The 975,175-nt window shown below is 47.8% G+C and overlaps 2 protein-coding genes across 19 annotated transcripts in view; one reads left to right on the top strand and one right to left on the bottom strand.

The window, feature by feature from the left end:
* Nucleotides 1-2,647: 2,647 nt before the first annotated feature.
* GSKIP (GSK3B interacting protein) lies at nt 2,648-483,049 on the bottom strand. Of its 13 annotated transcripts, XM_069637708.1 has the most exons (7): nt 423,265-423,392; nt 369,155-369,273; nt 356,574-356,644; nt 207,948-207,986; nt 122,211-122,471; nt 108,240-108,433; nt 3,768-3,894 (listed from the first exon to the last, which is right to left on the bottom strand). In XM_069637708.1, the coding sequence occupies exons 4-7, from the start codon at nt 207,951-207,953 to the stop codon at nt 3,867-3,869; spliced, it is 489 nt and encodes a 162-aa protein (XP_069493809.1). In that variant the 5' UTR covers nt 207,954-207,986; nt 356,574-356,644; nt 369,155-369,273; nt 423,265-423,392; the 3' UTR covers nt 3,768-3,866. The 13 variants fall into 13 exon arrangements, with proteins under 13 accessions (XP_069493817.1, XP_069493805.1, XP_069493809.1 ...); XM_069637712.1 differs by lacking the exon at nt 207,948-207,986; XM_069637707.1 differs by lacking the exon at nt 369,155-369,273 and having other exon boundaries at nt 423,265-423,373.
* A 195,098-nt stretch (nt 483,050-678,147) lies between these two features.
* ATG2B (autophagy related 2B) overlaps nt 678,148-975,175 on the top strand; it is a 5,509,925-nt gene continuing 5,212,897 nt past the window's right edge. For all 6 annotated transcript variants that reach the window (XM_069637692.1, XM_069637689.1, XM_069637687.1 and 3 more), the window contains exons 1-2: nt 678,148-678,854; nt 846,183-846,345. In XM_069637692.1, coding sequence (XP_069493793.1) covers nt 678,693-678,854; nt 846,183-846,345 — 325 coding nt within the window. In that variant the 5' untranslated portion in view covers nt 678,148-678,692. The remainder of the gene's footprint in view (nt 678,855-846,182; nt 846,346-975,175) is intronic.

Genomic DNA, 975,175 nt, shown 5'->3' with positions numbered 1-975,175 from the left:
CCTATGCGTCACATTGGTGGAGACCGCAGCTGTCCAGTTCAGATCGACGCCTCTGTGGGAGCCAGGTGAGCGTAACAGCTGCAGCGTTGCCTGAGGGCAAAGAGGCAACAGCCTGAGCGGCCTTGGCACCTCGAGTACCTTGTTTTCCACCTCTGGCACACCTACGGTGGCCCCTTTGACTGGCAGCTCCTCTCGCTTTACCAAAGGATGAGTAATAACGAAAGGAACCTCCCCTCCATTGCTGCCCCCTAGGACGAAAAGGTGGCGGTTGCCGAATTGCAGCGGCCAATGACTTCGCTGCAGCTTTTGAGGTCTGCAACCTCTTAAGGCTCTCGTCAGCCTTGCTGCCAAAAAGATGTTCCCCGTCAAAGGGCATGTTGAGGAGCCGGGTCTGCACATCAGGAGCAAACCCCCGACTTTCGCAACCACGTAAACCTGCGCATCACGGTGCTCGCCGCCATGGACCGGCTGACGCAATCTGCCATGTCCAAACCCGACTGAACGGCCTCTCACATAGCAGCCTTGCCATCCTGAACCATGGCAAGGAAACCACCCCGTTCATCCCCTTCGGGAATATGTTCAGCCGCCAAGGAAACAGTTCCACAGAGTGTGCGTGAAACGAGACAAGGCACAAATGGAGTTGGCCGCCTGAAGCGCCATACCCCCTGCAGAAAACACTTTCATTGCCCAGCCGCCAAAACATCTGTCGTCCCTATCAGGAGGGATTGTAGGGTACGACGCCTGCTTTGCCGGGGACCTAGCCGCCTGCACCACCAAACTCTCCGGAGTAGGGTGCTTGGACAAGTAGCAGGGGTCACTACTGGCTGGGCGGTATTTTCGGGGCAAAGACTTGCTCACTGCCGAGAGACTCTCCGGAGCAGTCCAAGCCGCCGCCACCCTCCTCTGTAGAGCCATATGAAACGGCAGTACCGGGTCAGTTGGTGGACCAATGCCGAGGATATTTGTAAGGTCATCCTGAACAAACTCCCCTGGGGGGAGCAGACCATCCGAAGTACTCAGTGACCCATGACATAAGGTGCCGGTACAAAGAATCGGCATGAGTGCCAGGCTCAGGCCTACAAAACTCCACCTCCGGAGGTGTCCAGCTCACTAGCATCATGCAGGGACTGCTTCAGGTCCTCAAACTGGCTATGGCCCGAGAGAATCTCGTCAGGCACCGCATCAGGCACCATGCCATCATCAGAGCCCTCATCCACCTCTTAAATGAACTCCAGATGGCGGTAAGAAGGCACAGAACTGGAAACAAAGCCGTGTTGACCTTGGCCAGAGCCTTTCTAGGTGGTTCCCCCGAGCCACGGGGTACCCCCGTCGACACAGCCCCGAAAGGCGTTGAGTGAATAGGCGCCGAGAGAAACGGCGTCGATGACAAACGCGGCGCCGACAGCATCGACGGCGATGACACAGGCCTCGAAGGTGGAGCCCCGAGCGTGTCCCTCTACATCCTGGGCGCCGAGGACTTCCTCGGAGGCGGAGCCTCGAGAGAGTCTGTCAACGACCTCAGCGCCACAGGCGTCAATGTCTTCCTCGAAGACTTCACAGGTTCACGCGGTCTCGAGCGCGCGTCGAGGACCGGGACCTGGACCGAGCATGCCGAGAATGATTCCCCTGGTCTGAGCGGGATCTTTCCCGCGAATCGTGATGACCACCCGAGCCCGAAGGCGTGCGAGCGGCGTCTCTCGGCTGATCACAACCGACCCCACTCAGAGGCACGGACGGACCAGTGCCCTGCGATTCGAGAATCACCAACATTTTCTTCCCGAAGGAAGCCCATTCCTCCGGTGTCGCATGCTTGGTGGGGTAAGCGACCCGCCGACGGGCAGAGTCCTCGGATGAGGACGGGGAAGGCGACCGATGACGGCGTTTCCGGGAGTGCCTCGAAGAGGCAGAGGAGTGGCGAGACCGACTCCGGGACCGAGACCCACTGGACTTCAGACGACGAGAGTCGCCCCTCGAGTCGTCCGTCGAAAGCCCCGTAGACCTCGACTTCCGGGGCTTGGACACCTTACCTACCAATAACTTCTTCTTGCGCTCCCGCAAGGCTTTCGACGTGAGCGACTGGCAGTCGACACAGTCATCCGTGTCATGGGCCTCCCTGAGGCACCAGAGGCAGGCGTCGTACGAGTCCGTGACCGACATCTTGGACCCACAGTCCCTGCACTTCTTAAAGCCCGGACGCGGTGTGGAAGACGAGGTAGACATCTTCACAAAGAAATATTTCACAAACAGGTACAAAGAACCGAGAAAGCAACAGAAACTCCAAAGAGTCGAGGTGCGCCGAGATTCCCGAAGCGAACACGTTTGTGGAAAAAACGGAACTGAGGCTACGGGCGTCGTGCAACCTACTTATAACATCCAGTGACGTCGGCCGTCGGAGGTCCTCGAGGGGGGCGTATCGACGCAGGGCGCAGATGCCGAAAGATTTTCCGAAGCAGCACAGCTGTGGTGATTACTGTCATATATATGGAATACGTGGGAGGACCCAATCCCCTCGAATGGTGCATATTGTTCAGTGCACCAATCTAAACTAGAAAGTTTAGAAATAATCCCCAAAATGATTGCAATTCCATTTGTTAAACAAGCACCCAAGTCAACACTAATTGTATTACATATTCTTAGACACATCTGGTAGTTTTAATTCAAAATATTTTTCCTTTATTTCCGCTTTAGTAGCATTTTGATTTCCCTTTATGAAACAGCATATTTGGTTGTTTGCACAATTATAACACTATTCAACAGTATCAGAAAATGAAAACTATTCAAGAGAAGCTAAAAACAGATACAACCAAACAGAAAGGTAGTCATAATATACAGAGAACACTTGGCTAAATATTTTAGAAATAAAATAAAATGTTTCGTTCTTGGTCATACCAAAACTGTCCTTTCGCATTTAAAATCCCTGTGTGAGCGGCTCACACTTGCAATTTCTATACACAATATATTCAAATGGTAGTTCTGTATACCCAAATACTTGGGGTGTGCTGTTAATTGGGTACATTTACTAGTGTGCATCATAACTACCACAACCTGGACATTAAGTGCAGAGAAGCAGGTGGGGCATAAGAACCATCATACAGGTGCCACATTTCTCATATATTGCTTAATTATTATCCTTAAAAATGTACAAGAATAAGTTCAGCTACTGAGAATCAGTTATTTTACATTAACATTTATTTAAACACGCACTTTAAAAAGAAATAAAAATACATGTAAATATAACCATTGTATTTTAAAAATGTGCTTGTTGCTGTAAATGCAAAATCAAATCTCACCCCCTGAATACACATATTAAAACTGAATAAATGGTCTGAACAAAAAACCTAAGTGATGAGGGCTTAATGTTGGCAAAAGACCGCAAACTACAAAAGCAAGCTGCCACTACCAGAGTCAAATCCGTGAATCAGCTAGCAAGCAAGCTTTCTAATAGTTCTACCATACATTTGATAGACGCTAATCCTTATCAGAGGAAATTCATAGGACTTCATGACAGTGCTATGAAAGTGGACAATGCCATGCACAGCAGGAGACATCCGTGGCCACACAAGATAAAGGCAGTGGCCCACAAAAGAGGCAGGCAATGTAGCATTGAAACTTAAGCTAGATACTGATTTGTGAAGTAGAATGTGATGAATCTAACAATACATTTTGAGCCTCATGCTCAATACCTGGAAGCAATAACAATCTTGAACAATAATGAAAATGTAGCCTGTGGGATCAAGATTGTCCGTCTCGTTTCAAAGCTTCTAGTCTCTGTAAAAGTGCATTTCCAAATGCCTCCCGATATGCCGGGCTAAGAGAGTCCAATAAAGAATATATGGTCTCGTGGTACTGAGTCTGGGAATCCTCATTTACGTTATCAAAGGCATGGCCCACCACCTATGGGAAGAAAAGACAAAGCAATTACATATTATACTTACAAAGGGGTCTTTAGAAATAACATGGCATTTGTGTTCGGAATCTGCCAGAAAAACAGCTGATCAAACACAACGAAACAGAGGCACGAGACATTAAGAAAACTTCTCTGCAAGTGTGAATTGCATTCATTTATTCATTTCTGAGTGAGGCAAACATTCTTTCCCAAGATGGTGGTCTCACATAGGTAAGAACATCAAATTCAGTGGGCACCATGACGATAACGACACAACTAGAAACTCATATACAACAAAATGTACCACATTTTAAAATCATTAATGGATGAAAATAACAGAAGAGAACTGTGTACTTTGACTGTCTGCAACTTCAGGCGGAGCATCTAGATGATGAAATCCAGTATTAAAAAAAAGAATATTTTTTTAAAATGCATAAGGGTAAAATAAAAGTCAAGTTGCGAGCTACTAGTCAGGTATACAAACAAAAGGCACTCCCTTACCGATCACTCAATCCGCCCCCAGCATCCATACTCGCAAGAGTTATAACTTACCAATGTCTAGTGGCGAATGCACATTTTATGAACTTCATGAGAAAGATCTTGCCTCCCATTGTAAAAGAGCAACATTTAAACAGGTGAGTGGCTAAAGTTCTTATTTGATGTTTTTTTTAAACTTATGTTTATTGATTTTACATAAATAACACAAAAGAGATAAACTTTGCAACTTATAACATCCCTTCCCCCTCCCCCTTCCCTCCCCTTGGATCGGCTGAAGTCATTGTCCCGGGTTCCCATTATGCGTTGAAAATATCTGAAAATTTAATGTTGTGGGGGCACCACTGTTCCATAAAGTCTGATTGGAGATATTGTAGGGTCCCTTCCCACTCTTTTACAAACTTGTCTCCAGTTCCTTGGATTTTGTGGGTGATTTTCTCCATTGTTATATGGGACCATACTTTCTGTAGCCAAGTAAATGTCATTGGGGTATTCTTATTTTTCCAGTTTTGTGCTATGGTGGTCCATGCTGCTATAAGTAGTCCCGTAAAGCTTCTCCATTGTGATGTACGATATTGTCTTGCCGTGTCATCTCTGATTCCGCAGAGCCACACCTCCTCCCCCATCAACCCCACATCTGGGAAAATGTTGCCCATTTCGTTTTTCACTTCTTCCCAGAATGGTTGTATACCCCTACAGTCCCACCATATGTGTCTCCACGTTCCCACTTCATCGCATCCTCTCCAGCATAGGTTATGTGTGTTTGGGTACATCGAGTGAAGCTTCTCTGGGGTATAATGCCACTGTGTCATGATCTTGACCCACATCTCCCTGGTTTGTGCCGATCTGGTCATTCTGGGGATCTGTTTCCATAGGTCTGCCCATTGACTGTCCGATGGTTCATTCCCCAGTGTTCTGCCCCATTTTATTCTGTATGCCCATTTAATGTTTTCCCCCTGTGAGTTTATGTATTTGTACAGAGTTGATACCCACTTTTTTTCCCCTGTGTTGGAAGTGATATGTGTCTCGAACTCTGTAAGATCCCTGGTTGCTGCCTCTGTGATCATCGGGGAGTTCAGCCAATGTTTTAGCTGCTCGTATCTATATCTATCCCTTCTGGGTATATTCTTGCCTGCAAAGCAGGATTCAAGGGATATGATTTCTTTATCTGCGAACATCTCCCCAATTTTAGTGATACCCACCTTCTCCCAGCTATCATATGCCCCTTGTTCCATCCCTGGTGGAAATAGTGGATTTCTGCATATGGGTGTAAAGGGTCCTATCGCTGTGGACATTATGCCTTTTCTTCTTTGGGAATCCCATGCTTCCAGCGTGGTTTTCATAATTTCACTTATACCTAAGTTCACATGTCTGTGCTGCCTCTGTTTCCAGAGGAGTTCTACCAGTGGGGTCCTCGCGACTGCTCTGTCTTGTTTGACCCATATCTGCTGTGGGTTCTCCCCCACCCACTCCCTCAGGACTTTCAGCTGTGCTGCCTGATAGAATTTTTTAAAATGGGGGAGAGCCAACCCTCCTTCTCTGGTTGGGGCTGTAAGGACCATCTTGGCTGTTCTGGGCGTTTTTCCCCTTCCATACAAAGGACAATACCAGTTTTGTTAATGATTTAAAGAATGAGTCTGGGACACCCACCGGGAGAGCCTGAAAATAATACAGTACCCTTGGGAGGACGGTCATCTTGACGGCTTGTATTCTACCCCACCAGGAAATCTGTAGTGGGTTCCATCTGCCTAGCTCCTTTCGGATGTTTATGAGAAGCGGTGGGTAGTTTTCCCCATAGAATTGTTCTATTTTTTGAGGTACAATTATCCCCAGATATTTTATACCTTTCAGTACAATCTTAAGGTCCAGTAGTTTTGCTTCCCTTTCTATATTTGCTCTGTCCCCTGCCAGGATTAGTATCTCTGATTTTTTCCTATTTATTTTTAGGCCAGAAATGGCCCCATAATTTTCTAGTTCTCTCACTGCAGCTGATAACGTGGATTTTGGGTCCTCTAGGGTTATTAACATGTCATCCGCGTATGCGATCACTTTGTGTTGTTGACCTGCTATTTCTATCCCTTTTATGTGTACTGATTCCGGTATTTTAATTAGGAGGGGTTCTAAAAACAGAGCGTACAGCAGAGGTGGAAGGGGGCATCCCTGTTTCGTTCCTCTCGATATCCTCACCGTGTTCGTAACCTCGCCATTAATGACTATTCTACTGGATGGGGAATTGTAGTTCGCTCTAATGCTCGCAATATACAGTTCCCCAAACCCCATGCGTGCCAGTATTTTGAACAGTATTGACCACTCCACCCTATCAAAAGCCTTTTTGGCATCTACCGACAGCAATATCGCTGGGGTCTGATTTATACCTATTTTTTCCACTAAATGGGCTAGCCTCCTTGTGTTGTCATGAGTTTGTCTGCCGGGGATAAAGCCTGATTGATCTTCACTTATCAGTTTAGGGAGAAGCGGAAATAGCCTTGTTGCTAGGATCTTCGTATAGATTTTTGCATCTAGATTAATTAGGGAGATTGGCCTATATGATGCTGGGTTTTTAGGATCTTTACCTTGTTTGTGAAATAGCAGAACCTTCGCTTCATTCATAGTGGGGGTCAGATTACCGCTGTCCTTAAAGGAGTTTAGGAGCCTCGTTAGGATCGGGGTCAATAGGGCTGCATATTTTTTATAGAATGAGGCCGTAAACCCATCTGGGCCTGGGGCTTTGTTACTTGGGAGTCCTTTTATGGATTTACTAACTTCCTCCTCACTGATGGGTGTCTCTAGTGACTGCTTGTCCTCTTCTGATATTTTCGGGAAGTTTATGGTTTCTAAGTATGAATCTTGGGCGTTTGTGTCAGGGAATTCAGTGGAGTAGAGAGTTTGGTAGTAATGCCTCAATGTTTCCCCCATGTCTTGTGTGCATGTTTGGGGGTCTCTGTTGATGTCATATATGGCTTTAATTGTTGTTTCCTTCTGTTTTTCCCTCAATTGTCTCGCCAGGAGTCGGTCTGTTTTGTTTGCTCTAATATAATATCTTCGCTTCAGATAGAGTAGGTTCTTCTCTGCGCCCTTCGTGTGAAGCATCTCTAGTTGGCCCGGTGTATGTTTCAGTGATTTTTTTAAATACTTTGTGGGGTGTGTCAGAAGTTTCTCTTGGATATCTTCTATTGTTTTTTCCAGCTCTTTTTCCCACCGAAACCTTTGTTTATCTCTTGTGATTTTCAACGCAATTATTTTCCCCCTCAACACTGCTTTAAACGCATCCCAGACTGCTTGCAGCGCTACCTCCCCCGTGTCATTTTGTATAAAGTATTCCTCTATCATTTCCCTTATGGCCTCCCCTGTAATTGGGTCCTGGGTCAGCTCCTGCGGTAGTTTCCACCTCCATAGCCCATTCTTCCTCCCTGGGAGAGTCACATCTAGCCATAGCGGGGCATGGTCTGAGAGGGCTATTGTGCCCTTATCCAGCCCCTGGATTTTTCCCAGTAGTCCCACTGAGACCCAGAAATAGTCAATTCTTGACATGGTGTTGTGGACATGTGAGAAGTAGGTGTACCCCCTCTGTTCACCCTTTAGTTCCCTCCAAACATCATTCAGGGCCATTTGTTCCATTTGCTGCCTCAGACGTTTTTGAAGGTGCCCCATGGCCAAGTGTGTTCCCCGTACTCCTATCTATATGTGGATTCCATGCCATATTGAAATCTCCCCCCATGATCACTTCCCCTTTAGCATAGTTTTCCAGTTTCGATAGAACATCCCTAAGAAAGCCGTCCTGTCCTTGATTGGGTGCATATATTGAGGCGAGTGTAATGTGAAGTCCTTCAATTACCACATTGACGAAGGCAAACCTCCCTTCTTTATCCATGCTTGTATCTAGTAGTTTAGTGTCCATTCCTTCTTTTACTGCAATCAGTACCCCAGCTTTTTTCTCCGTTGACGTTGCCTGAGCCCATATTTTGTAGCCTTTTATCCGCAATTTCTGCTTATCCCTTGTTCTGATATGGGTTTCCTGGAGAAGTAGTATGTCCGCCTTCTCCCTTTTAAACTGCTTTTCCAGTTTAGCCCTTTTTGTTGGGTGATTCATGCCCCTTATATTGTATGTCACAATGCGTAATATCCCCATTGTGTTATATTTGTTTGTCGTCGCCTCGGGTCCCCTTCTATTCTTGTTTCATTTCTTTGATTCCTCCGATCCCTTCCCCGCCCTTGAACTTCCCCGCCCCCCCAACATTGAACTTTAAACCAGCCAAACTGTCCCCCGAGTTGGGCAAGGGTTCCTATTGACGCTAGAGCGTTGCGCCCATCGCTCCCTGCCCTCCTTACCCTCGGGGGGTATGTTATGGGGAGTCCTAAACCCCAATGAACCATAGGTCTTCGCCGAGTTCCAAGCCGTCGGTTCTTCCCCCGACCGCCATCTGTGTGTTGTCCGTTCCGTTCCGCTCTCCTCCCTCACCCAGACAGTGATTCCATAATTGCTGTTCGTTGTCCGTTCCCCTTGATTGCATGTTCCTTGGTTCTTCATATGACTTTTCTCTGGGACTCCCTCCCTGTATTAGTCTTCTTTTGCGAGATTGATTCCCAGCCCATTGGTCTTCTCATTCGATCCCTCCTGGTCGAGGACTCCCCCTGTTCCCCCTCATCTTCCTGTAGACCCAATGTGCTCAAACCTTCCTCCACCGTGGTTACTCTTCTCTGTTTCCCTTCCCACGTAAATAGCAGCCCAAATGGAAAGGTCCATTTATAGCGAATTTGCTTTTCTATCAGAACTTTCACCAGTGGGGCCATTGCTCTCCTTTTTTGGAGGGTTATCAGAGCGAGGTCTTGGTACAATTGGATGTTTTGACCGTTCATTTTAATGTGTTCCAGTTCTCTGGCTCTCCTGAGGATCTGTTCTTTCTGTGGGTAGGAGGAGAGAGCCGCTAGGACATCGCGTGGTCTTTCCCCTGGGGCCCCCGATCTTTTTGGTCCTACTCTGTGGATTCTATCGATTCCGATTTCATCAGTGTCTCGGGACCCCAAAATGTCTCTAAACACCTCCTTTACCGCCTCTTTCAGATCTTTGTCTAGCACTGTTTCCGCCATGTTCTTGATGCGGATGTTGGAGCGTCTAGAGCGGTTCTCCAAGTCCTCACATTGAAGTTCTAGGTTGTGCGTAAGTGACACCAAGTGTTCTTGCGTTTCGCTTGCTTGTCTCGTGTCTTCTTCTAGTCCCTGCACCGTTTTTTCCACTATGTCCGTTCTTTCTTCTAGGTTGTTAATATCGGTTCTAATGTCTTGTACCACTTGTTCCATTTCGTTTTAGTTGTGAATTGTTCTTGAACTGTGGACATGAATTTTTCTTGCAAGTCCATGAACCAGGTTTGCATATCTTCCCTGGTCAGTGGTTGTAGCTGTTGGGATGGCGACTCTGGCTCCCCCATGGATTCTCCCTGGGTTCTCCCCCTCGGTTGCGATGATCCCTCCGTTAACCACATTTGCAGAATATCTGCGCCTTGCTTCGCAGATTGGGATGTCTGTTGGATGGGGTTCCCCTTTCCTTTTGCTCTCGACATGGTGGCGTGATCCGTTAGGATGTCTATGGGGCTGCTGTGCCTTCTTGATGCCCTCCGGATGGCCCTTCTCCCGATCCTGTCCTTTAAAATGTCTGTGGGCGGGTTCTCGATTTAAGCAGACAAGTGGTCTGCATTTCCTCTCCTTCCCCCGTCTGATCTCGATGCCTATCTGTTTGTGGCAGGGACTGTTTCCCCTTACTTGGTGCCCCCCCCGCTCCTCGCCCCCTGGTTAGTGGGGGAAGAGGATTCTCCGGCCCGCGTGGGGGTGGGGGTCCTGCGCAGTGGATTCCTTCAGGCCTGGGTGGGATCCCCGATCCAGTTGATGCCGGAGCCCTCTCGCGGGGATTATTCGTTGTATAACTGTCTTGTTATATTAATCTCCCCAGCGTTGTTTTTATTATTTATTTTTATTTTTTTTCTTTTTTCCTGGGTCCCCCCCCTCCGGGGTGTAGATATGCGGGGGGGGTTTTTCTTTCACCCCCCCTTGTTGGCTCACCTTTCTTCGTCCGCGCTATGCTTCAGGGCGGCCCCCGCTTCTCCACACCAGCGGTCTGCCCTGATCGCGCTGCTTTCTCCCTGCGTTGCAGCACTTCTCCGGTGCCGCAGCGGTCGCTGTGCCTCCCTCCTCCTCGGCGTTCTTCGTTTGACGGTTCCTTCCCTCGGGGTTCCGCCTTGCCCTCGATCCGGCCCCCACACCAGCCGTCGCCTCCCGGTCTCCCCGTGCTGAGTTGCGGGGTCCTCTATGGCGCTGGAGCGTCTCCTTCGGCTCCGATGGGGGAGGGGCCGATCTGCTTTCTCCCCGGATTTCGTCCGCGATCAGCCGCGGTGCCGATTCCTCGCCGGGGGGGGGACGAATGCGGGGGGGGGGGGGCCTCCAGCAGTCGGGGGGGGGGGGGGGAGGTGAGTGACGGTCTGTCACGGCTTCGATCGAGCTGTTTTTGGCAGCCCGGGCAGAGTGCGGATTAGCTGCGACTCCTCACCCCGGCGGCCATCTTGGAACTCCCTTATTTGAGGTTTTAACTTTCATACTTTTAGTCCTTAGTCTTTAATCAACAACCACACAAAAAATACGTTACTTACCTGAAGAAATTCCAGTTCTTCAGCATTGGTATCTTCATAGTTTTACATGTTATTGAATATTGCCATCATCAGGCTGGGATGCCTCCGTAACAAAAAGCAGTTTTTAAAGAACCACAGGAAACCACACCCACTTTAGTATTCGCAAAGTATTCTGGGTAGTTTACCCTTTAGCCAATAGGCAGTGCCCCCCTTCACTCCACCCCTGGAGACACTTCAGATTTGTGTGGTGCACGTAAAAGGGCACATTTGAGTCTCTACAGGTTATGTGGGAGAACAGGAGCTACAATTAACTAACTTATTCTTTCTCCAGCATTGGATCTTTCATAGATTCACATGCTGTTCACAAGCGATAAAAATGCATCAACATGCACCCAAACACATATACACAGGGAGGAAGAACATGGCTCACCTCAGGAAAACAGGCACAGAAGGACCGCCTGACCACCCACAAAGTTCTTGTCAATACAGTAAAACCTGGTGAAAGTATGAAGAGAACTTCACGTAGCAGCTCTGCAGATGTCCATCAACGGCACTCCTGACAGTAGAGCGGTAGTAAAGGATACGCTCTTGTAGAACGTGCTTGTGGTCAACCTACAATCTGCATGTTAGCCTGCTCACGGAAGAAAGCAATACACGCTGAGAGCCATCTGGAAATTGAGGCATAAGAGAGACCCTTGGCCAGTAGCAGCAGGACCAAAGATAAGGAAAACCTGCAAATATTCACTAAAGTTCTTGGTACGATCAAACATAGTATTTGAGAGCTCTTAATATATCCAGAGAGTTAAGTGAGTGTTCAGCAGGTACCGGAATGCAAGAAAATGCAGGTCCAATGGCTCGTTCAGGTGAAAAAGAGGACAGCACTTTAATTATAAACCTTGGATTGGTCGATAGGACCACCTTGAATAACGGTAGTAAAAGTGGTTGTGAGGAAAGCAGCTACATCTCACTCACACTTTTAGCGGAGGTAATGGCCTAAAAAAAAAAAAACACCATCTTCCAGGAGACTCATTTAATGGCGGCTTTATGCATCGACTCAAATTTAGGAAATCAATCTGGAGAGGATGACATTCAACTCCCAAAAAGGGGCAGACTTGTGCATGGGAGGAAAAGTATGCATAAACTCCTTAATGAGTCAGTGTGACCACAGAGATGGCGCTACGGATGTGAGTGTGGACCAGGAAATGGCAATCAAATGCACTTCGATTGATGAGAAGGCAAGACCACTGGTAGTCATTAACGAGTACGTATGGTAGGATCTGCTGTGGCAGGAAATTAAGAAAACTCTGTGGCTAGAACACAAGATTGAGCCTCTTCCATTTTTCTGATGTAAGAGGAGATGGCAGACATTTTCCAGAGATGCTGGACATTTCCTAGCTGTGTACAGGGCCATCCATGCAGTCATGGGGTATGTTTATGTGACCAACTTCAGAGCAAGGCTTTGATGTTGAAAGAGGTGCTGTGGTGGAGAACCCCGCCCTTTTCTCTGGAGACTAGGATGTGTACAGGTGGAAACAGGATTGGCGGAGCCGTGGAGAGTTAAAACCTGTAAGAACCACAAATGTCTTTGGAAACACAAGGATCAGTCTGCATGCCTGCCGTTTGACTGTGTGGAGAACACTTGGAATGAGGGGAAATGGTGTACATGGAAACGTCTGTTCCATGGAAACGTGCAAGCATCCCAGAGGCTGGCCTGCCGAGGGAACTTGCTAGAGAACCGGTCTCATCTGGAGTTTCCTGTGTTCAGTAGGGAGGTTAAAAATGTTTGTTGCTTTCGTTATGGTGGCAGGGAAAGCTCAGAGGCCATCCAGAAGTGAATCTCTTTGAGGAAGCTCTTCCGGCTCTGCATCAGCAGGTACCAAGTCATTAAACTGAACAGTGGATGGAGTGAGCGAATGCTTTATCAGGATGCATATCAATCCTGGGAATCAGTCTGAAGAGTCATAGATAGGTTGGTGCAGAAGTTGTTCATCCGCTGGAGTCAGCCTTGGATGGCGCCAAGGTAGAGCCCAAGGCTGAGGGCAGCATTTTAGGCGCCCGGTCCTGTCTTGGAGGAATAGTTGGGACCCTTGTGTGAAGTTCTGCCACCAGGGTTTGAAGGGTGCATACAATATCCATGGAGAGAATGCCCATTGGTTGTGAAGGACTAGGATGTTCCATTGGAAGTGGCGTGATGTTTAGGAGTAATGGAGGAAGAAAGGACTGTGCTGGAGGCAGCCCAGATAATGCCTCCACTTCCTCAGAAAACACCCTCTGGTCCTTGAAAGCTGGTGTCAATGGTGCGTTTCATGATGTCCTCCTGAGGAGCATTAGAAGGCTCAGAGAGTGGGCAGACTAAAAGGCTGGATTGTAAAAACAGGCTGTTTACATCTTTTAGAATATGTGAGCCGTGAAGTAGAAGTGGACTGATGCATCAATAACCGGTGCCCAAACGAGGTCATCAAAGTGATGGAAGATGGTATGACTAGACAAATTCGTCAATGGGGTCATCAGGAAAGATGGTGATTATCAACACGGTCACAGAAGAAGCCACTAAATCTGCAAAGGTTTCAATGTCTTCAGTCAGACTGTTTATGCTTCGTGGAAAAGGTGTCAACACTGCAGCCGTAGACCGATTCATCGAAGCAGAAGTGTGGTGGCTCGAGGACGGAGCAGTCACATAGGATCTATAGGACAGTCATTCTCCTTCACTGGAAGCCTTATGTGACCTTGCTTTCTTTGAAGAGGCAGTTCTCCCCAGGGGTCTGCCAGGATGCAGTGAAGTACAGCGGCTTACTGAAGCGGAGTCCAAGGCCACAGTGCCTTCACTGAGCCAGCCCACCAACCTTCTAGGACCATCATTTTAAGTCTCATTGGAGAACGACTCACAAATGGAGCATGACTCCAGGTCATGATCTGCGTAGACTGTAAAGGCCCTCCTCATATATATGGCATACATTACGTTAATTTCTGATGTGTGCATTTGCTTAGATTCACATGATATGCATATGCCGACATCTTTTTGTAGTCGCAGAGTATTGCATGACTTGTTTTCAAAACTCAAAAAAGGGAATGATTGGGCGGATTTGTAATACTAGCAACTTGTGTAATGTCTACTGTACCCATGGCCCTTCATGCATCAAGGTCCCTCCGATGGTTTAGTTTCTGACATGAGGACACATTGTTTGCATGGTACAAGAAAGGTAGAGTAGAAAAGAGAAACATCTATGCACCTTCACACTCCAGGAGGGGAGGACGCATGTGAATCTAAGCAGATACAAGCATCAGAAATACGATTACGGTGAGTAATGTATGCCTTCTGAGGCTTGTGGATCCGCTTAGATGGAATGCTATGCATAGATTAGCGAGCAGTACATGGAGAAGGAGGTGGGCTGTGAGAAGGTACAGCGGCAAATAGATGTTTAAATACCACTTGACCCACCTGTGAATCTGCTTTAGTGTGTGCATCTATGCAGCAATTCTAAATAAAAGGTATGAATGGAACTCCCTTGCAAATTGCATCTAAAGAAACTGCAATAAAAGCTAAAGTGCCCTGTGTGCTTTTTGTTGAGTGGGCTCTTGGTTGTAAAAGGTGAAGTCGTTTTTGATAGAGAGTAGCAAAGCTGGTTGCATTTGACTATCCATCTGGAGATCGCATTTTTAGAAACATTCTCTCCTGCTCTGCCAACTGCTATGGAAACAAAGAGCTGATCCTTAGCAGCTTTGTTTTGTTTATGTAGTACAAAACAGCCCTCCTTACATCTAGGGTATGGAGGCTTTTTTCTGCTGAATTTGAAGGATGTTGGAAAAAAGTAGAAGTTCAATAGATTAACATGGAACTTCGATATGAATTTGGTGAAAATCTAGGATGTGTTCTAAGAAAGTCCTTGTAGATAATGAAAGGGTATTGTGTTGAAAGTGCTTGTAGCTCACTGACTTATGTTATGGAAGCGATAGCCACTAGTCTTGCAAGTAAGATTCTTTAGACTGGCTTCGTGCATAGGCTCAAAGGGGGGACCTATTAATTTTGTACAACAACTAGGTCCAAGCCAGGTGTTGGATTAGAGATGGGAGGGTATAGTCTTTTTACTCCCTCCATGAATGCTTTGATAACTGGTACTTTCCACCACAATATCATGTTTTGGGAAGTAGTGTAAAGCCGACAGAACTGTTAAGTGTACTTTGATCATTAAAGACTAAACCTGAGTCTTATCGGAAAAGCATATAGAGAAGTTTGTGCGATGGAGAACAGCCAATTGGACTTATGTTGCGTGATCTTCAACAAATGACAAATCTTTTCACTTGTTAAAATAACAGTGTCTCGTGTAACGCTTCTTTAAGGACATCTATACACCTTTGTGGAAGATTGTAATGCCCGAAATTCTATGGCCAAGCTGCCAAGTTCAGAGTCTGAGGGTATGGATGGAATGTCGTCCTCCTTGTGTTGGGACAGCATGTTGAATGGGCACGGAAGTTTAATTGGTTTGCACATTGCTAGTTTGAGTAGGTGTGGAAATCATGGTTGTCGCTCCCACACTGGAGCTATCAGAATTAGCATGATTTGTTCCTGGGGCATCCTATGCACTATTTTCAGGAGTGGTGTTGGTGGAAAAGTGTAAGCAAATTTCCCTGACCAACTCATCCACAGGGAAACCTGGATGTGAAGTCTGGGTATTGTGCGTTTTGCTTTGTTGTAAACAAGTCTAGAGGTGGACACACCCATTGGGTGAAGATTTGCTGAAAACTATTTATCTTTTATTTGCCATTCGTGTTCTGTGGGTAGTTGTAGACTTCTGCTCAAAGTGTTAGCGAGTGAATTGTGTTCCCCGGGAAAGTGTTGCGACACTAGGAACATGTTTCATTTGAGTGACCGCTTACAAATCTTTTGACACAACCTGGGCAGACTTAGAGAGCGTATCCTGCCATGTTTGTTTAGGGAAAACATGGCAGTGGTAATGTCTTTGAGGACTAGCACTGTATGTCTTACTAAGTGTTGTTGAAAAGCTTGCAGGGCTTTGATGACTGCTTGCAATTCCAGTAGGTTGTGGTTTTTTTGCTGGTTGTGTCCACATGCCGTGTGCAGTATGATGAAGGTAATGAGCTCCCCATCCTGAGAGTGAGGCGTCGGTTGCAAGAGTGGCTTGTACTGGTGGGTTGCAAAAAGGTTTCCTTTTTAACATGTTTTCTCTTGTTCACCACTGTAGAGCTTGTACTATGGTTCGCTATACCACCATTAGATCATCCCACTGACCGCTTGCCTGAGACCATTGTTTCACTAACCACTGCTGCATCGGGCACACGCGTAGCCGTGCATGTGGAACAAGATAAGTGCAAGAAGGCATCATCCCAAGCAAGCGCATTGCCTTTCTCACAGTTATCTGTAGACCGGCTATGTAGTTCGGTACTTTAAACAGTACGGTTTGTACCCTCTCGTTTGAGGGGAAAAGGCTAATTCTTCTTGAGTCTTTATAATTGCTCCCACGAATTGGTTGACTTGACTGGGGACTAGACTTGATTTTTTTTCTGGTTGATGAAGAACACCAATTCAAACAGATTGGTGTTGGGTGTTACGTCTGCACATTTGTGGTGTTGCCCCTGTTATTAGCCAGTCGTCTAGATAAGGGTACACTGTGATTGATTCTCTGTGTAAGTGCCCTGCTACTACTGCTAATACTTTTGTGAAGACCCTTGGCCCTCATACAATGCTAAAGAGGAGGACTTTCAATTGGTAATGATTGTGCGAGATCTTGCAGGGCAGGTATTTTCAGTGCGCTGGCAATCTTGAAATATAAAAGTATGCATCTTTCATATCTAATGTTGCCATGAAATCCCTGTTAACGATGGAATTACCTCTGGCAGCATTGCCATTCGAAACTTTTGAGGTTGGACATATGGGTTTACTGGATGCAAGTCTAGTACATGGTGCATAGTTAAGTCTTACTTTGGCACAAGAAAGAAGTTAAATAGATACTCTAAGGCATGATATCGATAGTAGACACCAAAGATACTAACCCTCCTCTTCCTACACCAGGGGAGTAGCTATTCTGATTAGCAGGAACACGAAATTCAGGCTGGTATCCATCACCAAAGGCAGGGCGCTACTACTACATGGGGTACTAAAAGGCACCAAACTGGTCCTGATAAATACATATGGCCCAAACATCGACAATACCAACTCATTTGACTGGGTGATGCAACATTTTGCAGAGGTCAACGCCGCCACAATTATCTGGGGCAGGGACTTCAACACCACACTAGACCTCGCATGGGATAAATCGCACCCAACCACAAAAACAGCCGCCAAAGCAAGCCTCCAAGTCAGAGTAATATGCGAGACCTACAATTTAATAGACATATGGAGACTCACTCACCAAGAATCCCGAGAATATACATTCCACTCCTGGGTACATGGGTCTAGCTCGCGTCTGGACCACCCATTAGTGTCCAGGTCGGGAGATCTGCAGTGGGGCGAATGCCAGATTCTACCCCGGACTCTCTGACCATTCCCCAGTTACCCTAGAATGCATCCTGGCAGACAGTTGCACGAAATGCCCCGCGTGGAGATTCAAAGCTGGGGCACATTTCGGGACCCAGTATTGCCCAGGCACTCCTGGACGAGATGGATGAAGTCCTTCTTTACCATCAACCAAAAGTCAGCCTCTTCACACAGATTCCGTTGGGAGACCCTGAAATGCTACACCAGAGGAATATGCATGGCCAAAGAGACTGGAATACTCAGGACCATAAGGAAAGACTTGAGAAAAATGAACTCTAGAAGAATTACACTACCCTGGAAGATCCCAGCATATTAGCCTTCATTAAAAAAGAACTGAACAAATTCAGAGACAATGCCGATCGGGAGTGCTGTTTCCTGGCGAGAGGCCACCAAGTGCGACAATACGGCGAGGGGCAGAAACCTGGAGCACTTCTGCCAAAGTTGCTGGCTGCGGACAGACAACCACCACAGGTCGAACATGTCCGCGACCCAATAGGGAAACTGGTCCCCACAGAAGCCCCTAAACAAACCAATCACAACAGATGAAATCTTGGCCGCCATAAAGGAGTTAACAGGATCTAAATCACCAGGCCCAGACGGCCTGACAGGAGAATTCTATAAGACACTTGGCCCCACTCTTGCACCAATCCTACTATCAGTATACGAAAAGGCCCTGACAAACGAATGCCTGCCCCCCGCGCTACGCGAAGCCAACCTCACCCTGCTCCACAAGCTCAGGAAACCCCCCGAAGAATAGACCGATTTCATTCATCAATGTGGACAACAAGATCCTTGCTAAGATCCTGACTAATCGATTACTCCCTCTAATGCCTGCACTGGTGCTAGCGGACCAACCCAGCTTCATTCCAGGACGAAGCACACATTCTGCATCCACAGACTCTTTGGTCTCTGAAGCACTGGATCCCTCAGCGCAGGCAATTGCAGTCCTACTCGATGCGGAGAAGGCATTCACTCCGTCGAATGGCCTTACCTGTTTGCAGTACTACAGAAGCTGGGTCTTGGAAGATACTTCAACTTAATCTCCGTCCTCTACAAGCACCCCTTAACCAGCATCACACTAGGGACCACAAAATCCAAACCCATTGAATTAAAAAGGAGGAACCAGACAGGGCTGCCCCCTATCGGCCCTGCTGTTCGCACTCACGATGGAAACCCCAGGCTGCCAACCTCAGATCCAAACTCATGGATAAAGGCCTCAACATCGGACCCCACAAATTGATCCTGTCCCTCTAGGCCAATGACGTCGCCCTCCTGGTTGGTGGCCCAGCGACGAACCTAAACCCAGTAATGAGAGACGTCCTCAAGTTTGGCGCTCTCGCCGGGTTAAAGATCAACCATAATAAATCAGTCATATTCCCGCTAACCCCGAGCACAGTAGAATTTGAGGATGACTTCAAATTCAAATGGGAAACATCAGGAGCTACGACAACCTATTTCGTGATAACTATGGAAAGGGGATGACGATGCTCAACGAAAAAATAACCAGGTGGAAACTCCTCCCCCTCACACTATGGGGGCCAAACTTCAAATGTCAAAATGGTCATATTGCCCAAACTCCTATACCTGTTTGTAAATATACCACTGCTATTGACCGGGCTTTTTCCAGCATTTGCACAGCATGATCCTCGAACTACTCGGGGCGGGCAAGCCAGCGAGAGTTGCTTACACAACCCTTATTCAACTCATTGCGAAGGGCAGCCTTGCACTTGCCGACTTCAAGCGCTATTACTGGGCGGCCCAGGCACAATTCCTAAGCCACTGGTACACTACCCAGTTTGTCCGTCCACATGTCCAGATCGACAGAGCCCTTGTATCCCCCAATCTCCTCTCTGCAACTATTATAGAAGAACGCCAGGTGCCGCCAAAACCCTCAAATGTAGTGCTGACCGCATATGTTAATGTTAAAGGACATTTGTACCGCGCACTATCACCACCGGAGTGGTCCCCTGGCGGCTCTGAAAGACGAGAGGAGGTTGAGTTAGTGGGAGGAAGCAGGAAAAGTGCAAGAGAGCAGTGATGTGCTGTTGGCGGCCTCAGCCCGGTGGGTCCGTTGGCTGGGCCTGGGGCGTTTGCGGCCGGTAGTCGTTGTGTACTGTTGTGCAAGACTATGTGTGTTTTTGTTTTGTTGTTGCAATGTAGTGCAGTTTCTGCGATTTGTTGTGCTGTAGGTTTTGGTTGTGTTTGGTTTGGAGTTTGAGAGGTGTATGCAGAAAGGGAAATTGTTAGTAGGGTTGGTTGATTTGCGTCTCTATCCTGAATTGAGGCGGTCGGCTTGCGTAGTCCCCCCTGATGCGGCTCTGTCCTGATCGGGGTCCGACTGGCATACAAGGTTCCTTACTCCTCTGGCTCCCGCCTCTAACAAGCTCTCTCATAGCTCCCCTTATCCTCCCTTCATACTCCTGTGGCCAGTACACCTGCCAATGTCAACCTCTCAGGTAGTGTGGTGGTTGCCAATATCTTGACAATTCCACACCACTGTGGTATCTGACGGTAACTAAGGGGCGGGCAAAAGTGTTGGTGGGATTGTCTGGGCTAGTGGACTCAGTCTCTGTGCGTGCCGCCTGTGTTCCAGTCTATCCGGTGCCGTGGGAGTTACCCTCCCGGGTCGGGGATGTCCGTGTCCTTTCCGGTTTAGTCATCCTTTTTTCGGTTTTGGTTTCCAGATTTAGTCTGTGGTTTTCAGGAGCCAGGTTTTTAGCGATTTCCTCAATTTTAGGTGATCTTCAGCGTTTCTTATTTCTTTTGGGCTGTTGTTCCAGGTTTTTGTGGCTAAGTGGTAGAAGGGGAACCTCCAAGTTTTTTCTTAAGGTATGGTTTGAGTTCCAGGCGGATTTTGCTGCTTGATCGGAGGGGTCTCGTTGGTTTGTAGACATTTTCTTTTGTAGGAATTCTGCTCCTTGTCCGCTGATTGCCCTGTGCATTATGCACATTGTTTTGAAGGTTATGCAATGTTTTACTGGGAGCCAGTGTAGTGTTTTTAGGGCTGGAGTGATGTGGTCTCTTCTGGATAGTTTGAGGAGTAGTCTTGCTGCTGCATTTTGGGTCTGCTGCAGTTTCTTCAAGAGGTATTCTGGTATTCCGAGGTAGAGGCTGTTTGCATAGTCGATTTTTGACATGATTAGGGCGACGATAGTGTGTGTTTTGTGCGTGAAGGAGAGGAAAGGTAGAATTCTTCTTGCCGTGTGGAGGAGGAAAAAAACATTTCTTCACTGGTGCAGTTATTTGTGGTTCCAGGGTTGGGGTGTTGTCCATTTGGACTCCCAGATTTTTTACTACCTTCTATGGTGTTGGTGCGTTTCCCATTTCCGTAGGCCATGGGATGGTGGTTTTGTTCTCTTGGTCTTTGGATACGATCATGATTTCTGTCTTTCCTTGGTTGATTTTCAGGTTGTTGGCTATTCTATTAAAGACTTCTTTTAGACAGTCGGTTAGGGTTGAATGGTCGGCATCGGTGTCTTTGATTTTGTAGATGATCTGAGTGTCATCTGCGTAGTTGTAACATGTAATGTTGTGTTTTTTGAAGATTCTGATGACCGGAGTCTGATAGATGTTGAAATATAGTTGAGATAGTGAAGATCCTTGTGGCACTCCACAGTCGTTAACTCCTGGAGTGGATTTGAAAGGTTTTATCCATACAGTTTCTGTTCTGTCTGCTAGGAATGATTTGGTCCGGCGTAGTGCTGTGTCTGTTATGCATATGTCTTCTAGTCTTTTGGTCAGGGTGTTGTGGCTAACTGTGTTAAAGGCTGCAGAGAGGTCGAGCAGAATAAGGGCTGAGGTAGTGTTTGAGTCTGCGTTAGTTTTGAGGTCGTCCCAGATGGATAGTATGGCTGTTTCCGTTCCTGTCGCTGGTCTGAAACCGATTTGAGCTTGGTCCAGCAGGTGGTGTTTTTCTTCGTGTTCTTGGGTTAGTTTATATATGTAGGTTTCTAGAAGTTTTGCTGGGTAGGGAATTTTAGAGATCGGCCTGTAGTTGGAAAGGTCATCTACGTCACCACTTGTGTTTTTCAAGAGTGGCTTGATGTATGCTGATTTGAAGATTTTCGGTACAGTCCCTCTTGATAGAGATAGATTTACAAGGTTTCTGTAGTGTTCTGCTGGCAATCCTTGCGCAAGGATTGATTTGTAGATGTCTGGGGGACAGGGGTCCATGGGTGATCCCGCTTTCTTGCTTCGTTTTACCAGCATTGCGAATGCCTCTGCTGATATTTCAGGAAAGCTTTGGAGTTTGTGCTGCGGTTCCGTGTTAGGTTCATTGGGTTGTATGTTGTGGTTGGTTGGTCGCTTTTGTATGGTTTGTCGGATGTCATTGATTTTTTTTTTTTTTAAGTGGTCTGCCAGGTCGTTGCATAGTTTTTCTGAGGTGTTTGGGGTGTTATCGCAGCCTGGTGGGTTTCTTATTTCTTCAATGATGCTAAACATTTCTTTTTGTGTGTTGGTGGCATTGTTGATTCTGTCATTGTAATGTCTTCTCTTTGCCCTTTGAATTTCCTTCTTGTATGCGCGGATTTGTTTCTGGTACAATGTTTTTTTTTCCCCCCTGGGTTGTAATCTTTCCTCCATTTCAATTCCATCTTTTTGTTTTCCTTTTTCATGTCGTTTAATAGTGGGGTGAACCATTTTGCCATTGCTCTTTTTTTTGATGGGGTGAACGGTTTTTCATATGAAATTTGGAGGAAGATCGCACACAAAAACGACATCACTGTCAGATACTCCCCCCCCCCCCCCCCTCCGAGCGAGATTTATACCAGGAATTCCGTTCACAACGGAGCAAGTATACCTCCACCTGACAAACGGAAAATAGTCACTTTAAGCGATTGGTTTGTGGAGGGTAACTTCAAAAGGCCAGAGAACGAGGCGCAAACTCCCCCTTGGACATATTCATCCATTTCAGACTCTGACACTCCCTCAGGTCTCTGTGCCATTCGTTCCCCGCTCAACCACCGACATAGCAGCTGCTACACAGAGTCATCCAGGCGCAGGGTGAAGGCAGACTGGTATTGAGAATCTACAAAGACCTACTGGCTACCACACACCGGCCAACGACCCCCAAACTGAGATGGGAAAAAACACTGGCAGATTCAATAAGTGAAGAAGACTGGTCATATATACAGTGGCAGAAACAGACGTCTCTAAACTCACAATATAAACTTATCCACTTCAACTTCCTCCACCAGACGTAGCATATGCTGGCCAAGCTCCATCAGCACCACACAACCATATCGGCAGCCTGTGAGAGATGTTGCACAACCCCTGCAGGCTTCCTCCACCTGGCCTGGGAGTGTCCGTCAGTCGGGCGATTCTGGGGTGAGGTGCTGAACACAGCCTCTGCAATAACAGGAGAACAACTTAAACGCTGCCCCACAGTGACAATGCTGGGATGCAGCAGAGACCTGCAACCCACGACGAGGAGACTGGCCAGACTACTACTAGTGCTGGCGAGACAACGGGTGGCCATGACCTTGGGGAAGAGGGCCATCCCCTAACACGCGACAACGGCTACAGGATGTGGCATACTGCCACGATGTCGATGTGAGCTTTATTAAAACTTTGCCTCTGCATGCTCGACCGCCTGATGTATGGGGGTCCTATGTCAATTATTTGCTATCAACATCAGACTGAACATCACTTCATTGCCCATTTGCGGTCCCCTGTAGTGACATTCTCCCGTTCCACAATGACCGCTTATGTAATATACAATGCATGCATGCCAACCCAAGAACTCAAAACGCTCCGGGGGTGGTAGGGGTTTGGGAAGAGTTGGGGGGAGTAGGGTGCAGTGAGGGGGAGACAGGACCACACAATGCAGTCTCCGCTTTCGGTTTTTCTTTTCTTCTCTTTTTTGTCATGTAAATGTATGTCTGAAAGACCAAAAATAAAATAAAAAAAATAAAAAGACAGACAGACAATGGATATGAGTTTAAAAAAACGCTCATTTGGCAATTTGGTTGGGTTGGTAGAATTCCTAACTGGCCCCGACTCTATAATGGGACTAATCTTGACCATAAATAAGTAACAAAATGGTCTCAGTCAGTCTAGTCAACATAAAAAGGCCTATACTAAGCAACCCTAACCATGCCCTCCTTCTCAAAATGATAAATGTGTTAAGGGAACTCAAAAAGGAAAATAATGTCTAAAAGGAAATGTCAGAATGGTTATAAATAACTTACGTCCCCACGTTCAGCACCACTGGGTCTAGAGCATTTCCTAAAAAGTATGGTGGATGGCACAGTCCTTTCAGTCTTGCACCCGATGGCTTACTGGTACAATTTAACAGCTTCTGGTAGTTCAATCACGTCCTTAGGCTTTGTCTGCTTTGTCAAATACACAGTTTCACTTTTGACCTATAATGTACAGGCTTCCCTCTGCCGGCTCGAGCCTGTCTTTCACCTTTAACTTTACCTGTCTTTCTCTTTGTGGGGGTTCCTTGCCCCACTTTTTGTCTCAGATCTCTTTTCACTGTCAAAGACTTTCGAAACTGCAAGGATTTTACATAGACCTTGGCATGACCACTTCGACCTCTCTCAATATTTCTACAATCCACAATCTTCCTCCTCTTACAATAACAATGCCTTTTGGTACTTGGCTTCCTATTCTCTTCGGTTTGCCTTCTTGGCCTTTCCCGCAATTCATATTTAACACCAATATCCATTGTTCACATACTTTGGTTTTCATTCATTCAACTTTCTTTCGGGATCGCAATTGCTTTCTTGCCTTTGATTCCCAAATCAACTCGGAACATTTTACAGAGGTCTTTCGAATGTGCGATTTCGCCTTGCAGGACCACTCTTACTTTGTATCCATTCCCTCTACAATTCAGCAGTTATCCTTTCCATTACGCGTTTTATCGGCATACGCGCAACCTTCAACTTTTGAGTTTGTTACTTTTGCTTTTAACACAAACCAGGCTTTGGTTGCCCTTGATAACTCACTGGTTGTGTTACTCAGCCTTCTTTCATCAATGCTGTTCGTGCAGCAGTCAAGGCTGTTTCCAACGCCCCCTCTGCTCCTCCCCAACTTGATCGTTCACCCCGAGAGGGTCGCAGGCTGCTTTCAAGTACCTTGAAGGCTTCTTTCTTCTGCTCACTCGGTTAAAATCGTGGAACCCTTACGGCTTTCAACAAGTGGGGAGTTTCGCCTGGCTCTCTCTCTATCTTCGTAACTGCAGATCAGCCCCTTGGCCTTTTGACTTTCATCGCTTGGTTTGCATCAGCCCACGAAAGAGCTGTTCCTTCTCGTACCCAGCCTCGCTCACAGTGTGCCTGTGCACGCCACCTTGCATTCGCCTGGACAGAAGTGTTAACAAATGGCAGGTGTATATAGTTAGGATTACATGCCTGACTCTGCCTGGCCTCATTACAGGGACAGATCCAGTGCAAGTCAGTAGAGGCAATCTGCCTAACCTTATTCCCCATCTCCCTCGGCTCAATAGTGTTGCCAATGTAACGTGGGGAGGAATTATGCAAGCTGTAGTTTAGCATAAAATAAGCAGGGATAGGGGTTAAATGGGTTGTGAAAATAGGGGATACCATGTCTCACCATCAGGTGTTTCTCCCCCACTCCCTGAGGACCCCCTACCCAGGTGATCCGCCCTCATTTGTCCACCCTCCTGGTTGGGATCCAAAAGAGCTGGCTCTTCCCTGGTCATCCGAGTACAGGATCCCTGGGGACTAGGTTGTGAAACAGCCTCTGGTTTTTCACAATACCCTTCTTTACCTGGACTGCTGGGACTAGTTTGATTGCACCCTTCTGTAGCAGGGACTTTTTTTCCCCCCCTCTACAAAAATTAGTTTTTCTTGCGGCGACATCTGCCGATGTTGGTTCTGTTTTTTTCTTTGGGAAACTCAATGCAGTACCCTGCACCACTGTGGATAACAACCACTGATCTAATGCGATTCCCTCCCATGCGTGGCTGAACTGAAAAATGCAGCCTCCGACTGGAGTTGCATGGGAGGGAGCCTGTATCAGTGCTGCATTGCTTAGAGGCAGGGGAGCCTCTGGTGGCGGAGGCTCTACCTCCACTTCTAGATCCTTTATGCCCTCTTTGAAAGTTGGGCTGGTAACCCGTCCACTGACCCAGTGTGTTGCCCCAAGATGAGGATTGGCCTTGGTTATATCCCATAGATTGTGGGTCACCAATCCCATGAAAGGAGCGTCAGTTGTTGAACACCCTTGTTGAACGAAAGGCTTGTTAGTTATCTGGCTTAGAGATTTTAGAGTCTCATGCTCTTCTTTCACACTCTTTAGTACATCATTGTATGGTTTATTTATATAGCGCCTCTAGATAGGTAAGTGCTTCACAGCGCTCAAGGAGGGTGGAAACATGGCAAAAAAACAACAGTCACTCAGAGCCCTTGAAAATCTGAGATGATAAAAGTCTGCACAGAGTAAGTGCGTAAAAAATACATTTAACAGTACAAGATGGCACAAAGAGGCCTCACAGAGACTACAGATTTGCAATTAGGGGTGACAAGGGCGAACAGACTATCTTCAAGCATGTGCGTCTGGATCGAGCAAGTGCACAGAGGGTCACTGGGAGGGGGAGGATCAAGTGCACAAGGTCGGTTGAGACTGGGCTAAGTGCAGAGAGAGTGCAGAGTGCTCTTGGGTTAATTTCTCTGTGCATTAAGTGTGGGTGGGGTGTAGGGCCCTGAGGCAAGTGCGAGAGGACTGGCAAGGGTGCCGGGACCAGTGCGACTGATGTACACCAGGCGGCCAGTCAACATGCTTTAAGGAATAGGGGGGAGAGAACAGAAAAGTAGGTTAGCAGGGTAGAGAGAGAATGAACAAGAGAAGCCAAAGGTCTTGAGGAGTTTCCAGAATTTTTGGAGATCTGGCTCAAGACATAGGGTGGCAGGTAGGCTATTCCAGAGGGAGGCACCTGCGGACGATAAGGATCTCCCACCAAATCTCTGCTTGGAGAACCGGCTCACTCTCAGAAGGTTGGAAGTAGATAAGCTGAGGGCTTGTGAGGGACAGTATTTAGGTAGGCAGTGTTGAAGGTAGGTGGGTCCCTGGCCCCAGAAAGCCTTGTGAACAATGCAAAGGGGCTTGAATTTGATCCTTGCTGCCACGGGGAGCCCTCAACTGCCTTGCCAAATAACACATTCAGTTCTATTGGCATATTTAAAAGTGTTGCCTAGGTTTCCAGTTTGAAACCTGAATGTTGTAGCCAAGCATGCCCTTTATCCGGGTGCTGTGAGGGGTCAGAAATGTGAGGCAGACAACTTTCACATTTTGCCATTTTATTAAATCATAACTTAAATAACACCTCACTATCCCTACTCTGAAGAGGATTTCCATGCCCAACGTGAACTAATAAAAGTATTCTAACAAAGAATCTCTGACCGCCACACATACATGAAATACACAAGAAAATATATATATATATGGCAATTCACAACAATTGTATTCTGTAATAAATTCAGACTCTTGTAACCTGGCTGATCTCCCCTTACCCAGGTTTTAAGTTGAATTCAGTCTCATTGTTCAACAAAGAGAAACAAGGAAATCCAGATCTGAAGCAAAGTTCCACTTTAGTTCTTTGCACCTTCAACATGACCAAAGAAAAGTTTCAGTAATCCAATGCCCAAATAGAAAGCTGCTGCTTCTCACAACAGATATTTTAGTCAACCAAACAGCATTAATGATATTCTTGGTCAGGATGTTTTTGTCACAACTTCATAAATGTCAAAGGGACACAGCTTAATAGCTTCTCACAGCTCTCCTTTCAACACCATAAATCACAACCTGTGACTGCCAGGATAACTTCACAGCAATTCTACTTCAACCTGGTTTACTCTAAAACCAGGCACACTTCTACAAGCAATCACCATGCAGGTCTACTTGCATGCCCGATAGCTTTACACATTCAACAGTTCTTTTGAAGTTCTGAATCTACTGACAACTAAAAGTTGAACATAGCTTCAACAGTTTATAACTGACTTTCAACAACTTTTTTTTTAGAAAAGACAATGTTCACATTAATGCTCCTCAACACCTTTGTGTAAGCAAGGCGCTCTTCTGAAAATTCACCTTCCAGAAGGGCCGTCCATTTGCTATTCTCCTTTCTACAACATCAACAACCAAAATGACCGTAAGGATAGAATTTCACCTTCCTACCGTTGGCTCTGGCAATGTGAGATTTTATACCAGCTTCAGTTTTCACATTGCATTCGCCCCTTCTCTTCCTATTGGCCCCGTTACCTTAGTGGCATGTCTGGTTATTAGTCTCTTGACTATTGGCTTTGGCAATGCTTGTATCCCTCTTAGCTGTGGGCAATGCGTGCACCACTCTGGGCTGCGGGCAATGCTTGTTCTGTGGAACTCACAATTAAGTTCAATCACTTCAATTCTGTGTTGCAATGTGTTCTACTGCTTTATAAATAACTGTTCACCTTCACTTCTGAATCACTTTTAGGCACACACAATCAGCATTTCATCTGTTTTATGCAGTCTAATGTTCAATTAGTGCCATTCAGATAGTTTCCCTTATACGCCAGTGCCACTTTTGTTGCATTCATTGTCCAACAAGCAACGGTCGGGTTAACAGCGCTTTCACTCATACACAAGTGATTCTCCTTTACTACTGTTGTCCGCCTTTGTTTGCGCAAGGAATTAGACCGCTTGGTAAAACTCACCGGCTTCTCTCTTCGATACCTTTGCGTGCTACAGTATTTCCACTGCTCTGTCATCTTCCAAACAAAAACTTCCACGCGGACGTTGTCTTCGGTCTCAGCACACAGTCACAGAGCTCACCTTGCTCCATAGACACTCTGCTGCGTACAAGTTCTTAACCACGGTCTCCTGCACACTTGCTGCTGCGCAGTCTCAGCAATTCGGTTCACATGGGGGGACAGCAGTCTTCCTTCACGCTGCGCAACCTCTGCACTTCAGATTTAATGTGAAATGGGACCCTCCAAGGACATGCAGCTGGAATCTGCTTGAAAAAAGTCCCAGTGTCCCTTCTTTCCTCCAACTTCTGCGTGGACTGCCAATGTGTTTTCCTTCTGCTGCTACTACTGCAACTACATCTCCTATTAATGACCTGCACCTGAGGGGGACTTTTAAGCCTCTCCTACCTCCCTCAGGTGTGGGAGGTTAGCTCTAATAAGCTAACCACTTATGCAGCATTGCTCTTGAGCCCACTTCCTTGTCTCAGTACTCGGGGATCTACGGGACCTGAAGTCCTCAACAGTTTCAGGCTTCCGATTCGGTTTTCCACTTTTAAACTTCTGTTTAATTCCCCCTAGTACATTTAAGGAATCACCAGTATTTGCTTAAAAAGGAGATGGCAGTTCTTTTAAGCCATCACTGACAGATTTCCTTTCCCTGTACTTCTGTAAATTAGGGGGGCTTCTAACTTTACAAGACTCAGACAGGGTTTCCTTATGTAGGATGCGTCAGTGCGATTTAAAACAGAAGCACACAGTCTTCTACACGCACTTCGCGGCCGGAAACTACATTAGCCAGAAAGCTCTGTAGTTTTCCGGCCTATTTTGTATCTAACCCAGCGCTAACGCGCCAGCGTTAATCCAGTCTGTGGCCGTCCGTGACCAGGGCGTGAGTGGCGTGCGTGGCGTGCATTGCTGGATTCCTACTCTGTCATGGGACTCCCTGAAGTGCTTGCTGCCATTGCTGCTGCCAGAAACATCTTTGACTCCTTAGCAGCAGCTCCAGTGGGAAACAGCATGGTAGGTGTACGATCCCAAGTTACACATACGAATCATTCCTTGATAGAACCACTCACTGCGTTGTCTCCGCTCCATCATTTTAACAGACCTCATTTTAAATTCAAAACCGGTCTTAACCATTCCTCCAGCCGCACAGATCCCTGAGTTCACCAGCTGGTTCAACTCTGGTTTTCAGTGCCACTTCCCATTCTAATTTGGAGAATACTGGCCCCATCTCTTGTCTAGAAGAAAAGGTTATTGTGGCACATGATTCTTACTCACGACCACCTGCTCCTATTTGCACCCTACGTTGCATGCTTGTGAACACACGCTCTGTGGTCAAGCATGCAAACACAATTTACTATAAAGAACAAAACAATTTGGATATATGTGCCCTAATGGAAACTTGAAGTTCTAAGGCAGCTGGCCCTAGTCTTAATCTGGCTATTCCAACAGGATATGCCATGTTACGACAAGACAGACCACGAGGACAGAGGTGGGGGTGTTGCATTTATTTTTTAAAACATTATCTATATGGGAAATACAGGGACAAATCATGGAGGGTATCGAGTTCCTTCACATCAAGGTTGGTATGAAAGCGGAATCCACAGTGAACATTCTGCTATTATACCGACCGCCTTCGATGTCCACACATTTTATCGAGGCTCTTACTATCTTCTACCATTCCTAAAGCCTACATCGCACTTTATTCTTCTCTGTGATTTTAATTATTGGCTAGGTAACAAGGAAGACTCCCTTGCAGGTGATCTAGAACAATCTTTAGCAGATTTAGGGTTCGCACAACAAGTACACGTCCCCACACATAACCCAGGACATACTCTGGACTGGCTTTCAGTCCTTAATGTCCCTTGTTATGTAATTCAGACATATACATGCCCTTGGTCGGATCATTTATTTGTGCACTTTGCCATTTTCGCTCCTTTCCCTTTGAAAAGAAAAAATAAGATGTCAAGTACCATTCTATCGCGGAATTTGAAACACCTCACCCTTGATATTATTGAACCTCTAAAACAACTCGGTAAATTTTTCTCAATCAACCTCTCTCCAAACAATGTCTAGCTGTATATCTACCAACCTGGCTCGTATTACCAACTTACTTGCCCACATGAAAATAAAAAAAGCGGTAGAGGAAAAAAAAGCAAACCATGATTTTCCATTGACCTACATTTTCTATGAAATCGGATTACCTTTGGAAAGGTAACCCTAATTCTACTTCCTTGGACGCATCCAAAACTGCTGCCAAATCATACAAACAAGCTATAGTACAAGCTAAAAAAAACTTTCATAACAGCAGGACTCAAAATGCCACCTCCGATTTGAAGAAACGTTTTAAAATCCTGAAAAAAACAGGAGACTACACCTCTGCCATTAGCCCAATCATCAACTAAAGATGCTAACTTGTGTCAGTGAATCCAAACTGGGTTGCAAAATAAACTCCTGACCATCAAGAAAGACTTCTATAAAAAAAACATTTTTTTTAAAAAACCCGACTCATACCCTTGGGTAGCAATCTTCACAAGGGTATGCCCATTGCCCATTGATACCCCAGTTTAATGTTCATCCTATATCGGAGACTGAGCTAAAGAAAATTGTTGAGCAATTAAAGGCAACACATTGCAAGGGTGATCCTGGGTACTCGCTGATCATTAAGTCATGCCCTCCAGTCCTACAGAAAGCCATCTGTAAGTTCGCCAACACCTCACTGAGTGAGGGCATTGTTCCGGATGATCTCAAGCAAGCCTGGGTGACCCCCATTCTGAACAAAACCCAGGTCTGGGAGACGATAACCCTCTTAACTTCCGACCGATAACTACTGCACCATTTTTATAAAAAAAAACTCGATTGGGTAGCCTACATTCAAATTTCTCAGCACCTGAACCCTCATCAGTCTGGCTTCAGACAAGGTTTTGGCACTAAGACCTCCTTACTCAACCTGAAGTCTAGACTTCTAGGACTTATGGACAAAGGTCACTCCTCCCTTTTGGTATCCTTGGATCTCTCAGCCGTGTTTGATTTGCTCGAACACCCTATTTTGGTATCTAGACAGACTGAGGTGGCCAATTTCTTTCCTGTTGCAGTGCTTTGGATCTCCTCCTTCCTGGAACGCAGGCAGAGTAGAGTCTGCTCTGAGGAGGCGGAAGCTTCACCCATCAATGTGCTTTTGGGGGTGCCGTAGGGAGCAAGCACCTCCCCTTGCCTTTACAATATTTTGATGACCCCATTTTTCTCACTCTTACAGCAGGAAGGATTTATATTCTCTAATTACGCTGACACCCAGTGTATCGTATTACTTACAAGCGTACACTCGCAGGATGAGCAGAAACTCAATCAAATCTTCTACATTAACGAGAGTTGGATGATTAATAATGATCTTTCCCTCAATAGAAGAAAAACAGAGCTGATTATTGTGGGCAGCCCAGTGGCCTTATCTAAATTGGATATAACATATAGATCGTTTAGGCTGGGCGATAATATCACCCCTCTGACCAAGCTAAAAATATTGGGTGCATATCTTGATCAGACGCTTTCCATGAGAGTTCAAGTGAGTAGTATTGTTTCATCTTCCGTCTACTACATCAAACTCTTGTCACATCTTAGGCCATATATATATATCGCAAGCTAATGCAGAAACCATAGCCCGAGCCTTCATTGGGGCAAAGATTTAACTATTGCAGCAACCTTCTGATCGGCCTATGTAAGGCTGACAAATAGACTGCAAGTAGCTCAGAACAGAGCAGTTAGAGTGGTAGGTGGCTTAACTCGCTGCAAGCATGTCTCAGAAGCTAGACGCTCCCTACATTGGCTCCCGGTTGAAGTTTAGACTACTTGTCATCACTTTTTTTTTAAAAACATGTTCATTTTAAACCAAGGCAGGACAGGTTACAAGTAACATTGCACGACAACTTTGCTTGTTTTTAATAGTTACCTTGAGTTCATAGTTTCCCCCCCGCCCACTTCCCCTCTCCGGTCCTCTGTCTCCCACCCCCAGTTCTCCCATTCCATGGCTCAGCCCGCTGCACCTGCCTCTCAAGTGGACTTCCGTCCTTCAGAGCCCATCAGGTGTTGATCGGTTTGAATGTCAAGGCGGGGAATCGCTGGTCATAGTCCAGTACTGCTGCCCAGATGTTCTGGAAGCGGTGCAGGACTCCCACCCCCGCCGCGGTTACCTTTTCCGCGATCAGGATGTTCCATAGTTATCCCCACCAGTGAGCCATACAGGGGCAGTTCGGGGACTTCCAGAAGCGGGCCAGCACAGATTTGCATGCCAGGAGGCATTGCGTTAATTGTTTCGCTCTGTTTCCGGAGCAGGGGGTAGACCCCAGGGGTTGGGACCCCCAATAGGACGGTTTCAGGTTCCAGTGGGAGCGTGCTCCCGGTAATCTGCTCGATAGTGGACAGGCACCAAACCCAGAATTGCTGGATCTTGGGGCAGGTCCAGCACATGTGAAAGAAGGAGCCAGGCTGGGCGCAACCCCTCCAGCAGGAGCAGTCCACTCGTGGGTTCATATGGTGTAGCCTAAGCGGGGGGTAGTACCATCGCAGCATTTTATTTAGCATCTGTGGAGTGCACTACAGCCCACAGGAAACGAGGCGCTATAGGGACATTTTAAGAAGGCTTGCTTGAGGGTTACAATAAGCAGCCCCAGAAGGTATACTTAAATACATTCACTTGGATACATTTGCATGGTTACAGAAGATACAGTGATCGCTACGGTTGGTTACTCATATTCTTGTCTAGGTAGCAGATGGCAGGACAGATAGTATCCTATACATGGTTATACAGTAGTAGTGCATACCTAGAATGAAGGGCTCTTTAGACAAAGAGCTGGGTTCTTAAGGCCTTGCAGAAGGCTGTGTGCGAGTCTATTGATCTAATCTGAGCTGGGAGGTTGTTCCATAAGGTTGCCGCCATAGTGGGGAAGCTGGTTCCTCCTTCACGCACTCTGCGCGTGTGCGGGATAGTGATGCAGTTAGCATAGGCTGCACTTGAAGGTCTGGTGACTGTCTGGTTATCCTCTGTCAGATAGGGAGGGGCCTGATCGTGAAGACATGTGTGAGGGCCAAAGTTTCGAAGACCACCCTTTCCTTGATGGGAAGCCAATGTACCTGCCTCCTGATCCCTGAGATGTGTTCCTTGCGCGAGGTGCCTGTAGCAGCTCTTAAGGCATTATTTTGGACAATCTGGAGTTTGGCGAGGTTTTTTTGAGAGGTTCCAATGAACAGAGCATTGCAATAATCCAGTCTGCAACCGATGATGGCTCTGGCAATTGAGATGCAGTTTTATCGTCAAAGGAAGGGCCTGATGGCATTGATGAGTTTGGAGTGATATGCTGCGGAGGAGGCGATGGCATTGACCTGTCTGTCCATAGTGAGGCTGGGTTCCAGATACACACCCAGTGTTTTGATTGTTTGAGGGACTCGGATGGGATTATCATCCACGGTGAAGGATTGGTAGATAGTATCAAGTTTGCCCAATGTAGATGGGGAGCCAACAAGCAGGAGTTCGGTCTTATAACTATTTAGACAGAGCCAATTCTCAGCCATCCATGATTGAATGGTGGCGTAGATGCTGTTGAGTGTGTCCAGGTCCGTGGTGTAATCACCTGACAGGGGGATGAGAACCTGTGTATCATCTGCATAGTTTGTATATGAGATGCCCAGGGAGTCAAGTATCCTGAAGAAAGGTTGCGTGAAGAGGTTGTAGAGTGTGGGAGCTATGCAGGAGCCCTGTGGGACTCTGCATTTGATGGGGCTGGGTGTCGCGTTAGCGGAGTCTGAGAAGACCTTCATTACCCTCTCCTGAAGGAACGAGGAGATCCAGTCACACGCGTTGGTTGAGAAGTGGGCTGAAGCTGAAAGATGGTGGCATAGCGTTTTATGCTCAACCAAATCGAAGGCCGCAGAGGTGTCTAGCATGAGCTTGTATGCACATTCCTTGTTGGTGACACAGGTGGATGAGGTGTGGGTGTGCGTCCAGGTGTCCACCCAGGTTTGATCGTCAATCGAGTGACCCAGGTCAGCCTCCACTTGGGCCATGCCTCGAGTTATTGCCATTAGGAAGTCCCCCAGGAAGCATCTGTATAGGGTCGAGGTTCTGCCTCTAGATGGTAGGTCCTTAAGCGTTAGCTCAAGGGGAGTAAGGGGGCGTGTGGCCGCCTGGAGGGTCTGGGGGTGCGAACACCAGTGGCAGAGCTGGCAGTAAGTGAATCTATCTCTTTCCTGGAGTTGAAACGCCTCCTTGCACTGTTCAAAGGTGCAGGGTTTGTTCCGGAAGTATAGCTGTTCCAGAGTTTCGAGGCCCCCGTCTATCCAGTTCTGGAAGTTACGGGGGTTTGTCCATGGCGAGAAGTTTGGGTTATGAAAGATTGGTGAGAGAGGGCTTTGACCCCTTGGGATTCCCTTTTATTTCATAGCCCAGTCCCAGGAGCTTAGCGTGTGCTGGTCGTCCGCAAGAGGTTCCTCCAGCGCTTTCTAAGGTGGGGGGGGCTGGATATGTGGGAGGAATCGTAGGGGGAGCGGAAGTTGAGCTTGCTCCAATTCCACCCATCTGGGGTGGTCTGTGCTTATCTGCCAGGCGTGCACGTGTGCCAGCTGCGCTGCTGCCCTATATACCCGGAGATCGGGGACCCCCAGTCTGGCGCTGCCCACCAGAGTCTTGTGGGGGACTCTGGCGTTCTTGCCCCTCCATATGAACTTTAGCATTTTCCTCTGTAGATCCTGAAGGGCTGGTGCTGGGATGGCTACTGCGAGGGAGGAGCAGACAGAGGAATCTCGGGAACAAGTTCATTTTGGCGGCCGTGATTCGTCCCATTAGTGAGATTTCCTGTGTGGTCCAGCGCTTCAGGTCCCCTTCCAGGTCTCTGAATAGTCTGGGGAAATTTGCCTGATGTGTGTCTTTTGGGTTTGCCTAGATGTGAACTCCCAGAAAAGGGAATTAACTTTTCCTGCCACCTGATCAGGCACAGCCTGGTTAGTGCCTCCGGTTCCTACTGTTGGAGGCCGATGCCCAGGGCCACTGATTTGGAGAAGTTGACAGTGAAGCCGGTGACCTCCCCATAGTTCTTTATTTCCTCCAAGGTGTGCCTCGCTGAAGTGCTAACTTCTGAAAGCGTCGGCAAAACGTTGTCGGCGTATAACACAATTTTGTGTTGGGATGGGCCAACCTAAGGGCCCATGATGAGCTTGTTCCGCCTGATCCTCTGGGCGAAGGGTTCCATTGTTAGTGCGAAGAGATGGGGAGACAGCGGGCAGCCCCGTCTTGTCCCACAGGTCATGGAGATCAGGGTTGAGAGGGCGCCATTGATCCTCAGGAGGGTTTTAGGGGTTGTGTAGTTGGCCAGAACCATAGACTAGAACTCTGGACCGAAGCCGAAGGCCTCTAGGGTGCGCTCCATGAATGACCAGTCTACCCTGTCAAATGTTTTGGTGGTGTCTAGGGCCATCAGAGCGAGGCCCTGGGAGTTTTGATGGGTAATGTCTACCAGGTTCAGGGTTCTCCAAATATTGTCTCCTGCGGCTCTGTTCAAAATGAAGCCCGTTTGGTCGGGGTGGATTATATCTGGGAGAATGTGTGACAGCCGGTTGGCCAGGATCTTAAAGTAGGGGTTGGCATCTATGTTTAGCAGGGCGATTGGTCAAAACGATGCTGGGTCCCTCGGGTCCTTCCCTGGCTTAGGAAGGAGGATAGTTGTGGACTCCTGCATTGAAGGGGTCACCGAGCCTGTGTCCTTGGATGAATTGAACAGTGTCACCAGATTGGGGGGGGGGGGGGGGCTTTTGGGGAGAATCAGCTGGGGTTTGAATATTTTATAGAATCTCGAGGAGAACCCGTCAGGGCCCGGGGCCCACGATTTGAGAGCTTTGATGGCTTTGTTGACCTCCTTGTCAGTTATTGGTGCCTCCAGCCTCTCTCTCGTTGGGTCGGGTAGGCGTGGCAAGGCTGCCCCCGCAGATATTCCTCTTGTTTGGACCGGTCTTGTGGGGGTGCCATCATTACGTGGGTAAGGTGGTTCACCACCAGTTGTTGTTTCTTTGTCTCAGTGTAGTGAGTCACCCCTTGTGGGTCTCTGAGCCCTGTGATGGTATTGGTGCGTCTCGTTTTGGCCATCTTAGCTACCAGTAGCTTGTTACCTTTATTGTTCTTGGCATAATAGAATTGCCTGGTCTTGGCCAGTAGTTGCGCGGTATGCTCCGCGTAGTGGGCCTCTAGCTTCTTTCTGGCTGTGCGGATGGCTGGTTGAGTCCTGGGAGACCACCGTTTCTTCTTTTGAGCTTCTTCTGCTGTTTGCAGTTCCTCTTCCAGGGCTTGCCGGGTTTGTCTCCTGTTCCGGTGGAATGCCACCCCTTGGGCTATCAGGGCTCCCCTAATCACTACTTTCATCGCGTCCCAATTGTTAGCAGGGGAGGTGTCTTTGAGCGGGTTCTCCTCGAAGAAATTCTTAATGGTGGTTGCGATCTTGTCTCTAATTATCATTTCATTGAGGATCGGGTCGTAGAGCGACCATCTGCGTGGGGTATTGGCTTTGGGGTCCTGGATTCAAAGCTCCATTATTATTGGAGCATGATCTGATAGGATCCTTGGGCCGATAGATACCTCATTGGTGAAGGCGAGGGTTTGGGGCGAGGTTAGGAGGTCAATTCTTGAGAAAGTTTGATGAACATGGGAGAAAAAGGAGTAATCTTTCTCGGTGGGGTCACCCGCCATGAGTCCACTACTTCCAGGGTTCTGAAGAGGCGCAGGAGGCTAAGGGCTTGCGTGAAATCACCAGGGGCGGGGGGTGGGATTTGTCTCTGGTGGGGTCTGGTACTCCATTAAAGTCTTCCCCTATTATTATTTTGGCCTTCTATGAAGCCCGAGAGGGAGGTACCCAGTGAGTCGTAGAAGCTTGCCTGCCCCGAATTGGGGGCGTATGCTGATACAAAGGTATAGAGGTCTCCCAGTAAAAGGCATTTAACTGCCACGAAGCATCCTTCTGGGCAGGTTATTGTGTCCAATATCTAGGGATTTAGGTCTTTCCTAAACAGGATCGCTGTGCCCTCTTTCTTAGAGACTCCCGAGGCGAGGAACTGACATGTGTATATACGGGATCGTAGGCGTCCAAAGTCTGCCGGAAGGAGATGAGTTTCTTAGAGCATCGCCACCCCAGCTTCTTCATCTTGCAGTTTCTGGAAGATCGACTTGTGCTTGGAGTGGGCGTTCAGCCCTTTAACGTTTAGCGAGAGGCACCGTAATGTCTGATTCTCACGGGCTAACGCCTCAGTCACCCCCTGATCCAGGGGGAAGGGGGAGTTGGAAGGGCGCCCATTAGTTGCCATCATAGGAGTGGGTTGGATGCATGCTGTCCTGCTCTTGGGGTTTTAACACCGGCCCCCAACGTGAGGCCAACTTTTTAACTGGCGGGGTGGTGGAACGCTCACCTGATTCTCGCAGAGGCGCCGGTCTTGACTGGGCGACTACCGTATCTTCAAAGGTGATGTGCAGCACCCGGTTGGCTCTTTGGGCTGGACCTCTGTGCCCTGTATGCCTGACGTGCAGAGTAAGATGTCTGCAGATAGAAAATACGGGGTTAATGAACTGGGGTTATTGGGGTGTCCCTATCTCTTTCCTCTTCTCCTCTCCTGTAGACCCCCACAGGTTAACGCTCTCACCTTAGGTAAGTGAATGCCGAGCTCTCCATCTGCCTCGGGGCAGGGTGCTGTAACCAGTTTCTTCACCGGATAGGTAGCGCAGGCCTCTTGACTTCAGAGGACTGCTGTCCGTCGTTTACTGCACGAACGGTAAGTTTCGAGTAACTCAAATGTCTTTAAAGTCTTTAATAATGATGTCTCTTGTTTTGCAGGGTTCCGGCGATGGCGGATGACGGGCTGAAGTGCCTTGAAGATGGAGCCCGTGTGATGAATAGAAGCGCCTGGAAGCACGTAAGTAAGCGCTTGTTGCCAGCTTCACAATGCGCTCTAACTGTCTTTATTTTGCAGGTACAAGTTCGGAGCGGCTGCAGGGTGCCGGGATACCCACTGGGTTAGATGTGGAAAGTAGTAATGGCACGTGAGTATTAAAGTTCCCCAATGTCTTTAAACGCACCTTGTTTTGTCTTTCAGATGCGGGATGCAGCGCCGATGGCCTCCGGAGCGTGCGAAGAGTAGGTAAGCCTTTGCCTTTCAGATGCCGGAATGCTAACCTGTTCTTTCTTGTCTTTATAGGTGTTGCTGAAGACTGGATTCAGGATGGTAAGCCTTTGCCTTTCAGATGCCGGAATGCTAACCTGTTCTTTCTTGTCTTTATAGGTGTTGCTGAAGACTGGATTCAGGATGGTAAGCCTTTTTCCTTAGGCCCAGGACCGGATGCAGAAGACACGATGAGCGTTCTGCTGCAGAGGTTGCAGAATAACGCAAAGCAAGATTCATCCACCGGGTGTGGTTTAAATAGCCTCCTGTAGTGCGTAGGTGTCTCCTTCCACAGCCACGCCTAAGTAAGAAAAGAGTTCCTGGTAAGAAAAGAGTTCCTGCCTTCCAGAAGAGTTCCAGTGTTCTGAATCTAGGGAGTGGCTCCAGCCCCACCCAACAGGAAAAGTAGTTCCAAACAGAAGAGGATCAGAGGCTCAACTGGCAGGCAAGTAAGCAGCATGGTCTGCTGAAGGTAAGTCCACCCAAGCATTATGAGCCCGGCGCTTCCAGCGCTGGGACTGGGCATATTTATGAGCCTGGTGCCACTGGCGCCAGGACTGGGTCCAAAAGGTCCCGATTGGGACTGGTTGGCACTCGGAACCTGGGTTATGGATCTGCTTCCAAGGGAGTTGGGAAAACCCTGACCTTTTGGAAGCAGAGATCATGACAGGTGGTCGACATTGTGGGTGCGGCCAAACCCCTGGCAAACAGGGCCAATTGAGACAGTAGGATAACTTGGGTTTCCAAGGACATAGAGGTGGAGCGAACCTTGGAGTGGGCATGGGCCATGAGTGAAGCCCGCCGTGTTGGGCAGAAATAAACATCGGCTACGTCGGGGATAGCAAATCGGTGCGGGGGAAAGCTGGGCGCCCAGTCCGAGGATGCGGCCATGGTTCATGTGATGTGGCCTAGCTAAAGATTAACTCCTCATGTTGTTTCGGGAAGCTCTCGACCACGAGGACCGTCTAAGCCGCGGAGAGAGGATGGGCTCCGGGTTCCCGGCCGCCTCTGAGCTCGCTGAGGTGGCCTCTTTGAGGGAAGATGGGTCATGATCTTGCTGGCATCTTCCAGGTGGCTAATTCTCCACAGGGTACCATTATATGAAAATTGCAGGGCTGTTGGAAAGAGCCATCTATATCGGACCCGACGATCTTGAAGGAAGATGGCTAGGGGTCAGAGTGCTTTTCTCCTCTGGAGGGTTAGAAGCGAGAGATCTAAGCGAGCCCTGAAATGAGATCTCGTCTTGGGAGCGACTGATAGCTGAGATGGCCTCTTTCGTGGGGAAGAAATGGACTCTGGTGATGACATCTGGCGGGAGGTCCGAATCAACCCGCCGGCGTGGGCGTAGCCTGTGGGTGAGGTCAAGTAGTAATACGGTTTTGCCCATGTCTGGGAGAAGGGCTTGGAAGAAGTCCACCACATATTCCGCTAGTTTTTTGTCTGGGACTGAAGATGGAATACCCCGGGGATCCAAAGGTTGTTGCGGCGGGCCCTATTTTCCAAATCATCTTGCTTGAACGCCAGGATTTCACACTTGTCTTGAAGGGCCCTCACTGCTTGTTGGATCTCACCCAGCATGGTTGCCTGGTCCTAGGAGCGGTCCTGGAACTCCCCCAGCCTCTGTTCCACATCAATTACTCCAATTTGGTGGAGAGTTCTGTCATGCAGGACCTGAATTCGGCCTTAATATCTGCCATGAATGCTAGTAGGTCCCCTCTGGTTGCTGGGGGATCGCCTTCCTCTTGGCGGACCTGCGCGGTGGACCTGGCAAGGTCTGATTTTTTCCCTTTGTCTGGGGCTGTAAGTATGGTGACTATGTCCCCGTTATTACTCGCCTTTGTTTGTTTGGACATAGTGACAGGTCGCGAGGCCGCAGGTGAGTCAGGGGCACCGCTTTGCGTTCCACCACAAGGGTGCCAGTTGGGGCTCGAGCGAGATGGTTCTTGGGAATGCCGGCGTGGGTCTCCCGGGAGTGGGAGGCAGAATCTGAGTGTGGAGGTGGGCCGGGGCGCCCCAGGAAGTAGGAGGCCAGGGGAAGTGCTGTTTTTTAGGCAAGGTGCGGGCCCGGCGTTACTGCGGGGTGATTGCAGAGTCCTGCTACGGTAGAGGTCCCCCTGGATCTGGTAAGAAGAGCGCGGGTTCCACAGTTCTGCGAAGGGAGGGGGAAGAGGCAGTTCCTCCACTTCTTCGTTTGGGGAAGAGGCACTAGCTGGAGGTGGCTAGCTAGCTGGCTTGCGGTGTGGGCTGGGGCGCCCCAGGAATCAGGAAAGCATGCCACGTGCCAGGGGTGGAGTTAGTGCAGGGCAACTGCAGAGACCTACTATGGTGGAGGTGAGGATCAGGGTAGGGCCCTCCCTGCTCATCCGAGGGAGCTCCCCCTGGCACAGGAAGTAGCGTGTGGGTCCCACAGTTCTGCTGAGGGGGTGGGGGGGGAGGGGAGAGGCAGTTCCTCCGCTTGTTCCTCTGGAGGAGAGGGCTAGAGGTGGCGAGCTGGCTGGTTTGCGGCGTGGGCCGGGGCGCCCCAGGAGTCAGGAGAGCTGGCTGCGTGATCCGCCTGCGCTTCCTGGTGCTGACCGGTAAGGAGACGGTCCGGAGGAAACTAAGGTCGCGGGAGGTGGGAGGGGGGGGCGGGAGGGTGGAGGTTTTCTGGAGTTTTATTTGCCCCCACTTCAAGCCCCCCCCAGCGGGCCCTACCTGAGCGTGCGCCGCCCGCGCCGCCTTCGTTGCAGCTGCTGCTGCTGTTGAGTTTCCTGCTGGGAGGGAGCTGGGCCCGCGCCGGCCTGAGCCGGCATGGAGAAAGCTCACGAGCCCTCCTGGCCCCGCAGAGCCGCCCAGGCTCCTCCACGTGCTGTCGAGGTGGTTGCCTCCGGCAAGCCGTGCCATGCGGGGACGATGCTGGAGCTCCACCCCCCTCAGTCCAGGGACCGTAGGCCCAGCCACTCGTCCCAGGGGAGCACTGGCCTCGACCGCTGAGGGTGGGCGGTGCCCTCAATGAGCCCCACGGGGCTTCAAAGGGTTATGGGGATCCTCTGTATCGCATCCGCAGCCTCTGCTCCCCCGCTGAAGCCGCGCTCACCATCTTGGAATTCGGCGCTGTTCTGTGCCATGGCGCTTCGATGCGATTGCTGGGACCAGAGAGAGCGTTAAGTTCTTAAATTCGGGCTGACTGCCCTGGGTGTTAACAGGGTCCCGGCAGTGGGTAGGGAAGCCGCATATTTTTGTGATTACGGCGGGCCTCTCACAGGTGGCCTCAAGGGAGCAGCCACATCGATGGCGCTCCAAGCCACGCCCCCCCACTTGTCATCACTTTTAAATGCAGGCTAGGTCAAATACCGGCTTACTTGGAAGATCAGATTGTGAATAAAATTAATTGCAAGGCACTCGGATCCAGGGGTCAGAATTTCTTGTTTCTGCCCTGGTGCAGAATGAAGAGAACAGAGTGCTTTCTTCATCGCAGCACCTAGGCTCTGGAATCTGCTACCATCGACACTAAGATGACAGTCCTCAAGAAAAGCCTGAAAACACTGCTTTTCTACTGAATTAGTATCCTTGACTCAACGCCAGTGTCCCAATCAGCCACCGGTTGGTAGCCACCTCATGTTCAGCGTTCTATTTTTGTCTTGTCTGCACCCCAAAGCCTCAGGGTCCATGGTTGCGCATTACTAATATTAAAAGTAAAGTTCAAGGATTTTATCTTAGCTTGAACCACATCAGGTTTAAAGGATAGTTCCGGGACTTTTTTTTTTATTGTCCCTACGGTTCGGCCATGTGTTTTTAAGCATAAATCGGTAGATCGTAGAAAACTTTCCTATGGACCTTACCCGACTTTTCGTCCATTAACGCACTCGAAATCAACCGCCATTTTCTGATAATCCTATCATTTCCCCCCATCGACCTGGCTCACCTGCTTTTGCGGCACTAAATCAAATCCCCCGCCCCTAAAACAGACTTTATCAAAACATTCATATTCCCCGCCTCTATCCGTGACGTGACTGTGCTGCGTAGGCAAACGCGCCCAGGCGTCTTCTACGCGACTCCACACAGAACCCGGAAACCAACACAGATTAGCTCACAACACAGCGCGCCACAATTCGGAATATGAAACTGTACTTTTAAATCAAACCGCAAGATTGTAAATTTGGTAAAGTACATTTATTTGACATCAAATGTTTAGAGAATATTCAGCGATTTGCATTTTTATTTGCTCACGTTCCAAAAAGTTCGTTTTGAGGCACGCGATGTTCCTTTGCTGTACACAGGGTCTTAGATCATCTCACAATACAGCGCCACAATTCGGAATATGAAACTGTGGTTTAAAAGCAAACGGCAAGATTGTCCATTTGGCAAAGTACATTTATTGGACATCAAATGTTTAGAGAATATTCTGCGATTTGCATTTTTCTTTGCTCTCGATCCAAAATAGTTCGTCTTGAGGCAAGCGATGTTCGTGTGCAGTACACAGGGTGTTGGTTTACGATAAAATAAGCTCTTCGGTCGCACTGATAATCGCATGGCTGTTCCAACAACGAGGCACTAGGCCACCACAACGGTCTGTATGTTGCATCTAGCCGTTAGTACCGCGTAAGGGCATACTTGTACTTGGCGATCGTCCCATAAAATGGTCAGGGTGGTAACGTTGTTCACGCGGAGAAGCAACTGGCGGTTGTAAAAGCCATCCGCCGGTGTCTGGTACTCGTGACACATACAATAATGAAGGATGTACCTGTTTTAAAAACATAAAAAATGAAATTAGTCTCACCATCAGATCTTTATTAAAATTATTCATTTTATATATTAGGTCGGGAAATTATTTCATAGCTAGGACAGTGCAACTGGGTATTATACGTCAAGGGGGGGGCTGTAGGATACTGAGACAGTCCCCCAGTGCAGGGGTTGACAGGGAGGCAGTGCAGGTGGAGAGTGGAAGGGCCCAGGACCGAGGTCGCAGACAGTGGACCAGTTGTAGCAGGGGAGAGGGAGAGAGAAAGCAGAAGCAAAGAGGAAGGTTTTGAGGTGCTTCCGTAAAAGGAGATGGTTCTCCTCAAGATAGTGCGCGGTACAAAACAATATGCCACATAGAACGAACAAGTACATCTAAAGAGTTACTTACATTATATTTGCATTTTCCATTGTGTCTGTGCGTAGGGCAGCCCCGAAATACCACTCCTTCTATTCCGACGTTATTTCTTCTAATGAACGAACATTAAATGGCTTTCGTTTCTGAAATTATATTCATTATCGTTTCTTACGTTATTGCCCCACACCCCCAAAAAGAAGTCTTTTGGGATGGTCCCGGCCTGTCAAGGTCAAATAACAATAGAACCTTATACTGAGTCGTGGGCCATTCCGGCACCCGAGAAAAAAATCAAAGCAGCTGACCTTCACTTTGAACGAGCACACATTCCTAGTTAGCTACATTCAGTGTAAGGCCATCTCACAGGACTCACAGAGCAATCACTTTTATTTACACAATACATAGCTACACATATTCAATGGGCCTGCGACATGAGGAGACTCGAGAGAACAGACAATCAAATTACAATCATTTAAACCGTGATGTGTATTTCTCAATGAGCTCTTCTTTAGGTGGACATGGAACAGAGGCAATGTTGGGTGGCAATGCAGTTGTCCCCTGCACAGGTTCGTTCACAAATCCATGTATGTGCCTATCTAGGACATCAACAATAAGTCTCTCAATAAAGTCATATTGCATATCCTCAAACACTGGTTTGATAACCCATTGTTTACTTCTTTTAGTGAAGGCCTTATTGTAGCGAAGCGTCCCTAAAGTTCCGGTCGTCCTACTTTGTTGACGGCCAACATTATGGTTATGTGCCAAGACCGCTAGAAGAGTCCGATTTATCATGCCCTCCATGCCAAAATGCAATCGTTTTGGCCTGTACTTTAGGCACATATTGTGGAACACCTCCAAATCTCCTGTGTGGCAGAATTCCGTGAGTCCCCTCAAATCTCTTGTTATAGTTTTATCAAATACAATCTTTTCAATGGCTTTGTGAGTGGGTGATGAAGGAATCAACCACTTCTTCTTCCGTGCCTCCTCTGTGGACAAATGGCCATGTTCACAATTGTGGAAATGTTGGTTTGTGGTCCAGCGGTGAACGTTGCTACAGTGTAGCATTACTGACCGCCATTTTTCCAGTAGAATTTCCAACGACCCTCCACATGTTTTTGAGCTCCACCAAAGATGGTTGCTGATTGACTTGGACCACTGTGAAATACCTTGCATATCTTTTTTTTTACCTGCAGCCGACATTTTTTATTGATTGTTTTTGCAAGATGCCAAACGTCAAATTGGTGATTTATATTTTTGTACTCTTCTCTCATTGTCTTGCCAATTGAAACGTGTCTGTCCGTGGCTATCAGGTCGATCACCATTCCCCGCGATTGTAGTTCTTGCAATGATGCTACAAAGCCAACTTTCTCCATGGCCACTGAGGATGTACTTTGTGACACCTGCACGACCACCGAACTCACAATTTTCTTACTTTCCATGTCCTGAAAGTGGTAGGTGCAGTACTTGGCTGAAAATCCTGGGCTGTTGCACTGTCCATCACCGGCTAGCCTGAACCGTTTGCCCGCGAATGTACTATCAACAGACATTTTTTCCATTCTCCAAGCTTCGCTAATGGCTGGAAATAGATAATCGGTTTGGTATTTGTAGAACTGAGTTTTCGCAATGAAATGGATTCCCACAAACTGAAAGAAAGACTAACTTTTTAAAACTTGAACCACTAAAAAGTGCAGCCGCTGCACAAAGTAGATTGCCTGCTGGCAGTTGCCCCAGCATGGGTTGTGCAGACCATAAGAAAGGATGATATTTTGTACAGGTGGCATGTATTTTAAGGTTAGTGCCTCGAATTGCACGAGTCACATTAATCAATGGCTCCCCACATACTTCCCCACCAACCGAATGCCCACATTTCATCCGAATAATAATATCAAACAACTATCGAATACAATGAATTTGGCCTCTTTCCTTATACTGTCACTCTGCATCCCAGCTGGTTCGGCCTTTAACGTTGAGGACATGTCACTCACATGAAAGGTAGAATCTCTGATATCGTCTTCCGCTATGTTCAGTGATATTGATGGTGTTTCATTGTCGTCCACTTCATTCTCTTCCATTGCAACATCTGTTCCTTCTCCGGCGATGGGTGAATAAAACAATTTCTTCAACTTTCTCGCGGTCTTAGTTTTTGCGGGTGTGGATTCTGTGAATTGATCTCAGACTGCATCCGAACTACCAGGAGGACATTCACTATCAATGGCTGGATGTGGTATAGCTCCATTGTCAATCACTTCATATTCTTCCCATTGGCACGATGCATCTCCAGTCTCAAGTCCCTGCCAAAAGGTTTGACAAGCAACATCTCTCGTTCGCTTCACTGTCTGTGTAGATCTAGTTCGTACACCCACTCGCAACTAGAGGACAGATTGGAAAAGGGATGTTCAGTTTAAACACAACTTACAGTATTGAACTATTAACAGTGAAAAACAACATAATATAGTGACCAGGACACTAACCTTCTTTTGCTTTCTTTTCTTTGAAACTTTCTTGCCTCGAACTTCAACATCGGGACGCTGTTGCTCCGACTCGTGTGTGCATGTCTCCACTTCCTCTTGCGCTGCAACGACTATATTTTCATGATAAGCACATCCATCACGCACTGACGCTCCATCGACTCCCTGAAACATAGAACTTTCATTAGTATGTATAATAATATTGAAAACACAAAACGTACTTGGGGACCAATACCCACGTACATCTCAATAGCAAAACACGAATGAACGCTTTGTGTAGAACATTCAAACGACAATTATTCACGCATTGTTGATCTAGTTAGATGGAACTGTCAAGATCCATACCTCGGGCTCCTCATAGACTTCCATTGATGATATTATTGAAGATGATGCTTCAGTGACTCCCTGAAACACAGTAATTGCATTAGTATGGTTTTCTATTTTGTTAAAAAGAACATAAACTTTGTGCAGGCATCAACGGCTCATCTAAATAGACCTGCACAAATGATCAGTTGTCTAAAATAAGGAACAAGTTACTTACCTGTAACTGTTGTTCTCCAGCATGGGTCTGGCATGGATTCACATGCTCATGAATATTCCCCGTCGTCAGGCTGGGAATCCTCGGTAAAGAAAAAAAACCAGTATCAGTTTCGTTTCTGATCTGTCTTTCGTAGTAATAACCAATCACTGGTCTCTGCGTTATACTGACCACAGCCAATGACTGCCCTCTACCTAAGCACCGCCTCTGGCAGCCATCTTCAGATTTGGAAGCACGTGAAGTGGCAGTATGACCAAGTGAAGAGCCGCAGAGGGGTAGGCGGGAGGGTTCGCATGTGAATCCATGCCAGACCCATGCTGGAGAACAACAGTTACAGGTAAGTAACTTGTTCCTTCTCCAGCATGGGGTCTGGCATGGATTCACATGCTCATGAATAAAGAATACATAGCAGTACACACATGCACAACCACGGGAGGTGGCAAAGGCTCAACATTAAGCATTACATCAAACTCAACATTAAGCATCTTACCTCCTCACCAGGCTCACCTCAGGCGAACAGGTTGCGCAGCACTGCTTGGCCGACCCTGGACTCCTCCCTGGAATCCCGATCGACGCAGTAGAATCTCGTGAAGGTGTGCGTCGACCTCCACGTAGCAGCCCTACATATGTCCAGCAGGGGCACACCAGAAAGGAACGCCGTGGTAGCTGCGATCGCTCTGGTGGAATGGGCTCTCGGACGGCCAGGTAGTGGTCGGTTTGCCAACCGATGACAGTACATGATACAGCCGGAGAGCCATCTGGAAATGGAAGCCTTCGAGAGAGCCTTCCCCTGATTGACAGGTCCAAAGTTCACAAAGAGTTGTGACGTCTTCCGAAAACACTTTGTGCGGTCCACGTAGAACTTCAGCGCTCTAGCCACATCCAGCGAGTGCAAAGTCCTCTTAGCCGGCGACGGGAAGAACACAGGCAACACCAAGGGTTCGTTGAGATGGAAGTCCGACGGCACCTTGGGCATGAAGGAGGGGTGCGTCCTGAGCACTACCCTCGTGTCGTGGAAAGTCAAGTACGGGGCCTTGCAGGAAAGGGCCTGGATCTCTCCCACCCGTCGTGCGGAGGCGATGGCCACAAGAAACGCTGTTTTCCACGACAGAAACTTCAACGGGGCCGAGTGCAGAGGCTCGAACGGAGGTCCCATGAGCTTGGTCAGCACCACGTTGAGCTCCCACGCCGGGGCCGGAGCCTTCACCGGCGGGAACGATCTGAACAGTCCCTTCATGAACTCTTTCACCAGACGATGAGACCACAAGGACGTCCGCCCCGTGGTTCTGGTGTATCGGGAGATCGCAGCAAGATGAATCTTGATGGACGCATGTGCCAGTCCAGCTTTGGCCAGCGTCAGCAGGTACGGCAGTACCTGGGGAGCCGTAATCCGTAGAGGGTTAATCTTCTGTGCGTGGCACCAGACAGAGAACCTCTTCCATTTGTGTCCGTAGCATTTAAGAGTCGAGGACGCCCTGGCCTTTGCAAGAACCTCTCTGCAGTCGGCCGGTATGTCGTATCCTCCAAACTCTAGCGCTGCAGGAGCCAGGCCTGCAAGTTCAGCGATTTCGGGTCGTGGTGGAGGATGGCGCCTCCTTCCCTGGAGAGTAGATCCGCGTCCACCGGCAGCTTGATTGGCGGGGACGCTGACAAGTCCAGAAGGTCCGGGAACCATATCTGCCTCGGCCCCGCAGGTGCGACGAGGATCATCCTGCACCGTGACCTCTTGAGCTGGTTGACGAGCCGGATTAGCAGTGGCAAAGGAGGGAACGCGTAGAGGAACAGGCCCTCCCAGGGGAACGAGAAAGCATCGCCCATGCTCCTCGCCTGGGGAAACCTGCTGGCGAACCTCTGGCACTTGGAGTTCGTCGCCGTCGCGAACAGGTCGATCTGGGGTGTGCCCCACCGTCGGAAGAGGCGATCCACTAGATCCTGCCGTAGTTCCCACTCGTGGCACGAGCGCTGCTCCCTGCTGAGTGAGTCGGCGATGGTGTTTTTTATCCCTGCCAGATGAAACGGCACCAGAAACATCCTTTGGGCGACGGCCCAATGCCACAGGTCCTGCGCCTCCTTGGACAGTGCTGGGGACCTGGTTCCGCCCTGTTTCCTGATGTAAAACATGGTGGTGGTGTTGTCGGTGAAGATCCTCACCACCTTGCCCTTGAGGGACGGAAGAAAGGACCTGAGGGCCCAGAACCCTGCACGGAGCTCCAGGACGTTGATATGGAGGGACTTCTCCGTCGGGAGCCAAAGGCCTCTCGCGTGCAGATTTTCGGTGTGCGCTCCCCACCCTTCCAGGGAGGCATCCGTGGTCACTGTCTCCTGGGGGTCTGGAAGTCCATGCCCGCCGTCAGATGCGCGCGGGTGCCCCACCACCGGGCCGCTCGGCGGAAACTCTCGTCGAGTGTGATCCTCTCCTCGAAGCCGCCCGTCGTTTGGATCCAGCGCGCGTCCAGGAACTCCTGCAACGGGCGCATCCGGAGCCTGCACATGGGAATGAGGTAGATGCAAGAAGACATCATTCCGAGGAGGGACTTGATGGACCTCACCTTGGCCGCGTCGGAAACCAACATCCGCTGTACCTTGCCCAGGATGGACCTGGTCCTTTCCTCCGACGGGGAGGCCAGAAGGGACACTGTGTCGAGCTTCGCTCCCAGAAACAGTGCGTTTTGCGCGGGTACCAGGTGGGACTTGGCGTAGTTCACGGAGAATCCCAGGTCCGTGAGAAGTTGGACGGTCCTTGCCGTGTGCTCCACGGCAAGCTCCCTCGTCTTGGCTCGGATGAGCCAGTCGTCCAGGTAGGGGTAGACGTGGATCCCCTCGCGGCGCAGCTGCGCCGCCACCGGTGCAAGGCACTTGGTGAATACCCTGGGTGCCGACCGTAGTCCGAAGGGGAGGGCTTTGAACTGGTAGTGACGCCCTTGGACCACAAACCTGAGGAATTTTCGGTGCCCCTTTAGGATGGGAATATGGAAGTAGGCATCCTCCAAATCCAACGACGACAGGAAGTCTCCTTCCTCCAGCTGACCCAGGACGTGCTGGAGGGTGACCATCCGGAACTTCTGCGCCTTGATGAACTTGTTCAGACGTCGCAGGTCTAGGATGGGGCGCCATCCTCCCGTCTTCTTCTTCACGAGGAAGTATCTCGAGTAAACTCCGGAGCCCCGAAGCCTCTTTGGGACGAGTTCGATGGCGCCCTTCCTGAGCATCGCCTTTACCTCCAGGAGAAGCTGAGGGACGTGAAGCTCTTTCCTGGCCACGGGGGGGACGCGCGGGCACCTTCTTTGAAACTCGAGCGCGTGGCCCCGGGCTAAGGCGTCCAGCATCGGTGGAGATGGACTCCCACACGCTGACGAAGCTCGCCAGCTGGCCTCCCACCGGGGTGCTTTGGTGGGGGCCCGACCCCACGGCCGGTTCAATCCTGTTTCGACGAGGCTTTGCCGCCTTGACCTCCTTGGCGACGACGGCGGGGTCGCCAGACTTGCCTCGTCCTCTGTAGGCCTCCTGAGACTACGAGCGGGCCGCTTGACGGTAGGTGGAGAAACCGCCGCCGGAACCTTTGGAGGCGTCCTTGCCTCCGCTGCTCCGAAAGGGCGTCCGTCGTTGCTGCAGAACCCCAAGGGCCCGGGCCGTCTCAGTGTCCGCTTTAATGGCCTGAAGGGAATCGTCCACTGTTTTCCCAAACAGGTTGTTCCCATCGAACGGCATGTCCAGGACTCTGGTCTGTACGTCTTGACGGAAGTCCGTAGCCTTGAGCCATCCACGCCGCCTAAGGCACACGCCGTTGCCCAACTGGCGAAACCCAGTGTCGGCGATGTCCGTCGCAATAGTGATGGCGTGGTCCGACGCCACCTCACCTTCCTGTAGGATCTCCAGGGCATCCGCCCTCTTGTCGTCCGATAGGAAGTCCAGCAGGGGAGCCAGTTTGTACCATAGCTCCCTGTCGTAGCGGGCCACGATAGCCAAGGCGTTGGCCGCTTTAATCATCGTCGCTGCAGACGAGATGACCCTGCGTCCCATAGCGTCCAATTTCTTTCCCTCGCCGTCCGGTGGGGAAGTCGATGTGGAGGCCGCACCCTCCCCGCTTTCTTCCTGGCCACCGCGGAGACGACGGAGTCCGGGGTAGGCTGCGCCCGGAGGCACAGGGGGGCCGCGTCCGGGACCCGGTACTTCTTCTCGTACCGGTCTCTTCTAGCTGGCGTCGTGGAAGGGTTCTTGAGGAGGGCGAGGCCCTCATCCCAAATGTCGTCCAGTAGAGGCACCGCGAGGACCGTCTTCCTCTTGGCCTCGCGCCGTTGATAAAGGAATCCTTCCTTTTTCTTCTCCTCAGGGCAGAGTTGGAAAAGCTCGGATGCCCTGGCGATCATGGAGTGGAACGATCCAATCTCGTCGGGCGGAGAAGCCCTGGTGGGAGGTGACGACGGTAGATCCTCGTTGTATACCTCGTCGTCCGTACCCGTCGCTGCCGTGTCAGTCCCCGTATCATCCCCTCGGGTGGACGGGGAGGAGGGCTGGACGGGGCGCGACGGCTGAAAAGGAGGTGGAGGGTGAATCCTTCTTTTCTTGGGCGGGGGAACACCAGAAGGTCCCGGTTCAGGATCCCCCGACGGGAGAGGTTCCTCCGTCGGCAACGGTAGTCTCGTCCTTATCTCTGAGCTTAAGGACTGTATAGCCAACAAAATGGCCGCCGAGTTGTCTTGCGGCGCTGGCAGAGGGGAATCCGACGGGCGATCAGGGGCCCCGTCGGCACCCTCGACGATGTCATCGTCACCTGCGTCGGGATCCATCCCGACGGGCCGGTCTTCTTCCACGCCAAGGCCGTGGCTTAAGACCTCGATCAGCTCTTCCTCCGAGGTTGAAGCCGAATCTACGACGACGCCCTGCCCCCCTTTTTCTTCCCCGCCGGGGATTTCACGGGGGTCCTATCGATGGGCACAAAAGAGGACTCCCTCCGAGGTGGCAGGGAGACTGAGCCCCGAGGTCGCCACCACTGGTGTAGCCTCCATAGGCTGAGCCAGGGCCGCCGCGACAGTTTCGATAGAGGGCTTGGCCGGATGGATTAAGGCCTTCACCACCTTAGGTGCGCTCACCGCCTTATCCTTGAGGGGGGGGGGGGACACTGCCTCGCTCCCCCTCCGATGGGGCCTTCGAGCTCGACCGGGGCCTCTCCAGGAGCTTCGCCGGGTGCTCGCCCTTCCTCTTACCCGACCCAGAGGGTTGGCTCGTGGCTGAAGGTGCCGGGGAGCGTGCGCCCTGCCTGGCGCCCGTAGAGCCCGACCGTTCGGCGCTCCCGGTGCCAGCGGACTCGCGGTGCTTGGCCTTGTGTTGGACCCCCGTCGCCGAGGCGTCCTCAAAGGTCTTAGAAGACCGCTCGGATTTCTTCCTCTTCTTCTCGCCTGACGGGCTCTTCCCTTCCAGCCAGTTGGCGAGACGTTGATGGCGGTCCTTCATGGTCCGCTCCAACATATTGCCGCAAAACGCACAGTCCTTCTCCACGTGCGTCTTGTCCTCATGTAAGCAGTAGAGACAAAAGGAGTGTTCGTCCTCCTTAAAGACGTTCTGCAGCTGGCATCCAGGGCAGACCCTGAACAGCTTTCCGGGCGTCGAGCTTCCCTTCTCCTGGGCCATGTCCGGGCCTGAGAAGCTTCTGGAGTCCTCCAAAAGCGTAGCTCGACGAAATCTTCACCCTTGAGGGGCGCAGACGAATCTGACACGGGTCCCCGTTGATCGGATGGAGAGTCGGTGGAGCTTGAGGCTCTTTTGACCGAAAAAACGAAGTTTTTGAGAAAAAACGTGAAAAAATAGCACTAACGCTCGAGAGCAATAGCACGAGGATCCCAACACATTAACGTGCGGTAAAAATCTGAAGATGGCTGCCAGAGGCGGTGCTTAGGTAGAGGGCAGTCATTGGCTGTGGTCAGTATGACGCAGAGACCAGTGATTGGTTATTACTACGAAAGACAGATCAGAAACGAAACTGATACTGGTTTTTTTTCTTTACCGAGGATTCCCAGCCTGACGACGGGGAATATTCATGAGCATGTGAATCCATGCCAGACCCCATGCTGGAGAAATAATGGATATCTAAATATGATTCGATTTGCTCGATCGTTGGAAGTGTCACCACCCAGAGATCTGCATCAACTACTAGGGGTGATGTTCTTGTAGAAGAAGCTCCGTCATCTCCCTGAAACATAGTACTTGCGTTAATAAAGAAGGAAGTATAGCGGATGTAATCACGTAATATGATTTCGCTTGATCGAACTGTCAGTATCCATACCTCGAAATGCATAAGAACATCAAGGGACGATGTAACTGCGGTGCACACTTCTGCAAGCTGTTGCGCCGACCCGTAACTGCATGCTCCCCCTTCTTCTTGGACTAATGCTCCATCGACTCCCTGAAACATAGGACTTTCATTAGTAATGAACACAATATTGAAAAAAGAAGACACATAGGAGGGCGACGACAGAAGGACATATCAATGGCTAAAAACGAAAGAAACATTGTGTGTAACAATCACGCTACAAGAATGCAAGATCTGATGATCTCCATCGATGGAACTGTCCGGAAACGTACCTCGAGCATCTGAGTGACATCAACGGTTGTCGTCAATGCGTTGGACTCCTCAGCATCTCCCTGAAAGACAGTACTTGCATTATTTTGGATAACAATAATTAAAACTGAAAACGACGAGTACAAGGGTGTACCATTAGGTAAAATAATAACACGATAAATTAAAACTATTGATTTACATGCCTAAAACAAGTCAGTGGCTGAATAGCTAAGTAAGATTACCCGATAGGCGCTTGAAGTGGCTGATGACTGCAATAACGACACGGATGGAGAATCTTCCGCCTTCATATTGAGTGGATACATAAATGGGGAAATTATTGTTAGCTAATGCTACACACTACCGCAAGGCCGAGAGATAAATACGTAAACTTGACTCACCAGTGGAGGGATGTGGACGAATAGAGTGGGAATAGCGGTTGAGAGCAATTTTCGCTTCGCTCGCGGTGTGTTCTTCTTTATTAGCAATGATGTGGAGTACATGTCAGAGGTAAAGTGCCTGCTGCAGATGCGGTATCGATCACCCCTCTTGTCCGCAAAGACTTCTAGGACTCTACTTTCAAGCTCAGACGGTGGATATCCGCAATATCGGACCCATTCTCTTATCTGATCTATTGTCTTAGGGAAAACATGCATTATAGTACCTTCAGATTTATTATGGGTCTTCGAAGGGCAACCGCCAATGGAACAGGCAGGCATTGTGGAAAGTTCTGAAAAGTAAAGATCAACAATTCTCTATGAATACCAATGTGTTAAAAAATTAAATGACACATAAAAGGTTCAATGCAAGGTTTGTTTTGGTTCTTGGAACTATACACGTTATTCACATGCGGATAAGTATTTGAATAACTTTAAAAAAATAGAAAAATAATTTGACTAAACTCAGAACATGTGACTAGTTCCTTGCATGTACTGTCTTGAACGAAAAGAAATTGGACGCAAAATGATTATGGTACATGGCCTTACCTTGACAAACAAACAGTTAGATGCAGGGATCAGAGTAGTTTCTTGTCGTAGAACAGGGAGCAGTTCACAGGTTGCAAACTGACGAGTTTCCTCGAAGTGGCCACGGAAGTTCACAGAGACGAAGAACAGATAACCAGCACCTTCACGGGTTGACTAGCAAAGCGCATAGAAGTTCTCATTACAAATATGAAGTGGGTTATAAAGAATTCGAAACAGGGGTGTGTTTGTGAATGACGTGTATATGTCGTGGCATTATGTGGATTGCAGGGGGGCGTCCAGCGTGAGGGGGGATGCTTGGCAGGAGACACAGGGTCTGGAGGTAGACATGGGAACAAGAACCCATGCTCTATAGACCACTTTGAAGTGTACATGGTCTTTGGCACCTCTTAGCCTTTATCGCTCCCTGACAGCTCCACTTGCCAGCACAAGTACCCCGGTGCGAACTGCCTTTGATAGGGCGGGGGTGGATTGGGGCGGTGGTCGTGCAGACAAGACACAGGAAGACTCGTGAATGGAGACACACTTATGTGGATTGCAGGGGGGCGTCCAGCGTGAGGGGGGATGCTTGGCAGGAGACACGGGGTCTGGAGGTAGACATGGGAACAACCACCCATGCTCTATAGACCACTTTGAAGTGTACATGGTCTTTGGCACCTCTTGGCCTTTATCGCTCCCAGACAGCTCCACTTGCCAGCACAAGTACCCCGGTGCGAACTGCCTTTGATAGGGCGGGGGGGGGTGTGGATTGGGGCGGTGGTCGTGCAGACAAGACTCGTTTGCCGCAGGGCCTCACCAAGGAGAGGCCATCTAACTGCATGTAAGAGGCAGGCTGCAGGATCTAGTACATGGAAGGCAGGGGGGTGAGTTTATAAATACCTCACCCTCCAAGGAGAATATATGGGTGCAGTTCACCCTGGAGACCCTGGATGCCTAGGCAGTTAGTCAGCAGCAGGCCAGAGGGGGTCATCTCTGTACCCGGTGCCCAAAAGGATGATTTATTATGATCAACCATATTGATTATTTACCTATAACCATGTTTTGTATCAATAAAATCCAACGGCCTTTTATTGCCAACGCTTGAACAAAGTGGTGTGGTAAGTATTTTTGGGGGAGGAGGCAAGGCCGGGAGGCTTGATGCCAACCCGCAAAATAACATATGTATGTCTGCTGCATATGGGTTCAACGGTTATGTGGATTGAAGGTGGGCGGCCAGCGTGAGGGAGGATGCTGGCCGGAGACATGTGGTGTGACAAGACAAGGCACAGGAAGACTATTCAATGGAGACACACTAGATTCATTTAAAAAAATCAAAACAACCATTGTTAAAATATATGTTGGGTTTTATTTTAGATCTTAATTTCAATTGAACATAAATAATAAACATTACACATTGTAAAGTTCCGGTTGCAGCACATCCAGGGAAAATCCGCGGTATTGTCCACTGTCGCTGGGGAAATGTTGTCTAATGGCAAGTACCGCACAGGCAGGTATTACTCTCCGAACGCGGTGTCCGAGCCTCCCGTGAAGCCACCAAGTGAAGCAACGATAGGCCACCAGCCTGTACCACCTGTGAAAATGAAAGATGCAAACTGTATTAAAATGACAAAACTTTCTTATCACTGTCGATTCAGGTAAAAAATGTCATTCTGCTTTGAAAAAAATTCTATCTAGAAAATGCACAATATGGAACCAATTTACATGCATTCGAATGATATGTAGATGTAATTTTATATGTGGGAGACGACCATGAAATAGTAGTGGCATCACTGACATCACAACCAGAGTATACTTACTCGTTACTCCGATTACGCGGACGAACAGTGCCGCGAAGTTCGTGCATAAGCACCATCATCATCCTCAACACGGTCCGTGAGAGGCAGGCTTCCCTGAACTCTGGCAGCTCGGTGATGCATTGCGGACTTGGCTCGCCTTCCGAAATGTAGGCCAAGCACCCGGAATTTTCACGGCAGCAGCAGTTCTCCTCCTCAGTTGGCATTAGCTCGCACCGATTGCACGTGCACCAGGTGGAGACGCCGTCCATGCGACATGGTCCAGGCTCTTCATCCGTTGACTGGTCCTCCCAACTGCCGTCCGAATCCCAATCGTTTTCGCGTGCTTGCCTTTCCAGTAGTTCTTCCTCGGTGTACTCGGGCTCGTACATATACGGCATTATTGTAGCCATTGTGTGGTAAAGAAAGTAAAATAATTTACAGAGATGGTACAGGTGTTCACAAGGCCTAGAAGCGGCGAAGGTAGCTGACCAGAGCACAGAAACGAGTCACAGAATACTCAAAGTAACACAGAGAGAGTAATGGAATCGAAAATCTGCTGCTGTGTGTTGAGAAACGGTGTGTTTATACTTATTGAGGAAAGAGGCGTCCTGCCATTTCCATGGCGACACTTCATTAGCTGAAGCGCAGCGATTGTTGACACGAAACGTGCTTTGGCGTTGGGAAATGGGCGGTACGCGTCTGCTGATGTCAGGCTCAGGGGCGGGGGATTTGATTTAGTGCCGCAAAAGCAGGTGAGCCAGGGCGATGGGGGGAAATGATAGGATTATCAGAAAATGGCGGCTGATTTCGAGTGCGTTAATGGACGAAAAGTCGGGTAAGGTCCATAGGAAAGTTTTCTACGATCTACCGATTTATGCTTAAAAACACATGGCCGAACCGTAGGGACAATAAAAAAAAAAATCCCGGAACTATCCTTTAATCCATCTAGAAATTACTGACTTGGAGACAGTGTCCCTTTCTCTACCAGCGGCAACAGACAAAAATAATTAATCTGCCTTTCGAAGTGGTTTCATCTCATCAAGGCAATACACCAATGCTCTCCTAACATCAAGTGTATGGAGGCTTCTTTCAACTGAGTTAGTGGGATTCTTAAAATAAAGTTGGAAGTTCGACTTAAGAGATGAATTTAGGCGCAAAATGTGGCTGTTTGCGTGCAAAACTACTTTGTCCTTATGAATAGTAACAAATAGGTCTTGAACCGAGAGCGCCTGCAGTTCACCAACCCTCCTAATAGAGGTAACAGCCAGCAGAAAAACAGTCTTATAGGTGAGAGCCTTAAAACTAGCTTTGTGCATTGGCTCAAAAGGAGGGTTCATAATTTTGGTAAGGCCAGCATTCAAGTCCAATCCGGCAGTTGGATAAAAAATAGGAGGGTGAAGTCTTTTTACCTCTTCCATGAAAGCCTTAATTACAGGTACTTTCTACAAGGAAACTTTCCTTTGAGATGTGGTCTAATCAGAAAGAGCAGCAAGGTGGACCTTTAGTGAACTAAAAACAAGTCCTGAGTCTAATAGGTGAGTTTGATAAAGGACTGTGTGTGTGTGGATGAAGAGTAAATTCGGTTGTTAGGAGTATTGCACCAAGCGTTACCATTTACTGGAATAACAGTGCCTAGTGTTAGTTTTCCATGCCTCCAAGTATGTCCATACACTTTTGAGGCAGTTGGAGATGCCTGAACTCTAGGACTACAGGAGCCATGCTTTTAGGTTGAGCATGTGAGGGCCTAGGTGCAGTGTTTTCCCCTTATCTTGGGATAGCATGTTGTACAGGCAAGGCAACATCAGAGGGCAAAGCGACATTCTCATGAGATGTGAGAACCACGACAGGCAAGCCCACATTGGTGCTAGCAGGATTAGTGTAACTTGTTCCTGGTGCATCTTGTGAACTATTCTGTTGAGGAGAGGAACTGGGGGAAGAGGCACATTTCCCTGACCATGTTATCCAGAGACCATTCCCCTTGGACTGTCACTAGTAATACCCGATGGCGTAGTCTGGTCATTGTGTGTTCTCTAATGTTGCAAAAAGGTCGGTATCTGGATGACCCCATTCTGCAAAGACGTTGTGTAAAATGTGTTTGTGCAAACGCCCCTCTAGCATGTTTGCCAGAAGATTGTGTTGCCCTGAAAGATGTGACGGGAAGAACATGCCATGTTTGACTGCCCATTTATTTCCAAATGACAGTTTGGACAGCCATGGAGAGTGAGCGCTGCCATGTTTGCTCAAGTAATACATGGCTGTGGTGCTGTCTGTAAGGACCAGAACAGTCTTCCTTTGCAGTTCTGTCTGAAAGGCTTTTAGGGCTTTGAAAACAGCAAGTAGCTCCAACAGGTTGATACGCATGTCTGCTGCCGATTGTGACCACGTGCCGTGCCTTGTCTGGTGTAGAATTTGTGCTCCCCAGCCTGACAGGTATGTGTCTGTGTTGAGAGGGGCTTCTACTGCAGAGGGGTAGGCTCTGGACGGGGTTGGGTGAAGGAGTTGCCCATCAGAAGGTTCTCCTTCAACCACCACTGCAGAGAGTGAACGAGGGCTGTCGAGAACCACTAGATCGTCCCCACTGACCGCTTCCCTGACACCATTGGTTCGATAGCCACTACTGCATAGGATGCATGCGCAGACGGCATGTGGAACGAGTAAGATGCAGGCTGCTATCCCCAACAGCTGCAAGGCTTTCTGTACGGTTACCTGAATACCGGCTACATAGCGAGGGATCTGGAACATGTTTACAACCACTTGAAAGGGAAGACAACCCAGTCTTCTGTCCGAATTAGGCACCCCAGAAATGGTTTAACTTGGCTGGAGACAAAGACTGGACTTTTTCTCGTTGATGGATAACACCAGGTTGTAAAAAAAGGTCTATAGTCTTTTGGGTGTTTTCCAGACACGCCTCGTGCGAGTCTCCAGTTATGAGCGAGCCATCTAAATAAGGGTACACTGGAATGACTGTGCAGGTGACCTGCCGCTACTGCCAGTACCTTGGTAAACACACCTGGGGCTGAGGCAATATCTGAACTGATAGTGAGTGTTCTCCATCTTGAAACTTCGGTACTTTCATATTTCAATGTTGCCAGTGAACAGAAAGTATGCATCTTTCATATCCAAGGTCGCCATGTAATCCCTTGCTTCAGCAACAGGGTTACATCCTGCAGAGTCGTCATCCTGAACTTTTGAGGCTTGACATACTTGTTTGCAGGTCTAATACAGGGCGCATGGTTTGATGCTTTTTGGGTACATATAAAATACCCTTGTTTACCTGATGATCTGGGATGAGTTTGAATGCTCCCTTTTGCAGCAGTGTCCGTTCTTCCTCCCGGAGGATGAGGAGACGTTCCAGAGACAGTGTTCTGTTAATTGCCGGGTGGTATCGAGGCAGATAAAGAAATGCGATACAATAACAGTTGTCTACAGTCTTGAGCACCCACTGGCTAGAGGTTATTCCCTCCCATGCGTGGGTGAAGAATGTTACCCTCCTACTGGAGAGACATGGGAGGGGACCCGAATCAATCATTTGCTGGCAGGTGCAGGTGCACCACTGGCTGTGAAATTTCGTCCCCTACCTTTGCCACACGAAATCCCCACTGTTGAGGTGGTTTGCTAGGTGTTGGATGTTCCTTGGCCGGAATACCACAATGATCCCCCTGTACCAAAGGCACTCTGAGCTGTGCTGGCAAGGGACTGCCCACGAAAGGACTAGCGGGTATTGAAGATCCTGCGTTTTACATACAGCCTGCTAGAGATCTGATTCAGAGATTTCAATGTCTCGTGCTTTTTTGTGGTCTCAAGGGCATCTTACACCACCTTGCTGAAGAGTGCCGACTCCTTGATAGGTTTGTTAATGAGCGAGGCCTGTGTCTCGGGTTTTACCTGGAATTTTTAAGCCATGCATGGCATTTGAAGAGAGTGCCCCCACCCAAAACCTACTCACTGTTTCTGCAGCGTCAAGTGTGTTCTTTAAGATTTTCTGTGTGACTGGACTCCCTTCCTGCACAACTGCAAGTTGCTGCGACCACGTAGGATCAGGCAGATTTAGTACACCATATTGTACCAGTCCCCATTGGCCATCACTGAAGCTAGCAAGGAAAGTGGTATTTTTGGCAATGCAGGTACTGTAGGCTGCAGAAGAAGTAATTATTTGGCCTAGAGCATAAATGTTTCTTTTTTTTGGTGAGATTCAGATGAAGACAGGAACTCCCGCACATTTTTTAGTCGTGGTAGCGACCAGGACAGAATGACCCTGGATATAAAGTGGACAGGGCACGAGGCGAAACATCTTCGACTCATGGATTTACCGCCAGATTAAGGGAGGGCGTATTCAAGGAGGGGGCAAGGTGCTTTTTAATGCAAGAAGCAGGATATCTTTGTTGACTGGACCCTTTTCCTTGCGAATGTCCTCTACAAAGTCAGAATCAGGGACAACTGCCCGAGTGACCATCTTAAGATGGTCTGCTGCTTTCAGAAGTATAGTATTAAAGAGCATTTGATCATCAATAGGGGAAGCCTCCCTGGGTTGGGATACAGGAGGAGTATCCATAAAGGTATTACCGGTCAGCTTCATGACCACGGGAAGTGGGCCAATTTCCCAGGTCATCTGTAGGAATCCAAGCATCTGGGTTTTGGGAGCCCTCATCATGATCCGAGACATCGCCTTGATCATACTGATCATCTTGAAAAATGTCTTCTGAAGGATCAGGCAATTTTTGTCTAGAAGAGTGAGCCTCGGCGGAGTGAAGTCTATGAGACTGAGGTCCAAGGGCCTTCTTCAAAGGAACAAGACCTCTTAAGGATCTCAAACGTATCCATAAACCAAATACACTCAGGCACTTTGTTCATACAGTGTTCAAACCTTTCTCTAGTCCAGGAAGAGGATGTTGAAGCTTCTCGAAGAGGAAAAGCAGAGTCAGATGGAGCAGGGTCTGTGGGCCTCTGTAGAGCCTGGGACATATCAGAGGAGGCTTGGGAATACCCTGAAGGCAGAGAAGGGTTTTGTGTGGCACGGAACCATGAGGAGGGGCCTTAGACTGCTTTTCACAGAGTTTTGACTAAAGAAGCACATTTTGACACATTATGAAACATGCATCGACATTTTAGGGGAGGCACCCTGGGAAACGAAGTCTTGCTAACATACGGCTACCACGACGGCGGAGGCGCTGCAAGTTCACTACGCCCAGTTTAAACTTTTGACGGCACTGCAGGTGCCGAAGACTTTTCCGATGATCGCTTCAAAGGAGGCATAGGGGTTGCTTGCTTGGCCTTTGAAATAGTGGGTGCTCTTGTTGCCAGGGTCTGTCCCCCCCCCCCCCCAACCCCCCATCGCACTGCCCACGGCATGCTTAGCGGGGCTGGGAACGGACACTATGGGAATCAGCCAATTCCACAATAATGTTTATGGACTCCGAACTGAGCAGTGGCTGCTCAAGTAATCCTTGCTCTAGGCACCAGCAGGAGAATGACCTGCATAGCTTAGGCCACCCACCGCTTTGTGCACCAGTCTTTAAGCGTCCTAGGCCTAAAGAGTTGACAGGCCCTGCAACGCCGCTCGTTGTGGTCACAAGGTAGACAATTGTTACTCCCTAGGAGTGTCCTTCCCCGGAAACTTACTGTTACAGGAAGAGCAACATTTAAATAGAGTTCTTTCCATGGTAGCGTGGAAAAAAAGGCAGCCAGACGGGTAAAAGAAGAGGACAGGGAAATAAAAGGCATTCTCTAAAGAGAAGTGTCAAGAAAAACTGGTTCCCACTCTCCCTACTGTAAGGCCGAAGCCTGAAGGCAAAGGCCAACAACAGCCATTGAGTTATTGGATTCAGCGATGGTTCGCAGGACGGCAAACGGGAAACAGGCGTCAAAGAGGTTTGTCGATGGATGCATCGAAGACGATGGAACAATAACTTGTTAACACAAGCTCTGCATAAAAGCAAGCGACCAACCAGAATGCTGGAAACAATCTGTGGAATCTCAACATCTGGGGGATCTTGGGTACACTACATGTCACGGTTACAGACACACCCATGTCAATGTCCTTTTTCGATCTTCGAAAAAAAGATGCAATACTATGCAAATACCACTAGATGTTGGACTATATGTACAGCACGTGATTCAAGTAGATTCACATGCATTGAAAAGTAGACTTCAAAGATCTGGTCAATAGAGAGGATGACAAAAGATCTTTTGGATATCCAGGCAAAGTGACAGGAGTTAAGAATATGCGGTTGAATGAAACCTTCCAAAAACTGTTATATCTCAAACCTATTTTGCAAGGGGAGATAAGGCATATTCTATTGGTGAACAGAGTGCAACGGGTCGAGAGAGACTAACAAATATGAGAAGGTGGAGAGTTGGTAGATCCAGGGGGCATAGCACATAGATTTGGGGAATACTATAGCACACTTTATTCTGGGGAAAATACAGGTCCTTTTATACATATAAAAGAATATCTAAAGCAGTTTAATCTCCCAGACCATTGCAGGAAGAGGCACATACTCTTTATGTCCCTATTACAGATTGCTTTTAAATACCCAGGAAAAGGCCCTGGAAGCAATGGCTTTAAAACTTATTTCTACAGGAGATTACTTGGTTTGACGACACTTGTTTTTGCAAGGGTAACCAAGAGGGTTTTTGGAGAATTGGAACATTCCCAGGACTTCTCTGGAAGCGAAGATGCCAGTGATTAAAAAGAAAAAGGATAGGGCTGAAACTTAAAATAAGTCGTACAGACCCATAGTTCTACTTAACATGAACGCAAAGATCCTTAACTGTAAATTGGTATCAAGACTGGACATTTTCATGCCTAAATTGGTGCATAGTACCAAGTTGATTTAATTAGAGGAAGGCATTGTGAAGGCATCAGAAAACCCTTAACCTGATTGCTCTCCAGCGGAGGTCTGTTCCTGGGTAGATCTTACAGTCCCAGTCTCTAGATTCATACAAGGCATTGGACCGGGACAGCTGGCAATTTTGAAGGGAAGTACTTGTGCAGACGCAAATTTGGGCAGGCCAAACACAAAGGCTAGAATTATGATTATTAATTTATTGAGTGCAGACCTAGCTTCTGGAAGCAACGCAGCACTTAAGTTATAGTGCAAAGGATACAGAAGGAGAAGCAGAGATACAAGGAAGTGGGACGCTAAAAGGAAAGGAGGGTGCTAAATTTGGCAGCAAGGCATCTACAAGCAACAAGGGACGGAAACAGGGGAGCAGATCATACAGTCTCAAGTTAGGTGAGGAGGGGATGATGAGCAGACCTAGGAGTTAGGGATAAGCCATTCCTTGAACACAAGGATCTTGGACTCCTTCCTGAAATGTCGTAAAAAGAAAACGAGTATGAAATATTGCAGACTCTGGGGGCATAGAAAGAGAAGGCATAGCTCCTGGTTGTTTCCTTGCTGCACTGCGTTAAAATCTGCACATCCTTTCTTCTGGTTGACCGTATGTCTCCAGAGATGCTGAGCTTCTCATTGAGGTAGCTGGGGGACTTCAGGGTGACAGCCTTATTGATGGTGCGGCAAAATGTAAAGATGACATATGCTTCCAGTGGGAGCCAGTGTGTTTGAGACAGGTTTGGGGTGAGGTGATCTATTTGTTGAGTCCTTTGATGAGTCGTGCTGTAGCATGTAGGGCACATCTCAGTGGTGCCAGGTAGTTGACAAAAGTCCTTTCAGATGAACATTGCCATTATCCAGGTGGAAGAAGAGCAAGGCTTGGATAGCAGACCTAATTTTTTTTCTGGATTAAAGACCTTGATATTCCATAGGAGAGAAAGTCTGTACAAAGCTGTTTGTGTCTAACTTGCTATGTGCTCTTGAAGGATGGGCATCTATGTTGGACCTAGGGCACTTGGCCTGCTGGGGTGTGAAGCCCTAGAGGCTCATAGCAGAGAGCTAGGTCTGAATCTGGATATCGGGGTGTTTGGTGGTGTAAGTCAGTTGTACAAAGTCAGTCTGGTGGGAGGGACGTGGAGGGTTCAATTTCCATTAAGCACTGGACATCCAGGAATGGATCAATGTGAGGCAGTACTATACTCGCAATGGGGACCTGAAGTGATTATACTGTCCTCCCAGGGACCAATCTAACATAGAACGCACATATGGTCAGGACCTCATGAAGGTTAGATAGTAATTGGCTTTGTTAGTTCTCTATAGTATAACTTTGTGAGGTGTCATCACGTTAATTTAGAAAATCTATTTTTTTCCCCATTTATAACATTTGTTAAAAAAACAATTTAAAAAATGGAAGAAAGATACATCTATTAATATCAAAACAAGTATATAAAAACAAAGATGGGTTTGTTAGTCAGACATCACCATACACCGAATTTGGTGTGACAATTCAAAAGCCTCATTTTGGTACAATTATCTATAGATATTGAAACAAAAGGAACAATCAACACAATGTGCTTTGGCCTTACAGAGCCCACTATAACAAGCTCCCTTTGTATACTGCAATGTTCATCAGGACAGTGTTAAACATTTCTTAACAGGTAAACTCCTGTCTCTTAATCACTGCAATACAAAAATGAATACTACGTTTTTGACCCCTCAATAATCACCAGATGTATCCAACCTCTTATTTATAGAAAACCCATTATCTTCTTTATTATGGAGATCAATATCTTTTTTCCATTTTTGCCTTCTGGAAGTTATTTTAACAATTGCCCATCTTAATATTGATCCTTTATCCTTTTCTGTCATTTGCACATCTCCCTTAGAACCTGGCAGTGATTGATGCTAGGATAAATTTAGATAAGCTTAACGATGCAATAGCTACACTTTACTTAGATTAACAAAATCCCAAAATTGAGAAAAGACTGGTAACTATAAACATAACCGTATCAAAGACCACAATACTACACAGAACAAAGACAGATGTCCTCAGGGAATAGCAACAAATAGGTTTTTGACCCTCTCCAACACCTCAGTCTCATCAGGCAATAGTGACCAGGAACAACCGTCTAGGCAGGGCGTCTAATTGCAAATCAAAGTTTCTCTCTGCAGCAAGTGTTTAATTGGTTAACCAAAGAGGGAGAAACAGAAGACGTGATCTACCCTCAGACCATTGAAAGATAAAAAGGTTGTAGCACATGAATCAAAAAACACAAATTCACATTGTCATTTTATCAAGCCACACCTTACCTAAGCAGAGGGTTCTCCCTTCAATACAGAAGGCATCAAATAAGGAGATTATGTAAATCCAGTGTTTGACCCTCATTAAAAACATGGTCTCAATTTTATTGTAGCGATTAAGAAGAGACAGGAGTTTACTTGTTGAGATCTTTGTAACACTTTCCTAATGAAGGTCGAAGTATACCAAGGGAGCATGTAATATAATAATAGTGAGCTAAATAATTCCGAAACACATGTCGACATCTCTCATGTTTCAATATGTATAGATAATTTTACCAAAATAAGGATTGTCACACTAAACTGAGTATATAGCGATGTACCTTTGATGTATTTATAGAATTGTGTTGATATTAATAGATTAATTTTGTATTCTCATGCATTTTTACACACGTTATATATGAATAAAATATGAGATTTTCTAAAATAATGCGATGACCCATTATGTTTAGTGATGGTTGTGTTTGTGCTAAGTGAAATCAAAGCCTCCTGCTCATCGGATATGTCTTTATAGTAGTTCTTTTTTCTATAGAGTCAAGCATCTCTTTAGTTAATATTCTCAAAGGCCATCCTTTCCGCCGGAATTACATAGGGAGGTGTATTTTATGTTTGGGTTGGGACCAACCCTGCTTTGCCTATGGTCTTTACCCTTTCTGAAATGGCTTGGCAGGCAAAGAACGATGTTCTGGAGGCTGCCCAAAGCCAATGACAGAGCTTTAAGATAAATTCTAAGCCTTCCAGCCATCACCTCTTTGTTTTTGCCATGTTATGTTAATGGGCATTTGTTTAGCGCCTTTCACCATTGGTATGGTCTCAAAGCGCTGTGGTTGTATGCCCTCAGGAGTCCAGGTCAGTGGAGATAGTCATAGTAGTAAATAGTTTGTGTGCCTGCGTGCTGTGTGCAGCTATACTGAATTTTTCTTGGTAGATAGCTGCATTCTAATGCGGCAAGTAGTGTGCAGGAAATGTGATTTAGGTAGTATGTGTACAGCTAGGCCAAATTGATCGTGGGGGACAGCTGCATTGTAATGCTATAGGTAGTGCAACTGTATTATTTCTGAAACAGAATAGAACACATAGTTTACTACAAACCTCTTACCTTTTGGGTCTAGTATTCTAGAAAGTATAACAAGGTTTACTACAAAGTGGTTTTTACTTACCCTGAATGGCATACTGCCATTCTATACGTCTTTTCACACTGGTTTGCTTACCGGAGGTTTTGCATTGGTTTTAAATTGTGTTTATTGAGAAATAATTCTCTTTACCTGTGTACTACTTGGATTCACACGCTATGCAGAGTATTACATGATTTGTTTTCGAAACTCGAATAAGGGATGTTAACTGGGTATGTTAGTAATACTATCCCTCCTTGTGTGACGTCTACTGTACCCATGGTCCTTCATGCATAGAGGTCCCTCAGATTGTGTTCTTGACATGAGGGTGAATGAAGTGTATCGCGAGTACAAGATCGATAAGCAGAAAGGTAAAGATACATCTATGCACCTTCGACTCCAGGAGGGGAGGAAGGGTGGGTGCATGTAAATCTAAGCAGATACAAGCATCAGAAATAAGATTACGGTGAATAATGTATGCCTTTTGAAGCTTGTGGATCTGCTTGGATCACATGCTATGCATAGATTAGCAAGCATTCACTGGAGGAGAATTGTGAGAAGGTACAGCGGCAAATAGATCAGCGCCGCTTGTCCTACCTGTTAATCTGCTTTCAAGTGTGTGTCAATGCATTAATATGCAGCAAAGTTATCAATTGCACTCCATGTAGCTGCATTGCAAATTGTGTCTAAGGGAATGTTTGCAATAAAAGCCAAAGTAGTTCCTGTACTTTGTGTAGAGTGAGGTCTTGGTGTAAAGGGTAAGGTCTTTTTAGATAGCGAGTAGCAAAGTTGTATGCACTGGACTATCCATCTGGAGAGAACGTTTTTAGAAATCGGATGATCTTTGTTGGGTGCTATGGAAACAAAGTTGATCTGTTTTTCTTAGTGGTTTAGTTTTATGTAGTACATGACCACCCCCTCCTTACGTCTAGGGTATGGAGGATTCTTTCAGATTAATTTGATGGGTTTTGGAAAAAAGTAGGTAGTTCAAAGGATTGGTTAACATTGAACTTAGATATGAATGTTGGTGAGAACCTAGGGTGTGTTCTAAGGACCACCTTGTCTTTGTGGATAACAATGAAAGGGTCTTGTACTGGGAGTGCATGTAGTTTACCGACTCGTCTTACTGAAGCGATAGCAACCAGAAAGGCAGTCTTGTAAGTTAAATGTTTCAGGCTGGCTTTGTGCATCGGCTCAAAGGGTGGACCCATGTGTTTTGTAAGGACAACGTTAAGGTCCCAACCTGGTGGAGTATTAGAAATGGGAAGGTATAATCTCTTTACTCCATGCATTAATGCTTTGATAACTGGTACTTTCCACCATTTTGTTCTGAGACGTAGTGTAAGCAGACAGAGCCGCTAAGTGTACTTTGATGGAATTAAATACTAAACTGGAGTCTAGTAGGTAAAGCATATAGTGAGGAATGTTAGTTGGTGAGCAGTGAATTGGATTTATGTTGTGTAATCTGCACAAAATTACATGTTCCAGTTGTTAAAGTAGCAGTGTCTAGTGTTGGTTTCTATGCTTCTTTGAGGATATCCTTACACCTTTGTAGAAGATTCAAATGCCTAAATTCTAGGACCCCAGGAGCCAAACTGCCAAGTTCATAGTTTGAGGCTATGGTTAGAAAGGAACAAGTTACTTCCCTGTAACTGTTGTTCTCCAGCATGGGTCTGGCATGGATTCATATGCTCATGAATATTCCCCGTCGTCAGGCCGGGAATCCTCGGTATAGAAAAAATCAGTATCAGTTTCGTTTCTAATCTGTCTTTCTCAGTAGTAACCAATCACTGGTCTCTGGGTCATACTGCCCCCAGCCAATGACTGCCCTCTCCCTAAGCCCCACCCCTGGCAGCCATCCTCAGATTTGGTAGCACGTGAAGTGGCAGTATGACCAAGTGAAGAGCCGCAGAGGGGTAGGCGGGAGGGTTCGCATGTGAATCCATGCCAGACCCATGCTGGAGAACAACAGTTACAGGTAAGTAACTTGTTCCTTCTCCAGCATGGGGTCTGGCATGGATTCACATGCTCATGAATATAAGAATACATAGCAGTATACACATGCACAACCACGGGAGGTGGCAAAGGCTCAACATCAAGCAATACAACAACTCAACATTAAGCAACTCTTACCTCCTCACCAGGCTCACCTTAGGCGAACAGGTTGCGCAGCACTTCCTGGCCGACTCTGGACTCCTCCCTGGAATCCCGGCCGACGCAGTAGAATCTCGTGAAGGTGTGCGTCGACCTCCATGTAGCAGCCCTGCAGATGTCGAGCAGGGGCACACCAGACAGGAACGCCGTAGTAGCAAGCAATCGCTCTGGTCAAATGGGCTCTCGGACGGCCGGGCAGCGGTCGGTTTGCCAACCGGTGATAGTGCATGATGCAGCCGGAGAGCCATCTGGAAATGGAAGTCTTCGAGAGAGCCTTCCCTTGATTCACAGGTCCGAAGTTCACAAACAGCTGTGATGTCTTCCGGAAACTCTTTGTGCGGTCCACGTAGAACTTCAGAGCTCTAGCTACATCTAGCGAGCGCAGAGTCCTCTCAGCCGGCAACGAAGGCGACGGGAAGAAAACTGGCAACACCAAGGGCTTGTTGAGGTGTAAATCCGACGGCACCTTGGGCATGAAGGAGGGGTGTGTCCTCAGAACCACCCTCGTGTCGTGAAAAGTCAAGTATGGAGGCTTGCAAGACAGGGCCTGGATCTCTCCCACTCGTCGTGCAGAGGTGATGGCCACGAGGAATGCTGTCGTCCACGACAGAAACTTCAACGGCACTGAATGCATAGGCTCGAATGGGGCCCCCATGAGCCTAGTTAGTACCACGTTGAGCTCCCACGCCGGGGCAGGGGCCTTCACCGGCGGGAATGATCGGAACAGTCCTTTCATAAATTCCTTCACCAGACGATGAGACCACAAGGACGCCCTTCCTGTAGTTCTGGTGTAACGCGAGACGGCAGCCAGATGTACCTTGATGGAAGCGTGAGATAGGCCAGCCTTGGCCAAAGACAGTAGGTACGGCAATACTTGAGGGGCCGTAATCCGCAGAGGGTTAATCTTCTGTGCCCGGCACCAGACAGAGAACCTCTTCCATTTGTGTCCGTAGCACTTGAGAGTTGAGGATGCCCTGGCCTTTGCAAGTACCTCTCTGCAGTCGGCCGGGATGTCGTATCCTCCAAACTCTAGTGCTGCAGGAGCCAGGCCTGCAAGTTCAGCGACTCTGGTTTGTGGTGAAGAATGGCGCCTCCTTCTATGGAGAGAAGATCCGCGTTCGTCGGCAGCTTGACTGGTGTGGAAGCTGACAAGTCCAGAAGGTCCGGGAACCAGATCTGCCTCGGCCACGCCGATGCGACGAGGATCATCCTGCACCAGGACCTCTTGAGCTGGTTGACGAGCCGGAGTAGCAAGGGCAACGGCGGGAATGCATAAAGGAACAGGCCGTCCCAGGGGAACGAGAAAGCATCGCCATGCCCTTCGGTTGGGGAAACCTGCTGGTGAACCGCCGGCACTTGGAGTTCGCTGCCGTCGCGAAGAGATCGATCTGGGGTTCGCCCCATCGTCGGAAGAGTCGGTCCTCTTGATCCTGGCACAGTTCCCACTCGTGGCACGAGCGCAGCTCCCTGCTGAGTGAGTCGGCAATGGTGTTTTTTATCCCTGCCAGATGAAAGGGTACCAGAAACATCCGTTGGGCGATGGCCCAATGCCACAGATCCTGGGCTTCCTTGGACAGGGCAGGGGATCTGGTTCCTCCCTGCTTCCGAATGTAAAACATTGCGGTGGTGTTGTCGGTGAAGATCCTCACCACCTTGCCCTTGAGGGTCAGAACGAAGGACCTGAGGGCCCAGAACACTGCGCGGAGCGATGTTGATGTGGAGAGTCTTCTCCTCCGAGCACCAAAAGCCTCTCGCGTGGAGGCCCCCGGTGTGCGCTCCCCAACCTTCCAGGGAGGCATCCGTCGTCACCGTCACCTGGTGGGCCGGGGCTAGGAAGCCTTTTCCCGCTGTCAGATGAGCGCGGACACCCCACCATCGTATCGCCTGACGGAACGTTTCGTCGAGCGAGATCCTGTCCGCGAAGCTGCCCGTCTGGATCCAGTGGGCGTCGAGGAATTGTTGCAAGGGCCGCATCCGAAGTCTGCAATGGGGCACCAGGTAAATGCAGGAGGACATCATTCCGAGGAGGGACTTGATAGACCTCACTCTGGCCACGTCCGTGGCCAGTAGACGTTGCACCTTTCCTAGGATGGTCCTTATCCTTTCCTCCGACGGAGAGGCCCGCCGCGCCACTGTGTCAAGCTGTGCTCCCAGAAACAGGGCGACTTGCGACGGGACCAGGTAGTTGATGGAGAACCCCAGTTCCGTGAGCAGCTGGACAGACTTCGCAGTGTGTTCCACGGCGAGCTCCCTTGTTCTTGCCCGTATGAGCCAGTCGTCCAGGTAGACGTGGATCCCCTGCAGGCGCAGCCGCGCCATCACCGGTGCTAGGCACTTGGTGAACACCCTGGGCGCCGATTTTAATCCGAACAGGAGGGCCTTGAACTGGTAGTGCCGCCCTTTGACCACGAACCTGAGGAACTTTCGGTGCCTCTTTAGAATAGGGATGTGGAAGTAAGCCTCCTCCAAGTCCAACGACGACAGGAAATCGCCGTCCTCCCGCTGTCCCAGCACGTGCTGGAGGGTGACCATCCAGAACTTCTGTGCCTTGATGTATTTGTTTAGTCATCGCAGGTCCAGGATGGGACGCCATCCTCCTGTCTTCTTCCTCACGAGGAAGTATCTTGAGTAAACTCCGGAGCCCCGAAGCCTCTTCAGGACGAGCTCGATGGCAACTTTCCTGAGCATCGGCGTACTTCCAACAGTAGTTGAGGGACGTGATTTTCCTTCCTGGCCACGGGAGGAATGCGGGTGCACCTCTTCTGGAACTCGAGGGCGTGCCCCCAGGGCCAGGGCGTCCAGCACCCAACCGTCGGTGGAGATGGACTCCCACACACCGACGAACTTAGTCAGCCGGCCTCCCACCGGGGTGCTTCGGCGGAGGACCGACCCGACGGACGGTTCAATCTTGCTTGGAGGCTGCTTTGCCTCCTTGACCACCTTGGCAACGACGGCGGGATCCACCTGACTTGTCGCGTCCCCTGTAGGCCTCCTGCGATGAAGACCTTGCCGCTTGACGGTAAGTAGAGGAGCTGCTGCCGGCTCCCTTGGAGGCACCCTGTCTGCCTCCAGAGCTCCGAAAGGACGGCCGTCGCTGTTGGAGCACATCCAGTGCACGGGCCGTCTCCGTCTTGATCGCCTGAAGGGATTCATCAAACGCCTTGCCAAAAAGGTTGTTCCCATCGAAGGGCATTGTCCAAAACCTTGGTCTGAACGTCCTGGCAGAAATCCGTCGCCCTGAGCCATCCTCGTCGTCTCAGACAAACGCTGTTGCCCAACTGACGGAAACGAAACCGGTGTCGGCGATGTCCGTAGCCACCGTAATGGCGTGGTCCGAGGCAATCTCACCTTCCTGCAAGATTTCCAGGGCTTCAGCCCTCTTGGCATCCGGAAGGAAGTCCAACAGAGGGGCGATCTTGAACCACAACGCCCTGTCGTAGCGGGCTACGATGGCCAGGGCGTTGGCCGCCTTGATGGTCGTCACTGCAGAGGAGATGACCCGTCGTCCCATCGCATCCAGTTTCCTACCCTCGCCGTTCGGAGGGGAGGTTGAAGTCGAGGCCGATGCCCCCCCCCCCGCTTTCTTCTTGGCCGCCGCCGAAACGACCGAGTCCGGGATAGGTTGCGCTCTAAGGCACAAGGGGGCAGCGTCGGGGACCCGGTACTTCTTCTCGTACCAGTCCCTCTTCGCAGGAGCCGTGGCAGGGTTCTTGAGGAGGGCGAGCCCCTCATCCCAGATGTCATCAAGAAGCAGTATGGCGAGGACCTTCTTCCTTTTAGCCTCGCGCCGCTGGTAAAGGAACCCCTCCTTTTCCTCGGGGCAGAGCTGGAAGAGCTTGCATGCCCTGGAGATCAATGCATGGAAGGATCCAATCTCATCGGGCAGGGACGCCCGGGCAGGGGGCGACACGTCCCGTTGTCGCCTCTGTCATCCGTAGAGGCGGGAGAGGAGGCCTAGGATGCGTCCTCCTCCTCTTAAGCGGTGGGCTCCCCGAAGGTCCTGGCTCCGGATCCTCCATCGGGTCTGGCTCAGGCTCCTCCGTCGGGGTAAGGGGCAACCTAGTCCTCATCTCCGAGCATAAGGACTGGATGGCTGAAAAAATGGCCACCGAGGTGTCCTGCGGCGCCGGAAACGACGGGAGCGAGGGCTCTTGAGGAGCCTCGTTTACGTCACCGTCGCCCTCGTCGTCGCCCTCGTCGGGATCCCTCCCGATGGGCTGGGTCTCCTCCACGACTTGGATGAGCTCCTCTTCAGGGGTGGTGTCCGTATCCATGACGGCCACCACCCCCCCCTTTCCGAGGACTTCGTGGGGGTCTTCTCGATGGGCCTGGAAGAGGACTCCCATCGCGGTGGCAGGGAGACTATGGTACCTGAGGGAGCCTCCACTGGTGTAGCCTCCACAGGCTGAGCCAGGGCCGTGGCGACATCTTCAATCGAGGTCCTAGCAGGGTGAATCACAGCCAACGTCACCTTCTGTACGCCTGGGGCCTTCACATTCGGGGGAGGGTCCGAGCCTCGCTCCCCTTCTGCTGGAGTCTTCGAGATCGACCGGGGCCTCTCCCGGGCGTCGAGCTCCCTTTCTCCTGGGCCATGTCCGGGGTAGGCCTCTGAACTTCTGGAATCCTCCAAAAGCGTAACTCGACGAAATCTTCACCCTTGAGGGGCGTAGAAAACTCTGAAACGGATCCCCGTTGATCGGAAGTAGCAACGGTGGAGCTTGAGGCTCTCTTAACCGAAAAAATGAGAAAATCTCCTGAAAAAAGCGCGAAAACGCAGCAAAAGCTCGAGAGCTAAGCACGAGGACTCCCAACACTTGAAAGTGTGGTAAAAATCTGAGGATGGCTGCCAGGGGTGGGGCTTAGGGAGAGGGCAGTCATTGGCTGGGGGCAGTATGACCCAGAGACCAGTGATTGGTTACTACTGAGAAAGACAGATCAAAAACGAAACTGATACTGATTATTTCTATACCGAGGATTCCCGGCCTGACGGCGGGGAATATTCATGAGCATGTGAATCCATGCCAGACCCCATGCTGGAGAAGTTGTTCCCTTGTTTTGGGACAGAATGTTGAAAGGGCATGGAAGCTAGATTGGTTTGCAAATTGCTAGTAGGAGTAGGTGTGGAAACCATAGTGGTTGTGCCCACATAGGAGCAATTAGGATTAGTGGGACTTGTTCCTGGTGCATTTTGTGTACCATCCTGTTGAGGAGTGAAATCCGAGGAAAAGCGTAGGTGGATTTCCCTGAAAAACTCATTCACAGGGCGTTCCCCTTGAACCCTGTTTGAGAAAAGATGGATGCGAAGTCTAGGCACTGTGGGTTTAGGTTTGTTGCGAATAAGTCTAAACATGGATGCCCCCATTGAATGAAAATAGTTTAAAATAGCTTTGTCAATTTGCCACTCGTGTTTTGCGGGTAGTAGAGAATCTCTGCTCAGAGTGTCTGCTAGGGCATCAAGTTCCCCTGGAACGTGTTGCCAGACTAGGAACATGTTCCATTTCAGCACCCACTTACCAATCTTTTGGTATAACCTGGACAGACCTTGGAGAGAGTGTCCCTTCCTGTTTATTTATATATAACATGGCAGTGGTGCAGTCTGCGAGGACTTGCACTGTTCTGATCCCACTAGGTGTTGCTGAAAAGCTTGTTGTGCCTGGAGAACTGCTAGCAATTCCAGTAGGTTTATGTGGTTTTTGGCTGTTTGTGTCCATAAAACGTGTGCTGTATAAAGGTAATGAGCTCCCCGTCCTGAGAGTGATGCATCTGTTGTGAGAGTGGCATGTTCTGGTGGATTGTGAAAAGGCTTCCCTTTTAACATTCTTTTGTAAAGCTTGTACTAAGGTTATTGAAACCACCACTAGATCGTCCCACTGACCGCTTGCCTGAGACCATTGTTTCTCTAACCACTCTTGCAATGGACGTATGTGCAGTGGCGCGTTTGGATCCAGATAAATGCATGGGGACATCCTCCCAAGCAGACGTCATGCTTTGCACACCTATCTGGCGACCGGCTATGTATTGAGGTACTTGAAAAAACAGGTTTTGTACACCTTGTTCAATGGGAAGACTACCCCCTCTAGAGACTTTATAATTGCTCACGGGAATTGTTTCACTTGACTGGGGACGAGACTTGATTTTTCTTATTCATGGAGAACCCCAATTGAAACAATAGATTGATTGTTCTTTGGGTGTGGAGTTTGCATATTTGTGGCGTTTCCCCTGTTATTAGCCAGTCGTCAGATAAGGTTACATGGGTATTGATTCTCTGCATAGGTGAGCTGTTCTACTGCTAGTATTTTGTGAACATCCTTGGAGCTGATGAAATGCCAAGGAGAGTACTTTGAATTGGTAATGTTTGCCAGTTATTTTGAAGCACAGATATTTTCTGTGTGATGGGACATTGAAATATGAAAGCATGCACCTTTCATATCCAATGTTGCAAAGAAATCTCCATGTTTCAACAGATTAATTCCTGTAGGGTTGTCATACAAACGTTTGAGGTTTGACATGTGTTCGCTAGGCACAAGTCTAATAGAGGGCACATAGTTAAGTCTTTCTTTGGTACAAGGAAGTAAGTTGAATATATACTTGTTTCCCTGGTTTGCTGAGACTCTATTGTACCTTTTTCAGTAGGAACTTTACTTCTTGTAGCAGAATGAGTCCATCTTGTGGCATCAATTTCCAATGTGTTGGCAGGTGGTTTTCTCCAGAGGCTCGATGCAGTATCCCCCCTGCCACGGTGGACAACACCCACTTGTTAGAGGTGATCCTTCCCATGCGTGGATGATTTGACAGATGCGACCTCCGATTGGCGTTGCATGGGAAGAAACTAGAATTGGGGCGTCATTGCTCAGAGGCAGTGGAGCCTCCAGTGGGGGATGCTCTACCACTACTTCTGTACCTTGTATACCCTCTTTGAAAGTCTCCAGATGACTGACCCGGTGTGTTACCCCAGGATGGGGACTGGCCTCCTTGGTTATACCACGTGGTACGTTGTGCACCTTGTACATGAAAAAAGTGCTGGGTGTTAAACGCCCCTCGCTAGACAAAAGCCTTTATAGTTATTTGGCCCAGTGATTTTCTTTGCACCTTTTAGTGCATCCTCTACTGCTTTGCCAAATAGGTTTGGTTCAATTGGCATATTCAAAAGTGTGGCTTGCATTTCAAGTTTGAAGCCCAACTGTCTTAACCACGCATGCCATTTGATTAAGGTGCCTCTCCGCTATAATGCATCCAGGATCATCAGCTGCGTCCAGATTACTTCTTAGGATGCAGTTTGCAACCGGTTTCCCTTAGGTGATGGTTTTAGAGGGTTTAAGACTAAGGGTTCAGGGACGGCATTGATTTGCTGTTGGAGCGATTCCCACATACGGCAGCTATAACTGGCTAGCAAGGTAGTGTTATTTGCAATTCTTGTTTGATATGCAGCAGAGGATGCAACTTTCCTGCCGAGTGTTGACATTTTTACTCCTTTTGTCTGAAGGTGCCTCAGCAGAAGCTAGGGGTGTGCATGCACTATTTCTGGTTGTTCTAACAACTAGAGTCAAGTTTTAGTTGACCTCTAATTTAGCTGAAAAAAATGTGGGGCTTATTTACGAAGTTGTTCGAGCAGGCGACTCCTTACAATCCCTATTAATTGCCACGTGTTGACAAAGTTAGATTCAAAGATTCACCTCAGTTGTCGCTGGTCACTGGATTCAGACGGATATTAAGCCGATACCGTCCATGTATAATGCCAGAAAAAACACACAAAAGTGACTCCAGGACTCAGCGCCAAAGGAAAAAGGATTGTTTAATACCAAAAGCTATAAAAGACATAGCTCCATGTGAGATCTGTAGCCCTCTACTTGATTACACGTTTGGGCTTCCACAAGCCTTTCTCAAATCGGGGCTATAGTGATTAGACCCAACATAAAATTGTGTAGCAGTATTAACATTCATAACACAAATAAAACTTACATAAAACATATTGCCATTCAATTTTCAAACATGTCCACATTTGATTAGACAGAGAAACAAGGGTTGGTGAAGGGGAGGATGAAGCGGGTGCAAGAAAACAAAATATTGCCAATAAATAGACACACATAATCATTGCATAGAAAAACCAAAAGATAAAGAGAGGAAGCAGTTACAACAATCATACCCAAAAAACGGGACGCGGATGTTGATAAACACATATGTAAAAAGAAAAAAAAAAGAAAAAATTACCATTAGTTCAGTTGTAACAGAAAAAAGATATTACTGAATAACATACCGTGAAATTTTTTAAAAAATACGCTTACCCAATATTAGTACGAAAAAATCCTTATGACTGTTGTCCGAAATATAGTTATAGAGACAAATCCCAAAGGATGATGGTCTGTGAATAAAGAGTTAACATAATCCCAAATTAATCTAACAGTGTGATGATCACTTGGTCACCTAGTGGGAATGTGGCAACCCATATCTATTATACAGTGGAAACCCATGAAGGTCACAGTCACAGTTTTTTAGAACGTTGTGGGGTACCTAGTATAAATATAGTAGAATAGCAATAACTATGCCATGAGTGAAATCACACTGCAACGTGTAATGGGGTTATTCATAGTCCATCCATTAAAATACCCAATGTGGTTCGAATTAACAAGTTATTCATGCCCGAAACTTAGCAAAAATCATACACTCGCACGAGCGATTGTACATAATCAAATGTAACAAAAAATAGTTAACAGAAAAATTAGAAATTTCTCCATGAAACTCATGAGATATCACACCATAGCATGTGATGGGGTTATCCATAACCCATCAAACAACATGCCCACTGCGGTTCCAGCCTAACGAGTCAATCACGCCCAAATCTTAGCAAAACTACATACGCTCATATGAGCGAGTGTACGGGATCAATTTCATCATAAAATATGTCTCATTTAGCTCCATTCCAAACACTCGCGTGCACGAGTAAACAGCGGTTAGGCAACTTACTCTGCTGTTCAGGTTTCTATTCGCGTCGGCTGCACAATAGCTGAAGGCAGCCGGCGCCATTTTAGTAAAAGCTAATGGGGCGTGCATATTACCATGACAACGCGTCCACTCGTTGTCAAATAGGTCTCTCTCGCACGCCCGCGCAATGTCTGCGGTGAACGGCTGCCGCTACGGCCGCCATAGTGAAGTGTTCTAAACAGTATTGAGTGTCAAAGTGTGGCACGTTGCCACACATCTCCCTGAGCCTGGTCACTGCTGATTGTACTCTAGAATTACGATTAAGCCTGTATTTAAGCTAACATCTTGTTGCTACTATGTAACTGCTTTACATGCATTAACACCAAACTGTTACCAAATATTAGGTTGTTTAACACAGAATGATTATATCCAAATCTACAGATAGATGTCCAAAAGTTTTTTTGATATGAAGTAATAATAAAAATCACCTATTAAGGTGTATGTTATGCCCCACAAAAAAATTGCGTTGGGTCAAAAATATGGCCCAACCCACAAAATCTCCAGGAGTGACCGGTTCCTGTAGGTTTTCCACCAACCCACCAAATTAATGAAAAGCAATATACATACTAACCGCAAACATGTGAATACATTCTGTCAGTGAATTCACTATTATGTATGGAAACAATTGTACCATTAGTTATACAGAAACGAAAACATCCTATAGGAATGACGCCATCTCCTTATCATTGTTAAAACCAGTAACAATAGAATTAAAGAAACATAGTACGTGCTTCAGACTGCCCCAGGGCCTTCAGTCTGTCACCTCCTCGTTTGGTCAACGTAACTTGTTTGAGACCTATAAATCTAATGTCAGATTTATCGTGCATCTGATGACAGCTTTGCCAATGTAGCTGGTCTGTTGGTGCTGCAGGGCCTTGCCACAGGCCAAGAGTTAGCAGCATCAACCAAATGGATAGGTGGACAGATTGCTCAAACTAGATGGAAAGCCAGCCAGCAAAACATGGAATGTGGATAAGGAAGCAGTGTCCAGTAAAGACAATGAGGAGGAAGCAAAAGAATGGGCGAAGATGATGGAGGAAGTGCATAGGACGGAGAGGGACAAAAAAAAAAAAAAAGGAAAAGGAGAGGTTACAAAGGGAAAAAGAGCAAGCAGAAGCACGAGAGAAGGAGCGAAGAAAACAGCTGGAAGATATAGCAGAGAAAGGCAGAAGAACAGGAAAGACAAGCACAGCTAAAGAAGGATAAAAAGAGGTTAGAAGTCGAGCAGATCGTTAAAGAACGCCGTTGCAAGCAAGAGGACCAGCACAGAAACGAAAGACCGGGACGAGAGCAGAGAGGCCCTCTACCAAAGTATCAGAGATTAAGATGATTTGGCACGTGTAAATTATGAGGATCGGGACGTTATATGGAGAAGGATAGGAGAACTCTATAGGAGCAGGAGAAGCAGAACAGCCACCCCACTGGCAGACGGGAGTGCTGAACCCTCAGTGAGAGGGGAATGTGAATATATAGATCGAATCAAGTGAAAGCAGCGGGACAACATAGTTTTAAGGGGACTTAGTTTCAGCGAAGACAGACAGTGACAGGAGCATTTGAACCATCGGGTCAGACGTAGACTCACAGGGGAGTGAGGACGATGAGAAGGGGAAACACTATTGCCGCTCCACGGAAAGGAGCCTGGATAGAGACACAGTGTGGGGAAACGAGGAAGATATGTGCAGAGAAGAGGGAGACATAGAAAGGTGACTGTTGCATCCCACGGGGGGGGGGGCACAGACTATATCACTCCATACGCGCAAAGGCTTGGGGCCCAGCAGGAATGGAAGAGCACAGGGATGGCAAGGGTGTTCACAGCCACTAAAGACTTAAGAGGACAAGACGGTGGAGGGAGACTAAAAATTCCCATTACTGGAGAAGGAAGGTGGGCAACCTCATATTCCATGGCAGCAAATGGACAAAGACAAATTAAGACGCAACCTACCGGCCGGGCTGGTAAGGGATCTATGAGATAGAAAGACTAACAGCACCGACATTAGCGGTGGGAGACTTGAAAAGCCTTCTTTCAGCCATACTTGGAGAGGTAGCGGACGATGTATGGAAAAGAGCAGGGTATCCTAGAGTGACAGCACAAAACACGGCACATGATAGTGCACCGTTTAATAACTGCTGCGCGGCTGTATGGCAAGCTCTAAGGGTGCAATATCCAGACACTTCGGACATAAGGGAGATTAAGGCACCTAAAATGCGTGACGAAGACGACACTTCAATACATTCAACATATTCAAGAGAGATGGTATCTTGAGATGTGAGAACCGTGGGACAAAACAGTGGGCTGTTTTGTCATTTATTATGTTAGGGGCTACCAGACCAAGTGCAAAAGCAGCTTAAGGAACGAGTGCAGAAGGAGGCTAAACCTTGGTCAGAAATCCAACTAACCAAAGTGCACTTTTGTAGATTAATGCAAAAAAATAAAAAATAATAATAAAGCAGGTAGAGAGGAAACAAGAGGAAGCAAAATTGGTGCAAAAGAAATTATCACAATATACTATGGAAGAGACAGTGGCGTTAACAAGCTCAGGAGTGGTTACACACAACGTGCAGAAACGGTCATAGACGGCAGGGTGAGGTTTTGCAGGACGGAGAGACATGAACCAGTGGTCGTGAGGACGAGGAGGGATGTCTCAAAAGAGGGTTCGGACAACCGATGCAGCAGAACACAGGAGGGTTTCAAGGGGACAGCAAATGCCAATGGGGGATACTATAGTATGTTGGTTTTGCGGACGATCAGGACACATAGCCCGAGTGTGCAGGGATAGATGACCGATATACAAAAACGGTGGAATGCAAGAACAACCGATGTACCAGACTGAGCAGACCGGACAAAACACAAGACCACATGTACACACAGACATATGCGCCACAACAGAGGCACGCGCAAGACATGCAAACGTAACAATATCAGCCCATGACACATGCATTACAGACACAGGGGAACGTGCAGCAATCACAACCAGTGCAACAAGCACCAATCCAACAGAACACCATAGCAATTACACATGCAGACTCCACAATGCAGATAGACTCCAGTGCAAATACTGGGAGGGGTGACTGTCAAGTTGGGGACGGGGATGTCATATGCACAATAAGACAGCCCACAGACAGACCCGATGTGTTCGATCCTATCCGTTACACCTAATCCGGCTGAGGAACCACGTATGAGGGTGACCATAGAAGAGACGTTTTCCTTTCTTGTGGATACAGAGGGGTGCTGGGGGGGCGACTAGATCTGTATCAGGGAGGGGCGATATCCAATGTCAGGCATTGCCATGAATGCGCATGGATTTTGCTGGGGTAGATTTGGTTCATTTTACTGACAAATTACTGCTTTCTGTACGAGAGCATGACATGACCACGCCACTATTATATTCCCGACAGACACCAGTAAATATAATAGGTAGGGACATGAGCAGAGTGAACAGGACCATTTGGTTCACTGACAAGGGGAGAGTGTGCTCAACAACAGGAATTCATGATATGAACATGAGTGAACTCATGAAAGCTTATTGTGGGCAGACATTACAGACATTACTGGCCTTGCTTACAGGGCTCACATTTCTGAGGCACGGCGAGCGTTGCACTGGCTGCCTGTGGACTCAAGAATCTCCTTCAGACTCATGGTTATTACATTTAAATGCCTCAAGGGCAAGATGAAAGGTATATAGGTATAAAATCCTCGGTTAGAAATCTTCGTTCCAACAACCAGAACCTGCTCCATCAGCCCAAAGTGAAAAGCAAAAAAGCACAATGCGGTGCCTTTGCGTTTGTGGCACCAGCTCCCTGGAACACTTTGCCAGATCAACTGAGAAACTCGGCAGCGCTGAGCATTTTCAAGAAGGGTCTTAAAACCTTCTTCAAATAGTCGTCCATAATCTGCGATGGATTCTCTCATCTTATCCTCTCTTTTTGTGTGTTGTCTGCGCCCTCACACCTATGGGTCTATGGTTGCGCTTTATAAATGTAATAAAGTAAAGTAAAACAGAGGGGGGTGCCAGTAGACATTGAACTGTTTTCATATGGGTTATCGCATGGCATGGCTTCCAGGGATACAGGGGAGGCTGCTACAAATACCGAACAAGTTCTTATTTAGACCAGCGATTTCCTTAGACTAGAAGGAAGGCAAGGTAATCTCGATAGAGATCGAGGCAGCCATAGTGAGAAACGAGATGATAATATTGCATGAGTCAAACGACACAGGACGATCATAGAGGACAATGATTGCAGTAGAGGAAGGATACAGACTGACATGACAGATGAGGAATTATTCCAAGATGATATGTCAGACAATGAGGTGATATTTTACATGAGTATTACACATTGGGTGGCAAGACATACTAGGGAAGTACCACAGAGAATGGCAGTGTTGTCATAGCAACATCCACCATTTCTCAGACGACCCAAGTCGGGTACCCAGCATCTTATGGACCGCTAGTCTGTATGACGTAGGTTTGTTAAAGGTGATTGGAGCAGTAAAGATAAAAGCTCAAACCAGGAGCCGTTCTACCAAGGGCAAGGCAGTACCCCACATCAAGGGAAGCAGATGAGGGCATTTATGAGACAATAATCGCTGCATTAATGAAACATGGAATATTGGTCCCTTCAGAGTCAAAATGGCTGGGGGTGGGTTATCTTGCCATTTTATCCAGAACTTGCACCCCCTGAACCAGATAAATCGAAGCAGAGTTTCCATTAGTTCCGAATCCAGCAACAATTCTGTGCAGTGTCCCAAGGGAAGCTACGCACTTCACAGTGATAGACTTGAACAATACCTTTTCTTTACCACTTCATGAAGAGTTCCAAGACTTGACATCATTTCTATATAGAAACAGTAAGCATCATGGCCACAGGGCAAGAACCACAAGCTCCACTACATAAAGGGTTCAGTTGGACCCAGTCCTGGCGCCTTTGGCGCCAGGCTCATAAGAAAGTGTGCTCTGCACACTTTTATTCTGGTGCACGTGCTATTTTCTCTCCTGCAGGGCCTCCAAGTCAAGCGTAGCCATAGGAGTGCATTGGGCTGCACGTGCAGCATCTTCTGGGAGTGGCAGGATGGGTCCACAAGTCAGAACAAATGGGCGTGACCGGGACCAGGCTATTTAAGCCTGCATGCAAGTGCTTTGCGTTAGTCTGCTTGTAGAAGCATAACGCTCACCGCCGCCTGACGCACATTTTACCTGATTCCAGTAATAACCATCGCCTGAAGCGCATCTTACCTGATTCCAGCAGCAACTGCAGTCGGAGCGCATCCTTACCCGATTCCAGCAGCAGCCGCAGTCGGAGCGCATCCTTACCTGATCCAAACTTCCAGCCTCACTTTCTCTGGAGTCCATCTTCGGCCAGCATCATCGCAGATTCAAGAATCCTTCACCTTCCGGCAGATCTTCGACAACATCCCAGTCTGAATTCGCCAGGCCATCCCTGCAAAAGAAAAGGACAAACAAGGTTAGAAAAACTATAAAGACATTACGCTAAGGTCGCGCTCAAACCAATCCTCGCGCTTGACCTAAGAACCAAACTTACCACCTATTGGACAACGTGAACTCTTTCTCCATTGGGGCCCACTTCTTGCACCGCAATTCTGCTGGGCCTCATATCACCTATTGAGAAAAAGGAAAGACATTACAAGAGATATGGACAATAATCAAGGAAAACGACATTACAAAAGAATACGGACAATAATCATTATCGAAGGATGCTTACCTTTTAAAGTCGTTCAGCCACAGCCGGTTTGGGCTGCCACGCACATGGACCAGTGAAGAAACTCAGTCCACCTAACAGCGCCCCTGCAGTGAGAAGCGGGACGAAGAGCTCACCATCATAATTAAACAGGTGAGACCATATGGGTAGGCGCATGCTCACCACATTCTGGGAAGAAGGGTTCGAGGGAAACCACAGCCATATTGCAGCATTCTCACGGCCTCTCGTATTCTCACAGGGGCAGTACCAACAACCAGAGCAGTCCACAACACAGGAGCAGGGGAAGAAGCCTGACCAAGGGGAGTCGGTTCCAGGGAGGTCTGCAACCGTGCCCCAACGTCCCTGCAGAGACCAGGTGAGCGTAACAGTAAGTAGAAACATACACGATTACCACAAGGGTACAGCAAATCACTGTCTATTTTTAATAGGGTCCTTCAAATGGATCTAGGCAACACACAGATGGAATGAAACCAAAAAGTGATGGGTGGAAGATATTGAATTAATCTGAACCTTTGGAGGTGGGACCAAGCCTGATTGGAGTATGGTCCTTCCCGTTTCTGTATTGGCTTGACAGGCGAAGAACGATTGTCTGGAGGGTTGCCCAGAGCAATGCCAGAGGTTAAGATTTATCCAAAAGCTTCCAGCCATCACCTCTGTATTGTGAAACATACAGATAGAGAGCACTGTCATACAATATGTAGACATTTTGATTTGCAGCAAGACAGAAGAGCAGTGCAAAAAAGACTATTTACTGACCGTATTAGCAGAAAAGGGATACAAGGTACACAAGGCGAAATTACAATATTGCCAAAAGGAAGTGCAATACATAGGACAATTAAACTCTGAGGACGAACGAAGGGCAACCCCAGAAAGGGTGGAGGCAATCCTCAGAACGCGGATGCCAAAGACGGTGAGGGAGATGCAGCAGTTTCTAGGTCTCCAATTATTGCAGAGCATGGGTGTTTGACTATGGGACATACACGAGACCTTAGTTAAGTGGACTCAAGGAAGCACAGAAAGGGAATGGCAAGTTTTTGTGGACACACAAACTGACCGATGTATTTGAAGCCCTAAAAGCCCTTGCAGGACAAGACCGCTGTGTTGAGTGACGCAGGTGTGCAGGAGACACAGCCCGATGAAACGTAGCACTTTTGCTACGTGCACGCTTCTGAGCCTATATAATCCGAGGTTCGGACCCTCTGCAGCAAAGCCATTGCAGGACAAGACCACAGTGCTGAGCGACACAGGCATTTGGCGGCGAAGGGGTCTGCTGCGTAGACAGGGAGTGCAGACGACTCACCCTCCTGTCTGCGGCCGCCAGGTAAGAAGTTGTGGGGCGTTTTAGCTTGCTCTGCGCTTATTAGCCCTTCTGACTTGGTGCCCTTCTCCTCTCATTGTGGCTCCCCTGCCAGTGTTCCCTATACCGGGTGCACCCCCTTTCCCTGGTCGCTTGCATCCTACGTTACTCTTGCTCTCTACCCGAGTGGTTCATCACACTCTTCCATTGCGTTGCACACCCTCGCCCTTTCCTTCCTTGTCCCCGCGCCTGCACATCCTTGGCCTGCGTGGTTGCCTCGCAATCCTGGATTGCGTGCACCCACGCCCCTCCCATCCTTGGCTGATCTTGCATGTCTCTGCCTGTTAGGTTCCCTCGCATTCCTCGATCACGCGTGCTCCGGGCCCCCTCGCACCCTTGGCTGCGCTTGCGCGTCCCCTGCCCATGTGGGACCCTCGTATTCCTTGATCGCTTGTGCTCTGGGCTATCTTTGGGTGCGCACACTTACCTCCTAGAAGTAGTGAGCCCCCGTGCATCCCTCAATTGTGTGCACCCTCATGCTACCCCAGCCCATTCCCCGTCCGGCTGCGAGACCCTGCTCCCCCTAAGGAACTCCTCACTTGCCTTTTCCCCATCCCAGCCACTTACCTTACTCCTTTGTTAGTACTCTGTGCTCTTGCTTTTTCTTCTCCTAGGCCCCTATTTGACTGCTCTGTTCTTGAGTCTACTATCTTTGAATGCTGTATACTTGTATTGCCTACTGCTGGATGTTTTTCACTCTCCTTTAGGTTCCCTAGATCTTTGTTCTGCTACTTAGCCCTCACTATGCCTGGTTGTTCCCTCACGCTACCGCCACCCCAGTTTGTTCCTTTTTCCCTTTCAGGTTCCCTTGGTCATTTTTTGCTCCATTAACTGGTTTGTTACTCACAGCTACATGACTGTTTTTCTTTTTGTCTCATCAAGCTCATCCTGAATTTGAATTAATTTGCTAATGTATATCCTCTGTCTTGTTCTAGTCTGCTTGCACCTCTCGTGTCTCCTCCCCTTTGTTTCCCAACCCCTCAATTCCCCCTCTTCCCCCTTTCCCTTCCCTCTGCATCCTCTATGGTGCTCTCTGTCTCTCCCATCTTCTCTAACTGCTTCTCTATTGACTATCATGTTGTTCTTACTAAGCCTGGTAGGAAGAAGTTCAAAAGGAATATCCTGGTCTCCAACCCAGGCCTCCCTATCACCGATATCTACACCAGCGCTTCCCCCAGACAGACCCTCACTGACATACTCTGTTCCTTCACGAGGTCTATGGACTCCACATATGGCTCTACTCTCTCCTTTTCCCTCCTCTCCCAATAATGGCCCACAAGTTTTGGCACTCTCCTCCTTGATGGCTACAAGATCCTCTCCACGGCCAGAACCAACCCGCCCAGTTAGGGTGTAGCCTTGATCTTCCTGAGTGTGGGGGGGGGGGGGGGGTCGGGGGTCACCCCCTGCCCCGAGCCAACTCCAGCACTGCCACCCACCTTCTTGGTCATCCAACCCATGGAGCGTGTGTCAGTTGAGGCTTTCGCTGCCACTTTGACTGCACCTCCTACACCTCTGGCTGACTTGCATCCTGACGCACCCCTTTTCAGCATCCATTCTTCCATCGATGACACCATGTACTTGCCCCTGTCAGGAGGATCCACTTGAAGCACAAAGCCAAGTGCAGCTCTTGGCATGACTAGGACCTCTTCACCATCAAACGCAATTGTAGGGTGCCGAGAGGAAAGGGATGGAATCATTTGCATCCTCTGACAAACTGGCCTACCGCCTGCTCCAAATGCAGTACCAACTCTGTCCACACTAAGAAGAGCTCACATCCAAGCCTGCGCCTCTGCAGCATTTAACAACTCGGCTAAACTCTTGAAAATCTGCAAGGAGCTGGCCAATCCGGCTGCAGTCTGTACCTCTCCTGTTCCCTCCCAGGCCCTCTGTATGGCTTTGGCTTCACATTTCATCTCTAAAACCCAGGGCATCCTGTCCACCCTCTCCTCCTTGGTCTACTTCTGCTTCTGGCCTTCCTGTGGCCGCCTCTCCTCCCTTCTCTTCCTTTCTTCACCCCTGACAATGTTTCTAGACAAGTCTGATCTATGAACGTCTTGTCAAAACAGGTTCTTCCCTTTTCATCCAAAACCATCAAGGAGCATATTGACGCCCTGGCTCCATCCTAGGCCGACTTCAGCAACCATCCTTGGCCAGTGGAACCTTCCCTTCCCCTCTGAAGCACTCTTAAGAAACCCTCAGCCGACCCCTCCTGTCTAGCTAACTATCACCTGATCTCCATTACTCTTTTCTGGGGGAAAATTCTGGGAGATGCTGGCCATTTCTCAGCTTAAGCTTCACACTGAATCTTTTGGTTGTCTCCATGACCATCAGTCTGGCTTCAGAGCGGCCAGAAGCATGGAAACTGCTCTCATGCACATCCGTGAACACATGCTCTTTAACATGGACACTAACCATCCCTTCTGTCCTCATCCTCCTCGATCTCTTCTGCTTTTGATACGGTCAACAATGCCATCCCGCTCAACTGGCTCCGTGATAACCTGGGTATCACTGATCAGGTCCTGGCCTGGCTGACTTTTCTCTCTGACCGACCCTCCCAAGTCCAAATTGAGACCTTCCTCTCCTATACATCTCTCTGGTGTTCCCCAGGCATCAAATCTTTCTCCTTGTCTGTTCAACCAATACCGGGCACTGTTAGGAAAGATTTCTTAATTGTGGGTAGTTTTCCTTCCATGTGGCAACCCCTAAACTTTTTGCTGTTGTTTTCACCATGATCTAGACTTTGCCAGAGAAGTGCAGCCTTCTGCCGCACTCCTCTGGGCTTTCGCTCCATTCTTACGGGGAAACTGACATGCCCTTAAGACAGTCAGTACCGGGAAACATTTTCCGTAGTTCTTTTATCATGTTGCAGCTTTCGTGCAACATGGCACAAGAGGGCACTGTAAGCTAAGTTACTGCTCTCTTGGGTCTCTAGTCTTCTACAGGCCCTAGATACTCTCTTTGGATTGTAAATGAACGGTGCAAGTGAATCACGGACGGGATTGGTGGCAGCGATCGTTTGTGTGTTTGAGCTCCTTTTGGCGTTTTAAGCGCGTCTCTCGCGCTTAGCACAGAATGGTGGCCTAGCTCCCAAAATGGCCAGACTACGAGGCTCTTTGTCCTGTCCGCTGACCGTCTTGCCCCCTTCACCTCCCCCAGGTCGAGCCGACCCGGGGCCTTCCTTATTTGGGCATGTACTTTCCCGCGAAACACAGATGCTTTTGTGGGCTTCTACAGGCCTTGTGTGTGCCTCCAGGATGGGGGCTGGGATGTCTGGTCCCAATACACATCCTGGGCGCAAGAGAGTCTAGGGTGGTGTGAATGCCTGGGACCCCCGTGGTCAGTGATAAGGTCCACATATGGTGTGAGTGTTTTATGAGCGGATCTCCCATTGGGTCCCCTCCGTTTTGGCGCGAAGGGAACCGTGGATAAGAGCGGGCTGGAAACGCCACTACCATGTCGATCTCCTGAGTTCTCACGAACAAAGGAATACAGGAGCCAAGTATCCTGCAACCACGAGGCTGAACCGAGGAATCGCTGGTGACCCGCTGAAGGACTGCTCCTCTGCACTGCTGTCGCTTTGTGAAACCCTTTCTACCTCTGATCGAATGAGAAGGCCTGTACTGGTACTTCGACCCTTGGAATAGTGGGGACAACTATTCTCGGCATCTTCACCATCTCCTGCACGTAAGCCTTCGGAAGTGTCTCTGGGCCATCCAGCAGACTGACCAGCCTACCCAGGAATCTTGCTCTGTAACCGCTGTCAGTTTGTGTTGTATTACGAGTCCTTGTCACTCTCACACGATTCGTACACTTGGCATTCCCAGGTCTGAAGTGAGTAGTTTACATTTGGCTGAAATACACACGGCCGCTCCGTTGCCCTGCTGTGGTAACCAACTGTGCGGGTTCACTGCGTTTGGGACGTCCTCAACTCAACTTCTGCTGTTGCGGAATCTACACGACGACTGCTCCTATCTGAACCTGCCAGCACTGAATCTGACGCGGAGAAGCCTGGGTCTGCTTGCATCAGGGACCGGTGAGTACCATTGCTAGGAACTGGTTGCCCTCCTGCAGGAGCCCATAGCTTTTCCCCGCTGTGTCTAACAGCACGCCTTTCCGTACTCGCACTCTGCTTCTGCCCACAGTGGAGGCTGCGCTTGAGTCGCGGAGCTCTGTCCCATCTTCATTTGTTCACCGAACCAAACTGCCCAATTCCCTCGAAGAGACTCCCCTTTTTGCCCATTGGCACCAGCGTGTGCAGGTACTTTTGAGCACAAGGCTCCACTCTTCGTAGGGCTTGGACTTCCTTTTAGTTAGGTGCCTCTGAAGGCGGACTGGATCTAATTATTGTTCGCACTGCCTGTTTTCCTCCCCATCTAGGTGGTCTACACATTTTGTGCGTCTAACTCGTTAGACTCGTTTGTATTTGTATATATATTGTATTGGTTTGGTATGTGTTGGTTTACTTAAGTTTTATTGTGATTTCTCGCTACGGTCAATGTTACAAAGGCCTTGTAATAAAAGTGTATATATTTTTAATATAACACCTGCTTGGAGTAATTTACAAGTGTCCTTGCTTTGTGTGCTCATTGCGGGCTTTCAGTCACCCTCACCCCTCTTGAGACCTAGTCTTGACGGCCGCGATCGCTACCCTGATTGGTCTGGCTTGTCCAGAGGTTACCCTGTTCCAAGAAACTAGGCTGGCCTTCTGAACCTCTGCCCCTCCAGGACAGAGTTCAGAAATCAGTCTTAGCAGGCACCTCTTACCCACTGTATAGCTGCTCTCTGCTCCAACTTTAAGTTTTGTGCGGATGACACCGCCTCTTCTACCTCCCTCATCCCAGATTGTCTGTCCGCAATCCAGGAGTGGTGTGCTGCCAATGATCTCTGCCTTAATGCCAGTAAGGCGGAGATGATCCTCATCGGCTCACCTGCACATTCCTTTCCTCACTCTCTGGCTACCCACTCTGGGCCCTCTTCCTGCTCCTACCTGTGGGGCTAAGAACTTCAGGGTCATATTCGACTCCACACTCTCCTTCTCTCCTCACATATGTGACGTCTCTAAGAAGTCAAACTACCAGCTACACCGCCTCAGAGGTATTCTTCCATTCCCCAATTTCCCCCAGAAGCTCACGGTCTCCAGAGCTCTGGTTCTCTCTAGGCTGGTCTACTGCAACAGCCTCTTTCTAAATCTACCTGCCTCTACGTCCTCTACAACTCATGCAGAACAGGACTGCGAGACTTGGCCTTGGCCTCAACCCCTGGGATCATATCTCTGCAGCACTGAAATCTATTAATTGGCTCACAGTGGAGGCAAGGATCAAGTTCCACACCCTCTGCATTTTCCACAAGGCTTTCGGGGGCCTAGGACCGCAATACCTCCAACTCTCTCTACCAAAATATCTTCCTACTCAAGCTCTCTGCTCCTCCAACTCCTTGAGGGTCATTCGCTTTTCCAAGCAACGAGTTGGGGGCAGTTCTCCTTCAGCTAGTGCCTCCCTCTGGAACAGCCTCCCTGAAACTTGAGCAGAATTACGTCCGGTTCCAGAAACCCTTCAAGACCTTCCTCTTTGCTTCTGCCTTAGACGCAGTCTCCCGGGTAAACCAAGCAGCAGACGCAAAAGCAAAGCGCGCAGCATATTTTTCAGAAATAACAGACGGATACCCCATCGAAGGCACATATTCGGGTGCACAACATGATTTTAAAAGGAAGGCTACAACACATTGCCAGCTACGCAAATCATGGAATTTCAGGGGAGGGCTCCTGCAGTGGAGGAACAGTTGTGCATGAGAAGAACAAGTTACTTGCCAACTGGTAACGTTCCTTCAACTGGATGTTCCGCCAACGTATTCCACATCTTTGACATGTAATGTCCACAGCTGTGTACTTCGGATTTTTTTTGCGGCAGAGGGCATCCTGTGTCGCTGGCGTCGGGTCTATGTCGATCGAAGGTCTCTGTCGAGGGCGACGTCACCGGATGTTATAAATAGGACGCACGGTGCCTGTAGCCTCAGTTAATGTTTTTTCCTCCATGACGTGTGACATGCACATACCCAATGCTTGCTTGACTGCAAAAAGCCTTCCGGGAACGTAAGCTGCAATAGCATAGGAAATTCTCCAGAGGGGCAGGCAGGGAGGGCGATGTGGAATACGATGGAGGAACATCCAGTCGAAAAAGTTTTACCAGTTGGTAAGTAACTTGTTCTTCGAATGGATTGTGTCCTCCAACATATTCCACATCTTTGACAGACTCCAAAAGCATTACCAGAAAACGGAGGAGGGAACAGAATTTAGAGTACGCAATCAGATGGCAGAATAAAGAACCACCTTACCAAAGGCCAATATTCCTAATAGGAACTCCCTGCTGCAGGGCCGTGGAAGTAGCCACGCCCCTTGTGGAATGAGCTTGCAACCCTTCAGGAGGGACCTTGCCCGCCAATCGGTAAAATTCAGTAACGGTGAGGATAATCCACCTGGACAGGATGCGTTTGGCAACAGTCTGGCCCAATCACTGTCCAGCATACCCCCAAAGATTTGATCATCCACTCTGACCCTGGACAACCTAGAAATATAAAAGCTCAGAGCTCTCCTAGGGTCCAACCTATGGAGTCGCTCCTCTTCCTTACCAGGATTAGGAGGAGGCTAGAAAGAAGGAAGAAACACTTTCTGGCTTAAATGAAATTCAGACACTACCTTAGGTAGAAAGGAAGGACCTACCCTCAGTACAACCCTATCCTTGTGGAACACAGTAAAGGGCGGCTTAGATGAAAGTGTCTGCAATTCACTCACTCTATCCAATCCCCCGTCTTTCTTTGGAATAAAAACATTTGGGGAATACCATCCCTTGTTCCTCTCCGCTACAGGCACCAGTTCTATAGCGCCTTTCTCCAGCAGGGTCAGGATTTCCTGCACAAGTAGCGGATCTGGAATCTTCAAAGAGATTCCCCAGTGGATTGTCGTGAGGCTGCTTTAGGAAGGGAAGGCTGTAACCGTGGGCTATGGTATCCAGAACCCAGGCATCCAAAGTAATAGCTTGCCATTCTTCGAGATGCTGAGACAGTCTGCCCCCAACCAGCGAACCATGAAACATGGCCTCATGACTCTTTTGGAGCAGCTGCGGCAGCGGCTGAAGGCAAAGAGGCATCTGCCTGAGCGGCTTTGGCACCCCTATTTCCCAGACCAACACAGGTACGTTTTCGTTGGCCCCTTTGACTGGCGGCTCCTCTCGTCCTACCAAAAGAGGAGTAGTATCGAAAGGAACCTCCCCTCCACTGTTGTCCCCTAGGATGAAAAGGCAGAGGTTAGCGCACAGCTGCGCTCAAAGATTTAGCGCAGCTTTGGAGGTTGCTGCCAAACAAATGTGCGCCATCAAGGGGCATGTTCAAAAGACGGGCTTGCACATCCGGAGCAAAACCAGACTTCCGCAACCACGCAAACCCGCGTATAACGGTGCTCGCAGCCATGGACTGGCTAACATGGGCGGCCGTGTCCAACCCCGACTTAAGGGATTCACACATCCTGCACGAGAGCAAGGAACCCATCACTTTCTTCCCCTTCGGGAATATGCTGAGCCGCTAAAGAAACACAATTCTACAGAGTGTTTGAAAATCTTGCTAAGGTACAAGTGGAGTTGGCCGACTTCAGAGCCATACTCCCTGCAGAAAACACGTTACGTGCCCAACCATCGAAGCATTTGCCGTACCTATCAGGAGGGATGGTAGGGTACACCGCCTGCCTCGAGGTGGCTCTAGCTGCCAAAATCACCAAACTCTCGGGAGTTGGGTGAGAGGAAAGGTTGCTAGGGTCGCTACTGGAAGGGCAATATTTTTTAGTTAACGATTTGTTAACTGCCAGAAGAGATTCCGGTGTCTGCCAAGCAGCGGCCACCCTTTTCTGCAATGTCAAATGAAAAGTTAACACCGGGTCAGAGGACGGATTTCGATCCAAAATATCCGTTAAGTCATCCTGAACAAAAGCTTCAGGAGGACTAGACCAACCAAGATACTCAGTGACCCTAGCCATCAGTCTCCTGTAGGACGACTCAGCATGAGCCCCAGGCTCAGGTCTGCCAAAGTCCACCTCAGGAGAAGTGTCCAAGCCACTTGCATCATGAAGAGATTGCCTTAACTCTTCCAACTGACTGTACCCGGAAAAGCCAATAGCCACATCAGGCTCAACAGGGTCAAATTCTAAATCTGACCACTCCTCACCCTCGTAGATGTCTTCCAGAGGGAGAAAAAAACTCCTGCCTCGGGACAGAAGAGGGTCTGTACTCCTTAACAGGCCTCACAGACTTGGAAGTAGCCTTCCTTGGAGGATCCACAGTACCAGGGACCTCCATCGGCAAATTCCAGCCAAAAGGCACCGAAGGCGTCTAGGGCAGGTGCGAAGGCAAAGCTTCGACATCCGTATCTGACTGACACAGCGCCAACCTCAAGCCCTTGCCAGATTTCTGCACTCTCGCCAGGGACGAGGACCGAGACCTGGAAGCACGTCTCATGCGATCAGCCTGAACCTTGTCCGAACGGGACCTCAAAGGTAACCGATGAGAATCGCGCCGAGGACCAGAGCCCAAAGGCTCACGAGCCACGGACTGAGACCCTTCCTTGCCAGCTCCTTGCTAAGGCGCGGACAGAACTGTGCCCTGTGATTGGAAAATCGCCATCATCTGCTCCCTGAAGGCTGCCTACTCCTCCAGAGTCAAGGACTTAGTAGGACAAGCCACTTTCCTCGCAGCGCCATCCTCAGAGGAGGATGGGTAAGGCGACCAGTGACGGCGCTTCCTGGAATGCCGAGACTAGGACGAATGGGGGGGGGAGGGGAACCACTCCGGGACCGAGATCCTCGGGACTCCTTCCGACGCAGAGAGTCACCCCTCGAATCGTCAGTGGACATCCCCTTAGCAGTTTTACGATACTTACTGGATTTAGAAACCCTACCTACCTGAAGCTTCCCCTTACGCTCCCCCAAGGCCTTAGCAGTCAGCGACTGGCATTTGGAACAGTCGTCGGTGTCACGACTCTCACCCAAACACAAACAAATGCGATTCGGGTCCGTAATCGACATTTTATACTTGCAGTTCCGGCAAGTCTTAAAGCCAGACTGCGGAGTCGGAGGGGTCTAAGAAGACATTCACGAGGAATACACGAGGCACGCTGAGTCTCCAAAGCAAACCAGTTTGTGAAAAACGGAACTGAGGCTACGAGCACCGTGCGCCCCATTTATAACATCCAGTGACGTCGCCCTCGACAGAGGCCTTCGAGGGACATCGACCAAACGCAGGGCGCCCTCTGTCGAAAAAGTTTCTGAAGTACACAGCTGTGGACATTACATGTCAAAGATGTGGAATACGTTGGAGGACAATCCATTCGAAGGGGGTGTTCAATTTCCCCAACCAATGCCTTGTGGCAACAGGAAAACCTAGTACTCCCAATAGCATTATTGCAGATTGCGCTCACGCAATTGCATTACCCTACTCGCTTGGGTGATGACCTGTGCTCTTCCACCTATACCCTTCCACCGCCCCTGTGCTAGCCTCCAATACTAGTTGATAGAGCACTGTAAAAAGTGAGGTATGGTAGCAGTAAACACTCACTAGGCTATTTGCAGACACACAATACTTTGCAAGCAAGGCATATTTAATGCCTCAACATATGTGCATTTTAAGAATGTCATTACTCTGCACGTACACAATTATTTTCCAGTGCATACAAGATGGTTGTCAACATACCCCACCCTTATAGTATTGTGTAGGATTACACAAGTGCTCAGTGAAACAGTTTTTGTATAGAAGCGAGTGACCGTATAATGTGTGAAGGCCTATGCCCAAAGGAACTCTGGACACTTGGAAACAATGCAGATTGTGTGAAAAGCATTCTCCCGTCTGAAAATCTGGTACCCTGATACTATGGACGAGGAATCCCAGGCATAGTCCATACCCATTATCCCTTGAAGGCCAAGTAAATGATATTGCAATGTTGCTCTCTACTTTCAGGGTAATGTTGGTAATACTAAAATAAGACGCTTTGCATCACATTTTGTCTTCTCAAAATCTTTAGAGGGCAAATATTTGAGTTTTAGAATGTGTTAACTTGCAAGGGGGCCACTTTAAATGGTATTGTACCAAAATGTCGCCCTCATTTGTGCGTCCCCCGCGGTCACTGCGGCTTTGGAGGTGCACAAAATGAGGGGGACATTTACTGCGCCCAAGCAGAGAGACGTGTCCCCCGCTCTACCTGGGCACAGTAATGGGTGTCAGGGGTGTTCCCCGCTTATTTCAGAAAGCGGGGGACACGAAGGAAAAAAATAAATAAAAAGCACCCTGCGGCGTCAGCTCCAACTCACGTTAGTGGGAGGAGCCGACGCTGCAGGGATTGCAGAGTGCGGGCGGCACACTTCTGCGTGTGCCGCCCTAAAGGTAAGTGGAGTGGGGGGGGGGGAGGGGGTTGGGAGGGATAATGCAAGACAGGGGAAGCGGGCACCGTGATCCATATGATCACTGCGCAGCGCCGTAACTGGCATCAGCATTTTTGGCCGTTGCAGTTACGGGCGGCGCAGTGATCACATAAATCCCTTTAAAGCACTTGCGTGACATATGTAAAAAGAAAAAAAAGAGGAAGTATGGGTTAAGGTTACACATCCAAGTAGCTAGCCTACTTACAGTCAGTATCCGTTATTTGAGCTGGTAGTTCAATTATATAGTGTGGGTGACGCTTTTGGTAAGGAGCAATGAGTAACAGAATTGTGGAGCATGAACGTTATTCATGTTCCAACAAACATAAAACAAGTGGATGTAGTTACAAGTCTGCTAACCTTTCATAGAGCCAAGGGAGAAAGAGTCAAGGTTGTCCGGTAGTATCTTAATGGACTCTGGTGCAGAAGTTAAAAGTGTTGTAGTCAGGTTTAGGAGCCATGAGTGGGGAGGGAACATTATTTGGCTAATATGTGCAGGCATATCTTGGTTAGATTCTTCTGATCATGGAGCCAGTTTTTCATATTTTTTTATTGAATATAGCTGAATAAATCACCTTTTTCAATATTTAACCAAAATTCATTTACATCTTAAATACATTATAAACATCAGATACAACAGTAAAAGTGGAATAAAAAGTTACAATATAAACCAAGACAATCATAAAATCTTAGGAAGGATAAAAGAAGGGGATCAAAATTATGCAAAACTTAGCCAAATATAAAAGAAATTGCAACAATTTAAATACCACCTATTTAGTGATTAAACATAATCATGACTCAGTTTCCACTCGAGCATAATTCTATAAAGAGAATCTTTTAGTTGCTCAGTCAAAAATATGTCCTATGTTGATTCTGCATAAACTACACAGATTTTTAAAACACAAGTCCCATCCCGAGTGTGACTTTTCCTAAACATTCAGGCTAGTTCATCGAATTTAAAAGCTCTTATAATTTGAATCCCAGTAGAGAGACATAATTCTCTCAATTTTATAGCTACCAGAAAGTTATGAATAGCAATATGAATACTTGTTGAGCTAGTGGATAGTATTACCGACCATCGGGTGTCAGGAGGTATTGCACTAAAATAGGACATGTTTGATTCAAAATATTTCCTTCTCAAATAATTTACATCCGGACATTCGGCTATAATATGTTTAAGGGTTTCTTTGACAGCCATATTCCGACAGAAGGCACAGTAGTTCTCATTCGATGGCAGCAAACTTCTTCTAGCCAAAACGTCACGCGTGGGAAATAGATTGAACCGGAGACCTAAGATAGTTGGTCTTACTTGTGATGATGGACTGATTTAGGTAGGAGGCCAAAACTTTAAGCCGTTTGTGTTCGTAGGCCAATACTTGATAATCTTTATACGAGACACTCTGTTCTCGTGTTAATCCAATCCCATCTGAAGATTTTTTCTTTTGCTCGAGTAGGATTGACAATAAGAACTTCCAAAGTCAGATCGGCTCTAGCCAAAATATTGTAAACATACGAAACCCAAGTTTTAACAAATGAGTGTTCAGAGGACAACATGTAAGTTGATAGTGTGGTAAGTATATTATCAGGTCTTACAAAGGTCAAACACTTGCGGAACAAGGCACAAAGCCTCCAATGATATTCCGCACTCAAGGATGTCAGACCCATTCGTGTCTTAACCAAGGACCAGGTACGCATTGAGGGAGATGTAACACCTCTCCAGTATTTCACCTCTAACCTATGCAGAACGATAGGAGTGACAATGTTCTTGGTCTCAAGGCCATACAATATGGTAGGCAATACTTTTTGTCTCCAGTAGGAGATTGCGGGCCTAATAGTAAATTTGCCAAATTTGTATAAAATGATTTTTGTTTGTGAAATAGCGGTTAAGATCTTATGGTCTAATGTCCTGGAGTGCGAATCAATGGAGGGTGAACCATCGAACAGAATACCTAGATAAAGGTACGTTGGAACCACATCCACTAACCTATTATCAATTTTCCACTCAAATTGTGTTCTTCTAGATGGTCTTTGAGCGTAGATGACCACTTGTGTTTTGTTTAGATTAATTAGTAGCTCATTTGCGTCCAGATATATATTTAGAGCAGACAGTCATTTCTGCAGGCCTACCGGCATTTTGGAGACCAATACCAGGTCATCTGCGTACCAAAGGGCTTTAATGGTTGTGCCGTTCATTTTCAGCGAGTCTGATGCTAACTGAAGAAAAGTTTCACTCACATCATGGATGAAAAAATTAAAAATGGCCGAGCCAGGGCGCAGCCCTGTTTCAACCCTCTAAAAGTTGGTATCGCTGCTGATAGTAAGCCAAGTATGGATAATCGGACTATTATGGTCGTTGACGAATGTAGGGCATAAATAATGCCACACAAAGTTACTGGACAATTAGCCAATTGTAGCTTTTCCATTAATTTGATTCTGGAAACAGAATCAAAGGCTGTATGTAAATCAACAAAAGCAAAGTATAACGGTTGTTTTGTTGATTGAGCCTGAGCTTTTAAGGCATTGAGAGTCAGTAAGTTAATAGTTGTTCCTAAGCCAGCTACGAAACCTGTCTGACAAGGATCACGTCGCTTGCAGCTCTCAGTCCAAAGGGAGAAGTCTCTTAATACTAGTCGAGCAAAAATCTTCCCTGGAGCATGGAGCAATGCTATGGGACGATAACTAGCGGGGGATTCCCTGTCACCCTTCTTAAAGATTGGTACAAGTAGGGATGACTGCCATGATGTGGGAATTTTTTTGGAAAGAATAATTTGATGGAATACGTTATTTAATATCACAGCCCATTTAGATGGGTTCTCTTTGAGCATGAAATTGGTTAAACCATCGGGCCCTGCCGCACGCAAAGACTGATTTCTTTATGAAATCTTCAATAATTGTAGGCAAGCATTCCAGGCTCCAATCGTCTAAAGATGATGGAGTAGGTGAAATCAGCATATTTAGGATCTGCATATAATTTCAAAAAGTGATCAAGCCATTGTGCTTCAGAAACACCACACAATTGAAGATTGGTTTGTGATTGATTCGTCGCGCTGTTAAGCAGCGACCAAACTTGGGCAGAATTTTTGTTTGCGGAGCATAGGAAGGCTTCACCATCCTGCTGGTAGAGCGTGGCCTTTCTGGCTCGGCACCAATTCCGGTATTGACATTTGATTTGCCGATGATTACATTCTTGTACACTTAATGGAAGCTTGAGAGTAGCTCTTAATTCTTTCCTGTAGGTACATCTTACTTGTTGAAGAGTTTGATCATATTGGTGCTTGTGTTTTAGTGCGTTGGGAGATCTTCCAATATATAAAGAACCAGAAGGAAGAATATCTGTATAAAAGTCACGCTTCGAGAGATGTAATCCTCTAGTGACAAGGTTAAGAGCATTTAACGAGGCATCTGACCACTTAAAGCGCGTTTTAGCAGTATTCACGTTTAGGACCTGCTTCGACCAAAGTTGTGGTGGCAGGGTATGATCGCGTGTTTTCTGCCACACAAAAATCAGCATATGATGACCGCTGATTGATTGGGACAAGATTTCAAATTTAACAGCCCTATGGAAGAGGCTATTTGAGACAAAGACATAGTCAATGACTGAGTTGGAAATACCTCTCTCCCACGTCACTTTAGGGGGGAATGTCACCCACAATTGCCCCATTGGCAATATGCAGGTTATGGTCTTTAACTAAGTTAATCCATCTCACGCTCTCAAGTTTTTGACCATTTGTTTTAGGTCTTATGCAGTTAAGCTTAAGGTCTCCTACCATCATCGTAGCATCAGTAGATTGGTCACAAGATATCGATTCCAATACCATCGATAGATCTTTATAAAAAATGTCATCAGTCAGCCCAAGAGGGTTTCGATACAAGTTAATTAAGGCTATTGTTTGGGTAGCACAAGTGATTTTCACTAATTGTATGAAATTATTAGGTGATGCCCACTTAGTAATTTTTAGTCCCTTACTGGTTCTTACTGCTACTAAAAGGCCAGAGGTGGGTCTCCCTCTAGCGGCTGTTAAAGCCGGTAAAAGAATGATGACATGGTCGTCCCATACAGGAGTCATCACAAGCCAAGTTTACTGCAAGGCCACTATATCATATTTATTGATGTTAAGAGACGATGACCATTGGAGGTGAGGGCGACCTCTAGTGTTCGAGGATACTAGAGAATATTTTTCTTGAGGACACTCTTTTAATGGTTATGTTTGATGTGTGGCAGAATTGGACTGAGCAGGAATGACTGCAGGGCCACAATAGGAACAAGTGCACACCACAGGGCAGTTTGGTAAAGAACTTGGGGATTGGGACTGATCACATTTTTGAGCCTCAGCTATTAGATGTTCTGGATCCTGCGCAACCAAGAAACCCATCTTGAAAAGTTCAATTTTCTCTTTCCATATTGAATTCAAGACTAGTCCAGATTTGATCCATAGACGTACAATCGCATATTAGTTTTTAACCTTGTGTGTGTATTTTGCTGGTAGGGATTTTAGGTGTTTACGGTCACCCTTGCATAGTAGTGTCATCCAAATTAGCAGAATATCGAGACTAGTTACTTAATTTAAAAGAAAGACAATTTCAGGTAACTGATGTGGCTTGTGCCTTATTAAATCTTTTGGAATAGTTGAGAATTGTGTGCGCTGCTAAAAATCTTCTGAGCGGCACACAGAAGGAAGCTGGGCAAGCGCACAGTAGGAGGGAACATTGCACACATGGGGGAAGAGTGGTTCTGTCCTAATATGGTGGAGCATGTAACCGCATTCATGGAAAACTGCGACGTGTAAGCAATTTGCTGCAGGACATACATTAAATGTAGTGCACGCCCGACTGGTCCCTTCCAACATCTCCATATAAATGACTTCAATATGATCCAGGTGTGCCAGGGCTACCGCTACATGATAGTGGTTGTGTGCCCGTTTTCCCAACGGCTCAAAGCTGGTCCCTGTTCACACCCAGACACCCTCAGGGCTGCAAAATTCCTCGTTATAGAGGTGTTCCCACGATAGGGGGTGTGTGGTGTCCAACAATGGACCTCATATCATGAATGAGACCTTTGAGCATATCAAAACCCTACTGGGGACAGGTTCCTGTGCCCATCACCCACAAGCGAACGCCTAAATGGCGTGCTCAGGGAGAAAATTGCCAAGATAAATGTAACCTTTAAAAGAGGATTGCTTCATTGCCAGCCCTTAGCACTGTTCGCATTGCGCAACTAGCAAAGATCCAACCACCATTTAACACCCAATGAGGTAGTAACAGGATGATGCATACGACTAGCCCCGGCTCCTCCCACTAGGGCTCTGACCGATGCAAATGCAACATCCAGTGTTTGTGGAGACTAAATGTATGAATATATGGCTTCTTTGTTGGCAGGTGCATCTTTTATTTCTAGTCAACTGCAGGCACAAGGGGAGAGGTCTAAGAACATTGAAGATAAAACAGACAAAACGTAGAGACTTTTCAAAAAGCCATTGTTGTATCCAAGGACACTGTTCTTACTTTGAATTTTAGAATTTTGTGCAGCTGTGGTACAAACCATGATTTGAGGGTCCTTTTGTGGTCGAAAGCACAACGGACAGAGCAGTAAAATTGCATGGCCAAAAAGTGTGGAACTATATTGGAGATGTCAAGCCCAGCCAAGGTGAAACTTCTTCCCATCTAAAAGAAAACAATTTGATGCAAGAAGACAAAGAAGACAAGGAAGAGGAACCACAGATGACTAGGTCCAGAACGAGAGAGCTCTAAAAAGAACACACATAAGTACACTGTGCTTTCTTTACAAACAGCATTCATTGAGAAAGTAAAAGACTGTTTGTCCATATGATCTTTCAGAGACATAACTCATTCTAGGAATGCTTCAATACGCAATTCGAAAAGAATCAGAGTGAATGATACCTCCAAGACTAATCTCATGCTTTCTTTTTATATGTAGCCAACACATATTCACAATTGACGAGTGGAGACCCGTCATTATTTCTTTACCTGGAAACCCGAGAATACGTATAGTGTGGGAGCGATTGTTCTATTCAGCAGTCGCCTAATACTACAGATGAACAAGTTACTCTTACCTGGTAACGTTCTTTCGATGGGATGGTCCGACGACATATTCCATATCTATGACAGTAATCGCCACAGCTGTGCTGCTTCTGAAAATCTTTCGGTGTATGCGTCCTGCGTCGATGACGTTGATACGCCTCCCTCGAGGACCTCCTCCGACGGCCGACGTCACTGGATGTTATAAGTAGGACGCACGACGCCCATAGCCTCAGTTGTAGTTTTTTCCCAGAACGTGTGCCACCAGTCTTCTGCCAGTATGACCACACAAAGCCTTGAGGAAACGTAAGCTGCAATTGCATAAGAAATTCTGTAGCGGGGAAGGCAGGGAGGGAGCGATATGGAATATGTCGTCGGACCATCCCATCGAAAGAACGTTACCAGGTAAGAGAGTAACTTGTTCTTCGAAGGGATGGAGTCCTCCGACGTATTCCATATCTATGACAGACTCCCAAAGCAGTACCAATGCAAGGAGGTGGGAAAAGAATTTAGAATACAGAAATTTAGAATGCCCAATCAAATTGCGGAGCAAAGGACCGCCTTGCCAAAGGCCAGATCCTGCCCATGGATGAAATCGAGGGAGTAGTGACGTACAAAAGTATGGACCGAAGCCCAGGTGGCTGCATCACAGATGTTACGAATAGGAACACCCATCTGTAGGGCAGTAGAGGCAGCCATACCCCTGGTAGAATGGGCCCGCAAGCCGACCGGTAGGTCCTTACCCGCCAAGCGGTAACATTCAGAAATGGCCAGAATAATCCAGCGAGACAAAGTCTGCTTAGTCACAGCTTGTCCCAAACGCTTTCCAGCGTAACCAATGAAGAGTTGATCGTCCACTCTGACCCGGGACATGCATGAAATATAAAAGCTTAAAGCTCTCCTAGGATCGAGCCTATGGAGCCTCTCCTCTTCCTTACCAGGATGTGGAGGAGGATAAAATGCCGGAAGAACAACCTTCTGACCTAAATGAAATTCCGACACCACCTTCGGGAGAAAGGAAGGACAAACTCTAAGGACAACCCTGTCCTTATGAAATACAGTGAAGGGTGGCTTAACTGAAAGTGCCTGTAACTCACTCACTCTGCGAGCGGAAGTGACCGCAACCAAAAATACATTTTTAAGAGTTAACAGTCTCAAAGGGCACGAATGCAAAGACTCAAACGGAGCACCCATCAGAAACTTGAGGACATGGTTCAAATCCCAACCGGGCACCTGGAAAGGTGACAGAGGGAACACATTAGTGAGCCCTTTTAGAAACTGAGAAATTAAAGGAATTTTAAAATGGGAACACTCTTCAGACGAGCACTTAAAAATGGACAGCGCCGCCAGATAACCTTTAACAGTACCCACTTGCAAGCCCCTGTGGGCTAAAGAAAGCAAAAAAGACAGAACCACAGGAATGTCGCATGAAAACGGATCCACATTCTTAACCCTGCACCAGTCACAGAACTTTCTCCAACGGCAACGGTACAGGGACTTTGTTGCGGGCCTTCTGGCCGAAAGCAACACCTCCATCACATCTTCAGGGAGGTCCCAATCCTTATACCGCAACCTTTCAGAAACCAAGCGTGAAGGTTGAGGGATCTGACCTCTGGATGGAGAACCTGACCCCCCCCTCCCGTGAGAGCAGATCGTCTCGGTAGGGAAGACGACGTGGAGGGCAGATGGACAAGTCTAGAAGGTCCGAGTACAACGTCCTCCGGGCTCATGCCGGAGCAATGAGGATCATCCAAGAACCGAACCTTCGTAACCTCCGCAGCACCGGGATAGCGGGGACTGGAGGAAACGCGTACAGCAGTGGGAATGACCACTCCACCACGAACGCGTCTCCTAAGGCTCCTCTTGGAGGAAATTCCCACGAGCAGAACCTTTCGCACTTCCGGTTGACACTGGAGGCAAAGAGATCCACTTGAAGGGTCCCCCAAAGGGCGAAGGTCTCCAGGAGAATCTCCTGAGCCAACTCCCACTCGTAAGAGATTGTGCTCTGCCTGCTCAGATCATCCGCCGTCTCGTTTTCGTCTCCCGCCAGATAAACTGGCGAGATCGAAACTTCCTGCTGGATTACCCAGAACCAGAGCTGCATCGCCTCCCTGCACAGAGGAAGTGACCCTCCTCCCTCCCCTTATTTTTGATGTAGTGCATGGCCACTGTGTTGTCTGTCAGGATCAGGACATTCTTTCCTCGCACAGTCGGCAGAAAAGCCTTCAGGGCAAGCCTGACGGCCCTCAGCTCCAACAGATTGATATGGAGTCTGGATTCTGACGGAGACCAACGACCGCTGACTGTCAACTCGTTGGCATGAGCTCCCCATCCCGTGAGGGATGCGTCCGTCACGATCATCACCTCTGGCCAGGGTAGCCAAAATGGAGCCCCCTTCATCAGATTGCTTAGACGGCCCACCACAGAAGGTCCTGGGCGACCGAGGACGGCACCTGAACAGGGTCCGACATCCTGCCGGAGGACTGAGACCACTGGAGCTTGAGGGCCCATTGCAAAGATCTCATCCGCAACCTGGCCTCTGGCACTAGACGAATGCAGGATGCCATGAGGCCGAGCAATCTCAAGAACTCGGATGCTGGGAGACTTTGGGCATGCTGAAACTTGTGCACCATCTGCTGAATGTGATGAGCCCTCACCTGGGGAGGAAAACACTGCCCCAGGGACGTGTCGAGCACTGCTCCGATGTACTGAAGCCTCTGAGTTGGCGTCAAATGGGACTTCTTTAAGTTGAGGGAGAAGCCCAGCTTGTGGATGGAGTGGCAGGTAACGGACAGATGATCCAGGACTTGCTCGGGAGAGCACGCCCTGATCAACCAATCTAGGTAGGGGTAGACGTGAATCCTCCCTTTCCTGAGATGCACTGCCACCACTATCATGAGCTTGGTGAAGACCCTCGGGCGGAGGTCAATCCGAACGGCAGGACCCGAAACTGAAAGTGTGAGTCGCCAACCGCGAACCTCAGGTACTTCTTGTGCTTTGGATGGTTCGGCACATGAAAATAAGCGTCCTTGAGGTCGAGAGACACCAACCAGTCCTGAAGTTGAAGGGCCTGGAGGACTTGAGAGTAACCATCTTGAACTTGTCCTTCCTGAGGAGTTTGTTCAAACCGCGCAAGTCCATGATGGGTCTCAATCCCCCGTCTTTCTTGGAAATAAAAAAATAAGGGGAATACCATCCCTTGTTCCCCTCCGCTACAGGCACCAGTTCTATGGCGTCTTTCTACAGCAGGGCTTGAACCTCCTGCACAAGGAGCGGACCTGGACTCTGCAACGAGAGATTCCCTGGTTGATTGTCGTGAGGCCTCTGCCGAAAGGGAACACAGTAGCCGTGAGCTATGATTTCCAGAACCCACACATCTGAAGTAATGGCGCGCCATTTAACAAGATGCTGCGCCAGCCTTCCCCCAAACCGGCGAACCATGGGACATGGCCTCATGACTGAGCTGAAGCTGCTGTGGCATTGGCTGAGGGCAAAGAGGCTACTGGCCGAGCGGCCTTGGCACCTCAAGTACCCTGCTTTCCACCTCTGGCACTCCTACGGTGGCCCCCTTTGACTGGCAGCTTCTCTCGCTTTACCAATGGATGAGTAACAAACGAAAGGAACCTCCCCTCCATTGCTGTCCCCTAGGACGAAAAGGCGGAGGTTGGCGAACTGCAGCGCCCAACGACTTTGCTGCAGCTTTGGAGGTCTGCAATCTCTCAAGGCTCTTGTCAGCCTTGCTGCCAAAAAGATGTTCACCATCAAAGGGCATGTTGAGGAGCCGGGCCTGCGCATCAGGAGCAAACCCAGACTTCCGCAACCACGCAAACCTGCGTATTACGGTGCTCGCCGCCATGGACCGGCTGACGCAATCTGCCATGTCCAAACCCGACTGAACGGCCTCACATATGGGCGGAGTCCTCGGATGAGGACGGGGAAGGCGACCGATGACGGCACCTCCGGGAGTGACGCGAAGAGGCAGGGGTGTGGCGGGACCCACTCCGGGACCGAGACGCACTGGACTTCCGACGATGCGGAGAGTCACCCCTGGAATTGTCCGTCGAAAGCCCTGCAGACCTCGACTTCTGTGGCTTGGACACCTTACCTACCGACAGTTTCTTCTTGCGCTCCCGCAAGGCTTTGGACGTAAGCGACTGGCAGTCGACACAATCATCCGTGTCATGGGCCTCCCCGAGGCACCAGAGACAGGCGTCGTGCAAGTCCGTCACTGACATCTTGGACCTGCAGTCCCCGCACTACTTCTTCCACCCCGCGTCCGGGCTTCAAGAGGTAGACATCTCAAAGGACTTTTACTTCACAAACGAACAGGTCCGAAGGACCGAAAGAACAGAAACTCCAAAGACGCGAGGCGCGCCGAGATCTCCGAAGCAAACCAGTTGGTGGAAAAAACGGAACTGAGGCTACGGACGTTGGCCGTTGGAGGAGGTCCTCGAGGGCGGCGTATCGACGCAGGACGCAGAAAGATTTTCCGAAGCACCACAGCTGTGGTGATTACTGTCATAGATATGGAATACGTCGGGGGACCCAATCCCCTCGAAGAACTTAAATGAACACACACTAACTCGAACAACACATTTCTGAGGCTTTTTAGCATGAACCCACAGACACCTGGAGCATCGCACGACAGCGAGATGGGGAAAATGATATGCACCGTTGTAATAATGTTTTGGACCTTCTGCTGTTTCTACTTCTTAACACTCCTTGTTCTACGGAGATAGTTTGCACATGCTTCAACCAATAACAACTTGACCCCAGTCCATGTTACCGAAGCCATGCCTACGCAGGCAAAGAGCACTGCTAATAAAGTAAGGAGTCAGGCGCAGTGCAGAGGTAGATTTCAATCAGGTAAATTCATATATAAAACTAATTCGGACCATAGATCGAATAACATGCGGTATAGCCACATGGCTAAGGCAGGCAAACAAGCAACCAAGGAGTGTCAAGTCTGCTCTCTCATACCCTATGTGATAAGTGCTTCCAGAAGGTTTGTTGCAACTGAAATTCCAGTGGCAAGAGCACAATGCCTCATGCATTTATCGCTTTGCATCACAAGAGGTTGATTCCAAGGGAAACAAGCAACACAAACGTGGATGTCCAAGAAAACGTTCCCGTACAAAGGCTCAAGAAATTTTACAATTACTGGAATACAGATAAACGTAGAATACATTACAGAAGGACCACGCAAAGGAGAACTGCAGACAGCGATACAAAAGGAGTTGCAGTGTCCCAAGAAAGGAGATTGGAGGAATACCAGAATGTTGGGAAAGACTGCAGATGCTGGTGTATGGACAGGTATGCGAAGAAGGATGGAAAGAGGGAGTAGTTGGGAGAAAAGCACATGCTCTGCTAGCGGTTCCAGTGGGTCAAAAGCTGCCACCCAACTGGAAGGGGGGCGGGGTGGGAATATGTTCACTGGTGCATCTCAATACCCCAGCATTAGTAGTCCCTCAGAAGGACATACAAATTGAAGGGTTCCCTAAGATAGACTAGCTATCCAAAATTGTCAAAGAACAAAAATAAACATGACCCACCATTTACTGACGGATATAGTTCGAATCCATCTGTGATTCATGGACAGTATATGTTATTTCTGAAAGTGCTGACAAAAAAAGTGCAAAATGTTAGGTCATTTTTATTTTTGTTCTTTGACAATGTTGGATTACTAGTTTATATGGATATACATTTAAATGGTTTATAGTGATATTTTCGAATTCAATAATTTCTAATCAATAATGTAGAAAAAAAAAAATATTTTATTTTTTAATGGGGTGTTTTTTAATTTCGAAATTAATGCATTCAAAATTATTCATTCGACATTTTAACTGCACACCCATTTAAATGCATTTTATGATGTTATGGTGTGAATGTAATAAATATTTTTATGCTATTATGATGGCTTTGATAAATATTAAAATATGATGTTTATAATCTGTTTACCTGACTGAGCCTTTTCCCTCGCCACACTCAGAATCAAATGTGACTTATAATTTTTGTATTTACCTGTGTGACCTTCTTCTTGTTCCCTTATATACTAATATAAACAGTAACTTTGCCCGATGGCTGAGCCTTCTGTTCTTGTGGATGGGAGCTTGAGGGGCCCACGTGTTCTAGGCTAAAAATCGGGGTGAATGCTAAATGACCCCGGCCACACTCTACACGCGTGTTCCTCAGTGCATGAAAGGAGGGCCTTTTTGGGCGCAGTGTCTGAAATGGGCCTACTTGGGACACCTGTTTAGGAGATCTGTCGTGAGGAGAGTGCGAGGGCCCAGAGGACACAGGTTTAGATTGAATCTTCTCCCTGAACACCGCGTGGCTGTGAACGGCCGACATGTTTCGGCGTTCGGCTTGGGGTTGTGCGTTTAGTGTTTCTTGAAGCGTGTGCTCTTGCCACAGGGTGTCTTCTCCGTGGCAGGGCTGTTGGCCTGCTTATTGTGGTCCAAAGCTCATACCTGGGGTTCTGTTGAACCTTGATAGTCTTCGTTGTCACTAAAAGTGCCGTCGTCGTCGGATTAACCGGCCACATCTATGGAGGCCTCGGCCAGCGCCCAACGTCTCACACGCTAGCTTTTAGGGTCTTCAGTCTGAAAAGCTTGCAAGACTCGCAATACTTCTCGACGTGATCCCCAAGTCCTTCCAGGGATATGTTCGACCGCAAGAAGGGCAACATTTAAAAAGATGTGTTTTCCAGAATGAGGGAAAAATGCAAGATGACAAATGGGAAGGGAAGTGGAGAAATAGGCATTCTCTAAAATAAAGAATATATGACCTCCCCCCCTACTGTAAATGGCCAAAGTCCTGCGAGGCCTTTCTCGCCCACAGTCAATGTTGGTCGAACAAGGACTTCTTTTGGACGCAGGGGCTGTCCGTCCATCGAGCGTTGAAGTCTTGGAAGCAGAAGACAAAGGGTGAGGAAAATTGAAATAGAAGTATTAAACTTATGGTAATAAAGGCATCTAGCCAAGCAAACTCTGCAACGAGCTACAGACTATGATGGTGGACAAAAACAATCTGAGGGACCTCGACGAGTGAAGGACCATGGGCGCAGTAGAGGTCACACTAGGGATATTATTACTAACATGCCCAGTCGACGTACCTTCGAGTTTCAAAACAAATCATGTAATACTCAGATACTACCACTGGATGTAGACCTATGTATACTATGTGATCTAAGCAGATGTGCAAGTCTCAAATATATAAAATAAACTATTATTTTCGTATAACTAAGTGTGTGCATCTTTGACTACATGTATGCTACAAGTTCTTTGTACCTTCCTACCGCCCTTCCTCCCAAGATGAGCCTGGCTGCTTTGCCACAATACCAAAACCTTGAGTGGTACAGACTTATACTAGAGGTTAGAGCTCTGTATTACCCAAGTCTTATAAAGTGATTTGGGTGTAGTTTAGAAAAAAACTCACCAACTGCGACTAATGCAGCAGAAAAAACGTCAGCCCACAGGGTGATCCGGGAAACCTCGCCAGAGCAGGAAACTCAAGCAGAGGTCAAAACAAGTTGCTCCTACCTGTCAATCAATGAAGGCATTTTGTAGATCAGCAAAAGAGCAAAGGATCGCCGGGACGTTTGAAAAAGACAGTACTGGATGGCTGCAATGTCGAGTTCCAGGTTTTCAGGTAGATGATCCTCTTCGAGGGGTCTTAGCTCCAACAACAATCTGATAAATTTCTGCAAAAGTTCTATTTGTATACAAGATTTGATCTGGAGTCACAAAGATATGCATTAGTAACAATGGCAGGGGCTGCCCATTCACATCGGCAACCATATTTTTTCAGCAATAGCCCCAAGTTTTTGTTTCTTCTGCATTTACTTTTTCACCTTTAACTCTTCATACCTTTACACTACTTCTAACATTTATTTCATCATTAGAGGGAGGAGACCCCCACATACCCTCTTCTATGCCAATACATATTATTCTTTGCACTCCCCCTTGACACCACTTTTGCTGGAATGTGGAATATCCCCCACATCTGGACAAAAACACATGCTGCTGCTGCTTTGCCTAGGAAGGGGCTTACCATATAATGGCAAATCCGGCCCAGAGTGGGCAGGAAGCCTACCAAAATACAAGCTGGCCAAAGAATAAGACGTTTGAGGTTATGGTACTCTAAAATGCACTGAATGGTCAAATTCACAAGTGCATGTGAGAATATTAAACATGGTAGGAAAATCTCTGCTGGCACCTGCCAGTCATGGACACAATTACTGACTGATTATATCTTTTTTATATATATTTGTATTACACTGCGGCCTATGGAAATGTGTCAGTCTATAGAACAGTTGGTTATTTCGTTGTTCGGTAGAAAGGCCAATTCTTTACCACAGGATGTAGGCCTCCTTCAATTTTTCTTAGCTTTTGGTTTTCTCCCAGCCAGGCTTAACCCAAAGTCTGAAATAGGGTAGGACTGTGGTTAGAATGCTTGGCCTGAAGAGTCCTTATGACTTCCAAAGCAGGAGTTACCCAAAGTACCCCCCTCAGACTTCCAGGACCATCTTAGCCATGTGGTTAAGCTGGTAGTGGCTTTTTCACTCACGTAAAATGGTTGCATATAGGGGAATCCATTGTACCATGCTTTGACCTTTAACCACTCTTGCCTTCATCTAAATGGAGATTGCTTTTGTTTGCCTCAAACACCTGAAAAGGGCGGACGGCTCACATGACTAGACCATGTCCCGATGTATAGAAGGAGAGTTGCCCATCTTTCGTCACTGGATCGGTGTGCCTAAAGGCACACGGGCTGAAGTCGGCCTAAAACCACTTCAGACTGGCATGCGCTGCTTCCCATGCACACAAGTGTGCTTAAAAGGATGGCTGGCCATTGGCTCACTACCAGTTTGAATGATATTTGAGTGCTGTGTTCACTCACTGCCCTCAAGTGTGATAAAAGCACAGCATTCATGCACACTTACTCCAATCGCAGGACTGGATCTGAGCCTGCACACTGGAAGGCCAAGGAGGGACCAAAGCTTTGCATGCACAAGCATGGTTAGACGCTGGAAATCAATCAGATGCCAAAGTTCCTCACCTCAAGAACAACCAGAAAGAACCAACAGCTGCGCTCCTTTCCCCTGATCCGGTGGGAACAATTGGATCACCGCTTCTGCTCAAAGGCCTAATCTTCCTGAAGCTTCTGACCATTTTGCATCAGCAGAAACAGAAGGGGGTGATCATTCGGTGCCAGGAATCCTTAGACTGTTAAACAGCCCAGAGACTCTACATTACAAGATTTAAGGCAAGCCCTCTGGTTCCATCTCCTCCAAATGGGAAGCGCCAGAGGCCTCTGCTGCATCTATTCCTGCAACCGCATCACCAAACTAGCCTTCCCAGGTGCTACCGTGGATGGTCCACATCATCAATGGCTGACTAAATTAAGGAAAGACACAAACAAAAGGTTTTCATCTTCCAAACTTGCAGGGTGAAATGGCAGTGAAAAAACAAAGAATAGTCAACAATCCGAGCAGTGACCAGAGAACAGATTAAAACACTAATAGATCACACGGATGGAAGAATACAGGGACTTCTCAGGATCACTGTTTGAGCAAGGTCTCCAGGATACTTGATTAATACATGTTCAATATTATATGATCTTACTCCAAACATCATATCGAGACTGGAGAAGAAACTACGCCATAGGAGTAAACAGCGGAACGCATAGTAATTTTATAAGAAGCAACATGCATTCAAAAACAGTTGTCGAATTTTGCTTGCTCTCAAAAGTATATTTTTAATTTCCAAAACCTGAAGTGGCTTTTGGAAAGTTCATCATACACCTCATTCCCAAAACCTTGGTCTGTTACGGCCAACAAACTGCTCTTCACCATCCTGCAGCAGTCACACCTCCCTGTCCCCTCTTTTAGGCCAAGGTGCATTTTTTCTGCTCCTTACATCGTGAAGAATCCCCTGAAGGGTTGCAGCATTACCGACACAGAGACCTAGTGGCACATCAAAATCTGTTTAGTTGGTGGTGGGGAGGGGCATTTCATTTTTGGACTGTATGAGAAGAGCCTGGGGCTTGTGTGAGACCGCAGGAAAGGACTTGGCAAAAAGAGCAGCGATTCTGGGCCCCGCCTCGACGTCTTGACAAATGCCCTGCTGGCCACTGAGGGTAGTAGCTGTGCATATTAGAGTGGGGCATGCGGCATCTCACAGCCTGCTAATAAACTGTGATAGACATAGGTTGGGCTCTTCCCTATGGATAACCTACTCCCAGGTCTCTCCGGCAAACCAATAGAAAGCAGACTGGCACTCATGAACGGGGTACTTTCAACCAGCACCCATTGACACCGCAGGTTTCGCATCTCCATTTATCACAGTCCCATTAAGGAACCTCTCACCTTTTTCTTCTTACAGAGCCAAGCGCAGAGAGGCCACCAAGAGTGCTCTAAAAGACCACGGACATCAACACCTGTACAAAAGCCAAAACCTTTACCTTTGTTAGCATTTGTTTTTAACAGGACCTAATTGCAAAAAAACGATGCAAAAGCATGTTAGGGAGAATTGTCCTTCTAGGGCTAATATCCCTCACCTAGTGAGTCCCCCAGCAGCTTTGCTGGATTTCTGGAGTTTATTTTTTCCACCTGGTAAGAGTGTACATCCTTTACTCTTACATGTGTTTTGGCCTATGTGTTACTCATTGTGTGATCTTGGGCACTGGAGCACACCAACTCCAGGTGCCCCTGTTCTTGTACGGGTTACACAGCACCTTTAGTCTAGTAACCCAGGGTTGTCTTTAAGACTTCCCTCTGACTAAATTTCGCTGGGGCGGACTACTGTCCCCCAGAGAAAGGTAAAGTTGCCATTTACTTTACATAGTCATTTTTACCACAGACCCAGTACACCCCCCATCTTACATGGAGTACTGGAAAGGGCAAATCTGTACCCCTTTTCTGTCTGTACCTCCCTGAGCATTGTTTTGCTCTTTTAACATTTAGACTTGGCTGGTGGCAGTGCTATCTACCCTAACTTTTCTACCGTGATTATATTAGATAAACGTGGTACTGTTCTTGGCTATTATATTAGCCTCGAACATAAACCGCTTGACCAAATCGTCTTTCTTTAGGCTCCGGTTGGGTTTATTCAAAATTTCTTTTTGTTAAAGTCCTTCTTGTGTTTTACTTTGCACGGCACACTAGGTTCGCCTTCTTTGTTCACCGTCTTTTGGCGGGCTTCTGCAGAGAAGCTCTCCTCTTGGCGCCTGGGTGTCTAGGTAGACTGAATGTGGGGAGGGGGTGTAGTCACCCCCTGCACACGGTATCCTAGGAAACCCAAGTCGCACTTTGCCATGATTGGCTGAGGTAGTTGTCCCGGCTGGACAACCCCCCTGCTGCGCGATTGACAGACGGGCTGTGTGAATGGGGGTTTTGCGCATAAAGGCAGGTCTCTTGGGCTAGAAGTCAGAGTCGCCTCTGGAACTACAAGGAACCGAAGAGAAGTGGAGAGAACGACGGCTGCTGCAACTACCCCGTCCCGGTGAAGCCCTGCTGCAGTCCTGAGCTATCTACCCTTTGACGACTAAGAGAAGATCCAGTCCGGAGTCTTCTTCCCTTGAGCCTGGTGGGGATAACCAGCTCATCCTCTTCAGCCAGAGATCTCCGCCGTGGTCTAAATCGCTGCACACTGCTGTAGTGGTCCGGATAGCCACCTGCTGAGCCTTTCCTGCTGCCGGCTTCATCCCTGTGTGGTGCAGACCCCCTTCACAACGAAGCTCCAGGAATCGTGGGTCTGCGGGAAACCAACAGGAACAACTGCCAGGGCACCAGCTGCATTGTGGAAATAAGGTACTGTGTTCTACTCGAGGAAACTTCTTCATCTTCAAGGCTCGTCCTTGTCTTCCCTTCTCCTTATAACTTTTGCTTCCGAACATTGACAATATTCAAGTACTCTTTGGCTACAAAGAATTGCGAACTGTCTAATGGTGTGATCTTCGGCACAGGCCTCCGGTGTCCCCTAAACCTGGCTCCAACCCTTTGACTTTTGAACTCCTGTTTCTGAGTGTTTCTCAATACTGTCTACCTAACCAAAATATTGCCTGTGATTTTTGCCTCCAACTCCCTCTGGGTATCTCAGGTGCTAAGAGTGTTTGTGCCCGGGTAGCATTTCATGTCACGGATACGTGTATTTAGTAGACCGACCTGTCAAAAAGTGATCGCAACCGTATCTGCGGTATTGTGTTTTGTTCATAACACCGGTTCATTCAAACACAGGGTACTTACCTTGAGACTTACTGTACAAAGTGAATTGGTTAGTTGTAGTATATTTAACGTGTGGTTTTTATTGAAGTTTAATAGAAGTGTTGTGTTTATAACTGATGGTCTAAAAATAAATGTACTTATATTTTTTACCTGAAACCTTGAGTCAGTGTTTGCTTGAGTCAAAGTAATTGTGGTCCCTATGTGTAATCTCTGCTACTGCTTATATGTTCTTGAGATAAGCCTGGCTGCTCTGCTACTGCTACCACTATACCTTAGTAGTACAGGCTTGTACCAAAGGTAAACTTGTATTGCCACCTGTAGTCTTAATTTTGTGTAGTGCACACATCCACTTTTGCACCTTAACCCATAGAATAGAGTGGAGTACCACTAAATATTTAGTCGAGCTATGACAATGACTGACATACCTGACCCCTCTGCAACTAAACACACTGCTAGGCATGGCTTGTATAATGTCTTTAAACTAGTCATCTCTGCTAGTAATTGAATGATCAGTTAAATTCCAATTACTGTTCACATGCAATTTAATTCCGTTATTTCCATGTTTGCACACAGACTACAGTCTTCCAAGGGCAAATATCAAACATAAGACTGGAGATTTAGTAGACATAGAAAGCAAACAACCAATTAGACAAACAGGCTTCAGGTGACTAACTTGACAGTAAGACCATACACATTGACTTGCCTTTTAGTTTTCTTTCCAGAAGGAGAGCAGAGGAAAGCTTGTACTTCATGGGTGCTACTTGGACATATGCTGGGCTCCAATTCTTACTCATGCCTCACGTCAAGCAATGCGCACAGCTGGCTATGATCCATCACCTTTTCTTTGCTGATTTCATCATAGCAATCTTCAAACCGCTGTTTCACAGCTGTAAGCGACACCTTCCGATAATCCTTTGGGGGCATCATCATGGAAACCTTTCATATGGACGCTAAACAGAGCTCAGTTTCAGACCAGTGTGGTTTTCTGATTTCTCTTGGATCTAGTCTTGTGCGTCAGCTTTGAAGTATTTTAGGCGTATATAGCAAAAAAAAGTTTTCAATACAATTTGTGTCTTGAGGGCATCTGCTTTTGTCGAGGGAACGAAATAGCCCTCTACTTAGGAAGCTGATCTCTGCTATTGGTAAGGAGCATCTTGATAAGTCGACTATAGGAATTTTTGGGTGTTCTATTGATTCATGTAACACTGTCTGCTTCTCATTCGTTGGTCTGAGGGAAGAGAGTGTCTTCCGTTTCTCCCGCTTTGGTTTCCCTTCTGAAAAAACTGTTGCTGTGGAGGGAAACACCGATTTTCAGTTAAAGACACCCCTCCTGTTGACAGTTGTTCCTGGTTACCATCACCTGACGAGACTGTGGTGTCGAGAAGGTAAAAAAAAAAAATGTCTATTCTCTGAGGACATCTGTGTAGTATTGTGGTCTTCGATACGGGTATGCGTTTTCCTCTTTATTGATCTAAACCTTTATCTTTTTTTGATTTTTCAATGTTAATTGAATTGCTCGAATTTATTTTATCGTTAAGTTTATCCAATTTCTTTTCTTAGCAATCACTGTCAGGTTGTAAAAAAAATGGGCAAATGCCAGAACAGGAGAAATAAAAAAGGTAGGGCAGTTATTAAAATAACTACCAGACGGCAAAAAGAAAAAAAATATATTGATGCCCATAATAACAAAGTTAATGGGCTTTCTATAAATTAAGTTTACAATGAATAAGGTTAATGCTAAAAGTTAGCATGTCTATTAAATAAGGATTTTAGAAACATCCGATGATTGAGGGTCACACATGGTCTTTGTAGTGATCAAGAAAAAGACCTTAACGACAGACTAGTTTACACATTGAAAACTTTTAATGCGGTCCGGATGAAGGCCGCAGTATACAAAGGGAGCATGTTCTAACAAGCTCCTTAAGGCCAAAACAAAACACCATCTCTTATGTTTCAATATGGATAGATAATTGAATATGATAAAAACATGTCAGACCCATGCTGGAGAATAGTTATAGGTAAGTAACTTAAACCTTCTCCAGCATGGGGTCAGGCATGGATTCGCATGCTCATGAACCACCAAGACAGCAGTACAACCTACACCACCACGAGAGGTGGCAAGGCTCAACAGAAGCAATTAACACTTACCCGTGGGACAGACTTGCCTCAAGCGAACAGGTTGCGTAGCACTGCCTGGCTGACTCTGGACTCCTCCCTGGAATCACTGTTGACGCAGTAGAACTTCGTGAAGGTATGCATGGACCTCCACGTTGCAGCCCTGCAGATGTCATGCAGGGGCACACCATAAAGGAACACTGTCGTCGCAACGATTGCTTTGATGGAATGGGCTCTTGGACAGTCCAATAGAAGCCGGTTCGCCAGCCGATGACAGTGCATGATACAGCCTGAGAGCCGAAGCCATGGACAAGGCCTTTTAATGGTTCACAGGACCAAATTTCACAAACAACTAAGAAGCCTTTTGAAAACTCTGTGCGTGGTTATGTAGAACTTAAAGCCACAAGCAATGTCCAGCGAATGCAAGGCCCTCTCCGCCAGCGACAAAGGTTTTGGGAAGAAAACAGGCAACACCAAGTGCTCGTTGAGGTGGCATTCGGATGGAATCCTTGGCATGAAAGAGGGGTATGTACTCGGTACCACCCTCTATTCGTGGAAGTCCGATATGGTTGCTTGCAGCATAGGGCCTGGGTCTCACCCACACATCTGGCAGAGGTGATGGCCACAAGGGAAGCAGGTTTCCACGAGAAAAACTTTAGTGCTGCTTGATGCGTAAATTCGGATGGTGCCCCCATGAACATCGCCAGGAGACCATGTTGAGTCCTCATGCAGGGGCACGTGCCTTCACCGGCGGGAAAGATCAGAAAAGCACTGTGAGGACCTCCTTGATGAGTCTGTGGGACCACAGCGAGGATCTTCCCAGGGATCTGGTGTAGCGGGAGATGGCTGGCAGGTGTACCTTGATGGACAAGTGAGCCAGTCCAGCTCTTGCCAAGGACGGCGAGTATGGAAGAATCTGTGGAGCCGTGGCCCTCCGGGGGATGGGGGGGGGGGGGAAATCTCCTGCAATCATTATTACGCAGCAAAACGCTTCCACTTATGATGAAGCACTTTAGAGTCGACGCCGCCTTGGCTTTGGTGAGGACTTCCCTGCAGTCCGCTGGCAACTCAAACTCCAAACTCTAAGGCTGTAGGAGCCATGCCCTCAGGTTCACTGATCCTGGGTGGATCTGAAAGTACCAGCAACTTCACTGGAGCCGACACCGAGGGGCTGAGTAGATCCGGATACCAAATCTGCCTTAGCCACGCTGGGGGGCGAGGAGTATCATCTTGCATCAACTGTCCGAGTGTGTTGACGACATGTAGAAAGAGGAAATGGGAAAAGCGTACAGAAACGGACCTTCCCACGGGAAGCAGAACAAGTCCCCAAGCTCGGTTGGTGGAATCTGCTGTCAAACCTCTGGCATTTAGAGTTTGCCACCATGGCAAAAAGATCGATTTGGTGTCTGCCTCATTTGACTAACAGGCGGCTCACCTGATCAAGTTCCCACTTGTGGCATGAGCGCAGTTCCCTGCTGAGTGAGTCTGCAACGGTATTCTGGACGCCTGCCAGGTAGAGAGGAACAAGGAAAATCCTGTCCGATGCCCAGTGCCACAAGTCCTGAGCTTCCTTGGAGAGAGCTGGGGATAGAGTGCCCCTTGCTTCCTGATGTAGAACATGGTAGTGTTGTCCTTGAAGATCCTCACCATCTTGCCCTTCAGAGACGGTAGGAAAGACTTCAGGGGCCCAGAACACTGCCCGTAGCTCCAGGATGTTGATGTGCAGATCCTTCTCCTCTGGAAGCCAGAAACCTCTGGTGTGTAGATGTCCGGTGTGAGCCTCCCAACCTTTCACAGAGGTGTCTATGGTGACCATCTGGTATGGCAGGGTTTGTAATCCTGTCCCCTGGGCATTGTGGGAGCGCACCACCACCATCACCCAACGGAAATCCTCGATGAGGCATCTTGTCTGCCAAACCTGCGGACACTTGTATCCAACGTGCATCCAATAATTTCTGTAGGGGTCGCATCTGCAACCTGCAGAGACAGACGAGGTAGATACATGACGACAGCAACAGTTTGATGGCCTCAATCATGGCGGTCTTCGCCGGCGACAGCCGATGTACCTTGCCTTGAATGGCTGCTACCCTGTCCTCTGAGGGTGATGGCAGGCAAGCCACTGTGTTGAGCCTGGAGCCGAGGAACAATGCGCTGAAAAGTAATCAAGGTTTCCTGTGGAATCGGACATGAAAGTACAGGTCCTCTAGGTCAACTATGTCAAGCAATCCCCTTTCTCCAGTTGGCTGAGCATGTGCTGCAACGTGACCATCCTGAACTTTTGGGACTTTAGGTACTTGTTCAGACTGTGCAGGTCCAGGATGGGTCTCCAACCCACTGTCTTCTAGAATAGACTCCGGAGCTCCAGAGCCATTGGGGAACAAGCTCTATCACCCCTTTCCGTAACAAGACTCGCACCTCTTCCCGGAGCGGAGGCATTTGCTGCTCCTGACGGGGAACCAGTGGACTACATGGGCACCTGCGTTGGAAGTGTCCCAGGGCGAGAGCGTCCAGCACCCATCTTTCAGTGGTGATCTTCAGCTCGCTGACCTAGTCAGCCTACCTCCCACTGGTAAGCACGAGTGGGGGCCCGACATCTTGGCCGGTACAGGCTTGCTTGGGCGCTGGCGGCCTGCCCTATGGGCAGTGGACCTCTCACCGTAGACCTGGGAGTGACCTCTTTAGGCTTCCTGCGTGGAGGTTGCCTGCATGATCTGCTTGATTTTCCCCTGGTGGAGCGAAAATACAGAGAAATGCTGTTGAAGAGTGCCGTCTCCGTATTAGTCTTTATGGCTTGAAGGGATTTGTTAGCCGACTTCCTGAATAGATTTTCACCGAAGGGCTTGTCCAACGCCTTTGCATAAACGTCCTGACGAAATGTTGTGGCCTTCAACCATCCCTGCCGATGAAGGCAGACTCAGTTTCCCCATTTGCCGGAAACCTGTGCCAGCGATGTTCACCGCCACTGTAATGACATGGTCCAACGCCACCTCCGCTTCCTTTAAGAGGGCGAGCGCTTCAATTTTCTTGACGCGGAGGAATTCCAGGATCGGGCCCAGATTGTACCAAAGCTCACGGTTGTTGTGACCAAGATAGCCAGAGCATTAGCCGCCTTGATATGATATGATAAGGCATTTGTAACGCGCCTATACACAAGTGTTTCAAGTGCCTTGATCGTGGATGCCGCCGTGTAAATGACCCTTCCCCCATAGCACCCATCTTCTTCCCCTCGTTATCCGGGGCAACTGAAGACGGGTTAGCCGAAAGTTACCCTGCGGCTAACGACACTAGCGAGTCTGGCGAAGGTTGTGACCTCAAGCACTTGTGTGGAAGTCCGGGACCCTGCATTTCTTTTCCAACCTGTCTTGTTTGGTTGGAGCCGTGCATGGGTTCTCCATGAGGGCTAGGCCTTCCCAAATGTACTAAAAGTGTAAAGCCAATATAGGGCCTCATTACACCGATGGAGGTGGACCAAGGTGCTATTAGCACCTTGGTCCATGCCGGTAAAATACCGGCACCGCCTTGGTGGAAAGGGCAATTACCGCCCTATTCCAAGGTTGGCGGGGCGGTAATTCCCTTTCCCCCATTGCCCTTCCCCATTCCCATTTTTGCCCCATAGGGCTCTATGGGAATGGGGAAGGCGCTAATTACGGTGCCGCAAATTGCATTGCCGTAATTAGCTCCCTGGTCCTTTTGCGGGTTGGTTTTTAACACCTGCAAAAAGCAGGCGTTAAATTCACCAACCCGCAAAGGGACCTCGTAGTAAGGCGGTAAGGGTTTACCGATACCGGTAAAATACCGGTAAACCCTTACCGCCTACCGTGTAATGAGGCCCATAGTCTTTCTCTTGGAACCTCGTCACTGATATAAGAACCCCTCTTTCTTGGTTTCCTCTGGCACCAGCTAAACAGCTCAGCGGCCCTAGAGATCGAGTGGAATGATCCCACCTCGTCTAGTGGAGAGGTTATGAGGGGTGTCCAGGTGCAGTGATTCATCGTCTGCCAGGACGAAGTCCTCATCGGTTGCTGTGTCAGTCTTTGTATCTGGGTCGGCTGGTGGACTCGGGGCCCGACGTGGTGGAGGCGTTGGATGAGGCTTTCTCCGCGGCACCAGTGTCAGTGCTGGGGGAAACCTCTGCTGGATCTCAGTCACGAGGGTGTGGAGAGTCGACAGGATGTCCATGGATATGTCCCTAGGCTGTTGAGGTAACAATTGAGCGCTAGGCCCCGAGCCGCCGCCGTCCACGTACACAATATTGACCGAGTCTTGGTCATCGCCACCCGTGAATGAGATGTCCATTGGTTGAACACAAACCTTGGAGGGCTGTTTTGGGGCCTCCTCACCCCAACACCCACTTTCTCCTCCCTGAGGGTTTTGAACCGGGATCTGGACTTGGGTCTTCTCCCCCACAGGTTCTTGCAGCATTCACTGCTTGCTCAGTGGTCGTGTTGCGCCTTGGAGGCAGCGATACCCTCTGCGCCATAGGAGCCACCCTCATCTGATCGGCACCTACCGTTGCTGTGGTCGACACAGCAGATGTCAATGGCTGAGCCGGTTGAGCCTGCTTGGGCTGCGTGGCCGCCTTCTCTTCCGCCGGCCTAGTCTTTTCTAATTTCTCCAATAACTGGGTGGACAACTTAATCTTGGAGAAGGGGCTCGACAGCTGGCTGCCTATTGAGGCGGATGGCGATCGCTGCCTATCCAACCTGGGACCCACATCAGCAGCGAACCCTGTGGAATCAGACTTTCGGTTCTTGGCCTGATCTTGTACCCCCCATAGATGGGGCGACCTCAAAAGACTCAGACCTCTTCCCAGAGGGAGAACGCTCTTCGGACAAGCTGGTCCTGGGCGAGGCATGACCCTGCTCAGAGCATGGGGCAGAGACCTTGCTTGAAATTTAACCATGCCGCCAACCTACTATGCCGGTCTTTCTTCGTCTTCTTCGAGAAGCCCGGTCATATCTCGCACCCATCCTTGTTGTGCTCCGGGTGCAGGCAGTAAAGACATTGTAGATGTTTGTCCTCCACAAAGATGTTCCGTAGCCTGCATTTGGTGCAAGGCCTGAAGAGGGCCCTTCCCTCCTTTTTCTCCTCCGTCATGGTCGGAGAGCACAAAGTAGGCCCAAGTTGGCCTTCCAGAAAATTCGACAAATCTTTGCCCTTGAGGGGCGCAAAACTTCACCGACAACGGATCCCAGTTGCTGGCCAATGAGGAAAGACAGGCTCGGGTGGAAACAAAAATAAAACTTTTCTATGAAAAAGTTTGAAAATAGCTGGGAGAGCAACTCGAGGACTCCCAACAATGAAGCGTGCAGTAAGAATTTGAAAATCTGCCTGAGGCGGGTCTTAGTGAGAGGACTTTCATTGGATGGGGGCAGTATGACCCAGAGGAGAGTGATTGGTTTAGAGCAGAAATACAGTTTTAAAGTGAAAGTTAAACAGTTTTTTTCTTTTACTGATGATTCCCAGCCTGACGACTGGGAAGGTTCATGACCCCACGGAGGAGAAGAGACCGCAGATCCCAAGGCAGGGTGAGATAAACCAACCCCCCAAGGCAAGGTGAGACACCAGAGGCCCAAAGCGGGTCAGTGGGGAGAGAAACCAGGCCTAGGGGGAGGTGAATAGATGCAAACCACAAGGTGGGACAAAGACCAAGAACTGCCTAGCAGGAGAGATGACCAGGATCTGGCTTGGGAGAAAGACTACCAGGAAAACGTTCGAGTGGTGAGACACAGGCCAGACGTTCCCACCAAAGAACAAAGAGGAGACATTTATTGGACTGCATTAAACAGTAGAGGCAAGAAGCTTGGAGAGCCCTTCTGCCCACTATCTCAGACTGTAAACGAGGGCGGGCACCCCTATTGAGAAAGGCACACAAAGAGAGCAATAATAAAATAAAAAGGGGAGGTGAGGGGGGATGATCAGAAGCCAACCACCAGTCATTTGCACAGGGACAAGGCCCAACATTTAATTTGTGTGCATCTTTAATAATGGAAGGGCCAGAACACATAAGCTTTAAGCTTCTAAACAGAACTGTTTGTATATGACACCCTAACAAGCTCCCCTTTATGGTTTTCCTCATAGAACAGGGCATAGAACCTACAGATTTTTTAAAAATCTAGAATAAAGAAAATTCAACCACAAATCCTTTCCCGATTCTTATCGACCGCAATACACAAAACACTACAGGAAAGAAAGATGTTGCTTCACATAAAACAGAACCTAATATTTTGCAGTTATCGCGAAAACCACATGCAAAGATTTTCAGCAGCAAATAGTTTGTTTTACATTTCATCAACTAAAACTTACCATGTACTTTTGTTTTCCAATCCGGTTTTATTTTCTTTGCCTTCACCTGCCTTGATTTTAAATGTCTAAAGTAGTTTAGGGAATAAAGTATACTTTTTTTCTATTTTTTTCTTAAAATGTTAATATAGTTTTGGAATTTACTCTGAATTTGTGCAATGATTTGGATATTCTATGGCGTTCGGTTTTTAACCGCTCAATAAAATAAAGGAACTGAAAAGTTTACTACGCACATTTCTGTTGCACACTTTTTTTGTATTACGTCTTAATTTAACTTTTTAAACATTAGTTTGGTATCTTAACTATCCATAATCTGCAGACACTCCCTCGATTGGAATACTAGAGGATTACGTCTAGTAGTGCACCAGCATTTATCAATACCTATGGAAACCGCAAGGTTGAAGAATGTTGACAGTTACGTGGAGTTAGTCAAGCACTAGAAAACTAACCTTTACAAGACTTCCTGTTAGGTGGGTAGAACTGGACTCTGGTGTCATGGTTACACATATAGCACATGCAAATATGGTAGAGTGCAGAGTCCAATACGCAGGAAACAATCTAGTAACCTCTAAGACAACCTTTCTTAAAGTCACAGAAAAGAAAACCAACACTATCGATGTTCAAGAGACAAGGATTTTAAATGTCATGGGGTGGGTGGGCTAGTTGATAAGTTCATGCGTGTTGCATTAAAGAAAGAAAACATATATATAATATATATTTTAAAAAAAGAAAAGAAATGTTTTAATGATAGATGCTACTTTTGGGTAACATACTAAATAGGGAAGTCTAAACAAATCTTTCATCTCAAGGCAAGCTGAAGAGGTCGCACAACATTCATTTGGACCAAAATCAAAGTTAAAAAACGTACCCTGAGTCCTGCTTCCGTTAACTCCAAGCAGTATCTTGTGCCTTCCCGGATTTCAACATTGATATATGCCACATCCACAGCGCAGGGAAGATTTTTAGACACAAACATATTGCCAACAGCAAACAAAACGTCATTCACAACAGCTTCAGCTTCTAGCCTCATGTCTTTTACATCGACTCCGTCGAGATCTTTAAATTCAGAATCTTCTTTAAAATCAGAATTAATTGGCAAATCAATGGGATTGTAGTCTACCTCCATACTCTGCAGAAAAAGTAACATTTGGTGAGATTAATGTAATTATATTAACAGCACAAATGTTATGTTTACAGCACAATTTTAGCAGAAAATATAAAAATACTGGTGCGGTTAGTTAATAATAGGAAATAAAGACCTTTTCTGGATTCTTCAGTACAATGCTTGTATTGTTCACACACAACATCTTATGTAGATTTAGAGCTTAAATATTGAAATGCCACATCTAACAATATGCTTTAAATGCCATCAAAAATAATAAAATGTGACATTTTAATTAGTCTGAAAGACAAACCAAAACAATTCGCAGATATTTGATGTTCACACCACCATTGTGCCCATCACAAAGTAATCGATTCCAGATAAAATACATTACTATTAAATAGGTTTTCAATCAGAGTAAATAAGGACACTGGAATTATATTTATAATTTATTTGAAGGAAAAAACAGCTTGCGATTATCAAGTGCTCAGCCTCGTTAAAGATGCAGTGGGTGTCCGGGTTGGAGCGGAAGCCGCTTCGAAATAAATTATGAAATGCAACGTCACACTGGCGCACCGAATGTTTAAAGCGTTAATGCAGTAGTAAAGACTGGAGGGTGTATCTGTACTAATGCACTCTATATGGTTGAGACAGAGGTACAGAGCATCCCAGCCAAGGCTCTCAATTGGCAACGTTGGCCGAGCAACCAGGCTTAAGCTGTCGGCAGGTGATGCAGGCTGGTTCTTCAACACACCGACTCCCTAAGCCCCCACAAATGAATTTCCACACACTAGGTTGTGTGATAATACAGTTCTTTACTGCCATCAAGATTTACACAAATAAGGTTCAAGTGAAATAACACTTTGTACTCCGGCAGTTCTATTCCAATAATGGCAAAAATAAATATACTCCATGTGGTACCACACAACACTTTGATTCATAAAGCACAGCTGCTGACAGTCTTCAAAAAGCATGTGAATTATTAAGCAAGGGGTGACTGCATAAATTAAGAAAGGCAGGTACATAGGCAGCATCATTTATTTGAACTGTGTGGATATCCCCTCCATCCCCACCTGGGCAACCTGTAAAGAAAAGGTCAAGGTGTACTTTATCCAGTCTATAACAACCCAGTCCAAATAAGTTAAATAATGCTCTGCTTTCTTTTTGTAGGTTCCACAACCCCAAAGACATGAGAACAGGATCCATGAAGAATCCGGGAACCCCTGGATGATTCCTGAGGCTGGAAGACGTTCTTCCTCATCATAGTTCCTTTGGTGCCTTGGCAGACGAAGTGGTGGAGTTTCTTGGCTTTACTAGACGGGACCTGTGAAGCATGGACCCCCTTTGCAAGAAGGAGTCACTGGGATATCGAGGCCAAGAGAATGAAGAACCAGACAGGATCAGAAAGGCAGCACTTTCAGTCTTCTCAGTGGTCTCCTTTGGCGGGTCCTTAGTCCAGCTGTGGATGTCCCACGAACGTGACACTTGCTGTGGACTCCGAAACAGCCTGGCTGAAGAAGATAAGACCCCTGGGGACCTTGGATGCCTTTGTGGTGACAGGTGCAGTAGCAGAAGTAGTTGTTGGGTTTCAGGATTTCACAGTTTACTGACTTTTGGACCTTCGGTGCTGCAGCACGGATCTCTGGATGACATCTGGAGACCTTGACTCGACCACTGGACTGGACTATGGACCCTGACCAGGGCTGGACCCTCAGGGGCGTCTTATTATCATGGCAGGAAACCCACTGGTGGAACTTATTCAGCACACCGCGAACTGGGATCGTCTTAGGCAGGAAAGAGTGGTCAGATGTTTATTTGTAATGCGCTCCTCATCCGAGGGTATCTGGGCGCGGGTCAGGGATGTCCCTTGAAAGATTCTTTGGTCAGGTGGAACCTTTGCAGCTCTGGCTGTCAAGCAGCACTATGCCAGGGTACCCCCTCTTCTGGGCCGTAGAGAGCAACCTGGCTTCCAGTGGTCACAAACACTCCTCCGGACCGTGGGTGACAACTGGACTCACGAAGACCCCTTCCCCAGATGGCAGGCACACAGGACTGGCTTCCAGGTACTTCTGATGAAGAGTAGCAGGTGCATGATATTACTTGGTAGCTCTGGAAGAGGTCTCCTAACCAGGTCCTCTCTTGGATCAGTCCTTGGAAGAACACAGCAGCTTTCGGTTACATGAAGAAAATGCAGCCGTAGACTTCTTCCTCCAGCTGGGCTCCAGGGAACAGCTTCTTGCTTCAGATTACACTTCAGCTTCTGAACAAATTGGTGAGTGAGAGGTCCCTAGTTATACACATTTGTTACCCATTCACTCAGGCTGAGCCAGGATCAGGCAGCTAATCATTCACACGTGCATTCAAGCAGGCAGACCGCCAATAAGGCTCTTGGGCATACAGGCCATGCACTCCACCCAGAGACCCATAACATAGATTGCGGATTGGAGAAAGCACCCAGTCTTTCATAACACTACACTGCATTAAGTCCAGTTTCAGTCAGGGCTGGCCCAGGCATTGTGTCACACACACCAAAAGCAGAGACCCACAAAACAATGTGAGTTGACTTCAGACTCCATTAATACAGATCCCACCTCACAGGTGTACCCACAACATACAGACCCTGGGAAGGCTCCAGTCAGTCTGACAGGAGGTAGCACCAGAGCCATATATGGTCTTTGTACCCAACAGTCAGTCAAGAAGAAAGGGACAGAGTCAGGGCTTCCGAGAACTTTGGGAAAACAGGGTGTGAAGGCAATAGAAACCAAGAGGCTACAGTGTCCATCTTGCTTTTCTTCAGGAATGCATTGATTCATATGGCAGGGCCTGCGAGTCACAAAACATGGAGGACACTCAGAGCCACTTGAAGTCAGCATGCAGCTGCCACCAGCCCATAACCTGCTCTCTGGGCAACACACAGGAGCCCAAAAACGCACATAATGGGTACAAGGGTGTACTCCCACCCATTGGTACCATACATGGAGGTTGTCCACAAAAAGCAAAAATTAGCTGCACTGTCAGAGGTCCAGGCTGGACCTCCGTGGCAAAAAACATAGAAAACACACACACAGCCCTGTCCGCCCAAAAAGGCATTTCCAGAATCACAGCGGACTTCAAGGAAAAACACCCAGACACACGTTCTAAGTCCAAAAAGTGTTTAGTTTTTTAAATCAAAAAATGATTGACAAATTGTAGCAATTCATTTTATAATACGGGCGAGGGAAAACACTATGAAGGGCACACTATAACACCACATGTTCTGTCCCAAACAGGACCTCGTCAGGTGAATTTTCACTACTTGAATAAGGTACTTCCTAGTTCTCCTCAAATCACGTTTTATAAAGCTCCAAGTATGAATGGTAGGGTTGCTCCCAGCATGCTCAGAGACTTAGAACCAGTGCAAGATAGTTTGTTATCTAGTATAACAAATTGGATGGATTTCTTAAGTGCAATAAATGTAGAATGTGTAAACATGCTAAGGACGGTAACCAAGTTAAATATGGGCAGTAGAGGATTTGGAGGATTCAGCATGTAATCACATGCATCACAAAATTTGTGGTATACTCCATTGAATGCCCTTGTGACTTGAAATATATTGGCGCAACGATTTGACCACTGAAACTTTGAATTTTACAGCATTCTAGAGCTATTCAAAATGGTGATAGGAGTTATCCTCTGGCCCTGCATTCTAAGGAGGTTCATAATGCAGACGCTCAACTAGGTCTGTTACTAGCCTGATGCATGTTAGCGAACACAAACGAAAAGGTAACAGAGAATTTAGGTTATGTCAATGTGAATCGAAACAGATTATTCAAATGGACACTATGAAACCCAGAAGACAACTCCAATGAGGAATTTTATGTTAAACTAATCCTCGATGTTGGACAATGAGTTTGATGTCTCTTGATATATTGTACTTTTAAAGAAATTGTTTAAACTGTCTTTTTGCTCCTTCAGCATGACTACGATCTTTGGCCCACTCTGGCGGGATTGTATAATTGTAGAATTGTATCATGAATACCACACTTCTGTAGACCAACTGTCGATGAAGGCGATCTTTGAATTTTTTTCCCATTTGGGCTGGATTATGCAATTTGGTTTTGTGTATACAAGAATGGATTATTCCATTTCCATCGGAGCACAGTGAGTCTTGCCCCTGTCTGCTGCTGACATCCTTTTGTGGATTCTACATAGGCCCTGAGACCCTCTGCAAACCCTGTGGCGGCCACTCCAGCCAGCTCCCACCCCGCGCCCTCTTCCTGGTTCTCCTTCCCTCCCGTCCCGCCTCCCGTCCCGTCCCCCTGCACCCATTGGTCCTCCCAGCCTTCATCACTGGTCTTCCCGGGCAGCCCTTCTGCCCGTGCAGCCCTGCGGCTAAGGGCCCTAAAGCCAAGGGCGGCTCCAATAAGTGTCAGCACGTGTCTGCAGGGGAAGCAGTGACCAGCCGTCAACCACATCTACAATGGACCAGTAAGGTAGGAGTGGCCTGGGTCAGGAATAGAGCAACCATCCTACCCTAGAATGCAAGCCACTTACCAAACCCATAGCAAACAAGGTGATTACTCCCCATTGCATCTCTCTCTCCCTCAACTTAGACAACATTTAATCATTATTTAATACTGTACCCTTCTGACCAGCTATGCACAGACCTCTCCACCTCTGTATAGACCTATGCAGGTCTCTCAAATCTAGTATGGTTTGGGGTCTAAATTGCACTGTATGATATTTAGATTGTATTGATAGGCGTCTCTCCCACTATACAGGTCTCCCAAATCTAGTAAGGTTCAGTCTCCAAACTGCATTGTATGATACTCAGATTGCATTGATAGGCCTGTCTTTCAAATCTACCAGGGGTATTGTGTCCGGATTACATCAAGGGAGTAAGTCCTAGCTGCGCCCCTCAAAGTCACTCCTCAACCAGTGCATGTCCTTCCTAAACCCACATGGCTAACTCACCGCAGTGAACCACGTTCAGGGAGACAGAGACTAAAGAGAGCCAACGTTAACACCCAACAATATAACCCTTAAGCACCTCCCTACCCTGACCAAGACAGCGACTGAACGAGTAGCCAACTTCAGCCGGAAATGCCACCTACAGACAAACACTAAAACAGGTAGCGGACAGCATCCACACCAAGTACCACAGGACAACCAGACCAAAACAGAACCAACTGGACATCAGCAAACAAACGATAACTAAACAACTCGGAATCTCATAAAGCCGCGCAAACGACCCATCCCGAAGGAAAGAAGAAGAGAAGAAAGAAAAAACACTCCAGAACTGCAACCAAGAACCGCAACAACAGAACACACCCCCACAGAAAGGACCAAAAATCGAACCAACACTGAGAGAAGAGACAAATCCCTCTACTTAACTCCATACCTCGCTGAGAACTGCTCACCAGACCGAACCAACGCAACGCTAGAAGCAGCAACATTAAACAACCTAACAAAATCACGAAGAAGGATGAACACCACCAGAAACAACAAACACATGACCAAAGCGATAACACCTTACATCACCAAAGCTAGAAGAACTTCCAATCGACAACAACAACTCCTGGAAGACGAACCTGATGAAAACAAAAGCCCAAGACAAAACCTAGAAGAACTATTAGAGGACGCCGGCCACCCGAAACCTACACCTCAACAAGATCAGAAGACAACCCCAACAAGAAAAGCCAAACTAAACTACACCTCCAAACTCCACTGCAATCTAATAAACGCAAGATCCATGTCAAAACACTCTACAGAGATCTTTGACCTACCTGAGGACAACGGCATTGATCCTATTCATCACAGAAACATGGCTGGACGACAACTACAAAATCACACTCCAAAGCTGCATTCCAGAAAAATTCAAATGCCTACAAATAAACAGAAAAAAAAAAAAGGAGGAGGCATCGCAATAGCATTCAAAGAACACCTAAAAATAAGAACAGACGAACCACTGAACACCCTCAACTGCAAATCCATGGTCATACAACTAACGGCAAGCCCAAAAACCAACATCACATTCATGTTGGTGTACAGACCAAGAACTTATGATGCATCCTTCGTCGACAACTTCATAGAAGCCATCGCCAGCATAGCCATCAACCATGAACACCTAATCATCCTGGGGGACTTCAACATCTGGTTCGAAGACAGTCACGCCAACTCCCAAAACTCACTGATTGAACAACTCACCACCATGAAACTTCGACAACTAGTAAAAGGGGCAACACACTCGGCAGGACACACCCTAGACGTAATTTTCGCAGAGGAAAAACTCATCACCTCGGCACCGCCGATACAAATACTGTGGAGCGACCATCTCATCATCCCATTTGTGATCACTCTGCCTACTCAAGTCTGTATCCAACCTCCTAAACTCACAACCACCACAAAAAGAAACTGTAAAGACATCAAAGAACTCAACCTTTTCGGACAACTGGAGTTAAACAAACCCTCAACTACAGAACTAGATCTAGCTGACCTAGACGGGAAAGCGGAGATACTACACAAATGGATTGCGGATACAATTGACAAGATAGCCCCAGAAAAACCATTCACACCAACAAAAAGGAGCGATGGCAAAATGGTTCACCCCACTATTAAGCACCATGAAAAAGGAAAACAAAAAGATGGAACTGGAATGGAGGAAAGAATACAAGCCAGACAAAAAAAGTGTTCCAGAAACAAATCCGCGCACACAAGAAGGAAATTCAAAAAGGCAAAGAGAAGGCATTATGATGACAGAATCACAAATGCCACCAACACACAAAAAGAAATGTTTATCATCATTAAAGAAATGAGAAAACCAACCAGGATGTGACAACACCCCAAACCCTCGGAGAAACTCTGCAACGACCTGGCAGACCACTTCAAGAAATAAAATCAATGACATGCGACAATTCAACAGGGACCAACCAACAACATCCAACCAAACGAACCTAACTCAGAACCTCAGCACAAACTCAAAAACGTTCCTGAAATATCAGCAGAGGCATTTGCAATGATGGTAAAACACAGCAAGAAAGCTGGTTCACCCATGGATCCCTATCCCCCGGACATCTACAAATCAATCCTTTCACAAGGAACGCCATCAAAATATTACAGAAATCTTCTAAATCTATCACTAACAGGAACTGTACCGAGGATCTTCAAATCAGCTTACATCAAACCACTTCTAAAAATACACAAGCAGCGACGTAGATCACCTCTCCAACTACAGACCGATCTCAAACATCCACTACTCGGCAAAACTCCTCAAAACCTACGTATACAAACTAACCCAAGAATATGTTGAAAAACACCACCTGCTAGACCAAGCTCAAGCCGGGTTCAGACCCACAAGAGGAACAGAAACAGCACTACTATCCACCTGGGACGACCTAAAAACTAACAGACTCCAACATAACCTCGGCCCTTTTTCTGCTCGACCTCTCCGCAGCCTTTGACAAAGTTAGCCATGACACCCTAACCAAAAGATAAGACATAGGCATAACAAATACAGCACTACGCTGGACTAAATCATTCCTAGCAGACAGAACAGAAACCGTATGGATCAAACCCTTCAAATCTACCCCACGAGTTAACAACTGGATTAACACAAGGATCCCCACTATCACCACTGTACTTCAACATCTACCAAAACCCAGTTATCAGAATCTTCAAGATACATTAGATGCTACAACTACGCAGATGATACTCAAATCTACGAAATCAAAGACACCCAAGCTGATCATTCAAACGTAACCGACTGTCTAAAAGAAGTCTTCAACTGGATGAATGCCAATAACCTGAAAATCAACCGAGGAAAAACAGAAATCATGATCATATCCAAAGACCAAGAGAACGAAACCGCTATCCCATGGCCAACGGAAATGGGAAATGCACCATCACCTAACGTCTAACGTAGTAAAAAATATGGGGGTCCTGATGGACAACACCTTAACCTTAGAACCGCAAATAAATGCAACAGGAAATGCTTCTTCCTCCTCCACACAGCAAGAAGAATCCTACCTTTCCTCTCCTTCACGCACAAAACACTCACTATTGTCGCCCTCATGTCAAAAATCGACTATGCAAACAGCCTCTACCTCGGAATACCAGAATACCTCTTGAAGAAACTGTAACAGACCCAAAATACAGCAGCCAGACTACTCCTCAAACTGTCCAGAAGAGACCACATCCCCCCCCTGGCTTAAAAACACTACACTGGGTCCCAGTAAAACATTGCATCACCTTCAAAACAATGTGCATAACGCACAGGGCAATCTGCGGACAAGGAGCTTAATTCCTACAAAAGAAAATAATCTACAAACCAACGAGACCCCTCAGGTCAAGCAACGAAATCCGCCTGGAACTAAAACCATACATTAAGAAAAAATTCTGAGGCACCGCCTTCTACCACTTAGCTGCAAAAACCTGGACCATCCCAAAAGAAATAACTCCAAAGATCACCTAAAATTCAGGAAATTACTAAAAATCTGGCTTTTCAATACCACAGACTAAAACCGAAACAGAAAGGAAAAGGAATGACTAAACCGGAAAGGACACTGACAAGCCATCATAACCGACTGAGAAGCACAGACGGCACCTGGACAGGTGACACAGGGCAGAGTGGAACACAGGCAACATCCAAGGAGACAGAGGCAACATCCAAGGAGACAGAGGCAACACCCAAGGAGACAGAGGCAACATCCCCAGCCAACCCTAAACCAACATTTTCAACCACCCTAGCTGCTACTGGATACCACTGGGTTGAGGAACTGTCGAGACTAACTGAGGTGTGGACACTGGAAGGTGCACTGGCCATATAACTGGGAGTGAGGAACATGTGGGGTTGTTGGGGAGGCTGGTGGAGGTGGCAGCGAGATGTGAAAGGGGCCTCGAATTCAGAACAGGCCCAGACCTAACCAGAGGCACCATCTGTGAGAGATTACGCAAGCCCAACTCTTCAATTCGGGATAGAGATGCCAACTAACCAATTCCACTAACAATTTCCTCCTCTGCATACACCTCTCAAACTCCAAACCAAACACAACCACAAACCTACAGCACAACAAACCACACAAACTTCACTACACTGCAACAACAAACATAAAACACACAGACTCTTACAACAGTACACGACTACTACCGGCCGCAAACACCCCAGACCCAGCCAATGGAGCCATCGGGCTTAGGCCACCAACAGCACATCACTGCACTCTTGCACTTTTTCCATCCTCCCCCCACTGACTCACCCTCCCTCTTTCAGAGCCGCCAGGGGACCAATCTGGTGGTGATAGTGCGCGGTACAAATGTCCTTTAACATTAACATCCTTGCTATATGGATTCTTCTGCCTTATTTTAGCTTCACTTTTCTGCCACGAGTTAGTCACAGTTTTGCACGGTAGGTCTGGGATGACTGCAATAATTCTGATGCACTTGCACTTTGGCTCTTGTATTAAGCGATAAATGTTTATTTTTTTAGAATCTCTAATTCCTTGGGAGGAATTAACATTTGCATGGGTAGGAGTGCGTTTGTACATTTTTGTAATTTACATGAATTCCAACGTGTTTCTTACGTTTTAACTCGGTTCCAAGATGGCGTTATTGTTGGAGCTTTAGTTTTGTGGGATTTGTTAGTCACGTGGCTTTTGACTACAACCACAGGAAATGGAGATTCTATTCTATGAGATCTGAATTGAGCCTGAAATGTGGGATTGCAAATTCGCCCGACAAAATTCCAGTTTGAGACAGAACGCATGGCGTTATGTCGTGCCCTTCATGGGTTGTTGCCTTGCCCGTGATAGAAAATGGATTGTTTCAATTTGGCGTTAATTTCTGAATTAAAAAAAAACACTTTCTGCACCTTGAGAACATGTGCCATGGGGTTTTTCTTTGAAGAACGGGTCCTCACTTTGAACTTGCAGCGCGCTGGTGTGGCTTTGCTTTTCATGCGATATAATTATATCAAAGTACCTAGGTAGAAGTTGAAGACTGAGCCCTTATAACACTGAAAACAAGTTAAAGCAGCTGAAACATTATAAGGCTGCTAAAAGGGGTACTTGGTGCATTCTTTGCGGCTGCTTTTACACAGAGTACATAATGTAACCCACAGATGCAGCTGCCAAAGAAATATATAATCTATTTAATTAATCTCACACAAAGTGGTAAAAAGAGAAGCAGGTCGACACTCCAAAGTCATCTGCAACTTAATCAAACTATAGATATGGCAAACACTACTTAGCCCGTAAAAGTCTTTCTGCTGCATTTATCTGCTTAGAATCACATGCTTTGGATAAACCACCATCTAGTGGTTGGCTTGGATTCTTATAAAGGCTCTTGATTTTATGGCATCTATTTTTCAGTAATTTCCCTTTATTTATCTTTTAGCTATTTGTTCTATATTTACAACAGCATTAATAACCTCGTTAAAGAGTTTTTGTAGGATAAAGAACCCAAATATTGGGCTGCTCCTTAAATGTATCTGCTGGAACAAAGTTAGGTCCCAGATCCTTGTCTGCTTTCTTAGATTGAACCGCTAGCTTGACCTGAAAGGATGAGAATGGTATAAACCAGATACCAAAAGTAGCTAATGGGACAATGTTTTGGCTTAACAGCAAGTTGGCATCATCCTCCTTTTTATATAGTGAACTAAAATGGCAAAACCACTCTGGGGTTATCCCATTGTTATTTAAATGTGCTGCACCTTTCTGGGAGTTGTGTGCCAACTTCCAAAAAGGTTTTTTATTTAACTGGGTGGCCAATATCAGAGCCAGGCCGTCTGATCATATTCTGCCCTTTTCCATATTATAAGTGCTTTATATGCCACCCTTTGCCTTGCCACTGATTGTTTGTGGACCCCTTGGTTCTTTTGAACTGCCTCAATGAGCTCCTTCTTAGCTGCTCAGCACGTCACGTTGTATCAGTTAATGTGGGTCACTTTGGTATGGACGCAACAGGGTTGGGATAGAGAAAAGGTAAAAGGGATTTTATTGCGTTAACCAACTCATTGTAAAACATGATGGGATCTTGAGACTGAAGCTTTTGCATGGCCAGTTAGTACCTGGAGCAGACCGTTCTACAAGACCAACTTCATGGCCCCTATCCAGTTTTGACCAGCACCTCCTTTTAAGAAAGTCTGCATTGGATTTAACAGGCCTTGTTCCATCACCATCTGGTTGAAAGAAATAAGCATACAATGGGATTATGGTCACTTTCCATTCCTCTAAACGCCTGAAAATGTGAAACCTTGCCCCAGTGACTTCAACCTATACCAATGTAGTTTATGAGAGAGGTCCTAGAGTGGGCTCTAAAAGATGAATGAGCAGAGCTCAATTAACAAAATCTCCATTTGCAGCCTCCAACTCCCAAAGAAAACATCAGCGATACCACATGTGCTGACTGGACGTAGCGTATCCATGGAGGGTTGGCAGAAGTGGGAGGCACACCCCATCTTCTTCCAGAATTAGGACATTTAGTGCCCGAGTGTGTTCCAGTTGCCTACTGAAACCACCAGCCAACAACAGTACATCGTCTGGATTCCTACGTGAGAATATGTTTTAAATCCTTTTCCAATTAATCAATGGTTATGTGGGCGGATCCAAGTTAATAAGAAAAATTAGAAAAGCATGGAAGGGCAATCCTAATGGGCTTGCATATCTGTATGGACTAGATCAACACTAGTGCATCCAGCTTCAAGAGAAACCCTGCCCCAAATAGAAAGGCCCCCTTCGGCCTACCTCTTTGACCTTTTGTAGCCAGAATATCAAAAACCTGAAAAACAAATTGGTCAATCTCCTGGAAGCAGATCACTTCATGAGATCCTGTAAATTCTTAGCAATCTGTATAGTCTATTTTGCCACTTATACCCTGTATATTCCAGGAGAGAAGACTATTTTCTGACAAAATGAGGCCGAAACAGGGTGGATTAGAATTCATTGAGGCAGTGTTACGATTAAGGGCAGGCAAGGGCATCTGTTGTCAGTTTTGGACAGCACCCAATGACGATTGCGGAGGCTGGGTACGAGGGGGAAACCCAGCTTTGCGCATACATTGGGTAAAGACTGAGGGGACTGACCTGGCCTCCGATCGGAAAGCAGAGGAACAGCAATGGTGTTGTGCAGTTGCATTGCACAGCCCCCGAGCAGTAGGCTTCGTAATTCAATTGAGTGTCATCACTTTGCTAAATCCTTGTGTGCTAGAATTATTTTGACATAGTCCCGTGAAGTATCTGCTTTGGCTGGCAATCTTTCTACCTCTAAAATGTAATTGTATTACTGTGACACATCCTTTTCTATGCCTGAGCCACTGAATGCACTTATTCTTGAGAGCATCCAGTCTCTCAAAGAAAGACATGAAGTGTGGGGATGAGGAGTTGGGTCATAACAGTGCATGTTCTACTGGTTTGATAGGTTTCTTTGAATAACAAACTAAGTTGGTTTCGATTTGTATTGGTAGTGTTCAAGCTCCTACATTGCATACCCCCCCCCCGGCGCCCGCAGTAGTGCTTAATGCATGTGTCCTCATGTTGATTTGTGCCTTGCTCGGTATGGCTTGGCCGGACTATATATATGTAGCAATTGGGGTCCCAATTAGACTTACCCTAGTTTGCTTTGTAATCTGGTAAAGATAAATAGAGGTGGGAGCTGCAACAGTTTTGGGCATCAAGCCTATGATTGAATTGAGTGGGCTCCATTGTCCCGGTTGGGGTTCCCGATAGGGAAGATACGATTCAATTGACTCAGTCTTGGGTCCTGGAAAGGCCTGTTGGCCGTTTGGATTGCCATCTGTCGGAGTACGCTATCCTGGAGTGGAAGTCAATTGAATTGTATCTTCCCTATCAAGAACCCCAACTGGGAACAATAGAGCCCACTCAATTCAATCATAAGGTATCAAGTATTTGGGAGGCTGATCGAAGGACAAACAAGATTTCGAAAATTTTCTTTGTGGACACCATATTTTGAAACCAATTGATATTTCATGATTCCATTAGACTTGTAACCATTCCATTGGTAGAGCGCTGGTCACCCTCCCAAATACGTGATACCTAATGTTAAACTAATCCAAATTTTGTGGGAAGTTTGTTGGGACCTGGGGCAACCGGCTGCCACCTTCAACAAAATTGGACAACGTTTGACATGTCAAAAGTGGAGACTCGCGCATAACCACTAGATCGTTCCCACATACCTTTTTCTATCAATTCAATCATAGCCTTGATAAAGACCCTAGAGGTCGAAACACGTGTCGGCTGACCACTAACAAGACAAAGTCTTCACCCAAATAAATGTATACCGTGCCAACCAAATATTGTGTGGATACTCATCCTTTTCAATATACCAGTGCAAGGTAGCCAGGTATTCTCTCTCTCCAAATATATTAAGTCTGAGGAAGTCTCGGCCACCCCCGAACAAGACATTGCTTCACATGCATCTTCAATGTGTCAATTAACCGCACAAACCACTTCCTCGTTGGCTAGGACGTTATTATTCTGAATTGAGAGATGGACTTCATGATCACGATTAACAACTAAAACCTCATATTTACGACCTTCTCCTTGAACAATGGGGCAGGGGAGCTCCTGCATTCCTGGAGGTAAAACTTACTTTGTTATATGGGGTGCCAGGATAGGTTGCGCTTTCCATGAGGGTAACTACCACATGATTACCGTCGTCCGTGCCCAGTGTCCTTGTCTTCAGATCAATAACAAAACCTGTATTTCCTCAATTAAATACATATTTAGAATTGTTGGTTGGCCCATTACACGCAGATTTTTATTTAGGTAGAATAGATCTGGAAACCGGGCTTCCCTTCTTAAACATTGTGTATCCAGGTGGTGCCCGCAGTGCCCTGGATAAGGCCCAAAATAAAGATAGATGCAGCTGACTGGCTCATGGGGCCATCTCCACACCCCTGGCACCAGCAAAGGTACACTGGAAGTGGGGTAGAAAGAGCCATAAACTAGCGCCCAATGACCTGCACCCCCAAGCAGTAGGCAGGTAAAGTTTGGTCAAATGCCTAAAGTGTTGGTCGAGAGTGGGTTCATGGCTGTGCAGGTTGTCACCGAGATCCAGCGTCATAGACCAGAATGATCCAGTCTGCGCCATTCCACACTGAAAAGCGGCCAACTCTGAGCACCCTTACACAGTGGGCTTTGCCGCTGCAGGCTCCTCTGCTTCAAATAAAGGATGTCCAGGTCAGCCGATGGCACTGCAAAGCTTCAGAAGCCTAACTTTTCACACCCTTTTGGGCAGCAGGCTTGCAAAACCAGGTCATGTTTATGTGTGGTAGCGATGAGTGCAGAAAATGCTAAAGCCTGAAGTTCACATAGATTTCTGATTGACTGCAATGAGGAAAGCAATTTTGTATGTAAACTCCTTTAAAGTGGGCTTTAAGCATTGAATTAAAAGGAGGTCCCAATTTGTTAAGGACCGTATTTAGATCAGAGCCATGCAGGATGGGGTGCAAATGGTGGAAAACTGTGTTTTATGACTTTCATAAAAAGTATTCACTACATGCATTTGCCACCATAACACTACGTTGTAAAGTAAGCCTAAGTCGGGTAAATAAAAGGTAGGTAACAGTATTAGATACTGAGCAGTCAGTGGGATTAATGTTTCTTTGGACACCAAATACAACATTGCTTCCAATTGTTAAAGTAGCAGTGTTTGGTGTTCGATTTTCTTGCCTCTCATAAGATGTCCAAATGTCATGGGGGCAATTGTAAATGACCAGACTCTAGAAAATCAGGTGTCAAGCAGCCCATTTGGTTGTGTGTGAGCTTGGGTGCGCCATCTGCAGCCTCTGTTGATCTAGGTGGTCTCAGACTGAGCGAACTCTGATGGGTGAACACACCAACATGCTCAGCAGGTGGGTATACAACAGCTACCCCACCCACATTTGTACAATGAGAATCCGGGTTAAGTTTTCCTGAAAGGATTTGTGTTCTACCTTGCAAAGTAACTGTGTCAGGGTGGAAAAGCATATGCAAATATCCCAGACAAGTTCAGCCATAGTGAGTTGCATAGGGACCCATGTTACACATAACTTGAGCAAACCTGGCACATTCCGAGTTCTCTGCTGTTGCAAAGAGATCTACTGCTAGCTGCTGTAAAGGTGCAGCAGTTAGAGTTTGACACAATGGCGGCACAGTGGTTGGCAAAGACTTTTATTCAGGCAAACAAAACAAAAAAGTGGAAACCTCCCTCTCCCTAATTCAAAGAGATGTTTCCCTGCCTCTACAAAAGGAACTAAGTAATCGGTCAGAATGTCCAAGTAAATAAGAGTTCACCATCATGTCCGAATGCCTACTTCTATCCCTCACACTTGTAACTAATAAGAAGGTAGTGGATCCTCCTGGTCCAGAAGCATGATTATTCTACTGGACAATTCGTCACAGTTCCAATCGTAGGGGAAATGTCGCCTGTGAGAATGCCTCCCTTCTCCAGGTCTCCGTTTCTTTCCAAGGAAACAAAGTTCCAGCTTGTGGTGCTGTAAAGTTTCAGTTCCAATTTAAAAGAAAAAGTTCCAAATCAAACATTCCTTATTGTCCATAGTTTTGCCTCACTACTCGGTTCCTGAAGGTCTCCCTTCTTCAGGTATTTGGTTCTCAATGTCTTCACAGTGCCAGGGGACCGACTCCCTTGCCTTTTTCTGATTGGCTTAACGATATACAATATTCCTTGGCTTCACGGGGTGACACCGGGAGGTACCGCTTCCTTCTTCTGATGTCTCTTGGCTTCATGTTTCACAAAGGCTGGGTGGAAGGACTCTTCTCCCCCCCACCCCCGCCATCTCCCGCCACTCACAAGCCCTTCTCAGACTTTAGTATGCAGTTCACAGTGCCTGCGGGAATGACTTCCCCTGGCTTCTTCGCCCTTTTTCTTTTACAATGCTCAGTTCAACATTATCAGGGGGGATGCTTCCCTTCCCCCCCGGCTTGGTTTGCACTTAAGTTTACCTGAGCTCCCAATTGTATGCGTGCAGTCCCAGACCCGTGTTCAGACACTCATCAGCCCTTCTGAAGGCCCACCAACCATCCCGGCAACCCAGGTACCTGAAAGGGGCTTGTCTGTGTTCTTCTGTCAGTCACAGGCTATCCTCTGTTCTTTCAGGCTCTTGTGGCCCCAGCTGCTTTCTGGTGTGCTGCAGCGGCTCTGCAGCATTTGGTTCCTAGCGGGCTTTGCATCTCCCGTCAATCGCTTGTTGCAGCAGCTTCTTGTGCCTAGACACCTGCTTCTCCACGGCTCCAGGAGGTCTCTTCACAGCAGACCGGATAGGGACACCTCTGCCGCTCCCTTGGTTCTGTGCTCCGGTCTACTTCCCGTCTCGCAGTTCCTCCAGGGAGGGCTTTTCTCCCCTTCCTGGTTTCCCTCATCAGTTTTGAATGGGTTCCGGGAAAAACTAGTTGTTGATTCACGTTCCCTCTACGCTTCTGCACTTCTTCCTCATCCCAGCACTCATCTTGAGGTCTTCCAGTGAGGATACATGTCCCTTGAGGAGTCCACACTCTTCCTCGTCCCAGTACCAACTATATTGGTGGTATAGCAAAAACATTTAGGAACACTAGGGAAAATGTCGGTGGATAGGTTTGTTGGTGTTATTTGGACTATGGGATACCATGTTCTCCCCAGGTCACCAATATCATAGGGGGCTTCCCTCCCCATGAGATCCATCCGCTGAGTACCACCGCCAAGAGGACTATTTGGTAGTGGCCTCACCTCCATGGACTCATGGGAAGGGGCTGCCTGTTGCGGAAAAGTGACATCTGTGAGTCATCACATTGCCCAGATGCTGTAAAAACCTATTTGAGTATGCTTGTGCCAAGTTCCCATTTGTTTTCTTACATGAGCACTCTGCTTAGATGGTCTACAAAACAGTAGTGCTCCCCGGGCACATGTGCCTGGATGTGTATGTTTTTCTGATGCACCAGGACCAAATGTCCTATGCAAGAAGGAGCAGTGTCCCTGAATGTCGGCTGCGGTGTTTGCTGATGTAAAAGATGGCTGTGGAAGTGACATGCATGCTCTCATTTGAAAGTAGTGTTTGGAAGCAGCATAGGGCCATCTGGACCATCAGCAGCTCTGGCACAGTTATGTGCCAAGTAGCCTGATGAACTGTCCATTTGCCTTGTACACAAGGTCTCGTCAGTGCCCCCCACAACAGGTCAGCGAGTCATCTGTTGGAACGGTAGCCTGCACTGACTGATCAGTGAAAAGTCTGCCAGTCAATATATTTGCCTTTATCACTGAAATTAGTTTACCACACCACCACTAGATCATCCGATTCGCTGGACCCCTGTGACCAGTGGCTTATGAGCCATTACTGCTGTATTGGATGTATGTGCGACATGTTTGGGGAATAATGAAAATGCATTTAGCACCATCATACCCAGCAGCTTTAGAACATTCCTGGCTTATCTGCCAACCAGGTTTGTAACAAGAGAGCTGGGCTAGCAATGCATGTACCCATTCATGAAAGGGATAAATCATTGCCTTGTTTCCGTTTAAAATAGCCCCTAGAAATGGTTTGCTTTGGCTTGTTAAGAGGATGGCTTTCTGCATGTTGAACGAAAAGCACAGCCGTTGCAGGAGACCATTGGTTTCCTGCGTGTTTGTGGCAAATTGACACACTACCATGTTAATAGCCAATTGCCCAGATATGGGTATACTGGTATGTTCTTGAGGCGCATATGTGCTGCCACCAATGGTGTGCCAATGTTATCCCAAGAAGAAGCACCTCGAACTGAAAATGGCAATGGTCTACCCTGAAGCACAGATTTTTGCAGCGTCCCGGAAACATTGAAATACGAACGTTTGCATCTTTCATATCCAGCATTGCACTGAATCCCCCTTTGTTAAGAAACAAAATTAACTCTTGCGGAGGTAGTCATTTTGATGTTTTGGGGCTTTTATTTATTTGTTTGCTGGTCGGCGGTCTAGAAGTGGCCTTTTTATTTTTTATTTTATGGGTACAAGAAAAGACAGTGAGCAAATGCCTGTTGTAAGGGTGCAGAAGTAAGGCTCGAACACAAAAGGTGGCATAGTTTTGTCTACACACTACCAAAAAAGGGTTGGGGAAAGCAACGTCTGTCCCTAAAGCAAAGAGGGGTCTCCCTTCCTCAAAGAAAACTAGTGTAAGTGTCAGGATGTCAAATAAAAGTTACGGGTGGATTTAGTATGTGTGGGTTGGAATCTATTGTCATTTTTAAAGAATGCATCATCTGTTAGAAAATATTTATTGAAATCTGAAATGTTGCTTTTTGTAGGTTTTTATGATTGTCATGCTGTTGGAACTTATTTAAATGCACTGATCTGTAATTAGGTTTTTACTGTTGATGTTTTTATGGGAATGTTCTGCATTTCCAAATCTGCATTTAAAAAATAAACCTTACTAAAAAGAATGTCCGCCACTGTTGTGTCCCAAAGACCTACTTCTGACCCCAACACTAATAACCTAAACTAAAATGTGCAAGTGTGTTCTCTTCCAATAATAAAATGGTAATGACAGTTCTTGCCAGCAGAAAAGCTTGCTTTGTGTCTGGTGATCAAAACAACAAAAGAAATGTTTCACAATGTTCAACTCCAAGGATAGAGGGGTTTGTTCCTTTACCCTCGATTCCTTCAGGTTCTCGTTTTCCTTTCTGTATCTCCTTGGGTCCCAGAACCTGCATCTCCTTGGATGCACTTCATGGTACTCTTATAATATCCTGTGGTTGCGAGTCCCAGACTCGTTTAGCAACTTTGTGTACTCCTGCCCAGCATAGGCTTTCTTCTGAGCGGTCTTTTTTGCTCGCAGGGTCACAGACCCGCTTATTCTTTGGCTCTCATATGGAAGAAGGTCCCAGACTCGCAGTGCTCAGTTGCAATTGCTTGGTTTACGCTCATGCCAAGCATATGCTCCCTTCTGTACTGTCTCCGCTTCTGTGGTTCATGTCCTAAAAAGCAGCAGTGCCTCCCTCTGAGGCTCTGGCAGCTTTCGAGCGTTCTCTGCAGTAGTTGGCATCCTCAGTGGTCAACTTGCGATCATGTTTCTCTTCTCTATGGCGCTCACTCTGGGTGTTTCCCCTCTCAGATGGGGCTTTGCTTTCCGGCGGCTTGCCGGATTATGGTGCGCCCAGAGGTTTGCTCATGCAGTGTGTTAAGTAGCTCTCGTTATTGGAGTACTTCAGCGCTCCAGTTCCCCCACGCACAGTCTCCTGTTCGAAGTCTCACAGGCTTCCTTGTCGGAGGATGGCTCTCTCCATGTTGGTTTCCTTCTATAGAGATTTAAATTTCCCTTGACCAATCAAAATAGTGAATCAATTGGTTTGTCTAATAGACAGTCTAATAGATTTGCTTGGGTTTGTGGCTTAAAACCAGCACTGCAGAGCCAAGCATGCCTTTTAATAGTAGCTCCTGCCATCGGTCTTGCTGCATACACTGCAACAAGGGTGTTTATAAACTTCCTTACCCGACTGCTTTTTCTCTAGTAAAACCTTCTGAAAGGCTGGCTGTCGAGCTTAAAATATATCCTTCGGTGGGTCATCCAGTTTGCCAAAGGCTGTGGAGGTGTCCATCTGCCTAGCGAAAGATTGTTTTTTACTCTTTCAGGAGGGTGTTCAATTGAGAGCAGGGCATTATTTTTCTTGCATACAGATAATCTGCCACTAGTTGACCCCTTATGGGATCTGAGAGAAGACCTATTTTTCTTTTCTATTTATGAGTCAACTGCCTATGTGGCTATGGGATTAACTAGCAAGGAGTGCCTCACTTTCTGATTGACTTTCTTAGCGGGATACAATGAGATTTGTTTTTTCTCTTCTGGAAGTCCTCGATAAAGTCCACATACTTGTCTGGCTCTTGTGCCCTGATCCCGAACTGACCCACTGCCCTCTTTACCAGAGCATTATATTGGAACTGGTCCACAATTGACAAGGACATAACTGGAGCATTGATTATGATATGACATTTATAACACGCATATACACAAGTGTTTCAAGGCCTGACGAGGCAAGTGTGGGGGGGGCAGAGGGAAGACAGACAACGCTCCTACTACGCCAGGTGTCACTCAGATCGTGCAATTGCATGGGAAGGGGGAATGTGCAGGGGAAGGGGGAAAAGTGCAGGGGAAGGGGGAAAAGTGCAGTACATGGGATAATAGAATAAATAAGCATTAAGTGAAACTAGGGCCAGCAGGTGGCAAGTGCAACGGTAAGTGCAGGCATCAGATGTCAAGTTCTGGTAGTGGGACTATGAGGATACAGAAACAGTCCAAGTGCAGGGGTTGCAATGAAGGCAGTGCAGGTGTGTGTGACTGGCAGGGGAGGGACCTGGGCCAGAGATCAGAGGGTGCCCAGATAACCAGTGGAGTTTCAGTTTCAGCCAGGAGGTCAGCAGGGGCGAGGAGGAGAACAAGCAGAATCTAAGAGAAAGGTTTTGAGGTGCTTCCGGAACCAGAGATGATTCTCCTCAAGTTTCAGAGAGGCAGGACGGCTGTTCCAGAGGGAAGCCCCAACCGAAAAAAGATCTACCACCAACTCGTTGCTTGCAGAAGAGACTGACCCTGAGGGAGTTGGAGGTGGCTAAGCGAAGAGCTCGAGAAGGAAGATATTTAGGAAAAGAGAGTTGAAGGTATTGAGGCCCCAAGCCACAGAAGGCCTTGTGGACAATTCAGAGGGTTTTGAACTTGATCCTTGCAGCCACTGGGAGCCAGTGCAGAGATTTCAGTCCTGGAGAGATACAATCCCTGGGCTTGAGGCCAAGGACAAGTCTCGGAGTCCTGTTCTGGATGAGTTGTGGAGAGTAGCAGCAGGCAGATTTATAAAGAGGCTGTTGCAAAAGTCCAGCCTAGATAGAACCAGAGCTCTGGAGAGACAGTGAACTTCTGGGGGAAGGAGAGGAAATGAATACCTCTGAGGATGTGCAGCTGGTAGTGTGACTTCTTAGAGATGTCAGATGTGAGGAGCGAAGGAGAGTGTGGAGTCGAAGAGGACCCCAAGGTTTTTGGCCACGCGGGTGGGAGCAGGAAGGGGGCCAAGAAAGTCCGGCCAGAGTGACATGAAAGGAGGGAGCAGGTGTGCCGATGAGGAGAATCTCGGTCTTACTGGCATTAACGCAGAGATCATAGGCGGCACACCACTCCTGGATAGCAGACAGTCAGCGATGAAAGAGGGAGAAGAGGTGGCTGAGAGTAGCATGAAAATGAGCCGAGTGTGTCATCCGCATAGCACTGGAAGTTGGGGCAGAGCGCGGCAATGCGGTGGGCAAGAAGTGCCAGGTATTGGTTGAAAAGCCAGGGAGAGAGGTTAGGCCCTTGGGGAACACCACAGGTAGAGATAGAGGAGAGGAATGATCCAATGATCCAAGTTTAACCTGGGAGTGCCAGTCAGAAAGGAAAGAAGACAGCCACGCCAGGACCTGACCGTTGATCCCCCAGGTTGTCACAGACTGTTCAGCAGGATGGCATGGTTAACTGTGCCAAAGGCAGAGGAAAGATCAAGTAAGATGAGGACACATGGTGTTGGAGTCAATCAAGGTTTGAGATCAGGTCTTCACGGATGTTCAGGAGAGCAGTTTCTGTGCTTCTGGCGGCTCTGAAGTCAGACTGATGGTCATAATTGGAAGAAGGCAGAGTATTCGTCAGGGTTATTGTCCTCCTATGAAGCATACCCTTCCAGGTCATATTCCTCAGCCCCCTGCTCATGTAAATATTCGCTCTGTTGTCTATGACAGTGTCTGCATGGGCTTAGTTTTTTTATGCTCATGTACCTCAGAGATTGGTTCTGGACATCTTTTTTGGGCTTTCTGTTCATGGTGTAAACTACATCATGCTGTAACACTATCCCTACTCTTACGTGTACAGTACCCCTGGTCCTTCACACGTCAACATCCTCAGATTGTTAGTCTTCTGTCCATGAGGTTGCATGAAGTAGCTTCTAGTAAAATATGTACTTTCATATTTTTTTTGTATTACTTAGCTCCCATAGAAGCGAGGATGGGTGGTCGCTTGTGAACCCAAGCAGATACAAGCCAAAGAAATACTATTATTGTTAAGTAACGTTCATCTTCCGAGGCTTGTGATCTGCTTCGAATCACATGCGTTCAATAGACTAGAAAACAGTACCTAAAAGGAAGCTGTGGGTGAGCTGCAAGTAACCAATGTTTTAAAACTGCCCGCCTGCTTGAGTGTCAACACAATAGTGCTGTGTAAAAGTGAGAACCAAGCTCCATGTTACTGCTTTGCAAATAGCTTCAAGCAGACATTAACAATGAAGGCAAAGGTAGCACTGGTACTATGCATGGAATGACCTCTAGGACTAAAAGGCAGTGGTTTACTTGAAAGACTAACCTTGTTGTGTGCATCTGGTATTTCCTTTTAGACGGGCCCATCCTCTTTTCCGGCTGCAAAAGACACACATAGATCAGAATTCCTACATTTTCTTTCTTTTGGTATAGGCAGTAGTACAGGAATGCCCTGCAAATGTCTAATATATGTAGGGCCCGTTCTCTATTCTGTGGATTTCGGAAAAAAGCAAGTCGCTCAATTGACTGAATTACATGAAGAGTAGATCTGTATTTTGGAGATAACCTTGTTCTTGAGTATTGCAATGAAAGGCTGACAATGTTTGAAGATCAATTTTGAAAATTGAAGCGATTGCCACAAGGAAGGCTACCTTGCAAGTGAAGTCTTAAAGATATTTCATGCATTGGGTCAAAAGGTGAGCCCATGAGTTGGCTTAACAGAACATTGAGATCTCAACCCGATGGTGGATTAGCTACAGATGGATGTATGTATTTAACTCTTTCCATGAAGGTTTTGAGGACAGCATTTCTTCACAAGGAGACTATTTTGTGATGTTTTGTATAGCAATGGGGTTGCCAAATGAACCTTCAAAGAGTTGAATACTAGACTTCAGTCTAGTAAATGAAGGCGGTATAATAAAATTTGTGAGGACCAATCAATACAATTTTTTGACTTGGTACACCATACGAATAACCTCTTCCGCTTATTAAAACAGCAGTGTCTTGCATTAGGTGTGCGTGCCTCCCTAAAATGTCCATACTCCTGTTGGCAAGTTAAAATGCCGGAATTCGATGGCCTCAGGAGTCAAGCTGATTGTACAGAGTGTGGGTACAAGACCGGTTTCTGAAAAGCATGAGCAAATATCCCTGACCAACTGATCCATAGTTCACTATGCAGGGATCCTTTTTGTGGATACTTGGAGGCATAATTCTGGCATTTTCTGCTGTTGCGTAAAAAGGTCTATTGTTGGATGATCCCATTCTGCAGAAAATGTGTTAGAGTATGCTTGTTTTCAACTCCCATTCGTAAACGTTGTTCTACTGACAGCACGCAGGGTATAACTTTACAGCACACAGTGGGATGACTGCTGCATTAATGCCGTAAATTGAAGATTGATACGAAACACTGCAGCATGAAATGCAGAACGCGCTGGAGGAACACAGGACCGAAAGGTCTTCATGAGCGTGTTTGTGCACTCTATTGCCCCTGCTCTCAAGTGGAGTTCGAAGATCTAGAGAGATCAAGAAGCAACAAATAATCAAGGGATAACAACCGAGAATATTGGAAATAGAAGTGTAGACACAGCAAGTGAAAAAGGAGATCGAAAAATCCCTCAAAGCGTACCAGATGTAAAGGCTAAAGACCAACGAAGGAAGAGTCATTGTGAATTAGGGGTTAAGGATGGGACGACCCTATGCGGTACAGAATTCATTGTCAAATTGATAGGTAATGGTTACGAGTTCCAAAACAGGTTGTGGATGCAATCAAAGTTATGTATAGAAGAGAAGCAAAAAGCTTATGCTGTTAGGTCTCTTATGACTAGCACAAATTACAGGTGGTGGCCCCTGAAGAAGTTCCATGATTTATTCAATAAAGATGGCTGGAAATATTTCGGGCAAAATAGAATAATGCTTTCACATTGAGCACTTATGCACTTTAGAGATGTTGCAATAAGGCAGACTGTGCACTTGTTAGCACACATGCACTTTAGAGGATCTTTTAATGGGTCATGGAAGTGTCTTTTTAGGAATCATGTGTTTAGGAACCCATTTTAAATTAATTTTAGTAAATGAGTGGGTCTGGTAAGTGTGACGAGACCTACGGACTGGTAGAACTATAGAAAATGCCGATGTGCAATAAGGACTGGATAATAAAAATGAATGTGTAATATTCCAATACATGCAGGAGTGGGTTTTTGAGGATTATGCATATGTAGTATGCCCAGGAACAACCTACTACTACGATATGTGGCCTCCAATGGTTTAAGACTGTATTTTTCTTTGAAGCCCATCTCCAGATTCTGAGAAAGACTGGGCAACTTTGGCCAGCGGGTTCCACCTGTTTGTTGATGTAAAACATGGCTGGTGTGTTGTCTGTTGCAGGATCATCATAGCTGAACAGCATAGTTAAATGGGGAAAATGGAATTTAGTAATCCAGTGATGGAATGCAAAATAAGATAGCCTTGGCTATACATCACATCTCTCCTAGTTGAAGGAGCGAGTGTCACTTTCTCCACACCAGTAGAGAAAACAAATCCATATTCAAAACGGGACCGAGGGTACTCGCCCGACCACACAGCAGATAGTGAGAAAACCACGCCATCCATCCAACTGATCCAAAAACATCTCCCGACCAAATACATGTGATGCAGGCAACAACCACCAATTGACACACATAGATGGCCCTTATACACAAAGGAATTTCAAAACACGAAGCACAACACCTCTATTGAAAGCCACGTCAAGCAACGATTCGCAACATACCAACCAACCAACACACAAGGCATGCACATAAAATCACAGCACTGTCCCAATAAACTCCAGTGAGTGACAGCAAGGATGCCCGCCGCACACTACACAATAGATCTGCTGGAGTTGGTTTCACACACCAAAAGCACCCATGAACTTGGGGCGACAACAGGAGTCACGCAGAATGCCCTCCCTTGATGGAGCACAAAGAACATCACTGTGGCATGCGAGTATCAAAGGGGAGTGGAGAATGGCGAGCAGGCCACTTTTCACAGAACATGAACTATAACTAGCCCTTGCAGGTCAAAAAGATCTACAATCCCAGAAAATATATTTAAAAAAATACATCACCAATAAACACGTGTTTGAAGCTATATCACACACTCACAATTCAACATCGGTGCTTGCCCCCACCAAAACAGTCAACCACTCCAGCCAGTGCCAAAATACTCCATCCCTCCTATCTTCTCAGACATTAAACCAAGACAAAAATTATTTATTATAAAAAGGGCCTAAAGAGTGGCATATTTCTTTTTGGGATTAAAGTAGATTGGTCCACTGGAACCAGCCAAAACAGGTCTGCACCCCACCTCTGACCCACAGCAATGGGAAGATTTGCACGAGACACACTCATTGAACATCTGCCAGTGTAAAATTTGTCCCGAGGTGGTTCCACTCCTTCACACATCTCACTGACCCCCCCCACCATGCCTCCAAAGGGAGGCCAGCATCACGCACACTTTTCAGCTCTGCGTGCCCACAGTTGGGCGAGATCGAAAGGGAAAACGTTTTTGGGATCGATGTACTTAACTAATGCCATTTGTTAAAAATATCCTCATCACCACCTTACAGGAAGTGGCTATTCTGGACCATGTGAAAAGGTTGGTAATCTGACCTGATCAATAGGGATTGGGGATTCCCCCACCATTGAGGGGGAGGCCTACCAAGGTAGAAGTCAGAGCCATTTCTACCCCAGAGGGGTGGGGGAGCAGGGGGGGAGATGGAATGGCCCCAGATCATGTCCCCTCGCTATATGCACAACAGTACCACTCAGGCAGGGATGACCTTAGGGCAGAGCGGGCCAGGCGATTGCCCATGGTGCCACAGCCCCCCAAGGCGCCATTAGCGTCACTCCAGCTCGGGGGGAGTCTTTCAAGGGCTCTCCCGAGCTGGCATAGTGGGGGAAGGCAAGGCAAGCACCCACTTTGTTATTAACAGTGCCCGCGGTCGGGGGAAGGGAGGGCGCATTTAACAACAGCGTGCAGATGATTTGCATAAGCACCCTATTGAGACGATAACCTCCCCTCTTACACGGGAACAAGGTGGTTTTCAAAGAATAGGGTGCTCATGCATTAGCATGAGCTCCATATTCCAGTCAGCAACTCTCTGCACAGGTAAATCGCACGACCCCACCTCCCCCACACTCCTCCGGTGGGCCTTTGGCACGTGGGGAGGGGGCACCAACCTTTTCTTAAGCCGCCCAGGGCGCTAAGGCCGGCACTGCACTCAGGATCTCCACATACCTCATGAAAACAACAATGCCATTTTTTCCTTCTTTTATGACCGATCACGTGATCCTGGAGACTTGTCCCAGTCTTCCAGGCTGACCGACTCTGCTGGCCTTACCTTCCCATAGAATGATCAACCCTGCTGCCTTTCCAACAACTTGCCCCTGGATACCAGGGCCAGAAACAGCAGCACGCCATATGGCAGGGCCAGTGACTGACCACGTGACGAACACTGCCCTGATCTTCTACTCTTCTGGGATGCCTTTGCCCTGGGCATCCTCTCAAAGAGCGACCCATCTAAGGGTGCTTTTACACTCCATTTTCTCAAGTTCATGCCCCAAAATGCACTTGCTATTGGACGGGTCGCTTTACTTTCGTCTTTTCTGTACCTTTTCCCTACACACTATTAGTATGCCCTTTCCAACCCCAACTTTGGCTACTAATACCATCTACAATCGCTCTCATAACCATCAAATCTCCAAGTATATGTGCATCGTGCCTGCAATATCTGTATGCTTTAGAAAAAAAAAATGTGTAGCCCCACTCTCTGCCCACCCCCACTCCGTTCAGAGCAATTAGCTTAGTTCTGCCCGTGATCCCATCCAATTGGCAAGTAAGCAGCAAGGGTCTCTCCATGCTCTGTGCCTATAATCTCTCGCAGCCTGCATTTCCTAATTGGAACACATTTGCAGAGCAGCAATTGCCCCGATAAGCTGATCCCCCCCAGCCCCATTGTCCGCCTCCCTTCACGCTCATTGGCCCCCCCGATTGGTAGATTAAATGCATTTAGGAACTTCACCCAGGGCAGCCCCTGCGGCGAAACACCCTGAGGCAAAGGACAGCTGAAGCTGAAAGAGCACCAGATGGTGTAACCCGGAGAAGCAGGCAGCAGTCAACCAGCAGCGACAAAGTGTGGACAGGGGGCACAATAATCGCTGCGCCCAACTAAACTGGCCCACCTCTCTAATTTCATATCTTTCCAATCATCAAATGGCTTGTAACCTATATGTTCCTATTTTTATTTAGCAACTGTTCACAACTCGGTTTGCCTATATTAGGGAACTGTGTTGATTAGCCATGGAACACTTCTAGGAGAACTGTTAGTTGGTGATATCTCACTTCTAGGTGGACTGTGCTCTAGTGCACTAACTAGTCCAGACAGAATTGTGAATATTAGCTTGTGTCACTCCTAGACAGGAATGTGAATACTAGCTTGCATCACATCTAGGCAGAATTGGGAACGTTAGCTTGAGTCACGTCTAGACAGGATTGTGAATATTAGCTTGCATCATATCTAAATAGTAATGTCCGCAACCAACCCTACTAACAAAAACTCTGCATAAACCTCTCAAACTCTGAACTAAACACAACCATCCCTCTAAAGCACAACCGACCACACGCACTTCACTAGACCGCAACAAAACAAACCACAAATAGCCTTGCACAACAGCACATGAAGGCTACCAACCGAAAGTACACCTAAGCTCATCGAACAGTGTAAACCGAACTGAAGCTGCCAACAGCACATCACAGCTCTCTTGCTCTTTCTCCCTCTCTATCCCACTAACTTACCCTACCCTCTTGCCTTTCAGAACCGCCAAAGGGCTAGGGGACCAGTCTGGTGCGGAAGTGCGCTGTATTAATATCCTTTAATGTTATATGAACTGGGGTTTTTGTTCCGGGTGCAGCTACTTATGCCAGCGACCTCTATATACCGCCTGTTGGTATGGTGTCGCGTTGGTGTGTTGATTTAGGAAGGACCAGTCCCCTCCTTCCCTTGGTTACAATAAGACAGGTTGGTACAGACTTAGACTGCCCCACCAGTTGTTAACATAAATAAATGACATTTGGTCACTGTCGTTGAAAGTAAGCGGGAGACATTTTTATGAATTACTCCATTGTCCGTTTGATTGTAACTTAACAAGTGTTTCGGCCTCTCAAGGGCCTTTTTCAAAACAGTAACTTATTATGGGCAAGTGAAATCATTTTCATGCTTTCGATATGTTTCATACTTCATGCACATAAAAAATAATAAATATAAGAAACCATGCGTTTGAAGGAAAAGAAAAACGTTTGATTGCAGTCATCATTTGTAAGAACACCAGTTATAATATAAGCATATAAGTAAACATTAAAACAAAATAAACAAACAGGGAAACGGGGGAAAAAGACAAAAAAGGAAAAAAAGCAGAAAAAATATATATGAGTATCCTCATGGATGATCTCCGCCCCCTGAGATCAAAAAAGATACAAACGTTAGTTTCCATTTTGGAGTAGGCATAGTTTGCACACATAAAAGGTGAAGTTTAACCTGTATTAGTTCACAATAAATGTTCTGTTAATGGATCCCCGTAATCCTACACACTTTATTTGGTATGCATTCTTACTGAAGTGACAACATCTGGTATGTTTTACTTCAACCTCAGTTGTGAGAGGAAAAATGATTTTCGCTTACCGAGATTCGGTTTTGTAAAATCAGGTCAATCCCTGTAAAAAATAAGAAAAATACACTTGTGGACTTCATATTAACCGATTTCCTATTTTGGGAAATTCCATTTTGCGGCTCTAAATGTTTTTTATAATTATATTTGACCAACACCGCTAGGAGTGTCTACACATCAGTTAAACTATTGAAAGTGGATGCATGCCAGCCCCGATGCTCCCTCCACCTTGTATTTATAGACCCAATTTATCTCGTCTCTCGGCCAACCTTTACGAGTCTCTGAATCCTTTCTGATTACGATTAATCTCCCAGCGGCGTTAAAGGGATGCGGACAGAAAAATCTGTCCACCAACCCTTGCTTACCTGTTTGAGCGCTATCTCAAAAGTTCCCTCCCGTCGGCACCAGTCTACTGAGAGTGCTGGGCTCGCGCGCACAGCAATATATATCTGTTTCCAGTTCCACCCTGTTGTCCCTCATCGCGGTCTCCTCTGCCTCGTTAGCGGCCACCATCTTAGAGCGGTGCATAGCGTTGTAGAATTACTCAAATACTTTACTAAATAGTGCTTTCTGAAAATACTTTACTATTGTGTATTTACTGGTTCATTCGATCTGGTGTTTAAATTGTCAAAGTCCAATGAATTGCGGCAAATATACGTATTGTTAGTGTATATATTATAAATTAGGGAAGAAATCTTAAACGGCAACGTTAATGGATTAATAGCGTGGTGTCCCAGATGTTGCACACTTATTACTAGCCCTTGCCCTTGTTCTTTGTTACATATACCTGAGTCCAGTAATGTTCCATTATGGCTTGTTAGCCAGCGTCTTAACAGATTGTGTAATACATAATGTGGATCTTAAACCACTTCAGAAAAGCTAAGGGCGGATCACTGCACAGACAAAAATGACCACTTACTGATTAGATTTCTTGTAAATTAATTCTGTCTTCTTCCTTGGTGACTCCTCCTGTATAATTTATACATTACATGTACAGATATACATCCCTTAAACTGCATGCATGCATATTGACATAAATAGCCCCATTTCACATTTGCATATGTTCGATACTTTTACATTACATTATTCTAAAGTGAGTAAACACATTTAGTTGATATGAAGTCCATTCTCAGAGAAAATTAACCATCTCATTGTCCTGGTTCAGACCGAATTCAATTGTTCTGAATTTACAAATGATTCTTGCTTCTGTTTGCCTCATTTTCTGCTCCCAGTTACCTCCTCTTCTGTTCAATTTCACTTTTTGTAAACCAATAAATCTCAAATTCTTTTTGTCTTCGAACTGATGCTCTGATTGCCAATGTTGGGCCAACGGCAATGTTGGATCCTGACTCCCCACTGATGAAAAATGCTTAAGAATACGTGTTCTCACTTCTCTGATTGTACTTCCATTGTATATTAGTTTACATGCACATATCACGGCATAAACTGAGTATTTTGAGCGGAGCGCAACCAAAATTGACTTTTTGGATCGGACGATATTTGTTGACGGAATGAACCTGTCCACAGGACTTTCCGGAAGAAAACAGAGGTGAACTCCACCCTACATGCGCAAAGTTGTCATCCCAGGCGAGTGAAGTGGAATATCCCAACAGGAGAGTTTATCAGGGCCAGACGTAATTGCAAACGTTTCATCGATTTCAAAACAAATCTATTACAAGAGCGTTTCCAGCAAAGGGGCTATTCTAAAGCATGCATCAAAGCCGCCCGACAAAAGGCTACGAAAATGTCTTGGGAACAAACGCTGATACCAAGAGTGAATCCTATAGGACCAGATCAGAATGAGATCAACTTCATAACACAGTCATGAAAAAACCAAGCTGAGGAAGGTTCTAAACAAAAATTGGCACCTTCTTAAATTGGATCCTCATCTTTCAAACTACATTGGGGATAGACCTAGGATGACTTTTCGGAAAGCGAAAACAATAAAGATGATTTTGAGTCCTCCACTACTACCAGAAATTATCAATGAACCAGCTAGAACCTGGTTAAAAGAGAAACCATCAGGTTTCACAAAGTGTGGGAGATGTTCTATGTGCAGCAATGCCCACAAACCAACGAAGAGTTTTAAGGATGAAAGAGAAACACGAATGGAGATAAAAGACAACATTAACTGCCGCTCAAAATACTCAGTTTATGCCGTGATGTGTATGTAAACTAATATACATTGGAAGCACAATCAGATAAGTGAGAACACGTATTCTGAAGCATTTTTCAACAGTGGGGAGTCAGGATCCAACATTGCCGTTGGCCCAACATTGGCAATCAGAGCATCAGTTGGAGGACAAAAAGAATTTGAGATTTATTGGTTTACAAAAAGTGAAATTGAACAGAAGAGGAGGTAACTGGGAGCAGAAACTGAGGCAGACGGAAGCAAGAATCATTTGTAAATTCAGAACAATTGAATTTGGTCTGAACCAGGACAATGAGATGGTTCATTTTCTCTGAGAATGGACTTCGTATCAACTAAATGTGTTTACTCACTTTAGAATAATGTAAAAGTATTGAACGTATGCATATGTGAAATGGGGCTATTCATGTCAATATGCATGCATGCAGTTTAAGAAATGTATATCTGTACAAGTAATGTATAAATTATACAGGAGGAGTCACCAAGGAAGAAGACAGAATTAATTTACAAGAAATCTAATCAGTAAGTGGTAATTTTTGTCTGTGCAGTGATCAGCCATTAGCTTTTCTGAAGTGGTTTAAGATCCCCATTATGTATCACACAATCTGTTAAGACGCTGGCTAACAAGCAATAATGGAACATAACTGGACTCAGGTATATGTAACAAAGAACAAGGGCTAGTAATAAGTGTGCAACATCTGGGACACCACGCTATTAATCCATTAACGTTGCCGTTTAAGATTTCTTCCCCAATTTATAATATATACACTAACAAGTATATTTGCCGCAATTCATTGGACTTTGACAATTTAAACACCAGATCGAAAGAACCAGTAAATACACAATAGTAAACTATTTTCGGAAAGCACTATTTAGTAAAGTATTTGAGCAATTCTACAACGCTATGCACCGCTCTAAGATGGCGCCCGCTAATGAGGCAGAGGAGACAGCGATGAGGGACCACAGGGTGGTCCTGGAAACAGATATACATTGCTGTGCGTGCGCCCAGCACTCACAGTAGACTGGTGCCGACGAGAGGGAACTTTTGATACAGCGCTCAAACAGGTAAGCAAGGGTTGGCGGACAGATTTTTCTGTCCGCATCCCTTTCACGCCGCTGGGAGATTAATCGGAAAGGATTCGGAGACTCGTAAGGGTTGGCCAAGAGACGAGATAAGCTTGGTCTATAAATACAAGGTGGAGGGAGCATCGGGTCTGGCATGCATCCACTTTCAATAGTTTAACTGATGTGTAGACACTCCTAGCGGTGTTGGTCAAATATAATTATAAAAAACATTTAGAGCCGCAATATGGAATGAATTTCCCAAAATAGGAAATCAGTTAATATGGAGTCCACAAGTGTATTTTTCTTATTTATTTTTTACAGGGATTGACCTGTGATTTTACAGAACCGAATCTCGGTAAGCGAAAATCATTTTTCCTCTCACAGCTGAGGTTGAAGTCAAACATACCAGATGTTATGTCACTTCAGTAAGAATACATACCAAATAAAGTGTGTAGGATTATGGGGATCCATTAACAGAACATTTATTGTGAACTAATACAGGTTAAACTTCACCTTTTATGTGTGCGAACTACGCCTACTCCAAAATGGAAACTAACATTTGTATCTTTTTTGATCTCGGGGGTGGGGGGGGTGTGGGGGGGATGCCCAGATGGGGGATCATCCATGAGGATACTCCTATTTTTTCTGATTTTTTTCCTTTTTTGTCTTTTTCCCCCGTTTCCCTGTTTGTTTATTTTGTTTTAATGTTTACTTATATGCTTATATTATTACTGGTGTTCTTACAAATGATGACTGCAATCAAACGTTTCTTTTCCTTCAAACGCATGGTTTCTTATATGTATTATTATTTTTTATGTGCATGAAGTATGAAACATATCGAAAGCATGAAAATGATTTCACTTGCCCATAATAAGTTACTGTTTTGAAAAAGGCCCTTGAGAGGTCGAAACACGTGTTAACAAACAAAAATGTTACAATCAAACGAACAACGGAGTAATTAATAAAAATGTCTCAACTTACTTTCAACGACAGTGACCAAATGTCATTTATTTACGTTAACAACTGGACAACTGGTGGCGCAGTCTAAGTGTGTACCAAACTGTCTTAATATACTTTAACATTAACATCTTCCTTAAATAACATAGGGCTACTTAATGGCCTCTCTCTAATAAAATTGCAATAAATTCACAAACCTTTTATCACCAATTTGAATTTTTTTGGAGTCACCGAGACCTGGATTCCTCCCTGTAACACTACTATCCCTGTGGCCTTTGTCACTTCTAATCTTTCTCATACTCCTTGTACCTCTGGAAGAGGTGGGGGTACAGTACTTTCAATCTTCCTGGACCTCCTTCTCCACTCACAGTCAATCTTTCTCACTTATTATTTTGAATATCTTCGCTTTCTCTAAACACTTTTTTGTGGCATTTCTTACTCTTTATAGACTGCCTCACCCTTCTCCTGACTTCTATGAGGATTTTGACATACTTTGCTCAGCTAGTCTAACTCGTGCTTCTACTTTCTTCCTCCTTGGATAATACAATCTTCATCTCACTACTGATCATTCTACCTCCCCTCTTTCGCTTCTTCTCTCAATTCTTTATCCAATTCATACTCTCTCCAACTCATGTCTCCATATTCTCACAATTTTATCTTCTCTTCCTTTCCCACCACTACTAGAGCAGCTACCCCAACTATTCAATAATTTCTTGCTAACCCACCCTCTCTTCCTTCTCAGCCTATTCTTCCTTCCTCTACATCTTCTATGGTCTACATCCACTTGCTCTCAACACCACCTTGCGCCTTGAAACAGTTGTTGTATGAGCGCGTTATAATTGCCATATCATACCCACATTTATGTACCCCCCCCCTTCTTGGCTACTAGTTATTCCCCTTCTCCTCCGCTCAACACCTTTCCTTCACTCTCCTCAGACCATGCTGCTTCTTCCCTTCATACCCCCTTCTCACCAGACAGGACTCGCTTTTTCCTGCTGGCTCCGTCTCTCCGTCCCGTGAACCTCTGCAACCTTGGCTATTCCTGTTATCCCTACAGAAATCACCTTGTAAAGCAGAACAGTGTTGAAATAAACCGGGTTTTCCCACTGATCTTTCCACTCATCTTACCAAACATCATCTGCAACAGCCAAGAAACATTTCTCTGATCTTACCATCTCTTTTTCTGACCATCTTCGCTGTTTATTACAACTTATCAATACTTCTTCACAGTGTCCTTCTGACCCATTCCTTTTAATGCCCCCTTTCCTCATCGAATTTTGCAGACTACTTCTACAGTGTCTTCCCTATGCTCCTCTTACTTCTCCTCCACCTCCACTGATTGGTTATCGTCCTCTCTTTTGGTCTCATTATCTTTTTCAGCTCTTACTGATGGTACATCTGCTACCCTCCTAACTCAAGCTCACCCCACAACTCCTCCTTTTGACCCTCTCGCTTCTTCCATTAATCCTTCAATATACCCTCAAATTATTTCCTGTCTAACCTGCCTGCACAATAGGTCTCGCACCACCTCATGTTTCCCGTTCTCTTTTAAACAGTGGTCATCCCTATGTCCAAAACATCCAATCTTGACCCCACTTTTCCTGAACTTCCACCGGATCTGCATTCTCCCTTTCAAAACTGTTACAGAGGGCGGTTTACTCCAAGTACATTTCTTACTCTCCACTCACCCTTTCCTCCTCTGCAGTTTGTTTTCGACTCCCTGCACATTTCATTTAATAAACAACTTGGTTTATCCCAGCAAGGCAGGCAAATCCAAATCCATACATGTTTTGGCCGAGCAGTTAATTTCGCTAGTCCCAAACCTCCTATCGACATCCCATCATCAGGCTTCCTCCCCTGCTCCCTTTTCTTCCCACCCAGATCCACCATCCGAATTCCAACATAACCTCAAAATCCTACCATTCACAGCAGAGCCATGTGTTAATGCATTCTCTATTGTGTATGAGCCCAATATGAATAAACATAAGTAATAAAAGAGAGCCAAGTCCCCACAAATGCATCATGCCTGTACAACAACAGCCGTGATTTATTCCGCAGCTAGGATCTCCCAAATTTTAGCCAACCACATTTGAAAGACTGGCCCTTAAGGCGTTTTCCAGTTGCATGCTATTGTGATTTACGCTGCGAGCAAGGGATGAGTGAGCAGTGCAGCACCCCCCACCCCCTCCAACTCCTGTATCTCTTAAGAGTATAAGCGAATCCAACGGCAAACTAATATCGATGATCGACTTGATAGGAGAAAGATCTTCCTTCCAAAAATATTCTACCCCCAGACATGACCACCACATATGCATTATGACGAATTAGAGGATTTCGTCCCTCGCTATGGGCAGACCTTTCCCATGGGGCCATGGTAGTGTGTCCACAGTACAATAGTCCCCCGGGGGGGGGGTGAGGGGGGTCCACCAAGGAAGGATGACATGGGGAAGGAATATGGGATTGGAGACGACTATCACCAGAGAACACTATCAACCCGCTTTACCATATTCAAATCCTTCAGCTCTAAATCCTCCTGCGCCTCCCTGGATTGAACTAACATTCGGTTGTCAAGTCAGTCAATCCATCAATCCAACCTGTAGGACAACACTGAAAACCCAGATAATGCAAAGTATTCTGCATATAGCTTTAAGGCTGGTACTGTGACAAAATAAATGACCGGGAGTACAAGGATCACTCGCAAGGAAGGAACAAGTTACTTACCTGTAACTGTTGTTCTTCAGCATGGGTCTGGCATGGATTCACATGCTCCTGAATATTCCCCGTCGTCAGGCTGGGAATCGTCGGTAAATAAAAAAATCAGTTTCAATTTCGTTTCTGAACTGTCTTTCTCCTAATAACCAATCACTGGTCTCTGGGTCATAATGCCAACAGCCAATCACTGCCCTCTATCTAAGCCCCTCCTCTGGCAGCCATCTTCAGATTTGGTAGCATGTAAAGTGGCAGTAGGACCAAGAGAAGAGCCACAGAGGGGTAGGAGGGAGGGTTCGCATGTGAATCCATGCCAGACCCATGATGGAGAACAACAGTTACAGGTAAGTAACTTGTTCCTTCTCCAGCATGGGGTCTGGCATGGATTCACAGGCTCATGAATACAAGAATACATAGCAGTACATACACAACCACAGGAGGTGGCAAGGCTCAACATTAAGCATTTACATCAACTCAACATTAAGCATCTCTTACCCCCTCACCAGACCCACCTTCAGGCGAACAGGTTACACAGCACTGCCTGGCCGACTCTGGACGCCTCCTTGGAATCCCGGTCGACGAAGTAGAATCTCGTGAAAGTGTGCGTCAACCTCCACGTAGCAGCCCTGCAGATGTCCAGCAAGGGCACACCAGACAGGAACGCCGTGGTAGCAGCGATCGCTCTGGTCGAATGGGCTCTCAGCGGTCAGTTTGCCAACCGGTGACAGTGCATGATGCAGCCTGTTAGGGAGAATTCTCATTTCATGGCTAATTTCCCTTACCTATAGAGTCCCCCAGCAGCTTTGCTGGATTTGAAGGGTTCGTTTCTTTTTACCTACTAAGAGTGAGACTCTTTTTCCCCCTTTTTTTAAACATTTTTGCTATGTGTGTTCCCAGGCTATTTTTGTGTTTAATGCCTATGGGATCTTCTCTCACCCATAGGAACCATCTTTATGCACATGTGTCACAGCACCGTCCGTGCCATGACACAGGGGTGTCTTAGCGACCCCCAAATAGACTCCATACCCTGGGACTGACTACTGTCTCCCAGGGCATGTAAAGTCCCCATTGACTTTACTAGTCTATTTTTATGAACGTAACCAGTAAACCCTATCTTAATATGGAAGTACTGGAAGGGGTTAATAGTTTTTCCCCTATGTTCATTAAAGTCCCCCTCTACAAAGTTTCTGGCTGGTAGTAGTGGTTACTACCTTTTATATTCAACCGCGAATATTTCTCTATGGGATTTTCCCATTGTTCGAGGCTACAACATTTACTGACAGCCTCTAACATACCGCCGGTCTATATTTTTTATTAACTTTACTCTGGTAGGTTTTATTTGCCAGAACTTTGATAAAACTTCTTTCTCGAGTCTTACTCCATTTTCCTAACCTAGGTTGGGGATCCTTTGTTCGTCCTATTGGCGGGCTTCTGCCAAGAAGCCCTCCTTTCCGCGCCACTGAGTCTGGGGTGGGTCTGTTTGGGAGGGGGAGTAGAACCCCCAGACAGAGTTGCCACCGCAACTCAGGTCGCACTCTAACCTGATAGGCTGGAGGGTCTCCCGCCAAGATGACCACTCCACTGCGTGAGTGACAGCTAGGCTGTATCAATGGGTCTCTTTCTGCATAACAGCAGGGTCCTGAGGACTGGAAGAGCAAGACGTCGCCACTGGAACTACGGAAGGGAAGAGAAGCCAGAGACATCTTCAGCATCTACACCACCGGTGAAGCCCTGCCGGATCGTCTCACCACTTTTCTTCCACACGACGAGAGGAGATCTTCAGCGGAGGAGCCTCCTTCCCTTGAGCTGGTGGGGTCAACCAGTTCACCGATCGCATCCTCGGACCTGCCTTGGTCGACTCGACAGTGCCCCGCACTTGAAGACCGGATAGCCAGGAAGCTATCGACCCGGACCGTCCCTTTTAAACTTCGTTTGGCAGCACCGCGGCTGGTTTCATCCCTGGGTAGTGCAGTGACTCGAACCTTCCTCCACAACGAGAGCCTCTTCCTCTGTTGGACCCCTCGACCTGCAGGAACTACCAGGAACAACCACCACCGCAGGAACCACTTGTCCACGTTTAAGGTACATTGTTCCGCCAGGCCGCCCTTTCTCCGTGTTAGCCCTAAAGGTGTTTTAAATCCTTTAACTACTTATGGGGTCGGCCGCCCTTTCTCTTAACATTGACTTTTGCCTCACATCTACCTCTTCAAAAGTTTTCTACTAAAGACTTGACTGCAGCTACAAGAACATTTTTGCTCCTAAGCTCTTGGTCCTGTACCACTGACTCTGGCTCAGTCCTATTGACTCTGGCCGATTTGTTAGATCTGCTCTCACTAGTTTTCAATGATAAATGTGTTGATGCACCTAAATCTTCTAAACCCCTCTTCCTTCCTACTGTTTTAACTTGTGGAGTGCCATTTTGCTCAGTTTTCATTCACTTGTCTTTTGGTTAAAGTGTTACTGTGCATTACTTGTTCACAAAACTTCAGGAAAGAGTTGCTAGGGGGTGTTTGAAGATATTTCGGTTTAACTTGTACTTTCCCTCCCTTTCGTTGAATTGGTAGAGTGCCATTTGTAGTAGGTTTTCACTGTGCCGTTTTGCTCAGTTTTCACTATACCGCAAACTTGTCTACAATTGAATAGGGAGTTGTATATGCTTTTCTTTTGACTAAACTTAACTTACTTTATTAACTGTGATCTATGTGTGACTTCAAAGTGTATAAAATAAATATCTATTCTCTTTTTAATACAAAACTTTGGTCAGCGTTTCCTTGCTCCATAGTACTGTACTACCTATTGTGTCAACCCTGAATACTGCTCATCTCCCTCTTGAGATAAGTCAGACTGCTCAGCCACAGCTACCAACTAAATCTTTGTGGTACAGACTGATACCAAAGGGGATTTATTGCTATCACCTGTAGTCCTAATCTGGGGTAGTGCTCCCTAAGGGAACTGCCCTGGATTCTGCCCAACACAGCCGGAGAGCCATCTGGAAATGGAAGCCTTTGAGAGGGCCTTCACAGGTCTAAAGTTCACAAACATCTATGATGTCTTTCGAAAACTTCATGCGGTTCGCGTAGAACTTCAGTGATCTAGCCACATCCAGCGAGTGCAAAGTCCTCTTGGGCGTCGACAAAGGCGATGGGACGAAAACAGGTAACGCCAAGGGCTCGTTGAGATGGAAGTCCGACGGCACCTTGGGCATGAAGGAGGGGTGCGTCCTCAGCACCACCCTCGTCTCCTGGAATGTCAGGTAGGGTGGTTTGCAGGAGAGGGCCTGGATCTCTCCCACTCATCATGCGGAGGTGATGGCCTCAAGAAACGCAGTCTTCCACGATAGGAACTTCAACGGTGCCGAATGCAAAGGTTCGAATGCGGCCCCATGAGCCTGCTCAGCACCACGTTGAGCTCCCACGCCGAGGCTGGACCCTTCACCGGTGGGAATGATCAGAGCAGTCCTTTCATAAACTCCTTCACCAGGCGATGGGACCACAGAGATGATCTCCCCGGAGTCCTGGTGGAGCGGGAAATCGCTGCTAGATGTATCTTAATGGAGGCATGAGCTAGCCCCGCCTTGGCCAGGGACAGTAGGTACGGCAGCACTTGAGGGGCCGTAATCCGCAGAGGGTTAATATTCTATGCAAGGCACCAGACAGAGAACCTCTTCCACTTATGTCCATAGCACTTGAGAGTCGAGGACGCCCTGGCCTTTGAAAGCACCTCCTTGCAGTCTGCCGGGATATCGTACCGTCCAAACTCTAGTGCTGCAGGAGCCAGGCCTGCAAGTTCAGCGAGGTTCAGCGTGGAGGATGGTGCCTCCTTCTCTGGCGAGGAGATCCGCGTCCGTCGGCAGTTTGACTGTGGGATGAGGGGGGGGGGGGCTGACATGTCCAGAAGGTCCGGGAACCAGATCTGCCTTGGCCACGCCGGTGTGACGAGGATCATCCTGCACCGGGACCATCTGAGTTGATTGATGAGTCGCAACGGCAACGGTGGGAACGCATACAGGAACAGGCCGTCCCCAGGGAATGAGAAGGCATCGCCCATGCTCCCGGGCTGGGGAAACCTACTGGCGAATCTCCGGCACTTGGTGTTCGTCGCCGTCGCGAACAGGTCGATCTCGGGATTGCCCCATCGCTAGAATAGTAGATCCACTTGATCCTGCCGCAGTTCCAACTCATGGCACGAGCGCAGCTCCCCGTTAAGCAAGTCGGCGATGGTGTTCTTTATTCCTGCCAGATGGAAGGGTACCAGAAACATCCGTTGAGCGATGGCCCAGGCCACAGATCCTGGGCCTCCTTGGATAGGGCTGGGGATCTGGTGCCTCCCTGCTTCCGGATGTAGAACATCGTGGTGGTGTTGTCGGTGAAGATCCTTACCACCTTGCCCTTGAGGGACGGAAGGAACGACCCGAGGGCCCAGAACACGGCTCAGAGCTCCAGGACATTGATGTGCAACGACCTCTCCTCCGGGAGCCAAAGGCCTCTTGCGTGGAGATCTCCAGGTGCGCTCCCCATCCCTCGAGGGAGGCGTCCGTTGTCACCGTTTCCTAATGTGCTGGGGTCTGGAAGTCCATACCCGCCGCCAGATAAGCACGGGTGCCCCACCACCGGATCGCTTGGTGGAAGGTCTCGCTGAGCGAGATCCTGTCTTCGAAGCTGCCCGCCGCCTGCATCCAACGGGCATCGAGGAACTCTTGCAGTAGACGCATCCGCAGCCTGCACAGGCACACGAGGTAGATGCACGAGGACATCATGTCGAGCAGGAACTTGATGGACCTCACCCTGGCCACGTCCGTGGTCAACAGCCGTTGCACCTTGCCCAGGATGGCCTTCGTCCTTTCCTCCGACGGAGAAGCCAATCGCGCCACTGTGTCGTGCCTGGCTCCCAGGAACAGGGCGACTTGCGATGGTACCAAGTGGGATTACGCGAAGTTAATCGAGAATCCCAGATCCATGAGCAGTTTGACGGTCTTTGCTGTGTGAACGACAGCGAGTTCTCTTGTCTTTGCTCAGATGTGCCAATCGTCCAGGTAGGGGTAGACGTGGATCCCCTGCAGGCGCAGCCGCGCCGCCACTTGTACCAGGCACTTGGTGAATACCCTGGCCGTCGACTTCAATCCGAAGGGAAGGGCCTTGAACTGATAGTGTTGCCCTTGGACCACGAATCGCAGGAACTTTCGATGTCCTTTTAGAATGGGGATGTGAAAGTAGGCATCCTCGAAGTCCAGCGACGATAGGAAGTCTCCTTCCTCTAGCTGTCCCAGCATGTGCTGGAGGGTAACCATCCGGAACTTCTGGGACTTTATGTACTTGTTTAGACGACGAAGGTCCAGGATGGGTCGCCAGCCGCCGGTCTTCTTTCTTACGAGGAAGTATCGCGAGTACACTCCGGAGCCCCGGAGCCTCTTTAAGAAGAGCTCGATGGCCCCTTTCTTCAGCATCGCCCTTACTTCCAGCAGCAGTTGAGGGATGTGGTTTTCCTTCCTGGCCATGGGTGGAATTGCAGGGGCACTTCCTTAGAAACGAGTGTGCCTGCAGGCCAGGGCATCCAGCACCCAACGGTCGGTGGAGATGGACTCCCACATGCTGACGAACTTGGCCAGCCGGCCATGGGTGGAATTGCAGGGGCACTTCCTTCGAAACTCGAGTGTGCCCTCAGGCCTGGGCATCCAGCACCCAACAGTCGGTGGAGATGGACTCCCACATGCTGACGAGCTTCACCAGCTGGCCTCCCACCGGGGTGCTCAGGTGGCGGCCCGACGCTACGGCCGGTTCAGTTCTGCTTGGCAGCGGCCTTGCCGCATTGGCGACGACGAGAACCTCCCGACTTGCCGCATCCTCTGTAGGCCTCCTGTGACGAGCAGCGGGCTGCCTGGCGGTACGTCAAGGAGCCGCCGCCGAATCCTTTGGAGGCACCTTGCTTGCCTCCGGAGTTCCGAAAGGGCGGCCGCCGTTGAAGCACACCCAAGGCCTGAGCCGTCTGTGTCGGCCTTGATGGCCTGCAGTGACTCGTCCACTGTCTTGCCAAACAGGTTGTTCCCGTCAAAAGGCATGTCCCGAACCCTGGTCTGCACGTCTTGGCGGAAATCGGTCGCCTTGAGCCAACCACGCCGGCGAAGGCAAATGCCGTTGCCCATCTGGCGAAAACCATTGTCAGCAATGTCCGTGGCCACCATTATGGCGTGGTCCGAAGCCACCTCGCCTACCTGTAGGATCTCCAGGGCCTCAGCCCTCTTGTCCGGGAGGAAGTCCAGCAGGGGAGCGATCTTAAACCACAGCTCCCTGTCAGAGCGGGCCACAATCTCGAGGGCTTTGGCCGCTTTAATCATCGTCGCCACCACCGACGAGATGACCTGCCGTCCCATGGCATCCAGTTTCTTCCCCTCGCCGTCCGGCGGGGAGGTCGAAGTTGAAGCCGTTGCCCCCCCCACTTTCTTCTTGGCCGCCGCGGAGACAACTGAATCCAGGGTCGGCTGCGCGCCCTAAGGCACATGGGGGTGGAATCCGGGACCCGGTACTTCTTCTCATACCGGTCTCTCTTGGCAGGGGTGGTGGACGGGTTCTTCAGGAGCGACAGCCCCTCGTCCCAGATGTCGTCCAGTAATGGAACCGAGAAGACCGTCTTCGGCCTCACGCCGTTGATATAGGAAACCTTCCTTCTTCTGTTCCTCGGGGCACAGCTGGAAGAGCTTGGATGCCCTGGGGCTCATGGCGTGGAAGCCTGAGGAGGTGGTGTTGGAGTTATGGAAGGCCCATCCCGTCAACACAGTCATCTGTCCCCGTCGTGGCCGTCTCCGTTACCGTATCATCCCTCGGATTAGGAGAAGGCTGCGAAGGCCGTGAAGTATGGAAAAGAGGGGGTGGATGAGTTCTCCTCCGCTTGCTTGGAGGGCTTCCAGATGGTCCAGGCTCTGCCGGATCGTCAGTTGAGGGTCAGGGCAACCTTGTCCTCATCTCCGTACACAAGGCCTGGATCGCCATCAAGATTGCTCCCGAGTTGTCTTGTGGCCCAGGCACCGGCTGCGACGGTTGAGGAGTGGAATCCTCCAGGGGCTCCTCGACGGCACCGCCATCACTTTCTTCGTCCGCCTCGTCGGGATCCCTCCCGTGGGACCGGACCTCCTCGAACTTCTTGTTCAGGATTTTCGCGACTCCAGCCAGCTCCTCTTTAGAGGCGGTATCTGTGTCCGTGATGGCCACCGGCCTCCCACCCCCCCCGCCTCTTTTTCCACTCCAGGTTTCAGGGGGGGTCTTATCAATGGGCTGAAAAGAGGATTCCCTCCGCGGTAGCAGGGAAACTAGGCCCAGAGGTCGACTCCACTGGGGTAGCCTCCACAGGCTTTGCCAGGGCCGCCACGACTCCCTCGATAGAGGCCTTAGCCAGGTGAATCGGGGCCTTCGCGACTTTGGGCGCGCTTGAGGCCTTCTCCTTGGGGAGAGGGTCACCGCCTCGCTCCCCCTGGGCTGTCTCCGTCGGGATCGACCGGGGCTTCTCCCGAAGCTTACCCGGGTTCTCAGATTTCCTCTTCCCCGAGCCAGAGCGTTGGCTCATGGTTGATGGCGTCGGTGAAAGTGCGCCCTGCCTGGCAGCCGAGGAGCCCAACAGATCGGCGCTCCCGGTGCCCGCGGACTCACGGTGCTTTGCCTTTTGTTGGGCCCCCGTCGCCAGAGCCCCCTCAAAGGTCTTAGAAGACTGCTCAGACTACTTCTTCTCACCTACTGCTGGGCTCTTCCCTTCCAGCCAGTTGGTGAGTCGGCTACGCCGATCCTTCTTAGTCCGTTCCGACATGTTCTTGCAAAATGCAGTCCTTCTCCACATGCGTTTTGTCTTCGTGAAGGCAGTAGAGACATCTGGAATGCTCATCCTCCTTGAAGACATTCTGCAAGCCGCATCCAGGGCAGCTCCTGAACAGCTTGGATCCGGGCGTCGCATTTCCTTTGTCCTGGACCATGTCCACGTGGGGTACGCCTCAAAGATCTTCCAGAATCCTCCAAGAAGCGAAACTCGACGAAAACTTTGCCCTTGAGGGCAGTAGAAAATTCCAAAACGGGTTCCTGTTGATCGGAAGTAGAAACGGTGGAGCTTGAGGCTCGATTGACCCAATAAATGAGATTAAACTCTTTGAAAAATCACAAAATGCAGTAAAAGCTCAAGGACTCCCAACACTTGAACGTGCTGTAAAAATCTGAATATGGCTGCCAGAGGAGGGGCTTAGGTAGAGGGCAGTAATTGGCTGGGGGCAGTATGACCCAGAGACCAGTGATTGGTTACTAGTAGAAAGACAGTTCAGAAACGAAACCAACTGATTTTTTTATTTACCGAAGATTCCCAGCCTGACGACAGGGAATATTCATGAGCATGTGAATCCATGCCAGACCCCATGCTGGAGAACCAAGCTGCCAGTCTAGTTTCCAAAGACCGTAGATTTGCCTAAAGCAATATTTCACACACATGCTTTTGAACGAGGTTCAGGTTCAAGTTCAATCAGAAGTGCAGGAGAGACGTGAGGGAGACAGCGCCGTCCCCGAAGACTAGCAGGAGCCGTGCACGAAAGCATCTGACGCGAGACAAATCACATCAGAGACAAAACGCGCAAGGCATCATCCTGCAGATCGCTGCAGACCCCACTGGATGCCGAACACTGCTGGAGCCTCCAGAAGGGATACAGCTGCCTGGAAACCGCTGGTAACGTCAAGAAGGAAGCAAACGGGTACGCAGGTTGCCAGAGAGCTGTGAGATCTGGGGGAGCTCAGGAACTGGAAGGAAAGGACCTCAGACCCTGAAACGCAGAAGAGTGAACCAAGCGGATACAACGCAACAGTGCAAGTCTGGGACTTGCGCCCAATAGAAAGAGGGTATGCGACCACGAAGTAAATAAGAAATCGTATTTGCTTGGTTCACTCTCCTGCCAATTATACAACGCATCAGTGAGTCTGGAACCCGTACCCATATGAGAAACCAAGGTTTAAAGAAAAGAGGGTCTGGGACCCTGTGAAAAGAAAGACAGCCCAAGAGAGATCACTTGCATGGCAGAAGAATGAACCAAGACATGTAAAGTAATGTGAGCCTGGGACTCTGACCCATATGAGACGCTGAAAATAAGAGGCTCAAGAACCCTAGGACCAATGCTCCAGATAAGATTTTGGCGCAAGTATTTTACTCCCAGTTTTTAGAATTGGAGAGTAAATCCACTCTCAAGAGTAAAAATGTGTTTCTTCCTTCGCAAGAGAGTCAAGTGTCTGACAACTATCCAATTTGTGCATAAAATTAAAATGTATTCAAAAACATTAGCGACAAAGAACTTGTTGATGCGTACTACCCAGCTTCAGCTTCATTATACTTGGACACCAAAACTAAGAACTACTACAGATGCCAGCTAGTTACATCATAAATCAAGCCCATATCACTTCTCTGCCGCTCGGCCTACTGTTGCTGCCTGGCACTACCTGTGACAGCCACTCCATGTTTTTGCGCCATCTCTCCTTCCCTTTGCTACTCTGTTTCCTCGGACTCTCACTTTCTAATGTTCTGCCACTTTTTGAGGTCTTTTGCCGTAACTCTTCCTCTCCCATCTCTGCGTTCTATTATTGCTGTTTCCCTCCTACATTGTGCTGTATGTGATATTACTCCTGTTTTTTTAATTTTCTTTGTTGTGGTTGCTACTCCTTTTGATTATCTTTTTTTGCACTGCCCCTCTGTTATTGGCCTGCCTTTCTCCAATCTGGATTTTCTATGTCCAGATCTCCCTGTCTGCTGTTGATCTGTGTTTTCTCATTTTACTGTCTCTATATGTCTCTTTTGCTCTGCTTCTATCCCTCACTCCGAGAGAGAGAGAGAGAGAGACAGACAGACTGCGTGCGTGCGCCCCCTAATATTTACCTCTGTTTCCATTCTCACTTGCTTTGTTGCTCTCTTATGTAGCTCATCTCGCTTCCTGTTGCTCACATTCCTGTTTTGGATAGGTTTGTTCTCACTGCCTCTCCCCCCAGCCTCACTTTGTTCTCCTGTATTGCTTAGGTCTTAGGTTTAGAGTTGCGCTCTCTCCTTTTGTCTTTTGACATAGCAGCAATAAACATTTAAAAAGCTGAAAATTACTTCCATTTACAGATCCAGTGCAGCTTCAGCATTGAGTGCTCTTTTTTTTTAGATGTGTGCAAACCTTCTTTTGGCCATTAGGTTGGGAATTATAGAGAGTTAGAGGTGTGTCTCAACAGATGCAGTATTTGCTTGAATGCAGATGCTTTACTAGCACTGTATGCCATTACAAGTAAAAGAGGCCAGATGAGATGTGTTTTCTGAGCCATTACAGGTATAGCAGCGTGTGTGTGTGTGTGTGTGTGTGTGTGTGTGTGTGTGATATCACTGCTGTTCTTACTGCGACCACCGAAAATGCTGATTTTCAAAAAAAAAATAATCACCCCTTTTACCTCATATATATACACACATATATATGCCGGGGAGACCACATCCGCCTACATTCATTATATATATGGGATACATTACTCACCGTAATCGTATTTCTGATGCTTGTATCTGCTTAGATTCACATGCTGTGCATAGGCCGACATCTAGTGGAAACTGCGGAGTATTACAGTTTGTTTTTCGAAACTCGAAAATGGGCGTCGACACAGGCGTGCCAGTAATACTATCCCTAGTGTGACGTCCACTGTACCCAAGATCCCTCACGCGTCTAGGATCCTCAGATTGTATTTTTTCTGACATGAGGAAGCATGAGGAGTAGCGCGAGTACAGATAATCCAAGCAGATAGACAGAAAGGTAAGACTACAAGCAATCATGCGCCTTCTCTCGGAGGGGAGGAAGGGTGGGTCGCATGTGAATCTAAGCAGATACAAGCATCAGAAATACGATTACGGTGAGTAATGTATCCCTTCTGAGGCTTGTGGAATCTGCTTAGATCACATGCTGTGCATAGATTAGCGAGCAGTACCAGAAGAAGGAGGTGGGATGTGAGAAGGGTCATGAGCAAACAGGAGTCTTAGAACCGCTTGTGTATCTGTCTTGGAATGAGTGTCAATGCAGTAATGCTGAGTAAAAGTGTGAATAGAGCTCCAAGTAGCTGCTTTGCAAATGGTGTCGAGGGGAACATTTGCAATGAAAGCCAGAGTGGCCCCAATGCCTCTAGTAGAGTGGGCTCTTGGCGTAAAAGGCAGAGTTTTTTCAGAAAGAGAGTAACACAGCTGTATACAGTTGATAATCCACTTCGAGATAGCGCCTTTAGAGACGCGATCTCCCTCTCTGCCTGTAGCTACGGAGACAAACAGTTGATCTGTTTTCCTTAGCGGTCTGGTTTTATTTACATAGTAGAGGACCGCCCTACGCACATCTAGGGTGTGTAGTTTCAGCTCAGCCGAGCTTTGCGGGTTCTGGAAGAAAGCCGGAAGCTCGATGGACTGGTTTACATGGAATTTAGATATAAATTTAGGTGAGAACCTAGGGTGTGTGCGTAAAACCAGTTTGCCTTTGTGGATAGTAAAGAATGGATCCTGCACTGACAGAGCCTGAATTTCACTGACCCTTCTTATAGAGGTAATGGCTACCAAGAAGGCCGTTTTATAAGTCAGGTGTTTGAGACTACTTTTATGCATGGTTCGAAAGGGGGGCCCATGAGCTTAGCTAGCACCACATTAAGGTCCCATCCTGGCGGTGGGTTAGAAATAGGAGGGTGAAGTCTCTTTACTCCTTCCATGAAGGCTTTAACTACTGGTACTTTCCACCACGACACCTTGTTATGGGATGTGGTGTAAGCCGAGAGGGCAGTCAGGTGTACTTTCAGAGAGTTAAAAACCAATCCTGCATCCAGCAGGTGGAGCATGTATGTCACAATGTTGGAAGGAGTGCAATCAACCGGGTTGATTTGTTTATTCTGGCACCAAATAACGAATCTCTTCCACTTGTCAAAGTAACAGTGCCTTGTGTTTGGTTTCCTGGATTCTTTTAGGATGTCCATACACCTCTGTGGTAAATTGAGATGTCCAACTCTATGACCTCAGGAGCCATGCTGCCAGGTTCATTGAGTTGGGTTGCTGGTGCACTGTTTGACCTTGTTGCTGGGACGGTAGGTTGTACCAGGCTGGAAGTTTGATGGGCTCGCACACCGCCATCCTGCGTAGGTGTGGAAACCATGGTTGTCTCGCCTACATGGGAGCAACTAGGATGCGCGTCATCGATTCCTTGTTCATCTTGTACACCACCTTCCTGATGAGGAGTTGGTGGAAAAGCGTACGCAAACATCCCTGACCAGTTCATCCACAGGGCGTTCCCTTGGGAGTCTGGCTGGGGGAACCTGGATGCAAATCCTGGGCATTGTTTGTTTTCGCTTGTGGCGAATAAGTCTATAGTGGGGAAACCCCACTGAGAGAAGAGATCTTCTACGATCTCTCTGTGAAGGACCCATTCGTGTTCTTCTGGGAGGGAGTCTCTGCTTAGAGCATCCGCTAGGGAATTGAGCTCCCCTGGAACATGTTGCGATGACAGGAAGATGTTCCGTCTGAGTGCCCATATCCAGATTTTCTGGGCAAGCTTGGACAGATTTGGCGAACGAGTCCCTCCTTGCTTGTTCAGATAGAACATGGCTGTCGTGCTGTCCGTCCGGATCTGCACCGACAAGTTTAGTAGATGGGGCTCGAACGCCCGAAGCACTCTGAATACTGCCAGAAGCTCTAGCAGGTTGATGTGGTTCTTGGCTACTGAGTGAGACCAGAGGCCCTGAGCTGTGTGGTGGAGATGGTGAGTTCCCCACCCAGTCAGGCATGCATCTGTAGTCACCACTGCCTGTACTTCGGGATCGTAAAAGGGTTTTCCCCTTGCGAGATTCTCTCTTGTCCACCAGTGTAGGCTCTGTACAAGTGTTGGCGAAACGACCACTAGATCGTCCCACTGACCACTTGCCTGAGACCACTGTTTTGCCAACCATTCCTGCATAGGACGCATGCGCAGTCGCGCGTGGGGGATCAGGTAAATGCATGACGCCATCATGCCCAGTAACCACATTGCTTTGCGTACCGTTATTTGTTGACCGGACTGATAATGTGGAATTTGCAGTAGTATATTCCGAATTCTCTCTTCCGAAGGGAAGGTCAACCCTTTCTGAGTATCTAGGATTGCTCCTAGGAACTGTTTTGAGGTGCTTGGCACTAGGCTTGACTTCTTCTCGTTGATTGAGAAGCCTAATTCGTGGAGGAGGTCGATAGTCCTTTGAATGTTTGTCCTGCAAATTCCTGGGGTTTCCCCAGTTATGAGCCAGTCGTCCAGATAAGGGTACACTGGGATTGCCTCCCTGCGTAGGTGTGCAGCTGCCACCGCCAGTACCTTGGTGTATACCCTTGGTGCTGAAGCTATCCCGAAGGGCAGTACCTTGGATTGGTAGTGGCGACTGTCCACCTTGAAGCGCAAGTACTTTCTGTGCGCCGGGAGCATGGAAATATGAAAATAAGCATCTTTCATATCCAAGGTTGCCATGTAATCCCCCTTTTTTAGGAGGGGGATTACCTCTTGTAGCGTGGTCATACGGAATTTTTGGGGCTTGACATACTTGTTGGCAGGCCGTAAGTCCAGTACTGGGCGCATTGTCAAATCTTTCTTTGGCCCAAGGAAGTAAGTTGAATAGATACCCTTGTTTACCTGGTGTCCTGGGACGAGTTCTATCGCGTCCTTTTCTAGCAGAATGGCAATCTCCTCGAGAAGGATTTTCTGATGTTCTAAGGAGTGTACTTTTTGTCGTGGAGGATGGTTCCGGGGACGCTGCAGTAATTCTATACAATATCCTGTGGACACTGTTCACAGCACCCATCTGTCTGAGGTGAACCCTTCCCAAGCCTGGGTGAAGTTGGAAATGCGTCCCCCTACTGGGGTTGCGTGAGAAGGGACCCTGAACTGAGCGTCACTGCTTTGGTGGAGGCGTGCCACCTCCCTTGTTGGGGCTGCCTCTGCCTCTTCCACGCCCTCTTTTGTTACCCCTGCCGTAACTTTGGGTAGACTGCTGGCTGTTGTTCCACTGTGTACCCTGTCCCTGGGCATAGTTGCCTCTTTGTGAATTTTGGCCGCGTGGGCGACGAAAATTACTAGTCCCCCTCTGGTTAGGGGGTTTGTTGGTTAGTTGGCCAAGGGATTTCAGTGTCTCGTATTCGTCCTTGGCGTTTTTCAGTGCGTCTTCGACCGCTTTCCCAAACAATAGATCGGGTTCCACCGGCTTGTCTATTAATGAAGCCCGAGTTTCTGTCTTGAACCCCGACTGCCGTAACCACGCATGTCTTTTGATAACAGTACTTTCTGCTATCAATCTTCCTGCGTTGTCCGCGGCGTCAAAAGTTGCTTTCAATATGCAACCAGACACGGCTCTCCCTTCTGCCGAGATCTGAGCCAATTGGCCCTTTAACGGTTCAGGAGCAGAGGCTATGAGCGCCGCGACCTCTTCCCATTGATGGCAGTTGTAGCTGGCCAACAGGGTGGTGGAGTTAGCAATCCTTGCTTGGTAGGCGGACGTTGAGGCTACCTTCCTGCCAAACCCGTAAAGTTTCTTGCTCTCCTTGTCGGGAGGAGCTTCTGATGAAGATAAGGGTGTTCCAGCCCTCTTCCGAGTGTTGGTAACAACTAGGGAGTCTGGTTTAAGATGTCCTCTTACATAGAGAGGGTCAGACTGGGCTGCCCGGAAAAGTTTTTCGACCCTGGGGTTGACTGCTCTGGTGAGGTTTGGGTTCACCAGGGACGGATCTATTCTTCGTTGGATGGATTTAAGGATAGGGATGGTCTGAGCGACCGGCCTCCTCTCTCCCACCAACTCTTCTGCGAAGTCCCTTTCCTCCTGTACACCGTGGGTGTCGATGTGAAAATGTTCTGCCGCGCGAGCGAGAACCTCATTAAGGAGGGGCTGGTTATCGACTGGCGAGTCGGTAACTGGGGCTTCGTTCTCTACCGGGGAATCTACTCTGTAAATTTCCTGCTCATCTTCTCCCTCCTCCTGATCCTCATCATCCGCATAGTATTCCGTCCCGGTTTGTTCCTCCATAATCTCAAACTCCTGATCCCCCTCAGGGAAAGGCTCTCCTTGGTACCTGGGGTGTGGAGTAGAGTATGGAGTAGAGTAAGGCTGCACCTCGAAGGGTTCAGGTCTTTCGAACCGGGCCTTTTTACTTAGGGGGATAGGATCAGTGGAACCTGAGGGTGTGGCCCCCTGAGGGTCATACGAGAGGAAATGCTCTGGATTCTTGTCGTAGAAATCCGCCAAGGAAGACATCCTTGACATGACCCTGTCTATGTCTTCACTGGACCATTCTTTGGAACAGGGGATGACTTTAGTAGGCAATTTAGGGGACTTATCAAGGGTACCCTTGCCGGATGTTGATCTCTCAGTAGACTTGTATTTGTCTGTCTGCTTAGGGGGGGAAGGATGGTCGTACAGGAGTGGAAGAATGTGCTTTCCGCTGTTTCCCCCCCTCCCCGTGCGTGGAAAAATGTTTTCCCTGTCCCTTGGAGGCCCCGGAGACTTTCGACGCCTGGCGTCGAGGATCGGGAGAGGTATCTGTGTTTTTCGAGCATGGGGCCTCGCTGGTGTTAACTGCGAGCTCCGTCTCTTGGAGCGCAGCCTGGGGGTGGAAGTCGTCTTCGTCCTCCGACGATCGAACTTCCGTTAGTCTAGGGAGCGAGGCACTCTTGGCAAGAGTGGATGATTGCCTTGCGTCATGAGGCGATCTCGATCGAGAGCGCCCAGAGGACACCGAGTCGGACCGTTCTATCTGTGCCTCTTTCCGAGAAGTCGACGTCGTCGAGGTTCGGTTGGACTTAGTGTGCTTAGTGTGTGTAGGGTGTGTAGCGCTTGCGTCGCCGGGGGTCTTCCCCATAGCCGCCCTGCCGGACGACCTTCCGAGGTCGGGGACCTGCGCTCGGCTGTCTTTCGACGCCGTAATGCCCTCGCCGTCCGAAAGTACGGCGTCGCTGCCATCGCTGAAGGCGCACTCCGCTGCCATGGCCGCCTGCCTGGCGTGGTGGGCCCAACGCTTAGTCGAACGGTCCTTAAGTGTCTTAGGTTTAAACCTACTACACGCTCTGCAGTTCGCTTCGGGGTGGTCCCTCGGCAAACAGAGATTGCACGAGGCGTGCCTGTCGACACAAGGGTATTTGCGGTTGCACTTGGGGCAGAATTGGAAAGGGGTACCCTCCATACGCACCTAAAGGCAGCGGGCTGGTAAGTGTAGGAAATATATAAGGTGTACCTATATACCAAGAGTGAAGAGTATGTACCACCCCCCACTCTCCCTACTTGCAGGGCCGAGGCCAGCGGCCTACCAGGCCCGGGCCGAGGCCAGCGGCCTTCCGAGGCCCATATCCGTCGTGCAGCAGCCGACGGTCGATGTCTTCTCCAGCCGTCGTCGAGGGTCGACGTTGGGGTGGGGAAGGATGTCAAAGAATTATAAATTTCAATTATTAGCAAAAGTATGGCTAAGGCCAGGAGACTCCGCAAGATGCTTCCGACCAGTATGGCGGAAAAAAACAATCTGAGGATCCTAGACGCGTGAGGGATCTTGGGTACAGTGGACGTCACACTAGGGATAGTATTACTGGCACGCCTGTGTCGACGCCCATTTTCGAGTTTCGAAAAACAAACTGTAATACTCCGCAGCTTCCACTAGATGTCGGCCTATGCACAACATGTGATCCAAGCAGATTCCACAAGCCTCAGAAATATATATATATACACATATATATACACATATATATATATATATACACACACATATATATATATATACACACATATACACATACATATATATATACATGTATATGTATATTTATGTATATATATATACATATACATATACATATACACACAGGCAGCAGAGTACCCCTAGAATGCAATCTATGAAATCATTGGTTAGGCAACAGATTATGCCCTTTTTGCACTATACACTTTCATGTTCCCTAAGGGACATCAGGCATAGACTAAGTTATTTTGACACATTTGTGTATTATGACTCAATGTATAGTGTTGAATTGAAATGACTAAATGTCTAATGCTTTGTGGCAATTTTGCACCTTACTGTTCTAGGAATAAGCTGCTAATGCACTAAGCACTTTATTTTCAGAAACTGATCATCAAAATGATCAAATTTAATATGCTTTGAGGCACTTTGCACTTTATTGTTTTAAGAACATGCTGCTAATGCACGAAGCACTTTACTCCTAAGAGCAGACTGCCTCAATACTTGGCACTTATTTTTTATAATGCTCATGCAAAATGTTTCCCCAACTATTGCAACATGGACTTTATGGGCACATGCCTTGTGTGTCCTCCAGCCTAATATAGAGAAGAACAAGTTACTTCTTACCTTGTAACGTTCTTTCGACGGGATGTTCCTCCGACGTATTCCTTATCTTTGATAATACGTTTCCAGCTTGCTGGCCTCGTAAATATTTTCTGTAGAGGGCACTGCGCGTCGACGTCTGCCGAGTCAATGTCCCTCGACGGCCACCGTATCGGCGCCGACGTCATCATGCCCATAAATAGCCACGCGCTGCGTCCGTTGCTCAGTTCCGTTTTGTAGCATAAGAAAAGTCATGCCTGAATTGGTTATTGACCTTGAAGGAGCATAAGCTGCAGCCACCATGGAAGTATCACTGCGGGGATGGTTGGGAGGGGCGATAAGGAATACGTCAGAGGAACATCCCGTCGAAAGAACGTTACAAGGTAAGAAGTAACTTGTTCTTCGAAGGGATTGTGTCCTCCGACGTATTCCTTATCTTTGATAGACTCCCATAGCAGTGGCATGTAATTGGAGGTGGGAGGGAGAATGTTATGTATCCCTTTAGGGATGGACCGAATGTAATACGGCCTTGCCAAATCTGGTCTCTTGAGTAGTGGAGGAATCCAGATTGTAATATTTTGTGAATGTATGTGCGGACGACCATGTGGCAGCCGCACATATGTCTCCGACCGGTACCCCTCTTTGGAGAGCCGAAGAGGCTGCGATACCCCTGGTTGAATGAGCCCTGAGATTTTGGGGTGGCTCTTTCCCTGCCAGTTTGTAACATTCCAGAATGGCCAAAATAATCCACCTGGAGATGGTTTGTTTTGGTATGGGTAGTCCCAACTTGTGACCGGAGTATCCTACAAACAGTTGGTCTGCTTGCCTGATCCTAGCCATTCTGTTGATGTAAAAGCTGAGAGCTCGCCTTGGGTCCAGCCTATGTAGCCTTTCCTCCTCTTTCCCTGGATGGGGAGGAGGGTAGAACGAAGGTAAGGTAATTTTCCGAGTAATATGAAATTCAGAAACCACCTTTGGGAGGAAATTAGGCTTCACCTGTAGGACAACTTTGTCCTTATGGAAAATTGTTTGTGGGGGTTTACAGGAGAGAGCTTGTAGCTCACTCACCCTCCTAGCAGATGTTAGCGCTACCAATAGGACAGTTTTAAGCGTGAGAAATCTCAGCGCACAAGAGTGAAGTGGTTCGAATGGAGTGCCCATTAGGAAGTTTAAGACTAAATTTAAGTCCCATAAGGGAACCTGGAATGGTTTTGGCGGATCAACATTAGTTAATCCCTTGAGAAATTGTATCACTAGAGGAAGTTTGAAATACGATGGTTCCTCCGCAGTGCGCTTGAAGATAAAAAGCGCTGCGAGATCGCCTTTTACAGTGCCAACTTGAAGGCCTGAGTTTGTCAAGTAGAGTAGAAACGATAACACTGTTGGTGTACCACATGAAAAAGGGTCGATATTCGCTTCCCTACACCAGCTGCAAAATGTGTTCCAACGGCAGCGGTATAAAGACTTTGTTGCTGGCCTTCTGGCCGAAAGCAACACCTCCATGACGTCATCAGGGAGATCCCAATCCTTGTACCTCACCCTTTCAGAAGCCAAGCGTGAAGGTTGAGGGTTCTGGTGTCTGGATGGAGAACCTGACCTCCCTTCTGTGAGAGAAGATTCTCTTTGAGTGGAAGACGGATTAGAGGGCAGATGGACATATCTATAAGGTCCGGGTACCACGTTCTCCTGGCCCAGTCCGGGGCAATTAGGATCATGGTTTTCCGGAATCTTCTCAACCTCCTGATCATTTGAGGAAAAACAGGGACTGGTGGAAACGCGTAAAGGAGTGGAAACTCCCAGTCCACTACGAATGCGTCTCCCAGAGCTCCTCCCGGGGGAAATTCCCTTGAACAGAACAGATCGCACTTCCTGTTGGTGCTTGTGGCGAACAGATCCACCTGAGGGGTTCCCCAAAGGGCGAAGATCTCTTGAAGGACTTCCTGAGCTAGCTCCCACTCGTGGGAGACTGTGCTCTGCCTGCTCAGAGCATCCGCTGTCAAGTTCTTCTCTCCGGCTAGGTGGACTGCCGATAGAGAGATTCCTTCTTGGATTGCCCAAAACCAGAGCTGCATCGCCTCTCTGCACAGTGGCAGTGATCCTACGCCTCCTCTTTTGTTGAGGTAGTGCATGGCCACCGTGTTGTCCGTCATCATCAGGACATTTCTCCCCTGTACTGATGGCAGGAAAGCTTTCAGCGCTAGTCTGATCGCTCTCAGCTCCAATAGGTTGATGTGTAGTCTGGACTCCGATGGAGACCAACGACCGCTGATTGTCAAATCGTTGGCATGGGCTCCCCACCCCGTGAGTGAGGCGTCTGTGACTACTGTTATCTCCGGCAATGGTTGCCAAAACAGTTCTCCTTTCAAGATGTTCTCTGGATAGGCCCACAATTGAAGGTCGCGGGCTACCTTGTCCGGAATCCGGAGGAGATCTGTCATTCTCCCTGAGAATTGCGACCACTGACTTCTCAGTGCCCACTGAAGAGATCTCATTCTCAGGCGAGCCTCTGGCACAAGGAAGATGCAGGATGCCATGAGGCCTAGCAACCTCAAAAAGTCAAAGGCTGGGAGACGTTGGGCATTTTGAAACTTGGTGACCATCTGTAGAATATCTTGAGCCCTCACCTCTGGTGGCGAGGCATTTCCCAGGGAAGTGCCCAGGACCGCTCCAATGAACTGGAGTCTCTGTGATGGTATCATCTGTGACTTCTTTAAATTGAGGGAGAAGCCCAGTTTGTGAAGGAAGTGGCAGAAATAATCTAGCTGGGCCTGGGCCTGTTCCGAAGATACATCCCTGATCAGCCAATCGTCCAGGTAGGGGTAGACGTGGATCCCTTCCCTCCTTAGACTCGCAGCCACTACCGACATCAGCTTGGTGAAGACCCTCAGGGCGGAGTTCAGCCCAAATGGCAGAACTCGAAATTGATAATGAGAGTCGCCAATTGCGAACCTCAGGTATTTCCTTTGTTTGAGATGGATTGGCACATGGAAATAAGCATCCTGAAGGTCCAGAGATACCAGCCAGTCCTGGAGCTGGAGGGCCTGAAGGATCCGAGAGAGTTACCGTCATGAACTTGTCCTTCCTGAGGAACTTGTTCAATTCTCGTAAGTCCAGGATGGGTCTCAGTCCTCCGTCCTTCTTTGGTATGAGGAAGTAGGGGGAGGGGGGGGGTGGGGGGTGGGGGGGGGGGGGGGAGTACCAGCCCTTGTTCCTGTCCGGTACAGGTACCGGTTCTATGGCACCTTTCTCTAGCAGGTCTATAATTTCCTGCAAGAGGAGCGGATCTGGAACTTTTAGAGAGCTGTTCCCCGGTGGATGACTCTGAGGGATGTGTAGAAAGGGTAGGCAGTAACCCTGGGCAACTGTCTCCAATGCCCAAGCATCTTACTTTATAGCCTGCCATTCCGTCAGATGGCGAGTTAACCTGCCCCCTACAGGTGTATTGTGTGGGAAGGTCTCAGAGTGGTTTGGGGGCGGCTGATGCAGATGCCAAGGGTAAAGAGGCACCTGCTGCTGCTGCGGCCTTAGTACCTTTGACCCGTCCACCTCGGGTGGATCTCCTTTGGCCTCTTTGAGCCGGCTGTCCTCTGCCTTTCCCGAATGCGGAATAATAGCAAAAGGACTTTCCTCTCCCAGAGGTTCCTGAGGGGGGAAAAGGAGTTAGGCGGATAGCAGCTCTGTCATCAGCCTTTTTCCCGAATACTGAAGAGCCGTCAAAGGGCATATTCAAAAGTCTGGCCTGTACATCTGGAGCAAAGTCAGACTTTCGCAACCACGCATGCCTGCGGATTGTTGTACTTGCCGCCATGGCCCTGCTGATACTGTCAGCGGAATCGATGCCAGTTTGAAGTTATTCGCACATGGCATCTTTGCCATCTTTAATAATGTTAAGGAAGGCTTCCTTTTCCTCTCCTTCGGGTATGCAGTCAGCCGCTGATGAAGCACACTCCCACAGTGTGTGACTGAACCTGGCGAGCGTACAGGTGGCGTTGATGGAGTTCAACGCCATACTACAAGCAGAGAAGACTTTCTTCGCCATAGAATCATACCTCTTGTCATCTCTATCCTGTGGGACAGTAGGGTAAGCGGTCCTACTGCTAGATGAAGTTGCCGCTTGAACCACCAGGCTCTCTGGAGTCGGGTGTTTTGATAAGTATTCAGGGTCAGCAGCCGCTACCCTATACTTGGCTGACAATCTTTTATTGACTGCAGGGATAACTTCAGGAGTTTCCCAATTAGATGTAATTTTACTTTGTAAGGCTGCATGGAAGGGGACCACAGGGTCCTTCTGTGGACCTTTGTCTAATATGTCTGTTGGGTCATCCGGTTGAAAAACAGGCGAAGGCGCAGACCAACCCATAAATTCAATAATTCTTGCCATGAGGGTTCTATAGGGTGTTTTTCGGCATGTTCCCCTGGGTCTGGCTTAACAAATTCCACTTCTGGGCAAGTGTCCAGCCCACTTGCCTCATGTATTGACTCCTGTAGGTCCTTCAACCTTCTTTCCTAAGAGGTGAAATCCTCTGAAATAGGCAGTGTGGTCCTCTGTAACCCAAATGTTTCCTGATCAGAATCTTCCCCCTCTTCATAAATTGAAGATATCCAGGGTACTTTGACCTCTGAAATGGTGTAAAACCCATCTCTGAGGCTGAAGGAGCCAAACTCGTCATTATTGGGCGAGAAAACGTTGATGTCGTCGACGCCGATGTGACAGGCTTCGAAGGCGGCGAGAACGGCGTCGAAAAAACTGGAAGGGGTCTCGAAGAACTCGAGAGGATCGGGATCCTACTCAAGGACATCGACGACAGTCTTGGCGTCGTGCCGGAGGCCCTTGGAATCACTGTTGGCTGTGGAGTAGCCTTGGTCTTCTCTTTCATCGGCGTCGATGTCGGCGTAGAGTCGATCGACCGATGCGTCGAGGAACCCTTCGACAACGGCGTCGATGGCGCCGATCCATGCGTCGAAGGAATCTTCGACGACGGCGTCTAAGATGGTGCCTTCTTACCCGATGGCTCGTGGCGCTTTCGGGTGGAATGTTTCGCCGGGTGCTGCGACTCGCAGCGTTTTGATTTTTTGGGTTTTTCACCCGGGGTATCACCCTCAGCTGTCTTCGAGGGGGTCGAGGCCGCTTTCTCGAAGACGCTGAACATTTTCTTTCTGAATTCCTCCCACTTAGCCTGAGAGCTGTGTTTTGTGGGACAGGAGACCCTTTCTGGGGAAACAGAAGACGACGAGGAAGGGGATCTTCGATGTCTCTTTTTTGAGTGTCTTGATCTCGACGAATGGTGGGAGCTACTTCGAGATCTAGAATGGAAATGTTTGACGGCGAGGAGACGAATGCCTCGACTCAGCCGAAGAAACCTTCAAGGAGGTTTTGACTGACTTACCTCTCTCGAGCTTCCCCTTGCGCTCCTTCAAGGCTTTCGCCGTCATGGACATGCAGTCCTCACATTCCGAACAATGGTGCTCGGCTCCCAAGCACCACAAGCAGATCCTGTGTGGATCTGTTATCGACATTTTTTTACCGCAGTCTCGACATTTCTTGAAGCCACATCGCGGCGTCGGTTCCGATGATGATGATGTCGAGAACGAGTAGGTATTTATTCGAGTAGATATCGATTATCCTGATTGAACTGAGCAACGACGTTCCGAGGCCCCACGAAGCGCGGAAAAACGGAACTGAGCAACGGACGCAGCGCGTGGCTATTTATGGGCATGGTAACGTCGGCGCCGATACGGTGGCCGTCGAGGGACATCAATTCGGCGGACCTCGACGTGCAGCGCCCTCTACAGAAAACATTTCCGAGGCCAGCAAACTGGAAACGTATTATCTAAGATAAGGAACACGTCGGAGGACACAATCCCTTCAAAGTAAAGTTCAGACTACATGCCCAGCTATTCCTTGCTCACTAAGACAACAAACGTATGTACAGTGCCCTTTCATGCATCTACATGCACACCGACACATACAATCTTAAGACTAAAGAAAACACATCTTAATATAGAACACCAAAAGCTTTTCCTTCTCACAAATGCCAAACAACTGCTTGCTGGGAGGCTCTTCTAAAACTTGAAACATCAAACGCAATTCATGTGCTTCTGTGATGAAAAGAAAACAAAGTATCAAATGGCCATGTTGCTGCAACTCGCTGCCTCCATTAAAGCTGATCAAGAGGAAAATGAAGCAGAAATGCAGTGCTAGTTTAAGACAATTTTCATTTTACACAATACTACATGTTTCCTAAAGCAATGTGAAAGCATGATCATGATTCAAAATGCTTCAATAACACTGTAACCTACACAATGCAGGCAGTTGAACTAAGTGAACAAAACACAAACTCCCTTCTACATTAAAGAGTATTATCTTGTTAGAATTATTAAAAGAGTTACAAATAAAATAGACCAAGACTCAACCCAGTTGCTTCTTTCAAGGAACTGTATGGATTGCTAAAGTAGAGAGTGATTTGCAAGTTGCTGCTGTTCAACCTGTTACCAGTGACCTCCAAGATATTTGGGTGTGCTGCCTGTGTAAGCCTTACGCAAGGAAGAATTAAAAAAGGGCCTTATTGACCAGATTTCTGTGCGTAAAAAGTTCTAATACATACCTCATCTGGAGGGCTGCCTAGGACTGAAAAAAGGAATCCTATGCTTGGTCGAGCAGCATGCCAAGCTGAGAGGATATAAGAACTTTGAAACCAAGGGACAGTTCCTGGTAAATTATCCAGCAACTTGGGATAAGATGTTGTCTGGAGGAAAGGAACACAACCTTAGCATTGGAATCCTATATTTTGAAGCATTATTTTGAATCACTTTTATTACTTTTTTTACAATTAGTAAAATTGGGAACTTTTCTGTTGATTGGAAACGCAAAGGACATGTTTTACTTTAGGAAGGGATCAGCCTTGCACAGTTATTTATGATTATTGGTGTTCAGGACAATAGGAGGTTTTTGGGACACGGCAGTGACAGTTTAGTTTCAGACTTCCTGACATTTCTACTAGTTTCCTTTGAGGTATGGAGACCTGTGAGAAACCTGAAGGTGTCTCCCTAACTAGTACCCGGGGATCTGTCATCTAGGTGGCCAGGACACAGCCATCGCTATTGGATCCAGTTCCTCGGGGTGGACCAGTGAGGGAGGATCACCTTTGAATGGGGTGGGGGCGCGGGGGGGGGGGGGGGTCTTCGGGGAGTGGGAGACAGACAGGTGAGACAGGGTATCCCCCTACTTTAAACACCTTTTACTCATCCTACCACGCAGAACATTCAAAACCACTACCCCACCCCTCCTTTTCTGACAGAAACACTTTTGCACGACACTAAAAAACGGACTAACACCAGAGCGGTTTACCTGACATGTCCCAAAACAAGGGTCAGGCAAAGTCAGGCAATTAACCAGGATAAAAGGTGGAGCAGGAGAGCACAGTACGAGATGGCTAATCAGGCGCAGCAGTTCAAGTGAAGGAGAAAGGTGGCAGGAATCAAGACAGTGGCAAGGAGAAAAGTGACCTCTCCCTTTTTGTCCCAGGCCCACGGAACCTTTGTGGAAGAGAGCCTCAGACAGCGAACAATAGCACAAGTGTTTTGCAGCAGATGCCAATGGTACACGGGGTAAGCCTACACGGATAAGCAGGAGCGAGGGAAGATCCTGCAACCGTGGTACCGGCCTCAACTAGAGTGAAGCCACAAGTCCAGCAGTTCATCATAGCCGGTGAGTCAAGGAGAGTACTGATAAGAACCGGGCTGTGTTGAATGAGAAGGGCAAAATGGCGAGTTTGAACCAAGTTGATTGCACTGTGAAAGAACTGTAAAATGTGTTAAGGGGAGACCAGCTGCAGAGGGAAACCAGCACCACATGGGGGCCAACTCAAGAGACTCTGGTCATCCCCATTTGAGCTAAACATATCAGAAGGCCATAGGAGGGCCAGCAGAATAGGTCAAAGTGGTCATACTGAGGGTCAAGCAATATCCCTGTACAATCGAAAGACTTTAATCTACAAACTGTGTGAAAGAAAAGGCGGTGTATCCCACAAACAATCATGAATGTGAAATTAGCAAGCGTGAACCCAACTGAGAGATGCTGACGAGAGGGGCGAAATCCAAAGTCCCGAGAAACAGTGCGTTGACAGACGTGAACCCGGCCGAGGGATGTCCACTATGAACGGTTTGAAGAGACATTGAAAAACGAAGGGAAGAGAAATCGCGCTGAAGAGAAGTCTGAGCCCAACCGAGTGAAATCCAGGGGTGAAGCAACCACCCAAAGGTCAGTAAGAAAAGAACTGATATTATGGAATACGATACGTGAAGGGTCAGCGCCCAGAAGAGAAGGACCCAGGGGTGAAGTCATCACCTAAGAGACATATATAAGAATTATGTGTATGTTAATTGTTTTTTGTGAGCACATCAGGCCCTCGTAAGCAGGAAACTCAGCTACATAAAACCTGGATATCGATAAGGATTGAAGGGTCAGCGCGCCGAAGAGGGGGATCCAGGGCTGAAACCATCATCCAATGTGAACTGTGGAAATAAACTCTTAAAGGACCTTTTGTTGTGTTCTCGAAGGCAAGAGACTCAAGTGAAACGAGACTTGGCCATCGAGGGCACTGATAGCTGAAAGCTGAACTCTCATCTCATGCTTGAGAGGCCCGAGAGTGTGCTGTGCTCCAAGTTCCCATCTTACCCTGTGCTCAAAACATGGGCAAGGGAGGTTCATTTTATGGTCAACGCTTGCTCTCATCTTAGATTTAGGTTTAGATTAGGCATGTACCCACCCTGCATACAGCATTAATTGTTCAATAAACACCCTTGAACTGTGATCACTTGTATTCGTCTTGTTGCCACCACAAGTTCCTCACAGACCCCTCTTAGCTTTGGGGATAGAGAGGCATTTTTCCAACCCTATTTTCATTAACAAAAGGCTATCGAAAAACATGCATGCCACCATTATGTCCAACCCTTATTTCTGCACCCTTGTAGCGGGTACATCCCAACCTCCCCACAGATTCTCCAGCATAGGTTAAGGTACACCAGAATCATTTTATTTTGCCTTTCCAGAGGGAGATCCCACCGATAACATTGTTTTAGTTGACATTCTTTGTCAATGGTTTACCTGGAAGCCCAGTGCTTCATAGCTCAGATGTGATGCCAAGATTCCTCCCCAATATGGGCACCAAGGTCCTGTTCCCATTTCAACATATAGGGCAACCGATCCTGTGGGTCAAAAGAGCTTATAGAGTGTGTTCTAGGGCAGATAAGGCTCTAGTCTTTCTACTCTTTACAGCAGTGTTAGAGGCCCAGTAACAGCTGAATATCTGATCTCTCGTTTTCGTCAAGGTTAGATGTCGTTTTGCAATCCACAAAGTTAGTGGGGCTCCTCTGGAACATAGCTGCCTTAATTCTTTTACCCAAACCCTTTCGCAAACATTCAAAACCTTTCCTACAGACCCCTAGTGTGAACATCCAAATTCCCCAAGACTGGTTACACCCCCCCCTTGCTCCCATCTACCAACTGTCTTGCTCTATGTGTGCCATCTAAGGTGAGATGACATTCGACCCCAAGTGAACATTTGTGCAAGGTGGCCAGCAAGGAAATATCGGTAGATATCCGGAACCTCCAAGCCTCGCAATCAGAATTTATTTTGAGATTCAAGTCCTCCTACCGTTCCATATAAAAAAAAAGTTTTGCTGTAGAGCATGAAAATTCCCGACTGATATCTGTACTGAAAGCGCAAGGAAGTGATATAACAAGTTAGGCGCCAAGTTCATTTTGCGCTCCTTAGCTCAGCCTTGGATAGAGATTTCCTGAGAATTCCAGTGTTGCAATATTTAGTGTCTTCGGAAAACAGAAGGATAATTAAGATGGAGATTTCCAACAACTGACGGGATCTTAACCCCTAGTACTACATTGCTTCATGTGACCATTTAAAATTGGGCATAGGGTTGATCTCAATCATTCAGATTCTGGTGATATCAAGATTGCCAAACCCTGGGACTTTGAGTTGTTAATCACAAATCCAGAGGCCGAAGAAGAATTCTCCAGTTGGTCAAGCAATGCAGTCATGGATGGTATTGCGTCAGTGACTTTATCAAAGAGAGCTTCTATTACTAGTCTTTCAGTGGTATACCCCCTATATTCACATTGTCCTTAATCAGTTTTGCAAAAGGCGCTACCAAAATCGCAAATTGCAAAGGAGAGAACGGACAACCCTGCTTCATACCTCTCGAGATCGTAACAGGTTGGGTTGCTTTCCCATTAACCCAGATCTTAGTGGCAAGGGCAACATAGTGAGGGATAGCTCATAAAAACGGTGCCAAAACCCAGAGTCTGCAAAAGGGTTCGGAGATCACCCGAGCTGGTCAAAAGCCTTACTGGTATCTAGGGAGCCCACAGCCCTCTCAAGTCCTACCCGGCCACCCAAGTCTATAATATTCAATATCCCCCCTTATAATGTCCACTTCTTTGAAGGTTAAAGCCTACCTTATCTGCGTGGATCAAGTCGGGGAGCACACCCATCAAGCGAGTAACAAGCACTTTCGAATAGATCTTAGCATCATTATTCAAGATTACAATACGCCTATAGGAGTCCTGCAAGCTTTGGTCTTTATTGGGTGTCCAGTCAATTGGTCGAAAAAAAACTGGTCGACTGCAATTTGGTCGAAAACCAAATGGTCGAATTTTTTTTTTATTTATATATTTATTTTTCGGGTTTTCGTTTAGTAAAAAAAGGGGTTTTTAGAGAAAAAAGAGGGGGTTGGGACCCCCCCCCCCAAAAAATTTAAAAAAAAGGGTTAAAATAAAAAAATAAAAAAATTCGATCATTTGGTTTTCGACCAAATTGGTTCGACCATTTGTCTGGTCGACCAATTTTTTTCGACCAAATGTCTGGCAACCCTTTATTGGGCTTCAGAATTAGAACTGCAGATTCCTGCATCAACGGGGTGACACCGCCATTTGTAGGAAATGTATTAAACAATTTTGTTAAATGAAGAGTCAAAAGGGTCTGAAACCTTTTATAAAACTACGAGGTGAATCCATCTGGGCCCAACGTTTTGTCCCCAAGTGCCTTAATGGCTAGTTCTACTTCTTCACCCTGGATAGGCCGATCTAAATCCTGGCTAATCTCAGGATCTAGGCCTGCAAGAGCTGGCGCCGTCAGATAGTTAATTTGGAGTCCGAGTCTCGGATTTACTCGGGACTGCTACCATAATGGAAGAGTAATAACGGTGTACCCTCGAGTAATAACGGTGTACCCTCTCAATTTTACTTGAGTCTTCATAGTGTAGGATACCCTCATCGTCCTTCAGGGTCAAAATATTACCATGTGCTTTGCATCTAGCAAGCTTGTGAACCAATAATTTGTTAGCTTTATTCCGCCTAATATAATAAAACTTTGGCAGTTGGTGTACTGTACAATAGCGCAAGTATATTTGTACATGCAAGAATTGCATACTGCACAAAAAACATTTAACGCAACATCCTCTCATTCACAAGAAAGTAGAAAATGCAAATTAAGAATAACACGACAACACCTTGAACTGCTGATGAACAGAGCAAACAATTCATTGCAAGGTAAATCCCTTCACAATCTTTGATTGGAAGCCAATCTTAATTTAAACATGGGTTGAAACCGATGCACTTCAGGAGTAATTAAGTCACAGAGGTATCTTTCAACTCCCTTTTGTATAGCAGTCAAGATAATCCCACAAAAGATAAGCCTGCAGATCAGTTTAAAATACTGATCAAGGAGACAATATCGATCTTGATTTATGTTCCAAGTAATAAAATGCAATCATAATTGCTAGTGTATGGAATGGTCTTCTACCAAGGGCAAGTTCTTGCAACATCAGGAAAACAGTCTCCCCCCAGTGCCTGCGGTGTGAAAACGGGGTTATGGGCTTCTCAGAGCAGCCTGATGCATGTTGAGCCTTCGTTAGGCAGCAATGGATGCCCAGACATGAATGAGACTGGACTGTAGCCGGAAGGATCATAAGTGAGTCAGCTACAAGGCTTACCCCAGTGGAGCCTAGGTGCCTGGTGCCAAGTGCATCCCCCCCTTCCCCCATGCGGTCCGGGGTGTTGAGTGTGGTGGCACGGGTGGCCCAGAGTCTGCATGAGGCATGTGGCAGATCAGCTTCCCTTGGGGTTCTGTCCATTTCACTCTGGGGCCGGAGCATAATAGGGAACATCCCATGGACTGGTCCTGGGGCTGGCTGCTCCTGGGTACTGTGAGCCGGTTCGGACTAGTCAGCGTTCGCTGTGGGTGGAGTCAAGATCCTTTTGCCTGCCAACATGTGCTAAACCACCCCATCCCTCCCACCATCACGTGAGGATTGTGATGCGGGTGCAATGCAGTCAGCTTCTGCAGGGTTTGAAATTGAGGGGAGCTATTCAGCTCCTGCTTATAGCCAAGAAGAGCTTGATAACTTCACACCAGCAGCTAATAGGAGCTACTTCTGGCTTCCCAGGCCAGCTGATGCCGAACAAAGATACCTATGTGAATTTAACTGCACATTTGGGACAAATCGAGAAATAAACATTAGGACACATCTATTTAACATTTAAAATGCATAAGAGATCATAAATAATGGACGAAATGATTATTTTTACGTCTTATGTCGGAGATAGATTTGCGGAACGCTATGTTCTGGCTTGTTGTTCCTCCAGTGGTAGCTCCTAGTCACTGCTGGATACCCAGGGGCTGCTTTTAGCTCCTACTCATCCTATCTTAATTTCAATCCCGGTACTGGCACGAGGTAGATTGTACGATTGCCCTATATTTGAAGTTGACAAGACAGTACAAGCAAAAAAAAAAAAAAACAGTGAGAGCATAATTGAAGTGCAAGCTAAATTTATTAATCTACCTGGTCTTGCAAGTTCATGACCACTCTTTAGTTTCTCTCAGCTTGGTGCACCGCCCCACCAGAGTGCACCTTCGGTTCACCACAGATAGTAGCGGCTTGAAACAACAAGGCAAAACAAATTAAGCCAAAAATAAAATATTGCTACAATGCTACAAGTGCAGGATTTTTAATTGAGCCCCACTTGATATCCCAAGCACTGTCAGTACTTTCACAAAAAGGTACTTTATAAAACATTACAATGCGTTACATTTGAAACGGTATTTCAAACATAATGCATGCAATTATTGGGTTCATTAAAAAAAAAAACAATCTGTATCTCTTACACAGTGCGTTTACATGGTGGATTCTTTGAAGACTGCGAATCCGCAATCGACGAACACCACCAGACTCTGTGGTCCACGCCATTTGTGAGAAATTCCCTAGTGACTCCGGCCAATACTGCAGATTTATGCAGACAGTACCTCGACCGCAGCAGTACAATTTGTAGTTTGTCATTACCATCCAGTTTACAAAACTAAAAAAGTTAAAAATGAGCTGATATGAAAAGTTGTTCGAAATTATTTTAAAGTCCACATCGTACTGTCATCTAAGAGGATCGTGAAAGATTAGTGTGCTGCAACAAGGTTACTGGCCTATTGCGCTTGCCTCATCCACATCCATCCATCCATCCATCCATCCCCCCAGCGCCATCAATGGCATTTGGCACCTGTGGCCACGCACTGACAAGGAGGCTGGCAAGGCTCAAGGTGCCAAACATGTACAACCAAATGGGGCTGTTTGGCACAGGGACCATTGACCGCATGGCCGGCCCAGACCTGGTGTCTCCAGACTCCCCTTTGAAGACCCCGTCCCTGCAATCAACATATCTGTGTCCCGTGACCGTGTTCCGGGCCTAGTGCGCTCACCACATCCATCTACCTCCAGTATCAATGGCAGTTCGCAACTGTGGCCATGCACTCGCAAGGGGCTGCAAGGATTGGAAGGCTCAAGGTGCCAAATACCCTGTAAAACCAATCTACAACCATGTACACACTTTAGCAGGGTCCCAGACCCGGTGTCTCCAGACTCCCCTTTGAAGGCTCCGTCCCTGCAATTAACATATGGCTGTGTCCTTTGAATGTGTTCCAGGCCCATTATGCTCGCCTTATCTACATCCATTCAACCATCCCCCACCCTCCACCACTGATGCAATTTGCATCTGTGGCTGCGGGCTGGCAAGGGGGCTTCACTGGTGGGATGGAGGAGGTCCAAATGTGTCAGAGGTCTGGAGGGTGTGAACAAAATAAACGTAGGACATTCATACACAACCACTTCTGGAAGCCTTTATAAAAACTGTGGAAGTTAACAAGAAAACATCTCTGAAATCGACTTGGGATATCGCAATCTATCCACTTTGTTCCTTGCTTGCTGAATTGTCTCATCTGGTCTTCTAACTAACGGTTGGTCAACTTTTACTATAGTTTTCTTTAGAGTTAATGTTATATGCTCTTTCTATCGCTTTATACTCAATATACACCCTATTCTCAAGTTAATATATTCAAAAAGTCACCATTATCAACCGTCCAATGTACTTTTATCTCCAACTAGCACATTGCCCACTTGATCTGTAACTTCTCTTCTAACTTTGTGTTACGCAGATGACTCAGCTCTCATTCAGGCTTCCCCTCACCCTCCACTACTCCCTCTCTCTCTCATTCCTGAGTGTCCATCTGTAATTCAGGATTGGTGCACCTCAAACAATATCTGCCTTAGTGCCAGTAAGACTGAGAACCTTCTCATGGCACCCATGCTCCAGCTTTCCATCTCACTTTGGTCACCCTTCTTGGGCCCTCTACCTTCGCCTTACTGTGAGGCAAAAAACCTTGATATCATCTTCAACTCCACTCTCTCCTTCTCTTCTCACATCACAGAGCGTGCCAAGAAGGACCACTTCCAGCAGCACATCCTGAGACGTATTCTATCATTTCTCACTTTACATCAGAAGCTCACTGTCTCTAGAGTCCTGGTTTTCACAGACTGGACTACTGCAACAGTATCAATCTGCCTACCTCTACTCTTCGCCCTTGGCAACTAATCCAGAACAGGACTGCAAGACTTATCCTTGGCCTCAAGCCCAGGGACTGTATCTTTTCAGCCCTGAAGTCTCTCCACTGGCTCCCGGTGAACGCAAGAATCAAGTTCAAGATCCTCTGCACCGTCTACAAGCATCCCTGAGGCCGGGGCCCCCACTACATCCAACTCTCTCTTGGGAAATACCTTCCTTCTAGAGCCTTTCTTTCAGCTACATCCAAATTGTTGCGGCTCAGATGCTTCTCCAGGCTGAGAGTGGGGGCCCGATCTCTCTCCTCTGCAGGTGGCTCCCTATTGAATGGCCTCCCTGCACCTCTCAGACTTCAGCCAGACCATCAGACGTTCCTGAAGCAGCCCTTCCATTTTTCCTCTGCCTCATCTACCTCACTCACTTGCTAACTTAGCAGTCTACTCCGCCGACTGGTTGCTTGGCTATCCTGAGAGTCTCACAGGGTACAAGGCTCCTCCATGAACAGTCTTCCTTGCACTGCCCCTGGGCCTATCCCCCTTTGGGCTGTAACTAACTCCTACAGCCCTCCGACCTCCTTGCACTTAGCCAGAGCCGCTGTGGTCTAGCTGCACTTACTCAGTGCCATGCTGCCCTGATCCCACTACCTCCTACACTCTCCCTTACACCAAGCGCCCCCCCCGCAATCTCCCTTCCCACTACACTTGGCATTGTCGCACTTGCACGATCCGAATGACAAGGCATAGTAAGATCGTTTGTCTTGTTTCCCCAACCCATCTTCCCTCCCTTGTCTTGTGGCACCTAGAAAACATTGTGTAAAGGTGCGCTATAGTTGACATATCACATAACATTACAGAGTATTGCTTCCAACTGTAATATTTCACAGTGCATGTTTGCTTTAGGTGGAATTTTTTAAAATGTACCTTTATTATCAATGCAATGTGATGTTTGATGTACTCACTGACATTTTTTTGGATAGTAATTCTGGGTCTTTTTATTTTTTTTAATTATTTTTATTATTTTTTTTTTTTTTAAACACAAAGAAAATCCCAAAATGCCTTCATGTATCGTTTTCGGTTGCCCTAATTTCAGCCATGACAAAAGTGAAAAAAACAGGCTGCATGTCTTTACGAAGGTTATCAATTTAGTTAAAAAATGGTCGTCTAACTACAGATTTCCAGTGTCCGAGATTGAAAGCGGAGCCAACAATGTCTTGGCTGTTGGCTGACGTGATATGCAATCGAATTAGTCTGCAGCATGCACTTCTCTGAAGATAAATACGAATAGTGAAATTTCACTAAAGTGGGTCGCCCCAGACACCATCGCAAATTACTTCCCAATGCAGTTCCTACTGAATTTTAGTACACGCTGACCCAGGCGATTAGTGTAGGCAGATCATTTTTTTAATGTACTTGACTTTTTTATTTAAAAAAAAAAATTCAATATGTTTATCAAATGATCAGTCAATACATTGAAATAGACCATGGGTGCACAACATACGGCACGCGGGCCAGTTGCGGCCCGCCATGCCGTTTTGTCCGGCCCGCGAGACACAAAGACTTTCCTAATGGAGGGCGGCCCGCAAGCAGCAGCATCGGCCGCCCTCCATTTGGAAAGTCTTTGCGGTCTTCCGGGCCGGACAAAACACTTGCCTTCATTGGTTCAGTGCACATGAACCACGGAGCTCCTAAGAGCCACGTAGTGCGTGTGTGCTACACCAATGGAGTGCCAGCACTACGGCTGGCGTGGCCAGTAAGGGTTGATGCCGGAAGCCATTTCAGCCTTGCTGGCCACGCCAGCCCTAGTGCCAGAAGACTCGCCAGCGTTCCAGCACGTCTGGGTGAGTACATGGTGGGGGGGCTGTGTGTGTGTGTGTCTGTCTGTGGTCCGTCCTGACTGTGTTTTTTGTTTTTGTATGTATGTTGAGATGCTGAGGTGGGGGGGGTGTGTTGGGTGTGTATGGGTGTGTTTGTATTTGTATGTCTGCAGTGTATGTTGAGGTGGGGGGGTTTGTCGGGTCTGCTTGAATGTTTTTGTGTGCAAGTGCAGTGTGTGTTGAGATGCGGAGGGGGTGGGGGGTGTCGGGCCTGCTTGAATGTTTTTGTGTGCAAGTGCAGTGTGTGTTGAGATGCGGCGGGGGTGGGGGGTGTCGGGCCTGCTTGAATGTTTTTGTGTGCAAGTGCAGTGTGTGTTGAGATGGCGGGGGTGGGGTGTGTGTCGGGTCTGCCCGAGTGTGTTGGTGTGCAAGTGATGCGTATGTTGAGATGCTGGGGGGGGGGGTTGGAGGGGTCGGGTCTGCCTAAATGTTTGTTGTTGTGTGCACGTTCAGTGCATGTTGAGATGTGGGGGTGGGGGGTCCAGGGTCCGGGTCTGTATGCGTGCATGCTTGTGGGTTTGTGTGCTGAGTTGGGGGTGGGGGGCTCGGGTCTGTATGGGTGCATGGTGTATGCTTGTGGGTTTGTGTGCTGAGTTGGGGGGGGTTCGGGTCTGTATGGGTGCATGGTGTATGATTGTGGGTTTGTGTGCTGAGTTGGGGGTGGGGGGTTCGGGTCTGTATGGGTTCATGGTGTATGCTTGTGGGTTTGTGTGCTGAGTTGGGGTGGGGGTTCGGGTCTGTATGGGTGCATGGTGTATGCTTGTTAGTTTGTATGCAGGGTTGGGGTCTGTATGAGTATGTATGCATGGTGCATGCTTGGTGGCATGGGGCATAGTGTTTGCTTGAGGGGTGGGTGTCTTGGCGCATAGTGTTTGCATGAGGGGTGGGTGTCATTGGGCATAGTGTTTGCATGAGGGATGGTGTCATGGGGCATAGTGTTTGCTTGAGGGGTGGGTGTCTTGGCGCATAGTGTTTGCATGAGGGGTGGGAGCCATGGGGCATAGTGTTTGCTTGAGAGGTGGGGGCTATGGGGCATAGTGTTTAATAAAAATTAGGGGTTGAAAAAGCCTCCTGCCACGCCACCTACCGCCCCACCCACATTTACTTTTCGGCCCACTATAGCCATCATGTAGGGTACTTTCGGCCCTCTGTCAAAATCAGTTGTGCACCCCTGAAATAGACTGAATAATGAACGGCTTAGAGTTGTGGAATACATCCAATGATATTTTACTGCATAAGTTGCCTTCTTTGCACAATGTACTGTGGTTTAAACAATACTAACTAGTTTGTGTAGCCCTAGTTTAGAGAAACAATAATAGTTTGGTGCAATGTGAGTCTTCGAGAAAAAAAACATACATCGCGTCTTTTACAAAATATGTCAATTTGTTATTTGTGAAGCCCGCGGGGAAAGGGCGACGGGTGTTTGCGTCCCGCAGGGGTGTTCGCGGGCCGCAGAGGGGCAGCGTTGTACCCCTTGTTTGCCTGCAGTGAATTCACACCATCATTGAACAGTGGGAGGTTGGAGTTTTGAAGACCCTGCTCACCGTATGGAAGCTGCTGCCGTATGTTGTCGGCAAAGGAGGTAACCTAGGAGTCCATTCCTACCTGGCACCTTTTCTGCCCTACTCTTGAGCCCTCTCTCTGGGGCCTTATGTCGGTCCACCCTGCCCAAGACACTGGGGGGGACCCCAGCCCCTGCACCCCTTGTGTTTTTTGGGCCCGAGCTTGGCCCGGGTCCCCCTCCCGGTGCCAAGAGGAAAATCAGACAGCTAAAGAGGAATCGGATAGCAGGTCCCTTAGCTGCCTTGACAACACATTGTGCTCCAGGAACCATCCATGAGGCTACAGCACCCGTAAAGTTTGGGGATACCCACCTCCTGCTCAATGAGATCCGTCATCTTCTGGATAGTCCAAGGGTAGAGCCCTCCCCCTTACCCGCACAGAGTCTGGTTGTTTTACCCTCCGGGCCCCGGCCGGCCACCTCCATTTCATCTGCTTTGGCTGCGGGGGACAGATTGACACTAACTGCCCAATCTGCCCAAAGGGGCAATTCCTCCTTAAACTCCTCACACTCACACAGTAGTTCGTGGAGCGATATATCTTCATTTATAAGTTCAGGGGGTAGCCCCCCCCCTTGGTGTGTCCCCATTTCGGTCGGTCAAGGCCATTTACCAAAATAAAACACCTGCTGTGAGTAACCATGAGCCCAACGTGACCTCTGACCAACCCACTGAGGAAGCGCCCTTGCATAGGGGGTGTGGGTGCACTCAAGTTCTGGCGGAACTGGCCATCATTAAGGATCTGTTATACACTCTGCTAGAGGCCCAAAGGAAGGGAGATGGAACTGTTCAAGTGGTGGAACCCATGATCAGCACCCCAGCAGACGAAGGGTATACGTGCCCACTCCTGGAAAGTCCCCTGGTTTGTCTACCTGTTGAGGTCCCCCTGGTTCTGACCTCCCCCAAAGGGACTGCCGTTGACCAAATACAGGCACAGGCCTCTGCCCCCAAGGTCTCCGACTGCACCGAATCCAAAGCCCAGGGTCCATGGAAGTCTGGGGTTCAGCTCAAGTTGCCGGAACCAGGAAAATCCAACTGTACAACAGTCTTTCTTCAGGGGGTGCCCAAACTGGCAGTAGACAAGCCAGAGCCAAGGGACGCTTTACGCAACAAATGCCTATTCTGGCTAAACACCACTGGAGGCTGCCCGTTTGTACGTAGAGAGGCTTTGGTGGGGTGCAGCAGAATTACCAGCATGGGCAAAAACTCCCTGGACAGCATCAAATTGACTTTTTGGGACCATAGTATAGCACACAGGGTTTGGGGGTGTAGTGGATGGGCAGGAAAGTTATCAAAGAGTGGGATTTCTATCAGCATGCCCCCTCCTCTCAGCTCTGTCGCCCCCGTTAGTTTTGCCATAGTAAAGACTGGGGCCTTTCCTAGCAACAGCTTCCTTTCAGGTGCTAATTTGACTGCCTTAGGCCCGAGGCGCCATGGGTGTTGGAGGAGGCAAGGGGATGGTGTGACTTGATTATGGGCCCAAAGATCTGCTTAGGGTTTCCATTGGAGGGGGTGGATTGTCTGTACTGCTCTGTAGTTTTCTTTGCTGCTAATTCTATGCAACCGTGTATCAGAACCATATTCTTATTTTTAGAAATGTTTTTGTAGGATGTACTTTGATGGTCATTTCTTGGCCGAATAAAGTTGTTTGGATATTGGATATTTGTGTCGATTACCATCTCTGCGTTTCCGTAGACCACACCAATGGAAGTACAGACCGTTAGCATGCAGGTAACCACAGATACGCCCAACATCCCCCTGGTGAGGGGGAGTGACTTGCACACAAACTTACCTTATTGCTTTTCAAGTGGTCAAATTTATACTAATGTAAATATTCTATTTAACACTAGTATGAATATATACAACAATGAAAGGACCAGGATTGTACATCTACCACTATTCCAGAGTCAACAGTAACCTCACTAACCTTTCAAGTCATTTTTTTATACTCATCCTTCAGATGCGACTATACAAAATATCTATTGGTTAAAGTTCAATTTATATTTATTATTATGTACTATTTTAGAGTTGCAATGCCACTTGTGTGGTCTCCAGGGCATCAGCCGGATCTGTAATGCGAAGAGTGGTGCCGGGTGGTTAGTAGGGTAGAGCGGGAAAAGAGCAAGAGAGCAGACTGTAGTGCTGTTGAGTTGGCTTGAGAGGTGTATGCAGAGGAGGGAGTTTATTAGTATGATATTGATATTTTATTTCTATCGCGCTCGTACACAAGTGTTTCAGAGCGTGACAAGGCAAGGGAGGGGAACAGAGGAGAACAAAACAGTGATCTTACTAGGCCCAGTGACATTGAGAACACGCAAGTACATGGGAGAGTGGGAGGGGGATGGTTGGTGATATTTTTGGAAATCCAACCAAGTGCATCTCTACCCAGACATTAAGTTGCATATAGCCTTCTATGTAAATATTGACCATCTTTTGCATGTAAATTCTGTTTTTGATTTATTTTGCCTTTACATCTTTATTATTAAAATTACAATGTACTATTCTTGTACTGCACCGCTCTGGAGGAGGCATGACAACTGAGAATGTATTGAGTTATATTCATTTTTAAATAATTTGCAATACGGTCATTAAATTGCAAAGCATTAGATCAATAACCTTAATGTATTTCTCGCTAAAACAAATGACACAATTAAAGTGTATACAATAACTGTAGATCACTTTGTGTCAGCCTAGTTTAGAGATACACTAATAGTTTGGCGTCATGCAGGCCTTCTCGAAAAACGTACAATGCGTCATTTACAAATAGGTCATTTTGTTAAATGTGTCTATTACCATGCCTGTGTTTACGTGGACCGCACTGATGGAAGTACAGACCGTTACCACATAGGAAACCACAGACGCATCGAACATCCACATGGTGAGGCCGGGTGACTTGCACATAAACTTACTTTATCACTTTTGATGTGGTTTTATTTATAATAGTAATGTACATTTTGTATTTAACAATGGTCGTAATATATGTATCAATTAAAGGACCGAGACTGTACATCTACCACGAGCCAACAGCAACCTCACTCACCAATCCAGATGAGACTATAGAAAATATTTAAGTTCAACGGAAATATTGATTATTGGTCTGTATAATTTTAGCCTTTGAAACAAAGTTAAAGCGCAAAGATGCCACGAGTGTGGTCTCGAGGCGCTCAGTCGGATCTGGAATGCAAGGAGGGAAGGTGGGTGGTTAGTATGGTTGAGCATGAAACTATCAAGATAGTGCACTGCATTGCTGTGGAAGTAGTTTGAGAGGTGTATGCAGATGAGTGACTATTAGTATGGATTGTTGTTGCAATAACTGGAAATCCAACAAGTGCATAGAACCCAGAAATCTGTCTAAGTAGCATGTAGGCTTCTATGTAAATATTGACAATCTTTTGTGGGCAATTGTTTTTGGATTTTTCTCGTTGCTATTACTTTGATATAGGGGAAGGTAGGAACTTCTACAACAAACTATTCTACTACAACCGGTATGGTGGATGAGGTATAACTACCAAGAATTTATCGAATTTAATTGTTTTTTTTAAATTTTGAAATACTGGCTGCAAATTGCAAAGCATTAGAACAACCTAATTTATCACAGAAACAAATGCCACAATTAAAGAAAAGCTTCATAAAAACCTACTTTGTTACTGAATTACAGACACTTTCGTTAACTATATGAATGGAGTATGTTTTTGCTCATAAACTTTAGCTGTATGTTTAAGATTGTAACCGTTACAAAAAAATGTCAAATTATTAAATGAATGTGTCTTGCAGGATGATCACACACCAACTCCTGGCGACATCGCTGAAGGTTATAGGGTAGACTTTTAAATCGGTCTTTTTGAAATGTTACATATACACAGTCGAACACTGACAAAATTGTAATCAAATGATTAACCGCATCTTTTTATACATTTTTAACTGATATCGTAAGGTCGACAATCATTAGATCAACAGTCTCTAAATGTAGTTTGTGAGATCAATGATTTCAACATTACCTTGTTTAATAATCTTATAATTTTTTTAAATTAGATTTATAAATTTAAAAAGTTATAAATAATTTTCTAATCTTTACCAGAATGAAATTGGTTATATTTCTAGATTTGCATCTGTAAATGAAGTTGAAGAGCAAATTGCATGAAATTGCATAGTTGATACAATTTCAAAACGCGTTTTATTCAGCTCAGTCCTGTGGTCACCAAATCGGAATCGAATGTTCCAAGGAAAATTCAGGGGAAAAAAAAAAGTGTAAATAATGACAAATGTTGGTTTTAAATAAGTGGTTTATGGTATTTTGTATTGATTTGACATTGAGGTTGTCATTCGCATATTTTGTATATGTACAAAAAATTAAGCATGTTTCGTTTCATCCATTAGAGACCTAGGAAGAAGGAGCATGAAGACGCAGACAACACAAACTAATGATGTGGCTTGCCAAACCAATGTCAATTGGGAGCAGCTACTTTCTGAAGCTCAGCATGGTCGATCCAAGATTCAGAGCCGCGTTGCAGATGTCCAGTGTCCAGAGTCTGAAGGGAATGTCACCAGTGACTCATTGAAAGTAAGCATGGATCATTGTTGCAGTACAAAACGTCACCCCGAAGAGACAGAAATAACAGACAATTTCTCCAAACTGCTTGCGGAACCGCTCACACAATCTACACCTGCTAAAAAATTACAATCTAAGAAAGAGAATGTTCACTCTTTCCCCATTACATTTGTAAAATCTGGAAATGTCAGAGATAAGTGAAGCAACTTCGCAAGTAATCGAACATTGTGCTTGTGATCTGGATTTCACTCTTCCAGAGTGTTGAGGACTTATTCACCACCATGGAATCGCAAACCATCGTACTACAGGACGATTGGCTGTTACGGGAGCCAAAACACATTGTATTCGACTGCTGCCTCATTTAGATTATGAAAATTAGATTTGATCACACATTTGTGGGGAGCCATTGGTGAACTTTACTCGTATAGTTAAAGGCACAACTGTGAAGATGGCGGGTAGCTGTGTACACAACCAGAAAACATTTTCATGATCTGCTCAACCTATGCTTGGAATAGGGCCTGCTGGAAATGTACTTTGTACATCTGCTTTGCTGTTTAGCGGATCAACGTTCAGTAAAATGTCAAGTTTCTGTACATTTGTGACACTTGATTCCCTTGCAAAAACCCAGAATAAAACCCAATACAGCAGCTATCAGAAGGAATTCTTGTTCCCAGCCATTAGCCAAGCATGGACACACTAACATAGCTCTTTGGACAATGCCTTCGATGGAAAAAGGCTCAGGCAAGCAGATGGACAGTGCGACAATCCAGGTTTTCTGCTAAATACTGCAAATACCACTACCACTTCCAAGACAATGAAACAAAAAAAAAAGAATTGTGAGTTCAGTCATCGTGCAAGTGCCTGAATGTACATCCTCGGTTGCAATGGAAAAATATGGGTTCATTAAATCCATTGACCTTCTGCAATCCAGAGGAATGCAAATACGCCTGATGGCAACTTTGAGAAACCAGAGGGTCTCACCTGCTAGTCCCCAGGGATCTATCATCCAGGTGGTCAGGACAAAGCCATCGCTATTGGATCCAGTTCCTGGGGGTGGACCAGTGTGGGAGGATCACATGGATGGGGGTCTTCGGGGTGTGGAAGTGAGACACTGAAGGGCGAGACACAGTATCCCCTTCTTTAGAATACCTTTTCCCCATCCTACGAGGTAGGATACCTAGAAACCCCCCCCTACAGTCCCCCTATCCGCTTGATTTTCTGACATGAACACTTTCTCACGGACAATTCATCGTGAGCGAGAACAGACTAACACCAGAGCCGTATAACTGACATGTCCCAACACAAGGGTCAGACAGTCAGGCATTTACTGATAACTACACACACCTGACTCCCATTACACTTCCCCACATGCATGAAAGGCGGAGCAGGAAAGCACACCGAGCAAGGCAAAAAACACAAGGAAGCAGCCATTCCGACAGCAGTTTAAACTGAGGAGAAAGGCGGCAAAAGCATAGAGGACGACAAGGAGGGAATTGCCCTGGGACTTTTCAACCCAGAACCGCGACTTTCAAGAAACCCCAGGGGACCAGGAATTGTAGCTTAAGAACAGTGCAGCCTGCGTCAGCGGTACACGGGGCCCTCCCACATGGATAGCCAGGGCGGGGAGAAGCTATTCCCACTGTGGTACCGTCCTTGACTCAGACAGCAAAGCAACGCCAAGGAGTTCAGCGCAGCCAGTGAGTAGGAGAAATTGATAGCAGAACAGACTTATGCTCAAGGTTGCAAGCAGCAACACTGTATGAAGAAAGAGAAACTGAATACAATTGAACTTTGTGAAACCAAGATTAGTACCAGATACAGAGTGGTCCAGCGTGGATGCTCACTCTAAGGTCCGTTTGGTGCACCCCCCCCCCACCCTTCTGAGCAGGGAAGAACTATTGAACTATAAAATCGAAATGGTCCTGCAGTGGGTTGCGTTGAATCCCGTGCACACGCAAAAGTCTTCGATTGCCTGTAAACTGAAGTTGGTCTGAGCCCGGCTAAGGGGGACAAATTGTGAAAAAAGGGTCTGAGCCTGGAAGAGGCGGATCCTGACTGAAGAGTAACACACCCGAGTAGATTGTTGTGGCAAATGTGAACCCAACCGAGGGATGCCTACAAATCGAAGTTGGTCTGAACCCGACTGAGGGAGGTTAACTGTGAAAGAAGGATCGGAGCCCGGCTGAGGGGGATCCTGGGTGAAGAGTAAATCGCCCAACGTGAATCTTTTCTTGGTCTGTGGTACATCAGGTCCTCTGACGGAAGAGATTTTTGCAGAAAAGAGCTTTTGCAGAAAAGAGCTTTTGCAGAAAAGAGCTTTTGCAGAAAAGAGCTTTTGCAGAAAAGAGACTTGGGCACAGAAGGCCTTGATGTTGGCGAAGGAAACTGACCTCGGGCCAAAGAAGCCCAGAAGTGTGCTGTGCTTCAGTGACCCGCCTTGGGGAAGGGAGGCCCACGGATTAACATCCTGACTTATTTTGTAAACACTTCTTTTTGTGAGGTAATGATTGGCAATTTTTTTTTTAGTACAGCCCTTTTGATTAGACTCCAGTACGACTGTATTTTTGATGGTCGTAGCTTGCGCCCATCGTAGATTTTGGTTTTCACACCCCTGATAAAGTATCACATGTCTGTCTTACTTTGATACCATGCCTTCCTTACACAACCGACATGCACAAGTGAATAGCCAAGGTCATGCGAGAGCAGTTCCCACACATACAGCACCACTCTGATGTAGGGCACGTTTTACAGCTGCTGGCAACAAAAAGGCTACAGAAAACATGTTAAGCTGATCACATCTTTGCTGGAGGTCAAAAAACTCAATGGAACAGTAGATCTGATCCTCTGGGGGGGGGGGGCATTAATTGATGCACCATTGTTCAAACAAACACTCATGGGAATTGAACATTTACACAAATGTGCACATGGACCATTGAGCGAGGAGCAGGAGCGTAACAAATGGTGGTTGGTGCCAGCCTCCTCCTCAAGCAGCTGTCGAAGATTGTGTATGACCAAATGCTTTCAAGTGGCATGAGGGGACTCACCGAATTCTGCCACACTGGAGATTTGGAGCTGTTCGATAATATGTGCCTAAAGTACAGGCCTAAAAGCTTGCATTTTGCCACAGATTGTAAGGAGGCCAGAACAAGACTGGATGTACTTGCAATTAACTAGAAAGTTGGCAGAGAATCAAAAACTGCAGGAACATTCGGGACTCTCTGTCATGATGCCTACCCCTAGGCATCTGGACCAAGCCCATCAGCCCCAGGAGCAGGCATCTAGACATTTAGTAAAACCTCAGCAGCCCCGGCTAGGGGCTATCTGGGTTCAGTCCTGGCGCCTAAGGAGCCAGGCTCATAGTCATTACTTACCTCAGGCAGACCATGCTGCAAATGACTCCAATCAACATGAAGCCTGAAAGGGACTGTTTTTCTACAGGGACTATTTTTTACTCGGGTGTGGTTCTAGGAACTTCTTACCTGGGACTACTTTTGAGGCTATTTAAACCACGCCCGACCAGCAACACACGCTTCGCGTTATTCTGCATCCAGCAGCGTAACGCTCACCGTGCCTGCAGCCTGCATCCAGTCTTCTGCCATGCCCGCCTCGAATCCGGAGCTCCTAAAACAAAGAGGAAAGAAAGGGACAAGGTTAGAAAACAAACTTATTTCTGTTCCACACCTGATTCTGGATCCATCTCGTCTCCGGACCTGCAAAGAACATCATTTCTGCACGTGCCGCACCTCCAGCTGCAGCGCCGCGCCATACTCACCAGTCTTCACAGCATCCTTCGGGTCGGCGCTGCCTCCATCATTTCTTCGCCGAACTTTGGCACCTAGGAGACAAAAGAAAACCACAAGGTGAGCCGAGGGAACCAACAAATATAATTGTTACCACCATATACTTACCTGATTTACCACCGGAGGCATCCTTTTGTGACTCTCCATATTTTCACGTGCCGCATCTGTAAAGAGAGACAAAACACGATTTCCACGTGCAACATTTACCGGACAGCGCCGGGTAATACAGACTCTTACCTGAGCGCCACCAGCTGCCACAAGAGCATCTTTTCATGAGCCAGCTGCAAGACAAGAAAGGAAGGGTGGGAACAAGAGTGAACATCGGACATATTGAACTCTATGAACTCAATACTTACTGGTCCTCACCAGGAACCTCAGAGTCAATACTCTCTGGAACTCTCCCAAGCCTTCAAACCAGTGAAGTAACTGGAATCGACGCGCCCCTGCAAATCCACGCAGGATGGAGAGCTCACCTTTCAAGAATATAAGGTGAGATTGCTCTGAGGGCATTTCGGAGGTGATTAGTTGGGGAGGACTGTGGGGGTGCCATCACTTGAATCCAAAAGTGGCTAAATCTATCTCTCCACTTGCAGGAGAATATTTCTACGGGTTAATCAGACAAGATTAGGAGGGCAGATCCAGTCAGTCATCGCTGCACTACGCATCACGTGGGTGGAGACCGCAGCTGTCCGGGTCCGACCGACGCCCCTGTGGGAGCCAGGTGAGCGTAACACTCTCCCTTTCAACAGGGAGTTTACCAAAAGAAGCCAACAGTGGGTGGCAAAGCCAATTTTCCAGCCGATGGATTTCGATTTTGTTAAAGATCTGACATTGACTGTGCTGGCCACAGAACATTGCGATAGAGGTGTGCACTGCCAAACTCAAACTTGTTGAAAGGTTGACTTCAAATGATGTGCATCGCTCGTCACAATTCATTTTTTCTTTTCTTTAAATAAAGCCAGTTTGAAAGGTTTAGTGTAGAAAAAAAATGCTGCAGAAAGTGGGGGCCAGGTCTCTCCTGGGCTTTGAAACAACCTCCCTGCCCCCCCCCCTTAGACTTTATCAGGACCTCCTTAAATTCCAGAAACGACTAAAAACGAAGCGGTTCTTTAACCCTTTCCTTTCCCAGCTAATCCTCCCACTGCCGCTGTGAGCGGCGGGCTGACCCTTGTGAATCTTACACAATACCAGGTCCTTCCACCCTGTCAATTCCAGCACCCCTACCCTGCCCTGTGGGCCCTTGCTTAGTGGCTCAACCACCCACCCATGTGAGTTGCCTGTACTTGCTCATAGCCTGAGGTTCTCCTCCTTGGCTCCCGTTCGCATGTCCTTGCCAGTCCCTCCTGCAGCACCTGTCTACTCCTCTGCTCCTCCCTTCATCCCCATCCAGTGCACTTCTCAATTGCACTTGCACGTCCGAATACAACAAGGCCTAGTAGGACCATGACTGTATAGTTACTGCTGTTGCTATCATTATTTCCCCTGTTCGTATCCCATTTAGCCTTGTGGCAGTTTGAAACAATTAAAGCACCTTACAAATGCTCAATAAAATAAAAATATTAATGGGGGTCTTTTAGGATAGAGTCTAACTTCGCAGTATAGTCAGAATATTGCTAATCGGCTGCAGACTGAAACAGAGCTAAGGTTTAGGACACCTGATGTCCACCTCTACTATGCGTGTTATGCTAATAACGCAGTTATTCTTCAAGCTACACTCTACTACCTCCTCTTCCTCTCGCTCACATTCCCGATTGTCTGACAGGTACTCGGGCTTGGCGCGCTGACAAGGAGCTCGGTCTTAATGCCAGTAAAACAGATCCTTCTGATTAGGACCGCTGCACCCAGTTTCCCTCCAGCTCACAGGCCGCCTTACTTGGGCCCTCTACACTCACAATCTAGTGAAGGCAAAAATCTTGGGGTGATGCAAGACACCTCTCTTTCATTCACATCTTGAACCTTTGCAAAAAGGCACACTTTCAACTTCACCTTATTGAAGGCATTCTCCCTTTTCTCACCTTTCAACGTCTGAGCTCTGGCAATTCCATGCTGGACTACTGCAAGAGCCTCTTCCTCAATTAGCTTGTTCCTCAACCTGCCTCTTTCCTCCCTTTGCCCCCTTCAACTAATACAGCAAAGGGCTCTGAGATTTAACCTTGGCCTGAAGCCCAGGAACTGCATTTCTCCAGCTTTAAAATCTCTTCACTGGCTCCCGGTCGTCACCCACAGCCACTGTGACTAGCGCCTGCTCCTTCACGAATCTTACAGGCTATTAAACCCTCTGCCAAGACAACACCAGCACCCACCCCCCTCAGCACTGCCCTCTGGTCCCATTGCCCGACTCCCGGGTGGCAGGGCATTCACCCCTTGGCACACCTCCTCCCAAGCACTTAGCCAGTAGCCTCCTCCGCTGGCACTCCCCCCCCCCCCCAACCCCCTGACCCTCCTTCTGGGCTCCCAGTAGCACCTGCCCATACCTTGGTCCACCACCCTCCCACTGCCCTTCCCCCTCTCCTTCACTTCCAACTGCACTATGAATGTGATGAAGCCTAGTAGTACCATTGTTTATTTATGGTTAGTGTTTAGTTACTCCCCTTGTTTCCATACCCACTTTGTCTTGTGGCGCCTGGTGAGACTATTTGTTGGATAGGCATCTTACAAATAGTGGCGCCTGGTGAGACTATTTGTTGGATAGGCATCTTACAAATATCAAATCAAAGTCAAATCAGTGCAGAAATTAAGATGATTGACGTAATATATCCACACATAAGCCAGTAAGCCTTTCAAAACGAAACTTGCACGACAAATGAATTCTAGCGATTTCATTTTTTTTTAATTATTATTATTTTTTAAAGTTCATTGCACATGGGGCCCTGGGTGCAACAGTGCACACGTCCTGGTGCGAAATAGATCCTTTCAGTAACCTTTTACCCCCTTGGTGCCCCTTCCCGGTCCACCCATGTCACCTCTATTAACCCACAGCTTCTCATCTTCTACAAACATGCATGCATCTGTATTCCATGCTGTAAACACCTCCACATGTTAATGTTAAAGGATATTTGTACCGCACACTATCACCACCGGAGTGGTCCCCTGGCGTCAAGTAAAATTACAGAAATAAGTTTGAAAGTTTATAAACTGCAGTCAATGTGGGTAGCAATTAGCTACTAAGCACAGGGTCAATGCGCTGGTCTTCGAAGCAAGATCTTGCAACGCAAAGCAACAGTTTGAATCCCGGGTCCGTGCTTAGAAACCGAACTCTGGTATGGTATTAGGCACGTTATAAAAAAATAAATACAATAAAAACATACTTATCAGGTGTTGGGAACTAGGCGCATGCCTTAATGTTGAGACAAGTTGCATAGTCACAAAGGTAATCATTTAAGCAATGGACAAAATCAATGAATGCGTTGGTTTCCAGGCAGTGGCACTCTCACTTTAAAGTTGTACCCATGCTCGCCCCCATTTTGAAACAAGACCCCCTTTTCTTGTTTTCAACATTTGTTCTAAACACCACTTGTTCCCGAAATCAAGGAGTCTGCAACAATTACAACACCCTGATGCTTGAAAAAATCTTACCATGCACAAGACAACCAGGCACCTCTGTGTAATACACTACTGGTGTTCACATCACAGAATTGTTTCACACAAGCACCTTGTAAATAAAATCTGCAAGCGTGCGTACATCACACAGTTTCAGGCTTATGTGATGCAGCCATTTACTGTGGAGAGTACAGACAATGAGGGCCTTCAGAAGGCAAATGGCCATTTCCCAGTGAGCTGTGGGTTGTCAGGGAAAGGGGGCATTAGCCCTCTTGATTTCACACTTGTGTCTGCCCTAGCACAATAATAAAAAAGAAGACATCACCGAACCAGACTTGTGGAATGGCCTGGGGCCTGTGAAGCCCAGCATTGGCTTTTATCATCACAGTACCCAATTAGTGCCAACCTATAATATGCCCAAAACAAAAAACCTGTGTCCGGTTTTCAGGGAGGCAGACCTAAATTGCCAAAAATTACACTTGCCTGCATTTTTAAACATGAGGATGAGTATTGGGGTCAAGGTGCAAAATTCTGCTTTCCTAATGTGTATTCAAATTCAGTTTTTTGACATCAAAAGTTGCCGCACTTTACCCCAAGAACTGCCCTACACAATGGGTTTTTTCTCTGAGCATTGCCCTATTGCCGTACAGGTCCATTTGAGCCTGTCTGCACCTCGACTAGGCGCATCTGTGAAATAATCCATAAATGTTTAAATTTGGTGTCATCAAGCGCGTTACAATGGGAGCAAATATTTTGCTATGCGGAATACTTGAAATATTTCAGTGTATTTCACTGCACAGCCATGAAGATTGTTCATTTATGTGGCAGGTGCACCCTGAGAAACAAAACTCGCAGTGGCTCGCTGTGAACACTGGATAAAGGGTCTCATTTTTATTGGCCTTCAATCATCCACACTAAAAATTTGAAGCACACATTGTGTCTAATATGCAGAATGAATTGATAAGATTCACTATATTGAAAGCGGATATTGGAAAGTCCGGTTTCTACTACTAGAGCTGTCTTTCAAAGCGGTTGGTCATCTGTCACAGAGAGAATGGAAACTCAACGCACAATGTAAGCAAAGTTTTAATTAATGTTTAGGTAAATGAAGATTGCAAGTTTGCTGTATACTACACGATTAACGATGTCATGGATGAATGTTCAATTTGATGCAAATTAGACATTGTACGTGTTAATTGTAACTTGAATTCATAGTTAACATTTATATATATGAGAGTGGATACAAAACATGAGGAGGAAATTAAATTAAGGAAACAAAGGAAGTTCATTAGAGATAAGCAGGATTATGAACAGGGAAGAGTATTGACTTTTGCAAAACGTTTTGATAACCTTTGCAAAAACCTACCCGCACCTGCAACTGGAACTACTGATATCCCTACTGATGTATCCTCCTCTGATGTGGACACTACAGAGAGTGAGGGTGAACAACAGCCCTCTAGAAAGTTGAATTTTTTAGAGGAGATGAGACTATTGGGCATGGAGGGTCGGCTGAACAGTGGAAAGAAAACCAGAGGCCGAGGAAGAGGAAAAACCTCGGGCCAAAGAGGTCGAAAAAAACAAGGAGGGGTAGGCGTAGCATCTACACCAAGCGTGGACAAACCGGAGAGATTAACACGCTCTGGTGCCAAGAAATAACGCAAGTAGATAAGAATATACAGGACATGTCCATCATTAACCTGTCCTCGCACCCCCTTACCGATGAGGAAACCAATGTCTTACAAAAGGGCCTTAACTTCTGCCCCTCTTCCAAATATGATTATGCTGAAACCAGGATAGACTTTGACAAATACATGCGCAAAGTCAGACTGAAAAAATTCTTTGCCATGTATCCTCCAAAACCCAAACCTAAATTGAATCTCCAAGATGGTACAGAAGTCTCTATACAAGACACATTAACTCTTAGAGACTTGGAATTTTTGTACACTGAAGGTGAACTGGACACTGATGCTTTGGATCAAGAATCTGTCTTTGTATGTAGACACCGCCTGGCCGGGGAAAACTCAACTCAAGGCAAAGTCATGCTTTAATCCTGCTTTCAATCCAGGTGGCCATATAGAGGCTTTTCAGGATCTGGTTGTTCATGACCTAAAGAAAATTAGGAAACAACAGGTGCCCTGCAAATCGAATCTCACAAATTCACAAATTGACATCATTGAACGTTTGAGCACTATGAATGACTGCATTATCATACCATCAGATAAAGGCATGAACATCGTCTTCACGAATCGTGGAGATTATATTAAAGAGGCACATAGACAATTGGTGAATAAGGACTGTTATGCTAAATTGCCTGGTGATCCATCAGGTATGATGAGTGATAAATTAGGCCATCTTTTGCTGACCTGGAAGGAAAAAGATTTGCTGGATGAGGACATCTGTTCTTACCTTCATCCCAGGTTCCCTGTGACTCCGACCATCTATTTCCTGCCAAAAATACATAAGTCTCTTGTTAGACCTCCTGGCAGACCAATTGTAACCCTATGCGGCGCTTTATTAGAACATACTTCTAGGTTTATAGATGAGACTTTGGTGTCATTTGTTACCACTCTGCCTTCTTATTTAAGGGACACCAAAGATTTTTTGAGCCGCATAGATGGTATTCCATGGGAACCTACTTTCTTACTTACAACACTTGATGTTGTTTCACTGTACACGTCAATAAGACATAGCGATGGTCTGAAAGCTTGTGAATACTTTTTGCATACACGTTCCTTGAATTATCTTCAACACTCGCAGATGATTCTAGAGATGATTTCACTTTGTCTTACTAATAATTGTTTTCTTTTTGACAAACAGTACTACATGCAGCTCCAGGGTACTGCTATGGGTTCCACCTTTGCCCCCTCCTATGCAAATTTGTTTATGGGTTGGTGGGAAAAGTTTATAGTCTGGCATCCCGAGAACAATCACACATCCAAAATTGCCCTTTGGTTGAGGTATATTGATGATTTGTTTGTTATTTGGGATGGGACCAGTGCAGATTGGTTGGATTTTGTTAACATTCTGAATACCAATGATTTGAATTTACAGTTCACCGAGAGCCACAGCAAGACTACTATTACATACTTGGACATTCTTGTTACTGTGGCTCAAGGTGCACTCACCACCAGTCTTTATAGAAAACCCACAAGCTCTAATATCCCACTGCATCCCACCGCCCTTAAATGGAGCATCCCCTATGGGGAGTTTGTTAGAATACGTAGAAACTGTTCAAAGATCGAAACCTTCGACTATGAATGTGCCTATATGGCTAACAAATTCAAACAACGGGGATACCCCAAGAAAATTCTCGAGAGGGCCTTTTTGAAAGCGAGAAGCATGGACCGTTCTCAGCTATTGTTGGCTGATTCTGTCGACCATACCAGGGCTAATACTAATGAAACACGACTCATTTTGACATTTGGAGCTAAAGCACATCACATTCGAAAAGTGATGCAGCGTCATTGGCACATCCTTAAATCTGATGAACATTTGAAAACAATTCTAGGTGACAATATTAACATCACGTTTAGGAAGTCTACCTCATTTAAGGACACATTGGTTCCGAGCTTTATGAGGCCAATTACCAATGCAGTGACCAATGGCTGGCTGAATACTAAATCTAATGGCTTCAGTAAGTGTTCCAAATGTAAAGCATGTACATATGCGGTCAACAAGACCCATTATATTCATCCTATCTTGGGTAACAACATCAAGATCACATCTAGAATTCCTTGCGACACAGATTATGTGGTCTATGTCTTGAGTTGCCCTTGTAATATGTGGTATGTCGGCAGTACAAAAGGTAAACTTAAGTTGAGAATTCTTCAGCATATTCGAGCCATCAAAAACACTGATTCTAATTATCCTATGGCTTTACATTTTCAGTCCCATCATGACAGTAAAATGGAAGGTTTTTTCTTCTTTGGGATTCATACAGTGCTCAAGTCACCCAGACGTGGTAACAGAGAGTTACTGCTGAGGCAATTGGAGACAAAAGTCCATTTTGGACCTTGAGACCAAGAAACCTAGAGGTCATAACCTTGACGAAGAGTTGTATACTTTTTTAGGGATCTAATAGGTATGCAATTTTCTGTTTACCCAGGCACAACAATGCCTGTTGTAAAGGTGTTTAAATATGTATTCTGTATGACCTCTCTAACATCTATTAAGGTTTCATAAGGTTTTCTCCTACCTGAGAATATTAGCAATGCTTTTCTATTGTCTTACAGTTTTTTCACAGATTTTATGATAGGTTTTTTACAGGTTGCGACTTCATGTACTAGTGTTGGCTCGTTTTGCACATTATTTTTAACATGTATCTTTGTAGGGCTGATTTACACTTCATTATTTGGGTATTTTAGATGATTATATTGTGTCACACTATGAAGGAGGGACTCTATGCTTTTTCTAGGTCTTATAACCTTGTCTCGCCTCTAATATTTTTATATAGGGGTTTGGAATATACATTTTTTGCATTCGGGTTTTTTATTATAGATTTTAACGGGTCTTTTTGGAATGTATTATCTTATTATGGCTGTAGTACTACCTAAGGTTTTTTAAGGGATATTGCACTTTGCACTTTTCTTGTGGATATATTTGTTGAATTTTCTCCGGCCATCCATGGTGGCTTGTTTCTTAGGGCCTATAAGTCTGTTGCTCTACTTGAGGGAGTATGATAGTTTTTAATCATTGGAACTTTATATTATTTAAGATATTTAGTGATTTTTCTAAATATATATTTTAAATAGACGTTTTGTTTCATACTATACACTCCTGGTCTATTGAGTTTGATAACTATAGCCATCATGGACACAGAGCACTGTGCATAGGATTTTTGCTGTTGAGATTTTCAGTCTTATTCCACATTTTTTCATACATTTTTTTCCCCTTTCCCTTTTTAGTACCTTTTACTCCTTTATTTTTCTTTTCTTCTTTCCCATGCCATGTATTCATGCTGCTATGCACTTTGCACTTTATTGGTAACTCTTGCACTAAGCACTTTATTCTGTCCATGCATACAGCCATTATTGATTTGCATTTTCCCATTTTTTAAAATTCCATTTATGTATGATGAACTACCTGAGTGTGTGTGTGTGTATATATATATATATATATATATATATATATTGTGAGACTATTGACCATAAGATTTTTTGCATTTTAGCAAATGTTTGAACCTAGCGCTCCTTTTTTTCAATTCGTGGGACTAATTTTTGAGACGGAATGACTCTGCCGAGTATGCCAACTTTAACGGCATAGGTTTTCTTTAATGGCCCATCATAAGGGGTTTTCATTTGATAGCGGCATTTGCTACCGGCTGAGGTTTAATCCTCTGTATGTTCGTATTTTACACGCACTGTATAAGTTAAGTTTTCCGTCTCTTTTTTTAAGTTCCCACTTTAATTGAATATTGCGGCTGTGCAGGCTACTTGCCAGTTTGAAATTGGTGACTGCTGACTGTTAATATACAGTGTACTTTATTCTATTTATTTGATGGTACATTAATGCACATGCTGTTATTTGCACATTCCAATATGGCCGCCTAGTGAATTATTCATTGTATCAACGTGTGTCTAGGTCCTCTCTATGCACTGTTACCATAGAGTTCGAGCGATGCTTAAATGAGTCCTCCTTCGATGTTCTCCCTACTTATGTGATCAAGCGGTCGGAGGACCGCGAAACGCGTCGTTGTGCTCTTCAGGTCCTCCTCTCTGATGCTCTTTTGATTTAATAAAGGACATTTGGTGCTAACTGTCTTTGCCGTCCGAGCCCTTCATTTTGCTGACGACTGGATTTTCCTGATTCAGCTGCTTTGTGGAGTGCAATCCATTGGTTTTGCCCTGCTACGGGCTGAGCTTTTCATTTGGAAATATATATATATGGGATACATTACTCACCGTAATCGTATTTCTGATGCTTTTATCTGCTTAGATTCACATGCTGTGCATAGGCCGACATCTAGTGGAAGCTGCGGAGTATTACAGTTTGTTTTTCGAAACTCGAAAATGGGCGTCGACACAGGCGTGCCAGTAATACTATCCCTAGTGTGACGTCCACTGTACCCAAGATCCCTCACGCGTCTAGGATCCTCAGATTGTATTTTTCCTGACATGAGGAAGCATGAGGAGTAGCGGGAGTACAGATAATCCAAGCAGATAGACAGAAAGGTAAGACTACAAGCAATCATGCGCCTTCTCTCGGAGGGGAGGAAGGGTGGGTCGCATGTGAATCTAAGCAGATACAAGCATCAGAAATACGATTACGGTGAGTAATGTATCCCTTCTGAGGCTTGTGGAAACTGCTTAGATCACATGCTGTGCATAGATTAGCGAGCAGTACCAGAAGAAGGAGGTGGGATGTGAGAAGGGTCATGAGCAAACAGGTGTCTTAGAACCGCTTGTCCCACTTGTGTATCTGTCTTGGAATGAGTGTCAATGCAGTAATGCTGAGTAAAAGTGTGAATAGAGCTCCAAGTAGCTGCTTTGCAAATGGTGTCGAGGGGAACATTTGCAATGAAAGCCAGAGTGGCCCCAATGCCTCTAGTAGAATGGGCCCTTGGCGTAAAAGGCAGAGTTTTTTCAGAAAGAGAGTAACACAGCTGTATACAGTTGATAATCCACTTCGAGATCGCGCCTTTAGAGACGCGATCCCCCTCTCTGCCTGTAGCTACGGAGACAAACAGTTGATCTGTTTTCCTTAGCGGTCTGGTTTTATTTACATAGTAGAGGACCGCCCTACGCACATCAAGGGTGTGTAGTTTCACCTCAGCTGAGCTTTGCGGGTTCTGGAAGAAAGCCGGAAGCTCGATGGACTGGTTTACATGGAACTTAGATATAAATTTAGGTGAGAACCTAGGGTGTGTGCGTAAAACTAGTTTGTCTTTGTGGATAGTAAAGAAAGGATCCTGCACTGACAGAGCCTGAATTTCACTGACCCTTCTTATAGAGGTAATGGCTACTAAGAAGGCCGTTTTATAAGTCAGGTGTTTGAGACTACTTTTATGCATGGGTTCGAAAGGGGGGCCCATGAGCTTAGCTAGCACCACATTGAGGTCCCATCCTGGCGGTGGGTTCGAAATAGGAGGGTGAAGTCTCTTTACTCCTTCCATGAAGGCTTTAACTACTGGTACTTTCCACCACGATACTTTGTTATGGGATGTGGTGTAAGCCGAGAGGGCTGCCAGGTGTACCTTCAGAGAGTTAAAAACCAACCCTGCGTCCAGCAGGTGGAGCATGTATGTTACAACGTTGGAAGGAGTGCAATCAACTGGGTTGATTTGTTTATTCTGGCACCAAATAACGAATCTCTTCCACTTGTCAAAGTAACAGTGCCTTGTGTTTGGTTTCCTGGATTCTTTTAGGATGTCCATACACCTCTGTGGTAAATTGAGATGCCCAAACTCTATGACCTCAGGAGCCATGCTGCCAGGTTCATTGAGTTGGGTTCCTGGTGCACTGTTTGACCTTGTTGCTGGGACAGTAGGTTGTACCAGGCTGGGAGTTTGATGGGCTCGCACACCGCCATCCTGCGTAGGTGTGGAAACCATGGTTGTCTCGCCCACATGGGAGCAACTAGGATGAGCGTCATCGATTCCTTGTTCATCTTGTACACCACCTTCCTGATGAGGAGTTGGTGGAAAAGCGTACGCAAACATCCCTGACCAGTTCATCCACAGGGCGTTCCCTTGGGAGTCTGGCTGGGGGAACCTGGATGCAAATCCTGGGCATTGTTTGTTTTCGCTTGTGGCGAATAGGTCTATAGTGGGGAAACCCCACTGAGAGAAGAGATCTTCTACGATATCTCTGTGAAGGACCCATTCGTGTTCTTCTGGGAGGGAGTCTCTGCTTAGGGCATCCGCTAGGGAATTGAGCTCCCTGGAACATGTTGTGATGACAGGAAGATGTTCCGTCTGAGTGCCCATATCCAGATTTTCTGGGCAAGCTTGGACAGATTTGGCGAACGAGTCCCTCCTTGTTTGTTCAGATAGAACATGGCTGTCGTGCTGTCCGTCCGGATCTGCACCGACAAGTTTAGCAGATGGGGCTCGAACGCCCGAAGCGCTTGGAATACTGCCAGAAGCTCTAGCAGGTTGATGTGGTTCTTGGCTACTGAGTGAGACCAGAGACCCTGAGCTGTGTGGTGGAGATGGTGAGCTCCCCACCCAGTCAGGCATGCATCTGTAGTCACCACTGCCTGTACTTCGGGATCGTAAAAGGGTTTTCCCCTTGCGAGATTCTCTCTTGTCCACCAGTGTAAGCTCTGTACGAGTGTTGGCGAAACGACCACTAGATCGTCCCACTGACCACTTGCCTGAGACCACTGTTTCGCCAACCATTCCTGCATGGGACGCATGCGCAGACGCGCGTGGGGGACCAGGTAAATGCATGACGCCATCATGCCCAGTAACCGCATTGCTTTGCGTACCGTTATTTGTTGACCTGACTGATAATGTGGAATTTGCAGTAGTATATTTCGAATTCTCTTCCGAAGGGAAGGTCAACCCTTCTGAGTATCTAGGATTGCTCCTAGGAACTGTTTTGAGGTGCTTGGCACCAGACTTGACTTCTTCTCGTTGATAGAGAAGCCTAATTCGTGGAGGAGGTCGATAGTCCTCTGAATGTTTGACCTGCAAATTCCTGGGGTTTCCCCCGTTATGAGCCAGTCGTCCAGATAAGGGTACACTGGGATTGCCTCCCTGCGTAGGTGTGCAGCTGCCACCGCCAGTACCTTGGTGAATACCCTTGGTGCTGAAGCTATTCCGAAGGGCAGTACCTTGAATTGGTAGTGGCGACTGTCTACCTTGAAGCGCAAGTATTTTCTGTGCGCTGGGAGCATGGAAATATGAAATTAAGCATCTTTCATATCCAAGGTTGCCATGTAATCCCCCTTTTTTAGGAGGGGGATTACCTCTTGTAGCGTGGTCATACGGAATTTTTGGGGCTTGACATACTTGTTGGCAGGCCGTAAGTCCAATACTGGGCGCATTGTCAAATCTTTCTTTGGCACAAGGAAGTAAGTTGAATAGATACCCTTGTTTACCTGGTGTCCTGGGACGAGTTCTATCGCGTCCTTTTCTAGCAGAATGGCGATCTCCTCGAGAAGGATCTTCTGATGTTCTAAGGAGTGTATTCTTTGTCGTGGAGGGTGGTTCTGGGGACGCTGCAGTAATTCTATACAATATCCTGTGGACACTGTTGACAGCACCCATCTGTCTGAGGTGATCCCTTCCCAAGCCTCTCCTTGTCGGGAAGAGCTTCTGACGACGATAAGGGTGTCCCAGCCCTCTTCCGAGTGTTGGTAACCACTAGGGAGTCTGGTTTAAGATGTCCTCTTATATAAAGAGGGTCAGACTGGGCTGCCCGAAAAAGTTTTTCGACTCTGGGGTTGACGGCTCTGGTGAGGTTAGGATTCACCAGGGATGGATCTATTCTACGTTGGATGGATTTAAGGATAGGGATGGTCTGAGCGACCGGCCTCCTCTCTCCCACCAACTCTTCTGCGAAGTCCCTTTCCTCCTGTACACCGTGGGTGTCGATGTGAAAATGTTCTGCTGCGCGAGCGAGAACTTCATTAAGGAGGGGCTGGTTATCAACTGGCGAGTCGGTAACTGGGGCTTCGCTCTCTACCGGGGAATCTACTCTGTAAATTTCCTGCTCATCTTCTACCTCCTCCAGGTCCTCATCATCCGCATAGTATTCAGTCCCTGTTTGTTCCTCCATAATGTTAAACTCCTGGTCCCCTTCAGGGAAAGGCTGCCCTTGGTATCTGGGGTGTGGAGTAGAGTATGGAGTAGAGTAAGGCTGCACCTCGAAGGGTTCAGGTCGTTCGAACCGGGCCTTTTTACTTAGGGGGATAGGATCAGAGGAGCCTGAGGGTGTGCCCCCTTGAGGGTCATACGAAAGGAAATGTTCTGGGTTTTTGTCATAAAAATCAGCTAAGGAAGACATCCTTGACATGACCCTGTCTGTCTTCACTGGACCATTCTTTGGAACAGGGTATGACTTTAGTAGGCAACTTAGAGGACTTATCAAGGGTACCCTTGCTGGATGTTGATGTCCCAGTAGATTTGTGTTTGTCTGTCTGCTTAGGGTGGAAGGATGGTCTTACAGGAGTGGAAGGCTGTGCTTTCCGCTGTTTCCCCCCCTCCCCGTGCGTGGAAAAATGTTTTCCCTGCCCCTTGGAGGCCCCAGAGACTTTCGACGCCTGGCGTCGAGGGTCGGGAGAGGTATCTGTGTGTTTCGAGCGTGGGGCCTCGCTGGTGTTAACTGCGGCCTCGGTCTCCTGGAGCGCGGCCTGGGGGTGGAAGTCGTCTTCGTCTTCCGACGATCGAACTTCCGTTAATCTAGAGAGCCAGGCACTCTTGGCAAGAGTGGATGATTGCCTTGCGTCATGAGGCGATCTCGATCGAGAGCGCAAAGAGGACACCGAGTCGGACCGTTCTATCTGTGCCTCTTTCCGAGAAGTCGACGTCGTCGAGGTTCGGTTGGACTTAGTGTGCTTAGTGTGTGTAGGGTGTGTAGCGCTTGCGTCGCCGGGGGTCTTCCCCATAGCCGCCCTGCCGGACAACCTTCCGAGGTCGGGGACCTGCGCTCGGCAGTCTTTCGACGCCGTAATGCCCTCGCCGTCCGAAAGTATGGCGTCGCTGCCATCGCTGAAGGCGCCCTCCGCTGCCATGGCCGCCTGCCTGGCGTGGTGGGCCCAACGCTTTGTCGAACGGTCCTTAAGTGTCTTAGGCTTAAACCTACTACACGCTCTGCAGTTCGCTTCGGGGTGGTCCCTCGGCAAGCAGAGATTGCACGTGGCGTGCCTGTCGACCCAAGGGTATTTGCGGTTGCACTTGGGGCAGAATTGGAAAGGGGTACCCTCCATACGCACCTTGAGGCAGCGGGCTGGTAAGTGTTGGAAATATATAAGGTGTACCTATATACCAAGAGTGAAGAGTATGTACCACCCCCCACTCTCCCTACTTGCAGGGCCGAGGCCAGCGGCCTACTAGGCCCGGGCCGAGGCCAGCGGCCTTCCGAGGCCCAGATCCGTCGTGCAGCAGCCGACGGTCGATGTCTTCTCCAGCCGTCGTCGAGTGTCGAGGGTCGACGTTGGGGTGGGGAAGGATGTCAATAAATAATTTTAAACTTCAATAATTAGCAAAAGTAAGGCTAAGGCCAGGGGACTCCGCAAGATGCTTCCGACCAGTATGGCGGAAAAAAAAAATCTGAGGATCCTAGACGCGTGAGGGATCTTGGGTACAGTGGACGTCACACTAGGGATAGTATTACTGGCACGCCTGTGTCGACGCCCATTTTCGAGTTTCGAAAAACAAACTGTAATACTCCGCAGCTTCCACTAGATGTCGGCCTATGCACAGCATGTGATCTAAGCAGATTCCACAAGCCTCAGAAATATATATATATATATATTAAAAAGCGGGTGCTGACATTTATTTTGTTTTATTCTCGATTTTACACAGTTACATTGTACCGATGTGTGCCTGTGATGGGGTGAGTCTTCCCGTTGACCGCTTCTTCAACCGAAATTGGACAATAATGGTGAACAACGTATGTATGATTACCATTATCTGGGACGATCGCCAGACAGCAATCTGTCCTTTCGCCGTTGCAGTTACAAGGAGCAAAATGGCAACCTATAGATTATGAAAACATGTAGATGTTTAAGTGTTGCATTTGAAAATGAAACCACTCTGTTCACTAACAAGTCTCGGGAGGATAGCTCAGGGGCAACGTGCACGCCTTGAAAGCAAGACGATATGGAGCACCACAGGTTCTGATGTGGCCCCTAGGGGACCCTCGCATATGGAAACAAAGCACAATCACCACACACGAACTGATACGCCAGACACGAGGTTCAATTCCCAAAATCTAGGGTTTATTGCAATGCAAAGCAAATAGTTTCAGTCGGCCGACTGGGTCGCACGTCCCGCAACATGTGTCTCCAGACCCCGAGGGACGCAAGAGAGCGAGCATCTTACAACAGTTACATATATACAAAACGATCATCATATTATCAGTAGTGACATATTCGATACCGCCCATAATGCATTTCCTTTGAAAATGGTTAAGATGATTGACAATTATGACGAATATGACACCCTCTGACATTTATTCAGCAACAGTTTGCAATTTGCGACATGGCAGACATGATTCTTTGTTTTCGGGAACATAATGCTCTCGTTCTTACGAGCAAGCTGCGTGCAGGGGAGACACATTCCAGGCCTCACCATCTTCTAGTTTCTATATGTGTGCTAGAGGTCAACTCGATCTACAGGGCTCAGTGAAGGGGGGCCGTAAAAGAGCATAATTTAAGCCATTAATTGTTCATTTCTACCGCACCAGCAAGACTAGCTGGCACCTGCGTAGTGATTAAATGCCTTGTTGCTCACTTTCAAGGACTTGTGAGGGAGGAGACCAGGCATCGCTGTCTGGCTTGCCTGGGCTATGTTTCAACATGTAACTTGTGGCCTTGCTCTATGCATGAGCAATAACGGAATAGAATTCACTTACAGCAAAGCAGTTTAAACAGAAAGCAAGAAGCGAAAATTAGTAAAAATGGCGGATTCTATTACTACGAAATGGACGCTCTCTGGTCACGGTTATGAGTCTGTCCTGACAAGTGCTGAACATATGATGTGATTGGTTTTCGCCTATGCTATGGAAGGGTAATTTCTAGACTCACAGTACGATCCCCTAAGATAAAACCCATAAATATGGCTTTTATTCAACAAAATGTCAACTTGCCAAAGGTAAATATGTTAAAGATTTGACCATACAAAATAGCACATAATCACATCAATTATTCTACAGTTCGTAAATGGCAATTTAGAAATACCAAAACATTCATTATTAAAATCTTGCTTATAAAACGGGTGCCAAATAAAACCATATAAATAAACCATGTGGTTTTGCTATTATACTTTAAAAATTGTACGCAACTCCACACTTAAACTCTTTTATAATTTAGGCACTTACACGCCAGTCCTGGGAAAGATAACTTGCCACGCAATACACCACTTAATTTCTTTAAAGTGTTAGAACATCTGAAGCGCTACACTCATGGACCGTATGCCATAGCCATTACATAGAGGAATTAGGAACTTACGAGAAAAGAAAATGGGGCAGTGATTCTTCCACCAATCCACACATTGGGCAAGACACGTTACCATCTGGGACCCATTTGGTCACACAAGCCAAGTTCAAAGTAGAAACTCTAAACCTAATGTAGAGGTTACGGGTTAATGGGGGATTTACCGCATCAAGGTAACCTTCAAACCCCAGAAATGGCTTAACAAGTAGGCATAACCCACTGAAATGTTCCTACACTCCTTGACTAATTCAGCCTCAATAAATGAGTGTGAATGGATCTTAGCTTTGATGCAGTCACCCTATGTAGCTTCCTGTGGGTTTTGCCATAAATCATTCATGCCCAAACACCCCAAAACCTTTTTTACATGCAGGAACTATGGCAGCGATCTCACACCTTCTGCCTCCAATATGTGCAATACAGCTTCTTGATATATCTGCAACTCAGGGACCGACGAAAGCCTCAGCCAGAAAAATACTGGTCTGAATATAACCTCTTTTTGGATTGGTCCTAGTTCCAGAAATATTGGTATACCTCAGCCTTGATTTGGGGAGCCCCCAACGTTTCTTTATAAAAAAGCTGTTGCACCTGCCCCAGTTTAGTACAATCCGCCTGGTCCCAAATTTCGGCCCCATACAGTGCTGAAGATTTCACCTGTACTGTATCTTGATGGCTGGTGAAAGAGGGCCTTGTCAAAGGGTATAAAAGAATCTCACTATGCCCCCTCCCCCCCTGTAGTTATCCAACTGGAGGCTAGATGTACCCACTTGGAGAGGCCAATTGCATTGGTCATTAAACCACAGGCCCAAATAATCATAGTGTTGGACTTGCTTGAGTGGGATATTATCGATTGCCAAAGAAATCTTTATAAATGTGCTAAACTTTGGGCGAAAGACAAGTAACTTGCATTTCACCATATTAATCTCCAATCGCAGCTCAGAACATTGCTCCACAAAAGCCTCCAGTGTAGTTTTAAAGGGAGTTTGCTGATGTTGCTAAAATGACTGCATCATCTGCAAAAAGAAGCAATGGGCAGATTTCCAAACCCATCTTGGGGAAGGGGGTAAGAGGAGGGGTTAGAAATCAAGGCAATTTCTCCTAACATGACTTACCACCTCATCAATATATATAAAAAAGAGGGGGGCAAGGATACAACCCTATCTTAACCCTCTTGTGACTTCAAATGGGTCAGTGAGTTGGCCCATGCCCCATCGGACTGAGGCGGTGTTACCAGAATATAACGTTTATCTGCAGGAGACATGGGGGCATCCCTCCATTAGCTAAAAATGCCCAGAGAGTCGATCGACACTGAATCAAACGCAGTCCTGAGGACGATGAATTTAGAATACACTCATCTTCCTTAGGACTGTACTTATGCGATATCATATGCAAGCAAAAGGCCTGATCTATCGTGCTTATTCTTTGATGGAATCCCGCCTGCAGGTGGTCGATGTCACTTTGTATTACCCACTGCTGGAGAAGCTCACATGTTGCCTACGTGAAGATTTTACCTGCCCCGTCCAATAAAGAGATAAGCCTAAAGTTGACGTGGTCATCCCTCCCACCCTTTTTGTAAATTGGTATGATTATGGCTTCTCGCTAGAAGAGGGTAGTGGGGGTGGCAGGGACCCTATTCTGACTGAGGCATGCATTAAAGAGTAACCATACAATAGACTCCCAGACCGCTACCTCGTCTTTAAATAAATCTGTCGGTAAAAGGTCAAGGCCTGGAGCCTTATCCCACTTTTGGGTTGAAATCACGTTACACACCTCCCTCAGTTCCAAATGGATTGGCCTAATGGGGTTTCCACCTTCCTGAATTTTTTGGGCTTGCCCCTGTGCACCAATTGGATCACTCCCTCCATAACCGCCTGGAAAGGCTTAATAAACAAATTGGGCCTCATCTCAGACAACACCCCCATCTCGCCCCCCCATCAAGCTCACTCACTAACCTCCAAAAACGTGAGTCACCCGAATATCCAGCCTCCTGTAATGCATCCCATTTTTTGCCGGACAGAAGCCTCCTTTTTAGCCTCCACCACATTTTTTAAAGCTGCTCCTAGTGCTCCAAGGTCAGTTTTGGCCGTACCTTGTTTGGTTTTTATACAATTTAAGATGGCGCTTTTCGCGATCCTACATTCCTGGTCATACCAAGGACTGGATATGACTGCATTTTATTGTTATGGTCTTTCTAGATTTAGTCACAAATGGTTGGATAGACTCAGTGATTCCATTATATATGGGAGGTTATGTCGATTTCTCCCAATTCTATCAAAGACAATTGACTAATAATGGGCAAGATGGCATTGTACATCAGGGGTTTAGCATGGGACTGGTCAAGATCTGCCCATTTAATCTGATGTTTATATTGGCCAGAGTGAAAATGGGAACACTAGGGGAACTCTGTGCATTCAATTGCTCTTTTAGAGCTCCTCCCCAGCTATTTAACTTCAATAATATCAGCTTGTGGTCACTCCCCTGTATACTTAGGACTTCAAAGTCTTCCATCATACCCCACTATTCCGTTGACACAAATATATAATCAATGTGAGAGGAGCCGCAGGGCCCATCAAAGGTCGACTTTGGTGGTTGGACTTTTGAAAAGCGACCATTGCAGGCCCTGAGCCCCAACCATAATAACGCAGTAAAAAGCCAAGGAGTGGGTCCTCCTCCTTGGAGTCAGAGCCAAAGTGGGGATATTGATATCCCATGCCTCGTCTAGGTTGTCCAAGGCCCCTTCCATATCTACAAGGGGTTCTATTTATAAATTAAAGTCATCCACATAAATTATTCGATGGTTAGAGCTGCCTTGGCCCTGCCTTGCCAATACAAGTTCTCGGGCCAGGTCAATTGCATTTGTCCAAGAGCTCTATTGTCATGTTACATGAGGAAAAAAAAAAAAAACAATCGCTGGGCCAGGCCTAATCTGGGATCGCTCTCCCCTAACCCCCCAGTCAAACAACAATGCTTTACATGCCCGCCCCTGTTTTGCATTACAATATCTGAGCTATGGGCAGTGCAGTTTGCACTTGATTTTTGGGGGGGTTTAATGGTTGGTCGCCTCTCACGGTCCCCCTTTAGTTCGATCCCTGTAGATGGTCTTGGAATCAACCTCTCTTTAATGAGCGCTAGGTCCGTCGGAAAATATGTCGAGATGAGTCCTAATCAAGATCTCCATTTTCCTACACAAATAATGCACTAAACCAGGGGATTCCCCCACCCTTTCCATCCTAGGCCCCCTGCCAGGCATAGCACTCATATCAATCCCATCAGTCTGCGTTCCCATGATTTCCCTGGGGCCTGTGTTTGGGTCAACCAGATCCTGCACCGATCCCTGTACACCTTTATTATGGCTGGTCAGGAGGGCCTGGGTAATGGGGGGCCGGGTTAACTCCTTTTGGGAGTACTTCCTCTAGAACGTTAAACCGATATGAGGTGGAAACCATGACTCGCCCCCTCCCAATCACTATCATTCAGGAGGGTCACATGGATGTCCCCCTTCCCATGCTCAGAATCCAGTTTGTCCTCTTTAACAGAAGGAGCAATAGGGCTAATTGGGATGTCTAGATTGCCAGTGTTTCTATGAAGTTCTATCACTTGAATTGAAATTTTATTTTTATTTAGGCCACAAACCTAACCTTGCACCGTAACTGGGTGCGCATAATTTCCCCCCCTCCTGCCCCTCGTGGTGGCCTATTTCATATTTGCCCATGTGGTCTTTTTGTTTCCTTTATTCCTTGAGGGTGTGAGCGTGTGGGTGAACTATAGGCTTTAGAATGGGGGCCACACCCCACAGGTAAAATATCAATATCTTCCATTGCCGAAATGCAGTTTGGTGCTGCAGCTGGCTTTCTGGTTTGGGAAACTTGTTTTTACTAAGGGGCCCTCCATATCATAATAAAACTTTTATTTCTGCAATAAGGGTGTTGACATCGTTAATGGGCTCAAGCATTTTATGAGCTCTTTTGCTACACCCCTTTGGTGACAGATTGTGCAGTCTTCCGTTTGGTTATTTTAACAAAAGGGTGGAATGGCAGCTAGAAAAAGTAGATAGAATCACAAGCAAAAGTGCAGTATTATGTGGAATTAATGCGCCTTCGATAGACACAAAACAGGACAGACAAGTTTATCACACCTATTCATATACACACCCGAAGCAAGACCAAAACACATCAATACACACAAAAATTAAGATCTATACAACATTTAAAATCAAAGACATTTCTCTACAACTGAATCATACGCGATCCAGAGCCTGAGCAAGAACCAAATATATAAACCCAAACTTCGCCGAGGAAGCATACACAAAAGTAGATCTAGCAGTTGTCTGAAGGTGGCAGGTGGACGGGCCACAATGGGAGGGAGGTGGATTAGTTCGGGACACACACCGAAGAGTAGACATGCAAACTGCCCAAGATTCTCAGAGAGCTGGTACAACAGCAAGTCTTACAAGGGACAGTAGATCTTGAAGGTAGTATGTCCCACAGCTTGGGGGTCACTGATGAAATAAGCAGGAGACTAACAGATCATCCGGGTCAGGCAAGCATGGAAAGATGGCAATAGAACAGGGCGAAAACAGCCACCACAGCCTATAGTAAACTATACCAGGAGAAGTCTCATGCCGGCAAGCCGGGTCAATGACTAGGGACCCTGGAGGAGCAGATCATCAGATTAACTGAGGAAGAATGGTAGAAAGGAAATGTTCCCCCAACTGACAAAACTTCACAACCAGGGAAAAGTTTGATTGACGGCAGCAAAACAGCCACAATGCCTCTCGCCACTGCCCACAGTACAGGGATCAATTACACCGACCCCAAGGGAGGGTAACAAAGGTGCACAATTCAAAAGGGCTCACTAGAAATGCCCCCGCAGTCACTTGCGCAACCTCCAGGGATGTGGGCCAGTACAAAACAAGGGCATCATGTGTCTAGTGCCAAGTGAGAACAGGTCACGGAGGGGTATATCACTCACCGAATAAGATGAGTGGATGCAATGGGTGCAACAAAGCCTCTCACAGAACACCGATGATAAAAAGGCAGAGGTCCTTGAAGTCTTTAAAGAACCCTTATAGAGTCAATGAGGGTAACACAAATCCCATGCCAAGTCAATGCTGCTACAGCAAGGCCAAGCCGCGAGCTGCTAGCGGTTCCGTAAGCCTCTCAAAGCATTTTAGGAGGGCACCTAGAAACGTGCCGCGTCAAGCCGCATCTGTGAACAATACAAAGACTGATTAATCATCGCTGAACAAAATCGCCATTATAAGATTTTTTTCCAGCCATAATCTCACCTTTTCAGAGTTATGACAAAAATAAAAGTAATTGCTACGATTCTGATTATCACAGTTTTCTTAGAAAAATACTTTTAACCAAAAGAAGGTTTTGCATACTGTGGATTTGTGCATTTATGTTCCTGGTTCTGCGTTAGATAACGTTATGATGTGGGTGATGACAGGGAACGTTTGGCTATGTTGCCCACAAAAGGCATTAAAATAGGTGGAACATTTCTCCATAAACTACTCCAAATCAAAAGCATGCGATTACTAAAAGCATGCGATTACTAAAAAGTCCTTAGAATACTTGGGGATAAATTTAAGAACCTCAGCGAACCTGCTCGGAGCAAATATTAAGCCTCTCTGGAAACATCTGCAAGAAGGCATGCACAGGTGGGAAACCCAAGAACTGTCCTGGTTTGCTACAATTGCAGCAGTAAAATGGACCCTCCTCCCCCGGTTGCTGTACGTAGTAGGCTTGCTGCCAGTAGTCATACCACCCCGTATGATCAAAGAACTACAAACAGCAATATTTGCCTTCATGTGGCAAGGCAAAAACCCAAGGATTCAAAAGAAAATGTGGACATGCCCTACACTCCTTGGGGGCTTAGGGGTCCCCGACATAGGAGGAGCATCTAGCAACTATGCTGAAATGGGCGGGACAAGACACAGTAAATGGATGGTGTGGGATAGAACAAGTGGTCACGACCACCCCTTTGAAATCACTACACACCGTCAATACTGGAGCCCAAGAAAGAGGGGGTCAATTACTGGAAGACACTAGAATGTCACTACACAGTTGGGACAAATTGCTCAGTAAGATTAAAATACGGAGGGGGCTGCATCCCCTCTAGCACACAACACAGATTTAACTCCGGGCCTACAGCAAAAATTCTGTGAGGGTTGGGAGGGTGCGGGAACCCCGATCCTAAAAGACATTTACCAAAGAGGGGTCCCTCTCTCTACCGTTTGAAAAATGTAAACGAAAATTTGGCATTGGGGAAAACGATACAAATACATGCAAATTAGACTTTGGATCTACCACACAGCGTTGAAGAAAGCGGGCATTAGAATCCCAGGTGGGATCGAATTGACTATGCAGAAGGGGGTGACTGCGAGAGGAGCGAGAATATATAGGCTATTGAGCAACAAACAAATGGGAGAAATTGTAGCATAAAGAGAAATGGGAGAAACTATCACAGAGGAAGAATGTGCACAGAGTCGGATGAGGGCACATAAGACATCCAAATGCACAGCGATCAAAGAATCAGCGTATAAAAGCTGATATAGGTGGTATATGTCCCCAATCGCCTACATAAAATAAATGCAAAATATCCTGCTGAGTGCTGGAGACGTTATGGAGTGACGTGGGGATCTCTTCCACATGTGGTGGACTTGTTCGAAAGCGGTTCTATATTGGAAGGAGATCCTGGGGCACATAAGAGGGATAACAGGAATAACCCTGCCGATGGCACCTAAGGTGATCCTACTAGGAGTGGTCTTAGAAGGCACATATGCAGCAACTGGGAACAAGGCAACCCTCATCAAGCACTTACTGATGGCAACGAGAATGACTCTGGCACAAAGATGGAAAAATGAATTGGGCCGATAATAGCATGGTGGTGGGTCAAGATCTGGGGGGTCATGGCAATTGAAAAGATTTGCGCCCTAAAAGCAGGGCAATACCTGAAATTCCTGGCAGTATGGAACCCCTTCCAGGAATTTGTAAAAGACAGAGAAGCCTAATTCCACAAACTGTCACTACTTAAGAACATTCACGTTTGCCGAGTTCCTTAAAAACAGAAAAGACCGCTCACACAGGCAGGATGGGAATTTCTGAATAGAGGAAGGACACGGAAACCACTCAAGTGAAGTTGGGAGAGGAGCGTGGGGTAGTTGTTGAGGGTACTGGAGTTTTGTTAGGAAAGAAACGTAAAACGATGAGAGCAACCGAACTGTTAAGGACTTTAACAAAGGGGGAACAGTAAATGTCATGATATGTTTGCAATAGTAATCATAACTGTTGTAACATGCAGCTGCTCTCACTGAATAAATCAAACTTGTTTAAAAAATAAATAGGTGGAATGTCAGCTTTAGGGGCAGGTGATCTGTATTACTGCTGTGAGGGCACGTTAACTTGGCCAATAGTTTTAACAGATTTCCACAAGATGGTGGTGCCCAGGCAGGCATATCCAAATGTCTGAAAATGAGGAAAACCAAGATTATGAGAGAATAGATATATATAAATAGGTAAATATACAAACGTGGTTAGCCAGTAAATGCACAGCCTACTCGTAGCTGGTGCTTAAGGGTATGAAAACCGGCTCGTTTTCTTAAATAGTAACAAAACACACACTATTCATGGGTTGTAGCACTACAAAAATCCCATAAATGTGCACATAAAATTACCCAAGAACACACAACCTTACTGCTTATGGATAAAAACAAATAGTCTTTATTTTAACATCTTAGTGCAACACACATCTTTTTACGTAAACACAAAATATTGCGCTCACCTGCATGACAACCAAGTAAAGAAGTCACTCACCCCCTAGGGTGAACTTTGCAGCTGTAGACAATTTGCTTATATCGAAATTATACAGAAAGGCTACAAGTTCCAACTGAACTCTCCACGCCAAGAGCCAACACCCCAAAGCTCTCATCAACTCCATTCCATATGGAGAATTTTTGAGAGCTAAAAGAGCTTCTAGTGCTAGCTCAGATTATCAGAGAGAAGCTAGGCACATTGGCCAAAGATTCAACAAAAGAGGCTACACGAAAAATACTGTAGCAGGATATTATGAGAAAGCAGAGAAAGTGAACAGAGACACTTTGTTTAAAGCTAGGAATGTTGTAAATGAGAACACGATAAGATTCATTACAGGCTTTAATCATCAAGCTAATACAGTCAAAACAATCATGAAAACACATTGAAGGTGTTGCTGACTGATCCAGATCTGTATAAAGTACTTGGGGAGCAGCCTAGTATAACCTATAGAAAAGCTTGGACATTAAAAACATTATTGTCTCCAAGTATGGCAGTTATCAAATCTACTGCTCCCTCTAACTTTCTCATAGAAGAGCAGCAACCAGGATACCGAAAATGTACCAACTGCAAAATGTGTAATTTTATATCAAAATAACATTGTTAGTTCTAATGGATTATCATGGAAATACAAACACAAGATCACGTTTAACAAAATATGTGGTATATGTTATAACTTGCATTATATAGGCTCTACTATAGGACCATTAAAACTGTGAATATTGCAACACTACAGAGCGAGCAAGAACAGGGATTTAACTTACCCATTGATGGGGAACTTTTTGGAAAAGCATAGTGGCAATATTAATAAGATGTCCTTTCAGGGGTTAGCTCAGGTCCCCTTACACAGAAGATTGGGCAATAGGGAATTGAAGCTGCGAAAACTTGAAGCGTCACTGATTTGTAAATTTAATAACCTACGACCACGTGGATTAACCCTTTAAGTGCCATGGGTTTTTCCCCCCAGAGCCAAGGCCTTTTTTGGCGATTTTGGTATGTCGCCATTCAATGCCTTGTAACTTTTTTGTTACATGAGATGTCTCGGCCAAATTTGGCCCCTTTTTTCCCCCCACATGTAGGCGGTCGGAACGCCACTCAGGAATCCTAGGTTGCTGTAGGGGGGGGGGGGGGGAGAAAATAAGCAAAAAGGGCAAACATTTGGGTTTTTTTCGAAACATGCCAATAAAATGATGTACAAAGAAGCCTGTGGTTTTTTTCCTTGTAAGAGCTAGGAACAAATGGCTTGCTGTGCTGAATTTCCCAATTTCCTGGCTTTCAAGAACAGATTGGGTGTTAACCACATCAAAATTATTTATTTTCGTTATCAACCGTTTTGTGAGAGGTAGGCGATTTTGGCCATTTTTGCCAGTTGGACATGCGTGGACGGAATGGAAGAAAAGGGTAGGAGAGCCGAATTGGAGGTAAGAAAGGCATACAGTTCTGAAAAGTAGACAACATTCCAAGTTTAGGAAGGGATGATTTGTGCAGGTCAGGCAACAACTAGGTAGGGGGAAAAAGCAGGAAAATGACCGAAAAAAAAGATATGTGGTGGACATGGTTGGCTTGGTACAGCAATGGCTTCTATGAATTTTGAGAAAAACAATGCTCCCCTACATTACTCCAAACTCTTGCAGTTAAGAAAGTATACATTTTTTGTCGTGTTTCACAAAACAAGCAATACCACACGCCAAATACTGAGCCATGGTACACAGGAGTTTTATGCTTACGGCCTGAACAGACGTACTTAGCATGTGTAAATCAGGAAAACCAATGTGGTGAGGAACAGCAAGCATACATTTTTTTGAAAGAGCACAGGCAGACCTTTTCAAGGGTAGGTGACTTGTGCAGTTTACAAAAGTGTATGCTGCCTAAAGCAGCGACTAAATGTAGGGCACATTTGGGAAATGAAAGGGTTGTGTGACAAAAGGCACCAGCAAATGAGTCAAAATGTTATGAAAACCACACAAACAACAAATGTCATACCTTCCCGCGTTCCCACACGTGTCCCGATAAAAACGGTACCTCACATGTGTGGGTGCACCTACCTGGGCACCAAGGGGAAAGCCTACAACACAGCTAACCCAAAGTCTTTTCCGAAAGCTGAATTTCACAATTTTTTCTGAAGGGCGCGCCATACACACATGGGCCTAGGGTGGCCAAGTCACCAAGGAAAACCTGGTACCCCATGCATTTCCGATTAGAGGACACCCGTGGGAATCAGCAGAGGTCTGACTTGCGCAAATCAGCCCAGAATTTATTACCGGCAACGACCCACATGGGAGAAGGGTGCCCAAGGCCAGGGATATTACTGCCGACTTTGCTGGAGCTCTGGCTGCCCTGCGTTACAGCTTCTCCCCACCAGGGAGTCCCGGCAGTGTGCCAATACCTCCCCGAAAGGAAAAGCTGTAATGCAGCCCCGCAACTCCAGGACAGTTGGAGGCGACATCCATGGCCTTGTACCATCCCCCAAGCACAGCAGCAGCTCCAGGGAGCCCCGGCAGGATCCCCATTCCTCCCCGGAGGTGACACCTGTAACGTAGCACAGCCAGAGGTGCAGCCTGGGCTTGCAGACGGACAACCCACATGGGAGGCATCCGCCCCCAGGGAAACACCAATGTTCTGCTGGCATGGGGGGCAATTTGTGGCCTGCCCCAGCAATTGTGTCCCAGCCCACCAAAATATCTGCCCAGACAGCCCATTCCCACCCACACCACCAACAATCCAGCCCCACCCACCCCAATGACAGTGGGCCCCGCGTAGAAAAAGCTGTAAACAAAACATGTGTTACCTATGATCACCCCAGCAAAAACAAATCTACACTCATACTTTCCAAGCATGCCCTGCCTTGCAAGCCATCCCTGGTGGTCTACTGAACCTCACCCCCCCCTAGTGAAAACACATTTGCCCCTTCCTACGGGCAGATATCTGCCCCCTGGGAGGGCTGCATGAGGTGCCCCCCTCCCACACTCCATTTGGGGTAGGGGAGAAGCCCACCCCAAAACGTCAGACAGGCCCCCCAATGGATGGGGCAGTATGGATTGGGCACCCTGGGGGCATATTGGCACACCAATGTGCCCATCTGTGCCAAGGCAAGTTTGGTAAACAAAGAAAACAATTGAAAATGGCAGGCTGCACTTTAGGGGGTTGTGGGGGCTGAGGGGCACCCTAACCCGCTGGGGAATTTTGTAATGTGAAGGGGGTGCACCTCTCCACCCAAAATGGAGGTGCGGCGCATCTCATGTAGCCCTCCCTGGGGGCATATAAAGGGGGGCAGTCATGCACTCCTCCCTGGGGTCAGGTGTCCCTGGGGTCAGGTGTCCCTTCCTAGGAGCAGATTTCTGCCCCAGGGCACCACCCCTTCCCATTACCACATTCCCAGTCGGTCTGGGGTGCCCCACAGCCACCCCTAAAATGCTGTCTACCATTTTCACTTTTTTCCTTTAGGTTACCCAACCCCCCTTGGCGCAGATGGGCCCAATAGTGTGCCATTCTGCCCCCAGGGTGCCCAGAACCTACTGCCCCCATTGGGGGGCCTGCTTGACTTTTTGTGGTGGCCCTCTCCCCCCCCCATCCCAAATGGGTGGCGGGGGCACCTAATGCAGGCCTCCCTGGGCCTCCTACAAATGGCTGTGTGAGGTACACCCCGCCTCCATTTGGGGTGGGGGAGGAGAGGGCCACCAAAAAATGTTGGACAGGCCACCCAGTGGGTGGGGCAGTAAGGTTTGGGCACCCTGGTGGCAGATTGGCACACTATTGGGCCCATCTGCGCCAAGGGGAGTTGGGTAACCAAAAGGAAAAAAGTGAAAATGGTACACTACACTTTTTTTCCACATCTTGTTATTGAAATTGAAAACCAACTGGACATCAAGTGCCAAAAGAAAAAGCAGGAATGATCAGAGGTCGTTCAACAAACCATCATAACATAGGGATGCGGATCAAACTTAAACGAATTACAACTCGTTGAGGCTTTCCTTCTTAACGACCCCCCCCCCCCCCCCCCGACAGACCTTCAGCACCTTCAGTGAATAAGATAAATGAAGAACCCCAACGATACACAAGAAAGAAAAGAAAAAAAATAACAATCCCCATAAACCTATCCCTCCTCCCCCCATAAATTAAATAACAAGCACAGTGGATATGACAGACAGTAGGCGTATAAATAAATCCTTAGCATTGCCTACTTCAGCGACCCAATAAGTGGGATGCAATATTTACAATACGAGATTTATCAACAAGCTCGTTGAGCAGAACCATTAAGAGCAACAGAGTTGGTCACATCAACATTATTGCGAGTGTCAGATAGGTAGTTCCATAGCGGGGCCCAAATATCTTTAGGTCTACTTATCGTAGGCATGGAGCAAACATATTGCTCCTCCAGCTCTTGTACATACACTAAGTCCCTGAGCCAGGCATTACGATTCGGGGCAGTTCTAGCTTTCCAGGTCCCAAGGATATTCCTTTTCGCCACTGCAGCCGCCACAACCACAAAGCGACGGATCTTTATGGATGTCTTACCAATATCGCCCAGCAGGTATTTTAGCGGTAGTGCTGGTATAGAAAGTCCAACAATTTCACTAACAGACGCAGCAACTTCTTCCCAAAATGCTTTAACCATTGGACAGTACCAGTACATGTGGATTGAATTTGCCATATTGGAATTTCATTTGGGGCAGGTGGATTGCAGGGCTGGGTTAAATTTGGAGGCTTTATGTGGTGTAACATGTAGGGGTGGTTAAGGATCCTAAATTGGATTAACCGGAAATTGGCAGAGAAATGGATTTAGTGTGTTGACAATATTTATACCATTTGTCAACCTCTATAGTGATACCCAGGTCCCGTTCTCATTTCAGTTTCATATGATTTTTAAGAGGGAGTATATACCCGAGTTGCCCTGTAGAGGCTAGATATAGTACCTGTAAACCCATCTTGTGACATTGTAGCCGTAACAAATTGGTGGGGTTAGGGAGCATCTGGAAAAGTGGGTTACTTTTTCTTACATGCCGCCTTTAGCCGGTAGTATTGTAAAGTAATAGTAAGGCCGGCACCCAGTCTATCATGCACTAGTTGTAGTGTAGCAAACTTCCCCTCAGGGTAGAGGTCCCCCAGCCTCATCTCCTTATCAGAGTCCCATCTTTTTTGAAGTGCAGTGTCAAATGTGGGCTTTAACACAGGGTAATGCCACAAGGAAAGAAACGGCCAATAAGGGATCTCACATACTACTCTAGTAAATAGGGCCGACCAGGAACGGACAGTTGAGGCCACCAGATCTATATCTGTAATATTCCCTTTAACTGTAGAGAAACGCATCGCCTGTATATTGGAAGGGGCCGCTGCAAATTTTTCGGCGTGCACATGGGCATGTGGCTCAGCAGTAGTAGCCCAGTATCGCGCAAAGTGAGCCTGAGCCGCGTGATAATAGAGCAAATAATCAGGGGGCGCTAGCCCTCCTGTTTCATATCTCTCACACATCTTCGGCCAGCTGAGCCAAACCCCTCCCTCCCCCCTCATACAAACACGGTGGAGAGTTTCTGCAACTTCTGAAAAAATTCCCTTCCAGGCCAAACGGGAACGCCACAAAACAAATATAGAGGTTTAGGGACCACAACCATTTTAAGTAGGGCAATTCGACAGTAAATAAATAGATATTGGCAGCGCCCCCCACATCTTTAGCTTATGTTCCAAATTGTGCAGATTCGCTTCGTGGTTATTTGTAAGCAATGTTCGCCTATCTGTGGCCATTATTATCCCGAGATAGCGAGCTGTGCTGGGGGACCACTTAAACCCCTTCAATGCAGGTGTTTGTTCAGTGGCTGGGGTCAGTGGAATAACCTCGGACTTCGCTTGATTTATCTTATAGCCCGAATACCTGGAGAAAGTGGAAATCTCATCCATAATAGGGGGCAGGTGTGTCTCATGGTGCCGCACATAGACCATAGTGTCATCTGCGTATAAGGAAAGGAGTTGTGGGGAACCTCTAATACGAATGCCCCTCCATGTATGTTCGTGTCTAATCTTGGCCGCCATACCTTCAATAGTGAGTGCAAAAATAAACAGTGAGAGAGGGCAGCCTTGGCGAGTGCCTCTTTCCAATGCGAAGGGGGATGATCCTGTATTGTTAGTTCTTACCCTTGTTGTTGGCTGCCTATAGAGAACCTGTATATACCCCAGAAATGTTGGACCAAATCCCAATTTGGCAAGGATCAAAAACATAATTCCAGGAGACCGAATCAAATGCCTTTTCGGCGTCAAGGGTGATGGCAGCAGCTTTGGCCTTGGGGTCTAACTGTGATGTGATAGCAAAAAACCTCTGTAGATTAAGAGCAGTTGATCGTGTGGGGATAAAACCTGATTGGTCGGTGTGAATTAATTTATTCATGTATGCAGTCAGGAGGTTGGCTAAAGCTTTGGCAAAAATGTTTGTGTCTGTGTTAATAAAGGATAACGGGCGGTAAGAAGAGGGATCATGGTGAGGCTTATGGGTTTTAAGCAAAACAGAAATCACTGCTTCCCTCATTGTAGCCGGAAGCATGCCTCTCTCCAAAGAATCCTCCGAGATCGCTAGCAACCTAGGGGCCAGCTCGACCTTGAAGGCTTTATAAAAAAAAAAAAAAATCGACCGGGATCCCATCCGACCCCAGCGCCTTCCCAGCCCGTAGATCGGCAATGGCCCGTTCAAGCTCTTCAAATGTCAATGGAAGATCCAGCTTTAGTCTGTCGTCTTCATCCAGACCGGGCAGAGTGATAGTGTCCATGTACCCCTTGAGGTTCTCCATCTCGACCAAGTCTGCATTGGTATATAATGAAGTGTAGTACTGCTTGAACACGTCGTTAATTGCTTCAGGGGCAGTTCGCACCGACCCAGTCGGGTCAACAACACTAGTGATTTGTCTGGCACCCATCTCAGCTTTAATTAGCATCGCCATAGACTTACTAGACTTGTTCCCTTCGCTGTAACGTCGTGCCCGACTAGGTTGTGACAGGAAATACAATTCTCGGTCGGCTAGAGCATTATACAAATCCAGTTTAGCTTGGATTTTGAGGTGGTGTTCCCTTCCAGCATTGGCGGGCTGAGAGACCTCAAGCCGCCACAGATCATTCTCAGCCTGGGCGAGATCTTTCCTAATATCCCTCAGGATACCGTAAGACACTCCCATCATCTGGCCACTCAGCCACAGCTTGAACGCCTCCCAGACCGACTGCAAGGCGTTAACTGACCCTTCGTTACAGAGAAAGAATTCTTCAATTTCAATTCTGAGAAGGTCAACGACTGAGTCATCCTTAAGCATATTAGGGGGCATACGCCAACACCTAGTAGATTGAGAGTCGTGCTTTGGTATCAGCCCTAAAAGAACCGGGGAATGGTCGGATAATGTTCTGGGTAAGATTTCTCAATGCTCCACATCAGCCATCAACCCTAGGGAGCATAGCCAATAATCAATCCTCGAAAAGGATTTATGGGCACCTGAGTAAAAAGTATACTCTCTGTCCACTGGATGCACTTCCCGCCAAACATCCACCAGCGGCAAAGCGGCCATCGCCTGCTTCAGAGTCAATGCAGCTTTAGTATGGTGCGTACAGTGTCTCGTAGAGCGGTCAAGACCCAGATCCAGAATCAGATTCAGATCGCCTCCCCACACCACTTTCGCGATGCCCACTGGAGACAGGAGCTCTATTATCCGCAGGTAAAACTCCTGAGCATCCAGATTAGGGCCATATGTGTTGACTATAATAAACTCCTGGTTGTTTAATTGCCCCCAAAGTATCACGTAGCGCTCTTCGTCATCTATGACAGTGTTAGTCATCTGAAAATGGAGGCGTTTATGAACAATAGTGAGTACTCCCCTAGCCATCGTAGAATAGTTTGTAGCCACCTTCAAGGGGCACCAGCTACGAGCAAATGTGTCTGCAACCTTTCTGGTGACGTGAGTCACTTGAAGGAGGAGGACATCCACTTTGTGTCGATGTGCAATTGCTAACACCTTTCTAGCCTTAATAGGATGGGCCAGACCCCTAATGTTCCAGGTTAGGAACTTAATTCCTTGCATTTTAGTTGCCATCTGGGTCAATATCTCTGATCACCAATGATTGAGACAACATTATCTATAGCATTGACTCGCTGCAAGTTCCACTGACCATGAACGACTCGCTAAGACCTTGTTCCTGAGGTGGGTCGCTCTGTACGGTAACATATGCCAGGTCCATCATACCATTACTCTGTGCCAAATAGACCCCAATCCTGGGCAACAGGCCCACAGGTATCCCCCTCCCCTCTCACTCATTATCCCCCCCAACCAGACAGTGTAAGCCCCCAGTTCAACTTCAACATTTGAAACAAGTAATCGGGCAGCACTGATTGGTGGGTTCCACTTCGCAACCCTACCGACTCGACCAGATCGATCGTCCCTGCGCCGTCATCAGTTGAATTAAGGTGATCAATTTTCAAGTATTCGGGCTGGCCTATGCAGTGCCATCCCCCCGTGGTTGCGGGATTGCGTTCAATGTACTTCATGGCATCTTCCGGCGATTCAAAAAATTGGGCCTTCCCTTGATATTGAATGCGTAATTTGGCGGGGAAGAGCATCGCATATGGAATGGCACGAGCCCCAAGAGCTTTCTTCACATGATTAAAGGTGCGGCGGGCCGCTTGCACATTTTTGGAGAAATCAGGATATATATGAATCTTGCTTGAATAATACAGCAACGTGCCCTTTTCTCTAGAAGGACGGAGAATCATGTCCCTATAGTGATAATTGAGGAACCGCGCAATAACTGTATGCGGTAGGGCCCCGGGCTTAGGAGGTGCAGTCAATGATCGATGTGCTCGTTCAATTAAGAGTTGTTGCGAGAATGGGGCCTCGGGGAAGAAAGAGCGAATCAACTCCTCGAGGTTAACTTCCATTGAGGTATTAATCTGCTTCTCCGCCAGTCCAACCCTCTAACATTATTGCGGCGCAATCTCGACTCGAGATCATCACATTTCATCTGGACCTGCGCCAGGCTCTTCTTCAGGGATTCAATCTCCTTCCCATGCCCCGCGTTCAGATCCTCCAACCTGCTCACCAGATTTCGGCCTCAGACATACGAGAACTCACTTTATGTAGGTCTGCCTTAATTAACGCCATTGTGGACCCCATGTCATCGAGCTTAGAGTTAACAGTGGCAAAACCAGCCTGAAGAGCTGACATATACAGGTCTAGCGCACGATCCGCCGAGCCCGAGGGGACTGACTAACCCTCACATTGGATTTCCTCATTTCTGCCCTCTCGCGTGGTGTTCGTATAGGCATCCATTGGTCCCTTTCTGTTGGATCTGTTGCCTCTGGTCATGTCCTCCAGAATGACTTTGTAGTAAACCAAGCACAAAAGTAAAACCAAGTCCACCTGGAGGAGGGAGCAGACTAATTATAGGCCAGAGACAGAGCTTCAACAGTTCAGAAAGAAGCCTACCACTTTCAGGCGGGTATTTCCGGATCAGAACAGGATTCGTGCTTTCAACTGTCCAGTGCTCAACTTGCGCAGCGCCGTACCTCCGGACAATGACTGCAGATGGGCGATCACCCCACCCGATTAACTGGCAGTACAGCGCATACAAAAGTGGATCATGCCTCCAGTCTCAATCAAGGGCTAATAACAGCATCAGGGGGAGGGCGCACCCCACATTCATCAGGCCCACCGCTCATACAGAGTGCACATGGTGGCCACCAATGGGCGGGATATTCCCTCTAGTCAAACCACCAAAGGGGGCGGGTCCATCAACTCGGAGCACGCCACTTCAACCCTTACCGCAGGAGCAATGTGTCAGGTTCCGAGTCAGCCCGCCACAGACCCTCCAGGGACCGGGCTCTCCAATGCGATCCACTATGACAGGGCAGCCTGGAGGGTGGGGGGGCCTGATCGTCCTGCGCAGAACCCGCATCAATGTCCACTAGCTGGCGGGGGGCCTCCTCACCCCCACGGCCAACGTCACAGTCTGCCACAAGGCAGCAGGCCCCAAGCCCCTGCCGCAGTTTCAGGAGGAGACACTCCGCAGATCCAGGCAGTCAAGTAAGCGCTGCGGGGCCCCTGCAGCAGCGCCGGGGAACAGCCAGCCGACCGGCGCCACAAGCCCTCACGGGGTATGCCCTCCGCCTCCCCCGCAGGGCCCCAGTGCCGCTGAAAAAAGTAACTGGCCCTCTCTCCACGGGCACACATGGGGAGAGTAACCCCGTCGCCGGGCACAGCTCCTCCTCCCGCGAGCCAGCAGCGGAGATCGGGATAGGCTCCCAGCAGACCCCAGCCAACACGTCCGCAGGCACTCGACCGAGTCCCGGAGGGGGAGGGGTGGAAGCTATGATCTTGCCAAGACCCGGACACAAGGGACCCGCGGCCGTCATCGATCCGACGGCGCTCCGCAATCTCAGACAGCTCAATCAATGCACCAGAAGGTCAGGAACACAGCCCTTGCAAAGCGTAGCAGTAAGCCCTCCAAAGTTCACAGGATAACAGGACGGATATTTCAGAAACGGCGCAGCGTCGTAATCAGGCAGCCATGACAGTCGGCGTCCAACAGCGCCCCCTTGGTACACTACACTTTAGGGTGGGCTGAGAGGCACCCTAAACATCCGGGGAATTGCCCAATGTAATGGGGGTGGCCCACTCCCCCCCCAACCCCCCCACACCAAATGAAAGGTGGCCATCTCAAGCAGCCCTCCCTGGGGTCAGATGCCCCTTCCTAGGAGCAGGTATCTGCCCCCAGGGAGGGCTACAAGGGGTGCCCCCCATTTCCCCTTGGGGTGAGGGGGAGAGGGCCACACCCTTTTCTGTAAAATAAATCCCTGGTGGCTAGTGCCCCCCCCCCACCCAAATATCCCTTTTTTCATTTTGCTGCCTTCCCTGGGGGCAGATGATCAGCCATCTGCCCCCAGGGGGGCCTTAACATGCAGGCCCCATCCTTTGGGGGGCCTGCACACTTATTCCTGGTGCCCCCCCCCCTCCGATTGGATGGGGGGGCACCTCATGTACTCCTGCCTGGGGGCAGAAATCTGCCCCCAGGGAGAGCTACAAGGGGTGGCCCCCACGTTCCACTTGGTGTGGGAGGGCAACCACCCTTTTGTGTGCCAGAAATATCCCTGGTGCCTAGTAGCACCCCCCCCCCTCTGCCCCCCCATCCCTGTTGCATTTATCTATTTATTTGCCCCCTTCCATGGGGGCAGATATAGCCATCTGCCCCCAGGGTTATCCATATGTGCCCTCATGCTTTGGAGGCCGTGCTAGAGGGCTGCTTACTGTAAGCAGCCCACCCAGCATTCGAAAGACATCCCTGGTGTCTAGTGGCATTGCTAGCCACGGATCGAGCACTCTGCGCCCGAGCCGTGCCCAGCAATGCTGTCACACAAGGTGTCGTAGGAAAGGGGAGATTCTCCCCTTTCCAATGACACCTCCCTCGATCTCCGGCTTGAAATGCAGCCAGAGAGAGGGAGAGGGAGAAGGAAGCTTACCTTCTCACTGCGGCATCCCGAAATGGCTTCCGCAGTGAAATTACTTTCACGTCGGCGTGAAATTGAAGGTAATCCAGCCCCCTGGCAGTGACGGGGGGGACCTCCCCCTCACATAGCCCTGGGGTTGGATTATAGTTTTGAGCAATCCCTGCTTTGCAGGGATCGCTCAAAACAAGGTGCCAAAAAGGACGAGCTATCTCATCATCCATGGCACCCTGGAGGTAATCCCAAGGATGAGATACCTCGTCCTTGGCACTTAAGGGGTTAAATACAGACCCAGAACTATTAGTGGAGACATGTGTGCCAGTTCAGGCGGGGTTTTCGCTCTGCTTCTGAGATACATTCAGGGGGGCTGGGGCAATATAACCTTTAATGGTTATGCACTTCCAAATAATGGCATTTGTACTGTATGCACTAGCACTTTATATTGGCGAGGCACTAGCACTTTAGTCATCATATATACTTGAATTATTGCTTCATTTAAACTTGAAAATTAGGGTCCCACCTGTACCAATCTCGGCATAAGAGTAAATCAGCTTGATGTGCACACATGATTCAACCCCGTTTTTTAAAGGAAGGATCAGAGAATTTGTTTACTGTAAGGATGGTAGCAATATGATATAATAATGAATGCTGCTGCTGCTCTGTTTTTATGCCCTCTCTTTTTCAGGTATGATAGGTTTTTCTTGTTTCCTTTTATATGGTATAGCACTGGTACTTTATAGTTATGTTTTAAGGAACTAGCTAGACATTTCAATTCAAGTAAAAGTTTCGTCATTATTTGTAATGACAAACTAGCTCTATCATGTGGCCAAATTAGGGTATTACACCAGACATGGTGGCTAATGTAAGATGCAAGGACACTGAAAGCATGAAATGACTGCTGCCCATGAGGTTTAAATAAGTACTTGTTTTTCCTCTTGTGGGAGCTGCGCTTGATGGGGCACTGTCATTAGTAACAGCACCAACAAGCAGAATTATGGCGCACTGGCACTTTTTGAAACGCTAAAATGTCAATGGAAATTTTTAAAAAAGAAATTTTTCGGAGGGACGCACACCAACATTGGCACACTCACCCCTTATTATGAATAAATAACTTATTATTGGGGCTATTTGCCTTATATCAAAGATGAGGGATTTGCCCTCCAGTCTTGGTGAGATTATGACACTTCAATATGGAAGTAGAATTTGCAGGCATTTGCCGGTCAGACTCACAATCACATGATTGGGAGTCATGTAACCTGGGTGAGGAGTTTTCTGCGTTTGGTGTTCCTCTTGTTTAAATTACATGTGTTTGGAAGCCAATGTGAATGTAAAAGCCTGACGAAGCTCGGAACGCGTGGCACAAATTTCACCCTGGAGCGTGAGTGACTTCTTTACTTGGCTGTCATGCAGGTGAGCGCAATATTTTGTGCTTACCTAAAAAAGATGTGTGTTGCACTAAAATGTTAAAGTAAAGACCATTTGTTTTTATCCCTAAGCAGTAAGGTTGTGTGTTTTTTTGTAGTGCTACAACCCATGAAAATAAATAAAAATATATATAATACATTACTCACCGCAATCGTATTTCCGATGCTTCTATCTGCTTAGATTCAATGCTGTGCATAGGCCGAAATCTACTGGAAGCTGCAGAGTATTACAGTTGTTTTTGAAACTCTAATAGGGACGTCGACAGGGTGTGCCAGTAATACTATCCCTAGTGTGACGTCCACTGTACCCATGAACCCTCACACGTCAAGGTCCAGTAAGATTGTTATTTTTCTGACATAAGGTAGCATGAGGTGTAGCGCAAGTACAGTTGTATCCAAGCACATACATATCAGACAAGCTCATAAGCATCCATGCGCCTTCTCTCCAAGGGGAGGATGGGTGGGTTGCATGTGAATCTAAGCAGATACAAGCATCAGAAATAAGAGTATGGTGAGTAATGTATCCCTTCTGAGGCTTATGGAATCTGCTTATATCACATGCTGTGCATAGATTAGCGAGCAGTGGTAGAAGGAGGTGCTATGTGAGAAGGCTCATGAGCGAATAAATGTCTTAGGACTGCTTGTACCACTTGTGTATCCATCTTGGAATGAGTGTCAAGGCAGTAGTGCTGAGTTAAAGTATGTACAGAGCTCCATTTAGCTGCCTTGCAAATACTGTCTAAGAGGCCATTTGCAATAGAAGCCAGAGTGGCTTCTGTGCCGGCTCCTGTGCCTCTTGTGGAGTGAGCCCTGGGCGTAAAAGGCAGCGTTTTATCTGATAGGGAATAGCACAGTTGGATACATCAGACTATCCACCTAGAAATGGCATTCTTAGAAATGCGGTCACCTTCTCTGCCTGGCACTATGGAGACAAACGATCTGTTTTTCTTAGCGGTCTGGTCTTGTCTACGTAGTAGAAGAGCGCTCTCCTCACATCTAGTGTGTGGAGTTTTACACCAGCTGAGCTGTTGGGTTCCTGGAAGAAAGCCGGTAGCTCAATTGACTGGTTTACATTAAATTTGGAGATTAATTTAGGGGAGAACCTAGGGTGAGTACGTAAAACCCGCTTGTCTGTGTACAAGAAAGAAAGGATCCTGCACTCAGAATGCTTGAATTTCACTAACCCTTCTTATGGAAGCGATAGCCACTAAGAAGGCAGTTTTAGAAGTCCCATGAGTTTAGCGAGTACCACACCGAGATCCCAACCTGCCAGCGGGTTAGAAATTGGAGGGTGGAGTCTTTACTCCTTCCATGAATGCTTTAATGACCGGTACTTTCCACCACGAGACATTATGAGAGGTTATGTAGGCTGACAAAGCCGCCAGGTGGACCTTTAGGGAGTTGAATACTAACCCTGCATCTAGCAATTGGAGCATACAAGTTAGAATGTGGGATGGAGTACATTCTATGGGGTTGATTTGTTTAGACTGGCACCAAATTATGAATCTTCTCCATTTGTCAAAGTAACAGTGCCTAGTGTTTGGTTTTCTTGATTCTTTCAAGATATCCATGCATCTCTGAGGCAGGTTGAGCTGTCCGAACTCTAGGACCTCAGGAGCCATGCTGCCAAGTTCATTGATTGCGGCTGCTGGTGCACCGTTAGCCCTTCGTGCTGAGTAGATTGTACTGGCACAGGAGTTTCATGGGATCGCACATTGCCAGTTTGCGCAGATGTGGATACCATGGTTGTCTTGCCCACATAGGAGCAACTAGGATAAGCGGCATTGGTTCGTTTTCTATTTTGTTCACCACCTTCCTCATCAGAGGTGTTTGGGGGGGAAAAGCGCAAGCAAATTTCCCTGACCAGTTCATCCATAGGGTGTTCCCCTTGGAGCCTGAATGGGGGAACCTGGATGCAAGGTCTGGGCATTGCCTGTTTTCGCTTCTGGCGAATAAGTCTTTAGTGGGTCAACCCCATTGAGAGACGAGGTGTTCTACGACTCCTTCGTGTAGATGTTACTCGTGTTCCTCTTGTAGGGGATCTCTGCTCAATGAGTCCGCTGGAGAGTTGAGTTCCCATGGAACATTTTGTGACGACAGGAACATCTTCCGTTTGATTGCCCATTTCCAAATTTGCTGCGCGAGTCTGCACAGATTTGGAGAACATGTACCCCCCTGTTTGCAGATATAAAACATTGCTGTAGTGCTGACTGTTAGGATCTGCACAGATCGGTTTGTTAAATGAGGTTCGAATGCCTGAAGGGCTTTGAATACTGCCAGAAGTTCTAGCAGATTGATGTGATTCTGAGCTACAGTGCAAGACCACAGACCCTGAGCTGTGTGGTGAAGGTAGTGAGCCCCCCACTCCCAGTCCGCTAAAGGTGTCCGTCGTGACAATCGCCTGTACCTCTGGATCGTAGAAAGGTTTTCCCTTCATTTGATTTTCCCTTGTCCACCAGCGAAGATTTTGAAAAAGTGTTGGCGAAAAGACCACTATATCGTCCCACTGACCACTTGCCAGAGACCATTATACCGCCAACCACTGCTGCATGGGTCGCATGCACAGGCGCGCATGTGGAACCAGGTAGATGCAAGATGCCATCATGCCTATTAAACGCATAGCTTTGCGCACCCTTATCTGGCGGCCGGCCTGATAATGTGGTATTTGCAGTATCAAATGTTGTACTCCTTCCTCTGATGGAAAGACCAACCCCTCTTCTGTGTTTAAGTGCTTGGCACTAGGCTCGACTTTCTCGTTGCTCGAGAAGCCCAAATGAAAGAGAAGGTTGATTGTTCTCTGAATGTTTTGTCTGTAAATTAGGGGGGGGGACTCCCCTGTAATGAGCCAGTCGTCCAGGTAAGGGTACACTGGGATTGCCTTCCTGCGCTGGGGCGCTGCCACCACCGCCAGTACCTTTGTGAATACACTTGGAGCAGAGGCTATTCCAAAGGGCAGCACCTTGAATTGGTAGTGCCGGTTCGCTATCCCGGAACACAATCTACTGTGCGCTGGGAACATTGAAATATGAAAATAAGTGGCTTCCATATCCAGTGTTGCCATGTAACCCCCCTTTTAGTAGAGGGATTATCTCTTGTAGCGTAGCCGTGCAGAACTTTGTGGCTTGACATACTTGTTTGCAGGGCGCAAATCTAAAACTGGGTGCATGGTTAGATCTTTCGTTGGCACAAGGAAGTACGTTGAATAAATATCGCCGTTTACCTAGTTGGCCGGGACAACTTCGATGGCGTCCTTAAAGTGTGGCTATCTCCTCGAGAAGGATACGCTGGTGTTCTTCTGAGTGGATTTTCTGTCGTTGGGGGTGGTCTTTGGAGAAGTTCTATACAGTATCCCCCTACTACTGTGGACAGCACACATCTGTCCGAGGTGATTCCCTCCCATGCGTGGGTGAAGCTGGAAATGCATCCTACTGGAGAAGCATAGGAGGGCACCTGAAGCAGAATGTCACTGGTTCCGAGGTGGTGTGCCACCTCGAGCGGGGTGCCCCTTCCCAGAGCACGTCCTCTAGGATAGCCCTGGGAGGATTGACTGATTATTTCCCCAGGAGGAACCCTGGTTCCGACTGTAGTTGGATCCCGTTGAGAACTTTGGCCTAGAAAACCGCGAAAATTGCCAACTTCCCCTCTGCCCGGAAGGCTTGTTGGCGAGTTGACCCAAAGATTTAAGCGTGTCATATTCATCTTTAGCTGTCTTAAGGGCGTCTTTGACGGCCTTACTGAAGAACACATTGGGTTCAATAGGCATGTTTATTAGGGTGGCCTGCGTCTCTGGTCTGAAACCCGACTGGCGCAACCATGCATGCCTTTTAATGACAGTCCCCTGAGCAATGATTCTTCCGGTATTGTCTGCCGCCTCAAAGTTAGTCTTAAGAAGACAGCTCGACACTGCCCTCCCTTCTGCAGCCACTTGTGCTAGCTGGGACTTCAGTGGCTCTGGGGCAGACGAAAGTAAAGCCAACATTTCCTCCCATTTGTGGCAGTTGTAAATGGCCAAAAGTGTTGCATTGTTCACTATTCTGGTCTGATAAGCCACAGAGGAGGCAACCTTTCTACCCACGGCGCAAATCATTTTGCTTTCCTTGTCGGGTGGGCCCTCAGAGGAAGCAAGGGTGGGTGCCCACTCTTTCTAGTTGTAGTCACAACTAATGAGTCTGGCTTCAGCACCCTCCAATATATAATGGGTCTGACGGTGCGGGTTTAAATAGTTTCTTTACACGTGGGTTTACAGCCCGTGTAAGGTTAGGGGCCTCTAATGACAGTAGTATCCTGCGCTGTACAGACTTCAGTAGAGGAATAAACTGCACCACTGTTTTCTTATCCCCAAGGACTTGTTCAGCAAAGTCCTTATCCTCCTGTACCTTCTGGGTGTCAATTTGAAAGTGCTCCGCCACCTTGGCTAGCACCTCATTAAGAAGGGGTTGATTAGCAATAGGAGAATCAACAATCGGAGTGTCTTGCTCAATATGAGAGTCTATAGAGTACATATTGGCGGTTTATAGTCATTACACAATAATGTCGAAAGTCAAACAACAACAAAAAAATTCGAAAAAATAATGTTGAAAAAAAAAGTTGCATTTCTCTTTTATTACGAAATGGGGCTTTCCCCCCAATCCCCCCCCCCCTTTTTTTTGTTTGGATTTGTTTTTTTTTTTACATGTGGAACCCAAAAAAAATATATCAATAAAAAAATAAAACTTAAAAACATTCGACTTTTTCTTTCGACATTATTTATTAGATTTTAGGACTGCAGACCCACATTAGCCTCTGGGTCAGCCTCTTGGTCCTCATCATCCCCATAATAAGGGTCTGCTGTATCCTCATCATCAAATTGAGGGTCAGCTGCCTCTACAAAAGAGATCTTCGTGCTCTGATTCTGAGTCATAAAGTTCTAGGACTGTACTTTGCAATGGAACATTCATACGAGAGCTCTTAGAAGGCGGTTGAGTAGGTAGAGCAGAGGCTTGTGAACCAGAGGGCGCCGAGGTGTGGAGGAGGGGGGGGGGGGGAGTGGAGTGGAAACTCTGAATATATGCAGGGATCTTCTCGTAGAAATTGGCCACAAAGGACATTTTTCTCATAACCCTGTCTATGTCCTGTGAAGACCATTCTTTTGCACTTGGGATGAAAGGTTGAGCGGTAAATCCCAAGTCCACATCTGTGGAAGGTACTACCTCCAATTTTTTTTTCATCTTTATGAGATATGGGCCTAGATTCTCTAGGTTTCTCCAGGTCTCTAGGTTTTTCTTTGAGGGGTTCCATCCCTAGGGGGGCTTTTGTCCCTATGGGGTGTCTGAGGACATTATGTGATGTTTTCCCCCCCTCCCTGGGGCCCAGAGCCGCGTCCATCTGACTTTTTGGGGCCTACTACTTGATCTGATGCCGAGCGTCGAATTTCGGATGCGGGTAGGGCCGAGGCCTCGTCCGCAGATGATTGACCCTCGGAGGAGTTTTACGGACAACACCCTAGCCGTCTTTCGACGGTTGGGCTCTGTCGTGCGGCGATCTCGAGCGAGAGTGCCCAGAGGACAGGGACTCAATGGACCTTTCCCTGGGTGTCAAACGTTGTCGATCACTCGCCCCATGTGGCGAGTCTCGACCTGGGGTTGTGTGCTTAGTGGTGGGTATCTTTGTAGCGCTTCCGCCGTCGGGTTTAGTCCCGACAACATGGCCGCCGGCCTGCGCTTGGGAAGCCGGAGCTACCCAGTCACCCTTGCCGTGTGTTAGGAAAGATTTCGTAATTGTAGGTAATTTTCCTTCCATGTGGCAACCCCTAAACTTTTTGCTGTTGTTTTTCACCTTGTTCTTGACTTTGCCAGAGAAGTGCAGCCTTCTGCCGCACTCCTCTGGGCTTTCGCTCCTTTCTTACGGGGAAACTGACATGCCCTTAAGACAGTCAGTACCGGGGAACGCTGTTTCCCGTAGTTTCTTTTATCGTGTTGCGGCTTTAGTGCAACATGACACAAGAGGGCACTGTAAGCTAAGTTACAGCTCTCTTGGGTCTCTAGCCTTCTACAGGCCCTAGATACTCTTTTAGGATGGTATTTGATCGGTGCAAGTCATTCAGGGACTCGAATGGTGGCAGCGATCGTTTTGTTTATTTTGAGCTCCTTTTGGCGTTCTGAGCACGTTTTTCGCACTGAACCCAAAATGGTGGCCTGGCTCCCAAAATGGCCAGACCACGAGGCTCCTTTGTCTTGTCCACTGACCGTCTTGCTCCCTTCACCTTCCCCAGGTCGAGCGACCCGGGGCCTTCCTTATTTGGGCATGTACTTTCCCGCGAAACGTGGTTGCTTTCGCGGGCTTCTACATGTCGTTTGTGTGCCTCCAGGGTGTGGGCTGGGATGTCTGGTCCCAATACACATCCTGGGTGCCAGAGAGTCTAGGGTAGTGTGAATGTCTGGGACCACCGTGGTCCGTGATTGGTCCACGTATGGTATGTGTGTTGATGAGCGGATCTCCCATTGGCTCCCCTCCGTTTTGGCGCGAAGGGAACCGTGGATAAGAGGGAGCTGGAAACACCACTACCATGTCGATCTCCTGAGTTCTCACGAACGAAGGAATACAGGAGCCAAGTATCCTGCAACCACGAGGCTGGACCGAGGAATCGCTGGTGACCCGCTGAAGGAATCCTCCTTTGCACTGCTGTCGTCCTGTGAAACCCTTTCCTCCTTTGATCGAACCAGAAGGCCTGTACTGGTGCTTCGACCTTTGGAATAGCAGGAACAGCTATTCCCGGCGACTTCATCATCTCCTGCCAAGTAAGCCTTCGGAAGTGTCTCTGGGCCATCCAGTTGACTGACCAGCTTACAAGGGAGTCCTGCTCTGTAACCGCCGCCAGGTTGTGTTGTATTCCGAGTCCTTGTCACTCTCCCACGCTTCGTACACTTGGCGTTCCCAAGTCTGAAGGGAGGAGTGTACATTTGGCTCGAATACACACGGCCGCTCCGTTGTCCTGCTGCGGCAACAAACTGTGCTGGTTTCGTCGATTGGGACGTCTTTTTGCTCTACACGACTACGAGGCGTTCCCTGCTCTTCTGAACCTGCCAGCTGCTGAAACTAACGTGGAGAAGCCTGGGTCTGCTTGCTTCGGGGACCGGTGAGTAGTTTAGCTAGGATCTGGTCGCCCTCCTGCAGTAGCCCATTGCTTTTCCCCGCTGTGTAAAAACAGCACCCTTTTGTCCGTACTCGCGCTCTGCTTCTGCTCGCTGTGGAGGCTGCGCTTGAGTTGCGGAACCTGTTCTCCTTCTGCTGGGCACTAACCCGAACTGCCTGACTTCCTCCGAAGAGCTTCCCCTTTTGCCCGTTGGCACCGGCGTGGCAGGTACTTTGAGCACAAGGCTCCACTCTTCGGAGGGCTCGGACTTCCATCTAGTTAGGTGCCTCTGAAGGCGAACTGAGTCTAAAGCGTTATCGCACTGCCTGTTTTCCTTCCCTTTCAGGTGGACTACACATTTCGTGCTTATAACGCTAGCGACTGTTGTATTTGTATATATATTGTGTTGATATGGTATGTGTTGGTTTAATATTGTGATACTATGATTTTCTCGCTACGGTCGTTGTTTTAAAGGCCTTAAAATAAATGTGTATATATTTTTGATATAACAACTGTTTGGAGTAGTTTGTAAGCGCTCTTGCTTTGTGTGCTCATTGCGGGCTTTCAGTCACCCTCACCCCTCTTGAGACCTAGTCTTGACCGCCGCGATCGCTACCTTGATTGGTCTGGCTCGTCCAGAGGTTACCCTGTTCCAAGTAATTAGGTTGGCCTTCTGAACTTCTGCGCCACCAGGACAGAGTTCAGAAATCCGTCTTAACACCGTGCGAAATGGCAGCATCGCTGCCATCGCAAAAGGCACCTTCTACCTCCATGACCTCGAGCTGCGGCGTAGTGGGCCTAGCGTTTTGGGAGGCGGTCCTTTAAGGTCTTCAGCTTGAAGAGCTTAAATGCGCAACAAGACATTTTGACGTGGTCTCTTGGGAGACAAGTTGCAAACTAAATGTTTGTCTACCCACGAGAAGTTATGGTTGCACTTTGGGCAGAATTTAAATGGGGTTTTGTCCATAACTACATACTATGGCAGCTCGGCGAAAATAGTGTAGGGAAAGGGGCATATCCATCCTAAAATGACCACCCCCCTCTCTCCCTACTGTCTGGGCCGAGGTCCGGGGCGGCCTTCCAAGGCCGAACGGTCCGTCGCAGTAGTCCTTCGACGGGCAGTTTCTCGGTCTTCACCTGCGTGATGTTTCGGAGGTCGGTGCAGAAAAAGGATAGAAAGAAAAAACTATCAATAATTGAAATAAGTCAAAGACTTTACGCCAAAAGAGGAACTCCGCTATACACGTCCGTCTAGAATGGTGGAAAAAAAACAATCTGATGGACCTCGACACATGAGGGATCATGGGTACAGTGGACATTACACTAGGGATAGTATTACTGGCACGCCCTGTCGACGTCCCTTTTCGAGTTTTGAAAACAACAACTGCAATAGTCTGCAGCTTTCACTCAATGTGGGCATATGCACAGCATGTGATCTAAGCAGATTCCACAAGCCTCAGAGATATAGACAGACAGACTTGTCCACCCTATATCTTCCATCCTTTGTCTTGTAGCACCTGGACAAACACGTACAGTGCGTTATAAATGCCATATCATATACTGCCTTGAGTCACACTAATTCCCCCCCCCCCCGCGACTAACCTAGATAATATAAAGGGAAGTTTAATCAGCAATTTCAAGCCTCGAGTGGGACCAAAGAAAAAGAGGTATGGCATTATTATTGCCAGCACTACCCCTTTTAAAAAGGTTTATCTGGTGCATGACTCCACAGGTCGATACATGAGTGATAAAAGTATGCTATTCAGTCACATGATTACACGGATCTCTTTATAGGATGCACAGCAGGACTAATTTCAGGTCCCTAAACCGTCCATGGACAAGACAGTTTCCATGAATACAAACTTTAAAAACACCCTGCTATTTGCCAAGCTTCTTACGGAGATGGATCTCCGATATCTGGTGATTTTTTAATATGAATGGTAAGATTACACACACTTCTCCCATGTGTATAAAGGGTTCCCCAGAATTGATTTGCTTTTCGCCTCCGTCTGAGTTTCACACATCCCCAGGGCCCATTGAGGAGGAACTATTCATTAACTATCTGGTACCTCCGCATAGACACCTTGCTCGCTGGATATTATATAACCCTATCCTTAAGGTCGAGGTTCTAAAAGATGAAATAATGTGTGTAATAACTAGCTATTTTGCTGAGAATACGATATGGGACTGCTCGGGTATCGTCGCATGGGACGCCATGAAGGTGGTGGCTAGAGGTGAATAACTCATATGGTGTTGTTCACCAAGATGCGTGTCGAGGTTAGGCAAACCCTAAAAAAAAGAATTGTGGCAATGAGAATCTGAACATAAACAGAAGGGTTCCTTCAAATATTTTAGGAGCTGAAGACTGGTCAGAAATCAACTGGAAGCTCACCTAGCAGATACAACTGCCCAAGAGATGGTTAAAAATAAGCAATTCCATAATACCAACAGCGATGAAAGCAATACGCTTCTGGTTTATAAATTGAGAAAGACCAACACCAGGCACATCTAGTTGACCAATTTAAACAGACTCTGTATCGATAAACAATTATATAGAATTAGGTATTATTCTGACAGGGGAACATCTATGCCCAATCTCACTGTAAAGGGTCACATTATAGCAGTTGGTTTAACCCAACGTTCGGCCTACACTAACCCCGCCCCTTAGCTTCTCAATAGAAGGTAAAGTCCTTTTGATATGGAGCATCCTGGTGTGAGGCTATTCATTTGGTGAATGGGTGCGCCCTTCAATTCCTGTTCCCAGGACAGCTTCCTGTGGAGTAGCGGTCCCTCTGAGGGAGTTAACTGCCCTTACAATGAAACAAAGCGAGGCGAGGCAACCCCTAGGCCTCCAGTCTTGCTCAGAGCAAGAAAAACAGCCTGGCTGGAGGGAAGACAACCCTTCCACAGCTGAGCTGGGCTTACACGGCCGATGTGCGAGTGTGGCTTGGATCATTATGAGAAATGCTAGCCACCATATCTCAAATTCTGGTATGGCTTAGATTTACAGTTTAACGTGCCAACACGATAGCACTCAGTAATGCAGTTTTTTTTAACGGAGATGCAGTTCTTAAATGCAGCCCCTGCGGTTTCAGATACTTGGCTGCCAGATGAGCATCTGTGACCTCTGAACCTGCTCTGTTCCACTGGAGAGCAGGCGCTTCAGATCAGTATACTGATCCAGCAGAGTAAAGGTGTCCACTAGGCTTTTGGCATGGAGCTATGAAAAGGGAATCCGATTTGCAGATGACCCTTTCGGAGATGGAATTACACCTGCATTCTTTTCTGAATACATCGATTTATTTATTTATTAAATAGTGCTTATACACCCTTGCCAATTCCTATTTGTTCAGCACCTTAATGTTGAAACTAGTTCAGAGGCTTTAGGCAGTGGAGCCTTCATATCTATATAATTTATTTAACTTGATATTAAAATGTACTGCAAAATACGTCCCAATTGGTTGGCAAAGGTCCTAACTGATCTAATGCAACAGGGCTAGACCACTTTATTACTAATGAAATCCATGCCAATATTGTGACAAACTGACCTGCAGGAGTACAATCATAAGTAAATGCTAAATGCCTACTCAGCCCCCACACTTCTACAAACCAAGAGTGACCCCAATCAAAGGTAAAGCAGGCACAGTTAAGCAATCTACTTTACCTTTTGTGTAAGTGTGGGCCAATGAAATCAAGAGGGGTGTGAATGTAAAACAATAGCAACCCAAACAGCGAGTACAACACTCCAAAATAAACAATGTCCAATCAAGGTTTTATAAAAATATATACTTTAATTAACCAAACCATATGAAATAATAGCAAACACTACAAAATCTCACCTCTGCAGAAAGAACACTGAATATGCAAGATGCAGCACTCCTAGTAATGAGATAGGTGGGGAAGCAATAAAAACCACAAAGTTCATGTAAAGGATACGTTCTTGAAGGGCAGAGAGGGATTAGGTCCAAAATGGGTATTATGCATAAATATCGTTGCAGTTTCTTGGCAGCTCGTCGCAGCAAACCAGGCTTCTCAGCACTGCTCAGTGGTTATATTCGGTTCAAAAACGCAACGTTGAGGTAGTCCAGCGGCAAGCAGTTGTCGAGATTGAGTTGAACAAATGGAGGCTGCCGTTTGACGCGATGCAGATTGTGGATGTCATCAGGTTTGGTTCGATGGCAGGCGGGGTGAGCAGGAGAGTCTGTTCAGAGAGAACACCAGAGTCACCAGCTGGATTGGCGATGAAGATTGACGGTCAAGCGTTGCAGGCACAGCAATGCTTCTTTGTTCGAGCCCAGGCAGCAACATGCTTCAGTTTGTTCAGTAACAAACTTGTTCAAATGTGCGGCACTGCGGTTCGAAGATCAGCCAGTGCCCAAGCCAGCTCTGGAGGGTCCTGTTGGCTTAAACTGGGTTGAACACGTTCTAATCATGGCTTGCAGCAGTTCAGATACAGGGACCTTGGCTGTCTGGGCCCTCAGGAGCTGAGAGTCCCACTCTAAGGACTACTCTTGCCCCCAATACTCTGTTCTTGTGCTCCTAAATCCAGGGGAGGCTGGCACACACCATTAAGGGTCCCATATCACAGTGAGGTCCTCAGCAGCAGTGCAGCTGGCAGTGGTGTAGGTCTTGCTTAAGCAGGTGGTAACGCTTAATGGGCCCAGGTTATGGTTGAGGGACAGATTGCCTCTGACTTGGACTACCTGTCTTCACTTCACAAATGGATGATTTTGGAAAGGACTGCTCTTCAAAAGAAATAACTTGGAGGCTTGAAGTTGTGAGACGATTAAAAGGAGGAGTGGGAGCTCGCTTCCTTTTAAAGGCAAAAGTCTACAGGTGGTTGGTCAAAAACAAATGGATTTAAAGGTCCAATCCCAGTCCTTGGAACAAGTGGATCTTACCTACTGTATGTGCTTTATGTTACAGGAAGTGGAGGGGGCATGAAGGAAAGATGGAGGCAGAGAGACAAGACAGTGGAGCCTTCCTCCAGCTGTAACAAGTTCCTGAAATGCATATGGAACGAGTTGGACAGAAATTACCAAAGAGGAAGTTGAGGTGGTAATTTCCTACCTTAAGAATGTGACCCCTAAGCCAGATGATTTCAAGTCAAGGTTACAAAACTTAAGCTTCAACTAATTAAGCATACGACGAGAGCCTTTACCTCTTTTGTTTAGATACTGGTAGGGCCACATCCATGGCAGAATTCTCTACGATCTCGTTTTAAAGCCTACAAAGGACCAAGACTTTAATGATCGGGTGTTGCCCTCCCTGGTGGATCCAAATGAAACAGGTTTTAGAGCAGACAGAAAACCACATGGTATCATAAGAACTCTAACTCTGATTAAGATCAACAGCAGTTGCCTTAAATGTCACAAGTGTTCGTTGAGGGTTGAGTGGCATTTTACACAGCAAGTTCTGTTAAATAATTTTGGCCCAGGTACCATTTGTTTGATTACAGTGAATGTCCACGTCTCCCCAACCAGAATATAGGTGAATGGTAAGTATAATAGCCCTATTCAAATTACAAGGGGCACTTGGCAGGGATGCCTTCTTCCTTATTTCCCCGCTTCTGATTGCTCTCTCAAAGAAGCTGTTAGACAGGACGATTAGTGGAAATCGTAGCATGCAAGGTGTTGATTAAATATATGTAAAATATCCCTGTACACAGAGAATGTATGTCCGAGCATCACAGAAGTTACTGCCTCCTTCTCAGGGTTGGTGGGGGAGTATAGTGAATTTGAAGCAGTAGCAGACTATCAATTATAATGAATATAAAGTTTACACTTTTCTATTCCTTGGGAAACCCTTCCACGCCTGGAGTCCATTTGTCCCCTTCAGTCATGACTGAATATTTTGGAGTGCCCATACCCTCATCCCCGAGTGTACAGGGCCAATTTCGAGACTGTTCAAGGGTTTTGGTGAGGACAAATCAAGTGGCGCAAACAGGACATTTCTTAGAGGGCCCCCTCCACATCATTGTTAGTATGCAGATTTAGATTTTCAAAATCCCACCCGACGCAAATGCACTGCAACAAAAAATATCACCTTATCTGGGTGGGTAAAAATGCCAGAATTTATAGAGCTGTACTTTTTAGTAATATCACAAAGGGAGGGCTTGGTAGCACCTGATGTGATTAAATACAACCTAGCCACACCAATCTCCAACATACTTTGTTGTGCACCAAAAGGTCCTAGATCTAGTATGCTATCATTCGGATCACACTGTCATCATTTCCTTTTATAGATACTGTTAAGCGCCCTCAGGATACCCTGTTACTCCAATGTCCAATAGTTATCAGTGCTCTTTTGGCGAAGTGCGGCAAATAAATAGGCATTTAGTCTGGGTTAGGTCCCATGTCCCTGGTCTTGGGCCACCCTTATTTTTAACCATGTTTGGCTAGGACCACGTTTTCTAGTAATGAGGTAAAAAGAGCTCAGGAGGTTATCCCAGCCCGATTTTAGGAGTACTGTACTCTCATTCAAAGAATGCAAAGTCATTCAAAGAATGCAAAGTGAAGTTGGGGAGAAAGATTTCATTACACCCAGCTATACCATTGGGCCTCTGAGGCCGCAGTTAAGGTGCAAGGATTTAGAGATCTGACTGACTGAAGTCGAGGCCACCCAAGCCAGGGTTTTTATACGTTTTACAAGCTGCTAGATGGAGGCAGAAGTGATGTGAAATGACCCAGCTAAATGACTAGCTGGGAAAAGGACATATCTTGATCAGCAACGAAACACGGGGGAACGCAATTAGTCTTCCTCCAGATGCATTACAGACAGGGCATTTATATTGAAACTAGACTATGGGTGATACTTATCCCCATTTAGGCTTAATACAATTACCCAATGCATTCACCAATGGCACGTGAGGCGACTACCGCCATTTGTGGCGACAGGTGCTAAAGTCAGTCCATTCTGGACAGACATACTGTGCATGATAAGGTATGGCATACTGCTACCGAAAACCCATTGATTGTTCTTCTGGGAAAGCTCAGAAGAGGATATATCCACACACTGGTAACTTGGCCATTCTCAGGACTTACTTTCTGAATGCTGCCAGAATTGCAATAGAAAGATGTGGAACTCAAACTGGTAGCCTGTTAGGAGGTGGAGGAAGCGGGAACATTTTACTATATATTTTTGGGAAAGGACCAACTGCTGTTTATTGGGGTTTGGGAAATGTGTATGTATTGAATTTATAACCTGCCTTTACTGTTATATATATATATCTCCAACCACCGGTCATAAATCAAGGGTGCACCATAATTTAAGCATGTTCCTCAAATACCTCACAAGTGGTCCTTGATAAAAAAACTTTTTGCTTACTTGTTATTCTAGAAAATGCCCTACCATAGCATAGTTGATATATTATGTTGGCCGAAAACCAACCGCATCGTATGACTAGCCTCAGCAGTATAGAATCATCAGCATAACCATAGAGCGTCCATTTTGTAGTAATAGAATTCGCCATGTTATAATTTTCACTTTCCTTGCTTTTCTGTTCAAAATGCTTTGCTGTAAGTCAATTCTATTTCTTTTTTCTCATGCACAGAGCAAGGCCATAAGTTACATGTTGAAAAACTAGCCCAGACAGCAATGCCCCGGTTTCCTCCCTCACAAGTCCTTGGAAGTAAGCAGAAAGGGATTTAATCACTAAGCAGGTGCCAGCTAGTCTCGCTGAAACGGCAGTAACTGTAGAAATAGGCAGTTAATGGCTTGCATTATATTCTCTTTTGTGGCCCCCCCTTCACTGAGCCCCTGTAGAGCGAGCTGACCTCTAGCTCACGAATAGAAACTCGAAGATAGCGAGGCCTGGAATGTGTCTCTCTTACGAACACTGCTTGCTTGTAGAACAAGAGCACTATGTTCCCTAAAACAAAGAATGGTGTCTGCATCTTAGCAAATTGCAACTGTTGCAGAATAAATGTCTTAAGGGTGTCATATTCGTCATAATTGTCAATCATCGAACCATTACAAAGAAAGATACATTATGGGCGGTTTTGAATGCATCACTACTGATAATATGATGGTCAATTTGTATATATGTAACTGATGTAAAATGCTCACTCTCTTGCGTCCCACGAGGTCTGGGTGACACATTGCAGGACGTGAGCCCCAGTTAGCCGACTGAGACTGTTTGGCTTTGCAATAAACCCTAGATTTTGGGAATTGAGCCTCGTGTCTGGCGTATCAGTTTGTGTGTGGTGGTTGTGCCTTGTTTCCATGTACGAGGGTCCACTAGGGGCCACGTCACACTTTCTAAGTCCCTTTCATTTCTTTTTATTATGCCATGGCTATTATTTCTCAGCAAGTTCCAATCGCCGCATTATAGTTAAGTTGAATATCGAGATGCAGAAGAAACCCAAAAAATGAATAGCTAATAACTTGACTCCAAAGACTGATTTGGCTGAAAAGATGTCACAGCACCCACCCCACCCCCAACTTGGGCAAGAAGTGTTTCCTGGAGGTTTAGGAGGGGGAGGAGGGGGTTGGGGTTTTATTGCATCCAGCACATTTTAAAATACTTGGAGAAGGGGGTGTCCCCCTTCTCCCAAAATGATCTCCCATGGTGCTTTGCAGCAGAGTGCTTTTCAGGAATGAAAAATTGACATGTTCTTTTGTTCGATGCAAGAAATGTTCGCAAACATTTTTTAAATGTTTGTGAGTAAAGTTGAAAAATTGCCTTTTGGAAGAGGAAAGAAAATTAAATGGCATCAGGCTAGAGGTGGGGAGGGATGAAGTGGACACCATGTGAAATTGGGGAGTTGAAGGGAAGGGGCGCGCTGAGGGCCAAGATCAGAGCTCAAAAGCTTTTGCATATTCTGGGTTATTTTTGTGAAAATGTGCCACATACATAATAACTGCAAATATTTTCAAAAATATTTGTGGCTATTTGGAATCCATTGCTATAGAAGAACAAGTTACTTACCCCTGGTAATGCTCTTTCGACTCAATTTTCTTCCAATGTATTCCTAATCTTTGACATGCAATGTCCAGCTTCAGAAGCTTCGGAAAACTCGCCAGAGGGCTCTGTGCGGCGAGTCGATCTCAGTCGAGGGCAATGTCATTCAAGGGCATAAATAGCATGTGCAGTGCCAGTTGGCCTCAGTTCTGTTTTTCCCCCTCCTCTGGCAGCAGAGATGCCCATAAATATGGACATGATAGTACTCTGCCTTGGTGGAACTAAAGCTGCAATAGCATGGGAAATTCAATAGCCGGGTAGGTTGGGAGGGCGATGAGGAATATGTTGGAGGAACATCCAGTCGAAAGAACGTTACCAGGGGTTAGTTACTTGTTCTTCGAATGGATTGTGTCCTCCAACGTATTCCTCATCTTTGACAGACTCTCAAAGCAGTATTATGTTTGGAGGAGGGTGTAGAATTACAGTCTATACATTTTCATGGGCAGAGCAGAGAACTGCCTTGCCAAAAACCCCATTCTGACCATGAACGAATCCAGGCATAATGTTTTGTAAGCCTGTGGATGGAAGACCACGTTGCCACTTCACAGATGTTTCGAATATGAACATCCCTTTGAAGGGCTGTAAATGTAGCCCTGCCCCTAATGGAATGAGCTCGCAAACCTTCAGAAGGGTCTTTCCCTGCCAGCCTGTAGAACTCAAATTGCCAAAATGATCCACCTAGATAAGGTCCATTTGTTAACAACCTAACCTAGTTTGTGTCCTGTATACCCTATGAAAAGCTGATCAAACCGTATTTTGGATGTTCTCTAAACGTAAACGCTTAGCGCTCTTCTAGGATCTAACCTATGAAGTCTTTTCTCCTCCTTACCAGGATGAGGAAGAGGATAGAAGGAAGGCAGAACCATTTTCTGGCTCAAATGAAAATCCAAAGTGATTTTGGCCAAAAATGTTGCCCTAATGGAAGACATTAAAGGGTGGCTTAACTTACAGTGCCTGCAAATCGCTCACTCTGCGGGCTGATGTGAGAGCTACCAACAAAATGGTTTTAAAGGTTAATAAACTAAGAGGACACGTGTGTAGGGATTCAAAAGGGTGCACAGATTAGGAACTTTAAAACCAGATTAAGGTCGCAAACCGGAACCTGAAAAGGAGATAGAGGGTACACATCAGTGAGCCCTTTCAAAAATTGAGTCACCAGTGGGATTTTGAAATAGGAACATTGCTCTGATAAGCGCTTAAAAATGGTAAGAAAAAAGGTAACATCAAGGATCTGGGTGTTGGACAAAAAGCAATTCCCCGAGTAGATGAGCTCACATACCTGGGCTATGAAGTCTTAGCCCATCCAACTGCTAACAAGGTGAATTCGTCAATTCTCAGTAAGACCTCGAAAATTATTGCACAAATGAAAAACCTAAACGGAAAACTTTGTAAATTTTCATTTTCCCCACTCAAGAAATTCTACGTAGGCAAAGCAGTTCCTGTCCTCTATGGACTGGAGGCAAAACCTCTGCTGTGGAACTACGATTGGAACAAAATTGAGGGACTCATTTGGAAATCGTCCATTTTCCTACCAATGTGCACTTCGTCAGTCAGTCTGAGGTTCGAACTAGGCCTGACCTCCTTGAGCTGCCGTGCAGAGTGGAAACTTCTGTCGCTCTATCGTAATATAATCATAGCCAGCAGGGCCACTCTTTTTTTCGATATAAACCAACATTTAAAGAAAGCAAAATCAAACCAACTATCGAGCTTAGAAGAAAAGATTGGACAGATTCTGCATAAGCTTGATTTACCAACAGAAACTCTTCTACAAAACCCATTGGAAGTAAAAAAAAAAACTAAAAACGGCTGACTGGATCGAAACAATCACAGGAGTCAGAAACCTAAAAACATTAAACTCCTTTTAGATAGTAGATAGGAAACTTGGCACCATGCCACATTACCTGGAAAAATTCCCAGATCGAGAGATAAGAAACAGCTTTCTCAGACTGAGACTGAACCTAGCCTATACAGGGGAAATATTGGCTCAAAGAAACCAGGGTGAGAAGGTAACAAAATTCTGCGAATTTTGTAAAACTTCGAACCTCCAAACATTGAAACATCTACTGCTGGAGTGCGAAGGCACATGGCTCATTAGAGAGTCTTTACTGAGGAGATTTGTAAGCAGAGAAGTGAGTCTAAACCAAGAAGCATTCTGGAACAGACTGATCTCCGGCCAGGAAATTATGCTCACTGCAGCGATAGTAAAAGTCTCAGAGAAACTTACTATACTAACAAAGTATCAAAAGACGACACGGCCTATCGAGTCTCCTAGTTGACACTTTTTGGCCCCTCCAGTCATTCCCCGATTTCCGAGATCCTATTGCAATTTTATCTTTGGAAAGGCACTATTCTTTTGTAAAGGTTTTGTAAAAGACAGCACCGCCAAATAGCCTTTTATGGTACCAATCTGGAGCCCCAAATAGGATAAAACATCTGTTTTACACAGAAAAGGATCTACATTATTTTCCTTGCACCAGTTGCAGAACAGCAAGGGTACAAAGATTATGTTGCTGGTCTTCTAGCTGAAAGCAACCCCTCCATAACGTCATCCGGGAGTGCCCAATCCTTATAGCTCAGCCGTTCAGAAACCAAGCGTGAAGGTTAAGAGTGTTGACCTCTGGATGGAGAACCCCAACCATCCTCTCGCGAGAGAAGGTCCTCTCTTTGTGGAAGACGTATTGGAGGACAGATGGACAAGTCCAGAAGATCCGGGTACCACGTTCTCCTGGCCCAATCCGGGGCATTTAGGATCATGCGTTTCCCAAAACTTCTCAACCTCCTGATTACATGAGGAATGACAGGGATTGGAGGAAGCTCGTACAGGAGTGGAAACTCCCATTCCACCACGACCGCATCTCCTAGAGCTCCTATTGGAGGAAATTCCCTGGAGCAGTACCTTTTGCACTTCCGGTTGACCTCAGTCGCAAACAGATCCACTAAGAAAGGTTCCCCAAAGTGTGAAGATCTCTAAAGGACTTCCCTGAGCTAGTTCACACTTGTGGGAGACTGCTCTGCTTGCTCAGAGCGTCCGCCGCGGTGTTCTCCTTTACGGCTAGGTGAACTGTCGATGGGGAGATTCCTTCTTGAATTGCCCAGCACCAGAGCTGCATTGCTTCTCTACACAGTGGTAGTGGCGCTACACCTCTCTTGTTGATGTAGTAAATGCCCACTGTGTTGTCCGTCATTATCAGGACATTCTAACCCCATACCGAGGGCAGAAAAGCCTTCAGCGCTAGTCTGATTGCTCTCAGCTCTAAAAGATTGATGTGTAGTTTGGCATGGGCTCCCCACCGGGCGAGTGAGGCGCCCGTCACTACTGTAATCTCCAGCCATGGTTGCCAAAAGGGTTCTCCCTTAAGAATATTTTTCTCACAGGCCCTCCATAGTAGATCCTGTCTGACATCTTTCCTGATAACTGGGACCATTGTGTTCTCAGAGCCCATTGAAGGCAGGATGCCATGAGGCCGGGCAACCTCAAAAGAAAAAATAAACAAAAAATTATATATATATATATATATATATATATATATATATATATATATATATATATATATATATATTTTTTTTTTTTTTAAATGAAGGCCGGAAGACTTTGGGCACTGTTAGTGAGAATTCTCAGAAATAGGCCAATTCCCTTCTACCTTAGAGACGCTAGCTCTTTTTCTGGACTTTAGGACTTTTAATTTTTATACTGGCGAGTGAGACTCTTTTTCTTTGATTTGAGCACTGTTCCTTTTGGTTTTGCAGTCTGATAAACCCCATAGGCATCATCTTTTACATGGTGACACAGCACCTTCAGTGCAGTGGCACAGGGAAGTCTTTCAGATTCCCCAAAAAGTTTTAAATACCTTCTCTTGGTTAAACAACTGTTTCCAAGAGCAGTAAAGTGAAATTGACTTTACTTACCTTTTGGAACTTTGTAGACCCAGCACATACCATCTTACATAGAGACTACTTTTGTCTCTCGTAACATTTTTATGTTACCCTTTCTTCAATTAATGGCTGGTGGCAGTGGTTTACTTTTTCCTACCATTGTGTGTTTCTACCGCGGGCTGCAATTGCAGCTTCAGTAAAGCCCCCATGGGTGCCCATTTTGCCAAAATGGCCCTGGTCGTCTTTTTTCGCCATTTCTTGTTGGGAAGGTCCTTGAGATTTACTCTGCGCGCCAAACCAGGTTTGGTCCCTTTGTTCATTTTGTCTTTGGCGGGGTTCAGTGGTAAAGTTTGCCTCTGGCTCCAGCGTGTCTGGCAGGGCAGGAAGCGAGCTTGGTGCCCGAAACTCCCTGTGCTTAGTCTCCTTGGTTACAGGAACGCACCCAAAGGTGATTTGCCTGTTAGCTGTCCTTGGAGGACAGCCACCCTGCTGTGCGAGTGACAGCTAGGCTGCAAATGGATGGGAGAAACCTGCATAAAAGGGGAGGTGGTCTAGGCAGAAAGCAGAGTCGAAAACTGGACCAAGGAATTCAAAGAACTTGGAAGAGCCGCTTGCTGCAACTCCTGGACCGTTGGTTTGCCTGGAGAAGCCCTGCTGCAGTGCTTAAGCTCTGAATTCGCCTCGACTAGAGAAGCCTTGCAAAGGAAGACTTCGTCCCTTGGGTTGGTGGGACCACTCGACCCCAAGACAAACTGATCTGGATATCCTCTTGTTGCTTGCTGTACTTCAGTTTGTTGCTGCAGGAACAGAGTGCCAGGGAGAGGAACACCAGAATCGAGTGCATTGTTTTTAAGTCAGACCAGAGCTACAGGAAGATCCTCCGGACTCCCTCGAAGCAGGGCTAGACAAGCCACCTCTACAGAGTGCTGGACCCCAGAAGCAAGGAAAGCCCACAGCGTATCCAAGAACTACGGTGGTTCTATTCATGAGAAGCTGAAACTGCAAAGTGCCGATCTGAACTTTTTCCATTGCTGCCGCCGACATTCGAATTGTAGTGCAGGAGTCCCCAGATGTCCTCCCTCTTGCCCCCACGACTGAGGCCCAGGAACAACAGGATCTGCCATACTACAACAGGAACAGAAGCCAGCTGGGCCCAAGTTCTTCAGACCTAAAGTACTGTAAACTAAGGGGTACGTACCTTTTGCTGTATAACTTGCTTGCTCTCAGATGAGACTTGCATTGTTTGCTTTTGCAGAGTTGCTAGCAGCTTTGCCCATCGCAAGTCCCCCAGCTTGTGACCCAACAGGGATTTCATTTTCTACAAATCTCTTAAAGAGAAAGAAAAAACATTGTGCAATACTTTTACTTACCTTCAAGAAGTACCTCAGCTCAGAACTTGCTGAAGTGACATTGGCTGTCCTGGCTTCCTCATACTCTAATCTCTGACTGTGTTCTGATCTGTCCCTCCAAAAAGTCATACATTCTTTACTTGTATAGCAGGGAAAGGGTTAATCTACATTGCATTGGGGGGTTCAAACGTGCTTACTTGTTGAGAAACTTGTTAACCATGGTTTCCTTCGCTAACCTTTTCCTTTTGACACCAATCTCAGTATTGCTCAAAAATGTACCAGTGATATTTCAATGTCCACAGTGTCCTAGTCATTGAAGTCACTTCAGGGTGTAGGAAGTGTGTGCCATCCCAAATGGGTATCTACTGATTAATTGAAACAGAGTGTGTATTTTGAATATATTTAAGTGTTACATATTTGCTCCCTTCTAAAGAAGGCTTAATGAACTGCCTTAAATTAATAAATAATTATTTAAATCAAGAAACCTTGAGTGCAAGTGTTATTTGGATACTTGTCATTGTGAAACTATGCTGCAACCCTACAGTTCCCATTGACCCCTCTTGAGATAGGCCTGGATGCTCAGTCACTCTACCAACTTGCGTTGTACATGCTTAAACCAAAGGTTGGGTGAACTATTGAAAAGAGGACAAGGCAGGTGCAGTCTCCCACAGGGTACGGCATACAATCTTGCCTAACAGGCACTCTGAAATTTGGTAACCATCTGAAGAATGTCTTGAGCCCTCACCTTGGGTGGCGAGCTCTTACCCCAAGGATGTGTTTAGCAAATCTACGATGTACTGGAGCTGTTGAGGTGTCATGTGGGACTTCTTGTAATTGAGGGAAAAGCCCAGTCAGTGAAGAGAGTGGCAGGTGACCGAGATGATCCAAGACTTGTTCGGGAGAACGCGCCATAATCAGCCAATCGCCCAGGTAGGGATAGAGATGAATCCCCCTCTCCTGAGATTCACTGCCACTACCGCCATCAGTTTGGTGAAAACCCTCAGAGCGGAGGTAAACCCGAATGGCAGAACTCGAAATTGATAATGAGAACCGTCAACTGCGAACTTCCGTTATTTTCTGTGCTTCAGATGGATTGGCACATGAAAATAAGCATCCTGAAGGTCCAATGACACCAACCAATCCTGGAGTTGGAGGGCCTGAAGGATCTGAGAAAGTGTGACCATCTTGAAGTTGTCATTCCTGAGGAACTTCAAGTCCAAGATGGGTCTCAGTCCTCCGTCCTTTTTGGGGGATCAAAAAATATTGGCAGCATCATCCCTTGTTTCTCTCCACTACAGGTACTGGTTCTATAGCACCTTTCTCTAGCAAGGTTAAAGTTTCCTGCAGAAGGGGTAGATCGGAATTCTCAAAGAGCGGTTCTCCAGTGGATTGTTCTGAGGTCTTATGAAAGGATATAACAATGGGCTACGGTTTCCAAAGCACAAGCATACAAAGTAATGTCTCGCCATTCTTCTAGATGCAGAGACATTCTGCCCCCCACTGGTGAACTGTGACTAAAAACCTCAGAGTGGTTTTGTGACGACTGCTGCAGAGGCCGATGGTAAGAAGGCTGCTGCTTGAGCTGGCTTAGCACCTCTACCTTGTCCACCACGAGGAAATCTTCTCTGGCCTCTGACTGGCCATTCCACTCGCCTTTCCAACTGAGGAGTCGAAGCGAAAAGATCTACCCGTCCAAAGTTGTCCACTGGTACGAAAAGGCTGAGGTTGCCTAACAGCGGCGCCTAAAGATTTGGCTTTCGCCGAGGTCTGAAACTTCAAGGCTCTTCTCATCAGCCTTGCTGCCAAAAAGATGAGACCCATCAAAAGACATGTTAAGAAGCCTAGACTGCGCATCTGGTGCAAAAACAGACCTCAACCATGCAAAATCTGTGCATAACAATGCTGGTAGCGATGGATCTGCTGATGCTATCTGCAGTATCCAATCCTGATAGAAGGGATTCACAATTAGCTTCCTTGCCGTCAATAATAGATAAGAAGCAATCCCCTTCTTCCCCTTCGGGACTGTGCTCTGCCGCCATAGAAATGCAATCTCACAGAGTATACAAACATTTTGCAAGGGCATAAGTGGAGTTGGCAGATTTCAGTGCCATTCTCCCAACAGAAAATACCTTTCTCGCCCATCCATCTACGTGCTTGTCGTCCCTCATCAGGAGGGATGGTAGGGTATGCTGCTTGTTTTGTAGCAGATGTAGCCGCTTGCACCCTCAGACTCTCAGGAGTGAGCTGTTTTGACACGTAGTCGGCTGGAGGGGCAGTATTTGTGTCAGATTCTTCTTAACTGCCGAATTGGCCTACAGAGATTCCCAGTTTCTAGCCAACCTTTTTTGTAATGCCATATGAAAAGGCAGAACAGGGTCAGTCTGAGGACCCTTATCCAATATAATATTGGCGAGATCATCTTGCTCATAAGGGAGTGGTGGCCTACTCCACCCCATCTTCTCTACTACTTTCGACATGAGTTGCCTGTATGAAGCGTCAGCATGTTCGCCAGGCTTAGGTCTTCCAAACACAAGTTCAGGTGAAGAATCTACTCCACTTGCAGACTGTAAATTATCATACAAATCCTTAATTCTGGATTCCTCCGATATGAAACTCTGGTACATTGGGTGGACCATATTGTAACCCAAAAGGAACATCTTCCTCATCGGAGCGTTCCCTTTTTTCAAAAACTGAAGTGAGCGATTTGAAAATTCTTGTAAAGAGGAGCATACACTTTCAGGTTTGGAAGTCGTAGGCTTTGACGATGTCAAAGGTTTCTTTATTAGTGCCGACAGAGGGGCGCTCGATATTAGGCAGAATCCTGTGCAGTTCCCTTAGTGAGCACTACAGAAGATTAAGACTACAGGTATATACAATAAATCCCCTTTGGTATCAGTCTGTACAACAAAGATTTAGTTGGTAGCTGTGGCTGAGCAGTCAGACTTATCTCAAGAGGGAGATGAGCAGTATTCAGGGTTTACACAATAGGACTACAATACTAGGGAACAAGGAAACACTGACCAAAGCTTTGTATCAAAAAAAATATATATATTTATTTTACACACTCTGATGTTCACACACAAATCACTATTCTAAAAATTAAGTTAAAACAGTCTTGAGAAGTATACACAACTCCTGATTTAAATTGTAGACAAGTTTGAGCAAGAGTGAAAACTGAGCAAAACGGCACAGTGAAAACCAAGCAGAAAGGGCACTAATAATTTCTCAAAAGGGAGGGAAAGGACACGTTATACAGGGTTAGACTCTTTAACACACCAGCAACACTTTGCAAGTAGATTGTGAACAAGTTAGGCAAGGCAGTACTTTAGCATATGCATCACCGAGGTGAAAACCGAGCAAAATGGCACTTCACAAGTTTACAAAGAGGGAAGGAAAAGCTGGCTATAAGAGTTAGGTGCACCAACACATTTCTAGGTGAGAAGCAATCTAGAGAAGGCAGTTGTAACAGATTTAGCCAGAATCAATAGGCCTGTGCCAGTGTCAATGGTACAAGGCAAAGTGCCTGGGTGCAACATGTTCTAGTAGCTGCAGTCAAGTTTTTAACGATTCGAAAAGGCAGGTGCAGAAGGTGAAAGACAATGTTAGATGATAGGGGCGGCCAACCCAGTAGGTAAGTAAAGGATTTAAAACACCTTTAGCGATACCCAACGAAACGGGAGGCCTGGTGGGACAATGTACCTTAAAAGTGGAAGAGGCTCCTGCGGTGGCTGTTGTTCCTGGCAGTTCCTGCAGTTCGGGAGATCCAGCAGAGGAAGAGACTCTTGTCGTAGAGGAAGGTTTGAGTTACTGCACTGCCCAGGGATGAAACCAGCCGCGGTGCTGCCAAAACGAATAAAAGGTACACTCCTTTAAATCGCGGTCCTGGTGGACGGGTGCCTGGCTTTCCGGTCTCCTAATGCTTGGCACTGTCGATTCGACCAAGGCAGGTCCTGGAAGGCGATTGGCAAACTGGATGGCCCCACCAGCTCAAGGGAAGACGACGCTTGCAGAGGAAGATCTTCTCAAGACGTTGGAGAAAGTGGTGAGGACTGCAGCAGGGCTTCACCAGTGGTTCAGTCGTTGCAGATGTCTTCAGCTTCTCTCCTCTTCGGTTTCTTAGTTCCAGTGGTGACGTCTTGTCCTCCAGTCCTCAGGACCCTGCTTTTATGCAGCAAGACCCCCATTCATACAGCCTAGCTGTCACTCACACAGTGAACCCCCAGCCTATCAGGGCAGAGTGCGACTTGGGTTGCATAAGCAACCCAGTCCAGGGTGCCTATTCCCCCTCCCACACATCCTGTCTACCAGTGCTTTAAGTGGGGTAAGAAATTGAGGGGGGGCCCTCGTTTGGGGGCGTGGCTTTCATTGTGGGCGTGGCCTAAAAGTGCACAAATCATAGTAAGGTGCGCAAACAAATATATAAATGTATGTGAGCATTTATATGTTTGTATGCGTACTACTATGGTGTGTGTACTTTTCAAGCCATATTTTATAAACATAGCAATGTTACATATTTCTATGTTTATAAAAGGTGGTTTGAAAAGTGCACAAACCATAGTAAGTTACGCACACTTGTGTGCTTACCTTACTATGGTTTGTGTACTTTTCAAGCCACCTTTTAGAAACATAGATATTTGTAACATGTTTCTATGTTTCTAAAAGATGGCTTGACACGTAAACAATTCAAGGCATCTTTTATAAAGCGTTGATGACGGACAAAACAAACCGCAAGGTGGCTTTGTCCGTCGACAAAGCTTTATAAAAGATGCCTTGAATTGTGCACGTTTCAAGCCGTCTTTTATAAACATAGAAATATTTCTACCTTTATAAAAGATGGCTTGAAACGTACACAGTTAAAGGCATCTTTTATAAAGCTTTGCCGACGGAGAAAGGCACCTCGGGCTCTGTGATCTATCTGCTCAGAGCACATAGATCACTGAGCCCGAGGCGTCTTTCACCCTCTGCGAACCCGCGGGCTCCATGATTTAATCTGCATATTAGATCACGGAGCCCGCGGGGGTCAGTGACCTGGGGAGGGAAAACAAAGGGACAGTAACTTCCTCTGATGACCCTGATGAGGGGTCATCAGAGGGAGTTACACTAACTGACAGAAGTGCCGCCAGCCTCAGCGTCGCTGTGGCTGGCTGGCACTTCTGTCAGCTTGGCCAACATAATGACGTGCGCATCTCCCGTCGCGGCTGCGGTCGCGGCGGGATAATGCATCCGGCCAATGTTGTGTGGGACGGGGGGCCCCGGCTGGGCCCCGGCTCAGCCCCACTTTCTGGAGACTGCCGGGGCCCGGCCCCGGCAGGCCCCGGCCCACTTAAAGCACTGCTGTCTACCCCAGACTCAGTGGCACTGAGAGGAGGGCTTCTGTGCAGAAGCCCGCAAAAAGGACAAAAAGGATCCCCGACCTGGGTTAGGATTACAGAGGAAGACACGAGAAAGAAATATTATTAAAGTTCTGGCAATAAAAACCTACCGGAGTAAAGTTAATATAAAATAAACCGGCGGTATGTTAGAGGCCGTCGGTAAAAGTGGTATCCTCGAACAATGGGAAAATCCCATAGAGAAATATTTGCAGGTCGAATATTTATGGTAGTAACCACTGCCACCAGCCAGAAACTTGAGAGAGGGACTGTATGGTACCCCCTCGAAAAATTAACACTAGGGAAACACTATTAACCCTTCCCAGTACCTCCATAGTAAGATTGGTTGTACTTGTTTTGTTCATAAGAATTGACTAGTAAAGTCAATGGGGACTTTACATGCCCTGGGAGACAGTAGTCAGTCCCAGGGTATGGAGTCTATGTTTGGGGGTTGCTAAAACACCCCTGTGGTATGGCACGGAGGGTGCTGTGTACCACACATGTTAAAAAGAGGATTCCTATGAGGGTGAGAAAACCCCATAGACCAGAAGCACACAAGATAGCCTAAAACACACACTAGCAATCTGTCTAAGAGTGGGAAAAAAGGGTCTCACTCTTAGCAGGAGAAAAAAATAAACCCCTCAAATCCAGCAAAGCTGCTGGGGGACTCTATAGGTAAGGGAAATTAGCCTTTGAAGAGAATTCTCCCTAACACTCGACTTCGATGGTACATCCGGCATATGTGGCGCAGCTGGCATCAAAGGTTTCAGCGTCTGTCGGCATCGACGGCCTGGCAGGCCAAGGCACTGCCAGCGAAGGCCTCGATGAGGTTGAGGACCGCAACATTTCTTTCTTGTGTTTATCGGATGAAGGCCGTTTTCCCAGGCTCAAGGGCGTGCAGGATTTCAGGCGAGACCTATCCTTAACCGGCTTCCTTCGAAGGCTCGGTAGGAGCATGACCTTGCTTTTCGAAATGTTTTAAAATTTCTGATCAAAAAGCTTCCTATTCAGCTGGGGGGGGGGATTTTTTCGTAGGGCTAGCTACTCTTCCGGGGGAAACGTAGGACGAAGATGTCGACGAAGGCGGCCTCCGGTGCCTTCTCTTTAAAGACAAAGAGTGGTGGGAGCCACTTCTCGACCTAGAACCCTTGGCATTCTTCCTCAGAGGAGAGTCGCCTCTTGACTCATCGGTCAAAGACCTAGCGGGTCGAGGCTTGGGGGGGAATTTGTGTATTTTTCCTACCTTGAGTTTCCCCTTCCGTTACCTCAAGGCCTTTCCTGTCATGGACTGACACTTGGAACAACTGGACGTATCGGGGTCCTCCCAGAGGCACCACAAGCAAATACGGTGCGGGGAAATAAGAGACATCTTGGACCCACAGTCCCGGCATTTTTTAAAGGCGGACTTTGGTGGAAAATGAAGACATTATATATTCGAAGAATCTTTTAACAAACCATCACAAAAGGAGGCACGCCAAATTTCTTATCGAAGCAAATGCTGTCGCAGAAAAAACAGACAACGGGCGCTGCGCGTGTTATTTATTCCCTTCAGTGACAATCTCCCTCGATGGAGGCTCTCGTGGGACATCAACTCGACTCACAGTGCCCTCTGCCCATAAAGTTTTCCAAAGCAGCTGAAGCTGGACATTACATGTGAAAGTTGAGGAATACGTTTGAGGACACAATCCATTCAAAGCTTGGTTATGGGGTGTGGTGGGGGTAAGTGAGAAGTGTTTTTGGTGTTAAAATCGTTGAGAATTTCAGGTGCAAGTCACAAGGAAAGGTAGAATCACATCATTGAGACTCACATTGTGCACTCAGTAATGATATCTCACCGGATCTTACATTACAGCTCATCAGGTTAACTTTTAACTTGGAACAAGCCCCTTCTCCCCAACCTCACCCTACCCTACACCCCCCGCCCTGTCCACAGCCAAAGCATCGAGTCTCGCGCTGTCCGGCGTCCTAGAGTTACACCTCTTAAGACAATCCTAAAAGGCCCAAGCCTCTAAGTCAGGGGGTGGGGGGGTAGGAGAAGTCCTTATTCATACCTTTGATATATTGTAGACAGACTGCCCACTTAGTGAAAAAGGATGCAGCTGTATTGTGCAGTATACAAGTCATTTTCTCACAGATAAGAAGTCACCACATGCTTATCAACCAGTCATCTAATGTGGGAACTTGCCTGGACTTCCACTGGCGGCAATGGTGTTTCTGGCCACGAGTAACATCAGCCCAAGTAGTCGCAACGTCCGTCTTTGGTTTTTTGCTATATTGGCTTGCTGAGGTGACCACCAGCCCAGTAGGCACAGTTCCGAAGAGCAGTCCAGCGGAAGGACCATTATCTGCTTTAGAGTATCCAACACCTCTTCCCAGAATGTTATCAGCTTCGGATAGTTCCACCCAAATATGTATGCATGTTTGTTATGCCCACCACCCGCATCCCCACCAGCACAACACTGATTCACCGACCCATATGTGGGACCCGATTACTGGGCAAATATAGCACTTCGCTAACATTTTATAGTTTAGCTCTGCATGCTGTCATTTTCATGGCTACTTCCATATTAAAGTCCACTGCTCCTGATCTAGCTCCACGACTAGGTCCCAATGCCATCCTTTTGCGTATGAAGGTAGTGTGGTCAGCACCTCCAAATTGAGACAACCAAATAGCTGTGAAATCAGGCCGAAAGACCCTCCCGGAGTGAAGATCCCCCCCCTTCAAATGCAGCAAGAGGCCGTCTAGCACCACTTGTATTGCTTCCTTGAAGGACCCAGTGCCGTAATTGCATGTATGTGAAGCATTCTCCCAAAGAAACCTCAAAAGATGTCTTTGCATTCCAGGAAGGACCCGATGTTGCACCCCTCAAACATGTGTGCAATGTAATAGGAACATTAGGTATTCCCGCAATATGGATGCGCTGCCAACAAAACATTTAAACATCCAAAAATAGAAAAGTCCTCTTGCACACTTCCTGTGTGATCATTATTCTGAATAACACAAGAATGAAAGTTTTGAAAGTTTAATCTTCAACACATCCTGTGTGTGTTGTGACGTAACAGAGTGATGTGCCAACACGTGTTTCGACCTCTCTCGGTCTTTCTCAAGGCAAAACTCTGTACAACAAGTAGAAATTACAATTTTGTAGTGCATGAAAAGTCCCCATTTGTAAACCAGGACATAAAATACAGCGTGCAAAACAAACAAGGGTAATGAAAAGTGCGTAAATACATTACCGGAAGGATGGATGTATCAACATATCACAGGCAGCACATGAAAAAATAATTCAAGAAAGTACAAAATGAGAAATACAAAATAAAAAAACAAAATAAAAAAACATATCATTATCTATATGTGTATAATTAAAATGACATGTGGCTGCATTCTATACTCACATCAATACACAATTAGTACAATGGATGTGCTGCCCAGTACTAGTCCACATGATGTGTAAACGTTGTGCATGTGGATCTCCATGCACCATTTAACAATGTGTATCTCTTCTGTATTTTAATTGGTGCATGTCATCACCAGGTGCCGAAAAAACCACCAATCCAGCACACATCACCGAGCCCATTGGGTCAAAACTTAAATTAGGTCAAAAATGCCCCGTGCAATGTCGGAATTGAGAACCAATTGAAACTGGTGAACACAACCAGATTCCATTCCCACACACAAAAAGGGGTGACAAGTTGCCAAAATCGAATTGAACAAATTACCATTGTGTAGTATGACAATGTTGGATGTCTTAAGTCTATTAACACGCCCGAAATTTCTGGAAAAGCATATGATGAAATAAATCAAGGTTATAAAACCACTTGAAACTAGTGAAGGTATTTTAAGGTAAACCATTACCTTCCTTACCAAGATTTGAATAGTATCAATGCGAACATTCTAATTCAGTAAAAACGTCCCGCCTGAATTGGCATGTCTGTTAAAGCAAACCAAAACATACGTTGATGTAAAACAATTATCAAAGAACAAATTCCTATTTAAACATCAACACTGAACGTTAGAAAGTGTACGAGCCCCTTACCGTCATAATCTCTCGTCTCATTGAATCCTATTACGCCCGATGCATATCTAAACGCGGTGCAGTCCGCGTACCCGTTTAAAAAGAAAGAAAGAATATAGAGAAAAGCACCCTCCGAACACGTGATCGATAATCACGTGTGCGGCGCCGCGCGTGAATAACAGAAAAGGAAAGAAGAAGTTGCGATCACATGGTATGTGATCACGTGGTCAGACACGGATCACCTGAAATAATAACCCTTAAACAAGAAGGATAACGTCGAGGAGTAGCTCGATGAAATGCATAAAATAAGTGAGAAAAATATGTTAACCATCCCCACCATATTGTGATATAAAAATGAGTATATATGCAGATTGCCCGAAACAGTAACCCAATTGGGATGAAACACGGATCACCTAAAATATTAACACTTAAACAAAAAGGATAACATCGAGGAGTAGCTCGATGAAATGCTTGAAATAAGTAAGAAAAATATGTAAACCATCCCCACCGTATTGTGATGTAAAAATGAGTATAAATGCAGATTGCCCGAAACAGTAACCCATTGGGATGAAAAATAATGGTGTTATACAAGTTAAATTGGCCCATGGGTACTGCGATAGTGCCTTGCTGGTCCAATCGGCTCCCGCAATGACACAAACGAACAATAAATCCCCCGTTAACCACACATAACCTCCCCGTCTACAAGAACACATGCAGTTCCGTGTCGCTGTTGAGTCCCAGGGTAGTGCAACGTAACCTACAAATAGTGCGTGCTTCCAATTGTCGCAATAATGCTGAGCGGTCCCCACCTCTAGGATGAGGTCTTGCCTGCATAAGGCCTATAAACCTGATTTCGCTCACATTTTCCATTTGATGCTGTTCCTGCCAATGTATGACTAAGGGTAATTTGGAATCATACTTCCTCAAGCTTGCAAGGTGTTCCCTAATGCGTATCCGTAATTCCCTAATGGTCGAGCCCACATACACTTTACCACAAATACACAAAATAGCATAGACCACATATTTCGTCTTGCAATTCAAAAAGTCACGTATTTGGACTGATAAACCATTATGACAAACAAAATTATCGGCTTGAATGGCAAATTGACAAAAATTACATAAGGCACATTTAAAAAAACCCTTTGGTTTAGGTGGTAACCATGATCTGGAGTTAACCGAATGAATTGTGGGAGCTAAAAAGGAAGGACAGAGATGCCCCTTGAGTGTGCGATTCCGCAAGAAAATAAATCTCGGATGATCAGCTATATAGGGTGTGATATTGGGGTCCAGTTGTAACAGGTGCCAATGCTTGTTCAATAATTTGTATAACATCTCCGTATTATGAACATATTTGTAATGATGCATACATCAGAGAACCCGGTGGGTCTTTGCTTCCCCTGGTCCATCAACATTTCATCACGTGATATAACACTCACCCGATTTATGCCATTTTGAATACACCGATTTGAATAACCTCTTTGTTTAAACCTTGCTTGGATTTGTGACACCTCATTAGTAAATTCCTCCAAATTACTATAATTCGGATTGGACCAGCAAGGCACTATCGCAGTACCCAAAGGGCCAATTTAACTTGTATAACACCATTATTTTTCATCCCAATGGGTTACTGTTTCGGGCAATCTGCATTTATACTCATTTTTACATCACAATACGGTGGGGATGGTTTACATATTTTTCTCACTTATTTTATGCATTTCATCGAGCTACTCCTCGACGTTATCCTTCTTGTTTAAGGGTTATTATTTCAGGTGATCCGTGTCTGACCACGTGATCACATACCATGTGATCGCAACTTTTTCTTTCCTTTTCAGTTATTCACGCGCGGCGTCGATCACGTGTTCGGAGGGTGCTTTTCTCTATATTCTTTCTCTTTCTTTTTAAACGGGTACGCGGACTGCACCGCGTTTAGATATGCATCGGGCGTAATAGGATTCAATGAGACGAGAGATTATGACGGTAAGGGGCTCGTACACTTTCTAACGTTCAGTGTTGATGTTTAAATAGGAATTTGTTCTTTGATAATTGTTTTACATCAACGAATGTTAGGTTTGCTTTAACAGACATGCCAATTCAGGCGGGACGTTTTTACTGAATTAGAATGTTCGCATTGATACTATTCAAATCTTGGTAAGGAAGGTAATGGTTTACCTTAAAATACCTTCACTAGTTTCAAGTGGTTTTATAAACTTGATTTATTTCATCATATGCTTTTCCAGAAATTTCGGGCGTGTTAATAGACTTAAGACATCCAACATTGTCATACTACACAATGGTAATTTGTTCAATTCGATTTTGGCAACTTGTCACCCCTTTTTGTGTGTGGGAATGGAATCTGGTTGTATTCACCAGTTTCAATTGGTTCTCAATTCCGACATTGCACGGGGCATTTTTGACCTAATTTAAGTTTTGACCCAATGGGCTCGGTGATGTGTGCTGGATTGGTGGTTTTTTCGGCACCTGGTGATGACATGCACCAATTAAAATACAGAAGAGATACACATTGTTAAATGGTGCATGGAGATCCACATGCACAACGTTTACACACCATGTGGACTAGTACTGGGCAGCACATCCATTGTACTAATTGTGTATTGATGTGAGTATAGAATGCAGCCACATGTCATTTTAATTATACACATATAGATATGTTTTTTTATTTTGTATTTCTCATTTTGTACTTTCTTGAATTATTTTTTCATGTGCTGCCTGTGATATGTTGATACATCCATCCTTCCGGTAATGTATTTACGCACTTTTCATTACCCTTGTTTGTTTTGCACGCTGTATTTTATGTCCTGGTTTACAAATGGGGACTTTTCATGCACTACAAAATTGTAATTTCTACTTGTTGTACAGAGTTTTGCCTTGAGAAAGACCGAGAGAGGTCGAAACACGTGTTGGCACATCACTCTGTTACGTCACAACACACACAGGATGTGTTGAAGATTAAACTTTCAAAACTTTCATTCTTGTGTTATTCAGAATAATTATCACACAGGAAGTGTGCAAGAGGACTTTTTTTGTTGGCAGCGCATCCACATTGCGGGAATACCTAATGTTCCTATTGTCTTGTCAAGTGGGTTTGAGGTGCCCGCTTTTCCCTCAGGGTGCTGCAGCCAATTCTTGGAGGTTCAACTGAGTTGATTCTGGAATATTTAACTGCTCAAGCGCTATTCACCTGGCACACCTCAGCATTTCTGTTATGTGTGCAATGTATTTGCAACCTCCCTCTTGCCAAGCACGGAAGCTATTACCATATGCCAGCGTGAAGCCACTTATGATGGATAGGGATGGCAGGGCCTGGTAAAGATGTTAACTATAACCTCCTTGCTAGCACATCCAAAACCCTAAATGCCGCAGACGGGAGCTCATACCAACAGATGGGGTGATCTCGGCACAGAATCCACAGCATGTATTGTAGGAGTCTGCCTACATCTGCTCCTCTAACCGTTACCACGGTTTTGTGGAATGTGAATCCATCCAGTCTCACAAGACCCGCATTTGCGTTGCAGGATACTTCCAGAGATTCAGGAGAGCTAGCCCCCCCCTTCCGATCTTGGCCTACATAGTGTCATGACTTCGACTCTTGCAGATCGGTTGTTCCATATAAATGTGCCTTTATCTCTTTGGAGTTTCTCCAGGACCTTCCAAGGAACCACTATTGGAACAGTCAAATAAATAGAAGAGCTTTGGCAGGATAGCCATTTTTATTACTGAGACACTGCCCCCCAGTGATTGCTCTTGCAAGCTCAATTTTAACAGGCTGCCTTTGATTTCACTTATGGCCTGCGGATAGTTCACGTCATACAGGTAACGCACTCGCGCCGTAATAGAAATACCTAGATACCAAATGGCCTTTGATGCCCATTTGAACTGAGAGACGCCTAGTACGCCCTGCAGATATTCCAGCCCCAGGGATATAAGCAGTGCCTCACATTTATCAAGATTTATTTTAAAACACAGAGACAGAGACCGCTCTGTAAGATTTTAAGAGTTCAAGCGTCGGTGGGGGGCCATTTGGCCGCCTCAGAAAGCACTAGAAGAATATCCTCTGCATACAGCACTATTTTGTGTTCAGACACTCCATAATGGATATCCTGAAATTCCTTCTTGCCCCCAATTTGCTCCACGAAGGGTTTCACTGACAGTACAAAGAGTAGGGATGAAAGCGGGCCTCTCTGTCGTGAATCCCCGCTTATCCGAAAGCCCCACAAGAGCGGACCATTAACCACTACCCTTCCTCTTGGATCGTTGTACAATGCAAAAAACCACAGTTATGAACTGCTCGCCAAGGCCGAATGTATGCAGCACTGCTCCCAACTTCACAAGGTCAAATGCCTTTTCGGCATCTAACGCAATTAACGTGGCTGGTATCTGTTTCTTATGTGCAATGTCATCTAGATTTATGACCCAGCTGGTATTGTCCGCTGCTTGCCTCAATGTCGTGAACTCTAATTGGTCATCAACAGGGAGGGCAGGACTGGCTCAAGCCTGGCTGCAAGTATCTTGGCATACAGTTTACTATCAGTTCTTAGTAATGCTACAAGACAGTATGACAAGCAATCACTTGGGTCTTTGCCCTCCTTCAGAATCACAGACGCTCTTGCTTCTCCCATTGATATGGGGTCGTGGCCAAATCCCCAAATTGTGTTGAATAATGTGTGTAGTGGTCCCCAAAGGCGCAATGGAATAGATCTTGTTAAATCCTGGGGCAAAGCCATCTGGCCCTGGTGCTTTGAGGGAACCAATGGCTTTTAAAATCTCACCCTTTATTGTTAATTCCCCATCTAACCTCTACCTTTGCTCTGCCAGTTTAAGTAGATTGCATCTGATTAACAAAGCTCCCGTCAGCTCAGGCAAGTCGGATGTGTATCACTCAAAAAGTCATCAAATACCTTACGCTTCTCATGTTCCGCAGAGACTTAGCTCCTGCTAGGAACCTGCATTTCTCCCACCACTCTTCTTGGTCTCAGCCTTCAGCTACCAGGCAAGCAATTTGCCCACCTTGTTCCACCGCTCGTAATAAGCTTAGTTTTTAGTAGGGGGAATTCCGCTTTATTTCCCTCAATCAAATTAACCTGGCTCCTGACTGCCTGCAGTTTCCTGTAGATCTTTTGCGCGCCAGTTTCCCTATACTGCCCTTCCAAGTCCTTTAGCTGCCCCAAAGGGTGCTCCAGCGCACGCGTTTGTCAGAACCCCACACCCTTCGAAATAGTCACACCCCTAATGTATTTGTATAGCGCTCCAGGCCCAAAGGAATCTGGGCGCATATCTTCGGTTACAGTAACAATCAAACAGCAAGGACAGAAGAAAACAAGTAGAGCAAGGTGTGACCCTCATAAATACTTACAGAATATACATGACAATATACTTACAGGATACTTTACACTGTATTTACAATGATAGTGCAGGGTCATTCAAGCGTGATCAATCATGTGCGGCGAGTTTAGTGTTGAAGAGGTGGGCAATGGTTGTAAGTGTCTTGAGCCAAAAGCCATAATTTATTTTTGCACTTGATGTGGAAGGAAGTTTCTGTTCCAAGTGGGTGGGGGTGCGAGTTCCACAGCTTGGTGGCAAGGACTGGGAAGCTGGCACCCCCAGCTGTTTTGAAGTTTGAATCTAGGTAGTGAGAGGCAATGCGCTTGGACTGCTCTGAGGGCGTGTGTGTGCGTGCGTGTGCGTGTGCGTGTGTTGAAGCAGCTGGCCAGGTAGTTGGGTGCCCGATTGGAAAGGCATTTGGGCGTGAGAGCAAGGGTTTTGAGGGAGACTCTTTGGGCTACTGACAGCCAATGTAGGCTGCGTCTAGTGTCAGATGTGCTCGTTCTTAGGAATATTTAAAGCAGCTCTAATGGCATTGTTTTTTGTGACCTGGAGCTGGTTGAGATTACGTTGACACGCTCCTAGGTAAAGCGCATTGCAATAGTCCAGTTTGGTCATGACAAGGGTTCTGGCAAGGATAGTACAATTAGCAGTGGAGAGGAAAGGATGGCAGGCTGTGATCAGTTTACACGTGTAGGCGGACGCTGAGATGACGGCATTGGTTTGTCTAGAGAGCAATAAGGTGGACTTGAGATAGATACCTAAAGTTTTAGTATCGTTTGATAACTTAAAGGTGTTGCCATTGATAAGATTTTAAAATGGGGTTGAGTCTGTCGAGACGGTGATGAGAACCTAGGATGAGAAGCTCTGTCTTCTCATCATTCAGACAGAGCTTGCGCTGTGCCATCCATGCCTGGATGACTTGGTAAACATAATTTAAAGCTTTGGTATCAGCAAAGTGGTCTCCAGTGATAGAGATGAGTATCTGGGTGTCATCTGCGTAATTGGTGTAGATGACACCCAGAGAGTCAAGAATATCGAAGAGCGGCTTCAAGAACACGTTCTAGAGTGTAGGAGAGACGCAGGATCCTTGGGGGACCCCACATAATACTGTAGATGGTTCAGCGGAAGCAGAGGGGGAGAAGACCCTCAGATCTATTGGCCAAGAAGGATCTAATCCAAGTGGTGGCATGGTCCCAAAAGTGGGCTGCCGATTTAAGGTGCTGACAGAGGATTTGATGCTTCACCAAGTCAAAAGCTGCCGAAAGATCTAGTAGTGATAGGAGGGCTTACTTTCCGTTGTCCTTCAGGTCCACAATTTGGGTTTTAAGGTTGATGAGGGCAGTTTCTGTTCCGTGCTTGGGACGGAAGTCTGATTGTCTGAGTCCTAGAAGTTTACTGGATTCCAGGTAGTCCTGGCACTGCAAATAAGCCGCTCAGTCCAGGATTTTGAGCAGAAATGGAACGGTGGTGATAGGTCTGTAGTTAGTAGGTATGCTCGGGTCGAAGGATGGTTTTTTGAGAAGGATAACCCAAACATCCTTGAGATTATCAGGGACGATGCCAGTGCTGAATGAGGTATTTATGAGGGCAGTGATGAATGGGGCTAATTTCATGGGTAGCCGCCTTGATGATGGGAGCTGGGCATGTGTCACCCTGGCAGTTGGAAGGTTTAAGTTTGCTGATAATGTTTTCTACCTCAGAGATCGATAGCGGAGAAAAGCTGAAAGGATGAGGAGTGTGCATGCTGCGGGTAGTTATTGCAGGGTGAGAGTTAAGCTTTGAGTCAGTTTGAAGGCTGCTTTTTTTGGTGTTGATTTTAGCTTGGAGAGTTGAGATTTTGTTAAGGAGCGCTTTTTGTAGGTTTGAACAACATGTACTGTCTTTGCTACAGGTGTCGGGAGGGGCGGTAGGATATTCAAGTTCTTTGAGTATCTTGAAGAGCCCTTTGGTATTGGATTCTGCTTGCAGAATACGCTCATTATAAATGTCTTTGTTTTATTATTTGTATTACGCACCGACCCGTGGGTATTAGGGCGCATAGCATAAGATAATTCACAGTTTAGTTACACATCAAGGTTAATCAATACAGTACAAAGACGAGTCATGTAGGCAAAGAGGAAAGTAGCATGAAAGGCAAAAGCAGTCACTAGAAGGTCTGAAAACTAAAATATTTACATGGAACAGAGTCAATAAATTGTGGGTGGCAGATGCATGTCTAGGTTGTCAGAATCTTTGAGCCATTTTAAGATGTTCTGGCGGAAGTTTTGGAAGGATTGATCTGCTCTTAGTGTGGAAGGTAGGGAATTCCACGGTTGGGCTGCCTTGACTGGGTAGCTACATCCCCCGATTCTAGATAGCTTGAATCTGGGGACAGCAAGGTAGTTGGTATTGGATAGTCTAGTGGTCCTTGTCGAGGATTTCTTAGTGAGTCTTTCTGACAAGTAACAAGGTGCCGCATTGTTCAAACATTTGTATGTAAGTGTCGTAACTTTCAGTTTGATTTTGTCCTGTGTTGAAAGCCAGTTATTAGATCTTCTGGTGTCAGAGATATGTTCTCTCCTAGCAATTCCTAGTGCTGCTCTAAGGGCGTTACTTTGCAAGATTTGGATTTTCTTAATAGTTTGTTTGCACCTATGTACAACGCATTACAGTAATCCAACTTTGACAAAATGAGCGCCTGGGCCAGGGTAATACAACTTTTATTTGAAAGGAAGGGTTTACCTGCTCTAATCAATTTGCACGTATATGCTGTGGTCGAGGCCATAGCATTGACCTGCTTCTTGAAGGATAATGTTGCATCCAGGTAAAACCCCAAGGTTTTCACCTCTCTGGCAACGGTAATGATATTATTGTCAATGTTAAAAGCTGAATATTTAGAGCTCAATTTATTGAGGGTTGCAGTATCATTCAGGCATAGTCCATGGGTGAGTATCCATGCATGGATGATGATATATCCTGTTCACCAAGGCCAAATCCTTGTCATAATCCCCAGTAAGTGGGAGGAGGATCGGAGTATCATCTTCATAGTGTAGGTGATACCAAGATGATCCAGATCATCGAAAAGGGACTTAGTGAAGATATTATATAGAGTGGGTGAGATGCAGGATCCCTGAGGCCCTCCGCAGGTGATAGGGATGGGGGTCTGCAGCTGCGGTAGGAAGGAAGACTCATGTTCCGGTTGCTGAGAAAGGATTGTATCCAGGCTATAGCTTCCACTGAGCAGTGGGCAGCAGAGTCCAGGTGGCTGCATAGGACCCTGTTGTCCACTAGTTCCAATGCAGCCGATAAGTCACGGAGAAGGAGGGCTGAATTCCCTTTATCCCGGAGTTCGTCGATCTGAGCCTTCAGGTCTATTAGAGCTGTTTCCATCCCATGCTGAGGCCAGAAGCCAGACTGACGTGATCCCAGTAGAAGGTTAGATTCCAGGTGTTTTTGTGTGAGTAGGCCATTTTGTCTATAATGTTCAGCAGAAATGGCACTGTAGTGATTGGTCGGTAGTTGGTGGGTATCGATGGGTCTAAGGTCCGTTTTTTTTTTTTTTTTTTTTAGTAGTGGGAGCACCCAAGATTCCTTGAGGTTAGATGGAATTTTGCCTGATGAAAATGAAGTGTTAACAAGTTTTGTGATGAATGGGCCAGGTCTCCGGCAGCGTCCTTTATAAGTTGTGCAGGGCATTGACCGCCCTGACAGTTGGAGGGTTTGAGAGAGATGATTTTTTTCAGTTTCAAATTGTAGTGGCTTTAGTAAACTCAAAGCGGGGGTGGGGGGTCCTCAAGATTGTTAGATGGTGTGAGGGTGGTTGTAGGAGGAAGGGTGCTAGTTAGAGAAGCTTTTTTTGGCAATTTTAGTTTGTAGCAGAGGTCTTCAAACTGTGGGGCGCACCCTACTAGGAGGGGCGCGGCCGAATCCCAGGGGAGGCGCGAGAGCCCAGCATGAAATGGTTAAAAAAAATAAAAATATATATATGTTTTAGATTAGAGGAAATGGGCACAGGCAGCTCACATGGTCAGACTGGACCATAAAACGGCCTTAAGCACCAATGAAAAAGTGGCCAGCAGTTGCAAATGGATATTCAGTCCTTTAGTCACTGACTGTTTGAATAGTACCCAAGGGGGTGTTTTTTGTTCAAATGTAAACAAATTGTGATATTTAAAGAATGTTTATTCGGCAATAATGGTCAAAACTACTAGCTGCACAGTGAAGTAACTCCTCAAACTAGCCCACATTGGCTAAAATAAGTGGCCCATTTTGACTGGCCTAGACTAGCATTTTGCATTTTTGGTACGGTCATCGCCCAATTGCCCTATAGGCCAGTCCAAGTCTGGCAGCTCATCCATAATGGTTTAGGGAGTGTCCACCCGCTGGCCCCCTCACCCATTATAGAGGAGCCGAGGAGCCAGCCCAGTGAAACACTGAGCTATCCCTCAGCTGCTTTATCCAGCTGAGGGAGTGCTCCTGGGCTGGCTGAACTGTCAAAGGGAAACACTGTTTGCCTTTGACAATTCAGTTCCCCAGCCGCACATTATCACTGAGCCATGCATCGCTGGGGGTGTTTTGCTTCGCCAGCCTTGCATAGCTCATTGGAAATGTTAGCTGGGGCACTGCATGTATATAAGTGCGAGAGGGTGCTGCTGAGCCTCCTCGCACATACGGGCAGAGCAAGCTGGAGTGGGGCATTTTAGCAACCACGCGCAAGGCGCTGCAGAAGGTACGTTTATGGTGATTTAGTTTTTATTTAAATATGTTTATGGATGCGTGCATGATTGTGTTATGGTTCTGTGGTGGGAGCAGGATGGGCGGGAGCACTGGGATAGTGGTGGGAGCAGGGTGGGGAGAGGCCAGGGTCTGTACTGGGAGTAGGGTGCGTTGACGGCGCGCAAAAGTTCATCTGGTACATTTGGGGTGGGGGGCCGGCCTGCCCAAATCTTGCTCAGGTGGGGGTTCAGGCCAAAAAAGTTTGAAGACCACTGGTTTGTAGGGTCGTGACTTTATTGACTAGTGCCTGCTGTATGTTTGAGCACCAAAGTTTATCTTTTGTACAATTATCCGGTATTGGGATTAGGGCTTCTAGCTCTTTCATGATAACAAAAAGTTCCTTAGTGCTCGATTTGGCTTGTGATATTCTGGAGTTTTAGGTTTCACGCTTTGCTAGAAGTATTTCACTTTTATATAGAGCAGTTATAGTACTGAGGCTTTGTTTTCCCCGGATGGTAGTGATCTCCAGGATACGTCACATTGTCTTTTTTACTCGCATAGTTTTGAGGTATGGTGTGTACCAGGAGTTAAGGTGGGCTTTGGGTTTACCTTGTCTTATTTTGAGAGGTGCTATTAAATCTAAAGAGGCGGACATAATTTGATTATATTCTTTAACCAATGCGTCAGGTGCCAAATTAGCCGGGAGCGCATCAAGTGTAGGGAGAATGAGAGGGAGTAGATTGTCCTGGGCAATTTTTTTTATTTTTTATTCCTAGTCGGGATAGAAGGGGCAGAGAATGAGGGCATGGAGTTAGGTCTTTCAGTTGCTAGAGAGAAGGTTACCAGGTGGTGTCTGTCCAGAGCTGGGGGGGATATAGCGGAGATTAAGGCGTTGCAATTATGCTCTTCCACCCAATCCAGTTTCTATCTTTGTTGTGGGTAGGGTGAAGCAATCTCTGGGTGAATCCTAGTTCAGTTAGTGTATTGGGCACACTAGCTGTATGTGGGTCTTTGGGGTCGTTAAGACCTAGGTTCACGTCTCCTAGTAATAGGACTTAGGAGTTTTTTAGGTTGTTCGACACGATGTTAGAGATATCTTCCTCGAAGGTGCCGATATGGCCTGGAGGTATGTATATCAGATGAACCGTGACAGTCTGGGAGTTATTAATAGTGAGCTTAGCTGTGAGAAGCTCACAAGATTTATTATCGAGGGGTGTTACTAATCTAATTGGTAAATTGGCTTTGGTGATGAGGGCAATGCCTCCTCCTCGTGAATCATTTCTGTCAGATCTTATGATGGTGTAGCCATTGGGAATAGCCAGTGAGAGGGCTGGGCCTGCAGCAGCGTGAAGCCAGGATTCAGTAATTGCTAGGAAATCGAGATTTTCTAATTGGATAATGTCAGATATCGCAGATGCATGTGCAACCAAAGACCTAGCATTTATCAGAGCTCCTTTGAGACTGGGGTTGGTTGATGCTGTTGCTAGTGAGGTTTTAGAGTTTTGAGTCTTAGGTGTGGTTCGAATGAATGAGCGTATGCTGTGCGCGATCTAACGTGACATTTTTTCTTTATAGTATTGGAGATTTCAGAGTGTGGGTTGGATCTTTTTTTAGGGCTGGTAAGGGTTCTAGTTAGGGGTTCAAATATTTTGGCAAGTCTCGAATGGAGTCTTATTTCTAGCAATCGTGTTGCAGGGTTGGGAATCTAACGTATGTAGGTTGTTGAGGATCCATGCTAGGTTTAGCTAGCTGTTCAAAGTGATTTTGGCTATTAGTGTATGTAATGTATTGGGTTATATTACGGTTAGGGGTAGTGTGGTCGTGAAGTACTGGGAGAATAGTATATGACAATGCATTACTTACCGTAAAAGCATTTCTGATGGTTGTATCTGCTTAGATTCACATGCTGTGCATAGTCTGACATCCAGTGGTCACTGCGGAGTATTGCATTTTGTTTTTCGTAGTCAAAAAGGGGACGTCGACAAGACGTGTCAGTAACACTATCCCTATAGTGACGTGCAGTGTACCCACAACCCCTCACGCGTCGAGGTCCCTCTGTATTTTTTCTGCCCTGAGGGAGCCTTCTATACGTGAGTGAGTACAGAAAAGAGAGAGATGTAGAAAGATGTCTATGTTCCTTCCATCCGAGCGGGGAGGAAGGGTGGGCGCATGTGAATCCAAGCAGATACAACCATCAGAAATGCTTTTACGGTAAGTAATGCAGTGTCTTCTGATGTTTGTTGATCTGCTTAGAATCACATGCTGTTCATAGACTAGCGAGCAGTACCCGGAGTTGGATGTGGGTTGTGAGAAGGAACAGTAGAGAAAAGATGTCTTAATACTGCTTGTCCCACCTGGGAATCAGATCTAGAGTGAGCATCTAGACAGTAGTGTTTTGTGAAGGTGTGTACAGAACTCCAGGTTGCCGCTTTGCAAATGGACTCAAGGGGAACGTTTGCAATGAATGCTATGGATGCCCCAGTGCCTCGAGTAGTGTGCTCTTGGCTTGAAGGGTAGTTCTCTCTTAGCAAGAGAGAAACAGAGTGATGCATTGAACAATCCATATAGATATAGTGGACTTTGAGACTGCATCTCCTTTTCCTGCTGCCACCGAGACAAAGAACTGATTAGTCTTTCTCAGTGGCCTAGTTCTTTCCATATAAAACATGACAGCTCTGTGCACATCGAGTGTATGCAGGCTCTTTTCTCCCAAATTGGAAGGGTTTTGAAAGAACATTGGTAGTTCTATTGACTGGTTGACATGGAATTTTGATATGAATTTCAGTGCAAACCTTGGGTGTGTGCGTAGAACCACCTTATCTTTGTGAACTGTTACGAAGGGGGCTAGAATAGAAAGAGCCTGTAGTTCACTTCCTCTCCTAATGGAGGTGATAGCTATTAGGAAAGCAGTCTTAAGAGTGAGGTCCTTAAGAGTTGCCTTGTGCATGGGTTTAAAGGGTGAGCCAGTGAGCCTGGTAAGTACCACATTAAGGTCCCAGCCGGGAGCTGGGTTTGCTATCGGAAGTTGTATTCTCTTTACCCCCTCCATGAAGGCTTTGATAACTGGGACTTTCCACCATGACACCTTAAGTTGAGAGGTGGTGTATGCAGAAAGTGCCGCTAGATGGACTTTAATATGTTTGAACACTAGACCTGAGTCCAGTAAATGGGTCAGGTAAAGGACAATTTGTGTGGGAGAGCAGTGGACTGGGTTGATGCTCTTACCTCTACACCAGATGACAAATCTCTTCCACTTGCTAGAATAGCAGTGGCGAGTGTTGGGTTTTCTTGCTTCTCTGAGAATGTCCATGCATCTCTGAGGGAGTTGTAAATGGCCAAATTCTATGACCTCAGGAGCCAGGCTGCTAAATTCATGTTCTGTGGGCATGGGTGTAGTGTCTTGCCCTTGTCCTGTGACAGCAAGTTGTACGGGCAGGGCAGTTTCACTGGTGGGGACAAGGACATCTCCATCAGGTGCGCAAACCATGGTTGGCGGGCCCACATCGGGGCTATCAGTATCATGGTGACTGGTTCCTGGTGCATCTTGTGCACTATCTTGTTCAGCAGAGGAGTCGGGGGGGGGGGGGAGCATAAACAAATTTCCCTGACCATGGTATCCAGAGACCGTTCCCCTTGGAGCGGTTCTGTGGTTATCTGGAGGCGTAATCTAGGCACTGTGAGTTCTCCAGAGTTGCGAACAGGTCTATTTCTGGGAAGCCCCATTGTGTGAAGACGTCAAAGACAATGTCTTCGTGTAACCGCCATTCGTACTCTGAGGGCAGATGGAAGTCTCTGCTGAGTTTGTCTGCTAGCAGATTGAGTTCCCCTGGTACATGTTGTGACAATAGGAACATGTTGTGTCTGAGAGCCCTCTTCCAGATGTTCTGGGACAGCTTGGACTGTCCTGGAGAGTGAGTGCCCCCTTGCTTGTTGAGGTAGTGCATGGCTGTGGTGCTGTCCGCGAGGACCATCACTGTCTTCCCTTGTAGGTGTGTCTGGAAGGCTTTTAGTGCCTTGACCACCGCAAGTAGCTCTAATAAGTTTATGTGCTTGGAAGCTACGCTCGGAGTCCAAACTCCGTGAGCAGTCTGATGGGATAGGTGAGCCCCCCCATCCTGTGAGGGAAACGTCTGTGGTTAGAGTGGCTTCCACTGCGGGGGTGGCGAATGGTTTCCCTATTACCAGGTTTTCCTTCGACCACCACCATAGCGAGAGAACCAAGGCCTGCAAGACCACCACTAGATCGTCCCATTGTCCGCTGGCCTGACACCACTGGCTGTTGAGCCACTCTTGCATTGGGCGCATGCGCAGGCGCGCGTGAGGTACCAAATAAATACATGACACCATCATTCCTAGCAAGCGCATTGCTTTGCGTACCTCACCTCTCGACCGGCCACATATTGAGGGATCTGAAACAGCATATTTTGGACCCTCTCGTTGGAGGGGACGACGAGGCCGTCCTTTGTTCGAATTAGAGCCCCTAGGAATTGTTTGATTTGGCTGGGGTCTAAGCTGGACTTCTTCTCGTTGATGGAGAAGCCCAGTTGGAACAAAAGGTCTACTGTCTTCTGGGTGTTTGAGAAGCATGTCTCGTAGGACTCCCCTGTTATGAGCCAATCGTCGAGGCAAGGGTATACCGGTATGGACAACCTGCGCAGGTGGGCCGCTGCCACTGCCCGTACCTTCGTAAATACCCTCGGTGCAGACGCTATGCCGAAGGGTAGCACTCTGAACTGGAAGTGTTTGCCCTCTATCATGAACCTGAGGTATTTTCTGTGCGCTGGCAACATCAAAATATGAAAGTGTGCATCTTTCATGTCTAGTGTTGTCATGTAGTCCCCCTGAGATAGCAGGGGAATTACCTCCTGTAGTGTTACCATACGAAATGTTTGTGGTTTTACAAATTTGTTCGCTGGGCGCAGATCTAGTACAGGGCGCATGGTTAGGTCCTTTTTGGGTACAAGGAAGTACACTGAATAAATACCTTCCATTACCTGAGATAGGGGCACGACCTCTATTACTCCTTTCTGTAGCAGCTGTTCTACTTCTTGCAGGAGGATGACGAGGTGTTCTGGTGACAGGCGTCGTCCCCTTGGAGGTCTGTAGGTGGGGGACCGATTGAACTCTATACAGTACCCGTGGGCTACGGTTGACAATACCCACCGGTCTGATGTTATTCCCTCCCATGCTGATAGGAACGATGTTATCCGGCCCCCAATCGGAGATTCATGGGAGGGGACCCGGGTCTTTTGGTGTTACTTGCCGGGGTGCCTCTGGGGCTGGAGCCCCAGCCTCTGCCCTTGCCACGGCGTTTTCCTCTTTGGTTATACTGGTTACCGGTACCCTGATTAGAGGGCCAGTTGCCCGCAGTGTAATGCTGTTGCTGCTGTTGCCGTTGGCCACGAAAAAAGCGCTTGTTCCCAAATCCCCGCCCGTTTGGAGGCTTTGAGATTTGGTCTAAGGTCTTTATGGTGTCGAATTCTTTCTTCGCATTTTCCAGTGCGTCGTCCACTGCCCTCCCAAAGAGATTTGACTCTTCTATTGGCTTATTAATGAGTGACGCCTGCGTTTCTGCCTTGAAACCGGAATTGCGAAGCCAGACAGAATTCCCTGCACCAGAGAACGGAGAGCAGTTTCTGCCGCATCAAGAGTGTTCTTAATGATGCTCTGGTTGACCAGAGCTCCTTCTGTAACTGTAGCCAATAAGCGAGTTCTCAGAGGTCCAGGGGCTTCTTCGATGTCCTGCTTAAGCTTTCCCCAATGAGCAGCAGCATAGCTTGCCAACAATGTATTATTATTGGCAATCCTAATTGAAAACGCTGCCGTGGCGGAAATTCTTTTGCCCAAGGCATAAAGCATTTTTCCCTTCTTTATCTGGGGGTGCCTCGCTGGTTGACAGTGGAACCCCAGCCCTCTTCCTTGTGTTAGTCACCACTAAGGAGTCCGGGACTGAGTGACCCCTGATATATAATGGGTCTGACTGAGAGGGTGAGAACAATTTCTCGATTCTTGGATTGACCCCTCTTACCCACGCGGGGGTGGACAGCGATGGGGTGAGTCGTCTCTTAACCGAGGCGAGGATAGGAATAGTTTGACTAGTGGGAGGTTTTTCTTTAATAATCCTTTCGACGAAATCAGTATCTGGGGTGACCTCCCCAGTTTCCACTTCAAAATGCGCTGCTGCCTTCCTTAGTAACGCATTGAAGGTGGGCTGATCGTCTACTGGAGATGGGTTCCTGACCGGTGTGGTCTGAGGAGAAGAAAGGTCTATAATGTCGGGGTCTGTAGACCCTGATGGCGACTGCCAGGGCTGTGAGCCACCTTCACCTGGGTCCTCCTCGTAGCCCCCCTCACCTATGTTAGTGTCATCATGAAAACCTTCTTTCTCTTGTTGGTCTTCTTTATTCACAAACTCATCCTCTTCCTGGAAGTGAGAGTCTCTTCAGTGAGGTCGTAAGAGTTCATGTCTTCCTGTAGAGGGTTAAAGAGCTTCGGGTATTTAGCCCATGGCCCCTCCTGGAGTACCTCCCTTGGCCTCTTGGGTGTCCTATTTTCTGGGATGGCCATGAACCTGTCTAGCTTGTCCATACATGACTGGAACCTCTCTACAGTCCAGTAAGGGTGGCCAGAGCGGTCTGGGAGTGAAAAGGGAGTTTCCTCTCCCTGTAGTTGCTTAGTTCTGTCCCATAGCGTTGAAGATAGAGTCCCTTCGCCTTCTGAGAAACCTTCTCGCTGGCTAGGGTCTTCAATCGACGGTGGGAGCTGTCCCAGCCTACCCTCCGGCGTCCTCTGCGTTTCTTTGGCCTTGTGAGCGGTTTTCGACGTGTCACCCGCCGTCCGTCTCTGGCCGTCTTTAGAAGCTATACGCGCAAGGCTTTCGGGATCGCTCGCCGTCGCGCTACGCAGTGCCGAGTCTTTACTGGCAACGTACGCACTCTTGCGAGGTGCTTCGCCTGAGGATTTGGGGTTAGCGCCCTCATTTACAGAAAGCCCAGTCGCCGGTCACGGAAGCGGTGGCAGGGAGGGCTTGCGACCCTTACGGTCGGCGGAAAACGCCGGTGGACCCGACGCCTCCGTTGACGCTATGGCTGCCTTCGTCTTCGACGAATGCGTGCCGTGGGGTATGTGCTTATGTGTTTTTCTGTGTTCGTCCTTGTCGCCGGGGTGTTCATCCCCATAAGCATGGCGTGAGCCGGGCTTGTCGGGGCCAGGGACGGACGACGAGGAGCGGGAACGCTCCTTCGAGAGGTCTACAACCTCTGTTGCGGAGGCCATGTAATCACTGTCCTCATCACATTCGGCGGCGGCGGCAGCTGGCGAGGAGTCAGACCTAGACATCGCATAGGCTGCCCACCTTTTGACCCTGCGGTCCTTTAAAGTTTTGGGTTTAAGTAACTTAAAGGGCGCACAGCCGTCGTCTTTGTGATCGAGGGGCAAGCAACGGTTACACCGTTTATGCTCGTCCTTCCAGGTAAACTTGCCCTTGCAACGCGGGCAAAACCTAAAGGGCGTCCTCTCCATAGCTGAGGGCATGAAATGTGATTACGACCTCGAAAGAGAGGGAGGGGAAAGAGGAAGGCATTCTCAGAGTGAAACAAAGAAATGACCAACAACCCCACTCTCCCTACTGTGTTAGGCCGGCGAGGCCAGGCCACGTGTTTGGCAGCGCCGAAGGATCTCCTCCGCTCGTCCCTCCGTCGAAGATCTTGCTCGGCGGAGACAGCTTGGCAGCTACGTCGAGGGAGGGATCTATGTGATAGTTAATAATAATAAACGACCAAGGGTCGATGAAATGATTTCGCAATGTCTCTCAAGGAGCTCCGCATAAATGCGACCAATAACTGGGTGGAAAAAAACAATCTGAGGGACCTCGAAGCGTGAGGGGTTGTGGGTACACTGCACGTCACTATAGGGATAGTGTTACAGACACGCCTTGTCGACGTCCCCTTTTCGACTACGAAAAACAAAATGCAATACTCCGCAGTGACCACTGGATGTCGGACTATGCACAGCATGTGATTCTAAGCAGATTAACAAACATCAGAAATTTAGGTTATATCTCTTAATATATTGAGTAAGGGCAAAAGGATCCTTAATGTGAGCATTTTAAGTATTAGTGGACCGCCTGGAAGGAACAGTCTGGTCTAAGCTCCAAGGCAAAAGGCCAGGGGACTAGATACGATTAGCACAGAGTAGGCTGGCCCAAATCAACATATAATGGTCTAAATCAGGTATATGCAAGGTAGGATAAGTCCAAGTACATAGCAAGTGCTAAAACAGGAGAGCATGTAACAGGCTATTTCAAATCCGCGCAAGATAAGGCCAAGTCTAATGTATATGGGATAGGCTAAATTCAAAATTGCATAAGGTCGGCCAAATCGCTTGTTTACAGGATAGACTAGATTTGAAATAGCATACAATAAACAAAGTCAGATATAAGCACTATAAGCTAAATTCGGGTTGCATGCAGTAGGCTGGGTCCACAATGATTCGAGTAGGCTAGGGTCGGATTTGTATACAGTGGGCAGTGTAAATATAAAAAGGCAAACTAAATTCGAGGTTGCATACACTGGGCTAAATCCACCATAGTTCAGGTGGGCTAGAATCAGAGTTGCATACAGTCGGCTGAGTAAAAATAACAAGGCAAACAGAGTTCAAAGTTGCATAAAATAGGGGTCCGCACTGATTAGAGTGGATTGAATCAAAATTGCGTACAATAGGCTAGATGAAATATAAACAATGTAGGCTAAAATCTAGATTGCATACGATAGTCTTGAAGCAAGGTCAGGTGAAAAGGCCCAATTCAAGTGTATGCAAGTATCCGATAAGGCAGAGAAAACAGGATAGGCCAAGTATGAGAGTTATGTAGCTAGGGCTGCATTTGCTTGGTAAGACACAAGATAGCATTTACTATAGTGGACGAACACGTTCCATGCTAAACAAGCAGTTAGGAATTGTTTACATGGAGCAATAAGAAGAGTAATTATAAATGTTCAAAGACAGTTTGACATAACTACTGGGAGCAAGTGTTTGTGGGCGCACGCTTGCATTTACTATAGTGGACGAACACGTTCTATGCTAAACAAGCAGTTAGGAATTGTTTACATGGAGCAATAAGAAGAGTAATTATAAATGTTCAAAGACAGTTTGACATAACTACTGGGAGCAAGTGTTTGTGGGCGCACGCTTATATAAATGGCTAAGTGTGCTTGACCTTTATCCTTGTGTTTAGGTAAAGTTAGTTTGAATGGCGGCCTGATCGCCATGTATGCAGGACAAGGTAGTTTGGGTTTATAGTCATAAAATCGAACACAATGTCGAAAGTAAAAAAAAAAAAAACGAATTTCCCCTTTACCCCCCCAACCCCTCTTTTTTTTTTGTTTTGACTTTTTTTTTTACATGCGGAACCCAACAAAAAAATTATATAAATAAAAAATAAAACATTCGATTTTTTTTTTGTTGGCATTTTTTAGAATTTTTTGGTAATTCAACATTATTTATTCGATTTTATGACTGCACAGCGGTAGTTTGCTGTAGCACAGATGTAGAGGACAGGACTGTCGCTCACCGTTTGTACATGCAGTACGTGCAGCTGGAGAGGCTCCTGAAGTAGGAAACGACATACACCATTGGTTCTTGCATCGTGGCACGTCCACGTAGGGGGGCGAGTAGAGTTCAATGATAATGGCGAAGGACTGCCAAGCAGAGTTTCCGGCCCTGGGCTCTGGCAGCCTCTGGTCAGGGGCCTTTGTATGCCTTTCCTTGGAGGTCGGCTCACGCCTGCCGGCGCCTCCCGATAGGCTGTATAGGCACAGCTGGCCAATCAGGCATCAGCGCTGGTCTCCAGGGGAAGCAGACTCGGCTACCATAACAAGACGGCCATTTTGGAGCAGTGATGCTTTTCATATAGAGAATATGTTGGCAAAAAAGATTTTGGGTGAGGAACACCTGCGGGCCCAATAAGGTGCTGGAGTGCTGGTAGATGTAGCGTGCCACGAGTACGGAAATTATAATAATTGCGGTTGTTGGACAAAACGGCGAATGCGCATGTCATTTCAGCCTCGTGGCTTACCTCGGATGCTCCGGTGGGCTGAAGAGGTGGGTAGGCTGCTCCTGCAGCCTACGGAAGGACGGAGCTCCAGCTGGAAAGTGGCTTGGAAGATTGCCTTTTTATAATTAAGGGATGCTATAATGAGGCTATCCTTGTTGGTATCAGAAGGGTGACTTTTCCAACGGGCTTCAGAGTTTCTCTTTTCTTTGCGAAGCACTCAGGTGTAGTGTGAACCATGAATCGAGATGTGCACAAGGTTTAGGTTTCCTCAGTTTAGTAGGGGCAATGGAGTTCAATGCTTTGAGCATGGGGTCATTAAAAATAGCCACTTGGGCTGATTGGTCTGTGCATGACAGTGAGGCATTGTTTAATATAGGTAGGAAGGGGAGGAGTGGTAAGAGGAGAGTTTCTCCCTAGTAATGCCCTTTTTGTTTCTAGTACAAATTGGGGGTGCAATGTCCTGTTTGGAGCATACAGCGTTGGCTTTGATATTAAAGGGGATCGTGTGGTGGTCAGACCATACGCAAGGAGAGTTTGCCACTAGGTTGATGCTACAATTCAGATCAACCAGCCAATCAAGGGTTCTCCCCTTTATATGGGTCGGTTCGAGAATGCGGTGGGAGAAGCCAAGCTCAGTGACAGTATTTGAGGTCATTGGGGTCTTGAAACCCCAGATTAAGGTCCCCTAATAAGATAATTTGAGAGTTGGTCTTAGTTTTGTCTGCAAGGATGGATGTGATGTCATCAGCGAAAGTGGTGGTGGGTCCTGGTCGCCTATAGACAAGATGCACAGTGGCAGTTTGGTTAAGTGAAATCGGTAGTTTTACTGACAAAACCTCAGCAGATGGGATCTGTTGATTGGGGATGAGTGAGACAGAGGGAGATTTTATGAATAAAGGCAACACCACTGCCTTTGGATTGGTTGGTATTGCGGTTACATCTAATGATGGTGTAATCTGTGGGAATAGCAAGTGGGAGTGAGGGTCCTGAGGCTGCGTGTAACCAGGTCTTGGTAATCGCTACAAAATCCAAGGGCCTCATTACACGGAAGGCGGTAAGGGTCAAGGGTTAACGGTCACCGGTAATGCTACCAGTGACCGTTAACCCTTACCGCCTTATTACGAGGTCCCTTTGTGGGTTGGTACTTTAACGCCTGCTTTTAGCAGGCGTTAAAAAACGAACCCGCAAAGGGACCTTGGTGCTAATTACGGTACCGCAATTTGCGGTACCGTAATTAGCGCCTTTCCCATTCCCATTATGCCCTATGGGGGGAAAAAATGGGAATGGGGAAGGGCCTTGGTGAATGGGGAATTACCGCCCCCGCTCACCTTGGAGTAGGGCGGTAATTCCGCCATCCACCAAGGCGGAAACGGTAAAATACCGGCGGCAACCATGGCGCTAATAGCACCATGGTTACCACCTTCCGTGTAATGAGGCCCCAAGTCTTGAGTACTGAGGAAGTATGCAATGTCTAGTGTGCGAGCCGGGAGGGACCTGGCATTAACAAGGGCACCCTTGGTGGAAGTCTCAGTGGAAGAGTGGGGTGTCCTTGTGTTAATGTTAAGCGTAACTAAGTGAGGGGTATTTTTGTTGCCTGCTCGGTTGATGCGGGCCGCGAGATGCTTGGAGAAAAATGTAATTTAGGTGTGGGGTTGAGCATAGGTGTGAGACGGGTTGCGTGTGTGAATCTGGAGCCTAATCGGAGGTTCCTGAGGTGTAGGGCACATTGTTGGTTGGGGGTTGGTTTAGCTGCAAAGTGCCAGCCATAGGGCAGGGTCGTTCAGGTAAGGATTAGGGGGTAGTGTCATGGGCATGGTTGAGGTGCAAGAGAAGTGCTGCATGCTGGTGAGTGGGCAGGTGGTAAGTGGGAGGGCACTCTGATATGGTGGCAGGTTAGAACTGTAATTCGAGCTGAGCAAAGTAGACTAGGATTGGATTACTCAGACTGAATGTACTGGGGTGGTAGAACAATGCCATAGAGGGTGAGTGTAGGAAACAGAAAAGTTGATAAGCAGAATAACAGGAATGAGGAACAGAATAGGTCTGAGGTGTACATAATGGGGTGTAGTTAGGCAGTGGGTCAGGCAGTATGAGTGAAATGGAGCCCACCAAGGATGTACGACTAAAATTGTTGCGAACAGGGTGCAGTGTACAAAGATAGTAATGTACAGGTCATAAATTATGGGTAGTGACCGCATGTCCCCAGTCACAGCTAATAAGCACGGAAGACAAATTGTGGGCCGAGGTACAATGCAGACAGTAGTCAGATTAGTCTATGCAGGCAAAGTGCGGTGGACAACATAGAAGAGAAGTTTCATGTCTCTTAATAATGTAAATAGGTCTCCAATTTGGTCGAGTGGGAATGAGAAAATCGCATCATGCGATATACAGTGAACAGAGATACAACATGATACATCAGAACTGCATCGAGCAAGATACAGTGTGCTGGCAGTAGTATGCAAGCAGGATTAGAATGTAGCACACAGCGTACCTATCAAACAGAAATCAAGGTTAAGTCACGAAAACAGAGCATTGAATATAGGAGTTAGCAATATGACTTGCTTGAAAGAACATATGGATGCTGGCGATTACCTGCGTGCCGCGCATATAGTGTCCACATGGGCTGTGTCGGAGTAGTGAGGATAGGTGTTCTGGGGGAAGTAGGCGGTAGTCAGGCAGTGTTGTAACAAGGTCCAGTGGGATGCTGCATCAAATGGGCCCGATGAAGTTAGATCGAGGCGGGTAGCAAATATTTGGGCAGAATGGGTGGGCCACGCACTGACGGCACTGACAGGCTCCGACACGCAACTAGCCTTAATAGTAAGGCCGGCTCGCGCCATCCGGTAACGCTGTTGTGATGAAGAAAATGCAGCCCAATCGGAGCGCAGAGCTCCTCAAACACTGTTGCTAGGCAACAGTGAACACATGGCGGCGGCCATTTTGGGTGTTCCTCGTGGCGGGTATCCGATCGAAAGGCCAATACAGCTGATGCGGTAGAGATAACAGGAAAGTGGCTCACGAAAGGAGGCTCTGCTCAAGCATATGGTGCTGTGGGGCAACCCAATGCGCGGAATTGGCACGCATACCCTCATGTAGATGTGAAGGACGGTGGGGGCAAAGGCAGGCTTCTCCAGAAGCTGTTTCTCAGCGGCAAGGGATGGGCTCCAGCCCTCCCTTGGTCAGGACGCTGTGAACTCAGCATGGCTCAGAGTTCACAGCGTCTGAACAGAGTTCATATAGGCCTTGAATGCTTCCCAACATGTGTCCTCGCTGGTGTCCCCTGTGGGCATTCACTTGAAAGAAACAAGCAATCTCTTCACCAAGCTCTTGCTTGCACACTGGGTCCTCAGGAATTGTGGGGGTTGAGCCTGCAGTAAGGGAGGAGGGGTGTCTGTGTTCCTTCGGCTGTAAATCCCATGTGATGGTAACTGGGGCATGGTCTGAGTAAGTGATAGTGCCCATCTCCGTCACTCACACCCTAGCAGCATAGCTTAATCTCACCATGACCTAATCCAATCTCGTGTATACCTTGTGCACGTACTAGTAGAATGAGAAATTGCGCCGAGTAGGATTCAAGCATCTCCAGCTGTCTACCAGCCCAGCCTCCTCTAACCCCCACTCCCCAATATTCCCCCCCCCGGCCCATGTTTGGCATGTAGACAGAAGCTATTTTGAGAAGCGTGCCATTGAACCATCCCTCTACAAAGAGATAACCCCCCCCCTGTCTGATTTGGTCTTAAGCAGTTTGAATTGCACTCGCTTGTTCACCAAGATGCCGCCCCCTTGCTTTGTTCTTTGCGCATGTAAAGAATTTCTGTGGAAAATCTTTTGTACAGAGGCTACCTGTGCATTTCCCTACCAGGTGTGTTTCTTGCAGGCACGCTTCATCGGCTTGTAAGCCGGCGAGCTCAATTTGAGCTTGCTGACCCTCTTTCAACCACTCTCCCACCCTCCTTCTCGTCCTTTCCTCTTTTCTCCCCTGATGAGTTCGCTAGACAAATCCGATCTATGAAGGCCTCATCAAAACAGGTTCATCCCTGTTCCTCTAAAACCATCAAGGATCATATGGACACCCTCGCTCCGGCCCTTGCCGATTTTTGCAACCACTCCTTTGCCTTAGGATCCTTACCCTCCGCTCTGAAGCACTCCCTTGTGCATCCTCTTCTCAAGAAACCTACAGCCGATCCCTCTTGTCCCTCTCAGTTTAACCTTCATTCCGATTCCGTTGGCTGTCTCCATGACCATCAGTCTGGCTTCAGAGCTGCCAGAAGTACGGAAACTGCTCTCCTGAACATCCGTGAAGATCTGCTCTCCAACCTTGACTCTAACATTCCCTCTGTCTTCATCCTACTCGATCTCTCTTCTGTCTTCGACATGGTCAACCATACCATTCTGCTCAACCGTCTCCGTGATAACCTGGGAATCACTGATCAGGCTCTGGCTTGGCCGACCTCTTTCCCCTCTGATCGACCCTCCCAGGTACAACTTGGGTCCTTTCTATCATCCATCTTCCTCTCTACCTGTGGTGTTCCCCAGGGGTCTAACCTCTCGCCCTGGCTTTTCAACCAATACCTGGCAACTCTCGCCCACTGCATTGTCATTTTCTGCTCAAACTTCTAGAGCAACGCTGACGATACTGAACTAATTTTCAGGCTTCCCTCGGCTACCTCCTCTCCCTCTCTCATCTCAGATTGCCTAAATGCCATTCAAGATTGTCGTGCCGCCAATGATCTTTGTCTGAATGACAAGAAGACAGAGATCCTTCACCATCCTCTCCCCCACTCTCTGGCCGGCCCCCCTTGGCCTGCCTCCTACCTCCACCTGCAAGGCTAAGAACCGCTGGGTCCTTTTTGACACCACCCTTTCCTTCTCCACCCACAACTCTGAGGGCACAAAAAAGTCAAATTTCCTAATGCACCGCCTCAGAGGTACTCTGCCTTTCCTCTCCTTCCCCCAGAAGCTCACCGTCTCCCAAGCTTTGGTTCTCTCTAGGCTGGACTATTGTAACAGCCTCTTTCTAAATCTACCTGCCTCTACTCTCTGCCCTCTGCAGCTAATCCACAACAGGACTGCAAGACTTGTCCTTGGCCTCAAGCCCTGGGATCATATCTCTCCGGCTCTGAAATCTCTCCACTGGCTCCCAGTGGACACTAGGATTAAATTCAAAACCCTCAGCATTGTCCACAAGGCTTTCTGGGGCCTGGGTCCAAAATACCTTCAGCTATCCCTCTGCAAATACCTCCCCACTCGAGCTCTTCGCTCCTCTACTTCCAACTCCCTCAGGGTCAGTCGGTTTTCAAAGAAACGAGCTTGGAGTAGATCTGTCTTCGGCTGGGGCCTCCCACTGGAACAGCCTCTCTGCCACTATAAAACTTGGAGAACCATCTCCGGTTCCGAAAGCTCCTCAAGACCTTCCTCTTTGCTTCCGCTTTCGCTCTCCCTCTCCCCTGCTGAACTGCTCTCTTGGCACTGTGTACCTGGCCACCCTCTGTCCCCTAGGCCCAGGTACCTGCTCACCCTACCACCCTCCTGCACTGCCTCCTGGCCACCCCTTTCACTGGGGACTATCTGTACCCATACAGTTCCCCGCACAACCCCCATTTTCTTTTTTTTCTGCACTTACACTTACCCAGTCTGCTGCCTTAAAGCAGGGCACTTTTTGACTGCACTACCATTGTTTATTGCCTCTATTATCTATTTTTATTTATTATTATTATTTATACGTTCTTCTCTGCTCCACACTTTCCACTCTCCCCCTTCCATGCACTTTTCCCATTTCCCTTTCCCATGCACTTGCGCATTCTCAATGTCACTGGGCCTAGTAAGATAATTTTGTTCTCTCCTGTTCCCCTCCCTTGCCTTGTCGCGCTCTGAAACACTTCTGTATGAGCACGATAAATAAATGATCATATCATAGCTCCAAGAAAAGTCTAACTATTCTGCAGGGAGCTAAGGCCCCTAACATTATATGTCAGGTCTTTGAATGATGTAGCATTGCCAGATGAAGCAATAAGATCATCAGAGATCCACAAACCTGCTCAACCTCCCTCATGTGGACATGTCCTGTGACTATAGACATTCCACTCCGCAGCCCCCGGTCTTCCCAGGCTTCCCCACCCAAACGCCCTCCGACCCCAAATCAAAGGCGAGAATGTCAGGTATTCCACCACCCCTAATTTTTCAAAACACTCATTGAGTAGAACTGAAGTCCTCAGTTCGGTACCCCTGGGAGGGACGCCGCCTCGTCGGACATAGGCCTCTTACTGTTTTGCACTCATCGAGCTTCTGGCGATTGTGAACATCGCGACTGTATACTCTGCCTTCAGAATCAGGCGGTCTCCGTGGGGGGATTCTGGACCACTTCTTGTCGCTCTTATCACTCGGCTCACTTCCCAATTACAAACCAAGTATCACAGCCACCTCTTCTGGGGTCGTGCATCTTATTGCTCGAGCATTCCAGGCAATTAACAGCCTGAAGGGTAATGGCTACCTGTAGCAGATTCCTTCCTTCTGCAGCTTTCCGGTTATCTGCAGAAAGGCCTGCCTCTTCTGCCAGGTGAGAGCCATAATATGATGTAAAGTCAGTAGGGCTAGACCTTGAGAGTTTATAGTTCCCAACTTCCTCAACACACGTAGGATCTCTTCCTTTGTCACGTACGAGTGAAATTATATCTCTCGGTTGGGCCTTCATGGTTCTTCTCAGGCGGCCAACACAAACTCGGTCCAACATATCCCTCTGCGGATGCCTCCGGAACTAGGGCTTTAAAGACTTGTTGCACCCAGCTGCGTAGGTCAGGTTCTTCAACTACCTCCGGAGCACTTCGTATGTAGAGGTTTTACCTGCGATGTCCGTTTCCAGGTCCTCTATGGTTGTCATCAGCAGTGTCAGGTCTTGTTTAGTGTAACTTCTTTCTGGATGTGGAGGACATCCTCATGCAGTGATGGCAATGATGTTTCTGTATCCCCTACCCGTGTGTCCTGGACGGTTTTGTACGATCGGACCACAAAAAAATAAATAAATAAAATAAAAGGGGGGGTTGCAGGGGTGTCCCCCACTTCATCCAGTTCACTATACTTTACAGCATAGTGAGCAGGGGTTGTGGGGGGGCAGGGGGGGGGACACCCCTGCAGCCCCCGTAGTGTGTAAGTGTGTTTGCATGAGAAAGGTGCAACCTTTTGGTAGTTCGCACCTTTCTCATCCGAACATTCCGGCCGCAGCAAAATCAGCTGCGGCCGGATCACTTAGAATCTCCTGGACTAAGTCATAAATTGATTTTTTAAATTCTTCAGCACTGGACTTCATCTCAGCTCATATGGACTCTGAGCTCCTCCTTCAGCTCGGTTTTGAGCCCCCTACCGCCGCATGCGCCATCATTTGCTCCATCAGTCCTTCCGCTCTCGCTGGTTCTGCACCCTTTCTCGAGGACTGCTTCACTGCTGCGGTCTGCTCTGGGTAGCCCAAAGGGTGCTCAGAGTTGGGTCTTGTGTGCCTCGACGTGCCGGTCTGTGTGGTGACATCTGCAATCTTAGTGCTTTCAATGGGGAAAACTGTCCTTCAGGAGAGATTATCGTTCTGGAGTTGGTCTGCTGTCGCTGTCAGGGCATACGTGCACCACTCTGTAGACTTACTTCATCTGCACAGCCATGCTCGGTCCCTACATCTGGTGCCGCTTTAGAACAGCTCCCTGCCCCTCTCGGACTTGAGCCGGTCCTCCTAAAGTTCTGGAAACCTCTCAAAGGTCTGCTTTTCTCTACCTCTTTCCCGTCCCTGTTAATCACCCCACTGCCGCTGAGACTGGCAGCCTGAAACTCCATGAATCTCACAGGTTACCAGGCCCCTGGCCAACCGATACCAGCACCCCCGAGCACTGCCGTTATGGGCCATCTACCCAGCTGATGTGCATCCCCACTCTTGGGATTCCTCAACCCTTGCACTCAGCCAGTGGTCTCCTATCCTAGGCACCCCTCGGCACTTCCCTAGCAGGCTCTCACCAGTACTTGCACAATTCTTGTGCAGTGTTTTAAAATATACAGCTGGCACGGCTCAGCCTTGGTCAGTGGGCACGAAAGACATGTATAGTGGCCATAGTGGGTCCAAAGGAAACATGTTGCGGGAACTTAACATGTACAGTAAAAACAGACGACTAGCGTGGCCACTAACCGAAGGCCATGGCTAGGGGCCCGGTAGGGTTTTAAAATATACAGGGGGCACAGCCGAAGGCCATCCTCACTTGCCAGGTCCGAAGGCACTGGCTAGTAGGCGTGAAAAGACATGTATAGTGGGTCCAAAAGAAACATATTGAGGGGAAAATGTATAGTGGACAAGGGTGAAAAAAACTATGGTATAACAAAACCCTCGAAATTCATTGAAAGAAAACTTATTTAAGGTGCAGTTAAGTTGCGGAAATTTAACACAGCAAATCCCTTGAAATTCAGTGGATATGGGAAGTCATGACCAGCTTAACTCAGCACGTTCCAGTAACCGTTGGTTCCAGTGAGAGGTGCCCAGGAGCTGCAGGTGCAAGGATTCTTCCAGGCTGGTAAAGATGAAACCCATGGCAATGAAGAAATGCTAGATTCACTGATGCAGGCCTCTTCAGGGCACTTGACCAGGGGGTGGGGGGGGGGGGGGTTTGAGAGAGGGGGGGGGGGCTTGGCGTTCTAGCAATGATCTCCGCACACAGGCGACGACAGGTGTCCTTCCAGTCGCGGTCACAGGATCCCTTGTGGCTGGAACACAAATTTGGAGGGAAGGCAACTTGTACCACAAGCTGACTACTATCAACGTTCCGGGTGCAACCGCAAAATGAGACGGCTCTGGCAAGGTAGCCCACGAGAAAGCTTGCTGGTCCGCCGGGTGGTCCAGTGACACCTCCCAAAGCTCAGCACATCTGAATCCTCGAGAAGGCGTTGAGGCTAGTTGGTCCCACTAGTCCAAGGTCTGAAGCACTGCTCAGTGTCTTCGGAGATCAGGTAGTTCAACATGGCTTCACCGGGCCAGGAGCAGGAAGGGATGCCAGGAGTCTTTTTCGGCTCTGATCCGGTCGGCTGTTGTTCTACAAGGGATTCTTGGCTCCAACGCTGAGCTGAGGAAATGGCAGCAGGTGTCCTCTTAACCAAAATCGAGATTGGAAGCAAGTATAAGCCCACCAATGCTAAGGATCTGCACCATTCAAACAGCCAGTAGTTGTCCAATCAGGGACTACTACTGGTTTCGCTTATGCCCCATACCTGGACTCTGCACTACGGATGTGGAGTGCGACCAGATCATCCCAGCCCCTCCCTGGGACACAAACCCATAGTCTGCGAACACTGCAGCTTTCCTAGGAAAGTGCATGGCCTTACATGGGGATTTTCCAAACTGACAAGTCAGGAAGAAAGGTCAAACGATAATATGGGCCAAAGAACAAGAGAAAATCTCAAGGCACCATTTTAGGGCACTAGCCAAGTTTAGAAGCCATACGCGGTAAACGTGAATGTGCACCCTAAAAACACCACAAGTGTTGGCTGCCGCCAGCTTGTCTTAAAGCACATATAAAAGTAATTACATTGTAAGCAATGTGTCGGGGGGGGGGGAAGGGATTAGGAGCGGGGACAAGGGGAAGAAAATGGAGTGTGGTTAGTGCAGGGAGCTAAGAGAAATATGGCATCTGTCTTTGAAGCGTTGATTATGCATGCAATGGTTTAGGTGGATACGAACAATCCCAAGTGCACAAGTGGTAACAGGAGGTTTCAGGTCAGACCTTACAGCTCCAAGTTGTCATTCTGCACCAGTATCTTGTCAAAGAAAGCAGCGCACAGCAGCAACAACTTTGGAACTCAAATAACTAATCCATGAAACTCTGCCTATCCAACCAATAGAATGTACCTTGCTCTCTGACCTAGCACCTTTGTTCTGAAGGCAGTTTTGTGTTAATCTAACTCTTAGAACTCACTTGTGCCGCTTGACCTTGGATTCAGGGGACCTTTGAATCTCCCGGCGTAGCTGTCGCTGCTTCTAAACAACTCACTTAATGATTGAACAGGGTAGAGGTGCATTGGTACCATCCTTCTGGGTTGGGGGACATAAAGGAGGTATGTCCTGTCGTACTTATTTCCGACCATGACCGGTGAAAGGTCACCATTGCCCAATTTCCAATATGAAGCTGCTTCGACAGATTTTCAGCTGCAAACAATCTCTGGGTCACTGGAATCTCCATGGAGTCATTCTTTGGCTCAGTTACTGCAAGTTCCTTCACTACTGACCTTGCCTATCTCGTACAGAACTGTGACATCTCCCACTGCTACTCCAGGCTTACCCCTCTGCAAGCTAGGAATCGGTCCTACCCTGGGTAATGTCTTTGAATAGATCTCTTAAGAGGCGTCCCCATAGCCAGCCATGGATCTTCCCTTGTAGATCTAGGCCCTCCTAGTCAGAACCACAACCTCTCTTAAAGCATTTACAGCAAAAAACACATGGGTCCAAGTGTGCTATGCCTGGTGTTTACTGTGGACTTTCAAAGTGATGAACTAAGGGGCCTGGGCTAGGTTCAACCAAATAATGTGACATACTAGGCAAATCACTGAACCTCATTGTTCATTAGTCATTGAACCAGCTGCTAAAACTGAGATCACCTCCTGGAAGATTACAGTGATGGGCTGTATTGAAGTCTGCGGACCAACTTGAAAGCTGTGCATTACGGAAAAAACTCCTACGCGTCTTATATTCCACTGTTAAAAATTAATGTTTACCATGTTAAAATACTCCACAACCTGCCTTTTACACACAACTCAATTACTACAACACATTCTCCTCTTTTCCAGGAGTATGATAAATCCAACAGGAATTACCATGTTATGACAAAACATTCTTTCCCACCCTCCACTGGGTTGTAGCATCCATTTCTGGCTTTTCCATCCCCTCGCTTATTTTTCCTCCAGCAGACTACGGTATTTATACCCCCAACAAGGCACACAGTACACCACTCCAAGGACACGCTGAGGTGCTCTGAAACTACTTCAGTGGTGGTTAGGTACAGTATGCATAAAGCCTATTGATATAACATTAGTCAGAACAAATAAGTTGTACCTGAGAGGGATGGGCTACAGGTTTTCAGTTTACTAAAAAAAAAGAATCCCAGTTGAACTGAAACAAAACAAAAATAAAAAATATATATATATTTGTGCCTTTCAAATGCCCAGAGGAGGGCAAACAGTCCTCCAAAACAAAATAGACTATTGATTCCTTTACTTCCACACCTTCTCTCATCATTCGTTCTCAAATATCACTCAGTTAACCTTACGCATGCAACCTTCCTCTGCCGAAGCGCTTTTAGTTTGTACCATCTGAAAAACAGAGTTGCGCTCATAACCAGCTTTCTGCGAAGGCAAGCATAGGCTGTGTTCAGAGATCAAACTTTTCTAATGGCTACTTGCCAATGGCTAGTAAGAAATTAAGTGTAATGTAGTCTGCATGTAGAGAATCGAGGGGGTGACTTTTTATACTTAGCTATTAGCTTGTAACTTGGAACTGTTAACCCTTGCTGTGTTTGTTTTCTTTGACCAAATTCCACTTTACAAGTGACAGGCTTTGCTGCGTTATGATCTCGCGACAAGAGAAGTATGGACTGGTGCAAGTAAGGGAGAAAGGCAATCCTTGGGTCGTTCAATTTTGGCATGGATTTCAAAATGCAGTGGATGAGGTCTAACATACTAGGGGCACTGCACTCTGATCTCTCTAAGAAGACTAACAAAATAAAAGTTGGTAGTTCGAGCGAGGAGTAGTGAGAAGGGCTAGAGCACGAATCAAGGTCGTTTGCCTTCTTCACAAAAGAGAAAAATGTTTGATAAAACAAATAAACAAACAGAGGTGGCATATGTAGTATTCAAGGCAGAGTCTCTGAAGTTCAATTTTTGCTTTAGTCACCCCTGGCATGGAGCCTCAAGCACGATGGTAATAAATTAGCCCTCTGCACGGCACCGTCCAAGACCTCCATCAACATACATTCCAAACAGCCAGAAAAAGATGCTCTCACCATTAAAACTCCGGGCCAATTAGGAGGGGCAAGTGCAAATTGACATGTAGATATATGAAACCCGTATTATGCCATCTCCTTCTTGCTTTCAAGTCCATGGGTCTCTACCTTAATAATCAACAATGCTGTACAAGTTCGGCCTGAGTCATACCCTAGCTTCCATCTTTGTGTTGCTAAGTTGTATGAGTTTTCTATGATCCGTCACCCACCCGCTCTTGCACTTCAGCCTATATTCTTGCCCTCCAGTCAAATAATGCACTTTGTCAACCTTGAGCTCGTCTAAAACCAGGCTGCTTCTTCCCATTACCCTTTCCTTTATAATTGATAATTGATAATTGCATTTAATGGATGACCAAAGGCTGCTTACGCAAAGTTATTGGTTGTACGTAAACATATGTGCGTGTACACTTTATTTCGTAAATGTTCTGGTCAGAATTTGCTTCCAAAACTCGCAAGTATTAAAAATATATGTTTTTGGAGAGATTGCCTTCCATCTCAGAGCCTCTTTGAGAAATAGGTCATAGAGATGTAAAGTTCATACCAATTATCATCAAACATGTTATACAAGTGGCCCCAAACTATCTGCGTCCGAGCACCAAAAACCATGAAAATGGCAGTGGAAATCAGTGTGCTTTCTATGAGTGACTGAGCAGCGTATCTAGGAATGTTGCTAATCTGAACTGTGCAGCATAGTAAAGATCCAAAATAAACTTTTCTGAAAAAGAATACATGTTCCCAATTAAAAAGATTTTGCAAACCTCTTTGCTGAATTACTTTTTAATGAAGTAATCAGTTCATGCATTGAGAAATCAGTACATTCATTACTACAACGACAAATACTAGAGTAGTAGGCAACTGCAGTTAATAAGCAGCAAGGTACAGAACCACCAACACGTCATCCCTGGGAGCACACCTCCAGTTTAGAGCCACTGAGCATACTATTGTTACTTGTTTGAACATAGAAGGCGTCACCACCATCAGAAACAACATACACAGGAAGTAGTACAGGTTACAGAGGCAGTCCATTGGTATGGTACCTTTACAATATAGGATGATCATTTGGGTGCACATAAACCATGCAATTAAGTGTTAATAGGTTGAGACCTTAACCAGGTAAGAATACAAGAAACAAACAAGATTAGGAGTATTATAAAAGGCCTAGTGATGAAGCATTGTATCAGGAAAAGCAGACATCCAATGTATGCACAAGTATCAACAGGGTAGTGTGCTGTGTCAGGACGTGCGGGTAAGAGATGCTCATCCCTTGGCTAAAAAGTGGAGCTTTAGTCCAATTTTGATATACTGGAAGAGTGCAAGGACTTCAGCCTTGTGTAGGGGAACAATACTGAGAGAGACACAGGAAATGTGAATAATGATCAGTATTACAAGGTGTTTGGCCACTGGAAATCATACTTTGGCTAAAGGGAGTTAAGAGGAAGGCCAGATCCGTCCTGTTATATACCCATTAGCTCAAACAGGTGATCATTTTACCCAGAGGTATCCATGTAATACCCAGATTCTTGTAGTGAAAAAGCCAGGTAAGGATGTAGGTCTCATTCCGGAATGGCGCGCTGTCAATGCTACAGTGCATTTGTATTTATTTGAAGAAAATGGATGTCAATTCCTAACAGAAATGACGTACAACAACATTTACAGATTGCGGAAGCTTTCCAACAAAGGGTGCCTGCACAATAGCATAGAGATGGGAAAATGTAGTGGTCCAGTTCATGATGGTGTAACAATATTAGGACATATACCAGGTCCAAAACAAACCATATTGAAGAAAACAGGTGACTTACAAAGATAACATTAGGGCAAGTGCTTCGAAGTATACAGGAGTACTAATTGAAAATACAAAATTATTAAGCATTACTGGAGGCAGTGGTGGAGTCAAGTATGGAGGTTGAGGGAAAGGGTAGTGGGAGCTCCCTCTTTAGCAGGTAAGTGAAGTTTAAGCTGAGTTTTGAAGAGAACCACAGTAGAGTTGGATTTGTTATGGGCAGTGGGTTTCAGCGGAGCGGGGCAAGCAGGGAGAAAGAGCAGAGAGAGGCGGCACAGGGAGGGTATGGGACGGTGGTAAGGTGGAATGCAGACAAGCCTAGAAAGGAAAGTAATGGTGAGTTAACTGAAATACAATCACACAAGTACTGAGGAGCAAGAAGATTGGTAGCTTTGTAGACTAGGACAAGGAACTTAAAGAGATCGGTTGTGTATGGCGAGCCAAGCAGCATGTTGTCAGCTGATGCAAGTGGGGAATGATCTTGGTAGGTTATAGAGTGCACACAGCAAAATACTTTGGCTAAAGGGAGTTAAGAGGAAGGCCAAAAGAGTATTCCTGAGCAGTAGTTCAGTTTGCTGAGCGCAAGAGAGGAGATTAGCATTTGTATACAGTGGTTAAGAAAATTCTGAATTTTGAGGGGGTTAATACAAGCAGCAGAGGCAGTGATGAATTGTTGTGGTCATAGGTCGTCATTAAAGAGCACCCCACGATTGGGGGGGGCGTGGCTACATGCCACGGAGTAGGCTGCGTTTCCTGGGAGCTCCTGATGATCCGAACATCATCCTGATCAGACGGCGCAGTTGCGACACTCATTTAAGTCCCAAAGAACACTCAAAGGCGTGGGAACGTGTGGAGGAAGCAACGAATGCAGGCTTAATGGAATCCGTGGAGAAACGATGAAGATATGATCAAAAGCAGCTGGATGTGCCTCGGTGCGCAGATGGAAAAGATGGCGTCACACGAACAAAGGAAAGACTGCAGCTGGATTGCCCGACCGTGAGCAGAATCAACTGGAGTGGGCTGAGCTGATCCCTGCAGGCGAGCGCTACAACTGCAGAGAGGGTTACAGATGGGACGGACATAATTAGAAAGTACCGTACGGGACGCCCTAAGGAAGCGGATAGGAGCCGGGTCCCTGCTGTATGCTGTATGCTGATGAGGTCTTCCCGGCGCACAGTGCCACCGACAGAGGACTACAACGCAGCGGTCCGGAGCTGCACAACTCGCTGAAGCCTGAAACAACCTGCCCGTGAAGCGGAAGGAGGGGAGACGGCCGCGTGCGGGGCTGACTCGCTGGAGCAGCTGGAAGAAGAAACATTCGCTCTGCCGAGCATTGGGCTGTGCGCGAGCAGGAGCGCTGAAAGGCCACAGTGTAGCACAGTGTGGCAGCCAGCATTGAACGCCCTCTCAGAGGGGCTACTGTTGTCGCAAACGTAGCCGCGCACCCGCTCAGAGCAGATGCGGAGATGCAGGCAACAGAGAGGCCGCATCTAAACTAGTATGCCGCGGATATGCCTATAAGACACTACGGAGAGGGCATGTTTGGGAAGAAACCGTGAGACCAAGCAGTGGATTGCGGACCCTGCGGGATTGCACGCACGGATGGGGTGCCTTTGTCCTGCTGCAGCGAGGAAGCCGGGTGCGCGCCCCAGGGAGGAGGCGAACGGATGCGAACGAAGGCCTACCAAGTAAGAAAACAAAGGCAAAGACAACGGCAGGGTGAAGGCTGGGACTGGGCGTGATCAGGGCGTACTACATGTAACTGCAAAGCAAAAGCCCCATAACCCATAACGGCAGCAGACTATAAGAATAACCCAACCTTCATTGACTTAGAGGACCCGAGCCCGCACGGGTGGAGGGTCCAGGGGGGTGCTGCTCCGCACGTGTGCGGCTACGGGACCGTGGCGAGTAAGCGCCCGGCACAGACAGACTGTGAGAGAGCCCTGCTCTGCAGGTCCGGTGGCAAGTCTAAAGAGAAGGGGGAAGAACATGTCTGCGATACAGTGGCGAACAACGTGCATGGAGGACTAGAAGGGAATTGAATCCCCGGGGCCCTGAGGGAGAACAGCTGTAAAGCGACGCCGACGGTGGATTAGTGCCCTGTAAAGCAGAAAGAGTAAGGGCGCAGTGCATCCTGCGCCCAGCACCACAACTGAAATTGGGGGCACACAGGCAGCGAGCACAAGTGCCCCCACTCACCTCAGTAGCAGGAAGGCACTCAGTGTGAATTGGTGCGTGTGAGTGGATTTGTTGGGCACTGCAGCCTGATCTGGATGTGCACACGGAGAGACCAGATGAGCTAGCGTGGAGCTGATGCCTCCAAGCCTGGGCAAGGCCTGAGATATTGACACTGAAAGGGTGCCTCCCCCACTGGTGAAACACGAGAGGCGAGCTGCACCACGGCATACGGCTGCAGCGCCATGTCCAGCAAGCCTTCAAGACTAAAGGCAAAGCAACCCACGCTGGACGAATTTGCCAGGACGCCGCAAGGCCCGGAAAGCGCCAGGAGCAAAGATAAGCCCCCCGCAGGCGGCATGGCTGCCTCGGGCACGAATCAGGAGGTCCTAGCTGCGAATGCAGACCTGAAAGCGGACTTGAAAGCGGCCTGGGATGCTAAGCTCGAAATAGTGGTAGCTGAGCTGAAAACTGCGCTGGACCTTAAGGTCGGGGAAGTGCAGGAAGATGTGAATCTACTCCGACAGGACGCAAGGGCTCTGGCGGAGCGCACAGAGAACCTTGAGAAAGAGACGTGTTCGAACACAGCGGACTGTGCCTCACACAAGTCGGAACTACATATCCTGGTACAGCGAGTGGGCAATCTGGAGAGCAGGGCGGAGGAAGCGGAAGGACGCGCCCGAAGGAACAACATCCGCATTGTGGGGCTGCCTGAGGGGACGGAGGGCCACAACCCTACGGAGTTTGTGGAAAACATGTTGCTGCAGGAGATACCCGGAGGAGCCCTGTCTCAGGGATTCGCCGTGGAACGTGCGCACAGGACTCTAACGAGGAGACCACCGCCGGGCAATCCGCCTAGGCCAGTTATCGCCAAGATCCTTAACTACCGAGACCGAGAGAGGATACTGGAACACTTCCGCAAGGGTGGAACAATTAAGCGGGGGGAGGCAAGCATAACAGCCTACCCAGACTATACCCCGATGGTCCAGCGGAGCCGGATGAACTTCGGGGCGGTCAAAAGAAGACTGAGGGAGGCAGGTCATAAATACTTGCTACTTTACCCGGCGAAATTGAACGTTTTTCACAGGAACAAGACTTTGTTTTTTGACACTCCAGAGGACGCCATGGGATGGCTTGACATGCAGGGTTCCCCCCAGGAGCCTGGTATCCAGACGGAAGAAGGAGACGGAAGAGATAAGTAATGAGCATTGAGAACGCTGGGAGGGGGAGCGGTTTGAGACTTTGGGACTTGACTATAGTCATTGATATGACCGGTTAGTGGCTGAGACCGAACTGGGATAGATAATGTGTTGTGCGCACTGAAACTGGTGCTTCTTAAGGAGCCTAGGGGAGCGAGCCTTAATACCCCTATTTAGTATTAATTGTTAAGTGGCCATTAGGGCGACTTCACCCTACTGAGCTCTGAGTATATTAGTCGGGGCTAGATGTGGGGGTGCCTGAGATCCAGGGATGGAGCTGGGCAACAGTTGGGAAGGGTGTTGTTGGGGAAGGGAGGGGGCAGGGGAGTTTGATATGTATATAGTTTTGGGGAGTTTGAGTTTTAGTTTAAACATGAGCCCATATAGCAGGAACACATGGTTGAATCCGTGTCGCGCAGGAGGGTGGGATTTGCTGGAGGTAGAAATGGGAGATGGGAATGAGCTATGGGGGACCTCAAAATAATCACGTGGAATGTCAGGGGACTTAACAGCTATCTGAAAAGGAACAAGGTCATGTTGTACCTGAGGAGGCAGAGGATAGATATTGCGCTGCTGCAGGAAACGCACCTGACGCGAGAGAAGATGGAGGTGATTGTTAAGAAATGGAAAGGGGTGATGGTGGGCTCGACATACTCTGCGTATGCTAGGGGAGTACTAATCTGGGTGGCGCCGCATGTTCCGTTCCAACCATTGCAGGAGGTGGCGGAGAAGGATGGGAGGATGGTCATGCTGAGGGGACTGGTGGAGAATAAGGAGATTAGCATTATAAACACATACAGCGGCCTACTTTAGGACTCTGAGTGCCAACCTTGGCATATGTATGGGCAGTGCAGTGATCTGGGGTGTCGACTTTAACTGTGTGCTTAGTCCCAACGTAGACAGATCAGATAGTGTGGATAGGCCCTCCCCAGCGGCGAAAGCATTGCAGACACTGTTAGACGATTTTCACCTGGTGGACGTGTGGAGAACCAGATACCCCCAAGAAAGGCAGTACTCTCATTATTCCGCCCCTCATCAGCTGCATACGAGGCTGGACTATATCTTTGCCACGTCGGATGTGATGGTGGAGGTTGCCCAGGTAGAATATAAGGCGAGGGTCCTCTCTGATCACTCGCCTTTGGTTCTGGGATGGCAGTACCGCCCCCCCCGAGGGCGAGGATTCCGACGTGGCGCCTTCGTGCTGAAGCGCTCAAAGATCCAGTCTTTAGAGAAGACATGAGGGAGGAGATTGCAAATGACTTTGAGGAGAATACGGGCAGCGTTGACTCGGCAGGTACATTATGGGAAGCCTTCAAGGTGGTGATGCGGGGGGCTGCAGTAGCTAAATCAAAGAGCCTGTAGGGTGGGGTTCTAACTGATCTACGACGGACAGAAGAGGAACTAGAGGGAATATTGAAAGAGGGATGCGAAGACATGTAGCGAGTACTGGGGCTGCAACAGAAATGTGCGGAACACTGGGAAAGGCTTGGTAACCTCAATTATAAACAGTACATTGAGAGACAGCATGCGGGTGGGGATAAGACAGGACGGTTGTTAGCGTGGCTATATAAGAACAAGGCACCAAGGACCCCGATTAGATCAATAATGAGGGAAGATGGTAGCGTGGTGGACACCCAAGAGGGTGTCAACAAAGAGTTTGCAGAATATTATAAAGCGTTGTATGCGGATGAGATGGGGAGTAGCTGAGAGGAAATATCGGAAACATTAGGAGACATGGACTACCCATGATAAGCGAGGAGGAAAAGGAGGAGTTAGATGCACCGATCACCCTGGAGGAGCTAGAGGAAGTGGTGAGGCAATTACCTACCTGCAAGACCCCAGGGGCGGATGGGTTCCCGAGTGAATTCTATAAGACATACAAGGCAGAGGTGCTCCCCCCGATGTTGGATATGCTCAACGAAGTGTTTGAGGTGGGACGGTTGCCGGAAACACTCAGAGAGGCGGTCATTACACCGCTCCCTAAGCCTAATAAGCCTGCACACAGCTGCGGCTCCTACAGACCTCTCTCAATGTTAAACCAGGACAGCAAGATATTGGCGGCGGTCCTGGCAAACAGATTACAGAGAGTGATCAGCAAGCTGATACACCCAGACCAGACGGGCTATGTCCCGAATAGGAATATAACCCATAACCACAGGCGACTCCGACGGGTGATTGAATGGGGTAGTACGGCTGAGGGCGAAATGGCGATTGTGTCCTTGGACGCGGTCAAAGCTTTTGACTCGGTCAAATGGCCGTGGTTGCTGGCGGCCTTGGAGAAGTATGGCATGGGATCCGGTTGTACGAGGTGGGTGGCGATGCTATATAGTGAGCCACTGGCCAGAGTTAGAACGGGTGCAGTAATATCGGAGAGGTGGCAACTGAGTAGAGGCACTAGGCAGGGGTGTCCCTGGTCCCCGATGCTCTACATATTAGCACTAGAGCCTCTAACGATATACCTCAGACAGCAATACGACACAATAGGTATTGAAGTGGGAGGAGAACGACATCTGATCTCCTTATATGCAGATGACTTGTTGCTTTACTTAAGAAATCCAGAAGAAAATCTTCAGTACATACTGGAGGTGATGGCGAGGTATGCTGAACTATCCGGCATAGCGGTAAACCACCAAAAGTCCAGCATGTTTCCACTGGGCGACTATAAGGGAACCCCTAAGACGAGGTTACCGGTGTTACAAATACTGTGGGAGGTTAGCTCCTTCCGGTATCTAGGGATAGATGTGTATCATACGGTGGAGGAGGAGCACAAGCATAATACTGAGGTGGCACTCAGGAAAATTGAGAAGTGTATGCAGTTTTGGGTTAAGTTGCCTTTGGCTATGATGGGACGGGGTGCAATGCTGAAAATGGTGGTCCTGCCGAGACTTTTGCATTACTTTAGCAATGTCCCATACATGATACCCAAGAAGTTCTTTGCTAAGCTTAACGGTATGTGCAGGGATTTCCTGTGGCATGGTACCCGAAACAGGGTGGCGCTGTGGAAGCTGCAGAATTTTTACGAAAAAGGGGGTATAAGAATGCCCAATTTTGAGGTGTATTATGTGGCAAGTCCGCTGGAGTATGTGGCTCAGTGGCTTTCGGACGAGGTGACCCCTGAATTTAGGTTATTTGGACATGACTGTACCCCATTTCACTTGAGAGAAATGATCTGGTTGCCCAAGGCCGAAATGAGACAGCGCCCCAGGATGATGCTGGGGTGGCAGATGTGGCGTAGGACGTGCCGGATGAAGGAGAACCCATTTCCTTGCTCCCCGCAGGTGCCGCTGGTGGCGTTGGCAGGGGAAGATATGCAATTGAGAGCTATACTTAGGACCCATTGGGAATCTGTGGGGCTAGTGACGCTAGGAGATGTCTGGCAGATGGGGGCCATTTTGGATTTTGAGGTCCTTGGGGAGGAGACGGGATTGCATGCGGGCCAATACATTACATACCACAGAGTTGTTCAGAGAATCCGGGAGACGTGGCCTGAAACTGTGCTAGGAGTAGAACCAGATGCCATCATAGAAATAATATATGATATATCAGAAGGTGGGCATGAGATTTCCAGGCTGTATGAGATGGTGATGTCTAAAGTTGGGAAGGACCTGCCGCAGCTGAGGCTAGACTGGGAGGCAGAGGTGGGAACCCCGATAGAGGATGGGATGTGGGAACGGGCACTCGAACACCACAAGAAGGTGTCAAGGAATGCTAGACTTAAAGGGATGGTCTAGTAAAAATGTTTATTTAAAAAATAGATAGGCCACATAAAAAAAAAAATACTAGCATCCTCCGTTTTAAAACTTACTATGTAAAATTTTGAGCTATTCAAGCTCAAAATTCGAAAAAGCAAGCACATGGGCACAGCCATTTTGTGAAATGGAGGCCCTCCTGTGCTGGCTTTTGCTTTTGCGGCACTAATGAAGGAAAAGCCAGCCAGCTGTAGTAAACAAAGTCTACCGCTGGGTGGCTTTCCCTTCATTAGTGCCGGGACTCTGAGGACGCGGACCGGAGACCAGAGCAGGAAAGCTGCAGCTGAATCTCGGTAAGTGCTATTTATTTTTTTTACAAAAAATAAGCACTAGCTGCGTTTTTTTTTTCTAAGTTTTCCGGGCTGGAGGAGCCCGGAAAACTTAGAAATAAAACCGCAGCTTTAAAAACTTATTTATGTTTGCGGTCGCTTTTGAAGCGACCGCAAACATAAATCCAACGTTATTGTGTTGGAAAACGCTGCAGTTTTTCTTTCCAAGTTTCTCAGGCTCCTCCGGCTCGGAGGAGCCTGAGAAACTTGGAAAGAAAAACTGCAGCGTTTTCCAACACAACCGCATGTGTTTCTGCCTGCTGTGGCTATCACTTTGGGTCTCCGGTGCTCCGAGAGCCCGAGAGCCCCAAATGGGAAATGCTAAATGCTGCGTTGTCTGCCTAAATCTGCTTTCCCATTTGGGGCTCTCGGGCTCCCCGTGGGGAGCCCGAGAGCCCCAAATGGTAAAGCAGATTCAGGCAGACAACGCGGTTGTGTTGGAAAACGCTGCGGTTTTTCTTTCCAAGTTTCTCAGGCACCTCCGAGCCGGAGGAGCCTGAGAAACTTGGAAAGAAAAACTGCAGCGTTTTCCAACACAATAACGTTGTATTTATGTTTGCGGTCGCTTCAAAAGCGACCGCAAACATAAATACGTTTTTAAAGCTGCGGTTTTATTTCTAAGTTTTCCGGGCTCCTCCAGCCCGGAAAACTTAGAAAAAAAAACGCAGCTAGTGCTTATTTTTTGTAAAAAAAATAAATAGCACTTACCGAGATTCAGCTGCAGCTTTCCTGCTCTGGTCTCCGGTCCGCGTCCTCCGAGTCCCGGCACTAATGAAGGGAAAGCCACCCAGCGGTAGACTTTGTTTACTACAGCTGGCTGGCTTTTCCTTCATTAGTGCCGCAAAAGCAAAAGCCAGCACAGGAGGGCCTCCATTTCACAAAATGGCTGCGCCCCTGTGCTTGCTTTTTCGAATTTTGAGCTTGAATAGCTCAAAATTTTACATAGGAAGTTTTAAAACGGAGGATGCTAGTATTTTTTTTTTTATGTGGCCTATCTATTTTTTAAATAAAATGTATTACTAGACCATCCCTTTAAACAAATACAACTATATATAACGCACAGAGCATATATGACGTCCTTGAGGATATTCAAGTTTGAAAATGCTGAACGACAAGCATGTCCCAAATGTGACGAGGAGAACGCGGATATGACACATGTTCTGGTCATGCCCAGTGATTGTGCGTTTCTGGGGAGAAGTGGCGCAGAAGTTAGCAGAGAAAGGAGTCACGCTGATTATAGACACGGCTTGGGCTTGTTTGTTGGGAGGGTACCCCAGATCATCCAAACTTAAGCATGTAAATAAATTGAAAGACCTGGCATATGTGCTTGCTAAACGAAGGATCGCCATGGGTTGGAAGACTTGTCACAAGCCACGGGTGGAGGTATGGTGGAAGGAGTTACAGAAATGGGCAGAGGCAGAAACGATAGTATGGCAAGAGTCGAACACTGTAGGGGGGGGAGAAGAGATAGGGACCCTGATGGCATGGAAATCACTCATAGCTGAATTGTTTGGAGCAATACAAGATCGGACTGAATCTACAGGAGGTGAGACCCCGCCGCATTCGGCGGACACGGAGAACGATACACAGACGGGCTCGTGATGGGGGGCCGGAGGGGGGGGAAGCAGTGGTCAAGATTGAGCATTAGGAACAAGTTACTTACCTGTAACTGTTGTTCTCCAGCATGGGTCTGGCATGGATTCACATGCTCATGAATATTCCCCGTCGTCAGGCTGGGAATCCTCGGTAAAGAAAAAACCAGTATCAGTTTTGTTTCTGATCTGTCTTTCGTAGTAATAACCAATCACTGGTCTCTGCGTCATACTGACCACAGCCAATGACTGCCCTCTACCTAAGCACCGCCTCTGGCAGCCATCTTCAGATTTGGAAGCACGTGAAGTGGCAGTATGACCAAGTGAAGAGCCGCAGAGGGGTAGGCGGGAGGGTTCGCATGTGAATCCATGCCAGACCCATGCTGGAGAACAACAGTTACAGGTAAGTAACTTGTTCCTTCTCCAGCATGGGGTCTGGCATGGATTCACATGCTCATGAATAAAGACTACATAGCAGTACACACATGCACAACCACGGGAGGTGGCAACGGCTCAACATTAAGCAGTACATCAAACTCAACATTAAGCATCTTACCTCCTCACCAGGCTCACCTCAGGCGAACAGGTTGCGCAGCACTGCTTGGCCGACCCTGGACTCCTCCCTGGAATCCCGATCGACGCAGTAGAATTTCGTGAAGGTGTGCGTCGACCTCCACGTAGCAGCCCTGCATATGTCCAGCAGGGGCACACCAGAAAGGAACGCCGTGGTAGCTGCGATCGCTCTGGTGGAATGGGCTCTCGGACGGCCAGGCAGCGGTCGGTTTGCCAACCGATGACAGTACATGATACAGCCGGAGAGCCATCTGGAAATGGAAGCCTTCGAGAGAGCCTTCCCCTGATTGACAGGTCCAAAGTTCACAAAGAGTTGTGACGTCTTCCGAAAACACTTCGTGCGGTCCACGTAGAACTTCAGCGCTCTAGCCACATCCAGCGAGTGCAAAGTCCTCTCAGCCGGCGACGAAGGCGACGGGAAGAACACAGGCAACACCAAGGGTTCGTTGAGATGGAAGTCCGACGGTACCTTGGGCATGAAGGAGGGGTGCGTCCTGAGCACTACCCTCGTGTCGTGAAAAGTCAAGTACGGGGCCTTGCATGAAAGGGCCTGGATCTCTCCCACCCGTCGTGCGGAGGTGATGGCCACAAGAAACGCTGTTTTCCACGACAGAAACTTCAACGGGGCCGAGTGCAGAGGCTCGAACGGAGGTCTCATGAGCTTGGTCAGCACCACGTTGAGCTCCCACGCCAGGGCCGGAGCCTTCACCGGCGGGAACGATCTGAACAGTCCCTTCATGAACTCTTTCACCAGACGATGAGACCACAAGGACGTCCGCCCCGTGGTTCTGGTGTATCGGGAGATCGCAGCAAGATAAATCTTGATGGACGCGTGTGCCAGTCCAGCTTTGGCCAGCGTCAGCAGGTACGGCAGTACCTGGGGAGCCGTAATCCGTAGAGGGTTAATCTTCTGTGCGTGGCACCAGACAGAGAACCTCTTCCATTTGTGTCCGTAGCATTTAAGAGTCGAGGACGCCCTGGCCTTTGCAAGAACCTCTCTGCAGTCGGCCGGTATGTCGTATCCTCCAAACTCTAGCGCTGCAGGAGCCAGGCCTGCAAGTTCAGCGATTTCGGGTCGTGGTGGAGGATGGCGCCTCCTTCCCTGGAGAGAAGATCCGCGTCCACCGGCAGCTTGATTGGCGGGGACGCTGACAAGTCCAGAAGGTCCGGGAACCATATCTGCCTCGGCCACGCAGGTGCGACGAGGATCATCCTGCACCGCGACCTCTTGAGCTGGTTGACGAGCCGGATTAGCAGTGGCAAAGGAGGGAACGCGTAGAGGAACAGGCCCTCCCAGGGGAACGAGAAGGCATCGCCCATGCTCCTCGCCTGGGGAAACCTGCTGGTGAACCTCCGGCACTTGGAGTTCGTCGCCGTCGCGAACAGGTCGATCTGGGGTGTGCCCCACCGTCGGAAGAGGCGATCCACTAGATCCTGCCGTAGTTCCCACTCGTGGCACGAGCGCAGCTCCCTGCTGAGTGAGTCGGCGATGGTGTTTTTTATCCCTGCCAGATGAAACGGCACCAGAAACATCCTTTGGGCGACGGCCCAATGCCACAGGTCCTGCGCCTCCTTGGACAGCGCTGGGGACCTGGTTCCGCCCTGTTTCCTGATGTAAAACATGGTGGTGTTGTCGGTGAAGATCCTCACCACCTTGCCCTTGAGGGACGGAAAGGAAGGACCTGAGGGGCCAGAACACTGCACGGAACTCCAGGAAGTTGATATGGAGGGACTTCTCCGTCGGGAGCCAAAGGCCTCTCGCGTGCAGATTTTCGGTGTGCGCTCCCCACCCTTCCAGGGAGGCATCGGTGGTCACTGTCTCCTGGTGGTCTGGGGTCTGGAAGTCCATGCCCGCCGTCAGATGCATGCGGTTGCCCCACCACCGGACCGCTCGGCGGAACTCTCGTCGAGTGTGATCCTCTCCTCGAAGCTGCCCGTCGTTTGGATCCAGCGCGCGTCCAGGAACTCCTGCAACGGGCGCATCCGGAGCCTGCACATGGGAATGAGGTAGATGCAGGAAGACATCATTCCGAGGAGGGACTTGATGGACCTCACCTTGGCCGCGTCGGAAACCAACATCCGCTGTACCTTGCCCAGGATGGACCTGGTCCTTTCCTCCGACGGGGAGGCCAGAAGAGAGACTGTGTCGAGCTTCGCTCCCAGAAACAGTGCGTTTTGCGCGGGTACCAGGTGAGACTTGGCGTAGTTCACGGAGAATCCCAGGTCCGTGAGAAGTCGGACGGTCCTTGCCGTGTGATCCACGGCGAGCTCCCTCGTCTTGGCTCGGATGAGCCAGTCGTCCAGGTAGGGGTAGACGTGGATCCCCTCGCGGCGCAGCTGCGCCGCCACCGGTGCAAGGCACTTGGTGAATACCCTGGGTGCCGACCGTAGTCCGAAGGGGAGGGCTTTGAACTGGTAGTGACGCCCTTGGGCCACAAACCTGAGGAATTTTCGGTGCCCCTTTAGGATGGGAATATGGAAGTAGGCATCCTCCAAATCCAACGACGACAGGAAGTCTCCTTCCTCCAGCTGACCCAGGACGTGCTGGAGGGTGACCATCCGGAACTTTTGCGCCTTGATGAACTTGTTCAGACGTCGCAGGTCCAGGATGGGGCGCCATCCCCCCGTCGTCTTCTTCACGAGGAAGTATCTCGAGTAAACTCCGGAGCCCCGAAGCCTCTTTGGGACGAGTTCGATGGCGCCCTTCCTGAGCATCGCCTTTACCTCCAGGAGAAGTTGAGGGACGTGAAGTTCTTTCCTGGCCACGGGGGGGACGCGCGGACACCTTCTTTGAAACTCGAGCGCGTGGCCCCGGGCCAAGGCGTCCAGCACCCAACGGTCGGTGGAGATGGACTCCCACACGCTGACGAAGCTCGCCAGCCGGCCTCCCACCGGGGTGCTTCGGTGGGGGCCAAACCCCACGGTCGGTTCAATCCTGCTTCGACGAGGCTTTGCCGCCTTGACCTCCTGAGCAGACGAGCGGGCCGCTTGACGGTAGGTGGAGAAACCACCGCCGGAACTTTTGGAGGCGCCCTTGCCTCCGCTGCTCCGAAAGGGCGTCCGTCGTTGTTGCAGAACTCCAAGGGCCCGGGCCGTCTCGGTGTCCGCTTTAATGGCCTGAAGGGAATCGTCCACTGTTTTCCCAAACAGGTTGTTCCCATCGAAGGGCATGTCCAGGACTCTGGTCTGAACATCTTGACGGAAGTCCGTAGCCTTGAGCCATCCACGCCGCCTAAGGCAAACGCCGTTGCCCAACTGGCGGAACCCAGTGTCGGCGATGTCCGTCGCAACGGTAATGGCGTGGTCCGAAGCCACCTCACCTTCCTGCAGGATCTCCAGGGCCTCTGCCCTCTTGTCGTCCGGCAAGAAGTCCAGTAGGGGAGCCAGTTTGTACCAGAGCTCCCTGTCGTAGCGGGCCACGATAGCCAAGGCGTTGGCCGCTTTAATCGTCGTCGCCGCAGACGAGATGACTCTGCGTCCCATAGCGTCCAATTTCTTTCCCTCGCCGTCCGGTGGGGAAGTCGATGTGGAGGCCGCACCCCCCCCCCCGCTTTTTTCCTGGCCGCCGCGGAGACGACGGAGTCCGGGGTAGGCTGCGCCCGGAGGCACAGGGGGGCCGTGTCCGGGACCCGGTACTTCTTCTCGTACCGGTCTCTTCTAGCTGGCGTTGTGGAAGGGTTCTTGAGGAGGGTGAGGCCCTCATCCCAAATGTCGTCCAATAGAGGCACTGAGAGGACCGTCTTCCTCTTGGCCTCGCACCGCTGATAAAGGAAACCTTCCTTCTTCTTCTCCTCAGGGCAGAGTTGGAAAAGCTCGGATGCCCTGGTGATCATGGAGTGGAACGATCCAATCTCGTCGGGCGGAGAAGCCCTGGTGGGAGGCGACGACGGTACATCCTCGTCGTATACCTCGTCGTCCGTACCCGTCGCTGCCGTGTCAGTCCCCGTATCATCCCCTCGGGTGGACGGGGAGGAGGGCTGGAAGGGGCGCGACGGCTGAAAAGGAGGCGGAGGGTGGATCCTTCTTTTTTTGGTAGGGGGAACACCAGAAGGTCCCGGTTCTGGGTCCCCCGACGGGAGAGGTTCCGTCGGCAACGGTAGTCTCGTCCTTATCTCCGAGCATAAGGACTGTATAGCCAACAAAATGGCCGCCGAGTTGTCTCGCGGCGCTGGCAGAGGGGAATCCGACGGGCGATCAGGGGCCCCGTCGGTACCCTCGACGATGTCGTCGTCACCTGCTGATGCCGTGGCTTAAGACTTCGACCAGCTCCTCCTCCGAGGTTGAGGCCGAATCTACGACGCCCTGCCCCCCCTTTTTCTTCCCCACGGGGATTTCACGGGGGTCCTATCGATGGGCACAAAAGAGGACTCCCTCCGAGGTGGCAGGGAGACTCTGAGCCCCGAGGTCGCCACCACTGGTGTAGCCTCCACAGGCTGAGCCAGGGCCGCCGCGACAGTTTCGATAGAGGGCTTGGCCGGATGGATTAAGGCCTTCACCACCCTAGGTGCGCTCACCGCCTTATCCTTGAGGGGGGGGGGGGGGCACTGCCTCGCTCCCCCTCCGCCTTCGAGCTCGACCGGGGCCTCTCCAGGAGCTTCGCCGGGTGCTCGGCCTTCCTCTTGCCCGACCCAGAGCGTTGGCTCGTGGTTGATGGTGCCGGGGAGGGTGCGCCCTGCCTGGCGCCCGTAGAGCCCGACCGTTCGGCGCTCCCGGTGCCAGCGGACTCGCGGTGCTTGGCCTTATGTTGGACCCCCGTCGCCGGGGCGTCCTCAAAGGTCTTAGAAGACCGCTCGGCTTTCTTCCTCTTCTTCTCGCCGGACGGGCTCTTCCCTTCCAGCCAGTTGGCGAGACGTTGATGGCGGTCCTTCATGGTCCGCTCCGACATGTTGCCGCAACACGCACAGTCCTTCTCCACGTGAGTCTTGTCCTCATGTAGGCAGTAAAGACAAAAAGAGTGTTCGTCCTCCTTGAAGACGTTCTGCAGCTGACATCCAGGGCAGACCCTGAACAGCTTTCCGGGCGTCGAGCTCCCCTTCTCCTGGGCCATGACCGGGCCTGAGAAACTTCTGGAGTCCTCCAAAAGCGTAGCTCGACGAAATCTTCACCCTTGAGGGGCGCAGGCGAATCCGACACGGGTCCCCGTTGATCGGATGGAGAATCGGTGGAGCTTGAGGCTCTTCTGACCGAAAAAACGAAGTTTTTGAGAAAAAACGTGAAAAAATAGCACTAACGCTCGAGAGCAATAGCACGAGGATCCCAACACATGAACGTGCGGTAAAAATCTGAAGATGGCTGCCAGAGGCGGTGCTTAGGTAGAGGGCAGTCATTGGCTGTGGTCAGTATGACGCAGAGACCAGTGATTGGTTATTACTACCAAAGACAGATCAGAAACGAAACTGATACTGGTTTTTTCTTTACCGAGGATTCCCAGCCTGACGACGGGGAATATTCATGAGCATGTGAATCCATGCCAGACCCCATACTGGAGAAATATGATTATTCTTTTTGTAAAATGCACTGCGTGTTTGGTTGTATTTTGGTTTTTGTTTTGTTTGATTAAAACTAATAAAATTATTTTAAAAAAATAAAATAAAAAAATAAAAAAGAGCCCCCCACGATTGTGAGCCTTGGTGAGGGAGAAAAAAGGTCAGTTGTGAAGGAGAGAGAGAGAAGGGAGGGGTGGTTTGGGAAGCTGGGAGAATAAGGGATTATTTTATTTTTATTTATTTTTTAAGTCCATCATGGGGAAGCGGAGAGCCATCCAGTGACACATTGCAGTGAGACAGTTTGTAATCTGTTCCAAGATGGCTGTGTGAAGGAAGGAAAGGATACACAGAGTGTTATCTGCAAAAAGGTGCTAGTGAAAGCCAAAGGATGAGATGAATCCTCATAGGGCAGAGGACCAAGGACTGATCCTTGGGGGACACCAGAGGTTTGCAAGTTCCAAGAGATTAAGCTTAAAGGAACGAACTTCCAGGTAGGAGTCAATCCAGACAAGGGCAGATTTGCAAAACCCAAGTTCATAGAGAGTGAGGAAGAGAGTGGAGTGGTTGACAGTGGTCAAAATCAGCAGAAGGTCTAGAAGGATGGGTTTAGCAGAGTTTGAAGTGGTGTGCATTAGAGAGAAACTTGGAGACAAGCATATGTGCAGTCTTGGTGGAGGGTTTCCTGCAGAAGCAAGATTGAAGCACATCTCCAAGGCCATTATCCTCATGGTATTTCAGTGATCCAGTTAAAGACTACCCACTCAAGGATTCAGGGTGCCGCCCACCATCCCTGTTGTCTAAAACTAGACCACCATCATGCCTGCATTTTCGCCACAGCCAAAACACATTAAGGTTGATTTGCGTTTGCATTCTTTTTTTTTTTTAATAACTCTGTTTATTGAATTTTAACAACAGAACATAAGAGACGTATGAGAATAAGACATGAATTAGCAGTATACATGTTGAAGGCAATCGTCCATATCAACAGGGCCCGTAGGGCCGAGGACCAAAAGACAACAATAGGACCAGGCAGGCAAACAAGGCAAGCAGCACTATCGGTGCACCCCCACCCGCAGAGCTTATTGAGCATCTAGCCATTTACCCCATATTTTTTCGAATTTGCGGGGGCAGCCCCTTGCATTATAGATTTGGCGCTCTAAGGTTGCGCATCTGTCCAGCTCGTTACTCCATCGGTTCAGGCTCAGTGGTTCGGCCGATCCCCAATTGGCCGCTATAAGTCTTTTGCCCGCCCCCAACGCCGTTGCCAAGAACATTTTCTCATATTTGGACATGTCTACTTCCCCCCCCGATGCCCAATAGTACCATCTTGGGGTCCCTGGGAATTGATGTTACCAAAGCGGCTGAGATTGTGTTAACACATTCCACCCAGAAGGCCTGTATCACCTGGCAGTCCCATATCATATGGTAAAAGGTGGCGGGTTCGGTTTTGCATCGGACACATGTCTCGTCTTCTATTCCACCCCATCTGGCCATTGCAGTGCGTGAGTGATATGAACGATGTAAGATCCTCAACTGTATTAGTCTAAGCTTGGATTCTATCCCAATTTCTCTGGGGGACATTAACGCCTCTACCCAATCTTCAGGTTCCAGGGGGCCCAGATCCCTTTCCCACTTTGCCTCTAGCCCGTCGAGTTGTGGAGCCCCGAATGAGCTAAGGGCCTGATAGAGAGTGGAAGTGACCCTAGAAGGGATGTACTGCGGGAGGATATTGGTCCCGATGGGAGAGCAAGGGGGTAGGGCCGTCGTGTCAGGGAATTGGGCGCGGATTGCTTGGGACAGTTGCGCATGCCGAAACCGGTCCATGGGTGCCAGGTCGAATTTTTCGCGCATGGTCTCAAAGCTCAGGAGGCGGCCCTCTTGTATTACTTGTGCTAATGTGTGTATTCCTTTGGTCAGCCAGTGATCGAAGGAGCCCATTTTTACCAGTTCCGGGAGGAGCGTATTGTGCCATATGGGTTGCGACAGAGTTGGCTGGCCTTCCCAGCCGATTAGTTTGTGTGCGGCCCGCCAAGCTCGCCGGATGTGGTGGGTCATTTTGGGCAGCACCGGGAGTTGGTCGCGGGTGGCGTAGAGGACTTGGAGCGGTGTTAGTGGGGACATAGTCTCCAGCTCTATACGGATGTGTGGCTGTTTGGGGTCTGCGTGCATCCAGTCATTCACTACTCCTATCTGTGTGGCCAAGTAATAGGTGCGTATGCAAGTTAACCCGATGCCTCCCTCCCACACCGATCTCTGGAGCATTTCAAGGGCAATCCTGGATTGTTTCCCTCCCCATAGCAGTGTGCGCAGATTCTTGTCGATGAGTGTGAAGGTTTCTCGGGGGATGGGGAATGGGGCGTTCTGGAGGACATACAACAGTCTGGGAAGGGTCATCATTTTGAATAGTGCGGCCCGGCCCATTAGCGACAGGGGGAGAGATTGCCAGTGGGGGATGTCTCTATTGAACCGCTCTATTACTGGTTGTATATTAAGTCGGGGGAACCCATCGAGCGTCGGGTCGAGCCGTATACCCAGGTATTTGAATTCCCTGATAGAGACGTGATATGGGCAGGTCACCGGGATCGCAGACTCGCCACCCTGAATCGGGAAGAAAATGGTTTTGGTCTCATTAACCTTTAAGCCTGCAAAGTACTGATATTCCCTGAGTATGAGGGAGACCACCGGGCACGAGACACTCGGGTTACTGAGGTACATGAGCAGGTCGTCCGCATAGAGCGAAAGGCGGTCTTCTCCCCCTCCCGGCCAGGCGAAACCGTTCCAATTGGTGTTAGCTCTAAGTTCAATCGCTAGTGGCTCGATGGCCAGGAGGAAGAGGAGTGGAGACAGCGGGCATCCCTGTCTCGTGCCCCGACCCAGGGGAAATGGTTTGGAGGACATGCCGTTCACCCTCACCGTGGCCTCCGGGGATGCATATAACAGTCTTACCCAGGATATAAATGTCTGCCCCAAGTTCATCCTGGCCATGATCTCCCACAAGGCATCCCACCCCACAGAGTCAAACGCCTTTTCGAAGTCCACCGCCAGGAGGGCGAGTGGGGCCGGTATTTCCTTTGCCCTGGATAGCGCCAATTGGACCCTGCGCAAGTTCATCCGAGTTGACTTATTGGGCATAAAACCACATTGGTCCGGGTGGACTAGGGTCTCAATCACTTGCAGTAGTCTGTTGGCGAGTGTTTTGGCGAGGACCTTCGCTTCGCCATTAATCAAGGATATCGGGCGATAGGAGGCGCATTCCTCCCAGGGTTTCCCAGGCTTATGTATGACCACTATGCATGCCTTCCTGAGGTCTGGGGAAGTGCTCCTAGTTCCCTGCTGTGTAGAAACATGCGGTGCATGTGGGTGGGGAGCATGCTACCAAGGCACTTCCATGTTTCTGTTGGGAACCCATTGGGGCCCGGAGTTTTCCCGGGTTGGAGTTGTGCCAGTGCATCTTGCACCTCGGTGTCAGTAATTTCAGCATTCAGGAGGTCTGATTGGTGCTGCGGGAGTGTCAGAATCTTGATGTGGTCGAGGTACCGGGAGGGTTCAGCTGAAGGATTCCCCGTGGGTGGGGTATAGAGATTTTTGTAATAGGTGGCGAATGCCTCGACGATATCTGAATCCTCCGTCAGTAATGTCCCATCCGGAGATCTGATTGCCCTAACGTGTCCCCTGCTCTGCACGCGTCTCTCCAACCAGGCCAGTGTCTTATTAGCTTTGTCGCCCCTTTCATATATTTGGGTTCGGACTAACTGGTGAGCAGTTCGTGGATTGTCTAGGGACAGATTACGGAGGACGTCTTGCGCTGTGAGCATCGCCTCCTTTGCTTCTTGGGTGTTTTGTATAAGGGTTTGTCGCTCACACTCCAGGACGCGTGCTTCCGCTTCCCTGACCTTCTGGACTTGACGTTGTTGGTAGGCGGAGACCGTGGAAATAACCTCCCCTCGTAGGACTGTTTTGTATGCCTCCCAGATCGAAATCGGGCAGTCTACCGAGCCCTCATTGAGTTCGAAATATTCCGCTGTCATCTTCTCTAGCTCCTCCGCAATTTCAGGAAGACGGAGATGGTATGTATTTAGGCGCCAGTTACGATCCGGGCGGCAGGAGGAGTTCTTGAGGGTTAAAAGAAGCGGGGAGTGGTCCGAAATCCCTCTTGCGAGGAATACAGCGTCGAGGAGCCTGTGGGTTATGTTGCGGGGGATGAAGGCGTAGTCGATCCTGGAGAATGATTTGTGGACCCCTGAATAGAAGGAGAACCCTGCCTCGTCGCCATGAAGTGTGCGCCAGGTGTCCACCATTCCTGAGGTTTCCGCGAACGTGGTGAGCAGCGTGACGGTGGGACGTGTTCCAGCTCTCCTATAGGTTCTGTCGATTGTGATGTCCATTACTTTGTTAAAGTCTCCTCCAAGCACCCACACATCCGCCTCCTCCTCCAGAAGCAAGTTCTGTAATTCGGCGAGCAGTTCCTTCGTCAGCGTGGGGGGGGGCATAGAGTGCTGCCAGGCCCCATCTCTCACCCCAGATGTCCGCCAACATCAGCACATAGCGGCCCCGAGGGTCCGCCCTGATCTTTCTAACCTGGAGAGGAACTCTCTTGTGAACGAGTATCATTGTGCCCCTAGCCCCTTTCATGAATCCGGCATGGTAGACCTTCGAGTAGTTGGATCTTTTGAAAAAGATGGTGTTTGTGCCTGTGAGATGCGTTTCATTTAAGAGGGCAATGTCTGGCGAGTGTCGGTTTAGGTACTGGAGCACCAGTCTTCGCTTTATGCTGGAGCCGAGGCGATTGACGTTCCAGGACAGTATCGACACTTTGTTGGAGTTCATCCTGTCAGTGTGAGTCTATTTGTTGGGGTATCTGAGAAGATTAGTGGCCGTTTCATTTTTCCCCCGGGGGCGTATGTCTTCTTCTCGGGGTGGGGCGACACCCCGCGGCCGCCTCGCACCGGAGTGCCTGAAGACTGGCAGATACCTGCGTCTCTGATCCTGGCCCAAAATAGTGTTTGTCTGACTTGCCTGCTTTCGCCGGTTTCCAGCTTTCTTTTCTCGTAATTTCGCTTCTTCGAATCCCCAAAACTCCCCCCACCCTGCACTTCCCCTCCAACTGGGAGCACCTGTCGCCCAAACATCGAACTTATAACTTGGTGAACTTAAACTTTGTCGGAATGACCCGTCCTAGGGTGGTAGCTCCAGTGGAGTCGCCTTGACTGTGCTTGAAACTGCGGTGTCAAGGTGGTGGTGGCCGCAGTGGTGTAGTTTCCATGGTGTCTCTTGGTGACTTCAGTATTGTGATGCCCAGGCCTCATCCGTTCTCAGTGGTATTCCTGGAGGGGCGCCTTGGTGTTCCTGTTTCGGGGCCCATCGGAGTAGGGGGCGGCGAGTCCTGCCCGGGCCCGGGTTTGCGAGCCGACGGCCCAGAGGGCGAGCGTCGGGCCGCCGGCCCGTTAAGGATCTGTGTTTCGAGCCAATCCCATGCTTCTTTGGGGTTGTGGAATAGGTGCGTCGTTCCCTCGTAGTGGACCTTGAGCAACGCCGGGAAGAAGAGGGCGAACTTAATTGACAGAGAGTGAAGTTTTTTCTTAACCGAGTCAAACGACTGGCGGGCCCGCTGGACCTCTTTAGTGTAGTCCGGATAGAACCCTACTTTATAGCCGTTGTATGTGATTGGGCCGGCGGCCCGTGCCATCTGGAGGATGGCATCTCGGTAGTTCAGGAGGCGTGCTATTATAGTTCTGGGCGGGGCTCCTGGGGTAGGTCGCCCATTGGGTACCCTATGTGCTCTTTCGATAGAGAAGAATTTCAACAGTTTCTTGGGGGCAAAGATGTGGGTCAGCCAGTCTTCTAGGAAGAGTTCGACACTGGGGCCTTCCTCTTTCTCCGGGATCCCAAGAATCCTGAGGTTATTGCGTCATGCCCTGCCCTCACTGTCTTCGGCTCGGCATTCTAGTTGGTTAACCTTCTGGGCAATTATGGCGAGTTGTTGTTCCAGCTGGCGGACGTTATCTTCTGTGTCCGACACTCTTTGCTCCGCTTCTCCGACCCTGGACGATAGATTGCGAAGATCCTGACGTAGGAGAGATACCTCCGTGCAGACTCCGCCAATTTTGAGTTCCAGCGATGTTCTCGAGTCCCCAATTGCCTTTATTAAGTCGCTCAGGGAGAGTTGGGGGTCCTGAGCTGCTTCCCCGATATCCGTTTCCGCTGGGGTTTGCATTTCCAGGCGGGGGGGGGGGCCTCCACGGTGTAGAGGTCCATTTTGCTTTGTAGGGTTTGCCTCTTAAGCTTGTCCATGGCGGAGTCGGGTATTTGTGTGAGGCGGCAAGTCCGGATGGGTCGTATTGGTGCCCCCCAGGGGATTGTTGTGAAGTCTGAATTGGGGTGGGTTAGTCGGGCGACGGTCTTTCACTATTGTGTCCCTGTTCAGGAGTGTCGGCGGGATTGCTTTGGCCGCTGGGAGCAGACCCCTGCTATGGTTGGCCCGTTGTGTTTATTAGAGGGTCGTGGGCCCACAGAGATGGCATCCGCATATACGCCCACCCAGGGTCCGAGTTATGTTCTTTTCATGGGTGGCGTGTGGAGGGCGGCAGCCGCGGTCCTTCGCTGTGCGCGCTACCTTGTGCTGCCCCTGGAGGTTGTTAATTGTGGGATAGTTCCCTTGTCGTTGGGGGTCCAAGGGTCCCTGGTCCGAGTTGGTCCGCTAAGTTTCGGGGTATACCCCGATGCGTGGTCACACACGGGGTAATCTCCCTCAAGTGGAGTATCCGTCCAGCTCCTTATGTTTGTGAAGTTGTGGTCCTTACATCGGGGGCCTCCGTCCGTCCCAGGGCCGCATCCCACAGTTCTCTGGGCCCCAAATCGTTTGTGGAGGGTGCTGCAGGCGTTGTCACCAGTTCTGGGTGCTAGTGGCGATGGGGGAGGAGAGCGTCCCCAGTCCCCTCAGCTCCGTGCACCCAACAGATGGACCTCTGGGTTCACTTTTAGGCGGGGGTGTGGCGCCTCCTTAATGCGGGTCGGTATCCCGTCGTTCGCAGGCTGGGGGAGAGGAGGGGGGGGGTTTGCCCTTACCTCGTTGATGCTGGTGGGGGAGCGCGACACCGCGTTGCCAGTTTTCGTGTCACGGCTCAACCCCAGGTGTTGCAGTCCCGCTGATGGGGGGTGAGGGGGGGGGCGGAAAGGCCCCAGGCCCGCGGCGCGCAGCCCGCCTCAGTTTGCGCCGCCGGGTCAGGTAGCGTAGATATCCAGATGCCCCACGCTCTGTGTCGCTGCAGCTTCAGCGCCAAACGTCGGCAGCGGCCGCGCTTCGGGCACTCGTCAGCCGCCTCAAGTAGGGAGCTCAGCAGGGGGGAGGGGCCCCGGGCGGCGGTCTGGAGGAGCCGGAGCGATGCCGCAAACAGGCGTCCCTGGCTCACTCGCTCCCAGGGGTCTCGCGCCGGCGGGCACAGGGACGTCTCTCGCGCCCCCCGGTCCGATTATGCTCGAGACTGCAGCCGGTAGTGCCTGGATGAGTCCGCCGCTGCTGTGTTGCTTCGGGAGGTCGGGCGAATTCTCGGAGCGGAGTATTTTCAGGATATTTATCGCGGCCACCGGGAGCCAACGCGATTAGTTCCTCATGCGCGGCTCGTGCCAAGCCACTTTGCGTTTGCATTCTTGATACCTGTGCACCTGGACAGCTAGTATTTGTTTGCGTTTACTTATGAAACCTTGCAATTCACGTTCAGTAGGCTTCCCATGCGGTATGTAGAGAGCCCCACCCTTTTTTCTCAGACACTAAAAAGAGATCTTGACTAGCTTGAGTTCAAAGGAGGGTCGTTCAAGTGCAGTATTTGGATGATTTTTGTTGGGTTTGCCCTCTTTGAAAGCATGCAAACAGGATTCCCTCGATTTGACAGCTCTTGCTCACAAGGCTGATGTTAAAAACACTTTTCCCAAGATCGCATTACTGTTACTGCAGAGAGTGCATACCAGGATATACCACCATAAAGTCCCTTTAAACACTCACTAATAATTTGGCCACTGAACCCCCTACAAGGTATAAAATAAGCAGTATCATAATTCACTATACAATGATACATTGCTTTTTCATTTTATAGATCATGTTGCACTAACTGCGATGTGATTTCAGAGAAGAAGCTCCAGAACACACAGGCCCATACAAAGGAAAGCAGAGATCCAGGCTGACCCCAATGCATATTTTTAATGAGCACGTTGGCAGATGTAAACTGCAGATAAAAGTGACTTTTGTGTGGGAGCTTGTCTTGATCTGCTGTAAATATTGGGAGGGAGCGGCTGTCCAGATGGTGCTAAATGAACCCTTCCCTGTCATTCCTTCCTTTGTTCCTCAGTATTTTCCAATTTCATTACTTTCTTGCTCACTTTTGCACCCTTTGATTTTCTACCCCTTTTTTGTTCAGTTTTCTTTATCATCCACCGGACATTAAAACATTCTCTTGCCCATCTCCTCATCTCTTCTCAGTTGCTCTTCCATCTATTCCTTTCTCACATCTCTTGATTCCTAAATCAATGGTCATCTAATTTGCCTCTTCTCTACTCACCTTTGCGGAGCTCTACATTCTGCTGTTAGGGAGAATTCTCTTCTAAGGCTAATTTCCCTTACCTATAGAGTCACCCAGCAGCTTTGCTGGATTTGAAGCGTTTATTTTTTTCTCCTGCTAAGAGTGAGACTTTTTTCCCCACTCTTCGACAGAATGCTAGTGTGTTTTAGGCTATCTTGTGTGCTTATGGTCTATGGGGTTTTTCTAAACCTCGTAGGAATCATCTTTTATAGCATGTGTCGTACACAGCACCCTCTGTGCCGTACCAGAGGGGTGTTGTAGCGATCCCCAAACAGACTCCATACCCTGGGGCGGACTATTGTCTCTCAGGACATGTAAAGTCCCCATTGACTTTACTAGTCAATAATTATGAACTAAACCAGTACAACCCATCTTAGTACAACCCATCTTACTATGGAAGTACTGGAAAGGGTTAATAGTTTTGCCCTAGTTTTCATTTTCGAGGGGGTACCGTACAGTCCCTCTCTCCAAAGTTTCTGGCTGGTGGCAGTGGTTACTATCGTAAATATTCGACCGCAAATATTTCCCTATGGGATTTTCCCATTGTTTGAGGCTACCACTTTTACTGACAGCCTCTAACATACCGCCGCTTTATTTTAATATTAACTTTACTCCGGTAGGTTTTTATTGCCAGAACTTTAATAATATTTCTTTCTCGTGTCTTTCTCTATAATCCTAACCCAGGTCGGGGATCCTTTGTTCGTCCTTTTGGCGGGCTTCTGCACAGAAGCCCTTCTCTCGGCGCCACTGAGTCTGGGGTAGACAGGATGTGTGGGAGGGGGAATATGCACCCTGGACAGGGTTGCTTACGCAACCCAAGTCGCACTCTGCCCCGATAGGCTGGGGGGGGGTTCTCCCACCAAGAGAGCCACCCCACTGTGTGAGTGACAGCTAGACTGTATGAATGGGGGTCTTGCTGCATAAAAGCAGAGTCCTGAGGACTGGAGGACAAGACGTCGCCACTGGAACTAAGAAACCGAAGAGGAGAGAAGCTGAAGACATCTGCAACGACTGAACCACCGGTGAAGCCCTGCTGCAGATCCTCACCCCTTTTCTCCAACGACTTGAGAAGATCTTCCTCTGCAAGGCTTCTTCCCTTGGGCTGGTGGGGCCAACCAGTTTGCCAATCGCCTTCCAGGACCTGCCTTGATCGAATCGCCAGTGCCCTGCACTCGGAGACCGGATAGCCAGGTACCCGTCCACCCGGACCGCGATTTAAAGGAGCGTACCTCTTATTCGTTGGCAGCACCGCGGCTAGTTTCATCCCTGGGCAGTGCAGCAACTCAAACCTTCCTCCACGACGAGAGTCTCTCTTTCTCTGCTGGATCTCCCGAACAGCAGGAACTACCACCACCGCACGAGCCTCTTCTACTTTAAAGGTATATTGTTCCGCCAGGCCTCCCGTTTCATTGGGTATCGCTAAAGGTGTTTTAAATCCTTTACTTAACTACTGGGTTGGCCACCCCTATCATCCAACATGGTCTTTCACCTTCTGCAACCGCCTTTTCGAATCGTTAAACAAAGACTTGACTGCAGCTACTAGAACAGTTTGATCCTGGGCACATTGCCTTGTACCATTGACACTGGCACAGGCCTATTGACTGGCTAAATCGGTTACAACTGCCTTCTCTAGATTGCTTCTCACCTAGAAACGTGTTGGTGCACCCAACTCTTATAACCACCTTTTTCCTTCCCCTTTTTAAACTTGTGAAGTGCCATTTTGCTCGGTTTTCACCTCAGTATTGCATATGCTAAAGTACTGCCTTGCCTAACTTGTTCACAATCTACTTGGGAAGTGTTGATGGTGTGTTAAAGCATCTAACCCTGTATAACTTGTCCTTTCCCCCACTTGTGAGAAATTGCTAGAGTGCCATTTCTGCTTGGTTTTCACTGTGCCGTTTTGCTCAGTTTTCACTCTTGCTCAAAATTGTCTACAATTTAATTAGGGAGTTGTGTATACTTTTCTTGACTGATTTAACTTGCTTTAATAATAGTGATTTGTGTGTGAACATCAGAGTGTATAAAATATATTCTTTTTGATACCAAGCTTTGGTCAGTGTTTCCTTGTTCCAAAGTACTGAAGCCCTAATGTGTAAACCCTGAACACTGCTCATCTCCCCCTTGAAATAAGTCTGACTGCTTAGCCACAGCTACCAACTAAATCTTTGTGGTACAGACTGATACCAAAGGGGATTTATTGCATATACCTTTAGTCTTAATCTTCTTAAGTGCTACCTAGGAGAACTGCACAGGATTCTGCCTAACATCTGCTCAGACTGCAATGTCCTTAGATATGCTAGGCTTTCATGTGTGCATGCAAAAGTCTATTGTGTGCACGCATATGAAAACATGTGGAGTGCATGTATGTGAAAGGCCGAGTGTGCACATGTGAATCTCCGGTGTGTCTGCATGTGAAAGCCTATAGTGGGAGTGAAAATCCATGCTACATGTGAAAGGTTGGGTTAAGAACATGCAAGGCCAAGGTCTGTGTGCATGCGAGAGTCTACATTGCTCATGCAAAGCTGCAGTGCTGTTGTGTGTGTTGCTGCGGTTATTGTACATAACAACCATTTTGGCACCATCTTAATTCAATGACAGCACCAAAAGCTAAGATTATGGTCAACCCTGCTATTGCAAGGTTCTATAGTCCAGACCAAGCGTGCAAGGAAAAGGCTAGTCTTTTTTAAATTAATTTACTACAATCCAAATGTTAAGAACTGGATAGAAAAAGAAGTGCATGCTGACATAACTTATGCCAAGAGTGAACTTTGAATTCCATTGAAAGTTGCCAGGTTCATAATTTGAGTGGCCATGCAAAAAAAGAAAAGAAATTAAGCCTACCCTAATTTGCATATGTATTGACATCACTGGAGGGGATACCACAGAAAATGACCACCTTGCGGGAGGAAGGGGAGGTGGGGGTGCTGTTGCGCAGCAGACCAAGAGGGCGTGCTGCACTTGATTTCTGTATCGAGTGGGGGACTAACCGTTCCATTTATATCTCCCGGGTGTATGGAAGAAGCTGCAAAATCAGGCGTCTAAGGAAAGGTGGCAGCACAATCTGATGGTAATTGCATTCTCCTTGCCAAGATGCACACTGCGGCTTGCGGCTGCCAACGCGAATGAGCCGGGAGACCGGGTCTCTCCAGTGTCCCCCACCCAGCTACACTGCGGGACGCAGACTGATCTGTGGCGAGCAGGTACAGCAGTGGCTTGCTGATGAACGGTCCCGGCTCGACCCTACACCAGATCCATCATCACTGGCTGCAGAAGGGGAGCTATAAAGTAAGTGCGACACTCGGTGGGGAGATATACATTTGTGGAAGCGCACAAACGTGGTCTACTGCTGGGTGGTGTGGCCTGGCTTCAGGGACACAGTCACGCAAGAAGGCTGCTACTGCACGGGCAACTTAGCTGCAAGAGCGAGGATTACATTTCTGCTCCAACTACAGATAAAGGCATATCCTGCCTGGCCTGGAAAGCACCCAACATCCTCCAACACACCTGCCAGGACCCCATTAAGAGAATCAGGCAATGCAGCGGTGCAGCTGGGGCACTGACCATTGATGAGACTGGGCAATGCATGCAATATACAGCAACAGAGCCACAGCAATATAGAACCATGGAATAATAACTACATCATCGAATATTAACTGGTGAAGCTATACGGCCATGTAAACGTCTATAATCAGACTGTGCAGTGGAACCACCCCCAATCCTCAACAGAACCTGCAAAGGCGCTACACCGCCTGCATTTCTACAATAAAACTGCCATAAACACGAACTGCAGGTGCCATGACAAAAGGGTCTGGACACAAGAAAAGTGGTACAATTGAAATTCACAAAACCCACCCCAAGATGGCTTTTTCAGGGCCTTAGTGGCCCCGTCATTAGTGCAGGAAAGCCAGGCCTCCCCCTATAGACCTGCAAAGCGTCATGGACTCTACGCAAAGAGGATTTTTAAAAAAAATGTATTTATTTGTAAGATTTACACAAAGATAAACAAGCAAGTCAATACAATCAAACAAAAGTCAATTACACGCAGAATACAATATCATCAAAGAACTAGTATAAACTCAGAAAGTCATCCCAAATCTTTTCATGTAATCTTAACTTCCCTTGTCTCTTATAAATCACCCTCTCCATAGTTGCAAGACCAGACCGCCCCTCAATCCAATCCTCCACAGTAGGTGCAATCCGTGTCTTCCAGCCACTCAAAATCAGCTTCTTGCCCAAACTAGCACCACGGAGCAGGAACTTTTTCCGCGAAATAGAGAGATCCTCTAGCAACTCACCACCTCCCAAAATCATCGTCATGAAATCCAATTCAACATCCAGGTTCAAAACACGCAAACAGACACAACAGACCTCGTGCCAAAATCCCCGCACACGCACACATTCCCATAGCAGATGTTCCAAACTTCCCAAGACATACCCACAACACCAGCATTCATCCGAATCCACCATCCCCCTCTTGAACATTCGTTCCGGACTCCAAAACACTGAGAATCTTACTTTGTCTCAGCCGTTCCTCCAAATTAATAGCACAAAGTTTAACATTCGCACACATTTCCAACCACATCTCGGGCAAAATCTCACACCCCAATCTCCTTCCCCATTCATCTCTCAAGTCAGAATTCTCCTTATAAGCAGACACAATACAATAGTATATCCTGCTAGCAATCAACAACCACCTGGCTCCCTTTCCTTAAGAAAGAGATTCACCATTGCACTCCCTTGCTCCGCTACATCACCTATGCATCTTTTAAATTTTCTGAAATCATCAGTTCGGATATTGTCAATGTTAAATTTCGCTCGCAACTCTCGCTCACCAATCCACGCACCATCCACAAAGACATCATCGATCCAGGAAACTTCACCCAGAAACCAGTCTGGCCAGAATAAAGACTTACCTCCAACAGAAATCAACGGATCCAACCAAATGGATGCATGAGTGGTTTTCAAAGCAACCGATCCTAGCAATTCATGTATATGTCTCCACGTTTCTCAGAAAAACCGTCAAAGGCGATTTCCTACACAATTTGTTCGTAGCCGTGAAAATCACCCTAGGAGGGAGCGGGCCCAACAAACTCGCCTCAGCAATTACCCATTTATCAGGTGGAGCTACCAAAAAGGGTACAATGAAATGACTGGAAAAAGCTAAATGATATGCTTTGAAGTTCGGTACTCCTAATCCCCCCTTTTCCACAGGTAACTGAAGTTTCCATAATTTTAGCCGTGGCGGCTTGTTATCCCATAAAAAGGACTGCAACAAACCATCAATTTTCTTCCAATCGAATTGACCAATTTTCACCAGAAGCATACCCAGAATGTAATTAATTTTCGGAGCTGCATTCATTTTTAGAGCGTTCACCTTGCCCCAGAGAGACAAATGAAGCAAAGACCACCTCAAAAGGCTCATTTTCAAATCACTACACACTTCACTCATGTTCACCACAACCATCTCATCTACCAGCGGGGTCAGCCCTATAACCAGATATTTTAGTTTTCTTTCACACCACTGAAACCCAAGTCCAGTAATCAAATTCTTACCACAGTATCCTGAAATCGGCAACACCTCGGATTGACCTTAAATCCTGCCACCGCATGGAATCTATCCAAAACATCCAGTAAGGCCGGAATGGACACTGTCAAATTCCGCAACAATAGTAGCAGATCATCCGCATAAAACCACAACTTTTGATCGGCAGGCACCATGAAAGTTCAGTCCCTGTATTCGCACATCGCACCTCAAGGCAATCGCCAATGGTTCCATGGCCAAAACAAATATCAGAGGGGACAAAGGACATCCCTGTCTCGTACCCCTCTGCAGCACAAAAGAGTCTGACGATTGTCCATTAGTTCTGACAGTGGCCGTTGGACAAGCATAAAGCAGGGCAACCCATGAAACAAATTCCTCTCCCAGGTTCATAGCACGTAATACTGAAAAAAGATACTTCCAATCAACCCGATCAATCAACCCGATCAAACGCCTTCTCCGTGTCTAGAGAAAAAATGGCCACATCATCTTCCGACTCCTGTGCATGCGTCATCAGCAGCAACACATTTCTAATGTTACTAGATGTTCTTCGACCGAGAACGAAACCCGATTGATCAGCGTGTACCAGCCTCACAAGCCAAGTCTGCAAACGGACAGCCAACAATTTCGCCAATATCTTGTTGTCCGTATTAAACTGATCGGACGATAATTTGAGGGCAACCTGCCATCTTTATCCTTCTTAAGAAAAACCGAAATAGTGGCATGGTTGGTAGAAGCAGGAAGCAGACCCCCCCCACCCTAGACTCCATATACATATCCCATAGCAGTTCCACCGCCAAATCTGGCAAGATTTTATAAAATTCAGCAGGCAGACCGTCAGGACCAGGAGACTTGCCTGTGTTCAGTTTCCCAATAGCCGACCTCATCTCATCCACAGTCACACTCTCACCCAACCTGTCTTTCTCCAAATCATCAACTCTAGGTATATCCAAACCATCCAAAAAGGACTCATCCCCATCACTGACACCCAATTCATTGTGGTACAATTTTGTGCAATATTCCTTAAACGTCTCATTAATCTGTTTTGGATCAGAAGTCACCATACCATCCTCTTTTACAATAGAGCCGATTGTACCTTCCGACTGCCGTTGCCTTAATCTGTATGCAAGCCAGCGGTCGCATTTCTCACCATATTCAAAATAGGAACATTTTAGCCTGAACAGACCATTTTCAGAACGTACTCTCAAAATCTCATTCAACTCTCTCTGCATGTTCCTTAGTGTCCTCTTTTTTTCCAGGTTTGCAGGATCATCCATCAAAGCAGTTGACAATTGTTTAATACGTTGTTCCAAACCTAAACTTTTCTTCTCCAAATTTTTTCTCCTGCTGCTGGACAAACCCAGGATCGGACCCCGCATTGTACATTTAAAAGCCTCCCAGATTGTCCCAACACTAAGCCCATCCGTCCTATTTTCCACCACAAAAGGTTCAGCCTCGGATCTGATTTTTTCCACAATCTTATCCTGAAGAATAGAGGTGGTCATTCTCCAACAAAATGACTTGCATGTATCAAACTTTAGACCCACATTCAGAAACACTGGTGCATGATCAGTAACAGCAATACAACCAATCTCACAACTAGCCAAATTCGAGGTTGCAGAGCCAGCCGTGAGAAACATATCAATACGAGAGTGTGAACCATGTGAGCCAGAATAATAGGTATATTCCCTCAAATCAGAGTTATGCAATCTCCAACAATCTTCCAAGGCAAATTCAGACACAAGTGAGCGGAAAGAACAGTATGTTGGGTCCCTCCTCCGATTAGCACAGGGACCACTACGATCTTTGGCATCATCCATTACCAAATTAAAATCCCCCCCCCGCAGAATTACATTCTGTGAACCAAAATCCTGCAACATCTGAGCAACTGTTATAAAAAAGGAGCCATCATCCACTGAGGGAGCATAAACATTACAAAGAACAGTCTGGGCACCAAAAGTGCAATGACTCCACCCTCATCATCTGAGCGTGAACGTAAGATAATCGGGGCATTTTTCCGTACCAAGACAGCCACCTCTCTACTCCTAGAAGAAAAACATGAGACAAAAAACTCCCCAATCCACCGCTTGTGCAACATGTTAACTTCATCTAACAATAAATGAGTTTCCTGAAGGAAATAAACATCACAGTGCGTATCATTCAAACAAAGAGGATTTGCAGCTATAAACGAGCTGGATGGGATTACCTCCAACGTCACGACAATCCGCACCCAAATGGCAAACCTGGCAAAAGCAACCCTATGAATAACTGAGGCCTCGAACCGCATCAGCAGCTCCAAGGACACAGTAACAGCACTGCAGGGTAACGCGACGGCATTAGCTAAAGACCTGAGCATCATGAAGGCTAAGTGTGAGGACCTAGAATTCATATAAAGACGGAACAATGTATGTATTGTAGGTGTACTGGAAGACGCACTCAAAGGGCCTATGGAGAAAGCTGTGGAAGATTTGCAACGGGAACTATTGGGTGATCCTGGGTGGTCCCCACCATTTGAAATTGAATGTGCACACAGGGCGCTATCTGCTAGACCTAAGCCTGGTGGATATCCAAGGCCGATAATAGCCTGTCTGAACTACCACGACAGGGATCTGGCATTACAGGCAGCACGTGAGAAACAGGGATTGAAAACGGGATCCAGTACTGTGAGCATCTTTTCGGATTACACTCTAGATGTACAACAAGAAAGGTGTACGTTCACCATAGTCAAAAAACTCTTAGGGAACGGGACATTGCTTACACCATGCTCTACCCAGCTAGACTACGCATGCAGTACCAGAATAAAACATTTCTTTACGTTCCCAGAAGAGGCAACTGTGTTCATAGAGACTCATTCCACTAGCATTTGGCTCTGGATTCGCAAAGACTACATAATAGAGCTGGCTTAAACCACCTGTCTAGATTCTGTTAAATGTGTTAATGGCAACAATAAGTTAAGCCCGTAAACTGCATCTACATGGTCCTCCACTCATAGCGGTGACTGTGGCCCCCGATCTGAATGCAAACAAATTTTGTGTTAGCCTGGGGGTTGGGAAAGTACATAGTCAAGTTGTTGGGGACTACAAGGGTGGAGGGGTCAAGGGTAGAGTTGGGTTGTAAATGTTATAAAATGCACATGGTACAACGGTCCAAATCTAGGGTTGAATGGTATGTTACAATGATAAGATTGAGCAAAGCAATAGACAGGGGTTGACATCCACCAGGAAAGGAGACGTCATTGAAGATGCTAAAATGGAATGTCTGTGGTTTGGGGTCACCAATAAAAACACTGAAAGTTGTTGCATATGCTAATAGGCTAGGTGTTCAATATATCTCCAAGAAACCCACATGACTAAATGTCAGGTTCACTGTGTAGCACCAGGTTGGACCGAACAGAAAATAAATTACATCATACTCCACTAGAGCATTGCGGGTAATGATATTAATACATCGCTCCCTCCCTTTCTCGCACTATAAGACTGATGAACAGGGAAGATTTGTGTTTGTACGTGGGAAGCTGGGAAATCACGTAGTCTCATTACTTAACATATATGGCCCTAACATAAATGACCCAGATTTCTACAGAGGCGTGTTTCAGGAATGTGTTAAATACCCAACAGCATTAGTTATCTGTGGTGGGGAGTTTAGTACTATACTTGACCCGCGATTAGACCGAACCTCAACCTAAACTGGGTTGCAAACCAATGCAGCCTGCACTATTCAGAAACTGACTGAGGATATGGGGCTTATAGATGTATGGCTAGCTTTGAATACTGACCAGCGTGGCTACACATTTTATTCATCTGTGCACGATATGCACTTCCACATAGATCTATGGTTAGTTACCCATGGGCTGCTTAATTGGGCACTTGATACCCGTAGAACACTTTCAGACCACTCCCTTGTTAGGAAAGATTTCGTAATTGTAGGTAATTTTCCTTCCATGTGGCAACCCCTAAACTTTTTGCTGTTTTTCACCTTGTTCTCGACTTTGCCAGAGAAGTGCAGCCTTCTGCCGCACTCCTCTGGGCTTTCGCTCCTTTCTTACGGGGAAACTGACATGCCCTTAAGACAGTCAGTACCGGGAAACGCTGTTTTCCGTAGTTTCTTTTATCATGTTGCGGCTTTCGTGCAACATGACACAAGAGGGCACTGTATGCTAAGTTACTGCTCTCTTGGGTCTCTAGCCTTCTACAGGCCCTAGATACTCTTTTTGGATTGTAACTGATCGGTGCAAGTGATTCACGGACGGGAATGGTGGCAGCGATCGTTTCTTGTGTTTTGAGCTCCTTTTGGCGTTTTAAGCGCGTTTCTCGTGGTTAACCCAAAATGGTGGCCTGGCTCCCAAAATGGCCAGACCACGAGGCTCCTTTGTCCTGTCCGCTGACCGTCTTGCTCCCTTCACCTTCCCCAGGTCGAGCCGACCCGGGGCCTTCCATATTTGGGCATGTACTTTCCCGCGAAACACGGATGCTTTCGCGGGCTTCTACATGCCTGGTGTGTGCCTCCAGGATGTGGGCTGGGATGTCTGGTCCCAATACACATCCTGGGTGCCAGGGAGTCTAGGGTGGTGTGAATGCCTGGGACCACCGTGGTCCGTGATAGGTCCACGAATGGTGTGAGTGTTGATGAGCGGATCTCCCATTGGGTCCCCTCCGTTTTGGCGCGAAGGGAACCATGGATAAGAGGGGGCTGGAAACACCACTACCATGTCGATCTCCTGAGTTCTCACGAACGAAGGAATACAGGAGCCAAGTATCCTGCAACCAAGAGGCTGAACCGAGGAATCGCTGGTGACCCGCTGAAGGACTGCTCCTCTGCACTGCTGTCGCCTTGTGAAACCCTTTTTACCTTTGATCGAACCAGAAGGCATGTACTGGTACTTCGACCCTTGGAATAGCGGGGACAGCTATTCTCGGCATCTTCACCATCTCCTGCTAGCAAGCCTTCGGAAGCGTCTCTGGGCCATCCAGCAGACTGACCAGCCTACACAGGAGTCTTGCTCTGTAACCGCCGCCAGGTTGTGTAGTATTTCGAGTCCTTGTCACTCTCACACGTTTCGTACACTTGGCGTTCCCAGGTCTGAAGTGAGTAGTGTACATTTGGCTCCGATACACACGGCCGCTCCGTTGCCCTGCTGTGGTAACAAACTATGCGGGTTCCTTCGTTTGGGACGTCTTTTACTCAACTCTGCTGCTGCAGACTCAACACGACGACGAGACGTCCCCTGCTCTTCTGAACCTGCCAGCGACAAACTGACGCGGAGAAGCCTGGGTCTGCTTGCATCGGGGACCGGTGAGTAGCATAGCTAGGAACTGGTCGCCCTCCTGCAGGAGCCCATAGCTTTTCCCCGCTGTGTCAAAACAGCACGCCTTTCCGTACTCGTGCTCTGCTTCTGCCCACTGTGGAGGCTGCGCTTGAGTCGCGGAACACTGTTCTTCATTTGTGCACTAAACTGAACTGCCTGATTTCCCTCGAAGAGACTCCCCTTTTGCCCGTTGGCACCAGCTTGTGCAGGTACTTTTGAGCACAAGGCTCCGCTCTTCGTAGGGCTCGGACTTCCTTTTAGTTAGGTGCCTCTGAAGGCGGACTGGGTCTAAGCATTATTTCGCACTGCCTGTTTTCCTTCCCTTTTAGGTGGACTACACATTTCGTGCATCTAAAGCTTCAGACTTGTTAGTATTTGTATATATATTGTATTGGTATGGCATGTGTTGGTTTACTAGAGTTGTATTGTGATTTCTCGCTACGGTCATTGTTTTAAAGGCCTTGGAATAAATGTGTATATATTTTTAATATGACACCTGTTTGGAGTAGTTTGTAAGTGTCCTTGCTTTGTGTGCTCATTGCGGGCTTTCAGTCACCCTCACCCCTCTTGAAACCTAGTCTTGACCGCCGCGATCGCTACCCTGATTGGTCTGGCTTGTCCAGAGGTTACCCTGTTCCAAGTAATTAGGTTGGCCTTCTGAACTTCTGCGCCACCAGGACAGAGTTCAGAAATCCGTCTTAACAGGAAGGATCTCAGGTTTGATATTAGAAACATTGAGATAACACATCTCATACTATAGGAAGGGTCTCAGGATTGGAATGGGAAGGAGTTGGATATCACATCTCATGCCATAGAAAGGGTCTCAGGTTTGGTATTACAAGCATTGTGCTATTACATCTCATGCTATAGGAAGGGTCTCAGGATTGAATTGGGAAGGAGTTGGATATCACATCTCATGCTATAGGAAGGGTCTCAGGTTTGGAATGGGAAGAAATCCGTCTTAACAATCTGATCCTGTTGGTTTTACAAATTCCAGGTCACACTGAGACGAGAACACAATGGCGCCTTAAACCTGCAGCACTTTAAGACATGGTATTCAAGTTAAATTTAAAAGGAACATATTGCTTGCTACTTCGATACTAATGAAGGATCGGTCATCACACAATCAATATTTTGGCAAGCATTTAAGGTTTACATTAGGGGTATAGCTACCTCCACAGAATATGGGGCATTGTGCAATATCAGGGAAGAATTAAAAAGGCGCAAGGCTACACTGACAATGGCAGCGAAAAAATATGCGCTTGATACGATATATGACAAATATAACGCACCTATACACAAGTGTTTCAAGGCGCAACGAGGCAAGGGAGGGGAACAAGGAGGACTGACAGCGATCATACTAGGCCAGGTGTCATTCAGATCGCCAAGTGCGTAGGAAGGGGGCAGGGACAGTGCAGTACATGGCAAAGATGATAGCAATAAGTAGCGGCCAGCATGTGGCAAGTGCATGGTAAGTGCAGACATCAGGTGTCAAGGGCTGGGAGGGAGACTGTAGGGATACAGAGACAGTCCCCAAGTGTGGGGGTTGCCAGGTGGGCAGTGCAGGTGTGAAACGCTGGCGGGGGAAGGACCTGGTCCCGAGATAAGAGGGTGTCCAGGTAGCCAGTGCAGTTCCAGTTACAACTAGGTCAGCAGAGGAGGGGAGGAGAAAAAGCAGAAACAAAGAGAAAGGTTTTGAGGAGCTTCCGGAACCAGAGATGGTTCTCCTCCAGTTTAATGGAGGCAGGGAGGCTGTTTCAGAGGGAAGCCCCAACCGAGGAAAGAGATCTCCCACCAACTCGTTGCTTGGAGAAGCGACTGGCCCTGGGGGAGTTTGAGGCAGATGAGCAAAGAGCTCGAGAGGGGAGATATTTAGGAAGAGAGAGTTGGAGGTATTGAGGCCCCAGAAAGCCTTGTGGATGATGCAGAGGGTTTTGAACTTAATCCTCGCAGCCACTGGGAGCCAGTGCAGAGATAGTCCTGGACAGATACGATCCCTGGGGCTTGAGGCCAAGGACATGTCTCGCAGTCCTGTTCTGGATAAGTTGCAGAGGGCGGAGAGTAGAAGCAGGCAGATTTAGAAAGAAGCTGTTGCAATAGTCCAGCCTAGAGAGAACCAGAGCTCTGGAGACAGTGAGCTTCTGAGGAAAGGAGAGGAAAGGAAGAATACCTCTGAGGATGTGCAGCTGGTAGTGTGACTTCTTAGAGAAGTCAGAGATGTGAGGAGAGAAGGAGAGTGTGGAGTCGAAGATAACCCCGAGGTTTTCAGACTTGCAGGTGGGAGCAGGAAGAGGGCCAAGAGAGGCCAGCCAGAGGGCTGCAGGGAAGGAGGGAGCGGGTGCGCCGATGAGGAGAATCTCAGTCTTACAGGCATTAAGGAAGAGGTCATTGGTGGCACACCACTCCTGGACAGCAGACAGTCAGAGATGAGGGAGGAAGAGCAGGAGGCCAAAAGGTAACCTGAGAATGAGCTGGGTTTCATCCGCACAGCACTGAAAGTTAGGGCAGAGAGCGGCGATGCGGTGGGCAAGGAGTGCCAGGTATTGGTTGAACAGCAAGGGAGAGAGGTTAGACCCCTCGGGGACACCACAGGTAGAGAAACAGATAGCGGACAGGAAGGACCCAAGTTGGACTTGAGGGGGTCGGTCAGAGAGGAAAGAAGTCAGCCAAGCCAGAGCCTGGCCAGTAATGCTGAGGTTCTCACAGACGGTTGAGCAGGATGGCATGGTTGACAGTGTCAGAGGCAGAAGCGAGATCAAGCAAGATGAGGACACATGGGGTGTTAGAGTCAAGGTTGGAGAGTAGGTCTTCACGGATGTTCAGGAGAGCAGTTTCCGTGCTTCTGGCAGCTCTGAAGCCAGATTGATGGTCATGAAGACAGCCAACAGATTCAGTGTGGAGATAAGCTGGGAGATGGCCAGTTTCTCCATGAGCTTGCCCAGGAAGGGAGTGATGGAGATTGGGCGATAGCTAGCCAGGCAGGAGGGGTTAGGAGAGGGTTTAAGAAGGGGGTTCACAAGGGAGTGCTTCAGGGGGGATGGGAAGACTCCAGTTGCGAAGGAGTGATTGCAGAAATCAGCCAGGGCAGGCGCCAGGGAGTCGATGTGGTCCTTGATAGTTTTGGAGGAGCAGGGGTGAACCTGTTTCGACGAGACTTCATAGATCCGACTCGTCTAGAAACCTTGTCTGCAGAGAAAAGGGGAAAGGTAGAGAAGGAGGGGGGGACAAGGCGGCTGCAGAAGGGTCAGTGGAAGAGCAGGAAGTAGGGTGAGGGAGGGGATAGGAGGAGAGTAAGGACAGGATGCCCCGAGTTTTAGAGATGAAGTGAGAAGCCAGTGCCGTGCAGAGGGCCTTAGAAGGGACAGGAGAGGTAGAGACTGCGGCAGGATTGGCCAATACCTTGCAGATTTTAAGAGTTCAGCCGAGTTGTTAGTTGCCGCAGAGACGCAGGCTTGAGCTCTCTTCTTGGTGAGGACGGAGAGCCGGTATTGCCTTTGGAGCAGGCGGCAGGCCAGTTTATCAGAGGATGCACATGAAGGAACAAGTTACTTACCTGTAGCTGTTCTCCAGCATGGGTCTGGCATGGATTCACATGCTCATGAATATTCCCCGTCGTCAGGCTGGGAATCCTCGGTAAATAAAAAATCATTCAGTTTCGTTTCTGATCTGTCTTTCTTAGTAGTAACCAATCACTGATATCTGGGTCATACTGCCCCCAGCCAATGACTGCCCTCTCCCTAAACCCCGCCTCTGGCAGTGATCCTCAGATTTGGTAGCACGCAAAGTGGCAGTATGACCAAGTGAAGAGCCGCAGAGGGGTAGGCGGGAGGGTTTGCATGTGAATCCATGCCAGACCCATGCTGGAGAACAACAGTTACAGGTAAGTAACTTGTTCCTTCTCCAGCATGGGGTCTGGCATGGATTCACATGCTCATGAATAAAAGAATACATAGCAGTGTACACATGCACAACCACGGGAGGTGGCAAAGGCTCAACATTAAGCATTACATCCAAAACTCAACATTAAGCAATTCTTACCTCCTCACCAGGCTCACCTTAGGCGAACAGGTTGCGCAGCACTGCTTGGCCAACCCTGGACTCCTCCCTGGAGTCCGGATCGACGCAGTAGCATCTTGTGAAGGTGCGCGTCAACCTCCACGTAGCAGCCCTGCAGATGTCCAGCAGGGGCACACCAGACAGGAACGCCTTAGTAGCAGCGATCGGTCTGGTCGAATGGGCTCTCAGACGGCCGTGCAGCGGTCGGTTTGCCAACCGGGGACAGTGCATGATGCAGCCGGAGAGCCATCTGGAAATGGAAGTCTTCGAGAGAGCCTTCCCTTGATTCACAGACCCAAAGTTCACAAACAGTTGTGACGTCTTCCGAAAACTCTTCATGCAGTCCACGTAGAACTTCAGCGCTCTAGCTACATCCAGCGAGTGTAAAGTCCTCTCGGCCTGCGTCAAAGGGAAGAAAACTGGTAACACCAAGGGCTCGTTGAGGTGGAAGTCAGACGGCACCTTGGACATGAAGGAGGGGTGCGTCCTCAGCACCACCCTCGTGTCATGAAAAGTCAAGTATGGAGGCTTGCAAGATAGGGCCTGGATCTCTCCCACTCGTCGTGCGGAGGTGATGGCCACGAGGAACGCTGTCTTCCATGAAAGGAACTTCAAAGGCGGCAAATGCATAGGCTCGAATGGGGCCCCCATGAGCCTGGTCAGCACCACATTAAGCTCCGTCGGGCAGGAGCCTTCACCGGCGGGAATGATCAGAATAGTCCCTTCATAAATTCCTTCATCAGGCGATGAGACCACAAGGACGCCCGTCCCGTAGTCCTAGTATATCGGGAGATGGCAGCCAGATGTATTTTGATGGAGGCGTGAGCCAGTCCAGCTTTGGCCAGCGACAGTAGGCAGTACTTGAGGGGCCGTAATCCGCAGAGGGTTAATCTTCTGTGCACGGCACCAGACAGAGAACCTCTTCCATTTATGACCGTAACCCTTGAGAGTTGAGGACGCCCTGGCCTTTGCAAGAACCTCTCTGCAATCAGCCGGTATATCGTAACTTCCAAACTCTAGTGCTGCAGGAGCCAGGCCTGCAAGTTCAGCGACTGTGGGTCGTGATGGAGAATGGCGCCTCCTAAGATCGGCGTCCACCGGCAGCTTGACTGGTGGGGACGTTGACAATTCCAGAAGGTCCGGGAACCAGATCTGCCTCGGCCACGCCGGTGCGACGAGGATCATCCTGCACCTGGCCTTCTTGAGCTGGTTGATGAGGCGGAGCGGCAACGGAGGGAACGCATATAGAAACAGGCCGTCCCAGGGAAACGAGAAAGCATTGCCCATGCTCCTCGGCTGTGGGAACCTGCTGGCGAACCTCTGGCACTTGGAGTTCGTCGCCGTCGCGAACAGGTCGATCTGGGGTTTGCCCCATCGTTGGAAGAGTCAATCCACTTGATCCTGGTGCAGTTCCCACTCGTGGCACGAGCGCAGCTCCCTGCTGAGTGAGTTGGCGATGGCGTTTTTTTACTCCTGCCAAGTGGAAGGGAACCAGAAACATCCCCTGGGCGACGGCCCAGTGCCACAGATCCTGGGCCTCCTTGGATAGGGCTGGGGATCAGGTGCCCCCTTGCTTCCGTATGTAGAACATCGTGGTGGTGTTGTTGGTGAAGATCCTCACCACTTTGTCCTTGAGGGACGGAAGGAACGACTTGAGAGCCCAGAACAATGCTCGGAGCTCCAGAATGTTGATGTGGAGAGACCTCTCCTCCGGGAGCCAAAGGCCTCTTGCGTGGAGATCTCCGGTGTGGGCCCCCCAACCCTCAAGAGAGGCGTCCGTCGTCACAGTCTCCTGAAAGTCCGTGCCTGTAGTGAGGTGAGCATGGGTGCCCCACCATAGCATCACCCGGCGGAACTCCTCGTCGAGAAGGATTCTGTCCTCGAAACAGCCCCTCGCCTGAAACCAGCGGGCGTCAAGGAACTCCTGTAGCAGACTCATCCGAAGTCTGCAAAGGGGTACAAGATAGATGCATGAGGACATCTTCCCGAGAAGGGACTTGATGGACCTCAGCCTGGCCACGTCCGTGGCTAACAGGCGCCGCACCTTGCCCACGATGGTCTTGGTCCTCTCCTCTGAAGGGGAGGCCAATTGCCCCACTGTATCGAGCTTCGCTCCCAGAAACAGTGCTACTTGCGATGGAACCAGGTGGGATTTGGGGTAGTTCATGGCGAACCCCAACTCCGTGAGCAACCGGCCGGTCCTCGCCGTGTGTTCGACGGCGAGTTCCCTTGACCTTGCCCGGATTAGTCAGACGTCCAGGTAGGGGTAGACGTGGATCCCCTGCAGGCGCAGACGCGCCGCCACTGGTGCCAGGCACTTGGTGAAAACCCTGAGTGCCGACTTTAATCCGAACGGTAGGGCTCTGAATTGGTAGTGGCATCCCTGAACCACAAACCTGAGGAACTTCCTATGCCTTTTTAGAATGGGGATGTGGAAGTAAGCATCCTCCAGGTTCAACGACGATAGGAAGTCGCCTTCCTCCAGCTGTCCCAGCACGTGCTGGAGGGTGACCATCCTGAATTTCTGCGCCTTGATGTATTTGTTTAACCGGCGCAGGTCCAGGATGGGGCGCCAACCGCCTGTCTTCTTTCTGACGAGGAAGTACCTTGAGTACACTCCGGAGCCCCAGAGCCTTCTGGGGACAAGCTCGATGGCACCTTTCTTGAGCATCGCCCTTACCTCCAACAGCAGTTGAGGGACGCGATTCTCCTTCCTGCCCACGGGAGGAATGCGAGGGCACTTCTTTTGGAATTCCAGCGAGTGCCCGTTGGCCAGGGTGTCCAACACCCAATGGTCGGTGGAGATGGACTCCCACACGCTGACGAACTTCCGTCAGCCGGCCTCCCACCGGGGTGCTTCGGTGGGGGCCCGACAACACTGCCGGGTCAGTCTTGCTTGGAGGCGGCCTTGCCGCCTTGGCCTCCTTGGCGACGACGGCGAGATCCCCCTTGCTTGCTGCGACCTCTGTAGGCCTCCTGGGAAGAGGAGCGGGCCGCCTGGCGGTAAGTGGAGGAGCCACCGCTGGATCCTTAGGGGGCACCCTGTCTGCCTCCGGAGCTCCGAAAGGGCCGTCGCTGTTGAAGCACCCCTAGGGCCCGGGCCGTCTCCGAGTCGGTCTTGATGGCCTGTAGAGACTTGTCCACTGCCTTACCAAAAAGGTTGTTGCCGTCGAACGGCATGTCCAACACTCTGTTCTGGACGTCCTGGCGAAAGTCTGTCGCCTTGAGCCATCCTCGTCGTCGGAGGCAAACTCTGTTGCCCAGTTGGCGAAATCCGGTATCGGCAATGTCCGTTGCCACCGTTATGGCATGATCCGACGCCACCTCGCCTTCCTGCAGAATTTCTAGGGCCTCCGGCCTCTTGTCAGGTAGGAAGTCTAGCAGGGGAGCAATCTTGAAACAGAGCTCCCTGTCGTAGCGGGCCACGATCGCTAAGGCATTGGCCGCCTTAATCGTCGTCGCCGCCATGACGACTCATCGTCCCATGGAGTCCAACTTCTTGCCCTCGCTGTCCGGCGGGGAAGTGGAAGTTGAAGCCGCCGCACCCACTGCCTTCTTCTTAGCCGCTGCCGAGCCGACAGAGTCCGGCGTGGGCTGGGCCCTGAGGCACAAGGGGGCGGCATCGGGTACTCGGTACTTCTTCTCGTACCTGTCCCTCTTGGCAGGTGTCGTGGAAGGGTTCTTGAGGACAGCAAGCCCCTCGTCCCAGATGTCGGCGAGCAAAGGCACAGCGAGGACCGTCTTCTTCTTGGCCTCTCGTCGTTGGTACAAAAACCCTTCTTTTTTTGTTCTTCAGGGCAGAGCTGGAAGAGCTTGGATGCCCTGGTTATCATGGCGTGGAAAGAGCCAATTTCGTCGGCTGGAGAAGCCCACGGGGAGGGGGGTGATGACGGGATGTCCGCTGTGTCATCGCCGCCGTCATCGTCCGTCCCCGTCCCCGTATCCTCTCTAGGGTCCGGCGAGGGGGATGAGGGGTCCACAGGTCTCGCAGGCACGAAGGGCGGAGCGGGGTGGACTCTCCTCCGCTTGTTCGGAGGGCTTCCCGACGGGCCTGGTTCTGGATCCTCCGTCGGGGTCCGTGGTAATCTCGTCCTTATCTCGGTACATAAGGATTGGATTGCCAACAAAATGGCCGCCGAGCTATCCTGGGGCTCGGGTAATGGCTGCGACGGACGGGCTGGCCGCTCCACTGGGCCCTCTTCGTCGCCATCGTCGCTATCTTCGATCACGTCAGCAGGGACCGCCCCCTGGGATCGAACCTTCTTGAACCTCTCGTTGAGGCCTATGGACCTCTCGTTGAGGCCCTTCTCGGTTTCCACCAGCTCCTCCTCAGAAGCTGATTCCGAGTCTGTAATGGCTTTTCCGCCGGGGAGTTCACGGGGGTCTTAATGATGGGCTGGAAAGAGGATTCCCTCTGCAGTGGCAGGGATACTGTGGGCCCAGAGGCCGTTTCCACTGGCGTAGTCTCAGCCGGCTTCGCCAGGGTCGCAGCGACCACTTCGATAGAGGCCTTTGCCAGCTGGATCAAAGCCCTCACCACCTTAGGTGCGTCCTGGGCCTTCGCCTTGGGGGGAGGGTCAGCGCCTCGCTCCCCCTTCGAGATCGACCGGGTCCGCTCCAGCGGCTTACCCGGGTTCTCAGACTTCCTCTTCCCCGAACCAGAGCGCTGGCTCGTGGTCGAACGTGCTGGGGAAGTAGTGCCCTGCCTAGCAGCCGAAGAGCCCGACCTTTCGGCGCTCCCGGTGCCCGCGGACTCGCGGTGCTTGGCCTTCTGTTGGGCCCCCGTCGCCGGGGCGCCCTCACAGGACTTAGAAGCCCGCTCAGACTTTTTCTTTGCCTTCTCACCTGCTGTGCCCTTCTCCAGCCAGGCGGCGAGGCGGGAACGACAATCTTGTTTGGTCCTTTCCGAAAGGTTCTTGCAGAACCCAGAGTCCTTCTCCACGTGCGTCTTGTCCTCATGAAGACAGTAGAGACATCGCAAGTGCTCGTCCTCCTTGAAAACATTTTGCAATCCGCATCCAGGGCAGCACCTGAACAGCTTGGATCCGGGCATCGAGCTTCCCTTGTCCTGGGCCATGTCCGTTGAGGTAGGCCGCAGATCTTCCGGCATCCTCCAAGAAGTGTAAACTCGACGAAAACTTCACCCTTGAGGGGCCGTAGAAGAATTCCGAAACAGGTCCCCGTTGTCGGAAGTAGAAACGGTGGAGCTTGAGGCTCGATTAAACCGAAAAAATGAGAAAATCTCCTGAAAAAGCATGAAAACGCAGCAAAAAACTTGAGAGCTAAAGCACGAGGACTCCCAACACTTGAGCGTGCGGTAAAAATCTGAGGATGGCTGCCAGAGGCGGGGCTTAGGGAGAGGGCAGTCACTGGCTGGGGGCAGTATGACCCAGAGATCTGTGATTGGTTACTAAGAAAGACAGATCAGAAACGAAACTGATACTGATTTTTTCTTTACCGAGGATTCCCAGCCTGACGACGGGGAATATTCATGAGCATGTGAATCCATGCCAGACCCCATGCTGGAGAAGCATGTAATTTCCTTTCGACCACCCTGCACTTGCGTTTTAGGGTGACAAGGTCTGAGTCGTACCAGGAGTTACACTTGGCTTTGGGCTTCAGGCGGATTCTCATGACAGGGGCGAGGATATCAATAGTATCAGATATAGCAGAGTGGAGGGTGGAGAGGGCTGTGTCAGGGCGAAAGTCAGCCAAAGGTGGTGGGAGGGGTGAGAAGGCGGCGGCGAAAGCCTCAGCTGACACGCGCTTCATGGGTCGGATGACCGAGAAGGTGGGTGGCAGTGAAGGAGGTGGCTTGGCCCGAGGGGTAGGGTGTGAGATGGGAGGAAAGGAGAAAGTGATCACTCCAGGAGAGAGGAGTAGTGAGAGGGACAGAAAGGGGAAGGTCTGAGGAGATCAGAACATCCAGAGTGTGCCCTGCAGAGTGAGTCGGGCCAGAGGGGAGAATAGTGAGAGAGAGAGAGAGAGAGAGAGTCGCAGAGGTCACAGAAGAGTCCAGAGGGAGGACAGGAGGCATCCAGGTGGATGTTGAAGTCTCCAAGAAGGAGGAGTTGAGTGGTTGAGGCCAAGAGTGAGGAGGATAGGTCAGCCCACTCCGAGAGGAAGGAGATCTGACCAGGTGGCCAATAGATAATAGCCACAGTGAGGGAATGGCTAGGGGGGAGAGAGAGCCTGCAGACGAGGCATTGATCCTTTGCTAGCAACCAGACTAGATATTAAGATGTCTCTAGATAAGCATTGTGATATTGCCAACAGGGAATTACGTTATTTGGATATTTCCCACCGTCACCTCTGCTATTTGCCCCGATTACTGAACAGCTAGCAGATTTGATACACGTTCGCTTTGGCAAAGCCGAAATTCGTATAAGTGGCCGAAACTGAGCTCATCACATTGTACGCAGATGATTTAATGTTCTATGTGGGATATCCTGAGCACCATTTACAGAAGATACAGACAGCGGTGCGAGAATTTGGTCACCTTTCAACATCAGATACCTTGGTATAGAAACAGCATGCACTCCCGCCCTAACTAGATCACTCAATTAGGACACCCTGATAAAAATAGCTACGAAACTGGAAAGATGGAACATCTCCCCTCATCATTAGCAGGAAGGGTGGTATTAGTAAAAATTATTATCTTAGCCAAGTTTCTGTACCTTTTCAGTAACATAACGATGTGGCCGGGAAGATCCTTTTCTAATGAAATTGCCAGGTTGTGCTATCATTCGTATGGAACGGCCAAGATTGAAATGGCAACGTCTCGCACAACCATATGAATCCAGTGGGCTCTCTGCCCCCGAATACGAAGTATATTATTTGACTGCCCAAGCATACTTTGTGTCATACTGGATAGAGCAGTATCCAAGCCCACTGCATGTTAAGTTAGAGAGACAGTGCCCCCCCTGGCCGATGGCACATTTGATTATTGGCAATAGATATCAAAGAACACATCAGTTAGACCCAGTAGAAGCCACACGCCAAGCATGGACTAAGCTCACACATCGCTCTAAGTATACAGTGCTCTATGATAAAGCGGTGCCTATCTGGGGCCTTTCAGATCAGAACCACTTTAGAGATAAGTCAATAGCAGCACACTGGAGTCATTCCAGTATACATGCACTGGGTGATATGTTAATAGAAGGCAATTTCATTACGTAGGACGAAGACACGTATCGGCGACACCACTATAACAGTTCCACTATTACCGGGTCCGTTCTGCGTTATCAATAACATGGCCATCATTTCCGTCAGAACCTACATCTCACCCTTGTTTTACCTAAATAACATCGCAAAATACAGGCAGAAAAAACTATATTAGTGCTATACAAAATAACTCAGACTTCTCGAACACTGCAGGCTGTTAGCACCAGGAACAAGTGGGAAAGAGACCTAGGTACTCCCATCACAGATACATGCTGGACGCAAATATGCAAACTGACTAAACAGGTGTCGCTGAACTCCAGGTACAAGCTAATACACTTTAACGTACTACACACCTGCAAGGTTTTAAAAGTTCGCAGAGTGCAAATGCCCCAGATGTAAAAGCCTGGATGCTGATATACTACATATGCTGTGGAATGTTTCTGTGCTGGTGGAATATGGAGAAGCAATATGTTCTACACTTGATGACATAATGGGGCAGTCTTCGTCTTGGTCTCCATTAGCCTGCATATTTGGTTATGCTAAAAAAATGTAATGTGAAGCAACATAAACTGGTCAACCTGGGGTGTGTACTAGCTAAAAGAGCTATCCTCATGCGATGGACAGGGAAAGAAGCTCCTGTATTAAAAGACAGGATATGGAAGAAATCTATATAAAACATGCAGGTCATCCTAGAGACATTTTGCTCATACCCTACATGTAAAAGCACAGGGGAGGGACAATAACGTGCAATTATCGAAAAGTTAAATTGTCAATATGTGACGCAACACCATGTATGCAAATAATGATGCTCTATGTAACTAAAATGGTCTGTTACCATGTGCACTAAATAAAAGTTAAAAAAAATAATAATAACAACCTCCTTAGTAAACAGTTCTTCTTTGCAGCCCATAAATTCTCCGATGGATGCTCTCAATCAAGTCCCTCTGCCTTCTGCGACTCGTGGGTGTTCGCATGCCAATAACCACGCTTTTGTCCAGGTTCATGGTGCTAGCCATACTATCCCTCCAAATATTCAGTCGCACCCAGCATGGCACAGGTGCAATCGGGAGAAGTCCGGCACGCAATGGCCCAAGGCATGGTTCCCTTAAAGGTGTCTAGTCCCTACTCTAATCAGTTACCTGCACTTTCTGCAGGATCTAAAGAGGATTCAACCTATAAAACTGACCTGGCCCACAAGGGTCGAATCAATATACAATTCATCGGTTTGCAATTTAGAGCATGCAATGGACTCCGCCCACACCCCCCCGCAACTCACTGGCTCAAAGTACATCGATTGTTGAGCGTGATCAGACGGTGACCAGCCCTTTTAGCTCTTAGAACTCTTACATCTCATCCCAGGGTTTACAGGTCATCACTTCTGAAGATATTGGAGAAAAAGAAATGGAGCTGTCCACCATACATATTAATACAATCTGGGCATTTGTCTCCCTTGCATCTCCCTTAGTGGCAGAAAGAATCTGCACCCATGCTAAATTTCTGTTTTACTTGGGCTTTAAAGTCTCCGTCTTTCATCCCATCACTTTACCAACAAGAAAAGTAACGATTGGCCACAGACAAGAGGTACAATATAGGTCTTCCTCATTTCTTGGCCAAGCAATTACTCAGGGTTTGAAATTGAGCAGAGCTGGGAGCTATTGAGCTCCTGCTTGTAGCCTGAAAGAGCCTGGTTACCTAGTAAACAACAGCTAACGGGAGCTACTTTTGGCTCTCCAGACCAACTGATGCCGAAACACACCTATGTAAATGTAACTCTGTGCAATCTATAAATATACATTAGGGCACCGTTAGGGCACATCTATACATTTAAAGCATATAAAGGTCATAAATAAATGGACATTATAGATTTGCCTCTTTTGTGCAAATTAGATTTGTTGAAGGCCAGTTTTTCCCCCAGTGGCTGCGTCTCTGGCTAATGCTGGACACCAAGGACCTGCTTTTATCGCCTGCTTATCCAGTCTTTAATTTCAATCTCAGTTACTCATCGTACCTCTGAAGTAAATGAGCAGAATTACTATCCGCCCCAAACCAGGGTGCCAGGCTCTTGGCAAAGGGCTTACGTACTGTCACGTTGACCGTCTGCTCCAAATGAGGTGCTCTCCTGGAACTTCCGAGGCCACCATTCTTTCCTTTCTAACCATTTGGGCTGTGATGAACTAACAAAATCTAATCTTTTTACTCCAGGAAACATGGTTAACCACATCCTGTGTTTTGGATGGTTATTCTGCGATTACTTGCCTCTCTTCTCTCCCAAAGGCATGTCGTCCTATAGGGGTCTTTGCATTGGTGCCAAATGTGTACACTCATTGACAGCTTATAAAGGGGCGAAGGAACAAGCTAATGTTCTCGCTGCTCTGCTTCTGTGTTTTCCATCTTCAACAGCTAGCACGTTGGTGGTAACTTTGTATGATCCGCCAGAGGGTAATTCCACACCTGAATTTATGAATGTGGTTATAGACTATATATTGGTCCACACAATCACTTAAAAGGGGAATAATCGTAACTGGTGATTTTATTGCAGATTGCTCCCACATCACGTCAGAACTCAGTACAGGTGAATGTACAACTCTGGCAGTGAAAAGGGGTCTGTTAGGGGGAATTTTCATGTCTGTTAATTCCCTTTTACCTTAGAGACCCCCAGCTCTTTTGCTGGACGTTAGAACTTTGATTTTTATCCTGTAGTGAGTGAGACTTTCTCACTCGCTCAAGTACTTATCTGATTTGGACTGAGTTTCTTTTGGTTTTGGAGTCTGACAAACGCCATAGGCATCATCTTTTTGTATTGCGACACACAGCACCTTCAGTGCAGTGTTACAGAGAAGTCCTTTGGATTGCTCTTAAGGTTTAAATATCTTCTCTTGGATAAACTACCGTTTCCAAGAGTAGTAAAGTGAAATTGACTTTACTTACCTTACCTTTTTTTCTTTGTAGACCCAGCACACCGCATCTTTTGTAGAGTACTGGAGGGTTTACTTAGTATCCCCTTTGTCTACTTTCTCATGTAACATTTTTACCCTCACTACAATTAACAGCTGGTGGCAGTGGTTTAATTTTCCTACCATTGTGCGTTTTTACCGCAGGCTGAATCCTCAGATGCAGTATAGCACCGATCGGTGCCCATTTTTAAAATGGCCCAGTCTTCCCCCCCATTTCTTGCTTGTGGGGTCTTTCTTGGGTTTTACTCTGCGCGCCAAACCAGGTTTGGTCCCTTTGTTAGTTTTGTCTTTGGCAGGCTTCAGTGCTATATCCCAGCTCTGGCATGAGCCTGTCTGGCAGGGCAGGAAGCGAGGGAGGTTCCCAAAACTCCCTGTGCTTAGTCTCCTTGGTTACAGGAATGCACCCAAAAGGTGATTGGCTGGCTTGGAGGACAGCCAACCTGCTGTGCGAGTTACAGCTAGGCTGCAAATGAATGGGAGAAACCTGCATAAAAGTCAGGGAGTCTACCACTGGACGAAGAAGCCGAAGAATAAACTGAAGAGAAGCCTGCTGCACCCCTCCTGGACCGTTGTTTTGCCCGTTGACACCCTGCTGCAGTTGAAGCACCAAATTTCACATTGCCTAGAGAAGACTAGAGAAGCCCTGACAGAAGACTTCTTCCCTTGGGTTGGTGGGACCAAGCGGCCCGAAGACGAACTTGCCAGGAAACCCTTTCTCTGCTGGCTGTACTTTCGCTGCGGCAGGAACCGAGTGCCAGGGGCTAGGAACACCAGAATTGTGTGCATCGTCTTTAAGCCGGACCAGACCTTCAGGAAGCTCCAGGAGGACCATCCCGAAACAGGAGAACCCAAGCCTGATCCACCTCAGCAGAGTGCTTGACCCCAGAAGCAAGGGAAGCCCCTCGAGTGTCTGAGAACCGCGGTGGTGCCATTTGACAGTAGCTGAAACCACAAACTGCCTCCGATCTGAAGTAAGCCCATTACCGCTGCCGAGTCCTACAGACGTCCTCCCTCTTGTCCCCACGGCAGAGGCCCAGGAACACACAAACTGCAGGACTGCAACCAGATCAGAAGCCAGTTGGATCCTTTTTCTTCATAACTAAGGTACTGTCTAACTAGAGGTACTTACCTCTTGTGTGTAGCTTGCTCTCACTGGAGACTTGCATTTGCTGCCCTTTGCAGAGTTGCTTGCAGCTTTGCTTTTCACAAGCCTCCCAGCCTGTGGCCCAACAATGATCCTTTCCACAAACTCTCTTTAACATTGTTAAAGACTTTTGTGCTATCCTCAAGAAGTGCTTTGGCTCCCCTAGACTTTGCTCAATTGACATTGGCTGTCCTGGCTCCCTGCAGACTCTTCTTACCCTCTGACTGTGTGTATCTGTCCCTCAAAAAGTTATACATAAGTTACTTGTATGGCTGGGAAAAAGTGAACCTATATTTCATTGGAGTGTAAAAGTACCTTACCTGTTCAGAGAACTTGCTAACCTTGGTTTCCTTCCCTAACCTTTTTGCTACAATCTCAGTATTGCATTTAAGTGTTCAAGTCATATATTAATGTCCACAGTGTCCTAACTATTGAAGTCACCTCAGGGTGTAGGAAGTGTGTGACACATCCCAAAAGGGTATCTACTTACTTAACTGAAGGAGTGTATTTTTGAAGTGTATTTTATTGTTACCTATTGCCCTTTCTAAAGAAGGCTTATTTTAAAACGGTTAAATTAATACATCATTAATAAGAAACCTTGAGTTTACATGTTATTTGAATACTTGTCATTGTGAATCTCTATGTTGCACCTCTACAGCGCATATTGACCCCGCTTGAAATAGGTCTGGCTGCAGTCAACTTTTGTAGTACAGACCTATACCAAAGGTAGGGTTCCTTATTGCCAAGAGAACAAGGCTGGTGTAGTCTCCCACAGGGTTACTACATACAATCTTGCCTAACAGGGTGAGGAAAGGTTGGAGTTGCGAACCGATAATTATCACCTCTTGCATCTAAATCCTCCAACACTAATTGCACATGGTCCAATGGAATACGTAGCAGCTGTGTAGATTTCATATTTGTCAACCAAACCAATTTTGGACTTGCATCCCAAACCTCAGACTTGCCATGCGGCAATGAGGGACCATAAAATGTTAAAAGTGAGTTGCAATGAGGTCATTACAGCAGCCCACATCATGGTGAAGCATAATCCTGTGTTTAATCTACAGGGGAATAGGCTCCTGTGGTCAAGTGCCAATATAAACAGCCTCAATGTTTCATTAATTAATTGTGGGAAATCCTGTGCTGAAATCATGCTGGCCTGCCGTTGGGATTTGAATATCTTGATGTCCGTGTTCTGGTCATCGGAGCATAGACATCTTAGCAGTAAACTTGTAGGCAATGCAGGGGCCTCCTTTGACAATGGTATCGCAAGAAAATAAAAGCCCTCAATGCACAGCTGCGCAAGATAAAGAAGTGTGTTACTGTCGTACATGATAAAAAGAGAAAAACAACCAGTGCAAACATTGAATATAGACATCGGCCATGCAACAAACAATTTAATGATTGCTCCGCCAGATGGAAGTTCATCAATGGACTGATAAGAACACAAATCGAAGAAATTCTGGCACCTGTTGCGTGCTCATGGAGCTGGACCGGAGGCAATTGAAGTCTGGGAATTAACGAAGCTTAGTGGACTCCTATATTTGTGATCAATACTGGGAGAACCAGGAGATAAATGACAGGGGCGCAGCGAGATCCATGACTGGTTCCTTCGTTTGGACCCATGTTAAAAAGGCGGATCTGGTGGACATAATTAGTAAATCCAAAGCGTCACATGGACAATGCAATGTAATACTTCAAAAAGACCCCCTACCCCCCATTATGGGCTGCCCTACTAAAATAGCTTTGCAATAAAATGGAAATGTGGGGAATAGATCCTGCCCTGCTCCATTTTTATAAAATTATTGTATAGCGACTCCAAGATTAGAGTTAGGATGTGGCAGGACGGTGCATTGTCAAAGTTCTTTTCCACCAATGCAGACCCTCAAGCAAGGCTGTGTTCTTGCGCCCCTGCTTTTTAATGCATTTGTGGCTGATTTGACATGGCACTCTAGTCAGTACAAAATAAATTTCTTGCGCATTTTAAGGAGATTACTACCTCTTTAACATACGCAGATGAAACCGTAATTCTACATAAGACTGCGATCGTTCTCCAGCATGCTTTAAATGCCCTCCACAACTACGTGAAAGGGAATGGCCTGCACATGAATACTTAAAAAGTGTAACCATTGGCAAGAAGGCTTACGGTGGTGCCACCTAAAACTGGTGTTTGGGTGATTCATGACTGGAGCCAATCAACATGTGGGTATATACATCAAGGCTTCTCCCTCCTGCACTTACTTATTTAGCAGATATGATTCCCGCTAAAGCATGGAAAAAGTGGCTAGCAATTGGAAATGTTAATTGTGGCAGCCGCTCGATAGAGACCAAGATTATTGCTTACAAAGTCTCTATTATACCAGGAATCCTGTATGCCCTGGAAGCCTTCCCAGAGAAAGTCATTTCCTGGCTGCCCAAACTAAAAGTCAATATTAAAGCACTACACTCAAGTGTTTACAGCACAGAAAGAGGACATGGATCTCCCAGATGCGATTACTGAGCACGCCTGGAAGGTAATGATGGATGAAGAGGAAATAGAGACTGCAATTCGAAAACTGAAAGACTCTTCTGCAGCCGGGCCAGATGGCGTATCGAACATTCATTTGAAAAAGGATGCAAAAACAAGGGCGATAATAATAAGTAAATTGTTCAAAATTATCGAAACACAAAGAAAAATACCTGAAATCTGGAACAAGAGTATAACTGTCCCAATTTATAAAAAAGGATAACAAGACAAGCCCATTAATTATCGGCCGATATAGCTATTAGCAACCACTGGAAAACTATTTGCGGCAGACCTACAGAAGACTTTAACAAGGTGGTGTAACGCTTACCTGGACTCTGCGGGGACCCTCTGGAGCTCCTACTGACTTCTACCTTCCTTTTCGGACAAGACACTGAACTTCTGTGAAAAAAAATAACAAATTTCCCTCCTTAATTAACTTCATAGTTTATTTAAAACCTATAGAGATATTCAGACACAACTATCGCTCACCTTAGTACTTAATTTGATGAGCTATCCATCCTGTTCTTACACGGGCGCATGTCCTGAAGATGGTTGAGCCCAGGAGGAAGGACTATTATACTAAGGGGCCAAGTTCCTTTTTAATTGAATAGAACAATGGACGTCTGTAAATTAAACGTGGATGACAACCTAAGCCGAATTACATAACCATGAAAGACAAGCTGTAATGCGTCATTAAGCTTGTAGACTAAACAATCTGCACTATGATATACAACCTTAAAGATGTCAAAAAAGCACCAAATGGGGAACCTGTATGCTATAACAGTATATTGAGTGGACTATAAAGGTGACTGGAAACCGTACTAATCAATGGACACGGAGTTCTTTTGAGTGTGAAAAAAGAATAATGACACACAAACTGAGAGAATACTGCGTAGTGTAAAACCTCTTCATAAAATACGTGACATCAGTACATTCTGAAGTAACGTATAACAAAATCACACGGGAAAAACAACTCGGCAAACAATGTGTAGAAAATCCTTTTTAAGAGTGAGCAATACCTGAAGTGTGTGTGTGTCACAAATGAGCATATGACAAACACACGCGGTCCACTTAAGCTAATTTCCTCAACTAGCAAGCAACCTTTTATAAAAAGAGTAAACACAATGCAATTGAAGCGAGGACAATGTATCAATAAATCCCTCAAAACCAAGATAGTACTTGCGTGTGAACGAACGCGTTCTCACTCTGAGGAGAGGCGTCCGTGCTGACAGGATAAAAACTTAACGGATGCTTAACTCAAACTGATGTGGTCAAAGGCAGCAGGAAAGGAGAACTAATATGTATATATATATACACACACACACTGCTAATACTAATGGGAACGGAGGGATAAATATCTGTGGAATGGGAAACAGCTGTGGGCTGAGGGCTGAAGAATGCGCGGCGAGCGTTACATCTGATAAGACGAACGATGCGAACGCGCGAGCCTCCAGATGGGCGGGGCTTAAATAGGCTGCAATTGGAGAACGACTAGACCCGCTGGTTTCACAACTGAGGGGGACTAACTAACGGCCATCAAGGAACCCAGAACCTATATATTAAATAGGGAATTTAATTAACAACACAACTAGGACAAATACCCAAATTCCCTTAAGAACCTTCCTGGAGCTGTACTTTCCTAGGACTAGAATTAGAAACCCTGCCTGTGGTCATGACAGGTGGGCAGAAATGAATAACATCATAGACCCCCGACAATCTGGGTTTACGAAGAGAACAAGCATGGATCTAAATCTTTTCATCTTGACAATGCTAAAAACAAATGCCTTGGAGTTCAAAAGGGAATTGCATTTGGCATTCATAGACTTAAGTCAAGCGTTTAACTCTGTTAATAGAAGGAAGCTGTGGGAAAAGTTAAAAAAGTGGAATTGTCCTGAAGAGCTATTGAACCCAATAAGGGCGTTACATCAAAACACATCAACTCAAATTAGTTTGAGCGAAGACGGAGATCTGACAGCAAATGTCGAAATCAAAAAGGGCGTAAAACAAGGCTGCCCGCTCGCGGCCACTATTTAAACTTTATATTGCTGACCTACCGGAAATAACAGCGAACACCAGACATTTCAGCCCGAAACTAAACGATCAGAAGTGGAGATAATTTGTTATGCTAACGATATAGTTTTAATGGATGAAACGAGAATTGGCCTATAGCGGCTTCTAACCAACTTGCAGCAATATATGTCAAAGAACGACTTGACGATCAATGTGGAAAAATCAAAGATCATGACCGTGGGTGGTAAAAACAAAACCGCATTGAAAAAATGTAAATGGGAAATTGGAGGAAAAAATCTGGAATCGATGTCTGAGATAAGATACTGAGGAGTGGGAATTTAACATTTCGAGTGTGGAAAAAAACTGGGAAGACATGTTGATCGCAAAAGTTAAGAATCTAAGCGCGCAAGGAAGAGTAGTAAACGGCAGATTTGGAAGATTCTCTGTGTCGCCAGTCAGAATGTTCTACGTACAAAAAGTGCTACCTTCGCTAACATACAGGAGTGAAGCCGGAGTGAATCTTTCTCATACAATCTGGCCCAAGCTGGAAAGTGGTTTTTGGAAACCATTATTGAGGCTACCAAGAAACACGCCAATTGTGGCAATAAGATCAGAGCTTGGGCTAGAGTCCCTGCAAGCAACAATGAAATGGAAATAACTGGGACTTTGGAGAAAAATCAGAGAAGACAATCCGGCAGAGGGATACAAAATACTGGCAAAGAAAGGCCAGGGCAACAGTTCCACTTACCTAAACCACTGGAAAAACGAATGGGGTTGGATCCTAATGGAACTAGAATCTTCAGAGGACAAGTTGGTGAAAAACCAACAAAGTAAAAAACTTTTTAGACAAGACTTTTAACTAGAGAATCTAAAATTAAGTTGAAAAATATAAAGAACATGGCCAATGAACATCGGAAAATAAATGTTTACCTGACTATCTGCAAAAATTCCCCACAAGTATCCACAGAGGTAAACTAATGAAAATTCGCCTAGGAGTCTATCCGACAAACGAATATAAAAACAGAACAGAACAGGAGGAATGAATGAAGGAAGCTGTAGATTTTGTTTAGATAATCAGCAGATAATCAGCAGGAGACACCATTCCATCTTCTTGTGAACTGCATTGCAATAATAAAAGAAAGAAACCAAATGTTGAGAAGTCATATGTCATCACTGACACACAGAAGTGAAGAAAGATGGGACGACTTCATCCAAGGAAATAACCACAGATTTACCTGTGTGGGAATACACTTTTTGGAGAACATTTTGACAGACAAAGACAAAGGGCCTCATTACGAGGCTTGCGCTCCTGCTCCTGTAATGAAGGGTGCCGGTACGGGACCGTCACCGTTCATTAAAGGATGCACAATTACGAGGTTCCCTCGCGGGACTCGTAACAGACGTAAGCAGGAGAAAAGAGGAGTAGGAAAAAAAAAAGATTTTTTTTTTGGATAAAGAATAGTGAGTTGGTCAAGAAAAGGAAAAGAAAGTGTGATAAAAGTGTGCTTTGTAAACTGAATTGTACACTATAAATAAATAAAAATTTAAAAAAGTCAATATTGTTTGCTGGGTCTCCCAGGGTCCGTCCCTGTGGAGGCCATCAGATTAGAATTGGGCTTACAATCTTATCTTTCCCTGTGGAAAATATCTGTGTGCAAGTTATGGGTCAACCTCGTCAACGACTCACTTCTGCACCATACTGTGGACCACGCCATGTGTTTTTCCTGCAGTACTTGGTACAAGGGAATGGTCTTAGGTTAATTTGCATTGTTGGGACATTGACTTGCCATGTCCATCGGCCAGAGAGAAGCCGATCTTAACCAAGCTGGGCCCTAAGACCTGTGCTTATGATCGTATCCAGATAATTTAGTTTGGCATGTTATTGGCTATGTTTTTAAAGAAAAGAGAATAACTCAATTGCACCAACCGTATTCATAGAGGTGAAGTGTCGAAAAAGAGAAATCAGTTTTTGTTACCAGACAGTTGATTTGTTGTGTGTATCTCTCTCTCTCTACTATCCCCAATGCCCAAGCTTCTTGAGAAGCTTCTTATATCCGTAATCAATGTTACTCTTAATTACATATTCTGAACCCAGCTTCATTACATCAGACAACCTATTATGGGAAAATTCATGATTGCCTAGCATTGAGGGGAAACCCAGACAACCCTCTACCCTCCACGCAAATTTAAAAATATAACTTTCCTAAATTATTATCTTTGTGGTTGGTTCTTGCTCATGGGACAATAAGAAAGGGTGGCTGCTCTGTGGGTTTTCAGCGTGCTCTACTTATGATATTCGAGAAGCTTACCAATTGCCTAATGTCAGATCTTCCCAGGTAGCCAAATTAACAGCCCTCAATAGAGCATGCATTACCTAAAGATAAGTCAGCGACCACTTCTACCGACTCCTGTAATGCTCGCGGGGTGGCTCACGATTTCAGTGTTCTCTGGCAGCAGAGAGGGCCATTTACCCTCAGTGGATACCCCTATTCTCAATAGCAAATATGGGTCTGCTTTGCTGCAAGCTGTGTTACTCCCCTCTGCCCATACTATTGTCCAGTGCCGAGGGCACACTCTTTAACAATCCTTTACTTAAGCAGGAAACTCTAGCTGCTAAGTCCATTGCTCACTCGGGTAAAGGGGCAATGATGGATAATGTGATCCATGACAGATTTGCCCTCTAATTTTCTGTTGTGGCTCAGAGTTATTGTGAATATTGTTCGGTGTAAAAGGTTATACAAGCCCTAAATTGCGCTAATCCCAAAAGAAAACTTGAAATAATCGATGTTGAATTACTGTGTATCTTTAATTTGTCAAACAGATTGAAAGTTTCAATTTTGGCCATTCAATACACAAGTCAAAAAAGAAAAAAAACATTACATGACCTAAGATTAGTTACTTCATGGTTATACTTTCAAATTCCAATAAGAATGCTTAAATCAAAAACAAGCATCATTTTGCATAGCCATATCTACTTGAATAAACATTCTTGTATAACCTTTTTCAGCTATTCCTAGTCTAGACCAGTCACAGGACATAGCCCCAGTTAGCAGCTTACCCGGAAACTCAACACCAATAATTGGATTGCGCCAAAGCTGTTGAAGACTGGATAACCTTAATTTTCCAATATTGTCCGGTGTGTCTTGCTCACAATGTGGGAAGAGTGGTGAGAACTAGACCATCTGCACACCCAGGACCACAAGGTCCCTTCATGAAAGGAGGATAGCACAGAGGTAACGTGCTGGTCTTGGAACAAGACCATGAAGAGCAACAGAGGTTCGAATCCCGGATACATGCTAAGAAACCGAACTGATATTAAGCGCGTTATAAAACACAATTAAAATAAATTGCAAAAAAAAGTGTAGATTGTATTAGTGTAGCTCCCCTGAAGCATCGGCTATGAATTTTGATTGACTGGGGTGGATGTGTGTTGAGGCTGGCGATTACCTACCCTAGCTGAAAAGCTATTTACTGATGCAAAAAAGTACCACTTTATTTCATTGCCCAATTTGGACTTACTCTAGTCATATAAAGTAACCATGGGACACTTACTGGTCAGGTCATCCGAGAGGTTTGCAAAGCCCTTGACATTTACCAACAGTTGCACTGAGCTTACCCGACCCAGTCTAATGTCACGGTGCAACTCCCAAATGGGGACTAGAAATAGCCTAATATTTGCCATGAAACAGGGCTCAAATGGCCAGAGGCTCTGCCGATAGCCCCGTTACACATGCGCTATAACCGCAATCACAGACATGGTCGGTCCGCGCATGAGATTCTCACTGGGAGCACAATGCGCATGAATACATCACTAATTCCCTGAATCTGCATCTCAAAGATAAGGTCTTAATTGTCAGGCTCTTGTAAAATTAACTCCTACATTTGGTATTAGGTAATTTCGTACACTACCACCGATCCCTACTGTGATGCTGTAAATGCATTGGAGGGACAAGGCCTCCATGTCCTTGTCCTGTACTCCCTTATGTGTGTTCTGTGTTTTCTACACAGGAGTCCATGTGGGACTCCGGGCAATGCAGCTCTTCCTCCTTTTTGGTTGTGGTGAACAGAGACCCTTGGGATACTGTTATGACACCCATGGGTGGGGGTACAACCCTGTACCACTAGTGATGTTTTGGGGCACCTGTGTGTGGCCCGCAGAGCAGGGTTTGAGCTGGTGGCAGTTCCATGCTGAATTTGACAGGTGCTCAGAGTATCCTCCATTTTGGGATACCCAGGCCCTGCCACAGGAATCTCCTGTGGCATCTTGGTTTCTATTATCTGTTACCTTGTTTTCCCAAAGTCCTGGGAAGCACCGACTATCCCTTCCCGACTGGCTGTTAAGTGGAAGTACCACATATGATATTGTGGGGGAATTCTAGGCCAGACTGGCTGGTGCCTTCACAGTGACTGTATGTTGTGGGTACACCCTTGCGGTGGGACCTGGGTGACCGGAGTGTGTGACCAATATTGGAATCCGTGTGTGTGACACACAAAGAATGAGGCAGCCCTGCCCAAAACCGACATGAATGCATTGTGGTGTGCTGAAAGGCTGGGTGCTTGCCCCAATCCACATTCCTTGTTATGGGTGTCTGGGTGGAAGCGAATGACCTTAAAGCCCGATTGGCTGCCTGCCTGCATGAATGAATGCATTTCCCAATGATTGGCTGCCTGAGCCTGGCTCAGCAGGGTGAATGAGAGAACAGTATCTGGGGACCTCGGACTTACCCGAATTGTTCAGACCCTGAAGTTGAAACTTGAAGCTATTTATCCTTGAAGCCCAGCTGGAAGAGCAAGAATTGCTGCTGCTTTCCTTCGACAAAATCCGAAGACATTCGAGTCTGTCAAAGACTGATCCAAGAGAGGACCTGGCTAGGAGACCTCTCCCCGAGCTACGAAGGAACACCGTGCAGAAATCGATCTTCACCGAGGCACCCTGGAAGCTAGTCCTGAAAGGCTGTCGACCGGAGACTGGGTCTGCAGAGGAATCGCAAAGTAAAGCACCCAGACATCAAGGCAATCAAAGTCCATAGTCGTCGACCGGGGTTCAGAGGATTTCCGTGACCGCTTGTAAGCCCATTGAATCCTGTTGCCCAGAAGCAGGGACAGCTTGACGCTGCTCGACGACCAGAGCCGCAACACTCCACCTTTTGCCTTAGAACATTTAAAAGAAGGGCTCCCTTGCCATCACTGTCGACCGCTTTGTCCCGCCGGAGAAATTCATGGTCGACGACCAAGGAGAATCCGCTGGTGGGTTTCCCACCACCTGAAGTCCACAAAGACGCTGACGAGTGAAGATCCGAAATCCTGCTGCGGTCGAGTCCTTATCGCCAAAGCTATCCCGACACCGGACGCCCACAGCTGGGCCTACGTTCTTCACCGAATCTCCTTTCAACACCAAACTCTTTTCACCGCACGCCTCATCTTCCCAGGACTTCCTCCTACGATCGTCGAAGAGCACTGCAAAAATCGAAGCTGCAGTCTCGACACAAGTGTTCACATTTCTTCAAGGAATCTTGACGCGCTGTGGCTCCAGCTTTAAAGGGAGTCCGCCCTTGAGAGATCCATCAACGAACCGTCGAAGAAACTCTTCTAACTCTGGTACATTGGGGTAGTTGAACATTTTGACCAGGAAACAAGACTATTTAAACATAAATGGACTGGGCTTGTTAATACACTTTATTACAGCTTGCCCGGGTGGGGGGATCCTCAAAAGATCTGAGTCTTGGTAGTTGGACAAAGCATTCTGTCATTGTTTAAACTAACTTGTCTTCCTTCCTATGTCCTCTGCTGATGCACATTACCGTTTGAATTGTATGCCATTAGAAACTGTCAGTAGTTGGTACATTTTAAAGGAGTCAATAACTAAGTGTGGTACCACATAGACGTTGTATATATTTGCCATATTAGATGTGTCAAAGTATAAAGTGTGTTACTAATTGTGTATATATATTGACCCTTATTTTTATATAAAGAACTGTGTTATCACATAACAATGTGTGGACATTCCTTTGTGGGGGGCTTGGGGACTCACTGTACTTAAGAACCAGCATGCAACACCTCCTGAGCTTAGGCCTTGCTTGCTCTTCCATTGCTACCAAAAGGAAGCTTGGCTGGGGTGCTCTGGGCTTCTGCCCTGCCAAATAGAGGGCAGGAGTACAACCCCCCCCCCCCTCCAGTCTTTACACCTACTACCCTCTGCAGCCGGGAGACAAGTCATTCGAGTGAACTAGCAAACATCTGTGTTGCATACCTGCAGGCAAGGTGGTCATCTGGTCCTGCTCGCAACACAGACTGCAGTCAAGTGCAAAGGAGTTACATCCTGAATGCGGCCCTCTGCAGAAAGATACAGCCCTCCTCTGCAGGCCCTCGAACAGTGGTTCTTAGAGTCCTACCTCCCATAAGTGATCCGCCACATACCAACCCAACCAGAACCGTCCTCTCAAGCCCTGTGAACCCAGAGGTCAACCTGCTGCTGTCCACGCACTATCCTACAAGCTATTCTGCAACAAGGGCAGAGACAGACTCCACAACTTCAGCTTTACCTGTATGCCCAAAATCTGAATGGAGAGTCCCAGCTGATAAACCTAGTGGGTTTCCTCCAAGAAATGCTGTTTCGTCTACTCCAGCAAGCAGTGGACCCCCCCCCCCCCAACGCAAGTAGAAGCCTACTAGAGTTTACCTCATCATCCGCAGTGTGCAGTTGCTGCCTTGCCTGGGCCAATCTCTCTGCTCAAAGGAGATTTGGCATGCACCCTCAAAGGGACCCATCCAGGTGTAAACCAGGGGAAAATAACTTTTTCCTTACTATTGCAGTTCCCATTTCGTTTTTTCTGAAATGGAAATACTTTTTACTAACGAAGAAGGGACGGGCACTGAGTTAGCAGAACTCACTTGATCCCGTTTCTTACAACTTCGCAGTCGTCCTTTTCTTCAGCATGAACAGTTAGCTTCTCCTGCTATGGGTTTATGGGTACCTTTGACTGTTATATCCAATGCTCTAAAAGACCATCTCCAGCTAAAGTTTGCAAACAGAGTGCGAACAGCACACAACTTGCTCCTAGTCCTCCGTTTTCCTTGGAAACGGAACTCACAACCTTGACTGTAGACATTTGCCTCCTGGGAAGGAGTGCTTCCTGTGAACGCTCATTGAAAATTCCAGTAGAACAATTCCAGAACTTTGAGACGCATCGCTGATTATCCGTTTGCTACAGTTGCACCATGACTGACAGTAACCCTATTCATTCTCCTTGTCCTCACCCTTGCGGATGCCACGTTGAATAATACCCGCCACAAATACGAAGGGCCCGATGACCATTCTTGGACTCACTGCGAAAACCTAAGTGGCGTGGCAGTATGCCTGTGTGCAAAACCTCTCAGGGTGTTGTGCCCATCTGCCTGGATTTCCTGTTGCTCTTGTACAATTTAACTGAGGGTATGTATGCCAAGACATCAGGCTGATTTCCCGGACCAGTCGTCTCCAGCCCTGGAATTAATGGCTTTCATTCCCAGATGGGGTTGACTGGTCCTAGAAATGTTCTCTACCCTGACCACCATGATCAGGGGAGAGACAATGGCCTCTCACTTCACCGTTCCGCTCCTGCCATAGGGCTTTTGTGCTATAACAAGGGTTCAGGGAAATTAGTAAATGTTGATATTATCCTTCAACCAATACCAGTGTAATTATCAACAATGTTACATATTCACCTTTGATAAAAGGTTTCACCTCTGGGTATGCCACATTCAAAGGAACATACTTAATGTGTTGGGTCAATGCTAACTGTTGGGGGGTCCATGCTAACTGTTGGTTGTCCTTGGACTGGGTAGGAATTTCTTACATGGGATATGTTCTGCCTGCCATAACATCATTCCAAAAGGTATCCTTCATTCCCATGCCGTAAAAGAAATTCTGGGTGGGGAAGTTTCATGGAGTGTATGGGATAGATCATTCCTGGTTTGGGAGTCAAATTTACCCAGGACACGGTCAAAACTATACATGTTACTGGAAGAGATTCCAAGTGATACTTCCTCATTCCTTTCTCCGCTTTCTCATGAACAACTAGCCACATGGATGATGGTGCCATTCTGGCATCTTAGGGGTGCGTCTGCGCTCATATAAAGTCGGAATGCTGTACTTGCATACCTAATTCCGATAGTAATATCACGGATATCTCCCACACATGCAAGACTGTAGCTGCCTCCATAAGCAGAACACCTCGGGAAGGTCATTATACTATCTGCTCTTGAATTCTCTTGGCCACTTGGAAGAGCAATGCTACACACTGCTCTCGTCTATTCTCATTCTCTTCGTGGTTGTTTATTGTGGAAGCCTTACCAACAGTTATCTTTACACCTCTATGAGAAAGATCCAATAAGCCTATGAGATAAAACTTAACTACTGAGAATTGCTGAGAAGTTCTTAACACGATGTGCGATTTTATTAAATGTATGCTCCTGTAACGGTAAATGGATGATACTGGAGTAAAGGTCTTATAGGAGGGATTTGTGGTGGAAATGTGTAATGTGCTACCTTAAGGCCCAACTCATCCCTGTGCCTTAACTACAAGTGGAATTTAATAGTGCCTGCCATGTTTAATTGTGTAGCTCCCATGTTTAGACTACGCCTAACCAATGTAGTTGTGGGCATGCTATAACCAAAATGCGTCCCAATGTAGACTTGAAAACGCATCTCGTTTCACCAGATGCTTGCTTCATTTATATTTTTGTTTGGCATCAAGCAAGATCTTTTATACCGCCTCACTCTAGCTCTGCACGACGAGACGGCTCTATTGTGCAGATTAGCAACATTAGGTGGATCAGGCACTGCCTGGGCCCTTTGCAAGGCATACATTAGTTTTCCAAAATTGATTAGCAGAGTTTGCTAATTAAAAATGTCTTTAGCAAACAAACACATTTGATTGCAATTTTGTACTAATATATTTAATGTCACCAAAAGTTATTTGCACCCAAGACATTAAATGAGCAACAATACAGCATTTGTGTGTACTGCTGACGTGAGACATTAGTGAGATGAGAGTCTGTAAAATGTAAAGGTTAGCTGCATGAATGGACACAAATAAATAGATAGGATAAAAAGGCTCTGAAAACAGGTTTTCAGTGCAAGGCTCTGTGCAGCTGGGTCCAGTCGGAGATGCAAAGGGCAGTGTCCCATGTATTGTATGATCCACATGTGGCCCATCGTTTGCTCCGTAAGGAGAAGTTCAGATGTTTCATAAATCAAAAAGTTTGCAATGCTAAGGGAAAGTCATAGCCGGAGACCACGTATGTAGTATCGTGTTGCAGCAGGCAGAGTAATTGTCAACTTCAGGTGGACAAGATGGCCTTTGCCAGTCATGGATATGATTTTCAATATATCATGAAATACCACTTTCGGGGTAGGGCAGGGCTGCTAATAACCTCAACCCCAAGTCAGGTAGGCCCAAGCACATAATTTCAGACCTGTACACCCATGAACGTGGCATTTATCACCATTAGTACTCCGAGCCACCATCTGTGGTAATGATACTTTAATGGCCTTTGGCACTTTAAAGTGTGCAGTATATTATTACCAAATACCTACATTTCCACTGAATACCATTAGGGGTGTCACGGTATTAGTTTCATGACGGTACGATAACCTTCTTGCCAAATGACGGTATATCATAGTTATCGCGGTATAGCAGGTGGAGCTACTAATCTTAACAAATATTTTCTAAAAGGTCATAAAATGTCAGATTTATCAACCCAAACAAAACCAGGCACCCAGGGCCAGAATTGGGCTTTTCAACATACTTTCCACTGAAATGCCCCCCCTTGCTTCCACCAAACACACGTGTGGCGAGGAGGAGGGGGGGGGGAGCCCTGCTGCGACTGGCAAAGCAAACTGAATAGCTTTTCTTAAGTGGTCATTTAGGCTTTTAGCTCCCCCACTGGCTACTGGTGAAGATGAACATGTTGCCATCTTGATAACCTGCATGCCACAGATCCATGAAGGCTGATGGTAGTATACGCTTGTGCGCATACACACACACACACACGCACACACGCACACTCTTTACGTTACAGCCTTTAGTTTACTTGCGGGCCAAAAGGTGTTCAGTAATCACGGACATGTTACCCTTTGGTATGGCACCAGGAAATACCCACAGAGATGAGTGAATTTGGCAGTGCGACTTATTATTTGTGAATTCAATGATAGAACCAGGGAAATCCCCCATTGTCATATGTTTAGCAAACATTATCCATTATAAATATATAAGCCCCAAAGCCAAAGTAAACCCTTTTCCTTCTTGTCACTGTATTTATTCTTCCTAATGCTAACATATTGATTTTGTGTCAGGCACGTGTGGTTTATGAAATGGCATTAAAAACTGCTCCAATTGAAACTACTTGGCAGACGGCACATCGAACAGTGCAACACCAAGAGTGCACAGCACATGCTTACTGCAGCCTTTACAAATTAGATTGAAAAGCACGTGTGGTTTATGGAATGGCATTAAAAACTGCTCCAATTGAAACTACTTGGCAGACGGCACATCGAACAGTGCAACACCAAGAGTGCACAGCACATGCTTACGGCAGCCTTTACAAATTAGATTGAAAAGCACACTTAAGGTATAAACGGTATACCGGTATAAACAATGTGACGGTTATTATTGTTCAATTAAGTGGTGCACGGTATCTTTAACTGTATACCGTTACATCCCTAAATACCATTTCACCGAATGAGAAATCTTCAACTTTATTTCTTCAAATTTGATTGGGTAAGTGGTTACATTTTAAAACATAGATGTTGGTGGGTTAAGGGTATCGGATAAGGTTGGGGGTTGGAGTGGGGAGGCAGTGGATCTTCCCCCACATAATAAAAAGAAAATCAAAGAAAAAGAAATTCAAAGACTTTACCATTAGGAGAAATGGATTCGGTGAAATCACATACATCAGATTATTACTTTTGCACTCTTTCTCTCTCCATTAGCCCGTTTGAACTTGCTGTGAACAGGGAAGAGAGGGTGGAGAGACCCCTGAAAGCAAGAGGAATGCAGCGTGAGCGGTGCCTTCATTTAACAGGGTAATTTAAATAGCAAACTTTGCTACACAGGTGTCCGTTTAATTAGCAAATCAACTGACTTGAATAGCAAACTGCTATGCAACAATGATTATTTTATGCCTTCCTATGAGAATTGCAGTCGGAACAAAATACTGCTGGCTTGTTTAATTGCATCAATGTGCATCAGCATCTCAGCGTGAGAATGTAGTTAAAACATATGTAACTACATGCATGAAGACTGAAATAAGCAGGAAACAATCTGATACATTTCCAACTAATCTCATTGAATGTTGTCTGGCACACCCAGATTAATTTAATCAAGTTAATGCATTGCAAGGTAACCAGGACCGTCCGTCTACCTACCTAGAGGTGTGGATTCACCTCTACCAACCTGTGACCTTGCACATAAGAATCAGGAGTCCAAGATGAATACAGAGAGCTTAGCGCAGGAGCATTCAAAACTAGAGCCCAACTCCTCCCTATTCCAATATTGGGCACGCTTTGATTTCAGGGTATTCCAGTTGAGTGGTGCAAGTAAAGTGAAAAAGCGGAATCCTGACAAGCCGCAGGGGTGGGGGCGCACGGGGGGGTGGGGGGTTGGTTCCAAGTTAAGAAGTAGATTGCATTGTACAAGCAGTAGGGTGAGGAGATATAAAGTCAGCAATGTAGCCATAAGCCAACTATGAATAGACTTAAAGAGAAGAAATAGTAATTTGAAGAGAAGATGGTTTTGAATAGAAAGCCAGCCATTGGAGTTAGTGAGCAGACAAGGTAGGATTGAGGTAGGTTATAAATAGTACATGTAGCAAAGCTGAGAATCTTGCTGAATATAGAGAAGGCGTAGAGGAGAAATCCAATAAGTAAGCTGGAACAATAGTCCAGTCTGCTCAGCACAGTGGTAGAGATTAGTTTTCTGTTCAAATGGTGTGTGTGATGTAGCGATGAATTCTCCTAATGTTGATAGGGTTAATCCGATCAGCAGTCACTGTAGTCATGACGACATGCATTAGCTTTAGACCGTTGTCAAAGGACTTTGAGTTGCAGGTTTTGGGTAATGGAATGAGAAGACACCCCGATTATCCAATTGCTTAACCATATTCTTTCCATAGCTTCTCCGCTCTATCTTCCTCCTTCGCTGCCAGCGATTTTGCTAATCGTTCAACTAATAAGCTTACACATTTGTTCATCTGCTTCACCTAAGGATTCCAATGATTCCACAGTCTCTTTTACCTCCTCCTGTTCATGGCCACCTTACTTCCTCTTCCAAAAACTGATGTTGCCACTTACTTGTCCCGGCCCCCCTCTGACCAGTTACATTCTCAGATCCTAAAGCGGGAGCTCGAGCTTCCCAACCTTCGTAACCCAACAATGGAACTCAGTCCCACCAACCATGGGAGCCGAGCACTCCTACTGAAACTTCCGGAAATCACTAAACGTTGCTTTTCGCTTAAATCTTCATGCCTCAGGGCTTAGTGCGCATTATAAATAAATATTTATTTAAAACTGCGTTCTGTAATATTTATCACCTTTTGTTTTTCCCTCCAATTTTAAAACATGCTTCTATTCCCCCTATTATAAAATATGCTTTGCTGGATCACTGTTTACCTTCAAACTCTTGTCCCATTTCTCCTCTTCCCTTCAGCTCAAAGCTTCTTGAGGAGCAAATTGCATACATTCAAGTCTCCACATCTAAATTGCTTTTCACTTCTGCCTTTCTATGACTCTGGCTTTCGTCCTCTTATTTTCACAGAGACCTAATGTATAATTGTTGCAAAGTTCTCCCCTCACTGCTTGTTATGGTAAACATTCCTCTCTCTGGTAATCAGTCTTTTACCTGTGAGCTAATGATTACAGGCAAAGAATAAAGCACACCAAAAAGCAGTAAAGGACCGCTGTGGCTGAGCCACAACCCACATGAGTGCTCACAATGGCTGACGGGATCATCCACAGAGCAGCCCAGAAGATGGAAGGTGCCAACGCAAAGAAAAGTTAAGTGAGTGTGAGTGTGTGCGTGTGCGTTTATTCATTTATAATGCGCGCCTAACCTGGCGGCAACAGGGTCGCAACAGTACAGAATATGCAAAGCTCAAGTTACAAGGTTGCATAAATGAACAGCAAAGATGTATATACAAGGCAGTGGAAGGTCAAATAAATAGATACATATGAGAAGCTGTACATAATCGACAAAAGGATACATGTGTATGTGCAGGGAGTCATATGTGCACTAGAGTGGAGCTAACTGTCCTGAGATTTCAGCCAATTTATATAGTTGGGTCATATAATTTAAGGTAGGGCTGATCTTCTCTTTTAGGATGTGGCAGGGAGTTCCACAATTGTGCCGCTCTAACTGGGAAACTGCTGCCCCTGGCCTAAAACAACTTAAATCTCGGAATGATAAGGCTATTGGTATTAACTGTTCTCAATGGTCTGGTGGAAATTCTCCTCTGGAATCTGTCCGCAAGATAACTAAGGGCTGCGTTGTTAAGAGCTTTGTGAGTGAGGGATGCAACTTTTAAATTAATTTTATTTTGGGTAGAGAGCCAATTATTTTGGCGCCTTATGGATATATGTGATCTTTTAGACACGCCTAGAGCCACTCTCAAGGCATTGTTATGAAGGATTTGAATCCTATGGATGGTGGATTTGTGGGCACCGATGTATAAGGCATTACAGTAATTTAGCCTAGATAGAATAAGGGCTCTGGCCAAAATGATACATCCGAGAGAAAGGGTTTGCCTGATCTGATGAGTTTACAGGTCTAAGCTGTGGCTGAGGCCATGGACTTCACCCATTTCGAAAAGGAGAGGGTGGAGTCGAGGTAGAAGCCAAGTGTTTGTACCTCTTTTTTTTTTTTTTTTTTATTTTCATTTAGTTTATGCAAACTTTAGAAAATCTTTTTATATCAAAACTTATACATTATAGAATATACAATGTCCAATTGCCTCCTCAGCTCTGACCGAGGCTCAAATTTTCCCTTAAAATTCCTCTATCTATAATACCTCGTCCTCATTTCTCAATGTCTCGTTTATCAAACATTTGATCTACGCCGCAGTCTCTTGGAGAATCCCTACTCGGGGTTCTTTCGTATGTGAATTATGTCTGTGTTTGTTCCTCCATTTTTCCCCACATGATTTCTATTTGTTTCAAGAACAATGTGAGTGCCACCGCCAGTTTTTTGTTGTTACTGCAGTGTAGCCTTCCCCACCATTCTTCCTCACTATACGTGGAGACTAATTTTCTTTCCGTTGCCAGGTATTTTGTTCTTAATTCCATAAGTTCGCTGCAATAAAGTATCAAATGTTTTAGTGATTCTGACTCTATTCGACAGAGACGGCATGTTGTATCTTCGTTTTGCCATTTCCTGTTATAGATTTGGGCTTCTTTAGTTTCATATAGATTCAATCTAAATCGCAGATATGCCCTCCTTAGGACTTTACATGGAAACAATTCAAGGTATTGGGTTAGCTGCATTCTCCCTTTTGCTTCTCCAGGATGGTTCTTCATACGTTTGTGTGAATTTCTTTTTTCTATTGTTTTAATCCAGTCCAGATCCATTAGTTTTTTTTTCACTCCATTTGGGTTGTTGACCAGCTGTTTCTCGTCTACTTCTATCTCTTTCAGAATCCTTTTACAGTTTGCTCTCCATTGCTGGAGGATCGAGTGGGGCTGTATACTGTTCCGTTCTGCCAAGATTTCGAATTGGGGGACACAATTTTCAATTGTTTTCCTATACAGGTTTAGCATGTTCCATGTGATCTTCGCATCTAACGTTGCTACACCAACTTCATAGATTACACAAGCGGTCGGGTAACTTTGGGGAATTTGCAGAATCTTTTTCCAAAAGTGCCCCTCACATCTTGCCCAGATCTCACTGGAACATCCGAACAAACATTCCGCTCCGAATATTAATGCTGGGATTACCTTGCTTTTATAGAAATTGATCACTGGCTTATATGAGAATTTTCCATATTTGTTATGGATTACCCGGGCTTGTGCTGTCAGCTGTTTACATTTACTCAGGGTCTTAACTACCATAGGTTCATCTCGCAGGCTTGAGTTTATATACACCCCTAGGTATCTGCTGCATTTTACTTTTTTGAGTTTTCCATTTCCGAGTGACCATTGGAATTGACGTTTTCTTAACGAGGTACCCTTTAGATTTTCTAGGGTCAGGATCTCTGATTTCTCTGCATTGACCTCCAAGCCCATTTTTATTGTATATTCTTTAAGTGCTGTTAATTTGCGTTGAAGGCCTATTGGTGTAAGATCTAAAATTACCATATCATCTGCATACAGGAGCCAACTAACTTTATTTCCGTTTATCGTGGGAGGCGTGCTTCGCACTTCCTCAAACACCCTACCCACTTCCGATATGTAGAAGTTAAATAGGGTAGCGCCCAGTGGACAGCCCTGTTTTATCCCTCTGGCCGTTGGTATTGATTTTGAGTGATTTCCCTGGTCGTCCAATCGAATTTTTACCGATGTTTGCGAATATAATTCTTTTATAGCCAGGATAAGGCTCAATGGGCAGCCACGATCTTTCAGGTTTTGCCATAGCGTTTCTCTGTCTACCCCATCGAACGCATGAGCCAGATCAATCAGAGCTAAATACACTTTCTTGCCCGATCTAATTGCTTCCATTTTTACTAGGTTCAATATTAGCAGATTTAGGTTACATCCCACGCCTTTTACAAAGCCTGCTTGTCGGACGTCAATTGACTTACTTTCTTTTAGCCATGTATTCAGTTTCTGTAAGAGCATAGTTGCAAAGATCTTCCCAAGTACGTCTAGCAGGGCAATTGGCCTGTAGTTTGTTGGTTTCAGGCGACATCCTTTCTTAAATATCGGCACTATTATGCCTTCTTTCCATGATGCAGGGATTCTAACCTCTTGTATGATGTTTTGAAATAGTCTTTCGCAAAACGTGGACCATTCATCGATGTTTTGTTTCAGCATCAGATTTGATAGGCCATCTGGCCATGCTGCTCTTGAATCACTACATTTTTTAATACAGGTTGAAATATCTATGCGTTTGAAGCTTAGATCCCATGGTTGTATTTTCGGGAAAACCGGTGTTTCTGTTTTAAGTTGTTTCTCGAACAGGGATGTGTAGTGCTTCTCCCATTCACTTTCTGTCACCATGTTCTTCATTATTGCTTTCTGGGGATTTTCTACTTCATTTAGCAAAGACCAGAATCCTCTGGAATTTCGCTGCTTCAACGACTTCAGCATGGCTTCCGCGTCATTTTGCTCTAATTTGGCCCTATGCAACCTCACCTCTGACCTGTAGTTGTTTTTTAACAGACTTATCTTTTGCTTGTATTTCGTGTCATTTGTTTGCTTTCTACAGTTTTTCCTTGGAGTTCTTTTTTTTTCAGCTATTTCTTTGTCATGTACATGCTTTTTATACTGTAGTTTCCCCTGACCTTTTACTTTCACCCTATAGATTTCCATAAATTCACTGTACTCTGTTGTTGGTGTCTTCAGATGGCATGAATCAGGGTTTATGGCCTCTACCAGTGATTCTATATCAGTAGCCGTCATTCTCAGCCTTGTTCTTCCGGGTTCCACTTCATATTGTTGATGCTTCTGTAGAATTTTCTTATGTGTGGGTTGGCTCCACATCAGTGAGACAAGGTTGTGGTCACTCTGTGTTGATTTTATCACTTTCATGGAGGACATTTCTGCAGCGATGTTTTCTGTCACGAAAAAATAATCTATTATTGATCTCTGGGTACCTCTCTCCCATGTCTCTACTGCCGGTACATCACCTAATGTGTTCCCATTCATCATTATCATAGCACGATCTTCCATCTCTTCGAGCCACATTTTTTCTTTCCTCCTATCCTTTACTGATCGTTCTTTTTCCGATTTGGGTTTGTTAACAATTTCTATTAATTTCAAATTCAAGTCTCCACATATCACCATCTTGGCATCCCTCTCTATTGATTTCAGGTGATCCATGGCATCCAACAGGTCGTCCATTAAGTTCCCTTGTTTTGCCTCTTGATTGTTCCAATAGATGTTGAAAATATGTATTCTTATGTTTTTTTGTGGATCCTCAAACTCTTTGGCCTCGATCTTTGCATATTGTATGTAGTTTGACAAATTCATGGACTCCTTTATCACAAACCCGCTCTTGTGACTCACCAAGATTAATTGACCAGACATGGGTCTTCCCTTTTTTTTTATTATGGCCGGATTCATTGCCACCTCAAAACCTTCTATACACGGGCAACTGGCTAGCCATGTCTCTTGGAGACATACGATATCGCAATTCCTCAGCATTTCATTGGAACTGTTGGCAAGATGTGCGAATCCTCTGGTATTCCAAGTTGCCCATGTTATGGTGTTTTTGTCCCTTTGGCATTAACTTCGTGGTTGGTTATTTATGGCTTTAGCTATCCATGCCCATTCATTTGCTTCTTTTTCCGGTTTCGGGCTATTTCCATTCGGAGCTTGCTGGTTTAGATCGTCCGTGGCAGGTATGTTCTGCACTGTTATTTCAATTTTTAGGCCTTTTGGGTCGTCTATCTTCTCCCTCGGTTCTCTGCACTCTTCACCGGCTTCGGTGCCTTTATCCACACTCCCCTTTTTTTCGTGCTGATCAGCCTGCTGCTGTTGATTTTCCTTCTGTGAGCACTGATTTGGTGCTAGTAGATTATCTACCTCATAGATTTGGTATCCTGCATCCATTATTTGCCTTTCACACATCATAATCAGTGCAGTGATCTTCCTTGAGTCGATGTGTACCAAGGTACTTGCGCGACCATATTCTTTTATCATTTCGACTCTGCTTAATTCGATGCTTCGGATAGCTCGCAATACCGTTATCGATTGGAACAGTTGTAGTATTGTATTCCTATTCGGCGACTTATCATTCTTATTTTGTTCAATCTTTTCAATCAAGACCCTGAATTTCGGTTGGCCCTCCTTTGGCTTATACTTCTCCTGATTATTTTGGATTCTCGAATCCTCTTTGAATCTCTCACTTGTTTCACTCTTTTCTTTCACTATTTTAGTGAGATTTGGCATTCTATCTGTTGATGGTTCCACTTCTGGTTGATTTGAGCCAGCTTTAACTTCTAAGTTAATCTGCTTCCTATGGTTCTCCTGGGCTAATTTGTTTTTCAGTAAACTGATTTTTAATTTTTCTTCCATGGTATAAAATGGCTTTTTTGCCAAGGTATCATCCACACTTGTTCCAACCAGCGCGCCCTCCATCTTTTCCGATGGACAGATCAGTCGTATCACTCTCCTGTTCTTCGGTTCATCGTTTGTCCTCTCTGGCACCCTATCTCGCGTAGCATCCTTATGTCTGCCCCCATCCTTTTTGTGGGACACCTATCACACTTCTCGACTCATCTTCTGTGTCATCATGGGTGCTATATACTGACACGTTCATCAGATCTTCATCGTCCTCAACTTGACCAAGTTCTATTAAGTCAGTGCCGTTTTGCCGAGGCATTTCTTGCTGCTTATTTTGATTTTGTCCAGTATTTGGATCACTAACCGCGTGCTTTTTAGCATCCTCTTTAATCAACTCTGTTTTATTTATTGTCACGTTTAGGGCCTTAATATTTCTAAAAAAGTTTGCTGTGTTTTTAGCATTTTTGTTCTTAGGGGCTGACAGGTTTTTTGTTTTCCTTTTGCATTTCCCTTGTTTATTATTGCCATTTATTATCCCATTTCCGCTATTCTTTGGATTAGGTGCTGGTTGTTTTTCAAATATCTCATACCAATCTTTATCTGAGCTCTTATTTTCAGGTGTTGTCTGTTGGTCGCACGTCTTTCATCCTATTGTCTTCATGCTCATTATTGATGTTTTCAGTGGATAGTGGAGCCTCCTGGGCCACTACCTTCCTTATTCGTGTATCCTCAGTTTTGTCGTCCATTCTATCGCTCATATTACTGGTGTTTTCGGAAGTTGAAGAGGCAACTATTTCCTCCAGCTCACTTAATCGTGTCTCCTCGCTTTTTTTATCTTTACCAGAGTCTACAACAGATGACCCTCTGTTCTCCTCCTCTTTGGTTCCGGGTCGTGTGGTCTTTGGCTCTTGCATTCTGTCTTTGTGCTGGGGATCTTGTTCTTTCCCTTCTTGCTCTATGTTGATCACGTCGTGATTCCTTGGGATTGATTTTTTATTTGCTCCAACCTCGTTTCTGTCCTCCACTCTCAATTGCTTTATTGGGGGGGGCTCTTTCGGTGCGGCTAACTGGGGTTGGGGCTCTTGTTCTACCAGTATCGTTTCATAATGATCCGGGCACTGATCGGATCTTTTTAATTTTGCGTGCATTTTCACCTGCTCTTTATTCAAGGTTAGTATCGCATGTTTAGCTACCTCTGCAAATAACCGCTTATCCTCGGCGTTATTTTTCAGGGCATCTTTCAGTGTGTTTGTTGCGTATTCGTATCCACGAGATGACATTTTATTTTGTAGGGTCATTTCCAAAATGTCCCCTTCCATTTTAATTATTTTCGTATTTAACAGCGCGATCAGTGTGTTCTGATCTTTGCACGTTTCATTTAATTGCTCATAGAGCTTTATTAGCGGCTTTGTTGCTATTGTCGTTGCCGACATCATAGTTGGTCGTAATTCGTTCACCACTTTTTCGATCATGGCTTTCGATGTTAGAGTCTTGGCCCTTGTTTTCCTTTGCGATAGTTTGGTCTTGTTATGTTCAATCTGTTCAACTTCCTCTTTTTCTGTTTCGGTCTCAGTGTTTCTTGTAGATGTAATAGACGACCCCGACCCGGACCTTCTGATATTTCTTAATGTATATGCTGAAGCATTGACGTTGTAATTTTCTCTATCTCTTTCTCCCTTTTTATGTTTTTGCGATTGATGGAGATCGGAGTCCGAGCTATGTATATGGGAATAATGCCTTGAATGTACTTCAGTCCCTCGTTTCTCTGTCTGTCCTAGACGCCAATTTGAGTCCTCCATTCTTCCGGTATCCTTACCGCACTCTTCAAGAGCTGTTCGGTTAGAGGTGTTTCTTTGCTGTTGGATATTTTGTTTGCGGCTCACACTTGGGACCGCCATTTTAGCATTTAATCGGGTTAAATCTCTGATCAACTGATCTGCTATGGCTATGGAGCTTCGTCGGGGCTGTTGTCGGGGGTCTTTCTCTTGATTGACCATGGCGGAGACTTCCACTGCTGGCTTCCAGATTTCTTCTTCGTGTGGGTTTCTCTCTTTGATTGAATCGCTCGGTCTCCGACTTATCATGCCTTCCTCGTCCTCCGACATTACGTCACTCATTTCGTCTGGTAACCATTGCTCTTGTTCATGTTGACTGGTCATCATTACGGCTTGCCACAGTTTGTCTCTCGTCTCCAGATTATTGACCAATTTACTTTTAGCAGGTGGTGGTTCCTTTATGGGACTTTCTTTAGAAGTTTCCCATCGCTTTTGGAGCCTCATTGATGCCAGATTAGGAGGGCCTGACCTATTTAACACTGAGATGCTTTTTACTTTCTCCATATCTTTTTTGATTATCTCCTCGACATTCTTCCATGCTAGTATTTTCAACGAGCAGATTTCTCTGCGCGGATTCGCTCGGTCAAGATTTGGGTTTGGCATGCTTTTCTCTTTAAATAGGGGGCCATTAGAGTGTGTGACCACTCTATTTAAGTTGTTAGCCCTCTCTGTCAATGGGGGATTCCCCTTTTTCTCCATGTCACGGGCACTCACGTTGTCTCGGTCGAGGTCACAGAGGCTATCTCTTGTGCTGCTTTGCACCTCCAGGACCTCGCTTGGGGTCTGATACTCAGACTGCTCCTCTCTTTCTATAATTGGGCATATCTCCAGCTCCCCCCCTTTGGCCGCTTCTCTTTCTCGGAACTGCATGTCCTGTTGCACGTCCAGTTGCTCCAATATATCGCAGGGGCTAGGGCATGGAGGGCGCGGGGTTGCCTCTAGGCAGTCAATCACATACTCAGCTGTTTTTGGTGCTGGGTCTAAAGATCCTAATATGGTCGTAGTGTTTGTGATATTGACGCCATTAACTCTCTGCTCAATAGGTTTGGATGGTGACAAACTCAGACCCTTAAGATCATGGCAAGGCTTTGCTGCGCTGTCAGCCAACACACTTACCGCTCTCCCGTGGGCTTGCGGCGGCTTTCTTCCGACCATCGTGATTTCATCTCGCTCGGCTTTCCTTAGTTGCGCTCGGGTCTGCAGGATTCCGGGTCTTCCTGACATCATCTTCCGCCCTCTCTTAAGGCCCCCGGGGAACACGGGCGACACTCTCCTACCTCCCTCCACAGAATCAGCCCTGATGGTGGGTCCCAGCACACCAAACAGCCACAAAACAGTATGCGCCCTTTGCACCTGTCGGGCTTAGCGCCACAAGGGTGGTGGGCTCGCTGTTTTCTGCACTCGGCTGAGTCACGTGCAAGGTCGCGTGACACTCCCGGCTCCGCCTCCTCCAGGAAGCGTGGGTGTGCCGAAACGAGCCCTCCACTAGCTCTTGATGTCCAAGTTCGCCTGCTGCAGGACGCGCTGTCTCTGCAAGTCAATTTCACACCGCTTTGCTGGTGGGCTCGCTGTTTTCTGCACTCGGCTGAGTCACGTGCAAGGTCACGTGACACTCCCGGCTCCGCCTCCTCCAGGAAGCGTGGGTGTGCCGAAACGAGCCCTCCACTAGCTCTTGATGTCCAAGTTCGCCTGCTGCAGGACGCGCTGTCTCTGCAAGTCAATTTCACACCGCTTTGCTGGTGGGCTCGCTGTTTTCTGCACTCGGCTGAGTCACGTGCAAGGTCACGTGACACTCCCGGCTCCGCCTCCTCCAGGAAGCGTGGGTGTGCCGAAACGAGCCCTCCACTAGCTCTTGATGTCCAAGTTCGCCTGCTGCAGGACGCGCTGTCTCTGCAAGTCAATTTCACACCGCTTTGCTGGTGGGCTCGCTGTTTTCTGCACTCGGCTGAGTCACGTGCAAGGTCACGTGACACTCCCGGCTCCGCCTCCTCCAGGAAGCGTGGGTGTGCCGAAACGAGCCCTCCACTAGCTCTTGATGTCCAAGTTCGCCTGCTGCAGGACGCGCTGTCTCTGCAAGTCAATTTCACCAATTGTACCTCTTTGGTCACTTTAATGGGGTTGCCATCAATTACAAATGAAGAGTAGTCTTGGCCTAATTTCTTAAGGTTGGGGTGGGTACCTAGGATGATGAGCTTGGTTTTATCATCATTCTAGCATAGACTGTGGGTTACCAATCATGCCTGCATGATGAGATACACCCCGTTTACCAAGGCCAAATCCTTGTTGTAATCCCCGGAAAGTGAGAGGAGAATCTGATTATCATCTGCGTAATTAGTGTAGATGATACCAAAAAGGTCCAGATCATCAAAAAGGGGCTTAGTAAATATTTTGTAAAGGGTGGGGGAGATGCAAGAGCCCTGTGGTACACTGTAGGTGATAGGGATCGGGTCCACCGCTGCTGATGGGGAGAACACCCTCATGGTCCTGTCGCTTAGAGAGGACTCGATCCACGTTATCGCCTCTTTGGAAAAGTGGGCGGCCGAATCTAGGTGGCTACATAAGACCTTGTGGTTAACAAGGTCAAATGCAGCAGAGAGGTCAAGCAATAGGAGGAGGGCTGTTTTCCGTTTATCTCGAAGCTCATCAATTTGTGCCTTCAAATCAATAAGGGCGGTCTCAGTTCCATGTTGAGGACTAAATCCTGATTGTCGCGTTCCTAAGAGTTTATGAAGTTCTAGGAATTTTTTTATTTGATTATAAGCGATCTTGTCTAGTATTTTTAACAGAAATGGAACTGTTGTGATGGGACAGTAGTTTGTAGGTATGAGTGGATTGAGGGTTTGCTTTTTTAGCAGAGGCAGCATCCAGGATTGTTTCAAGTTGGTAGGGACAGTACCAGATTCAAATGAAGCATTGATAAGTTTGGATACAAACAGGGACAGATCTCTTGCAGCATCTTTTATGAGCTAGGCTGGGCAGAGATCGCCCTGGCAATTGGAAGGCTTAAGTTAGAAGTTCCTTCAAAGGGGGGTCAGGAGTATAATTGTTGGGCTGAGGTAGGTGATTAAGTGTGGCTTTTTAATGGCTATTTTATTTTGAAGTGTATTTACTTTTGGGGCGTGGCTTGAGCAGCCATGGAGTGGGGCGTGCTTCCCGTGGAGCTCTGGAGGATCCGACAGTTGATCCGTACAAACTACCTTTAAAAGTGCGCCACTGGTTCCAGAATCGATCCCACACACATGGGAATGGATGCTTCGCTCATGGATGCTTCGCTCATTGTATAAAGATCGAGAAAAATCGTAAGCGGGAGTCTGGAGAAATTGCTTGACGAACGACGGCGGCGGCTCGGTCCATTGTCACACAAGATGGCTGACGACAAAAGAAACGAAACCAGGGTACTCGAAGAGGACGAATAGAGGCGGCGGCCACGGGGAAAGAACAACAATCGCAAGGAGAAGGCGGAATACGAAAACCCCCTGTGGGCCGCAGGTCTTGAGTCGTGAAAGCTTGGGCCCTGGCCCGGACGGCAGGGGCCCGAGGTGTGAAAATGCAGGCCGCACCACGACCAGCACGAGAAGCGCTCGCCCGGCATTGAACTAGCAGCGGTGAGAGGAGGGGGAGGTGGCGACTGCCTGGAGACCACCGCGACAGTCGGTAAAGAGCGGAAATTGCGGCTGGGGGGGGACACTCGGTCGCTGAATCGTGATAGGGAGACCCAACGGTGAACAGAAAATGGCGGTGCGAGGGGCCGTGGGCAAGAATAAGACCAAACAACCCACGATGGACATTTTTGCGAAAGCACACCGGTCTCCTGCGGCCACCTCAACCAAAGGCCCGATGGCACAGGCTGAGGGCGCGACAGCGGCTGATAATCGTCAGATTTTGGAGGCCATTACCGAGCTGAAGGAATCTTGGGGGGTTGCGATGATGGACCTACGCACTTCCCTGGAGGCTAAAATTGAAGCAGTGGGCATCGAAGTCTCCCTGCTGAGACAGGATGTCAGGGGACTGGCGGAACGCACAAGCAGCCTGGAGGGCACGGTGAAATCTAATACAGACACCGGTGCCAACAATACAAAAGAGATCCATGTCCTCAAGCAACAGGTGGCCAACTTGGAGTCTCGAACAGAAGAAGCAGAGGGGAGAGCGAGGAGAAACAACATTCGTGTGGTGGGCCTGCCGGAAGGAGAGGAGGGCCAGGACCCGACTGATTATATCGAGAACCTACTCCTACAAGGAACCGGGGCCGGTAAACTCTCGCAAGGATTTGTGGTCGAGCGTGCACATAGAGCCCTCATGCGGAAGCCGAGACCGGGGGCCCCTCCACGAGCGATAATTGCCAAAATACTGAACTATAAAGACCGGGAAAAAATATTGGAGTATTTTCAGAAAGGCGGTACAATCGAGAGGGCCTCGAGCACTATCACGGCATACCCGGATTACACTATGCTGGTCCAGAGGCAGCGGTACAGCTATGTAACCATCAAAAGGAGGCTGCGGGCGGCTGGGATAAAATATATGCTGCTGTACCCAGCGAAATTGAAGGTCGTGTACAAGGGCAAAATGCACTTTTTTGATACTCCGGAAGAAGCGACAACGTGGTTGGATCTGCAGGGCTGCCCGGATCAAGACACGGAGGAGACACAAAATGGACGTGAAAAGTGACTGACACGGTATGCATCTTGCTATGGCGGCGAAGGCTGAGAACGAAGGGCTGATATTCGATAACATATTGCGGATTGTGAGAGACTTGATGGACTTGAATATAGTGGCGGTTACATATGTTTAAACTGTATAGAAATGTGTAGTTCTTTGATGTGCTATTGGAGCGGCAGGGCGGTAGCACCCTACCCCCCGAATTGTAGTTGTACTTATAGTAGGTTGGCCATTAGGGCGGCCTCACCCTGCGGAGCTTCGAGTACAGGCGAAAGCCGGAAAGAGCTAGATGCGGGGGAGCCTGAGATCCAGGAATGGAGCTGGGCAACAGTTGGGGGGGGGGGGGGGGGAGGGAGTGGGAAGTTTGGTGTGCTTTTGGTTAATGGGGTTTTAGAAGGGGATGCGAGCCTATATAGATTGGAATGGAACTCTAAGGTTACACTGCACCTGTGGGGGAGGGAATGGGATCATACCAGGCCATGGGGGACCTTAAAATACTCACATGGAATGTGCAGGGGCTTAATAGCTATTTAAAAAGGAACAAGGTTATGCAGGCAGAAAATAGATCTGGCATTGCTACAGGAAACCCACCTTACACGTGAGAAGATGGACATGATTGCGGGAAAGTGGAAGGGGGTGTTGGTGTGTTCTTCGTACTCGGCCTACGCAAGAGGAGTACTTATATGGGTGGAGCCACATGTCCCGTTTCAGCGGTTGCAAGTGGTGGCTGAAACAGATGGGAAGATGGTTATGCTGAGGGGATTGGTAGAGAATAGGGAGATAAGTATTGTTAACACGTACGCCCCGAACCAGAACACAGCGGCGTATATTAGGACACTTAGTGCGAACCTGAGCGTGTGTGTGTGTGTGTGGGGAGCGCGGTGATCTGGGGAGGGGACTTCAACTGTGTATTAAACCCGAGGGTGGATAGATCGGACGGGAAATGGGATAGACCGCCCCTGCAGCCAGGGCGTTACAGACGCTGCTGGATGACTTTGGGTTGGAGGATGCATGGAGTGTGGGGCACCCTGGGGATAGGCAATATTCGCATTATTCTGCCCCACAGCAGTTATAAACAAGGCTGGACTATATCTTCGCATCACCAGAAATGATAGCGGAGATTGCGCACATAGAGTACAGGGCCAGGGTCCTTTCGGACCACTCGCCCCCGATTCTTGCGTAGCAAGATTGCCCCCTGAGGGCGAGGATCCCGACATGGCGCCTACGAGCTGAGGCGTTGTGAAGCCCCTTCTTTAGAGAAGATTTTACGGGAGGAGATAGTAAACTATTTTGAAACCAATTCTGGGAGTGTGGACTCGGCGGGGACGCTATGGGAGGCCTTTAAACTTGTTATGAGGGGGGCGGCCATGGTGAAATCCAAGGGCCTACAGGGTGGGGTTTCAACAGAACTGAGGGAGATGGAAGCACAATTGGAAGAGGCCTTAAAAGCCGGCGACGATACAGCGGAGAAACTAGATTTGATACTTAAGCTGCAGCAAAAATGTGCGGATTGTTGGGAGAGGTTGTGCAACCTTAACTATAAAAGGTACATAGAGAGACAGCATGCGGGAGGTGACAAACCGGGGAGACTTTTGGCGTGGTTATATAAGAGCGAGACCCCCAGAGCCACAATCAGAACTATAGAGAGGGAAGATAGTAGCGTGGAGGACACCCAGGAGGGGGTTTATCAAGCGTTTGTGGATTACTATAAAGTGCTCTACAGGGAAGACGGGGAAAGTAGCCGGGCAATGATAGAAGAAACACTTGAGGATATGGGGTTGCCCACGATCAGTGAGGAGGAAAGAGAGGAATTGGACTCCCCGATTACCCTGGAAGAACTGGGGGAGGTGGTGAGGCAGTTGCCTACTAGTACGACCCCGGGGACCGGGCTCCCAAGCAAATTTTACAAGGTATATATAGAAGAGGTCCTCCCCCCCCGCTGCTAGAGATGATAAATGAGGCGTTCGAGACGAGCCGCCTGCCGGAGTCACAGAGAGGCTGTTATAGTACCTCTCCCTAAACCAAATAAACCAGGGCGCAGCTGTGGTTCCTTCAGACCTGTGTCAATGTTGAACCAAGACGGCAAGATATTAACTGCGGTCTTGGCGAATAGACTGAAAAAGGTCATTGGTAAGTTAATACATCCGGATCAAACGGACTATGTCCCCCATAGAAACATTACCAACAATCATAGGCGACTTCAGAGGATCATTGAGTTTGGCAGCGGAAGTGAGGAGGAAATGGCAATCGTGTCTCTGGATGCGATCAAGGCCTTCGACTTCGTCAAGTGGGCGTGGCTGCTAGCGGCCCTGAAACACTATGGGTTAGGGCTTGGCTATGTAAGGTGGGCGGAGATTTTGTATAGTGAACCGCTGGCCAGAGTAAAGACGGGATCTGTGATATCAGAGAGGTGGCAGCTTAGTAGGGGTACTAGGCAAGGATGCCCGTGGTCCCCCATGCTCTACATTTTGGCCCTGGAGCCTCTCGCGATCTATTTGAAGCAGCAATATGACACCATAGGCATCGAGGTGAACGGGGAGCGGCATTTGGTCTCCCTATACGCGGACAACATGTTGCTGTATGTGCGGTACCCGGAGGAGAACCTCCAGTACATTTTTGAAGTGCTTGGGAGATACGCTGGGCTATCAGGCAAAGCGGTGAACCCCCAGAAGTCTAGTCTGTTCCCGTTGGGGGGGGCATACAGGGGTCCCAGCGTAGAGGCTACAGGTCTTACAGGTACCGTGGGCGGTTAGTACTTTTCGGTACCTGGGGATAGATATATATCACACCGTGGGGGAGAAGCATAGGTGTAATACAGAGGGGCAATCCAAAAAATTGAGAAATCAATGCGGTTTTGGGCGAAGCTGCCTTTGGCGATGATGGGGCGGGGGGCGATGCTAAAGATGGTGGTCCTGCCAAGGCTCCTACATTACTTCGGAAATATTCCGTATCCGATTCCTAAAGGGTTTTTTGCCAAACTGAATAGCATGTGTAGGGACTTTCTGTGGCATGGCACGCAAAACAGAGTGCCGTTGTGGAAGCTCCAGAACTTCCATGACAAAGGGGGTATAAAGCTGCCCAATTACGAGGCGTACTATGTGGCGAGCCAGTTGCAATATGTTGCCAAATGGCTATCTGATGGAGACCTCCGAATTCAGGCTGTTTGGGCGGGACTGTGCACCCTTTTATCTGAAAGAAGTTATGTGGGCACCCAGGGCGGAGATGGTGGGCGCCCTAAAATGATGCTGCTGGGGTGGAAGGTGTGGCGCAGGGCATGCCAATTGATGGGGAACCCGTCCCCATGCTCGCCGCAGATGCCATTGGTGGTATTGACAGGGGCAGACGCTCAGCTGCGACTGATACTCCGGACCCACTGGGAGCCGGCTGGGGTGGCAACGATGGGTGATATTTGGCAGGGGGGCTCTTGTGTTACCTTTGAAGGGCTGCGGGAGGAGGCCTGGTTGCACAAAGGCCAGTGCATCACGTACCACAGAATGGTACAGAGGATTAAGAGAATGTGGCCCGAAACTGTGTTGGAGGAAGAACTGGACGCCACCATAGACGTCATATATGATATAGCGGAGGGGGGCCATGAGGTCTCCAGACTGTACGAGATGTTGATGTCTAAACTGGGGAAGGAGGTCACGCAGCTGAGAATGGACTGGGGAACTGAGGTTGGGGGAACGGGTGCAAAGGTATCATAAGGTGGTGTCTAGAAACGCGAGACCAACAGATACAGCTTTACATAACACACAGGGTTTATATGACGCCTTGGAGGATATCGAGGTTCGATAATGCAGGTCGGCAAGCATGCCCCAAGTGCGACGAAGAGAACGCAGGCATGGTGCATATGTTTTGGTATTGCCTGATCATAGAGAGGTTCTGGAGGGTAAGAGAAACTAGAAGGAAGAGGGGTCAAGATAGTAGTGGACACGGTATGGGCCTGCCTGCTGGGGGGGTTCCCCAGACCACGGAAACTCAGGCATGTAAGCAAAATAAGGGACCTGGCTTATGTGCTTGCAAAGAGAAGGATTGCCATGGGATGGAAGTCATGCCATGTGCTGAGGATAGAGGTGTGGTGGAAAGACTTGCAAAAATGGGCGGAAGCCGAAACCATAGCATGGCAAGAGGCGTGCAGCAATGGGGGGGGGGGAGGGAGGAGGAGAATGAGTCCCTGATGGCCTGGAAATCACCGATAGCTGGATTGTTTGGGTCAGTAGATGACCCGACTTAACTTGTTGAGGAGGAGACCGAACCACAGGGTGTGGAATCTGATGACTCAAGGTGATAGACTCGCAAGGGGGGGTGGGGTACTGGGAGTAGTGGTTAGGGAATTTAAAAAGTGTAATGAAACTGTTTAACATGCACTGTTTGTTTGGTTTTATTGTTTGTTCAAAATATTTTAATAAAAACTTTACAAAAAAATAAAAACTAAAGTGTATTTACTTTATTGGGTAGTGCCTGCTGTATATCTGAGCACCATGTTTTATCTTTGGTGCAGGTGTCAGGGTTAGGAATGGGGAACTAATTCCTTATGGATAGTAAACAGTTCCCTCATGCTGGAATTGGCATTGGTTATGCGCTCATTATATGAGTTGCGCTTGGCCAAGTAGATTTCCTTTTTGTAGTGAGAAGGGATTTCCCTAAGTTTAGTTTTATTGTCTTCAGAGGGGTGTAGCCTCCACGAAGTTTCACGACTCCTCTTTAGTAGTCGTAAATCTTTTAGTTGGGGGGTGAACCATTTGTTTAGATAGGATTTGGGTTTGCTCGGTCTGAGTTTCACGGGGGCAATGTTGTCAAGCGTAGTTAATATTATTATACTTCTCAACAAGCGTTTCAGGATCTAAGTGGTCAGCCAATTGATTGAGGGTGGGAAGAATGGCGGGAATCACTTTATCCGCTGTGATACTTATTTTATTTCTGGTTGGACATGGCGGGTCAGTTGTAGGGACTGGGGGGGAGTGGAGGGGGGGAGAGAGGTCTGGTGGTGGAGAGTTCAAAGGACAGGAGGAAATGGTCCGTCCATAGTTGTGTTGAGATAGTTGTGATGTTAACGGTGCAGGTATAGTCAGGCACCCAATCAAGTGTTCTCCCTTTGATATGTGTGGGTTTGGTGATTCTTTGGGTTATGCCAAGTTCAGTGAAGGTGCTGGCAATGGAGGTGGCATGTTTGTCTAGAGGATCATTAAAACCCAGGTTGAAGTCCCCTAGGACAAGTAGTTGAGACGTGATTTTGGACAGTAAGGTGTTGATATCCTCCTCAAATGTTCCAATAGGACCAGGGGGTCTATTGATAAGGTCGATAGTAAGTGTCTGGGAATTAAGTAGCAGACGTTTGGCTTTCAGTACTTAGCATGATTCAGTACCTAGGGGTAGTTTAAGTCTCATAGCTAGGCTGGATTTTGCGATGATGACAATGCTGCCGCCTCACGTTTTATCTCTGTGCTGTCTCAATATGGAATAGTCTTCAGGGATTGCTAATGTGAGTAAGGGTCCTGCTGCTTCATGCAACCAAGACTCTGTAATAGCAAGAAAGTCCAGGTTATTAGCCAATATTTGGTCAGTGGCGTGAGCAGTCAGGGATCTGGCATTTATCAGAGCTCCTGTAAGAGGGGAGGCTGCTGTCGTGGCATAGGTGTGGGTAGGTTTGGTTTTATAGGTAGGGGGTTGGGTCCTTATAATATTGGGGTCGGTGATAATTTTCTTCTTCTGGCTATTGTTATAAAAGGCGTCACAAGATCGCTGGTTACCTTTTCTTCCTGGGGAGCGAGGAGATGAGGCTGCCAGTCTGTCGATGGATCTTCGCAAAGATGAAAGAGCAACGCGGGGAACTGACCCAACACCCTCCTGACAATAAATGACAGGATTGAGCTGAACCAGCTCCCAACGTCACGGGTAGTACTTCTCTGTATTTGCGTGACGTCAGGACAGTGTAAACACTGACAGAGAAGGCCAGGTGAAGTCCGCTTCGGTACCAGCAGTTCGAGGGACAGATCTTCGGTAATTCCTCGGTGGTAGTAATGGCACGGATACCGGCAGGGCACAAGACCAGTAGAAAAGGAAATGGGGAGGCAGACCCTTCAAGGAGGAAAGAAAGAGTAGGGGAAGAGAACGAACACCCCAGGATCGGACCCCTTCCCAACCAAGGAATGGTGCAGGACTAGAGAGGAACCCAGGCAGGGACCTACCTAACCCCAAAGACCAAGTACCAGACTGGAACCCAAAAGGGCAAGGAACAAGGCAGGGCAGGGCACAAGGAACAAGGCAAAGGATAAGGAGCACTGGGCTAAGCACAAGGAAGAAACAGGAACAGGACAGGAGCAGAACAGAGACTCCGGCAAGGTAGGGCTCCTGGAGCGTATACACAGAACAAACCGCGTTGAGACGCGTTGTTTCCGGGTCTGCGAAGGCTATTTATAGCCTGGGACCAAAGCGGGGCTTGGAACGCAAGCCGCTGTCACTGCGCATGCGCGAAACGTCGGATACCGACGTTCCGCGCATGCGCAGGACATTCAAGATGGCCGCGCCCAGGGAGCCGGGAGCCCGGACCGCGGTATGCCATGGAGAAAGGCGCCAACGCGGATACAATGTGCAGGAGGGAGACCGCTGCAGCTGAGGACCCCGACCCCCAGAACAGGTGAGTGGCGCGCGCTGCGTGACAGCTATTAGATCTTTTGTTAGATAAGGGCAAGGATCTAGTAAGAGGTTTGTGAAGTCTAGTTAGTCTCGAACGGAATCCAGCATTTCTAGAGGCTAGGCTGCAAGGACTGGCTTTGAAACTAACTCGGTGGACTCACTACAAGGTGATCCATGTTGATTGGACTATCTGGTAGACTGTTGGCCATATTCGGCTGGGCTCCCTCTTTAAGTGGCTAACGCAAAGCAAACGGTGGGTGATTAGCAGCAGGGTGGTAGTGGCGCAAATGCTGTGGGCTTTGATGCGCATGATGTAGTGTGGGTTCGGTTATTATTTGCTCTGAATTATGAAGTGTTCTAGAATGTGGTGCACCTTGTAAAGGAGGCACTTGGACACATCCACTAGACCTGTCTAGACTAACTAAGTGGGGCGTGCCTAGGTCGCTGTGTCATTCTCAAAAGGAAGGCGGGTTCAACTTTGACTAGAAGGGGCACGCAGTAATCTCTGATCTCGAGCAGTTAATGCAAATAGAAAGACAGGCTAGTTCCACTGTGTCTAGATGGGGTACATGGTAGTCACTCTTACAATTAATACAAGTGTACTGGTTCAGTGAACAACAATGCACTTACTAAAAAGGTAGGCTAGATTTTTGTCTGGGTATGATATGACGTTTAGAACGCGCCTATACACAAGTGTTTTAAGGCGCGTCGAGGCAAGGGGGGGAAACAGAGGGAGGACAGACAACGATCCTACTAGGCCAGGTGTCATTCAGATTGCGCAAGTGCATGGGAAGGGGGGAAAAGGAGAAGTGCGCGGGGGGAAGGGAGAGGGGAAAGTGCAGTACATGGGAAAGCCGAATAAATAAGACAAATAAGACAAATAAAACAGCCAGCTAGTGGCAAGTGCAAGGAAGTGCAGACATTAGTGCTGGTAGGGGGACTGAAGGGATACAGAAAAACGGTCCCCAAGTGCAGGGGTTGCCAGGGAGGCAGTGCAGGTAGACAATTGACGGGGCCTGGGCCAGAGATCAGAAAGGGTGGCCAGGTTACCAGTGCAGTTTCAGTCAGGAATTCAGCAGGGGAGGGGTGGGGAGAAAGCAGAAGCAAAGAGAAAGGTTTTGAGGTGTTACCGGAACTGGAGATGGTTCTCCTCGAGTTTCAGGGAGGCAGGAAGGCTGTTCCAGAGAGAGGCCCCTGCCGAAGAGAGTGATCTGCCACCAACTCGTTGCTTGGAGAAGCGACTGACCCGGAGGGAGTTGGAGGCAGATGAGCGAAGAGCTCGAGAAGGAAGATATTTAGGGAGAGAGAGTTGAAGGTACTGCGGCCCCTGAAGGCCTTGTGTACAATGAAGAGGGTTTTGAACTTAATCCTTGCAGCCACTGGGAGCCAGTGCAGAGATTTCAGTCCTGGAGAGATACGATCCCTGGGCTTGAGGCCAAGGACAAGTCTCGCAGTTCTGTTCTGGATAAGTTGTAGAGGGTGGAGAGTGGAGGCAGGCAGATTTAGATAGAGGCTGTTACAGTAGTCCAGCTTAGATAGGTGTTGCAAACAGTAGTCGTCAATGCAGTTATTAGAAGTAAGTCTATATAGAATACACAAAGATTAAAGCAAATAATTCAGATGGGCAGGTACCATTTTTGTCTAGATAGGATACACAAAATCATTAGTACTAATACCATTGAGAAATAGGATAGTTGGTTCCAGTTTTGTTTAAATGAAGTGAACAGTGGCGCAATGACAGTTGCAATAGATGCAGATAGGCTGGAGCCGGCTATAAAGTTGGGAAGTAATTATAATTCGATGTCTAGTAACCGATAGGCCCACAGCACGTGACCCGGTGAGATGAGGCAGTTAGGGGCATGCAGGCACCGTGATACATTACAGTATATTTGAGGCATAAGATACATTAAATTTGAGACAGTTAGCTAAGGCACACTGAGCTCATATACTTGTTTGACGAATTAGGCTACAAGTAATCTTAATCAACGTAGATGAACACAGTGTGGAGATGGTATGGCAGTGGCTAGTGATCATACTCGCATGGTTTATTTAGTCCAATGTTCGTTAGTCCGGCCGGGACCTGTGGCATTCAACGTGGAATGCAGGCTGGCAGGCTTAGGTGTTCCAGGTGCGAACAGGGACAAACAGGGCTACAGGCCTTTTAGTGGCCTTGAATGTGGCTGCCGGCTATTCCGCCTGACGGCAGAAGTGTGGGTTTAGAGCAGAAACAAACACGTTGCTTAGCAACAAGGCCAACGCTCAGGCTCGCTCTCATGGTGCATCGCGCCCGACATTTTGGATTTTTGTCGGCACGTGCGCTCCGGAGCAGGAATAAGGGCAGAGGTATATATATATGGGATACATTACTCACCGTAATCGTATTTCTGATGCTTGTATCTGCTTAGATTCACATGCTGTGCATAGGCCGACATCTAGTGGAAGCTGCAGAGTATTACAGTTTGTTTTTCGAAACTCGAAAATGGGCGTCGACACAGGGCGTGCCAGTAATACTATCCCTAGTGTGACGTCCACTGTACCCAAAATCCCTCACGAGTCTAGGATCCTCAGATTGTATTTTTTCTGACATGAGGTAGCATGAGGAGTAGCGTGAGTACAGATAATCCAAGCAGATAGACAGAAAGGTAAGACTACAAGCAATCATGCGCCTTCTCTCGGAGGTGAGGAAGGGTGGGTCATATGTGAATCTAAGCAGATACAAGCATCAGAAATATGATTACGGTGAGTAATGTATCCCTTCTGAGGCTTGTGGAATCTGCTTAGATCACATGCTGTGCATAGATTAGCGAGCAGTACCAGAAGAAGGAGGTGGGATGTGAGAAGGGTCATGAGCAAATAATTTTCTTAGAACCGCTTGTCCCACTTGTGTATCTGCCTTGGAATGGGTGTCAATGCAGTAATGCCGAGTAAAAGTGTGAATAGAGCTCCAAGTAGCTGCTTTGCAAATGGTGTCAAGGGGAACATTTGCAATGAAAGCCAGAGTGGCCCCAATGCCTCTAGTAGAGTGGGCCCTTGGCGTAAAAGGCAGAGTCTTTTCAGAGAGTGAGTAACACAGCTGGATACAGTTAATAATCCACTTTGAGATGGCACCTTTAGAGACGCGATCCCCCTCTCTGCCTGTAGCTACGGAGACAAACAGTTGATCTGTTTTCCTTAGCGGTCTTGTTTTATTTACATAGTAGAGGACCGCCCTACGCACATCTAGGGTGTGTAGTTTCACCTCAGCCGAGCTTTGCGGGTTCTGGAAGAAAGCCGGAAGCTAGATGGACTGGTTTACATGGAATTTTGATATAAATTTAGGTGAGAACCTAGGGTGTGTGCGTAAAACCAGTTTGTCTTTATGGATAGTAAAGAAGGGATCCTGCGCTGACAGAGCCTGAATTTCACTGACCCTTCTTATAGAAGTAATAGCTACTAAGAAGGCCGTTTTATAAGTCAGGTGTTTGAGACTGCTTTTATGCATGGGTTCGAAAGGGGGGCCCATGAGCTTGGCTAGCACCACATTAAGGTCCCACCCTGGCGGTGGGTTTGAAATAGGAGGGTGAAGTCTCTTTACTCCTTCCATGAAGGCTTTAACTACTGGTACTTTCCACCACAACACCTTGCTATCGGAAGTGGTGTAAGCCGAGAGGGCTGCCAGGTGGACTTTCAGTGAGTTAAAAACCAATCCTGCATCTAGCAGGTGGAGCATGTATGTAACAATAGTGGAAGGAGTGCAATCAACTGGGTTGATTTGTCTACTCTGGCACCAGATAACGAACCTCTTCCACTTGTCAAAGTAACAGTGCCTTGTGTTTGGTTTCCTAGATTCCTTTAGGATGTCCATACACCTCTGTGGCAAATTGAGGTGTCCAAACTCTATGACCTCAGGAGCCATGCTGCCAGGTTCATTGAGTTGGGTTGCTGGTGCACTGTTTGACCTTGGTGCTGGGACAGTAGGTTGTACCAGGCTGGAAGTTTGATGGGCTCGCACACCGCCATCCTGCGTAGGTGTGGGAACCAGGGTTGTCTTGCCCACATGGGAGCAACTAGGACGAGCGTCATCGATTCCCTGTTCATCTTGTTCACCACTTTCCTGATGAGAGGAGTTGGTGGAAAAGCGTACGCAAACATCCCTGACCAGTTCATCCACAGGGCGTTCCCCTGGGAGTCTGGTTGGGGGAACCTGGATGCAAATCCTGGGCATTGTCTGTTTTCGCTTGTGGCGAATAAGTCTATAGTGGGGAAACCCCACTGAGAGAAGAGATCTTCTACGACCTCTCTGTGAAGAACCCATTTGTGTTCCTCTGGGAGGGAGTCTCTGCTCAGAGCATCCGCTAGGGAATTGAGCTCCCCTGGAACATGTTGTGATGACAGGAAGATGTTCCGTCTGAGTGCCCATATCCAGATTTTCTGGGCAAGCTTGGACATATTTGGCGAGCGAGTCCCTCCTTGCTTGTTCAGGTAGAACATGGCTGTAGTGCTGTCCGTCCGGATTTGCACTGACAGGTTTAGTAGGTGGGGCTCGAACTGCCAGAAGCTCTAGCAGGTTGATGTGGTTCTTGGCCACTGAGTGAGACCAGAGACCCTGAGCTGTGTGGTGGAGATACTACTGCCTGTACTTCGGGATCGTAAAAGGGTTTCCCCTGTGCGAGATTTTCTCTTGTCCACCAGTGAAGGCTTTGTACCAGTGTTGGCGAAACGACCACTAGATCGTCCCACTGACCACTTGCCTGAGACCACTGTTTCGCCAACCATTCCTGCATGGGACGCATGCGCAGGCGCGCGTGGGGGACCAGATAAATGCATGACGCCATCATGCCCAGTAAACGCATTGCTTTGCGTAACGTTATTTGTTGACCGGACTGATAATGCGGAATTTGCAGTAGTATATTCCAAATTCTTTCTTCTGAAGGAAAGGTCAACCCCTCCTGGGTATCCAGGATTGCTCCTAGGAATTGTTTTGAGGTGCTTGGCACCAGGCTTGACTTCTTCTCGTTGATTGAGAAGCCTAACTCGTGGAGGAGGTCGATAGTCCTTTGAATGTTTGTCCTGCAAATTCCTGGGGTTTCCCCCGTTATGAGCCAGTCGTCCAGATAAGGGTACACTGGGATTGCCTCCCTGCGTAGGTGTGCAGCCCCCACCGCCAGTACCTTGGTGAATACCCTTGGTGCTGAAGCTATCCCGAAGGGCAGTACCTTGAATTGGTAGTGCCGACTGTCCACCTTGAAGCGCAAGTACTTTCTGTGCGCTGGGAACATGGAAATATGAAAATAAGCGTCTTTCATATCCAAGGTTGCCATGTAATCCCCCTTTTTTAGGAGGGGGATTACCTCTTGTAGCGTGGTCATACGAAATTTTTGGGGCTTGACATACTTGTTGGCAGGCCGTAAGTCCAATACTGGGCGCATTGTCAAGTCTTTCTTTGGCACAAGGAAGTAAGTTGAATAAATACCCTTGTTTACCTGGTGTCCCGGGACGAGTTCTATCGCGTCCTTTTGTAGAAGAATGGCGATCTCCTCGAGGAGAATCTTCTGATGTTCCAAGGAGTGTACTCTTTGTCGTGGAGGATGGTTCCGGGGACGCTGCAGTAGCTCTATACAATATCCCGTGGATACTGTTGACAGCACCCATCTGTCTGATGTGATCCCTTCCCAAGCCTGGGTGAAGTTTGAAATGCGTCCCCCCTACTGGGGTTGCGTGAGAAGGGACCCTGAAGTGAGCGTCACTGCTTTGGTGGAGGCGTGCCGCCTCCCTTGCTGGGGCTGCCTCTGCCTTTACCACGACCTCTCCTATTACCTCTGCTGTAACCCTGGGTAGACTGTTGGTTGTTGTTCCACTGTGTACCCTGCCCCTGGGAATAGTTAGATCCTCTCTGGGAATTTTGGCCGCGTGGGCGACGAAAATTACTATTCCCTCTCTGGTTAGGGGGTTTATTGGTTAACTGGTCAAGGGATTTGATTGTCTCGTATTCGTCCTTGGCATTTTTCAATGCGTCTTCGACCGCCTTACCAAACAACAGATCGGCTTCCACCGGTTTGTCTAACAATGATGCCTGAGTTTCTGCCTTAAAACCAGACTGCCGTAACCACGCATGTCTCTTGATAACAGTACCTTCTGCTATCAATCTGCCTGCGTTATCCGCGGCGTCGAAGGTTGGTTTCAAAATGCAACCAGACACGGCTCTACCCTCTGCGGAAATCCGAGCTAATTGGCCCTTTAACGGTTCAGGAGCAGAGGCTATGAGAGCCGCGACTTCTTCCCACTGATGGCAGTTGTAGCTGGCCAACAGGGTGGTGGAGTTAGCAATCCTTGCTTGATAGGCGGACGTTGAGGCTACCTTCCTGCCGAAACCGTATAGTTTTTTGCTCTCCTTGTCGGGAGGAGCTTCTGACGAAGACAAGGGTGTTCCAGCCCTCTTACGAGTGTTGGTAACAACTAGGGAGTCTGGCTTCAGATGTCCTCTTATATAGAGAGGGTCAGACTGAGCTGCCCTGAAAAGTTTTTCAACCCTGGGATTGACTGCTCTGGTGAGGTTTGGGTTCACCAGGGACGGATCTATTCTCCGCTGAATGGATTTAAGGATAGGGATGGTCTGGGCAACCGGCCTCCTTTCTCCCACTAAATCTTCTGCGAAGTCCCTTTCCTCCTGTACACCGTGGGTGTCAATGTGGAAATGTTCTGCTGCGCGAGCGAGAACCTCATTTAGGAGGGGCTGGTTATCGACCGGGGAGTCGGTAACCGGGGCTTCGTTCTCTACTGGGGAATCTACTCTGTATGTTTCCGGGTCATCCTCTTCTTCTTCCTGGTCCTCATCATCCCCATAGTAGCCTGTCCCGGTTTGCTCTTATACCATACCAAATTCTTGGTCTCCACAAAAGGAAACCTCTCCTTGATACCGTGAGTATGGTGTTGCGTAAGGTTGTACCTCGAAGGGTTCAGACCTCATCAGGGTTTCAAACCGGGCTTTCTTACTCGGGGGGGATAGGATCAGTAGAGCCTGAGGGTGTGGCCCCTTGTGGATCATACGAGAGGAAATGTTCTGGATTTTTATCATAAAAATCAGCCAAAGAAGACATTCTTGACATGACCCTATCTATGTCTTCACTGGACCATTTTTTGGAACTGGGAATGACTCTCTCAGCAAGTCTATGGGATTTACCTTGAGTAGCTTTGCTGGTTGTGGACCTATCAGCAGACCTGGGCTTGTCTGTCTGTTTAGGGGGGGGGGCGTGGAGTGTTTCACAGGTGTAGAAGAATGTACAGGTAGTTTCTTCTGCTGTTTTCCCCCCTCCCCGTGCGTAGAAAAATGTTTTCCCTGTCCCTTAGTGGCTCTGGAGTTTTTCGACGCCTGGCGTCGAGGATCGGGAGAGGTGTCCCTGTCCTTCGAGCGTGGGGCCTCGCCGTCTTTAATTGCGGGCTCTGGCTCCTGGAGCGCGGCCTAGGGATGGAAGTCGTCTTCGTCTTCCGACGATCGAACTTCTGTTAGCCTAGGGAGCGAGGCACTCTTGGCAAGAGTGGATGATTGCCTGGAGTCATGCGGCGATCTTGATCGAGAGCGCCCAGAGGACACCGAATCGGACCGTTCTGTCTGTGCCTCTTTCCGAGAACTCGACGTCGTCGAGTCTCGGTTGGACTTAGTGTGTTTAGTGTGTGTAGTATGTGAAGCGCTTGCGTCGCCGGGGGTCTTCCCCATAGCCGCCCTGCCGGACGACCTTCCGAGGTCGGGGACCTCCTGCGCTCGGCTGTCTTTCGCCGCCGTAATGCCCTCGCCGTCCGAAAGTACGGCGTCGCTGAAGGCGCCCTCCGCTGCCATGGCCGCCTGCCTGGCGTGGTGGGCCCAACGCTTCGTCGAATGGTCCTTAAGACATGGAGCCCTCTCTCTTTGTACTCTTGAACCCCACCTCCTCCGGACCACCCAGTCTTATCGAAAACTCCACTCTCCTTTCTACCCTTTCCTTGGTCTCAAGGAGTCTGTTAATGAAAGAGGTTGATCTTACCTTCGTGGCTATGCCTAGTCTGTCTCTTACGATGGCAAATCCTCTCCATCTTCAATATGGGTTTCACCAAGGCTTGGTTCGCTTTCAATATCTATGATCCAATATCTTCTATCATTTCTTTCTTCCATCTGATCAATTCTACAGTTAGAATTCACAATGCTTTTCTTTTTTCACCGAGACTGTTCACTCTACTCCCGCTTGCTTGCTATTCAGGCCCGATTGTCAGGTAACTTTCTGCACCTTAAACCCTCTAAAACAAAAAAGGTTCTCTTTGCTTCCACCTCCTTTACCACCCTATGCGATTTCCTTCCCGGCCTTCTTGATTTCTCTTGCTGCCTCTGCCTGTCATGGTGAAAACCTTGACAAACTCTTATTTCATATTTGTTAATCGACCCTGATGTTACCACCTGTATAATAGTCTGCATGCTCATGGAAAACATTTTTGTCTATCAAACAAGCAGACATGGAAAAATGGTCTATAAGGAAATATAGCTATACTTTGCCAACCCCGTCATGTCATTTTGTCAACTTGTTTCAAGCTTGGGAGGGGGTTCAAATTACTGAAGCCTCTTTGATCTTAGAAAAACAAGGGTAAAGAGTACAGAGTAGCCCAGGAAATGAGTTACATCCAAGAGGAAGGGTTCCACCATCTTGGAAATACCTAGTTTAAATGTCCTTCCTGTCTCACCGGTCATGTTCCTGCAGACAAGATGGCAACATTTGTGTTACAACAGCAGAGACTGGCCAATCCACTGTTGCAAAATGACTATGTAACAGGGCGAGACCCTCTCTCCCCTTTGTACTCGAGGAAGATTTAGCTGGAGCATTACTGGTGTCCAACAAGGTCCACCGTCATGGGGGTGAAGATAATGATTTTCAAAAAGGAGCGACAGCTGCGCCCCAGTCACTTCAGGTGTACAATTTGGAGTGACCTGTTGAACAAAACCTGCCTGCTGCCTAGATATGTGTACCCAGAATTATGCCTGCCAAAGGAAGAAACCTGCAAGTGTCCCTGGAAACTGGGAAGAGCAGAAAGACTTAGATTTTCCTCAGAGACCCCACGATAAAAAAAAAAAAAAAAAATCAAAAAAAAAGCTGCCTTTGGATCTTCCGACACCATCAAACTGTTGTGAGCTGTCACAAGCACCTTTGAACCCAGGGACGCCCGCTCAACACCAAATCGCCACTGTCTCAGCATCTGAGGCCAATCGCCCTCCGATGACTCAACACCACCTGCAGTTTCCCCATCTTCTTAAAGCCTCAACCTGTTGCCAAACTGGACAACGTGTTGGATATGGTCGACCAGTTCGCCTACTCAATGCCGCCGAAATCAGCCAGACTCCCGATCGACATGGTCTACCCCAAAAAGAAAATTAAAAAAGGTGTACATATACTGGTTTTATATAAAGGTGTACTGGTTTTTCCATTCCAAAACTGTTCAAGAAAAACTCATTTGAACTTTGCTACAAAGACAATTGCCTACATACCAGTTTTCATACCAAGAATGCCCCTTCATCCAAAAGTCTGCATACTGTGTGTACTTGGTGACAGCAGTGGGTTGTTTGTATTTAAAGTTTGATAACATCTTGTCGTTTTAATAGAACTTTGATTGGACAATTCCTTTATTTTGGTATCTTGATGAATGAGATCATTGTAGTCTGGTCTCTGAAACAGAATGCATTTCTCTGAAGCCTAAAAACACTACACACTGGGATAAAAGGAATGGTTTATTTTCATTCAGCTTCTGTTGTGTTGCCGCTCATGGAGCAAACAGAAGCACTGTGCATATTTCTATTCCTAGCATTTTAGGATTGTAAAATTAATAAGATGGAAAACTAAGTTGCAACTGAGAATTAATATTTTCTAACAAATGATGCTTTTTTTTCCCCAGTGAAAGCAAACCAGTATTGCACAATTGTATTTTTCAGAGTTCCTGTGCTGCGTGCATAATCATGCGGAGGCAGATCACTTTTAATTTAAAGTTACACTCCGATTATGAAAAGTGTGTAAAATGATGACTATGCACGGTTGAGATTACATCCATTTAACCTTGCAGTCAATGGAGTACATTACTATAAATGGTCAGTGGCAGCAGAGTATTTTTGTGCACGATTGTCACGACACCAATCAGTGGTGTTTTAGCCTCTCAAATCTTCAAGACTACAATTAAAACATCCAAAACCTGACTACAGGAAGTGCAAGTGCTGTTAAACAAATGAAAGTTACATTTGTAAGCGAAATAGAAACTCAGCAAAACCTGTCCCTGTGATAATCCATATGGGCATTTAACTTTATGTAGCGCTTCATACATGGTTCGTCCAACATCTAGGCACTGCGATTATTATACCTTAGTCAATACTCCTAACCGACCCCTGAAGGCTGTTAGCCAAAGATAGCTCAGCCAGTCGAGCACTCCTTGCTGTGATCTGTAGGTTGCAGGTTCAAATCCCAGCAAGACCAACTCATCCTTTCTTGGTCAATAAAGGAGTACAGACTTCGGTTTGGTGATAATTGTGATTAATATGTTCTATGGACAGCGCTTTGCCAAAAAAAACTATACAAAAAAAAAAAAATTTACCATGAGAACAAATATCGAATTTAGCATGGAGTCCTTGCCTCTCTGCACTGTTGTATCATAACATTGGCATACCATTAGGTAGTAATTGCTCCAGGAAATGAGGACTTTCATTAAACTTCAAAAGACAATTCTGCTCTCGAACCTCAAAACACTCAATACAATTCATGTTTGCTTTACTATGTAATTGGCTAGGTTTTTGTGTTTTCAACATTTAAATATATACAGGAGAGATCAAATGGCCAGAGAAATAATGAAAGGTGTATTCTGTCACAATGCAGAAAGCTGCCGCATAGTAATCCATACAGTTTTTGCACAAGTCGGCTGGATGTCACATATCTTTTACTTTTGCAAATAAGTCATTTTTACTCTCAAAATCACATTTACTCTCAATGTTTAAAAATAGGGAGTAAAATACTCCACCTCAAAATATTAACCGGAGCACTGACTGTAGTAGTAGTGTGAGACCAAGTACGAGTTAAGAAACCACAACTCGCCCTTGTACTCCTGCAGAGCAACAGTCGTTTCGTGTCACTCGACCTAAATAAACAATACAAGCCAAGACTTGTAAAAAGAGCAGAGAAAAGTAGGAAATGTGTATAATGACCCAGTTACTTACCAGTCATTTTCATTTCTCCTAGTTCTACTGATCCTTGTCACAATACTTACTTGTGAGGTCCCGGACCTCATCTCAAGAATCAATTCCATCTTTTTACTAACACCCGTTGCTACCCCACCCATTCCCAGAGAGTACAACACTTCCCCTCAACATGTTAGTTTCAATACCTCCTAACACAACATGGTAGGTTTATTTTATTTATAATGCCCCTGTACAGCAAGCACTGTTTCAAGTGGCACCAGCCAAGAAGGATTGCAAGTAATGTGAGGAGGAAGAGTAGGCATGATGAACATTACTGGTAAGTAACCGGGTCATTACCTCCACATCCCTCTTACTTGTCCCAGTACTTACTTGTGAGGCATACCAAGACAGCAGTGAAAAATGTATACATGATCACAAAAACAGACCAACGAGAGAGTAGTTGCAACATCCCATCACCTAATTTATTTCAAAACACCAGAACAAAACACCCTCGATTAGCAGTATTAGCACTCAACACCCCCGCCCCAAAGGAGAAAGTCTCATGCATATGCAAATTGAGGCGATGGGTCTGATGAACATATTTGGGTCGGCCCAGGTCGCCACCCTGCAGGTGTCTGAAATCAGCACTCCCTGTGCCTCCGCCCAGGATGCCACCATGCAACTAGGAGAGCAACGCTGAACAGAAGCCGGCAAAGAGACCTGCGCCCCAGATTAGGTTAAGGCAATAGCCTGCCGAATCCACATGCTAAATCGTAGGTACCGATTCCTTCAGGCAAGGCGTTGAAACGCCAAATGTCACAATCAGAATGTTTGACTCTTGAAAGGACGACCTTCTGTCCAGGTAGCTTTTAACGCCCAATTTATGATACCACTCCTCCTCGGGAGAGGTGGGACTGGGATGAAAAAGGATGGAAGCGCAATTTCCTGCGTCTGATAGAACTTAGAAATGACTTTAGGAAGGAAACTCGGATCGCATTTGAGAATCAGGGAATCCGAGAGAACTCGCAGGAACGCAGCATAACACCACACCAATTTCCCACAGCCTACTTGCTGAGGTAATGGTCACCAAGAACACAGTTTACTCTGGAACAGCCTACCTGCCTCTCTCAGTCTTGAGCCGGACCTCAAGTCCAGGAAACTCCTCAAGACATTCCTCTTCTCTCACTTGCTAACCTCATTTCTCTTCTCTCCTGTCTCCCTCCTTCATTCTCATCCCCAACCAGTTTCAGTCAGCTGACTGGTCGCCTGGTGCACCTCCAGAGCCTCACAGGTTCCAGGCTCCCCCGGCAGTAATGCACTTGCCTCCGCGGCCCCGCACTCTGCATGCATTACCGCCCTCAGAATACATTCCATGAGAGTGGCACCCACTCTGCACTGGACCAGACGCACTTGTCCCCCCCATCCTCCCCTCGCACTTCCGTCTTCTCACTTGCACCACCTTGAATGTACTAGGCTTAGCATGTTTATCTGTCCAGTCTTCCCCCATCTCCCCTCCTCAGCTTTGCTGTGCCTGCATGCATAGGCGCATTGATGAACAACCTTTTTTGTCTTGTATGTTCCTCTCCCTCCCCCCAACCACCCATTTCTCCCCCCCACTCTTTGTCACACACTTATACTAGTAAAAATGCCCTGGCCTAGTATGCTAGTTATTGCTGTTAGAACAATCTTCAAGGCCTAAGAATGACAATGATATCCCCTTGTAATTTCCCGCTTTGAAGCACTTCACTTGTGTATAAGCACTTTACAAATAAACAATTACAATTCCACGTGAGAATCTGGCTATTAATGGACACTGGTTCAAATGGAGGATCCTGCAAAGCATGTAAAGCCATGGGAAGGTCCCCAAGAGAAACATCTGCACATATCATGGGCTTGCATGGATCACCACCAACGGGGCCCCAAGAGATGACAACGCCAGATGCATGTCCCAGCTGCCCTGCAAAATCAAGGGCACTTAACAGTCCAGAGCCCACACAGACTTCCTAGTGCACCCCTCTGCATAGTTCTTCCAATGCGCCTTATATACTTTCAGAGTCGAGGGACACCTGTACTACTGAATCACTGTTGCCAACTAGGGAGTCAGGCCCAGCCTGTGAAATCCCTGCCTCTCAACCTCCAACCCTCCCTCACCACCACAACTCGGAATCAGAGAAGCAACAAGCCCCAGCCTCAACTAGATTGGGCATGGGAACAAGGGCCACCAGACTCATGTTCAGCAGCACCTTGAGAAGCAGCAGAATCGGAGGATATGATATGGCATTTATAACGCGCCTGTACACAAGGAAATTAAGGAAATGCCTAAAGAAGTCCCTGAGGCCAGTCAAGCGTCAAGGCATCCACTCCCCAATCCCAGAGTTGGGAAACTGCAATAACACTGGGGCAGTTGAGCATCCATCAGTGACAAAAATGTATTTATTTATTGTTTGCTTGTTAGGCGCTTACACCGGAAGTAAATTCTGTTTCAAAGCACCCACAGGGCAACAGGGAGGGGACAAGGGAATGGAAAAGAATTAAAATACATATGAAATAGGGGGTCGTGGGGGCTCGGGGGGTGGGGGGACGACACAGACAATCCTACTATGCCTTGTGAGTGTTCCCAACGTGCAAGTGCAGAAGGAAGGGGGGATGCGGTAGGTGCTGGGGTGAGCAACAGGTGAAGTGCAATGTAAGTAAGAGCAAGCCACCAGGGTGGAGGGTGAGCCGAGACAAGTGCTGAGGATAGACAGAAGCTGGGAGCGATTCGGGGGGGTGGGGGGCGGTAGATTACGGGAGTCAAAATAGGTCCAGCACCAGCCTCCCGAACTCCTGACAGAGATCTGGCAAAACACAGACCTGCACAAGACCGAATCGGCTGAAGGGATAATCCTGCTACGGCCATCAACCTGGCCGGTGTCCATCCCCGGACATGAACTGCCTGTAAAGACAGCAGCCTGCTCTCTGCCCAGCATCCCAACTGAACGCTGGAGACTCCAGTCGACGGGACTTCGTACCACCCTGTCAATTGACATATGCCAATGCTGACGTATTGTCCATCTACAACAGAACAGGCGACCTTGGGATTGTATTGTATATTTATATATGGAACAGGAACATTATATTAAAGCCAGGAAAATTGTTGCCAGCTCCCCCCAATTGGTCGATTGAGCAGCCTGCATCGGCGTCCAGCACCCTAGAGCACGCTGGGCTCCAAACACTGCTCCCCACCCGAGGCCACTGGCGTCTGTAGTAACAATGATCGGTAAGGGGTGAACCAACAGAAAATCCTGCAACTGATTGTCCAAGTCTATCAAACACTGAGGCCAAGGCCTCAGATCCGGGAGAGTAATCTGTGTTTCGTACATCTGGGAATCAGTCCTCCAAGAGCGGTGCAAGTGTGACACCAGCGGACACATGTGAAGCTGTACCCACGGAACCACAAAGACATGCTTCCATGTGACCCTGTACTCACTGAGAACTTCCCAGTCTGTAACCTAGTCCTAGCCCAGCACAAGCCCCAAGAGACGCTGCAGGCGTACTGCCCAGTCCATCGACAGAAGAACACGCCTTTGTGCGGTCCAGAAACATGCCCTTTTATATATTGCCGATCCTTAGAAGGTTCCAAACAAGATTTGTCCAAATTGATCAGGAACCCCTGAGGTTTCAACAATCCACGGATGACTGCAAGTTGCGCCATCAATAGACCCTAGGAGAAGTCTTGATTAGCGAGTCATCCAGGTACGGAAAACACATGTAAACCCCCCCCATGAAGGAGTAGCACCACTGGAAACAACTCCTTTGTAAATACCCTGGTAGCCATCTTTAGGCTAAAGGGAAGGGGCCGTAACTGGAAATGAATGCACGTGAGGAGAAATCACAGATACTTCTGATGCGACCTCCAAATGGGCAAGTGAAACTATGCATCCTGGAGTTCCAGGGATAGCAAAAAGTCCAACTCCTTCACCAACGGGATGATCCTCTGCAGATGCATCTTGAAATGCTGAGACTGCGCAAACTTGCTCAGCCTCTTGAGGATCGTGATCAGGTGGAACTTGCAACTGGATTTGGGCACTAAAATATAACAGTAGAACCCCATAGCCCTCCCTTCCTGGATCACCCCTTCTCCAATAATTCCAGGCCACTCTGGGTTATGGCTCGAGCACCATCCTGGGAAGCATGGTCACCAATGCTCCTGAGCACAGTGGAGGCGAGACAAATTCTATCCAGTATCCCCACTAAGCAATACTGTTCACTCGCGGATCAGATGATACAGACCTCCAACCTGGCCAGAACCAGCAGAGCCTGGTCCCAACACATTTGGCGCCAGGACTACTGCAATGGTGCAGTATGACTCCGAAAACGTCTTACGGCCGCCAGAAGCCCCAGCCCTGGGCTTAACCTCAGAGCGACAACGGAAATTAAGCGTGCATATCTGCTTTGAACACACAATGCACCCTGTCCCCCGGAGAATCACAAAACATCTAGCCCTCAAATTCAATTTTTAGGGCCACCGCCTTCTGGTGCCCGTCGGTATGCCAGTCTTGGAGGTGCAAGTGACGGCAGCCTGAGGTAGCTGCTCCCATGTTCATGCTATGGCGGTGAACATCATTGTAGGCCAAATGCATCAGGAGCTCCACCTGCAATTCATAGCTTGCAGTAGTGGAGCACAGTCCACCCCTTCCACCACAAGCCGAGCCAAATTCCGAAAACCACCCAATGCAGTTGCAGCCTGAAAGGCCATGTGCACCCCTGCATAAGACCGTTTCAGGGCTGGTCCCCAACTTTTTTCCACGGTATTCTGGGTGGCCACATCCTCAGCCGCCATTGACGAGCAAACCCCCAGGATCAACAGCATAGTATCCACCTTTAGTACCTGTAGAAACCCACCACCCTCCTCATGTAAGGGATAAGGCGAGGGACCACCATCTTTTCAGGCTCCCACCAGTCCTCAACGACTACCTCTGTAATCTCAGGAAGCAACAGCAATCCCACCTTAGATTCTCGCAGAGGAGGCTGGGGTCCAGACTCTACACTAGCCACAGGAGCTGCGGTTAAAACACCATGTATTCTACCACCTGTACTAACACGGTAGCCAGCGCCTTTTTGTCCACATATTTCCACTTAAGATCCTCAGCATCACCGGGCACCGCTTCCGAGTAAGCAGATGAGGACTCCCCGTCAGAGGTTTTCGATGACAGCATCAGAGCCCTGGACAGCCTGGACTTCTTTCGTACACTGGCTTCCATTCTCAAAGCCTTCTGGAAACTACAGACCCACCGCTTATCAGTTACCATCTTACACTTGGAGGAGGTATACCGTTCAGCGCCCAAAGAGAAAGACACCCACTTGCCAGAAGCCATGGCAGAAATTCAAGAGGACAGATGGTATCAGTCCCCACAAGACCCACACAAGAGTGCAGCGGAGACACAAGAGGACTGCAGCATGAACACTCCAGGACAGCAAGAGCACCATGCACTAGCACAGCAAAGCACCCACAGCCCAAACACCTCAGCAAAGCTCCTAAATAAGTCCAGCAAGTGTATCCACTTTACCTAATTAAGCTACACGTGTCAACCCCACCTTTAAGCACCTGAGGGGGTGCAGACACGACCTGACCTAATCAGGCAGCCGCAGCCCCCTGAACCAGGAACGGACAGCAGCAGAAATGTAAGAGTTTATTATCCTCAATGCTGCACTGCAATCCGTGGAGAACAACCTTGCTGAGGCACGGAGCACTGCCCGTACTGCCGCGAGGTCAAAAGAAGCCTCTGTGGCCTCACCCACCAAAGCCCTGCCCTTGTCGCCATGCAATAAAACCAGCAGCAGAGACAGGGGAAGGAGTAAAGCAGAGGCCATCCAGGCCGGCACGCCTGGGAGGTCTGCGTACCCAGGAAAAAGGGCATGTAAGCAGAAAACCCAAACCACCATGCACCCACAAGCCCAGCAGGGAGTACGAGGGACAGGAAAATGTAAGGGTCAGCCCTGTTTCTTGGCCCGGGCGGAGCAGGCGACGGCCCAGGGCGCAGACCTGAATAGCTAAGGAGGTGGCGCAGTAAGGGCCTCCCCCCTGCCCCCGCCCCCGCGAAAGCTGCTTTCGAGCTTGCCGGACAACAGATCGAGCAGCCTGCTGTGCCGTTGAGTGTTCCTCTGCAGACTTATAGATGACTGCGATGCGTTCAGAATATGCAAACAAAGGAATGCATATTCCAAACACAGCGCGAGATGCTCTGGAGTCACACACCCCGTGGCCCTCATTCTTTTTGCCGACAGCCTTTCAAGTGGGCCAATTTATAAAGTGATAGCTCACTTAACAAGCCATTGTTTTTACAAAGCGCATGCTTAACATTTCAGTGTTAAGAACTGAACATAGGGCATTTTTTATTCACCAGGCCAGGACAAGTATTACTTAGCTGACCATACCTACCATTCTTCAAAGAGAATTAACGGGCCACACCGAAAAGTTTAAAACTATTTTCATGTGGCTGACACACCAAAACATGGGGGTGGGGGGGTTTTGGTATTACTTTTTAGTTACATATGGCGCATCTCTGGGAAGGTTAAGTCTAATTTTCTAGTGGCTGCTTTGGGACATGGACTAAATGCATCTGCTCAGCATCAACGCTCTTTTCATTTTCTTAACAAGCCAACCGGTGCATAGTGCACACCAGATGGCACCTCAATGTGACTTGGCACCTTCATTAGGAAAGCAGGGTTCATTGTGTGTCACCATGCAGACAGTAGTCCATGGCAAATCAATGCAGCGACGTGTGCAGCAATGTTTTGTGCGCTGCCCAAGTCACCACCCTGTTGGTTAATGGCGTCTATGTAGTGCTCCCTTATGTAACAGCACATATACCTGTTTTTGTACGATGTGCCCAATGTCCATACAAGTGCGTACTAGCATGTTTTGTGTATCAGACTGACGAGCATGTCATACTGTGGCCGCAGAAAGCAATCAAAGAAGTTGCCTCAAATTGTAAATCCACTATGCCAAGCGCCCTTTCTACACTGCCACACAATGATTTTCACTAGCTGCAGGCCAGCACTAATAAGGGATGCTAATACCAGCTCCATAGATAAATCATGGGCCTGCTCTTTTTGCCGAAATAACTCCCCCCCCCCCGCCCCCCACCCCCGAGGCCTGCGTAATGGTGAGGCGGTAGTGGCTGAGGAACTGTGGACCCTCTACCATGCATTAGAAGTCGGTTTTGTTTAAAACGCTTCATCAGCGTATTATTGGTCAGGCTTAAGTTTGAAAGAGGTACAATCCTTTGAGAATTGTGAGAATCCTGCCCAGTCTGTAGATATCGTTCCCTAAAGAGGTTTGTTTGTCTGTATTGGGGTTGGGCATGCCAACACAGAGACCGCCCTTTCCTCTAAAATTCTTCAGAAACCAGAAGAAAAAAAAAGCCCTTGTACTAGATTTGAGTGGCTGATGTTGCAGCCAAAAACGTAAGTTGTCCAGATGAGCATGTATGGTTCATGGTTACAAACATTTTAATGTTAGGGTGAGTATTGTGACCCGTGATGTGAGCACAAGTCATGCATCAATTATCAATTTAGAGATTCATTCATACAATCCTTTTATCACAGACTTTATCAAATGTAGAGATCTCCGATTACTGTTACATCCCTGAAATGTTCCGATTTAATGCAAAGCATACAGGAATCGTCATTGATGTTATTTGTCCCCTTACCCCCTCTAAGAGAGGTATTTTGAAAGAGCATAATAAGAGTGTACCAGACTGTCCATCTTGGAATGATAACCTATCAGAAAATAATTCATATGGTTAGTCTAGTATTGCCCCTTGCGAAATACAAGTGAGGTGATACGAACAAATCACCTGCAACACAGGGCCAGTGGTCAGAGGGAGCTTAGACCCAGGTAGGCTGTTCACAACGCAGTGTGCCAGTATGGACAGTACAAACAGTTTGAAACTGCAGGCAAGGTCTTCCCTAAGAGCTGGTGACAGAAAAACGATTTACTTGGGCAGCAACAACTGCGTTTTCACATTAGAACTCTTCTTGAAACCAGCTTCATTCATATAGCAATTATTTATTCATATTGAGGAAGGGTTTTGTCGCACGACAGGTGTACTTTGGGAGTGACGGGTGCCAGTCAGGGGGCGCGCATTCTGAAGTTTCACCCTTGGCACCAATTTGGCTAGAAACTGCCCTGGTAAGGGTGCCCCTACAAACCAGAGGAACCAGAGCAGGGGGTGGCCCAGCCACGTACCCAAGATCCTGACCGTTTTTTTCCCTGCCTTCCTAACATGTTGTGGGTGTGTACTTTACTCTTGGGGAAGAGGTGGAGTAGGCCTGGGTGTTTATTTGGCGCACCCAACCCAGAGGTATCTGGGCGCCTTTCCCAAAAAGTTACACGTACACATTCAGCTTAGTTACAGTAGATAAAAAAATGCATTAGAGACAGTGAATTATACAAGATGGGTGAGGAAATATATACATAAAGTACAGGTATAGAATAAACTGGTAGTCAGATAGAGGTTACTTAGAGTCAAGAAGTCAGAAATGGCTTGTTATGGCTGTGCGATCACATCCATCAATCGCAATGAACGTGAACACCAAATAGTTTGATATGCATAGATCTGTGCAAGTATTGCCAAAGCGCACTATTGGCTGAACTGGCCCGTTTGCTATTAGTCATCAATACAAGTACATCACAGTGGAACTACATCTTATACAACAGATAAGGGGTGTATGAAACGTATGGGTTTATGCATTCCCAGCCTAGGGACACGCCCGTTTTGTTTGTTTATTTGCAATGCGCGCCAGAGCCAGAGGTATCGGGGCGCAGATGAGCAGACAGATACATGAATACTTTCAGCTTAAGGGGGGGCGTGGCTAACTAGCCATGGAGTAGGACGTGCCTCTGTGTCCAGCTCCTGTTGATCCGGCACTTATCCTTGAAATTACACTTGAAAAATGCTATGCGCGTCCTGTCAATGAAGATATGGACGTCGGAACACATGCTCTGTAAGTATCCTTGAAAGCGAGCACATTGCAACTGAGGATTAAGAGATAATGGAACGTTGAAGAGGCAGCTGTGGGGACGAACTGCTGCCAAGATGGCGTACAACAAAGGAAGCGGTTCTTGCAACCTCGAGGGGAATCGAAGGCAGCTGAAAGACACGGACCGCGATAAAAGCTAGTTGCTGGATGGAATGCTCCTGAACCTTGCTTTTATGTAAAGCGATATCGTGGCGCTCCCGGACACGAGCGAGCTGAAAGATTTGAAAAATTGCAACTGTATCCGTGTCACGGAGGACGAACGCTGAATGCTTGTGCTGCTTTCAACTGTTGTGTAAAGCAATATTGGGGCGGCGCTCCCGGGCGCGAGCGATCTGTATGCTGGATGCTTGCAACTGTATTCATGTCACGGAGGACAAACGGCCAATGCCTGTGTAAATCCCAGCTGCTACATTAAGCAACACCGTAGTGGAGCCCCCAGACGCGAGCGGACCAAACGAGCGAACCGAACGAGTGCAACTGTGTTGCAAAGAAGACAAGAGCCGGAGGCTCGCACAGTTCCCAGCCGCTCACAACAAAGGCTGTAAATGAGGAACGTTTTAAGAAACTACAGGAATAGTGGGCGATCAGGGGAAGACTGTTTGCATAAGTGCAGAGCACACAGAACCGGCGTGCTGTGGTTGAACTCCACTGGACAAGGCTGCCACTTGAGCGGACTGAATATTTCTACGTTTTATTGGAGTGCATGATAAGCAAGGAGTGGCAGGCTATTGACTCGGAGCGCCGCTGGGAAGAAGTGCCACATGAGATGCTGGGAAATGAACGGATGAGAAGCACCGGAAAAGCCTGCCCTTTCACAATACAGCCCAGGAACTGACCCCTACCATTGCCTTAGTGCTCAGTAAAATACAGACCAGTAAACTGTACTGCTGTGACACTGCCAGAAAGGAGCACAACGGGAAGCGCAGGATTTATTAAGCGCATGAAGCGCACTGGAGAGCCTACCCTTCGTGACAGGGGCTCAGGAACTGAGGTAATGCTGTAGGCCTTGTAAGAGTCTAGGGCCTGCAGAGAGAGCACACAAATTCCATGCAGAAGCGCTGCCAGAGGACAAACACTTGTGCAGCCTGGCATCCCGGTACCAGGCGCAAAACCACTGTTGTAGGAGAAGTTGAAAGTGTACACTGGCCCCGGAAAGTAAGCTGTGGAAACAGGGACAGTGGTGTCCTAAGAAAAGACGTGGGAGCAATGAGCCAAAGCTGGGGATAACAGCCGTGAGTGGTGCTAAGGTGGAGGTGGAGGCTCCCAAGCGTTGCATGTAAGAAACCGGGAGGCTAGGTGACTACGCTAAGGTTGCATGGTCTCTAGGACGCAGTGGGATGTGTGATACGTGGGAGGACACAGCCCACTCTGAACTTGGAGCGCAGCATAAATAGGCGAGCGCCAGGGCTTCTCTAGGATGGCTGCCTATACCCGGAGAGGTGCACTGGTGTCGAGCTTACATAGAACAGCAGGTTCGTGCACCTGAGGCCAGTCAACCTCGGGTGCATAACGAAGGCTGCAAGATGTCGGGGCGTGGGACTGTGAGTAAAAGCAAGAATAAGCAATCCACGATGGAAGCATTCACCAAAACACAACAATCTCCAACGTCCAAAGACATGGCAGCACCGGGGGAAGAGCGCTGCAGCGACTGACAAACATCAGATACTAGCAGCCATAACGGAGCTGCAAGACTCATGGGGGACAGCGATGTCGGACCTGCGCACTTCCCTGGAGGCCAAAATAGACGCAATAGGCATAGAAGTTACCCTGCTGAGGCAAGACGTCAGGGGACTGGCGGAGAGAACGAGCAGCTTGGAGAGTGCGGTGAAAATCAACACGGACACCAGCACTAGCAACGTAAAGGAGATCCACATACTCAAACAACAGGTAGCTAATCTGGAGACTCGAGCGGAGGAGGCGGAAGGGAGAGCGAGGAGGAACAACATTTGTGTGGTGGGACTGCCGGAGGGAGAGTAAGGACAGGACCCGACAGACTATATTGAGAATCTGTTCTTACAAGAAATAGGGGCTGAAAAACTCTCGCAGGGGTTTGCGGTGGAGCGTGCGCACAGAGCCCTCATGAGGAGGCCACAACCGGTGGCTCCCCCCCCCCCCGGCCCATAATAGCGAAAATATTGAACTACAAGGATCGTGAGAAGATTTTGGAATACTTTCGCAAAGGAGGAACCATTGAGAGGGCGTCGTGCACCGTCACGGCATATCCAGATTATACAATGCTGGTCCAAAGGCAGCGATACAGCTATGTGGCGATCAGAAGAAGGCTACGTGCGGTGGGGATCAAATATATGCTGCTGTATCCCGCGAAACTAAAAGTGATACATAAGAGCAAGATGTTTTTTTTCCACACGCCCGAGGAAGCGACGACCTGGCTAGACCTTCAGGGTTGTCCGGAACAGGAGGCGGATCGAGCGCAAGAGTAAGACGATAAGTGGCTGGGACATTACATGTAGCGTGACATGATGTGCAGTGGGTATCCATTAGAACTGTGGGTGATGGCTCTGGCTGAGGGGTATCACTGGGTACGGGTGGCACTTGAAGTACATCCCATGGACTTGGGCGGACACAAGGACTTGAATATAGCAAATTGCATATATATATATGTGGTACTTGTACAGTTACGTGTGTAGAGTTTATAGCAAACAGGAGCGGCAGGACGTGAGCACCCTATCCCCCCATATTAGTCCTAGTAGGCTAGCCAGTAGGGCGGCCTTACCCCGCAGAGCATCGAGTACAGGCGGGAGCCAGAAAAGTGCTAGATGCGGGGAAGCCTGAGATCCAGAGATGGAGCTGGGCAACAGTTGGGGAGGGGGTTGGGGGGGGAGAATGACGGGTGGGAAGCGTGGGGAGTTGGGTGTGGTTGGGCGGGATAAGGGGAAGGGAGAGGTGTGTGCAGTTAAAGGAAGTTTGAACTGGGATATGAGCCTAAATAGACGAAAACGGATACGAGTAGTGGATTGCGCGGTCGGGGTGAGGGTGGAAATCATAACAAGCCATGGGGGACCTTAAAATAATCAGGTGGAATGGTAGGGGTCTAAAAAGTTATTTGAAGAGAAATAAGGTCATGCTATACTTGCGAAGACAAAAGATAGACATTGCGCTATTACAAGAGACTCATTTGATAAAAGAGAGACTGGGAACGATTAAGAGGAAATGGAAAGGAGTGGTGGTGGGTTCAACATACTCAGCTTATGCCAGAGGGGTCCTTATCTGGGTGGCCCCGCATGTCCCCTTTCATGTGTTACAGGAAACTGCTGAAGCGGACGGGAGAATGGTCATACTCAGGGGCCTGGCAGAGAACAGAGAGATAAGTATAATTAATACATACGCTCCCAATCATAATACAGCGATGTATTTCAGAACCCTGAGTGCTAACCTTGGTATGTGCATGGGAAGTGCGGTAATCTGGGGTGGGGATTTTAACTGTGTACTAGATAAATTACTTTGAGGAGAACACGGGTAGTGTAGATTCGGCGTGTACGTTGTGGGAGGCCTTTAAAGTAGTATTGAGAGGCGTGGCCATAGCAAAGTCCCAAAGCTTGCAAGGCGGTATCCTGGCTGATTTACAAGAGGCTGAGAGGGAGTTGGAAAAAGCACAAAGGGAGGATGGCGATACTGGTTCGAATGCGGAGCGAATACTTCAGCTTCAACAGACGTGTGGAGAGCATTGGGATAGGTTGTGTAAACTGAATTATAAGAAATACATAGAGAGGCAGCACGCGGGTGGGGACAAGACTGAAAGGCTTCTGGCGTGGTTATATAAGAGCGAAACCCCCAGACCCACCATCAGGGCAATAACAAGGGATGACGGCAGCGTAGCGGACACCCAGGAATTTGCCACGTATAACTGTATGGGGACGTTGAGGAGGATAATCAAGAAAGGATAAAAGAAACACTCAAAGATATAGGCCTGCCCAGGATAAGTGCTGAAGAGAGGGAAGAGTTGGATGCACCAATCACGTTAGAGGAGCTAGAAGCGGTGGTGAGACAATTGCCTACTAGTAAAACCCCAGGGGCGGACGGGTTTCCGAGCGACTATTATAAAGCATACATGGCAGAGGTGCTCCCTCCGATGCTGAATATGCTAAATGAAGCGTTTGAGACGGGACAGCTGCCAGAGTCGCTAAGGGAAGCAATTATAATTCCGCTCCCTAAACCAAATAAGCCTGGGCACAGCTGTGGCTCCTACAGACCACTATCAATGCTGAATCAAGACAGCAAGATATTAACAGCCGTTTTGGCAAGCAGACTGCGAAGAGTCATAGACAAACTCATACACCCGGATCAGACGGGTTATGTTCCAAACAGGAACATAACTCACAATCACAGGCGACTCCACCGAGTCATTGAATGGGCGGGGGGGAATGAGGGTGATATGGCAGTAGTGTCCTTGGATGCGGTAAAGGCCTTCGATTCTGTCAAATGGCCATGGCTGCTGTCGACTCTGGTGGAATATGAGATGGGGCCCGGATATGTAAGATGGGCAAAGATGCTATACAGTGCGCCGCTCGCTAGAGTTAAGACGGGAGCTGTTATTTCAGAGAGATGGCGGTTAGGTAGAGGTACCAGGCAGGGATGCCCATGGTCCCCCATGTTATACATATTGGCATTGGAGCCTTTGGCTATATACCTCAGACAGCAGTATGACACCATAGGCATCAAAGTGGGTGGGGAGCGACACTTGATCTCTCTATATGCAGACGACATGTTATTGTATCTGAAGCACCCGGAGGAGAATCTCCAGTATATCTTGGAGGTTGTGGATCGGTATGCGGGACTGTCTGGAATAGCTGTGAATCCTCAGAAGTCTGATTTTCCCGTTGGGTAACTATAAGGGACTCCCCGTAGAACAGCTGCCGATATTGCAAGCCCCTTGGGCGGTTGATACCTTTCGGTACCTTGGGGTAGATGTGTATCATACGGTTGAACAAGAACATAAGCACAACACGGAGGTAGCCGTGGGGAAAATAGAGAACAGTATGCAATTTTGGGGGAAGCTGCCGCTAGCTATGATGGGGCGTAGTGCAATGCGTAAGATGGTGGTTTTGCCCAGACTCCTGCATTATTTCGGAAACATTCCACACCTCATACCTGGGAAGTTTTTTGCCAAGCTTAATAGTATATGCAGGGACTTTTTGTGGCAAGGAACTAGGTGCAGGATGGCATCGTGGAAACTGCAAAACTTTTACGAAAAAGGGGGGATACGGCTCCCCAACTATGAGGCCTACTATATAGCGGGCCAACTGCAGTACGTTGCTAAATGGCTCTCGGATGAAAGTACCCCTAAATCCAGATTGTTTAGTGCAGACTGCCCCATTTTACTTAAAGGAAATGATCTGGTTATCTGAAACAGAAATGCAGGGGCGCCCCAAAATGATGATGCTTGGGTGGAGGATTTGGCGCCGCGTGTGCAGGATGATGGAAATCCCGGCCCGTGCTCCCCGCAAATACCGCTGGTGGCACTGGCTAAGGGGGATGTGCAACCGCGGAGGATGATTAGAAACCACTGGGAATCAGTGGGGTTGGCAAAGGTGGGAGATGTTTGGCGGGAGGGAGCCATCATAAGTTTTGAGGAGTTGGGTGAGGAAACAGGTCTACACGTAGGTCAATATATTATATATCATAGATTGGCGCGGGAACTTAAGAAGACTTGGCCCGAAACTATTCTCGAAGCAGAGCCGGATGGTATTGTAGACGTTATTTATGACATAGAGGGAGGGCACGAAATTTCAAGATTGTATGACATGCTGATGCTTAGGATTGGTAAAGAACCAACAAAACTTTGATTAGATTGGGAAACTGAGATGGGAGCCTCGATGGAAGATGGGATGTGGGAACGGGCTTTGTGGTATCATCAGAAGGTGTCGAGAAATGCTAGGTTGAAACAAATACAATTATATATTACGCACAGGGCGTACATGACACCCCTGAGGATATCGAGGTTTAAAAATGCAGGCAGACAAGCATGTCCCAAGTGTGATGAAGAACAGGCTGACATGACAATTGTTTTGGTCCTGCCCGGTGGTTGGGCGCTTCTGGAGCGAGATAGCGGCGAAACTGGCGGATAAAGGAGTCACACTGGTTGTAGAGTCAGCCTGGGCCTGCCTATTGGGGGGGTTCCGTAGATCGCAGAAACTGAAGCATGTTAACAAATTGAAGGACTTGGCATATGTGCTGGCTAAGAGGAGGATTGCCATGGGGTGGAAGGCTTGTCATAAACCGCAGTTGGAGATATGGTGGAATGAATTGCAAAAGAGGGCGGAAGCAGAGACTATGATATGGCAGGAGTCCAGTATGATGGGAGGGGGAGAAGAGGTGGGAACCCTGTTGGCTTGGAAATCACTGATAGCGGAATTGTTTGGAACGATGCCAGATTTGGCGGATTCCAATGGAGAACGAACCCCACCGCGCGGCGTGAACACACAGTAAACAGACTTGATGGGCTCGTAAGGGGGGGTGGGTTGGGGGGAGCGGAGATCAAATTGTATAATGTACACATTCAAAACTGTATTGTGGCATCTTGTACTGTATATTTGGTCCGTATTGTTTTGTTGGTTGAAATATAATAAAAAACGTTTAAAAAATAAATAAATACTTTCAGCTTAAGGTTACATAGAGGAAAAACAAGGATTTACAGAAAGGATATAGTCGGTAGGCTACTTGACAGATATGTACGTATGGTAAAAATCAACATAATTCAAATTTACAAGATTGAGAGTCAGCATATAATAATAGGCTTTGCAATATCAATTTACAGTGCAAGGTAATAGGTGGTGCAGGTAGAGTGGAGAAAGTGGGACAGTAGCTGGAGTGGAGTGCATTAGTGGTCATTTTCTCTAAGCCAATTGATTATGTTAAGTCTGAAGTTCAGAAAGGTTTGGTCCACCCTCAAGAATGGGGGGGGGGTTCCATAGTTGCGCCGCTTTTACTGGGAAGCTACTCCCTCCGGCTTTAGTCAGTTTGAACCTCGGTACCACTAGACAATTTGTACTTGCAGTCCTAGTGGGGCGACTAGAAGATTTTCTATTGATTCTCTCCATAAAATAGCGGGGAGCAGCGTTGTGTAGGCACTCTGTGTTAACGAGGCAGTTTAAAGGCGAATTTTGTCACTAGTGGAGAGCCATTTATTCTATCTCCTTACTCTTTCCTAGCTATGCCCAGTACCACTCTAAGGGCATTATTTTGGCGAATATGAATTTTGTTGATGATGTACTTACTGGCGCCGAGGTAAAGGGAGTTGCAATAGTCCCAATTTGAACAGGATTAAAGCTCTGGCCAGAATGAAACAGCTATTCTTAGATAGGAACGGTTTACCGGCTCTAATCAGCTTGCATGTGTATGCAGAGGCAGAGGCCATGGAGTTAACCTGTTTGCCAAAGGTGAGGGTGGAGTCTACCTCTTTAGCAACTTTAATAATGTTGCCATCAATATTAAAAGAGGTGTATTTGTGGCCAAGTTCATTGAGGTTGAAGGTGGTTCCTAGATGAAAAGCTCAGTTTTGTCATCATTCAGGCATAGACAGTGGACAGCCATCCATGCCTGGATGTTGAGATAGATTTTGTTTACCACGGCCAAATCCTTGTCATAATCCCCAGTAAGTGGTATGAGAATCTGGGCATCATCTGCATAGTTAGTGTAGGTGATACCAAGATGGTCCAGATCGTCAAAAAGGGGCTTAGTAAATATATTGAACATTGTGGGTGAGACACAGGAACCCTGTGGCCCTCCACATGTAATCGGAATAGGGTCTGCTGTCGATGATGGGGAGAAGACTGTCATGGTCATGTTGCTCAGAAAGGATTGGATCCAAACTATGGCTTCCTGAGAGAAGTGAACTGCTGAATTAAGGTGATTTCATAGGACCTTGTGGTTCACCAAATCGAATGCAGCCGAGAGATCTAGAACAAGTAGTAAGGCTGAATTCCCCTGGTCTCTAAGCTCGTCAATTTGGGCCTTGAGATCAATCAGCGCAGTTTTTGGTACTGTGTTGAGGCCTAGAGCCTGATAGGCGGACTCCTAGGAGCTGGTTGAGCTCTAAATACTCCTGTATCTGGAGATAAGCCACCCGGTCTAAAATTGTATGTAAGAATGGCACAGTTGTAATAGGCCTATAGTTGGTGGGTATGGTTGGATCTAATGACTGTTTTTTTGGGGGGGGGGGGGGGGGGGGGAGTATGCAGGACTCCTTTAAGTTGCTAGGGATGGTACCAGTAGAGAATGATGCATTAATTAGCTTATTTATAAGATCGTGCAAGGTCTATCTTTAGTAAAAAGATGGAATGGATTCCTGAGATGGAGGTCAGGGAGTGCACAAGTACTGGAACAGGGAAGATGGACTTGAGGTAATCTTTAGGAATGCTTTGCAGTGAATTAAGTAGTAGCCATGAGGTCATGGGAGAGAATGAGTAAAATGTGGTTATAAAAGAACAATTGTTTTGACATATTTATGATCAAGTTGCAAAGGACATTTGGTTGAAGTCTTATAACGTTCAAGCTATGACCTCTAACTTAAGTACCTGGCTAAACCATTGTTTGTTTTCCAAAGTAAGATTTGATTTTGGCTCCACCAATGACTTGGGTATTCAGCTACTCAAATACTCATCCCCATCACAGGTGACTATGCCATTGATAGTCAAACACTCAACAACAGTTACCTCACTATACAAGCCTGGATGGCTAAGCATGAACTCTGGATCCTCCTTGGAATCACCTGCTAAACTAAACAATTTAGACGATCAATTCACTGCCTTCAACATTGATGGTAATATAATTAAAATCTCCAAAGATGTAAGAACTTTAGGCATTTACCTAGACTCCGCTCCCTCACTAACAAGACAAACCAATACCATTGCATCATCAACTGCCTATACCTGCAAACTCATCACTGCTTGAAGACCTTTCATAACACCAGTTAATCGTATTACCTTAGCCAGAGCCTTAGTCCAATCGGAATTGGACTTCTGTAATGCTCTATATACCTAGGAACCACCCAACAGAATTTAAACAAGATGCAAGTCATTCAAAATAACGCCATCAGATCAGCTCTGAATATCTCGAGATCACATCATCTCTCGGAAATCAGGGGCAAGCTGAATTAGCTCCCCATTAAGCAAAGAATGACATTCAAAACCTTGTCTCTTACTCACAAAAGTACTGATGGATGGCCAAAAGGGGACTACATTTTCAAATACGGATATGGCCATATGAAGGTTCAATTAATAGTTTGGGGAATAAGCCTTTTCTGATCAGAATAATTTCATGTGACTAAGGGTTGATATAGGGTCCTGCTCTCTTTCGGTTGACATACACCAGTATACATATAGATTATTTGATTCTGTCCATCAAGAGTTGTACTATTAATTTGGGTGACAACATGTTTAAATCAACAGAAGCAGTAGGGGAAACGTGGAGTATCAATGAGTCATAAAACTGTGTTTTAAGATCGGTCACTTAAATAAGTTGGCTTAAAAGTGGCTAATGAATTATATATAAACTAAGTGCAAAAGGAAACTTACTATTGTGAATCATGGTTCTTTTTGGGAAAAATGGTTTGTTAATAAATTGCATTTCTAAACAGAGGGTCAATAAGTGTTTAAAGATTAGAGAATACAATAAGCGTCAAAGGCTATTCAACATTGCTAATGTTTGTTCCTCTTCTTTCCTTTTCCTTCCCTCCGTCTCTCTCCCACCATCTCCCCGTTTGCATAGATTACTGTCATTAAGGTCAATAGTATATATATTGGTGAAAATAAACGTGAATTTTGTGTAAGATGTTGTGCCCTGAAGAAGACCTAGCAACCCTGATGCAGTATCCACCCATCCTCTCGCCTCCCAGGCTCTGTGCAATGCCCTTGCCTCACACTATCTCTAAAACCCAGGACATCTTGTCCACACTCTCCTCCTCTCCCGCTCCTCTCCTCTCCTCGCTGCCCCTCCTTCAGCTACCCCACTCCCTCTTTCTCCTTCTTTCCCCCCTGATGAGGTCGCTAGACAAGTCTGATCTATGAAAGCCTCATCAAAACAGGTCCATCCCCGTTCCTCTAAAACCATTAAGGACCACATCAATACCCTCGCTCCAGCCCATGCCGATTTCTGCAACCTCTCCTCTGCCTGTGGATCTTTCCCCTCCCCTCTGAAGCAGTCCCTTGTGCATCATCTCCTCAAGAAACCCACAGCTGATACTTCTTGTCAAGCTAACTATTGCCCAATTTCCATTACTCCCGTTTTGGGTAAGCTCCTGGAAAAGCTTGCCATCTCTCAGCTTAACCTTCATTCTGACTCTGTTGGCTCGCTCCATGACCACCAATCTGGCTTCAGAGCTGCCAGAAGCACGGAAACTTGTCTCCTGAGCATCCGTGAAGACCTACTCTCCAACCTTGACTCTAACATTCCCTCTGTCCTTAACCTACTTGATCTGTCCTCTGCTTTCGACACAGTCTACCATACCACCCTGCTCAATCGTCTATGTGACAACCTGGGTATCACCAATCAGGCTCTGGCCTGGCTGACCTCGCTTCTCTGATCGACCCTCCCAGGTACAACTTGGATCCTTCCTATCTTCTATCTCCCTCTCTACCTGTGGTGTTCCCCAAGGGTCTAACCTCTTGCCTGGCTTTTCAACAAATACCTGACAACTCTCGCCTACTGCATTTCCATTTTCTGCTCAAATTTCCAGTGCTATGCTGATGACACCAAACTCAATTTTAGGCTTCCTTCAGCCACCTCCTCTCCTTCCCTCATCTCTAACTGCCTAATAGCCATTCAAAAGTTGTGTGCCGCCAATGATCTTTGTTTAAATGCCAACAAGACGGAGATCCTCCTCATTGGCACACCCTCTCCATCCTTTCCCCTCACTCTCTGGCTGGCCTCCCTTGGCCCTCCTCCTGCCCATACCTGCGAGGCCAAGAACCTCGAGGTCATCTTTGACTCCACACTTTCCTTCTCTGCACACATCTCTGACGTCTCTAAAAAGTCAAACTTCTTACTGCACCTCATTAGAGGGACTCTTCCTTTCCTCTCCTTCCCTCAGACGCTCACTGTCTCCCAAGCTCTAATTCTCTCTAGGTTGGACTACTCTAAAAGCCTCTATCTAAATCTGCCTCCACACTCCGCCCTTTACAACTAATCCAGAACACGACTGCAAGACTTGTCCTTGGCCTCAAGCCCTGGGATCGTATCTCTCCAGCTCTGAAATCCCTTCATTGGCTCTCAGTGGATGAAAGGATTACATTTAAAACCCTCTGCGTTGTCCATAAGGCTTTCTGGGGCCTGCGTCCAAAATACATTCAACTATCCCTCTGAAAATACCTCCCCTCTTGAGCCCTTCGCTCCTCTACCTCTAGCTCCCTCAGGCTCAGTTTTTCAAAGAAACAAGCTGAGGGTAGATCTCTGTCTTTGGCTGGAGCCTCCCTTTGGAACTGCCACCTTGAAACTTGAGAACCATCTACGGTTCCGAAAGCTCCTCAAGACCCTCCTCTTTGCTTCTGCCTTTGCCCCGCTTGTCCCCTGCTGATCTGCTTTTCTCTCTCAGCACTGTGCACCTGGCCACCCTCTGTCCTTCAGGCCCAGGTACCTGCTCACCCTCCTGCACTGCCCCCTTACCACCCCTTGCACTGGGGCCTGTATCTGTACCCATACAGTCCCCACCTAATCTTCTTCTGCACTTATCAGATACACCCCATCTGACTAACCCCATCTGACTAACCTAGCACTTTGCCACCTTCTGGCTGCACTACCACTGTGTCACCTTTATTTAATTTATTTGACTTATTATTTATTTTGTTATCTCCTATGCTCTGCACTTTCCAATTTCTCCCCCCTCCCATGCACTTTCCCCTTTTTCACTCCCCCATGCACTTCCGCGTTCTCAATGTCACTGGGCCTAGTAAGATCATTTTTGTTTCTCCCCTGTTGCCCTCCCTTCGCCTGGTCGCACTCTGGAACACCTGTGTACGAGCGCAACATAAATAAAATATATCCAACAGGTCGAAACACATGTTGGCACATTTTGTGACTTTTCTGCACATTTTAGTGCTATAAGAATTCCAATGGACAGAGGAATGTTCAGTACTATGTAAAGCCTGTGTCTCGATACTTGTACTGGTATACTTTGCTGGTTCTCAATTCGCATTAGTTTGAATCACTAATGCCCGCAATTGTACTGGCACACATTAAATGTGGTCTACTATGAAGAGTGAAATTGTCTGCAATATTATTTTTTGTGTACAGCGCGTATTTGTGGAATTATTGTATGGTCTGTTTATTTAAGATTGGCTGGGGTAGCCTTTCAGTTCTATCTCAATCGCAGCTGTCTTCTTCAGTTCATCTTGTGTTCAAATATAAAAAGTCCATCAGATATTTGGAGTCTCAGCACACTCACAATCTATTTAGCCCGCACTCTTTTCACAAGTGTATCACCAACAGCGCACCCCAATACCTGTCCACTAGTTTAAACCTCAACATTCCAACCCGCCCAACCTGAACTGCCCAGACAAACTGCATTAAGATCCCTCAGTTCAACCTACAAAGCACAGGAGGGACCAGCTTTCCTGTCCTTGCAGCCAAAAGTTGGAACGCACTACCCATCACGCCAACATCAGAACCGTCATAGCACCTACTCAGAAAAAATAGTAAGCTCTGGCTATTTGAGCAAGATCGATGTTAATCCCATAAACATTGCCCTCCAGGTATAAACTCTCGGCTAAAAGGGTATCTGTACTTACCTATGTAATACCCAACCATTGTTAAATTATGAAACTTACCTGTGTATATGCTACCGGGCAATACTTCCTCAAGTTTAATGTATCTGTACATGTGGCATTCTAGGCAACACGTAAACTACATATCTGTACTTGTATATTTGCAACCTGACAGTCTCTTACTTAACCTATGTGTAAATGTATATATGCAACATTGTAAAAATTAAAATGCCAAATCTAACTATGCAACTTGCAAGCTAAGCGCCCAGAAGCCCCAGGGCTGGGAGCGCGTTACAAACCAATAAACTAAACTACTAACTAGTATGCCTAGTGGCCAATGGAAAACTCATGTTGTGCCAGCCCGCTCCCCCAAGTTTACCATAGCGCAACGAAGAACGTTTAGAAACAATTCAAGCCTCTCCGGGTTGTCATTTAATAGGGAGAATATTTCCGTTTCACCTCTCAAGGTGGCAGGAGTTCAAAGTTTCGAAATGGCGGAAACAAACCTGCACGAAGGTGGAGGAACCAAAGGTGAGGTAGCAATCACCACGTTACGACGTGTGTAAATTGTGCTAGAAAATGTCTCGAACCTCAAAGCAGAATAACCAAACAGAAAATTCTCTTGAGAACAAACACCCACGTTGCATACACTAGATGAATAAAGGTAGTTAACGCTCCGTCCCAGTACAAAACGATGGCCATTAAGTGCCCTCCTTCCCCCCGGGGCTTCCTTTTATTGTTGGCATTCTTCCTATATAGCTAAGCTCCCCCAAAACATATCCCGCAGCTTTTACCTCTATAGCCGGCACCGGACCCCAACAAACAGGTACACCCACACACTCTGCAAAGTATACTCTGCCACTTCCGGCGCAGTTACGTGTGCATTTCCTCGCGTGACGTCTTGAATAACAAGGAAATAAAAAACCTGATGATAGACAGCGAGGACGGTCCGGTGTTGTATTATCCTGCATCCCATGGTAGCTTGTAAGGAGGCAAGGGTTCGGCAATCTTCGAAGCCACGCTCACTTGGATGCCCCGCCCACCCACAGATGGCTACAGCCATTCAAACAGTGTAAAAATGAAAGAACATTCTGCCTGATAGCCCGCCCTCCAACAGCTCCATTCCTGGGATTGGCCAGTGATGTCTTTGTAGCTCCGCCCCTGCCCATTCCTGTCATCTGTGGGGATGTGGAATATCATAAAAAGGGTAGGCATGCAACGAAATGTTACTGCTAACAAAATGATCAGAAACGTGATGCATTTTGTTTCTTCAGTGTCACAGCCCCTCCAGACACACAATCTGCGTAATCAACCCAACACGTTTATTTTTCTTTTGCCATTGGCAGCCGAGGCTTGCTTATTCATAATGGTGACTTTACAACTGAAAGACCATCAGTCACCTTACAAATCTGTTACAGTTAAAGTGAGCAACACAATAAAGCACCCTTTTAAAATGTGTTCACACCCATAACATCTAATAGCTTGATATCCTAAAACGTAAAGTATGCTTTCATGTCCTCAGGTGCATGTTCTTAAAACCATGCATAACACCACGCTGGAGGTTTGGGACAAATCTCCAAAGCAAAGTGAGTTTTTTGAGCCTCTTTTATTGTGTGTCTTAAAGCGCTGAAAATAAAGTGAGTACATAGATATTTTGCCTTTTGCATCTTCTAGTTTTCCACTCAGCATGTGGAAAATAAAGGTACACAACATTATTTTGGTTCAACATGCTGTTATAAGTATTTAGATGTTGTCATGATGCTTTACTATGCAATTTGTGGATTTTGCAAGTAAACTCTATAGGACAGTATTATTGTTCCAAGTAAAGCGTGGAAGAAGATGGCCGTGCCCAAATTGCAGAGTGGGTTAAAATCCCTGCTTCGCTGTTTGGCGTAAGTGTGTGATCCTGGGCAAATAAAGTAATCTCACAATGGGCCTCATTACAAGTCCAGCGGTAACCCTGCCGGTGCTACTGTTAGGAAATTCAGCCAAAAGAGAGAATTCTCCCTAACTTACTGAGTCCCCCAGCAGCTTTGCTGGATTTCTGGAGTTTGTTGTTTTCCTCCTGCCAAGAGTGAGACTCTTTTCCTCCCACTCTTGGACATGAAGATGGTATTCCTTTGACTGGTAATGTGTTTTATGGGCTATGGGGTCCTTTACTCCATAGGGTCTCATGCGTTTTTCCTATGTGTGTTACACAGCACCCTCCGTGCAGTAACACAGGGGTGTCATAATGACACCCCACCATAGACTCCATACCCTAGGACTGGCTACTGTGTCCCAGAGCATGTAAAGTCACCATTGGCTTTACTAGTCCCAAATTATTAACAGAAACCAGTACAAACCATCATATTGTGGACGTACTGGTCGGGGCAATTCGATTGCCCCGGGGTCTGTTAGTCGAGGGGGCACATCTCCGTCCCCCCTGATCGAGTTTTGGCTGGTGGCAGTGGAAACTACTTTTTATATTCGACCGCAAATATTTTCCTATGGGATATGCCCATTGTTCGAGGCTACCAACTTTAATTATTTTATTCTCATTGCCTCGAAAATACCGCCGGTTTATTTAATTAATATTAATTCTCCGGTTGGTATTTTTTGCCAAGACTCAATTCTAAAATGGCATTTGTGTTCTCTTCTGTGACTCCAACCCAAGTCGAGCCCTTTGTTCCACTTTTTGGCGGGCTTCTCCACAGAAGCCTCCAAAAGTGGTGCCACTCTGTCTGGGTACCATAGGGGGTGTGGGAGGGGGGTTTAGGCACCCTGGAGTGAGTTACCGTGGTAACTCAAGTCGCACTCTTGTGTGATTGGCCCAAGTGTTGAGCCGGCCGGCTCACCACTTAGCATGTTTGAGTGACAGGTAGGCTGAGTGAATGGGGGTTTTCTGCATAAAAGCAGGGCTTTGGGGACTGGAACTTCAGAAGTCGCCACAGGACCTGAGAATCCGACAAGGGAGAAGCTGAGCCGACCTACCACGACAACACCACCGGTGGAGCCCTGCGGAACCGACTCACCACTTCCTGACGACAGAGAAGATCTCCCGGCTGGAGAGGCTTCTTCCCCTGACTGGTGGGCACAACCAGTTTACCTTTCTTTCTTCGCACCCCAGCTCGGTTTGTGGTCGAACTGCCCGTGCCAAGCACCCCGGCGACCGGATAGCCACTCACCACTGAACCGCGAATCAACGGACCGCTCCTTGTACCTGAGAAACTCCACGGTTGGTTTCTTCCCTGGCATTGCAACGGGCCCCTGTCTTCCTCCACGACGAGATCCTCTCTTCCCCCAGAGGAAGCACCGACTTGCACCCGCTACCAGGAACAACTGCCCCCGCTGGAGCGTTCTCACCACTTTAAGGTACCGTGTCCGCCAGGCCTCCCTTTCTAAAGATTGCAACAAGGTAATAATAACTCCTTAACCTTCTGGACTGGGCTGGCCGCCTTGACCCTCTAACTGGTCCCTTTTCTTTGATCCAACTTCCTTTTGAACCATTACAAGACTTTTGTGCACTGCAACCGTGTGACCTTGGACACATTTCGTTTGGATCCTCTTAAAGCGGATCCGGCCTACTAACTCTGAATTCACGGTTTTACTTTGCCTTCCTCTCTTGCTACGTTCTTGTAAAAGTGTTGGGATCTGTTTCAATTTATTCTCTGCTTTTCTCTCCCTTTTTAAAATGAATTATTAGAGTGCCATCTACGTTAAGCGCTCACCGCTGTCTGAAAATAAGTGGGGCTTTACTTAGACTTGTCTAATATTCTTTTAAGGGAGTGTATATCTTTTAGTAACCGTGTTTTTGAATTACTTACTATTAGTGCCTGTGTGTTTTTCTAGATGTGGTTTTAAATAAATAATTATCTCTCTTTTACACCAAGCCCTGGTCAGTGTTTACTTGTTCTATTGTGTGCTCTTGACCTATTGTGAATACTCTGTATACTGCCTAACTCTTCTTGAGGGAAGTCTGACTGCTCAGCCACAGCTACCAAGTGAATCTGTGTGGTACAGACTGCTACCAAGTGGGTTTACTGCCAAACACCTGTAGTCCTAAATCTTTTGCAGTGGTCCCAGAGGGAACTGCACAGGTTTCTGCCTAACAGCTATCGGCGGTTGATGCTGGACTTGCAGTATTTAGTGGCACCTGGCTTGCCGGAATCACCGGGGGATTACAACCCCAGCGTTCCATGAAATCAGGCACCGGTAAATTGTAAATCCCCATTCCCACTTGAGTCCCGTAGGACTCAATGGGAATGGGGATGACGGAAGCACCAGCACCGTTAATAACATTGCTGGTGATTCTGTGAAAGTCTGCGGGCGGGTGCCGTTCCGCCCTCTAGGTCTGACCCTGGTGGGCGGGACGACACCCACCCTCAGACTAGTAGTGTGCCGGTATGGTAACAATAGGCCCGATTCATAGATTCCAGCACAGAAGAAGCGCTGCGTGCTGAAAGGGAGCGTGCGCCAGCTGGGTGTCATGATGCCTACCTCCAAGGAGCCAGGTCCGACCCAGCAACCCCAGAGGCAGGCATCATTCCCCCCCCAGGGAAGTTCCAGCGGGCCCAAGCTGGGGCCCTTTGGACGCAGTCCTGGCGCCTTAGGCGCCAGGCTCATGTTGGACCCCAGTCCTGGCGCCTTAGGCGCCAGGCTCATAAAGCTGAACATGTGTTCAAGTGTTTTTATGTGCACTTACCTGATGCAGACCATGCTGCTATATCCAGGCCCTCTTGAGGCCTGAATGGGACTACTTTACCTGTGGGACTACTTTCCACCCGGGTGTGGTCAGGGAAGGATACATACCTGATCGGTGGAAGGATACATACCTGGAACTTCTTCCAAAGCTATTTAAACCTCACCCGAACAGCCACACGTGCTTCGCGTTGTTCTGCACCTAGCAGCTGGACGCTCACCGTGTCTGCTCCTGCTTCTGGACTTCAGCCACGCCTGTCAGCATCCTGGGACACCTGCAAAGGGGGATAAGAAGAGAATTGGTGAGGAAGAAGGCCTTACCTGCTAAACCTGCACCACGGAGACATCTCACCGACGATCCTGAAAAGGAAGACATCATTTTTAAAAGCATTTCGCTCCGATCGCTGCAGCGCTGCATTTCACTCACCTTTCTTGGGCGCCTCCATCTTCAGCAGCGATCATCCGGATCCGCAGCCACTTCCCAGAGCCTAGAGAGAAAAAGACAAGAACACAAGGTGAGAGAAGGAAGGGAATAGGAAAAGCTCAGTTTCCTTCTAAGACTTGCCTGTTGGGTCATTCCCATTTCATTTCGGGTCTTGCTGCTTCCAGGCATTTTCCGGACCCTGGCCCCTATGGGGAAAAAGACAAAGACATTAGATGAGCGAATGCAAAAACATTACCTGAGCGCTCATCTAGGACTTACCAGATCTTTACTGGAACTGCACTTTTCACTTCGGGTCGGCGCCATATCTCCGGCATTCCGAACCCCGCCCCTACGGGGAAAAGACATCAACATTAGCGCTTTGTTGCAAGAAGTCTCCAAAGGAATCTTCTTTCATCACCTGAAAAAGACAATGAACATTATTATTAAAAGCTTGAACTTTTGAACTTGCAACAGAACTTTTACAGCGCCTTACCAGTATAATCAAGCTTACCTGAACTCCCATCCAACCTCAATCCAGTGAAGTAACTGGGTTCAACGCGCCCCTGCGTCAGAAGCAGGATGGAGAGCTCGTCCTTTCAGACCCTAAGGTGAGACTTCACGGGGGATCGTGGAAGGGTATCGAGGAGGGTTGGAAGGAAGTGGGAGGCTCGAGCATTATTCCGCCAGATTGTAATACTCCCTTTTCACGTACAGGAGGATATTCCTGCGAGCCAGATTAGCCAGAGTAGAGGGGCCCGTCCTATCCATCTTCAGAGCCCTGCGCTTCACCATTGAAGAGGCATCAGCACTCGAAACCAGGCCAGCGCCCCCGTGGGAATCAGGTGAGCGTGACAGAACGCGAAGCCTACCCACAATTTCCCACCCGGGCGCTATGGAGACTTCCGAGACTGACCAGCTGGCCCAGCTTTTGGGGGAATTACGGGCAGAGGTGCACTCAGCCCGCCAGGAGACTAACACTCTCAAAAGAGAACTGATCCTATCCAAGGAAAGAACAGATGACCTGGCCAAAAGGTTATTGCAGGCCCAGGCAGGGCACATTCCTTTACCGAATTCCGGTGGTACTTCCACATCAATGGGTTTGAATAACCCGGTACAAATCAATCTACCTGGACACATGCCTTTGGCCCCGCCTGAACGTTTTGCGGGGGATCCCAAGAAATATGCCGTCTTTATGAACCAATGTCGTTTACACTTTCTATGCAGACCCGGGGCCTTCCCTAACGACCCGACCAAGGTAGCCTTTATACTATCTTACCTCAGTGGCAGTGCTGCCGATTGGTCTATTCCATTGGTAAATCAGGATGATCCCATTCTCCAGGATTTTCAGAGCTTCCTGGCCAGCATGGAAAGATTGTTTGCCCGACACTCTCAAGGACAGGCCCTTGATAACGAACTGCTATCCTTACGACAAGGTAATCAGGATCTCCTGTCCTACATTGCCACCTTTAATAGACTGGTTGTGGAAACTGGATGGCCAGAAAATAAAAGGATCACATTGTTTCATCGAGGCCTGCGCGGAGAGCTTTAAGATGTTCTAGCTCAGATAGTAAATCCACCCCAGGTCTGCGCAGACTACATAGACTTTGTGGTTCAACTTGATCACAGACTTCAAAATAGAAAAGCAGATCGGTTCAAGTACGAAACTCGAGTACCGATCAAAACCCACGCTAACTCCAAGAGCGCCGATGTATCCGAACCTTTGCAAATCGGCGGTGTTAAAGGACCATTAACGCAGAAGGAACGAGAGAGAAGGCGGCAAATGCAACTTTGTCTGTATTGCGGGGCTTCCGGTCACTTTCTTTCGAAATTGTCCGGTTAAACCACCTAAGAAGGTGGTTGGAGCCACTGATAATGATTTATTGACACCTGATTCGGGAAACGACCTAGCCCAACAAGCGTAGGGGTCCGCTTGCCGAGCTTGAAAACAAACTCTTTGACCTCGCATTTTGTCATGCCAATGGTGCTCGTGGACCCAAAACAGCCTCAGCAGTTGCATGCTATAAAATCATATATCGACAGTGGAGCTATTGGAAATTACGTAGACCGTGAATTGGCTTCCGGGATTAAGCTCCCTCTCCGCCCGAAAGTAACCCAAGGTGTCATTACTACAGTAGATGGAACCGAAATAGCCTGAGGGCCTGTAACGCATTCCACTGTTGAATTGACACTGGTGGGTCAGGATGGACATCGGGAAGCAATCGTGTTTGATCTGATCAAGGCCCCACAATTTCAAGTAATTCTTGGAATTCCTTGGTTAGAAACACATAATCCAAGAATAGACTGGAGAGCAAAGAAGATAAGTTTTCCTGATTGTGAACCAACTTGTTATCCAAGAAATCCAGCTATGGGTTTAGCCTCAGCGACTTCTACCTCTGTACAGCTACCGTCAGAATACCACGAATTCCGAGACGTTTTTCAGAAAGAACAGGCTAACACGTTACCTCCCCATCGATCTTATGATTGCCAAATCGATCTGGTACCCAATGCTCAACTACCTTGTAGTAGGATTTATGCTCTTACGGAACCTGAGAACCTGCATTTGCATCAGTATTTAGATCAGTACCTAGCCAATGGTTTTATTCGCCCGTCCAAGTCTCCTGTCTCTTCAGCTTTGTTCTTCGTGCCGAAAAAAAGAGGGCGACCTTAGAACATGTATAGACTATCGCGCCCTAAACCAAATAACGATTAAGAATCGTTATCCTCTGCCCCTGATCCCTGAGCTTATCGACCAGGTGAAAGACGCTAGTGTGTACACCAAGTTAGATCTCTGAGGAGCTTATCACCTGGTGCGTATAAAAGGCGGCGACGAATGGAAGACTGCATTCCGCACCAAATTTGGGCTCTTCGAATATCAGGTGATGCCCTTCGGTTTGTGCAATGCACCTGCCGCCTTTCAGTACTTTATGAATGATGTTTTTTGGGAACTTATTGATGTCTGTGTCATTGTTTATATTGACGACATCCTGGTGTACTCTTCTTCAGAAGCCGATCACAGAAAACATGTTAGGGCAGTTCTTGAGAAATTGCGCCAGCACAAACTATTTGCCAAGCTCGAAAAATGCGTTTTTCATACCACAGAAGTTGAGTTTCTCGGATTCATCCTGACACCTCAAGGAGTCCGAATGGACTCGCAAAAGGTGGACGCCATCCTCAAATGGCCATCTCCTAGCTCGCTGAAGGGAGTTCAGAGCATGCTTGGCTTTGCCAATTTCTATCGAAGATTCATCCCGGAATTTTCCCGAACAGTCCAACCCATCACAGCTCTCCTAAAGAAAAATAAACGCTTCGAATGGACTCTTGAGGCCGAACAAGCCTTTCAGGACCTGAAAACCAAATTCACCTCTGCACCTGTATTGAGGCACCCACACCCAGATCTCCCTTACATTGTGGAAACCGACGCATCCAGTTCGGCCATGGGAGCTGTCCTGTCGCAAAGAGACTCAGAAACTAACCAACTACACCCTGTGGCCTTTTGGTCCAGAAAATTCTCTCCTCCTGAATTCAACTACGCAATTACCGACAAAGAGTTACTGGCTATTAAATCTGCTTTCCAGGCTTGGTGTCACTACCTTCTCGGGGCAAGACACACCATCACCGTAATTACGGACCACAGAAATTTGCAGTATTTAAAGACGGCTAGAGCTCAATCTTCACGACAACTCCGATGGGCTCTATTCTTTGCGGAATTTGATTTTGTAATTACCTATCGCCCTGGCTGCAAGAATGGTAAAGCAGACGCCTTATCCCGGATTGGCATGGAAGAACCCAATTCGAGTTTAGAACCTGTGCCAATCATACCTGAACAAAGAATCTTAGGCTTAACTTCATTGCAAACTATTGAGGATATCCAAACGCAAGTAAAACAACTTCTAGACTCTTCAGCCTTACTGGAATGGAGTCAAAAGGGTCCTCATTACACCGTTAAGGATGATTTACCCTACTTCCAGGAGCGGTTGTTTCTGCCAAGTAAAGAATTGCAGGAACTTGTTATTGCCCATCATCATGAATCATTAATGGAAGGACACCCTGGTATCGCTAAAACGGAGGAAAAAAATCAAACGCCACTTCTGGTGGCCTTCTTGGAGAAAAGACAAAGTCTTTTGTGTTGTCTTGCGGAATTTGCGCCCAAAACAAGGGTCAAAAGAAAAGGCCAGCCGGCCTACTTCAACCCTTGGATATTCCACCGGCACCATGGCACACCTTGTCAATGGACTTTATAACTGACCTGCCTCCTTGTGGTGGTTACAACACTATCCTTGTAATTGTGGATCTATTCTCCAAAATGGCCAACTTTATCCCTTTAAAAGGGTTGCCTTCAGCTTCCACCTTGGCCAAGGAATTTCTGGAGAATATAGTTCGCATACATGGTTTCCCTTCCATATTAGTCTCGGATCGTGGAAGTCAATTTATCTCCCATTTTTGGAAGAAGTGTTGTCAACTAGCACAAATAGATGTGCAGTTAGCCACCAGCCACCACCCCCAGACCGACGGACAAACCGAGAGAACCAATCAGACTCTCAAGCAATATCTTCGGTGCATGTTACACCAATCCGAGTTGAATTGGAAAGACATCCTTTGGATCGCAGAATATGCATACAACAATTCAGTGCATTCTGGAACCGGACAAACTCCTTTTTATACTTTGTATGGTCACCATCCTCGGACCTCTGACCTAGATCCACCTCTGACCCTGGAAATGCCCGCAGTAAATCATCTGCATTCCACAATAACTCGAACCTTCAAAGAAGCTGCAACTCATTTACAGCAAGCCAAGAAAAAGTATAAAGAAAACGCTGATTTGCACCGAAGTAAAACTCCTCCTTACCAAGTAGGAGACCAGGTATGGCTAGCAACTAAACATTTACCCCTCAAGGGCCCACAAACCTTCAATCCCAGATTCATAGGACCTTATCCCATCAAAGCTATAATCAACCCAGTGGCCTTTAAACTGGATTTACCGTCCAACATGCGTATTCATCCAGTTTTTCATGCGTCACTTTTGAAGCCAGTACAACCAGGAACCCGACTGTCCAAGCCTCCAGACCCAGTTCAAATTGAAGGGGAATTAGAATTCGAAGTGAAAGACATTTTAGACTCCAAGGTGTTAAAGTCGAAACTCTTCTATCTTGTTGACTGGAAGGGATATGGACCTCAGGAGAGATCGTGGGAGCCTAGTAACCATGTTCACGCACCTCCATTAATACAAAGGTTCCACCGGAGATTTCCGAACAAGCCAAAACCCCCGGAGGGAACAACCTTGGGAGGGGCCTTGAGGGGGGTACTGTCATGATGCCTACCTCCAAGGAGCCAGGTCCGACCCAGCAACCCCAGAGGCAGGCATCATTCCCCCCCCCCCCCCCCCCCCAGGGAAGTTCCAGCGGGCCCAAGCTGGGGCCCTTTGGATGCAGTCCTGGCGCCTTAGGCGCCAGGCTCATGTTGGACCCCAGTCCTGGCGCCTTAGGCGCCAGGCTCATAAAGCTGAACATGTGTTCAAGTGTTTTTATGTGCACTTACCTGATGCAGACCATGCTGCTACATCCAGGCCCTCTTGAGGCCTGAATGGGACTACTTTACCTGTGGGACTACTTTCCACCCGGGTGTGGTCAGGGAAGGATACATACCTGATCGGTGGAAGGATACATACCTGGAACTTCTTCCAAAGCTATTTAAACCCCACCCGAACAGCCACACGTGCTTCGCGTTGTTCTGCACCTAGCAGCTGGACGCTCACCGTGTCTGCTCCTGCTTCTGGACTTCAGCCACGCCTGTCAGCATCCTGGGACACCTGCAAAGGGGGATAAGAAGAGAATTGGAGAGGAAGAAGGCCTTACCTGCTAAACCTGCACCACGGAGACATCTCACCGACGATCCTGAAAAGGAAGACATCATTTTTAAAAGCATTTCGCTCCGATCGCTGCAGCGCTGCATTTCACTCACCTTTCTTGGGCGCCTCCATCTTCAGCAGCGATCATCCGGATCCGCAGCCACTTCCCAGAGCCTAGAGAGAAAAAGACAAGAACACAAGGTGAGAGAAGGAAGGGAATAGGAAAAGCTCAGTTTCCTTCTAAGACTTGCCTGTTGGGTCATTCCCATTTCATTTCGGGTCTTGCTGCTTCCAGGCATTTTCCGGACCCCGGCCCCTATGGGGAAAAGACATCAACATTAGCGCTTTGTTGCAAGAAGTCTCCAAAGGAATCTTCTTTAATCACCTGAAAAAGACAATGAACATTATTATTAAAAGCTTGAACTTTTGAACTTGCAACAGAACCTTTACAGCGCCTTACCAGTATAATCAAGCTTACCTGAACTCCCATCCAACCTCAATCCAGTGAAGTAACTGGGTTCAACGCGCCCCTGCGTCAGAAGCAGGATGGAGAGCTCGTCCTTTCAGACCCTAAGGTAAGACTTCACGGGGGATCGTGGAAGGGTATCGAGGAGGGTTGGAAGGAAGTGGGAGGCTCGAGCATTATTCCGCCAGATTGTAATACTCCCTTTTCACATACAGGAGGATATTCCTGCGAGCCAGATTAGCCAGAGTAGAGGGGCCCGTCCTATCTATCTTCAGAGCCCTGCGCTTCACCATTGAAGAGGCATCAGCACTCGAAACCAGGCCAGCGCCCCCGTGGGAATCAGGTGAGCGTGACACTGGGGCACAAAGCAGCATCTGCGCGCCACACGTATTCATGGATTTCCCGATCCATTACCAGCCGTGGCGCAGTGAACATCCATCTGTGCCAGTAACACCCCCAACACCGCCCCTTGCGCAGGAAAAAGCAAGTGAAATGGCCAATATGGCGCAAGGCACCACGCCATCCGTGGGCCAGCACACAGCCCCCCTCCATTGTAATCGCGTAAAAAAAATCAGAGCGTACCCAGCTTGCGCCAGGCAAATCGCGTGAAAAGGCCCTCACGTACCCCTGCGAAATTGCATACCCACTCGCGCCAGCCAAAACGTGTGAAAATACCCTCACGTACCCCCATAAAAATTGCCTACTCCACTCGCACAAGCCAAATCGTGTGAAAAGGCCATCGCCTACCCCATGAAATTGCCTACCCCGCTCGCGCCAGCCAAATCGCATGAAAAGGCCCTTGTGTACCCCGCTCGCGTCAGCCAAATCGCATGAAAAGCCCTCACGTACACCCGCGAAATTGCGTACCCTGCTAGCGCCAGCCAAATCGCATGAAAAGGGCCACGCATGCTGCCATCAGCTGAGAACACACCGCGCAGTCAGCCCACACCACAAGGGACCCCGCCATAATCAGTGACCACACCCGCAGGTAGCCCACACCACAAGGGAGCCCCCATCACTCGTGACCATACCCGCAGGCAGCCCACACCACAAGGGACCCCCATCACCCGTGACCATACCCCACAGGCAGCCCACCCATGACCATACCCACAGGCAGCCCACACCATAAGAGACCCCCCCCATCACCCGTGACCATACCCGCAGGCAGCCCACACCACAAGGTACCCCACCATCACCCATTACCATACCCGCAGGCAGCCCACGCCACAAGGGACCCCACAATCACCCCTGACCATACCCACAGGCAGCCCACACCGCAAGGGATCCCCCCCATCACCTGTGACCATACCCGCAGGCAGCCCACACTTCAAGGGACCCCACCATCACCGTGACCATACCCGCAGGCAGCCCACACTTCAAGGGATCCCACCATCACCCGTGACCATACCCCGCAGGCAGCCAACCATGACCATACCCACAGACAGCCCACACCATAAGAGACCCCCCCCAATCACCTGTGACCATACCCGCAGGCAGCCTACACCACAAGGGACCCCCACCATCCCCCCTGACCATACCCGCAGGCAACCCACACCACAAGGGACCCCACCATCAACCATGATCAGCCCACACCACAAGGGACACCACCATCACCCCTGACCATACCCGCAGGCATACCTCATAGGCAGCCCACACCAAAAGGGACCCCCCAATCACCCCTGAACCTTGCGTACATCCACGAAATTGCGTAACGCGCTCGCACCAGCAAAATCACGTGAAAAGGGCTGCGCGTGCTGCCATCAGCCAAGAACACACCCCACAGGCAGGCCACACCACAAGGGACCCCCCCAATCACCCGTAACCATACCTGCAGTCAGCCCACACCACATGGGACCCCCCCCAATCACCTGTGACCATAGCCCGCAGGCAGGCCCCTGGCTCATGTCCCCCCCATCCCCACCAGTAACGGCAACCTGCAGGCAGGCCCCGACTCATGTCCCCCCATCCCCACCAAAGACGGCAACCTGCAGGCAGGCCCTGACTCATGCCCCCCACATCTGTACACCATACAATCATTTAGCAAATGTCCACCAAAATGCCACCACACGCTGCCCCCCGCCCTCCACAGTGCAACTCAACACCCATCCATTGGTCCTACTCCCCAGTACATGCCCCATGGCATGTGTATCACAAATACACACATGCATGTTTGCTAACAGATGACCAACATTGCTCAACAGCAGGGACACGTAACAGAAGCAAATGTAGAGTGACACATGCACCATACTATTGAGAGCAGACACCACTTTGATTGTAAGGAATAAACATGTATTAAGTACCAAAAAAATCACACCAACTGAAAGCTAACCATGAACATGATAATGAATCGAATGCAAATGAAAATGAAATTTGAAACAAAAAGAAATGTGTTATTAAAAAAGTTGAAACTCCAAAAAGTGGCCCATGTCCAATGATTGTCTTCCAATTGCAATTAAAACAAGTCCAACTATGTACAAGACTGAAGGGTCCATGATCCCTAAATCCAAATATACATACTAAAAAACACTAAAAAACTATTCACAAGATGTGGCGCAAAGTCCATGAACTCCAAATCATTAAAAAAATAAAGGAAACCTACCAGTAAATAACTATTTACAAAGGCAGCGGGCTAGTCCTATGACTCACCATTTCCCCAAGTGTTCCGGCAAGGGCATCATCGAACTCTACGTCTATTTCCCAGAAGCGGGCCTGTGCTTTACCGTCGAGGGCCCGCAGGGACTCCTCCGTGCTCCGCTCAAACTCCCTGCGAGTCTCCTCGACGAACTCCACCCGCCTCTCTGCCCGACGCAGGGTGTTCGCTGCCGTGGCCATGGTGAGTCATGCCCCAGCTGCCGCTCTGCCCCGATTTGCTGGCCAATTTGCTACAACACGGAAGACATCCTTGTTCCAAGGTCCATGTTACCCTCCTGCCCGATACCTTCCCCTGTGATGTTGAGGGCCTCGAGTCCTGTCGCCTTCTACATCGAGCATGCTACTGCCGATAAGCCCTGTGCCTGCGCCTCAGAGACTGCCTCCGGGATGATGACAACCCCGGGGGCAGTCGTGCTTGTGCCCTGCTGCAAGGTGGCTGCACTACCTCCATTACCACTGGTCCTGTTGCTGGGGTGACCACCTCTGCTGATCCTCCGACTCCCGACTGTGGCAGGGATGTGGTCTCCACCAGACTGGCTGCCGTGGTTGGGACAGGTCCACAGGGGGGCCCTGGTGTTAGGGGGTCCTGGTGTTATCTGAGCCAGAAGACGGCAGGGAGTACGACGGGCGCAAAGTGGAGGAGGGAGGTGGCATGAGTGGCCAGCACACGTAGTAAACCCGCGACAACGAGCAGAGCTAGCCAGTTCATGAGGCTACAGACCTCTTCGTGATGACGTGCAAGCCCCCAATTGGAAGCCAGCACCTCAACCCGAAATGGGCCTGTCGGCCTCGCGATCCTGGCTAGCATGGGCTCCACCCTGTCACAAATTGCCTCATCCAAAGGTAGTGGAAGATCCGTTGACGTGGATACATCCGCTACCTACGGACGAGTCTGGCCTGAGGCATGCCCGCAGGTGCATACTGATGCAGGTGCAGTTTCAGGGACAGGATTAGGCACAGGCCCCTCCACAGTGATCTGAACTGCCTCCTGCCCCTGACCCTGGACTGCATCAGTTGCACCTACCTCATCACCCCGCCAGGCCCCATGTGCTGGGCTGATGTGGCCTCCTCCTCCTCCTCCTCCTCGTCCACCACCAACCTGGCTGACTCCCCACCGTCTTCCGCATCGGATTGCCCCAGTGGGGGCTCACCTGTCCCTCCCGCTGCAGAGGAGCCCACAACCAACTTCACCTTCTTGGGCCTCCCCTCAGCAGCTGCGGCCGATGAGTCTGATGCGGCACCATCGTCCTCACTCCTGGTCGTTGGTCCCTGGTGGAGGCATCCCTGCCGCGGGGCTCTACAGCGCCACCTCCGCCCTCTTCCTCTGTTGTTGCTGTGGATAGGGAGACATTGAACACAAGCATCAGTGTACCGAACAAATGTCTGCTTGGAACAAAGCAAATGCACATGAGTGGCACGGTCAAACGTCACCACCATCACCCCCACCCCCAACACACAGGTCAGTGCAAGCAACACACATGCACAATCATGCATGCCATGTGCAACAAACATTCACATCCATGTACAAGGCACTGCGAGCACATCAGAGGAGGGGCTGAACCACACATGCATCATGGTACATACACATCACCTTACAGTCATGCATCAGGCCATGTAGACCTCCCGTCACAGTGCACATGGGGACGATTGGGCCGCATGAGTCAATCACACATTGAGATGCTCATGTGTCATACATCCATGGGGTTGGCCAGTCACACACTCAATACTCAGACACAAACACATGTACACCATGCATGTCCATGATGGTGACATTAGCACCCATGTGTCACACCTCTCGCATGCCCCAGTCCAGACACAGGTATGCAAACATGTGCACCTTGTTACATGCCGGTGCGCATCACGCATTGCAACACAGATACCATTGAAGTGGGTCATGCTTGAATGGACTCACATGCAGCCCTGTCAGGGACATGCACACAGACATCTGTACAGGAGGCATGCCAGACATGAGGCCAAGGTGCACACTCCAGCCACACGTCAACATACACATGCACTATGGTGGACAAGAACACATGAACACTTACCAGTCGACTCTAGACGGAGCACCAAATCCAAGATCTGGGCATGCAGCGCTGGGTCGATGCACTCCAGGACCCGCATCTCATTGGTGGACAACCGGCCCCGGCGCCTCGCTCCATCATCAGCAGCCTTGAGGGGGCGCTAGGCCTTGTTGAGGGTCCTGGACCTGAAGTCTTCCCAGCGCTTACGGACATGTCGGTAGTCACGGGGTGCCAACCCCTCTGCGTAGATGGCATCCACGATGTCCCTCCAGATCTTACTCCGTCCTTCCTTGTCGACGCGGGATGGTCCGATGAAGAGGGCATCATAATGCCCCAGGACTTGCTCCACCAGGATGCCAACTTCTCTGGAAGAGAAGCTGACAGCCCTCTGCCTCTCTGCCGGGGGGTTGCCACTTGCCTCAGATGGAGATGGGTCAGACATGGCAACCCTCGAGACAGGAGTGGGGGGGGGCAGGTGGTCCTGGGGCTGGGCTGTGGAGCGATGGAATGGAAGTCAGGAGTCTTCAGGGTCAGCAGAGGTGGTCACAGCAACAGGATCACTAGCAATGGCTTCAGAGCAGGCACCAAAATGCAGGGCATGTGAGTAGCAGGCACACAGAGTGGGCTGGCAGCAGCAGATGGCTCTAGGAGGCAGTTCGGGGCAGTTGGAGGCAGGTAAATGGCCTTGTGGGCAGGAGCGTGGGTCTTCCGTGTGCTTTCGCATGGCCAGCCGGATGCAGAGTGACTCAGCACGTGCGGAAGCAGCGCATTAGCGTGTAATCTGAGGAAAGGTCCTAAGCGCGTAGTTATGTGATGTGTGCTGGACATTGGGCGTTGCCGTTCAGTACGAGTTAAAGGTCCACGTAGGACAACAGTGCACTGTACGTGCTTTTCGTGGAGACCGACGCATGAAATTCTTCTTTTTGTGGGTTCACACGCGAATTGATCACTACTGTGGAAGTGCGTACTTCTTGTTTTGGGGGAAGAGTTGCCTACGCACACATGCGCGTGTGTTTTTCTTCATTTTTCCATGCAGACGGTGAGTCGCGCATGCATTTTTCCCACTGTGGTTGCCCATGTGTGTCGCGTGCCCCATTTTCGAGGTCACAATAGCCTACGTGTTCCCCGCATATGCATTTTTTATTTCCTGGGTGCCACAGCGTACTGCGGGATGTTTTTTCATCTCCCGTGGGGTCGCATGCACATTTGTTTTTGTTTTTGGGGTGCCTTAGAGTTGCGTGACCCATTATTTTCCCCCAATGGTCACATACAGCCTTGCAGGAACACAGGGGTACGTTTTCCATCACGGACCCTGCCCCCTTCACCCCAATTGCCCAGGACAATTGTTGTCTGCACCTCCTATTGCGCTAGTACATCAGTGCCATGACTGGGAGGGCAACAAGTGGTAAAGGAGGCAAAGCTGGACGACCTCCCAGAGGTGGCCGTGGTGGGGGACGTGGCCAAGGTGGACAACGTGTCCAGGGTGGTCCACGAGGGCAGGGTGTCCAGGCATGTGCAGGGTCAGCTATGCCCCCCCTCACAAACAGGTCAGGAAGATGCAGCTGCTGATGCCATCCACAGCACCCGTCAGACCCAACAAGCAGTGCCATCTGCTGTCACGGGCAGGCAGGTGTGGAAGCTGCAGGAGAAGCTGCAGCTGACACCACCCCGGCTCAGGGTCAGCCAGCCCTGACTGGATTGCTCCGGGAACAGGCACAGGATGACTCACAGGCCGATTTCCGTGTCGGGAAGGCCAAGGCACGTGTGGTGAAGGTTGCTGTCACCAAGTCATGTGGCTCTGTGGCAGCAATCATCTGCTGCCCCGAGTAGCCAGGGTGTGGAAGCTGCAGGGGCAGCTGCAGCTGATACCACCCCGGCTCTGAGTCACCCAGCCAAGACTGTGCTGGTCCTGGCCCTTGGCACCGAGGTAGGTGTGGCGCAGGGTCCTGGCAACAGCACCCAGCTGCCAATACCTGCAGTTCAACCTTCGGTCCTCGTGTCATTGCCTGCTTCCATTTGCCAGTCCACCTGCGCTTCAGCCCCTACTTACCAGAGCGGCACAAGCCACTCAGGGTCCGCACCAGCTCCCAAGAGGAAGAAGCGTGCTCCAGCAAAACAGGCTGGGATCCCAGACACGGCTCAGCCCTCAAACACGTCAAGAAAGCAAAGTTTCTGTAATGCGGAACTGGACGCGCCTGTGGACTACGTGTTTGAACACAGCCGCGACATGCTGGTGATGGCAGGGAGCAAACATACGCCTGCTCAGCGTGTTGCTTGAGACTTTTTGTGTAACTTTCTTACACTTGGGAAAGGGAAACTAAAAGAAGGCTGAGAGCTGGAAAAAGCTCAGACTTTGAGCGAAGCACTGTTTATTCTGTTAGTAACATCCCTACACATTGGTTTGTTTTAGTTGTGAGGGCAAGAATAGGTTTTGGACACAGACTGACTTAAGTTAAAAACTCTTTGACTGAGACTTTCCTTAGTTTTGTTCAGGTAGGGAAATCCCACCTTACTATAGGACAAGTTAGGGTTACAACCATCCTGATATTCAAGTGAATAAATATCTTTTGTATGAACTTTAAGTCTGTTGTCTGTGTCTTGCTTCATGGTGCCCTCACAGTACATATTAGACACACCCACTGACCTTGCTCTGTGTAGCCCATGTGATAGGCACAAAGCAGACAGAATCACTAACAATCATCACTAACAATGTGATAGCTCAGTGTATAACATGCGACAGAGCAGACAGACTCACTGATACATGATGCACTGGTTCTGTGTATCACCTGTTCTAGGCACATAACAGACAGACTTACTTGCTGATGTGGTATGCTATTGTAATAATGTGCGATTGGCACATAGCCGACAGACTCATTGATGTGATGGTTCTGTGTATAACATGTGACAGGTGCAGAGCAGCCATACTTGCAGACCTGTGATGTCTCTGTGTATCTCCCATAATAGACACACAGACTCAAGCGTGGTGTATCACCTGTGACGGGCACATAGCAGACATACACTATTCTATGTGCTGACCCTGTGTGTCACCTGTGATAGGCACATTGGTGACAGGCTCACTAACATGTGATGGATCTGTGTATAATGTGTGCATACAGTAAGGGCACGGAAGCAAGACTCTAACATAGAGGGGTCATTGTGGTGGTTATAGACTTTTATTGAAGTGCAAAAAGGAAAAGAAAACCCTATCTTGCTCTACTCCAAGAGGGGTTTCCCTGCCTCAACTGAAATACTAATGTCACAATGTTCAAAGTAAACGTCCCAATGTCAAAATCCTACTCTGTACCCCACATTCTAAGTTTAAACTAAATGAAAGTGGGTATTTTCTTGCCCAGGGAGAATGACTCCCTTCCCCGGGGCAAAAGACAGTTCTGTAATAGTCCAATCATGAACTATTGGGGAATGCCTCACCTCCCCGGCTTAGTTCAAGTCCTTCCTCTCTGACATCTTTTTCTCTACCTGTGGTGTCCCCCAGGGATCTAACCTCTCTCCCTGGCTGTTCAACCAGTATCTGGCACTTCTCGTCCACCGCATCGCCGCTCTCTGCCCCAACTTTCAGTGCTATGCGGATGATACCCAGCTCATTTTCAGGCTACCCTCGGCCTCCTCTTCTCCTTCCCTCATCTCTGACTGTCTTTCTGCTATCCAGGAATGATGTGCCGCCAACGACCTCTGCCTTAATGCCAGTAAGACTGAGATTTTACTCATCGGCACACCTACTCCCTCCTTCCCTGCAGCTCTCTGGCCGGCCTCTCTAGGCCCTCTTCCTGCTCCTACCTGCAAGGCAAAAAACCTTGGGGTCATCTTCGACTCCACACTCTCTTTCTCTCCCCACATATCCGACGTCTCTAAGAAGTCGCACTACCAGCTACACCTTACCTTGGAAGCTCACTGTCTCTAGAGCCCTGGTTCTCTCGAAGTTGGACTACTGTAACAGCCTCTATCTAAATCAGCCCGCCTCTACTCTCTGCCCTTTGCAACTCATCCAGAACAGGACTGCAAGACTTGTCCTTGGCCTCAAGCCAGGGACTGCATCTCTCCGGGACTGAAATCACTACACTGGCTCCCAGTGACTGCGAGGATCAAGTTCAAAACCCTCTGCATTGTCCACAAGGCCGTCTGGGGCCTTGGGCCAAAATACCTTCACTTCTCTCTTCCTAAATATCTTCCTTCTCGAGCTCTTCGCTCATCCGACTCCAACTCCCACAGGGTCAGCCGCTTCTCCAAACAACGAGTTGGGGGCAGATCTCTCTCCGCTGCAGGGGCCTCCCTCTGGAACAGCCTTCCTGCCTCCCTGAAAATTCAGGAGAACCATCTCCGGTTTCGGAAGCACCTCAAAACCTTCCTCTTTGCTTCCGCTTTCTCTCCCCCTCTCCCTTGCTAAAATTACTGAAACTGCACTGAATCTGCAACTGGGCCACTCACCGTTCTCGGTCCCTGGCCCAGCCACTCTCCCCTGCACTGCCTCCCTGGCTACCCCTGCACTGCGGGACTGTGTCTGTATCCCTACAGCCTCCCCTCCCAGAACTTTTCTGCACTTACCTCGCACTTGCCACCAGCTGGCCCTCGTTATTTATCTTGTATGATAATACCCCTGTACTGCACTTTCCCCTCTCCCTTTCCCCTTTGCACTTTTCCCTTCCCTTCTACCCTTGCACTTGCGCGATCTGAAGGACACCTGGCCTAGTAGGATCGTTGTCCGTCTCCCCTTGTTTCCCCCCCCTCTGCCTCGTTGCGCCTTGAAACACTTGTGTACAGGTGCGTTACAAATGCCATATCATATCATATCTTACAAAGTTCAAACAATGGTTGGGGAAACTCTGTTCCCTGGTTGGCCATACTCAGGTTTCCTTTATGTCTCTGGGCCCCCGGCCCTGATGGGCAAGCTTGGTTTCCTCTCACCAGGGTCTGTAATGAAGAAGAACAGCCTACATGCACTTCCCCCAAGCTGTGGTGGGTCCCTGACCCCGATTGGCAGCCCTGCTACTGCAACAAAGAAGAAAAGCCTGGATGCACTCCCAGGCTGTGGTGGGTCCCCGACCCTGACTGGCAGATCTGGTTTCTTCCACTACTATATGCCACCACACAAACAAAGATGTGGTTCACTTCCATGCAAAGTACTATACTTATAGGTTTTGCTCTCCCAATTCTCTTTATAGTCTCATGCTTCGAGGGGCTGACTTAGTTTGTTTTCTGACCAAGTACTTGCACAAGTAAGATCAGGTACTCTTCCTTCTTGTAACCACAAAAGTGATGGGTGGAAGGTTTTGAATGAATCTGTACCACCGGCATTGCTCTGGACAACCTTCCACACCATCGTTTTTTGCCCATAGCGCCATTGCAAAAGGGGTCCAGCCATATGCAAATCTCGGGTACTGCCACCAATGGTAGCAGCCCAGCCCGTACTGCTAGGCTGTGTCCCCTCTGCACAGAAACACAAGCAATGCCAGACATGTTTCGGCCTTGTTGGGCCTCCTCAGTGAGGTGCAGACTGGTTCCCTATGGCGCAGCGAGTAAGGAACCCACGTCTGGCCATACCATCTCTCGCATAGTGAGACAAACTATAACCACAAAAGTGATGGGTAGAAAGTTTTGAATGAATCTGTACCACTGGCATTGCTCTGGGCAACCTTCCTCTCCACTATTTTTTAGCCCGTCTGCACCATTGCAAAATGGGTCCAGCCAAATGCAAACCAGTCAGGTACTGCCACCAATGGTAGCACCCCAGCCACAACTGCAAGGCCAGGTCCCCTCTGCACAGAAACTCTTCCTTCTTGATCTACGTCTGAACTGTAGGGGTCCCAGACTCTGTTCTGTGTGCAATTGGCCTTCGTTATGTTCACAGGGCTCCCAGGACTTCCTGCTCTTCCACGTACCTTGGTTGCTGGTGCGTGATGCTCTTGATGCTTCCTGCATGCATGCCATCAGTGGTGGGGCTTCCCCTGCTTCCTCTCGTCTCTCTGGCATTTGTTGGCTCAGTCGCACCAGGTTTGCTCTCGTCGGCGCGGGACTGTCCATCCCCAATTGCTGACCTTCATGGTTGCTAGGAGCGTTTCCCATGCTGCACACCACGCGGTCTCTGCACACCAGCAGGCTCCACGGCTCCCTGGTCTGCCTTCCTTTTTCCCTGAGTATTCTCCGACTCATGCTTCCTCCTGGGCGGGCTTCACACTTTGTCAAGTCCCTCTTCCTTTTTAACTTGTCTTGACTTGACTGGTTGTCAAGAACCTCTAGAGTGCATGTTCTGGTATCGATAGGCACTCTATATTGCTCTGCGCCTCCTCGTCGTCCCAGTACTGAGTGGGCCATGATGGGACTCACTGGGGCTCTGCTTCGCCTCAGTACTCTCTACTTTGGTTGGTCTACCAAAACACATAGGGTATGAAGATAAAAGTGTAGAGAGAGAAGTTAAAGAAGAGGTGGGGTCATGGTAGGCAAGAGTTCTAGGGTCAGGTGACTGGCGGGGATACTGCATTCTCCCAGGGCCATCACTGGTCTCATAGTTGGTCTCCCTCCCCATGCAATCCTCCCGCTCAGTACCAACCCCTCTGGGACTATCGGGTAGTGGACTCACCCACCTGGGCACATGAGAAGGTGCTCCCCCTGTGGAAGCAGTGACGACACCCTGAGATTTGTCACAATACATAGAAGAAAGGTTTGCTAGTGTGTGATAGCTCTGTGGACCACCTGTGAAAGGCACATAGCAGACTCACTGACATATGATTGTTCTTTGTATTAACTGTGATAGGCACATAGCCGACAGACTATCATATAATGGCTTTGTGTACCACCTTTGATAAACACATTGCAGACACACTCGCTAATGTGTGGTGACTCTATGCATCACGTGTGAAAGGTACATAGCAGAGAGACTTGCTAACTTGTGATATTTGTGTGCATATGCTGCGATAGAAAAGACACAGACTTGCTGACCTGTCAGGGCCCTCGTGTTTAACCAGTGATAGATAAAGTGCAGATGGATTCACTAACGTGGGAGTGTATCATCTATAATTGGTAGAGAGTAGGCAGGCTTGCTGACAAGACAAATCTTTGCATTCACTTTGACAGGCACATAGCAGACAGTCGCTGACATTAGAAACCTCTGTGCATAACATGTTATAGTTATAAAAAAAAAAGAGAGCCTCACTGACTTGCGATGGCTCCATGGTCAACCTGTGATAATGTTCAGACAGATCCACTAATGTGGGAAGGACCTGTACCTGTGTATAGGCACAGAGCACACAGACTTGGCTAACACATGATATCCTTCTGCATAACATGTTAGATACTACTTAAGGGCCTGGCCTTCTTCTCCCTTGCCGTGCTGTTTCCCCGGGCTCAGTGTCAGATTTCCAGCCCAGTCGCCCCCAGCCCACCAGCCAATCACAAGCCACATGCCCTTCCATACATCCAGCCTTGCCTGGGTGTCCTTATCGCTGGCATCTTCGCCAAGGACAAAGCCAAGAACATTACCTGTTTGTAACGGCTAGGGAACGGACAGGAGAAACCCCTGCTTTTCCAACAGGCAGACATTACAATGTGTCTTCAACAGCCACAGTCCATTCCCAAGCTCATGAGGACACAAACTCACAAACTCTTGCCGCGTTATTGAGCTGCAAATCATCTCAATCTCAGCCACGTTCTCTTTCCCTCGTTAGGATATCATCTGCACTATCCTGGCTTTCTCACCACATAATGCTGATTAATTCAAACTAGTCCATCCACCATGCTGTTTACATCACCAACCTCATCACCGCAAACAAAGTCAATGCAATATTTATCTCTGAAACTTGGCACTCCCTCTACCAATGTCTTTGATGGTCTCCTCTCACCTGGGTACAGCATTCAAAATGTTGGCTGCACAGAGAAGGTAAGGAGAGGTGTGCCAGTTATCCACAAATCAGACTCCACCTATACCATGCTCAGTTAAACGGCCATGAAATCCCCATTGCTTCTCTCTTGCCACCTTCTAGCACAGCATATAGATATAATTACATTTCATCTGATTTATGACACACCTTCTCTAAAACACTTCTGACGCCATCAATCGCAAACATCTTCCTAGGTGACTTCACTAACATCCCTAGGGACTCTAAGCTCCACCTCATGGATCCCCTGGAGATAAAACAATGAATGCTAAACCGCACAGACATCATAGGATATATACTCCACCATGTCATCTCAGCATCCTTCTTATACACTGTTTTAAGCCTATCCCACATGACTGGATAGACCACGCTGCCACCCTCATCCGCCTTACTTCTAATGTCCCGTCCAACAAGGGTCGTTGTCAAACGACCATGTCCTTGAGTTTCTCCATTAAGGACTTCCCCTTGGAAGCACTAGAAACAAACTAGCAACTCTAACTCCACCACTCTCCAATGCTGACAGTCCCTTATTAACTCTCAAACAACTATAATGGAATTGGTTGATGCCCATGACCCCTTTAAACTGCTTCACATCAGGGATAAACTCACCATCCCCTGGTACACTGAAGAAATAACCACCAATAACCATACTATCCAGTCACTCAAAAAACTGCTGTAAAGCATAGAGGAATAAAGCCCTCCTCAACTTCAAGGCTTTATGCAGTACTTGCCTGTCTCTCGTCAAAGCCCAAACTGGTTATTACTCATCAACTATTTTGTCCACCACCAACAAGAGTAAAGCTCTCTTCACAGCAGTCAAAAACTCCTCAACCCACTTCCCGACCCTTTAATCCCTGACTCTAAAGAAAAGTGTAACGCCATGAAAAACCTTTTCATCAAGATAACATATGGCAATTGATCCATACCCCAAACTCGTAGTTCCCCACAGCTCTCAACCCCACTGCTTATAACACAATGCAGGACCTCCTTCACTCCTGTTGCCCTCATGCCACTTAAACCAACCACATATCATACAAAGATGATCCCCACTGTCATTTGTGGTGGCAAGGAATGATGAGACAGACCAAGTGGTGCCATAGTGATTACTATAGTCTTTTATTAACCAAAGACAAAGCCTATCTATCCCTATTCTACAGGCAGTTTCCCTACATAAAGAAACTAAACTGAGGTCTGTCAGGGTGTCCGTAGTGTCCAAATGGTAAAGTTCTGTCTTGGTCAAAACCTCTATCTTTCCCTGTCACTACACCAAATAATAACTAAAGTTCAAGCAATTTCTGAGCCCAGGAGGATGGTTCCCTTCTCCTGGATGTGAAAGTCTTTCCAAACAAAAGTTCTTGAAAGTTCAGCAAAAAGAGTTCCAGCAACCAAACGAGCTCCACGAACAGTTCTCAGAAGGGCTACGAGTAGGACTCCCTTCTCCTAGCTAGTTCCTCAATGTTCTGCTTTTTTTTTTTTTTTTTAAATCAACTCTTGTAATTCGCTTTCGGAAATGTCAATGGGCCTCATCACGAGTTCGGCGGTAATGCAACGGTTTTCCCGTCGAGCGTAAATAGCGCTAACGCCGAGCCCCCCGGTGGATAGTCTGCCAGATAACGAGTTTTTGTGCACGCGCACAGGGACATGGCGGTAGCGCAAATAGCGCTCGACGGGTAGAACCCGTAAATCAGACGCACCGTGCGCTAACGCCATACTGCGCTAATAGCGCGCGCCATGAGCGCACGCTATTAGCGCGCCGGAAACGCATCACCGCCAGAACGGGAAACAAAGCGGCGGCCATCTTGGAAATCACAATCCGTCGGATATCACAGCCCCTGGAAGCCATCCACCCCTGGGAACACTGAATCATGTCACAGGAGCCCACTAGGGGCAAGTCTGCCCTGGACAGGGTGAGGAAGCCCAAATTTAGCGACCAGGAGCTGGCTGTACTGGTGGAGGAGGCTGAGATCCACCATGAAGAGCTGCAGCAGTGCAAAATCAGTGGCCAGCGCCGAGCACAGATTTGGCGCAACATCAGCCAAAGGGTAACTGCAGCGGGGCGCGTGCCCCGGGATGGCGAGGATTGCTGCAAGCGCCTCAGCGGCATCCTCTCACAGCACAGGAGTGCAAGCAGGGGCACTGGAGGAGGGCTACCACCACCCCACCCGAACTCACACCCTGGGAGGAGAAGAGGACTACCCTGATACATCGGCACCATCGAGGGAATTGGTGGAGCGGAGGCAGGCACTGGCATTGATCCGACTGCAGGTGAGTCCCACCCCAAATGCATGCAACTGAAAGTACCACACATGCAGACCCTGAGTGAATGAATGTGAAGAAATGCGTGTGAGGCACTGGGCAGGGGACAGACATCCATAGCCATGGGACAGCTAAGTAGAGTGTGAGTGTGCAAGAACACACCCCCAGGACCCTGAGCGTAGTGCACCCCAACCCTGCACGTAATCTTGTCACACAAACATCCCCATGCAGTGTACCTCCACACTCACACCAATCACCACATGGTGACTGAACAAAATGCAAGTCAAATGCATAATTGATACTGTCTATAATCCCACTGGATGGCATGAACTGCTTGATACTAATGTAGGTTGCCTTGAACTCAATCCACACCCTATGTACCCCACAGGCACACAGCAAACCCCATGGGATGAAGATGATGTGGAGGAGGCCACACCATCACGGCGCCCGAGGCAGCGTGTCTCGACCAGCACCACCATCCCAAGGGAACCGACGCAGGCCACATCCCACATCACCACAACACAGCCCAACCAGACCGCTGCAGCACCCACATGTCCGTAGGGAGTCCACGGCCAGCTTGCCCCAAGCCACCAGGCAGAGCCCCGATGCAGAGGGAGTCACCTGTGGATCGAAGCCCGACGTGGGAGTGACACAGCCACGTGCGCATCAGGCAGGATGTCTGCATTCACCCGGAAGCAGAAGGGATGGGCACACCACAGGGGACCCCAGGGCCAGGCACACAGCTAGCACAAACCCCACCTGTGCATGTGCGTCATGTCCACACACCACAGCCAGACGAAGACACGCCATCATATGGCAGCCCTGAAGACCGGCACTCAGAGCCCGGCAGCCCAATCCCAGCCGGCAACATTTCCCCATGCGGCCCCACCCCCCCAACAGCGCACAAGTGGCAGGCCGGTACCTGCCATACCAAGGGTACCCTTTATCACGGGGGCAGCAGTGATGGGACGACTGGACGTGATTGAGGCCAAACAGGCCAAAGTTTAATCCATGGCCAAGGTGCACAGCCGGCACATCAAGGCCATCAGTGCAGCCATATGCCATGGATGCAAGTACATTGCGCGAGACAATGCGCGCACACGCAGAGTGGTGGAGCAATGCACCGTAGCCCAGACAGGGTTTGGACAAAGGGTGAGGGAGTTGTGCGAGGCAGTATCAGCACTTGCTGAGCAGACTCCGTCAGCACATGCAAGCAACCAGGTCAGTCCCATCAACCTCCACTACACCCACGGAGGGATCCCTTGAGCCGTCTCCTAGACGCCGTTCAATGTGCCACCTGAGGTACACACACCAGAGGGGCCTGGACATGGAAAGCGCCCACGACCATCGTAGTTGGACATGGCATTGTTGTGTGTTTCCTGATAACAAACATGCACCTGCCTGCACTGTTGTGGGGAGTTCACTGGGGGGAGGGGGGATTGTGTGCTGGGTGTTCACTGGGGGGGAGGGGGGATTGTGTGCTGGGTGTTCACTGGGGGGCAGGGGGATTGTGTGCTGGGAGTTCACTGGGGGGAGGGGGGATTGTGTGCTGGGTGTTCACTGGGGGAGGGGGGATTTTTATACTGAGAATAAATCACATTTCAAAATTCACAAAGCATGGACAGTAGTGATTGTGATAAAGTGCTCTTTAATGTTGAAGTGACATGTGTAAAATGTAGCCGTCACCCGTTTAAAAAACAAAACACCAATCATGCCCTGTCTGGCCAACCTCCCCTCCCTCAGCCCAACCCTTTGTGCATGTGCAACACCTTCAGGCACGTCATCACCTTCACTCCCATCCTCAGGTGGCTGCACATGAGCATCAGGGGGCAGTGGCACATTCCTGCGACAGCAGATGTTGTGCAGCATGGCACGTCAGTACTATTTTTCCAATTTTTTCAGGTGCATACATTATTGCCCCTCCCGTACGGTCTAGGCACCGGAAGCGTGCCTCCAGCAGTCCAAATGCCCTCTCCACGCAGAGCCGTGTACGAGCATGGGCAATGTTGTATGCCCGCTCTGCTGCAGTGTGTGGATGACGCACAGGGGTCATGAGCCATGTGTACTGGGGGATATCCAGAATCATCTGCAGGGGAGAGAAAGCAGGTTTGGGGACAAGGTAAGTTCAGTGGTTGTACAGGGCTCAGTCATCAGTGTCATTTTGGCATACTTGTCATTTGGTCAATAACATTGTGGAGTGTGCTGTGCTACGAGCAGCATTGATTCTATGAGGTACTCACAACTTGCTACGCCTTTGTTTCAGTATGTAACAGTACTCATTCACTTGTCACTGGGGAAGGGGGCCCTTCCATCTGCTTGTGCATGCGAGAAGTGGCTACCTCATGTGTCATTGCCATTCTCTTTGGCTGCTGTGCATTTGCTGGTTGTCACTATTGTGTATTGTTCTGCAGGCATTTCATTGGCCATTCAGGGCACAGTGTTTGTGGGATGTACATTGGCATTACTCTGACTACTTTTGTGTGGTGCATTTGTGGATGTGGCAACTTTTGTGTTACATTTGCATGACTGTCGGGTGGGCAGGGTGGGATGTCTGTACTGTGCCATTGTGAGATCCATAGTCCTACTCACACAGGAGGCTTTGTGGTGGTAGCCCTTCCATATGTCACTGTGCTGCCACGTGTCTTTTACATCCTGAATGGGTGTCTTCTGCTGTGTTGGACATGTCCAAGGTTTCTCATGCAAGGTGCTTGATTGGAAATGCTGCACTGATGGTGCTGCCTATTGACATTCAGGGATTTCATTGTATGTAACCTGCCCCATCAGTTGTCGATTAACATGCATTACGGTATACATTTGTACTCACCCAGCAGCCATGTGTTTTGCCCTCGGTGCCATTCCATGTACGCTGGCAGGGCACTGTTGCGCAGGACCATGGAGTCGTGGGTGGATCCTGGGTAGCGGGCACATCAGTGGCTGAAGGCGAGATCAGGGCCACATGTGATCTGCACATTCAGGTAATGGTAATGTTTCCGGTTTCTGTAGGCTGCCTCATGTGCCTGGGGTGGTACGAGTGCTACATGTGTGCAGTCCAGAGCTGCTATTACATTCGGGACTTGGGCAATGGCATGGAATTGACACTTCAGCTGGTTCACCTGTGCCTGTGTGGCTGGCAATGCGATGTGCTCATTCACATGATTCAACAGTGCATCCAGAACCTGTCCCAGCATGTCACTGAATGTGGACTGGGACATGCCATGCATCATGGCAACGATGTGTTGGTAGCTGCTAGTCCTGAGGAATTGTAGCACAGACACGAGCTTCACTAGCGGAGGTACTGCTGTGCTGATGGCTATACGGCTGCCGATGTCAGCCTGGATTGTGTCCAGCAACTGGGTGATGGTTGCCCTGTCCAGACGATATTCAGTCACCAACTGGCCATCAGTCAGGGCCCAGGGTGTTTGCCTGACCCTGGGGATGGCTGGCCGCCTTGCTGGTGCTGCTCTCCTCCTCCTTCTCCTCATCCCCACAACCCCCTGCGCTCCCAGGGCACTGGCCTGGTTGGCTGGCCTCTGTAGCTCCAGGCGCAGAAAGTAGAAGTCCACATCAAGGCTCCCGGCTCCAAATGGCAGCATGGTGTTGGGGAGGGTGTGTTGTGCATGGGTAGGTCCTTTGTAGGCCTCCGATTTGCATTGGTATCACCTGGGCCCTTATTGCTGTCTCCTCCCTGCTCCTGTTGGCGGAATGATGTTGGGGAGGGTGTGTTGTGCATGGGTGGGTCCTTTGTAGGCCTCGGATTTGCATTGGTATCACCTGGGCCCTTATTGCTGTCTCCTCCCTGCTCCTGTTGGCGGAATGATGTTGGGGAGGGTATGATGTGCATGGGTGGGTCCTTTGTAGGCCTCTGATTTGCACTGGTTTCTCTTGGGCCCCTATTGCTGTGACCTGTGTTCATTTACCTCAAGCATTTTGCTGGGGGTATTTTCGGCAGAATGTCCGCCGCTTTTCTGGCGCTAATTGCGCCTACGCCGGACTAGTGATTACAATGTTTTAGCGCGAATGGTTACTGGCGCTTTTACAGCCGACGCTTGTACAGCCGGCTGTACTTGCGCCGGCTGCAATGGCGCCGGCGGTATTTGGACTCGTGATCCGACAGACCCTTAAAATCGGTGCTGATAGCGTTACCGCCGATTTTAAGGGTTACCGCCCAACTCGTGATGAGGCCCAATATCTTCTACGTTCTTTGATACTTGAAATTGGACCCCACTGGGACGAGTAAGATGACCCCATAGGTATTCTTGACTTTCCAGGACCACACGTTTGTGGAACTGGCCTCGGATTTGCGGACAAAAATCAACTACTTTCTCCAGATACTTCACAGTCCCAACTCTTCCCGGCCTCCTCCCGGACTTATCTTGGTTCCAGATACCTTTCCCCATGGAACCTCTTCACTGATTTTGCCAGGGGGCGCCGGTTAACTTCTTCTATCACTTTACTTCCACGATTTACTCCTCTCTGCAGCCAACTATTATGCTTGAAGGTCTCGGCCTAGTTGTTGGGCCGATTGGTCCACCCACGACAGGGTACGCCACCATCTTAGACCTTCTCACTGCTGTCATCTATGCGGCTTCACGTTAGACTTGCGGTTTTAGCGCAATTGTTGCACCCAATTATCCACCCATTACAGGTCATGCCACCAGTGTTGCTTCTCTCCACTTTCAGTATGCTGGCCTCACACCAACCTGCAACAAACATTTCAGGCATCCCGCTGCTCACCTTTGCTGCCTCTTTATAGTCCCCAGAGCCCACATTCAGCTTCGCAGGCTCGCCGGAGGCCCTCTTGGTCGCCAGGTTCTCCTCCTCTTTGCAAATCGCGGTCGCTCGGCTCCAGCCGGATGGGCCACACTGCAAAAAGATCACTTGCTTCCACTCTCCTCATCGGGTGGCGAGAATAATGTCCTTCTTTGCTGCTTAGCTTAAGGAGCGGCGACAGCCCCAGCGTAACATTGGTCCAATTGCTTACAGCTGGTGGAGTGTTCTTCGCACTTGACTGTTGCATTTTCCGACTTTTCTTCACCTATGTATTTATCTTAATAGATTTGTCAGGAATGTTACAATAACATATTGTTTCAGACTTCACCATACATCCAGTGAACTGGGGTATTGATATCAGCCCAGGGGGTTGGGAGATAAAGGGGGTGCATCTCAGACTCGCAACCTTATCCTCAGGAAGGGAGTCCCTCCCCATGCGATCCTCCTGCATGTTACCACACCCAGGGTGACTACTGGTTAGAGGTCACACCTCCCTGGCCTCATGGAAAGGGGCTCCCCTCTGGGGAGAAGTGACGCCATCTGAAGGATAGTCACACATCCTAAAAGATCAATAGGAATGCCCTTAACCTCCCTCCTTAAAACAGTAAATACCTCACTCACACAAGGCATCTTTCAAAGGACCCTAAAACAGGACTCATCCTCCCTCCTACAAAAAAAGTACCTTGAACCCTGACAATCTTGTAAGCTACTGTCCGATTTTTAGCCTCCTATTAATGTGGCAACAAGCCACAAAGTGGCGGGCCAATACCGCCCCAGGTAGTGCCCCGGGGGCATTACCTCGGGGCAGTATTGGCCCGCCACCGAGTGGCTTATTGCCATTAGTACCCCGGCCCATTAGGCTAAAAAATGCCCGCCGCTATGGAAAGGGAAAACGTAGTCCGTTTTCCCTTTCCATGGCAGCCATCGGGAGCGGACGTGCTGGGAACAGAAGTGTTCCCAGCGCGTTCGCTTCCGAGACCAGAAGAAAAAAGAAGGTAAGAGGAGTCGGGAGGGCGGAAGGGAGGGGATGGGGAGGAAGAAAAAATAAATAAATAAACGTACCGCGGTCTCCGGCGGGGGACAATGGAAGACTCCAGCCGTGTGGAGGCTTGAGCGGGGATGGCCCCGCTCCCAGTCTCCACACGGCTGGAGGTTTCCATTGTCCCCCGCCAGAGACCGCGGGATAGAAGGTAAGTGGGATGGGGAGGGAGGAGGGAGGAAAGGCTGGGGAAAAAAAAATAAATCTTACCTGCGTCCCCGGCGGGGGACGAAGGAAGCCTTCAGCCATGGGGAGGCTCAGAGCGGGGATTGCCCTGTTTCGAGCCTCCTCATTGGCTGAGGGGCTGCCATGCCCTTCGCCGGGAACAGAGTAGCCGGCACGCACGGCGTGGACGGGAATAACGTGTGGTATGGCTCGCAAATCACCACACAGTATTCCTGTTTAGCCGCACGTGCCGGGTACTAATTGGAGAAATCCTTCAGTAGCCAGTTGCCAACCAACTCCATGATTTGATTAACTAACACAGCCTCTGTGATTAACAATCTAGTTCTGGCACTGAAACTGCCATCATTCAGGTCATACACAATGCTCTTAAAATCAGTCACTTCTCTCTGCTGGAACAGACCAGACATTTCTTGCTAAGTTGCAATTCAACCATAAGTGATGTGATCACATTTATTTTGGGGTGTTCTTAGGCCATTTATTTTCCCTAGTTTTCCACTGCATTATTGCCCTGGCTGCACCATCTCTTTCATCGACACAGGCAGCTTGTTCTCTAAGACCCTTTTTGTGGCTCTACATTCTGAGATCCCTTTTGAAAGTTTATGTCATGTAAGAGCCCAAGGTACAAGTGGCTTCTTTCAAACATCGTCTGAAGCTCCAGAAGAGGTGTAGCTCACTGACACAATCTGGAGACCTTGGAAAGTTTGCACAAACGGAACTATCCCCTTGTGAGTTGCACAGTGGGGCCTTGAGGGTCCCTGAGGCCCTGTTGCATTTCCCCTCCACACCTATTCCTGTGGGGGCAGATATTGGGTACCCATGTTGATCAACTCCTCTAATAATGGTACCACGATATGGGAATATTCTTCTGAGGTGGGTGCTTCTGTGCACAATCACATAGAGCTCCTGCTCTACCTCCAATACCAGGCTGTAAGACAAAATCTGATTGAATGAGAACAATCTCAGTGTCATGACCCATCGGACACGCCCCTTCTGGGCCTCCTTGTCCCTGTCACGTCGGGGCTTGCACTCTGTTGTACTACCAACATGGCCGCAAACACTGAACGCTACCTACCAGCCTTCACGTTCATTGCAGCACGCTCGATAAAAGAGCCACACCCCCGTGCTTCCGCGCGTCTCAACGCTACTGTTAGCTGTGGCTAGACGTGTGCTCGTAGTTCGCTTTCACAGAACTTTGTTGCCTTCCTGGTTCCCGGATCCTTGCTTCATTCTATCCCTTCTCCTTCTTACCCAACCTTTTCCCGGAACCCGTGCACCCGCCTCCGAGTGCTTCTTCCCCTTATTTCTTTCCTGGATTACCTGGAGTTTACTATCGATCCCGGACAAGAAGTTGAACGAACACTGGAAGCCGAAGACTGGCCGAGCAGGCTTGTACAAGACCCGAACCATAAGGAAGAAAACTTCTACAACGGAATCCATCAAGCAGCGAAAACAGGTGAGAAAGGGGGAAACCTGTGACACACAGTACCCATGTGCATTTACCCTATATCCAGCCTGACGTCTACAATAAATACCCTTAACACCAGACTTATTTGGCAGGTGTTCCTTTGGTCCACCACCTTGTCTGTATCCCACTTACTACAGATGACTGACCCATTGCCCCATTATCTACTATTAACTCTTACCGTGACACCCATGGACAGAGTATGACTGAGGTATCAAAGGTGTTGTATGTGTAAGGGGGTGAGGTCTGCATACATTATTCCATTGCTTTCTTTTGCTTTGCATGACATGATCCAATCGCTGTAATGAGAGTAAGGCTTTGCTAGGAACCTATAATATCTTGAACCAAAACAATAAGTATGGGGGGGGAGGGTCATTCATGGAAGTGCTACATGATTCAGAAACATATCTTGAGATTCCAATCAATATAAAACAGGCTACCCTGTTGTCGGTCTGTGGGTCAACCCCTAAAAGGCAGGAAATGCGGATTATCATGGTAGAGTATGGGGCTTCCTTGTGAAGAAAGAATTCATAGGTGCTGTGGTACAAGACTTCTGCCACAAGGTGGTAATGGGGTCAGTAATGGCCATATTGAAAGGCATGGCTTTTCCTGTAGGGGCTCCCTCATCCAAAATGTCAGTCACATCATATCCTGACCGAGTTCTGGCTGGGGCACTGCTACCTAGTGCATCCACTCCCCTGTCCACTGTGGAACGATACTTTGCACTTGCTTGACCATAAGGGTGGGCTTGCCGAGTGTCCACATCAGAGGAAGTGTCCAAGCCACTTGCATCTCAAATCCCCTCTGCCACGGCTATCAAATCAGCCACATCTGAGAAAGATATGTGCCTCCATTGCCTGAATTTGCAAGATCAATCAAACGTCTCGTGGACATCATTGCCACCAAAAATCAAAGCCATAGTGCCGAAAATAAACAGATCGCCACTGAGGCATGTACGATCAGATGGATATTGACGCTGACTGATCCACACCAGATGGAGTGTGCTGCTTCAAGGAGTCACCCGTACCTGTAGCTGCTTTCTTAAACATGACGAGCATTTGCGCTTTAAAAACATCCCACTCGGTCCTAGATGTAGGCCCTGAAGCCGACTTAACGCGTATGTCAGAGGAACCAGAATAGTACATTTGTCGATGACGCCATTTCTTTTTATAGGAAGAGGAGAACAAGGAAAGACTGCGCAAATGTGATCACTTTTTGGTCTCTTTATGGTGCCTAATATCCTTTGCCAGAGTGGGCCCCTCCGTATTGAGCTTTGACGACCAGGCGGTCCAGCAGGCCGGAGACTTTGACGGGGGTGAACCTAATGCGAGTTTCGTAGCCCTCTTCGCAGTTATTTCGGGTTCATCTTCATGCAAGAACTGCAGTCCTCAGTGACGTGACCGATGCCGAGGCACCACACGTAGACACTGTGTGGGTCTTAAATGGACATCTTGGAACGACAGTACTTGCACCGCTTGAAGCCCGACACCTTGGGAGCGACATAATGTTGAAACCGCATTGAATAAGATGAAAATTTGTAGGTTGAAAATAATATTGCTCTGAGAGAAAGTGAGTTGTACCGATGAGCAGCATGCTGAGCGTGTGGAAAAAAGAAACGGAGGGACAGGGGCATAATGACACAGTATATGTTGGGCGACTAACATTACATCTGGAGTCAAGAGGGATCGACGGGTGAGTCGAGGTGCAGTAACGCCCCATGTTGAAAAAAAATTGCGAGCAGCTGACACTAGAATGGATATCTATCTGATGAGGAATCTGCGGGAGAAAAGCAATCCACTGAAATGTGTTTTGCATAAAAATAGAACTGGGTAGCCATACTTGCTCCCTCTCACTCTTTCACTCCGTTCAATGATCTTACTCTCTACTTTTGTCTTCGACCTCTCTCAATTCTTACCCCCCTACCCTCCCACTTGCTCTTACTACCCACACTTTCCATTCTCTCCTCTGACTCTCTCCCTTTTCCCTATCTACTTCCACCTCTTTCCTCCTCTGTCCATTCAATTTTCTCACACTCCTCGCTCTTTTGTCTCTCATGCTCCCCTTCTTCACCTATGACAGTCTCCACCACTTTATATGCCCCTCTAAAACTCCTGCATATAATTTGCCCTCTCTACCACTCACTACTCCTTTACTCTACCACTCACCTCTCATTTCCACTTCAACCCCCTCTACTCCTTCGACATCTACACTCTTCACCTACCCCTTTTATACATCCTGCACACCACAACACTACTGCTAATCTCACATACACTCACAATCACAGCTCCCTCTGGAGTCACTGGTTACCAATCCCACACAGAGTGTACGCAAGTCATCCACAGATTATTCAGCACTTGGTTCAACCTTCTGTGCACCTCACTGATCAAAAGGTTTTGGGGCATCTAGGAAGGGGCTAGATGATGCATATACATCGCTTAAGGGGAGCCAGAGTAAATCTAAAATAGGATAACCACTTGTTACTGTGAATTACCCCATGAAAACCAGGGTATGTGAATTACCATAGGTGTGCTCAGGCCATGAAATCATGCACCCCCACAATGAAAAGGTACGTGGGTGTCCAGGGAGGAGATAGATGGTGCTGATACATTGGTTGGGACCGGAGTAAATATAAAAACAGGAAGACCACTTGTGTTAGTGTGAGTTAACTCCAGGGAGGCAGGGGGTGTGAATTACCATAGGTGCAATCAGGCCATGATATCTTGCACCCCCACAATCAAAAGGTATGGGGTACCCAGGGAGAGGCTAGATGGCACCTCTACTTCGGTTGGGACCAGATTAAACATAAAACAGGATGACCACTTGTGTTAGTGTGAATTACTGCAAGAGAATTAGGGGATGCAAATTACCATGGGTGCAATCAGGCCATGATATCTTGCACCCCCTCTACCAAAAGGTATTGGGGTGTTCCGGGAGGAACTACATGGTGCCTCTACAGTGGTTAGGACCAGAGTAAACACAAAGCAGCATGATCACTGTGTCACTGTAAATTAACCACAGGAAGGCAGGGGATGCGAATTACGATAGGTGTGTTTAGACCATGATATATTGCACCCCCACAATCAAAAGGCATGGAGATGTCAAGGGAGGGGCTAGATGGTGCCCTTACATCGGTCGCGACCAGAGTAAACATAAAACAGGATGAACACTTGTGTCATTGTGAGTTAACCCCAGGGAGACAGGGGATGCGAATTACCATAGGTGTGTCCAGGCCATGATATCTTGCACCCCCCACAATAAAAAGGTATTGGGGTGTTCCGGAAGGTGCCTCTACATTGGATAGGACCAGAGTAAACACAAAACAGCATGATCACTTGTGCACACTTGTGTCACTGTAAATTCACCACAGGAAGGTAGGGGATGCGAATTACCATAGGTGTGTTCAGACCATGATATCTTGCACCCCCACAATCAAAAGGTATGGAGGTGTTCCCAGGAGGGGCTGGATGGTGCCTCTACATTAGCTGGGACCAGATTAAACAATAAACAGGATGACCACTTGTGTTAGTGTGAGTTAACCCCTGGGAGGTAGGGATGCGAATTACCACAGGTCCGTTCAGGCCATGATATCTTGCATCCCCACAATCAAAATGTATGGGGGTGTTCCCAGGAGGAGCTACATGGTGCTTCTACATTGGCTGGGACCAGATTAAACATAAAACAGCATGACCACTTGTGTTAGTGTGAGTTAACCCCAGGGAGGGAGGGGATGCGTATTGCCATAGGTGCAATCAGGCCATGATATAATGCTCCACCACAATGAAAAGGTATGGGGGTGTCCAGGGAGGAGATAAATGGTGCTGATACATTTGTTGGGATCGGAGTAAATATAGAACAGGATGATCACTTGTGTTAGTGTGCATTACTGCAAGAGAATTAGGGGATGCAAATTACCATAGGTGCAATCAAGCCATGATATCTTGCACCCTCTCAACCAAAAGGTATTGGGGTGTTCCGGGAGGGACTAGATGGTGCCTCTACATTGGTTAGGACCAGAGAAAACACAAAACAGGATGACCACTTTTGTCAGTGTAAATTATCCACAGGAAGGCAGGGGATGTGAATGACCATAGGTGTGTTCAGACCATGATATATTGCACCCCCCACAATCAAACGGTATGGGGGTGTCCCACGAGGGGCTAGATGGAGCCTCCACATTGGTTGGGACAAGATTAACCATAAAACAGGGTGACCACTTGTGTCATTGTGAGTTAACCCCAGGGAGACCGGGGATACGAGTTACCGTAGCTGTGTACAAGCCATGATATCTTGCACCCCCACAATCAAAAGGTATGGATGTATCTAGGGAGGGGCTAGATGGTGCCCTTACATCATTTGTGTTACTCACGGTTGTGTTGGCCAGGCCGGGGCGTTGCTCCCACCTCAAATCGACAGACAAGAGGGAGCGAAGTTGAATAGTTCAGCCCAAGCTGGGGTGATCCCACTAGGGGTTTCCCAGAACCAGGCCTCCTCAACTTGAGGAGCTCTTTTAGGCAATACGCCCCTCTGTCTTTAGAAACCCAGACAGAGAGATTCCTCAAAAGAGCGAGGATGTCCACACCGCAGAACCAATGCAGTAAGAAGAAATGCGAGATATTAGATGTCAGGATGATATAACCTGTTCAATAGGATGCCCTAAAAGAGTAGCTCTGCCTGGTAGGGTTGGACAGAACAACAGTAGGGTAGTGCCTTTTTAGAAGAGCTGCAACTAAAAGAGAAAGGAAGATGGGTAAGGTTGTCTATCTAATAAGTCAGAAAGATAGTAATCAACACTGAATCAGCTTACCCAATGTAGAAAAGTAAAAGGACTTAAAGAAACAACGGAGGTACAAAATAAAAAAAAAGAAGGGTTAGTAAGGGTACTACTTCCCAGACGGCACGAGGGACGCCAACTAGTGTCGGGGTGGTGCACGAATCAGGGTAGCGTCCAGGAGTGCACGTTAGTTCAAAGAGTGTCTTTATCAAACAGCACAATCCAAATAAAGTATAGTATAGTTCCAAAGGTGTAGGTATCCAAACTGAGCTGCAGCAGGGTTAGGTCGTATAATTACCACAGAAGAGGTTGTCAAGGCAGGAGAGAAGAATTGGTTGGAGCGGATGACAGTAGTTAAATGGAAGGAGAGTTGTATACTGATCTAGATGTAGCAAAGTGGGTTGGTTTCCCAGGTATCAAGATCTTGTCCCCAAGAGTGGAGTAGGGAGCCAACCGCCAGAGGGAACGAGTGGAAACAAGATCAGAGCGTCTCGGGAGACGCAGGTAAAGAAAAGTGAGCGAAAGCTCGAATGCGTCAAAGATGCGAGTCCGGTTCACCAAAACACAGAAGGGGCAGGCTGTAGCAAGTCGAGCAGGCAAGCAAAAGTCCAAAATACAATGAATCGGTCCAAAACGAAGCAGGATTGAAGAACGCTAATTAGAAGCGGCATCTTCCGGGAAGCGAACGCTTATGTATGTTTGTTAAGGGGTGGAGTCTCCCTCGCTGCGTCCCGATCAGCTGACTGGGCACGTGACCCGTTCGAATCCTGGCCCAGGAAACGCTATGTCTCCACGGCAACTGCCAACGCTGCAGGAATGAAGCGGCAAGACGCCCATGCCTGCGGGGAGGAAACAGAGACGTAACAATTTGGGGCCAGAGTAAACATACAACAGGATCACCGCTTGTGTCTGTGTGAGTTAACCCTAGAAAAACAGGGTATGTGAATTACCATAGGTGTGCTCTGGCCATGAAATCATGCACCCCACAATGAAAAGGTATGGGGGTGTCCAGGGAGGAGATAGATGGTGCTGATACACTGGTTGGGACCGGAGTAAATATACAACAGGATGACCACTTGTTTTAGTGTGAATTACCCCAAGAGAAATAGGGGATACAAATTACCATAGGTGCAATCAGGCCATGATATCTTGCACCTCCCGCAATCAAAAGGTATGGGGTGTCCCGGGAGGGGCTAGATGGTGTTTCTACATTGGATAGGACCAGAGTAAACAAAACAGGATGACCACTTGTGTCAGTCTAAATTATCCACAGGAAGGCAGGGGATGCGAATTACCATAGGTGTGTTCAGACCATGATATCTTGCACCCCCACAATCAAAAGGTATGGGGGTGTCCAGGGAGGGGTTAGATAGTGCCTCTACATTGGTTGGGACCAGATTAAACATAAAACAGCATGACCACTTGTGTCATTGTGATTTAACCCCCCTGGAGACAGGGAATGCAAATAATCATAGTTCAGGCCATGATATCTTGCACCTCCACTATCAAAAGTGTTTGTACTGTTCTTGTAAGTGTATGAATGCTGCACCTCTGGTACATTTGCATAGTATTCAACGCTGTGACGTGCGCTTTGAGCCATGATTTGAAAGGGCAAAATTGTTTCGATGTAGTGGGTCACATAGGTTTGATAAAATGTCCTCTCCACACATAATGGAATATTCTCTGCAGGCCTGGGTGAAGATGTGTGGGGGACTATTTCAACATGATGGTTGAGGGCTCCCCTTGCTTAGAGCAGAAAGGAGTCTGAGGCTCCTGTGGGGGTGGAGGGCATACATTATAATGGAGATAAAGATAAGGTTAATAGCCGCCAATTATCACGAGCCATAGTTGTGAATGATCCTTCTTCATAAGAAAGTAGGTGAAGTGGAGGAAACAGTGTTGAAAGTAGGTGATAATGTTTCCGTTTCCCTCAATGGGGCTCCAGCAGCAGCTTGTAAGGTGATCACTACAAAGCACACACTGTAAGACCCAGAAGGTGAGCAATATATAAAGGAATATATTGCTGTGTTATTACACTGCTGAGTGGCAATATGGGGGCTGTTGCTGGGGGTCCTCTGAGGCTTGAGGCCCCTTTCATTTGAAAGGGTTGAAAGGCCATGCCACCGTCCCTGATTCTCGGCTAATGTGCTGTCTTTGTTGCTTACTAGCAAAGTATACAGCAAACATGGCCTGGAAGAACCTAGCAGCTACGCACCAAGGCTATACAGCCGTACAGTCCTGTTAACATAAAACGATAAGTTCATAACTGGTTTATAAATACACATGTGCAAACTGAGCTAAATATAACTCTTCCATTGACCTGGATGTGGACGCTTGGCAGTAGATTGTGTTTTTGCAGAGCTTGCTTGGTGCCCCCATCTTTCCTCTAAAACTAGCTTGCAGAGTTTAAGTAAAAGGACGTAATGTCTAGTTCCTGCGCACTGGTCTTTTTGAAGGGCTATCCCTGGCACCTTTGCTCCCAATGTCTCGTCCAACACTTAGAGGCTCAATATTATAGCATAACAAGACAGAGTGCGGGGCAGTACTCTGGACGGCCCAAACAACTTCAGTGGCTGGGAGCAACAGGGGAGAAAATGTAATGTTGGTTCTACCACAGTTAGTCCCCTATACTAGAATCTCTGGTGCACTGACTGGATGGTGAGACTGTCTGCCTGTCAAATCAAGTTATACGTGACAGGTGGAGGGCCAGTGCAGCAATAATGCAATTCTATGTGAGCATATTGGAGCCACTAGCAGAGGAGCACCAGCATACAATAATGTTTCCCTAAACTTATTAAAATTGTCCCATTGTAAGGGTGTAAACGTAATCACTTATAAGCACTCCAATTTTTGCAGTTAAAGTCAGTGAGCCTCATTATGAGTGCACAAGTCCAGTAACAACGGACCGGCACACTACGAGTCTGAGGGCTGGTGCCGTCCCGCCCGCTAGGGTCAGACCTGGCGGGCGGAACGGTGCCCGCCCACAGACTTTCACTGAAGCACCGGCACCGTTATTTACGGTGCTGGTGCTTCCGTCATCCCCATTCCCATTGAGTGCTATGGGACTCAAATGGGAATGGGGATTTACCGTTTACCGGCGCCCGACTTCCCGGAACACTGGAGTTGTAATACCCTGGTGTTTCCGGCAAGCCAGGTGCCACTAAATATTTCAAGTCCGGCAGCAACCCGTCGGTAGCACCGGCAGGGTTACTGCCAGACTTGTAATGAGGCCCATTGTGAGATTACATTATTTGCACAGGATCACACATTTACGCTAAAAAGTGAAGCAGGGATTTTAACCCACTCTGCAATTTGGGCACGGCCATCTTCTTCCACGCTTTACTTGGAACAAATATTTAAGTTTTGGGTGTGAAGACCTACAATAATACTGTCCTATAGAGTTTACTTGCAAAATCCAGAAATTGCATAGTAAAGCATCATGACAACATCTAAATACTTATAGCAGCAGCATATTGGGCCACAATAATATCAGTGTACCTTTATTTTCCACATCCGGAATGGAAAACTATAAGATGCAAAAAGCAAAATATCTATGTACTCACTTTATTTTCAGCGCTTTAATACACACAATAAAAGAGGCTAAAAAACTCCCTTTGGTTTAGAGATGTGTCACAAAACTCCAGTGTGGTGTTATGCATGGTTTTAAGAACATTCAACTGAGGACATGAAAGCACACTTCACGTTTTAGGATATGAAGCTATTAGACATTATGGGTGTGTACACATTTTAAAAGTGTGCTTTATTGTGTTGCAACTTTAACTGTAACAGATTTGCAAGGTGACTGGTGGTCTTTCAGTTGGAAAGTCACCATTATGAATAAGCAAGCCTCGCTGCCGATGACTAAAGAAAAATAAATGTGTTGTTGGGTTTATTATGCAGACTGTGTGTCTCCAGGGGCTGTGACACTGACGAAACAAAATGTGTCCCATGTTTCTGATCCTTTTGTTAGCAACTAACATTTCGTTGCAAGCCTGCCCTTTTTATGATATTCTGCAGCCCCACAGATGACAGGAATGGGCAGGGGCACAGCGACAAAGACATCACTGGCCAATCCCAGGAATGGAGCTGTTGGAGGGCGGGCTATCAGGCTATATTTTCTCTTTTTTCATTTTTACGCTGTTTGTATGGCTGTAGCCATCGGTGGATGGGCGGGGCATCCAATTGAGCGTGGCTCCGCCGAACACAGCCTCCCACAAGCTACCATGGGATGCAGGATAGCATACAACACCGGCGTAGAAGGAGGATTCCAGACAAGCACAAATGGCAGTTTTAAAAATACCACAACTACCCGCGACCCATCACGGAGAAGACCCTGTGAAACCAGTCGTGCTGTGACATGTTCACACAGACCAAGAAGAATCCTAACCCATACTTAACCCGAGTAGATGGACTAATGAGGCTGCACGAAGAAGACGAGAGACCAAATCTGAATGTTTCACTGTTAAAAAAAAAAAAAACATTTTAGGCTAATTCGTCACACAAACGTGCATAAACAAACATTAGCCAGGCACTGCTATTGGTTTCTCGCATTATTTAGCACCTGCTACCACCAATGGCCAAATTGGCCAGTATAATACCACTACGGCTGTTCCCGACAAATGCCTTTCCCTTTCCTACACAAACGGCCGAACTGGTGGCATTGTTAATGCTTGTTATATATTATGTGTGACACTTCATTGTAAACTAAACAAATCGCTTATCCCTATGTACTTCGTTCTTTTCAGAAATTATTCAATTTGACACCCCATCCCTTTCCACTATCCCAAGGTCTTCTGCTACGTGCAGGAGCCCACCTTCTCATTGCTGATTGTCTGCATCAAGCCTGAACCGCTCCCGTGAGCCTGAGCACCGGTGTTACGTAATATTTGTTATCCAATACCGATCCGGTATTTATCCCCTGGTCTTCGGCTGTGTTTGGCTCATTGCTGATTGGTTGCATTAAGCCTTAGCACCGCCTCCTTGAGCAGCACCGGCCCATCTTCCGAACTGTCACAGACAAAAGCTGCAAAGTACCGAGCTGCTTCCGTTGTTGTAAAAAGATAAACGCTGTTTATTCTCAGAGAAAGATGTGCATTAAAACAGGAGACTGTCTTTCACCGTTGACGTAAAGCTTTCTCTCAGAACAATCTAAAGCCACAAAAGGACGAAGCTCGGTATTTCATAAAGTTTAACTTGTCATTAAAATACGAGGCTTCGACTGATGAAGCCATTAATGGCTCTTTACAGTTCATGAAATATCGAGCTGCGCTGTGGTAATAACAAGACAGTTACAGCTTATGAAATGTTTTTCATAGCTCTCAACCATTTGTGCTGCAAAGGCAGGTGAAATCACCCGATTCTGTTTTTTGGCGGGTGAGACGCCCATTGGAATGAATGGGCGTGCAGGAGGCTTGGCGGGTGATTCAGCCCTTTACAAGGCGTGTGACACCCGCCAAAAGCGTGCGAGTTGAGAGCTATGGTTTTTTAAGCCTCCATATATTGACCAGTCGGGAGTATCCAGCATTTTAAGAGTGGGTGAAGGCGGGCGGGGGTAGCCAGGATGTCCTGCTACTGTACCCTGAAATGCAGTGCGCAATTCCACGTGGTCTCATTCGCGCCCACAAACTGCCCACCCCGGCTCAATGTACTTTTTTGGTAACATTACTGTTGGTAATTAGGATTGCCCCAGGCCGCCCTTCCACACACAAACGCACCTGCATAGGAAATACTCAGACACGTCTGTGCGGTTCAGGGTCCCAGCCACGAATGACACCTTCGGGTTCCTCCTTTATTAAACTTGGAACGAGGCTTGCGCATGCGTACAAATAATTTGTACGCTCCGTAACATTTCTCCTTTTCTTTAAACGAAAAACAGAACAGTAACACAACATAATGCAACAACCCAAAGTGGGTCAATTTATATTACCACCACAGTTGCTCAGGCGTCGGTGTCCATTACATAATCCTGGAACCGGGCTGGACACCTCCTCGCCTCCCTGCTCGGCTACCTCCAGCTGGCGTCCGGGCCGGATGTTATGAGTCCAGTGGTGGAGGGTCCCCTCCACTGTCGTCCCCTTTGGTCATCTGGGCGATGCCCGTTTCCCCCAGCTCGTTTGCTCTGTGGCTTCCTTAGGACAGATGGCCCTCAATTTTTTTGAAATACAACACGTTCCGTGTCACGGTTCCACGTCCATCAGCCGCAGTTATCATGGATCCCTTGACATGTGTAACACCCATGGGCTGGGGTTCGTATGTAAGGGACATCTTCCCCTCTGGATGTCGGTTGTGCACCAACACTGTGTCTCCTACAGAAATGACCTTGCCTTGTAGATTTCTCCGGCTGCTTTCCTTCTCACTCCGCACCTGCCGCTTCTCTCGGACTCAGTCATTGTCGATTGTACCTGGTTCTCTTCCCTCCACCTCAGGTATGAGACCTCTGGGGCAACGCTTAAACAGCGCCTCAGCAGGCGCTACTCCGGTGGACTGATGTGGAGTTGCCCTGTACTCCCTTAGGAATTCAAACAAGTTCTGACGTAGCTCACCTACAAACAAGTTCTGACGCCGCGCCTTGAAACACTTGGGTATAGGCGCGTTATAAATGCCATATCATATCATATCACCTCCTCCATTCAGCGATATTCTGAACACTTTGTCTAATGTACGCATGAACCTTTCGGCTTTACCGTTGGCCCTCGGCCCGAGGGAAGTCACTTTTCGATGTCGTATGCCCCGGTCCTCCTTATACTTGGAAAACTGCTGACCTTGGAATGGCAGGCCGTTGTCCAAGCATAATTAGTATGGAAAACCATGTGTAGCAAAAATGTTCTCCAGAGCTAGTGTGGTATGATCGCAGGCTGTAGACTCCACCAGCTCAATCTCCGGGTACCAGGACCACTGGTCCACCACTGCCAGGAAGTACATGCCCCGCCCCGTGGACCTGAAGTCCGCGTGCACAGTTCCCCATGGCTGTTCTCTCCTTCCCATATATTGTATCACGGGTCCCCTCTAGGCAGGGCTGGCAGCCTGACACGGAATACATAGACGCACATATTCGTCCACGCGTCCATCTAGGTCCGGGTGTTAGGAAAGATTTCATAATTGTAGGTAATTTTCCTTCCATGTGGCAACCCCTAAACTTTTTGCTGTTGTTTTTCACCTTGTTCTTGACTTTGCCAGAGAAGTGCAGCCTTCTGCCGCACTCCTCTGGGCTTTCGCTCCTTTTCTTATGGGGAAACTGACATGCCCTTAAGACAGTCAGTACCGGGGAACGCTGTTTCCCGTAGTTTCTTTTATCGTGTTGCGGCTTTAGTGCAACATGACACAAGAGGGCACTGTAAGCTAAGTTACAGCTCTCTTGGGTCTCTAGCCTTCTGCAGGCCCTAGATACTCTTTTAGGATGGTATTTGATCGGTGCAAGTCATTCAGGGACTCGAATGGTGGCAGCGATCGTTTTGTTTATTTTGAGCTCCTTTTGGCGTTCTGAGCACGTTTTTCGCACTGAACCCAAAATGGTGGCCTGGCTCCCAAAATGGCCAGACCACGAGGCTCCTTTGTCTTGTCCACTGACCGTCTTGCTCCCTTCACCTTCCCCAGGTCGAGCGACCCGGGGCCTTCCTTATTTGGGCATGTACTTTCCCGCGAAACGTGGTTGCTTTCGCGGGCTTCTACATGTCGTTTGTGTACCTCCAGGGTGTGGGCTGGGATGTCTGGTCCCAATACACATCCTGGGTGCCAGAGAGTCTAGGGTGGTGTGAATGCCTGGGACCACCGTGGTCCGTGATTGGTCCACGTATGGTGTGTGTGTTGATGAGCGGATCTCCCATTGGCTCCCCTCTGTTTTGGCGCGAGGGGAACCGTGGATAAGAGGGGGCTGGAAACACCACTACCATGTCGATCTCCTGAGTTCTCACGAACGAAGGAATACAGGAGCCAAGTATCCTGCAAACAAGAGGCTGGACCGAGGAATCGCTGGTGACCCGCTGAAGGAATCCTCCTTTGCACTGCTGTCGTCCTGTGAAACCCTTTCCTCCTTTGATCGAACCAGAAGGCCTGTACTGGTGCTTCGACCTTTGGAATAGCAGGAACAGCTATTCCCGGCGACTTCATCATCTCCTGCCAAGTAAGCCTTCGGAAGCGTCTCTGGGCCATCCAGTTGACTGACCAGCTTACAAGGGAGTCCTGCTCTGTAACCGCCGCCAGGTTGTGTTGTATTTCGAGTCCTGGTCACTCTCCCACGCTTCGTACACTTGGCGTTCCCAAGTCTGAAGGGAGGAGTGTACATTTGGCTCGAATACACACGGCCGCTCCGTTGTCCTGCTGCGGCAACAAACTGTGCTGGTTTCGTCGATTGGGACGTCTTTTTGCTCTACACGACTACGAGGCGTTCCCTGCTCTTTTGAACCTGCCAGCTGCTGAAACTAACGTGGAGAAGCCTGGGTCTGCTTGCTTCGGGGACCGGTGAGTAGTTTAGCTAGGATCTGGTCGCCCTCCTGCAGTATCCCATTGCTTTTCCCTGCTGTGTAAAAACAGCACCCTTTTGGCCGTACTCGCGCTCTGCTTCTGCCCGCTGTAGAGGCTGCGCTTGAGTTGCGGAACCTGTTCTCCTTCTGCTGTGCACTAACCCAAACTGCCTGACGTCCTCCGAAGAGCTTCCCCTTTTGCCCGTTGGCACCGGCGTGCAGGTACTTTGAGCACAAGGCTCCACTCTTCGCAGGGCTCGGACTTCCATCTAGTTAGGTGCCTCTGAAGGCGAACTGAGTCTAAAGCGTTATCGCACTGCCTGTTTTCCTTTCCTTTCAGGTGGACTACATATTTCGTGCTTTAAACGCTTGCGACTGTGTATTTGTATATATATTGTGTTGATATGGTAAGTGTTGGCTTAATATTGTGATATTGTGATTTTCTCGCTACGGTCATTATTTTAAAGGCCTTAAAATAAATGTGTATATATTTTTGATATAACAACTGTTTGGAGTAGTTTGTAAGCGCTCTTGCTTTGTGTGCTCATTGCGGGCTTTCAGTCACCCTCACCCCTCTTGAGACCTAGTCTTGACCGCCGCGATCGCTACCTTGATTGGTCTGGCTCGTCCAGAGGTTACCCTGTTCCAAGTAATTAGGTTGGCCTTCTGAACTTCTGCGCCACCAGGACAGAGTTCAGAAATCCGTCTTAACAAATTGGTGTACAGCGGTGGGATACGACTGAAGGCATCCAGTGTTGCGCACGAACTAAGGTATTTCAGGTTATTCCAACCAGGACACGTAGTGAATTGTTGTAGTATAACTTTAAAAAGGCCATAGTCCTATCAAACAGTATGGAAACAAATACCTTGTTAACTTTAAATGCTTCCAAATCAGAAACATTGAAGAAGATGTGTGCGGAGAGAGGTGTTTCCTCTCAAGGCACTAAATTGGAAATGATCCAAAGAATCGTGGCGTGGCAAGAAGCGCAGCTTGACGCTATAACTTCTGAGGACAGTGCAGAAGGTGGTGGGGCTGCTCTCACTGGTAGAACCGACGGTTCTGCCGCTGCACTGATCCATCGCGACCACGAGGACAGGGAGGACGAGATGTCTAATGTTTCCTCTGCCAGTGTTGATGGGGAGGCTATGCTTGAATTCAAGAAGCAAGAGCTGCGGTTTAGGCAGCAGGAGCTTGAATTCAGCATAGCCAAACTAAAAATCGAACAGGCAGAAAAACAGAAAGACAGGGATCACCAGTTGGAACTGGCCAAGCTTCAGGTTGCAAATGGGTCCAAGGGTCCTGGACATGGGTCTGGGGCTTCCTCTCATCCACGGTTTCCGAAAGATCTGCTCAGTGTGTATGAAGAAAGGAATGACATTATGGACTGGCTGAATGCGTTTGAGTATGCATGCGAAGTTCAAGAAGTTGACAATGCTGATAAGATTGCGTGGTTACTCAGTAGACTGCCCCATTCTGGCTGTAGTGCCATTATGGAAATGTCAAAGGCTGAGCGAGCTGATTTCGCAATGTTAAAGCAAACTCTCATTTTAAAGTTTGGGAAGACTCCGGCCCAATATTTAAAGCGTTTTCGAGAGTATAAGAAAAAGGAAGGTGGTACTTGGGTATCTTATGTCGCTGAATCTTTGAAAAACTTAACTGGCTGGGTCGAAGGTTATAAGGTTTCTACCTTCGAACGCATGATAAATCTTGTCCTGCTGGAACATATTTTTGCTTCTTCTTCCCCGGAGCTTAAGCAGCATTTGGCCGATTCGAAGGAGATAGATCCTAAGAAGCTGGCCATTGCAGCAGACTTATGGGTGTCACATCGAGTGTCCCATAAGGACAAAACTCATCCTGGTAAGCAAAGCAGGAGGAAGGGAAAAAGTCCAAAGATATGGAGGGTGGGGAATCTGCTAAATCTTCTTCCCATAAGGGCCACAAAAAGAAAAACAAGGGTAAGACACAAGAGAACTCACAGGGTAGTGGAGGTTCGCCTCCGAAACAGAACTCTGGTTACAATAAGCCTCCCTACGTTAACAGACCCACTGGGGCTTGTTTTTCTTGTGGAGCAACTGACCATGTGAAGGGGGATCCCCGGTGTAAGGTTAGACCTTTGGGGGTCCACTCCGCTAATCTGGCCTTCTCCTCCTACGAGGAAGAAGAGATTACAGGAGCATCCTTCTCCTCAGACTCATTTCCCAGCGGGATAGAGGCTGAGGTAGTTTTAGTGTCCCTGGGTTCCTGGGAGCCTAAAGTCGCAGAGGCTTATGCTAGGATTCCGGATAATACCAAGCACTACTTTAAAGACAGTGTGCTGATCAATGGAGTGGATACTCCAGCTCTTAGGGATAGTGGGTGCAGTCGCACTGTAGTGGATTCTACCTTGGTAGACTCAGAGGAAGTTGCCAGAGCTACTCTGATGCCCACTAAGTTGGCTGACGGCCCCCTCCGTATGTTTCCAGTAATACCTGTAAATCTTACTTTAAATGGTACAGCAGTCAGGATTCCAGTGAGCATTCAGAGAAACGTCCCGTGAAAGGTCTTGTTGGGTAATGATCTCAGAGCTTTAGGGCTCGTAGGAGACACTGCCGAAAGACCCTACACACGGTCTCAAGCATGGGCAGCATTGGCCAAGTCCAATACGCCGCCCCAGCCAAAGGGGAAACCCAAGGCGAAAGGAGTCTACAAGTCAAGACGAGGGAAAGAGAATATTCCCCCGAGCTCGCCTACCACTGCGGTGGAGGAAGTTGGTCAATCGCCCGGGCCTGACGAGGAGGTGGCGATGCCTGAAGTATTCGACCCCAACGACCATCCTGAACTAAAAGACTTGTTAGTTGAAGGAGGTCCTGACAGGGACGAATTCAGTAAAGGCCAACGTGAGTGCCCATCTCTGGAAGGCCTAAGGAGACAGGCCTGCTCCCAGCTTGAGGGTGAACCTCCTGGGAAGCATAGGATTTATTGGGAAGGTGGACTCCTGTATAGTGAGCCCACAGAGTCTACAGAAGGAGACCATAGGAGGTTGGTGGTTCCCCTTGCTGTTAGGCCCTTCCTCCTGCAGTTGGCGCATGAAGTTCCCCTTGCTGGTCACCTTGGTATGAAGAGGACCAAGAAAAGGTTATCCATGCACTTCTACTGGCCCAAGATGGGGGTGCAAGTAGAAAGTCACTGCAGGAGTTGTGCCTCCTGCCAGTTGTCTGGTAAGGTTGGCGCGACAATCCAAGCTCCGTTGGTACCGCTCCCAGTTGTGGGGGTACCATTTGAAAGGGTAGGGATCGACATCGTTGGTCCCCTTGACCCGCAAACATCCTCGGGCAATAGGTTTATCCTGGTGCTGGTCGACCATGCAACCAGGTATCCTGAGGCCATCCCATTGAAAACTGTAACTGCCAAGTCAGTTGCAAAAGCTTTACTCGGCATATTTACTAGGGTTGGCTTCCCTAAAGAAGTTGTGTCAGATCGTGGCAGCAACTTTATGTCGAAGTATATGCAGGCTATGTGGAAAGAATGTGGGGTCACCTACAAGTTCTCTTCTGCATACCACCCCCAGACCAATGGTCTGGTGGAACGTTTCAACAGAACGTTAAAGAGCATGATTGGGGCTCTGGAGGAGCCTCAGAGTAGAAAATGGGATCTTCTTTTACCATGCTTACTGTTTGCCTACCGAGAGGTACCACAGGAGGGTGTTGGCTTCAGCCCCTTCGAACTTCTGTTCGGTCATCCCGTACGGGGACCCTTAGCCATCGTCAAAGAGGGATGGGAGATGCCCACTCCCCCTGTTACTACCAATGTAGTTGATTATGTGCTAGGGCTCAGAAAACGGATGGTACTTCTGATGGGCTTGGCTAGTGATAAATTGAAGGCAGGGCAAGCGCTGGTGAAACATTGGTACGACCAGAAAGCTTCCCTCATCAACTTTACACCTGGTCAGCAAGTCCTGATCATGAATCCCATAAGGCCTCGAGCTTTACAGGACAAATGGTCAGGCCCTTACACAGTGGTGGAGCCCCTGGGTGAGGTTAACTATTTAGTGGACCTTGGAAGGCCTGGACAGGCTCCAAAAGTGTTCCACGTGAATAGGCTGAAGGCTTTCGTCCCAAGAGTCGAAATCGCAGCACTGCTACTGGCTTCAGACGTTGAGGAAGAGGAGTCTGAACCTCTTCCCGACCTGTTCCAAAGCGGTCCTTCAGATAGCTCCTTTGAGGGTGTCCGAGTGGCCCCTCACCTGACTTCTGATCAGCAGGCTGAGGTGAAAAGTTTGCTTAGGCAGTTTTCCCCCCTGTTTTCACAGTCGCCTGGTTTGACACCTTGGTGCAAACATCACATTGACACAGGAGACAGTGTACCTACCAAAAGTAGGGGATACAGGATGTCAGACAAAGTACGGTCTTATATTAAGACCGAGGTCAACAAGATGTTAGATCTTGGGGTGATTGAACCCTCTAGTAGTCCTTGGTCCAGCCCTGTGGTGTTGGTTCCAAAAGCAGGCACTTCTGAATTGAGGTTCTGCGTGGATTACAGGGCTCTGAATGCTGTCACCAAGACAGATGCACACCCCTTGCCTCGAACAGATGAGCTGGTGGATACTTTGGGTGCCTCCAAGTACCTCAGCACGTTTGACCTCACTGCTGGCTATTGGCAAATAGCTTTAGCAGAACATGCCAAGGAGAAGACAGCATTTTCTACTCCAGACGGCCTTTACCAATTCCGGGTAATGCCGTTCGGGTTGAAGAATGCACCTGCCACTTTCCAGAGGCTTGTGAATCATGTGTTGAATGGGTTGGACGAATTCTGCCTTGCATATCTGGACGATATAGCAGTTTTCAGTGCCACCTGGGAAGACCATGTGAAACACCTCAGGATTGTGCTCCAGGCTCTTCAGAAAGCCCACTTGACCATAAAGGCTAGTAAATGCCAGATTGGACAAGGCTCAGTGGTTTACCTTGGACATGAAGTAGGTGGAGGGAGGATACAGCCTCTACCCAGTAAAGTACAAGCAGTACAAGACTGGCCTACCCCCACTACGCAAACCCAAGTGAGAGCCTTCTTAGGACTCACGGGGTATTATCGCAATTTTGTGGCAGACTATGGCACCATAGCTGCTCCTCTGACTGCCCTCACAACTCCGAAGAAACCCAAGAAGGTAACTTGGACCGACGAGTGCGAGAAGGCCTTCAATGGCTTAAAAGACTCCTTGTGCCAGGCCCCTGTGCTTAGGGCCCCTGATTATCAAAGACCTTTTATCGTGCAGACGGATGCCTCTGACACTGGGATAGGAGCTGTACTATCACAAGTAGATGAGAAGGGTAAGGAACACCCTATCGGTTTTATTAGTCGCCAGCTTAAGGACAGAGAGCTCAGATGGTCCACGGTAGAGAAAGAATGTTTCTCTGTTGTGTGGGCCCTAAGGAAGCTGAGGCCCTACCTCTATGGGACCCACTTCACTGTGCAGACTGACCATAAGCCGTTAAAGTGGCTAATGAACATGAAGGGGGAGAATCCAAAGTTGCTTAGGTGGTCCATAAGTCTACAAGGCTTCGACTTCACTATTGAGCATAGGCCAGGTGTCCAACATAGCAATGCTGATGGGTTGTCCAGAATGTTTAACCGACCTGAACAAGAGACTCATCCAGGGGTGGATTAGTTCCCCCTGTCCATAGTCTGGGAGGGGCGAGTGTTAGGAAAGATTTCATAATTGTAGGTAATTTTCCTTCCATGTGGCAACCCCTAAACTTTTTGCTGTTGTTTTTCACCTTGTTCTTGACTTTGCCAGAGAAGTGCAGCCTTCTGCCGCACTCCTCTGGGCTTTCGCTCCTTTTCTTATGGGGAAACTGACATGCCCTTAAGACAGTCAGTACCGGGGAACGCTGTTTCCCGTAGTTTCTTTTATCGTGTTGCGGCTTTAGTGCAACATGACACAAGAGGGCACTGTAAGCTAAGTTACAGCTCTCTTGGGTCTCTAGCCTTCTACAGGCCCTAGATACTCTTTTAGGATGGTATTTGATCGGTGCAAGTCATTCAGGGACTCGAATGGTGGCAGCGATCGTTTTGTTTATTTTGAGCTCGTTTTGGCGTTCTGAGCACGTTTTTCGCACTGAACCCAAAATGGTGGCCTGGCTCCCAAAATGGCCAGACCACGAGGCTCCTTTGTCTTGTCCACTGACCGTCTTGCTCCCTTCACCTTCCCCAGGTCGAGCGACCCGGGGCCTTCCTTATTTGGGCATGTACTTTCCCGTGAAACGTGGTTGCTTTCGCGGGCTTCTACATGTCGTTTGTGTGCCTCCAGGGGGTGGGCTGGGATGTCTGGTCCCAATACACATCCTGGGTGCCAGAGAGTCTAGGGTGGTATGAATGCCTGGGACCACCGTGGTCCGTGATTGGTCCACGTATGGTGTGTGTGTTGATGAGCGGATCTCCCATTGGTTCCCCTCCGTTTTGGCGCGAGGGGAACCGTGGATAAGAGGGGGCTGGAAACACCACTACCATGTCGATCTCCTGAGTTCTCACGAACGAAGGAATACAGGAGCCAAGTATCCTGCAACCAAGAGGCTGGACCGAGGAATCGCTGGTGACCCGCTGAAGGAATCCTCCTTTGCACTGCTGTCGTCCTGTGAAACCCTTTCCTCCTTTGATCGAACCAGAAGGCCTGTACTGGTGCTTCGACCTTTGGAATAGCAGGAACAGCTATTCCCGGCGACTTCATCATCTCCTGCCAAGTAAGCCTTCGGAAGCGTCTCTGGGCCATCCAGTTGACTGACCAGCTTACAAGGGAGTCCTGCTCTGTAACCGCCGCCAGGTTGTGTTGTATTTCGAGTCCTGGTCACTCTCCCACGCTTCGTACACTTGGCGTTCCCAAGTCTGAAGGGAGGAGTGTACATTTGGCTCGAATACACACGGCCGCTCCGTTGTCCTGCTGCGGCAACAAACTGTGCTGGTTTCGTCGATTGGGACGTCTTTTTGCTCTACACGACTACGAGGCGTTCCCTGCTCTTTTGAACCTGCCAGCTGCTGAAACTAACGTGGAGAAGCCTGGGTCTGCTTGCTTCGGGGACCGGTGAGTAGTTTAGCTAGGATCTGGTCGCCCTCCTGCAGTATCCCATTGCTTTTCCCTGCTGTGTAAAAACAGCACCCTTTTGGCCGTACTTGCGCTCTGCTTCTGCCCGCTGTAGAGGCTGCGCTTGAGTTGCGGAACCTGTTCTCCTTCTGCTGTGCACTAACCCGAACTGCCTGACGTCCTCCGAAGAGCTTCCCCTTTTGCCCGTTGGCACCGGGGTGGCAGGTACTTTGAGCACAAGGCTCCACTCTTCGCAGGGCTCAGACTTCCATCTAGTTAGGTGCCTCTGAAGGCGAACTGAGTCTAAAGCGTTATCGCACTGCCTGTTTTCCTTTCCTTTCAGGTGGACTACATATTTCGTGCTTTAAACGCTTGCGACTGTGTATTTGTATATATATTGTGTTGATATGGTATGTGTTGGCTTAATATTGTGATATTGTGATTTTCTCGCTACGGTCATTATTTTAAAGGCCTTAAAATAAATGTGTATATATTTTTGATATAACAACTGTTTGGAGTAGTTTGTAAGCGCTCTTGCTTTGTGTGCTCATTGCGGGCTTTCAGTCACCCTCACCCCTCTTGAGACCTAGTCTTGACCGCCGCGATCGCTACCTTGATTGGTCTGGCTCGTCCAGAGGTTACCCTGTTCCAAGTAATTAGGTTGGCCTTCTGAACTTCTGCGCCACCAGGACAGAGTTCAGAAATCCGTCTTAACACCGGGAACCATACCTTGGCTCGCAAGCGCGCCTTTTTTTTTTCGCAGTGCCCTGGTGCCCTTTGTGGGCTATGTCCAGTACTTTTGCAACTAGGGTGCGAGGTATGACACAGTGCTTGCATGTCTTGTTGGGCCCCCATCTCTCTCCTAGTGTTGTTGGCTAGTACTCCTTTCCAATCACCGCTGTCCATGGCCGTCTGAATGACTTGAAACACCTCATCGGTTCTAGATGCTTCCACTATCTCCTGGACTGTTAATGCCACAGGCATTGCTGCTTCCACGACATGTCGGACCATTTCGATACATTCGATCACCTCTGGTTTCTCTTGTGTCCGACCAGATCCCAGGTGTCGAGACAAATAGTCTGCAGGATTGCTGGTACCTGGTCTATACTGTAGTTTCACCCCATATTCGACCAGGGACAACATCCACCGCTCTATACGAGGGGGTGCTTTAGATGACCCGCCCGCCATGATGGGGATCAGCAGCTTGTGGTCAGTGATGACCACCACGGGCTTCCCCAGAATGTATAGTCTGAAGTGCTTACATCCCCATAGGATGGCAAGTGCCTCTGGTTCAATCTGCGAATACCGTTTTTCTGTGTCAGTTAAATCATTGCTGGCATGCGCAATTGGATGCATCTGTCTCTGGGCGTCTGCCTGTAGTAGCACTGCGCCCAATCCTTCCGGGCTGGCGTCCACCACGATTTCTGACTCTCTCTCGGGATTAAAGTAGGCCATTGTTTTGCTGCCCGTCAGCGCTGTTTTAATGTCTTCAAACGCTTTCTGCTCTCTTGTAGTCCATTCCCAGACAACGTCATTTCTAGGGAGTGCTCTCAACGGCTCAGACAGAGATGCCAGATCCCGGATGAACCGTCCACAGTAGGTCACCATCCCTAGAAAACTCCTGACCTCCAAGGGTGTTCCTGGAGCCGCCGCCTCTTGTATGTGCCGCACTCTCTCTGGATCCGGGGATATGCCCCCTGCATGGAAAATAAATCCAAAGAATTCGATTCGGTCTTTGAAAAACTCACATTTACCTTTATGCAACGCGAGGCCCAGGTTTTTGATCCTGTCTAATCCGCCTCTGAGGAAGCAAAACCCAAAATATCGTCACTTAGATTTATGACGCCTTTCAGTCCAGCGAGGGCACCTCAGATGACGTTTTGGAAGACCTTGGCAGCTGACGAGATGCCGAAGCTTAACCTTTTGAACTGATATAGGCCCTCGTGTGTTGTGAAAGTCGTTATATAGCGGGACTCAGGGTGCAGCTCCAGCTGATGCTACCCAGAGCAGAGGTCCAGTTTAGAGGACTACCTGGCACCCTGAAGTTCACCCACTATATCATCCAATGTCAGAGTTAAGTGACGCTCTCGTCGGATCGCCATATTGGGCAGCCGCATATCGACACAAATGCGCACGCCCCCGGCTGCTTGGGCTTCGCCGCTACCACAATTGGGGAGACCCATGGAGTGGGGCCTTTGACCCTTTCAATAATGTCCATGTCCACGAGAGCTTGTAACTCATGTTCGACTTGCGTCCTAAGTTGGAATGTGATTCTCCTGTGCTTCAGTGTCGTTGGCCTCACTGACTTGTCGATGTGGAGGCGTATGGGTTCTCCCTTGAGCTTGCCCACACCTCTGAAAAGGTCTGCATATCGTTCCATGATGTGATCAATGTCTGTCAGATACACTGACATGGCGAAGTGGACAATGTCCAGTGCCTCTGAGGCCGCACAGCTTAGTAATGAATGAGAGCTCACTTCCATGACAAAGAATCTGGCCTTTATGGCGTTTTGTCCGTGAGTGACTGACGCCATGATTGCCCCCTTTAGTGGTAGAGGCATGTCTCCCCCAAAGGTGTATATTCTTGCATTGGTGCCCTCAAGCGCCTGCGGGCCTGGTAGAGCTCATAATGTTCCGCCGATAAGACACACACTGATGCTCCTGTGTCTATTATTACTGCCGTTGGGGTTTCGCCGATGTTGACCATACATGTGGGCTGCCATCACTTCCTTGTGCCAGACGCTATATTCAATATGAAGAACACTTCTTCCTCTTCCTCCTCCTCCTCTGCGATGTCCAGTTCTTGTAGACCTTGTTCTACCGCCGCAACATTCTTAGATTTTCTTGGGTTGCCCTTGCTGGGCCCCTGGGCGTAGCCACTGGTATCCCTGCTTTGCACACCCTTGCGTAATGTCCCAACACCCCCAAACAGCCACATACCCTAGTCTTTGCTGGACACTCGCCCGCATGTGGGAGACCACAGTATTGACATGGATGCGGAAGATAGGGTTTCTGAAATCCTTCAGGCTTTTTCTGATTCCAGCGCTGCTTTTGAGAGGCTGAGCGACCTACGGCAAAAGCCTCTTCACACTTCCCAGGGCGGACAGCTGAATCAAACCGGGCTCCTCTGCTCTCCGCCAGTTCATGTGCACGCCCCATGTCCAAAATTTGTGCCAGCGTCAGGCCTGGCTCACAGACTACCTGCATTCTCAGCTTCCCCGAGCTGCATCCCTGAATAAGGTGGTTGCGTACCAAGCCTTCCTCATTCTCCCACCTGCATGCGCTAGCCAATTGTCTTAATCTACCACAGAACTGGTCCAATGTCTCATCACAAGTGCTGTCATAATCCATATTTGCTAGGGGTAGAAAGTGGTTTTGGAGGGCCGTCTTGACAGCTGCATATGTCGTCGCATGCGAGTTCAATGACTCAAAGATCCAATGCACTTCCGATCCTGCTGAGTATAGCATTGTTGCCACCTTGGCATCATCCTCTGTCTCACCGGTGGCCCCAAAAAACATTTCCAGCTTCTTCACCCATAATAATCATTTGGGACCGAGCTTGGATGGGCGCCCCGATAGATCAAATTCAGGCATAAGCGCCAAAGTACCTTGTTGTCTGCGTGGCACTGGTGCTGGGGCCACACCGGCATCCTCCTGCTCGCCCATGATGTCAGACCGCACAAGCACCCCACTTTAGTGCGAGAGGCCGCAAGTCCGTCTTCTCCTCACGATGAAGTGCACCGCAGGGATGTGTTTCCTCAATCTGCGAGGCGTGGACAGCACCAGTGGCCAGGATCTTCACTGCAGCTGGACTGTGGCACGTGAGACAACAGCAGAACACTTAAATTCCATTAATTCACAGCCATCTGGTGACAGATAGCTGTGAGATTTCCAAAAATTGTATCCAAAAGATCATGATCGGCGCACAAGCCCCCTTTCGGGCCGCAACCATTGTGTCAAATATGCCAAAATGGCAGCCAACCAGCCGCGTAGGAATCAGCACTTCGTGAGGATGTCGGATCACCTCTTCTTCGTTCTAGAATGTCCTTCTGAGGATTCCGCCCACCCCACTTAGCGTCTTCCTGAACGAGGCTCGCGCATGCGTACAAACAATTAATATGCTCTCTAACTTTTACTAGTGGCATATGGCATTTTAACACAACAACAAAACAAAACTGCAGACTCAATACAGATGCAGGGAACTCATCTATTAGAGCTTGGACCAGGCGCCCTGGAGCACAATACTTACAAACCTAATTTGCATATGGATTGTACCAAAAGATATTACTTCACAGAAAAGCACACTGCAAGGAGCATCATCACTCTTTGATACTTGGAGGCACCATGGAAGTGACTTTAGAATAAGTTGTCATAAGTAAGCCAAGTGGCAAATAAATTTGTAGTGCAAAATACCTAAATTACACTGTTATATATAGATCAACTCTATAGTGAGGCTTTTTTTTTTTTAAAATAACAGCATGATATATTAACACATAAGCTTTGAAGTGAATCATTCAGCGAGCTGTAGATAAGACACAGCCTGATTACATGACCTGCCCAGGATCACACACTTTGGTTAAATCGTGAAACCGGGATGTGGACAATTTAAGCAACTGAGCACATCTTCACAGGTTTAGTTTATATAGATATCTATTAAGGTTTCCCTTTGCATTTCATGTGCTTAAATAATACTTTATTTATTGCAATGCGTTGGAAGCAAAGCACATTACATAAGAAACTACCCTTTCATTATTAACTTTACACTATACATCATTATAGAAATATGTTGAGCAATAAGAGGATGGCTTTAGTTTTAATCTCCCCATGCTGCATGCAAAGTCACAATAGCATCATGCAGATTAATGTGAGCCTAACAAATCCCCCTTGGGTAAAGCCATAGTCATTATTTCATAAAGCCTGCAGCATTATGCAACCTTCTCACTGCTGATCACTCCCTCACATGCACATTTCTAAAAGGGACAAAAGTCCCTGCTAATAGTCTCCCCTCCCTCCCATCAGTGCCTAATGGCTCACATTGAAATTCTCTCTTGACAGAGAGCAAATTAAGAGCCCCTCTGCTACTGCCCGGAGCTCCGTGGGACATTGTCCTGGCAGAGGTTTCGGAAAGGGTAAGTTGTCCTGCTGCCAGGACAATGACCGTGCTGAGTTGCTCAGCACACATTGTCCTGCTCACGGGACACCTTTCCTGTTGGGCCACCTCATTGAGGTGCCGAATGGGATAGGTGACCCACTGACGAAAGTCCCGGTCAGGCTCTCAAAAGATCCTGTGGGGGGGGCGTGCCCTCTCCCGGCCCCTCGCTTGGTACGCTGCTGTGTCCAGGTGTTCTCCAGCAGGTCAAGATATGACACTTTACAGTCCCTAGTGCCACTTTATTAATTTATGAACCACCCTTCTGATTGAAGGGTTTTAACACACCACATGAGACTTCCTCCATTAGGTTCTACACTTTTTGTCAAAATGTTATATTAAAGAAAGAGAGTGAACAGTAATTTCAACAAAGTGATACATCCTTGTCATATACTGCCACAGATTCTTTTACATAAATCAAGAAATGCAACCTTTCAAATACAATTTTCCATCAAAGAGGCACAAATAGAAACAACCACAAAGAGCAATACATAAGGAAAGTCGGTGGGTACAAGGTGTGTCTGTGACAGACAGCAACAGGAACATCGACAAGACAGAGCACATTGATACAACAAGCATTAGCAATGCAAACAGTTTGGGCTTTTGTGTAAGCATGGCAAAGGCACTTGCCAGGCACTGTCGTATTGGTATTAACTGCTCTTTGATAGTTGCAGGTGCAAAATGGTGTGAGTACCTGGGCATCTAAGCAGTGCCCGGCAAGTTCCTAATATTATGCACAGGCCAAAACTGTTGGCTTTGCCAATGCTTGTGCTTAACAGGACCTCAATAAAATAAACACAGAGTGCTTATAAAACAAGTGGCTGAAGGCAGACCTGGCTTTGGCATTTTTATTACACCGGTAGAGTGTTTACAGCACCAATTAAGTCTGTAAACTGTGCACCAAACAACATTTTCAAGCTGGTTGGCTCTCCTCATATGCCGACACCTAAAGGGTTTCTGTCAAAGATGCTGCTACCTTAAAAGTAGGTACTGGGACAAGTAAGAGGAACATGGAGGTAAAGTGCATGAGAGTTAGGTGTAGAAACGAGCATTTCTTGCAATGCCAGCCTGTGCTCCGGTCTTTGCCTTGCGAGTGTAATGGCTTTCCGTTAAATTGAACGGCATATTTCTTTTAGTCAGAGGTGTTTGGATCCTAGTGGCATTTGGGTCGAAGTGCACAAGGACATACTGCACAATTGAAACGTTCCCCAACAGTAGGCACATGGAGCCAGCGAGGTAATTAACTATCCAAAAACTCTTAGAGGCTGACCCCAGTCACGCACATTATAAAAGACGCTCCGTCTTCCCTTTCCGGCGATCGCGCCATAAAGGCAAAGTTTCAAATCCCTGTCAAATGTGCCCATTCATCCGCTTATCCAGTGATCGTCTAGACTCCAGCGACACAGCAAAAGCAGAATCATTTGCACACGAAACACTAACCTCAAAAGTCATGGAGTAATACGGTGCATTACGCATCACCAGCTGTCCACATACCGGTGCGCAGAAGCTTCTTCTTCTTAATTATCGGTTGTGTGGGCGGACCCACGCAGACTCTTCCCCATCCTAAAGGATGATGTGCACTTTGACTGGACGAAGTGCGTGAGTTGTCCGGCATGCAGTGCACTTAGGGTGCCATCATTGAAACCTGACGACGTAGCTACGACAGCCACACAAAGCATCACGTACTCGAAAAGCTGGGTGCTTTCCTCCAGTAGGAATCCTCCGACAATACTGAATCGTAACAATTGGGCTATAGGTTATTCCCAGTACTAATGCCAATTAAAATCAATCACTCATTTTGGCTATTGGAGGTGCTATTTTGTGGACTCTGACGGGTAATGGGAAGTTTCTTGGGGGAGAAGCGGGGCCGGGTGCAGGTAAGGAGTTTTGAGGAGGGTGTGGTGTCACGTGTCCCGAGAAGCAGGGTCACGTGACACACTACAGCCGGATGTAAAAATAAAGGTATCACCGGAACTGGCGTCTTAACGCCAGTCCGGGTTTAGGCACTTACGAACGTGGTTGTGTGTTTGATTGCTGCGCCGCCCCCGCGCACCGCGACACCAGCGTAACCCCCGCGCGAGGGCCTCGCTCCACATCTGTCCCTCCTGCCGTGCCGGCAGGCCTACATCACACTGGCGACGAGGCGGTAAGTGGGTTGCGAGCCCCGACAACAACGGAGGTCTTCGCACCCACGGACCCGCGCTTACACAATCGCGGAGCCGGCAGGATAACGACGCCGGCCCCGCCCACCATCGGAGTCAACCTCCAGCAGCGGCGAAGAGTGGCCCCAGCACCCCAGGGCCCCAACAAGAAAAAAAAAAAAATCACATCTAACAACAGCCCAGGTAGCAGCCTCCTCAGCCCTGGCAGCTGCATCCAGCAGCAAATCACCACCCCACGACAAGGGAGAAGCAATCCACGCAGGCCTACCCTGCCAAGACGCCGCACGTGGGACCACGCACTGCACGCTCACCAGGCCCAACCACCACCACACGGTAAGCTGCAACTCAGCGCCGTAACGCCGCACAACACAACATGTCCGACCCGACGTCCAGCCCATCAGAGACCAGCGCCAGGTCCACGTCGAGGAGGAGCCTCACCGAGGAACGCACAGACCCCTCGCTAACCACGTTCATGCCGCCTTTCGACCCGTTCACCAACGGAGCGGCCATCAGATGGGAAATATGGATACAACAGTTCGAGATGCACCTCGACGCGAGAGACATCACTACGCCCAAAAAAATGCGCACCTTTCTCCTCCTCAACATAGGATCTGCCGCCCTGCGCCTATTCAACGCCACGCCAAACAGAGGTAGTGATGCCAACTACGCTGCAGCAAAAGCCGCCCTTTCCAACATGTTCAAACCAGACCTCAACCCCGACTACGAGCGGTTCCATTTCTGCCTGGCGAGACAACGAGAAAAAGAGACAGTGGACAAGTTTCACGCTCGCCTTCGCGAAATGGCCGTGGGCTGCGAATTCCCAGACGAGGAATTCGCCATCCGCCTCCAAATCATCAACGGTATCTCATCCGAGAAGCTGAGGAGGGCGATACTATCAGAGAAGAATGTACGGCTATCACGCATCCTCGAGATGGCAAGACTCCGCGAGCAAACAGAGGACCAAGTAGCAGTAATGGAAGCAGCCATTCAGAGGCTTCCGCTAGACAACCCGAGACCAACAGAAGACGTAGCAGCCATCTCCCGACACCAGGACACCCGCCCGAAACAGAACCCGAGAATGCAACCACCACAAAGGCGTGACCAATCGTGCAAGTGGTGCGGAGGCCCATGGCATAAAGGGGATTCCTGCCCAGCGTGGGGGTCAACATGCAGAAAATGCAACCGCCTGAATCACTACGCCGCAGTCTGCCTTAATCCTCCGAACAAGAACGACCGTGACGCAGACCCGCGGCCATCACAAGAACCACGTAGGAGATTCGCGCCCAAGGAAACCCGCCAACCAACGCGGAGAGGAAAAGCTAGGGCAGTAGACGAATCACAAAGATCCCAAACCACGAGCGAAAGCGACGAAAGTGACAGCGACTCATCCCCCGAAAGGCAAGGCAAAGAAAGGAGAAAGAAAGGGAAAAGGCGAATACACCGAGTGCACCTAATATCAGCAGTGGACCCACGGAAATCACGACAGAAGAGGAGACCAACATGCACCATCCTCTCCAATGGAGACCCACTGAAAGTTATCATTGACACCGGTGCCACAGTAAATGTCATGCCAGTGACAGCATTCAACAGTCTCAACCCCAGACCAGAGCTCCTCAAGAGGAAAGTCAGGCTATACGCCTATGGATCAAAGAAACCCCTGCCTGTGCGAGGATCGTTCAAATCCAACTTCGCTCACAGTAACGCCAGCTGCCGAGCCCGAATATACGTGGTAGACGCCGGGTGTGAAACCCTCCTAAGCTGCAAAACAGCCGAAAAGTTGGAGCTGATACACTTCGCATTCAGTGCGCAACACGATGAACTCCACGACCTCTTGGGGCGACACAAAAAGCTGTTCCAAGGCATCGGGTGCCTAAAAGGGAGAACGGTCAAGCTACACATAGACCCCACCATCGAACCCAAAGCAGCACGGCACAGGCGAATCCCATTCCACCTGAGAGAGGCCGTAGAAAAGGAGCTACTCAAGCTCGAAAACGCAGGGATCATCGAGAAGACGTCTGGACCAACCCCGTGGGTTTCGCCGATGGTAGTAGCCCAGAAGCCAAAACAACCAGTAAGGATATGCATCGATATGCGGCTCCCCAACATAGCTATCGGCCGTGAGCGCCATGTCACTCCCACCATTGACGAGCTCATTGTAGATCTCACGGGAGCGACGATCTTCAGCAAGCTCGACCTCCGGTCCGGCTATCATCAGCTAAAACTATCGAAAGAATCCAGATACATCACAACATTTTCGTCCCATCTTGGCCTGATGCGATACAAGAGATTCAACTTCGGGATATCATCAGCGGCGGAAGTATTCCAGCATGAGGTCCGGAAAGTCATCACGGGCCTTGAGGGAACCACTAACATCAGTGACGACATCCTTGTATATGCATCGAACAAAGACGACCACCACCAACGCTTAGCAGCAGTCCTAAAGAGACTCGAGGATGCCGGACTGACCCTCAACGCAGACAAATGCGAATTCAACAAAAAGGAACTCTGTTTCTTCGGATACATCTTCAGTGCAGCAGGAGTGTCCCCAGACCCATCAAAAGTACAAGACATAAAAGAATTTGAACCACCAAAATCAGCCTCAGAAGTGAGAAGCTTTATGGGAATGGCCACCTACTGTGCACGGTTCATCCCTGATCTTGCAAGCATCGCCAACCCACTCAGGGATCTAACCAAGAAAGATCGAAAGTGGGAGTGGACGGAGGTTCACCAACAGGCCTTTCAACAGATAAAAGACTCCCTGTCCGCCTCCACCACCATGGCGTTCTTCAACGTAGACTGACAGACCGAACTTCTTGTCGACGCCAGCCCAGTTGGCCTAGGGGCCGTGCTGACCCAAACAGATAAAGATGGCACGATATTTCCAATCGCGTTTGCCAGCAGAGCCCTCACCAAACCTGAACTAAACTTTGCACATATCGAAAAAGAAGCCCTGGCCATTCTGTGGGGATGTCGCCACTTTAAAGTCTACCTGTTAGGGAAACAGGCGAAAGTTTTCACCGACCACAAGCCCCTGGTCCCGATATTCCGAGGCTCCGCCCCACACCCTCCCGCCCGCATTGAAAAGTGGATGTTGCAGCTGCAACCCTACAACATTGAAGTAGAATACCGCCCAGGATCGAATAATCCGGCGGACTACCTGTCCCGCCATCCGCGGCCAGCCACTGACAAAGAACAGCACCACGCAACAGAAACGGACGAACACGTCTGTCACGTGATAGCATGCGCCCGACCACGAGCACTGACACTGCAGGAAGTGGTACAAGAAACAGCAGAAGACACAGTCCTGAAACATACAGCCGCAGCCATTCAGTCAGGCAACTGGAAAACCTACCTCATGTCAATGTCTCACCGAACAACCACTGCCCAAGCCAAACTCAGGGCCCTGTTCGGCATCAGACATGAACTATCTGTAGCCCCTGAAGGAGTAATACTGAAAGGACACAGGATCATATTACCAGAATCCCTCAAGGCCAGGGCGCTCAAGCTGGCCCACAGTGGACACCAAGGGATTGTCAAGTCGACCGCCTACCTAAAGTCCCGAATGTGGATGCCAAACATGCACCAGAGAATTACGGAACTCGTAGAATCCTGCACAGCATGCCAAGCATCACGGAGACCAGCAAACCCCGAACCACTCAGCTGCGCCCCCCGAAGCACAAAACGATGGGAGGCCGTCAGTATGGACCACTGCACCATCGCTGGAGAAGGATACCTGCTAGTAGTAATAGATGAATTTAGCAGGTACCCGGAAGTAGAGCATGTGGCCTCGACAAACACAGAAACCACCATCCTCACATTGGAGAAAATATTCGCAATTCATGGCATTCCCAAGAAAATTAAAAGTGACAATGGCCCATCGTTTGCCAGTCAAGAACTAAAGGAATTTTTCAAAGAGGTCAACGTTAAACACCAACGCATCACCCCAAGATGGCCTCAGGCAAACGGTGACGCAGAGCGTTTCATGGGATCACTGAACAAGATCATCAGGATCGCCAAGGAACAAGGACACCCCTGGTTGAAGGCTGTATATCAGTTTCTGAGGACACACCGACAGACCCCACACTCAGCCACAGGGATCAGTCCGGCGGCCCTCATGTTTGGAGTTCCCATCCAGGCAGAGCTACCGATACACCCAGACTGGACAGCGCCAGACCCGGACATCATTGAGATGGAAGCAAGACGGGAAAGACACAACGAGCGAGAAAGCATTGCTCGACGAGCACACCACAGAGAAATAAACCCGGGGGACACGGTCCTCGTCAGGAACCGGGCAACACCGAAGAAAATGTCCCTCAATTACAAAGCACGCCCGTGGACTGTCACGACCACCAACCACAGCATGATTACGGCAACCCGCGGAAAAGAGACGGTAACCAGAAACGTCTCCCACTTCAGGAAAGTGCCTCAAGAAATGTGGGAAGGGCAACAGTCACCCCAGAGGAGCGAAGTAGTACACTCACCCCAAACACCCGCGCCACAGCAGACCACAGAAGTGCCGGAAGAGGAAAATGGTGAAGTGGAGGCCGCCACGGAAGACGCGCCACGAGAAAGAAGCACCCGGTACAGTCTGAGAGAAAAGCCCAGACCGTCTTCCCGCCTTCAAGGGTATGTGGTAGACGAAATATGCCAAAGAAGACGGCAGCAGAGACAGAGACATTCACATATCCAGAAGTAAGACTCAATGTAAAATGTCATGTTAACATGTGGGAATTTCGCCTCCAACTTGGGGAGGAATGTGGTGTCACGTGTCCCGAGAAGCAGGGTCACGTGACACACTACAGCCGGATGTAAAAATAAAGGTATCACCGGAACTGGCGTCTTAACGCCAGTCCGGGTTTAGGCACTTACGAACGTGGTTGTGTGTTTGATTGCTGCACCGCCCCCGCGCACCGCAACACCAGCGTAACCCCCGCGCGAGGGCCTCGCTCCACATCTGACCCTCCTGCCGTGCCGGCAGGCCTACATCACAGAGGGGACTCTGGCGGCTGAAGCGGGAGTCGGCCAGGTTTCCTCCTAAATGCTACGAGCGGCTTTACAGCTCGTGTTGGTCTCTTTCTTCACGTTGCTCAGAGGCGGGTGGGCTCCGCTTCTGGTGCTATCAGTGGGGTTGCCATTGGGAGTGATGTGTTCCTATTGGTTGGCTGGCCTCTATTTAGGGGGCAGGCATCTCTAACGGCTGGTTGGCATTTCGTTTTGCATCATTATTGAGAGGCCTGAGCATCCGTTGTTCACCTGTTTCTGGGAATATATGATAGGTAACCATTCCACGAAGAGCAGGCATCTGGTCCTGTCTTCTTCCTCGTCATCTTCCTCTTCTCCTGTGGTCTGCAGATAGCGGAAGAACAAGGCTAAGCATCAGGCAGGAGTTAAAGAGACTGCTTAAACATCATGGGATGAGGCATGCACATGGACACAAGCGCTGGCGCCTGTCTTCCTCTTCACCTTCTGGCACTGAATCTTTGGTCTCTTCTTGTTCCTCTTCGGCTGGTGCAGAAGGGAAGTACCTGGACAGAGAGGGAGTGGAGAAGGTGCTGGCTCAGGTTGGGGGTTTGCATGGGGTTTTCAAAGCCCTTGGAACCGGTGGAGGGGGCCAACCCTTCTATTCGCCAGTATAGACTTACCCCTAGGTTGGGGTTGCCATTGGTTTCTGATGTCGGGGATTAATTCCTTCGGGAATGGCGGGACCTGGAGAAAATGGCAATGCCCCGCTTCATGTCAATACTTTACCCATTAAATGGCAAGACTTTGCTGTCTGATCCTGTAGAAGTCGACGATATCCTCACCAGCCTGGTGGGTTGCTCCTCTATGTAGGCCGAGGAGGCGGCCGTCCGGGATCCAGTGGACCGCTGGGTTAATTCCAGCCTTAAGTCATACAGGGGCGCTTCTGGCCCTTAGGGCGAATGTCTACGGTTCCCACACGGCTGAAACAATGCTAAGTGGTTTCAGGAGTTTTGAAGAAGGCTTTCAGTGAAGGTTCCGATTGTGCCCCTTTGCTATCGGACATGCAGAGACAGGTTGAACCTTTGTCCAATCTGGCTTATGATAGGGTGCTTGGTTCAGTCATGGCCATGGGGGCTGGTGTGTCTGCCAGGAGGCTTGTGCACCTAAGGGACTGGAAAACTGATGGGTCTCAGAGGGTGGCTGCCCTGCAACTTCCTTTCAATGGGTCCAGGCTTTTTTGGGGATTCCCTTGAAGATAAGGTGCGCAATGTTTTTAGGGCGGACGAACATGCTGACAAACTTCGACGCAAGCCTCCTTCAACGGCCAAGAGGTCTTCCTTTGGTGATTATGCAGTGTCCAGTGGGTCTTTCCCTGGCTCCTCATCACATTTTTGTCGGAGAGCAAAGGGGGGTTGCATCCTCCACGCTCTTCGCATCCTGGGCCGGCGCCTAAGTCCTGACGGTTTGGACATGCCGGTTGGCGGGTGGCTCCGGCAGTTTTTTTTCCAGTATAGGTAAGGTGGTGTTCTGACTCCTGGGTTCTGGATACAGTTTGGAGGGGTTGTCAAGTGCATTTCCTATCTCCTCCTGTCCAAGCATTGCATGGTTCAGACGGTGGTTCCCAGGTCACGGATCAAGAGGTTGGCCATGGAGTTGGTGTTGAAGACGGCCATCATGCCCGTTCTTCTCCCTGTTCAGGGTCGGGGTTTCTACTCTCGGGTGTTCCTGGTCCCCAAACCTTCAGGGAAGTATCACCTAATTTTGGACCTCAAAGCCCTGAACTGCTTCGTCCCGAAGGAACACTTAAAAATTGAAACTTTACAGAACATTCTTCCAATGTTATTCAAGGGGATTTGGATGGCGTCTCTGGATCTCCAGGATGCTTATTGCCACATCGCTCTCCGCCCCTGGCACATGAAGTTCTTCCGCTTTGCGGTGGGATCCCGACATTTTCAGTTCAGAGTGCTCCCGTTCAGACTGCGATCGGCCCCCAGGGTGTTCACCAGGCTGGTGGCTCCCCTAGTGGCGCATTTACATCTGCAGGGCATTCAGTTTTTTTGTTCCCTACGTGGACGATTAGCTGTACAAAGCGTCCTGCCGGCAGGCTGTCATGGCTCGGCTCCAATTGGTGTTGAAGGACTGGGATTTCCTGGTGTACTGGCAGAAGTCTCACCTGGAGCCTTCTCAGGATCTAGTTTTCATTGGAGCACAGGTTTACACCAGGATGGGGAGGGTGTTCCTGTCCATAGAGAGGGTCCGTCGCTTGCTGGCTGTTCTGGGCAAGGTTCTCAGGAGGCGGTATGTCACAGCTTGCCTGTTGCTGAAATTGCAGGGGCACATGGCTTCTTGCGTGTTTCTAGTTCCCTGGGCACGTCTTCATCTACGTCCCCTGGCTTATCTTCTCTCCCACTAGCTCCTGCCGTCTCAAGCTTTCGAAGCTTTGATTCTGGTGTCACCGGATCTGCGGGTCTCCTGGCTGTGGTGGTTTGGGGTTCCGAATCTTCGGGCTGGGGTGTCCCTGGTCCTTCCTCCTGTGACGACTCTTACTACAAACTCCTGCAGAAGGGGTGGGGGGGCTACTTTAGGGGTCCTCTCTGCTCAGGGGTTGTGGGATCCGGAGGAGAGCCGTAGATCATCCCATTGGCAAGATGTTAAAAGGTTCTGTAATACGCTTCAGAGACTTCACATGAGTTGAGAGGTTTTATTCAGAAAAGATACATCCATGAGGACGGCCCACAGCAGTGAACCACTTCTCTCCTTCAGCTCTCAACCTCCACTGGAATCTGGAATCCTTACTGAGTCAATACAGCCAGGGTTCCCTTGTAACTAAGATACCCAATGCCTTGAGTGACAACAATATTGCACAGGGAGATGAGATCTCAAGTTGGTACTAAGCACCTCCTAACACAAGAGTTGTGTGCCATTCCCTCTGCTCTGGTGTACTTCAAGAGGTTGCTGGTAGGCCGGGTGGTTTTGGTCCAGATGGACGATACAACGGCCTTGGCATATGTCAACCGCCAAAGGGGTTCCGGCCGCTCCTTGAATGCCTTGGCTGCTCAGATAGGCACCTGGGGGGAATGGCATCTGGTGTCCCTGGTGGCCTCACATATCGATGTACGGCATGATCTTCTTGCAGTAGCCTTGGGGTCTCCTTTACGCTTTTCCACCTATTCCCCTTCTGCCCTGGGTGCATCAGAGTGTCCAGGGTGACTGTATTGTTGTTGGCTCCGTTCTGGCCCTGTCGGAGTTGGTTCCCCTCTCTGTTGGTGCTTCGGCACCCGGGAGCCTTGGATGGTCCCGAAGTGGCCTTGTCCGCTTCAAGGGGATCTGTGGTTGAGGATCCGCCGGATGCAATGGGCAGAATGGCTATTGCACGCGCTAGGCTGATATCTCGGGGGGTTCTCTGGTCCTGTAGTTGAGTCCATAATGAATGCTCTTAGTCCCTCCACTCTGTAGGCATACGGCAGGCATTGGAGGCTTTTCAGGGACTGGTATGGGCGGTCTTGGATCCCTCCCCTACGTTCTGGCCTCCCAGCTATCCTTCAGTTCCTCCAGGTAGGGGTTTGACAAGGGCCTGGCGGTTTCCACGCTTCGCTCTCAATGGGCCTCCATTAAATTCTTTTTGGGGGACTCTGGTGGTCACTTGGATGGGGAGGTGTTGGTGGGGAACTTGCTCCAGGGTTTTTTCTTCTTCCCGTCCTTGTACTCATAAAGGGCTTTCCCCCCTGGGTTCTCCCTCTTGTCTTATGGTTCCTTCAAAGGCCTCCCTTTGAGCCGATTTCCGAGATTGATATAAAACATCGACACTAAAGACTGCCTTTCTTGTGCCATCACTTCTGCCCGTAGACTTGGGGAGATTGGGCTCTGTTATGTCTCCCCCCTTTCCTGAGGGTGCTGCCGTACTCGGTGGTGCTGATGGGTGATCCAAAGTTTTCTCCCTATGATTGTTTCTCGGTTTCACACCTCTCAGGATCTGGTTCTTCCTGCCTTTTTTCAGGATCCGCAAACACCAGAGGAGGTGGCTTGGCATAACATTGATGTTCGGTGGGCAGTGTTGGAGTATTTGGCTATGGCTGCCCCTTTTCCGCCACTCTGATGGTCTTCTGATTACTTTTGGCCCGGCTGGTGCTGGGCGTGAGGCATCGGTGGTGTCCGTTAGCCGATGGATCCGTGTTGTGGTCTCCATGGCCTATGTGGCTTCTGGTCTGCCTGTGCACATTCAGGGGCGGTCCACCAGGGGTTTGGCGGCCTCCTTGGCCAGTACACGGGGGGTTTCTCTGCAGGTGGTTTGTAGAGCTGCCACCTGGGCTGATCAAAACATTTTCATCAACCACTATAGGTTGAATGTCTCCCACTCAGGGGTTGGTTCCTTCTGGGTTGGAGTTTTTGTCTGTGGGGATGTGAAATTGCAGTTCTTAAAGGTGTGTGTTTTTCTGCACTGTTTTTGGCTCTGTGTCTCATTGGGACCCTTTTTCCCATTGCTTCTTTGGTACACCTCATGAGGTAAGTACTGGGACGAGGAAGAGTGGACGTGGAGGTAATGCTCTGATTACTTACCGGTAATCTTCATTACTCCTAGTCCTACTCTTCCTCATCACAGTACTGACGACCCTCCTCACCCTCTCTGCGGGGAAGGTCCCATGCTCTGGCTTGGTAATATGAAACTGAGTGGCTTGGCTATGGGGGAGGACTTATAGGGATAAAAAGAAATAAAAGAAGGTCCTGTGTCGGAGGCAGGGGCCTCATGAGGTAAGAGTAGGACTAGGACTAATGAAGATTACCAGTACTTAATCAGAGCATGCCTGCCTGTTTGCTTCCAGCCTATCCTTACCATATATGTGCCCAATCATTTGACATGCATGCTGGTATTTTATAAGGCACAGAAAGATTAACAAATAACCGCTTTTCTCAAACATTGTGGACTTCAGCTGTTATGTGGTACCAGGCTAAATGGGCCTTTAGGATTTGGATACATTTGCAAATATGTATGCTGTTTTGCTTCTTCATGGATCTGTCTGCATAAAGTCTTGACACTGCTGTATTGGAGGGATAGATAACTCATATCCTTATTTAGGTGTGGTTAAAGGATGATTTAGTTTGACGTTACCTTTGAATTTTGTATTGGTTTAGCACATAATATGTGCTTGGAAAACTCTATGATCTTGTTAACTTTTTTCTTTGGATGTGTCATCTTTTATGTAGAGCTTTGGTTATGTTCTCTAAAATCTGTGAGCAGTTATTAGCTGTAGTCTATTTTCGAGATCAAATGTAACACTAAGTGGGTGAATGGCTGGATTGGGCGTGTTACGAGCTGTGCTTCTGTCCAAGTTGTAAATATGTTGTGAATAGTTGGAATACTTTAAATCTGAATCGCAACATGTAGATGTAAGTCTTGGGAGATTTATGCTGTTTATGGGTATTCTGTGGGTTGGGCAAGGTGGAAAGGTTCGAAAACGCTCCCGCTTAATAATTATATATTTCGATTGAGTCTGTTTGCTGAGTGGTTTCGACTCTTAAAAGTAGCTCACGAAATTCAACATTCTAGTGCTTAATAGCTTTATCCCCTGAATGTATGCTCTTTTAAAATCTATAAGATTGCTTGCTGTTCTGCGATAAGCCATAACAACCTGACATAATAGGTTTATGTGGCAGGAAACTAGATAAACTGGGGTATGTACTCGACTGGAGCACACCTGTCCATCTTTGAAGGTTCTGCACACATACAATATGAGATTATTCTGGTAACTTTATGGAGAGACTATATTTTTTTATAAGGTGTTCCAGTTTAGATCAACAAAGGGAGGGATAGACTATAGGCCTTATTATGAGATTCGGGTTAAAAACCAAACTTTACTGGGCTGGAGGTAATACCGCATCCGTGTAGCAATGACACCACTAACAGCGGCCGATTACGAGAATGCGTGCACGCGCATAGCGGCAGGCTGGTATCGACTGTACCGGCATGCCGTAAATGCCCCCAAAACCCCCGTTAGCGGCATCGTGGAAAGCGCTGACACCTCGCTCTGCCTCTGTCCACCCCTAAATAATGGACCCGGCAATAACGGGCCCGGCCATACCGGGCCCGTTATTACCGGAACCGGAAGTAACGTCATCGTACCGGAACGGGAAATGGCACGGCAGCCATCTTAAAAAACACAATCCATTGCAATCCTAGAGATACAGGACCAGGAGCCACACACCACCAGCCACATCTGCACCCTCACCTCGGCACAATGCCAAAGGCTATAAAAAAAAAGGCGCATCCCGCCAGAGAAAGGAGAGATTCGCAGAGGATGAACTTAACATGCAGGGCGACACACTGGCAGAGAATGCAGACGTAGTCTTTGCCTCAGACCTCAAGAGAGCTGCACAGCTGAAGAAGAAAGAGGTATGGGAGCTTGTGGCCCAGAAGGTCAGTGCGGTTGGCACCACCTCCAGCACCGTAAAGGACGTTAAAAAAACGCTGGAACGACCTGTGTCTCCGATTGCGCAATATATTATCTGCTAATTGTAGCCAGGGTCTGGCTAATGGTGGTGGGTCCAACTCACCCATTAAACTCACCCGCTGGGAAGAAACCTGCGCCAGCTCCATTGAAATGGAGTCCATAGAGGGAGTGGGAGATATAGAACGTGGATCGTCGTCATCGGCAGATGGAGGTGAGTGTCCTAAAAAAAACACTGTAATGCAAAGTATGATGATGGTCCACCAATGTGACCGTGCCATGAGGCAATGCATGGGCCATCACACACACATGGACACATCCGTGCATAGATGCTGTCCCCAGCACCGTCACATTCACATGCATGCAGCATGCCAATGCCGTAGCTGAGACATACACCACAAACAGGGAAACGGCATGTGTCACACTGATGCAGTCCACAACACAAAGGCATGTCACACAGCATACACCACCTCACACATGTGTGAACCTAACGTATGCCTGAATAACCCCACCATATGGCAAGCAACCTGTATGCCACAACTGTAAGACAGCAAGTCATCAAATGTGTACATCTGCACTAATACCACTGTATGCATGATGCATGCACAACCATCACTGATGCCGTCCCTCTTTCGGTCCCCCACAGGCCCTGATACCGACAGCGATGCACAGGACTTTGCTGCACAGGACACCACACCATCGAAGAGGTCAGGTCCAGGGAGACCCTAACAGGCCTTCCATGTCCAAGGGCACAGGCACGGCACATCATCCACCGAGGGCAAAGGCAACACAGGATGGCAGGGAACAGGGGCGTCAATGGACAGCCACTACAGCATCAGTGCCAACACCTGTGGAGTCCACTGCATTTGAACCAGTGGCAGATGGCACCGTGTCTGCAGCTAACAGCTCAGTGGGTGAGGCAGCTGCCACAGCGCCACACAGTGGCGATGAAGAACAATCCCAAGGCGAGGTGTGTGTCCTTGAGGAGGACAACCGCTCAATGGAAGTTGGTGGCACACCCAGCCCCGCCCAGTAAACCCCAATCAGCACACCCAATGCCACCTCGCACATCCAGTCTGGAGGAGAGGCAGAACCAGAGGTCTGGAGCCCCACAGAGGACCCACCTGAACTGGGCCCCTTGCCACATGTACCATCCACCTCCACAGGGGTCCGGGACGGGGAGTTCGGAATGGCACAGATGGAGGCACGGCAGCAGGAGCTGACCAGGCTTGTAAAACAATATGTCTCTGATGGTGACGCGACGAGGAAAGAGGCCCGAGAGAACACTGCAGCCATCAAAGGGGCCATAGAGTCGAGCACCTTAAAGATCTGTGAGGAGCTGTCGGCAGTGAGGCAGGTCCGTGCCAGGATTGCAGATGCCTTGGAGGCTCAGCGTCCTGCCCAGACAGTAGAGCATGCGCCCACGAGGTCACCGTCAAGCTCCACACAGACGAGCCCCCTGCGCAGGTCTGGTGCGTGAGGTGGAAGGTCTGAGAACTTTTTACTTATTTCCTATTAAATACACCCGTTGTGTACCAAATAATCACATGACTGGACATTCCTTATTGTATATGTGTGCTTTATTGGTTTACAGTGCATAGTGTCCATGTACCCCCACACCCAGTGCCCTGAGTCCCACATTCATGGCACCCTCTGCATCCATGTGTCTTAGAAATATTGCCCTATCAGAGACTGGCGCACAGCACGTCCCTCCTTTGCATTGCCACCTGTGCAACCCCATCTTCTTCATCCTTACCTGGTGGTTGCTGTTCAATGTCAGGGGGCAGAGGCACGTTCTGTCGGATGCACATGTTGTGCAGCATGATACATGCCATGATCATGTTGGCCACCTTCTCATGCCTGTACAGGAGTGCCCCACCCGACCTGCTAAGGCAGCAAAAACGTGCCTTCAACAGGCCTAAGGTCTGCTCGATCACCACACGGGTGCGGGTATGGGCACAATTGTAGTCCTCGTCGTGCCTGTTCTGCGGGTTCTGGACAGGGGTGAGGAGCCACGGCTTCAAGGGTTAGCCACTATCACCTGCATGGGTGCAAAATAAGGTATGTGTAAGTCAATTCCTGAAAGACTCCTGTACTTATCACACGTGCCTGCAGATATTTGTTGTTCACATGTCCCTGGATGTATGCACACATTTTACCTTGCCACAATGTGTGCTGTCCCATGGTCTAATGGTGTGGGTTGCGTCGTCCAGATGATACAGGGTGTCCACTCCCTTGCTGGTGTTCATGCACTGTGGATGCATAACGCTGTGTTTGGCATCATAATGTGATGTGTAGTGATTAGTATGATTTTATTACTAGCAGCATTGGCACAAGTCTCAGCATGATTTCTCATTCAGCGTTATTATTCCCATGGTGACATGCAGTGCTACTGTGGTGGTGGCGGCCCAGTGACAAGCAGTGTATTCCCTTGGTGGATTGATTTGTGCGCACTCATGGATGCTTGTGCTGTGTTGTGTTTTTGTGCGGACATTTACATTGTGCATACTCGCAGCATGTTGCTGGATTGTATTACAGAGGGTGAGGTCTGCTGATGTGCAGTAGACGTGTTGTAGGATGTGGGCTGGTTGAAAGTCAGGCATATTGTCATTGGTGTGCAGCTTCCGTCATTACTATGGGGTTTGGGTGTCATGTTCCGTTTGGGATGCTTTGGGGCACAGTGTTTTGCAGTATGGACATTGTGCAGTCACCACATCGATGACACCAGGGTGGTGTGTGCATCTCTCCCCCCATTAAACTGCCATGTGCCTGTCATGCCACTTACCAAGCAGCCAGGCACGTCGTCCTGCATGTCGCTCCATGTAGCGTGGTAGCGTGGAGTTCCGCAGGACCATTGAGTCATGAGTTGATGTGGGAAATCGGGCACAACAATGTGTGATCTTGCTGGAGTCACATACCATCTGTACATTGATGGAGTGATATAGCTTACGATTGCGGTACACCACCTCCATGGCATGTGAGACCACCAATTCCACATGGGTGCAGTCAAGAGCACCAATGCAATTTGGCATGCCTGCCAGAGCATGGAAGCCAACTTTCGTGTCAAAGATCTCCTGGGCAGTCCCTGGTAGGGATATGTAGTCGCTTGAGTGCTTCAGGAGGGCATCCAGCACTTGGTTCAGCATGCGTGAAAATAAGGGTTGTGATATGCCATGCATCTGCCCCACTGTGTGCTGGTAGGTACCTGTGGCCAGGAAGTGGAGCACAGACACTGCCTTCAGTAGAGGGGGGATGGCGGTGCGTATTTCAGTCAGGCTGACAATGTCGTTGTGTATCATGTCCACAATGGTGGTGATGGTGTCCCTGTCCTGGCGGTACAGGGTGTGGATCTGCTCAGGGGTTAGGTTGAAAGGACGGGCTCTGATGCGAGGTATTGGAGGCTGCCTGCATGGTACCACTGGCTGCACTGGTGGGACTTGCTGCGCCTGTCTCACCCTCATTCTCCTCCTGCATCTCCTCTTTGGTGCCTGTTGTAGCTGTTGCTCATGGTGTAGCAATGCAAGCATGTCCTCCAGCCCCAATAGCGCAACTGCAAGTGGGATCATTTTGGTGTGGAAAGGGGTGTGGTGTGTGGGTGTGCTCCTTTTGTGCTGGGCCAGACTCCATTGCCTCCACCTGTGCTGATTGTGTCCACCTGTGGCAGTTGGTAACACTGCACATTGCTGTTAACGGGTGATTTGCGATGCCGGTGTTGCCGCCATCCACGTATCTCTTAATACCAGCTTTGTGATGCTGGTAGTTGCATGTCCGCATGACTTGTGATGTCCTCCGGTTAGCGCCATCCCGGTATTGACGGCCCAAAGTAAAGCGGTGGCGCTAATACCGGATTGTTGACTCGTAATAGGCGGGAGCGGTATGCGGTGCCGGTATTCCCTTGCCGGCATCGTTTTTCCATTACCGTAAATCTCGTAATGAGGCCCAATATCTTTTAAAAGAAAGGCACGGGTTTCTGGAGTGTGGTTGAGAATAGGTTTCAATTTGTAAATATTATAACTTTTGACAAGCTTGGTTTCTGTCATGCTCTTTTTAATCAATATAATGTTTTTGTCTGATGTCTTGATGTTTGTGTTGGGGGGTTTAAAATATCTTATGCTCTGGTACAATTTTCTATCACTCTTTTGGTGTTTCTACTTATAACACTTGCAAGGATCGTTTTATTTGTGTTAACGAAGTACAGTAGTAAATTCTTTGAAATCTGGAAAGTTAAGTAATATGGGGATGTTCACGATAGGAACTTGGAATGTGAAAGGCTTGAAGTGCCCAGCTAAAAGGAAGAACATTTTTTCTAGGATTTGGAGAGAAAGAATTGATGTAATTCTTATACAGAAAACACACTTTGAGGATGGTATTGAGAACCTTTTTACTAACTCTAGATACACTAGAATATGGCTTGTTATTCCTCGAATTCGAGAGGAGTTGGGATCTTAATTCGGAGGGGGTTGGGAGTAAGTGTGGATAAGATAGCTATGGATGATGCAGGCCATATTATTCTAGTTGACCTAAAATATGTGGATAAACTTATCACTATCGATTCTGTATATGGCCCATGTGCCGCAGGGGGACATTTGTTTAACTCTCTAAGCTTCTATTTGATATGTGGGGGAGATGATTATTTTAGGATGGGATTTCAATTGTGTTTTAAACTTTAAGTTGGATAGATCTTCGACATGTTCCTTTACTGGCCAGAAGTCTAGTAGAGAATTTCAAGATTTCATCGAGACATTCGATTTGCTAGACACTTGGAGGAGTTTGCACCAGGATGAGAAGGACTTTTCATTGTATTCTCCGATCCATGACTCCTTTTCAAGGATCGACTATATACTAACTTCGGACAAATTAGTTGAGGCTGTAATTGAAGCCAGAATGTGTGAATGGCATCTCTCAGATCATTCACTAGTTTTGGTTAAGCTGAATCTATGTCTACACAAGCAAGACTCTAGCAGATGGAGGCTAAAACCATTTATCCTAAATGAACACCGTGCTTTGAGGTCGCTTTATAGTTTTATTTCAAATTATTTCACTGAGAATAAAAATTCTGCTGATAGTCTAGAGGTGTGGGATTGTTTCAAGGCCTCAGTTAGAGGCGAACTGATGAATTGGACAGCTAGGGTGAGGAAGAAAGGGGAAGCAAAATTGAGGGACCTTGAATTGGAATTGGGTACGCTACAGTCCATCTTTGCACATACCGGAGCTGTAAAAGACTGTATTAAGATGGACAAGGTGAAGGATCTGCTTTGCTGTGAGATTAATACTGAAGCTGATCATGGTGCATTTTATTCAAGACAACGCTTTTGGGAGAGTGGGGACTGTGGTGGTAAATTACTAGCAAATAGATTACAGGGTCTTTGTGAGAGATCCTTTATTCAAAAGCTAAAAAATGGGTCAGACGGGATTTTTGTAAAGAGATAAGAGATTAGTGAGTGCTTTCGCTCGTATTACTCATCCCTATAGACTGAAGATTGTGTTCTGTTGGAAGAGTTTTTTGATACGATTGATGTTCCCTACCTGTCTGATGATGCTAGAGAATATCTAGATGCTCCTATATTAGTCGAGGAGGTTTTAGAAGCTATTAAAGGTTTGAAGACTGGTAAATCGCAGGGCCCAGATGGGTTACCGACTGAATTTTATCAATCTTTTAATGAGCAGGTGGCACCGGAATTATGTGCTCTTCTCTACAACCGATTTCCAATGGAGGGTACCCTATGTCCCTCGATGAGCGAAGCGGTTGTAACTGTGATTCCCAAAGCTGGGAAAGATGCTTCAAAGTGCTGCAACTATCGTCCCATATCACTTCTTAACGTGGATATGAAGATATTTACAAAAATTCGAACGACTAGGCTAGATACACATATGTGTGATCTAATTGATAGGACTAAAGTGGGATTTATGAAACAGCGCCATGGATATGATAATATCAGAACTCTCTGGGATATCTTAAATCTGTCATCCTCAGAATCAGATGATCTACTTCTTATATTCCTAGACGCTGAGAAGGCATTTGATAGTGTGAATTGGACCCTCTTCAATTTTACTTTGATGAAGATGGGTTTTGGTCCACTATTTATCAATGCTGTTGGGGTGCTACAGTCAGATATCAGCGCCAGTGTCCGGGTAAATGGGGATCTGTCGGCTTCTTTTATATTATTTAAAGTCACACGTCAGGGATGTCCCTTATTGCCTTACCTCTTCAATTTTGCCCTTGAGCCGTTTTTGATATACATTCTACAGTCTTATAGCCTGTCAGGGTTTAGAATAGGGGAGACCGAAGTTAATGTTTTGGCTTATGCGGACGTGTTACAATTCTTCTTAGTAATCCTGAAGAGGGGGGTATTTGCGAAATATGGTTGATGAAGTAGGCAGAATCTCAGGTTACAAAATAAATTGGGAGAAAACAGTTTTATTTCTGTCTCGATATACTCCGTTGCATCATCAATTGTTAGACTCGAATTGTACGTGGGAAAATAATCATGTGAAATATTTGGGGGTATATTTGACCAGAGATGTGAAAGGAATGGCTGGGTACAATATTGATAGGATTATAGAAACTCTTCGGAAGAATATCCGTAAATGGAGCAGAGTCCTGTTGTCCACCTGGGCTAAGATTAATGCCATGAATATGGTGCTCTTACCTAAAGTTTTATATATAATCCAGTCGCTTCTTTAAAATTTACAAAAAAAGTCCTGCGCCGTGTAGATAGAGTTTTCCAAGAATTCTTATGGGGTACCGCGAAAAGACCTAGGACACCACGTTATTTAATGACTCGGAGTGTACGTGATGGGAGGGTTTGGTTAACCTATCCTTGAACACTACTACAAGAGCTTTTGAATAAAAAAATCAGTTCTTTATTTTTCCATGAATGGACCAGGGGTTCCAATTTGGGCTCAGATTGAAGAATATAAAATGAGACCTTTTCGAATTGAACGCTTATACTCACTTGGCAAACTACCTAGATCAGTAACTAGATGAGGTGGGTTTTAGGCTCTAGGAGTGGAACCTGCCAGTGCTAAGCTCCAAATGTGTTTTGATTTGCGATTTTGGGCAAGATCACAGGAGCGGTTTTGGGGTTTAGCCTAAGCCCCAGTTTGGTAAATTGGAAAGAAAGGTTTGTTGCTCCCGGCTATCTTGCTTGTAGTTTGTGAAATCATTATTTCTGACACTTTGGTTAGTATGAATTAATTCGTTTATTGTTCGTTGTTTTTCTGGGTGATTTTTTTCCTTAAATACATGTGTTTATGAAAAACACTATTTGGAACTTGATGAGCAAGTTAGGTCAGCCGACACGTGTTTCGACCTTACGGTCGTTCTCAAGGCTGAACAATATTCAATTAGTGACAAGGTAGTGACATATTACATTATTTTCAGCAGTGGTGTTTAAGGTGATGTGCAAACATAGTGATAGGTAGTGACATGACAAAAACACATTGATGTGTCGATATAAAGAAAGTTTGAAAATGGGAGAAAAGGAGGGAGGAAGAGACGAGAGAAGTAAGTAGCTGGTTGAAAATTGTGCTAATGGTAAAATAGATTGAGGTAAATGCCTCTTACCCACTTGTGGTTTGCTGTGTGCCCACAGTGGGGTTCTGTAATATAAACTGTCCTTTACGGCAGTCCTGGCTCCTGTTGGGCCCTGGGATGAGAAAAAATATATATGTATTGGGGGGAGGGGTTGGTGGGAACTTGTAAATTGAACCCCCCAAGGTGCGTCAATGGTCCCATTTGTATAGTTTAGGAATGTGGGCTGTGGTCATTGCACATGAACACGGTGGAAAACATCAAGGGCCTTTCTTGAATAGCCCTTGTGTGTTCCCACCTTGTGGGCGTGTTGGCGGTGCTAATAGCAGTATCATCAAAATATGTAACTTCCAAAATGTTGGCCCCAGGCAGTGAATTGGCTGGGGTTGTTGAAATAGATGGTCCGGGATGTACATCAGGGGCTCTTTTGAGAAGTGCCCCTGTGTGTACCCAGCCATATCGAGCATTGGATTACATTTCCTAGTGTTGGAAAGTGAGAAAGGAGAATTATTAGAATAAGCACTTATTGCTAACCATTGCCCATGGGTGGGCAAGGAAGCTTTCTGTCCCTGGGATGGGCTGGGAGGCTTACCTGTATGTTCCGTCTGGCTTCCTAGGCGGTGCTCTGCTGCTTCTGCACACCGCGCTGGGTGCCGCCATTAAGAGCTGTTCGTTTTCTGTTGACTCACGTCAGTCTCGGGCCGCGCATGCGCAAGGTATAGCGTTTTAGCGCTAATCCCGGCGCATGCGTGTCGTGGTACGCGACTTCGCGCATGCGCCGCGGATCAGTGAAAGACACTCACCGGGTGAATGCTTGTGACTTGGAACGGGGGTGGGTGGTCCTAGCCAATGGCTGTGAGGCAGAAGGGATCTAAGGGGAACCTGAGTTAATGATGCAGTTATGCAGTAATGGTCTCTTGTTGGGCCATGTTATACCCAAGCCTGAGGTCACGAATCCCTGTGGGGGTTGAGGAGTAGGAGGAGAGGTAGAAAAATGTAGAAAAATATAGAAAAATGTAGAAGTAATAGAAGAAAGAGGAAGAGGAAGTTTACAGGAAGACATTTAAATCGTGGTCTTTATTAAGGCCATTTTTCACACATCTGAAATGACAAATTAAACGTGCTTCCTCTTGTCTTAGTTTTCGGATTCTGTCTCCTCCTCTTGGGCCCAGTCGGACCGTCTTGAGTCCGATGAACCTTATATCACTCTTGTTTTCCATTTGGTGGTTCCTCTGCCAGTGGTTTGCCAATGGCAGTTTGGGGTCTTGTGAATGTATGCTGTTCATGTGCTCTCTAATCCTGAAGCGTGTCTCACGGATGGTGCTGCCTATGTATATTTTATTGCAAACACAGATAATTGCATATATTACAAATTTGCTTCTACAATTAATGTGTTCAGTGATGTTGAAGATTGGGCAGCCTGAGAATTTGGCACATTTGGTCTGTGTTGCATGCTTGCACATTGAGCATGTCCCGCATTTCGTGAAACCAACTGGTGTCCTTTTGCTGAGCCAGTCCTGTGCCACGATATGTTTGTCTGCAAGAAAGGAGGGGCTCAGTAGGGTCCTTAGGGTTGGTGCTCTGCTGTATGACATGCTGGGATATGTTTCTAGTTGCGGCTTGATATGTTCGTCCATGAGGAGTAGTCCCCAATGTTTACTCAAAATTTTTTGTAATGCATAACTGTCTTTGTTGTATCTCGTTACGAATCTTATTGTTGGATTGTCATTATGTCTTCTGGGTTTGGTTGAAAGCAATGTTGATCCCTCTGTTTGGCAGGCTTGTTTTCTTGCTTCTGCCAGGTTCACATGGGAATAGCCCCGACTGCTGAATCTTTGATCCAGCAGGTTGCATTCTTCTATGAATGATTTATCTGTGTTGCAGTTCCTTCTTGCCCGAATATATTCTCCTTTCGGAATGTTGCGAATGACACTTTTTCTGTGGCAACTTGTTGCATGCAGGGTGGAATTTACTTCAGTTGGTTTACGGTAAGTTCTGGTAATGATTCTGTTCTCTTTTATTTCAATCTTGAGGTCGAGGAAGTCAATTTGAACATTGCTGATGTGGCTGGTTAGTTCTATACCAAAGTCATTGGTATTGAGATAGCCCATATATTCATTGAGTTCATCTTTAGTTCCCTTCCAAATTAAGATAATATCATCTATGAATCTGGCCCAATTGACAATGAGCCTGGTGAATTTGTCTTCTTTCATTGCATGTTTGAGTTCATAGGAGTGCATAAAGCAGTTTGCTAGCGCAAGAGCATAGCTGGCTCCCATTGCGATCCCTTTGGTCTGCTTGAAATATTCTCCATTGAATATGAATATATTGTTCTTGAGAGAGAAGTTAAGGAAGGCTTTAGTCATTTCTACTTGGTCTAGGTGTGAGGCTGATTCATGTTTGAGTAGAAACCCCATGCTGGTTATGGCCAATTCATGGTCTATTGATGTGTACAGGGCTTTGACATCTAGCGTAGCCATTAGGAAATGCGGTTCCCATTTTATTTTGGCAAGGATCTCCAAGGTATGCATAGTGTCTCTCAGGTAGCTCGGTATTTTCATGACTAGTGGTTGTATAACATTATTGATGTATCTGGCTAATGTTTCCGTAATTCCTCCTATACCACTCAGGATTGGTCTGCCCTCTGGAATAGCGTTGAAAGCTTTGTGGACTTTTGGCAGAAAATAGATGGTTGGCATAATGGGGTGGTCTGTCCTAAGGTAGTTGTATTCCTCATCTGTTATCAGCCCCGTTGTTTTGTAATTAGTTAGTAGTTCCTGATGTTCTTTCAGAATTTTCGCCTGTGGGTTGTTTTCCATTTTGACATAATTGCCGGGTGTTTCCAGGTGGTTGAGTGCCATTTTGATGTAATCTGATTTGTCCATTATTACTATATTTCCACCTTTATCAGCTTCCTTGATTATAATGTTGGTTTCCTCTCGTAGATTTTTGAGTATGATCTGTTCTTCCTTAGTTAGGTTGCCCTTGGTCTCTGTTTCATGGGTCCGTTGGTCTTCCAATTTGTGTAGAACCATCGTTACTGCTTGGTGGAAAGTGTCAATATAATTTTCTGCATAAAGTTGCGGCGTGAATCTAGATTTGGATTTTAGTTCCGGAATCGTCATTGCTATATTCTGGATGCCCAGTTCTTGTAAGCATTCTTGCTTGCTTTTGTCGTTGTCAGCCAGTGTGCTGAGGAGATGAATGTCTTCAACATCCCCGATGGTGAGTGGGCTTGGTTTAGGCATTATTTCCGGTGGTTTGTATACCGATGTCTTAGTAGCAAAGAATTTCTTAAGTTTAAGGCGTCTTGTAAATTTAAATAGATCAATTTGTATGTCTACGAAGTTGTTCCTGCTGGATGGTGAAAATGAAAGTCCTTTGTTGAGCACTTTCTTTTCAGCATTTGTGAATTCTCTATTGGACAAGTTCATGATTAGATTTTCTTCTGTCTCTGTCCCACAGTTTTCTGTGACTGGGATCTGGTCTGTCTTTGCTCTATTTCTTCTTCCAGCTTTCTTGCGTCTTCTGACTCTTCTTCCTCCTCTGCTTCTTCTTGTTGGGTTCCTGTATTTATCAAAGGTTTTGCGAAGGATACCGTTTTTTTGTTGTTTTTGGGTTGTGGTTTCAGACGACTTGCTTTCTTGTGTAGTTTGATTTGATCTAAAAAACTACGTTTGGTTGGTGGTATCTCTGTTATTTTCCCACACAGATCTGGTGTTTCATCTGGTTCACTGTCAATTTCGGAGCTAGCCCCTGAGCTGTTTGGGGTGCTTTCTTTGGATTTAGGTAGTTGTTGGTTCTGGTCGTATTTAGGTTGATAGGTGAAGACTCTGTCTTCTCTATAGTCTTTGTCATCTCTGAAAAATTTGTGCAGTTTTCTCATTTTTACTTCATCTTGGTGTGTTTTCAGAATCCTATACATAGTTTTGTAATTTTTCTCTTGGTAGTTTTTGGAGCGCCATAATCTTCTATTTCTTTCTTTAGTTCTTCAAGTTGAATCACAACCCTATCATGTTTTCTTTTGGCGTGTTCTATTAGTAATTCTATCATTCTTGTTGATCCAAGTATCAGGTTCCGTTCCCATTCATCTGCTAGATCTGAGTCCAGTGGGTCGTCAAAGTCTGGGAAAATAAGGATCCTCAGGCCTCTCGGTATTCTCTTCTGTTCTGCGTATTCCTGCATTGTTGTTTTTTCCCAGAATTTGTTGATTTCCTTTTTTGATAGTTTCTCAAGCCTCATAAATTTTTGTTTGAGGTCCTCTTGTAGGTTGTTGTCTCTAAATGCGTTGTCTGTCGATCCTCGAGGGGCAAAGAGTGCCCTGATGTCCTCATTCCTTGACATCATATATTCTGCCATTCCTTCGTTTTATTTTCCTGTTGTAATTATTGGAAAATTCCAGGTGCTTGAGCATAGGCTGGTTCCCTAGTGTGAAGATGAGGTGGGTTTTAGGCTCTAGGAGTGGAACCTGCCAGTGCTAAGCTCCAAATGTGTTTTGATTTGCGATTTTGGGCAAGATCACAGGAGCGGTTTTGGGGTTTAGCCTAAGCCCCAGTTTGGTAAATTGGAAAGAAAGGTTTGTTGCTCCCGGCTATCTTGCTTGTAGTTTGTGAAATCATTATTTCTGACACTTTGGTTAGTATGAATTAATTCGTTTATTGTTCGTTGTTTTTCTGGGTGATTTTTTTCCTTAAATACATGTGTTTATGAAAAACACTATTTGGAACTTGATGAGCAAGTTAGGTCAGCCGACACGTGTTTCGACCTCACGGTCGTTCTCAAGGCTGAACAATATTCAATTAGTGACAAGGTAGTGACATATTACATTATTTTCAGCAGTGGTGTTTAAGGTGATGTGCAAACATAGTGATAGGTAGTGACATGACAAAAACACATTGATGTGTCGATATAAAGAAAGTTTGAAAATGGGAGAAAAGGAGGGAGGAAGAGACGAGAGAAGTAAGTAGCTGGTTGAAAATTGTGCTAATGGTAAAATAGATTGAGGTAAATGCCTCTTACCCAGTTGTGGTTTGCTGTGTGCCCACAGTGGGGTTCTGTAATATAAACTGTCCTTTACAGCAGTCCTGGCTCCTGTTGGGCCCTGGGATGAGAAAAAATATATATGTATTGGGGGGAGGGGTTGGTGGGAACTTGTAAATTGATCCCCCCAAGGTGCGTCAATGGTCCCATTTGTCTAGTTTAGGAATGTTGGCTGTGGTCATTGCACATGAACACGGTGGAAAACATCAAGGGCCTTTCTTGAATAGCCCTTGTGTGTTCCCACCTTGTGGGCGTGTTGGCGGTGCTAATAGCAGTATCATCAAAATATGTAACTTCCAAAAGGTTGGCCCCAGGCAGTGAATTGGCTGGGGTTGTTGAAATAGATGGTCCGGGATGTACATCAGGGGCTCTTTTGAGAAGTGCCCCTGTGTGTACCCAGCCATATCGAGCATTGGATTACATTTCCTAGTGTTGGAAAGTGAGAAAGGAGAATTATTAGAATAAGCACTTATTGCTAACCATTGCCCATGGGTGGGCAAGGAAGCTTTCTGTCCCTGGGATGGGCTGGGAGGCTTACCTGTATGTTCCGTCTGGCTTCCTAGGCGGTGCTCTGCTGCTTCTGCACACCGCGCTGGGTGCCGCCATTAAGAGCTGTTCGTTTTCTGTTGACTCACGTCAGTCTCGGGCCGCGCATGCGCAAGGTATAGCGTCTTAGCGCTAATCCCGGCGCATGCGTGTCGTGGTACGCGACTTCGCGCATGCGCCGCGGATCAGTGAAAGACACTCACCGGGTGAATGCTTGTGACTTGGAACGGGGGTGGGTGGTCCTAGCCAATGGCTGTGAGGCAGAAGGGATCTAAGGGGAACCTGAGTTAATGATGCAGTTATGCAGTAATGGTCTCTTGTTGGGCCATGTTATACCCAAGCCTGAGGTCACGAATCCCTGTGGGGGTTGAGGAGTAGGAGGAGAGGTAGAAAAATGTAGAAAAATATAGAAAAATGTAGAAGTAATAGAAGAAAGAGGAAGAGGAAGTTTACAGGAAGACATTTAAATCGTGGTCTTTATTAAGGCCATTTTTCACACATCTGAAATGACAAATTAAACGTGCTTCCTCTTGTCTTAGTTTTCGGATTCTGTCTCCTCCTCTTGGGCCCAGTCGGACCGTCTTGAGTCCGATGAACCTTATATCACTCTTGTTTTCCATTTGGTGGTTCCTCTGCCAGTGGTTTGCCAATGGCAGTTTGGGGTCTTGTGAATGTATGCTGTTCATGTGCTCTCTAATCCTGAAGCGTGTCTCACGGATGGTGCTGCCTATGTATATTTTATTGCAAACACAGATAATTGCATATATTACAAATTTGCTTCTACAATTAATGTGTTCAGTGATGTTGAAGATTGGGCAGCCTGAGAATTTGGCACATTTGGTCTGTGTTGCATGCTTGCACATTGAGCATGTCCCGCATTTCGTGAAACCAACTGGTGTCCTTTTGCTGAGCCAGTCCTGTGCCACAATATGTTTGTCTGCAAGAAAGGAGGGGCTCAGTAGGGTCCTTAGGGTTGGTGCTCTGCTGTATGACATGCTGGGATATGTTTCTAGTTGCGGCTTGATATGTTCGTCCATGAGGAGTAGTCCCCAATGTTTACTCAAAATTTTTTGTAATGCATAACTGTCTTTGTTGTATCTCGTTACGAATCTTATTGTTGGATTGTCATTATGTCTTCTGGGTTTGGTTGAAAGCAATGTTGATCTCTCTGTTTGGCAGGCTTGTTTTCTTGCTTCTGCCAGGTTCACATGGGAATAGCCCCGACTGCTGAATCTTTGATCCAGCAGGTTGCATTCTTCTATGAATGATTTATCTGTGTTGCAGTTCCTTCTTGCCCGAATGTATTCTCCTTTCGGAATGTTGCGAATGACACTTTTTCTGTGGCAACTTGTTGCATGCAGGGTGGAATTTACTTCCGTTGGTTTACGGTAAGTTCTGGTAATGATTCTGTTCTCTTTTATTTCAATCTTGAGGTCGAGGAAGTCAATTTGAACATTGCTGATGTGGCTGGTTAGTTCTATACCAAAGTCATTGGTATTGAGATAGCCCATATATTCATTGAGTTCATCTTTAGTTCCCTTCCAAATTAAGATAATATCATCTATGAATCTGGCCCAATTGACAATGAGCCTGGTGAATTTGTCTTCTTTCATTGCATGTTTGAGTTCATAGGAGTGCATAAAGCAGTTTGCTAGCGCAGGAGCATAGCTGGCTCCCATTGCGATCCCTTTGGTCTGCTTGAAATATTCTCCATTGAATATGAATATATTGTTCTTGAGAGAGAAGTTAAGGAAGGCTTTAGTCATTTCTACTTGGTCTAGGTGTGAGGCTGATTCATGTTTGAGTAGAAACCCCATGCTGGTTATGGCCAATTCATGGTCTATTGATGTGTACAGGGCTTTGACATCTAGCGTAGCCATTAGGAAATGCGGTTCCCATTTTATTTTGGCAAGGATCTCCAAGGTATGCATAGTGTCTCATAGGTAGCTCGGTATTTTCATGACTAGTGGTTGTATAACATTATTGATGTATCTGGCTAATGTTTCCGTAATTCCTCCTATACCACTCAGGATTGGTCTGCCCTCTGGAATATAGTTGAAAGCTTTGTGGACTTTTGGCAGAAAATAGATGGTTGGCATAATGGGGTGGTCTGTCCTAAGGTAGTTGTATTCCTCATCTGTTATCAGCCCCGTTGTTTTGTAATTAGTTAGTAGTTCCTGATGTTCTTTCAGAATTTTCGCCTGTGGGTTGTTTTCCAATTTGACATAATTGCCGGGTGTTTCCAGGTGGTTGAGTGCCATTTTGATGTAATCTGATTTGTCCATTATTACTATATTTCCACCTTTATCAGCTTCCTTGATTATAATGTTGGTTTCCTCTCGTAGATTTTTGAGTATGATCTGTTCTTCCTTAGTTAGGTTGCCCTTGGTCTCTGTTTCATGGGTCCGTTGGTCTTCCAATTTGTGTAGATCCATGGTTACTGCTTGGTGGAAAGTGTCAATATAATTTTCTGCATAAAGTTGCGGCGTGAATCTAGATTTGGATTTTAGTTCCGGAATCGTCATTGCTATATTCTGGATGCCCAGTTCTTGTAAGCATTCTTGCTTGCTTTTGTCGTTGTCAGCCAGTGTGCTGAGGAGATGAATGTCTTCAACATCCCCGATGGTGAGTGGGCTTGGTTTAGGTATTATTTCCGGTGGTTTGTATACCAATGTCTTAGTAGCAAAGAATTTCTTAAGTTTAAGGCGTCTTGTAAATTTAAATAGATCAATTTGTATGTCTACGAAGTTGTTCCTGCTGGATGGTGAAAATGAAAGTCCTTTGTTGAGCACTTTCTTTTCAGCATTTGTGAATTCTCTATTGGACAAGTTCATGATTAGATTTTCTTCTGTCTCTGTCCCACAGTTTTCTGTGACTGGGATCTGGTCTGTCTTTGCTCTATTTCTTCTTCCAGCTTTCTTGCGTCTTCTGACTCTTCTTCCTCTTCTGCTTCTTCTTGTTGGGTTCCTGTATTTATCAAAGGTTTTGCGAAGGATACCGTTTTTTTGTTGTTGCTCATCAAGTTCCAAATAGTGTTTTTCATAAACACATGTATTTAAGGAAAAAAATCACCCCGAAAAACAACAAACAATAAACGAATTAATTCATACTAACCAAAGTGTCAGAAATAATGATTTCACAAACTACAAGCAAGATAGCCGGGAGCAACAAACCTTTCTTACCAATTTACCAAACTGGGGCTTAGGCTAAACCCCAAAACCGCTCCTATGATCTTGCCCAAAATCGCAAATCAAAACACATTTGGAGCTTAGCACTGGCAGGTTCCACTCCTAGAGCCTAAAACCCACCTCATCTTCACACTAGGGAACCAGCCTATGCTCAAGCACCTGGAATTTTCCAATAATTGCAACAGGAAAATAAAACGAAGGAATGGCAGAATATATGATGTCAAGGAATGAGGACATCAGGGCACTCTTTGCCCCTCGAGGATCGACAGACAACGCATTTAGAGACAACAACCTACAAGAGGACCTCAAACAAAAATTTATGAGGCTTGAGAAACTATCAAAAAAGGAAATCAACAAATTCTGGGGAAAAACAACAATGCAGGAATACGCGGAACAGAAGAGAATACCGAGAGGCCTGAGGATCCTTATTTTCCCCGACTTTGACGACCCACTGGACTCAGATCTAGCAGATGAATGGGAACGGAACCTGATACTTGGATCAACAAGAATGATAGAATTACTAATAGAACACGCCAAAAGAAAACATGATAGGGTTGTGATTCAACTTGAAGAACTAAAGAAAGAAATAGAAGATTATGACGCTCCAAAAACTACCAAAGAGAAAAATTACAAAACTATGTATAGGATTCTGAAAACACACCAAGATGAAGTAAAAATGAGAAAACTGCACACATTTTTCAGAGATGACAAAGACTATAGAGAAGACAGAGTCTTCACCTATCAACCTAAATACGACCAGAACCAACAACTACCTAAATCCAAAGAAAGCACCCCAAACAGCTCAGGGGCTAGCTCCGAAATTGACAGTGAACCAGATGAAACACCAGATCTGTGTGGGAAAATAACAGAGATACCACCAACCAAACGTAGTTTTTTAGATCAAATCAAACTACACAAGAAAGCAAGTCGTCTGAAACCACAACCCAAAAACAACAAAAAAACGGTATCCTTCGCAAAACCTTTGATAAATACAGGAACCCAACAAGAAGAAGCAGAGGAGGAAGAAGAGTCAGAAGACGCAAGAAAGCTGGAAGAAGAAATAGAGCAAAGACAGACCAGATCCCAGTCACAGAAAACTGTGGGACAGAGACAGAAGAAAATCTAATCATGAACTTGTCCAATAGAGAATTCACAAATGCTGAAAAGAAAGTGCTCAACAAAGGACTTTCATTTTCACCATCCAGCAGGAACAACTTCGTAGACATACAAATTGATCTATTTAAATTTACAAGACGCCTTAAACTTAAGAAATTCTTTGCTACTAAGACATCGGTATACAAACCACCGGAAATAATACCTAAACCAAGCCCTCTCACCATCGGGGATGTTGAAGACATTCGTCTCCTCAGCACACTGGCTGACAACGACAAAAGCAAGCAAGAATGCTTATAAGAACTGGGCATCCAGAATATAGCAATGACGATTCCGGAACTAAAATCCAAATCTAGATTCACGCCGCAACTTTATGCAGAAAATTATATTGACACTTTCCACCAAGCAGTAACCATGGATCTACACAAATTGGAAGACCAACGGACCCATGAAACAGAGACCAAGGGCAACCTAACTAAGGAAGAACAGATCATACTCAAAAATCTACGAGAGGAAACCAACATTATAATCAAGGAAGCTGATAAAGGTGGAAATATAGTAATAATGGACAAATCAGATTACATCAAAATGGCACTCAACCACCTGGAAACACCCGGCAATTATGTCAAATTGGAAAACAACCCACAGGCGAAAATTCTGAAAGAACATCAGGAACTACTAACTAATTACAAAACAACGGGGCTGATAACAGATGAGGAATACAACTACCTTAGGACAGACCACCCCATTATGCCAACCATCTATTTTCTGCCAAAAGTCCACAAAGCTTTCAACGCTATTCCAGAGGGCAGACCAATCCTGAGTGGTATAGGAGGAATTACGGAAACATTAGCCAGATACATCAATAATGTTATACAACCACTAGTCATGAAAATACCGAGCTACCTGAGAGACACTATGCATACCTTGGAGATCCTTGCCAAAATAAAATGGGAACCGCATTTCCTAATGGCTACGCTAGATGTCAAAGCCCTGTACACATCAATAGACCATGAATTGGCCATAACCAGCATGGGGTTTCTACTCAAACATGAATCAGCCTCACACCTAGACCAAGTAGAAATGACTAAAGCCTTCCTTAACTTCTCTCTCAAGAACAATATATTCATATTCAATGGAGAATATTTCAAGCAGACCAAAGGGATCGCAATGGGAGCCAGCTATGCTCTTGCGCTAGCAAACTGCTTTATGCACTCCTATGAACTCAAACATGCAATGAAAGAAGACAAATTCACCAGGCTCATTGTCAATTGGGCCAGATTCATAGATGATATTATCTTAATTTGGAAGGGAACTAAAGATGAACTCAATGAATATATGGGCTATCTCAATACCAATGACTTTGGTATAGAACTAACCAGCCACATCAGCAATGTTCAAATTGACTTCCTCGACCTCAAGATTGAAATAAAAGAGAACAGAATCATTACCAGAACTTACCGTAAACCAACGGAAGTAAATTCCACCCTGCATGCAACAAGTTGCCACAGAAAAAGTGTCATTCGCAACATTCCGAAAGGAGAATACATTCGGGCAAGAAGGAACTGCAACACAGATAAATCATTCATAGAAGAATGCAACCTGCTGGATCAAAGATTCAGCAGTCGGGGCTATTCCCATGTGAACCTGGCAGAAGCAAGAAAACAAGCCTACCAAACAGAGAGATCAACATTGCTTTCAACCAAACCCAGAAGACATAATGACAATCCAACAATAAGATTCGTAACGAGATACAACAAAGACAGTTATGCATTACAAAAAATTTTGAGTAAACATTGGGGACTACTCCTCATGGACGAACATATCAAGCCGCAACTAGAAACATATCCCAGCATGTCATACAGCAGAGCACCAACCCTAAGGACCCTACTGAGCCCCTCCTTTCTTGCAGACAAACATATCGTGGCACAGGACTGGCTCAGCAAAAGGACACCAGTTGGTTTCACGAAATGCGGGACATGCTCAATGTGCAAGCATGCAACACAGACCAAATGTGCCAAATTCTCAGGCTGCCCAATCTTCAACATCACTGAACACATTAATTGTAGAAGCAAATTTGTAATATATGCAATTATCTGTGTTTGCAATAAAATATACATAGGCAGCACCATCCGTGAGACACGCTTCAGGATTAGAGAGCACATGAACAGCATACATTCACAAGACCCCAAACTGCCATTGGCAAACCACTGGCAGAGGAACCACCAAATGGAAAACAAGAGTGATATAAGGTTCATCGGACTCAAGACGGTCCGACTGGGCCCAAGAGGAGGAGACAGAATCCGAAAACTAAGACAAGAGGAAGCACGTTTAATTTGTCATTTCAGATGTGTGAAAAATGGCCTTAATAAAGACCACGATTTAAATGTCTTCCTGTAAACTTCCTTTTCCTCTTTCTTCTATTACTTCTACATTTTTCTATATTTTTCTACATTTTTCTACCTCTCCTCCTACTCCTCAACCCCCACAGGGATTCGTGACCTCAGGCTTGGGTATAACATGGCCCAACAAGAGACCATTACTGCATAACTGCATCATTAACTCAGGTTCCCCTTAGATCCCTTCTGCCTCACAGCCATTGGCTAGGACCACCCACCCCCGTTCCAAGTCACAAGCATTCACCCGGTGAGTGTCTTTCACTGATCCACGGCGCATGCGCGAAGTCGCGTACCACGACACGCATGCGCCGGGATTAGCGCTAAGACGCTATACCTTGCGCATGCGCGGCCCGAGACTGACGTGAGTCAACAGAAAACGAACAGCTCTTAATGGCGGCACCCAGCGCGGTGTGCAGAAGCAGCAGAGCACCGCCTAGGAAGCCAGACGGAACATACAGGTAAGCCTCCCAGCCCATCCCAGGGACAGAAAGCTTCCTTGCCCACCCATGGGCAATGGTTAGCAATAAGTGCTTATTCTAATAATTCTCCTTTCTCACTTTCCAACACTAGGAAATGTAATCCAATGCTCGATATGGCTGGGTACACACAGGGGCACTTCTCAAAAGAGCCCCTGATGTACATCCCGGACCATCTATTTCAACAACCCCAGCCAATTCACTGCCTGGGGCCAACCTTTTGGAAGTTACATATTTTGATGATACTGCTATTAGCACCGCCAACACGCCCACAAGGTGGGAACACACAAGGGCTATTCAAGAAAGGCCCTTGATGTTTTCCACCGTGTTCATGTGCAATGACCACAGCCAACATTCCTAAACTAGACAAATGGGACCATTGACGCACCTTGGGGGGATCAATTTACAAGTTCCCACCAACCCCTCCCCCCAATACATGTATATTTTTTTTCTCATCCCAGGGCCCGACAGGAGCCAGGACTGCCGTAAAGGACAGTTTATATTACAGAACCCCACTGTGGGCACACAGCAAACCACAACTGGGTAAGAGGCATTTACCTAAATCTATTTTACCATTAGCACAATTTTCAACCAGCTACTTACTTCTCTCGTCTCTTCCTCCCTCCTTTTCTCCCATTTTCAAACTTTCTTTATATCGACACATCAATGTGTTTTTGTCATGTCACTACCTATCACTATGTTTGCACATCACCTTAAACACCACTGCTGAAAATAATGTAATATGTCACTACCTTGTCACTAATTGAATATTGTTCAGCCTTGAGAACGACCGTAAGGTCGAAACACGTGTCGGCTGACCTAACTTGCTCATCAAGTTCCAAATAGTGTTTTTCATAAACACATGTATTTAAGGAAAAAAATCACCCAGAAAAACAACGAACAATAAACGAATTAATTCATACTAACCAAAGTGTCAGAAATAATGATTTCACAAACTACAAGCAAGATAGCCGGGAGCAACAAACCTTTCTTTCCAATAGATCAGTAACTAACTTATACTTGCTACCAAGTCACTTCAATGATTTTGGGGGGTGGACAAGGACTATATATGTATAAGGAGGCCTCCATCTGGCAAAACCCAGGACTACAAATTGATAATAGAATGTTATGTTGGAGAAGTTGGATAAATAAGGGTGCATTGCTAGTGAGGGATGTCTGGTGTGAGGAAGGAATGCTATCTTTTGAGTTTTTAAAGAGGAAGTTTGCACTACATAATCGGGAGCTATAACCTGTTAAAGTCCTTGATATCTGAGAGACGACTAATGCTTGACACACCTTTGTTGGAAAGCCGTGAAAGGTGTGATTTTCTTAAAGTCGCTCCTTGTTTGGTGTCAAGTTTTTTAAAACTCTTCCCGGTTCGTGTCAGGAAAATCATGACGAGATTAGTCTGGGCTGGTAAACAGCCTAGGGTGGCGTATGAAATTCTCGCCCGGCCGTACGACCAGGGTGGCTTGGAATGCCCTGATATGTTTTTATATTATCTCGCGGCACAGGCGCAATACATCGCCAGCTGGAGTTCTCCGGGTCCTGAGATCCCACATAACCACCTTGCGTCGGCAATCACCTCTCCTAACGCACTCATGGGGTTGCTATGGGGCAACATGGATCCCATTCCAAGAGGTGAGATTCAACCGCTGGCTGTAACATGCAAAGCTTGGGATAGGATTTGTCTGTTAATCGATTCTACTTCCCGTTACCACCCCTCTTTCCCGATATACAATATAGTTGGGGTCCCACCCACACATGAAAAATCGTTTAAGGAACTCTTTCTAAGACTGGGGGTGCAGACTCTTTGTGACCTAGTCCACAATGACCAGATGGTGACCTGGGAGGTGCTTAGATCCAGAGGCGTCCATAATTCAGTGTCTTTACTACTACAGGCTCTGGGGCACACTTAAGGGTATATGGCCGGAATTCCCCCATGCTCCCTCCCCTCATCCAGCCCTGAGCCTTATCATACAACCACAGTCATGTGGTAAGCTTGTGTCAACTATTTATAAATCGATTAGGGCTGGGACTGCATGTGGTAACCGTAGGCATGTGCGCACATGGAAATCAACCCTTGGAGAGCCTTTGAGTGAGGATCAATGGAGGGCAATTGGCATGCAAACCCGACACATATCCTTGAATGGCCGGTATAGATTGATTCAGTTCAAATGTATCCATCAGGCCTACAACTCTCCCGCCACCCTTGGCCGGTTCTTCCCTGGGAGATCTTTTGCATGTAAGAGATGTGGGAACACGGATGCAGACTTTTTCCATGTCCCTTGGTCTTGCCCTTGCATTAGGCTCTTTTGGTGCGGCATAGAGGCGGCGATGAATGCGATGCTTCCCTCGCCGCAAACTTACACTCCGGAACTGTGGTTGCTAGCATTGATAGAGGGTGGCACTCGTTCAGAGAAGAAACGCTTAAGTATGGCCTCTGTGCTGGCTAGGTATCTTGTAGCCAAATATTGGGGGAGATCTAATCCGCCCACCATTACTAAATGGCTGGAAATTATGAACATATCGGAGAGACAAGAGACTGGGTATGCCTCCACTTTGCCGGCTTCCAGCTGCCCTCTCGATTACTGGCACCCTCAGAGACAGTACATGGAGGATATGTCCTGAACGGCGCAATCCCCTACCCCCTCCCCGGTCCATGCTTAATAGTGCAAGACTGTGGCCGGCTGACCTCCTATCCTGGAGCCGGGGGGGGGGCCGGAGTGAACAGTTCCTTCTCCTGTTGTATTGTGCTGACTACCTGGAACTGTATGACTATGCTGGGTGTTAATATATTTGTGTCAGGGATGGGGGGGGGTGGGGGGTGCTGTCCGTGGGTGAGATGTAATCTGTTGTTGTTGTTGTTCGTTTGATATTTGAAAACACAATACAGAAAGTTGGGGGAAAAAAAAACTCTTCCCGGTAGTGAATAGTGCTAAAATATCATGGTATAGTTTGCGAATTGCGTGGCCTGAAGAAATAGGAGTGGTAATAACAATGACGGATTGGGAGAGTTTATGGAAGGTCCCGGTTAAGATGAAAACTGATCTGAATCTACGCTATATTCAGCAGATGATTTTGGGGCTTCTCTTTTGGACCCCGGATAAGATGTATAGACTAGGATTGAGTGATGATGATATGTGCTGGGGTTGTTCTAAGGAAGAGGGCACTATGCTACACATGCTGTGGGATTGTACAAGAGTTAGGGTTTTTTGGAGTGATATTCTAGATAGGGTGGACTTAGTTTGGAATATGACTTTCCCAAGAACACCTTTAGCTGTACTTTTGAAATCTCCGAGTGGTATTCGCCATCTGAGTTATGTGATATTATGTTGGGTCAACAAAGTTCTTTTGGTGGCGACATGACAAATTCTATGTCTCTGGAAAACTAGGAAAAAGCCATGCGTTGAAGAATGGTTAGTGCAGGTGCAGCTTCTTTCACGTTTTGAAAAAATTAAATGTGATGCATTACATAGAGAATCTTATAAAGAGCAATGGAGTGTATTCAATGAGTTCTACGCATTAACTTTGAAAGAGCAAGTTCTAATTATTTTTAAAATTCAAATTGGGGTGGAGAGTTTGGTGGGGGTTAGATGTTTGTCATGTCTACCGTCTTGTGTATTTGTACATAATATATATACTTATTTTGATTTTGTCATTGCACTGTTTGAAAATCAGACTATAATAGGTTGTATCTTAGTTATCTTGTTATATTTTGTTTTGCCTGTTCCTATTTATTCCAAATTGTGATACTCTGATCATTATTTTGTCATATGCTTTCTATTTTGACAGTAGAAGTTGTGGAGTGTACTTGTACTGCGCAAGTAGACCTGAATTACAGTAATCAATACTTAAAGTTCCATTTCAAAGTTCATGACAACATTAGAAAATATATAAAGATGAAGCCATTGAAAATGTGCAAGGTGATTTATTCTAAGCACAGCTGACACATGTTTCGACCATTCTGTCATTCTCAAGGATGTTATCGATGTAGCCACAACAATTCGATCATCATCAACAAGTACACTCCACAACTTCTACTGTCTATTACCTTTGAAGTTCCAAGGGGAACCTCATGTTTACTTTCTGACGCATTTTGACGAGATTTCAGGAAGTTGAGCTCACCACACACAGTTATCCCCCAACAATTTGTTATTTGCACTTTCAGTAACTTGTGGTGCTGCCTTACTTTAGCAACACAGCTTCTATTTTCTAATTGTGGTAAAATGGCGAATTACCTGAAGAACAGAGGAGCGGAACGAGCTGCCCTATTTGCCCCCAGAGGGAGTACTTTGAACCCTTCTAAAAGTACATATAACTCAATAGAAACTTTAAGCCAGAAATGTGTTAAATTGGAAAGATTGTCTAAGAAAGAGATTAACAAATTCTGGGAACAGGCATCACTCACAAACTATTTGGAGAATAAAAAGGTTGCCAGAGAATTTAAGATTCTAATATTCCCTAACTTTGACAATCAGGAAGACTTAGATTTAGCTAACGAATGGGAATTCAATCTGGATCAAAGCTCCACCAAAATGATCAAACTGTTGATTGAGCATGCCAGAAGAGAGCACACCAGGGCCCACACTGCGATAGACACGCTTAAAGAGGATATCAAGGGTATGCCCAATCCATCAACTGTTAAAGAGAAGAACTATGATAAGATGTACCAGATATTAGGAGCCTATCAAAATGAGATTCAATTATGGAAATTCCGCAAATACTTCAGGGACGATAAGGATTACAGGGATGATAGAGTCTATACTTTTCAGGCTAAATTTGACGAACATCCAAGAAAATCCAGGGACAATACTCCCTAACACAACTCCCAATACATCTTCGGGCAGCTCCGATGCAGAAACAGGCAGTGAAGGTACCAGCACCTCGGAAAAAGGTAAATTCTAACCAATCCCAATCCCTTCAGGGTAAGGGTTTTTTAGAACAAATAAAGCGTTACCGAAAGGGTACTCGGCCAATGGGCAAACAGGTCCGGTTCCAAAGCCCACCAGTCCAAAATATGCCAACATGGCACACAACCATTGGGGCAGGAGGGGGAGAGGGAGAGGGAGCAGTAGAGGAATAGACGGAAGCAATCAAACGTCAGGCATCTTAAACAGAGCAGGTTCGAGGAGGCAACAGGGGAACAGATAGGAAAAAGTTTGGTCATTAATATTTCAGACAGGACACCTAATCAACAAGAAGAAAAAGTTCTCAACAAAAGCTTATAATTTTGTCCCACAGTTTCTACAGATTGGGTAGACTTTCAGAGAGACCTTTTCAAGTTCACCCGCAAGCTAAAACTAAAAAAGTTTTTTGCCACCCAGGTCAAACAGTATAAACCTATGAACATACCGGAGGCATCAAGTGCCTTGTTCATCATGGATATTAAACACGCTAACCTACTTGTCTCACTATCATCTGACTCTGACATACAACTTACTGAGACTTGTCAAGAATTAGGAGTTGAACTACTCGATCTACCAGTTCAAGATCTCAGGAGCAAGTCCAAATTCACCCCTCAACTATCTGATGAAAACATTATTGAAACCTTTCAACAGGCTGTCACTAAAGATATTCACGAACGCATGGATAAATCCACCAGGCTCCCTGTGTACAGCAGGAGCAAGAATCTAACTAGATCTGAAAAAGAAGCACTCGACAATCTATGTGAAGATACCAGTCTAATCATCTGAGAAGTGGACAAGGGAGGGAACATTGGACCTCATTACGAGTCCGGCGGTAACCGAGGCGGTAAAACCGCCTGGTTACTGCTGGACTCCTATTACCATTCCGCCTCCGTGACTCCCGGAAATACCAGGGCATTACGACCCTGGTGTCCCGGGAATTCCGGAGGTGGAATTCTGTAAATCCCCCTTCCCATTGAGTCTTATTGGACTCAATGGGAAAGGGGAAGTGGAAACACCGGCACCATCTCGTGATGGTGCTGGTGTTTCCACGTCCGCCTGCAGGCGGGCGGTGTTAAACCCGCCAGGTCAGACCTGGCGGGAACATCACCTCCCGCCTGCAGGAGTCGGGATCGGGCGGTCCGGAATTAACAGTGGCGGCGTGTTTACCACCACTGTTATTTCCGGACCACCCGACCTGTAATGATGCCCATTGTGTTACTAAACAGGAAGGATTACATTTCTATGGGTCAACTTCACCTTCAAACACCAGGCTACTACAGGAAGCTCCTTACCAATCCCACAAAGACTATCATTCAAATCCTACAATCTATGCTAGACAATTGGCACAGCAAAGGTAACCTCTCGGATGATGAGAAATCGTTCTTAAAAATCAGCAACCCTGTGATCCCAGTCATGTACTTTTTACCCAAAATCCACAAAGCTTATAACACCTTGCCAGAAGTAAGGCCCATAATGAGTTGGATTGGGTGGGTTACTGAGGGACTGTCCAGTTACATTGATAACATACTTAAGGACTTTTGGACACAGATGCCAACTTATTTGCGAGATAACACACATGTGTTACAGATACTATCAACTATTGAGTGGAAGGGAGGTTTCTTGTTAGCAACCATGGATGTTACAGCATTATATATGCCAATTAGCCATGAACTATCTATACGCACTATTGACTATGTATTCAGAGACCACTCTGCCTCATTTCTCAATCACGTGGAGATGTTGAAAGAATTTCTCAGATTCACTCTCAACAACAATGTTTTCCTTTTTGATGACACATTTTACACCCAACTGAAAGGTGTTGCAATGGGGGCTAAGTACGCACCCTCCCTTGCCAACCTTTTCATGTCCCATTTCGAAGATCAGCACATCTTCAACAATAACTCACATTGTAAAAACATAATACGATGGAAACGTTTCATTGATGACGTGCTGATAATCTGGAATGGATCTGCTGATGAATTTGGATCCTTTGAGAAATACCTTAATGATAACACATTTGGAATTAAATTGACTGGTAATTGTGACAACGCATCCATCAATTTCTTGGATTTGACCATCTATATCTCGCATGGGAAAACTGAGACGAAGACTTTTGGTAAACCTACAGAGGTCAAAAGTACCTTGCATGCTGCCAGTTGCCACCGTAAAACCACTGTTATGAATATCCCGGCCGGAGAATTTCACCGGGTACGTCGCAACTGCAGCACTGACTTATCATTTGCACTGGAAAGTGAACTCATTACTACTATATTTAGAGAAAGGGGCTATTCTGATGATGTTCTAGCCAAAGCGCGCACCAGGATAGGCAGCAAGTTGAGAGGAGACATGCTCCAATTTGACAATCCCAACAAAGCAGCTTGTTCACCAAGGAAACATATAGATATCATCACAAGATATTCTACCGATGCACACAAGGTATACAACATTGTACGAAGACATTGGGGCCTGCTTAAATTAGACAGAGACATCATGCCTTTTCTGAGCGAGAAACCCTCCTTTGTGTACACTAGAGGACAAACTCTGAAAAATAGACTTTGCCCTTCATACATAGCCAACTCCAAGTCCATGGGTTCAGAATAGTTTAAAGCAGCCACAGGTTTACACAAATGTGGAACCTGCACTTTATGCAAGCATACTCAACAGAATTCATAACTCAGCTTGGTATTAGAACCAAGATCACTGTGGGATGTTTTAACCCACTAGGCTCTGCCCTGTGACATCCCTGTGTGCTGGTGGCACCAGAATCGGCAAAATGGCCGCGAAAATCCCATGCTCGCCAAAGGAAATTGCGCTCCACTAAGCACAAAAAGATGGCTGCCAAACCTACCATGCATGCTGTCAGTGGTGGAATGGAGACCGCACTCTGAAACATGTCATTGGGCTGTCCAACAGGTGAAAATGGAGCACCGATGAAAAGCAGTGCTTGCTGAAAGGAATCTGAAATCTGCTTTAAATCTTTCTTGGTTGCTAAAAAATACAGAATGCTGGTCCCAAACACCCGCAAACATTCAATCGTCTTGCGGGGTGTCCCATGTTATGGAATACAAGGAATTATTGTGCATTTGCAATATCCAGGAAAGTTGAATTGGTCACACAAACATCCACAGCCAGTTTGCCTGCCTGCGAAAGCTGTCAAAATCTGGGCGCAGTAACAGCGGCCGCCTGTGACTGTTTCAAAAGACTGTTTTAAAACTGTAAAAGTGGTACCACTAAGATCTAATGTCTCAAATCTAAGTGACTTGTTATCAAGAGCAAACTAGGTTGTCACTATTTAAACTTCATGATTTAGAGCCTAGAATCAGTGTTCTAGGTGTTTGTTTGAAAATTGTAAGTTTATTTGCAACAAAGAAAAATATGACAAATTTACTTTTAAAGTAAGCATGATTCAGCAAAACTACAAACGAGCTTCCCCCAACAAAAGGCACCTCCCTTCTGCTTCCCACCAAAAGGCTAGGAACTTACATTCAGGTGTTGATGAAGAGGGGAGTAGATTTGGGCTGCTGCTCCTGGGAAGAGATAAAGGACCTTCCTGGGCTGAAAGGAAATGCAGATTAAAGTGTCACCAGTGCTCTCTGCCAGAAGGAAGAAGGTGAGGATTGCTCATGAGCTACAAGAAACCTTTGGGGGCAGAGAGAGACAGTTTTGTTGATTCACAAATGGCCAAAAATCAGATTTCTAATAAAACTGATAATTCATTGTAAACAATTGTTAAAAATATAGAAACCCCGGACTTCTGAATCTAAATTTTGGGGGCACATTTTAAGAGGTGCCAGAACTCTGTGCTATGTTCTGGGACATAACTGTAGAAATTGTGATTTTATAGCAAATGCATTGATGTCAGAAACATAAAACTTCACACACGTTTGCCCCTTTGCAACGCGCACATGTGTACCAAGTTTGGACAAAATAGATATTGTATCCCGTACAGAAAGTGTGACAATTTATCAAATCCAGACCCAAGATCCTACAGAGACGGGGCAATTGTAAATATGTATTGTATGAAAAGTAGATTTCATGTGCAAAAACAAAGGGGAGGATTTTCCTGCCTCACAAACCACCTCATCATGATGACACTCTGTTTTCTTCTCCAATCAAGGGAGAGGAAAGACTTTAACCAATGGACTACCTAAGGGGTGCGCCTAGGATGATTCAGCTTACCCACCCTTTTAGTAAATACATAAATAGAGACAGCTGAGGGCCCACACAGACACACATTCACCCACCGACCGATTGCTGGCAGAGCACTTTTCAAGAGAAATCCATATTCCAGACTCCAGAAACTTTGAAAGCAGAAAGGCCCATTTCCAAAGCTGAACCATTCTCAGCTTGGCCTTTAAAAATCCAGAAACCAGATTTTACCCCAGACCTCTAAGGGGAACCAAAGAACAGCCTGGCTGTGCTGTAGCTGCTTTCCTGCTAAGAATTTTTGCCAGAATCCAAAGATCCAACCCAGAAGAGCAGTGCTGTGACCAGATAGCTGTGAACCAGAGCAGATCCAGTCCAGTCCCACCGTGCGGTGCCCAAAGCGCCTTGCAGTCCAGTCCGGTGTGCGCAGCAGAAGTCCTGTCCAAACCTATGTAGTGAGTATCCTTAGCATAGGACTGTCATTAGCATATGTACTGTCCATAGTCATCCCTATCCAAACCAATTTTCTATTCTATCCAGAACTGCATTGTTAGAATATTTTTGAACTGTCTGAACTCTGTACCTCATCCCTATTATCTTCTGTACTGCATAGGACTGTCATTAGCATATGTACTGTCCATAGTCATCCCTATCCAAACCAATTTTCTATTCTATCCAGAACTGCATTGTTAGAATATTTTTCAACTGCCTGAACTCTCTACCTCATCCCTATTATCTTCTGTACTGCATAGGACTGTCATTAGCATATGTACTGTCCATAGTCATCCCTATCCAAACCAATTTTCTATTCTATCCAGAACTGCATTGTTAGAATATTTTTGAACTGCCTGAACTCTCTACCTCATCCCTATTATCTTCTGTACTGCATAGGACTGTCATTAGCATATGAACTGTCCATAGTCATCCCTATCCAAACCAATTTTCTATTCTATCCAGAACTGCATTGTTAGAATATTTCTGAACTGCCTGAACACTCTACCCCATCCCTATGATCTTCTTTACTGCATAGGACTGTCATTAGAATATGTACTGTCCATAGTCATCCCTATCCAAACCAATTTTCCATTCTATCCAGAACTGCATTGTTAGAATATTTTTGAACTGCCTGAACTCTCTACCTCATCCCTATTATCTTCTGTACTAGTAGTGTTAAAATCATCTTTGCGCAGATATATTATCTGAAGAAAGGTGAGCGTCTCGGCAGGCAAAACCATCCAGAGATATTCTGGGCTGGTGGCTGTGCTGTCGTGTAGTTTGCATTTTCATAGTCTACCCCTAGCGTAAAGAAACCTTGTTTGTTATTTTAAAAGCGCATTCTTGTTTGACATTTTGCCTCTGTCTGAAAAAAACGACCTCCACAAAAATGTTCATAACCTCTTCACCGTGTAGGCTAGAAACGTAATTTAAGTGTCTACTTGAAGCTAACATCCTAAGCTTTCCTATGAACCCAAAAACGTATAGGTGTTCCGCAACTGCACTTACCGGGCACGGAAAAGTTTGCTGCTAATTTTTCATTTGGCTCTAATCTACAACGTGTGAAATAGCTTTCATTGCACCCGACCTCAAAATTAAGTTTTCAACTTGCTTATTACTCTTAAATCATTGCTAGTGTTTGCCTGATACCATACAAAGTGGCTCCTATTAGCATTTGAACAATTTCAGTGAATGAAACAATTTTCAGTGTTTATCAATTTCATTCAAGCAAACTTTAAAACCATTTTTGACAAGTTTGCAATCATTCCTGTTTCTCTCTCTGTGTTTGCTGAGGGAAATTGGGATTGATATATTGTATTGATTTCTGCATTCCTGAAACCTGTTCTCTACTTCTGTCTCTTTATATTGCATATTGGGGGGATTGAAGAGTGTGCATCAGCAATATTAACCACATTGCCATTTGATTGAACCCACACAAAAGTATTATTTCTGTGCTGCATTATTTTTCCCATCATTGCTCCTCGTGATTAAAGAGATTGTTTAGTGTGACATCACCCCATTGGTGATTATAGTATAACCATTAAAAATAGTGCAATATATATTGTGAATTACATCAAATAAATATTTGTATCTTTGCAAACCATCCTGCTTCCTGGTTCAGTGTGACCAAGGGGGATTCAAAGAGAGGGGCGTGATATAAGTGGTACATCGTTCAGAAATAAAAGAACTTTTAGACATAAATATATAATTAAGGTTTTCAGCTGTGCATCACACGCTAGGCATTGACTTAGGTGGAGTGCCAGGTTGAAATCACTTACAAGATTGGGGCTCGTGGATGGGATTTCTGAATTAGACATACCACTTGTGACAGCTTAATACAGGGTGCTAACTAACGGGGTACATAAACCCTGTCGGGCTACCACACTGTGTTACACTGTGAAAAGCACCCTTCAAATAGTAACCCTCTAAGGAATTGGTCTGTTTTGCAAAAATAAAATAAACTCCTGTAAGTCAGAAAGAAAATGAATATTTCCGGAATGGCGACCTTGGTAGGAATCAATATGGCAAAAGAACAGCTACTGCATGAATTATTTGTAAGGGGTGACTGGACAGAGCAGGATCACAATGTGTGGTTGCAGGAAATCAAGGAACAGGCCACTGAAACAGGATTAGACATATGGCAGGTTCAGGGTCCATTACATATGGCACTGAGTGAACTGTGTATGGCCCATAAGGTAAAAGAAGAGCAAAGTAAGATTGCCAAAATAGCGGCATATCTGTAACTCCACATTGGAGCAATACAGGACAAATATGCCGAAAATCTAGATCTGGCAAACAAGCAACTGCAAGCATTAGAAAAAGCCCAAACTGATCTGGACTCTGCAGAGCAAAGGCTACAGAAGAGCCAGGAATCAGAAAATGAAACCAGGCAGTACCTGATAAAAAATAAAAGAAGATATGGGTATGCTGCAGCAGGAGAAGGTAGAGCGGGATACCAAAGTACTGGCCCTGCAGAAGGAGTGCCAAGAAAGTTTGGACTCTTACTGCAGAGCCAGGAAAAGCTGGAACATCAAATAATCTTTAACAGGGCATGCGCAGAGCAGGTAGTCACCCTGCAAAACCACCTAGACCAAGAAAAAGAAGAGAATAATAAATTAATCTTCAAAAACTTGGACACCCAGGCAGAATTTGATGAGGAGCGCCAGAAAGCTGGTGCGCTCCAAAGACAGAGGGGTGACCTGACTACACAGAGGGGTGCTATTATTCAGGAAAGGGACACCTTAGGCCAGGAGGTCAATTATTTAAAAGATAAGATGGAAGAAAATCACCTTGTCATGATGCCTACCCCCGGGCAGCTGGACCAAGCCCATCCGCCCCAGAAGCAGGCATCCGGACATTTGTTTAAACCTCAGAAGCCGCGGCTAGGGGCTATCTGGGTTCAGTCCTGGCGCCTAAGGCGCCAGGCTCATAATATCACTTACCTGAGGCAGACCATGCTGCACATGCATCCAGGCCAACGTGAGACCTGGAGGGACTATTTTTCCACAAGGACTACTTTTTCACTCAGGTGTGATTCTAGGGACTTCTTACCGGGGACTACTTTTGAAGCTATTTAAACCACGCCCGATCTACAACACACGCTTCGCGTTATTCTGCATTTAGCAGCCTAACACTCACCGTGTCTGCAAACCTGCATCCAGCCTTCAGCCACGCCCGCCTCGAACACGGAGCCCCTAGGAGAGAAAGGAAAATAGGAGAAGAGGTTAGATTACAGACTTTAATCTGATTCCTCACCTGATTTCCGATCCTGCATCACTCCGAGCCTGAAGGGACATTCTTCCGGCACGCGTTGCATCCCAGCTGCAGCGCCGCTCCATTTTCACCAGCCCACAGCATCTCCGACTCGGCACTGCCTCCGTCACTTTTTCGGTGATTTTAAAAACCTGGGAAAAAGACAAGAAAAAGCAAGGTGAGCCTAAAGAGACTAAAAAGACAATCACTTATATTACAAGACTTACCTGATTATCACCGGAGGCTTTATCCTTCAATATGCCGCATCTAGGAAAAAAGGAAAAGACAGTGAGCTAATCTCACGCACCTTTACAGGATAGTTTGGGTGATACAGACTCTTACCTGAACGCCGCCAGCAACCTCCAGACAAAATTTGCCGCCGCAAATCAACAGGTAAGTGCAAGAGTGAACTTTGGACATTTTGAACTCTTCTAAAACTTGGCAAACTCTGGACTCAATAATCGTCCAGAACCCCAGCACCTAAAACCAGTGAAGTAACTGGTATCTACGCGCCCCTGCATGCCACGCAGGATGGAGAGCTCACCAATCAAAAACATAAGGTGAGGACACTGACTGGGAATATCGGAGGTGGCAAGTGGGGAGAACGGGAGCAGGGAGGGGGGGTCTGCATTCACACCCACGGGGCTAAATACCTTTCTCCATCTACAGGAGAATATTTCTATGAGTCAAGCTTACAAGACTGAGGGGGTCCGGTCCGTCCAGATGGTCATCTTTGCCCTACGCTTCACGCTGGTGGTGGCTGCAGCTGTCGGGGTTCGATCTATGCCCCTGTGGGAACCAGGTGAGCGTAACAGAACGCGAAGCCTATCTAAAAAACCCCACCCGGGCTTTATGGAAACCTCTGAAACCGACCAACTAGCCCACCTGTTAGGGGAACTTAGAGCAGAGGTGCACTCTGCACGTCAATAGACTAATGCCCTCAGGAGAGAACTTATTTTGTCAAAGGAACGCACTGATGATCTTGCTAGACAACTGCTGCAAAGCCAAGCTGGCCAAACACCACTACCTGGACTCGGAGGGAATCCAACTCCTGTCTCTTCGAGCAATCCTGTGCAAGTGGTTCTCCCAGGGAGCATTCCTTTAGCTCCACCCGAACATTTTGCTGGGGACCCGAAAAGGTTCGCCGTGTTCATGAACCAGTGCCGCTTGCACTTCCTATGCAGACCTGCAGCCTTCCCAAACGACCAAGCCAAAGTAGCCTTTGTACTGTCGTACCTTAGTGGCAGCGCAGCAGATTGGTCAATCCCGCTGGTCAACCAGGATGACCCTCTTCTTCAGGATTTTCAAGGTTTTCAATTGAGTATGGAAAAGCTATTTGCCAGGCATTCACAGGGTCAGGCCATTGATAACAAACTTTTATCCCTACGACAAGGCACTCAGGATCTGCTAACCTATATCGCAACCTTCAACAGGTTACTGGTAGAAACAGGCTGGCCAGAGGAGAAAAGAATTACTTTATTTCATCGTGGGCTTCGGGGTGAACTCAAAGATGTTTTGGCCCAAGTGGTGAACCCACTCCAGGATTGCACAGAATATATAGACTTAGTAGTCCAGTTAGACCACCGACTCCAGAATCGAAAGGCTGATCGAGCTAAATTCGAGAATCGAGTTCTGGTCAAACCACATGTTACCTCCAAAGGAACTGACACATCAGAACCTATGCAGATCGGGGGGGGTTAAGGGACCCTTAACGCAAAAAGAGAGAGAAAGAAGACGACAAATGCAATTGTGCCTTTATTGTGGGGCATCAGGACATTTTCTAAGGGATTGCCCAATTAAACCATCCAAGAAAGTAGCCGGAGTAGCTGTTAGAAATCAAATGGAGCCTGAATCGGGAAGCGGCCACGCCCGACAAGCGTAGAGGTCCGCTTGCCGAGCTTGAAGAAGGAAACTCGGACCTCGCATCTAATCATACCAATGGTCCTCATTGATCCTAGACTCCCATCACATATGCAAGCAGCAAGGGCATATATCGATAGCGGGGCCGTAGGAAACTATATGGACCATAAATTGGCTTCTAGGATGAATCTATCTCTCTGCAAAAAGACCACTCCGGATGTCGTCACCACAGTCGATGGAACTGAAATTGCCTCAAGGCCTGTAACTCATTCCACTACAGAGATGACATTGCTGGGTCATGACGGGCATCAAGAGACTATTGTGTTTGACTTAATCAAAGCCCCACAGTTCCAGATAATACTGGGGATACCTTGGTTAGAAACACATAATCCTTGTATTGATTGGCGAGAGAAGAGAATAACCTTCCCGGATTGTGCACACACCTGCTACCTGGAAAAACCCCTGAACAAAGGCCTGGCCACAGTCACTACTCCAGTCGTGCAGTTACCTCAGGAATACCAAAAATTCCAGGATGTTTTCCAAAAAGAACAGACAAATACCTTACCGCCACACAGATCATACGATTGTCAAATCGACCTCATCCCCGGTGCACCACCCCCATGCAGCAGAATCTACGCCCTCACGGAACCCGAAAATCTGCACCTACAACAATATCTAGACCAATACCTTGCTAATGGTTTCATTCATCCATCCAAGTCCCCTGTTTCCTCAGCTTTGTTCTTCGTACCGAAAAAGGAAGGTGACCTTAGAACATGTATAGACTACTGCGCATTAAACCAGATTACTGTAAAGAACTGATACCCATTACCTTTGATCCCCGAGTTACTAGACCAGGTAAAGGATGCTTGCATTTACACTAAATTAGATCTCAGAGGGGCATATCATTTGGTATGTGTAAAGAAGGGCGACAAATGGAAAACTGCCTTCCGCACCAAATACGGATTGTTCGAATATCGGGTGATGCCCTTCGTGTTGTGCAATGCACCAGCAGCCTTCCAGTATATTATGAACGATGTCCTTCGTGAACTCATCAACGTTTGTGTTGTCGTTTACATTGATGACATTCTAGTGTACTCTTCCTCAGGATCATGTTGAGCACGTTCGAGCAGTCCTTCAGAAAATACGTCAGCAAAAGTTATTTGCAAAACTGGAAAAATGCATTTTTCATACCACGGAAGTAGAATTCCTAGGATTTATCTTGACTCCAAAAGGAGTCCGAATGGACTCTCGAAAAGTGGATGCAATCCTCAAATGGCCATCACCCAATTCAGTTAAAGGAGTACAAAGCATGCTCGGATTTGCTAATTTCTACCGCAGATTTATTCCAGACTTCTCACAGGTCGTACACCCCATCACAGCACTTTTGCGAAAAAACAAACGCTTCTTGTGGACCGAAGAGGCTGAAAGAGCCTGCCAAGAGTTGAAGTCGAAATTCACATCAGCACCTGTCTTGAAGCATCCACGTCCCGAACTTCCATACATAGTCGAAACAGATGCGTCCAGTCCAGCCATGGGGGCTGTCCTGTCCCCGAAGGATCCCGAAACCGGTCAATTTCATCTTGTAGCCTTCTGGTCCAGAAAGTTTTCAGCCCCCAAATTAAACTATGCTGTTACCGATAAAGAATTGTTAGCCATCAAATCCTCCTTCAAAGCTTGGAGACATTACCTTCTCGGTGCTGGGCACACCATCACAGTAATCACTGACCACAGGAACCTGCAGTATTTAAAAACAGCCAAGGCCCAATCATCCCGTCAACTTCGATGGGTGCTATTCTTCGCCGAATTCGATTTCGTGATTACTTATCGACCTGGTTGCAAGAATGGTAAGGCAGATGCCTTATCCCGAATAGGAATGGGAGAAGCATTTTCGAACCCAGAACCAGTACCCATAATTCCAGGACAAAGAATCCTCAGCGTAACTACTTTACAGACTTTGGAAGACATTCATTTAAAGATTCAACAACTTTTCGATTCAACAGCCCTGTGAGACTGGGAAAAAAAAGGCCCAGATTATTCAGTCATTAATGAGTTACCCTACAATCAAGGGCGTCTGTTTTTACCACACAAGGAACTGCAAAAACTGGTAATCTCCAATTACCATGATGCCTAAATGTAAGGACACCCAGGTATTGCCAAGACTGAAGCTAAAATTAAAAGACAATTCTGGCGGCCCACCTGCGCAAGGACATAAAGTCATTTGTGTTGTCTTGTGGGATCTGCGCCCAAAACAAAAGTCAGAAGAAGAAACCAGCCGGTCTTTTACAGCCTTTGGACATTCCGCCTACACCTTGGCACACATTTGTCCCTAGACTTTATTACAGATTTACCTCCATGTAATGGGTTTAACACCATTCTAGTAGTTGTTGACCTTTTTTCCAAGATGTCTCACTTTATTCCTTTAAAGGGCTTACCTTCCGCTTCAATCTTGGCCAAGGAATTTCTTGAAAACATCGTTCGAGTACATGGATTTCCTTCTGTATTGGTGTCAGATCGAGGTAGTCAATTAATTTCGCAATTCTGGAAGAAATGTTGTCAACTAGCGCAAATCGACGTGAGGTTATCTACTAGTCACCATCCCCAGACCGATGGTCAGACGAAAAGGACGGACCAACCAGACTCTGGAACAATACCTACGTTGCATGTTACATACCGAGGGCAATTGGAAGGATATATTATGGATTGCCGAATACGCATACAATAACTCAGTACATTCAGGAACCGGATAAAGCCTCTTTTTATACCATTTATGGCCATCATCCTCGAACCTCAGAACTTGATTCACCCCAACACTTGGAAATGCCGGCAGTGACTCATCTGCATTCTACTATTACTCAAGCCTTTAAGGAAGCAACTGAACATTTGAAAAAAGCAAAGGAGAAATAGAAGAATGCCTATCAGCATAGAAGTGACACTCCCCATTATCAGATTGGAGACCAAGTCTGGCTGGCAACCAGACACATACCCCTAAAAGGGACTCAAACTTTTAATCCTAGATATTTGGGGCCTTACACCATTAAAAAAATTATCAACCCGGTAGCAGTTAAATTAGAATTGCCCTCTAGTATGCGGATCCATCCCGTCTTCCATGTTTCACTTCTAAAACCAGTTCAACCCGGAACAAGATTAGCCAAGCCACCTGATCCCATTCTAATAGATGGAGAACCTGAATTCGAGGTAAAAGATATCTTGGACTCTAAGATGGTTAAATCTAAACTTTTTTATTTAATCGATTGGAAAGGTTACGGACCACAGGAAAGGTCATGGGAACCCAGTGACCACGTCCATGCACCTCGATTAGTGAAGAAATTCCATCGGAACTTCCCAGACAAACCAGGGCCCAGAGGAAGAACAATCTTAGGAGGGGCCTTGGGGGGGGGGGAGTGCTGTCATGATGCCTACCCCCGGGCAGCTGGACCAAGCCCATCCGCCCCGGAAGCAGGCATCCGGACATTTTTTTTAAACCTTAGAAGCCCCGGCTAGGGGCTATCTGGGTTCAGTCCTGGCGCCTTAGGCGCCAGGCTCATAATCATCACTTATCTGAGGCAGACCATGCTGCACATGCAACCAGGCCAACGTGAGACCTGGAGGGACTATTTTTCCACAAGGACTACTTTTTCACTCGGGTGTGATTCTAGGGACTTCTTACCTGGGACTACTTTTGAAGCTATTTAAACCACGCCCGATCTACAACACACGCTTCGCGTTATCCTGCATTTAGCAGCGTAACGCTCACCATGTCTGCAAACCTGCATCCAGCCTTCAGCCACGCCCGCCTCGAACACGGAGCCCCTAGGAGAGAAAGGAAAATAGGAGAAGAGGTTAGATTACAGACTTTAATCTGATTCCTCACCTGATTTTAGATCCTGCATCACTTTGAGCCTGAAGGGACATTCTTCCGGCACGCGTCGCATCCCAGCTGCAGCTCTGCTCCATTTTCACCAGCCCACAGCATCTCCGACTCGGCGCTGCCTCCGTCACTTTTTCAGTGATTTTAAAAACCTGGGGAAAAGACAAGAAAAAGCAAGGTGAGCCTAAAGAGACTAAAAAGACAATCACTTATATTACAAGACTTACCTGATTATCACTGGAGGCTTTATCCTTCAATATGCTGCATCTAGGAAAAAAGGAAAAGACAGTGAGCTAATCTTACGCACCTTTACAGGATAGTTTGGGTGATACAGACTCTTACCTGAACGCCGCCAGCAACCTTCAGACAAAATTTGCCGCTGCAAATCAACAGGGAAGTGCAAGAGTGAACTTTGGACATTTTGAACTCTTCTAAAACTTGGCAAACTCCAGACTCCATAATCGTCCAGAACCCCAGCACCTAAAACCAGTGAAGTAACTGGTATCTACGCGCCCCTGCATGCCACGCAGGATGGAGAGCTCACCAATCAAAAACATAAGGTGAGGACACTGACTGGGAATATCGGAGGTGGCAAGTGGGGAGAACGGGAGCAGGGAGGGGGGTCTGCATTCACACCCACAGGGCTAAATACCTTTCTCCATCTACAGGAGAATATTTCTACGAGTCAAGCTTACAAGACTGAGGAGGTCCGTCCAGGCGGTCATCTTTGCCCTACGCTTCACGCTGGTGGAGGCCGCAGCTGTCGGGGTTCGATCTACGTCCCTGTGGGAACCAGGTGAGCGTAACACACCTGGCCCTCCAAGGACTGGGTGACCTCCAAACAGATTACACAAAACTGTTAGAGCACTCCAGGAGGATGGAAGATGCTCTGGCAAAGAGTGACCAGGCCAGTAAGGACAGGACTCAGGAGATAACCCTCCTGCAGCACAAACTGGCCCAGTACTCTAAAATGACACAGGAAGCACACAGAGACAATGAGGCTCTCTGTGAGAAAAATGAAAGGCTCCACAGACAGGTAGCGATGCAAGAACAACTGATAGAAACTAGCAAGGCCTTGAGAGAGGAACAGAAAGGTCAGGTTCTTGCATGGCAACAGGGAGCAGGGGCTGAGAGAGATGAGGTCCGCTGGGAAAGGGAAACACCTCAGCATAGCCTCAGGAACCCTAGTGCCAGAGGCCTTCATCTCTTCCACTCCATGGACTCTGCCACCCCCATGTCCACTGGCGCATATGAGCCAAGGGCCACGGGGATGACAGACTTCAATCCAATGAGGAATATGGGGCTCATAGATCAGCACCTCGCAGGAATGGATGGGCGGGCATCTGGGTATGGGTTCCCAAGTGCTGTAAAATTTAGTGGGGAACTCCATGAGAGTAGGCCCACTAAGGGCATCCTGAAAACCTCTGCCCAGCTAGGACAGTGGGGGGAGGTGTACTTGGCAAATTCTGGGAGCAAGGAGGAATCCGAAGACTCCTCTGAGCGCCAGAGGACACAAGAAACTAGGCCCCCATATTCTGCCAGCCGTTCCCAGGCTCGCAGAATCCGGGAGAGCCTAGAAGACCAGACGGACACCTCTGGTAGCAGTGCCTCTGAGTCAGAGGAGGAGTGGATCAGGTTGACCTGAACCAAGAAAGCCAACAAGGTCAAAAGGGCCTTGCTCAAGGATCCCCTAAAACAGGTAAAGGCCATTAGGAGCGTCATCACTACCTATCATAAGAACACAAAATATTCAGTTTGGGAGCACCTTGAGCTCTTTGAACAAATGATGGAAACTTTCCATTTGAAGGACAGCCAAAGCTGTATTCAATGTGTCAAATGGACCTTCTCTCCCGAGTACTCCAGCTTCTTTGCGAGGCTGGAGGACCAGAATCATTCCAGATGGTCCACCTATAGGGCGGCCATATTGAAAAAAAAATCTGTGCACAGGAATCCTCAGGAGGCTCGCAAGGCAGCCTACAACTTGCAATGTGGGTAGGATCAAGCCCCACAAGAATCTGTTCAAGAATTAAAGCGTGCCTTTGCGCAGACCACCAAAAGGGTGTGCACTGACAGCAAAGAGTTTGTAAATACTTTCTTCCATGCTCTCCCCAAGTACATCATGACCCAGCTAGTGAGAGACCTTCACAAGAAAAGATCACTAGACTGGGTCATTGAACAAGCCACACACATTTATGAGGTGCAAAAGCCAGTGGAAAACAAAAATAGTCCCAAAAGCCCTAAAACAACCAACACCCCTGCTGCTGCCAAAGTGGCGGAGGTGATGGTTGCCCCCATTTTAGATTTGGTGATGGGGGCGGGGGGGCCTAAAAACCTGCCTGCACAGAATCAAAGCAACCCCAAGCCCAGAAGGCCCTTGGGCCAATCACAAACAGGGAGCCAGGGAGGTAATCCCACAAATGGGACCCCTAACTCTCCGGATTACATCAGCCCGCGCTACAAGGGCAATCAACCCATCCTGGGTTATGTGTGGACTCCTCCAGCCCAAGGGGATGGATCCAACCAGACAGCAGCTACCCAGGGAACTTCCCTCCTCACTTTCCCCAAGAGGGCAGTAATCCCCCAAATACTGGACAGAATTTCCTTCCAAGGTACCTGCAAAACTTCAACCCCCAAAACAATCCATCCTTTTTTCCCCAATATCCTGCGTCCAGACAGCCCAATACACGAGAGGGGAGGCCAAGGGCAGAGGGTTACCCATATTTTCCTAACCCGGGGTATTTTGGGAGAAGGGATAGCTACCCTTCCTGGGATCAACCCAGGGGAGACATAAGGGCCCCGTACCAGCCAGAGCGGGTGTCCCAGCTAGAGTGCCAGGTCCAAAACATGGCACAGGATCTGAGTCGCATGCTGAGGGCTCAACAGAACCCTCAGATGAGCATGGCGGTGCAGAATACCTCAAACCCAGGGCCTGGTGCTCCAGAGCAATGACGGGAGAAGAACCCTGACAACCCACCTGTTCCCAGGGAGGAGGCACAAGGGGAAGGGGGTGTAAAGCCTTGGAGGAAGCTTCCTTCCCCACTTGTAAAACGCCCCTGGAAACCCAGGAACCGGAACCAAAACCTCCTACCCCCGAAAGTCTGCCACCCAAGGAGCAGAGAGGGGGTAGGAGAAATAAAGAGCCCAAAAAGACCCATTTTGAGGAGGAGGTACACATCTTCCAGTTTGAAGGAGAGGGGTCCTCAGAGGATTCTGGGAAAAGGATCTTCTCCTTCAGAGATGGGGGAACTCCTCCCAAAGAAAAATGGGTCTCAAAGGATCCAAATCCAGACTGGGTAGATGTGGGGACCGGGTTAGCACCGCCCATCATCAGTACCCAGAATCACTAGCATGAAAATCCCCTGGTTCAAACCCATCCTGGCAACTGCCTCCAAAAAGGGGGGGGGAGCCCGGAACCAGAACCAGGGGAACCTGAAACTTCCCCCATATCTAGCTGTCACCTCTTTCTTCCAGATTCCCAAGACTCCAAACAGAATCCTGCCCAAATCACCTTCCTGTCAGTGTCCAAAACCAAGAAAGTAACCCACCAGTTGTCCAAAAATGTACATTATCTTTGCCCCCTTGAGGAGAAGGAGGGAAGATTCTATGCCCCGGTCCAAATACAGGGGCAATGTACAAATTTGGCACTGGTGGACACTGGATCCCAAGCTACCCTTCTGTCAAAAAGGGCCTTTGACCAACTGAATTCGGAAAGGGGGGAGAATTTTCAAATTCCTCTCACCCCTCATCCTGGACAACTTCAGAACTTTGACGGGAAGGAACTTCCCATCAAGGGGACTGCAGATTTGGATATTAAAATTGGGCGACACAATGTCACGGTTCAACCGTGGAAGATATGGAATAAATGGCGGCTTCATTAGGCCACCGCGGAATCAGCAGTTGCATACTAGTATTCATCGTGCCTTTGTTTACATAGGCTGACACGCCCCCTTACCAGACGCGCTGCAACTCTTTTGAACTGCCCCCGTCGGACCGTCCGGAGCTTCTCCGTGCGGTTTTTTCTTCGACCCTACTCTTTGTGTCCCCTTGCCCAACCCTACTTCTTTTCTTGCCTTTTTTTTTGTTTTTTCCCCCGTTCCGGTCAAGAATATTAATTCTTATTTTCCTTTCTTACGGTCGCGCCCTTCCGCGTACCGTGTTAGCCTCTCTTCCTTTCTCCTCTCGCTGGTGCTTGTCTTGCACGCCAGCGTTTCTTTCCTTCTTCTTTCCGTGCTCTCGTGTGTCTATTTCCCTTCTGTTCTCCTTTTTCTTTACTTCCTCCAATCTTGCATCTTGCTGGTTTGCCTTCTGAATCTGTCTCCCTTACACTACTTTCCTATCCTACCGTCCACCTTTTCTGTCAGCCCTCGCTCCTTTCGAGTTACCCATATTTTACCTGCATAGAAGGCTGCCCTGTTATCCTGGTTGGAACCTACCTTCAGTACCTATTGGACTCCATGCTCTCTGGATGGTGCCTCTTCCTGGAGCCACAGTCATTACGCCATTACGCCGTAGCTGTCCTGGGTCCCACTACATCTTCTAGTTAAGGATTTGGACCTTTCCGTTGAAGCAAGACCTGCATCTGCATGCTGATTCCGCTCAGGGTTTTTTGCGCCTTATCTGGCTTTTTCCCTGGATTTGGGGGCGAGCTCCCTTGGGTCCGCCTGACGATTTTCAAATCATTGTCATGGTGGCCTCAGGTGGAGAGCGTCCTTTTCTCTACGAAAGAAGGAAGGGAAAGAAGGCGGTGAGGAGTGAAGAGGATCCTAAGGGACGCAGAAAAGAAAGAAGGAGAGACAGAGACTCTACCATAATTCTTACACCGGAAGTCACAGGTGAGGAGACACAGGGGGAGGTTTCTGCAGACTCTGACACACAAGGTGAAGCACCCGGTCATAGTTGTGACTCCAGAGGGCACACCTTGTTTACTAGGGAATGACATCCTGCGTAGATTGTCACCCCTCATAGATTGTGTAAACAAGGTCCTCTGGACCCAGACTAGCAGACCAATAAAATTGAAACATAGTGTCAACCATTTAGTTTAAACGGCACATGCCACATGGTTGAACAAAAACCTGACCAAATAGAATTTCACTTCCAGAATAATCAAATCCCAGACGTAACCGTAATAGCAGTAGGACAACAAACTGGTGATGGGGGGTCCTCTCTATTTTTGAAAATCAACCTTCTTCCAGTCTAAGGTGGCAGTCCACACTGGAGGGAAACACTCTGAAATTCTTTACAAATTCACAATCAGAAAATCCCACTCCTATAGTCCAGAAAGATGAGAAATCGGCTCAAAGCCTGGCTGATATTCAGAAAATTGGAGAGCAGTTTTTCTCCCTATTCAGTTAAATGAAGGGAAGGACTCTGTTCTCGCCCGAGTCTGCGTGAACAACGGTAAGAGCTTCATCAGCAAAGCCATGTTCTGCAAACTCCCAAAAGATCCAGCCATTCCCACATTTAAACTGATAGACAAATGGACCTGGAAACACCCAATTCCAAACATCTCCTGCCTAGCAGGTGTATGCTCCGAATCTCCATAGGCAACAAGAGCTTAGTCCATAATTGTTGGGTTGTGCGAGATGTCCCGGCTGCATTTTATTTAGGCAGTGACATTCTCAATCGCTTTGCCATTAGTTTGGACCTAATAAACTTCAAAGCTTGGTCCCGATTAGCAGGTAATCCCATGGGCTTTGTTGACCCAGAGAAAGCATTTAGGTCAGCTCAACTGCTGCCTTATGCAGTTGAAATTCAGATTGGAGAGTCACCATCCCAGAAAGGACCCGACAATTCTCCCTGGAAGTGAAAGTTAAAAGAGGACAGAAACTGAAGAACCCTGACGCCTATATTCATCTTAATGCTTATTTCCAACAACAAGGGTTGGGGGTAAACCCAACACCACTAGTCAACATAGAACATGACACCATTCCAATCGAGGTGGATAACAGCGACTTAAAGAGTATCACTCTAGCCGCAGGCACCATTATTGGAATGGTGGTTGATGACCGACATTTTTCCATAGATTTAGGCAATGAACTGTTAGGACCAATCCCCAAGGACTGTTTTGACAGTGATAGTGACAATGACACAACACCAGACAGGATCTTCACCCGGCATGGGGGGAATTTCCTAGTGTATACTTCCTGCCCTTATGGTAAGGAAGATGTGACCTTTGACTTCAGGAGGGATGAGGTGATTTTCCAGGTCCATGATGGCTGCCTTCCCCATCTGAAGCCACCAATCCAAATCAGCACTGTGATCAGGGACTTCTCCACCCAGCTGGAGGAGGCCGCTGAGATAGCAAAACAGGAAGTCTTTCCAGGCTTCAGACAGATGGTTGAAGAGAAAGTCAACCTAGCTGATGCCTGTGAGACTCTGGAGCAAGGGCAACAATTGAAACAAGTTTTCTTAGATTTTCAAGATCTCTTTGCGGTGGACTCATATGACTGTGGTCGCACCGACATCCATACATAAACAATTCCCACAGACCCTGGCATGACTCCAGTGTTTGTGAAGCAATATTGCTTGCCTCTCGCATCAATGGAGTCCCTTACTGAAATAATTAAGAACCTTGAGTCCCGTGGAATAATTCGTCCAGTCCACAGCACCTTTAATAATCCGGTGCTGGGGATTTTGAAGCCAAACGGCCAGTGGAGACTCTGTGCTAACCTAAGGGAGATCAACAAACGGGTCTGTACTTCCCGATGGCCTCTTCCCTACATTGACCAAGGGCTGGCCCAGATCCAGGGGTCACAGGTATTCACTGCAATAGACCTGACCAATGGGTACTGGACTGTACCTGTCAGTAGGGAGGACCAATACAAGCTGGCTTTCACCTTCGGGGGGCAGCAGTACACATGGACCCGGACTCCCTTCGGATACATCAACTCCGCCAATGAATTTAACATTTTTCTACACAAGGCCATGCCAGACCTAGGTGAAAGGGGTAACCTGGCCTATGTAGGTGATGTTTTAGTCAAGAGCTCAACTGTGGTGGAACACATAGCGGAGATCCGTTATGTTCTGACACAGTTGAGGGCTGCCGGAGCAAAACTCTCCTTTCAAAAGGCACAGTGGTGCAGAACCCGTGTCAATTTCTTGGGGCATGAGATTACTCCTCAGGGTCTCTGTCCCCAGGAAAAGAAAGTGGAAGCACTCCAGAAATTAAAAGACCCCACAACTCTGCGGGAACTAAGGAGCCTCCTTGGACTGACTACAGCAAAAAGTTCATTGAGGACTACGCAGAGATCACAAGACCCCTGATCCATCTTTTGAAGGGGGGGTCAAGTGGGAGTGGGGTCCAGAACAAGCTGAGGCAGTAAGACAACTCAAAAGAAGCCTCTCACAAGCGCCTTGCCTAGCTTACCCTGTCAAAAACAAGGAGTTCTTCTTGGAGACAGGGTTCTCAAATACATGCTTGACTGCAGTATTATATCAAAAGCATGACAAGGTCAATAAAGTAATCTCCTATGCGAGTAAAACTTTATCCTCTGTGGAGGAAAAATTCAACAATTGTGAGAAGGCACTCCTGGCAACGGTGTGGGCATTGAAGAATTACCGCCCTTTTATCCAGGGGGAACACATCATAGTGGAGACTCCACACCAGCCTCTGCAATATCTCCAAAGTGACAGAATCCGGGCCAGAAATGTGAGTAATTCCCGAATTACTTCCTGAATTCTGTCAATGCAAGGCTTTCCTGTGGAGGTCAGATATGGCCAAAACACGAAGAGTCCCATCGCGCAAGGTCTGGCTGACTTGCATGATTGTGCGAGAGAAAACTGTCTCGAGGACGAAAGTCTTAAAATCAAGGACAATATGGAGGCATACCTTAATTCCCCACACAAAGTCTTTGAAGAAGACCAGTGTGAGGGAATGCCCACGGTCTATGTGGATGGATGCTCCTACCATGTTGACAACAACAGGGAAAAAGACTTGTGGCCGGCGTAGGGAATGCCTGGGTGAATGATGTCCCAGAACCCTCCGCTGGGTACAAAATCGGTCCCCGAAGTAGTCAAGTGGCAGAGTTGACGGCTGTGCATCAAGCCATCCTCACTGCTGTGCAACACCAACTCCACAAACTGGTCATAATCACAGATACGGATTATGTATGGAACGGGTTTGTGGAGCACCTGGTTAACTGGAAAACCAGAGGCATGCTATGTGCTAATAATAAACCATTGAAACATGGAAAATTAATTCAAAATATTGATGATCTGGTCACCCTGAATGGGATGACCATCTACTGGAAAAAGATAAAGTGTCATTCTAAAGTAGAGGGACCAGACAAAACTGGAAATGACCTAGCTGATCAGCTGGCCAAAACCGAAGCCATCCAAGGGGATCTACTTGAGATCGAGTCCCTGTTGGGGGAAATCCAGGTCACTGCTATCACTAGGTCCCAGACAAATGCTCACAATGAACTCTCAACTGCACAATGGAGTAAGGAGACCCCAGATGCTGGTTTGATTACGGCCCAATAAGGGGATACAATAATTGGTAAGTTTTATCAACACATTGAGGACCCTGAGAACTTTCCCCTGACAGATACCGATTACATTGGGAAAGAGGACCTCAGAGTGTTGATGAAATGTCCAAAAATTTTCCGAATCCAAGACGGTTTGTTGGTAAGGAGGTCCATAGCTGGCCATGATCAGTGGGTGGTCCCTACCTCATTCCGAAGCCTGATGCTAAGTCACGCCCATGATGCGGCCACCGCCGGTCATAAGGGGTTTCATACAACACTTGAAATCTTAAGAGAGGTTGCATAATGGCCACACATGGGGCAGGACCTCGACCAATACTTGAAGGGGTGTCTTGTGTGTGCACAATTTCAGCCAACATCCCTCACACACCGTGCGCCTCTCCAAAAGAGGGGGATGACACTGCCTGAGGGGGATGACACTGCCTGGGTCAGATTTACAAGTCAATTTTATCGGGCCCGTGATTCGCTCCTCTAGGGGGAACAAATACATGTTGACCGTGTCATGCTTGTTCACTAAATGGGTGGAATGTCTCCCGGCCCCAAATTGCAAGGCAGAAAGAGCAGCTGCCCTGATGATCAACCACATCTTCTCGCATTTTGGACTACCCCAAAGGATTGAGTCAGACCGAGGTAGCCACTTCACTAGCGAAGTAATGACAAAGATGTGGGAGGTACTTGGGGTCAAAAGGAAATTACACATTGCCTACCGGCTAGCCTCTAGTGGTGCAATGGAGAGATACAACAAGACAATTGTGCGCATATTAAAAAAGTTTGTGGCAGATTCTGGGCCAAGTTGGGACATCCGACTACCTCTTGTCCTGATGGCCATCAGATCTACCCCTTCTTCTGCAACTAAAATGTCAGCGTTTGAGCTCATGACTGGACAAAGGATGGTGCTTCTGGGGCGTGGCTTGGAAGCCATGTAGGTGGACGTGTCTCTGCTGAAGCTCCTGCCGATCCGTTCATCATCCTGTCTCAGATCGCGTTAAAAACAATGCAAAAGTTCCGCAAAAGGAGGATCGAACAGCGGAAGCCTCAGGGCACATGTGGACACGGTATGGAGGAGTGATCCCAGGCAGATGCAAAATTACAGGCCCGGGAAGTTTCTGAGGACCCGATCACTGGAGTAAAAAAGATGGCCGCCGCCTTAGACACAAAGAAGAGGGGATGACATGGTCAGAGGGGCCGCCCGACAATAGCATCTGCGGATATCCCTTGGCGTGTGGACTCGAATCGGAGCGCTGCGGCGGTGCCATTGATGCTGCATAGCCTTTTATCTGGACACAGTGTTCTTCAGGCAGAGGGGCGGGCTGCGCTGGCAGAGATACCTACGCCAGAAGCGAGCTGGGGAGCTGAGGCCGGGCCCGGACACTGTTACGTTGTGGCCCCGGTCTCGAGTGTCGGAGAGCTGATAAGGTGGTGGAATTCTGAGCACGGAAACTGACGCGTGCCTCTCCTCGGCTGATACAAATGTATCGGAGGATCTACACTCCGAACGCGACTGCAGCTACAACGAAGGCTCTGAGGACAGAGACTCGGAACTAAAAATGAGGGACATCCCGTACCGGAACAGAAAATAAGCATCAGCACATAGACTTATAGCAGCGCCCACTGCATGTGCGGCTAGAGGACAAAGCAGAGCAGGGAAAGGACAATTCTCTTGTGTGACATTGTTGAGCAGAATATGCGCCTGCTGGCCCTGATTTTACAGAAATAAGGGGCTGGAGGTGAAGCGAGGCTAAGATGCAGTGGGCGCTGGGACCGCATACATAATGGACTTTGTGGCCTGAGCAGTATAGTGCTCCGGATATCCCGGAGCTGAAGGTGGCGAGTAGCTGATCTCAGCCCAGCAGCTGATTGCCTGGGAGTTGGAGGCAGTGGCGCTATACCCAAAAGCACCCACCATGACATAGCGGAGCTCTGGAGGACACGAACAGTGTGCGCGGTGTCTGCCGGCCGCGTAAGAAGCGCCCTGGCCGCGCTGCGTACCTGGGCACACCGAATAAAGCGCCTTTAACATTCCCACAGTGAGAGTACAATGGCCGGCAGATAAGCCCAAATTGGTGGCAAGTCCAGGATAGAGAGTGTAGCAGTGGAGACGTAAGACATTGCCGGACTTAGGGAGACAAGTATCCCCCCAAAAAGCCGCAAACACCCAGCGTGTACAAGAGTAGAGAGCGAGTGTAAGGAGCGGGGCATATGAAGAGAGCTGGAGGACCTGTTCGGAGCCAGCGGTAAGCCTGGACACATCGCACCTAAAATCGGCGGACCCATAGTTCCGTCGGGTGCTGGCAGGATCGGAGTGCGGACCAGCAAACCTCTAAGAACGAAGGGCAAGCAATCCACGCTGGACGAATACGTCAGAACACCATCAGGCCCAGAAGGAGCCAAGGGAAAAGACAAGACCCCCGCTAGGAGTGCAGCCACCATGGGCACGAATCAGGAAGTTCTTGCTGCGATCGCTGACCTGAAAGTGGCCTGGGAGACCAAACTGGGACTGGCTATGACTAAATTGAAAGCAGTGCTAGAGCTCAAAGTTGGGGCAGTACAAGAGGAAGTGAATCTTCTCTGACAAGATGTCAGGTCGCTGGCAGAATGCACAGAGAACTTAGAGAAAGAGGTGGCCCCAAACACAGCGGACTGTGCAACACATAAATCGGACCTTCACGCCTTAGTGCAAAGAGTGCGCAACCTGGAAAGCAGAGCGGAGGAGGCGGAGGGACGTGCCCGGCGGAATAACATCCGTATTGTTGGCCTGCCGGAGGGAGCGGAGGGACCCAACCCTACGGAGTTCATCGAATCTATGCTGCTGCAGGAGATAACCAGCGGAGTGCTGTCCCAGGGGTTTGCGGTGGAAAGAGCGCACAGGGCCCTAATGAGGAGGCCGCTGCCAGGAACCCCCCTAGGCCGGTGATTGCCAAGATTCTGAACTATCGTGATCGGGAAAGAATTCTTGAACACTTCTGGAAGGGCGGAACAATACAAAGAGGGACAGCAAACATATATCGGCATACCCAGATTACACTCTGCTGGTACAGCGCAGTCGCATGAACTTTGGGATTGTGAAGAGAAGATTGCGTGAAGCAGGCTACAAGTACATGCTGCTCTACCCGGTGAAGTTGAAAGTGTTCCACAAGAACAGAACCCTGTTTTTCGAATCCCCGGAAGAAGCTATGGGGTGGCTTGATACGCAGAGCTGCCCCAGGAGTCGGGAATCCAGACGGGAGAAGGAGAAGTAGAAGATAAGTGATTTGTGTCAGTGGCGCCAAGGGGTGTTGCAGCCTAAGACAATGGGACTTGATTATAGTAAAAGATGTAGCTTATGGGCGTACAGATTCAGGGATATAAGTGGATATGATCCGTGAACACTGACACTCTTGATATGAACACGGGAGCCAGGCAGAGCTAGTCCTCAAACCCCCATAAGGAGTAGCTTAGTTAGGTCACCGGTAGTCCGGTGACACCCTGCCGGGCTCCTGTCCTCGGCACTCCGAGGCAGGACCAAACGTGGGGTCGCCTGAGATCCAGGGATGGAGCTGGGCATTTGTTGGGGCTGGGAGGGGTGGGGGGAGGGAATGGGCGGTGTGTTGGGGATTGTTGTTGGGACAAGGGGGGGAGCGGGAGTTTGTTGGGGGAGGGTGGGCAACGAGCCAATCTGCGAATCTGGTTAGGCGGGATGTGAGGTGGAGAGGGAAGGCGAGATACTATACCTATGGCGTCGGGGTGCCTTAGAGTGATTACCTGGAACGTCAGGGGCCTCAATAGTTACTTGAAGCATAACAAAGTAATGATGTACCTGAGAAGGATGAGGATCGACATAGCATTGTTACAGGAGACCCACCTTACCAGGGAGAAATTGGAGGTGGTCAAGAGGAACTGGAGGGGGAGCAGTGCAGGAGCCACATACTCTGCCTATGCAAGGGGAGTCATCACATGGATAGCACCTCATGTGCCATTTCAATTGCTGCAGTCTACGGGAGACCCAGAAGGTAGAATGATAGTAGTGCGAGGGATGTTGGAAAACCGGGAAGTGAGTATTATAAATTTATACGCCCCTAACCAGGATACAGCAGCTTACTTTCGGACTTTGTATGGCAAAATCAGCCCCCTATTGGGCGGCATGATCTTATGGGGCGGAGACTTTAATTGTGTACTAAATCCTAAAATTAACAGATCGGATTGTAAACTAGATAAACCCACCCCGGCTGCAAAGGTGCTACAGGCCCTCCTGAGAGATTTCGACTTGGTAGATGTCTGGAGGCAATTGCCACCCGGCAGATAGGCAATGCTCTCACTACTCGGCGCCACATGACCTGCACATGAGGCTGGACTACGTGTTCGCCACTGTCGAGCTTGTAGGCGAGATGAGAGGCGCAGAATATAAGGCTAGGGTGCTCTCAGATCACTCCCCTCTGGTCCTAGAGTGGCGACACCAACCCCCCAGAGCGCGGATTCTGACGTGGAAACTCAGAGCCGAGGCTTTGCAGGACTCGGGATTCCAGGAGGATCTAAGGGAGGCGATCAGGGAGTACTTTGAGATTAACACTGGTAGTGTTCGAAATATGGGAACTGTGTGGGAGGCGTTTAAGATAGTGGTGCGGGGGTGGCTATGTCGAAATCCAAGGGGCTCCAGGGGGGTATTGTACGAGAGCTGCAGGAAGCGGAGCAGGAGATGGAAGACATTATGCATAGGGGTGGCACCTCTCGGGAAGATAGGGTCAGGATGAGACAGTTACAACAAGCGAGCGGTGCACACTGGGATAGGCTATGTAAATTAAGCTTTAAGAAATATGTGGAAAGACCGCATGCGGGGGGAGACAAGCTGGGCAGATTGCTGGCCTGGCTATATAAGAGCGAAGCAGCACGGCCGGTGATCAGGGAAATTAGAGGGGAGGGAGGCCAGATCCTGGATACCCAAGAGGGGGTGAATGAAGAATTCCTTGGATATTACAAACGTCTCTATGAGGACCCGGGAGAAGAGAGGGATCAAGAAATCCAGGAAACGCTAGAAGATATGGGCTTGACCACCTTAGACGATTTAGAACGGGCACACTTGGACGCCCCAATCACATTAGATGAACTTGAGATAGTAATTCAGCACCTGCCCACTTGTAAAGCGCCAGGGTCAGATGGGCTCCCAAGCGAATTATACAAAACCTACAAACAAGAGCCGCTTCCCCCATTGCTGGCTATGTTTAATGAGGCATGGTAGGTTGCCGGAATCCCTACGGGAGGCGTTGATCATTCCGCTTTTAAAGCCGGGTAAGCCTAGCACAGACTGCGGGTCAAATAGACCCCTATCGATGCTTAACCAGGATGGCAAAATCCTCACAGCAGTGCTAGCTAACAGGCTGAAGCGAGTCATTGGCAAACTGATACACCCCGACCAAACAGGTTACGTCCCTGGCAGGAATATAACTGATAACCATAGACGACTGCACCATATTATTGATCAGACAGAAGAGGACCAGGGTGAACTGGTGATCGTCTCGCTTGATGCGGTTAATGCTTTCGATTCAGTTAGGTGGCCCTGGTTGCTAGCTACTTTGAGAGGCTACGGAATGGGGGCGGGGTACCTCAGGTGGGTTAAGATGTTATACAGCTCCCCAATTGCAAGGGTTAAAACGGGTGCCATTATCGCAGACAAATGGCAAATTAGCAGGGGCACCAGACAGGGCTGCCCATGGTCGCCCATGTTGTATATACTAGCGCTGGAACCATTGGCTGTATGTCTTAGACAACAATATGGGGAGATAGGGATTCGAACGGCAAGTGGTCAACATCTCATTTCATTATATGCTGACAATATACTCTTGTATCTGCGCTTCCTAGAGGAGAATATACAGTACATCCTGGAGGTGATGGAACGATATGCTACCCTCTCCAGCATAGCGGTAAACCCCAAGAAATCTTGCTTGTTCCCCCTGGGGAGATACAGACGTGCCTCACCAAGGAGCTTACCAGTACTGCCAATACCCTGGCGTACCGAGACGTTCCGATATCTTGGAATTGACATATACCACACAACAGGAGAAGAACACAAACACAACACGTTAAAGGCAGTTGAAGGCATCCAAAACAGCATGGGATTTTGGTCCAGACTACCCCTGGCCATGATGGGGAGAGCTGCTCTGATTACGATGGTAGTTCTGCCCAGACTGTTACATTTCTTCGTAACTATCCTGTATGTGATCCCTAGGCGTTTCTTCACTAGTCTCCATAGCTTGTGCAGGGGCTTTATCTGGCACAATTCCGGGAACAGGGTGGCTCTCTGGAAATTACAGAATCCATGTGACAGGGGGGGGCATAAACCTGCCGAATTTCGAGGTATACTACTTGGCGGGACAACTGCAATATGTGGCTAGGTGGCTGTCAGAAGAAGAAACGGCCGAAACCAGGCTGTTGTGCATGGAACCTGTTCCCTACTTCCTCAGAGAGGTAGTGTGGCTACCAAAGCCAAGGGTACTAGAGATGGCGAGGCTGTTTGTGCTTGGCTGGGAGGTGTGGCACAGGGCATGGCAGATGGCGGGACACCCGGCTCCGTTCTCTATGCAGGTGCCGCTCGTTGCGCTATGCAGAGAAGACCCTGAATTGATAAAAGGGGTCCACAGATACTGGGAACCGATGGGCCTGGCTACCCTGGGAGATATATAGTAGGAGGGGGAGGCACTGGAATTCCAGAATCAGTGGAGGACACCGGGGTGCATAAAGGGCAACACATTACCTATTCCAGAATTGTTAAACGAATGCGAGAAAAGTGGCCGGCAGCGGTGCTAGCAGAGCAGTCTGATGTCACCTTTAAGACGATATATGACCTCTCAGAGGGGAGGCATGAAATATCCCGCATATAGGAGCTACTGGGGTCCAAGGTGGGGAAGGAATTGCTCCAACTGAGACAAGTCTGGGAAGAAGAGGTGGGAGAACCCATGTCAGATGGGCTATGGGACAGAGCCCAAAGATATCATAAGAAAGTATCACGGAACGCTATGCTCCAACAGATCCAACTATATGTCACACATAGAGCATACCTGACCCCATGGAAGATTGCCAGGTTTGGTGGCCAGTCGACTCAGAGATGCCCCAGGTGCGGGGAGGAGGAAGCGTGGATGCTACACATGTTCTGGGCTTGCCCTCGAGGTGGGGAGGTTCTGGTCAGAACTAAAGATACGAATGGCAGGAATAGGCATAACGCTGGAGGTGGAGTCGACCTGGGCATGCATGCTAGGGGGCTTTCCTAGACCACGGAATCTTAGACACATTTGTAAGATGAAAGCCCTGGCCTACATCCTGGCCAAACGGAGGATTGCAATGTGCTGGAAGGCAGCCCATAGGCCTAGGATAGAGTTGTGGTGGGTGGACCTTATGAAGTGGGCGGAGGCAGAAATGGCTGCTTGGTTCGAAGCGGTCAGCAGAGGATGAGGGGAGGAGGTGGGACCCCTACTCGAATGGAGGCAATTGGTGGCCACTATGCCGGGCCCCTCCCATATTGATCACAGTGATGATGATACGGAAAAGACAATCACAATAGACCCGCCTGAAGAAGAAAATGCTGATGACACGGATACAGTGGGTCGAGTTAATGGGGACGGAGAGAATAGGACAGAAAAGCGTACTCTGTAATGTCATGTTGTTAACCTAAGCATGGAAGTCCTAATTATATGTAATGTTTGGTGTGTTATAAAATAATAAAAAATGTTTAAAAAAATAAATAAAAAGGATGGTGCTTCCCCAGCATCTGCTCTACAGAACCAAAGAGCAGACCTTGATCAATGCCTCCACAACTCATGAGTATGTTGAAAATCTGAGAAAACACCTTCAACATGCTTTTGCCTATGCTCAGCGGAATCTAGAAAGATCTGCAGACAGTATAAAGACCCATTATGACTTGAAGACAACTAGAAAAGAATACCAAGTAGGAGACCAGGTCTACTTGTACAATTTCCAAAAGAACCAGGCCAAACAGCGCAAATTTCTTCCTAGCTGGAGGGGTCCTTTTGAAATTGTAGACAAAATCTCACCAGTCGCCTACAAAATCCGTATCCCCAAAGGCAGTTTGGCAGAAGGGGAAGATAAGTGGGTCCATATCAACCAACTAAAGTGTTGCCATCCTAGGCACACTCTGCAGCAACTAGAGGATTTGTCTGGAACCCCAGAGGGGGTCACTAGAGCTCTCTAGAATTTCAACTATAAAACTATTCACCGGTTGAAAATGAGTAATAAATTGCAAATTGAAAGGATTGTCTTATATGTCAAATGTATGTATCTGCCCCACTACATGAATAGTGGTGGGGAAAATGTCTACAAATATGCTCTGTTTTGTCATCCTAGGACTAAAACCGTGAATACTAAAACCAAGGAGGACCATTCGGGGACCGGAAGGAAACGCCCAAAGGGCCCGGGGTATCGCTCCATGCACTCTCATCCGGAACTGGCGAGGGGAACCTGTCGATCCAGCACTGATGGGAGAAGCAGACGAATTTTGCCATTTGGACCAAAAAGAAAACATCCCAATCTTGCGACTTCCCCTTGATGGGCGGTCAAAAGTCAAATTGCGAGGGGGGGCTTTGTGGGATGTTTTAACCCACTAGGCTCTGCCATGCGACATCCCTGTGTGCTGGTGGCACCAGAATCAGCAAAATGGCTGCGAAAATCCCATGCGCGCCAAAACCTAAGGAAATTGCGCTCCACCAAGCACAAAAAGATGGTTTCCAAACCTACCATGCATGTTGTCAGTGGTGGAATGGAGACCACACTCTGAAACATGTCATTGGGCTGTCCAACAGGTAAAAATGGAGCACAGATGAAAAGCAGTGCTTGCTGAAAGGAATCTGAAATCTGCTTTAAATCTTTCTTGGTTGCTAAAAAATACAGAATGCTGGTCCCAAACACCCGCAAACATCCAATCGTCTTGCGGGGTGTCCCATGCTATGGAATACAAGGAATTATTGTGCATTTGCAATATCCAGGAAAGTTGAATTGGTCACAAAAACATCTACAGCCAGTTTGCCTGCCTGGGAAAGCTGTCAAAATCTGGGCGCAGTACCAGCAGCCACCTGTGACTGTTTCAAAAGACTGTTTTAAAACTGTAAAAGTGGTACCACTAAGATCTAATGTCTCAAATCTAAGTGACTTGTTATCAAGAGCAAACTAGGTTGTCACTATTTAAACTTCATGATTTAGAGCCTAGAATCACTCTTCTAGGTGTTTGTTTGAAAATTGTAAGTTTATTTGCAACAAAGAAAAATATGACAAATTTACTTTTAAAGTAAGCCTGATTCAGCAAAAGGCCAGGAACTTACATTCTGGTGTTGATGAAGAGGGGAGGAGATTTGGGCTGCTGCTCCTGGGAAGAGACAAAGGACCTTCCTGAGCTGAAAGGATATGCAGATTAAAGTGTCACCAGTACTCTCTGCCAGAAGGAAGAAGGCAGGGATTGCTCTTGAGCTACAAGAAAACTTTTGGGGGCGGAGAGAGACAGTTTTGTTGATTCACAAATGGACAAAAATCAGATTTCTAATAAAACTGATAATTCATTGTAAACAATTGTTAAACAATTGTTAAAAATATCGAAACCCCGGACTTCTGAATCAAAATTTTGGGGGCACATTTTGAGAGGTGCCAGAACTCTGTGCTATGTGCTGGGACACACTGTAGAAATTGTGGATTTATAGCAAATGCATTGATGTCAGAAATATGAAACTTCACACATGTATGCCCCTATGCAACGCGCACATGTGTACCAAGTTTGGACAAAATAGATATTGTATCCCGGACAGAAAGTGCAAAAATGTGTCAAATTCAGACCCAAGATCCTACAGAGACGGGGCTTGGATGAATACTTGCTCCACAAAATATGTGATCTAGATATGCTATGAAAAGTAGATTTCATGTGCAAAAACAAAGGGGAGGTTTTTCCTGCCTCATAAACCACCTCATCATGATGACACTCTGTTTTCTTCTTCAATCAAGGGAGAGGAAAGACTTTAACCAATGGACTACCTAGGGGGTGCGCCTAGGATGATTCAGCTTACCCACCCCTTTAGTAAATACATAGAGACAGCTGAGGGCTCACACAGACACACATTCACCCACCGACCAATTGCTGGCGGAGCACTTTGCAAGAGAAATCCATATTCCAGACTTTAGAAACTTTGAAAGCAGAAAGGCCCATTTCCAAAGCTGAACCATTCTCAGCTTGGCCTTTAAAAATCCACAAACCAGATTTTATCCCAGACCTCTAAGGGGAACCAAAGAACAGCCTGGCTGTGCTGTAGCTGCTTTCCTGCTAAGAATTATTGCCAGAATCCAAAGATCCAACCCAGTAGAGCCGTGCTGTGACCACATAGCTGTCAACCAGAACTAGAGCAGATCCAGGCCAGTCTCACCGTGCGGTGTCCAGAGCGCCTTGCTGATTGCAGACCACAGCGCCTTGCGGTCCAGTCCGGTGTGCGCAGCATAATTCCTGTCCAGAAATCTTGACTGACCTGAATCCCTGACGGTTCTGTCCAAACCTATGTAGTGAGTATCCTTAGCATAGGACTGTCATTAGTATATGTACTATCCATAGTCATCCCTATCCAAACCAATTCTCTTTTCTATCCAGAACTGCATTGTTAGAATATTTTTGAACTGCCTGAACTCTCTACCTCATCCCTATTATCTTCTGTACTAGTACTGTTAAAATCATCTTTGCGCTGATATATTATCTTAAGAAAGGCGAGAGTCTCGGCAGGCAAAACCATACAGAGATATCCTGGGCTGGTGGCTGTGCTGTCATGTAGTCTGCATCTTCATAGTCTAGCCCTAGCGTAAAGAAACCTTATTTGTAATTTTAAAAGCGCATTCTTGTTTGACATTTTGCCTCTGTCTGAAAAAAACAACCTCCACAAAAACGTTCATAACTTCTTCTAGAGACCAGGATTTAGTGTCTACTTGAAGCTAACATCCTAAGCTTTCCTATCAACCCAAAACCGCATCTCAACTCCTTATAGTTTTTCCGCAATCGCACTTACCGCGCACAGAAAAGTTTGCCGTGAATTTTTCGTTTGGCTCAAATCTACAACGTGTGAAATAGCTTTTCATTGCACCCGACCTCAAAATTGTGTTCAACTTGCTTATCACTCTTAAATCATTGCTAGTGTTTGCCTGATACCATACAAACTGGCTCCCATTAGCATTTGAACAATTTCAGTGAATTAAACCATTTTCAGTGTTTACCTATTTCATTCAAGCCAACTTTAAAACCATTTTTGACAAGTTTGCAATCATTCCTGTTTCTCTCTCTGTGTTTGCTGGGGGAAATTGGGATTGATATATTGTATTGGTTTCTGCATTCCTGAAACCTGTTCTCTCCTTCTATCTCTTTATATTGCATATTGGGGGATTGAGGAGTGTGCAGGGGAAATATTAACCACATTGCCATTTGATTGAACCCACACAGAAGTATTATTTCTGTGCTGCATTATTTTTCCCACCATTGCTCCTTGTGATTAAAGAGATTGTTTAGTGTGACATCACCCCATTGGTGATTATTGGATACCCATTAAAAATAGTGCGATATAGATTGTGAATAACATAAAATAAATATTTTTATCTTTGCAAACCAGCCTGCTTCCTGGTTCAGTGTGACCGTGGGGGGGGCGTTCAAAGAGAGGAGCGTGATATAAGGGGTACATTGTTCAGTAATAAAAGAACTTATAGACATAAATAATTAACGTTTTCAGCTGTGCATCACACGCTAGGCATTGACTTAGGTGGAGTGCCGGGTTGAAATCACTTATATCACAGACTTCATCAATTGCAGGACTAAGTACGTGGTCTATGCTAACGTGTGTGTCTGCCAGAAGGTGTATGTGGGTAGCACGATCAGGCCGCTACGTATTTGAATATGCAAGCACCTCAGTAGTCTTAAAACAGAGGACCATTTGCTACCACTAGCCAGTCATTGGCAGAAATGTCACCAGTTGGACAATGTTGAAGATATCAGATTCATTGGCCTTAAGAAGGCATCGATTGGGAAAAAAGGAGATCTTAAGCTCAAACTGAGACAATTGGAGGCCAAAACAATATGTAATTTAAGATGTGTCCAACAAGCTCTGAACACGGACAATTAAATGTATGTTTTTCTGTAATTTGGATACACATTCTTTTAAAACAATGGATGTTTTCATGAATATTTATCTGTTAACACAATCTGATCCATGCCTTGTTGGGACTCATCCAAGCATCAGCCCGGCTCTACTAGCAATTCTATTGATCTGACCGGCAATTGGTCAGCCTTTTTTCTAATTTTCTGATTTTCTAATTTTTAGTCCTTCCAATTTTCACTTAACCCCCATTAGATTTATTGACTGATCTTTTCTGGCTGTATCATCATATCCAATAGACATTCATTACCACACCACCATGACCAGCCTCTTACTTCATCTCTTAGAGACCAGGATTCTCCTAACCATTGTCTCATATGTATTGCACACTACATACAGCATGTTCATTTTTTGCTTTATTACAGCATCATTATTTAATTCATATTATTTCCCACAGGAGGTCCTATTACTCATGCTCACCAACTTTCTCAGTGCATTACTCATTACCTAATCAGGCCTTATACATTTTAGATTCCAACGAATCTCAATATTCTCACCAACTCCTATGTAGCGTCATTTCTTGCATTTGCGCATGCACATGACGTCATGACAGTCATTGCGCATGCGCGTGATGAGACGCGGTGGCGCAATGTAAACACTGATCGCCATACAGAGTGCGGACACTTACACCAGGCAAGCGCTTGGGATTTACCCCTGCAACTCCGATCCATAGGTAAGACTAGCACCACCATTGAGGCTCACCAACCCTACAAAGACTTCCTTCCATTCCAATTGCAAGTTAACTTAGCCTCTTTTCCACATTGACTTTTTAGGTACTGATACCTCCATATAGAGATTCAGTGATATAGACTGGCCAATGTGCCCCTCAATAACTTCCACTAAGGTAAGAACAAGGGCAGTTCTCTTGGTTTCTGGCTTAATGCTGACCTAAATATATATATATCTCAGAATACTAACAATTCCATCTTTCGAGGAACAAGATCCCGAAATGCTCAAAGAGTGGGGCCAAGCAACCAACACATGTTCAAACACGTTTTTGCAGCTTTTGGTTAAATATGCAGGAGCCGAAAGAAAGAAGGTTCTGGAGAGGATAGAGGAGGTTGAGAAGAGACTGACGGAGATGCCTGAAAGTGAGGAGGGGAAGAAACTAAAGATCAATATGGAGAAAAATCTCGCAAGCTATGAGGATGAGATAAAACAACGTAAACAACGCACATTTTTGCACGATAAAGAAGTCTATGAGAGAGATTCGAGCAATTAAGATTGACTTCAGGGAATAGTACCCCTAAACCAACAAATGAAATTGCAAAGGATGGTAATGTGGAATCCTCAGCATCTGAATCGGATGCCACAGCAAGTGAAAACGACGAGCCAATTGTATGTTTACATTTTTTAGACGAGATGAGACTCTTGCGACAAGATGGCAAAAAACAAAAACAGCAAAAAGGAGGAAACCAGAGTCGGGGGGGGGAGCAGAGGCGGCCGGGCAAAACGAGGAGGGGGCAGAGGGGAACCCAATGGCACAAACAGTATCCCGGACAGATTGCTACGCTCTGGGAAATAGATAACGAAATCAAAGACGGTGGCCAGAAAATTATCAATCTGTCAGACCATACCCTAACGAACCATCAAGAAAGGGTTTTAAATCTCGGTCTTAATTTCTGCCCAGCCGCTTCTTTTAACTATGTTCAAACCCGCATTGACCTCGATCATTTTGTGCGCAAATTACGCTTGAAGAAATTCTTTGCAACTAATCAATTTGCCACCAAGAAAATATGCAAAGAAAGAGGTAAAACAGATCTAACCATCAACGATTTGGGAATACTAACAACTCTGGCCAACCTTGAAAAAGAAATTGAGTTGGATAATGAATGTGAAGAAAACACATTAGACCTTGAAGATCTCGATATAAGGACAGACTGGACCACCAAGAGTAAGCTTAAATCTAAATCAAAATTACATCCTATGGCAAACTTAGGTAATAATATTGAAGCATTTCAAACTCTTGTGATTGAAGGTTTGAAACACTATCGAAGGGTTAAAAAACCGAGATTTAAAGACAATCTGACAAAAAATGAGAGGATTGCCTTAAAAGAACTACAAACTATCACCAACTGTGTCATCAAGCTCTCTGATAAAGGACGTAACATTGTCCTTATGAAGAAATAGGATTACATCAAAGAGGCATATAAACAGCTCAATGACAAAAAATGTTATGAAAAAATTGGGAATAATCCGATTAATGAGCTAGAAGACAAGAGGAATGATTTTCTTAAAGTTTGGGAAAATAAAGGCATCCTCAGTGAGGATAACTGTAGGTTTTTGTCAGTAACCAACTCAGTTATACCCACAATTTATTTTCTTCCAAAAATACACAAAGATACAAAGAAACCACCAGGAAGACCAATAGTTTCATCAATTGGTTCAGTTTTAGAAAATATGTCTAAATATATCGATGAGGTACTTTTTCCGTTTGTCTCCTCACTTCCCTCATATCTCAAAGATACTACTGATTTTCTGATACATATTGACAATGTGCCATGGGAACATGATTATATCATGGCGACAATGGATGTGGTGTCACTTTAGACTTCGATCGGACATGAATATGGTAAACAAGCTTGTGGGAAATTCTTAAAGACAAGGTCATTGAACTACCTAGAACATACTAAGTTGGTTTTAGAGATGATTGACTTGGTTTTAACTAATAATGTATTTATCTTTAACAACGAATACTTCAGACAAGTGCAAGGTACTGCGATGGGTACAACATTTGCCCCATCATATGCGAATCTTACTATGGGGGCATGGGAGGCCTCCAATGTCTGGTCTGATCAAAATCACTTGCTAACTGAAAATATTGTACTCTGGCTGAGATACATTGATGATCTCTTTATTATTTGGAAGGGATCTGAAAAAACATGGATCGATTTTGTGAAGCTGTTGAATACAAATGAACACAATCTGAGATTTACAGAAACACACAGCAGTACTCTTTTAACCTTTTTAGATGTTAACATCAGAGTTGTGGACCATATGTTAACAACAGAACTGCACAGAAAACCAACCGGAACAAATACACCTTTGCATGCAACAAGTGGCCACTCGAAAACGCTAATTTGGAGCATACCGTATGGTGAATTTTATAAGGATCAGATGGAATAGCTCAACACTGAGGGCCTATGATCAAGAAAGTAAAATTGCAGCAAAAGGGTTTTCTGACCAATGTTATCCGAAAAAGGTCATTGAGAAAGCTTATATAAAAGCCAGAAAGCAAGAAAGATTGAATCTTCTCACAGGTCCCAAGACAACAGCCAGATTGGAAAAGGAGAAAGATACAACACGACTGATTTTGACATTTGATAGCGAAACACAGGAAATCAAATGTATTCTTCAGACATTGGAAGATCCTTCTGGCCGATAAAGACCTTGTAATGAGCCTGAAATTGTACCCAGAAATAAGTCTGAGACGCAACTGTTCTCTGAAAGACACCCTGGTCCAAAGTTTTATGAAAAGTGAGGCAACAATGGCAAAGGGAACGTGGCTTGCACCACAAAAATTGGGTTTTTACAAATGCACAAAATGTAACATCTGCAGATATGTATCAGGATTAGTCAGGCGAGTACAAAGGCAGCGAATATGGCAAGGGAAATGTGCACTAAATCACACAGTGAATAGCCTTGAATTAAACTACGTGCACACAGGAACCAAGACTCATGTATGCTAAAACCCAGGAGTGCAAATAGAGTGTGACAACAAAACCAATATATGAAAAGGGATGTGGGGTAAGCACCTGACCGCGAGGAAAGTCGGCAAGTGCCTTACCCCCAATTGCTGTTACAGGTACTGACAGCGCTAAACCCACATAGAGGGCAAGCAATGACAGGATCTGTGAACTAACACTCTTGATGGTATTAAATAAGGAAAGTAAAAAACAGTACTCACGAGGACGAGAAAACCCTCTTGAATGTCAGCAAGCCCACGAACCCTGTTGATCAAATACCTAAGTTGGAATAGTGATTACAGAATAGTGAGGAAAACATAGGCATTCACACAGGAGCTAGCTACAACAGCACACCACACCTAATAATCAAATGGGAAATAAATGCAGAAGTGCAATGGAAAACATGGAATGGATCCCAATAGAAAGTAAGGATCAGGAGCAGGGAAAAATGAAATTACCAAGGCAAACATTCCCCACTCCTCCAAGTAAAAGACAGAAAGCTAATCTAAGAGGAAGGCTAAGGCATAAAGGTTTACAGCAGCAAAGGACAAAGTCAAAGAAATATAGAACACAGACAAACTGGGCTGCTTCTAAAAGGGGAAAGCACTGAGAAATGCTGCCTGCAAACAGAGGAAGACAGAAAGGGAATCTAGGGAGCAGAAATCAATTTAGCACATGAATCCGAAATCCAGGGCGGAGGAACAAGAAACAGGAACTAGGACCTAGGCACAAAAGCTAGGAACAAGGAACAAGGGACTAGTCACAACAGGAACACTACAACGATGACCAGCGCTGGACTGAAGTAAACTGAGGCTTTTAAAGCTGCTTAACGAGCACACCCATCAGGTGTGCCGCCTGCTGCACCTGCAGCCACAGGTGTTGCCTATCCTCCACCCAACCTTGTCCTGCAAGGGAGGAGGTGAAGCAGTGAGCCAGGCATTCTGGGAAGCATAGTCATTTGATCAAAGTAGCATGCTGGCTGCCAAAAACCTGGAATGGATCCGGAAGGGAAGTAACCTGGAAAATAAGGTTTTAGCGCTCCCAATTCATCACAGCACTGTAGCATAAGGTTCGGAGGAAAAATCCAGTAGGGAATAAACCCCAAATCATGCCCCCAAGTGGTGGGAACGGGAGCGAAGGGAGCGAGTCGTGACAATATGCCAGAAACTGTGCAAATTTTGAACATCCAATTTTGGGGAACACAATCAAGATAATGGATGCCATCACATGTGAAACAGAGTACGTGGTATATTCATTGGGATGCACCTGCAAAAAATGGTACATAGGCAGCACCAAATGCAAGCTGAAGATACGGATTCAGCAACATGTACGGGCCATCCAACATCAGGACCCCAACTATCCAATGGCCAAACATTTTAAAGACCATCATGCCAGTGATTTGCAGGGTTTCTATTTCTTTGGTATCTATAAAATTGACAAAGAACCGAGAGGAGGTGATCGTGAAAAAACACTCCGTCAAAAAGAGACATGTTGCATACTAGACTTTGAAACTAAACATCCAGCCGGCCATAATATGGACGAAGAAATGTATACATTTCTGGGACAATGATGATTTTATAAGGAAGTCAATCTATAATAACTGCTTTTAGAGTATTATTACTATTATTTTTTTGATTTTTCATTTCTTTATTCCAAACTTGTACTTTAAGAGAAAATGTTCATGCTTAAGTATTTGACACCTTTCCATTTCATTTTATTCTAATCTCTCTACCCATGATATGTGTATCTCCCTCTGCTTTACTTTTCTCCGTCCTCTATCTTATTCTTATGTTTCATGTCTTATTCTAAAAATATTTTTGGGGAATTATGATTTAAGAGATTAGGCAGCTGTGTGATTTGGAGGCCCAGTGAGGTTACCTTCTTTCTCGGTTATTTGCACTTAGGGTGATTTTTAAACTTATTTTAATGGTGATTCATGTGTCAGGATTTGAGAGGACAAGAAAGAGTGGCGCCACTAATACAATTTTTGAAGTGAGACCGGGATACTTCAATACTTGTAGTGGTAAAATGTTCTTATTTATAAGATACACTTTTAAAGAGGCACTCATTTCTCAAATTTCTTATATATTTGAGTGGACGGACAGATTTTGAGACACGTCTTTGAATGAATTGCGATTGTATTAACAATGACTGAAACAGTGATTCTAATAGAATCCAAAACGTTGAATTGGAATCGAGGTCCATTAAATACAGTTATTATGTCCTTCTAATTTTGTAAATGAAAAACTTTGACGTGACATTATTTGATGCCTCTATGTTTTCCGGTTGAATACCATAAGATGTTTATTATGGGAAATTGGAAAAGATAGGTATCGGCACGGATTGTGAAATGGGCTATTCTTATTTGTGAATATATGTAATCTGTTACATTTAGATTTTACAGATGGGGACAAATAAGAAATATCCCACGAGACCTATGAAAAAAATTCCTTTAAAAACGAAGTATAGTTGCACTAATACCATTTTGCACTTTAATTTTGCAAGGCTTGCACAGGGAATGTTCCCACCCAAATATATTAAAAATGGGTAATGCACTATGCACTTTAAGGAATTGTTTGCACGTTGCACTTTCTGTTTGTTTCTGTTTTTATGTTAACTGATTTTAAACGGCAAGAATATTATCTTCTTATATGTGAAATAGTTTTCCAAATGAAAATGTAAAATGTAACATGAAGAAACATTGATTGGTTGAACCCGTTCCAAAATGGCCGGTCCGAAATTGTGGCCCACTCAGTCCTCTCTCTATGGCAAACTTCCTGTCACATGGGGTGTTTTTAAACTGGGTGAGGTAACCACGAAACGCGTCAGATTAAGCCATACATTATGGAGCACCGCACTTTAGGTGGTTTTATTGACAGTCATGTGCTGTGCATGGTCTGCAAAATAAAGAGGATATTTTTTCCAAAAGAGAATTGATTGCCTGGTGATTTTGTAAGGAACGGGGGAGTGCCTCTCACTCTGACTGTTGAAACACAGTCTCAAGATATATATACTGACCTATAAGGACCTATATATTTTTATATTTTGGCATTTCAAGCCATTAACTTTTATGACACTAAACAGTGGGTTTCGATTAAGGAACTATATTTGCAGCGCATTATCTTTACATGAGGCACCTTGTTGCTTGGTAATGGGTCTCAACAATGCTCACAAGCAACAGTATCTGCACACCAATTCTATATATGGATCACCTAGATTGGAGTGAATTACGGCAATAACACTAATAGCTGGAACTACTCCTTCCTAGCGTAGTGAAAAGCTGATTACTAAGTAATTGAACCTTTGCCATGTGCTAAAGAATTTCACGTCTTATTCCCCAACTCCTGCTCTCGCCCTCCTTGATTGCCCATCCCAACTTTGGGTATGTACATCCGTTTTGATATTATTTATCTTGTATATACTTTAGAATATTCTTGTTTTTTACATATTTTGTTTCTTCTCATATGCACAATATTTGTTGTATCACTTGTGTTTTGATGTTGATAATTTATTTCACACCAACATATGTACATGATCATATGCATCTTTGTGTTGATGATGATCGAATTGTTGTGGCTACATCAATAACAGCCTTGAGAACGACCGAATGGTCGAAACACGTGTCGGCTGTGCTTAGAATAAATCACCTTGCAGATATTCAATGGCTTCATCTTTATATATTTTCTAATGTTGTCATGAACTTTGAAATGGAACTTTAAGTATTGATTACTGTAATTCAGGTCTACTTGTGCAGTACAAGTACACTCCACAACTTCTACTGTCTATTACCTTTGAGGTACCAAGAGGAACCTCATGTGTACTTTCTGCAGCATTTTGACGAGATTTCAGGATGTTGAGCACACCACACACAGTTATCCCCCAACAATTTCTATTTTGAAATATTGTATCTATTGAAAAATTAAATAAAAAAATAAATGAGCATTTCTACACATAAAGTTAACTTTTTTAAATAAAGCACATAGGGCCTGATTATGAGAAAGGCGGTAGAGGGTTAACAGCGCCGGTAGAGCTGCCGGTGCTGTTACACCTTTACCGCCTCATTACGAGGTCTGCTCGCTGGTCCCGCTAAGGACGTCTGGTAAAACTATGCATCCTTAGCGGTTCCCGTGAGCAAACCAGGATGCTAACAACGGGCCCGTCATTAACGTCATTAGCTACCCTGTCATTATCGTCATTAATCACATGGGAATGGGGGATGTACCGGGTCTGGGTTCCTGGAATGGGGAAATACCGGGCCCTCCAAGGTCGGAATGACCCAGTATTTCCCCATTCCAGGAACCCGGACCCGGTATGGGGGTAGCCATGCCGCTAAAAGCGGCATGGCTACCTCCATACTTGTAATGAGGCCCATAGTCTTGTTATTGGTAACAAGATACTGTATTATTCTTCATAAAGCATCTATACTGCTATCATACCCGGCTGGTGTGCATAGTGTAGTTCGCTCCACAAGCAGGAGAGTCCCATGGGAGCAACCTCTCTGCCTTCTGCTCCGTGCTTTTCTGTGCAGCACCCTACGACACCTCCACACTCCTCCCGCACCACGAGCGGCGTGCCCTTGTGGCGTGGGACGGAGTGATGCGGGCATCACAGAGCGTGGCACTACAGTATGCTGTGCAGAAACATCGACACAGTAGGCATACATGTTGTGCTTCTCACCCCTTACAGCATCTGCAGGTAAGAAGCCCTCAATTCTGTACACAAGTGGGATACTGGTTTGGTGCATGGGTGCAGCAGCCATGCATTATGTTGCCTCCCTTTTACAATAGCCTGGGCTCACAGACCCTGTGTCATGAGATAAGTAAGATGTTGTGCTGCTGCAAAGTGCCACCTCTTCTCTCCTGCATGTCCTTTGGTCTCACGTCCTTAGTCCAGAAAATGTGCATGAGTGGAGTACTTACTGATGTATTCCTCTTTTTTGCAGCTCAATACAGAAGCCCTGCTGGATTCTTTGTCAGTGAATAAGATTGATACAGCCGTCCCTTTGAAGCCCCACTGCCACAAGCTTGTTAAAGCATGTTAGCTGCTTCTAGTGCAGTTTTTGGTGTGGTCCCCCGGTTTAGCAAAGTCTGCCATACCAGGTGATACTCTTAGAAAATGGAACAGTTCCTGTTTCCTCAACCTCGCGGCTGTGGAAGCTGTCAATGTTTTCAATGCTGTGAGGCCTCATTAGAATATGTTTCACCATTAAAATATTTTAAATACATAAAATAAAAATGGTACCTACTCCTGCTCACATGCAGATCACGGTAGCAAGCATATTAATCCTCTTCACAGCAATATTACCAGTCTAGCTAGCTTATAGGCTTTGTATATCATACATTTGGCAAGAAGGAGATGCATACAGCAGGCGCAGGCAGTATGTAAAAACAGATTAATTGGCATGCATATTAATGCCGTTAAAGGGTGCCCCCGTGATTTGTGGTGTTCCAGAGGTGGTGATTATACTTATAACATGTGTTTATCCCTTCCATGATGATTTTCAGGATGCCACATTTGGTGCTGGAATGGTAAGTGTTTGTCGTTATATCTCTCTACCTGTCTCTCTCACATAATCTTTGACAAAGCACCCTCCATAAACTAAATGTGCTCTTGCCACTTCAATACTACACGTTGACCAATAACCTCATATAATTTCAAGGTCTTTGATAGAACCTGAAAGTATAAAAGGCTCAGTCTAGAGGTGATCCTCAGATCTCTGTGGTGGAGACTCAGCCCACGTAACAACCTTACTGTCTCAACAGATAGCTATAGTCGGCCCTGGTCCACAATCGCCGTCCATTATCAGCAAGACTTGACCATGATTGGCAATGCTTGGAAATGGTTGGCTATGATTGGGGATGGTGGGCTATGGTTGGCAATGATTGGCTTGTGGATAGGCAACCGTGGTTGGTTTGGACATTGGCGAAAGTCAGCAATGGCCGACTGTGTTTGTCAAGGGTCGTCTGCTGTCTGATCCTAAAAAACGTTTGCTAATATGAATAATGCAAAATGCAAAATCTTTTACTGCAGATAACCAAGACAAAAGACAGTTCAGGCAAACAAAAGCCAGACTCTATATCTGCCTCTGCTAATCCTTATCCTTATCCCCTACTCATCATTTAGTGCATTCATTTTGGCTTACATGCAGAGGGGAACTAAACCACCACCCTGTGGAGCCAAAACATAAACATTCAACATTTAACCTCTTTAGTGCCAAGGACGAGCTATCTCGTCCTTGGGATTACCTCCCTGTCGCCAAGGACGAGATAGATCATCCTTTCAGGCACTCTGTTTTGTGGATCGCACAAAACTGTAATCCAACCCCTGGGCTATGTGAGGGGGAGGTTCCTCTTCATGGCCCAGGGGTTGGATTTCCTTCAATTTCACGTCGGCGTGCGTAACGCACGCCGACATGAAATTGAAAGCAAATTCACAGCGGCAGCCATTTTCGGCTGCCGCAGTGAAGAGAGAAGGTAAGAGCCCCTCTCCCGCTGCCTCGATCTCCTGCTGTATTTCAAGCCAGAGATCGAGGCAGGTATCCTTAGAAAGGGGAGATCCTCCCCTTTCCAACGATACCTTGTGTGACTGCATTGCTGTCCGTGGATCGGGCGCCAAGCTCGATCCGCGGGCAGCAATGCGCACTAGACCACCAGGGATCTGTTTTGGGAGCAGGGGGAGGGGGCTGCTTACTAGGTAAGCGGCCCCCTCTCCCCCAAGCCCCCAAAGAATGGTGCCACGGCTGTGGAGACCCCTGGGGGCAGAGATCATCTGCCCCCAGGGATGAAAATAAAAAAAAAGGAGAAAAAAAATATATATTTTCGAAAGGAGGTGGGATGGGTTTGGGGCCCTGTGGCTCACTAGACCACCAGGGATTCTGCAACAAATGGTGTCTTTGGAAAGGGGAGATTCTCCCCTTTCCAAAGACACCATTTTACAAGCATCGCTCTGCGCCGATCCGTGACCAGCAATGACCACTAGACACCAGGGATTCGTTTGTGACGTGGGAGGGGGAGGGGGGCTGCTTACAGTAAGCAGCCCTCCCCCCGACCCCAAATCGTGGGGGCACATATCTAATAAACCCTGGGGGCAGATGACTGATCATCTGCCCCCAGGGAAGGGGACAAAAAAATAATAATAAAAAAAGAAAAACGTGATGGGAAAGGGGAGGGGTTTTGGGGGCCCTAGCCACCAGGGATTTTTGGGAAATGGTGTCCTTGGAAAGGGGAGATCCTCCCCTTTCCAAGGACACCCTGTGTGACAGCATTGCTGCCCGCGGATCGGGCGCAGGGCCTTCGATGTGCGGGCATCAATGCACACTAGACACAGGGATGTCTTTGAATGGGGGGGATTTGGGGGTTGCTTACAGTAAGCAGCCCTCCTCCCCCCTGGCCCCCAAAGCATGGGGGCACATATGTGTACAACCCTGGGGGCAGATGGCTGATCATCTGCCCCCAGGGAAGGGGGCAAAAAAATAATAATAAAAAATGGAGGAAAAAAAAGTGATGGGAAGGGGGGAGGGGGTTTGGGGGCCCTAGCCACCAGGGATTTTTCCAGAAATGGTGTCCTTGGAAAGGGGAGATCCTCCCCTTTCCAAGGACACCCTGTGTGACAGCATTGCTGCCCGCGGATCGGCGCAGGGCGTTCGATGTGCGGGCAGCAATGCACACTAGACACAGGGATGTCTTTGAATGGGGGGAGGTTGGGGCTGCTTACAGTAAGCAGCCCTCGCCCCCCCGGCTCCCAAAGCATGGGGGCACATATGTGTACAACCCTGGGGGCAGATGGCTGATCACCTGCCCCCAGGGAAGGGGGCAAAAAAATAATAATAAAAAATGGAGGAAAAAAAAGTGATGGGAAGGGGGAAGGGGGTTTTGGGACCCTAGCCACCAGGGATTTTTCCAGAAATGGTGTCCTTGGAAAGGGGAGATCCTCCCCTTTCCAGGGACACCCTGTGTGACAGCATTGCCGCCCGCGGATCGGGCGCTCGATGCGCGGGCAGCAATGCACACTAGACACAGGGATGTCTTTGAATGGTGGGGAAGTGGGGGCTGCTTACAGTAAGCAGCCCTCGCCCCCCCTGTCCCCCAAAGCATAGGGTCACATATGTGTACAACCCTGAGGGCAGATGGCTGATCATCTGCCCCCAGGGAAGGGGGCAAAAAAATAATAATAAAAAGTGGAGAAATAAAAAGTGAAGGGAAGGGGGGAGGAGGCTTTGGGGCCCTAGCCACCAGGGATTATTCCAGAAATGGTGTCCTTGGAAAGGGGAGATCCTTCCCTTTCCAAGGACACCCTGTGTGACAGCATTGCTGCATGCGGATCGTTCTGCAGGGCGCTCGATGCGCGGGCAGCAATGCACACTAGACACAGGGATGTCTTTGAATGGGGGGAGGTGGGGGCTGCTTACAGTAAGCAGCCCTCTCCCCCTCCTGGCCCCCAAAGCATGGGGGCACATATGTGTACCACCCTGGGGATAGATGGCTGATCATCTGCCCCAGGGAAGGGGGCAAAATAAAAAACGAAAAGCACAACAAAAAAAAGGAATTTTGGGTGGGAATGGGGGGCCACTAGCCACCAGGGATATATTTTAGAGAAAAGGGGGGTGGCCCTCTCCCCCTCAACCCAAGGGGAAATGGGGGCACCCCTTGTAGCCCTCCCTGGGGGCAGATATCTGCTCCTAGGAAGCGGCATCTGACCCCAGGCAGGGCTGCATGAGATGCCCCCCCTGCATTTGGTGTGGGGGGTAGAGGGTCACCCCCCATTACATTAGAAAATTACCTGGCAGTTTAGGGTGCCCCTCAGCCCGCCCTAAAGTGTAGTGTACCAATTTTCATTTTTTTCTTTGTTTACGAAACTTGTCTTGGCGCACAGGGGCACATTGGTGAGCCAATCTGGATCCGGGTTGGCCAAACCTTACTGCCCCACCCACTGGGGGGCCTGTCCCACAATTTTTGATGGCCTTCTCCCTTCCTATCCCAAATGGAGGGGGGTGTATCTCACGCAACCGTTTGTAGGAGGCCCAGGGAAGCCTGCATGAGGTGCCCCCGCCACCCATTTGGGGTGAGTGGGGATAGGGACCCCAAAAATGGTGGGACAGGCCCCCCAGTGGGTGGGGCAGTAAGGTTTGGGCACCCCGGGGCCAGATTGACACATCAATGTGCCTCTCTGCTCCAAGGGGAGTTGGGTTACCAAAGGAAAAAAGTGAAAACGGTGGAACGCTTTTTAGGGGGGGTCGGTGGGGCACCCCAAAGGGTCGGGGAATTTTCTAATGGGATGGGGCGTTGACCCCCTCCCCCCACCCGCAATGGAGTGGTGCCATGTCATGCAGCCCTCCCTGGGACCAGATATCTGCTCCTAGGAAGGGACACCTGAGCCCAGGGAGGAGTGCAGAACACCCTTATCTGCTGGAAAGGAAGACAATTCTCGGACATTTCGCTCTGGCCACCCACCGAAACACACCGCTAACAACACATGGCCTACCTTCCCGCGTCCCCACAGGTGTCCTGATGAAAAGGGTACCTCACATGTGTGGGTGCACCTACTGGGGGCGCAAAAGGAAAAGGGTAACCCGCTGGTAACCCCAAGCCTTTCGCCACAGCACAATTTGTTCATGTGGGCAACCTACAGATTTGGGCCTAGGGTGTCGAAGCCAGCAAGGCAAACGGGGAACCCCATGCATTTCCCAAAAGAGGACACCCGTGGGAATGTACAGAGGTCTGACTTGCGCGAAGCGGCCCAGAATCTACTACCCAGAAACCCTGGCAATGTCCAAATTTGGGGGTAAAAAACACAATTTCCAGACATTTCACTCTGCTCAACCACCGAAACATGCTGCCAAGAACAGATGTCATACCTTCCCGCGTTCCCACAGGTGTCCCAACGAAAACGGTACCTCACATGTGCGGGTTCACCCATCTAGCCGCAAAGGGAAAAGGCTAACCCACTGGTAACCACAAAAGGGTTTGGGGAGATAACCTACAGATTTGGGCATAGGGTGTCCAAGCCACCAAGGAAAACTGGGAACCCCATGCATTTCTGAAAAGAGGGCAGCAGTAGGATTTCACAGAGGTATGATTTGCGCACATCGCCCCAGAATTTATTTTTCCCTTGGCGACCAGGTAGGTGCACCCACACATGTGAGGTACCGTTTTCATCGGGACACCTGTGGGAATGTGGGACGGTAGGACATGTGTTGTTGGGAGCGTGTTTCGATGGGTGAGCCGAGCGAAATGTGCGGAAAATGCGTTTTTTCCCCACATTTCGGACTTTGCGGGGGTGTCTGGGTAATAAATTCTGTGGCGATGTGCGCAAATCATACCTCTGCGGATTCCCACGGGTGTCCTCTTTTCGGAAATGCATGGGGTTCCCTGTTTTCCTCGGTGGCTTGGACACCCGAGGCCCATATCTGTATATTGTGCCGGTCGCAGAGCGTCTGAAATTCCGGTCTGAAAACAGACTTGGGGTTACTTGTGTTTCAGGCTTTCCCCTTGGCGCCCAGGTAGGTGCACCCACACATGTGAGATACCGTTTTCATTGGGACACCTGTGGGAACGCGGGACGGTAGGCCATGTGTTGTGTTTGTGTGGTTTTCATAATGTTTTGACCCATTTGCTGGTGCCCTTTGTCACACAACCCTTTCATTTCCCAAATGTGCCCTACATTTAGTCGCTGCTTTAGGCACCATACACTTTTGTAACCTGCAGAAGTCACCTACCCTTGAAAAGGTCTGCCTGTGCTCTTTCACGAAATGTATGCTTGCCATTCCTCACCACATTGGTTTTCCCGATTTACACATGCTAAGTGCGTCTGTTCAGGCCGTGAGCGTAAAACTCCTGTGTACCATGGCTCAGTGTTTGGCTTGTGGTATTGCTTGTTTTGTAAAACACTACAAAAAATGTGTGCTTTCCTAACTGCAAGAGTCGAGGGAATGTAGCGGAGCATTGTTTTTCTCAAAATTCATAGAAGCCATTGCCGTACCAAGTCAATCATGTCCAACACATACCTTTTTTTCCAGTCATTTTCACGCTTTTCCCCCAATATATGGCAGTTTCTCCTACCTAGTTGTTGCCTGACCTACGCAAATCACCCCTTCCTAAACTTGGAATTTTTTCATGTCCAAATGGCAAAAATGGCCAAAATCGCCTACCTCTCACAAAACGGTGGATAACCACATCAAAATAAAAAAAATTCGTTTCCACTCAACCTGTTCTTGAAAGCCATGACATTGGGGCACTCAGCACAGCAAACCATTTGTTCCTAGCTCTTACAAGGAAAAAAACACAGGCTTTTTTGTACATCATTTTATTGGCATTTTTTGAAAAAACCCAACATTTTCACACTTTTTGCTTATTTTCTCTCACCCCCCTACAGCAACCTAAGATTCATGGGTCGCCTTACGACCACCTACATGTGGGAAAAAAAGGAGCCAAATTTGGCCGAGATATCTCATGTAACAACAAAGTTACAAGCCATTGAATGGCCACATACCGAAATCACCAAAAATGGCCCTGGCACTGGGGGGAAATACCCATGGCAGTTAAAGGGTTAATAAGTACTCAAATAATTCTACTGAAATAAAAAGTCAAATAAAAAATGAATCAAATAAGAGAACAAAAAAAATTAAGTTTGAGTCCCTGTAATATAGCCAGGGGTGTTAATGTCTCTGTTGCAGAGACATACATTTATCCTACGGGTCAGAATTTCCCATTCCAAGTTAGATAACACAAAGGGTTGATATGCCTGCTCTGATTTGTCTGTTACATGCTCTGCATATACCTACCATTCTAAACAACGGAAAAGCTGTGGCCCCTGCAGCCCGCCCCCAAAAAACTGAAAAATATGTTACGATTTGCTCCTCATAAAAACAAATACCCCTTCTTCTGGGTGCTCCAGCATGGGAGCAGGGCTTTTTTCATTTAACTAGGGCGCTGCCGCTACACCAGAATGGAACAGCCTTTGAAAGACTCATGCTGGTGTGGCTGCGGCGCACTATTTAAGTGATAAACTCTCCGCTCTGACACAGCAGCTTGGAGCTTTTCATTTAAATAGGATGTTGCTGCTACACCAGCACAGGGTAGCTTTTGAAAGGATTACCTGAGCTGGTGTGGCAACGGTGCCCTAACACCCACCAGATACAGAGGGACGCCCTGCAGCAGACCGGGCTTTCAGCCGCCCGTCTGCCTCATGGGGTAGAGCTTGCTGAGGTGGCACCTTGCAATGTTCTTGCCTGTCCTTCAGAGACCTGTTACAGAATAAGAAGAAGCTGCTCTACTATTTGTGCGAGTGAGTGGGGGCTGTGCATAGGGGATGCAGCCGCTTCACTTGTGTGCTGAAGAGGGACACATTGAAACAATCAGCGAGGGATCCTAGCATTCTCAGTGTCAAAAAACAACTCTTTTTGGGTTGTAGCTGAAGACTGTGAAGGGAGGCAGACCTAGTTCTCAGCTGTCAAACCCTCGGAGGAAGCCACTGCCCAGGGTTATGATCAAGCTCAATGGGACAACATGTCCAACAAACTGCCAACTCACCCTAGTTTTGGCAGAGCCTTCATTTATTGTGATTGCCCAGATACAATTCCCTTTCACACTTTCCCTTCAACATAAAATATATACAGTAGTCACTCAGTGGTCAATTAAAGCTTGCACCCTATGCCTGTTTACCCGCGTGAGAAACCTGAAGGTGTCTCCCTGGGTAAACCCTAGGGATCTGTCATCCCGGTGGCAGGACACGGCCGTCTCTATTGGATCTAGTTCCTGGGGTTGGACTAGTGAGGCAGGATCACCTGGTTGGGGGGTCCTCAGGGAGTGGGAGTGGGACACTGATGGGTGAGATGCGGTATCCCGCTTCCTTCAACACCTTTTCCCTATCCTCTTCCATGGGACATTGAAAAACACTGCCCCCCCCTTTTCCGACACAAACACCTTCGCACAACATGAAAGACAATGGACTAACACCAGAGCTGTTTACCTGTCTTGTACCAATACCAGGGTCAGGCAAAGTCAGGCAATTGATCAGAATCACACACACCTGACAGCCCTTCCCCCACAGGGATAAAAGGCAGAGCAAGAGAGCACAGTATGAGCAAGGCAAACTCCACGACGAGCTAGCTATCCAGACCCGGCAGTTCAAGAGGAGGAGAAAGGTGACAAACATTGAGAGGCAAATGAGGAAAGACATGACCTTGCCTGTCTCGACAAAACCCTGCGAAACCTCTGCAGAAGGAAACGTAAGACCGAGGACAATAGCCCAAGTGTCCTGCAGAAGATGTCAACGGTACACAGAGCATATCGACGCTGATAAGTCGTAGCGAGGGATACTCCAGCTAAATTGGTACCAGCCTTGACTCCAGTTGCGAGGAAAACCAAGCTGTTCATCACAGCCGGTGATTCGAAGGGGAAACCAATAAGAACCGGGCTGTGGGGAATGAAAGTCACAAAGTAAAAGAAGTTCAAAGAACTGTAAAATTATAAAGGGGAGACCAGCTGCAGAAGGTGACCGGCACCACGTGGGTGCTGCTCCGAGAAACTCTTGTCGATCCCCGTCTGAGTGAAACTACAGATACCAGAAGGCCGAACGAGAGCCGCTGAGATAGCTCAAACTGGTCATATGGGAGGTCAAGCAAAATCCCCATAGAGCCAAAAGCCTTTGAAATAAGAACTATAAGAAAGCAAGGTGTCATGCCCGCATCCATGCCTCAAGCACGAAGCCGAGTCACCTCTCGTAATCCATCCCTCCGCCGGCCCCATGTTCATAAAGTCCCCACTGCTGCTTCTACTCCGGCCAAGCATCGGAGGAGGCGTGTCATGCCACCGCAGAGACCGTGGCCTTGGCGGTTTACACCGTGGTCTCGTTGGCAGTTGCCCTGGCGACTGCAGGATGCCGGGGAAGCGCCTGCAGCCGCTCACATGAGGCGTACATCCTCTCATGACCCATTGCCGAGGCAACCTCCATAAATACGGTCAGTAAGTTGTGCACGCCGCTTCTCAGCTGTGTCCTAGGGCCAGTTTGTGTGGCGTTCTGGTTTGCTTGTCTGCTTTGTTTCTTGGAATCATTGGTTTCCTGGCTTTGTGTTATTGGACTGTCTTTGGGTTTACCCTCGGATTTCTTTTTCTCAAGTTCTGCGTGGATTGACATTCTATACTCGATCTTGGACTGCTCCGTGGACTGTTTTTGGATTGCCCCTTCTGCATTACGTCTTGATCTGCCATTCTGCACCACGCTGACTGAACTGGTGTTATAACGTGGTTCCGGGGGGGGCGTGGCCTGGAGCTGATGGCGTGCAGCGGCTGATCCGCTGAGCTCCGGCCGAGACGCCGTTTCCTGATCCTTTTTCTCCGGCATACGAGAAGCAACAACCCGCTGAAAAGAACGCAGTTGTGGGGAAGCGGTTCCCTCCAAGAATCCCTCGAAGGGTTGATTATCAGACCCCCTGGACAGCAGTGGTGGGCCCGGAATACGCTCCCTCCCTCGCCGGGGCCGGCTCCAAGATGGCGGCCTGAACAGCTTGGCGGGGTCCCCGTGTGGAGCACACACACTTCCGCGCTCCCGGGCCTGTGCACCAGTCGGGATCGGAGAGGAGGCGTCAACTGGCGACACCCGACCGAGGCAGGCGCCGGAACCCCGAGCTCTCGCCCTGCTCCCCCTCCACCGCAGAGATCGGCTCCGGCTGGCACTACGCGCCGATGAGGGAACACGCGAGGGTCCCCAAGCTTGCGGATCCTCGCACCACGACCAGACAGCGAGCGCTCGGACGGAGGAGCGCACAGAAGAACGCGCCGACGCTGCCAGCCTCTGGACCCAGGTGCCACCCCAGATCCTGCTCGTGACTGCGGAGTGGACACGGGACGCAGGAGCCTGGCGAACAAGGTGCGTGCAACCGTAAGACACCTGCTAGCGGGACCCCCGGTTCCGCCCTCCCTTGTCGCCACCTGTGCCCACCTCCTAGGCTGCCCCACGCACTCCAACGCCTATGCGCCTGTGACTGGAGTGCAAATGCAGTGGGGGCAGCGATAGCGAGAGCCTGGACAAGCTTGTGGAGGCCCGGAGTACTCACGTCACTGGCGGCCAGCGCCCCAGATTTCTCCCAATTACACTTATCGAACACTCTGGGTACGCTCTACTCGAGAACCTCCCTTCCGGACACATAAGTGGCCCCAAACTTTTTTACTCCAGCGGTTGCACAGATCTCGAACTTTAGCGCACCTGCTCCTGCTCCCCCAAAATGGCCGCCAAAAACAAAACTAAAGCTGCCACCATGGATTCCTTTGTTTCAACTAGTGCTAAGACCCCCACCCAAGCCAAGACTAGCCCCACCGAAAACACCTGGCCGACTGAGGCCAGGTGACAACCACTCCCAAATCCTCGACGCCATTGCCTCATTGAAAACCCATATCGACTCCAAGATCGATGAGTTTAAGATAGATATACAACTCATCAGACAGGATGCTCACAACTTGGCGGAGAGGGTGATGACCTTAGAGAACACGGCAGAGGAAGCGTCCGGGACCTCCACAGCCCTACAGTCCGAAGTCTCGAACCTGAAAAGGAAGGTCGCAATCCTCGAGGAAAGGGCTGAAGAGGCCGAAGGTCGGGCCAGGCGGGGAAATATCAGGATCCTGGGAATCCCAGAGGGGAACGAAGGCTCGAATACCACATCCTACGTCGAAACCCTGCTGATACAGGAGATTGGAGCCGGCAAGCTGTCACAGGGGTTCGCGGTCGAAAGGGCCCACAGGTCCCTCCAGAAACGGCCGCCCCCCGGCTCACACCCACGACCAATAATAGCCAAGATATTAAATTTTCAAGACAGGGAAATCATATTGAGACACTCCAGGGAAACAGGTCCTATCGAACGAGGAGACTCCAAGATCTCCATATACCCAGACTACACTCAGAAGGTGCAGAGGGATAGGAATTAATTTGTCCCGATCAAGGATAGGCTTCGCCAACTGAACTTCAAATACAGGTTGCTCTACCCGTCCCGCCTAAGAGTCATCTACAACGGCCGAGTGGTATTCCTCGACAACCCGGAGGCAGCCAACATGTGGCTAGAAGATAATAACCTTGCTGAAGGCAACGACGCTCCACGGAAGGAAGACTAAACCCCACAGACCTTTTCACGGCGCCCGCACGTGGCCATAAATCGTGCATGAAACGCACATTGCCGGACCCCAGAAGGTAATCCAGTCAACAGTTTGCCATAGGAAACGGCCCTCGCTCTGGGCCCTGCCGCCTCGCACCAGCCCCACCCCCAGCGAAAAACAAAATCGGGCCAGTTCTTCGCCCGACCCGACTCGCGCCCGATCCCCGGATGGGTTCACACGGCTCGAGTGCACCTGAGCACCGCGACAGTGTTGTAGTCGCTGGGTGCACCAGTTTGAGTTATGTTACTAGTTACGTTAATTTCACAGTCTTCGTTTCACTAATGCCAGTAAGACACAAGATGGACACAGGTGATAAACCAAGTGATTGCGAACCAGATGCCGCCACCATGCAGCCCGCTATCCGCGGCCTGTCACCACACCAGGCCACAGGGATTGTATCTCATGCCAAATCCAGAACACTGAACCAATGGCGTCACATCTTACTGTGATGACGTGGAACGTGAGGGGAATGGGCTCGTACCTCAGAAGGAATCGCATTCAATCCTACCTCAGAAGAAAGAAAGTCTCGATTGCGATGTTACAAGAGACCCATCTCACGGAGGACGCAATGTCCAGATTAGCAGACCGATGGGAAGGGACTTTGTGTGGGTCCCCATACTCCAAATATGCGAGAGGCGTACTAATATGGGTGAACCCGAACGTGCCCTTCCAGCTACAGGGGTGTGAATCCGACAAGGCAGGAAGATTTGTGATAATGTGGGGCACCATAGATCAGACGACGATTTGCCTGGCCAACACATACATCCCACAGCACGGAATCCCGTCATACCTCAGCGCATTAAATGCCAAGTTGGCACACCATCGTGGCCGTACCTTCATATGGGGTGGAGACTTCAATTGCGTCATGGACACAGCCATGGACAGATCCCTTCCCCCCCCCCCCAATCAAGCAACCCCGCAACTCGCACCCTGACGGAAACAATTAACCAACTTAACCTGGTGGACATCTGGAGGGCACAACACCCAGCTGACAGGATCTACTCACACTACTCAGCTCCCCACGGAGTCCACACAAGAATCGATTACTTGTTCATAGACAGGGAACAGGTCCCGCTGCCAATAGCTTCCGAGTACTTGGGGAGATCTATCTCTGACCACTCCCCGCTGAGCATGCAATGGCAGCTAAGGGGACCCAGACCCCCGATTCCCTTGTGGAGGATGCCCACCGCGACACTAGATGACCCGGAGTTCAGAGAAGATCTTGCTGACAGATTGGAGGATTATGTCGAAATCAACAAAGGATCGGTGTCCACCTGGAGCACCCTCTGGGAAGCCATGAAGGTGGTTACCAGGGGAGAAATCATATCCAGAGCTGGCGGCATCCGCAGACAGTTAAAGGCGACCCTGGAGACACATGAAGCAGAGATCACCTGCATGGAAGCCACCTCAGACATTTCTCCAGAGATCGAAGGGAAACTGAAAGTAGCCTGTGAAAATTGTCAGAAATCCTGGGATAGACTGGAGAAATTTGACTTTGTAACATACACCACTAGATCCCACAAAGAGTCAGACAAACCGGGCAGACTGCTGGCCTGGCTGTGTAGGCGTGAACACCCCAAACACCTGCACATGGAGATAAGGGATGATGAAGGAGTATCCCACAAGACGCAAATGGGGATCAACGAGGCATGCGCTAAATTCTACTCAAAACTGTATGCCCATGAAGCCCAGATACCCACCGAGTCATTAATAGAAACTCTGGAAGAGATAGGCCTACCCCGAATATCCAGCGAGCAGAGAGACGAACTGGAGCTGGAGATCTCTCCCGAAGATGTTAGGGAGGCTATCAGGTCGCTCGCCACCAACAAGGCCCCTGGCAGTGACGGCCTACCGCCGGAATTTTACAAAACATATGAATCTATTCTCACTCCCATCCTACACGAAGTTTACCAGGAGGCCTATGCGAACGGGATCTTGCCCAATACTATGAAAGAGACTATAATCATCCCCATGCTTAAGCCGCACAAACCACCCACTGATTGTGACTCCTATCGACCTCTGGCTATGCTAAACTATGACAGCAAGATCCTCACCTCGATATTGGCCAGCAGACTTGCTAGAGTGATGGGGTCCATAATCCAGGAAGACCAGAATGGATTCGTTCCCGGAGGTAACACCACAGCTAATCTGAGGAGGCTACAGCACATCATGGCCGAAACCTACGAGTCCGATGAAGACCTAGCGATACTGTCACTCGACGCCATCAAGGCCTTCGACTCCATCTATTGGGAGTGGCTTGTGGAGGTCTTGAGGAATTTTGGTTTTGGTAAAGGATTCATTAGATGGATCCAGGTACTCTACAACTCCCCGACGGCCAGGGTCAAGACAGGCAGAACACTATCGAAATCCTGGGAAATACAGAGAGGCACGAGGCAGGGATGCCCACTCTCGCCCATGCTATACATACTGGGCCTAGAACCGCTCGCCATATACTTCCGTCAACAATTCTTCGATGCTGGCATTAAGGTGGGCAACGTCTACAACATAATATCGCTATATGCAGACGACGTCCTTCTCTACCTAAGGAATCCTGAAGTCAATGCACCGACTGCACTGGAGGTACTTGATAACTTTGCGAAATACTCTGGAATACAGTTCAGCAGACACAAATCCTCTGCATTCCCCCTAGCCAGATTGCGAGACACCCCAGCAAACGACCTCCCGCCCATAGGGATAAAGTGGCAACTAGACAAGTTCCGGTACCTAGGAATTAATGTGGGCCACACTCCGCAGCTCACACATGGGCACAACACTGAAGTCGCAGTCACCAACCTCCGAAGATCTATAAAATTCTGGTCCAAGCTCCCACTAGCGATGGTGGGAAGAGCGGCGATCACCAAAATGATAATTCTCCCCAGATTCCTTTACTTCTTCGTGAACATTTCCCACTATGTTCCGCCGCACTTCTTCAGGAAACTAGAGGCTATCATCAGGGACTTTTTGTGGGGCCCCCATAGGCACAGACTGTCACTGGCCACGTTAACTCTGCCACATGAAGAGGGAGGAATAAAACTCCCAGACCGACAGCTCTACTACCTGGCCGCTCAGCTCAGCCACATCACGAAATGGTTATCGGATGAACCAACGGCCGAATTAGGGCTACTGAAACAATACCACACCAACCTAATCCCTAAAGAAACTTTGTGGTACCCTCTCCGGCAACCCTTGGACATCCCCCTAATCGTTGAACTCGGCAGGAAGATATGGGCCAGGACCTGCTATATAAGGAAGGTGAAGCACCCATACTCTCCTGACAACCCTATAGTGGTGGATGTGTGCAAAACGAGGGCAGACCTCTCTGTAGCTAGGAGATGGGAAGAAGCTGGCATATACACGTGGGGGGACTTGTTCGGAGAAGAGGGATTCAGGGACTTCGAGTCGCTACAGGACATTGAAGGACTCTCCAGGGGCCAATTTCTCTGGTACCACAGGCTCAAACAGGCTGCCAAGAAGCAGTGGAACAGCTGGCCAGAGGAACCCACCCCAGATCCGCTGCTGCAGGAACTGCATGACCTCTCGGATGGATGGAGACCAATCTCCAGGCTTTACAACAAGCTCATCGATAAACCTAATCCCAAAGGAATGACACTGACGGCGAGATGGGAAGCAGACCTTGAAACACCACTCACCGACAAGGAATGGGAGAGAGCACTAATACACCCCAAGAAGGTGTCAAGAAACTCCAGATTTGGCCAAATACAGCTGAACGTCCTTCACCGAACTTACATGACTCCCCAAAGGGTTGCTTCATTCAACAAGAGGGTCTCACCGGCATGCCCATGGTGCGGGAACGACAAGGTGGATATGATCCACATGTTCTGGACTTGTATGAGGGTGATTTCACTCTGGTCCAAAGCCAAACAGTTTTGCAAGGACGCTGGAATGGAAAGATACGACTGGACACCCGGAGAATGTCTACTTGGGACCTACCCCAGACCAAGTAAGCTCAAACATATGTGAAGTTGATGGACCATTCTTGCATATTAGTAAAAAGAACCATAGCAATGGCCTGGAAGACGCCTGCCGGTCCCAGATACGAACGGTGGCTACATGAGCTGGAAAGATGGACGGCTGCCGAAACCAGAGCCTGGCAAGAAGGAACCATAACCAGTGGGGACGCCACAAGCGGCACCTTGGACTCCTGGAAGGCCCTCCTGAGAGACATGCGCTTCAACGCAGACCATAAGCCTCCCTGAGAACCCATAACGCTTTGTAATATTGTCCTTTTGCACCACCACAGAGTCGATGCCCCCTGAAACTGTTTTCCCCTCACTTCCCGAATAATCAGTATTCTGTTAATCACAAGCCATCTCAGACTCTAATTATATCATCACACGAAGACTGTTCTTTTGTTGTTGTTCTTTTTATTTTTTGTTATAGTTCGTAAAGTTTGTATTCATTATTCCTGTTTCAAAACCAATAAAATACTTAAAAAAAAAATAAAAAATAACGTGGTTCCGGGACCCCGGTCAACTCTCTCCTTGTGGATTGCTTACATCTAATCGCCTCTGGGGTTCCTCTGGTTTCTGGGACCGACTGTTCTACCCCGCAGCACCTTGAGTGGGGAAGCACCTCCTGTCCCTTGGGAGTCTTTTTCACCTTCCCCGCTTCAGTACCCACCATGGTCTTCCATTAGGTAGGTTACGTTCCAGGATGTTTGATTGTTGTGCATCTCTCCTGCATAGGTACTCACCTGTTCTGTTTCCATTTTTAGCCATCTGGAGACCCGGTATTGCTATTCCAGTCACCTGCGGCCTCGATGATCGGTCAGTGAGTATGTTGCTCTCCCCGGCCGCAACTTGGGGACGGAGGCTTTTTAATCCACACAACAACCATGTCTTGACAGACTGAGAAGCTTCATTTTGTTGTGTGGATTATGGACACAGCCCTGGGGGATCCAGTGGCTGCTCTAGTGTAGGGGATCCATTTCATTTCATTGCAGGATGTTTTTTGCGCAATTTTTTACTGCAGTTTTTTTAACTAAAAAACCCATTGAATTTTTTTTTAATTTTTTTTGGGGGTTTCCTCCTCACCCCCCCCCATTTTCTTTAATGTGTATTTATTCCCAAACACCCACACCGCATATATACAATTTTCTAACCCCCCCTAAAAATTTGATGGGTTTTTTCCAAAAAATAATTTGTGGCAAATAACCCCACAAAAAAAGCATCCTGCAATGAAAGAACGTTGTACCAGTGCAGGCTATCACTGTGTTGAGGGCAGACATGTCCGCTGCTACCACTGCTATACACCACTGTTTGGACACCATTCAAAGTAAGCGCCACGCCCTTCCCGCCGATGCAGATTTCGGGGACACACCTGCACAACCAGCCACGCCTGCTATGGCGCAACCCCAAAACCCTGTCTACATCCCAATTCCTTTTCCCCTGGCCGCCCCAGAGAAATTGCATGGGGATGCTAGAAAGTTCTCTACATTCCTCAATCAGTGTAAATTGCATTTTTTATCCCGGCCTCAGGCCTTCCCGAATTCCACCACTAAGGCTGCCTTCACTCTTTCGCATCTAAGTGGAATAGCAGCGGCATGGGCCATTCCCCTTATTGAAAGCAACAGTCCGGTTCTTTACGACTTCAACCAACTAGTGGACGAGATGACCCGGGTGTTCGACACCCGCTACAAAGCACAAACCCGGGATCTCGAGCTACTGGATCTAGCACAAGGGAAGAGTAGCCTTATTGAATACATCACTAGGTTCAACCTGCTATCCGTTGAAACTGCCTGGCCTGAGAACAAAAAAGCGGTGGTCTTCTACAGAGGCCTTAGTGATCCCATGAAAGACGCCCTTGCCGTAGTGCCCACATTGCCTATCTCCTATCCAGAACTGGTAGATTTAGCCTTGCAGGTCGATGCCCACAGGGCTGAACGAAAGACTGAAACTAACAGACCCCCTATTCTCCCATTTTCTACATGTTCCCCTTCGGGTGAGGCGTCAGGGTAACCCATCCAGATAAAGGGCATTCGTGGTCCACTGACTCCCGCTGAACGGGATCGACGCCTTTTATCCAACGCCTGCTTTTACTGCGGTCTAAATGGTAATTTTGTGAAGGAATGTCCCAAGCAGCCAAAGAAACCCACGGTTTTTCGGACGGCTCATTCCTAGAAAAGGGGGCACAATTAGCCCAGTAACAACGCCCCCAAACATCGAGCATGCCATCTCTCCTACTGCTCCGATGGCATTACAAGCCCTCCTCCTATCTCCCGATGGTACTAAGCACACCATGCGCCTAGTCCTGGACTAAATTGATATTGCTTTACCTACATCCTTGAACCTTCCTCTACAGAACAAAAGCAAACCCGAACCGATGCAGGCGGTGGACAGATCCCTACACATATCCGGTCCCATCAAAAAACAGACTACACCACTCACACTGGTCATCCATGAAAACCATAGGGAGTCGGTGACGTTCGATCTGCTCACCACCCCCCAGTTCGGTATCATCTTAGGTGTCCCTTGCTTACGGGAACATAACCCCCTCATTGACTGCTATCAGGGGCATATATCTTTTGAATCCCTCTACTGCCAGTAACATTGTTTGAAAGCAGGCGAAGCATTCCACTAACCTTGTCAAGCCCTGGTAGCCATCGCACATCTCGATCTGGCCGAAACCACAGAAACACCAAGACCATGCCTCACCCACGTCATAGGTGCAGTTATGCCCGACATTCCCCCAGAGTATTATCATTTCGCCAGTGTCTTCGACAAGGGTTGTGTTGAACACCTGCCTCCCCATTGTCCCTTCAATTGCCCCATCGATCTGGTCCCTGGGGCGAAGATACCCTGTGGTCGGATATATTCATTGTCACCATCAGAAGACCAGGCCTTCAAAGAATACATCACCCTGTCTCTTGGGTAAGGCCACATTAAGCCCTCCCAGTCACATGCAGCCAGCCCTATCTTTTTTGTCCCTAAGCGAGAGGGTGACCTCCGTCCCTGTGTGGACTATAGGCGGTTAAATCAGAGAACGATTAAGGATCAGTATCCCATTCCACTGATCTCTCCTTTACTCAAACAGGTAGGCCTGGCCACCATCTTCACTAAACTAGACCTTAGGGGGGCCTATGACCTGGACAGAATCAGGAGTGGGGATGAGTGGGAAACGGCATTCTGTACTCGACATGGCCTCTTTGAATATACTGTGATGCCGTTTGGTTCATGTAATGCTCCCGCTACATTCCAACGGTTCATGAACAGCATTTTCCACAATATCATAGACTCCTATGTTATAGGGTATCTCGACAATATCCTGATCTTTTCCCCATTCTATCAAACCCAAGTGCAACATGTTTTGGAAGTCCTCACTCGACTCAAGGCCAATTCACTAAATGCGAAACCCGAAAAGTGCCTATTCCAGGTAACCGAAGTAGACTTCTTGGGGTACCACATTACACCTCACAGCCTCTCGATGAACATCGCTAAGGTTAAATCGGTCTTGGATTGCCTGTTCCTACTACCATCAGAGCGCTACAGTCATTCTTGGGGTTTGCCAATTTTTATAGATGGTTCATCTCTGGATTCTCATCCATTGCTGCTCCTTTAACAGAACACACCAGTCCCTAACACCCCTACGTATGGACCGCTGTGCACCAGGATGCGTTTGATGCCCTGAAAGCGGCGTTCACTACAGCCCCCCATCCTACAACAACCAAATGCTGACCAGCCGTTCATAGTGGAGGCTGATGCCTCCTCCTTTGCATTAGGAGCGGTTCTTTCACAGACATGTCCAACCATGGGGTTGTTGCACCCAGTGGCATACCATTCACGGAAATTCACCCCCACAAGACCTACTACACTGTCACGGAGAAAGAGCTGTTAGCAGTAAAGGACACTTTCCAGGTCTGGAGGCATCATTGGCTTGGGGCCAAGTGGCCAGTGACTGTTTTGTCCGATCATCAAAACATCCAGGACCTGGCTGCCCTAAAGAGTGTCAATAGCCGCCAGGTCCGTTCGCATTTGTTTTTCTCTGCTTTCGAGTTCGTTATACAACATCATCCCGGCACGGCCCATGGCAAAGCAGATGCCCTTTCCTGTATGATGGGTGGGGATATCCTCCCTGTGTTTCCTGATACTCTCCTTGACAAATCACATTTTGTTTATTTATGTACGGCCCTGTGCCTATGCTTACAGACATCCGTCTACGGGTCTCCCAAAATCCAGAACAAATACAGGACTGGAATCCTGTGAATTTAGAGGGTCTTCCTTTTGTCCAGGAATGGCTGTTCTTGCCCACTCACAGTACGCCACTTTAGGCCTTAGAGTGGTCTCATGAGGCCGCCATCAATGGCCACCCTGGACAAAAATGAACCTTGTCCCTCCTCCTACGATGGTGTTGGTGGCCAACTATGCAGCGGGATGTCGCAGACTACATCGAGAACTGTTCTTTTTGTGCCCAATGTAAGAACCGTAAGGGCAAACCTCTGGGTCTTCTGCAACCAATGCCACTTCCACGGAAACCTTGGCACACAGTATCTACGGATTTCATTACCAACCTGCCAAAGGTCCAGGGTTATGACACCATATGGGTGGTGGTTGACAGTTTCACTAATTTGGCTCGCTTTGTCCCTTGCACAGGTATACCTTCTGCCCCTACATTAGCCAAACTCTTCTTTCACAATGTATTTTGTCTTTTTTGGTCTTCCCTCTGTCCTGGTTTCCGATAGGGGCTCGCAATTCACATCTAGGTTCTGGAGGTCTCTCACCGCCCTCTTGGGTATTGATTCACGGTTTTTCATATTGCTATAACGCGGAAACAGATCAATAGACTGAACGTGTGAATCAACACTCGAGCAATACCTACGATGCCTTTGCCTACAGTATCATAGGTCATGGTATCAGGTCCTTTATCTAGCATAGTTTGCTTATAATAACGCACTGCACTCCTCTACAGGCACTTCACTCTTTTTGATTTATTTATTAGCATTTATAAAGCGCGCAGCAGCTTGTAGGCATCGTGGCGCCATTACAGACAATTGTTATTTAGATGCAATGAGGAGAACAATCTTAGTTACAGTAGCAAAAACATTATACATACATATTTACAGAAGGAAGCAGGGGAAGCAGAGAGAAGGGGATAAGTGATGGTGGTGGCGGCATGGTTAGTTGAAGAGCGGGGCTTTTTGTCCTTTGCGGAATGCCACTAGAGAGGTCTCAGCTCTGAGTGCGTTGGGTAGGGCGTTCCAGAGTTTGGGAGCTAGATGTGGGAAGTTTGTGCCCCCAGCTTTGTTCCTTTTGATGGGTGGGATGTGCAGCTGGTTGGCATAGCACGCTCTCTTAGGGCGTGAGGAGGTATCTCTGGTTATCGTTTCAGATAGGTATGGAGGGGCAGAGAGGCTTAAGCATTTGTGCGTTAATGTGAGGGTCTTGAATGTAATTCTTTCCTTAACCGGGAGCCAGTGGGCAGCTTGTCTCGCCTGTGTGATATGGTCTCTTTTGGAGATATTGAGGGCTGCTCTAAGCGCGTTGTTTTGGACTATTTGAAGTCTATTTAGATTTGTGGCCGAGGGGCCTACTAGGAGGGCATTGCAGTAATCTAATTTAGCTCGGATGGTGGCCCGGGCAATGGAGAGGCAGTTCTGCTTGGATAGATAAGGTTTAACAGCATTTATAAGTGTTTTAGTCTGGGCAGAGGCTATGGCGCTAACTTGCCGTGTCATAGACAGAGTGGAATCAAGATAAACCCCTAGACTCTTGACCTAGGAGGAGACGGGGATGATGGTGCTGTCAATGGTGAAGTTGCAGTATTTCTGGTCAAGCTTGGATAGTGTTTCTTTGGGCTCTATGATGATGATCTCAGTTTTGTCTCCATTGAGACACAGACCATTAGCTGCCATCCATGCTTGGATAATGGTATATATCTGATATGGAGGGCTGCAGCGTCTTGGTTATATGTGCCTGAGAGAGGGAGGAGTACCTGTGTATCATCGGCATAGTTAGTATAATTTATGCTGAGGGAGTCCATTCTGAAAACAGCGGTTTGGTGAACAAGTTGTAGAGGGTGGGAGCTGTGCAGGAGCCCTGTGGGACTCTGCAGTAGGTAGTGGAGGGTGCAGCGTTTGCAAGATCAGAGAAGACCTTCATGGCTCTACCTTCTAGGAAGGAGGTTATCCAGGAGGATGCCTGGGTGGTGAAGTGAGCAGCATGTGTGAAATGGGAGGTTAGTATCTTGTGATCAACAAGATCGAACGCGGGTGAGAGGTCCAGGAGTAGGAGAAGGGCGGGTTTGCCTTTGTCTGTGATGTGTAGGGTATTTTGTGGAGATTTGGGGCCTGACGGTATTTTATTACCGCCGAAAAATAACTTAGCAATAATCACTCTTTGTATTCAGATTTGGCCATGTGCAACAATAATACAATGGACATGCATTATTTCAGCACCCAGACCTGCATATTTGGTATACGTGGTTGGTGGTATTTTGGTGAGCATAATTCCCTTGTTTTATTTGTGGCCCCAATGTCCAGAATCCCTTATCTTTGCTTAGATTTTTCGTGTGATCACTAGAGAGACCTCAGACCTGCATTCTAGGAATACCACATTTCCAGTGATAGTGTTGGTGTGCCACCATGGGCGAACTCACTGACTTATTTACGACAGAGAGCTATATGTGGTAGTCTTGTGGTAATTTCCACTACCTTATATACGGTAGGGAGCTATGTTCAGAGAGTCTCTCTTCCCGTTGGCTCATGTACCTCCAACAAGCTATGCTACAGTCACTCACAATTATTCATACTGATTCTGACATACACACATCTGTCTTAAAATGACCATTGCACTGTTTAAAAATCTCCCCACATCATCGGCATTGTAATGGTAAATAGAAAATAAAACACCCGTCTGTTTTCAAATATTTTCTGTATTATAAAAGCTGCATTTAGACACGATCTCATTCTTTACAGAAATAAATAAAATGGTACAGTCAAAGCATTGTCTATGACACACTGCAAAGAGCGTGGCGGAGAACAGAACTCAAATTGCAACATTGGTATTTGATTAAGACACGCACAGGAATCCTACACTGACTGCATATTACCGTACACACTCAGCTCCCACACTTCTCATTACCTTATCTTTTTAGTTGTTCTCTTTGTGAATGTGGCTCTCTTGGATTAACTCCAGCAAAAAGGAATGCTTGCCTTCTCAAGCCGGGGTCATTGCCTGGAATTCTCAGCTTTTTCAGATAGGAATGCCTCAGCCAGTGGAAAGGTTTTTCTTTCAGCTCTCCCCAATCTCGACTGCAGCAGGACACAGGAATCTGCATTCAGTCAGGACCCCACAGCCAGGTCTTCTCCCCAGTAGTGCAGAAAGATGTCTGCCTGTCTTTTTCCCTGATACTGCCCACTAAAACTTTCCTCTCAGCCCTCTGTATGACGTGTCCCAATGAAATCCATCATCTCTCATCCTCCTACTCTTCAACAATAGCTTCGCTTATACATTTGCAATTGTTGCAAATCTGACTTCCTTCTTCCTGCAGTTACTGTGCACAAAAACACGGAGAATCAGGCAGAGAAGAGAAGAGAAAAAAAATCTGCACACACATTTAAATGGTTTTCAGAGTATGCCTAATTCTGCAGTGGAGAACACATTTTATTAGTGGGTTATATTAAATAAGGTTTTATTAGTCAGGTTAATGGTTAATAGGTTAGCTGTTAATTTTCAAATGTGTCTCTCGCACCATAGGCATTTCAGGTGAAAAATAGTGTGCATTTTTAAATGAGCACGTGTGCTTTTAACTGTAAAAATAGATTTGCATCTTATATGTTAAAATCGTTTTTGACTGAATAGCCTGTCTTTCCTTGTTAATCTGCTAACCCATATAGCAATGCACCGCACCCTTGTGGTGGTGGTGCTGCAAAAAAATGTGCTACTTGTGCAGTATTACATATATTGTTAAATTATTTTCTGACACCAATTTGTCTATGGCTTGTATCATTTTTCCATGTTTAAGTGGCTTTTTGTTGTATGTAACCATGCCTCTTGCTTTCCAACCAGGCAAATACTCCACAAAGCTATTCCGTGCATAGTCAGAATCAGTCACCAGGACAATTTCACTGAACTTTTTATCAACTGCAGTAGCAATTGCTTTATAGATGGCTGCCAATTCCGCCACCTGACTGCTCCTATCTCCAATCCTCATCCCTATACTAGGAACGCCTTCACATTTCAACCAGACATTTCCTATTCCTGCCACTAATTGTTTATTACTGTCATTTTCAATGTGAAAAGCACAACCATCCACATATACAGTTGGCAAATCCTTGCATGTTTTTTCATCAAAAGCTTTGTGTGGTGATTGTTCAAATTCCTGTAAACTAGCTTCCACTTCCATTTCATTTGGTATTTGTTCAGCTGCACAGTCATGTAAGTCAGCTAACCCTTGAGCAATTGGGCTCTTTTTATTTTGTCCATATCTTACTTCTACGGGAAAACCTTGTAATGCCAGCGTCCATGAAGTGATTCTGGATTGCGCTAGATTGCCTGATCTAATTCTTTTACTCTCTAAAAATTGCAAAGGTTGATGATTTGTTTCAATAATCACCTTTTCTCCCTGAACAATGGGGCGAAAATGTTGTAGCGCCCACACAGTGGTTAATAGGGCCTTCTCACATTCATTAAATTTCATTTCAACTTGGGAAAATGCCTTACTTGCATATGCAATGGTTTTGGGATTCAAATCGTGTTTTTGTGATAACACTGCTGACATACAATGTTCAGAAAAGCCTATTTCTATAAAGAAATCCCTGTCCTTTATGGGGTATGCTAAACATGGTGCCTTTACAAGACATTCCTTCAATCTTGCCACTGCATCAGACTGCTCTCTTTCCCATCTCCAGGGAGTATTTAGTTTAAGCAGTTTAGTCAATGGTTGAGTGATTTCTGCATAATTCTCAATGAACTTTCTGTTATAGCCTGTCATCCCTAATAAACTTTTTACTCCTTTCACATTTTTAGGATCTTTTAATCTTTGTATGGCCTCTATTTTCTTCCTTTGTGGATTTAGCCCATGTTCAGTCACTTCATGCCCTAGAAAGTTCACTTTTTTCTTGCACCATTGTGCTTTTTGCAAAGATACTTTGGCGCCTGCTTTCTGCAATTGGCCAAGTATATGTCTTATTTCATCAAAATGGCTTTTAAGGCTTTCATTTTTTATCAGGACATCATCCACATAAACTATTGTTCCTCTTTCCGCTGCATCCGGCATGGCCTTTCTCAAAAATATGCCAAATTCACTCCCACTATTGATGTACCCGAACGGAGCTCTAAGCCAGGCATATTGAGTCCTGTCAAATGTAAAGGAAAATAAGTGTTGTATCTCCTCTGCCAATGGCACACACCAATATCCAGAGGTGAGATCTAATGTGGTAAATACCTTTGAACCATGTATCTGAGCTAGGCCCTGATCAATGAATGGTAGTGGCCATCTAGATACTGGTACTCTTTTATTTAACTCTCTTAAGTCTGCACACAGCCGCCATTGACCATTTGGCTTTAACACACCTAAAATAGGCGTATTGGATGTGCTATGAATGGGCCTGATTATTCCCCGTGATTCCAAATTTTTAATAATCTCTGCCAATGATTCTAAACATGCCAGCGGTAGTCTATACTGGCGTACAAACACTGGATTTCTGCTACAACCTTCTGGTAGTGTGGCCACATGTAAATCAGTTAAACCACAATCATAAGCATCTTTTGCAAATACATCCTTAAACTCCATAAATATTTCCCTCAGGTCGTTTCGATCCCCATCGCTGTCACATGCATCCGCTAAGGAGATCTGCTCTTCTACCATTCTGGAAAATTCTGGAAACTCTTCTGGTAAAGGAATCTCAGCGCTTTCCTCTAACTGTGTGGCTGTGTCTTTTTGTAGAGCTGCCACTTTTAAATATTTTGGCATATCAGCTTCCACTTCAATGGGCTGATTTCCTGTTTCATTTTCATTTAAATTAAATATTATGCAATCCTCTTGATGGCAGCACACTGTCTCATTTGAATCATAAGGATACACAGAATGAATTTTAAATATTCCTTTGGGCTGAGAGTCCAGGTGTTCTGGCAACTCGCCCTTGGCATCTACATATTTTTCAGGAATATTCCCAATCACCATGTTATTTAAATCTGCCGTATAATGTGATTTTTGTATGGCCATTCCTAATGGGGAGTTTTCCTCTAAATGAATATCCTGACAACCTTTATTATTTACCATGATTTTTACAGATCCCTCACCAATGTCTACCAATGGAATGTATTCATAATCCAGGCCTTGCTGTTTTATGGATTCATTCAGGCATACAAATGCATCAGAGCCTTTCATCTGCTGTCCATTTTTGCATTTCAGTGTTATTGCAAACTGTTTTGTAAATGCAGGAACAATAGTATTTTTCCTCATTTGTAATTCGACTGCATAAGGAACTAGTTGTGCACAATGATAAGCCCTTCTTTTGTCTTCAAATTCAGGTGCCGGACCACCTAGGCGTGACCATATTTTTTGATTAAGGAAATCTAACACCATACACATTCTGTGCATGATGTCATTGCCCATGTAAAATTCATTTTGTGCTCCACTCACTATCCATACATTATGGTAAATTATTTTCTGCCCAATGCTAATTTTAAGCATGCATCTGCCTGCAATTCGGTTTTCAAAGTCTGGACTGTCCAACCCAGAAACATATTGGTTTTTAATCCTAAATTTCGGGATTTCTTCCCTCTCCATAATTTTTTGCAACAATTTCTCATTAATGAAACTCCTTTCATGTTCAAGCGCTAAAGTGGCTTTTATTGTTTTAAGATAATCATTTATACCAACGTGAACCCATGGTTGCTCATCTTCCATGTGTATTTCTGCCAGAGTGGTAATGTGTTTTTCTGAATCTGTTTTAGGAACAATATTCTGTTTGCATGTATTCTCTTTTAAGTAGAAACGTAATGTGTGCTCATCTATAGCAGTCTGCCAATCTTTCCTTGGGTCCAAGTATATTTGTACAGGTAGTTTTTCATTGTCGCTCTGATCTTTGTCTTGACACATTAATATAACAGTGACACTAGGTATGCAGCTATTCTGGAGATATACCTCCACAGCATCATTTGTTTTGGCAACGGTGTGACATTCATTTATATTGCTGTTTTGTGATTTTAGTTTCTTAGGCCTCAATGGTTTTTTGGTTAAGGACCACAGCACTCCATTCACCCCATCTATGAGAGGAGACAATCTTTTCAGGCAATCTGTCCCCATCAGAAATGGAATTTCACAAATAGATGTGATCAATACCTCTTGTTTCATTCTGTGCTTTCCTATTTTTATGTCAACCTCAGTTACACCTATGATGGGCACCTCCTCCCCATTAAAGTTATGCACTGGGCCTTGATTTGCCTTCACTGTGATCTGACTCTGTGGAGGCCTCCCTTCATTGATACTCTTTACCAGCTCCTTGGACATAATTGTGGCCTGTGCGCCAGTGTCAATCATAGCGAAGGTGTGGCATTTTTCTTCTACAGTGATGGGTGCATAATATCTGTCCTCAACTTCCTCTAATACACATAAGAAATGTGAATTCTTACTGATTTCAGGGCTCACCTTTCTCAGGTCTTTTTCACTTTTGGCTAAGCACATTGGTAAATGAAAAGACATTTTTCCCTCCTTTTTACCCATTTCTGTGCGAGATATTTTATTCATTTCTCCATGATCAGAAGTTTTTTGGAGTGTGGCCACTGTTCGCCCATCCATCTGGGTAACATCAGAGACCACATTACAACCTTCCAACTGAACATGTGTAACAACATCATTCAGCAATTTGTCATTTTTTAATTCTGTGCATTTGTGATCATTTAGTGTAATACCAGCCCTTGCAGCCTCTTCAAGAATATGTGGCTCAAAGAATTCTTCAGGTGATTGACTTGTACCCTCCTTGTGAGTATTTCCTTTTTCTGTCTGTGTTTGGTCATTGTTTTGATTGCCCAGGGAAGGAGCTATGGCATCCCCACTTACTCCCTGTTCACTGGTATTCCCCATGCATGAGTCATTTTTCTTAAATCTGTTCCTTTGTTCTTTTGGAATTCCTAATGTTTCTTTTTCATTTGTGCAAATCTTTACTGTTTTATTTAGCTCTAAGTTAAACCGTACCTCTTTTTTAGAAATATTTGCACTTTCTGTCACAATTTCATTTACTGGTACTTTCATTTTTAATCCATTAGTCACCTCAGAGTTGTCATGCAAAATTATATCAGAGCAATCTGTCATTTTGGCACTGCGATTATCATGAGTACTTAGTCACTTTTCGGAAGCCCCCCGGTCATTGCTATGGCCATCAGCCCCCTCTTTGGAAGGTTGTTTTTGCGCTGTATAGAGCTTTCCTATTTGCTCAGCTAACATTTTCACTTGGGCCTCAAGGCACTGGAACCTTTCCATCTCTCTAGGATCCTCTTTCTGTGGCCTAGGTCGATATTGGTCGTTTTCCCCCTGATTGGATCTATTCTGATACCTCTCAGGTGATTGATACCGGTTGGGATGGTTTCTGAACTCTTGATTCATTTGTGGAGGGGAGCGGGTTGCACCCATCCTTTGATTATAGTCCCCTGGTGGGGAATCATTGTACTGGCGTGGACTGTAGTTCACGTTTTGCCTCATGTCCTGTCTCTCAGATTGTGGGTACTGGCCCCTATGTTGATTTCCATTATCAGTAAATCGATCCACATATCGGGGCCTATCCTGATTACCATATATCATGGTGTTGGGATCAAACCTACTCTGTGTCCCCAATGACTGGTAGGGACCATCATTTCTTTGATCTTGATTTTGTCTCTGGTTATTATTCATACCTGCCATATCAGACCGGTATCTTACCCGGGGTCTATCCCCTAAGTACCTAGGGCTGATGTAGCTCTCTCTATTACTAGGATCATGTGTTTGGAACATTGGTACAGGAAATGGCGATCTTTGTTGATTACCCCTTTGTTCAGGTGTCACATTATTTTTACCTTGGCTTTGAGCAGACTCAAGGGACATTTTGGCTGACCTGATTTCCATTACTGTGGCTGAGGGTTCTTTAGATTTAGGCCTAGTATCTTTCATTTTATCACTTTCTCTACCCTGACAATAGAGTACCTCATATAGCTTGGTGCTTTGATGTACAATCCATTCAAGGGACTTGTCACGGTCAAATTCACGGACCAATTGGGATATGATGTCTTTCTGTAGCCCATAGAAGTATGCAGTTTTAAACTCATTGGAATTTGAGTCAAAAGATACATCAAAGCGAGAGAATGCTCTTTTTAAGTCTTGTAAAAATTGGCGAGGGGATGTATTAGGTCCAGCAGTAATTGTGTACGCGACTTTCTTTGCCTCCTGCAATGACTGAAAAGGAGAAAAATGACGCCTAATTTCTTTTTCAAACTCCAGCCATGTCATATTCTGCTGTTCATTTAATCCCCTTATGATGCTGGCCGTCGGGGCATCTAAAGTTAAATGAAAATATTGTCTGTACTGTTCCTTAGGTATCTGGAGTGCTTTAAAAATGTCATGCACCGCTTCTAAGTGATCCTCAATGCAGCATTCACCTCCCTTTTTAAATGGTTTGATCAGGGCTTTAATGGATTTCATTATTTTTATGGGGCTACTTGTTGCAATACATGGAATTGCACTATTTTGTGAGTCAATCCTGTTTTCAGGTGTATGAGATTGGTGACTGCCCCCAATGGGAGTATCAAATCCCCCAAGGGCGCTGCAACCAAGTTCAGTCACCGGCCCAGTCACTGGGGCACTAACTCTTTGGGCAGAGCTAGAATTCACCTCCACTCCATTGAATGTGGTACCCTGCCGCCTCTCCTGGGACCTGGGAATGCACATTTGCTGTTCTAAGTCCTTACACTTTTTAAGGAGTCTAGTTGCTTCATTCTGCAAATAATTATTTTCATCGCTCATTTTATTAATCGCCTCCTGCATGTCGCACATTTGCATTTGGCATTCATTGAACTCTTTATTTCTTTTGTCTCTTTCTTGAATCATTTTAATCATTTCTTGTTCTGCACTCTGGAGATCACCTTCTTTTTCACAATGTTCTTTTTGTAAAATCTGCATTTCTGAAACAACCTCATCTTTATCCTGCCTAATGTGATCCACTAAGGCTTTTAAGTGTGTCAATTCTTGCTCACTATTTTCAAATTGTTTCTTGCTTTTGGATAACTGAGTATCAAAGTCTCTGCATTTTAATTGCATGTCTTTTTGGCATACATCCAATTCTGCTCTCAACATTTCCTGATTTTTACTTGCCCCATCTAATTCAGTCTTTAACCTGTTAATTAGCTGAGTATCATTCTCTTGCATTCGCAGGGACTTGTTTAAAATAAACCATATTTTGCCGCATAGCCGTATTAAACAGTCTTTCTCTGCACTTTTATCGGCTGCATTCAATAATCTTGTAAGGCAGACCTGAATTATGCTGCCTTCTGCAAAAATATTGTCTAGTTTTTCTTTCTGCACCTCACCCTGAATGCGGTTACTCCATTCTAACGTGCTATTCGAAGACCAATTCCCATGTGCAAATAACTTTGCCTCTAAATATTGCACTAGATCTGAGAATGTGGTTTCCCTTTGTGACATTCTGAAATTCGTTTTTAGTGGCACACTGCTATTATAAAATGGGTTCCCTTTAATGTGCAAATGGCAGTGTGAGACACGCTTGCCACGCCCAGTAGGTACTCTGTGATCACTTTCCCGGCCTGCAACGCACCATAAATATGTAGGGTATTTTGTGGAGATTTGGGGCCTGACGGTATTTTATTACCGCCGAAAAATAACTTAGCAATAATCACTCTTTGTATTCAGATTTGGCCATGTGCAACAATAATACAATGGACATGCATTATTTCAGCACCCAGACCTGCATATTTGGTATACGTGGTTGGTGGTATTTTGGTGAGCATAATTCCCTTGTTTTATTTGTGGCCCCAATGTCCAGAATCCCTTATCTTTGCTTAGATTTTTCGTGTGATCACTAGAGAGACCTCAGACCTGCATTCTAGGAATACCACATTTCCAGTGATAGTGTTGGTGTGCCACCATGGGCGAACTCACTGACTTATTTACGACAGAGAGCTATATGTGGTAGTCTTGTGGTAATTTCCACTACCTTATATACGGTAGGGAGCTATGTTCAGAGAGTCTCTCTTCCCGTTGGCTCATGTACCTCCAACAAGCTATGCTACAGTCACTCACAATTATTCATACTGATTCTGACATACACACATCTGTCTTAAAATGACCATTGCACTGTTTAAAAATCTCCCCACATCATCGGCATTGTAATGGTAAATAGAAAATAAAACACCCGTCTGTTTTCAAATATTTTCTGTATTATAAAAGCTGCATTTAGACACGATCTCATTCTTTACAGAAATAAATAAAATGGTACAGTCAAAGCATTGTCTATGACACACTGCAAAGAGCGTGGCGGAGAACAGAACTCAAATTGCAACATTGGTATTTGATTAAGACACGCACAGGAATCCTACACTGACTGCATATTACCGTACACACTCAGCTCCCACACTTCTCATTACCTTATCTTTTTAGTTGTTCTCTTTGTGAATGTGGCTCTCTTGGATTAACTCCAGCAAAAAGGAACGCTTGCCTTCTCAAGCCGGGGTCATTGCCTGGAATTCTCAGCTTTTTCAGATAGGAATGCCTCAGCCAGTGGAAAGGTTTTTCTTTCAGCTCTCCCCAATCTCGACTGCAGCAGGACACAGGAATCTGCATTCAGTCAGGACCCCACAGCCAGGTCTTCTCCCCAGTAGTGCAGAAAGATGTCTGCCTGTCTTTTTCCCTGATACTGCCCACTAAAACTTTCCTCTCAGCCCTCTGTATGACGTGTCCCAATGAAATCCATCATCTCTCATCCTCCTACTCTTCAACAATAGCTTCGCTTATACATTTGCAATTGTTGCAAATCTGACTTCCTTCTTCCTGCAGTTACTGTGCACAAAAACACGGAGAATCAGGCAGAGAAGAGAAGAGAAAAAAAATCTGCACACACATTTAAATGGTTTTCAGAGTATGCCTAATTCTGCAGTGGAGAACACATTTTATTAGTGGGTTATATTAAATAAGGTTTTATTAGTCAGGTTAATGGTTAATAGGTTAGCTGTTAATTTTCAAATGTGTCTCTCGCACCATAGGCATTTCAGGTGAAAAATAGTGTGCATTTTTAAATGAGCACGTGTGCTTTTAACTGTAAAAATAGATTTGCATCTTATATGTTAAAATCGTTTTTGACTGAATAGCCTGTCTTTCCTTGTTAATCTGCTAACCCATATAGCAATGCACCGCACCCTTGTGGTGGTGGTGCTGCAAAAAAATGTGCTACTTGTGCAGTATTACTGTACTCTGTACTGTAACACGCCAAATATCCTTACAGATGTTAGTTATTTGGTTCTTAAGGTCTGGAAGGGCTGTTTCAGTGCCGTGGCCTTTGCGGAATCCGGATTGCTGTTTGCCGACGATGGCGGTGGATTCGAGGAAGTGTTGGATCTGATTGTGGGCTACTTTGTTCAAGATTTTAAGGAGAAAAGGGACGGTGGTGATGGGACGGTAGTTGTTGGGGGATATGGGGTCTAGAGTGTTTTTTTTAGTAGAGGACAAACCCATGCTCTTTTAGACTGGCTTGAACAATACCTGATGTGAAGGAGGCGTTGATGAAGGCCGTGATGAGGGGAGCTAGGGAGCCAGCGCAATCTTTGATGATTTTGGGTGGGCAGATGTCGCCTTTGCAAGTGGATGGTTTCAGGTGTTTGATGAGATCAATGACTTCTGCTTCTGTGACGTCTCTGAATGAGAAGGGTTGGATGGCAGGAATCTGGTATGGGCTACTAGGCATGGGGAGATGGGGCTGTTTGGGTAGTCGTGCATTGGGTTTCTGGAGTATTTTATCCTGGAGTAGCTTTATTTTGTTCAGCATTGCTGCCTGTATGCTGGAGCACCAGGCTTCATCTTTGGTGATCTCATTAGGGCTGGTGGCAGGGGTGATGAGATCTCTAAAGATGGTGAAAATTTCCTTAGATTTTGATTTAGCCTTGTCTATCCGTAAGTTAAAGGAGTTGGATTTAGCTTTGAATATGGCTTCTTTATATTGCTTGATAGACTTTTAAATTCGTCCTTGGTGGAGTCATTGGGCATGGACTTCCAGTTAACTCGGGTGTTGCGTTTGTTGGTCTGCAAGGCTAGTAGGTCATTGGTAAACCAGGAGTTGGTGTGCATGGATTTATTTCCTTTTTTGGGCTCGATCATTGCTATGGTGTCAATGGCTCTGGTGAGGGTGTTTGAGTAAATGTCGTCAAAAGTGCTGTGGTCTCTCGAGAATGGGTGTTTGAGTTCAGGGACATCCAGGAAAGGCGGCAGGTTGTCTGGGGTAAGTTTCTTAGAGCTTCTAACGGGCAAAGGATAGTATTTTAGGGGTATGTTCAGTGGGGATGGTAAAATGGATGCAGTTGTGATCAGTCCATGGGTAGGCTGAGTTGGAGATGATGGTGGAGGAGCAGTTGTGGTCTGCTATCCAGTCAAGGGTGCAACATTTGCAGTGCGTTGGGCTAGTGACTTTGTGTAGGAAACCTATGTCCTTGAGTTCCTTCGCTAGGGCTGAGGCTGCTTTGTCGTTGGGGTCATAGAGACCTAGATAGAGATCTGCAAGTAGGATGGCTTTCGTGGAGCTTTTTAGGTTGTTCCCTAATATATGGAGAAGATGTCCTTGGAAGCCTAAGGCTGGGCCTGGGGGCCTGTAGATAATGTGCACATTTATGGTAGAGTTGAGGGACAAAGACAGTTTAGCTGAGAGAAGGTCAGTGTTGCCTTCCAATGGGTGGTTCCAAAGTCTGATAGATAGGGCTTCATTGGAGATCAGAGCAACACCTCCTCCTTTCAGAATCTGTCTATCTTGTCTGATAATGGAGTAACCCTGTGGGAGAGCTAGGGAGATTGCTGGGCCGTATGCCTCATGGAGCCATGTCTCCGTGATGGCGAGAAGGTCTAGGTCAAGAGTAGTGAGGAGGTTTTTGATCTCAAGGGAGTGGGAGGGAGCGCACATTAATAAGAGCACAATTCAGCACAGGGGATGAAGTGGTCTTGTTGGTACGGGGAGCAGAGGAGAGATGGCGGAGTAGGAAGTATGAGAGAGGGGGTTGAAGTCGGAAGTATGATAGAGGGGGTTTGCTTCATGGATATTTTTGGTCAAGCTGCTAGTCCCTGAGTTTTGGGTGGGAGGGGAGTGTTATGTGTGTACATGAGAGTGGGGTGCATGAGTTCTTAGCCGGAATGTTGTGTGTGAAGGCATAGGTGTGGAGGGTGCATGAGGCCAGTCAGTGATTTGTACTCCCTCCATGGCCAACATTTCCGTGTCCTGCACTTGTCCGATCTGCCCGTCTCCTCCACTCCTGCAGCTGATGAGTGTCTTAGGGATCTCACCGTTATCCATGACCAAACACTAGCTCACCTGCAGGAGCCCCAGAAGGCCATGTGCCGCTAGGCCGACAGAAAACGGAGCCCGGCTCTGTCCTACGTGGTCGGCGACATGGTATGGTTGTCCACGAAGCACCTCAGTATCCCTGGTTGTCGAAAGTTGTTACCCAGGTTCATAGGTCCCTACAAGGTTGTCAAAGTTATTAATGCTGTCTCTTATTGCCTGGTCTTACCTGTCTCCTGGTGGGTACATCCCGTCTTTCATATCTCCCTTCTAAAGTCATGCCCTCCTTCCACACGGTTGGTGCTTCCCCCTACCCCTCTGCTGCAGGGTTCTGTCGACGAATTTGAGGTCCACGCTATCATGGATTCCCACATCTGCAGGGGCCAGCTTCAATATCTCATCGACTGGAAGGGATATTGTCCTGGGGACAGGTCCTGGTAACCTGCAGGCAACGTCCATGCCCTGGCTCTATCGCCCGTTTTCACCAGGATCATCCATTGTGCCCACAAAGTCGTGGGCCATTGAGGGGGGACTCTGTCATGCCTCCATCCATGCCTCAAGCACGAAGCTGACTCACCTCTCGCAATCCATCCCTCCACGAGCCCCATGTTCACAAAGACCTGACTGCTTCCTCTACTCCGGTCAAGCATCAGATGAGGCATGTCATGCCACTGTGGAGACCGTGGCGTTGGCGGTTTGCCCCTCGGTCTCGTTGACGGTTGCCCTGGCAACTTCAGGGTGCCCAGGAAGTGCCTGCAGCTGCTCACGCGAGGCGTACGTCCTCACGTGACCCATTGCCAAGGCAACCTCCATAAATACAGTCAGGACGTTGTGCATGCCGCTTCTCAGCTGTGTCCTTGGGCCTGTTTGTGTGGCATTCTGGTTTGCTCGTCCGCTTTGTTTCTTGGAATCCTTGGTTTCCTGACCTCTTGGTTTTGTGTTTTGGACTGTCTTTTGGATTACCCCTGGATTTAATTTTCTCAAGTTCTTTGTGGATTGACATTCTGTGCTCGATCTTGGACTGCCCCGTGTACTGCTTTTGTATTCCCCCTTCTGCATTACGTCTTGTTCTGCCATTCTGCACCACGCTGACTGAACTGTTGTCATAACGTGGTTCCGGGACCCCGGTCAACTCTCTCGTGGTGGATTGCTTACATATAGGGCCTCATTACAAGGATGGCGGTAAGGAAATAACGATACCGGTAAGGTATTACCGGTATTGTTAAATTCCCTTGCCGATTATGACCCGGCCAACCGCTATTAGCGGCACCGCTAAGAACAGTGCCACTAATAGTGGCTAGTCAGTGGGTGCGCGACCCCTCATCCTGTAAATAGCAGCATGGCGCTATGAGCACCCAATCACAAGCCATGCGGACGTGCTAATAGCAGCATGGATCAGCCCCCAAAATCCCATACCGGCATGGCGTAAATACCACCATCGCGAAGCACCCGTTAAGAGAACTGAGCATTGTTCACACCTGCCACAGGGGGACACAATCAGCACAGGTGGAGGCAATGGAGACTGTGGCAGCACAAAAGGAGCACACCACACCCCTTCACACACCCCTTCCCACACCAAGATGGTTCCAATATTAGCAGCATTACATGGGCTGGAGGACATGATTGCATTGCAGCACCAACAACAACAGGCAGCACAGAGGAGATGCAGGAGGAGGAGGAGGAGGAGGAGGGCGAGACAGGCGCAGCAAGCACCACCAGGGCACCTAGTAATACCACAGAGGCAGCCACCAATCCCCAGGATCCTAGCCAGTCCATTCAACCTAACCCCTGAGCAGATACACACCCTGTACCATCTGGACCTGGATACCATCACCAGCATCGTGGACATGATACACAACGACATTGTGAGCCTCATAGACATCCGAACTGCCATCCTGTCACAATCACACTTTACAGGAAAGGAAGAGAGATCGACACTCTCCCACGAACCACGGAAGCCGAATGAACTCGACCCTCCCACTGTGGTTGGCACAGACACCTGATATATAAAACAGGTCGCCACGTGGCAGCCAATGGGGGGGAAGAGGGGTTAGGGAGAGGTTGTGGATAGGATGGGGAATTTAGGAACACTGGAAAAAGGGTAAGGAACTCCTACTTTGGATGGGACAGGGGAAACGCCAGGAAAGAACCCTACTCTGTCCAGCATGTAACACTGACCACGTATATAACCTAACTTTCTACTGTCATGCATGCTGGACGCTACGCTCGTAGAACAGCTAGACCGTTCTATTCCAAATGGAGGTTATTCGATACGTTACCGGGAAAACGACGTTTGCACTTTTCACGTCGCTAACTTCACGTGACTTTTGCTTCGTCACGTGAACTACGGTATTACGTATTTAAGCAGCGTAGAAACTTCACTCGCTGCTTCTGATCGAATCTATTGGCGTTGTGTAGCTGAACCTCTGATCTGCATCCTGCATATTTCTACAGCTACTTTTGGGCCTTCAATAGCGTGTGTTCCGCCACACGCTGATTCCTGGAGCTATTCCTTCACGTGATAATTCACACGCATTCTCTGTCTTCAAGCGTGGCTGGTCCGGACTGCGGGAATCCTGCCCGCGTGTACATCCACACGTACACTCTGTCTTCATACGCGGCTGGCCCGGACTGCGTAAATCCTGCCCGCGTGTAAAATCCACACGCGCACGTTGTCTTCACTCGCGGCTGGCCCAGACTGCGTGAATCCTGCCCGCGTGTAATATCCACACGCGCTCTCTGTCTTCAAGTGCGGCTGGCCAAGACTGCGTAAATCCTGCCCGCGTGTAAAATCCACACGCGCACGTTGTCTTCACACGCGGCTGGACCAGACTGCGCAAATCCTGCCCGCGTGTAAAATCCACACGCGCACGTTGTCTTCAAACGTTATTTTCTTCGCGGCTGTTTATAACCGCGTGTACTTTGTTTTTCCTTAAAAAGAGCGCTATTTCTAACTCCTGCATCTGTGGAATTAACAGAAGGATTGATCCCTATAGTGGGAAGGAAGCTTTTCAAGGATTATTGGAAGGTGACATTGAACTGAACTTTTGGACGCTATCCTGTGGTGAATTCAACCCGTATCTAGCGTGAGTCTCGTTCCGTTCGGGATAAGTCTCCCTTACTAATTTTCCCTTCCTTGTCGTTTGTTCTTCATTCAAATCCATCAAGAGACTTCTGGATTCTTCTACCCTAAACTAAAGGTCAGTGTGAACATTCCTGTCATTATCTAATTCATCATACTCAGGTTGGAGCAGTTATTCATGATACTTTAATTTGTCCTAGGCTGGCTTTCTATACCTTACCCACGCCCTTTCCAGTGATCCATCGCTCTGCCTGTTTTATCAGCCAGAGGGTTGTATCATTTGGAAGGTCTTCAATTGACTTCACAACTATCAAATCGTGTGAACAGGGATCCGGAAGACCCTACCTCCTGTATCCTTTTGAGTATTGTATCCTTTTCAGTTAATACTTTGGTACATTCTGACAGAATCAGAAGCCATGGAGGGTACGGATCCTTTAGCTGTTTTGACACAGTTGATCAGCGATTTGAGAAATGAAATGGTTACAGCACAGGACATGTTACGGCACCGTATGGACGTTATGCAAGACGCCCTACATGGTAGTCCTCAGGGAGCACAGGTGCCGATGGCTACTGCATCTGGATCTGGAACTACGGCACCCCCACAGGAAACTATTAATGTGGTTATGCCCACTCAGTTTCCCTTGGCCCCTCCGGAACGGTTCACGGGTGATCCCAAAACCTATAGAACCTTTGTAAATCAGTGCCGACTCCATTTTCTTTGCCGTCCTACATCTTTTCCTGATCTAACCACAAAAGCAGCCTTCGTGCTTTCCCATTTAGGGGGCACAGCTGCTGCTTGGGCTAACCCTTAGTTGGAAACAAATAGCCCTTTGTTGTACGATTGTGACGATCTCTTGACTGCTATGAGTAAAGTCTTTGACATGCGTTACTCTACTCAAGCCACAGATTTAGAGTTGCTTAACCTACAACAAGGCAGCCAACCCCTTATGTCTTACGTTGCCCGGTTCAATCAACTGACGGCGGAAACCCAATGGCCTGACAGCAAGAAAACGGCTGTTTTCTACAAGGGTCTTTCTGAAGAACTGAAAGATGCCTTATCTACAGTTCCTGTGGTTCCTACGGGTTTTCCAGAGTTGCTCGATTTGGTTCTACAAATCGACGCCCGAAGGAATGCTCGAAAGGGAGAGAAAAAGCCCTTCATGCCAGTCTCAGGGCGGTCAGAGACACCAGCAGTCATCTCTAACGACCCTGAACCCATGCAGATTGGCGCCGTGAGAGGCCGATTGTCCAATGCAGAACGGGAGAACCGAAGAAAAAACCACTTATGTATGTACTGTGGTTCTTCCGAGCATTTATTGGCAGCATGTCCTAAAAAACCCATCAAGCGTGCGGGAAACGCCAAAACTCGACAATAGCAGGAGTCCCTATGTCGAGTGTTTCATCGGACTCCAGTACCATTCCTAAACATGCACCTGTAATGGTTCAGGTGACGTTACGTTGTGATGAGCGAGAAGTGGTTTCCAAGGCCATGGTTGATTCTGGAGCCACCAGCAATTACATAGACATCACTTATGCCAAGAACTGTTCCTTACCCCTTGTAAACAAAAAAAGACCTGAAACGGTGAACACCGTGGACGGATCTGTTTTGACTTCTGGTATGGTAACCCAGGAGACGGTACCTGTTCAGATGACGTTATCGAATAATCATTCAGAAGAAATCATCTTCGATGTTATTGCTGCTCCACAGTACGAGATCATACTTGGTCTTGCATGGTTAACCCTTCACAATCCTGCTGTTGACTGGGTTTCGGGATCGCTCCAATATCCTTCGATTCATTGCAATGAACATTGCTTTACCAGTCAGGAGGTGTCAAATAAACAACACATATTGGCCTCTATGGTGGAGGATTCAACTATCAGCGTTGTACATCAATGCGACAATATCATACCATGCGAATACGCTGATTATGCTGATGTCTTTGATAAAGGCCAGGCAGAACAACTACCTCCTCATCGACAGTGCGACTGTCCTATCGAATTGATTCCTGGTGCCAAAATTCCTACAGGCCGTGTTTATTCACTAACACCTAAAGAAGATGTTGTGTTAAAAGAATACATTGATAAAGCGCTAGCAATGGGCTTTATACGGCCCTCACAATCACCTGCTGCATCTCCTCTATTCTTTGTTCCTAAGAAAGAGGGAGATCTCAGACCTTGCATTGATTACAGGGCACTTAATGATATCACCATCAAAAACCAATACCCCTTACCACTAATAAACGTTCTATTGGATCAATTAGGCACTTCCAGTTATTTCACCAAATTGGACTTGCGAGGTGCATACAATTTGGTTCGCATTCGTGAAGGCGACGAATGGAAGACCGCTTTTAAGACACGGTATGGTCTTTACGAATATTTGGTGATGCCTTTTGGTCTGTGCAATGCTCCCGCCACATTTCAATTCTTCATCAATGATATATTCAGAGACATAATGAACCAATTTGTGGTTATCTATCTGGATGACATTCTGATCTACTCATCATCTTTATCGGAACACGTCAGACATGTTTCTACAGTCCTACAAAGACTCAGGGAGAACCATCTTTATGTGAAAGCCGAAAAATGTGTCTTTCATTCACAGGAAGTGGAATTCCTTGGTTACGACATTACCAATCTAGGTGCTCGAATGAGTCGTTCCAAGGTAAAGGCCGTCTTGAATTGGCCGATTCCGCATAATGTCAAGTCACTACAGTCTTTCTTAGGCTTTGCGAATTTCTATCGCAGATTTATCCATTCCTTTTCCAAAACAGTAGCTCCTTTGACGACTTTAACTAGTACTAAAGTTCCTTTCTGTTGGAACCAACATGCCCAAGCAGCATTCGAAAAGCTGAAGGAAGCATTTACCACTGCACCCGTGCTTCAACATCCGGATCCTGATCGCCAGTTTGTCGTTGAAGCGGATGCATCCAGTGTCGCTATTGGTGCAGTACTCTCACAAGTTTGCACAGAAACCAAGGAGGAACACCCAGTGGCTTTCTTCTCTCGCAAACTCACCTCATATGAACGGAACTACACCGTCACTGAGCGGGAACTACTGGCTATCAAAGATGCTTTCCGAGAATGGCGTCATCATCTTCTTGGGGCCAAACAACAGGTGTTGGTGTACTCTGACCATAGAAATCTCCAAGCATTCAAATCCATGAAATGCCTTACGGCCCGTCAGGCCAGATGGCATGTCTTTTTTGCCCAATACGATTTCCAGGTCACCTATCGTCCTGCCCGAGAACATGTTAAGTCGGACGCTTTGTCCCGTATGAGTGAAGAGGCGCAGGAAGAAAAACAAGTACAGATTCAGCTGTTGGCAGATCATGTAATATGTAGTTGTTCGGTTCAACCATCCCTAAAAACCGAAGTACAAGAGTGGGTAAAAATTCATCCACAAGTAGTCCAGGATATGAATCTGGACGTACATAACGGTTTACCATTCACACAAGGAGTACTTTATCTACCAACTCCTTCAATGCGGAATAAAGCCCTCAAATGGAATCATGATTCCTTGATTGCAGCCCATCCTGGACGGAAGAAAACACTGGAGCTGCTCAAAAGGTGGTGCTGGTGGCCATCCATGGCAAAAGATGTTATAAACTATGTATCTTCTTGTTCTGTATGTATCCAATGTAAAAATACTCCTGGTAAACCAGTGGGCTTACTCCAGTCCCTACCTGTCCCTAACAAACCATGGGATATGATATCTATGGACTTCGTGGTAGAACTCCCCCCAAATCAGGGATATGATACCATATGGGTCGTAGTGGATTATTTCACTAAATTGGCTCTTTTTATTCCCTGTATTGGTTTACCAACTGCTGCTGTTCTGGCTGAACTATTCATCCAACATATATTTCGTTTCTTTGGTCTACCATCAGTAATCATTACAGACAGGGGCTCACAGTTTGCGTCACGCTTTTGGAGAGCTTTAACATTTGCATTACTGATTGATGATAGAATGTCCAGTGCTTATCATCCTCAAACTGACGGACAGACTGAAAGGGTCAATTGTACTATGGAACAATATCTGCGGTGTCTGTGTTTGCAATACCAATCGGATTGGCTCACGGTACTGCCGGCGGCTGAATTCGCCTATAACAACTCTTATCATAGTGCCATAGGCACTTCACCGTTCTATGCTCTCTATGGACAACACCACCGATCAATACCTCTGGATTCCGGTCTATCCTTGGACACGCCTGCCGCAGGCCGTACTTTTCGTGATCTGAAGAGATTACAGAGAAAGGTGAAGCAGCAATTGGAGCAGGCTAAACGACGTGACAAGTTCTATGCCGATGCTCATAGAGTACCCGCACCTGTCTATAAGGCTGGCATGAAAGTCTGGCTGTCCACTAAGAACTTAAGAATTCCAGGCAAAAAGAAATTGTTGCCTAAATACATCGGTCCGTATGTAGTGCTCCAAGTTCTTAATCCTGCTGCTGTACGTCTGGCTTTGCCACAACGATGGCGAGTGCATCCTGTATTCCACGTGTCACTCATTAAGCCATTTTCTGAAGCTACTAGACTGCCTGTACGGCCTGTTGCTATTTCTGTGCGGGGTTCAGATGAATACGAGGTACAAGACATACTGGATATGAAACTACGTTCTGGTAGACCATATTACCTGGTGGATTGGAAGGGCTATGGTCCCGAAGATAGGTCCTGGGAACCTCTTTCTAATATTCATGCTCCTGCTTTATTGAAGCGCTTTCACACAAGAAGGGGAGAGGTTGTCCCTTTGGGGGATGGCACTGTCATGCATGCTGGACGCTACGCTCGTAGAACAGCTAGACCGTTCTATTCCAAATGGAGGTTATTCGATACGTTACCGGGAAAACGACGTTTGCACTTTTCACGTCGCTAACTTCACGTGACTTTTGCTTCGTCACGTGAACTACGGTATTACGTATTTAAGCAGCGTAGAAACTTCACTCGCTGCTTCTGATCGAATCTATTGGCGTTGTGTAGCTGAACCTCTGATCTGCATCCTGCATATTTCTACAGCTACTTTTGGGCCTTCAATAGCGTGTGTTCCGCCACACGCTGATTCCTGGAGCTATTCCTTCGCGTGATAATTCACACGCGTTCTCTGTCTTCAAGCGTGGCTGGTCCGGACTGCGGGAATCCTGCCCGCGTGTACATCCACACGTACACTCTGTCTTCATACGCGGCTGGCCTGGACTGCGTAAATCCTGCCCGCGTGTAAAATCCACACGCGCACGTTGTCTTCACTCGCGGCTGGCCCAGACTGCGTGAATCCTGCCCGCGTGTAATATCCACACGCGCTCTCTGTCTTCAAGTGCGGCTGGCCAAGACTGCGTAAATCCTGCCCGCGTGTAAAATCCACACGCGCACGTTGTCTTCACACGCGGCTGGACCAGACTGCGCAAATCCTGCCCGCGTGTAAAATCCACACGCGCACGTTGTCTTCAAGCGTTATTTTCTTCGCGGCTGTTTATAACCGCGTGTACTTTGTTTTTCCTTAAAAAGAGCGCTATTTCTAACTCCTGCATCTGTGGAATTAACAGAAGGATTGATCCCTATAGTGGGAAGGAAGCTTTTCAAGGATTATTGGAAGGTGACATTGAACTGAACTTTTGGACGCTATCCTGTGGTGAATTCAACCCGTATCTAGCGTGAGCCTCGTTCCGTTCGGGATAAGTCTCCCTTACTAATTTTCCCTTCCTTGTCGTTTGTTCTTCATTCAAATCCATCAAGAGACTTCTGGATTCTTCTACCCTAAACTAAAGGTCAGTGTGAACATTCCTGTCATTATCTAATTCATCATACTCAGGTTGGAGCAGTTATTCATGATACTTTAATTTGTCCTAGGCTGGCTTTCTATACCTTACCCACGCCCTTTCCAGTGATCCATCGCTCTGCCTGTTTTATCAGCCAGAGGGTTGTATCATTTGGAAGGTCTTCAATTGACTTCACAACTATCAAATCGTGTGAACAGGGATCCGGAAGACCCTACCTCCTGTATCCTTTTGAGTATTGTATCCTTTTCAGTTAATACTTTGGTACATTCTGACAGAATCAGAAGCCATGGAGGGTACGGATCCTTTAGCTGTTTTGACACAGTTGATCAGCGATTTGAGAAATGAAATGGTTACAGCACAGGACATGTTACGGCACCGTATGGACGTTATGCAAGACGCCCTACATGGTAGTCCTCAGGGAGCACAGGTGCCGATGGCTACTGCATCTGGATCTGGGACTACGGCACCCCCACAGGAAACTATTAATGTGGTTATGCCCACTCAGTTTCCCTTGGCCCCTCCGGAACGGTTCACGGGTGTTCCCAAAACCTATAGAACCTTTGTAAATCAGTGCCGACTCCATTTTCTTTGCCGTCCTACATCTTTTCCTGATCTAACCACAAAAGCAGCCTTCGTGCTTTCCCATTTAGGGGGCACAGCTGCTGCTTGGGCTAACCCTTAGTTGGAAACAAATAGCCCTTTGTTGTACGATTGTGACGATCTCTTGACTGCTATGAGTAAAGTCTTTGACATGCGTTACTCTACTCAAGCCACAGATTTAGAGTTGCTTAACCTACAACAAGGCAGCCAACCCCTTATGTCTTACGTTGCCCGGTTCAATCAACTGACGGCGGAAACCCAATGGCCTGACAGCAAGAAAACGGCTGTTTTCTACAAGGGTCTTTCTGAAGAACTGAAAGATGCCTTATCTACAGTTCCTGTGGTTCCTACGGGTTTTCCAGAGTTGCTCGATTTGGTTCTACAAATCGACGCCCGAAGGAATGCTCGAAAGGGAGAGAAAAAGCCCTTCATGCCAGTCTCGGGGCGGTCAGAGACACCAGCAGTCATCTCTAACGACCCTGAACCCATGCAGATTGGCGCCGTGAGAGGCCGATTGTCCAATGCAGATCGGGAGAACCGAAGAAAAAACCACTTATGTATGTACTGTGGTTCTTCTGAGCATTTATTGGCAGCATGTCCTAAAAAACCCATCAAGCGTGCGGGAAACGCCAAAACTCGACAATAGCAGGAGTCCCTATGTCGAGTGTTTCATCGGACTCCAGTACCATTCCTAAACATGCACCTGTAATAGTTCAGGTGACGTTACGTTGTGATGAGCGAGAAGTGGTTTCCAAGGCCATGGTTGATTCTGGAGCCACCAGCAATTACATAGACATCACTTATGCCAAGAACTGTTCCTTACCCCTTGTAAACAAAAAAAGACCTGAAACGGTGAACACCGTGGACGGATCTGTTTTGACTTCTGGTATGGTAACCCAGGAGACGGTACCTGTTCAGATGACGTTATCGAATAATCATTCAGAAGAAATCATCTTCGATGTTATTGCTGCTCCACAGTACGAGATCATACTTGGTCTTGCATGGTTAACCCTTCACAATCCTGCTGTTGACTGGGTTTCGGGATCGCTCCAATATCCTTCGATTCATTGCAATGAACATTGCTTTACCAGTCAGGAGGTGTCAAATAAACAACACATATTGGCCTCTATGGTGGAGGATTCAACTATCAGCGTTGTACATCAATGCGACAATATCATACCATGCGAATACGCTGATTATGCTGATGTCTTTGATAAAGGCCAGGCAGAACAACTACCTCCTCATCGACAGTGCGACTGTCCTATCGAATTGATTCCTGGTGCCAAAATTCCTACAGGCCGTGTTTATTCACTAACACCTAAAGAAGATGTTGTGTTAAAAGAATACATTGATAAAGCGCTAGCAATGGGCTTTATACGGCCCTCACAATCACCTGCTGCATCTCCTCTATTCTTTGTTCCTAAGAAAGAGGGAGATCTCAGACCTTGCATTGATTACAGGGCACTTAATGATATCACCATCAAAAACCAATACCCCTTACCACTAATAAACGTTCTATTGGATCAATTAGGCACTTCCAGTTATTTCACCAAATTGGACTTGCGAGGTGCATACAATTTGGTTCGCATTCGTGAAGGCGACGAATGGAAGACCGCTTTTAAGACACGGTATGGTCTTTACGAATATTTGGTGATGCCTTTTGGTCTGTGCAATGCTCCCGCCACATTTCAATTCTTCATCAATGATATATTCAGAGACATAATGAACCAATTTGTGGTTATCTATCTGGATGACATTCTGATCTACTCATCATCTTTATCGGAACACGTCAGACATGTTTCTACAGTCCTACAAAGACTCAGGGAGAACCATCTTTATGTGAAAGCCGAAAAATGTGTCTTTCATTCACAGGAAGTGGAATTCCTTGGTTACGACATTACCAATCTAGGTGCTCGAATGAGTCGTTCCAAGGTAAAGGCCGTCTTGAATTGGCCGATTCCGCATAATGTCAAGTCACTACAGTCTTTCTTAGGCTTTGCGAATTTCTATCGCAGATTTATCCATTCCTTTTCCAAAACAGTAGCTCCTTTGACGACTTTAACTAGTACTAAAGTTCCTTTCTGTTGGAACCAACATGCCCAAGCAGCATTCGAAAAGCTGAAGGAAGCATTTACCACTGCACCCGTGCTTCAACATCCGGATCCTGATCGCCAGTTTGTCGTTGAAGCGGATGCATCCAGTGTCGCTATTGGTGCAGTACTCTCACAAGTTTGCACAGAAACCAAGGAGGAACACCCAGTGGCTTTCTTCTCTCGCAAACTCACCTCATATGAACGGAACTACACCGTCACTGAGCGGGAACTACTGGCTATCAAAGATGCTTTCCGAGAATGGCGTCATCATCTTCTTGGGGCCAAACAACAGGTGTTGGTGTACTCTGACCATAGAAATCTCCAAGCATTCAAATCCATGAAATGCCTTACGGCCCGTCAGGCCAGATGGCATGTCTTTTTTGCCCAATACGATTTCCAGGTCACCTATCGTCCTGCCCGAGAACATGTTAAGTCGGACGCTTTGTCCCGTATGAGTGAAGAGGCGCAGGAAGAAAAACAAGTACAGATTCAGCTGTTGGCAGATCATGTAATATGTAGTTGTTCGGTTCAACCATCCCTAAAAACCGAAGTACAAGAGTGGGTAAAAATTCATCCACAAGTAGTCCAGGATATGAATCTGGACGTACATAACGGTTTACCATTCACACAAGGAGTACTTTATCTACCAACTCCTTCAATGCGGAATAAAGCCCTAAAATGGAATCATGATTCCTTGATTGCAGCCCATCCTGGACGGAAGAAAACACTGGAGCTGCTCAAAAGGTGGTGCTGGTGGCCATCCATGGCAAAAGATGTTATAAACTATGGCCCTCATTACGACCCTGGCGGAAAGTGACTGACCGGACCGCCACAGCGTAAATAGCGTTTCCGCCATTGCACGATGGAGCAAAGTGCGGCCCATTCCGACCCATCGGGCACGAGCACCACGGCATGGCGGAAGTGCAAAGTCCGCGATGGCGGAAATGACCCCAAAACGGCCCACACCGCCGCCGTACGGCGCCCTAGGTGCAATACCGCCACCCATCACAGCGGACACCGCAGTGTGCGCCTACCGGAAAGTACGGTGACCGGAAATATACGGAAACGGAAGTTAAAACATGGGCCCGGAACGGGAAACATCCCGCCGTACACCTATAAAACCACTAAAACCACACAACCACTAAAAACACTACCCAGAGACACACCCCAACCCGTCATCCACCCTAGCGAAACCAAGAAAAATGGGAAAAGTAGCGAAGAAAGCGTGCGACCGCAAGCGGCAGGTCCACTTCTCCCGTGAGGAACTCACCGTGCTAACAGAGACCCTCCAGGAGAATGCTGCCGTCGTCTTCTCCACGCAAATGACCAGGACGGCACTTGCAAACAAGAAGGCCATATGGGCTCTGGTGGCACAGCGGGTAAGTGCTGTGGGGACCGCACCCCGCACCCCACAGCAATGCCGAAAGCGATGGGACGACCTGCGGATACGCGTCCGCAGCATACTCTCTGCCAACCGCAACATTGCCACAGCCACCGGGGGAGGCCCTGATTCACCCATCAAGTTGACCCCCTGGGAAGAAATCTGTGCCTCCACCATCGGAATGGAGAGCATAGAGGGAGTCGGAGGGATGGAGAAAGGAGTGCAGACATCCGAAGATTCAGGTAGGTGGGCCAAATAAAACAATGCCAAATCCACAATGTCCAATCATGTGAGGTACCATGTGTCCACATAGTGCAACAGAAACACATGTCCAGGAGAACGTCCACACACATCGGCCTGATAGCGCACGTTAAAACCCACAATAAATACATAAATAATTAAAAACCCCTAAAAAACGCACTACACGTGCAGCAGGCACACCCTAACTGCAGGCTGCCAAACAACTGCACCCTCACTCCACACACAAATGAAAGCACCTCCAAGGCCCCGACCCAAATCACCCTCAGGTACCACCCCAATGCATGTGATACAATGCCATTCCAATACCCACAGACCCATTAATAACCCTCGCCCTCCTTTACTCCACCACAGGGTCCGATCCAAACGACGAGCATCAGGACACCCCTACCAGCACACCTGCAAAGAGGGCCAAGACCAACGGCCAAAGACCCTCCACCTCAGCTGCACGCATCAAGACACGGCAGCAGCACAAATCAGGTGGCAGCACAGAGGAGGGAACATCAACAGGCACCCCAGCAGCCAGCATGCCCACACCACCACCACCACAGGTCCCCCCAACGGATGCCACAGAAGGCACTGCCTCTGGTGGCAGCAGCACCATAGGTGACACCCCATTGATGGCAGCATGCTCCGACACAGAAGACGGGGATGTCGAAGTCAGATCCATCCATGACCTGTCCCAATCCCCCTGTCTGTCCCATCCCGTACAACATGAGGATACCACGCAGGGGCACCCACAAGACGACGACTGGCCATCCCCCACAAGCCCTGTGGCAAGGCAACATGAGGACAACAGCCCCTCTGTGACACCCCCGCAAATGGCCATGGCCCAGCAGAGGCAACAGTCCCTCGACCAGTTAATCGTGCAACAGCAGCAACTGGCCACGCTCCTCAAGGACCATGCCGATGAATGTGGGGGCACTAAGGCAGACATAGAAACATCAACTGAGACACTTAGGGCAGAAATGGAGAGAAGTACAGAGACACTAAGGGCACAAATGGAGAGTAGCACCGAGAGCCTGAGGGGGGAACTGCATGCGACGTCCAAAGACGTATGTGCCGAACTTGCCGCAGTGCGCCGTGTGCTCACTGAGCTCTCGCAAACCCTTAGGGACATGCATGGACGTGAGCAGGTAGAGACATCATCCGTTGCAAGTTCCGTCCAGGGCAGCCCCCAACGTAGATCTGGGAGGAACCTGCGCTCCACAGGCAGGGGTGCCCCTGATACCCGCAGAGGGGGCTTGCAATAGCGACTGCCCACTGACAATGAGCATCTTTGGACACTGGTGTTCGGGGGGGAGGTAGGAGGGTGGAGGGGGTGTGTTGGGCTCACTTGGGTGGCGGGTCGATAGGGTGTTCAATATGATATCACATATGCCATAAACAGTGCACGATCAACCAATGAGATGTGTGGACATTGATCTTTGTGTACTAGGCCATCATAGGCGTACAGTCCATATTGTGCATGTCCCAGACACACACAGTGCCACGAGTCCCGTGTCCATGTATCAGCCACCAGGCATGAGTGCTAGAAGCATACATCAATGAGATGCTGACGAATGTCACGGCCCTCCGGTGCCTCGCAGACTCCTTGAGGTGCTGCCACATCCCCACCCTCATCATGACCATCATCAGGTGCTTGCAGTTCTGCGTCAGGGGGCATGGGCACATTTCTACGTACGCACATGTTGTGGAGCATGACACATGCCATCACCATCTTTGCAACCTTCTCATGGCGGTACAGGAGTGCCCCGCCAGACCTGCTGAGGCAGCGGAAACGACCCTTCAGTAGGCCGAATGCCTGTTCGATGACTACACGGGTACGTGAGTGGGCATGGTTGTAGTCCTCCTCATGCTGGTCCCGTGGGTTCCGGACTGGTGTGAGGAGCCATCTCTTCAGTGGATATCCAGCATCACCTGTATGTGGACGATAAACGTATGATGTGGAATGCCATTGCTACGTACGCACACCCCCCCCCCTTCCTGCCAGGTCATTGCCGAATCACATACCCCACATTATCATGCATGTAATGTGACTCACCGAGTAGCCAGGATCTGTTCCCTGCGTGTCGCTCCATGTAGCGTGGTATTGTAGAGTTCCTCAAGACCATAGAATCATGGGTTGATCCAGGGAATCTGGCACAACAATGTGTAATGATCCTGTTGGAGTCACACACCATTTGTACATTCAGAGAATGAAATTGTTTTCGGTTGCGGTACTGGGCCTCCATGGCATGTGGGACGACCAATTCCACATGGGTGCAGTCGATGGCACCAATGCAACCCGGTATGCCGGCAAGTGCATGGAATCCCACTTTTGTGTTGGTAATTTCCTGCTCCGAGCGTGGTAGGGAGATGTAGTCGTCTGCGTGCTGCAGGAGGGCATAGAGCACTTGCAATAGTGTCCGTGAGAACAGTGGCTGAGAAATGCCATGCAACTGTCCGACTGTGTGCTGGTAGGTGCCTGTGGCCAGGAAGTGGAGTACAGACACCACCTTCAGTAGGGGTGGGATGGCGGTTGGGCTATCTATCATGCTGACAAGGTCAGCCTGTGTCATGTCCACAATGGCGGCTATGGTGTCCCGGTCCAAACGGTAGAGGGTGTGGATCTGCTCATCAGTGAGGTTGAACGGATGTGCTCGGAGGCGTGGGATTGCGGGCTGCCTGCGTGGTGGTAGTGGCTGTGCTGGCGGCCCTTGCTGGCCCTGCCTTGCCCTCCTCCTCCTCCTGCGTCTCCTCCGTGCGGCCGGTTGTAGTTGGTGTTCGTCTTCTTCTTGGAGTTGGAGTACTTGCAGTGCTATCATGTCCCCCAGGGCCAACATCGCGAGTCCTGCCGGTAGCATTTCGGTGTGGTTGTGGGAGGAGACTGGGTGTGCAATTTATGTGTTTTCAGGCTGTATGGCCTCCACCTGTGGTGATTCATTCCACCTGGGCAAACTGCTCTCCCCTTTGGCCGAGCACGTCCCGCACACAACGCTGCAATTCGAGGAATGGCATCTTGCTATTGCAATCATGTATTTGTACCCGATGGCCGTGTAACATTTGTTGATATGTACATTCGGCTATGGTCCCATTGTTTCACATACTATCTGTGCAGTCGCGAACAGACTTGTGAAGGGTCAGTGGAACGTAGTACTCGAGTAACGGTGGGCCCTCATGCATCACTGTACCGAGTTGCAACGACGGGCGGGGCGTCCCATTTGTGGGTGAAGGCAGTTGCCATTTTCACACACAGCCGCACTCGATGGATTAATTAGTGATTCCAAACGGCCACAGATGCCTCTTCGACGTGATGTTGCAAATGAGGAATTCGAAGGGCGGCGCTTTCGGTTTTCAGCTAGCGGCGAGGAAATGCCCACAGGTCTGACTGCAAATATAACGTTCTATTGTTCAATGTCCTTGAGACAGGGGCCATGGCGAGGAAGCAATGATTGATATGAATAGTTTGGGATGCGCAATAGCGACGTGGGCGATGAGGCCGGACGTTCCCAAATACATGTTACTTCACAACACTGGAATTACGGGCTGGGGCACTGTGGATTTTGCAGGCTGCATAACGCACAGACTCAATGGATATTTCTAATGTTATGTGAGTAAATATTCAGGCGTTTTAATCCCGGGATGAGGGAATGATGAATGGATGCATGGGCAGGTGATTTGATACAGAGTTTGCCATGTACAGGGCTTCTTGGGATCTATCCGCCTCCCCTACGCTATGTGATGCAGGGCTGCCATAGTGGGACCATCGTCTATCTGGCCTTGTTGAGCCCTCCCTGTCTCGACGCGCCCTCAGACACTTGTGTCCATGCACGTTACCAATCCCATCTGATGGATTCTGTTTTGACAGACGCATGCACAGGTACACTCGTTTGTGATGGTGTTTACACCTCGATATAGATAGTTATGAGTCGCAAGTGGTTTTTGGGTGGTGATGAACCTTTGGAGTGGGCTAGCATGCATATGGCTGTGGATTTAGTGTGATCATTGAAGTGAGTTGTTGGAATGTAGTTCTGATGGCCATTCTGTTCTTTTTCTTTTCTTTTGGTTGACAGGTATCTCCTCCCCTTTTGCCACTGCCATCTGTATGCCACTCCTGCAGATGGGTTTTACTCCCGACACCTGCTGCTTCGTGTTAATCAGTGGAGCAGCATTACGATCTTATGGGACGATCGCCAATGGGCCACATGCCCTTACGCAGTACTGGTGGCTCGGAGCAACATTTCGGCCTTTCAGCTGGACTAGTGCCTCCCCATTGGGACGGCCCTGCGGTTCTGTGCGCTTCCATGTTGCCTTTTCGTACGTGAATGTGGCTCTGTGTACCATGATGGAACAGGGCGTCACACAAGTAGTGGCTGGTCATTTCTTGTGGATGCAGCCCACAATGGTGAAATGTGTTTTGGAGTTCATGGCCTGATGGCTGTATGGGCTTGGTGATTTTGTTGTGCATTAAATTTCTATTCTGATTTGGCCCGTGTAGCGTTCTTCTTTGCAAGTGATGTGGCATATTCCTATTTGGGGAGCGATGTATTGTGAGGAGATCTGCATTGGGTTCCAGCTTTGGAGTTTAGTTGCGTGGTACTGTACTGGGCGCGTTTGCCTACGAAGCCCGTGAGGTCAGGGATGGGGGCTGCCAATGTTGTCATGCTCAGGGGCGGGGGATTGGGTTTTGTGTAACAGATGCCGGTCAGCCAGGTGGACTGGTGGAATGATGTGATTTTCGGAATATTGCTGGTCACAGGTGCCTGTGTTTGCGTGCGTTTCTTGGTGGGGGACTGTGGTCATGTCCATTGGGATGGCTTCTGTATTCGTGCCATCTGTGCCCTGCAGCTCCCATTGGCCCCTCTTGTGTTTCATTTGTTCGTTGGCATGCATGGGTGACTTGTACATTTCACTGGTTGCATTGTGACTTCATTGCACCTATGGGGAGTTGTACTTTGTGGGCAGGGAGCGGTGTACAGGCACTCAGTGGGGCCGTTTACGGTTGATTCGCGATGCCGTACTTCTCACCATGGCGGAATGGTACATTCCGCCATGCTTGATGGCGTTAGGTACATGTCCGCTAGGGTCGGAATTGGCGTACCCTTGCGCCATGGTGGTGTTTACGGTTTGGCATGGCGCGCGCGCGCGTGCTTGGTGCAGTTAGCGTTGGCGTTCACTACGGTGTCGCTAATGGCTTCGTACTTTGCGGTGACGGGTCATAGTCGCACCGAGCGCTATTCGATGGCGGTATTGCATTTCCGCCATCGTTTTTCGATTTCCGCCAGGGTCGTAATGAGGGCCTATGTATCTTCTTGTTCTGTATGTATCCAATGTAAAAATACTCCTGGTAAACCAGTGGGCTTACTCCAGTCCCTACCTGTCCCTAACAAACCATGGGACATGATATCTATGGACTTCGTGGTAGAACTCCCCCCAAATCAGGGATATGATACCATATGGGTCGTAGTGGATTATTTCACTAAATTGGCTCTTTTTATTCCCTGTATTGGTTTACCAACTGCTGCTGTTCTGGCTGAACTATTCATCCAACATATATTTCGTTTCTTTGGTCTACCATCAGTAATCATTACAGACAGGGGCTCACAGTTTGCGTCACGCTTTTGGAGAGCTTTAACATCTGCATTACTGATTGATGATAGAATGTCCAGTGCTTATCATCCTCAAACTGACGGACAGACTGAAAGGGTCAATTGTACTATGGAACAATATCTGCGGTGTCTGTGTTTGCAATACCAATCGGATTGGCTCACGGTACTGCCGGCGGCTGAATTCGCCTATAACAACTCTTATCATAGTGCCATAGGCACTTCACCGTTCTATGCTCTCTATGGACAACACCCCCGATCAATACCTCTGGATTCCGGTCTATCCTTGGACACGCCTGCCGCAGGCCGTACTTTTCGTGATCTGAAGAGATTACAGAGAAAGGTGAAGCAGCAATTGGAGCAGGCTAAACGACGTGACAAGTTCTATGCCGATGCTCATAGAGTACCCGCACCTGTCTATAAGGCTGGTATGAAAGTCTGGCTGTCCACTAAGAACTTAAGAATTCCAGGCAAAAAGAAATTGTTGCCTAAATACATCGGTCCGTATGTAGTGCTCCAAGTTCTTAATCCTGCTGCTGTACGTCTGGCTTTGCCACAACGATGGCGAGTGCATCCTGTATTCCACGTGTCACTCATTAAGCCATTTTCTGAAGCTACTAGACTGCCTGTACGGCCTGTTGCTATTTCTGTGCGGGGTTCAGATGAATACGAGGTACAAGACATACTGGATATGAAACTACGTTCTGGTAGACCATATTATCTGGTGGATTGGAAGGGCTATGGTCCCGAAGATAGGTCCTGGGAACCTCTTTCTAATATTCATGCTCCTGCTTTATTGAAGCGCTTTCACACAAGAAGGGGAGAGGTTGTCCCTTTGGGGGATGGCACTGTCATGCATGCTGGACGCTACGCTCGTAGAACAGCTAGACCGTTCTATTCCAAATGGAGGTTATTCGATACGTTACCGGGAAAACGACGTTTGCACTTTTCACGTCGCTAACTTCACGTGACTTTTGCTTCGTCACGTGAACTACAGTATTACGTATTTAAGCAGCGTAGAAACTTCACTCGCTGCTTCTGATCGAATCTATTGGCGTTGTGTAGCTGAACCTCTGATCTGCATCCTGCATATTTCTACAGCTACTTTTGGGCCTTCAATAGCGTGTGTTCCGCCACACGCTGATTCCTGGAGCTATTCCTTCGCGTGATAATTCACACGCGTTCTCTGTCTTCAAGCGTGGCTGGTCCGGACTGCGGGAATCCTGCCCGCGTGTACATCCACACGTACACTCTGTCTTCATACGCGGCTGGCCCGGACTGCGTAAATCCTGCCCGCGTGTAAAATCCACACGCGCACGTTGTCTTCACTCGCGGCTGGCCCAGACTGCGTGAATCCTGCTCGCGTGTAATATCCACACGCGCTCTCTGTCTTCAAGTGCGGCTGGCCAAGACTGCGTAAATCCTGCCCGCGTGTAAAATCCACACGCGCACGTTGTCTTCACACGCGGCTGGACCAGACTGCGCAAATCCTGCCCGCGTGTAAAATCCACACGCGCACGTTGTCTTCAAACGTTATTTTCTTCGCGGCTGTTTATAACCGCGTGTACTTTGTTTTTCCTTAAAAAGAGCGCTATTTCTAACTCCTGCATCTGTGGAATTAACAGAAGGATTGATCCCTATAGTGGGAAGGAAGCTTTTCAAGGATTATTGGAAGGTGACATTGAACTGAACTTTTGGACGCTATCCTGTGGTGAATTCAACCCGTATCTAGCGTGAGCCTCGTTCCGTTCGGGATAAGTCTCCCTTACTAATTTTCCCTTCCTTGTCGTTTGTTCTTCATTCAAATCCATCAAGAGACTTCTGGATTCTTCTACCCTAAACTAAAGGTCAGTGTGAACATTCCTGTCATTATCTAATTCATCATACTCAGGTTGGAGCAGTTATTCATGATACTTTAATTTGTCCTAGGCTGGCTTTCTATACCTTACCCACGCCCTTTCCAGTGATCCATCGCTCTGCCTGTTTTATCAGCCAGAGGGTTGTATCATTTGGAAGGTCTTCAATTGACTTCACAACTATCAAATCGTGTGAACAGGGATCCGGAAGACCCTACCTCCTGTATCCTTTTGAGTATTGTATCCTTTTCAGTTAATACTTTGGTACATTCTGACATCTACCTAGTACACCTTACTACGTGTACTAACCCCTGTTGGTTCACAAGAAAACACGTAAGCAAGCAACATGATGAAAACAAACATTAGGAGAACTTCCCATCATGATAAACAAGACACATGGCCCTTCAGGCAGCAAAGCAACATGTAACATAAATGATTTCCCTCCTACACTAGTTTACTGCACCAGTGAAGATTTGGTGAACTTGATAAACGTAATGTCCATGTATCATTTTGAGTCTTTTGTCAGTAAATAGTTCATTACTCATAGAGACCCATTAAAGATCGAGATTCACTATTGTTTGATACACACTGGGTTTGCCCAACACAACCGTAAATGAGCGAACACCCTGGATTTCCCAACGCAGCAGTACATGAGTGTATACACTGTGTTTTCTCAGCACAACATTCCAAAAACGTTCACCACTACTTATCTTATGTCTGGGAGCCCCTCGGGACTTCCCAGACGAAATGCGACCCACTGTAAATCACTCCCAACAATGTAAGCAATCACCGTGCATTTCCCCGTACTTATATTTGGTCTGGGTAGCCCCACGGGACTTCCCAGACAATGACCGTAAAGCTGTGATCCTTATCTACACTCTCCTGCTCCTTCCGAAATGCGGCCATCTGTAGTTCATGCAGTCCTGCTCTCCATCGTTCCTCTCCGCACGCGGCCTGCCTGCCTGCACGCTGCTGTTACCAGTTAATATGCTGTCCTTAATCCCAGACAGCTGGCCAAGCGCGTGCGTGTTGAACTACACGCAGACCCAGAGAATGCTGGGAATTATAGTTTCTAGACCTTCCCAGCTTAAGAGGCATATCTAGACACTCCTCGTCTTTGCCAGTCCTGAGTTCTGACATTACCTCCCCTTCCAGGGCTCCTCCCACGACCTGGTTTACCCTGATGTCGTACATGAAATTGTTTAACCAACCTGGGAGCATGGACATCTCGTGCTGGTTCCCAAGAACAATCCTCAGGCCTGTAAGCTTCCCATTGTACCAAATACCATAATTGTTGATATCTTCTTCTGGAATCCATAATGCGCTTTACTTCATATTCCGTTTGTCCTTCTCTCACTATGGCTGGAGGTTTTTTTGTCATCATTCCAGGAGCTGCAGGTTTAAGCAAAGACACATGGAACACCGGGTGTATAGGTAGAGTCTTTGGCAAACACAATTTCATAGCTGTAGATGACACACATGTAACGATTTCATAAGGTCCAATAAATCTAGGCATACATTTACGAGATCCTTCTATAGTTAGATTCTTGGTTGATAACCAAACTCTGTCTCCTTCCTTATAGCGAGGACTCTCCTGTCTGTGTTAGTCAGCGTGTCTTTTATAGGTTTCCTTAGCCTGTTCCAAATGCGTGCGCGCTTTCTGTCTGATCTTAAGAAGCAACTGTTTACGTTCTTGTAAAACTGGTACATTTTCTACTTTAGGTAAATGTTCAGGTATCATGTTTTGCTCATGTCCAAATAAACATTAATTGGGGGACATACCCAAGGAAGTGTGCAGCATGTTGTTATACGTAAACTCTGCCAACCATAATGCCTGCACCCAAGACTCTCGCCATCCCCTAAATAGGCCCACAAGTATTGTTCGAGTGTTTGATTTACTCGTTCTGTCTGCCAATCGGTTTGAGGGTGGTAACTGGTAGATAAGGCACAGTTGATTCCCAACATGCGACAGAAAGCTCTCCAAAACTTTGAGGTGAACTGTGGTCCTCTGTCCGAGACAATACTCTTGGGCAACCCATGTAATCTAACCACATGTTGAAGGAACAACTCCGCTAACTTGCCTGCTCCAGGTATTCCTTAACAAGGAATGAAATGAGCTTGCTTGGACAGAAAATCCACCACTACCCAAATGGTGTCAAACTGCTTATCAGGTGGAAGGTCTGTAATAAAATCCATTGATATGTGTGTCCATACTTTCTCAGGTGTGGGTAATGGTTGTAATAACCCTCTCTTTTTTTACATGATCTGCTTTATTCCTCATGCAATTTTCACATTGTAATAAATATTTGCCCACATCCTGCCTCAAAGTAAGCCACCAAAAGTATTTTTCAACATGGTTTGCATTTTCCTTTCGAGCCTGATAGTTTGCAACGCCCAAGTGTAACAATGGCCACTCCCGAACAGATCCAAGAACTCATTAATGCGGTTCAGGCTATGAATGTTGAACTGCAGAATGTTAAAGCTGACAACACTGCCTTAAGACAGATGATCGCTACCCGAGAGACTCGTGAGACAGACTTATCCCCTATGATCTTGTCTTCAGGCAAATTTGACGGAAACCCCAAAAAGTTAAAAGAATTTATGGAAGCATGCTCCATTTATTTTGCATTCCGCCCCCAGACCTTTTCTTCAGATCATACCAAAGTCGGATTTATGGTATCCAACATGACTGGAAATGCCCTAGCCTGGGCAACACCGCAAGTCTTAAACACTGATCCCGTCACCCATGATTATGGGGCTTTCTTGAATCGGCTTAGACAAACCTTTGAACAGACCGAGATCACGCATGTAGCAGCAGAAGAACTCCTAGACGTTCAACAAGGCTCTAGTGATCTACTCACGTACATTTCAACTTTCAAGAGACTTGCTACTGAAGCAGGTTGGCCAGAACGGGCTCAATATTCCATATTTCGTCGTGGTCTCAAGGAGGAGATCAAGGACGAACTAGCCCGCATAGCCCGACCTACCACCCTGTCGGATCTGATGTCTCTTGTGCTCCAGATCGATTACCGGCTGAATGAACGAAGGGTAGAACGAAGAAAGCATAAGCCTCCCGTGCCCCACACTCCTGGTGCCTCCTCCCTGCCTACGTTGCCATCCCGAAGTCAAAGGGAAGAACCAATGCAGATAGGGGCGGCTCGAGCGCCCTTAACTTCAGATGAGAGAAGAAGACGAAGAGAGTCGGGCCTCTGTATGTATTGTGGTTCAAATACTCACCTGCTTCGTAGCTGTCCGGATGTACCCCCTAGGAAAACGGGAAACGACCTACCTCGGAACTAATGGGGACGAGTCTCCGAGGTCTAACCCCAAGTCCCTATGTCACCGTAACCATCTCTTCACCCCCAGACACCATGGACTCGCGTCTCATGGTAGTGGCCATCCGACTGGAAACTCCCACCTCAGTACTTCATACCATGGCCCTTTTGGATAGCGGTGCCGCAGGCATGTTTATGGACACCCAGTGGGCACACCAACAAGGACTCACCCTACAGAAACGTGAAGACATACAAAAAGTGGAAGGTGTAGACGGATCACCCTTGTCTTCAGGTCCCATAACCCACTCTACTGAACTTCTCAAGGTACTCATACTTCAACACATGGAACAACTACAGTTCGATCTCATTCGGGCCGCCCATTTCCCCATCATCCTGGGTATCCCCTGGTTTAGGAAACACAATCCAGCCATCGATTGGACCCGGAACACCATGGCCTTTGAGTCGGATTACTGTAGACAAAGTTGTTTGTCGCGTATTCCAAAAGAGACGGTGCAGATTCTGACTTCCGAACGCAAGGAAGTATGTGACATTTGTAGTATACCCCCTGAGCTGGCTGATTTCCGGGAAGTCTTTAGTAACAATCCAGTTTTGGAATTACCCCCACATCGTCCGGAGGATTGTGCCATAGAGTTGGTACCAGATGCATTGGTGCCCTTCGGGCGCATGTTTTCTTTATCCATCACAGAAAAGAAGGTCCTACGCACCTACCTGGATTCTCATCTTACCAATGGGCTCATCCAGCCTTCAAAATCCCCAGCCGGAGCCCCTCTTTTTTTCATACCGAAACGTGATTCAGCTGAGCTACGGCCTTGTATAGATTATAGGGGCCTTAATAGGGTCACCGTTCGTGATCGCTATCCTATGCCCTTAATTTCCGACATTTTGGAGGCCGTTCAAGGAGCCACCATCTTTTCGAAATTAGATCTACGGAGTGCCTACCATCTTCTACGCATAAGAACAGGGGATGAATGGAAGACCGCATTCAGAACCCCCTTTGGTTTATTTGAGTACAAGGTCATGCCTTTCGGGTTGGTCAACGCCCCGGCAATTTTTCAACGGTTTATGGACCGCCTGTTTTCCGATCTGTTGTATGTGAACACTATAGTTTACCTCGATGACATCTTGGTATTTCCGCCTTCTCCCCAAAAACATGCCCAGCATTTGAAGATGGTCCTTCTACGTCTTCAATCTCAACACCTCCTGGTCAAACCCGAGAAGTGTGTATTCAAGACCTCCTCTGTCCCTTACTTAGGTTACATCCTCTCCCAAGAAGGCATATCGATGGATCCCAGGAAGGTGACGGCCATCTTGGAATGGCCCGCTCCATCCTCCCAGAAGGATGTACAAAGGTTTTTGGGTCTGGCAAATTTTTACAGGAAGTTTATCAGACAATTTTCCCAAGTTGTTCTGCCAATCACAGCTCTACTCAAGAAAGAGGCCAGAAACTTTGTCTGGACTGACCAAGCCAACCTAGCTTTCCAGAGTTTGAAGAAGATGTTCTGTACTGCTCCTGTCTTGCTTCAGCCAGACCAGACTCAACCTTTTATAGTGGAAGCTGATGCCTCTGCAAGTGCTTTGGGAGCCGTACTCTTACAATCTAAGGATGGAGAAGAACACCCTGTGGCCTATCTCTCTAAGACCCTGTCAGCAAGCCAAAGAAATTACTCAGTACTAGAAAAGGAATTGTTGGCCCTTAAGACAGCGTGTGAAGAATGGAGACATCTGTTACAAGGAAGTGCCCATCGGGTTATACTGCGCACTGACCATAAGAACTTACAGGTGCTCAGGAACATGGAATGTGTCAATTCCAGACAGGCACGCTGGGCCCATTTTTTTAGCCAATATGACTTCTCCATAACATATATTCCTGGCACCCAAAACAGTATAGCAGATGCCCTGTCCAGACGAGACTCACCTGCCGCTCAGTTGGTTCCACCGTTAGAGCACATGTTTCCCCGTAACCGGTTGGTGGGAATCATTACCTCCTTCCTCCAGGATGTCAAATCGGTTACCACCCCGGAGCTGGAAAATAGGGTGCCTCTCAACCTGCGGAGACTTGCTAGATGGTCTGAGGGTCTTTTATTCATTGACCGAAGGTTATGCATCCTTTCCAAGCCTTTCCAACAAAAGATCCTGAAATGGGGTCATGACCATGCTATTTCTGGGCATAGAGGCATACGAGGTACCATTGACTTGATATCCCGTTCTTTCTTTTGGCCCTCTCTCACTCAAGACGTTAAGAAGTATTGCCGCACCTGTCAGGTTTGTGCCAAGAGTAAATATTCCACTCACAAACCTTACGGCTTGCTAGTGCAATCAGAGGCGCCTGTTCGTCCCTGGTCTCAGGTTTCAACAGACTTCATAGTCGACTTACCTTCGTCCCAGGGGTTCTCTTGTTTGATGGTTACGGTGGATTCTTTCTCGAAACTGGCTCACTTCACTCCGCTTCCAGGAGTCCCATCTGCATCGGTGATGGCAGAGGTGTTTCTCAAGGAGATATTTAGGTTACACGGGCTGCCAGACAAGATAACATCCGATCGGGGGAGCCAGTTTACTTCCCGTTTCTGGAGGGCCTTATGTCAGCGATTAGGTATTGAGCGGGCCCTCTCCTCTGGTTTCCACCCTCAAACGAATGGCCAAACCGAAAGACTCAATGCCTCTCTGGAACAATATCTTAGGTGTTATACTAATAGCTTGCAGGATAACTGGGTTGCCTTATTATCGACAGCAGAATTCGCATATAATAATGCCATACATACTGCCACGGGCCTTAGCCCTTTTTTCTGCACTTACGGAATACATCCTCGTGGCATACTTCCTGTTCATAATCCCCCTTCCACCATTCCATCTATAGAATCCATTTTGGCTGACATAGCCTTAGCCCACAAGGTGGCTCAGCAGAACTTACTTTTATCTCGAAGGAGATACAAGGGACAGGCTGATCGTTCTCGTACCCCCTGTCCCGATTGGAAGGAAGGGGATAGGGTATGGCTATCTACTAAATTCCTACCTCGGTGGCTCCACCCATCCAAATTATCTCCTAGGTATTTGGGACCTTTCAAGATTTCTAGGAGGGTTAACCCCGTGTCATATAAATTGCTGCTTCCCAAAAATATGCATCGCATACACCCAGTTTTTCATTCCTCCCTCCTTCGTCCGGTAGATCCGGACACCCCTTCTATTAAAAAGAAAGGGATACCGGATTTAGTGCCATCCTCCCCAGAAGAGTATGAGGTATCGGCCATAATAGATTCCAGATACAGAAAGGGCCGGCTGGAGTATCTGGTGTCCTGGAAAGGTTATCCTCGTTCTGAAGATTCCTGGGAGCCTGTCTCCCACATTCATGCTCCTATACTCACCCGACGCTTCCATAGACTCCATCCGGGTAAACCTGGTGGTATAGGTTTGGGAGGGGGGTATACTGTCACGAACCGAGGAAGCTGGCGGTTGTGGCCCCGTTGGCGTATGAGCCGCCATTGAGATTGCCGCCACGTTCCCATCCACCGTACTGTGACGGTCTAGTTTTTCGGAATACGCCGTCGCAAGCCTATTTCTTTGCGTTCAACCCGGAAGCCGACGCGTTGCAACCCTTCGCGTTTAGGCTTTCGGGTTAACACGCTGTTTTCCTCTAGCTCTCGCCTCCCTTCCCCCTTCCTGCTTTCCGCCTTGCTATTGCTGGATTAGCGCTCCTCTCTCTTCTTCTGTCTGCCCCCTTCTTTTCTCCTCTACCATCCATCAAGACAGGGGTTTTTTATGCCGTAAGGCTTTTTCCCCGGACCGGTCTGCTGCGGAAGGAGTGCCCCTCCTGGACCTCCTAATAACGGGTTCAGGGTGGCTTCCTCTCGCGGCCGGCCTTATCTGCACAGCAAAGAAAAAACATTGTGGCGGAAGAGGTTCGGAGCAAAACCGGAATTCAAACCAGGTGAGGAGGAGGATTGGGAGCAGGGGGATCAGGAATTGGAACCATTACAGCCCGAGCCTGATAAGTAATGTCTGTAATGATACCCCGGAAACTGGAATCCTCAATCTCGAAGCAATCAGTAGAGATAAATAACGGGCGAAATAGGCTGAGAGTAAATGAACAACAAATAACTCAATTGTCTGAAGCCTTTCAAAGACTAGACAAAACATTCCGTGAATCGATAGACTATGCAACGCTACTACCATGTCAAAGTACGAGGTCCTTATTAAAGGTACAAAGTACAAAAATACACACTCACGAATGGAGCAAGTGTGTAAACATAGAAAAGAAAAAAGTATATAAGGAGATACGTAAACTAAAGATCAAAGTAGGTGCACTTGGTCAAATTAAAAAACGAAAACAAAAATACCGTAATTGGGTAAAAGCCTTCTCATACTTACGTGATCAAGAACGAGGTGAGGCGATGCTGTCTTTAATAAAAACTAATAAATCAAGAAGGATCTGGCGCATTTTGAACATGGGTCTTGGAAATCAAAACGACTCGATGGCTAATGGGGTGGCCGATGGAGATTGGAATAAACACTACAAGGAGGTGTTTTCCAAGAGTAAAAACATAATCTCAACTGCACCAGTGGAAGCTGTAATAAATTGAGATATACGGGAGACCATAGGAGATATAAGTCATGTTATCTCCAAGCTAAAAAATTCAAGAGCAGCTGGCCCTGATGGCATATCAAATGTGATGCTCAAGGCTCATAAACAAGGATGGTCTATATTCATCGGAATGCTCCTCGATAGAATTGCTGATTTGGCATTATTACCAGATTCATGGACAACAGCGATAATCGTGCCGATTTTTAAGAAGGGCAATCGGGCTGATCCAGCCAACTATCGCCCGATTGCCGTCCTGGATACAATTGGCAAGATTTTCGGGACCTTCTTGCAAAAAAAACTAACAGCTTGGGCAAACAAAAAAGGCATCTCTGATTGTCGTCAGACAGGTTTTACAAAGGGAGTCGAGAGAGAGATCAACTTAACACTGATAAACTTGCTGAAATTAGAAGCCCTAGAAAAAGGGACAAATCTTTTTATGGCTTTCATCGACATGCACCAAGCTTTCGATACAATAAATCGAGAGAGGATGTGGCAGAAGCTGAAAAATTGGGGCTGCCCGCAAAATCTATTACAGCCAATAAAAGCACTCCATGCAAAGACAACAGTATGAATCAGGTTAAATGAAAAAGGTGAACTATCAGACGCCAACGACACACATAAAGGGGTACAACAAGGTTGCCCCATTGCAGCCACCCTATTTAAATTGTTCATTGCTGACGTACCTGATGCCTTGAATAAGGCAGAGTGCTTTCCTCCAAAAATTAATGGTCATCACATAAGCTGCATAACATATGCAGATTACTTAGTTTTGATTGATTCAACCCAAATAGGCCTACAATGACTGCTTTCAAAACTGCAGACCTATATGACTGAAAACGAACTAAGAATAAATGTCAAAAAAACTAAAATAATGAAGATTGGGCCATCGAAAGGAAGAAAAAACAAAACTTTCTGCTGGAGGATCGATAATGTTGAGATTGAGGCAATTGTTGAAATTCGGTACCTAGGGGTAATGATTAACAAATCAGTACGAGAATGGGGCCGGATTCAAGACACTTTTCGGCGCATGAGAACATATGCAATACAAGGCGCAAGAATCCATAGCTTATATGGCAAATTTACCTTAACTCCGGTACGCACTTTTTACCTACAAAAAGTAATACCTGCGATTACTTTCGGAGCTGAAGCAGGTTGGAACATCGACCACCGAATTTGGTTCCAAATGGAAGGGACCTTTTGGAAACGTGTTTTGAGGTTGCCAAAATATATGTCAATAGTTATCATTCAACATGAATTGGCATTAAATGAGTTATATGCAACCGTGATGTGGAAATCAATGGCCTTATTAAGAAAGATGATAATGCCAAATCCAGAACCAGCATATGAAATTCTTTCGCTAACTGAAAATCGGCAATATGTGGGCCTATTAAGGGTATGGAGTGAAAGGATGAAGGTGATATTACAAGCAACAGATATACCTATGGAAATGCTGTTGGCTCAGCCTCAAATTGCGAAAAGAAAGCTAAAAGAGTGGTTGTGGATCCAAAACTTGTCCAAATATGAAAGCCTAGCTACAGCACCAGAGCTGGGTCCAACAATGAATAAACTGGACAAGATGCCACTTGATTTACAGCAATTTCCATCAAGACATCACCGTGACGGCTTCCTTAGACTGCGTTTGAACGCACTTAAATCGAAGGAGATGATGTTGATGCGACATGACCAGAAAATCAAGGACGATGTCTGTAGACAGTGTTTGGTTAAAACTGAATCTATAAAACATGTAATAACAGAATGTCTGCTGCTTAATGACCTAAGGACATTCCATCTTAGTAAATTTGCACCCGTCGATGGAAATATGGACGAATGGTGGTTTCACATTCTAAGTGGGAGTTCGATGCACTTAACCTGTTCAGTTATAAACTTTCTGGATAAGATTATGATTATGCATTTTTTTAAAGTAAACTTGTTAGGAAATGTGTATTATTTAGAATTACATGAAAAATGAGAGGAACTAGAGGAAAAAAAAATTTGTAATAAATGTTTGTAATAAACTATATGTTACAATAAAAAAAAAATAATAGTCACAGGCCCTCATTAGGACTCCGGTGGAAAACCATGGTGCTATTAGCACCATGGTCGATAACGGAGTCCGCCATGGCGGAATGGGGAATTACCACCCCATTCCAAGGTTGGCGGGGCGGTAATTCCCCATGCCACCATGGCCCTTCCCCATTCCCAATTTTGCCCCATAAGGCATAATGGTAATGGGGAAGGCGGTAAGTACGGTACCACAAATTGCGGTACCGTACTTACCTCGAGAGTCCCTTCGCGGGCCCCTGCTTTAATGGCTGGTCTAGACCAGCCGTTAAGGTCGGGTCCCGCAAAGGGACCTCGTAATCAGGCGTTAAGGGTTTAACGGCGCCGACACCTTTTACGATGCCGTTAACCCCTTAACGCCAGCGTCCTAATGAGGGCCACTGTACACATTTTCCCCTTCATCAATCCAGTGGACGGATGCTGACTGGCCCTGAAACAAGCCCCTAATTTTGCAAAGTGACAGGTGCATTTAGCACGCCACTTCTTCGACCACAACTTCTTGGATGAGGAAAAGCTTGAGTGCCTGTGTGGCATGTGGAATGAGAGAGCACACGTAACAAGTGTTATTAGCCCTCTCCCATCACACAAGCCTCATCTCATCATACCACAAATTCCCCTATGTCGTGTTCTGCCTGCCACAAATGTCATTGTTCTGCCTGCATTAAATATGTTTTTATTTGTTATTTGATTGTGCATTTTTAAGGTGCTTATACATCAGGTAAATTGTGTTTCAAAGCGCCCTCAGAGTAACAGTGAGGGAACATGGGAGTGAAAAGCAAATATAACAATGAAAGATGGAGGCGGACCTGCTAAGCTTTGTGAGCATTCAGAACATGCAAGTGCAAAGAGAGAGAAGGGATGAGGGAGTGGGGAGGGGTAAGTGCTAGGTGTACCAAGAGTGAAGTGCTAAGGAGAGAGCAGCTGTTAAGTGACAAGGTGAGAGTGGTCAGCTGCCAATAAATAAGTAAGAGCAGGCCTGTGGTGGCATAGGCCAGTGGGTGCCAAGGAAAGTGCTGGGGACGGGTGGAGGCTGAAGGCGTTTGGATGTGGAGGCAAGGTCCCAGGAGGACAATAAGGGACCTAGTCACCAATCTAAGCAACTGTGAGGGTTAGCAGAGGAGGGAGGATGGGAAGGAGGAGGTGAAAAGGAAAGTCTTGAGGAGCTTCCGGAATTTGACGAGATCCGGCTCAAGACGCAGAGGAAGGGCAGGCTTTTCTATAGGAAGGAGCCTGCTGAAGAAAGAGACCTACCACCAGCTCGCTGTTTAGCAAAGCGCATGGTGCCGGAGGAGTGCAAAGATCTGGAGGGAGAGTATTTAGTGAGTGCAAATTGAAGATAGCGTGGTCCCTGACCCTGCAGCCTTATGAATGATGCAGAGGGATTTGAATTTGCTCCTTGCAGCAATTGGCAGCCAGTGGAGAGTTTATTTAGGGCTGGAGAGATGCGGTCCCTGGGCTTGAGGCTAAGGATAAGTCTTGCAGCCCTATTCTGGATTAGCTGGAGGGGTCAAAGAGAAGAAAAGGGTAGATTGAGGAAAATTATATTGCAGTAGTCTAGCCTAGAGAGAACCAGAGCTCTAGAGACATTGAGCTTCTATGGGAAAGTAAGGAAAGAGAAGAATTCCTTTGAGGAGGTATAGTTGAAAGTGGGTCTTCTTGGCAGGGTCCTGAATGTGAGGGAGGAAGGAAAGCGAGGACTCGAAGATGACTCCAAGGTTTCCAGCTTCAGATGAAGGAGAAGGGGGAGAGCCCATAGAAGAGGGCCAGAGTAAGGGGAAGAAAGAGGGAACAGGAGTCCCAATAGGAAATATATAAGTCTTGCTGGCATTGAGGCAGAGATCATTGGAAGTACACCAGGGCTGGATGGCAGATAGGCAGTCAGGAATGATGGAGGAATTAAGGGGAGGGTCAGAGGGAAGTTTGAAGAAGAGTTGGGTATCATCTGCATAACACTGGAAGTTAGGAGAAACGGTGGAACTGCTTTTTACACGCAGAGCAAGATAGATGTCAAAGAGCCACGGAGAAAGGTTGGAGCCCTGGGGGGCACCGCAGGTGGAGATAGAGTGGGTAGGAGAAAGAGCCCAGAATAACCTGGGACAGACATCATTGAGGAAGGAGGTCAGCCAGTCTAGTGCCCGCTCTGAGATACCTAGGGTATTGTGGAGCTGTTTTATGAGGATGGAGTAGTTGACCGTATCAAATGCAGAGGAGAGATCAAGTAGAATGAGAACAGCTGGAGAGTTGGATTCAAGAGATTCAAGCAGTTCCTCACAGGTATTCAGAAGAGCAGTTTCCGTATTCCGAAAGCTTCTTTTGTATCTTATTCGTTCATTATTGTTTTTGACAGTGCTTTCTAATTCTTTAGATAATAGAAACCAAAGAAAAGAGAGAGAAAGAAGAACCCACACAATTACCAAACTATACCTCGAAACAGTATTTTTCTTTCTTCTATCATTACCAATGGTGAGGGGTTAGAAATGTGAGGCGGACAACTTGATAGAGGTTTTTCATAAGATGCCATTTTAATAACTCAAAAGGGTTTGACAAACGCCTCATTTTCCCTACCCTGATGAGGCTTTCCCTGCCTATCAATATAAACTAAAGGAAATACTCTAACAAAAGGGGTCTGTGCCTCACACTTATGCATACAACAACTTAACAAGGTAATGTAGGGCAATTCAAATATAACAAAAAAACTGTCATGTTCAATCTAAACCTGATAACTGTTTCTCCTTGTAACCTGGGTGAGATTCCCTTCCCCAGATTCAAAGAGGACTCTCAATCAACAATTCAAAAAAGGAAAGTTCTGTATTGCAACAAAGTTTTTATGACAAAGTTCTTCTTGCTCCAAAAGGAAAGTCTCTCACTTGGACTTTGATCAACAGTTAAAAATATTCAACAAGTCTTTATCTTTCCACTGGTGACAGAAAGTTCAACACAACTTCTCAGAAAACAAGTATATTTCCACAGTTCATCTTTATCAACAAAATTGCTTTTGTCAGTATGGTACCAAAACAGTTCACAATATACTTTGGTGGTCGTGCCACTTCTTCTTCAGTCTTTAAGCACAACACAGTACTTCAATTACTTCTTTCTAGTCCACTCACCTGCCAGAACTAAGACTACAAAGCCCCCTGCCCTGATATAATTGCCTGCCAGAACTCAATGAAAAACTCCTTACACTACTACAAATACCTCTGTATTAAAGTTTACTTCAAACAACTTAGCAAAGTCTTTTGACTTTCCACAACATCCATTTTGACTGTTTCTTTTGGGAAGACATAAAACACATCGATGCTGTTTGTTACACAGTTGTGATTGCCACATGCAAAACAGGTTTACTCCTCTCCTCCTGAATACCTTCTATCAGGAGGGCAGCTCTCCTTCAACTCTTGTTTTCCCACTCTTATATTAGCAAAGTGCTGACAATGGCTTTTTCTCACACTTTCTCCCCTCTTTGGCTTAGACAATGCTTGTTTAGGTCAGTTCCAACTAGTGCTTCTTTCTCACACTGGCAATAGAGTTTACAATCAGCTTGCTTCTTAACTGCCCTCTCTTGGCAATGTAGGTTCTTATTAGCTTGCTTTGATATTGCCCTCTCTTGGCTTTGGCAATGTTGGTTCTTACTAGATTCTTGTAATATTGCCCTCTCTTGACTTTGGCAATTACTCATCTTCACTATGTGGTGAGAGGGCAGAAGCCCTTCTCCCTCCCCTGAAAGAGCCACTAAAAGAAACTGTTGTGCGACCGCTGATACCTATGGTACCTGCTCTACATACGTGATGACCACGCTGATTCACTCCTTTATTGCCTCCAGCAACCTTGATGCTAACATGGTGAGGCTATTTTCTCAAACCACAGTGTTTTCCATACGAAATTCTCTCCTGCGACGTGCCTACCGCATATGCTTTTCTTGGAGATACCGCCTGATTCAAAAATGGCAGGCGCAACGCGGTGTCATGCCGTTTGCAAAGAGATTCCCTTGGAGTCTGAGAAGCCAATGGCAACTCCGCCGCCATTAATCGTTCCAATTTTTTCCCCCATTTCCTGTTGCTACGCTCTAGTCTTTTTCCGGCCTCTTCCTGGTTTCACTCTTAACCACGCCTCTTTGTTTTGCCCGGCGCGTTGCAACTGAAGCTTTCACGCTCCGTTTCGCTAGCGCTCTCTCTCCAGTTCCTTGCCTGCTGCCTGACCGGTGTTTTGCCGGTTATCGTCCCTTTCTGCCTTCCTTCGTAGCTTTTCTCCTCCTGGTGCCCTTTCCTTCCTTGGTTTCGTCGCTTTTTCCTTCGCCTTTCTGCTCTTTGCATCCTCTCCCGTTTCCCTCTCTTCTCGTCCTACTTTCTTTCCCCGGTGCCTCAGTCCTCCCCTTTTTGTACTTTCCTTCCTCCGTGCTTACCTGTTTCCTTACCTTTTTTTACGGGTTTATTCATCTTCCTCCGTTCTGACCTCTTTCTTTCTCTCTCCTTCTTCCTTTTCGGTCTCCGCTGTCATTCTTCCGCTTCCCGGTCTACCGCCGCTCTTCCGGCATACCTTCCTTACCTTTTTCCCTTCCAGCTAGGCATTTGACGTGACACCCTGCGGTCTCTGGTATCCTCTCCAACCCGGAACTTCCTCTCCTTCGGATACCTGGAGAAACAGCTTGTCTGGGTTACCTGGCTCCTCTTCAAGATCGAAATATAAGAGAGAGGTTTTTTTTAGCTAACGCTTTTTTCCTCTCCTACGGCTTCTGCGGAAAGGGTGTCCCTTGCTTCCCTGGTTTACTAGGGGGAACAGGGTGGCTTCTAACCGCGGAAGACCATATCTCTTCTCAAAAAAGAAATCCACAAGAAAAAAGGGGCGAAGACGCGAGGAGCCTACTGAAGAATCAGGTGAGGAGGAGTGGGTTCTGCATAAAGACGATTCTGGTTCCGACGAATCAAGTGATCAGCCTGACATTCATGACAGATTGCAACGCCTAAAAGATCCTACAATGGCTACAGCTGGACAGATACAGGAGTTGCTTGCTGCGGTACATAACCTCACACAGGAACTGCAAACCGTCAAGGTAGAGAATACGGCCCTAAAGCAACGTATTGATAACCAAGAAAGAGCACGTGCAGAATTACCCCCTATGCCCCTGGCAACGGGTAAATACGACGGTTCTCCACAGAAATTCAAAGAATTCATGGAGGCATGTATAATACATTTTACTTTCAGACCCCAGACATATGCCTCCGATAATGCCCGCATAGGGTTTCTCATTTCCAACCTTACTGGAAATGCACTGGCATGGGCCACCCCATTAGTAACCAGTGCTATCCCACTGCTGCAAGACTATAGTGGTTTTACGGCACAATTCAAAGAAGCCTTTGAGAGACAAGAAACAGTCTTGATAGCCAGTGAGCAGTTGCTTGACATCCGTCAGGGTAGCTCGGATTTGCTATCCTACATTTCCCATTTTAAGAGGGTTGCCGCTGATACCGGGTGGCAAGAGGCGGCTCAATATACCGTTTTCCGTCGTGGCCTCAGAGAAGAACTGAAAGATGAGTTGGCACGCATGCCCAGACCTGCAACCTTGTCGGAATTGTGGTCTACCGTTCTCCAATTGGATTTCCGCCTTTCCAAAAGGCGTTCAGAAAAACGAAGAGGTCGATTCACGCCTATACTGTCCGAGCCTTGTCTACCCACTACCTCCTCCACCCATCAAACCAAGGATGAACCCATGCAGATAGGTACTACCCGGGGGCCCCTTTCGTCTGATGAACGAAGGAGAAGAAAGGACAATAATTTGTGCCTGTATTGTTGTTCTAACCAACACCTGTTACGTGACTGTCCAGAAGTACCTCCACGACGGTCGGGAAACGCCCCACCTCGGAACTAGTGGGGACAAGTTACCGAGGGGGATTTCCTGGTCCCTACGTCTCAATGTCGATAACATCCATCTCATCCACAGAAGACACCCGTCTTATGGTTCTGGCAGTTCAGCTCACCCTTCATCAAAGATCTTATGAAGTCCTAGCTTTACTGGACTGCGGAGCAGCAGGATGTTTCATGGACATCATGTGGGCTAACCAATCCGGCATAGAACGACTAGAGAAAGATGAAGACCAGAAGGTGGAAGGAGTTGATGGCAAGCCCTTAAGTTCTGGTCTGATTACTCATACCACTCCGCCCATGACGATGAAGTTGCTTCAGCATACAGAGACTATTCAGTTTGACCTAATAAGAGCTGCCCATTTCCCGGTCATACTAGGGGTATCATGGCTACGCAAACACAATCCTACCATAAACTGGAGAACCAATCAGATGTCTTTTTCTTCTGATTATTGTTTGAAGAAATGTCTTCCGGAGACCAACTATGCCACTGTCCAAGCCATATCTGAATTCTGTCCAACAACTGATACCTTGGGAATACATACCATTCCCATCGACCTGGCTCAGTATAGTGAAGTTTTCCAAGACCAAGAAGTCCAAGAATTACCTCCACATAGACCAGAGGACTGCGCCATTGACCTGGTCCCAGAGGCCCTAGTTCCGTTTGGGCGAATGTTCTCCCTTTCTCTGAAGGAAAAAGAAGTCCTCAAGAAATACCTTGACTCCAATCTCCAAAACGGTCTCATTCAACCTTCACGTTCTCCTGCTGGGGCATCTTTGTTTTTTGTGCCCAAAAAAGATTCTGTGGAACTAAGACCTTGCATCGACTACCGAGGTCTGAACAGCATCACCATTAGAGATCGGTACCCGATGCCATTGATTAAGGATATATTACAAGCCGTACAAGGGGCCACTGTGTTCTCCAAGATCGACCTTCGAAGAGCCTACCATTTGCTACGCATTCGATCCGGCGATGAATGGAAGACTGCTTTTAGGACCCCCTTCGGCCACTTTGAGTATAGGGTGATGCCATTCGGTCTGGTCAACGCCCCATCGGTTTTCCAGCGATTTATGGACCGCACCTTTTCTGACTTGTTGTATAACTGTACCATCATCTACTTGGACGACATTCTAGTGTTTTCCAAATCCCCTGAATTACATGCACAACATCTTCATCAAGTCGTCCAAAGACTTAAGGAAGCCCATTTAAAGGCTAATCCAGACAAGTGTGTTTTCCAGGTAGCTAAGGTTCCTTATCTTGGGTTTATTTTGTCTGCCGAGGGGATTCAGATGGACCCTCGGAAGGTAGAAGCCGTCTTACAGTGGCCAAGTCCGACTTCTGTAAAGGAAATCCAAAGATTCCTCGGACTAGCGAATTTTTATCGCAAATTCATTTCTGATTTCTCCAGTAAGGTATTGCCCATTACCTGTTTGTTGAAGAAGTCTACTTCTCCCTTTCTTTGGTCCGATGAAGCAGAGGACGCCTTTCACCAACTTAAAACTGCTTTTTGTTCGGCCCCAGTTCTACGTCAACCTGATCAAGACCTTCCATTTATAATAGAAACTGACGCCTCGTCCGCAGCTTTGGGAGCAGCATTGCTACAAGAACATGATGGCGTTGAATTTCCGGTAGCCTATGTGTCAAAGACTCTGACCCCTAGCCAACGGAACTATTCCGTGATAGAGAAGGAGCTACTCGCGATGAAGGTGGCATGTGAAGAGTGGCGACATCTCTTACAAGGGGCTGCTTTCCCCTTCAAACTGCGCACGGACCATAAAAATCTAAAGGTCATACAAAATATGGAGTGTATAAATTCACGACAAGCCCGATGGGCCCATTTTTTTTCCCAATATGACTTCGTGCTTACTTACTTACCCGGAACCCAAAATGTGCTTGCCGATGCATTATCCAGAAAACCCTCTTCCGAATGTTTGCCTGATCAACATCTAAACCTCATGTTGCCCCAGAAAAGGGTGATATGTACGGTTAATGCCTTTCTAGAAGGGGTACGCACGGCCACTGCCAACCTGGACAAACCCCCTTTGGTAAGGGCTTCAGAGGATCTCCTCCTCCAGGATGGCGTATATCTTTGCAAAGGACGTCTATTTCTCCCAGACTCCACCTCCCGTCTACAGGTTTTAAAATGGTGTCACGATGACCAAGTAGCTGGACATCGAGGAATTAAGAACACTCTGGATTTACTCAGACGTCATTTTTGGTGGTCAGGAATGGGAAAGTTAGTAGATAAGTACGTATCGACCTGTCCCATCTACTCCAGATCTAAGTACAGCACTCAGAAACCGGTTGGATATCTACAACTAGAAGAACCACCTAGGAGTCCATGGAGAGTAATTTCCACCGATTTCGTAGTCGACTTACCTCCTTCGGATGGTTGCTCCTGCATCATGGTAACCGTGGACTGTTTTTCTAAGATGGCACATTTTACTCCCTTGGCAGGACTACCAACAGCAGCCGAAATGGCTTCTATTTTTTCCAAGGAAATATTCCGGTTACATGGAATTCCAGACAAGATTATATCTGATAGAGGTACTCAGTATACCTCCCGCTTTTGGAAAGAGCTCTGTAAGAGACTTGGTATTGAAAGAGCTATGTCCTCAGGGTTCCATCCGCAAACTAATGGTCAGACAGAACGGATAAACGCTCTGTTAGAGCAGTATCTTCGTTGTTTTACTAATTCTCAACAAGATGATTGGGTGGGTCTGTTACCTACAGTCGAGTTTGCTTACAACAACTCCGCCCATAGTGCCACCAAACTAAGTCCTTTTTTTTGTACCTATGGCTTTCATCCCCGTTTCTTGCCAATCAGACCCTTTCCTCCTGGGGATATACCTTCCGTAGATGCCTTGCTTGCCAGTATTTCTGAGGCACATAAGGCTGCTTATACTAGTCTGCGAGCCAGCAAGATCCGCTATAGCTCTTCCAGCAATCCACAGCGTCTTCCTTCTCCCCATTGGTAAAAAGGGACCCAAGTTTGGTTATCTACAAAGTACCTTCTGCGCTGGTTGCATTCTTCCAAACTAACACCGCGCTATCTGGGTCCTTATGCCATCTTGGAAAGGATAAACCCAGTGGCCTATCGACTTCTGTTGCCCAACTACATGAAACGTATTCATCCGGTCTTTCATTCCTCTCTTTTGAAAGAATATCGGGAAGACCCCTACAAACGAAGAATACCAAAAGGCCAGAAACCCATAGACTTACCACCTGACGAATATGAAGTGGCAGCCATCCGGGACTCTAGATACAAGGGAGGCAGACTGGAATATCTCATTCATTGGAAGGGCTACTCGCATTCGGATGATTCTTGGGAACCTATTTCCCATATCCATTCACCTCGTCTGGTGCGGTTATTTCACAGACTTCACCCCGGCAAGCCAGGGGGGTGTCCCATGGAAGGGGGCATACTGTCATGCCGTTTGCAAAGAGATTCCCTTGGAGTCTGAGAAGCCAATGGCAACTCCGCCGCCATTAATCGTTCCAATTTTTTCCCCCATTTCCTGTTGCTACGCTCTAGTCTTTTTCCGGCCTCTTCCTGGTTTCACTCTTAACCACGCCTCTTTTTTTGCCCGGCGCGTTGCAACTGAAGCTTTCACGCTCCGTTTCGCTAGCGCTCTCTCTCCAGTTCCTTGCCTGCTGCCTGACCGGTGTTTTGCCGGTTATCGTCCCTTTCTGCCTTCCTTCGTAGCTTTTCTCCTCCTGGTGCCCTTTCCTTCTTTGGTTTCGTCGCTTTTTCCTTAGTCTTTCTGCTCTTTGCATCCTCTCCCGTTTCCCTCTCTTCTCGTCCTACTTTCTTTCCCCGGTGCCTCAGTCCTCCCCTTTTTGTACTTTCCTTCCTCCGTGCTTACCTGTTTCCTTACCTTTTTTTACGGGTTTATTCATCTTCCTCCGTTCTGACCTCTTTCTTTCTCTCTCCTTCTTCCTTTTCGGTCTCCGCTGTCATTCTTCCGCTTCCCGGTCTACCGCCGCTCTTCCGGCATACCTTCCTTACCTTTTTCCCTTCCAGCTAGGCATTTGACGTGACACCCTGCGGTCTCTGCTATCCTCTCCAACCCGGAACTTCCTCTCCTTCGGATACCTGGAGAAACAGCTTGTCTGGGTTACCTGGCTCCTCTTCAAGATCGAAATATAAGAGAGAGTTTTTTTTTAGCTAACGCTTTTTTCCTCTCCTACGGCTTCTGCGGAAAGGGTGTCCCTTGCTTCCCTGGTTTACTAGGGGAACAGGGTGGCTTCTAACCGCGGAAGACCATATTCTTCTCAAAAAAGAAATCCACAAGAAAAAAGGGGCGAAGACGCGAGGAGCCTACTGAAGAATCAGGTGAGGAGGAGTGGGTTCTGCATAAAGACGATTCTGGTTCCGACGAATCAAGTGATCAGCCTGACATTCATGACACGCGGCCCCACAACGAGGCTGCTACTTGTTGCTAAGTAACCTGTAATCCTTTTACATCCAATCGAATCCGGTGGCAGGCGGAAGCCAGCCTGCAGACGAAGGCCGAAGAAAAAGGCCCTGTTCGCCATGGAGAGCTATGTTCCTATTACTGCCCAGGTGAGAGCTCTCGTTCCCCCACCACATTCTCTCTCCATACCCCAATGCCAGTCCTAAATGACGCATTGCCTAATAACTTCCTAATCTCTGTTCAGCTTTCTGGCCACCCTACTTGCGCACAGAGTCCACCGCAACTTTAACTCGACCACTCCTGCGTCCTATACGTGGAATTGCTACACCACCCTTGTAACGCCTTGCTAACTTTGCAGCACCCCTGACTATTGTATCAGTTATCACACTCATTCTCTGGTCGCCTGAATACTGTGGTAGGCCATCCACTGCCGCACCCGACCTCAATACTCAATGTCATCCATCATTGAGTGAGCCCTCCACTCCTGCCTATGACCATTTCGTGGGCCTATGTCCTTTTTCGGCCATATAATTTACCATACATGTATAACACTACTCTCAAACTACTGTGCTACAGAACACATTGCATTTACCAATTGTATGTATGACCTAGCATATGTTGACTTCATGCCCATGGTGCTTGTGAGTGATCCACACTGCAATGTTTAGCCCACTGTGATTTCTTAGCGCCCCTGGGCCTCACATCTAGCCCATATTGTCATTGAGTGCAATGCTTAGCCTATTGTGATTTTCTACTGCCCATGAGCATTACATCTAGCCCATTGTGTCATTGAGTGTAATGCGTAGCCTATTGTGATTCTCTACTGCCCTTGAGCTTCACATCTAGCCCATCTAGCCCATTGTGTTATTGAGTGACTTATACTGCAATGCTCAGTCCACTTTTGCCTTTTTTTATCCTGTAAGTCGTTAGCCCCGGTAAGCCTAATGAGATCCTTATACATCTATAATCTGTGACCTGCACTAGCTCACCTTGATGTTGTCAACAATGTATGCCACCTCCACCACCATCAGCGTTATTATTCAGCTTAGTCTATATGCCATTCTCCTTTCAGGTGATACAGCCATCCAACCTAGGTCCTACCTCACCTTTGCCAAAATGTTGAATCGAACATTCAGTAGTCATGTCACCATGCCTAAACTTGCAAACATTGCAAACTGGATCAAGCCTATTTTTTTCCTACCACCCTTGATCCTCCTGGACCGAATCAAGCCCACCTTATTCCTGCCACCTCTGATTCATCTGACCTCCACAACTACCCCACCTCCATTAGATCCTATCACCTTGAATAACCTTAACGACCCTCACAATAACCAACTAGACAATTTGCCCAGAAGACTAGAATACACCCACATACCTCAGAATATCTCCCCCAGACCAGTACAGAACTGCCCATGCCCTACAGCTATCGGGAACAATAGACTTGGCACCGGATTAGGCAAATCGTATTCCATTACACTCGACCTATCCGCCATTAATAGCCAACCACAGGGGTATAAGAAAACTTTACCTAAAATCCACAACGTCCACAGCCCTCTATATCTACACCTGATATCAATGACCAAAGCAACAGTCCCACAACTATCAGTGGTGCTCTGAACAATGCCAGATCCCTAGTAGCACATGCAATAGAAATTGCCGACCTAATTATTGATAAAAACTTGGACATCCTAGCTATAACTGTCACGCGCCGAGCTACCTAGCGTCTCTGGCCCCGCGGGCCACTGTACCGCCGATAGTTTCCTTCCTGGTTTGGTGCATGACACTCTTCGGTGCCGGCACGTTTCTTCCTGGTCCGGGTGCAGGTCTAGTGTTTCTCCTCGTCCTGCACTTAACCCCTCCCTTCCTGTTTGAGCGTTGCGTTGCAACTCACTTTGCTTCTTTCGTAAGTCTGACGCTCCACTCGTAGTCCTCTCTCGCATTCTTTCTTTTTCTTGCTCGGCCGCCATTGCCCTGCTCTCTGTCTCTGTCAGCCGCTATCTTTGCCCGTGGCTTTCCCCTTCCTTCTGCCGTTGCTGCTTTTTCCTTTTTTCCACCTTTCCCGTGTTTCCCTTTCTTTTTCTCTTCTTGTTTACTTTTCCTTTCTTTCGCTGGAGTTCTCATTTTCACTACCTGGGGCAGTTTTCTCCAGAGTTATTCTCAAGGGCTTTCCCTTCAGGAGGATTACCTGGACTTCCAAAACTTACCTGGATCCAACAGACTTCACTCACCAAAGCGATCTCCTGCCGTTTCTGCTTCTTCCTGGGAACCGGAGCCAATCTACATACTTACCCCTGCTGTTCCCGAGTCTACCGTCTTTAAGAGGTTTTTTCCGCCTGTGAGCTTTTTCCTCTTGTCCGGTCTCCTACGGAAGGGGGCCCCTTCTGCATGCCATCACCTGATAGGGTGCACAGTGGCTTCCAACCAAGGGAGACCCTTTCTCTTCGACCAAAGACATAAAAACAAGAAAAAAGAAAGAAGGAACAAGGACACCGCTGTTGTTTCAGGTGAGGAGGAGGAGGAGGAGGGGGAATTAGACTCCATTAGCAGTACAGAGTCAGTTTCAGACACCAGACCTGTTTGAGAATAACAGAGACCTGGTTACATGCAGCCGCATGCCCATCTCTCCTTATTGCCACACCAGACAACTACACAGTCCTAAGATCTGACAGAGAATCATCTAGAGGCGGCAGAATTGCCTTAATTACCGAATCTACCTTGGGTCTTAGAACAGTCTCACACTACCACACTAAGTCATGCGAATTGATGACAGTTAAACTTCCTCTCAACAACTTGCGCACCATAACGATGCACTTTATCTACAGACCCTCTGGTCCCATCGGCTCCTTCGAGGAAGATGTCATCACTCTTCTCTCCACCAATACCACACCCTCCTCACACATCTTAATATTAGGTGACTTCAACCTTGTTCTCAATGCCCCCAATGACCAATCTGCCATGACTCTAGCAAATTCCTTTGCTGAGCTAGGCCTCACACAAAGAGCTCTCCACCTTACGCATGAAAAAGGAAGAACCCTAGATTGGGTAGCTGACCTTAATTGTGAAACCACCATAACCTCCATTGAACCATAAACCTGGACCGACCACTCCCTACTCAACTTCACTATCCAAGACTGCAAACTTCGTAACAAACAAATCTTATTGCTCCACCCATCCCAACCAGAAACAAAAGAAATATCACAGTAGACAATATCAAGCCTTTTTTCCAACCTCTACTCAATCCCTTACCTGTCTCCTCCGACCCAAGGAATTAGTGGAACTTTACAATAATACTATCACCCTAGCCCTAGACAAAATTGCACCGCTTGAATTGCATAAAGGCAAACCTAAAGCACATTTGAACACCTGCTTTACACCTAACCTCAATGCCCTATGAAATTAAAAGAGAAAATGGGAATCGACTTGGAAAAATAATCCCACTCCAGCCGACAAAGATAGCCTACTCAAATTCACGGCTAACTACAAAACAGAAATTCTCCTACCTGGAATCTCCCACCCCTCCAGCAGATAACTGCACCAAGGACAAAATCTGGTGCACCAAGATCCAAGACGCACTAGCCAACAAGATCGCTCTACTCCAAAATAAAATAGCTGCAAAAAAAAGTAACCATCCAACTCAAGCAAATAGCTCAGAATCCTGTCCTAACTTTCCTAAACCGCCTCAACGAAAGAATCCACCCACAAAGTAGAAAACATTATAACTTCACTCAAACCTTCCAATTGTCAAGGAGATTCTTGCCCTGCATCTACCATCAAAGAATCTGCCCATAAACGAGCTGCTTTTATCACCACACTCATCAACGCATCCTTCCACACATGTACTGTCCCCACAAACCTGAAAAACTCATGGGTACCTCCGCTTCTAAAGAAACCCTCTCTAGACCTGAATATCCCCACAAACTTTAGACCGATCACTACAGTCCCCTTCCTATTAAAGATCATCGATAAAGCTGCCTATATCCAGATACAATCATACTTAGAGACCAACAAACTACTAGGACTCCGACAATCTGGCTTCAGACCCCAACATGTCACAGAAACAGCCTTGATTGACCTGAAGATCCAGATTGATGACATGAAAGACAAAGGTAAATCTGCCCTTCTGCTTCTGCTGGACTTGTCAGCCGCTTTTGACTTGGCCGATCATAAGGTGCTTTGCAAACACAATCTTTCTTAAACAACAGATCGATGTGTTTTCTCATCATCATCATCATCAGCAGCTGCTGATCCTATCCCCATAACTTGTGGAGTCCTGCACGGGTCATGTGTATCACCCACTATGTATAATGTGTTCACCAAACCATTGTTTGATGACCTAGACCATCTCAGTGACACCTACACTAACTATTCAGATGACACCCAGATCCTCATACCTCTGACAGGCAATTACGAGAAGGATCTAGCCTTGATTAACAAAATCTATCTCATCATTCAGGGCTGGATGGCCACACATGGTCTGTGTCTGAATGATGAGAAGACTGAGCTGCTACTCCTAACCACTCTCTCCAATCAGAAGAAACTTGGTAATCAATATCTCTCTTTCAATTTTGATGGCAATGACATTAAGGTGGCTAAAGAGGTCAAAACCCTGGGATTCTACTTAGACTCGTCCCTGAGCCTGCGTAAAGAAGTTAGTGCCACGGCACCAGCGACAGCTTACACCTGCAAGCTGATCCACGCCTGCAAACCTTTTCTCGCCACAGAAAGTAGGATTACGTTGGCTAGAGCTCTAATTCTGTCAAAAATCGACTACTGTAATGCACTATATCTAGGTGCCAGCAAATATAAAATTAATAAACTCCAGATTCTCCAGAACAATGCACTTCGAACAGTTCTAGGCATCTACAATAGACAACACATTTCTGCGTTCAGACGAGACAACAATTGGTTATCCATTAAGGACAGAATGCATCTCAAAATGGTTCCATGTCATTTCATCGCGGGGTGTTTTTTCGTGGGGTTTTTTACTGCAATTTTGGTTACGAAAAAAAACCCATTTTCTTTAATTTGTATTTATTCCCAAACACCCACACTCATATATATAATTTACTAACCCCCCTAAAAAATGTGATTTTTTAAAAAATGTTATTCGCGGTAAAAAAAAACACGAAAATACACCCCGCGATGAAAGGACGTCATACCCTCAAAACAGCCTCCCTGACCTACAAATGCCTCAATAACCCAGCCCCTCACTACCTCACTGAAACATTCACAAACAATAACTCCTCACGGCCCACAAGGACTACCAACTCCAGCTGCCTAAGTGTCATGATCTCTGCTTCCAAAAGATCAGGACTTGCCCGACTCCCTTGGAAGCAGACCCATAACCCCGGTTCCGAGTGCCAGCCAGTCCCAATTGGGACCTTTTGGACCCTGTCCTGGCGCCAGTGGCACCAGGCTCATAAAGATGCCCAGTCCCAGCGCTGGAAGCGCCGGGCTCATAATGCTTGGGTGGACTTACCTGCAGCAGACCATGCTGCTTACTTACCTGCCAGTTGAACCCCTGATCCTCTTCTGTTTGGGACTACTTTTCCTGTTGGGTGGGGCAGGAGCCACTCTCTAGGTTCAGAACACTGGAACTCTTCTGGAAAGCAGGAACTCTTTTCTTAGGCGTGGCTGTGGAAGGAGACACCTAAGCACTACAGGAGGCTATTTAAACCACACCCGATGGATGAATCTTGCTTTGGGTTATTCTGCATTCTCTGCAGCAGAACGCTCATCGTGTCTTCTGCTTCTGATCCTGGGCCTAAGGGAACAAAGGCTTACCATCCTGGAATCCAGTCTTCAGCAGCACCTGTAAAGACAAAGAAAGAACAGGTTAGCACTACGGTCTTCAGTGACAGCTCTTCACTTACCTGGTCCATCGGCTGTCACCAACGCCTCGCGCTGCATTCCGGCATCTGAAAGACAAAGGCTTACCTACTTTTCGCATGCTCCGGAGGTCTTCGCACTGCATTCCGGCATCTGAAAGACAAAAGCTTACCAGCTCTTCGCATGCTCCGGAGGCCTTCGGCGCTGCATCCCGCATCTGAAAGACAAAAGAAGGTGCGTTTAAAGACATTGGGCAACTTTATTACTCACGTGCCATTACTCCTTCCCACGCCGAATCCAGTGGGTATTCCAGCACCCTTCAGCTTCTCTAAAGCTCCGAACTTGTACCTGCAAGATAAAAGGGACAGTTAGTGCGCATCGTGAAGCAGGCTACAAGCGCTTACTTACGTGCTTCCAGGCGCTTCTATTCCTCACGCGGGTTCGATCCTCAACTCTCATCAGCCCGCCATCCGCCATCGCCGGAACCCTGCAAAACAAGAGATATCATTACAAAAGACTTTTAAGACATTTGAAGTGCCCAGAACTTACCGTTCGTGCAGTTAACGACGGACAGCAGTCCTCTGAGGTCAAGAGGCCTGCACCCTTATCCAGTGAAGAAACTGGTTACGGCACCCTGCCCCGAGGCAGATGGAGAGCTCGGCGTTCACTTACCTAAGACATCTTACTCTTCTAGTCAGACATACAGTGCACAGAGGTCCAGCCCAAAGAGCCAACCGTGTGTTACACATCACCTTTGAAGATACGGCATTCACCCAGTCAAGACCGGCGCCTCTGCGGGAATCAGGTGAGCGTTACAGAACGCAAAGCCTATCGCAAAACTCCCACCCAGGCGCTATGGAAACCTCGGATACCGACCAGCTAGCCCAGTTACTTGGGGAACTAAGAGCAGAAGTGCATGCAGCCCGTCAGGAAACGAATGCTCTAAGAAGGGAACTGATTATTTCCAAGGAGCGAACAGACGATCTCGCTAGACAATTGCTACAGTCACAAGCCGGACAAACTCCGTTACCCGCATCAGGGGCAAATCTTCCTTCAACATCCTCTACGAACCCAGTGCAGATCAACCTACCTGGGAATGTACCTCTGGCTCCGCCCGAACGATTTTCTGGTGACCCAAAGAGGTTTGCAGTATTTATTAATCAGTGCCAGTTGCACTTCTTATGCCGGCCAGCAGCCTTTCCAACTGATCAAGCTAAGGTAGCTTCGTGCTTTCGTACCTTAGTGGCAATGCGGCAGACTGGTCGATCCCTCTAGTTAATCAAGATGATCCGGTTCTCCATGATTTTCGAGCTTTTCAGCTCAGTATGGAAAAACTGTTTGCAAGACATTCACAGGGGCAGGCCTTGGACAATGAGCTCCTTTCATTGCGACAGGTTAATCAAGACCTTTTGGCTTATATTGCGTCTTTCAACAGACTGATAGTGGAAACTCGATGGCCTGAGGACAAAAGGATTACGCTGTTTTATAGAGGTCTACGTGGAGAGCTCAAAGATGTGTTAGCCCAAGTAGTGAATCCCCCGCAAGACTGTTTGGACTATATTGACTTAGTCGTTCAAATTGACCACAGACTGCAGAACAGGAAGGCCGAGCGTTAAAACCAGTTCCGTGACCTCGCATTTCGTGATACCTATGGTCCTCATTAGCCCTGAACATTCGGATCGATTACATGCGATTGAAGCTTACGTCGACAGCGGTGCCATCGGCAATTATGTGGATCATGAAATGGTTTTGAGGATGAATCTGACTCTTTGTCCAAAGGCTGTAAAGGACGTCATTACTACGGTGGATGGTACGGAGATAGCCTCCGGACCAGTAACGCATACCACCCAAGAAGTGACGCTAGTAAGTCAAGATGGACACCATGAGTGAGAAGATCGTATTCGATGTGATCAAGGCCCCCCAGTTCCAGATTATTCTAGGAATTCCTTGGTTAGAGAAGCACAATCCTCAGATCGATTGGCGAGCAAGAACGGTTCAGTTTCCAGAATGTGTCTCTACTTGTCACCCTCGACCTGGTGTTGCACTGGCAGCAATTTCCTCGGAGGCTCCTCAGTTACCTCCTGAATACCTAGAATTCCAAGATGTTTTCCGGAAGGATCAGGCTAACTCTCTACCTCCTCATAGGTCTTATGACTGCCAGATAGACCTGATACCTGGATCTACTCCTCCTTGTAGTAGAATTTATGCCCTCACCGAGCCTGAGAATCTTCACCTCCGACAATACCTGGATCAATACCTAGCGAATGGGTTTATTCGTCCTTCCAAGTCCCCTGCTTCCTCAGCTTTGTTCTTCGTTCCAAAAAATGAAGGGGACCTTAGAACTTGTATAGATTATCGCGCCCTGAACCAGATCACCGTTAAGAATAGATATCCGTTACCTTTGATCCCTGAACTCCTGGACCAAGTCAGAAAAGCATGCATATATACAAAGCTGGATCTTAGAGGAGCCTACCACTTGGTACAAGTAAAAGAGGGCGATGAATGGAAGACGGCCTTCCGCACCAAGTATGGGCTATTTGAATATCAGGTCATGCCCTTCGGACTTTGCAATGCCCCGGCCGCCTTTCAATATTTTATGAACGATGTCCTCAGAGAGCTCATAGATGTGTGTGTTGTTGTTTACATTGACGACATCCTCGTTTATTCTTCATCGGAAACTGAACATCGGAAACACGTGAAAATGGTCCTCGAGAGATTGCGTCAACACAGACTTTTCGCTAAGTTGGAAAAATGTGTTTTCAACGTGACTGAAGTTGAATTCTTGGGATTCATATTATCACCTAGCGGAGTGCGTATGGATTCAAAGAAGGTCGATGCAATTCTCAAATGGCCATCGCCATCCTCCGTAAAAGGTGTTCAAAGCATGTTAGGCTTCGCTAACTTTTACCGCAGGTTTATCCCCGAATTCTCTCGAATAGTCCAGCCCATCACCGCCTTGTTAAAGAAAAACAAACGTTTTGAATGGTCTACCGAGGCGGAACAAGCTTTCCAGAATTTGAAGACTAGATTTATCTCTGCACCGATCTTAAAACATCCTCGCCCAGAACTCCCCTACATCGTTGAAACTGATGCTTCGAGCCTTGCCATGGGGGCAGTTCTATCACAAAAGGACCCAGTAACCAATCAGTTGCATCCCGTGGCATTTTGGTCCTGCAAATTCTCGCCTCCTGAAATCAATTACACTATTACTGATAAGGAACTTCTAGCTATCAAGTCCGCCTTTAAGGCTTGGCGGCATTATCTTCTGGGGGCCCGACACACCGTTACTGTGATTACAGATCACCGAAACCTGCAATATTTGAAAACCGCAAAAGCTCAATCCTCTAGGCAACTCCGTTGGGTACTATTCTTTGCCGAGTTTGACTTCATAATTACCTATCGACCTGGTACAAAAAACGGTAAAGCTGATGCCCTTTCTCGGATGGGAGTGGAAGAACATTTGATCAATCCTAAACCTGTACCTATCATTCCCGAACAAAGAATTCTAGGTGTAATCGCCACACAATCCATAGAGGAAGTTAAGGATAAAGCCAGGCTACTGGTAACTCCAGCAGACATACAGAATTGGCATCTGCAGGGAAAGGACTTTACGGTGAAGGACAACCTATTATATTTCCAAGAACGGTTATACCTGCCCAGCACAGATTTACAGAAAAAGGTAATCTCTTGTTATCACGATTCTTTAATGGAAGGACATCCCGGTATGACCAAGACCTCGGAAAAGATCAAGCGCTACTTCTGGTGGCCGTCTTGGAAAAAAGATATCAGAGACTTTATAATGTCCTGTGGAGTATGCGCCCAAAACAAGAGTCAAAAGGAAAAACCAGCCGGCCTCTTACGCCCTATTGACATCCCGCCTCGCCCTTGGCATACGCTTTCTATGGACTTCATCACCGATCTACCTCCATGCTCCGGATACAATACGATCCTAGTAATCGTGGACCTATTCTCCAAGATGGCGCATTTCATTCCACTCAAAGGCTTACCAACAGCAGCAACTCTGGCCCGAGAATTTCTCGAAAACATCGTCCGACTGCACGGTTTTCCTTCAGTTCTAATTTCGGATCGAGGTAGTCAATTTATTTCTCATTTTTGGCGAAGTTGCTGTCGGTCGGCTCAAATTGATGTGAGACTTTCGACCAGCCACCACCCTCAAACCGACGGACAAACCGAGAGGACCAATCAAACTCTGGAACAGTATTTGCGCTGCATGCTACAACAAACTGAAAGAACTTGGAAAGATATCCTTTGGATAGCCGAATATGCCTACAATAACTCTGTCCACTCAGGAACTGGGAAGACCCCGTTTTTTCTTTTATACGTTAGTCACCCTCGAACCTCGGAGTTGGATCCACTCCAAGATCTTGGAACACCAGCAGTAGACCACCTGCATTCTACAATCACCCAAGCCTTTAAGGAAGCCGTTTCTCACCTTCAAAGGGCTAAAGAACAATACAAGAAAGGAGCAGACCAACATCGGAAGGAAGCCCCCCAATATCAAGTAGGAGATCAAGTCTGGTTATCCACCAAATATCTACCTCTAAAAGGACCACGCACATTCAACCCAAGATACCTTGGTCCCTATTCCATCACTACCATAGTAAATCCAGTAGCGGTCAAGTTGGACTTGCCCCCTCACATGAAGATACATCCGGTCTTCCACGTCTCTCTATTAAAACCCGTGCAACCTCAAACCCGACTAACTACATCTCCAAAACCTATTCTAGTTGATGGAGAACTCGAGTTTGAAGTCAAAAGCATCCTGGATTCCAAGATCTCCAAATCTAAACTATTTTACCTGATTGACTGGAAAGGCTACGGTCCCCAAGAAAGATCCTGGGAACCTGCAGAATATGTCCACGCGCCTCGTCTAATCAAAAGATTTCATCGAACATTTCCTAACAAGCCCAAACCCCCGGAGAAGCCCGGTTTGGGAGGGCCCTTGAGGGGGGGTGCTGTCATGATCTCTGCTTCCAAAAGATCAGGACTTGCCCGACTCCCTTGGAAGCAGACCCATAACCCCGGTTCCGAGTGCCAGCCAGTCCCAATTGGGACCTTTTGGACCCTGTCCTGGCGCCAGTGGCACCAGGCTCATAAAGATGCCCAGTCCCAGCGCTGGAAGCGCCGGGCTCATAATGCTTGGGTGGACTTACCTGCAGCAGACCATGCTGCTTACTTACCTGCCAGTTGAACCCCTGATCCTCTTCTGTTTGGGACTACTTTTCCTGTTGGGTGGGGCAGGAGCCACTCCCTAGGTTCAGAACACTGGAACTCTTCTGGAAAGCAGGAACTCTTTTCTTAGGCGTGGCTGTGGAAGGAGACACCTAAGCACTACAGGAGGCTATTTAAACCACACCCGATGGATGAATCTTGCTTTGCGTTATTCTGCATTCTCTGCAGCAGAACGCTCATCGTGTCTTCTGCTTCTGATCCTGGGCCTAAGGGAACAAAGGCTTACCATCCTGGAATCCAGTCTTCAGCAGCACCTGTAAAGACAAAGAACGAACAGGTTAGCACTACGGTCTTCAGTGGCAGCGCATCTCTTACCTGGTCCATCGGCTGTCACCAACGCCTTGCGCTGCATTCCGGCATCTGAAAGACAAAGGCTTACCTACTCTTCGCATGCTCCGGAGGTCTTCGCACTGCATTCCGGCATCTGAAAGACAAAAGCTTACCAGCTCTTCGCACGCTCCGGAGGCCTTCGGCGCTGCATCCCGCATCTGAAAGACAAAAGAAGGTGCGTTTAAAGACATTGGGCAACTTTATTACTCACGTGCCATTACTCCTTCCCACGCCGAATCCAGTGGGTATTCCAGCACCCTTCAGCTTCTCTAAAGCTCTGAACTTGTACCTGCAAGATAAAAGTGACAGTTAGTGCGCATCGTGAAGCAGGCTACAAGCGCTTACTTACGTGCTTCCAGGCGCTTCTATTCCTCACGCGGGTTCGATCCTCAACTCTCATCAGCCCGCCATCCGCCATCGCCGGAACCCTGCAAAACAAGAGATATCATTACAAAAGACTTTTAAGACATTTGAAGTGCCCAGAACTTACCGTTCGTGCAGTTAACGACGGACAGCAGTCCTCTGAGGTAAAGAGGCCTGCACCCTTATCCAGTGAAGAAACTGGTTACGGCACCCTGCCCCAAGGCAGATGGAGAGCTCGGCGTTCACTTACCTAAGACATCTTACTCTTCGCGTCAGACATACAGTGCACAGAGGTCCAGCCCAAAGAGCCAACCGTGTGTTACACATCACCTTTGAAGATACGGCATTCACCCAGTCAAGACCGGCGCCTCTGCGGGAATCAGGTGAGCGTTACACTAAGCGTCCCCCGGTTCAAATTAAAAAAGCATGTGGCAGTAGCTTTTCTATCATGGCCGCTCAACTCTGGAACTCCCTACCCGCTACCATAAGAGTTGACCAATCCTTCTACAAATTTAGGAAAAACACCAAACTTTGGCTCACCTCCAAAGACCTCCCACCTTGTTAGCATCCTCAACAAGGACCTCGCTAACAACGCCAGTGCCATTTCTGTTCCTATGTATATTATCCCTGTACATTCACTGTATGTGCTATGTATTATAGTGTATTGTATTCTAATCTGTAATCTTTTGTATTGTAACGAAGAAACCGCACATTCTTGTAGCGCCCAGATACCTTCGGGTGAGGAGCGCTTTATAAATAAACAAACAAACAAACAAAAACAGACTTTTATAAGTACAATTATATCTTTCTTGTCTGTTCCCAAAGTTCTTATTATGCCACTTTGGCTTCTTTATATCAGTTTGGTATTCAAAGTGATTATTATCCTGCCACTTCACTTTCTTAATATCAGTTTGATATTCAGAACACTCAGGAGTGGTCAGCGGAAGATCACAGAGCGTTCCGGGGTCACACAATGCTAGTGAACTCAGCGGCTATCGCATACTCATCTGCTTGCTCTGCTGTCTCTGGGTCATCTGCCTCCTCTGCTTTGCTCTGCCCAGCAAACTGTTTCTCTCTGCTTCCCGCGGCCCACGCCAGTCAGAAAAGGAGCGCTTGTCGCTCCAGGGACACTCTGGTGCTTGCCTGCCACAGGAGTCCAACTTACAATGGGGAAAGATTTTCCACGTAATGCTTCCCGCCGCACAACCTCTGCATTCATGGCCTTCAGGGGGAAAGCATTCTAAAACAATGCTTCCTGTTGTGCAGCCTCTGCCTACAAGGTCTTTGAAGGTAGAGACCCGCTCAGAGCCAGCATCCAATCTGCAAATGATGGTGGCTCTGGCGTCTCTGCTTTCCTTCACGTTCTGCTGCAACTGCAATGTAGAGTTACTGCAATTCCTCCACCTCCCACTACTTTCCTTATGGCCTGCAACTGAGGGGGCCTTTTATAATTCCCATTCCCACTCAAGTGTGGTCATTAGCCCTATTAGACTGCAACTTGCATTCCAGTGCCTCTGCATCCCTCTGCTTCATCCCAGTACTTTGGGCAATATTGGACTTGAAGTACTCAATGTTCAAATTACTTCTTTTACTCTGAATGTTGTTTCCAAATTTACCAACATCATTTCTATCCTTAATAACATCTTGTGAGGGGTCATAAATATGTGGCGGACAACTCTGTGAAGGTTTTTCATAAGATGCCATTTTATTAACTTTAATTGGTTTGATAAACGCCTCACTATCCCTACCCCAATGAGGATTTCCCTGCCTATCAAAGTAACTAAAGCAAACAGTATAACAAAGGGATTCTGTCCTACAACTCAATAAGGTAATGCATGGCAATTTAAATAACACAAAATGAACACTTCTTTTCAAAACTTGGTAACTGTTTCTCCTTGTAAACTGGGTGAATTCCCATTTGGCAGATTCGAAAAGGATTTTTTAACTCGACAGTTCAAAATTGGTGTTTTCCCTACTTGTAACAAAGTTCAAATAATGAAGTTCCTTGTGTTTCAAGAAAGTCTCTTCTTGTACTTGAATCAACAGTTCTAATATTCAACCAGTCTTTATCGCTCCACTGTTGGTAGAGAGTTCAACACAACCTTTTTAAATAATAAGGATATTTCCACAGTTCATCTGTATAACAAAAAGATTCTATATCAGGATGACTTGACAACAATTCACAGCCTCTTTTAGTTGTTCTGTCATTTCTTCTTCTTCTTAGAATTCAACCACTGTATAGTACTTCAAATGCTTTTACCTGATCCACTCCCCTCATTGGTACACCTCCACCATCCTTTCCCCTCACCCTCCGGCCGGCCTCCCTTGGCCCTCCTCCTACCCCTACCTGCAAGACTAAGAATCTCAGGGTCATCGTTGACTCCACTCTTTCCTTCTCCGCACACATCTCTAAAAAGGCCAACTTCCTACTGCACTCCTTAGAGGCACTCTTCCTTTCCTCTCCTTCCCCCAGAAGCTCACTGTCTCCCAAGAACTGGTTCTCTCTAGGTTGGACTACTGTAACAGCCTCTTTCTAAATCTTCCTGCCTACACTCTCCACCCTTTACAACTAATCCAGAACAGGACTGCAAGACTTGTCATTGGCCTTAAGCCCTGGGATCGTATCTCTCCAGCTCTGAAATCCCTTCATTGGCTGCAAGTGGATGCAAGGATTACATTTAAAACCCTCTGTTGTGTCCACATGGCTTTCTGGGGCCTGCGTCCAAAATACCTTCAACTATCCCTCTGTAAATAACTCCCCTCTCGGGCCCTTCGCTCCTCTACTTCTAACTCCCTCAAGGTCAGTCATTTTTCAAAGAAACGAGCTGGGGGCAGATCTGTCTTTGGCGGGGGCCTCCTTTTGGAACAGCCTCCCAGCTACCTTGAAACTTCAGGAGAACCATCGCCGGTTCCGGAAGCACCTTAAGACCTTCCTCTTTGCTTCTGCCTTTGCCCTGCTTCTCCCCTGCTGATCTGCTTTTCTCTCTTGGCACCATGCTCCTGGCCACCCTTTGTCCTTCGGGCCCAGGTACCTGCTCACCCTCCTGCACTGCCCCCGAGCCACCCCTTGCACTGGGATCTGTATCTGTACCCATACAGTCTCCCATTAGTCTCCTGCAATGATCAGATATACCATATCTGACAAATCACGCATTAGCCTCTTCCTGTATTTATTTATTGCATTTATTGATTTTATTGCACTTTTATTTATTCTGTTATCTCCTTTGTGTCGCACTTTCCCCCTCTTCCCTTTTCCATGCACTTGCACGTTCTTAATATCACTGGGTCTAGTAAGATCGCTGGTTTTATTCTCCTGTTTTCCCCTCCCTTTGCCTGGTCGCACTCTGAAACACTTGTGTATGAGCGCAATATAAACGAAAATATCATATCATTTCATACCTTGAAGGTCTATTACTACAAAGTCCTGTCCTGGTGTACTCACCTGCCAGGACTAATGAAAACTTCTACTACTACAAGTACTTTTGTGATGTGATTGACTTCAACCAAAGTCTTTTAATTTACCACACTATCAATTTAGATCACTTCTCTTTGGGAAGACAGAAAACACATTGTTGCTGTTTATTCCACACTTGTAATTGCCACATGCAATGCAGGTTATGCTCCTCTCTTCCTGAATACTTCCTATCTGGAAGACAGCTCTCCTGCCACTTTCTTTTAACCAACTGTTGATAATGGCTATTATTACAACTCACCCTTGTTTGATTTGGACAATGCGTGAATAGGTCATTTCCAACATTTATTTCTCTCTCATCTTGGCAATATGACTCACAAACAACTTGGTTCTTAGCGGCCTTCTTTTGGCTTTGGCAATGGTGGTTCTTATTCCCCTGGTTCAATATTGTCCTTCTTTGATTCTGAGAAAGTCTATCACCTTTACCAGTATTATGATATACTTCTTGCCCAGAGGTCTTATTCTGTCACTTTAGCTTCTTGGTATAATTTCGGTATTCAAAGGCATTGTTACACTGCCCCTTTAAGTTCTTTCTATCAGTTCGGTATTGAAAACCATTAGATTGAGAAAGTGGACGATCATTGAGCATTCCAGGGTCACATACTGATAGTGAATTTACTGGTTGTTCTACACGCGTCCATTCGCCCCGCTGCTTCCAGGTCCTCTGCCTCTTCTGCTCTACCCCGCTCAGCAGCCTGTTTCTTTCTGCTTTCCACAGCCCTCGTTGGACGGGAATGGAGCTATACTCACTCAAAGGACACTCGGTTGCTGGCCTTCCGCCGCAGTTCACTGTACCTGAGGAAAAGCTTTCATACATAACGCTTCCAGCTGCGCAACCTCTGCAGATAGGGTCAGGGACGGGAGAGACCCTCTCAGAATCAACCTTCAATTTGCTAATCACGGTAGCTCCGGCGTCTCCCACAGTTTCCTTCTACTTCAACAGTAACGTGGAGTTTCAGCATTGACTCCATCTCCCACTACTGCTCCTTCTTCTACTCTCTCTGGGCTGCACCTGAGGGGGCATTTTGTACCTCTCAGTCTCCCTCAGCTGTGGGTCATAGTGATGCTGGAAATGCATGGAGAGACAAGGCCTCCCTGTCCTTGTCCTGTACTCCCTTATCATGTGTGTTGAGTGTTGTTTTCTGCACAGGAGTCCATGTGGGACTCCTGGCAGTGCAACTCTTCCTATTTTTGGTTGTGGTGAGCAGACCCTTGGGATACCCTTATGGCACCCATGGGTGGGGGTACAACCCTGTACCCCTAGTGTATCTTTTTGGGCACCTGTGTGTGGCCCACGGAGCAGGGTATGGGCTGGTGGCAGCTCCATGCTGAACTTGACAGGTGCTCTGAGTATCCTCCATTTTGCGATACCCAGGCCCTGCCATTGGAATCAGTTGATTCCTGATAGAAAGCAAGAGGCCACTGGGGCCATCTTGTCTCCTATCGCCTGTTATCCTGTTTTCCCAAAGTCCTGGGAAGCCCTGACTCTGTCCGTTCCCCTGATTGAATATGGTATTGTGGGGAAGTCCAGGCCAGACTGGCTGGAGCCTTGCCAGTGACTGTATGTTGGCGGTACACCCTTGGGGTGGGACCTGGGGAATGGAGTGTGTGACTAATATGCATTCCATGTTATGGGTGTCTGGTATCTGTGGCTGTGTCTCAAAGAATGAGACACCCCTGCCCGAAGCTGACATGAATACAGTGTGGTGTGCTGAAAGGCTGGGTGCTTGCCCCAATCCACATTCCTTGTTATGGGTGTCTGGGTGGAAGTGAATGGCCTGAATGCGCTGTGAGCCTGATTGGCTGCCTGCCTGCATGAATGCCCTTCTGAATGATTGCCTGCCTGAGCTTGGCTCAGCAGTGTGAATGAGAGACAGAACAGTATATCTGGCGACCTCTCACTTACCAGACTTGTTCAGGAGCTGAAGTTGAAACTTGATGCTCAACCTTGAAGCACAGCAGGAAGAAGAAGGTTTTGCGGCTGCTTGCCCTCATTGAAGTCCAAAAGTTGTCGTGCCTGTCAAGGACTGATCCAAGAGAGGACCTGGCTATGAGACCTCTTCCTGAGCTACGAGGGAACATCGTGCCAAAGCTAATCCTCACCAAGGCACCCTGGGAGTTGGTCCCGAAAGGCTGCCGACCGGAGACGGTGTCCACCAAGGAATCCTGAAGTAAAGCACCTGGACATCAAAGTCCATCATCGTCGACCAGGTTCCTGAGGACCGCTGAGACTGCTGGAAGCCCTCAAGTCATGTTGCCCAGAAGCGGGGACAGCTTGACGCTGTGCTGCCGATGACCGGAGCCGCAACTCTCCATCTTTGCCTAAGACATTTGAAATGAAGGACTCCCTTGCCATCCCCTTCGACCGCTTTGTCCTGCCGGAGAAAGTCGAGGTCGTCGATGAGCCGAGGAGAATCCCCCAGTGGGTTTCCCCCCACCCGAAGTCCACAAAGACACAGACCGATGAAGATCTGAAAGCCAGCTGTGGTCGAGTCCCGACCGTCGATGCCAACGCCGACACCCAACGCCCGCTGCCGGGCCTAAGTTCTTCATCGATCTGCTTTGTGGCACTGAACTCTTGTCATTAAGGTGCACCACATGCCTCATCTTCACAGGTCATCCACGACCGATCATCGATGAGCACTGCAAAGGTCGAAGCTGCTCTCTCGATGACAGCATTCACATTTTCTTTGAGAAATCTCAATGCCCTTAAAGGGAGATCACCCACGAGGGATCCGTCGACGTACCGTTGAAGAAACTCTGCTGAACTCAAGTACATTGGGGGTAGTAGAAAATGTTTAGCAGGAAACAAGACTATTTTAAACATATATGGACTGGGCTTGTAGATACACTTTATTTACAGGTTGCCCATGTTGGGGGGGGGGGAATCCTCACACAGAACTGTGTCTTGGGTAGGGACATAGTATTCTGTCATTGTTTGACCTAACTTGCGTTCCTTCCTGTGTCTGATGTTGATTCACTTTACTATCTGATTTGTATACCATTGGAAACTGTCAGCGGTTGGTGCATTTAAAAGGAGTCAAGAGTTAACTGTGGTACCACATAGACATTGTACATATTTACCATATTAGATTTGCTAAAGCACAAGTGTGTTATTGATTGTGCATACATATTTTAACCTTATTTATATAAAGAACTGTGTTATCCCGGGAGGATAGCTCAACGGCAACGTGCTCGCCTTGGAAACAAGACAACATGAAGCAACACAGGTTCGATCCCCGGGTCCGCACAAAGAAAACTCTGGGTATTAAGCGCGTTATAAATATGCAACTAAGACATATTCCTGTAACAGCGCCTCGATGCCCCTGGGCTGTGAGAACGCTTTAAAAATGAAAATAAAATAAAAATAAAATCACCTAACATAGTGTATTGACATTCTTTTGTGGGGGCTTGAGGACTACACTGTGCTTAAGAACCAGCACGCATCACCTCCTGAGAGCTTAAGCCTTGGTTGCTCATCCATTGCTACCACAATAGAAAACCTTGGCGGAGGTGCTCTGTGCTTCTACTCTGCCATATGGAAGACAGGAGTGCAGATATCCCCCCTCTAGTCTTTACACTGGTGGCAGCGTTGGGATGCTAATGTTTTCAAGAATCAGTGGGTAACCTTTCCACTTACAAAATATCCACACTTTGTTAATTTAAGGTTTAGTTGTGTCCTATGATAACTACATTACAAGCAATGGAATGTATTGCAAATGGTACATTGACTGAGTGCTTGTGAAGCCAGGGAGTTAGACTTTGAAGATAGTTCTAGGGCTGAGCTGATAGCTGCCCTAGTGGACTACCAGACTGATTGTAATGCTCTTGAGGAAGGGGGGATGCAACCATTGAGGACCCTGCTACTGGGGTTGTTATTGAATTTGTTTCTGAGAGTGCCACATCTCCTGCTACCTTTATTCCGAAACCCTGCACTGTTTCTTAATGGAATTCCTTGGTACTTGAATTATTGAGGATGACATTGACCTTTGACCTTTTGAATATAAAAAGTTGGAAACAGAAGCTGAACTTAAGAAAGAGGAGACGGCACAGCAAATTATATTCAAAGATAGGGATACTGAATGTCAGAGAATCCAGTTGGAGAAAACTAGAGTGGAGACCTCAGCCAAATAGTTGAAAGTGTCAGGTCCCCTGCCACCAAGTTTATGAAAGATTTGCTTGGTGTCTATGTGGAGGGTTCTGATATCCTCCAATGGATTGAAGCATTTGAAATGGCTTGCAGAATACATGATGTTGATAAAAGAGATTGGGATAAATGTTTGTTAAGTAGAGTGCCTCAGACTGGTTATGACCATATTCTGAAACTGAGTGTGGAAGGAGGGGGTCAGTATGAGTGCATGAAATCTGCAAGACACCTACCCAATACCTTCAAAGTTTCAGGGAATATAAAAAGAGAGAGAATGTGTCTTGGGTTGGCTGGGTGAGTGCTGCACATATGAACATGATGGGGTGGGTGGATGGGTACGGTACAAGGTGAAAACTTTCGTTGAATTGTCCCACCTTTTCGTTTTTTGAGCATTTTTCTGAAGCCTGTTCACCAGAGCTCCATCAGTATGTTGCTGAACAGAACATTTTGGATCCCTTTAAGCTGGCCACGCTGGCTGACAAGTGGGTCTGCCACCGGGGGTCCCCTAAGGAACCCAGTGGGAAGGACAAGGACAAAGACAGTCTGAGGAGTCGCAAAAGCATTCACAGTCGAGTAAATCTAAACCTTCCACCCCTAAGACCCAACATATAGTGAGGATAAGTCTTATGTGGGTGGGAGTAAGAGTAGCGGTCCTCCTGCTGCAAAGCAGGCTCCCAGTGGATCCAGTACCATACCTCACATTCCTGGCACTTGTTGGGATGCAGGGTTCTGGACCACAAGAAGGGTGACCCTAAGTGTAAAGGTAAGGCACTTGGAGTCCAGGCTGTCAATCTGACCTACCCTTGCTTCATGTCTGAGGTGGAGGCCATTGTCCTCCCCTCCTCTACAGGAATCAAATGTGGTGCTCCTCCATTGATTTCCCTAGTTTCCCTTGAGGCCTGGGACCAGTACGCAGAAGTACTAGCTACTATCCCGCAAAACACCTGCAGATTTTTCAGAAGTGTCCTCCTGAATGGCCAGCCTTCCAATGGTTTGAGGGACACTGGTGCACGCATGACAGTGGTGGACAGGATCCTGCTCATGCCAGAGGACTATGTAGGCGCTCCTCTGAGAACTACCAGGTTAGCTGGTGGGCCTCTCAAATCATCTCCTGTTGCCCTGGTCACCATCACGATTGCAGACAAGACAACAAAGCTTCCCGTCCTGGTTCAAGGCAATGTACCTGACAACATTTTGTTGGGGAATGATCTAGTGAAGTTGGGGTTGATCACTGATGGACTACCCCTGACTGCTGCTGCAGTCACTAGGTCACACCGGGTCTGACTGCTAGTCAGATACCCAGTGTAAAGGGAAACCCAAGGCAAGCCGAAAGAGCAAGAAGGCCACCTCTGTGAAGGGGGCTCCTTCTTTTCCCGCTGTTTCAACAGCACCCACTAGGATTCAGGCTCTGGACGGCTGGGTCCAGTGGTAACCCAAGACTCAACTCCTAAGGCAGAAGAGCCAGAAGACCCTCCTGTGGGAGAGATGCTCAACCCAGAGGATAATCCTAACCTTCAATGCCTGGTTGCTGAAGGGGAGCCCTCTAGGGGAGACTTCTGTAAGGGTCAGAGAGAGTGCCACTGTATTGAGGGTTTAAGAAAACAGGCCCAGGGTGTTATTGCAGAAATTTTGCACCAGTGCACGGGGGATCAGCACAATGTTCTAGTGCACAATACATAGTCTAGCATTAATAGCCTGTCATGTTAACACTAAGGCAAAGATTGCTGAGGGACAAAAATGCAGTGAAAGAATACATTTTGCTATGCACTAGAACAGCTTTTGCTCTAATGATAATACTTTAGACAATGGGCCTCATTACGACCCTGGCGGAAAGTGACTGACCGGACCGCAACAGCGTAAATAGCGTTTCCGCCATTGCACGAAGGAGCAAAGTGCGGCCAATCACGACCCATCGGGCACGAGCATTACGCCATGGCGGAATCCGAAAGGCTGCGATGGCGGAAATGACCCCAAAACGGCCCTTACCGCCGCCGTACGCTGCACCAGGTGCAATACCGCCACCCATCGTAGCGGTCACCGTAATGAGCGGTCACCGTAACGAGCGTGCACCGCAAATTACGGCCACCGTAAATATACGGAAACGGAAGTAAAAGCATGTGGCCGGAACGGGAAACAGCACGCCGCACAACTATAAAATCCGAATCCCAACACAACCATAAAAAATCCGACCCTGACACACATCCCAACCCGTTAGCAACCCCAGTTAAAAAAATAAATATGGGAAAGGTAGCCAAGAAAGCGTGTGACCGCAAGCGGCAGGTACACTTCTCCCGAGAGGAACTGACCGTGCTCACCGAGACCCTCCAGGAAAATTCCGCCGTCGTCTTCTCCAGTCAAATGACCAGGACGGCCCTTGCCAACAAGAAGGCCATATGGGCCCTGGTGGCACAGCGCGTAAGTGCGGTGGGGACAACACCCCGCACGCCACAGCAATGTCGCAAGCGGTGGGACGACCTGCGGATCCGCGTACGCAGCATACTTTCTGCGAACAGGAACATCGCCACAGCTACCGGGGGGGGTTCAGAGTCGCCCATCAAGTTGACCCCCTGGGAGGAAATCTGCGCCTCCACCATAGGAATGGAGAGCATAGAGGGAGTCGGAGGGATGGAGAAAGGAGTGCCGACATCCGGAGAATCAGGTAGGTTGGCCAAGAGAAACAATGCGAAATCCACAAACCACGAACATGTGCAGTACCATGTGACCCCATAGTGCAATACATACTTTGCCCAGACAGCGCCCTCTAAAAGTCAGAATGAACAAACAAATCAATCAAGAAGCCATAAACAACCCCTACATGTGCAGCATGCACCCCCTAACTGCAGGCAGCCAAATGAATGCATCCTCAATCCACACGAAAATGAGACCACCTCCAAGGCCCAGTCCCAAATCAGCCTCATGTACCACCCCAATGCATTTGATACGTTGCCATTCCAAATCCGACAGACCCATAACTAACGCTCGCCCCTCTTTACTCCACCACAGGGTCCGATACCAACGACGAGCTGCAGGACACCCCTACCAGCACGCCTGCAAAGAGGGCCAGGACCAACGTCCCAAGAGCCTCCACCTCAGGTGCAAGGATCAAGACACGGCAGCAGCAGGAATCAAGTGGCAGCACACTGGAGGGGACTGCAACAGGCACCCCAGCAGCCAGCAAGTCCACAACCCCAGCACCACAGGTCCCCCCAAAGAACGTATCTGATGGCACTGCCTCTGGTGGTAGCAGCACCATAGGTGACACAGCTGTCATGCCAGCATGCTCCGACACGGAAAACAGTGCTGGCGACGTAGGTACCATCCATGACCTTTCCCAATCCCCCTGCATGTTCCATCCCCTACACCATGACGAAACCACGCAGGGGCACCCTGAAGACGACGACTGGCCAACCCCCACAAGTCCTGTGCCAAGGCAACATGTGTTGAGCAGCCCCCCTGTCACACCACCGCAAATGTCCATGGCCCAGCAGAGGCAACAGTCCCTCGACCTGCTGATCGAGCAACAGCAGGAAGCGTCCACGCTACTCAAGGACCATGCAAATGAATGCGGGGGTTCCAGGGCAGCCATGGAAACATCCACCGAGACACTCAGGGCACAAATAGAGAAAAGTAGTGAGAGCCTCAGGGGAGAAATGGAGAGAAGCACCGAGAGCCTGAGAGCACAAATGGAGAAAAGCACCGAGAGCCTGAGAGCACAAATGGAGAAAAGCACCGAGAGCCTGAGGGGGGAACTGCATGCGACGTCCAAAGACGTCTGTGCTGAACTTGCTGCTGTGCGCCGTGTGCTCTCGGAGCTCTCACAAACCCTCAGAGACATGCATGGACGCGAGCAGGCAGAGACATCATCCGTGGCAAGTTCCGTCCAGGGCAGCCCCCAACGCAGATCTGGCAGGAACCTGCGCTCCACGGGCAGGGGTGCCCCTGATACCCGTAGAGGGGGCTTGCAATAGCGTCTACCCACGGACAGCATGCATATTTGGACACTGGTGTTGGGGGGGGAGGTAGTAGGGTGGAGGGGGTGTGTTGGGCTTCACTGGGTGGCGGGTCCATAGGGTGTATAAATCAAATCACATTAACAATACAGCACCTCATTATCATCCAATGACATGTGTGGACATTGATATTTGCGTACGAGGCCTTCATAGGCGTACAGTCCACAATGTGCCTGTACTACACACACACAGTGCCACAGGTCCCCTTTCCGTGTAATAGGCACCATGCGTGGTTGCTAGAAGCATGCATCTATGATGCTCTGTCGGATTGCACGTGCATCCTGTGCCTCATGGACTCCTTGAGGTGCCTCCACATCCCCACCCTCATCATCATCATCATCTTCAGGTGCATGCAGTACAGCGTCAGGGGGCATGGGCACATTCCTACGTATGCACATGTTGTGCAGCATGACACATGCCATGACCATCTTAGAAACCTTCTCATGGCTGTACATGAGTGCCCCGCCAGACCTGCTGAGGCTGCGGAAACGAGCCTTCAGTAGGCCGAATGCCTGTTCAATGACCACACGGGTACGTGAGTGGGCATGGTTGTAGTCCTCCTCATGCTCGTTCTGTGGGTTCCGGATTGGTGTAAGGAGCCATCTCTTCAGTGGATACCCGGCATCACCTGTATGAGACGAATAAAGGGTGTCAGTGGAATGATAGTGCTAAGTAGCCCCCCCCCCCCCAGCAAGGTCATTGACGCATCAAATGGGCCACGATGTCATGCATGGAATGAGACTCACCGAGTAGCCAGGATCTGTGCCCTGCGTGTCGCTCCATGTAGCGTGGTATTCTTGTGTTCCTCAGGACCATAGAATCATGGGTAGATCCTGGAAATCTGGCACAACAATGCGTAAATATCTTGTTGGAGTCACACACCATTTGTACATTGATTGAATGAAATTGTTTCCGGTTGCGGTACTGGACCTCCATGGCATGTGGGACAACCAATTCAACATGGGTGCAGTCGATGGCACCAATGCAACCCGGGATGCCGCCAAGTGCATGGAATCCCACTTTAGCGTTGGTAATCTCCTGGTACGTGCGTGGTAGTGTGATGTGGTCGTCGGCGTGCTTCAGGAGGGCATCGTGCACTTGGAAGAGTGTCCGTGAGAACAGTGGCTGTGAAATGCCATGCAACTGTCCCACTGTGTGCTGGTAGGTGCCTGTGGCCAGGAAGTGGAGTGCAGACACCACCTTCAGTAGGGGTGGGATGGCGGTTGGGCTATCTATCATGCTCACGAGGTCAGCATGTGTCATGTCCACAATGGCGATTATGGTGTCCCGGTCCAAACGGTAGAGGGTGTGGATCTGCTCAGCAGTGAGGTTGAACGGATCGGCTCGGAGGCGTGGGATTGCGGGCCGCCTGCGTGGTGGTAGTGGCAGTGCTTGTGGGCCTTGCTGACCCTGCCTTGCCCTCCTCCTCCTCCTTCTCCTCCGTCTCCCCTGTGCGCCCGGTTGTTGTACCTGTTGTTGTTCGTCGTCTTCTTGTAGTTGTAGCACTTGCAGTGCTATCTGGTACCCCAGGCCCAACATCGCTAGTCCTGCCGGTAGCATTTTGGAGTGGGAGTGGTTGTGGGAGGGGTTTGGGTCTGCAATATATGTGCTGTCGGCCTGTATGGCCTCCACCTGTGCTGATTGAATGAATCTGTGGCAGATGCAATCCCTTCTGGTCGAGCACGTCCCGCACGTAAGGCTGCATTTGGCCGCATGGCATCTTGGGATTTGATTCATGTATCTAATCCCGATGGCAGTGTGATGTACTTTGACTGATCTTCATGCTATGCTCCCATTGTTACACATGCTATGATTGCAGCCGCTTACATACCTGTGAAGAGTCAGTGGTATGTAGGGCTCGATCGATGGCCGACCCTCATGCAGCACAGTAACGTACTTCACCGACGGGCGTGGCGTCCCATTTGTGATTGCAGCCAGTTAGCATCATGACACACAGCCGCACTACATTGATGTAATTGTGAATGCAAGCGTTCACAGAAGCCTTTTCGACGTAATGTTGCAAGTGAGGAATTCGAAGGCCAGCATTTTGGGTTTTGAAGTAGCGGCGAGGATACGCCCACAGGTCTGGCTGGAAATGTAACGTTCTATTGTAGAATGTCCTTGGGACATGGCCCATAACGAGCAGGCAATGAATGATATGAATTGAATGGGATGCGCAATAGCGCAGTGGACGATAAGGCAGGACGTTCCCAAATCCATCTTGCTTCACAACACTACAGATCCGGCCAGGGGCACAGTGGTTTTTGCGGACTGCATTACGCACAGACGCGATGGAAGTTTCACATATTATGTGAGTGAATATTCATGCGTTTTCATTGCGGGATGAGGGAATGATGTGTGGATGCATGGACTGATGATTCCGTTTAGGGTCTGCCATGTACATGGGTTTTTTGATTCACTCCCCTTCCCCTGCGTTATGTGATGCAAGGCTGCCATAGTGGGACATACGTCTATCTACCCTTGTCGGATCCTCCCTGTCTCGACGCGCCTTCATACACTTGTGTCTAGGCACGTTACTAATCCCATGTCATGGGTTCTATCTTGACGGACGCATGCACAGTAACCGACGTTGCCAATGGTGTATTTAGCTCGGTTGGTTTCGTTATGATTCGATACTGATTTAGGGGTGTGTATATTCCTTTGGAGTGGGCTAGCATGCATGTGGGTGTGGATTTGGTGTGTTGAATGAAGATTGTAATGCATCATGAGTCCCGTAATGCAATCGGTTGATTTGTGTTTCTTTTGGGTGACAGGTATCTCCTGCCCTATTGCAGATGCCATCTCTACGCCACTCCTCCAGATGGTTTTTACTCTCGACTCCTGCAGCTTCGGGTGAATCAGTGGAGCACCATTTCGATCATATGGGACGATCGCCAATGGGCCACATGCCCTTACGCTGTACTGGTGGCTAGGTGCAACATTTCGGCCTTTCAGCTCGACTAGTGCCTGCCTCATGGGACGGACCTGCGGTTCTTGCCGCTTCCATGTTGCCTTTTGGAACGTTGATGTAGGCCCTGTGTGCCATGATGGTACAGGGCGTCACACAAGTGGAAGCCGGTCAATTCTTGCAGATGCAGCCCTCGGTGATGATGGTTGTTTTGGTGGTATCTTGCAAATTGCTGTGGGGCCTTTGTCATTTGGATGTGCATTTAAATTGTATTCCGATATTTGTCGTGTTGCGTTGTTCTTTGCAGGTGATGTGGCGATTTTCGCTTTGTGGCGGTATGTATTGCGTGATGATCTGCATTGTGTTCCGCCTTCTGAGTTGAGTTGTGTGGTACAGTACTGGCCGCGTTTGCCTACGTAGCACAGTATGGTCACGGATAGAGGCTGCCATTGTGACTGTTTACGTGATGTGCTGTTCAGGGGCGGGGGATTGGCTTTTGGCCGACTGGTGCCTGTCAGCCAGGTCGATTGGTGGAATGATGGGTTGTTCAGAATGTGGCTGGTCACAGGTGACTGTGTTTGCGTGCGTTTGTTGGAGGGGGACTGGGGTCATGTCCATTGGAATAGCTTCTGTATTGATGCCATCTGTGCCCTGCAGCTCCCATCGGCCCCTCTTGGGATGAGCCTGGCTGCTCAGTCACTCTGCCGACTTGTGTGGTACATGCTTCTGCTGATGGTTGGTTTGTTTACTGGCATGAGTACAGGGCTGGTGCAATCCCCCTCAGGATGCTGTTTTGGATGTTGCCTTGCGCTGGTGGCAAGCGATGGGGGACTACTGTTGTTTTGTGTCATGTGTTCTTGATTTTCATTTTGATGTATTGTACCTTCACATGCCTGTGCTGCGTCAGTACGGCTATGGTGACATGCCGTACATGGATGCCCACTCACGGGGCGCTTTGAGCCACTGCATGCTTTTCTACGTTGGCATGCATGGGTGAATTGTGGATTTCACTGGTTGCATAGTGTGAGTACATTGCGCCTGCCAGGAGTTGTGCGATGAGGCCAGGGAGTGGAGTACAGGCACTCAGTGGGCCATTTACGGTTGGTTCGCGTTGCCGTATTTCTCGCCATGGCGGAATGGTACTTTACGACGTGCTTGATGGCGTTCAGTACATGTCCGCTAGGGTCGGAATTTGCGTACCGTTGCGCCATGGCGGTGATTCCGGTTTTGCAAGGCGCGCGTGCGCGTACTTGGTGCAGTTAGCGTTGCCGTTCACTGCGGTGTCGCTAATGGCATCGTACTTTACGGTGACGGGTCATGATCGCAACGAGCGGTGTTCGATGGCGGTATTGCATTTCCGCCATCATTTTTCCATTTCCGCAAGGGTCGTAACGAGGCCCAATGACACCTGTGCAACATTTTTATTTAATGTGGAATGAGTGTTGAAGTAGGATTTGACCCGAACAATACACAATTACTTAGGGATCGGAAAAGGGGACAGATAGCGGCTACGTGCCCTTCCCCAAACAAAACACACCTTTCTGGAATTTGTTTGAGCTAGCTCTGTCATGCAGTAATATGAAGCCTTGTGCTGTAAAAGGCCTCTCAGTCTTATTTCTAAGCAGTCTTCTGAAGATTAATGGCTTAGTTACATCTGTAAATAACCCCTTGGTGTAATAAACATGCCGTAACCAGGTGCACCTTTAGCCACTTGATTTATAAGCAATATGTATGTCCTTCCATCAGTGCCTTGTACAAAAGTCCTTTTAAAAGCGAGCACTGGCAAAATAAACTGTCTTGGCTTGTGTATAGTAATTAGGCATTTCCAGGCACTTACAAAATGTGCCCGGGTACTCACACCATTTTCCAGCTGTTGCCATTTCATGGCCAGGTAGTACCATTTTGGCAGTGTCTAGCAAATGTCTATCCCATACCAGACATGCCAACATTCCAACTCACCTGGGCGGGATATATCATCAGAGAAATCGGGAGTTGCACATTTTCCCATAGGGATGCATTGGGGCTAGAAGTATTTTAGGCGGGAGAATTTGAAAAATAGCTAAATTCTTCACAAAAAGTCGGGAGTCTCCCACCTAAATTGCGAGGGTTGGCATGTATGCCATACCTACACAAAAGCCAAAAATGTTGGCTTTGCCAATGCTTTATCTAGGATCCCCTATCTGAGGTTCAACTAAGTTGTCAATTTATCTATTGCCTGAATTACAATATCACCAACTTAGTTAAACCGGTCTAACGGAGGAAAGTTAAATGCTCTTCTACCCCGTTGATGGCACTTTAACTGATTTGCTGTATGCATAGTCGTCCCTAAAAATGCAGAAAAGAGTGCTATTTTGAGCTGTAAAACATGGAGGTCTGCCTTCGTGAAATCCTTATAATAGGGATGATTTTTGTATATTGCAGGACAAAGTCATAGCCGTGCATCACATGCCAAAGGACATTTTCTCATGGCTGTTTCTTTCACGTTATATCTTTTTATTACTAGGCTGGCACAGACACAAGTGTGCAATGGGGAGTGCTATTGGCCCCCACTCTGTGAAGTCTCAGCTCACTGGGAAGAGGTAATTAGCATCCCAAAGCCCCTGATCCTGTGTATACCCTACAGTGAAAACCTCCACTAGTTACACCTGTTTTTTAACTTACCAAAACAGCATGCATGCATGCCAACCCTCCCGATTTAGGCAGGAGACTACTGATTTTTAGATGAAAAAGATTGATATTTGTTTCTTACTCCCGCCTGAAATAATTAAAACCCCAATTAAATCCTATGGGGAAATTCCTTTCTCCCGCTTTCGGGGGCAGAATCTCCCTCCTAGGTGGTTGAATTAACTATCATACTCGGCCTGACGACATTTCAGATAGTGCAAGAGCTAAAACATAGATAAGGAAGGGAGGGTGTTCCTTATCTATCTAGGTGAGCGTGTTCATAATGTATTGCATGCTTGCAAACTTTATTCACAAGATTCTTGTGTGAAAGTGAATTTTGTGTTGTTGAAATACTAGTGCTGTACACAGAGGTGGCCGATTGTCTCTTAAGGTAAGACATTTTCAAACATAAGGGTGGTGTAATTGTTTTACTGACTCCTTGATTTCGGGAATAAGGAGTGTTTAAAATGAATGTTGAAAACAAGGAAAGTGGGTGTTTTAAAAAATGGAGACGAGCATGGTTACAACTTTGGACTGAGTGTCACCACTGGATCTTCTCCATAACAGACTAATTTTACCACTGCTCTTCTAGGCATGCCAGTCCTGTGGTCGGCAGGAGAAACTGGCGGCAAGATAAGCATACATGCCAACCCTCCCGATTTAGGCAGGAGACTCCCGATTTTTTCAATTAAAAACCGTACTATTTGTTACTGTTTCCTGCCTAAAATAACAATATCCCCAATGCATGCCTATGGGGAAAATGCATTCTCCCAATTTCGGTGCTGAAATCTCCCTCTCAGGGGCTTCAGAATGTTTGCATGTCTGAGATAAGATCCATCAATGCACACATTTTTTTTTTTTTTTATTTATTTATTTTTTAATTGTGTATAACTGTATTCTACAGTTTTTTACAAAAGGAGACCTTTCCTCGTGAGCTTTGTTTTGATTCTTTTAAGTTGGCTTGCGAGGGTTAAATCCTTTGGTGTTGGCCTTTCTAGGGGAGAGAGTCCAAGTTGAGGCTTTGCAAAAAGTTTCCCATTGCAATGACCGGTTTTCGATTTAACCCATTCATCAGAAACGCCCCCCAATAATCTTCATCCAACCTGGAAAATTGAGAGTATAGGTAGCTAAGGATGATTTTTCTGTAAGAGATTAATGCTCAGCAATTGAGGGTACGGTGCTTCAAGCTTTGAATTGTATTGGGCTCCGTGCAAAAGCAACAAGAGTTTGCAACCGTTTTCCTTCAAATTCCCAGTATTTCATTTGTTTTCAAGATGTTTAGTCTTGCTCTCAAGAAAGTTGAGCGGATTTTCTAGTTTGTAAATTTTAGTAGATATTTGATAGGCTCATTTATTTTTTGCGCGAAAGGAGGCAGGTGAGCTGTGGACTTATAGCTCAACGCTTTTGTCTGCGTATCACACCAGTCTGTTTCTTTCAATTTTTTTGAGGTTTTGGTTGGTTTAGTCAAAAGTTCATCTTCAGTACTTCCTATCTCTTCTAAGATCGTCTGGTTTTTACTGATCCACGCTTGAAGCATTTTGTTGGTGCCTTTCTTCATTTCCTCATGAATGAGTGTGTAGATTTTTTCTTTGGATGATCTTGTTTTCCTGTACAGCATCAGATTGTTAAGAGACACTGTTCCTTTGAGCGAGATGAGACTGAGCTCTCTTCTTATCAAAGCCATCGGAGTGGAGGCTGGAAGGCGAATCAGTTTCCTCCAAGGAAAACCTTCAAGTTTTAGCCAGATGATTTCAGGGATCATTGGCATGGCTTCCGCACTATAGGTGAGGGCTGGAACCACCTTTGCCTTATAGAAGGTGATTTCCGCTTTGAGCAAAAAACAACCACATTTTTTGTCCATCAGAATAATTTGATTGGTCAAGGTTTTGTTTTTAAGGACCAGGGTTTCTTGCATCGGTAGTTCTCTGTTTTTGTTACTGAAGGTGATTGCCAGATATCTGAAAGTTTCAACTTCTTCCAGCCATTCTCCAGCAAGAAACTATGCACCGCGGACTTTCCGTTTAGATGATTTATCCAATCGCATCACTTTGGTCTTCACTGTGTTGCTTTCTAGGTCGTTGGTTTTGAGATATTCGTGCAGGTTGTCCAGTTTTCTCTGTAGCCCAATCTTAGTTTGATCGATTAAAATAATGTCATCCGCGTAAAGCAGCCTGCTGACCTTTTCGGTGCCCAGAGTTGGGGGAAAGGCTCTTACATCTTTTTCAGAATGTTGGTAGTCTCCTGTATAAGCATTATACAGTGCCGGAGCCAGTGGGCATCCCTGCTTCACTCCAGACCTGTGCCGTTGATTCGAACTCTCATAGATGTCTGGGAATACAATTCTTTTATCGGTTCCAACAGAGAGTGAGGACAGTTCCAATTAAGAAGTTTTTTCCACAATTTGTCTCTGTTGACTTTGTCGAAGGCTTTAGACAGGTCGATAAAGGCCAGGAACAGAGGAGGGGCACCTTCCAATACTCTGGCCTTGAAGATGGTAAGTGTGAATATGTTGGCCGTTGTGCCTATGTTTTTTGTAAAGCCTGTCTGGAATGGGTCCCAACCTTCAGATGAACAAACCCAGGCCTTGAAGCGGTCCAGAAGAAACGATCCAAAGAGCTTCCCGATGCTATCGAGCAGTGCGATGGGGCGATAGTTGTCATGATCTCTGCTTCCAAAAGGTCAGGGTTTTCCCAACTCCCTTGGAAGCAGATCCATAACCCAGGTTCCGAGTGCCAACCAGTCCCAATTGGGACCTTTTGGACCCAGTCCTGGCGCCAGTGGCACCAGGCTCATAAATATGCCCAGTCCCAGCGCTGGAAGCGCCGGGCTCATAATGCTTGGGTGGACTTACCTGCAGCAGACCATGCTGCTTACTTGCCTGCCAGTTGAGCCTCTGATCCTCTTCTGTTTGGAACTACTTTTCCTGTTGGGTGGGGCAGGAGCCACTCCCTAGATTCAGAACACTGGAACTCTTCTGGAAAGCAGGAACTCTTTTCTTACCTAGGCGTGGCTGTGGAGACACCTAAGCACTACAGGAGGCTATTTAAACCACACCAGATGGATGAATCTTGCTTTGCGTTATTCTGCATCCTCTGCAGCAGAACGCTCATCGTGTCTTCTGCATCTGATCCTGGGCCTAAGGAAAAAGGCTTACCATCCTGAATCCAGTTTTTCAGCAACACCTATAAAGACAAGAAAGAACAGGTTAGCATTACGGTCTTCAGTGACAGCTCTTCACTTACCTGGTCCATCGGCTGTCACCAACGCCTCGCGCTGCATTCCGGCATCTGAAAGACAAAGGCTTACCTACTCTTCGTGCGCTCCGGAGGTCTTCACACTGCATTCCGGCATCTGAAAGACAAAAGCTTACCAACTCTTCGCACGCTCCGGAGGCCTTCGGCGCTGCATCCCGCATCTGAAAGACAAAACAAGGTGCGTTTAAAGACATTGGGGAACTTTAATACTCACGTGCCATTACTCCTTTCCACATCTAACCCAGTGGGTATTCCGGCACCCTGCAGCCGCTCCGAACTTGTACCTGCAAAATAAAAAGACAGTTAGAGCGCATCGTGAAGCAGGCAACAAGCGCTTACTTACGTGCTTCCAGGCGCTTCTATTCATCACACGGGCTCCATCTTCAACTCACTTCAGCCCGTCATCCACCATCGCCGGAACCCTGCAAAACAAGAAACATCATTACTAAAGACTTTAAAGACATTAGAATTACTCGAAACTTACAGTTTGTGCAGTAAACGACGGACAGCAGTCCTCTGAAGTCAAGAGGCCTGCTCCCCTTATCCAGTGAAGAAACTGGTTACAGCACCCTGCCCCGAGGCAGATGGAGAGCACGGCGTTCACTTACCTAAGGTGAGAGCGTTAACCTTTGGGGTTCTACAGGAGAAGAGAAAGGGAAGAAGAGAGAGACATTCAATAACCCAGTTCCTTAATCCCATATTTTCTATCTGCAGACATCTTACCCTTCGAGTCAGACATACAGTGCACAGAGGTCCAGCCCAAAGAGCCAGCCGTGTGTTACACATCACCTTTGAAGATACGGTATACGCCCAGTCAAGACCGGCGCCTCTACGGGAATCAGGTGAGCGTTACAGAACGCAAAGCCTACCACAAAACTCCCGTCCAGGCGCTATGGAAACCTCGGATACCGACCAGCTAGCCCAGTTACTTGGGGAACTAAGGGCAGAAGTGCATGCAGCCCGTCAGGAAACAAACGCTCTAAGAAGGGAACTGATTATTTCCAAGGAGCGAACAGATGATCTCGCTAGACAATTGCTACAGTCACAAGCCGGACAGACCCCGTTACCCGCATCTGGGGGAAATCTTCCTTCTACATCCTCTATGAATCCAGTGCAGATCAACCTACCTGGGAATGTACCTCTGGCTCCGCCCGAACGATTTTCTGGTGACCCAAAGAGGTTTGCAGTATTTATCAATCAGTGCCGGTTGCATTTCTTATGCCGGCCAGCAGCCTTTCCAACTGATCAAGCTAAAGTAGCTTTCGTGCTTTCGTACCTTAGTGGCAATGCGGCAGACTGGTCGATCCCTCTAGTAAATCAAGATGATCCGGTCCTCCATGATTTTCAAGCTTTTCAGCTCAGTATGGAAAAACTGTTCGCAAGACATTCACAGGGGCAGGCCTTGGACAATGAGCTTCTTTCGTTGCGACAAGGTAATCAAGACCTTTTGGCTTATATTGCGTCTTTCAACAGACTGATAGTGGAAACTCAATGGCCTGAGGACAAAAGGATTACGCTGTTTTATAGAGGTCTACGTGGAGAGCTCAAAGATGTGTTAGCCCAAGTAGTGAATCCCCCACAAGATTGTTCGGACTATATAGACTTAGTCGTTCAAATAGATCACAGACTGCAGAACAGGAAGGCCGATCGTTCCAAGTTTGATGCTCGATTATTTTCCAAACCACCAACTCCTTCCAAAGGAGTAGACTCCGGGGAACCCATGCAAATAGGGGGTCTGAAAGGTCCTCTAACACAAAAGGAGCGGGAAAGGAGAAAACAGTTGCAATTATGCCTCTATTGCGGAAACTCAGGGCACTTTCTTCGAGACTGTCCGGTGAAACCTGCCAAGAAGGCAGTAGGAGCTGCAGTTACCAAAGTTACAAACTCTGAGCAGGGAAACGACCTCGCCCGACAAGAATAGAGGTCCTCTTGCCGAGCGTGAAAACCAGTTCCATGACCTCGCATTTCGTGATACCTATGGTCCTCATTAGCCCTGATAATCCGGATCGATTACATGCAATTGAAGCTTACGTCGACAGCGGTGCCATCGGCAATTATGTGGATCATGAAATGGTTTTGAGGATGAATCTAACTCTTTGTCCCAAGGCTGTAAAGGACGTCATTACTACGGTGGATGGTACGGAGATAGCCTCCGGGCCAGTAACGCATACCACTCAAGAGGTGACGCTAGTAAGTCAAGATAGACACCATGAGAAGATCGTGTTCGATGTGATCAAGGCCCCTCAGTTTCAGGTTATTCTAGGAATACCGTGGTTAGAGAAACACAATCCTCTGATCGATTGGCGAGCAAGAACGGTCCAGTTTCCAGAATGTGTCTCTACTTGTCACCCTCCACCTGGTGTTGCACTGGCAGCAATTTCTTCAGAGACTCCCCAGTTACCTCCCGAATACCTAGAATACCAAGATGTTTTCCGGAAGGATCAGGCTAACTCTCTACCTCCTCATAGGTCTTATGACTGCCAGATAGACCTGATACCTGGATCTACTCCTCCTTGTAGTAGAATTTATGCCCTCACCGAGCCTGAGAACCTTCACCTTCGACAATACCTGGATCAATACCTGGCAAATGGGTTTATTCGTCCTTCCAAGTCCCCTGCTTCTTCAGCTTTGTTCTTCGTTCCAAAAAAGGAAGGAGACCTTAGAACTTGTATAGATTATCGCTCCCTGAACCAGATCACCGTTAAGAATAGATATCCGTTACCTTTGATCCCTGAACTCCTGGACCAAGTCAGAAAAGCATGCATATATACAAAGCTGGATCTTAGAGGAGCTTACCACTTGGTACGAGTAAAAGAGGGCGATGAATGGAAGACGGCCTTCCGCACCAAGTATGGGCTATTTGAATATCAGGTCATGCCCTTCGGACTTTGCAATGCCCCGGCCGCCTTTCAATATTTTATGAACGATGTCCTCAGAGAGCTCATAGATGTGTGTGTTGTTGTTTACATTGACGACATCCTCGTTTATTCTTCATCGGAATCTGAACATCGGAAACACGTGAAAATGGTCCTCGAAAGATTGCGTCAACACAAACTTTTCGCTAAGTTGGAAAAATGTGTTTTCAACGTGACTGAAGTTGAATTCTTGGGATTCATATTATCACCTGGCGGAGTGCGTATGGATTCAAAGAAGGTCGATGCAGTTCTCAAATGGCCATCACCATCCTCCGTAAAAGGTGTGCAAAGCATGTTAGGCTTCGCTAACTTTTACCGCAGGTTTATCCCCGAATTCTCTCGAATAGGCCAGCCCATCACTGCCTTGTTAAAGAAAAACAAACGTTTTGAATGGTCTACCGAGGCGGAACAAGCTTTCCAGGATTTGAAGACTAAATTTATCTCTGCACCAATCTTAAAACACCCTCGCCCCGAACTCCCCTACATCGTGGAAACTGATGCTTCAAGCCTTGCCATGGGGGCAGTTCTATCACAAAAGGACCCGGTAACCAATCAGTTGCATCCCGTGGCATTTTGGTCCCGCAAATTCTCACCTCCTGAAATCAATTACACGATTACTGACAAGGAACTTCTGGCTATCAAGTCTGCCTTTAAGGCTTGGCGGCATTATCTGCTGGGGGCCCGACACACCGTTACTGTGATTACGGATCACCGAAACCTGCAATATTTGAAAACCGCAAAAGCCCAATCCTCTAGACAACTCCGTTGGGCATTATTCTTTGCCGAGTTTGACTTCATAATTACCTATCGACCTGGTACAAAGAACGGTAAAGCTGATGCCCTTTCTCGGATGGGAGTGGAAGAACACTTGATCAACCCTAAACCTGTACCAATCATTCCCGAACAAAGAATTCTGGGTGTAATCGCCACAGAATCCATAGAGGAAGTTAAGGATAAAGCCAGGCAACTTGTAACTCCAGCAGACATACAGAATTGGCATCTGCAGGGAAAGGACTTTGCAGTAAAGGACAACTTATTGTATTTCCAAGAACGATTATACCTATCCAGCACAGATTTACAGAAAAAAGTAATCTCTTGTTATCACGATTCTTTAATGGAAGGACATCCCGGTATGGCCAAGACCTCAGAAAAGATCAAGCGCTACTTCTGGTGGCCGTCTTGGAAAAAAGATATCAGAGACTTTATAATATCCTGTGGAGTATGCGCCCAAAACAAGAGTCAAAAGGAAAGACCAGCAGGCCTCTTACGCCCTATTGACATCCCACCTCGCCCTTGGCATACGCTTTCTATGGACTTCATCACCGATCTACCTCCATGCTCCGGATACAATACGATTCTAGTAATCGTGGACTTATTCTCCAAGATGGCGCATTTCATTCCGCTCAAAGGCTTGCCAACAGCAGCAACTCTGGCCCGAGAATTTCTCGAAAACATCGTCCGACTGCACGGTTTTCCTTCGGTTCTAATTTCGGATCGAGGTAGTCAATTTATTTCTCATTTTTGGCGAAGTTGCTGTCGGTCGGCTCAAATTGATGTGAGACTATCGACCAGTCACCACCCTCAGACCGACGGACAAACCGAGAGGACCAATCAAACTCTGGAACAGTATTTACGCTGCATGCTGCAACAAACTGAAAAAACTTGGAAAGACATCCTTTGGATAGCCGAATATGCCTACAATAACTCTGTCCATTCGGGAACTGGGAAAACCCCGTTTTTTCTTTTGTACGGCAGTCACCCTCGAACCTCGGAGTTGGATCCCCTCCAAGATCTTGAAACACCAGCAGTAGACTACCTGCATTCTACAATCACCCAAGCCTTTAAGGAAGCTGTTTCTCACCTTCAAAGGGCTAAAGAACAATACAAGAAAGGAGCAGATCAACATCGGAAGGAAGCCCCTCAATATCAAGCAGGGGATCATGTCTGGTTATCCACCAAATATCTACCTCTAAAAGGGCCACGCACATTCAACCCAAGATACCTTGGTCCCTATTCCATCACTACCATAGTAAACCCAGTAGCGGTCAAGTTGGACTTGCCCCCGCACATGAAGATACATCCGGTCTTCCACGTCTCTCTATTAAAACCCGTGCAACCTCAAACCCGACTAACTAAATCTCCAAAACCTATCCTAGTTGATGGAGAACTCGAGTTTGAAGTCAAAAGCATTCTGGACTCCAAGATCTCCAAATCTAAACTATTTTACCTAATTGACTGGAAGGCTACGGCCCCCAAGAGAGATCCTGGGAACCTGCTGAATATGTCCACGCTCCTCGCCTAATCAAAAGATTTCACCGAACATTTCCTGACAAGCCAAAACCCCCGGAGAAGCCCGGTTTGGGAGGGGCCTTGAGGGGGGGTACTGTCATGATCTCTGCTTCCAAAAGGTCAGGGTTTTCCCAACTCCCTTGGAAGCAGATCCATAACCCAGGTTCCGAGTGCCAACCAGTCCCAATTGGGACCTTTTGGACCCAGTCCTGGCGCCAGTGGCACCAGGCTCATAAATATGCCCAGTCCCAGCGCTGGAAGCGCCGGGCTCATAATGCTTGGGTGGACTTACCTGCAGCAGACCATGCTGCTTACTTGCCTGCCAGTTGAGCCTCTGATCCTCTTCTGTTTGGAACTACTTTTCCTGTTGGGTGGGGCAGGAGCCACTCCCTAGATTCAGAACACTGGAACTCTTCTGGAAAGCAAGAACTCTTTTCTTACCTAGGCGTGGCTGTGGAAGGAGACACCTAAGCACTACAGGAGGCTATTTAAACCACACCCGATGGATGAATCTTGCTTTGCGTTATTCTGCATCCTCTGCAGCAGAACGCTCATCGTGTCTTCTGCATCTGATCCTGGGCCTAAGGAAAAAGGCTTACCATCCTGAATCCAGTCTTCAGCAACACCTATAAAGACAAGAAAGAACAGGTTAGCATTACGGTCTTCAGTGACAGCTCTTCACTTACCTGGTCCATCGGCTGTCACCAACGCCTAGCGCTGCATTCCGGCATCTGAAAGACAAAGGCTTACCTACTCTTTGTGCGCTCCAGAGGTCTTCACACTGCATTCCGGCATCTGAAAGACAAAAGCTTACCAACTCTTCGCACGCTCCGGAGGCCTTCGGCGCTGCATCCCGCATCTGAAAGACAAAACAAGGTGCGTTTAAAGACATTGGGGAACTTTAATACTCACGTGCCATTACTCCTTTCCACATCTAACCCAGTGGGTATTCCGGCACCCTGCAGCCGCTCCGAACTTGTACCTGCAAAATAAAAAGACAGTTAGAGCGCATTGTGAAGCAGGCAACAAGCGCTTACTTACGTGCTTCCAGGCGCTTCTATTCATCACACGGGCTCCATCTTCAACTCACTTCAGCCCGTCATCCGCCATCGTCGGAACCCTGCAAAACAAGAAACATCATTACTAAAGACTTTAAAGACATTAGAATTACTCAAAACTTACAGTTTGTGCAGTAAACGACGGACAGCAGTCCTCTGAAGTCAAGAGGCCTGCTCCCCTTATCCAGTGAAGAAACTGGTTACAGCACCCTGCCCCGAGGCAGATGGAGAGCACGGCGTTCACTTACCTAAGGTGAGAGCGTTAACCTTTGGGGTTCTACAGGAGAAGAGAAAGGGAAGAAGAGAGAGACATTCAATAACTCAGTTCCTTAATCCCATATTTTCTATCTGCAGACATCTTACCCTTCGAGTCAGACATACAGTGCACAGAGGTCCAGCCCAAAGAGCCAGCCGTGTGTTACACATCACCTTTGAAGATACGGTATACGCCCAGTCAAGACCGGTGGCTCTACGGGAATCAGGTGAGCGTTACAATAGTTGTTAGGGTCGCCTCTTTCACCTGATTTGTATATCGGCACCACGTTGGCTGTCTTCCAAGATGAGGGAATTGCTTTTGTTGATTAACAGGATTCGAAGATTTCGGTCACTAAGAGGGACCAAGGACCAGGGTTAGACTTTTGGTCCATGTTTGAGAGCCCATCTGGGCCGGGGGCGCGAGATGGTTTAAGCTTTCTGATTTTACTTTCGATGTTGGTTGTATTAAGTTCGATGTCCCATTTATTAGCGACTCTACAAGGTATTGCAGTTGAGTGCAATGGTGAATCGAAGAGGGCTGAAAAGTGAGTAATCCAGGACGCTTCTGGGACACTGGTTGTTAGGTTATCTTGTGTTATGAAGCTTTTGGTTGATATACGTGACCAGAATGCCTTTGTTTGCTTGCCACTGAGTGTTTTCAGCATTGATTCTGAGTCTTCATGGTAGAGTTGGATTTTATAGCCTTTTAGCCAGTTTTTGTATCGGTTGATGGCCGTCTGGGCTTCCGCACAATTCGTAGTAGAAGGGAATCGAAGGGCCTTTCTTTTTGCTCGTCTAATGATGAGTCTCCTTTCTCTGAGGATCAGATTGTTGTGATTAGCCTTAGGCGGTATTTTGCCTCCGTTTTTTTGCACTTGGTAAATGCACTAATTATTCACAGACTGGCAGGGAGATGCATTTTTTGGTGAACAGCTATCTTCATGTTTGTCTTATAGTTCATATCCTACAGATGGTTCCATTCCATCAAGGGACCTTTGGTTAATGATACTTCTAGACTTCAATCTGTTCATATAGAGCATAAATATTCGCCTGTTCTTCCTATTTGGAAAATGAAGATATTTGTGGAAACATATGTTACGGGGTACGTAATTACATAGCTCTTAACCATTTATGTCACAAAGGCGGGTGAAAACACCCGATTTTATTTTTGGCGGGTGAGAGGCCCATTGAAACGAATGGGCGTGCAGACGGCTTGGCGGGTGATTCCGCTGTTTGCAAGGCGGGTGACACCCGCCAAAAGCGTGTGAGTTGAGAGCTATGTAATTATATTTTGCAATATTTTTCATTTCAAAATCGGGAATCTCCATCCTAAATCGGGAGGGTTTACATTAATGCATTCTTTCAGCAACCATTTATCACAGGCCCCATTACAATAATTAAGTACTGGGACGAGGAAGAAGGACGTAGAGATAATGCTTATAGACAAGTGTACAATACGTATTTCGACTTCTATTATCATGCTAGTATGACTCGGAGTTTGTTTTTACCACAGAGAACTCTACTATATACCTGCCTGTGTCAAAGATGGCCGCCGGAGCCGTCACAGTACCCATGTGATGTCTACTCCCGAGAGCAGCTGGTGCTTCTCAAACATTGCGCAGAATTTGTACGTCATTGTTTATGTCTCTGGCTGCTGGTACGCTGTCAGAGTTAGGGCATGCTCTTAACAGGACGTGTGTTTTTATTCGCACTACGAACCACTGAAAACAAGTTCACTAGCCCAACATAGGCTACAGCACAGCCCACTGCTTGCCGTGTGCAAGGGGATCTCCGATTTCATCTAATTGCTTGTCATATCTGCTCTGGGAGGAGGGAAGGAGAGACTACGAGAAAAGGCAACAGGGACCAATGATAACAGCAGGAAGACAGCCGTGCCCTAGAGGGTGAAACCGAGACAAACCCTGCAATTTCCCCAGCCGGGAGTGAGCTGTTTTGAGAATAAAGAGAATATAAATCTGTCAAACCACTACGAGAATAGTGTGATTGATGGGCCTCAATCCCCATAGTGCCAAGCTGAATGGGTAGCAGCAAGGACTGAGTTACGCTTGTGGTGCCTGCAGCAGTTACTAAAAGAGGAAGAACCACCCGCCAAGTAGCCGCTGGGGACATCAGGCCGAAGAGGCCCAAAGCACAGAGCCAGACACCCTGCATCTAAGTAATTAAAACGCAACCATGCCGTGGCCTTTCTCCGAGTCAATCAAAAAGCGTGCCTGCAGGTACCTCCTGCAGAGATACCTTGGCCACTTTCTGCGGGAGAAGCTTAGTCTGGAGCAGCTGACACTGGACCTCTACCAGGGCACTGGCTCCCTGGCGCAAGTGCCCCTTGATAAATGGGTATGTAATCATTTCCTCTTTAGCGTCTCTTTAAACACGTATGTCTAAAGTTTACAGAAATGCGGTGTTTAACACTAGCATTAAGAACATCATAACGACGTGCAAAGTCAGTTATTAGAATATGCTAGATCCCATATTAAGGAACTTGATACTTGAAAGTTACTGCTGCAAGTCCTGCATGTACATATTCAAAACTGCTACTTTGGTTTTCAAAACATTCCTACATGTACGTTATCTGGTCTCGAATTGAGGCTAAAAGTAAGGGAAGAGTTTTGGCTAAATACTTAGTGGCAACTTTTTTCCTTTTAAAACCCCCATTAAATCATGAGATTCTTTATTTTCGAGACCCCGATAATGCATATGATGTACAACCACAGTGTGAGAAATTGAATACTGTGCTGAAGGAGTACAGTGACGAGGAGAGCTCTTACTCAACCCCACACTTCTAAAACAGCAGGGATCTCGTCCATAAAGGTGAAACGGACACTGCATGAATGGTATACATTCTTCGCCTCTTTAAGGTAGCATGCACCAAAGGCAGGCTTTACTTTTCAGGAGGTCGTGAGCCAGCATGTCTGCATAATTGAAAACAATTTGTGTACGCTATTTACGGTCACGATCGGCTTTTTTCTCCCTCGGGTGAGTCCACAATAATATTTTTTTTATTTTTGTTGTTCCACTGCTATCAGCATGTCTTGCACCCTTATTGCGACCGTAACAATAACAGAAACGTATGCTTGACTTAATGTGGTGCCTTTAGACTGTGCGCTTACTGTTTGAAACTTAATTTGTTTTCAATAACCACATGCACATGTTTTTGTATTTGACATTTTATATTTTCCATTTTTTTTTTGTGCGTATTGTTCCCTCACCTCACCCATTTGTGAGGCAAAAAACCTTGGGATCATCTTTGATCTCTCTCTCGTCTCCCTCTCTTCTCCACACCTCATACACTTTGCCAAGAAGTCACATGTAAAGCTTCATCTCCTCAGTGGCATTCTACCTTTCCTCACCTTGCCCAGAAGCTCAATATCCCCAGAGCCCTGGTTCTCTCTAGGCTTAACTACTGCAATAGCTTCTTCCTCAACTTTCCTCTTTCCCCCCTTCAACTAATCCAGAATAGGACTGCAAGACTTATCCTTGTCCTCAAGGCCAGGGACCGCATCTCTGCAGTCCTAAAATCTCTCCACAGGCTCCCGGTGACTACAAGGATCAAATTCAAGACCCTCTGCATCACCCAGAAGGCTGTCTGGGGCCTGGGACCTCTCTACATCCAGCTTTTTAATTGTTTAAAAAAAAAGTATTGTTGTTTACACAATAATTTAGATAAACCACAACGAATAACATTTTCTAGCACATCGTGCTTGGAGTGTCCAACATCTTCTTCGTCTTGGTGCACGATTCTAGTCATCCGTACTCAGAACTCTCGTTACTTATTTGCAGCTGGGTATCTTCACCTTTAGGTTTATCGAACATTAGGTCCATCCCTCCTCCTGCTAACTTGGGCTTTCCTAACGATGCTCTTCATTTTCCCTTGTGCCCATGTCTGCGATTTCTGGTGCACTGGGATTGTCTGTGTTGTCTACGTCCCTGGGTGCAAACAGCACCTGTACCAATGAGTTCCATGCCAGTATCTTATTACTGCTTTCGCTTGCTCCTCTGTGTAATGCCGTAGTCCATAATGTTGTTTCAGCCAGTGTCTATCATTTCAAGTCTGCTCACCATGCTTCTATGGTTGGCCAGGTGTTGGATTTCCACGCTATTGCTATCCGACGCTTAGCCAGAATGCTGTGTTCTAGGCTTGCCACCTGTCGAACAGTTCTAGCAGGTAAGACTCTAGTGACCACCCTCTGCTGGTCTTGCCTTTATGTCATCCCAAAATGTTATTACTGGACAGGCCCAGAACATGTGCAGTATATCTGCATTTTCCGTTGCGCATCGTGGGCAGCTTTGGTTTGTTCTACTCCCCATCTTGGATATTTAACTAGGGTTAAGGTATGCTCTTTGCGTGATGTAGAGCTGTGTCTGCCTAAACCTTGCGTTCCTGGAGACCTTCTTTCCTTGACCATTCTTCATCTGTGAAGGTTTTTTTGAGTTCTGCCTCCCACTTCCCTCGTTTCTGCAGTTCCTGCGTGTTGTGGCTTTTCATAAGCAGTTCATAAAGTCTGGACACTGTGTGTCCTCCTTCGGCCATGTCGAACCATGCATCTGGTGTCTCCGCTGTTCCGATGTCCTCTGGTAGATTTGGCCATCTCTTTTTTTTAAAATTGTTTTTACCATGCTATTGTATAGCATTAATTGGCCTTTATGCACATCATATTCTGTCAAGGTCTGGAATTCCACCCATTGTCCCACCTTCCATAAATCTCCGACCTGTGATATTCCTTTGGCTTCCCAGTGCCCACGACATGGTGCAAGGGCTTCAGGTCGGGTATTGGCAAATCCCGCTAGCGGGATTTGTGTCGAGCAGGGGCCCGGGGGTTCCCTGGATTTTCCACGCTTTCTTCTGGAGGGTCAGACCTAGTCTGGCCAGCGTGGGGAGCGTTCGGAATAAGGACTTCTCCATCCATATTATCTCTCTCGGGTAGCAGTGCCGCAGTGCTGGCTGCAATAGTAGTGTGTCTATAGCAGTCTCGTCTCCCAGCCATTGTACCACAAATTGTAGCTGCCCTGCCAAGTAGTATTGTTCAAAATTAGGCATTTTAATCCCTCCCGACTCAGTCTTTCTGCAGTGTGTTTAGTGCCAGTCTCTTTCTCCCCCCCCACCCCTTCATAGGATTTCCCATGCTATTGTGTTCAATTGTTTAAAGAATGTCCCGGAAATGTTGTGGGGTATGTTTGTGAAGTAGTATAGGATGCAGGGTAGTACTGTCGTCTTCAGCAGGGCTCATCTTCCTATCATCCCTAGTGGCAGTGTCTTAAAATGTTATTGACTTTACAGTTGCCTCTAGCGCTACTTGCGTGTTGGCCTTCTGTGTCTCCATGGGGTCGTGGTCTATATCTATCCCCAAATAATAGAAGGTGTGCGACGCCCATATCAGGCCAAAGTCAGGCAGTTGGTCTGTGCTATTTCCGTGAGTCCTGTTATGGTGTACAGGGAGGATTTCTCTTTATTAATGGATATACCGGACAACCTTGCAAATGCTCCTATTACTTCTAACAGATCTGGTAGGTTATTTTGTGGGTTTGCGACATATATGAGCATGTTGTCTGCATAGAGCGAGACTAGATGAATGACGTTATCTATTTTAATTTCTGCCTAACTATACTCCGCTCTCAGGAAGACCACTAATGGTTCCAATGCCAATATGTAGAGCATTGGTGACAACAGGGAGCCCTGCTTTGTGCCCCTGTGTATTTTTCTGAGATGTGTCTGCCCATCTTCACCCTCGCCCTGGGGTCCCTATATAGCAACTTAATCCACTGCAGGAAGCTCTCCCCCACCCTGAAGTTATTAAGTACATGCAATAGCTAGTTCCAGTTCAGAGTAGAAGGCTTTGACTGCATCTAAAGACGACACCACACGCTCCTCCTGTCTTGGGTTGGTCTGGTCTATAACGTGGTGCAGTCTTCACAAATTCCATGTGGTGTTTCGCCCCGGGATGTAACCTGTCTGGTCCGAGTGCACCAACGTGTGTATAACAGGCTAATTGAGTCTGTTAGCCAGGGTCGCTGTCAGGTTTTCCCAATCCTGATTGATCATGGAAATTGGCCTACGTGAGCCGGAATCTAGTGGTGACTTCCCCGGTTTCAGGACTGGTATTATTAATGACTCTATCATGCTGTCTGGTAATTGACCCTGTATGTACGCCACTTTATAGACTTCCAGCAGTTTATGTGCCAGCGTCTGCTTGTATTTTTTGTAAAACACGAGGCAACCCATCTGGTCCTGGGGTCTTGGCTGTCAGGAGACTATCTATTTCAGCTTTTAGTTCTTCTACTGTTAGCGGGGCCTCAAATATCTGCACCTGTTTGTCAGTTAATTTTGGTAGTTCTATTTGGGTTAGAGCGTCACTTATGTCCGAGGTATCTGCCTCTTGTTTACTAGAGTACAGGTTCTCGTAGAATTGTGAGAATACCTGGTTGATGCCGTCTTGGGTCCTGACCACTTCCCTGGTCCCATTTTTTTTAATCGCATTAATCTGTTCCTTTTTTGTGTCCTGCTTGGTTAACCAGGCAAGAAGGCTGGCCGGCTTATCACCTTCTGCGTGTAATTTCTGCACATATTTCCCGTAGTCTAGTTTCCCCAGCTTCTCCCAAATGGTATTACACTGTAACCTTAGTGATATTAGTTTGGCCGGTTCTTCCCCAGTTATGCCCGCCTGTCTTTCTACCCTTTTTTATTTCTTCCTCTACTTTAATCAGTTCTGTCAGGATGCTCCCTTTAAGTCCCCCTGTCTTCCCAATCGCTGCTCCCCTGACCACTACCTTAAAGGCGTCCCACAGGGTCCTGGACTTGTTTACACTGCCAGTGTTATGGTGATAGTAGTCTTCTATTGTGTCTTGTATATGTTCTTGGAACTTACCCTCCAGTAGTGCTTCTGCTCTTAGTCGCCACATTGGTATAGGGGCCTTTGTTTGAGTGTATTCCCGTGTCGCCAGTAGCAGGGCATGGTCTGAGAGTGTTCTTGCTCTAAAGGGTATGCTAGTGAATTCCCACAGGGTTTTGATGCTGGTGAAAATATAATCTATACGTGTGTGCGTTCCATGCGGGTGTGATGCTTGAGCTGAAATATGGCGCTGGTGCGCAGTGCATTCTGGGGGCACTCGGAGCCATAATGGATATTTATTCCATGCATCAGTGGAAGCTGCACTTGTACACAGAATTTCAGCTTGGTAAGCAGTATTTCACTGAGAAACATGTTTTCAACGTTATTCATTGCTTGTGTTGGTTTGCATGGCTCATCCAAGGACACCGGGCTCGGAGAGGCTAGAATCCGCAGGTGCCGGCTGGTACCAGATAAGATTTGTTATGCCCGTGCCAAGGTTGAAGATGAGTTCTGAAATTGTTGTCTGTGGTGCTCTGAGAGAGGGAAGCGCTTTGCTCCTTGGGGTTGCAGTCGGTCAACCCGGCCGGAGACCAACGGTTGCTCATCAACACGCAAGCGCTAATGCCAGAAGGTTCAAGAAATGTCCACCCCTTTTGAGGAGGACATATAATGTAGGGCTCTGGAAAGGTCAGGCAGAAAAACACAAAGACCTCAGTCGGAGGAGGGACGCTTCGCTCCGAAATACCCGGGGGCTGTTGTGCTCTCGGCCTGGCTGGTATCAGGGTCTTCCAGCCGCTTCTGGCGAGATGAAGAATCCAGTTACGCCCATGGTGATGTATTATTGTTAGCTTATTCTCTTTTCTGTGATTTATTCTGTTACAACGTATTGCTTTATGTATGTTTAACCATGGATAAATAGCCGTATAAGAGCTACTTATCTCCTAACTGTGTGTGTGGGTGTGAGTCATTGCTTCTGCCTACCTGCGTTCAAAGTATTTAATTGTCCGTGCACTTTTGGCGAGCAAGACAGCAGGGCACTCTAGTGTGAGTACCCCCTGGTTTCCTCATGCATTTTCCTCCAGACATCTTCCAGTCTCAACTGGTCTAGGATCACCTGTCAGGCTTTCGCAGGCAGTGCTGGCTTTATGTGTTTATTGTCCAACCTGTCCGTCGGATTGAGTGTGCAGTTGAAATCTCCTGCCCAGATGTAGGTCACTGTTCCATCTGGCCGTGGTAGTGGCCGCTTGCGGCGCACTTGGCATCCTGACAATAGTCTGCACGGTAGGTCACATAGGAGGTATCGGCCTCTTTGGTGGCGTTGGCGGTTGCCATGGCAATGCGCTCCGTTGGTCCGCTCAGTAACGCGTAGGAAGTCACGTGTTCAGTCAGCTGACTGTCCCAGTAACCACGCCTCCATGGTGCTCCTTAAAACGGATGCTGTCGTACGAAACACTGCTTTTGTTTAGCGTTTTTTCCCTAGCGTTGTTTCCCAAACCTATTTCTGAATTGTTAACATGTGCTTTGACGCCGGCTTGCCCATTTGGATTCCGACCGCTCTGCTTAATTGTCTTTTGTCGACCTTCCAGAATTGACCCAGACTGTCTCTCGGATTTTCTTTGTTTGATCCCTGGAACCACGCAGCCCGCCTGTTGCCGACCCTGCCTGTCCTTTGGATTGTTTACACATTTGAACTGGGTACTTTCACAGTCTGCCTGCTGCCGGAAAAGGACTGCACCTGGTTTCCGCGTTGACTCCATTCTACGCGTCCTTCTTGCTCTGCTTCGCGTCCCGGCACTCGCTGATGATTACTCGCTCAGCTTCCTCATGTGCCGCTATTCTTACGACGCTCCAAGCGTTTAACCTGCAAACGTGCTACCGGTAAGCCCTGTATTCCTGTATTTACACTGCATTAACAACCTGTGGATACCACCACAATACCCAACGTACAACTCCTACACCACCTGGTACTGCTGCCTATTTACAACTGCCTCATACTTTGTTTCTTCTTTCATCACCACTGAAGAATAATCAAGTGGAATAGTAAGTGCATTAAAGACGCTCTGCTGCGTTGTAAGCGATATTCAATCAACACTACAGCTAAGTCGATGCCTAGTCTGGGATGCTGAGGAAAACCCTTATTGATGTATTTTTATATCAAGTTCAGTACTCTGGATGACAACCCTTGTATAACACCCCCCTCTTAGAATCCCCCTGACTCCACTGAGCCAAGAAGTAGGTTTTTTTTGCAAATTAAAAGGTTTATTTGAAAATGTAAACAATATATATATCACACTTCTATAAATAAATTGATAATGGATAGTACACTTGTGAATATGAGCAGTAATCAGCAAGAGGTAACTATGAATAGGAACAGAAGAACAAGGTGGGAAAGAATGCTTTATATGGTTCAAGGAAACACAAGGTGGAATAAAATGCAGTACAGAAATAACTTGTTATGATTTTAGCAAAGGTAATATGATCACTTTTTCTTTTGACAATTCACTCCCCTCGTATGCAATACCAGAAATGGAAGGAGAGCACACAGTCTTCAAGAATCCCAACAAATCACACTTTATAATGCAATACACAGTTCCAGTTCTCCCAGCAAGCTTAGGGAAAACGGGGATGAGTTTTAAACACAGGCGAATTACTTTAATGTGCTTTGCAAGGAAGTTAAAAGGGGCTAAAATTGCTTTTAATTTCTTCTAGAGGTTCAGGGTAGGTGATGGCTACTTTATATTAGTTCAGGCTCACTTTAACAATACTCTATGAATGATTAGCAGATTGCAAACGAATTTTAGCAAAGAGAAGCAAAAAGCTGCTGATTTCTACAGATGAAGAAATCGGGCCAAATCGCGGTAAATTTCGCGAATGCGTGTCTCGCGATTACGGGAAGAATATAGGGAGTAGGACGTCTGTTCTAGGTTTGTTGGAAAGCCTAGATTCTAAGCTTTCAGATGAAAGTTAAATTTCGTTCCTAGCCCAAACGGTTCCGGAGATACGGACGATTAAATAAAGGTAGTTTTTCAGATTTAAAGTAAACTCAAAATGACAGGTGACCGCTTGCAGCTGCAGAATTGACAGGTGACAGTTGTGCAGCTTTAAAAATGACAGATGACACGATTTCTAAGAGGCAGTTCTACTTAGGTTAAAATAGTTTGGATTAGATTATTTTAACTAAGAGATTGGTTCTGCACAGTTCTGCTAGGTACTCACAATATAAATTTGAACTAGGCCTCGTCACGGATCTGGTCAACACGTCCGGCTGCGGTTCTGTCTGCTCGGCGGGTCAATCAGGCACCGGTTTTGCTCACAGCGATCTGGGTCAGCTCTGCTCTGCTGGTCTAGCCTCTCTGGATTCTGGATGTAACACTGCTTTCTGGGTACTGCTACAGGTTCTTGCAAAAATTCTCGGCACAAATTCAAACAGCTCGCCCGGCTGTTGAATAGTTTGGTTAGTTTTGAGGCCTGCTGAAGAGGATTCAGCTGGTGGATTCAGGCCTCTCTGCTACAAATTCTGGAGTTAATTTCTGCTACAGGTGCTGGAGATTGATGGATTTGAAGTCTGGATCTCTGGATGTGAAGTCGTTGGTCAGCATGCTCCGCAGCAAATGGAATTGAATGTCTCTACCTGTCCCAGCAGTCTCTTTTTATGTGTTTTGGAAAGTGGGTGTGTGCGTTGGTCATAACTAAACCTGCCCCTCTCACTTATCATTGGCCAATTCCTCTCTCCCTTGATTGGGGGAAGGAAATGTGAGTCAGAGTGATGCTGTAGGTTTTATGGTCAGCGGAACCCCCCCCCCCCCTTGTCAGATTGCACACAAATATATTTCTGACCCAAATACATATTTATCTATGTACCATTTTTCTAATATTATAGGTCCAGTTAACATATTTTCTGTAGCACCAAACCATCCGATCCCTGTCTTTGTACGATGTCGTGTCCACTGATGACAGAATTCTCCCCTTTTCATCCAGATAACGACCTCTAAACCTTTCCAGATTTTACACAAATGTGCACCAGGGATATGGGTTACAGATGATAAAGTGTCAGATTTTTAACATGCATACATTTGGAGTGAGACCCTATTTTCCGCTAGCAACCCCCCAGAATACACCACTGGGTCCTAACGCCTCTTAAAATGTGCACCGAAAAATCACAAGAATAATGGTATTACTTCCATAATTCTGACAAGTCCGTACTATGAATTATCCATCTTTTTTTAAATTATGCCCTGGTCAAAAAAGGGTGTGTGGCTTCCCACATCACATGGTGGAATAACTGGTTTATCCACTTCCCCCAAGCCATCTTGTTCACACGAGGCACAGCTGCCCCCAGTTTCTCCCAAGAGGAAGCTATTTTACGACGCCCCCAATATAACATTTGCCTGAGTCAAGGAAGTGCATTGTTCGTTCCCTTCCAGTTCCCAGGTGCTCCACCCCTAATCTAATCAGAGAGGTGTCAACTCCTTTTGGCAAGGTGCAGCAGGATGCAGTTAGGCCTGGGAAGAGTGGCTGTTGATCCAGTTTCAACTCCTGTCGGGGGTAGTTGTCAGGCAGAATTCAGTTTCATTAAGCCAGGTTTCAGCTAAATGTCACTTTTTGTTCCCAGTTTTCTACATTCAAATCAAACTGACAATTTTTACCTATCCATTAAATAATTACTTCCTTCAAGTCATTTCAGAATATAGTTTTACATTGTATCCACCTCTTAGCAAGTCTTTCCTTGGTCTGGTTTTGTTTCATTTGTTCAGTTTTACACAAAAGTCTGGTGGTTTTAAAACACCGGCTTTCTGATAGCGGTGAGTACTGGTAATGCAACCATTTTTGGGATTAAGAAAATTAATTCCCCACAGTTCTGAGTTGCCTTTTGGCAATCAGCATTGCCATTCCCAATGGTTTCAGGCTACTGTGTGTGTAGCCCAATGGTGGTTTTAGGCAGTGCCCTCCTGTGCTCACAACATAGGCAAAAATGGGTGGCAGCCTATTCTTCATGTTTTCCCTGTGCACTCTCTGGGGAGTTCTGGCCATCATGATGTTTTCCATGCCATACTGCACAGTTTTATGGTAGGGCTTGGATGCATGGGTAAAAACATCCCACAGCGTGCACCAAACCGGCCCTAGCGCGACCCTCATGCTGCCAAGGTTTTCTTCCCCAACTAATTTCCTGTTTGTTGTTTTTCCCTATCGTTGTTTCTCGGACCTCCTTTGACATTTGGGGACTATCTGCATACTGTTGGGGTAAGAACCTGAAATCCTTCCTCCTCTCTATTAGTATTAAGTGACCCATATTCCTCTAGCCTAACTCGTACCTCTTCTGCTTTTGTAGGCTCCTTCATCTTTAGATGGTAGTAAGTTAACCATAAGGTATAAACTAAGTTAATCTAGCTTCTACGACATATCACTGTCTTCTAGGATTAACTGTCGCGATGCCCGCTCCCGGGGAGCCGGCTCAGGCCCTGCGTCCCCGAAAGCGGACATCAAGTCGCCGGGGAAGGTCCAAGCAACCCCTTATAGGGGCCCTTTGGACAGCGTCCTGGCGCCAGGCTCATAGAAAACGTCAGTCCTGGCGCCATAGGCGCCAGGCTCATTATGCAAGTGTTTGGGTGCACTTACCTGATGCAGACCATGCTGCAGAACCCCGGCCTCCTTGAGGCCTGAAAGGAACTACTTTACCTGTGGGACTCATTTACCACCCGGGCGTGGTCAGGGAAGGATACATACCTGATTGGAGGAAGGACACATTCTAGGAACTTCTTCCAAGGCTATTTAAACCACACCCGATCAGCCACACGTGCTTCGCGTTGTTCTGCATCTAGCAGCTAAACACTCATTAAAGACTTACCTGATTTCCACAAGGATTTCACCGCTCACCTCGGGTTGGTGCCTGTTTCCCGGCATTCCGTACCCCGGCCCCTATGGGGAAAAAGACACTAGCATTAGAACATTAATGCATGGACACAAGGGGAACCACTTATAGAAAAACTTACCTGGAAGCCAAGCAAGTTTGGTTCTCACCCATCCGAAAATCCAGTGACGTAACTGGATACCAACGCGCCCCTGCATCAGAAGCAGGATGGAGAGCTCGTCCTTCCAGACCCTAAGGTGAGACGCTACGGGGAAGCACAGAAGGGTTTTGAGGAGGGTGAGAGGGGTAAGTGGGAGGCCGATTGCATTACCCCGCAGACAGTTAACCCCCTATTCTCACCTACAGAAGGATACTTCTGCGAGTCAGACAAGCCAGATCTGGGGCCCGGTCCAGTCCGTCTTCCGAACCCTGCGCATCACCTTAGACGAGGTCTCCAGCAGCGCGAACCAGGCCAGCGCCCCCGTGGGAGTCAGGTGAGCGTTCCATTAACCTGTTCTGTTCTCCTTTGCAGCATTGTGGTTTGGCGGTGTGTGTTTCCCCGCTCTTTAGTTTGATAGGCTCCTCTGTCTGTTCACCGACCAACAGAGGGGCACGCCATAATAAAGAGTTCCCTCGAGTTGAGAGGGCTGTGGGCCTGAGGCCGGACCTAAGCTTAAGAAGTCAACAGGAGTGCTTCTGGTTGCCATATTTAACATTCCAGGTTTCAATACCATCGCCCCGGCCTGTGTGGTGAGTAACAGTCACCTCTCTGTATGAGGCTAGTCGAGGTGCAAGTGTCCTGAAGAACCTTGTCGCGTCATGATTTGGGGCGTATGTATTCACCAAACACACTTCTTTGTTTTCTAACATTCTGTGCACTATGATCAACCTGCCCTCCTTGTCTTATTCTTGCGTTATAAACTGGACCTCGACATTGGGGGCTACCCACTTTAATACTCCTCTGACATAGTTGGAATAGGTTGAGCCGTACATTTGTCCTCCCCCCACCTTTTCACTATTTTGGATTGTTTTTCTTCCGTCAAGTGGGTTTCCTGCAGCATTGCCACCTTCACCTTCGATCTGTTCAATCCAAGCATACACTCTTAGGGGTCGATTCATGGAGCAAACGTGCGCCGAAAATCCCAGCGCAAGCAGGCGCAAGGTGGCGCAAGCGTGAGAAACCCAGCGCACGCGTGTGATTCAAGGAAGACGCTGCACGTGTTTCCCGCTGTCCGTGCGCCAAATCCTGCCATGGCGCACGCGGTCACACACGGCATGCGCTACGCGCACTGCAAAAGCGCACATAGCGCGGCACACACAACCAAAGTAGGCGGAACAGTGGGCATAACACGCGGAATAGGGAATAACGCGTGAAAAAGAAGGCGTAACTGGGGAAGTACTGCAGGGAACTACACGGAACGCCCACACGCACGCGAACAACCCGTATTCATGGATTCGAATACGGGAAACCCGCGCACGGCAAAAGACGCACACAGGCGTCAACGCGTCCGCCACACGAAGGCAGGCGTAAGCGTCTCTGCGCACAGTATAAAAGTGCGCGCAAACAACAAACACGTATATACAGCTATGATGAATGCCCCATTTGTCGCAGCACTGATCGTGGGACAACGCAGGAGGAGGAGAATAGCCAGGGCACGCATTTTCGCACCACGGACAAGCCTTTTTGGGATGCCTGACGACCAGGTCTACGGCAGGTATAGGTTTCCACCCCATATCATCCTAGACCTGGTCAGGGAGTGGGAAGATGACCTTACATCCCCCACCCTTTGCTCCCATGCATTGAGCCCCTTGGAGAAGGTGCTCAATGTCCTGCATTTCTTGGCCACTGGGTCATTTCAGCGGACTACTGCCATAGTGGGGGGGTCTCACAGGCCACACAGTCACGCTGCCTACACCAGGTACTGGCAATCATGACAGCGCGCCCCTCAGTCCGCAGGCACATATACATGCCCAGAACACCCGCAGAAAGGCAGGCCGTTGCCTGGATTTTTTCAGGGTGGCACACTTCCCCAAAGTGCTTGGTGCCATAGATTGCACCCATGTGGCCCTACGTCCACCTAGGGCCACTGAGCACATCTACCAAAACCGCAAGCACTGGCATTCCATCAATGTACAGGTGGTATGCGATGTAAAGGAAATCATCACCTCTGTCTATGCAAACTACCCTGGCTCCAACCATGACAGTTTCATATACAGAATGTCCGCCCTGAGCCGGGCCCTGGAAGCTGGGCAGCATGGCGACACATGGCTCCTAGGTGAGTGCAAATGCCCTTGCACATGCATGCATGTCACACACACACACACACAAATACACAAACCCCAATAATCACAACCATTTACACCTCCCCAGGGGACAGTGCCTACCCTCTGAGCAACCACATGATGACGCCAATCCGGAAGCCCACCACACCACCCCAGGTAAGATACAACACCGCCCATATTGCAACCAGGGCCATAGTGGAGCGCACATTCGGAGTGCTCAAGTCACGTTTCTGCTTCCTTGACCGCTCTGGCGGGCAGTTACTCTGTGCACCCCCAGTAGTGTGCAGGATCATTGTGGCAGCATGTGTCCTGCACAATGTTGCAACACGGCAGGACGTACCGGTGGACATGGTGGTGCCCCCACATCCCCAACCACAGACACAGGCGCTGCCCATGGGAGGGGACAGGGCACGTGGCGGGGAAGCCCGGACCCAGCTTGTGGCCACATTTTTCACCTAAACTCCCACCCCTGCGGAGTGCACACAGGCCTGGCACATACCAGGTGACAATCAATGATGACAAAGAGACAGTCAACTGTCACAACCCTACCACCCTGAGATAGTTGCCATGGAAGTGCCACATTGTCTGCATCCCTAGCTACTTAAACACAAGCTATCCTGTGTGACCAAAAGGCACACATATGACATGACATGATATGGCATTTGTAACGTGCCTATACACAAGTGTTTCAAGGTGCGACGAGGCAGGGAGGGGGGAACAAGGGAAGACAGATAACGATACTACTAGGCCAGGTGTCATTTAGATTGCGCAAGTGCAGGGGTAGGGAGAAGGGAAAAGTGCAAGGGGAAGGGGAGGGAGGGGGAGTGCAGTACAGGGTAAGTAGACTAAAAAACAAATAAATAGGCCAGCTGATGGCAACTGCAAAGGTAAGTGCAGACAAGTGCTGGGAAGGGGGGGGCTGTAGGGATAGAGAGACAGTCCCGCAGTGCAGGGGTTGCCAGGGAGGCAGTGCAAGTGGAGAGTGGCTGGGCCAGGGACCGAGGTTGGTGAGAGTGGCCCAGTTGCAGATCCAGTGCAGTTCCAGTGAAGAATTTTGCAAGGGAGAGAAAGCAGAAGCAAAGAGGAAGGTCTTGAGGTGCTTCCGGAACCGGAGATGGTTCTCCTCAAGTTCCAGTGAGGCAGGAAGGCTGTTCCAGAGGAAGGCCCCTGCCGCGGAGAGAGATCTACCCCCAGCTAGTTGCTTTGAGAAGCGGATGACCCTGACATGCAAGGTGTGAATCACACACACCTGCAAAACAGGCCATGACCATCACTGTTATGTCATTCAAACCCTCCCAAACCACAACATGACATGGCAAGCAATACCCATACACCAACACAGTACCAATAAGGTACACATTGCCATGTCAAAAATGTACAGTGGCATCAGACAATGATGCCTGACATGGAATCAGATGAAATGACTGACCAACAACCTCCCACCCAAAATAAGTCATTCCCAAATGCATTACAAAAGTTGTAGACTTAACATAACAATGAATGCCTGTCTACATGCACATTGTGCATTGCAAAATCAACACTGCATCTTCTGTGTGCTGTGTCCAACTCCTGCAACACACTGCTCAGCGAACAGCACAGTGAACAGCTATTGTGTGTGATGCACACCCTGAGCATCACATCTAAGTGACAAACCACATCAAAAAGCAAATTAGGCATGTACAGGATCCATAATTGGTCACAGAACATGTGCTGCAGGGACACAGTGGGCACCAGAAGGCAAACAGAGTGTACACGTGGATATCCAAGGGTGGTTGTACATGTAGTGCATCATAGTGCAAGTGTGTGGGTCAGTAAGGACATGCACTCAACATATGCATGTGCAATCAAGTGACCATCAGTGTCCTCTACACATCACATGTGAGCATTCACCATGTGTACACCCCAGCATGTCAAACCACAACTATCCCCTCACACCTGAAAGGTAAACACAACACATGAACAGGCATTGATCAGCAGAACACAACATGTACATAGGATACCACAATTACAATGTCAGGGTTCCCATCACACTGCAGGGCAAGGCAACTATCAACAACAAACCCCCCCTCCCTCACAAATGACCATGACCCAATGAACAACTGCACCTGGGTCATGGAGCCTTCAACCCTCAATTTCACCTGGCCACAGGATCACCCTTCCCCTTCGTCACCATCTCTCACCTTGTGTGTAAAAAGGTGCCTGCACCCTCCGTCCACCCTCATTTGCAAAATCGCAAAATCCAAGCCAGAAAAACGAACCAGAACACCCTCCAGCAGATGACTTGACGTAGCAATACCTCACAAAGGCCAAGTACTACCACAATGATGTAACAACCAAGGTAGCACAGTAAAACAATGTCACAACAGGATGTGAACCATGTGTGGTACATAACGTAGAATGATGCACCATGAACGGATGTGTACTGTCACAGGTCCCGTGTGCAGGCGAAGGAGTGGCACGAAACAACCACCCCCACCGTGTCCCGGGTGCCTGCAAGGTCAAACTCACACAGGCCTCTGAGACGCTGGTGGGGAAGGAGGTTCAGGGATATGCAGTCGGGACAGGTGTTGGCACACTGGATAACTGGAATGAGTGGCAGGAGAGGGGAGGAGGAATGACACATGAAAGTAGGGAATGCACGAAAATGTACTACCTGCATGAACACATACACAATCCGAACAAACTTGGACATCATTGTCATGGTCTTCTGTAGTCCAGGCTTAGGAGTGGCACGAACCAACCACCCCCTCTAGGGTTCTGGCGCCTGCAAGTTTGGGGCTTACACAGGCATCTGCAACCCCAGCGGGGAAAGAGGGTTAGGGAATGTTGCTTGGATAGGTACGGGAAGCAGGAACACCGGGTAGAGGGTACAGGTTTTAAAATTGGATAAGTCTCCGGGTGATTAGGGGAAAACAAACATAACAAATTGAATTACACATTCATCCAAGTATTAGTGCACCCCCCAGCAAGCCTATGCAGAGCAGTTTGAAAGAAAAACAACAAGACACTTAGCTCTGGCTTTGAGTGCTGGCCTCCTGCCTGCACACTCTCAGGTCCGGTTACAGGAGCACTGCAATGCTGCAAATAGAGCCACAGTTAATAATCTGTCCGTGCCCATAACACAAAAACACACCACCAAACATGCCCCATAGCAACAAACTACTCTACAAACAGACAATCTGGTGTAGATGCTTCGTACCCATATGTAACATTACCCCTGTGATGGGTCATACACAGTCAATGCAGTAAGTCAGCCGCCGGTGGGTGCGTGGCAAATGGAACACCAATGTGTCTCGATTCACACAACATGCAATGTTCCCTGGGTAAGCAGACAGACCCATATAGCAAGGCATGACTTCAGAACAAGTCGTGTTCCACCATGACCGAAACAAAGTAGGCAGTGCATGTATCAAAATGTACATGGAAATGAAATGCACTGCACCCGAGTATGTCCCTTGTTGTATGTCCCTGTGAGCTGCCCCTTTCCATGTCTCGGAAGGCTACATGGTTGATAAAAGTGCCTCAATGGACCTTGGTGTACCGGAGGGTATGTGCCACTGCCCCTGCAGGTGTCCCAGACAACCTTACAATCAACAGCGATCAGTCCACCAACACATCTGAGCTGCATTGTGTGCTTCAACACCAGTATTCGTCCAAGCTCACCCTCAGTGCTGTTACTAAGCCTGCATGTGCAACTCGCCTGGTGTAAGCTTTGCTGTGTTGTGGCCCCCCTGTGCTGCTCACCTTGCCTGGAGTTCCTTGGAACACGTCAGCAGTTCTAGGATTTAGGTCTGCAATCCCTGTGCCTCTGCTTGTGCACACATGTGCATGTGGACACCAACAAACGTGTCCAGAATTCAGATGTCCAATGGGCCATGTCTGCTGGCAAAGGTGGTCTGGAGGCTCATCCCCCTACAGAAAGGGCATGAAACACATGATTAATGCTTTAAAGTCATCTGTGTGTGTGTCTCTTCAGGCATCTCATTACTGGACCATGTCAGAGACTTACATCAGAAATCACACCATCAGTCCGTCTTTCACATCCAAAGTGTGGAACACACTATCTACGGCATGAATTGCAACAAGCATGTGTACAGTAAAGATAAGAAACATACTACACAATGCATAGCAATGAATGTACACATTAATCATGAAACACCCCATCTAGCAAAAGCTGAACAGTGGACAATAACACCGCAATCATCCCCACTAGGGGTGTCAACACAAGTCACACAGCACCAGACATGCCACAGATATGACAGTCCAAAGCCCTTGTGTAATAGGCTGTCACACCGAACCATCCTTGCGAGCCCATGGATAAGGGAGGCAGGAGTGGCATATGTGAGTCAAGGACTCCAAGCAGCAAACACATACACAAGACAAGCCTGAAGGGCCCAGCTGGAACAGACAGTGGATGCCTTCAAAAGCCACAAAGCACCGTCACATGAAAGCACAATAGACAAGCAATTTTAAACTATATTAACTAATTACACTAACTATGAAAAACCTACATTACCTAATTAAACTAACTATCAAACAGAAACTTAACTAACTAAACTAAAAGAAAAATCAAAAATTGCCATATACGACCCGGGGGGGAGGGGAGGCACCTAGGAGGGGGGAGGTACAGGGTGCTGCTCAACACCCACATGCGATGATGCTGAGCCAAAAAAAAAACCTCCATGGGCTCAACGCCTGCACAGCCCGACCTATGAGCGAGATAGATGGTCGTCCGAGTCTGGCTCATCCTGGAAAGGAGGACGTGGCACAGTAGCCTAGCGGCAGTTTGCCCTTCATCGGCAGCGAGTCTGCCGGACGGGTAAGCCTGGTTCTGTGTGGCGATCTGACGTAGGTCTGCATGCAGAACCTCACGTGATACACATGCTTCCTCTTGCAAGGTAGCACGTGTAACACGGAGTTCCTCCTGCAAGGCCTGGCTGGACAACCGCTACACCTCCCGGCAAGCCTGTAGCTCAGCCGAGATGGTACACTCAAGCTGTGCAAACCTCTCCTCTGCCCGCTGCCTCTGGGACATCATAAGGACACCCAGAGTGGATTTGAGGGAAGCATACTCCTCCCTCAGGGCATCCATGTGCGCCTCTGCGTGAGCAGCAATTGCTTGACGCAGAGACGACATTTCAGCCTGGCGTGCCCTGTCTCAGGCCGCCATGCCCAGCCTGAGCGAGCGGGCCGTAGACCGTGCCGCCTGCTGCTGGAGAAGCACCTGCCTAGCAGGGGGGAGCACAGATCGGGCCACACGCTCCATGCTCTCAGCGATGTTCTCCATTGCTGCCCCCTGCCGTTCTGAATTGGCACTCATGTCTTGCTCCCACTCAGTATACTGCGGTTGCGCGCGGCGACCGCGTTGCCGGGCTTGACCCCTGCGGGACCCAAGGACCGGGGTCCTCGCTGTGTTGGCACCGCCCGCGGCTGCACGACTACATGCCCCCGTCGACGTGATGTCCCAGGCACATCAGTGACTGGTGTGGAGGGTGACCCTGCGTCCTGATCCACCACGGGCGGAGGAACCAAGACTGTCTGATCCCTCAGTGCAGGTGTCGCGGACAGAGGAGTGTCCACATCAGAATCATTCACCCCTGACACATGGACTTGATGCTCATCCAACTCAACATGGACTTCAGAGTCGTCATCAAGGCTGGACTTGTAGGCAGCCAGAGACAAGATGGACTGTAGCACTTGGGGGGTTTTGTGGCCTACCACCCCACGACCCCCACTTGTTCCGGGTTGATGTAGTGGTAACAACCCTGTGTCTGACATGACAACACCATCCTCCGCCTCCATTGCGTCATCACCTGAAAAATATAGAGAAAAAAGGTCACTACACATGTCAGAAGCACACAACACACACACACACCGACAACAAACGCATCAGGCAGACATGTGACACACAACATATAACCTGGCATGCATGCTGGGTCAACTTTGAATTGCTTCTGTGATCAGACCTGTTGAAAGGTGGCAGTTTCCATGGAAGTGGGTCTATGCAGTGCAGAAAATGTTTACGCCACACACTACCTACATGTACAGGGACTCCATGGTGTTGTCAGAAATGTACCAAAGTATCAACTGAAAAGGATACAATACTCAAAAGGATATAGGAGGTAGGGTCTTCCGGATCCCTGTTCACCCGACTTGATAGTCGTGAAGTCAACAAAGACCTTCCAAATGATACAACCCTCTGGCTGATAAAACAGGCAGAGCGATGGATCACTGGAAAGGGCGTGGGTAAGGTATAGTAATCCAGCCTAGGACAAATTAAAGTATCATGAATAACTGCTCCAATCTGAGTATGATGAATTAGATAATGACAGGAATGATCACACTGACCTGTATCTCTGGGTAGAACAATCCAGAAGTCTCTTGATGGATTTGAAATGAAGAACAAAACGACAGTGAAGGGAAAATTAGTAAGGGAGACTTATCCCGAACGGAACAAGGCTCACGCTAGATACGGGTTGAATTCACCACAGGATAGCGTCCAAAGTTCAGTTCAAAGTCACTTCCAATGATCCTTGAAAGGCTTCCTTCCCACTTTAGGGATCAATCCTTCTGTTAATTCCACAGATGCAGGAGTTAGAAGAAAATAGCGTTTGAAGACAACGTGAGCGTGTGGATTTACACGCGGGCAGGATTCGCGCAGCCTGGGCCAGCCGCGTGTGAAGACAACGTGCGCGTGTGGATTTACACGCGGGCAGGATTCGCGCAGCCTTGGCCAGCCGCACTTGAAGACGAAGAGCGCGTGTGGATTCTACACGCGGGCAGGATTCGCGCAGCCTTGGCCAGCCGCACTTGAAGACGAAGAGCGCGTGTGGATTCTACACGCGGGCAGGATTCACGCAGCCTTGGCCAGCCGCGTGTGAAGACAACGTACGCGTGTGGATTTACACGCGGGCAGGATTCGCGCAGCCTTGGCCAGCCGCACTTGAAGACGAAGAGCGCGTGTGGATTTTACACGCGGGCAGGATTCGCGCAGCCTGGGCCAGCCGCGTGTGAAGACAACGTGCGCGTGTGGATTTACACGCGGGCAGGATTCGCGCAGCCTTGGCCAGCCGCACTTGAAGACGAAGAGCGCGTGTGGATTCTACACGCGGGCAGGATTCACGCAGCCGTGGCCAGCCGCACTTGAAGACAAAAGAGCGCGTGTGGATTTTACACGCGAGCAGGATTCACGCAGCCTTGGCCAGCCGCGTGTGAAGACAAAGAGCGCGTGTGGATTTTACACGCGGGCCGGATTCACGCAGCCTTGGCCAGCCGCAATTGAAGACAGAGAACGCGTGTGCATTATCACGCGAAGGGATAGTTCCAGGAATCAGCGTGTGGCGGAACACACGCTATCGAAGGCCCAAAAGTAGCTGTAGGATTATGCCAGGATGTAGATCAGAGGTTCAGCTACACAACGCCAATAGAGACGATCAGAAGCAGCGAGTGAAGTTTCTACGCTGCTTAAATACGTAATACCGTAGTTCACGTGACGAAGCAAAAGTCACGTGAAGTTAGCGACGTGAAAAGTGTAAACGTCGTTTTCCCGGTAACGTATCGAATAGCCTCCATTTGGAGTAGAACGGTCTCGCTGTCCTACGAGCGTAGCGTCCAGCATGCATGACAGGTGTGTGTCAGGAAATGTGAAGGCAGTGCAAGGTCAAATTCAGGCATCACGTGCATTGTGCATTCAATGTGTACCATATCTAGAAGCCAAGCACCCCTCCACCCGAGTACAAAAGCAGGGATGCCTAGCATGGTATCAAAAGGCTGACCATACACCTGTGTATTGACAGGCAGTGTTGACTGGCATCAACAGCTTAATGTGATTCAAGTGACAACACTGCAAATGATGATGGGATAGTAAGCAGGACACATGATAAACTCTGGAGGCCGCCTACGTGTGAAAAAGACACAACAGTTGGACAGAGTCATTGGCCATTAAACAGGCTGAGGCCTGTGAGCCACACAGATTGTCCGACCCTAAACATGTGTGCAACGCAGTACTGACCCACAGTTGACATGGGAAGGCTGATGAGATGCCATGCAATGTATGTCACCCAGGACTTGTATTACAGTGATCATCCAGTCAAGTACACATAGGGGCATGCGTGCAATGCACATGGAGCATGAATGGGCATTCATGTCCCTGCGGGACATCTGACCTATGCACAGTACAAGTGAGATACCCTGCATCAAGTACTAAGGCTGTACCACACGGCATATGTCTGGCAGATTGTACGCTGGAAGTTAGCATCTACACAGGACCCATGAACAGGAAAGTACACATTGGCAAGATTGAAGCAGACCAGTGCAAAGGTGGAACTGGGGTGCAGAGTGGTGGAGGAGGGGCAAGGGAGCATGCCTACATGGAGTCCCCGCATGCAGGCAGAGGGACATGCACGTCAGTCATGCAATGACATTGTGCCTGGGCTGAGAGGAAGGTCACCCCACGCCACATGCAGAAGGGCCAGTGAGCTGGAACATGGACCGGAGGGGCATACTTGTAACCAGCATGTGAGTAGGGTGCAATAGTGGTGATGCGGACAGACCCGGTCTGCTCCACATATCCACCATCCAGCAGAGCAGATATGCATCATGGAAGCATTGCATTACTTACACATCAGAACCATGTACACGTCACATGTAGTGGCAATCATGCACAACACATCCCACAAGTGAAACACACACGTCCTCAACAAACACGCATCAACACTCACTGGACTGGGCATCAAAGTCCAGCATCCCTCCCAGTCCTTCGACCAATTCAGGTGGTATGAACTCCGCAACGAGTGCCTCATGCGGAGTGAGCTCTTCCTCCTCTGGTGCAGGCCCACCGCCAGTCACCAGAGTCAAGTTGTAATTAGAGGCATGCTTAGCCTTAGTGCTGCGTTTGATGTCATTCCAACGCTTTTTGCACTCTTGCGCCGTGCGCACCTCATGGCCGAATGAACTGACATGTTCCGCAACATGCTTCCAGTGGGTGTCACGTTGGGCAGCTGTAGTCTGACTATTGGCACCCACTAGCATGTCACGGCTGTGGCCCGCACGTAGCCCACGAGGAAGTCCAGTTCCTGCTTGCAGAAAGGCTTCTTCCTCGACGTGCAGGAGGTCGTGGCTGTGTGTGGGGTCCCAGCCTGTGCTGCAGGTGCAACCTTCCTCCTCTTGGACTGTGGCGCAGACCCTGGCTGGCTAATGCCGCCCTGACCAGTATGGCCAGTGGGTTCGGTGGATTGAGCCAAGGGAGTGGCAGGTGGAGGGACGACCAAAGGCCTGACTTGTGTCAGTGGCATCTGGGTGCCCTCTAATGGAACCTGCGCAGCAACATCAGCTGTGGCAGGGTCATTGACCGCAACGGTCCTGGTTGGCAGACTCACAACCGGGGTGTTGTTGGGTGCATCTGCCCCTGCACTTGCCAACACCCGGCTGTTCGGGGCAGCAGATGACATAACTGCCCCAGGGACACGTGTCTTGGTCTGAGCAGCTCTGCCTGCCCCTATGGTTTCCCTCCTGGCCTGTTGGAAATCTACCAAGGGCTCCTCAAGTGCCAACGCAGCCTGCGCTGGCAGACCCTGAGCCTGGGTGGCGGTGTCCACAGCTGCACCTGCAGCTACCACTACCCTTGGGCCCGTGGCAGTCGATGGAACGGACTGCCGGGTCCCACGGGCGCCAGTGCCAGATGCAGAAGCTGCATCCCCCGGAACCACAGGGGGTGGTGGCATGACTGCACTGACACATGGCACAACATTGTGCTCAAGTGGCGCATCCCTGCCTCTTCCCCCTCTGTGGCTGCCCTGGACACCCTGGAGTCCCCCTACTCCCTGGTCACCACGGCCACGTCCCCGACCACGCCCGCCACGAGGAGTACGCCCAGCTGAGGCGCCCCTCACCTTTTGGTGTCCTCCCAACCATGGCACAGATGTAGTACTGCCGGCACAGATGGAGTAGTGCCAATGGGAGGTGTACACCACAATTGACCTGGGCAATTGGGGTGAAGGGGGTGGGAAGCAAGATGTTAACAGCCCCCCTGCACCTGCAAGGCTGTATGTGACCCCGGTGATGTAGTGACGGGTCACGCAACGCTCAGGCACCCCAAAACTGCAGTAAAACCGTACACGCAACCCTGCAGCCTACGTGCGTGGAATCGACCTCCCGCAGTACGCGGTGGCACCCAGTAACACGAATAACGCGTACGCGTGGGACACGCAGGCTACTATGACATCGAAAATGGGTGCGATACACAGGGGCACCCGCAGTGGGGAAAAATAGCATGTGCGACTCACCGTCTGACTAGCGCAATGCAGAAAAACACGTGTAGCCAATACCCCCGCCAAAAGAAGAGATATGTCCTTGATAGCTGTGAAGTTGTGATGGCGCACGAAACAACAGGAAGCAGCAACACACGTCGGTCTCCACGAAAGGCACGTACAGCGAACTGCTGGCCCCGCTCACCTTTAACCCGTGCTGAGGGAAACGCCTGCGCGCGTCACGTCACTTACACGCATGGGCCCTTTCCTCGGATTACACGCGGACGTGCAGTTTTTCACGCACGCTGAAACGCCCATGCACGCCTGCGCGCGTCACGTCACAGAGGCGCTTGCGCTTGAAGGGCCTTCTGTCCAATGAAATTGCGTATGCGTGCAGACGCGCTTACGCGCTAAGGGCCTTTCCTCGAATTACACGCTGACGTGCAGAATTTTCACGTGCCAAATCACTCCGTATCAAGCTGGCCACACGTAAGCACACGGAAGACCACGCTCCTGCCCAAAAGGCCGAATTACTGCCCCCCAGAGCGCCGAGCAGCCTCCCACGAGCCATCTGCTGCTGCCTGCCTACCTGCTGCCACCATTCCCTGCCATTTGGTGCCTGCACATCAGCCATCTGCAGGGGTCCAGTTGCTGTGTCCACCCCTGCTGGAACAGAAGACTCCCGACTGGGATACCATCGCTCCACAGCCCAGCCCCAGGATCCAGTTGCCCACCCATGCCTGCCTCGGGGGTCGCCATGTCGGGGCAAACACCATCCGAGACCACTGGCGACCCCCAGCCAGAGGGGCAGAGGGCCACCAGCTTCAGTCAGAAGGAAGTTGGTGTCCTGGTGGAGCATGTCCTGGGGCATTATGATGCCCTCTTCGGATCATCACGCGCCGACAAGGATGGACGGGACAGGATCTGGATGGACATCGTGACTGCCATCAACGGGGAGGGGGTGGCAGACCGCGACTTCCAACATGTCAAGAAGCGCTGGGAGGACTTCAGGTCCAGGACCCTCAACAAGGCCCGGCGCCTCTTGAAGGCAGCGGATGCTAAGGGGCGCCGGGGCCACTTGTCGGAAGATCAGATGAGGGTCCTGGAACGCATATCCCCAGCGCTACACGTCCAGGTCCTTGAGAGGCAGACCCGTCTGGAGTCGAGCGGTAAGTGGCCAGGCATTCCTGTGTGAGACAGGGCATGTTGTAGTGTGCTGGTTGTCTGATACTTGCCTGTATGTGTGACATAGGCCATGTACGCGTGTGTGTGTGCAGGGACATCATGGTCCTGCATGTGAGACCAGTAATGTGTGAAGCACACGGTTGGTGTATGTGTTTAAATGCTACATGGGGAGCCCTATGCGGAATGGACACATGAGAGCATGCCAGTCTCTGTTCCTGGACATGGGTGGGGGTGAGGGATGGGTGATGATGCCATGTACATGTATGGTTTCCATGTCTGTGTGTCTGACCTGCGTGTCTGTGACTTGTGAATGCCATGGATGCATGACACATGTCTGTGTCAATGTTCAGATCCACTGATGCAGCCTAGCGATCCTTGCATCCACTGTGTCTGGGGTGTACGAGTCCAGATGGATGAAAGTATGGTGAAGTGTGTGAATGTGATAGGCATGACCCATGATGCATGTGAGTTCAAAAACAACATTGTATGTTTCAAGAGTCCCTTGGACATGTTTGCTTATGTCCATAGCATGCGCCATGCCTGTTACTGCATGTGTTTTGCCTGCACTGACCCATGTGTTGTGGAGGAACATGATGGAAGTGATCTTTGACAGTGCCACTCATCTGCTATTGCTTCCTGTCTAGGGGACCATTGTACAGTACCCTGATGCTTGTGTTCTATGTCTCCCTCTACGCAGTGCAAAGTGAAGAAGAGGGCGGAGACGGCGCTGTGGAGCCAAGCGGCGGGGATGCACCCACGGCTGCAGCGGAAGGGGTGGGTGAGCCCCCACAGGGGCTTGCAACGGCGGAAGATGGTGTGGAGCCATCCAGGTTGGTGGTTTCCTCAGAAGAGGAGGAGGCCGCTACTGAGCCGCACATGGGGCCTGGTGGGGGCATCCCTGCTGGTGTAAGTGGTGCAGTCCAAGGGCAGGGGCAGGAGGCAGCACAGGTCGCCGTGGAGGTGCCTGTGCATGTCACTGTCCCTGACACTGTGACTGCACCACCATGCACCAGCAGGGATGCCCCATCCCAGGCCCGTCCGCAGGTAGGGGGGATGTCCATGTCATCTGACTCCCCTCCACCTGCGGACGAGGGGACCCCTGGCCGTATGGAGAAGGTCCTGATTGGTGTCGCGTTGCGCACGGGTGTCTTTCGTGATGAAGTGCGTGCTTCCCGGGGGGAGCACGCACGTCATCACGAAGAGCACCGTGCCAACGTGGCCCAGTTGGGAGTGGTCGTGGGTCTCATACATGTGTCGGGCACTTTGGCGACCCTCTCCTCCTCTGTGGAGGCTATGCGCCAGTCGTTCTCCATGCCGTCTTCCGGCCCAGATGCCACCAGGGCCCCCTGTGGACCTGCCCCGACCAATGCAGCCAACTCGGTGGGGATCCCATCCCTGCCACAGTCGGGAGTCGGAGGTCCAGCAGGGGTGGACACACCAGCAACTGGACCCTAGCAAATGGAGGATGTGACGGCATCATCGGGCAGGGCACGTGCACAACGGCGTCGGTGGATTCCATCAGCCTGGATGCCGTCGTGCTGGCACAGGCAGTTGCGTCGGAGGCAGCGGCAGGCTCGACGTGGGAGGCATCATGGCTTGGGGCCATCAACATCAGGGGTGCAGGCATCGGCCGGAAGGCAGGAGAACCCTGGAATGGGAGTGGCTAGCGTGTGGGAGCGGTTGGGCCAGCAAATAGGTGCGGAACGGCAGCGGGCAGAGGAGGAACGGCTCACAATGGTCAGGGCGGAGAACTCCATGCGGAGGGCGCTGAGGCGGGCTGAGTGCCTCGAGGGTCTTTGCAGGGAGTTGGAGCTGGACACTGCTTTATCCCTGCGAGACCTCGGGGCCAGGGAACATGCCCGCTTCCAAGCCATTGAACAGGAGTTCGATGATGCCCTGGCCCATGACAACATCCAGTGAGCCGTTGGACTAGCCCGCTGCCCTTGTAAATAGTTATGTAGTTAGTATTAGGTTTCCTTTGCTTTTTTCTTGATTTTGGACCTTTTGGACAATGGCCAACATTTTTGTATATAGTTTTTTTATTACGTAGTATTTTTAGATAGGTTTCATTTCTTCAGTTGGGATCATGGACCCTGGATTGTTTATCTGTATATAGTTGACTGTTGGATTATGGATTTTTTTTTTGATTTACCCATGGAGCAATGGTTTTTGGTTTTGCTTTTCCCTTGGATGTACTTTTTTGAACTGTGACTTTGGACACCTTTCCTTTGGATTATGATTTGTGGTTTTTCATTATTTTACGGACATGCTGCTTTTTTGATTTTAATTCCCATTGTCGTTTGTTTATTTTTAATCCCATTTATGTTGCTTTTAATACATTTTTTTCTTCAAACTTCAATGTGTAGTATCATATCATTGGTTTCATGCATGTCATGATATGGGTTTTGACATTCACTTACGCGCATTGTATGTATGTGAGGGACATGTGTTCATTTACATACTTGCCATTGGGGTTGTATCATGTAATTGGCAATTCTGAGTGGGTGGATGCAATACTTGGGTGGGTGTTTGGTATGTGGAGGCTGCCCATAAGGGCCAGGGATCTAGATTGTGAGGACGTGTTGGCTGGGGGACATGTGTCATGGCCTGCTGGCAGGTGCCTCGCAATGCTGGGGGGTGGGGGTGCTGGGAGACATGTGTGGGGGCCTGATGGAGGGTGCCCCTGACTAGTGGGGGGTGGGGGTGCAGGGAGACAGGAGTGGGGGCCTGGTGGAGGGTGCCCCTGACTGGTGGGGGGTGGGGGTGCAGGGGGACACGAGTGAGGGCCTGCTGGCAGGTGCCTTGCAATGCTGGGGGGTGGGGGTGCTGGGAGACATGTGTGGGGGCCTGGTGGAGGGTGCCCCTGACTGGTGGGGGTGCAGGGAGACAGGAGTGGGGGCCTGGTGGAGGGTGCCCCTGACTGGTGGGGGGGTGGGGGTGCAGGGAGACAGGAGTGGGGGCCTGGTGGAGGGTGCACTGCACTGCTGGGGGGTGGGGGTGCTAGGAGACAGGAGTGAGGGCCTGCTGGCAGGTGCCTCGCAATGCTGGGGGGTGGGGGTGCTGGGAGACATGTGTGGGGGCCTGGTGGAGGGTGCTCCTGACTGCTGGGGGATGGGGGTGCTGGGAGACAGGAGTGGGGGCCTGCTGGCAGGTGCCTCGCAATGCTGGGGGGTGGGGGTGCTGGGAGACATGTGTGGGGGCCTGGTGGAGGGTGCCCCTGACTGGTGGGGGGTGGGGGTGCAGGGAGACAGGTGTGGGGGCCTGGTGGAGGGTGCCCCTGACTGGTGGGGGTGCAGGGAGACAGGAGTGGGGGCCTGGTGGAGGGTACCCCTGACTGGTGGGGGGTGGGGATGCAGGGAGACAGGATTGGGGGCCTGTTGGCAGGTGCCTCGCAATGCTGGGGGGTGGGGGTGCTGGGAGACATGTGTGGAGGCCTGGTGGAGGGTGCCCCTGACTGGCGGGGGGTGGGGGTGCAGGGAGACAGGAGTGGGGGCCTGGTGGAGGGTGCCCCTGACTGGTGGGGGTGCAGGGGGACATGAGTGGGGGCCTGCTGGCAGGTGCCTCGCAATGCTGGGGGGTGGGGGTGCTGGGAGACACGTGTGGGGGCCTGGTGGAGGGTGCCCCTGACTGGTGGGGGGTGGCGGTGCAGGGAGACAGGAGTGGGGGCCTGGTGGAGGGTGCCCCTGACTGGTGGGGGGTGGGGGTGCTGGGAGACAGGAGTGGGGGCCTGCTGGCAGGTGCCTCGCAATGCTGGGGGGTGGGGGTGCAGGGGGACATGAGTGAGACATGAGTGGGGGCCTGCTGGCAGGTGCCTCGCAATGCTGGGGGGTGGGGGTGCTGGGAGACAGGAGTGGAGGCCTCGTGGAGGGTGCCCCTGACTGGTGGGGGGGTGGGGGTGCAGGGAGACAGGAGTCGGGGCCTGCTGGCAGGTGCCTCGCAATGCTGAGGGGTGGGGGTGCTGGGAGACATGCATTGTTGATCAGTAGTGCAAGGTGACATGTGGCTTGGCTGGGGGGCATGCCCATGGTGGATGGGCTGCCTGCGGGACATGAGCAGGGGTGCAGGGTAGTCCCCCCATGGTGTGGGCTGCCTCCAGGGGCCGTGGAGGTTGTAGCGCGAACACCTGGGAGGACCCACACGGCCAATTCATGTGTAGTACTCCACGGAACCCCCGAAATACACGTACCCAGGACATTCGCGTGTGTAACTTCCCGCGCACCCCTGATATACACGTACCCTGCTGAATTCACATGTGTAACTTCCCGCGCACCCCAAAATACACGTACCCAGGACATTCGCATGTGGAACTTCCCGCGCACCCCTGAAATACACGTACCCAGCTGAAATCATGTGTGAACCTTCCCGTGTACCCCAGTAATACACGTACCCCGCTCGCACGGGGCCAATCGCGTGTGGAACTTCCCGCGCACCTCTGAAATACACGTACCCAGGACATTCGCGTGTGGAACTTCCCGCGCACCTCTGAAATACACGTACCCAGCTAAATCGCGTGTGGAACGTCCCACGCACCCCTGAAATACACGTATCCAGCTAAATCGCGTGTGGAACTTCCCGCGCACCCCAGTGATACACGTACCCCGCTTGCCGTGCTGGTACAGGGTTAGCGCAGCCCTTTGCGCTGGATTGGGGATTTTGATGGCTTTTCCCTGCGCAAGGGGCGTTCTTGGGGGCGTAACTGGCGCTGCTGCAGGGTCGCTGCGCCACTGTGCGCCACGGCTGGTTTTGGTGGCTGGAATCCATGAATACGCTGTGCGCGGAAATGTATTTTAGCGCACGCGGCTGGCGCAGGGATTCGCACGCGCACACTGTGCGCCAGCCGCATGCGCCACTTGTGCGCTGAATTCTATGAATTAACCCCTTGGTATCTTGACGTAGTTGTTCAGCCCTCGTACATTCCAAGTGGCTATTTTGATTACATCAGGGCTCATTTTGGCAGCTGATGCTGTGGCCCGTCTTTTCCCATGGGCCTATTTTGTTCTCTCGAACGTGCCTTCCGTCCTCTTCCCCTGGTGAGCTTTCTACTTTCCCTACTGGTGTTCTCTCTTCCTCCTCCCCTGAGACCTTGCTCAAAGTGGGCATTAGCTCGGTTCCTTTGCCCTTCAGGTGTCTGGTGATACTTCCTCTCTTTTTGTGTTTTTGTCTTTTGCTTCATGCGCTCTCGTTATGTTCTTTGTGACTAGTAGATTATCCAATTCTTGTGCCACCTTCCAATCAACAAACTTTAACGGTTAAGAAATGCCCAGCCACCATCCCCCTGCTTGGGCTCCGCTACTTTCCTTGCACGGTCCCAGTTCCCTGAAGCTGGCCCGCTGCAGCTTGATGCCTTAGAACTGGCATCTCAAACTTTTTTGCCTGCCGTTACGTAGCACTTTTAGTTTGGCGGGGTATAATAACAATCTATCTGAGGTTTGCATTCCTGAGGAGTTCCTTTGTTGGGCCAAATCTTGCTCCTTGTCTTTGCACTAATATTGTGTAGTCTGAGTAAATTGCTATCCTGGAGGAGTTTCTGGTAATCACACCTCCTTCTCTTGAAAATGTTAATAACTTTTCACGGTCCTTGGCTATCATGGGTCCCGGGGGAGGGGGAATGGGGGGAGGAGGAATGGGGGCGCAGGTGGGGGGTTTCTGGTCAGAGCTCTGTGGGCTCTTTCTACTGCAAAGCCCTGCGATAGTACCCCAGAGCCCACTTTCTACATAGTTCCTGGGGTCCTTGCCTTCATCTCCTTTTGGTAGTCCGACAATACGTATATTATTTCTTCGTGCTCTCCCTTCTGCATCCTCCGCTCTGTCCTCGAGGGTTTGTATTTGACCAAGCACGTCTGTCATCTGGGATTGGGCGGTGGTAATGTTATTGGTGTTCTGCACTTGCTGCTCCGCTGTGCTCACTCGGTCTGCCAAAGCTCGAACGCCTTGTCTTGGCACACGTCCACTATTACAGTATCTAATTTGTGTTCGAGCAATGTCTTTAGCGCTGCAATTGCCTCGAGGATGGGGCCGTCTTCTTGCCCTGTTTGCTGTTCAGCTCCTACCGTGCTCGTACTGCATCCGCTGGGGTGTGTTGGCTAGTATCGTTCTTGCGAGCCTAGGATTCCATACTGGTCTGCTTACCCTTGCTCGCTTATTGTTTCTCCGGCATGTCCTGGTCTCACAGTTCCTATTTATCCCTGTGCTTTTCTGCCCCTTCTCAGGTGGCGGGTTTGCGTGATGTGGTCCAGTTGCTCAGGTGTGGGAGGATACTGCTCTTGTTTCTGAGTCTTCTGCGCCCTTCTCCGTTGTTTAGGTGTTTTGCTGCTCAGTTTTGTGTGTCAGGCTATGGCCTCCTTCCCCCCTCTCCACCTGCTTGATCCAACCTCTGTGCCCCTGGTTCAAGTTTCTCGTTGCCACTCTGGTTCTCTTTTGTTTGCAGGGGTGTGAGCTTGGATGGAGTGCGGGGGGCTACCCGCTTCATGGCTCTCCGCTTTCTCACCCTGTGTGTTCTTTGTATCTGTGCAGTGCCGTAGTTCTTGCCACCTGGACTACATGGGCCCGGGCACCCCCCTTCACTCATTCTCCTAGCTGCAGCGGGGGTTGCGTGTTGTGCAGCCTGTGCCCTCCCCGCTGTTGTTTGAGTCGTGTGTTGGTTGCTTGGTGGGGGATGCCCTGTTAACTCTCACCATATGTGAAGCTTGCTTGCACTGCTGTGGGTCTGCTAGGAGCGTTAGACAGCTGGGGATGGTGTTTTCCATTCTCCGTCTCTCTGAAGGGTCTCATGCCTGCCGCTTTGCCTCACTTTATTGCGCAGTTTCAGTGGTTTGTGTTCTCCCACATGTGCAACCCGTCTCCGGGTGGAGGCGGGCCCCGTCTGCTTCTTCTAATGTATGCCATATTGAGTGCATCGCTGGGTTCCCCCGGCGGGTTAGTTATGTTGGCGCTCTGTGCCCGTTAGCCCTCTTATGGTATGTTATGTGAACATTTTTCACACTAAAAGTGTTGCGCAACAAACACCAAAAAGGCAACATGGCGCTAAAAGCTGAAACCAGGGATCACGAGAAAAGAAAAGGAGGAGGACTAGAATAGTAAGGTTTTTAACACCTTCCTAAATTGCAGATGCACAGAAACCATATGTAGAGATGCAGGTAGAGCATTCCAAAGAACAGCAGCTCTGTACGAAAAAGAACAACCTCCCGTTGCACGATTGACCCTGGGGACAGCCAAGAGAGAGCAGCCTCCAGATGTTAGTGCATGGACAGGAACATACAGCTGAAAAGTTTTGCTGCAGGTACTCCAGGCCGACACCATAGAAAGTTGTATGCACCAAGCCCAGAGACTTAAAATGAACCCAGTTGGCCACCGGCAGCCAATGAAGCGATCTCACAACTGGGGAAATATGTTTCCGACAAAGAGTGCCAGTGGTGAGGCGAGTGGCTGAGTTCTGGAGAACCTGTAGGTGCTGTATGAAATAATCTGGTTGATCCCGATATAGAGAGTTGCAGTAGTCCATCTTGCTGAGGACTAAAGCAGAGACCACCGGTGTTTGCAGATGGACAGGAATAAAAGGAATAACCTTCTTAAGAATGTTCAATTGAAAGTGGCCCGACTGACAGACCGCACCAACTTGAGGGGCCACAGACAGAGAGGCAGAAAGTTTAACACCCAAATTCTTCACCACTGAGGCAGCAACGGGAAAGGGACCGAAAGAAGAGGCTCAAAAAGCAGGGGACCACGAAGAAGAGGCAGATGAAGAACCCACCACCAGAACATCAGTCTTGTCACCGTTCAATTTAAGACAATTTTCCCCATCCAGCAACCTACAGCCATTAAGCAATCTCGCAGCTGAGTGGCATGGGCTGGATACAGAAGCGCCCTTAAGCCTTAGGGTACCTGGTGCGCTATACAAATGCTAAACAGAAGCCTAACCAAGATCTGTGTGTCGTCGGCGTACAAGTAGCATCTAAAGCCGTGGGCGTGGATGAGAGCAATCAGAGACTGGATGTAAATGTTGGAGTGGGGGTCAAGGCGGAGCCCTGTGGAACACCACACAACAGAGCTGAGACTGCAGAAAGAAAAGGTTGAAGCAAAAGATGCTGTGAATGGTCAGACAAAAAAGAATGAAACCAGGCAAGGACCGCGCCTGCCATGCCTGCAGCAGCTAAATGACTAATCAGGATGGAGTGATCGATAGTATCAAAGGCGGCTGACGGGACTGATCAGCACTGCTACTCCACCCTGATCAACAATAAGAGTCAGATTGTCGAGCACTGAGGAACAAAACGGTCACGGTGCCCTGGCCAGGTCTAAAACCCGACGAAGTCATCAAGCAGTGATGAGGCCTCACAGAAACTCACCAATAAAGGGGACACCAAAGATTCAAGTAGCTTCATACCAAAAGGCAGAAGGGAAATGGGGCGAAAATTAGCGAGGACTAAAGGGTCAAGAGGCGGCTTCTTCAAAAGAGGGGTAACAGTTGCGCATTTACGCACAGAAGGGATAAACCCCATCGAGCAAGACTGATTCACTGCAGATGTCAAGTGAGGCAGAATCTGAGGGAGAATAACCTTCATCACAGGTAAAGGCAGAGCATCCGCGGGAAAAGCGATTTCATGCTAGTGACCGCAGCACTGACATCAATGTTCGTAAAGGACGGAAAAGAGTCCCACAATGCAGCAGTAGAGGACATAGTCCCTGAGCGGGCGACACACAAGGCACAGGCATATCAGAGGAGAGATTGCAGTCAGTCGAGACAAGATCCCTAAGTTTGTTGATCTTGCAGACAAAAAAAGTTGGCAAAGAGTCACAGCGATCTTGAGATGCAGGTATAGCATCAGCGGGTTCACTGGCCGAAAAAGAGCAAACCACCTTAAAAAGCGCTTTAGGATGCGAGATCGCATTTTTTGATTTGAGCGGTGAAATACTTTTGTTTTGCTTGCCTAATAGCCGCATGATAGAGAGCAGTAATAGCGCAGAAGGCAATCCGATCACTCCCAAGGTAGGAAGTGCACCACTTGCGTTCTGCTTCTCTGCTTTTAAGGCGGAAAGCTTTAAAATCTTGACTAACCCAAGGTTGAGGAGGCCGCCTACAAGTTTGAAACACCATATCAGCCCCCAGCTTATTCATCAGCCTCCTCGGGTCATGGTATGAATTCAGGGTCAAGGGGGGGTGGGCTTTGCCTTGTGTCCTGTGTTCGTTGCTCTCTTCCCTTGGCCCGTTTCTCTGTCTTCCCGGGATCACCCACCTTTCTGCAGCTGCTGTCCGTTCTGGTGCCATCTGCCACACCGCTCTGTATCGCTGCCTCAGCTCCGACCTGCGCCGGTTCTTTTCAGTATCGTCTCCGGCAGCTGGGCATCTGCTGGCTTCTCAGTAGCGCTGCAGCTTGCCTAGGTGTTGTGGGTGCTGCCACCGTCTCACCATTCCACTCCGCAGTCTGCACGGCAGCGTCTCCTGGTCGCCTGCACACTCGCCTGCACCTCCTCAGTGAGCCGCGGGCTCGCGTCCGCCATCTTGGTGCTTCTCCTGTGCGGCTCCATTTCGGAACACTGCGTGTTGGTTCCTCAACTCTCTTTGCAACAGTTTTTCGCCCCGGTGTTCTCCTCGCCCTTTCAACACCTTCCCATATAATTTTATAACTAATCGGACCAAATTTTCTGATTTATCTGCAGGAGCTCCGAGGAGCTGCTTCCTCACTTCATGGCTGCCAAGCCACGCCCTCAACCCTCTCTACACCCAGCTTTCTTTCCCAAAATACCTCCCAGCTAGAGCCCTTCGGTCTTCTGGCGCCAACTCTCTGCAGGTCAAACGTTTCTCCAAGCAGAGAATGGGAGGTAGATCCCTCTCCTTGGCTGGCGCCTCCCTCTGGAACAGCCTCCCTACCCCATCAGGCTTGAACTGGATCTTTTTAAATTCCGGAAACTTCTCCAGATCTTCGTTTTCTCTGCTTTCTTCCCTCTCCCGTACTAAACTCTCCATCTGCTAGCACTTGCCCTTGGGCTCCCTTTCCTGGACTATCCCAACGTAGTCCTCCTGTCCACGACATTCCCCCCCCCCTCTTTCGCCTGGCACTTGCCCGCCCCGGCCCAACCAGCACTTGCCCGTCCGCACCCATAGGGGCACCCTGCTTCTGCCCTTCTCCCTCCCTTCCCCTTGCACCTATCGCCTTGTTCATTCACTTTCGCAGTAGGATTGTCACAAGACCAATATAACAGTTTCTTTGTTGTTGTATTCTTATGATTTCCCATGGCCTCCTCCCCTTTCTTGTCTTGTGGCGCCTGGAAACATCTGTGAATTGGCACGATGCAAATGTCCAATAAATAAAATTAATATCTATTGTAGTTGAGACTCCCAGGCCAGATGCAATGCACCAACAGCTCAATAGCTGCAAGGGTCACCGGAAAATCAAGTATATATAACGAATGACATCTGATTGGGTTTTGGCTATTTTTCTTTTTGAATTTTATTTTTATTAGTGTGCATCAGTTTTTCAACTTTTCACACATCATTTTAACATTATTAACAGAAACAAAAAAAGAAAAACCATACAAAAAGTTAATTCCATTACAAAATGTAGTAGTCTGGATAAAAACCTAGACACTGAGACCCAATTACCGGTATCCTTTATATCCAAGGTACAGGGGAAAGTAACGCGGGAAAACCATTCATGGGAAAACCCACTTTCACGGGCTGACCTAGGGTCAGACCAAGCACGAATGGACATGCACAACAGGGAGACCTGGTGGGGTTGTGATTCGGATTAAAGGGCTGAAGTGAATAACCTATCGCAGCATGATATTAAAATGCAGAGCTTTCCAGAGTCGGCAACGCTGCACTCATATGAAGCGGCCGGCACGCTGCATGAAGCTATCCAAACGCCGCCTTCATATGAGTCAGTATCTCCACTACAGACAATGAAAGAAACTCTGGGCTCACACGAGCCGACAGAAAACTACGGGACCAGTGTTAAGAACATGGCACCACAGCTCTCGAACTCAGCGGCCGTCACGCTGCAGGGTGTTAGTGAACCGGCGTGTTCATTCGAGACGGGAGACACAATTCTTACGAGCAGTCCACAAAAGTTTCCCTCCCTTATACAAACAACCGAGGCCGGCAGCCCCATAGAGTCACCCACACACAAGCTCACTTACCTGGGTCACGGGGAAGCAGAACGGGACTCAGAGAGTGGGAATCGGCTACAACCAGCGTTTCCTTCCACAACGACTCAAATGGAAGGGGGCGGGCGGGTTTTTTATAACCTAACCAGTAAGTCAGTCCCTAATTGGCTGAGGTGTACTTGGGTATTTAAACCAGAGGCAGTAGTAGAAAGGTGTGCACATTCTTCGATCTGTTGGAGGGCCAAGCGGATGTGGAAACCTGTACTGCAGGAATGTGGGCATATGAGGACTAAGAGAAGAATGCTATCCAGAGGTCCTTATTTTCTTCCTTGCAAGGAACCAGGAAGAGAAAGCAGGAGTTGGCAAGATTAGAAGGAATACTTCTGTGCCTTTATTATTATATATATTTTTTTATTTAACATTTAATTTGACTTTTGTTGGTGAGTCAAATAAAGACAGTTTTTCTGTTAACTGAACTACCTGTCTGCCTTATTGTCACACATAAGTTAAGAAAAACCATAATAAACTCATAAAACCAATTCCTTAATTCATTGCTGATCCTTCTTCCTCTACGTCTCTTTCTGCATCTGACTTTGTTAATGTATTTAAAAAATCTCTCAATTTCGGTCTTCTATTCCTTCTTCTTTCATTGCGCTTTCTTTATCTCTTAGTCACTCTAGGTCTTCTTCCTCTGTGCTATCTACATTCCGTCCTTTGCAGGACAATTATATTTCTATTGCCCTATCTAGGGCTCATCCTACTCCATCTCCAACCAATCCTCTTCCTTGTCTAATTCTTCCAGTTTTCTCCTCACTCTTTCCTTCTCTTACTGTCCTTTTTAATACTTTTCTTTCATCCTCAATAGTTCCCTCTTGTTTCAAGCATGCTTCTGTTTTGACTAGTTTGAAAACACCTACTCTTCCTTCTAATTTTCATCCAATATCCCGTCTTCCTTTTCTCACTAAGCTTTGAGCGTATTGTCTATTCCAAAGTCTCTTCTTCCTCCTTTTCAATCTGGTTTTGGGCCCCATCACTCTACGGAAACTGCCCTTCTTTTTATTTCTAATGCTCCTTTTTCCTCTCTGCACTCTACACTTTCCTCTCCTTGTTCTTCTTTATCTTTCGGCAGCTTTTGATAACATTGATCACACAGTTATTCTTTCTACGCTTGATGACTTTGGAGTTTCGTGATTCAGTTCTTAATTGGTTTCACTGTTACCTCTCAGGGGGTACTTTCTCTGTTACCTGGAATGGTCAATTTTCCTCTCTTACACGGTGTGCTCCCAATGTTCGGTCCTGGGTCCTCTACTTTTTTTTCTTCTCTATACTTTCTTTTTGTTTTTCTTATCACCTTCATGGAGTTGGCACACACATCTTTCTTTTGCCTGTCTTTCTTTACTGATAACATTCACTCATCCTGGTCTTCTTGTCTTTTTTTTCAGCTTCCAATCCTGTAGGTCTGCTCTATCTCCATCTTAACCCCTCGAAAACAGGTCTTGTTTTCACCTGCTACTACTATTCCTTCTCCTCTAGCTGCTCCTTTTCTTGCTTTTCCTCCCTCTTCTTTCTCTCTCTCTCTCCCCCTCTCTTTCTCTCTCTCTCTCTCTCTCTCTCTCCTTCTCAGCTTGTAATCTTTATTTTTGATTCGCCTTTATCTTTCTCTGCTCATATTGCCTCTATTTCTCGTTCCTGTCGTGATCAACTCATTAACATTCAAAAAGCTTGTCTGTTTCTTTCTTTTTCTTCTACTAAGCTGATCTCTTACTTAGTTTTTTTCTTGTCTGTTCTATTCTTCTTCTCTTCTTTTTGGTCTTCCTGCTTCTCATCTAGCCTCTATTCACTCTATCATTTTTCCATTCGAGTTCTTTGCACTCTTGCTCCTTGGGATTCTGTCACCTCTGCTCTACACTCTCTGTATTGGTTTTCTTTTGAAAATAGTTTGCTCTTTAAATCCCTCTTTGTTATTGCCCATCCTTATCTATCTTCAGTTTCTTTTTATTCTCCAACTCGCTGTCTTCGTTCTGAATCTCTTTTTCTGTTTACTGTTCTTCGTGCTCCATGTGTCCCATCAGTTTCTGCTCTTCTTGACTCTAATTCCTGGAATGCGCTTCCTCTGTCCCTGCATTCCATCTCTTCTTTCTCCCTTTTCAAGTCTTGTTTAAAATCATTTCTTTTAACTTCTTGATCTGTTGGTTTCTTGATTATCTGTTCATGTAATTTGTACCGTTGAATATTTTTTTTGTACATCACTTAGGCATCAAGCAGTAATGAAATTTAATACAAATAATAATAAAATAAACATTTCAAATACCTATTATCTGATACTGTGGGCAAAATTGGAAGGCTTCTTCTGGCGCAAAGTGCTACGACTTCCGAACTCTACTTCTATAGCAGTTATCCGATGAGAACTGAGCCTCCAATCACTAAAGTCTGTGGTACAGAGAAACAGTTTATTATTTCTGTGAAAAATCCTAAGGAGCCCACGTCCCAAAATTCTGGACATGATCTTTAAAGAAATGAAGAGCAAAAAAAACCTAATGCTGACGACCTGGTATAACAACTTACTAGAACAATCGGATACAATTGGATGCTCTGAATGGGACATCGAACGTATTCCAGGAAAAATAAAGAAAAAATGTATAGCTCAAGATTGTATCGAGACGCTGGAAAAAGCAGAAGAGCATACATCCTTGACCCATCATACAATCAATACACAAAAGATTGAGATAAGAAATTACCCAACAAAATTTCCGGACAAACAACTACGAACAACTTTCCTAAGAGCTCGCTTGAATGTCTTGAAGACGAAAGAAATCCTATTCCTCAGAAAGCAGTCGAAAGATAACAACTGTCGCTACTGTAATAGTTTGGAGAGCGAAACATTGCGTCATCTACTCCTTCACTGTCCTGGCACAGATAAACTCAGAACATCTTACTTGCGATTACATGGCCTCAAAAATTTGACCATAAGTGAAGAAGATTGGTGGAATAAGCTAATGAGTGGAGATTCCACGACCTTGACCGTGGCAACAGCCAAGTTCCTTGAAAGCTTGGCGTTGGAAGAAAAGTCAATTGGGAACGAATAGAAAATTGATGATTTTAAAGAAGAAAAAAAGCACACATGAAAAGTGTATTTGACGACACAAACAAGTTAGAGAGAACTCTTACTTTTGCTTCAAACTTGCAAGCAAGAGAATGATTTTGTAAAAAATTGTAATACAATTAAACACAAAAAAATGGAAAAAAAAAATATTTATTATCTGGATATTCCACCATGAGATCTGCCGTAAGACTATGTGGTTGCTAAATGCATTAAACACAGAATTAATCTGTACAGGGCTAATAGACGCTCACACCTGTATACATATAGTCAATGGTAGACTCCACCAATACACGCTGCCAAGTCGCGGATGGTGGCATATCACCCTTTACCTGGCCATTCAATCTGTGCATATCTAGGTCATCAAGATATTCAACCTATCAATGACACTGACACTTATTAGGTTGAATTGCAGTGACAATCCCATCAACACTTTTGCAATCTATGCATCTCAAATTTAAATCACCCTCAATCAGTACCCATTCATCATTTATAGATGTGACGAAATATCATCAAATTATATATCAACTGTACCCGCTCTGTATAGATTCCACCAAGGGTGTAATAAATATTAAACCTCATTTTTGTTTTAAAGTCAAGATGTATTGCTACTACTAGCACATTTTTCTCAGCACCTTCCCATACCACCTCTTCCGATTTTAAAAATACATCTACATGCAGTAATAAAGACAATTACAAAACGTTCAGCCTTTTGGACAGTGATGGCGCCCGCTTTGGTTACTTTGTAGATAGACAGAAAAGGAACCTTTTTGGTTAATAATGGCCAACAGAGATGTTGCAACTAGGGGTTTCCTCAGAGGCTGACCTGGGCTATGAAAATCAAAATTCTTTAGTCCTTAAAGTTGCACTTCTCTGCTAAATTAATTGATTGATTCAAGTCAGAGTTTTCAAAAGTAGGTCAAATTTTAATGCATAACATAAAGAGCTTTTCCATTATAGCAAATAATAAATAACTGAGAACAGTATAGTTGGATTCACTATCAAGAAAAAATAAATGCACAGACTTGTGGAGATAGAGCCAAATGGTCAATCAGTTCATTTAACGTTTCCCTGAGATGCATTGGAGGGACAGGGCCTCCATCTCCTTGTCATGTACTCTTATGTGTGTTCTGTGTTGTTTTCTTCTGCACAGGAGTCCAGTTGGGACTCTTGGCAGGGCAGCTCTTCCTGTTTTTGGTTGTGGTGAACAGAGACCCTTGGGATACCCTTATGGCACCCATGGGTGGGGGTACAACCCTGTACTCCTAGTGTATGTTTTGGGGCACCTGTGTGTGGCCCACAGAGCAGGGTATGGGTAGGTGGCAGGTCTGTGTTGAATTTGACAGGTGCTCTGAGTATTCTCCATATTGGTATACCAAGCCCCTGCCATATGAATCGATGGATTCCTGATGGCGAGAGGGCTCCTGTGGCCTCTTGGTTTGTATTACCTGTTACCTTGTTTTCAATTCCTGGGAAGCCCTGATTCTGTCCCTTCCCGTGACTGGCTGTTGGGTGCAAGAACCATATATGGTATTGTGGGGAAGTCCAGGCCAGACTGGCTGGAGCATTCCCAGTGACTGTGAGTACACCCTTGCGGTGGGACCTGGGTGAATGTAGTGTGTGACCAATATGCATTCCATGTTATGGGTGTCTGGTATCTGTGGGTGTGACACAAAGAATGAGACCTCCCTGACCCAAACTGACATGAATGCTGTGTGCTGTGCTGAAAGGCTGGGTGCTTGCCCCAATCTACATTCCTTGTTATGGGTGTCTGGGTAGAAGTTGATGGCCTGAATGCACAGTGAGTCTGATTGCCTGCCTGCCTGCCTGCATGGATGCCCTACTGAATGATTGGCTGCCTGAGCTTGGCTCAGCAGTGTGAATGGGAGACAGACCAGTATATCTTGGGACCTCTCACCAGAATTGTTCAGGAGCTGAAGTCGAAACTTTATGCTTAACCTTGAAGCCCAGCTGGAAGAGAAGGATTTGCTGCTGCTTTACTTCGCCGATCTAAAATCTGTTGTGTCTCCAAGGACCTGGCTAGGAGACCTCTTCCCGAGCTACGAGGGAACATCGTGAACCAGCTAACCTTCACCAAGGCTCCCTGGAAGTCAGTCATCGAAAGGCTGCTGACCGTGACTGGGACCGCTGAGGAATCTGAAGCAAAGCACCCGGACATTGAAGTCCATCGCTGTCGACGACCAACATCGCCGACCAGAGCCGCAACGCTCTATTGCCTAAGACATTTGAATCAAGGACTCCATTGCTCATCACCGTCGACCGCTTTGTCCCGCCGGAGAAAGTCAAGGTCGCTGACGAACAGAGGAGAATCCGCCAGTGGGTTTCCCTTCACCTGAAGTCCCTAAAGATGCTGACGAAGAACCGAAAGCCAGCCGTGGTCGAGTCCCGATAGCTGATGCCAAATGCTGACGACCCAACGCCCTTGCTGGGCCTATGTTCTTCATTGACTCTTTGCGGCAAAGAACTATCGTTGCAATGTCCTCCATGCATCATCTTCACAGGACGTCATCGTTGTCGAGCACCGCAAGGACCAAAGCTGCTGCCTCAATAACATTGTTCACCTTTTCTTCAAGGAATCTCGACGATCCGTGGCTCCTGTCTTAAAGGGAGTTCAATCAAGAAGGATCCCTTGACGACTCATCAAAGAACTCTGCTAAACCAGGTACATTGGGGTAGTAGAACCTTTTTAGCACGGAACAAGACTCTGCTAAACAATATATGGACTGGGCTTGTTGATGCACTTTATTTACAGGTTGCCCAGGTGGGGGGATCCTCACACTGAACTGTGACTTAGTAGCTAAAGTACTATTCTGCAATTGTTTAACCCAACTTGTTTCCCTCCTATGTCTGGTGTTGGTTCATATTGCTATTAGACTTGTATGTCATTGCAACTGTCCACAGTTGGTGCATTTCAAACGAGTCAAGAGTGAATTGTTGTACCACATAGATATTGTATGTATTTATCATTTTAGTATTGCCTTAGCACAAAGTGTGTTGTTGGGTGTGTGTGTGTGTGTATGTAACTTGAACCTTAATTATATAAAGAACTGTGTGATCGCTAACATAGTGTGTGGACATTCCTTTGTGGGTGCTTGGGACTACACTGTACTAAAGAACCAGCTGCATCACCTCCTGAGAGCTAAGCCTTGATTGCTTGACCTTCGCTACCGCATAGAGAATGTTGGCTGGGGTGCTCTGTGCTTCTACTCTGCCATATAGAGAGCCGGAGTAAACCAGAGTAAAGTAGAAACCCCCGTCTTTACAGAGACCTCTCGCCGAGCTGCGAGGGAACATTGTGCAGAAGCTGATCTCTATCGAGGCACCCTGGTAGCCCGTCCTGCAAGGCTGTCTACCGGAAACTGGGTCGGCCGTGAAATCTTGAAGTGAAGCACCAGAACATTTAGGCTGTCAAAGTCCATCGTCGTCAACCGTGGTTGGAGGAATTCCATGACCGCTGGAAGCCTGTTGAGTCGTGTTGCCCAGAAGCGGGGACAGCTTGATGCTGTGTTGCTCGATGACTGGAGCTGCAACACTCCACCTTGCCTAAGAACATTTAAACAAAGGGCTCCCTTGCCATCGCCATCGACCGCTTTGTCCCGCCGAAGAAAGTCAAGGTCGTCGATGACCGAGGAGAATCCGCCGGTGGGTTTCCCTCCACCCGAAGTCCACAAATACGCAGACAAGTGACGATCTGAAATCCAGGCGTGGTCGAGTCCTGATTGTTGACGCCGACACCCGATGCCAGCTGCCAGGCCTGCGTTCTTCGCCTAGTCTTCTTTGCTGCACCAAACTCTTTACATCAAGGTGAACCGCACGCATCGTCTTTGCAGGACGTCTACGATCGATTGTCTTTTTTTATTAATTTTTAAAACAGACAAACGATACAAACCAAACTGGCAGCGCTTTTTGCAACAATCACATGAACATCAATTAGTCAAGACCACTGCTCCCCCCAATACCTCCCACCTCAAGAGCTTGTTTGTCCTTCACTTTCCGTATCTGCTACGTGTGGCAGGGTATCACCTCCTTCTGAGTCTGCAGAATCTGTTATTGTTCCAAACAGTCCTGCTATTAATACTCTCCATGTCATCAGGGTACCCACTTCTTCTTCCCCACTCATGCTACATGCCTCCTGCCATACCACCGTTTCAGCCTCCGCCCATTTCTGCAATTCCCACCACCATACCTCCACCCGTGGCTTATGACACTGCTTCCATCCCATGGCAATCCTTTGTTTTGCAAGCACATATGCCAAGTCCTTCAATTTCCCAACATGTTTAAGTTTCCGTGGTCTGGGAAACCCTCCCAACAGGCAGGCCCAGGCAGTATCTATAATGAGCGTGACCCCTTTGTCCGCTAGTTTTTGCGCCACTTCTCCCCAGAAACTCTCAATCACTGGGCAAGACCAAAACATGTGTGTCATATCAGCATTTTCCTTATCGCATTTTGGGCACGCTTGTCGTCACGCATTTCCGAACTTTGATATTCTCATCGGGGTCATGTAAGCTCTGTGCGTTATATACAACTGTATTTGTTGTAATCTAGCATTTCTTGTCACCACCCTGTGGTATCCCATAGCACGCTCCCACATCCCATCCTCCATCTGTGCTCCCACCTCTGTTTCCCAATCCAACCTCAAATGTGTCAACTCCTTCCCAACCCGGGTCATCACCATCTCATACAATCTAGAGATCTCATGCCCCCCTTCTGATATGTCATATATTGTCCCCATAGTGGCGTCTGGTTCCTCCGCCAATACAGTCCCAGGCCAGATTTTATGAATATTCTGCACCAGCCTTAGGTACCTGACATACTGGCCCCTATGCAAGCCCGCCTCTTCCCCTAGTCCTTCAAAATCCCTAATGGTCCCCTCTTGCCAAACATCCCCCAATGTAACCAGCCCGACCGACTCCCAGTAGGTCCTGATTATCATCCTTAGTTGCTTGTTTTCCCCTGCCAAAGTAACCAACGGCACCTGCGGGGAACACAGGTACGGGTCCTCCATCATTCGACATACTCTACGCCACATCTTCCACCCCAGCAACATCATTCCCGGGCGCTCCTTTATTTCTGAACTAGGCAACCAAATAATTTTCTTCAGGTAAAACGGAGTGCAGTCCTGTCCAAACAGCCTAAATTCGGGAGTTACCTCATCAGAGAGCCATTTGACCACATATTGCAACTGACTAGCTACATAATAGGCCTCAAAATTAGGCAGCTTAATACCCCCCCTCTCATAGAAATTCTGCAACTTCCATAGCGCCACTCTATTCCGGGTGCCATGCACATACTATTCAGCTTGGCAAAAAACTTCTTAGGTATCATATACGGAATATTGCTGAAAAAATGTAAGAGCCTAGGCAGGACCACCATTTTAAGCATCGCCCCCATCCCATCATCGCCAACGGCAACTTCTCCCAAAACTTCATGCTTATACGGATTTTTCCCACAGCCACCTCAGTGTTATGCAAATGTTCCTCCTCTACCGTGTGATACACATCTATTCCGAGGTAGCGGAAGGAACCAACCGCCCATGGTATCGGCAACACTGGCAACCGCTCCGGAAGGGTTCCTCTGTAGCTACCCAATGGTAATATGCTCGATTTTTGGGGGTTCAACGCTATGCCAGACAGTTCCGCATACCTTTCCATTACCTCCAGAATATATTGAAGATTTTCCTCTGGATATTTCAAATATAATAGCAAATCGTCAGCATACAGGGATATTAGGTGTTTCTCTCCCCCTACCTTGATGACTATTATGTCATATTGTTGCCAAAGGTACACTGCCAGGGGCTCCAGGGCCAGAATATATAACATCGGGGACCAGGGGCACCCTTGTCTGGTGCCTCTGCTAAGTTGCCACCTCTCGGATATCGCCGCTCCTGTACGAACCCTAGCTAGCGGCTCACTGTACAGCAACTTCGCCCACCTAATGTAGCCCGGCCCCATCCCGTATTCCCTCAGGGCCTCCAGCAACCACGACCACCTGACTGAATCGAAAGCTTTGACTGCATCTAAGGACACAACTGCCATTTCACCCTCGCTCTTGCTCCCCCATTCAACCACCCAGTGGAGTCGCCTATGGTTGTGGGTTATATTCCTGTTGGGGACATAACCTGTTTGGTCCGGATGTATCAATTTACTAATAACTCTCTGCAATCTATTAGCCAGGACCGCCGTCAATATCTTGCTGTCCTGATTCAGCATTGACAAGGGCCTGTAGGAGCCGCAGCTATGCCCTGGTTTGTTGGGCTTAGGGAGCGGTATTATGATCGCTTCTCTAAGCGATTCCGGCAACCGGCCCACCTCAAACGTTTCATTAAGCATTTCTAGCATGGGGGGGGGAAGAGTACCTCCTCTCTATATGCTTTATAAAATTCGCTAGGAAGTCCGTCCGCTCCCGGGGTCTTACTGGTGGGCAGCTGCCTCACCACCTCCTCCAATTCCTCCAAAGTAACCGGTGCATCCAGCTCTTTCTTCGGCACTAATCTTAGGTAATCCAATATCTCTTAAAGTTTCCCTTATCTCCTCTCGGCTGCCCCCCCCCTTTGTCCTCATATAGTGCCCTGTAATAATCCAAGAATGCCTCATTGACTCCTCCTTGGGTGTCCGCTACCTCTCCATCCTCTCTGGTTATCGTCCTAATCGGAGGCCTAGGGGTTTCACTCTTGTATAGCCACGCCAAGAGGCGGCCCGTTTTATCCCCACCTGCATGCTGCCTCTCAACATACTTCTTATAGTTAAGGTTGCAGAGCCTTTCCCAACGTTCTGCACACCGCTGCTGTATTTTAAGTACTAGCTCTGCATCCCCCCCCTCCACTATTGAGTTCCCTTTCCAGTTCATCCTCAGCTCCCCCTAACTCCGTCAGGACCCCACGCTGCAGGCCCTTTGATTTAGCGATGGCAGCACCCCGCAACACCACCTTTAAAGGCTTCCCAGAGTGTGCCCGCTGAATTCACACTGCCAGTGTTCTCTTCGAAATAATGTATAATCTCGTCTCTGATATCCTCTCTGAAAACCGGATCCTTTAGCGCCTCAGCCGGGAGTTGCCACGTCGGTATCCGCGCCCTGGGGCGGCAGTACTGCCACCCCAGGACCAGAGGCGAGTGGTCCGACGGGACCCTCGCTTTGTATTCTATTTGGGTGGTCTCTACCACCAAATCTGGCGTGGCAAAAAAATAATCAAGTCTCGTCTGCAGTTGTTGCGGGGCTGAGTAATGCGAATACTGCTCCCCATTAGGATGTTTCAGTCTCCAAACATCTGCCTGCCCGAAATCGTCGAGCAGCGTCTGCAATGCCCTGGCTGCTGGGGTGGGCCTCTCAATCTTATCATCAGATCTGTCTACCCTGTGGTTCAGCACACAATTAAAATCCCCTCCCCAAATAACCGCCCCACCCAACCGCGTACCCAGGTTGGTACAGAGTCCTAAAATATGCCGCCGTGGTTTGATTGGGGGCATACGTATTTACAATGCACACCTCTTTATTCTCCACCAGTGCCTTCAATATAATCATCCTCCCCTCTGTATCCACCACCTCCTTTGTAAGTTGGAGCGGAACGTGCGGTGCCACCCAGACCAACACTCCCCTAGCGTAGGCAGAATACGGAGAACCCACTACAATACCTCTCCACTTCTTCCCCACCAGCTCCAACTTTTCCCGCGTCAGATGCGTCTCCTGCAACAGTGCAATATCAATCTTCTGTCTTTTCAAATACATCATGACCTTATTCCTCTTTAAGTAACTATTGAGTCCCCTGACATTCCACGTTACGATCTTAAGATCCCCCATAGCTCAGAAGTATCCTCCCCCCTTCCGTGCAACCAATCCCACCTGCCCATGCGATACAGATACAACCCTCTAGCTCTTTCTTGTAGCCTCATGTACAAACTCGAACTCCCCATAACTATGTACACCCCAAACTCCCCACTTCCCTCCCCACCCTCTACCCATCCTTTCCCCAACACCACACTCCCCAACTGCTGCCCAGCTCCATCCATGGAACTCAGGCACCCCCACATCTAGCCCTGCAAGCACCAACCAATGCCCAGAGCTCAGTAGGGTGAAGTCGCCCTAATGGCCACTTAACTAAGGTTACTAAGTGGGGTAAAGAGATCCGCTCTGCAAGGCTTTCCTAAAAACAGCAATAGTCACAGTGCTCATAACATATTGTTTAACAGTCTGACCTTCTCTGCCTAAGGCCGCTCAAATTACTATAATCAAGTCCCAGAGTCCTATTCTGCGCCATCTTATAGCGCCCTCCTTGTGCACTACTTATCTCCTCCATCTCCTCTTCCCGTCCGAACGTCAGGCTCCTGGGGGCATCCCTGCGCGTCGAGCCATCCCATGGCGTCCTCCGGAGTCTCAAAAAACAAAGTCCTGTGTTTGTGAAAAACTTTCAATTTCGCCGGATACAGCAACATGTATTTATGGCCCGCCTCTCTCAATCTCCGCTTTACCGTCCCAAAGTTCATACGGCTATGCTGCACATCAGGGTATAGTCCGGGTAGGCCGTTATGTTTGCCACCCCTCGTGTAATCGTTCCACCCTTGCGGAAGTGTTCTAGTATCCTCTCCCGGTCCCGGTAATTAAGGATTTTGGCAATTACTGGCCTAGGTGGGTTTCCCGGCGGCGGCTTCCTTGTCAGAGCTCTATGCGCACGTTCCACCGCGAATCCCTGAGATAAAGCTCCTCCGGGTATCTCCTGCAACAGCATAGATTCGATGAACTCCGTGGGATCGTGGCCATCTAATCCTTCTGGCAGGCCCACGATGCGAATGTTATTCCGTCGGGCGCGTCCTTCTGCCTCCTTCGCCCTGTTCTCCAAGTTGCCCACTCTCTGCACCAGGGTATGCAATTCGGCCTTATGGGAGGCACAATCCGCGGTGTTCGGGCTCACCTCTTTCTCGAGGGTCTCAGTGCGCTCCGCCAGGGACCTGATGTCCTGTCGAAGTAAATTCACCTCTTCCCGCACCTCACCGACCTTAAGGTCCAATGCCTTTTTCAGCTCAGTAACGGTCAGTTCAAGTTTAGCCTCCCAGGCCGCCTTCAGGTCCGCAATCGCAGCCAGGACCTCTTGGTTAGTGCCCGTCACATGCATGCCGCCTGCAGGCGACTTATCCTTGCTCTTGGAACTTTCCGGACCAGGGGACGTCTTGGCGAAGTCGTCCAACGTGGGCTACTTCGCCTTCGGTCTCACAGTTCTATTAGACATGATTCTGCAGCCATACAGGCCGATTTGCGTTAGTATCCCAACATAGGGGACCTGCGTTCCGCGCAAGTTACAAATGCGCACACAGTCCGCTCCTATCGTCCGACCACCGTGCGGCCTGCTCCTTCCTTTGTTCCAGTCATTGATCGGCCATTTTGTTTCGTCTTCTGTCTCCGGCGCTCCTTATCTTTTTCGCACAAAACTCCACCGCCATTCCTCCCACGCCTTCCAAAAGTTCACCAGGCGCAGTCAGTCCGTTCACACACCAACATGTGTGTTTTCAGCAGTCATAGGCACGTTGTTATGCACTATTTCGCCAGGATCATTTCAGGATCTCGGGAGCTCCTCCAGATCGCGTCCTCCTACATGGCCCTCGTAGCCACGCCCCCCGTCTATGATCGATTGTCGACGAGCACCGCGAAGGTCGAAGCTGCTGTTTCGATGACGGGGTTCACATTTCTCCAAGGAATCTCGACGCCCTGTGACCCCTGCTTTAAAGGGATTCCACTCACGAGGGGATTGTCGAACCGTTGAAGATGCTCTTCTAACTCTGGTAGTTAAACATTTTGACCAGGAAAAAATACTATTATAACATTAATGGACTGGGCTTTTTAATACTCTTTATTATAGGTTGTCCAAGTTTGGTGGGATCCTCACACAGAACTGTGGGGGAGGGGAGGAGATCATCACACAGAACTGTGTCTTGGTAGTTGGACAAAGTATTCTGCCATTGTTTAAACTAACCTGTCTTCCTTCCTCTGTTCTATGCTTATACACATAACTGTTTGATTTGTATGCCATTAGAACTGTCAGCAGTTGGTGCATTATAACGAAGTCAGTAGCTAAGTGTGGTACCACATAGACATGGAAAATATATACAATATTTGAATTACCTGAGTACAAAGTGTGTTATTGATTGATGTATATATCTTGAACCTCATGTATATTAAGAACTGTGTTAGCACATAACATAGTGTGTGGATATTCCTCTTTGGGGGGCTTGGGGACTACACTGTACTTAAGAACCAGCCCGCATCAGCTCCTGAGAGCATAAGCCTTGGTTGCTTGTCCATAGGTACCCTATAGAGAACCTTGGCTGGGGTGCTGTGTGCTTTTACTCTGCCATATAGAGAGCAGGAGTACACATACCCCCTCCGGTCTTTACACCCACACATCGTACATTGATCTGAACCCAAATCTTTCTACGTGTGCGTGAATGCGGCCACTGGGAGAGTCTCTCGTCTCACTCTGTTATATAGGGACTTTTCGTACAGGGGTGTAATGAGGTCTTGGTACTGGCCCTTTGCTCTTTAAGCCACACAAACCCATTGAACTTTCCTTATTGCAATCGGCTGGTTTTGAGTATTTTCCCATAAATTACCTCGAGGAGGGTCTTTTTTAATTGGCAGAGCCAGTGAATTGTCTTCCCTCCATCTGTAGACATCACATGGCATAAGGCATCTCCTATATTTCTCTAGCCCTTCCTGATTCCATAGTCTTAGTCAGAAAAGTGCTGGGTTAATGGATGCTAAGGTAGTCCCAGGGGTTACTTTAAGCTCCAGGAGTACCAATGCGGAAGGGGTGCTCTTGGGTAACAAGACCAATTTTTTAAAATAATTTTTGTTCGCTAGATGACAGTTTTACCAAGTGGGCATACCCCCACAGTTCAGCCCCGTAAAATGCATCTGGGACAGCCTGCTTCCCATATAAGTCCAGTGCTGGCAAGATTGCTCCTCGGCCATGGCTTGCATGAAGGGCTTGGATGGACCCCCCCATTCCCTCCCCAAATTTTTCTAAGGTAGAAACAGACCAATTCACCTAGGCTACCCATCCCCGGATTCTTGGAATCGTACCCTAAGGTAGTCAAAATATTTAATTTGGTCTAATTGAATATCGTTCACCTTTAGCACTAAAGGCTTACATTTTGCAAATCGGGGTTAAACAGCATTACTTTTGATTTTTCGATGTTCAAGTGCAGTTCCAGGTTTTTGCACTTGGACATGAATATCGGCAGTGATTTAAAAAAAAAATGTGGGGTACTTAACCGTAGCCATTTTAAGGCATTCCTGGCATTCCTTTAGCAATTTGTTCTATCCTGTATGGTGCCAGGGCCCATCCCTTCCTCACCCCCTTCGTTACGTCAAAAGCTGAGGTATTCTCGCCTCCTTTACCAAAGCGAGCTGCAGCGCTATTTCTGTAATAGAGGAGCCTAATTATCCAGATCAAATGTGCAGGAGCTTTGCGTAAAGTTAATAATTTCCACAGAGTTTCCCTGGATACTGAGTCAAACGATGTCCTCAAATTGAGGAATACAGTGTAAAGTTTCATTTGCTTCAAAACAGTATATTTCTCAATCAGCATAATAAGCAATGGTCTGTGGTTCCTCTGTTTCTTCTAAAGAAAGCCTGCAGTTTGCTTATAACATGGTTGCTTTCTGCGCAATCTTGTAAATATCTTAAATGGCTTGTAGTATTCCAAGTTTTTATGATAAGACTTCAGGACCTTTTAAACCCAGAGAGTGGTGAAAACGAGAAGAGCCATTCCCAATGCGCTCTACTTATAGCATCTCATTCTTGAAGGTAAGTCCCTTTTTTACGCACTCTGCAGAATAAAGACAACCCCCTACGGAAATAGGCCAGGAGATAGCGTTGCAATGATAACAAGGTTTAATGGTACAGAATACAAATATCAGCAAAGGACTCTGCTGCTCAAGAGCGCTCTGACTCGTCCTGCTACAAACAGGGGCTTAAAAACCTTTCAATCGTCATTACTTACAGTACTAAAGGGTGCCACTGATTGGAGGCACCCTTCACATGATCCTGCTCCATAGGGGATTCCAGGCTGTAATTGGTTAGTTCTTTCCCGTCGGTCTCGATCCACGTGGGTCAGCTGGGCTCATCCTCGCGGTGGAGGTCAGGGCATGCATAACTACATTGTTTCATCCTAAACTAAAAATGCTAAGCATGGTTATTATATCATTGTGGCAGGCACCTGGGCAGCACAGCAAATGGTGCCAGGGAAAAGGGAGGATAAAATACAGTTGCGCTGACCCACACATTCAGGGCATCGTTGCTACCACAGTTCCCGCACTCAAGGTCTCCACACGGGGTTGTGATCTTTAATTTATCCCTCCCTGTACCTCGTGTTACAAGAGAGATGTTTTCATGCTTGGGGGAAAAAACAGCCGCGCATGCTTAGATCTTCTGCGGAAACTTAATTTGTGTTGGGCCAGGGGTGTCGTGCACATATTGGGGAATGCAAAGGTGAGGTGGTCAGGTCAGTGGTGTGTGGCTGGCTCCGGACTGGCTGGGTGGGGGCCAGATGCCTACTGGCAGTTTAGTGGAGATGAATGGACACCATGAGATGCCTGGTGTTGCCTCACACTCTTGCAGGGTGCATTCCTTTGGAAGATACTAAATATTCGCAACACTGGAGGGATTCTTCCTTTCCTTTCCAAACTCCTTGAGCGTCTAGCTTATTCCCAACTCTCTTCTTTTGTCTCCTCCTCCTCTATTCTTCCTCCCTTTCAATCTGGCTTTCGACCTAAACATTCCACTGAAACCGCTCTTACTTTGATCCTCAACTCTCTCCTCTCTGCTCGGCATGCCAAGCAATCATCCATCCTTATTCTCCTTGACCTCTCTGCTGCCTTTGACACTGTCGATCATCCACTCCTCCTGCACACTCTCTCCTCCTTTTGTTTCAAGGGCCCTGTTCTCAATCGGCAATCCTCCTACCTCTCTTCTCGTTCCTTTACTGTCTCTTGGGGTGGTCAGACCTCTTCTTCCTTCCCTCTAACATATGGTGTTCCTCAAGGCTCTGTACTTGGTCCTTTCCTTTTCTCTCTTTATACATCACTCATCGCCCCTGTTATCTCCTCCTTTGACATCTCCCATCACTTTTATGCTGCTGATACTCAACTCTTTCTCTCTTTCTCCTCCTTCACACCTGACCTTCATCTCAAACTCTCCTCCTGTCTCACAGCTATCAAGAACTGGATGTCCTCCCGCTTCCTCTCTCTTAACACTGATAAGACGGAAGTCATTTTCTTCCCTTCTAACTCACTTCCTTCTCCCTCTCCTCCCCCATTCATTCACTTTCCCCCCTCCGACCTCCCTATCTCCTCCAAGGCTCGCAATCTGGGTGTTATTTTTGACTCCTCTCTCTCCTTCTCACAACACATTTCACTTACCTCTCGCTCCTGCCGCTTCCATCTATACAACATTCGCAAAATCCGTCCCTCCCTCACTTTCCATGCAACCAAACTCCTTATCTCCTCTCTCATCTTTTCCCGGCTATTTTACTGCTCCCCTTTATTCTTTGGACTTCCTGCCTCCCAGCTTACCCCCCTCAAATCCATTTACCACTCTGCTGTTCGTACCCTTTGTCTCCTTACCTCCCGTGATTCCATCTCCTCCTCGCTCTCTCTTCTTCGTTGGCTACCTTTCCACTCTCAGTTAAAATTCTGCTTTCTCTGCCTTGTTTTTAAATCCTTATATGGTCTCGCTCCTCCTTATCTCTCCTCACTTCTCACCTTCTACTCCCCCTCACACCCTCTTCGTTCTGCTGACCGTTTCCTCCTTACTGTACCTCCTTCCCCTTGTGCTTCTTCCAGGTTTCGTTCCTTCCAACTTCTTGCTCCTCTTCACTGGAACGTACTCCCTCTCTCAATCCGCTCTTCCACTACCCTTCCCTCATTTCGCACATCCCTTAAATCCCTTCTCCACTCTCCTCCTTGAAAATCTTCCCATTCTCTCTTCATCCCCCCCTCTCCCTCTTCTGACTCCTTAATCCCCTCTCCCTCCATTCTCCCACCTTCCTATTCCTCACTTGTTCTTTTCTTTTCTATTCCCCCTCGCCAATCCTACTCCTCTCTACCTCCCCTTCTCCACAGTTAACTGCTTTTTGCACTGTTTTACTGTCTAATGCTTGATCATGTAATTTTGCTCACATTGTTTGTTTATTGTTGTTCACTGTATGAGTTGTTCCATTGTACAGCGCCTTGGCATAAAGCGCTCTATAAATAAACAAATCAATCAATCAATCAATGAGGGGGAAGTAGACTTCCATGGGAACAGGGCTCTGCGGCTTAATGAGAACGGGCCTAGTGAGCAGAGAATGTGAACAGCGCTATCCTGCAAACTTAATTCTTTTAGGCCTAGTACAAAATGGCTATGGGTTTTCTAGTGCCGCCCGTCCACTGTTGGCGCTACAGTGCCTCTATATGTTGTTTAATAGTGCGGATGGCTCCCCCCTTATACACTACATCACCTCATATGGTGTTTGCCTTACCTGAAAGCGCCTAGTGTGGGTGGCATAGGCTAATTCCCATCCCAACATTTTTCCCAACATTCCCGCCTTTTGTTACTTCTACAGTAACAAATCCTCCCCATCATATTTACGTGCTTTTCTGCTTCGTCCCATGCTAATGTTCCCTTTTACAGGCATCCAAGGTCTGCACACATGTCTTAAACTTTTGCCTTGCTGCGCATACTGTTCAGGTGTGCAGGTCATGTATATGCAACCCCCATCACCCGCCAGATTCACCCATACCTCTTTGTAATGTTTCAGGATCCGGGGGAGGTACAATGGTTGTGTGGTACAAGTTATTAACTACATCGCCAATAGGGATTTGGGCCATGTGGTGAACGGGTGGTCATTTTGCTCAGTTGGTAACTCCACTTCCTTTGTATCACAAGGTACCTTATTATTTCCAATAGTCACCATCATAATTGGACTTACGAGGCACAGTTTTGGCACAACACTGGAGATCCAATTGGCACGTGTAAAAGATCACCAGGATAACCACGAAGATAGGGGCCAGCATTTTCACCAATGTTCAGAGCCATGATGGGACCCAGTTGAACGCCATCGCAAAACAAGTCTTCTTCCTCAACTCCGGCTTCCTTTTTCAGAAGCTACGAATGTGCAACATGAACTCTCAATTTTTTTGCAAAAACCGTCCTCCATAGCATTCAGAAGGTCCAACACGTACCGATTTTGCATCGTCATTAGCCTTAGGGCCCTTCGTTCCACTTTGATGTTGAACCCTTGTTCAGTATCATTCTCCAGCTGGATTGGCTCCCATCGAACTATCTGGAGCCCTTTGGCATTGGCCCGTGTCTGGACGCTGGGTGCTAAGGATGCAAAAAATGGTTTTGCTGAATTGTAGAGCTTATGTTCTTCAGGTATTTGTGCAAGCAGCTCGGACGAGTCGTTGAAAATATAATACAATGCTCTTTTCCTTCTTTGTAGTTGGTCATAGGGCTCTTTTTTTCAGGGAGCATGCAAAAGTTTAGTGGTTGCTCTGTGCGTCGAGCTTCTTAGGTGGGGGACACGGTGGGAGCTTCGAAAAGGAGTCCCCCCCCCTTTAGGTGTTCTTCTGGTACGATCAGCAGGGCGAATTGCAGCGTTGCTAGCCAACAGTAGCACCTCCAAGAAGGCGGTAGGTGCAAGTACGCTTGCTGGTCGCAGATCCAGTAATAGTCCATCAGTGCGGATGTGCCTTACTTGAGGGCGGGCACTATTGACAGTTCGGTTACATTGTTCGTTTGACCCGACAACCACTGATCCTTCGGTGAAAAAACAAAGTTTGTATGATTTCTGTGGGTGCACCTTCACTGGTTTCTTGAGGGCTGCAATCCAAGTTAACTTTGTGATATGTTCTGTCCATGTTTGCCCACAGGTTTGCTCCACAAGTATTGCAATTTTCTCACACAGCCCCAGGAGTCCTTTGGCCCTGCATGCATGTGTTGCTTCTTGCCACTCGTTGACATATCTTGCTCCTTCGATTACGAACTCGTTTTGCAGTTTCGGGGATCAGGATTGATTAGTTCTAGATGGTCGTTGCATGCCTGGAATGTGCCATTGATCCTACATAGTGCAAGGTGCAAGGTGAATCAGACATTGTGTTTCTAGTCAAGTCAATTAAGTTTCAGATAGTAAAAATCCATCAATACAGCATTACATAGATCAATAAAACATGAAGATTCATAAAATAAAAGTACACCCTAAAATCACATACAAATGCCTTATCGCACAAAAATAGATAACATAACAAATCCTTCATGGTACTATTTAGATAACCATTCCCAGTACCCAGTTATCTTAAAGTCCTATACGATAGCAGCCAATTTCAGTTGGGGTCCACCAACCATTAACAAGACCTCAGTCTCCCTGTACAGAATCGGCACTCAGAAGGAAAGTAAGAGCCACTTTATATTGACGGATCTCTGCATTCTTAAGAACAGGGATCAGAGTTACTCTCCGAATCCCAGTGTACCCTGTGCAAAACGACACATGGGCCACACACAGGGCACTCTGCAGAGTCCGGGAACCCCTTCCACATTTGCGTATTTCCTCTTAAAAGAAGGCAGTTGAACCTCGCCCTAGTAAGTAGCCACCTATCCTTCCGGTAGGAACCCCATATTAAATACGGTTGAATAATACCTGGCCTGCTGATCAATGAGTGTAATTGTGCAGATTTATTATCGTACTCTAAAAGGATTCTTTTCCTCACAAACGGGTCTAACACAGGTTTATAGCTATTCCCCTCCACTTTTGTTATTAATTCCCTTGGCGGAAAGAGTACACTTAGATTAGCCTCTCCCAGGGCTTTAGCGATATAATCGAGCCACGGGATTCTTTGCTACCCCGCCCTGCCCAACACGGACCAGATGATAAAGTGGCTAAGGGACGCATGTTCATTAGCCCACAGCCGCACCCAAAACGGGGTCGGAGCAAGCGCCCACTGATCCTCCCAGAACTCTAATCCCAATTCTCGATGGATAGAGATAGATGCCACAGAGTTCGGGAGGCCCAGTAGTCTCCTTAGGAATTTGTTCTCCTTAACTTGGAAATTGTGTTTCTATTATGGCTGCTTCTTGTGGTACTAAGACCTTGGGTGCCCCAGATGCATGCAGTATCAAGGAACAGACGTAGCAACTCCCATTAGTCGTTTGCCTTCCCATTGCTCTCATGTCGGAGTACCAACTGTTCGAGTGTTCGGGGTGATGAATGTCTTCCACTGCATCTAGTCCTAAGCCATGATATGCATCATATTTGCATTGGAGAGCTTGACTTCTCTTTCGGTTACTGTACAATGTGGGCCTTTTTCATACAGACATTGCAACTCTAGTGGTGTTGGCATTGCATAGGGATAGTTTTAAACCTTGCATTAGTAGTTCAAACATTCTACTATTGCATATTTTAGTTTGGGAGCTGCTACTATTTCCTATTCACAAGGGTGTCATTATGCATTGTTCCTTTAGTTGGCATTGCAGGGGAATTAAAATGCTGTTACTGGTGTACTCTCATTCATTTTTTCATTTGTGTCAGTGAAGGGGATGGGGGTCTGGGCGGTTTTGGGCATTGTGGAGTGCATGAGGATAAAACTAGGGGCAAGGAGTAGCATTTCAGTTACATTTGAAAGAAATACAGTAACATTGCAGGGTATTTCCGTTCCATTCAAAACTAATCCTGTAACATCCAAGGGTATACTTTCGTTCCTGGTCCTTTTAGACCCCTCCCCCCTTCTTTTAGATGGCCAGCCGAGATAAAAGTCCCCCCCCAATAAATCCCTAATGCAAACATATAGTACTGTAAACGAAATTGCCTTAAAATGTAGGCCACAGTCATAGCTGTTAGGCCCTAGTAATACTAATTCTACTTCCATCTACATTCAAAGAATCTCTCAGCGGTGCCATCATTGTTGCACCTGCAGAATTTGGAGAAAAAACAGAGGGTGGGAGACGGGGAGAAGAGAGAGAGCTTTAGTTTATGTAGCTCGTGCTCTAGCAGCAATGCATGTACTGTGAATATTCTCACATGCACAAATATGGTCAGCGTAGAGCTACTGTTCTAAGGTAATGTTGTTGCTTTCTGTCTGGACACCTGGTGTGGTGTCATGCTGTGCCCTACGAACATCGGAGAGGTGTATCCAACATCTCAGCCCCTTCACCTTTACTGCTAGAGGGGTGGAAAACACCAATTCATAGGGCCCATGGAACATAGGGGTGTTCTATTTTCGAACAAAGCTTCTGACATAGACCCACTCCCCAGGCAACAATGGTTGTGCAGGGGTGGTGTCTGCCAGTGGGGTAGTCGTAGTGTCCCTTTCCTCTGTGTGAGGCGGCGCCATTTGGTTTGCAATGCACCTGATTGCATGTGTGATTTGGGTTAGGTACTGTTTGAATTCTTCTCCCAGAATCGTTGCTGCCCTATGAGCATCTCATGCTCTCCTCACTGGTGACAGGGGTGTCTGCATGCGCCTGCCAGTTACTATTTTTAGTGGGGGGGACAGGTGGTGGTCCTTACTGGGTTGTGTGTGCGTAGGTGGAATAGGGCCAGGGGCTGGCAATACACCCAATTATTTTTCAAAGTGTTGCATAGTTTAGATCGTCTGCCTTTATGGAGGCTGTTGATTTTCTCGACCATCCTATTTGCTTGTGGTTGGTGAATGGAGCAAATGCAATGTTTAATTCCCAAGAGGGTAGTTGTTTGAAAGAATGTGTCCCATTGTCTGACCTTGGACGTCGCATAGTTGCCAGCAGGGGAAAACTTCCCTGACGAGGAATTTTGCGGCATACTTGCCATCTGGGTGGGGGCGCATGCACCAGCCTAAACCCACTGGGAAAATGGACACACAACCAAAATTGGATATTGTTCCCCATTGCATCTTTCTCCCATGTCTACGTAGTCAATGTGCAGCTCACGGAATGGACCTACAGGATGGGGCAATGTCCCTCTCAAAGTTCTCAGTGTCATCCATGTACTGAACACTTGACACGTTGTGCATTGGACCATCATTGATGCTAGGTGCTCCTGTAATTTTGGGACGAACCATTCTTCTTGGATGTCTGCCGCAATTTTCTGTTTGGAGCTATGGGATGGGAAATACAATTGCTCGGAGGCTGTTTACAATAGTTCCACGGGTATTACTACCTTCCCTTTGCTTTCTTGTCTCCATAAGAGATCCGTGGGTGATTGCGCGCACCACTGTTTGAGCCATACGTTTGGCTCTCCTGGGGGCGCCCTACGCTGCAGTTCAATAATTTGTGCGATGGGGAGTGCTGTGTATGCATCTGTGTCTGGTCTTGTGATCGCTGTGGTCACGATATATTCTGTTGATGGCTCAACTGGGAGGTATGCTGCAGTTTTTGCTGCTTAGTCTGCAGCTGCATTCCCTAATGAGATTTCGTCTGTGTTTTGTGTATATGCTGTGCATTCTACAACCGCCACCACAGAAGTTTCTGCGAGATCGGAGATAAATGTGTTGAGCAGTGCTGCATGCTGTATTGGAGAGCCATCTGCTCTCCAGAATCCTCTCCTTCTCCAGCGCGACAGACCTGCATGTACCATGGTGGTGACCTAGGCAGTGTTTGAATAGATGGCACATAGCACGCTTTGAGGTCTGCAAGGCCTCTGAGCATTACCAGTTCAGCTGCTTGTGCATAATAATGCTGGGGTAGTCTTCTCATGACCAGTGTTTTGTATTCTGCTTCTTCTAGGTACACCACAGCCACCCCAACATGTTTTTCCCCCGTTTCTTGGTAAATCGATGCTGACACATCGACTAAGAGCACCTCGCCCTCTTGAAGGGGGCTGTCATTAGCTTTGGGGATATCATCGCCCTCTCCCTCATATGATGCACAATCATGCTGCTGTAAGTCCTCAGCTGTGCATGGCTGAGTGAGGAAAGTGGCGGGATTTACTGTTTTGCGCCCTACTACATGGATATGGGGGCTGGACAATTTAATTTCATATGCTGATGCTCTGTGTGTGGTTGAGTGTTGATTTGGAGCGGTCCAGTATCGCAAAGAGTGAATGCTTGACGTACAACATTATGGAGCACCCCATTACGATTGTGGAACTTTTCTTAATGGCAAAGGCGGTGGCAGCAGCAAGTGCTTGTTCGCAGGCGAATTGTCCCTGCATGACAGAATCGAGCGTGCCACTGTAATAAGCTAGTGGTTTGTAGCCCATTGTACTTTTCTGTGCGAGTACTGCTATCATGAGTGTGCTATTTGAGTGGGAGAAAATGTAGAATTCCTGTATGTAATCAGAGGCGGCAAGGATAGGAGCTTTGGAAATTACTTCTTTTAAGTCATCATTATTATCACTTAGCAAGCCCCGCTTTGGACTTTTATGGACTTCATTAATTCATGGTGCGTCACCCTTTCTCAACTCCCATGCTGGATTTCCTCTGCATCTTGTACTCATGGTGTCCCTGAATCATGCTGTTCCCATCTTCATCTTGTATCCTGGCTTGCAACATTATGTGTTACTACTGACTTCTGCAATTGTATTGACTCTCCCCTCTTGCTTCTCCACTCTTTTTACTGCTAACTCTCTGTTCTCTCCTCCTTCCCTTCTCCTTTGTCCTGTCTCCTCCCCTTACTTTCTTCTATGCGCTTACTGTATCAGAATTGTCCCTGGACCCAGTATGAGGTTGCTATTCCCCCCCCCCCTCCGCTTACTGTTTTTTTTTCTCCCCCCCCCTCCAGCACTATCTGAAATGTCGTCAGGCCTAGTATGATAGTCACTTGTTTTGTTCCTCCCCTACCTTTCTGCACCCCTCTCCCTCACCTCTTGTTTTTCTCCGGCTCTACCAGAAATGTTGTCAGGCCTAGTACGGTAGTCGCCTTTCTTGTTTCCATTTCCTTCCCACTCCCCCCCCCTCCCTTCCTTATCATGTGTTGGCTCTTGCACTATCTGAAATGTCGTCAGGCTAGTACGATAGTTAATTTCACATCCTTACTGTTCATGGCCGGTAAGAATGTCATTGTATTTTCCCTTGTTCCCTCCCTTGCCTTGAAGCGCTTTGAAACACATTGTGTATAGGCGCTATATAAATAAACTATCATATCATATCATTAAAACTGGAAACCATTTCTGCTGTCCATTCGATTTTGTTGCCCTCTTTTTGGGCTTCCTTGAGGCCTTGTAGGAGTGGTCGTTTATATGTTGTGTAGTCTAGGATCTAGGTCCTACAATAGTTGCATAACCCTAGCAATTTTTGCATGTCTTTCACTGTGTGTCGCTTGGGAGTGGCACATTCTGTAGCTGCCCTGTCATGAATTATCCTCTTACCGTCCTTAAGAGACGAGTTGTCCTAAGTAGAGCACTTCCAGTAAACAGTACTGGAGCTTTGTCTTGTCCACTTTGTACCCTTTCCTTGCTAGCAACTGTAGTTGTGCAATAGAGTCCCTTCGACAGCTTGGCTCGCTGTCGCTGCAGACCTACTGATGATTCATTCTACATATTGAATAATCGTGCTCGGTACTTGGATGTTCCCTAGATCTTCGTGCAGTATCCTGTTAAAAATACTGGGGCAAGCGTCAGTATTCGTAGCGCTTCCCCGCCCCCCCCCCCCGGCAGGGTGAATGCAGTAAGGTACTGTGAGTCTGGATGGAGCGGCACTGAGAAAAACGCATTCTTCAAGTCAACCAACCTGAAATGGGTAACTTCGGATTCCAAGAGGGCCGCCGGAACAGGGAGACGTGAGTGAGTCTCGCTCCCGCCAGGCCACTCAGCAGCACCACACAAAGCACGAACCGGAGGGTGTCCGGTCCAACACCAAGCACTGAGCATCGCCCAGAGACACAGGACGTGCACGGCAAGTGTTTTCCCCGTGGCTCGACCTCCAGCGACGCCGCCGAGAGGAGTGCCCCTCCCCCACCGTGACTCCGAGTCAGCCCACGTGGTCTGAAGCTTGGGGCTGAGGCTCATCGAGGGAGCGGAGCAGGGCGAAGCGGACCACCCGCCCCCCGTGATACGCAGCGGAGGCAGACAGCACGAATCGGTCAGGACCGGGAAATCGAGCCAGGAGTCCGAGCACGGCAAAGCCCATAGGGGCGAACATTGTGTTGGCGGCCCGCAGGGTCGCACTTGGCGCCGTCCGACACCAGCAGATTTCGTGGAGGGAGAGGGGGAGAAGCCGGAGTCGCACGGTCCACACGCCGAGGTCCCGAGGCGCGGGGTACCAGCGGCAGTCCCCAGCCCGGAGGACTGAAAGGTGAGGCCTCCCCCGCCCTCCCGCTAAGACCTCCGCCATGGCCTCAACAGTGCGGCCCCAGGGAGCCAAATGCCGGGGGGGGGCACCCTTTACCTCTCGCACTGCCATAACGGGAAGCAGGAATTAGCAGCTCCAGCTTCAACAGAGGAAGATCATACCCCCCTCTCACACACGATGCAAAACGGTGGTCGGCCCGCGGACAGAGAGGCCGGGAGGGGAGGGTCAACCCTGTTCGGCACCCCCCACTCTACCACCAACAACTACAAGCAGCTTTAAGAACTTGTGCGGAGCGCGCAGCAGGACACAACTAGGGCCACCTCTCAAGTGAGCACTGCGTAGCCACCCAACAGTGAGTGGAAGACAAGGGTTAGATCAGCGGCGGTGTTCTTCAGTGGGGGTCATGTCTAAAGCGAAAAGGAAGGGGGGAGTCCAACAGAAACAGCAGCCCTCCGAACAGAACTCCAGCATTATACAGATGTGGGCAGCGGAGACCCCAGTAACGACCAGAGGTAGATCGAAGGATGACACAACCATGCCGACATCGAACACAGGCCACACCACCTCCAGTAACCTGCCCCCAACAAAAGATGATATGCACGCTTGGTTTGTAGAGCTACAAGATAAGCTCATGTCGACAGTTCAGGACCAGTTCGCCGCAATCAAGCACGACATGCAGCAGGCAATCCAAAATATTAAACACGACATAGCCAACCTGGAAGAAAGGACAGACACCTTAGAAAAAATAGTGCAAAATACAGAAGAGGAGGCTCTACAACATAGCGAAATGCAAGAGCACTTAGTTCGCCTGTCCCACAATCTGGAATTACAGTGCGAAGACCTAGAAAATAGGTCCCGCAGATCGAATATTCGCATAAAAAACATGCCAGAATCGGTCTTGGACAGGGAACTAAGGAAGGCGGTGCAGGAGGTCTTTAGGGATATCATTGAAGCACAAGACACAGAGGTTATTGGGATTGACCGCATTCATAGAGTGGGCCCGAAACGCACATGGGCACCTGGGGAGAGACCCAGAGACGTGCTGGCAGCTCTATCATCCTACCCGCAAAAAGAACTTATACTACGGAGGGCGAGGCAGCTAGATCAAATCAGGATGAACGGGGTGCACATTCAGCTATTTCAAGACCTGTCGGCAGTAACACTCCTAAAGAGAAGAGAAATGGCCCCACTCATTAGGGAACTGGTCGCGAGAGAGATAAAATACAAATGGACATTCCCTTTTGGTCTGGTGTTCGACTGGGAAGGAAAGCAAAGGTGGGTGACCACCAAGGAAGAGGGACTAAGCATCATGGATATCCAGATAGGGGAGTCATCGACCAGAAATGAGATATTGAAGGGGGAACAGCAAAGCAGACCAAGGGGGTGGGAAAGAGTCAGCCAAAAAAGGAAACAGTATGGAAGGGGTAATGATATGTCAAATACAACAGAATAGAGGACTCGACTCTGCAAGCTTAAAAGGTCCGGGTCCTGTGGCAGAACAAGGTTTGCGGGACAGAACCCAATGAAGGTACTCGTACTTAGATTCTGGTGGCCCGGTGAGGATTAGGAACGATTCACTTTTAAGGCCAGGGGATGTCGCGGGGTTTAGGATTTCCTGCAAAGTTAGCATTGAGTCTACAGAGGGCAGGGAGCGATAGGCGGAATGCCAGAGCTACCTTAGGTACCCGGGCCCTCCTCAGGAGCAAAGTTGGAATAAAGTTAATGGTTGGGGGACAGTTATGTAATTTGGGGGTAGGGTGGGAGGGAGATCTTTCCGGAAGAAAGAGGGGAATATATTGCTCGGGCAAACGGAGCACCTAGAAAGGCTAGCTGAAATGGGGAAGATAAGACTAGTAACCTTGAATGTAAGGGGCCTGATTCCCCGGTGAAAAGGAGAAAAATGGAGAACATGTTAAGGAAGGAAAAGGCGGAAGTCCTACTGTTTCAAGAGACCCACATTAAAACCCTGGATAGGGGGAAAATACGCCTTAGAGGCTACGATATAATTGCACAATCCAATTCAGCGGAGAAACGGGCAGGGGTGATGATTGCGGTTAAGGGGAGCTTAGAAGCAATTGTAATAGACAAACATTCTGACAAAGAAGGAAGATTTGCCTTCGCCAATATCAAACTACACAACACCATACTGACGCTGTCATTGGTATACGCCCCAAATGCGGGCCAAGATAGCTTCTTGAGAGATACCATGGGGAGACTGGAGGAGTACGCGAAAGGCAAAATAATCATAGGAGGAGACTTTAATATGGCCTGGCACCCACAGAGAAACCGAAGCGCGGGGGACCCGTCTGAGCGCCTTAAACGACGGATGGAAGGTATGGTATTATGTGATGCATGGAGGGAACATAAAGGCCAATCCAAGGGATATACCTACTACTCGCACGTACACAATTCAATGTCAAGAATTGACTATTTCGGGGTGTCAGTGGGGACCCTGGGTAAAATTCATGACATGGAGCTAGGCCCCATTTCTCTGTCAGACCATGCACCCCTCTGGATGGATCTGTCGACCCCAAGGAATGAGAGGGGGATATGTAGATGGAAGCTCCCGCAGGATGTACTGTCGGACCCTGTGATGGGAGAATCTATAAGAGACAAGATCCCTGAATTCTTCTAACACAATGACACGGGTGAGGTCTCCCTGGGCACAGTATGGGAGGCGTTTAAGGTGGTAATCGGGGGTCATTTGATAGCCCTGAAAGCAACGAGGGATAAACAAAGACCGCAATGGGAAAGTGAACTGGAAAAGAAACTTTCGGATATCCGTGAAGAACTAGTGGCAAACCCCACCAGAGATTTGAAGAGGACGTTGAAACACAACTCTAACTCCTCCGTAACAAAAAGGCTCAGAGATCCCTCCTATACCTCAAACAGAGATACTACATAAAAGCCAACAAGGCAGATTGTTATCTGGCTCGATTACTCTCCTCAAAACAATCCTCAATGACCTTCCGGAACATTAAAAACACACACGGTGTCACGCTGACGCGCACCAAAGATATAGGGGACTCATTCAGGGAGTTTTATCAGAATTTATATGCAACAGAGCACCCAGACGAAGCAGACCTAGATAGATTTCTGGCGTCGATTCCCCTTCCCGAAAATATCAGAAGAAGCCAGAACAGAACTAGATGCCCAGATAACGGAAAGTGAAGTGAAGTGAAGTGAAGAAAGCTATAAAGGATCTACCACCCAACAAAGCACCAGGCCCGGACGGCTTCACAGCCTCTTTCTATAAAAAATATAAAGACCTCTTAACTGCCATCTTTACTAGGCTGCTAAACTCCTTTAGAGACAGTGGGAATGTTACCCCTTCCATGAATGAGGCTAAAGTTTTGGTATTCCACAAACAGGGGAACGACCCCTCCCTTCCGGGCTCGTACAGACCAATCGACCTGATAAATCTAGATTTAAAGATCTATATGAAAATCCTGGCAGCCAGGCTTTCCCCGCTGCTACCCTCCTTAATTAACCCAGATCAGTCAGGATTCATTCCTGGGAGGCAGACACATGACAACATGAGAAGGCTACTACACCTAATAGAAAAAATAAACATGTTGCACACCCCCGCAGTGCTACTATCTCCAGATGCCGAAAAGGCTTTTGACCGGGTAAAATGGTCCATGTGCTTTAAAACCCTGGCACACATGGGATTTGGGATCCAATATATTAACATGATCAAGGCCAATTACTCCTCCCCCTCGGTAAGAATAGCGGTAAATGGGGAAGTCACGGAGAGGGTGAAGATCACTAGGGGAACGAAACAGGGATGCCCGCTCTCCCCGCTCCTCCCGCTCCTTTCCGCATTATTCCTGGAACCACTATTAATTAAAATAAGGGAAACAAACCAAATTAGGCGGATCGAGATGGCGGGTAGACAACATAAGGTAATCGCCTATGCGGATGATATGTTATTAGCACTCAAAGACCCAAACCACTCCATGCCTGGGGCTAGTCAACTACTAGAGTAATTTGGGAACATATCGGGTCTCAAAATTAATAAGAAGAAATCGGAAATCTTACACTTGGCCGGGAGCAAAGATATACTGAGCAGGGAAGCAGGGCTATTGGGCTTAAAAATAGCGGACGAAGGGATTAGATACTTGGGCATAACTCTCACGCATAAGGTAGAGGCACTATATAAATGGAACTACCCCCCACTCCTGTCCAGAGTTAAAAAAGATTAAGAGCGGTGGTGCCCCCTAAATATCTCCTGGTGGGGAAGAATCCAATCGGTAAAAATGAATATCCGCCCTAAATTGCTGTATTACTTCCAATCCCTCCCGATATCAATCCCCAAGTCATTCTTCAAAACGTTGGCAAAGACAGTCTCCTCATTCATATGGAACGGGAAACCCTCAAGAGTAGCCAGAACAGTTCTCACCTCCCACATCAGGGAGGGGGGCCTAGCGCTCCCGCACTTTAGGAATTACTACCATGCGGCGCAACTATGTATCCTGAAAGAATGGCTGGGGCACAATCAGCGAACGATCTGGGTGACCCAGGACAGGGCGGTTGCTAGAATACCGCTAGAAGACCTCTTATGAAAACTAAAGCAGCACAGACATCCAAACCTGCGCATCAGCGAGATCATGAAGGCCACATTGAATGCCTGGGACGAGCAGACACGGAAAGGGAACATCACCACGGCTACGGCCCCGTTCACTCCAATTTGCAGGAATCCGCAATTCCCACCAGGGCTGGAACACAGCACATTTGAGAACTGGGAGGAAGCTGGATGTAGGAAAATTGGGGAAATGTTCATGAATAAGGAAGTGAGATCTTTCGCAGACTGCAGGACACTTTGGAACCTCACCAACGCGGATAGATTCAAATATGAACAGCTTAGACACTGGCTGACAACGCCCGAGATAATGCAGGTGGCGACCAGGGAACTAACTGCCTTTGAAAAATGTCTCCTTACCAACTCAGGAGACAGAAAACTAGTCTCCACTCTCTACAATTTCATAAATACGCAGGAAGAGGGCATATAATGGGCATACATGAAAAAATGGGAAAAAACACTCGGAGAAGATATCATGATGCAACAGTGGCAGATGCTATGGGCGGGCATCCCCAAATCAACACGAGCAGCCCAGACCAGAGAATTATGGATCAAAATAGTTACACAATGGCACTATACCCCAGAGAAGCTAAACAACATGTATCCGCACACGTCAAACCGTTGCTGGAGAGGCTGTACAGACGTAGGCACGTGGAGACACATCTGGTGGGACTGCCCAAAGGTAAAAGGCTTCTGGTCTGAAGTGATATCCAAATTGACAAAGATATTTCCAGAGGCGTATCAATTCGATGCGAAGGTCTGGCTCTGTGGACTTAAAGGGCAACACGCCAAAAAACTCACTAAGGCGCATTGGAGAAGCCTCATGGGCCTTGTCATAGCGGCCTGGGCCACAATTGCACAGGGATGGAAGAATCAAGACTCGCCAATGATATTTACATGGTTACAAAAGGTCTGGTCCCAAATGTCCATGGAAAAGATTATACATAATCTACTGGGAACGCAAGGCTCCTTCACAAAAGAATGGGGAGGAGTACTAGACCATCTACAATCAGACAATATGGCTCAAATGTGCCCGCACTCCATTGGAATTACGGACTTATTCACTTCATAGTCGAACCCGAGAACATTAAAACACTGAGATCTCTTCCGGAAGGGTGTGGGTTGGGTAGGCGGGATGGGATGTCCGCGGAAAAGTTGGCTTTTTTTTTTGTAACTTGCTAATTTCGTGAAAACAATAAAAATAAGTTTAAAAAAAGAAATGGGTAACTTCTTCGGGAATGCTATACAAAATGGATGCCTGGTTGGGAACAAGTGGAAACTGAATCCTGAGTCATCCTCCAACTGCCCTTTGTGGCTTTTTTAATGTGGTATATAGCCGAATTGCATGGTGAGGTGGAGGGCACTATTATTCCTTGGTGTAATAGAGCCTGCAGTGTTTCCTGAATCCCCTCCTCTGCCTCCCTGGACAATGGGTACTGTTTTACTTGTGAGAGTATTGCTCCTCGTTTGAGTATAAATCTCACAGGGGTCACTTTTTCTAACATACCTATATCTGTGGGTATGTTGTCCATAAGTGTATGGGAATATATTGCAAATCTGTCTCACTGAATGGGGGTGGTCCGCTGACAACGGCCAAGAGGGGGCTTTGCACTTTCCTGTATTGCACCATTATGTCACAGGGTATACACATTTCGAGGATTATTTCTCCATCATTATTGCCATCCTCGGAGGTCCTCATCTGTCACTTCTCGTAGGGGCACGTTGGGATTGATGCATAACACAGTGCGTCATTGGTTCACCCTTGTGCCTCCAAAACTATCAAGGACCACATTGACACCCTCGCTTGTGCTGTGGCTGACTTCTGCAACCACTCCTTCATTACTGTAGTTTTCCCTTCCCCCCCCTGAAGCACTCCCTTGTGCACCCTCTTCTTAGGAAACCCTCTGCCGATCCGTCCTGCCCCGTTAACTATCGCCCAATCTCCATCACTCCTTTTCTGGGCAAACTCCTGGAAAAGCTGGCCATCTCCCAGCTTAATCTTCACACTGAATCTGTTGGTTGTCTCCATGACCATCTGTCTGGCTTCAGAGCTGCCGGAAGCACGGAAACTGCTCTTCTGAACATCCATGAAGACCTGCTCTCCAACCTCGATTCCAACACCCCGTGTCCTCATCCTACTTGATCTCTCTTCTGCTTTTGACACGGTCAACCTGCTCAACCGTCTCTGTGATAACCTGGGTATTACCAATCGGGCCCTGGCTTGGCTTACTCCTTTCCTCTCCGATCGACCCTACCAGGTCCAACTTGGGTCCTGCCTCTCCTCTATCTCTATCTGGGGTGTTCCCCAGGGGTCTAACCTCTGTCCCTGGCTGTTCAACCAATACCTGGCACTTCTTGCCCGCTGCATTGTTGCTCTATGCCCCAACTTTCAGTGCTATGCAGATGTCACGCAACTCATTTTTAGGCTCCCTTCCGCCACCTCTTCTCTTTCTCTCATCTCTGACTGTCTGCTATCCAGAAGTGCTGTGTCGCCAATGATCTCTGCCTTAATGCCAGCAAGACTGAGATTCTCATCGGCACACCTGCTCCCTCCTTCCCTGTAGCTCTCTGGCCGGCCTCTCTTGGCCCTCCTCCTGCTCCCACCTGTGAGGCTAAAAACCTTGGGGTCATCTTCGACTCCACACACTCCTTCTCCCCTCACATCTCTGACATCTTTAAGAAGTCACACTGCCAGCTGCACCTCCTCAGAGGTATTCTTCCTTTCCTCTCCTTCACCCAGAAGCTCACCGTCTCCAGACCTCTGGTTCTCTCTATGATGGACTACTGCAACATCCTCTTTCTAAATCTGCCTGCCTCTACTCTCCGCCCTCTGCAACTCATCCAAAACAGGACTGCAAGACTTGTCCTTGGCCTCAAGCCCAGGGATCGTATCCCTCCAGGACTGAAATCTCTGTACTGGCTCCCAGTGGCAGTGAGGATTAAGTTCAAAATCCTCTGCATTGTGCATAAGGCCTTCTGGAGCCTGGGGCCTCAATACCTTCAACTCTATCTTCCTTCTCGAGCTCTTCGCTCATCAGCCTCAAACTCCCCCAGGGTCAGTCGCTTCTCCAAGCAGCGAGTTGGTGGTAGATCTCTTTCTTCGGCTGGGGCTGCCCTCTGGAACAGCCTCCCTGCCTCTTTAAAACTTGAGGAGAACCATCTCTGGTTCTGGAAGCACCTCTAGACCTTCCGCTTTGCTTCTGCTTTCTCTCCTCCTCTCCCCTGCTGATCGCCTGGCTGAAACTGCACTGGTTACCTGGCTACCCTCTGATCTCGGGCCCAGGTCCCCTCCCCGCCAGTTGCACACCTGCATTGCCCCCTGGCAACGCTTGCACTCGGGGGCTGTTTTTGTATCCCTACAGCCCCCTCCCAGCACTTGCCACAAGCTGGCTGCATTTTCTATTTGTTTTATTTATTTTTACTATTATCCTATGTACTGCACTACCCCCTTCCATTTCCCCCTGCACTTTTCTCCCTCGCCTCTGCACTTTCACGATCTCAATGTCACCTGGCCTAGTAAGATCGTTGTCTCTGTCTTCCCTCTGTTCCCCCTCCCTTGCCTCGTCACACCTTGAAACACTTGTGCATAGGCGGGTTATAAATGCCATATCATATGATATCTTTGGCACCCATGGGGGTCATTTCCTAGTACTACAATCCGTTTAGCAGACACAAGCAACCCTTCCAAAGCTCTTGACAAGATCTTACCGGCAAACACTTCTGTGAGCGCCACAGGTCGAAAAATAAAATCTGCAGGTACTCTTCACTCCTTCGTGGTAATCTGGGGGACAGCTCGGTCATACCGGGATGCCCCACACCACCATCTCACTGGCCACATCATGTATCACCAGCATCGCCCGGAGGGAGCACATGCCCGATGTGGCGCAGACAGTCCCCCCTCTCTGTGAAGGATATTGTCATGTTTAATTTGCTAAGCAGATCCCTACTAAGCAGGTTGTCAGGAGAGCTGTCGTAGTAAAGGGGTGCCCGTACAAATCTGATGCCCGTTATAATACCTAAATTGAACACACTACCCGACTGCATGGACCCTAATCTGTTAGTCGAACATTAAAATGCAGCCAAGTCCTCAGCCCTGGATCACATAGCCCCGCTCAAACTAAGAAATAGCAAACCTAAAAAACACCTCAATTCTTGGTTCATGCCCCATCTAAAAAATCTTAGGCTGGCCAAAAGAAAACTTGAAACTATTTGGAGACTTTCCCCATCAGTCAAAAATAAACTCAACCTCTCCAAAGCCTCCTCCCAATACAATAAAGAAATACTATTAGCCAAACAAGAAACCTACAATACTAGAATATCCAACTCAAAATCTAGTGTCAAAGAACTGTTCAGCATTCTGAAAGAATTGGAAACACCCATTGTACCCCAAGAAAACTGCACCAAGGATAAAAAATGGTACTCTAGCATACAACTTGCTTTAACAAACAAAGTAGCAAATCTACAAACCAAAATTGCCATCAAGAAGGCATTGCTAACACCACACATCCCTCAGAGCTCAGCGCCACCGCCACAGCCCAAGTTGGGAGCCCGATTCTGCTTTTCTAAGGTATCGACCATAGAGGTAGAAAAGGTCATCCTGGGACTTAAACCGTCCAACTGCAAAGGCGATCAATGCCCAGCACAACTCATCAAAGATGCTGCGAGAGAACTATCGCCATTTATAACCAAACTAATCAACTCCTCCTTTACCTCAGGTTCAGTACCAATCAACCTAAAAGAGTCCTGGGTACTGCCACTACTAAAGAAGCAAACCCTTGACCCTGCCATTCCGACTAACTTCAGGCCCATCAAGACTGTGCCCTTTCTTCTAAACATTTTAGATAAAGTGGCTTACTTGCAAATTCAAAGCTTCATAGAGTCTAACCACTTACTTGGAACCCGTCAATCAGGATTCCGCCCGCAACATGGGACCGAGACAGCGTTAATAGACCTTAAAGCCCAAATAGACGATTGCAGAGACAATGGCCAAGCGGCCCTACTTCTCCTCCTGGACCTATCAGCGGCATTCGACTTAGTGGACCACACAGTCCTCTGTAGTCACCTCGACTCGGCAGCCCACTTTTCAAAAGAGGCCATAATTAGGATCAAGTCATTCCTGAGTAATCGGACCATGAGAGTCTTCGCTCCATCAGCCTCAGCAGGTCCAATTCCCATAACATGCGGTGTTCCACAAGGGTCTTGTGTGTCACCCACCCTCTATAATGTCTTCACGAAGCCTCTCTTTGATGAAATGGATAATCTGGGTATCGCCTACACTAACTACGCAGACGATACCCAGATCCTCCTCCCGCTCTCAGGAGACTACGCCAAGGACCTGGCCCTAGTGAACAGGATCTATAGCATCGTTCAGGCATGGATGGCCACACACGGCTTATGCCTGAACAATGATAAAACTGAGCTTATCATCCTGGGCACCACTACCTATATATCCAAACTCAGCCCTGATTACGACAACTTCATTATCGATGGGAACAACATAAAAGTAGCTCACGAAGTAAAAACCTTAGGATTTTACCTAGACGCCACCATGAACTTTACCAAACAAGTTAACTCTCTAGCTTCTGCCACAGCATATACATGCAGACTTATCAGAGTGAGCAAACAATTCCTCTCCACAGATAGTTGCATTACACTTGCCAGAGCCTTGATACTATCCAAATTAGACTATTGTAATGGACTTTACATTGGAGCTAATAAACAGACCATCCACAAAATTCAAGTGCTCCAGAACAATGCTTTGAGAGCAGCACTCAAGATTAATAGAAACGAGCATATATCCTCTACAAGAAGAGAATACAAATGGCACTCCACCGTAGCCAAAATTCATCTCAAAATCGCTTCCCTCACCCACAAATGTATCAATAACAAAGCTCCACCTTACCTCATGCATAGATTACGTAAAAGGACTTCTTCCAGACCTACTAGAATAGCCAACGCAAACTGCCTCCAAGTCCCGCGTTTCAAACTTGCCACTATAGGAGGAAATAGCTTCCAGGTCAAGGCTGCGCAGTTATGGAACTCCCTCCCCCATGACGTCCGAGAACCTCAGCCTTTTGCAAAATTTAGACAAAACCTCACTAGGTGGCTGAGAGCCAATGACAGCTAACTAGTCCACTTGTCACATTGTACATTACTGTATATAACTATATATTATGTGAACAGGACCATGCAGGAGCATGCTCCTTGCTCCCCTGTCCTTGATCTCTCCCTGTTCATATCTGCTTACTGTAATATTGCTGATGTCTATGTCTATTCTTCCTGCCTTTTCCTTGTACTTGCAATTAGCCGAGCACATCTGTAACCAAGCTCAGCGCATCTGTGTACCTTCATCTGATTTCTATGTACCTGTAACTAAATTGAGCATATACTTGTCTGTTTGCGCCCTGATACTCCAGGGTATGGCGCGCCATACAAATAATAAACTAAACTAAACTAAACAACATTCCCTCCCACCTTGACGTCTTTGTGTGTAAGGAACCGTTACCACAGCTCCAGCGAATCCCTGCGTGTCGAACCTTTCCTGATAGCGGGAATTTTCCTTCACTAATGCTCGACTTCTCTCTCGAGACCACCATAAAGATGAATTGTTTATTTCCTATCTCTGCCCCTACCAGTGGTTACTCTTCTGGATGCAAGGTCATTGACAGTACTGGACACGCAAGTGCTCCGTGTGGGCTGTCCTAGTTCGTTGGGGTATGTGTCTTATCCGGTGAACGAAAAAAAGGATTTTCCGCCCACCACTGTTGCTCTCTGATATGGGGCCGCTGCTCCGTTTGGTGCAGTTGCAAAACGGTGTCTGCTCTCTGTGGCTTGTTGATTGCGGTGGGGTTGGTGTGGTGCACGGCTTGCTGCGGGTGTGGTGGGTTGTAAGGGCCAGGGATTTGGGGAGGCAATTGTGTATATGCCTGAGGAATCTCATACGGGATTAAGGACATTCCCTGCACAGGCCCTTGGGGACTACTTGGGTGGGGGTACCCATAGGGCTGTTAATTGTAGTTCTAATTCCCTCCCTGTCTGCTGCAACATTCTCTCAAAGTGTCCCCATCTCCCACACGACCAGCACTGTCCTGCTCCGCCACCCCTTGGTCCTTGACTACCAAATCTCCCTACTCTTTTCCTTCGAGGCCCACCTCATCCTCGTTGTTGCCCTCCTTGCCACTGGCGCCCCGAAAAGTGTTGGTTTTCTCCCCACTGCCCTTGTCAACCCACACTGCTGCCATCCTCGCTTGTGTTGCGACGGAGGCACACACTTCCTCTCCCATCTGCACTGATGGTTGATATCGCTGCTACTTTGACTATTTTATTTTGAATTAGTTTCGCTTCATCTGCCTGCCTCCTCTGAACATTTTCTTTCTCTCGCTCTTTGATCCTCCTACAATGGTGCACTATGATGCTTTGACTTTCGGGCCATCTCTTTGCTTCCACCCCAGCTGGCTTATCGAGCGCCTTTTGCACTTCCTTGGGTAGTCCTCTTTTCACAATAAAGTAAAAAAAGGAGGTTGATTGATCCCAGGTACTGCCCGTTTCTGCTTTCTACATCTCTTGGACCCTGAGAATGTATTGCGCAGCGTCTTCCTCATCCCCCATTGTGCATTGCATTATTGATTGTAAGTCTGGGGTGTCTGAGAATGTGCGTCGAAGCGCATCCCATGCTCGCGCTCTAGTCTTTAAATGATGCCCCATCATGGGCATCATTACTTAATGTTACTCCCGGGAACCCAGATTTAATCCACACTGTCTCTGCCTGATCTCCCACTGCTGCTGCTAGCAGGCTCTTAATGTCTACCCCAGCCGTGTTTTTCTCAAATGCATAACTCCATTTCGCCCGCCCCCGCTGTGATTTGTTGGCGAGTCTTAAAGAGAACATTTTTGTTCATTTGTGCCCAGGTTACATAGTGGGGTCGCCCTGCGCCCTTGTACATTAGGGGCATTTGTAATTTCGCCTTTCCTTTCTCGCCTTTGCTTGTGCTTCCCTTCTTCCGTGCCAATGCTATCCTACCAAACCTTTCCATTAATCTTCCATCCCATAGGCTCTCTCCTCTTGGTGTAGTCAGGGGGTCTTGCTCAGCCCCTCCCTCTGTATCCTCTTCTGTGTCATCAAAGTCACTCCAATACTCCTAGCCCCCTCTCTGGGATCCCACATTCTCATACCCCAGACTGTCTGTTTCTCTGTCCCGTTCTACATGAACAGTTCTTATGGGAACACTGTCTATTCTAAACAGGACGTCACCCAGTGCTCCAGATAAGAATTTGAGGTGGGAGTATTTTACGCATGATTTTTCAAATTGGAGAGTAAATGCAATTTCAAGAGAGTAGAACTTATCCAACACATACACCCAATGCATACTTAAAATCAGACCCATAGACCAAAAGCGTTGTAGATCAAAGTTGTCTGGCTTGTGCAGAGCCCTTCACTCCACATGCAACCAAAACGTCACATCCCATCTGGGTACATAGTAACAGCACATCACTCCACTTGATAATGGCATATATCCTCCCTGAACATGCTGGCTACGTATCTCCTCTTGACACATATTAACGAGTATGCCACGTACTCTGTGCACAGGTTAAAGGCACATCTACTTTCAGCATTTTCAGAGATGTGCTGTTAGCATTTGAAGAGAACATTTGTGTCATTTGCATGTGTAAATTGCATCCTTTACACTGTGCGCATGCTAACAGCACATCCCTATGCATATGCTAATGGCTGACATTGTTTTCACATATTGATAGAACATGTTCTGTTCAGCAAGCCCGATATTTGTACATGTTGACAGGACATATCTCTACCCATAGTGGCCTCCAATCTCTTCTATGCGCATGCTATTGGCACATCTCTTCTCGTCTGCTAATGGTGCATCTTCTCTGCGCACATACTAGTGGGACAACTCTCTGTACATGTGTGATAACTGCGTGCATGTGCACAGAGGAGATGTGCATGCTAACGACATGCCTTCTACGCACATGCTAATGGGACGTATCCTCTCTGCACATGCTGACTGCACATCCCATTCCTGCAAGTACTAACTGCACATCCTGTGCAGCGACAGGATGTGCAGTTAGCATGTGCAAACTCCACATCCTGTCTATGCACATGCTAACGGCACATCTCGGCTCTGCATGCTAACAGCACATCTCGGCTCTGCATGCTAATTGCCCTTCTGTTCCATGGCACATGCAAATGACACATCTTTACTAATTACGTACTATGGGGACATTTCTTCTCTGTGAGTGCTAATGTAGCATCTCCTCTGCCCATGCTATAACAGCACATCTCCTCTCTGCCAGTCTTAACGGCAGGGCTCCCTGCTGCACTGGCTAAAACGTTGCATCCAAAGAAAGGGTGGAAAGCTACTGGGCAGGAGGGTGGCCTGCACTTCTCAAGTTCCAATTACATGATGCAGCCTTGATGGGTGTGGCGCAGAGGGAAGACCGTAGAGGAGTCGATTCTTTCTTACAAGAAATGCAATAATGAAGAATGACCGTTCACACAAGTTACTATCAGTGCTGGAAATGGACAAAATGTACTGGGGCCAGATGTACCCGATTTTCCCCCTCCCCTTTCCTTATTCAGCCTGACTCGAACATGTCCTTGCCAGCCCCCACCACAATGCTGTCACGTCTTCGGTTCATATCTCAGGCCAGGCCCCATTATCCAGAACTCACTCCCCTCCACATGTCCCCCAGGGCTCTCACAGGCAACCCGGTGTGGCTCGCGCGCTGGCAAAGCAATCGCCGCACGCTGTTCAGTCGCGCTTGCGGCCGTTTCTCCATTGGCAGTTGCCATGGAGATTAGGTAGCCGCTCAATTCCTCGTACCGGGTTGACCCGGTCACGTGACTCCAGTCATCATCACGTGACCAGGAAGTGAACGCATTTAAGCCAGGCAATACCGGTACTCCGCGCTTCACAGCTGACTTCATCGGAGACCCTGTTTGGCGAACTTCTTGTGCTACTTACCCGGCTTCTTGAAACCTTGCTCTTGTACATCGTACTTCCTACGGATCGCGTTCTGGTTACGGCGACATCGGCTCCCCAGTTTAGCACCACACTTTGACCTCGGACTGCCTCACGGACTCCCTCTGGATCTTGTTCTTTGTTCTTCCTTCGGACGGCTCTCCTGGCTTTAGACCCTTCCTTGATTCTGCCAACGGACTTCTATTGGATTCCCCATATCACCTCGCTGCACGCTGGGCCAGATCTCATTGGTGACGCTTACCATCCAGTTGTGGGGATCCTCCGGTACTACACTCTCCAGGTGGAGACCGACAAACTACCTCTGGTCCTATCCGGTCCGTTGCCTGAGTGAGTCCTGGAACCTTCCAGGTCCTGCATCCTTTCCATCCCCGGTAAGACCCTGAGGGTTCTTTATTTATGTTACTCGTTGTGCCCTGCTTGCTTGGATTGTAATCATTGCTTTCTTTCACAGCCGCCTTGGGGTTCCTAACACTTCGGTTCAGACGTCGGATTTTCTCCACCTGTGGCCTCAAAGGTCGCCTAGGGAGTGTATTAAGTTTCTCCCTGCGCGGCACTTGGGGACGGAGGTCTCTTATATCTCCACGACTTCCAACGCACAACAAATGCCCAACAATGCTCCCCTGGCATTCTGCTCTGTTTTGCTGTAATAAATCAAGTACCATTCGAAATGGGATAATGACAGTTACCACAGTGCTTAAAAGCTGAAGGAATTTGGCTAAAAGCACTATGTAAGAACACATACTCCCTTTCGACCTGTTATTGGCATAGCCTCCGTACACATACAGCAGCACATCTCCTCTCTGCACATGCTAACTGATCATCCCTTTTCTGCATGCGCCAGTGGCACATGGCCTCCCTGCATGTGCTATTGGCAAATATATTCAGTTCAGGCTAATGGAACCGTTCATCCATGCATGGGGTAATGGCCCATCCCTCGTGGTATAGCCCAACAGCAAGCGCACGTCTTACTACAGCCAGCATAACTTTGCGAATTATACATTACAGAGCAGGTTTGCAACAGGCAGCAAGTAAAGGAATAATTGCAGATGGGTTGGCTCCCACCCCTTTATTTCAGCACTTTGAGGGGAGCGGTGGGGGTGGCTGGTGGCTTTTGAGAGTAAGCCGACCTACCCGACCTCTCTCCCATACAGGGGCACAAAAAAACCTACATTTCGGGGGGGCAGGAGGGGGGGAATTAAGTCGTGATGGGAGGGGCCACTTCAGAAAATAGGCAGGGCAAACTTGGAGGCTCTGCCCCCACTGTTCTACCCAACTCCTCCCATGGTCTGGTGTGGGGAACATCTATTGAATAGTATATATATATATATATATTTTTTTTTTAAGACATATTTTTATTCGTTTTCACAGGGTTATGCAGAAAATAACATCAACATCGGTGATCTCCCCAACTTCCTCCCGCCCCCCACGGAAGAAGTTCTGATCTTTTGTGTTTTCCTTTCGGGAACTTTACATGCTGTATATGTCCGAGGTTCTGATGTTGTGTGGGCACCATTGTGCCATGTAGTCAGAGTTCAGGTATTCCAGTACCGGTCCCCACTCCTTCGTAAAAGTGTTGTTCAAGTGGTTTGTGATCTTTTCCATAGTCATTTGGGACCAGACTTTTTGCAGCCAGGTGAATACCAGTGGTGGGTCTCGTCTCTTCCAATTTTGTGCAATCGTTGCCCAGGCCGCGATTACCAGGATGTTGGGATTTGTTTTGTTTCTTGGCCTGTGGGTCTTTGAGTCCGCATAACCACACTTTCTCCCCCATCTTGGCAGCCTCTGGAATTATATTGACAATTTCCTTTTGCACTTCACTCCAGAAGTCCTTCACTCCCTGACATTCCCACCATATGTGCTTCCAGGTGCCCACATCCGAGCACCCCCTCCAACAGAGATCTGAGGTATCCACGTACATTGATTCTAGCCTCGCTGGGGTATAGTGCCATTGGGTGACTATTTTCCACAACATTTCCCTGGTTTGAACAGCCCTGGTAAGTTTGGGGATGTCCGACCACAGTTCCTCCCATTGCTGCCTGGTCACCTCTTCCCCCAGCGTGGCCTCCCATCTCCTCATGTAGGTCCATTTTACTTCTTCCTCTTGTGTGTTAATATATTTATACAGTGTGGACACTAGCTTTTTGTCCCCTGGATTGGTCACAATATACGTCTCGAATGGTGTGAGGTCCCTCGTGGCCACCTGGGAGACCTCTGGTGTGCTCAGCCAGTGCTTTAACTGTTCATATTTGAATCTGTCCGCTTCCGTTAATTTCCACATACCTTTGCATTCTGTGAAGGATCTTATTTCTTTGTCTATGAACATTTCTCCAATCTTTCTACATCCTGCTGCCTCCCACCTCTCAAATCCGCTTGGTTCCTGTCCTGGGGGGGAATTGTGGGTTCCTGCAGATGGGAGTGAAGGGGCCCAGTGGGGTGGTCATAGTTCCTCTCTTGGTCCGGTCGTCCCAGGCTTTCAAGGTGGTCCTCAGGATTTCACTGATTCGAAGGTTCTCGTGTTTGTGTTGTTTTTGTTTCCACAGCAGATCCTCCAGGGGGGTTCTAGCAACCACCCTATCCTGGGTTACCCAGATTGTCTGTTGGTTCTCCCCCAACCATTCCCTCAAAACCCAGAGTTGGGCTGCCTGAAAGTATTTCTTGAAGTGGGGTAGGGACATTCCGCCTGCCTTTATTGGTTCCGTGAGGATGGCTCTAGCTATCTAGCTAACCTCGGAGGTCTCCTGTTCCACACAAACTGTGAAATGGTCCTGGATAGAGTTCTGACAAATGAATCTGGGACCGAGACTGGGAGGGCATGGAAGTAGTAGAGCACCTTTGGTAGTATATTCATTTTTATGGATTGTATTCTTCCCCACCATGAGATCCTTAGGGGGCTCCACCTATCTAGATCCTTCTTGATTCTACCTAGTAGGTGTATGTAATTATTCTGATAGATCATGTCTACCCTATGCATGAGTGTCACCCCTAGGTACTTGATGCCTCCCTCTACCATTTTCAGGTTTAGCGTACCCGCCACTGTTTTTAGTGCTTTTTTGTTCCCTGCTAGGAGCATAATTTCTGATTTCTCCCTGTTGATCTTTAGGCCGGAGATTCCCCCAAATTCCTCAAGTATTTCTGTGGCTCTCTGCAAGGATTGCACTGGGTCCTCCAAGGCTAGCAGCATGTCGTCCGCATATGCCATAATCTTGTGCTGCCTGCCCGCCATCTCTATCCCCCTCACCCCCTGTGATTCCCTTATCATAATTAGAAGGGGCTCCAAAAATATAGCATATAATAGTGGCGAGAGGGGGCAGCCCTGCTTCGTACCCCTTGTAATCTCCACCCTTTCTGTGACCTCTCCATTTACTGCTATTCTGATCGCAGGGGAATTGTAGTTGGCTTTTACCATATTTATGAATTGCTCCCCGAATCCCATGTGTCCCAGTGTCTTGAAGAGGAAGGACCATTCTACTCGATCAAATGCCTTTTCGGCGTCTAAGGAGAGTACTGCTGCGGATTTGTGGGTAATACCTATTTTTTCTATCAAGTGGGTTACTCTTCTTAAATTGTCCTGAGTTTGTCTACCGGGGATGAAGCCTGACTGGTCTGTGTAAATTAATGTCGGGAGGAGGGGTGATAGTCTGGCCGCCAGTACCTTCTTGTATATTTTTGCGTCCAGGTTTATTAAGGCTATCTGGCGATATGAGCCCGGGAGAGACGGATCTTTGCCTCCCTTGTGGAACACGAGGACCTTCGCCTCATTCATGGATGGAGTCACATTTCCACTGTCCTTGAATGTATTTAGTAGCCTGGTAAGGATCGGAATTAATATATCTGCACATTTTTTATAGAACGGGGCTGTATAGCCGTCCGGACCTGGTGCCTTTGAGTTTGGGAGACTTTTGATTGCCTTTCTAACCTCCTCTTCCGTAATCTTTGATTCCAGGGCCTGCTTATCCCTTTCTGTTATGGTCGGTATAGGGATGGATCGCAGGAACCTATCTTGTTTCGTTTCGTCTGGGTTCTCTGTTGCATATAGTTCTTGATAGAAGATTTTAAAGGTGTCCCCGATTTTCTTAGTGATTGTGTGTGGGTTCCCTTGTGCGTCTTTGATGTTCAATATCGTCCTTGCTTTCTGTTTATCTCTGAGTAGTCTCGCCAGATATCGGTCCGCCTTCTTGGCCTTGATGTAGTATCGCTGCTTCAGGTAGAGGAGGGATTTCTCTGCTTTTTTGTTGCGGAGCATCTCTATTTGACCCTGCACGTGCTTCATAGCTTTCTTGAGGCTTTTTGTGGGATGGATTATGAGCTCCCCTTGAATTTCTGTCAATTTCCTCTCGAGTGTCCTTTCCCATTCCTGGTGCTGTTTGTCTTTGGGGCTTTTAACGCTATTATATGACCCCTTGTTACCGCCTTAAAGGCTTCCCATACAGTTCCCAGTGGGACTTCTCCATTGTCATTGTGTTCAAAGAATTCTATTATTTTGTCCCTTAGTTCCTCCCCCTGAACCTGATCTGTTAATATGTCGGGGGGCAGTTTCCATTTCCAAAGGCCTCTCCCATTGCCTGGGGTTTGAAGATCGATCCACAGCGGGGCGTGATCTGACAGCGCTATTGATCCCTTTTCAACTCCCTGGATCTTCCCAACTAATCCCACTGATACCCAGAAATAATCTATCCTCGACATTGTGTTGTGCACGTGCAAGTAATATGTGAATCCGCTTTCTTGTCCCTTCAATTCTCTCCAGACATCCCTCAATGCCATCTGTTCCATCCTTTGCCTAAGTTGCTTGGATGGGGCCCCTTGTGCTAGTGATCTCCCCGCACTCCTGTCTTGGCCAGGGCACCAGGCCAGGTTCAGATCTCCCCCCATTATTATCTCACCTTTCGCGAAATCCTCCAGTTTCCCCAGGGTGTCTCTAAGGAATCCGTCTTGCCCTGAGTTTGGCGCGTATATTGCCGCTAGGGTGAATCTATGGCCCTCTACTGATATATTGACAAAAGCGAATCTCCCTTCCCTGTCCACTCGGGTATCCACTAGGTTTGCCATCAAACCCTCTTTTGCTGCTATCAGCACTCCCGCTCTTTTTTCCCCCTGCATTTGCCTGCGCCCAAATCGTGTAGCCTCTGAGGCGTACTTTTTTCTTATCTAGGGCCTTTATATGTGTCTCCTGCAGGAGCAAGATGTCCGCTTTCTCCCTTCTCACCATAGCCTCCATTTTTTTCCTTTTTACCGGAGAGTTCAGCCCCCTTATGTTTTGTGAGAATATTCTTATCTTCCCCATCTCTTCTGATCTATCATTTCTTGCATCGTTCCCCCATACCATTGCCTCTTCCTTCTTCCTGTGCTCCCCCCCCGGTTCCCCCCCCAACTCCCCAACTTCCCCTCAACATTTAACCAAAATACAACTTCGATCCCGAGGAGGGCCCGGGCCCCTAAGGTTGCTAGGGCGTTTCGCCTATCGCTTCCTGCCCTCTCATAGCTCAGGATCAACTGTGCAGGGATTCCTAAACCCCTGTCCATCCTACGACCTCAGCGGGGTGCCTCCCGATCCCTAGTCCCCGCCGGGCCTGATATTTTAGTGTTCCGAGGTTTACTGTTACTTTCTGTTCTGGCCTTCCCCTCAGTGCGCTGTGCCTACCCGTCATCACTTTTCTCTTTGGTGATCCCCTGATGATGATGACGTCGCCCTCCCCCCTCCACCCTTCCTCCTCTTTTGGCGAGGCCCCTCCCATCCACTTAGTCTCTTTTGCGGGTCCCAATTTGACCTGGCCGTTCTCACTTCCGTTTCATCTGTTTGCATGTTCAATATGTGGAGGCCTTCCTCATACGAGGTCACTCTTCTCTGTTTGCCCTCCCACTCAAATAGTAGGCCGAATGGGAATGTCCATTTATATCTGATCTTTCTTCACCAGTTCCCTCACCAGTGGGCCCATCTCCCTTCTTTTCAAGAGTGTCACGGAGGCCAAGTCCTGGTAGAGTTGTATATCCACCCCGTTCATCCTTATGTGATCCAGCTGCCTTGCTTTCCTCAGGATCAGTTCCTTTTACGGGTATGATGTCAGTGCCGCTAAAACGTCTCTTGGTCTCTCCCCTGGGGCGCCTGTTCTTTTTGGGCCTACCCTGTAGATTCTGTTTATCCCTATGTCTTGTGTTTCTTGGGCCTCGGCTATATCTCTGAACACCTCTTGTATTGCGCTCTTGAGGTCTTTGTCCGAGACAGATTCTGGCACAAACTTAATGCGAATATTGGATCTGCGGGAGCGATTCTCCAGATCTTCACATTGTATTTCTAAATTGTGAGTGAGTCTCAGCAGATGTTCTTGAGTTTCACTAATCTGCTTCGCCTCCTCATCTAGATTTTGTACGATCTTCTCCACCGTATCCGTCCTTTCCTCCAACTTTGCCACATCCACTTTCATCTCCTGTATCGCCTGTTTCATCTCATTTCTGAGGGAGGTAAATTGGTCCTGAACTGTGGACATAAATTTGTCTTTGAGCTCCACGAACCAGGCCCGCATATCGTCCTTTGACGGCGGATGGAGAGTGTTTTGATCTGAGGTGCTTGTGCCCATTGTGAGGGCTTCCCCTGGCCCATCTTTTGGGGGCGCCGGTGTATCCGAAGACCACATTTGGAGGAGACTTGAATCCTGTTTGTGGGTTTGGGGTGTAGATTGGAAGGCTCCCCCCTTCCCCTTCGACCGTGACATCTTGACAGATTGCGGGGGGTTTTGCGTTTCCTTTGGGTGCCTCTCCGATGTTAGCCGGTGTACGGTTACTGGCTGGGGTTGCGTGCCTTTGCTCTAAGCACTTTTCTTTGCAGGCTTCTTCCTATGGGCGATCCCCTTTCATCCCTGAGTGTGGGGGCGGCTGTCAGCCGCGGGAGCTGTCACATGCCTGTGCTGGGTCGCCCCCGCAATTCCACTGCCCCCCCCCCGCTTTAACTCCTTTGACTGTGGTGTAGGCAAACAGGTGGAGGGGGGTCTCAGATCCCACATCCAGGTAGGCTACGGGGGGCCCCCACCGTCTCGCTCACCTCTGATGTCCGCCACCCTCCGTGTGCTCCTCTCCGTCTCCCCAGTCGCTCCTGGGTCCCGCTCTCCTCGTCCGGCGCCGGGGATCTTCCAATGCCTGTCCGCGGCTGTGGGGGCAGCGGTGCAGCGCTCCCCGCCCCAATGCCTGCTCCGCAGTTCCACCTTCAGCTGCTCGGTTTCCCCCTGCGCACTGGATGGGGCGCCCGCTTATCTCGCCGCAGCGGGCGGGGGCGGAGCTCCACGCGAGCACCGGGGTCCTCCGCCGGGTCTCTTTGGCCAGGCCTTCCTCTGATGGGGGGGAGGGGTGGTTCCCACACCCCCTGAACCGGCTCCCCGGGGCGATCTATGCCGCCCACATCCACGGGGGATTTGGCGGAGGGGCGAAGAGGGTCCCGGCTCCTCCACTCTGTCTCCCCAGTCGCTGCTTGGTCTCGCTCGCCTCTCCTGGCGCCGCGGAGCTTCCAATGTTCGGCCGCGACCGCTGAAGCAGCGCAGCACTCCGCGCTCCCTTTCCTCCTCCGCCGCCCAGCCTGCTTGTCCTGCCGCGGCGGGCTGGGGCGGAGCTCCACGTGAGCCCCAGGCTCCTCCGCCGGGTCTCTCACGCCGGGCCTTCCTTGGATGGGGGAGGGGTGGATCCCTCACCCCGCGTAGCCTGCCCCCCAGGGTGATCTATGCTGCCGTTTTTTTGCTCACGGCTGCGGTTCACATCCACGGGGGTTTAGCCGTGCCTCCGGTTCTTGAGCGCTCGGGATTCGCTCTGTTGTGGTGCTTCTTTATTACGGCCCGGCGGGAGTGCGATCTATACGCAACCTCCCCTGCCGGCGGCCATCTTGCGACCTATGAATAGTATATTTTAAAGCCCAATATGCAGAGAGGTGATGGAAGACTTTCTTGAAAGTAACAGCTTTAAAGTTTTACTGCGTTTGTTCAAGTACATCTTTCTGAGCACACACAGTAAAACTTTAACACCGCCAGTTTGGGGGAAAGACTTCCCTCACCTCCCTGCCTATCAAAAGGCAAGTGCGCACATCCAGGGGTGCACTTAGGCTAAAATGTAGGCTGGGGCTAACGCTTCAAATGTTGGGAGAGGCAATAACTTCAGAGACTGTGGAGGAATGGCCAACTTACTTGTGTAGCGGCATCTAGCATCATTGTAATAAGAATATTATAGTGCAGCTTCAATGTTACAATCAGTTAACTGCTCTCTCCTTTGAGTTTGAAACACCCACTTCTTGAAGAACCTAGAAAGTGTGAAGATGGCAGATTGTGTGCAATGAAAGACTCAATATCCTAGCATAACAGGGCATTGCAGAGTGTGGGGCAGTACTCTGGACGGCCCAAGCACCTTCAGTGGCTGGGAGCAACAGGGGAGAAAATGTAATGTTGGTTCTACCACAGTCTGCTATACTAGAATCTCTGGTGCACTGACTGGCTGGTGACACTATGTCTGCCTTTCAAATCCAGTGTTACAAGAATGGGGGAGGGCCAGTTCAGCAATAATGCAATTCTATGCAGCAGTATTGGAGCCACTAGCAGAGGAACACCAGTATACACCAATGTGTCCATAAACCTATTAAAACTGTCCTTTTGTAAGGGTGTAAACTTATAAGCACTCCAATTTTTGCAATTGAAGTCAGGGTGAGATTATATTATTTGCCCAGCATCACACACATACGCTAAACAGCGAAGCTGGGATTTTAACCTGCTCTTTCTATTTGGGCATGGCCACCTTCTTCTGCGCTTTACTTGGAACAAAGCTTTTTGTTTAGGGTGTCAAGACCTACAATAATACTGTCCTATAGAGTTTACTTGCATAGTAAAGCATCATAACAAGTAAATCCTTATAGCTGCATTTTGTGCCAAAATATCACAGTACCTTTATTTTCCACATCCTGCATGGAAAACTAGAAGATGCAAAAGGCAAAACATCCTGGATTTACCCACTTCATTTTCAGCGCTTTAAAAACACCCCAAAAAATAAATTGTGCCATAAACTCACTTAGGTTTGGAGATTCGTCACAAACTTCCAGCGTGTTATGTATGGTTATTAAAGAATATTCAACTAAGGACATCAAAGTAAACTTTACTTTTTGGCATATCAAGCTATTAGACGTTATGGGTATGAACACATTTTAAAAGGGTGCATGCTTTATTGTGTCGCTCGCTTAGCTGTCACAGATTTGCAGGGTAATTCATAGAAATTTTTCAAAATTGGCGCAGGCGCCTGGCGCACAGCGTGCCCGTGCGAATGTCTGCGCCAGCCGCGTGCGCTAAAATCGATTTCCACGCACAGCGTATTCATGGATTTTCGCATCCAAAACCAGCCGTGGCGCAGCGGCCCTGCAGCAGCGCCAGTTACACCCCCAAGAACGCCCTCACGCAAGGAAAAGCCTTCAAAATCCCCAAATAATCGCAAAGGGCTGCGCTAACCCTGGACCAGTTCACAGGGCTGGCAAACAGCAAACGCCAAGCGGGGAACGTGTATTTCAGTGGTTCGCGGGAAGTATCACACGCAAAAGCAGCAGGGTACGTGTATCTCAGGGGTGCGCGGGAAGTATCACTCGCGATTCCATCAGGGTACGTGTATTCCAAGGGTGCGCGGGAAGTATCACACGCAAAAACAGCAGGGTACGTGTATTCCAGGGGTGCACAGGAAGTATCACACGCAAAAGCAGCAGGGTATGTGTATTTCAGGGGTGCGCAGGAAGTATCACATGCAAAATCAGCAGGGTACGTGTATTTCAGGGGTGCGCGGGAAGTATCACACGTGATTCCATCAGGGTACGTGTATTCCAGGGGTGCGCGGGAAGTATCACACGCAAAAGCAGCAGGGTACGTGTATTTCAGGGGTGCGCAGGAAGTATCACACGCGATTCCATCAGGGTACGTGTATTACAGGGGTGCGCGGGGAGCACCACACGTGAATTGCACGTGTGGGTCCTCCCATGTGTTCCCTCTACACCCTCCACGGCCCCTGCAGGTGGCCCACACCACAGGGGCCTACCCTGCACATGTCCTGCAGGCACCCCACCCCACCATGCCCCCCAGACAACCCACATGTCACCTTGCACTACTGCCCACCAACGCATGTCCCCCTGCACCCCCAGCCACCAGGGGCAGCCTCCACCAGGCCCCCACCCATGTCTCCCATCACCCCCACCCCCCAGCCACCAGGGGCAGCCTCCACCAGGCCCCCACTCATGTCTCCCACCACCCCCACCCCCCAGCCACCAGGGGCAGCCTCCACCAGGCCCCCACTCATGTCCCCTATCACCCCCACCCCCCAGCAGTGCAGGGGCAGCCTCGACCAGGCCCCCACTCATGTCTCCCACCACCCCCACCCCCCAGCAGTGCAGGGGCAGCCTCCACCAGACCCCCACTCATGTCCGCTATCACCCCCACCCCCCAGCCACCAGGGGCAGCCTCCACCAGGCCCCCACTCATGTCCCCTATCACCCCCACCCCCCAGCAGTGCAGGGGCAGCCTCCACCAGGCCCCCACTCATGTCCCCTATCACCCCCACCCCCCAGCCACCAGGGGCAGCCTCCACCAGGCCCCCACTCATGTCCCCTATCACCCCCACCCCCCAGAGGTGCAGGGGCAGCCTCCACCAGGCCCCCACTCATGTCTCCCATCACCCCCACCCCCCAGCCACCAGGGGCAGCCTCCACCAGGCCCCCACTCATGTCCCCTATCACCCCCAGCAGTGCAGGGGCAGCCTCCACCAGGCCCCCACTCATGTCCCCTATCACCCCCACCCCCCCAGCCACCAGGGGCAGCTTCCACCAGGCCCCCACTCATGTCCCCTATCACCCCCACCCCCCAGCAGTGCAGGGGCAGCCTCCACCAGGCCCCCACTCATGTCTCCCATCACCCCACCCCCCAGCAGTGCAGGGGCAGCCTCCACCAGGCCCCCACTCATGTCTCCCATCACCCCCACCCCCCAGCAGTCCAGGGGCAGCCTCCACCAGGCCCCCACTCATGTCTCCCACCACCCCCCAGCTACCAGGGGCAGTCTCCACCAGGCCCCGACTCATGTCTCCCACCACCCCCACCCCCCAGCAGTGCAGGGGCAGCCTCCACCAGGCCCCCACTCATGTCTCCCACCACCCCCCAGCTACCAGGGGCAGCCTCCACCAGGCCCCCACACATGTCCTCTATCACCCCCACCCCCCAGCAGTGCAGGGGCAGCCTCCACCAGGCCCCCACTCATGTCCCCTATCACCCCCACCCCCCAGCCACCAGGGGCAGCCTCCACCAGGCCCACACTCATGTCCCCTATCTCCCCCAGCAGTGCAGGGGCAGCCTCCACCAGGCCCCCACTAATGTCTCCCACCACCCCCCAGCTACCAGGGGCAGTCTCCACCAGGCCCCGACTCATGTCTCCCACCACCCCCAACCCCCAGCAGTGCAGGGGCAGCCTCCACCAGGCCCCCACTCATGTCCCCTATCACCCCCACCCCCCAGCAGTGCAGGGGCAGCCTCCACCAGGCCCCTACTCATGTCTTCCACACCCCAGCCACCAGGGGCAGCCTCCACCAGGCCCCCACTCATGTCCCCTATCACCCCCACCCCCCAGCAGTGCAGGGGAAGCCTCCACCAGGCCCCCACTCATGTCTCCCACCACCCCCACCCCCCAGCAGTGCAGGGGCAGCCTCCACCAGGCCCCCACTCATGTCCCCTATCACCCCACCCCCCAGCCACCAGGGGCAGCCTCCACCAGGCCCCCACTCATGTCTCCCACCACCCCCACCCCCCAGCAGTGCAGGGGCAGCCTCCACCAGGCCCCCACTCATGTCCCCTATCACCCCCACCCCCCAGCCACCAGGGGCAACCTCCACCAGGCCCACACTCATGTCCCCTATCTCCCCCAGCAGTGCAGTGGCAGCCTCCACCAGGCCACCACAATCTAGATCCCTGGCCCTTATGGTCAGCCTCCAAATGCCAAACACCCACCCGAGTATTGCATCCACCCACTTAGAAATGGCAAAAACATGATAGAACCACAATAGCAAGTTTGCAAATGAACACATGTCCCTCACATACACCCAATGGGTGTCGGTGAATGTCAAAACCCATATCATGATATGCATGAAACCTATGAGATGATACTACACATTGAAGTTTGAAGAAAAAATATGTATTAAACGCAACATAAATTGAATCAAAAATAAAGAAACAATAATTGAAATTTTTTAAAAATAAACCAGCAGGTACGTGAAATAATGCAAAACCACAAATCATAATGCAAACGAAAGGTGTCCAAAGTCACAGTCCACAAAAGTTAATCCAATGGAAAATTAAAATCGAAAACCATTGCTCCATGGGGAAATCATAAAAAAAATGTAAATCCAAAAGTCAACTATATACAGATAAACAATCCAGGGTCCATGATCCCAACCGAAGAAATGAAACCTATCTAATAACACTACCTAAAAAAATAAACTATATACAAAAATGTGGGCCATTGTCCAAAAGGTCCAAAAAAAATGCTAAACCAAAGGAAACCTAACACTAACTACAGAACTATTTACAAGGGCAGCGGGCTATTCCGACGGCTCACTTCGGGATGTTCCGGGCCAGGTCATCGTCGAACTCCTGCTCAATGTCCCGGAGGCGCTCCTCCTCCATGGCCCCGAGGGTCTGCAGGGCCGTCCAGATGTTTCCCCCCCAAACTCCCTGCGGATTGCCTCGAGGCACTCGGCAGGCCTCAGGGCCCTCCGCATGGAGTTCTCCGCCCTGACCATCGTGAGCCGTGCCTCTTCCGCCCGCTGTCGCTCCGCATCTATGGCGTGGCCCAACCGCTGCCACACGGAAGACACTTCCCGTCTTGGGTCCTCCTGCCCTCCGGCCGATGCCTGCCCCTCCGATGTCGAAGGCCCCGAGCCATCATGGCTCCCACCACGTTGCTGCTGCTGCTGCTGCGTCTCTGCCCGTGCACTGCCTCCTGCTGCCTGCACATCCTCCGCTGGCTGGGGTGCAGTCGTTGATTTGTACAACCCTGCTGGACGTCCGACTCCCGACTGGCAGGGATGCCTCCTCCACCAGCCTGGCCGCACCGTCTGAGGCAGCTCCACAGGGCACCCAGGTGACTGATGGGTGGGAAGATGGCACGGAGGACGACTGGCGCATAGGGGGTTCAGTTGAGGAGGGGGTCTGAGCAAGCCCCATCAAATGGAGGAATCCTGCCTTGGTGACCTGTCCCAGTAGGCAGACGCGGTCAACGAGCCATTCGAGATGACGTGCAATCTCCTCATGAAAAGACTGCAGGTCACCTCGCATGGCCCGTTGACGCAACGCCACACCAGTCAGGACAGGCTCAACCCGGACCCAGATAGCCATGTCCGCAGGCAGAGGAAGGCCAGTTGTCGTGAGCTCATCCCCTGCCTGAAAACGGGTCTGGATGTAGGCAACCCTGCTGGTGCAAGATGATGCAGTGACAGGATCAGGGACAGGATTGCACACAGGCACCTCCGCGGCGACCTGTGCTGCCTCCTGTCCCTGCTCCTGCACTGCACCACTAGCACCAGTGGAATCCCCACCTCCAGACCCCGTCTCTGTTGCTTGCACGGCCTCCTCCTCAACCAAACCCCCCACCAACCTGGATGACTCCGTGCCATCTTCCCCCGTTGGTTCCCTGTGGGGTCCCAGCTGCCCCTTCTGCTGCCGAGGAGTCCAACTCCGACCTCCGCCTCTTGGACCTCCCCCCGGCAGCTGCGGCATGGGACGCGGCACTGGACTCCTCACTCCCCGACGAGATCACAACCTGGGAGGGTAGCCGGGCCTTGCGTCTCCGGCTGGCGGTGCGATCCCTGCCGCTGTGCTCCACAGCACCTTCTCCGCCCTCTTCATCAGTTGACGCTGCAGACAGGGAGAAATGAAACACAGGTATCAGGGCACTGTACAATGGACACATACACACAGTGACAGTTGCACATGAGTGGCATTGGCAAACCTCAGACATGGCATCACAATCGGCAACACACGTCATTTCAACTTGCACACATGAGCCATACCACAGCCACATCGCAACCGCCAGCACCATCCATACACATACAACAGCATGAGTAGGCAAAGGTGAGCCAGACATCACATGCAACACAGGGAGTGCACTACACATGCACGCACACCACCACACTTGCATGCATGTGTACACCTCAACCAACTGTCACAGTGTTCCGATGGGCATCCATCTTACATCTGCCAATCAGGCTTCCACATCCCGCTGTCACATGCATCCATGTTGCATCACTGTTGCACCCTTGTCAAATACACACACATGCACATGTACACAGTGCTGATACATGCTGCTGAAAACCACATACATGCGTGACATCACGACCATGCCCACTTACATACACATTCATCCAAACATGTGTGCCCACGCAACTGCATTTGGCATGCAAGCCTACACACACATGCACCATCCATGTTTCACACATGACAGCCCTCGCATGTGTTAGCCGCATGGCCCTGTACACCCCCACCCATACTCGGCCCCATACAAACATATGTGCAACCGGCACACTACTGGCACATCACCACACGCACAGCTTACAATCATGATGCATGTACACTTACCGCTCGACTCCAGACGGGTCTGCCTCTCAAGGACCTGGATGTGGAGCGCTGGGGATATGCGTTCCAGGACCCTCATCTGATCTTCCGACAAGTGGCCCCGGCGCCCCTTAGCATCCGCTGCCTTCAAGAGGCGCCGGGCCTTGTTCAGGGTCCTGGACCTGAAGTCCTCCCAGCGCTTCTTGACATGTTGGAAGTCGCGGACTGCCACCCCCTCCGCGTTGATGGCAGTCATGATGTCCGTCCAGATCCGAGTCTGTCCTTCCTTGTCGGCGCGCACACTTCCGTAGAGGGCATCATACTGCCCCAGGACTTGCTCCACCAGGACACCAACTTCCCTGGCACTGAAGCTGGTGCCCCTCTGCCTCTCTTGCCGGGGGTTGTCAGTGGTGCCAGATGTTGCAGTGCCCTACATGACAACCCCAGAGGCAGGAGTGGGTGGTCAACTGGGTCCTGGGGCTGGGCTGTGGAGCGATGGAATCCCAGTCGGGAGTCTTCGGTTCCAGCAGGGGTGGTCACAGCAACAGCACCCCTGGCTGATGTGCAGGCAGCAAATGGCAGGGCACGTGGGCAGCAGGCAGTCGGGCAGCAGCAGATGGCAGGTGGGAGCGTGATCGGGGCTCTGGGGGGCAGTAATTCGGCCTTGTGGGCAGGAGCGTGGTCTTCCGTGTGCTTACGCGTGGCCAGCTTGATACGGAGTGATTTTGCACGTGAAAATCCTGCACGTCTGCGTGTAAATCGAGGAAAGGCCCTTAGCGCGTATGCACGTCAGCACGCATATGCGATTTCATTGGACCAAAGGCCCTTAGCGCGTAAGCGCGTCTGTGACGTGACGCGCACGGGTGTTTCCCTCATTACACGTGATGAAAGAGCACACGTGGATTTCCACCAATCGCGTGTGAAACTTCCTGCGCACCCCAGAAATACACATACCCAGGCCAATCGCGTGTACGCTCACTTCCCTCCGATTACACGCGATGACACTCGGACGTGCAGTTTTACCACGTGTGCTCGCATATGCGATTTCATTGGCCCAAAGCCCACCATGCGCAGCTGTGATGTCACGCGCATGGCCGTAGAGAATGGCGCGTGTAAAAAAAAAAAGAGATACACGTCCGAGTGTCAAAGCGCGTAATTGGTGGAAATGGCCTCATCGCGTATGCGCGTCTGTGACGTGTGTATAAAAGGTATGTGTAGAACGCCATTTCCTTGTACGTGCTTTTCGTGGAGAGCGAGTGGGTGAAATCTGCACTTCTTGTCGGTTCACACGCGATTTACTTCACAGCGTTTCCAGTTCATACTCCCTGTTACCTCTGACAGCTTTTTCTCTTTTCCTCTTTTTCCTGGGCCTGTTTCCTCAAACAGCGTTCCCTTCTACTGTTGTCCTGTCTTCTCAGACAGCGTACAATTCTTCTTTTGGTGGGGGTGTTGCCAACGCGCACACGCGCATATTTTTCACGCTTTTGCTCCTGGCAGACGGTGAGTCGCGCACGTATTTAACATCTGTGCTTGCCCCGTGTGTTGCGTACCCCTTCAGAGGTCATTCTAGGCTGCGTGTGACACGCATACGTTCTTTCTTGTGTCTCTGGGTGCCACAGCGTAGTGCAGGTTTATTTTTCCACGCACGTGGTCTAGGAGGGGTTGCGTGCACCTTACTTCCCTTTTTTGGGGTGCCTGTGCGTTGCGTGACCCATCATCTTTCCCCAGGGGTGACATACAGCCTTGCTAGAGCACTAAGGTACGATTACCATCTGGTACCCAACCCCTTTGACCCCCAATTGCCCAGGACAATAGTTCACATCGACTCCCATACGCACAATAACATCAGTGCCATGGCTGGGAGGCGAACAAGCCGTAAGGGTGGCAAAGGTGGCCGAGCCCCAAGTGGTGGCCGTGGTGGATCCGGTAGAGGACGTGGCCGTGACTTGCAGGGTGCCCCTAGCCCTCCATGTGTGGAGGAGCAGTCAGGGACACCCATGCCCCCCCTGTTTGAGGTTAACGTGGCTGACACCATCCATGCTCAGCCCTTGTTGGACCAGCCCACTGTGGAACCAGACCTGGCACAGGGTGACGCCATGGCTGACTTCCAGGTCAGTAGGTCTAGGCCACGTGCGCCGGTGAACGTTGGTGTCATCAGGCCACGTGGATCAGGGGCAGCTAGGTCATCTGCTGCCCCGCGTAGGCAGGCTGGGGAGGCGGCAGGGGCAGCTGCGGCTCCATCCACCCCACCTCTCACACACCCAGCCAGGACAGTGTCGGTCCAAGTCCATCATGCTGACATTCCCCCTGACACCATCACACTTGAGCTAATGCCTGCACCAACTCCCATGCTGAGTGTGCAATCCCATACTCCTCGTACAGAGTCCACCGGGGCTCCTGCCCCTAGTGTCCAGAGCGGCATAGGACACTCAGGATCCCCACCACCTTCCAAGCGGAAGAGGAAGAGTGCTCGTCCAGTAGAGGCTGATGCCCCAGACACGGCTACACAGTCCGGCCTGTCAAGGAAGCCCAGCTTCAATGAGGCCGAACTGAATGCACTTGTAGAGTATGTGTCCGCACATGACCGCGAAATGTTGATTGTTGCAGGATCCAAACCACACCTGCACAACGTCAGGCACACTGGAAGACCATTGCGGACATCATAAGTGCCCTTGGAATCGTGAGGCGCACAGCTACTGAATGCTATAAGCGCTGGAATGACCTGAAGCACAGGGCAAAGAATAAGCTGGCCTCAAGTCATGCCACAACTCTAGTGACTGGAGGTGGGTCTCCAGCAGACGACATAGAACTCACTCCACATGAGCAGGTTGCTGGGACCTACGTCACGGAGGAACAGATCCAAGGCGTGGGAGAACTGGCAGATTACGAGGCATTGTCCGGTGAGTGCACATGCATGTGTGTGTCATCCATGTGCATGGTGTGTGTGGGAGGGCTTCTGTTTGGGTGCCAGGTGAGGGTGTGTGTGCCTGAGTGGTTTGGGTCACCCATGTGCCTCTTCCTATACATTCTGCGCACCAGCATGTGGGTATAGCAGCATCCCTTCTGCCAACATTAGACATCCAGCCCAACACCACGCCAGTTGCCCTTGGAGTGTCATCTTGCCACAACATTGTTGCTTATTTGCCTCTGTTTATTCAGGCAGATTGTTTGCATACACCACTTTTACTCGGGATTTCTCAGTCCTATTGTCACATGTCTGACATGGCTATGGTACAGTGGACTGGCTTAGTTTCCTGGACATGATTTGTTTAGACATGTCCCTGTGCTACAGGACCATTTTGGACTGGCAGCTGCAGGTTAAACATCTGACCCATTTCAATGAAGAAATCAATTACATTAGCAAACTGGACTGAATGAACAATTGGTGTCCTCCTCTCCCTCTTCACTTCATGGCTAGGGTACATGCCATCTGTGTGATGGCATGTGTATTTGACCTGCCAATCACTGGCCAATGTGTGATGCCACTGCTAGGCAGCATGCAGCAAATGTGTTCATCTTCCATCTTGGTGTCATCAATGTGGGCCATCTGCCTTTCCTTCACACGCAGTGACGGTGCATGCATGGGAGGGTTTTAGTCATGTGGGACATGTCAATCAAGTACTGTTTCTGTAGCCTCTCAGCCCTAATTGTGTGCCATAGTGCTAATGCCTGTTTCCATTTGTTTTCTTTTATGTCTTTGCAGGGGATGACGCACTTGATACTGCTGGGGTTGTGGAGATGGTGCAGACCCAGGAGGGGTCTGAGGGCCGACCGACCACCAGTGAGGGACGTGGTGTGGTGGTGGGTTAGAACCCACAACTGCTGCAGGCCCTGCTCTCAAGGGGTGTCTCTGGCTGCACCTCCCCCGAGCTGTATTCAGGTGTTGATTTGGATGATGAGACCTATGTGCCGTCGCAGGTGAGTGTTCCTGGGAGGGATTCTGTTCTGTCCGACCCACCTGTACCAGGGTTAGAACCCTCAATGGGGATGTCAGTGTTGGCAGGTACGCCTTTGGTGGTTACGGATGCAGGGTCACACTCCGCGACATCTGATCCTGTTCCTGGGCCAGCAGATCAGAGGGGGAATGCAGTCCTGCAGCCTCAGGCAGTGCCGGCACAGCAAGGCGCAGTTCGCCTTGCCCCAGACAGGTGTGGTGCCCGCCGACGTGGTGGCCGTCAGCCACCTGGCAATACCGCATGGGAGCAATCCATATACGGTATGGCAACCCAACAGGCAGCATCATCAGAGATGATGGCTCAGGCCATGGATAGGGTGGCCACTTCCATTGTCCCCCCCGAAAGGCTGATGGAGCGACTACAGCAGGCAACCGACTCCATCTGCCAGTCACACAGGGAGGACATGTTGGCGTCCGACAGGGACAGGTGGGCGGCACTGCCGACTCTGCAGGAAGCCATTTCCATAGAGTCCCAGGGCCACAGGGAAGCCCTGAGGGTGGAACTCCTTCACCTCAGGACGACTCTTGTTGAGCTTGAGGCTTCAACAAACAGAAGGACAGAACAGCAGCTGGAGCGTCTCACGTACGCTCTCAGCTGAGATGCAGGCAACTAGGGCGGAGGTCCGGGCATCCCGTGAGTTGTTGCATGGGGACCTCCGCACACTTATCCTCCAGAACGAGACCTACCACACCCGCATGCTTGCAGCCATGGAAGAACAGACTAGGGCTTTGCGTGGGCTGCCTCCCATAGTGCCACCACCTCCTGATGCAGCTGCAGAGGGTGAGGAGAGTGACAGCAGTGATACTCCCACAATAGGGTAGCCGTGTAGGCCATGAGCCCATGGAGGTGTTTTTTTTTAGCAAGATCCACACAGGTGGGTTTTGGTGTGCACCCGGTCCTCGGACCTCCTGGGTGGCCTCCCCCACCCCCCCCCCCCCCGGGCCATTAATGGCCATTATTGATTTTTTTTTTTTTTTTTTTTGGGACAGTGTGTTGCCTCGTGTGGCTCCCGTGGGCATACGCTGCATTGTGGCTCGGCACATCCAGGCTTGTCATGAATTTGGTTCAGATGCTTGGGTTTTTGTGACGCACACCCCTCCTGCTTCCCGTTTCCATGGGCTTGCAAAGGGTGTGCCCAAGTGACATTGACGTACATGGTGACATTGGACTCCCATGAGCTGTGTGGGCAGTCTTTAGTCAATACTGTGTATACATTCATAGTGCATATTGTTGTTGTATTGTACACTGCATGGTGCATTGATATGTGCCTCTGCATCCATCTCATCCTCCTAATTTGCAGGTCCATTCCTCATGTCTTCACAATGCGGTCCAACTTGGAATTGGAGTCAATGTTGTAAGCAGTGCACCTACACTCTTGCGTGGCGTTAACACTGTATACTTGGAAGTGTTCGGAGGGCTGGCATCTTCAGGTAGTGAGGCTAGCAAATTGTTAAGTCTGTAATGTCATGTTTAAGGTAGGTTGGAGGTTGTGTAGGTGATTGGTATTCTTGGTAAGTATTTGGTAATGTGTGTTGTAGGTCCTGCATTACTGTGAGCATTTCATGTGTGGACATGTTTCCATTAGGGACACTGTAGCTGGTGACACTTGGGGCATGTTGTGGGGATTAATTTGTTTGCTCTCACATTGCATGACATGCCATGGTGTGTTGTGTGGCAGTGACGGGGAGGGGTTGGGTGACATGGCACTGTTTTCATGTAGTATTTTGCGAGTGGGTATTCATTTCTGCAGCATGGAAGTGTCTTTTGATGACACTGCATTGGTGGTGTTTGTGTAGGTAGGGATGCACACATTGTGACACTTCCACTTGAACAATCTCAGGCTGCTATGGTTCTGACAGTTGACTGTCCCTTTGTTCGTCTTAATTGTCAGGTCGAGTCATCATTGCTTATCAGATGGTATGTGCCAGGGCTGTGTGAACTCCACTGGGGTGTGATTTCTATGTGAAGTAATTAGCCACCAGCTGCGTACGGGCTGCCTCACCCCGTGCCCTCTCCCCTCCCATGCGCAGCGGGCGTGCATGTGGTTGGGGATGTGGGGGCACCACCATGTCCACAGCCAGGCCCCGGCGTGTTGCAACATTGTGCAGGACGTATGCTGCCACTATGATCCTGCACACTACTGGGGGCGCATATAACAGCTGCCCGCCAGAACGGTCAAGGGAGCGAAAGCGTGACTTGAGCACTCCGAATGTGCGCTCCACTATGCCCAGGGTTGCAATATGGGCTGTGTTGTATCTTACTTCTGGAGGCGTGATGGGGTTCCGAATTGGCGTCATCATGTGGGTGCTCAGAGGGTAGGCACTGTCCCCTGGTGAGGAGGTGATGGGTATCATTAGTGGGGTAGTGACATAACTCTGCATCTGACATGCATGCATGTGCAGTGGCATTCATACTCACGAAGCAGCCATGTATCGCCATGCCGCCCAGCTTCTAGGTCCCAGCTTAGGGTAGACATTCGGTAAATGAAGCTGTCGTGGGTGGACCCTGGATAGTTGGCATATACTGAGGTGATGATTCCCTTGGCATTACATACTACCTGCACGTTGATGGAATGCCACTGCTTGCGGTTCCTATAGATGTGCTCAGATGCCCTGGGGGGACGTAGTGCCACATGGGTGCAGTCAATGGCACCTAGCACTTTTGGGAATTGTGCCACACCGTAGAAATCGAGGGTGGCAGCCTGCATTTCTGCAGGTGTCCTGGGCAGGTATATGTGCCTACGGACTGATGGGCGTGCAGTGATGATGTTCAAGACCTGGTGTAGGCAGCGTGACTGCATGGCCTGTGACACCCCACCCACTATTGCACTTGTCCGCTGAAATGATCCTGTGGCCAAGAAGTGCAGTACATTGAGGACCTTCTGCAGGGGGCTGAGTGCTTGGGAGCACAGGGTGGGTGATGTGAGGTCATCCTCCCACTCACTGACCAGGTCCAGTATTATGTGTGGTGGAAACCTGTACCTCCCATACACCTGGTCATCAGGCACCCCAAAAAGGCTGGTTCTGGGAGTGAAAATTCTGGCCCTCACTATCCTCCTCCTCCTCCTTTGGTAACCCACGGCCACTGCTGCTAGGAACGGTATATTCATCCTGGCGTCTGAGCTTGTTTGTTGTTTGCGCGCACTTGTATGCTGCGCGGGTCGACGTACGCCTGCTTCATGCTGGCGTACGTGTTTCAGGATTGGACCATTTATTTTTTGGCGCATCGTAGGCGAACGTGTGAATCTTCCCGCCCACCCCAGGAATACACGTACCATGCTCTCCCAGGCCCAGTCGCGAGTAAATATTCCCGCCCACCCCTGGAATACACGTACCCCACTCTCACAGGCCTAGTCGCGTGTGGAACTTCCCGCGCACCCCGAAGTACACGTACCCAGGCCAATCGCGTGTGGAACTTCCCGCGCACCCCGAAGTACACGTACCCAGGCCAATCGCGTGTGGAACTTCCCGCGCACCCCGTAGAAACACGTACCCAGGCCAGTCGCGTGTGGAACTTCCCGCGCACCCCGTAGTACACGTACCCAGGCCAATCTCGTGTGGAACTTCCCGCGCACCCCGAAGTACACGTACCCAGGTCAATCGCGCGTGGAACTTCCCTTGCACCCCGTAGTACACGTACCCAGGCCAATCGCACGGCTGGGGGGTGGGGGTGATAGGGAGACATGAGTGGGGGCCTGGCGGAGGCTGCCCCTGCACTGCTGGGGGGTGGGGGTGGTGGGAGACATGAGTGGGGGCCTGGCGGAGGCTGCCCCTGCACTGCTGGGGGGTGGGGGTGATGGTAGACATGGGTGGGGGCCTGGTGGAGGATGCCCCTGGTGGCTGGGGGGTGGGGATGCAGGGAGACATGAGTGGGGTCCTGGTGGAGGCTGCCCCTGCACTGCTGGGGGTGGGGGTGATGGGAGACATGGGTGGGGGCCTGGTGGAGGCTGCCCCTGCACTGCTGGGGGGTGGGGGTGATGGGAGACATGGGTGGGGGCCTGGTGGAGGCTGCCCCTGCACTGCTGGGGGGTAGGGGTGATAGGGGACATGAGTGGGGGCCTGGTGGAGGCTGCCCCTGGTGGCTGGGGGTGGGGGTGATAGGGGACATGAGTGGGGGCCTGGTAGAGGCTGCCCCTGCACTGCTGGGGGGTGGGGGTGGTGGGAGACATGAGTGGGGGCCTGGTGGAGACTGCCCCTGCACTGCTGGGGGCTGGGGGTCATAGGGGACATGAGTGGGGGCCTGGTGGAGGCTGTCCCTGGTGGCTGGGGGGTGGGGGTGGTGGTAGACATGAGTGGGGGCCTGGTGGAGGCTGCCCCTGCACTGCTGGGGGGTGGGGGTGATGGGAGACATGAGTGGGGGCCTGGTGGAGGCTGCCCCTGGTGGCTGGGGGGGTGGGGGTGGTGGGAGACATGATTGGGGGCCTGGTGGAGGCTGCCCCTGGTGGCTGGGGGGTGGGGGTGGTGGTAGACATGAGTGGGGGCCTGGTGGAGGCTGCCCCTGCACTGCTGGGGGGTGGGGGTGGTGGGAGACATGAGTGGGGGCCTGGTGGAGGCTGCCCCTGCACTGCTGGGGGGTGGGGGTGATAGGGGACATGAGTGGGGGCCTGGTGGAGGCTGCCCCTGGTGGCTGGGGGGTGGGGTGATAGGGGACATGAGTGGGGGCCTGGTGGAGGCTGCCCCTGCACTGCTGGGGGGTGGGGGTGGTGGTAGACATGGGTGGGGGCCTGGTGGAGGCTGCCCCTAGTGGCTGGGGGCTGGGGGTGCAGGGAGACATGAGTGGGGGCCTGGTGGAGGCTGCCCCTGCACTGCTGGGGGGTGGGGGTGGTGGGAGACATGAGTGGGGGCCTGGTGGAGGCTGCCCCTGCACTGCTGGGGGGTAGGGGTGATGGGAGACATGGGTGGGGGCCTGGTGGAGGCTGCCCCTGGTGGCTGGGGGGTGGGGGTGGTGGGAGACATGAGTGGGGGCCTGGTGGAGGCTGCCCCTGCACTGCTGGGGGGTGGGGGTGATAGGGGACATGAGTGGGGGCCTGGTGGAGGCTGCCCCTGCTGGCTGGGGGGTGGGGTGATAGGGGACATGAGTGGGGGCCTGGTGGAGGCTGCCCCTGCACTGCTGGGGGGTGGGGGTGGTGGTAGACATGGGTGGGGGCCTGGTGGAGGCTGCCCCTAGTGGCTGGGGGGTGGGGGTGCAGGGAGACATGAGTGGGGGCCTGGTGGAGGCTGCCCCTGCACTGCTGGGGGTGGGGGTGGTGGGAGACATGAGTGGGGGCCTGGTGGAGGCTGCCCCTGCACTGCTGGGGGGTGGGGGTGATAGGGGACATGAGTGGGGGCCTGGTGGAGGCTGCCCCTGGTGGCTGGGGGGTGGGGTGATAGGGGACATGAGTGGGGGCCTGGTGGAGGCTGCCCCTGCACTGCTGGGGGGTGGGGGTGGTGGTAGACATGGGTGGGGGCCTGGTGGAGGCTGCCCCTAGTGGCTGGGGGCTGGGGGTGCAGGGAGACATGAGTGGGGGCCTGGTGGAGGCTGCCCCTGCACTGCTGGGGGGTGGGGGTGGTGGGAGACATGAGTGGGGGCCTGGTGGAGGCTGCCCCTCCACTGCTGGGGGGTAGGGGTGATGGGAGACATGGGTGGGGGCCTGGTGGAGGCTGCCCCTGGTGACTGGGGGGTGGGGGTGGCGGGAGACATGAGTGGGGGCCTGGTGGAGGCTGCCCCTGCACTGCTGGAGGTTGGGGGTGATAGGGGACATGAGTGGGGGCCTGGTGGAGGCTGCCCCTGGTGGCTGGGGGGTGGGGGTGATAGGGGACATGCGTGGGGGCCTGGTGGAGGCTGCCCCTGCACTGCTAGGGGGTGATGGGAGACATGTGTTGGTGATCAGTTGTGCAAGGTGACATGTGGGTTGGCTGTTGGGCATGGCCATGGTGGATGGGTTGCCTGTGGGACATGAGCAGGGGGGCAGGGTAGTCCCCTGTGCTGTGGGCTGCCTGCAGGGGCCGTGGAGGGTGTAGAGGGAACACCTGGGAGGACCCACATGGCCAAATCACGTGTAGCATTCCCCGGCACCACCGAAATACACGTACCCTGCTGAAATCGCGTGTGAATCTTGCCGCGCACCTCGGAATACACGTACCCAGGCCAATCGCGTGTGGAACTTCCCTCCCACCCCGAAGTACACGTACCCAGGCCAATCGCGTGTGGAACTTCCCGCGCACCCCGAAGTACACGTACCCAGGCCAATTGCGTGTGGAACTTCCCGCGCACCCCGTAGTACACGTACCCAGGCTAATCGCGTGTGGAACTTCCCGCGCACCCCGTAGTACACGTACCCAGGCTAATCGCGTGTGGAACTTCCCGCGCTCCCCGAAGTACACGTACCGAGGACAATCGCGTGTGGAACTTCCTGCGCACCCCGAAGTACACGTACCCAGGACAATCGCGTGTGGAACTTCCCGCGCACCCAGGAACACACACACACGCTATTTTTCACACAGCGGGTGTCCGTGTTTGTCGGTACCCCTTTGCACCTCATTTGTCCTAGAGGGCCATTGTATGGCCCATTCATCATGGCTGTATATGGGTGCTTTTTGTTAGCGCACATTTTTTTCAGTCGCAGGGTCGCTACCGCCTGCTTTCTTGTGGCGTACTTGTTTGGCCCTGTGCGCGTCTTTGACCGTGCGCTGGTTTGCCCTATTCGATTCCATGAATACGGGTTGTAGGCGAGCATGTGGGCGTTCTGCGCACTTGCCTCCTGTACGTCCCCGTGACGCCCATATTTTCACGCGTTGTTCCCCATTCCGAGTGTTACGCCCCATGTTCCGCCTACTTTTGTGATGTGCGCCGCGCTATGTGTGATTTCGCAGTGGCCGTGGCGCACGCTGTTGGATGACGTGTGCGCGACGCACATTTTTAGCGCACATCCAATGGTTTTTTCGCGCACGGACTTCCATGAATCGCTGTGCGCTGGTTTCCCTGCGATTTTCGCACTTGCACTGCGATTTTCGCACTTTTACTGCGATTCGCACGTTTTGGCACCTCTGCGCGGGAATTTTCGGCGCACATTATTTCCATAAATCGACCCCTTGGTCTTTCAGTTGGAAATTCACCATCATGTGTAAGAAAGGCTATGCTGCTGACAAAAGAAACGCTACAGTGCCATCTAGTGGTGGAAAGTATGTTTTTTTAATGAATCAATCAAAGCGTACAGGGAATGCAGTAGAAAATGAAATCCTCTGTATTTGCCATAATTACATGCGTAAAAAGGCACGATACGCACGTTATCTGCAGGGCTGACGTCACCTGACTTGCATTCGTCCCTGGGTGGCTGTGGGCAACATTGGAACCTCTGCCACCCGTGTTGCTTCACTGGCTGCTCTCAGCCTTAACAATTCTGTGCGTGTCGATGTTAATGCTACCTCTAGGTCTCTTGCACTTATCCCTGTGTGGGTCGACCCCTCCGTGGGTGCGACATAAGGTGGGGGTGGGCCAGTATTCGGGCGGCCATTATAGTCCCTCCGGACACATATATGTCGGGTTGGTATACCTGTCCACAGGCTGTGTAGCTAATGGGTATATCCCCTTTTTCATCTCCCCTTTTCCCCCAGACCCCTCTATACTCCTATGTTTGTCCTTTTCATATGTCGCCCCCCCCCCCCCCCCACCCCTTCATCCAGTACCTCTGTCTCTTCGAACATTCTCCAGAGGTCCAATATTTCCTGTCTACTTTGTAACTGTTTCCCCTTATACTTTACTGTCAAATAGGTGGACATATGGTCCAGGGCACATTGGTCAAAGGATCCCTGCTCGGGCTAGGAGCAAGGAGTGCAGGGCATTCTCTTCCCCTTTAGTCTCCATGACCTTTTGGCTGTGATACTTCCTAATTTTCTCATAGTATTGGGGTAGAGCTTTACATATATGTTCAAGGGGTGTGTCTGGGAAGTGTCTTATGTCGGGGTCAATTTAGTACTGCTGGGCCACAGTTAAACCAGAAATACGTCCAATATCACTTAAAACATGCACGCTTTAATCATGTCTCTAATACCAGTCAATAATGTCAAAGTTCATAACAAAAAAACATCAATTCACTTCCCCCCCTCCCACATTCCCCACTAGAGCTTCTTCATTCATTCCCTACACGCTCCCCTGATTCGCTCACACACGTCACAAACGCCTCTCCTGGGCCTCCTCCGTACAAGTTAAAATACACCAATAAAACAAACTAAAATAACAACCACTACTATTCCCGAGCTCTCTAATTACACAGAGCTCCTCCACTGTGGCGCAACCCTCTCCCCTTACTCGGGGAGTCTGCTGTATTCCTTGTCCCTTAGTCTTAATATTCTCTTTTATTTTTAAATAATGGAAAATAAATGGTCATTAAAAAAAATCTCCACAATCCACTTTTGCTTTCATTCACTGCATGTTCACCTTTTTCCCACTGCTCTACACACCTGACGCTACTTTATCCCTTGCAGGCTATACTTGCATGTTCACGCTCTTCCAAAAGCCTTCGTTCACAGGGAACCCACAACAGGCGTGAGCCTCTCCCTGGGGCCGTACCCCGATGCAATGAGCAGCTGGAATTCTGCAAAGACGGCACCCGCAATGGCCACTCGGCATACGCGTTTTGGGGCTGGTCACCATAGGTGGGTACGTCCCTTGCGCAGAGGCCACCTGGATACCTCTGCAACTATGGACATGATGGAATCCCGTCGTAAGGGTCACCAAATGAAGGCAAGTCCCTTTTTTTTTGCACACTCCAGAATAAAGACAACCATCTAGGGAAATAGGCCAGGAGATAGCGTTGCAAGGACAATCAGGTTTAATGGTACAGAGTACAAATATCAGCAATAAGCTCGAGAGCGCTCTGACTTGTCCTGCTACAAACGGGGGCTTAAAAACCTGACCATCATTACGTACAGTACTAAAGGGTGCCACTGATTCGAGGCACCTACACGCGTGCCTGCCCCATAGGGGATGCCAGGCTGTAATTGGTTAGTTCTTTCCAGTCCTCGCAGTGAAGGTCAGGGCACACATTGTTTCATCCTAAACTAAACATGCTAAGCCTGGTTATATCATTGTGACAGGCACCTGTGCGGCACAGGAAATGGTGCCAGGGAGAAGGGAGGATAAAATACAGTCACGCTGACCCACACATTCAGGGCGTCGTTGATACTGGAGTTCCCGCTCTCAAGGTCTCCACTCGGGGTTTTGATCGTTCATTTATCCCTCACTGTACCTCGTGTTACAAGAGAGATGGTTTCATGCTTGGAAAAAAAAATACAGCCATGCATGCTTAGATCTTCTGCGGACACTTGATTTGTGTTGGGCCAGGGGTGTCTTGCACATATTGGGGTAGACAAAGGTGGGGTTATCGGGTAAGTGGTTTGGGGCTGGCCCGGAACTGGCTTGGTGGGGGCCAGAGGCCTAATGGCAGTTTAGTGGAGATGAATGGACGCAGTGAGGCGCCTGGTGTTGTCTCACGCTCTTGCAGGGGGCATTCCTCTGGAAGATACTGAATATTCACAACACTGGAGGGACGAGGGGGAAGTGGACTTCCGTGGGAATGGGACTCTGCAGCTTAACGAGATTGGGCCTAGTGAGAAAACTCTTAATCTCCTCCCTCGTCTTTTCCCGCCTCTTCTACTGCTCTTCTTTACTCTTTGGTCTTCCCGCATCTCAGCTTGCCCCTCTTAAGTCTGTTTACCACTCGGCTGTTAGTACCCTTTGTCTCCTTACCACCCGTGACTCCATCTCCTCTTCGCTCTCTTACCTTGGCTGGCTACCTTTCCACTCACAGCTAAAATTCTACTTTCTCTGCCTTGTCTTCAAATCCCTCCATGGTCTTGCCCCTCCTTATCACTCCTCCCTTCTCTCCTTCTACTTCCCCTCCCGCTCCCTTCGTTCTGCTGACCATTTCCTTCTCACTGTACCTCCATCCCCCTGCGCTTCCTCCCGTTTCCGCTCCTTCCAACTCCTTGCTCCCCTGCACTGGCACTCTCTCCCTCTCACAATCCGCTCTACCACAACCTTCTCCTCATTTTTCACTTCCCTTAAATCCCTCCTCCTCCATTCTCCTCCTTGAAAACTCCCCCTCTGCTCTCTCCTCTTCCCCCCTTCCCTGATTCCTCTTCCCCCTTCTCCTGCTCTCTCTCCCTTCCATTTTCCCTCCAATCCGTCACCACCCCCCCCCCACATCTAGTCCCACTCCCCTCTCCCCACCCCTTCCGTTAATTGCCCTTTCCACTGTTTTATTGAATGACTCATGATGTAAATTTTTGCTCCCACTGTAACTGGTTCTTTTATTTTGTTGTTCCAATGTACAGCGCCTTGGTGTAAAGCGCTCTATAAATAAATAAATCAAATCAATCAAAAAATCAACGTGAACAGTGCTATCCTGCAAACCTAATCCTTTTAATCAGCCCCACACCTCTAATACACCCGAAGGGATCTGAACAGATTGGAATAACCAGCAAATTATAAACCTCCTTGTCCAGGTTTTGTAGCGTGAATGGAACGTCGGACTTCTCTCCTAAAGAACGTGGATTGTTGGTTAGTTGCAACACAGTGAAAATACAATTATTACCCAATGATACAACCTTGACTGGACATTCCCTTTTATCAAAAATATCTACTTTATTTATCTCACCAAAAGACAGTCTAACAACACTACGAAATATAACACACCCTGCAATGGAATGCAGAGGACAGATGGTTTCAAAGAAGAAAAAAGGAAAAAAGGATGCACTCTGGATACTGACAGAATGGTAGTCGGTATGGTTAAAAACCACAACAGTTTACGCTTTCTTTAAGGTTCCTTTCTGGGAAGGACCAGGGGGATAGAACTACAATGTACCTTGTGCTGTAGATGTTTTTGGTGCTAGACGTGGTTGAGTCGGCTTCAGGGCACTTTGCAGGCTTCTGTAACAGAGTTTGAGACGGAGTCACTGCGGGTATCAGGTGACACGATGGTTCGGTGAGCGAAGCTGGACGAACGGCTGCAGGCTGGCCTGCATGGCTGCTCAGGGTCAGCAATTGTTATCTCAGTGCAGATCAGCGGTTCTGAATCGCTGCTCGAGACGTTTAAGCTTTCTTTCAGTGACTGCGGCTTCACACCGGAACACTGCTGCAGTCTGTTGCAGATCGAGGGACTCGACTGGCTCGAAAACGTCATTTAAGTTAGATAGTGTAGATGCTTGTTGAGGCACTTCTCCCAGCTTCTTTAATGGGTTTGTGTTGTCTTTTGAGGTGGACGGCCCAAAGCTGAGGAGTGTGTTGGAGACAGCTTCCGTGACGTTGGCTGTAGGTTCAGACACCTTCTGGCACTCCCTGTCCAGGGAGCTTGCTGCACAGGTTAGCAGGGCATGCTATGTGCTGGTTGGGTACCAGTTCCTGAGCGGCTGTAGGGTCCTCTTATCTCCCTCTGTTCCCTGGGAGACGTTAAGGGAAGGGTTCTTGCTTCCCTCTTTGGATGTCCTGGCCTTCCCTCACTGGTGGACGCTGTAAGGCAGACTGTACCGTTTGCCAGGGTCCAAGGATGTGTTATTCTTTCCTACTTCTTGTGAAGACTTCATAAAATCTGCAAAAGAAGGACTTGGCTCTCGTTTAAAGCCAGGTGGGCTACAGTGGTGTAGGCGAAGCCCACCTTAATGAGCCAATCCTGGGGTCCTTAACAATCCCCTGTATGCGTGAGGTCATAACCAGAGTGCTTTGCAACAGGAAAGGTAAAGGGGTGCAAATGTGTAATACGAAGTCCCACCCATCTTCCTGTCTCTCTTTTTCTGCTGATTATGTGCTTTATTCGTATGTGCAAGATATAGGTGTGCCAATACATCCAGATTATCACTTCCAGCTTTCACGGCAGCATAGGTGACCTGCTCCACTTTTCCTCCAGCAGCACGCCGCAGGGCACTTTTCAGTCAATGGGCGTTCCTTCCCGGTAAGGTTTGATTCGTACGACTCTTCTTGAACCGATCCCCCCCAGCAATCTCCCCCTACTCCCACCCAATAATCATTTTGGGCGTCTCAAGTTTAGTTGACTCTAAAACCTCACCCATGGTTTCCTCTGCTCCCTGATCACACACTGTCAGCATTGCAGAGGTTATACTTATAATTCTCATAACTTTTAACACCTCCGTTGAACCTCTCTCTAAACCCTCCAGCATGTGTGAATGCCATTGGACTTCTAAAAAAACGTACAGAGGACTGGGTTTTTTTTTGAGACGGAGGCTTAAGACAGTGCCTGGTACGAAATGTTTAATCTACAAACAAACTCCTCTCAAAAACTCACCCTTAAAGATCCGAACTCATCTATGGGGAGACATTATGAACTCACCTCCTCAATTGCAACAAATGGCACTCACAATCCTGATTGAAAAAATATATATATATCTTTTTATTTTATTATGATAGATTCTTAAAACCCTTTTTATTAAACTTTTTTTAAAAAGACAGTAGTATATCAACCACAACAAATCCTAATGTGCTAGACAAAAAATGAAACTAACAATGAAAATAATCAGCAGAAAAATTGCTTGGGAAGCAGTCCTAAGGTAGGACCTGGAAGATTCTATATGCTTGTGAGATACTTGTGCCATTGGACTTCAACATTAATTTGATTGCATAACTTAAGGTGTCATTTCAACGCAAAATTAATCACTTCTCAGGGTGTCAAGTTTTGACTCCAGTCCCCTTATGGCTGCTTTGGATAGCAGTTTTTTCCTCCGTCTGAGCATACAAATCGAGGGTGGCTGACCATTCGCTCGATAGAGGGATAATATCGGAGCTGGGTACAACTAAAGGCTAGGCCAACACTTGGGAGGGCTGTTGGTGAGATTCAGCTTGCAAGGGGTAGCCTAAATTAAGCTGGGAGTTATTGTCAATAGGTATTGATACTCCCATATTACTGAGTGACTGATTGAATTCTCAAGTTGACCTCCTACATTTACAGCTTTTAAAATAAATTGTAATTTTACTGTTTGTGTTATGATATATTTTATTTGTATTGCGCTCGTACACAAGTGTTTCAGAGCGTGACAAGGCAAGGGAGGGGAACATGGGAGAACAAAAAATGAATTTACTAGGCCCAGTGACATTGAGAACGTGCAAGTGCATGGGAAAGGGAAAGGGGGAAAAGTGCATGCAAGAGGGTGAGTGGAAAGTGCGAAGCAGAAGAGAAAAGATTAATAATAAATATAAATAAAAAATAATGGAGGCAGTAAACGGTGGCAATGCAGCCAGAAAGTGGCAAGTGCTGTATTACCGGCAGCAGAACTTGGTAAGTCTGATGGGTGCAGAAAAAGAAGAAAATGGGGTGGGGGGAGGGGACTGTATGGGTACAGATACAGTCCCCAAGTGCAAGGGGTGGCCAGGAGGCAGTGCAGGAGCGTGGCAGGGTGAGCAGGTATCTGGGCGCAGGAGAACAGGGGGTGGCCAAGTGCACAGTGCCAAGGGAGAGCAGATCAGCAGGGGAGAGGGGGAGCAAAGGCAGAAGCAAAGAGGAAGGTCTTGAGGTGTTTCCGGAACCAGAGGCGGTTCTCCTCAATTTTTAGAATGGCAGGGAGGCTGTTCCAGAGGGAGGCCCCAGCGAAGACAGAGCTCTATCACCAGCTCGTTTCTTTGAAAAAACGACTAACCTTGAGGGAGTTCGAGGAAGAGGAGCGAAGAGCTCGAGAGGGGAGGTATTTGCGGAGGGATAGCTAAAGGTATTTTGGAACCAGGCCTGAGAAAGCCTTGTGGACAATGCAGAGGGTTTTGAATGTAATCCTTGCATTCTTGCATCCACTGGGAGCCAATGGAGAGATTTCAGAGCTGGAGAGATACGATCCCTGGACTTGAGGCCAAGGACAAGTCTTGCAGTCCTGTTGGTACCACCCGCAACAGCCACTGTCTTTGATGTAGTGTCTTTCATATTGTTAATTGCCAGCATACTAGCTGCATCTTCTTCGTTAATTTCATAACGCTGTCCCTCCTTTGAGCCATGCAAATTATAGCCCTTCTTAACCATTTTACGAGGCATACCACAGGCGTACCTTACTGGCTTTCCAAACTTCCACAATAGCGCTTAGTGTCAGAGGGCGGTCTTAAGCCCTTGTGACGTCGTGTAAGTGTCTGCTTCCAACGTAAACACACAATGATGACAATAGTTAAACACAGGCAATAGCGCCTTCTCTTCAGCATACGTGATCAGCAGTGTCAGCAGCTGCTCCGATTCACCTCCACTGGCACACAGCAAGAGAGTCCCATGCAGATTTGACTGCACACTTTTAACTGTACTTCCTCATCTGCGACTTTATCAAATCAGGATAAAGATTTTTCTGATGCTTGTTAATCTGCTTAGAATCACATGCTGTGCATAGGTCCGACATCCAGTGGTCACTGCGGAGTATTGCATTTTGTTTTTCGTAGTCGAAAAGGGACGTCGACAAGGCGTGTTTGAAATACTATCCCTATAGTGACGTGTGTTGTACCCACAATCCCTCACGCGTCGAGGTCCCTCAGATTGTTTTTTTCCGCCCAGCTACTGGTCGCCTTTACGCGGAGCTCCTCGAGAGACATTGCAGATTCCATCTCCTCGACCTTTGGTCGTTTTTTCCTGTTTAAAGATTAATATATCGATCCCTCCCTCAACGCAGTTGTGAAGCTGTCTCCGCCGAGCAAGATCTTCGACGGAGGGGACGAGCGGAGGAGATCCTTCGGCGTTGCCGAACACGTGGCCTGGCCTCGCAGGCCAAATACAGTAGGGAGAGTGGGGTCGTGGGACATCTCTGATTCTTTTTCTGAGAATGGCTTTCCTTTTCCCCTTCCTTTCCCTTGGGGTAGTTATCACGGTTTATTGCCTCGGCTATGGAGAGGACACCCTTTAGGTTTTGCCCACTTTGTAAGGGCAAGTTTACTTGGAAGGACAAGCATTCACGGTGTAACCGCTGCTTGCCCCTCGATCACAAAGAGGAGGGTTGCTCGGCTTGTCGGCTTCTAAAGCCAAAGACTCTAAAAGACCGTAGGGTCAAGAGGTGGGCGGCCTACGCTATGTCGAAGGCCGGGTCTTCACCCGCCGTTGCGACCACCGACAGTGACGAGGAACGTGATAACACGACCTCCGCTACGGAAGTCGTACACCCCTCTAAGGAGCGCTCGCGCTCTTCGTCGTCTGTCCCCGGCCCCGACGGGCTCGGCTCACGCCCTGCTTATGGGGATGAACACCCCGGCGACACTGACGCACACGATACAACACATAAACACACAACCCATAGCTCTTCTTCGTCGAAGACGAAGAAAGCATCAGCGCCCAAGGAGACGCAGGTTACACCGGCGGCCTCCTCGGACCGTTCGGGTTCGAAGCCCCTCTCGCAGCCGCGACCAGCGACTGGGCTTTCGGCAAATAAGGGCGCCGCCCCCAAACCATCGGCCGGCGCGCACCAGCAGAGAGCGCACGCCGCCGTAGAACGTTCGACACCCGTAACGTCGAAACCACAGCCCTCCGCTGACAAACGAGTCACAGAGAGCTTGGCGAGGATCGTTGTAGCCGACGCCCAGAAGCGTACGCCGAAGGACACGTCGAGCGCTACGCAAAGGTCGAAAGACACGCCGAAAAAGCCCGCAGAAAAACAGGGACTACCCTCTTCAGTCGGGGGGACCCCCAGCACACCGGAAGGCTTTTCGGAGGGCGACGGGACACTTTCCTCGACGTTGTGGGAGAGGTCGAGCCGTTTTCAGCAAGATAACACTAATTTTCCCCCGCTAGACCGCTCAGGGGTACCCCATGAAACCATGGAAAGGCTCCATCTCTGCATGGAGAGGTTTATGAACACCCAGAACCCTCCCACTCCCAAGAGAACAAGAGAAGGGCCTCAGGAGGACCCCAGGGCCAAATACCCGAGGCAGGACACAGCCTTAGACTTCCATAATGTGTATGACCTCACGGGTGAGGAATACTTAGAAGAGGAGGATGATTTTGTGGACAATGAAGAGGGACAGAACCAAGAGGAAGGTCTGGAAGACAGCCCAGACATGGTAGGAGAAGGCTTCGGAGAAAATCCAGAAGAAGGACCTTCTCATCCCTGGCAATCCCCATCAGTATATTCGGACACTGATGTCCTGAAACTAAATCCTCCTGACAATTCACCTGTTAGAAACACGTCTCCCATTGACGATCAGCCCACATTCAATGCCCTGTTGCGCAGAGCAGCAGCACATTTCGAACTGGACACTGGGGAGATCTCTCCGGAAATAGACTTTGTAGAAAGAGTAATTAAGGAGTAACCCCCAGTCAGCCAGACCATTCCCCTCCTCGCTTCAGTGAAGAGAAGAATCATCCCTTCGCTATCCACACCCGCACTAATCAGAGGAGTTAATCCAAGGATTGAAAAACTTTTCACTCCTTCACCCTCAGACCCGCTGTACATCAGGGGACATTCCATTCCGGATTCCCTTGTAGTAACGAATACAAGGAAGAGGGCAGGGGTGCCGCTGTCCACCAGTGAGGCACCACCTGACAAGGAGGGCAAGAGGTTATATGCCCTTGCTGAAAGAGTCACATCCTCGGCTGCCTTTTCGGCAAGAATTGCGAACAACAATTCTTTGCTAGCTAGCTACGCGGACGCGCAGTGGGCCAAACTGCGCAAGGACGCCGAAGAAGCGCCGGAACCACTACGTACACGCCTGCTATCTACTATTGGCGAAGGAACCCAGGTCAACCAGAGTATTGTAAAGAACTCTCTGGATGCTGCAGAGACAGCGGGACGTTCCCTGGTTCAGGGAATACTCCTAAAACGCCATGTATGGCTGCGCAACTCGGGGTTCAAACCGGAGACACAGGCGTCTTTAATAAATAAACCTATTGAAGACTCAAACCTCTTCGGGAAAGCGGTGGATGAGGCTCTGGAAATGGCTAAAAAAGAGTTCGATACTATCAAAACTCTTGACCAGATCTCTAAGCCCACTACCAGACGCGGCTATGGCAACAAATGCTTTTTTCGTGGCCAACGCCAACAGCAGAGTCAGCAGCAACAGTACCCTGCCACCAGTTACCAGGCCAATAGTGGGCAGTACAGCCAAAGAGGCCAGCGCAGGGGCAAAGGGAGAGGTCGGGGGTCCGCCCCCAGAGGCTCCCAAGCCCCCAACAACACCAAGTGACGCGAAGATTCGCGTCCCCTCCCATGCAACACCGGTCGGGGGCCGGATAACATCCTTTCTTCCAGCATGGGAGGGAATAACGTCAGACCGCTGGGTACTTTCCACCGCAGCCCACGGATACTGCATCAAATTCAACAGTTCCCCAACATACAGACCCCCGAGGGGACGACGCATGACACCGGAACACCTTGCTATCCTTCTCCAAGAAGTAGAACAGCTGCTGGAAAAAGGAGCCATAGAGGTCGTGCCTCTATCTCAGGTAACGGAAGGTATTTATTCAGTGTACTTCCTTGTACCCAAAAAGGATCTAACCATGCGCCCTGTACTAGATCTGCGCCCAGCGAACAAGTTTATCAAACCCCAGAAGTTTCGTATGGTGACCTTACAGGAAGTGATCCCACTGCTAAATCAGGGAGATTACATGACAACATTGGACATGAAAGATGCATACTTTCATATTTTAATGTTGCCAGCGCACAGAAGATACCTCAGGTTCATGATAGAGGGCAAACACTACCAGTTCAGAGTGCTACCCTTCGGCATAGCATCAGCACCAAGGGTATTCACGAAAGTACTGGCAGTGGCAGCGGCCCACCTGCGCAGGTTGTCCATCCCAGTTTACCCTTACCTCGACGACTGGCTCATAACAGGGGATTCTTACGAAACATGCTTCTCCAATACCCAAAAGACAGTAGACCTTTTATTCCAGTTGGGCTTCTCCATCAACGAAAAGAAGTCCAGCTTAGACCCCAGCCAAGTCAAACAATTCCTAGGGGCTCTAATTCAAACAAAGGACGGCCTCGTCTTCCCCTCCAACGAGAGGGTCCAAAACATGCTGTTTCAGATCCCTCAATATGTGACCGGTCGAGAGGTGACGGTACGCAAAGCAATGCGCTTGCTAGGCATGATGGCGTCGTGTATTTATTTGGTACCTCGCGCGCCTGTGCATGCGCCCTATGCAAGAGTGGCTCAACAGCCAGTGGTGTCAGGCCAGCGGATTATGGGACGATCCAGTGGTGGTCTCGCAGGCCTTGGTTCTCTCGCTACGATGGTGGACAAAGGAAAACCTGGAAAAAGGGAAACCCTTTGCCACACCCGCGGCGGAAGCCACTCTAACCACGGACGCATCCCTAACAGGATGGGGGGCTCACCTATCCCATCAGACTGCTCACGGAGTGTGGACTCCGAACATAGCATCCAAACACATAAATCTACTGGAGCTACTAGCTGTGTTCAAGGCGCTAAAAGCCTTCCAGGAACACCTACAAGGCAAAACTGTGTTGGTCCTTACAGACAGCACCACAGCCATGTACTACATCAACAAGCAGGGGGGCACCCACTCTCCAGGGCTGTCCAAACTGGCCCAGAATATATGGAAGTGGGCTCTCAAACAAAACATGTTCCTACTGTCAGAACATTTACCAGGGGAACTCAATCTGCTGGCAGACAAACTCAGCAGAGATTTCCCCCTGCCCGAAGAGTACGAATGGCGACTGCACGAAGACATCGTCTTCGACGTCTTCACACAATGGGGATTCCCAGAAATAGACCTATTCGCAACCCTGGAGAACTCACAATGCCTAAGTTACGCCTCCAGGTACCCTCAGAACCAATCCAAGGGGAACGGTCTGTCGATGCAATGGTCAGGGAAATTTGTTTACGCTTTTCCCCCGACTCCCCTTCTCAACAAGGTGGTGCAGAAGATGCACCAGGAACAAGTAACCATGATACTGGTGGCCCCAATGTGGGCCCGACAGCCATGGTTCGCTCACTTGATGGAGATGTCTCTATCTCCCCCAGTGAAACTCCCCTGCCCGTACAACATGCTGTCACAAGACAAGGGCAGGACTCTGCATCCATGCCCCCAGAACATGAACTTAGCAGCTTGGCTCCTGAGATCATAGAATTCGGACATCTACTGCTCCCGCAGAGATGTATGGACATTCTCAGGGAAGCCAGAAAACCTAACACTCGCCACTGCTACTCTAGCAAGTGGAAGAGATTTGTCATCTGGTGCAGAGGGAAAAGCATCAACCCGATTGACTGCTCTCCCACACATGTTGTTCTATACCTGACCCACTTATTGGATTCAGGTCTAGTGTTCAATTCCATTAAAGTACACCTAGCGGCACTTTCTGCATACACCACTTCCCAACTCAAGGTGTCGTGGTGGAAGATCCCTGTTATAAAGGCCTTCATGGCGCGAATAAAGAGAATACACCCCCCGATAGCTGACCCAGCTCCCGGATGGGACCTTAACGTGGTACTTACCAGACTCATGGGCTCACCTTTCGAACCCATGCACAAAGCATCTCTTAAAGACCTCACTCTTAAGACTGCTTTTTGAATAGCGATCACCTCCATCAGGAGGGTAAGTGAACTACAGGCTCTTTCTGTTCTAGACCCCTTCATTACAGTTCACAGAGATAAGGTGGTTCTACGCACGCACCCAAGGTTTGCTCCGAAGTTCATTTCGAAATTCCACGTAAACCAGTCTATAGAACTGCCAACGTTCTTTCAAAATCCTTCCAACTTGGGAGAAAAAACTCTGCACACACTAGATGTGCGCAGAGCGGTCATGTTCTACATGGAAAGAACCAGACCACTGAGGAAGACTAATCAGTTCTTCGTCTCGGTGGCAGCAGGAAGAGAAGGGGATGCAGTTTCAAAGTCCACTATTTCTAGATGGATTGTTCAATGCATCACTCTCTGCTATACTCTTGCTAAGAGAGAACTGCCCTTTAGGCCAAGAGCACACTCTACTCGAGGCACGGGGGCGTCCATAGCATTCATTGCAAATGTTCTCCTTGAGTCCATCTGCAAAGTGGCTACCTGGAGTTCTGTGCACACCTTTACAAAATACTACTGTCTAGATGCACACTCGAGATCTGACTCCCAGGTGGGTCAGGCAGTATTAAGACATCTTTTCTCTACTGTTCCTTCTCATAACCCACCGCCAACTCCGGGTACTGCTCGCTAGTCTATGCACAGCATGTGATTCTAAGCAGATTAACAAGCATCAGAAGACAATGCATTACTTACCGTAAAAGCATTTCTGATGATTGTATCTGCTTAGATTCACATGCGCCCACCCTTCCTCCCCGCTCGGATGAAAGGAACATAGACTTCCTTTTATATCTCTCTTTTCTGTACTCACTCACGTCTAGAAGGCTCCCTCAGGGCAGAAAAATACAAACAGAGGGACCTCGACGCGTGAGGGATTGTGGGTACAACACACGTCACTATAGGGATAGTATTTCAGACACGCCTTGTCGACGTCCCTTTTCGACTACGAAAAACAAAATGCAATACTCCGCAGTGACCACTGGATGTCGGACCTATGCACAGCATGTGAATCTAAGCAGATACAATCATCAGAAATGCTTTTACGGTAAGTAATGCATTGTCATATTTATCCTTAGCTGGAGCTCTACCACCAGACAAATTAGGTTAAGCAGTTAGTTATTTTGAACATGGGTGCCATTACTTTTAAAGGCAGCACATGGCTGTTGTAAGCATTTTGGTTGCAGCAGGCTGTTTTAGGAAGGCATATGTTACTTGCCAGGTTGCCAAATTACACTGCAGCTGCTGGTGTTTTAGTAGACATGTGGGAACTATTCTTGTCAGCAGGGAGAATTTTGAAAATTAGGCCAGTTTAGCAGAACCCCCTTTCTGAAAGAGAACTATTGTTTTGCATTGCAAAAATCAAAAGAGCTAAAGTGTGTGAGCTTGCAGATTGCATTCTATCACATCATCTTATTATGGTGTTAGATCTGGCTATAAGTTATCATCAGCTAATGTCGGCAGCAGTCCCTTTACAGCATCCTTGTTACTCTGAAAATGTGTGCACAGGTGTGTTCAGATACTGAATCTGCATTGTACTGTTAAAATAATAAAGTAAGCCTACATCATCTCTGCCAGATAGTCTGTGCAGTTGTTAACGATGAAGACACTAACAATAGTAAGCATTGGCACGCAAACGGGCCTTTCTGCACACAGTGTAGCAAAAACATCTCTGGATTCCCAAATTGTAGCTATTTTCTGAGTGCTTCCATTTTAGGGATAATTACTTTTTTGTTGAGTGTGAAAGATGAAGGCCAGTGAGAGATATGACCAAATCCCACAATTTCTCCAAGTGGGGAAGCTGCCCACTTACACACTGTGGGAAACCAGAAAAAGGAATCGGACAATTTTGTCTCATGGTTCAAGGGTTTATTCAAAATAAAAAGATAAAATCACCTAACTTGCCCTATTTCTATGAGGGAAGTGCCCTACCTAGCAAAAATATAAAAGCTGAGGATGTCTGTAAAAAGTCCAAAATAAAGTCCTTTTTAATCTGAATCCTATCCCACGAACTGGCCCTACCACTTTAGAAAACGCCTAATTAAAAAGGGAAATGGGAGGCTTTGTATACTAGCCTCAGCAAGGCTTCTGTATGGCCCAGCTTAAACTTGACTAGTTTTCAGTCTTCTAATGTCCTTTTCCACAGATGGATATTCTTCCCAGCCTTGATACTAGGTTAAGGATTTCAGTCTTTGTTATTAACGAAAATAAAACTGTTTATTGAATCAAACAATCCCATTCCTCAAGGTTTGCTGAGAAAATAAAACGTTTGTCTTTTCCTCCTTTGAATCCCTGGGACTCCCTGTTAAGATGTATTTCTGAGGGGGTGCCGTTGCGTGTTTGCCAAGATGGCAGACTTCACTTGAGCACCGCTTGGGGTGCAACTTCTCTGCATGTTAGTGGGTCAGAATTGAGTTATCCCTGACCATAAATGAAGCGAGAGGCTTGCTGATGGGTGAGCGCACACTCGGCGTGTGTTATTTAGAACAGAGCTGTCACTGACGCCGAGAAATCGAGTGGCGGACATTTTTCCTGGCGTGGGGTGAGGCCTGTGTGCTGCTGGTGGCCTGCCTGTTTACAGTGTAGAGGTGGTCGCTGCGAGCTGTGGTCAAGAGGCGGGGGGTATACGTTGGAAGACCTCGTTGTGGAACTTGGACCGTGCTCAGCCGGCCCTCCCCGGGTGCAGTCACTTTTGCTTTCGCTTCCCCTGCAGCCCGCTGCCGTACATAGAGGCATGGTGAGGGATGGAGGGGAGAACTGCCCAGGCGGGCGAGCAACTCAGTAAGCGGCCCCGAGCTAGCTCTTGTGGCGGATGGGGGCTTGCAGCTGACCCATTCAAAGGGCTGATTGGTTCCATTGATATTACGTGCTGCAGGTGTTGCCCACATAGCATACAGCTGTGATATTAGGAGATTAACAGCTGTGTGCACTAACACTGCTACTTGGATAGTTGTACAGGGCTTCCCGTGGCAGAGGTTTGTGAGTGCTACGGTGGGACCGCCACTTAGCAGAGAAGGCATCTTGACCCCTTTTCTTGACTTTGTCTCTCCCTTTGTGCACCGGGCTACGCGGTGGGAGGAGTGCTGTCTACCCATAGCTTCATATAGGACTCAGGGACTATCGCACCTGCAGACTTGGTTGGCAATTCTTTGTGCGACCATTGCGTTACATAATATGAGCAGGTGAAGTGAACAACATGGTGACACAGCTGAAGGCACGTTGTACTGCTGTCTCACTCCCTGGATTGGTGCGCTTTTGATGACTCTGCATTGGTAAGGAACTTGCGGAGAAGACCCCCCTCCTTTTGACATCTTTTGCTGAATTTTGGGATAAGTGACATTGCACATTGTTGACCAAGACATGACAGCTGCACCGTGATATACCATGACCAAGGGGGCTGGCCACAAGAAATGCGGCACTATGGATAAGTTTGCAAAACCCAACTACGAAATCTGTGGCAATGGCAGGAGAAGGTGCAGGCGATCGGACGCTAGCACAGGGAGCTACGCCTCATCACCCATTGACCTCCAGGGGGGTCATGTCTTTAATGCAGCAGGGTTTTGCCTCCAACGACAAATTGGACGGCAACGACCATACGCACACAACTCGAGAAGGCAACTCAGCGGATAACCGAAGCTGATACACGGATCAGCACTGCAGAAGATGCCATAACAGCATTGCAGGGGAATGTGACGTCCCTTGCTAAGGATATGGGCACTATCAAAACCAGGTGCGAAGATTTAGAAACAAGGTCGAGACAGAATAACGTTTGTATTATAGGTGTGCCAGAGGTAGCTCTGAATGGTGCAATGGAGACCGCAGTGGAAGATTTGTTGAAGGTTGCTGAGCAATCCCGGGTGGTCCCCACTGTTGTAGTGGAACGAGTGCACAGAGCACTAATGGCAAGGCCAAAACGGGGTGGGTATCCCAGATCTATAATTGCCCACCTGATGAACTACAGAGACAGGGACTTAATACTGAAGGCAGTGCGAGAGAAGCAGGAGCTACGGCTGGGATCCAGTGTGGTCCGCATCTTTCTGGACTATACTTTAGCAGTGCAGCAGGAAAGATGCACATTTGTTGGGTTAAAAGGCTCCCTGGGTAGCGTGCTTTATCCTGCCTGGTTGCGCCTACAATTTAACAATAAGACCCATTTCTTCACATTTCCTGAGCAGGCCACACTCCCTGCGAGACAAGCATATGGTGTCACAGCTGAATTACTTACCCATGATGATGCTATAATGAAGTGCTGACGGTAATATTTGTTTTTTGTGTCAGAGAGAAGTTATGGTTGATTGCGTGAGATCACCACTCGTAGTAGCGGTAACGGTTGCCCCCCCACCCCCAATGCAAGTGCATATTCCAGTTACGGTGGGGTGGGGGGAGTTGGGCTAGGGCATGCATAGTCAAAGTTTGGGGTACTATGTGGGTGGGGGAGGAGGGATCCGATGGGAGGTTGTGTTATAAGAGTTATAAAATGCACAGGTTGAATACAGTACAATACGTCCGGAAAGATTTCATAATTGTATGTCATTTTCCCTCCATGTGTACACCCGTAAACTTTTTGCTGCAGTTTAGACTCCATAGACTAACTTTGCCAGAGAAGCACAGCCTTCAGCTGCACTCCTCTGGGCTTTCGCTCGCTTTTAATGGGGAAACTGACATGCCCTTAACAGTCAGCACTGGGAGACTTTGTTCATCTTAGTCCTTTTCTCATGTTGCAACTTTTGTGCAACTTGTAACAAGTACACAATGTACCTTCCAGTACAGTCTGTAGTCATTTTCCAAAGGCCCTAGAAACTCCTGATGGACTTTTTGTGAGATGTGCAAATGTGTCCTAAACAGGACTGGCGGCAGCTATCTTTTCACATTATTTTTAACCCTTTCCTGCCATGTTAACCGTGTTTGGCACTAATAGGTGGCCTGGCTCCAAAATGCCATGCCACAAGGTTCTTTGTCCTGTCTTTTGGCCATCTTGCCCCTTTGCCTTCCCCAGGTCGAGTCAACCCGGGTCCGTCCTTATTTGGTCATGCACTTTCCTGTGAAACCCAATGCTTTCGCAGTTTTCTGCATGCCTTGTGTGTGTGTGTGCCTCCAGGATGTGGTCTGGAACGTCTGAGTCCAATACACATCCTGGGTGCCAGAGAGTCTGGCTTGCCCTGAAAGACTGGGACCACCGTGGTCCGTGATTGTCCACGTATGGAGTGTGTGTTTGTGAGCAGATCTCCCATTGGGTTCTCTTCATTTCGGCGCAAAGGGAACTTTGGATAAGAGAAGGCCAAAAACACCCATACCATGTTTATCTCTGGAGTTCTCACTGAACGAAGGATACGATCCAAGTATCCTGAAACTACGAAGCTGAGTCGAGGAACCGCTGGTGACCCGCTGGAAGGTTTGGCACCCTGAGTCCGCTGTCGTCCCGTGGGACCCCTCTGCATCTGGTCGTCCTAGAAGGTCTGCGAAGACTCTTCGACCCATTGGAATAGTGGGACCAACTATTCTCTGCACCTTCACCAAAACCTGCAAGTAAGCTTTCTTGGAAGTGTCCCTGAGCAAACCAGTGGACTGACCAGTTTACCCAGTTGCTTTGCTCTGTCACTGCCGCCGTTTCGAGGAGGCCCTTGAAACTTGGTATACTGCTAGGTCTGTGTCCACGGCACCCTCACACTGAATTTCGTACACTTGGCGTTCCAAGGTCTGAAGTGAGACGAGTGTGCCAGGACCGGAGCATACACGATTGCCCTGCCGCGGCAACGACCATTGCAAGTGCGCTGCATTTGTGACCCTCTGTTAGGGAGAATTCTCATACTATGGCTAATGTCCCTTACCTATAGAGTCAAGTGTTTGTTTCTTTTTACCTGCTAAGAGTGAGACTCTTTTTCCCACTCTTAGGCATTTCTGCTATGTGTGTTCTAGGCTATTTTTGTGTTTAATGCCTATGGGATTTTCTCTCCCCCATAGGAACCATCTTTATTCACATGTGTTACACAGCACCCTCAGTGCAGTGACACAGGGGTGTCGTAGCGACCCCCAAATATAGACTCCATACCCTGGGACTGACTACTGTCTCCCAGGGCATGTAAAGTCCCCATTGACTTTACTAGTCAAATCCTATGAACTAAACCAGTACAACCCATCTTACTATGGAGGTACTGGAAGGAGTTAATAGTTTTTTCCCCTATGTTCATTTTCGAGAGTGTACCCTACAGTACCCCTCTCAAAGGTTTCTGGCTGGTGGCAGTGGTTGCTACCATAAATATTCGACAGTGAATATTTCTCTATGGGATTTTCCCATTGTTTGAGGCTACCACTTTTTCTGACAGCCTCTAACATACCGCCGGTGCATTTTAATATTAACTTTGCTCCGGTAGGTTTTATTTGCCAGAACTTTAATATAACTTCTTTCTCGTGTCTTTCTCTACAATCCTAACCCAGGTCGGGGATCCTTTGTTCGTCCTTTTGGCGGGCTTCTCCCGAGAAGCCCTCCTTTCGGCGCCACTGAGTCTGGGGTGGGTCCATTGTGTGGGAGGGGGAGTAGGACCCCTGGACAAGGTTGCCTAAGCAACCCATGTAGCAACCCATGTCGCACTCTATCCTGATAGGCTGGAGGGTCTCCCGCCAAGATGACCACTCCACTGTGTGAGTGACAGCTAGGCTCTATGAATGGGGATCTTTTTGCATAAAAGCAGGGTCCTGAGGACTGGAAGAGCAAGACGTCGCCACTGGAACCAAGAAGCCGAAGAGGAGAGAAGCCAAAGACATCTACAACGACTGAACCACCGCTGAAGCCCTGCTGCAGCGTCTCACCACTTTTCTCCACACGACGAGAGGAGATCTTCATCTAAAAGAGCCTTCTTCCCTTGAGCTGGTGGAGCCAACCAGTTTGCCAATCGCCTTCCCGAACCTGCCGTGGTTGAATCGCCAGTTCCCTGCACTAGGAGACCGGATAGCCAGGCAGCTATCGATCCGGACCGCGATTTAAAAGGAGCGTACCTTTTAAACTTCGTTGGGCAGCACTGCAGCTGGTTTCATCCCTGGGTAGTGCAGTACCTCGAACCTTCCTCCACGACGAGAGCCTCACTTCCTCTGCTGGATCACCCGAACTGCAGGAACTACCAGGAACAACCGCCACCGCAGGAGCCACTTCTTCATTTTAATGTACATTGTTCCGCCAGGCCGCCCTTTCTTCGCGGTAGTGCTAAAGGTGTTTTAAATCCTTTACCTACCTGTTGGGTTGGCCGCCCCCTTCTCTAAATGTTGTCTGTCGCCCTCTGCATCCGCCTTTTCAACATCGTTAACCAAAGACTTGACTGCAGCTGCAAGAACATTTTGCTCCTGGGCCCTTGCCCTCTACCACGAACTCTGGCACAGGCCTACTGACTCTGGTCACATTTGTTAAATCTGCTTTCTCGAGATTGATTCTCCATTCGAACTGTGTGGTGCACCCTTTCTTATAACTACTCTTTCCTTCCCACTGTTTAATCTTGTGAAATGCAATTTTGCTCAGTTTTCATTTAAGTAATGCTTATAATGATGCACTGTCTTGGTCTAACTGGGTCACAAGTTAATGGGAAGTGTTGCTAGGGTGTATAAAAACCTATTTATGAATAACTTGTGCTTTCCCTCCCTTGTGAGGAATTGTTAGAGGATCCCTTGTGTGTAGTTGTCACTGTGCCGTTTTGCTCAGTTTTCACTGTGGTTCACTTGGTCTACAATTCATATAGGGAGTGTGTATATTTTTCCTTGACTTAATTTAACTTGCTTGATATTTGTGATACATGTGTTTTGATTAGAAGTGTATAAAATAAATATATATCTACTTTTTAACTACAAAGCTTTGGTCAGTGTTTCCTTGTCCCATAGCCTAATAAGCCTATTGTGTAAACCCTGAATACTGCTCATCTCCCTCTTAAGATATGTCTGACTGCTCAGCCACAGCTACCAACTAAATCTTTGTGGTACAGACTGATACCAAAGGGGATTTATTGCTCTCACCTGTGCTCCCTAAGGGAACTGCACTGGATTCTGCCTAACACCCTCTTGCCCCTGAAGCCTGCTGCAGTGAAAACAGGTCGATTCATCCACCCGGAGTGGAGAAATCGCCACTGTCCTGTTTGGGAATCCTCACTGCATCTCGGGAACTGAAAGCTGCAGAGACGTCCTTTTTGTCGCGTTCGAACCTGCAAGCGAAGTGGACTGAACTGGCGAAGTTTGGGTCCGAGAGCGCCTGGGACCGGTGAGTACTTCCAACACTAACCGGTGACCCCTAGCGCCAGGGCCCCTTTTTACACAAGAGTGGCCCCTGATGGTCCATCCCTTTTCCACTGTTAGTGCGAACTAGCGACTCCATTCCGCTCTCTGTAACTGCCTCTGCCTTCAAGTGGAGGTCCTCCCTGAATAGTGGGAACTTGTTCTTCATTGCCTCATCCACCTTCCTGTGCTGCTAGGGACCCCTGAAGAGACTCTGTTTTGCCCATTGGAACAACCGCGTGCACTTGCATTGCATGTACTTTTAAGCACAAGGCTCCTCTCTTCTTAGGGCTTGGACTGCCTCTTAGTTAGGTGTGTTGCTGATGTCGAAGTGGCCTAAAGACTACCTGCACTGCCTGTTTCCTTCCCATCTAGGTTGTCAACATATTTCGTGCATTTAACCCTTTAGACCCCAATGGTCTTGTGTGTATATATATTGAATTGATTGTGATTGTGTTGGTTTGCTTAGTAATGTTGTGATTCTTTTGCTATGGTCTGAGTTACAAAGGCCAGGTAATAAATGTGTTTATATTATTGATATAACACCTGTCTGGGAGTAATTTGTAAGTGTCCTTGCTCTGTGTGCTCTTTGAGGTCTTTCAGTCACCCTCACCCCTCCTGAGACTTAGTCTTCACCGCCTGCCAAAGCTACCTTGATTGGTCTGGCTTGTCCAGAGGTTAGTTACCCTGTTCCAAGAAACTAAGTTGGCCTTCTGAACGTCTGCCCACCAGGTCAGAGTTTAGAAATCCATCTTAACATACCTGATAGCCACAACGAGTTGCTCGACAAAGATGATTATTGTGACATGCCTTAGAGATCATGGCTAGGAATGACTCCTGTAATGTGAAGCTGCTAAGCTCGAATGTAAGGGGGTTGGAGGTCCTAATGAAGGTGTGTAAGGTTACCTCATATGCTAATAGGCTCGGGGTTAAGATTCTATTTCTTCAAGAAACTCACATTTTGGCCTATCACTCATGCAGGGTAGCCCTTGGGTGGGGTGACCTACGATGTCATACGTGTTATGGTTTTGGTGCACCAGTTTTTACCATTTGTACATCTGGAAACTATATTTAACGACTGTGGCAGGTTTGTTTTTGCTCATGGGAAGGTGGGTAATTTGGTTGTTCACCTGATTTATGTGTATGGTCTTGTTTATTTTATTTGCTTATATAGTGCACAGAACCCGAGGGTATCTGGGCGCTTTAACTTAGGAGAACAATAGTTGTTACAGAAATATAAATAAATATTTACAGTCAAAAGGTGTAGTAATATGCAGAAATATACAATGTAGGAGAATGTAAAATATATACAGTGACAAAACAAGGCTCAAAGGTAGGCTTACAGAAGGCCAGGTGTGGTTAACTGAAGGGGTGCTCTAGAGCGATGGGCATAGTCGATGGAGCAGCTTGGTCATAGGGTCAGGTACGGGAGGTAGTTAGTTTGGTCGAGCAACCAGGTTTTAACTTTGTACTGGAATGAGAAGAATATTGACTTGGCGCAGGCAGTAGTTTGTTCCAAGAATTGACCGCCATCACCGGGAAACTAGAACCTCTGGCTCTGCTGAGTTTGAGATTAGGTATGGTGAGGCAGTTGGCTCTAGTAGGTCTAGAGGAAGCTTTCCTAGAGAATTTGTCAGTCAGATACTTGGGGGCAGCGTTGTTTAGGCACTTGTGGGTGATCATAAGTGTTCTGAAGGTGATCCTATCTTGGATTGGGAGCCATTTGGTCGTCTGTCGGGTTTGTGACATGTGGCTCGAACGAGGAATATTGAATACAGATATAACTGCATTGTTTTGCAGTACTTGTAACTTGTGGAGGTTTCTCTGGCTGGTACCAAGGTAGGTGTTACAGTAGTCCAATTTGGAAAGAATGAGTGCTCTTGCAAGGGTAATGCAGCTGTTAGTGGACAGGAAGGGTCTACAGGCGTTTATAAGTTTAGCTGTGTAAGCTGTAGAGGATGAGGTGGCATTCATTTGTCTTTGTAAGTTTAGGGCAGAATCTAGATAGAAGCCTAAGGTTTTGGCTTCCTTGTCAACTTTGATGAGGTTGCCGTTGATGTTGAATGTGGCGTATTTAGGGCCTAGCTTGTTAAGTCTTAACTTGAATCTGATGAGTAGAAGCCCAGTTTTATCATCGTAAAGACATAACCCGTGCTTGGCCATCAGACCTGGATTTTGCTGTAGATGTCGTTGAGGAATGTGGAGTCTAATTGATAGTTGAGGGTGATGAGTATTTGCGTATCATCTGCGTAGTTCGTATATTATACGCCAGGGTCATCTAGATGATCAAATAGGAGCTTTGTACATATGTTGTAGAGGGTAGGCGAGACACAAGAGCCTTGTGGGACCCCACATGTGATGGAGGGATAAGCAGAGGCAGTAGGGGGGGAAAAACCCTCCTCGATCTATCGCAGAGGAAGGAATTGACCCAGGCTGCAGCACTGGTGGAGAACGAGGCGGCTGTAATAAGGTGGTTAGTTAAAATGTTCTGGTCGACTAAATCGAATGTTGTAGTCCTAAGGTTGATGACTCTGATTTTTATGGCATTCTGTTTAAAAAAAAATGCACTAAATACACTACAGCATCAGTCATTTTTGGTGGAGATTTCAATACTATACTGGATATAAATGTAGATCGCACCTCCATCAACGCCTAGGTCGTTAACTAATGCAGCACGTACCATACTCATGCATACAGAGGATTTGGGGATGAGGGATGTGTGGTGAGCACTCAACAATGCTCAGCGCGCATATATCTTCTATTTGTCAGTGCATGATATGCACTCGTGCATCGATCTATGGTTGGTGTCACACAAATTGTTGAGCTGAGTGCCGGATATTACCTAGAACTTTGTCGGATCACTCCCCGGTATTGCTTTCGTTAGACATTCCTGGGTACACCGCACCGAAAACGCAACAGTGTTTTAGACCTAACAAGTGGGGTTTCTCGTTCTGTGGTGCACTAACGTCCCTTCTCAATGTAATATCAACAGAATTGCAAAGAATTATTATAAAGGGGTGTCCGGCTGCGATAAAGGTTACAGTAGTGTTACCCTAACCACACCGAAGAGAATGTACTATGTTGTTACGCCTGTAACCTTTGTACGTGCTCAACACTCTCATACAATATCCCACAAAAAAATCAAACCATAAGAATCATTACATGAAGGTCCCCTTTTATTGGACCATGAGAAGGTTTGTTCCAGTATTCATTTGGGAAGTAACCAATTATAAGCCAAGGTCTCAGATGATTACAAAGCAAAGACACAGGTCATGTCTTGGTTAGCCTTCATTTGAGAAATGCCACATAAAATCTGAGAAGTAACCAATTATAAACCAAAGTCTTAAATGATATTCTTTCAAATACAAAGGCAATAATCCTGCACCTGTTATGGTCGCACACCAACAAATTGCAGCACAGATCGCTAAGCTTGATTTTTAAATGCACACACAGTCCATATAATTGCAAAGTCCCACGTTCTTATCAAACAAACGGTTTACATGATCTGATCTCATGCAAGTCACAGCTTCAAATACGAACTCCACATTAATCGGACCATAACAGGCACAGGATTATTGCCTTTGTGTTTGAAAGTATATCACATAAGGACTAGGTTTGGATTGACAAAACGTCTGTCTCAGGAAATAGGAATCACTGAAACACCAAGTTTTCAGATATATATGTCAGATTAACAAGTGTTCCCATTAGTTTTGCCCTGATGACGACTGTAGTGGTCGAAACACGTGTCAGCATTTCTCAAATGAATACTAACCAAGACATTACTTGTCACCTTGTTTTGTAATCACCTGAGACTTTGGTTTATAATTGGTTATTTCCCAAATGAATACTGGAACAAACCTTAGCATGGTCCAATAATAGGGGACCTTCATGTAATGATTCTTATGGCTGTTTTTTTTTTGGGAGGGATATTGTATGAGAGTTTTGAGCGCATACAAAAGTTACAGGCGTAACAACACATTATTTTAAACCTACCTCCTTGGAGGACCCTGTCTTCTGGGCAAATAGGACAGAGCAAATAGCCAGCTATTTCCACATCAACGAGGGGTCAGTGAGCACACATACTATTCTTTGGAAAGCGTTCAAAGCGTATATTGGGGGTATTACTATGTCTACAGAATTTGGAGTGTTGCGGGAGATGAGAAGAGAATTGAAAAGGAGCGAGGAGGCATTTGCGCAGTTGCAACAGGGATACATTGTTGCTCCATCGCCCCACATCAGGAATGACATTAAGGTGAACTTAGATAAATACGGGAGGTAGCCAATAGGTAGCTATGCTATTTTAACAGGCCTGCAGCGGCCCGCCGGTACGGGGAACTGGGCAGACCTAGGAAACTGCTGGCGCAAACAGCCCGTAATGATAGCAGAAGTTCCAATATTCCATGTATAACATGACCGGATGGCGCAGTGGGTAACACGGGGGAGAGGTAAATGCAGTATTTTATGATTTTCTTTATAGGGAATTATATGCTCCAAAAAGTGAGGCCACAGCGTCAGAGATTAATATCTTGCGAAAATGTCCACAACACTTGTATCTGCTGAGGTGCGGAATATGTTGGAAGAGTCGATAAATTTGGCCAAAATAAAGAAAGCTATTTGAGACTTCCCGAGAGGGAAGGCCTCGGGGTCGGATGGGCTAGGGGCAGAATTTTATTAGGAGTTTATAGAAGAGCGCTCTCACCGGCTGCTTTTGGTTTGCTCTGTAGCTCTAGAAGCTGGGATCCTGCCAGATTCTATGCGTGAAGCAATAATCATTTTATTACTTAAACCCGGTAAGTCTCCAGATGACTCTGTGTCGTATCAACCGTTATCTTTAATAAACACTGATGCAAATGTTTTTGCAAAAATTCTGGCATCTAGACTGAACCCACTAATGCCATATATGGTGCTTGAGGATCAGGCAGGATTCATATTGGGGAGATCTATGGCGTCCAGCATACGACGGATGTACAATATAATTGCGCAGATATCACAGGACAGTCAAGGGGTTGCTGTCTCGTTGGATTTGCAGAAAGCATTTGACACATTGTACTGGCCCTTCTTATTTAGGTATTTAGGATACTGCATAATTATGGGTTTGGACCAAACCTTATTAAGCGGGTGAGAGCTTTGTACACACAAGCATATGCCAGAGGGAATGCAAATGAGGTTCTCTCACCTGTATTATCCTTGAAGGGGCGCACCAGGCAGGGGTGCCCCTTGTAACTACTGTTGTTTATCTTAGTGATAGAACCGCTGGCTGATCTTATGCAAGATTGCTATGTGGCCGCCGTGGTTCACATTGCTGGACAGGTGAAACTCATCACGTTATATGCAGAAGACATATTGATGTATCTAAGAGACCTGGGGAAGCATCTGCAGTAGATATTAACTGTGGTACGCGAGTTAAGGAATTATTCTGGCTTGGGATTTAAACAGCAGCAAGTCTGGGGTCTTTTCGTTAACGGACATAACACAAGAACCATGTAACATCTTTGGGCTGCGGTAGTCGCCTTCGAATATAAAATACCCTGGAATTGAGAATGCGCTTTCATCTGCTCTTACCACATCGCTTAATTAGGACTCCCATGTGACTAAAATTGCAGTCGGGGTGGAATCATCTCCCTATTTCAATGATGGGACGAGTCGCTTTAATAAAAGATGACCATCCTACCTGTTTTTTTAATTTTTTTCCCAATAAAATGGCTCAGATGTGTGCATTTGTTTGGAAAGGGCAAATGAGAGTAAAATGGCTGGCGTATGAGCTTGGGGGGCTGTCAGCCCCTGACTTTGAACTATATTATCTAGCGGCGCAGGCGTATTATGCAACATACTGGGTGGATAGTAGCCTAGTCGTCGCATTTGAAGTTGAAAAAGCAGGGGGCCTCCCCTGAGTTACTGATACACTTAATCAATGGGGACACATACCACCACACCCGCCACTGGATCAGGTGAAAGCCACACAGGTGGCTTGGGCTAAGTTAACTAGGCGCCCCAAGAGTACAGTGTTATATAAAAAAGCCATACCAATCTGGGACATTCCGTTCCTGAGCCCAACAAAGAATAAATTGCTGGCAACGCATTGGCGGGAGGCTGGCATTCTAAACTTGGGTGATTGGTTCTATGAGCGGGCCTTTGTCACATGGGATCCGATTAAGGTGCACATAGGCGATACGCCACTCTGTCGCCTTCAGTATTGTCGTATTCGCTCAGCCATGGCCTCAATATGGCCTGTGTTTCCACAAAAAGTCTTTAGCAAATTACATGACCAAAGAAGAACTAACAACTTTACTGATGGAAATAGATACACAATTGGAAAATTACCAAAGAGAAATTCAATCCGAGAAAATTAGGAAATTTAGGCGAGACACCTTAGATTATAATATAGACATAGTATACTCGTGGAAGGATTATTATCAACAAAAAGACCAACAAAGGGGAGGAAGCCCATTTCCTAATAAGAACAAACCATCAACAGATACTAGACCATAGTCATCGGAGGCATCAAGCAGTGAAATTGAAACTCCAGAAGCTGCTACTGAAACAGAACAAGTGGATAGTGAAACGAGAGAAACCGATCAGGTAGCCAGTACGGCAAAGTGTCAACCAGAGAAATCCAAATCAGTTTATTCTTTTTTAGGCTGAATCCGACACGACGAAGCAAACAGAAAAAATCCCCCAAGGAAGGTGAATTACCCCCCCAAAGAAAACCTAGTGGTGAACATCTCTAAGTATAAATTGTCTAAAATTGAGATACAGACACTACAAAAGGGCATATCATTTGTCCCCCAATACAGTAGCACACTTCTCAAAGAAAAAATAGTATTTTTCAAATTGACGAGAAAAATTAAGTTGAAACTCTTCTTTGACACGGTGGAAATTCCAGATAAAAGACCACAGTCCGAATTCCTTGAGTTGAAACCTAAAAGTACCTTCACACCGCCCATACAGAATTCAGCATTGGATTCTTTCCAGAATTTGGTACTGAAAGATATGAAGAAGATTATGTTCAAAAACAGAACACGAGGAAATCTAACCCTAAGAGAAAAACAAGCACTAGACCGTCTCTGGGAGAATCCAGATATTATTTTCAAACCAGAGGATAAAGGGGGTGTCCTAGTCATCATGGACACCAACAAATACAAAGCTGAGGTTGAAAGGCAATTGAATGATCAAGACACATACTTAGACATTTTTCAAGATCCGACAGAACAAGTACGCAAAATCATCAAGAAGACACTAGAAGAAGCCTAAGTGGAAGAGATCATCACCCACAAAACCAAAAGTTTCCTTACTAATACTCATTCGTTGATACCTGTCATTTATGTTTTACCTAAAATTCATAATAATTTGATGGAACCCCCAGGACGTCCAATAATTGCAGCAAACAGTTTACTCGAACCAATTGCCCAATATATTGACAGGATTATTCAACCTCTTGCACAAGAATGTACTACATATATCAAAGACACTAATCAATTTCTGAAGAAACTCTGAGAAGGACATTCTATTTTCTATGGACGTAACAAGCCTATATACCAACATAACACACCAAGCTGGATTGGAAGCTGTAGAATGGATGTTATTAAATACTACAGTATCAGTGAAAAGTGACCGTCTCTTCATCTTGAAACTCCTGACAATTGTTCTGAATAACAATTTCTTTTCTTTCGAAGAAAGATAGTTTGTCCAAATATCGGGTACATCAATGGGGGCCGTAATGGCCCCAATTTATGCGAATATTTACATGTCATACTTGGAAGAGACACAAGTAATTAACAATCCAAGATGGAAAGACAAACTAACATTTCTTACGAGATTCATAGATGATCTGTTTGGCATTTGGAACGGAGGAGAAGAACAGCTTCTTAAGTTCTTTGATTTCATGAACAACTTAGCCCCACAGATTAAATTTACGTACAAATACAGTCGGACTGCCATGGAGTTCTTAGACGTCCAGTTCTATTTGAAAAACAACAAATTAGAAACAACAATCTTTACAAAAGAAATGGATAGGAATAGTCTCCTTTTGGCTACGAGCTTCCATCCTAGGAATACCATCTCAAGTATCCCTCTAAGTCAGTTCTTAAGATATAGACGCATCATCTCAGAGGAAGATGAATATGAATTGAAATCAGCAGCTCTCAAAGAAACATTCCTCAAGAGAGAATACAACAATGAATTATTAAACACACAGGCAATGCAAGTGAAGAACATAACAAGACAAGAATCATTAACGACAAAAGCAAAAAACACGTCAGCTGAGTTAGTATATGTAACCACTTACTCACAGCAAAGCGGCACAATCAAGGAAATAATCCGAAAGAATTGGGAAATATTGTCCCAGGATGCAACAGTGTCCAGATTATTTCCATCACCTCCCTTGTTTGCATATACCAATAGCAGATCACTAAAGGACCAACTGATCAAATCTGATTTCAGTCAAAGATATTGTCCAACAAAGGAAATTTATAGGGGGACTATACCATGCAATAACTGCAGTTCCTGTAATAACGTAATGAAAGGTAATTCCATAAATCATCCACATACCGGACAAAGTATTTCGTTGAAACACACCTCGACTTGTGACGCCAAAAATGTAATATATGGTATAAAGTGCCCATGGGGCTTATACTACATTGGACTAACTACCAGGAAAGCCAAAATTCGGTGGGGTGAACACAAATCAAACATTCCGAATCACTCAGTGAAATCTCCAGTAGCCCAACACTTCGACACTGCAAAACATTCTATTGCACAAATTCAGTTTGTCATTTTGGAGCATGTAAAATTACCAAAAAGAGGAGGCAACATCACCAAATTGTTGCAACAACGAGAGATATTCTGGATTGAGAACCTCAACACAATGTATCCAGAGGGATGAATTTAGATTGGGATCTGAATTGTTACCTATAGGCATCTTTTCAAAGATGAATGGACAAGAACAAGTGACTAATGTGAAGTGATGAGTTCCTCCTTATCACTAGAACCTTTGATATCTTTGGCAGTAAGATCGAAGATTTACAGAAGAACTTGCGTAAGTTTCAGGACATTGTTGCTAAAAGACAGAGACCCCCTTGTCATGATGTGAAAATGCTTTTTATTGTGCCTATGATTGAAATGTCACGTGATGTTTAGTTTTAAATTAGTAACTACATATTTGCAGTATACACTTCCAACAGCAAAAGAAAGATAATGTGAAAAAGAACAATGTGTCTTGATTCAAATTGGTTCAACAATGTAGTTTTATGTGTCTATGTAATGTTATTTGAATTGTTTAGCCGCAATGATGCCTGCTAAATGTGTTTCAATGAGTGAAAGGTCACGTGATACATAAGACGAAAAACTGTGTTACGGTATAATCTCTTACTTCCATCATACAATTAAGAAAGGACAACAGGAAGAATTTTTGCGTGTTGAGGGAGAATATATAATTAATATTCTCATTGCGTTGTATTACGTAACTTTTCTATGCCTCCTTATTATTCCATGCACACGTATTGAGATTATTTCATCTAGTGGTGAGACGTTAAGTCTATATGAGGATCTCGATTAGTTATAGCCACTTAGAAAGAGGGCTGTCGATTTAGCTTAACATCCGTGTTCTCCCAACATGGCGCCCGCAGTAACATCTAACAGTATAGCTTTTATTAAATGGACGACGAACTGCCGCGGTTGCTTAGCGACACGCGCTGCAGCCCGGCGTCTCCGATTTTCCCAGTGAACGAGCACTCGCGGCAGCACCTAGATGCACGCTGATCCTCCTTAACAGGTAAAAAGCTATCTACACATTGGATCGCGTATTTAGCTATTGAAAGTGGCACTTAGTTGTAGCTCTACTACCGAGTTCTAATAGTATCCCTTTATTGCATGGGTTAAGAACGACTTAAATCGTGAAACATGGCGGGTCGACTGTTAACCCTCCGAGAACTACAAGACTAGCACAATTCGGCAGCAGTAAACTAGATCGTGCATAACCAAAAGGTATGAAATGATTCAATCCAGTGGCACATCAAACAAAAACACAAATCTAAATGTGTTAACTATATTTAGTTAAACTGAAAAGGACCACACATGATTTATTCTCAGGGTTCTTTTTAAACCGAAGCGTCAATCAAAGAAGATAGGAGCTATTACCAACAGACATGAGTACTCCACAAGTGATGAGTGATACCTGTTATCTTAAAAATAACGCACCGCACTTAGAACTTGTATGAATTTGGTGGTACGCAGGGGGACCCAACGCCTTAAACAGCGACTGGTCCCTCTGCGCACCACCGCCTCTCTTAATTCATTTCACTCAAGAGTGAAACATTTTCTATCTTCATTTGACAGCCTCTGAAATTGCCCTACAAGGGCAACAAGCTTTTCCTGAGAGAGGGAGACGAATTCCAAGGTTAGTTTATTTGAACAGAGCCACTATTAGTGTATTTAATTTGATTAATGAAACTTTTTACAAATTAAGTAATATATATATACCAATTTATGTCTTACAGAAAATAATCCAATACTCTTAAACCTGAAGAAGGGCATTAATTGCCCAAAATGCGTAGTTGAAAGATAGGAAACTTCATTGGGAGACCTATCAGGATTATTGGATCATGGGAACAAACAAGAGTTGGAAACATATGAAAAATCTGTAAAAGATGTGATTTTAACTTGTTTTGTAAAAACATATGGATTAATAAGTCAATACCTTGCTTATGATGTACAACTTTGATTTTTATTACTAGGAAATGTTTGGAATACAAAAATAAATGTTTTCTTTCATATAAAGGATGTGGAATATGAATGAATATGAATTATTGTGCACAAAATGAATAACTAATTGAACCGGGATATTCTGAAAAATGTTTATTGATTTGAGTATCAAAATTTGTTTTGCCCTGTGCTGTGCCCCAGTTTGCACAACGAGGTTATCGTTGTACCATTCGTTTTTCATTGAGTTTCCACAAGAACCTGCATCACATTCATGCCTTAGTTACTTACTGTTGTTAGACATGAGAAAACACTGTATTGGTGCTATATAGGCTTGTGAAAACATCTTGGGGGTATGGAGGGGGTGCAAACACTGGATATAAGGGATACATTGGAAAGAGACTTGGGAGCCACTTTCGCAGACACACTGGTTACAAATATGTAAGCTCAGAAGGCTGGTGTCAGTGAATTCTAGGTATAGGCTTATTCATTTCAAGATCCTAAACGAAACACATTTTTCTCCATCTTTTTTATTTTATTTTATTGATATTTTATTTCTATCGCGCTCGTACACAAGTGTTTCAGAGCGCGACAAGGCAAGGGAGGGGAACAGGGGAGAACAAAACAGCGATCTTACTAGGCCCAGTGACATTGAGAACAATGGTCTCATGAAAATGTTACCTTCGTTTGAAGGGAGATGTCCCAGATGTAATGTCTCAGAGGCTGGCATATTACATATGCTGTGGTCGTGTCTGGCGCTGTCTGAGTATTGGGATGCAATATATCTAGCATTAGATGGGATTGTAAGCCAGCCTTTGTTATGGGAACCCTCAATGTGTCTATTGGGTTATGTTAAGAGGCTAAATCAATTAAAGCGCAGATTTGTTAACCTTGTACTTTTATTGGCAAAAAGGGCTATCCTGATGCGCTTGACATGGAAGGAGGCCCCCACATACGACAACTGGCTTCACAACGTCCTCTGGGATAATGATAGTGAAGAAACATATGTCCGCCTACATGCTCCAGTGAGTCGTCCGCGAGACATTTGGGGTGATTCCGGCAGTACTTGGAACGTCAAAATGTTGATAAAGTAGACACCTGACTAGTATTGTGAATGTATTGTATGCACTTCGAAATACTGGTATTGGCAAATTATTGATGTCTGTTTATGATTTGCATTACTGTACCCTTGTGAAAAAGAAAATTAAAAACACATTTTTTTAAAAATGAGGTTCAGAAGGCCAGCCTAGTGTCTTGGATCGGGGTAACCTTCTGGACAAGTCAGACGAATCAATGTAGCATTGGCGGCGGTCAAGACTAGGTTTCTGGAGGGGTGAGGGGGATTGAAAGCCCACATTGAGCACACACAGTAAACAACACCACAAATTACATAAATGGGGGGTGGCGGGTGGGGGATAGGGGGGAGAGCAACAGACTCCAGAACACTGACCCAGGTGGCATCAGCAGTGGTCAAACTCGGAATTCATGGAACGAGAGCTGAACGTTTCTCCTGGGTGTCCGGATTGCCCTCTGACCAGGAGATACTTATCTTGACCCAGGAGCTATTAAAGTCCAGTATCACAAATAGAGTGCCAGAAAGGTGGTGGAACTGGCTTTTTTCCCGGGCTGTGACATGCACCCAGAAATGCCCATCTTGAACGTCTCTTTCGATTATTTTGTTTCTCTTTCTTCTCTGCTATTGCTCACTGTTTATGTTGAATCGTCTGGCCAAGTTACTTCCATTGTCTTTGCTTTTTTCTTTCTTTTTAAATTCCTTTCCTTTTTTATTTCTTTTGTATTTCTTTTTTTGTCGGTTAATCAATCTTGCTGCTACCTCTCATTTAGTCTTTTCCGAACTTTGCAGCTACATTATAACTATGCCTGTTGCTGCATTAAACTCTTGCTGTCTCTTTACTGCCACATTTGTGTCTCTGCTACGCCTCTTTGTTTGATTTGACCTCGCTCACTCGCTTTCTCTCTGCTGCAGAATGAGGTACTTATACATGTCGTGCAACTTCCAGATGAGAAGCAACTATAACTTTGTGTCCAGTACACATGACAATTCATTCTTTACATGTTTTCTAGAGGTTTACTAAGATACCTTTTTGTAATGCAGATTCACATACATGTTGTCTTAATGTCAGGTAGGTATACGTATGTTGCACCATTTGGCGTGGTGAGCCAAAAGTAGCTCTTCGTAGATGTTGGTGTCAAGTTAACCAGGTTCTTTAGGCCTTATCCAGGAGTTAAATAGCTCTCCGCTGCCAGCAATTGTGAACCCTGCAAATAGTATGGCATTGATTAAAGTAGGTTGAATGCAAAACCAACACATTTTGGGAGAGGACCGTTTTCTGGCAGACGATCTCTGCAGATTTCTTCCAACAAGAACACAAGTGGGAACTGAACACAGAGGCCCTCAAAGATATTTTCAAGAAAGGGGGCACTCCATATATAGACTTGTTTGCAGGGTCATGCTAGGCGAAACCTTCACACTCTGGTGTGAATAATTTGGTTGATCAATTGGGTTCTGACATGTCAAGGTGGCTACGGTGGGTAGTGCGGCTTGACGCATGACACTTGTGTTCCCTTGAGTGCCTTACTCGTACAGCAGGGATGGCTAGTGCTCCCGAGAGTGAGCAGGAGGGTGTGTGGGGGGCACAGCACTGCTAAGAACTAGCGCTTAGGAGGACCAGAAGCGCTGGGTAGAGTGCTTGGTGCTCTGTGCTTGTTATTGCTATCCACTGATGAGGGGCCATCCAATGGTGTACTGAGTCAAGGGAGAGGGATTTTCTTTGTGCCCCTATACATTTTTGGAATAGCCAGCCCCATCTGGATAGGGGTCAATGGGGCATCTGTAACAGTGCTGCACGAGCGCTTCTTGAGAAGAGTGGTTCTGTGTGCGTGCGCAGCAGTAGTTAACATTAGGCAAAGTGAGACGGCAAGTGATATGCAGTCTGCAGTGCCTGCCGTGCGTTGTACTTGTTACCTCTGAATTGCTCACAAAGGAGCCAATGGTCGTCTGGAAGGAGTCCCAGCCACCCGCTCTTATCAAGAAGCATCCGTGAAGTGAGACAGCGAGTGATAGACAGTCAGCAGGCTATGACAACGACCAATGCTACAGCGTTCCATAGTAAGACTCCTCGTCAGACAATAAGGTAATCGTGGGATCGGATAAATATTTTTTGCCTACTGGCAGTGTTGAAGGTGTCTGTGCTGATGAGGCACTGTCTGCCGTAATTTTGTCCACCTGGGGAGAGAGTCGTCCTTTAATAAAGTATATCAAGCTACTGAGCAGTGTAAGTGACATAGAGGAAAATAAAGCGCTCTAATTTGAGAAGTGCGCAGCAGACGCCACTAGTTGAAGGAATGGAAAGTAATCTACTAACTCAAGATGGCGGCGGACAGGGGAAGATAACGGCTTTCTTTCCCTTGGCCCCACAGAGAACATACAGTGAGGCCATAAAGGCAGGCCTTCATATAGCCGATTCATCTATGGCGGGCTCTGCAACAGACTTTGTAGAGGGGATTGAGATAACAGACCTGGTTCTTCAGGATGTTGAAAGACGAGTGAGTACGTCTTTCAAAGACCTATGTATTAGCCTAGAAGGTATCGGCCCTAGAGGCCTCGTCCACCTTCACTGCCAGGCTAGGCGGCTCCCTGAGAATGTTTGACACTACGGATGGGGAAGAGTCTGATGTAAGCTATACACCAAAGAAATCTAATGCGAACCTGACTCATGGCAAGACGACAGGAAATGAAGAGGTCCTAAGAACTGGAGATAGCCCATTAGTGGCGTTAAATCTGGTCCTGCAGTCTTCTATACGTTTGTATGATACTGTAGTGGAGGAAGTAAGAGCAAACTACATTGTTCTCAAGGAGTTTAAAGACCATTTACTGAGAGTAGATTATATGGCCCCAAATGAAAAGGGCAGTACGCATGCAATAAGTGTGGCACACGTGATCCATCACCGGGAAACGCCTTTGCTCTGAATGCAGTGAACAGCAAGGCCAGCCCAGGGAGTTGGCGAAGGAGGTTGGCAAGGTGTTGTCCGTTGCTATAAGATTGAAGGGTGGGGAGATAATGAAAAAGTTCAAGAACTGCAAAGGCCTGAGGCAAAAGCAGACCTGTGAATCTCGTAAATTTCGGAGAAACTATTTTAATTGTTTTAAACAACCAACAACAAGAGACAGTGGTTCAATGAAGCATCTCCCCTACTTCACCCCATGTATCACACCACAATCTTGTTCCCAGTCCCCTTAGTATATAAAACATGCTCATCGCCATTTTGTCATTTCCCAACATTTCAGTAGTCGTATTTGTCTTTCTCCACCTATACATAATCACCCACTTCTACATGATACATGCACATCGATTCTCCCCTCTAAGTCCATTGATAATCTTTCTAGTTATCGCCTCATCAGAGTTTAACTCCTGTTCTCTGGCCTGACAGATAATTTTCATATGGGTACCTTAGGCCTGGCACATGGATGAACCCATCTACCATATTCCATTCCATCTCATTACAATAAAGAATATTCTCTTTCCACCATCCCACTGTGGGGCTCCATGCCCTACCTCACGTCATTGTCACTCTTCTCTTAGCTAAAAGCAGTAACAGCCCAGCCAGTCTCCTTATTCGCACAGTGATCTGCTTGGTATATCCTAATAAGGCCATTTTCGGATCTGGTATCATCCTCTCCCTTATGATATCCATCATTGCCTAAAAGACCTCCTCCCAAAACCGGTATATTGGAGGGCAGTTCCATTTCACATGCAAAAAATCTGCTGGTGTTTAGCACAGTGGGTACATTCATCTGGAGTGCCAGTAAACAATCTGTGGGTGTAATAGAATTGATGGCAATATTTAAAATGAATTATCATAAATCTACTATTGAGGGCAATTCTCCTAGTCTGTGCAACAGTATCTACACATTTCGTCAGATACAGTGTCACCCAGCAAGTCCTTCCAGTTCCTTTGCGATGACTCAGCACAGCCCTCTAGTGTGCTGTATTCTGATATAAAGGTGGGAAACAGTCTTGGTGTCTACCCTCTATCATTCCATCCAGTGTAGTGGCCACCTCAAGCTTATCTGGAAAAGTAGAAAATTGTCTCTTCAGGGAATCTCTGAGACTAAAGTACAAAAATAGATCCAGGGGTATAATATCCCCCTTACCACGTAACCCTTCTACCGTTAGGAGCATCCAGGAAGAGGTAATGAAACATACAATACCCAACCGTTTCATACATTTTACATGGCTATGCTCGCTAGTCAGTGGCAGCCCTGGAACATAAGTGATCAGTAGTTTAGGAGAGTAAAGAACCTCTCCCCTCTCCTTCCTTTCAATGTGAACCCATATTCTGCAAGACTGTTCCACCATATTTGTTACCTTAGATGACCGTCCGTGGGCTGTTAATATTATCGCCCGCAGCAAGGACGGCGCTGCAAGTGGTCTCTCTATCTCCACATGCCACCCCTTCCTCAAACCAATATGTTTGAAATCCCACCTGAGCCGCCTCATAATATGCCTCAAAGTCCGGTAGCGCTAAGCCCCCTATGTCTAATGGCGTAAACCGTTACTTCCACAAAATTCGTGCTTGCTTCCTCGACCAGATAAACCTAGAAACCTTGGATTGTAGTTGACGAAAATATGATTTTTGCCACTGCGATGGGCACATATCAAAACACATAGAGAAATCGAGGTAGCAGGACCATTTTTACCAACAATATCCTCCCATAAAGACTGCGGCAGGCTCCTCCACCTACTCAGCACTGTTTGAGTCTGTTTTAATACTTTTTCATAGTTTTGATGATGCAAAACCTCATAGGATCGCGCAATATCTATCCCCAGGTACTGGGTGCAAACCTTGTGCCACTGGAACCCAAACTCCTCAGCGAATTGTCCCATACCTTCAGTGAGTGGGAAAAGCAGTGACTTTGCAAAATTAATTCTGAAATCTGAGAAAGTACCCACATTCCAACACTTCCTTCATGAAATGCCCCAGATTAACTTGTGGATTACTGATGTATGTTACCATGGCATCCACGTATAGGCAGTGTGACAAACCTAAGGGTAAACTCACACCTACTCCCCTTGGATCCTCTTCTCAGGCGTCCAGGGAAAGCCCATCGTTCTTGGATCCTGACCCTGGGGGTGGAGATGCGAGGGAGGATCACCTGGGTGGAGGGTCCTGGGGGATTGCAGAGAGGCTATCCACAGGCTAGGCATGGTATCTCCATTTTCCTTATAAGAACCAATCTCCCCCTGCCTTTATAGGTTGTTGTAAACCATTTTCCCTAATTTCCCCTCATTCACACCATTACAGTACTGGGACGAGGAAGAGACGACTAGGAGTAGTGCACACTAACATGCCGTTTCATCACTCTAGGACTGAGACAAGCAAGAGGCATGCAGACTGTTGCATGGGTCAGGCAATTGGGTCTGAGGACTCACACCTGCAATCTGGCAATTTGTTGCAAGTGTATTAAAGGTGGAGCGAGAGAGACCAGCAGGAGAGAAGCCGGGCCGAACTTTGCAGGCCTGAGGAGAAAGAAATCCTGAAGAGGAGGCAGCCAAATTGGATCCTGTTGGAAAACCAGGACACTGGAAAGTATCCCAAAGGAACTGTGGAGCTTGGGGGGGTCGTGATAAGGCCACAGTGGGACAAACCTTGCTTGTTGGTGCCCGGAGCAGGAGCTGCGGGGCATGGAAGAAAGCCAATCGCTGCAGGCTACTGGCAGCGTCTGCAGGAAGTAAGCAGAGCCGACGCAACTCAGAGGGTGAGAAGCGAATGGCAAGCGGGGCTCGCACTCAGACACAGAGCCGGAGAAGAGAAGCAGTCGCCCAGAGGAGACGCCAGGTACCGGTGAATGAGCAGAAGGGAACACTTTCAATGGTGGCGCTCCTGGGGGCTATTAAATAGCAGAAGGGATTGTCAAATGAACGAGAGATGATGTGCTCGTTACAGTTACCCAAAGTAACGGGTTGTAATGAATAAAACGATTAAGGTGCAATGTGAGCAAAAGGATATGAACTTTTTATTGAATACTGAACTAAAAGAAAGCCTTTGACAAGAATATGAACGTTGTGGATAATTCTATGACCAGATAGCCAGTTTGTGTGAAGTAAATGTACCAGGTATTAAAAGCCAAGAACAAATCTTATGAAAAGCAGTGAAAAGCCAATACTTAATATTGCTGAAGAGTGTAAAAGCACTGTGGGGAAGGAAAGAAAAGACCCTGAAGCGAACTGTATGAAACTGTTAATTGTAGTAACGTCAAGACTGGCAAGAGGAATACTTATTGTGGCAAAGACAAGAGACTGGCAAAGAAGATGCACATTGTGGCAATGCCAAAAGGCTGGCGAGGAGAAAGCCAAGTGACTGTGAAACAGAACACAGGTGCAGCTACAAAGGAACCTGTGCGGGCATGCAAGCCCAGGGTTGCCGTGACCTGTAATTGGTGGACCGTGTAGTCAGACAACTGCGCCTAGATCGGAGAAACCGTATCTGTGAAAGCCAAGGAAACGTACAGAGAGCAAGCCAAGTGTATGGAAAAGATTGCAAAAGTGAAACAGAACGAAAGCAATCTATGAACTGTCAAGAAAGCCGAAGAATTGTACCGTTGACCTGAAACTGCTTTTTGAATATTGAAAGACTGAGACTTTATGAACTAGGTTGCTGCCTTGAGTAAGAGAACCTTGAGGCCCCTTCTTATTTAGAACTGTGTTGTCTTGAACTTGAGGAAGGGAACCCCGAGACTTTGTTGAACTGTCTTGAACTTGGCGAAGGGGAGCTGCAGAGTAAGCCAGGAGCTGGAAAAAGCTCTGAACTTTATTTTGAACACTGTTTCTTTCATTACTGACATCCCTACACACGGTTTAGCTGTAGTTGTGATGGCAACCCTGATATTTGAATTAATAAATGACTTTTGTTCAAACTTTGAATCTGTTGTCTGTCTTACTTCATGATGACTTTACAGGAGACCACCACTCTATGCTTATACAACTGTGTCCCTCCTATGTATATGCCTACCTCTGAGTATCTCAGCCAGCGGCTCTATCGCCAAAGCAAATGGCAGGGGCGACAGTGGATATCCCTGCCTGTACCCACCCCCCCCAATGGAATGACCCACTTAAGTTGGCCATTCACCCTAATCCACGCATTAGGTAAAGTATAAAGCCGCAAGACTAAGGATAGAAATTCCTCTCCCACCCCCATCTGGCGCAATACCGCAAATAGGTAGGGCCATTACAACTGAGTCAAATGCTTTTTCAGCCTCCAACAATGCTGCTACTATGGAGTCTTCCAGTCAAACTACAGACATTATACCAAACATCCGCCTCAAGCCATAGGAGGTGGACCGCCCCGGGATAAATCTGGATTGGTCTGACCGTACACATTTATGCATCAAGGGTGCCAGTCACATCGCCAACATTTTAGCCAAGATTTTCTTATCTAAATTGATAAACGAGATGGGGCAGTATGAGGAGCATTCATCAACCTCTTTACCCGGTTTCAGTAGTACAGCAACCACCACCTACCTCATAGAGTTCGGTAGTTGACCGTCTTGCAAGGCCTGCTAATACACCTCTAGGAGATGTGATGCCTATCTCAATGAAAAGCACTTGTACAACTCGGCTGTCGGGTCATCTGGGCCTGGGACTTTCCCAGAAGATAGATCTTTAATCGCCTGAAGTATCTCCTGTTCCGTAAAGGGTCGACATAGCCACCCTTTCTCCTCATTACTGCACCAGTACAGTGCAACCTGATCCAGAAATCTACTTTTTGAATGGATTGTGCCCTCCCACGTATTCCTCATCTTATGACCAATATCCTTCCAGCTTCAGCTGCTTGGGAATTTCTTTTCGACATGGGGGCGCCATGTTCTGTCTCGTCGAGTCGATGTCCCTTGAGGGCCTCCATTCGACTGTGTCATCAGTATAAATGGCGCACGTAGCACCCGTTGGCTTCAGTTCTGTTTTTCCGAGTAATCATTTCGAATAATTGTAGCGCGCTTTGATTCTTTACTGAACTTGGTCACTAATTTTCTATAACTAATGAGCAAGGTGGTTGAATTTTTGGGTTGGAGCAGGCCTGCACCTTCTTTCGAGCAGGAAGACCTAACTGATGCATTGAATCAAGGTCCCCAGAGTGATCCAATTTTGCCCTTTTTTATATTGCCCTACAAAAAAGGGTCTCATCTAATCGGGAAACACCAGAAACTGCAGCTGCAGTAAATAAGAACTTTGCAAAAAAAATATAGGCCATCCAGCAGTGACCCAGAATATTTAACAAAGCACCCAACGCCAGAGAGTTTGGTGGTTCTGGCTGCTACGTCTACTAAACAATCAGCATATACTTCTATCCCTCCCAATAGGGATGACAAGCAAGTGGATACCTGGGCTAGAAAAATATTTGCTGGTGGAAGTATGGCTTTACCATCAGCAAACACAAATTGTGCCTTGTCAAAATTCCCATTTACCCTTTGGGACTGCGTAGCTATAGCAGCTGACCACATCCAAGAAGGAGAAGAAAGAGATGGCTTCTTGGCATCAAGGATGGTAAGGAGGCAAATGTGTGAATCCCTCCAGTCAGGTCTGGATACTGCTGATAACATTAGCAGGTCCATGACAAATAGCACCGTGCTGTGCAGATTTGCGTGGTTGAGGAAGTCTGGATTTGCACCTCAATATGCCCTTTGACGACTCGAGGATGTTTGGCAGCAAGGCTGATGAAAATTTGGAAAAGCTACAGACCTCAAAACCTGCGGCTAAATCTCTTAGTGCCGCCATTATAGCCTCAACACTCCTACCCCAGTTCATCATCTTGGAGGGTTAAGTCCTTTTGATTCTAGTCCTCAGTTGGAAGAGGACAGGCCAGTCATAGAGGTCAGAGAAGATTCCCTCGTGGTGGACAAGAGAGAGGTGCTAAGTCATCTCAAGCAGCAGCAGTTTTACCCTCATCTGCCTCAAAACCACTCTTGAGGCATTAACCCACAGGACCCCTGTGGGAGGCCAAATTTCTCAGCATCTGAAAGAATGGCGGTGCATTACTTCAGATGCTTGGGCGCTAGAAACTGTAGTCCAGGGTTACTGCCTTCCCTTTCCAAAAGGGCCCCAGGTCATCCACCGGGGAGCAGATCCGCGCCTTAGGAAATTTTGATCCTGCTAGAGAAAGGTGCTATAAAAGTGGTTGCTGTTGCGGAGAGGAACAAGGATTGCTACTCCCCGTACTTTCTAATTCCCAAAAAGGACAGAGGATTGAGACCCCTCTTGGACGTAAGAAAATTTAACAAGTTCCTCAGGATGGACAAGTTCGAGATGGTTATCCTTTCTCAGGTCCTTCAGGCACTCCTTTGTAACGGAAGGGATGGCCCCCACTGTGGAAGGATGAAAGGGCTATTATACAATATGGAACAAAAAAGGGGGGGCTCCAACCACAGATATACTTATTGACACTACCCTTATGTCGGGGTGTCTGAATGATTTTGATCTAATTATTTCCAAATTGTGCTTCAAATAGTAAGCCAAGTATCTTAATGAATACACAATCAAGTCACCACGTGTGACAAATAAGGCACAAATCCCTTATTCGTATAATAGTAATTATTTTGTTCTATTTATTGATTGTTCAATACTTGGCTTACTATTTGAAGCACAATTTGGAAATAATTCGAACAAAATCATTCAGACACCCTGACATAAGGGTAGTATCAATAAGTATATCTGTGGTTGGAGCCCCCCTTTTTTGTTCATTCAGGCACTCCAGCTCCAGGACTGGATGGTATCATTGGACCTTCAGGATGCTTATTTTCATGTGCCAATCTATCATAAGCACAGAAAGTATGTGAGGGTCGCCGTTTGCAGTTCTCATCAGTTTCTAGTTCTGCCATTTGGGCTGACCTCCGCCCAAGGGTTTTCATCAAGTTTCTTTTTTTTTTTTTTTTTTATACTTTATTTTTGCATTTATCCGCATCGACAAACCATACAACATGGAGTCCGTTCCTTATGTTCCACCCCCTGTTTCCCCAAGAAATACACAGTTCCAAGCAGCGCATTTGAATTACAGGCTCAAGCAAGTAAGGTATTAGTTAACATTCTCTGGTTTTGTTTCATTTTATCAGTCTGCAACAGTCATCGGATAATGAATATAAGGGCTCAGACTTCTGGGGGGCGCGCATGTAAGGGCAGAGTTCCAATGAACGCTGTTTCCATATTGTGGCAGTAGGCGATATCTTGGAGCCACAATTGTGCATTGGGGACGGCCCCTCCCCCATGTCATAGCTACCCTCCTGCGTGCCAGAACTAATAGCAGTCCCGCAAGATGCCTCACGGCAGGCTGTAGTGGCTTTGTACATCCCATTAGTGTTGCAAGCGGGTTCAACTCCAGTGGTTCCCCAACGATCAGTTCGATCTTAGACAACACCTCCAACCAGAACTGACTGATTCTCGGGCACTACCACGCTAGATGGAGGAAGCTTGCCGGGGTATAGTTACATCTAGTGCATGCCTCTGGGATGGACTGGAAGTGTCTGTGTAGTCTGGCTGGGTGTGGTACACCTTGTGTACGAAGTTAAAATGAATACGTTTATACCTGGAGTTGAAGGAAAGCTTCTAGGTCTGCATCAGTATGTAGGCCCAGTCCTCCTCTTCAATGGGGTTGCCTGAGGTTATTTCCCACTTTTCCCCCTCAGGGTTTCCATCCCTCCCATCCCATCTACCATCAGATCACTATAGATCTGTGAGATCAACCGGCCTTCCCCTTGTGTCTGGATCACCCCATGCAGTAGCTGCCACACTGGTGGTTGTACTGGGAATGAGGGAAAGAAGGATTTAAATGTATATCAGAGCCAAAAATACAGAAATATATCAAGGGCAGAGTCCGCTCCCCCCTCGTTTGCTAGTTGGATTGTAAGGAACAAACCGTCCATAAACAAGTCGCCCAGGCTTTCTATTCTTAGCTTATCGTCCCATTGCAGATATACCAGCTGACTCATTATGGGCAGCCCAGGATGTGTTTTGCTGGTAGTAGGGGTGAGTATTTGCTGGGGATGCCACCTTTCATGGCCATCTTCCTCCATATCGCGAATGTGATCAGGACCACATTTGGTGTATGCGGTGGGACTCGAAGCTCTCTGACAATCACTGCTAGTAACAAGCTGGGGGTCATCAAGGCCCTCTCGATTTGGACATGCGGTCGTACAAAGTGAGTGGCGTACCAGTGCCCCAGGAATTGTGCCTGTGCTGCCCAGTAGTAGCGCTCTAGATCTGGTAAAGCTAAGCCTCCACTTTTCTTGGTTGTGCAAGCATTGTGTAGGCTACTTTTGCTGGTTTCCCAGCCCACAGTATGTCTAGGATCAGGCCTGCAAGCGCCGAAAAAGCCTCCTGACAATAACAAGGGGACGTTAACAAATAGATACAGAGGTTTGGGCAGTATGATCATTTTGACAATGGATATGCGCCCTAGGAGCGTGAGTGGTAGGTGTTGCCAGCTCGTAATCTTTTCGCTGAGCGTTTCAATGGTCCTCCCGTAGTTATCGTGAAACATTTCTTCACGGTTTCGAGATAGCATCACCCCTAGGTACCTTACGCCAGAGGACTCCCACCTTAGGTCAAATTTGTCACAGTATTCCCTGGTTTCTGCAGTGAGGGGGGACACGACAGACTTGCTGTGGTTAATTTTTAAAGCCTGAGAAGACCCCAAACCTGAGACCCTCCCGCATCACTGGATTCAAGTTAATTTCTGGGTCACTAATGAAGAGGACCACATCGTCGGCATACAATGATATGATTAGCTTGTGTGGTCCGAAGCTAAGTCCTCTCCCAATTTGTTGTTCTCTGTTCCATAGCTAGAGCGAACAGTAGCGCAGACAGAGGACAGACTTGTCTGGTCCCCCTTTTCATGAAGGGTTCTTGTAAAGAAGGGAGACCAGTTTGATGTAGTAGGCCCGAGCCCTAGTTTTTGTAGTACTGCAAAGAGATATGGCCATTCGACGGAGTCAAAGGCCTTTTCTGCATCTAAAAGTACAGCGAGTGTCTGGGTGGTGGGGCGGGGTTGTCAGAGCCTCGATGATTCCAAAGAAACAGCGGAGGCCAAACGTGGTGTTTCGTCCGGGTATGAAACCCCCTTGATCTGCCAGTATCAGCCCAGGCATCAGTGGGAGTAGTCTTCTGGCCAACATGTTGGCAAAGATCTTAATTGTTGACATTTATTATGGAGATTGGCCTAGATGAGGTCGCAGTCCTCGGGAGGTTTCTAGGCTTATGTAGTAATATCACATTAGCTTCACACATTGCGGGCATGGGGGGGTACCCCCTTTTCAATCGCCTCTATGTACGCGTGGAGGAATGGTGCCAAGGTAGGGGCAAACACCTTATAAAATTCCCCTGCTAGTTCGCCAGCACCTTGTGATTTGGACCCCGGAGTTCCTTGCTAGTATTTCGTCAATGGTGATCGGTTTATTAAGAGATTCCCATAAATTCCCTTACACCCAATATAATTCAGTTTCTTCAAGGTAGCTGCGTAGGGTCTCTAGGTCCCTCTGGCCTTTGAAGCTGTACAGCTCCTGTAAGAAGGCTTGGAATACTTCTGCAATGTCTTTTCCAGAGTGAACCAGTTCCCCCTGTGGGTTCTCAATACATTCTATGAAGGGTGGGCGTCTATCAGTGGCTATTAGCCGTGCATGGAGTGCTTCTGGTTTCTGGCCTTCACCATACTGTCGCATTTGATGCCCCGGGCCAAAAAAACGGATTTCTCGATCTGCGTTGGTTCCTTGTGAAGATGGCCCAATGTCTGGGATTTTTATTTTTCTGTGTATTCCCCCTCTAATGCTTTAATCTGGATTTACCCATCATTGAGCTCCCTTCTGATGACCCTCAGGATTCTATTTTCTTTGGACATGCAGACCTCTCTGACATAGCATTTTATTGTCTCCCATAGAACCCCGCCAGAGGAGACCAATCCCTTGTTATGTAGGAGAAAGGACTGGATTTTTTCCCGCAACTCTTGGGTAAATACTGGGCCTTGGAGTGCACCTGACTTGAACCTCCAGGAGTATCCACCTCCCGCCCGTCTCAGGCGTACACTCTAGTAGCACTGGGGAATGATCAGAGGACGTTCTAAGGAGAATGCGACTGTCCCCCCAGTGGAATCCCCCTTCCCGGGACACCAGTAGGTAGTCCAATCTGGAGCTTGAGCCATGAACCCAGGAGTGGTATGTAAAATCCCGGACCTTTAAGAGACGTTGTCGCCATGCGCCAACTATATTGTATATTCTATATTGTATATCATGCAAATTTACCATATTTGAAGGCCCTCTTTGGTCATCCCACTTGGGGCTGCTCCCGACCTATCCCACAGGGGGTCCAGAGTGTTATTTAGGTCCCCTCCCCAGACGATCGTGGCTGTTGGGAACCCGGCCAGTTGCTTCATAACCCAGTCAAATGCGTTTGTGCTGTCTATATTTTGGCTGCATGAATTTACCAGGACTACCTGTGTCCCCTCTAGTACTCCATGCACAGGTAATGTCCTCCCAGTGTTGTCTCTAGCCACCGATATTATCCAGAATTTCACCCCCTTATTTATCAGAATTGCTACTCCTCTGGCATAGGGGGAGTAGGAGAAAAAGTATCTGTGGCATCCCCAGCTAGCACCCCACCTACACTCATAGAGGGTGAGATTGATTTCCTGGATTAGTGCCACGTCAATCCGGTGTCTGAGTTATTGCGGGGATTCTCAGAATTTTGGCGGGATTATTCCCGCACTCTTATATTCTATGTTGCTATGTTGAACCCCATCAGCCCCCAGTGTATCTAAGCAGTGAGACCCGGAGCTTTCAACCATTACCTTCTTTATATAGATAGGTGCTGCTCGTTTCATAGGATATGTCAGGGGAGTGAACTGGCGAGGACCGGATTCCCAACAACCATAACAACCCCTAAGCCCCCACCTTACTGGATCGAATTCCCAACAACTGTAATTACCTTTTAACCCTCTTCCCTGTTACCCTTTGAACTCTACCCCCTCCCTGTTCCTGCACCCCCCCCTTTACGGGCAACACCCAACCCGCCCGTTAGCGCCCCCCCCTCCCTTAACCCAAATCCCTTAGACAGTGCGGAGCTCGGGGCACTAATGCCCGGCCGAGTCTGCGGCTCCCCTTCGAACTAAGATGTTTATGTATTTGAGGCCATCAAGTCAAACAATTATTGTGTGCACGGTCTATTCAGTATTGGCAACTTTATTTCCTTCCGTAGTACCCGTTAAACGATGTCAGCCTGGGTCTCTCCGGTCTTGTTCTTCTCTACGGGTCTCGGAGCGCCCACCAATCTCATCAAGGGAAGGAGCTTGCTACTTGCGGAGAGGTAAAGAATTGAGACCTCCCTGCATGTTGGATCCGGCGCTTCGCTGTAAATAGCATGGAGTACTGGATGTTGCAGTGTCTCGGACGCCTCTTCACCCCTGCAAATGATCGCCGTGACACTTGCACTGTCTCTGAGAAGTCCGGGTATATTTGAATTGTATCTCCATCGTACTGGAGTTCTCCCTTCTCTCGCCAGTCGAAGGATCGTGTTGCGGTCTCTATAATTCAGGAGGCGCGCGATGATAAGGTGAGGGGTTGCTCCTGATATCTGGCGCGATTCAGGTATGCGATTAGCTCTCTCCACTAAAGGCGGCTCTCCGAACAGATCTTTGCACATAGTTTCCACAAATTGCTCCATTTTGCTCCATTTGGATGGGACTACGCGAATATTGTTGCGGCTGGCTCTTCCCTCCAAATCTTCATTTTTTGCTGCCACTACCTTGACTTGGACCTCAAGCGATGACACTCTAGCGATGAGAGAGGTATGCTGGTCTTCCAGCCCAGATGTCCTCTGCTCCACTTCATCCAAACTTTCGCCATGCTTATCCAGCCGGTGTTCTAGTAGGTCGACCTTGGAGGATAGGGAGTCCAGCTTGGAGTCCAGTCCCCCGATGTCAGCTTTTAAATCTAACAGAATCTCTCTAATGCCCATCTCAGGAGCTTAGGCAACATTCTCTGCTGCCTCCTCAGTTGATTCAGGTGTTTCCGCGTGGGCTTGTTGTCTAGGTGTCCTGATGGAAGGACCGCTTTCAAAAGTTTCTGCTGCATTTTGTCAACTTCCCCCATGCTCAGTGAGTGTCTGTCTTTGTGCCAACACGGTCTACTTAGGAGTAATTGCAGGGGGCGAGAATTGTCCACCCCACCTCGCCAAGTGGATACCGAGCTGCGGTTGCATGGGACTCCAGAGTTAGACAAATAGTCTGCAGGTATGGACTGTCTCAGTGATCGTTATGTGTCTGCCCCCGGCTGAGGCAGCCCACCCTGATGCAAGGCCCCTCTCTGAGGAAGAGTGGTTCCAGGGGTGTCTCTCCATGGAGTGATGTGCCTGAGGTCCGTCCCAGTCCCACACTGATCATCACAGTTTGTCCCAGTCTTAGCTTTCTCCTCTTGACTCGCTGTGCATGTCTCAAAGGGGTGAGGCCGCGCCATTGGTGGGGGCACTTGGCTGGTGATGTCCCACTGTACTTTCTCCTCGTTCACCTAAGCAAGCCCCTCACGTGTTGTCCTGCGGTGTGCTGGGGCATTATACTGGCTGTCAGGAGGGGGCGTGGCCAGGAAGCCATGTGAGAAGACGTGTCCATACAGGGGCTCCTGCAGATCTGCACATTATCCGACTGAAAACCGTGCAAGGACTGATGCAATTATGCTGTGACAAGGAGGATCGTGTATACGAAGCTTGGGTGCAGTATGGATCCATTTTGGCACGGACCCGTACTGTAAGAGCGCTGCCAGAAGCTGAGGGAAAATCTGTGAGAGCGTAACGAAGAAGAAGATGTCCGCATAATCAAGAAACAAAGGAGAGGCTGGCCTGGGTGCCTGGCGACTTGTCTGCCCGCGTGATTTCAGTGGAGGTGCGCGGCATTGGAGGAGCATGGATCGGGTTTGCTACAAACATTAAGGGCACCCGACACCCAGTCCGAGGCCCGCAAGGTGTGCAGCCTCTGTAGTGAAGCGGCTCCATGCGACGCGGCCCTGAGGCCCGGGAGTCGCTGAAGCAGCCTGGTGCAGGAGCATCAGGATCGGAAGGTGTGCAGCCTGCACGAGCGAGCGGCTCCGGGCGTGGCGGCTTCAAAGCCCGATTCACCGCTGCGAAGAACAGCACGTAACTGAAGGGAAGCCGGGCCTGGTTAGAGATGCATTGTATCTCATGTTACGGAGGATCGGCCGCGGGAGCAGCAGTGCGGCCAGTGGACAGCTGGGGCATTGAGCCCTGACAATAACGCGGATGTCTTCCTGGAAGGCTACAAATGTAGCGAGTGCTCCGAACACAGAGTGAGGCCCCTGACATTTTGTAGCCCAAGCGCCGGGGCTTTCAATAAGCGTACAGCTGAGGCCGAATGAGGTGAAGGCAGAGCTTGACAGGAGGTGAGAGCCTGCAATACAATATTGGATTGTGGAACTGTTGGCAGGCGAGGGTAAAAAGCGGTTAAAGATCCCAGAGGTTGCTGAAAACACACATGGGCACTTCTGAAAGTGCTGGGAGTGCCCTCAGAACTTTTCAAAAGAAGGAGAAGCGCAGTTCCACCCATTATTGGACTGTGAGAGTCGGAGAAAGAAGATAGAATGGCCGGAGGGGCCAGGGAACAAAGGAGCCTCGTGACAGAAATGCAACGGTAGCGAAGGGAAAGCAAAAAAGTGCACTGGGACACCCTGCTGCAAATCCAAGCGCGGACAGGAGGCTGCCCCTGACGGGAGAAATGTCTAATAAGCCCCTGGACGAATACGCCAGGACACCGGCTGGCCCGGACGGAGCCAGAAGTAAAGACAAACCCCCAGCAGGGGAAATGGCCGCGGGGGGCACGAATCAGGAGGTCCTTGTGGCGATCGCGGATCTGAAGGTGGCCTGGGAGACCAAGCTCCAGTTGGATGTGACGGGATTGAAGACGGCAATGGAACTCCAGGTCGGGGCGGTGCAGGAAGACGTGAACCTCCTCAGGCAGGATGTGAGGATCTGGCGGAGCGCACGGAGACTCTGGAGAAAGAGATGGGCCCTACTGCAGCAGACTGCGCTGCGCAGAAGCGAGAGCTCCATGCCCTGGTGCAACGTGTGGGCAACTTGGAGAGTAGGGCGGAGGAGGCGGAAGGATGCGCCCGGAGGAACAACATTCGCATTGTTGGACTGCCAGAGGGAGCTGAGGGTCACAACCCTACGGAGTTCGTGGAAAATATGCTGCTGCAGGAGATCACTGGGGGAACCCTGTCTCAGGGATTTGCAGTGGAAAGAGCGCACAGGGCCTTAACGAGAAAGCCGCTGCCGGGAAATCTGCCCAGGCCAATGATCGCCAAGATTCTCAACTACCAGGACCGGGAAAGAATCCTTGAACACTTGCGCAAAGGGGGAACAATACAATGAGGAGCGGCGAACATAACTGCCTACCCTGATTATACCCTGCAGGTACAGCGAAGCCGTATGAACTTTGGATCGGTCAAGAGGAGATTGCGGGAAGCTGGGTACAAATACATGCTGCTCTACCCGGCCAAGCTAAAGGTTTTTTATAAGAACAAGATGCTGTTCTTCGACACCCCGGAGGATGCTATGGGGTGGCTGGATGTGCAGAGCTGCCCTCAAGAGCCAGATATTCAGAAGGAAGACGGAGCAGGACGAGATAAGTAAAGCTGCGGGCCTGGTTGGGCTGCGGACTATGGGACTTGATTATAGTCATTGAAGCAGTTGGAGAGCAGGTACGCGCTAGTTGGTAGGAAACATGATCCGTGAGCACGGAGACTGCTGCGAGAGGAAGGAGCCTCCTGGGGCCGATCTTTATAACCCCATTTAGAGTTTAGTTTGGTCACTGATAGTGAGGTGACGCCCTGTCGGGTTCTCAAATTGGGTTCCAAGGGAGAACCAAACGCGGGGATGCCTGAGATCCAGGGATGGAGCTGGGCAGTTGGTTGGGTTGGGGTTTTGGGGTGTTTAAGTTTAAAAATGAGCCTTGGGGGAAGAACTAAAATCAGGAATCTGTTTGGTGTGGGGGGGGGGGGCTGCTTGGAAGGGGGAAGGGGAGCTATTGATGAACCATGGGGGACCTTAGGATATTAACGTGGAATGTTAGAGGGCTCAACAATTATTTGAAGCGGAACAAGGTTATGCTGTATCTGAAGCGACAGAAGATAGACGTTGCCTTGCTACAGGAGACGCATCTGACGCGAGAGAAAATGGAGTTGGTGGGGAGGAAATGGAAAGGGACAGCGGTGGGTTCGTCGTACTCTGCTTATGCAAGAGGAGTACTTGTCTGGGTGGCGCCACATGTCCCATTTAAGTTGACTGAAGAAGTTGTGGAGGCGGATGGGAGGTTGGTTATAGTGATGGGGCTGATAGAGAACAAAGAAGTATGCATTGTAAATACGTACGCCCCCAACCAAAACACGGCGACATACTTTAGAACGCTGTGTACCAAGCTCAGTGCGTGTGTGGGGGGTGCGGTGATTTGGGGTGGGGATTTTAATTGTGTATTGAATCCTAGGGTAGACAGGTCGGATGATAAGACGGCCAAGCCCAGCCCAGCGGCTAAAGTATTGCAGACCCTGCTAGCGGACTTTGGCTTGGTAGATGTGTGGAGAGCGAAACACCAGAAGCAATACTCGCACTATTCGGCTCCGCATCAACTACATACGAGGCTTGATTATATCTTTGCCACTCTGGACGTAGTTGCGGAGAGTGACCATATAGACTACAAAGCAAGAGTTCTCTCTGATCACTCGCCCCTGGTCCTGAGGTGGCAGTATTGCCCCCCAAGGGCGCGCATACCAACATGGCGCCTCCGGGCGGAGGCGCTCAAAGACCCAGTCTTCAGAGAAGTCATAAGGGATGAGATTATTGCTTACTTCGAGGTGAATACTGGTAGTGTAAAGTTGGCTCGTACTTTATGGGAGGCTTTTAAGGTTGTGATGCGGGGGATCGCCATTGCGAAGTCAAAGGGATTGATGGGTGGAGTTCTAGCTGATCTACATAGAGCTGAGATCGAGCTGGAAAGAGAGTTGGAAGGTGGCGGGGCTGATACAGAGGTAGTCTTCAAATTACAACAGAAGTGCGCAGAATACTGGGAAAGGCTCTGTAACTTAAATTATAAAAAGTATATAGAGCGACAGCATGCGGGAGGAGATAAAACGGGCTGACTCCTAGCGTGGTTGTACAAGAGCGAAACCCAGAGATCCCCGATTCGAATTGTAACCAATGAAGAGGGCGAGACGGTGGACACCCAGGAAGGTGTAAATAGGGCATTTGCGGAATACTATAAGGCATTATATGAAGATGATGAGGGGAGCAGCCAGGAGGAGATAGACGAGGTACTGGAAGAAATAGGCCTGCCTAAGGTCAGTGACGAGGAGAGGGAGGAGCTGGATGCTCCGATCACTCTGGAGGAATTGAAAGAGATTGTAAGGCAGTTACCCACCAGCAAGGCTCCAGGTGCAGACGGGTTCCCTAGTGAATTTTATAAAGTGTATGGGGAGGAGGTACTCCCACCCATGCTAGAAATGCTTAATGAAGCGTTTTAGGTGGGACGGTTGCCGGAGTCACTCAGGGAGGCGATCATAATACCGCTCCCCAAGCCCAATAAACCGGGACACAGTTGCGGTTCCTACAGGCCCTTGTCGATGCTGAACCAGGACAGCAAGATACTGACAGCTGTCCTGGCCAACAGAATGCAGAGAGTAATCGGCAAGTTAATTCACCCTGACCAAACGGGCTATGTCCCGAGCAGGAACATCACTTACAACCATAGATGACTCCACCGAGTGGTCGAATGGGGGTGCAGTAATGACGGCGAAATGCCGATTGTGGCATTGGACACAGTTAAAGCGTTCGACTTGGTTAAGTGGCCGTGGTTGTTGGCGGCCCTAGGAGGGTATGGAGTGGGGCCAGGTTATATTAGATGGGCTGAGATGTTATACAGTGAACCGCTGGCCAGGGTTCACTGTACGGGTGCAGTGGTGTCTGAAAGATGGTAGCTGGGCAGAGGCACTAGGCAGGGGTGCCCCTGGTCCCCGATGCTGTACATACTGGCCCTGGAGCCCTTAGGAATATACCTCAGGCAACAATATGACCCGATCGGTATTGAGGTGGGAGGGGAGCATCACCTTATATCCTTGTATGCAGATGACTTGTTACTATATCTGAAATACCCGGAAGAAAATCTGCGGTATGTTTTGGAGGTGATGGGGAGATATGCCAGGCTGTCCGGTATAGCGGTGAACCCCCAGAAATCTGCTCTATTCCCGCTGGGTAGCTATGTGGGAACTCCTGTAGAGAGGTTGCCGGTGTTGCAGATCCCGTGGGCAGCGAGCTCTTTCCGCTACCTTGGAATAGATGTGTATCACACGACGGAGGAAGAACATAGGCGCAATGCTGAAATAGCCATTGGGAAAATCGGGAAATGCATGAGGTTCTGGGAGAGGTTGCCCTTAGCGATGATGGGCCGAGGTGCTATGCTTAAAATGGTGGTATTACCTAGGCTTTTGCATTACTTCAACAATATCCCATACATGATACCTAAGAAGTTTTTTGTTAAGCTGCACAGTATGTGCAGGGAATTTTTGTGGCACGGTACCCGGAACAGAGTTGCATTATGGAAGCTGCAGAACTTTTACGAAAAAGGCGGTATTAAACTGCCTAATTTTGAAGCCTACTATGTAGCGGCGCAACTGCAATATGTGGCTAAATGGCTCTCCGATGAAGAGACCCCTGAACACAGGTTGTTCGGGAGGGACTGTACCCCTTTTTACTTGCGGGAAATGATCTGGGTGGCCAGCGCAGACATGAGGGAGCGCCCTAGAATGCTGTTATTGGGGTGGAACATGGGGCGCCGAGCCTGTCGGATGATGGGGGACCCTTCCCCGTGTGTTCCGCAGATACCGTTGGTCGCACTGGCAAAGGGAGCCAGGCAGCTGAGGGTAATTATCAGGACATACTGGGAATCAGTGGGACTAGTCACTTTGGGAGACATTTGGCAAGACGGGACTATTATGGAGTTTGGGGAACTGGGGGAAGTGGCGGGATTGCACAGAGGCCAATATGTCACTTATCATATGGTAGTGCAGGAGATTCGGAGCAGATGGCCTGCAACTACTTTGGCGGGGGAACCGGATGCTAATGTTGGGGTACTGTATGATATATCGGAGGGTGGGCATGAGGTTTCCAGAGTGTATGAGATGTTGATGGCTAAGGTCGGAAGGGACCTGGTGCACTTGAGATTAGAATGGGAAACAGAGATGGGAGTCACGATGGAAGATGGGATGTGGGAACGTGCTTTGGGATATCATAAGAAGGTGTTGAGAAATGCCAGGTTCAAACAAATACAGTTATATATAACGCATAGGGCGTACATGACCCCTCTGAGCATATCAAAGTTCCGAAATATTGGGCGGCAGGCGTGCCCTAAGTGTGACGAGGAGAATGCCGACATGATACACATGTTCTGGGCGTGCCCGGTAATTGAATGCTACTGGGGTGAAGTGGCACAGAAACTAGCAGGAAAGGGGGTCACACTTAAAATAGATTCGGCCTGGGCCTGCTTGCTGGGAGGGTATCCCAGAGCGCGAAAACTCAAACATGTGGGGAAACTGAGAGGTTTGGCATATGTGCTTGCGAAACGAAGGATTGCCATGGGATGGAAGGAGTGTCATAAGCCGCGAGTGGAGGTCTGGTGGAAGGACCTACAAAAATGGGCGGAGGCTGAAACAGTAGTGTGGCAAGAGGCTAGTACCGCGGGGAGGGGGGATGAAGAAATGGGCTCCCTCATGGCATGGAAATTATTGATAGCTGAAATGTTTGGAGCAGTGTCGGCTCCAGCTGAATCTGTGGGCAGCGATACCCTGACACACAGAATGGATACTGAATGTGAAGAACAAACAGGCTCATAAGGGGGGGGACTGGGAGTGCGGTGTTTATGTTGTTAAATGTGTTTAATTATGTTTTGTTGTATTGTTGTTTGGTTTGAATAAAATAAAAATCTTTAAAAAAAAAAATACTGGCTGTCAGGAGTACCTCTGAGGCCTACTCCTGTACCAATGTTATTGGTCCTTTACCCACTCCATGGCACTCACCGGAGGAAGAAGGGCACCAAACCGCCCCCAACCCCAGCCACGCACCGGGCCAGAGAATGATTGTGTCGGCTTGTTGATACTGCGGCCTGTTTCCAGCGTGGGTAGATGGCCGATTCTCTACGTGCTTTTCATTTTGCATTGTATTGGGGAATTCGGTAGGTGACTAAGCCTTCTCACTGGTTCCACGCCCGCCGGCAATGTTGGGTGCCTAGTGGTCGGTACTTTGGTGCTCACTGGGGGTGGGCCCTGTGCCAGCTCCAGCCCCCAGCCAGGTATCAGGGTAGCAGGCGGCCGTGTCTGTCCACTAGTTCAGCCAGCCTGGTCTCACTATTGCTGGACTGTGGTCAGTAAGGGCCACGTTCGCCTTGTCGACTTCTCACCATGAGGATTGATGGTCAGGCCCCAAAGGCGTGTCTGTACTGCCTCCGCTCCTGGCCCCTGTAATGTTGTCCCCTGCCACGGGATTGTTATTATATTCTGTGAAATGGGGGTTCTGTATTGCAGTGGGGAGGATGACTGCTCCCCCTCTTAGCTGTGCGTTCATATCTCGGCCCAGTGGACTGCAGCTGTAACACGTTGGAGGCTCTAGCCTGCCTGCTCTGTGTCTTGTCTAGCCCTCAGCACTCCAATCTTCGGTCTTTCAACGGGGAGCGGTGGAACTGGTCGGGGACCCGGAGCGGGCTCCAAACTGCCTGCGCTCTGCACTGCACCCCATCCCGATGCAGGTTTGCGCCTTTATAGGGGAACTGCTATTTAGTGCCGTAGCAGGCGAGTACAGGGCATGTCCTCCTGCCCATCCTCTGCGGCTGTCCCTTCCTCCAACTCAGCCTTTTGGGCCACTGCGGTCTGAGACAGCAAACACATGGGCTTGTTTTAAATGTCTCCCTCGACCCCCTCAGTATTATGGGCGCCCTCACTCACCGGCGAATGCATGGGCATTTCGTGGTTGTAGACACCACCTTCCGCCAGCTGGCGGGTGTGCTGCCTCGCACTTCACTCGCACAATTGTGCCGTTGCACGGAGCTCCACTGAGCGGTGTCGCTGATGTTGCCCTGCCACCCGCTCGCGCACTTCTTCCGGCTGATGGCCCTGTTCTCTGTGTGGCATGGAGGAGAGGTTGCAGGCAGTCCAACTCAGCAGCGGAGCGGCGTGCCACGCCCGCCCCTTAGGCTCTCTAGGAGGCTTGTGGGTCCTTTTGCTGCTGTTATGTTAACGATTACTTCCTTGCCGCATACACACCCGCCAGCCCGCCACAACACCATGGCTGTCTTCAGGGTCTCGGAGGGGCTCCCAGGGTTCCTCACTCCTGCACGGTTACTGAGGGGTGTTAAGACCTCTTCAACACCTTTCGCGTGTTATTATTGTTGCCTCTGCTGCTATTTTCACAGGATTACAGGGAGTTCTTCACGGAGCGCAAGAAAGAGCCGTCATCACGGTGGGGCTCTCTAGCTCCACCCGGGCTTTCATCAAGTTGATGGCGGTGGTGGCACCGAGTCTCAGGAGGGTGGGGGTGAGTTCACGTCTACCCCTACCTGGACGATTGGCTGATCAGGGCCCGTTCACCCAAACTGGCCCTGCAACATCTCAGCTCTACCTGGCACTCTGTCCACAGACTGGGCTTCTCCCTCAATTACAAGAAGTCCCACATGATACCATCTCAAAGACTCCAGTTCATTGGAGCAGATCTGGATCCTTCCTCCAGAAAAGCCTCGCCACCCGAGGTGGGCTCAACACAGTCTGCAGATGGTCACCAAATTCTAGAGTGCCCAGCGTCTTCCAGCCTTCGATTTTTTGAGGTTGCTCGGCCTCATGGCATCCTGCATTTTTCTGCTGCCAGAGGCTCACCTGCGAATGAGATCCCTCCAATGGGCTCTCGGGACTCAATGTTCTCAATTCTCAGGAAGGATGTCAGACCGTCTTCAGGTTCCAAGCAGAGTCGCACAGGATCACCTGTGGTGGGCCTGTGAGGACAACATTTTGAAAGAATCCTTTTGGCAGCCATAGTCAGAGATAATAGTAGTGATGGAAGCCTCACTCACGGTTCCATGTAATAATGTCGCCACAAAAATCTCGCCATGCAAAAATATCGCCGAAAAATGGCCGTTTTTTGTGGCGACATTATTGCATGGAGCATGCGGGGGACACCCCGCAACCCCCAAACTTTTTTTTTTCTTATTTACGACAACCATATATATGGGGATATTACCTGATACCTCACTCACGAGGTGGGGAGCTCACGCCAACGATCTGACAATCAGTGGTCGTTGGTCTCCATTTCCACCAGTCCAAACTAAATATCAACTTTTTGGAGCTGAGGCCAATCAGACTAGTGCTGAAGGTCTTTCTGACCTCTGTACGGGGAAATCATGTCCTGATAATGACAGACAACACAGTGGCCATGTGCTACCTCACCAAGAGCAGCTCTGGTTCTGGCAATTCATGAAGGAATCTCCCTATCGGCAGTTCACCTACCTGGAGAGGAGAACACTGCGGCAGACGCTCTGAGCAGGCATAGCAGTCTCCCACGAGTGCGAACTAGCTCAGGAAGTCCTTCAAGAGATATTCAACCTTTGGGGAACCCCTCAAGTGGATTTGTTCGTGTCCAGTGTCAACAGGAAGTGCGAACTGTACTGCTCCATCGAATTTCCCACGAGGAGCTCTAGGGTACGCATTTATAATGGACTCTGGACTGGGAGTTTCCACTCCTGTACGCGTTTCCTACAGTCGCCGTCATTCCTCATGTGATCCGTAGGTTGAGAAAGTTCAGGAAATCCATGATGCTAATTGCTCCGGATTGGGCCAGGTGGAGGTGGTACCTGTACCTTCTGGACATGTCCATCTGCCCTCCAATGCATCTTCCACAAAGAAAAGACCTTCTCTCGTGAGAGGAGGGTCAGGTTCTCCATCCTGAGTTCAAGACTATCAACCTTCATACACAGTTTCTGAGAGGTTGAGATATAGGAATTGAGAACTCCCGGATGACATAATGGAGATCTTGCATTCGGCCAGAAGGCCAGCAACAAAATCTTTGTACCACTGCCGTTGGAACAAGTTCAGCAGTTGGTGCAGGGATAAGAATGTGGACCCTTTACATTGTGATACATCGATGGTGCTTTCTTTTTTGTTACATTTGGTGAATCTGGGGCTCCAGATTGGAACAATTAAAGGTTCCCTGGTGGTGCTTTCTATTTTCAAGCGGTCTTCAGAGAAGGTTTCATATTTGAAAATCCCTCCGATTGTTCAATTCCTAGAGGGTCTTACTATTGTATTTCCACCAGTTCCATTCCAATTCCCTATATGGGATCTTAACCCGGTGTTAACATTTCTAACATGCATTCCTTTTGAGCAATTACACTCATGCCCATTAAGACTTAACTTTGAAAATGGTTTTGCTAATAGCAATAACGTCAGCTTGCAGGGTAAGTTGCAGGCACTTTCCTGTAAACCCCCACACACTGTTTTCTATAGACAGGGTTGTTCTCAGGAGAAACTACCAAAGGTAGTCTCCGACTTCCACTTGTTGCAAATATCATTTTGCCAACCTTCTACCCAACTTCTTATCCTGGAAAGGAGGAGGAAAGATCACACAGACTGGACCCAAAAAGGGCTCTCGGCTTTTATACACCAAGAAGGTCAAAAATGCATCAAAATGACCAATTATTCATTGGCTATACAGGTCCTAAATTGGGTTTAGCTGGACTTGATGCCTCTTTTCTACTAACTGCCGACCTGCTGGCCCCAGTTAAACTCTCCCGACAGCAAAGTCGCCCCCCGGAACCTTGGTTCTCGGAGGAGCTTAGAACATGTAAACTGCACTGCAGACAGGCCGACAGAAAATGGCGTCTCAATTATTCTGTGGAAGCTAAAACCGATTTTTCGCCTTTCTGTCACTGCCTATCACCAAGCTATTACCAACGCTAAAAAAGCTTACTTTGGTCATATGGTAGAATGTGCTTTGAATAAACCAAAGACCCTATTTGATCTGGTACAGGTTCTATCTAACCCTGAAAAAGGAAGCTCCTCAGTATCCCCCTCAGAGGAGCTCTGTAACTCTCTTTCAGCCTTTTTCGTAAACAAAATATCGACCATTCGGAATAATATCAAAACTGAGGCACCCACATCTCCAGCCACTAAGGACTATGACGAACCGGTTGTGGCGAAGAACGAGTGGTCTACATTCCCCCTGTTTTCCAACTCTGACAAATTGAAGGCTATTCTCCATCTTAAATCAGATTCTCCGGCTGATGCCTTACCCTTGGCCATTCTTCAAAACACTTCTAATTAATTAATAGGCCATATTACCACCGCTGTTAATGCATCCTTCGTCACTGCTGTGATTCCTGCTTCCTTGGAACATGCGCTGGTCATCCCCCTGCTGAAAAAGCCCACCTTAGATCCTGAGGTGCTGGCCAACTATCGCCCGATTTCCCTCCTTCCTTTTTTGATGAAGGTTTTGGAAGCCCTTGTCTCTCCCCTCCTATCTAAATTTCTGGAAACCTCCAGTTATTTTGATCCTTTCCAGTCCGTGTTTCGACCCGGGCGAGGGACGGAATCTGTGCTTAATTCAGTACTTGATGACCTGCAGCGCCTGGTAGATCAGGGCAGTATCGGAGCAGTCCTGTTTTTAGATCTCTCAGCTGCTTTCGATACGGTTGACCATGCTACCCTGATCTCCCGCCTCTCTGCTCCCGGTCTTTCAGGTCAAGTTATAAATTAGTTTAAGGCCTTTCTGGCCGATCGATCTCAATCTATATCCTTGCCCCCCTTCCGTTCTGATGCAATTCCTTCATTCTGTGGGGTTCCACAGGGCGCTGCACTCTCCCCTATACTGTTCAACGTCTATATCAGACCCCTCCTGTGTCTTATTCAATCATACGGGTTCCGTTATTATTCTTACGCGGATGATACCCAAATTCCTGTCCGCCTTGACCTCACTCAGACTGAAACAGCTAGTCGTCTCAAAATATGCCTTGAGGACCTGGGAGCTTTGATGGGAAGTAACAGGTTAATACTGAACGGCAGTAAGACTGAGGTCTTGGTTGTGGGTACTGCATCCCCCCCACCTGTTCTGGACCACTGAGTTCTGGCCTTCGTTACTTGGACCTCTCCCCACCCCTGTTACATCGGTTAAAAACCTGGGGGTTAGATTCTCTGCATCCCTTTCTATGGATGAGCAAGTGGCAGCGGTATGTAAATCCGGCAATTTTAAGCTCTGCATTCTATGTGAGGTTTTTTCTTTCGTCCCGGCAGCCTTCCAGGCACCAGTGGTTGCCGCTTTAGTTTTAAGCGTGCTGGACTACTGCAATTCCCTCTATCTGGTCCAGCCCCGCTATCTGATCAAGCGACTTCAGCTATTGCAAAACGCGGCAGCTAGAGCAATCCTACATCCTCCCTTTGGAACACATATGTCTCCTTTACTTAGGAAATTGCACTGGCTTCCGGTGGCAGACAGGATCGCTCTCAAGTCTTTGTGTATTGTACACTGGGCTTTTTACGGGGGTGGTGCAGAATATTTGCAAACTAAGTTCTCGTGCTATGTACCTACTCGAGCCTTGTGCTCTCAATCAGCTCTTCTGGTAGCAGTACCCAGTTACTGGCGTGCTCATACTGGAGGACGGGCCTTCTCCGTGGCTGCTGCGAAAGCCTGGAATGACCTTCCTTTTGCTCTCCGCAGCACTGCTGATCACCTCCTGTTCCGTCGTCTACTGAAAACAGCTCTGTTTAAATAAATCCTTGCCTCTGTTAGAACGTCCCATCCTGCTATCTAGCGCCAAGATGCCTTGGGGTGTATGTGCGCTCTCCAAGTTTGGTTAACATAACATAACTTAACAGATGAATCATCCTGGCTATTGGGGAATGTTACAGGTTAGCGGGCAAAGACCCTCCAGAAGGTTTGAGAGCACATTCCACAAGGGGCATGGCAACCTCTGCTGCTCTTCAGAGAGGTGTTCCAGTGAAAGACATATGAGCCGCGGCCACTTGGTCATCTGTTCACACTTTTGTAAAACATTACTGCTTGAATTCATCTTCCAATCAAGAAGGACAATTTGGGAAAGCCGTCCTTCATTCAGTCCATGATAAAAGTTAAGGACGAAATAAAATTCATACTCCCACCACCAAATTATTAGTGCTTCGGGAGTCTTTCATAAGATGAGGAATACGTGGGAGGACACAATCCATTCGAAGATCAATTTACTTACCCGTGGTAACGTTCTTTCGAATGTATGTTCCTCCCTCATATTCCTCATCGCCCCTCCCAGCCTAACCCTCAGTAGAATTTGTGTCTTTACACTTTACAGTTTCTTGGAGCCTACGGTCTATGGTATGCTTGGTAATTCCTCTACAGGAGGGAAAAACAGAACTGAAGCCAACGGGGCAATGCATGCGCTATTTATACTAATGACGACGTTGACAGTAGATCGGAGGCCCTCGAAGAACATTGACTGGACGAGACGACACACGGTGCCCCCTAACGGAAAAAAAAATCTAAACCAGCTGAAGCTGGAAGGATATTTGTCATAAGATCAGGAATATGTGGAAGGAACATCCAATTCAAAGAACATTACCACGGACAAGTAACTTGTTCATCTCATATTGTGAGACCTGAGCCTGCGCATAGTATAGTCATGTATAAAATGTACAGAGTTCCTGAATGATTTCTCCATCCGCAAACTTCAGTTCCCCCTGCATGTTTTTAACCAAGAGAATATGCACCCTGGGCATGTCGGCCCTAATGGCTCACTCAAGCAACCTACTCAGGGCGTTGACCTTCCCTACATTGCCTAACAGCTGCTTTCCCCCGCATAAACTTCACCTCCCTTTTAGGCTACGTCCCTAAATCTGTCAATTTCCTCCCAGATCTGCTTCTGCATATTAGGGCTTGAAATACCCCGCACATCTGCCTGCAAACGTTGAATGCGTGCCTCACTATCTGCAAGCTCCTTCTGAATCTGTTTTTATATCCGTGATTCCCTCGAGATACACTGCCCTTTTACCACACATTTAAACCTTTCCCACAATGTTGAGTGAGAAGCCCCTGGACCTACGTTTCCCCCAAAGAATCTGTCTATAACCTGTGCTATCCCAATCTGTAATATCTCATCAGTTAGACCTCCACGCTTGAACACCCAAGGTGGGCTCTCACCTCGGCATCCTGGCACCTCTAAGCCCAATCCCACTGGTGCATGGTCCGATAGCGTACAAGCCAGAATAGTGACCTCAGGCACCCACCCTGCAACCCCCATAGGAGATCAGGAAGTAGTCCAATCGAGACGCCGACTGATGGACTGCGAATGTAAATGTGTATCCTCTCTCCCCCTCATGCCCGAGACTCCATATGTCACCCAACCCCCATGTCCAACTGAGTTCCTGCAATTTACAAGCTGCTTTTAAATACATTTTAGGAACACCTCCCGTTCTATAAGCTCTGGTTCCAACAATGCATTAATGTCCCCAGCCCTCACAATCGCCCCCTCGGACACCTGTCAAGCTGTCGCTATCCATCGCAGCGTGTCCACTCCCGTCTTGATACTGACCATAATAATTAACCACCAGCAATGCTTGTCCTTCCTGAACCTTGACCACCTGCGACAAGCGGAACTCCAATGTGCTATATATCGGTATACAAACCCCCTGGAATAGGCAGAGTATGAAGAAAAATAACGATGGCAGCGCCATCATTGCCCAAAGCGTGCCTCACCTGATGCTGTTAAGTGTGTCTCTTGAAGAAACACTATATTGATCTGATGCCCTTTCATATATAATAATACCTTGGAGGATTTAGAGGAGCAGTTCAAACCCCTAACATTTCACGTCATACTTTTGAGTGCTTTATTCATAATTGTCTACTTCTCTCACATGGGTCCCCGGGTAATCACGCACATACCCCTTTTCCCAGTATAACCACCACATACAGCAACAGGAAATCAAACCTTCAGCGAGGGTACTCCTTTGAACCACCATCCCCTCCCAAGTGCGAAACAGCCCCCCTGATGCCTCCCACTGGCAACCCCAACATGCCAGTTGTCACCTCCTCACCTCAAAACAGTAACTGTCATATGCACAAGGGAGTCCTCAGAGCCTAACCGCCCCCAACACCAGAACAATGTGCTTCTCTCCCACAACCTCAAACCCCATTATTACAGACATTAAGTATCAGCTCGTGTTCAAACTTCACAGGGACTCCCCCCTTGTTCATTTTTTTCCCCTGCTTCTTGGAGCTCTCAGGAGTGTCTCTAGAAAGGTGTTGGCTTCATCCGAGGTTTGGAAAAACCGCACTCGCTCCTCATGCTCCACTCTAAGTGAGGGTCCACAAGCTAAGTGTGAAGAGTGGGGTGGACTGGACAGGGGCCTGGTACCCTGAGGGAAACGGGCAGCCAGTCACTGCGGCACACAGGGGTGTTGGCAGGGGAGAGGGAAGATAGAAGTGAAAAGGAGGGTCTTGAGGAGCTTCCAGAACTTGAGGAGTTCTGGCTCAAGCCTGAGAGGGGCAGGGAGACTAATTCAGAGGGAGATTCCTGCGGAGGTGAGATGTACCCCCACTCTCTTAGCGAAGCATCTAATCTGCAGAGTTGCAGCTAGACAAACTCTATCCGAGAGGTATTTAGGGAGACAGAGTTGGATGTTGCGGGGTCTCAGGCCCCAGAAAGCCTCACAAGAGGTTGAGGGGACCCATAGAAGGTGGTCAGAGGGTAGGAGGGAAAGATGGAGCCGGGGTGCCAATGATAAGGATCTCAGTCTCGCTGGCATTAAGGCAGAGATCAGCAGCTGCACACAATGCCAGAATAGCAGCCCTGGATGAGAGAGGAGGAAGAGGAGGAGGTAGAGGGAAGCTTGAAGGAGAGCTGCATGTCGTCTGCATAACACTGGACGTGAGGAGAGAAGGAGATGAGGTGGGCCAGAGGAGCAATGAAGATGTTGAAGAGCCATGGCCAGGGGATAGCGCCTTAAGGGACGCTGCAGGCGGACAGTGTGAAAGGGGAGAGAAAAGGGTCCAGTTGAACCTCGGAAGGTCGGTCTGAGAGGAAAGAAGTCAGCCAGTCCAGCGCCAAGCCTGTGATGCCAAGGGTGTCACAGAGCCGATTTGTCAGGGTGGCATGATTGACAGTGTCCAAAGCAGAGGAAAGATCCAGAAGGATAAGAACTACATGCTGCTCTAGTACCAAGAGCTGATACGATTGAATCAGTAGTGAAAACAGTTAATCCTAAATTGAAAGAATTTGGTAGCGGGCTGATGCAAACTAAAAAGGCATTTGGAAAGGTTGAGCATCATTTTGAGAGTCTGGAATTATTTATTACCTGTACCGTGACCTGGCCACTGTTGTTGAGGATGTTAATACATGCAGGAATTCCACCATTGAGAACATGCTGTACCCAGATGGAAATATGGACATTCTTGATAATTTTTAAGTGGGAAACAGCTGTGGGTGTTGGGAGTGATTTTTATAGTAGTGGTTGAGGAATTAAAGGCTAAGATCGAAGAGGTGTTGCTGAATTTAATTTGTCCTGTTGTGAGAGGCTATAAGCGGATTGTGTGCCGTACCCATAGACTTCCTATGAGGGTCTCCGAGCAAAAAGATGTCAGTGGTATTGTGATAGTTTTTCATTCAATGACATTGAGGGATGGTCTGTTTCGAACAGCGATTAGTTGTTCAGAGGTGCTATTATTTCTCGATTTGAGCCTGTGTTGCTCCGCACCATCTTGCTTTCAAGGTGAGTGTGTTGCCCCTGAGCTATCCTCCTTGGGTTTTCCGCAATTGCTGGCAGTGGGGCCGGTAATTGCAGCATTTTTTGCCGGTAGGTCAGGCCTGGACATAGATCTGTGGCCCCCTACTGACAAACTTGTGTTTACACAGTCTGATAAATGCTGGTGCCGGGATTACTGACAATTTTACCTGCATTTTTTCCAGACTGGAGAAACTGTAATGAGTCCCAGAGGCCAGGTAGGGGGGTCCTTCGAAGTACCTGTGCCACAATCGGATTCCCAATACATTTTAAAGTGGACAATAAAGGGAAGAGATTCTCCTTCACTTATTAAGAGGCCATCAGGAACTTTTTAAAGGGGGTGGGGGGGTGGTACCTTCTTAGTTATTGATTGTCTCTTTCTCGTTTTTGATTGGTTCACTTTTTGGATGCTGTATTTTGCTTCTGTGCTCTTGTTTGCCAGGAGGGAGATATGTTCATGTACCTGGTTTATAATATAGGGAGAACCTCTCATGAAGGGCATGGTGGTTCTGCTAATTGAGATTTTATGTCTGAGGTAGGATCACCATCCCTTTCTCCCCAAGGATTCTTCATGAAACTACTATGTCAACATTGGTGAGGCAGTTGGGAGAGAGTGCTGGGTTTAAGGCAGCAGACAGGGTAGGTCTGATAAGTGCAGGAAGAAAAGGGGGGCTGTATGGGTACAGATACAGACCCCAATGCAAGAGGTGGCCCGGAGGCAGTGCGGGAGGGTGGCAGGGTGAGCAGGTACCTGGGCTCGGAGGACAGAGGGTGGCCAGGTGCACGGCGCCAAGAGAGAACAAATCAACAGGAGATAGGGGGGCAAAGGCAGAAGCAAAGAGGGAGGGTCTTGATGTGCTTCCGGAACCACAGATGGTTCTCCTCAAGTTTTAAAGTGGCAGGGAGGCTGTTCCAGAGGGAGGCACCAACCGAAGACCGAGATCTGCCCCCAGCTTGTTTCTTTGAGAAACAACAGATCCTGAAGGAGTTACAGGTAGAGGAGCGAAGAGCTTGAGGGTGGGAGGTATTTGCGAAGGGATAGCTGAAGGTATTTTGGACCCAGGCCCCAGAAAGCCTTGTGGACAATGCAGAGGGTTTTGAATTTAATCCTTGCATCCACTCGGAGCCAATGGAGAGATTTTAGAGCTGGAGAGATACGATCTGAGGGCTTGAAGCCAAGGACGGGTCTCGCAGTCTCCTGTTCTGGATTGGTTGCAGAGGGCGGAGAGTAGAGGCAGGTAGATTTAGAAAGAGGCTGTTACAATAGTCCAAGCTAGAGTGAACCAGAGCTTGGGATACCATGAGCTTCTGGGGGAAGGAGAGGAAAGGCAGAATACCCCTGAGGAGGTGGAGTAGGAAGTTTGACTTTTTAGAGACATCAGAGATATGGGCGGAGAAGAAAAGTCTGGAGTCAAAGATGACCCAGAGGTTCTTAGCCTCGCATGTGGGGGTAGGAGTAGGGCCAAGGGAGGCCAGTCATAGAGTAAGGGGAAAGGATGGTGAAGGTGTGCCGATGAGGAGGATATCTGTCTTGCTGGCATTCAGACAGATCATTGGCGGCACACCAATCTTGAATGGCAGTTAGGCAATCGGAGATCAGAGAGGGAGAGGAGGTGGCCGAGGGCAGCCTGAAAATGAGTCGAGTGTCGTCAGCTTAGCACTGGAAATTTGAGCAGAAAATGGCAATGCAGTGGGCGAGAGTTGCCAGGTATTGGTTGAAAAGTCAGGGCGATAGATTAAACCCCTGAGAAACACCACGGGTAGAGAGGGAGATAGGTGATAAGGACCTAAGTTGGACCTGGGAGGGTTGATCAGAGAGGAAAGGGGTCAGCCAGGCCAAAGCCTGATCGGTGATACCCAGGTTATCACGGAGACGGTTGAGCAGATGGTATGGTTGACCGTGTCGAAGGCAGAAGAGAGATCGAGTAGGATGAGGACAGAGGGAATGTTAGAGTCAAGGTTGGAAAGCAGATCTTTGCAGGTGTTCAGGAGAGCAGTTTCCGTGCTTCTGGCACATCTGAAGCCAGATTGATGGTCATGGAGAGAGCCAACAGAATCGGAGTGAACATTAAGCTGAGAGATGGCCAGTTTTTCCAGGAGTTTACCAAGAAAGGGAGTAATGGAAATTGGGCGATAGTTTGCCGGGCAAGAAGGGTCGGCTGTGGGTTTCTTGGGAAGAGGATGCACAATGGAGTGCTTCAGAGGGGAGGGGAAGGATCCTGAGGCAAAGGAGAGGTTACAAGAATTGTCAAGGGTCGGAGCGAGGGTATCGATGTGAAACATAACATAAAAAAATATTTCTGGCAAACATTGAGGTAGAACATCTTCTTTCAAAGGCGTATAAAACTACTTTGTGAATTATATTCGATAGAGAAATGTATGTCATCCAGTTACGTGCTTGATTTCCCCTAACCAAACTATGTGCATTTTGGTTCTTTTTTCAGTGTCTTAATGAAATGCTGGAGTCGGTTGATGTGCCCCTGGAAGTCACAGAAGGATTTATTCAAACAATTTCTCTGTCTATTCCTTGGGGCTCATTGCTACAAGATAACTGTGCCCTGGAAATAAAGGGATTGGAGGTGGTCTTCAGGCCAAGACCTCGACCAGGTTAGCATACACCAAGCCATATTGTATGGTTCTCTATTAAACACAATGTGCCATTTTTGCTCATGCAAATACATGCACCTCGAACAACGACTAGTATATTTTTAGACCCTACTTGTGAAGCCATCCGAGTCTTACTCTATTGTGTTCTCTTAGGATGAATTATGTCTCCTTTAATGATTGTTCTTTAATGTTTGAATTTTTTCTCCGTATCGACCAGCTTAGTAATGTACACAAAGCCGTATTGTATGGCCCTCTATTAAACACAATGTGCAATTTTTGCTCATCCAAATATGCACATCTTGAATGATGACTAGTATATTTTTAGACTGCACTCGTGAAGCCACCCGAACTTTCCTCTATTGTGGTCTCTTAGAATGCATTTTGTCTCCGTTAATGATATTTTTTATCATAATGATCTCTGTATTTTCAATGTTCGTGGTTTTATTCTTGACTAGTAAAAGAGAAATATAGAGAATATTCATCTGCTGGATCACAGCAGAAAAAGTGATTTTGTTTGCACCAAAAATAAATACGATTCCCTTGTATGTAGTTGTGCCCCTCCAAATATTGGCTCTAGCTATGTCTCCTCTTTGGGTTTGAAGATTTCTAAAGCCTACAAAGTGAGCAGGGTTCCCACAAATGCAACATGGGCTTTTTTGAGGGGAGAAATTCAATTTTCTCAAATTACAGAAAATAAATTGTTCATAGAGATTGTTTAGATTTTCTAAAATTCAGTTACTTTGCTCACTGAGACTTCTATTAGTTCTTATTTTTCTGTTTCTTCAGAGGTTTGCACACTGCTTGCTGCTAAAGTCTTCCTCGTTTCTTTCTCCAGCCTTTTCCTAGAGTTGAAGGGTGTCCTTTGTTGGCCTATAGTTTGAATGAGTCCAGTCTAAAAGGGAGAGCCTGCCTTCAGGCACCTGCTCATGTGAAATAAAGCAGAGGCACAGGTGGGAGACAATGGAATGGGCTACCATTACCTGCAGTACCACTTATGTTTATTTCTTGCCTCCAAGGAAATTTAAGGCTTGGATAAGGAAAAATCACCTGATTCTTGTATGCTCTAGTGTTCCCCAGTTTATAAAATCTTTCTTTTTTAAAACTTTATTTTGAGGTTTTGTAAGGCATGGACCAGCCCTTTCTGGATGCTATATGTGTACAGTCTTACTTGGGGAGGGCGGAAGGGAGAAGAAGTTGGAGAGAGGAAGCAAACGAGAGGGAAAATATGAACAGAGAAAATGTGGTACATGACAATCAAGTGAACTGTGCTGTCTAGAGGTTCCACATTTGATGGAATTATTTGAGATCTGATAGAGGGACGTGGCCAAGCAGACAATTAGACACATGCCATTTATGGCTTCTTAAGGCTCAGTAGAGGATGTCCTGAGTAGGAGCAAAGCCTGAGAAAGACAAAGACTCTGCAATTAGTGGGTCTTTGTTAGCAAACGGTCACCTCAGTGTAATTGTTGGCGGGCAGAGATATTGTGTTGAGCAGATGCAGTGTGAAATAAATAGGGGGAACTGAGAATATCTACAGTTAGAAGGGGCCTAATAGGGTTAGTTAAAGCTCATCCTCAAGTAGTAGATGCACACAATAGAAGCAAAACAATGCAGCGGGTCAGGGATATCCAGGCAAAGATCCTCTTTTCTTCAGAGTGCACAAAGGAAATCGGGACCTTGTATGCTATGTAAATCTTACATGTGTAGATGACCGCTTTGTACTTAAAAAAAAAAGGGTATCTTGAAGACACAGTGGCATTTGATGATAAATTATTGAATGAGATTAGGACTAGTTATGTGCTCAGAATAAAGGTTTCCTGATGTTCAGTTTAGCATTGGGTTCACCAAGATGAGGCAGTACTTTGGAAGACTTGTCATGAGTAGTTTAGTATTCTTCATTCTTGACGCAAGTGCCTTCATTCCTGTGTCATAACTTCTGTTTTTAGTATTATGAATTGCAGAGATTTAGAATGGAATGCCATGTATATCAATGTTTTGACTTTGGAAAAACCACATATGCATGTCAGTGGGCCTCATTACAAGTTGTCCGGAATAAAATCGGAATTACCGGCATACAGGTGCTACCGTGGCCATGTTCCACAGCTGCCGGAATCAACGGTTGATTCTGTGTCAGCGTACACAGGCATTCCGGCATGCCGGTAACACCACCAAACACCCCCATACCGGCAGCCTCGCTGCCGTTGATTCAGATTCCGGCTCTGCGCTCCCGGACCTACCGGCATCGTTTGTACCGGTATTATCGTGACCGGAAATAACAGGATTGCCAGAACAAGAAATGTACCGGCGGCCATTAACAAAACACAATCCATTGCAATCCTCAGTGCACAGGAGTCCGAGCCACATTCAAAGCACTGACAAAGTACCACACAGAGATCCTCCAGTCTACCAGCTGCATGGAGGCGCAAGCCGCGTTTCAGAGAAGTCTTCAGCACTGATCTACGCCGGCAAACACAATTGCGGATAAAAGGCCAGCTGGGAGGAGGTGGCCCAAAAGGTGTCAGCGACCGGGGCAACTCCCAGAACAGTCATGGACTGCTGCAAGAGGTGGGATGATCTACGTCTCTGGGTGCGGAACCTCCTTTCCGCACAGCGCTCCCAGGGCACGGCCACAGGAGGCAGACCTGCATCATCTATCAAACTCCAGGCCTGGAAAGAAACATGCAGCAGCATCATGCATCTGGAGGCAATCGAAGGAGTAGGAGCTGCGGAGTCTGGAGCTGCAACATCTGATGAGGCTGGTGAGTCCCCGTAAGCCCAATGTCAGATCACACACCTTGAACCCTCCATGCAAATGAGTAGGCCAACATGTCAAGTATGACGTACCCAACGCCAGTACAGCCCTGCTGGCGGTCCACCCACCTTCAACCTGGTTGCACACACCCACATAGAACTTGCCCGCAACCCACATCCATACACCACTCACAAATCACACAGTCCCCCTGTATCGCCCTCACAAGATGCACCTGCAGGCACTCAGACACACAACCCCCTGCACCTGCACAACTGCTGTTGTCACTGCTGTGCTACCATATGCCCAAAGTCACGTCAGTGTCAAGCACCTCCACCACCAGCAAATGACAAGATGTACACATCAATGATGCATGTGTCCCACCCACCATGTCCCATCCTGCTAAATCATCACCAACGCAGCCACGGCCATAGGCAGCAGTCACACACGTAACACATCTGTGTCACAATCCGTCGCAACACCATGTCATACAGCTTGTGTGGCACACACATACCGGGAAACAGCAGTACCCCAAGCAACAGCCACTGCACACACCATGTCCGCAAACCACACATGCACCCACCCACACAGCATCCCCGAAACATGCATGTGTGTACCATGCCATGGCCACCACCATGTCCTTGACAACGCCCATACATCGGAAAGTACTAGCACTTATGTCTGTCTGATGAATCCACACCCATCACTGATGCCCTGCCTTTCTAACCCACGCAGGCATATCATCTGCCAATGAGGCCGAACAGCCTTCCACATCTAGGACCACCAGGCCACACTGCTGCTTAGAGAGGCACAGCTACACCCTACTGATGAGGTTCAACCAGACCGAAACACGTGTCTGGGGTTGCTGTTGGTACCCTTGTTCAGAGGAGAATTGCCTATCATTTCGGTGCTGGACTGCCTCAGGGCAAGATAAAGACTGAAATGTTTGGGATATTTCTTCTCTGTGAAAGTTAGTGAGCTAAAGACTCTGGGTAAGGCTCTTGTAACCAGGACTCATGTCTGACAGTCTCCCAGGACCCCCCTTGTTATTTGCACACTGCTGCCGGACCACCACAACCTCCACCCAGGATTCAAATGCATCCACCAGCAGACGGGAGTGGGCAACTACTCCTGCCGCCCAGCCACCACCTGACCAGGTGGCACCTGGGGCACATTCCCGACCCAACGAGGAGGCACCTGGGGCACATCCCCGACCCAACGAGGAGGCACCTGGGGCATATCCCCCACCCAACCAGGAGGCACCTCAGGCACATCCACCACCCCACCAGGAGGCATCTGCACCACTTCTGCCAGGGGGTCCACCGGACACCATTGGGGACGACAGTGGAGTCGAAAGTGTAAATAGCGACCAGAGCTATGCGGAGGCCAAGGGATTCAGTCCCGTGGAACAAATGAGCCCTAACCCACACAACCACCACCACCCCTGCGCAATGTAAGGGATATTGAGGGGTGCCTGTCTAGGATGGAGGCCCGAGAGGAATCGCTGGCCACAATGGTGCAACAACCCCTGCAAGAGGCCCAGCTCATGCGGGAGGCACTGGAGGCCACCTCCAGGAGGTCCGCACGGGCGTAGGGCAGAGCCACAGGAGACATTTACCATCTGGTGTACGGTGTGTGAGGGAGGGGAACGGGGTAATGTCATCCCTGGTGGAGTCCATATCCGTGTTGGTGCAGGCACTAGTGGACCACCGGCACATGCCCATGGCACTGGCACTATCCACAAGCTTGACCACTGGAAGTTCCATTCAAAGCAGCCCAAGGTGTAGATCGGAGCAGCTGACTCGCCCTGCAGAAGGGCGCACCCCTCAGCCTAAAAGGGGGTGTAAATAGGACACAGATTGGGTGTGTGTGGGGAAGGATAGTTGGGGAGGGGGTGTGGGGAGGGATAGTTGGGGAGGTGTGGTGTGGGGAGTGATAGTTGGGGAGGGATAGTTGGGTGGGATGGTAGAGGGAGTTAAGGCCTTTCAAAATTGTAAATATTTCAAATCATAATATATTTGATGTTGGCAAAAGAAATCATGACTGGACATTGATCTTTCAGTGTGAGTGCATTTATTCATGTACAGTGCCCAGTGTGCTCAATGTCCTATGCTGTGTGTGTATCAGGTAGTCAAAAGTAATGATCAATAAGCTCCCCACGTGTGGCACGTCCACCCCTGCCATCGCAGTGCTCTGCAATAGCCGCCTCATCTGTGTCCTCATCCTCTGGTGGCAGCATGTCCATGTCGGAGGGGCAGGGGGACGTTGTGCTTGATGCACACGTTGTGCAACATGGCACATGCAAGCACAATCTTTCCAACCTTTTCAGTGCTGTACATCAGCACTGACCCAGATCTGCTGAGGCAGCGAAATCTGACCTTCAACAGGCCAAAAGTCTGCTCAATAGTGCAGCGTGTCTGGATGTTGTGGGGTTGCCTGGCGGTGGTCAATAACCATGACTTCAGGTGATACTCCGCATCACCTGCACGGGAGCAACAGAAAGTGCACATGTCAAATTCCTGGTCATATCATGGATGCACATGCGGCATAGTGTACATTTGAGAAGAATTACATGGAAAAGTGGATTTGGGTTTAGCTAGCATTTTTCACTTTTGTGTACCAGAAGGGCACTTGGTCAGTATGCATGTAGGGCGTGTGTAGTGCAGTTGTATTCACATGGATCGTTCATACACTACATGAGCTACATCACTTCTCGTACAACTGACACACATGGAATTGATGTATGCCAATTATGCATCACAAATGAAAATCTACTAAATGTCCATGTAGCACGGTACTCTTGGCATTTCCTTGATGTGCATGTGTGACTTTGTTGTACTAAGGGTATGCAGTCTGCACAACGTATTCTCTATATAGATATGCCTATGTGTCGTAACTCGCAAGACAATAACACATATTGATGACATGTGTGTGTAGGGTGAGGTTTAGTATCTAGAAAATGGTGGTGGAGGGTATTTAGGGGTGGGAGGCGGTGGTTGGGGGTACCCCCTCTGAAAATCATATATGAGAGAGGATACATCTTTCAGTGATTTTGGATTTTGAGCGTTTCAGCATGAATGCATTGGATTGATAAGTATCCGTCATGAAGATATGTATCCGGTACTGATAGGCATACTGTACCAGTCACGTGTGTGCAGCAAGATGTTTTGAGGATGGTAACCTATGCATTCTGTGGCTGTGCATCATGAGTTGGGTGTTTGATTGACTGTGTGTTTGATGTTTGTTGTAGTTACCATGGTGTGGTGCATTCTGGTACATGTAGTTTTTAGGATGTTGCTGTACGGAATAGATGTAGGTATGGATGCACTGTATGTTCATCATGCATGCAAGCACGGCTTTCAAGGCATTCCACTCTGGGATGGTACTACTGTGTTGCACCTTGACTTACACCTAGACACTTGCACATTTCATGCACTCACAATGCTGAATAGGGTCCTGTCCACTTCAATGTTTGTGGTTTACTGGTTTGACAATTGTAGGTAAGATTTTACCTTGCTATTATTTTTCATCTACTTGCGCCTTTTAACGCCCTGTGCGGCCTCTGTGCACCTTCAGAGGTTTGGTAATTGATTCAGTAGATTGCAGTAGGAGTAATCATTTTTTAATGCATGCAGTGTGCACATCCACTGGCCATGGGTGTTATACTGGGACATGATTCAACACTGCTGTTAGGGAGAATTTTCAATTTAGTGCTAAATTCCTGACATTTTAGAGATCTCCAGCTTTTTTGCTAAACCTTGGAACTTTGTACTTTTAATTCTATGTGTTTTCTGTGTTTCTTTTGACTTTGGAGTCTTACAAACTGCATAGGCATCATCTTTATATTGTGGCACAGGTAAGTCTCTTAGATTTCCCAAAGGTTTAAATACCTTCTCTTGGTAAAACTACTGTTTCCAAGAGCAGTGAAGTGAAATTGACTTTACTTACATTTTGTAACTTTTCTAGACCCAGCACACACTATCTTTAAAGAGGGTGCTGGAGTATCCCCTTTGTCTAGTTTCTCATGTAAAATGTTTTATGTTACCCGTTCTACAATTTATGGCTGGTGGCAGTGGTTTACTATTTACTACCATTGTGTGTTTTACCGGGGCTACGTTCGCAGCTCCAGTAAGGCACCCATGGGTGCCCATTTTGTCAAAATTGCCTCGGTCTTCTTTTTCCTCCATTTCTTGTTGGAATGGTCCTTCTTGAGATATACTCTGCACGGCAAACCAGGTATGGTCCCTTTGTTCGTTTTATCTTTGGCGGGATTCACAAGTGAAGCCTGCCTCTGGCTCCAGTATGTCTAGCAGGGGCAGGAAGTGAGGGAGGTGCCCAAAACTCCCTGTGCTTAATCCCCTTGGTTACAGGAGTGCACCCAAAAGGTGATTGGCCGGCTGGCTGTCCGGCAAGGACAGCCACCCTGCTGTGTGATTGACAGCTAGGCTGGAATTAATGGGAGAAACCTCCATAAAAAGGCAAGGCTTTTTGGCTTGGAAGGCAGAGTCCACCACTGGACCAAGGAATCTGAAGAAGAACTTCGAAGAAATGCTTTCTGCAAATCCTGGACCGTTGGTTTGCCCAGTGAAGCCGTGCTGCTGTGCTGAAGCTCCGAATTCATTTCGACTAGAGAATCCCTACAAGGACGACTTCTCCCCTTGGGTTGGTGGGACCAATCAACCCCAAAGTGAACTCGTTTGGACATCCTCTCAGAGCTGGCTGTACTTCAACTGCTGCTGCTGCTGGAATCGAAGTGCTAGGGAGAGGAACACCAAACCGAGTGTATCGCTTTAAAGTCGGACCCGAGCGCCAGGAAGATCCTACGGACTTCCCTGAAGCAGGACTGACCAAGCCTGAGCCACCTCAACAGAGTGCTGGACCCCAGATGCGAGGAAAGTCTGAAGTGGTATCCGAGAACTGCAGTGTTGCTGTTTGCTGTAGACGCGAGGAGTTGAAACTGAGAAGGGCCACTGAAATGAAGTTTGCCTATTGCTGCCGCCGACCTTCCTGTTGTGTTGTAGGAGTCCCCAGAAGTCCTCCCTCTTGTCCCCACGACTGAGGCACAGGAACAACAGGATCTACAGAGCCACACAGGAACAGAAGCCAGCTGGACCCATTTATTCTAGCCAAAGGTACTGTAAACCTAAGAGGATTTATCTCTTGTTGTGTAGCCTTACTTGTTTGCAGTTGAGACTTGTCTTGGTTGATTTTGCCGAGTTGCTTGCAGCTTTGCCCCTCACAAGCCTCCCAGCTTGTGGCTCTTGAAGTGAATCATATTTCTACAAACTTTTCTAAAAACATGGTGCAAGACTTTTACTTACCTGCAAAGAAGATCTTCAGCTCCCCTAGACTTTGCAACTAACATTGACTGTCCTTGCTTCTTACTTCTGACTTTGTGTTTTTGTCTTTCCCCCAGGAAATGTTAATTTACTTTGCATTGGAAGGTTTAAAAAGTATTTACCAGTTAATGAATTATTTGTTAACCTTTGTTTTTATTCCTCTATTTAATCTTTTAAACCAAACTCAGTATTGCTCCAAATGTCCTAGTCATAATCCATGTCCCCAGTGTCCTAGCTATTTAAGTCACCTGAGGGTGTAGGAAGTGTCTGTGTGCCATGCCCAATGGGTATCATCTGATTTAGAGAAACAGAATGTGTTTTGAAATGTATTATAATTGTTCCATGTTTTGCTCCCTTCTAAACAAGGCTTACTTAACTGACTGTTAAATTAATACTTGTTTAATCAAGAAACCTTGAGTATAAGTGTTTATGACATACAAGTGTCACTGTGAAACTCTGTTACAACCATACTGCTCACATTGACCCCTTTGAGATAAGCCTGGCTGCTCAGCCACACAACCGACTTGTGTAGCACAGACTTATACCAAAGGTTGGGTTCCAATTGCCAGGAGGTCAGGGTTGCTGTAGTCTCCCAAAGGGTACTGCATACAATCTTGCCTAATAACTGCACAGGACCTAGCAGTTGGACTCACCCAGCAGCCATGTGTGCTATGCTGGTTACTGCCCCCCGCCCCTAATTCAACACTGTACAGGCCTAGTAGTTGGACTCACCCAGCAGCCATGTACACTGTCCAGCGTGTCGTGCCATGTACCGAGGCAGCGTGGAGCTCCGCAGCACCATGGAGTTTGCGTTGAGCCCGGAAATCTTGAGCAGCAATGGGTGATGAGGTGGCGGGCATCACACACCATCTGCACAATCGGTGAATGGAACAGCTTCCTGTTGCGGTACACTACCTCCACGGCATGCCTGGGCACCAGCTCCACATATGTGCAGTCCACCGCACCAATGACACTAGGCATGCCTGCAAGAGCATGTAAGACAATTTTTGTCATATTCACCTCGTCAGCAGTCCGAGGTAAGCTGATGTGGTCTCGTACGTGGCTGAGAAGTGCATCAAGCACATGGAAGAGCACACGGGAGAAACATGGTTGCGATATACCATGCAGCTGCCTAACTGTGTGCTGGTATGTGCCTGAGGCAAGGAAGTGTAGCACAGACACTACCTTCAGCAAGGGGTGGATGGCTGTGCGGATATTAATGAGGCTCACCATGTATCAGGTCCACTATTGTGGTGATGGTGTCCCTGTCTAACAGTTACAGCGTGTGGATTTGAGCAGGGGTGAGGTTGAATGGTGTGGCCCTTAAGCGAGGGATGGGTGGCTTCCTGCGGGCTGCAACCTGCTGGACATTGGGGATTTGCTGGGCTATGATTGCCCTCCTTCTCCTCAAGCGCCTCCGCTGCGTCCTCCACCTCACTGCATCTTCAATTAATAGCTCTGCAGGCATGGCCTCCAGGTCCAGTACTGCTACAGCTACTGCTAGCATTGTGGTGTTGGAAGGGGTTTGGGGTGTGGGAGTGGTCCTTTTGTGTTGTGGCACAGCCCATTGGCTTCACCTGGCTGATTTAGGGCACCTCTGGCATGTTTTTACACACCAGAATCCACTTAATGGCTGGTCCGCGATGCCTGTGTTTCCGGCATCCTTTTCACATTGTTACCAGTATGTACATGCTGGTGATTGTGTGTCTGTGCACCTCGGAATGTGCACTTACTTATGACATGCCGGTATCTCGGGCACGGCTGCCGCGTGTCGCCGCAGATACCGGCAACAGTGTTGCCAGATGTGGTGGGTCTTCGGAGTGCGCCGGTCTAGAAAAAGGTGCCGGTACGGATATACCGGCACTGCTATATCCGGACCGGCATACTTGTAATGAGGCCCAGTGATTAAAACATCCATATTTCCAATATTTGGTCTCCGAAGTTTGATACATCATGGCCAGGCACAATTTCCTTGACCTCTGCTCTGATTCCTTTCCCAACAAGCTCATTTGGTGTGCAGGAGTTAATGAAGTCTGAGGGGAACACCTACAGTGAACCAGTGGCACATCTGCTATTGTTGTTTAAAGCCTCCAGAGACTAAGGATTTGACGACCACATAGGCTAGGAGAAGCGCTCCTCAAACGCAGTGAAAACTGTACCAATGTAGATCTAGAAAATGGTCAAGAGACATGTTTCAACACAACTCTATCTTAGAAATTAAAGAAAGCTTCTCTAAGCCCTACCAATATGATTAGTTCCCTACTCTAAAAAACTTCTAACGGGTGCTTGTCAGTATGTCGAAGGAGCAGGCTTGTTTTGGCTAGTGCCAAAAGGGTGTCTCACCTAGGAGAGAAGGTACCAATTCCCTGGATTCGACACAGAACATTATTGTTTTTTAAATTGTATTTACTACATTTTTTGTAAAATTATAACGGCAACCTGAATCTTAATAAGTATATTGTTTATTAGCTTTCATGACCATGATCTAAAACATTTGTAGGGCCTTAAAATAAGAACATTTAGAACGATAGGAATCTAATGATATGGGCTATGTGAGTCCGGCCAAGCTCCTAAAGAACAGAAGGAGAGGAACAGTTGAAAGCCCATTTCATTGTTCCTGATTCTACCCGCATGGATAACCCCATCATCAAACTGGTGGTAGTGAAGCTGAAGAGTCTGTGATTATCTAAGTGGGATGAGATTGTAAGCACGATTATCGAACGTAAAACCACAGACTTGTGGAATGGTATGATCACTCCAACAACAGCAATGACCTGGGTTAAGACCTCATAAGTGAGCTTGATGCTCGACAATCGCGCTCCTATCCGATGCACCAGGATACTGAAGTTCTGATATTTTGAGGTTCCATTCCTTTCTTGCTGAGTAGGATCATGGGATCATGTGCACACATCGCACAAGATAGGTGACCAGATAAACCATTTGACACAGAGTGGAACAACATTTCAGCCTAGCAACATCATCCTCTCTGAGAGAGATGACCATCCTAAATAATCCAGTTCTATCCCCATTTCAGGCCAACACATACATGTCAATTTAAAGTTGAGCATGCTCACAACAGAGTTATAATGTGCATGGATACACAATTTAATGTTAACTTATCTACCATAGTTGACTGATATATATTTTCCTGAGACCTCCCAATTCATGCATACAGCCTTCCCAGCAATAAATATCTATCTCCAAATGGATTTCCATGTGGTTTGAGGAGTCACCAACTTAATCCATCTTGCATGTGAGCCACAACTCCCTGAACTGTATACACAGTCATACTTAAGCCACAAAAAGCTTGTTGGGAAATAACTATAGTTTCCAGCAGTAAATTGAGCATAATGAGATGCACACACAAAGATGGGATTCTATAGCGAGCAGAAACTTTTACCCACTGGAGTGTGCAAACGGTGTCAGAGCAGTGGTCCAGCGATATCTCAGTCAGGTACAGAGGAATTAACCACGCCTACTGAGCTTCTCTACTGCAATAGAAACCATGGAGTGGCCAAGTTCGAACTGGGGAATTCCAAGATGGAGCTTTGCACCAGACACCTTTGAAACATCTCAGTTGCAGACAAGATGGGATTAACTCAGTACACCTATTGCCCAACAATAAGAACCAGTCATTAAAGTGATTATAAAAGGAAATTAGATCACTAGTCTACCAAGTATAACCAATCCCAGGGAGGTAGACAAGGTAGCCTAGAAAATACCCAATGAGAATCCATTGCAGCCCCACAGTAATAAAAGGTCCTGGGTTTACCCATTCAGTGTCTTGGACATCGAGGAAGAAGTACCTGCTGATGTTCTCTGGATACAAGTGAAGACTGCTAAATGATGTACTCCTGTGTGGACTTCTCGAAGGATTAGTGCCTGCAGCAAGGCAGTGCAAGCTTGGACGGACTAATAGGGAGGTGGAGAGCTGCTATGCAAGTGAGGAGGAAGGCTTACAAAAAGGCAACACAGCCCTTTCAACTCCTTGAGAAAACTGGAAAGCCAAAGCCTGAGGCTTTCTACCCATGACCTCAGGGGAAAGAAAATAAGAGGTTTTAGATCCTTGCAGGGGGTGGCAAGGCCTCGGCGAGAGGCCTGCGATGAATACTGAACCTAAGGCGTCAAGAGAGAGGCCTATTGCGACTTCTGTACCAAAGGGCTTACAAGATATATATAGTATTGAAGAGGTTGTCATCCTGCAGGCCGAAGAAAGACCATTAAAGACATTGGGCTGAAAGTCCAACTGCCTTTTGGAAGGTATTGTAAGAAAGGCATGGTATCAATAGTAGACACAGACACAATGGATAAAAGTTTTGAAAATCTTTATTTGGTAATTTGGTTGGGTTGATATAATTCCTAACTGACCCTAACTCTAGAATGAGTTATCTCGACCATTAAATAAATAACAAAACACTCCCAGTCAGTTTAGTCAACGTAACGAGGCCTATACCAAGAAACCCTAACCTTGCCCTCCTTCTCAAAATGACAAATGTGTTAAGGGAATTCAAAAGGATAATAGGGTCTCAAAAGAAATGTCAGAATGGCTTAAAATAACAACTTGTTTTATCACGCTCCGCACCACGGGGTCTAGAGAGTCCTCTAAAAAGTATAAGTGGATGCCACAGTTGTTTCAGTCTTGCACACTTTGGCTTACTGGTACAATTTAACAGTTCAAGCTTGGGCTTCAAGCTTCTGGTAGTTCAATCAATTCCTTAGGCTTTGTCCACTTTTATCATAAATATACTGTTCGACTTTTGCCATTTACTGTACAGGCTTTCCTCTGTCTGGCTGGAGGTTATCTTTCACCTTTTCACTTTATCATACAGTTCTGCACAGTCTTCCCTCTGCCAGGCGAGAGCCTATCTTTCGCTTTGTGAGGATTCCCTCCCCCACGTTTTGTCTTGGGTGTCTTTTCACTGTCAAAGACTTTCAAAACTGCAAGGATTTTACATAGTCCTCTGCATGACCACTTCGACCTCTCTCTCAATAATTCTACAATCCACAATCTTCCTCCTCCTACAACACCAATGCCTCTTGGTACCTGTAGTTTCCAATTCTCTTCTGTTTGCCTCCTTGACCTTTTCCAAAATTCATATGTAACACCAATACCTCTTGGTATTTGTAGTTTCTTATTTTCTTTAGTTTGCCTTCTGGGCCTTTTTCCGAGTTAATATATTTTGCTCTCTTGGCATACCCAGAGTTCACATACTTTGGTTTTCATTCATTCAACTTGCTTTCGGGATCGCACTTGTTTTCTTGCCTTTGATTCCCAATCAACTCAGAGCATTTCACAGAGACTTTTGATTGTGCGATTTTGCCTCTATATAGTAGTTTGTATCCAAGCCCTCTATAATTCAGCAATTATCCTTTCCATTTTGCATTTTATTGGCATACTTTTGAGTTACAGTTACATTGGCTTTTAACACATTCAAGACTTTTGTAGCCCTCGATAACTCACTCGGCCTTCTTTCATCAACGCTCTTCGTGCAGCAGTCAAGGGCGTTTCCAACACCTCTGCTCCTCCCCTTCTCTGTTGTTCACCCGGGAGGGTTGCGGGCTGCTTTCGAGTACCTTGAGGGGTTCTTTCTTCTGCTCACTCGGTTTCAGTCTTGGAACGCTTACGGCTTCCCGAAAAGGGGGGGGGGTATTCTCAACTGGCTCTCTCTCGATCTTCATAACTGCAGATCAGCACCTTCCATCGCCTGGTTGGTATCGGCCCTGAAAGAGCTGTTCTTCGTACCCAGCCTCGCTCACTGTGTGCCTGTGCATGCCACCTTTTATTTGTCTGAACGGGAGTGTTAACAAGTGGCAGGTGTATATAGTTGGGATTACGTGCCTGACTCTGCCTGGCTTTATTACAGGGACAGAGCCAGCGCAAGGCAGTGGAGGTAATCTGCCTGACCTTATTCTTCATCTTCCTTGGCTCAGTAGTTTTGCCAATGTAAAATTGGGAGGAATTATGGGAGCTGTAGTTTCCCATAAAATAAGCAGGTATAGGGTTTTGATGGGTTGTGGAAATAAGGGCATACCATGTCTCGCCATCAGGTGTTTCTGCCCCTCTTCCCGAGGACCCCCTACCCATGTGATCCTCCCTCACTTGTCCACCCTCAGGTTCGGGATCCAAAAGCGATAGCCTTTCCCTGGCCACCTGAGTATGGGATCCTGTGGGACTAGGTTGTAAACCACCCTCTGGTTTTTCACAGTATGTACCAATAGGCCCAAAGTCCCCCCTCAAGAACTCTGAGCAACCCGCCAACAACTCAACCCAGCCAAGGGCTCCTATTATCCGAACACCACAGCAGAAGCTGACAACAAAAGCAGAGCCTTCTTCAAAGCGGTCAAGCACTGCGTCAACCTGCTACCCGCCCCTGCCATACCACACTCCATTGACATATCCACTGCCATCATCACGTTCTTCGACAAAATCAGCAATATTCACCAGCACATAGACATCAGACTTGACAGAGGACCTGGTAGAAACCCTGGCTTCTCTAAAAGCCACATCGTATACAGGCGACATCCAGGTGACATCCTCCCAGCATCCATCCTCTAGACCCTCCTCGCAGAAGCTCTCCTTCCCTACCTGGAGATCATCAACAGCTCCCTAACTCAACGCACCTTCCCATCGACCCTAAAAACAGGATCAATCCTCCCTCTGCTGAAGAAACCCACTCTAGATCCTGACATCATAGGTAATTATTACCCCATCACCCATCTTCCCTTCATAGGTAAGATCGAGAAAGTGGCAGCCGCACAACTGCAGCAACACATCGACACCAACAATCTCCTCCAAACCTAGCAATCCGGGTTTAGACCCAGATGCAGCACAGAGACAGCAACTATACAGATGGTCAACAACTCCCACAACATCCTCGATGACGGCACATGGGAATTAGCACTGCGCTGGTTCAAGTCCTACTTCGCCAACCGCCAGCAGTTTCTTCAGATGGACTCCTCTAGATCGCCAATGACACCGGTCACCTGTGGGGTCCTGCAGAGTTCCATCCTTTCCCCAGTGATCTTCACTCTATACATGGAGCTGCTGGGAGCTCTCTTAGCTGTGAGAAACCTGAAGGTGTTTTACCCGCTAGTCCCTGTAGATATGTCATCCAGGTGCTATTGGATCCAGTTACTGGGGTGAACCAGTGGGGGAGGATCACCTGGAAGGATTTTTCGGGGAGTGGAAGTGGGACACCGACATGTGAGATGCAGTAGCCCCTTCCTTATGACACCTTTTCCCCATCCTACCTCGTAGGATACTTGGCTCTACCCCCACCTTTCCGACACAAACACTTTCTTACACCGTGAAAGACAACGTAACACCAGAGCCGTTTACCTATCGTTTCCGAACACAAGGGTCAGGCACAGTCAGGCAATTCACAATAACTACACACTCCTGATAGCCCTTTTCTTTCCCCACAGGGATTAGAGGCGGAGCATGAGAGCACACTTTGAGCAAGGACAAACGCACGAGGAAGCAGCCATTCCAGGACAGCAGTTCAAATGGAGAAGAAAGGCGGTGAGGCCGGAAAGGAGAACAAGGAAGGAAGTGCCCTTGCCCTTTTCGACTCAGACCCGCAAAGCCTCCTTGAAAGCAATTATAAGACCGGGAACTACAGCTGACGTGTAGTGTAAGATATCAACCGTGCACAGGACCCTACCACACTGACAACTGGGTCAGGTAGGCGCGTTTGCTACTGTGGTACCGTCCTGGACTCCAGAGACGAGAAACGACAAAGAGGCCAGCACAGCCAGTGAGTTGGAGGGAGAACCGATAGTAAACCTGGACAGTGTTGAGCGAAGGTTGTAAACGGCAACTTGTTATGAACAAAGAACTTGTGTGCTAGTGAACTTGTAAAGCCTAGGGAAAGACTCTGGTGTGTCCCCCTTTTCTTGTAAACATTATAGTAACGAGGCGGTAGGAAAGGCCGCAATAAAGAGTTAAGCTGGTCCTACAAGGGTTAAGCCAAAATCCCTCACTGGGGGCTTATGAGAGAGCCTGACTGGGGGCTAAAGAGAAATCCTGACTGGGGGCTAAGGTGCAGCCTGACCTGGGGGCTAAGGTGCAGCCTGACCTGGGGGCTTAAGCGAAAGCCTGACCGGGGCCTGGGAAAAGCAAAGGGAAGTGAATCCTGCAAGGTGTTACAACTAGTGAACTGTGTTAAACTGGCAAATGTGAACCCTGCTGTGGGATGCCCGCGATGACAGAAAAACGTAACACCCTGTAAACGTTGTGTCAACAAGTGCAAACCTGGCTGAGGGATATCCACAATGAACGGTTGTTTAAAAAGACATTGAGACTCTTGAATGTTACAAGTTGCTGATATCTTGAACAAAAGACTGCAGTGTACCTGACTGAGGGAGGCCAACATTGCAAAAGGCTCAGAGCCCAGTTGAGGGTGATCCACGGGTGAAGGGAAATCACTGACGGGAAGATTACTGAAAGGAACTTTTTGTTTGTTTATAGTACATCAGGCCCCCTGATACAAGAGACTTGGTGTAAAAGAAACTTGGCCACAGAAGGCCCTGATATTTTGTAAACTAACTGTAAATTCGTCCTGGAGAAGCCCAGAAGTGTGCTGTGCTCAAGAGTCCAGCCTTGTCCCATGCTAGAAAACGTGGGAAGGGAGACCGAGTTATACCATCCTGACTTATCATTTTTTTAACACTTTATTTTCTGGTGAACATTATCCCACACTATTTTGTAACTTAGTGGTAAGGATTGGCAACATATTTTTTTAGTATTAGCCCTTTTTATTCGACAAGATGCCACTAGGAATGCCTTATTATTATTTGATGATCGTAGCTTGCAGATTTAGGTTTAGATTAGGTGTGTTTCTCACTAATTTATACAGTTTAATAAACACCCTTGAACTGAGATCACTTGTCTGTCTTTACTGTTGCCACCATGAGTTCCTTACATAGCCACAGACGAAATCCACATCACCAATACACCAGCCACACACAGCTATTCCTCAAGATCGACTCCATCAAGGACATCCATAGGCTCAAAACCTGCCTTTCGCTGATCCAGTGTTGGATGTCCAGTGCATACTTGAAGCTCAACCCCTCCAAGACTGAATCATACTAATCGCCAACAACACCAAGCACCCAGGCATACAGACCTGGCTATCAACCATGAACTCTGTGGGCTTCAAACCTGAGCTCACCTACTGTGGCAAGTCCCTTGGGTTCCACATCAACAAACACCTCTCCTTCAAGACTCACATAGCTACGAAAACTCCAGACAGCTTGCTATCAGCTATCCCTCCTGTGAAAAGTCAAGCCCTTCCTCCCTTAGGACAGCATTAGATCCACTATTCAAGTACTGGTCCTATCCCACTTGAATGAGGACAATGCACCCCTTGAAGGCCTTCCATTGTCCTCCCTTTTGCCCCTGAGAAGTGTCTTACAAGTGGCTGCATGCTTCATCAAGGATCTACGCAGATATGACCACATCACCCTGGCCCTCATCGACCTTCACTGGCTCACACTGCATGCACAAATCGCCTTCAAGTCTTGCTGCATCATTTATAAGGCAGTGGCCCACAAGTCGCCCAGCTACATTCCTGGGAAATTCAGCATCTCTGGCAGACAGCGCACCGACAGAAGCCAGGACACGTGCAGACTTGAAATCTGCCGCTGCAAAAAGGAAAGGACCAGAAAACAAGCCATCTCTGCCTATGCCCAAGACTATGTGAACCTCCTCCCCGTCAACATCAGACTCGCCCCCCACGCTTGTACAATTCAGAAAAGAACTCAAGACGCACTGCTATAGGAATCTCTCTGTCTCAACACCTAGGCCATCACATCGCCCCTCGCGCCACCTGTCTCGCTAGACGCCCCCTGGCGACTGCTGTGTGTTGAACTCGGTGGCTTGTAGGGATACTCCACCACAGACTTGCTTCGTTCGCACTGAGTCATGCCCTCCTGCCCACCAGCCTTTGGGGTATTGGAAAGTTGGACAGTATACCAACAAAGTTGAAGAAATGTGCGCCAGAATGACAGCAAACCCATATCTTTGGGGTATACAATGACACAAATCAAAGCGTTACGGTACCGTCACTTATCACTTATACAAGTTCATCGCACAACTTCATCAGTTAATATCAGTACTTGAAACACCTTAGGAATTGTAGATTTGGACAGTATACTATCATGGATGTATGTGGAACAAAATGCCAACAGACTCCTACGAAACGTTACACAAAATCGTCACTTATACACAACTTCAGTGAATGAACTTCAAACGCCTGATAAATTGCCGATTTAGACAGCATACAATTAAAGTGGGCTAAATGTGGAACGGAATGACATCGGAACCGTGTCAGTAGGACATCCGATGACCCCAATTTCAAGCCTTGCAAAAATTGTTACATAAAAACGTTACACAAAATAGCCACTTACGATTTTATATTATAGGGTAGATTATGTTGCTGCGTATTTTTACATTTTGTTAAGTTCAGGCTGCTCAGCACTCCACAGTGCTATTCTCCATAATTTACCCAACCCTATTCTATTTTTCACAGTTCCTAGGTTCCGGGTCAGGGCTGCACGTACTAGTCTACTGGTGTATCCCAGAGTTTACTTTTTAAAATTTTATTGGAGGCTGCCCCTTTAATATCTGCGATCATGGCCTCCGAGGCCGTGATATAAAGAATTTCTGACTTATGTATGTTTACTTTTAAGCCGGAGACTGCTCCAAATCTATTTATTTCGTCCATCACAGAATTAATTGATACCAGTAGGTTGGTTAGGGATAGCATTACATCATCAGCAAATAGGCTTACCTTGTATTCCTTGGCCCCTAGCCCCTCACATCAGGTTCCCCTTCTGATTTCCGGTTTCTCTCTGCAAAAGGCTCTGTGACCAGTGCAAAGAGCAGAGGCGAGAATGGTCACTCCTGATTCGTTCCCCTCCCCAGGGATAGCCGGCCTGTCAGCTTCCCATTTACTTTAGTTCTGGCCTTTGGCAAGTAATAGTTTATGATAATGTGCTGAATCTGATGGTGTCATCACTCCTTTCCCAGCTGTGACCTCTCCCCATGTGACGAGGGAACAGCAGCCGCTAACGGATCCAGACTCTGGGGGCGGCAGTATGGGGCGAGGATCACATGGGGGGGGGGGCAATCTCCCCCTTTCCCTTTAGGGATACCCCCTCCATTCCCCATGCCTTAATGGCATATTGTCATAAATCCCCTCGCCCAGCTATGAAGGGTACTGAGAATTCTTTTCCATAATCTGTATACAAGTCATCAAGAACTGACTTTCCTTTTTTTGTCTTTTATTTTCCGCATAGATCAAATTTATTTATTATTAATATGCATATAGCCATAATTGGCTTTACATATTACATTCTTAACATCATTTATCATCCTTTGTTGAAAAAAACAGCGTTTAAAAATAAAATTCCACTATTGTAACAGTTGAAAGTAATCTGTAGCTAAAACATTAGAACTAAGGTAAGTAAATTAAGTAATCTAAAAAACATCTTGCGATAATTGTTTAAGAATTTCCATAAAAAACTTTAAAAATGTCATCATATGAAAAATATTAAGATCATGTCCATGTAACAGTTTTTCCCATCTCTTTCATATTATTAGCTGTTATTATAAGCTTTCACATATCGTAACCTAACCACATATAGACTTTCACAGGTGCATATCAGATGTTTAGCTGTCTCTATTTTTTTAACCCCCCATAGACAACATCATCTTTCATCGCGTAGTATCCTAAACCTGCATCCTATATTTTCCAAACATTCGGACAAATTAAACTTAAAAATCAGATGGCAACGAATAATATTTGCATTGGGAAATGCAGTTATATAGGCCGCGGTGCCTATGGACTTTTCTCTCGCTTCTAAGTACACCCCACTATTATTTTTTGTTGACATTTGTATAGTGTCTCTCTCACGTGCAAATCCTCGAATCTCTCTTTTCAACAGAAATTTCACTTTTGCAATTGAAAATGCTGACCAAGTATTTACATTTTCTTTTGCCTGTTTGCTATAGAAGAATCTGAGTCGATCCAGTGTTACAAGTACCTTGTTTCATTCTATAGTGTTATATGCTCTGATCATATGTATCATAAGTGTCCCATTATCTAAATTACATAATTTAAAATATAGCATTGCAGCTCTATATTCAATCTTGTTACATACTTGCATCAGACTGTATTCTAAGAAGATGTATTCACTGGTTAGTGCTTTAGGCATACGCAATAGGATTTTTAATAGTTTACCTTCAAATAGATTCAATTCCTTTGTAAAATTGTTCCCTCATATCTCAATTCCGTACATCAAGACTGCTACGATTTTAGCTTCATAGAGTAATAATATTGTCATTGAAATCACAGATTGCTTCCCAATGAATTTACTTAGTATCATTGTACCACTCGTACATCTTGTTTTTACGTCATTCCACTGCTGCTTCCAGGACAGATTTTGGTCTAGGATCACCCCAAATATCGATAGGTGTCAACAATTTAAATTTGTTTGTCATCAATCGTCCATGTAAACACCTTTGTTTGTTTGGGACAGGTTTCGTGCGTCCTGCAAAGACCATCACCTTTGTCTTAGTCAAATTAATTTTAAGTCAATTTTTCAATGCAAAAGTTGCTAATATAGATAGTTTACGTTGAAAGCCTGCAGGGGTGTAATCTAATAAAAGTAAATCGTCGGCATAACCAAGCCAGCAACATTTCAGGGGGTCCATTTTCAAATCTTTTGAAAATAGTTCATTGAAGGCATCAGGGAGATCCGCTAAATAGAGATTAAAAAGCATTGCAGCAAGATTACACCCCTGCTTAACTCCTCTACTTATGGGGATTGACTCAGATAATTTGCCCTCACCATCCAGTCGGACTTTTACAGATGTGTTCATATACAACAGTCTGATCATAGTTAATAGGCCAGTTGGAATATTCCACCACTTCAGCTTGTTCCATAGCCTATTTCTCAGAATGGTATCAAATGCGTCGGAAAAGTCTATAAATGATGCATATATAGGTAGTTTTCATCTCTTCCATGTATATTCAATTGCAGATATGGCTATAAGGATGTTGTGCAGTTGGAAGATTTTACTCTAAAGCTAGACTGGTTGGGGGGGTATGTGGGGGCGAGTATCTTGTTTTCATTAATCCATTGAAGTAATTCTATGTGCAATATTTTAGCGAACATCTTTGTAGGGATGTCAAGCATTGCTAACATACGATAATTACTCAAGTCATTAGGGCAGCCTTTTTTTATAGGTAGGTAATATTACACTTTCCTGCCATGTTTTGGGAATTTTAATATTTTTACCAATCCATGTAAACAATATGTGTAACCCATTTGCCCATATGTCAGGTGCTAATTTCAACAGAGCATTACATGTCTGATCTGGCCCCATCGCTCGTGAAGAAGGGAGGGTACTTTCCTTTCCCTGAATACAAAACTACTGTAACGAGGAAGCTGAGCCGAGTAATACAGATCGATGAAGGCCAGGAGCACAGGCTGTGCTCTAGTGGTTCCAACCATATACTTGATGCTGGGACATTTGAACCTGCTGAACCAGCTAACAGGGGAGAGAGACGCTGGCTGGAGAAGTCTTGCCTTTTCGGTACTGACCGAGGGACTACTTGGCTGGTGCAAGGTCCGTGGAACCATCCGTCTCACAGAAGAGGCTGAGGAGAGCAGACTGCAGGAGATGGTACGATGCAAGAAAAGAAAGAAAGGATTCCTGCCGTACACAGGTACCGAAAGGCAGCCTCCACGCCTCTCGAGCATAGAGAAACTCGGAGCGGGCGAGCGGGAGCCACGAGTGGCAGAGAAGCCATGGAGCAGAGGCGGCGATCCTGGAGACGAGGGAACGAACACCACAAAGAATAGGTGAGTCCACCCAAGGGAACCATGTACACCAGTACATTTCTGCAACCCTACCGAAAGCAAATAAAAGTAAATGAAGTATATGAGAAAGAACAAGATACTCCACGTTTCTTAAAGAGACGGAACAGAATAAATATGGGAGATTGTCAAGTTTCCAAGTGTGTGCAGTGTACCTACGGCAGAGCCCTGTGTCAGAAATTCCTCTTCACTGGTTGACCCCGTAGTGTAGAAGAAGAATTCTTCCCACCAATGTACCCCTCTGAATGGTAATAATTCACATACAGAGGGATCAATTAATTGAAAGATGTTTTCAATGATGTTTGGATTTCCCTCAGAGACCACCGTAGCTGTAGAAGGAAAGAAGCATAATTAGTATCCAAGTATACCGTGTCTTCTCTAAGTACTAACACTCCTCCCACACTAACCTGCTTAGAGATAGAACAGATCTTAAGTTGATTAACCTCGATCTAGCAGGAACCGGAAACAATAGGAATTCTCTGCAAAATAAACGACCTCTCTGGTTACTATCCCCTTTTACACTGCGGTACTAATAAGAAGAAAAGCACAGAGATTCTTACCAGAGGGAATCCAGGGTTTAACTATGCGTGGTAAATATTCGTGATGCAAGAGAAAGATGAATTGGGAGGAATACGGGCAGTCAAAGTGTTTTTCCTGATGTGCAACTCCCGTGATGCAACAAACGTTGTCCCACGTAGCAGCGGAGGCTGTCCCGCGGCGCAGCCGATGCTGTCCCACGTTGCAGCGGAGGCTGTCCCACGTTGCAGCGGAGGCTGTCCCGCGGAGTAGTATTCAAGAGAAGTCCTTTAAACAATCCGGGTCAAGTCCATACGAGCAAATGTAAACTAGAGGAAAAGACGATAATCAAAATCCGAGGGCAGAAGGCAAGGGTCAAAAAACCAGTAGATCAATGAAATACCAAAACAGAACAGGATTATCCAAAAGCAAGGTCGGTTATGGAAGCAAGGGTTCAGGATACCAGGTAAACGAGATGCAAGACAGTAAACAAGTAGCGCCAAAAATGCTTTATCAGAAGCACTGAGCAAGCAGGGGGGCGGGGTTAAATATCCAATGTCACATGATCACCTCCGTGAACCGACACGCACGTTGCCTCTCCTTAGCAACGCAGTGCTAAGCTTCCATGGCAACCTCCAGCCACCTCGGAGGCCCGTAGTTCGGGTTATTCCTTTCTGTGAACCACAGCGCAGAACTCGGTTGAGTCCCGTGTTTCTACTGATGAAACGAACAGTACGTATCCCATTCCGGGAATTTGCGCGCATAACACCCTGGTAGAGTATACAAGGCAAGGTCAAGTTGGACAGTGTGTAAAGTACATCACATGAGGAAGTTCTGACAATGATACATCAGGAATCGCCAAAGACTGTGTGGGCATTATGTTAAAGAGGAGAATAAATCTGGCATGAGAGTACTCCAGATATCCTGCCTAGATTAAGACTAACAGCCAGATTGTTTTGCATACCAGTTGTGTTGTTGATCAAAAGAAACTCAAGCGACGGATACCCCTAAAAGTATAAAGCAGAGTAAAAAGAAATCCAGGGGAAGGGAAACAACCTCTGGAACTGTGAACTTTATCCATTGGGAACCTTTCTTGTGTTGGAGTTGCGCCTTTCCTTTTTTTGAACTCTGATGCACTTTTCTAGGCCAAAGACATTTCCCTTTACACCAGAGTTGTTTTTTAGAATGTGAGGGCCAGAATAGTGCTTTGGACGTAGGACATTTTACTTTGGGCATCTTGACATCGTACATACGCTTAGTTTTGTTTTAGGTAGGGAAATACCTCTTCAAGTAGGGACAAAGATGCATTTTCCAACCCCCTTTTTGTTTCAATAAATGTTTATGGCCAAAACCATTAGTCCCCTGTGTCCACTTCCCATTCCTGGCTCCTCACAATAATCATTTTGATAAACTTGGCTTTAACCTCGCTTTCCCCAAGACTCTCCCAAGGAAGGACCAATCTGCCTGGTCAAATGCCTTTTCAGCACCCAATGTCAGGAAGATCGTCTGGTCTTTTCCCCTGTTTGCTTGGTCAATAAGAAGGTTGAGTTTCCTAATGTTATCCCCATGGTTGGAATACGTATGAAACCCATCTGATTGGGCTCAATCAGAGTTTGCATGAAGACATCCAGTCTATCAGTTAGGATTTTATTATAGATTTTTTTCATCTTGGTTAAGTAAGGGGATGGGTCTATAGGCGGCACAGCTAACTAGGGTCCTTCCCTGCTTTCGGTATAAGCACAATCTCCCCCTCTGTCATAGATTGTGTAAGGGCTACTCCGTCCTCCCTAACTGAGTTGAACATAGCTAACATGGGTTCCAGGGAGTAGGGGCCATCATCCTGCAGAAGGCTGCCATTAAACCATCTGGTCCCGGGCTCTTCCCAGCTGCCAGGCCCCAAAGGGCATCTAGCAATTCCTGGCGCTCTTTGGGGCGTTCCAACCAGTCCCTGTTCCTGTCAGAAGTCTGGGCATGTTAAGGGAGGACAAGTATTCCTCCTGTTCCTGTGGCTCTACAATATCCACTGCGTACATTGTCCCCTTAAAAATCCTGGAATGCTTGTAGATTATGCTCCTGTCATGATGCCTACTCCCGGAGAACCAGTCCAGGACCAGCTTCCCTGGAAGCAGACATCATGTTCCCGGGGAAAAGACCAGCAACCCCTAGTAGGGGCCCTTTGGACACTGTCCTGGCGCCTTTGGCGCCAGGCTCATTTTGGACCTCAGTCCTGGCGCCATAGGCGCCAGGCTCATAAAGGGAGTGTTTATGTGAACTTACCTGATGCAGACCGTGCTGCCAGATCCAGGCCTCTTTGAGGCCTGAAAGGGACTATTTTACCTGTGGGACTATTTTGCCACTTGGGCGTGGCCGGGGAAGAATACGTACCTGGAACTACTTTGGGGGCTATTTAAGTCACGCCCAGACAGCAGCTCACACTTCGCGTTGTTCTGCACCTAGCAGCTGGACGCTCACCGTGTCTGCTCCTGCATCCTGACTCCAGCCACGCCTGCCTCCATCCTGGAACACCTGAAAGGAAAGAGAAGGGAAAAGGTGAACAGAAGAACATTACCTGCTTCTACCCGGAGTCCGGAGTCATCACGCCGGCGATCCTAAGGAAAGACATTTATTTTAAAGACGCATCGCGTTGCTCGCTGCAGCACCGCGTTCCACTCACCTGTTCACGAGGCATCTCCGTGCTCCTTGGCGACCATCTGTACAATCCGCCGCATACCGGCGCCTAAGGGGGAAGAGAAGAACAAAAGGTGAGCAAAAGGAACATATTGAGGAAAGCCAGATTTTCGCCATAAGACTTACCTGATTATTGTTGGGAGAATCTTTCCTCATCTCGGGTCGGCGCCACTTCTTCGGCAGTACCGTACCCCGGCCCCTATGGGGAAAAAAGACACACGCGTTAGTAGGTGAATATAAGGACATTAAAGGAACCACCCATCATAAACTCACCTGAGTTTACCTTCGGCGAATTGTTTCCTCTACGCGAAATCTTCACTCAGCACTTGTGATAAAAGGGATAAGAGACGGACTACTGAATATAAAGACAAATAGAAAAGGAGGCCAACTCATGAACTTTTACAACAGTATACTTTCAGCACCTTGCCAGGAAAGTCAAGTAAGCTTGGATCCTCACCAATCCGAACACCAGTGAAGTAACTGGATATAATCGCACCCCTGCACCAGAAGCAGGATGGAGAGCTCGTCCTTTCAAAACTTAAGGTGAGAGTTAACGGGGAATTTCGGAGGTGGTCTGAGGAGAGTGAAAGAGGGAAGTGGGAGGCCGACGCGCTACTCCGCAGGTAGTTAATCCCCTTTCTCCATCTGCAGAAAGATTCTCCTGCGAGTCAGACAAGCGAGATTTGGGGGTCCTGTCCAGTCGGTTTTCCGTGTTCTGCGCATCACCTTAGAAGAGGCCGCAGCAGTCCAGACCTGGTCAGCATCTCCGTGGGAGTCAGGTGAGTGTTACAGCTCCTCTGCCCAGCGGTCCTTGCCTCTACTATCCACGATTCTCTGGTTAAAGGCATGAATACCCTGGTTCCTCAATCTATTCTTTAAGAGCCTGTCCGCCTTCCCGCCCTTTTCATAAAACAGGTATTTGAGCGGAGCAGCTGCTATTCAGCGTTGTCAATTCTAATTGTGTTTAGCTCTCCCCTTTTTGCCATTAGTTTTCTATAGATAACCCTAGACTGGGCAGCTCTGTACTGAGATTCTAGGGCAGTTATCTCTGCAAGGATAGCCTCCTCCTGCTGTTATTCTTCTATACAGCGTCACCGATGAGCCAATCACACTTCCCTCTTCCTACGGCTTTCATGGCATCCCAATGATTGTCCGCCGAGGTATCCGTAGCCATATTATGCATAAAGTACTCTGTTAAGGCTCCCCTTAGGTTTTCCCTAACCATGGCATCCTTTAGCAAGCCGTCATTTAGTCTTCATTGTGAGCGGGATTTAGGCTTTCCTTCCAAATGTGTGGAGTATAATCGCCCAATGGTCCGGCATAGTGCTGATTCTCGAATCTATTATTTGGATATTTTGTAACGACGAGGCCTGCAAAAACACATCTATTTCCGCTCCTGTCACTCCATGGAAACTGCTCTTGTGAATGTGTCAAACGTCATCGCCTCTGCTAAGCATTCCAACCTATCCTCCATCCTAATTCTCCTTGATCGGTCTGCTGCCTTTGACACTGTGGATCACTATGGTCTCAATTAAAACTCTTTATTTTTGGGATTCGCAATCGAGCCCTTGCATCGATTGAATCCTACCTTGCACCTTGACAATTCTCTGTCTCCTAGGGCAACAACATCTTTCAGCTCACTCCTCTAACTCTTGGTGTTCCACAAGGCTATGTCTTCGGATTGCTCCTGTTTACATGCTACACCTCTGCTTGGGGCCCTAATCTCGTCCTTTGTGTTCCTGTGCCAACTCTTTGCGGATGACACCCAAATATTCTCCTATCCTGAACTCTCCTCTGATCTCTCTGTCAAAATATCCAACTGTCTCCCTGCCATTAAATATTGGATGGCTTTACACTCTTTGATGTTAAACTCTACCAAAACAGAGGTGCTCTTCTTCCCTGCCAAAAGCCTTCTCTCATGTCTTAATCTGCCTATCCAGTTTCCACCCGACACTCTCCCACTCTTCTTCAGCTAGAAACCTCTGCATCATCTATGACCCTTCTCACACCTTCCCTACTTTGATCTCCAAAACTTCAGCAGCATCTCACCTCAACCTCCAAAATATTCGAAAATTCAGGCACCTCCTTCCTTTCAATACAGCTAAGAGTCTCTTAATAACGCTTGTCTTCTCTAAATTGGACTACTGTGCCAGCATCCTCTTTGGTCTCCCCAGATATGCTTTCTGTCCTCTTGACAAGATGATTAACTTTGATACCAGAACTCTCTTTGAACTTCCTCAGTTCACACCTACTTCCTCGTACCGTCACCAGGATTGATGGCTGACGATGCAAAACAGGGCCAGATTTAAATGTTTTCTGCTGATTCTCAAATCTACCCACAGTAATTGTATCTATCCTTCTCTATCCAACTGTATAAGTCTTCTCGTAATCTCTGCTCTACCTCCTCGATTACCCTTGTGGCTCCTCGCCCTCCGTGTGCTTCATCTCTTTCTGTCTTCTTGCTCCACTTTCATGGAATTATCTTTTCTGGACCACTGAGAAACAGTCCACATGTATTTGTTCAAAACCAAACTAAAAGTCTACCTCCTCGGCTCTGAGTTACTCTCTTAACCTACCTCTCATCTGCCTGCTAGCTATAATTTTTCGCTCGCCTCTAACCTGCCTCTGTCCCTCACTTCCTCTGCCTCCACTCTAGCACTTCACACATCATGTTTACTTCCTGACCGCCTACCTTCACTTAAAAATGTCCAATGTTGGTAGTTGTCAGCTTCCGATTCTACCACTGGTGTAATACCCTTCTTTCTCTCTTCAACCTCCTCACCTGTGGAGTCGAAATCCTCTTCAGCTGGACTGAGTGCTCGATGCGCCGTATAATCCTTTTCCTTTTTTTCGAGATTGAGAGTGTCTCCCACAAGAGGAAGCCACAGTGAGAGCGTGTAAATGCGCCCTGACCGTGTCCCCCTCCCGGGAGAGACGGGAAGGGGGAAAAAAGCCAGAGTAGGCAAAAAACCCCTTGGACCGGTAAGTATCCTGATGGCCGCTGGACGTGTATGCAGATGAATGATGGGAGAAGGCAGCAACCGGAACCAGGTGGAATTATATTGCAGCGAAAAACGCCAAAAGGTAAGAAAACAAAGTAAAGGCAAAGAGCTGGAACTAAGGAATGGAGGTAGAGAGGAAACGAAAGACTGGGACCGGAGTAGGACCGGTAATAAGGACGGAAAGAGTAAGAGTAAAAATGCTCGAGGAGCAAAAGGTAAACAGCGTGTAGCAAGACCGCGGCAGCGAGGAAAAGCAGCTGACCGTGGAAGGTTGCAACGCGCTGTGCTCAGGGAGAGGAGTGGTTAAATAGCGCTACGGCGGAGAAGACTAGACCGCATAGAGAGAACGTAGCGTCAGCGTGACGGGAATCAGGAAGTCCCTAAGCGGCAGCGGGGCCAAAGACGCCAGGTGCGGAGGCGGCGCATGACAGTATGCCCCCTGCCAAGGCCCAGGCCACCCGGTTTGCCGGGATGCAAACGGTGAAACTTCCGGAGAAGGATAGGAGCGTGGATGTGTGCAATTGGTTCCCAAGAGTCCTCAGTATGTGAAAAACCTTTCCAATGCACCAGGTATTCCAGGCGCCCTTTGCGGTATCTGGAGTCCAGCAACCCGGACACTTCATAATCAGGAGCATCAGGTGAGTGAGAAAGAGTGGGGAAAGGACGAGCCCTTAATGACTGTTCGGCACTCTTCAAAAGAGATGCGTGAAACACCGGGTGAATTCGCCTAAGAGAATGTGGCAGCTTAAGGCGGAAGGCCACTGGATTGATCTTGGCAGAAATGGGATAGGGACCGATAAACCTGGGGGACAGTTTAGATGGGCGAGACCATCTAGGAAGGTATTTAGTAGATAACCATACCTTGGAACCAACCTCCCAATCAGGTACAACCTGCCGGTGCCGGTCAGCCTGCCTTTTGTAAGTCTGGAGGCTATCTCTGAGATTCAACTTGGCTTTGTCTTGGATGTCCTTTATTCGGATAAGTGTCTCTTCTACCGCCGGAAGTGCAGGTTTGCAGGAAAAATGTGGAATGATGGCTCGGGGATGAAAGCCATATGAACAATAGAATGGAGACATTTTGCTTGCGGAATGACTGGCATTATTATATGCGAACTCCGCTGTCGGCAGCATATCCACCCAGTTGTCTTGTTCCATATTGGTATAGCTGCGCAAATACTGTTCCAAGGTGGCGTTTAACCGCTCTGTCTGCCCATTGGTATGGGGATGATATCCTGATGACAAAGCGCGCTGAATATTAAGAGCGGCGCATAAGGACTTCCAGAATCTGGAGACGAATTGGCTTCCTCGATCTGATACAATCTTGTCGGGGAGACCATGGAGTCGAAACACATCTTTAATGAACACTAATGCCATACCATCGGCAGTTGGTATACCAGGGAGTGGAGAAAAATGAGCCATCTTGGTGAGAGAGTCGATGGACACCATTATGCATGTACATCCGTGGGACAAAGGTAAGTCCACAATGAAATCTGTAGATATATGACTCCACGGACGTTCCGGGATGGCATCTTGTTGTAGCAGACCTATGGGTTTCTTTGTGTTGTTTTTACTCTGACAGCAGACTCTGCAGGACTTGACATAATGTTTAACGTCTTTAGACATATTAGGCCAATAAAAAGCTCTACTAATCAAGTCCAAGGTGCTGGTTTGTCCCCTATGGCCTGCTGTCTTGTGATCATGGCACCAGGACATTATGTCTTTTTGAAGAGGTTTGGATGGTATCCAGATCCTCTGTTTCTTCAGGAACAAACCATCCTTTTGGATCATGTCGCGAGGTTCTGGATGTAAGGAGACAGCTTCTTTTATCCGTTGAAACAGGGAAGAGATAGTGGCAACAATGCGGTTCCTGGGAAACAACTTTTCCGGGCAGGATGAGGCAACATGGGAGGAGAAAGCCTTTCTGGACAGAGCATCTGCCAAAGTGTTTTGGCTTCCAGGAATATATGTGATGGTAAAGTCATATTGTGAGAAAAAATGCGCCCACCGGGCTTGTCTGGAATTGATGCAATCCATTGACTGTAAAACTTGTAAATTCTTATGGTCTGTCCGGATTACAAAAGGGTGGTTGCACCCCTGTAAGAGGTGTCTCCAGACTTCACAGGCTTTTTTCATGGCTAGTAGTTCACGTTCTATTACTGAATAATTCCGTTGACTCGGAGTGAGAGTTTTTGATAGATATGCTATTGGGTGTTCCGCGTTGTCATGCTCTTGTAGTAGAACTGCTCCTATTGCTGCGGCAGAGGCATCTGTTTCAACAATAAAAGGTTTGCTTTGGTCTGGCTGGCATAGGATGGGAGCGCTGCAGAAGCTCTTCTTCAAGAGTTGAAAGCTTTCTTCAGCCTGTGGGCTCCAAATGAAAGGCACAGATGTCTTCTTTAACAAATTGGTGATTGGTAGGACAGTGTTGGAAAAACCTGGCACGAAACGCCTATAAAAATTAGCCAGGCCCAGGAATCTCTGAACTTCTTTGACTGAGGAAGGAGCCTGCCAATGGAGAATGGCCTCAACCTTCTTTTGATCCATTTGTACTCCTTGTGGTGAGAGGATAAACCCTAAGTAAGGGATCGAGGATACCCCAAAAACACACTTTTCACGTTTGGCCAATAAATGATGTTTTTTAAGGCGCTCCAGGACCTCAGTGAGATGTAGTAGATGTTCTGACATAGACTGTGAAAAAACAAGTATGTCGTCAAGGTAAACCACAACTGAAATAAACAATAAATCAGAGAATATTCGGTCTATGAACCTTTGGAATATAGCGGGAGCATTGACCAGTCCGAAAGGCATAACGTAGTATTCGTATAGGCCGAATGGTGTCCTGAAAGCCGTCTTCCATTCATCTCCTGGACTCACTCTGAGTAAATGATATGCATTGCGCAGATCCAATTTAGAGAAGACTGTTGCTCCCTGTACAGATTCCAAAATGTCAGGGATGAGGGGCATGGGATATCTATCCTTACAAGTGACTTTATTGAGTCCCCTGTAATCGATGCATGGTCTGAGGTCCTTAGAATCCCTCTTTGGAATAAAGAACAAGGGAGCACCCGCCGGGGATTTAGAGGGTCTGATGAGACCGTTGCACAAGTTGTCATCCAGATATTTTCGTAAAGCGTCCTTTTCAGTCTTGGATAAAGCAAACATTCGTCCAAATGGGACCAGGGCATTAGGTATTAGCTCGATAGAGCAGTCCTCCGGTCTGTGAGGTGGTAATGCCATTGGAGCGGATTCAGCAAACACCATAGGGTATTCTTCCAATACCGAGTCAATGGAAAGCACCCCTATACTCGTGGGGAGAACAGTGGGAGATATCTTTACCTCCTGGTAATGTGCTTCTTTAAAGCAGTGTGTCTGGCAATAGCTGGAATTAAACTGCAAAGTGTTAGACTTCCAGTCGACATGGGGATTATGTTGTCGCAACCAGGTAATCCCCAAGATAAGAGGAAAATGGGCTGCTCGAATGATGTCAAAAGTAATGACTTCTGAATGTTGAAATATAGTTAGAGGAAGGGGTTCGGTTGTCTGAACAATGAGTCCTGAACTCAAAGGTGTGCCGTCTACTCCTTCTACTTTCTGACCGTGGCTGCGGTCTATCCGTGAAGCACCCACTTTGTCTACCCAAAGGGTGTCAGCGAAGTTTCCTGCGGCACCGCAATCCAAGAGAGCTAGCGTCTCTACGGGGCTGCCATTGATAGTAACCTGGACCGTTATAACCATCAGGCGGGAATCTTCAGTAGGGTTCGAGGAATCAATAGACATAGTAACGTAGGGACTGGAAGATTGCCCTCGATAACCCGTCCCCACTAGGTTCGAGGGTTTGCGTTTTCCGCCGGTTTCTTGGTTAGTTCAGAACAATTATGCACCGTGTGGCGATCAGAGGCACAGTAGGCACATAGGCCCTGTTCCCTTCTCCTCCTTCTTTCTTCAGGTGTTAAAGAACGGCGAGTAGTGCCGATTTGCATGGGCTCATCGTGAGGTTTGGGCGCTGCCGAAGGAGGTGAGGAGGTCCTTGAAAAGGAGGTACGTGCTTTTCTTCTTTCTTGACGCCTTTCTTGCATCCTGAACTCCATCTGAAGGGCGGCCGTCATAAGATCCTGCAGGGAAGTAGGCCGAGGTAAGTGAGCCATTTCATCTTTTAATTCTTCTCGAAGTCCTCTGCGGAACAAAATAAATTGAGACTGTTCAGACCAACCCGTCTCCATGGCCAATCTCTTAAATGAGGAGATATAAGACAGCACATCAAACTGTCCTTGACGAATGTCCATCAAGTCTTCACCAGCTGCCATCGAGACTTCGGGTCTCTCAAAGGTTTGTTTAACAAAAGCAATGAATGCATCGAAATTCTGAAGGACAGGGTCATTTCCGGTGACTAGAGGGGTGGCCCAAGCTAGAGCGTTCCCTGTCATATTAGACACCAGGAATCCAACCTTGGCATGATCTGAGGCGTAGGTGCGGGTTCTGAAGGAAAAATACACCCTGCAAGCGTCAAGAAATTCTTTTAGGGTCTTGGGGGAACCATCATACTTCCCTGAAGACAAAGGCATAGGGGGCAGGTCTGTGTTGGGGGGCTCCCTTACTGCCACCATTTGTTTTAACAGATTGTTTTCAGTTTTCATATTCTGCATTTCTAGAGAAAGGCTTTGTACCGCAGCGATTAGTTCCTGCACTTGCTCAGGAGTAGCCATGATTGGTGTTTGTGGGCGTTGCAAACTGTCAGCTTCCGATTCTACCACTGGTGTAATACCCTTCTTTCTCTCTTCAACCTCCTCACCTGTGGAGTCGAAATCCTCTTCAGCTGGACTGAGTGCTCGATGCGCCGTATAATCCTTTTCCTTTTTTTCGAGATTGAGAGTGTCTCCCACAAGAGGAAGCCACAGTGAGAGCGTGTAAATGCGCCCTGACCGTGTCCCCCTCCCGGGAGAGACGGGAAGGGGGAAAAAAGCCAGAGTAGGCAAAAAACCCCTTGGACCGGTAAGTATCCTGATGGCCGCTGGACGTGTATGCAGATGAATGATGGGAGAAGGCAGCAACCGGAACCAGGTGGAATTATATTGCAGCGAAAAACGCCAAAAGGTAAGAAAACAAAGTAAAGGCAAAGAGCTGGAACTAAGGAATGGAGGTAGAGAGGAAACGAAAGACTGGGACCGGAGTAGGACCGGTAATAAGGACGGAAAGAGTAAGAGTAAAAATGCTCGAGGAGCAAAAGGTAAACAGCGTGTAGCAAGACCGCGGCAGCGAGGAAAAGCAGCTGACCGTGGAAGGTTGCAACGCGCTGTGCTCAGGGAGAGGAGTGGTTAAATAGCGCTACGGCGGAGAAGACTAGACCGCATAGAGAGAACGTAGCGTCAGCGTGACGGGAATCAGGAAGTCCCTAAGCGGCAGCGGGGCCAAAGACGCCAGGTGCGGAGGCGGCGCATGACAGTAGTCCTTAATCTATGTATGCCCACTTATTTATTGTCCCCGTTGATTGTTCCATTTACTCTCCTCCTCAACCTTGTCAGAATGTCCCTCAAACTCACACCATTGTAAGAAGCTCACGGCTTCCTGTCAAATCTGATCTCTACTGTACGTTCTTTTCTGATCAAGAGCATTGTTCCTCCTGTATATAAATAAAAATAAATATCTATGCATGAGTAGGGTGTGTGCGTTCAATCCTTCGCCCACAGATGAAGGTGCTGCCACGCATTCACAAGCCCCATATTCTCCAACATTACCTTAACTGCTCCTAAGAATTTGTCAGCAAGCAAACATTTCGATAGGAATGAGATTACCATCCATAAGTGCATTCCAGTCGCCCGCTACGAAACATTCCCCTTACCTAAAATCCTCCAGACCTTCTAGATTAGGTGGGGCCTGTTTCTGTCCTCACACCAACTTTCTGGAACTCCTTCCCCCTTGAACCCCATCTCCAAGAGGCTCACCTGGCCTTCAGGAAAACCTGGCTGTTCCCCTGACTTCCTGGTACCCCCGGCACCCACGTACCGCCAATGACACGCACGTTTCATCCTGCAGCTCCACCCCTGCACACTGCACCCACATGCCCATCTGTCTGCTACAAGCCTCTTTCCTTTTAACCGCTTTGCTCTGCCATCCAACCTTCCGTGTGGGACGCTAAGCACACATGGAGGACTCATGTACTCACTGCAGCAACTTGCTCCTAGAACAAAGCCTGACAGTGGGGCAGGTATTGCACTCATATGAGCGTGGAGGGGGTAACGCATCGCACTTAAAATGCACCTGGGAAGATCACACTGTTTATCCTGTAGTAGGGAAACCAGGCACCTCGAACTGCTCTCGTCTGGTTGGCACTACAGGTAACTGTAAAGCACAGGATGGTGGGCCAGGCTGTCGCATGTAAACATAAAATGGCGTCCTTGTTTTTGCATTCGAAGGAGCTACGGATGGCAATCTCTCACTCTTAAGAACCCTTTCCGAGGGTGAGCATAATGCATTCATCGAGCACTTAGACACTTAGATCACTTGTGAAACGTAGCACTTCTCTTTGTACATAGATGGTAACCAGAAAATAGACATTGTTGTTTGTACAGCTAACTCATTTCACCCCTCACACACTGCAACTTCACAACTTAGCGGGAGGCACAGTCTCACTCCACACAACCTGCACTCACATATAACACATACACTATTGCACATCACCTCTGCCATAAGAATGAAGCTACTTTTAATGACAAAAATTTGAACTGTATCGTCCCACATAAGTGTCTCTCTCCTTAAACACAACCTACCCACCTAATCCATAGCATATCTATGTTGCGCCCATACACACACCATTTAGACATGGGTGACTACCAGGGTATTGGCCGCCTTCTCACAATTCTAATGGCTGAAATGCTCACACGCATAATAGCACTTCCCAAAATGTTGTGACTCAGGTCCCTCGAAGGGCGTTCAACCAAAAGCACGATGGGACCATAATTATGGTGAAAGGCGCTATAACAAATGACTACATGAATTAATGAATGAAAATGAGAGCCTGTAAAAGGGGCAATGAAATTGATCCTGCCTCATTTTTGGTGCATAAACTGAGGCTATCGTGAGAGTCTTTTCCCATAATGTACCTTTACCATGACCTATTGTCCCTAACTACATTAGATGGAGACAAATTAAGCTTGTAATCAGGATGCCAACCCCAACCAACTTAGCTAGCATACTAGAGTGAACCTGCGCTGGGAACTGTTTGCTTTTATGCTTGAACTGGTCTCTCCTCAGTAGGTGGGTCTCTTGCAGTGGTACTATTGCTACTCCCTCTCGCCTCATTGCTCTCATTAACTGAACTCTCTTATTTGGGGTGTTCAGCCCTCGCACATTCCCCAACCAAGGTTTTAATGTGTCACCCATCTGGGACATGCTCCTCGAGTCTTAGTTGTCCTGTGTGTTCTAAACATCTTTTGATCACTCCTCACCCTGGCCCCACTGGTTTGTAACTGTTAACATTTACCTACAGCATTTCCTCCCCTCCCTTTTCCCTTCCTCTTCCCCGACCCTAAAGTACAATGGTGCTGTACCCTCTAACCTTGCACAAACATGTACCGCCGCCGCCACCATGTAGAACACAGAACATCGGTCTACCACCGCCATACATCTCAAAGGCTGTCTGCCAAGCTTGGAGCCCCCTAACTCTCTTCTCCTCCCACAATTAGAAATTTAGAAGCAAAGACCCATCTCGCCTCCCTCCTTGGTATGGAGAAACTAAACTTGTGTGAGTCTGCTTTCCCTGTAGCTAGGACCCTATCTCCTACAACATTGAATAATCGTCTCGAGTATGGCTCAGCAAGGACGTCCTTTAGGGCGAAACACCTGTGGCTCGTCCCTCTTTCTACTGGAGCCCCCCATGCCCTCCCAGCCCCAACTCGGACCTAGGAGGGATGCCCTGTGCTCCAGATCAAGGATCGTGACAACCTTATCTTCTATTTTGATTTGGAGTCCAAAGAGATGTCCAGCGCTATGTTACGCCCCTGTTGTACAGGGCCTCTGTGATTGCTTCAGTTTCCTTCATTTAACTAGGGTACATTGTGACATCTTGAAAGATTGTAATCTTGTTGCCTTTATAGTCCATACATTGGGGGTTCGACTTGTAGTGCATTGATGGGGACAAGATGGATGCCCCCACATACTTCGGTTCCCAGAACTGCATGTGCAGTCTAGACTTTTGGGTGTGGTTCAGCCCAGAGACACCTGGGATACCCAGAGACTAAGCCACGCCCAGGATGAGAAACATGTTTTGTGTTTTCTGCACCTGCAGAGTGACACTCACCGTGTTCGGATCGGTCTCCAGCAGGCCTGCATCTTTCTTCTGCACTCGGCTCCTGCAAGAACAAGAACACCGTTGGGAACAGCCTTACCTTGCGGCGCTTCTGCCCATCATTCATTGCTTCTTCTGTTCTGCGGGCATCTTCGGCGGTGTCATTCCCATCCCGGCACGCCGCTTCCTAAGGAAAAGGGAAAAGAACAGAAAAAAGGTATTAGTAAGCATTCAGCAAATCTTCGCTTATTTTTAAAGACTGTACAAGCTTCTAACACTTACCTGAATCCCAGCCGCTCTGGGGGAACTCTGTCTCCGGAACTTCTCATCCATCTGCAAGAGGGAAAAGACACTCCAGGTTAGCGTGGAAACATCTAGAGGCGCCGCATACCGCGCTTACTCACCGCATTTCTTCTTCATAACCGTCATCCACGCTGAAAACGTTGCGGCACCTAAAAGACACAGAAAAAGAACTCATTTCAATACAAATACGAAAGGGGGCCATCGCGCATCGCGCTCTCACTCACCTTCAGCGCTACTCATCTCAGCAGCACGCCGCCATCCCCGGATGCCGGCCATCATCTAAGGAAGGAAAGGAACGAAGTTAGAGAACTGTTCAAAAGACACATTATACTTACCTGTCGGACTCTTGCCAGTGAAGTAAGTAGGCAGCAACGAGCCCGCATCAATCGACTCGCCCCTGTGCTGAAAGCAGGACGGAGAGCACACTTTCCAAGAAAACAGGGTGAGCTGTGGATGAAAGGGAAGGGTTGGACCCCGGGGAAGAAGGGGTTCAAGCACACAGAGACAATAGGGAGTTACACTCTACCAATCCTGTGTTTCAGGCGCAGTCTCCAGTCGAGTAGACTCCAGGGAAGAGTTTGAGGTCGTAAGAGGTCAGAACAGGCTGAGTGACGTCCCCGTGGATACCAGGTGAGCGTTACAGTTCCATGCTGCCTTCCCACCACACCCCCCTGACTGTCTCCTACATGGCACTGACCTCGGCCCGGTCTCATCACTTGGCCCCAACCTCAATTGTTACTTTCCAGATCAAGCCACGGGCCCGCCTGTCATGGATCAAAACACTGTATTTAAGAAGTACAACAATCAAAGGATACAGGTCGTGTGAATACTTTAAAGGATATAGGGTATGGTGGCCGTCTCCTGGATTGAGATGGTATGGGCTGGTACACGGTCAGTGTTAAAATTACAGCCAGAAGGAGGAATCAATGGAAAGGGCGTGGAAAGTAACAACAACTCCCCAGACTGTAACGACAAAACACTACATTAATCACTACTCTAATGTCAACTTGATAATGTATCTGCTGAAAATGAACACACTAACCTGATGGCGCAGAGAGTTAAATGAAGTCTTTCATAGAATCATCAGGCAATTCCAGGCAAATCTGAGGTTGAAACAACGACAGGGAAAGGGAGGTTAGTACGGGAGCTAATCCCAAACGGAACGAGGGGCACGCTAGTGTCAGGTTGGTGCACTCTGGATAGCGTTCATAAATGTCATGTGCACTTATCCCAGAAAGCGGGAAGTTGGTAATGACCTGATGAATGACCCTAAATGAAGACGTCCAACTGCCCTTGTTGGTTGATGTCTGAGGTAACAAAAGTTCTTAGGGTGATCCGAAGAAAATAGCAGAATTGGAGGAGTCTTTAGTAAGGATTGAAGGAACTGTAGAGTCAGTGGAAAAATGCACAATGCGTCCCCTTCACCTTACCACCAAATGACAATGCAAAGCACAAATGAAGCACCGAAGAATGCGATACATAAGGCTTGACATTTGAAGAGAACGATTGCGAGCCGTTCGATGCCGTGCTGAGAGAGCGCCAGCTCGGCGGGAATTGGATATTCAAAAATCTGTTTAGAAACGGAAAAGAAGCTTTGTACGTAACGAAGCGAAAACAAACCGGACATGGCTATGATGAGGCAGGCAGTGGTTTGTACAGTTGTTGATGAACAGGATCCTAAAGTCTCGATGAGAATTGCGGAGTTAAAGGCACCCAGCTTCCGCCGTAGAGACAACAACAATCGGAAGCAGCGAACGGAATCTTCTGCACTGCTAAATACGAGACCATATGACGTGTGACAAGTTACATATCATGTGATGCGACCGGCTTGCTACTGAAGATGCTGCAAATGCCTCTTTTCAGGTAGAGCATTGAACAGTCTCCACCTCGCATAGAACGGTCTAGCCGTTCTATATGCAGAGTGAGAAAGCGAGGTCTGGGCACTATGAGGACTCTGCAGAGTAGAAGGGGCTGGCCTCCTAGCAGGCATGACACCGCCTTTCCTAGGGCTCCCTTCGCTCTCCGTCCTGCAATGGGCCACAGCCCACGCCATGTTTACCTCCTTCCTCTCTCCTCTCCCCATTCCCGATTCAACACAGATTTGACACGCCTGAGCGACATGGTCACCCGGAGAGAAGCCCCGCTTGCTTATGCTCCTCTCCTTCGGAGCTCCAGTTCCTCTCCAGATCTGAAGGCCCCTCAGCGCAACAATGGGAGGTGCCCCACCTCCCTATGTACTAGTACTCCCGAGCTTCGGCGGGCTCCTTTCTGCAAGTGCACCAGCTGCCATCATAGTCAGGGCGCCCACTCAGAACGGGCACAGAACAAGCCTTCAACCTCCCGCCGCGGTCTTCAGGGCCGTCCAGTCTAGCTCCCCAGTCCCCAAAGCGTCCTCCCCAGCTGCCCGTTATCTTCGAGGTGGAAACACCTCTTGTGCATATGGTCCCAGGGTAACTTCTATCAGAGCTGCCATTTAGGCAACCGCTCTGTCGCCATCTTGGCTATGCCCGAGTTTACAATTTTGTTAACCTTGGCACATAAGAAGTAGCTAATTTACACAAGATTACAAGAAAGGAAATTACATAGTTTAATGTACATCAATTACATACATTACAGTCATTAAAACATCCCTATATCAACAATTGATTAAAATCTCTACATATAAACACAACAATCATTGGTCTAATAAATTAAATAAAAACCATCATCCTAAAACGTGCATTAATCACTGTATTGTATCTACCAAAGGCCTACAGGTAGTCCTATCGTTACTAATTTCTCAAATTCCTTCAAGATATAAAAAGCTGCCGTAAGAACTACCAGTGGTTTGCCAGAGTAAATTTGTCCCCAGAATTAATCAGTTTGAATCTGGTCAAGCTTACACACATATTAATTATATTCCCTGATATATCTATGCTTCAGAACTTTGCAGTAAGTTAAAATGTGTCTAGCCGATTCAACATGACATAAGCGACATGTTCTTTTGTAGGGAGTATTACTTCATGCACCTACATTATCTCTAGAATCTAGCATATTGAATTTAAATCTCATAATAAAGGTACAACACTGTCTGCAATTGGCCCTAGCAATGTAACTAAAAGGATAGGGTAAAAATGCCTGCATAACATACTCTTTATATTTACTTTTCTCTGCCAAATAGGTCTCAAAACAATTTTAATTCCTTGAGTGAGGGGCCCTAAATCAAAAGATAAATGAAAACATTCCACATCATTAACAAAGCCATTCAATATACTTGAACTATCAACATACATCTTTTCAAAAAGAGTTAAAAGAGAAGTGGGATTATTCTTTTCTGCCATCTTTTTACGGTAAGTGTACTATGGGCACTTTGCCATAAAGTGAGAATTGAAACAAGCCCCAGTTCCTAGCACACTACCTTGACAGGTGAAGAATTTGGAAGCCCCAGACAAGAACGCCACAGGTTATCTTCCAACTGCCTCATCCAACCTATTTGCTTTTCATCGAAGGCCTCTAGTCTATATAAAATACCAGGAACAAGGCTAGATTTATACACTTTTAGTTGGCCTGCGATTGAATAGCCCCCCTTCGTAGATATACATGTTTTGATGTTCTCATAATTTTCGGAACAATTGATTTTGTTAATGCCAGCCTACCAAGAAAATTGCTAATAGGAATACCTAGATAAATATATTCTTTAACAGCTTCCATTGGGTAATTATCTAGTTTTCAAATAAATGTTGGGTCTCTTCCTATTAACATCGATTATCATAATTTGTGTCTATCAAATTTATCAACAAATTATTAGTCTTCAAATAATCAGACAGTCTGTAAACTTCATTCTAGGCCAATTGCAGTCCTGTTCATAATAATAGTGTTGTCCGCATATGAAAGACCAGTTATTGGGAAAGTACCAACACGCTGAGGGAAATTATTGCGTACATTTAATGCATATCTGCAACATATAGATTGTATAATAACATGGCCAGAACACTTCCCTGTTTCAGTCCATGATTCATCTCAATCGAAGAGGACAACACGACAGCATGATTAAGCCTCACAGCTATTATAGTGCCCTGATAAAGTTGCTTGATCAAACACAGCATGCCTGGGGCACAGCATGCCTGGGGGTAATCCCCACATCTCCAATTTTACCCATCATTTTTGGTGAGAGACTGAATCAAAGGCTCCTGCGTAGTCTATAAAGCAGATATATAGTCTCTGATCCCTAGTATTTGTAAAGACTGGAGGGGAGTTTCTGCACTTTTGCCCTCTATATGGCAGAGTAGAAGTACAGAGCACCCCAGGCAAGATTCTCTATGCAGTAGCAATGGACAAGCAATCAAGGCTTAAGCTCTCAGGACGTGATGCGGGCTGGTTCTTAAGTACAGTGTAGTCCCCAAGCCCCCACAAAGGAATGCCCACACTCTAAGTTAGGTGATAACACAGTTCTTTATATAAATAAGGTTCAGAATATATACATACACAATAACACACTTTGTGCTCGGGCAATACTATAATGATAAATATGTACAATATCTATGTGGTACCACCATTCACTCTTGACTCCTTTAAAATGCACCAATTGCTGACAGTTGCAATGACATAACAGTCTAATAGCAATGTGAACCACTACCAGACATAGGAGGGAAACGCCTGGTTACACAATTTGCAGAATACTTGTCCCTCCCAAAGATACAATTCTGTATGAGGATCCCCCCCCCACCTGGGCAACCTGTAAATAAAGTATATCAACAAGCCCAGTCCATATATTGTTTAGCAGAGTCTTATTTCCTTCTAAAAATGAGCTACTACCCCAATGTACCAGGTTTAGCAGAGTTCTTCGGCGGGTTGTTGACGGATCCCTCTTGAGTGAACTCCCTTTAAGGCAGGAGCCACGGGTCGTCGAGATTCCTCGAAAGAAATGGTGAACAATGTCGTTGAGAGTGCATATTCGACCTCCACAGTGCTAGTCGACGATCTGTCGTGGACATCCTGTGAAGATGAGGCATGCGGTGCACCTCGATGTTGAGAGTTTGTTGCCACAAAGCAGACTCAATGAAGAACGTAGGTCCAGCAAGGGCGTCAGGTCGTTGGCGTTGACGATTGGAACTCCACCACGGCTGGCTTTCAGGTCTTCGTCGGCGTCTTTGTGGACTTCGGGTGGCAGGAAACCCACCAACGGATTCTCCTCGGTTTGACAGCAACCTCGACTTTTCCGGTGGGGCAAAAGCAGCCAACGGTGATGAGCAAAGGAGTCCTTGATTTCAAAGTGTCTTAGGCAATGGAGCTTTGCGGCTCTGGTCGTAGAGGTTACAGCGGTGCTCCAAACCTCGGTTGACGGTGATGGTTGTAGACGGCCTCGACACCCTGGCACTTCACTTCAGATTCCTCGGCGGCCCCCATCTCCGGTTGGCAACCTTTCGAGGACGGACTTCCAGGGAGCCTTGGTTAAAGTTAGCTGGTGCATGAAGTTCCCTCGTAGCTCAGGAAGAGGTTTCCTAGCCAGGCCCTCTTTTGGATCAGTTCTTGGAGACACAACAGCTTTCGGATTGCATCGAAGGAAAGCAGCAACAATGCCTTCTTCTTCCAGCTGGCCTTCAAGGTTCAGCATCAAGTTTCGACTTGACCTTCTGAGCGATTCTAGTCAGTGAGAGGTCCCCAGATATACTGTTGTTTATCTCGTTCACACTGCTGAGCCAGGCTCAGGCAGACAGACAATCAGGCTCACAGTGCATTCAGGCCATTCTTCTCCATCCAGACACTCGCAAAAAGGAATGTGTATTGGGACAAGCACCCAGCCTTTCAGTACACCGCATGCATTCATGCCCGTTTCGTGCAGTGCTGTCTCAATCATTGTGTCACAGACCAGAAACCAGACACCCATAACATGAAATGTATATTGGTCACTCACTCCAATCACCCAGGTCCCACACCAGGGTATACCCACAACATAAAGCCATTGGGAAGGCTCCAGCTAGTCTGGCCTGGACTTACCCACAATACCATATATGGAACTTATACCCAAAAGCCAGTCAGGGGAAGGGACAGAGTCCGGGCTTCCCAGGACTTTGGGAAAACAAGGTAACAGGCAATAGAAAGCAAGAGGCTACAGGGGCCCGCTCGTCTCCTATCAGGAATCAACTGATTCCAATGGCAGGGCCTGGGTATCCCAAAATGGAGGATACTCGGAGCACCTGTTAAATTCAGCATGGAGCTGCCACCAGCCCATACCCCGCTCTGTGGGCCACACACAGGTGCCCAAAAACATACACTAGGGGTACAGGGTTGTACCCCCACCCATGGGCGCCATAAGGGTATCCCAAGGGTCTGTTCACCCCAACCAAAAAGAGGAAGAGCTACACTGCCAGCCTGCGCAGAAAACAACACTGAACACACATGAAAAAGGTTACAGGACAGGGACCTGGAGGTCCTGTCCCTCCAATGCATTTCCAGCATCACAGTATTCAAAGTAGCATGAATAAGATAAGTCATAGTCCATATATTATTCATGGTGCCATACCATATTCTAAAGCCAGTTTGTTGTGAGTTCAAAAGATTCCCTTCAATAGTCCATCCATTCAACTATTTTAGCAACCAATTTGCAAACATTTTCTAAATGCAATCTGACATTGCCAGCAAATGATAATTCCCAGGGTCTGCTTTAGACCCCTTCTTATGAATGGGAATAAGATGCGATTTCTTCCAACTGGCAGGAATCAATCCGGATCTGAGGATATTGGTAGAAAATGATATGTAGGAGGTTAGCCCAAACCAATGGGCAACTTTTAATTACCATATTAGCAATACCAGCTGGGCCGGGGGCCCCAGAGAGCTTAGGCTAAACTATGATATCTTTATTATCATGTTCTAAAATGTGAACCAAGACGAGTCCCCAAATCCAACCAGGGAATCCTAAGGCACTAAGTTATCCCTCGGATCCATGAGGATGTCCTGTAACTCCCATGCGACCCTTACCTATTATTGAGGTACTATTTTCCAGAAATGCATGTGCATAGTGTACCTTGAGAAACCCTCAAAACAGGGGAATAAATACATTCTTGCTTTAGTCTATGCTAACCGATACCCCAAGGCCTTCCCACTGAGATACAATACCACTGTGCACATTTTAAACCATGTCCTCATGTTGTTGTCGTTAGTAGGTTTACCTGATGAGATCCTCCCAGATCAGGGAAGTATCTTAATGCACAGCCTAATTGGGGAGATGAAAGAAATACCTCGTAGAAATGCTAAAAAGGAAACCCATGATAAAAAATGTAAGATCTGACCACACTAACATACTATTGGTACAGAGAGCTAAGCTCAGTCAGGTTAACAAAAGTGCCTTTTCTATAGCGACATCAAGATTGTGGAACTCTGTTCCACCGGGTTTTAGTGCAAATAAATTGCTGACTGCATTTAAAAGGAAACTAAAAACCTTTTAAATGGATTGTGTCCTTCTGCGTATTCCTCATCTTTGATATTCGATATCCAGCTTCAGCTGCTTTGGAATTTTCTTTTCAAGAGAGGGCACTGTGCGTCGATGGCGTTGACTCGATTTTTTTTTTAATGTATTTATTTGCATTTATAAAGCGCGCAGCGGCCCTGGGGCATCGTGGCGCTGTTACAGAATAATTAACTTAGGAACAGTTTGAAAAACAAGGTGAATAGTAAGTGGACAGGTGCAGTAGAAGAGGACAGTGGTAGCATACATGCTGAGTTGGGCTGTTGCTTAGGTTACATTTGAGAGGCACCTGTGTGTGATGGCCAGTGATTTGAAGAGTATGCGTTCCTTTACCGGCATCCAATGGGCATCTTTTCTGGCTTCAGTGATGTGTTGCCTTTTGGGAATGCTCAGAGCTGCCCTGAGAGCATTATTTTGTGTGACCTTTTCCTTTCCCTGGTTTTATTGGTAGTCTCTTCCGATTCAAACCAATCGGGAAGAGAGTGGGTTGGGACTCTCAAGGTTGAACGCATTATATATTATAGAAGTGGTAATCTTATTCTTATTCTGTCACTAATAGACAGGCGTTGTAATACCGCAACCTAGCCAAGAGTGCACTTTAGGCAGGGATAGCACCCTTGTTTTGCTCTATCCTTCTGTCTTCAGTCACAACCTTGTTCTATTCTTCTTATGAATAGATTTGAGTCCACCCCACAGTAAAATAAATAAAACCTTCTCTTAGGGTTTGGTTTTACTATCTGGACCTAGCCTGTGGTTTTCAGGTGGTTGCTAGTAGCTCTTACACAGTTGTGTGTTGCCTAACCTTTTGTGTGAATATTACTTATCTAAGGGCAATACCCTGTCAATTTATAGAAATTGCCCCATTGTTTGCTAATAATCCCCCTTATGGCCACACACGCCGCGACCGCCAAGGATGTTGTTGGGGCGACCTATGCCGGGCCCTCCATATATTTAGTTTCAGGGGTATGTTCCAATGTGCAGTAACTCGCTGGGCCCTCACCTTCACAGCGTATCCTTGCCGCACCGCGCTGCGAGATATGGGGCCTGCTCCACAAGGGCGAAGGCAGAGCCAGCTCTTCCGCGAATGTCCAGTCAGCAAGGCCACGGGAGGGGCGATTTAGGTGGCAGCTTCCTGCCGCCTGGGTATGCCCCACAGTCTTTGGTGTTCCGTTGCCGACAGCTTATGTTGGCGCAGACCCCGGCGTCGGTTTGATTAGTGGGCGCGAGGCACATAGCGCAGTACAGGACCCGGTATAGGATACAAAAGCGGTCTTCTCCGCCGCTACGATATCGCTGCCGTACCCCTCATGTAGCATCCAAGGCCCTATGCCCAGCATTAAATGTATCCTCCAGTGCGAGGGGAGGCCCGCCGCGGGCAGCTTTCCGCAGCTGGTACACGGTCCACGAACCCCGCAAGGCTTTACTTGTTTATGCGTCCCTCAATTCGCCTTAACAATAATGTTTGTCATCCTGTGCCGGGGTCACCCTTATGGCCACACACGCAACAACTGCCATGGATATTGTTGGGGCCACACTATGCCCGGCCTTCCATATATTGCGTTCCAGGGGTATGTTCCAATGTACAGTAACTCGCTGAGCCCTCCCTTTCACCGTGTGTCCCTGCCACACCGCAGCGAGATATGGGGCCTCCTCCACAAGGGCGAAGGCAGAGCCAGCTATCCCACGAGTGTCTAGTCAGCAAGGCTGCGGGAGGGGCGAGTTAGGTGGCAGCTTCCCGCCGCCTGGGTATGCCCCACTGTCTTTGGTGTTTTGTAGCCGGCAGCCTATGTTGGAACGGACTCCCGGCATCAATATGGTTAGAAAGCGCGCTGCTCGCAGCGCGGCGCAGGACCCAGTATAGGATCATAAAGTAGTCTCCCGCACCGCTACGATGTCGCCGCCGCACCCCTCATGAAGTATCCAGAGCCCTATGCCCCAGCATGATGTGTATCATCCCGTGCGAGGGGAGGCCCGCCTCGGGCAGCCATCCACAACTGGTACATGGTCCGCTGCAACAACCTCCGGTTCGGCGTTCGCAGCAGCCCCAAATTTCTGTGCCAGGTTGGTTGTTTGCCTCGATGTCGCGCTCAACTCCGACACCCCTAAGGTGTCTGCTGGCGCACCGGGAAGCCCCAGCAGGCCAGCAATGCAGCACTGGGCCGCGGGAATACGAGGCTCCCCGTCGCAGGGGTATAGCTCCAGATGAGCCCTCGGTCAGCTGGATTGCTTCAGTTGTGCTATCTGACTTAGCTTCCTGGCTTACAGTTTCAGGCCGGCTGCCTCGCGCCCGGAGCCCTCTGCGATGGTGCCGCGATGCTCAGCGCCTGAATCCTTTGTTCTGTGGTGCGGCGGCCATTTTGATAGGAGTCCGTCGGGTCAGTGAATTCCTCTACCCCTGGGGCAACTCCTACTGCAGAGGTCGGATTCAACTCCTTTTACGCGCATTGCATGCCGCTGGTTTCCCCATGCATGTGCCTGTCTTTTGAGTAGATTTTCTGCAGTATAAAAAGCAGGTATTCTCAGGATGATGGTCAGATCCTTGGGAGCTCTGGAGCCTCCCGTCCTTCTGCATGGCTGACTAGCCACGCCCCCAAAGTTTTAAAACATTTTTTTAACAGTAAATAGACAAGTGAATGATGTTAAGACTGCACTCTATCCCGCATTTTAAATGTGTATGATTGAGATCCCTTGATGGGAATAAGTTTAGAGTCAAAGGGTTGAATAGCCTAAGAAACAATCATAATCATTTTTGTTTCCTTCTTCTTTTTCTGTCTTCTATTAGATAAGCGGCACATCAGCGAAACCTAATCTTCGCACGACCGCAGGCAGTTTTAGATAGACTTCATGCTGTCCTTGTGTCCCTTTCTATCTGACCCTCTCGATCTGACCCTCAGCGGTCGTTGGTCTCCATCGGAGTCCAAGCTACATATCAGTCTTTTGGAGCTGAGTGCAATAAGACTAGTGCTGAAGGCTTTTCTGCCCTCTGTACGGGGAAAGAATGTCCTGATAATGACGGACAACACAGTAGCCATGTACTATTGATATTTGTATTTTATTTGTATCGCGCTCGTACACAACTGTATTATATCGCGACGAGGCAAGGGAGGGGAACAAGGGAGAACAAAAACAACGATTTTACTAGGCCCAGTGACATTCAGACCGTGCAAGTGCATGGGAGAGGCAGAAGGGTAAGTTCAAGGGGGGGGGAGGTGGAAAGTCCTGAGCAAAAATAAAAATATGTAAATAAAACACAAATAAATAAATAACAAAAAGTAACAAACAGTGGTAGTGTAGCCAGCAAATGGCAAGTGCTAGGAATAAGGCAACAGACAGGGTGTGTCTGAATAAGTGCAGAAAAAGAAAAAAGGGGGTGGGGGGGGACTGTAGGGTTACAGATACAGACCCCAGTGCAAGGGATTGCCCGCAGGCAGTGCAAGTGAGTGGCAGGGTGAGCAGGTACCTGGGCCCTAAAACAGAGGGAGTCCAGGTACACAATGCCAGACAGAACAGATCAACGGGGGAGAGGAGGAGAGAAGGAAGTTCTTGAGGTGCTTCCGGAACCAATGTGGTTCTCCTCAAGTTTCAGAGTGGCAGGGAGGCTGTTCCAGAGGGAGGCCCCAGCCGAAAACAAAGATCTACCCCCAGCTTGTTTCTTAGAAAAACAGCTGACCCTGAGGGAGTTAGAACTAGAGGAGCGAAGGGCCCAGGAGGGAAGGTATTTTCTGAGGGATAGCTGAAGGCTTTTTGGACCCAGGCCCCAGAAATCCTTGTGGACAATGCAAAGGGTTTTGAGTTTAATCCTTGCAGCCCCTGGGAACCAGTGAAGTGATTTCAGGGCTGGAGAGATACGATCCCAGGGCTTGAGGCAAAGGGTTCTGGATAAGTTGCAAAGGGCAGAGAATAGAGGCAGGTAGATTTAGAAAGAGGCTCTTGCAATAGTCCAACCTTGAGAGAAGCAGGGCTCGAGAGAGTGAGGAAAGGCAGAATACCTTTTGATGAGGTGCAGTAGGAAGTTTACCTTTTTTTGAGACATCAGAGATGTGGGCAGAGAAGGAAAGTGTGGAGTCAAAGATTAAGCAAAGGTTCTTGGCCTTGCAGGTGGGGGTAGGAGGAGGGCCAAGGGAGGCCGGCCAGAGAGTGACAAGAAAGGAGGGTGAAGGTGTGCCAATAAGCAGGATCTGAGTCTTGTTGGCATTCAGGCAGAGATCGTTGGCGACACACTAATCCTGAATGGCAGACAGGCAGTTGAAGATGAGAGAAGGAGAAGTGGTGGCAGAGGGAAGCCTGAAAATGAGTTGTCGTCAGCATAGCACTGGACATTTAAGCATAAAATGGCAATGCAGTGGGCCAGAGTTGCCAGGTATTGGTTAAAGAGCCAGATTGAGAGGTTGGACTTTGGGGAATACTGCAGGTAGAGAGGGAGATAGAGGAAAGGAAAGACCCAAGTTGGACCTGGGAGGGTCGATCAGAGAGGAAAGACGTCAGCCAGGCTAGAGCCTGATCAATGATGCCCAGGTTGTCACAGAGACGGTTCAGCAGGATGGCAAGGTTGGCCAGCTCCTTGCAGATTTTAAAGAGTACGGCTGAGTTGTTAGATGCTGCAGAGACACAGGCTTGGATGTGGGTTGTCTTCTTGGTCTGGGCAGAGATTGAGTAATGCTTTTGGAGCAGGCTACAGGGCTGTTTGTCAGAGGATGAACAAGAATCCCTCCATTTCTTATCAGCTGCCCTACACTTATGTTGAAGTGTAGGTAGGTCAGAGTCATACCAAGAATTGCACTTGGATTTGGGCTTCAAACGGATCCTCATGACAGGGGCAAGAGCATCAGGAGTATCGGAAATAGCGTAGAGTATAGACAGGGCTGTGTCAGGATGTGAGTCAGCTAGAGGTGGGTGGGAGGGAGAAGGTAGCAGCGAAAACATCCAATGACACGCTTCATGGGCCGTATGTCTGAGAAGGTAGGTGGCAGTGTTGGGGGTAGACTTGGCATGGAGGCAGAGAGGGAGATATGAGAGGAGAGGAAGGAGTGATCACTCCAGGAGAGGGGAGTAGTCAGAGGGATGGAGAGGGGGAGGTCAGAGGAGATCAAGACATAGTGTGTGCCCTGCAGAGTGAGTTGGGCCAGAGGGGAGGCTAGAAAGGGAGAGGGAGTCAGAGGTCACGGAACAGTACAGAGGAGGAACAGGGAGTGTCAAGATGGATGTTGAAATCACCAAGAAGGAGGAGTTGAGAGGTTGAGGCCAAGAGGGAGGAGGAGAGATCTGCCCACTCGAGAGAAAAGAGGTGATCTGACCAGGTGGCCGTTAGATAGTAGCCACAGTAAGAGAGTGGCTAGGAAAGAGAGAGCCTGCAGACAAGGCATTCAAAAGAGGAGTATGTCTGCGTGGGAATGATAGAGACAGACATGGATCCACTCAGGAAAGATCAGGGCTACACCGCCTCCGGACTGGTTGGATCTGGGTGCGGAGAGCATCTTGTTTCCATCAGGGAGGAGAGTGTCAAAGCTTGTGACCGAGCTGGCCGTGAACCATGTCTCAGTAAAAAGACCCTCAAGGTCAAGTTCTTCCAGGAGGTGGCAGATGTCAGAGGAGTGTTTGACAGCAGAGCGAGAGTTGAGAGTGGCTAGATGAAGGAGGTTGACAGCCTTAAAGACCTTCCCGGGAGGTGTACAAATCATAGGTAAGCCCTGCGGAGGTGAAGAAGGAGCCCAAGGTGGGGGGAAGAGAGGGCAAGGTAGCCAAGGGGGGAGAAGAGGGGACAGCAGGAGATGAAAGGAAATTTATGAAGCGAAGGAAAATCCTGTCAAAGAGGAACAGATTGGCCTGAGGGCCTTGGACCATGACGGTGCCATTAAGGTAGACATTAATGATGACTGTAGAGGAGTCGAAGGGAGCCATTAGAGCTTCCCATCGGGTGCCACCATTAATGGGAGAGGAGGAGACAGAACAGAGCACAGAGATCATATGAAGAGTCCATAGATCTGGTGAAGGAATGACAAAGAGGATGTCGGTGATTGTCTGTCTGGCGGAAGTGTTGGAATATAGGTGTCTGCAAAAGGGAGACCAGGGCTGGAGGCCAAGATATCCTTTAACTACTGCCTACCAGACTTGGTGAGAAGGGAAGGACAGTCCATGGAGAAGCAGTTGGAAAAGATGGGAGAAAAAGAAAGCGCCATTGGCAGTGGTAGTGTGGAAAGGGGGGAGAAAGGAGGGGTGGGGAAAGGCAATACCTCAACAAGAGAGGAGGTGTAGGGTTACTACCACTGTGCAGAGAGGCAATGCAGCTCTGGTACTGGGCAATTCAAGAAGGAATATCCCTATCGGCAGTTGGCCTAGCCGGAGAGGAGAACACAGCGGCGGACGCTCTGAGCAGGCAGAGCACAGTCTCCCACGACTGGGAACTAGCTCAGGAAGTCCTAATGAGAAATCTTCACCCTTTGGAGAATCCCTCAAGTGGATCTGTTCATGACTGGTGTCAACTGGAAGTGCAAACTGTATTGCTCCAGGGAATTTCCCCCAAGAGGAGCTCTAGGAGACGCGTTTGTAGTGGACTGGGAGTTTCCACTCCTGTATGCCTTTCCTCCAGTCCTGTCATTCCTCACGTGATCAGGAGGTTGAGAAAGTTTGAGAAATCCATAGTTCTAATTGCTCTGGATTGGACCTGGAGGACGTGGTACCCGGACCTTCTGGACATGTCCATCTGGTCTCCAATACGTCTTCCACAAAGCGAGAACCTTCTCTCGCAAGTGGAGGGTCGGGTTCTCCATCCAGAGGTTAGAACACTCAACCTTACGCTTGGCTTCTGAAAGGCTGAGATAGAAGGATTGAGACCTCCCGGATGATGTAATGGAGATTTTGCTTTCGGCCAGAAGGCTAGTAACAGTCTGTGCCGTTGGAATACATTCCGCAACTGGTGCAGAGAAAAGAATGAATTAACCAAGCACATCCATTGGGTGCTTTGCATTTTTTTTTTTTGAGACTTTTTAACTATTTATTTATTTATTTATTTATTTATTTATTTATTTATTTTTTATTTTCAAACAACAAACAACTTCTCACCCACATTAGGGTGGAATTAGCCTATCCATGTCCCCCTCGACCTCCCCCTCTACCTCCACCCCCCGCCCCCCGGCCCCTATCCTATGTATACTCCCCCAGGTCCATGAGTATGCAATCGAGTCAGCGGTTGGTATGAGAAGGGAAACTTCCCTCGTTGCCATTAACGAGAGGATACAGCTTCTACCGAGAACTGGTCGGCGAGGTAGGAGCCCCCGCTGATTCATTCATCAAAAAGGTTACTAAGGGTCCCCAGATGTCGGGTGGGCGTGCATGTTGTGGCAGCAGCTTAATGAAATCTGTTTTGACATCTTGGCAGTAAAGAATATCTCTGCGCCATGCGGTGACTGTTGGGGGAGGACCACGGCTCCATGCCATGGCGACTCTTCTGCGAGCCAGTGTCAGTAGGATGCCTGCTAGCTTTCTCGTAGGGGCCTTCAACAGTCTGGTCATGCCCAACAGCGCTGCCGTGTTGGCTGGGAGAATCGGCTCACCGATTATCTTGCTCGTGATTTCCAGCACCTGGGGCCAGAATGAGGCCAGTTTAGGGCAGTCCCATGCTAGATGAAGGAAGTTTGCAGATGCTAATCCACACCTCTCACAACTGAAGGATGAATTTGGATGCTGTATTTTTGCTTTGGCTGGTGTAAAGTACGTTTGGTGCAGGTAGTTGAAGTGGATTAACTTGAGGCGGGTGTTGAGGGCAATCTTCTGTGTCTGTCTAAGGATAAAGGACCAATCGGTGTCGGAGAAAGTTATATTTAGGGCCCTTTCCCATCTAGTCTTGGCTCGGGACATAGTGGGAGATGTGTCTGTAGTGATGGTTTTGTAGATCTGAGAGAGGGGTCTCCCTTCACCCTGAGACTGAATTACTGAGTGTAAGAGTTGCCATGTTTGGGGTTGTTGTGGAAAGGTAGGAAGGATTGCTCGCAGAGTGTGGCGTACCCTGAAGTAGATAAAAATGTCTAGCGAGGTAGTGCCACCTTTCTCCTTCGCTTGATCGGGGGTCAGGAAACTGTCATCAGTGAATAGGTCCCCGAGGTTCTTAATTTGAAGTTTCTCTAGCCATTGGAGGTACACTTTTTCGGACGTCAACGAAATCCCTGGTATGAATTTTGCAGGTAGGAGTGGAGAGTATCGAGTCACGATGTTGTGTTTCTGCGCTAAAAGCTTCCATATCTTGTACGTTGTTAAGATTACATTCATCGTGTCATTGGGGACCGGGATTTTCCCGAAGATGACTGCTCTCAGTAGATTCGGTGAGGCTAGGGCCCTCTCAATCTGGACATGTGGTCTGACAGGGTTTGTGGCGTACCAGTGGCTAAGAAATTGCGCCTGGGCCGCCCAGTAGTACCTCTCCAGATCGGGGAGCGCCAGGCCACCTTTCGTCACTGGGAGAGTTAGCGTGGAGTGAGCCACTCTGGCGGGTTTACCGGCCCACAGTAGTTCCAGGACCAGACTCTTTAGTTTTTTCAGGAATGGTTGTGGAAGTAGGATGGAAATGTTGGTGAAGAGATAAAGAAGTTTCGGAAGAATCACCATCTTGACAAGAGAGGTTCTTCCCCATAGTGTTAAGGGTAGGGATTTCCATCGGGCCACCTTTTCTGTTAGGGACTTAAACACCACCTCGTAATTGTCCCGGAATACTTCTTGGTGATTTAGTGACATTTGGATGCCTAGGTATCGCACCTTGGATGACTTCCAGGTGAGGTGGAAGTCGTCTTGAAATGGCTGAGTCGCCGGGGTGAGCGGGAAGATAATTGATTTTGTTTGATTGATTTTGAGGCCAGATGCTGCCCCGAATCTGATCACTTCGCGCACGATGGGGTTCAGATTGTCGATTGGGTCTCTTATGTAAAGAACCACGTCATCCGCGTACAGTGAGATGATGAGTTTGTGTGGGCCTATGACCAGACCTCGGTGTTGGCTATGCTCGCGAAGATTGGAGGCAAGGGGTTCCATTACTAGGGCGAATAGTAGAGCTGACAGTGGGCAGCCTTGCCTGGTACCCCGTTGTAAGTTGATGATGGACGATCTAGCTGTGCCGACTAATATGTTGGCTGTAGGTTTAGAGTATAGCAGGGAAACTAGTTTAATGAAGCGAGCCCCCAGGCCCATCCTGGCGAGTACCGAGAAAAGAAATGGCCACTCCACCGAGTCGAACGCTTTTTCAGCATCAAGAAGAAGAGCAATGGCTTGTTGGGCTGGGTCCAGTGCTCCCATCACTCCAAATAGTCTCCTAATGCCGAATGTGGTATTGCGGCCCGGTATGAACCCCGCCTGGTCTGCAAGAACTAGAGCAGGCATTAGTGGCATCAGTCTGCTCGTTAGGATTTTTGCTAGAATCTTGTTGTCTAGATTTAGGAGGGAAATGGGGCGATAGGAAGCACAATTATCCGGTGGTTTGTCTGTTTTGAGCAGGAGAATCACATTGGCTTCACGCATGGTCTGGGGTAGGGTACCGTTCTCTAAGGCTTCCTCGTATACATCGGCTAGAAGGGGAGCAAGGGTAGGCGCGAAGGCTTTATAGAATTCCCCGGTTAAGCCATCAGGGCCGGGGGCTTTGGTGTTCGGAAGTGATTTAATTGCCTCAGCTATTTCTTCTGGGGAAATCAGTTCATTGAGGGGTTCTCTTAGTTGTGCCTCTGCCCAGTATAATTCAGTCTCCCTCAGGTATCTCAGTGGGGCATCAGAATTTCCGGGGTGTTGGTAACTATAAAGCTCCTGGTAGAAGAGCCTAAATTCCTCTGCCATGTCGGCATCTGTGTTCGACGTTCTTCCCTGTTGGCTGCGAATCTCTGTAATAGGCGTCGGTGTGTGGTCAGCCCTCAGCAACCTCGCCAGGAGAGCTCCAGGCTTTTGCCCCTCACCGTATTGCCTGACTACCGTGCCACGGTGGAGAAATTTTAGTTCGCGCTCGGCGAGTGTATTAAACTTCAGCAGTTCTTCTTTCAGGATAGCTTTCGTCTTCGGTTCGTCTGAATCTCTGGTTTTACGTTCGAGATCTTTGAGGCGGTCCTCGCAGGATTTAAGTTCGCGTCTAATGAGTTTGACGATGCCGTTCTCCTTGGCTTGGCATACGCCTCTTACGAAGCATTTCAGAGACTCCCATAGCACTCCGGCCGAGGAGACTGACCCCACGTTGGCTCCGAGAAAGACTTCGATCTCCTCTTTTAGCTCCGCTGCGAAAACTGTGTCTAGCATGGAACCTGTCTTGAAGCGCCAATTCTGTAGTCTGGGGACAGGCTGGGAGGGGAGGAGACAAAGGACCATTGGCGAGTGGTCTGATAGCGTCCGTGGAAGGATGTGACAGGGACCGGGCTGTAGGGGGCCTGTTCTGGATGTGAACAAGTAGTCGATGCGAGAGCTGGTGTTATGGACCGCTGAGTGGAAAGTGTAGTCCCACAGATCTCCGTTAACTGTTCTCCAGGCGTCCTTTAAGTCAAAGGCGCGGCAGATTTCCGTTATTTGCAAGCTGGCTTTAGAGGTCTGCTGAGACGAGGAGTGTGATCTGTCTTTGGCCGGGTCTATGACCGTGTTCATGTCGCCACCCCAAACCACCGTGGAATGTTCAAGTGAGGAGAGCTGCGACATCACCCAGCCAAAGTTATCTGGACCATCTACATTGGGGGCGTAGGAGTTAATGAAGGTTATCGCTTTGCCTGCAATTATGCCTCTGACCAGTACGGATCTTCCTATGGAGTCTTTTGCAACGTGTGTGATACGGAAATTGGTTCTTCTGTGTACTAGAATAGCCACTCCTCTGGAGTAGGAGGAGTAAGATGAATAATATCTATGGCATCCCCACGACTTGGCCCATGTGCGTTCTTTCACGGGTGTTAGGTGGGTTTCCTGTATCATTGCCACATCAATCTCATGTCTCCTTAGGTATTGTAGGATTTTGCGGGTTTTGGAAGGGATGTTACCCCCCCTTATATTCCATGTCGCAACCTTGAGTGTTGAAAGGAGAAGAAAGTTTGGAATAGCGTTGGGAGTTCTCTGGTCCAACGGTCGTTATATAGTTTGGGGTGGAATGGTGGGCATGGAGCATATCGTGGTACATTACATGGAGCATGACGACAGGCAGCAGAGAGCGAGGAGCGAAACTGAGGGGGGGCAACTCGGGAGGGTGCTGGTCTCTCCTAATGAGAGATTTGCACGTAACTAGATCTGGCCGTGCCAGAAGGGTGGTTGTTAACCTGACCCTGAACAAAAAACAATAAACAGTCCAACAGCCCTTAGAACTATTCCCATTTCGCGGACAACCCCCAACATGTCCGACGGGATCTCCCTCAACTTGAGTGAGAAAACAGATGCTGTGCTCGGGGCGCTTGGGGTCCTTCCAAGAACTCTGCCCAGATGTTTAATGGTGAGTGAGCGTGTTCCGGCAGTTTGGGTATATTTCGGAGCCTGGCTTGGGTTTTAAGGAGGATTCCTGGGGACCCTCTCTCTTCGTGCGTGGGGTCGTTGAGGATTGTGAGCTGGGCAACCGTTACGGTCCAGAAATAGATGGACTTCCTCAGGAGAATTAAAGAAGTGGGTCTTTTCGTTGTATTGTACCCTGAGACGAGCGGGTAAAATCATGGAATATGCGAGCTTCCCTTCACGTAGTCGTTGTTTGACGCTGGTGAAAGCTCTCCTCTGGGTCTGTACTGTTGATGAGAAATCGGGGTAAATATGAATTTTGTCTCCGTCATGGTGTAGCTCTCCCTTCTCCCTTGCCAGTCGCAGGATGGTGTCGCGGTCTCTGTAATTGAGCAGCCTCGCTATGATGACTCTAGGAGGTGCGCCCGGGGCTGGTCTGGAGGACGGGGTCCTGTGGGCCCTCTCAATCATGAACATTTGCGAGAAGGAGTCTCGGCCGAAGAGGGAGAGGCACACGGACTCTACAAAGACCTCCATCTTCCCTGGGGTAGTGTTTTCCCCAACCCCAACGATTCGGATGTTGTTCCGTCTAGAGCGACCCTCCAGGTCCTCGCACTTGGCCATTGTTGCGGACATTTGGCTTTCAAGTCGCGCGACTTTGTTGGAGAGGGATGTGGCCCCGTCATCGAGGCTCGAGATTCTTTGCTCAGCGTCGTTTAGCCGTTCTGTATGTGTGTCTAAGCGATGTTGCATCAGATCAACTTTGGAGGATAGACCATCCATCTTGTTATTTAGACTCCCTATGCCTGCTTTTAGATCTAGAAGGAGTTCTTTTATTTCCATCGGATAGCTTTCGGCTACTGGTTGACTGGAACTGCACGGTGACGGGTCATCCCCTTGTTGTGGGTTTGGGGTTTTGGGTGCAGTGTTGCTGTCAAATGTCAGCTTCTTTTGAAGTTTGTCTACTTTGCCCATCTTGGCGGGTGAATGTATGCAGTCTCGGCGAAAAGGGTCAGCGGCGGCGAGGTGGCCTGCAGTTGCCGCCGAGTCCGAGGGAGATCCGGCGTTAGGTCGGTGGGGGTGCGACCCCTAGTAAGGTATCAGGAGTTCTGGGGCGAGGTGGTCCTAGGGGTCAAGGTGTCTTATGGGCTTCTTCGTGGACTGGAGGTAGTTCCGCCCTCCGAGCCGCCGCCACCCACGGCCAACCGTGCCGCGGCCACGTCTGGGGGCCGCAGCAATCTACTCTCGGGGCTCTCGACGAATCCGGGCACGTACCTCAGGTCTTCATCTGTCGGGCGGGCGTCCCAACGTTCCACCGCCTCCGTCGCTGCCTCTCGGATCGGTGCGGCCCTGCACGATGGCTGCCCACGGGGTCTGTCGGCGAGGCGGTCCCAGGAAGGATGGGGAGCAGCTGGCTGCCTGCCGGGCCCCCGGCGGTCCCACCAGCACCGGCCAGGGCCCTGTGTCCGGAGCGCCGACGCCCCGATCCGGAGGGGGGGGCTCCGCAGGCACGCGTCGGGACTCACTTCGGCCCCGAACCCGGTGTCCGTGGGCGATGGATCTCCGGAGCAAGGAACGATCGCTCAACGGCCTCTGCAAAGCCGCGCCCCGCCCCGCCCCTCGGCGTTCGCCCGGCGCCCGGGGAGGCCCCAGCCTTCGCGCCGATGAGGTGGTGTGGGGACTTGGACTGGCCGATTCTTCCCCAAATCTCGGCAGGGAGTGTGCGGGGCAAACAGAAGCAGGGAGAAGTCCTCTAATTTTCAAAATGTAGCCGGGAACCGCAGGATTCAGCAGGATTTATTCGGGCAGAGCGGGAGCTCAGGTAAGAGCGGCCATCTTGGTGGGCCTCTAGCGCCCCCCGGGTGCTTTGCATTTTTGATTATCTGTCCCTGTCTGGACCACTCAACCAGGTGAGTGGTGTTATTCCCACAGTCCCACCTAGTCATGGCATTTATTCCTCACTTGTAGACCAATATTCTCATATAGTTTTATTCTTTTTAAATTGTAGAAGGCGAATAAGGGGTTAGATTTATTTTCCACTCGAAATAGTTCTTTTCTGTCCTGACGAAGGCCCTGCTACATCATTTGAGAAGACCACTGCATGGATGTGTACTATCTCAACATAAGAGGCCGAAACGCAGTGTGTCGACAACATCTTTGCTTATCCATGTTCTTAATTTAAGAACTGAAGGAAAGTGACAGTCAACGAGCACTTTCCAGATACGGTGCTGAGACTTGTTTAAGGAAAAGAGTGACCATGAACTCTATAGAACACGTTTATGGAGTGTTCTTCCCACATTGAACAGCAATAGGGGGTCTAACAATAGGCTTTATCCTTGTAACTGTTCTTGTAAGACACCGACCTGACCTAGGAAGCTCATTAGATTTAATAGAACTTCCATTTGAATTAGAACACTAGCATTACATGCTTGGTATGGCAATTAACTAACCCAGTATGAATGAGTTGTGATTTGTGTATATTGATTTTTTTTAATCGATGTATGAATAACTATATGTTTTGTTTAGATAATGATAGGATGTTTTTTCTGAATACATTTTCTGAATAAATTGTTTTTGGTCTACGGGAGTTAAGTCTGTGACTAACCCCCTTGGGTTGGCCTGTGAGTTTTGTTTTGACTAACAATAGTCGGTAGGTTAACAGGAGCAGGAGGTAGCTGGTGGTTCATTTTTTTACATATAGAAGTATCTTTTACATCACCTTCCCCTTGCATAAAAAAGTAGTAGGTACAACCTTTTCTTTACTTGATTTCCACATAGGACAAAACTTTGTTTTGCCTTGTTTATATCCCCCTGCCCCCTCATCCTAGCAAGGAGGAGGAGAGATTACATAGGTTGTACCCTCATGGAGCTTTAAGCTTTTATAGATCTAGACTGTCAGAACTCTGTATTGACGATCAGCTTTTCATTGGCTGTACAGGCCACAAACTGGGTCAGGCTGTCTCTAAGCAGACCTTATCCAGATGGATCATTCTGGCCATTTCAGAATATTACAGGTTGGCAGGGAAGGATCCTCTGGAAGGTTTAAGGGCCCATTCCAGCAGGGGCATGGCTACCTCTACAGCCCTGCAAAGGGGTGTACCTGTAGAAAATATTTGTGAAGCAGCAACGTGGTCTACTATCCACACATTACTGCCTGAATCCTCTCTCGGTCAGGATGGTAGTTTGGTAAAGCAGTCCTGCACTCGGTTCATGAAAACATATAAAGTCAAATTCTACTCCCTCCCCCAATTCAAATACTGCTTTGGGAGTCTATCAAAGATGAGGAATATGTGGGAGGACACGATCCATTCGACGAACAAGTTACTTACCCCTGGTAATATTCGTTTGACTGGATGTTTCTCCCACGTATTCCTCATCGCCCTCCCAACCTACCCCATAGTAGTATTTTGCCATGCTATTACAGCTGTCGTTCCTTCAAGGCTTAGTACGGTCATTCCCGTGGTTATGCAGGTATTTCTGCTATAAGGGGAAAAACAGAACTGAAGACAACAGGTGCTGCGCGTGCTATGTATGCCTTCAATGTCATCATCCTCGAGACGGAGGGCCTTGAGGGACATCGAGTCGATGCCATCGACACACAGTGCCCTCTGACGAAAAACTAATTTCGAAGCAGCTGAAGCTGGATATCAAATGTCAGAGTTGAGGAATGCATGGGAGGAAAATCCAGTCGAAAGAACATTACCCGGTGTAAGTAACTTGTTGTTTTATTCAGATAATAATCTATCCTCTTCATTAGAGCCCTCCCTCGCCCATAAGTGCTGCTGTATCTGTGTTTATGTTTTGCCCGTTACTGTACAATTTGCAGCATCTGTATGTCTCTGCGCCAATAGGATGCACAGAACAAATAAATACATGTACATGTAAAAAGAGCTCATTAGGATAAAGATGGACTAACATCTGTGCATCACCCACAGACTGATGGCTTTGCAGAGCAATTTAATAAGAGTCTGAAAGCTCTATTGAGGAACTGAGTTAGTAAGTTGGGAAACATTGGAATGTATTGCCACCCTGGGCATTATTGCAGTTTGTAAGACGCACCAAAGCTCCACTAGAGTCTCCCCATGTGAGCTAGTGTATAGTAGGGGAACCCAAGGATATTAGTTCAAAAAGGTGGTCCATAATTTAGGAAACTACTTTGATTCCTCTTTGACCATGACAAACTATGTGAGCAAAGTGCTCAGGAGCACTAAATACAACTTGATGATCTTCAGACAGATTAGATCTTTTCTTTCTGGGGACCACAGTACTGCTATAGCAAGATCAATTATTGGCTCCTGTCTGGATTATGGAAATTAGCTAATATTGGGAGTCCCTCAAAAAGTTGTTTTGGACCGATTGAAAAATTTGCTCGGCAGAATATCTCTACACTTACCCGAAAAAAGAAAACAAATTACTCCTGTGTCACACAAACTACACTGGCTTCCAGTCTCATCCAGAGTAAAATGTAAAGTGTTAACAAGTGTTTACAAAGGTGTACAGGGAACAGGCCCAAAATGCCTTCTGCAGATGTTTCCTTTTTATTGCCTGCCTGGATCTCTCCATCCTCAGTGAATGGCACGCTTTGTACCACTCACTTTAAACAGGCAAGAATGTTTGCTAGATCTTTTCAGGTGCTTCCATCTAAGCTCTGGAATTCATTAACGCAAGAACTCGGAAATACTAGCACCCTTAGTCCTTTTAGACGAAAGATGGAAACATTCCTTTTCCCTTGAATCATTCTGACTACAACGTTCACTTGTTTTTAGTCCTTAGCTACCTCCAGAGGATGCAGGCTCCTTAGAAATAATGATGATAATGACTGGAGAACCAAGAAGAGCCCATAAATACATAGTGTAGTCTCCCTCTCCCTCTCCTTCCCTCTCTCTCTCTCTCTCTCTCTCTCTCTCTCTCTCTCTCTCTCTTTCTGAAGGGGAATGATGGCTGCTGAGATCCAGGGGATATGAAAGATAGTATTTAGATGGCTCAAAAGGTGAACTGAAACAGTAAGCCTGGAGGGGCCAAGAGCTATGCAGAGGCAAGCCTAGACAGATCTGAGATAGAAGATGGACACCCAATCACAGGCAGTAGGAGTTCTAAGGTTCATATACTTCTTTGAAAAGTCGTAAGTTATTTCCTAAAGCAGTGATCATTTTCTTCTTCCCTCAGATCAAGAAGTAAGGTGTTCCAGAGAAGAGCCCCTGCAGCCCAGAGGGACCTGCTACCAGGTTAAGGTGGTAGACAAGAGGTGAACTGGTGGAAGTAGATCTTAAGGTCCTATGGAGGGGGCTTTTGGATACCTTGCTCATTGGACATGCTTAAAGAGCTAGGAATGCCAGGTCAATCCTAAATAAAAAGTTGCACAATGTACCCAGACCACTAGAATCCAGATGATACTTGTACAAAATCTAGTCAAACGACATTTCTCTATCTATGGGGCAAGAGAAACAAAAGGACTGTTAAGATTGCATGGTGAATCTGAAGTTTTAATGCAAGCGAACAAGTACTGGTCCTCATTGTCTACTGTGACGAATCACTTGGGATCGTCACATCTCCCAAGGAAGGGCCCCTTCCCATGGGCCCAGGGAGGTGAGGCTGCTACACGATAGTCCCCCAGAGGGTGGTACTTGGTGGAAGGATCTCATGGCTGGGGGCCCCTTCTCTGTGGGAGAAGTGAGGACTGTCAATGGAGAATGTGGTATGTATACCATCATGCTGCCAGACATGATTCACCCAACCATACAAATAGGGCTAACGCACCCCTATTCTCTCTGCCTCCTCTTTCTTCTACTAATTTCCTCATACATAGCAACTATGTGTATCATACTGTGACGAGGAAGAGTGAGGGAAAAGTGAATATGGATGACTTCAAAAGTACTGCCACGAGGAGGAGCAGGGCGATGAAGAGCCCTACGCATAACCAATGTAAACATACTAGCTGTTGGAAGCTAGAAAGACAATCCGCCATTAAAACTAACGAGGCACTCTCCTCAAGGTCAGTCCTCCCCAGAGCAGCTTTGTGCTGTGAAACGGAGCAGCGTGGAGAGGACACGCTGCAGACCTGAATGCCTGGAGTAGGAAGGTGAGAACCAAAAAAGCAGAGACGAGCCACACCCTAGGTGGTTGTTGTGGAACCGATGTCTGGTGGCAGTAAAACAGCCATCCGAGGAGTCTAGGCATGACCCGACGTGCGTGGAGAAACCTTACTGGTGCTGCCAAGACCGGAGCCCTTGCAGACCAAGTGGAAAGGTACCCGGATGGGGACCGGTATGGCATAGGGAGACCCCACAGGCTGTGGTTTGGAGGAAGTACAGAATCATCTTCCAAAAATGGTGGGACAGGCCCCTCAGTGGGTGGGGCAGTAAGGTTTGGGAACCTCAGGGCCAGATTGGCACATCAATGTGCCTCTCTACACCAAGGGGAGTTGGGTTACGAAAGGAAAAAAGTGAAAATGGTGGAACACTTTTTAGGGGGGGCTGTGGGGCACCCCAAAGGGTCTGGGAATTTTCTAATGGGATGGGGTGTTGACCCCCCCCCACCCGCAATGGAGTGGGTGCCATGTCATGCAGCCCTCCCTGGGACCAGCTATCTGCTCCTAGGAACGGACGGCTGAGCCCAGGGAGGAGTGCAGGACAGCCCCCCCCTTATCTACCCCTGGGGAGGGCTACATGAGATGGGCCACTCCTCCAATTGGGGTGAGGGTGGAGAGGTGCACCCCTCTTCACATTAGAAATTTCCACAGCGGTGTTGGGGGGGCCCCTCCGCCCCCGCTAAAGGACAGCCTGCCATTTTGAATTATTTACTTTGTTTACGAAACTTGCCTTGGCTTAGAGGGGCACATTGGTGTGCCAATCTGGCCACAGGGTGCCCAAACATTACTGCCCCACCCACCGGGCTTCCTGTCCCACACATTTTTGGTGCCCCTCTCCCCGCACCCCAAATGGAGGGGGGTGTAGCTCACGCAGCCGTTTGTAGGAGGCCCAGGGAGGCCTGCATGAGGTGCCCCCGCCATCCATTTGGGGTGAGGGGGGAGAGGGCCATCAAAAATTGTGGGACAGGCCCCCCAGTGGGTGGGGCAGTAAGGGTTGGGCACCCTGGGGCCAGATTAGCACACCAATGTGCCCCGCTGCACCAAGGCAAGTTTTGTAAACAAAGAAAAAAGTGGAAAATGGTGGAACGCATTTTAGGGGGGGCTGTGAGGCACCCCAAAGGGACAGGGAATTTTCTAATGGGATGGGGCGTTGACCTCCCCAGACCCCGCCCACAATGGAGTGGGTGCCATGTCATGCAGCCCTCCCTGGGACCAGATATCTGCTCCTAGGAAGGGACGCCTGAGGCTAGGGAAGAGTGCAGGACTTGTTTACAGCTTTTTCTACCCGAGCAGCTGCAACGTTATGTGAGTACTATTTTTTAATATTCTATGGTTAGGTCCCACTGTCAGTGGGGTGGGTGAGACTGGGGCTGGATTGTTGGTGGTGTGGGTGGGAATGCTTCGTCTGGGCAGATCACCTCCAACTCTCCTGGAGTTGCGGCTGGGTTGCATTACAGCTTTTCCCTTCGGGTAGGTATTGGCACACTGCCGAGACTCCTTGGTGGGGAGAAGCTGTAACGCAGGGCAGCCGGGCTCCAGCAAAGTCGGCGATAATGTCCCTGGCCTTGGGCACCCTTCTCCCATGTGGGTCTTTGCCGGGGGTTGTGGGTAATAAATTCTGGGCCTATTTGCGTAAGTCAGACCTCTGTGGATTACCACGGGTGTCCTCTTTTGGGAAATGCATGGGGTTCCCTGTTTTCCTTGCTGGCTTCGACACCCTAGGCCTAAATCTGTAGGTTGCCCACATGAACAAAATGGGCAGTGGCGAAAGGCTTGGGGTTCCCAGTGGGTTACCCTTTTCCTTTTACGCCCCCGGTAGGTGCACCCACACATGTGAGGTACCCTTTTCATCGGGACACGTGGGGACGTGGGAAGGTAGGCCATGTGTTGGCAGTGTGTTTCGGTGGGTGGCCAGAGCGAAGCGTCTGAGAATTGTCTTCATTTCAAGCCAATTTCAGAGACATTTCCCTGTGTCCACTCACCGAAACACGTCGCCAACAGATGTCATACCTTCTCGCGTTCCCAGAGGTGTCCCGACGAAAAAGGTACCTCACATGTGTAGGTGCACCTACTGGGGGCGCAAAAGTGAAAGGGTAACCCGCTGGTAACCCCAAGCCTTTCACCACAGCACAATTTGTTCATGTGGGCAACCTACAGATTTGGGCCTAGGGTGTCGAAGCCAGCAAGGAAAACAGGGAACCCCATGCATTTCCCAAAAGAGGACACCCGTGGGAATGCACAGGTCTGACCTGCGGGAAGAGGCTCAGAATTTATTACCAGAACTCCAGACAAAGTGAACATTGTGTTTTTTCCCCACCAAATATCACACTTTGTCGGGGATTGTGGCTAATAAAAACCGGGGCAATTTGCACAAGGCAGACCTCTGTGGATTCCCACGGGTGTTCTTTTTTGGGAAATGCATGGGATTCCCTGTTTTCCTTGCTGGCTTGGACACCCGAGGCCCAAATCTGTATGTTGTGCTTGTCTGGAGAAAGTGTGAAATTCAGGTGTCAATACAGATTTGGGTTTACCTGTGTTTTAGGCTTTCCCCTTGGCACCCAGGTAGGTGCACCCACACATGTGAGGTACCGTTTTCATCGGGACACCTGTGGGAACGTGGGACGGTAGGCCATGTGTTGTTGGCGGCGTGTTTCGATCGGTGAGCCGAATGAAATGTGCGGAAAATGCGTTTTTTTTCCCCCCACATTTCGGACTTTGCAGGGGTGTCTGGGTAATAAATTCTGGGCCGATTTGTGCAAATCATACCTCTGCGGATTCCCACGGGTGTCGTCTTTTCGGAAATGCATTGGGGTTCCCTGTTTTCCTTGGTGGCTTGGACACCCGAGGCCCGTATCTGTATGTTGTGCTTGTCTGGAGAAAGTGTGAAATTCAGGTGTCAAAACAGACTTGGGCTTACCTGTGTTTTAGGCTTTCCCCTTGGCGCCCAGGTAGGTGCACCCACACATGTGAGGTACCGTTTTCATCGGGACACCTGTGGGAACGCGAGGAGGTATAACATTTGTTGTGTTTGTGTGATTTTCATAACGTTTTGACCCATTTGCTGGTGCCCTTTGTCACACAATCCTTTAATTTCCCAAATGTGACCTACATTTAGTCGCTGCTTTAGACACCATACACTTTTGTAACCTGCACAAGTCACCTACCCTTGAAAGGGTCTGCCTGTGCTCTTTCCAAAAATGTATGCTTGCTGTTCCTCACCACATTGGTTTTCCCGATTTACACATGCTAAGTGCATCTGTTCAGGCCGTGAGCATAAAACTCCTGTGTACCATGGCTCAGTGTTTGGCTTGTGGTATTGCTTGTTTTGTAAAACACTACAAAAAATGTGCGCTTTCCTAACTGCAAGAGTCGGGGGAATGTAGCGGAGCATTGCTTTTCTCAAAATTCATAGAAACCATTGCCGTACCAAGCCAACCATGTCCAACAAATACCTTTTTTTTTTTAGGTCATTTTCCTACTTTTCCCCTACCTAGTTGTTGCCTGACCTACGCAAATCACTCCTTCCTAAACTTGGAATTTTGTCTACTTTTTAGAAAGATATGCCTTTCTGTCCTCCAATTCGGCTTTCCTACCCTTTTCTTCCATTCCGTCCATGCATGTCCAATTGCCAAAATCGCCTACCTCTCACAAAACAGTTGATAATCACATCAAAATAATTTTATTTCGTTTCCACTCAACCTGTTCCTGAAAGCCAGGAAAGTGGGGAATTCAGCACAGCAAACCATTTGTTCCTAGCTCTTACAAGGAAAAAAACCACAGCGTTCTTTGTACATCATTTTATTGGCATTTTTTGAAAAAACCCAAATTTTTCACTCTACTTGCTAATTTTCTCTCACCCGCCTACAGCAACCTAGAATTCCTGGGTGGCGTTATGACCGCCTACATGTGGGATAAAAAGGAGAGCCAAATTTGGCTGAGATATCTCATGTAACAAAAAAGTTACAAGGCATTGAATGGCCACATACCGAAATCACCAAAAAAGGCCCTGGCACTTAAAGGGTTAATATGTATCCCTGTAAACTCTTTCAGAGATTCAGTGCCCATAAACATATAGTCTATACCTGTGAATATCCTGTGGGGTGCACTATAATGTGTGTACCCTCTCCCCTCACTGTGTACCTTCCTCCAGACGTCTGCCAGTTGTAAACGCTGCGTCTCTGTACGGGCCAGTTTAGGCGCAAGTTTCTTGAAATATTCAGTTGCATCGTGGTTCGGTGCATATGTATTTATCGAGCATACTTTATTTTCCAGCATTCCATGCACCAGTACCAGTCTTCCTTATTTGTCGCATTCCTGTTTTATTGGCTGAAATGGTACCCTAGGGCCACCCATATCAGTACTTCCTCGCATAGTTCGAATATGTGGAGCTATAGATATGGCCTCCCCGTTTCTTGTCCACTTTGGTCTGCTTCTCCCTTGTTAAGTGAGTTTCTTACAACATTGCTTTTTTAACCTTCATTCTATTGAGCCATGCATCTACTCTGAGTCTTTTTACATAGGCGTTGAGCACCCTGACATTCCAAGTTCCAAGTTGCAATTATTAACTCATCCAAGCTCATATTCGCTGTGCGTCTTCCGGCTTCTTCGTCCCATAGCCTTCTGTATGTCCACTGCTTCTTTACCGTTTCGTTATCCCTTCATGAGGTGATCCACCTACGTGCAGATCAGTCTTCATCCCGCTTACTCTGGTTTCCTCCTGTTTCTTAGACTCCATGCGTCTCTGACCTGGGTGTGTGTTTGAGCCTTGGCCCATCGTCCCACATCATTTCTGCCGCCTTCCGCTCTTCTTTCATAGTTCGTATTTATGCTGCTTCCACTACTGTCAGTGCCCTCTACCAACCAACCACTCAACTAACTGTAACTAAAATTACTAAACCAACACCCAGCCACCCTCCCCCTGCTCGGGCTCTGCTGCTTCTCTTGCTCCTCCCGCCGAAGCGGGGCCGGTCCGCAGCAGCGTGATGCCTCAAAACTGACATCTCAAACTTGTGAAAACACTCTGGGGTTGTGTGTCCTGTCGACCTCTGCGGCGGCAGGCTCCATCGCTCCTCTTAAATTCCTTTTGGCTTGCTTAGTTTCCTTGTCTGAACTGTCTCTGCTTATGTCGGGTCCCACTCTTCATCGCCGGGGTAGGTTCCCTTTGCCATTAGCATTCCTGGGTCTCTGCTGGGGGATGCCTTGCTGGTCCGTCCATATGTGTGCCTCCTCTCTTGTCTCAAAGAATCACGTCCTTTCCTGGTGTATCAGTTTAAGTTTAGCAGGGTAGAGCACCATGTAGCGCACGCCTGCCACCCTGAGACGTTCCTTGGTAGGGCCGAACCGCGCCTTCTGCTTCTGGACCATGACCGTGTAATCTGGTTATATGGTAATTCTGGAAGAGTTCCTGGTGATCATCCCCCCATCTTTCTCTTGAGAATGTCAATATTTTCTCCCTATCTTTGAAGTTCATGATCCTGGCGATCACTGATCTCAGGGGGTGGGGGAACTCCAGGTGGGGGAACTCCAGGTGGGGGGGCTTCCTGGTCTGGGCTCTATGTGCTCTCTCTACCACAAAACCTTGGGACAGCGCCCCTGCCCCAATCTCCTGGAGCAACAGGTTTTCCACATACCCCGTGGGGTCCCTACCTTCTTCACCTTCCAGCAGTCCTACTATGCAGATGTTATTCCTTCGTGCCCTTCCTTCCGCATCTTCCGCCCTGCGTTCTAGGATCTTGACTCTCTGCATCACTTCCAACATTTGCGTCTGTGTGATTGTGACAAAGGTAGTGTTTTGCTGTTCTGCTGAAGTCACTCGATCCGTCAGGTTTCGTGCATCCTGGCGAAGGAGGAGGTCATCTCGCCTTCAAAGCAGCAATTGCATTCAGTATTGGACCCTCACTAGCGCTTCCCATTGGTTGCGCGGTACTCGTTGTGGCCATCGCTGAGTTTGACTGGGGCTGTTGCCTGTTGTCTGATTTCCTGGTGAAGGAGTCTATCCTGGTCTATTTACCCTTTGTGTTTGACCTTTTTGGCATTATCCTCTGTGAGGGCTCTTTGGTCTCCTGCGATCTGTTGTGCTTCTTCCAAACTTCCCCACACTTGTAGGGGGTACTCTGGTACCCCGGTGCCGCAAGACTGGGCTTCTACTGTGCGCCTTTTTCAATATGTGTACACTCCTCTGTGTCTGATCCGGTCCTGGTCTGACCTTTTGTGGCCCTTGGGTGAGTGTTCTTGGGCCTGCGGACTATGGTCTCCTTCTTAAAACTGCTTGCCTTGCTGTTGGCAACCGACGCCCTCCCGCAGCCGGTAGACGGGACGCCCGCTCAGGTATGTGGGCTGCCAGGCACCCCACTCTTTTCTGAACTGCTGTGTGTCTCTCTAAACCACTTTGTACTTGTAGCGAGTGTCTTGGTGCTCTGGTTGCACAGGCTGGGATTCCTCTCAGGGCCCTCCTTGTAACGTTTGCTGTAATGCTATGACCAGATCACCGTGTCCCCCATTCACTAGCTTCTTTGTACTGCTGGCAAGGGACCCCCTCACCACCTCCGTAATATCTCTCTTAGGCAAGCTATTTGTTGTGCCTGGGCCTCTAAATGTCTTTTCTCCTAGGGCATTCAGGTACTGATGTTGATATTCAGTATTTCTGCGAACCCTTAGTTATGTCCATCGCAGGTTAGCCTTCTTCATCCCCTTCCTTGCCATCATACAGTTTCTAGTGCCTCAATGTAGCCGGCTGTTTCCTTCAACTAATAGACTGTGCCCTCTCATGTACGAGGCGTGCACGCCTAGGTGGGGTGTGTTTAAATGTCCTTTGTTTCCAGTGCTGTGCACCATGGACTTCAGTAATTCACAGTAGTAAAGGGGGTCATCAACTGTCCACCGCTTATGTGTGTAACACAGCTGCCATCGGCGGGTCTGAGGACACGTAGTGATTGCCTTGGTCTATCTAGTGTTCTCAGACCATTGTTCTGTATAGAGATATTTGTGTGCATGATTGAGCAGTGTTTCCATACCCCTCCCACCCCGCATAGACCGTGGTCTGTGTCTTCTTCAAAGGCACAGTGTTAATCTTCTTATCCTTGCGCTGCATTCTGCCACCCTGGGCTCCCTAGCCCTTTCTCTATTGATGATGTGTTGGTAATAGTTCATCTCCTATACAGGGAAATCGTGGTGCCATGGGGGGCGTGGGCACCCTGGTGACCCTCTGGTGACCCTCCAGTTTGGGCTGCCGGTTCCTACGTTTGTGTGGGCCAGTTGGTCTTTTGCCTGCAAGGTGCGCCCCGGGGCTCCAGCACCGCTCTCTGGGGCTCTCCTCGTTCCTCCGAGACTGCTCCTCTTGTCCTCCTGGCCTCGGCGATGCTGGGTCCCCTGGAGGACCGGGTGTCGGGTCCCTCTGGATCTCGTCGATGTGTCCGTCTGGTGGTTACTGGACTGCTTCTTTGTTGCAATAGTACTGTCACTGTATTTCTCTTTAGATCTTCGACTCCCCGTATCTTCTTCTCTTGCTCCCCAGGTTGTCGGCCTCGCCTTTCTGCCCAGGTTCTATGGATCTTGGTCCCCGCGTTTTGTAGGGGAGGCCGTCAGTTCGTGATACGGCCGAAAGTCCATAGCCACGTCTCCTCTGGTCGTTACGGGCAGTCAGGTCACCTGTGCTGGTGTGGGCTCAGCGCTGCTATTGTCCTCCGGATGTCACTCTGGCCTCTGCCTCTCAGCCTTGGTGCATCCCGGGGCTATGGTGCCGTCCTCCTCGGCTTTGCACCATGCTTTGGTGGAGTCCTCTCGCCGGGGCCCCAGGGCCACCCTTGGTGTTCCAGGGATCCGGACGTCGTCCTCCTCCCCACCTTCTTGTTGGCCCACTTCTATGAGGGTCCCCAGCGCCACCTGTATTCCCGACTGCCTTTTCTCTGTAGGTGGGCTGGTGCCGCGCTCCCTGGTACAGGCCCTTTTCAGCTGTGTCCGCCATCTTGGGACGTGCCAATCCGTCCCGTATCTTGGGAATAAGCTCTGTTCAGCACAGCGGTTCCTCTCAGAAGTTTGTCCGGGTGATCTGGAGACCTTCTGACGTCTTCCTTTCTCGTTAGAGCTGCATTAAACAACGTTTGTAGCCATTTTCTTTGGTTCTTGTGCAGGATCTCTACAGAGCTCTTGAAATCAGCATCCTTCTGCATGGCCGACAAGCCACGCCCCTGTCTTTACTTTCTATTCAATAAAAGTTTGTACCAACAAACGTACCACCATTGTGTTCCGTGTCTACTTCTGCACCCTTAACTACCACCATGCAACAAGTTGTTTGGGAGATGGCAAGGCCCATATGAAATAATTGAAGTGATAGGACAATTAAAATATGACATAGGACAGCCGGATAGACTAGTAAAAAGCCAGTTCTACCGTGTCAAAATGCTGAAAGAGTGGAAAGACCCCAATGTGGACTCCATCTGCGACAACCTTACTAGCCATGGAAATGATATCCTCCCTGATTCCAGAAGACACAGATCCACAAATGAAACAGGACCTGTGGAACTTAATTGACCAGTTTCTGATGTTTTCTATCCAAATCCAGAAAGGGTAAAATAGTTTTTCCACTACATTCAAACTCCTGCAAGCAAGTTGGTTTGTCTGTTGGAATGAATTTCTAAACTCTGGCCCGATAGATAGATGTTTAGGAGGCCACCCTTGTTAAAGTGAACAGAGAGCAACTTCTGGGAGTTAGCCAAACCAATCAAGGTAGCATGGAGAGAGGCCAAGACTAATTCTCAGGAGAGGTGAGTGATTTCAGGGGTCCACACAATGAAACACCAAGGACTACACTTAGACAGACAGTTATAAAAATACTATATTTATTTTAGGCCCAGAAAACACTATGAAAAATGACTAAGGGCAGGTAATAGCACACACAGCTAAACACTATAAAACATATATATAAAGTCGCTGTATTTCTTGCACAGTAATCAATTCACCCCCCATACCTGAAAAGGAAGTTAAATAATTAGATTAGTACCACATGTCCACAGGAGTTGCAACCCTAACTTATGAAGTCCAACCCTAAATTGTATGGGTTACAAGTGGATAGTTTTTCTTCACAAAAAAACCTGTGCCACGCTTATTAAATTGTTTAAAAGTTTTTATGGTTCGTTTTGTAAACCAAATGATCGGGTCTCCTGAAAGGGGAAACAACGCCCTTTTGATTACATGTGTTTCTGCACTTCGTGTGCTTTTCTCAAATCAGGGCAAATGTTCACAATCAAACAAAATCACCTTGGTTCTTTTTTTAATTACTTAAGATTCATCCTCGTTAGAAATGTCCAAATGGTCCACAACTTTCTGGGGTTCAAATCCCACCTACAAATTCCAGGTCCAGTCTCCTCGCGTTGGCCTCCTAATGTCTCCACCTGTCCACAGGAGTTGCAACCCTAACTTATGAAGTCCAACCCTAAGTTGTATGGGGCCTTGTGCCCAAAAGTTCACTAAGTTTTCCAAGTGTTAAATTAGGAGAGGGTTCCTGAAGTATCACTACAACTTAACACCCATATTCTGGTTTCTCTTAAGACTTGGCAGGTCGTTGGAGGGTTGCCTGAGGTATGTTTTCCCACCTTTGATTCCAGTCGCTGGTACTCGGGAGCTGGTGGTGCAAGAAGAGTTCTGGTCAGGTACAGGAGCCTGGTGCAACCTCTTCTTGATGAACAACGCAGGAAATACCGATGCAGGCATCTTCTAGGCACTCGACCAGATGCGGGAAAGCCGGTTTCAGGGATGGTCACTGTTGCACAGCAACAGCAGGTGTCAGTTGTCGTGCTTGAAAGCCTCCTATCTCGGGACCCTCCCATACTAGGGAGCTGATATTTTGCAGGAGGGCCTCTTGGTGACCAAGCGGAATAACCCTGGAATTCCAGGCCAAAACACAGAAAGACAGCGCTTCTACTGCAGTAGCCCAAACTAGAGCTGGTCAGTCAACTGGATGGTCCAGGGACACTTCTGAAGGCTCTAATTTGCTGGTGTACCAGAAGACGCTGGGAGCAGCTGTTCTCCCCGGTCCAGAGGGTTGAAGTACCGTGTGTCTTCGGAGATCAGTAGCCATGCAGGGCTCCACTGGGACCGCAGCAAGAATTGGTCACCAGGCCTCTTCCAGAATTGGTCATTGGTCTTCCACAGTCTTCACAGTTACTACAGGATACTTGGTTTCTCCTTTAGATCTGCTGGAGTGTCTGTAGGACACCTCTTCTTATCCCAAAGTCAGGTGCTTGATCAAACTCAACCCTCCAGTGGCAAGATCTGCCCCACACATGCACACCAGCACTGTGGGTCTAACTCATGCATGCACACCAGACACACTGGAGCCAGGCTGTGGATTGGGACAGTCCAAACCCATTTGCTGGGACCCAACAAACGTGGTATGCACTAGCCCAAAAAATCTCTGGGTTTACTGGCATGCCCATAAAAAGATTTTCTTAAACTGGCAGGGCAGGAAGCAGGGCAGGAAGGAGGCCAAAGTACAAGATGGCCAAGGAACAAACAAAAATCCTCATGGCACGCCTATATTGGGAAACTAGCCACTGTTAGTAGCCAAATATGATAAAAGCGTTAAGGCTGAAGAAAAATACAGTAAAAAGTATGAAAAGGGAACTGCTGCCACCATTTTGTACTTAAGCAAATCTTAACTAACCAATAAAATCCGTTTGAGTGTAGTCTAGGATAATACCAAAGAAACCCCATTTCACTGCATTGGAAGATGCATTGTGCGATGTTAAAAGGTTACCCAAAAAAAGTCAACAAAGTCAAAAGACTGAAGTAAACATCGTTTTCCAGTATTAACAGCCTAAAGGTCTAGTCCGTTTCCCCATATTATGTGAGCAAAAGCCTAGTGGTGTGAAGCTGAAGACATCAGTTGACAAAAGTCAGGAACTGGTGAAAAACAAAAGCAAAAAGTTTGGGGGTCTGTAGAATATGGAGGGAAGGTTGCTATAAAGAGAAAACTTTCCAAGGCCCTACAGAATTCCCCAAGCCAGGGGGGGGAGGGATCATTAAAGTAGTGGAAAAGATGTTGAAGCTCCTTGTGATCGAATCCTTCACCAGCCAGTGTTTTTCTCAAAGTCCTGGTGAACAGATCGGCCAGATTGTGTCTAGGCTTTCGGGGGGCAGTTACCTTTCAGTGTTTGATGCCTCTCCAATGTCTAGGCTAGATTGGCTGACTGAACGTCTTGGGAATGACACATGTAACTCCACATTAATCTTGACAGAGCAATACAGGCAGTTTTTATTTGCTCCTGCTACTTGTTCTCCACGCCAAAGGAATGAATCCAATTTAGTGTGCGGCCCTTTGGCTGTATGTAGCCCGGGCTCCTTTCTAGAGCACATGCATCTCCTGCTTAAACCTTATCGGGCATTCTGTGAATCATATCTAGATTAACCTGTAATATTTAGTAACACACGTCAGAACACATGTTCCATTTATATGAGACAAGAGCCCTAAAAGCTGAGCGATTGATGACCAATGCTAGTAAATGTCATCTGCTCAAAGCTCTGTCAAGTATTTAAGCTTTGCTTGCGGGCAACAGCATATTAAGGACAAAAAAAAGATGGTAGAGGCAGTGTGGGAGACTCCTAAACCAATACAAATAATTATCATAAGACCTCCTTGGCCCTTGTGGATTATTATTGCAGAGTGGGGTCAGCTTTCTGCACCATGGCATGCCCCCTAACAGATAGCTTAAAAAACATCTAAGTTGGTGTGGGGGGAAGCTTAAAAAGCTGCCTTTAACAAATTAAAACTGTCTATGTAAGCCTCCCCCGCTATGAATGCAAGATTTAAAAAAATATTTTTGCTCCAAGCAGTCGCCTCCAAAGAAGGCATGGGATATGTGATCTGTATTGTCCCATAATTTATGATGGGGGAAAAACATATGATTCTTTATACCATTAGGAAGCTATTTCTCCGGGAAAACAATTAACCCACAATTGAATTGGAGGTCTTGGTTATCAAGTAGGTGGTAGACACCCTTTCTTGTGGAATGAAAATTCACTTTGATTACTGTGATAGGGTCATGATCCTGTTGGGGTGTGAAGGGGAAAATGGGGGGGACCACATCTCTGAGACCCCCTTATGTGTCATGCATGTACCTATTGGCGTTGCTCTATGATGCAAAATACCTCCCAGCACTTTTTCAGGCCAGTGGCTTCTCTTTTTCATTACAGGACTCCAACTCCCAAAGTGCATCTGGGAGCAACAAAGAAATCCCAGACTGGAGCCAGGAGAGTGGAACTAAGCAGATTCAGGGAATGGACAAAAAGACCCCCTGCCAAACAGAATGAGACACCCAGTACCCGACCTGACAATCCCAGACTGACCCTAGGCCAATGTGGAGCCAGCAGAAAATATTCTGCGAGTAAGGAGAGACTGTAGGGGGACAGGAGAGACACAGAAAGCCTCCCCAAACTGAAATGGCAACAACACTAACCAACACCTGAGGAATTATAATTGCTCTTTTATAGCACGCTTAATACCGGAGACAGGTTCTAGGCGCAAGTCCGGGATTCAAACCTGTGTTGCTATGTGTCGTCTTGCTTCGAAGACAAACAGTTGCCCCACAAAGAGTACGAGCAGGTTGAGCCTCTAGCTGCTGACACATCAGATGCTGTTTCTCAAACTGTACTGGAAAAGGGAGAGGGTTAAGAAGGGTGGTTTTTGTTTGTTTGTTTTTTTTTAAACAGAATTTTATTAATCGGTTGGAAACATGAAAAGGACAAGAAATGCATTACTAAGAGCCCAGTGAAATGGAAGTGAAGTGATTAAACATAGGTAGTTCTATTTGCACCTAACTGGATGGACAAAAAACAAAAAGAATCATCCCCCACTCCCTGCATAGCTCGCATACTCCGGGGAGTCAAATGTCACTTGGCTTCACCTGAGTGCAGATAGAGTCTCTCCAGGAGGGGTTTGAATGTCAACGCTGGGTATCCAAGATTGTAGTCCAGTAAGGGAGCCTATATGGTCAGAAATCGGTGGATCTTTCCCCCTCTTGCAGCTGTAACCTTCTCCACCACCAGCACATCCCATACTTTAATCCACCATAGGGAGAGCTCTGGCCCCTCTACAGATTTCCAGCGGCGGGTGATCGTAATGCGCGCAGCCAACAGCAGATGTGTTAGTAATTTCGCCCGCACCCCAGATTTAGGATATATCTCCTCCCGTGGGGCACCCAATAGAAGAATTTTGGGGGCCATCGGAAGTTTGCTGCCAGTGACAGATTCTATGATAGCCACAATGCTTTCCCAGAAGTAGTGAATCAGTGGGCAGTCCCACCACATGTGGTATTATGAGCCTATTGCCCCACAGTTTCGCCAACAAGAGGGAGCTGTTGAAGTTTGAAGTGGTGTATCTGTGGTACGGGGTAATACCAACGAAATAAACGTTTTAAGACACATTTGTTGTTGGTTACGCATCTGGAGGAAGAGTGACTTCTGGCCCAAATAACTAGCCACATGATTGGTTCTGCAGCCAGTGGCCCAAGTCCGCTTCCCAACAGCACATGTAAGCTGGACGAGTAGCTAGCAAATCCTCCCTCAGGAGTTTATATAACTTTGAGACCCTGCATGGCAGTTAATTCAATCGGACTCAGAGTTCGTGTAGCTTTTCGTCTTGTCTCTGGGTGTGTGATCCAGTGGTGTAGCTGAGCATATGAAAATATGTCTGACTCAGAGAGTGGAAATGTCCTTACAATCCTCAAACGTACATGGTTAGTCTCCTTTGAATAGCTGGGCTAATGTTTGAAGACCACCCCGCCTCCAGCTTCTAAAAGCTTCTGGATGCATGCCAGGGGAGAAGGCAGGGTTGCCTAAGATCGGGGATAGTGGGCCCATGCCTCTAGGAATCTTTTTCTGTTTCAAGGCCTCATCTCAAGACTTCAAAGTAACCTTTCTTGATGAGAGCAGATTCTGCCATTGTTTTCGAAGAACGTGAGGGATGAAGAGTAGAAAACTAAGGGGGCGAGGGAGTTTGGACTGTTCAATCTCAGCCCATTTTGGTGGGGGAGAAAGGGACATCCATGTTAGGTGTTGCGATATTTGTGCCGCCTCCTCATAGTTGTGTAAATCAGGCACCCCTAACCCCCCCATCCGGGAACCTCCCATCATAACCATGTTAGGGATCCTAGACTTTTTGCCCCGCCAGATAAATGCTAGGATTTTACGTTGAAGGTGGTCCAATAGGTTTTTCAGGATTTCAACTGGGAGGGATGAACAAAGATAAAGGAGGCAAGGGAGTAAATTCATTTTGACTGCCGTGATTCGGCCCATCTAGGAAATCTCTTGGCTCGCCCATTTCTCCAGGTCTGTTTCTAGTATTAAAAAGAGGTCGGAAGTTAGCAGCAAAAAGGTATTTCGGGGAAGCCGTAATCCGAATCCCCAGATATTCAACAGATTTGGTATCCCAGCGGTTTGGACAGAGGTATTGAAAGATGAGACATCTTGTGAAGACAGGCCCACCCCCAATGCCACCAACTTCCCATAATTTATTTAAAAACGTGCCACTTGACCAAAGGATCGGAGCACTTGAAGTGCTGGTTGGATGGTAGGCTGAATATTAGTAATAGAGAGTAACACATTGTCAGCATATAGGGATACCTTGTGGGGTGAGCCCCAAACCATAACCCCTTGGATTGGCAAGTTACTACGCATACGTTGTGCCAGCGGCTCCATGATTAAGGCGAACAGTAGGGGGCAGCCCTGTCGTGTTCCACATATGAGGGGGATTAGGGATGATTGTTCCCGGTTTACCTGGAGTAAAGTATTTGGGGAGCTATAGTTGGCAGAGATCATCCTTCTAAAACAGAGCCCAAAGTAAAAAGCCTCCAGAGTTAAGTGCATAACAAAACCAGTCCACCTTGTCAAACGCCTTAGTGGCATCTAGAGCTAAAAGTGCTAATTTTCCTTGATTCATGGTGGTAGTCTCTATCAGGTTCAGGGCTTGCCTAATGTTATCCCCCGTCTTTCTTCCCAGAACAAATCCTGTTTGGTCTGCCTCGATCAGCGTTGGGAGCAGTGGGGCCAAGTGATTCGCGTCAATGCTTAACAGGGAGATTGGCCTATAAGCGGCACAATCCTTCAGATCTTTTCTGGGTTTTAATTAATATTGTGGTGTAGGTTTGCATAGATGGAGTCACACACTACCCACTTCTCTGAAAGAGAGGGCCGTCAAAGGAGAGAGCATTTGGCTACTAAAGAGTTTGTAAAGTTTTGGCAAGCATCCGTCTGGGCCCAGAGCTTTGGACTTCAAAGATCTAATTACCACCTCAACCACTTCCTGCTGAATTGGGGCCTCTGACGCCTCCTTTGTCCTCCTGGCACAGGCGTGGCACAGTGGCTCCCTCAATGTACTTTTTTTGGGGCAAGGTTGATCTAATTGGTGTTGACCTCGTGTCCAACAGGTGGGCTTTCGCTAATTTTAGTTTAGTCTGTTCCCTGTATTGTTACCCCTTGCTGATCCTTAAGGCTTATATTAATGTTGCGTTTTCTGGATTTGGCTAATTTTCTCGCAAATAATTGGGTGGCTTTATTGCCTTTGGCATAGTATCTCTGTTTGGCAATCAACAGGGTCTGGGCTGTCTCTTTGGCATATAGGGCCTCTAGTTTCGTTTGGGCAATGTGAAGGGCTAAGTGGAGTTTAGTGGACCAACCTCTCTTGTATTTACCCTCAATAGCCAAAATGTGTTGTTCAAGTTGGACTCAGGTCTGTTTTTTCCGTTTGTGATAGGCTGCCATATGGGCTATTAAGACTTCCTGGATAACTGCTTTCATAGAGTCCCATGTCATGGCTGGGGACGTCAGTTCAGTGGGGTTCTCCTGGAAATTGTCTTGTATTGTTTTCGCTACCCCATCCCTTGGGGCCATATCATTTTAAATTGGGTCATATAATAGCCTTTGTGGTCTGGAAGGTGGGGCTGGATCCCGAGCTCTAACTTGCAGGAGGACCGGAGCATGGTCGGAGAGAACCCTAGGGCCAATAGCCACCTTGTCAATAAATGGCATAAGCTGGGGAGACACCAACATCAGATCTATATGGGAGGAGGAGAGATGGACCTGGGAGAAAAAAGTAAAGTCCTGCTCTTCTGGATGTAATACTCTCCAAGAGTCCACTACACCTACAGATTTGAAAAAGTGAAGAATGCTTGGGACGATTCTGAAATCTTTGAAAGAGGGGGGGATGGGTTTTATCCTTGTTTGGGTCGGGGACACCATTAAAGTCTCCCACAACAACAATCTGGCCCCCCAGAAAGGGAAGCAAAGACATCTCTAGCTCCCTAAAGAAATATTCCTGCCCCTCGTTTGGGGCGTAGATCGTGATTAAAGAGTATAATTGTTCCAAGAGCATACCTTTCACTCCAATATATCGGCCTCCATGGTCTTGTATGGTATCCAGTTCTTCAAACTGGGTACCCCGCGACATCCCAATCGCTGTCCCCACCGCCCATCCCCCTGTTTTAGTCTCGCCTAAGGCCAGGAACTGTTTGGGGAAGTCTCTGCTCCGAAGGCGAATGTAGTCCACCGGGAAAAGGTTGGTTTCTTGTCAAAGTATCACTGATCCCTCCAAATCCTTCAGCCGCCTCAGGATAGATTTCCGTTATACTGGAGAGTTCAAACCTTTCACATTTAGTGATACGAAGCTCAAGTCCTGGTGAGGTACTGCAGGAATTCCCCTGTCCTCCTCCATAGCGGGGGATGGGGTTAGATGGATTTCAGACGCCATCCAGGATAAGATGATTTCCGACATCATGCTCCAACCGAAGTTTTAACACTAACTAACGAACAAACAAACGAACAAACAAACAAACAAACCCAAAAATAGAGCCCCAAAAAAGAACTCCAACACTTAAGGTTGCCAAAAACATAGGGCGAGACGCCCCAACTGCCTTCAGGTTACATCCCAATTGAGGCCAGACGCAGGCCGCATGAAGCCCATATTGAACACTACATTGATCAGCGCTTTTCAGTGCCAGCTGCCACAACTTTAAATACCAATAGGAGAACAGGAGACCCCCTTAGTGGCAGTACATCACTGGATCAGGTGTGTGGAGGAGGTTTCCCAGGATTGCAAACTTTCTGCACTCTTGACTAGGCGGAGCATTGCGACTTTGGTTGGAGGCTCTCGGCTCCAATGGGAGTGCCTGGCGGAGCGTCACCTCCCCTTGTCCGGTGAAGCGGCGTTCAAGATCCCTTCCGCATCCTCCAGGCAGGTTATCGTTCGGGAAAGCCCCTTAAATGTGAATTGTACAGAAGTGGGAAATAGCCAGCGGTACTTGATCTTCTGGTCACGTAACAATAGAGTTAGTGGCCGGAGAGCTCTGCGTTTTTGAATTGTGGCGGTCGCTAGGTCCTGGAAAATGTGTAGGGGCGAGCCCTGGAAAGTCAGTTCGTCCCGGGTATGACCCACGACCAGGATCTCTTGCTTAGTTATATAGAAGTGGACCTGAGTGATCACATCAGGAGGGTACTCGGGCGCGAGCCCCCTATGGGTATGCAATCTGTGAGTGCGGTCCAGTAAAAGCATTGATTTGTCGATAAGTGGCAAAAGAAATTGGAAAAGATCCCCTATAATAGTCCATCAGGGCTTGATCTGGGAATGAGGGCACTCCTCTGATCCGCAGAATATTTCTTCAGGCCCTGGTCTCCATGTCCTCTTGTTTATACTCCAGGATCTCATTTCTGTCCTCCAAAGATCGGATTTTCTATTGAATCTCCAGTAGCGTGGTTGCGTGGTCCCGGACTTGTTCTTCTGTGTCCCCCAGTCTTTGTTCCATTTCTACCACTCTGATCATTGCGCTCTAATTTGGTGGGGATCTCAGCCATGCAGCTACGGAATTCAGCTTTAATATCTAGCATGAAGGATTGAATGTCTTCCTTAGTGGCTAGTTGCCCCGAGGGGCCTCTAGAGCCCGGGGTGGAGACTTTTCCAGGTCTAGTTTCTTTTATCTGCCAGAAGCAACATAGTGTAGATGTCTGCATTCTTTTGCGTCTTAGGGTGTTTAGACATAATGATATCTGGTGGCCGGGATTCCCACTCTGGCGATGTCACCCCTGCTCGGGTTGTAGTGGTTCACCAGATGTACAGCCCACTAACGGTCTCCAAGTGCCTTGGGGGCAGGAGACTGTCTTGTCACCTCAGGGTCCAGAGGGTTATTAGGTGGAGGATATTGCACTGAGAGTTGCCAGTTGGAGGCTGCAAATTGCAGGAGAGTTCCCCTAATGGCTCTGGTGAAGCAATCTACAGCACAGGAGTCTGGCTTGGTTTGGTGTCAGGGGGAGAGGGGTGGAATCCCACGCTCCTGCAGGTAGGGAGCCATTGAGCTCCAGTTGCTTCAGGCTCTCTGCTGGAGATGACGTATCGCCGCAAGATAATGGTGCCACCCGGGGAGGGCGAGGGGAGGAGTGGGTGTTAAGGTTCCAGGCCACCAGGTTCCAAGTGTGCTCCCCTGCCCCAAGCGCTGCCGGTCACACTGCTGGAGAGCGCACTGCACAAAGAGAGGGGTGTGTGTCTCCCACCTGACGCTTCAGGTCCACTGCTACATGGTCCGGTTGCGAAGATGAGCAGGCAGTTGCCCGTCTGCTGCTTCAGATCCGTATCCACCTGTGACCGACAATCAGCCTGTTTCACAGCTGTTCATGCTTGGGCGTCCCCGCAGGACTCAAGGTGTTGCAGTGCCATCTTGGGAACTCGCTGACACAGCCGCAGGGCAGAGGGCCTCATTGCATACTCCAGAATCTGGGCAGCCGTGTTCCCCAACAGCTGGAGAACTACGTCTCACTAGTTCTGATCACCATTGCTTGGAGTCCGTGCTGGATCACACAGCGGGAAGCGGCATATATTCTTCTCGAATTATGGCCTTACACAGAGGCCATCAGCAGTGCATCCGCACCGATGCCGCTGCAAGCCACGCCCCCCAAAGAAGTGTTCTTAAAACCTCTCACTTGTTTAACAGCACCTGGGGAAAGGACAAGCACTGATTGGTGCATAGTTAGGTCAGCGCTGCAGCCTATGGAACTAGACTAAAGGAAAACACTCCCTCACACTTATATACACAATAAAGCATTAATGAAATGTATGGCAGTTTCACAACAACAAATATAACAATATATATATTTGTTCATACTTTATTTTTTACATTTATCAATATCAACAAACATGGAGTCCGATTTCTCCCCCAGGCCTCTATTGCCCACAGTATATACAGTCCAAAGCAGCATATGAGTCAAAGTGGTGAGCATGTACAGCAGTACGCAACATTGACAGTGTGTACCTTTTCATCAATCTGCAGCAGTTATCAGGTACTGAATATAAGGGCCCCAAATGTCTGGGGGACGTGCATGCAAGGGAAGGGTCCTAATGAACGCAGTTTCCATGTCGTGACAGTAGGTGACATCCTGTATCCACAGTTATACACTGGGGGGCGACCCCTCCCCTAAGCCATGGCAGTTCTCCTGCGCGCTAGCACCAAAAGCAATCCCGCCTGTCGTCTCACAGCAGACTGTAGGGGTTTTGTGCATCCCAATACTGCTATGATTGGGCTCATCTCCAGAGGCTCCCCAACTATCAGTGAAATCTTGAGCAGCACCTCTGACCAAAACTGGTGGACCCTCGGGCACTCCCATGCCAGGTGGAGTAAGCCTACCAGAGTGTAGCCGCATTTTGCGCATGCCTCTGGAATGGTGGGAAAATGTCTGTGTATACTGGCTGGGGTGTGGTATGCCTGGTGCACAAAGTTTAAATGGATGAGTTTATATTTAGAATTGAGGGAAACCTTCTGAGTCTGTCGCAGAACGTAGGCCCAGTCTTCATCTTCAATGGGGTGTTGTAGGATTGTTTACCACCTTCTCCTTGGGGTTTCCCTCCCATCCCATCTCTCATCAGATCACTATATATCTGTGAGATCAGCTGGCCTTCCCCTTGTGTCTGGATCACCCCATGTAGTAGTTGCCATATTTGTGGTTGTGTTGGGAATGTGGAGAAGAAGGGCATGAGGCTATATCAGAGCCAAATTTACAGAAATGCGTCAAGGGCCGATACTGCTCCCCATTCCTTTGCTTGTTGTATTGTGAGGAATACCCTGTTGACAAACAAGTCACCCAGGGTCTCTATTCTTAGCTTATCTGCCCATTGTAGATATACCTGCTCACTCGTTATGGGGAGCCCAGGGATGTGTTTCGCTGGTAGGAGAGGTGCGTACATGCTGGAGATACCTCTCCTCCCAGCCATCATTTTCCATATCGCATATGTAATTCAGCATGTCCGGTGTGACTTGGAGCTCTATGACAATTACTGCTCGTAGTAAGTTGTGGGTCATAAGAGCCCGCTGGACCTGAATGTGCGGTTGTACAAAGTGTGTGGCATACCAATGAACCAGGAATTGTGCCTGAGCAGCCCAATAGTAGCGTTCAAGATTGCGTAGAGCTAAGCCTCCCTTTGTCATAGATTGTACGAGTGATGCATATGCTACTCTTGCAGGTTTCCCCGCCCACAGTAGGTCTCCGATCAGTGCTCTCAAGCGCCGAAAGAAGCCACCCGACAACAAACGGACATTAACAAATAGATACAGTAGTTTGGACAGTATCACCATTTTGACAACGGATATGCTCACCAGGAGTTTGAGTGGAAGGTGCTACCACCTCGCCACATTTTCACAAAGCATTTCAATAGTCCTCCCGTAGTTGTCGCAAAACAATTCTTTGCGGTTGCGGGTTAGCATCACTCCCAGGTAACGAACCACAGAGGACTCCCACCTAAGGTCAAATTTGTCCCGGTATTCTCTGGTTTCTGCTTTGAGGGGGTATACTATGGACTTACTATGGTTAATCCTAAAACCTGAGAAGACCCCAAACCTAAGAATCTCTCACATCATTGGATTTAAGTTGGTTTCTGGATTGCTAATGAACAGGGCCATGTCATCTGCGTACAGAGGTATGATTAGTTTATGTGGTCGGAGGCTAAGACCTCTCGTGGTTTGTCGTTCCCTCAGGCCTGAAGCACGCTGCTCCATGGCAAGGGCAAGCAGTAGTGCAGATAGAGGGCAGCTCTGCTTGGTTCCTCTTTGCATTTCAAAGGGCGCTGATCGTACACTCCACATTACGATTTTTGCAGAAGGGTTTGTGTATAGTAGGGAAACCAGATTGGTCAAGTGAGCCCCCAGCCCTAGTTTTTGCCGTACAGTGAAGAGATGGGGCCATTCGACAGAGTCAAAAGCATTTTTGGCGTCTTAATAGTACCGCAACTGCCTGGCACGAAGGGGCTAGTGCCTTGACGATCCCAAAAAAGCAGCAGAGACCAAACAAGGTGTTTCACCCAGGTATGAAGCTCGCCTGGTCCGCCAGCACCAGCCTGGGCATCAGTGGGAGTAGCCTTCTGGCCAGAACTTTGGCAAATATCTTATTGTTGACATTTACTAGCGAGACCGGCCTGTACAAGGCGGTGCTCTCGAGGGTGGGGGCGGGGGGAATTCCAGGTTTGTGTAGTGACACCATGTGTTTGCTTCACGCATTGTGAGGGGGAAGAGTCCCCTTTTCAATCGCTTCTTCGTAATCACGAAGAAGAAGAGGCAGCAAGATAGGGGCGAACGCCTTATAACATTTTCCAGTCCGTCCATCAGGTCCTGGTGATTTGGACCTTGGGAGTTCTTTGATCGTTGCTAGGATTTCATCTAGGGTGATCAATTTACTAAGAGATTCCCGTAAGCAGGCCTCTATCCAGTATAGTTCAGTTTATTCAAGATAGCCACGCAAGGCCTCTGGGTCTTCCGGGCATTTAGAGCTATACAGCCCCTGGTAGAAGACTCAAAACGTCTCTGCCATGTCTTCTTCCCAGGAGGTGGGTTCCACAGGTCGCCAGCCACATGGATGTTTCTCCCTTTGTTATACAGTTCCTTGGCTCTTTTTATCTCTCTGTTAGGGGGTGGGAATTCCCACAGTTCTCTCAATCCCATTAGATCCTGTGCAGAAACCCTACCAACTGTTAAGATGGATTTCCAAAATCAGCCCGGGTGTGGGGATTTTGGGAGGCCACCCTGTTCATGGTAAATAGGGAAGACACTGGGAGCCAAACCCCAATCAAGGTAAGGTCGGCGAGCAGTCAAGGCTTAGTCTCAGGAAAAGTGTGAGTGGTCTAGGGCTACCATGAGTCCACACAGCAACAGTAATAATTAAAGTTAGACAGTAAGTTTATCAAAATACAATTATTTATTAGGCCTTCATTTACACACCAAGCATATCAAAATCACAGGTAAGTATTACTCAAAACCATATTTTGCTGCACTATAGTTAAGCTGAGCATTGAGTTCCAAAGGAAACTTGGAAATGAATTTCTAATGACTTTATGATGGATTTGGCTGAACAAAAATTGTACTTGCGCCCCCACCTGATATTTTGGTAAAGTTCCATTCGAAAATAACGAAGTTATTAAGAAAACAAAAAAACGCCTTATCAGCTTAGTCCTCATCCATTATCTCATAGAAAGGAGAAAAATAAAAAATGTTTGCACAAGCACACAGCCAAAACTGCTGGACAGAATTGGACCAGATATGAAACCACTTGGCACGAAAGGTTGACTCAATTTCCGGCAGAGGTCTGGGGTTATTTCGTCCAATAGTTAAAATATCTGACAGAGAACAGGATGCCCCCTTCTCCCAAAAATATAAATATATCTCCCATGGTGCTTTGCAGCAGAGATGCTGACAGGCTTTTCAGAAATGAAAAAGCAGCCATTTTGTCCCAAAATTCTATTGCTTATACATTTTGACTTGCAGCATGAAGTTGGATGACATTTTCAAAACAAATGTTTTGTCAAATGCCTCCCCACCCCAAACTACAGATATTGGGAACAAAATGTTATGAAATAAAAAAGTTATTAAGAAAACAAAACTCCATAGTTTCATATACTTTTCAGCCCATTCATTTTCCCATAGAGAAAAAGTGCAGTTTTTGAACAGCCGTAGCGCGAGAGCCACCGGGCAGATTTTGACCAAATAAGAAACAGCATGTGCACAAAGCGTGGACTTAAAGTTCTTGACTGGTTTGGGGTAAATCCAACCAGTAGGTTTTAAAATATTCAACAGAGAAGAGGGTGCCCCCTGCTTCTTAAAACCTTTATATCGGCCTTTGTGCTATTTACAGAAGGGAGGCTGAGCAAGGCTAATAACTTTTGATTTACTTGCTGAATGTGGATAATCTTTTCCAAACAAAATGTTTATCAAGAGCCCCACTAAACATGACATTTTGGGAACAATTTGTTACAAAATCAAAAAGTTATTATGAAAACATAAAGATGTTTTCAGCCTACTCTCATTCGTTTTCCACTAGAGAAAAAGTACAGTTTTTGAACAGCCATAGCTTGAAAACCGCTTGGCAGATTTGAATCAAATAAGAAACAATTTGGGCACAAAGCATTGACATAATTTCCTTCACTGGTTTGTGGTAAATCCATCCAGTAGTTTTTAAAATAGTCTATAGAGAATGAGGTGCCCCCTGTATCTTGAAACCTTTATGTGGCCCTTTAGTGTTATAAAATATACAGTGGGCACGACTGAAGGCTGTGCTCACTGGCCAGGGGCGAAGACCCTGGCGAGTGGGCCCAAATGACATCTAGTGGGTCTAAAATAAACATATTGGGGGAACATGTACAGTGGACACGGAGGAAGGACATGGCTAGTGGGCAGTAAAAAACAATGTCATAACAAAACCCTTAAAATTCACTGAATAAACTTTAAAGTGCAGTTTAGTTGAGCAGATTTAACTCAACAAAACCCTTGAAATTTAGTGGATGTGGTAAGTCATGACCAGCTTACCTCATCGCGTTCCAGTTGCAAAGCCCATGAGCACATATGTATTATTAGGGAAGGGATTCACAATGACGTACAAAATAGCATCATATGGGACATGAGCGGGAACCATCATATTATATGTGTCATGATGCCTACTCCCGGGAAAGCCAGTTCAGGGCCAGTGTCCCCGAAAGCAGACATCATGTCCCCAGGGAGGGACCCAGCAACCCCTTGTAGGGGCTCTTTGGACATTGTCCTGGCGCCTTTGGCTCCAGGCTCATAGAAGGCATCAGTCCTGGCACCATAGGCGCCAGGCTCATTATGGGAGTGCTTGGATGGACTTACCTGATGCAGACCATGCTGCCGGATCCAGAACTCCTTGAGGTCTGAAAGGGACTATTTTACCTATGGGACTATTTTACCACTCGGGCGTGGCTGAGGAAGAATACTTACCTGGAACTACTTTGGGGGCTATTTAAACCACGCCCAGACAGCAGCTCACGCTTCGCGTTGTTCTGCATCTAGCAGCTGGACGCTCACCATGTCTGCTCCTGCATCCTGGCTCCAGCCACGCCCGCCTGCAACCTGGAACACCTGAAAAGGAAGGAAAGGAGAGAAAGGTGAATAATTGAACTTTACCTACCTCCCTCCGGAGTTCGGAACTTTCACTCCGACGATCCTGAGAAAAGACATTATTTTTAGAAGCGCATCGCATCGCTCGCTGCAGCGCCGCGTTCCACTCACCTTCACGAGGCGCCCTCGGGCTCTTCAGCCACCATTGGCACCATCCGTCGCCTTTCAGCGCCTAAGGAGAAAGAGACAAAACAAAGGTGAGCGAAGGAACAGATTGAGGAAGGCCCGATTCTTCCACCTTAAGACTTACCTGATTTTTGTTGGGACAATCTTTCCACACCTCGGGTCGGCGCCGCTTCTTTGGCACTGCCGTACCCCGGCCCCTAAGGGGAAAAAGACACACGCATTAGTGGGTGAAAGCAAGATTACTAAAGGAACCATCCATCAAAAAGACTCACCAGAGTTACCTTCGGCGAATCCATTCCTCTACGCGGATTCTTCATCCTACATCTGAAATAGAGAAAAGGACAACGGACAATTAAGGCTTGAACTTTTGCAACTGAATACTTACGGCCTCATATCGGAAAAGTCAAGCGGAGTTGAATACTCACCAAACCCGAGATCCAGTGAAGTAACTGGAAATCAACGCGCCCCTGCATCGGAAGCAGGATGGAGCTCGTCCTTTCAGACTCTAAGGTGAGACTCTACGGGGAATCGCGGAGGGGGTTCGAGGAGTGTGAGAGGGGGGGGAATCCGACACATTATCCAGCAGACAGTTAGTCCCCTTTTCCATCTACAGAAGGATTCTTCTACGGGCCAGACAGGCGAGGTTTGGGGGTCCGGTCCAGTCCGTCTTCCGAGTCCTGCGCATCCCCTTAGAAGAGGTCATAGCAGTCCAGAACAGATCGGCGCCTCCGTGGGAATCAGGTGAGCGTTACAATATGGCATTTATAACGCTTGTTATCATCAACTTAACTGCACTTTAACGTTTTTTATAAACCCATAGGAAGACCACTTTTTGGGTGGCTTATAACTTTGCTCCCTGTGAGGGAGGGGGGCAACGCTCAGGGGCTTCTGCATCTCGTTGGCCTATCCAGGTCATTTGATGCGGATGTAGTGCTGGCAACAGGCCGTCACAGGTTTCGATGGGGTGGGTTGTAGCAGTGCTCATGTGTGGTCACCTGAGCTCCCGTCCATGTTGGCGCAATCTATCATCGTAGTGGAGGATCATCTTTTAAGTGCAATGCTATGGTGTCAGTTCTTGAAGTTGTTTGATATACGGGATCAGTGATTCATGTTTAGCCCTTCGGTCCTTCAGGTGCGTTCATCACCTTCAGCCAGGTTGTTGTGCTCCAGCCACATGTTGGCTGCAGCCGGGGTTTCCATGAAGACCGTCTTCCCTTTGTAGAGTATCTTGAGGCGTGAGGAGTATAGCAGCATGTATTTGAGATTGAATTTTCGTAATCTAGCTTTGATTGGTATGAATGAATTTCTAGCTCGATGTACATTGGGTGTATAATCAGCATACATGACGATCTTGGAGTCATTCCGTTTAATCTTGCCCCCCTCTCTCTCCAAAATTTGAGTATCGTTTCTGTTAAGACGGATTTCTGAACTCTGTCCTGGTGGCGCAGAAGTTCAGAAGGCCAACCTAATTACTTGGAACAGGGTAACCTCTGGACGAGCCAGACCAATCAAGGTAGCGATCGCGGCGGTCAAGACTAGGTCTCAAGAGGGGTGAGGGTGACTGAAAGCTCGCAATGAGCACACAAAGCAAGGACACTTACAAACTACTCCAAACAGGTGTTATATTAAAAATATATACACATTTATTCCAAGGCCTTTAAAACAATGACTGTAATGAGAAATCACAATACAACTCTAGTAAACCAACACATACCATACCAATACAATATATATACAAATACAACAAGTCTCAAGCGTTAGATGCACGAAATGTGTAGTCCACCTAAAAGGGAAGGAAAACAGGCAGTGCGAAATAATGCTTAGACCCAGTCCGCCTTCAGAGGCACCTAACTAAAAGGAAGTCCGAGCCCTACGAAGAGTGGAGCCTTGTGCTCAAAAGTACCTGCACACGCTGGTGCCCACGGGCAAAAGGGGAGTCTCTTCGAGGGAAATCAGGCAGTTCAGTTTAGTGCACAAATGAAGAAGAACAGTGTTCCGCAACTCAAGCGCAGCCTCCACTGTGGGCAGAAGCAGAGCGCGAGTACGGAAAGGCATGCTGTTTAGACACAGCGGGGAAAAGCTATGGGCTCCTGCAGGAGGGCGACCAGTTCCTAGCTATGCTACTCACCGGTCCCCGATGCAAGCAGACCCAGGCTTCTCCGCGTCAGTTTCAGTCGCTGGCAGGTTCAGAAGAGCAGGGGACGTCTCGTCGTCGTGTTGAGTCTGCAGCAGCAGAGTTGAGTAAAAGACGTCCCAAACGAAGGAACCCGCACAGTTTGTTACCACAGCAGGGCAACGGAGCGGCCGTGTGTATCCGAGCCAAATGTACACTACTCACTTCAGACCTGGGAACGCCAAGTGTACGAAGCGTGTGAGAGTGACAAGGACTCGAAATACTACACAACCTGGCGGCGGTTACAGAGCAAGACTCCTGTGTAAGCTGGTCAGTCTGCTGGATGGCCCAGAGACGCTTCCGAAGGCTTACTGGCAGGAGATGGTGAAGATGCCGAGAATAGCTGTTCCCGCTATTCCAAGGGTCGAAGTACCAGTACAGGCCTTCTGGTTCGATCAAAGGTGAAAAGGGTTTCACAAGGCGACAGCAGTGCAGAGGAGCAGTCCTTCAGCGGGTCATCAGCGATTCCTCGGTTCAGCCTCTTGGTTGCAGGATACTTGGCTCCTGTATTCCTTCGTTCGTGAGAACTCAGGAGATCGACATGGTAGTGGTGTTTCCAGCCCCCTCTTATCCACGGTTCCCTTCGCGCCAAAACGGAAGGGACCCAATGGGAGATCCGCTCATCAACACTCACACCATTCGTGGACCAATCACGGACCACGGTGGTCCCAGGCATTCACACCACCCTAGACTCTCTGGCACCCAGGATGTGTATTGGGACCAGACATCCCAGCCCACATCCTGGAGGCACACACCAGGCATGTAGAAGCCCGCGAAAGCATCCTTGTTTCGCAGGAAAGTACATGCCCAAATAAGGAAGGCCCCGGGTCGGCTCGACCTGGGGAAGGTGAAGGGAGCAAGACGGTCAGCGGACAGGACAGAGGAGCCTCGTGGCCTGGCCATTTTGGGAGCCAGGCCACCATTTTGGGTTAAGCACGAGAAACGCGCTTAGAACGCCAAAAGGAGCTCAAAACACAAGAAACGATTGCTGCCACCATTCCCGTCCGTGAATCACTTGCACCGATCAGTTACAATCCTAAAAGAGTATCTAGGGCCTGTAGAAGGCTAGAGACCCAAGAGAGCAGTAACTTAGCTTACAGTGCCCTCTTGTGTCATGTTGCACGAAAGCCGCAACATGATAAAAGAAACTACGGAAAACAGCGTTTCCCGGTACTGACTTTCTTAAGGGCATGTCAGTTTCACCGTAAGAAAGGAGCGAAAGCCCAGAGGAGTGCGGCAGAAGGCTGCACTTCTCTGGCAAAGTCGAGAACAAGGTGAAAAACAACAGCAAAAAATGTAGGGGTTGCCACATGGAAGGAAAATTACCTACAATTACGAAATCTTTCCTAACAGTTTCTCTGTCCCAAAAATGTAGGATCTTTGCGATCATTGCGCGCGGGTCCTGGTGGGGGCCTTTTTTGTAGGGATCTGTCGGCTCTCTCGACTGAGAATCCCTGAGAGAGTTTGCTGGGCCCGATTTCCTGTAGTATCATGGACTCCACGTATTCGGTCGGGTTGGTTCCATCCATGTCCTCCGGAATTCCCAGTATGCGTATATTATTACGTCGGGCCCTCCCCTCTGCCTCCTCTGATCTTGCTTCAGTCTTGCAACCTGCCTTTCAAGTTCGTGGACCTTAGTCTTCAAGCCCGAGGTGGTCTCTGTGGTGTCCTGTAGGTTTGCTTCCACCTTGGTCACTCTTTCTGTGAGGTTGCAGGCGTCTTGGCACATGAGCTGCTTGTCCGCTTTGACTTCGTCTATTTTAGTATCAATAAATGTCCTGAGTGCTGCGATGGCCTGCAGTACCTGTGTGTCTTGGGATCTTGGGATAGTCTTCAGGTGGGGGTGACTCCATCTGTGGGTTAGTCTCATGGTGGGGTTGTTTCTTGGGTCTTGCCACTGTGAAGGAGTCCATTATTGTCGTCGACTTGGTTTTATTCCTTGAGGAGGACATCTTGCGGTGTCTTGCGTAGGTCGCTTCAACGGGTTCCGCTACAGCTCGCTTCTCGGCAAGATGGTTCCTGGCATGGTGCGGTGTGTCCTCCCCTCCCCACTCCGGTGTAGGTACATTGCTGCAGCACCAGACCTTGTGTTATTTGGGTGCCTGAGTCTTCCTTATAGCCGCTAGCTCCCAGTGTGACCTGGGCTTGCAAGCTTCCTGGGGTCCCTCGCACTCCGTATGCGTGTCTTTGTGCTGAGTCTCTCGGATGCCTTAGTGTGCCCTGAGGTATTTGGCCCCCGCTACGTCCCGGGCTGCCCGGGCCAGCCGCTGCCTTCCAGGATCCCTTATGTTCAAATATGGGGGCCCTGCTGGGCGGGGAACCTCTCCCAGGTGTGTGTGTTATTCACAAGTTCAAGGCACTTCTCCTGTGCCTGCAGTTTACCTCCAGCCCGTCGCCACCGCTATCCCCGCACACGTCAGGGCACCAGCGCTCGTTTCCCCTCAATTTGTGTGCCCAGGCAGGCACTCTTAATTTCCTGCGCGATCCCTGTGGCCTACGTGCGGTTCGCCCGCTCCTCGCTCGCCTGCAGGCCTCCGGGCCACGCGGGTGCAGTCGGGGGCAGCCATTGCACCTCTCCTTGCCTCAGTGCACCCCCTCTGTCCTCCTTCCCCGGCTCAGCTGCGGGCCTCCTCTTCTGATGCGGTAAGCCGGGGGGTGGAGGAAAGCCGCAGCGGGCCCGGCGCTCAGCGGCGAGTCCGCTGTCCCTCCTCAGCGGGTCGCCGCAAGTCCGTCACCTCCGCAGTACCATTAATCCCCGGCTCCAGGCAGCAGCAGTCGCTTCAGGCCGTTGCCGCTCGGCAAGTCACAAGGGCCAAGTGTCAGGATTAGCTCCTCCCCCCGCAGCGGCCCTCCTCCTCACTCAGGCCGCCATTTCTTCAGCACCCATGGGACTCATTCACATGTCCCGTTTTAACTGGATGCAAGCTCCGATTGTCTTCGGATCTTCGCTCGGGAGTTGCAGAAACGCTTGTGTTACTAAGCGCTGCTGTTTTTTGCCATATTAATTGCAATTGTTGGCGAATTCAAGGATCAATGCTGAGATCAAGATGGGAGCTCAGCCCTGTCGCAGCCTCACTCCATGAGCTCCAGCCATGCCCCCTCGGATACCATGTGTCTATACCACATAGCCCAACATTTCTCGTACAAGAATAATATTAAACCCGATGAGAAAAAAGTAAATACATAGTCAAAGGTTGTGAAGGCAGCCTTGTTAAACTTGCCAAACACAGCCTGATTAATCATATGAAGCGATACTTTAAAACTCCTCAACATAGAGAACTTTACTACATATCCCTAATCCAACTTTTTAAACCATGGAGAAAAGATTTACTGGACACCCATGACTCCTATGAAGATGCTTTTAATGAAAACAGTATAAAAGATATAAATTTGAAGCAGTACAAAACCATGTTGGACAGTGGACGCCAACAAGAGGAAGAAGTGCAAGCAGAACTAAATGAAGATACTCCTGACGGCAGTCAACCTTATGTTACAGCCAAGAACCACTTGGAGAGCCACTCATAGTAAATGAAGAAGAATTAGCCATGACAAAAGTAGAAAACACCAGGTGTCAGTATGAGGAATATGAAGAAAATGTTGCTCTACTGAAATCTCAACTCAATGATGAACAATGTAGCATTTTCCTAGAACTAACTAAATAAATTGAATATGGTGTGCAGCATGAAACTAAAACTTGTGGCTGTCAACATTATAAACCTGTACTCCTGTATGTAAGTGGTGAAGCTGGTTCAGGCAAAACATTCTTAATAAAAATCATCAGCAAGTGCCTCGAAAAATTAACGAAAAACAAGCTTTCAGCTGTTGTAAAAGCCCTCACAGGTTTATCTGCCTACAACATAGGAGGTGTTACTTTACACCGACTGCTTCTCCTTCCAGTAGAACACCAAAACAAATTGGAGTACTACTAACTTTCAACAGAAGCTTCTATGGAGCTACGCAGAATTCTGAAACAAATGAATATGCTCCTAATCGATGAGGGGAGCATGCTCTCCAACCTAATGTTGGCTTTAATTCACCTCAGATTGCAAGAGGTCCTTAAAACGAACTACGAAGAACTCTTTGGAGGAAAACATGTTATTGTTTTCAGCAATCTTCTTCAATTAACACCAGTGAAAGGTTAACCCATTTTTAAAACCTTAGGACACAAACTCTGCCGTAACACACTTGGCAGCATAGGAAATGTAAATCTCTGGCAACATTGCCAATACAGAAAACTAACTTGAAACGTGCATCAGTCTGCAGACCTCACCTATGCTAACATTTTGAAAACCATTCGGATTAGTGTGCTTTCTAAGGATGCACTGTCTGTCTTAAATAGTAGACTCATCCATGAGCTGTACGGGCATAACACATCTGTTGCTGGTGTCATGGAACAATTAGCACACACAAATGTGAACTGTATGTCCTTAATACCAACCCTAGCAAGCTCTGCAGAATTCAATTAAAATAAAATTGAAAAATGAAATGCAACCAATAGTGCAAATTAACTCCAGGGACAAACTGGAATTGCATGGTATGACACTTCCTATGTGTCAACAAGCCGCAGCAGGACTAGATAGCTTAGAAAACTTTATCTCCAACATAGCTGGTTTGGAGAAAATGTTAACATTGTATTTAAACTGTAGAGTAATGCTAAAATGTAACATTGATGTGGAGCAAGGTTTAGTTAATGGAGCACTTGATACAGTTGTTGGCTTCCAAACATATCCACGTGATAACAACATTCAGTTTGTCAGCATCCACTTTGACAAACTTTCATAAGTTAAAAGGATATGATTATCAACAACCCGATTCCTTCTTTTCAAAGACATGTATGTACGCAGAGAACACTTTTCTCTGTCTCTTGCATATGCAGTCACTATTCATAAATCAAAAGGTCTAACCCAAGATCAGGCATTGATTGACATTGGCAGCACAGTATTTAAAGAAGGTATGAGTTACGTAGCACTGTCACAGCTACGTACACTTGAAGGACTATTTCTAGTCAATTTTGATACGAACAAAGTCAAGGCTGACATTCCTTGCATCGCAGAGTACAACAGACTATATGCACTCTACACACCCCATCTCGATATGTACCCTGTTCCTCAAAAAGGTAAACTTGTGAAAAGAAAAGTAATGCAAAAAGAATTTATGAGCGATCTCCCAACAGTACCACCAAAGAAATTGAAAGCAGCTGCTACTCTATCAAGTAGCACAACCACAAAAGGATGTAGTGCAAACGGAAATGCACATCCAACAGCACAAAGAAAGAGAAGTAGGTCTTCTTAAAAGAACAAGTGGAGCTCCAGTAAATGACACAAACACGGAACTGTCTGGTCCATTCAAATTTTCAAACACAACTGGTGTAAATTGCTATGCAAATGTAGTAATCAATATTCTGTTCCAATTGTTCAAAACGTTTACTTGAACGGCGCAGACCAGTTGTGTTTGCAAATGCTCCTCCTTCATAGAAATGCAACAAACAATCCTGACAACATTTATCGTGGGCCTCATTACGAGTTTGGAGGTTGCCATGCCATCATTACCGGCATGGCTACCTCCAAACTCGTGTCCGGGTCCCGAAAAAAAGGAATTACCGGGCCATTCTGACTTTTGCGGGCCCGGTAATTCCCATTTTCGGGACCCAGACCCGGTACGTCCCCATTCTCATTTGAGCCCCCATAGGGCTCAGTGGGAATGGGGAGGATGCTAACCACAGACCAGTTAATGACGGGTCCGTTGTTAGCATCCTGGCCTGTTCGCGGGGTGCCGGTATGCATGTCTGGCCAGACCAGACGTGCATACCGCTACCCGCAAACAAACTCGTAATGTGGCGGCCCGGTATGAACGGTGCTGGTACCTTACCAGCACCGTTCATACTGTGGCCGGCAGGGTCGAAATGAGGCCCAGTGTCTCAGGAATAAGGCATGAATTAGACTACTGCGGGAATGGTGAGATTCACTATAAACACACAAGAAGATCCATAAGAATTTCGAATGTACTTACTGCAAGTGCTCAAAAGCAAAAACATACCCATAAATGAAATCTTCCAGATTTCATCATATATGTGAAACATACATGCACTCTCTGCAGCCAAGTGCTGCAGGATCAAGTGCCTAATGAGCGATTTGTGTATTTATCTATACCTAATTGTGATTCCATTTCAGCAGCTGGTGAAAAATGCAAATCATGTCATATTATGTGCTGTTTGCAATTCAGACAATCGTTCCACCTTAAACATAAACTTACATAGCCAGTACGTAATAGTCATGCTTTTAAGGTACAATGCAGATGGTACCAAAAACAACTGCAAGCTTACTAGCTTCACACACGGGCAAGTATCGCTTGGCAAGAAAGCCTTCACAACAGTAGGCACAATATATCACACGGTTGCCACAACCAGTGCAGGTCACTATACTGCATACATTAAAAAGAAATGTGGGTGGTATGCCTACTTTAATGTTACTGAAACCTAAATGTACTCACTGATGTGTAAAAGTACCATAACCTGCTGCCCGATAGCCACCAACCGGTATGAAACTCCAAATGAAAAATAACCTTCTGCCCTGTGAAACTGTAAGAACTTAGCACACACCAACTGGCCTGTGAGTACATCAGTTGCGCTGCTATACAGTTTTTTTTTAGATACAGAAACAACTGTGGAAAACACGCACTAATATTGTTTCACCCATAGTAGTTAAAAAGAGTATGAGGGTTCACAAACTGTCCTCACTAACGTGTCAAACTACCAACTGTTAGAATATGGCAACTGCTGTCTAACTGTGCCCATACCACTGCAATCAATACGGCAAACGGCATCTAACTGCGCCCATAATACTGCAATGTTACTTGGCAATAGTGAAAAACTGAAATCCACCAACAAGAATGAAGCTGCTTCAAAATGTACCCTGCAAAATTGTGAATAGTTGGAATACGCCAAATGGTGTAAAACTGCACCCATAATGCCGCAATATTACTTTCCATTACTACAAAAGTTAGAATCCACTAGCAAAAATGAAAGTTCTTCTAGACATCCCCTGATAAAGTATCAACAGTCAGAATACGCCAACTGGTATCTCAGTACACTCGCAGTACTACAATGTTACTTCCAGTGCTCAAACTGCTAAAATACACCATCAAGAATGGAAGTGCTTCAAAAGATACCCTCGAGAACTGTGAAATTAGCAACAGTTAGAATACGCCAACGGGTATCTAACTGCCCCCACAAAACTGCAATATTAGTTTTCAATAGTACAGTACTTGCAATACACCAACAGGAATCAGTGCATCAATGAATAGTGTCAAAAAATGAAAACGGAGAAACAGTTAGAATAAGTCTACTGGTATCTAACTGCAACCATACCACCACCATCACCACCACTTCCAAAAAGGAAAACACATACACCATTTCAATTCCTCCTAATGAAACAGTGCTTGGGACAGCAAAACCACGTAGTTCTGCACCTTTAAGTATTCCTGTAAGTACTGCACAACTCAACCAAACATAGTGTGACACGTACCGTTAAATAAATGTACTCATGTTTTTTTAATTTTTTTATCCTGCATGGATTTTTGTCCCACAGACTCATTGATTAGGCAACCGAACACAGGAACGAAGCACATTGCACAGTAAACATGTCTGAAGCATAGTACTTGTAATGTACTTATTATGAGGGTCTACCAAGTACATGAATATGTGAAACTGTGTACAATACAACATTATAACGTATCTTACCTAACATGTTAGGCTGTTTTTTTCACAGACCAATAAACAAAGATTTCTGCTGCATTTCCACATGCAACCAACAGAATGTGTGCCTTCAATGGCACAATATTCAAGTGCTATTTCCATTTCAATGGTATTCTATCACTGTGTTCCACAAAGTATACAGTGCCTCAACAGTATGCCAATATCACCATAGCATGCATACTCCACTCCCCTACTGTAAGAATCCCTCATGCAATCACCAAATCAGCCCAAACATGTTTCTGCAACTGGCCACCGAACACTAGGTACTGCAATAGTTGTGGTTTAAGTCTTGGTTCTATGGCCATATGATAGTGCAGTTATTGTGCCCGTGCCTAGATTCTTAGACGTATGGCCTATTTTTAACTTATCCAAACATCCCCCTATCATCGACATTCCACTCACCTAACCTAAAAACCCTACCTGTACTCGCCACATAAGCTGTCTGCCCAAAGGCCTGGTCTATGCACTACTGTACACATACTATTGTAATGTGTTTTTCCAATAGAACATTCCACTTCTGTGCACATACTATTACAGTACTTGCTGTCAGTGGGCAGACTCTTGGGTGCATGCCGGAGGTGGGCCACAACCACCACAGCATAATACAGCCATGCACCCAAGATTTTGGCCAGTGGCCACAACCTACACACACACACACACACACACACCAGCCGCCGAAGAGCTTGTGCACTTCTGTACACATACTATTACAGTACTTGCAACCAGTGGGCAGATTCTTGGGTGCATGGCCTAGGGGCTTGCTACAACCACCACAACATAATACAAACATCCTCATATCATCTACTTTCCACTCCCCTACCTTAATGAAGTCTGCCTGCAGTCACTAGATAAGGTGCTCGTCTGCTGCCCTGTTTGCGGATGTTAAGATGGATTTCTGAACTCTGTCCTGGAGGGGCAGAGGTTCAGAAGGCCAGCCTAGTTTCTTGGAACAGGGTAACCTCTGGACAAGCCAGACCAATCAGGGTAGCGATCGCAGCGGTCAAGACTAGGTCTCAAGAGGGGTGAGGGTGACTGAAAGCCCGCAATGAGCACACAAAGCAAGGACACTTACAAATTACTCCCAACAGGCGTTATATTAAAAATATATACACATTTATTATAAGGCCTTTGTAACATTGACCGTAGCGAGAAATCACAATAAAACTCAAGTAAACCAACACATACCAATCCAATACAATATATATACAAATACAAACGAGTCTAACGAGTTAGACGCACGAAATGTGTAGACCACCTAGATGGGGAGGAAAACAGGCAGTGCGAATAATAATTAGACTCAGTCCGCCTTCAGAGGCACCTAACTAAAAGGAAGTCCAAGCCCTACGAAGAGTGGAGCCTTGTGCTCAAAAGTACCTGCACACGCTGGTGCCAATGGGCAAAAGGGGAGTCTCTTCGAGGGAATCAGGCAGTTTAGTTCGATGAACAAATGAAGATGAACAGAGCTCCGCGACTCAAGCGCAGCCTCCACTGGGGGCAGAAGCAGAGCGTGAGTACGGAAAGGCGTGCTGTTAGACACAGCGGGGAAAAGCGATGGGGTACTGCTGGAGGGCGACCAGTTCCTAGCGATGCTACTCATCGGTCCCCGATGCAGGCAGACCCAGGCTTCTCCGCGTCAGTTTCAGATACGAGCAGGGGACGTCTCGTCGTGGTGTACATTCCGCAGCAGCAGAAGTTAGAGTTGAGGATGTCCCAAACGCAGTGAACCTGCACAGATTGTCACCATAGCAGGGCAACGGAGCGGCCGTGTGTATTTCAGCCAAATGTACACTACGCACTTCAGACCTGGGAATGCCAAGTGTACGAATCGTGTGAGAGTGACAAGGACTCGTAATACAACACAACATGACGGCTGTTACAGAGCAAGACTCCTGGGTAGGCTGGTCAGTCTGCTGGATGGCCCAGAGACACTTCCAAAGGCTTACGTGCAGGAGATGGTGAAGATGCCGAGAATAGTTGTTCCCACTATTCCAAGGGGTCGAAGTACTAGTACAGGCCTTTTCGTTCGATCAGAGGTAGAAAGGGTTTCACAAAGCGACAGCAGTACAGAGGAGCAGTCCTTCTCCGGGTCACCATTAATCCCTCAGTTCTGCCTCGTAGTTGCAGGATACTCGGCTCCTGTATTCCTTCGTTCGTGAGAACTCAGGAGATCGACATGGCAGTGTTGTTTTCAGCCCCCTCTTATCCACGGTTCCCTTCGCGCCAAAACAGAGGGGACCCAATGGGAGATCCGCTCATAAAACACTCATACCATATGTGGACCTACCACAGATCACGGGGGTCCCAGGCATTCACACCACCCTAGACACTCTGGCACCCAGGATGTGTATTGGGACCAGACATCCCAGCCCCCATCCTGGAGGCACACACAAGGCCTGGAGAAGGCTGCGAAAGCATCTGTGTTTCGCGGGAAAGTACATGCCCAAATAAGGAAGGCCCCGGGTTGGCTCGACCTGGGGGAAGTGAAGGGGGCAAGACGGTCAGCGGACAGGACAAAGAGCCTCGTGGTCTGGCCATTTTGGAAGCCAGGCCACCATTTTGGGCTAAGCGAGAGAAACACGCTTAAACGCCAAAAGGAGCTCAAAAACACAAGAAACGATCGCTGCCACCAATCCCGTCCGTGATTCACTTGCACCGTTCATTTACAATCCAAAGAGAGTATCTGAGTATCTAGGGCCTGTAGAAGACTAGAGACCCAAGAGAGCAGTAACTTAGCTTACAGTGCCCTCTTGTGCCATGTTGCGCGAAAGCTGCAACATGGTAAAGAAACTACGGAAAACAACGTTTCCCGGTACTGACTGTCTTAGGGCATGTCAGTTTCCCTGTAAGAATGGAGCGAAAGCCCAGAGGAGTGCGGCAGAAGGCTGCACTTCTCTGGCAAAGTCTAGATCATGGTGAAAACAACAGCAAAAAGTTTAGGGGTTGCCACATGGAAGGAAAATTACCCACAATTAAGAAATCTTTCCTAACAGCGGACTACCGTAGTGTCTGCAGACTGCCGCGCTCTGCACGGTCTTCTTCCACCTAAACGAATACATCATATCAACCATCTTTCACTCCCCCACCATTCCCAGTCCCTATTCACAACACCGAATGCCCCAAAACATGTTTGCCAGCCCTGTTCGCTGCCGCACTTTCCACGGATACATTATGCAGAGTGTTTTGGGAAAATATGACGCACATCATGCTTTTCACCAACCAATCAGCATTCGTGTTGAGTGTCTGCGGACATCACACAGCCCTCCGGACCAATCCTGTCCTCGGAGCGAACAGGGAAATGGGTCCCCGGATCGGACCGAGATATCACACATTTTTTGGCACCAACATTTTGCCTGTTTTAAAGAAAACTGCTGGATGCCAAATTTACAAAAGCATGCTTTCGTGACCAAGCTGCCACTCCTGCTGCAAATTTGGTGAAAATCCATCCAGCGGTTTGGACTGTTGACATGAGCAACATTTTTTCTCCACTGCGTCTATGGGGAAAAAAAAAACATTTTTGGGACACCCCTATGACTTTGCCCCCCGTTGACAAAACCTCACCAAACTTGCCAAAATAATTCAGAGCAGGCCATATACCCTTTTTGCAAAGTTTGGTGAAGATTCGTCCGGGGGGAGCGAAGTTATAAGCTGCCCAAAAAGTGTTCTTCCTATGAGTTGAGCAAATATATATCTCTGAGGCTTGTGGCTCTGCTTAGAATCATATGCTTTGCATAGGCCGACATCTAGTGGTAAGTGCGTAGTATTGCACATGTTGTTTTCGAAGTTCGAAAAGGGACGTCAACTGGGTGTGTTTGTAATATTAGCCCTACTGTGCCATCTACTGTACTCATGATCCCTCGCACGTCAAGGGCCCTCAGATTGTTTTTTTTCCACCATTGTGGTCGGACGTGTAAACAGAGTCTGTACCGCTGCTACTTCTCAGAGTCTTTCGACGGTCACAGTTCGGCACATGTTTCGACGAACATCCTGAAGACCTTCCGACTGCCGAATATGACGAGTCCTCCGATTCGGCGTTCTGTTTTACAGTAGGAAGAGTGGGGGGACTGATTACCTTTGTTAGACAATGCATACTTCCACATCACATATATACTACCTTTGTCTAACTGCCTTTTCCCTTTAATTTCGCAATGGAGAGAACTTCTTTTAAATTCTGTCCTTCTTGCTATAAAGTATACTTCTGCTACTTGCTAGACAGTAACCGTGAAAAGGCACCCATCAAGTGTGCAACCCCTGCCTTCCCTGACACCACCCAGAATGGCATTGTGTGTCATGCAAGTTATTTAGGCCCAAAACTCTTAACGACGCACCAAACGGTGGGTGTCCCATACCATGATGGCCGAGTCTGAGACCCCAACCTGCCCCTTTGTCAGACCTGGAAGGCCAAGGCAGTGACGGCTTTGCTTAGGAAGCTGAAGACATTTCAAGGGAACCTTCTGGCTCCCACGTGCCAGTCCCCAGCCCCGAAAGGCAGTCGCAGCACGCTGCTACCTGGAAGACTACTAGCGACAAAGACATGCACACAGCTAAAAACACACAACCCCAAGCCATTCTTCGACAGATACATCGAAAGAAGGCCACACGCTGGTGGAAGGCATCTCATGACCTACCGACTATAAGCCTGCTGTGCTTGCACACCCGCCTCTAGCGCAAGAAGAAAACACAACAGTCGCCAGTGGACTTGCATCAAAGTCCCTCAACGGATGTTTTACAAACGGCCAACACGTGTAAAGAAAAGGCATAGGTGTAAAGACTGGAGGGGGGTTTTCTGTACTCCTGCCCTCTATATGGCAGAGTAGAAGCACAGAGCACCCCCGACAAGATTCTCTATAAGGTAGCTATGGACGAGCAATCAAGGCTTTAGCTCTCAGGAGGTGATGCAGGCTGGTTCTTAAGTTCAGTATAGTCCCCAATCCCCCACTATGTTGGGTGATAAAACAGTTCTTTATATAAATAAGGTTCAGAATATATACATACACAATAACACACTTTGTGCTCAGGCAATACTATAATGGTTAAAATATACAGTCTCTATGTTGTACCACAATTACTCTTGATTCCATTAAAATGCACTAACTGCTGATAGTTTCAAATGACATACAAATCAATGACAAAAGGTATCAACAATAGACTTGGTAGGAAAACAAGTTGGTTAAACAATTGCAGCATACTGGGCCCCTACCACTAGGCACAGTTCTGTGTGAGGATCCCCCCACTTGGGCAACCTGCAAATAAAGTATATTGACAAGCCCAGTCCATATATTGTTTAGCAGAGTATTATTTCCTTCTACAAATGTTCTACTACCCCAGTGTACCTAGTTTAGCAGAGTCCGACGACTGGTCGCCGAAGGATCATTCTTGAATTAACTCAGTTTAAGGCAAGAGCCAAGGATCGTCGAGATTCCTCGAAGAAAGGGGTGAACAATGTTGTTGAGGCAGCAGCTTTGGTCCTTGCGTTGCGCATCGACGATCAGTCGTGGACGTCCTGCAAAGATGAGGCGTGCGGTGCACCTCAACGACGATAGTTTGTTGCCGCAAAGCAGATGAATGAAGAATGTAGGCCCAGCAAGGGCATCTAGTAGTCAGCGGTTGGAGTCGGCGATCGGGACTCGACCATGGCTGGGTTTTGGATCTTCGTCTGCGTATTTGAGGACTTCGGATGGCGGGAAACCCACCAGCGGATTCTCCTCGGTTTAGTAGCGACCTTGACTTTCTCCGGCAGGACAAAGTGGTCGACTGTGATGAGCAAGGGAGTCCTTGGTTCAAATGTCTTAGGCAATGGAGCAGTGCAGCGCTGGTCGGCGATGATTGTCGTTGACGGCAATGGACTTCAATGTCTGGGTGCTTCACTTCAGATTCCTCGGCGGTTCCCGTCTCCGGTCGGCAGCCTTACGAGGACTGACTTCCAGGGAGCCTTGGTGAAGGTTAGCTGGTGCACAATGTTCCCTCGTAGCTCGGGAAGAGATCTTCTAGCCAGGTCCTCTCTTGGATCAGTTCTTGGAGACACAACCGCTTTTAGATTGGTTAAGGGAAGCAGCAGCTATCCTTCTCTTCCAGCTGGGCTTCAAGGTTAAGCATCAAGTTTCGACTTCAGCTTCTGAACATTTTCCGTCAGCGAGAGGCCCCCAGATATACTGTTCGGTCTCTCATTCATTCTGCTGGGTCACACGCATGCAACCAATCTTTCAGAAGGGCATTCATGCAGGCAGGCAGCCAATCAGACTCGCAGTGCATTCAGGTCATTCTTCTCCATCCAGACGCTCACAACACGGAATGTGGATTGGGACAAGCACCCAGCCATTCAGCACTCCACACTGCATTCATACCAGTTTCGTGCACGGCTGTCTGTCATTGTGTCATACACCAGAAACCAGACACCCATAACATGAAATATATATTGGTCACTTACTCCATTCACCCAGGTCCCACCCCACGGGCGTACCCATAGCATACAGTCATTGGGAAGGCTCCAGACAGTCTGGCCTGGACTTCCCCACAATACCATATATGGAACTACCACCCAACAGCCAGTCGGGAGAAAGGGACCGAGTCAGGGCTTCCCGGACTTTGGGAAAACAAGCTAACAGGCAATAGAAAGCAAGAGGCCACGGGGGCCAAATTGTCTCCTATCAGGAATCGACGGATTCCAATGGCAGGGTTTGGGTATGCCAAAATGGAGGATACTCGGAGCACCTGTCAAATTCAGCATGGAGCTGCCACCAGCCCATACCCTGCTGTGTTGGCCACACATAGGTGCCCAAAAGTATACACTAGGGGTACAGGGTTGTACCCCGACACCTGGGTGCCATAAGGGTATCCCAAGGGTCTGTACACCAAACCAAAAAGAGGAAGAGCTGCACTGCCAGGAGTCCTGCATGGATTCTTGTGGAGAAAATAACACAGAACACACATGATAAAAGGAGCACAGGACAAGGAAATGGAGGTACTGTCCCTCCAATGCATTTCCAGCATCACAATAGGTTGGACCTTGAAGCTATTCTGTTCCGTCTACCTGAAACCCCCAAGCCTGGTATCTGGACTAAAGAACGTTTCGAGGACACTATGAACAAGATCTCTTCCTTTGTAACTTTTATTGTAAGGTACACAATTTGGTGAAACACCTTAGACTTACAAATGAGGCAGCCTTTAGCTAAATTCCCAAGGCGTCAGCCTTCTCCCACGCATCTATTGTGGGCATTACTGAAGAACCTTACCTTGACACTCAAGTCTCTCAGGACTCTTAAGATCAAGGCAATGATTATGATGATGTTTGGTCTGATCACTCAGATGATCCTGATAACTATTTTCAGGATGGGTGGGTGTGGCATGCAGCCATGCAGTGAAGCAGCAGAGAATTTGAGCTCCCGCTTGATCATACGCTTGTGATCCTTCATTGGTTCTGATTCTACATATGGACACCTGCATTTTATACCAGAGTGTTGGGGGAACCTCCAAGAGCATAACTGTGGCGCTTGGACAAAGATTTGCAGCCACGTAGCCGAAATCGCAACACCGTGAGAGCTAACTACTGTGTGATCAAGATGGCGTCTCCCAGTGGGTCGTAACAGTGGGGGGGACAGCACGGAGTCCAGAGGCTGGTGACCGCTGACCTGCGGTGCTGGAGGTGAGGGACGGGCAGCGTGGAGGTCCTGAGGTGCGATGGCTGCTGAACATCCTTGGAAATGAGGGACGCAGTGGAGCGGGTAACCGAAGCCCCAGACACAAGAGGAGTGCGGTCGAGACCTTGGATGGAGGCAGCTAGTCGAAGGAGAAGAGGTCTGTGAGGAAGCAGTGTCACAGCACGGCACTGCGAAGCGGAGGAAGTCAGCAGCCCGAAGCAACAGAGAGACGGACTGCAGAACGTTGCGGCAGGGGAAGGCAGAGCCGAGTCGCCGATTTGGTAAACGCTGGGACACTTGGAGGTTTGGCTTGTGCGCTAATTGGGACTGGAGCCGCGAAAACGCACTTTAATCAATACTCCTCATCCTGGTGGAAAGTAAAATAGTGCGCGACCCGAGCGTACCGATATACGCGAGGGGGCACGGTGGAAGGTTGACGCATAATCCGGCTTCAGCACAGTTATCAGCCTAGCGGCCCTATTGACTAGTAGAAAGGGTAAGAGACTGAGGAGGAGCACTCGGGGCAGTGCTCGAGTGGGAAAGGCCTGCACCTCAGCGGCCCACAGAGGTTTGGCGGCGGAAGATTTAAAAGAATAAAACAGCGACTGCACAAATGATGTTGGACATTGCTCTGCACTGAGATGGCGTGCAGCGGGGAGAGTCCCCCTGACCTCACAGCGGCAGCAACCTACACCAGAGACACGTTGATCAGGGGGCCCAGCACAGACTGAGAACCCAGCGGATGCCTGCCCATCATAATACCATGGGCAGCTCCCACTCACCATGGCCTTCGTAGCGGGAAGCAGCATATACTATACGTGACCAGGTCAACTGCGTGGCCACTAACAGCAGGACCCAACAAAAATGAGAGCACGCTCGAGGCGCACTAGCATCAGGTCAGTACCACAGGCTGACGCCGCGGACAGGTAAGGGTGAAGCAAACCCCTAGCGGCTCTTGGCGGCACAGAATACTGACAGCAGCCTGCCCCAGGGACTTGCAATGCTTTGAAGGACACAGCAACATACAGCCAAGATGCCAGGCAAGCAGCGGGGTTACAAGGCCAAACAGACAGTGATGGATGGCTATACGCAAAAGACTGGACAAGACCCACATCCCTCTGCAGGCACCAGCGCAGTGGGTCCGATACCACAGATGCAGTGCCAAGAGGAGGGTTACATCCTGGAAGCCATTGTAGTCATAAAGTCTGCATTGGAACAGAAAATGGATGCAGTAATAGTGGACGTGGGGCTACTAAGTCAGGACATGCAGGTACTGGCAGACAGAATGGGAACAGCGGAACAGCAGGTGCGCGAGAACACCCCCAACATTACCAGTGCCCAAACCTACATTGCAGATAAGCTGGGAAAGATACAGATGCTGGAACATAGAACTGAAGACGCAGAAGGCAGAGCCAGACGAAATAACATCCGCCTAATGGATGTTTGCTGGAGGGAGAGGAAGGCAGAGACCCCACAAACTATATTGAAAAAACCTGCTGATACAAGAAGTCGGACCTGGTAACTTATCACACGGCTTCACCGTGGAGAGAGCTCATAGATCCATGACTAAAAAGCCGCCACCAGGCGCACTGCCAAGAACGATGATAGCCAGAATTATGAATTTTAAAGACTAGGAAAGCATCCTTACTTTTTCCAAGGAGGTGGCACAATCACCAGGAATTAATCGAAGCTGGCAGTCTACCCAGATTACACAGTGCTAGTGCAGAAGCGAAGAGCTATGTTTGGCCCAACGAAAGAACATCTCAGAAAATTGAATCTGACATACATGTTCCTGTTCCTAAGTTAAAGGTGCTTCAAAACGGCAGGTCCTACTACTTTGAGACCACCGCAGAAGCACCCATGTTGATGGACGGACAGGGCATACCCCAAGTAACGGCCAGGTGCAACAACGATAACATGCAGGCCTAATCATTTGCGGTGAATGCCACACTGAGACCCAAACTTGCAATCAAGCCCCGGTTGTGAGAACAGAAATGGTGACTGACATGCTGAATGCAGAGGAAGGAACCGAGAAACCACACTAGCGGGAGCAAGCCATTTGACCGCTGTTGACCAAACAACCTCTGCAACATTAAAGAAGTTCTTATGCCAGTTGTAAGGCATTGCGCTGCTGCACGTGGCATCCTACAGCGTGGGAATGCGGCTATCCTTGAGCAAGAGGGGGGAGGCTGGGCATTTGTTTATGGTTAGAGTTGAAGTTTGTTGGCTGAAAGTTGAAGCCGGGGCGAGGTTACAGAGCCTGATTACTGAGCAGACAAGCGCCTACTTACAGACCACAGGTATACAGGAGGATACAGGGGGAGGGTTTCTGGAAATATGGAGAAAGGAAAACGGGCTAAATTTAAGCTAAGTAACCCAGCGGGCAGAAACATGGGGAGAAATCTCAGAGGTCATGGACCCGTGGAAGGAGGGAGTTAACATAGATATCCCTGGGGTAGGAGTTAGCAAATGCAGAAACAAGCAAATAGAAGAGCCAATGGGAAAACACAGCCCCAATGAAACACTGCAGGAAGGCACAAACATAGTAGCATGGAACGAAAGGGAACTCAATAATTATGTGAAACGCTTAAGAGTGTATGTGTGGTTCAGTAGGATGAGAGTGAAAGTTGCTTTCCTACAGGAGACACATCTGTCAAAGGACAAGCAGTCCGTGATTACTAAGAAATGGGGCGATAAGATATACAGCTTGATATACTCCACTTATGCCTGAGGGGTACTGACATGGATAGATCCCAGTGTCCCCTTCCAGCCACTTGCATTTAACAGTGACAAAGAGGGAAGGCTGGTAATAGTCCACGGCCTACTTGAACATGGGGAGGTGTGCCTGGTAAAGACATACACCCCAAACCAAGATGCTACTTGGTTCTTCAGAACGTTGGGGCCCTAATTGACACTATACAGAGGAGCGACCTACATATGGGGCGGGCATTTCAACTGCATTCTCAACCCATTATTAGACCAGTCAGATGCTAAATTCAAGAAGCCAGCCCCACCAGCAAAAACGTTAAGAATCCTACTGAACCAACTCTGCCTGGCAGATGTTTGGAGAGAGAGAAGCACAGAGTGGATAGAGGTTACTCTCACATCTCAGCCCCACACGGCACACATACACAAATAGATTACGTGTTCACCGGGACAGAGATATTGGATGAATTTGTCAAAATAGAGTTCAAAGCGAGAATCCTATCAGATCACGCCCCACTGCTAGCGACGTGGCTGCAGGCATAGAAAAAGGCATAGCAAGGGAAGAAAGAGCCGCTGGCTTAAGTGGGACAGAATCAGCAGAATTGCTAGCACTGAGACTGAAATGCACTGCCACCTGGGAAAGGCTAGGGAAATTAGACTATATGAAATATACGCCAAACTGCACGCTGAAGGAGACAGACCCGGCAGGCTACTTGCATGGCTCACCAAGCGTGAGAACCAAAGAGATGCGATAGGTGCGATCTGGAATCAAAGTGGGGAGATAATTCGAACAAAGGCAGGTATTAATGAGGTCTTCTCCAAATATTACAAAGATTTATATATGCCAACGCCATGCGTGGATGAGAGAAACTTGCCCGAGGCTTTGGCCCAGACCGACTTGCCAAAGCTGTCAGAAGGGACCTTCCTACAGCCAAAACCCCGGGACCAGATGGGCTCCCGGGAGAGTTCTATAAAAAATACAGAGAACTGCTTGCCCCAGACTCTTAGAGGTCTATGAAGAGGCATATGAATGTGGAATGATGCCGGACACCATGCGAGAATCACTAATTATACCAATCCTCAAGCCAGGGGAGCAGCCACTGGATTTGCGGATCGTATAGACACCTTTCTATGATAAACCAAGGCAACAAAATACTTACGACGGCCCTTGCCAATAGATCACAACTGGTCATAGCGACACTAGTACAAACAGATCAGACAGGGTACGTACCTGGCCGCAGTACGACATGGAATCTGAGAAGACAACACCACATAATAGACGCGGTAGCCTCCCTGGACGTGTTGAAAGCCTTCGATTCAGTGAGATGGGACTGGCTACTGCAGGTACTGGTACATTTTGGAATAGGTCCCTCATTCTTGAGATGGATTAAACTGATCTATGGGATACCCCAAGCCAGAGTCAAGACAGGCAGACAGATCTCGAGGGAATGGGAGATTCACAGGGGCACGAAGCAGGGCTGCCCGCTGTCGCCAATGCTCTACATCCTAGCCCTAGAACTCCTAGCAGCCTTCCTTAGGAAGGAGTATGCAGACGCGGGGATACATATCAACAATACAAAGCATCAATCTCCCTCTACGCAGACGACATGCTCTTGTAGGTCAACCAACTGGAAGAAAACCTGCCGCGTCTGCTAGACGTCATAGAAGAATTCACAAAATTGTCGGGCATAAGGGTTAATGGAGAGCAATCTGGCCTGTTTCCCCTAGCGGCACTTGGGGAGCTCAGATAAGAGCAATTACAAGAACTAGGCCTTAAATGGATGCGCGACTCCTTTAGATACTTGGGAATCAACATACACAATGACCCGGATAACGCTGCCCCTCGCGATACCGGCTAGTGCAGCATTGCTGAAAATGGTAGTGCTTCCCCACCTACTATATCACTTCACAAACATACCATATAATATACCCAAGCAATTCTTCCAGCAACTGAAAACAATCATCAGAGAATTTGTGTGGAGGGGGTGGGGGCAGAAACAAAATAGGCTTACACATTACACAGAGACTACCACCAGGCGGCAATGCAACTGCCATAGTTTGAATTATACTTTCGAAGGGATTGTGTCCTCCGACGTATTCCTCATCTTAGATATCTCCTTCCAGCTCTGCTGGCCTCGGAATTTTTTTTCTCTAGAGGGCGCTGCGCGTCGACGTCCTCCGAGTCGATGTCCCTCGACAGCCGCCATATCGACGTCGACGTCATCCTGCCTATAAAGGCCGCGCGCAGCGTCCGTTGTTCAGTTCTGTTTTTCCGCGCTTACTCAGTGCTTCGGAATACCGTTGCTCAGTTTTGTCAGGTTAAACCTATTCACCTCGAGTTATTCGATCCGTACTCGATGGCTTCTTTGTCGGAACCGACAACTCCTCGATCCGGCTTCAAAAAATGCCGAGATTGTGGGAAAAAGATGTCGCTGACTGACCCTCACAGAGTTTGTCTGTGGTGTTTGGGAGCTGAACACCATTGTTCGTAGTGCGAGGACTGTATGTCCATGACAGCTAAGGCCCTGAAGGAGCGTAGGGGGAAGCTGGAGAAAGGTAAGACTTTTAAAGCTTCTTCTTCATCGACGAAGTCGAGACATTCGTCTCTTCGTCACCATTCGCGCTCCAGGTCTCGGAGTGGGTCCCATCACTCCTCGAGATCGAAGCACTCGAAGAGGAGACGTCGGAGATCCCCTTCTCCGTCTTCCTCTTCCTCTGTTTCACCAAAGAGAATCCCTTGCCCCACGAAACATAGTTCCCGGGCTGAATGGGAGGAATTCCGCAAAAATATGATGAGCGTCTTCGAGAAAGCGGCCTTGACCCCCTCGAAGACTGCCGAGAGCGATGCTCTGGTCGAAAGAACCGAAGGTCAAAAACGCAGCGAGTCGCAGTACCCGGCGAAGGAAACCTCTCGAGCGCGTCTCGAACCCTCGAGTAGGACTATGACCTCCAAACCTTCCTCGAAGGTTCCGTCGACGCCGTCGACGAAGGTTCCGTCGACTCCGAGGTCGGTGTCTTCGACGCCGTTGTCGAAGGGACCTTCGACACATGGGTCTGTCGACTCGACGCCAGCTTCGACACCGGCGTCGACGCCAAGAAAAGTCACGGTTACGACACACCCAGTGACTATCCCCAGGTCCTCGATGACGATGGCTTCGAGATTGTCGAGCAGAATCCCAATTCTGTCGAGGTCATCGAGGCCTCCGCCTTTGTTTTCGACGCCAGGCTCGAAGCCTTCGGCGTCGACGACATCGACGTTTTCGAGGCCGATTATGACAAGTTCAGCACCCTCTGCCTTGGAAATGGGGTTTACACCCTTTGAGTTCAGAACAATTGAGAACTATGTCCTCAATTATGGAAGAGGGTGAATTGTCTGAACAGGAAGACACATTTGAGTTGCAGGGACCTGTTACCCCATTTAGAGAGGAGTTATTCTCAGAAGAACGCAGGTTAAAGGATCTTCATGATTCCTTACATGAGGCAAGTGGGTTAGACACTTCCCCTGAGGTGGAGTTTGCTAGGCCAGACCCGGGGGAGCATGCTGAAACCCCCTATAGAGCCTTAATGGCCAGGATCACAGAATTTATGGGGTGGTCTGCACCTTCACAATCTTTCCAACAAGATGACCTCACGGATATTCTTGACAAAGGCCCACAGGAGGATCCTGTGGTGCCTTTTCATAAAGCTCTTCAGAGGAAGATTATGACGAACTGGGAAACCCCAGATGTCGTCCCGGCAGTAAATAAAAAACTGTCTACAAAATACAGGGTATCCTCTACAGACCCAGAGTTTTTGTCAAAACATCCATCCCCAGAAAGTCTGGTGGTACAGGCAGCATCTTCTACCGATGTCAAGACGGCTTATCCTACAGTCCCACAGGACAGGGACGATAAAAAATATGATGCTATGGCAAAGAAAGTTTTTTCGGCATGTAGCATGGCGTTAAAATCTGTTAATGCTACTTGCACCCTTGCTAGATTCAGCCATACACTTTGGGAGTGTGCTTCTACAGCGGCTGACTGCATCCCGGAGGGAGAAGAAAGGGAGGCGTTCCTGAATATCATACAGGACTGTAAAGACGCTATGTGCGAATCCCTCCAGACGGGCATTGATTCGGCTGACAGTATCAGCAGAGCAATGGCAGCAAGTACAACAACCAGGAGATTCGCTTGGTTGAGAAAGTCTGGTTTTGCCCCAGATGTGCAAGCCAGGCTCTTGAACATGCCATTCGATGGCTCTTCTTTGTTCGGGAAAAAGGCGGATGACAGTTTAGAGAAACTGCAAACTTCAAAAGCAGCAGCAAAATCCCTAGGCGCTGCAATCCGTCAGACACCTTTTCGTCCCACAGGAACCTCTGCGAGGGGCAAGTCCTTTCGCTTCTACTCCGCATTCGGAGGAGGTAGAGGACGACTGGCTCAAAGGGGACAAAGAAGAACTACCCGAGGTGGACGGGGTAGATATTCAAAAGCCGCAGCAACAGCGGGTGCCTCTTTACCATCGGCATCTGCATCAGCCGCCCCAAAACCACTCTGAGGACTTCCCTCACAGGACACCTGTAGGAGGCAGGTTGACTCAACATCTGACGGCATGGCAGGCTATCACGTCAGATGCTTGGGCATTGGAAACAAGTTGCCCAAGGTTACTGCCTGCCTTTCCTACGCATACCTCAGAGTCCACCACCGGGGATCAGCTCTCAGAAAGCTCCAGATCCGCTCCTCTTGCAGGAAATTTTGGACCTGCTAGAGAAAGGTGCCATAGAACCGGTACCTGTAGCGGAGAGGAACAAGGGCTGGTACTCCCCTTACTTTCTCATTCCAAAGAAAGACCGAGGACTGAGACCCATCTTGGACTTGCGAGAATTGAACAAATTCCTCAGGAAAGACAAATTCAAGATGGTCACTCTTTCTCAGATCCTCCAGGCCCTTCAGTTCCAGGACTGGTTGGTATCTCTGGACCTTCAGGACGCTTATTTCCATGTGCCTATCCATCTCAAACACAGGAAATACCTGAGGTTCGCAATTGGCAACTCTCACTATCAATTTCGAGTGCTGCCATTTGGGCTGACCTCCGCCCCGAGGGTCTTCACCAAGTTAATGTCGGTAGTGGCGGCAAGTCTAAGGAGGGAAGGGATTCACGTCTACCCCTACCTGGACGATTGGTTGATCAGGGCTGTTTCTTCGGAACAAGCTCAGATCCAGCTAAATCACGTGTGCCACTCCCTTCACAAACTGGGCTTCTCCCTCAATTTAAAGAAGTCACAAATGATACCATCGCAGAGACTCCAGTTCATAGGAGCGATCCTGGACACTTCCCTGGGAAAAGCCTCGCCACCAGAGGTGAGGGCTCAAGATATTCTACAGATGGTTACCAAGTTCCAAGATGCCCAACGTCTCCCAGCCTTCGACTTTTTGAGGTTGCTAGGCCTCATGGCATCCTGCATTTTCCTAGTGCCAGAGGCTCGCCTGAGAATGAGATCCCTCCAGTGGGCACTGAGGACTCAGTGGTCACAATTCTCAGGGAGAATGACAGATCTTCTTCAGGTTCCCGACAGGGTGGCTCGAGACCTTCAGTGGTGGGCCTGTCAGGAGAACATTCTGAAAGGAGAACATTTTTGGCAACCCTGGCCGGAGATAACAGTAGTCACGGATGCCTCACTCACGGGGTGGGGAGCCCACGCCAACGACTTGACCATCAGCGGTCGTTGGTCTCCATCGGAGTCCAGACTACATATCAACCTGTTAGAGCTGAGAGCCATCAGACTTGCGCTGAAGGCGTTCCTGCCAGCTGTACAAGGGAAAAACGTCCTGATAATGACGGACAACACGGTGGCCATGCATTACCTCAACAAAAGAGGAGGCGTAGGATCACTACCCCTGTGCAGAGAGGCGATGCAGCTCTGGTTTTGGGCAATCCAAGAAGGAATCTCTCTATCTTGACAGCGGATGCTCTGAGCAGGCAGAGCACAGTCTCCCACGAGTGGGAGCTAGCTCAGGAAGTCCTTCAAGAGATCTTCGCCCTTTGGGGAACCCCTCAGGTGGATCTGTTCGCCACCAGCCTCAACAGGAAATGCGATCTGTTCTGCTCAAGGGAATTTCCCCCGAGAGGAGCTCATAGTGGACTGGGAGTTTCCGCTTCTGTACGCGTTCCCACCGGTCCCTGTCATTCCTCAAATGATCAGGAGGTTGAGAAGATTCCGGAGAACCATGATCCTAATTGCCCCGGATTGGGCCAGGAGAACGTGGTACCCGGACCTTCTAGACTTGTCCATCTGCCCTCCAATTCGACTTCCACTCAGAGAGAACCTACTCTCACAGAAGGGAGGTCAGGTTCTCCATCCAGACATCAAAACCCTCAACCTTCACGCTTGGCTTCTGAAAGGCTGAGGTACAAGGATTGGGACCTCCCTGATGATGATATGGAGGTGTTGCTTTCGGCAAGGAGGCCAGCAACAAAGTCTTTATACCGCTGCCGTTGGAACAGATTTTGCAGCTGGTGTAGAGAACAGAATATTGACCCTTTTTCATGTGGTACACCAATGGTTTTGTCCTTCCTACTATATTTGGCGAATTCAGGCCTTCAAGTTGGCACCATTAAGGGCTATCTCGCAGCGCTATCCATCTTTAAGCGCACTGCGGAAGAACCATCCTATTTCAAGTTACCCTTGGTAATACAGTTTCTAAAGGGGTTAACCAGTGTTTATCCCCCAAGACCATTCCAAGTTCCCCTATGGGATTTAAACTTAGTCCTAACTTTCCTGATGGGCACACCTTTCGAACCACTCCATTCTTGTTCGTTAAGATTCCTTACCCTTAAAACTGTTTTATTAATAGCACTTACATCTGCTAGAAGGGTGAGCGAATTACAAGCTCTTTCTTGTAAACCCCCTCACACAATCTTTCACAAAGACAAAGTTGTCCTGCAAGTGAAGCCTAATTTCCTCCCAAAGGTGGTTTCTGAATTCCATATCACTCAGAAGATTACCCTACCATCTTTCTATCCTCCTCCTCATCCGGGGAAAGAGGAAGAGAGGTTACACAGGCTAAACCCTAGAAGGGCTTTAAGTTTTTACATCAGTAGACTAGCCAGGATAAGACAGGCAGACCAGCTGTTTGTAGGTTACACAGGTCACAAGCTGGGGTTACCAATAACTAAGCAGACCATTTCCAGATGGATCATTCTAGCCTTTCTGGAATGTTATAAACTGGCAGGGAAAGAGCCCCCTCAAAACCTTAGGGCTCATTCGACCAGAGGTATTGCAGCTTCATCGGCCCTCAAAAGAGGTGTGCCGGTTAAAGACATCTGTGCGGCCGCTACATGGTCGTCTGTCCATACCTTTACACGATTTTACAACTTGGATTCCTCCTGCAGTCAAGAGACTAGGTTTGGAAGGGCTGTGCTGCATTCTATTCATCAATAGAAGACAGCGTGAAGTCAGTACTCCCTCCTCCAATAATAGAATACTGCTATGGGAGCCTATCTAAGATGAGGAATACGTCGGAGGACACAATCCCTTCGAAGAACAAGTTACTTCTTACCTTGTAACGTTCTTTCGACGGGATGTTCCTCCGACGTATTCCTCATCGACCCTCCCATCCATCCCCGCAGTTCTACTTCCCTTGTTGTTGCAGCTTACTCTCCTTCAGGGTGATTAGTCTAGTCCAGAAAGAATTATTGTGGACTACAAAACGGAACTGAGCAATGGACGCTGCGCCCGGCCTTTATAGGCAGGATGACGTCGACGTCGATACGGCGGCTGTCGAGGGACATCGACTCGGAGGACGTTGACGCGCAGCGCCCTCTAGAGAAAACATTTTCCGAGGCCAGCAGAGCTGGAAGGAGATATCTAAGATGAGGAATACGTCGGAGGAACATCCCGTCGAAAGAACGTTACAAGGTAAGAAGTAACTTGTTCATCTAGCTGGCCAATTACAGTTTGTCGCACATTAGTTGGGAGATGAGCCCGCACAAGACACAATACTCTTGCAACCAGCACTGGACCGACATTACTTATAGAAATATCATGGTCGAGCAAAGTTCTGAGTCGAGAGTGCCCCTAACTTATTGCATTGGGTCTCGCCTTGTGGAGAAGAATATGGAAGATCCTAAAAACTCCAGACCCCTGCTCCATACATGTTCCCCTGGCCGGGCTTATAGGCAACAAACTGGGAACGCTAGGCACATTCCGCAGGCAATGGGAAACTAAAGGGATTGCTCACATAGGCAACCTGAGGAAGGAGGGATGCTGGTGGAGTTTCATGAGTTAATGGAGAACTACGGAATACATATGGGCCAATTTATGTGTTATAAAAGCATGACCGGGACACTGAACAAAAGATGGCCAGAGCTAAAAAAGGGAGAGGGAACTAAAGAAGCGCTGGACATCTGGTTTGACGTAGCAGAACAGAGGAACACAGTGTCCAGACTATATGAACTACTCCTGCAGAACAGCAACATTAAGACACTGCCGGCATGCAGCAAATGGGAGAACGAACTCGGGAGAGATCTCACAGATGCAGAGTGCGAAAGAGCCCTGCAGTATACTAGAAAAGTCTCCAGAAATACTAGATTCCAACTGACACAATTATATGTTACGCAAAGGGCATACTTGACGCTGGATAGACTAACAAAAATGGGGGACAGTACAGAGCAAACATGCCTGAAATGTGCCAGGCCAAACGCAAACATGCTACATATGTTCTGGTCCTGCCCAGTGAATGAGAGTTTTTGTGGGGAGATCAAACGAAGAGCAATGGAGTGTGGCATCCAACTACAAGCAGGGCCACCAGAATCCTACTTTCTGGGGCTATTTCCAAGAGGCAATAGACAGCAGGCACACCTTGCCAAAATGAAAGATCTAATGTACATTCTGGCGAAGCGAAGGATTGCAATAGCCTGAAAATCCCAAAAAGGTTCGAAGATAGAAGCGTGGTCGACAGAATTAAGAAGCTGGTCGCTGGCTGAGTCGGTGGTATGGGCTACAACAGCCTGCGAGACTCTGGTGATACGGGTTAGAGCAGAAATATCCCCTGAGGACAATCCCGATCTGAGACTATCCTGGCCAACTCATCAACGGAAAGGAGAACGGAGACCTCCACCGAACTACCTATGCGAACAAATCCTAGATTTACCCGCATAAGATGGGACACAGACCCTGTAGGCGCTCTGTACTGCAGGTTCGACGTCCTTTCATCGCGGGATGTTTTTTAGCTGTTTTTTTTTACCGTAAATTGTTTCACGAAAAAGCCATCAAATGTTTTAGGGGGTTTATACAATTATATATATGGGGTGTGGTTGTTTGTGAATAAATAAACAATTAAATGTAGTGGGGGGATTGGGTGGGAAACCCCCCAAAAATATTTTAAAACAAATTCGATGGGTTTTGTTGTTAAAAAGATTGCTGTAAAAAAAAACACAAAAAAACCTCCCGCGATGAAATCACATGGAACCGTACTGCCATAATATGCTGTGTAATGTACTCTCCTACTGTTTGTTGGATTGCGTGTATGAATGCCTGTTTTGTTTTTAAATGGTTGCATTTAAAAACCAATAAAGAGTTAAAAATAAATATGACCAGAATGACCCTGACGTCACCATTATAGACCCTCCAGATGTTACACCTAAGAGTGGGCACGTTTCCCCCATTTTAATATTCAAACTCAGGGACACAGTGGAAGACACTGATTTCAAAGATGATATTTTAAATGAAAGGAAAGCCATTAGTCAGGCTCTTCCTCTCTTGCAATCTATAAAAAAAGAGAATTGCACCATCTCTTACTACACCTTCACTTACTCCTGCCGTTAACCCCAGGATAGAACATTTTGTTAGGCCATCCCCTTCAGACCCTCTTTACATTAGAGCTCATGTAAAGCCTCATTTACTAGTTGTCACCACCACTTGAAAAAGGGCGAGTGTGCTGCTGTCTCGTGCTGAAGCAGCACCCAATAAAGAGTGCAAAACTGTATATATCCTGGGCAAGAGAGTGACTGCCTCTGGGGCATATTTGACTCGCATAGCAAACAATACTACTTTGCTTGCAAGTTATAATAATACTCAGTGGGGTGAAATACACAAACAACTGGATGCCGTAACTGAATCAGTTAGGTCCCACCTACTCAAAATCTCCCCTGAAGGTAAACAAGTAGCCCAGAATATTTTTAAAAAACACTCTAGATTCAGCAGACACTTCTGCTAGAGTGATAACTGAGGGCACCTTGCTCAAACACCATTCATGGCTTCGGGATTCAGAGTTCAAACCCGAAACTAGGTCAACTTTAATACATATGCCTATTGAAGATTCACTCCTCTTTGGCATGGCAGTAGACAACCAGTTAGAAACCACCAAAAGGGACCATGAAACCCTAAGAACACTAGGGTAGATTTATAATAAACCCTTTATCCATCAAGGCACCTTCAATATTCGGCATTCATTTTGGAACCAGGGTTTTTCAAGGGCCTCACAGTCTGGCTTGGGAACCTCCTCATCCTCTTGGTACAATCCCCAAAGCTAATCCTCCTCTTTTCAACGGAGTCAACAAAGAGGGTTTAGGTGAGGAAAAGGTTTAGGTGAGGAAAAGGTTGGGGCAGAGTTACAGCCTCTAGAGGCTCTGCTTCCCCCTCCAAAAATAACGCTCCAGTCTACATATCCTGCCATGCTTCCCCAGAAGGGCACATTTCGGAACTGCAATTTCTACCGATCTAGGAACTTTCAAGCTCAAAATGTTCCCTTGCACAGCTCCTACACCTAAATTTACTCATTATCAATCTAGTGCAAAGAACATACTTGGAAGAATATTGGAAGAATATTAGCAACAATGCTATTTACCTTAAAAATGGCATCAGTTATTGCCATCCCTCCTCCCCAAGAGCCAACACCACCACCAGCTGGAGTACCTTCACAACAAAAAAAAGCAGTACTTCCAAAGACAATGAAAACTACCAAGAACATGAGGTAGAGGAAGTGCGTACCTCTAGCACCCAGAGAGAATCATGGGTGTGGCAGTTCTTTACCGCTGTTGGGAATGTACCAAATGCGAAAGCAACCAAAGTGAAATGCACTAAGTGCACTCAGTCGCGGACTACCTGGACAGTACTCCCACAGGACCACCTCCATGCATCACTAAACCAAATCCAGCCCTGCAATGCTCTCAGAAAGGTTGTTCCTTTCTTACCAAGTAGTAGGCCGTCTTCCTCCACCTCATCTTTCTCAACCAATATTGTAACCACACAGCCTACTTCTGTGGGACACAAAATCCCTGCAGCTACCTTGCAAGCTATAAAAGAGGCTGTTGATCCATATCTTTCGAAGACAACCGTCCTCTGTATATAGACACCATCCTGCAGGGGGAAGCAATTTAGAAGTGCTTTGCAAGCTGTAATCAGGGAGCATGAGAAACACTGCCCCTACCATAGAAGTAACACACGCGCATCATCTGCCCCTCCATATTAGTTCTTGGTGCCTCTTCCCTCATTTCCCAGCCCACCTTACGTTCTAACCTCTCCTGCAAAAAAATAAATACATCAAACAACAACAAAAGGAAGGTTCCTTTAGGAACCACCTTTCACAGTTAAAAAATAGAACACAAAAAAGAAAATAGTGTAGACTCCATCTACTTTACATTTCTCAGTAAAGTACATAGACTCAATAAGATTTTTCAACATTTCCATTAGCATTTTGTGTTATGCTAATGGGAATAATGTGGTGGTCATCCCCCTTTCCAGAGATTGGAATGGAGGATAACGGCCTGGCAGCCCAAGTTATCCGCCCAAGGGAAGTGAGGGCAGATAATGAAGTCTCCGGACCGTTATCCCCCATTCCAGCCCCTGCACTGGGAGATGAAGTCCATTAGCACCCCGGGTACCCAAAGCAGTAACTAAAAAAGAAAAAGGATTTTTCTTCTACGATGGAAGGAAAATCCTTTTCCAAGATAGCCACCATGGAAAGGGAAGGCGAAACACCGTACAGAGCCCCTCTTCCCTTTCCATTGCAGCTTGCAGAAGGCGAAGAGAGAACCTAATGAAAATATTACCACAAGCACAATTTTTCCCCTTTCAAACCTATCCCACTTTTGAATAACTTTACCACATAGCCGGTCCCAGGTGGACATGGCTACTTTAACCCCATTTGTTGTCCCTCGTGGTTGTGGCCAGCAGCCAGATTGTCCGGGTCATGACCATATGGTCTGTCGTCCCTCGTGGTTGTGGCCAGCAGCCAGATTGTCCGGGTCATGACCATATGCCTTGACCAGGACTATCTGCCCACTGGCTATACCTCAGTCACCAAAGATATGACTATTTTATGTACCTATATTATGACACTTGTCAAAAAATAAAACACTGGCACATTTGCAAAACCATGCTTTAAGGTCCTTGCTAATGCTCCTTACATGTGTTTGATAGAAATCTGCCCATTTGACAAAACCCTTTCAGACTTTACACAAACATTCATGGTTGGGTCTATAATCTTTCTGGAAACCTTTGTCCACATTTGTCAAATGGCAACAAAGTTATAAGCCATTTAAAAATGTTGAGACCCCCCTCTAATTTAGCCCCCTCTTGACAAAATACCACCAAACTTTGCAAAACAATTCAGAATCCTGTGTAGAATGGAATTTAAAAATGTCATGCAGTTTCATTGAGTGGCGCCAAAGTTATAAGCCATCCAAAACTGCTTTTCACCAACCCTGTAATGCAGAAATAGGCATAGATGTCCCTGGATATCTGATGTGTTTGCGAACATCACAGGACTGTCCCCGAAAATTAGGACTGGTCGCGAACTTCACAGGTTAAAAACACCCGTTTTTTTGGCTTCTTGCGTCCATATCCCATCCCATCCTCATCACCCCTCACCTCCCCAGAGATTGTTTGGTAAGTTTGACAAGTGCAATGTTGCATTTTTTTGATGTTTTTACTGTGATGTCCGCGGACACCGGTTGCTGTCTGTGAGTTCAACATGGCGGGCGTTTCCAAAAATCTGACGCACTTCACGCTTTCCACCATACAATCTGGGTGCGCGTCCAATGTCCGCGGACATCACGTCACCCTGCAGGCCAATCGAATGCCTGTCTTTAGACCGAACAGGGAAGTGGGTCTGCGGACCTAACACAGATATCACACATTTTTTTTTACCTATTTGTTGGTCGTTTTAAAAGAAACAACTAGACGGATTTACAGCAAATTTGGTGAACATTGTCTTTTCCATTGCGTCTTTGGGAAAAAAAATTTTAAGACCCCCCCCAATAACCTTGCCCCCCCCTTGACTAAACCTCCCCAAACTTGCCAAAAAAATTCAGAACGGACCATATATTTTTTTTGTTGCAAAGTTTGATAAGGATTAGTCCAAGGAGAGCGAAGTTATAAGCCAACCAAAAAGTGCTCTTCCTTTGAGTTAAGCAACTTAACCATGACTACACGACTGCTACCGCAGACCGTGTAATATAGCGAGAGATTGAGATTCATCAATAGGAGAATAGAATTGCATGTGAATTAAACATGTGGGTAGTAAAATAAGGAAAAGGAAAGGAAAATAGGTAAAAATAGTCAGAATAAGCACAAGTACAGCTTATCTCAGTCTTATGAAGTCGAACCCTAAGATAGTGCGAGGGCTTTGTACCCAAAAGTCACAAGTTTCAGTATGTAGCCTTTTCAGGTAAAGTATGACATAGGAGAGGATCCTTAACCCTGGTTCGACGGCCAGAGGCTAAGTCAAAGGGAGTTAGGGTGAAGAACTTCACGCCCAGTGTTGCCCTATGGAGGACAGACGGGGGAAGAAACAGATATGTTCACATACCTCCTCTCTCCAATTCTTTCAGATAACACTGCAGGTCTTCCGGAATCTGTTGGGGACACTATTATAGATCGTTGGTTCGGATGAGAAAAGCCCAGGGGTTGCGGGTGCATAAATCACTTTTTCCAGGTTGGTAGTCGATCACGTTGCACAGCAAAAGGTTCAAGCCGGCATCCAGAAGACCCAAAACAAAGAAAGATTAAGACTTCTGCGGAGAAGACCCCCTCAGTACACCTCACGGGATTGAAGGAGTGTTTGAACAAAGGTCACCAAAGTCAGGCGGCGACAGGCGATCGTACAGCAGCGAACACAGACGCAGCCCTACTAAAGCTTCCCTTGAAGTGAGATGCCTGAAAATGCAGGAGCAGGTGACTTGTAGCATATAGTAAAGCTCAGCACAGTTCCATGGCACAATGGAAAGACTACTACTGCTGCTGGGAGGTAGCCCAGGAAAGAGCTAGTCAGTCCACCGGGTGGTCCAGGGGCACTTGAGAACACACACACAGGGCAAGACTGGTTGTACCCACTGGTCTAAGGGCTAAAACACCAACAAGGGTCTTCTGCTCCCTGCCTGATCTCAGGCCTTCACTGGGCCAATCACTGGAGCCGATGGTGGTCAGCTGTAGGGGTTGTCCTGTTGTCAGCGTGCTACTCGTCTTCATCTAAATCTTGTCTCCAACCGTGATCAAAAGAACAGTTGCAGGAGTCCTACTTTTATCCAGAATTCAGGTTGGGAGCAAGCCCACCAATGGTAAGGATCTGCATCATTGAAACAGCCTGCGATTGTTTTTTTCTGTACAACCAGTGGTCATCACATCCATCAGCAATAGACTTGCAGGTGCCAGAGGATGTGGACTGGGACCAGACAGTCCCAACCCCCTCTTCTGGCTCACACACACAACGCCCACTTGCCTGCAAAAGCCACACTTATAAGGCATTTCCTGATTGAGAAGGAGGAACAAGGCCAAACAACAACATGGCCAGAGAATACGCGAAAAACCTTGTTGTGTAGCCATTTTAGGGTGCTAGGCACCTTTAGTAGCCATTTTGGGGTAAATGGAAAAATGCACCAGTAAAGGATCACTTAAAACGCTACCAACTGCACAGCTGTCCTCAGCATGTCTTAGGCACATCATCAAGGTAACCAAACGGCCATTATATAAAATGTTATAAGGATACAAAGTATCCTAACTGCACTTCATTTTAAGGTAATGTGTGCAATTGTAAAAATACAAGATTTCATCGAGAGAGATTGTCTCTCAGTACTGAGAGTCTTACTAGTCCGTTCCCTACAAGAATGAGCAAAACAGACAAGGGAAGTAAAACAGAAGGATTTCCTGGCCTCTGAAATGTCAGGACAGGGTTAGAAAACAAACAAAAATAATGGAGTTCCATAGAAATCTGTGGGGGGATAGGTGCAAAAAGAAAATCTTTCCTAAAACCAACCGTCCTTACAGGAAGACTCAAGTCATCAAACACTTCCCATGTAGCCAGCCAAGATTCTGGAATCCTGGGAATAGGAAGGATAGCCAATATCCCTTTCTACAGACCTCCTGTCCTGTAAGGGGGATTGATGGGGGGGAAACCACCAATGGAATCCCACTTGCCCTGACCCTAGGGGTGTTAATCTTAGCAGGCTCACCTCCCTAGTCCCAATGGGGGTGGCTCCTCCTTGGGGAGAGGGGATGAATTCCCTTGATTGGCCAAACACCTGAATTGTGTGATTCAAAGGATTGAATCTTTAAATAAACACATGCATTGCTACACATGTTAATATAATTATGTATCAATTTTTATCTTTCGAGTAACATCCTGCACTATTGAACATTCTTTTTGTGTTATAAGTCCTAACACTAAGGCACACTTTGACCCTATCCTGGGGTTTGGCTAATGATTCGTTCTATATGAGGTTGTTCATCGTAACTGTGGTAGGTTAGAGATGGGATGCTGACAACTGGACATATTTGTGAAAACACTTTAAGGTTTCATAAAGTAAAAAGAAAATCCCCCCACCTAGCCCTATTTCTATGGTAGAGATTCCCTATCTAGTAAATTAATGGGGGGAAAAGGTGCTTGCCAGGTGTTGTGCATGAATTGGTTCTGTCCTCTGTCCAAAACCTAAGCTATTTAACTTACCTATTAATATTAAAGAAAAGGCTAATTCAAAAAGGTGTTCCGGTTTAGGCTGGCTGGTGCATGACCACCTACATATGAATGTCTCTGGAAAATGCCCCTCTCGGTTTCCCGTATTTTTCTCATCGTTCTGATAAACCACAAAGTTCCTGTACAAAAAGTTTAAATGTTCCTCTTGTCTTTCTCAGGCTTGGCTTTCTTTCACTGTCTTCACAAATCATAAGGTTCCTCAACATTGGCATAGAGCAAAAACTGCAAACTCCTCTCCCCTCCACACAATTTCAGGCACATGTTATAGGTTTCTTCCCTGCATGTAGAGCTACTTAAATTGTTCAAATGTTAGCTTTGGCTCACGCCTTTGGGTCGATTCTGTGCCGTGGATGTGACAACTTTTAGTGGTCCCATGTGAACCTGTAGATTCAGATTCAAGTGTCTAACTAGAGTTCCCTATCCACTGTCTGCGGCTTTGGTTATTTGGGTGGTCAAGGCCTTTTCCTCTGGGCTGTGTGTCTTCTTCACAAAGACTGCATTTTTCACATACACCCCTCTCAGGCTTTTCCTCTCCTTCACCCACTCCCCTTCTAGGTGTAGGCCTCTCGTTCACCCGCCTTTAGGGATTCATTTTTTCCTCGTTTCTAGTATTCCACTTTCCTATATTGGATTCTTGTACCCCTTCTTTGGGTGCTATATTCTGTTTTTTGCTAGGCCTGTCCCGTTTCCTAGTTCAGGATCACCCCAGACAGCCTGAGCTCTGAATGTAAAGGGTATTTCCCCATCTGTCAGTGGTTAAGATTAAATCCTAGTGAGTTGGAATGCGACAGTGAAGCTTTCAGACACTGAATTAGAAACCAGAGAACGTCTTCTCACGTCTTGATTCAGTGCCGAATGTGCTCTTGTTACAATTTATATTTATTTAAATGGGTCTGGAGGTGTTTCACCACCCAACCTCATTAGTCAGAATGAAGATTACCAAGGCTGCCAGCGCTGGTAGTCTTGATTCTATGAAAGATACCGAGGCAAGAATTATGCTTAAACTCCTTTATTGCCACTTCCCATAGCAGCTAATTTCAAAACTCTAACCTTCAGTTTCAACAAAGTTCTTTCCTTTTTGAGATAAACAAGAAAAACAGAAAGAAACAGTCTACAAAACTACCATGACCTGAGACTATTAATCCCCACAAGTCCCCAGAGTTCCTGGAGTTTTGACCTTAGCTACCACACCAACCCGTGGCCAGCACTATCCATGCCTCACTTCTTGCCTGAACTCTTTCCTCTTTCTTTAATGTCTTGTAAACAGTAAAACCGAGAACTCTTCCAACTTCTTGAATTTAAACTTGAACCGGCTACGACTAGATTCAACTCTCAGCCGACTCTACTACAATGTACTTTTCCGTCCTGAAGCACTGTCTCCTTCAGCTGCTCTTGGCCTCGTCCCCTAGAACTCAAACCAGAAATACATAATTAGGGCAGGAGTACGCGGTCATCAATCACATAAATATGTACAAGAGAGCCAGACAAAATGAACCAACTTCTATTTCATCATCAACATTATCATCATTATCATCATTTTCCCTCCCTGCGTACAAGGGCGGGAATAATGCTTGCCTCTGTGTCTTTAATAGAATCAAGACTATAGCCTTGGTAATCTTCATTCTATGTCAAGACTGCAGGCGCGCATTACGCTTGTTCAAAGCTTTCTAACACCACATTAGCTAACGAAGCCACATGTTTGAAATAGAAGGTCTTAAACGTAGACTCTGAAGACCAGTCTGCTGCTTTCAAAATGTCATGCAAGGAAACGCCTGACACAAAAGCTTTGGATGCCATAGCCCCCCTTACAAAGTGCGCCCCAAATATGTTCTGGTCTATGCCCGCTCAGCACATGACCTCCCTAACCCACCTAGCTATGGTGGCTGTGGTGTTAAAAGGCTTCCTACGCGCTATCAGTAACTGCTGCACGCCTGCTGGTCTCACGTTCTCAGTCACTCTCTCATACTCTTTAATGCAACACGCTACACATAACTTGGGTTCTCCTGAAAAGTACGGATATGAAATAACTGTAGATGCGCTCGTAGTTCTCTGCGCAATTTGAAAAGCTACACCCTCTGGATAAAAAATATTTCTGTTAACTTCTAAGGCCTTTACATCAGAAACCTTTCTACAAGATACTAAACACAATAACATAGCCAATTTGCCCGACAAGCACTAGACTGACGGTCATTATCCGGCCACTGCTTAAAGAGGCGGAAGACCCGCTCAACGTCCCACATCACTGAGTATTTGGGAACCACCGGCTTTTGCATCTTTAAACCCCTCAATAATCTAACCACTGCAGGATGTTGCCCAATAGGATGACCTTTACACCTCTCGTGCCCCATGGAAATCGCTGATCTATACACTCCCAGCGTGCGGAAAGCCTTTCCACTCGCCGACATTTCCGCCAGCAAAAATTGAATACTTGGACTACAGATGCTGAAACGGGATGAATACATTGCTGTCCGCACCATTCCTCCCATTTCACCCAAGCGGCGACATAGCTCCTAAGAGTAAAGGGGGCCCATGAATCTGATATGATTTGCAGCCTCTCTCGAAAAGGCCTGGCAAATCCCAATCGACTCCTGAAATCCTGCACGTTAACAGCTGTAGGATCCTCCCCTGAACTAAGGGATGTCTCTGGCCTGACAGATCGCAAAGCAGGTCTGCTTCCCACGGAATCAGTCTCGAAAAATCTGAGGAAAGTTCCATCAGAGTCAGAAACCAGGCTTCTGATTTCCAGAGCGGCGCCACCATCACAACCTCCGCCCGCTCTTGACGTACCTTTGCCAGGGTCTTCATTAGCATTATGAAAGGCGGAAAGGCATAATGTAGCGCACCTCCCCAATTGTGTAGGAACGCATCTGTCCCCAATGCTCCGAGATCTATCCTCCAACTGTAATACTTCAGCGCTTGCGCGTTCAATCTGGAGGCACACAGGTCTGTTTCCACTGGTCCACAAAATCCCTGCAACTGCTCAAACACTCTCCTGTGCAACTTCCAATCGCTGGAATCTGCTAGATACCCGGAGTTCCAGTCCGCTATCATGTACTGTTTCCATGGGAGATACTCTGCCACTATCACTAACTTCTTCTGCAGGCAGTAAGGCCAGAAGTCCTTCGCTATCTCTGCCAACATTCTTGACCTTGTTCCTTTCCAACTTGTTTATGTAACGCACTGCTGATATATTGTCCATTCTCAGAAGAATGCAACAATTTACCCTGTCCATTGCGAAAACTCGCACTGCAAACGAACCTGCTAGCAACTCTAGGCAATTTGCATGCAACCTTAACTCCTCTTCCGACCATCGCCCTCCTGTTTGCAGCTGGCCACACCTGGCGCCCCAGCCTCCCCTGTTTGTATCCGACTCTATGGCCATCTCTGGCATGTCCCCAAAGATGGCTCTGCCATTCCAGGCTTTCATATTCTGAAGCCACCACTGTAGCTCTACTCTTTCTTCCTCGTCCAGAGGAACTAGCTGGTGATACCTCACTCCACCTTGCAGGTGTTTGATCTTCAACCTCTGAAGCGCTCTGTAATGCAGAGGCCCGGAAAGATAGCTTGAATCGATGCTGCCAGGAGCCCTACAATGCGAGCTAGACTCTGAAGCGAAATGAGCGACTTCCCCATCGCTACCCTCAACTCCTTCTTTATACTCTTTATCTTTTGCTGGGGTAGCTGCAAGGTGGCTTTCCTGGTGTGTACTACAACCCCAGAAACTCCATCCGTTGCCTCGGATCGAGCTCCGATTTCTCTCAATTGATCAGAAATCCGAGGGAAGACCGCAGATTGCTCTCTCAGAGAACCTGCTACTTAAAGACCCACTTGGTTTGGGCCAGTATCAAGATATCGCCTAGGTTAATAATAATTCTGATACTTCTGCTTCTGATGGCTTCCGCTACAGGCCTCATCACCTTTGTGACAGCCCAGGGGGCCAATGCTAGACCAAAAGGGATGCATGTGAAACGCCAGCTTCACTTCCTCCAGAAGAATCTGAGATAATCTCTGAACCCCTGCTCTACTGGGATGGTAAAATAGGCATCGTTCAAATCTAGCCTCGCCAGCCAGTCTCCCTTGGATTGCAGATCTATGAGAAGATGGATGCCTTCCATCTTGAAATGCCTGTAAACCAGCCACCCGTTCAACTCCTTAAAGTTGATAACCGGTCTCGACTTCCCTTTTGTGTGAACCAGGGACATATTGCTGTATTGATATTGATATTTTATTTCTATTGCGCTCGTACACAAGTGTGTCTTGTGGACGAGCGAGAAGTGCCCTGACGAGGCACTCTCATCGGGGCACTTCTCTATCGCTCCCTTCTTCGCTAGCACTAGAATCTCCCTCTTGAGGAGTACCTCCTTCTCTGTCGACATTCTTATACTGCTTGGGACCCGGGCTTGATGTGGTGCACTCACGAACTCCAATCTTAGCCCCACTACTGTTTGCAAAACCAAGGTATCGCCTGTTATCATTCGCCACCTGTCTATATATAATGCTGTGTTCGCCCCCCCCCCCCCACCTTGGGGTAACTTTAGCTCAGCGCACTTTCCTCCGGAAGGATTATGTGCCGGAAGTTTCCTCTGACTCTTCTCCCGCTAAAGCCTCTCCCTCTGGCAGGGAATAAAGTGTCTTGCTGCCTGCTCTCCCAGTGTTGCGTCCTGGGTCGTTGAGGCAGTCTTGTGAAGGTGCGACCGGCCGCGCGGCCTCTGTGGCGACTGGTCCGGTGAAAACTCGCCCCGGGAAAACTTTACAGTTGGAGGTCCGCGCCTTCTCCAATGCCGACTAGGTCCCTACAAAGCGGGACATCTCCTTGACGAACGCTTTGCCAAACAACCCCCCCTTTGGCTGCCTGAGCTGCCTCGCAATTGGCGAGGTCCCCTAACTTGCTGTCGATCTTCAGCAACAGGCACTGCTGCCTTTCCGCTGAAAGGGTGCAACTGGCATTTCCCGGAAAACGGACCGCTCTCTGCGCCCAGCTGGCCAACGTACACAGATCCACCGTTTCCCCGGTATCCCTGGACCTTTCAGCTAAATCCATGATCTTCGTTAGGGGACCTGCCATACCTAGCATCTTATCCTGGCAGGACTTCCAGGCGCGGTCCACACCTCTTCTGACATCTTACGTAGCCTTGGTCACAAAAGTGAAGATCTTGGCGTCCAGCTCAGGTGTCTCCATGACTTTACTCAGAAGATCTGGCCTTGGACACTCTGCCCTCATGCCCAAGCCCTCGCTCTCCAGGGGTTTGCAAATTCGTTGGGTCTTCTATTGTGCTACCCTGGGGGAGAGCAGCCATTCTGAGGACCTCTGTGTCTGATACTGTCCGGGTCGAACATGTCATCTATATCTTACACTTCTTCCGAGTCTCGTGTTGCCTTGTGATCACCTTGTCCTCCTCCTCGAGGCCTTCTTCGACCTCTTCATTCTCCTCTTGCTAGGAATCTCTGCCTTCTTCGGCTGCCCCTGTATTTAACACCTCTTGGGTAGTGGGTCCGAGGATCAGCACTGCCGTTGTCCCCAAAAAAGCTGCTTTTAGCTTGTCAAAGGGATCGGCCATCTCCCGGGGCTTAATCTGCACCCCTGATGTGTGACCCAGGGGAGAGAGGGGGTAAAAGAGTGGGGGCTCTTCTGGATCTTGCCCACTCCCTTTTGGGCAGACGCCTGTTTCTTAAGCGAGCCTTGAAGTGCCCTCTCCTGGGCTGAGCTCTCTCGCCTTGCTCTTAGGGACCGTCATTGCTATGAGGGATTCTAGCACCTCTAGGCGCTCCTGGATGGGTCTCACCCTTTGGGATACCGCTACCGCTAGCAAATCCCCCAGGACCCTCTTAAAACTGAGAGACAGATCCTTGTCTCCTTCCCACTCCTCTTCGCTGTATTCCGGAGTATTGGGAAGGGTGTCCCTAAGTCTCAATTGTCTTTCCTTTTTTTTTCTTATGCTCTATGTGCCTGTATTGCCAATGCCTCGCAGATGGCAGTAAGTGTGAGCAGCTCTGTGCTCTAATTCCCCTTTATTTGCAGGCTCTGTGGACTGAAAACTCTGATCTGCTCGCGTGCCGAATCTGCTCCCAAAAAGCGAACCGCACATGCGTGATGACACATGTCCCACGTGATGACAACAAATCAATGGGTCCTTTCCTCTAAGCCGCTGCACGGCTGGAAAGACCTCTTTCTTTAATGCGGGCTCTCTGAATATACCGATTGAGCACAGGGGAGCACTGGTCACTTGGAGCGAGCTAGATGACTTGCGGTCCCGGTGCTATCCCCGCTTCCACTAACGTTCTAATTTTCATTCGCGACTCGCTGAAAATGCATAGCTAAACCTTGTTGTAATCCACAACAAAAAG

The sequence above is a fragment of the Ambystoma mexicanum genome, chromosome 14, assembly GCF_040938575.1.
Source record: "Ambystoma mexicanum isolate Mex_15411 chromosome 14, UKY_AmexF1_1, whole genome shotgun sequence".
Classification (NCBI taxonomy): Eukaryota; Metazoa; Chordata; class Amphibia; order Caudata; family Ambystomatidae; genus Ambystoma; species Ambystoma mexicanum.
This window is presented reverse-complemented; position numbering and strand designations above follow the sequence as displayed.

What these genes read in the sequence shown, in the direction of transcription:
- GSKIP (XM_069637703.1), bottom strand. Translation starts at nt 423,441, where the DNA reads ATGCAGGATAATACAACACCGGACCGTCCTCGCTGTCTATCATCAGGT. An exon ending in GTCCGGTGCCGGCTATAGAG is followed by an intron (nt 122,472 to 423,264) that starts GTAAAAGCTGCG and finishes CTTTTTCTGCAG; the next exon opens with AGTATGGAGGTAGACTACAA. An exon ending in ATGCCTTCATTGATTGACAG is followed by an intron (nt 3,895 to 108,239) that starts GTAGGAGCAACT and finishes TTCTTCCCATAG; the next exon opens with GTGGTGGGCCATGCCTTTGA.